General features: G+C 33.1%; 40 protein-coding genes, 3 long non-coding RNA genes, 10 other non-coding genes and 1 pseudogene across 116 annotated transcripts; 24 read left to right on the top strand and 30 right to left on the bottom strand.

Moving 5' to 3' along the window:
* Window positions 1–3,586: 3,586 nt before the first annotated feature.
* LOC106713246 (protein artichoke) lies at window positions 3,587–43,759 on the bottom strand. The gene is made up of 7 exons (XM_014505999.2): window positions 43,321–43,759; window positions 16,674–16,934; window positions 10,957–11,220; window positions 10,403–10,502; window positions 9,677–9,966; window positions 7,244–7,390; window positions 3,587–6,896 (listed from the first exon to the last, which is right to left on the bottom strand). The coding sequence occupies exons 2-7, from the start codon at window positions 16,926–16,928 to the stop codon at window positions 3,978–3,980; spliced, it is 3,975 nt and encodes a 1,324-aa protein (XP_014361485.2). The 5' UTR covers window positions 16,929–16,934; window positions 43,321–43,759; the 3' UTR covers window positions 3,587–3,977.
* Window positions 43,760–48,384: 4,625 nt separating this feature from the next.
* Window positions 48,385–56,412, top strand: LOC106713214 (vacuolar protein sorting-associated protein 16 homolog). 2 transcript variants are annotated; one of them, XM_045679243.1, is made up of 16 exons: window positions 48,385–48,400; window positions 48,555–48,659; window positions 48,890–49,079; window positions 49,361–49,507; window positions 49,790–49,916; window positions 50,037–50,173; window positions 50,400–50,575; window positions 51,092–51,338; window positions 51,620–51,876; window positions 52,536–52,674; window positions 52,956–53,090; window positions 53,454–53,615; window positions 54,168–54,387; window positions 54,589–54,766; window positions 55,257–55,457; window positions 56,268–56,412. In XM_045679243.1, exons 2-16 carry the CDS (start codon window positions 48,610–48,612, stop codon window positions 56,410–56,412), a joined length of 2,511 nt encoding a protein of 836 aa, XP_045535199.1. In that variant the 5' UTR covers window positions 48,385–48,400; window positions 48,555–48,609. The 2 variants fall into 2 exon arrangements, with proteins under 2 accessions (XP_045535199.1, XP_014361427.2); XM_014505941.2 differs by lacking the exon at window positions 48,385–48,400 and having other exon boundaries at window positions 48,446–48,659.
* Window positions 56,413–61,047: 4,635 nt separating this feature from the next.
* Window positions 61,048–64,003, bottom strand: LOC106713215 (juxtaposed with another zinc finger protein 1). Its single transcript, XM_014505942.2, has 5 exons — window positions 63,824–64,003; window positions 63,275–63,463; window positions 62,849–62,957; window positions 62,443–62,589; window positions 61,048–61,777 (listed from the first exon to the last, which is right to left on the bottom strand). Exons 1-5 carry the CDS (start codon window positions 63,921–63,923, stop codon window positions 61,288–61,290), a joined length of 1,035 nt encoding a protein of 344 aa, XP_014361428.1. The 5' UTR covers window positions 63,924–64,003; the 3' UTR covers window positions 61,048–61,287.
* A 183-nt stretch (window positions 64,004–64,186) lies between these two features.
* LOC106713217 (ATP synthase lipid-binding protein, mitochondrial) lies at window positions 64,187–66,552 on the top strand. Its single transcript, XM_014505943.2, has 4 exons — window positions 64,187–64,286; window positions 64,718–64,793; window positions 65,144–65,333; window positions 65,937–66,552. The coding sequence occupies exons 2-4, from the start codon at window positions 64,749–64,751 to the stop codon at window positions 66,098–66,100; spliced, it is 399 nt and encodes a 132-aa protein (XP_014361429.1). The 5' UTR covers window positions 64,187–64,286; window positions 64,718–64,748; the 3' UTR covers window positions 66,101–66,552.
* A 3,432-nt stretch (window positions 66,553–69,984) lies between these two features.
* LOC106713142 (double-strand-break repair protein rad21 homolog) lies at window positions 69,985–80,456 on the bottom strand. Of its 2 annotated transcripts, XM_045679529.1 has the most exons (21): window positions 80,374–80,456; window positions 79,850–80,149; window positions 79,079–79,194; window positions 78,383–78,566; window positions 77,702–77,855; window positions 77,176–77,288; window positions 76,949–77,070; window positions 76,613–76,724; window positions 76,076–76,217; window positions 75,568–75,788; window positions 75,318–75,434; window positions 74,931–75,015; window positions 74,380–74,451; window positions 73,572–73,685; window positions 72,934–73,077; window positions 72,676–72,807; window positions 72,343–72,525; window positions 71,949–72,142; window positions 71,478–71,570; window positions 70,927–71,091; window positions 69,985–70,365 (listed from the first exon to the last, which is right to left on the bottom strand). In XM_045679529.1, exons 2-21 carry the CDS (start codon window positions 80,105–80,107, stop codon window positions 70,240–70,242), a joined length of 2,847 nt encoding a protein of 948 aa, XP_045535485.1. In that variant the 5' UTR covers window positions 80,108–80,149; window positions 80,374–80,456; the 3' UTR covers window positions 69,985–70,239. The 2 variants fall into 2 exon arrangements, with proteins under 2 accessions (XP_045535485.1, XP_045535486.1); XM_045679530.1 differs by lacking the exon at window positions 74,380–74,451.
* Window positions 80,457–86,329: 5,873 nt separating this feature from the next.
* On the top strand, window positions 86,330–87,791 carry LOC106713156 (60S ribosomal protein L15). The gene is made up of 5 exons (XM_014505867.2): window positions 86,330–86,429; window positions 86,676–86,868; window positions 86,960–87,096; window positions 87,260–87,370; window positions 87,560–87,791. The coding sequence occupies exons 2-5, from the start codon at window positions 86,697–86,699 to the stop codon at window positions 87,752–87,754; spliced, it is 615 nt and encodes a 204-aa protein (XP_014361353.2). The 5' UTR covers window positions 86,330–86,429; window positions 86,676–86,696; the 3' UTR covers window positions 87,755–87,791.
* A 112-nt stretch (window positions 87,792–87,903) lies between these two features.
* Window positions 87,904–88,595, top strand: LOC106713257. The gene is made up of 3 exons (XR_001357112.2): window positions 87,904–87,996; window positions 88,188–88,223; window positions 88,472–88,595. It is a non-coding gene; the product is annotated as an uncharacterized LOC106713257 (long non-coding RNA).
* A 4,357-nt stretch (window positions 88,596–92,952) lies between these two features.
* On the bottom strand, window positions 92,953–100,493 carry LOC106713256 (transmembrane and ubiquitin-like domain-containing protein 1). 3 transcript variants are annotated; one of them, XM_014506015.2, is made up of 9 exons: window positions 100,422–100,493; window positions 99,425–99,624; window positions 98,744–98,785; window positions 98,032–98,172; window positions 96,844–97,011; window positions 95,648–95,981; window positions 94,943–95,096; window positions 94,118–94,275; window positions 92,953–93,821 (listed from the first exon to the last, which is right to left on the bottom strand). In XM_014506015.2, exons 2-9 carry the CDS (start codon window positions 99,603–99,605, stop codon window positions 93,671–93,673), a joined length of 1,329 nt encoding a protein of 442 aa, XP_014361501.2. In that variant the 5' UTR covers window positions 99,606–99,624; window positions 100,422–100,493; the 3' UTR covers window positions 92,953–93,670. The 3 variants fall into 3 exon arrangements, with proteins under 3 accessions (XP_014361501.2, XP_045535401.1, XP_045535402.1); XM_045679445.1 differs by having other exon boundaries at window positions 100,417–100,449; XM_045679446.1 differs by lacking the exon at window positions 98,032–98,172.
* A 3,563-nt stretch (window positions 100,494–104,056) lies between these two features.
* On the top strand, window positions 104,057–116,484 carry LOC106713238. 2 transcript variants are annotated; one of them, XM_014505978.2, is made up of 7 exons: window positions 104,057–104,451; window positions 112,519–112,597; window positions 114,135–114,392; window positions 114,521–114,644; window positions 114,724–115,226; window positions 115,281–115,370; window positions 115,543–116,484. In XM_014505978.2, exons 3-7 carry the CDS (start codon window positions 114,225–114,227, stop codon window positions 116,155–116,157), a joined length of 1,500 nt encoding a protein of 499 aa, XP_014361464.2. In that variant the 5' UTR covers window positions 104,057–104,451; window positions 112,519–112,597; window positions 114,135–114,224; the 3' UTR covers window positions 116,158–116,484. The 2 variants fall into 2 exon arrangements, with proteins under 2 accessions (XP_014361464.2, XP_045535400.1); XM_045679444.1 differs by lacking the exon at window positions 104,057–104,451 and adding an exon at window positions 110,837–111,065 and having other exon boundaries at window positions 114,724–115,220; window positions 115,275–115,370.
* A 1,174-nt stretch (window positions 116,485–117,658) lies between these two features.
* Window positions 117,659–126,300, bottom strand: LOC106713141 (eukaryotic translation initiation factor 4B). Its single transcript, XM_045679432.1, has 14 exons — window positions 126,222–126,300; window positions 125,655–125,765; window positions 124,067–124,257; window positions 123,596–123,703; window positions 122,739–122,827; window positions 122,319–122,437; window positions 121,413–121,530; window positions 120,878–120,979; window positions 120,683–120,753; window positions 120,241–120,415; window positions 119,611–119,695; window positions 119,439–119,478; window positions 118,839–119,314; window positions 117,659–118,569 (listed from the first exon to the last, which is right to left on the bottom strand). Exons 1-14 carry the CDS (start codon window positions 126,232–126,234, stop codon window positions 118,507–118,509), a joined length of 1,761 nt encoding a protein of 586 aa, XP_045535388.1. The 5' UTR covers window positions 126,235–126,300; the 3' UTR covers window positions 117,659–118,506.
* Window positions 126,301–129,911: 3,611 nt separating this feature from the next.
* On the top strand, window positions 129,912–175,627 carry LOC106713140 (tyrosine-protein kinase Fer). 5 transcript variants are annotated; one of them, XM_045679427.1, is made up of 15 exons: window positions 129,912–130,554; window positions 131,884–132,074; window positions 164,615–164,711; window positions 165,064–165,129; window positions 166,759–166,960; window positions 167,972–168,109; window positions 168,572–168,841; window positions 169,237–169,447; window positions 170,090–170,272; window positions 171,695–171,895; window positions 172,312–172,488; window positions 172,882–173,095; window positions 173,696–173,971; window positions 174,554–174,676; window positions 175,163–175,627. In XM_045679427.1, exons 1-15 carry the CDS (start codon window positions 130,356–130,358, stop codon window positions 175,297–175,299), a joined length of 2,685 nt encoding a protein of 894 aa, XP_045535383.1. In that variant the 5' UTR covers window positions 129,912–130,355; the 3' UTR covers window positions 175,300–175,627. The 5 variants fall into 5 exon arrangements, with proteins under 5 accessions (XP_045535383.1, XP_045535384.1, XP_045535386.1 ...); XM_045679428.1 differs by lacking the exon at window positions 165,064–165,129 and having other exon boundaries at window positions 129,913–130,554; window positions 164,615–164,717; XM_045679430.1 differs by lacking the exon at window positions 170,090–170,272 and having other exon boundaries at window positions 129,914–130,554; window positions 175,163–175,465.
* A 1,649-nt stretch (window positions 175,628–177,276) lies between these two features.
* On the bottom strand, window positions 177,277–179,616 carry LOC106713220 (translation initiation factor eIF-2B subunit alpha). Its single transcript, XM_045679434.1, has 7 exons — window positions 179,495–179,616; window positions 179,308–179,409; window positions 178,857–178,996; window positions 178,521–178,637; window positions 178,271–178,383; window positions 177,943–178,087; window positions 177,277–177,558 (listed from the first exon to the last, which is right to left on the bottom strand). Exons 1-7 carry the CDS (start codon window positions 179,505–179,507, stop codon window positions 177,277–177,279), a joined length of 912 nt encoding a protein of 303 aa, XP_045535390.1. The 5' UTR covers window positions 179,508–179,616.
* Window positions 179,617–183,415: 3,799 nt separating this feature from the next.
* LOC106713249 (NADP-dependent malic enzyme) lies at window positions 183,416–201,637 on the top strand. The gene is made up of 13 exons (XM_045679433.1): window positions 183,416–183,519; window positions 187,322–187,535; window positions 195,738–195,896; window positions 196,266–196,447; window positions 197,893–198,053; window positions 198,310–198,514; window positions 198,828–198,954; window positions 199,315–199,413; window positions 199,490–199,616; window positions 199,740–199,882; window positions 200,255–200,428; window positions 200,909–201,032; window positions 201,447–201,637. Exons 1-13 carry the CDS (start codon window positions 183,431–183,433, stop codon window positions 201,584–201,586), a joined length of 1,944 nt encoding a protein of 647 aa, XP_045535389.1. The 5' UTR covers window positions 183,416–183,430; the 3' UTR covers window positions 201,587–201,637.
* A 1,976-nt stretch (window positions 201,638–203,613) lies between these two features.
* LOC106713208 (dual specificity protein kinase CLK2) lies at window positions 203,614–267,748 on the bottom strand. 5 transcript variants are annotated; one of them, XM_045679238.1, is made up of 14 exons: window positions 267,691–267,748; window positions 266,647–266,842; window positions 263,772–263,914; window positions 223,046–223,172; window positions 212,400–212,481; window positions 211,809–211,875; window positions 210,986–211,099; window positions 209,706–209,796; window positions 209,256–209,435; window positions 208,570–208,699; window positions 207,728–207,872; window positions 207,317–207,422; window positions 205,872–206,019; window positions 203,622–203,863 (listed from the first exon to the last, which is right to left on the bottom strand). In XM_045679238.1, the coding sequence occupies exons 1-14, from the start codon at window positions 267,717–267,719 to the stop codon at window positions 203,799–203,801; spliced, it is 1,623 nt and encodes a 540-aa protein (XP_045535194.1). In that variant the 5' UTR covers window positions 267,720–267,748; the 3' UTR covers window positions 203,622–203,798. The 5 variants fall into 5 exon arrangements, with proteins under 5 accessions (XP_014361415.2, XP_045535193.1, XP_045535192.1 ...); XM_045679237.1 differs by lacking the exons at window positions 263,772–263,914; window positions 266,647–266,842; window positions 267,691–267,748 and adding exons at window positions 231,247–232,363; window positions 233,415–233,498 and having other exon boundaries at window positions 203,616–203,863; XM_045679235.1 differs by lacking the exons at window positions 223,046–223,172; window positions 263,772–263,914; window positions 266,647–266,842; window positions 267,691–267,748 and adding exons at window positions 204,429–204,459; window positions 220,760–222,669 and having other exon boundaries at window positions 203,785–203,863.
* A 17-nt stretch (window positions 267,749–267,765) lies between these two features.
* On the bottom strand, window positions 267,766–269,107 carry LOC123721260. Its single transcript, XM_045679484.1, has 2 exons — window positions 268,075–269,107; window positions 267,766–267,770 (listed from the first exon to the last, which is right to left on the bottom strand). The coding sequence occupies exons 1-2, from the start codon at window positions 269,105–269,107 to the stop codon at window positions 267,766–267,768; spliced, it is 1,038 nt and encodes a 345-aa protein (XP_045535440.1).
* Window positions 269,108–269,420: 313 nt separating this feature from the next.
* On the top strand, window positions 269,421–271,027 carry LOC123721261. Its single transcript, XM_045679485.1, has 2 exons — window positions 269,421–270,789; window positions 271,017–271,027. Exons 1-2 carry the CDS (start codon window positions 269,421–269,423, stop codon window positions 271,025–271,027), a joined length of 1,380 nt encoding a protein of 459 aa, XP_045535441.1.
* A 356-nt stretch (window positions 271,028–271,383) lies between these two features.
* On the top strand, window positions 271,384–324,817 carry LOC106712920 (progestin and adipoQ receptor family member 4). Its single transcript, XM_045679438.1, has 6 exons — window positions 271,384–271,967; window positions 289,261–289,485; window positions 308,331–308,434; window positions 308,658–308,795; window positions 323,506–323,646; window positions 324,360–324,817. Exons 1-6 carry the CDS (start codon window positions 271,619–271,621, stop codon window positions 324,423–324,425), a joined length of 1,023 nt encoding a protein of 340 aa, XP_045535394.1. The 5' UTR covers window positions 271,384–271,618; the 3' UTR covers window positions 324,426–324,817.
* A 6,831-nt stretch (window positions 324,818–331,648) lies between these two features.
* On the top strand, window positions 331,649–341,683 carry LOC106712914 (scolexin B). Its single transcript, XM_045679217.1, has 6 exons — window positions 331,649–331,796; window positions 334,830–335,001; window positions 337,681–337,834; window positions 338,075–338,227; window positions 340,654–340,791; window positions 341,270–341,683. The coding sequence occupies exons 1-6, from the start codon at window positions 331,682–331,684 to the stop codon at window positions 341,426–341,428; spliced, it is 891 nt and encodes a 296-aa protein (XP_045535173.1). The 5' UTR covers window positions 331,649–331,681; the 3' UTR covers window positions 341,429–341,683.
* A 2,186-nt stretch (window positions 341,684–343,869) lies between these two features.
* LOC106712936 (AN1-type zinc finger protein 6) lies at window positions 343,870–366,084 on the bottom strand. Of its 6 annotated transcripts, none has more exons than XM_014505616.2 (6): window positions 365,748–366,084; window positions 363,449–363,586; window positions 352,976–353,317; window positions 349,764–349,934; window positions 346,925–347,066; window positions 343,870–345,589 (listed from the first exon to the last, which is right to left on the bottom strand). In XM_014505616.2, exons 3-6 carry the CDS (start codon window positions 353,072–353,074, stop codon window positions 345,441–345,443), a joined length of 561 nt encoding a protein of 186 aa, XP_014361102.1. In that variant the 5' UTR covers window positions 353,075–353,317; window positions 363,449–363,586; window positions 365,748–366,084; the 3' UTR covers window positions 343,870–345,440. The 6 variants fall into 6 exon arrangements, with proteins under 6 accessions (XP_014361102.1, XP_014361103.1, XP_045535125.1 ...); XM_014505617.2 differs by having other exon boundaries at window positions 346,925–347,063; window positions 365,985–366,080; XM_045679169.1 differs by having other exon boundaries at window positions 365,985–366,080.
* A 1,055-nt stretch (window positions 366,085–367,139) lies between these two features.
* On the top strand, window positions 367,140–375,364 carry LOC106712895 (phenylalanine--tRNA ligase beta subunit). The gene is made up of 12 exons (XM_045679256.1): window positions 367,140–367,334; window positions 367,576–367,631; window positions 367,851–368,008; window positions 368,494–368,650; window positions 369,006–369,182; window positions 369,735–369,914; window positions 370,457–370,632; window positions 370,914–371,063; window positions 371,755–371,887; window positions 374,023–374,233; window positions 374,555–374,707; window positions 375,198–375,364. Exons 1-12 carry the CDS (start codon window positions 367,277–367,279, stop codon window positions 375,347–375,349), a joined length of 1,761 nt encoding a protein of 586 aa, XP_045535212.1. The 5' UTR covers window positions 367,140–367,276; the 3' UTR covers window positions 375,350–375,364.
* A 1,551-nt stretch (window positions 375,365–376,915) lies between these two features.
* On the bottom strand, window positions 376,916–378,479 carry LOC106712942 (F-box/LRR-repeat protein fbxl-1-like). Of its 2 annotated transcripts, none has more exons than XM_014505626.2 (2): window positions 378,311–378,479; window positions 376,916–378,109 (listed from the first exon to the last, which is right to left on the bottom strand). In XM_014505626.2, the coding sequence occupies exon 2, from the start codon at window positions 378,075–378,077 to the stop codon at window positions 377,022–377,024; it is 1,056 nt and encodes a 351-aa protein (XP_014361112.2). In that variant the 5' UTR covers window positions 378,078–378,109; window positions 378,311–378,479; the 3' UTR covers window positions 376,916–377,021. The 2 variants fall into 2 exon arrangements, with proteins under 2 accessions (XP_014361112.2, XP_014361111.2); XM_014505625.2 differs by having other exon boundaries at window positions 378,300–378,479.
* A 1,170-nt stretch (window positions 378,480–379,649) lies between these two features.
* LOC106712943 (glutathione S-transferase 1) lies at window positions 379,650–383,326 on the top strand. Of its 2 annotated transcripts, none has more exons than XM_014505629.2 (6): window positions 379,650–379,821; window positions 381,331–381,473; window positions 381,738–381,871; window positions 382,241–382,307; window positions 382,566–382,769; window positions 383,171–383,326. In XM_014505629.2, exons 2-6 carry the CDS (start codon window positions 381,333–381,335, stop codon window positions 383,324–383,326), a joined length of 702 nt encoding a protein of 233 aa, XP_014361115.2. In that variant the 5' UTR covers window positions 379,650–379,821; window positions 381,331–381,332. The 2 variants fall into 2 exon arrangements, with proteins under 2 accessions (XP_014361115.2, XP_014361114.2); XM_014505628.2 differs by lacking the exon at window positions 379,650–379,821 and adding an exon at window positions 379,849–379,961.
* On the top strand, window positions 380,561–380,675 carry LOC123721275. The gene has a single exon (XR_006756194.1). It is a non-coding gene; the product is annotated as a U5 spliceosomal RNA (small nuclear RNA).
* A 35-nt stretch (window positions 383,327–383,361) lies between the features above and the next one.
* Window positions 383,362–384,409, bottom strand: LOC106712944. Its single transcript, XM_014505630.2, has 2 exons — window positions 384,066–384,409; window positions 383,362–383,436 (listed from the first exon to the last, which is right to left on the bottom strand). The coding sequence occupies exons 1-2, from the start codon at window positions 384,285–384,287 to the stop codon at window positions 383,362–383,364; spliced, it is 297 nt and encodes a 98-aa protein (XP_014361116.2). The 5' UTR covers window positions 384,288–384,409.
* Window positions 384,410–388,487: 4,078 nt separating this feature from the next.
* On the bottom strand, window positions 388,488–394,102 carry LOC106712913 (carboxylesterase 3). The gene is made up of 11 exons (XM_045679248.1): window positions 393,911–394,102; window positions 392,659–392,852; window positions 392,361–392,425; window positions 392,133–392,270; window positions 391,630–391,911; window positions 391,452–391,521; window positions 390,949–391,098; window positions 390,485–390,709; window positions 389,778–389,915; window positions 389,176–389,461; window positions 388,488–388,750 (listed from the first exon to the last, which is right to left on the bottom strand). The coding sequence occupies exons 1-11, from the start codon at window positions 394,063–394,065 to the stop codon at window positions 388,522–388,524; spliced, it is 1,932 nt and encodes a 643-aa protein (XP_045535204.1). The 5' UTR covers window positions 394,066–394,102; the 3' UTR covers window positions 388,488–388,521.
* Window positions 394,103–397,735: 3,633 nt separating this feature from the next.
* On the top strand, window positions 397,736–644,914 carry LOC106712905 (protein tramtrack, beta isoform). Of its 40 annotated transcripts, XM_045679308.1 has the most exons (7): window positions 397,736–397,842; window positions 397,932–398,169; window positions 398,248–398,799; window positions 398,873–398,947; window positions 521,783–521,848; window positions 522,441–522,582; window positions 523,364–523,445. In XM_045679308.1, exons 2-7 carry the CDS (start codon window positions 397,956–397,958, stop codon window positions 523,428–523,430), a joined length of 1,116 nt encoding a protein of 371 aa, XP_045535264.1. In that variant the 5' UTR covers window positions 397,736–397,842; window positions 397,932–397,955; the 3' UTR covers window positions 523,431–523,445. The 40 variants fall into 40 exon arrangements, with proteins under 40 accessions (XP_045535264.1, XP_045535256.1, XP_045535254.1 ...); XM_045679300.1 differs by lacking the exons at window positions 521,783–521,848; window positions 522,441–522,582; window positions 523,364–523,445 and adding exons at window positions 550,903–551,025; window positions 551,347–551,570; XM_045679298.1 differs by lacking the exons at window positions 521,783–521,848; window positions 522,441–522,582; window positions 523,364–523,445 and adding exons at window positions 542,469–542,648; window positions 543,781–543,980.
* LOC123721241 lies at window positions 578,864–632,749 on the bottom strand. Its single transcript, XR_006756189.1, has 3 exons — window positions 632,577–632,749; window positions 579,239–579,496; window positions 578,864–579,113 (listed from the first exon to the last, which is right to left on the bottom strand). It is a non-coding gene; the product is annotated as an uncharacterized LOC123721241 (long non-coding RNA).
* On the bottom strand, window positions 589,146–594,906 carry LOC106712907 (putative nuclease HARBI1). 2 transcript variants are annotated; one of them, XM_045679336.1, is made up of 9 exons: window positions 593,757–594,906; window positions 593,078–593,479; window positions 592,320–592,540; window positions 591,989–592,179; window positions 591,578–591,710; window positions 591,143–591,284; window positions 590,673–590,820; window positions 589,675–589,834; window positions 589,146–589,276 (listed from the first exon to the last, which is right to left on the bottom strand). In XM_045679336.1, exons 3-9 carry the CDS (start codon window positions 592,500–592,502, stop codon window positions 589,157–589,159), a joined length of 1,077 nt encoding a protein of 358 aa, XP_045535292.1. In that variant the 5' UTR covers window positions 592,503–592,540; window positions 593,078–593,479; window positions 593,757–594,906; the 3' UTR covers window positions 589,146–589,156. The 2 variants fall into 2 exon arrangements, with proteins under 2 accessions (XP_045535292.1, XP_045535293.1); XM_045679337.1 differs by lacking the exons at window positions 593,078–593,479; window positions 593,757–594,906 and having other exon boundaries at window positions 592,320–592,601.
* Window positions 600,618–602,421, bottom strand: LOC106712908. Its single transcript, XR_001357100.2, has 3 exons — window positions 602,380–602,421; window positions 602,209–602,234; window positions 600,618–600,872 (listed from the first exon to the last, which is right to left on the bottom strand). It is a non-coding gene; the product is annotated as an uncharacterized LOC106712908 (long non-coding RNA).
* LOC106712906 lies at window positions 624,908–627,515 on the bottom strand. Its single transcript, XM_014505581.2, has 4 exons — window positions 627,341–627,515; window positions 626,657–627,256; window positions 625,888–626,124; window positions 624,908–625,303 (listed from the first exon to the last, which is right to left on the bottom strand). The coding sequence occupies exons 1-4, from the start codon at window positions 627,429–627,431 to the stop codon at window positions 625,056–625,058; spliced, it is 1,176 nt and encodes a 391-aa protein (XP_014361067.2). The 5' UTR covers window positions 627,432–627,515; the 3' UTR covers window positions 624,908–625,055.
* A 263-nt stretch (window positions 644,915–645,177) lies between the features above and the next one.
* Window positions 645,178–646,702, top strand: LOC123721262. The gene is made up of 3 exons (XM_045679486.1): window positions 645,178–645,190; window positions 645,512–645,841; window positions 646,394–646,702. The coding sequence occupies exons 1-3, from the start codon at window positions 645,178–645,180 to the stop codon at window positions 646,675–646,677; spliced, it is 627 nt and encodes a 208-aa protein (XP_045535442.1). The 3' UTR covers window positions 646,678–646,702.
* Window positions 646,703–675,609: 28,907 nt separating this feature from the next.
* Window positions 675,610–677,882, bottom strand: LOC123721263. The gene is made up of 4 exons (XM_045679487.1): window positions 677,801–677,882; window positions 677,098–677,331; window positions 676,535–676,713; window positions 675,610–676,174 (listed from the first exon to the last, which is right to left on the bottom strand). The coding sequence occupies exons 1-4, from the start codon at window positions 677,880–677,882 to the stop codon at window positions 675,659–675,661; spliced, it is 1,011 nt and encodes a 336-aa protein (XP_045535443.1). The 3' UTR covers window positions 675,610–675,658.
* Window positions 677,883–717,621: 39,739 nt separating this feature from the next.
* Window positions 717,622–722,859, bottom strand: LOC123721264 (annotated as a pseudogene).
* A 4,016-nt stretch (window positions 722,860–726,875) lies between these two features.
* Window positions 726,876–733,860, bottom strand: LOC106712925. The gene is made up of 3 exons (XM_045679489.1): window positions 733,658–733,860; window positions 727,833–728,047; window positions 726,876–727,158 (listed from the first exon to the last, which is right to left on the bottom strand). Exons 1-3 carry the CDS (start codon window positions 733,858–733,860, stop codon window positions 726,929–726,931), a joined length of 648 nt encoding a protein of 215 aa, XP_045535445.1. The 3' UTR covers window positions 726,876–726,928.
* Window positions 731,812–731,882, bottom strand: Trnag-gcc. Its single transcript has one exon. It is a non-coding gene; the product is annotated as a tRNA-Gly (tRNA).
* Window positions 732,870–732,940, bottom strand: Trnag-gcc. The gene has a single exon. It is a non-coding gene; the product is annotated as a tRNA-Gly (tRNA).
* Window positions 733,861–735,135: 1,275 nt separating the features above from the next.
* On the top strand, window positions 735,136–735,206 carry Trnag-gcc. Its single transcript has one exon. It is a non-coding gene; the product is annotated as a tRNA-Gly (tRNA).
* A 75-nt stretch (window positions 735,207–735,281) lies between these two features.
* On the bottom strand, window positions 735,282–735,352 carry Trnag-gcc. Its single transcript has one exon. It is a non-coding gene; the product is annotated as a tRNA-Gly (tRNA).
* Window positions 735,353–737,195: 1,843 nt separating this feature from the next.
* Trnag-gcc lies at window positions 737,196–737,266 on the bottom strand. Its single transcript has one exon. It is a non-coding gene; the product is annotated as a tRNA-Gly (tRNA).
* Window positions 737,267–738,115: 849 nt separating this feature from the next.
* On the top strand, window positions 738,116–738,186 carry Trnag-gcc. Its single transcript has one exon. It is a non-coding gene; the product is annotated as a tRNA-Gly (tRNA).
* Window positions 738,187–738,369: 183 nt separating this feature from the next.
* On the bottom strand, window positions 738,370–738,440 carry Trnag-gcc. The gene has a single exon. It is a non-coding gene; the product is annotated as a tRNA-Gly (tRNA).
* A 2,174-nt stretch (window positions 738,441–740,614) lies between these two features.
* Window positions 740,615–740,685, bottom strand: Trnag-gcc. Its single transcript has one exon. It is a non-coding gene; the product is annotated as a tRNA-Gly (tRNA).
* Window positions 740,686–743,523: 2,838 nt separating this feature from the next.
* Window positions 743,524–743,594, top strand: Trnag-gcc. The gene has a single exon. It is a non-coding gene; the product is annotated as a tRNA-Gly (tRNA).
* A 29,644-nt stretch (window positions 743,595–773,238) lies between these two features.
* LOC106712896 lies at window positions 773,239–774,923 on the top strand. The gene is made up of 3 exons (XM_014505570.2): window positions 773,239–773,712; window positions 773,982–774,147; window positions 774,658–774,923. The coding sequence occupies exons 1-3, from the start codon at window positions 773,263–773,265 to the stop codon at window positions 774,921–774,923; spliced, it is 882 nt and encodes a 293-aa protein (XP_014361056.2). The 5' UTR covers window positions 773,239–773,262.
* A 24,563-nt stretch (window positions 774,924–799,486) lies between these two features.
* Window positions 799,487–800,340, top strand: LOC106712927 (glucose 1-dehydrogenase). Its single transcript, XM_014505605.2, has one exon. It carries the CDS (start codon window positions 799,527–799,529, stop codon window positions 800,280–800,282), a length of 756 nt encoding a protein of 251 aa, XP_014361091.2. The 5' UTR covers window positions 799,487–799,526; the 3' UTR covers window positions 800,283–800,340.
* An 11,188-nt stretch (window positions 800,341–811,528) lies between these two features.
* On the bottom strand, window positions 811,529–819,494 carry LOC106712924 (calexcitin-1). The gene is made up of 7 exons (XM_045679362.1): window positions 819,440–819,494; window positions 814,762–814,791; window positions 812,900–812,965; window positions 812,659–812,711; window positions 812,463–812,582; window positions 812,106–812,318; window positions 811,529–811,806 (listed from the first exon to the last, which is right to left on the bottom strand). The coding sequence occupies exons 3-7, from the start codon at window positions 812,955–812,957 to the stop codon at window positions 811,696–811,698; spliced, it is 555 nt and encodes a 184-aa protein (XP_045535318.1). The 5' UTR covers window positions 812,958–812,965; window positions 814,762–814,791; window positions 819,440–819,494; the 3' UTR covers window positions 811,529–811,695.
* Window positions 819,495–844,144: 24,650 nt separating this feature from the next.
* On the top strand, window positions 844,145–863,030 carry LOC106712897 (neuropeptide CCHamide-1). Of its 2 annotated transcripts, XM_045679419.1 has the most exons (8): window positions 844,145–844,193; window positions 850,112–850,226; window positions 854,099–854,173; window positions 858,175–858,210; window positions 861,578–861,669; window positions 861,983–862,077; window positions 862,482–862,587; window positions 862,997–863,030. In XM_045679419.1, the coding sequence occupies exons 2-8, from the start codon at window positions 850,133–850,135 to the stop codon at window positions 863,018–863,020; spliced, it is 522 nt and encodes a 173-aa protein (XP_045535375.1). In that variant the 5' UTR covers window positions 844,145–844,193; window positions 850,112–850,132; the 3' UTR covers window positions 863,021–863,030. The 2 variants fall into 2 exon arrangements, with proteins under 2 accessions (XP_045535375.1, XP_045535376.1); XM_045679420.1 differs by lacking the exon at window positions 854,099–854,173.
* A 9,472-nt stretch (window positions 863,031–872,502) lies between these two features.
* LOC106712929 (neuropeptide CCHamide-2) lies at window positions 872,503–887,080 on the bottom strand. The gene is made up of 6 exons (XM_014505607.2): window positions 887,009–887,080; window positions 879,753–879,827; window positions 873,656–873,729; window positions 873,220–873,352; window positions 872,890–872,966; window positions 872,503–872,599 (listed from the first exon to the last, which is right to left on the bottom strand). Exons 2-6 carry the CDS (start codon window positions 879,820–879,822, stop codon window positions 872,540–872,542), a joined length of 414 nt encoding a protein of 137 aa, XP_014361093.1. The 5' UTR covers window positions 879,823–879,827; window positions 887,009–887,080; the 3' UTR covers window positions 872,503–872,539.
* Window positions 887,081–892,307: 5,227 nt separating this feature from the next.
* Window positions 892,308–893,093, bottom strand: LOC106712933. The gene is made up of 2 exons (XM_014505611.2): window positions 893,076–893,093; window positions 892,308–892,853 (listed from the first exon to the last, which is right to left on the bottom strand). The coding sequence occupies exons 1-2, from the start codon at window positions 893,091–893,093 to the stop codon at window positions 892,308–892,310; spliced, it is 564 nt and encodes a 187-aa protein (XP_014361097.2).
* A 1,558-nt stretch (window positions 893,094–894,651) lies between these two features.
* Window positions 894,652–895,189, top strand: LOC106712934. The gene is made up of 2 exons (XM_014505612.2): window positions 894,652–894,689; window positions 894,801–895,189. The coding sequence occupies exons 1-2, from the start codon at window positions 894,678–894,680 to the stop codon at window positions 895,176–895,178; spliced, it is 390 nt and encodes a 129-aa protein (XP_014361098.2). The 5' UTR covers window positions 894,652–894,677; the 3' UTR covers window positions 895,179–895,189.
* A 6,759-nt stretch (window positions 895,190–901,948) lies between these two features.
* LOC106712898 (otoconin-90) lies at window positions 901,949–912,678 on the top strand. Its single transcript, XM_045679414.1, has 4 exons — window positions 901,949–902,048; window positions 911,112–911,364; window positions 911,612–911,785; window positions 912,370–912,678. The coding sequence occupies exons 1-4, from the start codon at window positions 901,967–901,969 to the stop codon at window positions 912,647–912,649; spliced, it is 789 nt and encodes a 262-aa protein (XP_045535370.1). The 5' UTR covers window positions 901,949–901,966; the 3' UTR covers window positions 912,650–912,678.
* Window positions 912,679–915,074: 2,396 nt separating this feature from the next.
* LOC106712916 (CDK5 regulatory subunit-associated protein 3) lies at window positions 915,075–919,412 on the bottom strand. Its single transcript, XM_014505593.2, has 9 exons — window positions 919,279–919,412; window positions 918,795–919,208; window positions 918,563–918,715; window positions 918,060–918,284; window positions 917,435–917,551; window positions 917,168–917,323; window positions 916,196–916,383; window positions 915,291–915,462; window positions 915,075–915,146 (listed from the first exon to the last, which is right to left on the bottom strand). Exons 1-9 carry the CDS (start codon window positions 919,285–919,287, stop codon window positions 915,075–915,077), a joined length of 1,506 nt encoding a protein of 501 aa, XP_014361079.2. The 5' UTR covers window positions 919,288–919,412.
* Window positions 919,413–919,611: 199 nt separating this feature from the next.
* On the top strand, window positions 919,612–922,894 carry LOC106712922 (leucine-rich melanocyte differentiation-associated protein). 2 transcript variants are annotated; one of them, XM_045679385.1, is made up of 6 exons: window positions 919,612–919,743; window positions 920,301–920,417; window positions 920,699–920,836; window positions 920,961–921,071; window positions 921,608–921,757; window positions 922,598–922,894. In XM_045679385.1, exons 1-6 carry the CDS (start codon window positions 919,721–919,723, stop codon window positions 922,836–922,838), a joined length of 780 nt encoding a protein of 259 aa, XP_045535341.1. In that variant the 5' UTR covers window positions 919,612–919,720; the 3' UTR covers window positions 922,839–922,894. The 2 variants fall into 2 exon arrangements, with proteins under 2 accessions (XP_045535341.1, XP_045535342.1); XM_045679386.1 differs by lacking the exon at window positions 919,612–919,743 and adding an exon at window positions 920,089–920,211.
* Window positions 922,895–925,487: 2,593 nt separating this feature from the next.
* LOC106712921 (peroxidase-like) lies at window positions 925,488–930,522 on the bottom strand. Of its 2 annotated transcripts, none has more exons than XM_045679292.1 (11): window positions 929,597–929,924; window positions 929,078–929,286; window positions 928,807–928,980; window positions 928,535–928,728; window positions 928,150–928,345; window positions 927,718–927,915; window positions 927,220–927,400; window positions 926,824–927,051; window positions 926,493–926,556; window positions 925,953–926,151; window positions 925,488–925,720 (listed from the first exon to the last, which is right to left on the bottom strand). In XM_045679292.1, exons 1-11 carry the CDS (start codon window positions 929,812–929,814, stop codon window positions 925,524–925,526), a joined length of 2,058 nt encoding a protein of 685 aa, XP_045535248.1. In that variant the 5' UTR covers window positions 929,815–929,924; the 3' UTR covers window positions 925,488–925,523. The 2 variants fall into 2 exon arrangements, with proteins under 2 accessions (XP_045535248.1, XP_045535249.1); XM_045679293.1 differs by lacking the exon at window positions 925,488–925,720 and adding an exon at window positions 930,387–930,522 and having other exon boundaries at window positions 925,904–926,151; window positions 929,597–929,852.
* Between the last annotated feature and the right edge of the window lie 296 nt (window positions 930,523–930,818).

Here is a 930,818-nt window from a genome sequence, read left to right on the forward strand (position 1 = left end):
AATTTAGGGTAGGCTCGAACACCTCGGTTGAAACATGTATTTATGAGCTGAAGACAACAAGTACATGTTAATTGGGTGAATTGGGCCTTATTCATATAATAAGTTACTTTAATATATTCTTAAATGCCAAAATTCCAACGTCCATATAAAATTGCCAGAGTTATACTAAATTATTTATACTGCTAGTAGTAAAATTGTAGAACATTTTTCTTACTAATGTGAGTACCGATAAGATACCAAAAGATATACTGCCATTTCCCATTTCAATAAGAACAAAATTTTCCTGTGTATTGCGGAAGACATAAAAAATATTTATACGCTTATGTAGCTAGTATACTTAAAATTATTTTTATTTACGTGCGAAATATATAAAAGTGTACGTGAAGTATCCCTGTCATAATTTTTGACAAAACAGTGTTAATATGTTTTAAACGTGGATTGCGGTCGGTAATTACTTACCGCGGGTTTCTAAAAGTATTGTAGGAAAGTTCCTTGGTCTTGACTTAGTACATTAGACTATGCGTTGTAACTCGAATCGTTAACTATTTTTAATTAAAAACTAACAATACATTTAATAACACTATTGGGTAACTTCAAATCCATAAAACCTAACTAAAGCTGCGGGAAAAAAATTTAATGACACCTGACTAGTCATAATTTTGCTGTAACACTGCAATTTACATACACACAAAAAAAATAGAAACATACATATACTATATGTGGAAAATAACCCTAAGTCGGTCGGGTTAAAAGTATAAATAAAACCAACTTAACTTTACTAATTAGAACGTTACGTCAACGTATAAATTTTAGCATGCAAAAAAAAACAGCAGTTTAATTACAGTAGCGAGTGTAACGAAACATTGTGACACGGCCACAAAGCTTTGACCCGGACTGTACTGTAGCCCTCACGAAACGGCCGGAACGTTAATTGCTCACAAACCCGTCTGGTACTCGCCTAGTTTTAAATGTTACGTTTCATACTACTAATATTATTTAGTGCTGAACTTAAATTTACTTTAAATTACAATATTTGGGATTATATCAATGACTATTCCATCCATCCATCCATTCAGCCTCGTAACGCCCACTGCTGGATAGATCTCCTTCAAAGATCGTCACGATGATCGGTCCTGTGGCAATGACTATTATTAGCTCCTAAATACTATTCAATAGTAAGAAAGAAAAAACGTATGATTGTTTGTTTACATTAAATAGACTTCGAAAATACTGAACCGATTTGATTTTTTTTTTCACTACTAGGTAGCTACAGTATCCCCGAAGATATAGGCTATATTTATTACTACTAATAAATATTACCTACTAATATGTATTTAGGAGCGTAAATCAATGTAAAAATAATTTGTTAATGTAAATAAATTATTATTGTCACACAAAATTAAATATAGTTTCTTATACATCACAGTTAAAAATAAATAGACCACAATGGCAAGGTTAAATGTGAGCCGCGAGGCCTAAGTCATGTGGAGCTGGTTTTCAAACTATACGCGTTTATATCAAAATTTAATTCTATTGTGGATTATTCCTTATTATTATATTAAGGATTTAAACATTGTGTAAACCTGAAGGTGCTTTTTCAAAAATATTTTTGAATAAATACTGTTTATTTTTTTTTTTAATTTTTGTTGCATTTTTCATCCACTTTAGAAGTAAATTTTCTAAAAGGATGTCTAGATATTTTTTCATAGTTAGTTTTCATTTTAAAAATACTCTTTATCTTAAATTTCACTTTCTAAATCTATTGGATTAAGTTTGCCTTTTGTCAAAGGCGAGCTTTAGGTTTGTAGAAAATCTTTTGTTTCAAAAACTTCATTACGTTGAAATAAATTATTTTTTGGTCATTGTTATCCGGCGGGATCTTCAAAAGAAAAAAATGTAAATTTCATCCATTTTTATTACACGCAGGGTTCGCCGCATTGAAGTGATAATCAAAAACAAATAACCTTGATAATGATTAAATTTATATTTTGATATAATAAAATAAATAATAATTCGATCTTAATTTATCCTTTCATGTCCTATAGAGGTAGGAAATGGTCACTTGCCACCAAGTGACCTGCTTACTTCTTTGCCGCCTTCAAAATTTAAGAAAGTGGTATAGGAACCATTATTTTCACTGATTTATCACAATTGTGCAAATTTTAATATTATTACAGTAGAACCTGGATAATCGTGAAACCTGTATAAGCGAGAATCGTTGTCCTGTGCCAACGGACGACCTGCATAAGTGACCAAAATACCGCAGTCACTTGGACTCTCGCTTGTCCATGTTCGATTGTAGTTATTTAAGGAAACAAAGAAAATAAAGCGGATTCGAGATCGATGCAAATTACTCGCAGGGCTTTGTAAAATACATATTAATAAATTACACCTGACCGGATTTGTTATTTGTGTATCTGCCAACAACATTGAATATTAAAACGGTGTTCCGATACTACAGCTGCGTACAGTCAGGTTTACGAAGTATCTTTATTTAGTAAGAATATTTGAGGATAAAATACGACTTCTTAGCCCCTTAGCTTTAGTGTATATACAAATAAAATAAAATGCACAACCTAAACTGAAGTGGATTGAACAAAAGAACAAAATCAACAATATGCAAAGAATTTTAACAGTGAGAGTTCACTATCGTAAAAATGTAAAATTACATTTAATAAAATTCCTTTTCATTACCTTTGAAAATAACGGAGATAATAATTAAAATGAATTTCAACAGAAATAAAACGTATTCCTCGTGATACTTTTGACTTTTTATATCAAAAAGTAAATTAATTTTACAATACATCGAGCGTCATATGTTACATTTTCATTACTAACAAACACAATATGAAACGATGGCTTTAAATGTTTATTTAATTCCGTGAATACGAATTAATTTATTTCTTTAATATTTTTTGATAAAAAAAAAAAAAAAAATATTACATCTCGGATTCGAGTGAATGGATGCCTCTAGTATCGCGCGCCATCCACCCGTGGTTGACGAGGAGTTAACGAGTGACCTTAACCATATGATTATATGCATACTTCGTATACAATTAATATGTTAACATATTATTATTTTGGTAGTAGCAGTATCTACAAATTCTAAAAGTCGCTACATCACACAAATTCCTTTCTTGATGTTTGTGAAATAGAGTTTAAAGGTTATTTTTAGGTAAAATCTATCTTCGTGTGTTGTGGGTTTTATAAATAAGCAACAAATAAAACATGAAAACATCAAATACCAAGTCATTTCTAAGGATAATGTCCTCTAAAGTATGAAACACAAAATACAAACTGTCGAGATAAAGATAAAGTTTGTTACTTTGGAGATCTATCACGCGTTAATATGAACTTTCCTCACAATCCATGTTGAATATGAGCGTACAATTTTCAAACTATAAAATGAAAAGCTTAAAAAGGTTATAAAGACTGGGAAGTTTAATGTTCAGAACATAAAAGATATTATCTTCGTAAAATTAAACCCATAGTGATTGATATATGAAGGCTATTAAAACAAAAAATCAACGTTTCTTTAAAAAACTATTTATTTCTTAATAATAATAACTGCTTAATAACTGCTTTAATAACATTTAGTTCTTCGTTTTAAAAATTTCTAACCGTTGTAGTACTATTTTACAATTTACTTTAACACATACTATTTCATATTGATGGCCATTTTAATATTTTACATTACTAATCTGTCACTGGTGACTAGATATGCATAACCTAGCCAAAATGTTATAAATTTTCAAAACATTTCCAATTTGATTCATTAATCAAAATATAAATAAGTGGCAATTTGCTTTAATCTAATAAATATTAATATATTAACCACAAAATACAAGCAATATTATACTAACAAATTATTTGGGCTTGTCTACACTATTTAAATATATGTACACCATGTAACAACTATTTCATTCATAATTCATTACAACAATATGTCTTTAACCACTTTAACTCTAGCATAACCACTATCGATAAATTTTGTCATCGTGTGGTGGCATACTGATGAAGTACGGCGCTGGAGGAGGTGCAGCTAGGTACCGAACTGAGCCCGGCCCGGACTGCACCTTGTGAGGTAAAGTTGCCGTCGACAACGAGGCTGGAGGCAAAGTCGCAGCGTAACCCGGCCAAGCTGGTCCCCACAGCGGAGCGCCTCCTGCACTACCACCATTAGCTAAAGGACCACCCCTATATGATGTCGTAGTCATTCTCAACCGCACAACACAAATTGCTACAATAAGAATCGCTATAAACGCAACAACTCCACCAACTATACCTATAATTAAATTATCGTCATTGGTAGTAGAAGCTAAAACAGGCGCCCCTTTTGGCTCTCCCGGTGCTTTGGCACGCTCATGTGATGGTGCGACTGACCAAATAATATCAGGTTCGGCTGAGGTTCGATGCACTAGACGCGGTGCAGTTGTAGTCGTTGCACTGCTTGATGACGAAGTTCCTCCCGTCGTTCTCTTCCTTGTGTCGCATGAAAGTTCGTCGTCACCAATTTCAACCAAGAGAAATCCAGATAAATGTTCAGGCGCATTACACCTTATATCTTCAATCCCTACATTAGGAAGCCATCTCCGCAATGCCCTTGCGTTACAATCGCAACGAATCGGGTTTGTGTCTAAACCAAACATTGAAAGATCTGCACGCCGGTCATCCAACGCCACCAGTAACTGCGGTTGCAATGTTGTTAAGTGGCTGCCGGCTACATCGATTGTTATTTGCGATGATCTCGGTAAGGGGAAAAGTAGTGCGGGTGGTAGACTTGTGACAGATGTATTTCTAAATCTTACGACAATGGAAGGCGATTTCAAACCGGCTAACACACCTGAAGAAACAGTTTTTAATCTGTCTCCTCGTATTCCTAATACTTCAAGTCGTGGGTGCAATGCAGACGCAAGCTGATCTGCACCAATGTTAGTGTCTTTTACTTCAACGTCTAATTTCTCCAAGGCAAATAAATATTGTAAAGTTCCTTGTACATCAAAGTAACCCAATCGTGGATAACCATATGCTCGAAGTTCAACTAAATTAGGTAGTGATCTAAAAGCGTTCTTTTCTATTTTCGTGCACTTATCTAAATATCTCATATCTAAAACACGCAGTGAAGTTAAACCTTCAAAGTTACCATCCACAATCATCTTAATAGGATTACTAGAAATATTCAATCTTTGCAAGTTTTTCAGTTTCGGCCAAGAAACGGCAAGAGATCTGGTGACGTCGTCTATTTGATTATTTGAAAGATCTAAAGATTCTAACAAAGTTGTCCTGACAAAGGTTTTCTCAGACAATTTAGTAATATTATTGAATGACAAATTTAATCTATGCAAGAAAGGTGTTTCTAGCTGTCCAACGGTTTTTATTCCAGTGCCTGCAAGATTTAAGTCTCTTACAGTTTTTGGTTCGGTTAGAACATTATTTATAGTTTTTTCAGAAAGCGGATTGAATGAAAGGTCTAATTTCTTAATATTGACCATTACGCTATCCTCGGCTTGTATATCTACAATCTCATTATGAGAAAGATCAACGGATGATACAAAGAAATATTGTTTTTGCAGTGCTTTTAATGGTGGGTGTTCAAATATGTTATTACTTAAATCTATTGATTCAAGCATATGTAAACGCGATCTATCAAAGATGCTGTCAGGCAATTCATTTAATAAATTCCCAGATAAGCCTAATTTTTCCAATCTTATTATACCTTCAAACAATCTGTCGCCAAGTCTATCAATTCTGTTGAACGATAAATCTAAATTTTGTATTTGGGTCGAGTTATGAAACGCCATTTCGCTTACACCTTCAATTTCGTTCCGAGCCAAGAGAACTGTTCTTAATTTTGGAAGACGAGCAAAATCTAATTCATCGATATTTTTCAAAGCATTACCTGATAAATCGACTAATTCTAAATATTGCAAGGTACTTATGAGTTCAGAAGGGAAGAAATTGAACTTATTATTTGTTAAGATAATTTCACGTAATCGTGGATGTATTTTAAATGAAGATGGGAATAAATAACTTAACTGATTATCCGAAATATCAATTACTTCTAAACTGGTACCGGTATTAAAGAATTCACCTTTGAATGCATTTAATTGATTGCCTTTTAGTGATAAATACTGAATAGACATGACATTTACAAAAGCTGGAGTCTTTATACTTACTATGTGATTGTAGGATAAATCAAGTACTGTAAGATTTCTAAGATTTTTGAAAGTATTCTCCGATACTTCCTGCAGAAGATTATGAGAGATATAAATTTTCTCTAAACTAGGATTTTTTAAGAATAAATTGACAGGTAATGCTTTTAAACCAACGTGACTTAAGTCGATGATTTTCAAAGCTTGATTTTCACCAAAAACATTTTGAGGCAAAACATTAATATGTGAATTGTGGCTCATATTTAAATGCACTAAACTAGGTATTGATTGGAAAGCGCTCACCGGTATCTCAGATATCTGATTGTCCGAAATATCCAAGTACCAAAGATTAACAAACTTCAATTCTTCCTCTGTAAATCCTAGAATTCTATTTTGATTCAAAGACAAATATTCGAGCGAAGCTTCCAAACCGTTGAATACATCGGCTGATATTGAATTTAAGAGATTTCCAGATAAATCTAAGTGACGTAACATTCTGAAATGCTCGAATGCAGCTGGAGGTAGCTCTCTAATCACATTACGGGAAAGCACCAGACTGTTGACTCTGTCGGAGACTGCTCTCAAGATGTCGCTCGACAAAGCTGTTACTCTGTTAAAACCTAAATGGATAGAAACCAAGTTGGGCAGACGAGACAGTGCAGTCGCTGGGATCAGTAGTATATTGTTGTCGCGCAAAAGTAGCGTTTGTAGACTTGTTAAACCGTCGAATGCGTCGTCCTCAACCTGAAAAGTAAAACAATATCTTTTTTAACTTTTTTTTTCGTTTTTAAACATATCTTTTATTTTTACTATTGCATAAAAAAGTGAAAACTGTTATTCTTAATGGGCGCGTAAAGTTTTTTTTTTTTTTTTCATTATAAATGATGATGTTTGTAAAGCATACAATATGAATATAATCATCATAGAAGAAGCTGCAATAAAAAAGTAGCAATTATAGATCAAGAAACTGTTAATTTGTGCAAAAATCGGATTGAAAACAAACTTACAAACTTAGGATATATTTGACTTTATTTTAAATAGATTTGAAGTTTGTGGAAACTTATAAGAGTTGGAGTAAGAAATTAACTTACAGTTCGTAGAGAGTTGACACCGACGTCCAAATAGCGCAATTCAGTGAGACCCACGAAAGTCCCCGGTGACAACTTAACGAGGTTATTCCTGCTCAAGTCGAGCACTTGTAGCGACACCAATGAATTCAAATGGCTATTGTCGATGTTCTGAAAAGTTATTCATAAGTTTTTAAGATTCCAATTAAGTTTTATAAATAGTTTTAATTTTTTTTTAATTATTGGCAGACGGGAATGAAGGGAAGTTTATAATAATAACTGGCTGCCGCCCACAACTACGTCCGCGTGGTGTTAAAAAAAAACCTAAAAAGTAGCATATGTGTTCTTTCAGATTATGTTCTACGTTTATGCCAAATTTCTGTTAGATCCCTTTTGCCGTTATGCAGATACCATCTAACAAACATCCATGTAAACATTCACATTTACATTATTAGTAAGATTATGTGTGTATGTTCATTCCAGTGTGAACTCCTTTAGCTGAAACATCTTAACTGATTTATACTTCTGAGGTGTCATATGTGATTCGAATTTTTCCTCAATGTGTCATTGAAATTTTAAAATGATAGTAAATTATTTAATTTAAAATTTATGCTTAATAGTAATAGTAGAATAGTTCGGAGTCAGTCACCAGTAAAGTATTTATAAACATATTTAGAAAAATTAAAAAAAAACTTAAATACTAAAACACGTGTATATACAATAGTGATGCAACGGAAGTGACTTACCGGAACCAGAAACGGAAACAGATGTCAAAAATAAATTTTAGCAGAAACGGAAACGGAAACGGATGCGGAAACAGAAGTGTAAATGATAAAAAAAAACATATTTACAAAAAAAAAAAATTTTTTGTAAAATCAGTTTGTATTCGTTTTTAATTTATTAAGGCATTGGATATCGGTGTCCTTTAGCCTTCAATGTATGTATTTTTACTGTGCTTCAATAAGTTAAAATACGTGTTTTTTTTTAAATTTATATTCAGGAAACAAAATTACACTATTTAAAAATTAATGTTCGCCCAACCACTCGTGTTGACAAACAACAAATATATTTTTTTATTAATACATTCACTGCTGACCACTGTTAAATACCTCCTGAAACCCATTTTGCTCTCCCTTCATTACCGCCTTCAGAGCTACGTTAGGGATGCGATCCATACCCGGCGCCTTATTGCGTTGTATGCGCCTACGAATTCCTCGTTCGTGATTGCAGGGACTTCGGCGGCGTTTGCGGGTATTTCGTAGTCCAGCTCTTCTTGTTGTGGGAATAATGTAGTGACAATGCTATGACACATGTGTGTATGTGTGGGTGTGTATGAAATGTTACAAGATCTTGAACCGAGAAGATAAAAGCTGGTTTTGATTAGTATCCTTACATGTTTTACTCAATATTCTGGAATTTGATGAAAAACTTGACTTTGTCAAAATCTTGTAACATATTAGTACATAGAAATGCAATAGTGGAACAAATATCTACATATTAGTGAACTAAACCATTGCCATCCCTAGCGCTCAAAATGATGATCCCTAGTGCTCAAATGCAAAAAATGTGTTTTTTTTTTTAAATAATTATAATAACATTATTAATTTATCTATATGTTCAAACATTCCCAGATACTAAATAAAAATTCACCATAAAAAGTTTTGGCTTCCAGCTGTTACCTTTTTTTATCTTGTAAACAGTGAATGTGCTAAGTATCAAATACACCAAATCTAGATTAGAAAAAGATATAATTATTAGGCGTCGGTGGCTCGTGGCACTTGACTTGCAATCTGCAGGTCCTGGGTTCGAATCCCGCCATGTACCAATGTGTTTTTCGATTTAGATATGTACATTTATCCGACGTTCTTACGATGAAGGAAAACATAGTGATGCTGCCTGCACATATCTGAGAAAAAATTCAATGATATGTGTGAAGTCAACCCGCTCTGGGCCTGTGTGGTTGACTATGGCCTAGTCACCTCTAATTTGGGGTAGGCTCCGAGCCCCTCAGTGGGGATGTATAGTGAGCTGATGATAATAATGATGATGATATATTGCATGGTTATCACTTATTCAAATGCACATTTAATAACTCGTAAGTATGAAATAGTCACATTTTGCCAGTTGTCAAATTTTTTATGGACAACAACTAGACAGTCAACTCCAGCAAGAGAAGCTGATTGTTTCAAACATCAGCAGAAAATATTACGCGCTTAAATTCACGAAAAAGTACGTAAACAAACAAATGCGACAAGTGCCGAAGTGCCTCTCAGGTGTCGTAAAGTTCCGTTTTATCTCCGTTATAAAAGTTGCGGAAACAGAAACAGAAACGGATGTTGAAAAGGGTGCGGAACTTCCGCACTTGCGGAAACGGAAACAGACATCCGTTGCATCACTAATATACAAGTTATATATCTTTGACAAAAATCATTAAAACAATTTCTAAACTACACTTACGGTAATCATATTACTGGAAAGATTTAACTGGCGCAACGCGGCGAAAGATTTCATCGCAACGGTAGGGAAATCAGTTATGAAGTTTTCCGACAGATCCAACTTTTGCAAGTTTTCTATGCCCAGGAATACGTCGCTGTTAAACTTTGATAGCCTGTTACGACCGAGATCGAGGACTTGCAAATCTCTAAGACTCACGAAGGCACCGCCCTCTATCGACGATATCATATTGCTATGTAGATCTATCACTTCCAAAGTCTTTTGTGATACGAACGATGCTTGTCGGATTAGAGCTGGAAAATTTTAACGTTATTTTTTTTTACATGAACAAAGAGACGAAGAATAAATTGCCTTTATTTCTAACTACGGTATCTCAATTATTTACTAACAATTGAATCAACATCTCAAATAAGAATGCATTATAAAATTTGTAAATTAACAAAAGCGTTTAAAATTAGCAGAAGTAATAACAGAATGAGAATTTGTTTAAATATTAAATTATTATATTTCACAATCCCATAACATACAAATATATAAATAAGAAGTAAAAAAGAGTTACACATTACTCAATGATTTTTTTAATAACGCATCAAGGCTTGTATCAAATGATTAAACCTTACACAATATCACTTAACATCAGTTTGGATCGTGGTCTAGCTCTATTATATTCATTACAAAAAAATATATAAAAAATCTTGAACGATTTAATAAATACCTACTCCAACTTACCTATTTTATTTTCCCGCAGCGAGAGAACTTTTAATGACTGCGGACCGTTGAGGGAGGACGACGGCACGGAATTCATATTGTTGCGGTCCAGTCGCAAACTCTGCAAATATTTTTACTTTTAATTTCTGAATATTAAGAGACGTGTCGTGAGACCTACTTTTATAAGAGAATGTAATTAACAGAAATACTTTATTGTTCATTCGTAACGGAATTTGCTAAATTCTTGTAACAAATTATTTTAGAGAGAATACGGCAAAGGCATTTAACATATTTTTTTTGCCCTCTGCATATATTATTACGTCTTCCGATTTCCAAGATAAAATACACCTTACAATAATTTTACGCTTTACTTTCAACATTGACCTAACAATCCGAACTGTATTTTGTAAGACTACGCTATTGTTAGTTAAATTTAAATTTGCGACCAAACATCACAACGCGTAGCAACGCTTGGTATTTCCACAAAGAGCGTTCTATTTTGTTACAACACATATTATTCTCTACACTTCTGTACAAAAGTACTTCGTTAACTAGGATCTCATAAACATACAAACCTTAAGAACATCACAACCAATAAGCAAACCTTCTTCTAAACCCCGGATATTATTCCCACTTAAATCCAGTTCTTCTAGCGCCGGTAGGTTATGAAACTCGGCAGTGGAAAAGATTGGATTCAAGTTATCTCCGAGTAGATTGTCGGCGAGGGTTAGTTTCGTGATGTTGCCTCTCACACCTGACAGCAAGCGGTCGGGTAAGCGTCGTAAGCTGTTATGTGAGAAATCGAGCTCTTTCAGCGGTAGACCGTACGATGAAAATATCTGGAACGAAATTTATAATATTTTTAAAGGATTATTTTCTTATAAGATAGAGTCGTTTTAAAGATGTAAAGATGGAAACATTAATGACATATCGAAAAACAAGAGCCTCGATAAATTGGTACTCCAGCTATCACTGATGTGGCAAAATTGTCTTTCGCAAGTAACAGACGTTAACATATCAATATAACGAAATCTTGTATTTGTGATAAATTATATTGTTTATTACGTCACAATAGTATTTCTATTTAAATAATGCTACCGAGTTTATAAACAAAGCAGACTTAATATTGGGAATTAAAAGTTGGAGCAGCTCTCAACTTCCACTATAAGCGTGATTGCTAACTTTTAATCTGGTATAGCACAAGGAAATACTTTTAAAGTTTTAAAACTAACTCAAAGCACCGGTGGGACAACAAAATTCTTAAGTGGCTTTGCCAAAGATATTATAATTTTGTAATTTTCTTGTTACAAATTCTTTAATTTGTCGGATTATTGCTAAGACACTTTCGCAAAATAAAACATTTTAGGCAGATCTTTTTATCCGTTTATCACTTAATAAACGTTTAATTTTTCATAAAACACTTATTTCGAAAATATATTCTACAGTGGATTTGCTTGTATTTTTGTGTCACTTTAGAAACTCTCATTTTCACGTTTGTAACATTTGATCTTTAGATTCCGAAAAACACGACTTAACATTATATAGCTTTTCCCTGGTTATTTTTAAGTCGTGGAAACATTCTGACGTCGTAATCATGAGATCATGCTACGTGACAAAACAAAAAAGTATACATTACAACAAAATAACTTTGTATTACTTGTACTACTATTACTAGAAACCAAGCGCATGGATGGTTTAGTCTGTCCCTGTTTAAACTGGCTACCTTTTGCCTCATTTCATTGTTTTTTTTTTGTAATACTGGTTAATAATGTTACGGCAATAAATAGTTTCTTCCTTTTTTGATGTGAAACATCTATAGGATCACTTGTAAACCGAATCGTTGGGTTGGCGACGCTTGCCGTGGCGACGGGTCGCCAAGCTATACTGAGGTATACATATGTATATTTTATGTGTTTAGTTTAATAATATTGAATATTGAATATTATTTTTATTATTATTATTATCATCATTATTATCATTAATATCTAATATCATTATTATCATTATTATCATTAATATCATTAATATCTTAAATATAATTAATAACATTAATATAAATAATGTCATTATTATCATTAATTTCATTATTATCATTATTTTCATTATTATCATTATTTTCATTAATATCATTAATGTCATTTTTGTCATTTTTATCATTATTATCATTTTTATCATTAATGTCATTTTTATCATTAATGTCATTTTTATCATTTTTATCATTATTATAATTTTTATCATTAATGTCATTTTTATCATTATTATCATTTTTATCATTAATGTCATTTTTATCATTAATGTCATTTTTATCATTAACGTCATTTTTATCATTTTTATCATTAATGTCATTTTTATCATTTTTATCATTAACGTCATTTTTATCATTGTTATCATTTTTATCATTATTATCATTTTTATCATTAATGTCATTTTTATCATTATTATCATAAATGTCATTATTATCATTATTTTCATTATTATCATTATTTTCATTAATATCATTAATGTCATTTTTATCATTTTTATCATTATTATAATTTTTATCATTAATGTCATTTTTATCATTATTATCATTAATGTCATTTTTATCATTAATGTCATTTTTATCATTTTTGTCATTAACGTCATTTTTATCATTATTATCAAATGTCATTTTTATCATTAATGTCATTTTTATCATTTTTATCATTATTCTAATTTTTATCATTAATGTCATTTTTATCATTATTATCATTTTTATCATTAATGTCATTTTTATCATTATTATCATTTTTATCATTAATGTCATTTTTATCATTTTTGTCATTTTTATCATTTTTATCATTATTCTAATTTTTATCATTAATGTCATTTTTATCATTATTATCATTTTTATCATTAATGTCATATTTATCATTTTTGTCATTAACGTCATTTTTATCATTTTTATAATTAATGTCATTTTTATCATTATTATCATTAATATCATTAATGTCATTTTTATCACTATTATCATTTTTATCATTATTATCATTTTTAGCATTATTGTCATTTTTATCATTTTTGTCATTAACGTCGTTTTTATCATTAATGTCATTTTTATCATTTTTACCATTAATGCCATTTTTGTCACTAACGTCATTTTTATCATTTTTATCATTAGTCATTTTTATCATTAATGTCATTTTTATCATTAACGTCATTTTTATCATTAATGTCATTTTTATCATTAATGTCATTTTTATCATTATTATCATTTTTATCATTAATGTCATTTTTATCATTTTTATCATTATTATCATTTTTATCATTTTTATCATTATTATCATAAATGTCATTATTATCATTATTTTCATTATTATCATTATTTTCATTAATATCATTAATGTCATTTTTATCATTTTTATCATTATTATAATTTTTATCATTAATGTCATTTTTATCATTATTATCATTTTTATCATTAATGTCATTTTTATCATTAATGTCATTTTTATCATTTTTGTCATTAACGTCATTTTTATCATTATTATCAAATGTCATTTTTATCATTGTCATTTTTATCATTTTTATCATTATTCTAATTTTTATCATTAATGTCATTTTTATCATTAGTCATTTTTATCATTTATGTCATTTTTATCATTAACGTCATTTTTATCATTAATGTCATTTTTATCATTAATGTCATTTTTATCATTATTATCATTTTTATCATTAATGTCATTTTTATCATTTTTATCATTATTATCATTTTTATCATTTTTGTCATTAACGTCATTTTTATCATTATTATCATTAACGTCATTTTAATCATTATTATCATTATTATCATTAATGTCATTTTTATCATTATTATAATTTTTATCATTGTTATCATTTTTATCATTAATGTCATTTTTATCATTTTTATCATTATTATAATTAATGTCATTTTTATCATTTTTGTCATTAACGTCATTTTTATCATTGTCATTTTTATCATTATTATCATTAACGTCATTTTTATCATTATTATAATTTTTATCATTAATGTCATTCTTATCATTATTATCATTTTTATCATTAATGTCATTTTTATCATTATTATAATTTTTATCATTATTATCATTTTTATCATTATCATTATCGTCATCTTCATCGTCATCGTCATCGTCATTGTCATCGTCATCATCATCGTCATCGTTATCATTATCATTATCATCATTATTATTTCTTTTATATTAATTCTGTCTCCGCCTGGCTGGTTTTTATATGAAAGATAAAGTAAATAAATAATGGTAAAATATAAACTATATAAATATATTATTATTATTATTATTATATAATATTTTATGCATATTACTTGTACACGATGTTTTTTTCTACAACTGTAACTATACAACTTTTTATAATTCTAAATGGCCTGTTATTTTACACACAACCTCATTCCACAGATTATAATCAGATATTATATTTAATTAATTAATGTTATAAAATGAGTAGCAATTGCCTTTTAGCATATCTCCGTTTCTCAAGACGCATCAAAACCTTAATTACACATGTAAAAACCTCGAAAATATTTTGATATTATCTGTGATATAATTCATCTTATACTCTAAAACAGATTGTGTGATATATACAACTTTTTGGTTTAATGTTTATTATTTTAAGTACTGGCCGTGACTAAGGTATACATGTATATATTTTATGAATAGTTGAGTGAACGGTGTAGCTTCTCACTCAGTTCGACGTTGTTGGTTACTACGGTACACATAACCTGCGTTTTATTTAATTTTGATGTGAAAAATTTTATATTATATTTATTAATTAATTATATTCATATTAATCATATTAGTAATTATATAAATTATATTAAGATTAATAATTATATAAATTATATTAATATTATCTTCAATTAATTATTTTTTATAATTCATGAATGAATGAAGGTATATATATATATATATATATATATATATATATATATATATATATATATATATATATTTATATATATATATTTAATATTATTAATTATTTTTTTTCCACATATTTATTTCTTGTTTAATTTTATATATTTTTCTTAATAAAATCTTAAACAATATTAAAAAAAATATAAAAAATCTGGATACGTCGGCAGCGGAGCCTTGGGCCCAAGCTACCGGCGGTTAGGCCTCCAGAGACAGAAACCTCCTCACAATGCGTGCCGTGCTCAGGAGTACCGCCTTCTGTGCCTGGCCCTTCACCCACTTACCGAGCGAGAGCCTCTCTAGGTGGTGATCGAGGCTCTTCGCGATTAATCCATTCACGGACAGCACTATCGGTACGATAATTGTTGACTCCATATGCCACAAGACTGTAATCTCGTGCGCGAGATCCAAATATTTTATTTTTATTAATTATTATTATTATTCATTCATTCATTCATTCATTCATTCATTCATTCATTTGTAATTTATTTATTTACTTAATATTTTATGCATATTACTTGTACACACACGATGTTTCACATCTGCCAGGCGTCCCGTGACGGCTCACGTTTTTTTTTTTAATAATTAAATTTTTTAGAGAACTGATATGTTGACAACAATTTATTTGCTTTTCCTACAGAAAATAGCAAATGATTGGTTTATATTTCGCCCTAAAATAGTAAAATTTTCTATCAAAAATTGGTCATTAAATATTATTTAACTTATCGACATCGATGAGTATTTGTAAAACGTCGCTTTTCACTTCTCGATCTGTAGTTATCAGATCATGAATGATCGCGTGAGCGCCTTGTGAATAGAAAACGGATTTATAGCACAGCATAATTATAGACATTTACGATTTAATTGAACAATGAAAATCTTTTTTTCAACTTGCACATCACTGCTAGATTTATTGTTAAAACGAAGCCAAGAAAATTAAGATATTAAAAAAATTGGTCGACAGTGAATCGCGGATCTGATCCGATCTTATCGAAGGTCAATAAATTTTTAGCAGAGCTACTATAGCTATAAAATCTTGTTTTAAATTCATATGCGCTTATATTTTTAATTTCAAATTATATTATACTAGCTGTCGCCAGCGACTTCGTCCGCGCGGAATTAAAAAAACATTATAAGTAGCCTAGTTTTCTTACAATATTAGTTAGATTAATTATTATAAATTCTATTTATAAAATCAATTAACATTATTTTCTACCTTATGTCAGACTTTTTCGATAAATGTCAACTGAAATTAAATATTAAAAAAAATTAAGCAAAGAAAATGCGTCGTTTGAACCCATGGTTGAGATGGATGAAGGCTCCTTACTATACATATAAAAAACTTATTACGTGAAAGTACCTACCTGTGTTGGTAACGACTGTTGTCCTGCCCAACGTTGACTGAAAGCCGCAATCGGGGCACCGTATGGCAGTGGCGGGTAGTCACCGGCAAATACCACCCTGTCGCAGTTCATCAGTATACCGAGTTGCAGAGCTCTGTCCACTTGAACTTTACAACGACATGGATACCGCAAGTCATCGTTTAATTCTGAACAGGGGACCCAGTTCTGCTGTCCCATAGTGTACGACACCATTAATAGCAGAAATAACCTCAACATTTTGATCTGGAACAAAGACAGAGAGATATTGCTTTAAGGAGTTTACGTATTAGTGACTTATTTCTAGTGGGCTTAAACTGAACTTATGTATATTAATGTTACAAGGAAGATAACTGAGTAGAAAACGATATAGAAAAACTTAATGCTAACGGGGTTTCCCTGTCGATCCATTAAATTAAATAATAAAGCACTTCGAAACTTATTTACTTTTTATTTACCCGGTTTATACAATTTCAGAAATTAACGCTTAACGTGTAATTAAATAACAGTTGTTATTTATCTAAATTCCTCCTTGTTTTCAATATTTTACTCAAAATGATCGTCGAAATAAATAGAGCGACTGAATAAATAACATAATTGTTAAAATTGTTTAAGACAGTTGTAATTAAACGATCTTGAAGTACAAAAATTGAAAGCCCATAAAGCTTTTGTTGATGTTTCCTGGAATTAATTTTCAGACGGAGTCAAATCTTGTAAGAAATTCTCATTATAAATCTGAACAATACCTTGATGACAGTACACCGTGAATAGACTTTAAATTTTATTAATATTAGCCCAAAGGCATGAAAATTCAATTGTTTTATAATCTACTTAATATTATTAACTCTATAGTAACTACACTAGTCACAGTTTCAAAGCCAGTTACAGTCTTTACATATATAGTATAGTTACATATATGTATACTAGGAAATTATATAAGCTTTGTTCGGGCAAATATAAAAAATATAGCTTTAAAAATTAAAACAATCGATAAAGTCGTTTTTAAGTTATTCTTGAAAGTGTATTTTCTTTCTCGTATTTTTTTTGGCTAACCAGCTATTTCGTCAGCGCAGAATTTTAAAAATGGTGTGTTACTATGTTCTATACTTATATCAAATTCCAATAAGATATGTTGAACACATTTTCGATCATAATTAACCTATGTGTTATTACAGACTATGTTTTACATCTATGCCAAATTTCATCGAGATTCATGAAGCAGGTCTGGAGATACCTTCTAATAAGCTTCTATGCATTCGTATTTATAAATTTAAGCAAGATAAATTTGTTTACAATATTAAATTAACTAAATTATTGCAATTGTGAGTACGATACTTAGTACCTATTAAATACGTAATGTTAAATTTTCGTTCAAGGAAATATTTACCTTATATACCAAGTACTAATTGTACCTAAATTTCTTTGTCGATTCCATTATCTTACAAATATTATAAATGCGAAAGTTTAGATAAATGTATGTTTGTTTTAAGATATCTACGGAATGGATCCACGAATCTTGATGAAATTTGGCACAGATCTAAAACTTACTACTAGCTACTATTTTTTATAATAGAACGTTTTTTTTTTTAATTCCGCCCGTGCGGAGTTGCGGGTGACAGCTAGTAATTTATATTTTGAAACTCCATATTATAAATGATGCAAGAAAGTTATTTTTATTTTTATGTGTGACGTAAAACGCAGAAAAAAATAAATGAAGAGGGCCGATCAATTATTCAAGTATTCCTTCACTTTCACAACTTTCTTGTTAATATTAACACTTTCGCTTTCTATTATCACACATACATAACAGTTATTAGCTAATGTTGACCACAGACAGCGCACTGCTCGAATTGACAGCCGTAATTACTTTATCGATTCCGCAATCGATTGCTGTATTCGTGTCAATAATTAACATCGTATCATTATTGTTTTCATTAAAATTTTAATGATAAGTATAACTTTCTTTTCTTAGAGAAAAGATTTTTCCTAATAATCATAATAATAATATCGTAATAATGCTAGTAAAACACAAAAGGCAAAAGGAACTTTTACCTCCTAAGGATTTCATTTTTCAACAGTTGGTTTAAGAATTTTCCCAAAAAGATCAGTCAAAAACAATTAAAGGCAACAAAAACAAAACACACTAGTTCTACCTATTCTATTAATTACGGGCCCGCCTTTGTATTTAATTAACGTTAGAATTAATAACTGTAGCTTATATCTATCTATAAACTACACTGTCTATCTTAATTAAATAAAACTTTCCCGTAAACTGTAAGCTTTGTCTTTGACGGCCTAATAAAGTCACTTACATCTATATATATAAAAGAAAGTCGTGTTAGTTACACCATTTATAACTCAAGAACGGCTGAATCGATTTGACTGAAAATTGGTGGGCAGGTAGCTTAGAACCAGGAATAGGACATAGGATCATTTTTACCCCGTTTTCTTTTCTTTTTTTTTTTTATTCCGCGCGGACGGAGTCGCGGGAATAAGCTAGTATTGAATATTAGCAATTGCCCATGACTTCATTGTCACGGAATTAAAAAATCTAGCAATAAATTTAGCCTATTTCAGTAGTGGATTGTGTAGCTTCCCAATGGTAAAAGATTTTTTCTTATGGGTTTAATAGTTTCGAAGCCTATTAAATGCGAATAAACAAACAAGCAATCAAATCTTTCCTGTTTTTAATATTAGTATGCTCGTAGAAGTGTGATCGTAAATACATTAGCGCGTGACTACATTATCTAGAACGACGAGTAAATAGTGCTAAAGTCGATAACGACGTAGCTTAATAGCCCCATGTCATAGCCTCCGTAATAAGGTGTTAAGTTATAAATGAATCTAATAGACTTTGTATATAAACCGATAAATTATCACTGTTTAAATAAATCTATACACAATGTCAAAAAAAAGTAGTACAATTTATTAAAAACTTTTGTAGATAGTGTTATGTAAAAAATACAAATTACAAAATAGGTGAAAATGTTTCTCATATTAAACGTGTGCTTGTTTAATATGAGAAATACGAGTATATAAATAAATTAGAAGAAACTGATTGTAAAAAGTGTACTACTTATTTCGGAGGTTGTTATCTTACTATAATTATAATAGATGGATGGATAAATGGATGGATGGATGTTTGTTTGAATGTATCTTCGGAACGGCTCAACGGACCTTGATGAAATTTGGCACAATATAGAACATAGTCTGAAAGGACACAAAGGCTACTTATTACGTTTTTTTTTATTAATTTTCGCGCAATCGCAGTCGCGGGCGACGGCTAGTTTAAAAATACACATCAAATTGGATCAATTAGCTTTAAATCATCTTTGTACTTTGTGATTTACAAACAGAATAAGAGAAATTATAGATAAATAATTGATATAACTGTGATATTAAATCCTCAATGAAAGAAATAATCTAGTGGAAATAATTCTTTTACTCGGACAAAGTCTTAGTTAGAAGCTACATAATTAAATGTCATTTTCAGTATCCCGCTTCCCTTAGCAATTGATATATCATACCGTTTTTAATTGTATCACAAACCAACATGCTTTATCATATCCATTATTGTACATCATTAAAAGAAATAAAAAAAAAATAATAAAGACTTATAACTTAAATCTTGAAATTATTAGATTTACTAGCTTTTGCCCGCGACTCCGTGTGCGCGGAATTAAAAAAAACTTTATAGTAGTGTACTTCCAGACTATGTTCTACATTTGTGCCAAATTTCATCAAGATCCGTTGAGCCGTTCCGGAGATACCTTCAAACAAACATCCATCCATCCAAATATTCGCAATTATAATATTAGTAATATGATGGCATGTTCATAATCATATGTCTAAAAAATCAAAAGTTCATAACTACTTATAAAATGGTAAAAATAAAACATCAAATTATAACTGGGAGTTAATGTAATTATACAATAATATGCTATTTAATTTAATAATATTTAAATTATTTCCAAAATCTTAAAACATGTTTACACAAATAAAACGCAGTTTTGCACAGCAACTATCAATTTATTTATTTTTTCAAAGAAATAAAAAAAAACATTCGTTAATTACTACAGTATCGTAAAAGCGCCTTTAACACTCACAGAATGGGTTCCATATTTTATAACCCTTAACCCCTTTGAAGCGTTTAGTGAGGGCATGCTTCGATAATTTGCATGAAAGGAAAATTTAATACCAGGAAATTAGAACCTTCCGGTTATATCTACGCGTTCAATAGGAACGTGATGTAGAAATGTGTGAAATAAATACATATTTCGCATAAAGTTGATAAAATGTTTAACTTAATTTTAAAAACATTACATGTAATATATTTGCACTTTTAAATCATACATATACATTAAATGTAACAAAGTTACATTGGGACCAAACTTAATACTTGAAAAATACTTGACCAATTTTACATTTCCTTGTCTCACATGGCAAAATGTTAAAATGCTGCATCTTTACTTTACTGAGTAATTATCAAGTTAAGTATACTTTTTTTAATGAATACTGAAAAGTAAGATTCAGGTGTAATATTTATTTACTAGCTGTCGCCCGCGACTCCGTCCGCGCGCAGTTAAAAAAAAATAAAAATGAAAAATAGATGTTGGCCGATTCTCAGACCTACTGAATATGCTCACAAAATTTCATGAGAATCGGTCAAGCCGTTTCGGAGGAGTACGGGAACGAACATTGTAACACGAGAATTTTATATATTAGAGATAATATAGTAAGATTTTTTAAATCGATTTAAAATAAATTTAATATTTACTTCTAAAACTAAATTAATAATGAAGTGTTCGTATAATTCATACTTATTAAAATTGTCAACAAAAGCTTTTTAAATAAAAATATCATCAAATATTACGTATAACATTTGATACATATTTTTATAAGGTATTAACGTTAAGATATCTAATAACGCCACCACAGCGCCATCAAAATTTATGATATAGAGTAAAAGCTATAATAACAGGACATCATTTTAAATAGCCAATTTCACGTTCGGTCTGGTTTTCTGTTATGTTTCAATATGTTCCGAACGCACCACATTTACCTAACTGGTGTAATATACTAAAACGCGTATTCACCTGTATTAATACTCATTTAAAATCAAGTTTTTCTTAAATTTCTAGTCTAATTAACGGATTAATTTTTATAAATTTTCGTACTCGAAGTACTAAATTCATTTACATAAAATTGTTTTTGCTTTAACGTGACGCTTATGGAAAAGTCATAAGTTAATTTAAATTAAATTGCACTTAATTGATACTTAAACTGAAAGATTTTAAAGAATATGAGATAATTTAATATGAAATTCTTCACCTCTATTCATATCAATTGTAAAGAATGTCACGTAAATTCGCGCCATTCTTTTAAAGTTTCTTACAAATAACGACAAGACGATATGAGAAGATAGATCGACTTACACCGCTGCCACATGACTGCTAAAGTTATAGCTAGGACTTTTTGAATAATGAACTACTTTAAACTAACGGTAGTTTCTAAAACGATTAATCACTTGCTATGATATCTTTACATTCATAGGATTATTACGTTAGAAATATTTATAACTTGGTCCTGCGAGTCTTAATGTCGCTCGGTTTCATAGAACTTACGGTAAGCAATTGAGAGTTTTTTTTGGAATGAGATCTAAGTATAATGACGTAATAACTGATTGTATAGTGTACATAATAGTTTTGTTCATCAAATTATTTAAGTTAAACGTAGTGCGGCAGTAAGGAACAGAACTTTTTCGCTTGCTGTACTGTCCCACAATATTGAGACGAACACTATTGGGGGCAGAACACATGCGAAAAATTCATCTGACAACACGTTTCGTAGCCATTATTTAATTTATCGCTTTTTAGAATCCAATTTTTAATACGAGAATAACTTATAAATAATTCGAACCCAAAGAGGTCATTCGCTTACAGTATAAAACCACAGCTTTGCTGTACTTCTCAAACACGTAAATACCGTTAAATCCACAGCGGTGTTCGTGCATATGTGTTTTAACTTTATTATTTAAATATTGTAAGTAATAAAAACCGAGATAGAAGTAACAGAACACAAAATGTAAGCTACGTGTATACATTTTGTTTTATATTACAAGGAGGAAAACGAGCACTCGGTTACATGAATTCGCCGAAACAGCGAAGCGGTTGCTGCTCATGGACATCTGCAATTGCCGATGCGTCGCGATCTTTAATAAACAGAGGAGGGGACGCACAGAAAGAAGTTAAATGAATTAGTTTTATCAGACTACGCGATTAAAATTCTGGCTATATTCAATTTATGACGATTTTTATTGTCATTTTTAAGAAGAAATGTTTTTTTCATGAGGAAAAACCATATACTTTAATCTTAAGTTAAATATTTTCTGTATTATCAATTCCATCAATTTTATTTAAAAGTCTTTTGCGTGATTATTAAGTAGGTTATTTAAATCTTTATTATATTTCATAGGATGTAGCGATTCGTAGTCATAACTTGAGTCTATATGCCAAGGTTTCGTTCAAGTATGACAAGTTCTATGCTAAATGCGTTCGAAGTTCAATAAATATTTCATCGACCTTTCTCGATGATATCGTGACTGGAAAACTTATCGTACAAAAACCTACGGTGTTATTTACTTCATAGTGTTATATTAATTTGGTTTCAAGGTCGTAACATAAAATGATATTAATTTTGAAATAAAATACATACACGCTTGTAACCCCGGGATGTGAACAGGGATTAAGGACTTTCAGATTCGCAACGAGACAGGTCTCTCTTTCTTCTTCTAAGTAACTCTAGTATATACAAACTAGTAGCTTACGAGTAATTCACTCGTAAGCTACTAGTTTATTTATTTATTATTTATTTATTTACACCTATTATTTATTTATTTATTTATTTACAATACAATAAAATAGAACTATGTCCCACAAAATTATATAAAATAATTTGACTGTGGGATCAAAAAACCTATCACAGTTATTCTTTTTTATCTGATGCATATTACGCAATTTCGTATGTAGTATCTTTGGATACATTACTAGCTTTTGCCGCGACTTCCTCTGCGCAGAATTAAAAAAGGTGAAAATAACTCATGTGTTACTCGAGTCTATGTTCTATATCTGTGCTAAATTTCAATAAGATATGTTGAACCGTTACGGAGTTGTAAATATGTAAATTAACGTATCCCACGGGAACCGTAACCATTGAGCAGTTTTGGAGATACCTTCTAACAATCATCCATCCGTCCATCTAAACATTCACATTTGAAATATTGCTTACCATATAAATCCAATAGTTATCTTTATAAGAAACAGTCATATTCAATTTCTAGATGAAACTTGAAACGAACCTTCGATCGAAGTAACATCGCAGGTAAATACGTTATTCATATTTTTATATTACAACTTATATATTGATAAGCCTATCTTCGGTTCGGTTGAATCAATTCAGATTGAAACTAAAGGGGGTGGAGATTATAAGGGTCTGGGATTACGAGGCAGCGGTAAACTCTCATTTGGCTTAAAGCGCTCACGCGAATAATAATTCGCTGCCTACTACAATGCCCATTTATTATTATCACATATTATCCCAAAAAGAACGCCCAAATATTATATAAGTACAAATGTCAAAGTTTATACATGCCGGTCATTATTCAATTCTTTTTTCCTAGTTATAATTATATAGTAAATGTGCGATAGCAGTAAGTAATGGTTTTTTTTCATAGGAGAAGGGGGCAAACGAATAACGGACCGAAAGTTATTTGATACGACGCCCATGGACATCCGCAACGCCAGAAGAATCGCAGATGCGTTACCGGCCGCTAAGGAAGGTATATGTATGTACGTATAAAAAAAAGTGAGAAAAAGAATTAGATTTCAGTAGTTATACCTTAAAATGTGCGGTGTATCCATTGTATACAATATGCTTTTGTTTCGCATATGTCTTATCCGATAAGCTTAGATGGATGGATGTATGTTTGTTTGAAGGTATCTCCAGAACGGCTCTACGGATCTTGATGAAATTTGGCACAGATGTTTAACATAGTCTGGAAGAACACATAGGCTATTTATTACGTATTTATTTAATCCGCGCGGACGGAGTTGTGGTCGACATATAGTATTTAATAAACCAAAACACCTCCTCAACTAACTCTTTAACCAAAATTACATTTACATTTCACTTCATAAACAATAACAAAGTTAAGGTTATATAAAAAAAATGTGACTTAATGACTCCTCATTAAGTGGTGTTAACAGTACAGATTAAAAATGTTGTCTTCGTGTCAGACAAATAGTTTCACAGCTCAGTTAGTTTCCACGACATCCTGATGGGACTGGTTGGTACGTTGTTAATTACTAGAAAAATGGACTGCACCGTTCAAGTTCTCGGAATCGAATAGCGCTACCGTCCTTACGATGCAAGCTTAAGTGCGGATCTGTCCCGTTACAACCTTGATAACGGTAGCCACTTACTTATCTGCATTCTTAACAATACATGTATTTATTTTTGGTGTTTTTAAATGGATTTTACTGCGAGTACACACTATTGAAATACAAATTTTTCCATACAAAATGTATTGTTCTTTAGTGTTTTTTATTTTTAAGTTATTTCGAAAGTAGAAAACAATAAGTACTAATTCTGTAGTCGATTATTTTCGGAAGTATTTGTGTTGTGATTATTTGTATCAATTAATGACCTACCCAACCGTAGTTTCGGCTTTAAAAATCTAGATGAAATTTGGAACACAGATTACAGTTTAGAATCAAGCTACTACTACCCTACTTAGTTTACTTTGCCGCGCACGATGTTGCTTGTGACAGCTTTTATATTTTAAAATTAATAAGGCATAGTTTAAAATAGAAAACTGTCAATATGCAATCGAGCGCAGCATGCGTGTTCCAGTACAGTTAGATAAACGTTGTATGTTTATCTTTCCGGTTACACCCATAGCGATTGTTAACAGGCTCAGATGACACGCGGTTAACCTCATTCCGTGTCCACCTTACCCCACGCTGCTGTTGGTTATTATAGTACAACATTAGTCATAACTGTATGTCAACTTTCATTCTAACACGGTCATAAGTAGTTTTCCCATGACTAGCCAACGATACTCTTAAAGCATATTTTTCGTCGGCCAAAGAATCGTTAGTTATACAAATTATTTCTCGACTTATTTTTATCCAGAAACTAAACATAAAGAAGTAATAAAGAAAATAAAAGTCCAACAGTATTTTTTAATCTAAATTATTATTTCAAATCATCGATATTTCATGCCAGATAATTTCTGAAAAACATTTGCAAGTAAAACTAGTATTTCTACTTTGTATCTAAATTTATAATCATCAAATCATATTTCGATACCGTTACTACAAGAAAAGCATGACACGGAAGCCTAATTAGAAGTATTTTGCGCTGCTCCGTACTTAATACTGTTACAAGTATATTATTATCGAGTTTAAAAATGTGGGTACAGTGTTACACCGGCCAAAACCGGTTCATGTACCAGACCTTGGTGCCTACAACAAATCAAGTGCAACTTACAGAGCCCAATCTGCCAACAAAGAATGTCACTTGACATTAAAATTCAAGTCAATTTTTTAATGTTAATAAATTACATATTTGTTATTGTTTAGTTTCAGCAGTAGAAACGCACCGTAGAGATCTTTGTTATTTTCCGGTAATGTCGAGTTTAAATTATTCTTGCCCAGCGATTGGAATACTGTGAACTGGGCATGATATTAACACATAGATTTGTTAAAAAGTCTTTTATGTTTAGGTTGTAAATAACGTCCATAAACTGCTTTAAACATTGTTTTAATGAATCATTAATACTTTACGAATGTGATATCTCATTTAACATAAAGATTCTTGTATAATGAGAGACAGTTAATGCATAACGGTAAGAAGATTTATGAGAGTTAACTGTTCATTATGGAAATTAACAGATTATAAGAGATTTTTTACATAACTCTTCCGTTGAGTAACAGCATTAATACAGTCACGAATGTAACTCGCATTTTTTATACGATTTTATATGTTCTTCCAATTAGATAGTCTCTAATAAAAGTAACATTATTTTAATTAAGTATAAAAAGAGGAGATTAAAATGTTTTTGCATCTTGCTTTAAAAACTAACATTCGTAACGTGTTTAAAAACGTTTACTTAAGAACCTAAGAACGCTTTCATATCTTTCGGCAAAATTAAGACCATACAATTTTTTATGTGCCAAGTCACGATAAGAATTTCATTTCATTCCATCATTATTGTTATTGACGTTAGGTAAGTTTTAACAAAAATTCTGAAGCGGAAAACATATTATATTTAATATTACACTATTCAACTTTAGAGTATTCTTAATTTCATAAAAGCGTATACGTGAAATACGGTTGGAGTCCCAAGTATTTACAAATACAATATAATCGCCTTTCCTTTATCGTTGCGTTAGCTTTCTAGTACAATTTTCCTTTTATCATAAAAGCAAAATGGGCATAAAGGTCCGACCTATAAGTTGCTTAAAAGACTCTTTGCAAAGAGTATTTGCGTGCCGATTAGAGATCTTCTCGAAAATATATTTTGTTGTTTTGTAAAAGGACTTTTGTCATATTTTTTGTGCACACAACATTAGTTTTCACTTTCACCGATTATTCGGACGAGTTCATGCGATAAATAGGGTAAATAGTAGTGGCAGGAAATGTGTTAAAATTATTAAGATTGACAAAGTTATGTTTAGCAGATTAATAAGACAATTATAAATTTAAAAGTACTTTAAACAGACACTTTGATTAGATGAAACTAAAAAATCATGTTTAGTCTAATCAAAGTATCTAAAAAGTTTAAATCTGTCTGTAAATTTGACGATAAATATCTTCTGAAAAAATCTTTTTTAGAAGACATTTACAAATTAACCTATTTTGCTTTTTTATGTACCATGTTGGTAAGTTTTTACGACAAAAAACTTAATGTTAAAACCATTTTACAAATTCGTGGCGAATGGTGTTCAAATGAAATGTAATACGGAATCGAAATTTAAATGAAAACGTAATATAAAAGTGCATGATCGTCGTTCCCCGCACAAAGTAAACAATCAAACCGAAAAACGACCGCGCTGTTTGTCGAAGTAAGATTGGGGCCGCCTTTACAAGTTCTATTTACACTGACAACATCATTGAGCGTAATCGCTTTTCTTACTCATTCGTTGCTTTGACTTTTCAATAAAAATCTGTTTCTTGTGGCAAAAAAGAAATAGGCTCATTAAGCTAATCTTTTGGGATTTTATAAATACGCACCACTGGCAAGACAACGTATAAAATATTTTTTGCAAATCTAGATGGCGCTAGTAGTCTTCAGTACAAAGCATAGCATCATCGATTATTATTAGTTCAATTTTTAGATAATTATTTACTTTACATGAATGTGACTTAATGTTCTTTGATGCCTTTTTTTAATAAAACCGTTAAGCTTTTGATAAAAAAAACTCAAAGCAAGTACAAGGGTCAAACTATATTAAAATTTATAAATGCCGCGTTAACGGGTTTAGTGAATAAAGGGCAGACCAGCAACGCCTTAGGCTGAACAAGAATAAACTTAAGAAAATTAATGATTCAACTCAATCTTTAATTAATTTAGAGTAGCCGCAGATATTTACAAAACGCTGATGTTTAACAAAAGTTTTCCAATATAACTAAAAGTAGCGAAACGTTTTCATCCTTCGATTAGTGATTCGCAATCAAGACGAACATTAAATCGCGGTTTCGCTGCGATTAAATGCAAACAAACGAAATTAAACGAACTCAAAACATTTGCAAAGAGCTTGGAGTATACCTTAAGCAACTGAAATAATATAGGACCATTAATAAATTTAATCATGACTACATCTTACTATATCATACTAATATTATAAATGTGAATGTTTAGATGGATGGATGGATTGATGTTTGTTTGAGGTATCTCCGGAACATCTCAACTGGTCTTGATGAAATTTAGCATAGATGTAGAGCATAGCCTGGAAAAACACATAGGCTACTAATAAAGTTATCTTTTTTATTCCGCGCGGACGAAATCGCGGGCGACATCTAGTATTATAAATATGTAACATTTTATTAAATAAGAACGAACTGTGTAAACATCTTTAAAAAGTCAGAAAGTTCGATCCAGGATCATGTCAAATAATAATAGGTAGCTATACAGAAATTACGCGCATGCGAACTCGTTTATATAATTTGACGATACATGCTCTAGTCATTTAAAACTATTAAAAGATTAAATAAAGAAACAAGGCTACCGTTTTGTTACCGCTACACGTCTAATGTGCATCATTTAATAAATTGTTGAGAAACTAAAGCACACATTTCGCGTGTCGAAGCACCCAGCACGCGATAGAATGCAATATTTCACTATATTTTCTTTGCCTAACAGATTATCCAATATGTTTATAAACAGCGACTCTTGTTTCATAGCAAGTAATTTTGATAATAAGTAACAATTTAATAAATCAATAGAAACTGACTTAATTGACAAATAAGAGTAGCCTGAAACACTAAACTGATTCTAAATCGTAAATTTCTCTTCAGTCGTTCAGGCTATTCGAGGTCATGATGGAAAATATTATCCATCTTTTTATCGATCATGATTATCTATCAAATTTTATTTATCAAATTTTATTACAATTATATTATTTCGCCAAGAGCGGTTTATCGGCTAAAAGCTGCACCCTTAAATCTTTACAATACACTAATATAGGAAACGGCTAAAACACTTACGTCCATTTTTCCGATGTCGGCACCGACTAGTTTCGAGCCCATCGGGGTCCCTTCATAAAGGTGAGTGGTTATAATACACTAAATACTTACCTACATATGACATTGAATTGTAATTGAGAGCGAAATCCGCGAAGTCCTCAAAATAAACACTCGCCCTGAAGATGGACCCCGACGGGTACGGGTATGTCGTTCTTAATTAATTTATTATTATGTCTCACGAAATTTTAAATAATATAATTGTAATTGAGAGATTAAATAAATAGGGTGACTTTTTTTTCATACCGTTACCTAATATTTTTGTGGACATTATTAAGTGTATCTCCGTCTATCGAGCGAAAAGAAATCGAAAAAGTATTTGGTTCGATTCCTGTTTTATTCTGTTCCGTTCTATCTGTCGGCATCCGTCTGAAGACGGAAACATCTCCGCGTTGCATCGTCCGTTCCGCTCCGCTTTCCGCTCTAATTAACTACGGATTTAACTGACACTAATATTTACACTCTTCAAGATTCATAGCAACTATAAATTATACAACTAATATAAATTTCTTTTTCAAATTACTTCATTTTGTTTAACTGCAACTTAAGAGATAAATCCGAAAAAATATGTTTGTTTGTTAAGTTACCAATCGGTTTTATTATTTTTTTCATTTAAAAGGTCAATAACTCCTTCAAGAATTAGAGGCTAAGAAATCTATATATGGAGTATGGTGGTGCTTGTACTGTACACAACTCCTTAATACAAGCATTCTACCGAATGTATTAAACTAATTCTAGTATTTTTTAAAAGTAAACATGATCTTTTAAAAGTCTTGTCAATCGAATCTATTCTTAAATCTTAATATTTTTATTTTAATAAATTCATATGAAATTTTGTACTATACTATAAAGATATTGAAACACTTTTAAGTGTTACGTGTCAAAAGGTAGATGAGGGGCGTTTTTTGTAGCCACCGTCAGCAGAGCACAAAATATTTTACGAGTCATAAAATCTTTATTAAATTACACGGGGTCATGTGTAACAAAATCCCAACTGCGACAGCATTTTCGGGCTGATTAAATTTTAACGTGAAAATGATATAAAATCGTATACCATATAACTTTAAAAAATAATAAAGTATGTAAGAATCCATCTCTTTCAATTACGAACCCATCTTGTGTAATATACGGGTACGTGCGTTTAAGTTTTATTGATTATTATTTATTATTTTTTGTTTGACTGTACTTTATAAGGAATAAGAATCGAAATAGAGTACAGTCATTGTCACAAGGTATCTAGTAACTACACCTACTTTTAGGTTTTATTAGTTAGAGCAGATACTTTGTAAGTTTTAACAAATGATTGCGAGTAACATAGTTTCACTAATGCGTCTAACCAGTGGAGAGTTTAAATGTTGAAGGTTTTTTTATCTTTAGAAACCGCGTGGAAAGTCCATACACTTTCACTTGTTTCCCACACCTATACGCCGTTTAATTACTGCCATAGAATAATACCTTTGTAAGGTACTCGTAATTTCTACATTTTTTTTTACTTTTTCTATCGATTTGTGGCATTTCTTTGTAAAATTACAATATTGTAACGAACAAATGTTTTTTAATACTTTTTAATTAAATATAGTTCAAATAATTAAATAAAATAAAAATAAAATAAAATAAAATAGTCACTGCATATCTAATTGTTTTACGTATGTTTTGTATTCAGTAAGTTGTAATTTATACCAGAGACACTTTGGATGTTATTCCTAAGCCACTTTCAGAGTTGCTATTTAAACTTAAATCTTATCTTCAAAACACGAACACCTCGACAGTCAATTGTAACAAATAATAGACTGTCAATCGAATGTTTTCGGTGCGTATGTAAGTTTGTTTTTATTTCATACTAGCTACGCCCGCAACTCCGTCGGCGCGTAATTAATAAAAATAATTAGCAGCCTATGTGTTCTTCCAAACTATGTTCTATATCTGTGCCAAATTTCATCACTTCGATCAGTTCCGGAGATATCTTCAAACATCCATCCATCCATCTAAACATTCGTATTTATAATATCAGTAAGAAGTAAGATGTAAGTTTATATGTATCTATATTTAAATTACACTGTGACGGCCTAGAGTCAAACAACTAAACCGATTTTGGCAAGTTAGGTGACATTCGATTCATTTCTTCCCCGGAGCTTCATATGGTATTTTATTACATCAGCGCTCAATCAGCGCTCAGTATCAGAGCACATAAGAAATAACATTCTAAATTAGTGGTAAACGTGTTCAAATCTCACTCGCCATAGCTTTTTACATTGCCAAATATTTTTTTCGATGTTTTCGAGAATGTTCTAAAATACTAAAATGTTACATAAACCATTACAGTTTATTCAGATGAAATAAAAGAATTATTGTTTTAAATTTCAGCCAACAGATGGCGCTATTTCGTCCATTGTTAAAATTTAAGGTTATGCACTAATATTTTTGATTCAAGATCTCAATAAAAACATTATTCTGGCCTTTAAATTAGAACCCAATAATAACAGTAAAAAGTGTTGATTTACAGCTATATACTACTCCAATAAGTTAAAGTTACGACGTCTAAGCTTTTATTTTACAGTAGTATCCAACTAACGAGATGAGTTTTGTTTTAGAATTCTTTTTTTTTTCAACATTTCTCTGAATGAGAATCCTCACAAATCCCTAATCGTAAAGTGAACCTATCATACTAAAAAGCAGCTATTCTCTAGCATTGTCTTTAGACAAAGAGCTCCGTTGACTGTTATTGTTCAAGCGTAGTTTTCTGCGACGATAATGAAAACAGAAAAAAAAAGAAAAAAGATTGGAGACTTTCCGGCCAAGTGTTAAAATCGTAACTCAGAACCGTTACGCCCTCGAAACTTATTTCGTCTAAATGGAAAATGATTTTTTTGTCGTCGAACTTTGAAAAGAAGTCCTTAGACACTTCACATTTTTTGTCAGAAAAGTTTTAAAGACGTTTCGACTAAAGCATATTATATGAATTGGAATAACCTCCAAATGACTACTTAAACTAAATTTTAAAGAAAATTACAACGCATAATCTTTTAAAAATATTTTGTTAAAAACATTTTCAGCAATTTAAAATTGTAGTCACTGAAGACATTTGAAAATTGATTAATTTTCATTTTGATTTGGCTAGCATATAGCCATGTATTCGCAATTAGTTATAACAATTACTATAATACCCGTGACTCAGTCCTCGCAGAATAAAAAAACAATTAGTAGTCTAAGTGTTATTTCAGACTATGCTCTACATGTGAGTGAAAATTTCAGAGAGATCCATTTAGCTCGAGTTACGTAATAACAAATATCCATTCATCTATCCAACCTTCTAAACTTTCTCATTTATAATTTGATTATTTTATTATTAATTTATAATTTGTCAACATTCATAATGATAATAGAAAATATAGTTTGGAAGATCAACACAGACAGCGAATTTATGCAGAAAAATGGCGATGTAAGTAAGATAAAGTAACAGTAACTTTACACATTAGAATAAATGAGATAAGCCTTTATAACGTAAGGATAACTAAGTTTGGAAAATTAATTCTTTATCGAGGATTTGAAATGGTATGCTTTAATATTTAAGACACTTTATTTACATTTAAACTGAATATTTTTTTATTAAATCCTAATCGACAACAAACCAATAAAGTTCGATTTATTGGCAAAAGCGAAAACCGTAATAAAAATCTCACTTAATTTGGCTGAAAAAACGTGAAAATATTCAGCAGAAAAATCGCTTTCATGTTCAGTGTAAAATCGCTGAAGGCATAAAAAGACGTAATGCATGTAGATATGCGGCACATAACAATACGTGACCTGAAAGCTTCCCTTTCAGGTCACCCTTGCGCCCCTTGCGACTGCCATTTGAGCGACTCTTCCCTAATGCCACCACTCCATTTTTCTTACCTCCTAGTTGTTATTTAAATTCAATAACTTTTAACTTCAAATTGTCCCTAACGCTATGTTTTTATTTCACTAATATTCAATTTAAATTTTGTTACAAACTTACAAAAAAATACTTATTTAAATTGAATGTAAAACATCTTTCTGTTCTCCTCATCCTGTTCATATATAAATAACTTAAATACGCCTGAGAAGAAATGTTGTAAATATTAAGAAATAACTTTGGAAAAGAAAACGATCAAAACATCAAGATTCTTAATATAACAAATCCAACAAAATTAATTACTACGCTAAAATCTGATTGAAAAACAAAACAGAGCTATGTCAACAACAAAACATTTTTCATTTTAGTTTGAGTCTCAATATCGAAGTTACAAGATCCAGAGGTGGTCGCTGAGCGAAAACAATACGGCCCGCTGTGAATTTTGCGTTGAGTATATACCACTTTGTCTTACAATTACCTTATTTCGGTCTATTAGCATGGTTGACTATAAACATCATAGACGAATGTGTCCAAGATATATTTAATTTACCTCGTACTATAAAATGCAGTTTTAAAGTTTTAAAATTTATAATAATGATTGCGGCCCATATCTTATAATGTTTGAGTGCCACTGATATAAACAACAAATAAGGGTGAAAAAATGAACAATCTTTACAAAGAGCTAAGCTAAATGAAATATTTCGACACGTCGAATGCCAACTTTGACATTTTCCACACAAATTCTCTTTCAATGTTCGCCCAATAAATTACTTCGTACAAAGTAAACAAAGTTTTTTATTACTTTACTTCGGCTGCCTAAACAAAAACAAACTCGCCATAAAAGGTTATTTTGATAGCCGCTGCCTTTAAACAGAAAATCATTACAAAAGAGACTTTTCATCAGAGGTCCATTTCGCCTTTATTTTTGCTTCATTCATTTAAGTATTTTGAAACTTGATCCTCTTTCCATGACTATGATAGAAAGAAAAACTTTGAGTTTGTTTCTCAGGTCGGATGTGTGTATATTTTTATCCCTTTATTGAAGTTTGCTTTATGAATCAGTAATGATAACATGTGCTTTATTACAATATGCGGATGTACATTGTTAGAATATTTTAAAGCAATTACTACCATAAGGACTTAGAGCAACGTATAATAGAGTAAGTACTTAGTATCAACAGTTGATGCGAATACTTAATATTTGATTCTGCACCAGTATTTCTTCACCTTTCTATCTCCACCAGTGTTTCCCAAAGTAGTTCAGGTGGACGCCGTGGGGTCTATAGGACATTCGGCGGGGTTCTATAAAATTAAGGGTCCAAACTAACAGATATTATAACTATTTTTGAACATTGGGTATAAAGTCGTGAGTGGTTTTTGAATTTATTTTTTAAACAGATTTCCAATTTATTTTTCACATCCACCATTCTTTTTACATTATCCATTACGTTTTGTTTTCAGCCAGTAATAAAATACGGGGGTTAAATGAATAAAATAAAATATCTGGAATTACGTCCAACCACTGCGAACGCTTTGTATTTCCAACCAAATTACTTTTTGAAATGCAAAGTTATTTTACCGAGTAATTTTTATTAAGATCGTACTTTTAAAATTAATTTTAAAATTGGAGTTTTATCTCTGTTTGTTATCTTTTAGTAATTAATTAACTATTTTAACATGCAGAATATACGATATAAACACTAAAATTAAATGTGATTAGGCTTTAGGTCAACCAAGCTGACCCCGTGTGGATGTGTGCAACCAATTGCAGGGCGTTTGGGTAGGGCGCGGTTGGGCGATCGCCCAGGGCGCGGTTGGGGGAACACACAGGGCGCTGGACAGAAAGGGGCGCCGCAGGTCTGAATTATACATTCTCACATAACCCTGTTAACCCCCGCCAAAGGCATGTTTTAAAAAAGGCTTGTAGAAAAAAATCTTTACAGAGTGGTTTTGGCATTTCTTCAGCAAATGAAAATGTTTTTATTGATCTTAAGAACGTCTGCGCCACTGCTTTTATATATATCATTACTTTAAATAAAAAACATATAAAGCGTTGAACATGACCGAATTATTCGCTTTGTTACATTACAAAAGTATGTAATAAGTGAACGATAAGACTTAGCTGTACGAAAAGCAATGAGAAGGTTACGATTGTTAGCATCTCAGACTCACGTAATGTCGCAATTTGCCTTCACAATACAACTAACCATTCTAATTTGTAACAAAATGCTTTGTCGTCTACGAAAGTGCGTGGAGTTTTTCTTCATTTATTTCAAATTGAAACTCATACTTAAAGTCTTTTTATTGCACTAACTTGCAGAGTCTATTCATATTTATAAGTCTACATTATAGTTATTCTTTGTAAATGTATGATTTAATTTGTAAACGCAAAATAAATAAACATCAAAATCTGCTAAAAAATCTAATACCCTCAAGTGGTTAAATTTCTTCATTCTTACACTCGTCATTGAATCATCTAAACCCTAGTAAAGTAAAAGCCTTGTCTTCCTAGCTAAGTTTAGTAAACAGTATTTAAACAAGCCTTACACTGAACATTGATGTACTCACGTTTAATTACAACTCAATTTGTGTACACAAATCTAAAGATGCGTTGCGATATTTGGATCATATTTCACAAATTGTGTTAATACAATAGAAGATAAACCGACAACTTGGCACAACAAAAGCCAGTCACGAACACTTTTGCCCGCCATACTCAAAGTTATGACGCTCGAATAACACGCTAAGAAACTACGAACAAACTATTCGCATGAAATTCAACGTTCACAATCGAAACACGTATCCTGAACATTAAATATACACGAAGTGTATCGTTTCACCGTAATCATATTGCTTATGTCTTTATCCAGCAATAAGTATATTTATAATCTTAGAACATTCAAACAAATTTAGTAAAGAATATTTTTTTTTCCTGTTTCTGTTTCTGTTTCCTGTCTCGTTTAAAACCTAACATTTTTAAGTATTAATACTAATAAATAAACAGTGTAGTTTAAGATCAATCGAAACGATCAAACGATCTTATAGAAATGTGAAATATTTCATCAAAAAGGTAGGCTTACAATGATAATGTTCATTTTATCCGGGTTCTCTATATTTGGAGGCGGTTGGTCTACCCACTACTCGGCCTTGCTTACGAAAACAATTTAAGTTTTCATAAGAATATATTTCCAATGTCCATTGATGTTCTTTATCTGATTATTTATGTTAAAAATTTACATTTAAGAAAAATGTAATTAATAAAGTATATGTGGATCTAGTTAGATTTTTTTTAATTGTCGTTGAATTTTAAGATTCGTCTAAAAAAAATGTTATTGCTATTTTTCGCTATAAGAAAAAACACAAATGTTTTAATGCTACTTTTACGATCGTTCGGTGTTAACTTTAGTCCTATCGAGACCCACGTCATGTTAAAGGATTTGATATGTCGTTAGACAGCTTAATTTCCGGGATCAGCACAAAATAGTTTAATATCCGGGAAGGAAACTAAGGTGTACTTCAAGTTTACAAAGTAAAAGGTCTATCTAAAGACATTAAGAAAGATGTTATCTTTGTACATTCTAGTAAACAACACTGTTACTTGAACGTGACTTTAAAATGTACGTTAAACAATAAATAATTGTCTGTACGTATTGTATTGTATATAAGTTTATCTTAGCTTACAGGCACAATCGTTTTCATTGAGTTTATCTTTTTTTTTAATCAATTCATGTGTCTCTTTTTTCATCTTAAACGATTTATTTGCTATCTACATTAATTTCGTAGCCTTAAGATTAACGTGCATTCGTCAACAACCCGACCACCCAGCACGGCCAGCCGCTTCGACGTTGGTGATAGACCGGGATAAACATGAATGCCGAGGCGGAGTAGTGCCCATGCCGGGTGGACGAGGAATTGACGAATGCGCGGTAACCTTTATTAAACATTTCTACTGCTAAAACACCTGTCAAAAAGAACAATAGTGATCATAATATATAGTTTTGTACATGTGTTCAGCAGAGGTAGTTTACAATAAAATATAAACAAACATCAACAGTATTTCTCATCAACGCCAATATATTGTACTCGTAGGTACATGTAAGGTTGAGTTCAATATCAGAACAAAATTTATAGAGAAATCATTGAGCTTAGCCAACGGCGTCGTAATTACTGTCTTTGAGCGAGCGAGCCTTGTCCCAACTATATTAACAAACTAATAACTCCAATATTCAACCAAGAACAAGCTCTATTAAAGGAGGCCGGAAAATTTGATTACTTTCTAACTCGATTTATTAAAGACATCTGTATTCAAAATATGTTAAGCTCTAACTTTTGAGTTACTAATCCCTATAGTTCGAAATAGTCTAACAAATTAAATGAATAGAAAAAAACAGTAATATACACAGCCTACATTACCCGGGGATAGTGTAGCTTCCCAAATAATTTTTGAAATCGGTTCATGAGTGTCGAAACTTAATCAATGTAAACGAACAATCAAATCTTTCCTCCTTATATCAGTACAGATAGAACTGAGATGGTGACAGAATTATTTAAAAAAACAAGAACGTGAAACGTTCTAAGCATTAACCTGTAATTCTAAGAAGGCATAATCATTGGGATCTTAAATTGGAATATAGACAACGAATAATATGTCCTTTTCTTTAACCATCAGCTAAAACTTCTATCAAAACATTTATATGCGCCTTATTTAAAAAAAAAAAGTTGTGCTGTTAGATATTTACTTCACGTTGGTTTTATTAAATCAAAATAATTCAGTAAATACGCACGTTATGTGAATAATATCGAAGTGTTCAGATTACCGCGCCTTCGATTTTCCAGATTATGAGAGCATGACTTATCGACATAGAACGAATATGTAGCTGTAGTTGTATAACCGATTTCGTATTATAACCGATTTTACGTAATGTTATAAGGGAAATTAACATTCTGAATAGAAAGGATCAAATGTATTTCCTATAAGAAAATTATATATACGATAAAATTTAAATAAATAATTATCTGTGTTAATAAAATTCTCGGAAATGTCTAGATTGTTAAATCTGAAAAAGCTTACACTAACTCGTTTAACGTAGAACCATTAAAAAACTTTGCAGCTCTTAATAACACCTCTAACAAACTTTTCAATTCTCGAATTAATCCCCTTCAATCTGCTAAACGAACTTCGAAGTGTTCCAGACAGAAAACTTCGCTTGTGCGTAACAAAATTGCTTTTCGGATCGTTTCCAACAATATGCAAATAGGTTTCACCATCTTGAATCGTCTCTGTGGTATATTCGTTAATTATATCTGATTAAATTTGATTAATTTTAAGCGTTATACTCGAATTTAATTCTGAACTGTGTAGTCTTGAGTGTCAGTTAATCTTAAGACGAAAGATTAAAGCGTCGTGTTTAACTTGCGCCGACACAAAATTAACAGAGCTTTCGTTAAGTTAAACAAAGCGCTTGCTATTATCTTCTAGATTATTCAATATGAGAAACGGAATTTACTCCGTGAATACGTTACATCCTCGATTCTATTTCCTTTTGTATTAAAGGAATATTTATGTTTGAATCTATAATTTGAGGAAACATTTAAACATTTTCACTATAGCGCTTACGAAGTCATGCATAGGGTTTCATGCTCTATATTTGGTGGTTTATTTTATGAAAATAATTCAGCATCTATTTTTCCCTCGAATCAAATCTCATTCTTCGTTGTTTCTTATCGTATGTTGCATATCTTTCAGAATTTACTTGTGATATATTTCCTACGAAATTCATCGTTATCAGGCCTAAGTAAACAAAATATAAAATGATACTTCCTTAACAAACAACATAGTAAACACTTTCGTTCTCATTTGCCAATCTGGCGTAATATTTCAAACCTCTCGTCCTGAGACACAAGTTATCATGTTACACATTAATATCAAATTCTCGGATGTGACTCCGTTAAAGTTACTTTCTTTATAACTAACGAGAAGTTGACGGACTATAATAGTGTCAAATGGTCTTGAAATGACGACCATAGACTGTAATTAAGATTGTAGGTGTCCATTGAAATTGGCATGGGGCTTATCTATGTGGAGATTATCTTTGAGGAATTTCACGTCGAAACTACTTAAAAAAATATAGAAAAAAGCTACAATTAAAAGTACAAAGATCGTGCTTCAACATTTTGGTAAAATTTTACATGTAATCAGTGATAATTGGATGTAAGAACTTATAATAATGGCCGCAACAAAATCTGCTTTGTACTAAACAGTAGGCATCTCATAACATTAAATTAGACATGTGTCACCCCTAGACTCGTTTTCCACAAAATTACACGCATTAAGATACATTATAGTAATCTCGATGTTCGTCTACCGTAAAAACGTTACCGCATTTCACAGCGGCGACAATGACAGATGCTTGGCGATAACACAAAATGAAATCATATTCAGGCGAATCGTTTTGTGTGAAAAAGCAAATGAATTCGTATAGTTAAACCGCGAATCCATAAAAAATATAATATCAAAGTACTGCTCTACAAACATTATAGCGACTCTGGAAGTTCCGTAGAGTTAATTTATACTAGATCTAAACAAAGGCACTTAATAAGTAACCATTTAACGACTTTGTAAGCGGCACTTAGTCTTTAATTATACCTATGTATTGGATATGTGATGTAAAACCTTAAAATTAAACGACAACGTCACAACGTAATAGTTTTGTAAGATATACGTTGGATAACTGCAACGAATTACGTTTCAGTCGTCGATTTTATTAACAACTGTGTTTGAGCTCTACTTTTTAAGCATTTACGTAAGAGTTCAAAAATAACGTTTTACAACTTTTACAAACTTGTTTTTTAATACATTTAATTTATAACGAGTCTACGGAAAATATAGTTACCTATTTAATATTGAATGCATACTTTTGCATATACAAATATGTTTTGTATTATATACTCCTGTTTCTTATAATAGAAGGGATAATTATGAAAACGGATTGAAATCAAATATAGAAATAAGATAGGACTTATCCCAACTTATCAATCAAGGCACAGCTGTTGTCAATTACGTGACTAAATCTTTCTTTCTTTTAAATTGTCCTTTGCGTTATACATCATAGTACAAAAGCATGAAAGGTTCAACTGTAATTACTGTAGTATTCATGACTTTATAATAGGTACTTTTTACCTTCGTATTACATTCGATATTTGATGTATTGTAACATTTTGAAACCGGAATATCCATAAATAAAGTAAAAATGAATACATTATGACGTCGTAGATGTAAATCGAACGCAGTGTCAAATGCACGAGAAATAAAGAAATCGTGATCGGAATATATGATGGACTGCGCATACAACAAGAATATTAAACACGTGTCCTTTGAGCTTTGAACCTGTCGCCTGTCGTGTTTGACATTGCAGTTAAATTAAATGCACTTTTATTATGACTATGAAAATGGGTACTTTGACAAACAAATTGACACTTTCTTTAAAATGCTTGTTCCTACATAATTTTGAAAATAAATAACTTAAAATACTATACAATTATTTTTTCACTCTGGTTTCCTTTCAAAATGCATAAATCTTTCGTTATTATGCAATTTGGATATGCGTGCGTAAGACCAGTGCTTTTCAAGTATGATTTTTTGTGCATATCCTTTAAGTACACAAGCTTCACAGGAAACGTCGACAATAATATTTTCCTAGAAGAAAAATTCGAGATCGTGCACTCAGAAAATGAAAAACTGCGACGTATTCCAGCCAACGCATATCTTAAACTGAGAAAAAAAGCTACTATAAAGAGTATAGCACAATCAAAGTGTGTATTTGTAGTGTGCATCTGCTAATTTTTTAAGAAGAATGGACTTTAATACTGGTCAAATAATAATGAAGGTTTTTTTAAATACATAATCAATGAAACAGTAGAAAGACAAGGACTTTTACATATTGCAAAGACTTTCCTACTTGTAAATTTCAGTTATTTATCTATTTATAACCATTTTGAAAGCCTCATCTTTTAAATATTAATCTAAGAATATTTTATCTTACCAAATTCTCATTGCTATTTTAATTTATTCTTGATATATCATATAAGTCATTGCTATGCGCTCTTAGTATTTTATTTTGGTGTTGCCAACATAAAAATTGTAAAATCGTCTTCCAAATATTCCAATCTAAATATCCATATATCGAAGATTGATTTTAAATGTATAAATCATATTCAATTACTTCACTTCCTTCGTAAAATCTAGTACCATTTATTAATTCATTAATATTCATTTGCATCTATTTTGCCTAAACTCTGTTCTTAAAAAATGAGGACGTTGTTCATACGGTATTCAGTACCGTTAGTTCAATTTGTTGGAACAGATAAATTTGGAAATATGTAACACACATACTTCCAAAGCTATGGGTATCTTAAAATTATTTCTTCGGTATTATATTTGGCATCAGATCATAGATTATTTTTATCTTTTTTTTCTCTCTGCCTAGCTGGTATACCATAAGGTGGAGGGTCCGCTTTCTTTGTTAGTTTTTACTTCGCTCTGTCGTAGACCTTCCCTGATAAATAGATTATCATCTAAAAAGTTATAATTCCCAAAATAATAAATGATTGTAGAACTTTATGTCATCACGCATTGACGTAGATAAAATTGGCTGTTGTAAAGCCGGTTTTAAGTAGAAATGTACAGCTGTTTCTTTTACCATATGGTTCTTTCATTACCTTTCTTTATTTTGTGTTAAATAATAAAATTTACTTATTCTAAAAGATTAACTGGAAGTTATCAGAAATGTTAATATCGAAAGCTTTTTGGCTAGTGACTACGTAAGGATACTTGTAAAAGAATCCTAACAAATATACTGATAACCCTTTGACCGTCAGTGGTACCACTTTTTCCTTGTCTATCTCCGTCCTTTTCCATAGACCAATGCTTACTTCAAAATATAAATAAAAGCGCCAACATACGATATATAATTTAACTATCTATCAATGTATTTCATGTTTTCGACCTAATTGCATTAAGACTGTAAAACACTTCACCGCTTCACCGAAATAGGCAGGAAATGTCTTCGTGTATACTTTTCATTTCCAGTTATATTTAAGATCGAATTTCCAGCTTTAATTAATAGCAATGCGCCGATTTCGTAAAGGTGAATGCATTAAGGAATGCCAGCCTCAGTCGGAGCGGAATAATGAAGGGTTTCGACTTTTCCCCGTCGTAAGTAGGACACGTTTACTCACTCTAATGATGCAAAGCGAGCAACGGACGAGGTTTATTCTATTCCCTCAGACATTGTTAGCAGCTGGTTACGTTCTTAACACAGTTGTATAAGTTAATAGGATAACATTTTGTGTATAATTCTGATAGAACAGACAAAACATTTTTACATAGAGCTTTATCGTATCTTCTTTTATTTAATTGAAGATGCAAATAGTAAAATACTTGTTTTTAACTATTACCACTAATCATCAAAAGAATTCTATAGTATACTAGCTGTCGCCCGCGACTCCGTCCGCGCGCAGTTAAAAAAAAATGAAAAATAGATGTTGGCCGATTCTCAGACCTACTAAATATGCTCACCAAATTTCATGACAATCGGTCAAGCCGTTTCGAAGGAGTACGGTGACGAAAACTGTGACACGAGAATTTTATATATTAGATTTTAAAGTTACCCTCATCTAATTTCAACCAAATTTCATTGTATTCAAGTAAAAACTAATTTGAAAAGAAGATAAAAAAATACAATTTCAAGAAAATTGTCTATTGTGGCTTGTCTTACAAAATTTCGTCTTAATTAACAAGACAATACATTCATTTATTCAGGCCCATCTCCCTCGAGACATCGTAACAACCGCCTTGTAAAACAAATTTATTCTTAAGACGGAGTTTTGACGAAAGCCTCGGAGCTTATTCATATTGATAAGGAACTGAGAAGCGAAATTCCCACTTCAACTTACGTCTTGTCCGCTCGAGCTGAGTCCTTAAAACGATAAATTCACAAACAAACAACTCAAATACGACAAAAAAGCACTTTGTAGTCGTATAAACTTGATTTTTTCACAATTAGCGACATCTCACAACACACACGTCACACAAAAATGACATTGAACTTTGTGAAAACACACACACCACTTTAAATGAGATAAAAAGTTAGATGTTTTAGTTCATTACTTTAGAATCGGGTTTTTTCTTGAATAATGCGCGCGCGCAGTGACATTAGCAGTCGTCGGTGGAGGCGAGGGCACAGACCCCAGTGGCGTAGAGCCAGCCGCAAGCGTCGTCGGCTGAGACACGAGTACCGTTGCTCCGAGAGTGGGAGCGAGGTCGAACACTAGCCGGCAGGCTTTGACATTTCCAAGTTATTTCGTTACTTCATTGCGACCGACATGACTTGCCTTTGTTATTGTTGGCATAGATCTGTAACAAGATCTTATTAACCTTCGACTAAACGCATACGTAAAAACAGATAAATACGTGGCCGAAATGCAAAAACTTGTTTTGGCCATTCACGCGAAATAGAGCCTATTAATAGAATCTAAAAAAGCTTCGTCATTCTTATTTCTGTTTACTTGAAAAAATATTTTTTCGTTTTATATCACAATACTTGAGTTTAACAAAAAGTTTTAAGCAAAATAACATTATTAACAATTTATGGAACACATTAATAGTTAAGACCTAAGACACCCATTATCTGACGAGCATATAGGCTTAAATGCATTTGGGAAAACTGCGGGATGTTTGGACTTAGTAAAATAAAATACAAAATCTGTGAGAGTCCGTCGATACTGATCGTATACGCTGTTCCACATTCCGTAGTTTTGTGTAAATATATTTTTATTCTTTTATAAAGGTTTTGGAGCCATAAAACTTTATTGTTGACAAACTTCGAGGAAAAAATGGATTGCTTCTTAAACTTATTCAATCAAAAATTCTATTTAATAATGTTAAGAATCCGCAAAATGCTGAAGAAGAGTATTGATGGGAAAAATTCACCACAATTCTCGGCGAATTTGCGTATCTCATGTAAAGTTAGATAACAAGCAGTGAAGAACTTGCCGAGGATTTTTGCCCCCACACAAATTGCTTTCGCATTGAATTTGCACAAAGACTCCCGAGATCTTTCCATCTTACTGGCGTATTCTGTTTTAGATTCAATTGGACTTAGTCGTATGTATTTTATATTACGTACTTAAAATAATCTTTATTTCTTGTTTGTCGAGACGTTTTCCACAACCTTTTTCATTATCATTAAAATATTATAGAGTCGTATAAACAAATAAATATACCCTCCTAAAAATATCCTCAGATTAAGTCCTAGATTATAATTAACTATTTCATTTTCTAATTAATATTCTAAGCTTAAATAGTTCCAGCTTAATTTTTGTAAAAGGAAATTCGGTAGTTTTTTTCTAAATAAGTTCTTTCCACATCATTCCGCTTGTTCAGGGGCCTAAATTGCTGTCTAACTTGCATTATCCATTTCAAATCATTGGAAACAGTTTGACAAAGGCTACAAACTATTCGTAGCACTGCTACCGGCGTCGAATGATTGATGTGGAGGCGCAAATGTTCCTGACAGGGGCGCACGTATTTAATATTAATACTGTCACACATTTTACGGATGACAAGATTGATAGAACAAGTTTTGGCAGAATATTGTGCCTTTTTCGCATAGTACAATTTATTTGAGAAGTGACAGAAGAAAAAAAATACCGTGTTTTCTTAGAATTTAATATCAAGGGGCCTAGCACAAATATTCGTGAGAACGTCTTTGTAACGACATCGACAAATTTTGTATTACAAATTACTGGGCGTAAATTACAACAGCAAATCTCCTGCAAATTTTATCGATGGCGTTACGTATCGTTCTTGCAACTGTCAAGTAAATATTCTTGATAGATCCTCAGTTGTCTATCCAATAAAAATATTATTATTAAAAAAGTTACTAAAAAAAAGTTCTTTAAAAAATTAACTGTGTGACACATCGGATTGACGACACCTCAGTCTTGAAAATTTGTTACTCGAGGGATCGTCCCAACGGGAAGAACATAGAACACATACATTCCTGCGAAAAAACACGTACATTTTTTTTATTTTATTTTAGCGTTCTCTTTTATACTTTTACTTTAAATTTATTTTTTGACGTACCGTTGGACTATATTCCCAAATTGGACTTTAATCTAATATTTTTTAATATATCAACTTTCTTACTTGTACTCAAATGTCTTATATTTGTTGATATAATTGTGAGCTATTCCAACATACAGAGCTGGACTCGTTCAAAACGATTACACAGGTATTCACGCCGCTTTACCGCTCACTTCCAAGATTTATTAGCCATTGACGCGTATCTCTAGCCCAAGCGTACACCGCGATAATAATGATAAATTTACAACCGATTGCTTCTTTTTTATACAACTTACTAATAGCGTTCCTTTTGAGTTAGAAACAGGATTTACCCTGAGTAATTCAACTACCGTAACTGATTACAGATTACACTGCAACTCTTACTCCTATTACTCGTTTAAAAATGAACCATTAATTCTCACAATAGAATAAAATAGATCCTTTGACTGACTGGAAAAAAAACATAAAAACCGCGTATAAATATTCCGTGCCTTTTGAATCAACTCGTGTTTATAAAACCTTTTCTAAAATTCTGACGTACGTTTGTTATAACAGTTGTAGCGGACATATGCTTTCATTGTCTCTATCACACTTTTCATATTACAGAGAGAGAGGTAAGACATGATTATGGATGCAAATTCCAACAACTACTTAATAGTCCACGGACAAGACGACTCGTGAGAAAATGGCTTACAATCATCCGAGCGTTGAAGAATTTCAATTATAAAATTATGTTCGTTCCTTTTTTAATGTTCACCTGGAGCTATTCAAGAATCTCTATATATGAAGTACTTTATGTTTATTTGAAACAAAAAAAGAAAATTTCCATCCCTAACAGTCACAGATAATTATAGCTTCTTTTATAAGACTAGCAGATACGTATTTAAGTTTGAAAAACAAAAATATAAAGAGATAAATACGAAAATAACAGAGAAAACAAAATTTCATTCAAATAAACAAAATAAATATTGCATTCCTAACATCAATACAGACACTAACAAGTCGAACGCTGGTTTTCTATAGAGTTTTTGATAGCAATTGCTCGTGCTTAATTTGCGGACATGTCTTTAGCCGTGCGTAACATTGAGGACATACTGACCATTTATAACTTAGGTTGATAGCGATGTGTCCAGATTTCTTTTTATCACAAAAAATTCTGTATTAACATAGGTTTTGTAGATTTGTTACCGCCAATATTATAAGGCCATTATGCATAATGTTCATGTTCATAATGAGACCAAGTAACCAACTTTTATTATCTATAATCATAAACAGTTCCATTACATCAGTAATCGGTATTGATTTGATTTCATAGAAAAAAAAATTGCCATTTTTTTAATTCATTCACATCATTGTACTTTCTTAAATGTCACCCCTAACTTAGGGTAGAGTAGGGTGAAGATGTGTATTTGACTGACGACACACACTTTCCTATTACGTTTTTCCTCTTAAAGATTAGGTGATTCGTAACGGAAGCGACTCGCATTATATTCGAATAAAATCAAAAATTAAAAAAATATAGACATTTTTGTTAGAATAAATAATGGCTTAAGTTAAATTCGGTTCAGGAAATTTACCTAAAACAAATTTAATTTATCTAAAGCAAAAATAGCAAATGCATTAAAACTGCGTCAACATTAGCCTGCAAGTTGCACAATAACAGGAAGTTTATCGAAGCAAAGTCCAAGTGCTCGCTCCTACTGCTACATCGGAACTTAGCTAAGTAATCAAAACCAAGTAAACAGCTGCCCCGGGCATCTTAGCTTCAATGTTATACAAATTGTACTTCTATTTCAAACATTTGAAATTAAGATATCTGCGTTTATTTATAGTAAACCGGTTGTACTAACTTTAATTTCCTTTACCTATATTCATATGGCTAATCTGTTATTAACATATATTAAATTAGATGAAAACAATTATTAGGTGTAATAATATTTTTTTTTTTGCATTGTTGTAATATTGTATTTTTTAAAGAAGTATTTAATCGTCCTTCCATTACAATAATTTGACTTAATGGTTACTCAGACCAATGACAAGTGAATTCCAGTTACAACAACTCGTTATACCTGCCTACTTAATCTCTAAAAGAAATCGTTAAATAGACGAGTATGACACAAGTGTATTTCAATTGAAAGCGGCACTACATGTTTCATGCGAATATCCTTAGATTTTTTTACAAGTGAATAAGAATAAAGTTTAGTTTATTAAAATAAGATTCACGACATCATCTTCAGAACTGTAAATTATCACCTATTTGATTGTACGATAAAAAAAATCTTACAGTCAAAGACAAGACAAATTGAGGACGACATTTGGGTGCTCAAAGTTTCACCCTTTTAAATCTCTATAATGTTATAATTTTCTTTTATGTAAATTAGTGCTATAGGGCCTAATTAAAAAAAAAACTTAGACAGTATTTCATCAAACTTTGACATATTACCAGAACTCATGATTATAAGATTATGCGAAGGCTTCTAAGCTTCCAAATGCTATCTTGACATATAAATTCTACAGTGCTTTTATCGAAAACATATTTAAGGATAAAACATACTATCGGCGTAGGGGGTATTTCCAAACCGCTACGACTTAGGGTCCTTCAAGAAGCGAGCGTATCACCTTCTCAAAGGCCGGCAACGCATCTGTGATTCCTCTGGTATTGCAGATGTCTATGGGCGTCGATGAACACCTTGGTGTTCTCGCTGTTCGTTTGCCCCTTTCTCTTATAAAAAAAAATACAGAACACTTTACGTTTTTTTTAAAAACGCTAATTTTTGAAAACTTTTTTGGTATAGCTTATCTACAGTTATTACTGACAGCTGACAGCTGATAACGTCACTGTGACAGTACAATTGACATTTGTTTTGGCGATTCTTATTTTCTTATATCGGATAATAAACAAATCCTAAAGTAAAAATCTGCCGTTTGTGTTACTAATATTGTTCTTTGCTATAGCCTAGAAATAATATTTTAAAGTTTAGAAGAAACTTTTAGAAGATAGTGAACGTGGTTATAAAAAGAAGCTGCAAAAATATGATGATTACTTACTGTGTTTTGTATTAAGGTTTTGGATTCAATCATTACAGTTTATTTGTAAAGTGCATATCATATATACCAGAATGTCGGCGTTATTAACAGCAGATTGGTTTCATCTAGATTCTTACTACAGGTATGTTTAAGTTCAATTTCAACAGTTACCAAATCATACTGTTTAATTTTTCAGTTACTATTTTGCGTTACCTTAGTTTAGTATCGTTGTATACCTACAATTTTTACAGCCTAAGACCTAAGTACTAACAATTTGTACTTTTTTCATTTTGATACACTTTAACTTTGATCATTTTTTTATGGTAACCATATTTTTTTACCAGATATACTGAATTTTTATTGTATTTTCAGGAAATTTGATCTATACACCATGGTATGGTCTATGGACGAAGGCTTGGGCACAATGGTAGTCAGTGGTGCACCGTATGGAGGCCCCATTGCTGTAGTCAGAGATAGGAAACAATTTGTACAGATTGCCACAACTGTTAAGCCTGTAATAACTATTTATAACTGCGTTGGAAATGTTATGTCCAAGATCTTGGTATATATGTTTTTTATTGTAGATCTATACCATTGCACGCCCACAATACCACAAATGTCCCACTCACTGAATTGCTTATCTCAACCCTAACACTACACACCACAATGTTGCCATCCCTCAAATTTCTATGAAAAAATAGAGTTGACTACAATGTTTTTGTAGAGGTGTTTCCCATTTCATCTCCCCATACTTAGAATGTACTAGCCTTCTATTACTTTATTAAGATTGGGTCCTATTATCTTGGTAACATATTATTTAACTTAAGTTTTCTAACATTTCAGTGGAATAGTGGAGTACTTATTCATATGGGTTGGTCTGATGCGGAGCAACTGCTTTGTGTACAAGAAAGTGGGGATGTTCTCATTTATGACATGTTTGGTGCCTATCAGAAGACATTTAGTTTGGGTCAGGAAGTCAGGGATACAAAGGTAAACTATTTGTATTTTTGTTATACTTGCAAATTAAGTCAGTATTGTGTCCTATAGTTGTCTAAGCATTGAAACCATATTTCATGCTAATATATTTGTAAATGCTGCATTGGTAATGAGCTTTTGTTTCTTTTTTATTTTAAACTACAATAAAATAAATAGGCTTTCCCATATGCAAAGAACATTTAAAAATTATAAAAAATAGTTTTAGAACAGATCATGTTAATTGAATGGTCTTATGGTCAATTTGACCATATATACCATAACATTCTCTTTTTTCAGGTGTGTAAAGCTCAGCTATTTCCCAATCCTCATGGGATTGGTCTAGCTGTGATAACATCGACCAATCGCATGTTTCTAGTCAGCAATGTATCTGATCCTAAAATAAGATCTGTACCAGACTTGCCCAGTAAGTGTTTTATGAATTTTCAGAGCATGCTTACTTTCCATTTTACAAAAAAAATCTGTATTTTGTAATAAACAATTGGTCAATGTGTAATTACTTTATTATTATTTAACAATGTTACAGGAGCAAATGACCCTATAAGCTCATGGTGTGTACTGAGTTCAGGACAACGGAGTGGATCTTCTATGATTGGCTTCCTTGTTTGTAGAGACAAGGAAATTTACAAATGTCAACTCGGAGAGTCTGTTGCTGTGTTAATGGTAAATAGTATTTCCCTTTCCAGCAATAAACACATAGTTAGAAGTCATTATTTAGTCTAAAGTGATGTAAGTCCAGTGCGTATTTTGCGTCAACTATTTTTAGTTTATTTTTTATATTTTTATTGACTCACAGGCAGGTTTTTTTTACACAAAAATTCTTTGAATACCTTCAGAAAATCGAAACAATTTAAATGAATTTCGGTTTTGTTACAATGCTTATTTGCAGCGTCCAGAGATTCAAAATGCATACACTCAGATACTAACAATAGTACCATCACAAAATGGCCGCCATGTCGCCCTGTTCACCGACTCTGGCATCTTATGGATTGGTTCTTCTAACTTCAAGACCAAGTACTGTGAGATTGATACGGGATATTTTAAACAACCAAAGGAATTAGTATGGTAAGTAGTATTTGTGACTAATATAATTTTTCAACCAGTATTGGTAGACAAACTCAGAATTAAATATAATCTAACTGATTAAGCCATAGAAATGTAACCATATTTTTTTCTTCATGTATTATGTGTTTTTTAATTAAAAATATGATATCTGTAGAGGAAGGAAAAGCACGAGCGATAATTTAGGATAAATTGGAAAAGATAAAATAAAACTTGATTAAAATAATTAAATAAAAAGACGAAAAGAAACAGCACACTCTAGAAGTAATATATATTTACAACTAATGCATTTTAGAATTTAAAAATAAGAAGAAAAATAAAAAATGTTCTAAATTTAAAAACATACAATTATGAGCAATAAACGTATATACAAAGAGGTTCGTTTGTATCGGCAATAATATCAAAAGTGTACATATGACAACGACATTCTTATATACATATCCTTCTTTATACTTTCTCTAAAATAAATAGAGGGAGAAGATAAGTTATGTGTTCATACAAGAGTTTTGGCAATTTTAGGTGTGGCTCTCAAGCGATAGTAGGTCACTGGGACGACATGATGTATATATATGGGTTCAACGATACAGTCGTATCCTATCCTTACGATGGACCGTTCCATATAATTCCGGAGATGGATTGTGTCCGGGTCATCTCTGAAATGACGCATGAATTGATACAAAAGGTGCCTGATGTTGTTGATAAGATACTTAGGATAAATAGCACTGCGCCTGGATGTTATCTACTTGAAGCATCTAAACAATTTCAGGTATAAAAATACTTATGTTTATTTATTAAAAGAAAGTTTAATTATGTTGTTTTTCTATTATAAAACTACACTAACAAATCTAAATGACATAGGAACATTAAAAATGAATTCATGAGTTACAAGCCACACTCATAGACTTAATTGGTCACTAAGGGGAGAAACTATGGGACTTATGAAGTAACAATTAACACATTCAATGCTACCGAATCGCCTATCGAGTTGATTTTAAAAAAAAAGTAGCAGTATTTTAGAAGATTCTTAGTAAGAAATACTAATTCCAGAAACGAAGTCACAGAGCTGATGAATACATCCGTCTAGTTAAACCAGATTTAGCGAACGCTGTACAAGATTGTATCGACGCAGCGGCCTTCGAGTTCAGTCCTGATGTTCAGAAGATGCTGATCAGAGCCGCTCAGTTCGGCAAAGGCTTTATATTAGACCCGGTGTTGACTGACCATTATGTGAAGACCTGTCGCTGGCTGAGGGTCCTGAATGCGATACGGGACCCCAAAGTTGCTATACCACTTACTTTCTTCCAGTATCCTTTTAAATATACTAATATAAAGAGGAAAGATTTGATTGTTTCCTTATTTGCATTGAATAATAATAATAACTGCTTTATTATAACACTCATATACACAATTATGTGGGAGCCTTGGTTCCTGAACTAGGGCAAAGCCCTTTGTTTCAGGAGCCAATCCCTTCCCTATCCCTTCCCTATCATTAAATTGATTTTACATTTAGTGACAAAAGAAAAACAATCATTTATAATTTTCAAAAAAGGAATAACTTACTTTTTTTTTACAATTCGATTTTTTTTTTGCATACGTGTGTTTTAGATTGGTGTTTGCGTATGTGCGCGTGTGCGTTGTGTGTGTGTGTGTGTGTAAGCTCCGAAACTACTGAACCGATTTGACAAATTCTTTCACCGTTGGAAAGCTACAGTATTGCGGATGCCATAGACTTTACTTATAATTAGATTTTTTTTAAATTCCGCGCGGACGAAGTCGCAAGCAACTGCTAAAGTTAAAAAACTGATATTTTAAATTTGTGTATTGTCATAAACTTCTTGTTTTCAATAGAGAATTTATATACTAAAAGCAAAGTGCGTTATTCTAATTGAATAATATCACTATGTAATTTAGATGTGGAACCTTCGTGTATCAGACATTAATGTACCTTAACACAATGTAATAGAGTTCAGAATCTAGGCGAGCGGATATTGCTGGACCGTTTAATATGGCGGCGGCTGCACTGCCTCGCCACACACATCGCCTCCTATTTACAGCTCAAAGACGGACAGACCAGAGTGCTCTCACATTGGGCCTGTTATAAAGTAAGTTCTTTATAAATAAACTGTTAAATATCAGACGCACTCAGAGTTAACTACTTAAGTGGTCCCTTACTGTATATTTAGTGAGATTTCTAAACCAAGTGTACCTTAGTAACCAATTCACAACTGAGTGCAACAATTTTGTTGAGTTGCAAACATTATTATGTTTTCAAAATTATGTTTATTGCGTTGATTTTTACATGTTCTTAGCATTATATGGTCAATTTAACCATATGTCTTGTTTAAATTTAAAATCTATTGCAAAATGAAATAAATTACATCAGGTAACACAGCCTCATTTGGACAACGAGAGTGCAGCGCGCGAGATCGGCGAGAAATTACGTAACGTTCCCGGCATTTCCTACGCTACCATCGCTATGAAGGCCGCGGAGAAAGGAAGAAAAGCGCTCGCGATTAAGGTAGGTTTCACCGAAACAAGGAAGGACAAAACCTTTTCTACTCATTAATAATTTATTCGTTTTTATCTTCTTTATAGCCGCCTACAGCCTAAACACTTCTGTAACTGTAATTTGCTAGAATCAATCCGTTTCTTTTTTTAATTAATTACGATTTATTATTCACTTGTCCGCGACTTATTCCGCGCGGAACTAAAAAAACTTAATCAATAACCTATGTGTTCTTCCAGATTATGTTCTACATCCGTACTAAATTTCAACGCCGTTCTGGAAATACCTTATAATAAAAATCCATCCATCTAAACTTTCTTATTTATTACCTGCATTTTTACTCTATGTTTTGAAAGTTTCTCTATGTATATGTAGATCCTGGAGTACGAGCGTTCTCGTGCGCTGCAAGTGCCGCTGCTGCTGGCGCTGGGCGAGGGCGGGGCCGCACTGCGCCGCGCCTGCGCCGCCGCTGACACAGACCTCGTACACGTCGTCTTGCTTCATCTCAAGGACAACATGAGCAAACACGACTTCGAGGTCAATACTGCACTTTTATATTGTTACACTAGCCGACGCCGGCGACTTCGTTAGCACACAATTAAAATACCGTGGAAATCTAATCACCAAGAACGTGAGCGATCTTCACAAATGCGGTCTGACGGACAAGCATAGAGACAGAGAGACAGGAAATCTAAAAAAAATTTTTTTTTGTTACAGCAACGCAAATACGCCATGTGTACGAAATATGTCTTTTTTCAATACTACATACAGACACTCCAATATTATTATGTTTAGACATATCTCTCTCTCTCTCTCTCTCTTTCACTCACTCACTTTCTCTAATCATTATTAACTAACTTTATTCTTACCACAACATAAGCTTACCTTGAATTAAATAAAACCTTACAAAAACTTAGAATATCGGTATTTAATATGAAAAAAAAATGTTGAAAGAAATGACGTGTCCTTACTTACAATTCTACTCTACCCTTGACAACATCTATCACTCTATATTTCACGTATAAAGATGGTCATCAGAGTAATTTAACACTTTGCCCGCCGGCTTGTAAAATCACCGTATACCTACAGATGACCATCCGTGGTTTCCCTCTCGCGCAAGCTTTATACCTGAAGTACTGCGCGGGACACAACCGGGAGGCGCTGCGCAAAGTGCTGGTGCAGGAAGACAACTTCCCCGGTCAGGCCGCCACACACATACGCGATGCCATCGATAGCACCAACCCCGGCAGCGTCGAGGCCTCGCTCATATCCGCTAGGGAATGCTATAAAAAGGCCAAGAATGATTTAGGTAAGTGTTTTTATATCTGATATTCCCTTAATTTACATTTTTAACACTAAATATACACTAAGGGTAACATTAAAGAAAGTGTGTGTTTGTCCCATACTCGTCCCTAAACTATTGGACAAATTTTAATGAAACTTTGTCAGGATTTTTGTAGGATATTAGAGGTTTTGCAATATAATAATTTAAAAAAGTGACATATGCCAGGTGTGTCAATATGCGAGGAGCTGCGCAAGTTGTGCAAGCAGCAGTCGAGCTTGCAGGAGACGTACGGTGTGAGCTTCCTCGGCCTCTCTCTGCACGACACCGTGAACAGACTCCTCGACCAGGGAGAGGTCAAACTCGCGGATAAACTGCGATCCGAATACAAAATGCCTGATAGAAGGTTATGTTATTTTACTAGCTGTCGCTCGCAGCTCCGTCCGCGCGGATAAAAAAACTTAATTAGTAGCCTATGTGTTCTTCCAGACTATGACAAATTTCATCGAGATCCATGCAGCCGTTCTGGAGATACCTTCAAATAAACATCCATCCATCCATTTAAACATTGGCATTTATAATATTAGTAAGATAGCATCTAAATTGTCATCTTAACAGTATACTCATTTTATTAAATTTTAAGATCTATGTATTTTTTAAATCTAAGCTTGGATTTCCACTGCCAAGACCCTCATACACAAAGTGAAATCAATGTGAAAGCTACAGCTGTAGAAACTCACGGTTATTTCCTTTATGAAATATAGTTTTACAAATGTCATCATCGCTAGTAAAATTAATGAAATTACGTAAAAGATGGTTTAGTTCACCTTTAAGGCTTATATTTATCAATTTCTGAGTTTTTAATGCATTAGGAACATTTAAATGTAATTTTTCAGATATTGGTGGCTTCGTATACTGACATTGGCTGAAAGACACGACTGGACTGAACTGGACCGATTCTCCAAGTCGAAGAAATCACCCATCGGCTTTGAGCCGTTTGTTGACGCTTGTCTGAAGTACGACAACAAGGACGAAGCTCTCAAATACCTGCCCAAGTGCAGAGATGAAATCAAAGTTAAATACTACGTTAAAGCTGGGTAAGTGAGCAATTATCGGTCTTTGTCTGCCCACTGCTGGACATATTCCTTCCCCAATAACTTCCACAGTATACGGTCCTAAGTTACCTATAAAAAAAGTTAGGCTAAGATAATGCGAATATTTAATAATAATTGCTATTTCGGATAGTGTGATTGAAGAATCCGATCTTAGTTGTAAAGTTTCGGTTTGTTGTTACTAATGTTCTATATCTTAGACTCTTTTTCCACTAAGTTACTATCCGCGTGTTTATAAATCACGTGACTAATTTTTGCTAGTGCAATATCATTGTAGAATTCCACTGCCGTGATTGGAACAGAGTTTATAATAGCTTATCTAATAAACATTATAAATGTGGATGTATGGATGGATCGATGTATGTTTGTTAGTATATCCTGAACAGTAGCAAAGACCTTGATGAAATTTGGTATAGTCCTATTATTCCGAAACTGTGTATGCTTCCTCTTTGATTAACATATTTACTCGATAACTCCGCAACGGTTCAGCACATCTTATTGAAATTTAGCACAAATATAGAAAATAGTCTCTAATTTGAGACACTTGAGATACTTTTCATCACTTTTTTTAACCGTCTTCATTTAATTTTGAATGTGGCGAGTGTATTAATAGAAGTGTCACGGCAGTGAAACTCTCAAAAGAGCATCATTTCTATCAGCATCATTGCTTTTTTTTGTTGTTATTTTCTTGTACATGTATTTGTAATTAAGTTAAAGTTGTTTTCTATAGGACTGATATGTTCATAAGAACCAAAATCCCTATAGAAATAAAGAGAAAATCATTTAACTTTTCAGTTTTTACGAGGAAGCAGCGCGCGTTGCGTTCGAACAGAAAGATAAAAGCGCATTATTATTCGTCCAGAGCAAATGTCCGCTGCGGGACTCCAGTCAGCACGCCGCCATAGCAACACTCTTGGAACAATTAAATAATAAAAAATAATTACGTTTTATAGGTTATTTTATAAGTTTCAAGATGTACCAGAATTCCTATATCGATGATTAAATCCATTTCATTTATACTCTCTAAGATATTTAATATTAAAAATAAATATATACGAAAATGTAAGATAAACTTTCTTGCAATTTAATTTTAAATTAATTTATGCTTTATTGTGATAATTAAATAAAAAAATACGATTTTATTATGAAGTTTTATGTACAAATAGCCGTATTAATTTTGTCACTTTTTTTTAGTAATTAGTTTAGGTATGAAAATAAAACAATAAACATGCAATGGCATGCTCAGTTTGGGCTTTATTTATAACATATTTGTATCTAAATAAATTACAACATGCATTGCGTATACAATTCTAAAGTAGCTTTCATGTGAGCTACATTTAAGACCCTTTTGCACTAACAATTATTTGAAATGTAGATATCGTCAATTTCCTAGCAATAAGAAAGCTACATAAAAATACCAGTCGCTCACGACTAATCGCTTAGTGGAAAAAGGGTCTTATAACCACAAATCGGATACTCTCTGTATGTTTTTACAACGCCAATAGCAACATACTCAAAAATTTAAGAACGAAAAAACATATCTATTTATAAACAATACAATCTGTTGTAATTTACATATTATTATCAGTGAATTTAAATTATCCGATTAGAAGCCATCTCTTAAACATCTTGTTGGTATTAGAATAAAATAGAAGAAACGTTAAATTTAAAAATTAAGTACGTTAAAATAAAAAGTTATTCTTAGATCGAGACTTAAATCCCCGTCTACATATTGTTATCTTTGTTTTTTCAAAGCTAATGACAGGGATGACGATGATTTATACAAAGATTTAATTTTGAGAAAACTGGTTAGATATGCCATCAAATTAAAATAATTTCGGTTGCATATCTATTATAATGAAGTTAGAATTATCGTAAATTGATATTTTAAAAACCAATATTTAACAACATGACCATACCCACGTTATTTCATACAAATTAAACATTGAATATAAATAATAAATAGGTACTGTCGGGGCCATTAGCGGTGATCCACTTACAGAAAAAAATTACCTTGTTCCTTGCAATGAGAAAATAACCAATTAGGTAGCAGTAAGTTGTGCACACAAGAACATAGTAGTAAAAAGCAAGTCATGTTCTACTGGTTGACCTTTTTTACAAGCACATTTAAAAGCTGCGTCCTATTGGTTATTGTTGTCGTGGTCTCGATGCGTACGGAACGTTCAAACGACTTTCACGTGTAAAGTAGAATACTGCCACATTCCCCGATAGTACATAGACAATGCTATAACAATTACCTCACAAAAGTTTATTTTTTAATGCAAAAGATGAAAATCTTCAGTTTAAAATTATCCATTTCTAAGAAAATTGAATTAATCATAAAAAGAGTAGAATTTGAGATCTTATAAATCATTTCACTCGTATATGGTAGGTTCAGAAGTCGTCAAAATTCATATATAAATTGCTCCTAATTAGTTATAGCAAAGTCTATAATAACGCGGACAATATAAAAGGGTTTATATATAGATACTTAGTACACTTTTCAGTTGGACTTTAAAAAAAAATTCTGCACAAGAAAATATCACAACCATTTATAAACTGATAGCGAAAGTCCTTTATCACATTAATTGGGATCAGAAAAAAATATTGAGCATCTCAATGATGTATTTGAAAAAAACAAATTAAATTGGTCAGTTAATTGACCGCTGAAAAGTAAAGTAAAATCGAAATAATCGGATAATAGAAATGAAAGTTTCGTATTCTTAAATTAAAAAAAAAACCAAAGTACAATTGCCAATATCAAGTATGTTTTTTTCTCATAACCATAATATATAAGACCACAATAAGAAATATGTAACAACAAATTTCCAATAAAAAAAAACAATTGTTTAATATTTTTAAATACACTAGAATATGTCCAAAGTATGTTAAATTATATTAAATATTATAACAGCCAACACATATTTTTTTTTAAATCGATTTCTTAAAATAATCATAAACTAGGATTATCTCAAACTTAAGTCTTATAAGAATTTTTAAATAATTGTCAAATAAATAATATTTAAATGTCAAAAATGAACAAATTTAGTAATGAAAGTTTAATGTCTTTCTAAAATTATAAACCTAGAACTCCATTGCAGTGACACTTAAAACATCTTATCATCCCACACTTTCCTTCATTGAATTGTTTAATTTGAATAGATGCAATATGTGTCTCAAAAATCCATGTTCCCTTACTACCTTTTTCTTAAAACGAAATAATGGGACGGGGAAGTGGAATTGGCGTAGGAGGTGATGCATAGGAAGAGGAAGTATCTTTCTATGTGTCCCCTCCTCCGTTGACTAAAGATAGCAATGCATCCGCAATTGCAGATGTCCATGTATAGCGGTTGCTTCACTAATTCAAAAAAATACAAGTGTTACTGCAGTGAAAACCCACCATAAAACAAAGTACACATCAGTATCATAAATGTTCAGTCTTAAATGAAATGGACCTACTAATGTTAAACTAATTATCTAAGTGTACAGCAAAAATAATTACATATAAAACTTTTTATAACAGATTATCACACATTCCAACTTAGACCAAAGACATACAAATGTAAGGGACCTAATTAAACTAAAATATTTGGCTTTACCAGAAATATAAAAACTCTCACAATATTGGAAAAAAATATGCAACAAATTTCTTTAGACACATTAAAAAGTTATGTAAGAAGGAATCCAATTGAAGCACCTCCAGGCTGGGTTTTTATATTTTTTTATTTTATAATCGTAGAAATAACTGTTTGTAGAACTACTGTGGACAATATGAATTAAAAAAAAATATATGTTTTAGTCAAATGTATGTCTTTAACCTAAACTTCTATTTAACAAGGCGAATAAGTTTAACATGCAATGAATAAAATGAGATAATGTTATTTGGTACAAAACATCTATAAAATATAAGATACAAATTAATGTATGTATAAATAATTTTATCCATCCTAACTTTTTATCATAAATTAAAAATATCTTTACACAAAGCAAATAAGAGATTAAATAGTTTTAACTATAAAAAGAATTTTCGTGTGACAGAAAACTCATTCAGACTTCTTTTCCTTTTCAAAATCCCATCTCTCATTTTTTTATGTGAAATAATCACACTTTAGTTGGTTCAAAACAAAGTAATTTGACCTTCACTCTTTAACCACATCAAATTAGACACCAAGTTGCTTTGCAACTGCCTACCTCTTCTCAAACTGAAGATTTAAAATTCAACATATTTCCATATCCAACTCGCTTTTAAATCCTTCCAAATACCACATAGCACCGCAATCAGTTTTTTATGTTCCTTCAGAATTTTAAAAATATAAAATTATCTGGCACAAATCTTAAAAATCATTTCCCTTTAATTAAAAAAAATGATAACAAAAAACTGAGAAAACCATAGTTAATTATTAAAATTAACTTATCACACTTACAAGAACTATGTACATAAAAAAAAAAAAATTACCACCCTTTACTACATTATAATAAATATATTATAGTTAACATTTTTAAGCGTAAGGGATGAGATCTACTGCCATATTACAAAACATTACTCAACTTTGATCAAGTGAATGACATAGAAAAATAAAAATTTATACAAAAAAAAAAAGTGAATAATTCAATTCTTGAATCTTACTATTAGTTTTTACTTAAACACATGAACTAGAAGAAATTGGTTTTTTTTTGTACCCATGATAAATAAGTTTAATAAGCTATAAACAAAGTAACAGGCAAATTGAGTTAAATTTTGACATATCCATTGTCAATATCTAAAATTATATTTTTAGTTTTAAATTAATAATTTATAATCTCTTAGTTAATTTAGGTATATAATATTATAATATAAATATATAGCATATAAATCAGATATTGCAGTAGGCATTCATGTTAAACAAAAACATAGACTTTAAAATAATGAGCCTTATAACTAAAACATTCAAGTAATTTTACACTAATAAGCAATTTTTTTTTTAGTTTTTATAATATATTATCACATTTATGAGTATATTTTTTAACCTAACAGATACTTAACAGCCAATGACGATTTTTTGTTATATTTTTTCCAATTTATTTTACAAAAAATCTAACATGTTAGCACATTTATTTTTTACAATAAGAAAAATCGCTTTTATGGCAAAAAACGCAATTTTAAAATAGCGCAGGTGTAAGGATTATATATAATATAAATATTTTTTTATAGAATACATAAAAATCTATGAATAAAATATGTTAAGAAATGTTCTGTTTAATAAATAACATACACCAGAGTTACCTTAGTACACCAAGTAAATGTGATTCAAACACATTTCAAATATGCAAATAAATAAAACACACATATCATAAATTAATCGCACAAAGTATTCCCGCGTTTTAGCTGCAGCGGGACGTAAAGTGACGCAGGATGAGGGAAAATATTAAAACGGTTAATACCTCTCAAATTATTACAATCACTTTGGTAACAAAATTATTAAAAAAAACAACTACATTACTGGAATCACAGCAAACAAATTAAATAATAAAGACCTAAGTAACAAACATAAAATAACTTCTTAACGCGAAATAAATAACTAATTAATGTCTTTAAAGTGAAGAAAATAAATACAATTTGTGCATAACATTTCGTCCGTCAAACTGACATTCAAGCTGTCAAATCATGACAGATGACGATTCTTAGCTTTTTTTCTCAAAGAATGTATAACTTAAACAATCTGCTAAAAAATGATTTTTTTTTTATTTTTCTTAATAGGAACTGCGTTCGAACTAGACTTAGCGTTAATGACTTTTAAATTCGTTAAATATTTGCTTTTTAAAAGCATATATTCATTTAGACATCGTAAGTGGTTGCAAGGGCAGCTGTCGGTTGGGCGTTGACTGTTACTTTGGGAGATCGATCATACTTCGATTTATCTACAAGAGTAGCAGTCGGTGCGAGCAGCACGGAATGGCGGATGCCTTGACCCTGGCTGGTGATCAGATTGATGTTGGTCAGGTTATGTTTAGGTATGGTGAAGGAAGGCAGATCTTTTGTTTTAATACTGTCGTATATACGAACAAGTTTGTTAGCGTCTATGCCGTCTATGATGTTTAGAGAACGGCTATGTGCCGGGGAAGCTGTTACTACCAGTCCTGGCATTTTTGTGGCATTGAGACGTCCCGTATCGGGGACAGGGGGTGTCGGGGGAGTGGGCGGAGTGGGGGGCGTGGAGGAAGTCGACGCTTGGCTCGTTGCAATATGCTGCGTTATCGTATGAGTTTTAAGACCTTGAGCCGTTTTGTAACTTTTGCCGCATTGGCACTTGTAAGCCTTTTTTACCCTGAAACACGAAAACACAAAAATTACATTTATTATTACCTACCTAATAGAGAAGACTGAATATTATTACAACGTTCTCTCACTTACTACCTTATTACTTTTACATGTAGTTACTTATTTCAAATACCGATTTTACTAAGTATCCAAATCTAATGGATACAACAATACTTTTAACAACATACTATGTTTCTTATTTAACTGCTAAAATAAACAAATGGAATCTTATTAAAACTTTAAATTTCGACTTATTTCCTGGCAAAAAGTAATGTTCTATTAGATTTTTTGACTACATTTAAGTTAGGGAAAGGATACCCATTTCTTCCAGAAATACTCTTGAGCAGTCAAACGTTTCTTGGGTCCAGGTACCTTTTGCTTGTACTGCTCCGAATTAGGCAATACTGGATATTTTCTATACCAAATAAATATTAAAAAAAAACCATCTATCAATAAACTTATTAGCAAAAGAACATGAACGCGCATGTATCTAATAGGGAGGTTTCATTTAATCGACACAGTATTAAGTGCATTAAAAAATAAACAAGTGATTAAAAATTTAGTAAATTCTCAACGAAAAAAAACTGGCAATAGAACGATTATTTCCATGGTATATACCTAAAAAAGCAGTAGTAAAGAAATGGTCATATCTTTCATATTAGCTGTACATACTTGCCATCCTTCTTATGTCCGTTCTTAGAGTGATATTTGATGCCGTTGACATTTTTGTATCGCTTCTTGCAGCCGGGCACGGGGCACGCGAAAGGCTTCTCCTGCGCCGCCGGACCCAGCACGCCACTAGCCGCGCTACTGTTCATCCTGAAAATATTAAAAATCATTATTTTAAAAATAAGAAGGGAATTTCAACAAAAAAAAAGTCAGTCGCTTGAGGATTCTATATGTAAATGGTAATCAGTATTTTAATAAAAAATTGATAAAACTTTAGGAAAAAATACAAATCGAGTGTCAAAGTAATACTAAATACGAATCGAGTGAAACCTTAGGCGCGAAAACATTACCCTTTTCTAAGTCGAGAAAAATCAATCAACGATTACTAATAAACAAAACTGTGTCGTACTTGACTCCATATCGCAGGATATACTCGGAGCTGTACTCCTCGACAGTCGTCCACGAATCATTGCTGTCTTCAGATGGGCTCATGAGCTCGTCATCGTCGACTTCACTGCCTAAAAAATACATTACGTATTTTTTCCTTTGCATTTTTTAATGTTGAGGAAATTGCAAATCATAAGCTTTTTTTCGTTCTTTTCGCTTTGTTTAGCAAATCAACATAAAATGTATCCGATCTCCAACCGATGTAATAAATAAGAAATTGCCTATGGATTTAAAAACTTTCTCAACATGCTATTAGATATAGAATTGAGTTATCATCACGAGTTAAGCAAATGAGCCATTTATGAAAAATTTTAAAAATCCTTAATCCTATCCTATATATTAAACGCATATTTAGTTATTTTATAGTTTTCAGATAAATTAATATTACCTGTAGGTGTGCTGCTGCGAACTGAAGGAGTCTTTGGCGCAGACAGTAACCTGCGCCGGACATCGGCGGCGGGTGGCAAGCTTTGAAATTCCCGCCTCGATGCTTCCGTGAAAAATCTTAACACATAACTTAAAGGAATACATGCTGGCTGAGAAGCTTCTTTTTGTTCAACTACTGCGGGATCATAATCTGTAATAAAAAAACATTGGTGATAAAATTTTATCGTAGTAGTATTGTTTCACGACATATTTTTAAAGATCAGTTTAAATAATAAAATTCAAAAAAGTCAATCAAAAATATTTTAGAATTTAAACCAATGTAGTTTTGTTTAAACTCAAAAAAGTCAATCAAAAATATTTTAGAGTTTAAACCAATGTATTTTGTTACTATAAATAAAAGTTCGCGCTCTATTTTGAATACGATTCAATACAAGTCCAATGTAGACAACTTTGACATATTGATAAAAATACAATAGGGAGGGTCAAGATCCATTTTTTGTCAAAAAATAAGCAACGAAAACATATATTTGTATAATCAAACAGTATTTACCTATATGCACGTCTTCGATGTGTTCAATTAAATCAGCTAATCTTGGAAATGTGATACCGCAGCCATTAAATTTACAGATGTTTATCATGAAGACGGCCATGTCGTGCGGAGGATAGCACACTAGTCAGTGATCGAACTATACTAATGCAACCATCGTCACAGTTCGTTTTATTTGTAGTAAATCTTATATTTAATATTTTCGTGTAATAAATAGGAAATCTTTTTTAAAATTACAGAAATATTGTTTTAATCCTCTAATGTAACAATTTAAAATGTACCATTTAAAAAGGAATTAAACTACCTGTCAGTCACAGAAAATAATCAATAGTTGGCTGCTCTCAACGGAACCTACTCGTCATGCGCATTTCATCCAATAGGCGTACGAGATTTTTGCTTCGGTCTAGTCAACCACTCAGATATTGAACATTCCAAAGGCCGGTCTCCTCCTTTTCGGTGTTCTTTGGTAAGTGTCGAGAAATAGCAAAAACGAATCGTGAAAAAGTGTTGATATCACAAGAAATCATTGAACAAAAACTGTTTCAATCGCTATTTCGAAGGATTCCGCGGGTGACTGTGTTAATATTTTACGGTGAAATTCTAAGTTGTCAATGAAAACATAACTTCTCATTAGGTTTGCCGATCGGCCATTTTCTGTATCCTTCCGATTACGTCAATAACTTTTATTTACTGATTCTTCCTTATATTATCTAGTACGCGGTTATTATAAAATCGATACGTGATAAGTAGATAGTTTCAAGTAGAAGATAGGTTATAGTTACGTAGTCCCTTCAGTTACGTAACTGTCGCAGTCGTCAGTCAAACTGTCAAAACGATTCTTACCTTAGGCTTTCCGGCAAAAGCATCTCATTTCTCATTCATTGTTCGTCTTTTCAGTAGTCGCTCGCTGCACCTAATAAAAACAAAAATGCTGTCTGCTGCCAGATTGATCGCCCCTGCAGCTAGGTCTGCCGTAAGTATTATCATTCTACTTTTATCAAGCAAGTAATATAACTTATATTATCAAGGGGCGGTAACTTAGTTTTAAATATTTTTATTACTTTACTATATTAAATTAACTTGGTGCAATTATCATTCTAGTTAACCTAAACTTATCAATCCCTTGGACATTATCACAAAGTGAGAGTTATGTAATTACATAATAGTTTGTTTTATTCCAAAGAGCCCATAAAATTATTGATTTTACAGATTATATGTATTCAAATATCCTTCAATTTATAGTTTTCATTTATCATTTTCTTATTAGTGGAAGTTCATTGTCAATGTCAGGTTTATAGGTTATATTGTGTGAATTGTTTATAGATCTTCAGCAACACAGCACTTGTGAGGCCCCTGGCTGCAGCGACCACACAGAAACAGATTGTGCCTGTGGCGGCGCCAGCCCAGATGCCCGCCATCCGGGCTTTCCAGACCACAGCTGTCACCAAGGACATTGACTCCGCCGCTAAGTTCATTGGTGCTGGTGCAGCGACAGTAGGAGTAGCTGGCTCCGGTGAGTTTCCCACACAATTAAATGTCTATACCTTGTGAATTTCATTTTAAATTACATTATTCTAATCACTAACACTGGTCCCTAACACATTTTGGAGATTTTCTGTGGCAAAGCTTATGTAACTGTTGGTTGATTGCATAACAGGAGCTTTTTATTGATTTTTTTATGTAACTTCCCTGCATTGCAGTGACAATAGTTTTCCATCATTTCACTAATATCATTTAACATCTGCAGGTATTGGTATTGGTGTGGTCTTTGGATGCTTAATAATTGGCTATGCACGAAATCCTTCCCTCAAGCAACAAATATTTTCCTATGCCATCCTTGGATTTGCACTCTCTGAAGCTATGGGTCTATTTTGCTTAATGATAGCATTCTTGATGCTATTTGCTTTTTAATTTAATGAAATGCTAAATAAATGTACAATTAATTTACAAATGTATAATCATGCATGTATTTTTTTTAATATATATCAATGATAGGTGAGCTTAATTTGGATTAATTTGTAGTAAATTTTGATTTAGTGTAGTTTTGCTGTGAATATTTTTTTGTATTGGATAGTTATTGCAGAATGGAACTAATGTAGTTTTTGTTGTATTTCAGGAGCGGGTATCGGAACAGTGTTTGGTTCCCTCATCATCGGTTATGCCAGGAACCCCTCCCTCAAGCAACAGCTCTTCTCATACGCCATCTTGGGCTTTGCCCTGTCAGAAGCTATGGGTCTCTTCTGTCTTATGATGGCCTTCTTGCTGCTGTTTGCTTTCTAAGCCGATTACTTTTAAGAACACTACTACTGCCATCCGACATAGCGAGGTTTCAGTGTTTACTATCTGGAGTGGACGGCCGTGGAATCAATTGTGTGGAAACCTCACCCTCTTAGTGGTGTAAGGACTTTGTAATTATGTTTCACTCATCAGTGCAACATCAGGAATGCAATTTATTTAATTATGTAGTATAAAATCTGCTAATAAAACATTGTTTTTAAACATTCAATGAATACTACAATTATTCCTATACCTGATTATTGTAGAGTTGTTGTGTAAAATCATGTTATGGATAATCTCTCAGTATAATTGTTGAAGTGCTGGTGATGATATATTAAGCCAGTAAAGCGTGTATTGCGTGTGTATCGTCATCAACTTCACTTGTTACTGTTTTGGGAATGTCGGCATCTGTATTGTACATTTTTAGGGCGATTAAATGATTCAAACTAAACGTTTTTGAGCATTTTTTCTTGAACAGATGCTTTTTTCTAAAACCAAGTTGAACCACAACTATTATTCAAGTCTTTCATAACTCAACTTTGATGAAGGACAATAAAATTTATTTAGGATTAAAACTATAAACTGATAGATAAAAAATGTTGGATAGCCCAAATCTTGCATTACATATTTATATAGAACCTTTTTAGTTGAGAAAAGTTTTTCTAATGCTGTCTTCAAGTTACGAGATGGAATCCAGAGTAAGTGAATCTTCAATGTCGTAACATCTGTATTACGGAAATATTAATATCTAGTTCTCACTAAAAGAAAGAAATAGCGATAGTTTGGATTACAATGTGGGAAGTCATTTGATGAAATTCACTGAGAATTTCCAATAATTATTTTTAATTGATCTTAATCTAGTTATTATGTAATCAAATGCACTAAAATCAGACATGGAATTTTCGTATTGTGTTACACAGCGTTGGCAATTTTCAAATTGATAAGTATTATCAATTAGAAAAAAAAACAAGGTTAAATTGGGTGTGGGCCACAGAAATCTTTTTACCGTAATAAACCTAAAATGTTTTTGCTTTGAGTAACGATAAATAGGGCGTTGGTTGTGAGAAATGTAGTGTATAACTTAACACATCGTTACAAAAAGAGGCAGACTTCGTTGTATGGTATACATGACATAGCTTATACATGTATAGGAAGTCTAGACACGGCACTTGCGCTGTTCCTAAAATCAATATTGCAAAGGCTCCTGTCCTAGTTTGACTACAGCGACATCTTTAGTTTACTGAGATTCGTGACGCGTATGATTAATCGATACTACGGTGAAATTCCATAGCCGTAAAACGTGCACTAAAGCATGTCGTTTTTAAATGGTCTGTCTTCGGCGGTATTTCCAAACCACTACGACTTAGGGTCCTTCAAGAAGCGAGCATATATCTTTCTTAAAGGCCGGCAACGCATCTGCAATTCTCCTAGTGTTGCGGATGTCCATGGGCGTCGATGATCACTTCGGTGTTCGCGCCGCTCGTTTGCCCCCTTCTCATATAAAAAAAAAAAAAAGGAATAAAGGATGGCCTCATGATTTTATATAATTAGACAATGGGAATCCACGGTAAGTGAAACAGCTGGAAACTAAAAGGCGATGTTTTTTATAACCTATGAGATTTTTTCCACATTATACAATAGCCGCAAAAACGCCTTTCGTTTACGCGGAGGCATAAAAATTTTACTTTTCCAGGATTATCTAAAATCTTTTGAAATGAAATAAAATACTTTTTTTCTTAACAAATTTATTTCAAATATGTCTGATATGCGTCTAAGTGGATACCTCTGCAAAAACAAGATTACTCAGATCTTAAATCAAAGTAAAGTCAGAGGTAAACATTTAAATCACGATTTACAATTTAACCCTACGCTTATGAAACAGGTTTCGGCATTCTCAATGCGTTGCTTATTTATCATAATTTGGATTTAGAAAACACCAAAACGAATAAGGCCTAAAACCGATATACTCCTTTTGGCGGGAACAAGCACAATTTAAAACAAAAATGATTACAAAAAAAAAAATTCTCAAAGAAATGTAAAAAATCCACAACTGTGAGCCGACTTGAATAGGATTTTGTTATTCTCTTTCGAAATGACTTGATTTTTACTTAATTTCCCTTTAAATCAAAATAAATTTCTCATGATTATGTATTCTTATCTCTATTTTTCTATGATACATAAATTTTGCTATAGACATATATTTGCAACACTGTAATTTAAGTAAAAAAGAAGTAGACTATGAATTGTTAAGTCAAATCAACGTAAATATGCTACGATACTAATAAACAATTCTCAAAAATAGTTCATCTCTTTTCATTATAGCATGATGTAAATAACATTTTACCATTTCACACACTCATTTTAAAAGTATTAAATATTAATTTTTGTACAATATAAAGGTGCAAATTTTTAATTTTTTTTTACAATTTAATTTTAATTACTTCAACTCATCCACGCATTATCAAAACCGATCTATCGAAAACGTCATTCGTAAAATACTATAATGAAAAAAGTATAATAAACAACTACTGATTCTGTTCAACTGCCATTAATTTTTCCAAAGCATATAACAGCACAATGTGAATATTTTATTGTGTTTTTGTATTAATATTGTGGCAGTAGAAACGCGCTATAACAATTTAAAAGCAACAAATATCTTCAGATGAAAGCGATCAAGCTTTCAAGATGTCATCTATAGGGACTATAAACCAAACGGAATGTCAACCGCCGACTATGAGCAAATGTTACGCAGAACGTCCTATTCAAAATTTTAATTTTTCTTACACCTATTTGAACTACGCTTTACGTAAAGCGTAATCATTAAGGGTTTATGAATTTCACACTAGGATTTAACACGCTCATAATCAGCCGCTGATAATACGTTTATTATAAACGTAATTTAATATATTCTAATAATCTACACTTCCTTGAGAACAAAAATAGATGCATTTCTCATAAATACGTATCAGTCAATAATTATAACATAATTTACGTCCGAGTAACACTCGATACTGAACAATTTTGGATTCAAAGTGACACTTAACAATACACTTCATATCATACATCATATCATACATTTAATATACTAACGGATGTTTAAAAAACTTTAAGAACTTCAATATATGTGTATAAGTCATTTTACACAATATATCATTCCCACTTTTACACAACATTCAAATTCAAGTCATGCATTAAAACAAGGTCAAAACGAAAAAAAAAATGTCAACTGTCAAAAGGTCATCCGTCTCGCACTGTTCAATCCGTTAGTATATATAAAATGTATGAAATATATCACGTAGATCTATAAAACATAGAATAATAGTAAATAGTTTACAATAATTTGACTTACAATCTAAAGCAAAACAAGATAAGGCAATTCTCTACAAGTCTATCTGACGTCCTTTCCACGTGAGTACTGTTTTTACGCCGATGAGTCGAGACCATAGAAACATTTCAAAATACATGACATGATACGAGTAAAAACCCAAACAGTTTCAAATCGAAGTGTTATAAAATTAAAAAAAAAATATTCGTCAACTTAAACTTACAATTTTTTTTTTCAATTACTGTTTTTAATTTTAATTTCTTTATAAAAAAAAGAATACCCTGTTTTACATTTTAACAGCTTTAGGTATTTTTCCAAACTAAATAATGTTTATTATTTCAGAAATTACTTAAGTTATGAAACGAAAATTGCTAACAGTAATAGCTTATTTAAATGTAGGTATAAATTAAATAAAAATATGTTTTCTAATCAAAATTTCTCCAGATTATTAAATATTTAAGTGATTTTTTTTATATAAATCAGCAAATTATAACATTAATTTTAAATAAATAAATTAAATAAGTTATGAAAGCAAAAAATGTACAACAGTATAATTCCACTCCCGTAATATAAAAAATATCTGTAAAGTTTGAAAAAAATGACAATGCGTTCTTAAACAAGTGTTTTGACAGTGGAAACCCAACGTTTCACGTTTGCATGAGGTCGACTCATCGGCATCTACTTACACATTATATTTGGCTCAACTCTCCAGTAGAATCTCTTGTCACAGCATCACATCGCCTTATAATAATTACCCTCTTTTATAACTACTTGATATTTTGTTTTCGACAACTTTATAAATACACTATAAAAATTATTATATCGCTTCAGTTTCGAACTGTTCGCCTTTTGAGATGAGAATAGGGCCGTATGTCTCACGTTGATCTAACTTCAGCACTTGATGCTTCTTGAGTACTAATAAACTGTAGAATTTTTGAGCTACCTGCAATTTGAAAATGTTAAATTTTAATTAATAATCCATTAAAGCATAAATATGAATACAATATTAAAAACGTATATACATTTGGTTATTTGATTTGGTATTTTTTTTACATCATTAGCTATCAAATACAGTGGATCAATGGATTATTTGGAATACATTTAGATTCACACATATAGTGTTACAAAGCTAAGTTAAGAATTACATATTTTTACTAATAATTTTAAGCATTTTCCAAATCAAATCATTTAGCTCACTATATGTCCCCACTGAGGGGCTCAGAACCTACCCCAACTTAGGGGTGACTAGGCCATAGTCAACCACGCTGGCCCAATGTGGGTTGACTTCACACATATCATTGAATTTCTTCTCAGATATGTGCAGCATCACGATGTTTTCCTTCACCGTAAGAACATCGGATAAATATACATATATAAATCGAGAATCGAAAAATACATTGGTACATGGCGGGATTCGAACCCTGGACCTACAGATTGCAAAACAAGTGCTTAACCACTGAGCCACCGACGTTCATAACCAAATCAAATATTTATGTACTGTGACCTGTTTCCTGTTGTTATGCGGCGGCGCGAGGTCTATGAAGGAGAGAGGCTCTCCTGCGGCGAGCCGAGGCCGCATGACTGCGAACAGCTGCGCCGCGCGCCGGTTCAGCACGCGCTCAGAGAACTGCTCCTCCGTCTCTCCTGCCTCGCGTGATCCCTCCTCACCCTGCATGTACAAAAACGATATACTTCACTTATTTTCTGAATAGATCACCATTTATATTAAAGTAGCCCCCTCGTAAAACATATATTAGCTGAATATGAGTCGGAGCAATAATAATTTATCATCGTCATCAGCTCACTATACATTCCCATTCACCATCTATCTTACTAGTATTATAAATGCAATTAGATGGATATTTTTTATTACCTATCTCCCGAATAGTTAAGTAGATCTCGCTGAAATCTATCATAGATGTACAACATAGTCTGGAAGATCACACAGGCTACTACTAATCGAGGTGTCTTTAAGTCCATGAGAGCGGTGTCGCGGGCGACAGCTAGTAAGTTATAAATCTATGTATAGAATTATATAAGTACGTAAATACTTACGTTTTCAACACTGAGCGGTAAATCATAGTCATGTGGCGGACTGTGATGTCCATGTTGGTCGTCATATCCTAAGTTGGTCATCTGCATGCCCGTCTGAAAATTCAAGATACATTAAATTATTTAAGATAAACAATCTATCTTTATCTATACACATTTCAAGTTAAATATTACAACAATTAGCATGTGTACATGCGTTATTCAAGCACGTGTTTTAAAACGCCGAGTTTACTCCGAGATACAAAATATTGTGAGGTTATAAATTACATATTGCATCTTATCCATGACTACGTTACGCAAAATTTTCCCAGTATACTAACAATAATCTTAGCCAGGAAAAACATATGTTGCACAAACAAGCCAGGTTGACCTATGAAATACCAAGACCGCACAGAAGACGCGTCAACTTATCTGCGTTTCGTCTGATGAGTGCGCTCCGAAGTTGTGTCAGATTCATATCGAGTGCACATGTACCTGATAGTCGGTGTGGTCGTCGAGTCCATGCAACGGTAATGGCTCCATGGGCAGTGTGTGCGGTGGCTCGTGGTGGTGCGGTTGTGCAGAGGGCGCGGGCGCAGGCCGCAACAACGCCGCCTGCTCTCCCCCCACCTGCGGCATCATCGGCAGCTGCTCCATACTATGTTGTAGTAACGCGCCATGTTGTAGCCCTGATAAAAAACATTACTCATTTTAAGCCATAAAATAACCGAATATAATTAAAATACATATTGAGTCATCGTCACAGATTAGGGTTTGTTTTAATTTAATAAACTTTTTAAGTATTTTTAAAATCCATGGTGCCTACTTTAACTCTAATAGTTAAAAAATTATAGCATTCTGTAAAATATATATGAACAGTGGCATTTACCTGATGGCGTCATCCCGCCGTGTTGCAATCCGACAGGCGTCATGCCACCATGTTGTAAACCGGCAGGTGTCATGCCACCATGCTGCAGGCCTGCTGGCGTCAGTCCTCCGTGTTGCAGGCCCGCCGGCGTCATGCCACCATGCTGCAGACCCACCGGCGTCATGCCACCATGATCTAGACCTCCTACGACAAAAGTGTTAATATAATCTATCATAACTCACACGCAAAATTGCTTCTCTAATTATTTCACACGCTTTTAAGATTCATGATAAAAAAATTGATGTTTTTAATATTTTAACAATAATAAATTATGTAATATGATAATGAAAATACCTGGTGTCATTCCACCGTGGTGAAGACCCGCAGGTGTCAGACCGCCGTGCACCAGCCCTCCCGGTGTCATCCCGCTGTCCAGGCCCAACCCTGGGGTCATGCCGCCCGGCGTCATGCTTCCGGGAGTCATGCCTGTCATTAACGAGATAATATTTTTTTTTATAAACATAATACAAACATTTGTAATAACAAAAAATAAAACCTAGATTTTATTAGCAGCTTTACGAGAACTAGAAGTATGAAATGAAATAAACTGACCACCATGGTGCAGTCCGGCGGGTGTCATACCGCCAGCTGCGAGCCCTAGGTCCATGGGCTGACCATCACCATGCTGCAGTCCCGCGGGTGTCATGTAGCCGTGCTGCAAACCTGCCGGTGTCCGGCCGCCATGTTGTAGTCCGCCTGATCACAAAAGTAATAAATAACATGCGGTAAGTACAATAAACAACGTTATTGTACTATAATGTGCGTATCAAAACATAGTTTTGAAACAGGTCTTTTTCTCCATCGTACATATATCCAAATATATATAAATACTAGCTGTCGCCCGCGACTCCGTCCGCGCGCAGTTAAAAAAAAAAATGAAAAATAGATGTTGGCCGATTCTCAGACGTACTGAATATGCTCACAAAATTTCATGAGAATCGGTCTAGCCATTTCGGAGGAGTACGGTGACGAAAACTGTGACACGAGAATTTTATATATTAGATAATACAGAACTATCACACTCAAAATGTTTTAAGAGACCCTTGGGGTACATTTTAAATGAGAAATCTAAGCATTAAGGTTTGTAAACACCTCAAACGAGGTTACGCTTACAACGCACTATACAAATGCGCTCTAACCTTTAAGTAACTCTTACGTTGCATATGAAAATTTTGAAATATGATTATTACCAGGTGTCATAGATCCATGCTGCAGTCCGCCAGGTGTTAGACCGCCTTGTAGCAATGTGCCAGGTGTTAAAGGTCCCGGTGTTAAAGGCGGACCTAATGTACTTAGCATGCCACCTGAAAATTAAACATTACATATAAGTAAATTCAACATTAATAAATGAATAAGAAATTAAGTTACATAAATTTGATTACATAGTAAATCGATGGCTCCTACTATTAAGGGCCAATGTGCAAATTGACAACTTTTCAAGAGAGACTCTTAAAGTTTCAACCTTATAGGAAAATAGGCTGCATAGACCCTTTTACTTCAGCAAAAAATAATGTGTATTTTGTAGTGCATGTTGTTAACTAAATTAAGAGGTAGCTTTTAACACAAAAAAGTAAAAATCATCAATTTGTTACTTTGGCCCATATATGTAGGACCCATTGAAATAAAATATATTCAATCAGGACATTTATATGTTACTCTATCCTATTGAAATAAAATAGAAGGATTTTGTAGCTTTAACTCTAAATGCTTAAGATTTTGAGCAAATCATAATGGACAAAATGGATTTTGGACTTTTTGTTTTAACTAGCTTTTACCCGCGACTCCGTCGGCGCGGAATAAAAAATTGCACACAAGATAAAAAAGTTCCTATGTCCGTCTCCTAGTTCTAAGCTACCTGCCCACCAATTTTCAGTCAAATCAATTCAGCCGTTCTTGAGTTATAAATAGTGTAACTAACACGACTTTCTTTTATATATATAGATTTAATATTAATTGGTTAATAAGGCATAATGATGCGTAAATATCATGCAAACATACCAGGTGTCTGCGGGGCTTCGTCGTCTTGTCTCGAGACCTGCGGGGACTGGGGCTCGGGCATGTGCTCCGACGCTGCCACCATTAGTTAATGTTGTGCGGTTAAATGCGTGTGCCATTGTTAAATATTAAATATTCATATTTGATACAACCAAATTATCAATAAATTTATTTAAAACTAAGGTAACAATGTTTTTGTCCTGATATTTAGGCAATGGAGTGTTAAAGTAGTCACAGATATGTCTTTCAGACTAGTTTTATATTTTTCTATAGGGTTCTTTCAATCTTTGTATTACAGATAATTTGGTATTCAAGTATGTTTTATACATTGTATGATTACATTCAAAATTGTTGAATTAAATCATGAAATATGAAAATTTTAACTTTTAAATTTGAAGTGACAGTTTCCTAATAGATTACAAAATGCAAATTTAAATATAAGAAGAAGCAAATGCTCATCACCAAATGTTAGTGTGAATAATGAGTTATGAATAGCTGCAAGGCAATTATGTTATTTATTATGTTGGTAAATAAATATAATTGTATTGACATACCGACTGAGGGCTCGTACTCCTGAGGCACAGGTGTCGGGGGCTCCAAGTCTGCGCTCGGTCCAGGAGTGTCCGGGGGCTGTATTGACTGAAACACAAAATGTATTAGTTAAGATATTTTGATTGCAATGTAATTACAGAAATTCTACTATACTGTAATTTTTTTTTGTACGAAGAAATAAATTTCTGAGAAGTTGACTGACTTTGTAGAAGAGAGAATTTCATTTTTATCTTCAAAATTGATGCAATTACTTTTTATAACACATTTTGGATTCACGTAATTGTATATTTACTCCAATGGCGGTCAATCTACAACCAGAATGTGTCGACGTCATGGTTGTAGCAAATTTAAAAAAAAATCTCCTAGAATATTTTTCTTTGTTAGTTTACCTCCTCATGTCTTCGTTTGCGGCCGGCACGACGCACGGGTTCTGGCTCTGGTGAACGCGCGGCCGCAGCCTCCGCCTCCTCTTGTTCACTGCGCTTCGTCATATTACGCTCGTATCTCTGTAATTGCAATTAATATTTATAATTATAATTGATGCTAAAAAATCGCAGACTATATTAAATTTTAAGACAGAGATAGGGCTAAATAAAGCTATTTATATAACTGTAAGGATCCTGTAATACGACTGTTTACCTTGAACAATATCTTAGAGGGTATTGGCTTGGAAGGCAAGCTGAATAACTTTTCGACTCCGCCGGACTCCTTCCAATGCATGAGACGTCGTGTCGGCGGCGCGAGATCCAAAGTTGTCAATATATCTGATGTATTACTGAGCTGATTCTTCATCTCCTCGCCTGATATATTCTTGACTTCGTCCACGATCAGCTTTCTTTTCCGTTTAGTTTTCGTGATACCTGGTGAAGGCAATTAACAGGAATAGATTAGATTTCGTAATTTAATTTCGCATTTATTTTTAAATTACGTTTCTAAATTAATGTCTGGAATGCTATTCACAACGATTAGCAATTTCAAAGTAAACAAAACAAAAAACTGTATTAACTGACTAATTCTTCAATTTTAACAACCTGCCGTGATATTGAATTCTCAAGAAAATTATTGTTTTTATCTAAATGCCTAGAGTCTAGGCCATGGATAGTAGAAAATAAGAAATAGGATTTATAATAGACAATCAGAGCTATACCTTTAAGCACTGTAGCATCGACTGGGGCCAATGCAAACGATTCCTCGTCGTTATTAAGCAGTGTAGTGGTATCCAGCGCCGGCGCAGGAGTTGCTGCTTTCACTGGCTCGTCCACAGCCGCTTCTGGACCACCGTCCACATCCTGGCAAAATACAAGAATTACTAATACATGTATGATTTCAAATATCCCGTTCCTTTAACATTCAATGTTGAAATATACTTTACGCTTACTGCTGATAAAAAGACGTGCAAAGTAAAATAAACCTTGTCTCAATTGCATAAAGCCCAATTTTATTTAAGACATGAATATGCTCAGCTCTTTGTCCAGATTAGTGTGAACGGACCCTTAGCGATCATTTTATGGGAGTTAATGTAGTATTGATTTTTTTTGAGGTGCAATTTACAAGATATACAGCAAAATATTTCATCTTTTTAATTTGCAAAACGTGCTAAATTATTTTTAAATTCATTATTCTTGAATTATGTGGCATTTTACGAATTGACATTTCTATTTTATGGTAAATAGTGTGAGGGTACCATGGGCCTGACTGATGGAGGTCTGGGCGCGGCGGGCGGTGGCATCAGGTCTGCTTCATCGGTATCCATGTGCCGCGGAGTCCCGGCATCATGAGGTGGTGATCCGCCCCAACTAGAATATTAAATTATTGTGATATTATTCACTTTATCATGTTAATAAGTAATTGTTCATCATTATTTTTACATTATAAAAAGAAGATTTGAAAGTTACACTTTTAAATTAATTTATAATATGTATTTTTCTTTCTAAATTGGGGCAAGTTGATCCACTCCTTGATTAATCTTCTGTCATATGACAATACCATTATTTACTATCTATTTTTTAGTTATTTTCACCTGTGATGGGGTGAAGTTCCAGCGTCATAGTGGTCTCCCATATCATCGTCCGAGTCATGGACGTCGGCAGCACCCGCCTCGCCCTCGCCTTCGCCCCGCTCTCCTGCCGCCTCTATCTCTGCCTGTACACATATTTCAAAATGTTTATACTTTTGTTGTTCCATCAGAAAGTTCACCTTTCTTAGCTGTTTAGACAGCGACGTTTTTTCTTATTACAAATTATTTACCTGCAATGACTGTGGCTGTGCTGAGGTGCCAGGAATGCCAGCCGCAGCGCCCGCACCTGAACTCCCCGCTGTCACATCTCCAAACAGATCCCCTTCGAATAAACCTCCCGCATCTGAAATATTAAATTTAATGATATTGATTGATAATTAAACAGTCATTTATAGCCATAAGTTATTTAATGAGCAAGTTTCTTGTTTTAAATGTTAAATTTCAATGTTTAATTTTTTTTATATCAAACTTTATTCCCTTCCTTATGTATTTTCAATATACTTAATTTTACTTAAAAATTATAACCCAAAAGTGCACATGTAATTATTACGCATTTGGTGAGTAAATTTTTTTTGTTACTTTTTTTCAGTTGAACTGCTTGCTAATTTTATATAAAAATTTCATTATTTACAAAAAAAAAAATAAGACAAATTGATCAACGAGGATCAAATTATACATATGCGTTGATTGTATAAACAAAAAATAATTATAATAAGCGTATAACACGGTTAAAGTATACTTTTCATAGAAACTAACGTCCAAAATCGGGCACATCGGCGATGGTGCCGCCAAAGCCATCGTCCATATGCGCAGGTGCAGGCTCCAGGCGGGGTTCATCTCGCGGTACACTCGGCCCCGCCTCCTTACTGCCCAGCTCCAGCGACGACCCGTCCGCAAACAACAAGTTGCTCTGTCAATACATATGTTGTGTTAATATTGTCTTTTAATCAGTGTAACATTAATTAATATGTAAATTAGATCTTTATTGCAACTAGATGACCTGAAAAAGTTTGTCAACTTTTTTATACAAGAATTGTTTAGTAAATATTTTCTTTTATAGATTTTGGCTTAGTAATTCATTTGTAGGCAAATAGCTCAGTTTGCATAACTTCATTTGCTGTAAATGCTTGATACAATGATTATTAAAAGTATTACTGAAAGTTTTTTTTCTTTAGATGATTGAAAGAAAAAGGTATTATTAAACTGTTAAAATTGCAAGTATTTAACAATTTCACCATCAACTTGCCCTTATCCTTATGGAGGGTCGGCACAGTATATACTACTCCTCCATACATCTCTATCAGCTGTCATATCTAAATTTACCCCCTTCCGCATATCCTCTTTCACAAAATCCATTATTATTCAAGCATTTAACAATTTAAAGTTTTATAATAAAACAATATAACTATATATTACATGAATTCATAATAACATTACCTGTTCCAAACCACCTCCATTACCAATAGCCTCTCTCATTATATCAGGATTGTCAGTGTCGAATCCCATATCACCAAAACCATCATCATGGGTGACGAGATTCAAAGAACCATAGTCTTCCCTCATTGTGATCTCTTCAGCTCTGGACTGGTTCAATGAGAACTGGGCCTCAATGTCCACTTCACTGGATGATGAATAAAAATGATTACAATTCAAACATTACCTAAACAACATAATACTCATATGTATTATTTCAATTTCATATTTTCTACTTAATAAATATTTGCTAGATAAAACCTAGAGATATAATATTCGTATGTTGAACAGTATATATGTAGTTATGACGACTTGTACACACATATAGTAACTATCCACTAAACATGCTCTTTTTATTTAGTGGTCAGCTGTAATAGAAATCTTTTACAGTTAATCGCACTACTGGTGACCGCATTTCTAATGTAATGTTACAAAAATTATATGTGTACAAAGTTTAAATAAATAAATAAATACATTGCAACCAAATTGGAACAAAAAATAAATATCATAGATTAATCTATTATCTGTAGTAATATTATAAAAGGTTACATTGTTTATTATAGAAAGTACAAACTTGACGACAGTATTATTTCATCTATCAAGAATCTGTAGCAATTCTAGCACTGGTTAGTTGGTATGGTAATACATAAAATAACTTACTTGAGCTCTGGCATAGCAGTGTCAAAGTCATGGAAGACCTCGGGTAATGTGATTGCATTCATGGCTGCCTCCCGGTGCTCCTCTGGCAAGTCCACCATGCCAGGCCTGAAGGCCATCTAGAGTATTCAGTGAAAGCATGATTGAAAAATAATCCTAGTATTTGCAGGACATACAAAATGCTTAATGGCATTTATACAAAAAAATTACTATAGACAAAGTTGTTAAACCTTCCATCTAGACAAGGTAACATTACAATATTACTAACTGAAAAGTTAAAAACATATTGATCAAAAACTTTCCATATATTGTGTGCTTAAGTTTTCAATCAACCTGCCTAAGAGTGTACTCGAATCAGATGAGCTTGCAATTTTCTCCCTACATCGTTTCTACATAAAGGCTTTCCTTCTCTCAACAACTCCATCTAAATATTACTAATAACAAACATCTTTGGGTAGCAGCGCATTTGCCTCTTCAAAAGCAATGCCTTTGTCTTAGGAACAAACAAATTATTGCAATAATATCTTAATCTGATACACTTCATCACATTTTTAATTTAATTTGTCCTTCTTTGGAATATCACTAATTCCATTGATATAATGTACTGGGACACATCCTACAATATTGTAAATCAAACATTTTCAGTTAAAATTTATTAGTTTTTTGTTATGTGTTTATAGAATTTGTCGCACGCACATAAGAAAGGTTTACTTCACTCACAACAAAACAACCCACCAACTATTATTTACCTTTCAAAATATGAAATGAACTTACCTTGATCTTTACAAAGGCTTCATTACAATCTTGAAGCAAATACTTTGCTTTTCTAGAATATATTCTGACAACTCCAAGTAACAGATGACCTGAAGTCCGTAAGGCCATTTTGACCTTTGGTTTAAGGATTCCATCGACAGACTTCTCAATATTAGTTTCAAAAACATGAGCCTTAGTTAACTTCTTGTCCCAGTGGGCCGCCAGCCAAATCTTGGCCAAAGGGCCCTTTTTGGCCAGCACAAAATGTGCGTAAAACATTTTTGTAATTCACCTAATCCAAGTTGTTACATTAACCTCGTTCTGAAATAAGCAATATAACCATTATTACCGCTTATTCAAATAACATTAACATGTGGATATATTATTAAATAGAAAGAAGTCAAAAATCATTAACGACATCAATTTGGCGCCTATTCTGATACCCTGCACATTTAGGTGTTTTCGGCACAATTGAAGCAAAACAATATCACAACATTTGTTTAAAGAACTTTATTGAAAATAAATTCACAGTTTAAAGTTTTTACCTAATTATTATTTCAAGAATTACAAAAATCACCTTTCACACACAACGTAAACATGACAACAATTACGCCTTCAAGATGGCGGCAGCTTGCTATAAAAAACACTGTTTAACCGTTTTTTGCCTCCGAAAGTAATTTATGCTTCATATAATTATTCAATTCAATTTTTTTTATAATTCAAGACAAAAAGCATTTCATATTGATAATGATTATTTAAATGTTTAAGTTCAATTTGCAATTTTAAGATTTAAGTAAAAAAATGTAATTTTATCTATGATTGTGCAAATGTTGCTACGACATAAAACGTGTAACTGTGAAGATAGAAAAGAGTGAAGATATTACATTTTGCCTATCAATTGGTTTGTCAGTTTATTTAAGCCTCGTTTCTCTAAGCACGACAACGTCATTAATTAAAATCTTAACAGAGTGTTATTTATAATCTCACTTAGAAATGGTACTATTTAAAATCTTTTAAGAGGCAACAACGATTTTGGTTGTGTTGTCAGTATCAAAGAGTAACCTACCAATATTCAGTATCAGTGTCCAATACTACGGCAACTACCATGTTCTACACCTCCGTGAAGTTGGCCCCCTCACTTTCATTTTTTTAACTTTTTTTTACGCAAATCGTTTGAGAATCGTTTGAGAGGGTTTGAGAGAAAAGAAATATCGTTTGAGAGTTCCTACTTTCTCCGTAAAAACAATTTCAAATTCTAGTGTTAAGTTGGCCCCCTCACTTTACTTTTTTTTATTTTTTTCAATGCGAATCGTTAGAGAGTCGTTTGAGAGACATTAAGAGAAAAGAAATATCGTTTGAGAGTTTTTACTTTTTCTGTAATAAATATTTTAATTCTGGGCATCGAAAGTTACAAATCGATTTTCTTTTTTTTCCGAATTAAATATGGCAATCATGCACTTGGACGTTTCAAATTTATTGTGTAGGTAGAGAATGGTAAGAGAGTGATTGAGAGAAAAGAGAAATCGTTTGAGAGTTAATACTTTTTCTTAAATAAATATTTCAATTTCGGAATCGAAAGTTACAGATCGGTTTTCCTTTACTCCGAAATAAATATGGCAATCATGCACTTGGTCGTTTCAAATTTATTATGTAGGTAGAGAATGGTAAGAGAGTGATTGAGAGAAAAGAGAAATCGTTTGAGAGTTAATACTTTTTTTGAAATAAATATTTTAAATGTCGGAAACGAAAGTTACAAATCGATTTTCCTTTTATTTCGAATTAAATATGGTAATCATCCACTTAGACGATTCAAATTTATGGTGTCGGTAGGGAATGATTAGAGAGTGATTAAGAGAAAAGAGAAATCGTTTGAGAGTTAATACTTTTTCTGAAATATATATTTCAATGTCGGAATCGAAAGTAACAAATCGATTTTTCTTTTATTACGAATTAAATATGGCAATCATGCACTAAGACGTTTCAAATTTACTGTGTAGGTAGAGAATGGTAAGAGAGTGATTAAGTGAAAAGAGAAATCGTTTGAGAGTTGATACTTTTCCTGAAATAAATATTTCACTGTCGGAATCGAAAGTTACAAATCGATTTTCCTTTTTTTCGAATTAAATATGGGAATCATGAGGATAAACGATTCAAATTTACTGTGTAGGTAGAGAATGGTTATAGATTGATTTAAAGAAAAGAGAAATCGTTTAAGAGTTAATACTTTTTCTGAAATAAATATTTCAATTTTTGAGATTTGTAAGTTTTTGAAAATCGATTTGTTACTTACGATTCCGAAATTGAAATATTTATTTTAGGAAAAGTATCTACTCTCAAACGATTTCTCTTTTCTCTCAATCACTGCCTAATCATTCTATACCTATACAAAAAATTTGAAACGTTTAAGTGCATGATTGCCATAATTATTTCGGAAAAAAAGGAAAATCGATTAGTAACTTTCGATTCCGACATTGATATATTTATTTCAGGAAAAGTATTAACTCTCAAACGATTTCTCTTTTCTCTCAATCACTCTATTACCATTCCCTACCTACACCATAAATTTGAATCGTCCAAGTGCATGATTGCTATATTTAATTCGGAAAAAAGGAAAATCGATTTGTCACTTTCGATTCCGACATTGAAATATATATTTCAGAAAAAGTATTAACTCTCAAACGATTTATCTTTTCTCTCAATCACTCTCTAAGCATTCTCTACCTACACAATAAATTTGAAACGTCTTAGTGCATGATTACCATATTTAGTACGAAGTAAAAGGAAAATCGATTTGTAACTTTCGATTCCGACATTGAGATATTTATTTCAAAAAAAGTATTAACTCTCAAACGATTTCTGTTTTCTCTCAATCACTCTATTACCATTCTCTGTCTACACCATACATTTAAATCATCTAAGTGCATGATTGCCATATTTAATTCGAAATAAAAGGAAAATCGATTTGTAACTTTCGATTCCGACAGTGAAATATTTATTTCAGGAAAAGTATCAACTCTCAAACGATTTCTCTTTTCACTTAATCACTCTCTTACCATTCTCTACCTACACAGTAAATTAGAATCGTCTAAGTGCATGATTACCATATTTAATTCGAAATAAAAGGAAAATCGATTTGTAACTTTCGCTTCCGACAGTGAAATATTTATTTCAGGAAAAGTATCAACTCTCAAACGATTTCTCTTTTCACTTAATCACTCTCTTACCATTCTCTACCTACACAGTAAATTTGAAACGTCTTAGTGCATGATTGCCATATTTAATTCGTAATAAAAGAAAAATCGATTTGTTACTTTCGATTCCAACATTGAAATATATATTTCAGAAAAAGTATTAACTCTCAAACGATTTCTCTTTTCTCTCAATCACTCTCTTACCATTCTCTACCTACACAATAAATTTGAAACGTCCAAGTGCATGGTTGCCATATTTATTTCGGAGCAAATGAAAACCGATCTGTAACTTTCGATTCCGAAATTGAAATATTTATTTAAGAAAAAGTATTAACTCTCAAACGATTTCTCTTTTCTCTCAATCACTCTCTTACCATTCTCTACCTACACAGTAAATTTGAAACGTCTTAGTGCATGATTGCCATATTTAATTCGTAATAAAAGAAAAATCGATTTGTTACTTTCGATTCCGACATTGAAATATATATTTCAGAAAAAGTATTAACTCTCAAACGATTTCTCTTTTCTCTCAATCACTCTCTAATCATTCCCTACCTACACCATAAATTTGAATCGTCTAAGTGCATGATTACCATATTTAATTCGAAATAAAAGGAAAATCGATTTGTAACTTTCGTTTCCGACATTTAAAATATTTATTTCAAAAAAAGTATTAACTCTCAAACGATTTCTCTTTTCTCTGAATCACTCTCTAATCATTCCCTACCTACACCATAAATTTGAATCGTCTAAGTGCATGATTACCATATTTAATTCGAAATAAAAGGAAAATCGATTTGTAACTTACGCTTCCGACAGTGAAATATTTATTTCAGGAAAAGTATCAACTCTCAAACGATTTCTCTTTTCACTTAATCACTCTCTTACCATTCTCTACCTACACAGTAAATTTGAAACGTCTTAGTGCATGATTGCCATATTTAATTCGTAATAAAAGAAAAATCGATTTGTTACTTTCGATTCCAACATTGAAATATATATTTCAGAAAAAGTATTAACTCTCAAACGATTTCTCTTTTCTCTCAATCACTCTCTTACCATTCTCTACCTACACAGTAAATTTGAAACGTCTTAGTGCATGATTGCCATATTTAATTCGTAATAAAAGAAAAATCGATTTGTTACTTTCGATTCCAACATTGAAATATATATTTCAGAAAAAGTATTAACTCTCAAACGATTTCTCTTTTCTCTCAATCACTCTCTTACCATTCTCTACCTACACAGTAAATTTGAAACGTCTTAGTGCATGATTGCCATATTTAATTCATAATAAAAGAAAAATCGATTTGTTACTTTCGATTCCGACATTGAAATATATATTTCAGAAAAAGTATTAACTCTCAAACGATTTCTCTTTTCTCTCAATCACTCTCTTACCATTCTCTACCTACACAATAAATTTGAAACGTCCAAGTGCATGATTGCTATATTTAATTCGGAAAAAAGGAAAATCGATTTGTTACTTACGAATCCGACATTGAAATATATATTTCAGAAAAAGTATTAACTCTCAAACGATTTCTCTTTTCTCTCAATCACTCTCTTACCATTCTCTACCTACACAATAAATTTGAAACGTCCAAGTGCATGATTGCCATATTTAATTCGTAATAAAAGAAAAATCGATTTGTTACTTTCGATTCCGACATTGAAATATATATTTCAGAAAAAGTATTAACTCTCAAACGATTTCTCTTTTCTCTCAATCACTCTCTTACAATTCTCTACCTACACAGTAAATTTGAAACGTCTTAGTGCATGATTGCCATATTTAATTCGTAATAAAAGAAAAATCGATTTGTTACTTTCGATTCCGACATTGAAATATATATTTCAGAAAAAGTATTAACTCTCAAACGATTTCTCTTTTCTCTCAATCACTCTCTTACCATTCTCTACCTACACAATAAATTTGAAACGTCCAAGTGCATGATTGCTATATTTAATTCGGAAAAAAGGAAAATCGATTTGTTACTTTCGATTCCGACATTGAAATATATATTTCAGAAAAAGTATTAACTCTCAAACGATTTCTCTTTTCTCTCAATCACTCTCTTACCATTCTCTACCTACATAATAAATTTGAAACGATCAAGTGCATGATTGCCATATTTATTTCGGAGTAAAGGAAAACCGATCTGTAAATTTCGATTCCGAAATTGAAATATTTATTTAAGAAAAAGTATTAACTCTCAAACGATTTCTCTTTTCTCTCAATCACTCTCTTACCATTCTCTACCTACATAATAAATTTGAAACGATCAATTGCATGATTGCCATATTTATTTCGGAGTAAAGGAAAACCGATCTGTAAATTTCGATTCCGAAATTGAAATATTTATTTAAGAAAAAGTATTAACTCTCAAACGATTTCTCTTTTCTCTCAATCACTCTCTTACCATTCTCTACCTACACAATAAATTTGAAACGTCCAAGTGCATGATTGCCATATTTAATTCGGAAAAAAAAGAAAATCGATTTGTAACTTTCGATGCCCAGAATTAAAATATTTATTACAGAAAAAGTAAAAACTCTCAAACGATATTTCTTTTCTCTTAATGTCTCTCAAACGACTCTCTAACGATTCGCATTGAAAAAAATAAAAAAAAGTAAAGTGAGGGGGCCAACTTAACACTAGAATTTGAAATTGTTTTTACGGAGAAAGTAGGAACTCTCAAACGATATTTCTTTTCTCTCAAACCCTCTCAAACGATTCTCAAACGATTTGCGTAAAAAAAAGTTAAAAAAATGAAAGTGAGGGGGCCAACTTCACGGAGGTATGTTCTACGGCTTTCAGACCAACCTCAGATTAGGAAGACCAACAAATTATATCCACGGCCTACCGCTGCAACCCTATGGCCGCTCCACAATCTATTAGAATCGTTTAGATTCTACGGCTTTTCAAAAATCTATTAAAATGTTTTTTTTTTAGAAAATAACCTTATAAGTTTCTTTCTCCGAATAAAAGATTCCGAAAATAACTTTTTGATGAAAAACAAGTAAAATTGTATTTGATTTACACCGGAATGAATTAAACTTATCCTAAAATATTAGTGCTTAAAGAACTTTATCAAAAAGGAGGATTATTTGCAAACATTTCAATAAAGTTAAAAATTAGTCAAAATAGCATCATTTAGTGATTATTGGGAAATTTGTCTTTTTATAAGTGTGCTACGGTCCACCATTGATCTTCTTACATACAAACACGGATTTTTTACACAATGTACACGACTTTTCGAAAATCTTTCGTTGGCAACACTGATCAGTATACTCTTTGATGGTTAGTTTGGAAAAAAATTAGACATTCGTTTACATACTCTTTGTTCGATTAGTTTTCTTTTACTCCATTTTACTCTTTTCCGGTTTACCTGTGGAGTGCGCGTGACGTATGTGTAAATTAAATCTTTAATATCTCGTGTAATCCAAGTAAATTTTTAACTTTCAATGTAAACTTTTACTAAACTACAATGATTAGTATAATAGTGCTCATGTATTTCGTACAATTAATTTAATTCCTCTTATTGCAGTTGTTTTTGTCAAAGCATGTCATTCCTGGCGGGTCTCAAATCGCTCTATTTGTGGCCAGACCGATGATGTGACTTCTGATCAATTGTTATTGATTTTGTTGCTAGGTCTGCCACAGGCTTCCCAAGATGGGTGCGTACAGATATATTCAGGAGCTGTACCGAAAAAAATTGAGCGATGTTATGCATTTTCTATTGCGTGTAAGAGTATGGCAGTACCGCCAATTGACTCGTATGCATCGTGCTCCTAGGCCTACAAGGCCCGACAAAGCTAGAAGACTTGGTTATCGTGCCAAGCAAGGTGAGTTATCAATTCATAATTTTGTGGTTTCGTTAGCCATATGTTAATTCATTGCTGGCTAGGTAAAATAACATTTTTTCTGTGTTTACAGGTTACGTGATCTTCAGAATCCGCGTGCGCCGTGGTGGCCGTAAACGCCCAGTTGCCAAGGGTGCGACCTACGGCAAACCCAAGAGCCACGGTGTTAACCAACTGAAGCCCACTCGCAACTTGCAATCTATTGCCGAGGTAATGTGTTAATCTCTGATTTCTAAACACGTGAACATTACGCCTAAATTCAACAACTCATAATTTGGCTTTGATTTATTCAGATTAGTGTAAGTTTTCTCAAAATCTACTTGCAAACAACGTAAGTCGCCTCTTTTGTTGTTTAACTATTGTTTGTTAACAGGAGCGTGTTGGCCGCCGCTGTGGAGGTTTGAGAGTGTTGAACTCCTACTGGGTTGCACAAGATTCCTCATACAAATACTATGAAGTCATCCTTGTTGATCCATCACACAAGGTAATTTTATTTCATTATTTGAGATTTTCGCTAAAACCACGTTTTTTTTTTCTATGATGAGTTCAAGTTGTCATGCACCAATCTGAAAGGTTTTGATGTAAAAGCACCTACCGTTTTATCTGATTACAATATTTCATCACAAAAACTAGTTACCCTTAAGTTACATTATTAACATTAGCAATGTTACAGGCTATCAGACGCGATCCCAAGATCAACTGGATAGTGAATGCGGTGCACAAGCATCGTGAGATGCGTGGTCTCACATCCGCAGGCAGAAGCTCTCGTGGCCTGGGCAAGGGCCACAGATTCTCTCAGACTAAGGGAGGTTCCCGCAAAGCGACCTGGATCCGCAGAAACACATTACAGCTGCACCGCAAGCGATAAATTTACTATTAACCATTTCTGGCTTGATATTTGTTTTTTTCAGATTGAAAGTCTGAAGTGGGAAATAAATATTTACTACCACAATTATTATTTGATTTTTTAATATGTCCTGTCATATGCATATTAATTTTTCTGTAAGTATAATAAATGTATTTAGTGTTTATTTTATCTTTTATAGATTTATTTAAATGTTTGTATTTTATTTCAGTTGGGTCGGTTTGAACTGGATCATGTTTTAAAAGGTGAATATTTTATTATTTCCTGTACTAGTTTGCTTTTTGATAATTAAAATGATGATAATGCATTTATGAATGCGCAAACCATGATTACGACGCATTACTAACTTCCTTGGATGGCTGAACACAATATATATTTATTTTAAATATACTTTATAAATATCACTGGTGTAAAATCTTTTTTTATTTAATTGCAGATCTCACACCACCTGTGATGAACATTTAAAATATAGGTAATTATTTTTTTGTATGTGTTTTTAAATAATACAGTAATTACCATCCAAATTATTTTCCTATTCTCTTATTAAATGATTTTAATGAGGCTAAGTAATTTGGAGAGATAATTGATCTCGTCTAGGTGAGGTTATTGTTATTTAAATTTTCAATCTACCTCAATCCGGCGAGCAACATATAAAATATTAAAATAAACTTGTCAACTTTATTTTAGAAAAAATTCTCATGATTGAATTTTCTTTTACAGGCATGAAGACATGCAGTGGAACAATTTTACTTGCAAACTTGTTTTGAAACACTTAAGCCAAAGGTACGAGGGGAGGTCCAAAAGTTCGCGGAATGGAGGGGATGGAGTGGGGATAGGGTAGCTCGCTTAGTGTCATACTAATTGGGCACTCATAATTAGTATATATATAACATTTCAACCCTATAGTGCCATTCGTTTACGAGTACTCGCCTGCTGAACAAGTCAATCCGGAAGCAAACTGCAACTATGGAGAAAATTGAACATCGCGCTGTGATAAAATTCCTTACCAAGCAAGGAAAAAACGTTCAAACCATTTTAAATGAAATGGAAGCCGTTTATGGAGATCAGTGCCCTGGTAAAACAATGGTTTATAAGTGGCATGGTCTTTTTAAACATGGTCGAGATTCAATTGAAGACGACTCTCGCTCTGGGCGGCCAGCTGACGCCACCACATCAGACATCGTCGAAAAAGTCGAAAAACTTGTACTCGAAGACACACGTTTGAAGAAGAAACAATTATCTGCATTTGTTGGAGTATCAGATACAACTATTTTGCGTATCCTGCACGACCACCTGGGCATGACAAAAGTCAGTGCAAGATGGGTGCCGAGAATGCTCACGCCGCTTCAAAAACAGCAGCGCGTCGACGCGTCTAAGCACTTTTTGGAGTTGTGTGGAGACGAGCCCGTGCAGATTTTGGAGCGGATTGTTACTGGAGATGAAACATGGGTTCATCACTTTGAACCTGAGTCCAAACAGGAGTCCATGCAATGGCACAAAAAGGGTACACCACCTCCCAAAAAATTCAAGGTGTCAGAATCGGCGGGAAAGTTGATGGCCACTGTTTTTTGGGATTGTAAGGGAATATTACTCATTGATTATAAAGAAAAAGGTACCACTATAACCGGAGAATACTACGCACTCATATTAGAAAAGTTAAAGGAGTCAATTAAAGAAAAACGTCGAGGAAAATTGGCCAAGGGTGTGTTGCTTTTGCAAGACAACGCGCCGGTTCACAAGAGCCGAGTTGCCATGGCTGCTCTGCACACACATGGGTTCGAACCACTTGTTCACCCACCCTACAGTCCAGACCTGGCTCCTAGCGATTTTTATTTATTTCCAAATTTAAAAAAAGAGCTAAGGGGAAGGAAATTTTCCGACGATAATGAAGTGAAGGAGGCAATTTCGGCCCATTTTGAGGCCAAAGACAAAAAATATTTTTTCGATGGTTTAGAAAAATTAATTCATAGATCGAATAAATGTATTAGACTTAAGGGTGATTATATTGAAAAGGAAAAATAAATTTATTGTTATATTTCATTGACAACCCTTTCATTCCGCGAACTTTTGGACCTCCCCTCGTAGACTAAACATATTGATTTATTGAAAGAAATAAATATAATTTTATACCAATGATGAATTCTTATTATCCTCCATTCCTGTTATATTACCTTTATCACAAATAAAAAAAAATTACAATAAAGAGGGACTATGTACAGTCAGATGCCAAAATATGTGCACAATTACAAAACCTTTAAAATTAGTGTAGACCTTCGATTCCAAAAATTCAACTACCTATCTAAAGTATTCGGTATATATATTAGGTCCTTACATATGAAATTGGCGTTTTTCGTACTGGCCACTTTAATCACGAATTTCTCCTCTTTGGTAAGGAATTCCAAATTCAAATTTGTACAGCTATAGACTCATGTATTTGTGGTTCGATGACCGTCATTCATTTGTTTTTTTTCTTCTGTTTTTTTCTGTTTGCGTCACTCATTTTACAAAATGGAAAACTTAAAATATCGCATTATTTACGAGTACGAGTTCCGCCGTGGCACTAGTGCTGCGGAAACGACTCGAAGGGTGAATGATGTGTATGGCGGTCGTGTTGCAAAAGAAAACACAATTCGTTTTTGGTTCCAACGTTTTCGTTCTGGATATTTCGATCTGCAGAACAAGCCCCGTGGACGGCCTGAGACTCAAGTTGATAATGAAGAGTTGAAGGCTATTGTGGAAGCGGATCCATCGCAAACCACGTCCGAGTTAGCTGCAGGCTGCGATGTTAGTGATAAAACTGTTTTAATTCACTTGAAGCAAATTGGGAAGATTAAAAAGCTTGAAAGGTGGGTACCTCACGAATTGACTGAAGCAAACCGGCAAACGCGCGTCGACTGTTGCGTTACATTACTAAACCGGCACAATAATGAAGGTATTTTAAACCGAATCATTACCTGTGATGAAAAATGGGTTCTTTACGATAATCGGAAGCGCTCAGCGCAATGGTTGGATCCTGGCCAGCCAGCCAAATCCTGCCCCAAGCGAAAATTAACCCCAAAAAAGTTACATGTAAGCGTTTGGTGGACTAGTGCCGGTATTGTTCATTACAGTTTTCTCAAATCTGGCCAGACTATTACGGCTGATGTCTATTGTCAGCAATTGCAAACCATGATGGAAAAGCTAGCAGCTAAACAACCTAGGCTGGTCAATCGCTCCACGCCACTGCTGCTTCACGACAACGCTAGACCACACACTGCGCAACAGACGGCTACTAAATTAGAAGAGCTTCAATTGGAAAGTCTAAGACATCCTCCGTACTCCCCGGACCTTGCTCCAACAGATTACCATTTTTTTCGAAATTTGGATAACTTCTTGCAAGTGAAAAAATTCAACTCCGATGGGGCAGTCCAAATCGCCTTCAAAGATTTTATTGATTCCCGTCCGACTGGTTTTTTTAGTAAAGGGATCAATGAACTACCTATGAGATGGCAAAAGTGCATAGAAAATAATGGTTCATACTTTGATTAATTAAATATATTATATTAAAAAATATTCGACTTTTTGTTCCTCCCATACAAAACGCTAATTTCATATGTAAGGACCTAATATATATAGCTTGACTAGGTTCGGTTCTCTGCAGAAAATTCCGATTCGTAAAGTGTTTACTCCCAAGTCAAAATGAGACCAGCAGTAAAAATTCCAGCACATATCATGTTTTGAATTGACTTAGTCACTGTTTAGTCCCTTTTTCTGTAGTTCAACTTCGGCACTACAAGTAAAATATTACCTACCAAAGTGAGACAGGATATAAACATGAAGTTAATAGTTTATTCATAGTTAAATAATCTTATAATTAAATTACAAAAAACCTTAATGAGCATAAAAAATTACAATACAAATACGATTGTTATGGAACTTTATTTAATTCTAACAATTGATTAACTTAACCAAAATTTTTAATGAATTGAAACAAATAGCATGTGGCGTACAAAAAGCATATATTTACAAATATTAAGGCGGACTAAGCTATAAAACAATTCGCCTACATTACAAACCGCCAAATGTTTCAGACAGTTCTAAAATTCATTTCAACACCGGACAGTGCTACAAGTCTAAAATATATACTTTATTGTGCAAATAACTGGAGACATGCGTTATAGATTCATTGTGATAAGTATAAAAGATATAAATCTGTAGTAATACATAAACCTAAAAAAAGCAAAATTTATTTGATAATATTTACAAGGCATTTTTCACAAACACAATTGAAAGCATAGTGACAAATGCATCTAAATAAATAAGCGATATAATTTATCATAAACCACTAACATATAACCTCAGAGATACCACTAAAGTATAATGAAACCTCAGGAACAGTAGAAAAACCAATGACGTCATAATAATGTTGACACTTTACATCGACTCACAAGAACACGAGCCGTAAAGCAAGCATTTACTTTCAAGTTATTGCACCAGCGTCCTGCCAGATAATTTGAGAACGTAACAAAATACAGCACAAACAAGATTAATTAAAAAGGTTACTCATTATCTTCGTTATAATCACAATGTACTGCACTAAATATATTTTCGTCGTAAGAATTTTACAAGTAGTTGAATAAGCTTTTCTGTGCTTTAACATAATTGGGATAAACAGAAACAATAACATTACAAATTCTTAATATAAAATGTTATAAACAGAAAAGGTAAATGTATTGTTTCTTATGTGAAAAAAAGTTTTTTTTTTGTTTTAAAATTCATCTTATTTGTAGTCCATCGACATAATACATATATGAAATTGTCTCAAGAGACTGTTCTAGACTTCTTTCTCAATAATTGATCTGGGTTTGCAGAAAGAGCGTAATTTTTGGAATGTTTCGTAGCAGGCTAAGATTTATTAATTATAAAATTGATAGTTTCTTTTGTACCATGAATTGATTATAACTTCATAACTTTAATTTAAAAATTATTGTTGTTTAACAAAAAGTTTGTATTAAAAAATGATATTGTCCTAATACATATACAATATATACAACATAGTCAAGTGAGAAAACATAACAATTTAACTAGAATTTCTAAGAATTTAAATCAGCCATCCAATTAAAAACAAGTAATAGATAATTTTTACTTTCATTACAACTATTTTCAATCCAAAATATCTGCCTAGTATAATAACAGTAATAACCACAGTTTGATTATTGATTCCGAAATAATTTTGACATAAACCATGTTCCGTTTTACGTTCAAGCGTTTATAAATGACAAAGTGTATTTGGTAATTACAGATTATTGTAAGTGCATGTCTTTTATAAACACTAGTACGAGTTAAATCTCGCTTCATTTACATCAAAATTTAAGCATTTTTCGAGTGTTTATTTAGTAAAAATTCGTCTAAGAATAACTTAGACGGATTTTTTTTATCGTCGATGAATGTTTGAAATACAAAATTACCGAGACACATCCTCCCAGTTATTTAGGTCACTGTTACAAGCTGATACAATATTAAGCGCTTAATCTGTATAGTCAAAGAATTAAATTCGCTTCCCACGTTTGACCGAAAATTGTACAGAAAACTGTCACCAAAGAACTTTAGCCTATATGTAAGTGGCTGTGACAAGTTTTCGACCTATAGTGAAACAAGGGTATATGGACCGGTGAGAGGCGCTTTTATCGCGGTTGATTCTTTTGAAACAATTACATGACAGCTATAGTGCAAAGAGGATCTTATAACATTTTTTGACGTTGACAGAGGGGCGCTACTGAGCTGACTTAATTTGACCTATGCCCACCGGTTCAGATAGCCTTGTCGGTCTATAATTGTATTGTGACCGTCAATTCACCGAAATGAGTGGAAAAACTGGACTGTACAGAGAGAAACACAGTTTTAGCTAGAATGGGGTACAAATGGTCTGTTGTAGTGTGTTTAGTTGGGAGGTAGGGGGGCGTCCGAGTTGCGCCGGTCCACGTGGAAGGTGTCAGAGAGATAGAGACCGAATATCGCCACGCTGTAGAACACGGTCAGACCGAACAGAGCCACGCTCGCGCTCGCAGTGAACATGTTCGAATACTCACATCTGGAGACAATAAACAAGTATTTCATTGGATAAATCTATATTTACAAGTACTTTAATAACTATTACACGACTTTTCTGAAACCAGAATCTCTGCATAAAACATATCATCCTTGTTATTATTTTTGACAAACGGAGATTTCCGTCTCAGAAACTTACGGTCAAAGTTATTTCTCTAACCGCGGACAAAGTTTTAAAGTCAATGTAGATTTGGTACGACAAATCAACACTAAGTCAGTCCCTTAACCCTAAACTAACATTTCTGAATGATATTCAAAGTAACGAAAATAATAATTTACCTGAAGAACCATACGACAGTGAGAGCGATGGAGACGATGGTCATGAGTATGTTCTCCATGTCCCAGGCGCGCTCCGCCTGCGCATGCGCCTGCGCCTGCGCCGGCCGCGCCCCCAGCTCCGGCACAGCACCGCTGCCCTCCTCCCCCGCTGCACGTTGCTGTACAGCATATTTGATATATATACTTAACAGTTACTTAAACTTTCGCTTAGTGAACATTTCTCATACGAAACCTACAAAATGGACTCCCTTAGCACGCATTCGCACGGGCGTTTTTTTACGCTGCGTTAAAACGCATTTAAATTAAATAAATCCATATCTATGTATCTATTCATATGGTAATGCTTTTAAACGCGAAGCTTTTGTAGTTCAGTGTTGCATTGGACGAAGGAAACAAGAGTGATGTTAAAGCGTTCATCGCTTGAGAGCAGTCAACGCAGAGTTTTAAAGCGTCTTAAAAAATCGCCCGTGCGAATGCGGAATTAGTGACCAGTTATGATTTTCAGTGCGGCAAATACTACTATTTTCCTTTACAAATCCATGTTCTCAAATACAAAAATCATATCACTGGATAAGTAAAACGTGGAAAGAATACTTCTTGCCTATCTCCCTACAGAAGTTCTGTACAGTATGTAGTTCTCTTCTATAATTCTCTACAAGCCGTATTTGAATTCATTCCCTTCTAACGTATAATCTCATTCACACAATTCACAGAAGCCCATATGAAAATAATACTCAAGTTATATTGAAATCTATAGATCTAATCTTTCTTAGAGTTGTTTGACAGATGGAAAGCCCTGCAAATAGAAATGAGCCGATAATATACCTGCGTATTCCTCTTGGGGTGAACGAGACAGTGTACGACGGCTCTGTGGTGCAGTCCGCATGCTTCCAGCGTGGCTGTCTCCTCCAGCAACACGCGCCCGTTAAAGATCAACCGCACTCGACACTCTGCGGAGAGCTCCGCCGAGAAGTGACGCCTGACACACATAACACCTATATAATGTGCTCCTGCAGCTATACGTCCGCTCTCCACGACGGCTACGATAATACTGACCGATGATTGGCCAATCACATATATAACAGACATAATATTTTTTAACTTATTTTACCACACAATAAGAACGTAATTTGCTTAAGATGCTACTTGATAAGGAATATTCTTATGAGATAGGTGCTACAATGCTTTCTTCTGCTTCTTTCTATATTTCACTTAGTATAAAGAAAAAGTTTGCTGGAATGGGGTGAAATACCAAAGGTAGCGCTCGCGCTTGTTATTTTTGGTATAATAAATAATTTATGAACTATCTTAAAAATTAGTGACTTTTTTTTTGTGAAATTTGACAAGTCTTTGCTATGACCACAGGGTATTATAGACATAAGGTAAAATGTTTTTTGTATATCTGTGGTATATTTAGTGCTATGTCACTCTTGATGCCGCCGACATCTGTAGTTAGCAAAATGCAGTTTTTCTTTACATTGAATCATGTTAAAACCGATTTCTAAGAATTTTGCATAATATAAAACTTACCATTTAAAATCCTTCAAAAGTTCATCGAGGTTTCCTTCGACCTCTTTTAACGTATCATTCAAAAACTTTAATTTAATAAGTATTTTTCTTCTATCCCTTTCAGCAATTATATTATCTGCAGTAGCATTTTCGCTGCCTTCATTCACTGCAGTTGCATTTTCACTAGTTTCATTTTCTGCAGTAACTATTTCACTTGTATCTGTTGCAGTTACATTTTCTGCAGCATCATTCACTGCAGTTACATTTTCATCCTGCGGCAATGATACATTCGTATTTGAACTACTTGATGAATTATCTGCTTCATTTTTCTCAGCAGTATTTGTACTATTACTACCTGAAAATCAAATATATATAAATTATATTCATATTATTGCACTAAACTAAAAAAAAAAAACTATATATGACATACTGAATCAAATTGTATGACAACATTGTTCAATATAAGTCAAGTTAGGCTAGAGAAGTTCAGAACAGCTATTCATTAATAAATACTACAGCAGGAAAAATATAACAATTCTGGGTGATTCATATGTAGAAGTGAAGTATTTTGCTAAAGATGTCAACACTACTAAAGATTATAAAGTACTAGCTTTTACCCGCGACTCCGTCCGCGCGGAATAAAAAAAAATAGAAAACGGGGTAAAAATTATCCTATGTCCTTTTCCTGGTTCTAAGCTACCTGCCACCAATTTTCAGTCAAATCGATTCAGCCGTTCTTGAGTTATAAATAGTGTAACTGCGTGTCAGTTTTTTATATATTCTTTCTTAGATATAGATGAGATAGATTCATAGGGAAATCTTCCTAATATCCGATATAATATCTGTGGCCATAGGTAATGTTCATTACTTTACAGTACAAGCAATTAAATATTAAGAAATCTTGAAGACTATTAAAATATGAAACTCAATATATGAAAAAAAAAATTAAATTAAGGAATATATGACCAAATGAAAGAGTATTTTTTGGCGAGTATACCAATATTAATAAGTATACTTATCATTGTCTGATCTATGACCACAGATAAAAAACAGTCTTGTCTAATTTGAATTTATAAGCTTTATAATAATACTATAATTATGTACTGTTTGTATTAAAAAAAAATTTATTCAAGGTGAGCAAGCAGTAACCTGATTTAACTTAAATAACAAATTGACCGCTGTCCTATAGACATCTGCAATAAATAATACAAACTTACCACCACATTGATTACAAAAGTCAATATCTGTGGTTCCTTCTGCCTCCATTGCACTAATAATGCTATCCATTTCTGCTATCTGAGCATTGCTAGCCGGCTCAGACTCTTCCTGAGTCTCCGTTTCTTGTTCCGTAGTCTCTATAGGCCTTTGTGTATTGTTAGAAGTCGCTGCAAACAATAAATTAAATTTATATAAGTTATCAAAAAGCGCATACTTGAATTCGCCAAAATGGCGAAATCAACATTGCAGGAAATGAACTGGTTACATTTTGAATATGGAATAAAGTATTCCTTTAACTTTTAATTAGGAAACTTATTTCATGCCATTGTTGATTAAATAATCAAAGATATTTGTAAATAATTGAACAATCATTAACAAATTACAGATTAGACTATAAATCAAAGTCTAGATGGATGGATGGATGTTGACTCAACGGAGCTTGATGAAATTTGGCACAGATGTAGAACATAGTCTGGATGAACACATAGGCTACTTATTTCCTTTTTTTTAAATTCTGCGCGGACAAAGTCGCGAGCGACAGCTAGTTTTAATCAAAGTTTATCTATTTAACTTTATTTTAATATTGATTATAAATCAAAGAGTTTTTAAACTGTAACAATATGACTAATGTAAATTGCATTGCCCATCCATAAAAGCGAACCATATACATTTATTTGGATTCCCATATAATAAGCCGAACAAAAGCGATTTGATATGATGATAATATTGTGAATTATTGAATTTAAATGATTATATAGAACATTAGCACACCAAAATATATACACAAAAACTTGCAATATACCTGTGATCAATTAGTTATTTACATGAAATGATTGTATGAATCTTTATATAGAAAAGAGTAGTTACAACCTGGGTTTAGGTTTAGGATATTAAAACACTGGCTTGATGTTTTATGTAAATATTAATTAGGTTAAGTCCATACATAACAAGCGCTCGGTGCTTACGCTAATATGTTTTCAAGTTTTTTTTTAATTTATTTTCGCTAAACGGCTTTATACATCAATATGTACTGCAAAAGTATAAGTTAATTTAGGACGCCAAGTTGTTGATATAAAAAAATGCCAGTGTTAAATCCAACACATAAATGTGTGAGTCCTTCTTTTTTATTATAATGCTGGTTCATATTATGGACGGGCATGGCAATAAGTGCTAGCAATAAAACTTACTTTCAATACTCCTATAGAAATGCAAGCGGTTATTATCGAGCACTGCCATGTCCGCATCTATGATGCTATCCATTTCCAACAGAGGTATAACTCTGGAGAAGCCCCTGCGGGACTCAACCAACGAGCTCCGAGCACTTGATGCTGTATGAATAATGAGCGGCTTTAGTTATGAGTATAATGCAGTTTACACAACTAGTATTTTACCCTTGTTTTAACCTTGTATCAACACTTATGTTTGCTCGGTGAGTTATTTCTATTAATGTTAACAATCTTATCTCACTATTATGTTGATAATGTAATCATACAAAAAATATTATTTCAATATGTATACAAAAATTATATACAAAAGATCTTATTTGTGATTTCAATTATTGTGAAGGAGTAACACTTAAATAAAATGTAACACATGAAAAAAAGGATTTTCCACTTTTTAAGATGATAAATAAAAATCTTTGATCAAATGATTAAAAAACAAAGAAATAGAATAGAATAAGTAATATACAAACAAACATTTAAAGTATTGATTTAAAGAGAAAATACCATGAAAAAAAATAACAATACCCATAGCTACATATATGTTGCAAACAAGGAAAATTAAAATGTTTGTTGTAAAATGAATAATGAGATATTAATTGATTTTAAAAAATGGTACAATTTTTATGATTTTGTAATACCATAACACCAATTAAAGAAAATAAAAATGTTTACATACAAACAGTCCTTGTAGTTCTGCTAGCTCGTGAGTAATTTGTTCCTGAAAAAAATTATTAATAAATAACCTAACTTTAATTTAAAATTGGATGATCGTGTCATCTGTTGGCTGCATTTTAAAACAGTGATTTTAATCTTTTTTAATATAAAATACATTTTACATAAAATACTTTCTTATTTTCGAATAATCAATAAAGCAGTGTAAAAAAGTTATTAAAAGTAAGATAATTTTTAACTAATTTTGAATTATACTTCCTACATACATATGTGTTTTGTGCCTTTGATGTAAAACATGCTATGACACTCCAGGCTATTGAATGACAACTTACTTGTCAATTTAGTTGTTTTGGCTCTGGGCCATCACAAAGGACACATTCAAAGTCACATGCATAAAAACAAACTTACATATGAATGAAAAACATTACCTACCCACTTGTCTGCAATAATAAATCTAATATATAATCAAAGATAAAGGCATTTAGAATAATAAAACGGGGTCCTTGAGCTCAATCCCATTTTGCTTTCCTCTTTTCTTATTTAGATACATAATTATTCTGATTTTAACAATATATACTTATATAGATATATAATATATGTTGCTGTTATTTACAGACTGGTCACATAACAAAGAATAAACCATGTTTATTTATCTTTTTAATTAAGTTTTTGCAGTCATACTTACTTGATCTTAAGTTGATGGCACCTATAATTGGTTGGTCGGTACGAGTTCTCATCATCATAACGGGCCGGTAACGGTTCGGCCGAGCATTGGTGGACCACCATGCTAGGATACCCACTATAATTAGCAGCACCGATATCACAAACTGCACCACCTCATCCCCCACACCCTCGATCAGAGTCATCGTGTATAAAGCACCAATCCTGGACAATAAATACTTTATTTACAAATAATGGTATAAATTTGTCTAGCATGGCCCCGACCATCCTCACCACTCACTATTGAATCGTAAATTAGGTTTTTTTAAAACTGTAATTACAAAATATTGTTAAAAATGTAGAAACCAACTACAGCCTCTAAATTGTAAAAAAGTTGAGAAAACAAAATACAACCATGGTTGTCTTATTATGTATTAGTGTACTATAAATTGATTAAAATAAAATTCAAACTAAATCCACAATTAGTGTCAAGGTTAATAGCAGAAAATATTTTTTTTACAAATCTTGTATTTGCTATTCCAAAGCTATTGTTTGAATTACGGTAGAAGATATTTTATCTGGTCTTATTTATATAAAAGTGGGCTTGTATAATGAAGTACTTATTGCTTTTTAATATTAAGTACTTCTGTAATTTCTTGGCTTGTCTTATAAAAGACACAACTAGTTTTAGTTGAAGTTCAATTATTCAAGGTCATTTTCGGCGAAATATTCCTCCAAATAAATATTATCTGAATTTGTTTCATATAAATAAACATTGAGAGTTACATATATATGAATATGGTAGAGTATTATAGGTTTTAAAAACATCAAAAACGAATTAAAGAGGAAACACATATCGACCAAAACTGCAGCTATATACAAAACAATTGGTACCTGATTCTGAATTAATAATTTCAATAACCCTCACTTCTTAAATTACAATATGCTAATAGTATTGTTTGTGCAGTTTATAGGTAATGTAATTAAATATAATATAATATTATAGAAATTACGTACAGTACCTTTTTATTTTTTATGAATTTGACAGCTAGCTATCAGCTATCAGTAGCCCTGAAACCATAGAGTATATAAGCATGCGTCGAATCGAATCGATAATAAAAAGCCACTTGAAATCTATTAGGTATAGACTTTTCAGGAATATAGAAAAGCCGTCGTAAGGTTGCAATTCCGTTAAAAATTGCACACTACATATACGAACCAATAAAATCCACTTAGCTATGTTACTATCAGACTGAGCAAGTATTTGATTTTACACAAAGTCTTTGGGCAAAGCTAGAATAATGCGACAAAATGTTTTATAATCTTCTTCCTCTTCTTTTCAGCACATAGCAATTCCATGATAACGAACTAATCTTTTTGTCACCATCACTTACAAGTAAAGAGAAAAACTGAAAGCTCTAAGTATGTGGCTACAGCAGATGCCATTTGTCACCTAACAAATTTCTTTGGGGGAGGCCAATGCCCAGCAGTGGGCGAGGCTGAATAGATAGATAGTAGATGTAGAATTAACTGTTAGTAACATCAATAGACGTGTTTAATTCGGAACAAAGCAAGCTGTCACTTCCAAGCAAATCACCGATCATCAACACCTATTGGGAGCAAAAGGCAGTTTTTCTTCCCATTAGTTCTATACTTTTATGCTACATGGCGAGGTTTTCTATTTTTGGTGAGGCTGTATCTACCTATGGATTAATTAAAAAAAATGCAAAGTCACAGCTGCCCAACAGACGTTTCAACAGGATGAAAAGTTTGCTTTTAGCAATCTTATGCTAATGGCCGAAGAGAGGAAGTACAGAAAAAAGATTTTCGCCTTTCCTATCCTCTCTTGAGACAAGATATGAAAGGCAAATATCCATGTCCTCCACTCATCCCACCCGTTCCTTACAGAAAACACATAACCTTAAAAAACTATTTTACCTCACTCACATCTTTTCTATACATAATCTTTCTCGTCCTTTAAACAAATAATGTAAGCCTTCGATTGAAAATGAAATAAACTTAGATTAACTTTTATTAGAGAATAAGCAACATTTTCTTTATTTTCTGTCGTCTGTAGGGAATATTGACTTCAATTATAAATTACTGTAATTAATTGTACTGAAACAAAAGAAATAAAAAATGTTGTCTTGCCATAAAATATACCTTTTAAAAGCTTTGTCTACGTTTACGGTACTGCTTTGAGTATATCTTCTATTATATAAAATTCTCGTGTCACGGGGTTCGAACTTGAACTCCTCCGAAACGGCTTGACCGATTTCATGAAATTTTGTGAGCATATTCAGTAGGTCTGAGAATCGGCCAACATCTATTTGTCATAATCCCCCCCCCATTTAGTTTTTTTTTAACTGCGCGCGGACGGAGTCGCGGGCGACAGCTAGTATTTGTATATACTCAAAGGTCTTCGGCAAATAGCATAGTAAGTATAGTCTAGTAGTATAATATCTTTAGTAATATAATACCTAGAAATATAATATGATAATATATAGTCTAATAAAATAAGTATGGTCTACGGTCACAATCTTTGATATTGCATCATTCTTAGATTAGAAAGAGATAAATGTATGGGGAAAAAAGAGATCGCTTACTTTGCATCTCAGATGAAGAATTATATAGATATGGCATGCGCGTTCACCCGTAAGGGACAGATAGAGAGTACTATAGACTATACCTATGTATATGTAAAAGGATTGGGGTTACCAGTTATTTGTTTTGTCCCGAAAATGAATAATTACGATATAATTTAATATAGACCAATTTATATATTCCCAATTAAATTGTAATTAATAAACGTAATAAATATAAAAAACAATGCGTAATTTTTGTTTATGTGACTAAGATTACATAAACAGATTTTTTTAGTAATACTTAGTCAGGTCATAAATTCTGTTACATGTTTAATATAAAATAATTGAAACAAGTTTATTCATTATGTGACCATTTATATACCAAAATGAACTTAACAAAACATAGATTCTTATGACACTAAAGTTTATTCAAAATGACATCCGTGATTTTGAATACAGGCCTTCAATCTGCTCGGCCAGTCGTCTATCACAGCACGAACGAGGTCCATGTCAATATCGGCGGCTGCCTTAATCAAGGATGTCTTGAGTGACTCCAAAAAAAGAATTTCCCGATATTTTTTTCCCGCGTACTGCTTCAACAAAGCGCGGCATCTCTTCAGTCTTAGGTCCATTAGACGAGCATTCAAACGATGTCCTATTTTTCTTCGATATGCACGAAGCCCTAAGTCTTCATAAAAAGCTACAAAAAACATACCAATATTATAGTCATATAATTTTAAATTACTCTGTATATCATTACAGTGAACACTACATGTAAAACTACTTAATATTAAACTATTTTGATTTTAATTTCTAAGAAACAAAATTTACATGGGACAAATTAAAAACCTACTCTTTAAAATCAACGGGATAAGAAAGTATCAAATATTTAAAAACACAGCATATACCAGAATTAAAAACTCCTTTTGAAATCTGTTGAAAATAGTATAAAAAATGTGAATTGTTTCATTTATATACATTATACATACTATAATTTATTTCCCCTAAATTCAGGGTAATTTTTACAACAAGATGGTGGTATTATTTTTACGGGTAATAACCAACCAATTTGAAAAGAAGTTTAATATGGCCGCTTGTTTCCCAGATCTACAGTATATTATTTGACACAAATGACATCTGCGTTTGGGCGCATAATGTTCGAAAAATACTATTTTATTTTAGCTAATTTTACCCGTATTTTAACATATTAGTTATTACAAAGACTGTAAAGAACAACTAGTTTGTATTTTCTTCCTTATTTTGTATGAATACATATGAATAAGTGCGTAGTTTCAGTACTTACGATTGAAAGGTTATGTTTTTCTCTTTTCGCTGACTACGGCTTTTACAACCAACAATACAGCAGTATACCATGTTTTATAAACTTTACCTTACTAAAACTGTAATATCAAAATATTTTTGCACAATTACAGCCACTAAGTACTCACAATTTTCGAAAAATAGCACGAATGTCAAACTTTGTTAGGGACAACCTAGGTTGTTTGTAGGGGACAACCTTTGTTCCAAACAAACCCCAAACCCTGGTACGCAGAAAGGGACGGAAGATAGTTATCCCTGTCTTTGTCACGTCACAGGAATTGTGTATAACTGTATCTCTCTCACTCACGGTATTATTATTACCGTGTCATAGACTTGCTTTGCATGCTTTTCTCAATAAAATTTTGTTTCACGCAGAAATCTTGTAGCAAACAAATTTTTCATTCCACTTTCTAATCTGAAAGGTTAACTTTATAATTAAAATTTTACGTGCATGCCATGTTTTAGAGACATGGAAATAATTACTACATTTTTTGGTGCAGTACTACTCAATCATTTAGGAAATTTTTGTTGTGTATGCCGTGAGTCGAAACATGTGGGACGTGTAGGAAAAAGTAAACACAATTTTTGCATTGCATGACCTGATTGCCAATTTAGCGAACAGATGATTCAATTTCATTTTGAGTCTTGTCATTTGTCTGCTACTTGGCATCGAGTGCGAAGCGCGAGTGCATTGTGAATATATAAAAAAAATTCTGTGTACTATTAAACTTTTTCGGAAAATACGAAATTGGAAAGCAGAAAAGCTATGAAAAATTAAATCTAGTTTTCTGCTAAAATCGATATCTACATTGTTTGTTTTCAATTGTTAAACATTATTTCGGCAGTATTTGGTTGCTTTTTGTTTTGTATATTTTATTACCGGTCTTATCATTGTTAAGACCTCCGCCAGTTATTTGTTTACGAGAAGAAAAAGCGATAAAAGAAAAAGAAAATAGTGTACGATTTGGAAGGAGTTTAACATGATCTTCTCTTCCATTAACCAAAATAATAATCAACAAATATATTACGATTCAAACTCAAATCCAACATCACATAGGTACGGTTCACTTCGGGTGAACTTGAATTCTATGAGAAAAGATAAGTTGAAAAAGTTCAAGACATCAATTTTCAGAAGACATATCAAAATGTAAGTATTTTAAACTTATTATATTTAAACACAATAAGATAACATTTGCATGTAAGTGCTATTGAAACTTTGACAATAACTAAGACTTCGAATGTATGTATATAACCATTAGGATTTAAAGGTTTGCATATATGAGTAAAAAATAATTATTTTGCTAAAATAAGTAAGTAATAAGTCTCTGCTCACGTAAGAGTCACATGATTTCGACAATCGTCATGCGTAGTTTCATCGTATAAAAGCTAACTCGTTCTGTAAACATACACTTTGTACTCGCTGTCGTAAATTTATTCTCAGCTAAATTAACCACTTTTAATATAACTTGAATTAATGAAGAGAATTTCCATATCTCTTAACAACAGATAAGTGTGTAATATGTTAATGTTTTCAGTCAAAAAATTGTTTGAATGGTTGGCTAAATGTATGAATTTTGTCTTATAACATAGTTCTTCAAGATTGGATGTATTTGATATATTGATGATGGATGGACTATTGAAATTAACGCCATCTAGTTTGCAAAGATAGATACGATATCTAATACGTGCGACCACGATACGATATCGTTATGATACACAAAGAAAAGAATCTTTAATTTTATACTTGCTTTTATAATATAGGTACTTCACTTCTAAAGAGGAAAGATTTATATTATTGTAAGAAACAAACTCAAAATGTACTGGAATATTTGGTAATATCTAGTTTTCGTTACAATTTTCCTAAGATGTAATAACAATATTTTTTATGATGATTAGTGACAAATATATGGAAGCCAATAGCCAAATCAGTACAATGACCTTTGGCTAATTTTGTTTCACAGGCGCAAAACCAGAACGTATAAATTCTTTCAAGTGTTTTTTAGTCAATCGGCATCTAATTTATTTTTGCTTAGTTTTTTTGCATTATTACCGAAAAAGAATGTATATACATATATATATTTTTTATCAATACAAAAGGTTTTTTTTATATATATTAAACCAGCGCTTGACCACGATCCCATCTGATGTTAAGTGATGATATGGTTGAAATATGATGAATTATTTTTAGTCCGAATATGAACATATAGTTCTTAAGTAAAATACTTGATTTGGAATGTCGGGCAGAAGAGTAAGTAAGTGTCTTGTTCCGGACGTGCCAAGTGGAATGTCAGGATCTGTGGGGGTTGCATTCAAAAGGCGCATATCCCACGACGACTTGTTAGCAAATATTTGTTGGAACATGTCACGACTTACGAAATAGAATTGCTCATAGGTTTGAGTTTTGTAAAAATATTGAATTTTAAATTTTACTAACAAAAAACCAACAAAGAATAAATGTCATATCTGTTTTATCTTTATCGAAGTAGACAGAGATAAAAAGCCTTATCAAAGTTTTATGGAATCTGCGAGACTGATTATGACCGGAAACGACATATTTTTATTTTATTATTCCCATTAAAAAGTTCTATTATCACTGAGTAACATAGGTTATATTTATTAAAAGATAATTCTAGAAGAAAATATCATTAACACGTCAACTCAATAGAGGATAGCTAATTTTTTTTAATCCCTATGTGCCCATAACTCAAGTTCTTTACACGGCTGTGAAAGCTTGTTTTTTATTTAATCAGATTAAATGGCACTCTCAATCATTAATTGGTCACCAAGGAAAGCCCTTACTGTATTAGTATATTTCATATTAAAAATTTTAAGTGAGAATACTTAACAACAAATCTGTGTGTTATTGAATGGACCCATTCACTATCGAATCTCCGGTAAAATGGTAACACGTAGTCACAATGACGCAGCAAGATTTGGCGGCGCCTGGCACGAGAGGCCCCGTGGGTGAGGAACCGTGTTGCGTCTAGACGTCTCACGTGTTTTAGGTCTCTGCAACTTTTTTTGTTTAATTAATTTAAATTATTTTTAGCGGATTTACTTATGTAAATAAGTTACACGATTAATTTTTAATTGCTTAGTATATATATATTTTTATATAGTATGTTACGTTTAGGTACGTTTTCTTTTACTTATATTTTATGCAAATTTTAGTTTGTTTTTAGTTTCTAATAAATTGAAATTTATGCATGCAATATACCTATAATGAGATGCGTTATATGTTTTGTTTATCTAAAAATTTTCCACACTATAAATAAATAAAGTTATATAAAATGGTTACATAAAGTGTACGACAGTAGAAGTTGATTACTCACAATTAAATAGATCTCAAAGCAATGTGGGGAACTCTTCTATGTTTTTGTCTATCATATTTCTAGAAATACACTTAATTGGTTTAAAAATTTGTATGTTTGAAAATGGAAAATTGTTGTCACTGCCTAATCCTTATATAGGCAATTACAAGGAAAAAATACAAGAACTAATAAAACATTGTTAATTTATTAGACAGATTTTAAAATCGTTACTTACAATGATTTATCTTATAACACGTTCAGCGTCACAGACTCCCTCCCCTCTCCCGCCTAGTTAGTTCATTTTCATACTAAAAATCATAACAATAGCGGAATGTGTTAAAAATTAGGAGAATATGTGAAATGTTAATCAAAAAGTCATGTTGACATCGGCTTTCCTCTGCTATGGAACATTGAAATGTATTAAATGAAGTCGCTATTGACCTTGTACAACGGAGTCAAGGTTTTATGACGTACTTCTCTCGTTCTGACAGTATCTATGTAGATTTATAAAGCAACTTTGTGAAATTGCACCCATTTTTTTATATGTTTGTGCTCGATGCGTTCCTAAGCCACTGCTTTAATTGATATTATACTTTTTTAGGATGTCCTGAGGACACCGTAGTACGATAATCCTTTAAAAAAAATTAAAATAATGTTTTGTTCCCTTTTATAATAAAACTTGTTACAGTACTATTCCTAGACTTAAAATTTTGACTGTGACATTGCGACATAACACATGCAGGGTGTAATATTTTACAAAAATACCGAGGTGACGCATCTTCAATCATCTGTTCACTTTGAGTTCATTCAACTAGCCTTCAAGAATGAATCATTGCGTATAAAAAAATTATTGAACGAGTGTCCTAATAGTCGTTCCTTAGCAGGTGGAATTAAACGAAACAATCTATTCATTTATTATCAAAAATATATGTACCATTATTACAGAAAATGTAATCTGGAAGATCCAATATATAGGACTGTTTCGCACATAGAACAAGCTGTGCATTTTTTCACGCCAAATGACATCTTTTGCCACCAGAATATTCTGAGAATGTTTTCGTAACGTCATCAACACTCAACACTATTTGTGTTTATACTTCGTTTTGGACCAAAGTCGAAATTAAAATACAAACGAACGTCAAATTCCATACAGAGTGGGACAGCAAGTTCTACTAATATTATAAATGTGAATATTTAGATGGATGGATGGATCTTTATTTGAAGGTATCTCCGAAACCGAAATCTCTTGATGAAATTTTGCATAGATGTAGAATTCTACATCTATGTAGAAGTGATGTAGATATCTTCGGAGTTCGGTTTCGGAGACTAAGGTTTTCCAGACTAAGGTCTGGAAGAACAGATGGGCTGCTTACTACGTTTTTTTTAATTCAGCGCGGACAGAGTCGCGGGCAACAGCTTTTTATTAATAACTAGCTGTCTTAATAAAAAGTTTTTAAAGTGCACACTTATCAGTCTTACTGTATTGCATTTTTGTCATAAATTTATACGATAATGTTATAGTTAACATTATTGTTTTTCTGCAATCGATTCACTTATAAATGGATTCATTCATTTTGAATATGAATTTTGAATAAAGCAATTTTCCTGTATATCGACGGCAGAAAGCGGAAATGTCGAAAATTGGCCCAAATAAGTTAACATCAATTGCTGTAACTATTAAAAAATCAATGAAGTTGTAACTTTAGGACATTCCAATTAACGGAATCAAATAACGTTTAGATTGATAGAAGTAATACGTTCCAAAGTTCAACTTCTTCTATCTTTATTAATAATAAATGATAATAATAAATAGTTTTTTGGCTCTAGTTTAGAAAAAAACTCTTTTTTTCCGTCGATGTAACAAACTATAGTCGGTAACTAAGCAGTAGGGTAATTTTGTCTATGATTATTGTAAAATTTATATCGCTTCCGTAACTGATAGACAACTCTGTTAGATTAAAAAAAAACTATAATTCTTCCACTATCTAAGGACTGAAGATTTGATAATTATATCTGTGTTTTGCCTAACGTTTCGACGATGACAAAACAAAAATAAACAGGTATTTTTTTATGGTATTCATTTGGTTAAATCGTATACAATTATACGACCCTGATACTAAAAACATTAACTTCGAATAAAATAGTTGTTTCCGAGAAACAGTATCTACTAAATGACGACTGGTTTGTTTTTAATGACGTCGTTTTAAAACGTTTTAAAAATATGTACATATTATAGGGAATTCTTTGAATATTATAACGATTTGATCACACACATTACCAACCCACGTTCAGAATTAAAAAGAAACAGATACATTGATATGTCTTTATGGGTAGGTAATACGGCAGTAGGAACGGTTTTACAAACTAGAAACTTACAACTCAGACATTTGTTTAAATAATCTGAAATTTAAACGGAATGAGTATTCGACTGTCATAATATATCTTACAAGGTCAAGTTCGTAGATTTGTGTTGCTGTTTACATTGAATTGCATCATTAACTAATGTAGGACGTGGCGGTTGGATAGGCAATTCTCCAAGTTCACGGGTATAACAGTAGAGTCGACATATCATAAAATTATTTCTCACTAAACTTTATAACGCCGAAAGTATTATGCACGATGATCCTTCAGTATAAGTAAAGTATGGTTTATAAAATTATTATTATTAAAGTCTGGTATTTTTCGAGATTTTTCTTAATCACGCATAAAACTAATTTGGATCCGTTTGGGAATACGAGTAGGCGTTTCCTACCTAATAAGGTATGAATAAACGCAGAACTAAAAAAAGCATTACTTATGTTAAGAGCTAATATTAAATATTGCTTACATAATATTGAAGCCATAAATACAGAATAAGTAATATATCTGACAAAATACAACGTACTATATATATTTAAAAAAAATATGTAAATAAATCTTCTTCGGAAGTATTTTCACATGCACAACATAGTAACGTTATCATTCCGTATGTTATTTTATCTAAAAATCAATACGATAGGAACGAGTAGAGGATTTTTCCATGGCATAATATTCTTATAAGTACAAATGTGTTGGTTAATGGCGGGTAATTATGCACGCAAACATAATTATTGTGTGTAGTAATACAAAATGGCGTTGGAATTGTTGTTATTGTCACTATGATCGTGGTTTTATGCCAGACATTCTCAAACATTTTCCCCTAGACACTTTAAACTTTTTCTACTATCAGTGAAACTCTTGCTACATACCTTCTTTCTTTTGTAAACTCTTTACAATGCCATCGTACACCCTTGGCGGGTCTTTCGTGGACCAAAGTGGACCACTTTGAGAATCACTGATCAATGCTTAGCGTAACTTATTTAACAAATTGTAAATTTAGTAAAATTCAATGGTTTACATGTATTCATACAAAGCTTTTTTAATAGAAATAGGATTTTTTCAGTCATTCTGTATATTCATAAACAATAATGAGTTAAAAAATACGATAATTTGTGGTACAAAAACTCCACTTCTGCTTTTTAGAAGTTGTGACAAAATGTATTAGAAAAAGCTCGAAGGAAAAGCTCTTGGCATTACTAGTTTTACCTTGCGATGTCCTTTTTTAATCGTACCTTAAAAGTAGTAAGATCTTTCTTTAAATATTAACATATACTGAAAAAAAATGTTAATCATTATGCACATAAGTATGTATTGAAGTTCAACGGAGCTTTTTTTTATAAAAACCAAGAAATTTACGTTGAATACATATTATGTTTAAACTAGTTGTTAAAAAGAGAAAGTAATATTCTTTCTCAACGGGTTTTCCAAACGTAAGGAAGTAAGGCTTTAACCTGAATAGCAATTAACGGTCAGAAATGCCATCCTTAAATAACATGGTCACCCGAACAAATAACCACGTTCATGTTAGCTGAAACATGGCTTCAGGAAGCGGGAATAATTGTTGCTATGTTTTTTAGATTAATTTGTAATATATGCTGGTCAAAGTTAAAACGCCATCGCGCAGGAAGATGGTAAAACCCTGCTCACTATTTCGCGACCAATTATCATAATATGGTGCTACATAAGTATAAGTCTATAGTAAAAAGTTTTTACCCACTGCGAAACACCAAGATCTCGTGACTCTTACCAATAAACCAATCCCATTGGCTGTTTAAGTTGACGTCATTTGAAGCAGCCAATGGCAGCTCGGCTGAGATATTTTTAGAACGCTACGCTACTAGTGGGGATTGAGGAAAACTGTATGAGGGGCTTTCGGCGCGAATGTTGCACAACGTTTTCTGAATCGCAATAGAGTGCGCGTATGCCACGAGTTTTCATAAATTGTAATTTAAAATTAAATAAATTTGGTTAATTGCTTACTTAGCTTTTATAACGTGTTCTACACAATCTCAAAGTCATCTCTTTTTCATTGATTTTAAAGAGTGACTTTTCTAGAAACTCCTGGAGCTAACCAACGATTTCATTTTTTGAGGTGAGTTATTTTCGTTCCATTTTAAAGAATTGCTCGAAGTGTGATTCTAAGATAATAGTTTGTTCAAATTACGTTTCTCTATGAAAAGAGTTAGTTTAAAAGAGTTACTTAGTTTCTCTAAGTTAGCTGTAAGTTGTCCGAATATTAAATAAAATAAAATAAAATAAAGCATCTTGTAATGCTGACTTCGCTAAAAAGTGTAAACTACGCAGAGGCTATTCGATATGACGCACATGCTAGAAACTTCAAAAGCCGTACATGTTACAACCTGTCGTGATCGTGCTTTCATTTTTTTACGCATAAAAGTTCAAGTTTTCATTTAAGTTACAGTGAACTACTACTTAATAATAAGCGAGTTATTCCTAAAAAAAATCATTTTATAAAAAAAATATTAAAACTCAGAATAGTCAAAACTTTCCATACTCATTTGAATATTGTGGAAATAATCTGAAAATGTTTTATTCGATATCACTATAATACTGATGCCGGAACAGATAATTTTGTAGTATTTTCACCCTTGTTTGTATTATTATATACGTATCTTCATTCTGATTAGATTTATGAATCATTCGACGAATGCACGATTTTGTCATTAGTACCCACGTAATCACCAGAACATTAATGTTCGGTCCTTGAGGTCGCCTGTCTGCACAGATAAGAAAAATTGATTAAGCCAATTAACGACTACATTCACATATATTGATAATAAATACGTAGGTATAAACTTATCAGTGTATTTAATAAAAAATATTAATGTAATAAAAAAAGATAACCAAGTTTTTGACTTTATATTTTTTACAACAACCTTGAAAGAAAGAACCTGTTTAAAAGACAAAGATAGAGAGAGAGAGAGAGACCTTAATGTGTTTCAACTTTTCATCGAACTTATTTGTTCCACGAAAAAATAATATCAGTTAATTAGGTGCTGTTGAATTTTTTTACGTAGTGTTTATTTCTTCCTCAACATGATTGGATTGACTAATGTGGCAATAGAAAGCAATGAGGTCATATTCATGCTTTCTCAAATAACAAAGCATAAACTCGTAAAATATGTACTTTGTGTGTTTCGCTTCGCAGACGCGGGGTTTTTCCCGCGTGCAAAACAATCAGACGATTTAGCCACTGCAATATCTGTTCCCCCGCCATGTTAACATGACTGGGTTTTCATTGCTCAAACATCGTTGCTGAAACATTGTTACCTATAGTTTTTACAAGGGAATGAGAGAGAAGAATATATGTTTTGTACAAGTTAACTCACAGTGCAAACACGGTAACAACACACGCCATAACTCAGAACAGGTTTAGGCAGATTTCCATGTCGCATTCTCGGCACACCTGTAGCTTTAAATTACGCATAAATGAACTAGTTGCGAGTAATCCTAGAACGTCTTTTTTCCATTAAATTTTTAAATATGTAGTAGTATTATTAATTAATTTGTTTTGTTTGTTACAGGCCTACAACGGTGACAATTGCTTGTCTAGGAGCCTAAAGAACTAAGATTTCATTAGGAGCTCAAGAAGAGTTCAACAAAGTAAGTTGCCCCGCTACGGCGGACCTCTTTCTTTAACCCCATTCTCTGTTTCAGGTCTTGAAGATAGAACATTGAAAATAAAAGTAATTTGTTTTATATAAAAACTAGATCATTGCAAAAATGATCTTTTTCGACTTAAATAAAAACTTTCAATAAAATCTTCTTGAGTAAAAATTTAAATTATAAAGATTTAAAGAAATTTTAATTAAAATTTGAATCAGGAATGAATAATTATAAAACGTAGTATTTGTCTTTTTGATATTTCCCTATATTATTGAGTTCATTATCGTTCAGCATTTCGCATCGTATTTTAAAAACATGTCGTAAACAGTGGTCTTGGACATTATTATAACCATATCGAAATTCAAAATTCTCACCTTCTCGCATTATAATTATATATCTAATTCTGTTCAAATCTGCGCTACGGTAAATTCTAATATTACTTCGTAATATAATATCTTTCGATGAACGTTTTGAAACAAGATGGATGCGACTTTGAGACATCAAAACACAAACAGTCGACTTTACAATACTAATATGGCAAATGGCACAAAACACTACAAAAAAACTAGCATTAGTAACTTAACAACATCTATTTTCCTTACATTTCACAGATTTGCCCTAACATTTATTTACTTTACTTCTTTGGCAATAAGTTACTAACATATCCTCTAAGACCTTGTGTAAATTTTGCTAACGATATATATTTTAGTAAATAGGAAGTAATTACTTTAATTAGGTTAGTTAGCTGATAGTTACTATAAATAGATATAATTAGTTAATGATAAATTTAAATTTAGTTAAGTCTTTTTACCTAAATTAAAATAGTATGAAGGGTAAAAAAGATCTTGATGGAAATTTTAATGTCGGAACAAAAAGTGAACTGAAGTGGGCAGGTGATGACAAGTTTGCAACCTCTGTTATTAAATAATCTATGTATCAAATAAAAGAAAATAACACATAGATTTCGACATATTTTTCTATAAAATGAGCGAACTTTCAATAGTGCTTTATGTCAAAAAATAGACAAAAACACTATAAAAGCACTAGACACAAATATTGTGTTGCATCACTTCCCTTATAAAGTTCACAATTTACATTTTATATATATTTGTATATTTGAAAGTATTTAGTATAATATTTAAATATTCCTTCGATATATCTTTATATATATGCCATCAGAATTCCTTTTAATGTCATACATAAGATTATCTACTTATCTACTTTATTTCAATACATTTACATTTTACATATATAATTATAAACTCGCCTCAAGGTTCTCTATCTTGTGACATTTAGGAAACGTCCGCGACCCGCGTCTCAGCGCCCAATCGTTGCTATGCCTGTTTACGTCACGATACGCTCATTATATCATTATCATTCATTACATTACATTCTACTATGTTTCTCTACCGTCATCTCGCCCGCGCCCTCCCCCTCGCCCTCCCCCTCGCCGCCTAACCCCGGTCTCATCTCTCCTCTCCTTGCTTCATAAAAATATGCACATTATGTTACGTCGTATCATTTTTGTTTGTAGTTCTATACAAAATGGTTGCTCAAAAGATCACCTGTCCGAGTCGGAGCGACGATATCGGAATCAATCAGTTCAACTCAGACACCAAAAGATATGGTTTTTTCGCAAACGAGTCACAAGACTCAAAGTATTTTGAAAGTGGTAGAAATAGATCTTTTAAAGGCAGAAAAGAGTCAACAGGTGAACGGCACGACCGGAGTGGTTACAGACAGACACACAGTCGCGACGCCGTCGCCTGCCGCAGCCGCCAGTTATTCCGAGGTAAGAGAGGGCCCGCTGCCGTGAGTACATAATATAATTACATTACGTTATTAATAATTTAAGTTTATCTTTTAGTTTCTGCCGTCTGTATAAAGAAACCTTATTAACATACGTTTTGTGAATTACAGGTATTTCTGAAAACGGAGCCCGAATTCCCGAGCACAATGACTCACGAATCGGACTACGAGTTCTTCGAAGATTTGGCTCAGTGGTGCGCCGCACCCGCCGCGGCCGCAGCGGCACAGTCCATTGGTGAGTCCACGCACTTTTACCTACGCAGCGATTTTATTGCCCAAGTACTCGTATTTATCCTACGTGTCTCCTTTCGCAGACATCCCGATTTGTACTGAAGACAGGGCACACAACACCGACACACTGCACACACCGTTCTCGCCGCAAGGTTGGGACGTTTTCGACGTTAACTCTTCGGCCCAGGCAAGCTTCTACAAGCCCGCGGCCGATCCGCTCTCCCCGAGCGCGGACGGCTCGGTCGACTTCTACAGTAAATATCGGCCGCTCGAGCACGAGAACAAGATTCCATTCTCCGAGCAGTTCCTAGACATTAGCAGCTTGCCTGTGGTTATAGAAGATTTAGCGTCGAGGGGAGCCGCCGATATGGCGCCGTGGGAAGTCCCGGCGCCGATCGGCTGGCACCCACACGACACAGAACACAACAAAAACAACATTAACATACACAACACAATGCCCTTTATCGAAGAAGATTCACTGGATATGAAAATGGTTTCGGTAATACCGCGGGAAGTGGAGAGTAATGACGTAGTTATATCTGAGTTTATCTTAAACGACCAACTGGACGTCGTCGAAGGACCGGCCGGGCCGGGGCGCGCCCGCGGCCTCTCTGTGGACGTGGCGGCGCGCGCCCCGGCCTGGCACAACGACGACGATATCATCAGCACGCCAGAGGTTTTAAACTACGTCGAACAGCTAGAGACGGAGAAATGTACACTCCCCAGCCCGGTAAGCATTTACTAAACACTCAATGAACTTATTTTCAACATTCTCCTAGCGTACAGAAACAAAATTATCGAAGAGCGACATACTAAATATTATATTTCAAAGTCCAATTTTGTAGAATTAAAGTTTTCATTGATTGTTTAAAAAACTTACGGGTGGTCGCAACTTGTTACAGACGCCGGTATCACCAGACTGGCCGACGCTGGACGCTTCCACGGACACCATCACTAAAGCGGAAGCCTCGCCGCCGATGGACTACGAGCCCATCACACCCAAGTCTGAATCTCACAACGAGGTCGAATCCGACAACGACGACGTCAAATCCTACTCTAGCAAGAAGAAACGTCGGGACAGTGAGGATTCAGACACGACGTATGTGCCATACACGGAGCACTCGCCGCGACGGTACAGGAAAAGGAAGCCCAGCATACCTATCAAGGACATGATCCGCGCACTGGAGGGCTCGCAGCAGCTGAAGCCGACGAGGCGCGGCCGTCCGCCCAAACGCAGGGAGAGCACCGTCTCCTCCGTGTGTAGCGTGGACGAGACCTCCTCCTCAGCCTCCACGCACGAGCTGCGGTACAGGGAGCTGAGAGACAAGAACAATGAGGCATCCAAAAGATCCAGAATGAATCGGAAATTGAAGGAATTACAAATGGAACAGCTGGCGATTGAATTGGAGGAGAAAAATAAAAAATTAAGGGTCAGAGCTGAGATCCTGGAGGAAATGACGAAGAAGATCCGCGCCGACTTCATGGCGGCCGTATCCCAGAACCGGCTGAACAGTTAAAGCTGACGGACGCCTCGGCCTGATGAGATTAGATGCAATTTATTTGTATAAATCTATATTCGTAGATGATGCCTAACGCGTTTCGGATGCTTTAATATTTAGCGGTAATTCCGTAATTTCTGTGAATATGGATTGTAGATTCAAAATCTACATATGACATATCATTTTGTTTGCTTCATTGCTTAACATAATAACCTCTACCCGGATATGACAAAAAGACAAGTCTTCAGATGAGACAAATGTCTTCACGTAAGACATGGCGATGTCTTTAATATTATTGTAGTCTACCAAAAGACTAAAAAAACAAGAAAATGTATTTCTTAAGATTTTCAAATATTATAAGAATGAATATGAAAAAGTAAAAAAAAAATCAACACTTAACATTATTATATTTTTACCACTTAAGTGTTGATCCTTGTTATTGTGAATTTGTTAGTTTTTCGAGATTATCTCGAATTTAATATTAAGAATACATTTGATGTAAAAATCAAATTTACTTACACTATAAAATTAAAATCAATTTTACTTAATATTTTTAATTCTATGCATTGGTTATTTTTTCTTTCTAAATAATGCATGATATTTGATTGGTATAGCTTTTATCTTTATGTTGTAATCAAAATAAACGATTTGAAATTGTTAATATTGCTGTTTTATTTTTATACTTTAAGGTAACAGATAACTATACTCGGTAAGACTTTACAAAACCTAAATTTGTTTACCAATTAAAATGGAACGGAGTCATGATTACAAGATCATAATTAACTTTAAAATCGACATTTCAAAGTTAACTTTTTTGAAATGATCTTGGTAGTAAAGTAGATGTAAATAGAAGAAAATAGCCTCATTTAAAAACTTTAATTTTATTGTAGTATTTAAGCGGAGCTAAAAAAAATCAGGATAACAATATCTCGTAAGCCAAAAATCTTTTCGAAACAGTGGCTGAAACAAGTCCCCTTAATACACGCACGTGATCATGTCCTAATGCAACCCGTTTTCATAGGTTAGGTTCAGATCCGTCTCGAAGGACTAATTTTTTGATAAATGTCTTATTGAGCGATAAAGACAAAGGGCCATCTGCTGGTATCCAAAAAAAAGGTAGGATAGGAAAGGTGTTCTCATCAACAAGTTGTTTTATAAATACTCAAGCGCGTCAGATTAAGACAGGGTGAGCTAATATCAGAACCAGTAGGCAATATAACTAATGGTAAAAAGAATAAAATCATATTTGGCTGTAAAAAGAGTAATTTATTTCAAAACTCATAATCAGACAAATGTACCAAACAATTTTTTTTTAAATAATACAAAGAAAAAAAATGTCATGATCGACATTATTAAATCAAAAAAATTATTGTGACCAGGCCTCTACCTGTAACACTTAGGTGCCTTTATATCCGCTCAGTATTACAATCATAGAAAATAAATTTCATTAACAGATGGTGTTTAACAATTTTTGAATATAAACATAAATAATACAATTATAATTCTAAATAATAATCTAAATATTTTATAATAGACATATACTAAAAAAAAATGGTTTCCCTATTGTTGCATAATGGCATTGCGTATTTAGCTGTATCAAGTCCAGTGAGGCAGTCTACAAATAGCACAAGTGCAATGGGAGAATTAGACTAAGACATTCAGTATAAACTTCGAAGTGTCTTGATTCATCCATACAATTGTAAATAGTATAGACATTAATGTGACAATTTCTGTCATGGTCTATTCGTACCTTAAGGGCTGTTACACTGCTGTATATACAACAGACAAACGGAAAGACACAGCACCATTACCAATAACCTGTATGAGAACATTTGTAGGAATTATCAGCATTTATATCACGACCACATATTTTGTTTACCGTTCACAGGACATCAACAAACCCATAGAAAATTTACACCATTCAAGTCCACAAATAGAGCCCCAGCCTTTACACCACTTTCCGAGTAAACTTTATATTGCTCATTTAATAGAAACCAAAACATAGTTTAATTATATTTTATAGTATTGTTATTAGTTGATAATATTAAAAACCTTTTCTTTATTCACATGTATTTCTGAAATTTAAGAGAGTTGTAAACTGTAACACTATTTGGATCAGTTTGTAATAAAGTTTACTCAGCGAGAAGCCAGCGTAAAGGCTGGGGCGGGCTCGAGGCGGTGGAAACATATACACCCGACAATATACACGTTATCACACCGCACTAAAATTAATAAACCGGGTCCTATAGCACAGTGTCTGCTTGTCCGTGTGCAAGTTCCGTAACACTATATAGCGCGATACTCGTTAATTTACACTTTACACTGAATCACAGCGGAGCGCGCGCCGGCGCAGAGAAACGCCGTGTGTTATTCCAATGCTACGTCCTCGGCCTCCTCGAGGTAACTAAATTTATTTGAAGCCACAAAGTTCTGAAAAGATAAATAAATTAACATGAATCATAGGGGTCAATAGTGGGCCACAGCAGGATGTAGACAATGCATAAAAGGGATCATTATTAACACATTCCGTGCTACTAAGATTTTTACATCATCTCATCTGCCTCATACATTTTACTAGACTTCTCTAAGGCCGCCTAAATTGAACGCGTTAAAGAATTGAAGTATGGTACTAGGTTAAAAATTATTTTACTTATAACATCACATTTATCATCAATAAACATCTAATGAAAGGCACTCACCGGTTTCTCCTGTTCCTTCAGCTTAGGCAATGGTTTCTCCTCCTTGTCCTCGTGCCTATCGCGCGAGCGGCTCTGTCGGTCGCGGCCGTTCTGTTCGCGTTCGCGGTCCTCGTGGTCTCTATCTTTACGAGCTTCGGGTGAAGGCTCCCTGCCTCTATCGTTCCTGGGACGCTCGTCCCGGTCTCCCGAGTAGTCCCGCTTGTCTCTGTCGCGGCTGTAGTCGCGCCGGTCTCGGTCGTTGTAGTCCCTGTTGTCATCCCTGTAGTCACGTGTGTCTCTTTCCCTGTCCCTGTCGTAACGGTCACGGTCCTCTTTTGAGTAGTCGCGTCTCTCCCTCGAGTCCCTGCGCTCCCTGTTGTCCTTGGAGTAGTCGCGTCTCTCTCTTTCATCCTTGGAGTAGTCGCGACGTTCTCTGTCGTCTTTGGAGTAGTCGCGTCGGTCCCTGTTGTAGCTGCGCGAGTCTCTGCCGCGGTCCTCTGCAATTACAAATAGACTTTCATTAAAAAAATACTCAATATAAGACAAGAGTTTTTAAACAAATTTTCTTCAAATGTGAATCCTTTGGTGTTAATATTATAAATTTGGTTGAATCAAACTCACCTCGTCTGCCGCCACCTCGCCGGTCACCGGAATGGTCATTCTAAAAGATAAATTTATTGTTAAATTGCATAAACAACACTAGTAATACATATTTCCATACAAGAATTTATAATTAACAGCTCCATATGGCATTATCTTGTATACTTTCTTCTTAAAAATAATAGAAACATACCCTTCTACCCCAACGATCCTTTTCTTCAGCAGCACGTCTCGCTTCCTCCTCTTGTTTGCGAAGACGTTCTTCAATCTCACGCTCTCTAGGTGACAAATATTTAACTATTAATTGCATAATTCTTACATTTTTAATAACTTTCTGTAACTTTATAAATAGCTGTAGGTATATAGCGACCAAACCATGCATACAGCTTGATGAGGTGTCTTAGTAACCAATTCAATCTAGCACATTAGAGTTAAACTACAACAATAGTCTCGATTTACACATCGACATTATCGTTGAATGTGCAAGCAACAAATAGTACAACATTGAAAACATAAACTTGTTTAAATCACACTATATTCTTGTAACTGGTTTAACACTTATTGCGTAATGTACATTTTAATTTTACACTAAAGCTAAACTTAAAATAAAAAAAACAGCTACGAACTATAGTAGTTTTTTTTTAAATTGAATAAAAGTTTCTACAACATGTTTCTACCAATACTATTTTCGATGTCTTCTCGCATATTAATACATAGATAGCACAGAAATTTAAAGATGACTTCTACATAAAAATTCCAAAACACATAGCATTAACATATTCAATGGTGCTAACCAAAAAAATAATTAAAAATATGTTCTTACTTAGCAGCAGTATCCACAGGTTTGGCAGCTCCAAACACCTTCTCTGCAGGCACAGGTTTAGGCTTGTCAGACTTGTCGTCCAGTGCGCCGTCCGCTGGCTTAGTGGGCACCTCAGACTCTATCGGCACTGTTCGTGGCAGCAGGTTCAACTTGGGACGCTCACGGGGTTTGCTTTCTACAAAAAAAAACACATTTGATACTAACATTATAAAGGCTAATGTTTAGATGGATGGATGAATATTTGTTAGAAGGTATCTCCAGAACGGCTGCATGGATCTCGATGAAATTTGGCACAGATGTAAAACATAGTCTGAAAGAACACACAGGCTAATTATTAAGTTATTTTTATTTAGTTAGTAATTTCAGTCGATTTTTAGTTAGTTTTAGTCAAAGTCGATTTTGATTGTTACTATCACTATATGGTTGATTATAAATAAATTACCTTCTCTAGGTAGGGGATCCCGGTCGCGGTCGCCAAATCCTCTTCCACCGAAACCTCGGCCTTCACGACTTCTGTATAAAATGTTATACAAACATGAGCATTTTTTAAACTAATTAAACATACATTTGATGAGCTCGAAAGTATCGAACAACTCGAATATTTACGATGCTCCTCTCAAATAATATAATATTGTACCCGTATCCTTCTCTATCAGATCGGAAGCCCCCCTCCCGAGGGCCGAAGCCGCCGCGTTCGCCGTCGCGGCCGAAGCCCCCACCGCCGGCGCGATCTCGACCACTGCAAATAACATTTGTTTTTAACAAGCTTTTCATTGCTCTAATATCAATTTCAGTGTATATTAACATTTTTCTATTAGTAATCTAGAGCTGTAATTAATTGATGGACTAGAATTGTAAACTGGGCATATATTAAGTGGTAGACCATTCTGCAAGGTATTAATATAATTAAACGCTCATTTACGTAAATAATTAATTATCTCATTAAAATATTCTAATAGATATTAAATATACCAATTAATTTTCAATTAGGTTACATTATTCGCTTTTTTAACAAATTATCTTAGTTAACAAAGTTATAAAAAATGTCATATCACATTAATAATAAAAACCCAAAATTCAATTGAATGTCAAAAAGAATGATTTCAAATTCAACATTTCTTAAACAAGCATACAAATGAAGCTTTAACGTAATCAAATCTAAATTGACATACCCCTCGCCATAACGATCGCGGCCGTAAGAATCCCGACCACCGTACAAAGTCCTGGCGGGTTCTGCGGGCGCCTGTCTCTCACCATCGCGCCAACCACCCGGCTTGTTGTCAACACTTGCTGCAAATATACCACTGTGTCAAGTCTTAACTAACAGCTATTCTTTTAAACAACAACATTTAACACATTCAATTCACTTGAAAACAAAAAATCGTAACCCCATTGAATGTGATAAGTTACTCAGTAAGTCAAAGTAGGAGCGAGCTAAAGACTAGTCTGAATCGAGTTACAGCACTGCTGTGTCACAAATCGTTCTAAAACAGCCGGTCACAGAGGAACTTTCAACGGCACTTAGGGTTACGTCTCGTCCTAGGAGTCCTAAACTAGCCCTAGACCTATGTCTCTGGTGCCTCTGTCATTGCTATTGGCAATGCTCCCTTCTAGAAGAGTAGGAAAAACAACTAGCGACCTTTACTCAGACCTTCCCGAGACAAAATGAGTAATTTGGACCATTGACTTTAAAATATTAATACAAATTTATCAACATATTAAAATGTATATATATGTATGCAATACAATACAGTAAATTATTTAATATACTACTTTTCTATTACATAAATATATTTAAATAAATATGTATTTAGTCAATGATCACTATACTCTGTATGTGTGTCCCAAGTGCGACATTTTAGCTCACTCCATCTTTTACTTAATATCATCATAGTAACAAACAGATTGTGACATTTAATATACTTTTCTTGTAGACATACAAACACATCCACATTATTCAGTTACAGTTAACTGGTGACTATGAAAGTAATGCAAAATTAACTGAATTTAAAACTAAGTCATCTCTGGTCATATAATAATGAAATTAAAATCTTAAATAAGTATATATGAGTACTAACAGTCTCTTTCGCGGTCCCTCTCCCTGTCTCGCTCCATGGGACGGGCACGAGCTTGCGGCTCGGGCTGCGCGCGCGGCCCCGACCGCCAATCGCCCATTGTGCGCTCCGGGTCATAGTCCCTACATAACAACACAATTCTATTAATAATGATTTTCAGAATACAAAGGACATATCTAAGACATTTCTGCAATTACAATCTTCACCATAAAGAAAATTACAATCTTTTTACCTGGAGTTGTACCTTATGAGGTCTTTAACATTATGGTTTACTTGCTTTAGTAAGTGTACCCTTCTTATGTATATTTTTTGAGTTCTTGAGTAAAATTTACAAAAATGTACCCTTCTATGAGTCTGTTATTTTATCTTTAAATCTTATAATAACAAGCATTATCTATAGTCCAAAATTGACAGACTACAAACCTGTCACGATCAGATCTTCCGCTTCTTCCCATCCGACGATCATTATCATTGTTGGAAACTTCTATTCTTATTCTTCTACCTCCAACTGTCTGTGTGATAATTATTTACATACAATAAAAGTAACCATAAATAACAGTAATTACAACAACCTTATGACACTACAATTATAATAATCAGTAAAAAAAACATATAACTTATCAATTTATATGCCATATTATATTGCTTCACACATTCATTGCCACCAACTTTCTCTGCAGAATTATTTTGATACATGAAAATTGAATTGGCATTAAACATGCAAAAATGTTCAATTGCCAGGCAAAAGGCCTCTTTGTTGGTTTAAACAACTATCTTATCCTACAGAGTAGACTATCATTAAATAATTAATTTTGATATAAGCAATGTTATTCAAAATATTTTAATACATTTATGTTTCATAAGACATTTACAAGACAAATATTTACAAATGGAAAATATTAATTATATTTTGATTCATTCATCACTGCTAAATAATAACAATTACATCATAATAATTTGTAAATGTAATCATTTCTATTAAAAAATGCTAAGCTATTTAGAAACAGATTCACGAAAGTTCAGGTTCATGACTTCACACATTCCTTCACTGAAAGAACAAGGGATAAATGTACATATGAAAATTGAAAAACACATTGGTACATGGGGAGATTCAAACCCAGGACCTGTAGATTTCAAGTCAAGTGCTTGCCCTTTGACATGTTCCATGCTACGTGTTTATTATGAAAGTGAAGGGAAGCTGGTGGCACTAAATGCATTGAAAAGTCAAACAAAGTGAATGAAGAGCAGAAAATCAGATTACAATATTTGTTATTACTTACCAGATCTTCAATGTTCATTGCACTAACAAGACTCTCTCTGTCTTCAAAATCCACATAGCCATATCCTTTTAGCCGGCCACCCTCTCGAGGTAGTCTCAGATTAGTGATCTACAACAAATTAGCTTTTATTTAATTATATTATTTGTGGTATTCTTCTGCTAAACAGATAAATCAATATGAGGAAAAACAAAACTATAAATTAATTATTATCAATACAGATACTTCAATTAGCTAATATTTATAATTATGTCTCATTAATTGGGAAAAAAGATAATTAATATTTAATATCAACAGTCTTTATTTGATCACAACTGGCCTTTAACAATATGTACTAATGTCTATGGAATTGTCAAGAAGAAGAGGTTATGTAATTTATAGTGAAGACAAAAGAACTTTCCTGAAACACTAATTATCCTCGAACTATCTTGAGTGGAAACTTATGGTAATGTAAACATGATTAAAATCTCATACCTTCAGGCCTTCAAATAAGTCAGCTATAGCACTCTCCTCTACATCATAAGGTAGGTTGGAGACATGTGCAATGTATGGTGGTCGTCGTGGTATGCTCTCTTCATCCACAGCCATGCCTCCACGGGCGGCGCGCGATGCTGACGGCAGCACCACGGGCGCCCGTGTACGTGAACTGTAGCTGTAGCTTTCGGCTAACAATAAAATGTTACTGTATTAATAAAATACAGTTTTGATATAAATATTGTTATAAGAAAGACATCATTCAATGATAAAATAAAAGATAGGTGCTACAACATATTCAGATATGTTTGTCTTTGCTAAAAATAAATTGTTTCAAACTTCAACACATTACCACTATTATTTCAAAATATCTTTATGAACTTGATAAGGTTGAATAGGTGGAAGTGTGGACTTAAGCCTTCCAAACAAAAAGTTACTGAGTTAGCTTGTGATTGAATCTTTAACTAGCAATCAACTTCTAAACCAGGGATTCCCAAAGGGGTTGATATCGAACTTAAAGCATTGCTAATTCTGACTGTCTTCTTCTATTGACCTAATTCTGAATTAAAAATAATAATAGTAACAATAATTGATCTTAAAAGTAGATAATTTGGCCATGGGGGTCTTTGGTAATGGTTTATTTTGGAAAAGGGGGTCTCTTGTCCAAAATAGTTTGGGGATCCCTGCTCTAAATCAATAGATAAAATCTTAAATTGTAATGTAAAAATTTCTTTCCCATTTATTTAATTGTTGTTAATAATAATTATATTTAGTTTAGAATTAGATGCAAATATACACCACAAAAAGCCAAGCAATCAAAGTTTATACAAATAATGACATAGATCAAAACAAAAAGGGATTCATTGGAGACATGACATAAAATTAGTGTTAGTGATAATAGTTTCATCATGTTCCTATCATATTTTATTATAGTTATGCAAAAAATCATCTGTCAAAACAAATTTTGTCCCACATTAAAATAGAAATAAAGCTCTGTCACAATAATTTATATTGATTGTGAAATACTTAAGTCCTTGACACTTTCACCTTCAACACATGAAAAAAAAGTTCAATTTACCATAAGTTAAATTTGATAAAAGAAAAGAATATAGTTAAAGTGCTTTGAAGTACCTATTACCAGTATATGAATGTAGCAAATATCTTTATATAATTAGGTAATCAATAAAGTTTAGCCCTCAGTTACAATTGGGAGCAAGCCAATGAAAGACTAGTCTGAATTGAGTTGTGACCTTGGTCATCTCGTAGATTAAACTAAAATTGCTGGCTACAAGAGGTTTCAATAGATACAATGCCTGTGCCTCCACCAAGCACCCCCGTGTTGACATCATAAGCTAAGCATTGCTCTAGATTTCTGGTACCCTCGCCTTCCCTATGAGGGAAGCATCCGGCTAGAATGTGTTAGAGCACATGAGCCTTTACTCAGACCTTCCCGAGGCGGATTGAGTGACGAACACCCGTTTGTGCGCCCCAAGTACGAGATTAACATTGACTTGCCATTACCCCTTACATCATCATAGGGCGATGTTATCACAATTAACGACACAAATATAAACAAACATCAACTTACTTTCCTCATCTCCAGGGTCTGCCCAAGTGTTTGTGGTGCTTATCGCCGTCGGCTCCGCAATGATGACACCCATGTTGGCTTTGACCCATTTTGCTTTTTTTGATTTCTTGCCTGTAATTATTTAAAGTGGAAATGCATAAGCACCAAGTAAGTGCTCAAATAAAGAGCAAATAAAAATGGCGAGTACACCAAAGGACACATAGCGATGACGCATAATGATCGACCTAAAACGATTTTGGAAAGTGGTTATCCATAACATACGGATAGCTTTTTTTAAATTTTACAATACATTTCAACATGCAGGTTGCAGATTGCAACCAAAAGGGAAAATTTACTGAATTTCATTTGAAATAAAAGTTATAAAGGTGGCCACGCGGTAAATCCAAACGTCCCCAGAGGAGAAAAGTTGACACGTTAGCATTATTACTTAAGAAATTATAGGTTTTCAATTTACTGTAAAGTAAACTAACCATAGTAATTCTAAATATAACATTCTAAACAAGTAATTAAACAAGAATTTAAGCAAAATCTAAGGGTTTTACACATGACGAAATTAATAGAACTAACCTGTAGCGGCCATATTACAAGGCTGAGGCCTGGGTTGCCACTGATCGAAAAAAGGAATTTCTGCAGCATTGTTGCCTGAGCTTAAAAAATACTCCCCAGGGATGCCATTTAACTATAGCGGAATAATTATAAATAAGTTGCACCAATAATTATTCCATTTTATGTTATTGAAACAGGAACAAGGCTATCGTAAAATATAAACATTTTTGAGATTATATGAATACTGAAAATGATCGTCAAAGGTGCTTGTGATATTGTGATACACATAGCACAAACGTTAAAGCATTTATACTCTTTGGTTAAAAATGGTTAGAATGTTGCAAGTTGCAATCAGCAAGTAATATTTTTAATGAACTGTCATGAAATGTGATTTTTTACTGAAAAATAAGTTTTTTAATCATAGTTTGATTAAATGCTCATATTAAAAGTTATACACCAACCGTGAGCTCACCGCAGATTACAGATACAATATTACTGTCGTAACATGTGAGTAAGAACGGTATTGTTTACTTCGTTTAATCAAAAAAATGATGGGGATGGCAATACTGTTGTTATACATGTGTTATGGCAGTAGAAACCAGAAACACATCATAACGGAAAATTCGTTTCGTAGACGAGCAAAAATGAAGATGATATGAATTTGAGTAAGAAAAGAAATAGTCTTTCGGCGACATAGAGGAACGACGATAAGACAATTTTATTAGAAATACCATCGAAAGAAAAACGAAACATTTTGACTCGGACCTTTTTTGCACGCACTCCTTTTCATGGATTTCAGCTTTTCAGCCTTCGCGCATATTTGCTATGGGCTTCTATTCCATGGACCGCTTTTAGCCCTTAATGCGGTTCAAGGGTGGATTAAACTCTCCACCGTTCACTATGAAAAATAGCTTTATGATAAGTGTGATAGATAAATAGATCAACTACCCAGAATTACACTTTGTAACGGATGTAAAGCTGTATAAATTGTTATCTTGATTCCTTCACTGAAATCCTGGTACAGCAAATTTCATGTAAATGCATTCCATCAGATTTCTTTGTATGTATTTCAATAAGTAACTACCGGTAGCCCTTTGCATCTTTTTTCTTTGTCTTTTTTGGAATTAGTACCATACGGAACTTTTTCATTTAATATTTGCGGTGTGGTAAAGTGCTGTTGTTTTGTTGACAAACCTGTTTTTTCAAAGTTGGGTTAAGTTTAAATACTTCGCAGGTATTGATGCTAAATCTCTACTGTTTATAAAAATTGAGTGTAATATAAATTTCAGTAAGGGCTGATTTTGACGGGATTTTTACTGGATGATCGCTGAAGGTATGCGAGAGCAACTAGGTTACTTTTTATTTTAACTCTGACGAAATCGCGAGCAACAACTAGTTAAAATATAAAAGTGTTGCATACGTAGATAGTTTGAATTATATATAGTTACTAGCTGTGCCCGCGACTTCGTCCGCGTGAAATACTATTTTGGGTAGCATTTTTTTTGGGCTAATTATTTTATATAACCAACGTGCTATGCTTTGATGTATGTAGAAGAACATAGAAAGAGGTGTGCCCGGACCGCGCCAAATGTAGGTCCTGGGTTTCTGCCTACTCCTCTGGGTTACGGGTCGTGAAATATGTTGTTGTTGTGGTTTTTACTTAAACTTATAAAAAATGCCAAAAAATATGAAACTTACAAAATATTCACATAAACATCTTCCCATACAAACATTCATCCCCTATTCCGTTTTGTTACATTGCAACCTTGAAGGTAAAAGTTTTACAAATTTAAAATGTCATATTTATTTATATCAAATCAGCAGCCTAAAAAATAAGTTTAAAGCTTCTAACTGTAAAAATGACGATACTTCCATACAAATTTCCACCCTCACTTTCAGCCTCTTATAACCCTTTTTTCGCGTTAAAAAGTAGGCTTTGTCCTTCCTCAGGCTCTAGACTAAATATTGGTAAGGTTAACATCAAAACATATTAAACAAAACATTCACCAAAACCTTACATATTGCCTAACAAAATTTCATCCCCTATTGTTATTTAGCACTCTTGGGGGCAACATTTTTACAAAAATTTAATTTCCTATTTATTTATATAGAATAAGTAACCTCAAAAATAAGTTTCAAGCTTCTAACTGTAAAAATGACGATACTTTCATACAATATTCCACCCCCTCTTTCAACCCCTTACAACCCCCTTTTCGCGTTAAAATTTAGCCTACGTCTTTCCTCAGGCTCTAGACTAAATATTAGCAAGGATAACAGCAAAACATATTAAACAAAACATTCACCAAAACCGTATATATTGCCAAACAAAATTTCATCCCCTATTGATATTTAGCACCCTTGGGTGTAAAATTTTTCTAAAAATTTAATTTCATATTTATCTTTATCAAATTAGCCTTGAAAATAAGTTTCAACCTTCTACCTGTAAAAATGACGATAATTCCATACAAACTTTCACCCCCATTTTTTTTTTTTTTTTTTTAAAGTCAGGAAATGCGTTTACGCACGCCTACGCCGGGCTGTGCAATGGCGTAGGGAGTGTGGGACTCGCCGGTCACAGAAGGTGACCGGAATACCCACTAAAACCTGACTGCCCTCTAACGCATTATGGCGGGCGCCACGGGAACGCTTTAGCTTTCTTCCGTGGCCCCGCCTGAAAACTTTCACCCCCACGTTCAACCCCTTACAACCCCTTTTTCGCGTTAAAATGTAGCCTACGTCTTTCCTCAGCCTCTAGACTAAATATTGGTAAGGGTTACAGCAAAACCGAATATATTGCCAAACAAAATTTCATCCCCTATAGTTATTTAGCACCTTTGAGGTGAACATTTTTACGAAAATTTAATTTCATATTTATTTCTATCAAATTAGCAGCCTTAGAAATAAATTTCAGGCTTCTAACTGTTAAAATGACAATACTTCCATACAAATTACCACCCCCACTTTCAACCCCTTACAACCCTGTTTTCGCGTTAAAAAGTAGCCTATGTTCTTTCCGAGGCTCTAGAATATCTGTGTACCAAATTTCATTTAAATCGTTCAGTAAACAATAGTAGGCGACACTTCCATACAAACTTTCACCCCCACTTTCAACCCCTTAGAACCCCTTTTTCGCGTTAAAATATGTCCATCCTCAGGCTCTAGACTATCTGTGTACCAAATTTCATTTAAATCGGTTCAGTAGTTTTGGCGTGAAAGCGAGACAGACAGACAGACAGACAGACAGACAGACAGACAGACAGAGTTACTTTCGCATTTATAATATTAGTAAGGATTTAGTACAGGAAAAACGGGGAAATTATTAAATACCTATTACGATGTTTTTTATATGTGTATGTCTACTATCTACATAATATTAATTGTTCATACGACGGTAAAGAATGTTAGAATCTGTATACTTATAAAATAAACGGGTGTAGTTATAGAATTAAGTTAGTCAAACATTGTAACATATATTAAAACATTATAACATTAAATGAAAAAGGGATCAATCATAACAATGCATAATTAATTAAGCAAATTGAGGTAGATTGACTTGTTATACGTGTTTAAAAGGGTCCAGGCCTAGGTATATGCTCGCCTTGGTGCATGCTCGCCTTGGTGCGAGCTCTCCTAATAAAATTAAAAGCATAATGTTAAGGCGGATTCTAAAAAAAAACTAAAGAAACTCGTTCTATATTCCGAAGCTCCTCAGTGTCCAAATCTTCGATTGCTTCGGGTGACTGGGCCAATACGAACGCCAAAACGAGACTTGCCGTTGTGCGGTCTCGGGGTGGCGGCGGACGGCAGCATGGCAATGTCATGGCATTTGCGTCGCGAGCGCCTTACGAGCGGACGTATTGTCGGCGCATTCGCACCGTATAAACATTGAATATCAACACAGTTTTTTGTCGAGCAGCGTTTTTATTTAGTCATATTGTCGACTGTCTGGGTGCAAATAATAAAAAAGCTAAAAGCTCCCATTTAACAATCGATCGGATCGGGGTTACGTTTTGGTGTTTTTAGTTAGCAATAAATTGAATTTTGTCGTCGTCGAGGTGACGTAAAACCCGGTGCTGTGATAACGGGGAGTGATGTGAATCAAGTTGTGTTTACGTTGCGATGTGTGTGGGTCGAGTGTAAAGTGGTTTGTTATTTATGATGGGTTATGCATCGAGTGGGGCAGGGCGGGCAGCGCATGAGGCGCTGCTCGCGCGGCAAGACGCTGAGCTGCGCCTAATGGAGTCCATGAAGAGGAGTCTCCAAGCCAAGATGAAGAGCGACCGCGAATACGCCCTCGCCCTCTCGGCCGCCGCCGCTCAAGGCCAGAAAATGGACAAGTGCGAGGATCTTAATGGTAATTATTACAAGCAAATGAACGAATAAACATACACTTAAGTATCCTTGATATTTGAAAGCGTTTGAAAGTATTTATTATTTTGTACCTGGTAAGTTACCAATGTACCCACATAACGGTTAATTTTAAATGCGCAGGACCAAATGGAACAAAGACTTTCTGGAACAAAGAAAACCTCCGAGTCGCTAAAGTTTTATAGAACATATTTTTTGTTTTCGTGTTTCAATATGAATAGGATTAGTGCCGTTTAGTCTGTGATATTTTGTTACTAAGATAAAAAAAATAAATAGTTTTTAATAAAAAAAAATTATGGACTAGGATTGTAAACCAAGTCTGTTATCATCCAACGTGTATCGAGACAAAAGTGATAAGAAATAGTGAATGTCAATTGAAAGGAATTTCAAGTTTATACCTACTGATTGCAATAGGATTCGAACTTGCTACACAAGTAGGTTTCTTTTTCCATTAATGTTTATCACGTAAAGTTTTCGCCTTTGTCACAAAAGGTGATTTAAAAACAAGAAATATTAAAGATAATTTGAAGTCAAGTTCTACTTTTTACAATTCATTTATAAGTTTTTAGTTAATGTTTTGTATTGGATTTTACCACGTTGTATACAGTGCTCCATGAAAAATCCAGTCCGCCGTATTTTAGTACCATCTCTCCAACATAGGTGTCAAATGCCGTTGCGTTCCGTCCTCGGGCGACAAGACATATCGCCAGGTACAATCCACACCACCTGGATGGCTGACACTTCTCAACGGTGCGATACTCGTGCAATTTCGTATTTCTGTTTTTGAATGGTCTTACCTCGGCGGTATTTCCAAACCAGTAAGACTCAGGGTCTTTCAAGAAGCGAGCATATCATCCTTTAAGGTCGACAGCGCATCTGTAGTTCCTCTGGTGTTGCGGATGTCCATTGGCGGCGTTTAATCTATGCTAACTCTGGATGGCCGCTATTACAAAATAGCAGATGATATTACATATATTGACATATTTTGCACAAACCCTTCAACATGGGTTTCAAATGAAAGGAGTTGGCTATTATAGTATAGTGCACAATAAAAAGTCAAAAATGGCCGCCGTCACAAAATGGCGTATAACATAGTTTTGGGCGTTTGTATTTTTTTTGTATTTTTCATTTTGCCCTTTCATTTGATGCCCATGGTTGGGGAAGGGGGTTGTTCAAAAACATGTCATTTACTTCAAAACGCCTATATGAAACATATAGTCATCTGTTTCTTGTTGATAGAGCAGAGATAAAAACATGTTTCGGAATGGATGTTTCAACAGTGGAACACTATGGTAACATGAATGTATTGTTTCAGGATCTCTAATAGCGTCCGCTTGGCGAACCATGACGGAGGAATGGGAGAACACTAGCCGTCTGATCAAGGCCAATGCCGAAGCCCTGGAGTCCCGGGCTTTGGATCGGCTCATCACATTGATGACAGAACGACGGAAAACCCGCAAAGTTTATCAAGAAGACCATACCAAAATTTCTTCACAGTTTACACAGGTATGTATTGTTTTGTTGGTACCTAGTAAAATGTATTGTTTTTTAGTGTAATGGCAATGCCGAAAATCTTCGATTAGCAAAATACCATTAGCTGTATTTCAAGCGAACTAAATAAAATACCGACCCACTTATCAAGTGGGTCAGTATTTAGCGAGGTAAATTTTTAGCGACATCCCGAAATCTAGTTATAATTTCTAGTCGAAGCGAAATTCGGTTCGTGTTAACGTAACTGCGCTCAAAACAATACACCGTATTTTTGATCGAAGTTGCCATAAAGTGTATCTTTTTTCTTTTCTATTCATAATTGAATCGTTATGCAAAATACGGTAAATAATCGCATGTACTACGGTCGATACCTACTATGAGTCATAAATATTTGTTGTAAAGTAACTCAATTTTTTTTGAACAACAAAAATTATTTAAACTTGTTTATAACTTTTTATTAATTATAATTTAAACTTTAAATACTTCATAAAACTTTATAAATTCGTATCTTGTTACATCTTACCTATTTATGTTTCCTACATGATAAAATTTAGTGTTTATTTCAATTTCACAAAACATTGGATTTTGGTGCAATAAAAATTTAATGGTCTCGTGACTAAGTCATATTTTCATCGTGGTTCGACGCGTAATTGTTTAAACAAAAGTTATTGCCTCTGATAACGCTTACGAATCGGATTGGTAATTTAAACGCACTAGTTCCGTTAGATTGGTCGGGTTAGTTTCCTTGTTCCCTCCGCTTCCTATCATTAATCTACAATCCTACTATTACATCCACATAATTAGGTCTTAGAGAACGGTGTGTGAAAGAAGTATGTCAGGGCCGGTTTACTACCACACGGCGACTAACAACTGCTTTTCCAACAGACCAAAGCGAGTAAGAAATGTAGGTCAATCGCTCTTATCCAATGAAGCAAAAGACTTACGGTACTTGATGAATGATGCAGCGACATCAATGATTTCTATAATGAACCTACATCGTCACTCAATTTCAAACAAATTGTTTCTTATTTATCACCAATAATGTTAACTAAGATAATTCTACTATTAGTTGGAAGAAAATTTTTTAGTGTTTCCAGTTTTTAACGTATATCAATAAATAAATAGACAGATTAAAATACACATAGGAACGTGAGAAATAACAATGAAGGTTGTGTGATCATCAAATATTTAGCCAATACCCTGGATTCCAACGTTTATTCTACGATTCGGATGATTGCCAATGTATGTACGGTTGTGACGTAAAACGATTTTGGCGCCAAATATTGAAGCTGTCATTAGTTAATACTTGTCAATACAAACACTGAATAACTAAATAACTAAATATGAACAGATGACATTTACAACTTTAGATAGAGTTAATTGTTCAATACCAATATTAATTTGTAGGTGTTTTAATTTAAATAATACGTTCGTTTTCTTTAGTAGGTAATATTCAAATGCAAAATTCTTTTTTTAATTTTTTTGAAATATAAAAAACTCAATGTTTATTACCTATAATGTTGCATTGACCGCGGCACCCGAATTTTTTTAAGTCGTCATTAACTGACATGTAAACTTAGAATAAGAAAACTACATTTCTACGTGACGTTGGCTAATGCACAAACCGTGCCAAAGCCAAAAATAAAAAGAAGAAGAAAACTACATTAAGGTGCTGCTAAAAAAAAGACTTTCGCGGCAATAAGATCATCAGAGAAATATGCTTAGTCTGTGACAGGAAGAGGGATTAGTATGTGAGGGAATGCGCTCGATCTAATGAATGACGGGCGCTGAGTCCGTTGTAATGACCTCCAGGAATGTGCGTCTATCCTTGTAGAATCATAATGCGATGTCCGCCCATACTCTGTTGCATTTGATGAACAAATGATATCACCGTAAGATCGTACTATCGAATAAATAAAGTCTATGGTTATGCTTTTGGCAAATTAATGTGGTAATTGACGCCAATCGAAATAAGTGTTAACCACTGTGTATTATTATTTATCTTTCTTTTGATAGCAAATAAAGGTTTAATTACCAACTATAAAGCTTACATTTTGATTTTTTAAAGAAATATTAAAATCAATCGTAATTTTTGCTCTCTATTAAAAATCGGAGGTAGAATCTTTATTAAATTCGTTTTGCAAATGTCATAGTAAAAGTTAGGAGCGAGTAACTAGTTCGCGGCTCACCTGTCACCGTTCGTTGGCCCTGCATCCGCGTTGGCGCGTGCAACTTTGTTTTTTTTTTTAAATTGACTTTTTATTGCCATTATTAGAAAACGATCTTAGTTGTTAAGCCGCATTCATTTGTAATTCAAAATTTAAAACACAATACTTGATTTAGTTACCGTAAAATATTTATTAGAAATATTAATAATATAATAAATGCGAAGGATGGATGGATGGATGTTTGTTACAACGTATCTCCAGAACTGCTAAACGGATCTCACTGAAATTTTGCATAGATATAGAACATAGGCTACTAAATAAGATTTTTTTTAATTCCGCGCGGACGGAGTCCCGGGAAACAGCAATTTTTTTATAAATTAACTTAAATATTAATAGTAGATTATTCTTACACTTTTTTACGGGTATTTTGTAGCTTAACAAAATAATGAAGGAAAATTATCAAGACTTATTATTCTTGTAATGTAATGCCATATTTTATTTTTAGTAACATAATTTTTTTAATTTGCGATATATCGCAACCCAATGGTACTTCGTACTGTTAATATAAGGGAGTGGTAACTAGTGAATCACTTATAAAACTATTAAGCGGGTAGTGAGCATTCTCTTCGCGGATGTCACAACCACTAAATCCGGTAGACGTTGCGTCGATGTGTCAACCGCATCTTAACTCGGTGCCGCCGCTCTCGTTGCCCCGGAACTGCCCTACATGCAATAAATCCATTTTACTTGATATGTTGCAAACGGGGTTACCAGCTTTTTTATGTGGTACTTGACTGACATTGATATTTGTATAAAGTCCTTTATAAATGTTAACCTATTGTAAATGTTAACTAATAAAATATTAAATCGTAGAATTTTCAGTAAGTACGTTATTTGGTTAACGTATTAGGATTATTAGAGTAACTTAATTATGTTAGAGGAAATTTAAGTAGTTAAGTTATTGTAGTGTCTCATTTGTTAAAACATCATTAGTATTACAAGTCTAGTTAATTTCATAATTACTGCTACCTCGTTAACTAATATGGAAAACGGCTAAAACACTCACGTACATTTGTCCGTTGTCGGTACCGACTAGTGTCGTACTATGAGCCCATCGGGGATCCTTCATACCAGTCCCACTCACCCTGATGAAGGGCCCCCGATGGGCTCGAAACTAGTCGGTGCCGACACCGGACAAATGTACGTGAGTGTTTCAGCCGTTTCCTACATTACTTACTGCTACCTCGGTTTAAAATTCCTACCGATTGTAATGACTTTATAGCGTGCTTATGTTAATTATTTTAATTATTAATATAAATTAAAACCGGTGCCAATTAATTAAACGTGTTACGTTCTAAACGAAGTTCCTTGTTTCTAATTTTGTAGAATCCGTTTCCTGTTACAGTTGATATTTAATCTTACTTCTTACTAATATTATAAATGCGAATGTTTAGATGGATGGATGGATAGATGTTTGTTTGAAGATATCTCCGGAACGGCTCAATGGATCTTGATGAAATTTGGCACAGATCTAGAACATAGCCTGGAAGAACACGTAGGCTAGTTATTCGGTCTTTTTCTTGCTACGTGGACAGAGTCGCGAGCGACAGCTAGTACAACGTAAAAACTGAAATTATTTTAATGTAGGTGACCAGTTACTCTTAATTTTAGGATATATAAAAACACCGTCAATTTTACCAACCTACTAATAATAACTAATTAATTGCTTGAACCTGATCTAGATGTTGATTCTTTTCATCTTAGAATTTCACATATCGCTATACCTTTTATTTTATTTTTTTAAGACAGTGACAGCAATAGGTATCGGTGGAAGTATTACGGTTACTAGAAATTGTTTTAGTAATTACAGTTGACGGAAAGCTGGTAACACTAGTTTTAAAATCCAATAACTCCGCCCGTGTTACTGAACGCGTAAACAGAGGAACTGGGTCGAAAGAATCGCGAACAACGCGCTGCCTAGTCGTATCTCGCAGCTGTTTATAGTTGCGACCCAGTTTAAACGGCTCGTGGCAATATAAACGGTGCAATTTGCACTATCCTTACGTTTGAATAGTACTGAAACGTATTTACTGATATGAAAATTGTGCTGAGACAAGTACTTACCTATTTTACGTAAGGTAGTTTTGCAAATAGCGACATTTAGCAAGTTGATTTTAGTCTTCTTTTCCTTCACATACTTTTCTTATAAAGAGAGAATAAGAAGGGAAGTGGATTTGACTGAGGAGGCGACGCGTAGGAGGTGAAAATATTTTCTGTGCTTCTCTTCCTCCACCGATTAATGGTAGGTAAAGCATCAAGTCACTTCGTATTTTCGGCGAATTCAGTTGTCCACTTACACTAAAAACATAAAAATGATAGATTATGTTAATTAGTTCGAACTATAGAAAATTCAGACTTGGCCTTTCCTCTTTGAGTACGATGTAAGTAGGTACTTATGTTTTAAAGTAGAACAATTGTCAAGACTATATTGGATCGTTTAGTCTAGTTTAATTTTAGGTAGACATCACATAACACAAGTTAAATCTATAAAAAAATTGTTTTTATTATGTTAATAACATGAAATAATCGATTACATCATAACAGTAAGATCGCTATTTAGTCATTCACTGTTTTAGATCCGAGTGCACGACATTTAAGCGTAAAAAATATTTGAATTAGTGCCAATTTAATGGCGTCTCGGAATATCGAGAATGAACTGTGTAATCGGGGTCAGCAGTTCGACAGTAGGCTAGTTAGTAGCAATAAAATTGGGTTAATTTTGGTTGAGGTTATATTGTTTTTGCTCAAAAATGTCTAAAAATACATTTATAAAATTGAAAATACGAAAACACTTTTCGGAAATTCCACTGCCACGAAATCGTCACTGGCTATATCAGTTGGTAACATCAGTATTTACTTTATTAAAAAGTAAACAATGCCTATACCGTAGGTTCTACTTATAGAATAACAAATGTTATTTCAAAATTACAGTAGATAACTGTTAGTTACGTAAGCATTATAAGTAGCAGATAACGTCACATCTATTTAGGTGTAAGCATTCGTGAACGATGTACTATGTGGCACTATATGACCGGTTTCTAAACTTGCCAATCTGTTTTCTCAAACGCCACTATCAAATATTACTGGCCGGTGAAAGTGAAATCGACTACTGAGTTGTGAAAGCCTCCTTGACAGTTGTCTAATTTCGATTGCGCGGGAAACGGGTTGTTTTTTTGATAAATCTTTTATTATTTTCAATTGCGATTCGAGTGATTGGCTCGACGACAGGCTATAGACATTTATTGGCAATGAACGCAAAGTAGGTTTTTGCCAACAACTAATTTCAATATGCTTTTAATAAGAAATTAGGTTAGGAATAATAGTTTAGTCTTTCTTTGATAAAGTTCCCATTAATCTAGAAGAAATTAGTACTTCATGTTAGTGTTTAGAGTATATTTTTTAGAACTACTCCGAATTGTATCAGAACTTGTGTACACTATTCGAATGCAGTTACTTGGATAAATCCATCATAGATTCATCCATGTTATCATTGAATCGAGTCACCACTTCGACAACTGTTTGACAAAATATTGTTCAATTGTTTAAGAATTAAGGAATGCGAAATTTCAGGTTATTTATCTATCTATATATATAAAAGAAAGTCGTGTTAGTTACACCATTTATAACTCAAGATCGGTCGAACTGATTTCGCTGAAAATTGATGGGGAGGTAGCTTAGAACCAGGAAAAGGACATAGGATACTTACATTTACCCCGTTTTCTATTGTTTATTCCGCGCGGACGGAGTCGCGGGTAAAAGCTAGTATGTTATAAGAATAATGCAACATTGCTTATCTATAATCAATAAACCTTTATTACAAATCTATTTGTTGTCTCATGTCTTAAGTCAATATTAGACAGAGACATTGAAAGTAAGCATAGAGTATGTAACTAATGATCTCATTAGTTAAGTATTCGTAGAATACAGCATTGATAACTATTTATAATGATGGTTCTTTATCGACAATTCTCCACTTGTGAGTCAAGAAAATTCATTGTATAGAGCTGCTTAGGCACCGGAATTTCCTTTACCCTGCGATAACAACTGTTATCTTAGTCTTTATTATCTTTGGAAGCTAATGTTCTACTCGTATAGGAAGCTCTCTGATAATAGCGTTTGTTTAAGTTAATACTGAATCTATAATTTCGGTATACAAAATCTAATTAAATTAATGAGTTTGCACCAAAATTCAAGGTCCTCGTAGCATTTTTTTCGATTCTTTGTACAGCTGGAAACGGAAAGGATAGGAAGAGGAAATATCTTTGGTGGGGGAGAGAACGCATAGCTAGGGTATTCTTTTTCTGTGCGTCCAATTTGTTGATTAAAGGTAGCCTATGCATCTGCCTACGGGCAGCGGTCACTATGCTATTTCGGCGTATCTACCATAAAAAAAATTAAGTCCAACAATAGGTATTCTTTTTCGTTTTAATTTTACATTTTTACACAGTTATCAATTACATATTTGTCATGTACTAAACTCTGATCACGTTCATCAGTTCATATTTCATGATATAATAGTCAACAATTTTAACGCATTGTTATTGCAGAAAGTGTTCTATATTACGTTAATTCCGTGATTATGCAAAGAATGTTTGTATTGTTTGAAGTTCATTGTATCGCATCATTCTTGACCCTCGCCAGTTCAGTTCCCACGGCACTGTTGTGTTTTAATGCGCCCATGCTTTTGTTTCACAATGGAGGAACATTTATTGCACATTCTATACATAGAGAAACCATATAGGTTACTGTAATTAGTGCAGCCATTTTTAGACATACAAAGGTTAATGCTGGTAACACTGCAGAAATATTTTAACTGATGCTATTTATATTAAACTAGCTTTTACCGGCGACTCCGTCCGCGCGGAATAAAAAAAAAATAGAAAACGGGGTAAAAATTATCCTATGTCCTTTTCCTGGTTCTAAGCTACCTGCCCACCAATTTTCAGTCAAAGCGATTCCGCCGTTCTTGAGTTATAAATGGTGTAACTAACACAACTTTCTTTGATATATATAGATAGATAATATATTTTCTTAATGTATTTGGTTTCTAAAAATATTATAATAAAGAATGTGTTGCACAAATTGCACAAAGGATTTAAAAAGCTGGATCAATTACTTACAAACAAATTTTATTACTAGATGGGAATGAAACTATCGCATGTACGAAGGATCGACAATTTTTTTTAATTATGTAGATTAATAAAATTTCATGTCAGAATAGCTCACTAATAAGTTCCATTTTTACCTGCCAGTACTTTATTTATAATTTTAAAATATAAAACTGGTATCAAACAAACAAAAACAAGTATTTCTATAAAACAAGCAGTGTTTATTTGTACAACTGTAGACAAGTGAACTAGCCCCTACTTTACTGACCTGGTTACAGCGACCTCGGTTGCCACATCAGTAAACCATACCACATCTAGTGCAAATGACATTTTGATTGCCAATACATCATTGTTATTTATCTATACATAATAATAAAATTAGAGTGTCTGTCTGTAATATTGAAAAAAGAAAAAAAAAAGAAAAAATTCGTACACGTGATGTATTTGGGTTTCCGATAATTAAGAAACCATTTACCATTTAAAGTTGTTGTCTATTTGTGTCTGTCCGCAAGGCCTCGTTTGTTCCGGGTAATTTCTAAAACGGCTGGACCGATTTTTCGGGAAATTAATAGGAAGATAGCATGCACGCGGTAATATTATAGGCAACGTTTTTTTTTCCTTTTATTTCGGAAATTATATTAGTTAATGTGTTTTTTGTTTTTGACTTGACACTAACTTGACAATAACTCATTTTGTAAATTGAAATAATATTATGGTATTCTATTTTTTAACTGATTTTATTTAATTGTAATTAAATTAAAAAAAATGTAATACGTTTTGTATTTAATGGTGTGGTTTTGAAATTATTTTAATTTAAATCAAGAAAATAATATGATGACTTTATCTAATTTTTTTATCTAAATGAAATAGCTGTCGCCCGCGACTCCGTCCGCTCGGAATTAGTAATAAGTAGCCTATATGTTCTTCCATACTATGTTCTACATCTGTGCCAAATTTTATCAAGATCTGTTGAGCTGTTTCGGAGATACCTTCAAACATCCATCCATCCATTTAAATATTTGCATTTATAACATTAGTATGAAAAGAGATCTGCGTCATAATTATGTTAGTGAAATATTTTCTTAACTATTACATAAAATGATCAATATTCACAATAACCATTTCTTGTTCAAGCTACAACTTATTTAATTTGCAATTTAAACTGGTTTTCATATTACGCAATCCGCATAAACCGTTAGCTTATTCAAATTCTTTTCGGTTTTACCAAGTAATATAAAAATATGTTGCTTATAATTTAACCTGAGAAACAAAAGCGATTACTTTTCAAAGAAACGGAATTTATGATTAACTGTATTGATAAATAAGACTTCCGAGAAGTAACTTAAAAAAAAACTTGCTTTTGCTCGCGACTTCGTTGACGCGGAATTAAAAAAAAAAACAGGATGAATAGTATATGTTCTATATCTATACTAAACTAGCTTTTACCCGCGACTTCATCCGCGCGTAATAAAAAATAGAAAACGGGGTAAAAATTATCCTATGTCCTTTTCCTGGTTCTAAGCTACCTGCCCACCAATTTTCAGTCAAATCGATTCAGCCGTTCTTGAGTTATAAATGGTGTAACTAACACAACTTTCTTTTATATATATAGATTTCATCCAGATCAATGAAGCCGTTCTAGAGATACCTGGTAACAAACCTCTATCTATCTAAACATTCGCATTTATATTAAGACGACTGATAATACGTCGTATCCTTCTTAATAGTTCGCCGTTTGAGAATAAGTGATGGACACCGGTTTTGGGTTTCACTAGACGCCGACATAGACACAGCATAAATTAGGGTTGCCACCTCTACGATGCCACCTTTGCAAGACGATTATTTGTTCTATGGATTTGGTATAATGGCTTCGGGTTAAAGTCGCTGGTTGTTTTGTTCATTTTCCGCTAACGTTCTTAGTTGCAGTTTTTTTCGTTAAATTAATAGTTGATAGCCCTACCCGGACCTGTTATTTGCGTCAGACTCAGACACCGTGTGCCTCGTCTATTGGTAACTCTACACTATTCTCATCTCGTGTGAACGTTATCCTTTGAGCGACCGCCCGAGCGTAACCCGTTTGTGTCAAAAATTAAATCCATTTTAGATCTTACGTTAGACTGTTATTAGACTGGAAATTCAATAATTTATAACAGTTTAGAAAAAAATAATAGTATTATTTTACAATAACTTGTCTTAAAGTACTCATGACGTAAAAGTGAGAGGTGCTTAAGGACGTACGCAACTTTCAACCACATTGGCAACTGAAAAGGACCTTTGTTGTTCGTGTATAGAAGGTTAGCTTCAATGAATTGTAGCTTTCACTTGAGAAAACTTGATAACGGGTAAATCTCTATCTTACTGAGTTAGTTGGGTAAAAAATAAGAAATAGTATTGACATAAACATAATATTAGGTACATAACAAAATCATCTCGTTGAGTCTATATGTTGACAATCGATAAATGTATGAACAACTTGGATTTACATTTGCGAGCATTTTAAAGTCAAATCACTTGAACGAAATTTTCGTTACATGAAAGATATAAAAAAACATATGTTGACTAAAAGAGTTATGTGAATATGTAAACTTGATACAAATCTATACAATTCTTTTTTGTTTAATATTTTATTTAAATCTAGTCATAAATTGCATAATAGAGAAAGTAAACGACATAAAACAACGATCGTTTTGATTGAATAATCACATTAAACTTAGACCTCAAGCATAATATGTATGCATGAAATGAAAGCTGCCACCATTGCTATCTCAGCCTTTTTCAAAGAAAATGAGAGGCATGGCAACATTGTCGTAATACAGAGTTACGACGTGGAGATTCACTAAAGTGTCGTCTGCTGTCTGCTGTCCGTACATTTTATTGGCAGTTCGCGTCAGCTAGCGATTATAATTTGAGCATGTCTGGTACGAAAATAAACCACAACTGCGATCCAACCGCACTATAACATCTGCCTGTCCTTTTATCGCTAACAAGAGTTCACTCCCGTCTTTGCTTTGTTTGTTTTATAAATAATATTCAGACATAATATCTTGTTTCACGTAGACTGATTATTTTAAGTTAAGAGGATTTTATTTCAAAGAACATTTATTCGCTAGATAAAAAGTTTGGCTACTTTTAAAGGTTGAAGGATATATTTATGACTGAAAAGGAAGGAATGGAGGTTGGACAAGGCAAAGATTGGAAAAGGCAAGGAAAAGACGAAGGACGTATCACATGCAGAAGTGTAATTTTTTTTTCACAAATTGGAAGAATAATATGAAATTTTATTGGCTAAGTAAATATTATAATTTTATCTGGGACATGTTTGCGTCTTACGTCATTGTCTTACGTGGCCGCCTCGAGCTGAATCGAACGTGTTCAGACATTTGTTCTCGTATGATCAACTTCTCAGAGCATTATTTTTTTAAAGGTTGTGAAAAATTCGCTGAAGCAAGAACAATGTGCTTAATTAGGAATTTAGTATTTGGCAGACGTTACGTTTATTGAGGATGTGCCCTTATTCAAAACGCATACCTTCCCTTACCTACCTTTTTAAAATATATTTAAAGAAGATGCTATGTGACATTCATAGTTCGTGACGTGATTTGACGTTCTAGTATTTATAACACTCGCTTTCGCCCGCTACTTCGTCCGCGCGGAATAGAAAATCACTTAATAAGTAGCCTATGTGTTTTTCCAGACTATGTTCTTTGCCAAATTTCATTAAGGTCCGTTGAGCTGTTCCGGAGATACCTTCAAACAAACATTCGTCCATCCATCTAAAATCTAAACTTTCGTATTTATAATATGCGCAAGATTATTTTTCGAAATAACAGATATTTTAGTTTTGATTTAGCAATTATTCTAGCAGATCGCTTTGTAAGCGTATTTTTAGTTTCACTTATGATACGAGTAAAACTAATGGAATAGTGTACGCGCTTTAAACGACAGTTTCAAACTCAATAAACTGTTCTTAATTAGCGTCTATGTAACAAAGTTCACATCGGGACGGCATTTGGCTGAGGCGAGCGATTTCTCGGAATCAACGATACCCGCTCTAAATAGTCCAATGCACCGTTTAATTGGTTTACTCATGGACCAAACGACTATGTTGTTTCTATCAACTGTTCAAAAGTTTTGCTAAGACGTGGTGGCAGTATATAAAAATGTCCTTAATCTTTTAAGAAATTAAAATACATACAGAAAACAAAAGAATTATTAACAGTTTGTGGGACTGTTCATAAGTTCTGATATGTGTGAGGATAGATGGCTATCTTTTTCCATCTATTTACTTCCTATTTACATTTGCTATCAAATTTTTTAATTCCTCTAGCTTCTATCAAAATGTTTATCAAATAGCTACTTATGTACAAATTCAAAAAATAATAGGAATAGCTTTAAGGCCTTCGTACACAAAGCTAAGTAAAATTTTATTACTAATATTGTATATTTGCGTCGCGATTATTTGTAGCGCGCGTTCCGTACACACAACATTGCAACGTCAACGCGAGTCGTCTACTCGGTCAGTACATGTGTATCGATTACACTGTTGATACGAATTTGTAAAATGTCAACTGTATAAATTTGCTTCGCCATCTTGAGAATCGCGGTGACTTTGTCACGTCTATCTTAACACACAGGTAGCGAACAACTGGAGCTAGCGACGAAAGAACAAAATGTCGGCGACGTGTGTCTGTGTACGAAACACTATAACTTTTTATTTTGTAAATTCCTTAAAGTACTAAAAACGGCGGTTTTCGAAGTTACATTAGTGTATTAGGGGATACCTATAAGAACCAAAATTAAAAACAACACAATTCATGCTAAATTGTGTGTCAACATTAAAACCGTAATTCAATGTGTTTGGTGTGTTTAAATTTGCGTTGCAATTGTAGGTATTTGTTTTTCCTTATACGTCTGTCGCCGACTTCATTATGAATTGATTGTCATTTCTTTCATTCCATACGGTTCATCGTTATCTTTGTTCCTTTGTTCCGAATTACGTTGTCCCATTGTTATTTTTCACCGATTCATTAGTTCCGCACTTACGTTTGTTTTGCAATTTAAAATGGCGGGAGATTTCTGATTATATTATTGTCTTGCGGTATTTCCAAAATGTAACATTAACACATCTATGTCTCGATGTTTTACGAGGGTGAATCAAAAAATTCTTGAAATCAATATTAAAAAATGCAAAGATTTAAATAATAATATTTTATTTTTCTACATAATCTTCCTCCAATGCAATGCATTTAGAATAACGCGTTTCTAACTTCCTTATTCCTTGTGAAAAAAAAATATTTTCTTGACTCTCGAAAAAGTCCTCTACAGCAGCTATAACCGCGTCATTATCGTGAAATTTTGTTCCACGAATTTCCTCTTTTAATTTTGGAAATAAGTGAAAATCACTTGGGGCTAAGTCCGGAGAATATGGTGGGTAGTCAAGGAGATTGAAGCCAGCACATCGGATTGCGTTGAGCGCAACTTCCGATCGATGAGCAGGAGCGTTATCTTGAAGGAACAACACGCCCAACGACAGTTTTCCACGACGTTTTTCTTTAATCGCTTCACGCACTTTCGGGATTAAATTTGCATTATAGGGTCCAGTAATCGTCTGGCCTTTTGGCATGTAATCAATAAAAAGGATTCCTTCACTATCCCAGAACACAGAGGCCATAACTTTGCCAGCGGTAGGAGCAACTCGAAATTTCTTGATGGATGGAGAGGATGGTCGTTTCCAAGACATGCTTTGTCTTTTAGTTTCAGGATCAAAATGGTGGACCCACGTTTCATCCATGGTGACAAGACGACGGCAAAAATTATCCGAATCACGCTGGAACATTTCGAGATTATGTTTGGAAATGTCCAAACGTCGCTTTTTGTTTTCGTCAGTTAACATTCGTGGCACCCATCTTGCAGACACTTTTTTGAACCCCAGTGAATCAATTAAAATGGATTGAATGCTACCAAAAGATATCTTTAGGATCTCAGCTATATGTTTTATAGTCATTCTTCTGTCTTCCAAAACCAGATTCTCAACCTTTTTGACATTTTCTTCTGTAACGGAGGTTGAAGGCCGCCCAGAACGCGGGTCATCTTTACAGCTTGATCTACCTCTTTTAAATTCAGCCACCCAGTACGCAACCGTAGAATAGGGTACAGCATCACCCCTAATGTCTGCTAAATGTCCAAAAAAATTTCCTTCGTAGACATTTTTTTCAAACTGAGATATTTTATCACCGCACGTAACTCACTTTTATCCATAATTTTGACTTTTTAGCACTCGTTGCACAAAAAAATTTATTACATGCGAACGAACTGACAAAAACAAGTGACAGTCTGCATAAATATAGTGTGATAGACACTCTTTAATTTGAATATCGAACTTGATCCAAAAAGGTTTCATATATGTATATGCACTTCTAAGAACTTTTTGATTCACCCTCGTACTGTTGGGGGGTACATATTTATTAATCTTCAAATTTGAATCTTTAAAAGCATCTCAGCCATTTCAATTCAGTTCGCGCCAAACGCGCAAGTGAGACGGGCACCAATTGAAGAGTCAACTGCGAGGGTCAATTGGTAATTTCCTTTCAGATTGGCGACGTCTAATTGCTTACTTGATCTCGGTGAGATCTCGTAATGCTGAAATCGAACTGTAGATTCCATTTATTGTGACGATAATACGTTAACATGCATTGATAAGTAACGCTACTTCAACTACTAACACACAATGGAAGTTTTTCGACTTAGAAATGCATTTATGCACAAACACAAATCTGTTTTTAATGCACACGCTATTTATTTAAGAAATTTGAAACTTTATCTCTATGGTAAGGTAAAAAAGAACTTTAGTTACATAACTTTATATAACTAACTTTCATTGTGACTTAATGAAGTGAAATTATCAACCTTGATGACATAAAACTTCAATTACATATTGTTAACAAAATTGAATCAGATCATAAAATCACGCAAGTAAAAGCGAAGCATCAGTAATATATTATTAAGAGCCTAACGCTGGGTAAACTCAATAAAAAAGTAAAATTGACAGCCAGCGTCCGACGTAATATATTAATGAAAAGATGAGACATGAAAAAAAGGATTCCTGTTTTAAAACGCGGCGCGTTGAGGCGACTTGCCAGTGTTAGGGTTACCATTCATAACAGATAACATCTCATTTGTTTAACAATATGCCTTTTATTTATATCTCCCTTGTTTATCCGAGCATTTATCGTTTACATTTTACTCATATTTTTTCAAGTAAAGTACGAAACCGGATATTATTTTATAAACATTACCTAGGATTTCATATATCGCATCGTATACTTTCGTATATTATTGTAGAATTCATACAGAATACCTGCAAAACTTTTTAAGGTCCGATTTGAATCTTAAATTGGTTAAAATCCGGCACTAACCATCCACACATGATATTATTCGTTCTATAAATCGAAAAGTGGTAACCCTATTCTGTTTATTTCGTTTAAGTATAGGAAAAAGAACAAAAAAGTGTAGTGTTTCTTTTCTCCTATTTGCCTCTGACCTCGGCTCTATTGACAATGGCTGCCAAGATGAAATATGGCGCGTCGGTAACGTAAAAGGGATTAGTCGGACGATATTATTCCCAGCCTATTGTTAATTACTTAGACCATATTTCCAATAAACGAGAAGTCACACAAGACAGACATGACACGACAGCTATAAGACTACGTATTGCTTAAATATCAGTCGCGCGGCTAGTCGCGCTAGTGGAAAAAAGGTTTTATTACGTCGGCGATCTGTTTGCCGATACCTATGTGTTATATTTGGAATCACCTGTTAAACCATGACGAAGGTTGACTGTTTTCTTAGGATATCAGATGTGATATATTGGATAATAGAAGTCCTTTCAATGTAGGTATGCTGAATAACAGCTATTTTATATGGAAACGTGGTTTTTGGATAATAAACATTTCATAACAAAATGTACTTCATATTTTTTCTTTAATTAAAATTATTTCATATTTAATGTCTAATTAATTTAAGAGAATATTCTTACAGTTGAGTACATATTTTGGGCTATTTTACCTTAAAATTTTGTGATGCATGAAAATAAATCAGTTCAGTGTGAACTAGCTCACATTATTAAAGGCCAGTTGGCGCTTAAACCATAAGTTAAGATGCACGCGATGAGAAGGGAGTAGGGACCAAAGCTCAACGTCTCCAGTGGGGTTGCCACAAACAAAACTCAATGTATGTACCTACTAAAACATACAGAACGTATTATACAATGACATAAGTGATAACAACCACTCATGATATTGTATTTAGTTTTTGTTATGAATTGTTATTTAATTATATTGTATAAATATTTTAATTGGCAAATATTTACTAAAAATAGTCGATGGAGACAATAAAAGTGCATGAAAGAATATTTGATAATTTTAAATAAAATATATAAAAAAATATCTGTTTCTTAGAAGATCAATAAATTACTTTTATGTTTGACACTAAATAACAAAACTAATTAAAAAACTCATGTGGCAACCCTAATGCAGAGGGCAGACACAATAGCGGCCGCCGGAGCCTTCCAAGAACCGGTTCGTACAGGGGCAGCGCTCCGCCGAATTTCGCGTCGACCACCCATCGCCCATCGTCCATAGCCATCGCCGCACCGATAGTTATCGCTCGATATCACTTCATATTTATGGCTAGATCAGACAATATTGTTTATGGAAAATATGTCTTTAACATGCAACTGTTTATTTACCTCTTTTTACCGGGAACCGAAAACTAAGCAAAGTAGATTTAAAATATAACAATACATTCTGTTCCAAAAGACCTTAAACTACAATTAGTTAATCAGGAAGATAATCCAACGACTAAACTACAAGATCGGCTTAATTAACAATTAATATTCAAGTTATAAAAACTTTACGAGGTTGACGAGACCTGTTATAGGAAACGAGTCAAATGAATAAAAATCATAATAAGACCTTGCAATCTTAAAAAAATATATATTAAAACTATAACTTTTAAGAGTCGGTAATTACGGCTTGTGAAATGAACAGTCGACACTGTATGTACCGCACTATATTTTGTGAAATTGTGCACGAGAGAGAAGGAAAGTTTTACTGCTAGTCAGTGCAACGATCCCGCCCACTTAACGCCCTACACTCTCGAATAGTGATGTACCATTGTTGTGTTTTGTCTAGTTTAACCTAATTTCAAAAAGCTCACGTCTAAATATTCGAATCATTTATGCTATATAATCGTTTCAACATGATGAGGTTACTAGATTCCTAAATATTATAGATAAATTAAAGACACAGGAAAATTGATAAAGTGTTATTTGAGTTATTAGAAATAAATTCGCTCCTTTTGTTAGGTTATTCCGTTAAAATTTAATCTACGCTACAAGAATAAATTTGTCATCAAAAATGATCTATTTAAGATGAAGAAATGAAAAACTCGGTAACAAATCTCAGCTGCAATCACCTTTATTCGTAGATATACGAGGGGAGGTCCAAAAGTTCGCGGAATGAAAGGGTTGTCAATGAAATATAACAATAAATTTATTTTTCCTTTTCAATATAATCACCCTTAAGTCTAATACATTTATTCGATCTATGAATTAATTTTTCTAAACCATCGAAAAAATATTTTTTGTCTTTGGCCTCAAAATGGGCCGAAATTGCCTCCTTCACTTCATTATCGTCGGAAAATTTCCTTCCCCTTAGCTCTTTTTTTAAATTTGGAAATAAATAAAAATCGCTAGGAGCCAGGTCTGGACTGTAGGGTGGGTGAACAAGTGGTTCGAACCCATGTGTGTGCAGAGCAGCCATGGCAACTCGGCTCTTGTGAACCGGCGCGTTGTCTTGCAAAAGCAACACACCCTTGGCCAATTTTCCTCGACGTTTTTCTTTAATTGACTCCTTTAACTTTTCTAATATGAGTGCGTAGTATTCTCCGGTTATAGTGGTACCTTTTTCTTTATAATCAATGAGTAATATTCCCTTACAATCCCAAAAAACAGTGGCCATCAACTTTCCCGCCGATTCTGACACCTTGAATTTTTTGGGAGGTGGTGTACCCTTTTTGTGCCATTGCATGGACTCCTGTTTGGACTCAGGTTCAAAGTGATGAACCCATGTTTCATCTCCAGTAACAATCCGCTCCAAAATCTGCACGGGCTCGTCTCCACACAACTCCAAAAAGTGCTTAGACGCGTCGACGCGCTGCTGTTTTTGAAGCGGCGTGAGCATTCTCGGCACCCATCTTGCACTGACTTTTGTCATGCCCAGGTGGTCGTGCAGGATACGCAAAATAGTTGTATCTGATACTCCAACAAATGCAGATAATTGTTTCTTCTTCAAACGTGTGTCTTCGAGTACAAGTTTTTCGACTTTTTCGACGATGTCTGATGTGGTGGCGTCAGCTGGCCGCCCAGAGCGAGAGTCGTCTTCAATTGAATCTCGACCATGTTTAAAAAGACCATGCCACTTATAAACCATTGTTTTACCAGGGCACTGATCTCCATAAACGGCTTCCATTTCATTTAAAATGGTTTGAACGTTTTTTCCTTGCTTGGTAAGGAATTTTATCACAGCGCGATGTTCAATTTTCTCCATAGTTGCAGTTTGCTTCCGGATTGACTTGTTCAGCAGGCGAGTACTCGTAAACGAATGGCACTATAGGGTTGAAATGTTATATATATACTAATTATGAGTGCCCAATTAGTATGACACTAAGCGAGCTACCCTATCCCCACTCCATCCCCTCCATTCCGCGAACTTTTGGACCTCCCCTCGTAGTTCACACGCTCCGTGTATGAGAGCGTCTTTTTAACTATAAAACCATACCTGGAAAATTATTCATAACCACTCTCGGGAGAAAATATTTACATAAAGTCCATACACAAACGTCTTTCTGGTTAAAGGATGTAATAATAGGTCCTTACATATTAAATTGGCGTTTTGTATGGGAGGAACAAAAAGTCGAATATTTTTTAATATAATATATTTAATTAATCAAAGTATGAACCATTATTTTCTATGCACTTTTGCCATCTCATAGGTAGTTCATTGATCCCTTTACTAAAAAAACCAGTCGGACGGGAATCAATAAAATCTTTGAAGGCGATTTGGACTGCCCCATCGGAGTTGAATTTTTTCCCTTGCAAGAAGTTATCCAAATTTCGAAAAAAATGGTAATCTGTTGGAGCAAGGTCCGGGGAGTACGGAGGATGTCTTAGACTTTCCAATTGAAGCTCTTCTAATTTAGTAGCCGTCTGTTGCGCAGTATGTGGTCTAGCGTTGTCGTGAAGCAGCAGTGGCGTGGAGCGATTGACCAGCCTAGGTTGTTTAGCCGCTAGCTTTTCCATCATGGTTTGCAATTGCTGACAATAGACATCAGCCGTAATAGTCTGGCCAGATTTGAGAAAACTGTAATGAACAATACCGGCACTAGTCCACCAAACGCTTACAAGTAACTTTTTTGGGGTTAATTTTCGCTTGGGGCAGGATTTGGCTGGCTGGCCAGGATCCAACCATTGCGCTGAGCGCTTCCGATTATCGTAAAGAACCCATTTTTCATCACAGGTAATGATTCGGTTTAAAATACCTTCATTATTGTGCCGGTTTAGTAATGTAACGCAACAGTCGACGCGCGTCTGCCGGTTTGCTTCAGTCAATTCGTGAGGTACCCACCTTTCAAGCTTTTTAATCTTCCCAATTTGCTTCAAGTGAATTAAAACAGTTTTATCACTAACATCGCAGCCTGCAGCTAACTCGGACGTGGTTTGCGATGGATCCGCTTCCACAATAGCCTTCAACTCTTCATTATCAACTCGAGTCTCAGGCCGTCCACGGGGCTTGTTCTGCAGATCGAAATTTCCAGAACGAAAACGTTGGAACCAAAAACGAACTGTGTTTTCTTTTGCAACACGACCGCCATACACATCATTCACCCTTCGAGTCGTTTCCGCAGCACTAGTGCCACGGCGGAACTCGTACTCGTAAATAATGCGATATTTTAAGTTTTCCATTTTGTAAAATGAGTGACGCAAACAGAAAAAAACAGAAGAAAAAAAACAAATGAATGACGGTCATCGAAACACAAATACATGAGTCTATAGCTGTACAAATTTAAATTTGGAATTCCTTACCAAAGAGGAGAAATTCGTGATTAAAGTGGCCAGTACGAAAAACGCCAATTTCATATGTAAGGACCAAATAATAACAAGCTTGTCTACACCTATTTTTGAACACCACTTAAAAACAACAGATTCCAGTTCTAGTTAATTTAATAATTGATTTTTTAACTTCTTCATCAGTACTTCACCGCATTTCTATTACAAACATTGTATTGTGTACAAAGCTTAAATAAATAAATAAATAAAATCTTCAAAAGTATTAGTAGATTATTCAAACAATTTACTAATGTTTTAAAGTTTTACATGTTTTATAATGACAATTTCTTTTATAATGGCGGTCCTTTTTGATCATGGTTTAGTACAACAGTCAATTAGTGGATCCTATGATAATTGAGGCAAATTTTATAACCACAAATGAACTAACTATGGTAAATTTCTATGCCTTCTCTTAGTCTAAGTTCTTACATCACTAGTTTGTGTGTAATATTGATGATATACAATCAAAACTATGTATCTACATATTTTCATATTATGTTGTCAACAGTGCGTCATTCATAACAATTAATAATAGTTGTGAACTAATTAATATAGTTATTGATGACTCTGCTATTGTGAGAAATGAAAATTAACAAGTTTTGTATCTGTCCTAGTTAGCAAAGAACGTTTGTCGTTTCATTTGAATATGATTACGTAGCCACAAAAATAGAATTCTGGCAATGATTGCTTACGCATAGTCGTTTGTATTTTATGCTTGTTTTATTAGACTTCAGGAAACGTCTTATTTAATTTATACGATAAAATGTGACTTATTTATATCTAAGATACTTCATTTTGCTTTGTATTTTCCTTTTTAAATTTATTAAATAAGCACACTAATACTTTATAAATTTGTTCATTATGCACTAGCTTCCGTCCATTCACTAATGCAGCAAGGACAATAACTGAGAATGAGTTGAAAAATTAAATGTACACCGACAAGACTAAGATGTCTGTGAAGAAAGTTCTCCACCTTGAGTTACATGATCTACATTAAAAACAAGAAAACCAACTTATTATTAATACGTTATTGGAGCCCATTATTTGCTGAACAATCTGAGTTTAACTGCTACGCGCAGAATGTTTCAGTTGAGTAGTCGCTTATAGTAGATGTTATATTCTATATCATCATTAAAGAACGCCTTTAGTGACTAAAAATGATTCTGAAAGATCCATGGCTGCATAATCCTTAAAAAAATGGATAAAAGATAGAATACAAAATTCTTACTTTGGTAATATCATGGACACTTACTACTATACTCCCGTTTATTTAATTTTTTATAAGCTTTTTTAATACATTAAAACATTTCTTGAAACATGTAATGAATATATCGATATAGTGAAGTATCGATATATCGAAGCCTGTTCCCATCCCTTTGCACAGTTCATTGAGTAAACCTGTGTCGGGAGCGGCGCGGGCGCAGGCCTCTCGCCCGCAGCGGCCACGACTGCGCCTCTGTGTGCGTCTGTGTGTAACTCACGCGCTTGTGTGCTGTGGTACTAAAGCGGGTGATCGATGTAAAACAAAGGGAAAAACATTTTAAATTTTATCATTGTTACTGTTATTGGTAAATCGATGGGCCAACTTAAATAATTAATTTGTCACATTAATCATTCAATTTTAATGCACATCAATCTGGTTAACTTATAGTATAGGTATAATTACTTATAGATGACATATTTACATATATTCTAATAACATAATAAAAAAATCTTAGTTTAATATTTAAATAATAGCCAACATCTCTGATACTATCGCTAGCAAATTATTTTGATCCCAAAGGCAGCGGCATAACAAGAAAAACCAACAACGGTATTTTATGATAACATTACCGGGTACAATCAGGTGTATCTTTGTGTTTTCCGGCTAAAGCCGCTTTGAGGTACGAGTACATGCATAAAACAAACACAAGTTCGTCGCCCGCGCCGCCGTGCGGGGGAAAGTTAAAACTTTCTGAATATTGATCGATTAAAAGTAAAAGTACCTCTATACAGTTTGTATTTTAAGAAAGGCTTATCTAATTTGCGTAATAGTTTGCTTCATGAATTCACATAGGACATGGCTGTTGAATTTAAATTATTACGTAAAAACATACGTAAATACGAACCACATGCGTACACGTGAATTACGTTTAAATTAAAACGTAACATAGGACGCCCTTTTACTAAACCACAGACTGTGGTATACAGTTAATCCAATATTATACAAATCATTGGTCTCTGAGACTGAAATTCCTTTATAAAACATGTTGTTATTTATGTGTTTTCAATGAGAGGGACGGCAATATGTTTTCTACAGAGATTTTGGTCTTAGAAACCAACGATAAGTAAATTAATAGAAAATACTACTAACTCACATTAGTATAGATCTTTAGAAACCCAAAGTACCGACGGATTAAATGATAAACTTATACGTTTAACAGCAGTGTTAAACAATGATAGGTGAATTTAATAAAATAAGAAGAAATGGTGTTTAAAGCCTTACAAATAAGTAAAATTAAAACTTAATTTAAAATATGTATCTCTGAATTTTTATTATGAATTCTAAATATTTAGAATTTTTAAGAAAATAAAGAAATAATTAAGTTTTCTGGCTATAACGATCCTTTCTTTGCTAACGCAACATTGTCACAACTTTCATAGAAATCGACCAGCTTAAGAAGATCCTTTGTATAATGGGCTTTACTTTAATACGAGTTTGATTTGAGTATTTGATTAAAGAGAGCAGGCTCTGCCTAATATGGTTTAAGATAACAGGCAACGTTCAGTTTGCATAGCTGTACAAATAAAGTTGGCGAGGTAGCCAAACGATATACTGAGAACTCGTTTACTTATGTACATCAATATAATTTATCTTACATCACCTACGGATGTTTAAAGTAAACTGATGCGTTATAAAACTAAACGTAAAACTTTGTACAAGGATTTGTAATTCATTAGTTTGTCGACTATATAGCTTTCACGGAAAATGTTGAGCTTTTTTTAATATTGACTTCCTTAACGATTTTGATTATTTGCTCGTTCGAGTTCTGTTCTCAGTATCTGTTATAAGTAAAGTTAAAGAAATAACGTCGTTCTAAATTCCTATAATTAATTAATTAAATATTTGTATTAATTAGTATGAAATGCATTCTTTGCACAATAATCTTGTATCTACCTAATACATTTTTTTTTAATTCCGAGCGGCAGGAGTCGCGTGCTACAGCTAGTCAGTAATATCTTTCAATAAGTTCAATTTGTTATACGTCAGAATCCTTATTGTAGAATAGTCACGGACGTTAGAGATTGTAGTTTTGTTCAGTTCGTACGTACCGGTATGCTGTGTCAATGTCCTTACCACATATAAACAAGCCTGTTTATGTTTTAACCTACCGGTAATACGGCAGAATTCTAATGGTCATGTACCCGCACCATTTTCTATTGTGCAGTGTGCGCTATTACCTTTGTAAGGTTAATAGCATTTTAAGGTTTGTCATGAGTTTTGTAGATAAAACAACGGTCGCCTTAAGTTGTGTTTATAACAGAACTTGTGCTTTGTTGTATTAATTTTTAACTATATTTTTTTTTTTTTTATCGTGAATCTAAATGGCATGTTTTTTGAAATGTTACACACACAATGTACTTTTTTATAAGATGAAGCAAACAACTAGCCATCCAACCATATTGTGAAACATTCTTATGACACGTTTATTAAACTTTTGAATAACTATTTTCCTTTCTACGGAAATGTAATATTGTCGTGTTAAATCAAAATATTTCCTCGCAATCGAAGAGGACAAAACAATGTTACTGTGATATATTACAATGTCTTGGTATAATATATAGTTCTTTACATTTCCATGAACTTATAAACTTTACTTGCGGAGGCCGCGCGAATCCTTTCAATGAATTCCATCATGACTAACAATATCCATTGCATTTTATTGTTTACTAGTGTTTACCCGCGACTTCGTCAGCGCAGGATAATTAAAAAACTTGAGAGGTGTCAAGGGACACCCGGATGGAACGAAGTTCCTTTCAATTAATTAGTGAAGGAACCAATGTTTATTCTATGAATAAAAAACTGAAGTCTTCACAAGAAGTACATTTTATTTCTATGAATTTTCGTTATATTTTGTCACGTCGTTGCCATGGTGAAATAGCGCTCATTCGTCTATAGCAAAAAGTGTCGTGACAACTTTTCGTAAGAATTTTTTCCGTCTAGCCCCCTTCCACAACGCGCGATAAGGAACTTCGTTCCAAAAAGAGTATATGAAGTAAGTTACTTCTAGAGACCTAAACTACCATCCAGTAAAAGTCCCGTTAAAATAGGTCCAGCAGTTTCAGAGATTATCTGGAATACCATGAAACTAATAGTGACTTTTTAATATCACCATCTTAAGGTGTGTTTCCACTACCCAGATACTGATAATCTCGTTATTTTAAATTAGATGAAGTTGGATAAGACAGAGACGATAAATAAAAGGGATGTGAGAATACTTCTTACTCAGTTTTCGCGCGTTAAGTACGCGATCAGAAACTTCATTTCCTTGTTTTTAAGCCCCTAAAGAAGTATACCTTCAAAAACGAGAAGGGACAGAGCTTGGATACTGAAACACGGTTTCCAAAGCGGTTGACATCGTACACATATGACTCATAACTCACCTAGAAATTAAATCGTTAAAATAAAATAATACTATTACAAAAAATGTCCTCAATATCTGATACTGAGTCATTAATATATCTTAGCTTTGAAAATATTTCTTGTCGTATTTATCTCGAGGCAATATTACAGGGCGTGCATTATAATTGCTTTGCAAATGCATCGTGGGAAGGTGATACGCTGCATGCCCTAGGCATGAGCATACAGGAAATTATATGAATGAATACAGCCCATATAGCGTATAGCGTATAGCCCTGTAGCGTTACATTTTGATTACGTAAGCGGACAGTTTTTGTTTAAAATAACTGAACGAAACGAATGAATGAATGAACTTATCCCTAATTCTGTATAGAATTGGTTTTTTTTTATTTTCAAATACGATTGTATGTCAGTAATTCCATATTTATGTGTATGTAAGTTGTTGTAATGTAAATGGCCTATAAGCTGTCTTCTAAAATTTAAAAAACTTTATTATTAGCCTTTGCGTTTTTCCAGACTATGTTCTACGTCTATGCCAAATTTCAGCGAGATCCGTTTTGTTGTTCTAGAGATATCTAATAATAAACTTCCATCCATCTAAACATTCACATTTATATTACTCGTAGTAAGATGAAATCTATTTACATTGTGCCAAGTATTATAAAATTAAAACCTTAAAAACATGTTTAAAGATATGTTTATAATCCGATTATCTCAGCACATTTAACATAAACAATAAATAAACACAACTTAAGTATTTTGCTATCCAATCTTTATGGTTGATCACTATTCGACATTTCGCAGTGCCGAACTACGTAGACATGCGCTCGCAGTGAAACACGAGCCGCTATACAGCTTGAATCTTATTACATTTTGACCTGCGTCATGCTGTCTGAGGTAGGAGAAAGCGACAGCCGCACCTTGTCGTTTTTTGAACCTTAAGTACCACGTCAAAATTTTCCTTATCATTACTTCCGAGTTGTTATTAATAGATTTTAATATGACTAAATACCACACTCAAAGATGTTAATTAATCACTGAGGGAGTGCCTAAGTGAAGATTTTCAGTTAAAATGCCATGTTTTTTACATATATTTCAGTTATTAATTTCTTTACGATTTTTTTTAACGCGCGAGCGCTGATAGTTGCCAAATGGGGAAGCTGTATTACGTCCACCCTTTCCCCTCGTCTCCAACGATGTCACTCTCGTCTACTCGAGTCCAGACATTTACTATCTTTGTAGTTGTTGTACTGAATTGCAGTACTCCTATGACTCAACCACTAACCAATTAAATAACTGGCGGGACTTGTTTTTTAACTGTATTCTTGAAACGAGTCATTCAGAATGTTCCCGTCACAAATGATCAGAGTATTGAGGAAAAACTTTTCGTAAAAGACTAACCATGATATTACACGATGATATTACTCATTCAGAACCTTTATAGAGTTCCATGTCCTTATAATAGAAAAAGAATGAAAAACAAATAGCATGTAATTAGGATTGATTAATTTGTTCGGTTTAGCATTTAAAATAAATATTTAGTTAGTTACAATACTCTATATAATTGCATTTAAATGTACAATAAATTATGTTTAGTACAAATCATTTTTTTCCATTCTTTCTAAAGAATTGATAGGATTGAACCTTCAATCAAAACTTCAATAACAATAAAAGTTGTTATTGCTTATCGAAGCACTGAACTAATTAGAAAATAGTCTACCTATATTACTGCTTTCAAAGTATAATTCATATTCTTAGGAAGATTATTCACAGAGCCAATGTTAGGGCAGGGCACGTTTGGGCGAACGCCCAGGGCGTGAGACAGATATGGGTGCCCTAGGTCTGAATTATACAGTCTTACATAACCCTGTTTAACCAGCCTCATCTTTTAGGCATTGTTAAAAAAGGAGATTTCTACACCAGATTTTTCAACTTTATCAATGTACTTTTTTTTTAATTTAACTCTAAATGTATAACAAGATCATTTACCCAATTACATATAGATAGCATATTAAACCTTCCGAAGTAATTATTTTGATAATCATGTTGTACATTCGCCTTTGATAATATGAAATTATGTTACAACATTGTATATGTATAAGTTCCAAGCCTACACTGCTGTAGACTGGATATAAAGAGAGAGATACAAGAGATGTAAAGTGTAAACTAAACGTGGTGGACAAATCTATGACGTCATTTTGTTACTATTTTTCACAAAATGAAATTTTCGGATTTTCGCAAAATTATATTAGACGAAACAGTCATTTAAATTTCTTATTTTCTGTACACAACATCCGGTACTGGAAAATTTTGTATACATGTTCCTAAGTGTATCAGTACTATGAGATGTACTGCACTTAGGATATGATTATGTAGCCATAAATTATTTTAAAGTGTTGCAAATAGTGTGCTCTTTTATTTTAATTAGTTTCTAGGTATATAAATAGTTTTTAAAGCAAGCAAAACGCTTAAGTTACGCAAAACCAGTTTTATATCGTGCCCTTTGTGAGTCCGATGTTTATTTGCAAAAATCGCTGCGAATCGTGCTGGTTGTAAAAATAAATGATTTACACACATGCATGCATATGGCAAAAGATACTTTGCAAGTCGTGCGTTGCTAATTCACGTGGCCATTGATATTTTTATAAACTTCTCTGATCTACCTTCGGTTTCTGAGACGAAAATACTCATTAAAAACATACTGTTATCTCAGTTTAGTCAAAGATAATGAGAGGGATGACGAATATGAATTATACAGAGATTTTGGTCTCAGAAACCAACGGCTAGAGATGATTACATTTTATTTTATTGATGAACAACAAAATTATCTAGCTTTCAAATAAAAATAAATGTCTGTCATCAAAACCCCTTTTCCTGTTCCTTAACCCCCGTATAGATTGGGATGAAATTTTGATAGACAATTCTTAATAAGTCACACAATGTTTGTGTCGTAAATCAAATCTATATTTTTTTTTTTACTTTTTGAACTTTTTGATTTGTATAAGTCCGAAGTATTTTAATAGATATACATGGTGATTTTTTCTATTTATTATGACACCATACGATGTTATAACAGTACAATAATTATTAGTTACAGTTGCTGTAAAATTTCTGTAATTTTCTTGTTTACTTCTAGTTTTCTCTTTTCCATTTGTTACGGATACGTACGGTTCTTGACTATTTAATGTAATCACTGTGAAGAAAGCCGATGTACCAATAACCCCTTTTTAAACGTCTGCAAAAATAGTCTCTTCATTTCAAATGCTGCCTACAATTTTTAAATTAAGACTTTCTTAGAAAACACAATGTATCTGATTATTAACTGAAGTGATATTTTTGACGTGACTTGAGTTTACCTTGACCTATCCTTAATAAAAAAACATTATAATGGTATTAAACAAATATTTAATAATAACAATTAATATAATAATTTAGTCATCGCAAACTAAAAGGCGTCGGTGGCTCAGGGCTTAAGCACTTGACTTGCAATCTGCAGGTCCTGGGTTCGAATCCCGCCATGTACCAATGTGTTTTTCGATTTTCGAGTTACATATGTACATTTATCCGACGATCTTACGGTGAAGGAAACATCGTGATGCAACCTGCACATATCTGAGAAGAAATTCAATGATATGTGTGAAGTCAACCAACCCGCACTTGGCCAGCGTGGTTGACTATGGCCTAGTCACCCCTAACTTGGGGTAGGCTCCGAGCCCCTCAGTGGGGATGTATAGTGAGCTGATGATGATGAAACTAAAAGCTTTATTCCTTTTACTTATTATAAAAACAAAAAAAAACATCCTTTCAAACTATATAAAATGCGAACCATAAACTTCCAACGTTTATTTATAAAACAATAATATTTATATCGGAAATATTATATTTCCTATGGGATAAATATTACAGATTAAAAATGCTATAGATAACATATTTATTTGTATGAATCAACGGATGCGCTGATAAAAGCTTGTCGTGTAAATATTTAGTGATGACTATGATATGTATAATAATATTTTTTATTTACACGATTACATCATAAGTGTGTAACCACCTTTATCAGGAGTGCACCGATATCAAGTTCAACTGTAATTGCTCCAACTGCCGAAACACGTGTCCCAAATTATATATGTCATTTTCATTCTCTTTGAAAAAAAAATACAGATAAAAATATTCTGGAAGGTGGTTTTGGCAGTGGAAATACACCTTTACAAATATATCTCCATCTTTCACGCATGATGTCATTTCGCAATCCATTGGCTGGTATCTATGAGATACATAATCGAGATGCCTCCGTTCGGCATTCAAAGCAGTCGTTGTATGTGGGTCAACGGCGACAATAGATTATGCATATAAATATATTTTATATCTATATTCGTTATTAGGAACCTTTTTCGCAATAACATAGCAATAACTGTTTATTTGACAAAGTTAATCTGTTTAAACAAGTAAACAGATTAAATTTGTCAAATAAACAGTACGTCAACCCCTGCCTTCAACGAAAAAGTTGCGCTAATATAGTTTACCGTTAGGCGCCATTTTGTTTTGTCTTGCGCCGATGTTTGCCTGATCCTGCTGAAATCTTAAAATATTTGCCACCGATAAATTGTAATTTCCCTAGGCAAATCGTAAGTAATTAGTTAAATGCACATAAAACGAATTCATTCGCAAAGTGACCTGTAATATTTAGACACTTTCACAAAGATACATTATTTCAATTCGTATAGAAATCCATAGTGGGCGTAGTAACGTTGATATTATTTAAACAGATGTCTTTTATACCCATTTAATGAACAAATCTTGAATTAGATTGATCAGTTGTTGACACATCCTAAGTGGCACAAACAACAAGTTCTTCAGCACGACTACACCAAGACGACTTGCACAATGTCTTTGTGAATCCGCTTCATCGGACTTTCTCTTTTCATTGTAATTATTATTGCAATAAGATATTGAAAGCTTTCATACTTTTAATTTTTATTTACTTTTCTCTCATATTTCTTTAAGTCGTTAAAATATTAATTGCCGGTAATATTTTTTTTTACAAATTCAATTTTTTGTTTACTTTTAATGTGCAGTTCGTGTAGCTCTATTATTTATTAATATGTCATTAGTATTGCCTTGTTGTGATACACACTGGAATAACACGTCTAACAATCATGTGTGACGTCACAAGATTCATCACAACCACAAACAAGATAGTGTTTAAACGTGTACAGAACGTTCCAATGGAATAGGACGGCTCTAACGTCCCGATCACATTGGTAAACGGAAGCGAAGCGGAATCATTGGTAGAATCACCAACAACAACTGCTGCACAAATGGCGCGCTCGCTCGGTGCGATAGACTACACAAATCTTAGTCAAATTTAAGTCGTCTTTCCCTTCCCATGCTTTTCTCACAAAGAAAAGGTTAAGGAGGGAAGATTAATTTGGGGAAGGGATGTTAAAGAAAAAGAAATAACACAATTATGTACATAATCTTCTCTTCTTTCGAAAAAGACAATTAACAGACTCCTTGAAGATGAACCTCAGACAGGTCTAAAACTAGTCGTACGCTACCATAAACGTATATGCATTAGTCTCGAAAGTTTAAAACAATTTAAATCTATTCTCTGTATATTAAAGGTAGACACCACCTTTAAACTTCCAACTTATTGCAAATCTCTAGATTGTTTTATTTCTCAAAACCGTACACACAAGTTCACTACGCGATTGCGAAGTGAGACACGAATTTTAATTCCGTCCCGCTTTCGTGTGTGTATGTGATCTGGGCGTTAGCGGTTTACCGCAGAGCCCGAACGACGAAACAAACTCTTTTCTTATTATTTCTTATGCTCGTATAACATTTTTAAATATCGCATCGAATTGCATTCTCAGAATGATTGCTGTAATGTTATTTTACGATGGCGAGTAATGGCGCGTCGCGTCCCTTTAGTTAAAACTTGCTGCAAATCGGGAACGAAATAAATCTTATATCTTTAGAATTAAATGAAATTATAATTGAATTACTTCAATCAATTTTATAAACGTGATAATATGCAAAAAAAGAGTACTGCAACCCTGGTCTTGTTTTGTTTTAGACAAATTTCTACGAATTCCTATAGGCAAATTTTTTTATAAAGAGTCTTTATAAGAAAATGGTTTATAAATTAATGTGACCATATTAATTAGTTTTTTTTATACTGATCTAATGTCTTCTTAATAGTAAAAACATTATGTACTTGTGTAAAACGCTGACAAACCATCGGGATCTGGATTGTAGTGGTCACTTAATACTAAGTGAACATTCCGAAACTTTCAAGCGACTTTTACGTCTGATGATAGATTTAAGATTGTCATTGATATGATGATCATGTCTACGTACCGTCTGAGACGCTATAAGTCAGCAAGTCACGTGTTTAAACGTTTTGATATACGCTATTTATAACGGCCGAGTACAGTGTATTAACCTCGTCTTTATGCGTTTATTTTACAAGAGGTTACAGACGGATCGGTTTTACATTTTTTTTATATCATCGATGTTTCTGTTTTGGATTTTATTACATTCATTACGATAAATTAATTGTAAAAAAATTGCTTTCCTGATTAAAATGGTTGAGTAAGGAAGTTAGGCAAACAGATGTTTGCCGACATTATTTAAAAAAACATACTTATTGCATTCTCCCCTTCTGTTGCTGTATTATGAATTTTTTAATCAATTACCGTAACTCAATCCGAATATAATAAACGTGAGTTAAACGGAACGTTAATGCGTTTTTAATTCGCGAACTTTTTATTTATGAGGGCCTATAATGGACGCCATTAGGATGCCGAGTGATTCACTTACTGAATCACATTGTTTACCAGTGTTTAAATGGCTAAGTTAATCATTATAAAGTTAAATAATAATATTAGGTAAGAGTTCTACAAATTGTTTTGTTTCATACGGTTTTACAAATAATGGCAATAAAAGCTATTATAAAACTTATTTCTGCCACCCAAATGGTCTATCGTATCGTAGTATCCATTTAATATGGAGCATTTAAGGTCTACTTTTAGGGAGATTTAAAGTATCCACAAATAATAGGTTCACTTTGACATTGTATTAGAATACAGCACTTGAACATACGTAATGTTCAAGTGCTGTATCATTAAAATTATCCCTATATAATGAATATTAATAAAGATCTTAACAATTGGTTGGCAACAGTCGTGATCCCAGATCGCGGTCGGAGGCGCGGGCGTGTTATGCCAAACATTTCCGGTGAGGCTCTGTTGAAGGCTGTACACATAATTTAATTAAATATTAGTTTTTTTATCTGTGATACACTTTCCGGTTATTGAAAAGATAAAATAAAGCTTACATATCAATTTGTTAAATACCCGTCAGAATTCGATTTACAAATGGTCTTATTTAATTTGAAAAAGCCGAACTTTGAAGGTTTATAGTTTCGTGAACAATCTCACGCAAGTTCTAGTGTTACCACAATAGAAAAAACAACTTTTAAAATTTGTCTATACAACTTTCTAAAATAAAATGTAATAAGTAAACCGCCACTTTAAGCGTTTTACGAGCACTTTGTAATTGCATTAATTTATTGTATTCCGGATATTGAGTAGGTTTTTTAATCTGTCGGTACTCAATAATCAATAAAAATCTCCCATGACACACTACCTCGTGTTAATAGAGCACACTTGAGCGACTTTCTAATTCAGTGTTTGTCTAAGTTTTTCACGACGCCATCCCCACAGTAGCCGGGGACAAAATTTATTTGTCGCCAAATTTTCTTAGTTGACGGCGTATAAAGATTTACGTGACGTAATTTAGTTCCCTGTAATGTAGTATCCCTGTTAAGACTTTGCAACCCCATGCGGGGTCTCAAAATTTTAAAAAACAATGCTTATTATAATTTTATACCACGCGTTAATTAGCAAAGCAATAACCACATTATTATGTTCTTTATAAAGGAATTAACACATTATTACGTTAAGTTAATAATCTTAAGTTTTTCTTCACAAAATACTACGGATAAAAAAACTGTTTTGATCATTATTATGCTAGGAAGTTATAATGTGGTTTTAAAGGATGACGCTATGCAGGAAGGATTGTTTGTTAATTCAGTTTTTATATAAGCACAAAAACTGTGGGTTTTTTTGAATCTTATGCGTTATAATTCTGTCTATTTTTAATTTTTGGAAACCATAGTCTTTCAGTTTATGTTTCAGACCATGCGATCAATATGCAATCAGCAAAGTGCCGTTTTACAAGTCCCCTTCAGTTTATCTGACATTATTATGGGCAAATTTTTTAGTTGATGTATTTTTTTAGTACAAAATTAGCTTTTGAACTAAACTAATGTGACGAAAACGCTATGTAATTCTTTTCGTCGCATGGATCGTGTAAAGAGTGTTTCCCCTTATATTTTCTATATTTAGATTTTCTTTATTTTACAGTTAACGGAAGAAGTGCAGAGAAAACAGAGCGAGTATCAGAAATGTCTGGAGTCATACAAACAAATGAGGGCTAAGTTCGAGGAGAACTACCTTAAATGTAAGTGTAAGTTTTACCTTTATTATTATTATTATTACAACCCATAAATTATAATTTAATTTTACATGTTTTACATACATATATATAGGTGCTTTAATATAACATATTTTAAGAATTATGGCCGCCAATTTTTATATGTATTTTTTATAAAAAACATAATAGAAATATTGATCTGGTAATTTCTGCTCTCATCGTTTATACTAAATTGAAATTTAGTAATGATTGGGAAAATACACAGATTATACAAACTTATTCGATCAAATAATGAGTAGCTTCATTAGAAAAAGACATCGAAAATAAATATGATATGTTCGGGTTCCGTATATTTGTAAAGAAAAAAGATTTATTTTAGGTACAGCAAAGAATAATAAAGAATCAACTGGTCCATTCCATTCAAGTAATGTTTTCAAGGGCAAAGGTAAAATTTTGTTAAAGAGTTTTACTAAGATGTTGTTTTGATTTAATCCATCATAACTTTAGATAGATAAAAACTAAAATTTAGATTTTTAATCTATTATTAATGCGTAATAAACAATAAATAATGTGATTTAATTTTTTGGCCGTAGTCATTCTCTTATATTTTTTTCTTTTTTGAAACAACTAATTCAATATTTTGCATTAATACATTAATATAATTAAATCAGTAGTTTATTTTAGTAAAATGTTTGTTCGTTGTTTTTTTCCATTGCACGGATACCATTGCAAGATATCTTGAATTGATGACGTCACTGGCGCCACTGGAACATTATTAGTTCCACAGCGGAGCTATTTATCAATCCACCTACGCGTAATGTTTTACTAAACATCCTGTAGCTTATAAGTTCTAGTATTTATAAGTAGTGGATGCTATTCTAGACCAACAACGATCTCAGCGCGATAAAAGATCAGATTATTTTTTTTTTTTTTTTTTTTTTTTATAAAAATGTGTTCAAGGCTATAGCAACGTATTTTATCGTGAGTTATAGTTACTTTGTGTTCATTTGTTAGTACTAAAATTAAATTTCCAATTTAACCGTAATACATACAAGTAGAAATCTTCCTATTTCATTGACATTGAATGGCGCAGCATCACCATTATTTTTTTATTACTACTTCAGTAATATCCACTACACTGTCATATTCTCAGTTTAAACCTGTTATGTATGTAAATTATAGACAAACACACTAATCTTCCCCAGTTAATCTAGTACTATCCTTGATTACGCGACTATAAGTCGACTACACAGAATCAAGTTGATGACTCGCTCCATATAAAGAGATATTGATGATATTTACCCGTTTTAAACGTGTCGTATTATAACGGTATATTGATATAGTATATGTAATGACAACACAGTTATTTATTTACAATTTTATACAATAAACGTCAACTATATAACGTTATATTTTATGGCTTCTTATAGCGCATTTGATGAAATGCATTATGTTTTACTACGATTATATGGTCTACATGTGACCAGAAATAAATAGACTATCTTAGTACTTACTAATACGATACCTAAATGTGAAAGTTTAGATGGATTGATGGATAACAAACATCCATGTTATAACTTATCTTCAGAACAGCTATTTACCTAAACGGATCTCGCTATTTGGTATAGATGTAGAACATAATCTGGAAGAAGACATAGGCTAGTTATTAAGTTTTTTTTTTTAATTCCGCGCGTACGAACAATCGGCAAAAGCTATTTTCTCATATTTACTAATATGTATCTACGGTAATAACACAAATATAATAGATCAAAACCACACTCATTAGGTTTATTATTAATCGAATTAATTGGACTTCATTGTAAAGAAACTGCTAAAATTGTTTTCTTTAAAACAAACTTTCACAACTATTTTATTCCTAGAGCATCGTATGACCACTAAAATTTAATTAAGGTCGATTGAATACCAAGAATATAATCGCTTTATAGTGATTCATATGTTGTAATGTTAGATAAATAATCTTGACCAAACAAATTTGTCAAAAAACATCTTTTCCCAGGCGCTTTATAACAGGTTTGAGGTTAAGAGACATATTTATAACATATATTAATTCCAGGTCCGACGAGTAGGGGTGGTCGTAAGTTAGATGAGACACGTGACAAGTACAGCAAAGCATGTCGGAGGTTACATCGTGCACACAATGAGTACGTGCTACTGTTGGCTGAGGCGACGGAGTGTGAGCGTGCACTCAGGACTGCCGCATTGCCTTCACTATTGGACCAGCAGAAGCGACAAGGAGAGGCGACGGCGGCTACATGGTAGATATGGTTTATTAAAAATTCTGACTATAATTTTCTAGAGATTAAATCATGTTAAATTGACCCATCAAACGACTTACTTACTACTCTCTTATAAGACCAACTGCCCCATAACACAGAGACTCGATCTACTTAAGTTGAAATTGTATAATTTTCTCAAATATCGAGTTAAATAAATTAAAAGACAAATTACATCGGACGTGTTAACTTACAACATTAACACATTTATATGGCAACATTAAAGACATTTCAAGGAATTAACTAATCACCGACTGGTGTGCGGCCGTTATCTTTTATATCTACATGACTTTATTCTAATTCGTGTTGCCATAAAAATATTACGAACACATTTTTAATGTCCCTACACAACGGTACATTTAAAAATGTTTACTACATCCAAATTTAATTACAAGAAAAAAAATTATAATTGTTTATTCGACCAGTATCACACAAAAACATTAGTTAGTCGCTAAAGGTGACCCTTAGTGTAGATTTATCATATTAATTGTCCTTAAAAACTGTGAGTACACAGTAAGTATAGAAACCAATTCATTCGAAACTATTGAATCTTTACTTCCGCGTATGTTTTATATCGAGTAACAAATATTTAAGTCTATTCGATGTAAAGCTATTAAAATAATATTTATTTGTATTTCTTATTTATTTAAACCACATTTGTTAACAACAATAATGAACATGTGGATAGCGTTGTTAATTTAATGATTAATCGCTTTGTTTCATTAATGTTTGATTATCACAATTGTTTTTTGACCCAAATAAAATAAAAATAATATATTTCTTATATACATACATATATACATAAACATTTTATATTTACACAAATTTTATTCCTTTTATACAAACGTATAAAGAAACATTTAGACCTATATGTGACATAAAGAATTACGTATCTATTACCAGAGATGTAACTATTTTCTTCGCATGGGTCGATTTGTAACTAGCCCTTTTCTCGAAACGAGGATACTTAAAAATAATTATTATATTTAATAGGAAAGCAATACTCCTGGAGGTGGTGCAAAGGTCCGACTTCAGCACGGACAAGTTCAGGGAGATCACGAGCAAAGTGGAAACCACGATACAAAACCTCAAACCCCAAGATGAATACAAAGAATTCATGGAGAAATACAAGTATGTTGTTCAAATTAACCATTAAAATTAGTGATTCTTGAAGTAGTCTAGGCGAAGGTCCCACAAGACCTGACGTCTCGGGCGTGAACGATGTCGGCAAATAAAGTTGAGAATTCACAAGTGAAAGTATAAATGCAGCAAGAGGTTCACGGGAACCTATAAAATTTTAATGGATCTACGAAAAAAATAGTTAGGACATCTGTTATTTTATGTATCTATACATATTATCGAAATTGGAGTGTCTGTATGTAATATAAAAAAAACATATTTTGATAACGAAAAAGCAGTTTTTTTAATTTTTGTCTGTCTATCCGCAAGGCCGCGTTTTTTTTAACCGTTTGTGGGACTTTGACGGGAAGGTAGCTGATGCACGCGGACATATTATAGGCTACCTTTTTTTTACTGCGCTGACGAAGTCGCGGGCGACCGCTAGTCAGATAGTTAAAATTATTATTATTCTAGATCACCGCCCTCAACACCCATCACATTTACATTCGACGAGAGTCTAGTAGAAGATACGAGCGGAAAACTACAACCGAATCAATTAACAGTTGACAACCTCACTGTTGAATGGTTGAAAGAGAAGCTTACTGAACTGGAATCATCACTACAAGACAACAGAGAGAAGCAGACCGCGTTACACGGACCGGAGATCATAGGCAATGGTATCTGCAAGAATAACAATAGTAGTTCGCAGTCGGGTATCAGCAATGGTGTCAATGGCATTGATAGGTATGTTGATTTTATACTTAAGAGTAAGTTAAAGTCAAGTCAAACAGTAGACTGGTGTACCATGTTAATTTGTAGAAAGAAAGAAAAGTATTTATTTAGCTTAAAATAAGTTTTACGTCTCCTGCGATAGATACTGCAGTTTACAGTGAACTGTGCGACATGGATTTAAAGCGAAACTTTTTTTGGTTATTGAACATTAACATTTGCTACTTCATGATGTGTTCATGAATTAATTTATATCCATAAGAAGTAATAAATAGTAGACTGTTTTTCTTATACAAAATAACTTTAGGGTGCTTTATTTTATGGTCGAGTGTGGGGTCTGAATTCGAATTATCAGGGATTGGATGCTTTAGTTTAAGATAGGCATTAAAATTAATTTATTCGATGTATAGGCATTCGCCGCCACCGATACCAGTGACGTCATCGGAGCCAACGAAACTTCTGGAACTTCGAGTGGTTGAGCGCAAGTGCGCGCGTCAAGCCGAACTGATACGGACCGCGCTGGCGGAGCTCGGCTGCGAGGAGGCGCCCAGCGGTTGTCCTGACCTGTCTGCTGAGACCGTCGGCGGAGACAGCCTGGATGGAAGCTCTCCGGACCATCAGGTATACTAAACCTTCGTGATCATTTAATACTTAGATTTGGTAAACAAATGTCTTCAAATAGTATTTTGAGGTCATATGTATTATATTATAAATGTTCACGTAAAATTGGTATATTGAATTATTTTTCTTGCATTGTTATGTAACATATATTAAGGCCAAAATCTTCCATTATATAATACGTGAAAGAGGTATAAATCACATACAAAAATCGAGTTTATCCGCTGCAATCCGTGTGGTAAGTATGATGTTGTTTGGTTCGGTTCAATTGAACCGTTTTTTTATTCATTTTAACAATTAAAGTGTACTTGTTTACCGTAAACATGTTTTCAATTTGTTCTGGTGTGGTAAATAAAAAACCAATTATAAATTTCGATTTACCCTTTTTATGTTATTGATATCGCACCACCTTACATGTAACATCGTAAAGTGTGACACAAAAAGGTATCGTTTATAATATTTTTGTATCATTAGCGTTGAAATTGGCTCCTTATGTATAGTTCAAGGTTTGCCTTTTACCAGTACACGTGTCATTGTAAAATAAAACAACTTCTTAGCGGATAATTAAATAAAAATATTTATTATTGATCAAATTTTGAAGAATCAATATTTTGAACGTATGAAATAAAATCCCTAAATTATCAGGATCGGTCATCGTTGGGGTCTAAAGCGTCGGTCGACGCGTTGCGGTTGCACCTCCATTCTATAATCCCGCCGAGGCCCTTCTTCAAAATGTTCACGAGGCCCTTTAGATGCAAGTCGGTGCCCTCGAGCCCGGCCCTACCGCCCAAAACGTACCGGAGTAGCAGCGAAGGGCCCGCCGACACGGTAACCATGGCCCGCCGCAGCAAGCGGATCAGGGTCCTGAAGAGACGCTTGAGGAAACGAGTGGATGTCTATGTGCATTGTCGCGTCCAAAGCAATAGTCTCAGGAAGAGAAAGAAGCGTGTTTGTAGTTGTCCTAACAGCGTGGTGAGTGACACTAACGCACTAAGGCTTCGTACACATTAAACGTATAATCACGGCTGATTTGAAGCTCCAAAGTGAAGGTTTTGTACTGCATTTTTGGTTAACGGAGTTATACTAGCTCATGTTCGGTCGCTGACGATAAGTTTGGTGTGCACCCAGCCTAATGCATGAGCCTGCCACTCACGCCGGAGTGCTCGCGTCACGTCGCGTCGCTCTAAATATACCGGCGCATGCATCCTACCACAGCGCGAACTTCGCGCACAGGAATAAGCTTTCATTTTTAAAATAGCACCACATCGCTCTCAAACACACATATTCAAAATCAAGGTGAATCTCGTAAACGCTCGACGGTTGGTTGTCAGTATAGTCGGAAAGTTTTTCTATTTCACAATTTTTTATCTGTGGTTCTTGTTAAAGGTTGATTCTCTTGTGTAACGTACAGTCTGCGAATTATGGATCCGTTCACGATGTACATAACTCAAGCTGATTTGTTGCCGCCGATTATAATTCCGCGAAGGAAGAAGCGTTTGAAACAACTTCAGTTAGAGTTTGAGAAGGAGGCCGTAGGTTTTGAACGTTTTATTTGTGTGCGTTCGCTTGTCTATTGTTTTGTGCATGATATAACCATTGATGTGTTTGTTTGCGTGTAAACATTGACCTACACTAATATAAACTTTAATACACTATTAGAAATACGAGGAAAAACAATGTGTTGTGCGAGATGTTTTATTGAAAGGTATTTGATACAATGTTAATCTAGGAAATTGTTTTGTCAATTTTTTGTTTGCACGCGTTTCGGGCACTCAGATATAGAGACCGCCTACTTCCTGCGTGTTTAACCTTATCCGAAGCACGTGGTTTGCTCGAAATACAGTTTTATATGAGTCATTACTTGTTTCCCGAAGGAGGCAGTGTGAAGCGAAAAACAAACTGCATTCCATTTTAAAATAAAAAGCACCAGTTTGATCACACGAGGAATTTCGGTTGATTACGCATGTCTTAACATTTTCAATTTTGTTAAGTTTATTTTTTTTAGTTTTATCAGTTTTTTTACAAATATATGAAGTTGAACATTAAATACAATTTTTTTATCTGTTTCTGCAAGTTTTTTTGTTACATAAATGTTGTTATGATTACAGTAATCGATTTTATGTCCCATTATAGGCACAAATAACTGATTACGAAAATATATTTTAGTTAAAAAAAAATCAACAACTGACAGCACTTAGAAACGAGTTAATCAATACCTTTATATTCATCATAACTTATGTCAATAATCAGGTGAGCGTGAGTGAGACGGAACGATCACTGGTGGAGCAGGAGTGGTTCCATGGGGTGTTACCTCGCGAAGAAGTGGTGCGTCTGCTGCGAGCCGACGGAGACTACCTGGTGCGGGAGACGACGCGCAATCACGCGCGGCAGCTCGTCCTCTCCGTCTGCTGGGGGCAACACAAGCACTTCATCGTGCAGACCACACCGGAGGTCAGTCACACAATGAATTTCAAATCTTCTTGTAAAGTTTCGTTCTAACTTTCACCAACAGATTACCTTGTATATTTTCTAGGAAGTGTAAAAACTGTTCTCTGATGTTACGAGCCTATCGCTACCGTTTCCATATAGGACTAGATAACAGCAGTGCCGGTTTTAGTGCTACCAGGGCCCTGGACGAGATTTCTAGGGCACTTTATTTTTACTATGCCTTTGGAGGGGTTAACAGGGTTACGTGAGACTGAGTAATTCTGACACCTGTGGTGTTCATTCGAAGACGTCAAGTTTTCTGATCAAAATAATACATTCATAAGGTTTTAGCAGATAACCGTTTTGTAGTCATACGCAAGTAGACCGGAGATACGGATCGATGGAGCAACAAATTTAGATAATATTGATGTATTTTCCAGGGTCACTATCGTTTCGAGGGCGCTGCATTCCCTTCAGTGGGTGAGCTGATAGCGTGGCAGCGGGCGAGTGGTGTGCCAGTCACCGCGCGCTCGGGCGCTCTGCTCCGCCGCGCTGTGCCGCGAGAGACCTGGGAACTGAACAACGACCATGTCATACTGCTCGACAAGATCGGACGGGTAAGTTGGTTTTTTCTTTTTCTAAGCATGTGTGTTCGATTAACTATAATTAATGATTGTTTTTGTGGGTGTTTTAATATTTTATTATAACTTGTATAACTACAATTGTCATAATATGTTATTTGTCATCGAGGTAAAAGTGGATGGGTATTTCTGTACCTTCATAGCAGTTGAATGATTTTTGTATTAGTATACAATAAAATTAATCAGAATTTGGTTTTGCGCTTTAAACTAAACATTAAGTTTAAAGGAACGAATGAAAAAAATTATAACAAATAAATAAAAAAATGATGACGAATGTCGTATGTATAACAGTGTGAAAGATCCACGTCATATCTATTTTGATTAGTCAGTAACCCACCATAAATTTATTTATATAATGAACCTTTTAAGGGTAATTTCGGAGACGTGTACAAGGCTCGTTTAAAGACGACTGGTCAGGAAGTGGCAGTGAAGACCTGCCGCGTGGCGCTGCCTGAGGAACAGAAGCGCACATTCCTGCAGGAGGGCCGCATACTGAAGCAGTACCAGCATCCCAACATCGTGCGTCTCATCGGCATCGCCGTGCAGAAACAGCCCATCATGATTGTCATGGAACTAGTGCCAGGTATATACGAGTACAATTAATTTTTTTATACAATGCGTTTCAACTACGAACGCTGTATTTTGACGGCATATCTCAAATTGAAAAAAAAAAGGATCGATGTATAGCTAAATAAAAACAAAATAAATCTTAAGCTTTTTAATAATTAATTGTTATCTGTATTTTTCGATCCCGTATATTCTTATTTGAACAACAGCTAGTGTTGCCTGCAACTCTGTCCACGCAGAATTAAAAAAAACTAACTCCGTGGAGCCGTTCAGGAGATACCTTCAAAGAAACATTCATCCATCCATTTAAATATTTGCATTTATAATATTTTTAAGATGGTCTTCTATAATCATATTATGTGTATTATTTTATTACGAATGATCATTACGAAAAAAAAAAACTATGTTATTAAAAATAGCTTTTTTTATATAAGACTCATTTTTTTTCTCAATCTTACTATGTTATTTTACTTATATATTTAAAAGTTTGGATGTATGGATGTATTTTTCTTAGAAAGTAACGCTCGAACGGCAACGGATCTCGATAAAAGGCATAGATGTAGAACATAGTATTATAAATAAGAATAAAAAAGGCAATAACCGTTTGTTATCTCAGGCGGGTCACTGCTAACATTCCTGCGCACACGAGCTGGCGCGCTGAGCTCGCGGTCGCTGCTGGCGATGTGCCGGGACGCGGCGGCCGGCATGCGATATCTCGAGTCCAAGAACTGCATCCACCGCGACCTCGCCGCACGCAACTGTCTCGTCGCCGACGACCACACCGTCAAGATCTCCGACTTCGGCATGTCGCGAGAGGAGGAGGAGTACATCGTGTCGGGGGGAATGAAGCAGATACCTATCAAGTGGACTGCACCTGAGGCCCTCAACTTCGGTAAGGGTTTTTTAAAGTGACTACCTCTTGAATTCGCCGAAATAGTGAAACGAACTCTGTCCATAGACAAGTGCAGTTGCAGATGTGATGATCTTGTTATTTTGTTTGTGTAATGAAATTTGAACTACATTTATTGTTTTATTTGTACTCACTAAAGGGATGGATTTGTATCTGGTATCTAAAAATATTTTTTTTTGTCCGCATGATAAAAATAATAATTTACATAAGAGTAAATTAAACGTGTGGTCTAAATCGGTATTTAAAAAAAAATCTTTTAATCAATCAAAATGTTGTTTAATTCGTATTTGTCATAAAGTTAAAGTCTGTTGGCGTTATTAAATTTTATAAGTAAACTAGCTGTCGTCCGCGACTCTCGAAGTAACCTATGTGTTCTTCCAAACTATGTTCTACATTTGTACGAAATTTCATCAAGATCCATTGAGCTGTTCCGGAGAAACATTCTAACAAACATCCATCCATCCATCCATCCATCCATCCATGTAAACATTCACATTTATAATATTAGTAAGATTAAAAAGTCAATTTTTTTTAAATTAAATATGTAATTATTTATGTTTTAAGGCAAGTACACGTCACTCTGCGATGTATGGAGTTACGGGGTACTGATGTGGGAGATATTCTCTAAGGGCGACACTCCCTACGCCGGCATGAGCAACTCACGAGCTCGGGAGAAAATTGACGCCGGTAAGCATTCAAAAAACATCCTATGTATATATTGTCATCCCTGTCATTGTTCATAAAAATAAATACTAACTCAAACGCAGCACAATCAAAATTTAAACAATTTACGCTTAGTAACATTTTATTGCATGACAGAGATGAAAGAGGTAACAAAATAAACTCTAAAAATTTGATGTTGAATGATTAAAATATCTCTTCTCTCTTCTTACTAATACAAGTACAAAGCGTAAGAGAGTAAGTAAGAAAGAGAGACTATTATTTCTCTAAGTTTGTTTAATTAGGAAGGTTTATCAATCATCATCTAGTGTTCTGAAGCATATTTTTTAAATAATTTGAAATTTCTCTTATACCAAAAATATGAAAATCCTTGTCACGAGGCGTTTTAATCGACTTACTTTATATTATATACAAATAAATTACTTTCAATTTTTTTTTGGTAAAATTCTAGGATTTTATATTTCTGGTTATGCGTAAAATAATTTATTCCAGGCTATAGAATGCCGGCACCTGACGGTTGTTCCGAGGACGTGTACGCTTTGATGCTGCGATGTTGGGAGTACGAGGCGGAAAAACGACCGCATTTCCATCAGATTTATACTATTATTGATAATATTTATAACAGGTAACATATTCAGGAACAAATTTTAGATAATTATAATAAAAAATAATATCTATCTTTTAATTCGAGTATATTTCAAAGGCAAAAATATTATTGTTAGTATTTTTCAATAGATCTTTCTTATGGAGATTTTTTTTATAGATACCGTAACAGATTATGTACTTTAACAGCATTTGCATTGTCAGTCAATTTGTAGAAAAAAGACATAGCAATAGTCTTCGACATTTGCTATACAATCAAATTAATGATAAAATAAAATGAAACAGAAATTCTGTAATTCTAGTTTTACTCTGGTTTTTAAATTTCCAACCACTTATTGAAGTTGTCTATGGAAATGTAGGGATGAAAATAATTATGTTTAAAAGTTTTTCAATGAAATTTTAAATTTTAATATAAGTTTATTTTGTCAATAATTATCAAATATTTGTACATTTATTATTAATTATAAGTTATTTTATATTTGTAAATATTTTGCGTTATTATTTCTATTTCATATTATACGTAATGTAACAGACAATAATCTAGTTTTCTGTTTATTTTAGTGACTTTTGTATATAATAATTAATTGAATTTTATGTCAATTATAAAAATAATTGTGTATAACAGTAAAAGATCTGTTGGCAACTTATTATTTTTTGTAAATGTAAAATTGCAATAATGTCGATTTAAATTGAAATTATTATTTTGAGATCTTCTTTTTTGTGACATTAAGCATAAATTACAGAAATTAATTAAAATAATTACATACTCATGATTATTTTTTAATATGTTTATTAAATTGTAATATGAATTAATAATTCCTTTATGAATCTGTTATTAGTTTTATGTAATTGCATAATCGAATAAAAGTTTATGTGAATATCGAATTATAATTATTATTAGTCATTAAAATTTATATTTAAGTCAATTATTTAGTAGTTTTTAATTAGATAATAATTTTTTGTCTGTATTCACGTTCTTTAATTCTCATGGTTTTTTTTTTCATATACGAAATCATGTACAACGTTTTAAATAAAAATATGTGCATCGATAACCTAAAATGGCACATTATCATTTGAAACGTACTGTATTTTGTGTGATTGGTCCTCTTTTATAAATTATGTTGATATTAAGAAAAATAATATTAAGATCGCATTACTGAAAAATCAATTATTATGATCAGTGTTTCAAGAACAACAAAGTTATGTGTAAAAATTTTCGTAAAACATTAAAATTATATACATATATTATTATTATATGATCTGTATTATTTTTTGTATTTTTAACATTATATTTCGTTTAAAAACCAAGAGCTTCTGAGTGTTGTTTTAATTTTAAGAAATATATTTAGATTTGCTATGTTGGCATAAATAACGTGCTTCCATTTTATAAATTTTGTTTACATTAAAAAAAAACAAATTGTACTATTTGTCTTGCCTACATAGTTAGTGCCATAGATATATTTTATAACCTATAGATGGTGTTGTTCATAAATGTCATTTTATAGTGTAAATGACAACACTGAGGGAATTTAATACAACAAAAAACCTCCGGAGGCCTTTTCGCCTCAATTTTGTTCAGCGGGTTAGATATCTATAAGTTATAAATCTATGGTTTAAGGTGAGTTTCCACTGTCAAAAACTTGTACGAAAATGTATTTTTATCTCTGTCGTTCTTTGAAAAACCAGAGATAATATGTTCATTGTACAGATGTTTTGTTAGTGAAAATTCATCGCAATTGAAGTGAGATAATTTGCTGTATTTTTTGAATGTTTATTATTTTTAGTATTAATATCATGTGAAATGTAAATATTTTTACGTAAAATATCAATTAAAGTGCCAGATGATTTGGTTTCGAATATTTTGGAATATTTTATTATTACCCAAGTCTCTTATTTAATGATTTAAAACTAGATTCAGAATAATAGTAGTACTTCTAATACAATGGTAAGGTAAATGAAAATCAGAATAAATATATAAACATTTATTTCTATATAAAAGATTCTTATAGATACAGTTTAATTAGTTCATCACTAACGGCAGATGGATTTAGTATTCCTAAGTCTGTAAACAACAGAGTTATATATGCCGGGGGTGTATAATCAACTAAGGGATGTTCTTTAGACAGATCTTTGCTGTTTTTCAAAACACTTGATAGATATTTGAATTCATTTGGCAAGTCGAGTTGGTTGAGAGGATATGTTCTTGAGAACTTAAAACTCTCTGTTAAAACATGGACCGGTTTCTTCAGTTCTAATGCTGACATCGCTAAACTGTATGTACCGATCTAGAACAAATAAAATATATATTAATATTTTACGACCACATTTCCAGTAACTACTAGCTTACTAACCATCTAAAACTATTTTATTTAAATAAATATTTTCACTAGCGTGACCACGACTCATTGTCATCAACAACCTGTCCATTTCCCTATCGAGGCTTGGTACAGTATTTACTACTCTTCTATATATATCAGCCGCCATATCTGAATTCAATCCCTAATGACGTCTATAAGCTTTCATACAATCTAACCATACTTTCTTACACTGGCGCGGCTAAAACTGTTAAATAAAATGACAGGACACATTGGGTCCGATTCATACAACTATTCTCTAAACAGAAATAGCAGTGTAACAATTAGCTTCTAGTTGCTAAGAGGAAAAATTACCTTATTAATAATGCCACCACTCTCGGTGACGCCCTCGGCTCCCAGCATGACAATGTCAACTTGCTCCATAATGTAGCCGACAGCTGCATCTAAGATTAGCGTCGCGTCCACACCGCCCGCAACTAGCTGTTTGTGCATTAACACTCTGAAGGTAAGACAAGGTAAGTTTTAAAATACAGTTAAACTTGGTTAAGCAGATTCCATGGGACCGCAATATTTGTCTCTTTTATATAGGTTTTTCTCTAACCCGAGTTTATCACTTTTAGTGGTTGTCTGTTGGAACAGGACTATTAGAGGCAGATATAACTAAATTATATTTTTTACTTACCCGCTATTATCAGGGCCGGACATTGTGACATAAACATGAAATCTTTTATTAGCTTTAGCAGCCTCCAACATGGCTTGTAGCACTACTCTTGATCTGGAATGTGTTAGAATTTTCTGAAAAAAAATTCGTAGAAGAAAATGTAATCACTAACCAGGGTCAATATTTTAAAGAAAATGTTCAAATATCTTAGGAGACAGTAAAATTAGATGAATATATAACTTTTTTTCCTTAAAAGAAAAAAGATACTTACACAGCCATCACTAATAAAAGGTAAAGCTTGTTTGGCCACTTTTCCTCTTGCTTCAAGTAATGTTCTCAAAAATATGTGTCCTCTTTGCAACATGATTTGCTCACATTCTTCAAATGACTGAAAAAAATCAATACTATCGCAACAAAAAAGAGAAATGGTGTTAAAAAATGCATATAAAATATTAATGTTTCTAAAATAAATGACTATTGAATACATACTTTTTATGAGCATGACATGGAAATTCTAGTTATTTTAAGTGCCAGTAATAATAGTTATCCTCACTTCTAAATAATAACTAAATTAAATATAATAGAGTCATAAAATTTGTTTACTGACCTTTACATCAAGTTTGGCGAATGTGATGAATCTCATGAAAAGCTCACAGCCAGAGGAAATGGCTGCCACGGGCTGGTCACAGTGCCTCATTGCATCAACTGCCAGCTGCAGGTTCAGATCTAACTCTCTTACAGTTGCCACTGATAAGAGTAAAAGGTAGATGTGTTATTGTAGTAATTGTTACACAAATTTTATAACAGATTTTAACATAGTGTTATATTTTGCTTATGCCAAAGTCTCGTTGAAATGTATTTTCACCAAAAAATATAGTATAATTATGATGAAGGTTCTCAGGTATTATTTATGTATTGCAATTTCAAGATGATTATCTATTTTTAAGACAACCTATCAAATATGCTGAGAGCTAAAATAGAATATAAACTCTTTCAAATCATAAATAACTGATGACTACACCTAAAGAAGTTATTTAAATTCACTCTAACATGCTAACCTTTATAGTTCTCTATTACTGTGAGAAGTGTTCTTATTGCTGCCACACCCGCAGAAACATCCTCTTCTTCTCTCAGAATTTTAAGGAAAATTTCTTGAACTTCTACAACAAAACAACAAGTAACATGCAAGTAGGGCAGTAATTGTCTAATTCTATAATCCCTTACATATTCGACTTCAAACCTCACCTTCTTTTTTCATGATTTAAGATATATTTTATTGTACTCGTAATATATAAATGTAATGATTGAATAAGAATTCAGCGTGAATTGTTTATAATAGAAAAATAAAATAACCTAACTGGCTGACATTGACATATTTCTTTTTGTGAATGTCAAACTCTGTGTCATGTGTGTTTAAAAATGTTATTTATAGTAATGTTTAACGACACACATTTAAAACTCCAAAATAACTAACTCCTTTTTATTTTTTTTATTAATTGTTACTTTTACGTCCAATTTTTAAGATTAAAGTTATATGATTTAATCAATAAAAATATATGTAGTCGGTGTTTGAGGTTGACGCAGACCCAAAAAAAAATGCTTACATTCGGACTATACAAAATGCCTAGACTAATTGTAAAACCACGAATTTCACAAACGATCGATAACTACCTAGTGTAACAAAGTCCGGGCGCCATCTGTTGTTTAACAGAAAAAAATAATCATTTTACATCGACACCACAAAATTACAATCAAAGTACCTTCAATAATTTTATAGTTTACTATTAAGTTTTCATTGTAACATTGAGTTTATGTAGCATTATTTAAGTAGTGTGGTGCAAAAACTAACGCTGTTGAATAGGGAAAGTCATGGTCAAATGCAATTGTGGTTTACCTGTGCGTTGATTAAAGTCTGACTGATATTCGAATGGCTAAGACGTGTTACTAAGTTTTAAAGGGTGCTTATCTCTTTTAACATTATTCGCGGATCTTGTGTTTACAAATTCCCTGCGATCACAAGCTAACATGGGCAACTCCGCCTCCCTTAAACTTAACGATAAAAGGAAGTGGCAGTAAGTTTTTCTTTAGTAAATGTTTATTATTATAAGTTAAAAATTTTTTACCTCTCTTATTTCTACCTCTTATAAATCTGTAAACAAACCTTATTCTTGTTCATTTTTTAAGTGTTAAGTTCTGAAATTATAATTAGGAATTTCAAACTAAGACAAAGCGTCAAAAAAACATTTTTATAAATTTAATTTACCAAAAACAAAACCTGTCGAGTTCAATATCAAATACGGGAGAGTAAACATTATATTATGGTTAAAAAAATTATACTTATTTTAATAACCTGTAAATTAAAAAGCAAAGATAGCTACATAAGTCCTTTAATCTAGAATAATACTTAGGATTTTTTTACCAAGTGCTTATAGAAAATGTTAGGTACGTTATTTGGAAACATCGTAACCTTAGATATAGTTAGAGCGGAAATGGTAGCATTCGAGGAACAATGCTTCTTATATTATTAACAAACAAGACATGAATTACGATCTGGTTTCAAATGAGGAGCATTCGCTTTACGTAATCTATACTTTATTTATGTTAGCAGTTCCATTACGCAGCTTATGTAGAACGATTGGTTTTAATATTATTTTTTGTAAAAAAAAGTTTGTTTTGATACAGTAAATAATATTTTTCGTGGTTTAAGTGATATTAAGAATAAAGAATAGAGTAAAAATAATACCCAATTGGTAGACTATTCTGCCAAAGGTAAAAAAAAAAAACATTTTTTCAACATTATAACACAACATAGTAACGCACATTAACAGTTTCGAGTAGTGCCCTTTTCTAACTGAATTAGTTGGAACCTTAACGGTAATTGCTTCGACTTCATCAATTCATCAACGTAATTTAAGAGTATTAAGATCAAGGTATTGGTTTTTACTATTAGTCCATGAGTCAAAGATATAAAAGTAAGTTAACAACGTTCAGTAGACCATAGCCGAAGAAATCATTACGTAAACCATTCCTATTCACGATTTGATTCACTTATTTAATCATACAAATATTATAAATGCGAATATTTAAATGGATGGATATTTGTTTGAAGGTACCTCCAGAATGGCTCAACGGATCTTGAGGAAATTTGGCATAGTCTGGAAGAACACATAGTTTGCTTATTTTTTTTAACGATTCGCGGACGGAGTCGCGTACGACAGCTAGTAGTTAAATAATTCCTGCTTAAGTACAGTATTGCAGTTGTCATAGAAATATGTAAAAATACACTGATTCATATGGCATAATATGTAAATGTATATAAATGATTAAACTTTAATAAATCACAATCAATATTTCTCGATTTGACTCGAAAGTCATTGACACTCATGCAAATATATTAGGTTATCTGGAATTATTCTGTTGTGATTTCTTAGAATTACTTTTAAGCTTTTCTAAGCCAAGGTTTACTCGGTCTAGTAACCTGTCAAACAATCTGAGATTCGTGAAGCGTAAATTAAAAAAATACATTAGCTTCATTATTTTGTAACCACGGATGACTTAAGTAAACTCATAGTCCGTAGTAACTTAATTTTTACCTAACCTTATACCGGTAACATTTTCAGCTTAATAATTGCAAAAAGAGTATGTAATATATATATATATAATAGTAAATATCTGGCAGGTAGAACACCGATATTTTGAAAACAGCGACCGTTAAGATAAAAAAAATGTTTTTTTTAAATGTACGTGGATTGTATTAATGACCTTTTATCAGGTGGACTGTGGTCTCGTTACATTTATATTAATTAGCAATAAGGCGAGTTAGTTGCGAATGTGATGCCCTTGACCTGATCTTGGCCGTACGCTCAAGGCATGACGGCGTCGTGCGAGCATGATCTGTAGCGGTCATCTGACAACGGGGATACACTTTAAAGATCAATTAGCCTTTTACTGCCGTACGCAAAGTGGTTAAGTGGTCTCAGAAATCTAAGTTGTTTCCTTAGTTACAAATTAACAACTCTAAAAGTTGCAGTTAATGTATGCTCTACATTGTTAAATAACAACTAAAAATTTACTGATTACATCGTGAGTGTCCGCAGTTGAATCACTGAAAAAAATATTGGACATCCCACTAGTTCTCTCAAAAAAAAAAAAAAAAAAAAACAGAGACTACAACATCTTTTTTATGTTTCTTTCGGCAGTGGATTTCCACACCGTAACTTTGGTGTACAATAAGCTGCAGTTCAAAGTATTGTTTCACAACACTACGTGTTTCTCAATAACACATAAAAACGGAAGCGTAATGTTTTTTTTTGCAATAACTGAATAAGGTAAATGTCGGTTAATTTCCACAGTAAAATGGCGTAACCTATGATAACGATGTTAACCATTACTATAAAGTAACGTGGTGATGTTTTGATAAATATTAAATAGTTGTTGATATGTTGAGAGAAAATGAAATTGTCGTACCAGTAGAAAGGAGCAACAAACAGGGTGTATGATGATAATTTAAAAAACAAAACCAGCTATAATTGAGCCTGAACTGGAGAGCCTAAAACAAATATTTACGACACGCGCCAATGTATCGTCATCGAAAAAATATGTCAATGCTAACTGTCGCCCGCGACTCTGTCCACACGGAATTTAAAAAAAAAATCCTGTTCTTCCAGACTATATTTTACTGTTCCAAATTTCACCAAGATTCGTTAAGCCGTTTCGGTGAAACCTAACATCCAATAAAAATCCATCCATCTAAACTTTCGCATTAATAATGTAAGATGACTGTGACACTAGTATAAAAGAGGTTGTTACTGTGTAAGGAATAAATCCGAATTTTCTGCCTTTCAAAGTCTTAATGTAATTAAATTTGTAATATATAAAATAAACATTGTTTTGATGAGCATTTAATTTGTAACTAGTTAATTATTCAAGACATGATTCAAGCGCAAAGTGATAAGCGGAAGAATCATGTATTTAGCATGATGGCTGTAAATGAAATCTTTAGTCGTATTTACGAGTTCGTTTGAGCTCTATAATAATAGACTCCAACAATATTATCTTAATGTATTTTCAAAAAATTACCAAGTTGTAATGTTTTAAAATAATTCAAAAGTGTAAAATTCAATTAGAAACTGTTTTCTTTTCTGTGATATTGGATCTCTTTGCAAATTCGATTTTTTAAAAATGGAATTTGTCAACCGTAAAGTCAAATCGGTCGCCAAAATTGACGTGTGTCAAATGAATGGCGCGGACCGTTCTTACAAAATTAAGAGGTAAGAAAATTGTAATAAAATAACAATGATTTTCTCATACATTACACAGAAGAGTATCCATTTGGATAAAAATGTGTTTTTCTATGTTCTTAATATGTTGTGTATAATTTATAATTAAAAAAGCGATTAAACTTTTTTTTGTAATTAATTTGAAAAAACTACTTTGGTGTGATATGGGAAAGGTGTACTTAAAAGTGAAAAAGGTATGTTCTGATGGTCAAAGTATGTTTTTAAGCAAAAATTATCAACTAAGAAAGTCAATGAAAATTGAGAAAAACTTCCAAATCGAGTTGAAAAATATCTATACTACAAACATTTGAATCTAAGCCTGAGTTTTTTTGTTACGTAACAAATATTTGAATTTTTATTTATTACCTGAATTAAAATTGATGGGATATAACTTTTAACAACTATAGTATTAGGCTTCTAAATGACCATTACTTTACCCGCTGTCTCTATCGAAAAATTTACCGAACCGTGCTGGAAATACATAACAAGTAAATAAATCATAACGTAACGTTCTTATTGGTAGGAAATCATTAATTGTCAATGATTATTTTTCACAGTGGTTTCGCAAATCATTCTGGACAGTATTCGGGCGGGAAGCCAAGAAGTCAGTCCGCTTAAGTGGTTTGTTATTTATTTTGATTAGATTTTGAAGTCTTTTGTATACCATTTTCCAATAAGGAAGTATTCGTAATTTAGTTCAATGTTAGTTAGGTTGTCTGTAGTTAGTGAAGGTTGTTTGTAGATTCAAGTTTAGATTTAAAACTTATGAGAAATGTTCACTAAGTAAACGACGGATTAAATTGTCCCTTTAAAATTTTTGCCGCAAATTCACCACACTGGGGATGGATTAAAATTGATATTCGTTTATAATAGACACGTAAATATTAAAATATAATTTAAAATAAATGCATAGTCGAGGTCACACACTAGTTTATTTAATATGTGAAAATTTTTGCGGTTAATAAAACATTCCTACATTTGGTCTGATTACGCGTTCTGATTCACATGATAGGTCAGAGTTCGCCGACCTTTTTTTATCGTTTCGTTTTTTTTTAAGAAATTACATAACGCATGATAACACTTTATTAGGAGACTATCTTATTATCTAACACTAGGAGTAGCACTCGGCTTCGCACGTCTTTCTTAAATATGGAAAGTATAGAAGGAAAGTACAAAAAAAGGCTGTCAAACCAAGTACGATACTGCGTTGATTGATCATAGTCTTGTTGCGATACGTTCATTAGTTTTCACTTACATTTGGATTATAAGGTGGTAGGTTTCACACAAGAAAAACAAAAAAAAAACCTAATTTATACCCTTCACACTCGGGTATGAAATTACGCATTACAATTTCGGTTTTTAATCTTTCATTACATCAATAACCGTGATAATTGTATACGATCGGTTGATATCTATAATATACTAGTAGTTGCCCGCGAATTCGTCCGCGCGAATAAAATCTAATAGCCTATTTCACCCGGTGATAGTGTAGCTTCAACAGTGAGAGTCAAATCGGTTCAGTAGTTCCTTTTCATCTATTACTATTGATTATACGTAATTACGTAAATATTCAGGATATTTTCAGCTGTATGGTTTGGTGTAAGAAGTCTACAAAAATCAATGATTTGCAAATTGTTTTCATGCGCCAATGACGACATAAATAACTCGCAGTTTTTGATTCCGGTATGATAAGCGATAAATAATGTGTACAAGGTATGTATGTACTTGAAACGTTATTGCAAAATCACGACACAACTAAAGTTATTAATTCTTTCTTTTTCATATAATATTGGCTTGGCTTTACTTATTATAGTTTTTACTTTCTACATCTTTATCTTCTTGTACTTTGGCCAAGGAACGCAGTGGACGATAAACTAACAACGCAGTATTTATTATGCTGGAGATGGAGACAATAGGAAGTGAATGCCAAATAAATATCCACCGCAATGTTTGTTAATATTTTTAGGGCCATAACAAGCCATGTCAAATTTATCAGAATGAGTCATTTACGGTGTTAAAATGGAAATTTTGATTGAACCACTGAAAAGGCGTTAGGTGTTAATTTGTCAGTTGGGAATACCATGACCTGGTTAAATAAATACTTTATTTCTTCCATAAATTGATTCAGGAAGCTGCACTAAAACTTTTTTTAAATTATTTTCTAGTACAGAATTTCTTGTAACTATAAAAATATTAGGTCCTTACATATGAAATTGGCGTTTTGTATGGGAGGAACAAAAAGTCGAATATTTTTTAATGTAATATATTTAATTAATCAAAGTATGAACCATTATTTTCTATGCACTTTTGCCATCTCATAGGTAGTTCATTGATCCCTTTACTAAAAAAACCAGTCGGACGGGAATCAATAAAATCTTTGAAGGCGATTTGGACTGCCCCATCGGAGTTGAATTTTTTCCCTTGCAAGAAGTTATCCAAATTTCGAAAAAAATGGTAATCTGTTGGAGCAAGGTCCGGGGAGTACGGAGGATGTCTTAGACTTTCCAATTGAAGCTCTTCTAATTTAGTAGCCGTCTGTTGCGCAGTGTGTGGTCTAGCGTTGTCGTGAAGCAGCAGTGGCGTGGAGCGATTGACCAGCCCAGGTTGTTTAGCCGCTAGCTTTTCCATCATGGTTTGCAATTGCTGACAATAGACATCAGCCGTAATAGTCTGGCCAGATTTGAGAAAACTGTAATGAACAATACCGGCACTAGTCCACCAAACGCTTACAAGTAACTTTTTTGGGGTAATTTTCGCTTGGGGCAGGATTTGGCTGGCTGGCCAGGATCCAACCATTGCGCTGAGCGCATCCGATTATCGTAAAGAACCCATTTTGCATCACAGGTAATGATTCGGTTTAAAATACCTTCATTATTGTGCCGGTTTAGTAATGTAACGCAACAGTCGACGCGCGTTTGCCGGTTTGCTTCAGTCAATTCGTGAGGTACCCACCTTTCAAGCTTTTTAATCTTCCCAATTTGCTTCAAGTGAATTAAAACAGTTTTATCACTAACATCGCAGCCTGCAGCTAACTCGGACGTGGTTTGCGATGGATCCGCTTCCACAATAGCCTTCAACTCTTCATTATCAACTTGAGTCTCAGGCCGTCCACGGGGCTTGTTCTGCAGATCGAAATTTCCAGAACGAAAACGTTGGAACCAAAAACGAACTGTGTTTTCTTTTGCAACACGACCGCCATACACATCATTCACCCTTCGAGTCGTTTCCGCAGCACTAGTGCCACGGCGGAACTCGTACTCGTAAATAATGCGATATTTTAAGTTTTCCATTTTGTAAAATGAGTGACGCAAACAGAAAAAACAGAAGAAAAAAAACAAATGAATGACGGTCATCGAACCACAAATACATGAGTCTATAGCTGTACAAATTTGAATTTGGAATTCCTTACCAAAGAGGAGAAACTCGTGATTAAAGTGGCCAGTACGAAAAACGCCAATTTCATATGTAAGGACCTAATATTTATAACTATAAAATTAATCTAGACGGCACGACTAGTTTGCGTTGTTATTACCTAGTTTTAAATCGACAAATCACAAAAAAGTTGTAAAAAGCATTGGAACAAAGAAAATATATAAAAATAAAATATTTCAGATAAATTGATTGTGCTACTATTTCATTTATTTACCATACAAATAGATAACAGCACCGCATTTTGGCACAGATTTTCACGACAAGAGTACATCGACCTAACGCCATCTGTTATCAAGTGGTGCAAACCGCAAGCATGGTTCGTATCAATTCAGCGGCTGAAAACTTTTCCTGTTGTTCCCAGGAGCGAGACCGCGATGAGTCCAGCGCCCCCCTCGCTGCAAAACAAAAGCAGCACGCTGCAAGCCGACGGCAGGCAGTCGACCGCGACTATTGGAAGCAAGTGTACGCATAGCGAAATGGAGCGCGATCGTATCGGAGTATGGGGCTGCGGAGACGGCCAGTCCGCCGGCAAAGTCTCCGGTCTAGACCGGCTCAAACATCCCGGTCTGAACAAGGTAACTTCACACACCGACAAACATTATTGATTTATTTTCACACATAATTCGCTCGGGTCGTTCGTTATGTATTGCTGTTTTACAGTATTTGAATCAGCTGATCGTTTCAAACGTTGGCCAATACATTTGTTCCAACATTGATTATGAAAATGTATGTTTAGAATTGAATTTGCGTTAAACGTCAACGTGCCTTGTAATGTCAACATACTTATTTTCCATTCGCCGTGTTTATAACGAGGTTAGGTTATGTAGTTAATTAAAAATAACCTCCATTTTTCTTTAAAATTATCGCAATCAATTTATATCAGCTAGTCAATGACAGTATGAAAATGCATATATTTTATGTTGTATTTTTACTACGTTATAAAAACTGGTGATAATTATTTCTTTCTTTAATTGCCTTTACTTTACATTTAATATATTTTGATAGCAAACACGCGTTATACTTTATCTAATAAAACACTATGTATATACAAATCATGTAGTACATTGTGTAACTCTTAAAGAGGGTGGAACGGTTTGTAACAAAGGAGAAAAAGTACCTTTGAAGGGTGCTTTGAGCCGTACAAAAATCACGCTCCACCGCCCATCGGCTTAGGGTCCCAGAAATTCAGTAGCTCGTATAAAATATTACACGGTCTTTGTTGATATAACTTTGTGTTTCAAATATTCTACTTATTGCGTTTCCTTTGCCTAGAATGAATATTTCCACGAATGAAAAGGATTTGTTTGTGTTGTACACTTCACCGTGGATTTTCACTTATCACCCATTTCATTATCTGTAAAAAAACTGATATTGTTTTATACAATGCAATGCGTCAATGAAAACTCAGGGTTATAATTTTACTTGACATCTAATAGCATAGCAACTGATTTCCATTCCTCGAATAGCAATTGTACATGTCACTTTACATTAAACGCTCAATCATTACTTGTGGTGAACTTACACCCGGCTCAGATCACGTAACTGTTTACATGTTACTTTGATGTATGTAGTTTCTCTGTTTGTATACAGACAAGTAGAAAATTGTATTACGCCACATATTTTGTCTGGAACTGTACTTAAATGTAAATATTTTCGTCGGAATTAACTAAAAATTGTTACATATTCCAACGATTTTCAATATTTTCTTGTAATATTAAATTATATATTATATATTTAATTTTGTTGCGTAATCTCACAGTTACTCTCTAACTAAAACGTTATTTTAGTACTCCACATAAATCTTTCTCTTATACTTTATAATAAATTGATGGCCAACTAGAATCTTGGCTTGGCCCATTACTTAGCTGATTGATAATCATGTCTGTGTTCTACCGCTGTTAACAGATTACTAAACCTTACCGAGTCATTTGAGGCTGGGTATTTCTATAGCAACAAATTTAAATTGTCTACATCCTTTAACTTACAATAAACGTTTACTACGCACTTTTGCTTTTTCCTCCAAGTCTTTGTTGACACATCCGTTATATGAACAAATATCGTCACTGTCGTACACGTAACTTTAAAATTAAAATATATACTAATATTATAAAAAGGAAAGATTTTATTGTTTGTTTGTTTGTTTGCATTAAATAAGCTCCGAAATCGATCTATTTGAAGAATTCTTTCACTATTGGGACGTTATATCAGGTTGACATAGCTGACCAGCTATATTTATTACTAGATTTTTTAATTCCGTACAACTCTCGTACTATTTGGAGGTTTTCCATTTCACTAGAATTTAAATGTAGCAGTTAGAATAATTTTTGCTTCATTATTATGCCAATTTCAATCTAATATTTAGACTACATTTCGTTGTAACATCATAATTATAGTTTTATATAACATATTCATTCAATTCAATAATCGTAATGAAATGTTATTAAAACAGTAACTATAAACGGCCGTCATTGTTCCGTGTTTTAAAATCAGAATTCTTGTTTTGCAAAATAACACGAACCTAGGCAGAATTTCTGCATTCATCGCTTGGCTGTGCCTATAGTGGAGTGGGTAGATAATTTATGTAGACCATTACCAAGATTTAAGCAAACAAGCAAGGTTAAAGCTATATAGGTACTATATGAATCTCGTATAATATCGTAGGTTTATAAATATTGATATTTTTTCGCATTTGTGGGCTCCAAATCGAATCGATCACTAAATGAGATCTTAGTGTTTCTTATAATTTCTAGATTATAGTAAGAAATATATTTTATAGGCTTCTAAAGTGAATATCCTAAGAACTGGACATATGTAAGTAAATATATTGAACCGCAGTAAAAAAAAAATCTTTTATCATTTAAAATTTCATAGGAATTTAGACGTAATAAAAAAAAGAAAATGACTGCAAAAATAATGCATTTTTTTTTTCATTATTCCATTATTATACGCCACCGTGAGTCGTGGACCCAAATAATTTCTCTGATTTATTTTTGATATGCCTTTCTTATAAAATTAGCTAGAATTTAATTAAGGAATTGGGAAGTATAAAATTGATAATCAAACCGATAAAGACTACTAGCGTCTGTTCGTAATGATCATGTTCAGACTTATCTGATAACAAAATAAAAAGTTAAAAGTAGAGCGCTAATTTATTTGTTAATAATGATTAATCATTATTTCTACTCGTATAATTATACCGTAACTAGCTGTCACCTGCGACTCTGTCCTCGCGGCCTTAAAAAAACATAAAAAGTAGCCTATGTGTTCTTCCAGACTATGTGCTACTGTGCTAAATTTCATCAAGATCCGTTGAGCCATTCCGGAGATATGTACCTTCAAACAAACATCCATCCATCTAAGCATTAATAATATTAGTAAGATTATTAATACAATATTGCGTAAGTTGTACTTCACAAAATTGTACTAAAACTATAACATCATCCTAAATCTTGATAATGTTCTACTTTGGTAAACAAGCGAAACCATCTTTGACTTTTAAGGCTGGAGTAACTCGTAGTAAACGACTATACAACTTTTGAAATATCAACAAGGCTCAGCAGTTTATTTTGAATTATTTTTTAGAATGTTTCAATGTTTTTAAAAGTCCATATGTAGGTAACCGTTGTGAAATGAGGCGAACATAATAATTAGTGGCCAGTGATTGCTAACTGTTGCATTTGTTGTTTCGTCACTACATACATTTGGTTTTATCTAAATAATCAAAGAAAAAGACTATAAAAGATAGTCATGCGGGAATAGAATCTGTATCAATAACATCTTGATAAAGTTACTGAAATGACGTAATCGACCGTGAAATCTCAAGTAATACAAGGTCATTGTTAGCGGGTTAGTAGACCAATCCGCCATCTTTGTTACGTCACTTGCCCAGTCAACGGTAAATGACGACATGCGCTTTCGTAAATAAGTATACTGACAGCTGAAGACCCATTTCCACCAAGCATTAGTCTCGCGACTGTGGTATGCACGGCTATCATTGGAAATTGTGGCCGCAATAGCACCACGTATCAGCCGCTAAGTGGAAACAGAACTTAAGACGCTGAGAGTTACGTAAATAAGGCATCTGCGGAATTTCCGTGCACTTGTTATCTGAAATAGACATGATCAAATCAAGAATGACTGTTTAAGGAAATCTTTATATCCAAGAAAGAATTGTAGTCCCACTAAAGAAAATAATAATAAATATTTAGATTCCTATTTCTTCTTTTTAGTAGTAGATTATTATTTACTAAAGATAGAGAGTGTTATGTATTGGTTTTGGCTGTGGAAACTAACAGTAATCACCATAGTAATAGTGTGGTCGGTCATCTAACTTGTTTGATATGTAATGTCCTACATAACAACTGACTGGAATCTTTTTATCAGATAGGTGTTGCGTTGCCATGACGACAGATGTTAGGTGTGGAATGTAACACGTTAGTTCCGCGGTATTCGCACTTCAGACCGGTGTAATTTAAAAAGAGTGACGTCATGAAATTATACCAAATTATTTATTTAATACATAAAAAAATATGTTGAAATTCTTGCCAATCGTGTGATAATTTTATCTATATATATTCTCCATCATTGCTTAAATGTTGTCTTGTTAAGATGACTTTGTTTAATTTTTTTTAGTTACTTATTTTATTAATTTTCTGTAAGTTAGTTTAGCCATTTTTGTGGCCTATACTAAATACATTAAATCCCAAGAAAAGAATTAGTTTTTATAATCTATATTTATCTAATTTAGCACTCAAAGTTTATGGGTACTCTTACGATACGCATCCCCGCACCAACTAATTGATTTGTCCATTCAAGTGTTTTATTGATATATATGTACTGTATTTGTGTATTTAGTTATATTAAGAATAAAATACGAGAACAAATTAATAATAATCGTGTTAGTTAGGACACGAATAATCGTAACCTATTTGTCAAGTAATGCTTAGTAACTTTGCAAGAAATTAATTCTTGTCTCAACCCTCCTCTAGGGATCTGACTGGCACCCATTTTTCTTCGCTATTAATTTGCAATTCATCAGATCATTTGCTTTATTACGCGGAGTAAATTAGATGATGAATTGGAGATTTCGATGATTATTTTGTTTGGTTTAAGATACAATTATATTGGTAATGTACTAATTAATATTAATTCTTACTCTTAGTAATATTATACATGCGAAAGTTTAGATGGATGGATGGATGGATGCATGTTTGTTTGAAGGTATCCGGATCATGATGAAATTTAGCAAAGATGTAGAACATAGTATACTTATAAAGTTTTTTTTTTAATTCCTCGTGGACGGATTCACGAGCAATAACTATCTAATATAATAGCGAATGTTTCCATGGGTTTTAATGTCAAAACGCATTTTAAAAGTATGTTGCTATCTTTTCAAAGAGAACGGAGAGACTTGTGTGGTGAAAATGATGATAATACAGTTAATTTGTTATTCATATTCTATTTATAAAGTATTTTGTTGATCAAGTTACGTATTGCGTTGTATGTTGGAATTTGCCGTTCATTGCGTATGTTATTTATAATTTTTTCACCGTATATAAATCGTTGTTATGCCTGCTTCACATTATTAAAACTACGTTTAATAGATTTTAGCTTAGAGAGTCATATCTATATATATATATGTAAAAGAAAGTCGTGTTAGTTACACTATTTATAACTCAAGATCGGTCGAACTGATTTGACTGAAAATTGGCGGGCAGGTAGCTTAGAACCAGGAAACGTACATAGGATAATTTTTACCCCGTTTCCTATTTTATATTACGCGCGGACGGAGTCGCGGGTAAAAGCTAGTTCGTAATAAATTAGAACCCAATTATTTGTTTATTGCAAATTTTATATTGCTAGTTATTGATAGTAGCCAGTTTCAAAAGGTGAGGTTTTTGACTATTGACTTTGGCTGCATATGTTTTATACTTGTGGAATTTAAGATTGCGAATTAAACTTATACGATACATACCATCTTATGTGAAAGTGAAATGAATGTGAAAGTTTAGATAGATATATGTTTGTTACAAGATATCTTCAAAACAGCTCAACGGATCTTGATGATATTTGGCATAGATATAAAGCATACTCTGGAGGAACACATAGGCAACTAATTAGGTTTTTTAAAATTCTGCGCGGACGGAGTCGCGGGTGACAGCTAGTATTTTATACGTATGAAATGTTTTTTTTTCGTAATGTGTGAACATAAATAAGCAAATAGTAATTTGCACAAAGTGTGGCCTTGCGTCTTAAGATGTAACAGTTTTTTGCAATGTCAATGACTTGCGATTTGTTTTCATGGCTAAAAACATTAATAAAAACAAAGGTCGTTTGTTTATGTCCGTGTTCATTTCGTTTGAAGTTTCATTGAAATTTTTAAAAGGATTAATAGTTTGATTGTATACGACTTTCCATTTATATTGTTATTTCTAAATACATCTAACTTCTTACTAATATTATGAATGCGAATGTTTGGATGGATGGATGGATAGATGGATATTTGTTCGGTATCCAGAACGACTCAAGGGATCTTGATGAAATTTGGCACGGTTGTAGAGTATGTTCTACAAGAACTATCTGTCAGAAGTCTGGAAGAACATATAGGCTTCTTATAATTTTTTTTAATACCAAGCGAACAGAGTCGCCGGAGACAGCTATATTTATATGCGAGAATTTTACTGGCAGAGAAGTTAAACCCATATAATGTAGTAAAAATACAAAGACTACGATACATATCGATCGAATAACTCCGCGCGAAGTGCGCTTTGCGGAAATTTATGATACATTAGATCACAGGGTTATTTTTACATTCCTTTCACGGGAACTACATCGACTGCGTACTTGGTTTTCGTTTTGAAATACGGTTAAAATCCCAAATTCCCAGGTTCATTTGTGCACAAAGAAATTTATTTCTTTATTCATATTAATAAACTTAAATTCCATTAAATTTGCATAGATAATAAAACCTTTATTGCCATAGTGGGAAAGTGGTCGTTTTTTTCAGTAACTACGATTACGTTTCAGTGATTATTTTTGAATAGTTAGTTGTGATTTTACTTTTTGTTGGGAATTAAATACTTTTGGTATTTGTGCTGCGTCTGTTTGTTTGTGTGACACAATGCAGCACGACTGGTGGCAGCTGACGCCGCGGCGAGAGATGTGCTCTTTACCCTGTTGTTTGGCAGCGATTGATTCTAGGGTATGTGGTACTACATATTAAAATGCGGAGAAATAAGGACTTACCGAAGAACATAATCAGTTTACAGTTTTGTGGATCACTTTACTTATTAACTATTACTCTATCAGGCTCGAAAGGCTAATCGAAAAGGCTATACGATTAGTAACTTAATAGGATAGTACTAAAGCTGAATATATAATGCTTTGTCTCGCTCGTGTATCGACTATAATTGTAAAACGGCGCCGACTGATCCCTCTTTATACGAAGTCAGTAAAATTTTACATAAAAGAACTCAGGATAAATTACGTCAGTAAATTAAGACGACTTAATAAAAGTTGAGACTGGAAGCTGTGAGTTGTATTATATACAAGTTGTGGGTTGTATGACTTTTCTTAAACCTAATAAACTTATAATCGACAGAAATTAGTATTTCGGTTAATATATGTCCAACTTTGAATCATAATTCAAGGGCTAAGAGACCTAAGAGCTACCATACACGGTCTGCTTCAACTTTCTTTTCTGCTGCATTTTTTAGTGCAAAATGCAAACTACAATTCATATAGCGAACGTCAACTGCTGATTGTCCAACGGTGAGAGTTTGAAGCTATGTGCGTGGAGGTTCTAAAATATCAAATTTATAGGCTGCGACGAAGTGCCCAATGGAACATTGTTACTTTTATCTTAAACCTCAAGCCTCTAGAATAACACTAAAATAACCTAAAATAAAAGCTTATAGTCGAAATCCCCGTAATACATTGTATTGCTATTCCACAGTTTTTTTTTTCTTAATATTAAGATATTGCGCAATGTAATTTGAAATTTCCTTTCTCACTCTACACTCACTGAATATTGCTGTGTGTTAAGAAGTAAATAACTTCACGAAGATCCATCGTACATTCCCAGGGCGGGCTGCTTATTTCACTTTGAGATAGTCGGGTTCAATAAATGTGACGTCAGCACATCAGCAACGGTAAACAAGTTCGAACAAAAATAAATACGTGGAAAATTTCGATATTTTATAGTTCTTGTGGAAAAGATATAAAATGTTAAGTATAGTAGAAATGTATTAATATAAGGGCTTACGTAATTCTGTTTCTCACATATTTTGCTATCGACATTTCATTGTTAATTGATTTCTTTAAATGTTTTTTATACTCGAATGTAAATGTATAAACGTAACATTATCTGAATAGACATATTTTTTATGTTAAAATTATCGTATTATAATTTCTAAACACAATAATGTAATTAACTTCTTTATATTTAAATTATGTTATAAATGAATATTAAACATGTATTCATAGTTATATAAACTCGTCTTTTATGTCTAAGAACGAATTACGTAAATGAGTAAGTTAATTAATACAGCTTGCTTGAGGTAACCACGTAAAATCACGTCAATCATCTTATGTAAAACAACGCGGATATGTCCTTAAATTGTTGTTCATAATATCATGGAGTAAACATTTTTAATCGATTAAAGATCGACAAATTTTAGGAACAAATGTCTCAAAATATTAGTAATTTATAAGAGTCAACAAATCGAGAAATTAGGTGTATTTGTACTCCTTGTAAAAAATGAACGCAAATGTTCCAGGGCTTGGCATTCACTATTGAGGAGCGTCAGGCGCTGGGCATCCACGGGTTGCTGCCAGCCAGGGTCAAGAGCCAGGAGGAGCAGGTGCAGTTGTGCAAGCTCTCCATCGAGCGATATGAGGACCCTCTCAACAAATACATCTATCTTATGGGCTTACTTGTAAGTTAACAGACTTACTTACGCTTAGTAGATTTATATACTAAATGTACTGTTTGGACTCCCCGTCCATAGAGTTGTGTGTGTTATTTCTATGATTTCTCTTGTATAAAAGGTCATAAAGTGAACGTGATGTCAATATTGACATTTATGTGATTCTTAAGATCTTGTTTGATAAGTTATAGATCTTTACAACTCAATGTTGTGATTTCATGTGATTGTAAACATGTGTTACAGATATTAACGTATTGGTATGTGATCTAGTTCACACATCCTGTGTAACGAGGCTGCAGCCTCTGTCAATGCTACGACCACACCCTGCTCTGTGCAATGACTGCGGGATTAAAATATCATATTTGTGTCTACTTTTAGGACCGCAATGAGCACTTATTCTACCGCTTCGTTGGCGAGAATGTGGCGGACTTGATGCCCATAGTGTACACGCCGACTGTGGGCCTGGCCTGCCAGAAGTACGGTCTGGTGTACCGCCGGCCGCGCGGTCTCTTCATCACCATACACGACAAGGGACACGTCTACGATATATTGAAGAACTGGTCAGTTACCTCACATTAAATCTCTCTAACAAATACTGTCTATGTATAAAATTCACTTATTCTTTCAACTTGAAAGATCTTTGAAAATTCGGAAACAATCTAATTGTCTCTAATTTATATTTGAGTCAAATTTATAGCAATCAGTCATACCAAATTAAGTCATTGGTTTATTCGTAGGATACCAAAATGGGAGAGCATATAAATGTACTCAAAGCACGTTCACTATTTTCTAATAGGTAGAGATACATAGTTAGCATGTTTTATTAATGAAATCATTAGTTTAAAGAACACACTAATTAGATATGTCTCACTAAATTTTAAGCTTCTGTTTTTTGTATTTTCGGTATTACAAATTATATAATATTTGCAGACGATACCCTTTTTGGTTATTAATATATACGGAAATAATTGGAATGTCCGTTAATGTAGCTACATATCTCAGTTCTTTATACCCTTGTAATGAGACAGGCGTATAACATATTGTATGATATGTTAACAACTAGATCGCCTCGTCTGCGGCCGCGCGCCCCCGGCGTTTGTCTTTGGCCTGCTACTGCCGGCTGACCTTAAATACTTTATGACCTATTGAAATGCAAGTTTCTGTTTTAATAAATGTACCACCTAATATAGTACAATTAATAAGGTATCTAGCCGTTTAGTATTGTATATTGAATTAACAATCGTGTAGTAAGTTGCGGTTTATTTTTATTTTTTACCCGTTGCTTAACAGTTACAAATTTTGGAAAATGATTCGGAGAAAACTTGATTAAAATTATTTATTTCTTACGTCAAGTTTTAGTCGCAAGCCCTGTTGCAATAAACAAAACAGTAATGTCAAAATAAATTGTTGCGAAGAAAAATTGTAGCAGCTTAAACGAGCACAATGTTGTTTATCTGAAAATATTATTGTCTAATTAATTAGTTACCAAACAAATCACACCGTGACTGTGCAAATGACTTCCTCTTGAATTACTTTTGTTGGTTTTGGCAACATTAGTCATGAGTTTAATTCCATTTTCCATTACTAACAGGCTAGTCAACCTTGACTAACCGACATCTCTTTGAATGTTCAACTCAAACAAACATCGCAGCAATTTAATTAACAGGAAAATGAAGATTTTTTTAAAACTCTTGTTTGCAAATAGAATTGTAGTTATACTATTAATGAATAAAGTTATTCTTGGATGTCGTCTGTGTGTTGGGTGTCGGAATTTTAACTTAACTATCCAGACCCAGACAGTCTGGACAGTCCGAATCCAGCGCCAGAGTTGGATGCTTAACAACAGAGTTGGTACTTTTGTTTTCGACGAGCTAAGTCTAATTTACAAGGTACACATGGTATTTTATGTTATCTACCGATTCAATAACGGTCAAAGAGCTCCCCCTTAAGCTGTTTTTTCTGTACAATTCGTTGTTATAATTGTAAATTGGGATAACATTTGCAGGCCGGAGACGGACGTACGCGCTATCGTGGTGACGGACGGGGAGCGTATCCTGGGTCTGGGCGACCTGGGCGCGTGCGGGATGGGCATCCCCGTGGGCAAGCTGGCGCTCTACACCGCGCTCGCCGGCATCAAGCCCCACCAGTGTCTGCCCATCACTATTGGTAAGTATGACACTGAAGCACTAGAGAGTATTTCAATTTGTGAATTTGACAACGTACTTAGAAATATCCTTTTGCATCTCTATGTAGCAAGATCAACTCGAAGATTGTTGTCTTCAAATCTCATTAAAGTTTTACAAAATAACATGATTGCTCGATTTTGTTATACACTTAGTATACCTGAGGTTTTTTATAAGTCTAAAATCTTGATATCTTGTCATTGAGTTCTCCACTTTATAATACTTAAAATTTGTTCCAGATGTGGGCACGAACAATGAGACGATGTTAAAAGACCCGCTGTACATCGGTCTGCGACAACGTCGTGTGCGCGGCGCCGCCTACGACGAGCTGATCGAGGAGTTCATGCAGGCGGTGGTGCGCCGCTTTGGACAGAACTGTCTCGTGCAGTTCGAGGACTTCGGCAACGCTAACGCCTTCAGGCTGCTCGAGAAGTACCGCGGCAGGTGAGATAACATACAATCAGGGCTAGTTTAGGCCTCCAGGGCGAGATTTCTACGACACTTCCTTTTTACTTTAGGGTTACGTGAGACTGTGTAATTAGTAGACCTGTGGCGACCTTCTTTTCCTGTGCTCAACCGCGTCCTATCTTAAAACCGGGAATACATACACCAGTAGGTTGTTTTCTCGACTTCTTTCTTTGAATAACTGATGAATTCGTCAGTAATTTAACAAACATCTTAGGATCTCTGATCATATTTCAAAGGACTTCTGTGTTACCGATGTCTTAAGTTACTTGATAATGTGTGTGTGTGTCAGGTACTGCACATTCAACGACGACATCCAGGGCACGGCGGCGGTGGCTGTGGCGGGTCTTCTCGCCAGTCTGCGTCTCACAGGCAACAAGCTCGCAGACAATACATTCGTATTCCAGGGAGCTGGAGAGGTTACACATTTTTTTTTACGTTTCATTTATTGCTTGCAGTAAAATGTTCTTATTCAATATATGTCACAATTATTTCCCTGTGATATTCTAGAAATGTCTTAAGTGTAGGAGAGAAGAATCTATAGCGTAATTTAGCAGGCGAGGGTGGCTATATTTTTATTCACGTATTACTAACTGTCGCCAGCGACTCCGTCTACACGAAATTAAAAAAAAATCTCATACGTAGAAGTATTCTTTCAGACTACATCTGTGTCAAATTTCATCAAGATTCTTTTCGGAGATAGCTTCAAACAAATATCCATCCATCCATCTAAACATTCGTATTTATAATATTAGTAAGAAGTGAGATTATGTTGCCAGGCGTCGCTGGGTATCGCGGAGTTGTGTGTGATGGCCATGAAGGCTGAGGGTGTCTCCGAAGAGGAGGCGAGGTCTCGCATCTGGATGGTCGACTCTAAGGTATACTATCACTGTACATTTGATCATATTATAGTACAATTTAGTTGTATAACTCTGCTCATCTCGTATGATGTAGGGTCTGATAGTGCGCAACCGGCCCGAGGGCGGCCTCAACGAGCACAAGGAGAAGTTTGCGAAGGATTGCCCTCCCATCCGCACGCTGGAGGAGGTCGTCAACACTGCCAAGCCCTCCGTACTCATCGGTTAGTGCTACTTTGAGCAAAAAAAGACTTTTAAAAATCATATTAATTAAAATATTTTAACTAATTCCTTCCATTTTAGAATTATTTCTCCAACAGTTTTTTTACTTGTATAATTGTGCGCAGGCGCAGCTGCAATCCGCGGCGCGTTCACTCCGGCGATACTGCGCGCGATGGCGGACAACAACCCGCGCCCCGTCGTGTTCGCTCTCTCCAACCCCACCAGCAAGGCCGAGTGTACCGCCGAGGAGGCCTACGCCAACACTGATGTATGTCATCTTACTTACATCTTGTACTTGCTCTCATTTTAGAATATTTCTAATGTTTTGTTAGTTCTAAATTATATTTGTTTCGACTGAAGATATTCAACATTTATAAATAGATGGTACACGAACCAAATTCACAATTTGTTAATATTGCCTTTTTTTACTGAAGTTTAGACATTTCATCATCTTTTCCCTGGCCTTTTAAATTTTGGCTTAAGATTTTACGCCGATCGCCAACCGTACTTGAGAACCACGAAGTTAACACGTTTACTTGACGATTGTCTTGTTTGGATGAATATGTTTGTAATGTCCGCTCTATAACTGATTTATATAAATCTCTTTGTTTTTGTATTATTTATCATGTTGTACATGTAGGAGCGCGCGATCTTCGCATCAGGTTCGCCATTCCCCGATTACCGTACAAAGGACGGGCGCGTGTTGAGGCCGGGTCAGGGCAACAACTCCTACATCTTCCCCGGTCTCGCACTCGGCATACTGTGCGCGGGACTCGTTGATGTCTCTGAGGACTTCATGCTGCTCGCCGCTGAGGTCAGGATACTTAGCCTTTAAATATTTCAATCGCCACTAAATCGAGATAGGAAATGTTAGATAAATATTGGACTATAAGCCTTCATAAGTCATCAATTATTTTATAATAACAGTCATATAGGAAGATAAAGCCTGATGCTTCTCACAATATTGCACAATTTGAACTCAGTCACTCAATGACTTTGGGAAATGGTGCATTTTATTTGATAACTAGCTGTTGCCCGCGACTCCGTCCGCGCGCTGTTAAAAATTGGGGGGGGGGTATGAAAAATAGATGTTGGCCGATTCTCAGACCTACTGAATATGCTCACAAAATTTCATGAGAATCGGTCAAGCCGTTTCGGAGGAGTACGGTGACGAAAACTGTGACACGAGAATTTTATATATTAGATGTTGACAAAAATTAGCAATCTTTGTAATATGTTGTTTAACTTTAATTATCTAAAAGGTTTTTATGTAATGAATGATGTATGACTGCAGGCGCTGGCTGAGATCGTATCAGAAGATGATCTGGAGCACGGCAGTCTGTATCCTCCGCTCAAGGACATACAGAACTGCTCCGTCAAGATCGCCAAAAAGATTGTAGACCACGCGTATGAAACTGGTAAATATGTTCAATGGTCTACTTCAATTTACCAACGCCTTTGACGAAAATAAGTGTGAAAAAACTGTTTGAATTTACTCTTGTATTTCAGTGGTTAATATTAATTTATCGACATAATCAAACGAACATATATACTAAAACCAACCAATCTGAAAGATTTCTTGATCTGAGATGGTTTAGCTAAATTTAATTTAACTTACTTTTACTTTAATTAAAATATAAAATTGTTTTAGATCCTGCAGTCAAATTATTTTAAATAGTTTTGTGAGACTTAGTTCTAATCTCAAGGTTAACAACGGGTTATAAATAAATAAATGTAAATAATATCAGGCAAATTATAAAGAATAATATGACCTCCTATTAAGCGGAAAATAAAATAAAATCGAAGTTTATTTATAATGTGATATGTTACAGGCAAGGCGCAAGTTCAGCCGCAGCCATTGAACACGGAGGAGTTCATCCGCGCGCAAATGTACTGCTCCAAGTACGAGCCCGCGCTCCCGCCGCGATACGTCTGGCCCAGCGACACCGCGCCCCGCGTCGACCTCGTCTAGTGCCTCACACCGCGCCTCACACGTCTCACACCGCGCCTCACACGTCTCACACCGCACCTCACACCTCTCACACCGCACCTCACACGTCTCACACCGCACCTCACACATCTCACACCGCACCTCACACGTCTCACACCGCACCTCACACCTCTCACACCGCACCTCACACGTCTCACACCGCACCTCACACATCTCACACTGCGCCTCACACGCCTCACACGTCTCACACCTCGCCTCACACACACCGCTTATGTCATAGTGTTTTGTCTCGTAACGTCAAATAATTCTGTCCGTAGGTTAACTTTTATATTAGGTGATGTTTTTCCATTATTATAAAATGTAAAGTGAATTAATTGATTCAATAATTTTCTTTATTGTACTTTGCAGTGTTTCATGTTGTTTTAATTATTTCTGTTTTATATTAGTAACGTTTTGGAGTAATAATAAAACTGACAAATGGTAAAAATATTATTGCGTGTGACAGAGACGATGAGATATATTGACTTTGCTATTGTTACGGACTATTGCTTAGCTTTCTTTGACTTGATGTTACCAGATAAAGTAGTTACAATCACAAACAGTGGGTTTTGTATTGTCGAAATACTCTTAAACATATTGACATCTTTGTGTTTTTAATATAAGTATTTCGGCAATCGAATTTCACAATGTGATGATATATAAACAATTTAATATCTTACAAAGCTGACTGTTTCATATTATTCTTACATTTATTTAAGTCAGCTGAAGTAACGATTTATAGGTTAGTTTTTGATTATATTCGACACATGTTACCAACGTACAAATTTTCACTTGAATTAGGGGAAATATGTTTTGTGATAAATTGTACCTAAAAGTCAGACCTAAAACATTAGTGTTTGAGGTTATTAATTTATTTGCGTTTAAAGTTTTTAACTTATTTTTTGGGATATTTGTCTTGACAAGTAAAAGTGTGGTTTGCACATTCCAAAGTGGTTCAACTGGAATCAACAAATTATTTATTACTATTGTTGAAACTCAAATATTTATTGTTTTGTATTATTTTGTAACCAAAAAAGTTGAAAACGTAAGATAATTTACATTAATTACTGCAATCAGTACTTTAATGATATAAATTGGTTTCTTATTTTGTTAACTCCATTAAATGCATTTTAGTACTTCATGGGTGTATTCAGTACAGAAGTTTGAATTTCGCTGATGTTCCTTGAAATGTACGAGAAACGAATTTTTCAACTTATAGGTGTATGATATTTATTTGTAAATTTTAAAATAAACTGAAATAAATATAAAGTTGTTTTAATTTGAAAGGGAAGAAGAAATACAAATAGGTACATTTTTTTAATCAGCTTTGTTGCATTTATGATTTATTTATTTCCCCCATTTTATCGATGTACAGTCTTTGGAACACCTTAAGTGATCAATTATTATAAGTAACAACCAAAGTCGTCAAATTAATTGAAGCATCCACTCTGCTCAAAAACATCGGAGCGTTCACATCGTCATATATATGAGTACATTCAAAGTGCCCATAATTATAGTAACAGACATAGCGTCAATAGTAACGAAGTATCCAAAGTATGTAAAAATATAGTAATTTTAGACGGAATTGAACTCTCTATCTCTATTTCCTTGAGATACTTTGAAATATACTACTGCTGTTAAATTAATTTGACACTTTTTATCAACATAATAGGTTGTCCAATAAGTTTGTTCCCATTTTCAATAGGTAGCTTAGAATAGACCCGAAAATATTATTGAAAATATATGACATGTTTACATATTCTAAGAGAGGATGACTTCAGCCATATTTTGACAGATATTAGGACACGATTCGTTCTTTTCTATAAATTTTTATTAAAACTGCTTGAGAATTTTTTTTTCCCGAAAAACATAAGATGTTTTGACTACAACTGGGTCTTTCTAATGCAGTGCCACACTTGTTGCCGTCTATATTTTTAAATAGAAAGTGTCAATGCAGTAAATTCTTAGGTAAACAGGTTTGGGTTTTTAATGAAAACATCATATATCCGACCGATACAGCCTTTATTACATACATTATTATTTATAAATACAAATTGAGAAGAAATGGTTCACAACAAAATATTTCCTAGCTTAGTTAAATTGTCCGTAACGTATATATCACTGCACAGGCGTGGCTGGCACGTGGCTGGCACGCGGGTGCTACGCGGATAGCACGCGGGGGCGCGCGGGCTGCTCACCGGCTCAGCGAGTGCGAGCGCTCGCGGGAACTCTCGCCATTGCATCGCGCGCGGTCATTGCCTGCAACACAACAAACATGTCTCACACAACTATCTATTACTCTGTTTCCACTGTCGAAACACATGTACAAAAACATGTTTCCTCTTTCATTCTCATTCGATTGAAACCGTAATAACAATACATTTTTATACAAGTATTAGGACAGTGAAAACTTATAGTCAAGACAGCGCATGTGCAATAGTAATGAAGTCTACATTTACACATTGAAAAGGCTACATTCAACATTTAAATAATTTACAATATCAAAATATAATTTCTTTTAAACGTATCCTCCTAATTGTAAATCAACTTAAAATAGAAAAATAAAACCTTCATGGAAAAAAAATAAAAATAAAATAAGAAAGATGCAAAACATTCTCATAATTTTAGTATCATTATAAAAAAAATTTAGTTTCGAACAGATTTACCAGCATTATTTATTAACAAGTTAATTTAAAAAAAAAGTGAGAAAAGGGCAAAATGAATGAAACAGTTTATCAGAGCATGGCAACATAGAGCAGTGTGTCATGTGTCAGCATGTGTTACAATATATACAGCGGACAAGCGAAACAAACAAGAGCCTGACCTAAGGAACGACGGCCGAGAGAACTGGTGCCCTACAACAAACAACAATACATCATCACTGCCCACATTTACATTCACAACTTATTATTGCCAGGCACAATTTTTTTTTTAATATGGCAACATTTCAAATTAAAATTTTCTTAACAAAATTAATTAAATTAGTATTATTGTATTTAATGAATAGTATAAAGCTAATTACATAATTAAATATGACATAATACAACTTAATTATTGAATAAATTAAAAATAAATAGTTGCATAAAAACTGTATTATTTTTTAACAAGAACGCGTAACCCGAAAACTCTATAAATGTAGACACTACTTGTCACTATTAGATAAAAAGCAATGCAATCACACTGCAGCAGTAGGAAATGCAAATATATTTGTAATTTGTTAGTAAAGCTGAATTCTAACTAAATTAATTCAGTTCACATTATATACAATCTATGAAAAACTTTGCCTAAAAAGACTCCTTTTAATGATATATTTTAGTTTTTATATTATATTTTTGAAGATTTTTAGTTTTAGATTCTAGAGTTAAAATATTCTTTAAACACCTATCTCTTTCTATGTCTTTGACTGAATTGGCTTTGAAAGACAAAATTACTATATCTGGATATTAAAGGTAATATTTTGATGAATGAAACTTAGCTTAAGTGTGATCACTTGTTTGTGATCTAATCTATAATAAAACTTTCAACATATTGTACCCCTTGAAACGATGAAAGATATAAAAAAAAATTACTCTCTATATTATTAAGAGGTTCATACATTACACGTAACCCAATGTAATTTTTTTTATTGACCAAGTAATCGATAGCATTTTTATTGAGAGAGGGTTAAGACTAAAATCCTTAGTACAAAAGACAAGGTAAATCGTCGAAAGTAATATTGTATGGTTGTGTCACAAGAATCGCGTCGCGCGTAAAAACAACGTTAAATCGTCGACACAAATCGTCTATTCGGTCATTACAAGTACATATAGTAATTATGTCAACTGTATAAATTTGCTCCACCATATTGAAAATTACAGCAATATTTCTCATGAAGATAAGACAAACAGGTTACGAGCGACTGACTTCGACAGATTGAAATGTCAGCGTACTGTGTACGTAACTCTATATCAGGAATCCCCAAAATATTTTGGACAAGTGACCTTTTTTCTAAAATGAACTGTTACTTCAGACTCCATGACCAAATCTTTTAAGATCAATTATTATTATTTTCATTCCGACTTAGGTCAATAGAAGACAGAGTGAGAATTACCAATTTTGGCAATCCCTGCTCTACATTTTGCGTAAGTAGTTTAACGACTAAACTTGATGGATTTCGAAGATTTACGTTGCCTTATGTACGAAGGATCTTAATTTTATTTTAAGCAAGTTACTAATTTCCATAACTAAACTGCAGTATATTTGTGTCTGTACTGCAGTATGTATGTACCGAGCCTCTGATGGTGCGGCAGTTTGCTGAAGAAGGGATGAGCGAGCGCCTCCCTGAGCGTGATGCGCTGCGCGGGCTCGTACTCCAACATGCGCGCGATCAGCTCGAACAGCTGCCGGTGCTCCTCGTTGTTGCTCTGCATGTACCTCTGTACAACACATACATACATAAATACAATGCTTAAACATCTGTTCCACTAAGCGATAAGTCCTATCGCTTAGTGAAAGTGCATCAATGTGTGACAGCTGTAAGAAGTCAGTGGCAGATCGTGTACGTCTAGTGTTTAGTGGATAAAGGGTGTGTCACAATTGTTGGTATACATATAAAGTTAGAAAATAAAAACCCAATCTGTTAATTTAATTCTTTTGCATTTTCTTCATTGATCTAACATTTTATGATGTAATAAAATTTAACATTCAACTTGTTACTTGTAATGTATATTATAAGCTATTAAGTTTTTAAGATGATGTTATTTTTAAGTTATGTTATAAGAATGTATATATACTCGTATATGTCAAATATGTTAATAAACGACGCCAGTCATAGTTGTAGTTTTTCTTCAATAACAACTATTTCAAAAACAAAATACAAGTTGTGGACTTTCGAAAAATTAAAAGACTTACTGACATTTAAAATTACTTTTAGAATAATTACTAATATTATAAATGCGAATGTTTTAATGAATGGATGGATGGAGGTTTGTTAGAAGACATCTCCAGAAATACATAAATCTCGATAAAAATTAAACATAGATGTAGAACAGTATGGAAGAACACATAGTAATAGTAACTACTAAGTTTTTTTTTTTAATTTCACGCGGGCGGAGTCGCGGGCGACAGCTATATGTCAATTATATTAGTCACTACTAAAATGAATCAATAACAATCTAACAAAAAAGAAAATGATAAAAGCAATCTAGACTTAGATATGGTTATTGTTACAATAAATAAAAACACACGACAAATAACATTATAATGTAAAAAAAACTTGTCATCAAATAAAAAGTGGTCCATTATACAACACTTTCAAATAACGTTACATAAGTCAGTTGACGGAGACTTCACTTTCACAATTATAAAAAAATGCAATATTAAACTATATTTATAGTTATTTTTCAAATAACTATAAATATATAAATTAAACTATTTATGTTTTTTCTATACTTTAATGAAAAAAAGAAACAGACATTTCTGCATTTTTAATCAACATTTTAATAGCATATTGCAATCTATGTTTACTTTAAAGGTAATGAAATGGAGGGCAACATTATTGATATACGTGAGTCTCGCTATAACAAAGGTATCTTAGATCTTTAGGAGGTTAGCAGAAAGAGAAATTACGCTGAGAGTAAAAATAAAATTGGACATAACTGTAGTGTATGTTTGTGTGTGAGTGTGTGTTTGTGTGTGTGTGTGTGTGTTGTATGACTGTGTGTATGAACTCACCAACAAAGGTTTGCAGTTTTCTCTGACGTACCGTCCCGCGGAGGACTTCTCGTCCCAGTCCAATTTGCCGTGGTAGAAATACTTTGTTCTCGTTTTACGAGCCATTCTGTAATACAACATTCGACTATTACATAATATTTATTAACTTATTACCTTTAATACATTTAGGAAATTCATAAACTGACGTAGTTTCAATTTTCCATTAACATATTTTCATCAGGGTTTATGTAAAACCGATGACGTTGAATTGTTAACTATTTTTTTATTAATTTTGTTAAAATGTCATTCACATTCATAATGCAATTAGGTGGAAGTTGACATAGCAATATATCTACATATATGTAACAAATTATAGGTCTTCTTAACATAGTCGACGGTGGATAGGATACTTGATCATAAATTAGAATGTACCTGTAGGGTATGGGTCCGAGGATCCTCTCCATCATGGCGAGGTGTTCGCGGTTGTCGTGCGTCTGGAAGAGCGTGATGCCGAGATGAAGCTCGAACATGATGCAGCCGATGGACCACACATCACACGGCTGCGACCATCCCAGCTCTGCAACATTATTATAACATACAAATCTACAATTAATAACATCGGAGTGTCTGTATGTTACATAAAAAAAACATATTTCGAAAACATGATGTACTTGCGTTGCCTATAAATATATAATAAATTTTTGTATGTTTGTACACAAATCTGTATTTATTCCGGGTAATCTCCGAAACGACTCGACCAAATATTGCCGAGAAATTTACTGTAAGTTAGCTGATGTATGTTCGAATATTATAGATTAGTTTTCTTCTTTTAACTATACGCTGACAAAATCGCGGGCGATCGCTAGTTAATGACAAAAATTGACATTTTCATCGAAAAAAAAATACTTACTAACTGAATACTACTATAATAAGAAAGAATTTAATGAAGATAATAATATTCATTATGATAGATAAAGCATTTGCAATTTTAAACATATAAGCAAAAAGTAATGTAGATTGAATGTGGATGGCTATAAAGGTAAAGGAAGAGCCAAATAGAGTATGTATGGATTGTGTGAAAGAGGATATTCGTAAGAAGGAGGTAAATTCAGATATGACAGCTGATAGAGATGTATGGAGGAGTAGTACTATGCCGACCTTCCATAGGAAAAAGGGTAGGTTGATGATGATGACAGATAACGCATTTGCAACTCTTTAAGACATCATTCAATACATTATTTAAATGACACAAAGTGATATAAGTATGTATGTACCCAGTATGACTTCAGGCGCGCGGTAATGCCTGGTGGAGACGATGGTGCTGTGGTGCTCGTGGTCGAAGGTGGCGCTGCCGAAGTCAATCAGCCGCACGTCACTGCGCTTTACACGCAACAAGTCATGTGTCTGAAAACATCAAACGTTAATAATAATAATATAAGCCTTTATTCAGATAATAAACAAACAAACATAATTTAACATTATAATTAATAAAAAACAATAATTGTCCGTGTGTCAATTTGTCAAAGGCCTCCTACATTTTGGACCACATTCTTCTGTCTCTCGCTGTTCTAGGCCACCAAACATTTCAATTCACAAATCCTTACTCTAATATTATTAAAAAAAAGTTTACAGATTCAATAGTAGGTATTTCCAAAACTGGTGCAGATATCTAGTTAAAATTTGATTCATAAATGAACATAGTCTGAAAGAACACATAAGTAACCTATGTTTTATTAAGTTATTTTTTTATTATTTTCTCATGGACAGAGTCGCAGGCGACTGCTAGTATAAGTATAAAAAAATCATATAAAACCACTTAAAATTAGATCTTGTAAATACTTCACTATAATAAGTTCTTCAATATCTAATACTAACTTCAATATCATAAGATTAATTTAAAAACAACTAAAAAAGTAATTAACTATGAAAATGGTGAATGTTAAAACTGTGCAGACGTTACCTTCTTACTACTATTATATACATTGACGACCTCATAGTCGCTGTCCACAAACAGGATGTTCTCCGGCTTGAGATCTGTGTGAGTTAGTTTGTTCTCGTGCAGGAAGAGCACGCTGTATATGAGCTGGTAGGAGATGTGCCGCACCTGCTCCAGCGGGTAAGGCTGATAGTTGTTGTCTTTCTGCAACAACACAACACAACACAATCAAAATATATTCACAACTAAGATTCATCTGATAAAAAAAAAATTAAAAGGGAAAGTGAATTTAACAGAATAAAATTTTTCTGTTTGTCCCCTCCTCTGTCAATAACCATAATACATTACATCTGAAGTTTTCTTATCCTAGATGCTTGCTAATTTTCAGACTAGCAATGACAACTTTTTGCCATTTAATTCTATGGTTATAAAAGTAAAAAAAAAGAAATCAATATTTGTAAATATAAAACTTACCAAAAAGTCAAATACACTTTGTCCCAACATTTCAAATGCTATACACATGTGTCCGTGATATTCAAACCAATCCAGCATTTTTACACACAAACTGTAACAATACATACATACATGTTAACATTTAAGTTTTGTTTCCATCATCATAATATTATAAATGCGAATGTTTAAATGAATGGATGGATGGATGTTTGTTTAAAGGTATCTCTGAAACGGATTTTGATAAAATTTAGCACAAATGTAGAACATAGTCTGGAAGAACACATAGACTACATATTACGTTTTTTAACCAAGCGCTTACGAAGTTGATGGCAACAGCTAGTATATAATATACTAATACGAAACTAAATATTTTTATTGATGTATCAGATGTATCTAAACCGTGACACGTAAAATGAGAATAGATTGTTTAAGTTTGATCAACTTATAATAATAATATGAAATATTGTATTACATATAATATATATGTATTATATATATAATATATAATATTGTATAATACCGTGGGTTTTTGACACCAAAATCCCCGTTTAAAATATACAGTTAGCACTATTTTGTCAAAAAGAATACAGACATTTTGGTATCAGAAATCAACGGATAGTCATTAAAATAAACAAAATATAGTATAAAATGTACGTCACTAGACAAACAGATTTCTCAATACTTCGGTAGTTTTAGGTGAAAGCACATCGGATGTAAATAATTTTGCTAATCAAGGTCGTTTCTAAAAATGTTCACTATATAAAATATTCAGTATTTATAAAGTGAACAGAGCTCGCTCGGACATGGCGGGGGGGTGGTGGTGGTGGTGGGGCAGAGGGGGGGTGGTATTTTTGTGTGCGTCGGTTGACATCGGTGTCGGGTCGGCGGCGGGGCGCTGGCTGAGCGCCAACAGCGGCGGCCGTCATATCGCGTACAAACACGCAAGGTCAGCGGACAGTGCTGCAGCCGCGCGCCTCGCTCATCGCCACCCGATGACAACGTTAAATATCTTCAGTAGTATTGATAACACCAAACTAATATCAAACATAGAGTCTAATCTGACACATACTTGACTGCTACATTGTCGGATTTGGTCCGAAAGAACCTAAATCGAATGATCGAGAAGACAAACAATGAAGTTGCTTATTTCATAAATGCGCATGAGACTAAAGCGAAGGCATAAATAAATTGCACGTTTAATTTCCTACCTTTAGCTGTGGACGTATGTGTATAAATGTGATATTTTGTCAAAGTAGGCGGATGTTTATTTCGAATGAATAATGTGAACGTTGAGTACTTACTGTTTACAGTCGGGGTCAACTTCTGCCAACTTTTCTAATACATTAATCTCTAACTTTGCAGCCTCTCTGTACTTTTCAACGTTTTTTATTATTTTAAGAGCCATTCTGTGCTCCCTGAAAAGGTAAAAAACAAAAAATTATTAAAAACGTACAAGATAGCCATGGTTGTGTAAAGTGGAAACAACTGTAACAAACATATTTAATTTTCTTTAAAAGAAATGATATACGTTCTATAAGTTTTTCCAAGTGTTTCGGTAGTGGAACAAGACGGTAAAAAATGTATGCAATATTTTTATAAGATATAAATTCGTATAAAATTATCATAAATTTAGTATAGTAAAAAAATAATATTAAAAGTAATATGAAAACGGGCATTTAGTAGCAATGGCTAGTGAAGGTAGACTGGGTAATGTAAACAAATGAAAATAGAGCTTGAACAATAAGCGCGCCCGCGCCATCGCCCGCGCCGCCGCCCGCGCCACCGCACGCTTTGCCAAAACAATGCGTGTCAAAAACAACGAGTGCGAACTTATTCTATCACAATGGGGAAATCTTTCAATTTACTCATTTTAATACTATTAGATACAACTATTTGTATATACTTAGATTTTGATGGATGTTTGTTAGAAGGTATCTTCTCCAGAACGGCTAAACGAATCTCGATGAAATTTGGCATAAATGTAGAATATAGTCTGTGTTTTGTTTTTATTCGGTAGGCAGTGGTAGGCAACAGCTAGTGATTGCCTAAAAGTTATTGCTGTAAAAACGTTTCATTGTATTATTATGATTATTATAGATATAAAATAAAAGTTGTATATCTTACATTTCTAAGTCCTTGACTTCGACCACCTTTCCGAACGTGCCCTCACCGAGAGTGTCGATGATCTTATCTGAAAGTAACCGAGTACATAATGAATCAACTGCACACATATAGAGTCGTGATGGAGTCGGGATAGTTGTCTCTCATCACAACACATTTATTGCACATAATCCTACGAAATAGAAAGTCTAAAAATTTTATAAAAGCAGTCGGGGTGCAAAATTAATAAGTAAATTATTTTAATTCAGCGTCAATTTTATAAGTAGTCGTAATATTTTTATGATTTTTTCAAAGTAAAGAAAAGTACATAAAATTATAAGCATAAAATTAATGCGTGGAAAAATCTTCGTACAACACGAATGTCTGCAACGGGGCTTGAATGTACTGAGAAAGTTACACATTTATTAAACTGTCAATTGTTAGTGTGAGGTGTTTTTTGTTTGTGTTTCGGTTATTATGATGCATAATTTGATTGTATGCACATCTCGTAGTCTGTGTGAGTGTGGGGTGTGTATATGAGTTTGTGTGTGTGATATGTATTGTGTAGCTATGGGGTGGGGTGGGGTATGGTAAAGTTATGTTGTGGACACGAACATCTCGCTCCCATGACATATCCGGGCCAGTACACCAGGTGTCCGTCCTTGTCGTCCTTGACGGAGGAGCGCGCTCGGGAGCTCTGCAGGGCGGGCAGTGCGGCCAGGTCGGGGCAGCCACCGTCGTCGCACCGCGAACGCGCCCGCGCCCCGCACACACGCCACACGCGCCACACGCCACATGCCACGGAGAGCGCCACGCGATCGCCACGGACCCGAGTCGTGTTGTACCCAACAATCAGAATGGAACGGTTGCCCGTCAGACAAGCGACAATTGGAATGTGTGTCGTACATGCTGTTAGAGGGCGGACGGGTGGGCGCTGCGGGTCGCGCCAGCCTGCGGTCCAACTCATCACGGATCAACACCACTCGATCACTCGCTCTCGCCACTCTCGCAAGCGCAGCCACACGCACCGACGACATTCGATCAGTGTCCACCCGAGCCCTTAGTAAATTACATTGCTACTAATACTAACACCCGAAACGCTCGAGCCGATCGAGCTCCTTCGCTTACGACCGGCGCTCGTTAATATTTTTATACAATAAAGAAACATTTTGTCTGTAACAACACGCACAAATAAGCTGAACACATGCACTATCATCTTAGAGCGTTTTGTATCGCCTCATTTCTACGTATGTCAAAACACACTGTTAGTAGCAGTACAATTGTAAATGAATTTTTAAAACTACCGCTCTAATATTAATTTTGATAACGAACACTACATGTAGATAGAACTACCTTCGTTTATTTTTTATTTATTGGAAAATACATGCATTCAATATATTATTTACTGCGATGATGACTTATATTATATTATTATTTAAACCTCCTGTGGTGTTAATTTAGTTCACTTGTATACAACATTAATGTATCAATGATCGGTAAGCGTATATTGAGAAGCATTCAGCGGGTGTGTATGTTAACGCAGACGGAGAATGCGCAGGGGCAGGCGCTGGCGGTTAGAAATGCTTACAGGCGGCGTGGCGGCGCGCCGCAGCAGGTGCCGTGGCCGCTGCGGGCGTCGGCGCGCGCGCAACTCAGGCGGCAGCGCTACCACGTCGCCCACGCCCAAGGGCTCCGGCCTGATCGCCGAGTTCCCTACAGGGTTCGCGCCGTTGGTCTCCTTCTCCGTTATACGGCCGTACACCTCGTCTAAATGTGCGTACTTCATGATGAGACTTTGTATTTCTTTTCGTCTAGTTTCGCGTTCGGTAAGCGCGCGGTCGCCTACGGGTGTCTTGTCGTCGTCCTCGTCGCTGGACGGGAAGTAAATCTGCTTCTGCCTCCCGGCCTCCCTGGCAGGCGAAGAAGCCGGGGTTCTGGTCGCGTGAGGCTTGCTCTCGCCGCCTTGCTGCAGGGGCGACACGAGGTCGCGCGCCGCCGGCTGTATGTTAATATCGACGGGGCGCAACGATAACTTTCCACCTCTTTTCTCGTCACTTTTTTCCGCTCGAAGCGATCTTCTTTGATGTCGACGATAAACGCTATCTCTGTCCTTCCCGAGACGATCTCTGATTGAGACATCGAAGCCATTTTTGATGTCGTTCCTATCGATGTGTTTATGTCCCGACGATAATCGTCGATCGGCCGTATTTCTGAAGGGGGTTTTATCTCTCGTCTTTTCGCGCGAATATATGTTCCGTTTGAAAGAATTTTCACCGAACACGGCAGTCGTGAGGCTTCTCATCAGGCCCCGGGGCACTATCGGCTCGGGTTCCAGAGTTTTATCGCGATCCTCCTTCTCTTTCCGAGCTCTTTCTTTTTTCTGTATCGCAATTTTATCCAGCACAGAGGAATACTTATCTTCCAAACGACTGCGCGTGCTGCCAAGCATAAGTGTAGGATCTATATTATTGTTGTTTGCTTCCTTGAGAGGGTATCGTTTGGTGAACGGCGATGATTGATTGTCTTTCAAATGTGCTCTGCGGAATGAGTCACTGCGAGCGAGAGCGCTAATACCGGAGCTAGTGTGTAAAGGTGATGTATCGATACGAGGCTTGGTCGCCGCGAGGTAGCTTGGATACGCTCGCTCGTCGTTCAATTTCCGCATAGAGCTGGACAATCCGGACGTGAGAGACGTGTAAGGAGAGATATGGCTATTGTTATCATACCGACGAACGTTGGTGAGTGTCGAGTTTTTAGCTAGTATTTTGTCGTCGTAACGAGTTCGCGCGGCGTGGAGCTTAGTATCGATGACGGCGTCGTTTTTCTCCGATGGTCCGCGCCTCGTCAGTCGGTTTATGAAACTGGAGTAGCCATCCGACAGTAGCTGAGTCACGCTCGAGGTGGATGAGCGCCCGTAGCGCTGACGCCGCGGGCTGGTCGTGCCGGCGCCACCTGCGCTCGCGCCTGCCATCTCTACGCACTCACTAATTACAACACCGAATCACTTTAACCGGGGTATACACATCACATAACATTTTTCCACCATCATAATTCAACACGCAGTGGGTGTTACATGTTTTCATGGGGCCGGCAGTGGAGTTGTGCCGGAGGCGTACGGTTTGCCGGCGGATGTTATACTGGGCGTACTCTGAACCGGGAGCGTACCGCCGCGCTGGCGGGATTTTAGAAAGATCAGTAGCGCAGGCGAGTGCGGCCGTCGGTGCCAAGTAATGGTCGTGGACTAAAAATATCGGCAACCCGTGGGAGCGCCCTCCCGCGCACTCCGAGGTGCCGCCGCGTGCGCATTTCGTCGCATTAGCCGCTGCTTCGCGATTTAATACGCGTCTTTATATACACCTAAAGAGATATTTGTGTACATCGAATGGACTTCTCTAATGTTTGTCTTCAATATGATAACGACTATAAAAACCGAATTATGTTTTCAATTTTGAAAACCATGTCAAGGTGGTATTAATATTTAACACATACACGTCAAAATGAGATGACCCCAAAAACATATTCGAAACTACTTTAGCCTATTGCTTATCTTCCTAATGTTAAGTAAAGCAAGTAAGAACTTTAGTCGATTAAATAAAAAGAATCTGGTTTTTCTGCGGTAGATGTATGCGATTCCTTTCTCCGAATGTCGAGCCCGAGCGCCAAGACAATTCTGTCAATACGCGCTCAGTAAATGGGTTAGTGGGTGAACAATGCGTTGCGTGCGCGCACTGAGAACTCCACGCGTACTTGTTATTAATCATCACACTTTGGCTATCGCATGTGAAGCTTCGGGTCAATCTTAATCTTGATAAATCTAGCATAATCACTAACAAGTCTACTCTTATCTGTTCATAGCACGATCGTGCACAAAAGCGTGCTGTAAAATAGCTCTAAATCATGACTACTCTTCGTGTCTTCTTATCATTATAATGTAAACAAATTTTATTTGTTCGTCGTTCTTTATCTCTGTCTGGTGTTTCATAGTGTTATTTATTGATTTCGCCGTTCAAACTGAGTGCAACTCGTGCTCAGCTTCACAATGGATACGTCTGTATCGGCACAATGTTGTCAGCCGAGGCGACGTACGGCGCAACGTAACGGAAACGCTCATGAAATATCAAACATTCCCCGCGCTGTATTTGTACGAGTCAAAATTGTTGCAACCACGTTTTACTCAATAGATGTTTCTGCAGACCTGGCACTTCACTTTCAATGTATTTGTTCGCGAAATTCAAATTTTCAAAATTGAATGCATGTATTTTACAAAAAAGTAAAAAACGAACACAAGATGCTTATCAAATGTTACCTCCGGGGATCCGAAATCATCTGTCAATGTTAGTATAAAAAAATCAACAACTTTCTTAACCACTTTGAGTAAACTAAACGATTTCATGATTTAATCACAGAACAGGAAACTAAAACAAAATGTCAATATGTAATTAACGATGCACAAACAGCGGTTGGATTTGTTTCATAGCAGTTTGTACGACGGTCGGCCGTGCACTATCAGCTGTTGAGATTCGTCAAGGATCGCTAAACGCGGTCGGGGTGCAGGTAAAGATCGCCGGCCTGCCATTGGTCCGCGGACCCCGTCGGTAATACCGTTAGGGTACAAGCCTTACAACCTTTTTCTTTTGTTAAAATAATATACATATCCCTTTATACTAAGTCAATTAAAACATATTCAAAATTCTAATGAAACGGTTAAGATTCTCGATTGCGATTAAAGTATTTGTAGCATACTCGGTAAAGTATTTTCTTATAACATTCTCATAATAGGGAAAAACTACGTAGAGTACTGACCTTGCTCGCTATACGAGTAAAGGCACCGTCCACATCGAAAAGTACTTCGGCGACTACGTTAAGGAGTTTGGCGACATCGTGCCACTTACAGCCGTGGTCTTTGAGGAATCGCTTGTAGAGTTCATAAAAGGATGAGAAGCGCAGGGGCTCGCGGACGCGGTCTGGCTTCAGGGCCAGCTCGGCCATGGCGCTAGCAGCGGTACGCGCACGTAAAAGCGGACGCGAGGCGGCTGAGCGGCTGCACGCCGGGGACGCGACTGTGCTGGCGTAAGCGGCAGCGTGCACACACTAACCGATGTTTTGGTTTCGTACACAGATTATATTTTAAAATATTGCTTTATATGGGAGAAATGAACGATTGTGAAGTACGTTTGTATTAGCTCGCTCCCAAACTTCGACTGACAGAACTTCCTTTGCGGCAAACCAATTAAAAGATGGCGAAGCAAACGACGGCAACAATTTAATGGAAGCTTCGGTTCTAACAGGATTTATCCGCGTGATTCCTGCGCAACACATGCTCTCCTTAACAAGTATCACAATACTACCAACAAAAATACGTATTTAATATCCTAGTTGTGTAATTGGTACTCAAGATATTTATAAAGTATAAGTTTTTTATTTTTTACAAACTGATAATCAATTTATCAAAAGTGATGATTGCGTGTCATGTCACCAGCACCATAGTTGCTTGGATTATGTTACATAAATAATAAATATTATCGAAAAAGAATTTGTTCATGTTTTATCAGTCTCTGTATAGTTTTATCTTATTACCAGAAAGGGGCGGGGATATGCGGTCAACAGCCAATGACTTGTACAAGCGTTAGTTTCGGTTCGAATTTGAACCCGGAACCGAACGTTGAAGAAATAAGTCACCCGATTGTTGAGACACGCGGTCGCCACGCTTTGACTTCTATAAATAGTGCAAACTAATCAGCAGCTTTGTAGCGGATTCAGAAAATATGAAAATATTTAAAAATTGTTGTCGGTTTAACTTGGACCACTTTTTTTCGCCCTCTTGATGATTAACTCAAAATTATAATTACAAAAGCATTTGAAATTTTTCTTTTTAAAATGGATGTCATAATAGCATTTTATTTCAAGTAAGAATCCATAGCTATGAGTAATCATGAGTAACTTCTACTAAATCAATTGGACAACAATTTCAAGCGGACTATGATAGCGTGTCGCAATGACTGCGTGTTCATTCAAGGAGAGAATACTATAATGATAAAATTGGTAATTATTTAATAACAAGACGACGAAGAATAAATAAAGCAAGATAAGTTAGCAAGGGACAGTTGATAAGGACGAGTTCACATTAATTAATGAACTGATACAGTGAAATAAATTGTATCATCACATGGACGCGCGGGCATTGACACTGCGACGCTTCACATTTGTATACTTAACTTAGCATAGTTATTTGTTTGTATTGACATTGAGAATAAATTTTTTGTAGTGATAGTTTTGTATAACTCAAGTAATGAAAAACATTTAAAGGTCGATAACAAATGCACCCAAACAATTACGAAGGACTATCTTTTTAACTAATGACTCTGAGACGAGTTACTTAACTACTGATCATAAGTCTGCTTTGTAAGCCGTGACTTCTTAATCTCCAGATAACATTGAAGGTGTGTTTTGGCTATTTTGTTAATGTTTACGATTATTATGCATTCGTAAGTTTTGTTTAGTTTGTCTAGCAGACGTTTCGAAGCTACAACATATCGATGTGCTTGGCACATTAGTGAGAGGGCAAGGTCTCCGGAAGGGGCGCGCATTAACAGACAGGTGGGCTATGGGCTACAAGACTTAGTTCTCCGCATTAATCAGTCCATATCTCGACGTCCGAGCCGGCCGTGGATTAACGGCTTTCCAGTATCGCGTGAACTTGACCTCTGCATATACTATGTTACTTTTATAGTGCAGTTGTGAATGTAACAAACATAAATCCATGATTAAATTATCTACTAGCTGTTGTCCGCGAATTCGCCTGCTTCCAATTTACAGCAGCAACATCTATCTCTTTTCCAAATGTTATCCAAATGTTACGTGGAAAAATACAGCAAAATATACATCCATCCGAAATTTCGCATGTGTAATATTAGTAGGATTAAAATATACGACGAATTGGGGAAGAAAATAACACTATGTTATAGAAATGTAACAAATCTTAGTTACTGCTAGACATTTTATGGGCACTGTATTAGACTAATTCACAAGACAGTATAACAAATAGTTCGAGTTGAAAAAGTATCCTGTAAACTGACAATCTCTTTTTTATCTCAATACCTCTAACAATCGATCCTGGCTTTTTATAATCAAATCTTTATACCTCGACTATCAATATGCATTTTGCAAATAATAATTATTAATATGTATAATATTAACAAAATTGCAGTGTCTGTAACATCGCAAAAAAAAAAATATTTCGTACAGGTGACGTATTTGCGATGCTGATAACTAAAGACTAATTTTTAAAATTGTTGTCTATTTGTCAGTCTGCAAAGCTACGTTTGGTACGGATGATCTCCAGAATGGACGGTAAATTCGCGGGCGACCGCTAGTATTTTTATAAAAGTAAAACACACAAACTATAAAATATATTAGTCCACGTTACGTGTAACTCAATATAATATTAGTTTAAATCGCTTAGTACTTTTTGCGCTAAGTTAAATTATTACTAAGACTTAAACGGTTTTACCGGTTAGCCGATATCGAGTCTTTTATCGGAGTAAAATAATTGTAAAAACCTAGCACTTCCGTAACAATTATTACACGGAATATGGGGAAGTGGAAAAATCTGTGTAAATGTCAACTAACAGTCATCAGTGTCAATTTGTTGTTTATTTTATCACTAACAACTTTTATTAGCATTTTTTAAATCATGAATCATGTAATGTTACATTCTATGCAGGCGCCATGTCCATGCAAGGATATATTGAATCAGTGTTGTTTTTATTATCTCTTATTACTTTTTATAAAATGGTCTATCGATCGATCATGATCTCAGAAACACAAAGTTTTGTAGTTGTTGTGCATAAGCCCTACGGTCCACGTCACTGTATACCCGGCAAGAACCAGTTGGAGCTGGATTTAATTTAGGAATTTCGTATCAGTCAGACAATTCGAGGCAATTGCTCGCGGCCGCCATCTAATCAGTCTCGATTAGGCAAATGTGTTAGCGTGCCTACAAGCGCACTGTTGTGATACTGCCGCTATTACATTGTTGTAGAAGCGCCGAGTTACGATGCAATGTTGTCCTCATACGGCGCCTACTTGCATAGCATAACACGTGAGTGTTGATTATTGGTGGTCGCTACGCAGAGACCAGCGCGTGAGCACGTCGACAAATAAAACCGAAAGCAAAATGGTATTGATAATGATGTTGTTAATTTATTTGCTTTACTATAAACGCTAGTAGAATTTCCCAAATGTAATAAGAAAACCAGGTGTGATTTGTATTAACAGAGGATACTTTAGAAGCGCGTAATTTTTTAGCTATTTGATGGGCACCGCTCCCGCCCGTCTCCCGTACCGCCTAGGTGAAGGTGATCCCGGCTATTTCTGTGGCTTGTTCATGTTTTGCGCGGCGCGTGGCGCCATCTAGCGACCGCCATCTGAATCTCAAAGATCGCGCCAGCTGCTGCTGCTATTTCCGTCAGTTATACATCCCAAATTGTTTATCGACTTCATGCATGTGTATATGTGCCCGATACACACGCGATAATGAAATGCGGAATCGTGTTAATGGGTTGTTTAAATGAAAAACAATTAGTTCACATTGTTTATATACAGGCAATATCAATATTTTTTATTGGTTTAAGAGATAGCTGTAACTAATTATGATATCGCATGCAGGTTATGACAATAAAGAAAACTGGACAAAAACCACAACTGTTAATACATTATAGAGGTAGTAAACAAATTCGAGGTCCGTTGTTAGATTTTTATAATATCGCGAATCAGAGCATACGTTTTGAATGAATCCCTGACCTAAAATAATGTTAAAATAGATGCGCAACGGTCTCAATGTGCCGTTGGCAGCGCATTGCGCAGTCGCTGCTTTTATTAAGTTCGCGCATATGTAATTTGATTACTTATTCGAATTTAAGTAGAGAAAAAATCAATCGAACCATATTGCCTAAATCAATTGAAAAATGTCTGACCTCGACTTCTTTGTGTTGTTTGTCAGGTTTGAGCTGTGTATTGTGAGGGGGTGGCGGCGGCGCAAAGGAGCAGGACGGCTGGGGTTCTGGAGCGCCCGCCTCGCTTGCCTTCGCGGCCGCTTGCTGGCCTGTCCGCGGGCCCCTATCCGCAGCCTTCGCCTGGCCCTCCGCGTTCTGAATGCAGATTTGAGGCACATTTTTCTGTACATTAGCACGATCGACGAGCGGCGCTGCTGCTAGCCACGCCGCCGGCACACAGGGAGGCACGGGATGTTTTTGTGAAACATTAGAAGCGCCAGCGATTACATTCCTAACACTAACAGAACTCGCTTGAGTGGAGTCACTAGGTGCGGTAGGCGGCTTATCGTTTTTGTTTACAACGGGCTCTGCTACGGCCAGAGATTTTTGCGTCTGTGTCTTTTTCGAATTAACACCGAAAGAATTCACATCAGGCAGCCCAGTAGGTACCGGAGATATTTTCGACAATGAACAATAATCCGGAATGGATGGTAATTGACTGAGGGGCACTTTGACCAAAGTTTTCTCTAAAGCCTGAACATGGGGTCCATTAAGCAGGTTCGCTTCATTTTTTGCAACACATGGAGTGGTGTCATTTTGTGCTTCTGGTATGGGGGATACGTCGTCCCTGCTTTGAGAAAAGTCTGTACTATCACCACAACTGGAGAGACTTTGCGCCAGGTCAAGAGCTGATGCCTCCTGGTAGTCGGTGGAGCAGGGTGAGGTGTCGTCGCTCGTGTCATCTCCAGCATGAGCCACCTGCGAGCTCTTACTGCTCGGTACGAATGCTAAACTAGATGTAACGTCATTAGATATGTCAGCGTTGAGGGAATCTTCGCTACAAGAGGACTCTCTATTCGCATTAGAGTCGATGTTATTACAATTGTTGTCTTCAGTTGCTGGCGCAATAACCACGGTGTCTGCAGGAGGTGGCGTTTCTTTTGATTCTTTAGTCACTTTATCACATAAATGTTTCTCACTGATGTTATTTTCCTTGGCATTTTGACGACTTTCCATATCCCTCTCCGCATTTATATGTCCATATTCGTTAGTTTCATTTTTCAAAGATTCGATTGGTGGTTCAGCCGGCAAATTCATATATTGTGGTAAAGCAAATTCCAAATCACTAAACCTCATGTATTGAATTCCGTCGTCTGTGGGAACCTCCAATTGTGGTGAATAATAGTTGTAATTTGAATTATCATGGTCGTAAACAGACCATGGGTCGTTAGACGGTATAATAGGTAATGTTTCATAGTATAATTCAGGATTTAGTTCGGTATTATTTAAAAATTCGGGCTTGTAATCCCACGTTGGAACAAATGAATCTTCAAAGGCTAAATAATTATCGGGTAGCACAACCATCGACTGGTTAAGTAACGAGGGATCTAATGCAAAAGAACCATCGTAGAAGGGGTTGTTTAACACGAGCGGGGGCGGCTGCATCGGCACGCAGTCTAAGGCAACTTCAGCTTCCACAAAGTATCCTATTTTTGACAGGTCAGGTTCAGATCGTGCGAGTCTATGTGCACTCTCGATGTTTTCATCACATTGACCATGATAAACATAAGATATATCAAAACTGTGAGTCCGTCGTAACAGTGATGAAAGGTGTGGATCAGCACAAGGGTTATTCTCGAATGTATGATTGTTCGCTTGGCTGTCAAACAAGTCTTCGCACGGTACACCCACGTTGTTCATTTGTTGCAAAGCATTGGAAAGAGCACCGGGGGGGAATACGGTGTCGCAGGGTAGTGTGTCGGCCGGCAGCAGCAGCACACGCGGTAGGACCGGTGGGGGGCCACGAAAGAGCAAGTTGTCCGGCGGCGGACGCGACGGCTGCGCGGCCATGGCGGTCGGCGCGGCGGCAGGCGCGGACACGCGCTGGCCGCCCGGCTGAGCTTGGCGACTGACTGAAGGCGGCCCGCGTGACGAAGGGGAACGCAAATAGAACGGACGCAAGCGCGAGGAGGCCGCCGTTTCTCGCGTGCGACTTCATGGGAGAAGGCGCACGCGCACGCGCACTATCGCGCCAAACCAGTCGGGCGCATTCGCCCAAACGGTCGCGGTGACGGTTATATATTATTCTGGTTCCGACATATGCTTACCAGTGGCACGTTCACGGTCTCTGTCGAATCTTTAAATTAACTAATTTTCGGGTGGACACTTCATAGTGACGATGCGAGAGCGTCGGATTACAAAAATAAGCATTCCAACCTTTCATTCATCTTTTAAAATTAGTAACCATTATGAAACGGTGGGACTCACCTGATCCGGTGGCGAGCGGGGGGAGGATTCGTCGCGGTGGTGTCTCCTCCGCCGGTGCGATGTGGGGGAGCGACGGTGATGTGATCGCTTCGAGCGCTCATTTCTCCGCCTCCACGAGTGCTCCGAGCTGTGAAATTTGCGACCGAGAGGCTGTAGGGTTAGTGAACAGGGGTAAGGGCTAAAACGTCGTTTGCGCAATATAAAGGTGAGGTCGGTGCGTCCAGGAGTCGTAATCTACTAACGTTGGAGACCGTTCTGTGTAACCGGAATGCGGGTCCACCAAGCGGTGTAGAGCATCGGTCGACGGAAGGCAACAGGCGTGCAGCAGCGCCCTGACGGCGGCCCAACGCCGTTGCCCCGTCCCTATATTTTCGATAATGTCCTAAATTTGCTGAGCGTCAAAACGGATACGCAGATGTTTGTTACAATAAACAATTACTCATACTTGATATAACCGCACTGTACTTCACCGCGATAGTTAGCTTAATGGCGCGCGCGCAAGTTAAGCCGTGATCTTTAGTAGTGTTTTTGTGTTTTCACGTAATGAGAGATGTAGTTGCGTCGAGTCATGACAGTTGGTCAAGGTCGATGCGGTGCGGTGCGGCCGGCGCGGCGGGCACGCGGCGGCGCGCGCTGCGGCCGCGGACGGACTAACACATAAACGCGTGCGCCCATCTCACCAACTTGTCGAGGTACATACCTCATCATTACACATTTGAAAACAGCCGGCGGGGTACTATCGCAGCCTGCGACGGAACCTATTCGCGTCATACGTAAACATATCGTATTTTACTGTTACACTCAAGCGATACTGTGCGGTGGACAAGTTTCAGTTGTTAAAACGAGTTTTGTATATAATTAAATTTAAATTAATTCACGTGAATAATTAACAAAAAAAAACTAATTATGTGAAATGTTTTAAGTGTTGATCCAGATAGAAATCAATGTTAAAGGTAACTTAATGTTGGCTGCATATGCAATTCGTCAAGACCGTTATAGGTATACATACATATATGTTATATACTCACCAGCAAGCGAGCCATGCAATCGCTACCTCGTAGTCAATTTGACTATAGTTGGAACACAGATTTTTCAACAGAGCAAACAGCATGTCTGGTTTAGGTATAGTGATAACTGCCAAATTACAGTAACCGTAGATTCGAACACTGAGGCTAAAAAAACGACGACCATGACATCTTACGTCTTAGTTTACGAAAGAAAACGGCGTCCAGTGACTAATCACTTCGATCAATACACTTTGACGAACGACTAAAACATTGACTTGTTTTACATCAACCACTCGGACAAGAAAACATCGAATTAAGCCAGTAAGCCCGAAATTCACCACGCAAACTTTAAGATTTTATTAGTTTACAAATTTAGATTAGTTTCCGCGGCGAGGCATAGTGTATGGAAGTAATGAACGATAATTGCAACGCAGCATCGCCGACTGCGGTTGCACTGCGCAAACAACCATAATATAATTAGTCTCTAATCCGCTTATATATGAATTAAATTGATTGTTATAAGATGTTTATAACAACAACAAACTGTAACTATACATCTCCTATTAAGTCTACTAAATTATATCCTTACTACCAACTAAAATACCAAATATATAGGTGCATATATGACTACATCCATAATAACTGTGAAACAGCATTGAACAAATTGCAAATAACATATTTTTATATAAAAATATTGCAAGCTTGCATCATAAGTTGACAGAGCCTTTTCAGGATGGCCTTTGAAAAATCTATGCGTATAAAAGGCGTTGCGAAGGCGTCTAGTCGATCTGGGCGTTATGTCACATTGTTTAGCGCCAGCTGACAAGTTGAACTTGGGCCACGTAGACCTTCGACGTTCCTCGCGACATGTGATACCTACTATTTTACGATTATATATGAAATAAGTTAGTGTAGGCAATTACATGCACTGCTTAGAAATTTAAAAAAACAGTTGCCTTGTAGAAGGCATCTGGATGTTCTTTTTTGTGGTAAATTTCCCCAATGTTGTCATTTACATTAAAACATTTACATATAAAGTCAATCAAATTTTCTTAGTTTTTAGTACAGTTTAATAATTAATTGTGACATTTTGAAACATCAATTAATAATTTTAAAACAACGACAAAACAAAATACTGTCTTATTAAAAATGTTTTTTTGTTTGCCTTTTTTAGATAATTAATTGTAAAATAAAACTCATTAATAATTTTAATTTTTTTTTTTAGTTTATTTTACTTTTATTTTTGTACCCTACATTTTCCCGAATTTTTAAAATTGTTTCATGACACTGACATTTCAAAATGGTCTTACTATGTAGTGTCAAACTTTTAGGAAACGCTCATTTTATGGATATACGTCTATGTTAAGGCTGTTGTAATCTTTATTAGTGTTTGTGCGTGAACATGTTTCACAAAATTTCGAGTCTATTATTCCAATACATTAACAGATGTGTGTATTATGTTGACAAAATTCACGATTTTCTAGTCCAACTTAATTAGTTTTATAGCAAATAAAATTAATATAAGCTAATTAATGAGCTACTTAAATCTAGGCACTCATAAATAAAGGAGTGTGACATAAATGAAAGAAAGTCGACTATTATAGGCATATACATTTTAACGATGGGGACTTCCTCTTTTCTAAATGCAAATGAACTAGATTACCAAAGACTATTGCGTAACAAAGTTATCGTGCACATGTTTTTCGACAAACATTTCGTGGATGGAATACTCATGAACTTTAAAAAGTTTATACATAATAAAAAAATCAATGTCCCAACCATCATCATCGTCATACACAAAAAAAAAATTGACATAAAGCATTTAATTTAACAAGAAAAGGTATTCTACAACTAATCGCTGAGAAAATTATAATTATGGCAGTAAGGTGTATTGTATTTTGCATAATATTAATAAAAAAAATTGCCTATAGAATGTTTAAGTTTTATTTTCAGGTAATAACAAATGCCAAAATACATTTTGTTAACATTTAATGTTTCTCAAAATATGATTTCGTTTATATACTAAGTAAAGAAAAAATATGATTCAGCTGCAATAAAGCAAATAATGAGGTTAACACCGTGAATGATCGCACAGCCACCATGAAATTAATCTCAACAAATTCAATGACACTAATGGCACTTGAGCCGGAAAATGAGTTAATGCGCAGGTGCGATGCCATTTTGAGGGTCGTCAGCATAATAGATAAGACAATGACACACAAACGTCTAGGGCAATTTTTTTAAAAGTTTTAGTAGGTATAAATTGTCTGGATTCGTAGTTGCAAATAACAGTGTAAATATCGCGTTACTGCTATCTTTCAGAAAACTAAACTAAATAAAAATTAACTAACTTTTTTAACTTCACAAGAACTTAAAGAGATAACTTAGGAAGTAATCTAATAAAACAGAGTTTGATGCTATGTTGTCACTCATTGTTCGTGTGACAGAGCCTTAAAATGAGCAACGCTGGTGTCAACGTTCAAGCGAAGCACGCGCGTTACGCGGCGTGCGCTGCTCGGTGCATGACAAACACCGGAACACTCACTTTCGATCGCTCATCAACATTATAATTCGAGGTTCGTATGAGTATTCCACGAAAACTAGCCGCTAAACATTTTCTAAATGCAAACGTTGATAACGTTTCCGATTCTATGTTGCTCGATCACTTAGTAAATAATAAAGCGTCGACACAAAAATACCGTTAAGCAATTGATATTCAAATTGAACATTAAGTAATTAATTTCCGTCGGTGCGGACGACGAGGTGAAATGCATTAACTTGTCACTATAAAAGCTCGAAGGGAATGCTTGGTTATCAAGATTTGTAGACAGTTACTCCATCTACCATTCTCGGCACGGCCACGCGACATTTGTTAAAATTGTTTGTAAAGAATGAACCGGTCGCGGTTGTCCCTGTTTAGGAAGGTATTATGCAGTGTTCATAATTCTAAGCGGACCGTCTTGGTAACACGCGCCGTTAAGGTAATTGTGCAAATACGGTTAACTGAAAGCGCGATGAAGGAAAATCATTAAATTGCAATGCGGTCAACGTTCAAGCAGATACGGTATTCACACAACGGTACTTTATATTTAGACGGCAGACAACACGCATTGAATCATCTCGTTTCGATTCGTCGTGTTACATGTTTCCTAATGTTACAAGGTATTTTTACTTTCCGTCGAGTGCGTTCGTGCAACAGACGGTGCAATGTTTCACAGCGGCCGCGTACACTCGAGCGATTAAAGGTTACGTGACCCAATAAAGCATCGCGATAGTGACAATATGACAGGTAAGGAAATCAGCGCGCGCGCCGCTGTGCTCAGAGGTCGACTCGTGGCGCGATAGTGGAACGCCTGTACAATGACCATAATCGATCAATCTCGGTGCAGCGCCGGTTACGAAATCTCGAGGCGGGCTCTCACAATGTGACTCGACTCGCAGCGGGCCGCGTCCGGTCAAGGAGACTCGCTATTCAACTTCTATTGAATTAGATCACTTTGGAGTGATACGGGACAAAATTTAACAATTAACATTGCATGAACGCCTTAAATAATAGATTCAGAATTAAGATTGTATTACATTTGATCTTGATAGATGCTTTCAATGTTATTTATCTATGACGAAAAGCGTAAAGTATCGTTCACTAATATCAAACTGAGTACATATTGTTCAATGCTATGTGCATAAGATTGTAAATGAGTGGTGCAGAATGGAATATAATGTTTACATGTAGGGGTTACCGCGAATACATTCCCGCTAGTAAGTTCACATTGATGGCAGACAAGGTCGCGCTGGATGACTGATCAACGCGATTCATGTCAACTTGCGGACACACTGACCCACCCAATGCAGCGATAGGTCAATGACAAACGATATTTACACAATATAACAAAAATATCAAAGCCAAAAATATAATCGCACATGGAAAAAGCATAGACGGAATCATTTCAATTTTTAATGTAAGTTCACAAAGACGGACTGATTTGTATCAAACAATGCCTTGTCCTCAGCTTAAATTTACTGTTATATTTCTGCTAAACTCTTGTCATCGAACAAGACCTTATTCTGTGTCATGTTAACTTTTATAATCTTGAAATTATTAGATCATTTTTATTTTTCATTCGTTTACACTATATACAAATGTACCTACTACCAATGTATTTTTCCTCAGGAAGAAATGCCCTACTATTATTAATGGTAGTTTAGAATAATGTAAGATAACACAGACATAACACACGTGTTTATATGAACACTTAAATAATAATATTTATAATTTCTATAAGTAATCTTATTAGTATCTTGATTAGACCAACCCTGTGCTACCACGAATTCCAAACTTCATGAAATTATAAATGAAACAGCACAGTTAAGTACCAAATTATTCTTAGTAAACACCTATTTATATTAGTGTGAACATTGCGTTTGAGCATCTTCTACTACGTTATGTTTGCCGAATTTTTTTTGCTATGATCTACTGCACTGTTATGGCCACCATTGCACTATGGGTATACCTCTGAAAAACAATATCGTAACCCGGCAATACTTCGACTGTGTTCGAGTTGCGTAATAAACTTCCTAGTCCCGTTACAAATACACTAATGATATAATGTTATTACTTTGCATTAGTAAAATATTTTGCAAATAATATTTATACTGATTAAGTCCAAAAAAATACTAAGGATTTTTTTCCCTTTGTACGGAACAAAATACTGTCAAGCTAGTATAAATTAAAACAAACTGTAACTAACGGTTATCTTCAAAAAAGCAAACATCGAGAGGAAGTGCAATATTGATGCATGCATGTTTTTGTTTACGAAACAAATGCTCAGCATATCGATCTGCATCTCGTGGAGACAGTGTTACATAATAAAGGGGGTATTATACCGCACACGGTACACGTGCACACGGTGAAAGTTGACCGGCAACACAACCGAGTTTGACATTTGACAAACATCCCAACTGAACGCGTAGCTGGGTCCATTATAGATGAAACTTAGACGTGTACAACCAGTTTTTTTTCATAACAAATCTTGATAAGAGATTAAATAAGTAATGGACCGAGATAAGTGACGGAAAATGTAAATGTGACTCAGTGTACAATTTGATATTATAAACGGTTGGTTGTTATATGATTTAAAACATGCTATTTATGTGATTACATATTCTGAAATGGTTTTGTTTTTTGTTATAGCTGTAAAGGCTTGTAAAATAATTAAAAACAGCAATAGCAAAAATTTGGTATGCGATATAAATAAGACATTCTCTCATTTTTAACAAATACGGAAATATGTGATAAAAAATCGGAAAGAATCGTCATTAATTTCACTTAATGACTTACCAGTGGGTTGAAACAGCGGACAAACTTGAAAAACTAAATAATTGTATGAGTAGGAGAGGTAATAAACTAAAAATGGTAATGGTAACGACTTTACTGAGACTTTAAGGATTAAGTTATACTTAAAGTTTTAAAACTAACATACAAGTAAATTAGAGATTATAGTGACGAATTTGAATAGCTTAAATCTAGACGCATACATTGTATTCGTAATCTAATAGCAATGTAGTTTTCTTTGGAGTAACACCATTTTTGACTCATGAAGATTAAACTGCTGCGATATTTGTGTATTGCGTGGGCAATGCGGGTTATAATGAAAACATTCTCGGTATGCAATAAACATGAGCCATCAAATGATACGGTTGTAAATTTCGGTCTAAATGACCGTGGTAATATTAATTAGTGTAAATAACTGTACGCAAGTTTCCGTTCTTATTGTAAACTAGAGCAAATATGTTGTTGAGTCTATACACATGATCGATATATTGAAAAAAAAATCAAATAATCACCTATGTTTACAAATTGAAAGTAATTGCTAAACAAATATTGTGATGCCGTGTTTGAATCACAAAACTAGTATGTACACCTTTTGCTAGCGGTATATAAAAACTTGAATAAAGAATTTGTGAAGTGAAAATATCTCGCATCTTGTGTGAGAACGCCACAAATTACATTACGAAGTTTGAACATAACTTTCACCTCATACATCAAATCGATAGTCGCGAAAACAAATAAATATATAAAGTATTAGATTCGCAATTGAATGACAGTCTGCAGAAGACGTGTTCGCAAAAAAGTGTAGACAATAAAGTCAGAATTACGTCAGAACGGTTACCGGGTTGACAAATCCTAAACGGGCCGTATAAACCAGGACGAGACCTTGAAACATTCTCCAAATGCTATCGAGACGAGACGAGATCTTTTAAGCCGTAGCTGCGCGGTCGCCCACCACGCTCGAATATTTGCTTATGTTTGAGAATTTATAGATATGCATAGTGTTAATACAATGGAAAACAAAGCGGAAACCTGTGTGTGTTTAAAAACTTTCTTATTGTTTTAGTGGCGTACATTAAAGTCTTGTTTTCTATACATTGATGACTGTGTTCTAATTTACTTACGCGACGCGATAATTAGTAAAAGATATTTAGCAATGTACCAGGGGAGGGAATAAAGCTAGGTGGTGAGTCACGGCGGCTTGTGCAACGGCTTTGCACAACCGGCTCGGCTGGGCCCCGTCCCGCTGCCTCGCCGCGGTTCATAATTCAGGTAAATAGGCTCAGTGACGTGACAATAATTGGATTTATAGGTATGTCACGGGGCGTACCGATTTAAGATTAATGCGTTGACTCTAACACACGAATTGTTCGTTGATTATGTACGAATAGGCTTAAAAGATGTTTCGTATTCTGCATGCTTATGAATGCAAATGACTAAATCTTTTGTAACGGTATACGCGTATTGTGTTTGTGCTAAAATGAACTAAACTATCCAAAAAATGGCGAGATATATTAACATTGACAAAGTAGTAACACTATTGGATGTTGCGTTAGATATGTTTTGCGCCTGGTAGTGGTAAAACTCGATAAATAGATACAATAAAAGGAATAAATCTAAATGGAGTGCAATGCGCTGCTGGCCTAAGACCGGTAGCGCAAGTCGACGTACTGTGAGCTCGGGACTACTCGCAGCGGGCTCCACTTTTTCTATTTTTATGCGGTCGCGGTGCATCGGCTCCGTTCCTACCTAGCAGAATTGCATTTAAACGACTTGCTCCTGGCGCATAGAGGATCGGGTATAATTGTCTGGTGTGGATGTGTTAGTGGGTGGGATACAGTAGTGTGTGGCTAGTGGCTACATACGACACGCTCCACTCGTGGTCGCGCATGCTCTTCTGGAAGGCGGCCGATTTGGGCGTCCAGGAGTCGAGGCCGAGGTAGAGCGCTGGCAGCTCGGCCACTTTCACCTCGAGCCGCTCCGCCAGCCGCTGCTCGACAAGTGCGCGGGGTCCGCTCGTCAGCCGCGCCTGCTCGCGCCCGCTGCGTCGCTCCGCCATGGCGTAACCATTTTTCTCGCCGTTGCAAGACGTTACGCTTTTCGGCCCCTCCGTGTTGAGTAATTTACTCTTAACGGTATCTATTTTACCGTAACTTTTATATTGCACTGATTCTGTTCCGTTCGCGGTTCGCGAATACTTCAAAGAATCATACGTGTCGCCGTTGTGGCTGCCGTATTCGACGTCGTTCAAGTTAATGTCTCTGTCGACGCGCTTCGACGTCGCTTCGTACCCGTTTCGTTTGCTGTAGCGCTCCTCCTGGCTTTGCTTGAGGAAGTTACTTTCAAAACTAGTTTTACATTTAGGAACATTGTTCAAGTAGTCACCGTAGCTTATATCGTTACCGTGCAATCCTTTATCACAGCCTTTCTTTAGGGTTTCCTGTATGTCTATTCCGTTGGTTGAGCGGCTATAGCTGAAGCCGGAGGGTTGGCCACTCTCTACTCTAGTCTCCTTCGCCCGCTCTGCTTCCTTGCTTTCGAACTCGTGTTTGACGAGCGCCACTCGTGACCCTTCCTCGCCATTTTTGAACTGTGACTTTAGTGCGAAGTCTGCCGCCGTGATGCCGGCCCTACTCTGCTCGCCGGGCACGGTCCACGTGTCGTGTTTCCTCTTGTCGCTGCTCTTAGACGACCAGGCCTTAGCCAGCGCCGCCTTAAGCGCCTCCCGCCGCTCATGGACACTCACTCTGGGATACTCATGTATGGGCACGATGGCGGGAGCGTATAATGTGGATCGCGGTGTGGCCCTCGTTATACGGAAACTTCTGAACTCCCTGTTGAACTCCGAATTTAAAGAATAAGCCGGTATTCTCGAAGTCACCATTTTGAGATCAATATTTCACTATTGTTAAATTAAACTTATGTTCGTTCACTATAATTCTTTTATTAGCACCGAGCACACTGAACACATATCGACTCTACCTGAAACGAGACGACACAGCGGTGAAAATGTGTTGAACCGTAGACTTATGTCGCGGCGGGTGTGTGCACAGCATAATGCACTCGCAGTGGGCAGTTGTCGTGAAGCAGTATTTGTGCGTGAGTCCGTGGGCCGCGACCTTCGCGGTGGGCGGCGGCGTGGCGCGCAGAGTGGCGGCGCGCGGCGGGACAACGCACTGGTCAACGAACCGCCCCGCGCTCCCACTCACAGCTTGCATAACGCACTCGCGATCCGCCGTCTACCTCATCTCGTATGCAGTTATGTTAGCCATCGTTACGATAGTGCATCTCCGCCGCTAGCAACTATACGTAAGCGAGTCTCCTTCGATATGGTTTGATCGTAAATTGTGACCGCCATTCGGAGGCAGTCTATTAAGTCACAGATAACGATAAGACGGCTCGTGTATATTACTCGTAATATGGAGCAGTTGCGCCGTATAAGTGCAACAAGTGTTGCCTTGATTGCGTCCCTAATATGGCCAGCGGTTGCCATATGGCCCGTGACAGACACATCCTCGGCCGTTCGGCCCTTTAGAACACAGTATTATCGATATAATATATAAATACCTATTCTAGGACTGGCGCGAATTGTCGTATAACATAAAGCAACAGGTTGGTATACACGGCAACAGTTTATCGAGCATTGTTAAAACAAGTTTGGCGCATACTTTGTACTTCTAACTCGGACCTTAAATAAATAAATAAAAATATTGTTGTCAGCAACCAGCTAGCATAAATGCAGTGTTCTTGTATGAAATTGTGTCAAGATAGTTGCATTATTACAAACACAATTCACGAGATAACAACACGAGCCGTCGCAAGGAAGCATGTAGCTCCGAGACTATTTGTAAAGGTAAGAACAAGTTCAATATCTGGTTCAACACATTTTCACTGGTCTGTATCGGCTAACGTATGCACTATCCGAGTTGTTCCGACGAGCATAGGATGTTGCGAGGGAGAGTATTGTATGCGGGCACCGGAAACGAGTGCATGCGTGTTTCGAGGGGCAGGGCGAAGTGTGCGAGGCGCGTACCTTCTCGTTGCGCGCGCGAGAACTGCGTGCGGTGTGCGTGCACCGCTGCGACTGAGCCGCCGACGGGCGCAGGCAGCGGCGCTCGCCGCTCGCTGGCCCCACCACTACCGCCTCTCTCCTGATACTACGACCGCGACCACCGCACCGCCTGCCTGTGACTCTATCTCCAGGCACTAGGGCTGCTATCGCAGCACCGCCGACCTAAGCTACCGAGACACTGCGACCGGCCTGCATCCACTAACGTCGCCGCTAATAAACTACATCGAGACGCGGAAATTATCCTTTTAAAGGAATGGAAACCTATCGGAAACTCGTAACGAACTGTCCTTTATAAATATACAACGCGAAAAAAAATCTAACATGTTTATATGGCTTTGGTTAGTTTGAATTATTTTGTCGCGATAGATATTTTCTTTTTGTACGACGAAAGCCTGCGTCAACCTATTTTTTATAGTATAAATAAATCTTCTTTGTGGACGTTTTCAGAGACCTCACCTTAATATTCGTGGTATATATTGAGATAAGTACCTGAAACAATTAAACGGTCATTATTAGTATTTAATGGCTGCAGGAAATGTGCGATTAAGTAAATCTTTTTAACAAAAAGAAATCATGAAAATATTGCGAATGGCTCGAGTTACAAGGCCAACTTCAGTTTCGAAACAATTGCAAATTGCATTTAATAGTAATTTAGTGCCGCAATGTACTTGCACAGTGCTGCCACCACCAAAACTATATCAACGTAAACAAACAGTCCCTTTATCGTTATACAACGACACACCGTTTCCATTTTATGATGCAATAACCTTGGGTTTCTGAGACCAAAATCTCCGTTTAAAACTTATTGTTATCTCTGTTTTGTCCAAGATAATAACAGGGATGACGATGTTTTATACAGATATTTTGATCCAGAACCCACGGTAATACATATAAACGTAACAAAGTGAGGAAACTATTATATTTATTTGCTGATTATTTCGTCTCCATAAAACGGAGTTTTGGTAATCATCATCATCATCATCATCAGCTCACTATACGTCCCCACCGAGGGGCTCGGAGCCTACCCCAAGTTAGGGGTGACTAGGCCATAGTCAACCACGCTGGCCAAGTGCGGGTTGGTTGACTTCACACATATCATTGAATTTCTTCTCAGATATGTGCAGGTTGCATCACGATGTTTTCCTTCACCGTAAGAACGTCGGATAAATGTACATATGTAAATCGAAAATCGAAAAACACATTGGTACATGGCGGGATTCGAACCCAGGACCTGCAGATTGCAAGTCAAGTGCTTAAACCCCTGAGCCACCGACGCAGTTTTGGTAATCGCTACTGTTTAATTAGATGACAGGATATAAAAATTTAAACCCATACTTTTATGACATTATAAAGCAATCATATCCTACCACAATTACAATATAAAACCATCGGAAATAAATCAAAGACGAGAGAAAGTAAACCAACGTAATATCAAAAACAAATTAAATTAATAGCCAATTGAAAGTTGAGACATAAATAATTCGCCTACGTGGCTTTACCGAGAAATGCCATCAAAACTTTCCGTTTGACTTAACAATTTTTTGCCATCTCTTTGATTAACAGAGGATATTATTTAAAAGGTGCTATTTAAATTCAATCTTATAACAACAACTACATAAATCGGAATATAATAAGAGTATTATCTATTGATTGGTTTGTCATGCTATAGAAAGACAACAAAACAAACGAATAAACAGTCAAGAGATGGACGCTATAGATTATTGTTCAAACGTTTATCACGTAGTGTCAGGCAATAAGAAAATTCATGAGTTTATTTAACTCGTACAAAAACATTGCTTGCATAAAGAAATGCATAGGATTAAATGTAGCACAAAAAATATTGGGACTAATATATCTATAGACAGCCATCACTTTGGTATTTTAGCGATTTCATAATTTGCCATCGTATTCTGTAACAAAATAAGTTTAAATCGTAGGTAGATACAAACATGTTTACATTATATATCGGTGTAGTTAAATCTTGATAAATATACAAGTTTATTAGGCATTCTGACTTTAAATGTAAACAGTGCATACACTGCTCTATAAAAGTTCCATTACCCCCATGGCAGTAACAGACCATAAAAGGATAGTGGCTTTCTGTACGGCTACTGGCTAGGCATGGAGTTTACTGCACATAAAAATGCTGCGTTTCTAACAGCAATTCGAAAAGCAATTTTTAGGTACTTTTTAGTTTAGTTACTTAGCTTTAGTGTAACTAGTTCAAGACATTTTCTCCTATGGATCTTTACAAATCATAAAATTGTAATGTATGTCTGTATGTAATGAATATAAAAAAAAATATCCGCGACTGTTCCGGGTAATCTCCGAAACGGATTGACTGATTTTGACGGGACTTTTACTGAAAGGTATCTTATGTGTGCAGGATTAACTTTGGCTATTTTTAATTACGCATCGACTAAATCGTGGGCAACTAGTGTCTTAATATAAAAGTAAATAAAATATATTTTGCTAATATTACATATTGCGATGTTTTAATTGTAAAATGTAGATTTAAGTTTAACGAAATCCTTAAAACATAAAAAAGTGTATTTCAATTTATAGTTTTGTCTAACTTCAAGGATGCGTTAAAACAAACAGACAATCAATGTAAATTATGTTGTTTTATTAGATCCATGATAATTGTTGTCGTTAGTTTATCTCAAAGCTCTAAATACGGCGCTAGATATGTTCAAACATGCGGACGATTTTATTTAACGCCTGGATTAATATTTATTTATGTCCGAGACGAGATCGACGCAGGCTGGACAGTGATGTGTGTCACTGCCGACGATTATTCGCTCACATGATTCCACAGGCTTAAGCGTTAAGGCTACATTTCGCTCGCCCGACCTCTTGCCCACGATGTAAATAGTTCACGATGACCTTATAAAATAGGTAAATTAATAAGGAGAACGATCAGGGGAGAGATATTAAGAGAACAGGTCAATATTGAATTGGAGGTTCCAGGTTGTACTCAAAACACATTTCGCATACTATATGTACACATATAAGTGTAATTTTCGAAACATGATGCAAGCGAACTATAACCAATTCTGTTACTGGATCGAAAAATATACATTTTTCTGATGCTGTAAAAGAAAGTAATTAATTAAAAACCGCAGTTCAGTGTTTTACGGAAAATTGCTCGCTAAGTTGAGAGACCCTGCGACCTAAAAAGATGTTGCCGAAAGGCATTGTCAGTGAATAACTCATCGTCGTCCTTAGAACCGTTAGCTCCTTATCGAACTATATACATACTTTATTTTCTCAGTTCTGAGACACAATCATGCTTCTGTTATGTACAAAGAATATGGTAAGGTAACATAATATGCAAAAGAAAAAAATATCCATAGTAATACATACTTTTATCTACTAACAATAAAGTAAATTATTTTTTTTAATTAAATCTCGCGTTTGTTTTTGTCGGCAACCCTAGCTTTGTCAGCCAATACAATTGCCGACAAGAAAACGGCAGCAAAAAAATAATGACACCGGAGGCGGCGAACGGCGAGGTCCAATGACCCAAATGGTTCATTTACTAGGCCGCTGAGACTAACGAAAGAAAAATCGGTCGACGGACGAGAGCTGGCACCGCTTAATCATCGGAGCGCGTAGATCGCTCGAGTTTTTGGAAAACAATGCTTGAGAACTGGCCTGTGATAATCGAGGATTCATAGCTTGACTCAACAATGGAATCGTGTTCTGTTATTTTGTTACAACTATCCTGAGCTCGGCATAACCAGTAATTTTCTTTAACATTGTATTTTTAACTGTGTATTTTCATAGATTTCTGCCAACGGTAAGTTATGTAGTAGATAATTATAAAATTGTTACAATTATAAGGGAATTTTTTATGTTAATGATATATGTTACACAGATTTATTACATAGAAGGAAAATTACACTTCGTCGCATTTATACTTAAAAATAAAAAACATAGTAACAATGCATTTCTTTATAAATTGATGATAGGTACCTACAGTAATTCAAGCTCGTTAGGGTATTGTGTAGTAGACACACGATCATAGCAAATTGAATTATAGTTATTCGTGACCACAAAGTGATCGCTTACTAACATAAAATTAAGCCGCCACCGTAAATGGTTCTCGGAGCTGATCGGGTCAGCGCGAGTTAAACACAATCTAAACAATCCATCAAAATAGCTGCCGTACATGTACTTCCTGGCATTTTGAGATTCCAAGCTTCGCTTTTGTAAACGCTTGTCCATCAATAGGTAGATAAAAAAAAATATTTTTTGCACTCTAATTTACTTCCGTGTTCGTATGTAGAATAAATAGATCGCACTTTTTCATGCTACAGGGTAGTACGATTGGCAGACAATGAATGTTAGCTTAACTTAAAGATATTGTGTCCTTGGAAGAAGACAATGTGCTGTAGAGTATCCGAGATGGGTTTTAATGGAGATAAATCAGCCAACAGAAGACATTTGGACCTATGATTACGTTGGTTGCGCGATGGAACTCGCAAGTCCCAGGTAATAGAAGTACATTAGCAGGAGGCGGACGCGGGCGATGTTTCAAAAGTTAACGCAACATTAGTGAGTTAGCGGTAACGGTGCTCATTAATCACCGAGGTCAGAATCGGTCAAGCACCGACTAAACGCACACCCGAACATTACTCTCGATTGATTCGTCATCTAGTCCATCGATGATTCTCAATTCTCGGCAATTGCCCTGATTCGAGAAGTAATACGGCAATCAGGGTAAATTATTCCACTTTTTTTACATGCCACTCTTAATGAGTCATGTTTAGAAAGGTATTTAATTGCTGTAGTTGTATTGGTTTTTATTGCGGTTCTAATATTGATGAGGTTAACGAACACTAACGGCTAATTTATTCGAAGACAGCTAATTGCTTTCCATCGATAGTAAGAATATCATATATTAAAACAGAAAGCAAGCGTAACATGAATAAATAACGTGGCCACAGCCATTAAATATTGCATTTATGGAATTCTCTCCATTAAAAAAAACTTGATTAAAAAGCTATAAAATATAACTTCGGAGTCAAAACTATAAACATAAAAGTGTATGTTTAAACTTTAAATATGATGACTAATTTACTTTTTTTATAAACATAATATTTTCCAATCGGCGAGCATCGGGGATTAAGCACTTGACTTGTAATCCTGTAAATGTAAATGGTCCTCGGTTCGAATCCCGTCATGTACCGATGTTTTTCGATTCACATATGTACGACATTCTTACGATGAATTAAATCATCGTGATGCAACCTGCAGATATCTGCGAATATATTGGTGAAGTCAACCAACCCGCACTGGGCCAGCGTTGTTGACTAGACCTTGTCATCCCAACTTAGGGTAGGCTCCGAGCCCCTCAGTGGGGACGCATAGATGAGCTGATGATGATGTTGCTGACCTAGAAGACCGTACAAATAGTACAGTAAATAGAGAGGGATTTTATATTTCAAATAATGACGTTACAAAAAAAGAACTGACTTCATGTACCCTTAATATTTCTACCAGGACGAAGCACTCATTTTAAAGAGTTTAATTTGCAAAAGTGCACACTTAGCGTTAAATAACTTTAAGCGTACATATACTTTTAGTTCCATTACACAAACTATAAAACTTTGTACTAAGTGCAGTAGCAAAACTTAATTCTCATTCCGCATTACTTAACACTAAAAATATTTCTCGAACCAACACTATCGCAGCTACTCTTTATTAAAAGTTGTTTCGATAAGTTTTAAGATTAGTAGAAGTTTTTTAAAGTTTCAGAAGTAGCATTGCGTATCAGAAAAGTAGTACACAGTTTGTATTTAAGTTTGACAATTATTCAAACAGAAAAAAATCGATATTTTCATCATAATATCTTCAAAAATAATTTACCTATGTAACTTATATACTTCTTACTATATTTACCAAAATAAATTTTAACGACCCTCCTTCAAAACATAAACCATAAAGTGTGAAAAATTGTCCATTTTAAAAGGAAACATGACAGTGACGAGGAAGTTAACGGATAATGTCTGCATATCAACCTTTTCGTTGGACACAAACAAGAAATGACCTTCACTTATAAAATTAATAATGTAAATAAACATAAAATAATTTGCGGTCGTTAATCCGTTGTGCAAATAATGAATGGGACCTTACAAGAAATCAGATGTGACACCCATAACCGCTATGCACAAAATGATGATTGACATTCACTTAACGATGTTAATTTTTTACAATCGAATGTGAAATTATGATAAAGATGCACATATGGTAAATCACTCACACATTGTATTAAATTGCACCAAAATACTTTGTTTTTATTATTCCTACATATATTCCTACGTACATTTTTCATTATTCTAATGCTTTTTAACATGTATCGGTTGAGGTATATGATGTAGGGAGACCCCTGTCTGTCCATCGACCTGTATTAAAAAACCTTTTCCCACAAAGACGTGACCGTTGTTGTTGCTTCTCGGAAGCACAACAAAGATTCTGTACGAGTTTGTGACTCACTAGTATTGCCTCCAATCCAGACAAAGTGCCAGCACAAAACGAGCAAAAACACATGAAAATCGACGTGTTTCACAATAATTACGTCGGTTTACTAAATAAAATAGCAAAAAGCACGTAACTGGTTTCGTTCAGTCGTTTTAAAAAACGAATACTGATGATAAAATAACTTCGCTAAGGCTGAGAGTTATGTAGGTGCACGTCAAGTTTCTTCTGTCAGTCACTGTACAACACTAATTACAAAGGAATCAAAAAGACGCAGACATTCCAAGGTTCTCCAAACCCTGACAAGTGGGGCGACAGACATACGTTTTTATTCGGCTTTTAAAAATGTATTTATTCGCGATTTCACTCGTAAAACAAATAATTAGGTTTACAACTCTTTAAATGCAATTCAATTTAGTATCACAGCGAATTTACCTATTACGGAATTTTAGGAACAATATAAAAAGACGATAGTATTGTGGTTTAATGGATGTTTTGTGCAAGAGATGGTAACAAGGGCACCACCCCATTTTATTGGATCTTTAAGTGCGCCGGCAAACAGGCTTTTCCCAATACAGGCTTTCCTTTATTAAACGAGTGTGGGTAATTGGGGCAGAAAGTGGTCTGCGCCCGGTACTACATCAGTACAGTTGGTTTCGTGGAAGCAGCGCGTAGGTGTCCGCAACGCGAGCGTCGCGTCATCCTTCATACACAAAATGCTCGTTCCCATAATTAATATTCGGGGTCGCTGTCATACTTATGATGAGCCATTAGAAAGGAGATTGCAATTGTATTGATATGTAAAAATTTTAGTGTGGGCAGCACTCGATACAGAAAATTTCTGTTTTTCAATAACCCGTCATTTCACTAACGTAACGCCCACCGAAATCAAGTACTTTTCCTTTAAAATATTAACAGTTATAGTTATATAGTTTTCAAATTAAACTCTCAAATGCTGTAGCATGTAGAGGCTATCATAGAAGGAAGAAGCTATAAAATATTTTTATTAGCATGTTTACTAACTATAATATTCCAACAATAATATTATAAAATAAAATCGATATTTGAATTAAACCGCGTAATTTTTCAACTCACACTTCCGATATATCCGGCGCTCATTATCTTTAAAAAAAAAATCAAACAAGGAACTGCTAGCGTGGCATGAAACCCGGAAACATTAAAGAAGGTTAAACGATTGGCATTATTCACTCATCACGCCTTAATTTTTGAGTACGTACATTGGTTGAGGCATGGTTGGAGCTCGCGAGGCGACTTTCGCTCATTAATATTTGTTTTGATAAAAGGGAAATGTGACCGCGTCATACTAAGTGTAGACGGGTAGGTGGATAGCAATCAAGGCCGTAAGAGTCGCACACCTTTGAAAACAAAAGTTATCACGATTTACGTACATGTGTAAATCAGTTAAAAGAAGCTACCTTTAAAAATATACTTAATTTTACATGAGAAATAAAAAAAAAGAAAGAAAGAGATTAATTTTCCGTTTGTAATTGATAGAACTTGAAAATGTATTAGTTTAATTCATTGCTACATTTATTCTTAACAACTAAAAGCGCTAAGCGCAGCTTTTGTAACAAAAAAAAAAATCGTGCCTCTAAGGTGAACAACGTATCATTAAATATACGAACGGGCCTTAGTAGCTATTACAATTCCACATAAGTCATGACTTTAATCGTTTTGTGAGCGTACTGGTATTACAAGGGGCGCGTACTGCCACAATACTTCCGCGACCGCACCGCCAAAAGGTTGCAATATTACGGACTACGACGCCTTTGTTGTCGTTCGTGGGCGAAAGGAGACAAAATTAATATTAGGTCCTTACATATGAAATTGGCGTTTTTCGTACTGGCCACTTTAATCACGAATTTCTCCTCTTTGGTAAGGAATTCCATATTCAAATTTGTACAGCTATAGACTCATGTATTTGTGGTTCGATGACCGTCATTCATTTGTTTTTTTTCTTCTGTTTTTTTCTGTTTGCGTCACTCATTTTACAAAATGGAAAACTTAAAATATCGCATTATTTACGAGTACGAGTTCCGCCGTGGCACTAGTGCTGCGGAAACGACTCGAAGGGTGAATGATGTGTATGGCGGACGTGTTGCAAAAGAAAACACAGTTCGTTTTTGGTTCCAACGTTTTCGTTCTAGAAATTTCGATCTGCAGAACAAGCCCCGTGGACGGCCTGAGACTCAAGTTGATAATGAAGAGTTGAAGGCTATTGTGGAAGCGGATCCATCGCAAACCACGTCCGAGTTAGCTGCAGGCTGCGATGTTAGTGATAAAACTGTTTTAATTCACTTGAAGCAAATTGGGAAGATTAAAAAGCTTGAAAGGTGGGTACCTCACGAATTGACTGAAGCAAACCGGCAAACGCGCGTCGACTGTTGCGTTACATTACTAAACCGGCACAATAATGAAGGTATTTTAAACCGAATCATTACCTGTGATGAAAAATGGGTTCTTTACGATAATCGGAAGCGCTCAGCGCAATGGTTGGATCCTGGCCAGCCAGCCAAATCCTGCCCCAAGCGAAAATTAACCCCAAAAAAGTTACTTGTAAGCGTTTGGTGGACTAGTGCCGGTATTGTTCATTACAGTTTTCTCAAATCTGGCCAGACTATTACGGCTGATGTCTATTGTCAGCAATTGCAAACCATGATGAAAAAGCTAGCGGCTAAACAACCTAGGCTGGTCAATCGCTCCACGCCACTGCTGCTTCACGACAACGCTAGACCACACACTGCGCAACAGACGGCTACTAAATTAGAAGAGCTTCAATTGGAAAGTCTAAGACATCCTCCGTACTCCCCGGACCTTGCTCCAACAGATTACCATTTTTTTCGAAATTTGGATAACTTCTTGCAAGGGAAAAAATTCAACTCCGATGGGGCAGTCCAAATCGCCTTCAAAGATTTTATTGATTCCCGTCCGACTGGTTTTTTTAGTAAAGGGATCAATGAACTACCTATGAGATGGCAAAAGTGCATAGAAAATAATGATTCATACTTTGATTAATTAAATATATTATATTAAAAAATATTCGACTTTTTGTTCCTCCCATACAAAACGCCAATTTCATATGTAATAATATTTTGTTTGGCATGAAGCTCCGCTAGCCATCAAGAGGCCTTCAGTTATACGGGGTTTTAAGGTGACCGAGCGTCAAGTGCACTTACAAGATTTGGACTCAAAGGCGACCTAATATCCTCGAGTCAATAAACTGTACTTTCATGATCATTGTCAATACACAGAAGAATGTTTATTCTTCTTGAGGTTTTTAAAACAGGATTGGAATTAATGCGCTCGGTACTTGACACACCCAAAAATGACTACAACGTATTTCCTATGACAATTTTCTTTATGATAGCCGCTATCATAACCACAAGGTTCTATCTATATTTGACGTTGGGAATTCACACCGACACATGACCTTGAACAATAACCAAGCCAATAAGTTTCGGTCTTCCGTAATCGTGTTACGAACCTAATGTAACCGAGCATCAGAGTGCACACTTTACGTACTAACGGCCACACAGAGACTTTGTTTTTGACCAAAAAGGAAACAGTTGTGTGATATTAGCATAATCGTCTGAGAGCCGTCCCGATTTGTCTTTATTTGTCATGCTAAATAAATTTAGTACTAGTAACGGCAATAATTTGAATACATTATGTATATAATGTCATATCAAGATGCTAATATCTAGATAGCGCGTATACAAAGCGTGTGGCGAACATAAAGCGGCCGAGTTATGTCGGCGTACGCAACACAACGCAACAAGTCGGAACAAAGGGTTATCTGTAATACTAAAACGTGCCTAAGTTTCGCGGCGCGACTTCCTGAGTGCATGAGTCGCGAGCACGTGTGGATCTGCGCTGTGTCATCGCTTCGATAAGGCAAACACATTCGCAACGCGAACATCACATTCTAATAACGTAATACGAATCAATCGATCCATACAGATGGGCTTAAATTAGGCGTATCCCATTACATATTGCGTAATGCTTTATATATAATCAAAATGACAGACAGAAGCTACATTTCTAAATACACAATCTATACTTTACAATAAACTTACTCCTGAAATACTTGGTACTAACATTAGTCTAAAATTGAAACTGAAATAGGTACAATTCGCTATAATTATGGCTACAAAACCATCATTCACAGTATTAACAGACAAACAATAGTTCAATGTTTGCTATAGAAAAATTTGTTTATTGTGTGAAAATGAGAGAGACGTCTTGATAAACGTGAATAGCGGTTATGTACACAGAGACAAGTGATGCCGAAAGTCGGCGCGAGACGTTATGTTGTTGGTGAGTCAGGACTCGAGGCGAGCTAACTGTACCGGCCTAAGTTCACACTTGCTCTTATTACCCACATTTCGGAGATCACGTTACCTACATGTGAAGCCCCACTCGGACTCATTACACGACCGGTATTCATCTTTTGTCTTGCTGCGAGCGTTCATAAAAAAATCTAAATTATTATAAGCAACGGTATCTGGTTACTTTGGTAAAAGATAATCTGTTATTTTGTCTTGTAGTACATAGTTAAGTGAAAAGGAATTGTGTTTAGTATTCCGTCTACTTTAAGTTTTGAAAAAATGTATTGATTAGTTTATAAATTCAAATTTCATAGAGTCAAGATGAGCTAGTGTATTTTAATCGATTAATAAAACTAATTGTTTATCTTTTCATACATATAAATGTAATAACATTCAATTAACTAATTAGAAAACTGCTATAGTTTAAATAAAGGGCAAACAGCAATATATAGCTCATTATTCGCTTGAGATGAACGCTTTAGATAAGGAAACAAACATACCGAGACTATTGCGTCGTTGTGGTCACTAGTTTCGAAAGTAAAGGTGACAAGCAAAAGATTCGCAAGGTCTCTCATGGCGAGTACTTCTTGCCAAACAAATAAAGTAATTATTGATTAATAAAAAAACTCTTTAATACTCTTGGAACTGTATTGTAGAAGTTCAAAAGATATTAATATGTGTTACCAAAAAAATAATGTATTATTCATTTATTAGTTTTATAATTACTTCATATAGTTTTATTGTCATGTCTGTGTATATAATAATATATAAACTGCAAATGAAACATACAAGTTTTCGTTTCTGCACACTTTGATTGCGTTAAATCGAAGACATTCTATTGTGTCGACAATTGAATGGAACATAGGCAGAGTAAAGAGAAAACATTAGCAGTGTGGGCGAGCACTGAGCGAAAGACTTCATTACTGAGAAGCGACATTCGGCCAGTGGCACAATACTGCCAATTAATTATTGTAACATTTGTATGACCCACATCCAAGTTGTAATGTAGACGCGGTCGGCCTACGCGCCGAGGCGATACAATGCGACATTGTTCCATGTTCCTCGAAACGATACGTAAACAACGTCCAACAGACTACGGGAACATAAATACACGCGAGGAACACGACTATAAAAAATTACATGCACTGTATTAAGTGCGTCCATCCCTCCAAATTGCCTCCATATAAAAATAATGCTCCATTGTATAGTTACAACATAAAATCGAAACTATCCAAGTTTATGGTTAACTGTTGTGTATTTGTGCCTGTAAATAACGTAAATGAACAAAGGATGGATACAATCGAAATTATAGATATGATGATCTCATAAGACAAATAGTTTACATTTAAGGTTAATTAGTTTTAAAGTTTTGGTACCTTTTTGGCTTCTTAGCTTCTCCAATATTATTTTAATGAAACATAACGGAATATTTAAAATAAAATAGTCAAGATATTGCACAAGTGCAGTTTATAGTAGCGTAAATAATACAGTAAGAATGAGGGTTATTTTGCAAGCACGTCGCCGTCCGCCGCATGGGTTAATCGCACCTGGCATTTGGTTAAAGACACCGCTTGCTTAACAGAGATTAATTCACTAAACACTACCACAAAAAACCTAACGGACTTCACCTACGCTACACTGTGGCTTAATGAATGTATGAAGCGAAGTATATGTGCATATATTATTTTCGATTAGTGCTCATATAAATACAATGAAGCGCTCTTGCAAGACGGTTACTGCGCGTGTAACATATTTTGAAATGTAACCGTTAAACAAATTGTAAAAACAACTGCTTAGATTAGAATTGAAAACGTATCTTTGGTTTGAAATTAATTATTAAAGTTTAGAGGAAAAAAAAACCAAAAGAAACAATAAAAATGATAACAAAACACAGAGGAAACATAGCGATTGTAGTTTGAATTTTATGTCAAATCTTAATCATATGAACAAAAGTTTCCAATGAAATAAAAAACTTCCACTTAAATGAGTAACTTAGTCATGACAGGTAAATTTATGCGTTGTATTTTCTTCCGTCGACACCAAAAGAGACAAAATCCCAATTAAAGGTATAATGCGTCAATAGCGCGATGATTTCTTGAAATCGAGAGTAATTAATGAATACTCAATAAGCAGATATGAGCCGCGGCCCGCCCTTACCAGCTTTCACTTAGTGCAGCCGCCCACTGCGCCTGGACTGGTTTCTCGGTACCCGACAGATCGAGTATCAGTGTTACCGGGTATCGGAGCTTGCGTTGTTCTATTTATGAGTAATAAACTAGTTAGCAAGCTTATAACAAAGAGGTGCTCAAAATTGTCTTAATAACCTTTGTTTATTTAACCATTTTGAACGCATCAAAATATTATAATTATAGTTAAAGGTTTTTTGGCAACTCTTTTTTTTTTTCTATCTTTGCCATGAGTGATTTTAGAAACAATAGTGTATATCAAACGAGTCTAGGGGTCAGAGCATCACTTATGTATCATTTATTGTGACTAAGCGTTAGTCCCTATTGGGATTTGAATTGTAGGGAATTCTTTTATTCTGACACGTCGAACCAGCCGTCGTTGACTCATCTCATTAACACAACATTATTAAAGGTGCTTTAGATTGTGGTAAATTATGCAGCCAATGAACCGGAAAATAAATATTTAATTATAAATGACAGACTGCTGATGCGTATTTAAAATAAAATATTGCAAATTAAAAAAAAAATACATTTAATAAATAATGTGAAAATGTATATAAAAATACTTTCAAGTCTGCGCGTACGCGCTCTATAAACAAAGGCACGAAACAGCTAATTAAGAAGCGCCTCTCGAAGAAATCTCCAAATTACGCCAATTAGACTCTCCTAATTATAAATTTCTTATCCAATTTGATTGGCATAGTAATAGCGAAAGTAAAAATTATGATACGCTTTATAATTTTGACAGAGAAAGGCAGTAAATAAGTAATAAACATTTTAAACCAAGGAAGACGGTATTCACGACATATACTTTTGTAACTTTATTGAACACTTGCTTTTGTTCGCCTTAGCTTATTCACAATTCAAGCAAATTGAAAGTTTGAAGGATCTTTTTTCAACGTTTTTAAAGTCCAATCAAGACGTTTATTTTTACAAGTTAAAAAGTTTCGAACAAGTTTCTATTTTCGGCTTTAGATTTCTTTTTTTAATAACAATTATAAAATATATTGAATGTTTCGTTTGGATTTATAATATTACATTTGATTAATGCTGTGTCATATTTCGCTCTGCTATGCTACACCGGACATAAATGAAATTTGCCAAATGACGACGAATTCGCGAAACTATGTCGTTCCAAATGACTTGCCAAATAAATGATCGAGGTGATATTTACGAAGATTTTACCACAGTCGTTAGTGTTGGAGGTTTTGTCTGTCGCATGAAAAAAGTCATTAAATTTTTAACAATATTTTCCCTGTATTTTATGTTTTATTTTTTATTTCTCCAGTGAAATTCGAAGTCAAGAAATACTTAAGAAATCACATTTGTAAAATGCAATAAACATTTACTTTGCAGATACATTAACACCACGGGTCGCTTTGGAATTAATTTTATCGCTAGGGTTTTGTAACTTTAATAGTGCAGGATACTCTATTTGACATTTTATATTCTAATGTATAAAAAAACCACATTATACATAATTAGATTATAAAATCACTACACATTGTAAAAAAACATACCTCCGAATATCATCTAAACTGCATCATGATTACATCAAAGATTTTAGATTGCAGAGGCAGTGAGATTAAAAAGGCGAGATGAAACTTCCAGGTTTGCTGAATACAAGGCGGTTGATATGCGTGAGAATACGCAACATCAATTTTAACTCATCAAACAACGATACGGTACGGTACAATCTTTATAATTGGCGTTCTTGCACGCGTTTTGATACTTTCTACGAGACCAGACACCGGCATCGAGGTACGCAAAGAACAATCACGTACGAAAAACCAGTAAAAGTAAACACAGTCGCATTCGCCACTGCTGGTGGTCGCATTTGGGTTACGGCCATGTGCTTATTTTACAATCATTTATATCCACCTGTGTACTCTCTCATTAAAATAATAAGAAAATTTATCCGTTTAAGTATTTTTATATAATTTTAAAATACACATTGTGGGCATCGGTCGGTTGTGAGTACGCTCAAATGGAGGTTCAATGAGCGTGAACCGATACGCACAGGCAAGGCCCACTCATGTGTACACGGCCCTTATGATGAAAGCACGAAAAAATAAAAAAGGGAGTGGATCTATATGTTGAATTTTATAAATAAAAGCTTTAAAAGAACGAAGGTCACGCAATGTTAAGGCTTTACTGAGTTTTCTGTAATTTATATAACAGCAAACAAGTGTTGACATGTGTGTTGTTTTCAATTATGTTTTGTACTACGTTTCTGCTACGAATACTTTTAAATACCTACTCTAATTAATGATACAATTACTTTTGTATGCTTCAAACGTCACAGAAGTATTGTCCAGTGGTATACTAACGAAGATAGAGTAGTAACAGAGTGACGATGAGTAATGAATAGAGAGCTGTGAACACCCGCTCCCGACCCCCGCGGCGTCTTGGCGCGCATCCACTCGGAACAATGCGCGACGGTTTACTTTCTCAATTGACTCATACTGATCTGATGCGTGGTACAGATTCGAATCAGATTAATAGAACTGTTATCGAAACACGAAGGCGAGGATTAGTGTGTGGGTTTCTTTAATTTTGCAAACTAATTGCTTAACTAATGTTAACTGATCGTAATATAGTTCGAGTACTGTGAAACTAAAATGCAAAGGACACAGCTTTGACAACTTTTAAAATATTGTATTTCTTCAGCCAATTTGCTAAAACAAAATAACTAATTATAAAAATATTTCATTTGGCAATAGGTATTTATGCATTTCCAAATGTATATTTATTATTTTGTAGACTTGTTATGGCGACCTTTATAGCAGAAAGGTAAAGTAAATTTATAACAACAAACTGTTATATCTATCGCTGCACATATAACGTAACTTGTGTTAGTCAAAGCACAACTAAATTCATAAACACACGCACACACGCCAGTGCTGGCGCTGGACAACGACCAAACAAACAAAACCACAAGTTGTAATGCGAGGCGCGTTGCATTATGCCTACGTGTTTCATGTTACATATCTCACTTCCTCATACATCTTTAATCTCCGCGGATTCTCCGTAACACTGTTGCAAACAAAACTTATTGCTGTTTGAACTCAATAATTACATGTAAATACGTTCAGTACATTATTCGAGGAAGAAATAATAAATTATATTTGCGGTTACATGGAAATTGCCGAAGAATCTCAAACAAACGTGTGACCCTGGATCGTCGTACGTGGTATCTTTTGTATCGATAATACCCGTTGCAACAAAGAAATGACGAATGATTAATAAAAGCGGGAACATCGATATTAACTAGTATAATAAATATGCCGGAGAACTTTTTATATGTTGCGAATTATTACACCTCTCTCCATTTTGGGATATTTGCGATGTAGCAAAGTGCCTACCTACAAAGTACCTATGTTTGAATTATTAGATGGCTACTTTTCATTATTGTAAACAAAAAAAAAAAGAAATAATATGGGTACTGTGGCAATAAATTTAACAGACCATTCTCGCCTTTTGAGATTATAATAAAAAAATATCTTTTTTTTTGTCCTTTTAAAGATGCAAATAAAATTACATAACATGGCTATCGTATGTATTCTTTGGGTGAAGTCTAAAATTGATGCGAAATTAATAAGCTAAGATACATAATATACAGAATCTAGATATATATATTTTGTATATAATCAAATGTCTAGACTAGTAATTCATAAACATGTCTATCTTCATAACCTATGCAGGACAAAGCTAAAGGTACGTTCGAGGAACTTGAAAAAAAACTCGTTGGTACCAGTCGTCCGCAATTCAACCTGCGATATCATAGGAGATGGAACAATAACGCTATTATGAGATCAGCCCATTATAAGTCCACATTATGTTGGAACAAAATCAATATAACATAAGACGTCTTTGTTCACGGCAACAAGAGGGGGTTATTAAAGCTTGTATAACAAAGGATGCTAAAGTAGAGGCTAGTAGGAAGCAGCATTCAGTACAATCTATGGATGAGTAACATAAGTACGCAATGTTTGCGAGTAATGCTGGTGTACGCGTTGCGTCGTGCTGCGCGGGCGCACGTACGCGCTAATGGCCGCATGTCGCGACGCTGACCCCCGACCCACGCGCGGTTCAACGCCCGCGCCTGTGCTCCCTTCGCCCTCGCTTCTGGACCTTAGTAAATTTAATCTAGGGCTACTATGTTACAAATTAAATTCCTTATCAATAAAAGAACGATCTGACTAAAAAACAGAACCATCGTTAGTTATTTTGCCCTAAGAAATTTATAAACTTTACCAAAGACCAAATTTAAAAAAATCACAACTCGCACGCGGCTTTATTAGTTTATTCAACTTATTTCTTGGTAAATAACGACTTATGTATTAAATAACAAACTAGATTATCTAACAACCCTATCAGAGGTACAGACAGACATCTTCATCAAGTTTAATAATCAGCGACGACTGTCTGTTTACAGTTGACAGCATTAACCGTTTCCGACGTACATTACTTATAAAATTATCACTTACAACATTATCCTGTTTGTGCCCACTTGTCCTTAATTAGACTGTAGGAATAATACGTTGGTTAATAAATTGTTGTTACTACGATAGGCGTATGTATTATTTACGTATTCTTTGGGTACAGGAAAACTTTACATTGGATTTGGAACACTAAATCGCGCTCGAATAACATTATGAAACCATGGTTCTTAAAGACTTTAAAACAAATATCGTGAACGACTATAAAAAAAACTAATTCCTGGTACGACTTGTAAGAAAGTATATGTTGCCTTGCACTTCAAGATTCCTATCGTTAAAATGGAAATGGTAAAGCTTCGTAAAAGGGAAAAAAATATTTTCCTGCAAACTTGGCCGGCGAGACAGCACGGCGCACCTGCAACCAATTATACAAGAGCCGGCCACGGCTGCAATGGAAGTTGCCAGTGCAAGTGCCACTAACGGAGAGAAACTAATGCGATAAAATTCTGCAAATAGTTATGGTGGTTCATAAATTTCAAATTTTTATCTATACTTAGTACTAAGAACTTTGTGTTACAATAGTTGATATATTTACAATCTTAATAGTTTGCATGTGGGACCGCTAACTACCGGTAATACTCACTGAATTCTTTGTTCCGGATATTATAATTTTTTGTTTTATAGTTGTTACCAAATCAACTCACGAGTTGTATTTCCTGTCTTTATTGGTCTTTCTAAAAACGAAAGGAAAGTAATCTAAACACATTGTCAAGCAATGTTAGAAAAGAATACATCTAGCCTTTGTAAGGTATTTCGCAAAAGTCTGAGGGACACGAGAGGGCACGGGGGAGGTTGGGGAAGGGCATCTTTGCGGTAGCGAGTGCAATTCGCGTGGCCGGCGCGGGCGCAGGCGCATCGAGCGCGGGAGTCAACGCACTAGGCAGTGGGACCGGTTCGCTAATCGATCCCGCACCGGCTTGCACTCCTGTCCTCTCCTAAACGCGGCTATAACGGCTCGCAGCCAATAACACTACTAGTTTTGTCACAAAGACTATGTCATTTTTCAATAAAATCTAATTCGATAAAATAGTTATCAAAATGAAATTATGATTTATAAATACTGCTCGATATATCAAATGATATTATCTGATAGTTTGATCTTTATCTTGTTTACCATAAAAGCAGCAATACTGCATCAGTCTGTAGCTGTATCGAAACAGTATTTAGACCGGTTTTGTTAAAAGACTTTAAATAAGATGTAGCTTTGACAGTAAATGTCATGGCAGTAGTAAATAAAACTCAACGACCTTAGCTTTTTACTGTATATGGATTTTAATATACTTCACTAATACTCACTTTTCACAGATTTTTACGTTAGAGGACAGGATTCAAATAGGCAGTATTGATGTCTCTATTCAATAATAATTACGTAACAAGGAACAGTGTAACAGCTCTGATTTACGAGTGTTGTGTAAGATAGACAACATGTTGACATACACCACTCAACCATTATGTCACCGTAATGAAATCAGGCAGAGTATGGTTCGTCTAATATCAATGTTGCTTGTTCTACTACAAGTCTTATGAACATTTTATGATGAAATCATTCCGTCACATTTTTTTATTAAGTAAATGTATTTTGAGTATAGATTACTTTGTAAATGAAAAGCAAATCTGTTGTTCAACAGTGGTAGATCCCGTACCAACAATATTTGTTGGGTGCACGAATGGGCCGGGTCGACCGGTGAAATACCACGACCACACAAAAGACATGCGTCAAGTGGAAGCTATTCCGCGTTTCGTCTGATGAGTGTACGTGCCGAAGGCCTAACTTTAGTCCATGTTCCCTTTCAACACTTTTCGTATAAGAAAATGATGGGAAGGGAAAGAAGATTTGGCAGAGGGGACGCATAGGAAGGGGAAATATCCTCTTACTGAGCGTCCCCTACTCTCTATTTAAAGATAGGCAACAAATCTGCAATTGCAGTTGTCCATGGATAGTGGTCGCTTCGTGATTTCAGCGAATGGTGGCAGCTTGTTTGCCAGCAATAACATAAAAAAAAAGTTAGCATTCGTTGCATGTTTACTATAAAAATACCTACTTATAAATAAACAATTGTATATGTGTTACGTCTGTAACTCACGACTGACTGTATTGATAATAATAATATTTCCCCCATTTCTTTCTTTCCGGATCGATACAAGCTAATGATTTGTAAACAGATGATATAACTATAATGAATATTCATTAAGATATCAGAGCACGCACGTTAGCGGGTTAGTTAATGATACGTAAAAGTTAAATTGCACTAAATCCGGTATTACTCAGTACTAGTGAATAGGTTTAAAGTCGTAGTTTTCAATATGAAATCGTGGCTGCCGTGTCAAATGTCACGGTGATGTTCAATTTCCGAGGAGCTGACAATCGGGCCATTGTTCAGCCCAGTAGCGACACTGCGTCCGTCAAATGATACCTTATGCAATGGATAACGTTGAATTTATATTAGCGAAAAGCGATGCGTTATGAAGGCACACTTTCTACTTAATATTTTTTTTATATAATTAAAAAATTACATGTTTAAAATTATAGATTAGATAATCCATAGAAAACTATTAAATGGAATTCCATCTAGCAATAATTTTAAATAACTGTACAAATATAAAAGAGTAATAGTTTCGAAATACAGTATACCACAAAACTGTAAACTTTGTGGGATTGTATAGAGCTCCGCTCGTGCTGATGGTGTCGTAGCTTTGAAAGAAGCAGGACTTGTTTAAATGGCCTATACCGAGACAGTAAAGTTGCAGTATGGAAAATACTCTAAACCTTCAAAAACTACTAAGTTAATTTAAATTTAGGAACTCTTAATACTAGCAAATTAAGAAAACATATGTAGTCACTGCTTGTGCGTTACAATCTATAACAATTTATCATTTGCGTTTGACATGATACAGCGCCTGTGTGCTATGCGCCGGTTATCGATACAATGATTTAAATGCTGCCCAAGTAGGGCCGCGAGACGACTGATTTATTGAATCCAGCGAATCATAAATACTCACAGATACCTCACAACAACAACAGCGCTATAGTCCGATCACAAGCGCTTAGGAATAGATTCAATACATATGTTGTTCACTTTTAAGTTTCAAAATAGAAATAATCATTTTGGCAAGGAATTGAGAACTAAAATTAGGAGCATGTTCCCGATCGAAGACATTTGTTTAAGCGTAGAAGATTTACTAATTTAAAATCACATTATAAAAGTATGCGACATCGTTTCGAGATAATTTTCTTTCTATGCCAGCCGCCGTCTGGTACTATAAAAAAACGAGGCTTTTGTCGTCCATACGTCATTATGGCGGAGATCTCTCTAAACGGTCGTTGTTTCTACAGCATGTGCTCATTACCCTGATAGTGTTGACGGCTGCGGTTCGAATAATATCGGCTTAATGGGAACATTGAGTTATGGCGGCAATTAAAGAGAAAAACGTCCCACGAAATTTTATAAGCGGAATTACAAAGCTTCTTCATATAAACAGATCTGGTCCTAGGACATTAATAATTGTAATCGGACAATAGATAAAGCATGAATATTGTAAGCTACAAAGGCGTTAAAATTATAAGTGAACATTAATCAGCGAGAGAATTAAAGAGCTTAATGAATGCCTAGAGATAATGTCGATGTGCGAGATGCGGCCGCGTGCTTGGTACGACCCCGAGCGCTGCCAAGGCCGGCCTGACGCTCCATTGTTGAGTTGGCAGGATATGGAGATCGACGACCTCGCCGCCTCGATACGAATGCATTTGAACAGGAGAAGGAAATAATTTTATATAATGATCATCACCTTGGCTGTGACAAAATATGAACGGCTTTGAGAGGTAATAACAGATATTAACACATGGGTACTTAATATAACAAGGCGGTCAGGGATTTTGGAAAGAGGAAACGTGGTCTCGAAGCACAAATGTGAGTTTGCATGTATATCTCAAGGCTACATTATAATTATACCAACGAAACCACAAACGACTTCGATGGTTTGTCTCTATGTCTGGCTATTGAGATTAAGGGGATAGTCATTGCGCTTAACAAGGACGAGTACGTTGGTGACCAAAGAAGTTTATCAAAGACCTTCGCTTTGTAACCAGACTTATAGTTTTTAAGAAAATGGACTATCCAGTGTTTTAACTAGTTTAAGATAAAACTTTCACATTTTGGCAAATTGTCAATTAATTTCTACACTTATATAAATTTGTTCATCACAATATTTCAACAGGTAATTACTGTCGAAAAGTCAAAAAGGAATTTGTGTTGCAAACATTTAAATGAAAATTACCAAAAAGAAATGGTTTGATGTAAGTCCAGTCAAAACAATACATTGAATGTTTTCCATTGTTATAAATGTTGTATTTTTTTTTCACTGCAACTTATTATAATTACCAGAACAATAACCTACCAGACGCTACCGACCATGACATAATATTTTATCATGCATGAAATTTCCATTTGCCAAATCTTGACGTAATCATTGCAGTATCAATTGTTATAACCGTAGTGGAGTTTCATCACAACTATTAAGAAAAGAAAATTAACGGTACGTTCATTAGAGGGATCTAATCATGTTCTGCACTACATATTGTTGTCGCGTTGCCGGTGCGCATTCATCAAAAAAGCAAAACTAATAAGGCTATGCTTCAACAAAAAAAAAAACAACATCTCATTAATCTGTCTACGGAGCCCGATATGGGATATAAATTCAAACGACGTCTGACATTAAAATTGTTGTGGCAAAGTTTCTTGCCTATTATCTGAGGTAATCCTGGGGATATCATATTTACAAGAGTATTTAATTTTTTTCATTAAATTTCTATAATAGATTATTTGTAAATTGGTCAAAATATTTTACAAAAATTAGTTAATTTCTTTAACCTATAAACTAATGAAAATGTATGTAATATCGAAAAAACATATTTCGCGAACATGATGTATGGAACGAAAACCTAATTTTAAAATGTTTGTTCTCAAATCCACGTTTGTTCCAGGTAATATCCGGAACGGCTGGAACGATTTTGACGGAACTTTTACCGGAATGTAGCTGATGTGTGCGGAAGTAACATAGGCAACTATTTTTAAATTCTGCGTTGATGAAATCGCGGACAACCGCTAGTCATACATAAATTCTCACGTACCATTTCATAAAGCAGGAAAGCTACATGTATATATCCGTTGGCGACAACATAATACGATAGAAATCAACTACCATATGAAATTCCTTTTATTCATATCTAAAAACATTTATTTAAAGAATGTATCGAACTGAACATTAGTCTTAAAGTTCTGCTTCTACAATGGTATTCCTATGCTAAGGCAATCTTAATCGAATTTACTTCAACCGCGATAAATCACGGCCGCGGCCATTCCTTGAGCTCGAAACGTGGTGAAATCTAAAAATATAGTCGCATCAAATTGTTGCTAAAATAGGTAGAAAGAAACCTCACCGTTGTCATAGCAATATGCGTTCTACCAAAAGGCAGGAAGAACCATAATCGTAAAACAGCTGGTCGTTACGATCATTTAATAGTATTTTTATATGATTATTTAGACCGCTGAATACCAATAGCGGATACAAGAATGCCGGTCTCTATTCTCACGGGTCCGTTGTCAATTTATACTAAATTATTTAATGCGTTCTTGTAAAGTCGCATAAAAGAGTTCTTATGTTAGCTCATTAGCTTTAAATTGCAGAGAGCTTAAAACTATGAGCCCTAACCGGTTGCGGATAGCGATCGCGGCGCGTGCAAAAAGCTCGGCGTGGGTCGCAAGTTGCACCTACTGCACTCCTAGCTTTACTGTGTCAAGAACGACGCCTCTCTACCCTCCGCCCCCCGCTAGCCCGCGTCCGACTCATTATTTTCTCACCTGTACGCAAAAACTTCAATAAAACTTTAAAGCTGCCTCTCAGCAGTATACTTTGCAAGTGTTACAATGTGCCAATGTTAAAAGCGTATGTGGAGCATAATGAGATGCCCATATTAGTTTGGAGCAACGCCCAAATAAGATTCACAAATATAATGTAAGTGGCTCAACACTTGTATATACAATTATTATCAAACGATGATGCGAGTACCAAATCGGCGAAAACCAAAATTGCACAGTACGTGCCTCGTCCAGATAACATAAAGATAACCGTTTTAGTTGCCGACCTTCCTTAGGTCCTTGGCATACAAATTGCGAAAGAAAAATAATAACATATTGACACGTAGGACCGGTCGACTCTACTATTATGTTGTATATTGTACGTGATACATCGACAATTACGTATTAGCTAGGGCGCGTTGATTGTTAGGTGCGAAATTGTTTATTTGTAAGGATTTCAAACTATTACTTTTGGCTATGTAGGTTTCTAAAACAGAATCGCTTATCAATAAAAGTACGCTCTTCGTTTAACGTTTATCAAATCACCTTGCTGTATACATGTGATTAAATACAATACTTCGAATTTATACTTAGGTAATTTGTGAAGTTGCAATTTACGTTCACGGTTGTTTGCGGGGAAGACCAATTTATTATGAACTTCCGATGTAGATTTATTATTAGGGATTAACTTTGATAAATAGCATGGTCTCCACTCTATCTTGACGTAAATTTAAGCTAGAAGGTTGAACAACATTTTTAATCAATAAAGAAATTGATCTAGGTGTTTACTAAGTGGTTACCTACTGAGTAATCTTGTGACACACATAGTTGATATAACAAAGATTAGATAATTTCATTATTATGACACTGTCAATCGGCTAACTAGACCATATGCAACGAAGAGTAAAACTCAGTCACGTTTAATAACATCAATGGATTTCACAAACAATTAAACAAAGATTTTTAACATAAAATAAATTCGTAATCTATATATATAAAAGAAAGTCGTGTTAGTTACACTATTTATAACTCAAGAACGGCTGAATCGATTTGACTGAAAATTGGTGGGCAGCTAGCTTAGAACCAGGAAACGGACATAGGATAATTTTTACCCCGTTTACTATTTTTTATTCCGCGCGGACGGAGTCGCGGGTAAAAGCTAGTTATAAATAAAACAAAACAATGCCGTGCTTGCAATAAATTTCTTACATGCACGACATTAAATGAAAAGCGAAAAAATTACAACGTTGTCAGGGATGACCGAAATCTTCAACAGGTGGGAAGTGATTACCATAAATTTGTTTGTTAAATTGTTAAAAGATATTCATGTCGATATAAAGAACATTTCCGCCGTCACTCATTTACCAAAAGGCAATCTTAATGGATCTACAGTTTCTCGCTGCCCACTTTTTGTCTTTTAACACGTCCAAGGCGTGATGAGTGACGGACATCGAAGACGGTTTACGAATAATATAAATACCGATAAGTAATCATGTTATTACTCCGCAATGTAATTTTATCCAAAATACCAACACAGGTTTCGATATAAGGTCAACAATAACCGAAGCCTGATAACTTGCCCTTGGCCGGAAGTCGTTTTGCGAAACCACTTGAACGTGTGAAAATTGTATATCACATGTTGGTTTTTTTTAAAACATATTTTGGTATTACATTAATTATAGTTAAATGTTAATTATTACTTATTTATCTTAATTATCATATATTTCTTATTCGCACGGTTAGTTTTCGGTGTTAACTCTTGTCAAATGCAATAAGAAATAAAACTGGATTATTAAAGTTCATTAGCAATGTAAAGTTTAGGTATGTACTTTAAAAATTACTATTTTTCATAAAAATATAGGAACCCATGTTTTTTTAGCATTATAATAATGGAATGCTTAAAGCGAATATATTAACTAGATATTTAGTAGTGAATACGCATTGTATATTTCGGAATGATTTTAAAGACCACCCAAAGGGTATCGTAATTCTGCTTAAAAAGTAAGTTATGACTTCTGATGCATATAAGCATAATTTAAAGCAAAATCAGTCGATGATTCCACAACAACCAACGGATAAAAACATAATTCCAACAAATATATGCAATTATAACGACCCAAATGAAGACATTTAAATAGGCGAACTTTTTATCTACCATTCATCATAATTAATTAACTTTAATTTTTAACCGCACAAAAACATGTCATTCGGACAACGGCATAAATTTAATGTTAACCCATTTTTTGGCTAATTAATAAAACTTATTGCTTAAGTAATTAAAATAACAAGATCTGATCGATTTAAGCTTGCATACCGCTGTCACTGACTTTACAAATATTTGATTTAATATATAAATAAAGGTCGCCCTCGCAACTAGGACACAGATTGGTACCGTGTGTTGTGACACTTGATTTGGGTGTACAGTAAATTCGCAATCTCGATTGAATCAAATACATTTCTCGATAAATTAATCTAGACTCCTCGTTAGGCGCGCTCGAGTGGACTTCAACTTGTCACTGTGCGTTTTCTGCTAACTGCTTTCGAGATCTGGGTCGGCGTTATTATCTTGCCCGGGGGCAGTTCGCAAGTAACAGTATAGGGTCGTTCCCACGACGAGATCCCGGCCGTGCCTTGCATTGCGATGCCAATTTGCTTGTACGAAGGGCATCATCGCATTAATCAAGCAATAATTGATTGGCACCTTCTCGTCGGCTAATAAGGGTCAGTAGATTTTGCGCATGTGTATATGGAGACTGACAAAAATTACTTATTTATCAACGGATGCGACCATATGCATCACAATGGCATCTTGCTTCAGCTGATGTCACCGCGTAATGAATGTTAAATGAATGGTCGACATTTTTTCTTATCATTTATCTCCAAATACATTTATAGGTTGATGATTTCGTAATTTATAGCCGTTTAATTTACGTAAGTGACCGTGAACATTGAAGTTTATATAAAATTGGCAATATTAAATTTGCTTCAGTTCATTGATGTTGAGACTTTTATGATATAGGTATAGGAGATAGAAAATCTAAAAATAATATTACGCCAAAATTGTCGCTACATAAAACATAGATAAATCCTATATCTAATTTCTAAATAAATTTGAATAAACTTGACTGGTTGTGAATATCTGTTTTGTTAAAAAAACTTACGAGATTAACTTTTCTAAATATGCTTCCTAATAGATCGTTTGAACATTACCGCTTCGATAATAATGTATTTATCACTTATCTTAAATTACCGCGATAATTCATGTTCAGTTGACCTAATTACTCTACTCTCATTATTAACTCCAATATATCAGAGTAACGTTCTTGTAACCTTATAGATAGTAGTTTATACATTAACAAGATACGACTGTCAAATTGAAAGTAATATATTAATACACGTTCGGTTTATTAAACAAATCTGAATATAGAACAATGATCTAAAAAAAAAGATTTGTGTTAATGTCATTTTCACCTGACTTAAAAAAATCCATGTCAAGGCTATAATCACATATGTTTTGATTAAAGGCTTGTTTGAATATTTGCAATTTTATTAGTCGGTTAATCGGCAATTCATTGTATTATTCTTGAAGTAGGGCAAATTAACTTTACAAAGCAATGTTACTACATATAATGCTTTAATTAAAAATAAATTAAAATTTAATTGTGAGTAAACGACATATCCACTGAAGCGGTGACATCTTGCAATAATATATTAGACGCTTAATCAAAGTTAGCTTACACATTCAGTAGTGTCTTTGTAAAATATAAGAGATTACGCCTAAGCTTTTCTGATAACTAATACAAATGTAAAACGTCTAAGGATTCGTTCACACAAGCCAGGCGGAGAGCAGAGCAGATTCTTATCGCAAATAAAATTGAGCTTTACAAAATCGAAAAAAAGGTTTAATTTTACTTAGCACATCTTTTCTTATCAAAGGAAAGTTTAAAAAAGAACGTAAAAAGTAAAATTAAAGCTTCTTTCAATTTTATTTGCAATAAGAATCTGCTCCGCTGTTCGCCCTGTCTGTTGTGTGAACAGACCCTAAGATCTGTTGCATTTGTAAGCAGTTGGTTATCATAAACGTTAACTTGCTCTCGCTCGTTTTATTTTTTCTAACTATTCCCACGCCAATGCCCACATGCACGATTGGGGGACCACAATATGTCCAATTGTTTTAATTAAGCTTTTAAGTCGAACCACAAGTTTATATAAATTACATTGCGTTCTTTTCGGAGTTAATTTAAGTGTGATTATTATGACATTTATGAAAATAATAAGAATAGCAAATACAGTGTCCAGAATAGAAGTAACTAAGAATCTTAACCCATTACCTTGGGATACGGTACGTCTTCTCAAGTCTTTGTTAATATTTTTAAATATTTTTGTTAAGTATTAAGTTAAGTCTATCCAAGCAGTATTTCCTCCTAAGTTTTGTTTAATAAATCTCAATAAAATTAAACTTAAATATCAATTATTTTATATTACATGCAGAAATAACTCCTCGTATAAGGTAAATTCAGGGCCTGTTTTTAATGAATCGGTTGGGTATTTACCAATTGAAGAAAACTAAACAAAGCTTGTTATTTTGTTACTTGAAGAAACAAAGACTATTAGTTAAGCATAATTATTTTAACACAAGTATAGTAATGGTGCTATGGTTGTTTTCGTTCTATTATCGTTTTGTACTAAAATGTAACAATTTTTACACATCATTAATTTAGGACAGGAAGTTAACTATCAAACGGGAACTCTTGACCTCTTTTAAACTTTTAAATTAAAACTCTGAACATGACAATAATCAAATTATACTGCAACAGGTTTTTTAGACAATAAAACGAAGCACGGCGGAAGAGACTCCATTCAAATCATCCTGTATGGCTGGCCCAAGTGACCTCTGACCTAGACCCTAGACACCACAGGTACTTTACGAATACCTTAATATGATAAACTGATTATAGAAACAATTCCTACAAATCAATCAATCCTGGCAAAATATAACAAATAAAACTTGAGAGGTGTCAAGGGACAGCCGGATGGAACGAAGTTCCTTTCAATTAATTAGTGAAGGAACCAATGTTTATTCTATGAATAAAAAACTTAAGTCTTCACTAGAAGTACATTTTATTTCTATGAATTTTCGTTATATATTGTCACGTCGTTGCCATGGTGAAGTAGCGCTCATTCGTCTATAGCAAAGTGTCGTGACAACTTTTCGTAAGAATTTTTTCCGTCTAGCCCCCTTTCACAACGCGCGATAAGGAACTTCGTTCCAAAAAAAAACTTCCAAAAAAAATTAATATAAAGAACGAAACCCATGTGACGTTATCAAAATCAGGTAACGGACACAAATACAACAGTAATATACAATTAAAACGTATAAATAACTTTAAATCGTATAATTCGATAAGAATTGAATATCGTATTATACAAGTTATACAAATGAATTTAGTAACAGCGACAAGAATGCTATATATATTTATTTCCGGGCAAAATGTGCAACAGTTCTCTACAAACATAGTTGATAGAGATAGATTGGCATACGCCCAGATGTTTTGGTAAACATTATGCTCTACTTTTAGATCCGACACGTAATAAATCACGTGTTTGCACATATTTCAAATTATGAATCACATATAAATTAAGGATAAAAAATTAAATTAATTTCTTAAATTATGTTTTACCTTAAACCTATACTCCAATTGTGCCAGGGACCATATTAAACCATAGAAATTAACCGTATTATTTAAATATTACAAGATTGAGGCTTGCAAAATAACATTGTAATTTTTATAAAATAAAAAACGTATAAGTGCTTAAACAAAAGACCATAAGATGTCATTTATACGGGCTGTTTATGAAATTGCATCTTTTGTTTTGAAACATAATATTAAGGGAGCTCCAACAAAAACACCACATATGTGACATGATGAATAAAATCCAGATGCGATATGATATATCTTAAAATTTTAAATTACCGCTAGCAGTACAAAGTAAAGAATAATAATAAAATTAAAAAAAAAAATAAAACAAGCTTTTATAATTATCTTGTTAATTAAAAGAAATACTTTTTTTAATAAAGATCGTCAAGAACATCATCAGATTGGCATCATCTTAATTTCAGCTCAATCAGTAACCGGGAAATGATTAAAATTTATTTTGCAAGATTTGATGACAAACATCAAGACAGGTGAAACTTAATAAAAGCTAGTAATAATTATAGATAAGAGTCCATACTAGTAATTGCTAAGTTGCTGCATTACTGGATTGAGGTACTTATCACAGTTACAGCATTCCAATAATCTATTTGAAAGTATCTAGGATATTACAACACAGTTCGAAAGCGATGTAAAATATCGGTATTCTGTTATTACCACGCAGTATAGAAAAAAATTAAATTCAATCCTAAAGGGACTCCTTTTAATGATATATTTTAGCTTTTATATTATATTTAAGATAGTTGTTTAAAGCTTATATTAATATTTAATTATTATAAATTCAATCCTTAGTTAATACAAGATTTAACGAAAAGAGATCATCTCTCAAAAAAACTATATTTCAATTTTTTAATGAAATTCTGCAAAATAACTAATAGCTCCATCTTGTGGTGGCAATACAAATTTTTACAATTTAAAGCTCCTGCTTTATTAAAATACCGCTAGATGGCGTTTTAATGCACTCAACTAGACGGCGTTTCACTCTCCAGTACTAACCTTTTCCCATAGATGGCGCACCACTAAATTGGTGTTTTCTTCGTGTATTTTCATTTTTTTAATATATAAATTACGTTCACAAAAAGCCATTGGGAAAGATTATTTTTAATTAAAACTATTAGAATCCAAAAAGAATGTTTCAGTAAATGTTATTCAATGTTGTTTTTAGATATTGTTAAGTCCTAAACACAAATACCATTTTAAATAAGCTTTGTTAACTTAATAAGACCTACCTGTCACGTTCTCTGCTACGGCTGCGCTTCCTGTACCCAGAGTCTTCACGTGTACTGTCATCAATCCTCCTGCGCTTAGCCTCATAGGTCCTGGACGGGGACCTAGAGTGTGATGCGTAGTGCTTCCTGCGAGTACGCGGCATCTGAAAATTCAGTACAACAATTATTAATTACTTGCTATTAAACCTATGTACTATATTATGTACCATGGTGTATGGCTTAATGCTGTGTTGTGGCAATGTAAGTTGTATGTAAACTATTGCAATTAACAACAACTACATTGTATCCACATGTTATTTGCAGTTATCATGTATTTTCAGTATAAATGACTATTAGTACCACAAAGCAAACACTTTCTGAAACTTGTTGAATAAATAAACACTTATTCAACAAGTTTACATTGTAGATATAAGCTAAAATGCTTGTACCAATGTCTTATTTTAATTCAATTAGTAATTGACTACAAAACTGTACTGTTCATTTACATGTAAAGTATAAGCCGAGGTAGTTATGCACAATTTTTACAAGCCACTCTCTTTACCGTTATTATGGTGTGTGCAATTAAGTTTTGGGCTTTTGGCTTTTAATAGCATTGTTACCGAAGTTGCCTTATTTCGAACATCAAGACAATCTGTGTCCAATTAATTTAGAATTGAAAAATAATAGTAATTTACTTGAGCACTTTTTCCCATGAAAATCCACTGCCGAGACACTTGTATTCTTTTATATGAAAAAGGAGCAAAATAATTATGGGAAGACCAGAGAAATCATTGTGAGGGATAACAATATGTCTCAATAGAATTATACATAGAACTTTATATAATTTAAAACTTATTTGCAATATGTACTAACCTATGCATGAAAATTACATAAAAATTTAATATTATTTAAATTTGTAAAGACAATGATTCGGCGAAATGAACACATGAACATTGTAATAAAATATGATAGGAGGATGATAACATCTGTTTCCTATTTATAAATGATCACACCAATAACCCTAAAAGTAAGCATTGATTATGTTCTCTGCCACACGAAAATATGTAAAGTGAATGTGAGAAGGAAAAGTGGATTTGACAGAGGGAAATGTTCTCTTTCTGTGTGTCTCTATCTCACTCAATAAAACGTACACAAAACATTTGAACTTGCAAATGTTTATGAGCAGTGGTAGGTTTGCTATTTTGGTAAAATTCAGGACCCGCTTCTTTATTTGCCACCTCATAATATAGAAGAAAAAAAACTTGCAGACTAAGTGGCAATGAAAACAACACAGCTTTTATATTTAGATCATCTCTACAGCTATCTTTAGATATATAAAGTTGATGATTATTGACTTTACCAACACCCTGATCACAGCAAAAAAATAGTTTCAATAATTCAATGTAGAGTTGCAGAAATCTTCTAACAGCACAATGGTCATACTGTTCATATGATCAGCATCACCAAACTTTGTGAGAGAACTCACCAAAATGATATTCACCTACAAATATAATTTGCATAATATAAATTGCATTACAAATTTCAGAATAGAATATGAAAAAAGAAATACTGCAAGATACTACAACGGGAACTGTAATATACCACCTAAATATTTAAAAACAAAAATATATTTTAAGACTTAAAACTTAAAAAATCAGTTATTGGTACAAGCAGTTTAGGATTTATGTACAAAATCCCTACAATGACATATCCATATATATAATATAGCAATCCACCTTTTTATATTATGTACCTATAACAGCCATAAGTTCAATATTCACAGCAAAGGATTGTGTTTAAATAACATCCCAGAACAGAAGCAAAAGAAATCAGTATGCAAAGAAATGTAAAACAAAAAAGAAAAATAGGCATTTAGGTATGATAAGGCAACAACAATCATCTATTATTGTGGCTTGTTAGCCGACTTCATTTATAAACTAAACACAACCTTACTTCAATATATAAGGTGAAATAGTATATATAGTTTAATAGTATATTAGTTTGGGGAACATTTCAATATTGCTAATTTTAAATCTAAAATATTCACATTAGAGCTAATCTACAATAATTATACAGGTAATTAGATGTTTTTGTATGATATGATTTCATCACTATAAGGATTTCTTATAATAAATCAAAAATTACTGTAAGTGTTACCAAATAATAAGTTAATTTTAATATTTGGTAAGTAATCATGATCATTATTTTGGTTCATGAAAGTAATAGTAGAAAGGAATTGTGTTATAAAGCCATTCTGGTATACCATGCTTTATTATACTTTATTTTTAAAGATATAGTTAAAGCACCTCAGTAAATGATAAAATAATAGGTAAGTACATCTAGTACCACTTACCATAAAAAGGATACCAATACTCGTATCCAAGCAGTTTAGGCTGAAAAACATGAAACTGTTTAGACCACAGGTTTTTACCATAGGTTTAGGTATTAGAGAAATCTACAAAACCCGCATGCATGTATTAGAAAAGGTAAAATATTGATTATTCCAATATCCTTCAATGTTTCCCAAGATTTATAAAACTGTAATTCGTTACATGCTAAACTAGAAATAAAGTAATTCTGTTTAGTGTAAATTACAAAATTTTACTCATCAAAATCAAAACAGTTTCCGTAACATAATATTACTAACTCGACAGCTGGTGTCTCAGTATTCATTATAAATTTGTATAAAAACAAAAAAATAAAGGTGACTTGTATATCTACAGCCAAATATAAAGTGCCTACTTATTAGAACATTCGCATATCGAAAGTTTTTTTTTTCTTAGCAAAACGATAGATGTCATTTAAATATTTACATGCAGACGCCATATTCATTCTACGACTAAAGGGAGTTCTGAGCACGCCACATTTGGTATTAAAAAATGCACACTGAACTTACCCTTAATTCTCGCAAATATTTCAGTTTACACCAAAGAAGTTGAGTGAAATTAGATAGATAATTCCAAGTTCGCGATACGGAACCCTGTAGAATGCTTCTTCGCAATAAAGGGCCGAACATCGATCCGAATGCAAACAGGCAAGTTTTGACAGTTGGTTCCACTGGGTTGGCGTAAGTCGCACTTCTAGCCACTTCCCTATCAACAAAAGAACTTAATAATTTTTTTACGAAAAAAACAATTTCAAAAATCAAGAAGAATGTTATATTTTTAGAAAAAATATTTGAAATATGATAAAAACATTATTATCACGATAAGTTCATTAAATATCTTATTAAACAATGTCAAACAAAGAGGAAGTTAGCTCGCCATCTTGTGGTGGATCAATGACAGGAGTTTAGCCAACATAAACGTAACAACAAAAGTACATTCCGTTTTAGCATAAATTTAAATAAAATTAGATGTTTCCCTATGTTATAAATATTTTACTTTTTAGGCTGCAAGTTTTTGAATGAAAAACATGAAATTTTCCTTTTTGTTCTAATGCAAAACAGATAACAAATATCTACAAAAATAGCTTTTTTTTCTCAGTGTGAAGTAAAACTAATAATTTTGAAGAGTAGCAAATGTTTTATCGTACTCTACTCAAGGTGAATAAAGTACAATGATCGCTAGTAGACTATTTTCTTTGTAAATAACCAGAGAAATAGATATTAACGGTAACCTCATTTTTATATTAATTTTTATTAAATGGCAATTTCATGAAAACATTATCAAGGTTGATCACTAGATGTCTCTGTAACAAAAATTAAAATTTCGCACTGTTTTATTTAAAGACTAAAGTATATTACGTCTCTTATTTTAACGAGAAAGAATAACAAATATGCATGAGTGAACACAAGTCGAAATTTCCAAATAAATTATAAATTATCGTTAAGTTAAAGTAAAATTGTCGTTAAGTTATTTGTTATGCTAACTTTTTTACCGTTTTTCACAAACATGAATGCATACTATTTAATCGGAAATTAATATTATTAGATACCAACCTTTGTTTGTAGGTGAATATATTATCCATCCGATTCTTTTCAATTTTAAACGTTGTAAGACGTCAATTAAATTATTTAAACTTTCGTGAGACATCATAATTAATTAATTAAGAAACGGCTTAACTCACGTTTGATCGTCCGGTGACGGCACCGACTAGTTTCGAACCCATCGGGGGTCCATCTTCAGGGCGAGTGTTTAATCCGAAGACTTCGCGGTCGCGTCGCGTCTCGCACTGCGGGCCATAGCGCGTAGCGCGCGGCTCGAGGGGGCGGCGGGCGCGGGGGGCGCAGTGGCCGTTGCGTGCGTCGGCGACGGCGATGTCGACGAGTTCAAAATTGATGAGTCACTGTTGTTGTTAACATTAAACGGGGCGCAAAACGTACTGACGATGTCCGACACGTATTCAACACCATCTTCGTTGTTCTTCTGCTTCGATCTCAGCAACACGGGTTCCCACGCCGGAGACAGAGACCAACCCTTATCTCTGTTAAAATTAGGTCGACGTCCGATTTCAATGGCTTCGAGTAACTTACGTGACACAAAGTCCTTGTCACGAGCCAAGACTTTCACTCGATCGAACCTAATGTAATGAGAGTTGGAGGTAAGGGCGTGTTCCGCAACCGCTGACGTGTTGCTATCGAGTTTGCGCATGCAACGAATGTGCTCTGAGAGCCTGGTGTTAATGTTGCGCCCCGTTTCCCCAATGTAACTTTTGCCGCAATCGCATGGAATTTCGTAGACGCCTGGGCCATCTAAGGGGGTACGATCTTTCGGCGAACGTAAAACTCTCCTTATCTGCGTAAGGGGCCGGAAAATTGTCTTGATACTATACTTGCGGCGTAACAAGTGTCCAATCTTATCCGTCACCCCCCGCATATACGGTAGATATGCCGGGACTCGCTCCACAACCTGAGGCCGTGTCTTACTGGTCGTGTTTGCTAGCCTAAGGCTTTGTCTCCATTTATAGCCATTGTCCTCAAGAACTCGTCTCACATGCGTCAGTTCCGACTCTACGAACTGAGGATCGCATAAGCGAAGTGCACGATTGATGAGAGTGCGTGGCACGGACGATAGGTGAGACGGATGATGATGGGAATCCGCCTTTAGGTACCGATCGGTGTGCGTCGGTTTCCTGTACACCGTGTGCACTAGACATCCACTCGATTCACGCTTCACTAATACATCTAGGAATGGGAGGGTTCCATCTTTTTCCTCCTCCGTCGTAAAGCGTATCCTAGGATGTATTTCGTTCAAGTGATCCAGTAGCTGCCCTATGCCTCGTCTGGAAACTATAGCAAACACATCGTCTACGTATCTCAGCCAGTATCTAGGTTTGACTGGCGCACTGTTCAACGCTTCCTTCTCGAAATGTTCCATAAATATGTTGGCCACCACCGGCGCTATTGGCGAGCCCATCGCCACTCCATCCACTTGCAGATAAAAATCCCCTCGCCAGAGGAAATAGCCACTCTTGAGGCAAAATTCAATCAGACTTATGTACTCAGTAGGTAAGTTGTTAACAATAAGGTGTTGTTTTATTATATCAATAGTTTCCGCTACCGGTACGTTAGTGAATAAAGATGCCACGTCAAAACTGACCATTGCCTCGTCATCTTGAATTCTTATATCTCGCAATAAGCGAATGAAGTGTGTGGAATCCCTTACTGGAGGGGATTCCACACACTTCATTCGCTTATTGCGAGATATAAGAATTCAAGATGACGAGGCAATGGTCAGTTTTGACGTGGCATCTTTATTCACTAACGTACCGGTAGCGGAAACTATTGATATAATAAAACAACACCTTATTGTTAACAACTTACCTACTGAGTACATAAGTCTGATTGAATTTTGCCTCAAGAGTGGCTATTTCCTCTGGCGAGGGGATTTTTATCTGCAAGTGGATGGAGTGGCGATGGGCTCGCCAATAGCGCCGGTGGTGGCCAACATATTTATGGAACATTTCGAGAAGGAAGCGTTGAACAGTGCGCCAGTCAAACCTAGATACTGGCTGAGATACGTAGACGATGTGTTTGCTATAGTTTCCAGACGAGGCATAGGGCAGCTACTGGATCACTTGAACGAAATACATCCTAGGATACGCTTTACGACGGAGGAGGAAAAAGATGGAACCCTCCCATTCCTAGATGTATTAGTGAAGCGTGAATCGAGTGGATGTCTAGTGCACACGGTGTACAGGAAACCGACGCACACCGATCGGTACCTAAAGGCGGATTCCCATCATCATCCGTCTCACCTATCGTCCGTGCCACGCACTCTCATCAATCGTGCACTTCGCTTATGCGATCCTCAGTTCGTAGAGTCGGAACTGACGCATGTGAGACGAGTTCTTGAGGACAATGGCTATAAATGGAGACAAAGCCTTAGGCTAGCAAACACGACCAGTAAGACACGGCCTCAGGTTGTGGAGCGAGTCCCGGCATATCTACCGTATATGCGGAGGGTGACGGATAAGATTGGACACTTGTTACGCCGCAAGTATAGTATCAAGACAATTTTCCGGCCCCTTACGCAGATAAGGAGAGTTTTACGTTCGCCGAAAGATCGTACCCCCTTAGATGGCCCAGGCGTCTACGAAATTCCATGCGATTGCGGCAAAAGTTACATTGGGGAAACGGGGCGCAACATTAACACCAGGCTCTCAGAGCACATTCGTTGCATGCGCAAACTCGATAGCAACACGTCAGCGGTTGCGGAACACGCCCTTACCTCCAACTCTCATTACATTAGGTTCGATCGAGTGAAAGTCTTGGCTCGTGACAAGGACTTTGTGTCACGTAAGTTACTCGAAGCCATTGAAATCGGACGTCGACCTAATTTTAACAGAGATAAGGGTTGGTCTCTGTCTCCGGCGTGGGAACCCGTGTTGCTGAGATCGAAGCAGAAGAACAACGAAGATGGTGTTGAATACGTGTCGGACATCGTCAGTACGTTTTGCGCCCCGTTTAATGTTAACAACAACAGTGACTCATCAATTTTGAACTCGTCGACATCGCCGTCGCCGACGCACGCAACGGCCACTGCGCCCCCCGCGCCCGCCGCCCCCTCGAGCCGCGCGCTACGCGCTATGGCCCGCAGTGCGAGACGCGACGCGACCGCGAAGTCTTCGGATTAAACACTCGCCCTGAAGATGGACCCCCGATGGGTTCGAAACTAGTCGGTGCCGTCACCGGACGATCAAACGTGAGTTAAGCCGTTTCTTAATTAATTAGTTGTAAGACGTCTCCAGTAGAGCAAACCGGTCGGGCTAATGAACTGAAAATCGTAACAAAAACATTCTGAAACGGTAAATTTACATATCCAGATAAGACGTAGGCTTGCGAGATAAAATGTAGGTACTTAGGTAATCTACAAAAAATTTACGTTGCTCCCAATGAACGCAGATATGTGTTTCATGTATGGAAATCGTATCGTAATCGATGTTAGTAAAAGAAAGTAAATACTTATTGTAATAAGTGTATATTAAAATGAAATGTGTTTACGCTATGATAAGTGAAAGTACGTTAAAATGATCATGAAAAGAATAACGTTTCGTCCTGGCGGGAATCAGCTGATCGGGATTGCGCAGTGCGCAAATATGAGGGGTGAAGGTTGAGGCGAGGGGTAGCTAGGGTGGTCGGGGTCTGCGGCGGCGCCCGGCCAGTCGCGCGCCTCCGCGGCCGCTACCCGCCAGCGCGACCGTGCCGATATCGGTGACAAGCGCCGCCCTCGCACGCCGCCCGCTCATAACCCAATAACTTGAAAGAAAACTTAAAGAGTAACCGCTTTCAGTAATAACACAGGCCTACTCCATGCTTTAGCTGTGATATTCGTCCAAGCCAGTGTGCGGGACATGCGGCCGCTGAGGTCGGGACCTAGCGCGGCATCTCCCGCTCTTCTTAAACGTAAAGGTAGCGGTGCAGTATTATGAGAGACGTTATATCTGATAAGTGCACAAAAATGTTCGACGCGTCAATTCAAGAAGTAAACGGGAAAGGACCGAAAAAGAGGAAAAAGTCTTTGGAGAACGTCTGTGATAAGGAACAGCGGTCGGATTTGGAGAGTGAGAATGAAGGAGCTTCGGCTCGGGAGCAGAATGGAATAGATGAGGCGGTTAGCACTGATGCCATGGGGCTACTGCACTGGCGGGATATGCCGAAGCACCTCCAGTTCAATCCGTACGTGCTGACGGGGTACCGGCCGCTGCAGGATTGGGTCGGCTGCATCCGAAGTCTCTTCTACTTCCACAATGAAACTATCAATATCCTAACTCACGGTAAGTTAAATAATTATAGACATTAAATGAATAAAAATTATTTCCAAGAATATGGTGCCTTCGATCTAATCAGCGGAGTAACTGTCACACCAAAGACAAAGCTTATTTCTTGAAAAAATTTAAAAGGGTCGCAATCGCTATTAAGTAATGGTTTTTGGCTGCCTCATAACTAAGATAAAGGATTTTTATCATGTACAAAGAACTGTTGTAATTTAAGGTTATGCTTTATTTATAAAAGTCTTATAAAACGATGCTTGAAATTAATTTTATTACAATGTATACAGTGTGCTATGAAACAAAAAAGTAATGAGATTGAATGTGGATGGCTATAAAGGTAGAGGAAGACCAAAGAAAGTATGGATGGATTGTGTGAAAGAGGATATGCGTAAGAAGGGGGTAAATTCAGATATGACGGCTGATAGAGATGTATGGAGGAGTAGTACATACTGTGCCGACCCTCCATAGGGATAAGGGCAGGTTGATGATGATGATGATGATGTATACAGTGTGCTATGAAAAAAAGTGATCGAAAGTTATTTGGACTTATAACATTATACTTTATTTTTTATAAAGCTTATTTCGACTGAATACAGCTTTCACTATAATAAGTTAAGTAGTTGTTAAACAAATGAAATATTGGTTTAAATCAGTTAAATTTTGTATTTAGTATCGCTGTTTGGACAAATAGTAATTCACTGATTTAATATTTAATACTAGCTGTCACATGCGTCTCCGTCCACACTGAATTAAAAAAAAAAACTTATTTAGTAGCCTACGTGTTCCTCCAGGCTATGTTCTACATCTGTTACTATTTTGTAAAAAATCACGTTTCCGTTTGTATGCCATTTTTCCTTCATAGAAATATGGTTTTCCGTTTGTATTTTTTTTAGGACAAAGTACGGTAATTTATTCGCACTTATTTTCACACTTAGAAGGGTGACCTATTTTGTTGAGCCATAATAAATAGGGCTAAACGAAAACGTTTTTTCATCCGCTTAATTGGTAGCAGAAAAGAGGATGTATTTAATTATTATTTGAGGTTTTTCTGTAAGGTAAGGTAACAACACAAAACTTTAAGAGAATAATTCTTAACATGGGCTAACAATAATGTGTTTTGAATTTTATGTTGGTAGTATTTAAATTACATGTATAACCTTGTAATTCCACTGCAAATATACATTATTAGAAAATATTACTGCTTCTGTTTTTTATGTTTTATACATGTGTTTCAACGGCAAAAACCAACAGTAAATTTTGTGACATACATAAAAGTGTATCGTGTTTTCCAGTGTAGGTTATGTGTTAGGTAGTTTGTTCTCCATTTCATTCACATTGGAACAAATAAACGTAAGGCGACGAGTTTACCGGCAATAAATTGTCGGCATTCTCTCCGCGCCCTCGTAGCTTTTCGCGTTCCCTACGCATTGTAGCCCGTAGCCCGTAGCACGCTATTATTTTTAACATTTTTTATCGCTGTTTGAAATAATGCTAATATTTCTTTTTAGTATTAAATTTAATCTGAAAATGAAATTAAATTTTCTTTTATCCTTTGATCTCACTTTTATCATATTGATTATTGACCATAAGCTATACGACAAATTAATGGGATTTATACACTATTAGCAGTTGTACGCGACTCTAATAAAAAACATAGCATATATCACCCAGAGATAGCGTAACTTCCCAACAGTGAAAAATTTTTTAGATAGTCTCAGTAGTTTCGGAGTCTATTCAATGCAAGCAAACAAATCTTTCCTCTTTTTAATATTAGTATAGAATACGCGAAATTTGAGATCCCGGAATAAAACTACCAAACTACAATGTCGGATTATAGATTTTTCAATAGTCAGTCATTACTATTGTCTCCCCGTTCTTATCCCACTTAAGTAGGGTCAACGCAACATGTTTTCGTCCTTCAGATCGATTTATCCGAACGATTTTTGTACACATTATGTAAAAAATAATTATTTAAACCCGCTATGTTATTAAAAAGATAAATCTATTGATATATATCATAGATGTAGGTACGTTAAATTGTACCTTATGGTCTAGTTTACCATCCACATATTATAGTAGCCACAAAGTACACCCATTACTCATATTTTATACCCATAATCATTCACGTACCACGCTACAACGTCGCCAGTTTGACTTATGACTACAACAGGGTTATTGAGCGTATTCAATACATTTATGATCGATATTGTACTTTATAACGGTGGGCTAGAGTTGAAAACTGCAGTGATCGCATACTGCAGAAGCCGTACATCAACGTCGTTCGAAGTGTACTGGATCCAAATGGATACAACGACGTTTGTAGATCCTTTATTGTCAACAGACCCAATCTTTGATGTTTTACCAGTGAATGGATTGGACCTAGTAGATATCTGTATTTATCTATCAAAGAGATACTGGCAACAAAGAATTTTATGGCGAAAGAGTTTTTAATATTATTTAAAATTAAGCATAAATTATGAATACTGGCAACAAAGTAATGGTCGCTCAATGCGTACAAAAAAAATCCTATCAATTTTTTTCTAGCTTCATCGATTTTTTATAAATTTTATCGTTAAATGTAAAAGTAACTGTAATAGCCACTTTGTATATAAAAACAATATTCCTAAATGTATTTTTGATTGTTCCCTTGTGCCTTAAAAGTAATTTCCGTTTGTTATAAATATTTTTTCATACTGCATACAACTCTTTCCCCTATCTGTTTGATCACGCTGTCAATGCGGATTAGGGTCACCCTGTATAAGGGCTCTGTGTTTATATAAAAATTTATGGCATAAATTCACTTAGATTTTATGACAAAGCCAGTGTTGATGTTACAAATATATTTTTATAGTGGAGTTACAATTGAAACATACAGTAAAAATACTTATGCAACATTTTAAATACTGGATTGTCTGTATGAAGTATAGAAATAAAAAAGTTATATTTCGCACGCATGTTATACTTGAGTTGCTGATAATGAAAAACTTTTTTTTTCTGTCCGTCTTTCCGCAAGTTGCGTTTTTTCCGGGTAATCTCCATAACGGCTGGACTTATTTTGACTGGACTTTTCTAGGAAGGTAGCTGATATGTGCAGACAATATTACATACCCCCACCGAATATCCCCGTAATAGGAAAAATCAAATTTTTCAGGAGAAGCAAAAAACCGTATTTCTTTAATAACTTCATCAATAATTATTGTACAAGAATCTTTTAGGTACCAAAAAAAAAGCTATTTTTATAGCTACATTGTATTTAATTTTCATTCGTGTATTCCGTGTGTATTCTGTGCTATGAAGGAAAAATGATAATACCGGAAATAAAAAAAAAATCTGTTTCAATAATCATTTTTTATCATTAAGAATTATATAAAAAATTCACAACGTGTAATAGGACCTTTAGATGCCGAATTCGACGGAAAAGCAAGAACCCGGTAAGAGTGCATTACAGGATTATTCGATGGGGGCGTCGATATGCTACTTTTGTTTCAATTTCGTCTTGAGAAAGTCGCGGGTAAAAGCTTCTGTATAATATGTTTCAACATAAATAGGGACGAATGTTGTTGAAATATAAGTGCGGCTTATACGTTCACATATGTATATAATTATGTACATACTTACGGCTTAAGCATTTTTAATCTCATTCAGAATTTGCTCAGCCCTTGATGCAGGCCGCGGTAAGCTCAGCTAAGTGCGTAATCTAATTAACCGTTTAAAACGTTACGCCGCTCTCGTTTAAGTATTACATCTGGTAGTGTTTTTTTTTTTGGTTATTTTTGGTATTCTCTACTACTTAGTATATACAAACCAGAAATTTATTTAAATTTGAAATCTGATTTTAGACATGTTATTGAATGTAGAATAGAATGTCGGTGGTAAGTAGAAGAAAGGTTACGCACTTGACTTGTAATCTGTCGTTCCTGGGTTCGAATCTCGCCATGTACCAATATGTTTTACATTTATCCGACGTTCTTATTATGACGGAATACAGCGTGATATAACCTGCACATATCTGAGAAGTAATTTAATGATATGTGTGAAGGCAACCAACCCGCACTGGGCCAGCGTGGTTGACCTAGTCACCTCTAACTTAGGGTAGGCACCGAGCCCCTCAATGGGGATGTATAGTGTTCTGATGATGATAAATGAATATCTAATGTTATAAATATTTGTTTTACATTTTATGAAAATAAAAATATAAATTATTTATATGTTTATTAAATGAAAAGATCGTTCAATTTCCCATAAATAAAGGTTCACCCAGGTACCTTTAATTTTGCTCTAATCTTGTTCAGTCATAAAACAAAAAGCTTTTATGTTGTTTTGCCTTACACTGTCTTTGAATAAATTCCCGTTCAAATGATTAGACAATCTTGCAGTTTATATAACAGCAAATATTTCAAGAGAAAACGAGAAAAACAGTAAAAGCCGTCGTATAAAAATAAAAACTTTGTACGTTTTCAAGCTCTCAACAAAAGTTATTTCAAGCCATTTTTTGCCGATATTTCACTAAAAACTGTTCCAGTCATCAATAGCCAGGGTTTTTCGTAACATTAACGTTAAATTTTAATTGAAAATTCTTCTTATAAGAGCAAATTTCTAATTAATTTTGATATTATGCTTTTGACAGACCATTATGTTAATATCGCTAGAACTTTTACGTTGACCAATTTCTTGATACTTTTATAATTAACTTAATGAACTTTATTACTTTTACTAGCAGTAATTATGTATGAATAATATTACAAGCTAGGGAAAATAAGATACCTAATAAAATTTTAATTAAAAGTAAATAAGTTCAATGTTGCGAAATAAATGAGAGTTCCGACATAAATATAACATCTAGGGAAATCAGTTGGTAGCGATTGTATTTCAAAGATGTCTTTCTAAATTATAATATCGATGAAATATTAATGAAGATGACTATTCATTTCAATGGTCGCTGTAATTAAAATAAATCGTAACCGATCACTTTTACATCACAAATAATTAACACGACTATTGATTACTTAGTTTTTAATTTAATTAGTTACAATAAAACAGAAAGAAGTAGCAAGAAACATTTTATGTAACGAAATAATGCATTTGGGGACAGAGAGGAACTTTTAAGCGTTGCGTTCACAACGTACTATGGACACACCTGTATATATCTGACGTTTGTATAAATGAAATTTATTTAATACTAGCTTTTACACGCGACTCCGTCCGCGAGGAATAAAAAATAGAAAACGGGGTAAAATTTTCCTATGTCCGTTTCCTGGTTCTAAGCTACCTGCTCACCAATTTTCAGTCAAATCGATTCAGCTGTTCTTGAGTTATAAATGGTGTAACTAACACGACTTTCTACACTATTTAACTATATCTATATATATAAAAATATATATAGATATAGTTAAATAGTGTAAGTTTAGCATTGTGCAAACAAACAAACAAACATTTCATTGTTGATGTTTGCACCAAAGAGGGAAGGGGAGAAAAATAAAGGAGACCCTTCCTAATTTGTTCTGTTTACTAAATATGGTAATTCACAGAAACATTGTGTAAACTTGCAATTATAGCGTTTAAGTATTGGAATAAATTATTTTGATAATTAATACTCTTTATTTAATCATTCTTTGCCTCTTAAGCAAAGATTTCTAATGTTGACGCGTTTTTTTAAATTTTTGCGACATCTCCATTTAAATAACTAATTGACGAATTCTAAGGAGTATTATTTTATTAAAAATTTTGACATCAGATTTACCTGAAAACTAACAGCTAATTACAGCCAAAGTAAATTACTAGTTTATACATTTTAGTGTTTCCGATTCGAGATAATAAATTATACTTATAGTAACTCTTGTTATATATTACTAGGTCATGGATTAGTTGAAAAATCGGATGATATTTACTACTATATCTATCATTTATTATGGTTAAATTATTTGTGCATCGTTGTAAATTAATTTTGATTGAAATACATGAATAATTCAGAGCGTATGCACACCGCAAGCCACAGGATCACGCGTCATAATTTATGCGTGATTTATGACGGAATAATACCGCTTTAATTAATTAATACTTCGTTTGTTATGTTATATGCCAAATAACAATATAAAAAGGCTTACTTATAACTGTTATGAACCGCCTTTATGTATATGTTTAGAATCTCTGTAGAAAGTCCTGAAGTGTCTCAGACAATAATTTAGTTAACGTACTTCGAAATATAATTGAGGTTTTGAATTCTACTGTATTGTTATGTACAATATTGTAATGCACAAGAGCGATGGATACGGACATTCATTTTATAAACTTGCAAAAGTAAAAGTTGTTACAAAGGAAAATACATCTTTCAAAGACAAAGTTTAAATCAAATTCGACGAGAGTGTTTCCGTGACCGCACCGGAGGGTACTTTTAATTAGTAAGTAAAGTTATAAGGCAATAAAGCTTCTAATTATAGTTGTGAAATTTTAAACCTATAAAATAACACCCTCAGGGAAAGTACGTGACATTAAATTACATTTAAGCTTTGTTTCGATTAGGTCGTAACGGTTAGTTGTACTTTAATAGTTTAAAACCTTATATTTTTAAATTATTGGCTTCTTTGAAAAATTTCAGTTTTTATTTAAAAACTTTTCTTTTAAATCTGTACAAAAGGTTCAATTCATTTTCCAATCAGAGGCTATGACACGCTCAGCTAACTTCAATTTGTATTGGGCCGCTGCACTGCACTGCTCGTAGCTATTTTAAAATTGAAAAACTTCAGTACACTCAATAAAATAAAAATAAAACCAGCTAGCAAAATACTAATGCTACTTACACCAGATGTTAGCTGTCAGTTTATAACATGACTAGTGAAATTATAAGCTGACGAAAATAACAATACGAGTAGATGACATATACATATCGAGGTTTATTTGGGCAACTTAGAACCCTTGCTTGTATACCTGCATGGGGACCCTTCGCTGTAACACGTGAATACTCAAGTGAGTCGGGATTTAGGTCACTCTTCTCCGCTCTTTTAATGATACCCTCCCGTGCGTGACAGCGGAATTGCTCAGAGCTCATGTTATACACAATCGTATCTCAACTAATCTAAATTACACTGCATCTTACAATTACAATTTAGTAAATTCGGGAGTAGTCGAGTCTATAGCCTTTTCACACACTCCTCACTAACCTTCTACACTCAAATTGATTTAATGGTTGCTAAAGTAGTTCCTTAGTTTAGATTTCTCATACAAAAACAGCCCTTTAGATAAAATACAAAAACATGGGGAAAGGAAAACGTTTGTACCCTAATGATTTCGGTACGTTGCTATGAGGGGAAGTGAGTCACAATAACTCCCCATGTTATATATTTTAGTCCCTTAAGTATACACTTTTCGTACATATATACTTATATAATGGACCACATAATATGATTTTACAAACTGCACACATATACTCGAATAGATTCATTCACATAACTTTTTTATAATCTAATTTGTTTGAGTAATGTTATGGGATGAGTGATGTATTTAATTTTTTAAAAGATTAAATCGTCAGACTGTGATAAAAGCTTCTTTATTTTTTATCTTAACAAAATGAACTTTGTAAAAAAATAACAATGTGTCTGAATTAGATTAAGTAGACTACGTATTCAGTTCGAGAATGATATTGACTTTTTTCTCAGTAATAAAGTATACAAAAGTCGTTGTAAGTTATGTGGGCGTTGACTGAACGTTTCCAAAGATATAAAAGACGTATCAATAACGAATCAAAGGACGAATGCCTTCTGAAAAATCAATGTATTCCACAATAAGATTAAGACACAATGTTAAATCACTGAATCTCATACCACAAAATGTTTTTATTCATTATTTTTGATTAATTTACACCAGTAGGGTAATATTATTTCTGACAAAGTTTTTTTTTTTCGAACTGAAAATTACTTATGGAAATAGTAACTTTATATGGTTTTTTTTCTATAATCTCTGTCTCTATATCGTATTCTATAATAATAAGATGAGCCAATGTGTTAATAAAAATATTTTTTTACGAGTGATAAAAATTTTAGTACCGTAATAGAGGGATGGGCCGGCCGGTTTGATTATGGGGTGACTTGCAATTCTTACATTTGTGCACTTAAATCTTTTCTGATGGATTTATGATCATTTTATTTCTTTATATTATATGGTTTTTTAACCAAATAGAATTTATTTCAAAGCGTATATTATAGCTAGTTATGTTCATTTATGCACTCTTTTTAGTTATTCACCGGATAAACATAGATATCACCTCTCTTTTTCAACGTTCGTCTTTTATTTCATCGTTCTTTGGAGTCTCTTTTTTTCACATTCTTTTTTAAATTAAAAATAAATTTTAAATAACATATTATTAGAGAGAATACAGAATTTAATCATTTTACCTTTAAGGTAAGGTCTCTATAATAAAAATATTTGTAAGTTTACAGAGGGTTATTTAAAGTGATCATTAAAGCGGTCGCTTAATATTAAGTACCTGTTACAATGACTACGATCACAGCACGATTAAAAACTCAACGTTTTATTTTAAATTGGACAACGACGCTTCGTTAACGATTACTAGTTGGAGATTTTAAATGTTAACTTGACAAAATGAACTATAAAAAAATTGTACTTTATTGATCTTTTAAGTACAGCAAGCGATAAAAGTAGTTATTTGAAGTTATCACTGTTAATTAAGGCGAAGGAAAAAATCGTGATACAACCTGCATGTATCTGAGAAGAAATTCAATGATACGAGTATATGTTAAGTCAACCAACCCGCACTTAGCCAGGGTGGGTGACTATGGCCTAGTCCCTAACTTAGGGTAGGCTCCGAGCCCCTCAGTGGGGACGTATAGTGAGCTGATGATGATGACTGTTAATTATGCTTGTTAATATTAATTTCAAGTAAAATGTTAAATTAACACTAAATTATTAATATATTTGTAGCAGTGGAAATTCACCGTAAAAATGCAACTTACAATAACCGGACCTTTTATTTAAGAAAATGTAAGCTTTAATTGCGTAATGACGCAACCATCGCTTCAAACTGCTCGGCCAAGATAAACGGTTATGAATTGAATTGTCTTAGCTGCGGGGCAATTCCAATGAATACTGTTAAATGGTTAATTAATTTAATTTCGTTGAAAGTGTTCACTTGTATAGTATTGCCCCTTTTAATTCAAAGCCATTGCAGTTAGCAGTAACGATAAGAATAAATTGTTTTGTTCGTTGATAATTAATCGAACTTTGCGAATTTTCATCTCTTTGTTTGTAGCCACTACTTGAAAATTGTCTTCATATATATGTTAAAATAGTAACTTCATTTTTTTAATGTTACATAATACAGACAAAGCTTTATTAAGAGTAAGATATAGAGCAAACATATACTTTTAATAGTGGTAGACGTCAGCAACAACAACATCTGTTGCACGAATTGGCCGGCTCGCCCAGTGCAATACCACGACCACAAAGTAGACAGGCGTCAAGTGAAAGCAATTCTGCGTTTTGTCTCACATCAAGGGTGTCGCCAGCCTAATTTAAGTCATCTTTCCCTTCCCACCCTTTCCTTATAGAGCGGAAGGGGATTTGACCGAGGAGGGAATGCATAGGAAAGAGAAATATTCTCTTTCTGTGCGTCCTCCCGTCGATTAGAGATAGGCAACGCATCTAAAATTTCGGATGTCAATTGACAGCGGCCGCTTCGCTATTTCAACGAATCAATTTGGCCGCTCACTCGTTTGCCACCCTTTGATATAAAAAAAAAACTTTTTTTTTTCGTTTTTCATAAATGACAGAAACAAACAATGGAAATTAACTCCGTCTTATGAGCCAGACAGTACAACTACTTAGTCGGGGTTGCCATAAAACGCATTTTTAATGAGTACCAAAAACGTAAAGTTTTATGATCTGTACGTTAACGAATGAAATTACCGTTTTAAAGATTATCAGACTTTATGACTGTTGCCTACTGCTGAACTAATTGAGAAAAAGTATCACGCTTTCTATACAGCTACTGAGACCCTAACAATTGGGAGAAAAAGGTTGAAACAAAGATTTTTTTTTGAGAAAAAAGAATGCAAAAGCAACGAAATATTGTACTTCTTTTAAAAATGATTTAAAATAAATAAAAAAGTGTATCTAAAACAATGTTCTTTCGAATTTCTTTTTATTAAGCTATATCAATTAATTTTAATGTTATTATGAAAGGTCAAAGTACGCGAAGTCGGCTTGTATTAATATAATAATTTCCAGTAAATTAGACATCACAAGTTGGTTGCGACCTGACATTACGAGTATGTCATTAATTATGAAGTATGAATGGTTATACGTTATGGGCATTGTTCAATACAGTTATTACGAATGTAAATAGTTATTTAAATTTTAAATAAACAGCTGTACGAAAAACGAATATAAGAAGCTTGTTAATGTGAAATGAGACATTTATATACGAAGCTTTATTCTGGGATAAATAAAATATATTCTTTTCGATCAATGCACTAATGTGAATCACGTTCATTTGTTTTTTATATGTAAGTTAAAACAAAGTATTTTAATAAATTTAATTTGGAAAAAAATCGGTTCATTCGTGTATTTTATTAAATATAGTTTTTGCCCGGGACTCTGTTTGCGGGTCCTGGATTAAAATTATCCTATGTCCGCCTCCTGGTTCTAAGCTACCTCCCCACTAATTTTACAGCAAAATCAGTTCAACTGTTCTTGAGGTATAAATGGTGTAACTAATAGGACCTTCTATAGACTAGCTCTCGCCCGCGACTCCGTCCGTGTGGAATTATATAAAAAAAACCTTAAATAGTGCCTTTCTTTGAGACTCTTTTTTATATCGTTGAGCCATTCTGGAGATACCTTCTAACAAACATCCATCCAGCCATCCAATCATCTATTCAAACATTCGCATTTATAATATTACTAAGGTTTGCAAAATATCTGAGGTAGAAATGTTCTAGTCGAACTGATCCAAATGAGGACTATTCTATCATGTTTTTTATTCAATTTAGATAAATTGGGTAAAACAGCCCAGTAGGTAGAATATATGAGAAATAAAATTAAAGAGTCGAACAGAAGCACCAGTAGTGCAACAAAAGACATGTCAAGTTCCACTTAACCTGACTGCTCTATACAATCTGCTATGAGCACCTCTTACGCTGAGCTTATCAATGGAAATATCAAGGTTTCGTAGAACTTGGATTAGATAATAATAGAATGGATCTATATGTACAAGAAATATACAATTGCTGTGTATTTGTATAAAACTGTCAGTCGCGCTGTTGATTGAAACTCATAGTTACCTTTTTTTTTAATAAAACAAAGAAAAGCTAACAATAGTAAAATATTTTCCACGAGAATATACTAGAAGGTTACGCTATGTTCAAGTTGACAACAATGAGAAAATCGAATTCATTTTTGTTGGTATTTGAGTCACGTAAGGTGCATACAATTCTTACAGAATATTATAAAGGTACGGAGTTAGAGGCGAGGTTTGCGAGGCGAGGCGAGGCGGCTTACCGCATATTCATATCAGAATTTCATTTGTATTGAATCTTTTTCACAAGAATGAATTTTGTGTGATTTTATATAACAAGTAGTAAAATGGTTAAAAAAAATTGTTATTAATTGTTCAAGACATTACGAATATTTTTGAATATTTGTATGTATTATAGTATATATTGTGGTTTATTAAACCATTAGAAATAACTTTCGTTGTTAAAAAACCTTTCACTATTAAATTGCTACATAATTCCTAAGTAATTAATGTAATTTTTTTTTAAATAACTGATGTAAAGTAAGTACTATATACATATTATATATTGTTATGAAATATTTAAAAAATAAACAGATCCGTAAGCGCGTAGCCGGAACAGCAAAAAACAAATATAAACAAGGACGAGAATGAAAACGTGAATTGTAATAAATATTAAAGTGTTTACTCAGATATTATACGAAATAAGGGTGTGTCGAGTTCATCTTGACCCGACTGGTCTTTGAAAAGGCCTATCGGCGCTTTCGTGACTCTCCCTTTTGAATTATTTCGCGGTGAAAAGATCAAGGTTTGTGGGCGTTGTTCGCTTTACTCATATATCTATTTTTACTTCAATCTATATTTATAGAAACTGACAACATTCAGACCATACCCATGAATTAGTTAAAAGGTGCAGTTATTACGATAGCTAACTTGGTAACATGATGACACAAGAAATTACATTTTACTAACATTAAGAGAGTTAAAAGCTATAGTAATGTTTTTGTCTTGTTTTTTTTATGATATAAATATCGGCAAAGGTTTTTCTTTAATCTTTTATTCTCCTTTGTACGTAATTGATAACATGGATAATATAAATTGGATATTTACTATTTCAGTTGAGCCGCGTTAAGCTATAAGCCCGAACCAGACGCTCTGACCTTAAAATCTATTCTTATCCTAAATGTATTTTGTTCAAAATGATATCAAGGTACAAGTAACAGATTAGATTGTATAAAACTTATCTTTTCTTCGAAGCTTTTTTATTTTTTTACTTATTTTGTTTAGTTAATTTTACGTAACTGTAAAATATCGACGTCTTCAAAAGAAAATTATTTATAAGAAATGTAAAGTCTATTTATGTAAGAATTTAGGTAAATTGGCCATATCCTATTCACTAAGTAAATTAGTAATTTCCATTTTAGATTTTCTTCTTATTGTTTTATCTTTATTTCTATACCAAATCGTAAAAAGAAATTTGCATCTTACTAAGTACTTCTTGTAAATTTATAAATGCGAATGTTTAGATGGATGGATGTATTTTCATTAGATATCTCTAAAACAGGTAATCGGATCTCGCTGAAAAGCATAGATGTAGAACATAGTCTGGAAGAACACATAAGGTACTAATTAAGTTTTTTTGAATTCCGCGCGGATGAAGTTGCGTGCAACATCGAGTATTTTTATAATCATGTGCTTTCGTGTACAAGAACACACATAATCAAAAGTTAACAAGGTCGGTGTTGTCAGTGTGCTCATTCGATTAACAATTAATTGGTACTTTCAAGTGCTCAATTATTTATAACGTTACCCTATAACACCAAACGAATGGTTATTGAACATTTAATTATAAATGTTTCTATTAATAACGTAACTGCTTTTCTAATCGCCTTTTACGAAAGACCATAAACGCTTTAGAGCTCGGTCTATACCGACAAGGCTATCTGATCCGGTTGGCATAAGTCAAACTAAATGGTGACAGTTCACTAGCGCCCCCCTGTCAACGTCAAAAAATGTCAGTTGTCATGTCATTTTCATCTTTTAAGACATTTTCTATGTCTTATTAGGTTTCATATATACTTTGACAAAAGCAACCGCGACAGCAGTGCCTCTTATGTATCAAGTATTCAATCCAAGTCCACTTGAAATCGTAGATACACAATTTGTCCTTGCTGTAAGTAATGTTGGTTCTGTTCGTAGTGTACGGTCTACGAGTTAAATAGTTCTCCGCTACTGTTTACGACCACCACACTATGCTACGGACAGTGAGATATAAAATCAAAAATGAATTGTTCTTGAATGAACCATTGTTCGGGATTGTATAACAATTGCATCTCTTCTTGTAACAATAAGAAAGTGTGCAGAGATAAAGATAAAATTTTAATACAAAAGTTACTATACAACTACTATAGGTACAGTGGAAAGAATTGTATTTTTGTGATGAATAAACTCAAAAACTATAGGACCGATTTTAAAAATTCTTTTACCATTAGAATGCTACGTTATCCATGAGTGACATTAGCTATTTTAGTAGGTTTATAGAACGTCCATCTGTACAAAGTCGGAACCGGATGCTAGTATATAGCGTTGTTTACATCGTAAAATATTTGAAACCCAGTGATTGTAGTCACTAACCGACATAAGCAATGCAATATCATAGAGCTCCGCATTGAGCTTCTCCAGCACACAGTCACACGCTTCGCTGACATTTTGCTCGCTACATGTTTGTTAAAATCGTCGCGATAAAATCGCCGTGATTTTTAAAATGGTTCCGTTGCAAATCTATACAGTTGAGATGTAGTCGCTATGCCTATGCTGACCGATTAGAGGACTCCCATTCATGCTACGACGTTGTGCGTACGGAGCACGCGCAAGGATATTAGTTTTAAAGATTTACCTTGCTTTGTGTCGGCCTAAGAAGGGCCTAAGTATGAGAAGTGAAGCAACAAAAAGGCCACCGCCAAAGCATTTTCACTGAAGCATTGTGTTCACTCGCATTCTATTTCTTAACAAAAGACAGCGCAATTCATCAGAGCGCAAAAATGTATTGCGAGATTTGCTGAGCCGATTTGCTTTTCAAGAAGGTTTTATGAATTTCCTTTAAGCAACGATGATTTATGTCTCTTTTCCAAAATGCCACTGAGTATAAGGTAAAATACCTATACGGAATCTCTATATATATAAAAGAAAGTTGTGTTAGTTACACCATTTATAACTCAAGAACGGCTGAATCGATTTGACTGAAAATTGGTGAGCAGGTAGCTTAGAACCAGGAATAGGACATAGGATAATTTTTACTCTCGTTTTTATTCCGCGCGGACGGAGTCGCGGGTAAAAGCTATTATATAAAAAATAGTTGTTGTAGGAGAAGTACATTTTCAAAATTTTCTTCTCCTACAACTACCCTTTCATAAAAGTGCTGTGGAAATATTGGCTTGCAGAATTTATAGAGTAAAATATGGTGTTAGGTTGTATTACTGTTTAATTCTTTACTTACCTCACTACATTTGGTGCAACTTTACACTGTTTGCAATGGCCGTAAGGGTCATAACTTAACTGGCTCTTAGCTTTTATTATTTACAGCTCCAAGCTTTGTTACTTAGTTTCCGAAAACATTAAGTAAAATGGAAACATTACTATTATTTTTATATCATCAGGTGGCAAACGAGCAAGGGCTACCTGAATCCGCCTAAATATTGAAACGACCGCTTCCCATAGACATCCGCAAGATGCGTTGTCTATCTTTAATTGACAGGAGGAAGCATGGAAAGATGATATATCCTCTTCCTATGCGTCCCTCCTCAGTCAAATCCACTTTCCCTCCCCGTATTTCATTTTGTCCACTGATGGGAGGCTAATTCACGGCTATGTATTAACATGGATATATTACGTCAAGGTTATTGGTTTTTGTAACTTGAATAAAAATAATTTTACAATAAATAGTATCTACACAAAATATAGAAGTTTTTTTTGGGTAGTAAAATCACGCGCCAGTAAATTATATTTAATAGTTATTTCACATAATTTTTTCTAAAGCGCTTGTATAAAGCTTCAGGATCGTTATAACAATTTGTTATCAAGTCACGTGCGTCGCTTACGAGGTAGGGCTGCATCGGGCTGGGGAAAAAATAGCAAAGCGGGCCGCGAGGCGCGAGGCTCTAAAACCCCCTGTCCATTCGCGACCCCCCAGTGAATACTCAAGTATTCAAATTCACTGTAATTGTGTTTACAACTTTATTTTTATTCACGTATTTTAATTAAAGCATGTTCCATTTTTAACCACATTTTCTACATTTATATTTATACATGTTTAAAAAGATGTTCTCAAATAGCATTTTACTTTGAACTTCAATACCATCTCTCTAATTATAAAAAAAGAATTACGAATTTACTCCACTAAAATACTGGTTGCATTTTATTTTATGAACAACTGCATAAGTTGGCACATTCCATAGAACGTTATACAAATGCTATAAATAATAAATGCCATAAACACCGGCTTTCCGAGCGGACACGTCTCATTGTTAGCACGTGCGTACGATCGATTGTATTAGCTAAATAGCCCACTAAACTATTAATGACTAATGTAAAATTAGTCACGAACGATTTCTTATTGGTCCGTAATGGAGTTTGTTTTGGATTGGTAGATTTCATAATATAATACACTATTTAATATCTCATGTACTAACTGTAAAATTACTATAGTTAGACTACTATTTCTAGAAATAAAGACGCCTAGAGATTATTGTTACTCGATTACGTAGACAGCACACTAACAATTTTAACTTTTAACGCACTAAAATACTTTTATTTATAACAAAATGCTGGTATTAAATTAGTCGTTGGAAGTCGTATGTCATAAGGCTTAAATTGGTCGACAGAGGGTTTCTAAGGAAGGGTCTGTACCTACTTTATTAATGATCAGGGAAACCCTACAAATGGAGTTCGTTGTATCAATAAATTTATTTGAGACATGCTTAAGGGAGGCGTTGTTCAGTGAACCTTTCGCAGACAAAACTTAGCTTAAAACACGTTTTAGCGAAATAAAAAAATGTAGATTGTTCAGAAGCGTGCTCCAAATATTATGGTAGTGAAATATTAAGAGTGCTTTTATTTTTCTTTTACTAAACTTAAACATTAGGATGGTTATAGCCTTATGTAGCCTATTCCGCTGTATGAAGAATAATGAAATCATTAGATTCGAATAGCTACAGTATCAGTCTGTCTTCTTCTCAGTCGCTTCAGTCTTTACAGACTGGTCGTGGTCATGAAGTAGGTGCCGTGACCCGTTTAACTAGACGCCTCCACTCTTCCCGGACTACTGCTTTTTTTGCACACACATGTAAGGGGACATCTACTGCGGCTCTGACCTGGTCTATCCACCTCATGGGCGATCTACCTCGTGTCCTGGTGCCTTCCACTTTTCCGTATCGTATCAGTCTTTATGGTACAAGTATAACAATTAAAGTGTCATACATTTAGGTTTCTTTAATAACTAAGAATTTTGTTTACTGAAAATATAGTACTCAAAAACAAAAGACCAAACCAGTAATAAGATTATTTCTACTATTTGTTCTGTTAAATGTTTTACAATATCCCCGTGTTACTCTGCGACACCTTTAACATATTAAAGTTAAATTAAGGCGCAACGTCAGCTTCCTTAGACAAAGGGTCTGCAAATTACCTTTGCCCTTGTTTACATAATGAAAGCCACGCAAACTTGTCAATTTTAGGACCTAGTTTTGTACTTAACATAAAACATGTAAAATAAAACGCTTGTTTATTTCAATGAACTCCTATATAATTACTACACTTAAACTTTTTGCGGTCAGTTTAACATATTGCCAGTCAAATTATATATGTACTAATAAAGTTCACAATCAAACGGTGACATTAGCTACTTAGCGGTAACTCTAGTTCGGAGTCTCTGGCTCAAAACACGCCAGGGGGAGAAGGAGAGGGCGGCATAGCGCCGCCCAAAAAAAAAAAAAGAAAAAAAAAACTCTACTTCGGAGCATCATACCAACAATCTAATGTACTGTTTGTATGCAGGTGTGTCCCTGGTGTACATGATGGTGGTGTTGCCGGGACTGCTGCCGTGGGGTGGCGGGGGCGGGGCGGCGTGGTTCCTCTCGCTGTGCCACCTACTGGGCGCGCTGGCGCCCTGGTGCGGCTCCTTCCTCTACCACCTCTTCATGAACCACACCAGCGGCGCCGGCCTCTACCACCGCCTGCTGCAGCTCGACATGCTAGGCATATGGGTCAGCCAGAGTATTGGTAAGTGTCTACATATTATTTACAAAAAATTAAGGAAGTAACAACTACGTACTAAACAAACTACGAAATCTCCTACTTAGTCTAGCTATCTTTTTTTTATTCTCACTGCTTTACAATTCTTTCACCGCAGGCGTTACCAAAAACCTACATTTCATTTCGAGCGACAAAAGCTTGCAGTAGAACAAGGTATCATCAAAAATGCAAGTGTGCGCACATCGTATCACTTGACCTCTCACTTTGACTCTCCAGTGTCGTAGGTTGTAAGCTTAGCTTACTTTTACTAAAGCACTGGTTTCATAAAGTAAAATCTCCGACAATTTACCGACATGGAACGACCGGTTTATCTTTATGCAGGTAAACTTGACACATTTCCGAGAGTATTCAATGAAAAATTGCACAAGCAATTTTCATATTTTAAAATTTTGTTATAACGAGTATTATAACTTCGTTTTTGGTATTAAATGTCGTTATTAATAAGTTAATTTTGAAAAATGGTTATAATTTTACACGATTTTGGTTTTAATTTAAAAAAGACAGTTTATGTACCTACATCTATATAATCTTAAACTTTACATAAATTTTAAATAATTACAAGTTAAACATTTTACGTTGATCTGTTAAAATAAATATAGGTTACGTGGTATACTTTTAACATATTATACTTTAAAGTTCAGTACGTGTTGTTGGTTTATTTCTCTACAAAGTAAAAAGTCTTCCTGCATTACTTTTCTCTAGGAGCGAGTACATTAGCATTAAACTAGTCGCCTTAAACTGAAAGTATCAGCGCGAGAGCTGCAGACTTTCAGGTTACATCGCGCAACATGAATAATGCAATAATTTTGATGTCGCCACTAACAAAGACACGGTAACTTTAATTAGTTCTGAAACTTTAATGTGTGGGTCAAACATTTTGTTATGTTGTTCATTGTAGTGTCATTGTGTATATGGATCCTTAGATACAACTTACACTGTTTTCTTTGAGTATTGATAATATTATTTCATTCAAAAAGAAACATTAAACGTCAGGAAAATTTAGAAAATTTGATTTTATTAAAGTTACTTAATATTATATTTACTTCACGTTCGACAAAAATAAAAAGTACAAAAATCAAATTTACATAATCTTTGTTTACTTACAAGATTTTTAATATTTTTTTCTACATACAATGTTCTTAGTAAAGTTACACGATTACCGTTTAGTATAAGTATTATAATATAAAAAAATATGCTAATATAATTTAACATTTTGTTATTCGAAACGAAGCGATCTCATCTCATAAATCTGGAATGAGGAGCAGATGTCAGATGTTGCTGTAATCCGATGTGGCTCCACTTTAAAAACGCTTTCTATTTTTTGTATCTATTATTTATTCAGATACAAAATTAATTTGTTTTCTTACTTAGATTTATTTAAATAAACAATTTACGTAAACATGAATACATCGTAGTTTTACTTAACAGATCAATAGCATCGACCAACGAAGTAAGCAAATACTTTTTCTTAAAGGTAATATGACAAAACCCAAGAAATAGATTCAAACCATATTTACAAAACCTTACGAGTACATTTTTAATTTTAAATCTAATTATTATGAAGACGGAAGTTTACATAATTTTCAAAATGATGTAATATGAAAATTAATTTCATTATAAAAAGAAAAATAATAACAAGTTATTGTATTATTTGTTTCAACAATACATTTACGATTGTATACTTTAAAATGTACAAACCTTATTGTACACAATACACATCAAACACGTTTCAGTAAACCTTTTTAATATTATAGCAGATCATACGTAGGCGGGGATTTTAGAATTTCTCCCTGAACCCTTATCCGTATGAAATTAGTCCATATATTCCGGGAAGGGTTTACGTGATCCCATTTTGTCAGTCAGCAAAGTCGGCCGTTTGAATATTTGCTAACCGATTTTTATAAGTTAAATTTAGTATTTCGAGAAAATTGTATGAAATTGTCTTAAATTAAATATTAAAAAATAAATATATCTGTTTTACTTACAAAAACAAATAAAATTCGTTATGATTATATATATTTAATTATTTTTTTATCAGGTGATATTTGATATACTAACGTCATTTCATTCAAATATTTCAACTAAGCTTCAATGTTTGTAAGAAAGTTCAAACAAACAATACAAACCTTATTTAAAAGACTAACAAAACGAGATTGGTACATTTACGCAGATAAAAATAACTAAATATAAACAACAGTAACAAAATAGAAATATGTTTCTAAACTCATTTTCACAAACTATAACATGAAGTTCTGAATATTGCTGTGCTCTCAACTTTATATTATCTGTGAATCTCGAAATATGTTTTCACACAACATGGATAATAAGATACCTGCATATATTTATTTTTATTCTTTACTACAAAATTCTAAGAACAAGACTTCGGGATAAATTATATTTAAGAGTAACTCGTCAAAGAATGGACTAAGATTTCATGAATTTATAAGTCAGCTAAGTCCAGCGCTACAGCATTTTGCGAATCGATTTTTAAATTGTGAACTGCATCATTAAAAGTCCTATCGTAAGTTCGTTACAGTTAATTGAAGCTGTATTTAACAGAGCCGTGTGCCGGAAATAGAGCCGCTCGGACGATACAAGATTAATTTCATGGGTATAGTGTTATGTAAGAGTTTAAAGTTAAATAAGCACACGTACATTAGCCCTCAGTAAAATCAAAGTTTTAAAATATGAAAATTGTTCCGTGTGAAGTCGGAATAAAATACATTTGAGCAAAATCTATGTAGCCGTTCCAAGATACGTTCAAACTAACATCCATCCATCCATCCATCCATCCATTCATCCAAACATTCGCATATAATATAAGTAAGATTTGCGTTTCACGATGGATAAATATGGTGTTATTACATAACTGAAAATTTGCATTTTTTCAGTTTATAATTTATTTAAGTGCTCTGTAGGAGGTCAATCAATCGAAGTGGTCATTAAATCGCATGCTAAGTGGGGGCGAGTGTACTCAGAGTTACGTTACGTGTCGGTGCTCGGTACACTTACTTTAAGTCTTTACTCGGACTTCAAGAGTGCTTCAGATTTGCTTTTGATGCCCTCACACGAGGAACATAAAACAGAAACAATTTTTTAAACGCATATTAAAATTCATGCTTGAATACGACCGACATTTGATTTAAAGTGAGCAATTTGTTTTTTTTTTTGTAGTTTGTGGTTTGGTGATAATTATACTTGAATCACGTAAAACCAACCTTCAAACCAAAACCGTTGAACCTTCTAACCACTACTACCACGTACTAATAGTAACTTTTAAGGTACAGGTAACATTAGAAAGTTAAAGGTCAAATCGATTATTTTTTTAAATAAAGTTTTGCGACCTCAACAGCCGAAGCTGTGAAAATGAGCTTTACAAGGCCTTCTATTAAAAAGTTCACTCGCAATGTGGTCTTTACAAAGCCGCCTTTATATCTCGCATCGTTACTTCGCTCCGACAAAGTTCTCTTTTTAACTTCTTTTCTAAATAAAATTTCCATCACATCGGTAACGCTGTTTCCTTTAAAGCGGGGAAATGCTACGTAGATTATGAATAATGCAATTGATTTATTCTTGTTCGTTTTGTATTCTGTCTTATCTCTGCTCTCTACTTAAGTGAAAATGTACTAAAAATCTAGTTTAATACCAACATGGATTTAGTTATATTGTGGATTATTGTATGCTTGAACACGTTTATCTAAGTAAAAACTCATTGTATTTTATAGTAAGCTAATTATTAAGAAAGGTTAAAGACTAATATCACGCTATGACTCTTAGAAGTGGTTTAGAACTAAATAAAAAACAAGCGGAAATGACGTGATATTAAGTGATGTTGCATGCGAAATTTGGCTTACTTCTAAATAAAGTTTTATCGTGACATTGATTTATCTAAAATTGGGTCATCGAAAGTATAGAAATATCACACGAATAGGTTCAGACATAAGTTTTTTACGTAACAATCTGAGCGCAAAATTTATTTCTGAAATGTCCGATCTCTGACGTCATCGTACTATTCTTGAATCTTTTATATCAATCTTAGGTGTATTTTGCTTAATTTTAATTATTTTATTAATTTTAGATTAATTTAAATTATAAAACTTTTAATGAGGAGCATGATTTTTTACGTCAATAAATATTGTGGATGAATTTGTTCATTTTTAGTAATACACATTAAATTATATTTAAAATATTTTTTTTTTAAAATTTCTACTGCGTTCGGCAAAACCTATGTAGGAATATGCAACGGAAATACTTACAAAAATCTTTTTTTTAGCAGGATTTTTTTTCGTTTATGGTTAAACCCAAAACAATTGCGAAACTCATTCTGTAGGAAAATTACAAATACAATAATATTACAGTAAAATCCTTTATGTCTATGACCTCAAATGGTTACTTGGAAAATTTGCTGGCATAGGAAGTTGTAAGGATAAATATGACTAAATAAACCACTGGGGTTACCGTATTTGATAAAAAAATGCATCAAATAGCTGAGTTTATATTCGAACAGTTGAATTAAAAAAAATCTAAAAATAAATATGTCACCTGGAGATAATGTAACTTTCCAGCAATGAAAGATTTTTTTTTAAATTGCTCAGTAGTTTTGGAACCATTTCAATATAAACTAACAATAAAATTCTTTCCTCTTTATAACATTAGTATAGAAAACAATAAAACATAAAAAAAATCTAACAATCAAAACGAAACACACTTAAGCTCAGTAAGAACATTGTTTATTTTCAGGGAACGCCATTAGGAGCGAGGGAACAAGTTTATTAGGTCAATAAGTTTTGGCTAAAAGCCGCTGCTCGTGAACGTTGTGTAATGCAATGAATTCGCTCACTTCCTTAACATAGAGTTTAATCACATATAGCACGTGCTTAGAAACTCACGGAATCGGTTAATTACATTTTTTTGTTTATAAGAAATGGATACAAGTTCAAAGGCCGGCAACGCATCTGCGGTTCCTCTGGTATTGCAGATGTCCATGGACGTCGTTGAAAACCTCTGTGTTCCTTTTTTTCTCTTCTTTCCTTTGCCCCTTATCTTATAAAAAACACGTCACTTATACGTATATCTTGCAAGCCCTCCTCTATTTCGGGTGAGGATTCAAACACTTTGTCTTTCTTCATCTTCAATTTCTTCTTTTGTTATTCTTTCTAGAAGTTGTATATATTTTTTACAAAAATAATTTCTATTACGTAAATATTTTACTAAAAATTATAATCTCAAATATTTTAACGCTTCATTAATTCAATGAAACGCTTATTGTATGAGGGCGACGCTGCATAGAGTTAAAAAAAAAACGTGGCAAAGGAGAGTCGTGATGCGGTAATAATGTGACTAGGGGCCTTAGCACAAATATTTATGTCAAACGCCGTCGTATCATCATTGTCAAAATTAGTATGAGATTTTTGGTGTACATTATATGAGCGCTGCACAATTTTTTTTTGATGTCGATATGATAGCGACTGTCACAAATACTCGTTCAAGGTCCGCTGGTAGTTACGAACTTCTAAGAATTTACTAACGTACGACGCATTTTTGCATTACTAACATTTTCAAAACGCTGTTGTATTTGGGTCACGAATCACAATCCATAAACACATAACAATTCTTTAACTAAATAAAAAATAGAAATAAACTAGAAATATGCGCTATAGTAACGTGTATTTTTTTCGCACTCTGTCTACACGATCTAATTTAGACCAGGTTGCAAACAAAAATAAGATACAAGAAAAGAATCAAAACTAGCTTTTAATTGAACTAACCTAAACATCTAACCTCACTAACTCTTACAACATGCTAAGGTGTTTTGAGGAAATTGATCTCTATTGAAAAGAGAACAAGTAGACTTAAATGAATATGAAGAGCAGCAAACAATAGTGGAACAAGGTGACCTAGTTGCGAGACTGCGGCGGCTGTATTCGCAGGGGAACCCATGTTTCTATTCAACTTTCATTCATATTGTTACGGTAGTTGTCACCGATTTTTCTATTGTTGATTTTGAAATGAGTTTTTACCTAGAAACAAACGATTCACTTGTTATAATGTCATAATTGCCTTCTTATTAAAATATCATGATAGGTCAATAATTACTATTGTAGGTATAACTATTTTCAAATATCTTGGTGGTCCTAGGTCGTAGGCGCGCTGTGCATTTTCCTGCCCCTGCATCCCGCTACGCCCGCTATATTAAATACTAGCTTTTACCCGCGACTCCGTCGGCGCGGAATAAAAAATAGAAAACGGGGTAAAAATTATCCTATGTCCGTTTCCTGGTTCTAAGCTACCTGCCCATCAATTTTCAGTCAAATTGATTCAGCCGTTCTTGAGTTATAAATAGTGTAACTAATACGACTTTCTTTTATATATATAGATAGATTGTGTTTTGGGCAGCGACTCATGCGAAGTTAAGAGCCACCAAGATATCTGAAAACATTTATACTACCTTAAATGCACAGCTTCATGTGGTCGTAATAGACTGCTAATTCAGTAAAAAATTATTTAATAAAGTCAAATTTAAGAATAGGGCTTTATCAGGCGCAGATTTGTTAGTTCTTAGAAGCCTCTACGTTACTCGCATCCTGAAAGAGAACCCATTGATTTGGGTTGTTCAAGCGAACCATTTAGAAGTTAGGCGCATGACAAGAAACTAAATCAAAGTGGAGAAAACAGTACCCTTCAATTCCGGTCCACTTTTGCGGTATTGCCCTAAAGTTACTCACACGTGAGTAATGAAAACCACCAAAAGTTATATGAAATGAATCGCTGAATCACTGGCAATTAGGTCACTCCTGCAGCAGTGATTGATTACTTTACTCCCTATATTATACAGAAAGGTTAGCACAAACGACCCTGAGCTTTTTATGGTCTATTTCGCAGAGATTGTGTGAAAAACGAATATAGCTACTGATTTATTTCATATCTTAATGTCACGATCTGCGATTACTGGCATTGGCGTGTTTCGTAGATAAAATACATCTACTTAATGATTTCAGCAGACTTTTGGAGTAAATTTTGTACCTATTTTACAGTAAATTAAACCTTTACGCTGCAATGTTTAACACCTCCGTGGTATAGTAAATGTTTTTGTCATGTAGATGACATAGAATAATTATTTACGAAATGCGTTCATAACTTTAAAACTTAAATTCGATTAGAATTACTAAAATAAATGTATATTCAAAGTGCAAGCTTATAGTAGGAAATACAAAAGTGTCTCTTTAAGTCTGAACCGATGTTTAAGTACTGTTTAATAATCTTTTGATGTTTTGTCACTAACTAAAGATCACGTCTTAAGTCAGTAGTATTTCGACTAGTTTCAGACCCAGGACCTCGACGGGTCTCAAAACTAGTAGGTCTATATCTAGACCAAACTACACGTTATTAAGCCATGATCATTAATTAGCGTTATGTAATGTCTCACGAAAGTTTTAATACGTTAAGTGTTGTTAGTTATATACTATGTTGGTAATTATAACATGAAATGTTTTCAATACCTCATAACCACTTCATAATATTAAATAATAACGTTAAATATATCGTTAAAAAGCCATATCAGCGAGTCGAGAACGTTGCGTGAAGACAGCGCGACCGTGGACAATACCATTACATAATATTACCAACTAAGTTCTAACATCACAGCCATTTTATGACATATAATTTCCTCGCAGCTTTCTCATAAGCTTCTTAAAAGAGGGAAGAAGCAAAGCTTAATTTTTACAATGCTGTAAACGCGATATACAAGTGCAAAAGCTTTAAATCTAAAAAAACTTGAGAGGTGTCAAGGGACACCCGGATGGAACGAAGTTCCTTTCGATTAATTAGTGAAGGAACCAATGTTTATTTTATGAACAAAAAAACTTAAGTCTTCACAAGAAGTACATTTTATTTCTATGAATTTTCGTTATATATTGTCACGTCGTTGCCATGGTGAAGTAGCGCTCATTCGTCGTTAACATACTATAGCAAAAAGTGTCGTGACAACTTTTCGTAAGAATTTTTTCCGTCTAGCCCCCTTTCACAACGCGCGATAAGGAACTTCGTTCCAAAAATAAATAGAGTATTTAACAGAAAAGTGATTTTTAAATTAATATTTAAAATAAATCTAGTAGGTAAGGACGTCACTATGGATTTTAAAACTAATTAAAACTAACTATATTTACACTGATTACTGCAGGGTTTCCCGATCAGTTATCACGTGAGCGTGTCGCTATCGTCGTTCGTGAGCGCGTGTTACGACCATATGCCACGTGCTTGCGGTATAAAATAAAATCTTTTTCGTGGGATATTATTAAGGAAAAATATAACGCGCTTAAAAATTTCTAAACAATATTCGGGTAAAACCTGCAGATTTATTCTAATGATCGACGGAAGATAAAAATATTTGTAATCTTATATATATAAAAGAAAGTCGTGTTAGTTACACTATTTATAACTCAAGAATGGCTGAATTGATTTGATTGAAGCTTAGAACCAGGATAATTTTTACCCCGTTTTCTATTTTTTATTCCGCGCGGACGGAGTCGCGGGTAAAAGCTAGTTGATTATATAATTATGCCGTAAAGATTGATGAAATACACAAGAAGAGCGGTATTAAGAGCATCCAATGAAGGTGCACGACCGCATCCAATGAAGATGCGTCTCTTCAAGTCTCTACCCTACACCTCAGTGTGTCGAAATGCTATTCATGAATTTGCTAAGCTTTAGGATTGTTTTATCATTTTTATATTGAATTTAATTTCCTTTTATTTCAATATTATTACACTCTTTAGACCAAACTTGGAAGGTTAGGTTTAGGTTAAAATTAAAATGGACTTATTTAGAACATATGGAAGGAAAACCATACAAACACACAATGTGGCGGCAACTGATTACTCATTGAATAAATGTTTATGTTAATTTATTGATGTTTATTTTGTAAAAAAAAAAACACGTTTGACAAAAATTCATACTTTGAATTAAAGACCAAAAATTATATCAGAGACAAGAGTAAAAATGCTGTGATAAAATAAAAATTAAAAACTGGTTTTCAAATATTATCTACGCTTAAAAGCTTTCCGAAAAAAGTACTATTTTTATTATTTCCGATTAAAATAAAATGCATTCGACTTTTTTTTCGCTTCAATTGACAATTATTGCATGTAACTGCTATATGTGAAATTAAAGCGAATATGTGACTCATTCAGTACTACAGTCAATAGCTCCGCTTCGACGGTAGCTGGGTTTAATTACCGCCGTACGACTTCGTCGAATTTTCTCTTACAATGGACTGCAATCCAGCTCTGAAGATTGCGGCACTCGATTAAATGACGTCTGGTTATTGTGCATTTGTAGTCATATAAACGAATTTTCCATTATTTCATACAGAGATAAGAGATGTAGGTAATTCTTATCGTCGAATGGGTTTTTTTTAAGGCTGCTACAGACGTACAGTTTTAACTAAACAGTCTACCTGGCCTATCTTAATCAGTCTCATTATCCTTGAAAAAACTTAGATAACAATATGTTTTAGTGAGAATCTTTCAGCAATGGAATCCGACGGTAAAGGATACGCCACATATAAAGTTGTGTAACGCGCTACAGGGCTAAAGCTCACACTGTTATTGAGTTACTGCTCACCTCTGAAGTTCATCGTACGTTGCTAACTTCAAACAACGCTGTTACATAACATTTATCTATTTTATTTCCTTTCTTCAGTTTAAATATAGTTAGAAAAAATCTTATGAACATCTTGTTTTTTTTAACCAAAGTTTTACAGAAAAAACCGCTTAATACGAGATCGGGTAACACAAAGTAACGGTTGCGCGGCCAAAACCTCTTGTTAAACTCTTGATAAACAAACTAGCAGTTGCCCGCGACTTCGTTCGTACGGAGTTAAAAAAATCTAGTGTCAAATCTAGTGTAGTTTTTCAATATAACCGGTACGGTGGTTAAAAAATCTAGTAAACTTTAATTAGAGAAATATTTGTTTTAGGTCAAGTGAACAGTAATTGGTGCAAAGTTTAAAGAGTACCCACACTTTCAACACTTACCTCCCCCTAGCCTACACTCTTGACATTTTCCTTGTGCCAATTATTTTGCTTTAATTTCCTACATACGTCGATTAATTTTCATTTACTAAAAAAACATTCACTTTGAAATGTTTTAATTATTTTTATTTAACGTTTCATTTCACTGCACATGAAAGAAAAAATATTCATCTGTGAATACGTTTCATTTGCAAACATTTACAGTTGCCGTAGTAAACAGAGATAATCTTGCAATAAACTACAAGTTGTATTAGCTTTTTATATGTATTGTATTATATTATATATTTTAATTTTTAATATGTTACTTACTTATATATGTAAAACATATATCATTGTTTATTCGTATTGCAATGTCAATAAAGAGCGAGAAATATTTGCACTGTGATTGCGCGCTTGCATATTAAAGCAATACCTTCGGGGCCCATATTAACTTCCCACGTATAAATTCTACCAGAATATGCTTACATTTTATTTTACTTTAACTGTAATATTAACACCTACCTAGGGGTAGGGGCTAGGGCAGGTAGGTATTGTTTTATGGATACAAAATTCACAGTATTATAAATATTAATCGACACGATATAAAAATGTTATTTAAAAACATATTTTTAACAAAACACGCTATGATTAAGTAATTAAGAAAACTAATATTTTTTGTATAACACTTTTCAAATATCTTGACGGTTCATTGGCGCGCTGCGCAGTGCCCTACCCCCTCATCCCGCTACGCCTCTCTATACCTAAAATTGTGTTGTGCGCAGCGACTCGTGCGAAGTTAAGAGCAGCCAAGATATCTGAAAACATTTATAGTGATACTTTACTTGTTATGTTCCCAACTTCGATCGACAATACAATATTTTACTGTAATAGTAACAATATTTAGTCATGATCCGCTTTAAATTATACTTATAAGTAATAAACATCAGAAAAAATAATTTTAACAGTTGTCGTGACCTAGATTTTATTTAAAAAAAAAAAGTCGCATTTACATTAAAAGTGTTCCAGAAATGCGCGGTCATTTGAACATAAATGCAATTAGGTCGAGCGCCTTCGCAGCGAGCTTTTAAAACTTAACCCTTTACTTGTACTGTGCTTACATTTCATACAGACGTATTTAAAAATTATTTCTATAATACAATTTCGGCGCTTTTTTAAACAATAACTCACTTATTTACTTATGATTTTACAAGATAGTTAGTGAATAGATACATATAATTATCATAAAGGAAAATGTTCCGAATACGTGACCCACGTTTTGGCGATAAACACGTAAAAAAACTAAAGGTCATTTCCTTGATATTTTGCTGTGTTTTAAGTAATATACGTAATAAAATCCTGTTTTTTACATTTAGGTTTACTCCATAACAATTACCCGTTAATATTTTTTCAAATTAACAAACATTATATTAAGTTCAAAATGCGTAAAACTACTGATAGTCTTTATAGCGATACTAATTTGATTATAACGCAGTCACATTTGGGTGACGGTAAGCCGAGATCTACGGTGTTAGGGATCATAACTGATGTTCATTTTGACTAACTTTTTTTTTAACTTTTTTCAAACATCTTGGCGGACCAAGCTCATAGCTGCGCAGTGCATTCCCCTTACATCCCGCACACCTAAAATTGTGTTCTGCGCAGCGACTCGTACAAAATTAAGAGCAGCCAAGATATCTGTAAACATTTATAGCAAGGTATAAAATAAAACTATTCAATAATAATCACCGTTGAGTCGATTATTAATTACAGCCTAATGGAATATTAATAAAAATAGCGATGGATTTCTGAAAGTATCGTATCGCGTGATAAAGTGCACATTACGCGGCTAATAAGAATTGTCGTTAGCACGCATCTATCATTAAATTGTTGCATAATGATACAATGATAAAATATCATTAATACACGACTAATTTACAACTAATGTTATTATACTATTGTTAATTTTATGTCGTCAATTATGTGACCTAAATCAAATATTGATATTTCTTCAAGGTGAAAATAAATGAGTAGGAATTTAACCTACTAGACTTTACTGCAAATTCCTATATAAATAGTCACTGTTGCTTAAAATAAATCATTAAAATAGAGCTCTATAAATTATTATCGACCAGTTCGAAAAATTTCAAGTAGAAAGACGACCATTTTCTTAAGACTGCATCGCCATTAGCAATAACGGGGTGAAGCATTAGTAAATTAAAAACGTTCGGTCATTTTTAAATTCCAAAAGTACACTTTATTTTATAAACGAAAGTTTTAAAAAAAAATATTTTACAGTTGATTAATTGAATTACATAAGAAAAAATAATATGCACCGACGAGATTAAAGAAATGTCTTTAAAATTTTTGGTTTTTTTCATATAATCATGTGGTAAAGTCGGTTTAACTTGACAAAGGATAGAATGCTAAGTTGCATCAGAAAAATTTACTAACAGGAGGGTAATTTTTAAATATTTTTTTTACAATCCCTCTTTAAAGCGTCTTAAAGTATTTAAAAAATAATTATAAATTTTAAATATGGTAAATAAATAAAAAATGAAGCATATTTTTCATTAAAATTCTTAACAAGCTTCACATTTAAAATGCAACGCCTCAGTTTCGATGTAGCAGCAATGCTTTCAACATTCTAAATCGCTTTTTTGCTTTGTTCATTTCTTCGGAACAAAGAACTTGTTAATTATTACGAGAGAAACTTTACAAAAAATAATACTACAGTATTATAAACTTTAGAACTTAAACTGAAAGCTGTAAGAAGTTAAGATTTAATACTTTGTTTTATTTTTAAACCAACGTATTGTAGCAGCAGCGAGGTCATAGTGTAAATAATACAATTAGTTTAAACCTCTGATAGTTCAGAAACTTGATTAAATTTTGACTTGACTTTTGGCAGCGTTGACGCTTGGTTGAAGTTAGGTTATAAACTTGTTCCGTTTCTTTTATATTGCTGATTATTTCTTATTGAGACTGTAATATTTGTGTTGTCGTGTTTGTGTTGGTTGTGGGTATTTTTTTTAAGGTAAGTGTATGTAGTTAGATTTAAGTTTAAGGTAAAGATGAGTGCTATGGATGCCCCCGATAAGGGGGCTGATCAGGCAGTTCAACAAAAGCAGGCATTAAAAAGACCAGCAGTAGATACAAGAGCAGACTCTAAAAAAACAACATCCCCTTCTGGTTCGATCCAGTCTGTTTTTACAAAACCCGGTTTCGAAAATGATGCTGACATACAATATAGTGAGAGTGACAAGGGCCCGTACACAGTGTTTGTCTCCCGTAAAGAAACAGACCCTTCATCTGGTTCCTCTTTAAAAACTTTAAGAGTTGCACAGCTCTTACATAAACATAATGTACCTGATATTGCTGAAGGTGGTATAAAGGAAACTGGCAGAAATAAAATATCGGTTACTTTTAATAAACCACAAAGTGCTAATGCTTTCCTGAAAAATCCCGTTCTCGAGAATAGCAATTTGGTTGGTCATATACCCCGCTTCCACATCTTCCGCTTAGGCGTTGTTCGGAATATACCCACAGAGTGGACACTAGAAGAGCTTTTATCTGGAATATCTACCCCTCCCAATTTTGGTGAAGTAATTAGAGCTAGAAGGCTCAATTTCAAATCAAGGAGAGAGGATTCTGTAACATGGGTCCCCTCTACTACAGTAGTTTTAACATTTACTGGCCAACGCCTCCCTGATAAGATTTTTTGTTTTAATGCTTCCCTTCCAGTTTCATTATATCATCTTCCCACTATTCAATGCCGCAACTGCTGCAGGTTCGGTCATATTGCTAAACAATGTAGGTCAAAGCCTCGATGCTTCCGTTGCGCTCAGCCCCATTCAGGGGAGAGCTGTTCAATTCCAGATTCTTCTTCATCCTGTTTTCTTTGCCATGGTGGCAGACATATGGCCACTGATTCTAAATGCCCTGAGCACTCTAGACAGAAGTCTATCAAGATGCTTATGTCAGAAGAAAATATATCTTATTTAGAGGCATCTAAAAGATTTCCCCAAGTTAGGCCCCTTTATGCAGATATTGCTGCAACTCCCACTTCAGTTTCACACCAAACTTCTGCTTTCTCTCCTCTCAATACCACATCAAACCCTGCCTCTAGATCCTACAACAAAACTGTGTTTCTCCCCCCCAGACCTAAACCTGTGTTGAGCAAATCTTATGATTTTGTCTCACACAACTCTATTATCCAAACACCAAAATCCTGTCAATCCAATGGCTGTGCTCTAGATCCCTGCCCTGACTCCCCCCCTGTCCCTACTCCTAATGATAACCTTGTCGAATTACTACTTTGCTCTTTAATTAATATGTTTTCAAAATTGTCAGACTCTCCACTACCGTCCAATGTCTCTGCCCTTGCAGATAAGCTTTTTGCTATCCTTTCTAAAAATAACCAGCAAATTCCCCCCTCAAATTCTCCAATGGAATTGTAGAAGTATCCGCAGTAAAAAACACGAAATTTGTCATCTTATAGACCAATATAAACCCATTATTTTTGTTGTCTCAGAGACGTGGCTTTATCCGAATTCCCACTTTAGGGTTCCGGGCTTCTCATGTCTTCGGGACGACAGAGATGATGGCAGGGCGGGATGCGCCCTTTTGATCAGTAGATCTATTACTTTTTCCCAGATTAACATCTCCCCCCATAACCCAGGCTTACATATTGTAGCAGTTAAAGTTTTAAATATTTCCATTATTTCAGTCTATATCCCTCATCCCAGTATAAATCTTATTGCTGAACTACAATCCATCCTGACATCCATCCCCAGACCATTTTTAATATTAGGAGATTTTAATTGCCATCACTCTATGTGGGGATCCCACTATAATGATCCTTATTCATCATCCTTGATAGATCTGATGGATGATATTGGCCTTTGTGTTCTAAATGATGGATCGCCTACACGAAGAGCTTCCCCCCTACAGAATATTAGTATACCAGATCTTTCTTTGGCATCCCCGACACTGGTCCCCTATCTAGCATGGTCTGTCCTTCCTAACACGTTCGGAAGCGACCATTTCCCCATTCTGATTTCCATTCTTCAATCTTCTATACCAAATGTATCCTTCACTCCTCTCCGAAAACATCGCACGTCCCATGCAAATTGGAATATGTTTTCTGATATAATTAATAAAGAAATTTCCTCCCTTCCGGAGGTTACCCCCTCTAATCACCTTTCAGTTTATAACGACTACATTTCCATGCTTATGAAGGCGGCCGACAACTCTATCCCTCTCAAAAATTCCGCTAGGAAGGCTATTGGTTCTCCTCCATGGTGGGATTCAGAATGCACAGAAAGTATTCGTCTTCGCAAAAAAGCTGAATATAGGTATGCATCCAATTTTACAATGGAGAACTTTCTGATTTTAAAAAAGGTCACTGCCCGCACTCGCAGACTATTGGCTACGAAAAAGCGCTTGGGATGGCAAAGATTCTGCGAATCTCTCTCCCCCCGCACCTCTCCATCTCTGGTATGGAAAAAAATCAGGGCTTATCGTATGTCAGCTTCCGATTGTAATATATCTTCTAATGATTCAAGCACATGGTTAGAAATCTTTTTTAATAATTTGGCCCCTCCCTTTGTTCCGGAATTTGGCAATTTCCCCACTCCTCTTCCTCCTTCTTCTGATAGAATGAATGATACTTTTTCCTTATCGGAGCTCTCGTGTGCTTTGGATCATTTACGTGATTCCTCTCCAGGTATCGATGGCATACCTTATTCCTTTGTGCGTAAATCCCCTGACTCATCCAAAATCGTACTCCTGAACATTATTAATACTATTTTTATCACTGGCATCGTTCCCGACTCTTGGATAACTCAAATTATAATCCCTATTTTAAAACCTGGCAAAGACCCTCAGGACTCATCCTCCTACAGACCCATAGCTCTCTCTACCATCCTTGCCAAGATTATGGAAAATCTCGTTAAAAACAGATTGGAGTGGCTTCTCGAAAACCGCAATATACTGCCTAACAATCAATTCGGTTTTAGAAAAGGCAAAGGTTGTCTGGATAGCTTAAGCATACTTACCTCTGAAATTCGTCTAGCATTTAGCCGTAATGAACATGTGTTAGGTGCATTTTTAGACATTTCATCTGCTTATGATAGTGTGTCACTTCCCTTACTCAGGCAGAAAATGCTACAGCTGAGTATTCCCGAGAGGTTGATCAATTTTATTTGCAACTTGTTAATGTCTCGCTCTATCTCTGTCCGCCACTATAACACTGTCCTCCCTCCGCGGTTGGTATGGAAGGGTCTACCTCAAGGGTCCGTCCTGAGCCCTCTGTTGTATAATATCTATACTTTCGATTTGGACTCTTCCGTGAATTCATTTTGCAAAATTCTACAATATGCTGACGATATTGCTTTATACTCTGTATCATCATCTATAAACGAAGCCACAACCCGCATAAACACTGCCCTATCTTACTTAAATGATTATCTTCTGACCCACAATCTCTCTCTTTCCGTTTCAAAATGTAGTGCAGTTCTATTCTCTCGTAAACGGAATGTCCCTCCAGTAGCTGTCCACGTCGATAATAACCCTATTTGTATGAAGGATACTGTCAAATTCTTGGGTGTCATACTTGATTGCAAACTTTCAGGACGATATCATTTAGAACATATAATTAAAAAATGCGAAAAAGGCGTAAACATCTTGAGAGCGCTTACCGGGATTCGTTGGGGCTCCCATCCGGCCACTTTAAAGCTTTTATATGACGCGATCATTCGTAGTCACTTCGATTATGGCGGTTTTCTTCTCGATCCCTGTAATAAAATCGCTCTGGCCAAATTAGATAAGATTCAATCTAGATGCTTAAGACTGATAACTGGTGCAATGAAATGCTCCCCAGTCAATGCCCTTCAAGTAGAATGTCTAGATCCCCCCTTATATTTACGTAGACAATTTCTATCTGATAGATTCTTTTGTAGAATAGTCCAAATTAAATCACATCCTCTTCTTCGCGTCTTAAAGGTTCTCTCCCGATCAATTTCAACCTCCAACTATTGGTCCCACAAGGACCCCCCACTGCTCATTAACTCCTTTAATAAATATATAGCTCCCTCCTCCCCAATAGAACAAAGTGTTTTAAACCCGGTTTTTGAAACCCAATTTGACGCCCTTATTCATAATCCCAAAATTATTCTAAATTTTGGAATTGACAAAGACAGTCTTGCGGCTAACCATAAATTCAATTGTATTTTGGATAGGGACTGGCCCCAATGGCATACAATATTTACTGATGCTTCAAAATCATCTCCTGATAGTGCTGTAGGGGCAGCTGTTTGGTTTCCCAAATTCAAAATTGTTTTAAGCTTTAAATGTCCCCCATCAACCTCCATTTTTACGGCAGAAGCAATAGCATTGTTAGAAGCCATTTCTTTTGTCGAATCGCACAAACTAAACAAAACTATAATTTTTTCGGACTCACTAAGCTGCCTTAGAGACATTTTAAAAAGTCCTTTCCGTGCTCGTGACAATTGTAGCATCACACTTAAAATTAAACAACTTCTATACAAATGCCACTGTTCCGGTATTGAAATTGTCTTGGCTTGGATCCCCAGCCACTCGGGTATCAGTGGTAATGAGACAGTGGACTCATGTGCAAAGGCCGCCGTTCAATATGGCTGCGACACTTACAGATCTTGCCTCCCCCGAGACTTGCGTATCTCTGCTAAGTCGTCTTTACTAAACACTTGGAATAATATCTGGCAAAGATCTAGTCAATCAAAAGGTAAATTCTTTGGGTCGATTCAACCTTTTATTCCCTCCAAACCATGGTATCTTAAACATGGGAATATTAACAAATATACAATATCAGTAATAACCCGATTACGACTGGGCTTTGTTGCTACACCAGTCTTCCTGGCCAAAATTCGTATTCGTGACCATTCCTTATGTGAGTGTGGTATGGGCGAGGGATCCTTAGAACATATTTTTTTTAATTGTCCGAAACTTAAAATTCAATTGTATGACATACTTCCTCCTCGAATCCCCAGACCCATTAACATCCCATTCCTGCTAACCCTGGTTCACACACCACTGGTTAAGGTTTTATTTAAATTCTTAAATACTAATAATATTAAACTATAAATAACCGTATACTTGATATCTTAATTTTTATTAACCCACTAACAATTGTGTTGTCCTTTTTCAGTGTCTCAACTGTCATTATCAGCTACCGGTCATTTGTCGGAGCATACCGAACCTCGTTACCTTGATTGTCTCTTGCTAATTAATATTTTGATCACACGCACTTTACACTTTCATTTATCTTCAACCTTGACGTTGGCGAAATCATCGAAATAAAAACGATGGGGTCCACTATTAATTAAAAGAAGAAGAAGAAGAAGAAGATTAAATTTTACATTATTTTGTTGGATTCTATTTTCCACTAATTCTTTCTCTAAACATGTATCATACGTGCTCTATTTAATTCCTAAAAGTTATATAATCTGTTCACCTTTCAGTCACATACCACGTCTTAGACAATTCCTTCAAATTTTCGTCATCTCCAAGTAAGTTTCAGCTTGCAGGTCCAATAGATCATGGGAATGAATAGAAAGAGGAAATATCATTTTTCTGTACATCCTCTCCTCTGTTCATTAAAGGTAGAAAACTCATTTGCAATTTCTTAAATTATTTATTGCAGATGTCTATAGCCAGCGGTCACTTCGCTATTTTATCAACATTAGGTCACTTTCTCGTTCCCCCGCTAGTAATATGCAATGAGAAAGGAGTATTTTTTGCTATGTGCATGTTGTTTTATTGCAGGCGCCATTCCTATGGTGACGGCGACTGTGTACTGTGCGCCTGCGCCGCTGCGCTACGCCGCGCTCGCTGTCTACTGCCTTGGTAGCTTGCTCGGACTTTATAAAGTAAGTATACCTAAATTAGGGACTCAATAAACTTTTTGACTGCTCCGAATCAAAAATCCCCGAGTTCATAACTTAATTATTTGCTGTAAAAAAAAACTTAACACTGTTTCTATTTCATATGAAAAAACCTCTCTTACATAAGAATACTTCGACAGTCAGGTTTACTTTTTAACATTAGTGGAACACTCCATCTGGAAGTTATCAATTAACTGATGTTTGTCAGGCTATGCGCGCGTGGTCGCCGTGGGAGCGTCGGCTATGTTTCGCGGCGCCGTTCTGCATGCGGCTGCTGTTGGCGGGTGCGCGTGCTGCGCGGCTCGGCGGTGGCGACCCTCACGCCATACTACACGTCTTCTTACAAGTAAGACATACATCAAAAGTAACGCCTCCTTTATAAAACCATTAAATTCATTCATCTACATCTGATGGAGCGTCGGTGGCTCAGGGGTTAAGCACTTGATTTGCAATCTGCAGGTCCTGAGTTCGAATTCCGCCACGTACCAATATGTTTTTCAATTTTCGATTTACATATGTATATTTATCCGACGTTCTTACGGTGAGGGAAAACATCGTGATGTGCAATCTGCACATATCTGAGAAGAAATTCAATGATATATGTGAAGTCAACCAATCCGCACTTGGCTAGCGTGGTTGACTATGACCTAGTCACCCCTAACTCGGGGTAGGCTCCGAGCCCCTCAGTGGGGACGTACTCGTATAGTGAGCTGATGATGATCTACATCAGTGGATACCCGGGGGTCATTAAGAGGTTTTACGGGGGTGGGAAAACAACGTTCGTCACCTCCAGTTTAAATATTTTTTTTAAATAGGGTTGTGTCGTGAATAGGTTGATGCAACTTGTCAGTTAAATATAATCCGTATATCGTATTTAGTTAGACATTAAAATTTCTACATGTTTATCATAATATAAGAGCTCAGAGAGCCGCAGGAGAATCATATTAACAAGATACAAAGGAGGCGAAGGCCGGAACCCGTTGCCCGGCATTATAATTTCATATTCACGTTAACCCCCTCACGTCCACTGTATGCTCCACGTAAACTTGTTACATATGAATTGTGAGACTTAATTGGAAAACGGTGTTCCGTAGCTTCAACTAACACCACAATTTACATACAACTATGATAAGATATAACAATAATAATAGTTCAGCTTATGAATTCCAAAATATAATAATAAGCAAGAAACTCGTCGCTGTAAAAATAACTGTGCGTTTCCACTGACTATAAACTAGTATAAAAACTATTGTTGGTTGGATGTGGTTATGTCGGATCTTGAGAAGAGAAACGCTGTTACTTGTTCGAAATTTTATTAGCGACTCGCCATCTTTTACAAAAGTAATAGATAATTGAATAGATCATAGATTAATGAATCGATAGTTCATTTACATTATTGATCATAGAGTAAATATCGATTATAAACTAACATGCCCCCCACCAAAAAGGGCACAGGCCTTTTTTAAGAAAATTAATGAAATTGAAAAACTGTATATAAACCAAAGAATGAATTAATAGCAAACTGTCAAAATTTTAAGTTGTAAACACAAATGAATGAAAATCTTAAGTAATACAAATAGTGAAACAAATATGCAAATATGAAAACAAAGGTATGAAATTATCCTAGTATTTACAAAACATCCTAATTTTAATTAATCATCCTTATAGTTAAATCGCTGTAATCAGTACAAATCAAAGTAAATGTAAACAAACTTAGCATAAATCAAATGAAAAGAAAAAACAAAAATAAATCTTAAAACCAAAAATAAAAACTTAAAACATAACTGTTGAAATCAATAACACAAACATAATCAATTAGTTTTAAGTAATTGCAAATTAAATATGTACACAATACAAAGAAAACAGTAATTAAGAATCTAAGGTAAGTATTGAAAGTATGAATCAAGTAAACTTATTAGCTACAACAATTTATAAAGAAAAATGATATAACATATCTACTTAATAAGTTTTACAGTAAATTATGAATCAATGTTAATAGGTAAATGACACAATTTAAGCACATTTCTTTTAGTAACACTATCACCACACTTTACACTATACACTCTGGTTATCCCGTCTGGTCCAGGATGTTTGTTGAGTATGCGCCCCAGCATCCACTTCCCCGGAGGCATATTGTCTTGTTTTATCAATACAATATCATTAATTGAAAATTCCTTTTTAATTTTCAACCATTTAGGTCTTTGTTGTAATCTTGTTAGATATTCTTGTTGCCATCGATGCCAAAAATCATTTAAAAGTTTCTGTGTATAAAGCCATCTAGTATGTAAGTTAAAATTAATGTTAGTTAAGTTAGGTGTAGGAACAATTTTAAGGGCTTCTCCAACTAAAAAATGTCCTGGTGTCAGCGGGTCCACATTATCTACATCACTGTCATCTATTGGTGTCAACGGCCGAGAATTGAGACAAGCTTCTACTTGACACAAAAGTGTGCTCATTTCTTCGAATGTTAAATTTGTTGTCAAAACCCTCTTTAAATGACCTTTCATTGATTTGACTCCAGCTTCCCAGAGTCCACCGAATGTTGGACTGTAGGGAGGAATGAAATGCCACTGAGTACCATCCATAGCCAAGGTGTTTGCAGTTTGTTTATGTAATGATTCTAAATTAGCTTCATCTAGGGACTCCTTTAGTTCTCTATTTGCAGCAATAAAAGTTCTACCCTGATCGCTCCACATCTGAGCACAATGCCCTCTGCGCGACACAAACGTTTGAATGCCGCAATAAAAGCTTCTGAGGTTAAGTCGCTCACCAATTCTAGGTGTATAGCCTTTGTAGATAAACAAATAAATATAGCAATGTAAGCCTTGCTTGTGCGAATGCCCTTGCCCTTGGACATGAGGATGTTGAATGGTCCCGCGAAATCTACGCCGCTGTTGAGAAAAGGTCGTGATGGAGTGACTCGCTGACTCGGTAGATCACCCATGAGTTGACTTCTTGTTTTGGCTCGAAGTTTTGCACAAATTAAGCATTTAAAAATATGTGATTTAACAATACTTTTAGCTCTTATAATCCAATATTTCGTTCTCAAATATGAAAGCATGAGTTGCAATCCACCATGTAAAGTTTTTCTGTGTGCATCAGCTACAATAAGTGCGGTAAGTTTAGACTTGGAGTCGAGTATAATTGGATGTTTACTGTCTTCACTTAAGTTTGCATGACGCAATCTTCCTCCAACTCTGATAACTCTTTCTTTGTCAAGAAAAGGGTTCAAAGTTTTAAGGTGACTGGTTGGTTTGACATATTCATACATCATAATATTTCTTATGTCATCACTGAAATGTTCGCTCTGATCCTTTTTTATACAGATTAATAAAGCTTGATTTAATTCTTCTGTTGTAATGCTGGACTCTTTGTATTCCTTTTTTCTTAAATTTAGAAATCTTCTGCTGTAAACAATTATTTTTTGAAGTTCTTCTAGTGTATTAAAGTTATCAAAATCTAAAAATTTATTTGAATAGTTATCTTCAGTTTCCATGGTATTTAAACAAACTTGTACAGATTTCTTCTCGAGATGAGTTGATACAATGTTAGGTCTTGAAAATGTTATTGTCTTTTGTAGAAGCCATGAAGGGCCATTCCACCATAAAGTATCGTTTTGAAGTTCATCGACACTGCAACCTCTTGAGGCAACATCTGCCGGGTTCTCCTGAGACTTAACATGATACCATTGACTGTTGTTGATGTTGTCCAATATCTCCACTACTCGATTAGCGACAAATGGTTTCCATCTGTTTGGTTCTCCTAGCAGCCATGCTAACACAACCGAAGAGTCTGTCCATGCATAAACTTGATTTGATGGTATTCTCATTGCATTGGTTACATGGTGTAATAATTTTGATAGTAGGACTGCACCACATAACTCGAGACGAGGTAGGGATATTGTTTTCACTGGAGCAACTTTATTATATTTTTGTTTAAGCCCTGGTGACTTTTCTAATTTGCTTTCTAATTGTTTGAATCTTCTCAATGCTATCTCTCGACTATTTCCTTCCATGGATTTAGGATTGTCTGTTTTGAAAGGTAATTGTACAATGTATCTGCCATTGCTACTTCTTGATGTTGTATTCTGAAATAATTCTTCACAAATTTGTTCATCTTGTGTTAATTTTCTTTTAGAAGTTGTATCTATTTCCCATAGTGATTTTAACATATCATCTAGGTTTGTAATTTGATGCATAACTATAATATTTTCTTGGGTTGATTGTAAACTATCATCTATTGTTCCAAAAATTATATAACCTAATGTGGTGTTTTGAGCACATGGTGTTCCTGGCGGGCCTCTTATAACCTCACTCAGTATTATTTGTGAATATACATCTACTCCCAACAGTAGGTCTACAGATCTTGAAATGTTGAAACTTGGATCGGCTAACTCAAGTCCTTGTATGTGGGGCCAGTCGCTGTATTGCAATGTTGTGTTTGGTATTCTTGAAGTAAGTTGTCTGGAAATCACAAATGCCTTTATTTTGATGCTAAAATCTTTCATAAATCTGGAGCTTACTTCAATTTGAATTGATTCATTTATCCTTGACTTTACTGATCCCACCCCGATGATGTTTCCTTTTGTTGAATATCTCTTTGCCTTTAACAATTGAGCGGCTCGCTCGCTTATTAAACAACCTTGTGAACCTGGATCGATTAATGCTCTTAAAACAGTTGTGTATCCATCCTCGCTTTGTACAGCTACTATTGCCGTCCCTAATAAAACTGTTTTATTGTATGTTGTATTTGATTGTGAAGTCGCTATTGTATTAATTTGAATTGGTGTTTCTTCAACATTTGCATTTAAAACCGTAGGTTGAGAATGATTTGCAATGTTACCTTGGGTACTCGCTGTGGGTGAATGATGAAGAAGCGTGTGATGCCGTTTGTGACAAATCCTGCAAGTGCTAGATGATCGACAATATTTGACAGGATGTCCTGGAATTAAACAGTTGTAACAGATGTTATTCTGATTGATATATTCTCTTCTCTTTTGTAGATCCATTTTTCCAAAACTTTTGCAGTGACAAAGTGCATGATGTTCTTTACATAAAACACATGCTTTGAAATTTGTTGTAGTGTGAAATGCGTGGACTGTATTTTTCTCCTTTGTAGATGATTGTAATAATTCGAGCGTTCTAAATTTAATTTCTAGAAACTTTTTTACATCATCCCACTCTTTCTATTTCAAAGACCTGAGATAACAATATATTTTTATACACGTATATAAACCGTGGACACTCAGGTTTAGATATGTTCGTCTTATTCTGTATTGTATTTGTATAAACACATAAACATTGTTTTTCCTCATTTTTAAGTGGAATTTACTTTGTCTAGTATCGGAACGTCTACCGAAACACTCAACAGGACTAACGTTTTACGATAAGAGCGGCTGTAAAGGTATTCGCGAGGACATTACATTTTAAAGACTTCCGCAAACCAAGCACTAACTTGTAAGCTGTTTAGAACTGTCCTAAACGTATAATATACTTTGAGTGTTAAGTATTTAGAGAGAACCTTCTGATCTATCTATTAACTATATGAAGTTTTATTGGAGTTATTTTAGTTAAACTGAAATGATAATTATAGACTTAACAACTAGAGACTAATTAAAAGATACACAGATGTTTTATGATAATCTTACTAATATTATAAACTAGCGTTTACCGGCGACTCTGTCCGCGCGGAATAAAAAATAGATAAAATTATCCTATGTCCTTTTCCTGGTTCTAAGCTACCTGCCTACCAATTTTCAGTCAAATCGATTCAGCCGTTCTTGAGTTATAAATAGTGTAACTAACACGACTTTCTTTTATATATATAGATATAGATAGATAGAAGATGCCAATGTATAGATGGTTTGTTTGAAGGTATCTCTGGAACATCTCAACAGATCTTGATGAAATTTGGCACATATGTAGAACATAGTCTGCAAGAACATATAAGCTACTATGCTATACTATTACGTTTTTTTTGATGCGCGGACGTCAATAATATAAACTTGCAGTTAACCCCAGGATATATCAACGTTACGAGTGTCATAAAGGATGTTACCGCCTGATAATTTTGTCTGTAAGGAGGCAAAAATTTTAACTAGAAATATACACATCGTATTGCTTTAGTACAATATTTTATTCAGTAGTATAAATGGAAAGGATTCCTTATTTTCTTGGGACCATCATCATAAAGTTCATTAATAAATCTGTAATACATTCCTTTGTATTCTAGTTGAGCTAGTTTTTGACGCGAACTATTCTTAACATCATTGACAATGGAAATCGATTACCCTAATTGTAGTATGATGTTGGTATGATTGCAAGTGAGCCGCGTGATTTACGACATGTCACCCTCCGCCCAGACAAACTCAGCCTACTGATAACCATTTATTATTCCTCGCTGTCAAGTACACAATGCTAAATAACTTAACAAGCTAATAGACAGCTATAAGTGAGAGTAACAATATACAATTACAAACGTTAAGGAATGATTCAAAAAATGAGTTTTTGTTCCTTATAAGTTTTGGAATCTTTTAAAACGATAAAACTTCCATTTGTGGGAGTCACAGCCGGAGAATACTTTTAATAAAATACAGTCTTCTTTAACTCGTATATTTTCTTTTATGAATTGTAAATTACAACTTTTTTACAATTACTAATCTTACATCTGTCTCACGATTCCCCGAATGATGCCAACTTGGCTGTCATTCAGACTACTCATTACAATACTTTTAATTTACGATATCGAATTACTGTCCGATTAATAACAAAATAAGTAGAATATTTCTATTTCAAATTTGTGAATCAAATATTTAAATAATATGGTGGATCCCAAATCAATGATAAATGATGTTATTTTAAAATAATCAAAAGTGTTATTGATTTATAGAATAGACAAAATAATGTTTTAGGTTATGGAATTACAGAATATATAAAATAGCTTACAGCTCGGCCTTCCTGCTAAAAGCGAGTCCCTTCGCTTGAAGTAATTAAAAATTTATCGAATTCATATATAAAATACATAGTAGTCGGCTCTAAATCATTAGTTATTTTAACATTAACTTTAAGAACAAATAAAATAAACTACTTCATACCTTTAACTAAACCACGCTTATCAATTAATTATCAAATTATTAATCAAACAGTAATTTTACAAAATAAAATAACCGCTCTGCACGAGGCTGACATATAAAACTTATAGTTTAGATCTTTATTCTCTTCCTCCTCTTCCCTATTATCATCTTCAACAATTCGATAAATCTGATTTGTTTTCTTTTAGTTTCTTTATAATTGTTGTTGCATCCAAGGTCTGTTTCGAATCTGTATCTAAAAGTTATATTATTCTGCCTTTAACGCCTTCATCTTTTCATCGGATGACTAGCCTGTGGTGATCCAGTCCTGTTCTCCATCCTCAACAGCCAATACATAAATATAGTTAATAAATTCTAGCTCAACCATCTCAACCGGGTCATGGCTCAATGTGGAAATGAACTATGTTTCCGCGGTCACTCAGAAAATATTCCTTCAACGTTTGAGAAACAGGGCCCACTGCCACGCCAAGAATATTCTTTTGTCACTTTTTAAAAGATCAGTTATCTGTGTTCCATATGAAGTGTAATTTTTATGAATTTTCCCAAAATCCAGAAGGTCTAAGAAATCCACCTAGTTCGCGCTGGATCGAAAAACCCAGATACAGTCCCACTTGCACTCACTTCATAGTCAAGAAAATCAATGGTGTCAAGGAAAAATGGCAAGATTAAGCAGCTCTAAAACTACCAAACGCTGTAGCTCCTCAGCTAGGCAGCTTTATAGCGTGACTCCTCGGCTATTAGTACCTGACAAAAACTAGAGTTAGATTCAGCGTGTAAAAACCTTGATGCCCGAAATCAGTCTAATAGGTTTTCAGTTCGGAGGAGTGTACAGTACCCCTTCTTGGCCCTGTAATTTAAATCACGACAGTTCATTTTAACCAGAACTAACCCATATTCCTCAGCAAAAACGAACCGGAACCTGGACAACCACCTCTACTAAACTTGTGGAACCTAGTTCGTGAAGTTCAACTGAAAAGCAACTCTTCTTTTCAACTATCTTATTCTTCAATGCTTAAATTATTCATCAGTATAAGACTGCAATTCAGCCATATTATAGAAGGTAACGGTTCTAATATAAGTCAGAAACAAAAGAAGAATAGTAGACATACATTATTATATCCTTTAGTTTAACTATTATTCCTAAATAAAACTGTCTATAATGTCTTTAATGAGAAAATGTCATCAAGGCCACCAACATTGGACAGTTACGTCAACCAGGACAATTAGCGGCAATGAGTAACTGCAGAGAGCCCAAGCGTCTAATAGAGAGTCGACGAGAGGGACGTAGATTACATGGAAAACCGAAATAAACATGTTTGGATGATGTCGAACGAGATTTCAAGATATCGGCTAGAAACAAAAAAAAAACAGCCAAAATAAACCGATCATCACACCGCTGTGTTCAACTAGTATTGACATGATAAAGAAACGGAATTTGAATGTTTGAATTTTGAATTTCGAAGAGTGGAAAAAGGTCACTGTCACCTAACAAACCAGAGGCCTCTAACAACGATTCAATGTTCGTTTGATATAAAAATCCCTATAAATAATAGTTCTATAAGACTCGTAAGAACACAGCCATATTTCGATGCATATTTCTTTCTTGTTATTACTTTATATTTAAGCCTAAATAACCAAATGAAGACTTTTTACGCAATAATTAGTTTACATTTCCACTTCATCCTCATCGTATATGAGTAAGTAAGTGCTAAAACTCAACCGAAACACGTCAGATATTATTTTTATTTCTTTCATGCATAAATAGTTAGGAGTCAGAGGAACCAAAACTGCCTCGGCGTTCAAAACCAGTTGTAGCAAATTAATCTCTTGTAAGAGCCATCCGATAAATTACAAGTCTATAATGCGCTAAATATACTCCTCGTTTCGTATTCGCCAAGAAATAAACAACACTTCTTTCCGGCTGTACCCCCAATAAAAAAGTTAACATACATTTTCGGATCAATAAAAGGAGAAGAAACAACATGAACTACGCATGAGTAGATTTAGGCATCCTAACGACTCTAGTAGCTTCAAAATATATTTTAGCCCTGGGATCACCTCAAATACTTTTAGTGCACCAGTCATAAAAATATCAGGGATAACTGTAAATAAATGTTACTCACAAAGTCGTCACTTATCACATACATATCCACTGCCTTAGCAGTTCTCCTTACCTTAACTCTGAACGAAACCTCCGTAACGCCCTCCAATACACCTAGGCCATTAACCATGACAAAAGAGCAGGCCCGTCTTCTGGTGTCATGATGTCCCATCTTTGCACTCCTTCTACCATCGAGCTGGCAAGGGGTCATTAGCTTCCCAAATGCAAACGGCAATACACATTGTGGTCATTCATTTCAACGTCGAATATATATTAGTCGAGCGCCCCCCGTCCGAATCAGTTGGGCAACTCGTTTATCGTCTCCATTTCGGTCCGGCACCTTCTCAATGTCCTTATCAGAGCGCGCACCTTTTCGAAACAACAAACAGAGGCGCTACAATCCTTCACATGCTTTACTTTCCGTGAGCACACTTAAAGTCTCAAAAGTCAAACTCAAAGTCCTAGTTGGTCGGCTATAGCAAGTCAATCCTGAACCATTCGATTTTGAAGCAATAGTTGCATTTCTCCTGTCATTACGAATATCAGCGTCAAAATATTTAATCGAGCCGTCTCTACAGCCATAACTTCAATACAATAAGCATTTCAACAAGCAATCGGTCGCCTGATGAACAAATATCCAACATCCGATCAACAAACCTACCTTCAAGTAGCAATAATGCTTCAAAAGTAATTACAATAACAATTTTAACGGTAATATATAAATTACAGTTCATAAAAGTAAAAGTTATAAAAATCTTAATGTAAACCAAGAAATTGTTTACACTAAATTATTTGATTAAAAATGAGCACAATTAATATACTTATACATTATTTTTCTTAGTCAACAAAAATCATTCATAGTTATACCGAGCTTTCTGGATACGCCACGATTTTAATCTATCTTTAAATGAGGCGAAGCTGGTAGCTACTGTGATGTGGTTTGGCAGGCGGTTGTAAACAGCAGGCCCACAACGTGTTCTCCGCTCGTGTACGTGTTCGTGTCGACTTGTCCGTCTCGTCCAGTCGATGCGCTACTAGAGCTAGCTTGTCCGCGCCGCGAGTCATCATACTGCTGCTGCCGGATTCCTTTTGTGTTTTAAAGTCGCGAAGCGTTTAACGGGTGAACATTGCCACCTGGAAAATAACGCCAATCTCCAGCAGAGTGAAGGCTCCGGTTTCGACTTTCCTCTCCAACGTGGCTCCTTCGGTTCGCGGCGATTAATGCACACTTCCGCTTCTAGCATGTGCATCTCCGCACTGCAATGATTAACCTCGACACGCTGCTACCGTTAAGGTTTCGGCCAGTTCAAAAACCTCGGATTCTCCCGTCTCACTCCGCTCTTGCATCTGGGTAAGTTCTTGGGTCTGTCATAGTTCTCGCTCCTAAGCATTCGCAGATTTGATCCATTGCTCACGCCCGTGAGCTCGGCAAATTTCGGCTGTCGCTCTCACACCTGAGAGAATACAAACTTTATTTATCGCTCTCTTACCTGAGCGGATACAAATCACGGCCGTCGCTCTCCCACCTGAGAGCACAACCTTGATTCATCGTTCTTATACTTGAGTGAATAAAAATCGCGGCCGTCGCTCTCCCACCTGAGAGCACAACCTTGATTCATCGTTCTTATACTTGAGTGAATAAAAATCGCGGCCGTCGCTCTCACACCTGAGAGCACAACCTTGATTCATCGTTCACTTACTTCAGTGGATACAAATCGCGGCCGTCGCTCTCCCACCTGAGAGCACAACCTTGATTCATCGTTCTTATACTTGAGTGAATAAAAATCGCGGCCGTCGCTCTCACACCTGAGAGCACAACCTTGATTCATCGTTCACATACTTCAGTGGATACAAATCGCGGCCGTCGCTCTCACACCTGAGAGCACAACCTTGATTCATCGCTCACGTCAGTCTCTGTTATAGCTCTCACACCTGAGCTCACGTCAGTCTCTGTTATAGCTCTCACACTTGAGCTCCCGTCAGTCTTTCACTGCTCTCACACCTGAGAACTCATAGGTATCTGTAATCGATCTCATATCAGAGCTCACGTCAGTCTTAGTCATTAGTCTCAAACCCGGATTGTCGCCGATCTCGCTTCTCAGCCGTGAATACACGCTAGTCTTATCATCACGCAATGCTAGTCTTTATTTTCACCCTGGTCCTCGCACCTGGGCACAACTGGATCTCCTTAATTATCGTTCTCACGTCCCATTGTGGCATCTGAAACTGACAATTATCAGCGTAGTAACCAATAACAATACTAAAATTTTCCAACATAATCTCCTTAGTTCGTAACAAAGAACAATACAGGAATAGCATAAAAACTAGAATTTTGTCAGGTTACATAAACAGCCATGTTCATTTTCTCTATAGATTTTTAATTTATTATTCATGTAAACTCGAAAATGTTTAATGGAATTTAATTATTATTGTACAAAACTCTGGTACCTACACATATATTGCTATGCCCTTACAGGGTGTCACATGTAAGTTCTTGACATTACAATTGTAAACATCAATATAAGTACTGTAACATGCAAGAAAGGAATGAATAGTAAAGGAATGAATCAATAATCCCAAAATACCAGTCACACTATAGGATTCAGGAGTTTTAACTCGCCTTAGTATCATAGTCACATACAGGTAAAACCAGGAAACCCAAAAATCAAGTGTTATTTATAAATTATGAGAGATAAATAAAGAAGTTCTGTAATTTCAATATTTTTTTTTTTGAAACTTTATATATTTATTTTAACACATCATAATTAATCTTAGGATTAGAGCAAAGTTCCACAAAACTTTATAAAATAATTTGTCTGCAGAATTAAAATGTAGGTTGTATAGTTAATCTTAAAAATATTAGATTTATTTCATTCAACAACATCTTGTTTTGTTAATCAAAGTTAACTTTTATTTGTATTCATATTGATTTTCAAGTATATAAAAGTAGAAGTATAAGGATGTAAATCTTGAATTAATTGCTTTGGCTATGTGTAACTTGTGATATAGTATTTACTAAACTTAACTTCTAAGAAGTTAATTTATGTGTATAATTACCCTTTTTGAACACATAGAATGTATTTAAATCTGTACAATACACCCAAATTTAAGAAAATAATTTAATTAAATAATAACAACATAACATTTTGTACTTTCCACATGTAGCATTTTTGACATAAATGTACAATCACCTTCATTTATGTTGTTCCATTAAATGGAAGATTGCTTTACTTTGCAATGTACATCCACAATCTCTGATATATTTATTTAATTATGTATTTATTTGGACAAAATAATAACCAAAATAACAAAATATTATAATAATATAATATGATAATTTGTTAAAAAAAACATAAAAGCAACTAATAATAAGAATCCATACTGAGAATAAGGAATAATGAATTTAAAAAAAAAAATAGCACACACTTTTGAGTGCTAGTGATATTTTGATAAAACCAAAAGTATCCATGTAGGTACTTTACTTTCCCCACATACACGAACCATAGCACAACCCTAAGCCATTTTGTTATGGCTTTGTAACCCAAAACAAATCCTTCTCTCTGTATTCGCTTACAGTTTATCTACAAACACACTTTTCAGCAATATGTTTATGTTTAAATTTGATTGAACAAGGTTTACTCACATGAACTTTGTAGACGTAGATCGAAAACAATGCTTGTTCTCGTGTCATCCCACTTCTGAAGCTGTGGGAGTCACAGCCGGAGAATACTTTTAATAAAATACAGTCTTCTTTAACTCGTATATTTTCTTTTATGAATTGTAAATTACAACTTTTTTACAATTACTAATCTTACATCTGTCTCACGATTCCCCGAATGATGCCAACTTGGCTGTCATTCAGACTACTCATTACAATACTTTTAATTTACGATATCGAATTACTGTCCGATTAATAACAAAATAAGTAGAATATTTCTATTTCAAATTTGTGAATCAAATATTTAAATAATATGGTGGATCCCAAATCAATGATAAATGATGTTATTTTAAAATAATCAAAAGTGTTATTGATTTATAGAATAGACAAAATAATGTTTTAGGTTATGGAATTACAGAATATATAAAATAGCTTACACATTGTTAACAGGAATATAAATACATTAATCGTTTTACAATTTTTTGTATTGAAAATAAATTAACCACACAAATTCATTGGGGGAAATTGGAAAACTTTCTTTAATACCTTAGTCCAAGATTTAGTCTTAGAATAGCAATATCTTTTTCAACATTTATTTGTATGAGATCATATTTGTCCAAAAAATGCTCCCCAAAATGCCGTACACAGTCAGTTGATAGTCACTAAGCTATTACTAATTAAACTAAAGACTAGGGACCTTACTTAGTGACCAATTACGACTACAATATTAAAACATGTATTAGATAATTCCTCTATTCGTTGCGTAAAAGTACAAAGTTATGTAACACACGTAACTCTGAAATATGTTACATTGGGAAGTTGAAGCAGCGAGCGGCGAGGCGTGGCCCGAACACAGTTGGCACGATCCCAAATGACATGTTACAAAACTGCCAACAGTCGACAATCGCAAACCGTGCTTTATCACACTACGTAAGGAATGCGTTTAACCATTAATAGCCTGATTTACGGAAGTGATTTTTTTCGAAGTAATATTTTGGAAGTAATATGGCATAGATAAAATAAAACAATAATGACATTTGATTTTTTTTTCATTTCGTTGGAAAGAATAATATACAACAGTAAAATACGTACAGCCAACCTATAAAAAAAACTAATAGTAATGTGAACATTCGGTTTAAAAGGTTGGTATCAAAATTGAAACTCTAGGTTACAAAGGGTTAAATATGGCGATCGAAAAGATATATAGCTTTCGCTTCTAATAACTTTAAAAAAATTGGTTGATAATATTAAGCGGATGTCCTAAAAGAAAGCGTCTACAACGGTTAAAACAGCCATGGTGCCTATATTATTTTGTCTCTTTTAACCCTCTGATTTTTCTAGTGTTACTTATTTTTAAAAAGCGTAAACAGTTTCTTTTTAAATCCCTTCTCTACCTAAATTAAAGCTGTTTTATTTCGTAGCTTATCAACTGAATACACAAGTCGCTGTGAATTACAGTATGATTTAAGGCTGCATTTTAGTTAACAAATGAAATAGCTTATAAACCGCAGATGTCGCAACTTCGGGACAAAATAATTAGTGTAAAAGGTTTTTTTATAAATACACTACTAAGTCTATAAACTATTATAAATTTTCATTATTATAAATATAAAAGTCGTCTCGATGTTTGCACAAAGCGAGAGAGGCGCGAGTTGGCAGCACGCCAAATGATATGCACGAGGTCTGTAAATCCCTACATATTTTTACAATATATATGCATTGTTTTTTTTTTTGTTATTAGCAATAATAGCTTTATTGATACGTGATGAGCGGACGCTAAAGAATTTCCTCTATGTCCGCAATTCTATGGTTTTCCTACTTTATCTTTTCAGATTATATTCACGTATTTTATGATAAAACTATTCTTGCTGCTTAAATAAAAGTAAAACAAATTTTAACAAATAGCAGTCCTTTTGCGAAAAACAAAAGTTCCCATTCATAAAAGATAACTAGATTTTTCAATATATTTTATCGAATTTAATCGAATTAGATTAAAATGTAATTAATTTATCAATATAATAAATTAATTATTATAGAAAAACGTAATTTTTCCCGGAAATCTATTTTACCAAGAAATAAACTTAATTGAATATGGCCAAGATAATTATAACAAGATCAGCCCCTAAACCTTGCGCCAACGACTTTCCTCTAATACATAAATAGTAACGGCATTGAAAGTGTTAATAAATCTGACTATCGTGTTCCAGGACGCCGTATCCCTGGGCGGGGGTGTGATAGGAGCGATGCACATCCCGGAGAAGTGGTTCCCCGGCGCTGTGGACCGCTGTCTCAATTCCCACAATATCATGCACGTCCTTGTCGTCCTAGCCGTCTATTCCATGCACCAGGTATGTTGATACACTTGTTTATATTTCGGTATTAGTCGTTTCAAATATCTTGGCGACACAATGTCATCGGCGCATCGCGCTGCACAGTGCCCTCGTACGACGGATGTGATTGACGGACCCTCGAAACAAAACGGCAGAAAATGCAGTCAATGAAAATAAACCTTACTTCTAGTTAAAATCTCTAGAATAATAATTCAATTCCAAAATTTTTTTAAGCCTTTACTAACTCTAGTATAATAATATGGATCTTTGTAGTCTGAATCAAATAAACATTATTATTATTATTAAAAACCAATCAAGTGACTGATTTTCTTGATAAAATCTATAAATTTCAAAGCATACATAACCTATCTACACTTAACGTGTTTCATACAAGTATGACGTCTAATCAAGAGTTGATTTTTGATCCGTCATTTTGTATTTGAATTGACAACACTGGGGAAATTCATCCAAACATAGGAAAATTATCCTCAGGTAATAAATCTGTGTTTCTAAGGTTAAGTTTCTTACTGCTTTTTATATGAAAATCTACTTTTTTTTTTCAAATTTGTACATTTCGAATTTAAGATACTCGGTTATACTACTAGCATTTATAATACTTTATCATTTAATCTATTTTTTTTGTAGATAAGTCATGATCACATTGCATTTGATGCCGCAAAAAACAAACTACTTCTCGCTTATAATTTATAAATAATCACTTTGTTTTTTAGGTGACGACACTAGACCTGGCGTGGATGTCGCGCGTCGATTGCCACGCACCGCTGCGCCATCTCTGACGGTGATCACCGTCGCCGACCTCCCTCCACCCACTGACGTCTCCCACAATCCTTCACACACGCTAACACCATATAGTGCTTACCATTCAAACAGTAACTACATCGTGTTTTAAAAAACCCAAAACGATTGAATATTTTTATTATTAAATTGAAATTTATAATTTCAAATAACACTTCATAAATCTGTTTATTACCTCAATGATTGGTTTAAGATTATGAGAAACACCAAAATTGCCACAAGCGCAAATGATCGACGTAAAGGGGGAAGAAAAAAAGGAAAATTTTTGTCTGGTCATCTCACCAAATATACCTATATTTATCTGCACACAATACGACCACAGAAGTCTAATATAGAATATACATACAGTTCAGTGATAAATATAAATTAGAAATCAATAATACAAAGCATTGAATGGTATAAGTGAAGAAAAAGTTACGTCGAATCTACATAGAAGTATTAAATATATGGAAATATATAAAGAAATGCGGGAAAAACCTAACTACTACATGTTATGTTCCATATTATCTATTTACTTATAATAAGTCGTGGCCAGATCGTAGTTTTAAGATTGAAGAAAAGGATAGCAATGGAATACTACTATCTTATGAACACATATTTTTTGGCCGAACACTTATTCATATCGTAAAAGTGACCATTACATTATTAGCCAATTGTAGCATCTAGCCACGCCATCTGTTGATTGGTTCGTGTCACAAAGTAGATTCAAACTGTATTTAATATGAACACGTGTTGCTTATGTTTTAATTGATATTATTAATATTTATTCATATTTTTATATTGACTTCAGTTAAGAAATACACCAAAAGAATAAAAGGTGAGTAAAGATGATGAAAAAAAAAGATAATGTAACAAACATCGTCTAGTAAAATTTATTATAAATCAAGAAATTAAGTCAGATACGGTACAGATGTGAAACTATTTATTCCATAGATAATAAATTTGAGAAGAGTTGTTAGATGACAATATGACGGCCTACATACACGTCGTAATTACACATTAATAGTTTTAATATTTAAATAAACGAGGTAAATGATAACAATAAATGCGTTAATAATTTGTAGCCATTACATAAATACATATAGATAGATACGGCTATTAAAAACATGTTAGTTAATAAATTCGATTATAAAAGAGTAATTATTACAGAAATAGTCGATTATCCATTTTAGGTTTTTTTATTAGATAAATATTTTCAAAGATTTTTTCTTTGTAAATTAAATATTAATCGTTAGATGAATTTGTAAATTAATAGTTAATAAGCTTATTTAGAATGTTACAGAAATCACTCGAGGGCACTTAATTAGTGCTTATTTTTAGGGTCATAGTCCCCACCGGGGTCGAGCCTGCCCTATGTTAGAGATGAGTAGCCCATAGTCAACCACGCTGGCCCATTCCTGGTTGGTTGACTTCTCACGCTTCTTAGATTTCCTCACAGATGTGCAGGTTACAGCATCAGCAATCAAACCCAAAGATCGAAAGAACTTGTAGATTACAAGTTCGGTGATTGACTGCGCCATCGACGCTCTAATGCTTGGTTAATAAAATATAAGTGAAAAATATTAAAAATAACAATTATTCATTTATCTACTTCAATAATTCCTATTACTCAGTGTTCAGTCCTACGAACCATGCAAGGTCACTCTAGTACGTGCAAGTCGGAGTAGTACTAAATGTGTAAGAGACCATTAGCTCTTTGAAAAACCCGTTTGTTTAATATAACAAGAAATGACTTTATAAACATGAAATAATGTTTTCAATATGCGTCTTGTGAATTTAGATGATGGTTTTAAGTAATATTCGTCACATAAATTTCATACTTACTTCCTCTGACTCGCTAACTATGAGTTTTTGTAAATGTAACAAAGTAAAGTGGAATTTATATCGGATTTTTGTTATTTTATGTTGTATAAGGAAAAAAATGCTAAGGCAAATTTAAAGATATATTTAGGCAATTTCAAGATTAGATGTAATTTCTTAGTAAATATCCAGTAGTTGATAGATATAAGTAGTAATTTGTAGAAATAGGTAGATTTCAAGCAATAATTCGAGAAGAGAGTTTTGGTGATGAAACTTGTTTGGGAAATAGATAAAAATAAATTTTTATTTACTTTTTTCCCCTCTGCATTTTAGACAAAATTATCCGATTGCTATTTATTGTTTTATAAAAAAATATTAATTTATATAGATATGAAATTTAAAAAAAAACGCTTATTAAATGAAAGAAAGATATAGATTAATTAATAGTAAAATATTGTACTTTTTTAACTTATTTCGTTTACTTTTTTTTCCTTGAAGGTACGAAGAAATTTTAACAATAGTTTATGGTCCAGTATTTAATTGATCTTTATCAAAGCTTAGTTACTATTTAAATATTTACTCTGCGCTATTTTTATCCGAGCAAAATATTTATATTTTTGGAACATTTATTAAACTCCTTATTCATGCAAATTACTTTTTAAAGTGTTAAACTCTAATATTTTTAAATGTATAAATCCCATAAAATACGATGTTATTCAAAATACTATTCTTAGCATTATTTTATAGACATTTCAATCTCTTTATTCCGCTATCGTATTACTACATATTTTTCCATAAAAGAAAAATTTAAATTATTTTAATTAAAAACTATAAAACTATAAACCTGTTTAATTTAATGGTTTTTTCATGTAATATATATTACATAATTTGTTTAAATAAAACTGTACCAAAACAATATTTGTCACTGAAGGAATTTAATACAATTTTCCTTGTTACTCAGACATATTTATATCAAATCATAACAATATTAATTATGTTTCTGGTTAACTCTTTGATTATTAAGCCATTAACATGGTCTTGTTTACTTGTTTCTGTACGTTTGATATTCTAACCGTAGAATTCTACTGCCGTGACACTAAGGCCCTTCGTACAAAAAGGAAACATGAATCTTCGAAATTAATATTGTACACTTGCGTAGACAGTATCTCGTAGCGTTCACAACGTTGAATCGTCGACAAGTCGTATTTTCGCTGAGTACATGAATAGCTATATTACAAAATAATAATACGAACACGAATTTACAAAATACACACATCTTAAAAATGGCAACGACTTTTATCACGATGATTTTGAAAAATATGTAGGTGGGGAGAGACTGATGTTGGCGAAAAAAGAAATGTCGGCTTCGTGTATGAACGTACGAACGTACGAATCTCTATGACATCGTATAGCGTAAGTCGCTTAGAGACTAACATCGAGCTTCAAAGATTTATGTAGCCTTGTTTACGAAGGGTTTTTTATATATGTATTAACATATATTTTAGTTTTTGTTTTACCAAAGAGAATCAAAAATGATGGCGGTATGCATTAAAATCAATACAAGAGTCACTACAGTGGAGCTCTACGGTCATTTATATACAGGACGTTCGGAAAAGACGTGGACAATGTATAATTGTGTAATAATCCACTAATGCATACAATGTATTAGATATATAATTAATCCATTTTATTTTTATTGTAGAATTATTTTTATGTAAAAAAAAATTGAATTTATAAACTCGTTGGATGATTGTAATAAATATCGGTGTACTACAGACTTATTGAGCAAGTGTTTATTAAGATTCTGCCATACTCAGAGTCGAAAAGTGGTCTCCCTTAAAAATCTACACCAAGGGAGTCCCTTACTGACCGTTATATAAAAAACACATCACACTGTATGTGTTAATGCGTATATATTTATCTAAACTTTTTTCTTATTTTTATTTTGTTGTAAAAAACAGTTTTCACATCTTTACACTGAATCGTTATCCTCCGTCTTAATATAAGTGATTAGGAAATTTGTTTCCTACAATATGGTAATTACTTCCTTTAAAATTCCAGTTAATATTTCTAAAATATCTTACTATTAGGTATAACGCTTTAGAATCCAAAAAAGTTTAAACGATTAAAGTTAATTAGGATCTCAACATAATTATGTTTTGCATAATTTTAAGATATTTATTATTTCAATTTAGTGCAGTAAGTTAGCGATAATAACCGCTTTAAAATACTCAGTAATTATATTTATTGGTACGTAAATTTAAATGGTTATATAAAACTAAACGATCATTTTTTAAATTAGACAAATTGCGCAATAAAGCGTTTTCGATGACCCAAAGATTGTTTTTTTTATAAGCTGCCATTGTGTTGATTTATACGTTCAAAAAAAGTTAAAAGTATGAACTAAAAAAATTAAAACAGAAAATAAATACTTATTTTTCAACAAAAAAAAATTAAGACAACACTAGAATGTTACGACGATGTTATTTTGAGGGGGACAAAATTATAAAAACATGATCGTTCTTAATTTACACCGTTTCTTTTACCGTGGATTTTCACTACAGTGACGGACATTCACAAACATATAGAGCAGACAATGTTTTGGATTTTGGAAAGGAATATTAACATTGTTATATTTTATACATGATACTTCCTAAATCACTCTTTAGATTTTTAGCTATCCCACAACTTTAATTAAATGAAATATACAAAGTGAGGTATCTTTATAATTTTAAAACTTTATGTAACATTAGGCAAAATGAAAATGTACTTCAATTTAATGAGTGTATTTTCTAGGTTAGTAGGAATTTCTAAAGAGATAATACTTTATGTAATTGATAATATTCCCGTCGGAATTTACTTTTCACGTCAAAGCGATGAAGAGACGTGTAACATTTAATTGTATATTTCTTTAATTTGCACAATTATATTTAGATAATATAAACAACTAATATTTTTCAAAATCTATTTATACGTAATATGTACTATACCTACGTAAACAGTATGACTAATCGTGGATTTCTAAGACAAACACCCGCGTTTAAAACCCAGTCTTATCTCTGTTTTGTCAAGGATAATGTCAGGAATGGTATGTGTTATACAGAGGTCTTAGAAACTAACAGTTACACTTATTCAATCGTTAATTGGTGACTAAAAGATCCCTTATCATTCTTCGCCGATATAATTGACAACATGCTTATGCCCGCAATTTCATTCTCGCGGAATTAAAAAAAAACTAGTAATGATTATAGTCATGTTACTCAGTGGTACCTAATGAAGCTTTCTAATAGAAAAAGATTTCTTAAAATCGGTCCGGTAGGTTTTGAGTTTATTCGTTTACATACAAAAATACAAATCTTTACTATTTATTATATGTATGTATGTAGATGAATTGATACTATATTATAAAATAACGTGTTAATTTTTGATTTAAATCAATTCATCTCAATATATTTCGGCATGTTATTTCATTTTTTTTGATTACAAATAACTTAGGTATAAGTCAATATTATTAATACGTTGTTAATTTGTTTTAATTGCCACATAATAATTGTAGTAAAAAATACGACAAATAATTGATAAATAACCGCTAAATGATATTGTTAATGAAAAAAAGCAAACATTTAAGTGATACTTGAGAGCAATATATCAGTATTTTGTCCATAAGTCGGACGAGGAAGTGTTGAGCATTATTACACTGTATTGGTTTTTTATGATCGACAGTCGATTGATATTCTTAAAATTGTAGATGTTATTAAGGATATTAAAGTTTATTTCCATTCCAATTAAACCATGTTTTATTTTACACCCAAACATAAGAGAGATGCCACAAGGGCGCGGCGACGGCGATGCGATGCACCGGATTTTCAGCCACACAATCAAATGCCAGCAAAAGTACTTCAAAACGTCCCTCAAGAAGTCTTTGAGTGGGTTTCCACTGTCAAGTATAAAAGCGCGTGTTGTCATCCCTCTCAATCTCTATGGAGAAATAGAGACAAAAAATGTTTTAACACGAGTATCACTACAGTCGTTACAGTTTGAATTTTCTACATCTATACATATTAAAATAATTGAATTGTCTATACATCTAATAAAACACATTTGGTACAAACGATGCGTTAGCGTTGCTGAAAACGAAAGACCAATTTTTTAAATCTTCGTCCGTCTGCCTGTCTGTCCGCAACGCCGCGTTTCTTCCGGGGAATCTCCGGAACGGCTGGACAGATTTTGACCGAACTTTGCGGGAACGCACGTGAGAACATTATAGGCTTTTTTTATTATTTGAATACCGCTAGTTTATAATAAACTAGCTTTTACCCGCGACTCCGCGGGATAAAAAAAAATCACACAAGATAAAAAAGTTCCTATGTCCGTCTCCTAGTTCTAAGCTACCTCCCCATCAATTTTCAGCTTAATCAGTTCGACCGATCTTGAGTTATAAATAGTGTAACTAACACGACTTTCTTTTATATAGATAGAAGAAGAAGATGTTTTTGCTTGCTTGTCCTACTTGATATTTTGACATTGGCATTTCAACGCATGTCGGTATCAGTTATAAATACTTACTTGGCCGATATTTTAACGACGCACTTGTTACTCACTAAATTCTTATCTAAGTTAATACATTTATCGTGAATGTTGCACAAATAGATAAACGTTTGTTGTTTCAATTTAATTTGGATAAAAGTTATTATTACGATATTGTCTAATGCTGCCAAAAACAGTGAAATAGCTAGTGTTGACATAAACGCGAAAAGTTACGCACGGTGATTTAATATTTATAAACTTCAAGCGTACAAAATAAACGTCTCCTAAACGTTACCTATCAGTGGTAAAGAACAACATAAAAGACAGGGATGTACTAAGTTTAAATCATAATTTTGGACGGTAGATTTAGTTCCTACGTCATTGATAATGAATGTCTGCTACTTTAGAAGGGTAAACTACATTATCTGTTTCCGATATATGGATTAAGTATTTGTTATTCTTAGCTCTCGTTCATACGGGCGCTTTTTTCATCGCGCGTTAGAAAACTGTTCAAATACAACAACTCTCGCGCGACGAACGCTTACAGTGCAGTCCTCAAAATGCAACACTGATGAATAAAAAAACCTCGCGTTTTAAAAGCGCTACTGTAGAAACAAATACATAAAAATGTATACGTTCTATTTGACGGTTTTTAGCGCGCATTAAAAAAGTGCCCGTATGATTGAGAGCTAAAGTTCCTATAATTAAAAAAAGAAAGTGGAAATAATGATCTACGAAAGAAGAAAACACAAACAAAATCCAAATACCTTATAATAAATAATAATTTTCAAACAATTAATAACGGAACAATTAAATAAATGAACAATAAGTGTTGACGCGGGCTTGGTTTTCCGCGAGCGACTACAGATATAAGCGACAGGCGAGCGACGGCGCAAAGAATTCCGAAGCCATGGCCCGCCAAGAGAGGTCGTTACTATTTGTTGCCGCAGTATGCGCGTGCGCGTGTGTTGTCTCTGCGCGACCCGATCACAACAACCCTCATCCAGTACAAAAACTAGAAACAAGTGAGTAAATAAATAATTATCTGTGAATTAATTACAACGACAATAGATTTAAATCATCGAGATGTGTGTTTTAAATCATCGAGATGTGTGTTTTAAATCATCGAGATGTGTGTTTTAAATTAATATTTTCTTGTTTTTTTTTGTGGTGTGTGTGTGTGTGGAATACGATAAGCAATACTACGATGAGCCGCCGCCTCGGAACTAATTATGCGAATGAACTTTGTCGAGGGTAATTCCGTTGAATGCTAATTGGTAAACACACACGGTGTAAACTGTTCATATATACCGCTCTGTTTATAATTTTTGGTGACAAATTAAGTAGGTATATTAAAGAAACTGGTTCTGAATTAAAAGTTTATAAATAACATAAAAAATATAAAACTGTATAAGCCAACCTACACGAAAAGAATGCAAGTTTTTTGCTGATTGATTTTAATCAATAACATTTAAAAAATCCAATGTTAAAGTTTGTCAGCCAACACAAACTGACATTTAAATCTTGACATAAGTATAAAGCAAACTCGTTTCCAGCGATTACTCACGTTTGGAAATATACAAGACGTTGCCTTGGTAGAAATGGCGCGGGTATTTCCAATACAATGTTCAAGTGTGCATATATTATTGAATATTTCTTATATGTTGAGAACCTTTAGTTTTGCTATCTTAATTATACATTATCGCTGTAGAGGTCATACGACCGCGACCTCTTATCAAAGTGTCAAAGCACGTGAGGACACGAACAAGTTCATTTATCACCATTTAGAAAGCGATTAGTGGTACCAATTTAATAATTTGATATAAGTTACAAAAACCTGTTTAATCTGAAAAGTTACAACGTGATATCTAGTCTAGTCTTGGATACCACAACGTACCCAAGACTATATATTGAATGTGAAAAAAAAACACAAAAAGTAGCCGCAAAAACCAAGGTCGTGGAGATATTCGGGTGCCAAATTGGAGATAGACATGTCACAAATATTTTAAAATTTAAACTTCTTTATATTTCTGCATAAGTTATTGGAACGAAGTTCCTTATCGCGCGTTGTGAAAGGGGGCTAGACGGAAAAAATTCTTACGAAAAGTTGTCACGACACTTTTTGCTATAGACGAATGAGCGCTACTTCACCATGGCAACGACGTGACAATATATAACGAAAATTCATAGAAATAAAATGTACTTCTTGTGAAGACTTAAATTTTTTATTCATAGAATAAACATTGGTTCCTTCACTAATTAATTGAAAGGAACTTCGTTCCATCCGGGTGTCCCTTGACACCTCTCAAGTTTTTTTTATTATACTACATTATAGTTTTACATTAACATTATCTTATTAGTTATTTTGCGGGTTTTTCTTAACTCGTAAATCAAGTATAAATTATTGCCATTTAAAATATAATTGATACCCCAATTGAATAAACATGGTATGTAACATTTGGCGTTGTGGTGTTTGGCTAACTTATGTTATTTCACACAAGAGCAGAACAGTAGATAGTGCAGCACTTGAACTGTTTTGAAAGCAAAGATAATAGCAATACTGCACTGTACTTTTGTACTGCCTCAGTTTTCTCGCCTTGTGTGAAACTATTATAGCATTACTGAGGTTGAAACTACTGACCAATATACGACAGCACAACATCGGGGCTACCATGGCAACGGCAAATACAGAGCGTGACTGCGGTTCACCGAATAATAAATAGGCTCGGGCCAATCTAAAATGTATCGTCAAGGTTTCTTTATCTTCAGATGTGCCGGCATAATACCGAGTTCCGGTTGTATCTAAGAGTTCCAATAATAATAGAAAAATACCTGCCTTTGACGATAAGAAAAGCGATCATTCAAATGCACTACAATTAAACGTAAAATCAATGTGTCATTTGCGAGCAATTAGCTGACAACTTGTTTACCGCAACAATGAGGACGAAATGACGCATTTGAACCTTATCTATTGACACAAAATGACTCGTTATTAAAGATTTCTTTCTTTGTGATCTTTTACAGTCAATTTCTTTAAGTCATATCTTGCTTCAGTTAACATTAACATTTTGGTCCTGCATATACGTAGAATTTCGCATCATAAAACTAAATCTGTTAAAAGTATTTCAACAGTAACAACTTATAAATCAAAATTTGAAATACGCGAAAACTTTCGCGTCTTTCTCCATCTTTGCGGTAAAATGATGATGAATGACGTAAATGCGATTGACATACCGTTGGTTTTTGAGCCCAAAATCATATCGTCATCTTTGATGGGATTATAGTCTCAGAAATCCGCAAATAGCCTAATCTGGTAATAAAGACTTTTCCCTGGTCATACGTTATTTATAATTTGTTAAATTATGTTTCAACTAGCTGTCGCCCGCAACTCCGTCTACTCAGAGTAAGAAAAATCTTATTAAGTAAGCTATGTTTTTCCAGATTATGTTCTACATGTATGCCAAATTTCATCGAGATTCATTGAGCCGTTCTGGAGATACCTTCAAACAAACTTCCATCCATCTATCCATTCGCATTTATAATATTAGTACGATTAAATTAAAGTCAAAAAGCAAAAAAGTCGACCTACAAATTGAACAATAACTTATTCACACCACAGCTTGAATGAAAGTGTGAACAAGTATTCTATTGTAAATGTTCCTACGATAATAATAACACTGTGTAAATTAAACAATATGTTTTATATAACTCCGTGAGACTAGATACTATTTATATAACACAAGTCAAATCGATACGCATTATGTTACAATGTCATCTCACAGCGCATCTGTTACAATGGGATGAAAACCCTATCATATATTTTTGAGATATCATTGGAGGTTGTTTTCCCAAAAAAATGCATCATTGCATGCATATTTGGTAGTTTTGTTTCGCTTTACGTTGAAATTAAATTATTCTTATCTCTAACGGCGTATAATAATATAATACCTAAGTCAAGTATGGTATTAGGTAAATATAGAGACGATTTTTAAATTTTCTTAAAGAATTAATAAGTTCAACGCAACTAACGTTCACTAACGGCTTCCTGTTAACGATAGATGCGGTGAACTACGGCGGAAGCACGAAGGGAGTGAGCGAACGGCACCTTGAGGAGTCTGAGGAGCGCGCGCGCAGACCCGTCAACGAGAGGTTCCCGCACGCGGTGCTCTTCGGCGGCACCTGCGGTGGCACCATAATCAGCCCCAAATGGATCCTCACAGCTGCACACTGGTATGTCCTTTTAAATTCTCTAATATAAAAGCATTACTGTCATATCAATCTGGTGATAACATCACTTCACACACTATAAAACCATGCCTCAGTCAACTATAAGTTAACCATGACTTAACATTATAATAAAATTAATACGTTCAATTTGCATATTAAGTACTTATTTGTTGTTAATCCAAAAGGAAAACCCCGCGTTATTGAAAACATACTATCGATTACTTTGTTATTGTAATTAGTTAATAACGTACCGTACGGTCAGCAAAATTAATTAACAAAACAACGTTGCATTTTAAATTATTGTTATTGGGTGCAAATACATAAGACTAAGTAAATGTTTAAAGCAACAGATTATCCAAAGGGATGAAAATACAGTCGAGCAAGGTATACTTATTAGACCAGATATGGAGCCCTTGATATTTTTTTTTAAATACATACCTGACTTTGTTAACGTTACCTCGCGTACTACGCCACACATTGTTTTTATCCGTGAATCATATAGTCAGACATTTATGGTGTTACCTTCTTTTTTTTTGTACTATCTGTACCTACAAAGCTTCCTTATTTTTGTTGCATCGTGATTGTTTTTTGACAAGATATAGTAGGTAGGACGGGTCCGAAACTAGTCGGTGCCGTCACCGGACGATCACACGTGAGTTAAGCCGTTCTTAACTTATTAATACTATGAAAAATGTATAATTAACATATCCGCTTAATTGCTCGAAATTATAAATTAACAAATGTCTAACAAGACATAGGTATTATAGGTAAATTAATAGACTAGCGTGTAATTGATAATCTTTCGAACATTTGGCAGCTTAATACAGTAGGGTTGCCATATAGAAAAGATTTTTATAGCAACAAAATATGGTAACCCCAATGCATTGAACATTGTTTCTTTTTTTAAATTTATAATCCCACTTCTATATTAATAGGTCTCAAGTTTGTGTAGTCAACGATAAGCTGACGAAGGTCAACACAAAACGAACAAAACAGGTCATCGAATGAACATAAAATGAACAAAGGATCGCTTATACGTACTAATAACATGATATGATTAATTGCTGGTTTCTGAGACCAAAAACGCTGTATAAAACATATCGTCATCCCTCTCTATTATCCTCTTTAAGAAAATAGAGATAACAATATGTTTTATACACGGATTTTGGCATCAGAAACCAACGATAAGGCAATAAAAAAGCTTCAGTTTTCCTTAAGTTAAATTCTGTGAAGTTTAGTATAAGAAATAAGTTTGAATCGAAGTTGAAATTTATATACGATCTTAACTCCTCATGAACTTATTATTATCTCAATTTTTTTAAAGCGAACGAACGGGGTGCAAATATTTTTGTCAGTGTAATTAATTTTTTTTTTTTTTGAGAAATTCAAGAAATAATTCCATAATTTTCTTACCTGGTTCCGATATATTTGAACAGATACTGTTGAAGTAAGACAAAGAATTGTTTCGCTTTCCTGTCATCGCATATTTACGTTTCAAGGATCACTATTGTGTCTTGTAAACACTGATTGGTATTCACAAGAAACTCCAACATAAATATTTAAGTACGTCAATACTCTGGGCAATACCTCCGGTATTTCCTTGTTATGATTCTATTTTATACATACGCAATTAATTTTCTTAATATTCATGCTCTCAATATTATAAATAGCTATATACAATATTATAATATTATAATAGCTTTTATCTGCGACTCCGTCCGCGCGAAATAAAAAATAGAAAACGGGGTAAAAATTATCCTATGTCCGTTTCCTGGTTCTAAGCTACCTGCCCACCAATTTTCAGTCAAATCGATTCAGCCGTTCTTGAGTTATAAATAGTGTAACTAACACGACTTTCTTTTATATATATAGATAGATATATAGATGTAATATCAAGTATAACTGAGTAAGATCTCATCATCATCAGCTCGCTTAACATCTCCACTGAGGGGCTCGGAACCTATCCTAAGTTAGGGGTGACTATGCCATAGTCAACCACGCTGGCCCAGTGCTGTTTGGTTGACTTCACACATATCATTGAATTTATTCGCCGATATGTGTTGGATGCATCACGATGTTATACGAATAAGACATTAAACCTAATTATCTTGTTTGTAATAAATAACGATTTATATTAATAGTATTAAAGTATGTCAATATCATAATAACTGTATAACATTATATGTCTTCAGTACATATTAAAAACAGGCCATTTAAAGTACTTCTCCACGGGCGATTTAGTTTGCAATGTCAAATTGAATTGTGCGACCGACCGTAAACCCAAAATTTGATAAAGAAACTTGGGAATAATAAGCATTGTAAGCATATAATAAAACCGATGTAGTATCCTGCAATAGTTTAGATTGTCATTCTATTCCACGTATTTCATTATGTTTGTATACTTCGGATCAAAAATTTATTTTTCACAGAAAAATAGAGAAAGAACGAAGAACATTTAACATTTAGTTGTATAAATTCTTAGGATTTCAACCTATCAAATAAATTTCTTCTTGTAAAATAGTGTTTGTAGTATTTGTACCACCACCAAAAGATGCCAAACCATAAAACCTGCCATAGTTAGCATAAATTATTAGACATAGACAATTGGTGTGTATTTCAAAGTTTTTATAATGTTGTCTTCTCATTTTTGTCTATTTATTTATTCTTGTGTTTTTGTTGTAGCACGCTGTTCACCGGCGGCAAATACGTGCTGGCCGGCACTAACAACTCTGAGGACGGCAGCGGAGTGTCGCGACGCGTCAAGCAACTGTACGTGCATCCGCGCTTTGCCGTCGGACCTTACTGGCTCAACGCAAAACGCTACAACATCAAACAGGTACCTAAACTCAATATCATTAAGTACCTATTTCGACTAACCTACAGAGTCATTTGTTCTATTTACAATAGCACGACCACAACTTCTATACAAAATGACAGCGCGTGGGTAATGTCGAGCGGCTAGCCGCTAAGTGAAAATATGCTCTAATCCCTTTCCCTGTAGTGCGGCCTGTAGTGACATGACATCTGCCTTCCTCCCTGTATTTGTAGTTTAATCTTTCAATTCCTTTGACATTAGGTAGCTGCGAGATTCGATTACCTCTTAGCGGAATTGGAGGAACCTCTTGAGCTGAACGGTGTGACGATAGCCGCTGCAGAACTGAATGAGTTGCAGGATCTTCCTGCCGGAATTAACGTTGGATACGCTGTTTACGGAGCCGAGCATCATGGGGTAAATATATTCAAATTAGAACAAACTAATCTTAAGCATTCAAACGATGAAGAATTCTTCAAATCTTACAGTAATTTGCCATTGTCGTAAGATATGTATAAAAATATTACCATCTTTATCATCAGAAATAACAACAGCGATAAAAAAAACTTTGTGTACAGTCAGCTTCATAAATATAGTGGCAGTCAAGATATCCAAATATATAGGAACACCTAAAGTCATCAATTATATAAGTACAACCAAAGTCATCAAATTAATTGAAGCATCCACCCTGCTCAAAAACACCGGAGCGTTCACATCGTCATATATATGAGTACATTCAAAGTGCCCATAATTATAGTAACAGACAGAGCGTCAATAGTAACGAAGCATCGAAAGTATGCAAAAATATCGTAACATTTGACAAAATTGAACTCTATCTCTATTTACTTAAGATACACTTTGAAATATACTACTTCTGTTAAATTCATTTGACGCTTTGTATCAACATAATAGGTTGTCCAATAAGTTCGTTCCAATTTTCAGTAGGTATCTTAGAATAGACCCGAATATATTACAATTATTGAAAACATATGACATGTTTACATAACACATACATACTGAAAAGCTTAACTTCAGCCATATTTTGACAAATGCCATATAGGACACGATTCGTTCTTTTCTATCAGTTTTATAAAAACTGATTAACTTAATTTTTGCCGAAATACATAAGACTTTTTGCTATAAAATCGAACAAATATAATTTAAAAGGCGTATGCCAAAAAGGGCCTTTAAAATTTCCCTTAAAAATGGGCACGAACTTATCGGACAACCCAACATTTTTCTTCTTATTATTATAACGCTTAAAATTTATAAATTTACGATACATGACAGATACCTAATCTACCTATCTATATATATAAAAGAAAGTCGTGTTAGTTACACTGTTTATAACTCAAGTTCGGTCGAACTGATTTAGCTGAAAATTGATGGGAGGTAGCTTAGAACTAGGAGACGGACATAGGAACTTTTTATCTTGTGAGCATTTTTTTTATTCCGCGCGGACGAAGTCTAGGGAAAAGCTAGTAAGTAATATCAAATTTTATTCTGTCACAATATGTGCTAGTTTCAGTGTTTTACTATTTTCGCCGCAGTACGTAAGTTTAATGGTTCGAATCCCAGGCTTACAAGGTTTTTATTTTTCAATATTATCAATATATGTATAGGGCTTGATTTATTTTTAATGAAAAGGAAAAATCTAGTAATTTACTTAGAATATGTTTTTTACTTAACAAAAACAATTTTAAATTTTTATTTTTGGGGTATTAAATATTTAAATAAAATTAATAACGATTAGGTTCGGCCATCTATACAACTTCTGTTAAATTAATTGACAATTTGTATCAAAATATTTTTCTCTTACTGTTAGGTATCTTCAGTCCGGTTGCAGTAGAATTTTCCAAGCATAGATTTATTACACGTATTCGATGTCGCCAGTGACAGTCCGCGCGGAATTAAATGACGAAACTTACAATAATAAACGTGAACAATAAAAAAACATGCTAATGACGTCTCGGTTAAAAAAAGGGACAAGGAATATTGTGGTTCCTTAATTTTTAAAGATGTCGAATAGTAACCAATAATTGTTGCGATAAAGTTCAATTTTATATAACGCTTTGATAATAAAATTAAAAACCTTAAAAATGTAAAAATAACTTTGGGATTCGAATCACCAAAACTGCGTATTACAGCGAGCAGTTAAGCCGTAAGGCCAAACTGGCATATATGGTGACAAATTAAAATTTGATATTGCTTATCTATCTCGTACCTATCTGTCATGCGGGACGTAAACTTGAAGTAAATAGCAAAAAAATGTTTTGATATAAAATGTCAAATGAATTTAACAGAAGTAGTATATTTCAAAGTATATTTTAAGTAAATAGAGATAGAGTTCAAATTTGTCAAATGTTACGATATTTTTGCATACTTTCGATGCTTCGTTACTATTGACGCTCTGTCTGTTACTATAATTATGGGCACTTTGAATGTACTCATATATATGACGATGTGAACGCTCCGGTGTTTTTGAGCAGGGTGGATGCTTCAATTAATTTGATGACTTTGGTTGTACTTATATAATTGATGACTTTAGGTGTTCCTATATATTTGGATATCTTGACTGCCACTATATTTATGAACTACTGACTGTACGAGTGGTTTAGTAATGGAATCGCACGCTTAAATTCTTAGGCGATGTTTGACAAAAAAAATAGGCATAGACGTTCTTGACGTAAGATTTGTATTTTTTTTTAATTTCACTTGTATTTAAATGTGTTGTAAAAGTGGCTTAAGGAAACTGAGAAAAGATATCAATCCACGAGTATTTCGAGAGTATAGAATAAATAACCCACAGTAATGAATTTTAAAGTTTAAACTTGATTTGTCAGGAAACAATGCGACACGAGATGCACGGCATGGATCTGTCACTGCTGGCAGAGGAAGAATGCGCAAGGTTAGAAGAATACGACTCACAAGACATGATTTGTATCAGAGGACGCGCCCCCAGATACGACTCCGCTTGCAATGTAAGTTGCTATTGTCCTTATCATAAACGAATAAAGGAACTTTTAAAATATCATTAAAAATAATAAAAATCTTAATAAGCTTAATCTAATCTGAATAGTTTAAAGGAAATTATTGAAAACCCAATCCGAATATTTGGATCAAATTCTACAAAAAAATACATTATTCAATAACTGTTCGATAGTTCATATGTTAACTTTACATGACAAGGTTGTAAATTGAATTGTAATAATTCAAATGTATTTTATTTTAATGGATATTACAATTTTCCATCCAAGAAATCCAATTTGTTGAGCATAAAATAATAAATTGCGAAATAATACATAGAAAAACTAGAAACTAGAATTACAAGTAGTTATTTTTTAAAATCGATAGGCAAATACGTCTCCACTCTAATTAAATATGAACAGGCAATATCTTTGTACAGATGACGCGTCAGTGAGAAGCGTATTAATTTTTGTTTCTATTGTTCGTCAACAGGGTGACAGCGGCAGCGGTATTGTGGACGAAAACGGTGTGCTAATCGGCATAGCGTCCTGGGTGGAGAACGACGCCTTGGAGTGCCGCAACGGTGCGACCGTGTACTGCTCCAAAGTGGCCACAGCACGCCCCTGGATACGCAAGATTACTGGCATCTAAATGATTACCTTTAATTTATATATAATACTTAGAAACTCCGTACTATACATGTCCGATTGGGTGCCGTCTTTTGAACACTGTTACAAGTTTTTGTTAATGTAAAACATTATCAAGTGTTTAAAAGCCACTTTTGTGTTCGACTGTAGTGATGCTTGCATTGAAAGATCATATAAATATCTGTTTTTAAGGAGAACCCAAAAGATGACTCACTCAGTCTCAGTACTCAGTCTCACATAATTATATTAACCCCCAAAGACATGGGAAAAATAAAAGCGGGCGCCGCGCCGTTGTAATCTCACCCATGGCGTTAGTAGAGCAAAAACCGTTACAATATGTTTCAAAACAAGTGTCACTGTAGTGGAAATTCATAGTAATATTTTTCTTATCACATTTACTACAACTAATTGACCGTTAAAATAAGTTTTCCGCAAGCTAAAAAGATGTCTGAAAGAAGATGGGTCTGATCTGATCCAAGAACTGTTTTAGTACGTGAGTTAATAATGCAAAGATTTTTAGGTTAAGCAATATTGTAAATAGAACACGAATAATTGTCTTACATTTAGATTATTGTCGTGTTTTACAACTTTACTCTTAATGACAAAGAACGTAACTAAGTTCAGACTGGACTGAAGAAGTTTTATTATTTTTATTAAATCGCAAGTACACAAAAATATATTGTTTTGAGTGCTAAGGAAAAGATAAGGCCATATTTTTTATTATACTTAGTACTGGAGGTATTTAATGTATACTGAGTTTTTTTATGGTAAATATATTGTTTTGTCTTTAAACGTTCCATTACTGTATATTATGCTAGTCAGTTTTGACTCTCTTAATATGTTTTGTTGATAATTTAAAGCTTTTATATATAAATATTTAATATTTACTATTTTGGGTAGTAGGGGAGGAATACCCATTCTGTATATTTTGTAAGACAAGAAAGTTCTAGAAATCTATTTTTTATTTTACATTTGGATCAGGAGTTAAAATTCGCTAAAATGAACATAATGGCCCCAAAAAAATATATTGGCTAAATAAGACATTGGCTAAACTGTACAGGTTTTTTTTTTTTACTTAATTTAACCAATCACTAATCGCCTATATATCCAAGTTAGTCTGAATATTTAGACTATTTCTGTCCAATACTTTCAAAAACTTTAATCTTTAAGTATATTTCTTTTAATTGATTGACAACTGTTACTGAACGTTTTGTAATTATTTTGTAAAAACAATTGTAATAAAAAAATATTTTTATTATTATAACAACTTCAACTTTTATTTTTAATTTAGTACTTTTACAACTTACAATTTCCTACAACTTTGTTTATTTTATCATAGGCAGGTGAATAAGAACATTTTCAACGGGGACTTTGTCAAATTATTTTCCTTAAAAAAAACCACCAAAATCGTGTAGAACGTATTAGATATGTTAAAATGGGGTAATCTGGCATGGGTTAAAACCGAAATAAAAACAACCCGCATGTTCCTGGAAATTTAATGACTTTAATAGAAGAATAACTAAATTAAAACAGCAAGATAAAAGAAAAAAAAATCATTCATTACCAACATCATCTTTATCTGATTAATATTTAAGCAAAAGACCAAAATTAATCAATGACCTAACAAAATATACAACAAAAGTCATTAAATAATTAAGTCCAACCGATCAGCTGTCTCCTGCGCAGGCGTCGCCACTTCACTTCACTATACCAACCAGTTACAATAAAACTTACAATTTTGAATAATAATATGATTAAAAAGAAAAAAAAAGCTAAATAATTCTTTCCTACTTATATAATGTGTAATAATATAAAGTGTCGACTACTTATAAATGTATAACTATCCATAGGCTTACATAAAATTTCACACAGCGGAACGGAGGGCGGTACCAAAGTGATCTCTCCCATATATTTGTTAGGGATGATCGATGATCGTCGGCGTCGCTGCATTGCCGCGCAATCGCCGCGCAATCGCCACGCAATCGCCGCGCAATCGCCGCGCAATCGCCACGCAATCGCCGCGCAATCGCCGCGCAATCGCCACGCAATCGCCGCGTACATCACGGCACGATACATCGACATCGTTACAACATCTATGCGATTAATGAATTAACATTAACCATGTCTTTTTCTTCAAAGCTTTTCAATCTTTTTGTTTTAAATATTTGTAACAATATGTACAAGAAATATCCGAGGTTTTTTTTTCTCAATTTACATCTGACATCGATGCATAGATCATCCCAATGACATTCCCAGTCGGTGATAACATCCGGAACAGGTAAATAGCACACAGTGATTTGGTGTTCGAGAATTTATGCAAACAATATTATTAAATAAAGAATTATATACAAGTTATCATAAATAACACGATACCTTTTGAACATTTAATTTTCATTACATTTTTAAATCGAGCAATCTGTTTTCATTACATTTTTAAATCGAGGAAATCTGTGAATAGCAAAGAAAATGAAAATTTAATATAGAATTACAAATAACAATAGAAATTTTTGAATCAATGTTCCGAATAGATATAACGGACTATCTTTTTAGTTGCAGCTAACTGCAAGTGATTAACCACAGGTCATAAGGCTCCTACTTTACCAATCTTATGCCGAATGTTAGACAAATATGAAAGCAATAACTTCCCAAACCAAGTTACAGTGCTAACGTCCCCCCAAACGGTCGGCTAAAGGACCGCATCTTAACCTGTGTCCGACCAAACACTTTATACAACTTATTACATAATTTGAATTAAAACTTACTTTATAGAGGAGCGTTAAATTATTACATTGAAAACACCGCAAATTATAAAGTGGTTTAATATATTTAATATTAGATTTTCTAAATGTTTTATTGTATGACATAACTCGTTAAAACTACTAAAGAAAAAAAAAAAGTATAAGAGCAAACAACTATCAATTTACGACATATCTCGATAAAGTTAATACAAACTTAAATGTTAAATCTATACAAAAGTATATCAAAAGAATGTATTTGTACGGACCGAAAGTTAGAATTGTGTATGTATTTGGTGAAGTATCGGTCGGACACCGTGCACAAGTTCCTCAATGTACCCGCAGATTGAATGCGGTTGTGGGGTACAGTCAGTTGCGGGGTACAATCAGTTGTGGGGTAGTCAGTTGTGGGGTCCGTGTGCTGCAGCCGTGGGGTCCGTGTGAGCTAACAATTGTTATCAGGACTGAACAAGCATAGCATGCTCCCCGTTTGAATCGTAACAATGTAGCTTTTTTTGGAGTTTTCCTTTTTTTACAATATATAGGATTTGTTTTCTATAATTAATTATATCTAATATTTACAATGGAGGTGAATGGACATAATTCAAACTCTAAATATTATCTCGAAGTAAATTAAAACAGAAATTCCTACCCAAAACGAACATTATCTACAATTTTTTTTTTTAATATATAAACGGAGATGGGGCGCAGCGGTTAGACTTTCGGGACCAACCATGGGAGAAAAGTGTGTCAATACCAGACTTGATATTTCCCAAAAAAAAAAAAATGACTAATATTGGCCTTTTATTTAGACTAATCTATATAGAATTCATTATAATTGAAACAATACTAATGTTATCTATTTAAATTCTCTGTAATTTGGTAATAACGCCAATAAAACATCATCAGTATACCAGTAAATGGCAAGGAAATTTCAAGCAACGTATTTCATACACGTCTTCTTCACGGTAATCGTAATCTCGACCAATCGCCCAATCTCCTTCAAAAGCAAAACTCTCACAAACAAATCTAACACATAGATCGAGTGTGCGTTTCTGTCTATCGCTAAACTATAAACTACGCAGAAAAATAGTCTCTGTTAGAACATAAGATAAAACCCGGGCGCGTCCGATTTCGTCAGTCGTGTAATATGAAACGCAAAAAGAAACACATTCTCGATCTATATTTTATTTAGAGTAAACGGATCGTGTATATGTGTCGGGAAGGGGACGTGTGTTGGGAAGGGGAATCGGACAGGGAAAGGGAGTGGGTGGGACTGGCTCAAATCTTGTGTATCTTCTGGGAGACGACGACGGGATTGTTGCGGCGGATCTCTTGCGCGCCCAGCTCCCGGTAGTCGAAGGAGCAGTCGTGCTTGTCGCTGTATCGGTGCACCGCACAGAACAGACCGCCGCAGCGGCACTCGAAACCTGCGCAACACAACACCACACATGTTGTACAACACACACACAAATCAAATACATTTATAGCTAGTGCTTATACTCTTTAATTATTTATAACTCAAATATCGCCTGTCGTCTAGCCTACTTGGAAACTAAATCCAAAATTATTTTCTTTTATTTAACAACAGAACAACATTATAACGTAACAAATATTGTCAAAATCAAACACTATCCATTTTGTAATGTTTCTATTTTCAGTACTTTAGTCAAAGAGCTTTGTTAAAACACGTGTAACAATTTCCATGTATATATTTAGATTTCAATAAATGATAGCGAGACCGCACCGCGTATAACCTCATTGACCGGTGCCACGTGTACCACGGGGCACGGGGCACGGGCACATGGCTACACAATCACGTGTCATTGATAAAGCTTGCTTTGATGACGTCAGTGCATTCGATACCGCAACTTAACTAATTCTAGCCTCTATTATAGTCTAAAGCATTCAAAACCCACATCTAAATATACTTAATCATTAAAAATAGTTTATTACTCAATTAAGCACTGTTAGATAAATCCACACTAAAAGTCGCACTTAATTTCCGTTTATACAACTTCGAGTTCAGCATTGAGGGCCATTTAAATCAGAAAACAAAGAAATACAAATTTTCTTTAAAAAAAATAATATCTGCGTATTACAATATTTTGGTTTCCTTATTTAAGTTTAAAATAATATTAGATTTCCTTAAGTCAGATAAATGTTGCAGACTTAGTACGCCGAGTTTAAGATCAAAAGTCATATTGATTGTGCATGTTTATATAAGGATTTAACAGAATTTATAAATATGCATTCAATGGATAGCTGTTGTAAAACTTGTAAGCAGCTTCCAACGTTATTCAATGTATAACCTTTTGAAGTGCACGCGATATCAGTTCCTCAACATTAATATATTAGTTGCACGACTAATCTCCACATTAAAATAGCGTGATAAAATTTATACGTACTGACGTCACCGCATTTTATATATTAAAAAAAAACAAAAAAGAAATAAGTTACATGTTACATAATCGAAGTACCTAACGTTTGTTTCATTTTATTTCATCAACGAAGTTCACTTATTTAATTATTAACATTTTAGGTATGACTTGTCTATTATTTCTTTAGTCTATCAAAATAAGGAAACCGCATCTATAACTCACTACCCTATCCCTATTGTAGATACAATATGTGGATCACGGTAACACGCTCCATGTTATGATTTTTTCTTATGAAAGTGAACTGACGAGGCGGAGGCTGAACGTGTTAACTGCACTTATTATATACCTTTCAGAGTAAAAAAAAACAATCGTAATATATCTTACCTGTGAGTCCAACCTTCTTGCGGCAGACGGCGCACCTGTTCTTTTTCTTCTTGTCCTTGCTGGGGTCCTTGTCGTCGGCGTCAGTGTCCGAGGCGCCGGTGCTTGCACCACTTGTGCCCGCCCCGCTCTCCTCTTCTAACTTCTGAAATATTCACAAACAAACCCTTAAAAATCAAAAACATAAATAATAAATAACAAAAATGACAACGCAAAAAAATGAACCGATATTAAAAATAACCTATACAGAAAAGTAATGATATTAACTGATCATACGTTTTTAAAAAAATATAATTTAAAATTGGAAACCAATAATCCAACTAATTTAAAGAAATACTAATAATAAATGCTTCTGGTTTTAAATAACACTCCAATTTTCCTGATCCATTCCATGTAATTAAGACAACGACGCGTTGCAACCAACCCTTTTTAAGTTTTTTTTGACACTGGTCAATGACGAACGATCATCCTTTTTATCGAATTTGACGGCTGAATGTTTAATCTTGTCACGTATATCGTTTGCTTTGAGAGGTTCGACGAAGTCATTCTGTATTTTATCGGGGGTGGGTTCGGCTCTGGCTCTCAATGCATCTATCTTGTCTTTCTCGATGGCCCCTTCGGGGGTGGGCAGGGAATCGTTGATCTCAACCCCGCGCCTCTTGCTCTGGAAGCTTTTCGATCGAGACACACTCGTATCGTCAGAACCCGAGTTGTTATTACTAGATTTACTGTTACGACGCAAAGCTTTTTTCAATATCCTCTTCCCTTTAGATTCTTTCTTGCTGGGATCATTTTCCATTATTCAAGTTTCATTTTCTCAGTTTTGACATGTTGACTGCAAGCAAAATACGTTGAAAAACTAAACCATTTTTCGGATATCAAATTATGAACTAATAAATGGATAAATACGTATCAAATGTTACCACATACTGTCCACAAACAGATTTGCTGTGTTATTCGACCGAGTTGCAACGGTCACTTACATATTTCATGTTTTATTTAGATTTTTATTGTAAAATTAACAGTTTTATATAAAATACGAGTTTTTTTAAATTTTCTTCGATTTATCAATAACGTCTACTTGACATACATTTATTTTTTAAATCAACGTCAAAATGTCAAAACGAGAAGCAAAGAGTTTACTAGTGGTAAAGTTCTTTTGTACAAAATATTGCGCGTGTTGCTTTTCATACAACTTCAGGCACACGGTTGCGCGCGTCACAATTCTTTGCTTCGCGTGACTTGTCTGCATTTCTCATTACTTAATAACATTGCACACAACAGACCTAGTTCATAATGAAAAACCGACATTTTTTATGTCTTACATTTTCCGCGGTTACTAAAAGTTTATTTGTTCTTGTAATCGTGATCGTTTCCATTACGGAAACACCTGCAAAAACATATCATCATCATCTTTGAATGAATATGTGTGATACAGGTGATGAGAATTGAGAGAGCATAGGTTAAGAGCCATTTAAAGTATACTTCATTAATTATAATGGAACTTCTTTTTTAATTCCATGCACTTGGCCAAAACTTTCAAATGCAAAATCAATTTATTTTAAGATTTCTTGGGCAAATATAAAAATAATCTATAATTAAATAAGTACAAGCCATTTAGTTACGCTAAACAATTCGAATAAAATAACAAATGCACAACATGCTAACGTGAAAGTGCAAATGATAACACCAAAGATAGCCGAATATTGCAACACAGAGATGTGACTCACGTGTATATAGTTAAAGATTATCATTCGAGTCATTACTTATAAGGCCGCGTGTGCATAAAGCAACAACCATTGTGCGACGTAGGCAACGGAACGCTGACCATGCGGCCATTGAAAGTAGCTGTTTTGTACAATATGAATCATCCAAATTTCATAATCATTGAAACATTTCGTTTAAAATGAAGCTAAAAATAAATCAATTCAAAAAATCTACCATTACTGTCAGGCATAAGAAAAAAGATGCTCAAATCAAGAGAATAGGAATTTGCCAAAAACTCACTCACCAAATGACTATAATTTTCAAATCATTGTGTTATTTCCCTACAACGGGTAACTACATAAAAAAAGATAAATTTCGCACATACATTTTTTCTAAGTGGAACTCTCACAGTTTTTCCCTCTACTTAGCACATCATGCATCTAATACGGTATTGTTTCTTATGGTAGGTAGAATTAGCCTAAGACATTATACACGGTATACTTAGTGTATCGAAGTGTTTCTGTATGTACAATTGTTAAGCGTACAGACAGAGACATGTCACAATTTCTGTCGTAGTCTATTCGTACCTTTAAAATGTGTTTATAGCTATTAGTCTAGAATCTAGAGACATCATTTTGAAGTACTTATTAAAATGCGGCATATTGCGAGGCGTGCCTAAAACAACAATAATTCGCAGGACGTGCTACCTGCACGTGTAAAGTCACGAACCGTATTCATGTAGCTGACGTACGATGAATTATGAAACTTGATAACTTGCCTACAGCTGTTTATGTCAATTATGTGGAAAAATTATAACGGCCACAAGCATGAACATGACTGAACAACAAATATTTTTTAGAATTTTATACAAAAGCTTTAAAATATACAGCTAATAATTATAAATACAAGAAAAAATTACTAGAATTTATTAGTACAGTGTGTCACTTTCCTAGAGCGAGCAAAATAACCGATTTTGCAGTGTCATTATTTTCGGCAGCACATTTTAATTGGTAGCAAATGCTTCAAATGCAATCATTAGGGACAAAAATTATCGCCCTTAAAATTGCAGGTGCCTTTCCGAAGTATTTGAGGGAACTTGGTAGGAGTGTAACAAACAAAGGTATAACGGCCTCACGTCTGTGTGTGTCTGCGGCTGCGCGGGCAGGCTGGGCACGGTGGGCGCTGCGGCTGCGAGCGGCGTAGGCGTGGGCGCGGGCGCCGGTGCTGGCGTAGGCGTGGGCACGAACGAAGTCGCCACGGGTGACGGCGTGCTCGCCGGCGGCTGCTGCTTTTTCTTTAATGCCTCCTGGAAACAATTTATATCAATTCATTAGATATTTATCTTGTATTCTTTTTCTTTAAAATTTCAGGTATAACACTCCACAGTCAATAACATTATTATAAAAAAATTGAAAACGGTAGTCCACTTTATAACAAATGACCGAATTATTTACACATTTCATCCCACGAAGACATTTTCGCATGAAAGTGTACTCACCAGGCGAGTCAGTGGTACTGAACGTGTTAATTCAACACTATTTTCTGTTCATTGCCCATCTTCCCCAATACAGAATGCTTTTAACTATTAGCGTAAAAATGAAATAAACAACATTTAAAAATTATACATTCTTCATTGTTACCTTACGAGAGCGAATTCCGGCTATCAGCTAAAGCGTACCCTTTTGTTGGAAGTTTTTTAGTTAAATGTTAAAACATAAAACAAGTTAACTTTAAAGATTTTTATAGTAAGAACGATTATTTAGTTTGCCGGACAAAAAACGTTTGTAAGAAACTTATTTTAATGTTGAATGTCAAAAAACTGGCCCCGTCGCAGACCACTTTGTTCGCGAACACTTGAAATGTGCACAAGAAAAACACGACGCAATACAGGGCATTTGCCTCGTGAATCTATCATGCCTCTGATTGAATTGCGCAGAAATTTGTTTTGCCAGATTTTGAACATCAATTTATAAATTGAAATGGCGAGTGAGTTTACACGCAAATGTGGCCCAGCAAGTTATCAATATGTGCGTTACGCAGGTCCAATAGACGAAAATTTGTATTTTATTTTTATTTTAGATATTAATTATTACTGTATGACAAAAAGCTGTAGAATAATAATGCTTGGATAGTAATTTATTTTCCCACAAAATTGAATTGAATAAAGTTAATTCCAGATTTAATCATCACTTTTACATCTCATGGTAATGTTATGGTTCAACTGTTGTGGTTGATAATATTACTCATCTTATTTTATAGTATTTGAGGTTGTGTTTAACATTGAGTAGTAATTAGTAATCCGTCATACGCTATACACTAGCGAATAGTTTGAGCACAGCGTCATAGCATTGTTCCCGCCAGTCGCAGCACCGGCAGTGACCTCCATGTTGTTATACTGTTGTAATTAAATTATGCAACGACCTTAAAAACCCTGCGAACTTGTAGCATTATATTTTAGCACATTTCTTTAATCAAATGTTTGAAATATTGTAAGACCCTATCTGCCTTTTTAGAGATGCTTCAAAAACATATATTTTACAAAATTATGATTATTAATTTTATAAAGCTTAAAAACAAACTTTGTACCATAAAACCATGTTAAAATGGTTTAACTATGGAATCTAGTCACCATGCGTGATGTTTTCAATTTAGTTTTGTCCAGGAAATTGAAAGAATATGGTACTTTGGTCAAATATGGTCGTCTTTAAGTCATTTTATTTATAACCTCCAAAGCATATCACAAATACATAAAGCTATAACACTTTACATCTCTATATAATGTATGTGCTTTTTAATTACCACATTCCCCGCGTTGTGACCGAAGTGTCCGCTTTATTAATATTTTTTTTTTTACTAAAGAAGCAGACTTTCTTATACCTTCCTTGTATTACTTGTATTTGCGTCTTGCGACAATCCGTAATTCAATAGCAAAAGTACGTATGACATTGTTAGGAACCGAGCTAATATGGATTTAGTGTTTAAAAATTTTGAAAAAATGTATAAAAGAGAAATTTTAAACTATAGGCTGTTCTCTGTATTATTTAATTATTCCTAGCTCGTTATTAAAATACTGCAAGGCATTTCAAACCCACGCAAACAATCTATTATATTAATGCAAGCAGATATAATATCAGAGTTTTCTTTGTTTTTATTTCATTATGATTATGAATTGGTTATTCTCAAAACAGCTGTAAATAGTAAAAAAATACTAGAAGAATAGATGATATTCATTACTTATAAAGCCTTTAATTGATACTATTTATTAAAGCAAAACATATTAAATCACTTTATGTCAGTAGAGACAAATCATTCATAGCTTTGTATAACAGGAAGTTCCTTAGTCCACACTTCCTACACGTTCTTATAAAGAATAACAAGTAATACTTGCTTACCTCGTGATACAAGCTTCACGGCATAAATTATTAAGCCCTTATTCGACCAAATTACCTTTAAATTACGATACGCCATGGAGGTTAGATACAAAAAATTCACATTGAACACAGAGTCTAAACTAACTTGAATACGAAGGAGATCAACAGAATAAAACATGTTTATATAATTACTCGATAGCCGCCATTAATGACAAGAGATTCCAAAGCTCAGAAACTTCACGCACTACACACATCGCTCCCGTTCAAAGTCAAATGTAAGTTACAGAAGGTCAACAAGGCCAAGCGTGTCTCGGAGAGTCATTAAATATTTCCACATCGCATTCAATGACCGAACATTTTACTTAAAAAAAAAACAACATAACGACTCTATGTGATCCTAGATGAAGGCTACCAACCACAATAATCATTATTTTAGCTTTACCGCTGTGACTTTCAATATACTAAAATTAAATTTTAGTATATTGAAAGTCACAACATCCTTTCACTTTAATTTTACATCAATATTAAGTTAGATAATTATTTGTGCGATTTGCAACATAGATAATGCATATTATTCGAGTATATGTTCTATTTACAACTGAGTATATCGTAAATCCAAATTTTAGTTTACTTGGAGTGAAATAAATGTACCAGCTTAAATATTAATCATGTTTATATCGCATTACTAATAAACTGTAAATTGGCTAAGACTGAAGTTATTAAAAGTAACAAGAAGGGAATCACTTCTTCGTTGGTAGGATTAATTTAGGTAAAAATTAGTTAATTTTAATAATTATAAAATTTTATGCGACGAGTTGAGATATTCAGTGAAACCATCTACTGGTCTTTATTCACTATGTGTTCGTATATAAATATTATTAGATGCAACAAACAGGTTATGTATTTACACATAATAAGACTTATTTTTTTTATTCAAAATCTCGACTTAGGTCAATATGAGATAGATTAATATTACCTTAAAGCAGACTGAGCAGAGGCCGTCAGTGGAGGGGTTTCCGTAGAAGCCGCATCCGGAGCGGCAAAGCGCCTCCATTGGGTTCGATTCTCGCTCCATACTTGTACGATAATTTCACGTTACAACTCAACAACAAAACTGTCCAAGCAGTCAACAACAGTACGATTGCACAACAGTATATTGCACTTTATTGTCTTAACACAAAACTGCACAATGAGCACAAAGTTCAACGTTGCAATTTAGTCGGTTCCTTTTCCTTGTGTGCGCACGGTTCTGCACGCGCGGGCAGTGGCTTTCCTTGCCGTCTCGCTACTTCTTTCTGTGTCAGGAACGCGGAGGACCCTGCAACAAAACAAATAACCTAAATTAGTGGTGCAAAAGTTACGATTAAAACACACGTCGGCAAATAATGATTAATAATGTTTACATTAAAGTATAGTAATTAATGAAAAAAAAGTAGTAGCATTTTTATTTTCATCTGATAACTTGTACAATTAACTAAAAGCTTCCCTTTAGTAATGTAAGTAAAATGAACTATGTTTAAGTACAAGTCACATGATGGTAATTTTATTACGAAGAAATTTTTATGTACGTATGCTATAAAAAATGTAAAACATTTTAATTTAACGTTGATTAAGTTTATATAAGAATAACAATATAATTTTACGCAACACGTGGTAGGGAAGGCGAAACGGGGATTTTTGGATCTACTCGAGCGTGGCAGTCAAACATAAGGTTCCTCACCTTGTACCCAACCGATTAATCCTACAAATAAAACGCTCCACTAACTCCACTACTATAATAACAATTAACATATCCGAGATGAAATGAGCATAACACGACACGAGCTTGAAAATTCAACAGTTAATAGAAAGCTGTATCTCGATTTCGTAGGGGCGAAGCATAACATGCATAACGACAAGTTTGCATAACAAGAGAGAGCTATGGTCTAAGTGGAACGCGGCTAAACGGAGCATGGCCTGCGTCAAGGTCTCGTCAGCGCCACGCCGAACCGAGCCCCGTTTATCCGAAACTGTATGACCCTGTTGTACACACTATTGTTCATTTTTTGTATAAACAAAGTACATATATATTATATGGTATTTGTCAAATCTCAATTTAAAAGTTTGATATTGTTGATTCATTCTATATAGTAGATATAAACGAAATATATACTATATTTGCGCGAGCAGAAAGATAAACAGATGAACAATTTTATTTAAATAACATAAAATCTTTTGAATGTCACAAACATGTTTCAATTTTGTTAATGTGCGTAACAAATACTAGTCTGAAAAATATTCAAAATCTCAATGCTAAACTGCACTACAAACGTAATTACGTTATTTGCAATAAAAAATATATTATAATCTTGTATTGTATTACGCATTTTGCATTCTTAAGCACTTAGAAATCACCTAAATCATTAAAGCATTACAATTCTCATAGCGTAAAAGTGAAATCATTGCGAGTACGCTGCACGCGTTTAAAGACTTCGTAGAGTGAACAAAATGCACAGCGCATGCGCACTTAATTGACGTTTAGTGAATGAATTGAACGTGTTTTAGAAGATTTGTTTTATGGAGTCGTTGCAAATTCTTTAGCAATTAATCTCTAAAATAACAAAAAAAGTATCAAAGAAGAATAAATTTATTTCCTGCTTACTTTAAGAAGGGTAATAAAAAACTCTTAGAATTTTTTCATTGTCGTTAAACGAAGTGTTAGTAAACCTTCCTAACCTATGTTCATCATCCTTAGACCACAGAAAAAGATGCCGTTACATTACGACCTAATGCGTCATAAGTGATTAAACCTTAAAGGGAAAAAAGTAAATTTTTAAAAGCTTTACATATAACAAAGATATTGGATCACTCCTAACAACTGTATATAATAACGATGGCCGTAGATAGGACATGTTTATATCTATCTGTGGGGAACCTATTATAACCAGTAATGTACAAATGACAGGTTGAGATAATGGTTAAGTGTAGATAATGGATGAGTCTTTCCTTGTTTATAATTTATGTAAACACGCGCCTACGGAGATAACTAAACCCATGTATTGCACAACTTTCTATTTCCGGTACTAAACGATTTTTTTATTCATCTACATTTGGAGATATACTATAACTTGATACAACTTGAATTTACCACTATAAATACTTTAGTGCTTATCTATATAATATAATCCAGAAAGTAGTAGCTTTGCATACGTTATGTTATAAGCTATGATTCGCACCAGACAGTGTTGGTGCTGGCCATTGCGGGCTCTGCAGTCAGCAGATGGCTTAGTTCGCTCTCATCGCGCTCCACTTATAATCCACACGGGTCAAAGTCCAGTTACAGATATGTCCGCCATTAGTGCTGCGCAAATCGCCCTTACACATTTATATTATCTGCACATTTTACTGCGCACTTTAAGTCGTAGTTTGTCACTAACTGAGATGCTTAGTGTTGATTTCTCAAACTAAATCTACACTTAGAGGAGGCTAATATTTATCTGTGGTATAGATGTAGATTTATGTCCGTTCAGTTATAATCTGTTGCCGCCTCACCGCCTAAACGTCTTGACCTATTTTGACAAGTGCGGTGTCATGTGATTCATATTCTGCCCTGGATGGCCAAATAAATAAAATGTGGTTATTTAAAACCAATTTTTAGGTTATCAAATATATTTTGATTGAAGGTATAATTAACTCATTTATGGTCACTTGTGTTAACAAGCAATCATCTAAAGTTGAGATACTTTCCGTTATTCATTTCGGAAAAATTGCAAGCCAACATACGTAAAAACATTGTAAAATTAATATTATTGCAGTATAAGAAAAAAGTGAACATTTAGGTCATGGTCACTTAACACTTTTGACAAGGCAATAAACATCTATTTCTAATAGACACGCTTCAGTTATATGTAACTCTACAAAACGCACAATTTAAGTCTTAGCATCGTTTAAGTTTAATCTTAATGATGAAAGGCAGCATTAAGCACAATATGTTCTTATAAACGTTATTGGTCATTGGAAACGCATGGTATATGTTTGAAAATTGTTAAACAACTCCACGTGTCAAATAACTTTAATTTTATTATTTATTTTCTTAACTGATAAATGTCATCAAATATTATAAGTTGTAGCGATGGCGAATGATATCATCATATCACAATGTCATGATTCGGAAAAAGAATAAACAGAAGCAAAAAAACACAGATAACTGTAGCGTATAAATTATAATGATTCACGAGAAATACGCGTGTCATTTTATTTGCTCTTATACATTGTACCCTATAATCTTGCAAATGAATAACGACAAACAAATTTTCCCCACTTGAACCAAAATAACTGTAACGTATTGCGAACTAAATGATACAACGTGGAAGACTATAATCTGAAAAACAAACATAACAAGCAACTTCGTATTGCGACTCAATATACAAAAGATTATGAATTGCGTCGTTACTGATAACAATTGTCTTTGAATACTTCTGTTAAATATATGTACCTATATTCTAAATTTCATATAGTAACACGTAGTTTAAATGTAATCGGAATATATTGACATACTATGCTTGGTCATTCTTACTGTGGATTACGTCTGCAGTGACACATTTTGTCATCTTTCACGTTCCCTTTGAAAAACAGACATATGTGTCAACAGACGTCTCACCAGTTATGTTACAAATAAGCATGTTATAAATTACATAGAAGCCATCGTATACAAAAGATAAGGATTCATAAGGATTAATTGTGTCAGAAACTGTTCGATATTCAATCAATCACCTGTAATTGTGTCAATTAACAATTTTACACATAAAATGTATTAAAACAAAACGTATATATTGCGTGCATATTGCTGCGAGCAAATAATTCAAAGATAGGAGCGCAGTATCGGCTCGACGCGGCTCGGCATGTGTGCCAAGGAGAACATTCGATTAGTCGGAAACGTGAAGCTCACACACACCGCTCCAAACATCGATACACAATCGAAACATATAGTTTTTAAACTACGATATAGATAAAAACACACCAAATCTAAAATTATACGGTTAGACTTTAGAAGTACTCGTTTTGTACTTGTTTCGCGGCCTTCATTGCCATTTATGTTATGTAAGTTGCTATATACACTATAAATATCGTTGAACGATTGCTCCGTCAAGAAATAAACTAAGATGAGTCGAAAAAAAGATGGAACTCGGCAGCAAAAGGAAACAGCGAGGTATAATTTAACAGCAGTATTTATAAAGCTGCGTGATAATATTGTTATAACAAAACGGTGTAAAGCGATTGTCCATTGGACAGAGAAATTTTAAACTGCACGCTGTTAACAATGACTTTTTGTTCATTGAATGGGAATACAGAAACACGTACGAAATCTCATTGAGAAGCGACGATTCTGATAACTCGACATCAAGACCCAAATTATACGTAAAAAGACCAAGTGATTTATTATCACTGTACCCAGAAACTTTAAAATAAACCTTACAAAATTTAGATTTTTAGTTTTACAAATATGTAATTAGTTGATATAACTTTGCAGATGGTAAATGGTAACATTATTAACATTCCATCGTGAATTTAATGTCCATCTTTGGCGACAACAGTTCTGTTACTGCGACTAAGTCAATACTAATACGGCATCATAATGCATATTAGGATGACGTCACAATACAATCGGCACTTGAAGAATTAATAAGCAAACAAAGAGTGTCCATTGACAAAGGTCCAGAGTAAACAATGAGATGGGGCCGAGTTCTAACGTTGGACGGCAAATGCGAGGCGGAGTTAGCGCGCGGGGCCGTGTGGTGCGGCCTGTATGCGGCGCCCTGCTGACCCACATACGGCATCGGCTACGCAATCCGCGCCCGACCCGCTTCGCCCTGCCCTGCGCCTTACTATTACACCACTGTATTTATTCATCTTCTCTGCTGGAGATAGGCTCTTTGTAGGAGAAAGAAAACTCATTACTCACAAGACAATTTAAATATTACTTTCCCCATTTAACTACTTCCCAAGTTATGTAAGCAATAGGCGAACGTAGGACCAGGTTCTCGTGTACTGACATGGTCTTCATGCGTTATCGTCGCGGACTGTCCCAATAGACCAACAATAACTAACCGTTGGTTTCTGAGACCAAAATCTCTGTATAAAATATCCAATAATCAACCAACATTGTCATCCTTTTCATTATTTTTGACAAAACAGAGATACCAATATGTTTTAAACGGTGATTATGGTCTTAGAAACCTACAGTAAATACACTAAAGCAAGGAAATAAATATATTTACATACACCTGACCGTTAACCATCAATAATTTGATAACAATATTTAAATGTCTAACACGTGTACGAAACTACACTAAATAGTTAAATGATAGAGATTTCGGAAACATTCGTGAAGTAAGCATTGAAGCAATGGGATTATTGTTATCTTCATACATAATTTCCTCGATTATGCAACTACGAACTACGACTTATAAAAATTAAACGTGACACATGATTTACAAAAAACGGTTCCAAAAAAAAGTAGCTCAGTAGGGGAGGTCGGGAGACATGTGTATTTTTTCCGAATCCCTTCTGACACAAAAAAATAACTTCACCTCGAGCTTAAAAACGATCACCCACGAATGCATTGAGTTTTTTAACACTTTTACAACTATACAGTTCACATAGTTATGTTGTCAAGACCGTACTGTATGTATCGAAAATAAATTACGAGTGATTTTTCAAATGTCAAATTTTTTCGCAACTCACTCTTGATGCTTAATTAATTAAAAAGTTATTCTTGCGTCTATAACAAGCTGCGGCGACACAAAAGTTAAATAAAACCTAACTTTATAAAATTTAGCGCTACGTTCCATATTGAGGTCAGGAATATAGGGCGGGCAACTAGTCCGAATTTGATATGACGCGTTCAATTGATTGAGTTTAAACCGCCGAGACAAGATACGAAGTCCGGCGAGCCACCCACAAAACAGTAATCGTAACGGTAACACGAAAATCGTGCACCTCCATCCAATAAATCCAGCAAAACGTCACAATGTTTAATTCTGTTTTCCCTATATAAACCAACCTATACAATTTAGTAACAATTGAATACATTTCTGATTGGTACTTCAAGTAATAAACTTGACATTCAGTCTTTAAATGGTGAACTACTAAATTGCCGGAAGTCACCATGAGGCCGAGGCGACTTATTGTCGGCGCTTTTAAATAGACTACCATCAGTTTGTAGATACAAGTGGAATTATTATTAAAATAGAATACATATAGCATATAGCAACAGAGTTTTGTGAACATAACACTAAATTGTTATCAAACAAAAACGAGGAAATTCCCAAACAGCGAAACGAGGTCAACAAAATTACCCTCTTTCAAGACGTCGACATAAAAAAAACTGACAAACGCGTTTCAGCGTAGTACCTATATTATCAACACATACACAACCACAAGTCTATGGCGGAAACGTCACAGACCAAAAATAGCAGAGCCAGGGTCTCACATCCGATGCTTCCGTGAAGTTTCGCAACGTGGAAGTGCTTGTTCCGAGAGGCTATCATGATTCAACAGGGTCAATCAACAAAGCGAGTCGTTTAAAAGAAGGACAATGACTTTAGCATTAGAAGGAAGACGTCGTCAGCGGTAACGGCGTGCAGCGCAGCGCGCACGGCAAGATGGCCGCCGCGACGTCAGCTGATCGCACGCGCAGCTGTACGCGCTCGCATATCGCTCTCTCTTTCGGAGCAAACGATTTACACAATGGCGCGTTCAAACATTCTAGCGAAACAATCAACGCCTTTGCAAAATACCGTCGCGATATTCGTACCGACTTATATATCTCAAAGGTATTTAGATACCGATCACTATGAGGAGGAAACTCAATATATAACAAGCAAAATTATTATTTCAATCGATCTGCTGATTTCAATGAAGGAAAAAATTAATAATATTCACTTGAAGCAAACTAATATGCAATCGATAACACAAAGCGAATTTATAAAATAGAAAAGTGATGAAAGGAAAATCGGGGTTTAAATGGAAATAGTCCTAGTATATACATACTTGGAGGGTAAATTCTGTTAACCATACGTATTAGATGGTGGCAATGGAGATAGTCGTCTTAACAATTATGTTATTAGATGTTTATTTTATCTAAGAGACCTGCTGTTTTTTTTTTAGATCGATTTAAATATTTCGATTAATTAACGACTAACAAAGAACTTGGCAAGCTTCTACAAAGTTTCGCTTTTTTACCATAAGAAGAACAATAAGGTTTAGAAATAATAAAGAAAATTAAATATTTTCCTATAAGATTATTAACAACTACCAATAATCAGGACCTCATTTATAGGTGTTCTTTACTCATAACCCATTTAACAGAAATAAATTAACTCTAAGTCTTCTAAGTCTACTTTAAAGTTTTTATTAATTACGTGTTTAATTAGACTTAAGTATACAATAACAAACATTTCAGGAAACTATAATGATATAGATTTTTATTAATTTGAAGAGAAAAACTCCAATATCGATGTTCATATCTTGGGTGACAAAAACAGTCGAACGATACAAATTGCGGACACGTGAGGGCAACGACCTTCTGACACCAAGGTCGGATCGGCGGCCTTCAGACATCCTCGTCTAGCTGGCACAGCCTCCGACCATCCCGCGAGGCAGACGCACAGAAACACACGCACACTCCGCTACAAAGCATTCATTACCTTCAGACGAGAACGTGATCTCATGGCCACGTCGGAACTTATACTCGTTGTTTAACTCGCGTACATTTAATCGACAAAGGAGTGGAGCACTAATAGGCACTGTTATCTAAATGATAAGATGTATTAGTTGCAATTACTGATGCGAGAGAACTTTGAATAACAGATGACGGCCTCTGTGGAGCTCCGTCTCGCGCGACGTTCCGAAGTCTACTGAGCGAGGTGAGGCGAGCGGCCGCGGCGCGCCACCAATTCGCGTCATTGTATTTATTCACACGCACGCACTCACCAATACAAACAAACCGCTGGCCGCTAGCTGATAAACACATGCCCAGAGAGCCACCTCGATAGCAGGCCTCATATCACTACCACCGCTATACATAGTCTCTATACTGCGCATTAATTGTGCTACTGCTTGTATTAAAACTATAAAAAAGTAAACTTGATGAGTCATGCAGGAGTAAGTGAATCACCAATTTTAAAAACACTATGGCGATTTCGTGCGCTGACGTCATTAATTGCAGTGAAATTTCGATTAACGTTTTATAGAAACGGCACGAGTAACACGAGTGGAACGCACACATATGGATGCGGAATAGAGAATGCGATCCTACGTAAAATGGTAAGCTAGAATCTGGGAAAATGTTATTTAAATGAAATTGTACAAGTTCATCAAAGTTAAAGTTCTTATTTAATAAACCAATTCATATTTCATTACACTGACTAAGACGATCTATATGTACGATAATGAGACTATTTTGATTCAATATTAGAGTCGACGCTGCAGCCTATTGCCGTTAGTAAAATTAGCTTCAATCGTACTAATGATTGATTCTTCGTGCCAAGAAATACTCGTTGTACCCAATGAAAAGTTAGTTTGGGTTGTGGATTTTTATATTGTCGTTTCAGAGCTTTATGATCTTGTTTACCAAACGAATAAAGGCGTAGAAGTTTGAAATCGCAAATACAATATAAACAAAGCTATAAGAGCGCGGGCCGGTGCAACGAAGGCGACGGACGCAGACAAAGCCGACGGCGCGAGTCGTCGATCTCCCCCAAATTAGTCCTGGGCCGGGGCGCTGACCCCGAGACCACGCACACCGCTGCATTCATCTCATGCACACCACGCACGCATGTACGCACACACACAACACCGAACAACACTTGCATCGTTTAAAACAAACAAATCCTATCAAACTATTCGTCTATATGCGACATCACAAAAATCAAAACAAGGTCAATGAAACAGTAACACGTGGGAAAGCTTAGTGAGGCGCAGTACATTCTCACAAATCACGTGGCCCTGGGCGGCAGAACGTCCCGCCAGCCGCCAAGATTTTTGGCTGCGAGTGCCGCAGCGCCAATAAATTTGTTGCTATGAACACATACATCAGTCAACAAACAAATCTATGGTCGCCGACATATTTGCACAAGCCTCAATAATTGTTTACATTTAAGATCTTCTTATAATTAAATTTAAACTTTTCACAAAATAAAAAAAAAATCTAACAAATACAACAGACGAACAGCGGTGATGTACAAGTGAATTCCTATGTGAAAGTAGTAGATAGAATTAATAATTTTATACTGTGACGTCCCATTTCGATTTTCAAACCAATATGTTTCGCGAGGGAAAGCTTTCATATTAACATAGGAACAGAAACAATAGTCATTAAGCCGGTAACCAGATTAACACAGCTAGGCGACTAAGGTGGTTGCTATGTGGCAGACAAAGTGATCGCAGCTGTGCTTTGGACCACGAAGGACGCACCGGTATGGGTGCGCGGGCAGCGCCTAGGGTTTCCAAACTTCCGGATTTGTTTTAACTTCGCAAATATTATCAAACGTTTATTTACCGAAGACAAATCAAATGATGCTTTTAATAAATTAGTCAGAGCAGTTTTATAAAGTTAGTTAATGCTAAAATGTATCAAAACATTTTGTAAAAAAGTGTGAAAACGAATTTACAAATAGACAGACAGCAATACCATAAATTAGTACTCCAGTTGACTATAACATTATATAAATTACATTTTGTGCTACATTCATTTTAAAAACTTTATAACCTGGACTTACATGGTCACCTGTTTAAAATACTCGATACAATTTAAAAGTAGGCCATAATATACATAAACCTCTAAATAAAGAGTAAAAAAGTGAAAGGCAGAGGCTTACTACTTTTAAAAAATTTTAAACATTCTCTTTTACACACCATATAATATAATGTATAATTTAAAACAATTAATATAGTTTATATGCAACTTAAAATTTTACATATGCTAACTTTCACACATTTTCATTTCAATACCAATTGCTTATTGTAATTAGTACATAAACATTATAAATTATATAAGGAAGTGTAGGCAAATGTATCAATTACTATTGTAATCAGTAACTTAAGCTACTGCTGTAAATAGAACTAGCTGAAAAGTATTATATTACAATTATCATTGAATCTCAACCTCTGTGTGAGTATTACATGTACATACATATGTTAAACACTAACTAATAAATAGGTACTGGAAAGATTTTTTTTATTTATTCAATGAAAACTGAAAAGCTACATTAATAAAAGATGTGCTTTACAAGTTTTCCTTTGCTGTATTTTAATGGATCTAAATATGCCCGTTACACTTAAAAAAAAAAAATAGAACAATAAAGATTGTTAAAGATTATTCTAGTTTTGAACATTTGTAAATTTTACGTAAAACATTTATTGCTATTCAGTTATAATCCAATTAGTTTTGAAATGTAAAAAAACTTACCTGCTGTTGGGAGAGTTTGTTTCGTACTAGACAAATGTCTTTCCAAGTGCGCAGGCCCTTCAGTTCACAACCATGCGACACCACGTCTGTGCAGTTGAGGTCAGCATCCAACGGCATCACAATGAATAGTTACACCACCTGATGTAACATAAATTATGTTAAGTCATACAAATACCTGCATCATTAGCTAAATTCATCATGTACATACAAATGTTACATAGAAGAGAAATCACGTGTAATGTGTTGTTTTTACATGTGTGTATATTTATGGTTTAGAAAACTGTCTGTCAAACTATTTCATATATGTTTATGTATATATATATATAAAAGATAAAATCATAATAATTTTAATTTAGGTCAATTTACTTTGAATGTGATTACTATCTCATACAACCTCAATAGGGTAAACATTCAAAATCCAAAAATATCTTTACTCAGACATTTTCCTTTGGCATCAAATATAAAGCAATGTACATAAAGGAACAAAAAGCCACTTCAAATATTTACACATACACAATCAAACAATTGCTTTGTTTCCATTTCAGTCACTTTGTATTGAGAACAAAGATGCAATTGTCATACAACCATATAAAACTGCTATACTTCATATAAATTTATTATGTATATGAGCCAAAATCTTAATTGTTTGAACAAAATTAATTTCTTAAAGTATTTTTTCATGAGAGTTATTACAAATTTGTTATACATCAATAAAAATAGATAGCAACAACCCAACCCAAAGGCCTAGTAAATCTATATATATAAAAGAAAGTTGTGTTAGTTACACCATTTATAACTCAAGAACGGCTGAATCGATTTGACTGAAAATTGGTGGGCAGGTAGCTTAGAACCAGGAATAGGACATAGGATAATTTTTACCCCGTTTTCTTTTTTTTTTATTCCGCGCAGACGGAGTTGCGGGAAAAAGCTAGTAAATAATAAATTATGGTCTTATAATCTGTCACACAGGCTAATCAAAAATACAACTTAGCCTTTATGAATCATTTTTTTTTTTTTGGTTAGAATATTAAATATTAAGCTTGTAAAACAGCAATATTTATAAGACTAAAAAGTTAAGCAGTAAAATCATAATAAATTATGTTTCTTAATTTTTTAATGATACTTTAACATCCATAAGAAATATTATATCAATGACTTATTAAAATTGAAAATTTACTATATAAATTTAACAATATAGCAAAAGAAATCGAAACCGTACATTCAAACATACAAAAAAAATTACATCTCTTATGTGATCATTTAAGGATTGCAATATTTGTTTGTGATATGTGTACCCAACAACCATAAACTTTTGTCTAATGTCTAATCAACATTTGAACAATATTTGATTAGATATTTTTGGAATAATAAAAATAACTTAATTAAAAAGTTTTTGTTAGGAATATAAAGTTTTGAAAATTCTGAATGTTTTGTTTAGGGAAGTTGTAATATATATAAGCTCTATGTATGAAACAACATACATACATACAAACATAGATACATAAATTATTATAGTTACAATTAATACAAATATACTAATTCTGTGTACTCCTCAAGGTGAAAGGTATTCAAATTTTTATGTTTATTATTTAGTGACTGGTATACATTAAATGACTTAAATGTGGGTAGTTAATTAAATTCATTACTTAAGGAAACATACAAAATTCTAATGTGAATCTAATGTTTTTGAGGCTTTGTAACTTTAAGACTATTTTATGATATATTACAGATTATTGTATATAACAATCACGATTCAAAGCAAATTACTTGAACAATATTATAGTTGTATAATAAATTCATACAAAAAAGTTTTTGAATAAAAACTGTGCTGACTATGTTGAAATAAAGAAAAAGAAATAAGTTCTCACATAAGTTAATTCCTTTGTTTTTTAAATTTATTAACAATTAGCAGGAAGTAAAAAATATTTTTAAAGTAACGCTTTTTGAGGTTATACAGAAAACATTACAAGTCTCTAAATATACATGACCGTTAATTTATTACCACTTAACTACAGCGGAACACTAAGAAAAAGTTTCAGAAAGTTTTAAGTCGCACGTTCGTACCAAGCAATAACGTAATATTTAAACTATTGTGAAATTTATTGTAAAATGTTATACTGAGAGTTTAATTAAAATATAATGAACAATTGCTAGCAAGCAAGTGCAACATGGCTCTAATGAAATGAATATACGATGATAATGTCAGGTCTTATGAGCAGTGGTATCAATCAATGTAAAGTGTATAGAACTAGTGACTAAGAGCTAAAGTACATTTACAACAAATAATGCCAAAATTTACATGAATCGCTCCTTCGGTGCAATCCTTTTGTAGATTGCTGCAGTAATGTTAAATAGAAACAAAGAAAATATTGTAGAACTTCGATAATTGGCATTCACGAAGAAAATGGCGTCATATCACTAGTCACGGAACAAGGTACAATTTCGTCATACGAAAGCACACATCACAAACACAACTAAACACCATCGAAAAACAAAGACATGCTATTAAATGATCTTTTCTTGAGAAATTACTCACTTAGAATAAGAATTCCAAAGAAAATCATCCAAAAACTTAAAGGACTGATGACAAGGCACTCCACTCACCGTTTGCAAAACCCAGACTACGAATCACGTGACCAGCTAAAGCAGTGTTACCCTCTTCTCTTTTCGATTCCGATTCATGAAAACAAGCTACCGATCCTATTCATACTATATTCGATTTCAATGATTTTATCGGATTGTTAGTTTGCTTATTTATTTATTACCTTTTAAACATTGACGACGGCTATCCACCTCATTTACGTTCCTTACATGTATGTACCTGTACCAGTGATCGAAACATTACGAAGTAAAAGGTTAGCAAGGTATGGGCATATTATGAGAAGGGAAGAATCGAAAATGACAGGGTGAACTTTAAATATCAACGTATCGAGCGGTACACCGATGGGGATAAGCCTAAAAAGAGATAATTGGATTAAGTGAAAGGTGATATGATGAATAATGTATTAACGATAGAAATAACGGAAGATAGAATTTGGAGAACGAAGACCTGCTGCTCCGACCTTACTTGAGTGGGATAAGGATATGGAGATGATGATGATCGTATGTAACTGTTTTTATTAACCAATCATATACACTTCTAACTTAAAATATGTCCATATCCATACCGATCGTTATTTTTCTTCAAATGTTATATTATGCTTACCTTACCTATAAATTTGTGAGTAAGAAAAATTTTTATGATAGAAGAAAATAAAAGCACGTCGAACAGATTGTAACAAGTTACCATATTAAGTGCCACCGATTTGTCTTAAGAGTCAACTTATTAAATTTTTTACATGAAAATCGTAACGGCATTGAACGTGGTAAGGAAGGAGATTTTAAAACTTTAAATGTCGAGCACATAATCACATAATGCTTAAATAAAAAAATCAAAAACAGATCTTACTTACTAAAAAAATCTGTATAACAGAACAGAAACATAAACCAGTGATCGGCAAACCCGTTTTGTGTTTCGTGTACGTACAATCATTACTATTATTGTATATATAATATATAATACTATACAATTGTCGACTGAATACTCAATTCAATTTATTTTATGTTTTTCTCCCGGGAAATCGATTTTCATAATGTTGCCGTATTTACTACAATATGTTTTGCTACGCTACGATTGTCAAATGTCACTTCCACATATATACGTCAACGTTCTAAGGTCTAACCTCTTTAAAGTCCTAAAGATAAGTTTCATTGGCAAAACTTAACTGAAAAGTGAATTCTACTTTTTCAAGTAATTTTAAATATATATAAGAATCCACGAGGCTCATCATGCCGACTATATCAGTTAAACGTGATAGTTTATTCAAAGCTCTTGGACAAACTTACAGTAAGTTGATTTTTTAATTTTATTTAAATTTACATCAGTCTGAATATCTGAATTCATTTTTTACAACATATGGGAATCCTGCCTATCCTTCATAAATCCAGATGGATCCAAAACTGTAGCTTGAAGTAGGTAATCCGTTGATTTCCTCACTCTTGTATAGAAATAAAGTTTTTTTAAGTCTTAAAGTAGTATAATAATAATTTGCAATATACTGATTAATTCCAATAATGATATATTACAGCTGATGAGGAATTTGAACAGCTATGCTTTGAATTTGGATTGGAATTAGATGAAGTTGTAAGTATAATTTTCTAATGTTTTTCATTATTGTTCGGTATTTTATAAATTCTTTAGTTTTACCTTTATAGCTTACAAGATTTTGAAGCGACTATGGCTTTAAAGCTACTGCTACAATATTAGTGAGATTGCAAAGGTTAATTTTGAATTAAAGAACCAAACCAAGGCTGCAGACCTAGAGGAAGAATATTATATGTGATGTACTGTTACCATTTTCAGACAACAGAAAAGCAGATGTTGATGAAAGAGCAAGGAGACCAGCAGGCTGCTGTAGGTGTCTCTGAAGATATTCTGTACCGTATTGACATTCCTGCAAATAGATATGACTTATTATGTCTGGAAGGATTAGTCAATGGTATACTAGTCTTTCAAGGAAAGTATGTTCAATTAAACTTTTTACATATTCTTACTCATGACAGTGGTGACATTTATTGTCAATACTAGCTGTCGCCCGATACTACATCCGGAATTATATTATTTATCGGAATTACAGCGGAATTAAAAAAAAACTTAATAAGTAGCCTATGTGTCCTTTTATACTATGTTCTACATTTGTGCCAAATTTCATCACAATTTGTTGAGCTGTTCCAAAGATACCTTCAAACAGATCCATCCATCCATCGAAACATCCGCATTTATAATATTAGTAAGATTTCTTCATGAAGAACTCCTAAGTGTAATTTCTCTATAAGAAATCAACACTAACAGAGTTACTAACCATTAAATAACTCTGGATTTAAGTGAAAATAATGGGCAATATTAGCTTTGTTTTTATACCACTACCGTCAGCAAAAATAATTACATATTCCAATTTTTTGTTCATTGTATATACTTTGTTATAGTTATTTGTTGTTAATTTCAGAAAATCTCCACCACAATATAAGTTCAGGAAATATGAAGACTGTTACTCATTGCATTTGACACATGCAACAGCAGAAATAAGACCATACGCTGTGGCTGCCATCCTCAGAGGAATTACATTCACAAAGGAAAGTTATGATAGCTTCATAGATTTGCAGGTATTAGAACAACACCAATTTTTTTACTATTTTACGTAGTAATGTTTCCCTCAACAGAAACAATTAAATATTGAAATACAAAATATATTTTATAATATGTAGCTTTAGGAACATATTTATAAATCGGTTTTATTAATAAACTAAATACAAGTATAGTCGAACCTGGTTAAGCGAGAAACGTTGATATGCCAGAGTCTTTGGTCCCTTCAAATGACTTCCAAAAGCGAGAAAAATTACGCGTTTCCTTGGATTCTTGTTTATCCAGGTTCAAATATATTGCAAATTTTGCACAGATGTAAAAAAATATTAATAGAAATATATGTTAGCTATAATTTTTTATCCTATATAATTCCAGGATAAATTACATCAAAACATTTGTCGTAAGAGAACCCTAGTAGCGATAGGGACCCACGATCTCGACACCATTCAGGGACCTTTCATATACGACGCGCTACCACCCAGTCAAATCAAATTCAAAGCTCTCAATCAACAGAAAGAAACAACAGCAATGGAACTTATGGACTTATATTCTGTAGGTTATTTTTTTATTTATTAAACTAATCTTACCATAATTTGAGAAATCATGTTTTGTGCCACTGATTTCCATTCCGAATTCACTTTCAATTTCTTAAATACATAAAACTTCATAAACATGTTTGTATGGATATATAATCTTATTCATATTATAAACTAGCTCTTACCCGCGACTCCGTCCGCGCGGAATAAAAAAAAATGCACACAAGATAAAAAAGTTCCTATGTCCGTCTCCTAGTTCTAAGCTAGCTCCCCATCAATTTTCAGCTGAATCAGTTCGACCGATCTTGAGTTATAAATAGTGTAACTAACACGACTTACTTTTATATATATAGATGTGGATGTTTGGATGGATGGATGGATGGATGTTTGTTTGAAGGTATCTCCAGCACGGCTCAACAGATCTTGGTGAAATTTGGCATGGTTGTAGAACATGGTCTGGAAGAACACATAGGCTACTTATAAAGTTTTTTTTAATGCCGCGCGGACAGAACCGCGGACGACAGATAATAATAGATAAATATTGAAGAAAAAAATTACCTGTTTTCAGAGTCATGCTCAACTGAAGCAATACTTAGGCATAATAAAGGATAGTTCTGTCTACCCAATAATCAAAGACAAGAACGGTGTTGTGTTGTCAATGCCACCCATCATCAACAGTGATCATTCCAAGATAACTTTAGACACCAAGAATGTTTTCATTGAGTGCACTGCAACTGATCTCACAAAGGTAATTTTATTTCTTTAGATGTTTAGTAAAATTACTAGTTATAAAATCTATTAAGTTGTTTTGATTGTTAAATTGTTTTAGATGGTAAAAAAAGTCATTTACGGTTGGTCTGTTGATGTCAATATTCAATCTAAAACTATTTTTGCTATTATCTTTTAAAATAAATTTCATTAGGATGTCTCTTACCACTATTGGGTATTTCTTACGAACTATTTGTTAAGTACTTGATGTTAAGGCCCTGGGTTCGAATCCCGCTATATTCCAAAGTCGTTTTCGATTTACATATGTACATTTATTCGATGTTCTTACGGTGAAGGAAAAGATCGTGATGCTGCACATATCTGAGAAGAAATTCAATGATATGTGTGAAGTCAACCCGCACTTGGTCAGTGTGGTTGACTATGGCCTAGTTACACCTAACTTGGGGTAGGCTCTGAGCCTCTAAGTGGGGACATATAGTGAGCTGATAATGTTCTAGACAAAACAACAAAAGATTTTTGTTTAAATTTAAGATATGAAAAGATTTGAGATATATTTTCCAGGCTATAGTAGTACTGGACACAATAGTATGCATGTTCTCGGGGTACTGCAGCTCGCAGTATGAGGTGCAGCAGTGCAAGGTGTTTGCACCCGATGGCACCTACCAGCTGTACCCCAAGCTGGAGTACAGGGAGGAGGTCATAAACATTGACACCGCTAACAGATATATTGGTATCAAGTAAGCAATATTTACAAAAACTGATTCACTATCTCATTAATGGAATAAAAAATCTTATAAATTTTTTGACAGACAAAATCATTATTTTCATACTATGATTGTTGGTGGGTCAAGTTATTTTTTTTTGGTTGATCAGTAAGTAAAATAAAAAAAATACTAAAAACTTCATATCACAAACACCTTTTTTTATATGTAATCCTATAGTTTGATTATAAATTAACTCTGGCAATGATATCCATTTAAATACAAGTTTTCTTAACATATTTAAATTGTATTTCTAGTGAGGAGGGGTCTAGTTTGGCTGGTCTCTTGTCGCGCATGTGCCTGAGCACGATGACGTCACAGTGCGAGCTGCGCGTGCGCGTGCCGCCCACACGACATGACGTCATACACGCATGCGATCTATACGAGGATATCGCCATCGCTTACGGGTAAGAACCATTTTTTTTTTTAAATGTACCTTGATACATAATATAACTATGATTTTTTTATTTTAGACGAAGAAAATAATTTTTGAATTTGGTTTCATTATGTCCTGTAGCATAAACAGCTTAACTGATTTTAGATATTTATCTATCGCCAGCGATATAATTAGTAATCTATGTATTGTTTCAGACTATGTTCTACATCTGTATCAAATTTTAACGAGATCCATGCATACCGAAGTTTTTATACTAGCGTGTTATTCTAGTAATTTAAAAAAATGTACTCTTTATTTACTACGCCATATGAAAAAAGAGCTGCAAACCTGGACTTCATCCACAGCTGGAAAAAAAACAATTTTGTTGTTAATCATTAATAAATAATCTTTAAAAAATAACTTATTTTGGATTTTTTGGAGTTAAATTTGATGAAAGTGGTTGTTATTTATGACTACAGTCCACATAGTACTTTAGTACTTTGTATATAAAACTAAGTGTTTTTTGTAATCTATGGCATATTTAGTGCTACTATCACTCTTGATCATCCCAACATCTATAGCTAGGAAAAGGCAGTTTTTCTTCCCATTATTTCCCCAAATATCCCCATTTATGATGACTTGATTGAAAAATGGTATACCTCAGTAAAATATCTATTCACATATGTCTGTTTAATGTTTTTTTAATTAAATTATGGTATTAGTTACAACCGCATAGAGCGTCGCGAGGCTGCGGTGGCGACTTGCGGTAGACAACAGCCCGTCAACAAGCTGACGGAGCAACTTCGCCAGGAGGCTGCGCACGCAGGATATACGGAAGTTCTCACCTTCACACTCGTGAGTAAACTAATATTAAACATTCGCTATTCATCCTTGATTCTCATTTAAATACCAATCCAAGATCATTCATGGCTAATGACACTTGATTACGACTGTACTGAAAATCTTTTAAAAATAACGCAATAAAAATATCAGACATTCCGAATTTCCAAAAAAAATTGTAAACAACACATTTTCAAACACAAACACACAAAACACATACTATTACACACAAGTTGTCTCTTTAATATTAGGTCCTTACATATGAAATTGGCGTTTTGTATGGGAGGAACAAAAAGTCGAATATTTTTTAATATAATATATTTAATTAATCAAAGTATGAACCATTATTTTCTATGCACTTTTGCCATCTCATAGGTAGTTCATTGATCCCTTTACTAAAAAAACCAGTCGGACGGGAATCAATAAAATCTTTGAAGGCGATTTGGACTGCCCCATCGGAGTTGAATTTTTTCCCTTGCAAGAAGTTATCCAAATTTCGAAAAAAATGGTAATCTGTTGGAGCAAGGTCCGGGGAGTACGGAGGATGTCTTAGACTTTCCAATTGAAGCTCTTCTAATTTAGTAGCCGTCTGTTGCGCAGTGTGTGGTCTAGCGTTGTCGTGAAGCAGCAGTGGCGTGGAGCGATTGACCAGCCTAGGTTGTTTAGCCGCTAGCTTTTCCATCATGGTTTGCAATTGCTGACAATAGACATCAGCCGTAATAGTCTGGCCAGATTTGAGAAAACTGTAATGAACAATACCGGCACTAGTCCACCAAACGCTTACAAGTAACTTTTTTGGGGTTAATTTTCGCTTGGGGCAGGATTTGGCTGGCTGGCCAGGATCCAACCATTGCGCTGAGCGCTTCCGATTATCGTAAAGAACCCATTTTTCATCACAGGTAATGATTCGGTTTAAAATACCTTCATTATTGTGCCGGTTTAGTAATGTAACGCAACAGTCGACGCGCGTTTGCCGGTTTGCTTCAGTCAATTCGTGAGGTACCCACCTTTCAAGCTTTTTAATCTTCCCAATTTGCTTCAAGTGAATTAAAACAGTTTTATCACTAACATCGCAGCCTGCAGTTAACTCGGACGTGGTTTGCGATGGATCCGCTTCCACAATAGCCTTCAACTCTTCATTATAAACTTGAGTCTCAGGCCGTCCACGGGGCTTGTTCTGCAGATCGAAATTTCCAGAACGAAAACGTTGGAACCAAAAACGAACTGTGTTTTCTATTGCAACACGACCGCCATACACATCATTCACCCTTCGAGTCGTTTCCGCAGCACTAGTGCCACGGTGGAACTCGTACTCGTAAATAATGCGCTATTTTAAGTTTTCCATTTTGTAAAATGAGTGACGCAAACAGAAAAAAACAGAAGAAAAAAAACAAATTAATGACGGTCATCGAACCACAAATACATGAGTCTATAGCTGTACAAATTTGAATTTGGAATTCCTTACCAAAGAGGAGAAATTCGTGATTAAAGTGGCCAGTACGAAAAACGCCAATTTCATATGTAAGGACCTAATATATCAAAATACAATGTATCTTAGTTACACTATTTATAACTCAAGAACGCTGAATCGATTTGACTGAAAATTGGTGGGCAGGTAGCTTAGAACCAGGAAACGGACATAGGATAATTTTTACCCCGTTTTCTATTTTTTATTCCGCGCGGACGGAGTCGCGGGTAAAACCTAGTATATAATATAGCAACTAACGCTTAATTAAGTAATATATAAGAGAAGGCGCTGCCTCAAAAAACACAGTTTTAACTAGTTCGGGAGACGGAACCCAACAAATTTTGTGAAAAATGGTTTGTAGTTAAATAAAGAATATTTTATTTTATTTATTTATTCATACAATCTGTCCACACTTTTTTCGATCTTCCTTTGTAGCTATTCTTCTATATATATATCTCTATCTTATTACTTTTTTATTTATGTGATAATCTTTCCAACGCTTACTTTCAAACTTCTCTCCTCTTATACACATTCTTAACTTTATCACTTCTTGTCACACATCCATCTTAGCATTCACATCGTTGCCACATTCAATCTAATTTCATCCGATACTTTGGTGATCCAACATTCAAATCAAAAAATTTGAATATCCTAAAATATCATAAATATTTGTAATTTCCAGTGTTCAAGAGAAGACGTGGCAAATAAACTGGATGTGAAGATCGAGGATGTCCCCGCAGTGCACATCTCCAACCCCAAGACGCTGGAGTTCCAAGTGGTGCGCACATTGCTGTTGCCCGGACTACTCAAGACGTTGGCAGCCAATAAGAAGATGCCCCTGCCGCTTAAATTGTTTGAAATCAGTGATGTTGTACTCCAAGATAAGAATTCCGGTATGTATTTTACATCTTCCGTCATTGTGATATGATTTTTATTGTCAAAGGACAAACTAACTTGACTTTGTGGGCATATAACGCTGACACTAAAACAGCACCAATCTTTTAAAGTCAAAAATTTCACAAGATCCTTGTCGGAATTAATCTTTTTAATAATAATCATTGTCTAAGCAATTCAACAAAACTACAAAGGATGTTTGAATTTTCACTATTTTATGTCTAAGTAGGTTTTACTTTTTTTTTTCTTTGATCCCACCCGATGAAGTGATGATATGGTCCTTTTTTGGCCAGTAAGTTATATAAATTAGTTTGTAACAGAAACGGGGGCACGTAACGAGAGGCGCGTGTGCGCAGTATACTGCGGCAAGACGGCCGGCTTCCAGTACGTGCACGGTCTACTGGACACGCTCATGGCGCTGCTGAGACAGCCCTGGAACAAGGATAACGGATACTACTTACGAAAAAAAGATGGTAATTCTATCATCTGTTCATGTATCTATTACCATGAAATTCAAAATTGTATATTGGATATTTTTATAATTTTTTTCATTTATTTGAAGAAAAAAATGGACATTGAACACCCAACACTATGTACAGTCAGCTGCATAAATATATTGGCAGACAAGATATCCAAATATATAGGAACACCTAAAGTGATCAATTATATAAGTACAATCAGTCGTCAAATTAATTGAAGCATCCACTCTGCTCAAAAACATCGGAACGTACACATCGTCATATATATGAGTACATTCAAAGTGCCCATAATTATAGTAACAGACATAGCGTCAATAGTAACGAAGCATCCAAAGTATGCAAAAATATAGTAACAATAGACAAAATTGAACTGTATATGTATATACTTGAGATACACTTTAAATATACTACTTTATAGCTGATTGTACAATTCTATAATCTAAATGTCATAAACATGAAATTAAATGTTACAATATAATTTCAGATCCGGCATACTTCCCCGGCCGTTGCGCAGAAGTTGTACTTCGTGGTGAAGTGATAGGGAAGATCGGAGTCATCCACCCCGCTGTGTTGACATCCTTCGACCTCACCAACCCTTGCTCTGCCGTAGAGATTAACATCGAGCCGTTTGTTTAAACTTATTATTTATAAATAAATTTGTATTGTTATTAATATTTCTTTTATTTACTTGAATTTGAACCTAAAATCTCTGATACTAACAAGATGTAGATTTTCTAATACTAATTCTAAGCAAAATTTGCTTTTCAAATATACAGCTCATGTGTGAAAAAAAATACTCTGAACATTAAGCAAGTATTACTCTGAAATGGACAAACTATGCACTCTGTTATCATAAATATCTAAGATAAAATAAACTTGGAGACACTAAAAGATCATGGGAAGGGGAAATATCCTCTTTCTGTGAGTCCCTTCATTCTTTAAAGATAGGCAACGTTAGCTTCGCTTTTCGGAAAGTTCAGGTTCAGTTCAGGCCGCTTGCTCATTTGTCACCTTATAACATAAAAAAAATTAAGCTAATAGAAAAAATTCTTAAGCATCTTATCACATAGAAAATATCCTAATATGACATACGGGTTTCGGTGATTAGATTTAAAATAATCACAAAGTTGTCGAAAATATTTTTATTGTGTGTAGGGTAATTAAACAGCACAAACAATATAAATAATAATAACTATAAAATCACATTGTAGACACAAATACCAAACAATGAAAACACATCTTTATATTCACTTATTCTAAATCTAAAAATTTATAAATACATAGATCATTTCAAATGATTTAATAAATAAATGTATCCATATACTGTCATAGTAAAGTTTTTTAGTCTATTTTATTTAGAAAAATATTGACATACGAAAATTTCTCTCGGTTCTAAAATTAATTTAAGTACAATAATTATACAATTAATTTTATTGTGAAATATCCATAATTATTGTCAATAATTTCAAATATTCATTTATATGAACATTAAAAATAAATATATTTAAGGCACTTCAAAACAGTATATTCTTTGTTTTATAACAGATCTATCAGTTTAGATACACTTTTTAGTTTCACTGTCCAAATATTGTATTGTTTTTCAAGTTTTTCGCCCCATTTACACAAAAAATCCTTAAACAGTTTATTTGAAAGAAAATATACAGAAAATTTTTGGGCAGTTTCTTGTATACATGTGACAAAACTACTTACATTTAATTTTACGAGAACCTAATTTAATAATATAATTCGAGCTCTGGGGATAAAATACTGTATGTTAGTCACTTAATCTAATTATTTTAATTTAAAGGAGTAGCATTTAAAAAATAGACTTGTTGTTATGAATTCGAGTTTGTCATTTTAATTTTATTGGAATTTATCTTCTATCTTAATCTTTAAAAAATATGTGGAAAGGGAAGAAAACATCACAAAACTTATTTGAATTTAAAAACATTTTTTAGTTTAAAACTTAGCAACTCCATAAAAATTTTGGAGCTTTTACTGAAACTTAGAAAAAACTATAGATATGAAAAATGCATAGATATTTTAAACATTTTTATAAAATTGTGATTTTTATAAAATAAATTTTAATATAAACCCATTCAAACCTTCCGTGTTATAATTGTTATGAAACGGCTGTAAAAATAGTATAATTTTTGTCTAACCATACTTTTTAAGAACAAAAAAGATGCTTTATTTATTAATTCATTATTACAACTTTGGAATTTGTGTAAAATTGATAGGATCCTAAAAAAGGAGTGGACGGATGTGTTAGCTGCTATTATCTATATAAATAAATATTTTGTGAAATTTAATCTAGCAACAATTGAATTTTAAACATTTTTTCTAATTCTGTCCGATTGAAATCCGGAGCAATTATAAATGGGCAGAGGTAGAATGATAACTCTCTTAGATTTGGTGCACTTATCTTTATAACTTTTGCAACTTGCATCGTAACATGTACACATCTAGAAAGACTAAGGTATGTAAGTTTTTGAAATATATTATTCGAAAAATATGCAAGCAGTGCTGTTGTTGAGAAATAACCATGACGTAATTTTAACGATTGTAAATTTTTAAGGCGGTACAGATGCACTAGACTTGAGTCAAACAATGTTTTACATGTCATGATATGTAGAATATGTAGACATTTACAATTCGCAATATAACACATTATGTTATCGTTTAGGGTATCACCGTAAATATATAATGCTTGCAAGGTGGACTGTTTAGTTCTGAGCAACGATTCCAAAAAATCTGCTGGGATGTTTTTCATTTTCTCCATGTTAATACTGACAAGGTTTATGCACTGTAACATGCTGTATAGACTGTTTTGTGTAAGAGCAAAATTCGAAAGAATTAATGTTTCCAGGTACTTCAATTTGTCAAATGGTAAGTGATATACAAAATTTCCATTTGCATTTTCTGGACTTTGAACTATTAATGAATTGCGAAAACTTAAAAATTTTAAGTTTGGCCAATGACCAAGATCTTCAAAAATGCAACTATCAACTTGAGATATGCTTATTTCTAAATGAGTTAAATTGGGGCAATAGCTTATTAAGGAAGCTCTCACTTGGGAATATAATTTGAAATACTGTAATTTAACATTTTTCAAATACTTAGCAACAAAAGGCACAATGTTTTCACTTATCTTTATGTAGTTCTTCATACACACAATAAGGCGTGTGTTGTCCCAGATGCATGGTGTGAGGCAGAGTTGCTGCCACCTTACACAGACTTTAGCAACGGCCAGCAATGATTCAAAGTCAATCATAGAAAATATGTATATGAGTAATTCGTTGGGCAGATCATTTATAGTTAACTGGCTGCATGTTTCAACACCTGTCATTTCAAGGTGCACCATCCTGCGGCACGGTCACCTGCAGTTTGGTAGTCCTGAAAATAAACGAATATGCACTGAATTCATGACTACAAGAATGTCTTAAATAAAAAAAAACTTTAAACACTAAACATACATGTCAGTAATAATAACAGAGGTCATAAACAAATACAGGAAGACAAAAATATACTCGATTAATTTTAAGTCAAATTTGTTTACACATGATTAGCATATTTAACAGCATACCTGTGGATTACCTTGCTTCTTATTCGAGTTAATTTTATGCTTCGCCTTTTTACAATCATAATTTAAATAGTTTGCTTCAAGCTATTTTCACAACGAATGGTTAAACTTTAAGTAATACTTTCGATTCACGTTTAATTCAATCATTTTAATAAGTACAATTGTATAAAAATATTAAAATATTTTTTAAGATTTAATATTAAAAATAACTTTCATCTTTGATCCTATTTTTGTATGACGTTTTACGTCTTCTTTTGACGGATAACTAACGTTTCGTTACTATTAGATAGAATAACAAAATACTTAGATTTATATGCAATATTTAAAAATGACGAAAAAGTTTTTTAACTACAACACTTTTTTATATGTATTAATGAAACTTTTCTACATATATTTTCCCGTAAATTACTAATTATTTTATCATACTCCAATACAACCTTGCTGCTTTGCAAAATCGTTTTCGGAGTAGGGTATTTTTAAAATTGCATGTGTAGCTAACTTGTCAAAGATATGCTTTATTTGATAAAAATAAATAACTTACGATTATGAACTATTCGCTTTTACTTCTACTCCCTGACTTTAATTAAGAATTTGCTATTCCCAAAAAAGCACTTTGTTGACACTCTTTTTTTATTTGATGTATGATTACATATTCATCTTGGTTTCACTTAAATTAGCATGAAATTTACATGACATGCTACACGATATATTTCGTGAACGTCAAATACACCGATGAAGAGCTAAAGATTCAAAGACCCCCGAAAAATTAACTAAACGATAAATGATTATGTTTTTCAAGACATTAATCCCTTCCAACTAATAATTTGATTTTTGTTTCAAGATCAATCGCAGTACCTTTATATCTTCAAATTAGTTATTTCACATACTAACCTCTTTTACATATCAATCAATAGACAACACTTCAAATGATATATTGATTAGGACTATTATTTTACATGCAATTATTTTGGTGGTCCTGGACACAAACGTTATTCAGCTTCCATCATAAAAACGAAGCTGAGAAGATTAAAAAAAATTACAGACAATCTTTGACAAATAATAATTCGGGAAGGGAACAGGCCTGTTAAGATCCCAGAATTAATTACAGTGATTAATTAGATGGAAATGGGATTAAAAGCCCACTTTAGGGTTAGGCGAATATTTGTATTTCACGGTTTTGATTTTTGATTTATAGGGTAACATAACATGAATTTCTTTCAGTCCACTGATTAACTACGTAATAAAAAATATTATTCATTTTTTTATTACTTATTAGCGACAAACTCGTTCCGCAAAAAAATAAAATAGCACTATGTTCATATAGCAGCTGTCATTTGTGTATTAACATAAAGGATATTGTAGGCCATGCAAACAATCAAATAAGAATAATTAAACCACAAGCAATTCATGTAAACACGTTAGCGACGCGTAATAAACTATGACCCAAATTATGTCTAATTATAATCCTTCAGTAGATATAATACCTACTGCGTGAGTGAAAGGCGTTCAAACTCGTCTGCATAAGGTAACGGTCCACCATTTACGTACCAAGTCGCAATCGTAAGTTTAGTCGCATAGCTGGTTCTACCACAACTTTGACGTATTTACTGTCGTATTATTTAACAAACAGCATAGTTATTGTAACTAAACAAGAAACAGTACAAAGTAAGTCCTTTCAAGTAACTTTTATTACGTGAATTTAATGATTTCATGCTAAATTCAACAATACTTTATGATAATGATTACAATAGAAAATATATACAGTTTATTTCCCATGGCGTAATTTTTTGCATGCATATTAGTTAATTAACTAACTGTTGGAACTTAGTTGTTCGAAATACAAAATAATATTTTATGTTTTCGAACTAAATATTTTGTTGTTACGCATACGTTTTTGTATACATCTATACAAAAGTTTTATTTCTTATCTCATCTTAAAAATACCTAAGTGATAGGTTGTAATCACAGATACAATGCTAGTTATTTTTTACGAACTTCTACATAACTATTTTTATTTTGAGATTGTAATGTAAAATAATAACTTTCAGGCGAGTTTTCTTATTGTCTAATTTTATTGAATGTTGTTATGTCATGCATCAGAATAGACCGGCAATATTTGGTAGTGTTTAGCCTCTAGTATGGTCACAATTCTGACAGGATTATAATTTTATTTCTTTATAACTAGATGTCGCTGTATCGAAATTTAATCGTGCTATGGTTCTGTTATATTACCGTAATATAGCGTTTGACTAAAGATTATCTCATCACTCTGGTTTCCCTTCAAAACGTATAAATCTTTCGCCTTTTACTAAAGATTTCCGTGGAGGGGAACACTCAAATGAGTCTGAAATTATTTTTGACACCCTACGTCCGTAGGGTACATATTAAATTGAATTAGATTAAGTTAGTAATTACATATATCTAACTAACATAATAAATGTGAATGTTTGTTTAGATGGATGGATGGATGGATGAATGGATATTTGTTTAAAGGTATCTCAATAATGGCTGCATGGATCTCGCTAAAATTTGACAAAGATGTAGAACATAGGCGCGGACGGAGTCACGGGCGACAACTAGTTTATTAATAAAAATAAATAATAAGAATTTTATAATTTAATTTCAATTTAATTATATCTATATATATAAAAGAAAGTTGTGTTAGTTACACCATTTATAACTCAAGAACGGCTGAATCGATTTGACTGAAAATTGGTGGGCAGGTAGCTTAGAACCAGGAAAAGGACATAGGATAATTTTTACCCCGTTTTCTATTTTTTATTCCGCGCGGACGGAGTCGCGGGTAAAAGCTAGTTATTATTATAATTACGTATTATGTTACATCAATCTATTTGCGAAAACTATAAAAACACAGTTTTCCAGTTAAATAAAATAAAATAATTTTTTTTTCTGAAATCTGGACTTGTGCTTTGATGTATCGATGGACGTAGAGGACTGGATTGGAACTTGTGTGTATGGATTGTTTTTTTTTTTAAATAAGTTAAATAATAATATCAATTTTGCCTACTTACAGAAATGGTGATGAAACTGTACGCCGTTTCTGATGGTCCGCCATCTTTGTCCGTGAGGCAAGCGTTCGCTAAGTTGGGGTTGGCTTTCGAGCTGGTGAACGTTGACTTCGGTAAAGGAGAGCATATGACAAACGAGTATGCATTGGTATGTAATAATACCGACAAAACTTTTACGCGAGTGACTTAAGAATTTATTATTAGCATAATCTATATAGAAACGGCTATAGCCGGCTAATATTTAAGAACTTAAAAATATTAAAGAACAAGTTAGATTAAAACTTAATAGACTAATTAATAATATTTTTAATAACTGCTTCACTTTAGTTTACGACTATCCATTAGGTTCCTATAGCTTATAACTAACTTGAATCTCTACAACTACAACCCATCGTTATGCCTGGTTTTTCAGTTAAATCCTCAAAAAGAAATCCCCGTGCTAGACGATGATGGATTCTATTTAAGTGAGAGCAACGCTATTCTGCAATACATATGTGACAAGTACGCACCTGGAAATGAACTTTACCCTCAAGAACCAAAAGCTAGGTAAGTACTTTATATACATAATTATATTTCACGACGTAAACTCTTTTATTTCCTTCTTCCTTTATGAAAGCTAGTAGGAATACATCTTTTCAAATATCTTGGCGGCTCAAGGTTGTCTGCGCAGTGCTGCCCAGGTTACATGTAAAATTGTAATCTGCGCAGAGACTCGTACGATGTTCCGAGCTGCCTATAACGTGACTTCTCTCTTTTTGACTATAGAGAAATTGTGAACAGCTATTTTTTTTAGCTATTTAAGTTGGAATCAAAAATTCGTATATAAATCACATCATATTTATTTGTCATCAATTTCACGCTACACTAAACTAGCATGCAGATTTTTTTTATGTTAATGAATATTTATATATCCAGGGCCATCGTGAACCATCGTCTTTGCTTCAACCTGTCAACGTACTACGCAAATATTTCTGCTTATACTGTAAGTTTGTACTTGAAATAAATTTCCTTTCAACAATATTCCAGCCCTCTTATGTTTTTATAATCCAATAAACATTTAATTTTATTTCCCGCTATTCTGCCGGGGCTCCAATGGACCCCAGAGAGATTGCCGGACGAACTTTAAGAATTAAATTAAGTTAAATGGTTTATTAGATGTGTGTATTAATATGTTAGTGCTTCGTTTTGTAATTAATAACTAAAAAAATAACAACGCATAAAACAATCATTTATTGAACAGATGGCTCCGATATTCTTCGATTACCAACGCACAGAGCTTGGTTTAAAAAAACTACACATGGCATTAGACGTGTTCGAAACATACCTACAACGCCTGGGCACTAAATATGCCGCAGCTAACCATCTAACTATCGCTGACTTCCAGCTCATCAACTCGACTATGACTTTAGAAGCTATTGACTTCGACTTTTCCAAGTATACGAAGGTATGTTATCTGTAATGATGTTTGTTTGAACAATTACTACACATAAGTCAACAGATACTTATCAGTATTTGCAAGTACATTTTTATATAATACTAACTTTTACCCGCGACTCCGTCCGCGCGGAATAAAAAATAGAAAACGGGGTAAAAATTATCCTATGTCCGTTTCCTGGTTCTAAGCTACTTGCCCACCAATTTTCAGTCAAATCGATTCAGCCGTTCTTGAGTTATAAATAGTGTAACTAACACGACTTTCTTTTATATATATAGATTTAAAAAATCTATGTCTATGTTACATAAATATGTTAACGTAGTTCTTGATGTAACAATAACCCTGTAAGAAATGTATAAAAAATAAATAAAAAATAAAACAAAATCTAAGGCGCCATGTTATATTTACAGATATACAAGTGGTACAACGATTTCAAAACTCAATATCCGGAACTTTGGAAGATATCAGAAGGTGCGATGAAAGAAATCCAATACTTCGCAGCGAATCCTCCAGACTTGACCCATCTTAACCACCCCATACATCCGATACGTAAAATTAATAAATAAAATAAATAATTTGTTGTAATAATACATTGTTTACTCTAACCGGAGCCCGAGACACACCGCTTCATGTAACCGAGACAGGAAAATGTACAGCAATCCGAGTGGTAAGTACACTGGAAACAAAATCCGAATGTTAATTATATCATCTTAATTCTTATCTTAGTTCTCACTTCTTACTTCTTATAATGTTTAGATGGATGGATGGATGGATATTTGTTAAAACGTATCTCCAAAACTAACCAACGAATCTCGATGAAATTTTGTATAGACTAAAAGCACAGTCTGAAAGAAAGTCTACTTTTAAAGTTATTTTTTAAATTCCGCGCGGATGGAGTCGTGGGCGACAGCTAGTCGTAACATAAAATACGCACCATTCGACTTCACTCGATTCGATTTTTTATAACATAGCTGTCGCCCGCGACTCTGTCCACGCGGTATTAAAAAAAACTTAGTAAGTAGCCTATATGTTCTTACAGACTATTTTCTACATCTATGCCAAATTTCAGCAAGATCCATGCAGCTTTTCTGGAGATACCTTCTACCAAACATTCGTATTTATAATATTAGGTTAGATGATTATTTATTATCGAAACATAGTAAATCAAAGTTCTAGCATACAAAGCGAAAAATGCCAAAATCACTTACGTTATTAATTTGTAGGTCATCGGTCATATTTCAATATTGCCAAGTAAAGCAAATAGTTGCTTAACGAAAAATTCAAAAATATACAAAAAATACATACAAAGTCGCCAATCTCTCCGCATTTCTTAGTAGTGTTCTCTTGAGGATCCGCAGGCGGTTCCACTGGGATGCTCAGCTCGTTGCCTTCCACATCATCCCGAGGAACGGGAACATCCTTGCTTGAGAAGACGCCGTCGACACTTTTACCTCTTATTAAATTTCCGGTCGCATATTGAGCGACGAGTAACAACGCAACGGACAATAAGAACCACGAAGGAGACATGACGAGATGACCGTACGCGGAGTATTGTCGCCTGATAAAGGGTGAATGTGGACATTTAGTTTTATGATATGCTATATATACTCGTCCACGCCCGCATACACGATCAGTGAAACCTCTACCGATAAACACATGCCGTTACGTATGCGACAGAAGGATAATGTTTACAACATTGCTTACAATAGATTAATATAGCTAGTAACCAAAGGTGGGCATTAACTCGTTAATCCGTTAATCGTTAATTAACGAAGTTAACATTTTCCTTAACGGATTAACTTTTAAGTTAAATTCAAAAAGTGTTAACGCTCTTGTTAACTTCCGTTAAATTCTACTTCCGTTAATTTAGTCCGTTAATTGTTACAATAGACACTTATTGACGGGTTGTCATATTATTTAAATTATGCATCAGGCTACATTCGTAAGTTCGGCTATGTTCGGCGATCGTCGGCGAGTCGAATGGTGAACGAGAACGAGAACGAGCGAGTGTGATGCATGTTATACAATACACCGAGCGGCCGGGATAGACGTGATTAAAAGAGTACCACAGAATCCTTGTTAGAAAATAGTGACGATTTAAACAAACTTACCTCTATCAAATATTGCGAAGTTTAGGCGCTAGACACCTTCAAATTTTATTAATTATTTCACATTTACACAAATGTCTCGAAAAGTCCTTATTACATTTGATTCACATTAAAACTGGTTTTCATTTATTTAACATCACTTTTTTTTTAGAACAAGACTTTGTTATAAAATCAACATAAGGTTCGAAAACACTTTACTCTTAATACAATAATTGTTATACGTGAGACGCAAAATCTATTAAAAAAGATAAACTCTATGTTGAATTGCAATCAAAATAATCGAGAGTGCATTACTCTTCAACGTCGTACCTAAAATACAACTAAACTTTGTTGCAGACAAAATGTTTATTTTAATGTTGGAGTTTAAACACAACAAAAAGTATAAAAAAAAAATAGTTTATGGTTCATTTGAAAAAGCGTACAAATAGGATTTTTTTGTCATTGCGTAGATAAGAAACAAACAATGAAAAATAAATTTAAAAATTCGAAATACGAAATGTGCACGCAATAAACGTTCCTCAAAAACAAAAGGGATTTAGGTGGTTATTACCGTCGTTTGTTTTTTTGGGGCTTCTTCATAGTCAACGAAAAATAATTTTACGTTTTAAAAATATGAACAAAGGATCAAATGGACAGCCGCACAGAGAATACGATAACGAACTCGATGGATTTATGGCCCCAACCCTTCTAATGGTCGGGGATGCACGTGCACTGCGCAAAGACAATAGCGAAGATAATTTGTTTGTTTACAAAAAAAAAAGTATACGACAAAACGAGAAAGAATGAGGAAAAAGATAAAATAATTATGTTAGTGAAATAATGTTAAACTGTGTTATACTAAATTTAATATATGAAATGTCGCCACAAGTGACCTTTACAAAAATATATCGATTTTTTTACGTACATCGAAAGTTTATTTTAAAATTAATCGATTGTCGTTGAAAATAATTCAAAACATATTCTTATTAATTAACTATAACGATTTTATAGGTGATAAGAAAGAGAGAAGACATCACCCGCGATCGGTTGTTTTCGTTATGTCGTGTAACTTATGCTCTATACACTGAGAGTAATTTAACTTGATTTAACATATAACAATAGATCGGACGATAGATCATTAGAAGATAGAATTTATCGAAGGCATCTCAATTGTATAGTTTGATGCGTTGAGATGTATCACTGGATTGGTTATGTAGTTTATTTGTCAATGTTATAATAAGTTTCCTCTGATGTTAGAAGTTTTATTAATAAATCTATATTAATAAATAAAAAGTACGTAAAAAATGATAAGTCTGTTCGTGGGTCCTTAGCTAAATAAAATAAAATAAAAAATACTACCAAATTATACATTAAATTAAATGTTCAGTTGTTGGAGTATGAGCAAATGAATACCCGGGTGCAAATAGTAACAGATAAATGTAAATACTGCACAAAAGTTTTGATTGTTTTTTTTAATATTATCACATGTCTTAACTGTTTAATAGAAAATTTGTGTTGTCTAAATTTAGTTAGGTCTCTAATTCCGTGACGTCGGATTGTCGATAAAAAAATTGACTGAAAAAGTCAATTGTCCATCATTGTCAGTGTAGTATATAAGTCTATGTAACTAGTGCATGCTATGTCATGGTATTAGTACATCGCTCCTATTGTCTAAATTATATTTTAGTATATTATATTACTAAACTATAGATAGGATTAGCGATCGCCCGAGATTTCGTAAGCGCAGTAAAAAATAGCCTAAGTTCTATTGAAAGTCTCGACAAAATCGGTCCATACAATTCGGAGATTATTCGTATGGCCATTTCCCGCTTGCGCCTTATACTCGTAATATAAACAAAAATTAACTTTAACTGTTAACTTTAACTTGCGTTAAATTTTCGTAAATTAAACGCTTTAACGATTAACGAAGTTAAATTTTTATTTAACGAATTAACGATTAACGAAGTTAACTTTTTGATTAACTGTGCCCACCTATGCTAGTAACATTTACAAAGTCTGCTGCTGTTTTGAAATTGGGTAACTAAGTAGTTAAACTACTTCTAACTACCACTACTACTAATATCTCTACCTCTTTGTTCTCACATTTGTCTCTGGAAAGTAGACAAAGATTATGAATATTTACGATGCAAGTAAAAAGCAAGTACGGTTCATATTTCATTTTTCCACAGTCCTTACATACGTATCTCGCATCTAATACATTTTTTTTTCATTCGATATCCACATTCATGTAGAAGGTTCTCTACCACTACTTCCACTTCTGCAAGTAATCTATATCTATATATATAAAAGAAAGTTGTGTTAGTTACACCATTTATAACTCAAGAACGGCTGAATCGATTTGACTGAAAATTGGTGAGCAGGTAGCTTAGAACCAGGAATAGGACATAGGATAATTTTTACCCCGTTTTCTTTCTTTTTTTTTTTATTCCGCGCGGACGGAGTCGCGGGAAAAAGCTAGTCTTATATATAAAATTCTCGTGTCACGGGGTTCGAACTTGAACTCCTCCGAAACGGCTTGACCGATTCTCATGAAATTTTGTGAGCATATTCAGTAGGTCTGAGAATCGGCCAACATCTATTTTTCATAACCCCCCCCCCCCATTTAGTTTTGTTTAACTGCGCGCGGACGGAGTCGCGGGCGACAGCTTGTATGATATATTAGTCTTTGTGCATCCTTTCTAAGTTTCTACAATATATTTGAGTAGTAAGACCATAGTATCGATGGACTGGAACAAATAATAAAACATCCTGTATGTTGATCTATTTGTTCTGAGGTGTTTAACCTTGTTTGCTTTGGAGAATTTTTCCTGTTATCTACCAAGTGCAGAAACAACACGAATACTTTTATCTGAATGGCCACTTAATAGCTTTCATAATGTTTTTTTTATATATTTAGATAGAAATGTTTAGTTTCTAAAAACATTCCATACTGTTTTATCCTTATATTTTTTGCATGTTTCGAATACAAATAACGGCTATAAATTTTGAAAACCGAGGATGCATACCAAGTTTATTAGAAACATACTAAGCTATTCTTCATTTCCAGAATTACTCGAATAAATTGACTTCCATGTTACCACCGGGCGTTTCACGTAAAGTGTCCAACGAGGAAAGGGTCAGATTTCAGGTTCATATTTAATGTACACAATTGAATGGAAATAAATACACACCCTGCTATCAATCGCTAAAGAACTTACATTCATTCTTATAATACTAAAATTGCAAGAAGTATCCCAAATTAGAAATGCTATGTCCGCAAAATGTCTAAATTTTAATTCGACCTCACGTTTGCTTTCTCCTACTAGTTTTTCAAACTTTAAATTCATTGCAGACACGAATAGTATGTACAATGCAATCTTGTAAATGCCTATCTCCTTCCTGTATATAATTTTTGGTATACGACAAGTCATCGTTACAAAATTTTACAAACAACCGTTGCGGTTTTTAATTATGCAGTTTGCATCATGCAAAAGATGAATAACTCATGTACTAGTAATTTTTTCATTTATTAAAATCAATATGACTCAAATAGTGGAAAACCTACACAATAGTACATATGCTTTGCTTGTTGTCGATGATTTTTATACACATTCATAATAAAACTAAAAAAAAATGCCTCATAATGATTAAATTCATTTTTATTAAATAATCATTTAAAATCGAAATGGTAGCGGATTTTTCCATAGTAGCGGATTTTGAGTGGGAGTTCTATCTTGGCCTCTGGATGACCCGCCGAGTATATTTAAACCTCCATTCAGGGGTACCGGCAGGGCTACTGGTACTTCTAACTTGGGCAGGTTCAGCAAACGGCCAAGGAATTCCGTACAAAACGCGCCACTGATCCTGTCCGCCATGTTGCCCCACAATCCCATCTGGCAAAATCTGGAATTACACATAGACACGTTATATTATATTAATTCATATTGTTGTGTGACGTAATTGGAGTCGGGTCTCGTGTTATTATGATACAACAACAAGTCTTTTTAGCCGACTACAAAAAGAAGGAAGTTATCAATTCGACTGTATTTTTTTTCTATGTGTGTTATCGCGAAACTCCGCCCATGGTGGTCCGATTTTGATAAAAATTATTTCAATCGAAAGGAAGTGCTTGCAGATGGGTCCCATTTTTTTCAGAAACATTTTTATGTTAATGATCTTACTTTTTGTAAAGGGTATGGCATTATTACTAATCGCCTAATAGTACCTAAACCATCACCATCGCCCATTAACATCTAAAACACATTAGGTCAGAAGGCAAATGATAAAAATAAAAAAGACAAGGGAAAAGTAATCATAGCCGTATTTACCTGAAATTCGAATCCACAGTAATCTTATCGGAGATCTTGAGGAACTGATCATTATCTTGCGAGAAGGGCATGAAACCGAACGACTTGGATTTATTAGCCGAAGGGCCTAGGTTGTGCGCAAACTTGCTAATAAGGCCCACAAATGACTCTCTAACGCGATGGTCAGTGTTGGAGACATCCAGCCCGAGAGGATTCCCCGCCTCGTCTAACGGCTCAAATATATAAGAGAGCTCGTCCCCATGAGATGGACCTTTCTTTGGAACCTTTACTTTTGAATCGCCGTCCTCTGCAACCAAAGATGTCATGCTTTATTTCATTTAGGATTAGTTGTAAATTTTTTTGATTCAAATGTTTTCTAGATTAATCTTTGCAAAACTATTATTCTCGTAATTCGTAACTGCACTGCTTGAGTCTTTAGGTAAAACTTTCGTTGTTGACACGATGTAGATGTTCTTAGTTTCGCTTTTGAACATGTTTTGCTTCTCCTTTCTTTATAACTTATCTCAAGAGATATTTCCAAAGTAAATACGACTTAGGATCGTTCAAGATTCTAATACTGACATTTGAGGACCTTTTACCGTTTTATCCTATAAAATACTTACGTGTCAGTGAAATACCAGGCAAGAAATGGTTGCCTTTAGTGAGATTGCCGACGTGCTCGAAGCTGTACAGGAAAGCGGGGCTGGCCGCGCCCCACGCACGCACTGTTTGGTACGCCGGGAAGTTGAACAGCGCATCGCCTAATCACATATGACAGATACGTTTTAAGGTTTATAGGCTGTAAAAATACTGTTAGTTTAAATCTAGAAACACTAGATAGAATTCATCTAATTAATTTGTTTTTAAGTTTTTAGAATCAATTCACCTACCACTGTTCGATTTAAACTAAATATGTACATATAATAACTCTCCAATAGTTATTTTCTGTTAGTGAAATAATTATGTATTACTCTTAACTATAAAGGTGAAAGCGAGCTCGTCCGAGGGAAGACTTCCCTTTTTTACGATCGTAGCCAGGTAGTAAGTATCCTTACTGCATAAAAAATAAAACCCTCTACCCGTTATAAAGGGCTTCGTAGTACTATAACTGTAATAATATTAGGGTGAACCTGCAGCTGCGTTATGGATGAGCACTTGGTGTTTTCCCTTTTCTATTTAAGCATTTTGATAATATTGTAATAGTATAATTTAAATCTACTGTGACTGTGATCGAAATTATGAAATAAAATGGATTTTATGTAAAAGATTTACCCCCAATAATTTCATACCTAAAAGATAAATTGTGAAATTATTAATCATCAACACATACTTGTAGCGTCAACAATTTGGGACAGTCCATCGACGGCCTTTGAAGTGCTGTCAAACAACGCCTGGTAGTAGTCTGGCAAAGGTATTAGGGAATCAACTCCCAACGCTTTCAATGGGATCAGACCATCAACTCCTTGCACAACACCACGCAATCCACCTATCAGTTCCTTCTTTATAAAATCTCGAACTTCACCCAACTTGCTGGTTAAGAAAGTAGAATATTTGCCTGAAAGAATTAAATACAAATGTCACAAAACCATGATTTAATACGGTACTCGAAATAGAATGTTCTAACAAGACGTGCATATATTTTATCTTCTACGTTAAGAGAAAAGATAATGTAGGAACATTTGACAATTTAAACTGCATCAGTCCAACAGTAAACTGAGGACTGTGTACGTGAAACATTAACTGCAACCTCTTGAAGCTACCGCTGCCGATTGCTTGAAGCAATGTATCCCTTACCGAACACTGCTTTGGATGTCTCTGCGGAGACGACGCCGGTGAGCAACGGGCAGTGCTGGCGGCGGCGCTGCAGCGACTGTGAGGGTTGCTCCGACACGAGAGGCGGGAGCGCGCGCCGGTCGTCCTCTTCCTCAACACGGGCTCCAGATCCTGTTCACATCACACACTCTGACACACCGTATCTCATGACACCCGATTTCATAATGCGTACCACATTTCACAATGGTAGCTGCTTCTGCTACTGGTCCGGGTGTTGGACTGCTTCGAACAAAGAAATACCACTTGCGCACAGACTACAGGCGGGAAGAAATAGTAATTGTTCGTAATGTTATTTATGTTACAAGAAACTTGTTTCCTACTCCATGACCTTCTCAATTTCTCTTTTAACGTAAAACCAGAAGTAAAGCCACTCAAAAAGATGTGATTAGACGAGGATGTGGTTCATCATTTAGAAAGTTTTATTATATTCTACATTCAACATATAATAATTCGTGATAATTTACCTGATCTGCCAGATATCTCATCAAGAAACCTATTCGTATCAACCATGTCTATATTCATATCACTATCCGCCTGGAACAAGTCAAACGTACAGTTAAGAACAAAAAGTATCACCCACTTACCTATTAAATATTGCCAAATTACAATCAGCTTCTATATCAGTCACAAATAATTTCTCACCAATATTATCTTTTCTACTGGAATCTTCTTTAGACATTGCATCAATCTTTCAGCGGGCTTGTGTGGACATCCAGTCCTCTCTGCTAGTTCCTTAGCGTGAGCATCTGGGTCACTCCTGACCGCTCCAGGAGAGAGAGGTGTACCAGACAAGGCGGCCACACCCGCTGCGCTGCGCCCCTCCGGCGACAGGCCCAAAATGGACGCCGCACTAGCACCCGATCCTTGACCCATCACAACTATGCGGTTCTTATCGCCGCCGAAGAATTCAATATATTCTTGTGTCTGGAATCAGACATTGAAAATAGAAATTTCGAAAGTTTGACTCTATCGAGATAATTTATTGTGTAAAGTAAAGGCGAATCGGATACATACGGTAAGGTATTCTGAAAATTTTATACAAGTAGTTTTGAAAATGGAAACACTTATTAAAGCGCCATAACAAGCCCTACTTTAGCACTAAACGATGGGACGAAATATTATTTTAGCCTCATCTGAAATCTTACCCATGTAAGAGCAGCTCTCAGATCGAATAGGCCAGCATTGCCTGGGGCGTCTCTTTGCCCAGTACTCAAATAGCCCAGAGAGCCGAGCCGGTATTGCACTGTTACTAGAATTGTGTCCTTCTGGGCTAGGTGTTGACCCTAAAATACATATACATGATGTGAATGCAAAATTGCAATTTTGACTATCAATTTATATCAATCAATAATATTTAATATACTTATACTTACCCCGTAAGGAGCTATTGATCCACTTCGATAATTACCGCCGTGTACGAAAAATACCACAGGACAACCTGTGAAAAATAAATAGCAAAATTGCAATTTGTTGTTGCGTTCAGCATTCTTTGTTTATGCAAGGATTTGACCCCAATTGAAAAGACATCTTGATCGAAAATGCAGAATTTTATCAAAATAAAACGTTGTCCATCGCCAAAAATTTCATTAAGTCCCAAAGATAATTAAAAATATAAAAAAAGCAAGTTGCGTAGTGAATGAAAACGGTACTCTGATGGGCTTTATCAACAACCTTCTTCCTCTCCGGGCATTTTGGGTGCATATATATTAAGACATAAGCAGTCTTCATGTCCGACTGCTTTCCTCGGGTTCCACGGGTCCAACTGAGGGCACGGCGCGCATTGCTTCGTCGCTGACAATTCTCCGCTGAGGAACCGGCGAATTGGCCTCTGGAATCTTCTATTGCCAACTGGAGGTTCGGCGTACCTATATACAAAGATCTCATTATTGTCGTTATGTGTTGCTAGGGCGGAAATAAATTAATCATAGAAAAGTTTACTACAAACAAACGTTGGTAGGTAAATACTTTTAACGATGTAAAATAGACGTATTTAATCATTTACATGCTTCTATTTCTAAGCTACCATATAGCACCATAGAGCATAACAAAAAAGCAATGTCTCCATAACTGGATGCATTTGATAATTTACATTATTAATCTTACTAATATTATAAATGCGAAAGTTTGAATATATGTATGGATGGATAAATTTTTATTAGAAAGTATATCCAGAACGGTTCAACGGATGTAGAACATAATCTGGAAGGTTAGTTACTAAGTTCTTTTTTTTAATATCGCGCGGACGGTATCGCGGGCACCAGCTATTTTTAATAAATCCCAAACTATCACTTAGTTATGAATTTTGGTAATCATAATTTGCCGGGAGTTTTTATCGAAGCTTCCGTTATAATAGTTGGAATTTGCGCAGATTTGATAAGTAATTAAATGTATGAATGAATAATAAATACATACATACATTGCCGACCCTCCGTAGTGACAAGATCGGGTTGATGGTGATGATGAAAATAAATAATGAAACGACCTAATATAAAAATTTTCATGTCAATAATTTTTTTGTAATAGTATAATGGAAGTAAATTTGTAAAGACAATAAGGTTTATGATTGTAATTTATGTTGGTAGAAATTGTTACATCAACAGCATTGACTTATTTTCATACAACAGCATGCACTGATCTAAAAGTTAGTAAAGGTTAATGATTTAAAAAATATATTAAATACCACACAAGTGTGCTTCTTACGTTTAGTGCTATGTCACCAGAATTCGACCGAATATGAGAATGAGATTACCCATTGAGGGCCGTGAGTTTAAGAGATTTATTAATGTGTAGTACGACAAAGATTGATGTGGTGAAATCTTAGTAAAATGTTTTTTGTAAGATTCACAATACACCAGTGACAGATTTATAACGATAACTGAATGTTTTCTGAACAAGTATAAAACTTTATCGCAACAAAACATACCTGATGCCTAAGAAGGTATAATATCCAAGCGCATCGTTCTTGTAACCCTCGAGTCGGGCGCTTCGGCCGTGTTTTTGGGTAAAAACCACGGCCGAATCGGGCTCCGGTGGCGAGGCTGGGTCTCCGCCAACCACCGCGGTGGCGGGCCTGCTCATCAACGCGACCGCACCAACGACCACCCACAAACATAGACCAGACATCACTAACCATATCCATATCCTGTGCGTTAACACACGCTCGAGTCAGCTTCCCGTGATATCTCTAATCTCTACCACTGAATTTATATTTCTACCTACTATGCCTAAATATTTATTCGTCCGTAGTCTGTATACTTATTGATGAATTATAAAATAGAGCCAATTTTCACCCTGATGTTTCTTTAAGAATTCAATAATAAGACAAAGTCAATGTGGACCGCAATTGATTATTGTAGTAAAAAAAATGCGTGTTCTATTTTTTTACTGTTCCCGTCCAGAGCGCATCTCTTTCCCCTTCAAGTAGTTGGGAGCTTACTTGCTTCAAACTATTGTTTGCACATGCTTGTGTAGTAGTTATGCCTACTTCTACGAAAGACTGCCGTACACGGACAGCTTCAAAGCTTCAAGTAGTCGATACCAGCAGTTATCGGCACGAAGGAACCCTGTATAGCAGTGTTTAGACCCAATTACTACTTAGCGGCTAGAACTCCAAATTTCAAATGATACTTCGGGAACAAATGTGTTCTTTTCCCTGAAATGAAAACTCTAGTGCCGGAGCTATAACTTACAAATACTTGTTCTTCTTTCTTATAAATACTTGTTCTAAAAACCTGGTTGTTTACTGCCATGTAAATTCAACCTATTTCATGGCAGCAATGAGTTTTTACATGCTGCTATTAAGGATGAATATTTGTTTGAAAGTATCTCAAGAACGGTTGCATGAAATTTTATGGTTTTTGGTATAGATGTAGACCACAGTCTGGAAGAACACATAGGCTACCTATGATCCCAAAAATGTGCACGGTTCCCGTGGGATACGTTTGATTTACATATTTACTCGATAACTAGCAATTTTTCAAAACTTCGTTTAAAACATAATGTTATCTCTGTTGATGAAAAAGACAAGAATGACAATATATTTTATACAGAGATTTTAGTGTCAGAAACCCACGGTAAACATTTACTACGTCGTAATTCTCTAGGAAACCTGTATTAGAAACTAGCATTTACCCGCGACTCCGTCCGCGCGGAATAAAAAATAGAAAACGGAGTAAAAATTATCCTATGTCCGTTTCCTGGTTCTAAGCTACCTGCCCACCAATTTTCAGTCAAATCGATTCAGCCGTTCTTGAGTTATAAATAGTGTAACTAACACGACTTTCTTTTATATATATAGACGTGGAAGTTGCTAAGATTTTAACAAACTGCAATCACTATTATTACTTCATACAAATCATTAAGCTTCATGTTTTGGCAGCAAAATGAAATTCTAATATAATTTAACCAAATAACCTAAAGTAATAAGATATCAATATAATAAACTAGCTTTTACCCGCGACTCCGTCCGCGCGGAATAAAAAAAATGCACACAAAATAAAAAAGTTCCTACGTCCGACTCCTAGTTCTAAGCTACCTCCCCATCAATTTTCAGCTAAATCAATTCGACCGATCTTGAGTTAGTGATCCGAGAATAGTGTAACTAACACTACTTTCTTTTATATATATAGATTTAGATACTATGCATACATTTATATGTGTAATGTGTACATTATGTATATTCAATTAGTACAAACAATCAAAATATTATATTGCATACCAATTTGCGCGTTTTACAAGTATTTCTCCATGTAACTCAACAACTGTCTGCCATTTGTTTGTATTTAAATTTCGTGACTCCACATTTTGTAAATTTTACAAAATGTGGAGTTACGTGAATTTTTTTAAAGTACGCCTATTAAATAATATCATTATCTTCCGCCGTTTCAATAGTATTACCGAACCCCCTTTTCAACTCTTTTCCTAATTCAATTCCTTATCCAAGGTTTTTTTTTCAATTCATTATTAACTTCGTCGATAACTTCTTGTGGCATAAAAAACTAAAGTATCCTTATAAAGTGTTATCCACTGTTTCCTAGACATCATTGTCCCTATATTCTTTACAAATCGACACCTTAGATTGGACTGGCATAATGTAAACCAGGCATGGACTAGTGTCTTTAATTTTCTAGTGTCGGTACGTTAACGAACAATTATGAACTCATCGGTCTTGTTATGAAATTAATCAAACTAACATGTACAAAATTTTTGTATTTATATTAGTTTTTGTATTTTTAAACGTTATTTATTAGCCTACGTAACGCACAACTATCTAGAAATATATTAAACACCATAATTTTTTAATTGTCAATATCTTAATTTTATGTGAAAGGTTTTATTTCTCTATTTTGTTTTGAAGAATGAAGTAGTAGGAATATAAAGAAACAATTCTTGTTTATGTCGTTATTCAAAAACAATAATTGTAAGTTATATAAAAACCACTGTGGAAAATCGAAAAGATTCATAGCCGATTTCACTCAACCCATCTCTAGTGAATTGTCAAAGTAATTATACTTATTCTTGCTGCAAGATATTTTATTCTAATAGGAAACGAAATAAATTTGGTATGGCTGTCCATGAATCAAAAGTAGACTGACATTCCAATTTCTTACTGGAATATTTTCTAGATCCATTGGTGCCTCATTAATCCATTTATTCCAGTGGTGATTTCGATTGCTATGTTACTGGAATAATGTAAACCAGCGCTAAATGTGACGGCAACGATACGATAAGCATTATCATTAGCTGAAGAAAACGGTTTATCAGCGTTCTATAGTTTTCATAAAAACTTCATAAAATACATAGTTATTGTAAAAATGAAAACCTCCATTTTAAAAGTCATTTCAATAAGCAATAATGGTCAAAGCATAACTGAACGAGATCATTACGTATGAAAAAAAAAACATTTAATTAATTGAATTTTACATAAAACTAATTTGAATAAGATTATTAGTGAGAAGATTATTAGAAATAAGTGTTGTTAATTTCATTTTTCAACAATGTCATAAATTTCTTTTTTTTAAAAATACATTTCAAACAATTACCACGAAAACATGGCAGAGCTTAAATACTGACAACACAGAAACTTTGACAAAACTATTTAATTATCAACCTTAAATCTAAAACAGTAAAGTGCAGATTACTTTACATTGACAAGGTTATTGATTTATGTTTTCTGTCTCTTTCTAAAAGCGGTGGAAGTGTGTCGAGATATTCAAAATATTAATTTTATTTTTTGTTCCATGCAATAATATGAAGAAATGTTTTGAGTTCTGAAAAAATCAAAAAGGAATAGAAGCCTATAAAGAAAGATACTACACAATCACGTTTTCTAGTGATATTTTTTTGTTTTTGTAAAAACAATTTTTAAAAACACCGTTGCCAATACTTTTTTACTTATGTCCTCTTATCACTTTTTACTATTAAGATAACATATTTACGTAATTCACATTGCATGGTATTATTTTGGAAAAAATATTAAAACAATTGGAAATGTTTCGACACTGCGTACGTCGTACCTTTGCGACGTTTCGTGATCGTTAAGTTTTATTTGGGAAATTTACCAATTTTTTCCTACTGTTTAATTTAATTAGGTGTGGAACTATATTTCTTCGTATTTTATATTGAAAAATAACAATATTTCTTCATATTTTTACGATAAACATTTAAAAACGTTATGGGGAAATTTTAAATGAAATACCAACACTGTGACGACACACGATACGTCGCGTTTGCGTCATCATACCGTGAACAGCACTCAAACGGGGAGGACGTGGCGTGGATTGTTTAGAAACATAACTTATTTTTTCTTTTAAATGTTTCTAATGTTGGAATTATAAAGTACAAAGCTTAGGATAGGTATGTTTTTATATTTTTATAAATGAATAAATAATTAATTCTCCAGTTTGAAATGATACGTTTGTTCATTTAAAATTGCGTTGTTCCAGGTTTACAAAGAAGCCGCCGCCATCATGGCGTCGTCCGACGAACAATTTTCACTATGCTGGAACAATTTCCATGCGAATATGTCAGCAGGCTTTCATGGCCTGCTGTCACGTGGAGATTTAGTCGATGTAACCTTGGCTGCCGAAGGCAGAATTTTACAAGCACACAAATTAGTTTTATCCGTATGTTCTCCCTATTTTCAAGAAATGTTTAAAATGAATCCAAACCAGCATCCGATAGGTATGTCAAATTCTTTGTTTTTTGTTTTGTTACTTTAGTGGGACTGAATATTAATGTTGTATTTTTTTCTTTTTTCAGTATTTTTAAAAGATGTTAGTCATTCAGCGCTAAGAGACTTATTACAGTTTATGTATCAAGGTGAAGTTAATGTTAAGCAAGAAGAATTAGCGTCGTTTATTAGTACCGCGGAACAACTTCAAGTTAAAGGTTTAACCGGTAACCAAAATGAAGAAAGTTCCACGCCATCCAAACCAAAGCCGACCTCGAGGCCAGGCCCGAGGTCGTCACAACAACGGATATCTGCTAAGTTAGAGACTGATTTAGATTCTAAGCCCTCCTTAACTCCAGTAGCAATTAAGAGACCAAATAGGCCATCAATAGCATCAAATAATTCGTCATCTTCTCAAAGTGGACCTGCGAAACGGAAATGTGTTGACCCATTAGAAGCTGGACCCTCTGGTTCTACAAAAGATGAATTTGTTACGATACCGGACGAAGATGAAAACAACGCTGTGGCACCGAAAATGGAACCCGAATTTGTTAACGAAAGCATGTGGGATGATGACGATGAAGGCGCTAACAATGACGAAACGAATTTTGGCGAAGACGACTCTAATATGGAAATGTCTGGTAAGATATAAAACTTGGGCTTTTAAGTGAGCGTTAGCAAATGCTATTGTTCTAATGTAATTTTTTTTTTTAGGTTTTGATGGCTCTGCAACTGGTGATGGCAATATATCTGGAGGTGGGGAGGGTGGAGCTGTTGGGGATGCACAAGGTAGGTTTGCAAATTTGACCGTTTGGACAGTTTCTACCTACAAAAGTAGCTAGAAGCTGGCCATGATAGTTTTGGCGTGCGGAATCAAAGCTAGATGTTTCTCATTTTTCCAATTAGCTTATCAAATCCAGCTTTAATTCTGCATGTCATTTAGATTAGTAATGAAATTTGTAAGCTTAGTTTTAGATAGTTTTTAGTTATTTGGTTAGTAATTTATTTTAAATGTTCCAGGGTTAAAAATCCTGTATTAAGAGGTAATGTTTAGTACTTAAACATTACCTCTTAAATGGTAACAATTTGGTATTTGTACAGTATGGGTAAAAAAACTGATGCTACTGTGGTATAAAAAGGTAACTGTAAAGGTAAAAAGGTTTTGTGGTAAAAATTTACTTCGATGCGGTAAAGTTTTGTTGTATTTAGGTCATTGGTATGGTTCGAGACAGATGATCGGTGTTAAAATGCGGTAGGTATATGGGTAAGTTAATACGGTAAATAATTCTGAAGAGAACAATGGTTTTCGTAGATTTCCAAAATGCGTTTTTGATTTGGTGCTACAAAATTCATTGTATATAAACAATACAGGTGCTATGCATTCTGTAAAGATTTACTGATAAGACGTATATACAAATCTTGAAAAATTTGTACATACTGACTGCCCTAATAGTTTATACAAGCGCCAACCCAATGGTAAAAGACCGTGTGTTTGAAACTGATCTCCGGATAGACTGCTTTAGGTATGCTTTCTAATTTCGATTAAACGCAAGACCAAGTTTCAAGCACCGCTCTTGGATATAATGTGTATAGTAAGATGTAGCGCTGGCACAATGTTAACTCCAGTGATTAAATTGTCCATGCCGGACCAGTGCTACTGTCTTGCAAGCACAATATACCCTGGCTGTAGCCTGTCTAGTGGGATGGAACAATCTCGAGTCCTACGAGGCAGGGTAGGTACCTCAATAGCCGCGTACCCACTTAGCGCACAGGCTCGCGCGGCAACCTCGGTAAATTAAACATGGGCGCCTCGCGAGGCAGGCTGAGCCATCAAGTCCGCGATTATTCGTAATGGACAGTAGTGTATTTTCTGCTGCTGCTATTTTCCTAGCTGCTTATTGTTTAAAGAAACGGAAACAGTCACGTATCAAAAAAAACTACTAGGTGGGTACGCGGCTTTTCTTAGTAATCGGAATATGGGCCGAAACACATAACGCAAACTGCTTATTTTTGCGGCGCCGCAACGCCAAAATCGGCAGTTGCGTTGCCGCGTTGCGGCGTCGCGAAACAGGGCATTATGGTAGGGCAACCATTTTCTCGTGATTTTTGAGTGTGGATAGACGTCTCTCTGCGATGGATCGTAATAAACTTATTGCTTATTTGTTATTAAGAAGACATTATTCTATCTTAAAAATACGGCAAAGAAGATACTGGATACATCCATTAAGTAAGGGTATGAATCCAAATAGCGAGTTCTTTTCTAAAAAATACGAAGCATTAAAGATAGACGAAAAAAAATTTGTTGCCTACTTTAGAATGAGTATATCATCATTTGAAGAGCTATTAAGCGAGTTATCAAAATATATACATTTGACACGTGTTGTTTGCAAGAGTGTTAGAAACAAACTGCATCCTTGTCAACAAGTATGACGTCATAACGCTGGAATTCACGTCGTGCGTTGCGGCGCCGCACCGCTATAGCGCACTGCCGATTTCAGCGGCGCGGCGCCGCAACGCGCTTATGTGTTTCGGCCCTATATGTTGGATCTATGCAATTTGACTGACCTAAAAATATAGGCTACTTGTTACTTTCTTAATGTCTTCCCGGGCTACAGCTAGTATACCTATTTAATTTTGTACAAGTCAACTCTGACAAACCATGCTTCCACTCGTCTCAGTTTATTTTTCATTCATTGTCCAAACTACTACAGCATGCCCTCAACTTTGATCACAACATATTTAACTTCTATTCTTTGACTATATCATAAACTTTGTTCATGCCACTGCTCAAAACTTGAACCTATTTTATAATGCTTTTGTAGAAATTGCTTAGAAGCTTCTTCAGCCTTCATCTTTTAGCCTATTTCGATAAAGGTTAAAATCCATTTTTTAATTCCTGTCCAAATAATGGTTATCTGGGAAAAAATAAAATTTCAAAGCTGATTTTTGCGACATAATAATAAAAATAATTTTAATTTCAAGCTACAAATGCCCCCTTTAATTAAATAAAACTACTTTTCTCATTGCATAAAGCTGGTTATTGACCGACGTTACGAGATGTAATGTACCTACCATGTTATACGGCGAAAATTCTGTCAGTACATAATGTTAAGGGGAAACCAGCTAGTAAGTAAAGAACGACTTGATGCGAATTTTACACATCGTAACTTCGGTCAGTACCCAGCTTAATATTGCGAACTCGCTGTTATAATTTTAGGAAAAAAAAAATTTAAAAGTAAAATCTTCAAAGAAAATTAAACTTGCGGAAGTTAATAGACAAAAATCTTATGTTTGGGGTAAGTAAAATAATACGTTTCAGCATTTGCAATCTAGGCAGTAAGAAACACTTGTTTTTGCTATTTAGAAAGAACGCCGTAAGAATCGAGAAGAATGTGGTAATTATTAATAAACTATTTTTTTTAATTGTCTTGTTTCAATTAGTCTTTTAAGCCGACTTCAAAAAGAAGGAGGTTATCAATTCGACTGTATTTTTTTTTACCTACCAATAGTTTTGTACAAACATCAGACGGCCGAGTTTTCACTGTAAAATTCTATACGGTTTCCATTTAAAAAGATAGGTAATGAAAGAATACACATCTAACGACTATCACTCCTCAAGTATAAGTTTTAATAGGTAAGAAAACCTCACCCATATAAGAAAGTCAAATAATGATTTGATCTTAATGATTTCATGAAACCGAAAACTTTCTCATGCAAACAGACATTTCTGTATGTTTGTATGCTAGACATAGGTTGGTAGCACTGAGGATAATACTGGAATTACTAACATAGGGCTTCAATGGGAAGAACTAAAGTAACACATTTGATATTCTGAAATAACACTAACATCTGGAATACCAAAAACTTAATATTTTTAACCAATAACAAGAAATTTGCCGTGGAGGCATTTCAATCTATGTACAGGTATAGTACTGTATAAACACATGTACTAAGACAATAATAAATTGTTAAAACAAAAACGTTGGTTTCGATCCTCTCGACAAAAAAACTACAGTAAAAAAAAATCTGTGTGACTACATGCACACTACAGGCTACCACGCCGTACTAGATTTCCAAAGGCAAAATTTAATTTATTTTCATACAAGACCAAATAAAGGTAGAGGAAGAAGAACAAAGAAAGTATGGATGGATTGTGTAAAAGAGGATATGCGTAAGAAGGGGGTGAATTCAGATATGACAGCTGATAGAGATGTACGGAGTTGTACTGTGCCGACCCTTCATGGGGAAAAGGGTAGGTTGATGACACAAAAGACCAAATAAGATAGTACCCCATCCTAAAAGGTCGGCAACGCATCTACTTCTGCGGCTTCTATGGTGTTACTCTTATTCGTGGTCGTCGATGAGCCATTTTTATATTGGGATTCACCGCTCAACATTTGATATTGCTGAAACGATGGATAAGTAAAACATAAAGAAATCTAGACTTGTAAGTTATTGCGTGTACAAGCTGCACGAGCGCAAAAGTATAAATGTAGTTCAGATTTCACCAAAAGATGGCGTTAGTGGCAAGAACTTGTGTCAAATTGAACACAATTTTTTCCCGTGAGATCTTTTTACCAGAAGATATTTTACACTTAAAATATTTCTTATCCTGCTTATAAATGAGTAATAGTTTTGTTTAAACTTAGTTCTGTTCCATAATATGGATAATATCCATCTAACTTATACTTTTCTTCTTTTTTCAAATATTTGAAATTTATGAAATATCTTACAGATATCTAACACACTCATTTTTAAATATGTGAACGTGCTAATAATTATAACAAAAAAACAAAGTTTTAAAGTTCACCAAGTAAAATTTGGAATAACAAGAGCAATGCGTAGAAACAAACTCAATTCCGTTATTTGTGGTTGTCGTATAAACGCCATGAGATCTATGGTTGCAATTGTGTCATTGCAGGATTGTTTACTATTTTGGGAATAAATCCTGAACTGTGTTAGTTTTGTGAATGATATTTTATTGTGCTTGTGATTACAGTATCAGGAAAGTGTATTCAAGTAGTGGTTGTTAGTAGACATGAAGAATGTAGACCTGAAAATTTGGTTTGTGTCTGAACGTGTTTACGTCAAATGTTTTATAAAATTTTGTGTTTGGTGTTGTTATAATGTGAGTATGTTTACTAGTGACAATTGAAATGGATAATCGCCTGGTATGTACATTTACTCATTGTTATATTAAGTTGTAAAATGCGTTGGTGGATATGAAAGCTGTTAACATGTCGCGTAAACGAATGTTGATTGTCAAACCTAGATCCAAGTTTTACACCAAACTTATGCGGTATTTATTTAATTCTTAATTTGTTTGATTAGTTGTGAAATAGAAATAAAGAAAATATACATTTATCTTAACATACTTGTGCGTAAACTACTTGATTAAAATGTCGCTTGTAAACATAACCTACAAAACAAAAACATCTCAATAATTTACCTTTAACTTTTTACTTAATTCGTTGGTTTTAGAAGTTGTTTAATATGAAGTATAAAATTCTTTAATTTACCCCATATGTTATTATTTAGTGAGCTTCACTCAGTAAAATCTTTATTTTTACCAAATTAGCAATGTCTTAATTCACGACATTGACTTGTTATAAGGCATTTTACATTGTAAATGTTGTTTTTTTTACTTTTGATATTATGACAATCATTTCCTTCATTGCATTCTGCCCCTTTAAATTAATCATTGAAGGTAATTTTAAAATAAGGCACTCTTAATCTTATTGTGTATCTATTTTCATGACCATAATCTGGACATCTGAAACATACATGTGGATGTATTGTGGACATAATATATATGTCAATGCCATTTTGGTCATTAACAGTTTTATACCCCTGATATTTTAATTTACACAAATCCATATGAATATTATTTCATTTTCTGTTTGAATAACTGGACTTTTCTTATAATCAGAAATATTATTTTAAATGAAGTTGAGTGTGAAAATACATTTTGTTAACAAAACAGTAAAAATGTATTATTTTTCTTTGTGGCTTAAATGATAGTTTCATCAAAAAGCTATTGTTATATATTGTACTGATTACTCTAATAAAAAGAAACCAGTTAACATATGTATGACATTGTGTCTCATTTGATAAGTTTTTTATAAATAAGTTTATGGCAAGCTGTAATTATAGAGCCTTGCCCTTAAATTCAGGTAGTTATAATATATTAATTGCACATTTTGTGTAAATGATGAATGAATGAGTAGATTGTGTAATAATTTAAAATGCACTTGTTTTCCTGATGAATATAATGTTGACAAGAGTTACGATTTAAGATGTCCATAGTAGGCACGTTCAAAGGTCAACTGAAGGATTAGTAGATATGCATGGGAGTGGAGAATAGTTGAAAGCAAATTTTGCATGGCTCCTCTGGAAGTGTTTTAGATAGAGCTGAAAATTGTGTTGACGTAGTTTTATGATTTCAATCTGAGATTCTTGTATACTTAAATATGCTATATGTATCAAAGAAATAAATTGAAGTACAGTTTTTTCCCAACTGATGCACTAAATGAGGGCAATATTAGTTGGTTTTGTTTAACTTGCTTTGCTTATTTCATTAAATGAAGTAATTGAAATTAGACCCATTTCTTGTTTACTGATTGATACGAAATTTGGAACATACCTTTGGTTCTGATAACAGGATAATATGTGTCTAATGTTTTTATTTTATTGTCTGTTGTATAACACTTTCTGCAGCTTAAATAGCTTGAGCTTTATCTATCTAAAGATATCTGTTTTTTTTAGTTTCAAGAAAGTCTGTTTTTTTTAAAATTAGCTAGTACTTGTAAACTAATTTCTAAATTTTTGATTTAAAGTGTAGACACACATTATTACTTAAATATACACTTACACAAGTATGTATTTATACAAAGTATCAAGCTCCTCAAACCATAAAAACAAGCCATATATATTAATTAGACAAGTATCAGGTTATGATAATTTGTTCAGTAATTTTTTTTTAAGTTTACCATGAATTAAAGGAACTTTTGTAGCAGCTTTGTATTAGCTTTGCCTAAGAGTTTTTCTCTGCAGCAGTACACTGTACACTTCAGTTAATAAATTCTTCTTATTTACAAGTTAAATCTGGAATCCAAAAGTTTCCAGAGCTTTTAGTTGCCTACCCTTGCAAAATGTGCGAAATAGTTTCTAGATTTCCAATAAGCAAGGAACTAGGCAAATCACTCGCATTTTCTAAATATCAGTAGTATGTGTTTGTATGAGTAGATGTATGGATGTAAGAGAATTGAGATGTATCAGGATTGTGTCAATTAGAAATCTGTAATTTCTGCCTATATTGCTTGGTCCCAGGGATGTGTACATAGTGTTCTATTTTTTTTTGTTACCGTTGTACACTTTTTACAATAAATGAAGCAATTTGTAGGTTTTATTTTTTATTTTTAATGAATTGATCAGTCTTAATTGTGTATCTAAGTTATCAAGGAAACTGTATACCGGGAGAAAGAAAAACGTATTAAGAAGCTTATGAGTGTTTACTATATCAAGTGGATAAACACATCAATGCTAGCATATTTTACTTGGAATAAAGCAATTAAATAGAAAGCATGTGGGAGCTTATTGCGTTGACGCTATACATTAAACTGAACTACGCGGGAACGCTTTAATCATCAGAAAAGACGATTAGATACGTGAACAAAATAACGCGGGTAATTTGGAATGTTTAAATCCTTCTTTCATGTGGAATTTAGAAATGTTACAACCACATAGAGCTAGTTAAAAAAGCAAATTAAATGTTAATATTTATTAAATGAGCCTTGGTGGCTCAGGGGTGGCACTTGACTTGCAATCTGCAGGTTGTTGGTTCGAATACCACCATATATCAATGTGTTTTTCGATTTATATATGTACATTTGTCCAACGTTCTTACAATGAAGGAAAACATTGTGTTGCTACTTGCACATATCTAAGAATAAATTCAATGATATGTGTGAAGTCCAATCCGCACTGCCAGCATTGTTGACTAGGGCCTAGTCAACCCTAACTTGGGGTACTCCCGAGCCTCTTAGTGGGGATGTATAGTGAGCTGATGATGATGATGTATTAAATAAGTTTATTTGCATGACTATATAAATAAACTTAACTGGATATTTACCATATTGTTTGTTGAGATCTATGAAATATTTCTGATATCATAAGGTGGGAAAAGAGTGAGCGACCATCTGGATTGGCCAAAATAGTGAATCTACCACTGCCCATAGACACCTGTAGTTTCAGTTGCGTGCCTACCTCTAATTGACGGATAGGAAGAATATTTCCCCTTCATATGCATTCCCTTCCGTCAAATCCACTTCCCATTCCTATCCACACCTTATAAAAAAGGAAGGAAAGAGGACTTAAAATTAGACCTCCGTTTCACACCTGTCTAATGTGTGGTTGTGGAATTTCACTGGGCGAGACACCCCATATAAGAAACAGATATAGTTAGCACCATTAGTCTACCACTGGAATTATTAAATGACTAATTATGTAATTAACTGGATTATAAAATTATAATCAATGTAACTTTTATTATTTGCATCTTTGGCTACAGCATGACTCTTTTCTGTTGACTTTGACTTCATACAATGGATTCATTCACAAATATATTGTTGGAATAACAATTTTGTCACTCGTATATGATAATATATGCAACTATGACATCTGTGAGCTGGAAAAGATTAGAATATTATTTTTTTTGGCTTTTGCTTTGATTTTCATGCAATTATTTTCTTAATTTGCCTTTTTATCCAATTTCTTTTATTTTCTGCATTGTATATATTGTCGAGATTTCCTTGCTTTGTTTTTGGTATTGAATGTTTAGTAAGCCAAGTAAGGAATCCTACTAAAAATAGCTTTGTATTTCTTACTGTTTTAGTAATTTGTACTTCTTATCCAAATGTTTGTGTAGTTTTGAACAAATATTTGTATTACTTCAGTTTTTGGTTTTATATAAACTATGAAAAAATAATATTTAACATGTAGAGTTCCACTGACTGGCTCTGCGAGTTTACTTTTATACGAAAAAATAGTAATGATATGAAACATGTTAATTTTATTTTTATAAACTTATAAAAACATATGAAGATCAACATCATAATGACTCATCGTAAAGATGTTGTCATTTGAGATGTAGTACAATTGGTGTCTGTGTCTGTACCAAATTAAATGTTATCAACATTTATCTGTTTAAATTCGAGCTCTTTTCCACGCATTAGTAATTTTATCTCACAGACGCTTAGAAACATGGGGTCTGATTTGGGTGCAAAATTTAAACGCGCGGAATTAAAAAAAATTACTTAATAAGTAGCCTATGTGTTCTTCCAGACTATATATGTGGCAAATTTCATCTAGATCCGTTGAGCTGTTCCGGAGATACCTTCAAACAAACTTCCATCAATCTATTTTCCATCTAAACTTTCTGATGTCTTTATTCTAAGAAATTATTTATAAAAATACGAAATATTCATCCGTTCTAGAAAATTCAAATTTACATCTCGCGGTACATAAGTACGAGGGCGAAATGGTACCAAAAGCAAGTTCACATTTCTTATACTACTTATTATTTATTGACATACTGGAGATATAATTTTTATATTGATTTGAGTTCCCGTCACTCTGAAAACATATGTAGCATCAAAGAAATTGCTTTATTGATTACAATTTAAATGCTTTCTTTATGAATAATTAAATTATGTTACATCCTAACTTTACGTAGTGCAGGAAGATGACAAATTTGCAAGAGTCGCACAAAAGAAAATTACCATATCAAAAGAATTAAAGAAATGTATTTAATTTTTTCTATATTATATATTATTCTACAGTTGTTGTTTTATTTCAATTATCCCTAAATAGAAACAGATGATTGTTATTTTTATCCAGTAGATGACACATCATCTACGGAGATACTAAGTGTTAAATTTCATTCCAGTTTTAGGACCAGTAAACAGCACAGTTAAAGGCGAATTGCATTTCATTCAAACGAAAAGCGGTCATCTACAGTTAATATACGAACCATATATATTCGTAACAGATTGTGTACGCAGTGGACGTACGTTCTGGAGGTGCATGGAGTACGGGAGACGATGTAGAGCTAGAATAACATCTAAAAATAACATACTCAAGATAACGAATCCCGTACATAATCATATTGAAAATCATTTAGAGAAAATATCTCGGAAATATGAACAAGGCGAAGTAGTCACTTGTTCGACTGTTTGAAGGAATCATTGATAATCTTCACTAAAGTGATATTGTAAAGTCAATGTGTTCTATACTTGTAAGTACTGATGTGAAATTTCGTTAAGTCGATAGAAAAAAGTGACTTAGATATTATTAGTAAGTTAAAGTAGGCGAATATTCTGAAAACCATGAGACATTTAAAATAAAATGGTCATTTAGAAACTTTATTGATTTACAATCGTACCTCACATTTCTACGCATTTAACATGTTGATAATGTTTTTAAATAAATCCAAGTTTTTTGTAATAAAATCGTAAATGAAGATTTGAATAACAATTGGCTTTTTATGAAATGATTCGGTATGAAGAATAAAGTGTTGAAATTGTCTTTAGTATTAAGTATTGATAATTGTGCCGTAGGTTAAAAAAATAATGTGATTTTAAAGCATAATAAAAGGGTTTTTCTAAAAGGTTTTTCATTTCTATATGTTAATTATTCCACAGAGATACATCATATGTATTGGCATTTATCCTTGTTAATAAAACGACTATCACATTTATCGATATCTATGGCTGAGCAGGGGAAGCTGTATCGGTCCAGTACTCGGTAACACGTCGAGGCGGGCCCTGTCTTCTAGTGGATGGATATGGGTATATTGTCCGGAAGAGGAGAGGCGAGCGAGTCTATTGGTGTTGCCGGAGCCGGCCAAAGGGATGCAAAGGCCACGCCTTGACCACCGCTGGACGGTTAATCTCTCGGACTATCAGTCATAACCATCCTCCGCACACTCCAGTGTTGTATGACCATGCACGTATAGAAAGTCTAATTGAAACTATCACATCTGAAAAATAACACCAATGTTTTATTATCTTGTGTTATTTACTTATACTGTACATAATAATTATTTTTACAAAGTTATTAAATTATTTGTGATCAATAAAAATATATAACTTTGTTATATGCGCATGTTACAAAGTTTAGTATTAATTGTGAATGAATGTGACGTTGTGTGACAAATAAGGTAACTTGTTAGAGGACATTAAGAATAGTCAATTGTTGTTTGGCCAGATATTTGGGCATATTTAATCTATCTGTGAAGTTTGGGAAAGGACTTTTGGACAATAATTTCTTTTATATAACAAGCAATGTGGCTTAATAAAGCTCTTTGAAAAAAGTTTAATAACATTTAAGTTTAATTTCTTAATCTTTTACTATAGTGCATGTATCGCTTCATCTATGTATGCTTACTAACGTAATATTAATATTTGTTGGGTGTGTACCGCATGTGTTGACGGCTAGTGACGGGGTGGTGTTTTCCAGTTGAGTTCGTGATATCGAATAGAGGACGTCGTCACATGCGGCTCGGTGGCTTCTCCTTTTACGCCGAGAAAGTTTTCCCGGAAAAAAACAAAGTGCGTTGGCGTTGCACGAGACGCACTTGTCGCGCGTATGCACATACGCTACACGACAGAATATTCGCCCTCAGTAACGTCCACTCGCACGAGCCGCCTGCTGCCTCGCATCGTACTCTCGTCCAAACTATAACACCGTCTAAAGTATTAATGGATGAATAACAAGGAACTAACACTGACAGAGATTAGCCGAGCATGTACAAACTAACCTTCATATTGCTTTTATTAACATGGGTTAATGTTTCTTATTTGATTTTCGTTTAGGAATACTTGGTTAGTGCATAATTGTTTGTATATCTGTGCAAAATCAGCCTTTAATTACCGTTGTTCGGTATATTTTATATCGGTTTTTAATATCTAAATTAATATTAAATTTTAGCATTTTTAATTTTTTACTAAAATCAATATCGTTTTGACATAATGATTTCCAAATACTATTCAATGAGATCCGAATTTCTAGTTAAAAACGTGTAAAATAGATTCGGTTCATCTTTTTGACTTTCAGGAAAAATGTTACTCCAATCTCACAAATGTCAAATGTCTCACAATTAGAGTGAAAAGCGTCGAATGCTTTATAATCACAGAAAAAGTTGGTTATTTTTCCAATAATTTAAATAAATCTTAGCTAAATGACTTGTTCACGTGATAATATTGTTTATAATTTATAATTAGTAAAGTATAATTTAAAATATGTGCGGTTGTATTGAGATATTGCGTTTTAATTTTAGTCGGCAATAAATGATTGTACATTTTGGCAATAATTATCGAATTAACGTTTTTGTGGTAAACATATTGTTGAGGTAACTAGTGTTTAACCAAACACACACTCAATGTAGTTATAGTTAGAGTAATTGTATGTATATCATGGATACTGATTCTAGTCATTTCGATTGTTGTTAAAATATAAATGTGTAATGAATCTCTTCCCACAGGAATTTATTGTTTTATTTCAGAAACACATGAGTTTTTTTTTTGTTTAATTTTTTGCATGTTTTTTTTACTTTTTAACATGGTCATTGTTTAGTTGATAGTATATGTAGAGCTAGAATGAAGCTAGAAAACATATTTTTTAACAAAAAAAAAAATCATCTAATGTTGTCAGTTAGGCGCCAATAGCCAAATGGATTAGGGTACGGTCTGCGAAACACAGTCGTAGTTTCGAATCCACCATTCGCTTGTTGTCGTAAATTATCTTGCTAATACAAGTTTTCTTCCAGCTTTATTATTTTTGTTTATACTTAATTTGCTAAAAATTATAAAAGTAATATTTTACGATACATGCATGCTTATGTGGGCCACACACGTTAGGTTTTAACCTTCCATGAATTATCGAGTTACATATTACACATAACTGTACAGTTTTGTTAGGCGCATGTAAGGTTAAATCCGTAAAGGAAAACCTAATGTGTGTGACCTGCATTATATTGGGGTTTGTAATGAGAACTATAACTGTAGTATTGTTTGCAGCGGAGGATGTGAGGTTGTGCGTGGGCCCGGGCGGCAGGCCTAGGCTATGGGTGAGGGGTCGGAGCTTTTATGCGGCGCACACTATGCGCTCTGGGATTGTGAGGTGGCGGTGTACAATGGGCGGTTGTGGGTGCAAGGCTTACACGCAGAAGGGTATGCTGCACAAGCTGATAGGAGAACACAACCACGCGGGCCGCTGCGGCCGCAGAAGGTCCAGGGCTCCCCCTCCTCCCTCATCTCCCCCAGAGACCCTCCTTCTACCGAGAATGCCGAGGCTCGATTTTGATCATTTCGATCCCACCTCTTGGCTTGTACGCTATTAATATGAGACTATAGCGAATTTGAGTGCAATATATTTTTAATTACTGTTTTAGAAATACATTTTTAAGGTTTCTTCTCGTAAAAGTATGACGTTATCATAAAATACACATAAAAGAACACCGTTATCTTACAATACAAAGAGATTAGTACAAATAATATAATTTAATAATATTAATTAAACTGTAGGGTAAGTGGGGGATTTGTTTATTTTATTTAAAGAAAAAAAATGCTTAAAAGGAGTCAGTCTCCTTTCGTGAACTTTGTTAAAACATTTAGTATCTTCTAGGATATAAATACATTACCTTTTTACTAGTACTAAGTGCTCCTTTCGTTTCATAGTCAAGAGAAGTTAGATGTATTTCATTTTTGATGTAAAAGTAATTAAGATATAAAAGTTATATAGAATTTTTTTTTAAATTTAAATGTTACGGTCATTGTAATTCAATGTTATAGTTTTGAATCTAGTCAAATGTTATTATTTTTTTTTGTATTGTGCCAGTGAAATCGACAAATTATGTTTGATCTCAATTTATTAATTGTTAAGTGTTAGGTGCCAAATATTGAATTTGTTCTTGTGAGTTATAGATAAGGTTCTTCTAAACTTTCTATATGGTGTTTGTGAAATAATGTACAGAGAACAGACATCAAATTGTAGATGTCTATAGTGTAATTTTTTCTCTTCTTAAGGCTAGTCTTCCCGCAGTTTCGCAAGTGAAATGTAGTGTTTTAACACATATTGTGTTTAGTAAACTTTTATAGATAGCACTTTATTTGCTCACCTTTAAAATCTTGCTCAGTGCCAAAAATTACTTCGTGCCAAAAGTTTTGCTCATTGAACAACGTGTACAACAATTCTTCTTCCTAATTATTATTGAATGTTGAAACGCGAGTTGTGTTTGTGAACGTGCTGAATAAATAGATTCAATCTTACCGTGTTTTATTTCATTACCTTTTTACGAACATCTCACCAATTTCGACCAGCTTTTGCTTTTAGTAAATGTAACGTAAATGTGGTGAACGTGTTTACAATGTAAAATCAATAACAATCACATTTGTACGTTTCATTGATTTTACATGTTAAGCTTTACCAGTTTTAACAGGAACAGTGTACTAATTTGAGGTTTTTCTTTCACCAGCGCGTTTCATTCGTGCGGGCAAAGGGCGTCTGTTGCTGCACCGCGGATACACCTTCCGCCTAAAGAACAATCTGGCACACGGGCGCAAGCAGTGGTACTGCTCGTCCCGCCTCACATCGCGCTGCCTCGCCGACGTCAACACCGAGGGGCCGGAGGGCTTCGAGCGCATAGTACGCTCGCGCTACGCACACAACCACGCGCCGCCCAACGTGCGCCGCTTCGCCGACGGGCGCTACGTGGTGCGCACGCCACACCAGAGCGGACACCGCGCACCCGCGCCGCTTGACCCGCATCACCAGCTGTTGCAGCTACAGCATGCTCTCGCGCTGTACGCTGCGCACGCCGCCACCGCCAACGCAAACGCCAGCGCCTCCGCGGCCGCCTCGGCCGGCACCGGCGCCGCGCCGCAGCAGTCGCCCACAGCACAGCCCCCGCACGCCACGCCAGCCAAGCCGCTGCTAGTCGACACCCCCTGTAACGAGGAGGACTAAACCGCCCACACATCTTTCGATTCCAAATTGAGCGCACGATTTCTAAAATGAAAAAACTTGACGACGATGGATGTATCGACCAAACGATATATTTACGAAGCCTTTTGGCAAATCTAGCGTAAATTGTATTTAGATTAATTTTTATTAGCTTATTTTAATGGGGATTGGAAGGTGTTAAGATCGAAGCGATGGTATTGTTGGAGTTATTTAATATCGGTATTTGTATGTAATATCTAAGTCGGGCAGAGAAGTCGCGGCGTCGGGAACGATAGGGTTGGCGGAAGATTGACAGGCGCTAGGAGAGAGCGACGTCGCGGCACTTAGGTTAAGCGGTCTTTTCGAGCTCTTTGAAGCTATGCGTATATAGGTGTGGGTTATTTATGGAAACGAATAGAGCAGGTAAGGGTGTTTTATGTGTAAGATCTTTCTGAATGTTTATGTGAGGCGGTCTTTACACGTTTATTACTTAAATATTATAAACTGGAACTCGAGGACATTTCTATCTAGTCAGTCCAGTTACATTTGTGTTCAAAGGGAACGCATTATATTAACGTTTAAAGTTAAAAGGAATAGAAGCAGCAACAACGCGGCCTCAGTAATCGTGTAGGGACCGCCGATCGTGTAAGGTGTGTCGATATAAAGTATAGATGGTTATTATCCGGAACATGAATCAATTCAAAGCATGATTTATCGGCTCAATCCACCCGGGCAACATGGGAGTGAGATATCGGCTCTCGGGACAGGATGAGGATTCGAGGACTGCCGCAGGAAAGTCAGGAGATCGACGACTGAGTGTGCACAGTAAAGGTTCGGCAGTCTCTGGGCTGCTGACGACGCGTCGGTGACTGATTTCGCGGATAAGATTTGATCGAAAGCAAATTGAAATTGATCCCCGGACTGCACTTAGAAATATTTTATTTATTTTGAGAGTTTAAACTTTACATATTCAAATATTGCTACTTAGAGGTTTAGACGTCCGCCTTTTTATCTATAAGTAACATCACTAGTCGGATGGACTAGTTGTAGGTAAACAAGTAACTTACGTTCGAGTGCAAAGTCTCGGGCTACAGGCGATGTTTTGCTCTAAGGATTGGTTTAAGTACTTAAGCTCAAACAAACTACCTCTTTCACTTTTTATACGGGTTTACAGATTAGTTAATTATACAATTATATATACACGAATGAATACTCAGAAGCTTTACTGTAGTAAGGTGTTGTAGCGTAAGGTAGGCTAGGCTAGGCTAGGGTCGCGCGTCGGGGCGGTTCGCCGCGCAGGGTCCGGCGCGCGTCGTTTATTACCTCTACTATTGAAACTCGACTACCTCTTTATAGTTATTACTCGTACTCGATAGTTCGCTGTTGATGGCTTTAGTATAAATAGGCACTATACGAGACTGTTGTCTGAATATATTTTATTAATTGTTTTCAAAGAATGATTTGTTGCTCGTCTTATTTTATTTTTCAATGACATCGTGGACCTGCTTATTTTGTATATTGTAAGACTTATATTAAGTACAAATTTTAACTAATTGTAATTGTTGTTTAGATGACCCTAGGTACGAATGGGTCCTTACGTGTGTTTGCAAGACGGGAGTGGTGGTGTAGAAATAATTTGCAATGGATTTGTTATAGATCGTGTCAAATCTTTAATATTTTAAATGTAGTTTAAAAGCTTAGTTATAATTCTTGGAAAATGCATCGTTGGTAAAGATGTTTCGGATTAGACTCGTTTGTGGTTCGGTGTTATCTAAATCGATGTAATAAATTTGGTATAAATGTGTTTAGTAAAATCGGAACAGTTTTATGTGAAATTAACTTTCATAGATGTAGTAAGATGTTTTGAATTTTTAAAAAATTGATCGTTTTGAGAAATATTAATATGTAATGTGAAATAATTTGACACGTTCTATTGCGTTTCGAGCACCACACTGAGGCGTTGTAACTCGTTGGCCGCGGCGATTTATTAAATATATAATTATAAGATTGATACGAAAACATAATGTTAATTAAAAAATAAGGGCAATGACAATATACGTCAATTATATAAGATACGATTTTACCGTACGAATTTGATCAACAATATTTTGGAATAATTCAGCTTTTATCGTGTTTTTGTACTGTTTTACGATTATCTCGTTGATTGTAGTGATCGGGTGGCACTTCCAAAGACTAAGTGAGATCAATTGCGTATGTACACCCTTGTATTGTATTGCGAATCTCATAGTACGTTCTAGTTGGGTAGTATGGTAAAAGATTTCGCCGCGGCTCGTCTAGACCAGTACTATTTCTAGTTGTTCCTCTATATAACTTAATCTACCTCAATCACTGTTAATTACTTGATATCTACAAGTCTTTAACTTAGCGTAATTTTGTATTTACCATTATATTAATAAGATTTTATGGGTTTATGTATGGGGTATGTTTTGTGAAATATTACATTGTACTTATAAAATAATCGTGAGTTTTATTTTTTTCTATCATTTTTTTTCTTTGGTTCGGTGGTGGTTGGTAATGGGTTTAGTTTGTGTAAATAAATATCTGACAAACGTTCTTGCCGTAGGGATCAAGTATTTGAAATCTCGTCGCGGGAAGGTGATTATGGTGGTCAATACTTTTCCGTTCTGCGAAGAGTCCAAGTTGAGAGACAAAGTGATATGGAGGTGTACTTCTAAGAAGACTAACTGCAAGGCTCGGATCCATATGCTGGGCGCTAACGTTGTGGCAGTCAAGGGTATGCACAATCATCCTCCGCGGGCACCCATCACCTGATACTTTGCAACGACCATATCTTAGAATCGTCAAGATATCCTTTGAGGTGCAGACATATTGAGACTACGGCTTTTATATTTTTATATCATACGTAAACTTGAGGTGTATTTAAAATTTTAATAAAACAATTGAAATACGTGAGTAATAATGTAAGTGAAGTTAAATGAAAATTTGTGTAATTTTGTAAACATTTACAAATATTTTAATAATTGTTATTTTTTTATTCGCTGTATACAAAATCATTATTTTGTTATAACAATTTCTTGATTAGCAACAATCATGCTCTATTTTATATAGTGTTCGTACTTCGTATATAATATGCATTTGTTTCATCTGTTATGGACTGATCATCTAATGATATAAGGCATTATATTTTCTAAGAACCTTGTATTATGTATGCGAGTATCAAAGTTTTTTTAAGTCTCAATTTAAAAAATGAATATTGCTCTATGAAAAAAAAAATAAGCAATTTAATTAGTTGATTTAGAAATTATATAAGTGTTAAGTTAGAAAAAGATTACCACCTAATTAAGTTAATATTTTTCATATCATTCCACATTATTCCGACATGTTTAAGTTATCCGGTGCTTTTGATGAATTGTTTTAAAGTTTAACTATCAATGAAAGTTATACGTTTTTCACATGAGAATAGAACATAAGACATTGCAGTACTGTTAAATCGTACAATTTAAAAATATTACTGTTAAAACAATAGTGGTACTGAACTTTATACTGCTCTACCTTTTTTTTCAGCTCTCGTGTGAAACGTACGATGTTAAATTTAAAATGTTGTTCAATATATTTATTAACGAAATATTTTGTGATGTGATTGGTAAATGGTTATGTGATACCGGACTTTTGTCGCTGGATGAATATATTTAGTATTAGCTGAATGAGATATTAATGTACTTATGATATTGTGTCAATGTAATACTAGGATATTTATTAGATGTTGTCATTTGTCATCTGGATTTGACGGAGGAGAACGTACAGGAAGGAAAAATATCCTCAATACGTCCCTTCCTCTGTTCATTATGAGTAGGTAACGCTACCTGTTACAAAAGTTACTTCGCTATACAGCGAAGATCGATCGTCGATCGTCGATGGTCGATCGCTCGTTTTTGAACATTTATTATGTATATCTTAAAATTAAGCCAACCGTGTGCCTTAAGTTAACTCTGGGACCATTAAATTAGATTTAATTGATGTACTGAACATTCCTTTTATTCGGTTATACAATTTACACATGTAATTTAATACGTTTTTTTTTTCATATTTTCAAATAGTTAAGGCTTCGTTGATTTATTAAGAGTATTACTCATTATTAAATAAATATTAAAATTATGTTTTCTATTGATGACTTTTATTAGGTTCATGAATTGAACACATTTCAAAGGTATTTTTTTAACTGTGGAAAATTTTACTGAAGGCGTATTTTGTTATTTTTAAATTGATTGGGTACGAACATATTACATTATATGTAACAATATATTTTAGTTAATGAAATATGTAAATGGTAATTTTGGAATTTTGTTAAATTGTTAATATTTCTAGGAATTAAAGCAGCGTATATATCAACGAGAGGAGGTAAACGTTACTTGGTCATAAACGGATATTCATTCTTTCAATCCGCCCAACCAACATACTGGAGATGTTTTCGGCGTAAGAATTTAAATTGTAAAGCCACCGCTAGGACTAATAAAATGGGCGAAGTTATATCACTTGTTAGTGATCATAATCACAAGAAACCATTTTCATGTCAAATGATTAATGTAATGATGAGACAGTTGCATTGACATTTACTTTTTAAAATTGAAACCTCTTTTTGTAATTTTAATATGAAATATATTATGTATTTGAATTTATGTTTTGTATTTTATTACATGTAGTTTAAAGGTGAATTTCCACTGCTGAAACACATGTACAAAGATATTGTCATTCCATTGTGTATGAAGGAATAAAGATGAAATATCTGTGCACAGACGTTTTGGACAGAAAACAAAACTCTGTCTGTGAAAACAAGACTGAAACGTGCGGTAATAAAGTTTAAATTGTCTAATTTTAATATTAGTCGTGTCTGTTGGTTCATAAGTTTACATTATTTACGTGTTTGTACGAGTCTGAATAGTCTAAGTGTTTGTTGTGTCTACAATTGTGTAGTTGTGACTCTAATAAAAATGTACACGTATTTTCCAGAAGCCTTCTTCCTACCGTCCAGAGCGGGTAAATCCATACTGATATTCCGAAGCAATAAGTTTTGGATGAACAACCAGTATCGGGACAAATTAAACTGGGCTTGTCGGGACAAGGATACGACTGGATGTCTCTGCAGGGTTCAAACTACGATGGACGGTCACTTTATACGGGTAAAGGGTGAACACAATCATAATGCCAATTTTACGCCTCAAAATTTCGACTCATCTGCAGATAGAATATTAAACGAATGGAAGAACAATCTCTTCACAAACAAATTAGGAACTATTTAAAGCGTGTTAATATCTAAATAAATTATGTTTGTACGTTTGTGACGCAGTCCTTTGCTAGGGCTGTGATTGTACTGCTTATTTCCACTTAGCGATTAATCGCGCGACTCTGATATGGCTGCTATGTAACAAGTTATGTTTGGAAGTCTCGACCATGCTAGTGAAATTGTCCGCAATTCCCTACAAATAGCGGTCGCAGTCTCTTCGCTTAGTGGAAAATTGATTTAACTTGATTTATTCCTAGTTACATTCCGTCATATTTTTTGTTTTAAATCGTGACTTAATGTTGATTTGGTTAAAATTAGTTACTGACTATATACTCAAACAAACAGAATGGGCAATTATTTTATTACTGTGGGGTCTAGCAGGAATATTTGCGACAAGCGCCTTCATATCGTCATCGTGAATTTGTCAAATTATATCAAAATTAGTATGATTTTAGTGTACTTTACCCTCAGGGCACTGTACAACTTTTGTCGACGACGGTACGATGGCTTTTATCACAAATATTCGTACTAGGCCCACTTATTGTGTGGGTTTCCTTATTAATTTTTCTTTGCTAGTTTTTAACTACATTCCAAAAATTCCATATTGTAAAATTAACCTATAAGGATAAAAATAGTTTTTAATTTTTGTAAATAAATTAAAAGACACATTGGTTATTTAAATATTAATATTGTGAATGTGTTCAAAAAATTAGAATTATGATTGAAATAAAATATTTTTTTCTTAAAATTCATGTTTTTTTTTAGTTAGATTTAGTTAGCTAATTCAATGAACTATATTTTTAACTTTCAATGAATTTGTGAACCAATGAATTATAACCTGTTAAATTAACTGTACGTTTTAGCAATTGGATTAAAATTACTGACCAAAGTATTAAGTATTTAGGTAGATATTAATTTGTACTAACAAAACGTAAGAGTTTAAGCTTTTGTAACAGTATGTTCCTACCGCAAACATAGTACACACAATTGTAGTGAAAACAGAATAAATATATCGAGTAAAAAATTAAGAAAGGTAGTAACAATTCCAGTATACTGGGGTGTATCGAAGTTTGGCAATCCTATACTAGTGATGAATGGCCAGAGGTTTCGCCGTTCGGGGCCGCGGCGTGGCAACCGCGTTACATGGCTTTGCATCAAATCTGACACTGGCTGCAAATGCTATGCGGTCACCGTGCACGGCAATCTTGTCGCCATTGGTCACAACCACGTCCACTACATCAAACGGAGGAACCAAAAACGCAGCGCTAAAACTAAAGTACATTCACGACAGAGAAATGTCGAGGAATAGTTTATTTGGTTTGTGATTTTATCTTTTTTTTTTATTGTTTATCCAGTGTAAACTCTTTATAGCGTCGTACAAATTACTTCACTTTGGTTGGTTTACCTTGTTTTATTTTCTGTACAATAACACATTCTATGTAGCATCTTACTTATCACCATCTCGCATAAATAGTTACAACAATACGGTGTTATAAAATTGGGTTATCTTTTTTTTTTGTATGATCAACTTGAACACTTACCTCGGTCACTAGACTTTCGTTAAGTTGTTATATATTATCATAACCGCTGTTGTTTACAGATTTACTAACTGTGAACACGGCTAGTAAAAGAAAATCTTTGAGTATTGAAGAAAAGTTATTTGTCGTTATATGGAGTTTACACTGTAGGTTGATTGTTTACAATTGTTGATTTGTCCAAGAGCGAAATTTTGTTTTATTAATAATGTATAAAAAAATGTTATTAATGTTGATATATTAAAATATATATTTTTTTTATTGTGAATGTTATTTTTAAAGAATTGATATTTTGAGCATGAGATCTGTTTGTAGCTCATTCAAAAAGCTACATTGAAATTTATCCCAGGGTACAGAGCACAAGAACTTAGGATAGAATTAAATTAGGTAAAATTTACGGAATGTGATACTAATACAGGAGTTTTTAGTTGCAGGCACAGTGGTGGCTCCGGAGACACCTCCGACCCTGGGACTGCCGTTCCCATTCCCGTGCTTTCCTGGTCAATTTCGTTATTGCCTGAGTAAGCGGGGCAAACCCGCCATTGAAGTGGGCGCACATCGCTTTTGCTTCAACGGTCGTGCTGCGAGTGGCAAAGTTTGGTGGCGTTGCTCCAGGAATCCCCGGTGCAGGGCCGCCGTTCACACCTTCGGACTACGAGTCGTGCAGATGAACAGCGCTCATACATGCGGAGTTCGCGCCACCCCACTCAGACCAATGTTCTAGATCACAAATCTATTTACAGATATATAAAATGTTTCATATTTTCGTATGTCGAAGTAATGACCACCGGCAAAGTACATGATGTTAATGGCACGGAAAGTAATCTCATTGCGTATGCTACTTTTAGGATATGGTAAGTTACGTTGGGAGTCGGATTGTGGGCAGAAAATAATGGAATCAATGATAATGATTGAGGAATGTCTAAATTTTGCTTTTGTGCCTTTCTGCCGGTGGTCAATGAACGCTTTTTTGTCATTCGATATCTTTAAGGTATGTCAAAGGATTAGCGAACCGTTGTTTGCTTAATTTTACACTAACAATAGCCCAAAGAGAGACACAATATTTAGTGATTTACTATTTACTGAACCATATAGTTACTCGCAATATGTAAGGTATACGATTTTTTTTAATAATTATTTATTTATTAGATTGACCGTTTTCAGTCTTGTATTTTTGGGTATCAGATTTATTGAATGTGCAGCTAAATATTTTTGAAGTGATATACTCAATGCCTCATTTTATGGCAATTTACTTAAGTAGTTTTACCGAATGTAATTTTGGAAAGTTTTGATGTAATGTCGGGGTTTTTATTTAATCAGTGAGATTTCGGATTCTATTTGATCTTCCTCTCGCGATGACGGTTGTAGTTTGTTGTACAAAGTGATAGTTGTCTTATGATACCCTAAGTATTTTTATATATTACTTTTACATATTTTTTTAACGATTTTATTCGTGATTTGTACAAAATCGGTTGTTGAAGTGAAGCTAGGACTTCACCGGGTTGGATTCGGTTGCGTTTCGGTTGGATTTGATGAAGTTGGATTTCGTTGTGAAGTTAACGTTGGATTCCATTCTAGTAATGAAATGTATACGATATTAGTGGATTAATGTGACGTTGTTAAAGTATCTTTATGCATTTATTGAATGATCGACTTAATTATAATACTCAATGTATACGTTGTAGATTGTAAGACTTTTTTATATTTTATTTAGTGAGATGTTTATTTTTTTATACATTATTTTGCTTATGTAAGTACTGAAGTACTGATATTGTATTATTCGATTGTACTTATGTAGATGTTTTACTATTTGATGAGGATTATGTTTGCCCAGTAAAATGGGATTACCATGGTATGTTAGTACCAGTATTTACCATATAAAATGTATACGATTTATATTAAGTTAACCTCTCAAGTATTATTCTTGAAGTATTATTTTTGTGTATGTGATAAGATATTATTTTAGCATGAAAGTATATTATGAATAAAGGTAGCTTTAAGCGACTGCCAGAAGGAATATGTACGCTGTGTAGTGTCGGTAGCTGGGGATGCAATGACCCATGTATAGGTACAAAGAAACGATTATATTGATCTGGATTAAAAAGATTTTTTATTTGTCAACTCATACTCTAAATCCAAAATCGAAGTACAGTCAAAACCGTTTATGGCGACATCGTTTAGAACAACATACCGGTTAAATTGACCAAAATCTAAGGTCCTGGCTGAATGTTATATAACCGCTTTATCGAAAACATTGGTTTTTACGACATTGTTTATTACGACATACCGCATTAAGCGACCACATTTGGTTAATTTTTTCGGAGAATTATATCTGTAGAACGACCGGCTCAGCTGTATTGTAAAAAATTTGAATAGGTAACAGTATCCACATCTGGCACAGTATAATAGTCAAGTTTCACAAAAAACTATAGCTAACTGCTTTGGGCATGCAGGTTTTAAAGATCTTACAAGTCTTATAATAAGAACCTCAGATGATGTGATTGACGATGATGAAGAGGACAATATTTCTTTGGCTCAATTAGCCCAAAATTTACGACCTGCTTTATCTACTACTGAAACACACGAGTTCATTGATGTAGATCAGTCTATTGCAATTTGTGCACCAGCTACGGAGGATGATATTGTACGTGAAGTTCAAGAGGAAAATGAAAATGAACAGGAAGACTCGGAAGAACAATTTACAGTGCCAACTTTGATTGACGGTCTTAATGCTGTTAGTGTATTACGAAAGATTGTTCTTTTTAATGAAGAGTTCCACATGCAGGGAAATTGTGACGATACGCTGATTAAAATTCAACGTGAATTACAAAATGTGTATGTACGACAGAAGTGTTTCAAACAAAAATGATGGAAAAATGATATTGTTCTTTTATATTATACGTTTGTATTGAAGTAAACAAAATGCGGTTTAATTTCCTACAATGAATATACATATCTTTCCTATTAATACCTGTCACCGGTTGTTATAACTATCGGTTTTTACGACTCAATATGAGTAGTCCCTTCGATGTCGTTATAACAGATTTTGACTGTAATTATAAAATTATAAATTAATTAATATTGAGGACGTTTTCTGCTTTCAAGAATTGTCTCAGAACTTGAAATAGCCCTAATCATTGCTGCACGAGTAAATATCACTTCAGACTTTTAAATAAAGTTCAACATCTAGCTTTTGTAAGCTGCTGCCAAGATAATTGGTCGAAGTGCCATCTTGTCAGTCAATGGAAATCGAGGATTTTGTTTAAACTGGTCTCTTAATAATGCTTCAAGATCAACGCATATGGTATCTACGATAAAATGCAGTGGCGAAATAAAAAGGGAAAAATGCTATTGCTTTAAAATTTACTTTGGCACTATTTTGGGTGATGTTATCATATTCTATGCAAATCAACATCGACGTTATAAACGTCGTTGACAACGGAATGTACTAAAGATAGCCTTTCAGGACATTAAAGAGGTTTATATATTTGAAACTTACTTTATTTCAAAATTATTCATAAACACTGTATGATATTGGAATTTTTCAAAATTTAAATCCTCCAGAACACTGTAATATCGACCATCTAGAACTTCTTGAAATCTAGGATCACAGCCAACTTGATTTATAATAAACTGCTGCACAATTTTGCTAGAAATATATTATTTTGTACCGCTGAAGACAAATATACAAATCAGGTATTAATTTTTTTATTGGAGTCTAGTTTTTAGTGCGATGACATCAATATGATTTGTAAACGGAGCAATTAGCTTTATTACATAGTTGTGTTATTCTTCAGGGCTGTAATTGTTTGTCCGTTTCAGGTTGGTTTTACATTCGTTCCGCAAGAGGCGGGCTGCATTTGGTAGCGGGCGGTCACATTTTCTACGAGGACGGCGGCTCCCATCCGCGCAGGGTGACATGGCGCTGTGCCAGGTCGTACCAGAAGGCCGAGCGGTGTCAAGTAGCGTTATGCCTTAGAGACGGTCGTCTGGTGTACTTCAGAGGGGCGCACAATCATCCGAGGACGTACAATCCTGCTAAGCATGAATCTCGTCGATTCGAAGTGGATCCCAGGGGCAAGTATAAGATCATGGTGACAGCGCCAAGGACGTTCGCGATGGCGGCGCCCCCTCCGCCCCCCGGGCCGCACGCCGCCCTTCTCCTGTAGGCCTGGCGCGACCTCCTTGTGCAAGGACTCCTAGAAGGAACACACTGACCACATGGAGTGTCGCTCTGAACACACCACGTTTAGCTCGTGTTACAATAACATGTGACTTGTGGAAAGACTTTGAATTTAGCTTTGATGTTGCTATTAGAAACGTATAGTTTGTTTAAATTTATTAGTTATTTTTATTTCATTAAGTCGGGTATATTTATGCATTTAATATACTGGTTACCGGGAAAGACGTGTGCAATGGAGTACTATATTTCCTAGGCCGAAATTATGACAAATAAACCCAACATACCTCTATCCATATTTGGGTAGTTTAGGCACTAGGGGTTTTCAAAATTTAGAAATGCACAATAGACCTTTGTTAGGGTGTGTAATTTAGATAATATTATTTTGTGCCAAAACCGTTCTCCAACTTACAGGGGTACAAAAAATCTTGTAAATTAAACTCTCTGAGACGAAAAAAATTGATAGCGATTGTAGCAAAAATATGATTGAAGTGTTTTATATACTCGTTTTGGAGCTTCCTGTTGAGCTTAAAACAAAGATTTCTTCTACATTGTTTCAATATGAATAAAATCGATCAAAGACTATTCAAGATATATGAATAAACATAAATATTGAAACTTTGGAGGCATCTAGCGCCTAAACTACGTAACTATGGATAGTAGGTAGTAAGTGGGGTTAAATCGTCATATTTTCGACCAAGGGATTTATGGTACATCGTTGTACACGCTTTTCTCGCACCTCCCTGTATACTAAATAACTCGTAGCCAAAGAATGTAAAATGTAATAATAGTTGTTTTATTAAATATACCTTATAATTAACCGAGTTAACTATTATGTTAAGTTTTTTTAATTACTTTAAAAGTGATTATTATTTTAAAGGTATTTTTGTAGTACATAGTGGGTCGTATGTTAAAAAAAATAGAACGGACCTTTAGGCTTAAAGGATTAGTAACCTCTGGATTGCGTGACACAGTTTTGGAGTGTTTAAAAAAAATCGCCTTATATGAATTAATATTAGTAAAAAAAATGCTATGACTAAAATGAAACAATCATTCTGACGTGCAATATTCTCTTACGTAAATTTGTTTACAATGTTTAGATGATATACAAAATGTTAGCTTTAATAATAGTGTAGCCGTCTTGTTGATGCTTTTCTTTATATAAAATTCTATTGACCGCGTAGTAGTTAGCGGCACGACTGATAGGTGATGTTATGAACTACGATGTATTGTAACTCATATTTAGAGTTAGGTGTAGCATATCTTAACCCCATTTACATTGAAAACCGGTACGACTTACGGCCGAAGTCGGTATTCTATGTCGAACAGATTTATCTTATCGGTATTTTGAATCCATTAAGATAAATTTTACAACATGATATATTCTTTGGAGGGCGATCGAATAATTATTGTGCGACGTCTCATTAAAAGTGATTAAAATAATTGACAATTTAATCTTAAGGATTGAATGTTGATTTTTCCCGTTTACCAATAAGCCCTAATTCGCACGGGCGATTTTTTAACGTGCGCTAAAAAAGCGTTCAAATAGAACAAATGCATTTTCATGTAACTGTTCATACGGCATCGCTTTTCAACCTCGACGGTTTTTATCACGTAGAGTTGCATTTTGAATGCTGGGTGAACGGAATAAGTGTGATTTTAAAGCGTTCCTCGCTCGTGAGCCGTCGTTAAAAAAACGCCCGTGCGAAACCTTTGCAGCTACTCCTATATTGTTACTACCTACGCTTTTATTGTGAATGGGGCTTTAAAGTATACAAGCTTATGAAGTAAATAAAGCGATAGTTTTGTATTAGACTTACACTTGTATATCTAAATAGTCTAGATACGTGATTACCTATAAAGAAAACGTATATATTTCGAGCAGTAGATTTTTAGATTAGTAACTATAATGGGACTTTTATTCAAGCTTCATATTTTTGCATTGATATGATAACCAACTTTTTGTTACAATGCAACTTAAGTCTTTTTTTGTACGTCGTAAGTATTGTTTTTCATTGTTATTTACTCAAAGTTTTGTATTGTTATTTTTTTTTAATATAATTTTATAGAGGCAACGGCATCGCTTTAAGCTATGGGACTGTACCAAATATTTTTATGTTTATATAACATAAAACATTGTATAAACTCATTTGTATTTTTCATTAACATTAACCATTTAACTATATTCTTACGCATTATTCGATTTGAGAAATGTGTAAGGAGGTTAGTTGGTATTCATATTATTTTATCGTTTAAACAGCTTTTTTCTCGGGGGAGTTATCGTATCCCTTAGCGGAGGAGAAAAATGCACCTCTGTTAAAGATGGGTGGTCACTGGTACCGCTTGGACGGCTGCTATCGAGGCAAGAGACGGTGGAAATGCGCACGAGGTTGTGCAGCAAGGATACACACCGTTGGAAAACGGCTCGTCTTCTCTGATTTAAGACATCGTTGTAAGCATTTAACCAATCATAGCGTCTGATTTTAAACATTTTGCCGGCACACATGTAATCAAGAATTGCACACGAACTTAGATGAACTTTGAAGACTGTTTTTAAAGTACAATTATTTCCAATCCCACCAAACTGTGATAGATTTATAATTTGCTACAAAATACTCGTTAATGATCTTTTAAACCAAGTTTTAGCAAACGCTTATTTACTGGTAATAATTAGAATAAAGTGTAATTTTTTATAATTTCGTTTTATTTAAATGATACATTTTATAACTTTTTTGTACGAACTAATCTAATTGTATTGTAATATTGCAGTGCAAGTGGTATATAACAACAAGGGGTATCCGAAGTTGGCTCTCAATGGTTATTACTATAGACCTCACAACGCGTATAGGAACCAACCAAAGGTATTATGGTATTGCGCTGCAAGGAATAAGTACCAATGTCCGGCGAGACTGCGTACTATCAACCGCGAAGTCGTGGCTGTTATGGGGTTGCATAATCACGTCCGCTGACCTCTGCAAGGGCGTGAGTGCCAGACCATACCACGCCCTGAACCATCTTTCCTCTCCACCCTCGATCTACATGAGGTATTTCGTTTGTACGGCGAAAGACTTGCGCAACGCGATTTAAGTACTAATTATAATATATGAGTATCCGGTGCTTAGTTACGTCGAAATGTTATTCATCAGAACATAATCCGTCTTATGTCTGTGTATCACAGGCACGGGTTTTTAGATATTATTATCTATTTCTTAAGAAAAAAGCAAGTAAATTATTTATTACTTTTATAAATATCTCTTCATTTATTTATCAAACTATTGATGTTTGATTTAATTTTACTAATTAAATCGTTGCCCTCGTATGTAAAGTTCCTACCTATGTATTATTTATAGATTAATTTATTATATACTCAGAGCCATGTAATCATAAAATGCAATATTAGTTTTAAAATTAAATTATTGATATTAGTCATTTTAATATATAATAATAAATTGATATAAGAAAATTGTTGTTATTATTATTTATAAATTAATAATAATTTTGATGAAGATGGTTGAATGATATTATAAAATGCGGTTTAGACGCGGCGCCTGCGATATACGTGCCTTCGAGGACTGGCAAGTCGCTACTGCTGCACGACGGGTATACTTTCTACTTGAAGAACCTACAAGCACACGGCCGCAAGCAATGGTACTGCTCGTCTAGAGACATGGCGGGCTGCAGAGCTGACGTCATCACGGCGCCTTCGATCACCGGCGTGGGGGATATCCTCTTCTTGGTGCGAGGTCGTCATATCCACGGACCCCCTAGTTATTACTTTACCCCTGACGGCAAGTATGTTAGGAGGAAAGATGCCTATCATAGATATAGATAGCGGTGTATCTCTTAATAGCTTCCCCGAGATAACTGTTTTTTTTTTAATTCTTTTATTTTTTTTAAATACTTAAATTCTATAAATTTTTTTAATCAATTAATCTTCTAATATACAGATTTTTTTTATTTAAATATTTTTCTTCAAGAATCAAAAGATCAGATTTTTTCAATTTTTTTTTCGTATTTTTTTTAATATCGCCTTCTGTTGAAAGCAGTTTTGAATCAGGTTGTTTTTTTTATAGTTTTATGTATTTTTTTTAGAATGCCATTTTTAAATATTGTTTTTTTTTTCAATTATATACTCATAAAGTACAAAATTAATTGAATATGTCGCAGATTCCTATTCGTCCTCGCATTTACACTGGAAGGCAAATAAGTTCGGTATACATTTAATTTTTTATTAAATTTTTTATAACTTAGGAAAAAAAACATTGATTTTATTATATTGTTAAAGTTACTAGATAAAGGCATTATTTGATTTATGCAATATTATAAATTAGAGCTAATTGTGAATATTATTTTGAAGTATTGTTAATTAGAATTAATATTTTGTTTAATAATGATCGAATATTGTTCTGGTACTTAAGATTGGTACTTATTAAAAATACTTAGGTAAATGTTATTACTCGAGAAAAAAGTATGTTGAAGAGGATAATATTTTGATCGTTTACTAATAACGATGAAAAGTTTTCGTTCATGTGATTTTTTCAAATATATGTGTTTTTCAAAACGAGAAAAATATATTTTATTGTTGTTTAAGTATTATTAGTATTATATTGTGATGTAACAAACGTGTATCAGTATTTGACCGTGGATGAATTTCATTGAAAAAAATCCTTTACATTTTGTGAATCGTTGTTTTGAGGATAGAAAAAACTTATTACAAAAGGAGTTGAAAAATTTTGTTTTTGTGAAGAAAACCGTAAGTATCCTTTGCCGAAAAATTCTCGAACCAAAATTATTGGCATGTCTGTTTTTTGCGTTGACGATACAGTTTTTACAGATGTTTCGGCAATGGCGACGTACGGTAACAAAGCGTGTATGTTAGACATTATTATTGCTAGCTTGTTTTTTGTTCAGCAACTTTCAGTTAAGTATTTCAAAGACCATAATTAATATTTTCAATGACGTAGTTCTTTTCGTGGTTAATAATAATAGTATATAATTATAAAAAAATATTTGGTACATACGCAAATGTTTAGCTTTTTTTTTGTAACTGTATAACTCATCGGTTACAACCTAAAGAATGTTATTTGGTTGCATTAAAATATTAAATTGATAAAGGTGTAAGCATACGTCTTCTGACATACACGTTCAAATTCATTTAGAAAGCAATAACAGCCGATATACACGGACTGATTTGAACAGCCGGCGCGGCGTGCGGTCTGCCCAAAATTTGTTGCGGTCCGTTTATGGCGTTATATTTTGTTTTATACATGAATGTTGGTTCTGTATTAATTAGTTATTACTACTATTAAAGATATTACGCTACTTTTGTTTCTTTGTATTTGTTTTATATTAAATAAGACAGTATGTTTTCTCTCATACTTCCTTATTAGACTCGCTTTTAGGTCGTGACCTATTTATAAACGAGAAGGAAATTACTTGTCATTCAATAACGCTGTTTTATTGTACGCTTGAATTAAATATTTATGTGACGGTTTTTGTAAAGTATTTAAGATTTTTTTTACTATTTTCGATTATAACGCAATTATTTTAATGGAAATGTTATTGCGTAGAATTTTATGTCCACTGGTGGAAGTTGATGGTTTTTTTTTTTTATAAATATGTAGGATTAAAATCATTTTTCAAAAATAATTTACGACAATGGAAACCCACAAGATTGTCCTGCTAATGATATGATTTTTTTTGATACAAAACATTAAAATAACCAGTAAGTTATTAGTTTTAGCGTAAAATAATAATACTAATATAACATTAAAGCAATTTCATAAACCAAATATACTTCCGTCAAAATGCTTCCCTCATTTGAAATCGGAATAATCAAGGAAGCTATTCATAGAAAATGTCGCATGATACATTATAAAGAGCTCGCTTACGCTAACGTATTGCGTTGCAATATAACATGTAGTCGTGAAGGAATGAATCGCTCAGTTTAATGGATCAATACAGCCTACGAAGTTATGAAAGAAGTAACTTGGGGCTGGGAATGTGGGCGTGCCTGTATCCCGAGCTACAGCCTAGTTACGCCTCGTATGCCCTAATTTTGACGTAGCTCCTTTTCTTATCGCTTCCGTGTGTGCGTGCGCGGGCCCCGAGCTGTTTATGTGTGCGCCATCTCCATAATTCACGTTTTAGGGGAGACGTTACGCCATTTTTCAACGTTATTGTGTCTCATCAATTCCTAGTTGCGGTTACAGTTTTGAAAATGCACGAAAATATGATTGTACATAGTGTTTAAAGGATTTTAACTGTAACTAAAAGTACCCTAAAAGTAGTAAAAGCGGCTAAAGTATCTATGTATTTACTTTCATATACATATGTAGCTATTAAAATTAAAATTTTAAATAAAAAGTTTTGAAACTATTGAATAATGAATATGCAGTAGTTTATAGTCAGAGGTTTAAATGAACAGAACTAAAAATGAGGAATATAATAATAATAATTTGGAGTTTATTTTAGTTATAAATGAATGAATCTTGTAAATTCAAAGTTTTAAATAGCAATGAGCTTTTTACAATTCAAGGTTTCTCGTCAAAGCTTTTAAGGCATTCATTTGCTCATAAGGCTTGAAGCATATGAAGTTATTGAAAGCAATATGGCGGGAGCACGCGGCACCACGTGATCGCGGCAGCCGGTGCGCCGCGCGACATGCGCCCGCACGACGCCCGCCTGGTGATGGGGCAATCGATAGCCCAGCATCCCACTCCCACGGACCCCCTATACCCCATACCCCACACCCTAGCGACGCTCAATATAACATTCAGCTTCCGCGTCAATTTCGAAACAAACATAAATAGGTTTTTGTTAACACGTTGAATGCCGCGTGGATTTTAAAATTTGCGGTGCGGCTTTAAGCACCTCGTTGCATAGGAGAAAAATAAATTTCTTGTGGTGCGTGGCAATAAAAGAAACCTGTGTTTCGCTCCAGTCGCAACATTGCAATTATTAGAGAACCGTTGCCACAAAAACATATTTAATTATTAATAACGTGCTCAGGATATTCTTTGAAACATGAATACGTCTGCACCCCGTGCATCAAGTACATAAAACCAAAGAACATGTTTAATATTTTTTTATGTTTAATTTTATATTTTTAGTACATGAAAAGACGTGGAAGCATCGTCTAACAAAAAACACGAAGAAAGGAAAATGTTCAGGTTGTTACCAGAAACATCGCAACACTATGAGCCGCCGCGAAGCAGGAAACAAAACAAAAAAAATTATGACAATATGTATGTCCTGTCAAAAGTTTTATTGCCGCAGCTGTTTTTATGAAAATCATGACTAACATGTAAAAAGTAATACGGAAATTTGATTATACTTGTTGATATTTTTATTTCACATCACTAAATCTTCTGAAAAACTACTCTTATACGGCGCAGAATTCATGGGATCCCGCATTTTATTAGTATAATTTCTAACAAGAGTTGGTTGTGGACGAAGTTAGCTGTAGGTTACTCATATTCTTATTAATAATATTATTAAAACGACTCGCTTACGAGGGGTTTAAAACGATTCACGCCGTACAAATAGACAGTTTAAAAAAATCGTGCCGCATCCAACGTGTTAATGACGTATTCGAATTAAATTTGTAGACCGTACGTCATAAGGGTTTCCATTGTCAATACACTATGTTAAAATATATTGTTCTATATTTCAAGTATATCTATATTTTAAGTATATCTCTGTTTTTTCAAATTAAGTAATAGGGATGGCAATTTAATGGCTACCCAAACACTCGCTTATTGTAGCATTCTCATAGTATTTCCATGCTAAGGAATTTTCTTATTGATTCCAAATGCGGCAGTTTATTTTAAGCAATTTTTTTAGCATAACAGACAAGAAGTGTTGTTTTTTTTTTTTTAAAAAAAGCACTGATATATATGGGCACGAGATTAACAGCTGTTGGTGATTGTAGCGGCCGCTGTTGGAGAGACGTTGGCGGAGTCGTGGATGAAGCGCACGCATTGGCTGGTCTGGCGATGGCGGAAAACTTTAGCGGTACACGCGCCGTCATGCGGTATCGCCGTGTTATCTAAGCTGGGATGCAATTGTTTCTTACGGAAATTCCCTATACGGAATTAATTTAACACGTTTAATGCGGACTGCTGCGAGTTCAGAAAGATTGGCGTAGGGAAAAGTTGAGTCGAAAAATCCAATCAGCGAGCACATATAGTATGACAGTTTTAACGCATTGTCAGTGGCAAATGTTGATTAGTAATTTTTGTCAATAGACAATTTCTGACAGTATTAATAGAAAATAAAAAACTTTTACCAATTATGCCATATTTCAAGACTTAAGTTTTATTTACATGAGTGATATATAATATGTATTTAAATCCAATAAAATATGTATACGCGAAACACCTAAATTTAGTATTTCACATATTGAGAGTTCATATCAATGTATATGTGTATATATCTTTTCCAAAGCATAAGAATTTCCATATTAATCATATGAATACGTGCCTTTCTGATACTAAACATTCCATAATGTTTATTAATAGCTAAATTATATATTACATAAAATTTGTTAATATCGTTAAGGATATAGGTCCAATGGTCCACAAACAGTTAACTATTAAATTTAGTTAAAGTTTATTGAATTTTATTAGATGTTAACACCACTAAAGTTGTTGTAGTAAAATATTTTGAAGTGAATATTTTATATTTAATTATTTTAAGCTGCTACAGACGTAGAGCCATGTGATATTTATTGCCAGTATTATTATTTTTTTATAGTAAGTATTTATTGATTTATAACTATAAAAATAAAGTGAGTAAGGGCTTGTTCACATTTTACAAACACGGCTTCTTGTTCGGAAAAAAATATGAACACTATCTATTTCTAAACTAGTGTAGTTAAATAATATTATAAAAATGTAATAAATAAAAAGCGTTAATTAAATAATAAACAAAGTATAAATCGTATATCTTCCTTATTAATTTTGTTTTTTTTTGCTATGGGTAAGTTTTTTCGTGAATTGATTATTGTAAAAATGAAAGGAAATACCCCATTATTAATGGTTTTGTTTGTTCAGCACGGTACGTGATGACGGCCAGGGGTGGCAGACTGTTGTTATACGACGGGAATACATTTTTCATCAACTCTAGGAAGCGTCAGGACAAGGCACGACTCCTATGGTACTGTTCTTCAAGGAAGTCGCGGAATTGTCCCGCGTCAATTCTGACCCTTCATGACAGGGTGCTAGGACAAGCACCGGTACACACGCACCCACCGAAAGTATCTAGCTCTTATGCCAATTTAATAGATGTCGATTATTAAATTTAATCGATTTTAATTAATTTTAAATCGATTATGTTCACAATGTCATAATATCTAGTCTGTGGTAACGTTCAGTACCGTTTCTAATTTACTGTAAAGACTAGTCATTTATGTGTGATTTTTTTATTATATTTTAAATTCACAGTGATATTTCAAAGTGAGTTATAGCAATAAAAATATTTTCATTTTTTTATACAAAATCTGTAGTTAAGTTTTGTTGCCAAATTTTAAATACGAAATACGTAGGCATTTGATATAAGATTTATTAAGTAATGTGAATTGTCAATGTTGTTATAGTACAAAAGACATGGTTCTTGTAAAATAGGAACCTATTCCTAAGATGTTAAATTATTTAATTTATTGTCAACTTGCTGAAGTAACGATGTGCCAAATTTTTCATTCTATTGAATATAATATATACGTATAATTCCGTGGGTTTTTAGTTACCAGCTACCTTTAGAAAGTTAAGCTATTATACCAAATTTTACCTGCTCGTTCTGGGAACTAAAAAAAACATATGTCTAGACGTCCTGCCTTTTGATGCATTTCTATTCGAAAAAAAGGTTTTATGGAATATTTTAATCGCTTACAAAGTTCTAGGGCCGGGTGCAGGTAGGCGAGCCTGTACACGACAAACAAATACTAACTTTATTTTATAAATACTAAGATTCTATTTGTCATTTTAGATGTTAAGTATGGATTGAATAGGTTACAGGGAATGGTACCTTTTCTGTTTAGTTTTTTTGTTGAACATTTTAAAGATCTCAAGTTTTCAACGCCTAATACGACTATTGTGAACCAATATTATATTGATAATTAGCATTTTTTGTTTCGAAACATGTTTTAAAACCAATGAAAATACACTCTGGAATTTAAATCTAAGTGAATTAACTGCGGTATTACAAGTAATTGGAAACACTTTCACAAATATTTGGAACCGTTATAATTCCTACCCACGATTATCAGCTTGTTGGTTAAACTTGTTGGTCGACAAGGGCTTAAACATATCGAATTACTTATTGCGTGCTTATAATCGAAAAACTGTGTTATACTTGCTCTCACATTTTATACTTATTTTAATTTGTCCCATAACAAGACCATTCAATAACATTTTATCTCTTTTATCTGAAATATATGGCAACAATTTTATCGCACGCTAATATTAGACATTAAAAAATAGCAAAGTATTTAAACCGGAATCAGTGATGGTGTTACATATAAACTCTTTTATAACCACGGTGACGTCTATAATATTAATCAAAGGTAGTCAAAGGGTTCAAACACGTGTTTGACTAAATAATGTCTAACTGTATTTTTTGAAGTAATAAGGAAAAAGTCTTATTGGTTTGTTTAGGAGATTATTTTTTAACTTATAATTTGTGTATACATTTTGTTCTTTTGGACAAAACTATTTTCAATGATAGTTAATATATTGCTTCGTTAATTTGCTGTTAATAAATTCGGAAATATATGATTTACGACATACTTTCATTTCATAAGTAATTTAAAAAGTTTTACAAACGAGAAATTCTTTTAAAATTCTTTCTTATGCGTTCTAAGAAAGTTGCGTGATTTAGGTCTAAATTTTTAATAAGAAGAAATTATTTTGAAAATCTAATTTGAGAAAGTGAATTTTGGCATTTAAAAGTATAATAAAGAACTATAAATGAGCGTATTAAAAAACGAAAATAAAAATTCTTAAATTAATATTGGTTGTTTAGACAAACGTACAAATAATTTTTTTTATATATATTGATTTATTAACTGTATAAGGTAATCAGAGATAACAAAGAAGTAAGTTATGAGTTCACAATTAGAATGTTAACAGAACCAACGTAATTTTTGTGAATAATAAAGACCTTTTAATTAACGTATTTAAAAATTATAATTTTTATCAGAACAAAGATAAAGTTATGAAGTTGTTTTTGTACTTAATGATGCGACTTTCTCATAAGTTACTTATCTTATAGTTATCTACATTTTTAAAAGATGAGAAAGAATTTTGTCGTATTACGATTGAATTCAAATCAGTTCGTACATAATACTAGTGTAAAATTACCCTTCTACAATATTGTTTTGTATTCATTTAACTGCGCTGTTAAAGTACGAGGAAAAAAATTAAAAACAATACTTGATAATAATAGCTTTGTATATGTTTAAAACGAGTATTTGTAGTGTGTAAAATATATTGCAAGATTTACTAATTTATATCTTAACCGTGTTTCTTGTTTACGGATGTCCGTCAGGTTTGGACAATGACTCGCTTAAAATTAAAATTTCTATTGCCAAAACACCTAAGAAAACATTGTTGTCTGAGTTTTTTCAAAGTTTGATTTTTTCAGCAGTAGGTATATCTATCAATCTTAAATAACAAGAAGATATCTCGTGGGTATGTGATAAAAAATGTGTATAGAAATTGCAGAGACGTGTTTATCGTTCCGTGAGAGTGGCGGCGAAGCGCGGGCTATCACCTGTTGCTCGTACGCATTCACATCAAGAAATCCGTTACACCGTGCCACTTACATGCATACCCGTCTAATTAATTTGAATTTTTGTACCCACAGTCTAACATCGAATAACCAAAATTGATTAATCGTTAGTGAGTATTTGTACATATTTTTGGATTTATAATCACTAAATGCTGCAGTTTCATGGTAACTTAATTTTTTTTAATCAACATTAGGGGTTGTCTTATTACCTCAATGTACGGCAGACATAGAAATATATAACCTGTAGATGGAGTGTCGATTTTCGAAACTTAATTTAGTCAGTTCTAAATCTACAGTTCCTTTTTTAGTTTAGGAATTATTTTGTTAAATTAATAATAATTATTTTGAGTGTATGTAAAGGCGGAAATTTTAAAGCATAGAAAAGGAGAATCTGCACGCAAAATGTCCATACAGCTTAAATACAGATTACTTAATTATAATCTAAATTAATAAATAATATTATGAAAATTTAATTATAAACTTAACAAATTATTAGTCGGATATTCCTTTAGTATATTATGTGTTTATAGTATTTTGAATGATGATTAGCAATCTCACGGGAGTTAATAATAATATGTTAGCAGCGCCATCGTTGTGTGAACACGACGCCATTTTGAAAACAAGGCAGCGAACCTTGTGTGGTGAGATGCTTCTTACATTCATTGGATAGATGGCGTTGCCTGTCTTGTTTGCGTTTATTTTTGGCGCCTAAAATGATTTGTAGTAGAGAGTATTTTAAACAAGTTTTCTATGAATAGCTGTAGGTTTCTGTTTTGGTTATAAAATGATTAGATCAGAAGTACAACATATGTTTTTTAATTTAGTTCGGATCCAAAATACTATGTGATAAAATTTTCAGATCTACATTACGTGACCTCACGACGCGGTAATCCGATGATTGTATTCGAAGGTGTGAACTTTATAAGGGAGAGGAGTAGAGGATTGATTACAAGATGGGTGTGCGGAAGGAAACGACGTTGGCAATGTGTAGCTTCACTGACGACCGTCGATGGAGTCGTGATTAAAACATACGGCCATCATAACCACAGCTAACACGGAAGAACTTTCTCAATAGTGCTTATTTCTATTACTCACAGCCGCAATCAATAATCGATCTAAAATAAATTTTGCTAATCCATATTACCTATAATTGATTTTGTTTAAATTTTACTGATCGCAAAAATAATCGAAATACACCTGTTGTTTATATATGTAATTTTACGGATCGATCTCAAGGATTGAATATTGATTTCGGCTGTTAATCAGTTAGGATGGTGATGAGCTCTGTTGGGAGAGTATGTCGCCATAAAATGGCAATGAAATTTAAACCGTTTACTGGTAATCACGATATATATATATATATTGGTTGTTACAACGTATGTAAAGGTTACAGGTACGGTCTGTTCTTTTATAGTGTTGTTTGATTACGTACTTATTAGAAGATGATATGGGTAATACTCGTTATTATATAAGAATGTAGATATTAAGAACTTATTTTGTACGTATACCATGAACATAAAAGTTTTTTGCTTCAAATTTTACTTTCTTGGCATCAAAGTTTTTAATTGAAAATAATAGTTTTATTATTAGGTACACTTTTTAGGGACCATTCCACCATTTCATGTTGACATTAAAAAATAAAGATCTTACTAATAAATATATACTTAAAAATGCAACGTTTTTTGTACAGTCTCAAATAATTGTTTGTTGTTTAAATTATTGTTCTTTTTTTTTTCAAAACGATTTCTCAACGTGGTTATGCAATTTTAATTAAAAAATAATTAAAAAGTGAAACTATGTAAAATTAAAATGTTAAATAGATGAATATATTTTATTATTAATGTTATGTTAGTGTTACGCTACATAAGTACTTATTGTTGGCTCAATTGTTTCAATTTAATTTAATAATGTACGCCATGAACAAAAATAAGAACAAATTTGTAAATAATGTTAATAAAATTATAGACTTCTTATTTGTTTTTTTACAATCACTACAATATAATAAGGTAGACGCTTTAATATATAGTATGTTGAGGTGCGAAAGAATGCAGCATTTTTTATTAAGTCAGTCTGTTTTAGGCCCCCTAGACAAAGAGCATTCGCTCTAAAGGGATTCCATTTTTGTTATGTGACTGAGTAGTAATTGTTTGCCTTGAAGAGGCATTTACAATTTCACCGGGATTGAGGTGGGTAGGCACAAATGACGTTCAGCCTAAACTTCAAAAATGTATGGAACTTACAATAACTTTCGATAAATCACAGCTATGGAATTACTTCGGAGCGAATGCTTTGCTTAGGGTGGCTGGTTTAAGAATAACAAGACGGATAAAACTTCCGAACTTTAGTTTTTTGCTGGCGTCTACCACTGTTTTCATAAGACATGTAGATGCTATTTTTGTATGGGTAAGCAAAGTATACACAATTTCTATTTAAAATAGGACGGAATTGAGACGATAAATATTCCTCGACAATATATTAGTAGCTTGAGGTTCTAAACGACAAAAGGCCCAAGTTAAATGTTTTAATGTCAAATAAAGACTTAGCTTGGTAGTACAGCTAGGTTAAGTCCAAAATCTATCTAACAAAAATATTGTCTAGATTTTAATTGTATATTATCTATATCTGTATAGGAATTAACAGATATTTTTATTTCAGATCACATGGATGAGATGCGGGGAACACGATCGCGCTTGTATTCTTTTTACGATTTGGATTTGGCTTTGCATCATTGTTCTAACGACTGACATTAAACTTTGGATATAAATTATTCAAATAAGCACCGATCAAAAGAACACATAGAATCCAATTGGGACGGGTTACCGGACGATTATACATGAGTTAAGCCGTTCGTAATTTATCTATATATATAAAAGAAAGTCGTGGTAGTTACACTATTTATAACTCAAGAACGGCTGAATTGATTTGACTGAAAATTGGTGGGCAGGTAGCTTAGAACCAGGAAACGGACATAGGATAATTTTTACCCCGTTTTCTATTTTTTATTCCGCGCGGACAGAGTCGCGGGTAAAAGCTAGTTTATTATAAAGTCTTACGATACTTTAAATAATTCATAGAATTACATTTGTATCTCATATGAGACTCTTTGTTGTATACATCGATGTATATGGGCCATATGCATGTACTGCATCAAGCAATGAACAATCGAGGTCGCTTATTTTCTACACTTAGGTGAAATATCATTTTATGTTTGCAATACTATTAGGGGCAACGTGCGTACCTGCTAAATTAGGTACTGATGCAAATTGTGGTTCGTGTATGCCGAACATAAAGTGTTTGATGCTGTAAATACCGACTTTTTGAAGCTGTCCGTTTATGTGGGCCCTAAGATTTTTACTATACTGCCGCTATGCTTGTCTGTAATCAGAGTTTTTTTTTAACTAATGCCTCCTTTCAGTTTTAAAGAATCAAGTTTATTAAATATAATTTGAGTATTGAAGTATCGTAAATTCACTACCTCTATCGTATAAAATGGGTTTTTCTTTGGTTTTATTTTTTTACAAATTTATCTTTTTTTTATTATTACTTTTTAATTTTATTATTACTTGCACAATTTAATTGTGTTTCTGTTGATATATGTTTTTTATTTCTTAATTTAAGTGTTAATAAAAATTAGAGGAGTAAGTTAACATTCCAGTGTTGGAAGTCTTAATGTTAAATCTACTTTTTCATGATTTCGTTAATCGAGGTTTTAAAATTTTCAAACAAAAAAATTCATGTCAAATTTCGTATTCACGCGCGAATATTTAGTTGAAGTTTCGGTATTAACTGCGACACATTTACGGAATTTAAGTCCCGCGAATGCGGAAATTTAACTGTACTTAGATCACATAACCATATGCTAAGGGAGTAATTTAGCGTAGATTCAGTATGACCAAAGTTGAAAAAACTGCATTTATACATATAGATTTTGCACGCAACTTGTCCGTGCAGAATTATAAAAATAAAACTTTTTCTAGTGATAAATCTAATATAATAACTATTATATATGTATAATGCCAGATACATCGTCTATATTTAGTAATCATTGCTATGAACCATATTGTTTTCCTATGAATTTTTGCCATCAGAATAAGTTCCTGTTCATCTAAGTCAATATGTTATTATAATATTTATATAAGAACATAAGACAATAAATATAGGTGCTTAAAAAGTAATTATTAGGCTACAGCACGGATAGTAAACCTTTTTCTTTCAACGTGCCATTTTTCTAAAGAAATGTTTAATAAGATCGTAGATGTGCCATCTAATAATTTTTACTTTACTAGCATAAAGATCACTCGCGTTCGCTTCTCTTAAATACCTACTTCGCAATTTTTTCGTAATGCATATGAATTTTGTGATCATCATCGTGCCCAATGTTTCGCTTGCCATTGGTTTACTACCTCTGGGCTTTTATAGTATATAGGAGAATTATTATTAATAAACATAGTGTAATCTAAATGTTTATGGGTTGGTACTTGGTAGTTATTTAATACACAAAATGTTTATCACAAATGTACATGATAAATTAAATAAAGTTGGTTGAAATGACAAACATTGAGATTTATTTAACCGTAAGGCAAAATAAAAAGAAAAGAAAAGAACCGAAAGTGAGTTGCCTACATTTAACCTTCCTGGACGTCCTCTTCCCCAAATCCACTTCAACTTCCCATACTTTCCTTATAAGAACAAGTTGGAAAGGGCAAGTGGACTAGAATTTGATTCCCGGCACACACTCATCCCATGATACGCAGAATAACATCTACTTCACGCCTGTCTTCTGGGTGGTCGTGGTATTCACTGGCCGCGTGGGACATTACTGCAGTAGCATATGCCGCTGCGGACTCTACCATTGTTGATTGTGATTTATTATTGTTTACAGAAGCAGAAGTGATCATGATGACGACGAAACGCGGTAACAGAAAGACAAATCTTCTGATGATAAACGGCTTCACTTATTCACAAGATCATAATACTTGTACATGGAAGTGTTCATCAGCATATAAAGGTTGTCGCAGTAAAGTGCGCAAATTGCCAGATGGAACTGTATATGAAGTTAACATTGAACACAATCATCCCGCGCCTGAGTACTATGTTAAGGACGGAATTTATTTCAAAGTTTAAACGTTAACGCGCATTCGTCAACTCCTCGTCTATCCGGCACCGCCCCGCCGTTCTTAGTATTGATATGAGAATAATAAAATACGTTGTTTGTCGTCGTTTGTGCTTTATAAGTGAAAATATATAAATGTTTATTTTTTTAATTAAGTTTTATTTAAAATTCTTTCAAAATATTTGTGATGACATTATAGAGAGCACACAGCCCAAGATTGCTCCAACACTATTGTAAATATATATTAGTGATTCAACATACTTGACTCATTATCCTCACTCTTTTTCAACACTTATATATTCTTTAATTTCTAGATTTTTAAGATTACAAATATTAACATTCATAGTGCCGCAGTATACTGATGTTTGTTAAAAGTAAAAACATAGTTTTACTTGTAGTATTTCAATTTATAGACACTACTATGTTATATGTTTAGTTTGGTATCCTTTATATTGATGCTCATACCTTTGATTTCAGGAGACGAAGCAATCATGATACCGACACGAAGTGGAAAGAAGTTTCTTCTAATGATCAATGGCTACACGTATTCTCAGATCAACTACAGCGCCCATTGGCTATGCTCCTCTAAAGCACTGGGCTGCCCTGCACGCGTCAAGAAGTCAGCTAAGGGCGATATCTTTAAAGTCAACACAGTGCATACACACCCACCACCCAAATACATCTGTCAAAATGGCAATTACTTCAAAGTATAAGTATATATTAATAGTAACGTAGCGAATCACCAAGATAAATGTTAAATAATGATGTGGTCGGACTATACTTAAAGTTCTTCAGTAAGTTCTGTGTTACTCTACCTTTGAAGGCACTTCGCACTTGGTGGGAACTATTGTCACCGGCAGCTTCTAATTCATTGTTGTAAAGGATAAACGATGATTGGAAACTTCGAACGTACATCGGCTTTGAAAAGGTGGATAGATGCCTTATGTCTAAAAGACCGATAAGAGGAGGTAAAGGGGACGGCGGATTTAATTTGACTAATTCGTGTACATACTCCCTAAAATGTATTAAAATAATGTTACGTGTATGCAGCTAATAATAAGATAAATAATTTTTAATGTTAGTACAAGCTAAGTTTTTTTTTTGCATTTTTGAAATTTTTTTAATTTTTCTTTTAATGAATATACGCATTTTTTAATGTTCTATTTTTTGTTTTTTACCTCTCTTTACCTGTAAATAGTCGAGCCAACCATTTTATATGGAGACAATTGATGGAATTTTGCTAGGATTTTCACAGTTGCGTACGATAAAAAATAGAACTGCCTGTTTCGAGTTATTTCGCGATATAATGATTGAGAATAACATTTCATATGTTTTTTTAATGTTTGGGCGGAATCAACTCTTATTGAAATATCATCGACATTGGGATCTCTTGTTGTCTTTGCACATCTTTTATCGTACAAAACCTGACAAAAATCATATATGAGTATTATATGAGTATTTTTATTTAACATGTAGAATGCTATATTAACGTATTCCGGCATTACAGATGTGCAATTCATCCCGACGGAGAAAGGCAAGTACATCTTAGTGTTGCGCGGCTTCACGTACTCGCAAGTCGGAGGACGTTTCTTCTACTGCTCCTCGAAGCACATGGGCTGCAAGGCGAGGGTCCGGCTGATGGGAGGCAAGCTGCTCCCTTCAGGCGACGAGCATAACCATGCACCTCCATCTCACGCCCGATGTGGTAACGGCGCGTTCGTACAACTACGACCTCCTAATAGTCCTCATCCAGTACTTCCCTCTCCTGTATCATCGCCCCGTGCTGCTTTACTTGCTCTTCATGCGCTCAACTTCCCAAGAATTATGCCTAAAACCGATCTCTGGCTTCGTCTACCCGCTGATGCGAAGAAGGATCCCTAGCTTTAAGAATTACGCCTATGAATTGTTGAAGTTAAAGATAGTCTAATTGCCTTGAAGGATAGTTTATTTTTCTTCATTTTTGTTTTGGTGAAATAAACAATCGAACAATGCAACTTAGTGAATGAATATTAAGTTTCGAGCATATAAAGTTGTGTAACGAGGATCCATGACGTTACGCTTTGTGATTAAATATGAAAGAATTGGTACTAGGACCCCGTTACTAAACAAACGAATTTTACTCTCGTTTTTGTAAACTTTTTAAATGGTATCCTTGTAAATATAAGGGAGCGGCACTAATTGAACGTAGGCATAGCTTTCAGTGATATTATGACACGATACGTAATTCGGTGATATTTATAAAAATTATGAGCCTTATATTTGTTATTTAAGCTGAATCTTTTACTTATATACGTTATATTAGATATTGTTTGTACATATTTACTTTATTGTTTTTAATAAACAGCAATATAATATTAATATCAATCCGCTTAAAGTGAAAGACATCTGATTTTTATTTAACATACTCCTAATAATTTTATTCGGGCTTATTTTTTACTTTTCCAATAAATATGATTTTTTTTATATCAAAAGGTGGCAAACGAGCAAACGGCCACTTGAATCCGCCGAAATAGCGAGGCGACCGTTGCCCATAGACATCCGCAAATGCAAACGCGTTGCCTACCTTTATTCAATGGAGAAGGGGACGCCCAGAAAGAGGGTATTACCCCTTTATATGCGTACCCTCTTCCGCCAAATCCACATCCCCTTCCCATCTATTAAAATCAAAACATCAATTTAAATCAATCCATAAACAAAAACACGTCTTTGAATCGACTTAATATTTAGAAAATTAAATTGTTTTTGACTAGTAACTATTAAACTTAAGGTGCCAGATATCTTTTGAAAAATGAAAGAATTTCACTTGAAAATAAAACTACGAGTGGCTGTTTAATACTGTGTGATTTCAAAAATGTGCGATGCATAATTTTATTAGTTTCTTCTTTCCAGATGTACCTATATTGAGCGTATCAAGAATGGGTAAGCCACAGTTGGTTATCGGCAAACACCGTTTCTGTGAACGTTCCAATAATGGAACCATAGTGAACTGGAGGTGCACGAGGCAACCCAAAGGATGTCGTGCTAGAGTCAGTACCCTCGATGGTTGTATCGTTCGTTTCAATGATGATCACAATCATTAAACAATTGACGTACTAGCTGTTATCCAAATAGTTGTTTATATATCATGTGAAAATAACAAAATTGTCACATTACATGGAACTCATTCATTTTCGGGAATAAAAGGTAGCTTGTACGTTATTTTTGCCTAAAAAATCTATAATATTGCAACATTTCATTACAGATCAGTTGGTCTTTTCAAATTACCTGTACACATCCATTATTCGTGGCAATTTTCTTTTTCATCTAATAATCCTCAAATTTCAAAGTTTTTTTTTTATCTCATATCTTCATAATTCATTACCTTGGAACCTGAATTTGTAATTTCCAGTCATTCAATAAATTGAGACTTATTTTTTCAATTATTTCTTTTTCGATTTTAATTAGTATCAATTGATTTTTCCATTTTTAAGGTAGTAAAGGAATGATTGCATGTTACAGTTCCAAGGTTCGTGTACACACCTAAAGGTACAATGATGCTTCTATATGGAGGTATGAGATTTTCGAGGAACTACCAGAATGGCGCTAGGATTTCATGGAAGTGCAACAAAGCGGCATGCATCGCCCGCGTCAATACAATGGGAAATAAAATACTCTATACCCGCAACATGCATAACCACGCTAAATAGGTAATATTATGAAATAATTTATTTATTAAAATGATTTATTATTAAATAATATTATAATTTAAAGCTGTTTTTTAATTAAATCTGAGTTGGAGAAATAAGAACGTCACTAAATATTGATTTACTTGAAACCTGAACCTTAACAGTGATAGATCTCGCAACAGAAATATTTATTGGGTGCACTAATGGGGCGGGTCGACCGGTGCACACAGAAGACTGGCGTGAAGTGGAAGCAATTCCGCGTTTCGTCTGATGAGTGTGGTCCGGAAGGCCTAATTTTAGTCCTCTTTCCCTTCCCACCCTTTTCCTATTAAGATAGGATGGGAAGGGGATGTGGATTTGGCGGAATAGGGGACGCAAAGGAAGGGGAAATATTATTTTCTGTGCGTCCCCTTCTCCGTTGATTAAAGGTAGGCAAAGCGTTTACATTTGCGGATGTCTATGAGCAACGGTAGCCTCGCTATTTCGGCGAATTCAGGTGGCCGTTTGCTCGTTTGCTACCTTTTGATATAAAAAAACTGAAATATTAGTGAAACTGTAGAAAAAGAGCCCAATTAGTATTTCACCTACTAGCTTATTTTATCAAGCAATGGAGAATTCGAAAATGGTAAGAATATGAGCCTAGTGTAGGCGTGCCTCAGTAATAATATTTGGGTATTTCAAAATATTTCTGATTCATGACCGTATTTTGCAATATTAAAAGGTCATTACTATTATATTGTGATCGTCAACCAGATGTGACCTTATCAAAATAAACATATGTCCAAAATCATATAACTACAACCCGAAAAGTTTTATATAAATTATAGAAGACCGTAAGTAATTGGTTTTTAATGAATGCGTCCATTTGTTCTAGGTAATGAGTATTACTTCAGCAAGAGCAAATACGGTAACCCAGTGATCGTGGTGAACGGCTACAGGTTCAAATTCATGAGGCAAAAAGGAACTATGACACGGTGGAGCTGCATCAAAACAAATGGTCGATGTAACTCTTTTGTCGTCCTCGAAGGCGAGACTATCGTTAAACTCTCAGATAATCACAACCATTAATATTTTTAACCTCCTTCAGTATCCGATTTTATTTACACATGATTTTTATGGTTATCTAGTTTTTATCAAATAAAATTGGACAGTAGCATATTATTTTTTATTTCGTGTAAGTGTACTCCAAGAATCACTACGAAGTCGTCTATGCAGTTTGTCGCTTTTATCTTATCAACCTCTGGTATATCTTTTAAATTTGATTTCAAAAAAAAAAAATTTAGTTCAACTTTTAGAATTGTAGTTTATTAGATCTATACTTAAGGTAATCTCAATTTCTAAAAATGGTATCTTCATTTCCAGGCTTGGGTAGCCCTCTAAAATTTGAGGTAACAAAATTTGGCAATCCCACTATATTGTGGGGCGACTATCGTTTTATAAAGAAATTGACCAGACGATTGAAAACTTGGTGGGAGTGTAAGGCGAGGAAGAGATTTGGTTGCCGATGTGTTGCTGTTACTATTGACAACAAACTTGTCAAACTCATTGGCTGGCATAATCATTGAATCCACACTTAATTAATTAAAAATTGTGTTGTAAAAAGTGACGCATCTACTGCATCGTGTCAAGATCTCTGATAATAAGAGTGCACTTATCGAGGTGCTGTATCACCTCGGTCCATTACAAGTTTTGGGCTCCTGCAGATTTCTCTACAGCCACTCTCTTTCTTGGTGTCGGAGTCAGTCGTTTCTGCTTTCATCTCTGTACTTAAATTGTTGGTTATTGTGTGTTAAAATGAATAAATGAATGTACCGATCGTAGACATCCTATGATTACACTCCAATTCAAACGTTAAAATTGATAGATTTATCATCCAAAGGTGTAAAATATTTGAAGGTTCTCTAAAATTTAAGTTGTACTTTGTAGAAGTTATTTATATAAGAATTATTAAGTGTGTTAGTATTTTACACTATTGTGTAAAAATAATGAGTTTGAAAGCAGTTTGATTTCTATTGATATTTTATAGGCTAAATTTAAAGTACCTTTGTTTACCTTATGGTACCAAAAAGATCACTTGATGTGACTCAAAATATTAAGATGAATATTATAGATTATAATTAATATTAAAAGAAAAACTCAAATCAACGAAATATTGATTTTATGTAGTAATTATTAATAATGTTATTATTTTATTAAATGTTATGAAAAACAGTTATGTATATATGTGTGTTATATTTGTATGAGTGCAATAAGTGTGGACAAAAAGATATTTCATTCCTTACTACCTAGATTATAGGATATATTTTCCAATACCTTAGATTTTTATTATTATATACTTTTAGACGAATTGTTTGTATACAACAGTACAATTCTGTGTGTTATAGAAGACTGTATTTTTGTTTTTGGATTAAGTATAACTTGTTAAATTGAAAGTTATTACAATAGAAATATGATAATCAAGGCTATGCCTGTTATCTTCCATCTCAATATTTGTTGTTACATTAAATCTACCGACTATTACGCACCGTTTTAGTATTTTTTTTACCTGTAATGATTTTTCTCGGTAATGTGATATTTTTTTTCCTTTAAACTATGTTTTTTTTCACGTTTTTAATTAGATTATTGAGTAGTAGTAGTTATTTTTTCAGCCATGGTTAACAAAGTTTTTTTTTAATTGTATAGATTGTAGTAGTTACTAACATGTATGTTATAGGACAATAATATAATTTTTTTTATTTGGTTTTTCAGAGCCAAAATTCGGTTTGTCTCAGCGAGGGAATTTGATCGTGCAGATTGGTGAGTGGAGATTCAACAAGCATGCATGCTGGGGATCGAAAGTAAGGTGGACGTGTATTAAGAAGAAATCCGGGTGCACAGCTGCCATTACCACGGTCGATAATGTTATAGTTAAAACTCTCGGCAAACACAATCATTGATGAGTATTGTAAACTAAAATGTCTGTAAAATAATTGTGTTTTGAAAAAAAAATATTACTATTAATTTTATTATTGTTAGACTATGTTAGGTTAGATTTAACACAACTTTTAGATTTAGAAAAACAGCTATTAATCTATAAGTTACTTAATAAATAATGTTATTATTAAGAACACAATTTATTATTACTGCTTAAAGTTCAATTGATTCTTTAACCTTCTTTTATTTCAGTCATAGAACCTTAGTGTGATTATTTTATATTGTAATGAAACTTTTTCTTTGTAAATTAATTTTATTTTAATAAAATAAATAGTTCAACCAATTGTTTTGTTGTGAAAACTTACAATACTCATGCTTTATAAATATTCATTTCTTACAACCAAAAACACAGTACAATGATGAAGTGAAATCGATTAAATATAAGATTTAGATTTTTCTGCCACTCTCTATAACAATATTTTTATTAATGACTTTAATTATGTTAAGCTAGTTTTAGTTTTAATTTTTGTAAAGTTAAAAAATTGTTTACGTCTCAAGATGTAATATGTTACCAAGATTTGTAAATTAATGAGACTAACTGTATGAACCGAATTTAGATCCTTAAAAAAAAAACGTTGTTTCATAAAATGCTTAATATTTCCAATTTTAGGATCTACACTGTTTCTAATAGACCGAAGTTTTTGTAACAATCACTTAGATTAATCACTTAAATAACATGATAGTTGAAATAAATAGATCATAGAATAATGTAATTTTTTTTGAATCACGAATAAACTCGTCACATTATTTTTGTTTTGTTGAATCAAATGTTTAATACTGGATAAATTTTCCTCAATTCATGGTATCTATACGCTATACTACATGGTATTAATTGATAGTGTGCATTGCAGATTTGAATCCAGTTTTCGCCCAGTCTCAGCGTGGAAATCCTGTGATCATGATAGGACAGTATCGTTTTAATAGAGTAAACAAATACGGAAGTCGCATCAGATGGGTCTGTGTCAAAGCGAAGGCCGGCTGCAGAGCATCACTTCATACAATGGATAATGCAATAGTTCGTGTATGGGGCTTCCACGACCCCTTGGCACATACCAGTGCTAACAGATTCTAACTAAGATTTATTACTTTATTTATAAACTTTCCATAAGTTAAATTGATTTACCAATTTTATGAAAGTTAGAAAAACAGTGTTCTATGCTTAGTTCAATGATCATAAATGGTTAGGGTGTACATTGATAGGCCACTTTAAATTTTGGGACTATGAACATCAAACTTATCACTTAAATTTTGACAATATGTAAGTAAATACTGTAAGTAAACTTTGAAGATAAGGTAATTTAATGTTTTACGGGGGTCTATTTATCTATGGATATTTTTAATTAGACAAATTATTAAAAAAAAGACGGTATTAAGAGGAAAATCTGAAGGTTGATAATTGTTAAAATTGTATGTAAATAACAAATTATGAATCAATCAATAACTGAAATCTCTTGGTTTGGATTATATGATAAATTTTATTATTAATAAAAATAAAACAATTGGAATCTTGGGCAGTTATATAATAAGTAGATAATGTAAGCATATCGGGGATTAATAATAAAATATTTTTATATAATTAGTACATTTTACGTTTTATGAATTAGATGTTAACGAATGCTATTGGTTTCCACTGGAGAAACTGTAAAAAAGATATTGCTATCTCTTCTTTTTCAAAGAGAATGAGACAGATGGCATTATGTTTATGATTTCGTGCCAGTGGAAACGCACGTTAAGTAATGAACCGGTGCTTTTCTATACGCGTCAAAAATTGCAAATACATTTTGCAAATGCACTCCAAGCTAAAATTGATTTACTAATGTTTGGCAAACATTAATATTTAGTATTTCAGTTTATAGGGTGGGTAGATTTAAGTGTTATACTGTTATTAGTAACTTTCTAGTATTAGTACGGTAGTCTTTACTAACATCGTTAAGTTAGTTTATAAGAGACGAAGTGCACTATGTTACTAACATAAATATTACTTAGGTTTGGTGGTGGATAAATAAAAGTTTTATTCAGTATTTAATCGTGAGTAATGTTTATCTTGAATAATATTTTAATATTTTACATAAGAACATGTATTTATGATTTTTAATAGTGTTGTTTTATTCTTTAATTAACCCTACAAACTTTCGTTTCTTATTAAAATTTATGACGATTCACTGCAGAAGTACTTGTACGAAGAACTTAGACAAACCAGTTGTTATTGGATAAAATTGAATTTAAACGTTTTATGTTATTTTGTTGTTAATTTATTCAATGTACTGTTCTTTTTTTAGTAACAGTTTTGGAGACAAGCAAAGGTAGTCAAGCACTGTGGGACGGTTCTTTTCGGTTCTCAAAATGCAACGTAGGAAAGGTGACCACTAGATGGCAGTGTACAACCAAATCCCGGACCAAATGCAAAGCTTACATTAAAACTACAAATGATGGTATGTTAATAATGTCTAACCTAACTCATAATCATAATTAGTGATTGAATATATGAAATTTGTTTAGTTTTAATATTATAAATTTTATTATTATATTAGTACTAATATTATAAATGCGAATGTTTGGATGAATGGATGTTTGTTAGATGGTATCTTCAGAACGGTTCGTCGGATCTCGATGAAATTTGGCATAGATGTAGAACGTAGTCTGCAGAACACATAGAATTAAGTTTTTTTTATTTCGCTTGCTCCGAGTCGCAGGCGACAGCTAGTGTAATTATTAATGTTAGACACACTAACCGTTGATTTAAAATTTGTTTTACATATTAACTTTTGATGAAAATACAATGATTTTTTTGAAAAAAATGATGTTTTATTTTTATAATAAATTTACTTATGTTCCCTGGAAAAACTCAGTGTTTGTTTTTGAATTACATCGTTGGTTAAAAGTTTAAAAATTCTTTGGTATTGGTATTTACAGCTTTTTTGATGGATAAAGGCACAAAATTTTATTCAATTGGTAGTAAGGATTTTATAATTTTGTATAAACCAACAAATAATCATATAATATATTTACCGTTGGTTTCTGAGATCAAAATCTCTATCTAAATAAAATATATTGTCATCCTTGTCATTATCTTTGACAAAACGATGATAACAATATGTTTTTAACGGCGATTTTGATCTGAGAAATCTACGGTTAATCATATAAATATGTATTTAACAAATAAAAAATAGACCTTACATTTCTTTTGTAAATCACTTGACGGGGAAAACTTTTTAAAATAATTTTTGAATCGCACAATTTTCTTGTTATCTGTGCGTTGCTTTAAGTTAGTAATCTATTCATTTTAGCCATTTAACGTGTATTTTTGTTTCAGTGCCAATATTCGGTAAGACGAAGGCTGGTAACCCTGTGATCACGTTAGGCAAGTACCGTTTCAATCGAGTGTACAAATACAAGGGGCCCAAGGCGCGGTGGACGTGTACCAGGACACCGGCAGGCTGTAGAGCTTCCGTAATGACTATTGATGACATCATCATACGTACAAATAATGAGCATAATCATTAGATATGTACATATTAACTAGACTATAAGTCTTATCCGATGTTACCATGTTTTGTTCAATGATTTAATAGTGCAGTTTCGAGCATTTACCCTCGAATCGACCAATCCGACCTAAAGTCTTACCTCTTCTATGGTTATGCGTCCCAATAGAGAACACAGTAATTTAATCGCGTCAGTGGAAGGTCTTGCCACCTGATCCGACAGAGCTGCGATCACCTTACTTAGTTTTTAGCAATTTTTAACTTTTATTTTGTTTTTACTTTTTCGCACACATGAATTGTATTGTATTAGAATTATCTGACTCTCCCTCTCAAATATCTAAATTAAATTTATATGTGTATGTTACAAAAAAATTAAAGTTGTTTGTTACATGTGGGCCTAGATCCAATGTTTTTGACGAGTGCCATCGTAAAATATGTCAAAATTAGTATGAGATTTTCGGTGTAATTTACGTCCGGTAATGTAACCCATTATAAAAAAATATAATTTTGTATCCACTGATTGTTTTTTTAAATATAAATGAGAGAATAATATGTAACTTATTAGAGGCCATATTATTTCTCTTAGAAGTTGCAATTCAATTCAAAATCGTATAACAAAAATTAATCTGAATTTTAAAATTATATATATTTTTTCAAAATCTGGTTTTTACAAACCTAGGTCTCCTTACAAATCTTAGTGCTCAAATGAAAGTCTGTGGATAGTTCGATCCGATTAACTTGTTAGGATGTCAAGTACACCGAACAATCTCGATGTCAATGACAAGAATACGTTATGTATTTGAATTCTTCTTTTCTTCTCAAAATGTATTTTAATGTATTATATATTTTAAGCTATTATTTAGTAAAAATTCAAAATTTGTAAAGTTTGTAAATTTTTAGCTTTATTTTTTTTTTAGTTTTGATATAAATTGAATTGTCGATTTCAAGAAGTATAATTAAAAATTAAAATATTAATCCGATTCGCAACTATTTTTATAATGATTTAAATGGACTTTTTAATTTCTTATATTGTATCAGACATTTCGCTTCTTTAATAGTAAGTGATGAACTGACTTTATTATAAGTTTAAATATATCGAATAAATTTTGTAGAATTCTAAATAGAAAACAGGAAAAAAAACTGTGTTTTGTTTCGATCCATTTTATGCTTTAACCTATCCTGAATTATGCTAACCGTGTAATTTAACGGAGGAGGGGATGCATAGGAAGAGGAAACTTTTTCTTTCTTTGTGTCCTCTCGATTGCAGATGTCTATGGGCAACGATCGTTTCGCCGTTTCAGCGAATTCAGGTTGCCCGTGCTCGTTTGTCATCTAATGATATAAAAAAGTTACATATTTACTAGCGTAAAATAGTTTTGTTCTGAATTTGAAAAAAAGTGAATATACGTTCTTAAAGATGTCTATGGGCGTCGTTGAACACCTTGATGTTCACCTCACCCTTCTCTTATATAAAAAAAACGATTGAACTGATCTTAGTCTCAGTATAACATGGTATCTTACAGTCAATGAAATTAATTGTTTACTAGCTTTTGCCCTCGTCTTCGTCCGCATGAAATTTAAAAAAAAAAGTAGCCTATGTTTTCTTCCAGAATATGTACTACATCTGTGATAAATTTCATTGAAAACCGTTAAGCCGTTTTGGAGATACGTAGTAACAAAAATCCATCCATCTAAACTTTGACATTTATAATATTAGAATGATTTTATTTATAATAAACAACTATAGTAAAATTTACTATAGGGATGTGCTAAAAATTGTTTTCTTAAACTAAATCTGCACTAATGCAGACCACTTAATAACTCTTAGTGCGGCAGATTTTATATAGAGTTTTTTTTTCAGCATATTTTGAATATACCCCAAATGGTGCACCTCTTGTTATTTACAACGGTAACAGATTTCATTTACATAGAAGAGCGGGTCCCAAGTTGACTTTTAGGTGTTCTTTCAAAAGTCACGGCTGTCGCGCCACTTTGGTTTCTATCAACGAGGATATAATCAGAATAAGCAATGATCATAAACACGGAAAGTGAGAGGACTATGCTATTCTTCAGTATTGACAATGTACAAGGAATATCGTGCATATTTTTAAGATCGTGATTTTTGTTATTAAAAAAAATTCCAAAATATGTATAGGATTTTATTTCATTTCATACAATTTCTCATCTATTTAAAATACAATTTAAAGCATTTCGAATTAAAAAGTTGCTAAATATGGCCGACTTTCATTTATCTTAAAAAAAAGATGGATTTTAACGAAGTTTAGGTTTAAAATTAGAACTGTAGGTACATCACTTTGGTTTTTATACTTTCGCTGGACTCGGTAACTTCTCGACTGTAACGGTTTTAACCATTTACCATGCGACGGGTGGGGGCTAACAGGGTTATGTATGACTGTGTAATTCGCAGACCTGTGCCTAATATTTTATTATATTCCAGATCAGTGTGAGCCTTATTTTGGAGTAACCAATCGAGGGTTCCGATATCTAAGATTCGATGGATACAAATTTAATCGGCATAGTTCGAGCAATGACCGTAGAGGCAGATGGGTCTGTGTAAAAGCCAAATATGGTTGTCCCGCTAATGTCATCACTTTTGATGATACTATAATTAAAACTAAAACAGAACATAACCATTGAATTTCATATGAAATATGAATATTTTGATGTAAAATGTTTTTATACGTAATTGTATTGTTTTTAGTTATCTTGCATAAAAAATTGTAAATATTACTTTTATACATTATACGTACTACGTGATTCATTAGCAACTTTTTCACCCTTTTTTTGCTACAAAGTAATATTGAAATTTTCAAAATATTATAATATTTTTAAAAATAACTATAAAGTACACACATCAAAAAACTTTAAGGAACGCACAAAAAAAGTATAAGTAAACAAATTAATATCTAAGAAGTTGATCACAGTCTAAATGTACTGCTGCATTTGATGAAAAATCTTAACACGAAAAGGAGAAGCTTAACAGATTAGTATGTCTTGTTGAATCCAGCAGAAAAACTCCTATCACAAAAGTTCTTCATTTAAACTTTAAACGTATAAATAAAACATTTGTTCAAGACAGTTATTCTAGCAATTATAAAGAAGGCACACGATTATAAGGAAATGCACAGAAACAGAGTTAAAATAATGAAATATAGTTTGACAAAAGACGAGTTTTAATATTAACTACCTGGAACAAGTTAGTAGTTACAAGAAAAGAAAACGAGGCACTAAATAACCTATGGACCAGTATGTGTGCTCATATTAAGTAAAAAAGGCATCGATTTCAGTGACCTAATGCCGTTTTATTACTCCACATTAAAAAAAGAAGTGGTGGAGGAAAGTAGTAATGGAATTGTTATTTGGTGTAGTTCCTGTTAATGGTTGAATAAAGAAAATGGAATAAAGTACCAAAGCTACGATTTGTGGAAATCATTTTTCAGGAAAGGAACAATGATGCAGGTAATTTCGACGCAGATTCAAACGAACATCACACAAGGAAAATCGTTCGTATCTAATAAACTCATATCTTTTTCAGAGCCCGTTTTAAAACCGATTGAAAAACATCAATTAGTAAAAGGTGTTAAAAGGAAAAGGTGTTTCGGTTGTTACAAAAAACTCCGCAAGCACTTACCAAGTCGCGAAGCTGACAAAAAAGTAAAAAAAATCCTTACTGAATGTGTGGCGTGCAATAAAAACTATTGTTTGAGCTGTTTCAATGAAAAACATTAGTAGTTCTTTTTGTTTTATTCTAACGTTTACTTACAATAAAACTTGTTTAAAATCACATTTTTATTTCTCATCCCTACAATTTGCACAAAACTGCTCTAATACAGTGCGTTACGGGTACATAAGACCTCGTATAGCTGTAACTTTTAAAGCGAACATGCTGTTGACCAACTACTTCAGGTTCGTGATAATTAATTCACTATTTTAATATTTAAAGAAAAAAAAAATCGTATGCATATTTATAAATGAACCCAAAAAAAGAAAAAAGTTTCTTAAATGTTACCAGGTCTAATAATACCTGTCCCGCCACAATGAAATTTTCAGTACAGGGTCCATGACGCCTTGTATTTCAGGAATGGAAAGAATATTAAATTTAATTTGGAACCTTCATTTGACTTTCAAAAATAATTGGAAATAAAAAAGAAAGAATTGTAATTATTTTTTTTGTTGAAAATTTCAATATTTTTTTATTGCATTTCCCATCAATATCCCGAAAATAAATGCCAATATTATTAAGTCTATTGAATTGAAGTCACTTAATATTAGTTTTGTCATAATATTATAACCAACTATAAAAATATTTTATTTCAGAATATGCCGGAAGAACGAAGTACTTTGAACACTTCCTTGAAAAGCGCCAAAAGAGAAGAAATTGCGTACGATGTTACACCAAGCTGAGACAGACATTTAATGCTAAGGAAACTAAAAATAGAGTAAAAAAAGTTAATAGTTTTTGTGGAAAGTGTAATCAGTCTCTTTGCATTCCATGTTACAAGGATCGGCACATTACATAAATACCAAATTTACTCAAAGAAATTTAATAAATTATGTAATAATTTTATAAAAGGTAGTTTTAGTTTTCTTAGATGGCAGCACTGCTCGACCCCGCCACTCTTTTGTGACAACTTCCGGCGAATGGATTGAGAGTGGTGGGGTTGAAACAGCGTTTGATTATTGAGTCAGGAGCTCGGCAGTCGTTGGATATCCGTCGATGTGATAAGTCGTCTAGTGGAAAGACAGTCGTCTAGTAGAATTGACCGTTAGAAATGTTGAAAATGGAATAAAAGTATTCACTGTGCAATGAATTGGAGTTTTTCTTGACATTTCAGAAGCGGGATATAAAAATCCAGGTATGAACGCCCTCAGAATTTTAAATACTAATTTACATTAAAAAAAAAAAAAAACTTTAAAATACTAAGTAGCTATAACGCTTGTTAATTTTTTTTATTTTTTTATTTTACTTTCGATACTGCATAAACATGACACTGTCATACTGCATTTGATCACGGCTATTTTCCAAAAATAGAAATTATGCATATCTTCTATATCTATATATATAAAAGAAAGTCGTGTTAGTTACACCATTTATAACTCAAGAACGGCTGAATCGATTTGACTGAAAATTAGTGGGCAGGTAGCTTAGAACCAGGAATAGGACATAGGATAATTTTTACCCCCTTTTCTATATTTTTTATTCCGCGCGGACGGAGTCGCGGGTAAAAGCTAGTGTTACAAAGACTTTTTATTGAGATCATTATTTACGTCATTATTAAAAATATTTATTTAATGACTTATTGATTTATAAGTATCGAATGTGATTTTAACTCGTATTTTCACTTTTCTTTATTTATGCTACCTATTTTGAATTCTTTAAAATTTTAAACGTTTTACGGGATATTTGGAAATTGAATATGGGTAATGATTTCATAGTTATACAAGCGAGACCCCCCAACAGGGAAATAAATAATAGAGGTTTCTATTTTATTATGTATGAAACTTTATTTGTGTGTGAATCATTTACTTACTTTTTATTTTTTTGTATTTATGTCTATTGAAATTACTCGCTTCGAACGATTAAACAGTGGAGAAATATCATGTTTTTGGGATACCGATTGAGCGAACAATGAATGTTCGCTGGATAATGATTGAGCGAACAATGATGTACGCTGGAAAATGATTGAGCGAACAATGAATGTTCGCTGGATAATGATTGAGCGAACAATGATGTACGCTGGATATTGATTGAGCGGGCAATGATGCTCGCTGGACTATAAGAATTGACTGAACTTAATGACTGAGTGAACAATGATGCTCGCTGGACTATAAGAAACGACTGAACTTAATGATTGAGTGAGCAATGATGCTCGCTGGACTGTAAGAAACGACTGAACTTAATGATTGAGTGAGCAATGATGCTCGCTGGACCGTAGGAAATGAATGACTTTAAATTTGACTGAGACTGAACTTTGATGTAAATAAGAGAGATTGAGACATGATTCCAGGGATTTAATACATTTAGATATGACGTCAGACGATGACTAAGTTGGAGGTACGCTACCTACAACTCCACCAAGGAAGCGTAAGCACGCAAAACGGAGGAAAGTAAAGAGGAAAAGAGCTTCTTCGACGTCATCTACTTCGACGTCGTCAAGTGAGAATAAAAGTAAATGTGTGTATGTAAGGACGCTTGTTGGGATGAATGTGTATTGATGTATGATTGCGTGTGTGTGTATGTTTATGTACGTTTATAAAAGTAAAGTTCTATGTTTGTATCAAGGATGAAAAGGTTCTATACAATTAAATCAATGAGTATAATATGAAATAATATATTTTGCATTTGAAAGAGGTAAGATTGAGTATTTTGTTTTCTTTGTGTATTTTGTTATGTAGACATGGGCTTAAGAAGTATGAAAATTTTCCGGAAAACGTAGTATGAACTCTTGGCACTTCACATATATTATGTGCGGAGCGTTGAATGAAGATTAGCTCGTGATTGTATGTAATTGATGAGTGATGATGAAGGATAAGAGCCGGTATATATAGTTGCCTTACTGTAAGAACTTTACATTCCCTGTACAGGTTAGCTGTTGGATATCTGTATGTGCGGTTTGTGCTGCTTTTTAGTATACCGCGTTGGGCTCTCTCGAGCGGAAAAAGATTTATTTTATTTGAACCTCCCCAAGACGAAATACAATAACTTAGCACAGACTGGCATAGGGAGTAATATAACATTTTAATGATGTCTTTTATATGCACAAACTCTGATGTTTTGAAAACTGCAGTTAATTTTCTGATTCGCTGAGTTAATTGATTACGCTAAGATATCTAATTGAGGTAACTTTTTGTATGGTCTGGCATTATTTACACATGATATTCGGGAACCTGTTTTGGCAGGTAGATGAGGTGTGTGCAAGTAGAAAGAGGGACTCGAAATTCTTCGGGTTCTTAATGGAAAATGTTACATGCTTTGTTTTTTCTATATTTAATGTTAATCTATTATTTCTGAGCCACATTGAGATGTTGTTAAACACTCCCTGGGCTGATGCAAAAGTCTCAGGCCAGGTGTCTCCTTGGACAACTAAAACTGTGTCATCAGCATAAGTGATAATGATACCGCGATCGACTGGGAGGTTGCAAAGCTCGTTTGTATAAACTAGAAAGAGGGTAGGCCCTAGTATACTGTCCTGCGGAACACCACAGCTAACAGTTAAGGGGTCACTTATATGAGGTCCTATCTTTATGCTCTGTGTCCTATCCGAGAGGTAGTCTTTGAAAAGGTTCAGTTGAACATTTTTGATTCCTTGTTTTGAAGACCTTCTAATTTGTTTAAAAGTAGCGGTATTGGTGCAGTGTCAAAGGCCTTTGCAAGATTTAGAAATAGAGCAATACTCTTCTTTCTGATAGTTTTTGGCGACATATTCTGTTAATGTTAGTACGACATTTGAAGTCGACCTATTTCTTCGGAAGCCAAATGGATTTTTAGAGAACATGTTGTTGTGTTCTAGATAACTGACCAATCTATTGTTAATTATCTTTTCAAAAACCTTCGATAAAAATGTTAATATGGAATTGGGCCTATAGTTACCAACAATCATTTTATCATCACTTTTGTCCATAGGTATTTTTTGCCATGTTTAAGAGATTTAGGAAAGACTTTTGACTGTAGGGAAAGATTAACAATGTGTTATGACTGGTGCAAGTAAGTAACTATTTTGGCGTAGTACAGCGGAGGGAATATTGTCCCAGCCATGGAGCTATCGATTTTTAACGTGTTAATGGTGTTCAGAATTTCAGGTATATCGGCATCTGTTAGGATCACGGAATTTAGTGTTGTATTAGTTGGCTGTAGACTATTACTTATATCAGTGTCGGGAGCAATATTTTCTGCGAGAGCTTTACCTATATTAACAAAATAACTATTCACATCGTTGACTGCTTTTTTTTTATATAGTTGGTTATTTTCTAGAAGATCTTGTGATACCTTGGGAATTGTTTTAAAATGTGTAATTTCGTTTATGATTCGCCACGTTATTTTCATATTTTTCGCTTTACTAGCTTCCCTCAGACGTTCTATTTCATAATTGGCTTTTGCATTTCTAAGAAGGGTTTTACAGTGATTTCTATAACGTTTATATGTCTCAATAAAAATAACATTAACAGGTTGATTTCGTAATTTCATATGCATTCGATCTCTATTTTTCATGCACCTTAATAGTCCTGTCAAGATCCAGAGTTTTTTTAGTGTCTGGTTGGTTTAGATATATTATCTAAAAGATAGTTTGTGGCCAAGTTACAATGAGCAGTAATAAATATTTTTGAGAGGTCTGATGCTTTGATTGTTTCAGAAACTTCTTTGTAATTAGTCTTGGTAACAGTGATAGTGAAAAAGGGTTTTGTTTGGTTAGTATCCATGACTAGGAAGGAATATGGTATCGTGGTCGGTGAGAGCATTTTGAACATTATGTTCATATCACCTGTTATTACGATGTTTTTTTTTATAATTCTTACATGAGATTAATAGTTCTTCTAATGATTTAAGGAATGGTATTACATTATGAAATGATTGCGATCTGTTAATGGACTTTAGGATAATACCATTTTTTTTATTTGTTATAATACAGGTAGCATCTGAAAGTTTATGTTCAAAGGAATCAGTGTAAATAGTTTTTAGTGTATATCATTATGCCATCGTTTTGGTTTTTTTAAAAATTCTAGACTACTAGTATGTTACCCCTTTATTTAAGGGATACATAAAGAATTGTTAAGCCAGCATTCTAATAAAATAATGGTGCCAGGACTTATTGCTATTCTGGAAAGAAGTAGTAGGAAACCGTTAAAATTGCACAATATACTCTTTATATTCTGTGTTAGAATCTTTAGTTTATGTGTTGGTGATTTTATTAACGAGTTGAATTCTTCAGATGTGCAGTTTTGTGCCTTAGATGGTACAATGTTGTCGATGTTATCATTAATTATTGAGATTGTGTGGTACATTATTTGTATGTCGGATATAATTAAGGGTACATTAGTACTCCTACCAAAAAATGAATGGATATAAGTACTACGTTTAGGGCTGTTTGTTTTGTAAAACATCAGAGTGCCTTAGTATGTGTATACATAATACGACATATTAATAGAGGTTTAAATTGATAAAACGTATGTTTTGATTTTGTAAACAAAATTCGTGCTTCGTTATTAAGTAACAATAACAGTTTTCATGAAGTTGACACTATTGGAGGATTGATGTTGTATTTTTATTGTCATGAGTTTTAATAATGTTAGTTGATAGTGTGAAATTGATATTTATATCATTGTATATAAGATATTGTAGATTAGTAATATGACACGTATATTGCAACTTTTATTGTAACTTTTCATCAATTTAGTGTACATGAGTAATATATAATGTTCTCGAACGGTACTACCGTAATAGGCCGTACAGTGTGTTGATGTTTACACAGTACCAGTATTTACAAATTAAGCAACCGTAATATGGGACATTAATTTCAAGGTTAGCATACTTGTATGATAAACAAATTGGGGAACTAAGGTGAATTTTATAACTATGTCTGGCATTGTACACTTCTATGATGCGGTGGTAATATGTGTGATAAGAGTAAGTTGATTATTGGCAGTTAATTGTATTATTTTGGGAGTGTTGATTTTTATGTTTTAGTAAAATGTGTCTACATATTACATTTATAAAATGAACAAGCAAGATAACAATATGGACGGTATATGTTATACAAATGTGTTTAAATATTGTACTACGTAGAATATTTTATTTTGTGTCCGTAATGAATGTAGTTGATCTTCGTTTTTAATGACAACGCCCCTTCTGTTTTTCGTAAAAGTATTTTACCATTTTTAACCCAGCTGTGAGCGTATTTTTCTGCCTTTGCTAATTCTCTGGCGAGAAAATGTACTCTTTTAATTTTTGTTAATCTCTTTTAATCTTTATAACATGTAAACTGGAATGACTTCTCCGACGAAAGGAAGTTGCTTGGAGTTTAGTTCGTCAGTTCTGTTTTTCTGTGCTTTTGACAGACGCTAGGACATCCATTTCAGTCCAAGTATTGGTAAATTCGACAACGACTGTGTAGACGTTGTGGAGTCGGCTCATTCTTCTCAATTTGAACATCCAAAGTATTAGTTAGGCGCTCAAAAGTTTGTAGGAGATTGGATTTGGATTCTGCTTGTTTACCAAGGACGTTTCTTATTTCAACGGCTGTTTTTAGAGGAAAACGTTCCAAAGTATCTAATCGCTCTTCAAGTAGCGATGTCCGTTTTTCCAGATCGCCTCCTCAGCTAACGTAGATAACTTACCTTCAATGTTTTTTAATTGGTCCGTTAGGAAGTCTAGACTTTTATCAAGCTCTTGGTTAGATTGATCGACTTGCGATTTTAAATCTTTCATAGGAGCTTCTACTTGAGTCTCTAATAATTATTACGTAGGTTGAATACTTTTATGAGGAAAATAGATGCTTTTATACCGTTTTATAATATTGTATTATAGTTATATTGTTAAATTAAGATTTTATTATATTGGCTTCAAAATTATAATAAGTAACTTAAGTTAGTAAGTAATTAATTGGCAGAGTTCCTGATGTTTTAGTGTGCCAGGAGGCTACACATTTCGTAGGATGGCCGAATGTAATAATTTTATAAAAGGTAGTTTTAGTTTTCTTAGATGCTGCTCGACCCCGCCACTCTTTTGTGACAACTTCCGGCGAATGGATTGAGAGTGGTGGGGTTGAAACAGCGTTTGATTATTGAGTCAGGAGCTCGGCAGTCGTTGGATATCCGTCGATGTGATAAGTCGTCTAGTGGAAAGACAGTCGTCTAGTAGAATTGACCGTTAGAAATGTTGAAAATGGAATAAAAGTATTCACTGTGCAATGAATTGGAGTTTTTCTTGACAATTATTTGTTAAAAATACTCAGTTTAATTTGAAACCCACTAAACCGACATTTTCAATTATTAATTTCGTATTTTCTGGCGGTAGAAGTGATGCAACTGTGTAGATAAATAATCCATAGAAAATACTATTTTCTTATTATGCCCAAAAGAAAATCATCTCCTTACTAATAATACAAATGTAAAAAATTAGAAGGATGTTTGTTGGAAGGTATCTTCAGAACTGCTGCATGGATCTCCGAGAAGAACACAGATACAAATTAAGTTTTTTTTATTGCGCGTGGACGGAGTCGCGGGCGACAGTTAGTAACTCATAAGTTTCTAACCTCTGCATTAGCGCATAGCCAGAGTCAGAGGAAGTCTTTAACAAGTTAACTGCGAATTGAGGCAGGACAGGCCCTGAGCGTGACTTCTCGCTGGTGCGGCAGTCAAAATCGGGTTGTTTCGCTCTGTGCGGGAGGCTACTAGATCAGTATTTCTATGAGTACGACAGAGACAAATATATAGAAATGTTTCTCTTGCGATATTTAGCCCAATGGCGTAATTAGATAAAAATGAGGTCCCCGGTCTCCCCAAACGAACTGAAAAGAAATTAATTACGCCTAGTGCGGATTGAGGTCAAATCTATCTCAAAATTTGTAGGCATCATGGCCGCACTGCACGAAGCGCGGGCGGCGCGGGCGACGCGCGTCCTAGCTTAGTGTTGTGGAAAGTTTCGATAAGACAGCACATTCACCACTAACAATACTCAATTATCATCATTATTTTGTTTTGCACATGGGTGTTGCTTTAAAATGTGTGCTCAGTTGTGGATTATTCTTCACTGTTATTTTAAGCAAGTCACAGTTCCATTAGAAGTTTAGTCCATAGTGGCAATTTTTACCATTGTGTGCTGATCATCGTTTTTGTACAGAGAACGTTGAATGTTTTTGCTGATTATTCGCAACAGCTTTTGCTCTCGTCACACCATGACTAAAATCCAATATTTCAATAACAAAAATCCCCTTTGCAATTTTGCCCTTTTTTAAGTGTGGATTGTTTTGCTAATGCTGCAGCATGGAACTTGATGTACCTATTACTCATATATTTTAATGTTATATTTATATTTCTGGTTTACAATTCCAGATTCCTTAATAGTAGGAAGTCTTATCTTCTTTTGGAAAGTTCGAGTTGTTTCTTCGGTGGTCACGGCTGCTATACTGAAATTAGTAAGACAAGGTACATATATACATACACACAAACAGACACACACTCTCACATATGTACTACACGGTAACGTAAACGCAAACAAGACATATATTAGTATGTTATGCTACTAGGTAGCAAAGTTGATTATTCCGTGCGAGGTGGCAGTGATCAAAGGCGACCTCTACAAGAAAACCGAGCGACCAACAATCATCATGCTCCCTCATACGATGTTTTTCAACACACTTGTGAGTAAAAAAAACAAAAAGTAAACGCAAAAACACTTACGAAATCCAAAATAAACAACAAAACTCAAATTCAAAACAAACGAAATTTCCTTTCCTTTCAGGTATAGTAAAATAACTACGCGCTAGGGCATAATTTGTACCATATATGCCTAAAATCGATGAACGGATAAGTACACGCACAGACAAAGCCACGCACACACACACACACACGCACGCACGCACACACACACAAGAGATCTAAAATATATATTTTATTTCAGGATTTCCTATCGGCAGATGTGCTGATCATTTGTTCCAAAGAGGTGGTCAAAGAAAGCGCTGCGTAGGTTGCTACAAAAAATTAAGATTGACATTGAATGGCACGCAAGCTGCTAAGAAAACTAAAAAAATTGTGACTTTTTGTGTCCAGTGTGACAAATCTTTTTGTTTACCATGTTTTAATGAAAAACATTTTCAGCGATTAATACTCAATAAACATTTATCGTAACTACAACTCTCTTTTAATCCCATCACTAGTCGAGGCATTAATTGACCTTCCTTTCAGTGCGATTTGAGGCAGAACCGATGACAAATTTTTAATTTTACTTTATTCATTAACGAAACGTCCTAACTCCATGCGAAGCTAGATTCATATTATGCATATATTTAAGTTCATAAGAGTGAAGTTTCAAGCAAATATCGTCTAATTTGGACTTTTTAAAAATGTTTTTCGAAAACATAATTTTGTGCGGCAGGAGAGGCCTCAATAGCACTGGAAAAAAGTTCAACTTTGCCACGAACAGACCTCAAGCGCACTGGCTGAAAGTTCCGCCAAAATGGCCTCGCAGTTAACGTGTTAACTAGTCATTGTGGAGTAGATTAACTACCTGATTGTCTATATCTATACATATTATTAAAATTGTAGTGTCTGTATGTAATATCGAAAAAAAATATATGTCGTACACATGATGTATTTGCGTAGCTGATAACGAAACACCAATTAAAAAAAATCGTCTGTATGTCTGTAACGCCGCGTTTGTTCCGAGTAATGTCCGGAACGGCCGGACAGATTTTAACGGGACTTGGACGCGAAGGTACTTGATGCACGAGGGCATGTTTATAGGCTACTTTTTTAATTCTGCGCTGTTGAAGTCGCGCGCGACCGCTTGTTCTAAATGAATGAACTAATTGATTGTATGTATCGAAAATTTGCAAGATGCAAAGAAAAGGTTGTGTTCTGTAAATCTCGATACGGCAGACCGATGCTACAATACGGCCAGTATCGCTACAACAACCGCAGTAATATGAAAGGGCCTCGTTGCTCCTGGAACTGTATCAAATACCAAACCGGCTGCCGAGCAACAATTCTCACCTATTATGGTGAAATTATTAAATTTAATAATTTTCATAATCATTAATTTGATGTACCACGGCTAGAACATAGTCCACTTGAAGCTATAAGGACTGATATTATAACAAGTTAAAAGAGAATCTTTTATTATGATACACTTGTTACAAAAGTGCTGTGACGGTAAACCATTTGACTTCTTAGTCAAAATTGTGAATAGAGTGCGTTCAAAACCATGATTATTATTTAATTTTTGTATCTACCTCTAGAAGTCTAGCGTCTTAAAGAATTATCGTTACATTATATTTATTTAGTAGTATATGTGTTAATCATTTTTTTCTACCCTGTTTGGCTGTTATCCTTCTTACTTTTAGCATGTTCCATGCGTTCTCGAAATTGTGTCAAGAAGTAAAATACTTTATCATCTTTTCCTTATTTGTATTCTTACTACATTACTTTATTTAGCATTTCTTTGGTTTCTGAACTGATATTGGCACTATAGCATTACAACAATATATGTTTTCAGGTGCCGGTATTAGATTCGAGTTGACTCGTTATGGTAACCCGGTGATGGTGCTCGGCAAGTATCGCTACAACAGATGGAGTTATAGCAAGGGACATATCGTGAGATGGACCTGTATTAAGAATCAAAATGGTTGTCGGGCTACTGTTACTACGTATGATAACGTTATTATCAAGACTAGTAATATGCATACACATGCTTGATTCATATTGTTTTAAATGATAAAAAGCTACAAATTCGAAAGACATCTTATGTTCCCCCAGTTGCTATGTAAAAAATTTTCTTCCAAGCTACTTAGTATCAAAAATTTATACGTTTAAGAATTTGTTAATTAGCAATTTCTTAAGATATTAATCAAAGTATTTTTCCTAGTACTTCGTATCAATTGTGTTTTTTTAATGAATCAAGTTTTTAAAGCTTTGCCTGCCTGGCAGTATTTAAAAAAATATAGCGAACATGTAGTACTTTTTCAGTATAATTGCAAATAAGTGTTTTTTTTCTTATTTTTTTTAATTATGACTGTTTTCTGTTGCTATATTACTTATTATATACTATTACTAGCGACCCGCCCCGGCTTCGCACGGGTGCAATGAAAAATATACCTACTACAGAATAAATGCACAATTTATTTAAGGTACTTAAATGGATAAGGATTAATGCTGTATTGTTTAAAATCACTTCGTAAAAGAATAAAAATGGTTATGCTGGGTTATCCCTAAGAGATAGACATATACCATCGCGGACTTTTTTGTTGAACTTTTTAAGGTGAACAATACTGTAGTACATTATTTTGGTCTATCTCGTAGGGTTCAGCCAGCGTTTGCAATATAAGCGCAAAAAAACGTGCTTATTTACGACATCACATTAGAAAACTTTAAATTTATCAGTGTTTCTCTACTATATTATGCATTTATTATACATACAAACCTTCCTTAAGAATCTATCTATTAAAAAAAACCGCGTCAAAATCCGTTGCGTAGTTTTAAAGATCTAAGCATACATACGGACATACAGCGAAAGCGACTTTGTTTTATACTATGTATTGATAATTGAATTATGATTGTCAAATCGTATGAATATTTTTTTATTGTTACTATTGTGATAAAGTCGCTTAAATATCTTTAGTAAACCAATGGTCTTAGCTCATACATTAGAATATTAATTTATTTAATATATTACATCGTAAAAATATTTAATTTCTCATTTTTTGTTTTAGTGAAATTGACTCTTTTTTCTTGGTTAAGGCGTAGTTTAATTTGTCTATAACTCGCTACAGTTTTACTGCATGCATACATAATCCTTTTCGTTTTAAATAGTCGTTAGCACCCGTATATTTTGGGCGATAGTAAGACATATATACTAGTCAACTGAGTGCCCGTACGATGCGTGTCATGGACCTATTATTTTCATTAGACTCCTCGCATACTGTAAAATGATCGAATTATCGAATAATGAAACTGCACCCTTAGTTTCTGGTATATATGTATATAAGTAAGGAATGGTAAAAACATTTCACTGAGTAATATTTTGGAGAACGTCATCAACTATTTGCTATGTAATCACCAAGTAAAATGTAATGTCTTATTTTATTTAATTTAAACTAGTTAAAATAATTGACATCACCAAAAATACGCTTATTTAACTGCGTCCAGCGGATTCCACAATCATGATTGTCAAATAATGTTTAACAACAAATAATTATAATTTTGTAGATATGCCAAAGTTCACAATATCGCGACACGGGCGGCCGGTGATGTTGCTAGGCTCCTATCGGTACAATAAATGGGTCGGTAGCAAAGGAAGACGAGTCCGCTGGGTGTGCAGCCAGAAGACCGCCGGCTGCAAAGCTAAGATCTACACTTTTGATGATAGTATTATAACATATTATCTTGATCACAGTCATTGAAATTTATGTAAAATTGATTTCTAAATACACGTTTTAATTAAAGATGTTTCTTATTTTAATCCATTCTATTACTCCGATGGTCTCTCTCAAAATGTCTACTCAAGTTTGTTTTCTTATATTTCAGATCCTATCCTACTTACGCAGTCTCGTAAAGGTAGACCAGTTATTCAGATAGGTAGGTACAATAGATGGAGTGGTAGTAAAGGTCCGCGTGTTAGATGGATCTGTGTGAAGGTCCACGCCGGCTGTCCCTCCACTCTGGTCACCTTTGAAAATGTTATATTGAAACAGAAACCTCACAATCATTAAGATAGATCGACTTGTGGTGATGATTTGATTAGATCTAGTGTTCATAAAAAATAAATTTTATTGTTAGTAGAATATTTGGTTTTATTGTTTATTAACACACCTCTCGCTCGAAGGATTCGCGCTCGAGTAATTTTGTCTTCGAGATGTAAAAAAAGATACAAAATCTATATATATAAAAGAAAGTCGTGTTAGTTACACTATTTATAACTCAAGAACGGCTGAATTGATTTGACTGAAAATAGGTGGGCAGGTTAGGTTAGCTTAGAAGCTTAGAACCAGGAAACGGACATAGGATAATTTTTACCCCGTTTTCTATTTTTTATTCCGCGCGGACGGAGTCGCGGGTAAAAGCTAGTTATCTATAAAAATTTCTTCATCTATTATTTTTCTACATCAGTAAGTGTCTTGTAGCCTAGTGAATAGTTATTTAAATATAAAAACATAGATTTACAAATGATTTTTGTCAACTACGTTCAAATTTTGTCTATCTTGTTTACTAGAACCAATATTCACAACGTCGAATAGAGGGAATCCAATGATTCAGATGGGAAGATACAACTTCAGCCTGACGAAGACTGGTGGTGGACCCAAACGGCGCTGGGTGTGCAGCAAGTGGGGCAGTACAGGATGTCGTGCCACCATCACCACACTTGACAATGTTTTAGTTAAATCTAATCTTAATCACATGCATTAGTAACTTTTTCAAACACCAACGTCATATGTTTAGCGTGTTTTGCGATAAAGTGTGCTCGTGTGTGTTCGTGTTGCTCTAAAACCTAACTTACGGAGATGTCTCTTTTCAAAGATCTATGGTCAATGTCGATAGCCATCAATATACTTATTGTTTGTTCATATGTTGTACGCGGGCGCAAAAATGGTGCTAACTAGCGACAAAGCTACCGATTTACTTACAATTTCAAGTAAGTTTAATCAGTTTGAACCGATCGATCTCATTCACACAACTTTTTTTGTACCTAAATCCAAGAAAGAAACATACGGATTTCCGTATTCAGGTTCCTGTAATCGTTTTCTGATCGTTTAACATATATGTGACTAATATATTAATTATTATCCTAAGCTCATTGGTTTTACTCAAATATATTAACAGTGATAGAGCTAGCAACACCAACTGTTGCATGAATTGGTCGGCTCTACCATGACCAAGCAGAAGATAGGCGTGAAGTGGAAGCAATTTCACGTTTCGTTTAATGAGTTTGCGTTGCGTGGGCCTAATATTAGATTTTATAAGAACAGGATGGGCAGGGTAGGAAACATATTGGAAGTCGTATATCTTTCTGTGAGTCACCACCTCTGTCGATTAATGGCAACTCATCCGCAACTGAGCGTCTATGGCGGACACTTCGTTATTTTGGTGAATGTACTGGGCACTTACTCGTTTGCCATCTTATATAAAAAAAGAAAAAAATCACGATTCAGTATTTTTTTTTAAAAAATCTACTTTTTTGTCTATCTATTATTTTACTTAAATTATGTTATGCTGATAAAATTCTTTTAAAAATTTATGTTTATAATAACTAACCTTTTCAGAGTTCACATATGTCACTTCTCAACGAGGTAAAGCCTTAATAGAATATTGTGGGAATAGATATAGTTTAAAATCTAGGAAATCACTTAAACAAGAATGGCGCTGCATAAAATGGTCAAGAGGATGTCGTGCCTGTCTTATTGTTATAGAGAATCGCGTTGTTCGTGTTAGGAATAGTCATCTGCATGAATAAAACCGAGTAATTTAATAACCGGGAAATTCAATATAGGTTCTATTTTAAGTAAAGAATTTCATAATCGTTAAAAATTTGTTTAAGAGTGGTAATAATTGTTGATTTTTGTGACAGACTTGTTGTTTATTGTTTAAATATCTCTCTTTATCTATATACAATAACGACTACACCCACGTATTTTTATGTTTGGTGTCTCGAAACTAAAGTAAGATTATTAATACCAGTCAATAAAATTACATTTCCAGTAATGGAGGTTTTTAGTCCCAAATAAATAGTGATGTGGTAGATTCGAGTTTTTACAATTAAAAGTTAGTCGAGATTAATTTTTTTTTATTCAATAGCAAATTGCTTTTATCACAATCGTAGCGGGTTTTTTTGTTGTATCGGTGACGGTTGCACTTGTCATTTTATTGACTGGAATTAATAATCGTACGTTAGTCGGTGCCGACACTCGATATCATACCCGAGTGTAGTCATTTTTGTATTTAGTTTATAATGTCTAGAAAGTTTAAATAATTAATATATTTCTTGTTATTTTTTCTGAAGTTTAAGCAAATAAATTACATATATTTTGTCGTTTCTATTATTTTACATTTGAAATCTATATATATATAAAAGAAAGTCGTGTTAGTTACACTATTTATAACTCAAGATGGTCGAACTGATTTAGCTGAAAATTGATGGGGAGGTTAGAACTAGGAGACGGACATAGGAACTTTTTTATCTTGTGTGCATTTTTTTATTCCGCGCGGACGGAGTCGCGGGTAAAAACTAGTACAATATAAAAATGTAATTTAAAATTGTTACAATCTAGTTAATTGTTTATTTTTAAACTACTTTATTGATATTTTTTATTGATACTAACTTTGTTCACAGTTATAATAACGCAATCTCCACGCGGCAACCCCTACTTACATTACAAGGGTCATAGATACGTTTATAACTCAGTACGAAGTTGTAAGATGAGATGGTTGTGCTGCAGATGGGCGACGCGTACTCGCTGCAGAACTGCTCTGTACACCGTGGAAAATAGAGTTGTCAAAATTGTTAATATGCATAATCATTAACACTTTCAATGCTACACTTTTTAAAAAACTTAACTTATTGAAATTTAATTTCTATGATATTTTAGTTTTTTTTTTACTGGAAAATTATTTGGACCTTTTTTAAACCAATATCGTTAACCTACCATACTTCGTGAAAAATTACGAAACATATAACTTTATTCTTTCAAACTGTAGGAAAGGTCTGGCCGTTATGTTTTCTTACTAATTCTTATTTATAAAGGTATGATAAACTTTATCCTTAACATAAACCCTGTCCGCGTTATGCGCAGGCGCAAATTATAGTAATAAATCAGCTGTAAATTTGTGTAGCAGTCTCGTATGCAAGAATATATAATTGATTATAACATTTCAGAAGTCCCACTACTTTGTACAATGTCCAGGCAGGGAAAGCCAGTGCTGGTGTATGAAGGACATCGTTTCAACCAGCACAGTAGTTCGAGAGGGGATAGGTCATTCTTTGTATGTGTGAAATGGCCCAAAGGCTGTCGTGCTTGTATTCGAACCTATCAAGGAGAAGTTATTGCAATCAAAAATAATCACTGCCATGATAAGAAAATTAATTTAAATATCGCTTAATGTATAGTAATAGTTAAATTATATTATTTATTAAATAATTTAGTATGATTTAGTTTTTCGTTACAATTCTGATTTAGTTCTTTTTGCCGCTTACAGAAATAAAAAGTATGGAAAGAAATACCATATTGGAATATGTAAGTTAAAAAAAGCGTTATATTGCTCCTAAAGCGATCGGTGAATTATCAATTATTTTCAGTTGTATCACTAAATTTTGTATTTGCAAATAGAACATTGTTATACGATTTTGCTTAACACATTTCTTGCCGCTACGGTGTCGAGAACGTGGCGAGAATGATCACATATCGGTGGCACTGAACGTGTTATTTTTTTTTTATTTCATTGTAATTGCAGATTATCCCGTGTTTTCTCTAACTCGGAACGGAAAGCCGGTTATAATATTGAATGGTTATCGTTTCAACCAGCACAGCAACTCCAAAGGTCCTAAAGGTTTCTTCGTTTGCGTGAAATGGAAAGCCGGGTGCAGAGCTTGTATACAGACAATTGACGATGAAATTATTTATATCAAAAAAGAACATTTTCATCCTTGATTTGCAGTACGCAATTCGATTTCATTCTCCGATTGGTTTTCTATATGTTTTCGTAATTATTTTAAACTAAAGTTATGATTATAAATAAACGAGTCTTGCTTTTTCATTGTGTTTTATTTATTTTATATTTGTTTTTTTTTTAATTAGTTATTGTGGTACATTAATTTCGACGTTATAACCAAATAAAATGACTTAAGGGAGTTATTTTTTTTTAATTGTACTTATAAATATTGCATATCAGTTACACGTCGCTTTGTCGTATTTATTTTTGCCGATTTATTTGTCAAAAAAAAAATGAAAAGTTTGTCAATTTTCTTTTCGTTGATGTTTAGACAGCGAAAGTCTACAGCAGTGATTGTCAAACTTATTTCTTTCACCGCCCCCTTTGAAAATCAATTATATTCCAGAGCGCCCCTAATTTTTATTCAGCCCTAAAACTTAAAAAACACAATTTCATTACTTTAATTAATTTCAATGCCCCCCATTTATCGCCCCCTCCTAGGTTTCAAACGCCTCCAAGGGGGCGTTATCACCCACTTTGGGAAACACTGGTCTACAGTAATAATATTCTATTGTTACAGTTGAAGCTGTGTTTCACATGTCTCCAACAGGGAAGCCCCTTTTGTTTTTGAACGATCAAAAATATAATTTGCATACGTCGTCGAACTCAAAGCGAGTATGGAGATGTAATAGATGGAGATGGGGATGTTGTAGATCTTCAGTTGTCACTGTAGATGATTGTATAGTTCGTATGAGAAATCATCATAATCATTAAAAAAACTTTTTAATTTTTTTATAAATCAGTTTTTTGTTTATACCATGATATTTGACGACAAAGAAATTAATGCAAAAATGTGTAGTAATTTTTGTTACTTTACAAAAAATATTTTACAATTTTTTTTCATAAGTATATTTTTTCCAGTGATATTTTAACTTTTTAATGTATTCTTATCCCTTACTCTTTAACTTCTATATAAAGTGCATTTTTTGTCTTAGTTTAAAACCGTTAAACATTTTAAATTTATTCCAAAAACAATAAAATTTAATTGTAACCCCTATGTTATATTTCCCCTGCCCTAATTTAATTAAATTTTATAAACTGATATGTTTTATTTTCAAACTAAGTATAGCAAAACTTTGATCAGTGAAAAAACGATGGAAAAATACAGATTTTAAAGATACGACTTTCTTAAATATTATTTCTTGAACTCAATCATTAATTCGGATTAAAAAATTGTATAATTTTTAAATCATCACTTTTATCAACACCTTTGTTTATATAAGAGTGATGTCACATGGTGTGGATTGATGTATTTTTTTATTACAAACACATTATATCACTTTTATTGAATGACAAATAAATAATATTTAAATGTGATATTTTTTTATGTTTTAGATCTAATAATCAGTGTATCAAGATATGGAAGGCCAGTTTTAGTTATCGACGGACAAAGGTATAACTTGTCCAAAGAAAATGGATCGATGCGTGCATGGAGATGTGTGAAATGGTCGTCATCGTGTCGGGCAAGGATAACTACTTATAATGAAGAAATCGTCTCTAAGAGGGAAAATCATAATCATAGCTAGAAAAAAAATATTCCCATCTGAAGTGCCGATTAAATAATTTACGCAGATATATGTACTTTTTAATTCCCGACTCACCATATAGACTCCTTCAGAGATAACTGTACAATATTCTTTGGAAAAGGTTAAAAAAGGATGCTGTTCTGTCGATTTCAGAAATAAGACTGACGACATCGAGCAGGGGAAGACCGATATTAGAGATAGGAGAGTACCGATACTATCAGCACAGTTATAATAAGAACAGGCCCTCGCTGAAGGTTTTCTGGGTGTGCTGCAAATGGAGTGCTGGCTGTCGAGCCACCGTTACCACAGTCAAGGATGAAATCATCAAGCTGAATAGTAATCATAGCCACTGACTGTACAAGCACATAGCAATAAGTATAAAGTGTGACGTATATCTAATGGTTGAGTCGAATTAATAAAAAGGCATTCAAGCCTGCATAAATTTGTGACTTGTTATTTCTACTTACAATATAACGGCCATATGTTGACGTCATTATTTTGATCTACCAGTGACACGTCTGATATCGCCGCCTTCACGCAGAGAGTTGCGTGTGCAGTATAATAAAGGCCTCAGAGCAATCAATGTCCAAGTTACCACGGTTTTTCAAAGCAGTAGTGTTTGCTGAAGCTAAGATCAATGACTTTATCACGATAATATGATACATAATCTCTTCGCTATTAAACCGCATTAGTACATCTAAAATCTCTCTTCGGATTGTTTTAGCAGCTGGATGGCATTGTGCTGTAGTGCGGCGTTTTAATAATGCACTACAACTTCATTTTAGCTGAAAAATATTAAATAGCCAAAATTAAAAATTTGTTACTTTATAAATATATTATTACTGGCATTACACAATAAATGTTGTGTAACTAACAAAATACAATAGAGTTCATTGAAAGAAAAAATGTGAGCCGTCATGGGACGCCTGGCAGATGTGAAACATCGTGTGTGTACAAGTAATATGCATAAAAGATAATATTATTAAAATAAAATATATATATGTATACCTTAGTATAGCGTGGCGACCCGTCGCCACACCGTACACTTTACTACACATAAAATATATATATGTATACCTTAGTATAGCGTGGCGACCCGTCGCCACGACAAGTGTCGCCACGCCAACAATTCGGTTTACAAGTGAGCCTATAGATGTTTCACATCAATTATTATCTTTATTTATATTTTAATTCTTCTACTCGTATTATAGATGTAAAGTAGAGTATGGAAGTCTTACAAATATGATGTTTAAGTACATACTTACATTTGCAGTTATATTGTTTCCAGGTATGTCGTTTCGGTATGAAGTATCTAGAACTGGGCGACCAATTATACAAACGGGTAACTATAGGTACTACCGCAACGGTCGATGCAAAGGACCAAAAATACAATGGCACTGTATCAAATGGTCTTCAAATTATTGCAGAGCTTCTTTGACCACATTTCAAGATGTTATTATAAAGAGTCTAAACACACATAACCATAATTAATTTGTTTTTGCATTTAAAAAGTTATATTATTTTGTGTCCTCATTGGATAGCTATGTACTAGGTAAAACATTTTGTAACTTTATGTTTCAAATAAATAAATTAATGATGAAAATTGAGTAAAATTATATTTTAATAAAATGAAAAATCGGTAAGAAATCTTGAGATGCATGTAAAATTTTCATTTAGCTTGATTTAAATAATCGGCTCTTAAATTTTGCATGTTTCAGCTCTCCTAATGCATGCGATTAAAAAAATTATAAACATGAACAAATGTTCTTTTTATCCTAACTACATTGCTTTTAGTTTTCTATTTTTTTTAGTCGTTAAACTCACGGTAAATTAATGCTCTTCTTAAACATTCTTTGTTTGTTACTGTTGTTTACTGATTCCGCTTGTCATTTGTTTTAGAGTTGGTGTACACTGTGTCCAAGTTCGGCAAACCAGTGATCCTGTTGGGAAAATATCGTTATAATGTACACAATCGCTCTAAAGGTCCGAGGGCGCGTTGGCTTTGCTGCAGACGGACTACTGGTTGTCGAGCTTCTGTTACTACTGTTGATGGTTCCATAGTCAAAATTGCTCATACACATAACCATTGATGTTATAATTTTTCCATTTGAGTAGAACAATCTTTTCTCCTCTCAGTTGTGTCATCATGTGATGTACCTACTGACATCCTCGTCCTTGTTTTGGCGTTTATAATGGTTGTTTGACAACGATTTTAAATTATTCTTTCTTCTTTCACTCTTATATATTTATTAATTTATTAAATAAATTATGAATTAAACCAATGCATTTTGTGTATTTATCCATTTTTATGAAATAACAAACACGCATGATGATTTTGAGGACACGTATGTATATATGGATAGTGTGGTATTTATAATATATGAATATGTAAGAGTTTCTTCAGCAGCTTGTGGTTAACTACGAGTTTATGTGTTCGTAGGTGGGTGTCGAGAACTATACATCTTTATTTTTATAACTAATAAACTAGTGCTTGATCACGATTCCAACTTATGGTAAATGGTGATGTTGTACTTACCGTCGGTACTTCCCTAAAATTGTCCGCTGAATATCGTGTGAAATTGCAAAGTTCAAATGATACTATAAATGTCCTAAATATTTTTTTTCTTTTAGAGATAGTGTACGGCGTGTCTAAGTACGGTAGACCAGTGATAGAGCTGGGTGGGTATCGGTTCAACCGGCACAGTTCCTGCAAAGGCCCGCGGGTGCGCTGGCTCTGTACAAGATGGCCGCAAGGATGTCGCGCTTCTATCGTTACTTACGATGATACTATCATTAAACTTTCTAATACACACAAACATTAATAAATATTTTTGAAGAAACTTTTTCATGTCTTTTAAATCAATCTGAGATGAGATAGTTGACAGTTTATTTGTTGATTGAATTGTGTATGATAAACCTTTAATTGATTAAATTTGCTACGGAATTTTACGAAATAAACACAAAATCAAAATTGATGACATGTCCGTTGATACATAAAAGTTCCGTAGATTTAGTAATCCCTGCAGAGGTGGAGTCTCATCAGAAAATATCTACAAAATGAAATTGTTTCGTTTTATGAGAACACATGTAATTGATACTTCTTGTTAAATTCTTTAGGACATTTATTTTAGAATTGGTGTTCTCGGTGTCTCAATGCGGTAAGCCAGTGTTGCTCCTGGGCACGAACCGGTATAACCGTCACAGCTGCTGCCGAGGCCCTCGCGTGCGCTGGCTCTGCTGCAAATGGCAGAGAGGATGCCGCGCTTCTATTATTACTTACAACGATAGCATCATCAAATATTTAAATATACACAGTCATTGACAGATGTACAACAAGAAATCATCATCATCATCAGCTCACTATACGTCCCCACCGAGGGGCTCGGAGCCTACCCCAAGTTAGGGGTGACTAGGCCATAGTCAACCACGCTGGCCAAGTGCGGGTTGGTTGACTTCACACATATCATTGAATTTCTTCTCAGATATGTGCAGGTTGCATCACGATGTTTTCCTTCACCGTAAGAACGTCGGATAAATGTACATATGTAAATCGAAAATCGAAAAACACATTGGTACATGGCGGGATTCGAACCCAGGACCTGCTGATTGCAAGTCAAGTGCTTAACCCCTGAGCCACCGACGCTCTGTACAACAAGAAATGGTTTGAATAAAATCTTTTAAATCATGATTCGTTGTTTGTTTTAGGATTGCACCGAATATATACACGACTATCTGTAAATGTCAGGCTATTCCATCGATTGGATAACATATTTAGTCACTACCTACATCTCTAGGCGGCATTAACGTCATTCCATAATATAACGTCAAACTTTCGTTGCGCATACTCGATTTAACATCGAAAATGCATCTCTATGAAACAATAATCAGTACTTGGTGAATTCTAAATTGTTAAAATTTTACGGACCGCAGCAACGTACGTTATTTACTGCACTGTTTTATTATCTACTGCATGGTTACTTCGACTGGTATAGCGGAACTCTAATAAATTTTGGCAAACGATTTTGTATTACGATCCTTTTAGAACTGTAAACATGGTAAGTTAATGAAAATATATGACTAAAATGTTTTATTTATACGATCAGTATTAGCGAGAGAAAAAATAAGTCATTACTATATTAGTAAAAAACTAAAGTATCTTTTACTTAACTAAAAAAAACTCCATTTAACGTCTACTCTATATGGCGTCGCAAAGTGTTCTGTCTTTTGACTGCCGCTATATAGAGTTTATACCATGTTTTTGTTTTAAATATGTAATCAAATCTACATTTGTTTTTATAGTGCCCATATTTACAACTTCGCGGCTCGGCAAACCGGTGCTAATCCACGGTAACTATCGCTACAATTGTACCAGCGACAACAGCAGACATCAGAAGGTGTGCTGGCGGTGTGTCAAGTGGAGCAGCAGGAATCCATGTCGTGTTTCCCTTTATACCATTGATGACGTCATCATATTACAGAGAAATGAACATAGACATGAATAGACATTCCACGGAATTAACATTGGATCAAATGAGCTATAAATTTATTGTCTACTCGTCCGTGTTTATCTTTTTATGAAATTTAACCGTTTAACAGAATAATATTTTTCCGATGATCGAATTCGTCATCCAAATGTGACATCTTTTTCAATGGCTTGTCTGATTTGAAATGTTTAGTATCCTTGGTTTTTGCTTTAAGTATCGCTTGTGCATTATATTTTCCGATGTTTCAGTTGAAGAGGCGACGTTCTTGAAGTCAAGAACCGGTTACACTATATTGCAAGTAGGAGGATATCGTTATTATAGAAATAATCGTAGCAATGGATTGAAAGCGACGTGGTTTTGTGGCAAAAGACGGATGGGATGTCGCGCTTCCATAGTCACCTGGGAATCTAACATTATCGATGCTAGTAATACCTTTCACTGTCACTAGACTTTTAGATATTTAGATAGGTTATTACGTAATGATTACAAATAGAAAGTAAAGCGGTTACCCATTTTTTTAATAAAACCGTCAAATTTACGTCAAAAGTACTGGAAAATCTAACCTAAAATACGATTTTATTTATTCAATAACTAAAAATCTACGAGTTTCCGCAACTTTTAACTACGGCTAGTAAGTCCTTAGATATAACTTTGTCCGCCATAAAAGTTGCAGCCGCCGACTTGCTGGTACGTAATCTAAAGTTTAACCTAACTGTTTTTTTTCTTGCATTAAATATGATATATTGAAATTAATTAGCATTGTTTTAATATTAAGTAATCGTAGAATACACTAAAGTTTGGAGGTGTTTACTTATACTTTGTTTTTGTTTTCTTCATTAGTTGAGTTCATGTTCATTGACGGAACTGAGCGGCGGAGGCCGGTGCTCCATATTGGGAGCTACAGGTATTACAAGAATAACCGCAGCAGTGGTCCGAAGGCTACCTGGTTCTGCACAAGAAGCAGCCACAAGCCAAGTTGTCGCGCCTCCGTCACAGTTATCGATGACGCCGTCATTTGCTACAACAATGAACATAATCATTAGAAAGTGCAGGGAGGGAAGTGATACAACAAGGATGACAGTCTACTCCTAGTTGTCAACTGTTGATACATTATTTACTTTACATCATACAGTAAAAATTAAAGTGAAAGATTACGTTATTTGTCTTAATTCATTTTGATATACCAAAAGTAAGGTTATTCTTTAACCAAATCCTATTAGTATAAAGCATTTGTATTTACAAGTCGTAACTAAGATGTTAAATGTACGTGACTGACACAGTTTTTTTTTATAAAACACATCTATATGCAGAATGACAAAATTGCAGACGCATCAGAATGAGGAAACAGTCCCACTTTGGAATACATCATCGTCATCAATTTGTTGTTATTGTAAGCGCAGATTTTCATAAGTGATTGTATTTTAGTATTATTAAAATTTATTTGTATGCAGTGAAAACATCATTTAAAAGGAACCCTTTTATGAAGAATCCTTTAGCACGTGTTGGTTTCATTCCTCTTCACTACACTTATAAATTTAGAGGATGTACATTTAGACTTAGCCACTACTTATGTAAGAGTGTTAGGGGTCAAGTTAATACAGTTTGCTATTACTATAGTTTCTAATGTAGCAATTTTTGCAGAGTTTCAATTCCTTGATTCAAAATATGGCAACTCTGTACTTTATAATGGAAGGTACAGATATAATAAGCATTACGAATACAGCGGTGGTCGTAAGATAAAATGGAGGTGTGTAAAGGTTGGCAAGCAGCAGGGCTCGTGTGGATCCAGGGTTGTGACTATAGACGGAGCTATTTTTAATATGACCCCACATAATCATTAAAATCTCTGGAATTTTTTTTTAATTCTCTCTCTGTATTTTGATATAATCATTGTTTTATCGTATCTAATAGTAAATTTATAAATAATAAAATGAACTTTATTTTCAATTAAAATTTTATCATTTTTTAGGTACGAGTAAGAGTAAAATTGGAGAGGAATTGCAATAGAAATTATCCAATCAATTCGGAGAAACATTTCCGATGTTAAATGCGGTATAAATTATAATATTGGTTTATCGTATTTTTCATGATTTATTTCAGGCTTCGTTTACCGTACTTCAAGAAGCGGCAACTGTGTACTTTGTAAAGGAGATTACAGATATAAAAAACAGTATGAATATTCAGATGGTCGAAGGATTAAATGGAAGTGTATAAAGGCGGGAAAGACCCGGGGCGCTTGTAAAGGATACGTTGTCATAGTAGATGGCGCTATTTTCACTACAAGTGGTCACAATCATTGACATATTGTTGCAAAAAATATGCATTGCCGTCGTATTTATTCGTGAAGTACGAAGAGATAATTGATGGTAACAAGGTTAAAAGCCTTCATGTTTTAAGGTTTATTATATTTTTAGAATGTTTTATTTCTATATTTATTGTGATTTTAAGCTATGTTAAGAGTACAAATTGATTTTTTTTTAATATAGTGCATTTATTGCAGCAACAGCACAGTTGATATTTACGACGTCGCGGTACGGCAAGCCAGTGCTTCAATGCGGCAATTATCGATACAACAGGAATAATCGCAGCTGCGGGCCGAAAGTGTTGTGGGTCTGCTGCCGGGTCAGCTCGGGCTGCAGAGCTTCTATCACAACCATTGATAACATTGTCGTCAAGGAGAAATCAATGCATAATCATTGATATACGAACATGACAATTTCTTTTGTTTGGGATTTAGTAAATACTTTAATCCCTTAAAAATAGCCCTCATAGACAAGGAGTCAAGTTAGATTTCTATGTCTAAGTTAGATTTTTATTTGTTCTGTTCTTTAGTACCTGTTACTATAGAAACTGCATGGTACATTCTTGACGCTTACGTACTCCTTAATGTATCTCACCAGGACGGACTTTCATCTTTTTATTATTTGCTTATTACTTACATGTGTGGCATTCTATAAACATTAAACAAATTGTATTTTTTCTGTAAATAGTTTGAATTTTTTTTAAACTAAAAATCTATAACTATCAAAGAGGTTCGTGCATAGGCACATGTTGTCGAAATTTTGATCTTTATTGGCCAAAACCAAGATCGTCATGATAAAAGTAGCTGCGATTTACAAGATGGCGGACAATTGACATGTAGTCGCTATGCCTCTAGTGACCGAATAGACGATTCAAAGTTGTGTGTACGTTGCGCTCGCGACACGATACTCGCGATACAAGCATATATGTAATATATTATTGAAGATTTATATTGGTTTGTGTACGAAGGACCTAAGTCTCAGTGCCAACGCCACCGTGCGCCTCAACAATCTAAAAGATTTTTTTTAAAAGTAACACTCCACCGTCTCAATACTTAAAACAAGTTGCTGCTTTCTATAAATTTTTATTCAAATCGATGAAAACGTCTTTCAGAGCCAATATTTCTAAAAACATGTCATGGAACACCCGCGCTTCAACTGGGTAGGCATCGATACAACTTGGAACAGCGCACCAATAACCCTAAAAAGACCTGGGTTTGCACAAAGAAGAATCTCAAATGCAAAGCCAGGATTACCACCATTGAAGATGTCATTGTGAGGCATCTAAATAATCACACACATAACTAAAATACATTTTGTTGAAATAAGTCTGCTATAGCTGAATTCCCTCATATGATGTAACATTTCTAATAAAATAGTATCAGAGAGCCTTTGTTTTTTTTTCACAAAAAACGTGAGGGCTGACGGTGCTTTAGATACATATCTATACAGTAAAAAATCAAGGAAACATTTTAAATTACATTGATAAAAATATTTCAGGGCCACAATTTTTGACAACACGCTATGGAGGGCCAGTGCTCCAATTAGGAATGTATCGATTCAATTTCCACTATCGCGCCGGACCCAAAATCTCCTGGTTTTGCACCAGGAGGAGGCTCGGATGTAAAGCCAGAATTGTTACCTTTGACAATGACATTATAAAGCGTCTTAATGATCATAACCATAGCTAAAACAAATATTGTTTACTTACTTACTTACTTACTCCGCTGGCGCAGCGACCCAAAGTGGGTCTTGGCCTCCGACACAAGAGATCGCCAGAGTTAATGAAGATTAATTTAAATATTGTTTATACTAAAGTATTTTGATTAACATTTTGCTGTGTTAAATCTTCGTATATCGTCGTATTTCCTCGCCCTAATATACGTATTTGTATAAAAAAACAAAATGCTTTTGTTTTATCATAGAGTATGCGGGGGAGAGGAGAAAGGTAACCCACAGTAACGTTTTTAATTTCAATGATAAAAAATATTTCAGAGCCAAAATTTTGTACGACACGCTATGGAGGGCCCGTGCTTCAGCTAGGAAGGCACCGATTTAACTTGTCCCGTCGCACCGGACTTAAAAAATCCTGGGTTTGCATTAAGAGGAGACTCGGGTGTAAAGCCAGAATTATGACAGTTGAAGATGACATTGTAAAACGTCTAAATAGTCATAATCATAGCTGAAATAAATTTTGTATACAATAAAATATTTTCATTGACATTTTGTTTTGTTTAGTCGTCTGTTACTGTAAAATCCACCGTTTTCAAAATTATTGATTGTTATCTCTAATTGTTCATAGAATATGCTAGTTACGATAATATGTTTTTGTATACTGAGTGTATACAGTGAAAATCCACAGAAACATGTAGAATTACATTAAAAAAAATATTTTAGAGCCTGTATTTCTGACAACACGACATGGACGACCTGTACTTCAACTAGGAAGGTACCGATTCAACTTGGATCCTCGGATTAATGGATCTAAAAGGATGTGGGGTTGCAACAAGAGGAGGCTTCGATGTAAAGCCCGAGTTACTACCATTGATGACGTCATTGTAAAGCGCCTACATTATCATAATCATAACTGAAATAAATATTGTTCACACTAAAATAAGTTGTTTTACATTTTGTTGAGACAACTTTTTTATAACACAAGAAGCCAAAAGAGCGGTTTGCTACCTGAAACAGCAAAAACAGCGTTGTGACCTTTTTCCCGTAGAAATCTGTATTAAGTTAGAAGTTTGCATAAGCGTTGCCTACTATCAAAGGGCAAAGGATAGGATATAGTTGGATGATGTTATACGCTTTTATCTCTACATAGTCTCTCATGCTAAATACATATTCCCTTTTCATCCTTTATTAAAAATGTTGAGAAGGGGGAAGCGTATTACAAGGGGGAAGCGAATTTGGCCTCCGTTATATGTACTTAATAGACTTAACGAGAAAATACTTCCACTTCACGCATGTATTCTGTGTAGTCGGGTATTATTATACCTGTTTAGCGGGCCATTCGTGCAACAGCCACATACTCCTGTTGATTCAACCACCGTCATTGTCTACTGGTGTTCCTGTGCGGCTTTCCGAGCCTTTGAAGATCGCGTACGCTCTTGAGAGAGTAATGTCATGTCTTTCATTATCAATGAACATGTAAAGGAAGACAATAAGTTTTTGTATACAACTGTATACCTAAAACCCACACTAACATTTTAAATTACATTGATAAAAACTATTTTAGAGCCCATATTTCTGACAACACGCTTTGGAGGGCCCGTGCTTCAACTAGGAAGGCACAGATTCAACTTGCACCGCCGCAACGGACTCAAAAACTCCTGGTTTTGCGTCAAGAGGAGACTCGGATGTAAAGCCAGAATTATGACAGTTGAAGATGACTGTAAAACGTCTAAATAATCATAATCATAGCTGAAATAAATTTTGTTTACAATAAAATATTTTCATTGACATTTTGTTTTGTTTAGTCGTCTGTAACTGTAAAATCCACCGTTTTTTAAAATTATTGATTGTTATCTCTAATTGTTCATAGAAAATGCGAGTTATGATAATATGTTTTTGTATTCTGAGTGTATACAGTGAAAATCCACAGAAACATGTTGAATTACATTCAAAAAAATATTTTAGAGCCTTTATTTCTGACAACACGACATGGACGACCTGTGCTTCAACTAGGAAGGTACCGATTCAACTTGGACCCTCGGATTAATGGATCTAAAAGGATGTGGGGTTGCAACAAGAAGAGGCTTGGATGTTAAGCCCGAGTTACTACCATTCATGACGTCATTGTAAAGCGCCTACATTTACATAACCATAGCTGAAATAAATATTGTTTACAATAAAATATTTTGATTTACATTTTATCTTATTAAATCCTCTAATAATGTAAATTCCGCCATTTTAATAATACATATTGATATCTCTATTTTTAATAGTATATATGAGGGATGAAAATATTTTTATGTTTAAAAATGTGTATGTAGTTAAAATCTACTCAAATATTTTTAAATTACATTGATAAAAAAAATATTTCAGTGCCAATATTTCTGACGACTCGCTATGGAGGGCCCGTGCTTCAATTAGGAAAATACCGATTCAATTTGAACCATCGCACAACTGGACCCGTAAAGACATGGTTTTGTACAAGAAGGACTCTCGGATGTAAAGCCAGGGTCACTACCATAGATGAAGTAATTGTAAAGCATCAACTATGGCATAACCATAACTTATATATAAATAAAAAACGTAGACATAAAAATATACAACCTTTAATTTAAATTATTTTTATCTACATTTTGTTGTATTAAGTTCCACTTATACGAGTATGTTTAGCTCTTTTACTTGAAAATTAAGTCAAAATGTATGGTTGCAAATGTCATATATATTGCCTTACCATGGGTTTAAAAACATAGTAAACAAGTGTGTAACGATTCTATGTGGCACTTGGAACTTAACGTAGTAGAGAGAAGCGCTATTTATTTAGAAAATAATATTTTAAAGCAAAACTGTTTGCTAAATCAAAATGTATTAAGAACACGCAAATGACGTAAATTTGATATTCATAATCTCCCCGCCTTATCCCACTAATGTGTCTGCGGACAAGGTTTTACAAACCTTAAAGTTTTGGCTTAATTTTTTACGGCCGACCGCCTGCCCGCCGCCAATCCCACTTGGGAAGAATATACTAAAATTAAATATAATATCAAATAAATAATTCAAAATCACTTCTAAAAACACACCGACAATAAAAATGAGTAATAAAACATTATTATTATTACTCATGATAAAAAAATTATATTCGACAGCAAAAAACTGAGATTATTTGTACAGGCTCTTGCAAATATATAATTTAATTTTATACTGATATTTTCATGCACCCTGTGAATGTTATATAAAGAGTTTGTTTTATGTATATAAGTTATTAAATGAAATCCGTGGTTTATATGTAAATAAAATCTGTTAGACTTTTGGAGATTTTTATTTTTGTCTGTAGAGCCCAAACTAAACAACTATATGCTGAGGTAAGTTGGGTAAAGGTAATCAGTAGTCTTTCATTGTAATATGTTAATACTTTATTAACAGAAAAAAAAACTGATTGGATTGTGAAAATATTCCTACTTTACCTCGGAATGGACTACCTACTATAAACCTTAAATTCAAATTTATTAATTTTAAAAGATATTGTATTCAGTGAGTGAAATCATTTTTTTCAGAGCCGATCGTGTTATGGACGAAACGTGGCAAACCATTACTGCAAGTGTCAGGGCATCGGTTTAACTGTAAACACTCGCACGGTCTGCGAACATATTGGATTTGTAATAAGGCACCACAAGGATGCAAGGTTTCTATTGTCACCTACAATAACGTTATCATACGGACTAAGAATGTTCACAACCATTGTACCGTATCATCTGCCAGTCGATTTGGTATAGACCAACAAATTTAATTATTTTCAACATTAATTGATAACTTTACTAATTCAATAATGGTGGATACGCAAACTACGTAAACCATCTGTTAAAAAACGGGCTGGCTTGACAGTGAAATACCATCTCACAGAAAACAGGTGTTATGTAAGAATTCTGTGTCCGATGTCGTATAAGTACAGTTGAACCTCTATAAGTGAGAGTTATTGTTTGGTCTCTATGGACGACCTCCATAAGCGGGTAACTCAGGTTAGAGAAAAATCTATAATGTTATGGACTCTCGTTTTTCCAGGTTCGATTGTAATTTTGCAGTAAGTAATTTCAGTTGTCTCGCTTTTTTCATTCTCGTCCAAAGGAAGGATAGTAAAAAAAATTACATTTGGAGGAAGAGGAGAGATTTGTATAAGAATTATCAGATTGACAAATGCAAAAAACATATTTTTTTTTTAACTTTACTACACTATATCAAATTATTGAGTAGATTTTAATACTTATAGATATTTAATAAATAATTTCACAAATGGGCGAATTATTTTATTAATTAATTGTTTACGTATACGTTTCTTTTTTAACTTAAAAAAAGCTTAATCTTAAAATAACCAAAGTGATCTAATACTTCATTCTTTCAATAAAGAATCAATTTATACGAAGAGGAACAGTGTTTATCATACACGATGGTTAAATACACTAAAAAACAAACATCGAGGGAAAAAGTTGGTGGCCGGGTGTTTACAGGTATACAAATAAACGCAAAGTACCCGCCGCCGTCATTTACAAAGTTCTTGTCATACATACATACATGTCATACAACATATCCTTGATTTGTGGAGATTTCATTGCGTCACAACGAGTGTTTATTTTTTTTTTCTATTTTTATTTACATAATTTATAAATAGTTTTGTGTAATATTTAATTTTATGTCGTATCTAAGTAGACTTAGACTATCGAAATTGAAAAACGGCATTTTATTTTTTTCAAAATACCTTCTTTCAATTTATATTTGTTTTATGGCTATTTAAGTAGTCCTTTAGCATAGTCTTCTCAAACTTCATCTGTACTAAATGTGGACTAATATATATATAAACAATTGAATATATAAAAAATTGAAAAATTTATGAGTAACAAGTTTATTATGACAGGTAATTTGGAAATGATATTCCTGACGACACGGTTTGGGAATCCGCTATTAGTGATCAATGGTTACCGTTTCAACAAACGCAGTGACAGCAAGGAGCCTTTCATAAAGTGGGTGTGCATCAAAAAGGACCGACATTGCCGCGCCACCGTCACAACTATAGATAACACCATCGTCAAATATAAGAACAACCATAATCACTAACCAAAGCTAAGATGAACTAGGATCATGGTCCTAGTTTATGGTAATAATGAGCACTATGGTCAAAGGCTACACTATTCGTTATAACATAACTAGTCTTAAATTCACGCCACTGTTTGTAAATTTTATGAATTATAATATTTATTATAACTATGTATGCATTTAGTTAATTAAATAGTAAACACAATTCAATTCGTGATTTTTTTTATTGAAATCGCTTCTTCCGAACAGTAATTCACACTCAGAGACGTCAAAGGAGAAATCTATAGTATGTGACAGTAATAATAACCTTATTACTGTCACATACTGTAGATTTCTCCTACTAAAATAACTAAACAGTGATGACTTAATGTTTCTTATAAGTGTGTTAAATTCACTCAAAATGCAAATAAAATAAATTCTTATGTTTCAGATGATATAGAACCAATATTTACTACATCGAGATTTGGGAAGCCGGTAATCCAGATAGGGCAGTACCGCTTCAACAAGAGGAGTGATAGCAAGGGACTCAAGAGCGGCTGGACTTGCGTCAAAGCATCCAACGGCTGTCGCGCCACTATCACCACTGTTGAAAATATTATCGTTAAATACAATAACGACCACAATCATTAACAAGGAATATAAATGCTTAACTTTGTCAATTCAGTAAAGTATGCTTGGTGTGTGTGGTGCTGTTCTCTGAGAAATTATAGCAAATATACTTTGACATCTTTTTTTCTTTTAAATTATCGCCCACCATTTTTTACCAATTTCGTCAAGGTTAAAAAAATGAGGACAATTAAAAAATTTAAAAGAAAAGATTAAAGAATTAAAATAGTCAATTTAGATAGACACAGTATGCTTTGACATATGACTGGTAGCTAAGGTCAATTGAGATACTGAAAAAGGACAATATACGGGGAACTACTAATTTTTGATAATATAGTTGTTAAAAATTTAAATAAAACCTTCACCATGTGTTTGAACTAGAATTAACAAGAATAGGTTATTAATTTGTCGTATAATTGGACTTTAAGAAAAAGCTCTCGTCCAAACCGCATTCACACAGGGAGTGAACACCAACACGGATTTTGGAATGAAAAACTGGTGTCAGTTTTAGCTTTATTAATTACTATTTGTTTAGAAAGGGATGTTAACTATTAGATTGATCTTTACCATGTGTTAGTTCAAAAATTCAACATTTAACAGTTACATCTTTCAGATGATCCAGAACCAATATTTACTACATCGAGATTTGGGAAGCCAGCCATCCAGATAGGGAAGTACCGCTTCAACAAGAGAAGTAATTGCAAAGGACCCAAATGCGGCTGGGTCTGCGCAAGAGTAAGTGTCGGCTGTCGTGCCACCATCTACACTGTTGAAGACGTCATTGTTAAATATAGCAATGAACATAATCATTAAAATCTATCAATAAAACGTGAAAAATCTTACAAATATTGTAAACGCAAAAAATTGTATATTTGGTTTGTTAGAAAGTATGTCCATAACGGGCCAATGGATCTTGCTGTTTGGCATAGATGTAGGACATTTTCTGTAAGATTACGTAGGCATTACGTTTTTTTTTTATTTCGTGAGGATGTAGTCGCGAGTTCGAGAGCGAGCTAGTATACTTATAAAGCTCAACAAACTTATTTGGGCTGGTACTTTGAGCGCTGTTAACTTTTTCACTTAAAACATGTGAAAAATTTGCTCAGAAAATAATAATAGATTGATACATAAGACATGACAGGAATATTATGAGCTATTGTAGTTTAGTTTTTCTTTTGACCACCGAGCTACATATCTGCAGTATCGAATAAGTGACATTTGTGTTGTGATGGAATTAAATGTAAACATGTTTGTAAGTTGATTTTCCTGTATATGAATTAAAAATGAAATAAAATTAATTCTTTCATTCACTATAAAATTCAAATCCTATCTGTATTTGTCAATTATATTTGTCTAAAATAACAAAACAATTCATGTAATGTTTTCATTTGTAGCATTTTTCGGTTTCACCAGCAGCGGCAAGCGATGTCTTGATATAGGCGAGCAGAGATTTACAGTACATCAGAACGAAGGTGTCAAAATTAGATGGAGATGTGTAAAGAAGACAACAGGATGTCCGGCTTTCGTCACTACAATAGACAATGTTATTATACGACTGAGACAACAACATAATCACGATCTCTAATCTTCTGTAGCATATGTGACAAGGGGAAAGGATTTTAAAGGATATTAGGAAAGGATGGGAAGGGAAAGTGAATTTGGCGGGAGAGGGGATGCATAGGAAGAAGTATCCTCTTTACGTGCGTCCTCTTCTTCGTTGATTAAAGGTAGGCAAAGTCTGCTTTTGCGGAAATCTACGGACAATGATTGCCTCGCTATTTAGGCGTATTTCGGTGGCCGTTTGCTCGTTTGCCACCTTTTGATATTAAAAAAGATAGTATTTACAGCATTTTTTTTTTTTTTTATAAAAACCTCTTATTTGATATTTTTGAACTTATTGTGTCACGGTTTGGGTATTCTTTGTTTTTGTTATCATGTTTTTGAAATGTTTCTTTTTCTTCAAATGGCCATTTGCAATTATCTTTGATTTTTAATTACCGGCCTGACGCGGCGTTCACGCCGCTATCACGCGGTATCCACCCTTAGAGACATGGTAACTTTTTAGGTTTAAGTCCGCTAGCAAAAGAAAAGGGATTATTATAGTTTCAGGCGTTTTACCAATATTGTGGCCAGTGTATGGGAATAATTATAAATTTTTGGTTGATTTTTCTTATAATTGTAATAATAATTTTTGTCCTATTTTTACTAAATGCCTGTGTAATAATAAATGTTCAGTTTATTCTATTTTTACGAACAACATCGTTATTTTTTATTAAATTTAATACATTCTTTATTTTACTTTAGTTAATAATAAAATGTTCTATTAATATATCAAATATATACTGTTGTTGATAATTTATTATAGTACTTGTAAATAAAGGTCTCGAAAATTATTTCATGCCTTTTTTATTATTCGAAATTTATATGAAAATCGTATATAACAACACAGACATTTACTGACGTTTAATTACGTGTATTGCTACGTAACTAACGAAATAAAAATAAAGGTTAAATTTTATAATATTCAATAGAACTTATAGAAATCGTCTTTTATACTATCTTTAAAATTATGTTTGAAATTATTAGATTTTTTTTATCGGGGTGAATTATTTTTGTCAACTGTTGAATAATTTTTTTAATGTTTTTTTTTTGCTTTTCTCACTTCTGTGAAAATATTAAGTGATTTTTTTACTAGAATAATAGATAATATTTGTTTATTATTAATTTCGAAATGTTAATATTTCAGCTCTGTTTGTAACAAATCGGAGAGGTAATCTAGTGCTCATCTTGCATGGGGATAGATTTAATAAGGAGAGAGAAAGAAATGGAAAAATCCGATGGCGTTGTGTGAAAAGAAATAAGGGCTGCAAAGCTAGCGCTGTAACATACAAATCTGTAGTTATAGATTACACGCCACATAAATATCATAATTAGAATTAACTAAATCATATCCTTGTCCTTATCCAACTCTACGTAGGGTTGACGCACCAGTTTTCGTCCACCTGATCGATCATCCGTCAATACATTTGACACTCCCTTCTTAATCCTTTTTACGCAATCCATCTATCGCTTATCCCTTCCATGTTTATATTTTAAAATTGCCGATACTAGGAATCTTATTAAATTGTAAAAACATAATTGTTCTTCCAAGAAAGGATTTTCTAATCAAGTCAATCCTTTTTAATATACATCTTATGAGTTATTTATTTTATTTTACATTATATTTTTATAAATTTTATGGAATTTTTTGTCATAAAATGTTTGTTTTATTACGTATTTATGGATCGTAAAGGTGAAATAAAGTTAATAGAACGTTAAAGAGTTTGTATAAAAACTGTTTGGCATAATTATAAAATTTTAATTGACACAAGAAATGTTGTTTTTATCTTTTTTCCTTAAAGGTTAAATGATTGCATAGAATTATGTAAGCCCAAGAAGCGTGCGTTATTTAATTTGACCAATAAATTGAGAGCATTTAGTGCTATAGTTGGCCGTCAAGTAACCTTTACCGAGCGTAGTCATTAAATTAAACTAATTTATTTATGTAAATCCTTTTTTGTATTTGTCTTTGTTAGCTATAAAATATTAGTTTTTGTTTCGGTGTATATAGCGTGTACATTTTTTAAATCCCCGTTCGTGGTGGCCACTGCCTTTATTAGTTATCTTTGTATAGTTAGCTTTTTAAATTCTTTTTAACTATTTTTAACGGTTTATTTACCAAATTATTATACGCTGTTCCTAAATAATATTAAAATGTTATTCTCGAACATGTGTGCAAAATATTGTCACCACCATTCTTAAAAGAAAAAATAGAGGCAACATGTTTTTATACAAATGTTTTGAGTGTGGAAACTCGCTGTTAATTTTGAAACGTTAATGTTACAGCTCACTTCATTATAAATCGCAACGGCAATCAAGTGTTGATCTTACATGGGAATAAATTTAGTAAAGCAAGTGAGAAAGATCAGAAAATCAGATGGCGATGTGTACGGAGGAACAGGGGCTGTAAGTCTTACGCTGTGACGTACAATTCTGAAATTGCACATTACACGCCACACGAATATCATAATTAGAAACCGGAGGTAGCTTAGAACCAGGAGACGGACATAGGATACTTTTATACGTTTCCTCGTGGACGGAGTCAGCTTGATAAGAAAATGAAAACAGACTATAAAAATTAATTATTGAGTTTTATAATATACTAGCTGTCGCCCGCGACTCCGTCCGAGCGGAATTAAAAAACAAAACATAATAAGTAGCCTATGTGTTCTTCCAGTCTGAGCCGTTCTGGAGATACCTTCAAACAAACATCCATCCATTCTTCCGCATTTATAATATTACGAGTCGTAAGATATATAGGTATGCATTAATTAGTTGCTTATGTTATTTTTCATTGTTGACGTTTTTTCTGTTGTCATAATACTGGATTAGAAGTTTCGAAAATTTAATAGTTTTAGTTCTGTTAATACAATGTTTAAATAAAAATAAAATCCTTAAATATATTATCATCGAATATTCCAAACCACTTTATGGGAGTGTATTCACGTTAATTAATTAAGAAACCGGACGATCAAACGTGAGTTAAGCCGTTTCTTAATTAATTAATTATGATGTCTCACGAAAGTTTAAACAATTTAGTGTATTCACATCTTGTAAGTCAAGTTTGGTTTACATCACCTTTCTTTTAGATCACCAAAATCTTTGTATAAAACATATCGTCATCCCTGTCATTATCTTAGACAAAGCACAGATAACAATATGTTTTAAACGTAGATTTTTGTCTCAGAAACCTACGGTTAATCATTGAAAATTACGATATATGTTTTTGTCGTCGATATTGTGAAAAGAAGGTAAATAAGTTGGCATTTTATAACAATGATATGGTGACGTGGTGTTGCATCAAAAGGAACCTGGGCTGCCGGGAGCTGATGATAATGCGGTATGGAAAACTGATGCAGCATTACGATAAAGAAGTGATGTTTTTTTGCAGTATAAGAATATTTACTTTTTCCAAATATCCCCTTCCTCCCTAAACCCATGTCGCCTTCCCATCCTTTCCTTAATATTGTAGAAAGTCATGGGCAGAGAAAGAGTACAGAATTATTAATTGAGGATGTGGAAGTCGTCATAAATACTGTTTTATTGATACATTGATAAATCTAGTTATTATTAAGTTAATTTAGATTAAGTTTATTTATAAATTTCATAGTACAATTTAACACCATTCGTACACAAGGAAATATAAATCTTCGAAACCTAGCGATTTTAGACGCTGAGCGACAAATGCAATACAATGTAATAGTGGTTCGTATACAGCTTGCGTCGCCGACATTTCTATTTGTCATCGCCGAGACTCGTAACCACTAAAGTTGCTGTGGTTTTCAATATATGCCTGTGCTCACAGATTAGACAACTGGCGTTAACGATTCAACGTTACGCGCGCAACTCGATTCTCGCGACGCAACCGTACAATTTTAGTTTCGACGATTTACATTGACGTGTGTACGGAGGGCCTCAGTGTGAAAAATCATAGCTTGCAATCATTAACTTCAAAGAAAATTCTAAATTGTGATTTTTTCTAATTTCAGTTATAAATGTCCTAGGTCAGAAGAAGGGATTGTTAATGATTAAGGGATTTACATATTCTGAATACAGCCCTAACTATTGGTACTGTACGAGGAAGAAAAGTGCTCTGTGTAATGCTAAAGCTCGCACTGACCCGCACGGCGATTTGATATACGTCAAGAACGAACACACACACCCACCGCCTGAGTATCATGTCACCAATACAGGACAATACGTCAAAATATCTTAACACGTTCAATGCCACTAGAATTTTTATTTACTGTGAAAGTTTTGTACTCTTTTCATTCCCATCCTTTTCTCATAAGGATAGGATAGGAAGGTGAAGTGGATTTGACGGAGGAAGGGATGCATACGAACGGGATATATTTTCTTTCTACGTCTTTTCTCATCCGTCGATTAAAGGTAGGCAACTCTGCTGCAAATTGCGGAAGTCTATGGACAGCGGTCGCTTCGCTATTTCGGAGAGTTCAGGCGACAGGTCGCTCTTCTGTCACCTTATAATATAAAAAAAATGTGTTAAAGATAAACTGTAATTAACAAATTTAATATCATTTGAAACTAAGAAACCCTTTAATTATGTACCCTACCCTGTATTTCCAAACCGCTACGACCTAGTGTCCTTCAAGAAGCGAGCGTATCACCTTCTCAAAGGCCGGCAAAGCATTTGCGATCCCTCTGGTATTGCAGATGTCCATGGGCGTCGATGAACACCTTGGTGTTCCCGCTGCTCGTTTGCCCCCTTTTATAAAAAAAAGAAGTTTTAGGCCCTTCGTACACAAGGAAATATGAATCTTCGAAACCTAGGGATTTTAGACGCTAAGCGACATACGCACTCAGTGTGAAAAATCATAGTTTGTAAGCATTATTTTAAATAATATAAGTATTGTGAAAATTCTAAATTGTGATTTTTTTTCTAATTTCAGTTATAAATGTCCTAGGTCAGAGGAAGGGAGTGTTAATGGTTAAGGGATTTACATATTCTGAATACAGCCCTAACTATTGGTACTGTACGAAGAAGAAAAGTGCTCGGTGTAATGCTAAAGCTCGCACTGACCCACACGGCAAATTGACATACATCAAGGATGAACACACACACCCACCGCCCAAGTATCTTGTCACCAAAACAGGAGAATACGTCAAAGTATCTTAACACGTACAATGCCACTAGAATTTTTATTTACAGTGAATGTTTTGTCCTCTTTTGTGAATTTTGAATAGGGAAGTGGATTTGACGGAGGACGGAAGGCATTGGAACGGGATATATTTTCTTTATGTCTTTCCTCATCCGTCGATTAAAGGTAGGCAACGCTGCTGCAAATTAAAGCGGCAGCGGTCGCTTCGTTATTTCGGCGAGTTCAGGTGACGGCTCAGTCGTCTGTCACCTTATCTAATATATAAAATTCTCGCGTCACAGTTTTCGTTGCCGTACTCCTCCGAAACGGCTTGACCGATTCTCATGAAATTTTGTGAGCAGATTCATTAGGTCTGAGAATCGGCCAACATCTATTTTTCATTTTTTTTTTGTTTAACTGCGCGCGGACGGAGTCGCGGGCGACACCTAGTAATGTAATAAAAATGTCTTAAAGAAAAACTGTAATCAACAGAATGTCATTGGAAACTAACAAACCCTTTCATTTGTCGACGTTTAACAAAGTTTAAAAGTATTTTTAAGGTTAATTTGTTGTTTATATTTTTATTTTATTAAGTTAGTAGTGTTTATAGTTGTTCTTTCTAAGCACTAGCTTATATGTGTTTATTTTTTCAAATACCTATTGCAAGTAACTATCTAATAAAATGTATCAATTAAAGTTAATTTTATTGATACGCATCTGAAAAGCTTTTTTATTTATTGAAATACCAAAAAAGGAATATTTTGTTTTATAACTACGTCAGAATTGTAATAATTCTTACGTGGATAAGACCCTTCTTAAAGAGAAAACAAATCAGGTGAATAAGCATTGCAACGGTTGTTCGCGTATTGATTTGAATGATATTCAAGATTTATTTTTTCCAGAGCTGGTTGCTGAGATTATGCGGTCTCATCTGTTGGGCGACACAACAAATATCTTCATCAATGGTCATAAGTTCTTCCGACACTCGCGGTCTTTCGTCGGTAATAGGATCAGATGGACGTGCGCCAAGAAACACAAGTTCAAATGCAAGGCATCCGCTGTAACGATAGATGGCGTTGTCATATCTACCACAGGAGATCATTCGCATAGTTAAATATTTAATTAAAAACATGCACTAGTTTTTCATATAATTTAAAATATACTGCTTGCGCGTTCTTTCGACCACATCATCACTGAACAGTAGGTAGTCGAGCGCTACTTTATTCGTCATATAAAAAATTGTACGTATAATTTGAGGCACAAAGTGCACATTGGCTTTATGCAATTCGGCACAATATATCTGGGATCAAATTCAAAATAAGTGTAAGATGAAGTTATACTGGACCATATTTTCCTAATTTGGGAAAAATATTCTGGTAGGTAACAGTGTGATTTTTAAAATTAAAAAAAATGATGACTAAAGCGTAAAAAATAGGTCGACGAATCAGGAGGTGAGGGAACTTTTACAAAGACCTTTCAATTATAATCAAACATACATACTTTTTGAAAAAACTCTTAATGAATGTACATATATGTTGATAAATGTATTATAAAAGAAAAATTGTTAGGGCACTTACAGTAACAGTAACTAAATAGCGCCCTAGTAGAGATTTCTAAGGCGCCCTCTTTTTATACTCTGACTTGGGGAGGTATAATCGCAGACTTCTGGCGCCCCTTTCTGTCTAGCGACTTGGGCGGTCGCCCAATCGCGCCCTACACTAACGCCGGTCCTGGGCACGCATGTAATATGATACTGAGATTTCTCCAACAGTATGGTAGTTTAGTATAAAATAATAGGATACATTTTGTAAATATATAAATAATTTATTTAACAAGACATTCCTTGTTTTGATGTTGATTTTTTAAATTAAAAATGTTTCGATGTTTTCTAAACGAATATTACCAAAGGAATTTTATCCCAATTTAAAGGGAGAGCTTTCAAATTTTGAAACTAAATGTGATGTAGTTGAACTACTAAAATTTTATTATTATTTTACTTGTATATGTTAAAAATGTTTTTTATATTATTTCTATATTAATCATTACGTTTTAAATAAAAATATATTCTTATTTGGTTATATATGTAGTATTACTAGCAATGGTTGTCGATTTAGGCAAAATATTGTTGTGTCGACCCTACATTGTGTGAGGTAAGGACAGGAAAATAATAATCTTTGATTAATTTTACGAGTACATCAAATACACTTAAGTTGTCTTATTTAGTATAGTTTTACTAAGGGTCTTATTGACCAATAAACGAAATATTCTTCTGACTTATGTAATTTTTACAGTCTGCAAGAAAATAATGATTGGCAATAAGAGTTATCTTCTATCGAACTGTCACGTTTACAATCGTGAACGAAGATCTGGTGATAATTTGTACTGGTATTGTTCATTGTACCACCGAGGCTGTAAAGCTCGCTTGTTGACAACAAGAGACTTCAAAGTGATAGAAGAACGCGACTCCCATTGTCATAATCCACCGCAAATTCAATACGTCAATGGGATGTATCATAAATTTTATGATCATATACTTTGAACTAGTTTAACGAAGATATCTTCCTCTAATCTTTGCATGTTCCCATCAAATATAAATTTATAATATTTGGCTTATAAACCCAGACATAAACCTTAGAGGGTTACGGCGGTGAGTTGTGATGTTTGCTTTTCAATTTAAGATCAGTGTTTTGTTTAAAACATCTCTATTTTTGATATATATTATACATAAATGTAACATTAATTTAAATAAAGTATCCGAATTTAATTTATTTAAATCCAAGTTTTGAGAATAATTAATGAATTAAATAAATGTAATAATGTCAATAACCCAAATTTATATAATAGCTGTATATGTTGACTAATTGTCGCCCGCAGCTCTGTCGCGCATAATTAAAAAAAAAACGTAATAAGTAGCCTATGTGTTCTTCCAGACTATGTTTCACGTCTGTGCCATATTTCATCAAGATCCGTTAAGCCGTTCTCGAGATACCTCCATCCATCCAACCATCCATCTAAACATTCGCATTTATAATATTAGTAAGAGTACGATATAATGAATGGAGTTGCCATAAAATAATTTTTTCTAGGTCAAATGGTGACAACAAGGAGTGGTTGTAAAAGTCTATTGCTGGGAAAGCACTACTATAACCGGCGGCAGATCGCCAAGAACCAGTATTGGAGATGGTATTGTACCAGGTACCACCGAGGTTGCAAGGCGAGTGTTATCACCAACAAGGACCTCTTCGTTACAAAATATATCGGTGAACATTGTCACCTAACAGATCAGGTTATAGGTGCAGGAAGGCGTGGGCGACTACCGTCGCCTACGACTTCACAGTTCGAAGGCGAGGCCTTGAAGTTATACATCAATCAAAATATTAAAACAAGAATTAAAAACTTGTTTCAATAAACTGATATTTAATATCATTAATTAAATAAAATATTCTGAGATTATTACTACATATCTGTCTAGTCTAGAACACAATATGGCGCAGGTTCGTGCATATTTTTATTTGAAACTTGTTGTACTTCTTACACCATTATTGTCTTATTACCTTTATATCGTAGTCCACTTTATCAGCGACATTTAAATAATCGATTTTCTTTACTATTGTACTTAAAAGATTATCTTTAATAAGCGTAAAACAATATGCTATTAAAACTGAAATAATTATAGCTTATGTTTATCTCTAGGACACCGTAATATTTACTGAGATTGAAAGCAAATAGCAAACACTTATTAAATTAGATAAATGTATATTTTGTCTTTTTTTATTTATATATTTTTCTTTTGTAATTTAATTATTTCTAAGTTAATCAGAGTAATTTGGTCAGTAAGTGACTGAAGGCTGGTTGTATACTCGGTGCAATTCTAAGTGGACCATTTATTTGTTCTAGTTTCGTTTTTCTACAACAAAGACGGTAAGAGGATAGCTGTGTTCTGCGGGTACACTTTCTATTCAAGTGTTAAATATACGACGGACAAAAAAGGAGCAATGTGGAGATGTACCAAAGGTTACCCTTGCAAGGCTAGGTTTAAGGCATTACATTCGGGGGAGGTGGTGAGAATAACCACCTTAGTGCACACCCATCCACCTCCTCCTATTGAAATACAGAACGGAATCTTAATGAAAGTGAAAAGACCAACACCTTTTTATTATACTTATTAATGTTTTTGTTATTTAAGTAGTCAAATTTAAATACGTTAAATGCCACAGATTTATATAGTTATTAATTTCACTGCCTCGCCGTGACTCTTGTATTAAATACATAATGTCATATCTTTCATTTTTATTGACAAACAATGACAAAAATGTGATTTAAAAAAAAATGTCGTTGAAGTCGAATTCTACGGTATAGGTAAGTCGGTGGCACTGAACGTGTTATAGTTGGTTATTCAAATTTTGTCGTATTAAAATATAAAAGTGTTTCCAAATATTTATGTAAGTAGCATAATTATAACGATATGAAACTCGACACAACGAGATGGAAGAATTAAACTTTAATAAATTTTAGTGTTTTATCTAGTATAGCACGTTAATAGGGTGATTTTTTTTTAATTTAAATCAATTTATATTATATTGAAAAGAATGTTCAAAAATTTCGAAATAAATAACTAAAGAAATATTTTAAAATTATTTGACTGATTCTAAGACATAATTTAAAAAAATTGTAGAGTAATTTTTTTCTTTTTAATCTTTTTTAATATTTTTACAGTATTGTGAGAAAAATCATATAACCTTTTGATCTCAATTACATTATATGTTGTATGTAATAAATGTTATGACTTGGTTCCACTACGAATGTGATACGACCACATTTTTTTCCTTTTTTATCTTTTTATTCCATCAATCTTTTTCATTCATAATTTATTAATTTACGCTTTTCAACCAAATAAGTGCAATACGTGTTTAATTTATAAGTATCTAATTTAACGAAATACATCGTGTTGTTAAATATTACAGTTTAGAATTTTTTTTAAATAAATTTTTACATTAAAAATATCGGAAGGCGATTAAATGTTATGTATATATTTATAAATTTCGTTAATTATAATATCTGACGTAATATTTGTTTCATTAGATATTGACAAGTGGTATAATGCGACAAAGTTATTTGACCCGGTGAGAAAAAGTGAAACTAAAATCATGTCATATATTGTCTTGTGGGGCATTTCTATGCCTAGTAATGTAACAAGGTAATTTAACCAAGCGGGCATAAGATAAACTAATGTATCTTCTTATGCCTTAAGTGTAATTTTCTATGATTGAGTATATTTTCCAACAGAACTGTGTGAGATAACAGCGCCACTCTTACCAGACAAGATAACTTTATAAACAATGTTTTTTGAGCTTTAATTTATTTTTATATTTCTTCGCAGCTAAATTCGTTCGGACTTCAACGGGTAAGGAAATATGTATTCTCGGTGGGTTTACTTTTTACTGTAATATCCGAACGAGCAAGAGTGACATTTGGCGGTGTACAAGGTGGAGTCAATGCAAGGCTAGGGTCATTGTCAGGAAGAATGGTCAAGTGGCCAATGCACGACTGAATCATTGCCACGAACCACCATCTTTCGTCATTCATGGCGGGTTATTTTACAGAATCTAATTATAGAGTTATAAATATGAAAAATATGAAGAAATATGTGTAGTAACTTTACGTTAGTTATTTATTAATTTTCTTAGTAATGACTGTACAGTTGTAAATATTTTAATTTGTAATGTTTTTATGAAAAGACAAATTTTGTTGTGTATATGTTACATGTAAAAAATATTAAATGAAAAAAAAAGAATTCCAGTGACCTTGCGAAAAATGTTTTATTTGAAATATAAGCTAAATTAAGGTTTCCGCACACACATCAACTCGCTCAACCAGTACCGCCTTGCGAATGTCTTGGTATCCCCTTGCCACTGCAACCGTTACGTCACCACGGCTGCGGTCGGGTTGATGGCGCGGCGATCGCGAGAGGGAGCGGTGTCGGATAGACGAGGAATTCGTTAATACCCGTTAACCCTTCTTCTGTTTTATTGATGCAAACCATTGCAATCTCATTTAAAAATTGTTCAATATTTTTTAAATGAGATAAACTGGCCCAATAGATGTCCCTTACTCTAGATTTAGGACAACTAATCTTTTAAGTGCTTTTTAAGTAACCATTAAATGATAAGTGTGGTTATAACAAAGATCTATCCTCGCTTCAGGTATAACTTTTTTTTTTCAGTACAATGGGCCAAAACATGTCGTGGTACAGATGTATTAATAATCAATGGACACGTGTTAAACTGCAGCAAATACTTCGGAGATTCTGTGTACTGGCGCTGCAAGCAGAATAAAAGTTGTAAAGCTAACGCGACTTCTAAACGTGGATGGCTTATACGCCATACGGATGAGCACAATCATCCGCCAAGAGGATACGTTATAAAGAACGGTGTATGTTATAAATAAGTGTGGATTTCTATTGTCACATCCTCTTTAAAAAAAGAGAGAAAAATTTGTAAAAGGGTTATGGCAGTGGAGTTTCACCAAACAAAACAAAACCCAAACACCAGACCTGACATTTTATTTCTCTTTCATCAAAGAGAATGGAAATTATATCTACGTGTAAGTTTCGACAATGTAAACTCACGGTTATATAAAATTACATAATATTTTAAACATTTATTTAGTGGACTTAGAATAATTTGTTCTAATTTTTAATTCTAAACTTTTGTAAGTTACATTTATAAATAAGTTTAAATATAATTAGTATTAAAAAGTTATAACGTAAAAATGTTGATATAATTAAATATAGATTATATAATAAGTGTTTTATTTTTATACGTTTTTAAGTGAAATCACTACACTGATATATTTTTTAATGCATATCTCTGTATAAACAATAACACACGTTTTTTGCAGTGATGTTGGTGAAAAGAGCAAATGGTAAACAGATGGCCGTAATAAATGGTTTTACTTTCTATTTGGACTACAAAATGAAAAAGACATCATGTTGGCGATGCACCACTCGCCGCAATTGTAAATCACGCTTCGTCGTTGACAATGCTTTAAATATAATACGCGGCAACAACACTCACTGCCATGACGCTCCCAAATTTATTATACGCAACGGATATTTTATTAAAATTTAATTTTGTAGAACGTATGTATGTGTACTGACCTACAAAGTTCAAAGTCAAACCAATTTAAAAGTCTACACAGTCCACTTGCTGTCATTGAGTAAAGCTTTTTGCAACTAACTATTCACTCGAATACACTTTATTGTCACACTCAATCTTTTATATTAACCCCCACTTGTACTGCACAATACTAACATGTTTTTTTGGAATGTTCACTATTTTCCACGCATAATTCTTTTTTAAGATTTATAACTCCTCCTGCACTTCCTCTAACCATTACTTTCTCTCTGATCCCTCAAGTTCATCTTTAAGTGTGAGATCTGTGCATAAATCATTTCTTTGTAGAAAGTGCCTACAATATTAAATAAAAGGAGGATATTTTCTCTACTTATGCGTCACCCACGCCGAATCCACTTGCCCTTCCCATTTTATATATTATAAGGTGGCAAATGAGCAAGCGGACACCTGAATTCTCCGAAATGGCAGTACCTTTAATAAACAGAGAAGGAGACGCACAGAAAGATAATATATTCTACTTACTTTACGATAAATAACTAATTAATTATTTTTAGGTAAATTTAAAGAAAAATGTATTTTTTTCAGTGATGTTGGTGAAAAAGGCAAATGGCATACAGTTGGCTATACTTAATGGTTATACTTTCTATATGGACTATAAAGGGGTAAAGACAACAGGTTGGCGATGCACCTCTCTTCGTATATGCAAATCGCGATTTGTCGCCGACATTGATTTAAATATAATTCGTGGTCATTTCACTCACGGCCACGACGCTCCCAAATTTGTTGTGCGTAACGGATATTATATTAAATGTTAATGTTATTTAAAGAAATATATATCTGATGAATAGAGTTACATTTGCTAAGAGATGTAACTCTTTTCATCCGATGAGTCGAAAAAAATCTAGACTTTACGGAGTTGCTCCACCGTAGTCGTGGCCACTTTCTAATCACCTTAGTGACATAATTTGGAATTTGTCGATATTACAAAAACAAAAGAAAATGAATAGAAGTTTTATTTAATAAAAATCGTTTTACTTAAAGCACCAGGATTTTTGTTTTTTTGATGCAAATTGAACTGTTTGGATATCATTTAAAAACTGTTCTATTATTTTTAAGAAGGTCGACAGACGCACTAACACACCACAGACATTAAGTGATCACTCAGAACGGCCCTTAGTATAAACTTCATACGGAAAATGAATATTTAAGAACTTTTTAAGTGACCATTAAATGACTGATTGCGGTAACAAGATATGATGATCTATTCTCGCTTTAGATATTAATTAACTATGATGTGTGTCTTTCAGTACAATGGGCCAAAACATGTCGTGGTACAGATGTGTTGATAATCAATGGACACGTGTTAAACTGCAGCAAATACTTCGGAGATTCTGTGTACTGGCGCTGTAAGCAGAATAGAAGTTGTAAAGCTAACGCGACTTCTAAACTTGGACGGATTATACGCTGTACAGATGAACATAATCATCTGCCACGTGGATACGTCATAAAGAACGGTGTATGTTATAAATAAGTGTGGGTTTCTATTGACAAAACACTCGTATAAAACTTGACATCAGTTATATACAATCTCTTTAAAAAATAACAATATCTAAGAGTTACGGTAGTCGAGTTTCACACTAAAATTATGTTTGTAAGTGAATTTTAAATGATCAAACACCTATAGACATTTTATTTCTATTTCATCAAAGACAATGAGTGTGTGTTTCGTCAAATTAAACTCACGGTTACACTTAATTATATAATATTTTATACATTTATTTAGTGACGTAGAATAATTTGTTCTAATTTTTAATTCTAAACCTTTGTAAGTTACATTTATAAATAAATTTAATTATTTTTAAATAGTTATTACGTAAAAATTATGATAACAATTAAATGTCGATTGTGTTTTAAGAATAAGTATTTTAATTTTACACGTTTTAAGTCAAATTAACCATTGATACCTAAACTCTATTTATTTCAGTTATAAATAACCAATCAATTATTTTGTCATATATGTCCGGTATAAACAAAAATATTTTTTTTGCAGTGACTTTCGTGAAAAGAACAAATGGTAATGGTAAAGAGTTGGCCATAATTAATGGCTTTACTTTCTATTTGCACTACAAAGAAAAAAGACATCATGTTGGCGATGCACCACTCGCCGCAATTGTAAATCACGCTTCGTCGTTGATAATGCTTTAAATACGGGGCAACAATATTCACTGCCATCACGCTCCCAAATTTGTTATACGCAACGAATATTTTGTTAAAATTTAATCTTGTAGAACGGATTATTCCACCAGAATACAGATACATCTCTTAGAAGATCACATAAGTGATTATTAAGGACGTCCCTTAGTTTCGATTCAATAGACTTGACTTAAGTAATCATTCGATGACTTAGTGTGATGAAACAAAGATTTGTTCTCGCTTTAGTTATGAGTTAATTATTATGTTTTTTTTTTTTTTTTAGTGAAATGGACAAAAAATTTTCGAGGCACAGATGTACTGATAATCAATGGATACGTATTGAACTGTAGCGCATATTTTGGAAAAAATGTGTACTGGCGTTGCAAGCAGAACACAAGTTGTAAAGCTAAAGCGACTTCTAAATTTGGACGGGTTATACGCTGTACTGATCAGCACAATCATCCGCCACGAAGATACGTTATAAAGGACGGTATATGTTATAAGTTGTAAATTGGTAAACTATGGGTTTTTAACCTAAAAACATCCATATAAAATATTTCATCCTTCTAATTATCTTTTAAAAAGTTACAACTATATGTACATAAGTATAAAATTAGAAATCGACATGCAATGAAAAGAGTTATATCTCTCAAGCGATGTAACGTTTCGACATGGCGGGACTCTCAACGTGTGACGAAGAAGGGCTCCTATGTACTTGAAACCAGTCGGTGCCACCGGATAAATGCGTTAAAATTATGTTAAAATTTAATCTTGTAAAACAAAACATCCTATCGGATAAAGAAAGATCGACCCATCCGATGAAAAGAATTACATCTATTACAAGCGTTATAATATTTTTTAAATTTATTTAGTTTAAGTATATGTTATATAATGACCACTATATATACTATTTACTCCATTTTGTTATGTAATATCACGTAAGATTACTAATACTAGAATATAAGAATCTAGCACATAAATTCCTCAACATCCCTTGCCTTAAATTATTTTGTTATTTTCGTAACATTGTATTTACCGTTCCCACATAAATTAACTAATATATATTTGCATAAGTATTGATAAGGTACCATTTTAAACCTGTCAATACGTGACATAAGACTAAATACCCTTAATATATATTCGATGTCTAAATGGGATCGAGTCACTCGACTGTTTCGACGTACTACTGTGAACATGTAATTGTATCCTAGAAAAATAAATTATTTTATTTAAAAGTTTTTGTCACTTGGCCATATAACATATATTAATTTGTTCTAACTTGTAATCCTAAACTTTCGTATGTTACGTTTATAAACAAGTTTAAAAATATTTTGTTATTATTAGTAATTACATAAAACCTTTGACACAATTAAATGTCGATTCTATTAATAATTTGTGTTTTATTTTGTAAATTTTAAGTCAAATCAGCCATTGATAATTTCTATTTACGTTTTGCAGTGATGTTGGTGAAAAGGGAAAATGGCAAACAAATAGCTATACTTAACGGTTATACTTTCTATATGGAGTATACCAGGAAAAATAAAACAAATTGGCGCTGCACTTCTACTCGCATTTGCAAATCCCGATTCCTCACTGACAGTTATTTAAATATTATTCGTGGTAATTACACTCATAGCCACGACGCTCCCAGATTTGTTTTAAGTAACGGATGTTATATAAAATATTAATAAAAATATCCCATCGGATGTAAAGAGTTACATCAACTAAGAGGTGTAACTCTTTTCATCGAATGGGTTGAAACATAACTGTGACTTTCAATTGCTCAAATACCTATTGAAGGGATGAATATATTTTAACCATGTCTGAATAAAGTTGTAACAGAACAAAATTGTACAATGTATACCTACATAATATATTATATGTTTATTGCTTCAAATTAGTATTAATTTGTTCTTACTTGTAATCCTAAAATTTAGTAAGTTACGGTTTTGTAAATAAACACGTTTCAAAAGTATTTTGAATATTTATTTTTATTTACTTGACACAATTATCGATTCCTATAAACGAATAAGTTAATCCGAATCCGAATAAGTTAAACAAATATTATATTTTTTACAGTGATGTTGGTGAAAAAAGTAAACGGCAAACAGTTGGCTATACTTAATGGTTATACTTTCTATATGGATTATAAAACAAAAAAGACAACAAGTTGGCGATGTACCGCCACTCTCATTTGCAAATCACGATTCATCGCCGACAAAGATTTTAATATAATTCGTGGAAGCTACACTCACAGTCACAAAACTCCCAAATTTGTTGTGCGTAACGGAGTTTACATAAAATATTAATATTATTTAAAGATTAACACGATAACTGCCACGTCAGGCACCAGTGCTTGACAGATATGGTATCTGTTAGGGCCATGTCAGTCACGAGTGCCTGACGCAAACGCATGTAATTCATAAATTCAAATGAACCCAGGGAGCTGTCAAGCACCTTTCGGGGCTTTTTCTCTATTGAAATTGACTGACAAGGCCCCCAACAAACTATATTCATCTTGGCCTAACATTTTTACGTGTAGAACTGGTTTTTATGTACATAAACTTTTTAAGGAAAATAAATACAAATAATTGATGTCAATATAACACCAAAAACAAAAAAAAAAGAAAATGCCATCATCAAAATTATGCTATGGCAGTTAACGTGTTAAAGAAAATATCCATTCGGATGAAAACGTTACTTTTACTAACAGATGTAACTCTTTTCTTCGGATGGTGTAAAAATGTAGCTTTTAAGAAGTGGCTTTATTATTACACAATTCTAAATATGTCGGTATTATATTCAAAAAAAAGGGCAATAAAAATTAGAATTATTTATCTAACATTTGTTTTATTAAAGTTTTTGTTTTATTAATGCAATTTACAGGTTAAGGCGGACTTTTCAGCTCCTCACCCATCCGGTAACGCAACGCCTTGCGATCGCTGCAGAATACACTCCCCGCCGCCTCGAGCGGAATAGAAATATAAAGATATCGAAAAATTATGTCCAGGTGGCAAACGAGTAAACGGTCACCTGGATTCGCCGATATAGCGAAGCGACCGCTGCATCTGCAATTGTAGATGCGTTGTCTGCCTACTGCGGAAAGAACGCACAGAAATAGAATATTTCCCGTTCCTATGCGTCCTCTCCTCCGTCAAATCCTCTTCCCCTTCCTATTCTTTCCTATTAAAAAAATGGTGAGAAGGGAAAGAAGGTTAAACTTAGCCCTCGTTATTTCCATCGGTATGTCATGAATATGCCCATATCTTTTTTAAACTTTTTTGTTGAGTTTTAAATTTACTTTTTCATAATATTTTTAACGCTTACTTTTTATTTATTAACATGACCTGAAGGTAAACTATCTTTATGCAGGTGCAGAAGTTGGTACTTTTGAACTGGGGAATTTATTCGTGAAGTTCATAAAAGTTGAAGAAAACGCAAGCAAGATTAATAACATTGGCCGTATCAAAAAGATCAACAGAACACGTAAATACATGGTTCACCCAGCTGACGCGACAGCGCCATCTACAAGCGAGATAAACACATGCAGTTTGTCAGAATCAGAGGCAGAATCCATTCCGTCTTCAAAGCCAAAGACACAGTCGAAATTATATGAAAAAAGGAGGAAACGTTTAATAAATCTCGGACAGCAATACGTGTCAAAGTCTGGTAGAATAGTCGACGCTAAAGTGATGGGTGAATCTTGCGAATGTCGTTACGAATGTTCCAAAAAAATTACTCATGAACAAAGATTGAGTTGCTTCAATAGTTTTTGGGCCCTGGGCAATAGACAGAAGCAGTGGGCTTTCGTCTTTAAATACACAGTAAAGCATAAAATACTACGACGTCTCAGTCAAGGTGATCAGAATTTTCGTAACTTCACTTACAGATATCGTTTACCAATAATTACTACATCTGATCCTAATAAATGTGAATTTGTTAGTGTATGCAAAACAATGTTTTTAAATACACTATCTGTCAGCGGTAAGATAGTGAAAACAGCTCACGAGAAATTTGATGGGGTCGCCAAAATAGAAAAAGATCTACGAGGTCGTAGGAAACAAAGAAACACTACAGTTAATATTCAATTTTCACCTCAATAGAGTTCTACCAAAGTAAAATAGCCTATGTTATAAATGTCAAAGGTTTGAATTTGTTAGTGACGAGTAATGCCAGAACAGCTAACTGGCCTACTGGATTAACGCATAGGATAAGTTGGTTTGACGTTAACCTTTCTTCATACATAAGTCAACGTAAATCGAAACTGGGCGATTTTAGTCGCTAAGCGCACACTACGCGCTAAGTCACTTACGCAATACAATTTCTTAAAGGTAAACGAAGTCAATAACTGTTTAAATTTAAGGTACATGATTATACATAGAAAATAAATATACAAGGTCAATTTTTATTTTAAACCCATACATAAAAGTCATCAGGTATATGTTGTTCTTTCAAAGTACATATTCTTTACAAATACTTATTAAATGTTAGATCAATAAAGCTTCTTACATCTTAACCGATTATTAACAATTGCAATGTATGTTTCAGTACAGTTTGTGAGAAATCGTTCGGGTAAAGTCCTCGCTTTGGTCCAAGGCTACACTTTTTATTTGGAGAAACAGTGCAATTACACGCAATTGTGGCGCTGCACTAAAGGCGGACGATGCAAGGCGAGATTCACATTACCCAATGATCAATTGATGTTTGTAAAGAGTTGTTTGAACCATCAACATAAGTTCCAAAAGTACATCGTAGAAGATGGAGTTTACATCAAACAAAATAAAACACGTAAAAATAAATAAGAAATGTATGCTGCATCTATTTAAATTTTGTATCTTATTGTAACTGAAAGTACCCCAAATCAATTCGTAGTGGTCTAGATTTCTGATAACTCTTAATCACTACAAGGCAGAGGTAATACCTACCTAATACCTAATAATCTGATGTAGAGCTAGAGGTATTAACTAATTTCTTGCAACGACAGGTGATGAAATAAAAATCATCTTTTGTTAATCATCAGTATAGTGAACAGTGAGGACAATTTAAATCGAGTAGCGTCAGAAAAAAGTCGATAAATTACATTTTGACATTTTTTATAATGCCATTTGGTTGTGAACAATGTACTTGGCCATATTTTTACACTTATCCACAAAAAAACAATGTGATTTATCGGTTTTTGTTCCGACGCTTCTCAATTTGAACTTTATATAGAATTCCTTTTGGTGACATTACAGCTGGAACTGACTTTAGAAAATAGAAGTAAAAAAATATTCTCACAGTGTAACTGATTTTCGTTGTACACTGTGGTTTATTGACCTTTTTAATTGTAACTAAGAGAATCGATTACGAGATTCGATATGTACCATAAACAGCTTATTAGCGATAAATTATAAATTTTTATAAATGTTAGCAACATCAAAATTAGGTAAGTTACAATATTTTATTACAACATATTAATATATGATTAAACGTTTCAAATATTTGTTTAAATAGCTGGCATAAAAAGTTGGCAAACTTTTACAGATAAACTATACTTGCGACCGTATTCCAAAAAAAAAACTTTGCAACGCCGAATCATTTAATGCTTGCATTGCTTAGTTAAACGACTCGTTCGGTTATCACATCACGAAAAGAACATCAACATCTTATCATTATCATCCTACTCTTCAAAAAATACCTTTATCAGTTAGTACATCCTCTTACACACAATCCATCTTAATCCATCTAACATCTGTCTTTCTCAACGTTTTTATGCCATTCACATTTAATCTCATTACTTTATTGTTTATTTATTCATCATCTCTCCACATAATCTGTGCATACCGATTCAGTATTAATAGATTTAATATAATTCCAGTTGAATTTGTGAAGAACACATCGGGAAGAATACTTGCTTTGGTGAAAGGGTATACGTTTTATAAAGCCAAACAGAACTATTCAACGCAAGTGTGGCGATGTACTCTTGGCCGCCGCTGCAAAGCGCGGTTCACTATCTGTAATGATGGAGTATTATTGTTAAGGAGCAATTTGGAACATATACACGAGGTCCGCAAATACTTTATACAGAATGGAACATATATAAAATTGTGAAACTAATTGTAAATAAAAAATAAATCAAGATGTTATATTTACTAAATACAAGAATTATATAAATATTCAATTTTTTTAATCCTTGAGAGAAGAAGAGAAAGATGAAGAAATTTTAGTTCAAGAGAACACAAACCATATCTATATCTGCCGAAATAGGTTAAATCGTAAGATTGTGGTGAAATTTTCACATAGAAGAAATCCTTTTTTTTACCTACAACTACGAGTATGTATATGCGTGGAGGCCATCAATGTATTCATTCTTTCACAGAGCTTTGAATTTTATCTGTGAGGTACATCGTATCCGTACATCACAGGGGAGGGGTCGCCAGTGATGGTGTCACGATCTTTCTTTTGTGCTTCGTTTTTTAACTTATTATTTCTTTGCAGTACAATGGGTTAAAAGACGTAACGGCAAACAATTGGCTTTGGTTAATAACTTCACATTTTACCAGTGCTCCAAGTCATCCTTCACAAGCGGCTGGAGGTGCACCTATGGGGGACATTGCAAGGCCCGGTTCACCATATCTATGGAGAATGAATTCATTAGATCCGAACTGAACCACGATCATCCGCCGCCCAAGTTTATCATAAAAAACGGATACTTTTTAAAAATTTAGGAAAATAGATACGAACATTAAACACATATTTTGATCTTAGAATATTGGGTGTTAAGTTAAACCTATGTATAGGTCATTTTAGTTCAGTTCTAAAGTCAAAGAAAAGGGTTTACTCTTATTATATTGTTTATTTGTTGCCGGACCACTAGCTCGCATGTACAATAAAAATGCAAGCTAAAAAATATTAATTAATATTTATTTTAAATTAAAACAAAAAATGACATGTATGAAAATTAAATTTTATAAGGCAAGTGTTGCAATAACAAAAAAGAATAAATAAAAAATATCTTCTAGCCAGGTTGCCATTTCAATATTTAAATGTTTAATATTTATTAAACATTGGGTATTATTATATTATAAGCAATTATACAATTATAACTTAAGTAAATTTGGTAATATTAACTGGTCATTTTTTTTCACTCCTTAAAACTTTTAATGTATAATAATTTTAGATAAGTTGCTTAGAAATATAACGGCTTGGAAATTTTAAAAATTTGACAGTTCAATCAAAACATTGTTTTGTCTTGAATAAAATTCTTCGAATCATGTTTACTATAAAAATAATGTTAAACTTTTATCTAAACTCTTAAATAAGTGAAAATACAGGAAAATAAAAAAGTCGATAGATTCGGTAGAGATTTTTTTTATCTATGTTCGTGTAACGTTTTGGAGAATACTGCGAAAAGATGTATGTAAATTACTACCAACATTGCGGCTCTTCTTCTTTTCTTTATATTAAAACTGTTAGAAAATTTAAAAAAGGAGTATTCGAATTTTTTTAAGTCAAAAAAAAACTAAATGTGGTACAAAAATGTAGTTAAATGCGGTAGACCGACAACGATATTCGACCTGATGGGCAAAAGTCAAACCAAATTATGACTATTTTGATTTAGGGCAATGAAATCTCCATATTATTAAAGAAATTTCTTAAAGGAAGATTTTGTTGCAGGCCAGTTTTATTATTTTTTAAATACCATTAGTTTGGTTGGTCTTTTTTCTTGGGTTTTATTTGTGATTTAATTCAATTACAATTAGGCTATCTAATCAATGTTAATAACAATTTATTGGTTAATTTTGAACTTAATAATTAATTCATGAAAACCTTCAATTTATTTCTAAGTTTTTATCGTCTTCTGCACTATTAAAATTCTATTTATATTACATTATCCATATGTATTGTTACAGTGAGGTGGGTATTAAAACAAGATGGAAAACGTCTTGCTGTTCTTGATGGGTATACTTTCTATCTGCACAAAAATACCTCCAACATTCAACTTTGGAGTTGTACAAGAGGCGGCAAGTGCAAAGCCAACTTTAGTATTACAAAGGATTTCAAGATGAAACGTGCTGTCCTCGACCATATTCATCCACCACCGACATTCTTAATACGTAATGGATACTACTATAAGATTTAAATCCGCCATAGAAATGTATTTCGGCATAACGAGATCTGTACCTGAAGACTAGAGCCTAAGTTCAAGATGTATACGAAACAATAGTTGGGAAAAATTATACAAAGACAGTTGTTAACCTTTGCGACCTTGGCAGACGACGAAATATAACAGAATACTGTATTTTGCATCAGCTATTCTGACCCGAAAGTTTTCGTCTTCTAAATAAGTTACTTGTCATTTCAGTCGTCTCTTTTCAAAGCAATTGATCCTTCATACATCTACTCAAATGATATACTCGTACACCTTTACATTCCTATTCAAAACTCCTAGAAATAGATCCTTAGAATAGATCTACACATATTGCCATACTTTCAGTGAAATGGGTGTTCAAGCCTTGCGGTCGACAGCTCGGTATTCTCAACGGATATACCTTCTATTTGCACAAACGTAACTCCAGGTCTCAGATATGGAGTTGCACTAAAGGCGGCGGCTGTCGGGCTCGGCTCATCCTCTCAAGTGACGCGGACAGTGTCACTAATGTACACACAGACCACAATCATCCTCCACCAAACTTTGTCATCGAAAACGGATTCTATGTTAAAATTTAAGATTCTTAGAGTTAGAGGTCATGACGTACTCATTAAGAGTTAAGGGCTTAATTTAGAGGCTGCAGCGCCTTATCACGACGAAAGCTGTCGATTTAAGAGAGTTGGAAATTATGATTCCATTTAATGTTAGCAGGTATGGTTCATAAAAGTATTAATGGTACTAATTCCTGCACATACTACCAAAAATGTTACCATTCAAGAACAGATTTCTTTAAGTTCTAATATAGTAAATGCTAAATGTACTAAATGTATGAAAAAAATATTAGATGAGATAGTGAATAAGTGCAGTTTGTAAGAGAATATTGCAATTAATTCCAAACAGTTACGACTTAGGGACCTTCAAGAAAAGAGCGTATACCTTACTTAAAGGCCGGCAACGCATTTGCGATTCCTCTGACGTTGAGGGTGTCCATGGGCGTAGGATCAAATAACTTTCTGTCCGTTGCTCGTTTGCCCCCTTCTCATATAAAAAAAATATGTATTTTTTGGTAAATTGGAAGGCATGTTATAATGATAAAATGTTTTTATTCTTATCAATAATGTCTTCCTGTTTTTAAATGATTTGTAACAGGTTTCGTCATTGTAGATGTCTCACAGTATTATATGTGATCTCAACTTTAATTTGTAGTGTTTAATATTACGATATTTATATCTGGAGTTTTTTAAATACTATTATTATCACTATATTATTTAATATTAGTATGGAGACATAATACCAAAGATGCTGTAAATAAAAAAAAAACATAGTTTATATAACAAAGTATTTTTGTGATGTTACCCGACTAGGCATAAACCCACCTTGATGTTATGACACCATATAAATGTGAAAAAAAATGGGCATTTTTTTTACATATTTTTTATCGGTCACGTTCACTAACCAATTTTTTAACAGTGTTTAAAACGATATTAGTATATTCGTACTAGATGTAATGTAGTTGAAGTAAAGCAGAACATTTTATTAATATTGGTATATATATTTTCACAGAAATTATGTTCGCCAAATCTCGTTATGGGAAAGACATGGTCCTTTTGGGTGATTACACGTACAGTTTTGTGAACAAGTGCATAAGCAAGAGCACTACTAACTGGCGATGCTCGTCCCACAATCACAAAGGTTGCCTCGCTAAAGTTGTTCTTGACTCGAAGAAGAAAGTCATCGCAGTTAAAGGCAAACACAACCACAAACCATTTGATTACAAAATACATAAGGATTGTATGATCAGAACTCAAATGTAATCAGTAAATTAAATGCCAAAAATCCCGGCTGACTGTACTCATATCATTCAGGAAAGGAATCGAATATATATGCGCATAAAACCTTTTTACCTTTTTCGGTCAATCGGGTAAAAAATTACATTTCAATGTAGTGTAATTTAGATTCTTGATGTTATTACACATTAAATATTACATTGACATACATTTCAAAGTATTATATTTAGAGTCTTGATGTTGTTACGTATAAAAATTACATTTAAATTTCAAAGTATTTATATTTGGAGCCTTGATGTGTTTACATATTGAAAAGTACAATTACAATGAAATTAATTATATTTGAAATCTTGATGTTGTTACGTATCAAAAAGTACATTTATATTTCAATGTATATTATATTTGGATTCTCGATGTTGTAGTGAAAGTTTATGTAATTTATAAATAGATGGCGATGTACCCGTAGACAAATCTCTTGAATCACGTAGTAGATGTATCGTTTATAAATCAAGTCATTGTATGAGTTTTCATAGTTACCGTTTAACATATTAATTAAATAAATTATAAATGGAAATAAAACGTAGTAAGTAGTGCATTTTAGAAATTTATGTACTATGTGTATTAATTCTATGTCATTTATTTGATGTTCCTAGTCGTAGTTACATTCGTTTACTTGATATAAATAAATGACTATAAATAAAAAAACACTTTCGAAAATTTCACATCAGAATTACTTTCAGAATGTATTCTAGTTAAAAAAATAACAGTTCTAATATTGTATAATTTGTTTTGTTTTTTTGCAGATACATTCATTGTCAAATCTCGTTCTGGGAAAGATATGGTTCTCTGGAATGATTACACGTACAGTTTCGTGAACGAATGCAAAAGAAAAGGGACCACGAATTGGCGCTGTTCTTCTCACAATAATAAAAATTGCCTCGCGAAAGTTGTTCTTGATATAAATAGGAGAGTGATAGCGGTCAAAGGTGAACATATTCACCCACCTTTTAAGTATAAAATTTTTAAAGGCATTTTTATTAGAGTTTAAATTTAATGAATAAATAAGGAAATTTCAATTTCAAGTTATTTTGTTGATACACTTATTTACACTAACGGTAGACAGATGGCGGTCTAAGTAACACAAGGAATACGGTAAACATCTAAACTATGTAGAAACCGTGGATGATTTTATCTTCTTCCTTTAACTTAACTTGAACTTTATTGTAGATTGTCAACTGATTCCTCTACCGTCGGGGCGAAAACTCCTAAAACTAGGCTGTTACACTTACTCCAGCAATAACAAAGATAAACGCCGATTTACGACGTGGTACTGTTCCAAAAGAATCAGTAAAAAGTGTCCAGCTAGTGTAAGAATGTATGACGGGGAACTCACTGTTGTGCTCAAGGACCACACTCATTAAATGGCGACTTTCAAGATTGCCAGAATTCCATAATGAAGATTGGCTGAATGTTTTATTTTACTCCGACTCTTTTTATATAGTACACTATGTATGGTAGTAACGCTTTTTTGCCCCCACATTAATGTTATGTTCAGGAATCAAATATTCTTCATAAAATACTTAATTTAATATTAATGGACAAACTTCATTTTTAAAACTGAAGGCGCCTTCATAATAAATTTAAAATAAAAGACGATGGGCCTTTGCAGAGAATACTTAGTGTTTCAAAAACATTTTAGTTTAAATACCCTTCAAACTTTTAAATCGTGACTAGAGCTCGGTGGGGATTTTTGACAAATCATTATTATTGAAACATTATTATGCTTAGGCTTGTGAAATGTGATCGTTACCAATAAATAATGAAGTACTTATACCAAACGCAGTTGACGTCAATAATATTGATCATCGGCGGTCAAAGTGTTTACGTGTTTAACTAAACAGTGTCTTACAGTATTATTTAAAGTAATACAGGATGGCTTTATTTATATTGGAGTTCAATTTGCAAAAATGGCGGCTAACGTTAAAATGAACGACTCTGTTTGGATCTGTGGGCCTAGCATAGAAGGGACCTATCGCCATAATTCTGAACACTAACTGAAAACTAGTTTATTTGATTCGATTTTATTTGTTATAGTGATTTTTATAAAATCGTCCAAAGGCAAGCAAAAAATTATCTACGAAACATTAACATTCTATAAATACTACCAATATTGTGGGAAGACAAGATGGCGATGCATTAAGAGGGGATGTAACGCGCATCTATATACGTTTGGTAGCAAAATAGTCAACTTAAGACTTGCCATAATCATCCATGTTAATCTAATCCAGCGATTCAGATCTTTTTTAAATATTGTTTGTTTAATAATATGACAAGTATTTATATTCGTTTTTTTTAATTATAAGATACTAGCTGTCACCGCGACACCGTCCGCGTGGAATTAAAAAAAACATAATAAGTAGCCTATGTGTTCTTCCAGACTATGTTATACATCTGTACCAAATTTCAACGAGATCCGTTGAGCCGTTTCGGAGATACCTTAAACAAACATGCATCTATCTATCCAAAAATTTGTATTTATAATATTAGTAAAAATCAAAACCCTTAGGGTGAGTTATGTTGTGCATCTAATAAAGAGGTTTTTAAAAAATAGTATTGATGTTGAGTTTGATTTTGATTGATGTAAGTAAAATAAATAATCTATTTTCAATCAATTGCAGTTATTTTGTTGATACATGTATTTACATCAACGGTAGACAGATGGCGGTCTAAGTAGCACAAAGAATACGGTAAACATCTATAAGAACCGTGGATGATTTTATTTTCTTTCTTTAACTTAACTTAAACTTTATTGTAGATTGTCAACTGATTCCTCTACCTTCGGGGCGAAAACTCCTAAAAATAGGCTGTCACACGTACTCCAGCAATAACAAAGATACACGTGGTTTTACGACGTGGTATTGTTCCAAAAGAATCAGTAAAAAGTGTCCGGCTAGAGCAAAATTGTATAACGGGGAACTCACTGTTGTGCTCAAGGACCACACTCATTAAATGGCGACTTTCAAGATTGCCAGAATTCCATAATGAAGATTGGCTGTATGTGTTATATTACTCCGATTCTTTTTGTATACCTTATATAATACATTTATGGTAGTAACGCTTTATGAGCTAAATTTTAAATAAAAAAATAATTGCTATATATTTACTGTATTTTAAAATATCATTTTATTGGCCCCACATTATTGTTATGTTCAGGAATCAAATATGCTTCATAAAAAACTTAATTTAATATTAATGTACAAACTTCATCTTTAAAACTGAATTCGCCTTCATAATAAGTTTAAAATAAAAGACGATGGGCCTTTGCAGAGAATACTTTAAACAAACATACATGCATCTATCCAAAAATTTGCATTTATAATATTAGTAAGAATCAAACACTAAGGATGAGTTATGTTGTGCATCTAATAAAGAGGTTTTAAAAAAATAGTATGAATACTTTATTTTTTAAGTTATAACCGCTCTGTAAGTGTGATAAGCGAGTTGAATGTATACACTATACTTATTAAATGAAAATTGAGTGTCTGTATGTAATATCTGTCAGCAAAAACTGTTATAGATGAAAATATTTTAAATTAACTTGTAAAAGTTTCTTATCTTTTCAGTTTACTTATCGAAATCTATCACCGGCAGTGATCAGATCGTTTATGATAACTTTAAATTCTATAAACAATACGTGAATGGCCCTAAAACAAGATGGCGGTGTGTCAAGAGAGGCTGCAACGCGAGCCTGTATACAGTTGACATGGTGATAGTCAAGGTGAAAATGCTACACAATCATCAATAACAGGAGTTAATCATTCTTATGATCATCATCATCGTCATCAACTCCCTGCCATTATGTAGTTCAGCACGACAAGATTTCATTACTATAAGTTTCGACTTCCGAAACACCTATACATTTTTTCTTTAAAAGACGAAACGATTATGTTATTTATTTAATAAATAAAGTTTTTCAAATTGTTATACTTCTTATTTCATTTTGTTTCACTTTTTTATTACAAGTGGAACGAAAATTATTATAAATATTTTAAAATTGTTCGTCCTGCAATGGTTAGTGCCTCTTTTCAATTAGCGGCTAGCTGCGCAACTCTGACAGCGCGCGGCTTTCATTTTGTTTAGCAGTCGCTTTTGCTCCAGTGTAAAAAGGACACGCGACTCCATACAATAGGCGGCAAAGCGCAGCTAGAGTCGCGCAACTAACCGTTAAGTCGAAATTGCATAAAATCTTTGTAGAGTAATAATTCTCACTGACATTTATCCACAAAATTGTTACAGCCATGTTCTTTAAAAACTCGCACGGGAAAATAAGCATGATATATAAATCTCAAAAGTTTTACCAGCAACCGGAGGGCAAGGATAGAGTCCGTTGGCGCTGCATTAAACGTGGCTGTAAAGCTTTTTATTACACCATTGGAGGTCGTCTGCACAGGACCCGAGAAATACATGACCATATGTAAACCAAATTTAGCTGAAGTGTTTGGGCCTAATAGGTTTTGTAAGACGGTCTTTGATAAAAGGCACGAACGAAGTTTATTTACATTACTGTATAGTTTTCTTAAACACATTCTAGGGTTTACCTTTAGGTCGAAAACCGTCAAAACCTAATGTCTACGGCCAGCAATGGTTGTAAAGTCGATATTATTTAAATCAATTGTGTTAGTTGATTATTACGTGCTTGTAATTTAATTTCGTAACTGTGATATTGCAAGAAATGTTCGTGGAATTTTGTGGAAAAGATTTGTAGAAAGAAAATATGTGCAATAAAGAGGACATTTATGTCTATGGGATTCAATAAAAGGTCTTTGCATCTTAAAACATTGTCAAATCTTTTTAAAATAGTAAGCCAAGGCATCGATTAATTTCTACGTGCATGTGATGATCCTATCAAGTTAGAATACCTTCTAAATCTAATGATTACTAATTTACATATCTTTTCAGAATCGGGCGCTATAATTTTTACAACATCTAAGTCTGCGAAGGTATTATTTGTCGGCGGATATAAATATCGTTTAAGTGGGCGCGGCCGAGGACAAAGCTATCCTAAGCTGAGATGGCGTTGCGCTACACATGAACGCTACCGATGCCGTGCGATCGTACACACAATTGAAAATAATATTATTTGTATTAAAAATGAACACACTACAGGAAATTAATGCTTTCTTAGTAAATCACGTAACAAGTTTTGATATTGTAAACACCTTTGTATTATTATAAACTTTCATCCAGTACACTTCTGAATTATTTTGTACCTTACTGTGCATGTGTGCGTGAATTACTGCCTCAGTTGAAGAGTCATGGCCGTGAAATTCTACGTAAATGAAACTTCGTAATTAAAATTGTGCTTACGTTTATGAGTTCTATGTATGCCTTGTTCTATGATTTAAAAAATTCACTAACAAAATCATTTTCCTTTAGACATGTCCCCAATGATCTACACGACATCAAAAGCTGCCAAGGTTTTGTTTCTCGGCGGTTTTAAATATAGATCCAATGGGTGTAGAGGGGAAAAGATAAGATGGCGCTGCGCGTCTCACGAGCGGTTCCATTGCCGAGCTGTTGTACATACCATTGAAGATGAAGTAGTATATATAAAGAATCAACATATTACAGGATAATTAATTTTATTATATAAAAGTAAATAAATAAATTACGTTATAGGAAATTATTTTCTTTCTTATTTGTTTAGTTTCATACAGTGGTTCACTCAGCTTTACCTGGATGGATTTATCCATTCGTCATTGGGAACTTGTAATGCTGATATTGAGGGTAAGTTCTGTGAGTGATGCTTCTTCATTGAGCAAAGAGAGACAAATACTGATATCGATGGCCCGTGAATAAGGACAAATGTGTAAATTGACAACATTTCAGGAGAGGCTCCTAAAGTTTCAACCATATATGAAAATAGACCGCATACGCCATTTTACTTCAGCAAAAAAATTACATTTACTTCTGTAAATGTATATTTTGTTTATTGCCTGTTGTTAACTAAACTAAGAGGTAGATTTTAACACAAAAAAAATCATCAATTTGTTACTTTGCCCCTTATACATAGAGCCCATCAGCCCATGGGCTATACCCATGCTTTCCCAAAAGTACATCTTTCACCATCATTCCTTATGCATTGTTTTAAGGTATGTTAATAATTTCCAGATTTCTGTTTCACATTATCACAACGTGGCAAGAAAATGATTCAAATTGGAAATTATAAGTTCACTCACAAATCCACTAGTAATATGAAAAGTAGGTGGGTTTGCTCGACGCATGCGTACAAAGGTTGTAATGCGGTAGTCCATACATTCGGAGAACATCCAGTTGTGATTCGTAACGAACATAAGCATTAAAATAAATATATTTTTATTGGAACGAAGTTCCTTATCGCGCGTTGTGAAAGGGGGCTAGACGGAAAAAAATCTTACGAAAAGTTGTCACGACACTTTTTGCTATAGTAAGTATGTTAACGACGAATGAGCGCTACTTCACCATGGCAACGACGTGACAATATATAACGAAAATTCATAGAAATAAAATGTACTTCTTGTGAAGACTTAAGTTTTTCATTCATAGAATAAACATTGGTTCCTTCACTAATTAATCGAAAGGAACTTCGTTCCATCCGGGTGTCCCTTGACACCTCTCAAGTTTTTTTTTTAATAACAATACTTCAATAAACAGACTAATTTAATTATGTATCGATTTGATTTTTAAAAAATGAGGTATAGAATTTTTTTCTGTAAAAGGATAAGAATTTGCTAACGTTATAATTATTTCCAGAGATATACTTCCAAACATCGCCGCGGGGCGGACGGATGATCATAGTGGGTGATTATAAATTTACTCACAAAGCGACTCACGGTCTAAGAAGTCGCTGGGTTTGCTCGTCCCACAACAACCGAGGTTGTAAAGCGCGTATTCACACAATAGAAGACCAAGTCATCAAAATTGTTAATGTACATAATCATTAAATTGATCTTTGTTAAATAAATTGAATTGTTAATTATAAAGGATATTAATTTTCAAACTTTTTTGTGTGTCATTTCTCGACTGTTTACATGTTGTCTAATTCAATTGGAAAGTCAAATGTTGAATTGATTTTGCATCCTTATTATTACGGTTCTAATTGTATCAAGATAAAAAAATATTTTGTAATAGAATATTTAAAATAGACGAAATTTACACTTGATCGGTAACATTTATTCCTCTAATACTGTATTGTGTAACAAAATATTATTTATATTACAGTTATCGCTTTTATAACATCGACAAAGGGGAAGCCAATGATCCAGTTTGGAAGATACAGATTTTCACATAAAGCAACTAGGAATTTGAAAAGTAGATGGGTCTGTTCGTCGCATAGCAGAGGCTGTACCGCACTTATTCATACTTTCGATAATGAAATAATCAAAATACGAAATGAACATAATCATTAAAGTGGCCATGTTTGTTTAAATTTGTTTTTTTTAAGATGTGTTGGTTATAAGAAGATTCATGTATCATAAAAAAGCAAGTGGCAAAGGACAGCAAGCTCAACTAATGCAGGAGCGGCAGTAGCCGTTCTTGCAAATATTTTTAGCTGGAGCTAACCACTATTGCACTATTTGCACATTGGTAGCAGGATGACTATGAAAACAAACTCTATTATCCATTATTTCAAAATGTCCTAATTTAAAAATTGGTCGTAACAAAATTTTTATTTTCTTACAGAATTTATTATTGAAACAACACGTAAAGGTAAAAGAATGCTCCGTGTGGGGCATTACAAGTTCTACCATAAAATTACATTAAATATGAAAAGCCGTTGGATTTGTTCCCATCAGCGAAGTCAAGGATGTAAAGCAGTCATACATACCATTGATAGCGAAGTGATCAAGATACATAATGTACATAATCATTAAACTGACGATGTTTTTTTTTTCAAAGACAATTTCAAATTTGATGTAAAAAAAATAAAATATAAAACCTTACCGTTCACAATTGTATTTCTTACACCTATTGCTAATCTTTTTTTTTGGAGAATAAGTTGAATGATAATAATATTTAAATTTAAATCTTTTTACAGTTAAAACTCAGATTAAGTTAGTTTCCATTTATAAAAGTGCAAAATTAAATAAAATATTTTTTTTTCAGAAATCTCTTATGTGACATCGCGTAGGGGAAAAACAATGATAAAAGTGGGCGAATACAGATTCAAACATAAAATTACAAATAATATGAAGAGCCGATGGGTTTGTGCCATGCAGAACAAAGGTTGTACTGCTCTACTGCACACATATCAAAATGCTATTATCAAGATACGAAATGTACATAACCATTAAAATTTTGTTTTTTATTAAAAATGTGTATCTAATTTAATGACTGTTATTTATTTATTACAATACCTGTCTATTTTAATGACTAACAAATTTATCGCAAATAGTAATTTAATTGTATCAACTGCTGAAATTGTCTTTAAAGGAACAGACGTAACAATGTTTTTGTACACCTGTTTCGGCAGTGGAAATCCACGTTAAGTAATACAATGATTATTTAATTTACTTAATGATTATTGATTTCAGCATATGACGTCATTCTATCGCGCAAGGGTCATCCCTTGATTTTATACAACGGATATACATACTATCGTAAATCGAAGCACGGAGCTAGTTTCAAATGGGTTTGTTCAACACATCACAACAAAAGATGTAACGCACATTTCTATACGGTTGATGAACAAATAATTAAATTTGTAAATCGCCACAACCATTAAAATATTACATATTATATTATAAATATATACCATTTTAATATTATCATGTAATTTTCCAAATTATCTTTCTTGATGCATAAATTATTTATTGATAAATATCTTTTTTGTTCTTGAAAATAAATCCAAAACTTTGCCTGTTTCACTTTTTTGCTTCGTTAGCCTTCTTATGCCCACATCTTTGCTTATTTTTTAAGTATGTTAAAAATACAAATGTGACCACGGTTTGTGATAATAGAGCTAGACTTCTGTCTGGTTTACAATTAATTCATATACTAAATAAATAAATAGTATATAATAAAATATACATGTATATAAAGTAAACCTGATACCCCGGAGAAAAATACAAGGCGTCTATAATTAAAAGGTACAAAGTCCTGAATACACTTAACTTTAATCGTGATTTTAATGAACAGTCTTTAAATGCATTAAGCTATTCGTCTATTCATTTGATTTTTTTTGTCTTTTAGTGGTATACGTGAAGTCACGTCGGGGCAAGGACCTCGTCCGTTTTGATGGCTTTACCTTCTGCTGTCAGAGAGCCATCGGAAACCGCAGACGATGGGTGTGTTCTACGCATAACCACAAGGGCTGCAGAGCGGTTGTACATACGTACGACGATCAAATTATAAAGTATAATAATACTCATTTACATTACTAATGTAAATTTGCTGTGGTTTTTTATCGAAATATATGATTGAAAACATGTTTTTAATGCTTTTATTTTTCACTCGCTTTTGCACGCGACTTGGTCTGCACATAATTAAAAATAAATGGTGAAAATCATCTCATGTGTTATTCGCGACTATGTTCTATATCTATGCCTAATTTCTATAAGTTGCGTTGAAACTTTTACCAAGTTATCGAGTAAATATTAAAATCAAACATATCCAACGGGAAACGTAAACATTTCTGCGATCATAGTAGCTTATTTATTTTACCAGACATCCATACTAATTTTTATCGAAATCCATGCAGTAGTTCTAGGAAATACCTTCTAACAAACATCCATTCATCCATCTAAACATTCGCATTTAAAATAAAAATAGTTAGATGTATCAGTAAGGGTCGGCCTAGATGGACTTAGAGTAACAAAATTCGTAAGAAAAGTTAAGTAACCTGAAACTGACGAGTATACATTTGTGATGCCTGAATGTGGTATAGATAAGAGAGTTGTGCCAGGAACGTGCTTAAGCGAAATCCGTAAGTTTTGCCTACCTCATGTGGTAGGCATAGATTATGCTACTTTTGTAATATACTATTCGTGACATTTTTTGGCAGCTTAAAGTCAAGTACACGCTAAATAGTATGCTACACCTAAAATTGTGTTCTGCAATGTTCCGAGCCAAGATGTTTGAAAGCGGTATAACTGTGGTGGAATCCTTCATTTCAGTGGTATACGTGAAGTCTCAGCGAGGTCGAGACCTTATCCGTTTGGGAGGCTACACGTTTTGCTGTAAGAGGATCACTGTCGAAGGACACCGCAGACACTGGGTGTGTTCCACGCACAACCACAAGGGTTGCAGAGCGGTTATACATACATACGATGATCATATTCTCAAGTATAATGCTACGCATACACATTAAGTTCTGATGTAAAATGATGTTTTATAAAGTATTAAGAATGGTAACTGTTTGCTTTTTAAATAATTCACTATCAGCCTATAAGCTTAGAAGCCACAGAGTTATTAAATGGTTACTTCCTGTCTCTTAATTCTTATTAAAGGGCTCTGTTAATAATCAGTTAACTGTGTGGTTGTAAATCATGAGAATCTGCTATCTGCAATACTCTCTTTTGGAAACTCTTCAAATTCATTGGTAAACTGGTACACTAAACCTAGTATTTGACAGGTAATTTGTTTTTTAATTTCAGAGCAATGCGAATTTATACAATCCCAAAAGACCGGCCGTATCATGCTTAAAGTGGGTAACTACATGTTCAGCCAGCGGACATCGAATTACGAGAAAAAACGTTGGGTCTGCGCCACGAATGTATACAAAGGCTGTCGGGCGCACGTCTACACTTACAGCGGAGAAATCCTTAAAATAAATAACTACCATAATCACTAAAGAACATCTTCATAACTAGCGTTGCCAGGCGTCCGGATAAAGCTGGACATAGGTAGGCTTTTTGATTGCGTGTCCGGCCAAAATAAACGGTTTTTATTAGGCTTTTTAAATTTTCCAAAACGAGAGTGTACCTATTAATACTGAGACAAAAACCTAAATAATATAGGGTGTCCGACCTTTCTACTCAAATGTCCGGCCAAACTGGCTGGTCTGTTCGGCTAGTAGGTTTGGCGACCTGGCAACCCTATTCATAACCATATTATATTATAGTACCCGGTGTTCGACTTGGCATGTCTGGAACGAGAAACGGAAATAGATCGAATGTTAAATAGATATTAGTTCAGTTGTTATTTACTTTTTGTGGCAATATTTTTATGGGTATAAATAACTTCAAGGCGAGAGGCCCCTCGGAGCGCAAGGGTGTAGGCGATCGCCCACATCGCCCACGCCTTCCTCCGCCACTGCTTTGCGTATCGCACTTACGTCATGTGCCTTTAGTTGTATCTCAGTCAACGTTGAGTACAGACTCTCACTCACAAAAATAAACATAGAGTTGTTAAAATTATTATTATATGTATTAAACAAATTGTTTGTATCCGACATTTCATAAAAACGAGACAGTTAAATCCCGAAGTGCCAAATCAAATGCCGTGTGATTTTTTTCATGATTACACTTAGAAGTAAGTTTTTTGAACTACCTCCAGTAATGTTACGCGAAAATATCAAATAATTATAATTGTTATGTCAATTGGCGTTGTTTTCATTGAATCCTACGAAATTAAATATTTTGATTGTAGTCAATTCTTATTATTTTGGTGCTATTGTGTTGGTATTTAAGCCTGGGATAAATTTAAGAAGATAAGTGTAACTAAATGCTTTTATAATTTTGCAGCTGTGATAGTACGTTCAAGAGCGGGAAAGCCTATGGTTTTGTTTGGTGGCTACACCTACAGGATGCACAGGCTGACGAAGACCAAAGTCCGGTGGGCATGCTCAAGCCACAAACATTGTAAAGCCTGTCTACACACCTTCGATGGTTTTATCGTCAAAGTCTTCGACGTACACACGCATTGAACGGTGAGGTTACTAGTGGTAGTGAACAATTAAACAGTTCTGGCGGATAACATGTTGTTTTCAAATATCACAAACTTTCAGAGGACCAACCAAATTCAATAATGTATGGAACAGATGGCTTATTTGTTTTTTTGTTTTGTTACGGAATCCTAACGCCAATTTGCTTTCTTTAATTAGTCGATTTTGTCAACCTAGTTGATAATTTAATCCATTATTAATAAAACAAAAACGAAAATGGCGGCAAAAAAGACGACCAGTCTAGTCCTATGCCTATTTATCTATCCTATGTCCTACACGTTGAATGCAACTCAACGGTTGATACAGGACCAGCATTCATGTACAATAGTTCGTTGAATCAACGCAGATTTCAAGTGTGTGGGACGGTTCGCCGTACATTATTATTATTATTTATAGTGGTACAGTCAGCTGCAAAAATATGTAAAAAATTACAAAACTTTAAAAATTCGTATAGTCCTTCGATTGGAAAGATACGTATGCATCTATTTGTATAGCATGTATTCTTCGTCGGAAGCATACGGACGGAGGACTATACAAGTTTTTAATGCTTTGTTATTGGAACGAAGTTCCTTATCGCGCGTTGTGAAAGGGGGCTAGACGGAAAAAATTCTTACGAAAAGTTGTCACGACACTTTTTGCTATAGTAAGTATGTTAACGACGAATGAGCGCTACTTCACCATGGCAACGACGTGACAATATATAACGAAAATTCATAGAAATAAAATGTACTTCTTGTGAAGACTTAAGTTTTTTATTCATAGAATAAACATTGGTTCCTTCACTAATTAATCGAAAGGAACTTCGTTCCATCCGGGTGTCCCTTGACACCTCTCAAGTTTTTTTTGTATACATATTTATGCAGGTGATTGTACAGCTCGCTTGATGCACTACTGAATGAATGTGAAGTTCGTTCGCCGCTCCGCCTACGTCTCGTTTGATACGTCATAAGACGGCTGCACTGTTGCATTGACTGTCAGTTTCCACTGCCGAAACATATGAACAGAAACATATTGTCATCGCTCCAATTATCTATGGAGAAAAAGAGATAAGAATATGTTTTTTTACAGTTGCAGTGGATAAAAAAAACCGTCATAACACATTTTTTATGTTATATTAAAGATATATTTACTCTTATATTTGTAAAGCTCTTAATTAATACTGTTATATTATTTTGTTTTAAATCTTATTTAAATATATCTAATTAATTGTTTTAATCGTGGGTTTCTGAGACCAAAATCTACATTAAAAACATATTGTTATCTTTGTTTTGACAAAGACAATGTCAGGGATGACAACATCTAATATATAAAATTCTCGTGTCACAGTTTTCGTCACCGTACTCCTCTGAAACGGCTTGACCGATTCTCATGAAATTTTGTGAGCATATTCAGTAGGTCTGAGAATCGGCCAACATCTATTTTTCATTTTTTTTTTTAACTGCGCGCGGACGGAGTCGCGGGCGACAGCTAGTCTTTTGTATAGAAAATTTGGTCTCAGTAACATACGGTAAGTGAAGATTCTGTCAGTATCGGAGTATTGTTTTTGTTACTACTTAAAATAAATTAAATAAATACATACATACGTGTATATAAATTTGTAAATGCTTTAATTGACCAAGTCCTCGAAAATGACCAAGATAATTTGTACATATGTAATGAAAGAATAGTCGTTGTAAATAAATACTGATTACATATGTATTAATATAGTATGATATTGGTTTAATAGTTGATATTTTACATATTATTTATTATTAATAAGGCTTTATTATTAGTAAAAGATCAATAAATTATACTGTTAAAATATCGTTGTTTAAATTTGTGGTCCATTAGTTAATTCACGTTCATTATAATTTAATACACTTCTACAAGTTTTAATTAGTAAAAAAAAATTACAAGACGCACTTCACCTCTATTAAAATTCACCAATCCTGTATCTCTACTCGAAAATAGATAAATTAGTCATCTTATTTTTACAAAAAAGTCCCCTAACAAAGCATAGATATCGATATTTTAATTAAAAAAAATGGTATTTTTACAGTAACATTAATTAAAACAAAGAAAGGCAAGACTAATATAAAAGTTGGGGAATACACGTTTTACAAGAAACCTGGCAACTACAAAGCAAATCGGACGAGATGGTGTTGCACTCAGAATAAATACTGCCGCGCCTGTCTGCATACGGTCGATAACAAAATTGTTGCCATATGTAATGAACATAACCATGACAAGAAATAGATTGTTTTTATTTCTTTCTGTGAGTTTCTAGTGCCGACATACTTGTTTAAAAACATTCTCATCCCCTGACCAGTACGGAAGCGTGGATCTGTGGTTTGATACCAGATAACTCTAGAACGTCAGAATATGTATAATCCTTAAATTCTTAAACAAATACAAAAATCGTTTTTAGATATACAAAATGTTCATTCGCCTGATTTGTAAAGGTCTGCAAAATTTATTCGTACTACACTACAAATACTATCGTCATTTTTCAAATAAATTTTAGTAAAAATTGATCAGCTTTTTTTATTAAAAATCTTTATACACTTCAAAAATATATTTGTGCGCCCAAGACGCAAACTAAAACGAATTCTAATGATTAATACATTTCAGCAATGTTCGTGACGTCACTAAAAGGAAAGAAGTTGGTAGTTTTGGATGGATACACTTACTCGCTATCGAAGAAGACCGAAGGCGGCAAGAAGCGCTGGCGATGTTCAACTCACCACAGCAAAGGATGTAAAGCTAATTTATACACAATCGAGGATGCGATAGTTCTCTACGATGCTATACATAATCACCACCAATCGCAGTACACACGAACACTATTAGATCATTTAAGTAATAATAGTAATAAAATTTCTGAATAAATAATAAATCCACTATAAAGGTCACCATTTAATTTATACAATTCCAATACCTTCAAATTATAGATAATTTTTTTACATTATAAGCCACTAGATGGCATTGGTAACGTATTGAATTGCGATATTGTTGTGTTATGGTTTAGTATTATAAAATATGGCATAATAACGCATTGTTTTTCAATGTTTGTTAGTAACAGGGATATTTTTAATTTAAATATGTACATATTATAGGTAAATTTGTTTTAAATCTACTTGAATAAAAATATATTCAGTTGTACGTCATTTTATTTGTTTACATTTTATTTATTAGAAAAAAAATTAAGAAAGTTATTACAAAATTACATATTTTTTTATAAAATTACTTAGTCAATAATCAGATATTTAGTTGTGCGAAAATTTCTTTTTCATTTTCTTTTCTTAATAAATTTGTACAAATCATCTTAAAGCTTATTTTTTTATAAGACATTGAAAAAATTACCAAAGTATTTTAAAATTAGCAGAACATTCTTGAGTTAACACCACAGAAGTCTGTGAATATATTAAAATATAAATAGAATGGAACCACAATATATATGCAATGTATTTGTTAAAAATTGCACATGGCAATAATAATAATGATTTAATACATTCGGCCAAAAGGACTGGTATCCAGGCCAGAAAATATTAATTAAAAATTATTTAATACATTAATGGACGATAACTGAAACGTCAATGAATGTTTTTTTTTTTATTTTGAGACAAAAGGCGTTCGTGACTTTTGAAAATGGAAGCCATAATCCAATTTTTAGGTTGTAATTTTTTAAACAAACAAATTTCATAGATGGACTCTAAATTAATGGATGATTTACAATGTTTTCTTTCACAGCTTCATTCGTGCAGTCACGGAAAGGGAATACTTTACTCCGAATAGGGAATTACACGTATTACAACAAGAGAACGCATTATACAATGATGTCAAATAAAAAGAGATGGGTGTGCTCGACGCATTTCGGCAGAGGTTGTAGAGCTGTCGTGTACATGATTGACGATATTATCGTGATCATGAAGAATGAGCACAATCATACACCTAACCGTAGAATTCTACTATAGTAACACTTGATTTAATGCCTTAAATATTGCCATCCCTTTAATACTCTCTGACAAAACAGAAACTACAATATGTAATTGTGTTTGTTTTTATAATAAGTCAAGGCAGTGAATTTCTACGTTATGTTAGTTTCACACCTTTGTAATGTACATGTCTTAATATATTACATGTTTATCAGATATTTGTTAAAATAATGTATAAAATTATGTATAGAGATATTTATAAACATTTGTAATTTTTTTTAATTGTATTTAATATTTCTTTACGAATGATTGTTACAAAGTGTTGAGAAACATAGATGTAAACACGTATATCAAGAGAACATTTTATCATAATACATATATCACTTTCTAAGATTTTAACACTTCATAAAATGTAATAAATTATCAAATTGTATTTTTATTTTCATCCACAATACTTGCGAGTAATTACACTGATTGTGGAAGTCTACATAGGTAGAGAAAGTATGGATGGATTGTGTGAAAGCGGATATCCGTAAGAAAGGAGTGAATTCAGATATGACGACTGATTGAAAAATATAGAAGATGATTCCATACTATGCCGATTATGTGACCATGACAATATTTATTTACAGTTACGTTCTTAGTATCACAGAGAGGGAAAACCTTGTTAAGTCTCGACGGGTTCACGTATTTCTACAAAAAAGATGAACGGAAGAGGAAGTACGGTCGGAGAAATATCTTAAGGAGGAGGTGGTTGTGCTCCACTCACACTTCCAAAGGCTGTCGCGCTGTAGTACATACTGTGGATGGCAAAGTAATTTTCACCAGAAACGAACATACACACGAACCTCAAAAATAAAAATATATACAAAATACAAAAGACATTATATTTATGTTTTATAAAATTAAATTAAGTTTTAAAAGATTCAAGAAGAATGGTTTGTGGTTATTGCGAATGCATTTCTGCCTTAGAAGCCTTTAATATACGTAATGTAGGCACGTCCCTTCCGCTGACACATATTGTTTGTCACAATTTCACGCTCTATCTTATAATTTTTGCATTACAGGTTTCTTCATGTTTTCAAGGCGAGGTAGACAGATGATTTTCGTGGACGGCTACTATTTTGGTATAAAAAAAATTACCGGCGAGGGAAAGTATGTTTGGAGATGTACTAGCCATGCTTCCAAAGCATGTCTTGCTGTCATACACACCGTTGATGGCGAAATTGTGTATCGGAAGCGTTCTCATTGTCATTAAAACCTATGGAAATTTTAATTCTTGTATCCAGAATAGTCGAATTCTGATACTTTAACTGTAAATGCGATTGCCTCTTTAGTTATAGATAAAACCTGGATAGGGTCACGAAGTAATTTATGGCCCTTTTTACACTAGTGCGACACTATGTATCTTTTATTCTAATAGCAATCGTGCAAGATAGTCCTGCTAGTGGAAAACAGGTCTGAAAGTTAACCTTGGTAAAAGGAAAATTAGTAATCTTAATAATTATTACTTGGACGTGTTATTTCAATGAATTTGTACTAATCGAAGTACTGTCTGATTAACATCTTATTGTATTATTATTTTATTTAAAAATAATTAAATAAATGTTTATATAAGCCGTTGGATTATAATTTTAATTTATTAATGTTGTTAGTTTTATAAAAAAATGTTTTTGATTTATAGAACAGCCTATATAACTGTTAATTTATATAACTCGAAACGAAAATAATCCTGCTTTATTTAATAGTATAACATATTAATATAATTAATTAGGTGTTTAACAATAATGATACATGGAAAATAAATTAACTACTGAATAACTTTAATAAAATTTAAAACATAAATGTTTCTTTGATATACATATATAGGTATAAATTAATTAATTTCATTTTTTTTTAACTTTCCGCCTCTATTCTTTGAATTTATAATAAGATATTAAAATGATTTGTAATATTTTCAGAGCCATATTTCTATAATTCTCTGACGGGTAGTCGAAGGCTACGCTTGGGACAGTATTCCTTCAGGATGCAGCCTCCGCATAGAGCGTCACAGTTGAAAAGACGATGGCTCTGCGCTACACACAGCTGGCAAGGATGTAAAGCACTTGTCATCACCATCGATGATGAAATAGTTTCCGAACGAAACGAACACAATCATTAATATCAGCGTATGAATCGACAACCGTAACTACCCATACGACGTAAACAGTTACTGGTAAATGGTTCGTTATCTGACCCGGTCATAGGTCAAACTAAATTTGAATAGCTCATCAGCAAAAAAAAAGGATAAGAATATCCGTTTCATAGTGTAGCTGTCTAGTCGTCTCTTTTATTGAGTGTTTTGCTATGCTTAAGTAGGTTTCTCTAACCGGGCCAGATAAATTTGTCATACTATGAATTAGGAAATAAGTACTTCCTAAATAAGTCGTTCTTGTTACTGGTCGTTAAAATTGTAATGGCACGTGTTTTTTAGCACGTCTTACGTTTGTGTATACAAATAATTTGTATTAATTTTAATTTATTTTTTTCACTTAGAATTAATAAACTTCTTGTCAACGGATTTTGAATCCATAGTCATCTTAAACCTATATTTATATGAACGTATATTAACTCTGTGTTTGGCCAAGTACAATATAAACTTATGTTTTATCTCTTTCTTAATTTAATCACCGATATTTGTAATGTAATTTATAATTTTTTACAGGTACTTATTCTGTCAAAAGAAAAGTTCAGAAATTAACTGACATTTAGGTAAGTGCCGGTTTTTTTTATTTGCGTTATAAATAATGCGAGCGATGACTTACGGAATTGAGACGTGGCCCTTCACTGCGGGCATCATTAGGCGGCTCAAAGTCACTCAAAGGGCAATGAAGAGGGCAATACTCGGAGTCTCTCTGCGAGATCGCGTCAGAAATGATGCGATCCGTAGCAGAACCAAAGTAACAGACATTGCCCGAAGAATTGCAAACCTTAAGTGGCTGGCCACATTGCCCGCACAACGGACGGCCGATGGGGCAGAAAAGTCCTAGAGTGGCGGCCACGGACGGGTCGACGGAGCGTGGGTAAGCCTCCTGCAAGACGGACCGAAGTCCTGGTCAAGGTTGCGGGAGTGCACTGGATGCGGGCGGCACAGGAGCGGGCATTGTGGCAATCGATTGGGGAGGCCTACGTCCAGCAGTGAACAAACTCAGGCTGATAATGATGAATAATAAGTATTAACAATTTTAAAGTCAAATAAACTGTTGTAAATTTTAAACAGCTGTTTCATTGACCCATATTCTTATCCTATCCTCTTCAAGCCTCATGAGATCTAAAAATAAACGTTTGCAAAATATAAATAAGTATGTTTCACTTTGGGACTCTGGGATGAATTCTTCATCAAGCATAGTTTCATACAAGCGTTCCTTATGACCAAAATACTAGGAAATCTCAATATATTTCAGTCAAAATGGCATGACTTTTGATGTGTTAACATCAACAGTCATGCCATAATCGCTTATAATTCCTTCTTAAAGATGAAAGCCGATTATCGATTTTGATGAAATTTTGCTCAGTTTTTCCTATAACTGAGCAAAATTTTTGAAGAACATATACCCTACTTATTAAGTTTTTAATTCACAGCAGACGGAGTCGAGGGCGACAGCTAGTAAATATGTATTTCGATGATTTCAACTTTTAAATTTCAATTACAGATGAAGAAGTTGTCTTCGTGAATTCGAAAAAAGGCAAGCGTCTATTATTACTAGACGGGTATACATATTACGAGAAGAAAGTTAAAAGACGAGGAGACTTTGGTGGTTTTGAGAAGTTATTTTGGGCATGTTCAACGCATAACTCTCGGGGGTGTAATGCAGCTGTCTGTACATTAAATAATACAATTTTAAAACGAAACAACGAACATAATCACGAACCCAACGTCGATAATATTAATTTCGATGAAGTAATTTTAAACAATTGAATGTTAGACAATAGAATTGTTTTTTGATAAAAATTAAATAAATATTTAGTCGTCTTATTAAAAGAGTTTTTATTAGTCGCGTCGTGTTTGTGGAAAGTTGTCTCATTCGTCATTAATTTGCGAATGCTCAATCACCAGAGATAATAATAAAAAAAGTACTTTACACCTGAATTTTATTCTTACTATAACTCTAAAAAAAATTATATGTAATTCTAAACTTACATAATTCTGTGTACGCTTACAATTACATTGAAGAACAGACTAATAAAACATTTTAGTACTTATGTTAACGTACTACCACTCTGTTCCAGATATACCGACTTTCATACATTCCAGACGCGGCAACCAATTGATCCTTCTAGCCGGATACAAGTATTCTGTACAATCCAGCAAGTATTGTGGTAACAACACACTAAAGAAACGATGGCATTGCTCAACACATCACGCTCGCGGTTGTCTAGGCATCTTAATTACAGTAGATAATAATATAGTACGCAAAAATCAGATCCACAATCATGAACCAGTATTTAAATAGGAAATAATGCCAAACTCAGTTTTCACCTATTAAAGAAAATTATAAATAGGTTCATATTAACCAAAAGCCAATAAGGAGCAAGACTGGTATAAATATTTGTGGATATCATATCGTCAGCGACAAAATTTGTTTCGCGCCCCCATGGGGCGTAAAGTACACGATTTTTTTTTACAAACAATTCAATTTATCTTTCATATTATCTGCTAGGTCTACTGATATCTGACCAAGTGAACATAAGTCAAACTATTGTGATAGATCACTAGCTGACAATGTCACAAATGTATCATAAAGTCCTTTTCGTACTGTATCTGTCATGTCATGTTTTTTTCTTTTATGACATTTTGTATGACCATGTGTTTTATGTACTATATGCCTCGAGTCTTGTTGCTTTCTAGTCCCTTTATAGCAAATAAATAAATAAGATTCAGTTGCGAATGTTGTATTTATCTACCAAGGAAAAGGTGACACAAAATTTCCATTTGATAAATTGAATAAAACGCGTTTAAGTATGTAAAGTTCCGTTGAAGGTTTCGTCATCAAGTTACAAATAAAAACATTTTAATTTATATTCACATAGGTTAACTCTTTCCAGACATACCAATCTTCATACATTCCAGACGAGGCAATCAGTTGATCCTTCTAGCCGGATACAAGTACTCCTTAAAAACCAGAAAAAATTGTGGCAACAATACATTTAAAATGCTATGGCATTGTTCGACTCACAACGCGCGTGGATGTCGAGCCACCTTGTTAACGGTAGACGACAATATTGTACGTTACAATCAGAAACATAACCACGACCCAGTGGTTAAGTAGCGTGTGGATACGAGTACCTATGATAATCATTATGACTTATAGACCAATGTATGAATTTGAAAATTGTACGACCCTTTTGATGGATTACCAGGGACAAAAGCGGACAGAGACATACAAAAGCTAAATAATTAGTTTTTCGTTATAAGTCACGTACCACAAGCCACTGAAATACATCGTGAGTACGAAATATGACATTTTTATTGTTTAATTCTAATTTCTTATAAGATGTTACTGATACAAGTTGTAATTTACAAAAAAAAAAAACTTTTTAGTAGTAAAATAAAAAACAAAGAATTAAATAATATTTTACCTTAAAATAGCGTGTGTGTTTGTGTTTAAAACTTATCCTGTAACATTTCCTGCCTGGGAAGGCGGCGAGTGAAAGCCAGACACAGGTGTCGGATGGAAGATGAGTGGAGCAATGAACGTTAACCTTGAAACCCACAATTAACATAGTAATGCATATTTTCAGAGATAACATTTTCCAAGAACAGGAAAGGAGGGTTGCTGTTGATATTCAATGGATATACTTACAGACGTCATACAAATCGCATGACTAACGGTATGCCTAAACTTCGCTGGAGATGTTCAACACATTGCGACCGAGGTTGTTTTGCGGCCGTGTACACAATAAACAATGTCCTAGTGTCAGTTAAATCGGAACATAATCATCCACCAGCGGCGCCAAGAAACGTTCGTTATTAACCGAAACCAATATTCGATCTCTTGAATACATATGGTACAAATTTTAACACTTAACTCTGAGTGCGGTTTATTATCTTGAATGTAAATAATTAATAACATTTTAAACGTGTCATAAATATAATGAAATTAGTACATCAAAAAGTTTTTTTTTAGTACTTAATTCTAAGTCGGGAACGAATGGAACAAAAATAGTTTTTCTTTATTTTTTTATTACTTAATTTTTTTTGACTTGGATTTCCAATGCCTAAACACATACAAAAACACATTGTCATCCATCACATTATCCTAAAAAAGGCATCGCTACATGTTTTTTTTATTCGTTTGTCAACTCTTCGTCCACCCGGTACAGCTTTGCCTTGCGGTCGCCGCGGCATCCATTCCTTACCGCCTCGACGTCTCCGATGAAGCGGCATTAAGATTAGAAAACCCTCAATTAACATCTTGATGAATGTTTTCAGAGATAACGTTTTCTAAGAATAGGAAAGGCGGGTTGCTGTTGGAACTGAATGGATTTACTTACAGACGTCATACAAATCGCTTGACTAACGGTATGCCCAAACTTCGCTGGAGATGTTCAACTCATTGCCATCGAGGCTGTATTGCCGCCGTGTACACAATAAACAATGCCTTAGTGTCAGTTAAATCAGAACATAATCATCTACCAGCGGTGAGAAGAAAGATTCGTTATTAACCAAAGTAAATATTTGATCTCGGACAGTTTTTGTTATTCCACAGTATTTTTAAACAACCGTTTACATCGAATACATTTTATGCTTCTTTTTATAGAAGGTTATTTGTTAAATACCACAAAAAACATTTATGTCAGCGGTTTTTTTTTTTAAATTCATGCGCAGAAACTATTATTACATGCGATATTTTTGTGTTCACAATATTATGTTTATTGCAATGAGCAATACATAGTTTTTTTAGGATAATTTTTCAATATCAATTTGCATTGTTTTTTTTTTCTTAAATATAAAGTAAAGGCAACAGTTAACATTAATTTTTTTTCCTGATAATTACAAAACGGTTAACGGTACACGGTTAGTGTATAAGAAATATTTTTTAAATCGATCTTAAGGATCGAATATAGATTTCCGTTGATAAATAAACTTTTATAGGTTATAAAAATCTTAACTTTATCTAAACATATTAAAATTATTAAATACTCTTACTGTTTTCTTATTATTATAACTTGTTACATTATAAATCGGCACATGTTCAATGACAACACACCATCTAATCATTGTATAAACGACGAAAGTGTGTTAATTCCGGCAAAGGACAACATCCTCAAAGGACACTCTCATCAAACCCCATATGTTAAAACATGAATGTAGAAGAAGCGAGATAGATATGCCCACGCCAAATGGATGTCGGTGGTCTCTGCCTACCCCTCTAGGTTATGTGCGTGACTTATGTTTCTATTGTTAAAACTTTATTTCATTACAGGTCTACATTTTTCGATGACTTCGAGAGGTGTTCGTTGTGTCCGTTATAAAGGATATAATTACGTGGTCCACATACGTCGCTCGATTGGCGAATTGTCTAAAACACGTTGGAGATGTTACAGACATAGTAATCGCGGCTGTAAAGCTGTTCTGTACACTGTCGACGATGTATTAGTTTCTGCTAAACTTGACCACAATCACAGTAAATTTGTAAAATAAAATAGTTGTTAGATTTGATGTACTCGTAAATCTCGGGAAACGACTTAGTTAAATATCCATCTACCGTAGTCAGCATCGTTAAGGGCGCATTAAGCATTACCTTAGTGATAGAAGTAGTAACAGTATTCCTATCCAATAGATTTATTTAAGCAATTCATGGCCTTTAACTTACGCTTAGGGTTACGTCCATTAGTGAACGAAATGCTTAATTTGTTAACTATCATGTTAATTACTTCAGTATTACTATTTATATCTCGATATACGTGAATTTATAATAATGATTATTTCTCATGTACATTTATAAGAAATGTTCAAGTTTAAGCAACTGTTCAGTTATAAGCAACTACGCAAAAACAAAGAATAATTAAATATGGATAATCAATAGATATTTTAATTAGATTCGAGTATAAAATAAATAAATAATAATAATAAATAAATAAGAAGTGTCACTATTTTAAGTCTTGATAAGAAGCGTATTATTTATAAAATGAGTGATTACTGTGGAATAAAGGTTTATTCACGAAATATGTTTTTGTTTACATTATTTACTTCAACACTCCCATAACTTTTATTAAATCGTCGGTCGATTGGAAGGCTTACAGCTGCAACCTGCGCTAGGCTATTCAAGCCTTTCAGCTTCATCAGTTCTTAGACCAAAGTTACCAGCCCAATTAATTTACGCAATTCTTGAGGCAATATCGGTCACGCTCGATGGGACTTCGAGTATTGCCCTCTTGGAGTTTAAATTCCAATCCTCTTCCCCCTACTCCGTTTCTATTAACGATGGGAAGTGGATTGAGGAAGGAGAACATATACAGGAAATAAAAATTGTTTCTTATACATTCTCTCCTCTGTGCAGTTGCCCCTACGCTATTTAAGCGTTGTTTGCTAGCCGCTTGCTCGTTTGTAAAATTATAGTTGTATTATTAAATACAACTACAATTTTACTTCAAATATTTTATTTTAACTATCAGATTTCCTGTTTGTTATGACGAAATAACGAGCATTAGTTTCTAAGTTGTTTTTCATTTACGAATTGTTAATTCTCCACGATGTACATATGCCGTCATCTATTCCGGAGACCCGGAGGAGGTAATGCATAGGAAGGGGAAATATTCTATTTCTGTGCGTCGCCTCGTCCGTCGATTAGAGGTAGGCAACGCATCTGAAATTGCGGATGTCTATTGGCAGCGGTCGCTTGCTACTTTGGCGAATTCAAGTAGCCGCTAGCTCGTTTGCCACCTAATGATATAAAAAAATCTATATGATTTATATTAATTAAGGAATATAATATGGAATGTAACCTTGTTTTTTTTTTTTTTTTTCAAGGAATCGGCAAATGTTTATACGAGGAAAGGCACGTGTATCAAAGAGCACCGAAAAAAAGGAAGTGCGCTGGGTGTTATAGAAGGCTGAGAAAATCGTTTCAAAGTCAAGTTGCCGCTACCAAAGTGAAAAAAGTTTTTACCGAATGTTCATTGTGTAAAAAAGCACTTTGTTTAACATGTTTCAATGAGAAACATTTAATTATATCACTATAGGAAATGTTTAAATTAGTAAATAACTTAAAATTAAACCCGATTGACTTTTGTTTCGTGAAAGTACGAAATTATATTTCATTTATTCAATCAGTTACTGTTTGTATGTAGGTAAAGGACAATCAGCACAACGGGAAACACCCAATTGTCTTAGAATTATAATATTTATATCAATATAATATTTTGTTGACAAATGTTAGGTTTTTCTTTAACATGATTTTTTTTCGGGGAACTAGCAGAACTATAATTTGTAGTTTGGATAATGTTGTTCTAATGTCTGAAGTTCCTTGAAGATGTTTAAAATGACGTCAACCGCCATTATCGAGCGGTGTTGTTTTATTTTACTAATATCTAAAATTGCAATCATGAACTTGACGAAATAACTTATTTATTATAATTTTATACTGTTTTAATATTTTGTTTTTATTTTATTGTAAAAATGACATATACTTAATTTAAGTTTAAATAATCTAAAATCATGACCAATTAATGTCCAGAATGTCACTTAAATGTTAATGTTATATCTATTAAAAATAAATATAATTTCAAGTTTAAACCGTGCTTTTAAATATCACATTTTCTTGTTAAATCACTTCGTTCGAACGCTACATCGGTACATGTTCCTTTTCACAGAGACACCTGAGTTCATATTCGGTTCCAGAGGCAATAGAATCCTAAGACTTGGAAAATATTATTACTCTGTACATGTCTGTGCAACTCTTGACAACGGCATAGTGAAGACGAGATGGTACTGCCGTACACAACATTCTAGAGGCTGCAAGGCGGTAATACATACCCTGGATGACGTCATAGTCTCCTGCAAAACCACACATAATCATGCATGATTTTTAAAATTGTTTCCAGTCCGTTTATAATAAGATTTTGTAAGGCTCTTGATTTGATCTGTCGAAGTTGATGTTATGAAGCTAATATTAAAATAAAATTGTAAGAATTCATTTGAAAAGTTAATATGACAATAAAAACAAACTTGTGTATGATTTACTATAATTATGTAAGGTGAGTAAAAATATAAAGAAAAGTTTTTTTTTTAAATATCTCAACTCGTCTTGAGGTAAGTAGGTACACTACTAACTGGCGTATGAGGATTAACACGTTCACTGCGGATCAGGCCCAGATCGACCTGCCGCGGAATTTCAGCTGGTGTGGACGAAGAAAACTATGTCCCTCTCACTAGGTGCGGTACGATTATCTCAGGTGTTTGTAAAGGTACGACAGAGACAAATATATATTTGAGATTGTGTTAAAAATTATAAGTGTTCCCTACAAAAACATCACGGCAGGCCTTTATCGGCCTACCACGCACTGACGGTGAAAAATATCAACTCGGTGCGGCAGGGGTCTATTGCGGCCCGCCGTCCCAACAGGCGGTTGGCGACCCGATACCGCAAAGAGCGCCCCGTTTCGCTAGTTAGTGTTGAACCATCTCACTGAACTACTACTTATATTAAGGTATGTTATGGCACTCTGTTTACTTACTCAAGAACACATGATGCAAGTAAGGCTGCATTTAACGTTTTACGTCTACTAACTACCCATACATTAGGTTATATAGGTTCTGTACTATATTATACCTTACGCCTTTTGTTTTAACAAGCTTAACAAATAGAGTGGTATTTAAAATTGCAGAGAACAAAGTTGTATCACCTTATCTTGTAGCATGTTGTGTTTGATTTTACCCATCAAATTGTGCGCTTTGAGTTTTTATTTCAAGACATACTCGTACATTGTAAACTTTTTCATTTTATTTGCGAATCTATTTAATACACAGAGAGCGCTGTAAATTCATACGTTAAATAAATCACATAATTAAAAAATCTTTTCAGAAAATCAAGTAACACCTACGGCCTATCATGCCCTTGAGATGACCGCTAATCGACGAAATTGTGCAGGGTGCTATAAAAAACTGCGGGAAACCATGAAAAGTGCCGAAGCAAGAAAGAAAGTGAAAAAAATAAAAACATATTGCAGGATGTGCACACAAAATCTTTGTGCGAAATGTTTTAAAGACAAGCATAAATAAATAATTAAATAAACTATTTTTCATTTATTTTCTACAATTCTATTTTATTTTCGATATCTCCTTATTTTTGTCTTTCCCGTCACTACTAAAAATATCGAGTCGGTCGATATCGAGCCGCCACTTTCTCTGGTTCGTTTATCATTTCCTGTTTGGCAGATCCCGGGGCGAATCAACTCTAAAGAAGGTGGGTTCAAGGTTATTGTAACAGTCCAAAAAGTACACACCTATATCATGTTTACGCAAAGTTATAGCGATTTAATCTAACCTTATGCTGGTGGGTCGAGAAAGGCCTGCCACGCACTGGCGGAAAAATCATTGGGGGCACACTTTGGCCCGCCGCCGCACCAGACGAAGGTTTAAGATTTTACTTGCCGCAGCTAAGGTGTTAACGCCGTCAAATCGCCCAACCAGCACTGCCCCGCTTAGAAACCATCGCGGTGTTCACTCGCCTATGCTTCGATGTCGCTGATTAAGTGGGATAAGATAACGATATAAAGTTAGTAATACGTAAAATATTTACAATAATAGCTGTCACCCGCGACTCCGTCCGCGCGGAATTAAAAAAAAACATACCTGGAGATTCTTGCAAACAAACATCCATCCATCCATCCAAACATTCGCATTTATAATATTAGTAAGAATTTAGATAGTAATATTGTTGTTCTGCAAATTAAAATGTGAATTCGTTCACGGGTAACTTAGCGTTGACGTTTAGCCGTTTCTGAAATTAGCACCAACGAATAGACATACATTAATACATATTCATTATATATAAAAAATAAATATAGATAATGTATTGTATTTGATAGTATATAGTGTACAATATAGTGTATTGTAATTGATTGGTTGATTTTCCAGTTGACTTCAAAGTTTGGCAATCGTATGATGAGGTACAAAGGGAATATATTCTATTATTCATTGACTCCTTGAGGCAAGATCAGATGGAGATGCGCCGCGAGGAATCGCTTCAACTGCCGAGCGGCTCTCTACACTTACGACGATGAACTGGTCTATGTTAAAGATATACATAATCACCCAACCCTCGAAGAAAATTAAACGAAGTTGGAACAAGGGCGGTGTATTTAATCAATATAAAATATATAAAAAGTTAATATATACCATACTTTTATTATAATTTAATTAGATGAAAAATTAATGAATACTAAAATTAATTATTATACTAGCTGTTGCCTGCGACTCCGTCCGCGCGCAGTTAAAAAAACTTAATAGGGGTATGAAAAAAGGTAGTAGCCGATTTTCAGACCTACTGAATACGCATATTTGGTAAAAATCAGTAAAGCCGTTTCGGAGGAGTACGGCAACTAACATTGTGACATGGAAATTTTATGTATAAGATTAAGGGTTCTTTGAGGAGAGGGTACATTATAAAGAGCGACGACGCATCTGAAGTTCTTCAGTGTTGCAGATGCCCATGGGTGTATGTCTTAACTCTAAGGGTCTCTATTGCTTGTGGGATCCTTAATCATATTTAAATAAATGAAATAATTTCAATTTGCTTAAAAAAATATCAAAGCTTTATGCTTCTTAATAGACTTTTTATTATGAAGCTGAAATATGTTGATATTCATCACAAATAGGTACAAAAATTAATATATTTTCTTTAATTTTATAATTTGCAATAAAATGTTTTAAATTTTCAGATTGTAAGAAAAAGTCGCTACATATATTTATAAAAGATTTATTGAAGAAACGTTGCGTCGGCTGCTATTATAAATTGAGGCTATCATTCAATTCGAAACAAGCTGCGAAAAGAACTAAAAAAATATTCACCCGTTGTCGACAATGTGATCAAGCTTTGTGCTTACCATGTTTTAATGAAAGACACTTTGAAAATTTATAAAAAAAAAATTAATAAACTGTTAATAAAAAACGATAATCGTAACTGTTAATTGTCTACTGTTTATTTTAAACCGACTGACTGTAACCTTCACAATTAATTTTCCTTACCAAAAAATTCAAAATGGCGTTAGCAGCGACCAGTTAACGTAATTAGTAATTATATAATTTTAAACAGCAAAAAGGACATTATGAAAGATATACAGATATTAATATGTAATAATTAATAAAACATACTTTTCTTGGTAACAACATAATTTCGTTAAGATTAAAATTGATATAAATATAAAACTAATTTTTAGTTTTAGACGCGGAATACGTGACGTCAAAGAAAGGCTTATATCTTATAATCTTAGATGGATATACGTATTACGCCACTAAACCCGGCGGCGATAAGACTCGATGGCGATGTTCAACTCACAATCGACACAATTGCACAGCAACGATCTACACCGTGGATGACGTCATTGTAGCTATTAAAGGTAGACATAACCATAGGATGAGGCGTAAGAAATAAATCTCATGTATCATTTCCCTGTACTAAACTCATCTGTAGGGTCAGAGCACTAGGTATAGGTCCTTCACTCATATCACCTTTAACGAAATTAATCCATCTCTTCCTACATAATACATATTAATAAAATTTTAGTGTAAGTATGTTGCATTGAAAAAATTAATATATTACATACACACCCAATTTTTCATTTTTGTCTTTGTTGCGGATAATCTTCGGAATGACTGGACCCATTTTGAAGGAACTTTGATGGTATTTTTGCTGATATATACGGTAATATTGTCGGCTATTTTTTAATTCTGCGCTCACGATTTCTTTTAAAATTAAATTCTCAAACAAACTATGTCTATTTTTTGTTTAAAAAATATATTTTCTAAGGGTTACTACATGTACATAAAAGCATATTGTGGTTCCTCAAAACTTATTATAGAAAATTCTACACTACCAAACATCCTTTATGTCATTCACAACTCTCATTGTGGCCGAAGATCGTTACGTTTTCATGATATTTGAGTACATTATTGGAATAAAAAACTTGAGAGGTGTCAAGGGACACCCGGATGGAACGAAGTTCCTTTCAATTAATTAGTGAAGGAACCAATGTTTATTCTATGAATAAAAAACTTAAGTCTTCACAAGAAGTACATTTTATTTCTATGAATTTTCGTTATATATTGTCACGTCGTTGCCATGGTGAAGTAGCGCTCATTCGTCGTTAACATACTTACTATAGCAAAAAGTGTCGTGACAACTTTTCGTAAGAATTTTTTTCCGTCTAGCTCCCTTTCACAACGCGGGATAAGGAACTTCGTTCCAAAAATATGTAAAGTTAAATTAATCTGTAAGAGTACGAATCTCATTGTTTATTACATTTTACTGTTCATTTCATGATATAATTCTATGGATTTTTATTAAATTCTTACCATTATTTAAAACATTTTTGTTTTTCTTCTTTGATCTAAGAATTTAAGTACAATTTTTTTTTTCATACTAAAAATATATTTTTTCTTTTGTTTTTCTAGTTTACATAACATTGTCTATGTTGTTTTGCTTCATTCGGACATTGTTTTTATCAACCAATAATCCTTTATATTTTTCAGCGGAATACATAACATCGAAGAAAGGCAAGACTTTGATTAAATTGAGCGGTTATACCTACTGCGCGACATCCAAGGGCCCGAAGATTAGGTGGACTTGTTCTACGCATTACCCTCATGGCTGTCGAGCGACCATCATCACATTCAAAGACGAAATATTATCTGTAAAGAATGAACATACCCATTAATTTTTTTTTATTTAGCTATAATTATTTGATTTGTAATTTATATGTACCAACTAGAGTTGGCACAAACAATCGTCCGGCTGTAAAAAACAAACGTTAAGGTTTATAGAATCTTGGACGCCGATACCGCGTGAGTGTTACAAGGTTAGGGAGATGCTCGTTTACCACTATTCCATGTATGAAAGCTTCATGTTTCTGAATATTTGCTACTTTCTATTGTGATTGAGTTCGCGTAATGAACATCCCGTTTTTTTTACTTTATTGTCGTTTGTATATTGTAAAAAATAAATCTTTGAATTCTTAAAAATATTTTAAACACTTTAACGACGAAAACATAAAAATTATTATTTTTAGTTATAAAAATGTAGCGTAAATTAGTTTTTTATATTCCTTGCAGGTTTCTCTGACAAGAATTGTACAAATATTTTTTTTACAATGTGGCAACATAAAAAGACGTTGCATTAGATGTTACGTGAAATTACGACTTACGTATAATAGTGTATAGGCGTCAAAGAAAACTAAGCGAATTAAAACACATTGTGCGCATTGTAGACAGTCGATGTGTTTGCCATGCTTCAATAGAAAACACTTTTCTAAAGTAAATAATTAGTCGAGAAATATCTTCATATTATTGTCTCAATTTTTTGAATGTAATTGAAGGTTAAAAACACGGTAATATTAATAATTTTAACTATATAAAATTAACAAGGCTCGTGGTTTAAATAAACTTTACAACTGTCCAATACATGTTTCATCTACCCTTCATCTATTCTTTACTTTCTAAAGTTTTACGATAAAAAAAGACTTTCTAAAGTTCTATTCAATGATTCTTCTAAGTACCTAATAGAATTTTTTTTTCCATTTTGCAGTACAATTCGAAATATCTAAACAAGGTGGGCGTATTCTGCTACTCAATGGTTATAGATATTGTCCATTGCCAACGAAGAGTGCAAAAACAAGATGGCGGTGTACCACCAATAAAAACTACTACTGCCATGCCTTCATCATAACATACAAAGAAAAGATACAAATTGCCTGTGAGGAGCATACGCATCCACCTCCTTTTCATAAGAAACGAACCACTACTTGACCTAAATAGCTAACGTATAAAATAAGATTTTATTTTTAATGATAATGTCCACCCCTTGTTATCTTCAATCTGTGAACAGTTTATAACAAGGATAGCGAACTTTTACGCATCAATGAGCTTGTTTTCTAAAAAGAATTTCTAATGAGATCATAGGTATGCCATCAAATATTTCTGCGGAGCATTCCGTAGTCACACTTAGGGATCACTCCTAATTTACAATTGTTTCCTAATGTTTAATGAATTTTGTCTTCAGTGAAGACTTCAAAATATTGTAGCGATTATTGGTTCGCCATCTCTGTTGTATAATGTTCTAAAGATGATCACAGACACAAGAAAATTATCGTCTTATACAGTCTTAAACATATATTTAAACATTTTCAGTGAAATTTGTAAAGTCTAAAAAAGGGCGACGTGTGTTACTTCTGAATAGTTACACATATAGGCCCATTCCATCCAAGAGCGAGAAAACACGATGGAGATGTTCCACGAATAGTAACTACAACTGTCGCGCCCACGTCATCACTGAAAATGATGAGTTTGTTAGAACCTTCGATCAACATACGCATCCACCGCCAAAAATGTGGTCCTACACACCTTGGAAACATGATTAATAAGTTCCGTGATACAAGGATATTTTTGTGATACAGTGAACACGCAAGTAAATGGTACTGAACTTGTAAGAACTGTGATAACGTGTTTCTTCGCGTACAGTAGTTTTCATATATCTAAATAGCTCTTAATTTCACGTGAATCGCTGGTTTGTTGGAGCATAACTGGATGCGGGTGGGAGGGTAATGTGCAGCGCGCCGATGACCTTGGGCCGCCAAGATGTTTGAAAAGAATTATACCAGATCTCTTCTATTAACACATATTTTAGTTTTTGTCAAAGAGAACAAGAAAGATGACAATATGTTTCAATACAGTGGAAACCCACAGTATCATCTTACTTAAAGCAATTTTTAAAGAGCTATTGATATGTAATCTGGAATTTTAATGCTTAAATTCTAAATTAAATATTCATTTGTTATATCTTCTTTTAAACATCCCTTACCTTCCCTTTCTCCATACATAATTCTACAAAAAGACTAGCCTTAAATCTGGTAATCTACAATATCTCGATAAATAGCCAAGCTTTTTTTCGTAGACCTAAAACATTCTATCTATCTTTTATATTATCTGATCTATTAGCACCTTAGCTGCGGCAAGTAAAATCTTAAACCTTCGTCTGGTGCGGCAGCGGGCCAAAGTGTGCCCCCAATGATTTTTCCACCAGTGCGTGGCAGGCCTTTCTCGACCCACCAGCATAAGGTTAGATTAAATCGCTATAACTTTGCGAAAACATGATATAGGTATGTACTTTTTGGACTGTAAGAATAACCTTGAACCCACCTTCTTCAGAGTTGATTCGCCCCGGGATCTGCCAAACAGGAAATGAGAAATGAACCAGGGAAAGTGGCGGCTCGATATCGACCAGCACCGCACTAGAAAGTATTTTTAGTAGTGATGGGAAAGACAAAAATAAGGAGATATCGAAAATAAAATAGAATTGTAGAAAAGAAATGAAAAATAGTTTATTTAATTATTTATTTATGCTTGTCTTTAAAACATTTCGCACAAAGATTTTGTGTGCACATCCTGCAGTATGTTTTTATTTTTTTCACTTTCTTTTTTGCTTCGGCACTTCTCATGGTTTCCCGCAGTTTTTCATAGCACCCTGAACAATTTCGTCGTTTAGCGGTCATCTCAAGGACATGATAGGCCGTAGGTGTTACTTGATTTTCTGAAAAGATTTTTTAATTATGTGATTTATTTAACGTATGAATTTACAGCGCTCACTGTCTATTAAATAGATTCTCAAATAAAATGAAAAAGTTTACAATGTACGAGTATGTCTTGAAATAAAAACTCAAAGCGCACAATTTGATGGGTAAAATCAAACACAACATGCTATAAGATAAGGTGATACAACTTTGTTCTCTGCAATTTTAAATACTACCTATATGCTAAGCTTGTTAAAACAAAAGGCGTATAATATAGTACCCCGCTCCCGGGAATAAAAAAAATAGTATAATATTTATAAGTTTAAGTATGAATTTGTAATTTTAAAACAGAATAAAAAAGTAAGTATTGTTCAAGATGCAGATTATTTATTTGTTTCGTATATTTCAGGTAGATTAAATTTTACTTTGTTCTAATATATTTAACCTGAAAACGTGTGTTTTAAATTGGAATGCAAAATTACATTTCTTCTTTTAGTTGAATTTATTCAATCTAAGCGTGGGAAAAGGTTACTCCTATATGAAGGATATTCATATTACGCGACATCTCGTGGGCCCACAATACGTTGGCGATGCTCAATAAATAGTCACTTCGGCTGCAGGGCCACCGTGCATACTTACGATGATGCCGTCCTCTACACCAGGGGACATCATGGTCATCCACCTCGAATAACATAGTCATCAACTACTAAAGCTGTTTGATTATTCTCAGTTTTAATAAAGCTATTAAATTATTGTCCAATGTTTTTTTTTAATTGAAACATTTTGAGTTTTTTTTTGTATATACATTGTTCACTCTATCATTGGATTATTGCTTGTCTTTTTAATTTTTATTAATTCTAAATACAGATTGATGGTAAATTAATATATTTGAGTCAAATCGGAACCAAAATTTAAGCGGTTTGTTCTTACGAATATCCACAGAGTACGGTTTAGACACTAAACAGGGGCCTAGCACGAAAATTATGTCAGTTGTGCAGCAGTCAGTTTATCGGGAGTAAAATACAACAACGAATACTTGTAAATTTTTGTACTGTGCCTTTTGTTCAACAACGTATTCTTCTCTTTTGAAAGATAATGTGAAGGCTGATAATTTGTTTTTGTATAGCGGTTTTATCAGTAATTAATCTGTTTTGTCCACATACGTTTTTTACAAAGCAGTAACTAAATATTGGTAACTGATATCAACCCATCCGACGGAAGGAGTTACATATGTTAAAAAAGCGAATCTTTTTTCATCGGATGGAATCGATATGTGCAATGTTTTTTTATTTATTGACTAATGTTATATTTGCGATTTCAGTGGAATTTGTAACGTCACAAAGAGGAAGGCAAATGGTCAAAATGGCCGGCTACACCTACTATTACGTCACGACTGTCGGACCTAAGACCCGATGGAGATGTTCCACTCACTCGTCCCGTGGTTGTTCAGCTCATTTGTACACAATTAATGATACATTATTCTCTACGAAAGGCAGCCATACTCATCCACCAAGAGATAGCATATTGTTTTAAATCACAATTAAATTTAACCGACAGGTGATATGCTTAAATTTGTCACCAACGAACTATGTCACGTCAAAAGTTTTACCAACCGTAGACCTATAAACTGCAAGTTTTAAATGAATACAAAAAAAGTAAAAAATATAGAGATTCAAATATTATGTTATAGAGCGGACATTACAAGCAATTTCCTTTGAATAGTTCTGAGCACATAATCTGTCACAAGTGTCAAACTAGACAACCGAAACTATCCTTTTAAGAAGTTTTTGGGCACTCGGTTTGGCTCACAATGTCCCGTCTATTGATATATGTATAGTTTAAGTTTCTTTGGTTTTAAACGAGGGCAGAACAATGAGCCAGAGATATTGACAATTATATTATTAATTTCAACGCACACGCCAGGAACTAAAGTGCTGTTTTGACAATAAGTGTTCAAACAATAGCAGTACTGCTATCGTGTGATACTAGCATTAGTGGTTACCGACATGTTTTGTAACGTACAACTGTAGTACATTTTTTATTTGTTACTGTGTTTAAAAGTAAATGTGATTATTCACAAATAAATTTTGTTTTTTATTGAAATAAAATAAATGAAGTTTAAAACTTTTTTTCTAAACTATTTGAATTTCCTATAAATAAAATATTAACTAAAGCAAGATAAAGTATATGAAATTCCGAATATAATTTAAAATATTGTATATATAATTATGAACCATTCATTAATTAAATTATCAATTTCAGATGATATAGAATTTCTACTTTCTAAGAAGGGCAACACTATGATCCGATATCGGGGTTACACTTACCATCTCAAAGAAACGTCGAAATCGAGGAGAAAATGGCGATGCTCAGGACATTATATTCACCGCTGCCACTCGACCATCGTCACCGTTGGAGACAATGTCATCAGAGCCAGAAATGAACACACTCACGCATTGATATAACGAACCGTATAACTAACAAAAATATAAATATAGTCGATGAATAAGAAAGAACTGGATATGTGAGAAAACTCTATAAGGCAGAGTCATTGTCCGGTCTCGATGGACGACCTCTATGCGAAGAACTCGGGTTAGAGAGAAACTTTTATAAGCGAGAAAGATTAAGCGATTCGTTGGACTCTCGCTTATCCAGGTTCGACTGTAATTAGTAAATTTCGGGTTAAAAATACGACTGACATAATTCTTGTATTGACACATACTTTTGGCTCTGTTTATTCGAAGAAAATAACCTAATTTTATTTTTAAGAAATCAAAAAACCTGACTGACATGATCTAATGGCTGAAATAGCGCCATCTATTGGCTTAGTTTTAAAACAAAGAATTTAAATTTTTAATTTGAAACAAATCAACTGTAACACTTTTGTTAATTTACAAGAAAAATTGATTTAGCAATGTAAAAAAGGCGTGAGATTCGAACTCGCTTTTTATCTAATTTACAATTTTATTTCTTATGTCCTGTGTTTTTGCTGATTTTATATTTCCTTTTACACTCCAACACCACCTCACTCATCAAAATAGGTTCAGGCGGCGGACTTTAGGTAGTCACAATGGAATTTACATATTTATGTACAAGCGAAAAACATTACCCTCTTGTCAGTCGGGATTATGTATGAATACAAGTGTCGAAGCAGTCGAAACCCATAATGACATCTCACTTTCCGTGAGAAACGTGCCCTTTGTCTGTTAAATTTAAGTGCACCTAGAGATTTTTAGTGTTAGAATTTTTTGGTTTTAGAGTTACCAATTTAGAATTAATCGATTTAGAGATATCTACCGATGAAAAAAAAGACATCAGTTTGTAGTTTACTATGTTTTTAAACAATGATTATATCTCATATCAGAATATATGAATTTCAAAATATCAACTTGATAATTTTATATGACGTAGATATTAACTAGAGTAGCGCGGAGACTCAAAGTGGGTCTTGACAATAAAATGCGTTACTTAGACAGTCTTGGAATGCCTGTAGGTCTCGTCTACCTTTTTATCAAGCGATATCTGAAACGGCCGAATGGGTTTAAAGCAGGGATCCTCAAATTATTTTGAACAAGTGATCCGTTTTCCAAAATGAACTGTTACCTCCTACCTACCTACCATGGCCAAAAAACCTACTTTTAAGATCAATTATTATTACTATTATTTTTCATTCTGTCTTAGGTCGATAGAAGAAGACAGAGTGAGAATTAGGAATGCTTTAAGTTTGATATCGACCCCTTTGGGAATCCTTGGTTTTAAGCTTTTAGTACACTGAAACAGGAGCGTACCCAATTTTAAACAGAATCAATCATGAAGATAATCTGCGTTCCAATTTCGGTCGGTTTCATCTCTTAAGATGTGCATCACTTCGGTTCCATTTCGTTTTAAAGGCATTGTGCGAAAGAATGAATGATGTTCGGTGTTAAAAATGACATGACTGTAAATAATCTTTTTGTGATTTTCTTGTTTTACTTTGTTTGTATTGAGTGTCAATAAAAATTCGATTTAAGCCGAAGGTTTTGTTTTGTTATTTTTATAACAAAAATTTTGATTATACGAAGATTTTCTACATCAAAGCCTTGAATTTTAGGAGCAGTGTTCACGAGGACTTCGCGAGGCGCTCGCATGGTTTCCATATCAGGCTACAATTTCACACGGCATTACGACTTTGGTAAAAAGACGAGATGGTTCTGTAGTAGTCATATGAAGCAAGGTTGTAATGCTATCCTTTTTACTATTGATGATATAATTGTGAGGTACAAGAATGATCACAATCATGATCCACCATTTCTTTAATTGACTTACGATTGCCAGTAAGAAAACTGTAACTTTAAATTTTTTATAATTTAAATAGAATACAGAAATTATAATATTGAAAAATCTTTCTTCTAACCTCATTTCGTCGTTAATCCGTTTTACTGCTTTATCGCTTACCATACACAAAATGATAAAAACATATTCCAATTTTATATACTAAGAAACTGTTCTTAAATCCAATTTAATTTCGATGTATCAATCAATATTCTATTTGCAGGTCCACGTTTCATGTTGTCGGAGCGCGGGGCCCGTATTCTCGTAGTAGACGGCTATAAATTCCGGCGACAGTGTGACGTTGGTATCAAGACGAGATGGTGGTGTAGTTCTCATTACAATCGTGGTTGTCGCGCTGTCGTCTACACCGTTGGCGAACAGGCTATACGATGCAAAAATATCCACACACATCCGCCTATACGTAAATATTAAGGAAGCTATAATCACAATTGTATCAAACTAGTATGTACTAAATTCTTAGTTTTTTTTCTGACTTCTTTTATTTAGATTTTAAATTATGTTTTTGGCAAAATGGCAGCTACTATCTCTATATTATGTACATTTTTTTCGTAATAAATTTGTATCCACATATATTGGAACGAAGTTCCTTATCGCGCGTTGTGAAAGGGGGCTAGACGGAAAAAATTCTTACGAAAAGTTGTCACGACACTTTTTGCTATAGTAACCATGGCAACGACGTGACAATATATAACGAAAATTCATAGGAACTTCGTTCCATCCGGGTGTCCCTTGACACCTCTCAAGTATTTTTTTATTGTAAGTTGGACATATATGTTAAATCCCTTTACGCTATGATACTGATCATAGATCTTTATTCGAATTCTAACAACTGAGTATTTCAGAATAGATTATTTTGTCATAATATAGTTTTTTTTTTATGAAAACTGTTATTTTATTCGTCTAAATTTATCTCTTATAAATTTATTAAAAACTTTGTATCATATACAATTTCTTAAAATACACGTTCATGGGTATTTTATGGATCATCATCACAGCTATACGTCCCCACTGAGGGGCTCCGAGCCTACCCTAAGTAATGGGTGACTAGGTCATAGTCAACCATGCTGGCCCAGTGCGGGTTGGTATTTTGTGGATAGTAGGTAAAAATAAGTTGGATTGGTATTAATTTTATATAGGCAATTGGTATATTTATTGCCAGCTGACAAGATGGTAAAGTATTTTATTGTGAATTTGTAGCCAAAAAGAGTTTAACCTCATGATGTCACTCAATTCATACGAAGTGTGACAGCGGTGCGGTCACTCGAGCCTATTGACTTTATCAACAATTAATATCATTTTTTTCTTTCAGAGGCGTTCTTTACCACATCAGCAAAAGGTTTGCGGATCATCATCATGTCTGGGTATAGGTTCAGTAAGCATTGCCAGACTGGCTTAAAGACGCGATGGTTCTGCGGATCTCATCACAGCAAGGGCTGTAAGGCTGTCATACACACAGTTGAAGACATCATAGTGCGTTGCAACAACAATCACAATCATCCCGCTACTGGACTCACGAAGAAGACATTTTAAAACTTTATACTTTTACGTACTTTACGTATAATTTATAGTAGATTAGCTGTCGCCCGCGACTACGTCCGCGCGGAATAAAATAACTTAATAAGTAGCCTATGTGTTCTTCCAGACTATGTTCTACATCTATGCCAAATTTCATCACGATTCGTTAAGCCGTTCCGAAGATACCTTCTAATAAACAACCATCTATCCATACATTCATCTAAACATTCGCATTTAATTTTAAATGTCAAGCAAATGAAATATTGTCATATTTCATTTGCTTTCAATTCGTTGCTATTGCCATTCATAAAAGTTATTCAAACAATTATTGGCATACACCGCAGCAGCACCGGCGGCCGATAGTCTGATGCAATATCACGACCACACAGAAGACAGGCGTGAAGTCAAAGTAATTCACCTCATGAGTATGTGTACTGATCAACGACCACTATGTTAATGAAGGCAGTCTCGTTTGCCTCTTACTATAGAAATGATAGAGTTACGAGTACATTTATAATGTAACAAAAACAGAGTTGCCATACGTTTATGTAAATAAAGTTGTGAAGCCACAATTAAACATACTTAATTTACTTTCTAGTATGAAGTTGTTATTACTTATTTTACTTAGTTGTTGCTTCTTAATTGAATTGAAGATTGTACTCTATTTCGTTTATGACTCACATATCTTTTACTGTTTTGGGAACTCTTTCTTTTGTTTCGTTAATTAGCTTAATTGCTTTTTAAGGAAAATATAACTGATAATTAAATACCATTGAAATATCGTCGTTATACGTTTGTTTACAGATGTTTATATAATCAAGCGTGGTAAAGGTAGTAGGGTTAGAGTTTACAAACGAGAGGGCGCTTTAGTTGCTGCCAGTGAGGCTGTGTTGAGTGGAAAGATGAGCTGCCTCCGAGCTGCTAAGCTGTACGAAGTGCCAAGGACAACTTTACGAAGAAAGATCGCCGAATTATGGAATAAATAAATTAAATATAGTCTGACCAGGAAAACTGACAACTTGTTAAGTCGACACAATGCCTTTTGATATTGATACATTCGACATCTACCTACTGCTTTCATCCATCCTTCGTTAAAATCAATAAATTTATTATGTAAGCTTTTCGCAATATAGCGAGGTTACTTAGGCATCGCCAGGGGGTTAACAACGCCCTTAGAGAATTGTAAAATGTAAATAATGTTAATGGTAGTACCCTTTTCTAACCTAGCCTCGATCAATTGGCTGGCTATGCCCATGCGAGGTTATCTCTTTTCCTAATCAAGCTATAATATTGTTACAGCTAGAGTACCAATTAAATAATATTGTAAAGGTTTATTATAAAGATGTATTGGTTCGATATTGTTGATAAAGATTGAACGAAAGAAAAGACGTCTTAAGATGTGTGAAGAAGTCGTATTTCATTTTGTTATGTCTCGAGATTCTCTTGGGATTTATTCACGAGTTTATGAAAAAGTTAATAAAAGTAGTCTATAAATCTTCTTGATTCGATGTTAATAGTTGATAATTATAAAGAAATATGGGATGTTCGAATTTTCTTTTATTTAATTACAGTTTTATAAGATTATTTATTTCTAGACTAGCTTTTGTCAGCGAGGCCGTTCTTACAAAATTAAAAAAAATTAACTACTAAAACTGTTTTAAATTTCGTGAGACATAATAATAAATTAATTAAGAACGGCTTAAACTCACATATGATTGTATGGGGTCCATTTTCAGAGCGAGTGTTTATTGTGTACACACACACCCTAAAGATGGACCCCCAACGGGTCCGAAACCCGGGTGCCGTCACCGGACGTCATACATGAGTTTAAGCCGTTCTTAATTAATTTATTACTAAAACTGTTTTATAAAATATGCTCTGTTCCATGACAGGCGCAGTCAAATCCGTTGTGACATCTCATGGTGGGACCAGAATAATGCTGGACGGTTACAAATTCATTAGACAATGCACTTGGGGTATGACAACTCGCTGGTTCTGTGCGACACACCACGGTCAAGGTTGCAAGGCGTTTATATACACTGTGAAACATGACATAATAAAATGTATGAAAACACACAATCATAAAACATAATATAACCATGTGTAAAATAATGTAAAAATTGTTCACGTTACATTTGTGTGAACAGTTTCTTTACGTATTGCAGAAAAGCATAATGGAAACCTCTCGAAGTGTGAGTGCTTCCTATGTTTTAATTATTTCATTTTTAAAACTACCAAAAGTTATGTATCAATTAAAATAATTGTGTAAAATTGCTTAATAAGTAAAATTTAAAAAATGAGGGCAATGCTTTGAATTCAAATTGTAATAATTGATATTAATTTAGTTATTTTAGTACACTCGAACCTGGATAAGAGAGAAACCTCTGAAAGCAAACATCAATGTCCGGGTTAGAGAGAAAGCTTTACAATCGTAAAAAATATTGTGCTCCCTGGGACTCTCGCTAATCCAGATTCAACAGTATTATCAACTAGCTTTTACCCGCGACTTCGTCCGCGCGGAATAAAAAATACAAAACGGTGTAAAAAATATCCTATGTCCCTTTCCTGGTTCTAAGCTACCTGCCCACCAATTTTCAGTCAAATCGATTCAGCCGTTCTTGAGTTATATAAATAGTGTATAGATAAGATAAATAAGTACAGTGCAAAGCAAAACTAACATAATGACGAATATGATTGTGTATTTTTAAATAAATTAAGTTAATAGACCAACTGACTGCACACTAAATGATCACATCGTCAAATACATACATAATCACAAGGCCATACTGAGTGCCTAAGTGGAAGTAGAATTTTCATTAAAAATTTTAGAATTAAGTTAATATTATGTTTATTTTACAACTCAGAGTGAAGAAATAATAATAAACAATGAAAAGCTTGAAAGAAAGATAATAAAAATTCCTATAAAATATTTTTTATTACAGCTTTCAGAACTTCAAGAAAAACCTAATAATAACTTATTTTATATTGTAGGTCCGGAAATAATAACAACAAGCCGAGGCGCAAAGGTCCTTTGCTTTAATGGTTACAAGTTCAGACGCCATCGGGTCTCGGGACTAAAGACTAGGTGGTACTGTTGGCACCATGCGCGAGGATGTAGCGCCGTTGTCTTCACTATACAGGACCAAATCATCAAATGTAATAACTTACATAACCATGCACATTAACACCTTAAAAATTGTTATTAAAAAAATGGAAACAGGTGTAAACGATAGATTTTTTTTATTATTTTACATAAAATATTTTTTTAATAAAGCAACAAAATAAAATATTGTAGTTTATTCTTCTAATAAAATAAATTATTTAGGTGTAATTGAAAATATTCTTTGCCAGGTGTTATTAAAAATTCTTAAATACTTACTTTTTTTCTGTTATATTTCTAACTTCCGTGAACAGTTCCAGTGATAACGACGACATCTCGCGGTGCTAAAGTGCTCCTCTTCGAGGGTTATATGTTTCGAAAGCACAGAGTTAACGGCTTGAAGACGCGCTGGTTCTGTTCCAAACAGATGCACGGCTGTGGTGCTTCTGTCTTCACGATCGATAACATGATCATCAAGTATACTAATGTACATAATCATTGAATTGAATAAATTAAATGTCAATTAACTTTTCTATTTAAATTAATATTTTCTAATAAATGTAATAAAAAACCTAAATGTATAATTTCGCTTACCATGGATTTCTAAGATCTAAAATCCCGTTTAAAGCATATAAGTCTGTGTTGTTAAAGATAATGATATGTTTTATGCAACGATTTTGGTCTCAGAAACCGTCGGTTAGTGTTTTCAGTACTTACACAGAGTATACTTAGGTCTCACACTATAAAAAAATATAACCATCACACTAAAAATGTAAATGCAAATGTTTGGATGTTTGGATGGATGTTTATTAGATGGCATCTCGATAAAATTTGGCATAAATGAAGAACATAGTCAACAGCACAAAGGCTACTAATTATTATTTTTTTTAAATCCGCGCGGACTGAGTTTTTTTTACGGTAAAGGAGAACATTGTGTAACATTACATGAAAATAAATACAAAGATATGAGGTTGAATGTGGATGGCTATAAAGGTAGAGGAAGACCAAAGAAAGTATGGATGGATTGTGTGAAAGAGGATATGCGTAAGAAGGGGGTGAATTCAGATATGACGGCTGATAGAGATGTATGGAGGAGTACATACTGTGCCGACCCTCCATAGGGATAAGAGCAGGTTGATGATGAAAAACAAAGACGTATGTAAAAATGAAGACATAGTCAGTTGTAACAAAGTGTAAACTCCACACTCTCGGTATTTTATTTGTTTCTAATTTTTCGTTTCTCTTACAGAAGCTACTTTCATGACATCCGCTCGTGGTGCTAAAATCCTATGTCTGGATGGTTACCAGTATCGGAAGCATAGAGTATCAGGGTACAAGATACGATGGCATTGTGTCCGACAACAGTACCTGTGCAAGGCAGCGGTGTACACTGCCGACAACACTGTAGTCAAAGTTTACAATTGCCACAATCATTTGGAATAACACAACAGAAATATAAAACGCCTTGAAATCGTAGTCATTTTCTTAGGTAGAAAAATGTTGGTTTTAGAAATAATGTTCAGCTAGTTGAGTTAAACTAGAAGGCTGTCTGAACTGAATATGCAGTTGTATTTTTCTACTAGTTATTTTAAATTCAAAGTTTATGGTAATCGTTATAACGTAATATCCAGAGCTGGGCATTAACTCGTTAATCCGTTAATCGTTAATTAACGAAGTTAACATTTTGCTTAACGGATTAACTTTTAAGTTAACTTCAAAAAGTGTTAACGCTATGTTAACTTCCGTTAAACTCAACTTCCGTTAATAAAAGTCCGTTAATCGTTAAATAAGAAACTTGGAGACGTGCTGTCATCTTGTTTAAATTACGAGCCACGCCACGCTTGTAAGTTCAACTATGTTGGGCGACTGTCAGCGACTCGAGTGGTGAATGAACGAGTTGATAATTGATATATGTGAAGTTCGCGTGCTAGTATGATGCATCAGAGCGTCCGGGAAAGACGTGACCAACAGGACAAAATCAAAAGAAGGTTCGAAATAGTATATTTCATTACGAGTATATAAAAGCACGAGTATGTAATAGCCCACATCCGGAACGCTCTTCGTCCCTGCAATACGCCACTTTTTAAGCAACTGTATTAAAAACACTTTTTTACTCGTGAAACAAAAAAAAACTCCGTTTGTATTCTTTTACGGTTGGCGCTATTTTCCAAAAATTTTAGTTAATTGAGTTTATTGCGTTATTATTATTATAATAAATTGCTTCATTTTTTCGCAACTGTATTAAAAATAGTTGTTTAGTACATGGGCGGAACTATCGTCACAACTTGTGCCAACTGTCAACCCTCACCTTCGGCTGCGCCTCGGGTCGGGTAGACATTTGTCGGAACACTTTGCAATGACAGGCTTTCCGCACTCGTAACAAAACATACTATAATGCATTCATGCATTCAATGTTTTATAGAATTAAGATTACCTATAATTTTTTATTTATTTTTGTTTTAATAAAAATTATTTTTTATATTAATAAAAAATCATTTTTATGATTAAAATAATCAAATTAATATTTTAAACAAGTGTTGCCACAATAAGTGTGAAATTAGTACGTGTAATTTTGGTACGGTTAACTGTTAACGATTAACTTTAACTTGCGTTAAATTTTCGAGAATTTAACGCTTTAACGATTAACGAAGTTAATTTTTTAATTAACGAATTAACGATTAACGAAGTTAACTTTTCGATTAACTGTGCCCACCTGTGGTAATATCAAATATTATGTTGTTTCAATATAGACATTTGAAAGATTTTTATTACCCATATTATCGTCATTGTTATTGTGTTAAATTTAAGTTACTTCAACTTTACTAATTGTTGGAATGGCACCCTGGTTTTCTATTGTTATATAAGTTTGTATTAATTTTTACGTTTAAATATAATTATTTTTAAAGCATGCATTGATTAATATATTCCAAATATAGTATAATTATATAAATTATATATGTATAACAAATACACGTGATTTCTTGTATCAACTTTAAATACAGTTTTTTCTTTCACAGCTGCAGTATACACTATAGTGTGGGAGCGAGATGAAGACCCTGAAGAGATTGAAAAGCCTGCAGAGCCTGAACAGCCCGCAGAGCTGGCTGTAAGTGATACGACTTCAGAAAGCGACAATAGATGGCGCTGTGATCAAAATGAAAGTATGAAATTTTTTAAATTATGATTAATCCTTTAAAATTTGGATGAACTCTATTCTGACTATTTCATGATATTAATATCGTATTACTTTAAATATTACTTGACTTAATACTCTTATTACGACTTGATTGACTTTCGAATTAGGGTTTTAATGGAATCCCGCCTCTGCCTCTACATTCGTATTTTTAGTCTGTCAAATAAATACCTACTTTCTTAATAAATTTGTTCAACTACAAATTTATGAAAAATTAAATGACGTTGATAATTTTACTAGGTCCAGTATTCAGTACGACATCGAAAGGCGCTCGTATGATATTTTGGAGTGGTTACAAGTTCCTCAGGCAGCGCGTCAATGACGGCAAAACTAGATGGTGGTGCGGAACACACAACAAGAAGGGCTGTAAAGCTGTCATCTTTACTGTCCAGGATGACGTCATTATAAAGGGCAACCCTCAACACAATCATCCGCCGGAATTATAATACGGAATAATTTAAGTGCCAAAGAATCTCGAAGAAAAAAAAACGTGTTAAACACGTTTCTATTTGACGCATTAAAAGGATACGGATTAAAAAGAAAAATTTTTTTTCCATGATTTTAAACTTTATTTAATCGTTATGTTTTTGCCAGTGATGGTTATATTTTACTTTTGTTTTGTTCCTATTAGAATTTATTACGTAAAATAGTAAAATATTTAGAAATAAAACGATTTTTTATTTCATTGAACTAATTTTTAATCCACATATAAAATGGAGTCATTTTAGACTAACATAGTATAGCTTGTATTTACATTAGACGTTTAGTTTAGTAAATTTTAAAAAATATTTTTAAAATGTCTAATTTGAATTAAACTAAAAATTAAATTTTCTGTTTAAGGTCCAGATGTATCGTGGGTTAAAGGCAAAAATGGTAATAAAATGATTCTAGTGGACGGATATTATTTCACGAGACACGCGGCCTCTGGTGGCAAGATGCGGTACCGATGCTGCAAATACAATATTGGATGTACCGCATGCCTCTACACTTTGCTGGATGACTCCGCAGTAGTGCGTATGAAAAATGTACACAACCATCCTATACATTTACGAAGATACTACCCGTATCATTAAAAAAAGATTTAATGTGACTCGGAATCGTTGATTAAATTAGTATTTAGTATTACGCGAACTATTTATTCGCTTAAATTTGAATTTTAGAGTGTGTATTCTTAAATCTACATTAAAGGTCTTCCTTAGCGCTTAATTAACATCTCTGTGTGTGTTTTTCATGTATGTAGTCTAAACGGCTTTATCGATGTTGAAGGGTAAGATTTTAGTAGATTGTTATTCTTACCTGAAAATGTACTTTGCTTTCTCTAGTCTAATAATTTACTTTTAATGTGAGATTTCTAAATGTATTAACCTGTAGTAAATAAAAATGTTTTAAGAAATACTAGACTTTTTTTATTACAGATAAAAAATCTATTTAAGACTAGCTTTTGCCTACGACTCCGTCCGCGCGGAATTTAAAAAAATCTTTATAAGTAGCCTATGTGTTCTTCCAGACTATGTTCTAAATCTGTGGCAAATTTCCTCAAGATACGTTACACCGTAACGGAAATACCTCCAAACAAACATCCATCCATCTAAACATTCACATTTATAATATTAGTAAGAAGTACGATTAAGCTTGAACTTTTTAACAAACAATGGTAACCTTAACAAGAGTTAATTATAATTTCACATTTATAATATTAAGACAAAGTCTACTCTACTTAGTAGTTAGTTAGTAGTAGGGGCTCAGTTTTCCGCAACTCCACGACAAACGCGTATTTTGCGTGAAGGCAGGCTGTAGGTTACTCCAGCCAGCCCAGCTCGCCAAAGAACCCCAGCAGTCCCTATAATGTTGCTGGTGATCTCTGGCAGCGACCTCGGCGGACCGAGGTATCTGACCCTGTGTCTACTTAAAGAAAGAAGCATAACTCTCTACAATGTCAGAAAATATCTCTATCACTTGCTAAACAAATAAGGACTTGGGAGGTGAGATATGAGTAATGATAGGCGTTGTATTACACGTTAGTTTTATATTTTATATGAGATATTAAATCCAAGAAAGCTTTTCCAGGTATTAATGTTTGTTTTCTTTGCAGTTCGTCCAACGTTTTTCACGACTGAGATCGGTGCGAGGATAATGAAGTTACGTGGTTACTGCTACACGCGTCATTCCGTCTGCTCATCTCGCGTGAAGTGGTTGTGCGTTGAGAATCGAACCAACGACTGTCACGCCATTGTTGTTACTATCGGTTACACTATGGTAGACCGACAAAACAAACACACTCATCCACCGAATTTAACTTAAACTAGTTGTTAAAAAATTAACCCAACTGACTTTTCTTCTTGTCCTTTTCCCTACAGAGTCGACATATTTTGTACTCTTCCGAAAATCTCTCAACCTATCTGAATTCCTACCCTTCTTACACGTCCATACTTTATTCGATGTAAAATTTTATTTATATAATAAACAACAGAAAATAATTGAATCACAATTGAAATTCTATGAAGCTGTTAAGATAAGTTCCCACTGTATTGTATAACTGCACCTGTTATATTAAGTCAGTTGGGCAAAATGTTACTTACCTAGGCTGTGTATGTTGTTCCTGCGATTTAGATTGTACCAAAATACGCTTTTGTTGTAGTTAAATTGCGAATTGAATAAATTTATCAAATGAAAAAATCATTCTGGTTTTTTTATACTATCATAAGCATATAAAATTTTATTTTTAATTAAAAAAAATGTATCAAATAATTTAATGATAACATTTTATTTTAGTTTATATTAATCCAGTCACTAAAACAAAACAGATACTTTTGAACGGTTACAAATACAGTCTGCAGTCGGTCAACAACGGTAAAGGAAGATGGCGGTGCGTCAAACAGAGAACTGGTTGCAAATCTATCATCGTTACATTGTACGATGAATTTTTGTACGTTAAGAATGAACATAATCATTAATAAATATATGTTTGATACAAAATTGGGTAATATTACAATGGTCGTAGAGTTCACAATGCTATTCGAACGATAATTTGGCATACACGCGAAATTTTAACTTGTTTTGTATGAACATCAGCAAAAAATGTTTTGTATTGTTCGTAAGACATATGTCATTGTTAAAACATTAAAATGATTGTTGAACAAAGTGTTTTTTTTTTGTTTTTTAAATAAGACAAATGGTATAACAGATATTTAAGCCGAGGGCACAAAAAAGGCGACGCTACGGCAGAGCGGGGTTATATGAACAAAAGCACTACTCGTTCGTTTCGTGAGCGTCGCCATATTGTGGTATACATTTATTACATCACTCAATCCGCCAGTCGCGCCGCACCGCTCATCGCTAGTTTCATGGCCGCGGTACTTACTTTAAAAATGTCATTATCAACGCTGTTTCTGACCCTCTGAATGTCTTCCACATGCCCATCGTATCCTTCCATTCGTAATTCTATGCTGCAAGTACTTGTAACTTTGCCAGTAAATAATGTGCCCCAAGACATGTGCTAATTACTGGTCCCTTTCAAAAGAAATATATTGTATAGGAATTAAGTCGTGCTAGGAATATTTGAGTATAAATTCCTTAGGCGTATTAAACAACATTTATAATAGCATTATGTTCTTTACGTAGCTCTCTTCTATAGATTGTAATCATTTTGTTATTTAAATTAACTCATAAGTTACATTTTCATTTGTACAAAAAATGGTGACATGTGAATTTAGAAATGTATATTGTGCATTGACCTCTTTAATGGATAGGCTATAAAACGATGTATTTTGTGCCTATTCGATTTTCGCCATCTTGGCGCTGATTGTTGCGGTTTGTAGCGGTGGTGAGGACTCAAACTAATAAATTAGAATAAACTGTCATTAAAAGTTCTGCAAACAAAGCAAAAGCTGTAATTTGGCAAAGTTCTATTCCATTTATACATATCAGTGTTGTTATGTAATTGTTTGTTATATTTATTATTTAAGTTAATAAAAAGTATATAAATGTCAGAAATTGTCGTGATATATTGTAATAGACATTAATAAAATGTAAATTATCAACTAACGTTTTATTTAACTACCCAATCCCCGATCCTTTATTCCTATACTTTTTCTTAAACGTGTACTAGAATTTCTAGTGGATTGTTGGATATTTGATAAGTAAAATTAATTACCACTATCTATATAAGTCCATATTGACTAAATTGTTTAACGTTACAGACAATTCTTGTTCGTAATCTAATTAAATACGAGTTTGAATACAATCTGGAAAAAAAAAACAAGCTATAGCATTTCAAAAATATATTATTGATAATCGTCAAATAGTTATGTTCATAATTAAAATTCAATAACTGAGGCAAAATCTTACAAATTAACAAACATATAAAAATTATTAAATAAATATCAGAAAGTGATAAATATATTAATTCGTATTTCGATTCAACTTATTTAATGATCAGTAGTAGTTTTCCGGGGGTTCCCACTGCCGAAACATGTAAGAAAACATGTTATCTTTATGAGAGAGATCACATGAATACGCGTGGTTCGGCAGCAGAATACAGTTACTCTGAAAAATAATTCTGAACACTTTGGTAACACTTATTTTTCTATTTCATTTTTAATATCTACAATTATTTTAGATTCATTCAACAAAGCGTTTCCACATAAAACATCATTATAGAATACAACTTCGATACAAAAACATAATGTGTGTATTTCAAAAAGAACGAAAGGGTGATTTTTTTTTAGTTTTTTGTTTGTCAGTGGAATCGCACGGTTATATACATATACTATATTTTCATAAGAGTCAAGTTATGTATATACTTATGAAAAATGTCAAGGTCTCAAGGTGGTTTAAAACATATTATCTCTGTTTTTTTTTTTCAAAGATAATGACAGGGATTACGATACACTTTATACAGAGATTTTGATCTAAGAAACCTAAGTATCCTAAGTGACATAAAGAAAACTTAAAATAATATTAAATCCAAATAATTACTTATTTAATAACTGTACCGTTGAATTCAATAAAATTGAGAAATTTTATTTAAACACTACCTGTCGCCCGCGCGCAGTTAAAAAAAAATGAAAAATAGATGTTGGCCGATTCTGAGACCTACTGAATATGCTCACAAAATTTCATGAGAATCGGTCAAGCAGTTTCGGAGGAGTATGGCAACGTAAACTGTGACACGAGAATTTTATATATTAGATATCGCTGGCTTTTCTTTTAATTTTCATGGCTTTACCATAAAATACTGTTAGAGACAAAAATCAACACTGTGCCGGTGTATCGGCGCAGCACTAGACATGTCAAATATCTAACAGACTGTTGAGGGCAGTCTCTTTCCATCCGTCATTGCGGAACGTCTTACATTTTTGTTTACTTACGTTCGGTTTGAATTTATACTATTGCGAGGATTATTTAGAAGTAGAGTTAAATTCACTATTTCGCTGTTAGTTTATTTCTTTTAAAATACTTTTGCATCAAATATCTAACATCAGAAGTGGGATAGGATCCGCGTGATTCTATCCACTTTGCTCACTCTGTGGTTGTGTTTGTATTTTCGTGAAAATAAAGGCTAAGAGAAAAATGTCAGAACGTTACCGTGATAATCGTTGTAATCGCAACTCATGATCGATAAAAAAAAAAAAAAAAAAAATCAAAGATTGCCTATGGGGCGTATGTTTAGCCTCAGGGCGTATATGTTGCCTCCGGGCGTATGTTTTGCCTATGGGGCGTATGATTAATAAAACTTTTATTTCAGACACATGATTGATAAAAGAAAATCAAAGATTGCCTCCGGGCGTATGTTTAGCCTCCGGGCGTATATGTTGCCTCCGGGCGTATGTTTAGCCTCCGGGCGTATATGTTGCCTCCGGGCGTATGTTTAGCCTCCGGGCGTATATGTTGCCTCCGGGCGTATGTTTAGCCTCCGGGCGTATATGTTGCCTCCGGGCGTATGTTTAGCCTCCGGGCGTATATGTTGCCTCCGGGCGTATGTTTAGCCTCCGGGCGTGTATGTTGCCTCCGGGCGTATGTTTAGCCTCCGGGCGTATGTTTTGCCTACGGGGCGTATGTTTAATAACAATTATTATTAGTTTTATTTCAGATACATGGTTGATACAAAATGTGCTATAAGTTGTGCCTACGGGGCTATATGTTTGCCTACGGGGCTGTGTTTTGCCTACGGGGCTAAGTTGTGCCTACAGGGCTATATGTTTTGCCTACGGGGCTGATTTGCTTTTAGGTCCTTTTTCTTGGAGGTGTTCTGGCTCTTCATGGCGCTTGGGACAGCGTGTAAAACGATGCAGCAAGGATCAATACTCCTTCGAGGACGAAGGAAATGCAGGATGGCCGAACTGTTAGAGACAAAAATCAACACTGTGCCGGTGTATCGGCGCAGCACTAGACATGTCAAATATCTAACAGACTGTTGAGGGCAGTCTCTTTCCATCCGTCATTGCGGAACGTCTTACATTTTTGTTTACTTACGTTCGGTTTGAATTTATACTATTGCGAGGATTATTTAGAAGTAGAGTTAAATTCACTATTTCGCTGTTAGTTTATTTCTTTTAAAATACTTTTGCATCAAATATCTAACAATACTTAGACAGTGTTTTAAATACATGTTAGCTTAAATATATATCATCAACCTTTTTTACCGTGACTCTAGCGACCGGCGCGGATTTTAGCAAAATTATACGTAGGCTTGCGAAATGCGATCTTTACCAATAAATAATGAAGTACTTATACCGAACGCAGTGTGGTGATACATATTTATGGTTAAACATATAACCACGTTGAGGTCAATAATATCAATCAGCGGCGGTCAAAGGGTTAAAACACGTGTTTAACTAAAGTGTCTTACGGTATTTTTTGGAGTAATAGTCAGAATTTGAAGCGATGATACAAACATATCTGTGATTTTAATTTCTCATTTCCATTGAATTCTATTATACATGGAATGTGTTTTTTCATCACATATATTATATACTATTATATAATATTGTGTAGTTTTTAGAGATTCGAATCATAAATTTGAATAACAAAATATAAAATACAAAATATTTGATTATCATAAGTACACTAAGTTATATTTACGATCTTTCAGTAACGATTAATCCAAAAAGTTAAGTACATAACTTGAAAACTGTACATACAATATTATTTTGTAATGTACCTATGTATGTATTATATAGCTTGATATAAATAAAGTCACCCTTGAAGTCAACAAACTATAAAAAACGTAACTTATACGGAATGTATATAATCATCAGCTCACTATACGTCCCCACAGGGTCTCGGAGCCTACCATAACTTAGGGGTGAATGTATGTAATACAATAAAATGTAGACATTTTACTATTTAAAAGGTCTGAATAATTAAATATTACATACTTTTATAGTTATCATAAATTATAATAGCCAGGTAAAAACTTAAAAATACATATTTTATTATATACCAAAATAAATAAAAATATATATTCAAATACAAAATTACACCGGCAAATTGATTTTAGTAATAAACATAACTTTTAGTTATACATAAGTTAGTAAAAACATAATTTTAATTACATAATAATTATTGTACATAGATTTATTTAATTATACACAAATAGAAAGAAATAAAGTACATAATAGAGAAGGAAATAATACAATCTATTCTAATAAAATAAAGCTTAAACACACAATTTTTATATCTATCCTGCATAAAAGCAATAACGGCATATTTTTGAATAATTCTTTGTTGCGGCCTCGGGGTTGCATCCATACTTTTTACTTAAGCCTTTTTGGACAATTTATAAAATATTTTTTCTTCTTTGACATAATTCAGTTTTTGTTCTTACTTCTAGTTCGCATTTAATAAGTTGTGTTTTTTTATATTAAATTTATTGTAAAATTCAATGTGCATATTCAGACTATTTCTACCACATTTCTTATAATAAAAAGCCCTATACTTACGACAACGCCCTTGGCTATATATTTTCACGCTGTTAAACTTAGCGAGCAGTGAATTGAAAAAAAAATTGTGAAAAGGAGAAAAATTTCAAGCCAATAGCAGCAAAGATGGATGGTTGCCATAGTAACGTTAATTCACAGACAATGACGAAAGCCTTTGTTGTCATTTGAGCATTTGAATTTTAACATCTTAAAAAATAAAACAGTTTTTCTGTGGTAACAAAAATGAATAGAATTTCATGCGGATTGAATTACACATGAAATTATCTATTACAAATCGTTTTCATAACAATGCTTATATACATACATATATACGAATAAGTATATAATAATATTATTGAAGGACCTATTAACATTAAATTAAAAGGCTTTTTTTATTTCAGCTGACAGCTACTTGTAATAATATTTGTACCATTCTATTTTATTTACTATACTTTTCTATCTTACAGTGAAAAAACTGAGAGAACAAATACATAATATTATTAGGTCCTTACATATGAAATTGGCGTTTTTCGTACTGGCCACTTTAATCACGAATTTCTCCTCTTTGGTAAGGAATTCCAAATTCAAATTTGTACAGCTATAGACTCATGTATTTGTGGTTCGATGACCGTCATTCATTTGTTTTTTTTCTTCTGTTTTTTTCTGTTTGCGTCACTCATTTTACAAAATGGAAAACTTAAAATATCGCATTATTTACGAGTACGAGTTCCGCCGTGGCACTAGTGCTGCGGAAACGACTCGAAGGGTGAATGATGTGTATGGCGGTCGTGTTGCAAAAGAAAACACAGTTCGTTTTTGGTTCCAACGTTTTCGTTCTGGAAATTTCGATCTGCAGAACAAGCCCCGTGGACGGCCTGAGACTCAAGTTGATAATGAAGAGTTGAAGGCTATTGTGGAAGCGGATCCATCGCAAACCACGTCCGAGTTAGCTGTAGGCTGCGATGTTAGTGATAAAACTGTTTTAATTCACTTGAAGCAAATTGGGAAGATTAAAAAGCTTGAAAGGTGGGTACCTCACGAATTGACTGAAGCAAACCGGCAAACGCGCGTCGACTGTTGCGTTACATTACTAAACCGGCACATTAATGAAGGTATTTTAAACCGAATCATTACTTGTGATGAAAAATGGGTTCTTTACGATAATCGGAAGCGCTCAGCGCAATGGTTGGATCCTGGCCAGCCAGCCAAATCCTGCCCCAAGCGAAAATTAACCCCAAAAAAGTTACTTGTAAGCGTAGTGCCGGTATTGTTCATTACAGTTTTCTCAAATCTGGCAAGACTATTACGGCTGATGTCTATTGTCAGCAATTGCAAACCATGATGGAAAAGCTAGCGGCTAAACAACCTAGGCTGGTCAATCGCTCCACGCCACTGCTGCTTCACGACAACGCTAGACCACACACTGCGCAACAGACGGCTACTAAATTAGAAGAGCTTCAATTGGAAAGTCTAAGACATCCTCCGTACTCCCCGGACCTTGCTCCAACAGATTACCATTTTTTTCGAAATTTGGATAACTTCTTGCAAGGGAAAAATTCAACTCCGATGGGGCAGTCCAAATCGCCTTCAAAGATTTTATTGATTCCCGTCCGACTGGTTTTTTTAGTAAAGGGATCAATGAACTACGTATGAGATGTCAAAAGTGCATAGAAAATAATGGTTCATACTTTGATTAATTAAATATATTATATTAAAAAATATTCCACTTTTTGTTCCTCCCATACAAAACGCCAATTTCATATGTAAAGACCTAATATATTTAAGTGAATGTTTCGGCAGTGCGAACTCACAAATATGTAGAAAAATAGCGACATCTATCTAAAACATTTCATGATTTTTACAACGCCATCTACAAAATAAACGCAACATTTTACAAAAAATTTGGTGTTTCCATAATAGGTGTCGTTTTTAGAATCCAAGGCTTTTTGATGTGAAACATCTATAGGCTCACTTGTAAACCGAATTGTTGGCGTGGCGATGCTTGCCATGGCGACGGGTCGCCATGCTATACTGAGGTATACATATATTTATATATATATATATATATATATATATATATATATATATATATATATTATTTTAATAATATTATCTTTTATGCATATTACTTGTACACACACGATGTTTCACATCTGCCAGGCGTCCCATGACGGCTCCCATTTTTTTTATTACGTAACAAGTGATTTTGAAATAAATTGCATTTTCTAAACGTACATTTTAATAATACAGATGTCAGTATGAAAATAAGGAATACAAAATTTAATGAAAATGCACCATTTAATTAAGGGTATTGATAATTTTTCTAATAACTTCGTGAAGATTTCTTGGTACCAATTTTTTTTTTATAATGTATATAAAAATAGCAATAATATCTTAAATTCAAATATCATTTAAGTTTTCTCAATCCGTCATGTTCGTGTACATTATAAAGTTTTATAATAGCGTCATTCAATGTTGTCAACTTTGCTTTGCAACCCTTGTCACTTTTGTTACAAACCCAATGTATCTCTTGTTTCTGATTTATATGTCGGGATCTTTTCTTGAATCTGTTTTCACCGAGCAATATTATTGCATTACCCGCCCGCGACCAACTGTACTGAGGTATCAGGCCTGAGGAAGAATTACAGAAATATAGGTGAAAATGTTTTTTTCGTAAACTAAAAATTTCCAATTTATTTTGTAAAATAAATAAAACAATGTGTTAAGGAGTATAGTTTATTTCCATACAACTATGAAATTATTATTATATTTACAAACAGTATTCAGACATGTCAGATTTTTTTATAGTGGTCGGATCAAATCCACTTGCTAGAATTAACATGTCCGTTTAACTTATAGAATGATATTTGTTTTGACACGTCTAAAACAAAAGTACTCTTCTGCGCAACGTGCCAACTCAAACACCGATACAACAAAGTTTTTAATGAATAAACATTGGATTCATTCCCATTTCTAGACATTTATTATATCTACAATATTTACAAAAAGTTCTACTTTTCAAATTTATCTTGCACTTTTTTCTAATACCTCGATAACTACATTGTAAACTGTGAGATTGGCCATTACGTACGATCCTTCGAAAGAACTGTCTGCAAGACTGACAAGATGGACATCCGTAGTTAAAACAACGTGCGTAATCGCCACATACGGCGCATATTTTACCTGTAACGTAAGTCAAATGTATAAGCCAGTAGCCAAATTACTATGCTGTTATAAAATGTACAACAAACTGTTACAAAATTCATTTATGCACATTCTTTGGGTTACCTGTGAGTCCATGTCTCTATAGCAGGAATTATCAACTCTATTAGATCAGATATCTACTGTATACTGACAAAATCCGTTGCAACATACAAATTTCAAACTATGTGAAAGTTTAAATGGATGTATGTATGTTAGAAGGTATCGCCAAAACGGCTAAAGGAATCACGCTGAAATTTGCCATAGATACAGAACATAGTTTGGAAGAACAAATAGGCTACTAAGTGTTTTTTTTTCTTTTAAATTCAAAAAGGGTTATAAAACTGCCAATTTTACTTAATTAATACCTATCACCTTTTTATTAGACCTTTGCGTCTAACCATCTTATGCTACATTATGTTTAAAGTATTCATATTTTTGTTTTACTATGATCGAGTGGACAATAGCTATCGAGCGGTTGACCACATCTTCCAACATATATTTTAAGAAAGCTCTATACTTGCAGACTAATAAAAAATAATTTGACTCGTAATATTTTGTTAGACAACTTTTATATGTGCCATAAAGATACGTGTACGAGGTGCATTGTAAAGAAAAAAAGACAACTTATAATTTTTAATTATAATTATCGTTAACTTAAAAATTTATTAATCGTTGATGTAAGATAGAAAAATGCATAATTCACAGACCCACTTGAGATATTACAATAAATTAATAAACTTAACAAATACACAAACTGTAAACATTATATACAAACTATAAAATAAATAACACTCTTTTTTTCCAATCAATAAAACTTATGTACATTTTTTACCATTTGAATTACATAGATTCAATTTCCATACCACAAAGAAATTATCCGCAACTATATGAAGTAACTTCGGTATTGCACACAATTAACACAAAACGAGCGAGAACCATACACATGTCAATAGTGTAAGAGAGATGGAACATATCACTCAGTCCTCGCGCTAATTTGTAACAGTGTAGCCAACTTCAGATAATTAAAAAATCTTGACATTAAAAACTAACTGATTAAGAACTAACTAAATGAGCGGTCTTAAATGATCACTACTAAAATGCTGTACTTAGGAGACGATTTAATTAAGTTAATAAACTTGTCCTTTCATCTTAAAAGTCTCTGTACGGGAGTTAGTGTGAAAACTACTCTAGGGATCTGTTAAGGTAACAATAAAATTATTTCAAATACTATAGGACACTAAGGGTCGTGGTTGTGGCATCGATTACTATTATTGTATAACAGCATACCAGCACGAGTATGTATGACTGCCTTACATCCAAAATAACTTCGTCTACTGCATTGCCAACGCTCGCTGTTCTTCCTTACGTAATGTAATGAAAACCTATAGCCATCCACAATCATCAGTGTTCTTCTGTTCCTAGACAACGCAAATGTAACTGAAAAATAAAAAAAAAAACATTTAATTGAAAACCTTTTTAAAATTACTATGGGTTTTTAACTGGCCATCTATAAATCTTTTGCATTACAAACCTTTTTGAATAATAATTTTTTTTTTTAAAAAGAGCATTTTATCTTGAGGGCTATGGTGCAAACATTTGAAATATAAATATTTTTTTCAATTGAAATAATGTTTATTTTCTAATTTTTGTAATTATATATTATATTACAAATACTGTTCAGCGCACACCAAAAATACATTATTTGACTTCAATACAAATCTTGGATACATATCACAATACCAAACATGTTAAAATTAAAGAAATAAATAAATAATAAAACAAATTACATTATTAGATATATTCCTAAATAGCTAATATTATTTCTAATTAATATTACTAGTATACAATGACCTATTTCTATTAGTCATTTTTTATTAAATCAAAAATTAAATGCATTTGAAAAAAAAATTCTCTCGCATAAAAGTGTTCGCAAAAAAATACAATTAAAAAAAATAAAACAGCTCCACTTTTTAGCGTGGTAATAAAAACATATCAGACTATAAACAGGTCTAGATCTAGCTAGAACTAGATTCCATATGTAAACAATGCAATAATACTAACCCTATAAATATTTATTTATATTCAGAATTTTTTACAATATTTATAAGTTATAAATGTTATTTTATTTTAAAAATTTACCTTATTGCATACGATTATTCGAATCTTTAATACAATTAAAATTGAGAATTTTTCGTCAAAGTAGCCTCATCACTATGAGTATCCACCACGACGAAGTTACATCTTATATAGAAACTATAAACATGTAACTATATTCGTCGGAGGTTCGCTATAATTTTTTCGTTTCAATACCTTTGAAAGAAAAAAACCTTTCAGAAATAGAAACTTCACAATTAAATACAAAACAATGCCCTTTAATTAACTAAAAATTAGAAAATTTTAAAATTAGGGATTGTGGATAAACCGTCAAAAGGTTAATTTTTGGACGGATCAACCTTCATCCGAACTACGAAATTAATAATTTTCATTTAGTTCTGAGGAGCATATCCAATTTAAACCACATCAAACTGAATATAAGCCTTATTAAGATAATTTTTTTTAAAAACGGATATTCCCATTTAAACATTCTTATGTGTCTAAAAAATATATTCTTGAAGATTTGTCTATTTCTAAATCTGAATAGATATAATGAGTGTTACTTAAAATACAATTTAATAATAATAATAATAAAATAACAGTCGATATGAATTCACGAAAACCCAGTCTTAAAAGTAATTGAATCTAGAATTATCACAACCGAAAATATTGCGATTTGTTCGTCTAAATCTATACTAAATAGATAAAAAACCTAGCAAACTAATGAAATCAATTTAGTAAAAAAAAATCAACATAGCTGCTTAAAGATCACGCAGACTTAGACTAGGGCATTATCATAAAATCTACCAAAACCTACCATCAATCCATTATTAATTATTTTCTGGTATTTATGTCCCTATCCGACCGTGGGCTTCCATGCAAATAGTATTTGTCTCATGTCAAGTTTACATTTTTCCAGTATTCGATCGCTGGACTGGAATAATGTAAATTGGGCATCATTTTTGTCAAAAAGAACGAGATGATATGAGTGTCCGCAGTGGAAATCCACGGTTATATTGACAACAGGCAGTAAAACGTATAGTTTAGGGAAGTAATTAATATTAGGGACTTAAATTTAAAGTTCATATAACATTTGCCTACACAATATGAAAATGCAGTTTGATATTATGTAGGCCAAATCATGATGCAAATTTTGACACACTTTTCTTAATATTTTCAACTAAAAAACTAAAAACAAATTAACTAACACTAAATTCAATTAATATTTGAACTGAGAATGGCCCACACATGTACACAGTTTGCAATATTTACTGAAGTAACTGTTATTTTTAAAGGAAATATATACAACCACAAAATAAATTAAATATAAGTAATTAAGATTATTTCACAGTCCTTTCATATTCATAAAAGAAATTATACAGTATTTATTAAGTTTAGACCCAAACGTTATATTTTTAAGGTCTAAATTTAAAAGATTAATTTGTCTGTTTGATTAATTCGTTCAAAATATCATATCGGCATTTTTAACTACAATACGTTCAGATAATGACAGATCGTAGCCAGTTTTTCCTCGATTAATTAATAATTCAGAAGCATCATGATTGTGAAAACCTTTGACTTCTATTATATGTGAGCCTGATGTTTTAACGATGGCTTTACAGCATTTATAGGAGTGTGTAGAACACGTCCATCTTATGATACCGTTGCGGACAGAATGACGACAGTACGTGTAATTGTTGAAGACGATTAATGGCTTCCCTCTCATAGATTGAGTGAAGCTGGCGGTTAGTCCTGATAAGTTGTGTCTAAATTTCTGTCGATAGACAGATACACCTGAAATTAACACTTCGTATTAGCTTTGTATATATTTCTTCTACAATATATTATTATCAAAGTTATAACTACGAATGTAGTATAAGAGAGAGGTGTGTTAAGACCGCGCCAAATGTAGTTTCGTGGTCTCTCTCTACCCCTCTGGGTTACTGGCGTGAGTTATATTTTTGTATAACTACAAATAGAAATACGGAAGCAATAACACAAATGTTTGATGATAAATATTTAATAATACATTTACACAAACTAAATATTTTGGCGTTCACATGACACTTTAAAAGATGTACTAGAATTTTATTTTTACAACAAACCTAAATGAAAAATTATATATATTTTATTGCTCTTATCGGCTTATTGCTGCACGTATGCACTCGGACATTATGTGGCTAATGAGTCCCTAAGTTAAGTTAACCATTATACGAATTTGACTATGTAAATAGATAACAATTTTGTCAAGATATTATTTACGTCTCATCGGCGGATGGCCGTGTTTGGTGTAACATTTTACCAATTTTCTTATCCACAGTGCATATAGGCTCTGCATTTCTTGCTAACGTGGAAACACAACACCAGCATGTTTTGAGTGCATTGCTTGAATTTCGTGTGTAACCATGACCGTGCCTCTAGACATCCCTATAAACTTAGACATGCCTTTAAAAACACGATGTTTATTACTATTTAGAATTCTTAAATCCCATCTTGTTATGAAATGCACTGCTTTCGCGTACCTCTTTAATTCCTCACACTTCCTTGTGATGCTTCAAGCGATTAGCGTATAAGTCTTTTAAAGGCAACTGAATTTACTCAAGTGGTAAGTTTTACCATTTTCTAAATGTCAATTTTAAAGCAGGATTCTAAATTTACAAAAAAAGCTAATTAATAATTTGGTGGATGTACATGGTCCTTATATGTTTTAACGATCTCTTCATCTATAGTGTACAAGCCAGCTTTGCATTTCTTGCTATAGTGCGAAGTGCAGATCCAGCGAGTTTTAGGTCCGATAGAGGAATGTCGAGTATAATTGAAACCTTTGTACATCAACATGCGCGTACCTCGGCACGTGACTACAAAATTCGCCTTGCCTATAAAAAAAAACAAGTATTATTCGCACGTCTCGAAAATATTTAGGTCTTCTTTTCCATCTTTTTTTTATATTTAGAGGAAATCTTCAAAAGATACCGACGATTACGTGAGACTTGATTTACTTAAAGACTCTTTGTGTGCAACAGACTTTAAAGTTAAGCCCCACATTACATACCAACATAGTCACTAATATCACAGTACCAAAAAGTATTACAATATCATTTTGTTAAATTTATAACACATCTATATATATAAAAGAAAGTTGTGTTAGTTACACCATTTATAACTCAAGAACGGCTGAATCGATTTGACTGAAAATTGGTGGGCAGGTAGCTTAGAACCAGGAAACGGACATAGGATAATTTTTACCCCGTTTTCTATTTTTTTTTTCCGCGCGGACGGAGTCGCGGGTAAAAGCTAGTATATAATTAAAAAACAATTCAGTCACAATACATTTATTTTTTTATTTGTTCATTGATTTTTTTCAATAAAAATTTATTAAATTGAGAGATGATTTTTTCACACAAATCCGGCACCTTTAGTGGAAAAAGAGTTTAAGTCCAAGTCCAAAATGTCTTATACAAAGTATTCCGTAGGTAAATGGTTATGTTCATTCCAGGCAAAGATTAATTTGTTCAGATCTGTGTGCGCTATAGCTTGGCAGCCTTTCTTTTTGTGTGTGTAACAATGCCATGTGCTTTGAGTTCTTCTAGTATATGTACTTATAAATGTGAAGTCACCAAGTCTCATCAGTCTGCCACCATCACGTGAGAACATAATCTGCACTAAAAATTGTAAAAAAAACGTATGAATGATAAGTTAAAGGTGCGGAAGTTTTTTTTTGATTTAATGGTGTTTTATTTGCCTGTTTTTTTCTTCTACTACACGTTATTCAGTTAAAAAAAAATGTATTACTATGGACTTAAATTTTTATATTTGTGTTTCAGTGATTGGATTTTTAAATAGTAATATAAAAAATCCTAATAGTTTTAACATTGGTAAATATAAAATGCATTGTTTTAAAATATAAATATTATGATAATTTATTTATTATATTAATTTATGTAACTTGCACATCTAAATAATGTCCCCAAGCATTTAAAATTTGAATTGTTGATATGTTCCGAGATCATACCAAGCATATTGCTTTAAAAGAACCAACAAACTCAAAACAAAACAAATTCAAATATATTTTTTCTTATTGTTACATGTTTTACAACAAGTTAGATATATTTTTATCACTTCTTTAGATACATTACAATATTTCGTCTTTATTTTTGAATCCATTTCATCTCTATCAGGATGGTTGAACAACAAATGAATTGTGTGTAATACTCCAAAGAGTTCATCAGTAGATACATATAACATTATCGATTTATTAATATCATTTCTAGGCTTTATTAATCTGTCTTTACCACTAACATTTAATCTATATATATAAAAGAAAGTCGTGCTAGTTACATTATTTATAACTCAAGATCGGTCGAACTGATTAAGATGAAAATTGATGGCGAGGTAGCTTAGAACTAGGAGACGGACATAGGAACTTTTTTATTTTGTGTGTTTTTCTTTATTCCCCTCAGACGGAGTAACGGGTAAAAGCTAGTATATCATAATTATTTAACATTTTATAGTCTTCAAAATCTTTATAATTATTTTCCGTAATTTCTTTCACTTCTTTGATTACTTCTTCATATTTTTCTCGATTAATGAGATATATGCTGTTACCTTGTTTTCTGTTTATTATTTTTTCAAGTTTATAACTAAATTCTGTTTGCATTTGAATTACATTATTTTTCAATAATAATTTTGGACCTGTAATATTGTTACACATTTAATAGCCACATTTGTTTTTATTTTTTAATATTCAATATTACCAGTTAAATTGTACCTTACTTCATCATAATGAGTACTGAAATATCCTTCTATATTTAGTTTAACATATTACTAAAATTTTTCATATCATTTCTACAAAACACATTAGTACCTTTTTATGAAATAAAATATCAAAAACCATAAAATAAAAAAAGTATTTATTACCTTTTATTTTTATACACATTTTATAAACTATTTGACTTATAATTACTAATATAATGTAACATAAATTTGAAATAATATTTTCTTAGTAAACATGAAAATATAACATGATTCGCTGTACTTAATAAAAAGGTATGAAATATAATACAAATGTTGTAGCTGTGAAAGGTTAGATGGATGGATATTTGTTAGAAGGTTAATGGATATGATTTAAAAATTTTACACAGAGGTTGATATAGATACTAGCTTTACACGAGGACGAAGTCCTGTGTATATATCTAATAAGGTGTTGGTATGAATAACATGGAGAACTCAACAAAAATATTCCCATAGTCTAATAAAATGTAAAAATGTTCATAGAAATTTACTACAAAGACATTACTAAGTGGACACATTACATTGCTGCTTGTTAAAGCCCGAAAAAAAAAACAAAACAGTACTTACATTCTACTACTATGCCGCCTTTTTTAATAAGGAAAAATCTACTACCTTACTAGATTCTCGTAAAAAAACTAATATTTCTGAATTCGATGCTAATTTATTTATCATTCAAAACACAACAAATCACAAACACAACCACTTGTCTATTATTTATATCACTATTTAAATTTTATAGGTTATGTTACGTCGATACAAACAAAATCAAACAAAACTCAGGAACTTTTTATTGCCTTTTAAAATGGAATAAACTAAACAAATACTGTTTGCCTTGAAATTATTATTTATTTAGTAATATAAGTTAAACAATAATATTGTTTTCTTTTAAGTTGTCACTAACCACTGAACTGTCACGTCATGTCATTGTCAGCTGTCAGTGAACGTTCAGTGTACGTTCCGTTTAACGATCGCTGTTATTAAAAACCTTCGTTAAAAACGACCTTTGAATAGGCATTATTGTATATTTGCTGTTAAATACACCCATTAATCATTTTTCTATTGTATGTAATAAGTTTTTGTGGTAACGTTCAAAGCAATAATAACAATAACCTTTTTCACATTTATTGCACTGCTGGTTTACTTTCGTTGCTATTTTGCGAGCAACAGTTACAGACTTTCCCTCTGCAATTAGTCTTCGATAGCAACCAGTACACCGTTTTCTTTGAGCTCGTTTCCCGGGTTTCTTCGGTAGGCTTATCAAAAAATGTGATCCTTCAGACAGAGAGCATTGCAAAGCTGCTGCCGGATCCATAGCTGGTTCTTTATGTAAAGATGTGTAGATTGTACCTGTTAAAATAATATAACGCTACATTTATCTTTATGTATCGAGCATTAATTGTTATTAATAAACGTTTTTTATTTTAACTTTGGCGTTGCAGCGCCGTGTCCAAGCCATAATAGGATTTTATGTTCATTATATAAAGGGAGAAGGTCAAGCTATGGATTTATCTGTCACAGGCTTAATTTTATATTTATTCCTCTTTTGCAGTTTCTCCAATACTTACTTAAAAGTACCATATCATATCAATCTTTCTTCTTACTAATATTATAAATGCGAATATTTGGATCGATGGATTTTTTAGAATAAAGGCTCAACGGATCTCCCTGAAATTTGGCACAGATATAGAACATAGTCTACAACATAGTTCCAAGTCTGCTTTCTTCCCTTAACTTTAATTATATCTTAGCTTTCTAAACGTTCTTTTTCAGTTCTACAATTCTCAAAGGTTCTATATCATAATTATGTATGGATTTTGTATTATGATTAAGGAAAAAAGTTTAGACGTTTTAAAAATATTTATTTTATTTTCATTTTCATATTACATAGTATAATCTAGGACAAGGTTCAGCGCACTTTCAAATAAATATTCAAGTCATTCCATAATATCTAATAGAAATTTATCCACTTTACTGGAATTAAAGGTTCCCGCAGTTACGATTGTGATCGTAATTGGGTTCCCAAATCGCAACAGACAATTCATTTTCTCGCTGCGTGTAAAAATCACTCATCACCTCCATTAATTTTAAACAGCGTTAGTACAGCTACGATGAAGCATAAGCTTCTTAAATTTTCGTGATGTAATCCTTTCCTGTTAATTAAAAAAAATAAAGAATACAAAGTCTTAAAATTGGGTTTTTTATGTTTTTAAAAAGTTCTTATGAATTCAGATTTTTCTAATAGAATTATATCGCTTTATAGAAACTTTTCGCATACCTTATTCGTAGGCACGTCGTTCCCTACGTTCTTTTGCCTTTTTCCTCCATTTTCTTCGTGCAATTGCTCGCTCTTCGGGTGTCATTTCGGCCACCGTTTTTATACCTCCGATTTCTTTCTTTCTTAAATATTTTAATTTATCTTTTTCTTTTTGCATTTGGTACATTAGTGGATCATTTTTTATTCTTTGATATCGTATTCTCGCCGCTAGACGCTTCTTTTCTAAATATTCTTCGCGTGTCATCTTTCTGCCAGGTACTGCAAAATATTACAAGTAACTAAGTTAGATTTTATAAAAAAAAATCAATACTTATATCTAGAATACCTATTTAACACGTTCAATGCCACTGCTAGCATGGCGAGTTCATTTTTAAACAAACAAATATCCTAGAGGCATAAAACGTGTTAAAAAAGAATTGAAAACAACAAAGATTAACTCTAACGAATTTCATTTGTTTCTCAACATCTGTTTGTTAAATGTTTCGACGCTAATACTTGTATTGACACGTACTGATATATTTTATCAAAGGGAATGTGAGTGATGAAAATATGTGTCGGTACAAGATTACAAGAGTCAAATCCATAGTTATAGTGAAATTCAACTGCTGTAACACTTACATACAACAAATATTGTTGTTTTTTTTTCGTACAAGGACGACAACAGGTTTTGTGACAAGTAATTCGGCAGTGGAAATTCACAGCAAAGGTTAGACAAGTAATAATAAGCATAGACAAACATTTTTTAATCTATTTATTTATCTTTTTTTTATAGAAGTCGAGTACAGTATCTACTTTAAAAATAACTTATCCTAAAAGTATAATATTATTATATTGGTTATAGTTAAATGCCTTATGAAATTTGCTAATCACGAAATTTATTTATCATGTAAACTACAACTAGCAAGATTATAATTGAGCTCAAAGAATGATATTAATACTGAACCTAAATCTAGTCAGATCTAAATTTAAAGTCTTAATTAGAAATTAAAGTATTTAGTAGTTATAATTGTTAATTATAAATTAATCTTCTTATGTATTCTACATAACTCTCACATACTCATCACCACATTTCATATATTTGGGTGCATCGTGAACGTGGTTCAAATTTGATAGTGCTCGTATTATATTCCCTTCTTCCACCCTGACCTTTGCCGGACACCTTACTTTTACAGAATTAGAAGAACACTGCCAGACGAATGTTGATTTTTTAGCATATGTAAATCCTTGGTACAATATTAGAAGATTGCCTTTTCTGGAACGGATTATCTCGTAGTCTTTTTCTGTGAATTGAAATGTTAGATAAATATTAGTTTATTTTGATTGCAGCTATTACTTTAAAAGTCATGCCATCTACTTGAAGATACAATATCATTCAAAAGTACATATTTGGCCACCTAAATACTGTTTGTTGTTTTATTAAATCACTGTCTTCTCTACATAGACAGGCTATAAGCTGTGAGAATTTGTGCCTATTTCATTTGTGCCATTTTAGCGCTAATGATAGGAGGTTGCTAGCAGTGGTGAGGATTCGAACTAATAAGTGGAAACGAAGCAAAAGCTGTCATTCGCAAATGGTAACATCACATATACCCAAACCCATATTCGTTCGTTGTCAAGGTTAGTATTCTTTCAATCGTTAATAGTAAATAAATTTTTAAACATGACTTTTATTAAAATAGAAAGAAAATATATAATGGTTAATATAATAACTATCTATATAAAGGAATAATAAACAAAAACAATAAGATATATCAAGATATTTATGGTAATAATTAAAATTAGGAAATTTGTGCTAGGATATGGTTCACGACAATAATGGACAGCGGGAAATCGACGATTGGAAGATCGCTAGTCCATAACCTTAACTAGTAGGCTATTACATAAGTTTATATACAAATAAAGCTAACAGTTTCTTCAACTTCTATTCTTATTACAAACTATTGTAACTTATATTTACGCTCCCTATAACCGAAAAATACTATATCTCGATGGGTCCTATGTATAAGGGCCAAAGTAACCAATTGATGATTTTTATGCTACGTCTTAGTTAACAACATGCACTAAACACAAATACACATTTACATGTGTAAACGTGTTTTTTTAACTAAAGTAAAAGGGCCTATGCGGCATCTCTCTCCTTTTGTGGTTGAAACTTTCATAACCTCTCCTGTGAAGTTGTCAATTTGCACATTGGCCCAGTAAGTGACCGTTATTCGTAGGAGCCATCGATCTAAGCTCGGATATATTCTCCGCCGTGTTTAATAAATCTCGGTGGCGCGTGGATATGAGTGGTCATAGAATTCCAAAATTCAATCTTTCCATCCTTGATAAATATTTTAACCGGACATCGAACAGCCATAGAGCTCGATGTACATTGCCATGTGTTAACAGACCTTCTGCGGAAAAGATAACCTTGGTACAAAATTGCAGGTTTTCCCCTCGTCGAACGTATTATCTCAAAATCTGTCCCTGAAAATTAAATTTTACGAACAATGATACCGATTAGCAATTAAATTGTTTAAACTTTCGTGGGACGTAATAATTTATTAATTATGTAAGAACGGCTTTACTCACGTGTGCGCGACGCGATTACGAAGTCCTCAAAATAAAAACTCGCCCTGAAGATGGACCCCCGACTCTGAAACTAGTCGGTTCCGTCACCAGACGATCGCACGTGAGTTAAGCCGTTCTTTATCTAATAATACTGACAAAATCATTTAACCCTTATTTGTGAAATTCTGCCGTAACATACTAAATCATATTAGGCAACTGTATCTGTTCCTTCAAAGAGATATAAAGAAGAATGACTTATATGTTACTAGCGACCCGCCCCGGCTTCGCACGGGTGCAATGCAAAATATACCTACTACAGAATAAATGCACAATTTATTTAAGGTACTTAAATGGATAAGGATTAATGCTGTATTGTTTAAAATCACTTCGTAAAAGAATAAAAATGGTTATGCTGGGTTATCCCTAAGAGATAGACATATACCATCGCGGACTTTTTTGTTGAACTTTTTAAGGTGAACAATACTGTAGTACATTATTTTGGTCTATCTCGTAGGGTTCAGCCAGCGTTTGCAATATAAGCGCAAAAAAACGTGCTTATTTACGACATCACATTAGAAAACTTTAAATTTATCAGTGTTTCTCTACTATATTATGCATTTATTATACATACAAACCTTCCTTAAGAATCACTCTATCTATTAAAAAAAACCGCGTCAAAATCCGTTGCGTAGTTTTAAAGATCTAAGCATACATACGGACATACAGCGAAAGCGACTTTGTTTTATACTATGTATTGATTGTGCTACCCAAAAAATAATACATATATAAAATAAAGGTGTCCAATTACGTGTTTAAAAGGTAATGTCAGAAATAATTGCAATGAGATATATTCAGAGTCATTTATCTATTGATATAAATAACTGACAAACAAATTTATTAATAATGTAATTAAAAAAAAATTGATGTTTATTCAGTACAACAGCTTATAAATATATTTCACTTGTAATAACTCTTATATATTGGTTATTAATAACGACATATTTTGGTGGTTTGTGGATATGTTGGAAATTGGATTGTAAAGAGTTAATAGTTGTGCCATCGAATTTGATCTTGGCAGGGCACTTCATCTTAGATGATCTAGATGAGCAGTTCCATACATTTGTTGACACCTGGTTGTACGTAAAACCTTCGCACATAACCAATTCCTTGCCACCACGTGAAGGAATTTTCTTATAAGGAATTCCTTAAACAAACAAATTATATTGGAATAACCTATTTTTCATTAGCCCGACTGCATAATTGAACACTAAAGATTTTGTATAAGAAATTTACACCAGGTTAAACCTCTAAAAGACTGAGTGTGGGAGTTAGAAATAAAACAACAATAATAGTAGAAAAAAGTATCTTTATCACTAAAGATTTTAAGAAAAATACAAATTGAATACCTTCTCATCTGTCAAAATGATTTCACCCGTTAAAGCTTCACATTAAAATAGACCTATAGTCAAATTGAATAGAAATGAGAAATTATGAAAAATTTATCTAACTAATTATACTTCTGTAAGGCTGTAATCACAGACTAAAAATAAAAAAAAAACAGACATACTGCTATCGTTATAAAAAAACAAAAATAAATAACATTCTGTAAGCCAGTGACATGAGTAAACGCAATTTCTCATATTCATTGTATTTTATTATAAAATACCAAACCCAAATTAAAAAAAAAACTCTCGAAAATCACTGAGATGTTTGTTTTAGTCTGGGCCTTGTTGGAATAGGTGAACGTCAGCTTATATAGTTTTCAGCCAGTCGTTGACAGAAGGCATCCATTCCCTCATAAAAAAATAAACTCTTTTATTCCATCGAGAAAAAAATCACTAAATTCTTATATAATTGTCACCACATGTGACAAACTTAGGTGCTTTATGTGTATGTTCGAAATTTGATTTTTTTGGGTCGATGGTACTGCCTACAAATCTGATTTTGCCTGAGCACTTCGCGTTGGATCTGGATGAACAAACCCATACATTTGCTGACACCCTGTTGTACGTGAAACCTTGGCAGAATACCAACGCTTTGCCATAACGTGAAGGTATTGTCTTATAAGGGATTCCTTAAACAAACATGGAATTATGTTAAGAAATTGAAAAGGGGCTAAGAAATAAAATGTAGTAAGACAGTTTAAAACTAAATAATACACAGGTCAGTATAAGATTAAAATAAAACCAAGATACCCATAGTTTCACTTAAATCTCATTATATCTGTAATACTCAAGTACAACTTAGTGGATTCAAACTAAATTATACTTCTGAATATTTCAGAGTAGTTTATTTAAAACAATATCAACGAGTCCTCTGATTTATTATAACTAACGTATTTATTCATTTAATCAAAATATTAAATTTCATTTGGTAACTACTAAAATTCTAATAATCCAAGTAGGAATGGTCTTCTCACAACTTCGACACCGATGAAAAAAAATAAAATAGGCAGAAATAGCCACATGTTTTTTTTTACCCATTTCTATGAAATGTCCTATAGTATAAAACTGGTCATATCAACAGATAAACGTGCTTGTTTTTAGCTTTCATGGTGACAATTAACATAACATATCCTAAAAAACGAATTTAATTAACTGTACATCTTTAAATCCTCTAAAACTCTAATGTACTTTCTTCTGCGTTGATATTTTTTTCGGTGGTGCGTGTGTATGTAAAAAGTTTGAAAGCATCTCATCAATAGCTCCTCCAACAAATTTGAGCCTCGCCTGGCATCCGCTTGCCGTACATCTGGAGGTGCAAAGCCAGATATTTGTTGACGACTTGCAATACGTGAAACCTTGACACAGTATCATCTTATTCCCCCTTCGGGTATCGATGACTTCGTATGGGATTTCTAAAAAAAATACATGTATATATATTTTATTACTGTACATATATACTACTAACATAATACTTACATCCACATAAATACATATAACATAAATTTAACCTTTTTAATATAACGGGTTACATTGATGAGTTAGACAATGGACATAAGGTGCGAAGAAATCTCAAGCGCGTATCCTTTGTTGATTTGACACGTCGGGAACGTTACTGTTATGACCGACGTGCCAAATAAAAACCTAGGTATTGTTCTCTATCTTCATTACATGTGAGTTTGAAGAACTAATATATTTTATTATAAGAATAAATAAAACATAAGAGGTTTTTCATCCTACGAATAAATTTTCTCCACTGTCATACTCGGATTACCTTTAAAAGCAAATCTTATTTGATTATATAAATGCGAATGTTTGGATATGGATGGATGGATATTTGTTAGAAGGTATCTTCATATAGGTAGCATAGATCTAGCTTAAATTTTACGTAGAGGTAGAAAAAAAGCCAGGAAGAACACATTTTATTAATTCCGTGCAGACGGAGTCGCGATCTACAGCCAATATAATATGAAATAAACTCAATAGTTTAATAAATAAATCATATAATTATGATGAAATGAAACATTAAACTATAAGATAAAATAAAATTGTTTATTAAAAAATAAATTGTAAAAATCAATAATCGCATATATCCAATGCTACAGATAAACTATATCGCCGTTAACATCTCGATAGTATATCGGAGGCTTGTGGTTGTGTTTTAAATAATAATATACGAGGTTGCCATGAGAGTCCAGGCGCAACTTTGCCTTACACTTCAAGGAACTTTTCCTGCTGCAGTTCCAATATCGGCCGTCACTGGTCGTCTGAGCAAACTTGTAGTTCTGTATGATAAGCTTACGATTCTTGCAGTTGTACACGTGGATATATTCGAATTCAAGCTTACCTGTAAAGCAATATTAATATTACAATGTGTCGTACTTGTATTAAATGCTTCTTCGTTTTGTTCCTGTCACTGTAACAAGTTCAATTTGGTAATTTTTTTTAAATTTCGTTTCCATAATTTACCTAATAATGTCGGAATTAATCTCTATTAATATAAATAGTATATAAATATTTAATATGTATCCATGATTTCACGAAGATTGGCGATCATTTTGCTTTCGGGACTATCCAGTCTTGATAATGGTCAACAAGAAAAGTTTTAGTGAGAGAAAGTCTCACATAACCCCTACCCCAGGAGACAAGAAGTCTTGTTTTCCTCGCAATACCAAATGAAGAGTCGCAAGAATCGTTTTTTATTTAATTAAGTCACATATTGACACAATGACGTAAATACATACAATCTGATTAAGAACAAAAACTAAGCATGTTTATCTCATTCAGTATTAAAAGATCTGCAACAAATTGAAGCATTTAATCTAAGTAACGTAATGACTAGTGGTCCATATCACAGGTGGACTTCCGTAAACACATAACTTTAAATCTACATATAAGTAGAATTCCGTTGCCGATAATTTTCTATTAAAATATAGGTACTGTTATCACATAAAGTGACAATATATTTCTATACAAGTCTTTAAACCAGCAGTTACATTCAAATAATCTAATTTGGGCTCTTCTTGAGGGGAAGATATGTTCCATCTTCATTTATATGGAACTTTGGCGGACTATGATTGTGATCCAACTTTGCGGCCTGTACTTTTCCGTCCGTAATTTTTATTTTTGCTTTACAATTTTAAGAACATCGAGAACTGCAGTACCAAATGTTGTAAACAGACTTTTTAAATGAAAATCCGTTAACTAGCATTAAAGGACGTTTCGAACATTCGAATAAGTCATTATCTTAAAAGATGCATATATTCAGTTACATTCTATGTCTATTTCTTGGTATGTTAATTAATTTTCTACTATACTATTTTCTACCGAAGGTTTCTGTAGAAGTACCAGTGGGCTTATCACGAATATTTATGATAATCGCTTTCGTATCGTCATTGTCAATAATGTTAAAATTAGTATGAGATTTTTGGTGTACTTTAAGGTCGATATTTTATCGATGACGATACGAACACAATTGTCACTAATATTCCTGATAGGTCCACTGTACAAAAAGAAACACATGACTCTATCAGATGAAAATATTTGTGTATTGACGAAATTAGTTTCATTAATACGTTCAAATGAAGCGAAGTAAAGATAAGTTATACTAAATTTTAGTACATGTTATTTTAGAATAGAAACAATATCTTTTACTTCTCTCCATTTAACGTCCACTCTTTATAACGTCGCAAAATGTCTGTTCCCTTGTGTGACGCTATACAGAGTTTATACTGTACTGTATTATATCATAAAATTCAGCATATTATGTAAGAAGTGAAATACTAAGGCCGATATGAAAAAGTAAAAACAAATGGTAGAATCCGCCAATAGCATGTCGCTGCTCGAATGGCACAGTCACATTCAGCAGACGTTATTTCACGTCTTAATCCTATAATACGTTCCATTGTCATTTTTATAAAATCTCGGCGGACTATGATTGTGTTCCAACTCTCCGATTTGAATTTTTCCATCAATAATCTTTGTCTTTGCTTTACAGCTCTTAGAAATTCTAGAACTGCAATACCAAACATTGCTTTTGCATCTCAATATAAATGAATATCCGTTTACTAAGAGTACACGATATTTCCTTGAGTTTGTTGTTTTAATAAACTCATACTTCAGATCTGAAACAAACGATCAAATTAATCATGGTCATAAAAGATTAAGATATTTTTTTAATTAATTCGATATTAATTAATATTTTGTGTTTACCTTGGATTTCAACTGCAGGAATACCTGTAAAAAAATACATAATATAACTATCATTTTTTAGAGTTCGAGAAATACGTCATTTACTATGGTTTATAGTGCCGTCTTTCGAAAATTCATAAACTCAGAATGCATATTTACCACTTTTCAAGAAATGATACATATATTGAACAGAACAGTCCACGAATGGCCCACTCGCCAGATGCAATAGCGCTAGTACAAAAGGGCGAGCATGAAGTGTTAGTAATTTCACGTTTGGTTTGATGAGTGTCGCCGGAGACCAAATTCGTGTGCTCTTCCTCTTCCTATCCTTTTATTTTAAAGATAGAATTTGAAGGAGAAAAAGACTAGACGGGGAAAACACGCATAGGAACGGGAAATTTCGTCTTTCTGTACGTGCCTTCCTCTCATCTATTGAAGGGTGGGCAACGCATTAACCTTTCAATTAGCAGATGTCTATGTGCATTACGTCGCAATTTTAGCAACGTGAGGCAGCTTGTTTTTTGCTACCTTATTGGAAAAAAATACCAGCGATTCTTTTTTTTATATGTGATGGGGGCAAACGAGCAACGGACCGCCTTCTATATATAAATATTATTTTATTGCTGTGATTTTAAATAAATATGGGATAACAATATGTAATACACACAGTCACATTCAGTACATATCAATGGGTCTTATATATAAAAACCAAAGTAACAAATTGATGATTTTTACTCTTTAATGTTAAAAGGTACCTCTTAGTCTAGTTAACAACATGCACTAACACAAATATACATTTATAGGTGTAAACGTATTTTTTTGCTGAAGTAAAAAGGCCTATGCGGCTTCTTTTCCTATATGTATGAAACTTTGAGACCCTCTCCTGAAAAGTTGTCAATTTGCACATTGGCCTTATTCCTTCCTAGGAATGCTCCTGCATCGATATTATGTCAGGTCTTCTTGAGCCGATAATACGTTCCATTGTCATATTCATAAAATCTCGGCGGACTATGATTGTGTTCTAACTCTGCGATCTGAATTTTTCCCTCAATAATCTTTGTCCTTGCTTTACAATTCCTTGAGCTTCGCGAACTGCAGTACCAAACATTGCACTTGGATTTCAATAGAAATAAATAACCATTTACTACAAGCACACGATTTTTCCTTGCTGTTTTAATAAACTCATACTTTAAATCTGAAATTGAATTTCAAATTATCGTCATTATTCTTAAATGTAGACATGTTACAAAATTTTTGCTTTTAACGTGGGTTAAAATTTTTGCTTTTTTTACAGCAGAAACACCTGTACAAAAAAGACATATTATACTGTTTTTTTTTTTTAAAAAAAGAATGAGAAGTTTCTATTTCAACACAAACATGAACTTACTCTAACATGAGAGTGACCAAAATAAAGTGAAATTCTTTTTTCACTTTTTTTTTATCTTAACGTACAAGCTGTATGCAATCAGTAGCTTTTTAAATGAAAAAGTAAAATTACATTACAATTTATTTCTTAATATTACATTTCACAAATAGGTTATCACTTAAGCTAACTACATTTAACTAGCTGTAGAGATCAAGTCAAAGATCATCGAAGCAACATTTTATCAAAGATGTGATGCAGGAAACCTTTTGTCGTCCTCAAAAGATTCGCATAGGGAATAAAAATACTTTATTTTTATTTTAATTTATATATAATTAAATTTATAATTTTATTTGCACTATGTGGTGCTTATGGTTCCATCCACAATCTATTTATAAGGGTTTGACGAAATTCTTCTCCTTCTTGCAGAGCCCGACTTGTACTACTGTTTTCAAGTGCCATTTCCAATTCAGTACTTAAACATAGGTCCTGAATCATAAATTAGTACAATTTTAAAATGTTACGTAATATTACCTTTAATGACAGTTTATTAAAATGGCTACATAACCCTTCGACTTGGTATCAAATTAGTTACAGGACTTTTTAAGTTTATTTGTATTATACAATAAAATATATCCTCTTTTAATATAAAAGACCAGCTGAACTTAACATGCGTTGGATTGCCAAAAATAATAATAAAATAATAGTTATGTTTGTATACAAATACACTCAAAAACTACTGGATCAATTTCAAAAGTTCTTTCACCGTTAAAATACTTCATTATATCTAATATTTAAAAAAAAAAGTTTAAAAAAAATGCCTACCCGTACGAAACCAGGATTGACTTCTAGTAAAAAAAAAAAATCAAACGGAAAAAATTACATGCCTGAGGTGTTCGTAGTTTTTCCGTTCTAATCTCCTCCATCGTCATTTCCGGCACAGGGGAATTCGCCTCGTTTGCAATGTTATGCAAAATACAACAGGCTTTTACAATTTTTCCCGCAACTGTGGGACTGTAATGTAAAGAACGTGCTAGAAGCAAACACCTGAAAATAATAATCTATCGAATAATAATGTACATGTGAGACCAGAAAATTAGACTTCTAAATAAAAGATACAATTCACTTTTTAAGCTAAAATCTATATATATTAGGGTGGCCCAAAAAAATAAAATTTTTGTTTTTTTCGATTCTCGTGTGAAAATATGTGAGTTTACTATGTTTTAAGAACCTCCACCAAAGGACAGGTTAAAAAAAATTCTTAAAAGGTCGCTCAGAATTTTTGAAAAATTCCAAAATTGCCGAAAATCAGATTTTTTTTGTTTTAATTTTTTTTTCTCGTCATGTCATCTTTTTAATTTCCAAGGTAAATACTTTATATCTTTAGACCTTTAGAAAATAAAATTTTGACGTCAAATTTTCAGAATCTTTATATTATTTTACACTTAAAAAGATGGCATGACGAGAAAAAAAATTAAAACAAAAAAAAAATATGATTTTCGGCAATTTTGGAATTTTTCAAAAATTCTGAGCGACCTTTTAAGATTTTTTTTTTTAACCTGTCCTTTGGTGGAGGTTCTTAAAACATAGTAAACTCACATATTTTCACACGAGAATCGAAAAAAACAAAAATTTTATTTTTTTGGGCCACCCTAATCTATATATATAAAAGAAAGTCGTGTTAGTTACGCCATTTATAACTCAAGAACGGCTGAATCGATTTGACTGAAAATTGGTGGGCAGGTAGCTTAGAACCAGGAATAGGACATAGGATAATTTTTTCCCCGTTTTCTATTTTTTATTCCGCGCAGACGAAGTCGCGGGTAAAAGCTAGTATGTTATATACCTTACATCATCTACGTTTACGTAGTAATGTAATATTTACCTGAAACGTGATTTCAAATCGCTGATACATCGTTCAATCGTACTATGAGCTGCAGCATGTAGTAGATAATAAGCATGTTCCGGAGTTCCTTCCCTTGTATTCAAAATTGGTGTCATCATAGTTCTTCTTAGTGGATATGCACTATCACCTAAAAAGGAAAAAAAGGCTGCCAAATGATGTATAGGGGAAGAAGTATTCCTAAAGAATAAAACTACTATGCCTAAAAAATTGAAATATTGCACAGTGTTTCAGTCTCTACAGGCAAGTATTGAGAAAGCATTTTTCAAAAATTCTTTCAAGACAAGGGTTAAAAAAAATTATAGAAAAGTATCCTTTCAACTAGATTATCTCATAGTGTTTCCAAAAACTCTTGACAAAGAAAATTATGTACGAATTTCTAGATTCTTCGGAATACTCCACGCGGAAAAAGTCACCAGCTAGTAATCAGTATAAAATATCAAATGTTATACCTAATAAAAATCCTTGTTCACCGTCATCGTAAAATTTATTCAACTGTTCACTCAGTGGATGATTCTCCCATACAGTTGAATCGTGAGTGGAGCCAGGGTTACTTGCATCCGTACATAAAATGTTTAAATCAGAATCGCAAACCTGAAAATTAAATCATCAAAGTAACTCAAATAATTAGACCGCCATAATCAGGAACCAGGCATAATTTATTTATAACTTCTTTTTGTCCTTAAAGCCTGATGATTCTGGGAGATATTAAAACATTAAAAGACCGCTAGCAGCCGAGCAAAAAACAAAATTACCTCCAAACAAGAAGGATGAGAAAGAGGTATTCCGAAGAACTCTTTCGCTGCGGTGCCCTTGTAGTTATTGTAATATTTTTACATGGAACATGATCAATCATTGAATTATGTTATAAAAATAATTAAACTTACGATCATAACATTGATAGATTGAGATCCTTTCATGTTATCATATATTTGACTATTATATGAAGGCTTTAATATAGCCACATGTGTCCCATCTATACAACCTAGAACTCCTGGGATTTTGAATTTGCTACAGAACCTGAAAACATTTTGTTATAGTCTAAGAGCTGGTGAGAGGTAGACCTTTACCAATCTGATAACTAGTAATTGATGATATTTTTTTTTCATTATTGATAGAAAATAAAACACTTTTCGATAGGCAAGTTATCATAGGCATGATTGTTAATCAATAGTATTTAATAAAAAAATGTCTCATCTGGTAATCAGATGAGTGAGGGTCAATCTCAAACGGTCTAATCTACTATTAGTTAAATATTTTGCTTTATTCACAATAAAACTTGTATGTGTATAACTTACTTGGCTTTGATTAGTAGCCTCTCACTTCGTTGGGAAGGCCATTTGACATACTTGTGATATATTTTATCAAATGCTTCTGTAACTTGCCTTACAGCTCTAGAGACGGTAGCCTGTGACACATTATAGACAGGACTTTTACCAACTAACGTCTGTATTGAGCCCGATGCGTAAAACGCCAGCGTTATTAGAATCTGAAATAAAGCTGACTTTATAGTCACTACCAAACTGATAACGGATTGTTACCCACTTAGAGAAAGGAATATGAAGAGAATTTGTTTGAGGGTTAAATTTTATCATTATGGCAACATCGTTAAATACCTCAAAAAAATACCTTTGTGGTAGCCGGCACGCCATCACTTCGACGTGGATTTGGAATGAATGGGCAAAGTTCTTCTATAAGTCCCTTTACAATGTATCTCCTGAGATGAAATATTTGCATGAACTCATCATCGGACAAATCCGACAAGGGTTCTGAGTTTTGTTTCAGCAGATCACGGGTGGGCCGACATGTCATAATATTAACAATGCGCGGGAGAAACAAGTCAGCTGACCCTGAAATATGTCACTTATGTATTGATAGATCAGAATCTCTGAATGTCCATTTTTTTTAATATTTTGGCATCTACAATTCACAATTTTAAAATGCAACAGAAAAGTTTTCGTTTAATATAAGCATGATATCCAAACAGTACTGAAAATAAAAAAAAGTATTTTATAATGAAGTGCAGTGAAGAAAGGCTACGTATATGTTTGCTTTATTTCTTCAACCTTCAGCCTTAAGAACGCTACAAATTAGCAAAATTGAGGCTAGACATCAAAGTATATTGAACAATAATCCCATTAATTAATCAACGTATACATAGCCAATGTAGGAGCCTTAGGAAAGGGTGTCAAAGCAAAAGATAAGGGGCCCAAGGCATTAATCTTTTGTTGTTTTTTCAATTGTTGATAATGTTCAATAAACACCATGATTAAAGCAGCGCTGACTATCAAAGCAAAATTTATTGAATTACTAAAAGTATAAAGTCATAAAGAATACACATTAATAATGTTTAGTAACAAAGAAATAAATACTTAAAAGATAATCACTTCAATTAACATGACATGACATTTGTAGCAGCCTCTGTGAACTTCAACTCTATCTTTAGATATGATGTGATGAGCCTTATGGCCCTTTAATTTGGAATTTTCCATTATGTTTTTCCAAGAAACAATTGTGTCAATATCTTTTTGCGTTTCAATCATAATTTCTCTCTCGACTGTATGTTCCGTTCGGATTTTTAATAAATATCGGTGGATCGTGGTTGTGAGTCGGTTTATGGAAGAGAAGTTTTCCGTTGCGGTTGAATCTAGCTTTTGCTGTACAATTCAACCTTTTTCTGGAACTGCAGTAATAAATGCCGGTGGCGCTCTTACTAAACGAATGTCCATTTACTATGGCTATAGGATTCTTTGATGCATAAGTTGCTCTTATAAATTTATAATTTACACCTAAAAAAAAATCAACTGTCATTTTAAAATAAACAAATCAAAGAAAAACCAGGTAGAAAAAAAAAACTAGACTAGAAAGGTGATTGTTTAGATATTTTCACTTTACACTAAGATTTTGAAAATTCAGGGAAGTCAGTGGATTTGGACTTGTTAAAAAGATGTTCCACAATTTTTTATACTTTCTAATAAACGTGTATTAGATAGCCTGACATCCTGGTGAAAAAAAAACCTTATGAACCAACTAAAAATAGGATTTTTAGAAAAAAATATAACTTACAGGATTAAAAATAGGACTCCATAGATGATAACATGAAATGAGAAAACATAAGGCTTTAAATACATATTCATAATTTAGTCGCTTCGCTGTACATCCAGTACTATCTCCTGTGCCATTCTTTTGACTTCCTCATATGATGCGACGTTGCTTTCGCTTTCACTAGTTACTTTTTAGGTCTTCCTCTATTTATTATGGTTATAAATTAATCATGTCGTAACAGATGTCCCAAAATCATCCTTCTCCTGTTATCTAGTGTTTTTAATATCGCTATTTCTTCTCTAAGTCTGTCTAGCTTCTTCACCTTTTTCATCTTACTGATCTTTTCCATCCTTCACCTAGGCCATATCTCAAACGCCTCAAGACTTTCTCTATTTTTTTGTGCACAAGTCAAGTTTCGAATGCATACAATGCTCTACTACATATTTATGCTTAAATTAATGTATTAGATAATTGTTTTTTTTTATCTTTGAATGTTTTTTGGCTCAAGTCTACAACAACAACAAGAACTCTACTCACGTCCCGTAAATCTTAGGAGTCAGAGATTACGGAATTCCATTTGGCGCAAACCTAGCACTACTCTAGCCATTACTTTCATTTATAGATCTACGCATTCACGTTCATAGGATTCGGTTGCTCTCAATATCGCTCTTCTTTACCAATTTAATCGTCCACGACAGAGATTCCCAGGCTCTATTTTGGACCTAGACCCCTTTCTAAATTTTATTGGTAGCAATGAACCTTAATTATGCTAAATGTTGTTCTTCAACTTGTGGACACTCAACATTGTTTCTAGCCATCCCACACTCCCAGTTCTCCCGTGAAACTTAGAGGATGACTTCACATTCTATAATTTAATATATCTACCACTGATATCTCTGTAGAACTTCGGAGGTGTATGGTTGTGCTTGAGTTGATAATAGACAAGCATTCCATCTGTATCAAAGCGCAGTTTAGCTGGGCATTTGTAAGACAATTTCTTGCTACAGTTCCAATATCGGTCGTCATTAGTCGTTTGAGCAAATGTATATTTCTGTACAAGTAACATACGTTTTTTGCAGTTAGTCGGCGTGATAAACTCGAAATGGATATCTGGAAATCGATTTAGTTGTAAATTTAATTATGAGATTATGATTTGATGGAGATGACAGGCAGGGGAAATATTATTTTTCTGTGCGTCTTCTCAATCAATCAAACGTAAGCAATTCACAATTGCGAATGTCTATGGGCAGCGATCGCTTCGCCATTTCGGCGAATTTAGGTAGCTGCTTGTTAGTTTGCCACTTGTACGGCCCTTCAAATAAGACTTTTATATTCAGCTTTTTTGTATGATGTAAATTCCACTGTGACGGCCTAGAGCCTACACTATTGAACTGATCTAGCGAGTGAGGTGTTACACTAATTGTGTTCTTCCCCTGAGTGTCATAGAGTATTTACACCGGCACAAAACGTATATAGTAGACATAAAAGATAAAAATCGAATAAAACAGTAAACAAACGAGTATATTCTAAAGTAAAAAAATGTATCATATAACATTACAGTTTATTTAGTTTAAATTAAAAATGTTAAAATAATTATTTTGTAATGTAACTAAATACATGGCGCTATTCCATTTATTACAATCCCAGTCAGTCGGATTTTTTGATTTATTAAATTAACGTTAGGTTATTAATAATAATTCCTGGCCCGACTGATTGTTCCATTTGGATTCTTAATAAATTGCGGTGGGTCGTGGTTGTGATATAGCTTATGAAAGACAAGTTTGCCGTTGCGGTTGAATCTAGCTTTTGCTGTACAATTCAACCATTTTCTAGAACTGCAGTAGTAAAAACCGGTCGCGCATTTGCTAAACGAATATCCATTTATTATTGCAATAGGATTCCTTGAGGCATAAGTTGTTCTTACAAATTCATAATTTACACCTAAAATAAAAATGTCATTTTTAATAATATGCATTATTTATATAATTTAAGTGGAAAATTTTTGACTGTCTGAAAATGTAATTAATAGTTCGATCCTGAAAAAAAAATGTCATTAAAGAAAACAAAAAAAAAATAGCTTTTGGTAAAGTATAATTTTCTGGATCAATCTTAAAAATCCATAGATCATAATGTATACTGAGATAACGCAAAAAATTACAGAAAACAGTACTTTAATTTCTAGATAATCAATTTTTACAAACATAAGTTCGATGAACAATTTATATGAAATATAGTTATACAGAAGTCCCTTCGCTGTTCCTAGTTTTAAAAACAAAAATAATACTCTTATATGACTAGTCATAGTCAACATTTATTGCGAAATTTCAACCTTAAAGAGTGTTTTTATTTAGAAGTACATATCTCTCGCCTCTTCTACATTCATCTAAACATGGTCGTCAGTTTCTGTCTTGCTTGCCTTTCCTAAGTATATCTCCATTTAGGTGGGTACAAGTCCATCTAGGCTAGAGATTCCCAAATTTTCTAGGAATCCTATAAAAGTTTCGGCGATATTATGCTATATTTGTTCTTCAACTTGTTAACACTGAACATTATTTCTTGCCATCGTACATTCCCAGTACTCCCATGGATACAAGGGGGTCCATCTAGGCTTTAGGAATTATAGTCTGTGAGGACTTCTTAAATCTTCTATATTTTAACATATTTGCCGCTGTGATCTCTGTAGAACTGTGGAGGTTCATGGTTGTGCTTAAGCTGGTAATACACTAGCATTCCGCGTGAGTCAAAGCGGAGTTTCGCTGGGCATTTGTTGGAGAGTTTCTTGCTACAGTTCCAGTATCTACCGTCACTCGTCGTTTGAGCAAACATATAGTTCTGTACAATTAACATACGTTTCTTGCAGTTAGTCGGCGTGATAAACTCTAAATGTATACCTGGAAATTGATTGAAATTTAAATTTGTAATATGTATAAATATCTATGCTATTTATTGAATAGTTTGCTTTTTATTAAATAATTTAATTATAAATTGCAGCTAATTTCAGGTCTTAAAAAGTAGACCAAATGTTAAATGACGTGGCGGATAGCCTATTAGTTGATCCGAAGCCTATGACATCCGTAACACTAGAGGAACCGCAGATGCGTTGTCAGCCTGTAGATCATAGTTTGGAAGAACACATAAGCTATTAAGTTTTTTTAATTCCGAGCGGGCGGAGTTTCCGGCGACAGCTAGTAAAATTATAAATACAAAAATTACCAGTATTTTATAATGACCGTGAATATAAATCTAAATTATAATTAAAATTAAACCTACATTTATTTTATAGTATTTCATTTAGCGGGTTGATTGTATCAACAAATAATTTACGACCGAACCCTTTAATAGATCTGAAGCTATTTCATTTATTCAAGGGATTGTTAATGAAATTAAATCTATTTTATTAAAATGAAACCGGAACAGTAATTTAAAAAACCTAATTTATATTTTAGAGAACTATTGAATCATCGTTGTACTTTATCCTATAAAAAATAATCTTCGTTTCGAACTTATGGATTTATTAAGGTTCACAAAAACATCGTTCACACCACACTTATTCTTTATTTTTAATATTACTCAGAGTCAACTTGGATACTTCTCAGTGTTCACATCTTAATTAAATATATATTAAAATTTGATATATTACAACATATCTATATAAAATATACACACGCAGAAACACACAAACAGGCGCGCGAGAGTTTATTTAGGGGTGAGGGCGTGTACAAAAGAAAATGAATTAATCGTCAATGGTGCATCTACTCCAATATATATTATATATGTATTATCTATGGTGACTACGATAAAGGAAAAATTTGAAAATTACATTTTTTGTATTGACGAATTTTCTTATTAATTAAGTCGAGCATATGTTCCATCTCTATTTTTGTGAAATTTCGGTGCAGTATGATTATGATTCAGGTCACATGATTTTATTTTTCCGTCGGGCCACAATGATATCTTCGATGTACATTTACGACTAACTCGAGAACAACAGTACCAGCAATTTTCTTTGCTAATCGTAAACGGATAACCATTTACCAGCGCCAAATGATTCTTCTTTGACATCCTCGTTCTGATAAATTTACATTTTAAAACTGAAACAAAAATGAAAATTATTTATTACTACAACCCTACAGATATCCAAAAAAATTGATGAAAAATAGTAAAATAAAGTGTATTATTTTAACTTTTATTAGAATTATAACAGCATTAAACACATTAGACAGGTAGGCTTTATTAAATTATATCTAATTTACGGCCTATTTCACAATGTCCAAGTACAGTCCTGAAAAAGCTACTTGCAACTTATGTGTCAAAGAAAGTCATCGTTGGCATTTCACAATCTCCAAAATAAGCTTAACTGCTAAAGAAGTTTTAGATTGAAATTTCTTGTTTATAAATGTTATTTTAAACAATTTTTGTCTTACTCCCACATTTCTATCTTAAGCTGCCTTTCCTCTTCTTCAAAGGCCCATTGTAGTTTTTTATAGTTATATTCTTCCTGTGACATTGTCTTTTTCTTATGTGACATTGTGTTCTTTTTGTGTCAGTTACGTTTCCTATTAGTTATCCAGCTCTTTACTTGTACATTGTGAAGTGTGATGTGGCCCTTAGAAACGGCTCCGTAACCTGACATATAAAATAAAAAATACACAGCCAGTAGAGTTTTTTGGTTAACATACATGTATGGTACCGCTAGTTTTTCTGAAGTACTTCGGGGGCGGATGGTTATGGTTTATGGAATAGTAGATTATTTCTCCATTCCAAAGTTTGATTTTAGAGTTACATCCGGTTGTTGACTTTTTGGAACAGTAGAACATGTCATTGCTACCGCCCTTCAATGAGAATGTATTATTTCTAAACATTATTATATGTTTCCCCTTGCCAGAAGGTATGCTTACAAAAGAGAGATCCTCTTCTGAAATATATACAATCATTTATATAGTTTTTAACTCAATATTTTCTAACTTAAAAATGGTTGTAAGTTGCTGGCAAATAAAATGGTTAGTCAAGATATGTAAAGCAACCTGACCGTGATATTTCAATGTCATGACATTGTACAAAGAATATAGTCATCAATCCCATTGTCAAAAGAAACAAGTGTAACGGTAGTGGATACTCACCTTTAGATAATATTACGAAAATTATTAATATCAAAAGTAGCTGCTCAAGCTACACACCGAAACAAAGTGGAAAGATATAGTACTAGAAGACGAGTGAGTGTCAAGATGACGATGTTGAAGACAGAACGAAGTGGAAGAGACTTATTAGGAAACTGACCTCACCGTAATACAGCTAGGATACGAGCTAGACAAAGAAAGAGACTAATATCAAAATTATTTTTTTTATTTCAGAATTTATAAATAGATCCATCTGGACCACGCATTAAGTTAGGAGGCGGATGATTATGGCAATTGTCATAAGACACAATTCTATCATTTCGCAATCCGACTCTGGCTTTGCATTTAGTCATGGATTTCTTGGAGCAGTAGAACATAGATTCACTCCTACCCTGCACTGAATACGTCTGTCCTTCCAACAAAATCAAATTCCTCTTTCCTCTACCCGAAGATACGTATTCGAATTTTATTTCGTCTGAAAACAATGACAGTTTAAGAGTCAAGATTAATAAACGATGGTGAAATATTTTATTTGTTTAGTATAACTTATTGCACTAAAACTGTTACTATTGAAAAATGGGACTCGCCTTTCGATTATAAAAAAAGAATTCTCAAAATTAGAGCAGAGCGGAGTTATGAGGAAATAACACATTAAAAAATACGGACGAATTGAGAACCTCTTTCTTTTCGAAGTCGGCCAAAAAAATGAAATCTTTTACTATTTTTTTTGATAAACTTTAAATACAAACTATATTTAAATCACAAAATCCTTACCTTAATGTACATACTATGTTACCTAAAATACATATAAACTCTTTATTGCTTTTCGGTCTAAAGCTCATTATCAACTTAGTATGCAGTATTAATACGCGCAGTTCTAATAATACTAATATTATAAATGCGAATGTCTAGATGGATGGATGTTTGTTTGTCTGGAAGAACATGTAGGCTACTTATTAAGTTTTTTATTATTCCGAGCGGACAGAGTTGCAAGCGACAGCTAGTAACGAAATAAAAGGGCATTATGAATTCTTAAATATAGTATTTAGCTCATAGGCACGTATAAACCATCCGAGCACTTGAAGTATTTCTTGGGACGGTGATTGTGGGTATCGTTTATGAACTGTATAGTATTGTCTGGTAGGATACGTAGTTTTGCATTACATCTCATGCTGTAGCTCTGCGAACACTTCAGATACTTCTTCCCGGGGCCCGTGTACGCGTATGGATAGTCATTGACCAGTACAACTGACCTTTTGTTTCCTATTGGTAATATTTTGTATGAAACTGGAAAATAACAAATGACAACCATAAATTTTTTGGGACTTAGATAACTTAATTAGTTCTTAGTATTAATAGAAAACAAATCATGTCATTAATAAAGCTTTAGAGTATACTACCCGTTGGTTTCTGAGGCCAAAATCTCTGTAAAAAACATATCGTCATCTCTGTCATTATCTTTGACAAAACTGATATAACAATATGTTTTAAACGGGAATTTTTGTCTCAGAACCCTATGGTTAGTTGACCCAGTACGATATTAAACCTGTTACCTTTAAAGCGCTCGAGAAAATACGATAAAAAATTAAGAATTATCTAAAATCGATTAAATACAAGTAAAGTGCTACATGGAACCTGCAGAAATTGAAATTTTGAAAGTATACTATTTAATTTTGACAAATAGTATATTTCATATAAACACTTCCAAAAATAATTAAATGAAAAAAAAATAACGATTATGCAAACTTTTAATTTCTTTTGCGCCGTAATTATAATATTCTAACTTTGACATAAACTCCTTGTTTATTTTTCCAATAGACCGGTGGTGGATGATTGTGTTCTCCATTGGCTGCCAGTATGTTACCTGATGCATCCACTTTCAGCTTAGCCTTACACTTCCCTGTCGTTGACCTCGAGCATTTCAAGTAAGTTCTTCCTAGCCTTCCATAAAATGAAAACGTATATTTCTGATACATTACTATTTCTTTTCCATCGTCTGTTGGTAGAAATTGTACTCGATCTGTAAAATAAAGGTACTAATACTATTTCTAAGCCTCAGTTAATATGATTAAAGTATTTGAAATCAATGCTTTTTAGCCTTATTACTGTAATAACTGTCGCCCGCGTCTTCGTCCGCGCTGTATTAAAGACATAGTAAGTAGCCTATGTGTTCTTACAGACTATGTGTTACATTTGTATCAAATTTTATCGAGATTTGTTGAACCGTGCCGGAGATACTATCTAACAAACATCAATCTATCCATCTATACATCCAAACTTTCGCAGTTATAATATTAGTTAGATAGGATAATATTTCTTAAACATTCTACGTTCTGATCGAACCATGACGTCAAATTCTTCAAGATTTAATGAATAAACGAGAGAGGCAAACGTTGCTTAGTTGCTTAATATAAAGTGTGTACACAATTTAAAGTACTCACGAAAGTAAATAAGAAGATAATAAAGAAGAAAAATCTAAAATCGTTCAAATACGAAAGCAACGCGATATTCAAAGTGTTATAATAAATCTGCAGAAATTAAAATATTGATTGTACTATTTAATTTTGACAATGAGTATATTTTATTTAAAAATAATCGAAAAAGATGCAATTTTAAGTTTTTTTACTGAAAAAAGGGAAAACTAAGGCAAACTTACCGGATGATGAGTACAGGACAAAAACAACGGTAAAAATAATAACAAATAGAACACAAATAAAAAGTGGACAGAGTAGCGGTAGCTTTGCCGAATATTTAAATATAGTTAAATACAAGGTAACAGCAAGCAGCAGTTAAGTTACTGCCCACAGATCAAAATCAAAAGTGTGAAAATGGAAAATGGAGGTAGTATTGCAGACCAAAATAATGATTGTATTTGTGTTGCAATAATGGATGAAAAACATAGAAAGGAGTTCTTTGGGTACTGCAAAGCGACCAAGTGGTAAAAGCTGTAAATCCTTACTAATATTATAAATGCGAAAGTAACTCTGTCTGTCTGTCTCGCTTTCACGCCAAAACTACTGAACCGATTTAAATGAAATTTGGTACACAGATAGTCTAGAGCCTGAGGAAGGACATTTTAACGCGAAAAAAGGGTTGTATTTGTAGTATTTCACGCAGACAAAGTCGCGGGCACAGCTAGTAAGAAATAAAATATAAGGGTATTAATGATGCTTGCAATAATATTATTATACATATTATTTATAAGCATAGAAAGTATAGAAATAAGAAATAGCAGTAAGATAAGATAAAGTAGAGTAAGACATTTAATAATAAGTATTAATACAGTAAAACTTAGCTGTAAATAGTAATTTTGTTAGTAGTATAAGATAAAATTAAATTAAGAATAAGTGCGTTACCTTTTAGAGCGTTACACAAACTGCACCTGTTAACAACAAACAAGATTAGTTTATACATTAAAATAAGATTATACAGATTGAGTATCCCTATAGTGAATTAGAAGAATAAGACTTTTAAAGATCCTTTAAATAAATCTGTTAGTAAATTAAGTTAGAAACTAAGTATATTACCTCTTGATGAATAAAGATCCCTGGAATTGTGTTTTTTTGCCTGCAAACAGAACAAACAAATAAATAAGTAGACACATAGATAGGATAGATTAAATCGGGAATCCCACCCGAACAGGAATAAAAGTGGATGAATGTTAGATAGAAATATAGTATGCAGAATAAAAGTGCGAGCGGAATAAAAGCGAGAACTGGAATTAATGAGAATAGTGAATATAGGCTCTGACCATCATGTTAGAGGTAGAGGCAAAAAAAAAAAAACACCTATGATAAGAGAACATATACTTTAGATACATTACAATTTCTTTGTCACCTGTCGTTGGTAAAAATTTTACTCGATCTGTAGGATAAAATTAACAATATAATATTTCTAAGCTTATTTTATTTAGTTTTTCATTTTTTATTGATATGGAGGACGGAATCCTGGTGCCCACCCAACGAAGTGGGACAAGGACATAGATGATGAGATCTTTCTTTGAATATTCCACGTTCTAATCTAAACGAATTTATAACCTTTTAAGTAAATCTAGAAAAATTTCTAACTTAAAAAATTACACTGCCTGAGTAGGATTTTCGACCAAAAATTATTATGATAGATACAACAACGTAATTTTTCTGACTTTTAGTTCAGTTAGTCCAGGACCGACAATATTACGATATTAAGCACTGTAGTCTTGTGACACACTGTTGTAAATTGCTCGTGAAACGAATAAAAATAATCTGAAATCGATCAAATATGAATGCTACATTGAGCCGGAACAAATTATTATTTTTAAATGCACTATTTAATTTTGAGGACGAGTACATTTTAAATGCTTACAAAAATCTAATCAAAATAAAAAAATTGCATTTTTATTATAATAATTTCTTGTCTAAAAAGGTTACAATTTTACTTATTTTTTTGAACCACTTATGTATTGTGAACTTTGACGTAAATTCCATTATTCGTTTTCCAGTACAGTGGCGGTGGGTGATTGTGTTCCGTATGGGCTCTGAGTATGTAGCCCGATGCATCCACTTTCAGCCTAGCGTGGCACTTCCCTCTCATTGCCTTCGAGCAATATAGGTAAGTTTGCTGTCTCCCACGATACGAGAACGTATACTTCTGATACATTATAATTTGTTTGCCACCGATAGTAGGTAATAATTGAATTCGATCTATAAAAAGAAATTAGTTAACAATATTGTTAGATATTTGATGCAAAAGTATTTTAAAAGAAATAAATTAACAGCGAAATAGTGAATTTAACTCTACATCTAAATAATCCTTGCAATAGGATAAACTCAAACCGAACGTAAATAAACAAAAATGTCAGACGTTCCGCAATGACGGATGGAAAGAGACTGCCACGAGCAGCAGCGAACGCTGCCTTATAAAGCCTTTAGTGAGACTACCCTCAACAGTCCTTACACCTAACACATTTGTGAGACTACCCTCAACAGTCCTAACACCTAACAATATCATATTACTAGCTTTTGCCCGCGACTTCGTCTGCGCGGAATAAAAAAAATGTACACTAGATAAAAAAGTTCCTATGTCCGTTTCCTAGTTCTAAGTTACCTCCCCATCAATTTTCAGCTAAATCAGTTCGATCGATCTTGAGTTATAAATAGTGTCACTAACACGACTTTCTTTTATACTATACTAGCTTTTACCCGCAACTCCGTCCGCGCGAAATAAAAAATAGAAAACGGGGTAAAAATTATCCTATGTCCGTTTCTTGGTTCTAAGCTACCTGCCCACCAATTTTCAGTCAAATCGATTCAGCCGTTCTTGAGTTATAAATAGTGTAACTAACACGACTCTCTTTATATATATACCTATAGAGATATAAGAAAATTACAACAGTCAGGCCTTTGAAATCACGCTATATTTTACAATGATATAGTATGCTTCCTTGAATTTGCGATGACCTAATGTGTCAATGCATTTCCTTCTTAGATTTAATGACTAACTTAGAATACTTGAAAGACAAACATGAGAAAGTTGCTTGAAGATTTACGAGAAGAAAATTAAAAACGACGTAAAGGGAAAGCAAATAACGGCACCTAATAATTTTTTCGACTACTCGTAATTAAACATTCAGACCACAATCTACGTGTATAAATGGTTAAATAAAAACACAATAGTTGAAATAAACTACACATCAAAATCTTTATTACTCAGAGAATTTCATAATTAAAAAAAAAACTTTATTGTTTTCCCTTTGGGTAAGGGACTGGTATCCAAACTAGGGTGATACCCTGTGTGATGGATCACCAGGCCTCCGCCCCACAGACCTTGTGTTTGGAGTTGGATTTATTCTACAAAAATGTCTTATTTCATCTCTTGTAGTATAGGTGTTTCCCATTTCACCGATTGGCCTACCTATCAATTGATCCAATGGGATCTTTTTTTCAAATGTTCCGGTTGGGGCCATAGAATTAAAAAAGAACCCTATTGGATCGATTGACTGGCTCATCGTTCCCAATAGTATCGTTAAAATGGGTCAGAATTATACAAGTTTATAGTATACATTATGTGCACTCCTTACAAGTGTGGGAGGAGGATGATTATGATCAGTATTGCCACTGATAACAGTTTTCGTACTGTCATCAACTTTCAGCTTAGCAGGACACTTGGAGGCAAACTTTTTAGAACAATAAGCGTATCGCTTAATTTTTTTCGAATGATATGAGAACGTATAATTCTGGAACATTACTAGAGTCGTGTCATTATTCCCAGTTTTTATTTCTTCGTATTGATAACCTAAAAGAAAGAATAACATTTATCATAAAATACCAGAACACTAGTACAAAAACATATAGTTCTTTTCATGTCCTTTAAAAAGTCAGAGATAGCATTATTTTTAATAAAGGTGTTTCGATGGTGGTCAGTTTATAGTAAAAATATGATTAATTAACATGGAAAATGGCTTTACCATAAAACTATAATATTTCTGGTGAAAAGACTTTTGCCTACAATTTGTTTAAAAATAACTAAAAAGTCAAACATCGTAATTCCCGCCATGAATGATATTTTAATTTTCTCTGTCAACTTATTGAAAAAAGTTTTGGATCTAAAAGAATGATACTTCTTCAAACATACGAAAAACTATACCCGAACACGAGTACGAATGCGTAGGTATGAATTTTAATAAAATATTCCGAATACAAAAAATATTTTTATACTTATATACTTCAAATTTTTGAAAAAAAAATTACAATGCCTTAATCAATATTTACTTTAAAGTTAACTCGTCATTTATTTTATAGAGAAAGAAATTATCCGATCACAGTTTTAACACAAGATTATGTTTAGCTATTGGATTCCTAAGAACCAAATTGGTTAAAAATGATTATGAAATAATACCGCGGATAAGAAAAATTCAGAATTGATTATTATGTTCGACCACTAATACGTACATACTATTTTTTTTATAACTTAAGAACTTTTCCATCTGCGGTTTTATATAAATTGGGAGGATTATGATCATGTTGGTTAATTAATTCAAGGACTCGGCCTTCAGGAGTAGTGTGAAGCCTCGCTTTACAGCCTGCTGCTTTCTTAGAGCAATACCATCTCGTCTTCGTGGTCATACTGGAAAAAGTGTACCCCCTGTATACCAGTAATTCTCCATTCTTCCGATTACTCGGTATGAATACCGTTTCATCTATAAAATCAAAGCAGATTTAATTTAGTGCATTGTAATCGCAACTAAACAAACAGTAACCTGCATACGTGATGATTAAGACAGATTAATTTTTTTTACAGATTTTTTTCATGAATCGAATTTCAAATAAATAGGCAAGTTAAAGAATAAGTAAATTATACTTAACGTAAAAATAAGTAGTACACATTTAAAACTCTAATCGAGAAATCAATGCATAGTGTAGCTATAGATTAAAAGGAAGCTAAGAGATAGAAGCTAACATTTATAACTTAAAAACCTTTCCATCGGAGGTTCTATACAAAGTGGGAGGTACATGATTATGTTCATTGATTGATTCAATAACTTGGCCATCAGGTGTGGTGTGAACTCTTGCTTTACAGCCTGCAGCTTTCTTGGAGCAGTACCATCTTGTCTTGATTCCTTGCTTGCTGTTTATATTAGCGTAAGTGAACTCCCTGTATAATAGTATCTTTCCCATACCCCGATTGCTGGGTATCAACTCTGCTTTATCTGCAACAGTAGAGTTAATAAGAACGCTCGTAGATTACAGACTTTTAATAGACCAATAGCTATCAGAATAAGCTTAATCAGTTTGAAAATGTATGAAAGTACGACCATCACACCGATTCGGTATAATGTAACCTGAGCTTCTCAACCCAATTCGATTAAATTATCAGGCAATAAAAGGTTTATTATGGATAGGAGCTCTTAATGTTAATTTTTTTTCCAAGTCGCAGGAGGTTTTAATACAAATTTTGTTGATAACGTTACGAAAACGATCTTACGAATATTCGTGCTAGGTCCAATTCAATTTCCTTGTCTCCTATCGAAAACTCTTATATGTGTCGTGTAGGTTTATGACATAGTATATGAATAAATAGTAATAGTATCCTGGATGCGAGTTGCACAGGACCGATCATCGTGGCGATCTTTGGGGGAAGCCTATGCCCAGCAGTGGTCGTAACGAGGCTGAAGGGATGGATAATGGATGGATATGAATAAAATGCAGTAAAATAAATCTATCATTATTTATTTACAACATAATAATTTTGTTATAATTTACAAACAGATTAAGGTTCCGCGATCCGGTTGAACATAGTTGATTTTTTTTGCTAACCGAAATAATTCTGGCAGCTTCGGAATATTGGGTTTTCAAACTAATTCATAACATCCTTGCGATGTCCTAAAAAGACTTGGCGGAAGATGATTGTGAGAATCCGAAAGTATTTTGATCACCTTTCCCTGGCCATCAATTTTCATAGTTGCCTTGCATCCTCCTCGTCTAGATTTGGAGCACCGTAAATATGACTTTCCGTAACCCACAAAAGAGTAGACGTATTTTTTGTATACAATAAACCTACCTTTTCTGCCTGGAATGAATGCTACATAGCCTAAATCTGAAAATAAAATTTACTACATTTAGAGGGATGTAGGTTTATGGAGATGTCCATTTGAATTTTCTAAGCATTGTGTAAAACATCTGTTGCTTTCTGTATATTATACTGCATATCATCCTCTGGGCTAAAGCTTAAAAGGTTAAAGTTAGACCTTACAAACTAGCAACAAAAAAATATTTTAATCACCTCCGAAAAGAATCATATTTTCATATAATGCCCTTCTTCAGTCTTATAAAGTTGTGGTGGGCCGTGATTGTGCTGCATGTTTCTTCTGATGACTTTACCCTCGACTTCAATCTTTAGGGTTGCTTTGCAATGACCTCGCATGTATCTGGAGCATCTTAGGTATGTCTTGCTACGACCCGAAAAGGCGAAAAGGTAATTCTCATACACAGTTAAAATTCTCTGACCAGGCCCTGGTAGGAATTGTACGTAACCTAAATCTGCAACATCAAAATCAGTAGTTCAATGAGGTTCCGAGGGTATTAGGAGAAAAGTGACATACCATTTGCTTTCTAGTGACACAACAATTGAAGAGTAAATTTGAAAACGATTCGAGCGGAAAATGAAAGAATGTTCAATAGTGTTTGATATCGTTGAACTTTAACACACGAACACAATTTCCATATTTTATGATAAAATTGAAATAAACTTTTTAATTTATCATATCTTCTGTCTCATAAAAAACTACCTTTGTTGTTTTTGTCTACAACGCATTTTACATATTTCTATGGTTAGCTAACATGTCATCGCAACCAGGATTTATTTGGATATAACAAAAAACGAATAAAATATTAAATGAAATATAAAGAATTAACTGTAGCTTTAATAAGTAAAATAAATGAAGGCAAAGAAATAGAGTTTTTACAACTTTATTACGTTAACATTTTAAATTCATAAGTTACAGTTATTAATAGAGAGTCAATTAATGAAATTATAATCAGGTAGTATTACATTCTTCATAAAAAATTGAAAAAAAAAAAGGAATGTTAGAATACAAGTTAATTTTTGATTCGCAACACAATATATTGACCGGTATTAGTGACATGAATATCCGGGGGTAATAGTTGTTATCCAGATATGACCAGACAATTACACAATCATTGTTTAATCTGATTATCGTCTAACATAGTCTTGTCTTCTGTGAAAAGTACCGGAAACCTGGCGACTTTAAAACAACTGTTCTTTTTTACGCCTTGGGGGATTAATTTGTATCCTGCAAATGTTAAAATAAAACCAGTGGTAATGAATTATATAACAGTCCATTCACTTTTACATAGAAATAGATATCAATTTTACAAGTATCTGATACATACCTTATGGTATATGTAAGCTCGCCATTAAATTTAAATAGTTCTTCATTAAGTAGACGACAATAAATTAAACTTGCAAATAATGGCCTTCCTCCGTCATATAAACATTTGGTGGGGCATGATTGTGTTTCATGGCTCTCATGAGAACTTTACCCTGGTCATTGATATTTAGGATAACTTTACAGTTTCCTCGTCTGTATCTAGTGCATCGTAGAATTGTTCTGCTAGGACCAGGAAAGGAGAACAAGTAATTCTCATACATAATAATGACACTTCTCTTCCCTCGTCCTGGTAGAAATTGTACGTAACCTAAATCTGCAACATCAAAATCAGTAAATCAATAAAGTTCGGTTCCGAGAGTTATTAGGAAATAGAAGAAAAGTGGTATATACTATCTCTAGTGACATACATTTGGCAGGGTAAATGTGAAAACAATTCGAGGGAAAATAAAAAAAAACAATATTTGTGAAATACTTACACTTTTATAATTCATACCGAGTTCTTTTCAATGGTTTACAATCAAAGAATTATATTTAAAACAAATGAAAGCTTTAATAAATTACAATCGTTTAAATATTTAAGATTTTCGATTTCGAATACAAATATGTACCGGTAAAAATATGAAGGTATCGAAAGATGAAGAGTATTATAATCCAAGTTACTTTCTGTTTCGCATCACAAAACATTCACCGGTCTTAGTGATATGAATTTTTGGTGCATTGTGATTATGATCAAGTTATTACTGCGCAATTGTCATTTTCGCCTTCATCCGTGTTTCTTTCAAGAACAATACCAAAGGCTCTGAGACGTAGTCTCAATGTAGGTATATTTAAAAGCAACAGATTCTAAGACTGCCATTATATCCGATATCAATCAGGAAGCACTCAGTCTTCATCAATAATAAGCAAAAAAAAAAGTGACAAGTTATTTCTTAGGATTACATGTTAGTGACATGAATGATCAGGGACTACGACTGTGATCTTGATAAAACTACGCAATTAAACTGTCATTGTTTAGTTTGATTCTCGTCTGGTAATCTCTGTGAAGGGATAACTTTCTATATTGCAACTTTTTTACTAGAAATAGCAGCAGTTGTATTCAATTACATTACAGTCCTTTCTCTTTGACACATAATACAAATAGCTCTGCATTACGAACACTGCATTATGTAGACGATAACAGATCAAATTTGCACATATTTCCCTTCCTTTGTCTTATAAACTTGTGGCGGGTCATGATTGTGTTCCATATTTCTCTTCAGCACTTTACCTTGCTCATTGACCTTTAAACTAGCTCTACAATTCCCTTGGCAGTATTTGGAGCATCGTAGGTATTTCTTTCTAGAACCCGAAAAGGAAAATAGGTACTTCTCATACATAACCAAGATTCTCTTACCGCGCCCTGGTAGGAATTGTACGTAACCTAAATCTGCAACATAAAAACCAATAATTCAATGAAATTTCATCGGTTATTAGGGTGAAAAAGAAAAATTAATACACCCTTGTTAGTGACGTACGATTAGGAATAATTCGAGAAGAAAAGGAAACAAATTGAAAACTGTGATATCCTTGAACTTTTCGAATTTAGACCGAACTATTTTCAATCATTTGCAAATCAAACAAATAAAGACATATTGAAAGTTTTTTTTTATTTAACATAGTAAACATTACTTCAAGTTATTTCCTATTTCGGATTACATAACATTCACCGGTTTTAGTTACGTGAATTTGGGGGGCATTATGGTTGTGATCGACATATGACTGCACAATAACGCCATTATTGTTTATTTTTACTCTCGCCTTGCATCCGTTGCTCTTCTTAGAACAATACCAAAGACCTTGGGACGCAGTCTCAGTGTATGTATATCCTTTAAGCAGCAACAAATTCTTCTTCCAGCCTGACGGAATATATTTGTAATCTGCGAATATTTAAAAATGTTTAATTTGTCCTATTAGCTAATAAAAAATAGGAGGCGCATTTGTTGGCGTAAATTGGTGCCTCTTCTTTTGACGCAACTGACATAGGCCTTCGTCAAAGAACATTGTATATCGCCATAGACTTAGTTGGCCTGGTCGGCTCTAGTTAAACTTACCCCTTGTCAACGTCAAAAAAGTGCAACTTGTTGCACTGTAGCTGTCTTGTTTACTGACGAAACTTAAACATCCTTTTTCAGTTTATCCTCTTCCATACAAAAGGCAACTTATAATATTCCAAATGTTTATGACATACAAATACAATATGAAAAAAAATGTCGCTTTATTCATTTAAAAATTATTTATTAAAGATTTAGCAAAAAGCAAACCGTATAAAATCAAAATCTATGGTTTAAAATATTAATTTTTTACAACCTCATAGAAGAAGTTGTCGGGGACAAAGTAAGAGTCAGTAAAAAAAGATAGCTGTCACAAAATGTTGATCTGTTTTAGTGACATGTATGTCCGGGGGGTAATGGCTCTGATCCTGATAGACCACTCAATGACACCATCATTGTTTACTACATTTTGCTATACTGCATACACTTTCAATAGTGTACGTTAAGTTCTTCTTTTAAGAAATAGCGCCATTGGTAGTGGATTAGACTTCAGTCCGTTCACTTGTACATAGAAATCGACACCGGTTTTGTACGTCATTGTACCTGATTCAAAGTTTATGGCAAGCTGTCATAAAGTTTGAATAGCACTCCATTGTGTAGAAGATAATAGTTCAAATTTGAAAATATTGTCCTTCCTTTGTCTTATAAACTTGTGGTGGGTCATGATTGTGTTCCATGTTTCTTCTGAGAACTTTACCCTGCTCATTAATTTTAAGGGTTACTTTACAGCGCTTTCGGCAGTATTTGGAGCATCGTAGGTATGTCCTGCTAAGACCCGAAAAGGAGAAGAGATATTTCTCATACATAATCAAACTCCGCTGTCGATTTCCTGGCAAGAATTGTACGTAGCCTAAATCTGCAACATCAAAAACAATAATACAATAAAGTTTTGGGGGTATTAGAGAGTAGGTAGAATAAAAGTAATGTGCACTTTAAGTGACATACAATTAGAGGAATTAATTTGAAAACAGTAAGAAAGGAAAATAGACAATTTAAAACTAAATTTTATTCGTTTATTCCGGACGTAATCTTTGAAACGGCTGGATTTATTTCGACTTTTACTAGAATGGAGCTGAAAGCGGAAGTAACTTAGAATTTTTTTGCACGTTAACAAGCGTCGCGAGCTACAGCTATAATAGCTATAAATAAGTAAACAATAATACAAAAAAGATATTTAGCATTTCAAGTTTTTGATACTTTATGTTATACTTAGTTCGATTATAGGATGTATGTTATTTTAGTGATTCCATGAATTCACAATATGATGGTAACATATATTTTTATTTCTCTACTATATCTAAGTTTCGTACATAACCTCGCGGTGGGTGACAATGAACATCGTACAAGGCGATGATTTTAGCGTCATCGTCCAGTTTAACTTTAGCCTTACATTTTACATTCTTCTTTGAGCAAACCCAAGTATTCGAGCAATTTTTTAACTGCGAGTAAGTGTAACCATCGATCAAAATCAGACTGCGACCGCGTTGTGATATCACCACTTCGTATCTCATGTCTAAATTTAAAAAGTAATAATTAGTAAAAAAAATATTCTATTTATAGAAAACACAGAGAGCGTTCTAGAATACAATCGAAATGAGACCTATAAAACCTATTTAAAATATTTCACCTTTATAAGACTGTTCTCACAGACTTAATAAAAACAGACATGTTTGTACCATCAATTTGAACACTGAAAACTTTCCAAAATAAATTCATAGACAACAAATGACATAATCAGCCAGTTTCATTTATAAATACAATTTAATATTATCATTGAATTCGATTAAACATTCATCTGACGTTTTACGGCAAAGGGAAACATCGTGAAAGAAATTGCATTCTGCACATGCGAAGAAATTCAAAAATTTGTATGAAGTCAACCAATGCTCACTGTTCCAGCGTCGTTAACTAAGACCTCGTCAAACCTAACGTAGAATAGTCTCCAATGCCTTGGTGGTTTGATTGTGAGCTGATTACGATATAAGCTGACGATAATTCAGATATTCGTGTATTGAAAGTTGGCATATTTAAATGCAAACACTAATTAGGAGATCGGTTGAGCGTCGGTGGCTTGCAATCTGCAGGTCCTGGCTTCGAATACCGCCATATACCAATGAGTTTTTCGATTTCCATACGTATACTTATCCGACGTCCTTACGATGAAGGAAAACGTCGTGATGCAACCTGCACATATCTGAGAAGAAATTCAAAAATATGTGTGAAGTCAACCAACCCGCATTGGGTCAGCGTGGTTGACTATGGCCTAGTCACCTCTAACTTAGGAAGGCTCCGAGCCCCTCAGTCGGGACGTATAGTGTGCTGATGATGATGTCGGTTCGTCAGCATTGGTAACAATGTGAAATATTATCAAACGCGATGACGGAAAATTAAATTAAAAATATTGTAACTTCAGGTAAAATGTAAATATATTTTTTTAAAATTAACATTTATGAGTATTATACGATTCATAATTATAACCTAAACTTAATTCTTATGATAACGAAATCACAATTTAACGTGAACATATTATTAAGATGGTCCCAACGTAAACCATCGTATGTTTGAAATGCAAAATTTGAAAGACAAAACTTTAAATTTTAATATACATAGATCCTTGATAAGTATCAAATAATCAATCTTGAGACATATTATGTAATAAATATTAGTTACAATATACAAATATATTTTTAACACTTTTGAGATTCAAATTTACATTATAAAAAAGCATTAGAATATGCATCAAATAAAAATTTGAGACTTCTTTTGAATTTATCAGTCTATGGTAATTTCGATCCTTCGATGAACTTGATGAACTCCAACGGTTTTTCACTCATTCTAAAAAGAGTAACAGAGGTAATTATTTTGTTTATGTTGTTCCTTTTAAGACAATAATAGATCTAGATACAGTTATTCTTATCTATAGTACTATATGAATACTGTTTCAGATTTAGCATCAGTTATTGAATTCGGCCGCATATTAATTAATTCGCAATCCAACATGACTGTAGAGATCGTTCAAACTTGACATTTTACTTGACTTAACTACCTACTAACTTTTCACATAAGACATCTACATCGATAAGAGAGTTTGTTTTTATGTTTTTGATGTATAAAAAAAAGCTCGGTGCTTTGCTATACAGAAATTTCTCACAAGAAATATAATGACAAAAGAAAGTGATTTAAGATCCCTTTCGCTAACAAGTTAGTTTTTAGTCATCTACAAACCACATTGACATCTTGAACCATCATTTGAGTTGCAATTGTGTTGATCAGTACTAGAGATAAGGGGGGTTGATAACGAAAAAAATAAGAAAAACAAGAAGAGGAAGGGATTAAGCATAATCTATTCTAAACGATAGTATATACCATCAGCAGACCTTAACAGCATAGTTTTCCGAAACAGGGCACCATCTTTCAATTGTTTGCGTTGAGTTGGCGGATGCATATGTTCGTTTTGTATGAACACTATTTTACCATCGACCAGTAGTAACTTCGCTTTGCAAATAGGATTCGACGAGCATTTCCAACTATTAACACTTCTCTTGTTGAAAGTGTAACCATCGACAACTAAAAGATCCTTGCCCCTTTGCGACTTGATAATTTTGTACTCTGTGCATCCTGGAATATAAAATTGTGTTTGGAATTAATTGATAAGAGTGTATAAATAATACTGGCATATAACTTTTAATTAAAACTTTTTAAGCAAATGTTTGGCATGAACGAAATCAAATGTTACATAAATTATATAACTAATAAAGAATATTAAATTATTAACAAACCTTTTGTTTAACATTTTATATAAAGATGCATAAACCTTGATAAAGGAATAAAGGATGTAAGGAAACGCTCTTTAATAATTTTTATAATTTATTTACAAGATACCAGAAATTGCTATACAATAGTTATTAGTACATAACATACATATTAGTACATAGTCATTAAACTTATAAAAATAATATAAAAAGTATGTTAAAAACTGTTTATAGTGTAACGTCTTTAGTATAATTCATATAACATCAGTTTGTATAACAACTAGCCAACCATACAACGCAATTCATCATCATTATCATCAGCTAACTACACGTCCCCACCGAGGGGATCAAAGCCTATCCCAAGTTAGGGGTGCCTAGGCCATAGTCAACCACGCTGGCCCAGTGCGTTGGTTGACTTCACACTTAACATTGAATGTTTTCTCAGATATGTGCAGGTTGCATCACAATGTTTTCCTTCATCGTAAGAACATCGGATAAAATGTACATATGTAAATCGAAAGTCGAATAACACACTGGTACATGGCGGGATTCGAATCCAGGACCCACAGATTACAAGTTAAGAGCTTAACCCCTGAGCCACCGACGCTCCATACAACGCAATTAATGAGATTTAACAATTGAACAGTTAAGAATACATTTACTAATCGTAATTCGTTCATTTACATTCACTTACATATTACATTTATAAAGTACTAGCTTTTACCCGCGACTCCGTCCGCGCGGAATAAAAAAAAAATAGAAAACGGTAAAAATTATCCTATGTCCGTTTCCTGGTTCTAAGCTACCTGCCCACCAATTTTCAGTGAAATCGATTCAGCCGTTCTTGAGTTATAAATAGTGTAACTAACACGACTTTCTTTTATATATATAGAAGTCAAACTTAAAGTTAGTTTGAACCAAGCGACAACGTATAAACAATGATAATGAGATCGAAAACGTGCAAGCATTGGCTCCGACGGCTGCAAGGTGTCCGTGCGTATTCAGTGCTTTGAAAAAATCTTACTAATACTATAAATGTAAATGTTTAAATGGATGAATGGATGGATGTTTGTTTGAAGGTATCTCCGGAATGGCTCAATGGATCTTGATGAAATTTGGCATAGATATAAAACATACTCAGGAAGAACATACGCTTCTAATAAAGTTTATTTTTATTCCGCGAGGACGAAGTCGCAGGCTACAGTCACATATATTGTTTGAGACGTGCAATACCACAACGTTTATCTCGTACTGAAGTGAACTCTTAGGGCGAGTCGTAGTACAGATCGCGTTATTTATTATGCTTGCTCGCTCAAGAGTCAGCTCCGCGGAAACGCTTCCGGATTGATGTTACATTGGTTAAGACGGATCTTCAGTGGTGGTAAACGAAGGTAAATAGCTAAACTGACATTTTAAATTCTAATATACTTTCCACAAGCAGTCTTCACATATTTACACTGAGGATGATTATGTTCATTATACATTTCACTAATAATATTTTCCTTGTTCAGTTTCAACTTGGCCTTGAAATTTGCCGTCGTGCAAGCCCAATATATACCATGTACGTGCGAAAAAACATATCCATTGACTAATAAAACATTCTTTCCCTTCCGTGATTTTATCACTTCATATTGTGGACCTATTAAAATAAACAAAGTTAAAAGCAAGTGTACAAAAAAATAAGCTATCTCTACATAAAACAAATTATTATCTCCTTTTTCTGATAGCATAAATTGGATGTCAATACAGGTGAGGTGTTTCAGCAGGAACTCACAGTAACACAATACATTAATTTAAATAATTTAATTTTCATTTCTTACATAGACAACAAGAAACATTACGGATTACGATGCACCGAACAAGAGTGTTGTTTTGCAATAGCTCAACTGCTTACCCGATTGACCGTTGATTTCACAGACCAAAATCTCTGTATAAAACATACCGCTATACCAGTCGTTATCTTTAACAAAGCAGAGATAACAACATGTTTTAAACACGGACTTTGGTTTGGTAAAACTCACGGTAAAACCATTCACGAGCTGATCTACTTTGACAAGATCTCATATCTCATTTAATTCATTATTTCCTTCCTTCGTTCATACAAACATTCTCCGTTCTATTTTAAATCCGAACGACGTCCCCTGCTTGTGTCCTTGCGTACTGCCGAGGTGGATGAATGTGTTCATTATAAATGTGAGTTATTTCTCCATCTTCATTTAACTTGAGACGAGCTTTGCAGTCTTTTATTTTCGTAGAACAGACCCAGTTGTTGGACTTCCCCTTCGAGAACGTATACCCATCGATCAGTAACAGTTGCTTTCCTCGTTGCGACGTTATGAATTCACAGGGATATTCTGCACAAAACAATATATTTTTAAATCTTGATATTCATTTAATTTTAATGCGTTTTAGGTAACACTACTAATAAATGAATAACCAAATTTATTTTTGTATAAAACAATTTTTATTAAAATACTTTCAACAAAAATATTTTCGGTTGTAGTGACTTGTTTATCCATAATCCTTGACTTTCCCCCCGAAGTCAGAGTATTTTTTACCTTTTGTAGGTTTTCTCGCCGGTACAAAAAATACGATTTTACAAAATTTTACAAATTTTACAAAAAACAGAAGTTGTAAAAAATTTACAACTTCTGTTTTTTCGGATTATTGGAATAGAGTTTTATATCATTGATTGGCAAAATACAAGTAGTATTTTTAAAAACATGTATTTTATTTTTACAACAAACAGTTCGTATTTGAAGGAAGAGGATCGGACATAGTTAAAAAGAATGAAGCTACTTTAAACTTTATAATAGTTTTAGCAAAATCACAGGACTAATGACAGTTAATTAACCATTAAACTAAACTATGTTCCAAAGTAACAATTCAATAAATTAGCCTTAAATAATAACCGGGTATAATTAGTCTAGGGACCAAATGATGGCACCGGAATAATAATTAATTCGTTTCCACAAATTAACTATCCAAAGCGTCTAGGTTAAGCAAGCGAAGTACAACTAGTGCACCGAGCCACGCCAGAGCCAAGACTGCCTTTCAAATAATGTTGCACGTCTTTTATAGCGGCAGAGCTAGTAGTGGGGAGAGTGGGGGCATCGAATGACGCAATCGGTGCACGTGTTGTTTACAGTTTCGCTCAGGTGGCGCACGGGCGCCGACACGGCCATGCTGACGTGCGTGCGCCCTCGCACGCGCCCCTTTTAAATTTTTATACATCTGAAGTAAGAAAAACATCGTTCGATTATCCTGACAATAATTATAGTGTCTGGTCCGGTCCAAACTGACCCTTCAGAGTTATGGTAGTTAGTTTTGGTCCGACCTGAGGTCCTGCAAAAAGATAATTTTTTTTTAGAGGGGCTAGACCGGAATGATTATTCCCTGTAGCCTTTGCTAGACCGGAATTAGTATTCCCTATAGCCTTTGCTAGACCGGAATTGTCATTCCCTGTAGCATTCATGCTGGACCGGAATTAAGATTCCCTACAGCCATTGCTAGACCGGAATTGTCATTCCCTGTAGCATTCATGCTGGACCGGAATTAAGATTCCCTACAGCCATATTATTGGACCGGCGTAAGCCTTTAAATAAAATTTCAATTACATATTTAAAGGTACAGAATATACAGATGTTACATTAGAGCTAGCCGACGTTGTATCAGATTGTGCCGATAAGGTATCAGAATTTGCAGTATGGGTGTGGTCACTACTAGTCGAGATAGTATCTGAAACATCATCAAGTTGGTTATTAAATCCTATATTATCTAACGGATACTCGATTTCATGAACAATGTTATTAGAAGTTCTAGATGTAATAAGACATCACAAAGGGATTTTACATTTTATCACAAAATCAATAATTCAACACAAAATCAAATTACAATCATAGTTATCAACGGCTAGAGTCTAAACTGTTTTGTAATTCTAACATCACGAATACAAAATGACAAAAAGGCAGAAATGACTCAGTAACCAGTACTTATCTATCAACCAGGTAACCGGCAGCGTGGTTGGTTCTGAGTTTATAAGTTAAGTAAACTGAAGTTGAAGTTATGTTGACCTTCCGAAGACAGAATGAAAACTAAACATGCAGTGTCGGTGCAACGGCTTATATAGGGTAGATTTATAGGATGTGATGACATCGTTGGCGTTAAGGATTGATCAGCGACGACTTCCGTTTTGCCGGCGAGGACTTAATGATATTGCTGGAGGCACTAGATCTAATATCATCCAAGATTAGTCTGGATGTATCTTCGTTATGTGAACCCAAGGCGAAACTTAATGACCTGATCAAAACAGTCTTGCATTATTATTGGCTTTGAAAATTTTGAGATTAATATTTCCTTAATAGCATATCAGGACATGTTATCTGGCCGTATTTTTGAAAGGCAGGTCGCGGCGACCTTTAAGGGCGTGAGTGAGTGCAATAATGAGATCAACACCCTCCAAGTTTTTTTTTCGATGATCATTTCGCTTAAGGAATCGAATTACACCAATTTAAAGGGATTTAAGGGGGGTAAATTTGATAATTTTCATAAAATTGCTTCCATTCCGGAAGAAAAAAGAGACATTTGCTTTTCCATGCAGTTGGTTTGATCGTGAGATGGAAATGGATCCGATCCCACTTCTGATGTAGGAAGAGGATCGGACATAGTTAAAAAGAATGAAGCTACTTTAAACTTTATAATAGTTTTAGCAAAATCACAGGACTAATGACAGTTAATTAACCATTAAACTAAACTATGTTCCAAAGTAACAATTCAATAAATTAGCCTTAAATAATAACCAGGTATAATTAGTCTAGGGACCAAATGATGGCACCGGAATAATAATTAATTCGTTTCTACAAATTAACTATCCAAAGCGTCTAGGTTAAGCAAGCGAAGTACAACTAGTGCACCGAGCCACGCCAGAGCCAAGACTGCCTTTCAAATAATGTTGCACGTCTTTTATAGCGGCAGAGCTAGTAGTGGGGAGAGTGGGGGCATCGAATGACGCAATCGGTGCACGTGTTGTTTACAGTTTCGCTCAGGTGGCGCACGGGCGCCGACAAAGGAAGAGGATCGGACATAGTTAAAAAGAATGAAGCTACTTTAAACTTTATAATAGTTTTAGCAAAATCACAGGACTAATGACAGTTAATTAACCATTAAACTAAACTATGTTCCAAAGCAACAATTCAACAAATCAGCCTTAAATAATAACCGGGTATAATTAGTCTAGGGACCAAATGATGGCACCGGAATAATAATTAATTCGTTTCCACAAATTAACTATCCAAAGCGTCTAGGTTAAGCAAGCGAAGTACAACTAGTGCACCGAGCCACGCCAGAGCCAAGACTGCCTTTCAAATAATGTTGCACGTCTTTTATAGCAGCAGAGCTAGTAGTGGGGAGAGTGGGGGCATCGAATGACGCAATCGGTGCACGTGTTGTTTACAGTTTCGCTCAGGTGGCGCACGGGCGCCGACATATTTAATTTCACTATGATGTAAGCTGTATATAAGTTTTATATTTAAAAATATTTTGGTTGAAATTATTAGTAACTGTTTATGCTACACATCCTTATCAGGAGAAAAACTAAAAGCTCTAAGTAGGTTATAACAGCGCCAAGAATAGGCTGTCATCTGTCAAAGTTTTTATACGTCATTATTGACTGTGCAATTTTTTGTTATGAAATTAATCAATTAAACAATTTTTAAAAATTACTTATTTTTGAACTTGAGTGAAATTTGACTGAAGTTGCTATGACTATAGTCCACAGATTATTATATGTACTTTGCGTATAAAGTGTTTCTTATAAATCTATGGTAAATATACTACACTACAGTTACTTTTGATTATGTTGAGATCTCTAGCAAAAGGTAATTTTTTCCCCCAGTGAGACAAATTAGTGTTGTGACATATTTTACACGTCGGTAATCCAATCACAAAACCGAGAAGCAATTTTTTGCATTTCAAGCTTGAATGCTACCATAGTAAATGATAATAATTCAACAAATTGCACATAAAAAGAAGCCATAAAAAAAGAAAAACGAAGAAAAAAACATCACGCTTGATCAACCAAAACAAAAGACGATATCTCAGCGTCACTTCGCAGTTTTGTGTGAAGATCCAGAATCGGCTGATAAAGATTGCTCTTGCCCTTATTAGTTAGCGTTGAACTCTATTACTGTCTATGTTGTCGAAAGTTCTAGACGAAGCGACCATATTACATTTGATCGGAAGATGTGTGTGACCAGTGCATGCCTCGCGGATCGATCCATCTTCAGCAAGCTTCACACGCGCTCTACAACCGTAGTTCTTCTTAGAACAGTAATAATTATTTGTATTCTTCATTTGAGAAAATGTATAATTATCCATTATCAATAAATGTTTGCCGTGGCGCGTCGGTATCAATGTGTATTGGTTCACCTCTGAAAAATTATCTGACATATTGAACATTATAAGTATAAGTTATATAAAATAAGTTTTTTTTTTGTGATTTAAAACAATGATTTGTGTTCACAATTATTATAGGTTAAGATGAAATCTTAATAAAAATGCCGAAAACTCCATAAATTTTGGGGATGATGGTTACGCAAACATAATTTGAAATCAAAACAATTTTATCCGTAGAATTAATTCATACTTTAGATTTACAGCCTTGGTCTTCCTTCGAACAATCAAATACGCCTAAAAATATAAATGTCAAAAAAAGATATCAAATAGCTTTCACTGCGACATCATCCTGTAGGTATAAGTGTAACCGTTTAACATGAGCTTTTTACCACCGAATCTTGTTTCAATAAGTATTAAATCAAAATATAATACTTTAAACATTAAGTGGGAGATAATAATGAAATTAATAACTCACGATATTTTCAACAGTTTATTTTCTTAACCAATTATATCACCTAATACATAACCATGTTATATGATGGAAAAAGACTGTTATATCATAGGATAAGAATGACTAAAAGAACTACAGTAAACCTGGAAAAGCGAAAGTCCAAGGGGACTCGATATCTTTCTCGCTTATAGTGGTTTCTTACTTATGGAGGTCATCCGTCAAAACTGGAAAATGACTCTCGCTTTTAGAGGTGTCTCGCTTATCTAAAAATGTATAGTCGATTTATTTATATACAAGCCAGTAAGGGTGAAAAAGAGTTGACAGGTTTTATGAAACTTAAAGAGTTGCAATTGAACTTTAAATAATCAACTAAATTGTAAATAAATTACACATAAGCAAAAGCAACGACTATTTGAAATCTAAAAATAGGGTTATGTCCCGTAGGGACGATCGATCGGCCCAATTGGAAAAAAAATCGCCTTTATTCATTGGTCTCATCATACGGTCTACCGACCCATCAGTCCAATGGGAAACACCCAAAATGGTAGTGATTTCATTAACATTTCATCAACCTCCTTTAAATATTACTTTGCGTTAAATAATCACTTTAAATCGATTTTGAGTGACAAAGTAGGTATTAAAGTGACAAAATATTAGCGTATTTCATCTTTTAATTGTACATGTTTATATCTAACCGTAATATATTATGTTAACTAAAATTTATAGTAAAACAAATGTAAGTACATCATAAGATAAATAGAATGGTAATGGAATTTGAATATTAGCGTATAATATTAAACATAACGCCTTTACTACTAAGTTTTCCAGGCACTATGCTAGAGGCACAGAAACATACTTATTTAAAAAAATATTAGAAATTATTCCATCCAGAAACTATGACTTGATCTTAAGGTAAATTCCGTCATTTGCCATTTTATATTCAGGACGTGGATGATTATGTTTTTCTTTGATTTCAATAATATATCCTTCTTCATTTAATCGCACTCTAGATTTACAGTTACTCTGTCTTTTGGAACAATAATAAGTTCTGCCCGTACGATTATTTTTTGAGTAAGTGAAACCGTTTGCCATGAGTAAAGTGCTACCACTATATGTAGATATGAAGCTGTAATTCTTTGTTAAAACTGTAAAAAAAAACCAGAAGATTAAAAATTTTACAATAAACAATTTTTCTACAGTTTCTATTTCACCAATATTATAAATGGAAATGTTTTGATGTATGGATGTTTGTTATAAGGTATCTTCAGAACGGCTGCATGGATCAGTCTGGAAGAACACATAGGTTATTTCACAAGTTTTTTTTTAATTCCGTGGACATAAATTCGCGAGCAAAAGCTTGTATTATCCAATTCATTTATCTTTTTTTTCATGTAGAATTCAAAGCATTGCTCATCGTGAATACAACAAAAGATTTAAAATAACGTCGTCAGTAGTTTCAGTCCAAATTTGACGCAGCTTCAAGAGAAGAATGACAAAAAGGTATTTGCTTATAAGAAAGAAAAAAGATTTTTTTTTATTTTAATTTAATTTTTAAACTAAAAAAATCACAATATAACTGTAGATAAAATATGAAAGGAAAAAAAACTGTAATATACCTAATCTCTTTTTATTCCCAACCTTCCAATTCAAATTCCGGGTATTAAGCGTTTTGACTAGTCTCAAAAAACATTACGACTGTAATTTCTTGTATTGCCCCTCTTTTGTAATTCTGTATCGTGGAGGTAAATGTGGATGATCACCCCTTATTTCAGCAATACGTAGTCTTTCATCCAATCGGATGCTGCATTTACATTGAAGTCCTCTTTTAGAGCAATAATAAATGTTTTTTGATCTATTATTGCGGGAGTACGTGTATCCGTTTACCATGAGTAATTTGTTACCGCGATGTGTTGGGATGAATGAATAATGCCTTGAAAAAACTGTAGAAAAAAAAATGAAATTTACAAATACCCTACAATATACTTATACTAGTTTGCTGCAAGACAAAAATTCCAAGGACTTACTACCACACGTATGATATTTGACTATTCAAATTGTGAAAATTTCCTGGGAAACGGGAACAGCTTTGTGAGACTAATTGAAATCGATCTTTCAATTCTTTTCAATTCAATGGCATTAATAGTATATCATATTACTAAAAAAAAACAGGTTTTTAAGTCGAGTTAGCAGTTTCTATTTTCTATTATTAAATCCTTGAGGTAACATTCAAACAATCAATTAGACAAAATACTTTATATTCTAAAATATTGTCCTGAAGAGGTTTTCACGTAATTCGGTCGCTTGTGATGATGGATGTTCAGAGCTTGCAGGACTTGACCGTTTTTATCCAGCTTTATCCTCGCTTTGCAGCCGGCATCCTTTTTCGAACAGTAGTAGTTTAACGAATTTCCATTCTGGGAATATGTATATCCATCCATCATAAGCAAACGCCCACCTTGTCTAGTTGGTATAAAGATGTATTTATTTAAATCTGAAATAATAACGTTTATTAACATTAATTGGAAAAAAACTTAGAGCATTTTTATAATTATAACCAACTCCACTGTCGTAACACTTGAACACAAACATATTGCTATCTTGTTATTTTCAAATAGAATGAATGTGACAGCAATTGTTTTTGTACATGTGTTCCAACAGTGGAAACTTACGTTTATAGGTTTGATTTTATGCAAATATCACTTGAACAAGCACCAAGCGGTATTATACTTTAAAGATTTGTTACAATAAAAGTAAAAAAAAAACTATTAACTTCAATGACAATCATTGATTTTATATAATTATTCAGTACATTATTACAATAAGATAAATGTAATTTTCATGTTGTCATCGTAAATCATATTTACAACTAACAATTTATATCAATTTCTTAAGACATATGTATTATGTATCATAATTATATTATATACATTAATAAATAAACTGTGGTACAAATTATTACTAATTACATGACAACAAAAGATAAATTATTATGGTATGAAAAAAAAAATTATGAATGTTACACTGTGATTTTTTTTTTGTGACTGAGTAGTCACTGTTTGCCTTGAAGAGGCATTTACAGTTTCACCAGGCTTGAGGTGGCTGGGCGCAGATGGCGCTTAGCCTTAACCTCGTTTAAGAGTAACTAGGCTCGAGGGCTCCCTCAGGAGCCTCAGCTCGGACTGTTACTTCGTTATTATTACCGGATTGGTTTTTACCGGATCGGGTTACACTGTGAGTTTGTCTTCGTGTATTTGTAGTGATGTGGCGATGGAAACTAATGAGCAGAAGGAAAACACAAAACATGTTTTTTTCATTACACACCTGTATCAGTCTGAATAAAACTTCAACAAAAACAATATTATTATGTACATCTAATTATCTTAACCTACAAGTTAAGATAACTTTAAATTACGAGTATATACACAAATTGGCGCAAAACTGTGGCTCATAAACCAAACGCAGAAGTCTAGATTATGGAAGGCGATAGCGGACTGTAAACGCCTATTTTCCGTACGGAGTATTAAAGCTTAACCCTATCAGAGTCATCGACTCGCTCTACGAGTTAATATTCCTGCGAAAAAAAAGTAGTTTACATGGAACGTATTAAGTCATATCTTAAAACAACGACTTAAGATATTTGCAAGTCTTTCTTTTTGACAAATAGAACACTGATCTCTTGGTCATCATCGCTTGGTTCTGCAATACCACCGACTGGTTCTTCAATACCACCGACGATCTCTTCAGAGTGATTTTCATTAATATGTTTAAACAACAACATGCTGTCTGCCTCATCAGAGTTTATCACTTCGTCGCAAACCTTACATTTGTAATTGTTATCTCCCTGATCCACAAAGTATGATGTTTCGAAGGTCTTTTCTAAAATGAAATACGATTATTTGTATAATTGTATGTGAATTTTTAGGATAACAATTAATTGTGAGTAAAAAAAATCTATAATTAAAACAAAAAAATAGTGGTAAAGCCCGCAATTTACACGAATGGGGCTCGAGCCGTGTAATACAACGACCACACACAAGACTGGCGACAAGTGAAAGTAGTTCTGCATTTTGTATGATGAGTTGCGTGCCAGACGACTGATGGTTACTCGTCTTTCCCTTCCTACCCTTATATGGAACGCATAGGAAGGGGAAATATCCTCTTTCTGTGCGTCCCTCCTCTGTCAATTAAAGGAAGGTAACGTATCTGTAAGTGCAGATGTCTATAAGCAATGATCACTTCGCTGTTTTGCATTTGCAATTCAAGTGGCCGCTTAATTGTTTGAAGCTTGTTTGGCACATTTTGCTATATAAAACATGCCTAAAAATACATTATTATTATTAGAAAATATTGTGTAGTGTCAGAACTTGAATATAGTAAATGGCTTCGATGTTTGAATTGTATCTTTCTAAAGGCGTAATAAAATAATATTTTTTTCTTTGAAGAAACAAAAATGCACTCACCTTTTGATGCAATAATATATTTCTCTAGCTTGTCAATAGTACCTTGAGGTATTTTTTTAAAATTTGGACTATTGGTTATAATTTCAAAAGCTCTTGCATGTTTTAATGCTAAGTGACGCTTAAGATTCGAGGAGCTGCCAGTCCATCCTGCTAGCTTCCTACGACAAATCTTGCATTCATAAAGCTGATTCCGTTTTATTTCGTTAAAGAAATTCCATATACGCGTTCTAAAAAACCCTGAAATTTAAAAGTACATCTTACTAATATTACAAATGCGGAAGTATAGATGGATGTTTGTTAGAATGTATCTTCAGAACTGTTCAACGGTTCTCGCTGAAATTTGGGACAGATGTAGCACATAGTCTGGAAGAAGACGTAGCTACTTCTACTTTTTATAATATTAAATACGGTGCGGACAGAGTCGCGGGCGACAGCTTGTAGTTAATAAAAATCGAGAGCGTCGATGTCCCATTAGTAAGTGCATGACTGGAATCTACACTTCTCGGTTTAAATCCCGCCATGTACCAATGTGTTTTTTTTTTTTTTTCGAATTACATAGAATGTAAATTTATCTAACGTTCTTACAGTGAAGGAAAACATCGTGATGCCTGACAAAGATATATGTGATGTCAACCAACCCGCAATAGACTTAATGGACTATGGCCTAGTCACCTCTACGGTAGGGTAGGTTCCTAGTCCCTCGGCGGTGACATATGTGAGCTGTAATAAAAAATAACGCAAATCATTAATAACGAAGGTGATTACTTACTTCTCCCAGGAACGGCTCTATCCGCTAACCATTTGATTTTCTCTTCAAATTTCTCATCGTCTTCGCTTACATACTCGAAGTTCCCAATCTTTAGTATTTTATCGTCATCTCGATAAGTAATTTCATGTACGATTGGACTTTCATCTTCATTTGGACCAGGTTTCTTCTTCGACAAAAGATCAGCTTCAACTATTAAATCTTTTCCCACATGTTCACCTTCTTCCATAAGATTCTTTTCTTTATCGGAATCACTTGTTACAGTTGCTGCAGTCTCATCATCAATGATCTCTTCGTCAATATATTCTTCAAGATATTCTGCTTCTCCAAGGGCCATATCTGTTTCTAGAGGTTCTTCATTCTCTTTCATGATTTTCAGTGCTTCCATTTCTGAATTTACACCAAATTGTTTCAAAAGTGATTTCAAGTTTTCCTTTGTTTCCCTTTCATAAACTCTAGGGTGCTTAAATTTAATATGACGTTTCAGGTTGCCGTGAGCTTTCGGCATATTAAGAACATTAGAGCACATGACGCACTTGAATTTGTTTTCACCCACCTCGATGCTATATTTTGACCAAGGACTAGGTTTCTTTCCGGACCCGGCTAAACAAAAAGTTGATTAAAAACAATGCATGAAATTATTAAGAAGTAATAATCACATTTATAAATGTTAAAAGAGATACATACAGCAAGGTTTTTCCTTCTTTTTAGTTTCAGTGTTTACAAAATCAAATTGATGTTTTAATTTATAATGTCGAACCATATTACTTCGGCCCATTTTTAACGAGCAAATCTTACAAGTGACTTTATTTTTAGAGCTCTTTTCGAAAAATTTTCGATACAGATGTTTGTCTGCAAAACAAGCAAAATAATGTAGGCAAATGTAATGACAACAAATCCATCTATTTAAATATAGGTTCATGAAATAAAAACTATTTAATAAGGAAACACACTTTTTATTTAATTTTAATATTTATATTTCATCTAAATACAAGATTCGTCAATATTTTATATTTATGGATTTCATATTTTATTTTGCAGCTATTTTAACATATGTGGCTTTCATTATTTTTCGAACAATTATATTTTGTTACTACCTATCTGATACTGTAAAAGCTCAAACTCCGGGTAATATTCATCGGTAAAACATAAGATAAATGGACAAAATAAACTAACACGCCACCAAAGTAGCACACTTTTACCATACCTAGTTTCAATTAGATCCTAGAATTTACCTAGGATAGAATAGGAGGAAGATTTACAGGGTTTTTCTCATTGAGCCGATCGGTCCACCTATTTATCAGCCCAAGGGGAGTTTTTGATTCTTTGGACACAATCGGCTTAGTTGGATAAAGTTTGCATCGGGTAAAATGGGTTACATCTTTCATTGAGCCTCGTGCTTCGAATGAAAAATACCGATCAATCGGCCCAACGGAAAACTCCCGAAATAAATCTTAGGTTTTACCGGTAAATTCTAAGATTCACGCTAATTTTTACAGTAACATATACATTCATCACGAATAAATTAGCTTATTCTTACAAAGAAGGTACGTAACAAAATAATTTGGAAGTTCCGACAATACGCAAACTTTTTGGACTGTTTAAAATTAATTACAGAATTATTAAAAAAAAGGAATGAAACAAACGGGTGTCACAAAAAATATGTAAAAGTTTAATCATTAGGCCTAGCATAATTATTTGCGTCAAACGCTATCAATCAAAATTTCATATTAATGTTGACATAATAAACAATCACGATACGATAGTGCTTGTCGCAAATATTCCTGCAAGACCCATTGATATACGATTTGCTATGGCATAAAGAACACATATACATCGATTTTATTTCGGGTTTTTTTACATTTTAATATATTGTCCCGACTTATGACGCATATATTTCGGAGGGGCATGGGTATGTTCTATATTTGAGAATACAATTTTACCGTTTGCTGCTATTTTTATACGCGCTTTGCAACCAGAATTATTCTTTGAACAGTAATAATAAAAATGCGTAGTACTATTTTTATGTTCCGCGAATGTGTAATCGTTGCACATTAATATACGTTTGTTTCTACAACTGGATGTTTTTATAAGTTGATACCGGATCTTACCTAAAAAAACGGCAAAATATATTATTTTTTTGTGATGTATGATGTATACATGTGTGGGCTATATTTTTGTAGAAATATAGCCCACAAAGGGGGCTAATAATACGACTTAAATATTTTGTTATTAAAAATACGTGCAAATTTTTGTTTTACATTAAAAAAAAATTAAATTCATGTTTCATGAAAAAGGAAAATAAAAACAACGTTTAATCCTGTTCACAATAATAACTCAAAAAAAAATATCACAAAAAAATTTGAAATCGAATTAGTTAAAACTGTGCGTAATTAACGAGCATTAAAATTACAAAAGAGGTTAGTGAAAATTATTTATTTTTTAAAAAATTGTTTCACATCTAAACATATCACAATATTGAGTATTTAATACAAAAAAGCGTAATATTTATATGCATCAATTTTTAAGTACTGGAAAGTATTAATACGACAATGCAATTACATAAGGGACACTCGTTCTTAATTTCATTGATATTCGAAATTTTGTGAATACATAACTGCATCCACAAAATTCTGAAAAAAAAAAATCTAAAAAAAATTGTCAAAATAGGGTGCAATAAAGTAGTCAATGTGTTCTTCCAGACTTTACTATAAATCTATGCCAAATTTAGTGAGATCCGTTAACCTGTTCTGGAGATAATCATCTTTCCATCTAAACATTCGTATTTATAATATTGTCTAGCTGCCGCCTGCGACTCTAGTCACACGGAATAAAAACAAATAATACAAACTCATTGGCAGTCTATGCGCTTTTCTTCCTTTTAGCCGTTCTGGAGTTAAGTGATAGCAAACATCCATCCATTGCATTTATAATATTATTTATTTATTTAAACTTTGTACACAATACAATGTATGTAACATTAAAATAGAAATGCGATGAAGTACCAGTGAGTTTAACTTCAAAAGAGTTCTCTTACTGCAGACGAAACTATAGGTATACTCGTAGAATGTAGTAAGAAATAAGAATATTTAATATTCACTAATATTTGTTCCAACCATTCCAATTCGTTGAAAATGATCGAACGGCGGTATTCGTAGGATCATGTCAAATATCAGTATCCTTGGCCGAAGATATTGAAGCTTCAGTTGTGTGATTAACGAAATAGTTTTACAATTTTACATATTTGCCTTTAGATGTAACATAATACAAAGGTGGTTCATGAAGATGACAGGGATCGTAAGCTGTAACATTTCCGTGCTTGTTCAACTTTATACGTGCTTTACAGCCAGAGTTCTTTCTCGTACAATAGTAAAGTAAGCCGTACATATGCTGCGCGTATGTATACTTCTCGCACAATATCCATTGCTTGCCTTTAACCTTTGACGAGGGAATGAATTTGTAGCGAATTGTTTCTGAAAATAAATTGGTTATTTGTAGTAAATAAATGTTGGTGGAAAGTAGTAAAAGACAGTTAGCTGTTTAACTTATACCTATTCGTTGTCTCATTGCAAAACCTGTGTCCATCGATCCTTTCTCGAGATGGCATAGTGATCAGGTCTAAAATACTCGATCACGCAGGACTCGGGTCCTTTGGATCGGTCAGTCACTCATCGTAAGTGATCAAGTGAACGAAACTCATCGAAAATGGGTCTGTCGATCAACGTGTATCTGGTCTCGAGCGTGTAGCCAACATGACGCAAGCTGTGGGTTCAAAAGAACCTGGGTTCTTTGAGGTTCACTCACCGCCATACCGGTAACGTACGGATTGCGATCTATTCACGTGACCTTATAATTAGTGAGAGACACAGGTCTAACACCAATCATTTACAACACAGTAACAGTGGTTGACGCCAGCAAAAATAACATCTGTTGCGCAAATGGGCAGGCTCGACCGGTGAAATACCACGTCCATACAGAAGACAGACATTAAATAGAGGCAATTCCGCGTTTCGTCTGATGAGTGTACGTGCCGGAGCCCTTATTGTAGTCCCCTTATCTTCCGACCGTTTCAATTGCGACGAGAGAATAGATTTAACGGAAGGACACATAGGAAGGGGGGAAATGCTATTTTTGTACGTCCCATCCTCGTCGATTAAAGGTAGGTAACGCATCTACAATTGCGGATGTTCATGAGCAGCGGTCGCTTCGCTATTTCGGCGAATTCAGATGGCCATTGGTACATTTTCTGTCTTATGATATTAAAAAATCCTGACCATTTACATAGGGGACATTAATTTTCTTCCCATGCCCTTATAAAGATATTCAAATAGAAATACTAGCTGTCGTACTGTCGTACTGTCGTACGTATTAGTAATAATAGTAAGATTAGGTAAGCAAATAAATACCTGCTTTCTCTTACTAAAACAATATAATTTCCATTTTGAAAAATTAAATAAATGTATTTCTCCATTATCACAAATATAAATATAAAACCATGTTTTAGTCCAACTTCAACATAAATATCCGTAGTTCGATGAACAATATAAGAATTTTTTATCGTAAGGTAACAGAGTTCACATTTTTTGACTAGTATTACAACAGCTAATATAAATTTAAACATAAATTATATTTTTACATAGTGTCCTGGATATAATTCAACACATTTCGGTGCCAAATGTGAATGATTACATAGAGCCATTGCAATTTGACCATCCTTGCCGAGTTTAATTCTTGCTAAACAACCAGACTTTCTTTTCGAACAGTAAAACATCCTTGAGCCCACATGTTGATAATATGTATAACCCTTATGCATTAAAAGTGGGTTCTTTTTATTCCTGCCGCATTGAATCATCTTATATTCACAATATTTCAAAGCTGTAACACACAAATGGCAATAAATATTGTTTTAAATTTTATGTAGGTATATGTAGGTATTCATAAAATCTACAAGCATAACCTAGAATCCTAAAACAAAAAAAAAACACAATTTTTCTTTTAACCACTACCTAAACACATATACAAACTTATTATTAACTTTTAAAGGATATTTAGAAAGAGCAACATATTTTTACATGCATTTATGGCAGTGAAAACTCATAATTACATTTTCTTGTCATGGTATGTAATCTATCAAATGAAGCTGTTTCTACCATTAACTACTGCTATTTATCATTACTACCAACCTTTAAAACCACTATTGGGTATAGACTTAATCCATTTGGGCCACTTTGATTGATCTTTTGGTATTTCTAAAATGATTCAACAAAAATATTAGTTGTTCTGTATATTTTTGCTATCATTGTATATCCACTGCCTTTATACAGTTGAACAACTTTAAAAAAATAACAAAGGTGCTCTGAAGTAACACAAGTATTGTAATCGCTGCAAAACAGTATAGTAACATAATCTAGAAATAAGATAAATATTAAAATAAAAGACAAATATGAATTTTATGATTTATTAAAAATATACATTTAAGCAATTCATACATATACATTAACATAGTGCAATTGAACTTGCAATTCCACTTAATATGATAAAATCATAGCAAGCAAGAACATGAAATGTGTTAAAAATGTAACATATGCTGCCAATAAATTTTATGCCTAAGAAATTTTAAATATAATAATGATAATGTAGATAGCCACAATAAATGTAGCAAAACTCTCGGATCTAAATTTCACAATAAACACACACGTTATTGTAGCAGAAACCTATTTATTATTTAGAAAGCTATTGTAGTTCATATTTTCAATACATTAGTTCAAGGATCACACAACCTAAACGAATAGCAAGAGAGAGATAAATTAAAATCATAACTTATAAAGTAACATATTGACGTCTTCGGTGGAACTATTAATAAATAAAATAGTTATTTTCGATACATCAGGAAAAACAAACAATGCTTACAACTAGCACTTACCTTCCCGCGTAGATCAGCAACTCCATAAAAGTACCAGAAATGTTCATAATACTTCGAATTCAAAACACACTAACTATATCACAAATAAAAACACATTAACACTGTAAAACATACTAAAAACACATAACAACACTCATACCTTCATAGTCGCACAACACAACACATAGAGGTTATTTTTTAGTAGTAAATTTTTTTAATGTAATAATTGTACAAAACACAATGCCCGTTAAAGATATTTTTACACTTTTTGGTAAAACTGAACATTGTTATATTAAGTGATACAACCAAATAAACACAATAAAAACAAAATTCGGAAATTACATTTTTGACAATTGTACAACAACTAGGGAGGTACTAACGGTAAATCGAATATCGGTTTCTGTGACGTTTTTGGTTTTCTCATTTTTACGTTTATTTTTTTAAATTTAATAATGTTGGACAAAATAAAACAAAACATATAATTTTTATTGTTTTGTAAGTATAGGGCATCTCGAACCTTATAAAACACCGCGTCCGAGTTCAGTAGTACTTTATTGGACCGCATGTTAAACGTTAACATCGACTAAATTTAACTTTAAGCCCTACAAAGAAAAACAGTATAATGACAACAACCTGAGTTAACTATAATTTAAGATTTACGAAGATTTTTACGACAATATTAACTGCGAAAATTGTTTTCAAAATGTGAACCGAAGTATAGTTATTGAGTTTAGAAAAATTTAAACTTGAATTTAACTCAGATTAAGAATTAAACTACAACTTGACGTTTCAAACTTCAAATGCAGAAGTATAACCTAACTTCGCAAGTTTGTTTATTTTCTGTGATTATTATTGTTTTTCCATCCTTGTGAATAATTAAAAATGTGGCGAAGTGATATTTTAAAGTTATTCAGTTGTGAAACACTTTACGGAATGTTATCACAAAACCTGTGTTCCGTACTGTATCAGTGTTTATTTATTCGTGCGTTGTTCATAACATTAGAAAATATGCCAAGTTTAAGTGTAGGGGATTGAGAATTTAACTTAATATGTGCTAAAAGTTGTTTGTTGTTATAACTGCCGTGAGAAAAATTATGCGAAAAACATTAGGAATACAATGTTTGGAATCAAGGTATGCTTATGTATTATTACTTTTTCCTTCCTACAGTTATCTCATTAACTTTAACATGTAAAATAATTACAAGTTTCCAAATAGAGCTAATGAATATGCAAAAAAGGAATAATTTAGGCTAACCAGCATTATTGTTTACATTGCTAAGATATTTGCTGCAAGACATTTTACCCCTAAATATCTAATTTTTTATTATTGTTTCAGGTAAGTGTTTACTTCCGGATTGGTAAGTAGGTGTTATTTAATAAGGACAAATTTAATTATAAAGACTTATATGTACAGTATTGAAGGAATGTAAGATAATTATATTATTCCCTGATGCTTTTATATTTCCGATCAGGCAAAAAAAGTGTCAATACTTTTTTTTTGTTATAAGAAACTAATAAAATCAGAAACTCTTATCTTAAAATGAATTTTTAACACTAAATTTTGTTTTTAATTTTTTTTTATTAATATTACATTTTGTGAACTAAAACAGTGGTGCTTTATCTTTTTATTGAAACATTATATTGAAAACTATATGGTGATTTAGAGGCAAAATTTTAAATAATGTTTTTACAGCAAGGTTATATCATATTTTAAGGTAAGAATTTCATTTAAGCTATTTTTGTACACCAATTAATATAAAAAATGCAACATACACATATTTTGAGTGTGTAAATGTGGCATTTTATTATAATTAAGTTGGTGAGAAGACAGAATTTACATTTAAAAAAAATATATTTTATTTAATTCAATAAAATATGAATTGTATTAATATTTGAATGAATTATTTTCAGAGGCCCTCATCATTCCTTCCAGGATTAAGAAATCTGTGCATGGATTGCTTTTATATCAAGGATATACATATTCATGGCGTAACCAGAAGAAATGTGGTGCATACTGGACTTGTTCCAGTCATCATAAGAAAGGATGTAAAGCAAACCTTACTTTAAAAGAATCGGAGAAACCTTTTGTAACTAATGTAAATTTAAAGCATAACCATCCTCCTCCAGATGTAACTTTGCCTTCTGATATTGAGTATATTATGTAAACAAAAAATGAAGCATTTATGATTTTTTTTTCCACAGATTAATTAAAATTGACCAAAGAAAAATTACAAAAATAGTTTAAAATGATTATTAGCCAACTTCAAAAAGAAGGAGGTTATCAATTTGACTGTATTTTTTATTTTTTTTTGTGTGTGTTATTTTTATTAAATTGTGTTTTATATATAAATATTATAGTGCTGATAATTTTTTTTTTTGAAAAATTAAAAAACTTTTTCAAAAATTGAAAAACTTATTTTATTTTTTTATTTATTATATGTTAAAAATAAAATTATTTTTATTGTATTGATCATTATAATTACAGAAATACATTTTATTCTTTCGAAAAGAGGGCAAAAGCTTTTGGTGTACAGACAGTATACATATGCCAAGAATTGTGTTAGTAAATCCAAAACAAGTTGGACTTGTTCATCGAGGAGATCGAAACATTGTAGGGCTCAAGTTGTGCTAACTAATAATGGAGAATTAATTGTCATCAATGAAGAACATAATCATCCCGTACCCGTTTTCTATATGAATCGTAAAGGAAATTACGTAAGAATTACTAACAAGGAACCTGTGAATAAATGTGAAAGGCAAATTTATTATGCCTAAAAATTAGGTTCTCAATTTTCAAAACTCTAATGTATGATTGATCTCATGAAAAAGATATAAACTATTTAGACTTAAATATGTATTAAAAACAAAAATTAACGATTGTATGTCGCGTTCAATATATCATATTACATCAGTTTATACAGCTAGCTGTATAACAAAACTGATGTTTTTTGTTGGTGAATTTGAAAGGCAGTGGTCAAGTTGTTGGTAGTTTGATTGAATTGTACCAAAGATTAAGTATTTTTTTTCCTGAAATGTGAAATCGTTGCTTACGTTAAAATTACTAAGCTAATATAATAAATTAACATAAATTATACTTTTAGATAACAGGACATTTAGTAATAGTTGTTTTATTCTACGTCGTTTTCTGCACATTGACTATGATATTGATGCTCGATATTGTATCATTGATTGTACAGTTAAAATAAATTACAGTAATAACGTAAACAATGTGACCTATTTTGTTAATAAAATATATTAAGCAAATTATTTACTCTTCTATTTTATTTCTACAAATAATTCTACACGAAATAGAGATGGTAACAATGGACTGGATGGAACTTGGGGTATGTTCCGATATACACTGCGAGCACTGCACAGTGCTATCACTGTAGAAAAATTCGTTCCGTTATGGACTGCCAGTCTACTGCCGCAGTACCCTAGGGAAATAATAGGTCCTTACATATGAAATTGGCGTTTTGTATGGGAGGAACAAAAAGTCGAATATTTTTTAATATAATATATTTAATTAATCAAAGTATGAACCATTATTTTCTATGCACTTTTGCCATCTCATAGGTAGTTCATTGACCCCTTTACTAAAAAAACCAGTCGGACGGGAATCAATAAAATCTTTGAAGGCGATTTGGACTGCCCCATCGGAGTTGAATTTTTTCCCTTGCAAGAAGTTATCCAAATTTCGAAAAAAATGGTAATCTGTTGGAGCAAGGTCCGGGGAGTACGGAGGATGTCTTAGACTTTCCAATTGAAGCTCTTCTAATTTAGTAGCCGTCTGTTGCGCAGTGTGTGGTCTAGCGTTGTCGTGAAGCAGCAGTGGCGTGGAGCGATTGACCAGCCTAGGTTGTTTAGCCGCTAGCTTTTCCATCATGGTTTGCAATTGCTGACAATAGACATCAGCCGTAATAGTCTGGCCAGATTTGAGAAAACTGTAATTAACAATACCGGCACTAGTCCACCAAACGCTTACAAGTAACTTTTTTGGGGTTAATTTTCGCTTGGGGCAGGATTTGGCTGGCTGGCCAGGATCCAACCATTGCGCTGAGCGCTTCCGATTATCGTAAAGAACCCATTTTTCATCACAGGTAATGATTCGGTTTAAAATACCTTCATTATTGTGCCGGTTTAGTAATGTAACGCAACAGTCGACGCGCGTTTGCCGGTTTGCTTCAGTCAATTCCTGAGGTACCCACCTTTCAAGCTTTTTAATCTTCCCAATTTGCTTCAAGTGAATTAAAACACTTTTATCACTAACATCGCAGCCTGCAGCTAACTCGGACGTGGTTTGCGATGGATCCGCTTCCACAATAGCCTTCAACTCTTCATTATCAACTTGAGTCTCAGGCCGTCCACGGGGCTTGTTCTGCAGATCGAAATTTCCAGAACGAAAACGTTGGAACCAAAAACGAACTGTGTTTTCTTTTGCAACACGACCGCCATACATATCATTCACCCTTCGAGTCGTTTCCGCAGCACTAGTGCCACGGCGGAACTCGTACTCGTAAATAATGCTATATTTTAAGTTTTCCATTTTGTAAAATGAGTGACGCAAACAGAAAAAAACAGAAGAAAAAAAACAAATGAATGACGGTCATCGAACCACAAATACATGAGTCTATAGCTGTACAAATTTGAATTTGGAATTCCTTACCAAAGAGGAGAAATTCGTGATTAAAGTGGCCAGTACGAAAAACGCCAATTTCATATGTAAGGACCTAATATATGACGTCATAAATCGCCGCCATATTCTACTGTCAGCACTGGCGTTTTCGAGGTAAGGTACTCGCAGTACTTTGATCACGTGATCAGTCAAAACCACCCGAGTGCCTGACATCTTATAAACAAAGTTACAGTTTAATCAGAAAATGTTAAAGTTCTGTAATTAGTTTGGATTAATAAATAAAACAATGGAATAATTGCAAAAATTTACCTTATTAGACTGTGTTGATAATGAAAAACATATTCTTTTTTATGAAAAAGTACTTATTTTTATTACATTATAAATTGAATTTATAATTAATATTAATTTAAATATTATTAATTTGACAGTACTCCAAAACAGTTTTTTTTTAATGTACTAGAAAACTTGAATACACTCATTTGAATGTCGCGTCAAAAAATGCGGCTGACAGTATACGAGATTGCGTTCCGTTTTAAATCGTAACCAGTATAACTGGCTATAAAGGAACGGCTTCACAGTATACTGAATTGACGTCACACTCTACAGTGGTCGCAATGCATAACGGAACACACCCTTGGTAATAATGAAGTGTCAAATGATCCTTGACACACTTTACACTTGAAAGCGCCCAACCTAAAAAGATGGTTTTTAGGTTGGGCGCTTTTCCCGCCTTTCAAGTGTAAATGAGTTACAATATAAAGTCACAAAATTAACCTTTAAATCCTCCTTACCTATGTTCTTTATGAATTAATAGAATATAGTTTTAATATTGTAAACTTTACGTGATCCGATTGTCCTTAAAACGCTCCTTGCCAAAACGCGCTTTTACACGTCAAGCGTCTTTTGTAATACCTAATTACATGATACACATTAATTGTTTAGAAATTTAAAAAAAAAGGATATCGTGTCATTTATTGCCTTAGTTTATGACATGTTTTAGATCCAATTTACACTTAGCGGTTAGCCGCGTGATTCTGACTCAAGCGGGGCTGTCTTTGGTATGGAGTCGGTATCGAACACGACTTTTATACAAAACGACATCCGTGAGCGTTCAATGTTACGCGACTGTCCGCTAAGTGGAAATAGCCACTTAATCGTAAATTATTTTAGGTCCAGTGTTAATAAAAGGAAATAAAAAAGGTAAATACACCCTTTTGTATAGAAACCATTTATTCATGAGGTGTACTAAATCAAAGAAAGGCACCGTTTGGAAGTGTGTTGCGAGTAAATCAGACGATTGTAAGGCATCATTGACAACAGATGACAATTTAAATATTGTAGTCCGAAAAGGAGAACATATGCACGAAAAGCCGGACGCTGATACTAAACCGAAGCATGTCTATTTCACTACACAATAAAAATATTAATTACTAGTGTTGTACGATACATTGTTAGATTTAAATAATTACGGTAACTGAGCATTTTCAGTTTAGAATAATCGTAAGGATTTCCTAAAAAAATCTCTGATTTTTTTTTTCTATAAATGTTTTGTAATGGAAAAATTTATAAAAACATTATCCTTTTTTTTAATTATCTTAATAGAGATAGAAACTCTTCGCTCTAATGTCACCCATAATATTCCAAAAATACAAAGACAACTCTTTTTCTTTTTAGAGATAAAGTAAGAGATTTTCATGTCCAGTTCTCATAAATATTGAATGAGAATGTATGGAAATAATATTTAACTAACTTAATGTAGTATTTTGTTAGTAGGTCGTATAGGAGTAATTTGGGAGTATTTTTTTATCTTGTATTTAGAGTGAGAGAAGCAATTTTTTATTAGACATTTTATTCATCATAATCTGTCACTAAAATGAACGTTATTTAATATTTAGATTTTTTTTTGTTTACGTAATTTTTAGGGCTAATTGTTTTAATATTTTATGATTGCCTTGTCTAGATATTAGATTACATATTTTACATTTTTTACGTTTGTTTACTTATACTATTATTGGGTTTCTATCCCAATAATTTATTGTCACAAATAATTAAAAAAAAATTATTTTAACGAAATATGAGATGATTGGAAATTTGAGATTTTTTTTTTAATTTTAGGCACATTAGAAAGAATATTTTTCATTAATGAATTGAATAATACATGTAATAACAATGTATAAGAATAGTTTTAATTTAATTTTAATAAGATATAAAATACAATTGATTTTAAATTATAATTTCGTTTGATAACGATGTAATGATGCTGTAATTTTTCATTTCAAGTATCATATATCAGTAATATTTTTCAAAATAGATTAAACTATTGGTATATATACAAAATGCACTGAAAAGTAACCTAAAAAAACCAATTTCAAACAAAATACACTCAAAAGTAACATAAAAAAACAATTTCAAACAAAATGCACTCAAAAGTAACCTAAAAAAAACCAATTTCAAACAAAATGCATTCAAAAGTAACATAAAAAAACAATTTCAAACAAAATTCACTAAAAAGAAACAAAATAATGTCATGAAAACTCTCTAAACTCTAGTAGTTGCTCTCGTTGCGCTCTCTAATAGTAGGGGCTCAGTTTTCCGCAACTCCACGACAAGCGCGTATTTTGCGTGTCTCTAAACTCTAAAGAAAGTTCTCTTCTTTCTTGTAACATGTCTATATTGTATAATTATTGTTATTTCGCAGTCGGTGTCGGCCGAAGTAAATAGATGACATTTTATATTTGAGATGTATTAGACATACTTACGTTTATGTCCCTACTTAGGCCGAAACCGACTCCAAAATAACAATAATTATACAATATAGACATGTTACAAGAAAGAAGAGAACTTTCTTTAGAGTTTAGAGACACGCAAAATACGCGCTTGTCGTGGAGTTGCGGAAAACTGAGCCCCTACTATTAGAGAGCGCAACGAGAGCAACTACTAGAGTTTAGAGAGTTTTCATGACATTATTTTGTTTCTTTTTAGTGAATTTTGTTTGAAATTGTTTTTTTATGTTACTTTTGAATGCATTTTGTTTGAAATTGGTTTTTTTTAGGTTACTTTTGAGTGCATTTTGTTTGAAATTGTTTTTTTATGTTACTTTTGAGTGTATTTTGTTTGAAATTGGTTTTTTTAGGTTACTTTTCAGTGCATTTTGTTTGAGATTGTTTTTTTTGAAGTCGGCTATTTTTTTTTCTTAAAATTTTTGTTTTATTTCACAATTTTTAGTGAATTTGAAGTTCAATTACAAATTTCCTTAATACATATAAAGACATAAATAAGACAAATAAAGAAAAGGACTTTCCTATTTGATATGTGTGTACTTCAATTCAAAAACTAATTTAGAATGCAGCAGATAACCACTTATCCTTTAAACAATGAAATAATTATCAAAATCGGTATACAAATTGAAAATTAACGAACTAATACATCGTAGCGTGCCTTTAATTTTGTCCAGCCGCGCGCCGCACTAGCATTTTTCGAATGCGCGTAGTTTTTAATTATTTAATATCTCCCAAACTATTGATTAGAATTACATAGTTTAAAGGCTAATGTAATCTGCATTTAATACTCTAGCCATCAAACATATTTATTTGGATAAGGATTCATATCGAATATAATATAATAGCGCCGTAAGCTTACGACGCTGTTTTTCGTGTGCATTTTAATCGAAGTTTGTTCACAATAACATGGTTTTTGTGAGACATCCATAGATGATAGATATATGCCACCGAAGACTATTATTTAGCAAATTTAAGGATCTATAATTACTCCAGACATCATTTTTATGTAAGTCATATAGTTTGACCTACGTAAGTCCAGAAAGCAAAATTGTGCTTTTCATGTAGCATTTTTCGTTTCCGCGTAATTTTATTCTTACGATATCTCCTAAACTATTAGACAGAATGATATAGTTTTAATTGAAAATATAATCTACATTAAATTCTCTTGATAATGAACATGTTTATTTACATAAGGGTTAATACTGAACTCGAATAATAGCGTCGGAAATAGGGCATGAATTTAATTGATGTTTCTGAAGAAAAAAATGGTTATTGTGAGAAAACTATAAAAGATAGATATATGCTATCGCGGACTCTTATTTAGCACATTTAAAGAGCTACAATTCGCCATACATCATTTTTATGTAGGTCCTATAGTTTAGCCTACGTAAGCGCTGAAAGCAAAAATGTCCCTAATCTTCGCAACAAATTTTGAAGCTATATTCAAAATCTACTAGTCTTCTAGTTATTTAAAAAAAAAAACAAAAAAATGGGACCCACCTGCAAGCACTTCCTTTCGATTAAAATATTTTTCATCAAAATCGGACCACCAGGGGCGGAGTATCGCGGTAACACACATAAAAAAAAAAAAAAAAAAAAAAAATACAGACGAATTGATAACCTCCTTCTTTTTGAAGTCGGCTAAAAATTAATAAGTACAATACAGTTTCATTTTACATTGAAAATATGTACAGTTACCTACTTTAAAATATAAAATAAACTTTAGGTTGTAACTTCATTTATCATTTTGAAGAAATTACAGCGTGATTCTTTTTTTATTTAGAAAAAATATTTGGGTCAAGTGTAGTCCTGTTTTAGTATAAATATTCGAAATAAAGTAGACATACTTTGACTTTGTTGTTTTTTTTAATTTACTTCATCAAAGAAGGAAAAAGTCCTTCATCTTATGTATTGCTTCGTTTAATGGATAATTTTTTGTAAAAGTAAGTATTTAACTTATAACTTTAAACTGAAATATTTCATTTCACTCTATCAATTATTTAAACATTTTATATCTACTGAATAAAAATGGATAGGGGCATATACTAGAGTCGACATAGTCAGTGAGGGTTATCGATAATATTTTTAATTAATAACTAGATATAAGATATTTTCCTTTATATGCATATAGTACTGTAGAAAGTAAAAAATTCGTTATTAGACCATCACTAGCTATAATGGTTTAATTACAGTGACAGTGGTAACCGCGATAGATGGCGCTACATTGCTCATGTTGAACGGGTATTCCTTCACTAACCCTTCGCCTATGACTGGTGGTGAACGATGGTACTGCTCAGGACGGCTCAGGTGGAACTGCAATGTATGTTTACACGTCAACGATGATTACGAACTAGTCTGCATCGCTAATGAACATGGTCATTCACCTCCAATTTATGAGAAAACTGATGACGGACTTTATGTTGAAATAATGGAGTAACACGTTACACCTTAGGCATACAAGTTTGACACACTTTAAATCGAATCGTGTATTGGTTACTAAGAGACTCCTTAGCGTAGGTATAGTATGAAACATTTTTATTAAGCGACTAACATGTTACTGTAAGATGTAATTTTTCATTTTTCTATCTGGTAATGGACACTATGAACCTTGATTAGAATAAAAAAAAATCGATATCTATAAGGATAATGCTAGGTTTTTTTTTTATTATATAGGTAAACAGTTATACAATTAATATGTTATGATGTTTATTTATAAGGGCGAAAATTGATGTGTAAAAATTATTACATTATCAAAAAATGTGTAAAAATTTTGTTATATTCTAAAAAAAAAATGCATTGTTTTTGTATATAAATGAATTGTAGTCCTACTTATATTAATGTACATAATACTTCTAGAAGTATACTTTATTCTCAAAATTATATTATTAGAAATTGGACCAAAGAAAATTTAGACTTTGACAAGAGTGTACGTTGCGTAAAGACAAAATTATGATTTCGTTCTCATATTGACGTTCTAACAAAAAAATTAAACGAAATTGTCCAGGGTAAATTATTCGGTATTTCTATTGTATGTTTTTTTTGTTTTAATGTCTATATCCACTTAGGGGCTAGTCGCGTTGTGACGAATAACTATATGACTCACTTCTTAAGCCCCCCGGAGACTCACGGCCTTGAGTAGTATAGACTAATCTATATATATAAAAGAAAGTTGTGTTAGTTACACCATTTATAACTCAAGAACGGCTGAATCGATTTGACTGAAAATTGGTGGGCAGGTAGCTGAGAACCAGGAATAGGACATAGGATAATTTTTACCCCGTTTTCTTTTCTTTTTTTTTTATTCCGCGCGGACGGAGTCGCGGGTAAAAGCTAGTATTTATTAAATTGCACTTTCATATTATAGCCGCGCGGTTAACCCCCAAGTGGAATTATAAACCTATTATCTTTTTTGGTTATTGTAAATAATCTTTTTATACTCTATTGATGTTTTAATAAATGTAATCTATGTTTTTGAATGCCTTTTCACTTAATTATTCAAAATATTATTCCATGTAGGTAAGTCATTTCCTAAATATTCTCCGTCATCCATATACGTTTCAACGATTATATATTTTTTTATTAATTTGGAAATTATTTAGTTAACAAAATTATTTTCAAATTTCGCAATTTAGGTTTACAAAAAACTTCATAAATACCATTGTTTGTATTTTTATACACAAAAAATAACAATACATTGTATTTTTTTAGCCAAATACATGATGCTCACGAATGGAAAGAAAATGCTACAGTATCGCGGTTACCCGTTCACCGGTCCGGTGTTGAGACCAGACGGTTTGGTTAGGTGGAGATGTACACGTAGAGGTTCGTACGGCTGCAACGTCTGGATAGAGGTCAACGATCGGCTACAGGTCGTAACCCATCATAACGACCATACTCACGCACCACAAAGATACATCAGGATAGAAAATGGTTTTTATATTAGAATGTAAAAAAAATATATACGATTAAAAAAAAAAAGTTTTTTTTTTACTTTTTGCACAATTATTTTGTTAGTGTTTACGAATGCTGTTAAACTTGGTATTTTTTTCATGAAGTCTTAACATGTTATATATTTAGGAAAAATATATTAATTATAGAAAATCAATTAGTCTGATTAACTGTATGACACTTATTTAACTACCTTCTAAATGTTTAAAGTGTCCCACACATTAACAGTCCGCCCGGCCGATATTAGTCTGTCAGTTAATCGCAACACACCACACACACAGTTTTCTCACAGGTTTTGAACTAACGACATATACCAACCACGAATGTGTGGCCGCTTGCCCAATAAAGGCTGTATAGGGCAAGCGGCCACATACTGATGGTTGTTATAAGTCGTCAGTTCAAAACCTGTGAGTGTGTGGTCTATTGCAATTAACTGACAGACTAATATCGGCCGGGCGGACTGTTAATGTGTGGGACCCTTTAGACTTGAAAACATATTTTATTCTCTAATTTTTACCATGACAGATCCACAGTATTAGTATATTATAGTTTGTTCGGAACGTATATGCGCAGTATTAGCTAAAATGTCCATTTGTCGACACTGCCGGGACTTTAGACGTCATCAAAGCGGAGTCAGAGTCGCGCGGCTAATCCCTTAGTGGAAACAGGCTCTTAATTTACAAAAATTGAACTACTACTAAATGATTACAGGTGAAATAATAGAAGTGAGCAACGGAAATACCTTACTAAGGTATAAAGGGTACACTTTCAGTAATCCGATTGCTGTGGTGCGAGGTCCTACCGGGAGAGCTAATTGGAGATGCACCTTTCGTGGTGCTCGACAGCCTTGTAAAGTTTACTTACGTACCGATGACAAACTTAGGGTAGAAGCAGTGTTCCGTAGTCACAACCATCCCCCGCCTAATTATATTAGATCTGAAACTGGAGTGTATATGAAAGGACTCAATCACTTAATCTGAACTATTCAGTGAAATTTCTCTACAAAACAAAATGAAAAACTGTAGCTAGTTAATAAAGCGCTTAGTCAACATTGTTACCAAACTACCAAAAATAATATAGAACCATTACCTCTTTGGTAAGATTATTCAATAATCTTTACCTTATGTTAAATATGAATATTTATTTTTGTACTTATGTATTTTTTTATTAATGGTGCTTATACACCTAGTCAAATGACCGTCTAAAAATAGGATTTTTTTAATGTTTATTCTTTTAATTGTGACCTCATTTAATCTTAATGTCTTTATTCAGTAAGTTTTTCTTTTTGTCATTTCTAAGGATAGTAATAAAAGTACAGTTATATAGGTTTATTAGCTTGTTATTTGTGGATTGTTATAATTTGTGTCTTGTAGTTTTATATTCGATTTAATTGGGGGAAAGAAATATTTTAAAAACTTTTAAGATTATTGATAATTATATATTTATAATATGTTGATAATTATAAGATTTTTTTTATGTTTTTATTAATAAAGTATGACCAAAATAAAAAAAATATCGTTTTTTTAAAGTTATACAAAACATACTCAATTTGTTCTAGAATCGGTATATGAAATTATTTTTCATTGTTCAAGGTACTGAAAATTTTGATGATAAATTAATTTTAAAAAATGAATATATTGAAGTATTAGAAGGTCACGAGGATGATGTAAAATATGCGGTTGAAAACGATTCTATGGCCTTGGTCCTTGAATCAAAAAATGGCAAAACAATTTTACATCACAAAGGTTACCAATATCATAGAGGAGAGAGCAGTGACCTCGGTTCACAATGGACATGCGCAGTTGCTGATAAATGTAACGCCTTCTTGTATCTGGATGAAGAAAACGATATAATTCTATCGAATTTAAATCATGATCATGCCGAATCTATTGACTGGGATCAAATCGATCTGGACGATGATGGTGAGTTCTTTTACAATCAAAGTATGAACATATTTTAGTACAGTACAGTTGATACGGATTAAGGTTATGTTGCTGAATTTTTTCCTTCTATTCTAACAGCAGAGCGTCGGTGGCTCAGGGGTTAAGCACTTGACTTGCAATCTGCAGGTCCTGGGTTCGAATCCCACCATGTACCAATGTGTTTTTCGATTTTCGATTTACATATGTACATTTATCCGACGTTCTTACGGTGAAGGAAAACATCGTGATGCAACCTGCACATATCTGAGATGAAATTCAATGATATGTGTGAAGTCAACCAACCCGCACTTGGCCAGCGTGGTTGACTATGGCCTAGTCACCCCTAAATTGGGGTAGGCTCCGAGCCCCTCGGTGGGGACGTATAGTGAGCTGATGATGATTCTAACAGTATTGCTTAATTAAGTGTTCCCACAGAAGTGACTGTTAGGTTATTTTTGGTTTTGAGGATAGCTCATAATAGTCACTAATTTATGGTTTTTGGTATCCAAACTTCAAATCCTATAAAAAAACTATGCTTATCATTTGTTTCAGATTCAGCCATAGTAATATCGTCGCGGAAAGGCAAAGATATCCTGTTATTCCGCAAGTATACATATCGTAAGCAATACAATAAGAGTAGGAAGAGTCGCTGGGTTTGTTCGACATTTAAGAACTGTCGTGCACACATCTTCACTGACCGCAGCAATACGATTACATTGACCAATGAGGATCACTGCCATGACCCGCCTAAGTACTATCTAAATAGAGATCACGTGTTATTGGCTTTACAGAGAAAAAGGACAGCTCAACTCAAATTTGCGAATAACCAATTTTAGAACGCGGAAATTATTATTATGGTGAAACTTATATTTTACGTTTGTAAGAAATTATTTACTATATTACTCTAGGTTTAATGCTATTTTTTTTAATGCATGTAAAAAGCTGCAACAGCAGCTACGGACTCTAACACTGTAAAGAGCTCTTAATAAATATATTTGTTGCTTTGTTATATTATGTACTATAACATCTATATATATATATATATATATATATATATATATATATTTTAAAAACAAAATAAATAATTTTAATAAACATTACAGTAAATTTGATTCATCTTAATAAATAATATCTTTTTTTCACCAAATGACGTGTTTTCTTCCACTTGTAAGTTAATATTTAGCGGAAGGAAACAAAAGTTTTTTTTTTTTAAATTACAAACGATTCTGTTTTTTCTTGTATTTGTAAAAAAAAATAACATTGTCAACAGCTCGTGAGGTAATATCGAAGAGAGGGCGTATATTGTTGTTGTACAACAATCACACATACTCAAAGCACCCTCATCCAACAAAGCTCGGTTGGCGCTGGTACTGTTCTCGAGTAAAGACCTGCAGAGCTTACCTGGTCACCACCGTTGATAACGTCATCCTAGCCATCAGCGGTCAGCATCAGCACGAGCCTAAACACTTTCCACTACACTATTATCTTAGTTAGAAGGCGTTTATAATGCGTCATCACGATCTAACTTGGGTATCTCGATGTCTTGGTATCTTAAGAATATATGAGTCCTTAATTTATCATAGCTGTTACATATTGTTTGTTTAATATAAATAAGTTCAGATAGTTTTTTTTTTTTATTTAAAACTGTTATATACATGTTATAAGTAATGTTTTGTTGTGTTTGGTTTTGGGATTCAACATTAATTTATTCGTTTTACATTGATGAGGCTTAGATTTTTAATTATTTAAAAATATAGACATTTATACCTTTGTTATTATGATTACATATTATAAACGTCATTAAAAACCTACTTTTATGATTGGTTTAATTTAATAAATATATCCTGAAAACATGTTTCCATATGAAGATGGAAATATTTGATCTTTGTCAACAAACAGCTTATGTTAGGTTCATAAAACATCGCCCAATCGAGGAAGGAATTTTTCGACCCTGCTCGCTTTGATCACAGATCCAAAATCTCTTCTGAAGTCTAATTGGAAACATCGTCACAATACTATTTCGCTATATTACTTATATTTATGTTAGTCGACACATATAAGAGCTTTGGATGCCATACAAAATGTATGCAAACCGAATGTCTTTTTATAGCAAAGCGTCATAATCCGAGCGCAGGTTCATTGAAGGTCACCGGCATTTCGTTGCGCCCGTTGACAACATCTACCCTGCACCATAAGTATAGAGTGCATTGACGCTTATTCCTGCCTAAGCCTAAGTTCAAAGCGGTTATTTAAAATTTTGTTACAGTTATCAAGTTATTATCGAAAAGGGGCAAAGAGATGATATTATACAAAAATTATACATACTGTAAAAATTATCAGTATATGAAAAATAACTACTTGAAATGGGTTTGTTCTACGCATCAGAAATTAGGCTGTAAAGCGTATGTTGTGCTGAACGATGAACTACAAGTCATAAAAAAGGACGAGCAACATCCTCACAAACAACGGAAATATGTAGTAACAAGTGACGGACGATTTGTCTGTATTTAACGAAACTAATTAGATTTTTTTTAATTCGCAACCTTAGCTTGAAGAATTTGTTTTTGAGTGTTATTTCACGTTTGTTTATTTTATTAGATCAGAAGATTTTGTCATAATTTCTGGTTGTGAAAATGTACATTAGATGTTAATGCAAAATTACTTATTAGTTGTGTTGGATCACATCGAAAGATAAGTATGCATCAAACGACGAACCAATGCTGTAAAAAGTAGATTTCAACTACGACATTCAGTAGACAATATAAAATTAATTATACATTAATTTATCACATATCATTACTATTTAAATTATTTACTTTTCCTGTAGGTAAATAAAATATATGCTCTTTGATTTATCCCAAGAAAAGTATTATTTATTATCAACTAGCTTTTACCCGCGACTCCGTCCGCGCGGAATAAAAAAAATGCACACAAGATAAAAAAGTTCCTATGTCCGTCTCCTAGTTCTAAGCTACCTCCCCATCAATTTTCAGCTAAATCAGTTCTACCGATCTTGAGTTATAAATAGTGTTACTAACACGACTTTCTTTTATTTATATAGATTAACATCACACAAGCAAAATCTTCCGTAATGTTTTTTTTTCAGAAGCCGTACCAAAACTAAATAAACACACTTTAGTAAAAGGTCTAAAGAAGAGAAATTGTGTCGGTTGCTATAAAAAACTCCGAAATTTTTTAACAAATCGACAAGCTGATAGAAAAGTCAAAAAAATTATTACTGTATGTGTGGAATGTAAAAGAAATTTCTGTTTGGACTGTTTTAACGAAAAGCACTATTAAACTTAGTTCTTTATATTCTCTGGCGTTTTATCTTATATTGAAACTAAATTTATACTATCGACATTTTTATTTCCATCCCTAAAATATGCACAACAGGTCACTTATCTAGTGTGGCACAAGGTGCATAAGACCCTGTACATATTTTATTATAACTATAAATTTTGAACAAAACAAGATATTGATCTTCAAGTTTATGTTAATAATTTGTATTTGTTAATATTCAAAGCAAAAAATACATATATTTGACATTAAGTCAAAAATGCATTAATTTCATTAATAATTGTCACAGGGTTGGATAAGCACTGTGTTGCCATAATGATAACTTTATAGGTTGACGCTTTATACTGTACGTCTTTAAAAAAAAGTAAAATCGCTGATATTGTGAAATATAAATTAGCTAGGATAATGTAAAAAAATGTCTTCAAAAAGTGAACTTTTTTCTTTTTAAACTATATTGCAGATTTTAATATTCAAATGGAAGTAACCGTCGGGCTTCAGACTGGCGATACGGTAACGTGACGATTCGGTCAGCAACGCTTTAACCCGCTGGCAGTTTAACTTGTTCAAATTAGATTTATCCAGAGCTGGGCGTTAACTCGTTAATCCGTTAATCGTTAATTAACGAAGTTAACATTTTGCTTAACGGATTAACTTTTAAGTTAACTTCAAAAAGTGTTAACGCTTTTGTTAACTTCCGTTAAATTCAACTTCCGTTAAAAAAAGTCCGTTAATCGTTAAATTAGAAACTTGGAAACATGCTGTCATTTTGTTTAAATTACGTGCCACGCCACGCTCATAAGTTCATCTATGTTGGGCGACTGTCGGCGACTCGAATGGTGAACGAACGATTTGATAATTGATATATGTGAAGTTCGCGTGTAAGTGTGATGCATCAGAGCGTCCGGGAAAGACGTGACCAACAGGACAAAATCAAAAGAAGGTTCGAAATAGTATATTTCATTACGAGTATATAAAACAAGAGTATGTAATAGCCCACATTCCGAACGCTGTTCGTCCCTGCAATACCCTTCAATCCCTTTTTTGAGCAACTGTATTAAAACAATTTTTTACTCGTGCTTTTTCTTTAGCTTTTCCAAACTCGTGCGTTCTATTTCCCAACTGTCAAAATAATGTCTATTAAAAAGAAAAAAACCAACCACGAAGTTTTTACAAAAAAAATCATTGAAGTTTTTATGATTCATGCAAATATTTCTAAAAAGAAGTTCCTAATTTGTTACAATATCAGATTTAATGATTTGATTCAATGAATTAGGTTAGTTTTCATTTTATATTTCATCTCATTAAATTTCATTTTCATTTCAATAAAAATAATCTACTGAAGACTTGGCCGTTTGGGCATAGTTCCCTTTGCCTACCCAGAATGGGTGAAGAAAACCAAAAAAATCTCTGTTTGTATTCTTTTACAGTTGGCGCCATTTTTCAAACATTTTAGTTAGTCTAGTTTTTTGTGTTTTTATTATTCTATTAAATTGCTTTAGTTTTTCGCAACTGTATTAAAATAGTTGTTTAGTACACGTGCGGAACTGTCATTACAACTTGTTCCAACTGTCAACCCTCACCTTCGGCTGCGTCTCGGCTCGGGTAGACATTTGTCGGAACTCTGCAATGACAGGCTTTCCGCACTCGTAATGAAATATACTATAATGCATTCATACTTGTCTTCAATATTAATTTGTTATAGAATGTATGGTCAAATTACTATTTTAAACAAGTGTCGCCACAATAAATGTGAAATTAGTATGTATAATTTTGGTATAGTTAACTGTTAACGATTAACTTTAACTTGCGTTAAATTTTCGAGAATTTAACGCTTTAACGATTAACGAAGTTAATTTTTTAATTAACGATTAACGAAGTTAACTTTTCGATTAACTGTGCCCACCTGTGGATTTATCGAATATTTTCTGTATTGATTCAGGCTTTTTTCCACAGTATTCACATCGAGGAGAGGAAGACCATTGTTGATTTATAATAAGTATACGTATACATCAAGTTTCGCTTCCAAAAAAAACGGTCAACGATGGGTGTGCTCCTCATTCAGGTCTAAGAGTTGTAAGGCGTATATAAACACAAATGCAACAGCACCTTATCAGGTCAAAGATACGAATGGAGTTCACAATCATCCATCACCGACTTATCACATAGGTGGTGATGGTACTCTGTATAGAATATTTCAAAAATACTGAGTTATATGATTCAGAATAAATATTTTAATACAGAAACTAAGTTTTAATATTTATTTCTCAGTATACATATATAATTGTTATCAAGAAAAAGGAATAAATCAGGATGTTGGGTTCATTTGTAAAGAATTAATTTGAATCAAATTTTAATTGTAAAAACACTTATTGTTAAGTTTAGTTAAATTTATTTAACAAAAATACATTTAAAATCAGAGGTATATGTAAAGGTATCTTCAGTCTTTATACTAATAAGTGACTTATTAACTAGTTGCATTAATTTTTTAATTTGAAAATAGTATATTAATTAACATTTTGCATCTTAGTACATTTCAAATTATGATCCAACCAAGTGTTTTGCTTGCAATGTTACTAATATTAAAAATGCAAATGTTTGGAAGGATGTTTGTTTGAAGGATATTTTTCATACAAGAATGAAGTAAGAACACATAAGCTACTATTATTTTTTTAATTCCGCGACAGACGGAGTCGCAGACAACAGTACAAACTGTTATAATTAAGTATTGAAAACAGATACAATACCATTTAAAAAATGTATTAAATTATGACAAGAGATTATGCTTTTACTTGGCAACTGAGTAATAATGAGGTATTGAGAGAAGTTTTATAAAACCAAAGTGTAAATTAGTATCTATAATCTCTACAAATTGTTACCTATTTTAATGTTAATTAAAATTTGTTGAAGATAAAAAATAACTTAAAATACTAACTTATTCAGTAAGATTATAAATAAATAACTTATATACTAAATCATATAACAAGGAATAGATTAAAGCACTACAAAAAATCAGTCCATAGGTAGAATCAGTCTATATTTTGCCTATGCTTATATAATAAGAATAAATCTAAAAATGTAAAAGTCAGAGGTACAAATGAGGTAGAAATACATTTCAGTCTTAAAATTATAAAATTAAAATATACTTAACACATTCAGTGTCATATTCTTTGACAAAATAGAGATAAAATTGTTTTAAATGGAGATTTTGTTCTCAGACCTCACAGTAAATTATATGTGATGTCTTAAAAATTCAAAGTGCATGAAACATGTTAAACAATTTTGAAAGAGCCATCAGTTCTTCTATAGAAACCTGGAGGTGGATGATTATGAGTGTTTCGTACTCTATTGACAATGTTCTGATGACGGTGAATAACTGTGGTTACGTCAACATGGCAGCCAGTTTTCATTCTCGATGTACAGTACCATTGCTTTTTGCCATATGCCAACTTATTCTTCAAGCGAAATGCATATCCATTATGTACTAAAAGCATACTGCCTTTTCTTGTTGGAATGAAATTAGCTTCTGAAAAAATACTTCAATTTTAGTATACCATTTCCATTAGTTTTGTATTATTTAAGACTATATGATAAACAAATAAAACACGGGTGTTACATTAGGTCATTTATTATTTTCTATAATTTTTTGTGTTAAAATTCAAATTAACACAACTAATTGGTAAAATTGTTTACATTGTATTGATTTCGTTAAAATGTTGAGAACTTGTTTACTATATTCATATTAATTTTAGTTTTTTTTTTTTAATACAAAACATGGAATACACAGTTTTCACAAACAACTTTCTAAAACGCACTGGCACTAATAAATATCTTGAAAAACACAAAAACTTATCATTAACCCATCAGTTGTCAGTCATATGTTGATTCAACGAATTTTAAGATGTTCGAGAAATCGCTTAAACATTCTTTTATTAATAAACAGTCTTTCACTATAAAAATACATCAACAAAACAAGCGACGCACGCTACATTTTGCCATTTCTGTGACGTGTATAAAGTTGCCATACAATAAATTTAAATCATACTAAAATTAGTCTTCAAAAGCTCGAAAACTACCGAGAATTCTACTAGAGAATTTTTGAACAGTAAATAACTTTATCGAATTTGTTCTTTTACTTATGGATGGACAAGCAAAGTGTCGATTATTTAACCATTTTCCAAACTATGGGGAAAGTAAAAATATTATATTTTTTGTATTTAGTAAAACAGTTAAAATTACAGTTACTGTAAATCCACTCGTACGCACAAATGCTATTTTGAGTTATTTAGTAGCTTTTTTGTTTAATAACTACCTTATTAACTGTGAATAAATTGTTCTGTAAAATGTATAAAAAATACTTTGTACCCTCGTACAAAGTCCAATTTTTTACTACGTCAAATTGTGCCACATATAAATTCTCAACTCACAGATATTACATTGAAATCGTACTAGGGATTCAACGAAACCAAAACGGTTCATTTACTTTTTTTAAAAGTTGTTCGAAAAACCAGTTGATTTTGTGAACTAGTTAATCATACATTCAATAAACAAATACCCGAAGACTGGCGGAGAATTCAACTAGTTTAATGAAATAATGGACAACGGTTGAAAGTTTGAAGGATGATCAACGGTTGATTCAACTGGTTTGTTGAATCAACGCCCATCCCTAATCGGATCGGATCAACAAGTTTTATTAATGTCAAACTCTGGTGTAATTGTCAAATGTATTTACCGCGCTGTAATCACGATTTACGGTTTTGTAAAGAATAGACGGTTTTATTTTATTAAAGATAATTATTAAATGTAGTTTATATTCAGAACTATGAGTGTTGTGATTCCAAAATGTATCTACAATTGCGCATACGCAACTGTAACCAATGTTTAAAAAACAAAGTTTTAAATCTTAATTTGTTAATAACCTGAACTTTATATTTATAGTTTAAATCTTGTAAAAAGAAAAGAAAACAAAAAAAAAATTTCACGAATCAACTCATTAAATGTCCGCTTATTTATTTTAAATATGTGTAAAGAATTTATGTATTTGTATACGATAAAATGTTAAAATTTAAACATCCAAAGATATTTATCATAATTTCTGTTATTTCAATAAAAAGTTGTTTCAAGTGTTGTTTTAATATTTGTCCATTTGTTTTATATATTATTAAATATGTGTTTATAAGTGTGATTGATCATTTATGACATCAAAATTACATTTTATTTATTAATTGCAGGTATGTTTATCAACACACGAGGAAATTCTAAGCTGTTTATATACCAAAATCATACATTCCGTTTTATGTATAAACGAGCATATGGAAGTCAACTGTGGTATTGTTGGTACTTCTTTAGTCGTTGCTGCCCTGCGAAACTACGGATAGATAATTCAGGGAAAGTTACCGAGAGTATTGGACGTCACAACCATGATCCACCAACTTGCTGGATGACACCGGATGGCAAATCATACAGCTTACCTCCGCTACCTGATCGTGGAGCATCATCATAAACCAAAAAATGTAACTATTAAATTATAAGTATTCGAAACTTTGTTTCACTGTCCATTAAGTGTTATAAAAGTATTGGAAATTTAATGATTCTTATTGTAGTACTATGTATTATATGCTATTGTTTTATATTTGAAATTATGTTGACTAATAAACTGCTTTTATATACGATTTATTTAAGTTTTTTTTTTATAAGTTATGTATTCTTTTTTTAAATTTAAATGTAGATTATTGTTAGCCATGTAATATAGTTTTATTTTTTCTCTCTAAATGCTTGTTATGTAATTTACTTATATTTAAAATTTATGTGACATGGAGTGCATCAGAAAATTACTAAATGTTGCAATTGTGTATACAATTCCATATGTAAACATTGTCAGTTCAGACAATGAGTAACTAAATTTTATAATATTGATTATATTTATCATTGTTGCTAAGAGATAATCTATTTAGTGTTTTACATTCTTTATGAATGTTTGCTTTTAGAGTAATAATACCAAATATATAGCTACATATTACAAGATTTTTTTCACTTAAATAATTGTAGAACTAATGCACACATGCATACACCTTTGCACAGATAAAATTTATTCACATAAAAACTTGTGTTTTTTTTGTGACTGACTAGCCATTGTTTGCCTTGAAGAGTTATTTACAGTTTCATCAGGCTTGGGGTCGCCGGGTGCAGATGTTGGTTAGCCTAAACATCGTTTATGTGTAATTAAGATCAAAGGTTCCCTCAGGAGCCTCGACTCGGGCTACCAAATTGTATAAAGGTGTAGGGAGTGAGATCATATTTGTTTGTAATTGTTTTGACAGTGAGGACACATTCTCTCTCAAATTTTATTCCTTTTCTATATTTTTAGTAATTCATTATAAATATAAAGAAAATATTAATTTTAGCACTAATATCAAATTACAGTCTCAAACTTAAGTCCAATGCTCTCTTCTACTTTTATTATTACCATAAAAACGTGATAGCATATTGAATGTCGTTAAACGATAAAATGTAATCATATCACATATACTGCGCTTATCAAATATTAGCTGTCGCCCGCGACTCCGTCTGCGCATAATTATAAAAAAAAAAAAACTATATGAATAGGTTATGTGTTGGTATAGTTAGAGTTCTAAATCTATGCCGAATTTCATTGAAGTTCTTTGTGCTGTTCTGAAGACAACTTTTACCTAACATCCTTCCATATATCCAAGCTTTGGCATTTATAATATTAGTAAGTATTAGTAGCCCGCGACTTTTTCGGCGCGGCATTAAAAAAATCTAGTAATAACCTACTATGTCATTCGGGGATAGTGTCAGCTTCCTAACTGAAAAAATCTCTCTCTCTCAACTGAAAAAGATCCAGTAGATTCGAAACCTATTCAATGCAAACAGCCAATCAATTCTTTCACCTTTATAATATTAGTATAGATTACTTTTTAAAATAAGAATGATGGATGATAAAACGTTATGAATGTAATGATTAATATTTTGCTCGACGGCTCGTGGATAAACGATTAATCTAAATGTTCAAACCAAGTACAAATTACAAGTTCGCGAATGTCTGGATAAATGAAACTGGATAAACATTAAGATATTCAATGCAAACTTATCAAAAACGCTTACAATCTAAAGGCTAAGTTTTTTATAACAGAAATATGTCTGTCGTCAGCAGAACTATCTATTGGAAAAATGGTACTCAGAGTAATAATACATTCCAGGGTTCGTAGTCGTGCAAGACTCAAAGCTTGTAACATTATTTTACTTACGAACTGTTTTTGAGTCATGTTTTCCGCAACTCTACGACCACTTCTTTTGCATAATATTATATCTTATCTAACCAACAGTGTGACGTACTTGCGGTTTGAGTCCGACCTATTTACAAAATAAATAATGATTTTATCATTTAGGTGAATTTAAGTATTTGGTAAACGTTTGTGATATTTGAAATGATTGAAAAAGTAAGAATTGATACTATGTAACTAAAAAGTCACATGAATATTAAATTCTATAATTTCTGAAACAAAATACTATTTTACTAATTAATTACATATTTATGTCTAATCACTACTCATAGTTATTTCTAACGTGCTATCAGCTGCTTTAGACTTCACAAAAAAGTATTTCCGTGATGAAACATTCACAACAGATATTCACTAACTAATTTTAGTTAATATATATTAACTGCTGCATATAGTACTGCACGTAACATAGAATAATTTATTACATTAAAAGTAATTTTATCATTTAAATCATGACAGATACTGTGTGTAGAGCCCGTGTTAACAGTTATCTTTTACACGAATGGGACGCCCGGTGTAATACCACGACCACACAGAAAACAACGGCGTGAAGTTGAAGCAATTCCATGTTTCCACTTATAAGTTTGCGTGCCAAAGGCCTAATTTCTTTCCCCGTCTACCATTTTTGTACAGGAAGTATGGGTAGAGGCATACGCGTTGCCGGGGGAGCGTGGGGAAGCTGCCCCTACCTAGAGAATTGAAGAACTGTAATATAGCAAAACTGCTTCGAATAAGACCATATTAATTATAGCTGTCTTTCCCCTAACCTATACGTTATAGGGAAGAGGAAGCGGATTTGGATGAACTTAAAAAAAATCTGAGGTTATGGTTGGATTTTGATCAATGGGTGAACACTAGTAAGTTATAAAGCCGCATTCACATTTGCCTGACGTGTCGTGTCGTGATGCTTTCTGTCGTGATGGCTACTGTTCACATCTATGTGACGCGTTATGACGCATTTTTAATCAGTTCCGTTATAGCTCTCGGAGAGTTTACACATTCGCAATGTTTTTTCATGAATCATCCGATTCGGATTCAGATTATGAAGAAGATATGCAGTTATTGGCACTGGCAACACTTCTAATAAAACAAAGAAAGAGAAGAAGATATTGGATACATCCAGTAAATACAAAAAGATAGTTTAGTTTTCATAGATTAATCCTTATATTGTTTACATTTTGTATCATAAATCGCTTTATATTGTCGTACGTACTCGATCAGCTCGTCGTCCATACCTTCTGACGCGTCACAACACGACACGTGCGCGTGCACACTAGTCCGACCCGCTGTGTCGTGTCGCTGCGCCGTCCCCCGCACCTCACCCAACTGACGCGGACCGGGATCGCTACTGACGCGACACGACACAAGCCATCACGACACACTGCGTCAGAGAAGTGTGCACGCAACCATATTAATTGTATGAGACCGATACCTTTCTGACGCATCACGACACAACACGTCAGGCAAATGTGAACGCGGCTTAATTCACCTTAATGATGTTTTACGTAGCTCTAATCTTAATCGAAAAAACGCTCGAATCTTACGTATAAGAATGAATAGCATTTTCCATAACTATAATTGTATAAAATTATTTCACAACTATAAAAAAACAAACTCTAAATGATTATACAAATTTGACAAAAGTAAGCATGACTGATATTTTCCGTTCGCTTTAAGTCCAATGGCGTCTCTGACGACATTCAAATCGATCGCAATTGATAACGTGTCATCGTTTCGTCAGAAAGTGATTCGTTCAGAAAAGGGCTTAATCTGTTCAAACGATCGGTAGGACCACGTTTAAAATTATTTATCTTGTTACCGATTTTATGGAGAGGTTTATGCTCTTCTAGGAGAATTGCCTTAGGTTTCTGAGGTTAATTGTGTTACAAAGTTAACAAAGAACAACAAAAAATATTAAAAACAATGAGTTTTAGAGACAAAAACCCTTCCAATTTGACATTCGGTAACATGACACGAAACACTTAAGGAAGTGTGATATTGTCCACAGTCAGACGTCACTGGACGCCATGACATTATCGTGTTTTCGCGGGACTTTAATTTTTATTTTTTTAAATATACATTGCTTTACTGAATTAAAGTTTTTTTTCTTAAATTCGGTATACAATCTTATTAAAGTGAAAGGGCATCAGAACAAAAACGTAGCGATATGTAAACTACCCATAAACGAAATTTGGTCTCGAACTGCTGTTTCGCTTCGATATAATATTTTGCTAATAATTTGGAACAAATAATTTCTAGGTTTCTATAAAGGTTTCCCTCAGCTTCGGTATGGCACTTGGAAACCAGAAAGAAGTAGCATTTTACCCCTTCTGGTCATTATGTTGTGAACACCTTGAAGGTTAATTTTAACAAAGTAAAAATTAACAACCACTAAAAAATTTAGATTGTTATAAAAAATCACTTTCCTTTGTTATGGAAATCCGATCAACTGAAGGAAAGTTTTTTCGCTATTTTTTAATAACATCTTTATCATAAGTGGCTGGATAAGGTGACGCACGGAATTCCGCATTGTGTGTAAAATTGAATCCAATATTTCTGATAAATAAGTAATGGACTGGAATTGAACAATGGAAAAATATTCTAATCTATTGACGAAGTTGAGATTAGTTTAAATAACGTTATGGTATTTATAATTAACTAGCTGTCGCCAGCGACTCCGTCTGCGCGGAATTAAAAAAACACGTAATAAGTAGCCTATGTGTTCTTCCAGACTATGATCTACATCTATGCCAAATTTCATCGAGATCTGTTGAGCTGTTCCGGAGATACGTTCAAACAAACATCCATCCAAACATTTGCATTTATAATGTTAGTAAGATATAATACATGAACTTTGGAATCTTATTCATGCTTATACATTATGAAACAACAATTTATATAAAAAATATTGATTTTACCTCAATTTTATACATTGGTTAAAGTCTGTAAATTGCTAAAAAAGTATGCTTTACCAACTAACTGAGGTTTTCATTTCAGCCACACAAATATCACAAAATAACTGGAATTTCGTACTAATGTAGTTAAATACGCAATACGACTTTTACAATCCCAAATCTCGTAATGATATCAAAGCTTAATGCAAAGAGTAGAAAATTCATATTACAGATTTTTGATATTGTAAAAGGTAGTACACAAGCAATTTTCTGCTAATTTCCAACGGAAGAGGGAACGCTTAGAAACAGGATTTATTTCCCCTTCCTGTACGTTCCCTCATCACCAAATCAAATTCTCTTTTCCATCATTTCCTTATTATAAAGTAGTGGGATGTAGAGGAGGATTAGACGTTGACCTTCGGAAATTGCTTTCACTTTACGCCATCCTTCTTTATGGTATAGTACACTCGTCGAGCGAATCATATGTAATTTTAGCCCATGAAATAAGAAATATCTTACTTTAATTACATTATCTCTCTCTTTACATTATTATTCTTTTGAAAATATCTATAAAATATTATGTTTTATATTTATACTATATTTATAATAATTATTTTGGCTCATATTTAAGATAAGTAAATTAAATATTTATTATTTAAATATTTAGACATTTATCAAACGTACAATCTAAATCCAATTTAATTATCATATTTTTTCTCAGAATGTGCTAAAATTTTTCAAACATTATTTTATAATCATTGTATGCAAGCTACTTGCACGTGCCAGGTACGGGCATGTGTAAACGCTAACTAATATTCCTGTAGCTGGCATGCAAGTGGGTGAAGAAGACGAGCGAGGCTACCAAAACGAACTTCGAATATTTTTAAATGTATACGTCTTGAAAGTAATAGACATTGCAAGTAATTAGTAAATATACTTGCAATACAAAAATGACAAGCACCAGTCTGTTACAGGGCAGCCAACTACTACTCCATTTTACATGTGTATTTGCGCCTTCAAAAAACGTTCTTATGCCAAAAGACAGTTGAACTGTCGTAAAAAACATGTACAAAAACTTATGTCATCCTGCTTATTCCTTTTGAAAAAATAGATATAACAAAGTGTTTGTACAGTCGTTCGGAGTCAGGGTTACAACGCAGTCATTCATAATGTAAAATTATTAGTTAGAGCGTCCTTGAATGTCGTTCGCGTATTGGGCACTGTTGGACTTTGGTTTATGATTAAAGAGATATAAATTACGTCGAGATGATGTTAAATAAAAACAAAGCTATAAATATTCCATACGAATATTATGTTTTCTTGTAATTAAATGATATTTGTATGTGTGAAATTAAAACTTTGTACTGTACCGATTTACGTGAATACAATAAAAGCAAATAGACAACAGGGAAAAGTATGTTTATAGTTAAAAGTTAAATTGTGTCCGGAGAATTTTCTAGAATTATGTAACACTTATATACTACAATTCTTTGAATGTTTTAACGAAACATTCTAAATACGTTAAAATTTAGTTACTTATAATTCGCATCCGCTTTTAAATAAAAAAAATATTGTGTAATTTGTGTATTAAAAATGCACTAAAAAATAACCTTTCGCGTACATTTACCCGTACTGATAACACGACTATGTAATACACGCCTCTTGGCTAGGGTGACCATATGTTAGTCAAAATAAAACAGGACTCTAGTAAATCTAATTATAGCTTTATAATGATAAACTCCAGGAATTCATATGACCATAACATAATGGTCGTCCACATCATGAAGTGACCAATTCTAAGATAAAAAAAAAAAACTTTATTGTTTTTCCCCTACTATTGGTACCCTATGAGATGAATCTATAATAAACTAGCTTTTACCCGTGACTCCGTCCGCGCGGAATAAAAAATAGAAAACGGGGTAAAAATCCTATGTCCGTTTCCTGGTTCTAAGCTACCTGCCCACCAATTTTCAGTCAAATCGATTCAGCCGTTCTTGAGTTCTAAATAGTGTAATTAACACGACTTTCTTTTATATATATAGATAACAAGCTGTCACCCGCGACTCCGTCCGCACGCAGTTAAAATAAACTTAATAGGGGTATGAAAAATAGATGTTGGCCGATTCTCAGACCTACTGAATATGCTCACAAAATTTCAAGAGAATCGGTCAAGCCGTTTCGGAGGAGTTTAACCACAAACACCGCGACACGAGAATTTTATATATTACATTAACTGTGTCAAATAATGTCTCATTTGCATTGAAGTCGACTATAAGTTGAAGTTAAATAATATTATATTTTTTGTAGGATTTTTAAACCTTGATACGACAGTACAAAGGTGCCACGTGCAAGACTTTAGGTCTCTTTGTAAACAATTTTTTTTATATCATTAAGTGGCAAATACGCAAGTGACCACCTGAATTCGCCGAAATGGCGAAGCGACCGCTGCCCATAGACATCCTCAATTGATTGATGAGTTGCCTACCTTTATTTGATGCAAGAGGATAAGGATGGAAAGAGTGTATTTCCCCTTTTTATGTTTCCCCTCTTATTAAGTCCACTTCCTCTTCTCACCCTTTCAAAGGTAAAGGGTGTAAAGAGAAAGGTGAATAAAATATGGCCTCCGGTACGCACACTCGTAAAATGAAACGCGAAATTACTTCCATTTCACGCCTGTCTTCTGTATGGTCGTAGTATTAAACCCAGCGAACCGACCCATTCGTGTTGTTGTTACTGGCGTCTATCACCTATGTCCCGTCTATGTAAAAATTCTTCATCATCACCTTTGTAGGGTACCGCACACCAGGTTTTCGTTCTTCTGATCGGTCTATAATTTATCATTTCAGTCATAAATCCCTGGAATAGAAACTTTACACGTTCAAAAACATTTTCGTGCATTTGTTTTTTCGTCTTTCTAGTAGATATAATTTGTTTACTGTAAAATTATCATATGACATAATATGCTATCTCGCACGTTTTACGGATGTACCTTTGATAAGTACAAAGTCCAAGAATTTGGTGATTAAGACATGTGAACACGGAAGATATAGAGTTGTCTACTCGATATGAAAATAGGGTTTTTAGCCAAGAGTAGAGTAATTTAGTTATTTATTTATTTACTAGCTTTTACCCGCGACTCCGTCCGCGCGCATTATCCAATGTCCTTTTCCTGGTTCTAAGCTACCTGCCCACCAATTTTCAGTCAAATTGATTCAGCCGTTCTTGAGTTATAAATAGTGTAACTAACACGACTTTCTTTTATATATATAGATTAGTTATTTTGTAGGTCTAGTAGTTTCGGAGTTTTTCTCGGACTTACATCGAAATACGAGATTATATCGATGTTCGACCAGATCTTACAAAAATCTTGATTGCAGTTGCGCATTTGCCAAACCTGGTCAATAGTTTTGTGCGTCTGAGGCCAAGACTAAAGATGAGAAGAGGAACCAACGAACTTGTGGTGGGAGTGGGAGAGAATGTGAAAAAAGAGAAAAGGGAAGAAAATATCCCTTTCCTATATATTCTCCTTTTCCTCTCTTTTAACTTCAAAGACAAAAGTCACTTCGCTATTTTACCAATTTATTTTATATATCTTGTGGTTGCTCGCTCATTGGTGACTTGGTGCTAAGAAGTTAATCACTAAACTAACCATATTTATTTTGTTCTAGCTTCTTTCATTCAGATGAAGAATGGGACAACGCTTCTAAAGTTCAATGGGTACACATACAGGATGTCTCAATATGTTAAAGGTAGTCGGTGCCGGTTTCAAAGATGGTACTGTTCATCGCGGACATATCATAGCTGTCGCGCATCCCTAAAGTGTTCCGGAGCTACGATTATAGGACACTACAACCAGCACAACCACGGCAAACCAACGCTTATACCTTATGACAACGACACGTATATTAAAATTAATGCTAAACCTTATACAAATGTTCAATTCGCTGTCCTATAGCTTAATACGTAATGATTGGGGACTTCGTCATAACTTGATCAATCCTTATGACCCATGCGACAATAAAGTTATATCTGTTAAGGATCTCTTATGCGGTGTATCTTTTTTCTTTAAATCTGTCGCACTATTCGTAACAGCATCCTAAAATACGTAGCTAACACTGATCATGTTTGAATTTGCTTTGTGAAATTTCTGTGAAGAAGTGAAAAGAATTATTTGTTATTGTTATTTATGATTTGAATGAAATAAAACGGAATTTCGGATTAATAAATTCTTGTGTTAATTTCTTTTACAAAATAGACAAAATGTATCTAAAATGTGGCAAATAAATAGAAATTTAGAAGTGTCACTAGGCTCTTAAACTTCTGTCAGTAAAAATTATTTTATTCCTGTAGTTTTTTTACTTAATCTAATTTGTTTTTTATAGATAAAAAAATTGTGGGGATTAAAATTATGAACAAAAATAAAAGTTCAGTAACCTCTTAATCGTTTCATTGTTAAAATCTTTCACTTCTGTTACTACTAACGCCATCTATTGATAAAACAAAAAACATATTAAAGAGAAGATCAGTAAAGCATCCTTCATAATTTAGGAAGATTTAATATTTAATTATAAATAAAGATAGTGACTAGGACAATCCTAGAAATTCATTAACATAATATTTGTTCTAGGTCCTTTGTTCTCTACGTCTAAAAGAGGAAATCCTGTGATCAGAGTGGGATTGTACAGTTTCTCTAGACAGCGAAATGTAGGTGAAAAAACAAGGTGGGGGTGTCAATATGCGAGATTTGGATGCAAAGCGGCATTTTATACCACTGGAGATGAAATTGTAAAAGTTTCCGGTGAACATAACCATGATATGGGCGAAAAACCAGCAAAAGTTGATCGCAACAATGCAGGCAAACGTATTAATTCCAAATAAGACATTGTATTTGTTAACATTTCTATGTTTATGTTAATTGTTACTTTGTAAACGTTAATGGCCTAACCAATTCCATTCCAGGCCTGAGAGCACTTTAATCGTCTTTTTTTATGACTTTGTGATGTGTGCAAAGGAATCATTATTAGTTATGCGCGAAGCTTTGTCAATAGCTTCATGACGTCTCTCGTCGATGGTTAGTACGATTAAAAAAAAAGATTACATTGAAATAAATTTATTATTTTATATACTCTGCTTTTATAAAGATTGGGCTGTCATCTGTCAATTTTTTGAAACGTCATTCCAGTGTTTTAAAGTTTTCCTTTTTAATTATTTGTTATAAGTAATCTGTTAACTATCTAAACAATACTTATTTTTGAAATTTTCGCGTGAAAATTGACCGAAGTTATTGCTATGACTACAGTCCACAGAGTACTTCGCACTTTGTGTATAAAATAAAGTGTTTTTGTATATATGTGTTTAGTACAACTTCCACTCTTGATCATGTTGACTGCGAACACGAAAGGCGATCGGTAGTTGTGGAAGGAGGAGTCATTGGCAAATCTTCTACGCACAGCTATTGTATATAAAAAATAAAAATATTGAACTCAATATTTTTCCGCAATATGGCGAAGGTTAACATTTCTGGTTAAGCTATCCATTAAGACATTACAGTTTATATTTTATTTTCATAATTTGTAAAAAAGTGTTCGAAAAACTTAACCATAAAGTATTTGGCTCTAATTCATTATTAATGACAAAGTTTATTGAGGTTGATTTAAAACAAATAAATGTTTTATTTTGTAATTTGTGTTTTATTTATTTCCATAAATTTAGTATAAATTACTTAAAAGTTACTGCAAAAAACGCAGACTTTAAAATTACTTTTTATTTAAAAAATTAATCAGTCGTGTTAAACATTTACTGACGGAACGAATCGCAACTTTACCGTAACGTCATAATGACAGATGTGGTGCGTCATCTGTCTCTTGTCTTGGTGTTTTTCTTTTTCTTGTGTTTTGAGTTTATTACAAACTATTTCTTTCATATATTTTTAATTAAAAGTTTTGTTGCGTGACCTTTTAACATTATATAAAACTTCACGCGAATAAAACATGAAAATTAACGTAGTTTGATTTAGGATGGACAATAACAAAAACAAGAAGAAAATGCGTTGATTTTGAGTATTTAACAGCTTTAGAGTTTTAGTTAGATGGTTAAAGTGGTGAGAAATTAATAGTTTAACGTGTTTCCAGGGGAAGATTTAGTGCAATGTGTGCCTACGAGAAAAGGTCATCACATATTGTTTAAAGGTTATACTTATACTTTCAAAAGTAGATTGCAGTGCGGTGCGGAACAGTGGTGTTGTTCGTACAGACAGAAGACTGGTTGCATTTCTATGATTAACATGCAGGCGTATGGTGTTGAAGTGCTAAGAGACTTCCATAACCACAAAAAACCAATGTTTTCTGATGGTTTCTAAACATATATTATTCTTATTTGTATGGTAATACATTACAATCATTTCATGACTATGCTGTGCATTATCTCTATTTGAAGTAAGATTAAACTAAGTTATAGTCACTTATTTATTATAAGCTACATGCAAAAGGTTTGCTGATGACTCCCCTTCCAAATAACACTTGCCTGCTCAGTACAGTGAGTTAACAAGTGACATCATGACATCATTGGCAAAGCTTAAGCACACAATTAATATTTAACCACATAAAGTATGACAAATTATGATATAACATAGGTAAGGAAACTTAAGCAAGCAATATTTATATAAATATGTGAAGAAAACTGAATGTCTCAAACTGAATCACTTATTACATTTATCTATTAAGGTTTAGCATTAACTAGAAAATATATATTCTTGTTTATTATTTTAAAAAGTATCATATTAATAAAAGTAAATAAACTTTACAATGAATATATTGTAGTTGATAATTTAGCTTTGAAATGTATTATAAAATAAAATCCAATTAAATGAGATAGAAGAAATTGTTTTATTTGATATTTAAATTCATAAATAAATATTCCGTTATGTTTTCTCTTTTTCATTTTATCAACCTTTGATTAAATATTTTATGTATTGATCTGGTATTTTATTTTAATATCCCTTTATTAAATAACTACATTAAATTTGGATTTTACTTTAGGTCGGAGACAAACATTTTATATCAAAATACCGTAGAGTTGTACCAACATTAATTGTAGAAAATCTGTTCTTGTACTTATATGTATAAAATGTTTAAATGTATGGAAGATGTTTAAATTTCCATTACAACATTAATTCTATACATTTGAATAGATGGATAAATAATTGATTCTAGAAAAATGTTTTTTATTTAAAACTACCCTTTACCCTCGACTCCGTCCGCGCGGAATAAAAAATAGAAAACGGGATAAAAACTATCCTATGTCCGTTTCCTGGTTCTAAGCTACCTGCCCACCAATTTTCAGTCAAATCGATTCAGCCGTTCTTGAGTTATAAATAGTGTAACTAACACGACTTTCTTTTATATATATATAGATGTAGAAAATTACATATGTACAATGCCACTATGATTTTTTTTGTTTAAAAAATAATTCACCAAACTAAGTAACATTGAATCTCTTAAAATTTATACATTTATTTATGAAATAAAATTTAATTACAGATGTTTTACCAGAATGGGTTTCGATATACTACCTGAAGATATCGGAGAATGAACAAAAATGTAATGTATGTGAAGCAATCATTGAAGTGGATGATAAATCTTTTAAACTTTTTCATCATATTAAAGATAATCATAAAGAAGTACATGATATACATAAAAATGGAACGGAAGGTGCGGTCGGGTTTCAAATTGAGTTCCTTCATTTATTAAAAGATGATGATCCCAAGAGTCAACCGATGGTATTAGGACAGGTTTGTGAAACAATGATAAGTGAAAATAAAACTGAAGTTAAGAATGTGGAGGAGAATGAAGATTTGCAATTTGTTTTGATACCAACAAAAAAGAAAGCAAACAAGAAAGGAACGAATCGTATGATTCATGGTAAGTTTTAAATTTATTTTTTATTATACTATATGTTACTAAAATTATAAATGCAAATTTAGATGGATTATCTCCAGAACAGCTGAACAGATCTTGATAAAATTTGGCATAGATTTAGAACATAGTCTGGAAGAACACAGGCTTAATTCCACGCGGAAGGAGTTACTACCATCGATATTCATTTAAATAAAAGAGAGAAATAAATTTTAAACCTAAAGTTAGAGAGAGAGCCTTAGTGAAGTAGCAATAATTTTTTTTTTTACTAACATTTAAAATTTTATACATTGGTACAAATAAATCATATTGATTGCCTTCCTTTTTGCTTCAGAGCACCGAAGACGAAGCTGGGTGTGGAAATATTTTAAGAAATTGAGTAATATTATATATCGTTGTACATTATGTGATGTTGTACTATCAATAAAAGCCTGTAACACAAACAATATGAACAGGCATGTAAGAGCGAGACATCCGAATATATACAAAACCGAAGTCGGTGTGAAAATTGACTCGGATTCAGATATTACTACCGAAGTTGACATTCCAGTCAGTCAGTCTTCTCCACAAATCAAAGAGGAAGACCCAAGTATTATTGTTGAGGAAACAGATATGGATGAGGCGTATTACGGTAAGTTTAACAGATATTTAATTTTGCTCGGTGACAAATTATAGATGTCAGATCAGTGTTTTCCAAACTGTATTTGCAATGTATTGGGAATATTCATATTTGTCAAGTAAATAGACTAAAGCAATTGACAAATTTTGTAGTTTCTTGTTCAAAATAATTAAGTTATGTTTGTGTCAAGTTCTTGTTCAAGTAACTGTTGGTTTCTAAGACTAAAATCTCTTTATAAAACATATGTATAAAACAGGGATTTTGTTTCGACAGCATCGCTGCATGTACCATCGCTGTTTCTACAGCAGTCACAGCCTAAACAGTAATTTTAGTTTCGAAATTAGAGTCTTTTTCCACTAATTGTTGAGAAAAGAATCTAAGCTCTATTGAAACATTTGGTTTATGCAGACTGATACCCTTAAGACTAGTATTTGTGTTAATAAAGTTATTTAATAATTTAATAATTGTTTTGCAGAAGCTTTAGGTCAGAAGCAGCGACGCAGCTGGGTATGGTCGTACTTCACACGTGTATCAAAAACATTGGCACAGTGCAAACTTTGCAACAGAAACATCTGTCATGGTGGAAACGCAACCGGCAACATGAACCGGCATCTCAAGATGGTACATCACAAGACCGGAGGTGAGAAATGCTTTACAATAGGTTTAACTTTTCCTTTTACACAAAAGCAAACGACACTTTTTAATGATAAATTGATTTACTTAATTAACAAAGTAAAGTTTAATTTTTGCACTTAAGTAACTCATACTAAATGAACATTAAATAAATCTAGCTATCGCCCGCGATTTTGTCCGAGCGGTATTAAAAAAACTTAGTAAGTAGTCTGTGTTCTTCCAGACTATGTTCTATATGTGTGTCAAATTTCATCAAGATTTCTTTGAACCGTTCTGAAAATACATTCTAACAAACATCCATACATACATCCAAACTTATGCATTTATAATATTAGTAAGACAGCTATAGCCTAACAAAAGATAATTTAGATAGAGGGCGCGTGTGTGCTTTAGTTCCAATTTTGTCCACCAGTCTAGTTTGTCGCTCTATCAGTTTATTGCTTTTTTGTTTGCAGAAGACAACAGTTGGGTTTGGAAAGTGTTTGATTCTATTGAAGATGATTTCTATTCATGTAAAATATGTCAGTACAAGTGTATGAAATTTGAAGATATGGAGAGAAGTGTCAATTGTATTTTGGAGCATCTCAAAATGGAACATGGCGTCGTGTCAGGAGATCAGATTGTTATTGATTCTGATTTTTGAGGGTGTTTTTAATTAAATTAAAAAAATATTTAATATCAATGTAAATATTACATTTATTAGTGTGATTGCACAGAGGTGGTTTATTTTTTATTTTTATTCGATCTCTATTGTAATTGGAGATTTCTAAATCAAGTAATTTCAATATTTGAATTCAGATTTTATCGTACTACCCTCTATATAACTTTTGTTTTATAATTAATAATTTTGGTTTTAATCTTTTAGTTATTGTATATTTAATTAGGATTGTATAGTTTGTGAAATAATTGCAATAATCATTTAGTTATATTTAACTGCTAAAATGTATTATCAATCTTTTAAAATATCAAGAAACTTGTTTTATTTTGTACAAAATTTTGAACCCAGTCCATTGAATTTGTGTCCTAGGCAATATAAAAAAGGTCAAGCTTAACCCAGAGGGGTAAGGCAGAGATAAACATTTACGCGAGCCACAATCACTTTTTCTATTTCTAGGAAATTATGTAATAAAACATAAATCAGTTTTGACTAGTTTTATTCTTTTACAAACATCAAATTACACATCAAAAGATATTTTACTATACCTTATGAGTAATTTGGCAAATAACATACATCGCTATTTTGATGAGGGTAACTCTATATCTTACACAACCATTATGTATACAATTTCTATGGATTTACGCAATATTTATAATAAAATAAATATCCATAAATAAACATGTGATATGTTTTAGTGAATATTAATAAGAAAAAAAGTCTAAACTCAGATACATTGATACGTTACTGAAGTACGGTACGTTCGTGAGAAATTAAAATAAACGACCGTTTAAATAACTAACCGTCTTTGAGTACGTTAGTTACTCTTATTAAATACAAATTCATAAATAAAATCTTTGTTATCGAAACCTGTAATTATTTTTTTTAAATACCCACATTTTTGAGTCAGTACATTACAAATACATGTGAAGAAAAATGGTATTAACATTTTGTAAAGTAATACTTTTCAATATTTTTATCTTTGTGCTTATAAGCTTTAAATTATTTTGGATTTATTTTTATTTCAATTGTTGTTCAGTTTAAACTTTAAATTTATTGTCTGTGAGGTTTCTTAACTGTTATTGTATAACTGTTTAACAGTTCAAAAACTTATTTCTTAGGTTTATATTCATTTCCATTGTTGTATTAAAGTTTATATCGACGCTGGAAAGCATAAACGCTGTAACCCTTAAAATCGCGAATATGTTTTTAACACGTTAATAATTTCAACCATTATCAAACGATAATGATTTTATTATAGGTTAGCACAAACTACACAACATTGCTAAATACCGCATGCTTGTAGACGTATCAGCTCACGAGTTATGATTTTTTGGCTCTCCTGTAAAGTTCATACTTTCGAGGTTACAGCGTTTACGCTTTCCAGCGTCGATACAGTTCTTTTTTTCTTTAAATTAAAATCTTATATAATAATAAATACTTTTCACAATTAATACTACAATTTACAAATGTCTACAATATAACAATTATATCAAATATTATTATATTTCTTTATATTATGTAAATTCAAGAAGATATAGGGCCGATAGAATGTTTATAATCTAACAAGAACTTGGCCACATATATATACTTTACCTATATCAGTTAGTACATAAATGTATGTACATAGAAATATTAATTTTGCATTTTTATTTGTATGTAAATATGTAAATAAGTAGTCGAATTCAATAGAAATTAGAAATTTATACAATTTACTGGTTAAAAATTTAATTTATGGATCTATGGATTTATTTTAAAAAGAAGTTTAATTTTATGACAAAAAACATGTCTATTTCTTCAATAGGTCTTTAACTACAGATTTATAAAGGTAAAATTGTTCAGAATGGTTGGGTAATAATTTCTTATTTCTAATGAATTGGACTGTGCTGTAATCCCTTATTTAATACGATAATAATTTCAGAAACAAATGTATTATATTTATATTATTTGTACTAAATTCACAGATTTGAAAGATAATGTACTAAGTCACCTTTTCTTCTAAAACAAATTCCAAACATATGTTATTGTTAACACGCTCAATGTCGGTGATTAGTATAACGTTTAAAGCGTACAGTAAAATGTATACGGGATTCGAGATGACATTACAGAAATGGTAGTGACATAGAACGTGTTAATAGCTTAAACATTTATCTTTATAACTATTCTCTACATAAACATACTATATAAAGATGACTCCTACAAATAAGGGCCAATGTATAAATAGACAACTTTATAAGAGGCTCTTAAAGTTTCAATCATATAGGAAAAGATGCCGCATAGGCACTTTTACTTTAGTAAAAAAACACGTCTACACCTGTAAATGTATATTTGTGTTTATTAGATCTTGTTAACTAGATTAAGACGTAGCTTTTAAAAGTAAAAATCATCAATTTGTTACTTGGCTTATATACATAGGACCCATCAATAAAATGTTAATCATTTCTATAAAATATTTGTACATATTAAATTCAAAACTTAATTGTTAAATATTAAATAGTTAAATAAATAACATGAAAATAGAATTTTGATTTGCAATGCTCGTATTTGATTTGATATAAGAATTATTTGAATTGCTTACAAAATGTCTATTGACCCTGTATTTGATCCTAGGTATTGGTTATCTGTGCTCAGTATAAATTCCGAGATTCGGAAATATCTCAAAGAATCGAACCCAATAATCGATCCATAAGATGAAAATAATTCTAATTGCTTTACACGATAGTGAACATTGTATAATAGATAGATCAAAATATAAATGAAGGATCAGGTATTTCAGATAATAATTTAGGTAAATCAAATAAGCAAAATATCTAGAGATAGATTATTGGGTTAGACTTTTATTTAATAACCGTAACATTATCCTAGTATGATATCGTACAAGAATAAGAAAATGTGATCAACAAAAATTTAACTTACTAATATAAAAAAAAAACATTTGAAGCATTTAAATAAAAAAAGATACTCTGTATGAATTAACATAAATTTTGGAATAAATTAAATTTATTTACACAAAAACTTTTTTCTAAAATATTTGTATCCAGAATACATTATGTAAATTTTTACTTAATTACATTATTATTAAATATGTTTAAACAATTTTAAAAAGTATACATAGCTAAATAAATAACACTGGCAATTTTTATATTTAAATCTATGAGGTAATTTTTTTTTATTTAACAGAGTTTATGGTTGTCACAAGGACGGTCTGAAAGATATGAACATATATTTTTTAAATGTTTTCTATAAGATTTTATACCTGTATTTGTTATTGCGCTTTAATCGTAATACATAACATACATACTGTTTATATTTTGTACTATTTAATTTATTATTCATTTACATATAAATAACAAATTCTTCGAATTTGTCAATATTTAAACTAGTTTAATACAAATTAAAGAGTATTACACAACCTAAATAAACAGGGATTGAAAAAGGCGGCAAAATTCATAGGGTATATTGAAAAAAATTTATAAAAAATATTTTCAAGTGTCAAGAAAACATTTTACACTGTCGGAGGTTTGGGTCCGCAGTTGTGCGTGCTTTGTATGTAGACTATTCTTCCACGGTAAGTGTGTAGGGCTGCTTTACACCAGGGACCACGGGAACAACGCCAACGAATCTTACCGTTTCTGGCACAACCATTGAATCTGAACCTATAGCCACCGACGTTAATGCCCATCTTGCCTTGCTTGCTGAGACAGTACGATGCAAAGCAGTCAATTCCAGTGCCGATTAAACCAACTGAAAAATATTTTAAAGTTAACATCATACTTTGATTCTTAACGTAAAAATAGACTAATCAGTAACACGTTCAGTGCCACTCGCTTGGCGTATCATAACAAAACTCGTGGCATTGAACGTGTTGAAATGTAATTTCAATTTCATTAACGTTGATAAGACAAAAAAAAATTAAAGTTTTATCACTACATACCTATTTTAAAATCTTTAACTAAAAAGATTAATACTTCTTGATATTACAAAAACGATGGTAATATTTTTAATTATTTATTTATTGTTTAAATAATGGAATGGAATGATCATAATATGTACAATATAAATAACTCTCCGAGACAAACTTATCGGTATAGTCTACTATAACTGAACAGACAGATAATTTTTTCAGCGGGCACGAAACTTGCGACAAGAGGGGCAGCGCGATGTAACCAAAACTATAGCACAATAAAGCGAGGCGCACGAAACAAGCTGTAGCGGAGAAGTATTTTTGTTTACAACACCCTGCTCCGCCTCGTTCGTCGCAAGTTTCGTGCCCGCGACCTAAAGGGTTTCCCCCCTTATTGTTTTTTCATATTTTATTTTAACCACTATGATTGCGGCTGTTCCTTTTTTCGCTTATAATAGAATCTAACGTAACATTTCGTCTGCAGTTAGCTTCGGGCTGTCGAGCCGTGGGCACGTGGTGGTGCACGTCGGGGCTCACAAGTTTATCAAGCACGAACGGTATCGCAACAAGGTGCGCTGGACCTGCTGCCGCCGCATCCAGCTCGGCTGTCGCGCCAGCATCACCACCCTCGACTCTATTATTGTCAGGTCCTTCCTGAATCACAATCACTCCTAGCATAATTTAATTATCTACACTAGAGATTCTCCAAGTGATCCAAGTGGTCGGACCTGGTGGGGGTGTAAGATGGTAATGGGTTCACACGTTAAAAAGAAATATGTATTGTATTTCAGTAAAAATATGAAAGGGGGAAAGGGAGAAAAAATGTATGTTATACAGAATCTAAGTTTTGTCTGGTTCTGTTCTTCTATTTTAAACTCGAAGAATTTTTATTGACAAAGTGCCCCTTTTCAGCTAAAATTCCAAACCGTCAGTGTTTATAATAATTTCTATATGTTAAGAGTATAAAATTAGCACTAGTATATTTTTTTATAAAATTATTAATTTAAGAGATTGGCTCAATTCAATTATGTACTCATAAAAACAAAGATTAGAGTAAATAATATTTTACAAATTTACATAAATAACAATCTAAGTGCCTTACTTATTGTGTTATTGATTTTATGTATTTGTTATTTAAAAAAAATATGAATATAATTTACTAATTTGTGCCTTTCAAGTGTTCTTAACGCATTCAATGCGTTTTATGTGAGCTTTAAAAGATAATGACAATTTTGTTTATGTACAATGTAAGTAGTAAGTAATAAGTATATTTGTTTATATTACATTAATAAAATAAAAATTTGGATATAAAACTCTTTATTATTATTTAGACGAAGTACATTATAAAATTTCTTCTGCGTCCGCTAGAATCAAAAGCGGGTTCTGTTTCTTTCCACCTATGTTCCCTTTGCTGTTAACGTCACCACCATATTATACAAAAAATCTCCGACTCAGTATTGTTTTGTTTCATTTCGTTCCCCTTTATATTCGCAGCATTTTGGAAGGAACTTACTACCATTTTTTCTACTTATCCTGGGATATTGTCACCACTTGCTGTTCAACTAATGACGAACCACTGGGTCAAATATGTTCAATGATTGTGGTTATTATTGAGTTTTACGATCACATCGTTCAATGTGATGGCAATAGCTCGGCACTTTGCGAAGCTCTTGTTACATCGCCATCTGATAAGGCCTTGTGAATACGTGTAGTGTTTTCCAAATTTGTAGTCCCCGATATGTAGTATATTTCTGCCATTCCGTTCCGTAATCACAATTTTATCTAGAATTTAAAGTATTTATATCAACGTTAGCTTTATACATTAATGCTACAAAGAGGCAAAGCAAACTGCCTGTAAACATCTACTGACGACGAACTGCCTGTAAACGAACAGATGAGAGAATGTATAGAAAGAGGACATTTTTCTTTCTTATACGTCCTCTCCTCTATCAATCTCTAATAAAGTAAGGGTGAAAAGGGGACGAGGAATAGAATTGACCATTTATCACCTTATTCGAGTGTTCGAGTGTTCCCTCGAAATGATCTTATCCTTAGTTCTTATCATTTCGAGCGAATGGCGCGCTAAAGTTACCAAAACCAAGTGTCAGATAGCTGTAGTAAGGGGACGTAAGCGTTGATGTTTTTGTAAGTCTAGTGTTGCACCGATACACCGGCACAGTGTTGATTATCTCTCTAACAATACTTAGAATTCTATCAGGCAATGTCAATTCACGGGTCTGAGCGGCCCACTCCGCAATATATGTTACAGACTTTGTCACTGTTATGATCGGAAAGTATAACAGGACGTACCCGCATTACGCTTACCTTTATACACATAATTATTGTGCTGTGTTTAACCTTAAACCTAAGGACTTTTTAAGATTTTTCTGTATTTCATACATTAAATGAAAAATATTTGTTAATCAGCATTTATTAGAAAATATGATTTCAAATACTCAAATCCAGAGATCTATGATAATGGTCATAATACTCTTTTACAATTATTTCTACGACGTATTAGAATCAAACTACTTTAACGAAATTATCAAGTTTGTCTTAAAGAATAGCAAAAAAATTACATTTCTATATTAAAGCATAACGTCAGTCACTCTTATTATCGGTCGAACCTTCATCAGGAACATTTGGAATTGATGTATTATCAATTTTCTTATTTTCTGTATGAGGCAAATTAATTCCAGGTTCTTCATTCCTTTGATTATCACTTAAAAGGTCAGTTACATTAACAATAGTACTCCTTTCTTCATCCTCGAGATTATTTGTAACTTCATTTTGACCTGTGTTACAATCTGTCACATCTATACTACTTTCTAAATAAGTATTACTAAAAAGAGGATCTATGGGAGAATTCTTCGCTTTATCGATAGAGTTTTCAAGTCTGGCTGGCAAATCTGCAAACAGAAACTCATCTACTGCTGTTACTAGCTTAGATCTTTCTAATTCAGTCTCTTCATCATCAGATAAAATTTCAATGGGCGCTTCATCTCTAACAACTTCGATAACATCATCGTCCGATTCATTTTGTACATTCGCTTCAGAAGTAATGTCTGTTATAATCAAATTTAAGTTTTCATTATCATCACCTGTAAAATTAACAGTTTACATGTTATCAATTTGTTATTTTTTATTTCTTATTTAATTACTTAATCTAAATACATTTGATAAAAACTCAAACATCTTGCAGATGATGCTTTAGTTAATATCACTACGTGGATTGGGAACTTTTAAATAATGTTTCTTATTTAATATATATTTAATAAAAAAAAGGTTTATTTCATCACATATTCAGTAAAGACAACAATCGCATTTAAATGGAAGATATTGACAGAATATCAGTGCTTAAAACAAATCATTGAAAGTAAAGTTTTTATTTTTCTGTTTTCTTGGTCCTTTGAGCCGAGGTTGATCCGTCGTTACTTGTAAAGGTTAATGATTATGTTGACCACTAATAGCAATTACTTCTAGTTGAGTACCCAATGTTTTAATCTTGACAGGACAAATTACTGCGCAATTATAGTAGTATTTACAACACCATGTCTTTTTGCCTGCGGCACTTTTGGTTCGGAGATTGAACACCTGACCTTGATAATGAAGAATCTCGCCGCCTCTTCGAGATGTACCCACATATTTCTCATTATCTGTAAGACATAAAATATATTTGTATTAAGATTTTATTGTATCTGTACGGTAAATTTTAAAACATGTTCTCCCTTTCTAATTAGGTTTGGTGTAATTATTTTATAATCGGTAATATTATGTAACTAAATTAAATAACAATTAAAAACATTATTATTTTAATGTTACATACATATTCAATGTAGGTATCCTTATGTATCCACGACAATCTGTTACAAATATTATGGAAAAATAACGAAGAGAACTGATGGTTGAACTGTTTTGTGGTTATTTATATTTCTTAGCGATCGCAGGATGTTTAATCTGTGCAGTATTCAGCGATGTGGATGGCTTTATGCATTTGGATTGCATTACAATATTATTAGTATTAGTACAATGATTTATACCAGGCTCCATTGGTCGGTCGGTTGGTTTATAACCTGGAGGTGGATGAGTGTGCTGTACACCGCCGAATATATAAATGTCGCCTACGCTTTTGGCAAACGCTTTGCAGTTCTTTGCAATTCTACTGGAACAGTACCATAACACTTTGCCTGAAGCAAAAGCACGTTGCTTCTTGTATGTATATCTGTTGAGCAATAGCATAGGATGTTTTCCACCTCGAGACGGCAGTAGATAAGCTGAAATAATATATTAATTTATAAATATATTGTTGGTATAGACCGGCTTACTTACACATCATAATTTAAGGACGACATCGTCTATGTGAATGGAGGAACTTTCGACATTATCATTTCCTGTGCCATACTCTAAACAATTTGATACTACATGAACTCTACATTTTCTTTTAGTTCTTCAGTTATACAAATTAATAACTTTTACCATAAATCGACCGATGACAACCCTATCGTCAAAATCTGTTTAGATTTAAAATGCATACAAACCCACATACTAAAAGCTTACATACGCGTTAGTAAAAATACCTTAATTTCCTTTCAAACAAATCTATTGAGTACAATAGGATAGTGCAAAGAAATATTTCACAGAACTTCCAAGTCTTCCACGGACTACTGGGTGATCTAGACCACTTCGGGAATATTGATTTAGTTTTCTTAGTACTTCTACTTTTGCGCGATTTGATCCATGTACCGTTGCTCAGCTGCGTGCATCGTGGAGGGTCGTGATTATGTTCCTTATTTCCGAAGGTATAAGACTCTTGGATACTTTTCATTTGGGTCTTACATCCAGAGTGGCGATCGGAACAATATCAAATATCACCTGATGATAATGTACATTGCCTCTTAAATGAATACTTATTGAATAACAGCATTGGATGTTTTTGTCGCCAAGAATTTTACTGTGGATAAATGTTATTATACACAACTGTATTATAAATTGGAGTATTTGGATGGATGTTTATAACCATCTTAACTATGAACGACAAAACGGATCTGGACGAAATTTGAAACATATTGATTATAGTCCGGAATAGTATATAGATAACTCGAAACAATTCAAAGTAAAATTAAACAATTTCAATTGAAACAAATCATAGATTTATTAAATACAAAACGTAGTCCTAGAAAACATACAATTTTATTGAATTAATGCAGGGATCCCCAAACTATTTTGGACAAGTGACCCACTTTTTCAAAATGAACCGTTACCACAGACCACCATGGCCAAGTTACCTACTTTTAAGATCAATTATTATTATTATTGTTATTCATCCTGACTTAGGTCAATAGAATAAGAAAGAGTGAGAATTAGCAATGCTTTAAGTTCAATATCGACCTCTTTGAGAATCCCTGAATTAATGTAAACACAAACAATTTGTTCATAGAAAAAAGAAAACAGTTAACTTAGTAAAAAAATGAGGAATATCGCTCAATTTTTTTTGGTTTAATACATCTATGGTACTATCCATCGGCCAGTTCTTGTTCTAAACTTTGGTGCATCATGGTTGTGACTTCTCACGCATATAATTTCTTCCTCATCCGCCAGACAATACGCCCCACAACCCTTATGCACCATAACACATCTCCAGAAAGTTTTCCCAGTTTGATTAACCCTTATATGCTTATATACGTAACCATTACAAACCATCAGTGGGTGTTTTTTTCCCGTCGATAAATACGTGATCTCTGAAACAAAACGTAATTTGAAGAATAATACATTCCATTCCAATCTTTAAAATGAACTCGCCAGGCGAGTACTGGATCGATTTTATCTTAGTAATATTATAAATGCGAATGTTTAGATGGAAGGTTGGGTGAATAGATGGGTGGATGTTTGTTAGAAGCTACCTTCAGAACCACTAAACGGACCTTGCTGATAGGCAGATATAGAACATAGTCGGGAAGAACACATAGGCTATTAAGTTTTTTCTCATATCGCGCGAACAGCGTCACGGGCACTGTTACAATAAATGTAACTTGAAACGTCAAAATAAAATAAAAATGGTAACCTGCATATGTTCTGATGTTGATGTCTTATTATAAAATACATTAACAAAATAATTTAATTTCATACATTTCAATCTGAACAAATGAATAAAACAAATCTATTATTTTTTTTTTACAATAAATATATTTTTTATAACAAAAATAAATCTATAAATATTGTACAAAAGATATTTATTTGACTTGTACTTTCATCAAGAAACCTTCGTTGTTCCGTACTAAGGTTGGTCGTTCATGATTGTGCATATTTTCAATCAATATAATTCCCGCTCTAGGGTCCTCCGTCTTCGTTTTCACTGAGACTCTGCAGCCTGAATGCCATTTGGAGCATCTCCACTTAACCTGGCCGTTCACCAAGATCTGGTACCTCTTGAAGGTGTACCCGTGGAACATGAGGCAGGCGTGCTTCCTTCCTGGTATCATCTCGATATCTATAAAGCCACACTTTTCTTTATTAACGCGTCTACCACTGTTAAAAAGGAATCTAGACTTCAAATTAAAAAATGTAAAAAAATTATCTTTTCTTATGTCTTGTACAATACAGTTCAAACTTGCCTCAGTCTCACCTTCTATTTTTATATTTAGAGCCAGATACGAACATATTTTTAACATTAATTATTATCACGTTTCAATGCTACTGCGATTTTTTGTAGGAATCGGTGATACCGAACGTGTTGAACAGAGCTGACATAAAAGCCTTGTAACTTAAACTGAGAGTCTTATCCAATATAATTTCCAAAGAGTAAGATGCAAAAAGCAAATTTAAAGAAAATGCTTTTATTAAAAAAAGCCTTTAAATATATATCTTAATTGGTTTACCATCTAAAAGGAATCTGATAAGTTAATTCGGACTACTACACTGACTGACACTGACACTATGGATAATAATGTTTACATGTGTTATCACAGTGCAAAAACACCTTAAGATTATAGTTAAGTTATTGTGTATATGAGAATATGATTGCATAAGATTTATCTATGTACAACGTATCTCCACTTCGGAATAACTGGTTTTGATACAAATTTTGGCGTATGACAATGTCTATCATTAACCTTCTTTATACAATCGAGGCGGTCAGGTAAAGATGTTATAAACGCTTTACAACCAGTCCTCATCCTTCTAGAACAATGCCAGAGTACTCCTGTACTGGACATCCATTTGTATGTATACGTTTGATTCTTGTACATTAGAAGAGGATGTTTTCCTTTACCAGACGGTAAAAGTATACCTAGAAAATAAAAACTTTAAATTTAGTTTTTATTCAACTTAGGAACGAATATTTAGGCTGTCTATGGTAATTCTCGGTTGGCTGCTTGCTCGTTGACACCTTTTAATATAAAAAATATTGGAAAAAGTTAACAACTTTACTAGTAAACTTTAGTAGTACTAGTAACTTTAGTAGTTAAATGTTGGTCTATTCCTGGCATCAGCTCTATAACAATTCGGGGAGGAAAATAAATTCGATGTCACCTTTTTAAAAATCACACAAATATACTTGCGTGTGAAAGCCAAGAAGAAAAAAAAGGCTTTTTAATATATTGTTAGTCTTTCTTAGCACTATCTCTAGATGCAACTGTAATTATATCTGATCCTTTCCTCTATATTCAAATATAACTTAATAATTAATTTGAAATTTATATAAATCTCAGTAAATTCTGAAAAGTAGAACTAACATGCTTTATTTTTGTTTGCTTATCCTTATTGTGATTTGCTGTTCGTACATTTCTTTCGTATTCACATGGTTGTGAACCAAATTTAATTCCGATTTACAAGATATTGTCCGTCTTTTGATGTGATTACTTGTATGGAAGCATAAAATTACTATGATGCAAGCTCTTACTTTGCACTTATTTACCTTTCACTTTGCCTCCTCTTATCCTGCAATACTTTATGTTATTTTTTAATCTGTTCTCAATATGACGTCTGATACCATGACATCTGGTTTAAAGAATTGTTTTTACATCTCTATAAAAGTGACTGTGTGTGCTCATTTTGTAAATTTTCCTCAAGTTCATCGAATTAAAAGAATGTATCATTAACTTATCATTGGCAATCAATTTCTACTTGTTTAATATCATCTATACCGATTAAGTTTGGAAGTATATTTATGTCTAGTATATCGACTACAGTTTGATCTAAAATAAAAAAAATATGAATAATGCTTTTCTTTATTACTACATAGAAGATTCTCAAAATCCATTTTATAGTAAATCGATCAATATGGCTGTAATACCTCAATGGCTAAAAACATTGAGATAATCGTATCGACTTAAAACTTAAAGAAAAACTTATGATAATTATTTTCTATCTAGACTAATAATAGGTTTAATTATAGTTGTACCTTTTTCTGCATTTTGTTTGGACTCGACTTGTGATACTGTATTTTAATAATGCTATCAGTCTTAAAATAAGGTTACTAAGCATTCATACATTTGGAAATGAATTTCATAATTAAAGTTTCCTTTGACACGCAAAGTTCGTATATTACTTTGGTAGTTGCAAACTGTTTTTTCAGATTTTGCGCGTAAATTTTAAACAAAAGCAGGTGAATCAGCAATCCGAATAACAAGGAATATTACAAGCCATGGATATATTATTATTATTTTTTTAATAAAAAAGGGAGCAAACGAGCAGGGTAACACAGAGGTGATCAACGATACACATGAATATCGGCAACACCAGAGGAACTAGATGCGTTGCCGGCCATAAAGGATATGGTATGCTTGTTTCTTGAAGGTCACTAAATCGTATTGGTATTTCTAGAGCCAATACCTTTCCTGTATTGATACAATTTAAAACCAAAATTAGATTAAGGTAAAGACTATTTAAAGGACATAAGAAAGGAAAGGAAATAAATATTTTTGTTTAAAGCATCTTTATTAATACACAATATTGGTGAAATAGCCAACATTAATATTTTCTAAATTTAATGAAATACTACGCACTTAGGTGGTAAAGAGTCCCTTAAGTTATTTAACTTGTACATAACCGTGGATTGCTATTGCCGAAGCACCCATACAAAAACTTATTTATTAGTCGAAGAAAATATATGTTTGTATGAGTTTTAGGGCAGTGGAAACTTACGGTTACATTGTAAATAACAAACATACAGTCGACAGATTTGACATATAGTTAAAATAAAATATCTAAAAATAAAATACTTAGAATTAAGATTTTTTTACAATATCGTTTTGTTATTTAAACTATTAAATTATATACACGTTGTGATTGTTTTAAAAATAATATAAATAAGTCATGATGAAACATTAAAAACAACGTCTGGTTATTTATTTCTATATAAAATTTAAAAGACACCTAAATTCTAACACTACTTAGATTATTATTATTTTTTTATATTATATGGCGGCAAACGAGCAACCGGCCAATTCACCGAAATAGGGAAGCGACCGCTACCCATAGACATCTGCAATCGCACATGCGTTGCCTACCTTAAATCGATGGAGGGGACGCACAGAAATAACATCCCTCCTCCGTCAAATCCACTACCCCTTACTACCCTTTTCTTTTAAGGAAAGTGGACAAAAATTCGACCTCTGATACCACACTCATCAAACGAAACGTGGAAGAAGTGCGAAGACATGTAATCGCTTTGTCTGTTTGACCGAGTATGCGACTCCCGTCGACAATTCAACCTTGTGTAAGGTCCGCGCACAACACGATACTCGCGATGCAATGATACAAGATTAGTTTTAGTCCCTAAGATAAAAAAGAAAAAAATGCCTATACACAAATAATATCACAACTAAAAACATAATAATATATATGTATACATTACGTTCTCTGATTTTAGTAAATTACAGAACAATTAAATAAGTTTGTACGGATACATGTCGCAAAAGCTTGAAGAAAAAAAAATGTTTTCTATAGTAATTTGTTTAAATTAAATTTTGCCAATAGGAACGATTGTTTGGTAATTTTTTTTTTAAATTATACTATCTAAATATTAATCACATAAATCTATGTATTTCCACAGATATAAACGATGGGTATTGCACTTACGTTCAAACTTATGTAACAATTAAATGTCTTAAAAAAAAACTTTGATCTACTCAAAAACTTGGAATTAAAACTTATAACAATTATTACCTTGTACAGTCAGCTTCATAAATATAGTGGCAGTCAAGATATCCAAATATATAGGAACACCTAAAGTGATCAATTATATAAGTACAACCAAAGTTATCAAATTAATTGAAGCATCCACTCTGCTCAAAAACACCGGAGCGTTCACATCGTCATATATATGAGTACATTCAAAGTGCCCATAATTATAGTAACAGACATAGCGTCAATAGTAACGAAGCATCGAAAGTATGCAAAAATATCGGAACATTTGACAAAATTGAACTCTATCTCTATTTACTTAAGATACACTTTGAAATTTACTACATCTGTTAAATTAATTTGACATTTTATATCAAAACATTTTTTTGCTATTTACTACAAGTTTACGTCCCGCATGACAGATACTAGATAGATAAGCAATATCAAATTTTAATTTGTCACCATATATGCCAGTTTGTCCTTACGGCTTAACTGTTCGCTGTAATACGCAGTTATGGCGATTCGAATCCCAAACTTTGTTAATTTTTTCCTTTTTTTTTAAGGTTTTTAATTTTATTATCAAAGCGTTATATAAAATTGAATTTTATCGCAACAATTATTGATTACTATTCGATATCTTTAAAAATTAAGGAACCACAATATTCCTTGTCCCTTTTTTTAACCGAGACGTCATTAGCATGTTTTTTTATTGTTCACGTTTATTATTGTAAGTTTCGTCATTAAATTCCGCGCGGACTAAGTCACAGGCGACATCTAATACGTGTAATAAATCTATGCTTGGAAAATTCTACTGCAACCGGACTGAAGATACCTAACAGTAAGAGAAAAATATTTTGATACAAATTATCAATTAATTTAACAGAAGTTGTATACTTTCAAAGTGTATTTCAAGGATATGGATATACGAGTAGAATTCAATTTCAATGACCGCAATGACAAGTGAAAACACTCTCCGCCCACTCGCTTTATCCCGAGATGGCCGAACCTAACCGTTATTAATTTTATTTAAATATTTAATACCCCAAAAATAAAAATTTAAAATTGTTTTTGTTAAGAAAAAAAACATATTCTAAGTACATTACCAGATTTAACCTTTTCATTAAAAAAATCAAGCTCTATATGTGATCGATAATATTGAAAAATAAAAACCTTGTAAGCCTGGGATTCGAACCATTAAACTTACGTACTGCGGCGAAAATAGTAAAACACTGAAACTAGCACATACTGTGACAGAGTAAAATTTGATATTACTTACTAGCTTTTACCCGCGACTTCGTCCGCGCGGAATAAAAAAAATGCTCACAAGATAAAAAGTTCCTATGTCCGTCTCCTAGTTCTAAGCTACCACCCCCCCATCAATTTTCAGCTAAATCAGTTCGACCGAACTTGAGTTATAAACAGTGTAACTAACACGACTTTCTTTTATATATATAGATTAGGTATCTGTCATGTATCGTAAATTTATAAATTTTAAGCGTTATTATAATAATAAGAAGAAAAATGTTGGGTTGTCCGATAAGTTCGTGCCCATTTTTAAGGGAAATTTTAAAGGCCCTTAAGTTTTGGCATACGTCTTTTAAATTATATTTGTTCGATTTTATAGCAAAACGTCTTATTTATTTCGACAAAAATTAAGTCAATCAGTTTTTATAAAACTAATAGAAAAGAACGAATCGTGTCCTACCATTTGTCAAAATATGGCTGAAGTTATCCTCTTTTAGTATGTATGTGTTATGTAAACATGTCATATGTTTTCAATAATTGTAATATATTCGAGTCTATTCTAAAATACCTATTGAAAATCGGAACGAACTTACTGGACAACCTGTTATCTTAATACAAAGCGTCAAATAAATTTAACAGATGTAGTATATATCAAAGTGTATCTTAAGTAAATAGAGATAGAGTTCAATTTTGTCAAATGTTCCGATATTTTTGCATACTTTCGATGCTTCGTTACTATTGACGCTATGTCTGTTACTATAATTATGGGCACTTTGAATGTACTCATATATATGACGATGTGAACGCTCCGGTGTTTTTGAGCAGAGTGGATGCTTCAATTAATTTGATAACTTTGGTTGTACTTATATAATTGATCACTTTAGGTGTTCCTATATATTTGGATATCTTGACTGCCACTATATTTATGAAGCTGACTGTACATATTAAATAACAGATGTGATCTATGGAATTTTTACTCTAGAAAAAAAAAAACATTTACCGGTAATTTTTTTTCAACAGAAATGTAAAGAAAAAATTGAGATCATCCAAATTTTTTTTATCTATTTCATAATTTTACTTCGTAGCATTAAAAGACGTTATAAAAATTGTTTGCAAACACAGATTTTTTCTTACTTAATTTAGAATAACTTACACCTATAAGAATTAAATGCGTTTACTATACTTATGTAGGTTATTGTACTATAATACTATTATAGTGCTATCCAAACTTTATGGCGGCTCGCAATTTCACATGAGATGCTGCGAAAACCACAATTACAGGTATTAGTAAAACGTTAAGAGATGACACAGATTGCGAATTCTTTCTTACACCAGAATCTTCTGCGATGATATGTTTATATAGCTAAAAACGAGCCGACATTAAGTTTGAATCTTACAATACAAATGGACTCGACGAAAACAGTTACATCTTAAAGAATCTGAAAGCTGTAACTCTTTTCGTTGGAGGACTTACAATATTACATTCCGAAGAACAAATAAGAGCTTTGCAATGGTTTAATATCGGCGGTGCTGTCTTGACGTTTCGGTGGAGGATGGTCGTGAGGTTTATAAGCATACGCCTTATCTCCAATACTAATAGCTGATGCTCTACAACCCTTCAATCTACGTGAACAGTACCACGAAACACGTCCATTGGCGTTCTGCTTCTGATAACTGTAAGTAAACCCATCTAGAAGCAGCAATGGATGCTTCACGCCGCGTTTCGTCCAAAGGAAAGTTCCTGAGGAAAATGACAAACTTTATTAGTGTTGTGTTTTTGCTCTTCTGCTTTATTTTTCCTTTTAACTAAACATGCAGTTCACAACAGTGCATTTACAAAACAAATAAAATCGAGTTCTTTGGTGTTTATTTTGTCAAAGGTTTTTTTTTATTTTTTTCTAAATAATACATCATTAATTACATAAAACACAGTGCATATTAAATATTTATTATTAGAAATGAATCAAATTCTTACCTTTGGTTTCTCAGACCAAAATCTCAGTTTAAAAACTGTTCTGTATCTTTGTTTTGTCAAAGATAACATTAATCTCAGAAACCAACGGTTAAACTTTAAAAGTATGACTAGAAATTAATATGATAAAATAAAAAAAATTAGCACAATTAAAAAATTGTACACAATTTTATATTGTTTTACAGCCCAAGGCAAAAATTGCGACTTATCAGAATTATATTACTGTACTTTAATAACATACTAAAAAAAAGACGTTAAGATTTCTGTAATTCCTTGACTTCAAAAATTACGAAAAAAAAATTATTCGCTCAAAAATTGAGTTACAACCTTATACATATTTCCCGTTCAATCTTTCTTATATATATTAAAGAAAGTCGTGTTAGTTACACTATTTATAACTCAAGAACGGCTGAATCGATTTGACTGAAAATTGGTGGGCAGGTAGCTTAGAACCGGGAAACGGACATAGGATAATTTTTTACCCCGTTTTCTATTTTTTATTCCGCGCGGACGGAGTCGCGGGTAAAAGCTAGTATATATATAAAAGAAAGTCGTGTTAGTTACACTATTTATAACTCAAGAACGGCTGAATCGATTTGACTGAAAATTGGTGGGCAGGTAGCTTAGAACCAGGAAACGGACATAGGATAATTTTTAGCCCGTTTTCTATTTTTTATTCCGCGCGGACGGAGTCGCCGGTAAAAGCTAGTATCTTATAATCCTTTCTTCTTTCATTATGTATCGAAGCTTAGTGTGACGATGGTTGCATGTTTCGTTTATTATTTGATAATTCAAATTGGTTGTGATCTTCGCTGCACATCTGCCGGTAGTGATAGGATCAGCCATAGTGCAACGCCACTTTAAAACATCTATATTAGCTTTTAGTAAGCTGTAGGAATAACCATTGTAGACTAGAAGACGACCACCTCTTTGTGAAATGGCGAACGTAACTGAAATAAATCATTTTAATTAAAAACTTTTCTATATTTCTGAGGATAAGTTACAAGGCACAAGGTTACGGAGCTGCAAAGTCCCTCCCGCATCCTTAAAATTTCTGTATACCAGGTCCAACATACTATGATCCTAACGATCCAGTTCAGTTCGAAACTACGATAGAGTCCGGGTACACATTGTGTTCTGTACAACGACGCCTACGATATTCTAAGCCACCAAGATATAAGTTAAATTGAATATGATACATTGTTATTGGTTTGTAACAAAGTACACTTTAGTATTGTCAAAAAGGTTTTTATTTAATTTAGTAATTAACAAAAAAATGTAACAAAAACTCGGTAACAATGTTTAACACGCTCAATGCCACAGAGTTCAAAATTAGGGGCATGGAACATGTTAAATATATTAACATAAAATTAAAAATCTTAACATTTTAAAAACAAAAACATTTAACAACATATATTAATAGAAAGGACTTTACAAACCAAAATGTTCAATTATACTATTGATAGAGTTTCGGTTGTCTAGTTTGAGTGTTCGAAATGACCACTCTACTATTAGTTTGAATATCTTGCACCCGTTATTTTTGATACTTTAACATATTTCCCGTTTGTTAAATTCTGATATAAATTTCTTTCATGATTATGTTTCCCCCTAACAAGCACCAATTCTCCCTCCTCGTTGACAACAATGAATGCATTACACAATCTCTTTTTAGTGCACCTCCAATTACCTCCTTTACGTGACTTGTATCCATACGTATAAGTGTACCCATCGTAAAGGTAATATACTCTGCCGTTATCCATTTCAATCAATTTCAATTCACCTGAAAAAAAATATTAAAATTAAATCTACAATCGCTATAGTTGTAGAATCCGAATTTAAAATATGAAGAGATAAAAAGCAGAGAGAAGACCGAAACAAAATATTTTTTCTATAAAAACTGGGTAGACAAATTTTTTGTACAGATGAATCTTTTGTCAGTGGAAACCCACTTTTATTATTAATAATAATAAGGATTTATATTTACAAAACATTTTAAAATTTTATTAGTTAATTACATTCAAATATGGATCCCTCTTTGGGTAAAAGCCTCCCCCATATTCTACCAACAAGTTCTGTTCACTTCAGTTATATCACCAATCCACCAGTTTTACCCACCCTTCCTTTTTACACATTTATTATACAACGTTATTATTTTGCTTTACGTCACCGCATTTATAGAGTTAAAAAAAAATTCGTCGGTTGTTTAAAACCCTTTTCATCGAAAATTTCAATACCTTCTACTGTACTGACTATAAATGCGAACGTTTAGAATCTAAACTTTAAAAATATGGATCATGGTAGTTTGTTTAAAGGTATCTCCGGAATTTGGAATAGATATAGAACATAGTCTGGTAGAATACATAGGCTATTAAGTTTTTTTTTTATTTCCACGCGGACGGAGTCGCCAGCGACAGCCAGTTCAAAGAAAAACGTTTTAAAGTTCATCAAGGTTTATTTCAAAACTCCTCGAATTTCTATAATTTGTTTTTTTTTTTACATTTACATTATTACATGTTCTCTTGGAGCCAGAAGTAATTTACCCTACCCTGTCACAATAATATACGGATTGCATACCACCGTCCTATTACACCGCTGTCTGCTGACTGTCCTAATTTTGAGCGGCCAAGATATTTGAAAACCTCTATACCAATTTATAAATCAGACTTCAAAGATGATTTTTTTTTGGTTTTGTATTTAACAAATCATGTAACACTTACGATGAAATTTTACAAGACATCTGGGAATCTTGATTTAAACAAACTAACTAAACTAAACATCGTAAATTAAATTAATTAATTAATATCTACAATATAGTCCATCAGAGTTCACATACAAATTGGGTGCGTTATGACTATGTCCATTTATAACTTTAATCAGCTCTCCATCTGCATTAAGAATGATTCTAGCCTTACAACCCCGTGTGCAGCGGTACTTGAGACCGCCTTTGACTGGTACAGGCGCACCGTATGTATATCCATATATGTATTTATATCTTTTTCCTGACGTCATTGTTATTTCTTGTACTAATGTACCTGAAAATGAGGTACATGATTATATCCTTCAATATTACTTTTAAAAGACCGAAGGGAGCTAAGTCCAGGTCCAGCAGATGCGATGCCTTTTTAAGGAGGAATGCGCCCTTTTCTGATTATGTACTTTTTAAATTTAAAATCCATATGGATTTGTTTTTTAGCTGGCTACTTAGGCTTTATTGTACTCTTTTGTCTATCTTCTTCAATAGGGTTACACAAAATATACTACATATTTATGGAAGAAAAAAAAAAATTTGGTAAACGCTTTATTTTTAACGACAATTTATTAATTTAAATATAGGTATTTTTTAAGCCAATAGATGGCGCTATTTCTTCAATTGGAGCCTTGGTCAGTCGGTTTTATTTTTTAAATTAAAGTTTGGTTATGAGATGTATTGAGTGACGTAACATACAATATGTTCCCTTTTTTAGATTCTGACGTATTTACCATTGGGTAGGATATGGTAATTTGGAGGATTGTGGCTGTGGATGCCATATGCCGTGAATGAACTACCATCTACAGAGAGTATGACGTAAGCCTTGCAATCAGATGTGTTGGTACACCGCCAACGAAAACCCCCCCGAGCCTTCGATCGATAACAATACGTGTATTTCTTGTGCATAAAATATTGTTTGTTGCTCGAGAAAATTGTTATCATCTTTGCGTCGACTGAAATACCAATGGTTATATTAAAATTTGATTATCTTAATATTAGCTTACTATAATTATATTTAAAGATAAATTTACCTAAATAAGTCAAGGTTTCGTACTCACATTCGCCGCAGTGTGGTTTCCTTTGTGAGTATACCTTTAATTTCAAAATAATTTTCTTAATTTCTAGTAATTAAAAAATATATTTATATTATTACATTTATTTATTAAAATCATCCTAAGATATTATAATTTTACATTTATCTAAAAAAAAAAATATTTTCACTTAACTTTTATAGACAACTACTAAGATGTTTTAATCCATGTTCTGTCAGTGAAAAAACACGATAAAAGTGGTGTAATTTCGAAATAATAAGTTGTTTAAAAAAGCCATCTTTATGTTAAGCTTTCAACACAATATTTTCAGATTACACTTTACAATATTTTCCAGATGAAACCTTAATGTATTTATGAGGTTTATGGGTATGTTCCCCTTTGGCGGCAAGCAAATGTTCCTTGTCTGTTAACATGATGTAAGCTTTGCAACCGACACTGCAGCGCCATCTTTGTCCATATCTGGCCCGAAAAGCGAAACTAAAAGTGTATTTCTTGTACATGTAGAATTTCTTTCCATTTACTAATTCTATTTCTTTTAAATCATCTGCAATAAAATAACAAAGAATTGTTCTATTAGAAATCCATAGATGACTAACGTTATTTTTAAAAAATGCGAATGTTTGGATGTATGGATGGATGAATGGATGGTCATTAGAAGGTGTCTCCAGAATGACAGCATGGATCTCTATTTAATTTCGTATAGATATTAAACACAGACTGGAAGAATGTTCAGGTTTTATTGAAATTTGACGCACATATAGAACATAGTCTCAAGTAACACATGAAATAATTTTCGCCTTTACTTTGCACGTATTTTATATCAATAGCAAGCGTAGAAAATACGTGGATATACCTTGTTTCATTCGCATAAAGCTCAATCTATTTTTGCCATAAAAATCTGCTCTGCTTTCCGTCCCCGGTCTGTGTGAATAGATCCTTATGAGATGTATCTAGTACCAAGGTTTTTTGATAAATAATGTAGTTTACTGTTAATATTAGGTAAGTTAAAAACAATTTATTCACAGTTACTATTTTATATATTTATTTAGCCTTAAATTTGGAGTATCATGTTTAATACCATAGTCGCCTCAGACATCTTTAATGGCAACAAACATCGACGACATACACGACGTTGCAACATAGCGTCACCACATTTGCCGAGGCATAAACGTAGTGTCGTGATTATGTCACACGGTCTTCACCGCAGTACCGCCTATATAGCTGCTCTCTTATTTTATTTCTCTATTCAGTTTCACATATTTCCCTGATGCGACTCTATAATAACTTTGTGGTTGGTGTGCATGTATTCCAGTTGCCCGCAATAGGATACCACTCGTCGATATCACAATGCTAGCTTTACATCTGGCACTGCAGCGCCATCTCTCGCTGGTTTTACATTGGGCACCGAAACGATATGTGTATCCTCTATAGACAATGAATTTTTTACCGTTTAATAATTCAATCCTTTTTAAAATGTCTGCAACAATTAAATATTAACGAAATATTACTTGTAGTTTCAGATATTAAGAGTTAAAAGCAGAGATTCACATTATTTTCTCTTGACTCCTTTCATAACTTAACCAGATTTTATTGAACTCGACGCTCGGCCGGCTTTTCCATGGACCTACGGGAATCACTTATTCAGAATTTAAAAAAAAAAATCACAAAAAATTCAGCAATGAATGAATAAAATTACAGGATTCAACTTACTTAAGGAAAAATTTTATTCGAAGTAAAAGAAAACAATGACAGTAATAAAAATAACTTAAATAATTAAAATTAAAAGAATGATTTGATTAAAAGAATGTCAATTACAAAATTAAAAGAGTAAACGTTATCGTGTATTTTCACTACCGAAACAGCTACGAAATATTGACATCCTTTCATTACCTTTGAAAAGCGACAGAGATGACACGATTTTGTTGTGTTTCCGCTGTGGATACGCTGTACTGTACATATTAAGTACTATTCAAAGCAAATTTTAATAATAACCAAAATTTAGTAAGATATAATAGATTACTGCATTATATTTCTTATTATATATAAAATTCTCGTGTCACGGGGTTCGAACTTGAACACCTCCGAAACGGCTTGACCGATTCTCATGAAATTTTGTGAGCATATTCAGCAGGTCTGAGAATCGGCCAACATCTATTTTTCATAACATAACATTATTATAGTTTGTGCAATAACTTTAAATAATTCTTACTGCTTATTCCTATTCTTAAATTACGTTTAGTTCGCCGCCCTAGGTATCATTGCAAAGATAAGGCATAGACTTATTTATTAATTAATTTTAGCAGTACATCAAATTTAATTGCAATACAATAATTTCGCCAAACTGCAAGAGCAGTTTATTAGCGAAACACTGCACCCTAAATCTTCACAACACACTAATACTTATTACTACAAACGAGACATTACAATTTAAAATAAAAATAAAAATTAATCTGCGTAGGTATCTAGTAACAGCGCTTTGAATTTTTTCTTATCGCTGCCTTTTTTCAGGCTATCTTCTTGAAGTGCATATGCATTAAATAATCGCGGCACCAGATATCTACGCGTCCGTTCTACATAATAGTTTTGCGCACATGGTTCATCAAACACATTACGGGCTGACTTTCTTAGACTACCATACACATACTTTTTAACGAGAAAGTAATTTTTACTACATTGCTCAGTTGCCAACAAATATTTGATTTTTTCTATAACTGGTAGAATACCACTGAGTTTAAACAATACATTGTTTTACCTCTCTGTTTACATTTCTTTTTACTTTCTTTATCAACTAACTTCTATTCTAAGTCTATGTTCTATGGTTTGTGGTTAGAAAATGGGATCAGTGAAAATAACTCTTATTATTAAAGACTTAAGGTCTAATTCGGTTCAGTACGTTTAGTCTTAATAAACATATAAGTATTGTTCTTCAGACGACGTATCTGCCGTGGCCAATGATTATGCATTTTAGGTTCTTTCCTAACCCTCAAAGTGTCAGAGTGAACTAGTAACGTATTGTAGCAATCGGATGTCTGCACACATCTCCACCTACTCCCTTGTGAATACGGAGCTCGTACATAGAAATGACCTTTATATGTTAACACTTGTTTGCCATTTCTAAATTCCATATATTGAGCTGAAACAAAAAAAGCATCATATATAGAAATTTAAATTATAAATTTATTTCCACAACTAATTTAATGAAAAAAGAAAGCAATGCTTAAGTCAGAGGTGTCAAACTCAACTATTAAATTTTGAATTCGAAGGTGGGCCAGATTGAAAAAAAAATGAACTGAATTATTATAAAATTTTATTAATAAATTAGAATCGAATGAAGTCTAAAAGCTCTAAAAAAACATTATTCTTCTTTCTGTGACACATGAAGATCGCGGGCCGTATCTTTGACATTACTGGCTTAAGTAGAGTGGTGGCTCCACATTAGTGTCGCGTAACTGCGTGAACAGGCGTGAACGTATATGTTGAAGGTTTTCGCGTAGTTCGCGATCAAGCTCGTTCACGCTTTGTTGGTCTTCGGTATTTTGTCCCGCGACCAAGAGTTGATAGAATTTTTTGTTTTGGACATCTAAATAGTGTTTTCTTGCTTAGCAAAGTTATTGCAGTAACAGCTTCCACGTCTAATTCGCGGTGAGTTTCACGAACGAATGTGAACATGTCGTGAATATGGAGAGCTTACTTGCGCCGTGAATACACGCCACTAATATGGAGCCGGCGTAACAGTGATACTTGTTTATTGTATTATTGAATTGTATACATATTGTCAAAGAGTATTAAAACAAGTGCCAGTGCAGTGGAGTTCTGGAATGGGAGCCATCGATTTCATAAACGGACGTGAACGATGTGGACGAAATCAAGCATTAATAGAGAAAATAAAATAAAACATTAATTCAACGTTTCATTAATAATTTGTTTATTAATGACATAATAATTAGACCGAAATTAAACATTAATTTAATAAGAAAAACAAACTTGTTCAGATATTCGAATGTAACAAACAATGCATTCAAATTATACTATATCATTATGAACACTTAATACTCTTGTCTATGTAAGTTTTAACGTATAACAATTAATAAAAATATTGATCACCGATTAATCGGTCGATCGTAATTAATCGATAAACCGATAAATTACGGTATAATCAGAGATTTTTTATTTTTCATCAAAAAAGCACTTTTCCATATTAACGTTCTGTGTCAAATTGCACGTATGTACATCCGCTGGCGCAGTGTCACAATGCGCAATTACTCAAAGCTAATGATAAAGAATATTGACATATTATTCTGAAGCCAACGTAAAAGCGAGATTTCACGATACGTGATTCTGCGGATGCACCGACTCACTCAACAGTCTGTGTTGGCGAAAATAAGTTGCATAGGACTTTTAATAGGTGCGTGATGCACTGAACAGCCACTATTTTATATTCATCATGGAAAACCGCGTTTATTTTAGAAGATCTCTTTACTAACATATTCAAAATCCAGAGCGTAAATATTTGAAATTGGACTGTGACAATACATTAGTCAAACAGAAATAGATCCCTTAAAGCAAAAGGCAGTTTCGGTGGATGATTATGCAGTCTGGGCTGTTTCAATACAATCGGGCCCGTCGATAGAGGAGTTGTGACCACACGAACGAAGCAACTTTTAGTGTTAACACAGCGCCATGTAGTTTCACTGTTTGAAACTTTCGAGTAGTAGTATTCTTGGTACTTCAGAAATACTCTATCTGTATATATTGACGTCACTACTTCGGCTGTAAAATTGAAGTTATTTATATTAGATATAAAATATGTTATAAATTACATATTATCAATGATAAATATTACAAGACGTAGCTTAAATTGAGCGGTGGTTATTAATTGTGGGAAATATTTTGGGCTCATTTACACATGAGCCGGAATCGTACGAACAACCGGCAGTCGCTTCAGAGCGAGCGTTGTTCGTACGATTCCGGGTTCTGTCTAAATGAACCTTTATAACTTCATATTTAAAAAAATGTAGTTTTACCAAAACTATGAATTATCTCCAATTGTTTATAAAAATAATAATCGCAAAGCGTGAATTTTATTTCTAAATTTATTTACACAAAAATCTTACCATGCATGGTAATTATTTACCGTGAGTTTTCACTGCAGAAACATCTGTTCTAAAACTTTTTTAAAATTATAAAGAGAACGAAAGAGTTGACAGCAGTGTAAACCCACTAAATATTATAATAAAATATTAACGACGGAATATGTCAGTAGTCTACGTCTAGGGGTGATTTTTTTTCCATTAGGCCGATTAATCAGTAGCCCGAACGGCCCAACGGGAAACATCGGTGTACATGGATACAATATTTCGATAGCTACATCATATCTCGTGAACAAATAAACTTTAAATCTTGAGGAGTTGAGGCATGTCCACTGCATCATGATACCTGCGTTGATAATCTGGTAGCACAGCCTCGGATTACCGTTGCACTGTTAAATTACGTGTGAAGGCGTGTCAGTTAAATTGCACAATAATCGATTTTATCTACACGAGTAAGTTTCAACTGTACATTTCGACTGTTTATTAAAACTGCGCAACTAATGCTGAAGGTGTGTAAAGAACTTTACAGTCTCTTAACAACAATACGTGTCAACACAAATGACACATTAGTCGAAATCCACAGACTGAAGACTGAAATCATTAATTAATACCACAAAAATGCAATTAAAAAACATACCGTATCATCATTTTTGCGACGACGCTCTCACAAAAGGTCGTCTCTTATGATTGTGACTCAAAGAACTGTATTCGTACAAAATGTTTTCTTCTACAATTATTACAAAAGCTTTGCATCTCGGGTAAGAGACGCAATTCCATCTGTGACTTTTATTTTTATTATAAAACAAATAACCGTCGAACGAAACACGTGTTTTTCCATCCGCCGTAATTACAAAGGAATCTGTAAAATAAAAAATACACATTCGACTTCATAACATAGTGAATTTAATTTTGACAGCGCTATTCTTAACTATAAATTAAATTATAACATTATCTTTTTAAAGCTGGGTATCCACTATGTTCGCGAACCTCTTGCGCTCCGCGCTCTTGCAACAGCTCCGCATAGTGGATTGACGTTTGCGCTCCGCACTCAACGCTCCAACGGGTAGCGGTAAATTGGGGGAACACAAAGGAATGTTCACAAGAGGACTGTGGAGCATGCATGTGCCCATGGAGATACGCGTACCTGTCTCCATCAGAGCGGTTACGGGAGCGCAGAGCGCAAGAGGTTCGCGAACGTAATGGATACCCACCTTAAGAATCTTTTCTGCTTCAAGTATTTATTTTAAAATTGGTAAGATTAATCGATATGAAGGACAAAAACAGTTTACCAGTTACCCTATATAAGTGGGTTAAGGACAGAGAGATGATAATGTCGAGATATAGTTTTTTTTTTAATTAAAACTCACTCCGATAACTAATACTTTATTAAAGGTTTAAAAATTATACACAGTATAGGTAAACTTGGATAAGCAAGATACCTCTAGAATCGAGTGTCATTATCATGATCCCAACGGACGTTATCCATAAACGAGAACCCTTTATAAGAGAGGAAAATAACGCGGTCTCTTGGACTTGAACCTTATCTAGGTACAATTGTATATACAGTCAAAATCTGTTATAACGACATCGAAGGGACTACTCATATTGAGTCGTAAAAACCGATAGTTGTAACAACCGGTGACAGGTATTAATAGGAAAGATATGTATATAACATTCAGCCAGGACCTTTGATTTTGGTCAATTTAACCGGTATGTTGTTCTAAACGATGTCGCCATAAACGGTTTTGACTGTATTATTATTTTTAAAACCCATTAATAATCAATTTATTAGACAAATGTAATCTAATCCTTGTATTTTGTCTAATGACCATCTACCAAAAAGAATTAAAACGAGATCATTACCTTTTCTTATTACTAAAATAACAATTATTTATATTAAGTGGACCCACAGGACGTAGTCTAAGAAGTTATCGCGTATACTTACTTAATCCCGTGGCGGTGTACACTCGCAGTTATCGATCGAGCAGGATAAAAATACCTAACAAATACGTCATTCCCGTTTGTCCATGTTGACGGTGACGACAGTTATAAAACGATAAAAAAAATCGTAAATTATAAATACATTATCGTCGCGATCCAGTGAAAGTTACGAGTCGTCCGCCGATAAATCCTTAAAACATCAGATGAAAGCTTCCTAAGAGAATTTTAAGTTCAAATACATTAAAACAATTTGAAACATGTTCCGTTATTTAATTCAATAACCTTTATAGGTTTATGACGATGATCTGTACTTACGTCTAGTATTTTATCTTGATCATTAAGACAAAGGAAGGATTTACATTTGGGATAGGTTGTACAAACCCAGCGTTGTATTCCTTTCTTAGACGTGTAGTACTTGAAGTATGTATAATTATTGTAGTAGACGTACTTTCCCACTTGTCATCTTGATGTAACGAACTGTTGAAAGATTAATTTTGGGTTAAGAAAAACTTTTATAGTAATTTGGCATTTGATTTGGCATCTAAGGAATAACAGTACTGTTATGCCCAAGGTGCCAACTTTTTATTATGGTAAACCATTAAAATAACAATTACTTTTTTACAATTCGGCGAATTATTTCCATTTAATAATAAATTTATTAATGAGATATTTGAACAGTATTATTAAATTATCAGTAAATAAAATTAAATCGTAGTGAACATGTTTTTCGTTTGTATTATAACAAGGTGACAAACGAGCAAACGACCACCGGAATTCGCCAAAATGGCGAAGTAATTGCCTGTCGCCGTTTCATCATCAGCTCACTATACGTCCCCACAGAGGGGCTCGAAACCTACCCTAAGTTAGGGGTGACTATTCAATCACGCTGGCACAGTGCGGGTTGATTGACTTCACACATATCTTTGAATTTCTTCTCAGATATAGGCAACACGATGTTTTCCTTCACCGTAAGAACGTCGGATAAATGTACGTATGTAAATCGAAAAACACATTGGTACATGGCGGGATTCGAACCCGTCGCCGTTTAATTTAAAAGAAAAACGAAATTTGTCACGTATTATGTTCGGCGTTGATGTGACATGAAGGCTACTATTTAGCCCTCTCCTATGTATAATGTAATATAAAGTATAGTGCGACTCAATCTTTATACTGGCTCGAAAGTTCAAACGAGGCGCAAAATATAATTTTAGATATCTTAAGAACTGCGGGGTACTGGCAATCCTCTGCGAATGCTTTCTCTAACCGCAGTGAGCTCACCTGTGACTTGCGCGTTCAGATAATAACGAGTCGACATTGAGTTTAAATCTTAATAGCCTATTAGGTTTATTTTTTTAAGCTTTTATTTTCACATAATGCCCATTAGAGCGACGTACAAATCTATTCTTTAAATGGTTTACATGTTCAAATATGCCATATAATATATTAAATTGGTCATCAACGCAGAGATACGCCTTGCATCGTGGAAAGTTTGTGCAAACCCACTTGTTACCCGATCTTAATTTGTATCGGTAGAAGAATATGAAATCATCGTGGAGTATATACTTCTTTCCGTTGTCCAACGTTATTAATTGAACTGAAAAAATTGTCAAGAAATAATTTATTGATACTTGATTGATTCGTATTTCGCATCTAAATATAAACTAAAAGTTAAGATTTCATTCTATATAAATAAACTACACGCTTTTATAAAATTTGTATACCATTATATGATCGAGAAACATTTTATTTGATTTTAACTATATATGTATTAACATAATGCATAACTAATCCGGAGCACAAAAGTGAAGCGAAAAAAAGCATCAGGAGAACTTTTGTAAACCCTCATTCACACGGGCGCTTTAACATCGCGCGTTAAAAATGTGTTCAATTAGAACAAATCCATTTCCAATTTCCATATATCTGTACATACTGCAGTTTGCAATTACATTTTGAACGCTGTGCGAACGGACCAAGATTGATTTTAAAGCGTTCGGCGCTCTAGGGCCGCGAACCTCGAGTTTTAACACAGCGTTAAAAGTACCCGTGCATATGAAGACTTAAGATAAATTACTTTAGCGTTGGTATTTCAAATACAAAATTAAATTTTGTATATAGGTTACGTATAGATGATTAAAATGTATTTTAAGGTATACATGAGTTGAGACAAAAATAATACATTTCTTTTAATTTATATATTTTTTTTAATAAATATCAACTGAACAGATGTAAAAACAATTGGTAACGCCTTAAAGCAGATTCGATAATCTCACAATTTTGTATTAAAAATTAATCATATGGAACTACGGACTATGGAACATGCATACAAATGCAAAAATATGCAATGAGTACACTAAAGAACCTAATCCTACTGAAATTATTGTCACCAATTTTAATACTAACTATGGAAACATCTGAACATTCCAGTTGTGTTAATTTAGATCTGAGATTCCCAAACATTTTCTTATAGACCCCTTTTTAAAATTACATGGAATTCAGTAGTATTATTTGTACTCTTTTAACATACAAGTAATTTTTGAAATTCAAGGATATTGATTTCGGTAAATACAGGACAAACTTTGAGACCCATTCGACGAACAGAACTACATCTCATATGAGATCTCGTAATATATAACTCTTTTCGTCGGATATAATTGATTTCCACACATTAAAACATTTTCATGCAAGTTCCGTTATTCAATTCGAATAGCTTTATTGGTCTATGACGGTGATCTGTACTTATGTCGAGTATTTCATCTTGTTCATTAAGAGTAAGGAAGGATTTGCATTTAGGGTGGGATGTACAAGCCCAGCGTATTCCTTTCTTAGTAGTGTAGTACTTGAAGTATGTATAATTATTATAGTAGATACGAACTCTCCCACTTGTCATCTTGATGTAACGAACTGTTGACAAAATAATTTTTAATAAGAAAATCTTTTACTGTAACCGGCATATGATTTGGCACGTAAGGGGAACGAGCCAACTCTTTCAAACAGTATATAATATGGCACACAATTTAAATAACAATTGTATTCGATTTATGTAATTCGGTGATTTATTTATTTACATTTAATTTAATAAATTAATAATACAATTAGAAATAAATTTATTATTGAGATATTTGATATGTACGCATCGAATCAATAAATTAAAAAAAACTTGAGAGGTGACAAGGGACTCTCGGATGGAACGAAGTTCCTTTTGATTAATTAGTGAAGGAACCAATGTTTATTCTATGAATAAAAAACTTAAGTCTTCACAAGAAGTACATTTTATTTCTATGAATTTTCGTTATATGTTGTCACGTCGTTGCCATGGTTACTATAGCAAAAAGTGTCGTGACAACTTTTCGTAAGAATTTTTTCCGTCTAGCCCCCTTTCACAACGCGCGATAAGGAACTTCGTTCCAAAAAAATTGTATAGATATCACAACGATATTGTACCCGGTGGGCATAAGTCAAACTATATTATTATACCTCACTAGCGCCATTCTGTCGATGTCGAAAAAGTGTCAAGGTCATTTTTGTACGGTAAATGTTACGTCTTACGTCATGTAGGTCATATCTTCTGACAGAACTAAGAGCGATAGTAGCGCCTCCCTCGTCGGGTAAGATATCCTTATTATTAGACTTATGTCTTTATGTATCTCCCACTTTCAGTGCGTATAAGTCTTTTTCTATAATGTGTATGTTCAACATTCATAGCTGAGACGAACATATCTTTATCGACTGTAATCGATGTTTTACAAGAAGGATAATTGGTACAAATCCATCGTTTACCTCTCATCTTTTTATACTTTTGGTAAAACGTGTAACCGTCGTACAACATAACTTCATTTCCTTTCAGCATTGTTATTAATTTGGCTAGAACATAAAAAAGGTGTCATAAATAAAATTTTGTATTTACCGCCTCAGCTTGCTTCACAGATTTTGAAATATGTACAACGAAGTCACATACATAATAATTTGAGGACATCTTGACCACTAGTTTAAAAGTAACAAACATACAACTTTGTATACATATTTAATTTAAAACTTAAATGAAATTTGTTAAAACCTGTGCACTCAAAGAGGCTACTATTTGAAACCTGTGTACCCTAAATGTATAGTGTGATTCAATCTTTATCCCGGCTTGACAGTTGTATTTAGAAGTTGCGTGAAACAAAACCTTTATACCAAAATAAGGTATCGGGGGGACGTAAAGCGATGCTGGGGAAGGGGCAACTGTCATGTGTGCCCATCTGGCATCCATTTGCGAAGTCATGAACTTGCAGCTAAACACGAGCTGCCATAAAGTTTGAATCTTGTAATACTTAGGCTAATTACTAATTTTCACGTATTATAGAGCGAAAAAAGGAATCTACTCTTCATGATTTATGTGTTCTAATATGCCATTTAGGATGTTAAATTTATCATCAACGCAAAGATACGCTCTACATCGTGGAAAACATGTGCAAACCGTCTTATAACCAGTTTTTAATTTGTATCGGTAGAAGAATATCCACAAAATCATCATCAATCAAACATCCTGCAGAATGTACTTCTTTCCGTTGTCCGTTGTTTTCAAGAAATAAATTATTGACAACTGCTAATTTGTCATAAAATAATACATTAAAATTTATGGTTTAACATTTTTTAATTGTAACTTTTCATAGAATTATAATGACAAATAAATAATCACTCTACATTTTGAACAATGCTTAAAATCGTTTATTTTGCAACATGAATTAGATTCAATAATAAAATCTCTTAATAACTATGATGTAACAGATGTAAGTCATATATTCGTTTTATTATTAAACTAGCTGTCGCCCGCGATTCTGTCAGGGCGGAGTTAAAACAAAATAGTAGCCTATGTGTTCTTCCAGACAATGTTCTACATCTATGCCAAATTACAGCGAAATCCATGCAGTCGTTCTGGGGATACCTTCTAACAAACATCCATCGATGCATATATTCGTCTTTATAATATTAATAAGATAATGCCGATAGCATATTTTAAAATGCTGGGTCAATAAATTCCCAATTTTGGATTAACACTTAACTACAATATGTTTATGCAACACGCATACAAATGCAAAAACTAACATTTAGCCCATAAATGTACCCACAAGCTCCGCTCATAAAAGTTAGGGGTCACTAGGCCAAAGGCAACCATGCCGGCCCAGTGTGGGTTGTTTTTTTTTTTTATATTAAAGAAATTTGCCGAAATAAAGAGGCGATTGTTGCCCAGAGACTTCCGCAATTGCAGATACGTTGCTATAGTATACGTCTCATATACTAATACTACACACATTTATGGGCTGAGAACAATCCTACTAGAATAATATTCGTCTTCAGTTTTAATGTTGTCTAGGAAAGCACTAAATCTAAACATTTTGCTAATTGTCTACATTTAGATTAGAGGTTCTTTTTTCCGCTAATGAAATATATTAGTTTCTAATTTTTGAACCCTAACTTTATTACCCGTTTTTGCTACAACCCCGCCGGGTCTTGGGCAACTTTGGGTATTACTTATTTATATCAAAATATGAAGCTACTAAGTTATAACATAAAGTAAATATCCTTGTTATATGAAAGAAGGTATGTACATAGATCCAATTACACAATCACTTGCATCTCTATTTTCTGACACATTTTCCCATCTTTACACTTATGTAACCTTCGTTTCTTGTGGTTGTGCTGGAGAAAGGAAATGTCGAGTATATTATTATTTTGAACAAAGATGTACGCTTTACACTTTGGAAATTCAGCACATCGCCATTTGTGAAGATGCCGTTTTATCTTGTATCTATATAAAAACGTAAATCCATCGAATAGAAGGTAGGTAAGGCCTATAGGTGTTTTAACTATCTTTCCTGAAAAAATACAAAGATATTTTAATTTCTGGGTACGATAAACATATTGCTAAGTTTAGACTAATTTAACGGTTAAGACTCCTCTAATAATAACTCTACGTCACAGTGTTTATAATATTAAAAGATAATATTTTAAAAAAACTACATCAATACTACGATAAGATGAAAACATAACTGTTTTTAGAATGCGAATTGAAATTAAAAAAAAAGTAAGCAACTAAACTATTAAAAAAATTCCTACAATTATAGTTAGGGATCCGCATTTTTGAGTCATAAGGCACAATAAAAAAGAAATCTTTTATAGTGAAAGTTTAATTGTATTGCTTTGTTTTTCTTGTTCATTAAATTGAAATAAAAAAAAAAACAATAAACATTCATTCACTTTTCTTACAATCACGGGTTCAACCATAATGTGAATATAAAAATCAATAAAACTATTTTGTTTACTGCATTCTAGTTGCTTGGATTCTTTCGTTAATCTGAGTCTCGCCAGCATTTTGAAATTTTCTTCCGCTTCCATTCTTTTCTTTTTCTCCTGTTCTAATTGTTACAAATTTAAATCATTATCATTTTGCATTTCCAGATTCTCATCATCATCAGCTCATTATACGTCTCCACTGAGAGGCTCGGAGCCTAGTTAGTGGTTACTAGGCAATAGTCAACCACGCTGGCCAAGTGCGGGTTGGTTGACTTCATACATATCTTTGAATTTCTTCTCAGATATGTGCAGCATCACGATGTTTTCCTTCACCGTAAGAACGTCGGATAAATGTACATATGTAAATCGAAACTCGAAAAAACACATTGGTACATAGCGGGATTCCAACCCAGGAGGACCTGCAGATTGCAAGTCAAGTGCTTAACCCCTGAGCCCTCGTCGCTCCAGATTCTACTAAATTCTATAATGCGTTCCTGTTGAAGTTATCTTAAATTTCGGTGGTTCATGTGAATGATATTCTTTGAGCCTGAGGAGTGTTTTCCTGTCATGGGATAGAACAACAAAAGCTTTGCACCTCTGACTCCTTTTAGATGAACACTGCCATCGTATACCTCCTGAGTATTGCAAGCCGGCATTCTTATGAAATGTATATCCGTTTACCATGAGAAGAGTCTTTCCTTTAGCTAAACTTATGAATTGGACTGAAATGAAAAAGATTACATTTAAAAAACCTTATAAATCAAATTTTATTTATATCCAAAGTATCTGGAGATTTTAAATCTGGAGATTGAGAAATGTTCCTTTGTTTATCTATTAGTATCCGTCTCCAAGTATTAAAAAATGCAAGGCACAGCATAAAATACAGACGTAATATTCATTTTTGGTAATCGCGTAAGGAAACGAATCATGTCTGTAGGACGTGAAACTATTGTTGTGATTCACGAAGACGTTATTTGGAGACAGATGACACATTTTTGCAAGTTGGAGCAAGCGTAACAGAAACTGCCGTTGTGTACAACTCCATTCCACATTGAAGTGTACTCGTATTCATTGCAGAAGAATAAAACATACACTTTCCATCGTATTTATGAAATAGGTTGAAGACGAATGTATCAGTATGTTTATTTTATTTTTACCAGTAACTGTTATATGTATGTATTAATAGCTGTCGCCCGCGAATTCGTCCGCGAGGAATTAAAAAAAACTTGAGAGGTGTCAAGGGACACCCGGATGGAACGAAGTTCCTTTCTATTAATTAGTGAAGGAACCAATGTTTATTCTATGAATAAAAAACTTAAGTCTTCACAAGAAGTATATTTTATTTCTATGAATTTTCGTTATATATTGTCACGTCGTTGCCATGGTGAAGTAGCGCTCATTCGTCGTTAACATACTGACTATAGCAAAAAGTGTCGTGACAACTTTTCGTAAGAATTTTTTCCGTCTAGCCCCCTTTCACAACGCGCGATAAGGAACTTCGTTCCAAGAAAGCCTATGTGTCTTCCGGACTATTATCTACATCTATGCAAAATTTCATCGAGATCAGTTGAACCGTCCTGAAGATAAGTTCAAACATCCATCTATCCAAACATTCGTATTTATAATATTAGTAAGTATATTTGTATACATATACATATACTGCTTTCCACAACCGGTATCCCTTGTATTAATATAATACATATTGGTGTCTCTACATTTTTGCTTGCTCTGCTTTTGGTCCCTTATCGTTAATTTCAATTTGTGCAATCAAACAACTATTTTACTCGTTAATCAGTATAATTGCTGGTTTTAATAAATACACCTTTTTCATTAATGAAATACCTTGGAGGTTTATGATTATGTTCCGTATTAGACTTGATGATAACATTGTCTTTAGACAAGTGAATGTAGGCAGGACATTTCTTGGCATCTTTGCTACAGCAGCCGTATCTAACACCTGAGTTTTTTAACGTGTTATTCTTCCTAAATGTATGACCTTTGTAGAGTAAAACTATTGCACCAAGGTCCGTCTTCAGCAAGCGCCCTAGTAAAAATTAAATAATAAAATAACTTATTAATAAATAAATTAAATCAAGAACAATTAAAATAATAGTATATCAAAAAAAAAAAATTAACATCAAGGTGTATAAATGAAATGTTTTGCTTGTAACATATTTATTATAATTTTTCTTATAAAAATAAAATTTTCATCGCATTAAAAGCAAAATATAAAATCATTAGTAGCCGGTTTTTATGAAATAACCATCCTTACTGAAGAAGTAGCTTGGCGGGGTATGATTGTGGTCCGTATTAGACTTGATAATTACATTATCTTTGGATACATGCACATTGGCCGGACAATTTTTGGACAATCTGCTACAGCATGCATATCTAATACCCATGTTCTTTAATCTGCTATTCTTACTAAACGTGTAACCTTGATAAATGAGATACTTTGTACCATTCGTCGTCTCCACTATTTGTCCTGGAAGAAAACGAACAGAATAAACATTTAGCATTTGAATGAGTTTTTTTATGTCATTAGGTAGCAAACGAGCAAGCAGTCACCTGAGTCCGCCTAAATAGCGAAGCGACCGCTGCCCAAAGACATCCGGAATTGCAGATGTTGCCTACCTTTAATCTACAGAGGAGAGGACGCATAGAAAGAGGATATATCCTCTTCCTAAGCGTTCCCTCCTCCGTCAAATCCACTTCCTTTTGCCGTCCTTTCCTTATAAAAAAAGGGTGGGTAGGGAACGTGGACTAAAATTAGATCTCCGGCACCACACTCATCAGACGAAACGCGGAATTGCTTCCACTACACGCATGTCTTCTGTATAGTAGTGTAGTGTCTTCTGTAGTTTCCAATATATTTTACTTTTACTTTGCTTTAGGCTTGATACAACACAGTTTTGCTTTAGTATCAAATGCACTGAGTCTATATGATCTACGTTTTGAAAAAAACTTATGGGATACTATCAACAAGAGAATGTTTCTTTATTAAATTTATAAATGCGGTAGACTCGAAAAATATCAACCATAACACTAAGACAGTTTATTATTATTATTATCAACAAAGAAAACTCCACATATCGTTTATTAGAATTAAATTAAGAGTTTTAATCACACTAATTGCCGTATTCAGAATGGTAATCGGTAAGTTAGGGAAACCCTTAGTTACCCCTTAGATTGTGTGAAAAAGGATATACGTAAGAAGGGAGTGATTGCTGATATGTCGACTGATAGAGATGTATGAAAGATTACTAAATAATTTGCAGACCTTTTGTAGGAAAAAGGGCAAGTTGATGATGATAATGACGATTTGATTTTCCATTGTACCTAGCACCGTTAAGCACCGGACTTCTCTTTATGTCCAGGTTGAAGCCCCGTCATGTACCTTCCTTGACGTTGACTAAGGCCTAGAAGACAATGAATTTAGAGTCTGAAATAAAGTCCATTGTTGGTTTTTAAATATTTCAAGGGTTCGTGGTTGTGTTCGTTGTTTGCAGCGAGGATGACGCCATCGTCTAGGACGATGACACGCGCTTTGCAACCCTTGTTGACATTAGGACACCGGTAGCGTGTACCACCGCCCGCGCGGTTCCCAATCTTGGAATAAACATATTCATTTAGTAATAACATCTTCACACCTTTGGTCGTTGTTATATATGTTGCTGAAAAAATATACTAAAATTACTAATACATATATTTACGTATATAAACACTAAACATTAAAGTTAGTCGAAATTGACAACATGACCATGTCTGGTCGAGGAAAAATGGAAAAATCGGTTCAGGCAGAAATAACAAATATAAAGTTATAATCAAACGAAATCATTATTTTTAATCATTTATTTTTAACTAGCTTTTACTCGTGACTCCGTCCGCACGGAATAAAAAAATATAAAACGGGGTAAAAATTATCCTATGTCCATTTCCTGGTTCTAAGCTACCTGCCCACCAATTTTCAGTCAAATCGATTCAGCCGTTCTTGAGTAATAAATAGTGTAACTAACACGACTTTCTTTTATATACCTATATATAGATATAGATTAATTTTGAAAAAGGGTTTACGAGAAAAACCTTTGGGGTTTTATGGTATTTACCTTAAGGTATAGTTATATTTTATTTCATTTCTGCAATCTTTCAATGATTTCTTTTTTTCAATGTGAGCCAATAAATAAAAAGAGCATTTATTACTCTTGGGTAACTCCTGAATAAGCCAGATAAATTTTTTAAATCTTCATATAGAGTCCCGACTTGGTTCGTAAGTATTTGGTCGGTTCGTGATTGTGCTCCACGACTGCCAACATTATGACGTCATCCTTGCTGATATGCACATGTGCCTTACAACCCTTGTGCACGAAGGGGCACGTGTACCGAGACCCGCCGGCACGTACTGCTCCACTCTTGAAAAAGGTGTATTCATTGAACATAAGGAGTCTCGTTCCTTTAGTTAGCGTGATGTATTTAGCTGAAAGTGTACTTTGAATTGTAACATCGTAAACATAAGTTCTGAGAAAGCTTTGAGGTGGATTTTTAAAGTAAAAACATTTTTCTTTTACTGTAAAAATTATTTTTATTTAAACCAGGATCCATTTTACTCGACAATATTTGGATAATAATTTTATTATTATACTGATCGATAAACAATAAAAAAGACATGCCTCAATAGAATAAGCAACAATTTACCACCGCAGTGTAGTCTATTTTGAATACTAATTCTACACTAAGGTACACTTAATAACCAATTAGTTTAAGTTACACGTTGTTGACGTTAGTACGTCAGTTATATTTTCATATATCTTCCCAATTCGGTCCTTGCATATATGGCCGGTTCATGATCGTGCACTGCCATTGCTAATGTGACGAAATTATTCTTGTCGACGTGTAAATAAGCCCTGCATCCTTTGAAAACATTAGGACAGGTATACCGAGACCCGCCATCACGTACGGGCCCACTTTTATGATATACATAATTATTGTACATAAATAACTTCGTTCCTCTCATCAGGGTGATGATTTTTCCTAAAAATAATATCTGTTAGTTAACTAATAACCTGACTGACTCCTGACACGCAGACGAATATGACTTCATACTTCACTAGTTAAAATCGGTTCCGTCGGTTAGGCTACAGGATGTTAGAAATTTCAAAATCATTAAATAAAAAAGGTCTTGTACTCAATCATTGCGACTTTGTTTTAATTCTTGATAATTTCATTGTTATTCTATATATATAATTATATATATATATATATATATATATATATAAATACTCAAATTACGACAATATACGTACACTTATTACATTTAACTTTGATCGTTAACTAAGTTCTCATAGCCAAAAAAACAAATGCCAATGTGTTTCGTCCTTTTTGTAATATGTTTTATTTTATATCACAAGGTAGTAAACAAGCAAGCGGCCATTTGAATAGCCCGAAATAGGGAAGTGACCGCTGCCCATAGATATGCGCAATTGGCGATGCACTGCCATCCTTTATTCGTCAGAGGAGAGGACGCACCGAAAGAGGAATATAATAGTCAAATGTATTAATCATCAATGTATGTATTTAAACAAATATTTCGGCATTGAAACGGTAACAGTATGTGGCAATTGACATCTTCGCAGTTTCATACTTACTGTTCGAACACAACTGCATCTTCAATCGTCATTGATGTTGCGACTCCTTTAATTTAGCTGTGAATCAAAAAATAAATAAATCAATCAAAAAAACAAATTTAAAATAGTCTCAACGCACAGTCACTTTCATCCCTTCTAAGTAATCTAACTCCTATCAGCATTACTCCTATTATAAATGCTAAAGTTTGTATGGTTTTGTATGATTCTGGATAATATTTAGCATGGGTTCGCGTATACTTTGATTTTATATACACGCTCGAAGTCACGGATGCCAGCTAGGTAAAATATATAAATTCGAATAATTACCATCTAACGTAAAGTCCACATTTGGACTTTCTATATTTGCGTGGTGGATGCTGATGGTCTCCAGTATAGCAAATGATAAAATCGTAAGCATCAACGTGTACGAACGCCTTGCAACCTTTTTGTACACAAATGTGCCTAACTCCGCCGTCCCGTATTGGTCTTGACTTGTAATATGTGTATTTATCTAACATAAGGAGCTTCGTTCCCTTTGTCAAAGTAATATAAGATGCTGAAAAGTAAAATTCTTATTAGACTGGCAAAATATAGTTTTTTTTTCATATTATAACGTGGCAAACGTACAAGCTGCCACCTGAATCATCTGCCATAGACATCCTTAATTGCAGATGCGTTGTGTATCTTTAATAGACGGAAGAGGAGACGCGTAAAATGAGAATATTTTCCCTTTCTATGCGTCACGTCTTCCATCAAATCCAGTTCCCTTCACATCCTTTCCTTATAAGAAAAAGGTAGGAATAGAAAGGGGACTAAAATTAGGTCCCTGGAACGTACTCGTCAGATAAATCGAAGAATTACTTCCACTTGAAGCTATTCTTCTGTGCGGTCGTGGTATTGAACAGATCGAGCCGGCCTATACCGTTTTTGAAGGGTAAGTACACATTGGGCGTTTTAAAATGTGCACCTTTCCAATCATTTGATTTGATAAACGACGTAGAGCATAAGATTAAACCGCCCATCTTGAAGAAAACATGGGTTACTAACGATTCCGGAAATGTGTTCCCGTGGGATAAATTCGATTGACATCTTATTGAAATTTGGCACTGATATAGAACATAGTCATACAAATAGAGTAATATATCAAATGCTTTTTATCTTTTTTTTATATTCTGCGCATATAAAGTCATGGGCAAAAGCTAGTTTTGTTATAAAAGGAACATAAAATTAATAAGACTAGTGTGTGAGTAAGAGTTGTCTGTGTATTTATTTAAAAATACAATACAATTAAGTAAAATAGACTCATTAAAATTATAAAGTTAAAACGAAAAAAAAATCAATGCCTGCTGAATTTTTAATATCTGATACAAACGCAATATAACTAGAGGTAATACTTTATAATTTTTTTCCTATGAGAGCAGAGCTTTGACAGAACAATGCTGATTCACTGAGGCTCTTCGTACACAAGGCAACGTAAGTCGCCGAGACTAATATTGTATGATTGCGTCTCGAATCACGTACACACAATGCTGCATCGTCGACGCGACTCATCTATTCCGTCAATACAGGCTTAGCGATTATATGTCAACTATATAGATTTACTCCGCCATCTTGAAAATTACAGCGCTTTTCTAAGGATAACAGGTAGCGAACTACTGTTTTGGGCTATGACATAAATGTCGGCAAAACCTCATGTGTACAAACCTCTAATGAATATCATTACAGGAGAGTATTGCTTAAGAGCCACTAAATTTGCCGGGTTACAAATATTTACGTTGTTTGATACAAAGGGCCTTAGTATGCATTCAATCAATAGCAATACTATACTTTATTACTCTACCCTCGTGTGAAACATTACATTGGTTTTCATTGCCTGCGTATATCAACACTTTATATAAAGTCCAGATTTTAAACGCACAAATTTACTAGGTGGGTGTTTGTGGTCTGAATGCGCGTGAAGGATTCGATCATCAAAGGTGACATGAACATATGATTTACATCCTTTGCTTACGCATGAGCATACATATCTGTACCCGAGCCGGATACGACTATTCTGAGAGAACGAATAGCCATCGTAAATCAGTAGTCTAGTGCCCTTTGTTAACGTTATGAACGAAGCTGTAAATAAATTAAAATTATTAGATAATTAATAAAAATAATTTTTAAATAATAATAAAAAAATTGGCACTAAAAATAATCAATTTGAAGTATTAAATAGTTGAACAAAATAATTTTATTTTCAAAAATAACAAACATATTGTATTATTTCAGTCTGAGATCAATTCATTAACAATATTAAAACTGTGTAAACTAAATTAATTTTATTTAATGTACGTGACATAAATAAATTATCACAAAAATATTATTTAAGGTTATCACAGAAAAAAAAATCAAATGGTAATAAAAATTGATTTCCAATTGCAAAATACAAAAAAATCTATCTTTCCAGAGCAATTTTTGTTAAACTTGAAACGTTAAACGGTGGGTTAAAACCAATTAAATGCAAAAAAAATAACAAAGAAATTTCGCTAAAATAGTAACTAAATTTAAATATTTTCTTTTATAAAAGAAAATCTTAAGGAACATGTTGGTAATCAAAAATCAATCTTTCTTAATTGCATATAAATAGTACATAACTTATAATAAAATTTATACAACAGACTAGAACGGAATGTACATATTATTTTAGATTTACATCTATATTCTTAAATATAGTACCGGTATATTATCACAAAATTATCAACAAACAAGTATAGAGAACTCAAAATAAAATAATGCAAACAATTGCAACGTTATGCCATAAGTTTAAATTAACAAAACTTTTTTTTTGAATAAAATATTAGCGGATTTCTGTGAATTATCTAATTTCTTATGCCATTCCAACTAAGGTATAGACTTGTGTTAGGTTATGGTTTAAGACAAAAGTCGAATGGCCGGGTTCGAACCCGCACGTGATCGAAAATTCGTACCCTATTTTCTTTTTAAAAAACAGAGCTAACATAATCTTTAATACAGGTATTGAAACTCACGTCTTTTGTTTTCTAATCTACATATATAAAAGAAAGTCGTGTTAGTTACACTATTTATAACGGCTGAATCGATTTGACTGAAAATTGGTGGGCAGGTAGCTAAGCTAGAACCAGGAAAAGGACATAGGATAATTTTTACCCCGTTTTCTATTTTTTATTCCACGCGGACAGAGTCGCGGGTAAAAGCTAGTTTCATATAAATAAAGTTTTAACCAAAGTTGTTACTCGGTTGTTAAATGTTGAGTGTCGTATTTCGTCATAGTAATCGCATTAAAACGTCATAATTGTGACATTTGAAATATTGCATTGGCAATACCGGCGTTAGGGTAGAACGCGATTGGGCGATCATCCAGGACGCTGGACAGAAAGAGGTGCCACAGGTCTGCGAAAAAGAGGGCGCCGTAGAAGTCTCGCTCAGGGTGCGCCACTGCACATGGTTCTAATTTTTGTGTATTAACTTCCTGCCACAACATAACCTCTTTGAAAAATTTGCATTTTTAATTAAAAGAAGTTAGGGCTTTATTTATTCGCACTGCTCTTTTGTGCATATTTACATGAGTGGCATGACTATTTAGCTTGTGTAAGCGTCGTATAATTAAAATCTTTACCTAAATTCTCTAAACATATTAGCTTTTTAAAATCTTTGGTAACAATTAATAAATGCATTGTGTTCACTATATTTACTAGTATGATGAGAGAGTACTAGAATCGTGTCAAATGAAAGTCCGTAGTCTTACGCCACTGGGTTACGAGCGTGAGTTTTTGTTAACATCAGCGTGCTTTCTTGCGTGATGGTGTACCAAAGGGGCTATGAGTATGTTGCATGTTACTCCTTACGATAGTCATATCGTCAGCCAGATGAAGATACGCTTTGCATTTGTGCCATCTATTCTTCGTACAGCCCCATCTGAAGCCGCTGCGTGTTCTACTCTGTTTGTAGTACGTGAAATTTTGATAGATCAGTCGCTCCTTGCCACGTGACGTCATAAAAATGTTTACTGAAATATAAGACAGACTGTTACAATTATATATTATTTGTAAAGAAATAAGCTGAACAAAGATGTTGTATTTATGATGCAAAAAACACTTACTTAATTTTTCTTTCTAATAAGAGTAATTAAGTACATGGTTACAGAAATACACCACGAAAAACTATCTATATGTAAAATAAAAAATTAAAACACCCATTTCATTAAAAAAAAACATTTATTAAGGATTAAAATAACATAACGGATATTACGCACTTTTAGCTTTCGATAAACAATTGGGATCGGCCGATTTCTTCACCAAAACCTTATATTTAGGAGGTACATGATTGTGTTTTTCTACCGCTTTTTCTATATCCAAGTTCGAAGACACCATGAGGTAGGATTGACAAGATTTTACAGTGCAATTCCACCTGAAGCTACCCTTCAATAGACCGATATTGTAATATGTATACTTATTAAACATTATCAATTTCCTCCCGTTAGCCAGAGCTATCAAATCTCCTAAAAAATACCAAACATATTGTATAGATAGAAAAAGGAAAAATGATGAAAGGAAAAATATTTGATGAAGAAATTAAAAATCGTTCATACTTAGTAACTTTTAATTAATTAATTAATACTAGAATAACAATTTCATAGTAACGAGGAACATATTTACAATAAATAAAAATGTGCTTAGTATGTACATACGTATGTACGTATATAAAAACAGAATTGTACAGAAAGTTTGTGAGTTTCTATTGGTGAGACATCTGTTTAAAAATATTTTGTTATTACAATTTTTTCAAACAGAATAAAACAGGATCTATACTATGTTTTTTACAGATACTTCGACAGTGGAAATCAACGGTTAAGTTACTCCGCCATACGTAATTTTGATTCATTTGGCAATAGTTCTGACTTATATTTTGACGCCGATAAGTTTACAGCAAAATCATTACAGTAAAAATACATTTGTAATGAACATGTATTTTGAAAGAGATGACAATAAACATTCAAACTATTAATATAGTTTGAATATTTATTTCGGCCGTCAAAAAACTTTAACATACTTTCCTTCGGCATTTTGCCAAAGTTTTGCTGGTGGATGAGTATGTTCCGTTTCTGAGGACTTGATTACATAATAAAAATCGTCGACATGAACATATGCCGTGCATATATTCGATTTGGTACAAACCCATCTCGTTGCTTTCGATTTCACCTTGTTTCTCTTGTAAAACGTATAACCTTTATAGAGAAATGCTTTCTTGCCAGTGGTGTAAGTTATCAAATGACCTTAAAAATAAAAACAATCCCTTTATTTTCCTGTTAACAAACGAAAAAAAAAGTTGAACCTGGATAAGTGAATCATAGTCCGGTTCAAACAGACGACATCCATAAGCAAGATTCTTGGGTTAGAAACTTCTACAAGCGATATAAATATCTCGGACCTTTGGACTCTCGCTTATCCAGGTTCGACATTTCTACTATATACATTACTACTGTAGTAGTACGTGAAAAGTTTTACTGAAAAACAAATGTTGTAACTTAGACATGGTAATTCAATTAGAACGAATGAAAATAGATCACATTTTTTGTATCGTAATGGATCTTGGGGCGTTTTCAAAAGATACCCTGCCTTCTGAAGGGGAAAACAGAGTTATGTGAGAATTGACTCACTTAAACCCTCTTGGTGGCCATCCTAAAGTGAGACTGGGTTTGAAAAAAAACTCTCGTATAATTGCAGTAACTTGCAATCGTAAAGAAACTGAAAACGTAATTAGCAAGAATAAAACGTAAACATCATTTAAAGAACGAAAATATTTAATGCAAAAATTTAAATGTAAACATACTTGAAAAGTTAAGAGAAGTATTAAAAATTATATTTTTTTTTATTTAACCCTGATGTACTTCCCACTCTTGGTTTTGATGATTTTGGAAGGTGGGTGCGAGTGTCCTTGTTCTGCGACTTTTATGATATTAAACTGATCACCAATATGAAGATACATTGAGCACACACCACTTCGAGTACACACCCATCGTGTTTTGTCCTTTAATTGTTTTTTCTTAGTAAACGTATAACTATCGTACAGCAATACTTCCTTGCCATTAGTGAAAGTTATAATTTCACCTGATGAATAAAATACCAATTTTGAATTCTATTTTAATCAATTAAATTAGAAAATATGTTACATTTAAATGGATCTAATTTAAATTTAAATTAAAAAATTATTAGTAAACATAAAAAATATAAAAATGTACCTTATATAACACTATATTATGCAAAATATAATGTTGAAGGAATGGGTAAAATTTTTGACTTGTTCAACAAATCGATGAATTTTGCGATTATAGATTTTTATTCAATATCGCAAAAAATGTCGCTTAAAACAAATAACCTTTCACCCCTCGATATACTTTTCGTCGTAGACTACTTTTAAAATTTTACTAGTTTCAGTCAACCCTTAATGTTATGTTAATATTTTCCAAAATTCAACTTTATTTATCATAAGGATCCGGATACACTTTGTCAGTCGTGCAAAAAGTAACCTAGCAACAGGTAAAATTTAATGTAATTTCTTAGAACTTTTATTTATTAAAAAGCAAGTTAATATTGCAATCGAAACAATAAATAAATAACATTAAAATATAACACTTATTTAATTTTCATTGAAAGGAAATTACTTAAGTAAAATATATGTTCCATCAGATGTCTGATGCAAACTTTTTGGTATATGTTCGTGTTCTTTGGACGGCATCTGGAGAATGTTCAGTTCGTCATCGAGATGTATATAAGCATTGCATGTGGTGCAAACCCAACGATACGCAGCGCATCTACGAAGATACTTTTGCATGTAGTACGTGTATCCATTTAGAAGATAAACCTCCTTGCCATTTATTTTTTTAATTAGTTTACCTGCTAGATAAAATAATCAACACATTAATAACCATGTTCTTTACAAAATGTACTTTCCTCTTAAGAATTTCTGCTCTATCCTCAATTGTTTACATCTATATATTGGTATATCATCAATACATAGTATAAAACAAAGTCGCTTTCGCTGTATGTCCGTATGTATGCTTAGATCTTTAAAACTACGCAACGGATTTTGACGCGGTTTTTTTTAATAGATAGAGTGATTCTTAAGGAAGGTTTGTATGTATAATAAATGCATAATATAGTAGAGAAACACTGATAAATTTAAAGGTTTCTAATGTGAACGCTGTGAACGTTGTGTATAAGGACATTCTGTAGTAGGTATATTTTGCATTGCACCCGTGCGAAGCCGGGGCGGGTCGCTAGTATATATATAAAAGAAAGTCGTGTTAGTTAATTCTGTTAGCTACAGTCGTAGTTTTATTACTGATAAATCTATATATCTATGTATATAAAAGAAAGTCGTGTTAGTTACACTATTTATAACTCAAGAACGGCTGAATCGATTTGACTGAAAATTGGTGGGCAGGTAGCTTAGAACCAGGAAGAGGACATAGGATAATTTTTTACCCCGTTTTCTATTTTTTTTCCACGCATCGGAGTCGCGGGTAAAAGCTAGTCTTATATAAAGTAATGAAAACTCAAAATTAAAACTTATCATGTTTTCATCGTCTGTTACGGGGTCTTTTGACAGTATATATCTTTCTATTTTAACAATATCATCAGCTGAAAGATCTTTATCTGTACTATCATTAGGAAAATCTTGTTCAATAATGTGAATCTTACTAATATTATAAATGCGAATGTTTAGATGGATGGATGTATGTTTGTTTGAAGGTATCTCCGGAACGCCTGAATGGATCTTGATGAAATTTGGCACAGATGTAGAACATAGTTTGGAAGAACACATAGCCTACTTATTACGTTTCTTTTAAATTCCGTGCGGACGGAGACGCGGGCGACAGCTAGTAGTACTATAAAATCGATTGGACTCTGAAAAAAAAGTGAATTTTTAATAATCAAGCTTTCAACTGTGATTTTGTTTATGCAACACCTAATAAATAAAGTTAAGCAAATTTTTCAAGCAATGTATGATTTGGCACAGAATGTAAATAACGCAGATAGATATAAATAGCTTTTGCTGCGTTAAATTATCTACTGGAACAGATATTGCGTAAAATCTTACCTTTTCTTAGGATAAAACAAACCGAAGGAAATTTTTAAAGATTAAATAGTGTTACTACATGTATATTTAATAAAAGTAAATGCTGGTAATACAATTCTTGTGAATATATCATTACATCTAAGGGACCACACATTGAAAATTCAAAATTAATACTGTAAATTATATAAAAAAATAAAAAAAAAACGAGATCCGACATATATGAGATGGATAATCATCGCATAACATATATGAAGCAAGCAGTCTTAATTAAAAATCATCATCACAATTTAATACTGGGACACGTCTCGAAACGTATTTATCACACTGTCTTAAAAAACTATAAATCAAAATTTCCAAACATCTGGTGACAATGCATATAAAATGTTAAATATTCTAGGGAAAATATAATTGAAATGCTCTTTTAAATTTCCATTTTACATTTAAGTTGGTAGCCTCTTTACGGCCATCTTCAAAACATTTCAGCTGCCTAAAGCATATTCGAATAGAAAAATATTGAACTATCTTTACTATTATGTCTGAATGCGGCACTAATCTTATTTCCTTAACATCGATACAGCCTTAAAAACTTATACTAGTAGACGACACATACAGATACATTTTAAGAAGGCACTTTTATATTTAAAAAAATTGTATCAAAATCAAACTTGTCACAACTTAAAAATAATCTTAAATCACGTTTTGTAAATTAGGAATATTTCAATGCAATTTGTGCGAAATATGAGACCACGACCATCATTACATGGACTGTAGAGTGATATGTAAATCTACCTTAAAACTAAAGTTTTATGGTTCAGCGACAAATCTGTCTTTAAAATATCTTCAGAGATAAAATACTTAAATACTTAAGGAATACAGAAATTCGACTTTCGTTTAAATCTAATAGTTATTAAACACACTGTGTGCCATAAAATAGTCGTGCAACGATGCAACTGTGTGCATATCACCTATTACAGGAACTGGTGCGTTTCCGTCTTTATCCATTTCACCTTTTCTCATTGTGAATATGGGTTTATGGAATGATTTTTTATTTCGTGGCGGATGACTATGAATGAGATTAGCTTTGAGTACTTCAAGTTTGTCAGTTATAATGAGATGGGCCTTGCATTTCCATTTGGAGCCGTATGCCGTGCAGCTCCAGCGATGAGCGTTAGATCTTGCTTTCAAATGTTGATAGAAGGTAAATTCGTTCAAGCGTAGATTGATCCTTCCACTCGGACGCAGGTAAAACTCAACTGGTTAGAGAAGAAATGAACATTTTAGACAAATAATGACGAAGATGAACAAATACAAATTGAAGCATAAGAAAATACCAGGATATCTTAACACAGATATAATGCAATTTAATTCGAATTTGATTTGGTTCGTTAGAAATTATCGGGAAGAAGATATTCATGAAATATTTAAACAAATGAAACGCTTAGTAATTACATAAAAAGTTGTAATAATTATTGCTCTTTTGTATATTTATATAAATTATCAATATGACGATTGAATACAGAGTTAGTAAGTAGTAATTTTTTAATGATTGAATCACTATTAAACATCTAAGCTACAGTTTTTATTAACAAGGCTTTGAATAAATTAAGGCATGATTTTCTAAGCAGTTGTTTTGATGTTAATTTAGTTTCTGATTGTCAAAGTTATTAAGAATCAGTCTTTTGTTTGAATGTGCAATCCAGTAGTTAACGTTAGGGCTAATTGATCTAAGCTTTATAGTTAATTCTACGTCTTTCAGATCCAAACATGTATCAGATTCATTATAAAATCTTGTCCTTCAATCAATCAATGGGTTCCTCTTGTTGTTTATTTGATACATTTGACTGTGAGTAAATGGCAATTTAAATTTGATTTCATTTAATTCCTATCACGAAGGACTTTTTCTAAAATCCTACGTGCCCTTGAATATTTTCTATCTTGAATGACACGTCCAATTTTCGTTTTGCACAATTTTTTCTTTCCTGAAATAAAAAAAATACACATCTTACATCGATTTACTTAAATATCTAACAAATTATAAATTTGTTTTGTGAATATATTGTTTATATTTTATTAAAATAAAAAGAAATGGAACGAAACGAACAGAAAAATGCATTGAGAGTCGTTCAAAACTTAGAAGTAATTTAATACGTTTTGTTTCGATTGTTTAAAAATATAAAAAATGAGAAAAATAAAATGGATCTACTGGACCAATCAGCATTGGGACAGCTTGGTTGACATTAGGGAAGGCTCCGAGCCCTTTAATGGGGTCGTATAGTGAGCTGATGATTGTGGTGAAATACATTTGCAGAATCACTGATCGTAAAGGTTTGAATGAAATGAAGGAATGATAGGAACAATTAAAACAATAACAAAAGAAAACAGGACATATTTAATAATTATGATATGCTACTGAAAAAAAAAAAAAATGAATTTGCAACGTTAGTTATAATTTATACATACATCATGGTCCCTTGGCTTGATACTTTCAAATGAATACGTTGATGGTGGATGTGTGTGGTCCGTATGGGCTCGTATTACCAGCTTCTCTTTGGTAACATGAAGGAATGCTCTGCAAGACCTGGAACCCATTTGTGTGCAGCTCCAGCGGTACCCATCTCGCAAAGTCTTATGCTGGTAGTACGTATAGCCATTGAACATTAACAGATATTTGCCGTGTCGACCTTTGACCATGAGGACTGGAAAATTTTATACTTAATATCAGATCATAATTTTTAAAACTAAGATAGTAAGTAATAACTAAAGCTGTATTTAAAGATACTTGTTTATGTTTCGTTGGCATATTCAACTACGTGGAAAGAAAGCTGGTACTTCAGTTTACTAATAAACATGTAAAAGAACAGAGTTTGAATTGATATTTGTTTATGTCTGGTTCCAGTATTCCTAAGTGTTTCAGTCGATGTGAGTCCGACATAACCTCCGTCCTCGTAATTTTCTTCTCCGCGCTAAAAAAGGTCAGTACTAATTGTCCTACATAAATGAAATAAATCCTTCTTCTTTGTTATGTTTATATGAACGAAATATTGTTCTTTAGTTTTCTTTTAAAACAAAATCATAATGTAAGCTTATTGATATTTGTTTGTACAGTTGTAGTTATCACTCTTTTATTTATTTTTATAGGAGTATGTTATTTATTAAATCACAAATAGAATTATAAAAAAAATTACAGAAGTTATCAAGTTTTACTAGCTTTGGTGAACACCCTGTTGCTTTATTTTTTCTTCAATATGGAACTAACCTACGTACATCCATGTCGGATACTGGCCTAGTACAATTACACTTTGAAGTATAAAACATTTTCACTACAATGGTAGAGTCTAGGTTCATGTGAGTGTGCCTCGTTGCATTTGATCACTTCGCCGCTCTTGGCGAGGACTAAAGCTGCTTTGCACTTCTTCGACGTGTGACAGGAACATCTCCACCGTACTCCACAACTTAACTTTACGTGCTTGAAATACGTGTAACCGTTTAATATTGCCAGCGTCTTAGACGCATTTGTTTGTATAAATTTAACTGGAACACAGAGGTTTAGTAAATTGAACTGGGACACGTTGAATTTAATACATTGAGCTGAACCACTAAATCTATAGCAATCCTAGTCATCGTCAAACTTTCGTTTTTCACCGTGTAATAAAGTTGAAAGTTGCTAGGTACTATAAAGTATTTATTTATCGAATTATATTTATTTCACGAAGTTTGCGATATACACAACTCCTATATAATATTTATGGGTAAAAGGGTGGGATGCCTTTTATAGTCTGTCTAAGTCTAAACCATCTTTTGAAAACATTTTAGTAACAAAAAGTAGGTAATACAAATCAGTCAATTAACAAATTTTCATTAATTAAATATTATTGGGTCTAACCATAAAGTACAAAAATATAAAGAAATACGATACTTTATTACAATAGAAACTACATCTTGTTAATACATTTTTATAAATAGTAATGATTAAATTAATTGAAGGCCTACTCTAGCGCCCGTATTTACACCTACGTATAATTAAATCATTGGTTTTGTTAACAATCTTGAATAGAACAAATGAGGTATTAGTTGAGGTAAAAGTACTAGATATAATTTCTAACATTTAGCATCTATTTAGAGTTTATCTTAAATTCTGACAATGAAAATAGAATGTTTAATTGCCATGGTGGCAGTTTGCCGTACAATATTCTCAAGTGGGAATGAAATTTTATTCTCTAACTGTGCAGAAAATCTCGGATATACAATTATGCAATTTACCACATCCTAATATATAACCCGCTCGCGCTACGATGATATTGCGATGGTTGATGTGTATGATTTTCCTTCATTCTTAGTAAACTGCCTTTGTGATCAAGTATAAGATACGAATTACAATTGCGTGAGAAATGCTTCGTACACTGCCATCTAGCGCCCTTCTTTAGCGAGTAATGTTTAAAGTATGTAAAGTTGTGATACATCGCCAGTACTTTGTCTCTATTCGTCTTGATGAAATGTACTGAAAATAAAATACACGTATAATATTAATCGATCCGAAAGTGAATCTTTTTTTCTTTAACGAAGTGAACCAAAATATTTAAAGATGTGATAAAAAACAAAACTTTGGATTATATTATTAAATCTAATCAATTGTACATAAAGAAAGAATCAGTGGGAATTATTGATAATAAAAACCACTTTTTACTTTAGAAAAAGCAATTAAAAATTGTACGTTATTTGTACTGCTATTCTTTCGGTTGTAATAAAATTGCCTTTTTATACCATATAATTCTGGCAAATACAAGTAGTTTTGAAGACAATATCGGTTGCGGAACGCTGAAATAACGAACATTATATTTCTTTTCCGAAGTTTTTACAACTGATCACCGAAAAGAGATCGGGTTGTCAATTATAATTAAATTAAAACCAAATTTATTGCAATTAAATCAAAGTTGTAATTTAATTAAAGAATACATAATTTTTCGTCTTTACATAAAACGATCAAACTAGACCCTCAGATACCTCCCACTTATTTCACGGTGATACTTAGTGGGTTCGTGCGTGTGTTCTTCGTTGATTTTCAAGATGTTCTCAAAGTGATCAATAACTACATACGCGTTGCAACCCTTGGTGTATTGCCTCGAACACTTCCATCTAACACCACCTCTAACTACGTAATGTTTAGCGTAAGTATACCCGTTATGGATTATCAACTTATTGTTTTTGGTCGTTGTTATAAATGTCGCTGAAATAAACAACAAATAAATTATATTGTTATTATTTTATACAAATAATGTGAAATTTTAAACATACGGTTTTATTTTTAAAACTCGCAGTCTACTGCGACTTCGTCAGCGCAGAATTGAAATGTAGTGCATCAGCTCTACCTACCGTCAAAATCCTGCGAAGCGACCGTTGCCCATAGACATCCGCAATTGCAGATGTGCCTACCTTTAATCAACATAGGAGAGGACACACAGAAAGAGGATATATCCCTTTCCTATGCGTCCCTTCGAACGTCAAATTCACTTCCCCTTCCCATCCCTTTCTTATGAGAAAAGGGAGAGAAGAGAAAGAGGACTAATATTAGGGTTTAATAAAAACGGCAAATTTGAAATTCCGTGATCTCTGCTTACCTCTCTGCGTTATATGATCCATTCATTATATGAATACATACAGCAAAAAGTTTGTATCCTTTTCTAAGGGAATTGCATTGAACTGCAAATGGATTAACGTGTATGAATTTAACACTGTGAAAGTTTATGTAACTTATTGCAGTTCATAAAGCAATTTTAATAAGAAATAAAAGTTGAATATGAGTTACGGTCGAATTTAATAATAGGTCCACAAGTAATCTATATATATAAAAGAAAGTCGTGTTAGTTACACTATTTATAACTCAAGAACGGCTGAATCGATTCGACTGAAAATTGGTGAGCAGGTAGCTTAGAACCAGGAAACGGACATAGGATAATTTTTACCCCGTTTTCTATTTTTTATTCCGCGCGGACGGAGTCGCGGGTAAAAGCTAGTTTTGTATAAATCGTATTCTAATTAAGTAAGACCCGTAAGGATAGTAAGTAATGAGTAAAAAAATAAATAAAATAAACATGTTTAGTTTTTAATTATATCTTCTCCAGTGAATTCGTTTTAGCGTGTCGCATGATGTTTAACACTGAAATATCAAATAAAAATACTTAAACACGGTAGCAAATAAGACAAAAGTTTGATGTTTTAAGCATTTATTGTGGTTTTTTATTAACTTGTTATATAAATTAAAAGCTAAAATAATGTAATATCAATAATATATAATAAGTAAATTGGTTGTTGACATTGAGTTACCCCATTTTTGTATATACACCCTTAAGTACATGCATACGTTGTACGTTCAATGTCAATTGGGAAGCGGATTCTACGACAATCGAACTTATACTTTCAGATATTTCCCATCTTTATCACGATGATATTTAGTAGGTTCGTGTATATGTTCTTCATTCATTTTCAAGATTTTGTCAAGGTGATTAATAACTACATACGCATTGCAGCCCATGGAGGATTGCCTCGAACACTTCCATCTAACACCACCTCTAACTGCGTAGTGTTTAGCGTAAGTAAACCCGTTATGGATTATCAACTTATTATTTTTGGTCGTTGTTATAAATGTCGCTGAAATAAAAAAATACATTTACAAATTATTATTTATGTATAATGCACACGTCCATATGACCGGCGACAGACTGTCTTGATTCTTAGTTCTATTGTTAGTATTTATGTGTGTGTAATATTTTTTCTAATATGTGTATTTACCTAATGTTACATGTAATAATTAATAATTATTATAAAAGATCAAATTTTACGAAATTGAGAAGATACGGCTTTAAAAGTTATGTTTGGTAATACAGTTAAAGTCGGGTTTCCACTGTGCAATTTTGTACTATTTATTGCCGTATCCGTACCCGTTCGTCGTACCCGTTTGAAGTAATTTAATAAGAAATTACTGACTTTAACTAGAGATGTTATTTTGTACAGTTTTATAAAATAAAAGCAATTTGAATTACATTACAATGTCTTTAATAAGGAATGAACCATGTGCGATTTAAAAAAAAATACAATTTTATTATATATAACAAAATAATTAAAATTACATTAAATATACTATTTGGCACATACAAAGAAGAGAATAAATATTATGTGACTAGGTCATATTCAGATTATCCATAACTTTCAGGAATAAAAAGGGGGAAAAAAATGTAAAATTATCACGTGCTTAATTTTTAAATTGATTATAATTTTTCCTAATTAATTCCTAACATTTTCCTAACCCACTACCAAACAACTAACGCCATCTATGGTACAAGTCATGAGCTACGTAGATATTAATTATGTTTTTTAATTTTTTATCTTTATTAAAATAAACTACAGTCAAAACCGTTTATAGCGACATCGTTTAGAACAACATACCGGTTAAATTGACCAAAATCAAAGGTCCTGGCTGAATGTTATTACATATCTTTCCTATTAATACCTGTCACCGGTTGTTACAACTATCGGTTTTTACGACTCAATATGAGTAGTCCCTTCGATGTCGTTATAACAGATTTTGACTGTATTTAACAAGTTTTTTTTCCACTTTTTTGTGTTTTTTCGCGGCAACAGTAAGTACTTCATAAATAGAACTAAGAAATTAAAGTAGGTTTCCACTGCACAAAACATGTTATATCTACTGCGCATACATGTTTTTGTAATTAGTATATCTGCAGTGGAAATTGTGTAAAGGCTAATAATAAATACGTTTAAATACAATTTAAGTTAATCTACTCTAATTTTATTACATTCCTATTTAAAAAAAAGATACATGATAATAAATAAAGTATTTTATATAATGTATACAAGTATATAATTAAAACTGAAAATTAATTGTATGTATTTTTTATACATTTTTAAGTAATATATATACAACATTTTATTATAGATACAGAGAAATAAAACTAAAAAGTAAGTAATTTCACAGCACTACAAAGTTTACTAATAAATAACTAGACTTAAAATTTTACTGTGGGTTTCCACTGTTGAAACAACCATAAAAAAACATCATAATCTCTCCCAAAGATAAAGAAAGAAACAAAACTATTTTTGTATTTGTTAAGCACTGACTTCTATATTCTATTACTGACTTAGCCTATTTTGTGCCTATTTGATTTTATTAGAGATGTTGGAAACTCGAACTAATAATTCAAATCATCATCATCATCAGCTCACTATACGTCCCCACCGAGGGGCTCGGAGCCTACCCCAATTTAGGGGTGACTAGGCCACAGTCAACCACGCTGGCCCAATGCGGATTGGTCGACTTCACACATATCATTGAATTTCTTCTCAGATATGTGCAGGTTGCATCACGATGTTTTCCTTCACCGTAAAAACGTCGGATAAATGCACATATGTAAATCGAAAATCGAAAAACACATTGGTACATGGCGGGATTCGAACCCAAGACCTGCAGATTGCAAGTCAAGTGCTTAACCCCTGAGCCACCGACGCTCTACGAATAATTCAAATAGTGTTAACATATTGTAACTTCAACTAGCACTTTCGTAGCAAAGCGCTGGGGGGCCGCGGTTGCGTTCCTATGTGGAGATCCCGTGACTCCTTGTTAGTGCTGTGGGCGACCACCGTGGGGTTTTAGTCGGTGCAAGCCTGACATAACTTATCTTTACCCCTATAAAGAAAACTATGGGTAAGGCAATTTCCCCATGCTTAAAAAAAGAACCTGTCAAGTCAAGCAAAAACTGTTATTTCCAAGCAGCGACTTGTCCAGCATATTTCTATAGAGGTCAGTGGGGTTAAAGTAGTGGAAATGTACTTGAAAATTAAAAATATAAAAACCTATATCATAAACACAATTGAAAGAATATATTAATATTAAGATCTAAAAACATAAATATTGTCTTTAAGTGTTCTTAAGTTGTTTAAGTAATTTTTTTACACTTTAAGTATGTTTTGTTTAAATATAATTATTATAAAATGAAGTTTCATATTGAATTATTTAACATATAGAAACTTATATACATATATACAGCTATATTTGATTATATGATTCATAATGTTCACAACATGTATTTTGGATTACAAATGAATATGGAATACTTTATAACTTACACTTAACTTATTCGAAATATTTAGTCTTAACATTAGATATAATAAACTAAGATTATAAATAACTAAAGTTAAGAATTTATAAATTGTTACACTTTAAGTTGAAAAATATGTTTTAAATAAGTTAAAAAGAAATTAAACCATGGCAGTGAAAGTATAAAAATAAAACACTTTGATTTACTAAATTCTAGGAATGACTTTAAAAAACTATCCCAAGGTTTGAAAAAAAATTTTTTTTTTCAAATAATAATTATTTTTTAAATTAGTTTATTCAGTATAACTATGCAAAAAAATAATTTAGATTATGTTTTAAGCAAGCCATGTATTACATTAAGTTTCTGATAATGTCGAGTCCGGTTGGAAATATGAGTTACATTAAAATAGTTCTACGTTTAATTCAGTTATCATTGAAAACAAATATTTTTTTACTTCTAGTATTATACAAACAATTATTTCATACTATTCGAGGAAAAGAGTTACATTTCTCACAAGGTCTCATAAAAAATTTAACTCTTTACATCACATTGGTTGATTTTTTGAAACTTTGAAGAAGTATCTAGCGTTAAACTGCTTAATCATTGAAATTATACTTTGTGTAATTATCATCATGATTATGGAAGCCTTTATGCTTGATGTAGCGACCTTCCACTGTTGTTTGCACACAGCTGTTGCATCCCAGTCTTTTTCTATCCCGGCATGTCCAATTTATAGTATTCTGGTATCTATTATTGATCCAATATTTGTTGTCTTTGAATATCAAAACCATACTTCCGGTACGGTGAGATGGTAAGTAATAAATTCCTGTAAACAAAACATATTTATTATCTGATCTTTTAATTTTTTTCCTATAAATAATTCTCTTGAACTACCCTCAATTCCCTGTATTATGAAAATGAGGGTACTTTTAGTTTAAATATATGAATATAAAGAAAATTAAACTACATAAGTAGATGTAAATGAAATAAAAAAAGAAATGTCAATAACTAGAATAAATAATAATTAATGATAAAACACTTACAAAAATACATAAAGTAAAAAGGTTCGGATTAACTTAAAGAGTTACTTCATAAGTTGGTTTTTTTTTAATATATAATTTGTACTGACATTGTCTAACAGGCACAGTTAATAGAATGAAAACAATCATCTTACCAGAATATTGTATTCTAAAATATTTACAACAAAAAAAACTTTGACGGTCCATTTACAAACTAGCAGGTCCCTAAAGCAGAAACATGCGTTCCGTTCTTAAGACGTGTCAATACATAAAATATTAAGTACATCATGATTATCTCTGAAAAATATATCTATACAAAGTACGAAATAAAATATTTAAAAGTACAGAAATCACTTGAGCGATTGTCTCCAAAACAAATCTTTTTCTCTTATAAATCTACCGTCATGACATTGTCGCAAACGGGGAGGATCATGAATGTGTCTGCCACGAAATATAGAGATGTAGTCTCTGCCATCCAAGCCTTTGTAGGTGATGACGTCAGCCCTACAGCCATGAACGTCTCGTGATGAACAGTACCACTGCTTTTTTCCATGTGCTTGATGATTCTTCATATAGAATGTGAATCCATTCAATATAAGCAACCCGGCTCCCGTCCTGCCCGGTATGAACTGCGCTGGAACTGATGAGCATAACCAAAAATTAACCTTGTATATATTAAAATAAAACACAAACTTGCTTACAATGATTTATTATTGTGAATGCTATTTTAAACCTTTTGGAAAAGTGAGTCAGTTTAAAATAACATAATTTTGATATTTGACATTGAAATTAAAAAAAATGGTACATACTTTCTTTATATATAAAACCTTTAAAAAAGAAAATAAGTACCACAAAAGTTTGGGATAAGGAAAAGGTAAGGTAAATAATTAGACCGAACATTTCAAATAATTTATTTGGAAAATGGCTATTTTTTTCTTTTTTTTAAATCTTTATTTAATAAATACAAACATAACAAACTTTTCAAAAGTCACAAAATTAATTGATTTATTTGTGTCCTAAATTTTATTTCATGTCGAAGTTCAATAATAAAAATTATGTCTATAATTGTAATGGCACCGTGGTTTTCATTTAAAATAAAAATAAAAAGAAAGAATTTCCAAATACATAAAGGCAGATGTTACAAAGAAAATAAGATTATATTCTATGTTATTACTTTGTTTATGAAAATTACAAGAAAAAACACACAATTAAAACCCTTAAAATATGTTAACTAAATACACATAAAACACTTGCTTGTCTCTGTTGGGACTCGAACCCAGGAGTGATAATCAGCACTTGAAGCAATACATACAACTTGAAGGCATCTTCAGACAGACAGAAACATTGCAATCAAACTTATTTGGTATAAATTAACCATTACCATCTTAAAAATCACTTCTACTTATCATTCAGATGCACAGAACATTATGATTATTTCAGCAGTAGACCTTTACAACTGTAATTGATAGTAACTATTACACCAGTAAATCAATACAATTGTGATTAATAATGACTATTTCAGCAGTAGACCACTACAATTGTGATTCACCATTATTATTTCAGCAGTGGACCATTACAATTGTGATTGTCAATGACTATTTCAGCAGTAGACCACTACAATTGTGATTCACCATTATTATTTCAGCAGTGGACCATTACAATTGTGATTCACAATTATTATTTCAGCAGTAGACCAATACAATTGTGATTGACAATGAATATTTCAGCAGTAGACCACTACAATTGTGATTAACAATGATTATTTCAGCAGTAGACCAATACAATTGTGATTGACAATGACTATTTCAACAGTAGACCACTACAATTGTGATTCACAATGATTATTTCAGCAGTAGACCACTACAACTGTAATTGATAATAACTATTTCAGCAGTAAACCAATACAATTGTGATTGATAATGACTATTTCAGCAGTAGACCACTACAATTGTGATTAACAATGATTATTTCAGCAGTGGACCATTACAATTGTGATTGTCAATGGCTGTTTCAACAGTAGACTACTACAACTGTAATAGATAATAATTATTTCAGCAGTAGACCACTTACAGTTGTAATTGATAATGACTATTTCAGCAGTAGACCACTACAATTGTGATTAACAATGATTATTTCAGCAGTAGACCAATACAATTGTGATTGATAATGACTATTTCAACAGTAGACTACTACAACTGTAATAGATAATAACTATTTCAGCAGTAGACCACTTACAGTTGTAATTGATTATGACTATTTCAGCAGTAGACCACTACAATTGTGATTAACAATGATTATTTCAGCAGTAGACCAATACAATTGTGATTGACAATGACTATTTCAAGAGTAGACTACTACAACTGTAATAAATAATAACTATTTCAGCAGTAGACCACTTACAGTTGTAATTGATAATGACTATTTTAGCAGTAGACCACTACAATTGTTATTGGTAATAATTATTTTAGCAGTGGACCAGTGGACTAAAGTAGTAATTCATTATCATCAGCCCATGATATGGCCCTACTGAGGGGCTCGGAACCTACCCTAAGTTAGGGGTGACTAGACCATAGACAACCATGCTGGCCCAGTGTCAGTTTGTTGACAGTTATTATTGGTAATGGCTATTTAGGCAGTAAACCCCTATAGTTCTAGTTTAATAAGACCATTTCAACAGTAAATATTCTACTCATTGGTCCAAAACTACACTTAACTGAGTTTTTCAAATTTGGTGATAAGTTTGTGTTCACATTTTAATTACAGCAGGAATCGAACCCACATCAATACATAGAAGTAAAATCTAATAGAATTGATACTTTATTTACATATCTATTTTATTTTTATTTTCATGTATACTTTGTTGTCTTAATTAAGAAATCGTGTTGAAATGAATGAAGAGAAAAATGTTATCGTTCATGCTTGGTTCTCAATTTAAAATAGTATAAAATGTTATTCCAACATAAGGAATAATATTTTTTGTTGAAAATTAAAGCCAATGTTATTGAGAAAACTTTTTTTAACATATAGACAAGTCTTTCTCATCTCCATATTTAAAGGGTTATAATAGTGTTTATATTTTATTGTAGCGAAAAAAAACATCAACAGAAATCCATGCTTACATTAGAAATTTATTAGTTTTATAATTAGGAATAATGAGCTTAGTACTTTTCTCTCTGTAACACATAGAATATCTTATGTAAACATCAGCCTTTAACAGTCACCATGAAAACTTTCTAAAGTAATTAATCAACATAAATAAGATTAAATATAGTTTCGAATATTTGGAAATCCTTGGTAAAAGAACTTACTCTCTATTACTCACCAAACCGCAGTTAGGATTCGGGAACAAGTATCCCAAAACGGGATAAAAGCGGGAACAAAAACTAACCTTTTAACACTTCACATCACAAAAAGTTTAACAAAATTAAAACTTTTGAAGAAACAGTAAGACAAATCGAACATTATATCATTAATTTTTACTAAGAAACTTTTACTTTAATCTTGTTTTATAACAAAATAACACGCAAAACAACATAAAAACAATTTGACGTTTAGATGCTCGAAGGATTAGCGCAAGAAAATTAAAAAACCGATTGTATTTCATCGAAAACACATTACTTTCGGCACGCATTTTTGTACTACTATCGCGGAATACTCAATCTCGACGCATTTTTTTACGATACGACGAAAAATAACATCATAAGACAACAGTTATTTGGCATCGAGAGAGTTATTTTGACATTTCTAAAGTACAATCATTTTATTTACTCTTTGGTACGAATTAGGACAGATACGGAGTACCGGTATGTCTGCATAGACAAATATACCAAACAGAGATGAGATTTTTATTTTGTAATTCATTGTCTTCTTAGTTTCCAAACTGTTTAACGCATTTTCTGTTCAACATAAGGCAAGTTTCCGGTTAATGTTAAACATTTTGGAGCTATAGTTTATTTTATCTTATAAATAATTTATATAGCTATAAAACTTTGTAAAACTAAAAGTTCTGGGAAAATAACTAAAGCTTAAATCCTAAACTCGGGCGGGTGCAGCTCAGTTTTTGAATGAAATGGAAAGAAATAAACTTTATATCCTACTGGCTGGGAGTGAACACTCAACAATTTAATATCGAATTAACAAAAATTAGTAATCTTTGAAGGTCTTACAGCGCCATCTTATAACTTGTAGCGAAACAACGAAAGTTGACTACCTTTTGTCAATTTCGTTCTTTATTGTGACAGTAGATGTCTCTGATTCGGAATTATCAATCATTTACTTTTAAAAAGAATAATTTATTTTTAGTCTGTATTAAAAAAACATGTTTTTAATTTTCAAAGTTAAGTGGAAAAATCATTTAAATATGTTATTTAAATTAACAAGAATTATATTATGAAATTAAGATTATGTTAAAATCAAAAACATTAAACACGAAACTAAATCGACGAAAGCAAAAATGAATTTGCATCGACCGGGAATCGAACCCGGGCCGCCCGCGTGGCAGGCGAGCATTCTACCACTGAACCATCGATGCTTGTATACTGAAGTTAAAAGTAGTAAGTGAATAAATAGAAATATCGACGCTGGAAAGCATAAACGCTGTAACCCTGTAAGAGTTGCTGTATACTGTAAACTAAGCTTTCTTAAATCGCAATACAAGTAAAAATACGGAATGAATTATTGCACGGATTTGCATAATTAAACAACTATTTATGTATGATATTTTTTAGTTCAGTAATGCATTACGATATTTGTATTTTGAAGAGATCTAGATTAATATTAATAAACATTTTTTTACAATATTTGTCGAAGTTTTCGAGTAATTATCTATGTTAATCTGAATTAATAATATTTACAATGCTAGGCAATAGATATTACTAATATATGTGTGGATGTTTAGATGGATGGATGTTTGTCTTTACGTATCTCCAGAACGGCTATGCGGATTTCACTGAAATTTAGCATAGGTATATCATAGTCTGGAAAAACAGATAGGCTACTTATTAAGTTTCTAATTCGCAGACCGAGTAGCGGGAAAAAGCTAGTTATTCATATTATAACGATTTTAGTATATGCGTATGTTAGCTAGTAATTTACTAAGTTACGCAAGTTTCAAGTTATTGAACAAGTTGACGAGAAACAGTTGCTTCAAGTCAAATCTCCGGCGGGCAATCCCCGAAGTCGTAGTTAGGTAAACATTTCGATATGACAGATGTCAATGTAACCACTGCCTAACTTCCCGAGAGAACTTTAGTTCTGATGAAACAATTTAAAGCTAAACCTTTTTATTTATGAAGTGCTGTATACTTATTATTTACTATATACAGATGATTCTCAAAGTGGTCGAAGTAGACGCTGTGGGGTACATGACAGACTCGTCAGTGTACCAGTAATTTTTTTAAGGAGGACAATGAGAAAAAAAAGGTTTTAGAACCTTAGTTGTTTCGAAGATATTGTGAATGGAATGACAATATTCTTTAATTTATGTGATTTTTTTGTCTGATCCTAGTAAAAGGAAGTTTGCATCGACCGGGAATCGAACCCGGGCCGCCCGCGTGGCAGGCGAGCATTCTACCACTGAACCATCGATGCTTGATGATACTATAGTAAATAGTGAAAGGAAGAAATATTAGAAAGGAAACACGATGTCTTACGAAATGAATATGATGATTACTGTGACCTTGATATGATGTAACTATAACGCGTTTTTACGGAAAAGAACCTTTTACGTTATTGTATAGAAGTTATTTTAATTATTTCACGCATAATTGAATTTATTTGAGAGAAAATGAGTCACTATTTACTTTAATTTTTCACATTATTTTACTAAACGACATCCTCGATTCGATTTCCACAGAATAAATGAACTGGGACTTGGGGAACGGCTGCGGTGTAAGCCGCACTCTGATATAGTTCTATTATATTCGAATAGAACAAAAAAGTTATCTGACCCGGTGGTAAGTCAAACTAAAATATGATCGACGATCGAAGTGCGACGTAGTTTTCATATTGTAGCTATCGTGTCATGTTTTTTCTTTAATATTATTTTCTATGCCCTTGTAGGTTTTATATGTTTTTTGACAGATCTAATCGCGATTGAAATACCTCTCTCACCAGGTATCCTTGTTTGAGTAGAATAGCTCCCTCTCTCCCCCCTAGCTAGCATTCTATTAATTATAGTAGTGGGTCGGGTCAGCTTTAATAGTTAGTTTGTTCCACTTCGCTCTATCCTCGTCATTTTTGTCAGAGAATAAGCAGTCATTTTCGTCTTAGAGCACTACATTATTCCACTTTGTTTTAGGTCTGTACATTAATCTATGTCTGGACAGGGCAAGTTGTAGTGCCATTTCCGATGTTGTGCGGTGGCCTACTTCTTTCGTGTCCATACCGTCATAGTAAACTCTCCTGCATAATGTCGACGATGTCGCGCACACCGAGGTTGACTTGCACGTACTCGCTGCGGATTTTGTCGAACCTGCGGGCCTAGCACGAATATATGTGACAATCGTCATCGACAAAATTTTAGTACAAATTTGTGTATCGGGCGTAAAGTACAACAAAAATCTCATACTGATTTTAACATAATTGAGGATAACGATTGTCACAAATATTCCTGCTAGGCCCTCACCATCTTCATTTCGGTTATTTGCATAGGACCTTGCAATATTGAGTATCTCTATTGACGACATTTAATACAATTAGTTAAAAAGCCAAAATACGTTGCGTATACGTAGGACAGTTAGAAATAACTTGTCTAAAGGTACTTATAATAGTTCCTGTCCTCATGAGAATGTTTGTTACATACATTATTTAATCCACTTCAGGTTATTTTAATTAATAAAAACATCGCCCGACAAAGAGCTGCCTTGAAGAATATTTTTAATCTTATTTCTATTTTGTTTTTCAATAGACTAGAAAATTTAATCAAGCGCAAAACTAAAGAGCTTTTTAATAAGTTGAAAAATGGAGCGAGTTGCAATTTATTTTTAAGTTATAAAAACACTAATAACTTTTACTATTTAGTTAATTAATGTACCTAATGCTTTTTGTTAGTGCTTAGATTTTTTAAATAATTTTCTGTTTTCCAAACAAATTTTTTTTTGCACTATTGATAATTTTTTTTTATTTGTGTCCTTTACTGTAAAATTTTATACAAAAATAGAGATCTTAGTAAAGATTTCTAAACCTTTTATTATATTTTAATATTTACGTAATACAAAAATGTTTTCTCCATTTTAGGAGTTATTTAATACATTTGGCGCCCATCATTAATAGCCTGTCTCTTCAAAAGGGTTAGAGTAATAAAACATACTGACGCAGCTACTTGCCTGCGGTAACGAATTACAGACATTTTGCCATGACATTGATTCATCATCATCAGCTCACTATACGTCCCCAGGCTTGAAGCCTAGCCTAATTTAGTTTGACTAGGCCATAGTCACCCACGCTGGCCAAGTGCGGGTTGGTTGACTTCACAAATATCTTTGAATTTCTTCTTAGATATGTGCAGGTTGCATCACGATGTTTTCCTTCACTGTAAGAACATTTGCATTGATATTGATTAGTATTGGTTTATATTATCTTCTTTACTCTGCCATGCATTTATGTTGTCCATCTATACACAAACCATATACAGCTGTCGCTAAATATTGGCGTCTGTGTGCCAACAGCTTGCTGATGTCCGTGTACAGCTGCTCTTAGAGACTACGATCCAAGTTTATTGTGATGTTTTTCGTTTATGTCATTTTTATTTCTATTCATTTAATTATTGTCTATATCATACACAAGCATCGATGGTTCAGTGGTAGAATGCTCGTCTGCCACGCGGGCGGCCCGGGTTCGATTCCCGGTCGATGCAAATTGTCTTTTAAATTTTTTCTACCAAACTGTAAAATATTTTGTTTTGCAAGTCGGTGTCTTCATAAAATAAACTTGCATCGACCGGGAATCGAACCCGGGCCGCCCGCGTGGCAGGCGAGCATTCTACCACTGAACCATCGATGCTTATGTGTGATTTAATAAAACAAATATTTAGAAATAACCTTATTAAAATAAAGCCCCATTTGAAGATGTTTACATTGTTTTTGTGAGCGATTTCTTGTCATATTTCTATAGAAATATTCTTCAGATTTATTCATATCTTTTATCCAATTTTACGGTTCGAAGTAGATGAATATTATCTAGATAACCTTTTGAGCTTTCGAACGCTGAAGTACCTGATATGGTGATCATAATATTTTTACTGGTAGTGATAAAAGTTTATAAAAACGCACTTAAAGCTGTAGATGTTAGAAATAGGAGTAAAATAAGAAATATCATCATCATCATCATCAGCTCACTATACGTCCCCACCGAGGGGCTCGGAGCCTACCCCTAGGTTCGGGGTGAAAATAAGAAATATACACATGAAGAATTAATGTTTATATTTTTTTTTTTAAATAAAAATTTAATTATTTTTAAATTATTAAAAATTACGAAAATAATTTTTATTATACCGGAATCCAATAACGCTAAATATGAGACAAATAACAATTTTCATTTCAGCTCCTTAAGTCCGAAATATTTACATTTTACCTTAACTTTATATTTCTACTTTCTTTTACTTAAGTTTATACATAATTTGATTTAATTTTTTTGATCCTGCTTGATATACTTTTGTGGGTCTTTGTTCTACTACCAAAGCTAACAACATGTACTATAAATAAATAAATTACTGGCTATCTCTACAATCCACTTCACTTCATCAAACATTTTAAAAAACGACAAAAAAAAAACAATTACAAAAATATATCAAAATGATCACCATGTACAGAATTTGTTGTGCCTTTGTTTTCTTAATTTAGGATTTCAATAGGTACGAATAATACAAAAGGTTTTCTACTGTCGAATCACTCATATCAAACATTTTAACCATCCCTCTAATAAGAGACATGAATATGATTTTGGTTAAGTATTTCAACACTAGTAACCTACGGTTATTCCTACTCTAAGTGCCACATTTACTTCTTAATATTTACTAAGGGAGCGCTTAGTATTCAAAGATATAAATCTTCCATGAGACTACTTCTAAGTGAACGAACTGAGTTTCGGATAGTGAAGAATCTTTTCCGAAAAAAAAAAACTTGAGAGGTGTGAAGGGACACCCGGATGGAACGAAGTTCCTTTCGATTAATTAGTGAAGGAACTTATGTTTATTCTATGAATAATATTATTTTAATTATATATTGTCACGTCGTTGCCATGGTGATATAGCAAAAAGTGTCGTGACAACTTTTCGTAAGAATTTTTTCCGTCTAGTCCCCTTTCACAACACGCGATAAGGAACTTCGTTCCAGTATTATTGTCATAATCAGCCTGTCCTACGGAGACTCAGATAATAATTAGGAGAGAAGATGTTCCCACTTAATAACGATCCTATATAGTTTGCAGAGAATTACAGGAAAACGTTAGCCACTTAGTCATTGTTTGGCTTGCATTACCTCTGAGAGGCTAATCTCTGATGTAGTTAGCGCATCACTTTGACTTTAGTTAAACCGCCCGCTACAAACACGCTATGTTGTTACCACTCTCTAGAGGTCCCTTTACAAAGATCTTTAGAGCAGCTTTAGTTACATACTATTAATTCTTAAACCACACATTACCGTGATACTTGGAACATATTGTTGTCTCTATTTTGTTAAAGAAAATGAAAGGGACGACAACATGTATTAATGAAAATTTCTCAGTACTGGAGATTCACAGTTACATTTTTTTGTTTTAAAATAGGTGAGCGATTTACATAAATAAATCTCCTTACCTTTGGATTCTTTTAGTTTATTTATTGCTTTAGTTATTAGTTAAAAAAAATTGCATCGACCGGGAATCGAACCCGGGCCGCCCGCGTGGCAGGCGAGCATTCTACCACTGAACCATCGATGCTTGCAAGTTAAAGTTTAATTGCAGCAAAGTTAACAACGGTAAAGTTAAAAAATAACGAAACAATGAGAATCTAATTATGTCAAGAAAAAGCAATCTTACTTTATTACAAGACTAGCTTTTACCCGCGAATCCGTCCGCGCGGAATAAAAAAAATGCACACAAGATAAAAAGTTCCTATATGTCCGTCTCCTAGTTCTAAGCTACCTCCCCATCAATTTTCAGCTCAATCAGTTCGACCGATCTTGAGTTATAAATAGTGTAACTAACACAACTTTCTTTTATATATATAGATGTTCTCTGCTGGAAGTAATATGTCTCGAAAAAGGGTAAAATGATCGTATTATCTTTCTATTATTCCAGTGCTTAAGAAAGGGAACCATAAAGCGAGGGTTCTTCAGTATTCCGACGACCTGATTTCTAATAATATATATTTTTATTAATTTATACTATCAAGAAGACGGACCTAAATACTGTATGATACGACTGACTACATCACCACCTTACATAACTCCTTAAATCTAAGTAACTGACCTTAAATCAAAGAAAACAATTATACTCTGGTCAGTCGAGTAATGAAATTATATATAATATTGTAAGATTTGGGTTAACATCATGATTACTATTATAATTTCAACATAATGATTGCAATTCGTAACTACACTTGCATAGAGACATCAAACATCACAAAATTACACCATCTAAAGATTTACTGTTGGTTTCTGTGATTAAAATCCCTTCAAAAACATATCGTTATTCCCCATATTAACTTTGATCAAGGAATAAGAAACCACCAGTAAAGGTTTTTTAAATTCATTTCAACAGTCATACTTATTCTGAGCTTATTAACAAGCATCGATGGTTCAGTGGTAGAATGCTCGCCTGCCACGCGGGCGGCCCGGGTTCGATTCCCGGTCGATGCAATACTTTTCTTTTCAGAGAAAGCTTTTACAAAGAATTTTTTTTATTCCTGAGAATAAGATATATTGAAAAAAATATTATTAAAATAATATCTGCTTTACTAACTTTCTATTTTTCCCGATTTGATTCGTCAAATATGGCGCATGTTTATGCGAATTCTTTGAAACAAATTGTAAAATTAAAACTGCATCGACCGGGAATCGAACCCGGGCCGCCCGCGTGGCAGGCGAGCATTCTACCACTGAACCATCGATGCTTGCGTGAAGCACAATTAATTTTAAAATCTTAACATTAATGCGAACTCGCGAATCCGTCGCTGACGTAACCTAGTGATGATAACCTTTCACTTAATGGTGTAGAATCATCTCGGCTTAGGAAAGTCTAGTGCATTAAAATTATATGGCCCGGTACGATAATCGCCGTTATTGCGGTTGGTTCTGTCATAAGTTAAACCTACTTATACATAGAACTCACGCATGTATACACTACACGTGACATAACAAGGCAGCCATAGTCCAGCGAGCATCTTGTGGCACCTTTTTTTAGGTTTATGTGATGCTTATGTGCTATTGTAATTTTGTTGTGGGCGTTATGCCTTTTTTCCTCTTTATTTTTTTACCCCTATTTCTGTAATAATAAATTCCAATTAAACATAATAATTATGTAACAAAACCTATCGTAATTTAATTTCACTTGTTTTCGGGCGTCAAAAAACAATTACAAAGTTATTTAAAAGTGACAAGAAAAATATGTTTTCATATTCCTTGCTGACGAGTCTTATATAAATATACGCTAAATTTCAGTTTTTTCTTTACAAGAAATGTTTACGAAATTAAAAATTTACAGGTAACATTTGACGAACGAATTCGGCCTCATTACGATTTTATTCGTCAGCAATTTGTTACGTCAGCAAACACAGCTGTTCGTACCCGACTCTAAGCAAACAGTTAAATAAAACAGATGAAAACGTGTTTTATTTTGTTAAATTATCTTAAATATTTTAGTCCGTTTAACGTACAACAGATGTGAAAGCATTTTATGTACAAATATGAATTTTTATTTATTTTATATCAATGCAAAAGCTCACATCAAAATACGTCTTTTTTGTGATGACTTAAAATAGAAGTAAATAATTCATAAGACGAATATCGGCGGCTTTTGATATGAGTTATTTTCTCCGAACGATTGTAGTGTATTCAAAGGAAGTGAATTGATAAAAAGAATTCTTTGATTTTTCTTTACCTGAAAACGCGAATACTTTTGGCAGGTGATAAAGGACTTTAGAAGTTTACTAAACTATCCAAAGATTGATTTCTTTATAAGTCGCTGTAATAGCTGCATTGTAACTGGCAAAAAATGTTTTATGAGGGTTCGTGAAGCTTTATAACCTGTCATAATTTCTCTCTCTCTCTCTCTCTCTAGGTGCCTCTCCATTAATGGAGGTTGGCCGTCAGCTCAGTGAACTTTTGCCGGTCTTGTCTCAAGCGAAATAAATGTTCCAAGCCGGCAATATTCGTCCACTCCTTGATATTACTGCCATAATTTGTAAAATTTAATTAAAAAAATAATGTATAGATTATTAATCTTACTTCTTAAAGCGTGTGTTCTTATACATGTGAAAGTTTAAATGAAGGGATGGCCTAATTTTAGTCCTCTTTCCCTTCTCACCCTTTTCCCACTAGAAAAGGATGGGAAGGGGAAGTGGATTTGGCGGAGGTGGGGACGCATAGTAAGGGGGAATGTCTTCTTTCTGTGCGTCCCCTTCTCCATTGATTAAAGGTAGGCAATGCACCTGCGTTTGCGGATATCTATGGGCAACGGTCGCCTCGCTATTCGGCGAATTCAGGTGGCCATTTGCTCGTTTACCCGCTTTGGTATAAAAAATGGATGAATGGATTCTGTGCCAAAGCCGAAATCTAAAAGAGTTGTTTTCTAGTTACTTTACTATTACAATACTGTAAATATTGTTAGATAGTATAGAGCTCTCTTAGCTTGCAAGTAAAAAACAACTAGAAAAATGAGTAGAGAAAAAAATAGTGTAGTCTATTATAATATGACAGTTGATTTCTCTTGTCCATTTTTTAGAAAATGATACCTAATTACTATATTCATGTCTAATACACGTAAGAACATAAAAAAAGAAACAATCTTTTCTAACGTGAATAATAGATAGTCGAAATCAGACATGTGCCAATTTACGTTGACGATTCCTGATGTTATTTCTGAAATTGGCACATATTTTTTTGTTATTTTTTTTTGTAATCCAATTTTTCTAAAATAATATTATGTATCGTTCGTTTCTGTTACTTATTTTATTTTGTTTGTATTTTTTATTATGACTGTGTTTTTATATAATTCAATCGGTAACCTTGTTACTCGAAAAAGTATGTAAACATAATCTATGAAGATGAAAATATAAAAAAATGGGTCTGCATCGACCGGGAATCGAACCCGGGCCGCCCGCGTGGCAGGCGAGCATTCTACCACTGAACCATCGATGCTTATAGTTAAGACCTAAATTTTTTAAATAAAATTGAAAATTCAAGAAATACATGGAGTGAGTTAAGACATCTTCGACAGTCTTTATGGATTTATCTTCACAGATATACTAGATTAATGTTAATACTTTAAAAAAAACTTATACAAGCTATCTGCAACATTATAACTGCATGATTGTTAAGACCAACTAAATCAAATCCATTTCGATTTCTAAGACCAAAATCTCTGTATAAAACATATCGTCGTCCCTGTCATTATCTTTAGCAAGACAGAGTTAATAATATGTTTTAAGTTTCAGACATTATTTTTCTTCACTTTTCCCATCTCCGTTACGATTTTATTACAATTAAATAGCCAGGATTGTGTATGAAATGTTTATTACATTTCATAGACATTTGTCGGTCGTTTAATCTTTATTAAGCTTATGTCTTCTTTATTCGTTAATTAAAACTAGAACTCGACTTGCAAACAATGCAAATTACACCATTACTCTAGTTGGAAGCACTTCCTGAAAATGTCTACATCGGCCCTAGTTTCTGTAACTTGGCACAAAGTTTTCTCATCTTTCTTATAATCTTTAAAAACTTCAATTCGTTTGACTTTGTGTTTAAGACTTTTGATTTAAGTTGATTTATTTGTTTTTGTTGAGGAATATTTATGTAAAAATATTGTAAATAAATACGCTTTATTTTTAGTAACAATTAGGTATATTATAGAAGAAGGCATAAGTGACAAGATGCACAGAAAATAGAGATGAAATGAGATTTCTCTAGCGACCTCAGAACTGCTACCAAAGTTTCATCAAAATCTTTCTAGTGATCTAGGAAACATTTATAACAACATACAAATATTGACTTTTTATTTAATAAAATTAAATTACCTAATAAGCTTTTTTTAATTACACGCGGACGGAGTCGCGGGCGACAGCTAGTATATAATATTTTATTAAAAAACGTGTCTGATTGCTAGCACTTGAATTCTTTCCTAACAGAATTGCTATTCTTTATTGAAATAGGTTAAAGCAATTACGGAAAGTACTACACTTAGTTATTACTGAGCATTTTTCTCATAAAAGTTCCTCGTATTAATCTATTAAATCCGCATTTGTACGTCGTTTCGTTTCTATCTCATAACTTCCGATTAAAGGGTAATAAAATGATTTTTATGATACGTTTCTACTAAATTATGAGTTTAGATATGAATTCTGTACAATGCCATAAGAATAATAGTAATAATAAAGATTCTTTATTGCAAATCAAATGATTACAGCATCGATGTCGCCTTGGCTCTTAAACTAGGTTAACCTGTATTTAAGAAGCCATTGTCTTCCCATTCTACTGCACCTTACAAAATAAAAAAAAATCAATGTAACTATTATAAATGCGAAAGTTTAGATGGATTTTAGAAGGTATATCCAGAATGGCTCTTCGGATCTTGATGAAATTTAGCACAGTTGTAGAACAAAGTCTGGAAGAATTTTGCACGGATGGAGTCGCGGGCGACAGCTAGTTAATAACAAAATGTTTTAGCCGTAATAAGCAATGAAGAGCAAATCTACATCATTTACTTTTGAGTTCTCAAAATTGGGTCCAATATTAAAATTAAATTAAACAGATTTAGTTGAACACACTAAATAGAAAATTAGCTAAATCTTTTAGTCTTAATTAGCAATAAGCGGCAAATCTAAACAAAATAAGCTTTAGGTTTCCAAAGGTAGAGTTGTCCAACGCTATTTTATTTACATACTTTATCAAAACAAAAAAATAATATTCTTAAATTCAATATTATTACGCAATTTTTCTATACGAATATAAAGAGAAAGATTTGATTGGTTGTTTGTTTGTTTGCATTGAATAGGCTCCGAAACTACTGAACCGATTTGAAAAAATCTTTCACTGTTGGGAGGCTACACTATATGACATAGATTATATTTATGGACGAAGTTACAAGCAACTGCTAGTATTAAATTTATCGACTTTCGTGTAGGAAATCGAACCGAATAAATATTTATTTTAAAATTAAAATAAAAGAAAAAACATTGTGAACAGTGAAAAGGCACGTAGCATGGCACAAGGTTAAGTACATTTACGTGACAGAATTAGTGAACGCTTCAGCGATACGTGCTTTGGTACTAAAAGTAAATTGCTAGAGGTTTGTTGTTTATCTTAAATTGATAATACACTGTTGTCGAACTGTTTTTCATTAACAAAACAATTATACTAAATATCGTGTTATCTCCATATTTTCTCAAGGACACATGGAGAGATGACAATTTGTTGTTACGAGAGGTATAGTCACACACATGGACGAATTGCTTAGAAATGACAACTTCGTTGCGACTTAAATGCACCTACTGTAGGTTCTGACAGTTAATTCTAACTCTACTATTAGTTCTAATCTTCACCAACGATACGAATCGTAACCGTCAAAATGTCGAAAATCAAATAATCGCAAAATGTCATGATAGCCTGTCCATGTGTGAGTTAGTAGGTTTAGTAAAGGAAATAATAAACTTACTAAATTAATCTATTTAAAAAAAATAGGCAGAATTATTGAGATCTTTATCTTGACATTTTGTGACCAATTAAAGAAAAAAAAAGGATTTCTTAGTTAAGTTTTTCTTTTGTATGAACTAACCTATTATTACGTTGCGTGTTAATTTATATTAAAGTGGGAGCATGAAAATGGTCACGACCTTTTTGGTTTACTTGACCTTGAGGGATAAGAAACAAAAGATTGCGAAGGTCACCAAATCACATATTTTTTGAGCCTATATTTATACAATATTTATTGATGTTTTAAATTTGTACATAATGTATTAATTCAAGATATATAAACAAGCATCGATGGTTCAGTGGTAGAATGCTCGCCTGCCACGCGGGCGGCCCGGGTTCGATTCCCGGTCGATGCAAATTATCTTTTGACTGAGTGAAAAAGGGTTATATTTAATGCGAGTAATTAAACACATTTTATGCAAATATGTATGTATGACCATTCCATTTTTACCACAGGTAGTCTCAATGGCTGAACCGATTGTTGTGAGTAATGTCATTCGATTTCTATTTTTACGCGGAGTGTCAGCGTTAGCAAATTGGGCATTTAACATTTTAAAATTAATATGTATAGTTAGTTTCATAACTGTAATATCACTCTGGTCGTATGAAATACACGTATTTTTAGCCGACTTCAAAAAGAAGGAGGTTATCAATTCGACTGTATTTTTTTTATGTGCGTTACCGCGATGCTCCACCCCTGATGCTACGATTTTGATAAAAATAATTTTAATTGAAAGGAAGTGCTTGCAGATGGGTCCCATTTTTTTTAAATAGCTAGAAGACTAGTAGATATTTTTTATGTCTGTTTGTTGGAACGAAGTTCCTTATCGCGCGTTGTGAAAGGGGGCTAGACGGAAAAAATTCTTACGAAAAGTTGTCACGACACTTTTTGCTATAGTAACCATGGCAACGACGTGACAATATATAACGAAAATTCATAGAAATAAAATGTACTTCTTGTGAAGACTTAAGTTTTTTATTCACAGAATAAACATTGGCTCCTTAACTATTTAATCGAAAGGAACTTCGTTCCATCCGGGTGTCCCTTGACACCTCTCAAGTTTTTTTTTTAATTTTTTTACTTTTACTCAACCATTGTTGTATTTAACGATTCGTATTTTAGCGGAATGATTAATTTTGGAAGATTTTAATTACAAAATTAAATAAATATTTTATGTGATAAATATAAAATACAATTCCATTCGTTTATATCGAACGAAATACAATTTGTATTATAATTTAAAATACCAAACGTATTACGTTCCAACATTATTGGATTATTGTTTAATTTACATGTCAAAAATGTATTCAATTACGCATTAAATTTCAATACGCGAAGCTTTTAAGGCAAATTGTGTGTGAACGGAATTAAATTTACTTTTTATTCTCTTATTGGTAAATATAAAATAACACCATTATAATTTCGACTAAGCTAAATTTAAGAAATAATAATAAAAGAAATGAAATATAGATGGCGTTAGTTACTTCGTGATGCATTGTGCGCATCGATCTAAATGAGTGTTACGAAATTGGGTACGTACTATAAACGACGCACCAAGTCCCTATATAATTTTACTAATATTATAAATGCGAATGTATAGATGTATGGATTTATGGTTGTTTGTTAGCTGGTAAATTCGAAATGGCTAAGTATTAGTAATAAAATAAAATGAAAGTAATAAAACATAATTAACACAGACAATTTGTACACGCTCTGTCATCCATTTTATATGAAGCTTCGCAGGATTCTAGCTAAATTATTAAATACACTGTTTTCATATTTTCAACGCAAGCTAAATTCAAATTAATGTTCAGTTAAATTTTGCATATTTGCCGCTCCACGAATATGGTTAATTCATTTGCGGGTTTGTGCAATGTTTGTTTTGCACTATTTTGTATTTAATTTAGAAATGACATATGTGTAGTTTTCATCAGGTGAATTACTTTTTACTAATGTATGTTTTGTCTAAAGCAAAAAATTATACTTCAAATTTTAATAAATTAGTACCGTGCGAAAATGTTATTAAGTTATTATAAAATATTAAAATCTTTTAATTAAACGTTGGACGAGAATTTTGCGCTTTTTTCTTATTAAGTTATTACAGGATCGCAAAGATGAAAAATTAATGTCAGTTAAAACATAAAATTTTGATACTTTTTCTTTAGTTTATGGTTTTTAACATTTAAATTAGCCCTTGGTTTTTGACAAAATTAAGTTGCGTAACTTTTTGCTATTATCTTACTAATATTATAAATGCGAATGATGGATGGATGTTTGTTTGAAGGTATCTCCAGAACGGCTTAATGGATCTTGGTGAAATTCGGCATAGATGTAGAACATAGTCTGGAAGAACACATAGACTAATTTTTTTTAATTCTGTGCGGACGGAGTCGCGGGCACCAGCTAGTATCTATATAATTTTAAAAGCATCGTTACGTGATAGAGTAATAATACCTTACTGTCCTTATTAAAGTAAGTAAAATTAATATTGAAAGGATGAAATTTACATCGAAACAAAATTAATATTGTAAAACACAATATACTAGTAGCTTCACTTTGAGAGAAACAAACCAGAACAAGAAGAATATCAAAGTATACTAGCGCTAGATACCTATACTTTTACAGCAAAAAGTTTTTTCCTCATGCTTTTTTCTCTGTAATCCAAATTCCAATTTATATGAACGAAGTTAGAAAGCATGTTGTACGTTTGTATAGAAATCTACATCTGATTATTAATTCCAGTGTTTTTAATTAAAACTTCATGTGTATGGAAACGTTAGTGTTTGCAATAAATCGTTCGCGTTCTGTCGTAACGTCATCATTGTTACGGGATCACAGTTATATGACTTATGTTCAGACGTGTATTGTTTCTGCAATTTGTTACATTGTTAAGCTATGACGTGCCTTAAAGCAGGGATGGTGAACATTTACGTGTGCCATTTTTCCCAAGAAATTTATAATTGTGTTGTAAAATGAGTTTATAATTATTGGCCACAAATAGCTTAAGGATTACTCTAGTTCGGTATTCATATTTAATACTTCACTAATTCACATTTTTTTCGTAGTGCATAATGAATTTTGTGATCAGTGATGTTCCCAATATTTTGCCGAGTGCCATTTGTTCGCTATACCTGGCCTATTGTATAAACAACGGCTTATGAAAAAGCAACGGGCTTAGACATGTCGATTATTAAATTACTGTTAAAATGGTAATGACTGTAATAATAAACTGTAACTTAGTGATTTATAAAAATCGACTGTTGGATGATGTTGCGACCTCGGGGTTGCGTCTAACCTTTTTCGTTCAACCTCTTTGGATATTTTATAAACTATTTTTAAAATCTTCTTTCGGACATCTTTTCGTTTTGACTTTTTGTTTTATATCTTGTGCGCATTTCTGATGTGCCTTTTTATATTTAATCTATTGTAAAATTCATATTAAAAGTTTAATCATTCCGCATCTTTCATACTTAAAGAGAAATACAGGGTGTCTTTTTCCTTTAATGTGAACTATGTGTTTGTCTGGACCATTACAATTTTGTTTCATATGCCAGTACTACTTTAACTTTAAATTATTAATTTATTTATTTACAATGAATTTCTAAAAATAAAATGATTATTAATCTAAAACGATCTTTTTATTTTTTAAATATTATTTTAATTGTATTAAATCTTTTATTGGCAATATTTCCTGCCCTTTCAAATACGCATACTCAAGAGCTTTAGACTACAATGGTCTATCGAGAATTCAATAACGTGGAATGCAGAACTGCGATTGAGTATTGAGTCTTGAAGGATCTGTATATAGTGGATATACTATGGAAATCACAGATATTCAATTCATTTTGAGCTTACTTTTAGTAAATATTTATTAGTAATAAATCTACGACTGTAGCTAACAGAATTAAATTATATAATGAGTTGAATTTTATTTTATTTTTTTAAATAATAGTAAATTATTTTATTTATTATTAAACATTACAATATTAAAAATACAACTTTGAATGGAATAGAATGTTGTACTTCTTAGACTGATAAAATAATGCCTTTGTACAGTTACATATAGTTCCTTAAAGAATACATCACTGATATTTATTTGCAGGTAAGCCGGTCGTTTTACCTTTATCCTACAAAAACACAAAGGTAGGTCCTATGAAAAAAAGAACAAGGGGTTAAATCTAAAACAAAAAAATGCTTTGTTTTTCTTCGTTTAAAGTGTAGCGGACGTTTCATGGAACAATGGAAGGTTATAACCTTTGTTATTCTATTTTCACACGAGGGAAAAACAATGGGCCAGAACAGTGGACAGTGCAGTAGGGTTTTTTAAACACTTACTGCCAAATCAGTACTGTCTGCGTTTTGCGTATAAACAGCAGTAATAAATTGTCTAATATTCTGTCACACTATTCTCCCTCGTGTGAAAGTATTATTATAGCAGGTCACGTCATGAATGTATCGACGTAATGATGTTGAAAATGCCGTAAATAATTTTTCCTTCTGCATTTTTTATTAAAATTTTAATAATAATTAAGAATACAATAATAATCTGTTAATACACGTACAATGCAAGAAGAATTTAATGACAATGAATGTAAAACACGAAAAGAATCCGGAATTAGAAAAGATGAAAAATCCTAGGCAACATTATCAAGTTTAGAAAGTTTCATAGAAGATGCAGATAACGTATCTGGAAGAAAATAAAACTAGATGTAATCCAAAATATTTAATTCACGATCTCTAAACGTTTTCTTATAAATTTTTAAATATGACGTAATTTAAAAATACATTTAGAATTGGCTATCGTTTTGCAGACGTAGATATTACTAGAGCACGTAGATAGAGCTTTAATAAATTGTACCCTTAGGAATAATGGAAAACGTTTGTAGACATTATCGAGGTGAAAATGTTTGTACGAAATACATTTGCGACTGAGGGTTTTATAGATACAATAAATTTTTAGATTCGACTTGGTACGAATGAAAACGGGAAAACTAAATGTAAAATCAAAATTGCCAGCTTAGAACTTTTAAAGATTTTCAACATTGTGGCAACATAGAGACATAGAGACTCATGTATGTAACATGTAACATAGTGACTCAATCTCTCAATATTGGACTTTAAAAATTTGTTTAAAAATAGCATTTAAATATCTAATTAATAGAACTTAAAATTCAACACACAATGCGTTGCTATTATCAATCAAACAGTAAAATAATGAACGACCTGTTTAACGAATAAAGTTACATATGGGATCATAGTGAATAAAGCTAATTAATATTTGGAAAAAAATCCCTATATTGTAGACTGTTACCGACGAATCAGCACTACTGCACCATGGCAACGAGGTGACAAAATATCACGAAAAATCGTAGAAATAAAATGAACTTCTTGTGAAGAATTAAGTATTTATTCATAGAATAAACAATACAATATATGTGTCAAATTAGAAAGAAGTAACAAGTCCAGTTTAATAATTTCATGCCGACGATTGTTTTAGGAAAATTTGTCTAATGTCCGCTCTATAATTAAATTATTTGAATCTCTACTTGACTGTAATAATGTTTGTTAGAATGCATATAGAAAGCGTGCATGTAATTTGTATCGCATTGCATAATTGCCTCTTATAAAGTGAACCGTCTCAACCGCATATGTTCCGCTCATAATTTTATAACCGCAGCACGATTCCGCGCGGTTTCATTAACGGCCTTAGGTTATTAGTAGCTTCCAGTACTATTTCATTATACCAATAAGGTATATTAGGCGTTCATTTATTAGTTTCATCGTTAGTTTCCACTGCTATAATATTTGTATAAAAACAAAATTGTTTTCAAACACAATAAAAGCGATAACATATTAGTTTTTTGGCAGTGGATACCGACGGTAATAATTGTTTCCCGTGTTTTGTATGATCCTATAATTAACTGCTGTACTTGTATTATTAATTGGTCACTGTGAGTAACTCTAAGTGTAGATTTACAATAAAAAATGACTCTCTAATGACCATTAAACTCTCAGTATTTACGTTTTTGATTTCTTCTGTAGTTTACTTAACCCCTAACTATTTTAATATTGTTTAATGCCCATGTGTTGTAATCTAACGATGTTTCTTGTTGAGTCACTAAGCTGGTTCCTCGCGATATAGTGCGAGGATCTTGGATAACTCACTGTATTTTTGGATGTCAATAAATTATTTTTAATTTTTAATTTTTTTTCAGTATCGCAGTTTCTCTTCTAATAGTGAAAATACCATAGAATTATTTTGATCCACGGGATTATAAATCTTCCAGTAATTAATGATATTACTTGAGCAATAAATCAATTTTATCCCCTGTCTAAACTTTCTTCAACAAGGGTGTGATATTATCTCTGGTGAAGGGACACTTCGCGTATGTTCAAAGTGATGTAACTTACACATAAAGTTATTTAAACTTATGAAAGTTTTTTTAATAAACTAATTAAAAAAGGCTACAGTTACGTAGAATTTGTCCGTAATCGACACCGACTAATTTCAGACCCGTCAAGAGTCCTTCTTCAGGGTAAGTGATTGGTCGTGTTACGCCTAGACCGGTCATTTGTTTAAGACAATGAGATATGGCAATTTGTTTTTGTGCCAAATTTTCAGCAGGCCACGGTTGCACCGAATTGTATAAAACCTCTGTACTTTGCCTTGTCTTATGTTTAATTTGCAATTGTAACAAGTAAAAGATTTAAGCAACTGTATAAAGATTTCAGCGGAAAATACGAGTATGTACGTTAAAAGTTTTGCAACAAGCAAAATGCACCTTTCGGATTCTAAAGTTTATTAATTAATATCTCGTAGCGGAGTGCTACGTACTTTGTAATTATCTACGAACAGTCTACGAGGTTATAACATTAATCAAACATATTAAGCTATTTTATATTTCAATTTAAAATAAATAGTTTTTTTTATTTGTATGTTATTATGAATTATAAATTAAAATTAACGAACGTCTTATAAATAAAAAAATATTACAAGCTTTATTGTTGAATTTATGTCTTTAATAGGTGTGATACCTTGAAGTTATCGACGTCCATGGACATCCTCAAAATCAGGGAAACGTGGATTTGTAGCTGGATTTCGAAGTCTCTTCTTCAAAATCCAGCAATTGCCTTTTCAAGAATTCCCAGTCGAGGTCGTTTGGAATTACTGTGGAGGAAAGATATTTCGACAACGCCCCACGTTTTAAAATTTTCAGCTAATGTGTTAGCAATTGAAAAATAAAGAAATGTTATAGTTCAATTATGAAAAACTTTATGCAGCCATACTGTGAAATCTATGTTTGTCACTTTCTTACAAAGGGTATGAGAGAGAGAGAGAGATAATAAATCAATACATAGTATAATATATAAGTTGTTATAGATCTTCCCGCGATACGTGTATTTTCAGTAAGTTCTATTGTCTGCGAAGGCTTCAAGTTGTTGGCTGTCTAATGTTCGTAAGAAATATAATAAAATTAAACAAGCAATATTAAATAATTAATGAGAAACTACATTATCTAATACATAAGGGAAGTAAATATAGAAAGTACGTCATTTATTTATTTTAGTATTTTCGTTTAGAAAATTAGGTATCTAAATGTTTTATTAGATTATTATGAACACGTTTTGGAATAACTAATTTGTATTTGTATTAATGGAAATTAACCTAATCACCATAGTCTTACCTTATTTCACAACTAGAGCATAAGAGGTTTTTCTTCAAGTCGATTTATCATTCACTAGCTGTAGCCAGCGACTCCGTCCGCGCGGAATTAAAAGCAAAATTTAATGTGTTCTTACAGACTGTATTCTACATCTGTGACAAATTTCGTCTGGATCCGATTAGCCGTTCTGGATATATCTTCAAACAAACATCCATACATGTATCTAAACATTCGCATTTATAATATTAGTAAGATTATTTCGATCGTCATAAACTTTTTAACAAAACTTTCCACGGAATCCATACATTTCTTCTTACACCTACTGATGAACAATTCACATATAAAATTTTCCTGGACACAGGCGTTTACCTGATATAAACGATAATAGTGAGTGATTATACTTTTTTATTTACCTTTTTATTTCCGACCGCCATAATGATCCCCTAACCCCGCTGGGTGCCGTTATATCGGATGAAATACCGACGCATTTTTTATTAATGGCGTTTCCTGAATGTTCACATCCATTTTGTTACGCGATTATTAGCTAAAAACAAACGGTAATTTATATTAAAAAGAAACATTTTTTATCTGTATTGGGAAGAATGTAAATTATTGTTATATGTATATTTATATAAATTAGTAGCTATGACTCGTGCGAATTAAAAAAAAAACATAACAAATAGCCTATGTGTTCTTCCAGGCTATGTTCTAATATCAGTGCCAAATTTCATCAAATCCATTTCGCCGTTCCGGAGATACCTTTAAACAAATATCCAGCCATCCGCCCATCTATCTAAACATTCGCATTTAAAATATTAATATTAGTACGATTTGTTTACTACATTTATACAGTACACTCATAATTATTCACAAAATACAATCATTCTTCCTAAAACACCCATAAAGATATATTTTTTATAAGAGAAGGGGGCAAACGAACGGGGGGAACACCGAGGTCATCATCGTCGTCTATGAACATGCAACGCATGCTCAAAAACAGGAAATGTAGTAATTCCATCCTCTGTCACACTATATGTTCTTATCTTATTTTAAAATAACGGCAAATAATAAAGAAATATACAAGAGTTCCTACATATATGTTGTTATCTTTCTTTTCCGAAGGTAATTTGAGGACCGCCTACGATTAGATGTTACAGCTGTGTAATTTTTTTTGTAATTTAAATTAAAATCCTTGTTTGTTGTCTATTAAATTTGTTCTCAAACAAATTCATAAAATCATTCAAATTTTATCTCTGCCCCAATTGTTTCACTCGAAGCGTAAAAGTCATTAATTTACTCAAATTTAACCCTTTGCTAGAATGTTTGCTTAACAATTTCCAATTACAAACTTGTACCGGATGTTGGGGTCTTATCTAACTTTTCCTCGATCCACAGTAAATAAATAAATATGGCATCGTCTTTGTATCATTAAATTAATGTTAAATACAGAGAGTAGTTTTTTGATGAAGTAAAAATCCCCCTGTAGATTTCATCTTTCCTTTTCTTGGAGGTATAAAAATTATATTGAAGATGATTGATATATCAACGAACAATCTAATCTGCTACGTCTGGAGTCTGAAAATTTGGAGAGATTTTTTGTTACGACGTAGGTGAGCACTAAAAAAGGATTTTTTCTAAATTCATCCACTAAAAGGGTGTGACTTGACTTATCGTCCTAAGTCCCAGTAATGGTTGGGTCGTCTACAATGCGCCATATAAACATTTTTCACAGCAAAAGGTAAGGAGGTTTGAAGAAATTATTAGTTTGTTGGATAATTTGCCATACTCACACAATAATTAAAGTAATAAATATATCAAATGAATATACTCGTAGGTACTTAGTTATATTTTAACGCGTTTTAACTCAACAACTACGCAGTTTCATTGTAGCCATTTATTTTATTTAAACATAAAAGTCTCCTTTAAGTGCCGATAAAATTCATGAGTCAGAAATAAAATCGGCAAGTAGCACATAGGCACACCTAAATCAATTTTACCGTCATTTTTATGACTACGAAGCCTACAGCTCTACTTTTATTAGGAAACAATATGTTACATAAAATACATAATATTGTAGTTTCTTTTACAAATTTATTATTTATGTTATATTTAAAATAAATCATAAAATTTCTATCTCATCTCTACCTATGCAAATGTATGTAGTAGAAGTGCCGCGCGTTCGAACGAAAAGGTTTGAATCATCGTTCCTTGTGCGTACTGCAAAGGATTGGAATAAGTTGCCGGCGTCAGTTTTTCCTTCCAAGTACGATGTGGGGGCCTTCAAGAGTAGAGTGAATAGGCATTGACAAAGCTAGCGCGTACCATCTTTAGACCACATCGGGTGGGATCGTGGTCAAGCGCTAGATTTAAAAAAAATATATGCAAAGGGTTATTGTTTAAACCAAAATCTTATAGTTCACATACATATTGTTCAGTGAGGCTACATAAACATATGTACCGCATAGTTACAAGTATTAAATACATTTACGTTTGAAAATATCTAATAAACTTTAAGAGGCAATACTTAGGGCTTTAGCCATGATATTTATTGTGTTAAATAACCTTAGCACTACAAATCGTAGCAGGACAGGTTCCTAGCGATCAGGTCCAGTAGATTACGTCTAATGGAACTGAGGACAATTTACGACCTCCGCTAAATCCCTTCGCAGATTAACAGACTATTTGCTATTGAACTAAATGTTATGCTTTAGTAAAAGTGATCAGGAAATTCTACTGATATTACGTAAAAAAAAACTATTTTAGTACTTTAAAGTACTCATTTTTTTATTGTTTTATTACATCACAATTTAGTCCATTAGGAAACTCTTTTTTAATAAATTAGTGATGGCTGTTAACTTCGTTTTTCATATAAGTAATAATAATAAGAAAGTTTTCTTATAATTTTTAGTCAATTAATATTTATTTACCATATTCTCTTGTAATATTAAAGTTATTATGTATTTTACGGCTATTTTTAAATGGTAAGTTTGTATATAAAATTAAGTTTTGTTTGTATTTGCTCTTAATTGTCGGCGGTATATCATATTGTAGTCGTGCTTCAAAAGTGAATAGAACAAGAGTGCTTAACAAAGTGTCGTTATCAACAAAGTTGGTTAGAGAAGCGTTAAATGGAAGATTGCTACCATTAGTTAGCTATCGTGAGAGATAGGTAAGAGTTACTTTATTGAATATATTCAAAGTATATTAAAGTTTCAAAAATCTTACTAATCTTACCAATATTATAAATGCGAAAGTTTAGATTTATAGATGGATGTTTATTAGAAGATACATTCGGAAAGGCTCAACGGATCTTTATGAAATTTGACACAGGTGTAGAACATAATCTGAGGGAATACATAGGCTACATATATATTTTTTAAATAACACTCGGTTGGAGTCGCGGGCGACAGCTAGTATCAATGATAAAAATATTTATTGTTAATTTCTAAATGTTTCGTATTTCCAAAAACTGTAGTTACACCGAAATAAATCCTTTAATTTAAAACTGTGAACTATTCTAGACTCATAGATGGCTTTTTATTAAAAGAAATAATTTAGTTGGTAAATGTTTTTTTTTTTCTAAGTCCTACGTCGGAAAACAAATACAATAAAATTAGTGCTTGAGGCAAACAGGACTTAAACAAGCGCTTTTATTACTCGACAACTATAAAACTGTCGGATTATATCTTCTTTAGTTATCTTGAAACTGTGAAAAACAATCCAAACTCCAAAAGTACTGTCGAACATGGATAAGCGAGAACTGGGTAAGCGAGAAACCTGTATAAGAAAGAGCCATTGTCCTGACGGAAGACCACCATAAGCAGGAACCTGGGTTAGGGGAAAAAATCTATAATCGAAAAAAAAAAAATATCGCTGTCCCTTGGACTCTCGCGTATCCAAGTTCAACTGTAAATATTTTGTCGGATTCAACGCCTAAAGTTACGTGTATATTCAAGCAGATTGTTAAAAAAATGGGACCCATCTCCAAGCACTTCCTTTCGATTAAAATATTTTTTACCAAAATCAGAGTACCAGGGGCGGAGCATCGCGGTAACACACATAAAAAAATACAGTCGAATTGATAACCTCCTTCTTTTTGAAATCGGCTAAAAATGGTATGATTATTATTTTTTTGTTTTCAGGACTCAAGCCTTCTCTTGTATTCTCAGCACACTCTGTAAAACTTTTATCAAAATTAACATAGTGATTTTGGAACACATTTGTAGCAAACATACAAACGCTTGCATGTCGTGAGTACTTATACATCTTACTAATATTATAAATGCGAATGTTTTTATGAATGGATGTTTGTTTGAAGATATCTCCGGAACGGCTCAACGGATTTCGATGAAATTTGGCATAGATGGAGATCATAGTCTGGAAGAACACATAGGAGTCGCGAGCGACAACTAGTACCTATATAAATACTGTTATTTTACGAAATACCATACTCGTATACTGTAATTAACAATCCCAGTTTTCAGCTGTAGAGAATTTTGACAATAAAACGTGATACGAGAGGTCCATAACTGTAGCATAACCTGAAGATATAAAAACTTGGCGGGTGCAGTAAAGTGGGCAAGTTTATTGCGCAGCTGTGCCAAAACAACACAACAAATGTTTTGTTATACGAATAAAACAAATATTAGGAAAATTGTTTAGTTAACTTGCCTTTAGGAAACAATACCATATGATAATACAACTTGTTTACTATATGTTGTTCTGAAATGTAAGCATTAAAGTTACATATAAACAAAAAAATCGGTCAAGAGCGAGTTGGACTGGCGCACAGTGTTCCGTACAAACATGTAGGTATATAATTAAAATTTACAGTTAGCGAAATTTTTCCTTTATTTGTGCTTCGTACTAAATTTCAAGATTATGAGTTCACGGAAGGTATTCTGTATGTTTATTATATGTCCTTGCGAGAAAATTTGCGTATATTTGCGACAAATAGGACTGTATGAGTGGCGTTAGCTTAGAAGTTTGCTTTTTTTTTACAGCTCTAAGGGACAGTAGACCTTAGTATTTGATATAAATTCCATTTGATACCTCCACGCATTTTTAGAACAAATAGTCTTGATAGAAACACAGAGATAGATAACAATCTATCCTATAAGGGTTCCGTTTTTTCTTTTCGAGGTACAGAACCCTAAAAATATATCAAATAAAAAACTTGATTATGTACAATGTACAAGTAATTTAGTTTGATTATTTTATACAAGATAATAGTAGCACAAAATATTATTGAGCGATATTTTTTTTTAAATTACAGAAAATGTCCGCAAGGCTATAAAATAGCCTGACAGCGTTTGTATAAAATGAAACTTTTATAAACGTAGTAAAACCATTAATTCTCGTTACCGCATACCGTATGCGACCTCTTTTAACATACGGACAAGGATTTTTCACACTTAAGACTGTCGTAAGAAATGTGTATGTTAATCAAAAACTTTACTTTCCAATGTTTTTTTTACCAACTGTTGAAAACTGTTTTGATATGTATATAAAAATCTTGCTTTATCTTCAAAGTCAATGTAGGTTCGTTTATGTTATTTTTTTTATAGTAGAACGCCATTGGCTTGTGTTTTATTTGATATTAAGTAACCAGCTACAAGCTATGCTATCAATTGTTATAGCTTCAGAAATAATGACGAGAAATTATGAACAAAAAAAAAACCCTACCAGTTTTCTCCTGTATTATAATAATTATAATCTTAGTTTTAGTTAATAGTTAGTCATTTCACGCTGACAATAATTAAACTCGGCTCTGTAGGAAACTTGCTTGGAAATTTATTGCAATACTTTGATACGAGCTCGACAAGTTTGTAATTGGAAATTGTTCTACGCGCATTTCGCTTTACAACAATTCAACCATAGATACATTTATTTAATGAAGTATATGCGAGTGTATGTATTGTTTAAGAGTTTTCTACTTGCAGATACTTTACTAGCTGTCGCCCGCGATTCTGTCTGCACGGAATTAAAAAAACTTAATTAGTAGCCGATGTGTTCTTCCAGACTATGTTCTACATCTACATGTAAGAAGAATAATAGAAAATTTTGAAGGACACCAGAAAAGACGACTATGACGTGAAATCTAATCTTCATGATTTAAAGTAGTATGATTTATTCCCCAAGTAATAATATCTTGAAAAAAAAAAATATTTCTTTTGTAATGGCCTCGTTCCATTTTATCAAAGCCACAATAATTCAACGTCGACAAACCTGTTTAATTTCTAATAGGGGATTCTGGTACGATATCGCTAATGTTCTTTGAGGATTTATTTTGGAATATCTACTTTCTACGTATCAAAAAATTTACATTTACTTTGTACGATATCAATTATTATGAATAATTACTTATCGTTAGTTTCTGAGACCAAAGTCTCGGTATAAAACATATCGTCATCCCTGTTATCTTAAAAAAAACAGAGATATATCGGTCTATATGTTTCAAACAGGGAATTCGGGTCTGAGAAACCCACGGTTAGTGTATAATTTGTAAGGTTTTATATATATATATGATATACATTCTAGTCTACATTGCATATTTAGATTGTTTCTTTTTTAGTAATTTTTGGATTATGAAAATATAAGGCCTATTGCATGGCATAGGCCTTTGGCATACTAGGTTATATGGGCTGGTAAGAGAGACGCTGCTGTTGCGGTTACTTCTATCAGAAAATATGTAAAATATGTAAATTATATTATAGTAAAGTCAGACAAGACCACAAAGTTCCACAATTCCACAAAGATGGCACTTATGGCATTTGCACATAAGCGTCATATTTTGACCAATGATGGAGCGGCAGCTGTACGGTTTGATGTTGCCATTTTCTTAATAACGAAATTCCATAAAAATTCCCCGGATTATGTTACGACATGTATGTTATTTTGAATATTATATAAATTTATATTTGATCACTGGTAACCCTGAAAATTTGAAGGCCCTGTCGATGTCAAAAAACGGATAGAAGAAACTTATGGGACTATAATATCTTAATTTAGCTTGAATATTATCCACCGGGTCAGATAATTTTGTCCGTCTATATTTAAAGATTGATTCTTTTTTCTCTATGTACTTCAAATTAAAAAAAAATATTCTAAACGAGACTAACGAACAAAATAAGAAAAATAAATTGGAAATTTCTTTTATAACGTAAAATAATTGTTTCGTCTTTTGAAATGGAAGCAGTAACGAGCATCTCTTTTATCCAATTAGAGTCCTATCTCTCCAGCTTGTTTAACGCAAAGTGCCAATTCCCAACAAAACGACTTCAACTAATATTTTTATTTCCTTTTCGCGACTTTCGAGGGTCACAAAGTAAACAGTTTTGCCGAGAACAACTTGCCTTTGTGTCGTTATTATTGTAACATATCTTTCACTTATCGTAGGTTTCTCATACCTAAATCCCCGTTTAATACACAGTATTATTTCAGTCAAAGATAATAACAGGGATGACGATGTGTTTTATTGAGATATTTTGGTCTCAGAAACCAGTGATTAGAAACTTATAACGTGATACTTACAATATCAAATATAGCCTCGTTATATGGTCCATCCACACACGTCTGCGTCTGTACTGAATTTAGTTTAAACGAGCTTATATTTTTTATTTACTGTTTATTTTAAACTATTCGTCCATCAACTGAAGAGCATTGTAAAAATTATCTTTATTTAAAAGTAGAAAAAGTTTTAAATGTCCTGAAAAATTTAATTAACATATTAAAACAATCTATGAACGATTCTACCTCGGTTTTGGTATCGAAATAATTATTTTTGTATTTGTTACTTAATTGACGTACAAACGTACGACTTTTGTTACCGGCATGTTAAACTAAGTTAGCTAACATAAGCACAATATATTAGGTGATTAAGCACCATTACTTAACTTTGAACTTTGTAATCGCAGAGTTGTGAACTTACTTGCAGTTCAGAGCTTAACAACCTGCTAAGTTCTACAGTACTAACATCTGAACTCTACAAGACTTACAGCAACGTTCCATCAATGTCCAATCAGAAAATAGATTAACTAACTAGCGTTGGCCTCTGCTTCTCTTGATTACATTAGTTTTATTTTATATATGAAAATTTTCCTATTAAATTTATAACTTTCTTGTAACCGCGTTAAAATGATGTCTCATTTGTGGCGGTTTCAAATTAATGATCTTGGATTGCTCTGTTTCAAACGCGCCTTTTCGATAATGGCAATGCATCGACAGGTCCTCAATGTACACTTATAGCCTTTCTTAATGCCTTAAAACCATAGGTGGGCACAGTTAATCAAAAAATTAACTTCGTTAATCGTTAATTCGTTAAATAAAAATTTAACTTCGTTAATCGTTAAAGCGTTTAATTTACGAAAATTTAACGCAAGTTAAAGTTAACAGTTAAAGTTAATTTTTGTTTATATTACGAGTATAACGTCGTTGAAGTTCTAACACCACGTAAGTCACTTTTTGGCCATTTTGACATTTTGATGCCATTTGCTAGAGAATCGAAAGACACATCTATTTAGCCAATCAGAAACACGTATCGGCCCATAGAAACTCGTGAAATTAAGAAAATGCATCTACACGGAATCCACCAAATCGGCGTTATATTTGGAAACAGCACGTAAGTCACATTAGTTACACCTGAAGGGCTTATAAAATACAAACTAAGCTATGATGACGACTATGTATTATTACCCAAAAGACCTAAACCAAGAAGCACTCTGCCAAAACCAAAGTTGTACCAAAGCAGAATACCAATTTCTCAGATAAAATGGACCCATTTACAAGAATTAAAATGTGTCATACCTAGTGATTGTCATAGCTTTTATGACGGTTTGCCACATAAGTAAGACCTCAAATTTTATTATTAGGTATTTTATCTTGATATTGTGTAATGTTATTAGGTTTATTTCATGAAAAGTTTTGTTGAAGTTTGTTGAGTTTTGTTTTTTTTGGGAATATTTAAAATGTCTTTGAGACTGTTTATTGTTTTAAGATATTTTTGTTTAATAATAAATGTTAAATATTTAACTGTTACATTATAATTATTATTACAGTATAATTATGTATGCAAGACTTTATGTGATTTGTTCAATTAATATCGATGTCCTCCAGTACAAAGTAAATTTATGGACAATAGTAATAAAAGTGCAATTAAATTTAAAATACTTGGTAAGGGTAAATGTTTAAATACTTAAGTAATAGGTATAATGTTTAATAAATAAAAAAACTCATTGCATTGTGATAAAATAAATTAATAAATATAACATTCTTGTTAATTCGTTATAGAAAATGGCGTAAGTCATGTCAATTTAGATATTAAAGTGACAAAACAACGTATGTCATTACATTTGGGTTAATAACTGTTTTTTATAAATAGTAAATAATTCTACATTAAACAGAACTATAATTATGTATACGTATATAGTAAATTTGTATTATTATAGTATCTATACAAAATTATGCAGTTTTTTCTCTCTCCTGAAAAGTTGCTATTTTTGACATCCGTGGTGTTAGAACTTCAACGACGATAAGGCGCAAGCGGGAAATGGCCATACGAATAATCTCCGAATCGTATGGACCGATTTTGTCGAGACTTTCAATAGAACTTAGGCTATTTTTTTACTGCGCTTACGAAATCCTATCTTTAGTTTAGTTATATAATATACTAAAATATAATTTGGACAATAGGAGCGATGTACTAATGCCTGTACCATAACAATGACATAGCATGCACTAGTTACACACACTTATATACTACACTGACAATGATGGACAATTGACTTTTTCAGTCAATTTTTTTATCGACAATCCGACGTCACGGAATTAGATAGCTAACTAAATTTAGACAACACAAATTTTCTATTAAACAGTTAAGACATGTGATAATATTAAAAAAAAAACAATCAAAACTTTTGTGCAGTATTTACATTTATCTGTTACTATTTGCACCCGGATATTCATTTGCTCATACTCCAACAACTGAACATTTAATTTTATGTAATAATTTGGTAGTATTTTTTTATTTTATTTTAGCTAAGGACCCACGAACAGACTTATCAATTTTTACGTACTTTTTATTTATTAATATAGATTTATTAATAAAACTTCTAACATCAGAGGAAACTTATTATAACATTGATAACCAATCCAGTGATACATCTCAACGCATCAAACTATACAACTGAGATGCCTTCGATAACTTCTATCATCTAATGATCTATCGTCCGATCTATTGTTATATGTTAAATCAAGTTAAATTACTCTCAGTGTATAGAGCATAAGTTACACGACATAACGAAAACAACCGATCGCGGGTGATGTCTTCTCTCTTTCTTATCACCTATAAAATCGTTATAGTTAATTAGTAAGAATATGTTTTGAATCATTTTCAACGACAATCGATTAATTTTAACATAAACTTTCGATATACGTAAAAAAATCGATGTCTTTTTGTAAAGGTCACTTGTAGCGACATTTCATATATTAAATTTAGTATAACACAGTTTAACATTATTTCACTAACATAATCATTTCATCTTTTTCCTCATTCTTTCTCCTTTTGTCGTATACTTTTTTTTGTAAACAAACTAATTATCTTCGCTATTGTCTTTGCGCAGCGCACGTGCATCCCCGACCATTAGAAGGGTTGGGGCCATAAATCCATCGAGTTCGTTATCGTATTCTCTGTGCGGCTGTCCATTTGATCCTTTGTTCATATTTTTAAAATGTAAAATTATTTTTCGTTTACTACGAAGAAGCCCCAAAAAAACAAACGACGGTAATAAACACCTAAATCCCTTTTGTTTTTGAGGAACGTTTATTGCGTGCACATTTCGTCTTTCGAATTTTTAAATTTATTTTTCATTGTTTGTTTCTTATCTACGCAATGACAAAAAAATCCTATTTGTACGCTTTTTCAAATGAACCATAAACTATTTTTTTTTTATATTTTTTGTTGTCTTTAAACTCCAACATTAAAATAAACATTTTGTCTGCAACAAAGTTTAGTTATATTTTAGGTACGACGTTGAAGAGTAATGCACTCTCGATTATTTTGATTGCTATTCAACGTAGAGTTTATCTTTTTTAATAGATTTTGCGTCTCACGTATAACAATTATTGTATTAAGAGTAAAGTGTTTTCGAACCTTATGTTGATTTTGTAACAAAGTTTTGTTCTAAAAAAAGTGATGTTAAATAAATGAAAACCAGTTTTAATGTGAATCAAATGTAATAAAGACTTTTCGAGACATTTGTGTAAATGTGAAATAAACTTTGAAGGTGTCTAGCGCCTAAACTTCGCAATATTTGATAGAGGTAAGTTTGTTTAAATCGTCACTATTTTCTAAAAAGGATTCTGTGGTACTCTTTTGATCACGTCTATCCCGGCCGCTCGGTGTATTGTATTTGTATAACATGCATCACACTCGCTCGTTCTCGTTCACCATTCGACTCGCCGACGGTCGCCGAACATAGCCGAACTTAGGAATGTAGCCTGATGCATAATTTAAATAATATGACAACACGTCAATAAGTGTCTATTGTAACAATTAACGGACTAAATTAACGGAAGTAGAATTTAACGGAAGTTAACAAGAGCGTTAACACTTTTTGAATTTAACTTAAAAGTTAATCCGTTAAGGAAAATGTTAACTTCGTTAATTAACGATTAACGGATTAACGAGTTAATGCCCAGCTCTGCTTAAAACTATATAAAAAATTAAGTTTCTATTTTAGAATGCAATTTCTTTATTTGAATTTGTATTCAAGTCAGATATTGTAAGTTCGTAATTGTGTAAATTCTAGCCGCAAAGGACTGGTGCAGACGGATAATAAATTCTTGTCAGTTCTTACAAGAGCGTGTGAACGAACTGAAGCGTATTCACGTAATTAACTATGAACTAATTTCAAATGCACTTTGCGGAGTAACTTAGTACAATACAGATAATCTATATTGTAATAATTTTATTATTTAATTTATTTTAATAGTTCTTTTATTTATTAATTAAAATATTGACAAAGGTATCTACGATTTATTTTATTAATCAAATTAATATAATATTAATTTTATACTAATTTGTGCGTTTCTGTTCTTTTTTCACTCTTTGCTCCATTTAAAAAACTTGTAGTTTTAATCAAAGTTGCCACAGTTTTTGTATTTAATTTGATGTCATAAAGTTATCCCGCATACCCTCACGGAATACGCTTCAAAGTTAAAACAACTCAAACGCGAAACTGACTACTTTGATGTCGACAGAAAACTAACAAGAGATAAAACGAGGCGACAAGTTTATTCTACAGAGAGTAAACGTAGTTATAAGTTGATGGAATTTGTTTTACAAAATGTATTACAGCATTTTTAACACTATTTTTTTATTATATATATTTACATATATTATATCGCTAAAATAATAGAATGACTTTCTAAAGAGTAAAAAAAATTCAGATGCGTTGCATACCTTCAACGGACTGAGGAGAGCGTCGGTGGCTCAAGGGTTAAGCACTTGGGGTGACTTGCAATTCACAGGTCCTGGGTTTAAAATCTATGTACCAATTTGTTGTTCGATTTTCGATTTACGGTGAAGGATAACATGCAACCTGCACATATCTGAGAAGAACTTCAAAGACATGAGTGAAGTCCCCTAACGAACCCGCACTGGGCCAGCGTGGTTCACTATGATCTAGTCACCCCTAACTTAGAATAGGTTCCGAGCCTCTCAGTCCCTCAATTATATCAAAGTATATATTCTGGATGTCTCTCATTCAATATTACAGTTTCCAGATTAAATAAATTGAAACTAATTTACTCAAGTCAAAGAATAATTCTTAATTAAGCAAACCTTTGCTGTGTAAAGTAAATAACATTTAGTATTAATAAAGTTCTCAGTTGATTGAATTCTGTTAGTTTAGACTATCTATTTCTAATGCTAATAAATAATATATTAATTTAATGCGTACGTAATCGTTTCTAGCTCGAGACTCGAAGTTTAATAATTATGTAAATGTAATTTGTAAATTAATATTTGAGATCATTTTCATAACGAAATTCTTCACTAGCTTCTTGAGGTATTTGATCTTTTATTTGGTTAACAATAACGGTTTTTATTTTACAATTTTTTTCTTACTACAATGATAGTTAATTTAAAAATTTTATTGTTTAATAATTGCTGATTTTATATATTATTTTAAACCGAAGCAATTTGACTTTTTGCTCTACTTTATTTACGTTCCCCAGAGGTGTTATACGATATCTTACTGCCTAATAAATTTAAGCTGAAAACTCGAGGTACCTATTGTTAATGTTATCTGCGTATCACAATACTTCTTTTGTTTTACCTTTATTTATACTCTGTGCTAATTTCAAGCCTGATTTTTTATTAATGACAACCTAAGATTCAACTGTCATAATATCTGTAAAAAAATATGATAATGGGCTCACATTTTTTTGTATGTTCGTTTCGGAAGTCTAACTACATTGTCAAACAAAGGTAATGAACATTACAACTTTAAAAATGATCACATTAGACCTAATACGATAAAAAATGTATCTTCTTTTTGTTGTATTTTTTTAAGGCAAAGGCGTAAAAAATTGATGGGATTATCCAATATTGCGATACCTTTTTAATATTGTATGAAACTTTCTGGATGGAATGTGGATTGAATGACCACATAGGATTTTTAATATCGAAAAGGTGAGAGCCGCAAAAAACCTTAAAGGTTTAACATTTTGTTAGAGGTTTTGTTACAAGCGATAACGCTTGAGCGAGAGCAGATGGAATTCTTTTGTAGGTAATATTACCTCCATAAATACAGTGGCTTGTCAATTCTATCAATCGTGACCAGTCGAGGATATTTATTTCCTACCCATTTCGACGAAATCATGTAAGACGTGTACAATAAGATCACAGAAATCTTCGTAACAACACTATTTCAAATTATATTATAGTTGTCTGTACGAAATTCTAACTTAAGTGGAAGACTAATTTAATTCCTTGACTGTATCGTCTGTGGATAAAAGAAAACAACACTTTATTCCTTTGTTGTTGAAAAAAAACACATTTTATCACAATGGCACAATGAAGAATAACAAGTATTGTTTTTTTATTTAATTAGAAAAAAAAACATCAGCAAGAATAGAACAATAGTAAAAGTGAGGTGGGAAAATAATTTGTACTTAAAGAAAGCTTGGATGTAATTATGTTCATGTAATTTTATTGCGCCTGAACGAATTTGGATGAAATTTGGTACAAAGATATATAACAAGGCCGGCAACGCATCTGCGATTCTTCTGGCGTTGCCGATGGCAACGCCCATGGACATCCCATGGGCGTTGGATCAAATAATTTTAGTCGGTCTGTTGCTCGTTTGCTCTCTTCTTCTTTATTAAAAAAAATAATAATAACATAGTATAACGCATTGGCTGGTAGATCAGTTTTTTTAATCCCACGCGGATAAAGTGGCCATTTATTTTTTGTACATTATTACTTCATTAAGAAAAGATTAACTTTGACATTTGTAATTTATTTAGTCGTTAAACTTAAATAACGGATCGATCTCTCAAAGTCGTAGGTTGTAATAAATTAATTAAAGTCAACTTAATGATGCCTTTAAAGATAATTTAACTGTTCAGGGATGCTGTTTGTCATTTTTAATGAGTTGTCTTTGTAACTATAAGTACCTTATTATAGAAAGGTACTTCATGACACCTTTGGATCTTTATATTAACCTAATTATAACTAATGTTCATCATAAAATAAAAATATCTATCGCAAACAAAAGCGAAGTCGACTAGAAAATACTAGAATTTACTAATGTATTAAAACTTTATTTACTTACTAGTACTACTAGTTACTTAGTAGTAGTACTAATTACTAGTGTCTTAAGTCATTGAAGTTATTAGATCATTGTTTGTTACATAAAACTAGTTTAAAATCTCATAGTTAGCTATGTGAAAGAAATGTTTACGTTTTTAAGAGCCTACATTTTTTAATCTACCAAACTTATTAGTCAAAAACATAACATGAAATTATACTTTTTCAAGGATTCGTCTCTCTAATGTTGTTTTCATTACCAGTTAAGTGCATGTTTTATTAAAGCAATTTTCAAACGAGAATGTCTTTGGTGTTCGTAAAAGCGGTAAGAAAATGTTTCGTCGGTCCGCTCTTTACTCGCCTTTGAAGTGGGCCGTCGTCTAGAAATATTAGCATTTTATAGCGCATCCTTCGTATTAAATTTAGCAAGGATTTATAACATTTCAATGTAGTGAAATTAAATTTAAGTTTATGAGATTTAAACCAAAAAAAAACTAGCTTTTTAACTTGAAACAGACTACGTCATGTTTTATACACTTGACTATATTTAAATGCTATTTTCACATAAACTCATTGTTACATATGTATTATTGTAACATGTTACAGTAAACGACGTGTAACTTTGGCATTGTTCTGGTGTTCCAAGATTGAATTTATAGTGGTAACAATAGCTATTGAATAATGTACCACTGCTACACACTTGAGTAGCGACTGATTGTTCTCTAAGGATGTTTAACCACAATTGTGTGTTAGGTTTAAAATAATGAAGGATTAAATGTAATTTAAACAATTGTATAATAATACAATTTTTTCCCTAATAAATTGAGCATGAAATGTCTTTTTCATTTTAAGGGATGGAAAATTGGAAAAAAGGCACGGAAATTACGCATTCTAACGAAGGCAATTAATTCTTTGAGGAAGAAAATTTAAATTTAATAGAATCATGAAGTTTTTTTTGTATGTTGTATATTTTTGGAACGAAGTTCCTTATCGCGCGTTGTAAAAGGGGGCTAGACGGAAAAAATTCTTACGAAAAGTTGTCACGACACTTTTTGCTATAGTAACCATGTCAACGACGTGACAATATATAACGAAAATTCATAGAAATAAAATGTACTTCTTGTGAAGACTTAAGTTTTTTATTCATAGAATAAACATTGTTCGTTCACCAATAATTAATCGAAAGGAACTTCGTTCCATCCGGGTGTCCCTTGACACCTCTCAAGTTTTTTTTCTTTAAAGTATTTTTAAGGATGTTTAACTTTCTTTAAACGTTTTCATTTCATTAAATCAACTAGTCCTCATCATTATATCTCCGTTTTAGTTATAGAATAGCTGACAATAAAGTTATTTTAATTAAATTGTATCTTTCAAGGTCAATCTCACCTTGTTCTCTTGTTAGCAGATTTTAATGAAGCTCGTCACAAGAACTATTTAATTCAGCCTTGAGAATTTGATTAAGAATTTAAATAAGTCGTGACCGAAGAGAATTGCGAGAGTTGAGATAAAAAAATGTAAATTAGTATTCAACGTTTTACTGATGCGGGAATTAAAGAAGTTAACGAGAAACGGTACGAATAATTTGTAAAACTTAAATATTGTTAAAAACTGTTTAAAGAAAAAAAAAAATTAAAAGGTCTGTGTAATTATAGTAATTTAACTGACGATTGTTATTTCAAGAATTAATATTATATCTCTTAAAATTTCCTCAAGACAGATAAAAAAATACTTGGCAGTTACGTAATTTAAAAAAATGCAATCTAGCATGAAATGAGATTTGTTTCTATTTTCTGGTATTAACTAAATTAGAGGCGGGTCGAGATTAATTGACTACGGATTTTTTCATGATTGAGAAATGGGCATTAATGAAATTTTCGTGTTGTTCAATAAGTGACATTCTGTCCGCAGTTCCAAATTCTGCGAACGAATTGCTGAAAAAAAAAAAATTAAAAAAAAATTACTTTGGCATATTACTTTCTTTTGTTTTTTACAACTATTTTTCAATTAAGTATTGGCATCAAATTTATTTAGTTTGCTTTGTATGTGTTTCGCGGATAGAAATTTGTTTCGTGGTTTAAAAACTTTAGCAAATATTCATTATGAGGAAAAGTGTAATTAAGAAAATATTCCTGATTTCTTTCTTCAAATCCTGTACTTAAATATAAAAACAGGAGAAATGCCTATATAACAAATGGTGAAAAACAAAACTTAAAGTATTTTACTTTTATCATTTTTTTACTTTATTTATATTCTGTAAAGCGAATTTAATCTTCTCAATGATAAATTAACCTAATATCTACTACTAGAGTACAAATTAATAGTGAAGGACAGACGGGTATAAAATTAATGCTCTTAGACTGTTGAAAGTCACATTATAAAGCCCACTTCATTTGGCAGAGTGGTTCTACGTGATAAATCACCACAGTCCCACAAAACTCATATGACCCACTTCTAGACGTAATAGAGTAGGGATACTATAAATTTCACGCTTGTAACATTATTGGGTTGGCAGAGATGATGGATGCAACGGTAGATAAAGTCACTATTGTTAGATTAGTAAGAAATTATTTATTAGTTGGGTAGATGTAATTTTTTTTCCAATATATGCCTTTACCCATCCTTCACCTTCACCTTTAAAAATTATATTATTACCAATTTCCTTTTTATGTCGTTTTTACACCACTGCTCCATTTCCATGAGTTGAAAAAAACTTAACAAGTAGCCTACGTGTTCTTCCAGACTATGTTCTACATCTGTGCCAAATTTCATGAAGATCCGTTGTGCGGTTCCGGAGATACCTTCCAAAAAACATTCATACATCTATCAAAACTTACGCATTTATAATTTTAGAAACCTATAAAATGTTAAAAAAAAAAACTGCATTTAAAAGTAATTCTTTGTAGGTAGAGTCGTGAAATCTAATTAGTTTCGTTATATTTTATAATTTGCATTAATAGCAGCATAACCACTTAAGCTGCATAAAATTCACAAAGTGAATATAAACTGCGCACCGGTGCGATTAAGTTACCTAACAATCTCTTAGACCAACAAATATGCTTAATTCCAATGCACATTTTGAATTTGCTTTATGTTAAATAAAGTATGAAAGTTCTGTTTGTATTTACTTGTTTAATGCGCACGGAACTTGTGCGTTTATGTTGGTGTGAATGGTTACTGGATGTTCTGAATGCTAAAGAAAAAAAAAACAATAACTTATTGCCGTCCCACTCATACTGTGTGATAAAAAACTTGAGAGGTGTCAAGGATGGAACGAAGTTCCTATGAATTTTCTTTATATATTGTCACGTCGTTGCCATGGTTACTATAGCAAAAAGTGTCGTGACAACTTTTCGTAAGAATTTTTTCCGTCTAGCCCCCTTTCACAACGCGCGATAAGGAAATTCGTTCCAAAAACAAAGCTAATCAATAAATCAACGATTTATTAAGTTTTTGAGCTTTAAAAAATATATTTCTTTAAATATTTTTATCATAATACTTTGAAATTATCGTGATATTAAAAAAAACTGCAAAATGTTAATTTTTACGAATAATAAAATTATGTAGCAATCGATTTAGGTTTTGTTATTTATAAAGATTTTTATCGTAGACCCAATTTCACGGATCATTTGTATCGAATAGAAAACTCAAAGAAGCTTTTCGGCACTTTTGCATACTTAAGACAGCCATGTTTAAGTAAATAAAGTACTAGCTAGATATTACTTACGTTATACCTTACCCTTTATACCTTATTTAATGTACTAGTCCATATGAATTTATTATATAATTAGCTGTCGCCTGCAACTCCATCCGTGCGGAATTAAAAAAAAAAACTTAATTAGTAGCCTATGTGTTCTTCCTACATATGTACATCTGAACCAAATTTAATCGAGATCCATGCAGCCGTTCTGGAGATATCTAGTAAAAAACATCCATCCATCAATCCATTCATCCATAAATATTTTTTTTAACATCAAAAGCATTTGTTATAAGCGCCTAAAGCAAAAATGTCCGTAATTTTCGCAACAAATTTTGAAGCTTTATTCAAAATCTACTAGTCTTCCAGTTATTTAAAAAAAAAACAAAAAATGAGACCCATTTGCAAGCACTTCCTTTCGATTAAAATATTTTTTATCAAAATGGGAGCACCAGGGGCGGAGATTCGCAGTAACACACATTAAAAAAAAAACAGTCGAATTGATAACCTCCTTCTTTTTGAAGTCGGCTAAAACGATGTTAATCTGGCGACCGCAGGCTCTTGGACTAATAGCGGAAAACGTAAGTTACCGTTTGCGTGTCGACTTATGTAATAAAATAAAAAAATCATTTTGCAATACATGATTACTTTTGTCGTCAGTATTCAACAGTATTAATTTGTATGACAATCAGATAAGATTGGAATTTATTAGCATGCATATCAAAGAATATATGAATAATTCATTCATGTATTTACTTAGAAAAAACATTTCATTCAATGCTTTTATCGAATTGTGAATGTTAATTTAAAATGAAATTAAGAGATCAGTTTAGTCGTTTTGACTATAGAATTGAATTAATATAACATACAAAACCATATACATAAAAAATAGTTATATGTACTCGCGAAAAACATTGCTATTTTTGAGTTACAAATAGTTTAAAATAAAATAATAAAAATGTAAGTCTGCGGTATCGAGAGTGATTATTTCGGTCCATTTCACTTCTCAATTGGAGCTCAATTGGATACAGAAAACTGAGCTTCACAGTCCGATTACATTGATAGAACAATTTGTCTATACCGTTCTGTTGAATTTATCTATATTTTTCCGTTGAGATATCGATTTTACGGAGGAGATAACGCATAGGAAGGGGATATATCCTGTTTCTGTACGTTTCCTCTTCTGTCGATTAAAGATAGGACTGCAACTGCAATTACGGATGTCTATGGGCAGCGGTCGCTTCGCAATTTCGGTGTTTTCAGGTGGCCTCTTGCTCTTTATTATTATGATGGTTCACTCTCTTTATTATTATGTAACGCCGCGTTGGCAACTCTCGAGGGTTGAACGCTTTAAAATCACTATTGTTCCCTTCGTCCAGCGCTCAAAATGCAACACCATACAACACCATGCCATAACAAAGCGTCGCGTTTTAAAAGCACTGCCATATACACGAGGAAATGCATTTGTTCTATTGCTTTTTTAACGCGCGATAAAAAAGCGCACGTGCGAATGAGGGCTCACGGTCAGTAAGTTGGTGACTGTTAAAATTATAATCCATTGATTAAAATTTCAATAAAACGTAACTGCACAAGACATTTGAAATACGGTATTCAATTTATTCTGAAATGGAAATGTAAAGCGCATTGTTACACAGAAAAGGAAATTGTACATTCCAACTGAATTGTTGCGATATTTTATTACATTTTTAATATCAAATTACGTAATATTGTGACTTTATTGATATTACATAAATATTTGGAATACGTTTACTAAATATGAAATATCTTTCGCAAACTTAACTTTTACATGGAAATTGTTTTAGTACTTCAAATGTTTTCTCTCTGAATATTTTGTTTAATTTATGCGAAAATGCAATAGTTAATGGCAACATTAAAAAAATTATTTAAATATTTTGTCAAAGCTAAAAATAAATTTTTACCCCTTTATTTGGATTCAGTGAGTATTTAAAAATTTTTTTTTACAGTCGTACAGTGTCTTTAAAAAAATTGAAACTATTGACTTGCCTACATTAATATTGTAAAGTTTGCCTTGAATAGTCTCCGAAACTACAGAACTGATTGGAAAAATTAAAAAGCTACATTATCCTAGGTGACATAGTCTATAATTTATAGTTTAATTTTTATTTATTCCGCGTGGACGAACTCGCAGGCAACTGCTAGTTGTACATAAAGCAATGTTCCCACATAAACAATAACTTACCACTTTACCGATTCATTATAAACAACAACTGTATTGTTTTAACTTAGTACAAGCTGGTTACAATAATTAATCCTTTAAAACCGAAGAAGACCAAAGTTTAGTATCTTTTGTTTTCTGTGACGGCGACAATAAATTCATATTAAAACTATCAATGGAATTAATAATATAAAAAAATTGTCATACGATCCATATTTCATTTAAAATGCTAACAATTATAGTAAAATTAGATAGATTTTTAATTCACAAACAACAGGAACGTATACGTACGAATACATTTTGAAGTTATCTTAAATAATCTCAGCTCGAAATATCAAATGCACGGAACAAATTATCGATAATGCAATAGAAGAGCGGTCGAAATCCAACGAAATAACAACAATGAACATCCGATACGCTCGGAATCCAAGATCGGAGTGCCTTCCAAAGATAAGTTTGTGTATTAAGTTCGAATAAATGGGGCTGGACAAATTAAATTTACGAACCCTTTGACTAAAAGGGTAAATAAATGGATTAACATTGCATTATCTTTTATTTTGAAGTTGATATGTAAATTGGTGGAGACGAAAAAAGAAAAAAAGGGTTAAATTTTGGGAGAAAAATAGGAAACAAAAAACAGAAATGACAGCATTCGAAATAGCATTGTAAATGTTAAGAATACATAGGTAAAGGAAGTTCTTATTTGAATTGTCACCTACACTTTAGGTAACTTAACTATTTTACTAACATTATAAATGCTAACATATAGAAGATATCTCCGGAACGGCTCAAGGGATCTTGATGAAAGTTGGCACATATGTAGAACATAGTCTGGAAGAACACTTAGGCTACTTTTTTTTAATTATGCACGGACGGAGTCGAGGGCGACAGCTAATATAATACTAATATAATAATAAAAAGGTTGTCAATGCAAACTGAACTAGTCAAAGCTACCGATTTTATTAGGCGGCCTAGATAAATTTTTATGGGTCATGTTGACGAAAATAGATTCTACCTTATTAGATGAAGAGTCAATTAAAAAAATGAAGCTACTCGTACTAAGAAACTTTACAATTCGCTATAAAAATGGCAACCTTTCAAATGTATTGAATTGAATAAGGATCCAACTTAGATAAAAATAGAAACCATTATTTCTTTTCTAAGCGAGACGAGTTCATCTGGAGTACATTGAAAGAAAAAAGAAGCAACAATTTTTTGTTTTGTTCTGCCGTATTTACGAGGGCATTTATAATAATCTGTAATAATATATTACCACATAATAACAGTGAAGCACTGTTTTGTAAATGAAGTAGGACCTATTTTGCGTATGTTATATCAAATTATAAATATCTTGAATTCTTTCGTGTTGTCGCACGGAAATTCCTTTATTTTTACGTCCAAGGAATATTATTACAAATATAAAACATTTGGTGGGATAATAATTATAGAAATAATGGCTTATTTTTACACCTCAATTTATAAACAAAGTTCGAACAATGGAGATGTTTAAATAATTTACTATAATAGGTTGTTCGAGCCATAACAGTGCGTCAAAATGTATGATATCATATCATAATAAATGTTCTTTGATGTCTCGAGAAAAATGTAACAAATCAAATCGTTACACGATTTTATCGAGAGTATACGTATCGTAGAATGAGGAGTAATTTTAATTTAATATGCGTAATGTTAATATTAAAATTATCCGTTCCGGTCTTCTGCAGCGCAGACGACGATCAGAATCTTGGATTCGGTTTTAGTGAAAGAACAGAAGATTCTGATAGTGAACAGGAATCAACTAATCCTACGAGTTCAGAAACGGATAATATGTCAACAATGGATGAAACACAAGAAGTAACTACGACTGAAGAAATATTGAGAATAACGAAGAAGATAAAAGAAGAAGAGAAGCCTAAAGAAACTCCGCCTAAAATTACAAATAATGCAACGGAAGTATCTTATAAGATAAAGGATATTTGTGCAAACTTCAAATATGCAGGTCCGATCGTACTCAATAAAATGGTAGATTTGTGGCAAACTGCATATTATAGTTCACCACAAAAAGTACCATGCTTTAAAATGTTTATAAGAAGACTAACAATGAAGGTACGTTATAACATCTTTTCAGCTTCATATTCAAGTGCTCCTTCACTGATGATTGCTTAAAAATCGAACCCATTTAGCATGCATTCAAAATTCAATAGTGGAAGGTCTGAGTGACTTTCTTAAAATTCCATTCATAAACTGTTGAAATAATTTAATAAAAAGCAGAGAAAAGTAGAGAAGATTTTTTTATATTTGGACGAAAATGTAATGTAAATGTAAATTTAATGTAAAGTTACATGTAATTAATTTTACTTTTGTTAAAAAAATAGGAAAAACAATTATTCAAGCAGAAATATGGAAGTTTCGATGATGCAGTAGAATGGGAAGATTGTAATTTAGAAATAAGATCTAGTTTGGAAGCAGAAAAACATTTCCTACAAGGATGTGAGAAAGGACACGGCGTTTTAGAAAACATTATTATTGGAACACGCAATGGTTGGTACACAAAACTATTAAGAAACTTAAGTATATCCAATTCTAGGACAAAGTCTAAATGTTGTAATCACGCAATTGTCAACTGTCATAAATGCATTTTCCTTTTTGATATTTCATAAGAAATATTGTACGAGCACTGACTATACCTGGACAGGTTATAAATCATTATATTTTGTGCCTATTTATTTTCGACATTTTGGTACTGGTGGTTGCGTTAGGATTCGAACTAATAATAGAGATAGAATTAACTGTAAAGTATATCAACATAGAATTCGTAGGAAAGAAGCATAAGCTGTCATTACCGAGCAACGACCTATCTATTCTGTTCAGTGACAAGCAATTGCCTAGACATTATGAGTGTGTCAATTGTTTTATATAGATAACTAGATTTTTTCTGAAATATAACAGAAGAATATACGAGTTTTTAATGTATTGTTTACAATGTTTAGCCTTTGATCAGAAGTGGTGATAATGTAGGATTTAAACTTAATCTTTCGAAAATAGTTACAGGAGATAATACAACAGATTTCTACCAAAAGCCAGAAAGTCCTGACCAGTGGCTTGTAGTCCAAAACTTACTGTTGAAAAGGAACTGCGATACTGGAGATGTCATAGTTTTTTCAAGAGTACCACACAAACCTCGTAATAGCGTGATATCGGAAGCTTTAAAAATCTTTGGCGAGAGCGACGCTGATGGAAAATTCGTATGTGGTGATCAACCACCGATAAAGAAGAAACCTCATGAAGTCGAAGAGGAAGTAGACGAAAGTACCTAAATATACGGAATTACTGCAATAAAACTAGGATCTAGGAAAGAAAGAAATGTATTTTTGCAATTTTTTTTATATCATTCCATTTAACAGTAGAATAAGAAACGCTCAGTGATAAATAAAAAAAATACAATACAATAGCAGTGTTTCTATGACTTAAAGATTTATTTTAGATATTCCCACAAACATAATAAAGTAGTAGTAGAATTATAATTCTAGTCTAAAGATGTTAAGGATGAACTATATTAATATAGAAAACGGCTAAAACATTCACGTACATTTGTCCGGTGTCGGCACCGACTAGTTTCGAGCCCATCGGAGGCCGTTCTTCAGGGTGAGTGGGACTGGTATTATTTCGCGGACGCGGACCGTCGCTTACTAAATGTTAAGGATGGTGTCAATTTTTTGTCAAAAGCGGACAAAGGATAAGTAGTGTAATCATTTTTAAACCTGTAACAATATATAAAAATGAAAATATCTAGGTAAATCAAGTTCATAAAGACCTAACAATGATTTTGTACAATAATTTGCACTGTCTTCTAAACTATTTATTTGTGAAAAATATTTCTTTTTCGTAACAATAATACGTTTATTTAATCAAATAAAGAAGGTTAAAAGTTTAACTATAATTGAATAACATCTAAACATTCTAGCCACGGCTGTAGCTCTTAAACTAAACGCTCTACAATTACATTTTGGTCTGTTCAATTCTGCGCGTATGTACGTGCCATGTTTCACTTAGTGGTAGTTACCTGTGTACAATCACTTAAATGTACTTACACTTGTGGAATAAGAACGGAGAATATTAAACTTTTACTTATATTGAAAGAAAGAAAACCTTTCACAACTTTGTCGCATATAAATAGTTGTTAGAATTCGTTCAATTACATTACATATTCACGTAGATTCTTTATTTCAATGGCATAATATGAGCCTAACAACAATAACTTAAATTCAGTTTCTTTTAACATATACTAGCTTTTACCCGCGACTCCGTCCGCGCGAAATAAAAAATTATGCACACAAGATAAAAAAAGTTCCTATGTCCGTCTCCTAATTCTAAACTACCAGTCCCATCAATTTCAGTTCGACCTATCTTGAGTTATAAATAGTGTAACTAACACGACTTTCTTTTATATATATAGATGTTGCTTCAAAATACTTTTAGAATAAAAGAAAAAGGAAGTAATGACTAATAACTCTTTAGTCAATATAGTAACTGTTATTCGGTCCAAATGTTAATTTACATACAGTTTGTTACCAATTGATAAATGGTAGGGACTGAAAATGACTAGAACGTCTTTGTCAAGGTGAGAACACGAAGCAATTACTTTAAAGCATTGTATATGAAATGTAGAGACCCTTTGTTACAATGTAAATGATACGACAATCATAATTAAACCGTTTCTATTGGACTATGGTTGAGGAACAATTCAACGGTTTTATTGTCAAATTCCATGTTTTCATGATAAACTTAGGAAGATTGACTAAATTGTAAATAAAACTACAAAAATATAATACGAAACTAATGATATTACTAAAACAGCGCATTTTTGCCAGATTTTTGTTAGTTCTATTTTTTTTATAAGAGAATGGGGCAAACGAGCTTCATTGATGAATAAACTGAAGCTGTTTGTTGGTAGAAAATTATATAAAATTTGTTCTTATTTGAAATGAAAACAACATTAAGTTCACTTGAAAGCACAAAGATCGCAGTTTCAAGAGTAAACCGCAGTTATAAGTGTTCAGAAAAATTCAGACCCCGAACATCAATTACTTAGTTTACATTTCTTGGAACGGTAGTTGAGAACTGGTTGAAAGCACGTTTTCAAAACATCGGCACTCAAAGGATTATTCAAATAGTTTGATATTCGAACTATGTTATCAATATTTTTATACTCCAATCGTGTGACTGAATAAATTTTATACTAAAATTGTAGTCTATCTTTACCAATTTGTGAACTACGAATGAACGAGTGATTGGATTAATGAAAGATTGAGTTAAAATGTTCGAAAAAACGATTGAATTGGGCGACCTAACGACCAAAAGAATACGCTACATTTTTTACCATATTTATTAGGTTAAAATTGATTATCACTTTTTTGCTCATATAAGAGGTGCGGCGTGACGGCGGAGCAGGGCAATGCAAATAAAAGTACGTTCCCGCTTCGTTTGGTGCGCGTCGCTGTATTGTGCTATATTTTTGATTACATCGCCATGCCCGTCGCACCGTCCCGCTCGTTACAAATTACCTACTCTCGGCCTTAGTTCGATTAATAGGCGATTCATTATTCATTTGCAACTTATAGAAAATGTCAAATGTGTATATTATTATAGCGTAATAAATTTAATGTTCAAATATTTGATAGAGGATCCCACAGGAGCGCGCACGTGACTTTGATGTGGGAGACGAGATAATGTTCTACATCAGTTGCCTCAAGTCGATGCAAAACCATTCTCTAGGATATTAGATAAGCGCGTGTATGTCTTATGTATTGTATTCAATCACTTAGACGATAACTTAAGACGTTCGCTTCAGTATATGATAACTTATTTACTGAAGTGAAAACCGTTCACTTGAGCTTTATCAAATTTATTTTGAGACTTGAGTTACAATTATTTATTTATTTATTTACAATACAATAAAAACCTAAAATAGAACTATGTCCCACAAAATTATATAAAATAATTGTATTTAATAATAAAAATTTAATGTCTTACCGTTGGTTTCTTAGATCAAAATCTTCATTTAAAACATGCTCTTATCTCTGTTTTGTCAAAGATAATGACAGGGATGGCGATACCTTTTATACAGAGATTTTGGTCTCAGAAATGTACGGCTATTTGAGTAAAAATACGTTTTTTCCTACGCTAGTCACGTTTTGGCATTTAATTTTTTTTTCTAATACCTAACATTATTCATAGTGCGTGTCTCTAATTATTAAATTTAATTTAACTAAATAATTTTTATAATATAAATCTCAAGGCTTATTGCTTGCGTGTTAATTATTTTAATTCACTTATATTATTTAATTGAATTAAGTTAGTATGTTTGACGATAAAAAAAATTAGTACAGGGAGAATTCTGAGTTAGAAAAATTGTAACCTTGTAAAATATTTAACATATAAATAAATCAGTATAGAGACCATTAAGAACTAAACCGTACAGTCAAAAAGATGTATCACTGGTACAGTTTCGTTTGACAACATGATTAGCTTTTGACTATTCAGAGACAGATAGGGATTATGCTTTAAATATTTGATGGAAATGCTCGTAATGTTCGCTTTGAGAAGGTATTGAATCTCTTTATTGTAAGTTGACCTTAATATCTATGGATGTTAGGAGAAAAAATTATCTAGTTTAGTTACTTGTTAAAATCTATAGTATGAATGTTACTTACTCCGCTGGCGCAGCGACCCATAGTGGGTCTTGGCCTCCGACACAAGAGATCGCCAGAGTCGTCTGTCCTGTGCCTCCTCCTGCCTGTCCATCGCTTGTAGCTCCAGCAGGTCTAGCTCTACAGAGTCACGCCAGCGGTATCTAGGTCGGCCGATAGGTCGGCGGCCAGTTTAATGTTTAATAAATTTGTGTAAATTTTAAATAGTAGAAACATAAAAGTTATATACAAAATATTTCTTAACTACAAATGCAAATAGAAATCTCAACATTTCTGTTCAACACAACAAAATATACGGTTGAGCTTCCGCCTTTTGAGGTTTAACAAAAGGCCAACACTTAACACCACAAGGGTCTTATTTGCACGACTTATTGTGCCCGAAAATGAAACCGGGTCAAGAATGACATTTGACTTTACAACTTTTAGAGGACTGGGCTATAGTTTCGACATACCCAAGAAATGAGAGCCAAAATCATGATAAATCGTGTTTCCATTTCGAAAACACCTGTAAAAAACAAATAAGAGAAGGAGAGGGTTTATAATATATTTTTATACATGTTTTAATACAGTAGTAAACTCACGTAATGTAGAAAACAACTTATGTTTTCAATTCTGAAATATCTACAACTTCCCCGGTAACTGTGAAAACATTTTATAACCTTTAATCTTTTAAATTACGCCTTTAGCAAAGCGAGTGTCGCAAAATATGTTACTTGAATACGGTTTTATATTTTTACTGCTATAATGTCGTCTAAAAAGCTGTGGAACGCAAACTATTTTGACAGAAATTATGCATTAGTTATCCAGTACTTTATTCGGACATTGTGAAACAGGCCCTAAAATAAATATTATAAATATCAATATCTAAATATAATATTATTATTCTAAAATACTTATCACCTTAGACTGTTATTGAGAATTTCCCAACTCATTTTTGCAACATAAATCAGTAGTATTGATAAATATTCTACATAAATAAAGTTTTTTATTTACAAAGGTTCGTAAATAACAATTCAAAAATACATTTTCAATCATTTTCATATTCATACCTTTGTCAATATTTGAAATATTCTAATAACATTTATACACGAGCGAGGTTCATAAATCATAAATATTGTGATTCCAACCTGGTGTACTCAGGTAGGGTTTTGTTATGCAAATGTCGTATGAAATCGTATGATAATGAAAGGCAATAAATCTACTCCGGTGATGCGAACACGTATGACGTCATATTATTTTTGATGTGAAACATCTATAGGATCACTTGTAAACCGAATCGTTGGGTTGGCGACGCTTGCCGTGGCGACGGTCGCCAAGCTATACTAAGGTATACAATATACATCATATATACCGAACCCGGCCTGAATCCACCATAATATGATGCTTTCCGTCCTTGTCTCCGGGGACTTTCCACAGGATGAAGGAACCCCGATAATTGAACTGATCGGAACCTCGAATATTTTAAATCGTTGCTTTGCATATATATTAAGCTACTAGAGAAACTTCAATATCGTGTTTTAGAATATTGTTAATATTGTTTGTTGTTGAGCGCGACTTCACCATAGCAACGACGTGACAAGAGATAACGAAAATTTGTAGAAAATAAATGTACTTCTTGTGAAGATTTAAGTTTTTATTCATAGAATAAACAATATATATATATATATATATATATATATATATATATTGTTATTTTAATAATATTACCTTTATGCATATTGTACACACACGATGTTTCACATCTGCCAGGCGTCCCGTGACGGATTACATTTTTTTTTAAATTGAAAATGGAATAGACGAAAAAATGAACGTATGAGTAAATCGTACCTTTTATTCAAATCTCTTATACTACTAATGTTATAAATGCGATAGTTTGAATGTATAGATGAATGTTTGTTAGAAGTTATCTACAAAACGGCTCAACTGATCTCGATGAAATTTGGCACAGATGTAGGAGATAGTCTGGAAGAATACACATAGGTAACTTTTTTAATTTTGCGCAGGCGGAATTATAGGCGACAGCTAGTCAATTATACTATATTAGACTTTCAAAATATATATATACGCTTTGATTGTCTATTGACTTCAAGGTTTTGTGATTTTATTCATTCATTATTTACGCCAATAACATCATTATTCCACGTCGACGTCCACGTCGGTTTAAGTTGCTCCTAAATATCCCTCTTTCTTGCGTATTTCTTCAATTTAGAACCAATTTAGGTTCAACGATTTATAAGTCCGTCTGGGACGGCCCCAACCGACGCTGCCACTCACTTTCGCGCCGTAAATTTCGTTCGTTAATCTCCTTTCTCAACACATATGTATCAAAAACAATCATCTATATTTAATCAATATTTACTAGCCAATGAATTAATAAGTTGAGAAACAGTTCAGAAGACTGTGTTGAAACTAGGTTTGCTGGCGGTATTCCACCTCTAAAACGAAAATCCTTTGAACGTTTTGTACGCTTTTAAACAATAAAGCTATATTGCAGTATTAGCATTACTATGAACTAGTCAAGGAACAGAGCAACTTTTTTATTTGACCAAAACATTGATAGCAGTCTAATTTTTAATTCGTAAGGAGCGGAATGAAGTGTACCGCGAATTAACGTGACTGTACATTCATCATCCACTAAACTAGAATTCAAATTTAATAAACGTTTCCAGTTGTTTACCATCCAAACAGACCTCAAAGGCCCGCAGTCCTTGCTGAATACAACATTATTTACGTCCGCAAACTTTTGAATATCTACGAGGAATTATGAATAAACAATGAAAGAGAATTTGGGGCGTTGAATTTTCTCTGTGACGTTTTGAATATCATTAACATTTGACCTTCTGGTAAAATAAGATAGGACTGTAAGATTTTTCGTAACAAACATTTTTAGACTCACTGATTATTGTTTGATTAATATAAATATATTGTAATGTTATATGGAGGAAAGATTTTGCAACGAGTTCGTGCGAGGCAGCCTCGGTGTGCGCGACATCGCTGATAAGATGCAGGAGAGTAGGCTGCGATGGTATGGTTACATAAGAAGAGGGAGGTCGCCGGACTACGTCAGTAATTTAGCCCTACATCTTTCCCTTCCCGGCCTCAGATCCACAGGCAGACCCAAAACTAGATGAAAGGATGTAGTGCTAAAAAACATGAGTGAGAAAGGAGGAGGAAAGATTTTTTTGTATTTTTGTATGTAATTAAACTCAAAAACTATTGAACCGATTTCAAAATTCGTTAGCCATTTCAAAGCTACATTACCGTTGAGTGAGATAAGCTGTACTTATTTAAATTTGGTTTTAAAACTGTTAAAGGTTGGTAATATGACACCACAGTATCTCCATGGACATATTTAAGGACAAGTTGGTTGTTTATCTGCAAGTATGCACCGTCCGCAAGACGACATCAATCGGAAACCTCTATATGTCTAATATCTTTAATCTAATAATATAAAAAAAAAACATTTTATTTTTCCTTTTTTTAATACATTCCGGGTAGCAAGAATTGTTATCGTAAGCTAAATGAGGTCAGGAACAGATGGCTTGGGACAGTCGTGACCATAAAGTTTCCACAAAACTCAACCCCGAACAGCTGTGTTTGCACAACTTCCAAAACAGTTTTAGAATAAAACGCTACTAGAAATTTAGAACATAGAAAATAGTTACAACCTTTAACTTCGTCTAAGGATTGGATCATTGAGAAATGTAGTCCAGGTTACAACCAAACCAAGTTACTTACTGGGATAACTCATAAGTACAATGAAATAGAGTATTATAATTTAACGTTTAATTTTTATGAACCTCTTAATCTCAACTTGTTTTTTAGCATGTATCTTTTAAAATCAAGCGTGGGTTTACTTCTCAATGAGCAGTCATATTAGAATATTTAAATTTGTAATCATTTATATCTAGGTTATTTATTCTAGGTATTAAATATTTATTTCCTGTTTTAAAATTATCTTGTTTCGTATTATTGCACTTCTACGAACCTTTAAAGCTTAATGGCGTGAACTGCGCTCCACTATAATTTTAAAGTGGAAAACTTGCTCTGAGTATAATAAAAGAGGTGCTTGAAAGATATTTGGAATGTGTCAATGAGGTTGAACTTTTTTCCAATTATTTCAGAGCTGTGAACAAAGTCGAGAATAGATTTCGCTCGTCTAGTACATTGGATGACTTAACACTTTTCGCGCTATTACGACCTTATGTAGTAAAGTGAACTCGCGAATCCGTGGCATTGAATATGTTAGTTCTCTCTACTACTAAATCGTCGAATGGAAAATTTTCACGTCATCTCTGTAACTTATTAGATATATACTCGTAGATATATGAACAACTGTAAAAATTTGCTATTCATGTTTCAATACTAGCATTTTAATTAGTACTTTTTACAATATATACTTTTTTAATTAGTACTTTTTTCTTACGGCTAAAAAGTGTTGATATAACTGGCAACTGTTATGAAATGTTTAAACGTTCCAATTTAAAAGAATAAAAACCCTAACGCAACATTTGTTCTCTTTCTAATTGAATACCCGTGCGGTTTGGTCAGCGGATTTTACTGTTATTTCGGTACGTTTCACTTTTATTTTGTAACGGTTTAAATTGCTGAAAGCCCATTTCCTTTAACGAAAGGGTCTAAAAATTAGGTTCATGGATTATTCAATGTTATATTTTTGTTGAAGGATTTAGAATTATCCGTTGATCTAAAAATCTTTGATTTTAATATTAACCGTAGCTATATTACTACTTTTGAATGTCCACCTGTACGTCTTTAGACTAAACTGACACCGACTAAGGCTGCAATAAAAACAAAAGAATCAGCACATAGAAGTCACGTGCGTTTTCTTATCCTTCCTTATTTTGTTGTCCATTCTTTATTATAAAAATATACGTGTTTTATTTATGATTTTCGATTAATACAGATTAGCAACATAGATGCTTATTTCCATTGTTTTGGTCTTTCTCTTTTCCTCTGATTTAGCTAGAAATTATATTCATCAATCAAATTTCATGCTTATTCACCGAGTAAACAAAGCATCGTAATAAAGCTTTTTATTTTTGGACCATCTGCATTTTAAATTCGCTTAGTAATTGTGTTCAGTTTGACCCAAATATCGACGCGATGCTTCCATTGTGACGACCCTTTTTTGAAACGTCGCTCAACGTATTCCCTAAAGGCTAAGTGAACTTTTAGTTTTTTTTATGTAAAATACCACTCCAGTAACCAGACCTGAATGTCCTCCCGGCTTCTTTATTCCCTGTTAGAAGCATTAAGACCAATACAGGTATTTTCTAACCTTAAATTAGGTCAGAAATATTTAAAACAAAGAAAGACTGAGGGACATCATTGTGAATATACTGAATCAGCTTAAAGAAATAAAATAAAAGGCAAACGCGATCATGATATATCAAGCACTCTTTGGTTTAACGAAGATAGCAAAGAATACAGCAAATAGACTGCCTTTCCAAAGATCAACAAGATTAGAGGTGTCCAGGTTGTTAATAAAATTGATTCCGTCAAAGCTATCGATGTGTATAAGCTTAATATAAACTTTTGATGGTAGGCTTACATGATATAGCTTTATACAGAAGAACTATAAGACAAAAACGTCAAATAACATTACTTTTAGGAAAACAATACGGATATTGCAGTTAAACAAACAAACGTGTGAAAATTAAATGCATATTCGAAGTATGTCAATGGTTGTTTTTAAAATTTCTATTTGTAGTTAAAAGTTTTCCGAGTTATTTCGTTCATTTAATAGAAATAACCTACAATATTTGAATGTGAAAGAACGGAATGTACAACAAACGACAAAAGCTACAAATACAAAGTGGCTACACATTTATGTTTCGCGTGGAAAATGCTATTGTGCGAAATGTAAATGTGTTTCAAATAAAAATCCACTAGTAGCAAAGAATGGGTTTTCCATATAGTACATATATTTACTTCTTTAGTTAGTGAATTTATTAAATACTAGCTGTCACCTGCGACTCCGTCCGTGCGAAATTAAAAGAATTAGTAATAAGTAGCCCGTGTGTTCTTCCAGTCTATGATCTACATCTATGCCAAATTTTTTAGAGATTCGTTTAACCGTTCTGGAGATACCTTCAAACAAACATCCATCCATCCAAACATTCGCGTTTATAATATTAGTAATATCATTATTAAATCGTATAATAAAATCCCTTACTATTTTATATCATGTTAAATCATTTTAGATAATAGCTAGATATCGCCCGCGACTCCGTCCGCGTGCAGTTAAAAAAAAAAAATGAAAAATAGATGTTGTCCGATTCTCAGACCTACTGAATATGCTCACAAAATTTCATGAGAATCGGTCAAGCCGTTTCGGAGGAGTACGGGAACGAAAACTGTGACACGAGAATTTTATATATTAAATAAAATTTACCTCATAATTGTTGTGTAAAGGAATATATTCTATTCAGTTATTTATAATATTTTAATGGTCAGATTATTTATTGTATTGTTTATTAAATTTCATCAATAGAAATACAAAGTATTTGGATTTAAATGATGGATTTGGACGCTCAGAAAGACCATTTCATATGCAGGATGCATACTTCACTCCACTGTCATATCCACTACCCCTTCATATTTTTCCTTATAAGAAAGAGTAGGAAGGTAAAGGGAACTAAAATTAGGATTTAAATTTTTTTTTATTTAAAATATATTGATATTATTCAAGAAAAGGACACGTATTTTTTTTTTGTTTCCGTATGACCTAAAAGACGTATTTCTTGGTAGCAAGTCTTATCTAGGAAGCTTTAAGCCTAATAAAAAAGAACGTATCTTCAAATCCTAGATAATCCGTTGTTCATTCGTATAAACAAGTGTGCCCATAAATTCGTTTTATGCCAGTTCCCACGACAATTCCCTCGCTATCCCAAAGGTAAGATTTCACGTAAACAATTGCCTTTTGTTCCACTGTTTTTCTTTACCGCTTCTGAATGGGACGTTTCTTTTCACTTTGAATGGATCCAATGTCAAAATGCCTTGGCCGTAAACTTGTTTTTTTTTTAAGAAACTAGTCTATGAATTGACAGTGAATTGTTTAATTCAATTGCCTATTAAGTATCGTAAAAGAGTAATAATAGTGCATTTTAATGATGGTTAATAACCTAGTAATTATCGTCAACTAACTGTCGACCACGACTCCATCCGCGCGAAAAAAAAAACTTAATTAGTAGCATATGTGTTCTTCCAGGCTATGTTGAGGCGTTCTGGAGATACCTTCAAATAAACATCCATCCATCTAAACATTCGCATTTATAATATTAGTAAGATTTAAAGAACTTTGAATACAAACTAGAAATGAATGTTCTGAAAGATAATATGTGATAATTTACGTGGAACCCTTAACAGATTGCAATTATCAGGTAATTTAATTTCATTTATATGAAAAGCATTTTTTTAATTTAGATTATTATTAGTGGAGAATTCACTTAAGTATTGACCATCTTAACATTATATTTGTTAACTGAAGAGAAAATGAAAAGACTCTTTACAAGTTTACGTCTTACAAAGCATTATTGAGTCAAACTTTGTTTAGATACTTGTGTGTTCAGATTGCATTTCTCTGGTGAAACAGCGTCGTGGTTGCGAAATACAATAAAAATAAACGAAACAATCCTTTGTTTAGTTTCGTTTGGAGCAGTAACTATTTAGCAACATGCTTCTTTGTTTCTAGCAAATACTGGTACTAAAGTAATACATAGTAACTATTTTACTGTTATTGTGTGCAGCAGAGGAAGTTTATTTCCGACCCACATGGCGAAATGTCATTCGACGCTTATATTGCAAATATGGCGAAAAACTAATTATTATTTTTATATCTTTTCGGCTGTGCTCAATAGCTTTATACATTTTGCCTCATACTAAGTCTAAAAGAAATAAGTCACAGTAATATTAAGAATTTCGGTAATTTTTCAACCACGGTACATGTATGTCTATATTTTAGATATTATGAACTAAGGAGTGGTTGAATTTATATTGTGTTAGGACTGTTGAGGATAGTTTCACAAAAGGTTTTATAAGGAAGCATGCGCTGCTGCTCGAGGCAGTCTCTTTCCATCCGTCATAGCGGAACGTCTGACACATTTTTGTATACGTTCGATTTGAGTTTATATTATTGCGAGGATTATATAGAACTAAAGTTAAATTCATTATTTCGCCGTTAGTTTATTTCTTTTAAAATACTTTTGCATCAAATATCTAATAATTGTTTTTCAGGATTTGAACTATTTTGCGCTTTTCAAAACTTTGAAATGAAAATGAATAAATCTGAATCGGTTCTTCCTTTGTTTTTAATGTACTAGCTGTTGTACGCGTCTCCGTCTGCGCGGAGTTAAAAAAAAAACTTAATTAGTAGTCTATGTGTTTTTCTAGACTATGTTCTACATTTATGTCAAATTTCACAGAGATCTGTTTAGCAATTCTGGAGATGTCTTGTAACAAAAATCCATCCATCCATCCATCTAAACATTCGCATTTATATTATTAGTGAGATAGTAAGATATTTAAATATTGAAATGAGAAACAATTCAGTGCAAAAACAGTAAACATATAATTTCGTGAGTGCATAAACAAATGACAACAGATTACGTCATGTATTTATGCAACGGGAGAGAGTTTTCATTCTGTTAAGTGAATTTGCTTTAAAAGAGTCTCTCGTTTTGATATCTATTTCACATTACATTCTGTTCTGTGCAACAATAAGGTGAAGTTTTAATTTTTTTTACACAATTAATCTTAATCATCATCAGCTCACTATACGTCCCCATTAAGGGCCTCGGAATCTACCCCAAGTTAGGGGTGACTAGGCCATAGTCAACGCTGGCTAAGTGCGGGTTGACTTCACACATATCATTGAATTTCTTCTCAGATATGTGCAGGTTGCATCACGATGTTTTCTTTCACCGTCAGAACGTCGGATAAATGTACATATGTAAATTGTAAATCAAAAAACACATTGGTACATGGCGGGATTCGAACCCAGGACTTGCAGATTGCAAGTCAAGTGCTTAACCTTTGAGACACTGATGCTCTCTTAACAATCTATACAAATAATAAAATTGCAGTGTCTGTATGTAATATAAAAAAAACACATTTCGCTTAAACGAAATCCCAATTTTAAATTAGACAATTAACTAACAAAGTACTTACTTACCGGAAGAAATTTTAGTGACATAAATTTTTGAACCACGGTTACGTCCATAATATCAATCAACGGCAATCAAAGGGTTAAAACACCTGGTTAACTAAATAATGTCTAACTGTATTTTTTGGAGTAATTCAATTAACAATGTATGAATAAAAGTAACATGTAATGAATGTTGAAATAGACAAAGTATATTTGCACTGAGTGTACATAAATCTAGATGATATTTGTCGGTGGTCGTAATATAATACGAGTCTGACGTTGCAAGACGAGATATACTGAATAAATATACTTCCATTTTGAATAAATAGTTGTTTGTGTTGTATAATAAATAGCTGGGGTGTTCTTGTGGATTTTATCGTTTCCCACCTTGGAAAGGAAACTACAGTAATATTGTTTTGTTAGGTTATAGAATAGTGTTAATTTAACAAACAATAATAACATAATGACTCAGGGGTTAAGCAGTTGATTTGTAATCTGTCCCTCCTAGGTTGAAACCCGCCATTTACCGATATGTTTTTCGATTTTCATCGAAAACACCGTGATGCAATCTGAACGAATCTGCGAAGAAATTCAAGGATATGTATGAAGTCAAGCAACCCGCATTGGGCCATCGTGGTTGACTGTCACCCCTAATAGATCTACTAGTCACCCTTAACTTTGGGTAGGCTTCGAACCCCTCAGTACGGACGCATAGTGAGCTGATGATTATGGTGAATAACATACTCACACCCGTAACCCAGAGGGTTAGGCAGAGACAACGGATCTCCATTTGGCGCGATCCCGATACACCTCTCGATCTTAAATTTACTTTGTATATGTAGAAATATATAAATAATTATAGTGTAAAATATAAGCTCTATTTTTCAAAGAAAAGAAATGCGGAGGCAATTCTATGATACGTGAGGGAGTCGAGATTAATCTCCGCTGCTCGTTGTAATGAAATTGTAGCTTGTTCTTGCACAGGATTTATTCTTCAGGCGAATTAGAAATAAATATAATAGAAAATTGAAAATAAGAATCAATTTAGGAACTATAGAAAACTAGCTGTCACCCGCGAATCCGTCCGCGCGGAATAAAAATAAAAGTAATTAATAGCCTATGTGTTCTTCCAGACTATGAAATATGTACGCCAAATTTCATCGAGATTCGTTGAACCGTTCTGGAGATAACTTCAAACAAAAATCTATCCATCCTTCCATCTAAACATTCGCATTCATAATATTAGTTTGATTCAAACACAGTGACAGTAATTTGTTTCCGTACAGGCGTACGTCGTTCCGGCAACGAAAATTAGACTTGTAAAATCTTATAATAGACAACGCAATGAGAAATAGCCTTAAAAATGTTGCTTTCACAAGAAAATGGTTGTGAATTTCTTGAAAGAAAATAAAGTTTATTTTGTTAAGTTTCAATCTTTTCCATCGTTAAGTTTTGATATAAAAGTCTTTGTCAAGACAAATTCAATTTTATCTTTGAGTAAGTAACAATATACTAGTTTGTTCTTCTGGTTTTATTCAGCATTTGAATTTTTTTTGGAATAATAGTCATTTGTTTAGGCTACGTAAGGGGCTTTATATATTTGTTAGTATATATTTTTTCCCGTTTATTATTGTAAAAAAATGTAAATTCTATTCGATGCAAATATTCAACCGAGAAAACTGTAACAAATCAAATAGAACAAGTTTTGAATTCAACGCCACGATGTATTCAAAGAAATAAAATTGAAAAAAACTATCGAACCAACATCGGTCTGGTAATTGAAGTGTTCGTTGAAAAATCCTGTTCTCTTATTTGAATTGAATATCAAGTCTTTTAAAAATTACAGTACATTTTGTGCTTCATCGATTAATTTCTTCATTTCTTCTCAGATATGTGCAGGTTGCATCACGATTTTTTCCTTCACTGTAAGAACGTCGGAGAACGTCGTTCCGGAGATACCTTCAAACAAACATCCATCCATCTATCCATCCATTCGGATTTATAATATTAGTAAGATTGACTTTTTTGTATATCTTAGCTTTACACCTTTTTTCTGTGCATTCTCACTTTCTTTTATTTTCTTATATTTTGCCATCTAAATTCAAATTGTGAGAGAAAAATAGGGACAAGTATCTGTGTGATTCTGTAAAATGACATACGATTTTCATTCAGTTATGTACAAGTATATAAATTGGAAAACTTTCACAGGGTGATTTCTCGCTACACTCGTACTCTGACTGACACGACAGCAAACGTTCATTTTAGTGCGATCGTCAGTCATCTGTCGACCACATTCAATTTCAACCATGTGTCTCGAAAAAAATTTGCAATAAAAAAGGAATACTGGAAAAAAATATTAAAAACCAGACCGCATGACACTGTGTAGAAAAATACAAATTAAATCTCGGTGAAGGTTATATTCGTACATATTATCTATATACATACATAGCAGATAGAAATGCGAAAGTTTTGATGTATGTATGGATGGATGGATGAAGGTTAGAAGGTATCGTTAGAACGGGTCAACATACCTCGATAATATTTGGCATGGTTGTAGAACATAGTTTGGAAGAACACATAGGATAGTAATTTAGTTTTTTATTAATACCGCACGGACGGAGTCGCGGGCGACAGATAGTGGTTATATGAAGTTTGTTCAAATTCTAATAAAATTGTTAAAATACACTACGAGACAGACTGAACAGCTATTATTTATAATTTTATTCTCTCTAAAAGTCCTCCTCTATCTTTGATTAAAAAAAAATTCAATGACACCGCAAAGTTCCATGATAAGAACTTTTTTCTTAAACTTTAATTAGAAAACTTTAGCTGCCTTATCTTTTAAGTAAAGGGGTAATCGATTAAAAAGGGCTTATTGTACTTGAGAAAAAGACCTTCATGTCCTGCTATAAAACAAGACTTATTCTTCTTATTTTTTTTTGCGTAAAATTATTTAACATTAATTATGTATTATTAAATTAAAGATTGTTAAGATTACATCGATGAAAAAATACCCCAAAGATATGACTTAACAAGGTTAGTCTTTGAACAATAACCCCAATTACATGTTATCATTACTAATTTTCTTTGGAATAACAGAGAGCAAAATGTTTAAGTACTCGTACCTCATTGGAAACTTATTGTAACAAGAAAGGTACAAAAACATTAATGTTCAGATCACGAGTTAACAGGTAATATTTGTCCACGTTCTATTTACTGGATAACATAATCTTACTAATGTTAAAAATGAGAATGTATGGATTGTATGGATGGATGGATGTTTGTTTGAAGGTATCTCAGAACGGATCTCGATGAAATTTGGCCTAGATGTTGATCATAACCTGGAAGAACACATAAGCTACTTACTATGTTTTTTTTATTCTGCGCGGACGGCGTCATTACTGTAATATAAATTAGTTCCATACATCCGTAAGTTTTCCGTAATTTAGCAAAGTGTTTAAATTATAAACTAGCTGTCGCCCGCGACTTCGTCCGGGCGGAATTAAAATCAACTTAATCAGTAGCCTACGTGTCCTTCCAGACTATGTTCTACATCTGTGCCAAATTTCATCATGATCCGCTGAGCCGTTCCGGAGATACCTTCAAATAAACATCCATCTAAACATTCGCATCTATATATATAAAAGAAAGTCGTGTTAGTTACACTATTTATAACTCATGAACGGCTGAATCGATTTGACTGAAAATTGGTGGGCAGGTAGCTTAGAACCAGGAAACGGACATAGGATGATTTTTACCCCGTTTTCTGTTTTTTTTATTCCGCGCGGACGGAGTCGCGGGTAAAAGCTAGTTTATAATATTAGTAAGATTAAGATTAACACTTTGTGCCAAGTAAAGAAGTCTCTTAGTAGAGATGAAAAGTCCACAGAAAACGATACTTTAAGTAACAGTTACCCGTTTTTATAAGAAAAGGATGGGAAAGGGAAATGGATTTGTCGGAGGGGATGCATTGGAAGGGAAAATATTCTCTTTATTTCTATCGGCATTATTTCTATCAGCATCTGTCGCTTCTCTATTTCGGCGAATAAAAGTGGTCGCTCGCTCGTTTGTCACCTTATAATATATATAAAAAAAAACTTATACCTCATGTTTTAAATCACCTTATACAATAGCGATTTTATTGAGTGTGTTTATTTTGACAAATGAACACACGAATAAAAGAGTGCGACTTTCGAACGCAAACCTACATAAATCAAATGCGTAGTTCTGGAAAATGTAGGATACGCTTTTATGTTAGGAAATTCATTCACGTAAATGCAAAAATAAAATGTACATTTTGCCTTTGATTTATTTACTTATTAACTGTCGCCCGCGACTCCGTTTGCTCGGAATAAAAAAAACTTAATTAGTAGCCTATATGTTCTCCCAAACTATGTTCTACATCCGTGTCAAATTATGTCCAGATCCGTTTAGGCGTTCTGGAGATACTTTCAAACAAACATCCATCCATCAAAACATACGCATTTATAATATATTAGTAAGATAATTTAAGACTTGTGCAGTCTTAAATTATCTTCTAGCTAAAGAAGATAATTTAAGACTGCACAAGTTTTAAACATTTTTTTTAGTTAGAGTTTTTAGATAAGATTGTCTTTTTGCTTGAGGTATTGTATACACTGTGAAGATTAGGTAATATTTCAATAAAACAAATAACAGCTACATCTGTAGAAAACATCGGTATACAAAAGTAAAACATATTATAAATTAGCTGTCGCAAGCAATTGCGTTCTCGGGAAATTAAAAAAAAATAGCATCATATTTGCTATTTTAGGTTGTAACCTATTGCTGTGCCGAATTCCATTCAGATCCATTCAACCGTTGGGGAGTTACGTGGTAATGAACATCTATACATTCATACATACATTACAACTTAATACAATATTAAAGAGATGTAATACAACTTACTAATAATATAAATATGAATGTTTAGATGGATGGATGGATATATGTTAATAGGTATCTCCAGAACAGCTAAACGAATCTCACTAACATTTGAAATAGATGTAGAACATAGTCTGGAAGAACACATAGCTTACTAAATTTTTTTTAATTCCACGCGAATGAAGTCGCGGGAGACAGCTAGTTGTACATATCAGTAGAATGTCAGCTACGTAAATATATTTTCTAACGATGTCTTTGATCGATGTAGTGAATATAAAATTGAAATTGAACCGTTGTGTGGGGAAATAGAAAGTAAATATTTATACCTATCGCTCGTGAAGCGATCCGCTACGACCGGAGTTTATTTAAAATAAATTTGCATTTTGTATTTTTACATTTTTCTATTTTGTACAAAATATACCAACGTATTTTTTCCTTTCTATTTTTTGCATTTATAACTTTATAACTAAATCTGAATTGTAAAATAGCCATTAAAAAGTAAGTTTCCATACAATTAACTTCTCAAAATATAACTAAAACGTTAACCACGTTGAGTTATTTAATCGGAAAAAAATGAAATATTTTTATAATTATAACGTATCAATGTTCATTATTCATTGGTTGTGTTATATTTGTTTGTAATAAAAAATATTGTTAGTTCGTAATATTATAATGTAGGTTAGACAGCTTGCTGGCTTGTTTTCTTGACTGATTAATGAGGTATAAGTACCCGAGTCTTTTGATACAAATAATCTTAGATAATCATCTTTGTTTGATGTTGAATAACGTTAGTTCAACCTTATTAGGTACACGTAGACAGCTTTAATCTTGTTCATCTCGGGCCTTTGTTTTATAACAAAGAAAGTCTTTTATGTAACTTTTTGTTGTACGTCATTTTAACGAAAAATACTTTTTAATTTAATACTTTCTCTAATTTTGTTTTAATTGAAGAATCCTCTGGAATATTTTATGTCTTACAAAGTATTTTTATTATTTGTGAAGGTTACTGGGGTCTTATTGTAATTTTAATTAACGTTAACCTGTTATGGTTAAAATTTGCTATTCATTATATGTATATCTTTTAATCAGCGTTAGAAGTTTTTTTTATCCTGGTGATAAAAGCTTTTTTAAATCTACTTGTAAAAGTTTTGCGTAACTCTTACTTTCTGGCTTGTGTTAATAAGATATAAATATTTTAACTGTAAAAAGAATAACTAAATTGTAAGAATATTAAAAATTCACTAACAAGACGTGGCTTTGAGATGTGTTGGGACGGAGAACTAATGCGACAAGCTTATTAATCTTAAATGCCCTGGAGGTGTACGAACAAAATGTAAGTAACATTTTATAAAAATTATATAGCATTTCTTAATACAAAGTGTTATTTAACTCATTCCGTTTCATTTTTATTGCAGTTGACGTTTAACACTTGAAATAAATTGAATGAAAGGTGTTTATACAAATTTCTTTAGAAAAAAATTACACACGAAAAAAATTAAAATGTTAACCTAATATTATACACTTATTACACTACATATTTATTACACTTTTTACACTATATATTATATGTATTTCCCTTGTTATTTCATTCCCAATACAAATACAATACGGCATAATATGCCCACTAAACCTAACAAAGAAAGATTTATAACATTCCGTACTTTTATTTTAGATAACAAATGTCCCGAATGTAAGTGACAATTTAGACTTTTTTTTATCAAATATACTTCAGTAGAATAACGTGAAGAATACCAAGAATAATAAAAAAGTTGAATAGAATAAAATAAGAGCCTACCATATTTTGACCAAATTACCATTTAAAACCACTTCGTTGTCAGGCGCTATTTTCTACATTATAAAAAAATCTCCGCAATTCAAATTTTGTCCCTTTTAAGGGTTAAGTGTTGACCTATTTAAGCCTTTTAAGGGTGTAGATCTGGCAAAGTAAATTTAATAGTTGTGCTTTAAGGTGAATTCCTCTAATGCAGGGTTTATTCTACCCTCTTATACTAACTCCAGAGGTTTGGTGTTTACTACAAACAGCCATCATCAAACATGTGCCAAACACCGAACACAAACAGGCATCCCCACGTGTGTCGAACATTCCTTGATTTGGGTAGAAAAACCGCACGGACGCTGATCACTGGTACAAACAGCGAACACCAAATAAAACAGGCAAACACCAATCCACACGTTCATGTTTGTCGTTTGGTGTTTCCTGTCGTTGTTTGCCACACGGCCACAAATGCTATAGAATTCTTGAAGCGACTGTCATTAAAAATTATCCTTAATGTATACTTATTTAGTATAAAAAGACTACACATATATTTAAAGTAAACTTTAAATTACTCTGAATATAGCAATATATATTTATTTAATAACTGTTTCAGTATTATGTTATAATGTCTGAAATAATGATGAAGTAAAATTGTCCGCTGTCAGCCTGTCACCGCCTCGCAGCGTTGACGTGGAATAGACAATGTTCTAAAAAAATCGCTAAAATTTTATCGAGAAACACATTTTTGTTGGTTGGTTTTTGCAACATTAATGGCCACAATCCATTTATTAGTCATTTTTCTGTATGAGAAATTGTTAGAAACTCTTAAAGAACACTGTGGCAGTAGTTTGGAAAGTTATTATTTTCAAATAATCAAGTAAAATATACTCAAATGTTAGTAGCTAGTATAACTTAGCTATTCTAAACACTCTTACGTAATAAGAAAAGGTTACTCCAAAAGAATATTAGAAAATTGCCTAAAAGGTTGAAACGACGTATGACAGTGTAAATACGTAAGTCACACCTGAGGCCATGGCTTTGTGAACAATTTGTGCCTTTTTTGCAATCGCTTGTTTGAGTTCGTTAACTATGAATAGTTTATTACAATTCTAAATGAGAATAATATGACTTAAAATGGATTGAGTTACATTACATTTTTTAATGAAATGAAATACAATTCATTTTTAAATGGATTGAATTACAATCAATTTTTTAATGAATTTAATTACAATCCATTTGTAAATATATACAAGTATAAGATTTAATTCAGATCTATTCAGGATTAGGTTAAAAGTTTATTATATCGAGGGGTGAAAGGCTATTTGTTTTAAGCGACATTTTTTGCGATATTGACTTATTATGTTATTGAATCAGAGAATTTTTCTGATTCAGAATATATATATAAGTCAATATCGCAAAAAATGTCGCTTAAAACAAATAGCCTTTCACCCCTCGATACATTTATTCATATTCCACTTAGATATCCTTTGAACTTTCACTTAGTTTGAAAATATTTGAAGACAGCGTAAGCTTTATTAACATTTTTCGTCGCTTAGAGACCTTATTTAGAATAACACCTGAAAATAATAACTTTTGTCTGCTTTACGAAATTACAATTTTTACTCTATATAATACTACTAGCTGTAGCCCGCGACTTCGTTCCCGTGGATTAAAAAGTGACTAATTAATAGCCTATATGTTCTTCTAGACTATGTTCTACATCAATACCAAGTTTCACTGAGATCCGTTCAGCTGTTCTGAAGATACCTTCTATAAAACATTCATCCATCCATCTTCGTTAATCGAGTTTTTTGTCCTTTTGATGTGTTTATGTTGAACTAAACTTTTACTTTAATGGATATTTATAAATATTTTCAAAGGTACTTATAATATAATCTAATATAATCTAATATATTTTTATTCGTATTCAATATTATATAATATACTATGATAGGTTTTCAACATAATACGCTTGTGTACAAAATTATGAAAAAAAATGTTTAATTCTGTAAAGGATTATATGATTTATTTAGACTTTTATTTCAGAAATCATGCTTTGCAAAAACTCCACAAAACGTTTTTGTTATGCTCTACATTGAGAGTTGTAGAAGTTAAGTTGCGACATTAACCTTTGCCAACAAAATACAGAATAATCGATCGACCTAAAAATGATATTTCTAAGTGTGTTTTAAAATAGAACGCTTGATGTAACATTGGAACGAACGTTTCCATGACAACGTTATTATACATTTGCATAATAATTAAAAAGATGAAATGAATAAGGGACTGCGAATCTTCCTTACTATAAAGCTTCTTCTAATATTTTTGTTATTTTCCTGGACTATACCAGTAATATTGTATATAATCTTACTTCTTACTAATATTATAAATGCGAATGTTTAAATGGATTTTTGTTGGAAGGTATCTCCGGAACGGCTTAACGGATCTTGATGAAATTTGGCTCAGATATAGAACATAGTCTAGAAGAACACGTAGGCTACTGATTAAGTTGATTTTATTTCAGCGCGGACGGAGTCGCGGGCGACAGCTAGTTTATAATTTATGTACTTTGCTAAATTACGGAAAACTTACGGAGGTATGGAACTAATTTATAGTAATAGCCATAGTAAGATTTTTTTTTGTTAAAATGACATTGTCATATTTTATTATCAAAGTGTTAGTTATAACGTTGTAATTTTATAATATAACTACACACTACACTACATTAAAAATCTCTTTCAGTATACGGGCGGTACATAAAATTTATAACCTTACTTTGTATATGAATAAAATTATTTATAACTAGCTGTCGCCCGCGACTCTATCCGCGCAGCATTAAAAGAAACTTAATAAGTAGCCTATGTATTCTTCCAGACTATGTTGTACATGTGTGCTAAATTTCGTCAATATACGCGAAGTCGTTCCGGAGAATCAAACAAACATCCATCCATCCATCCATACATTCGCATTTATAATATTAGTAAGATTAATAGTACAGTTAAATTTGTCATGGTAAATTGGTTGGTTAATACCTTTTAATTAAACATCATCAAGCTTCAAAGATATTATTAAAGCTTTGTAAGTCGAGTTAATATGGTCTTGTGCCATTAAAGCCTGAAACTAGCAGCTCTGTTTTTGAATGTACTCTTTAGTAACAAACATTAAGGAAATAATTAAACACATGAGTTGTTTTAGTTATATTTAAGTAACAAAATTATTATTAACAAAAATGTCAAACTGTAAATTCTGGGAAAAACACCTTGGTCTTCAATAGCGGTCGAGTCAAGGTCAATAGAGGTCATAATGGAATGGACTTACATGCAAACTCAAAAAATAATTACTCCACCACCTAGTATAATTTTAATTCGCACTTAATTTTACCCAAGATCATATCAAGTTACTAAAAATTTGAAGAAAAGTTATATACCTCTAGACGGTGCGTTCAGAGCACATAAATGATCCGTGTTAGAAGACCTCCGGGGCCTTTTCTTTTTAGTAAATATCCATAATGTTGCCTGAGGAAATTAATCACAAAAAATAAACCTCTTTTCTTGTGTTTATATTTTAATTCTTATTTTTAATAAAATTTAGAAACACAATCAATTGTGACATTTTGAAAACACTTATTAATAATTGCAAAATAACAATTGTGTTTGATAAATATTTTTTAGGTTTTAATTCGTTTTATATAATAATAAAATAATAAAAATGAACATCTCAACAATTGTTATAGTTTATTTTACTTTAAATTTTAAATATTAATTTTCCCGAATTTGGGAGAATTTTTACTGGCAAACATTTGAATCCCGCAAATTATTGACATTTCGAAAATCGTCACGCTTTTATACGTCACAGTTGTATAAAACAATGAAATGCTTCATCTCGAGGTAACTATGGTGATGTCACGTGATTAATTTTTGTGAATTAACTCCGTAGTTATTAGTAACATAAAAGTTATTTCAATACTTCAATTATTATTATTTTTTATACAAATAACATGGTAAAATTCCATGAGATATCTGCAGAGAATGTCATATTTTGACCTTAGGTTTAATGGTTGTACATTTAAAACTATAGGTTCTTTATTATTTTTATGTGCAAATTTCAAAGCCGCTTATTTGAATTGTGCACTTAATTTAGCAAATCTTTTTTTCTATTTCCATTAGTTGTCAAGTTTGTAAGTAAACAACTCCACTCTCGAAACATAAAGTATCTCTTTGAAGTATTCGTTCGTCCCCACTGAAGGGCTCGGAGGCTACCCTAAGTTAGGATTGACGAAACCATAGTCAACCACGCTGACCCAGTGCGGGTTGGTTGACTCCCCACATATCTTTGAATTTCTTCTCGGATATGCGCAGGTTGCATCACGATGTTTTCCTTCACCGTCAGAATGTTAGATAAATGTACACATGCAAACCAATACACTTTCGTAAACGGCAGGATTCGAACCCAGGACCTGTAGATTACAAGTCAAGTACTTAACCCTGAGCCACCGACGCTCTCTTACTACTTAACGTGATTTATTTATTAAAAATTATTCCACATATCGCATTTAAGATCTGTGTAATGTTTTCCTTGATTTGTTTTATTTTTAACTACAAAGCCTTAAAGTATCAAAGCGCCCTCTGTACTTCTTAATTGGAAAAGTTTTAAGGAAGCGGCATCTGTAAAGAGAAAGCAATCAATGTAATCCAGCTTTATTTGATGTTACCAGCAAATTTGGTTTACAAAATGTTTTATTTATTTTTAACTTGTAAGTCAGGACAAAGCCTTAAAAAATTAAAACATTCGTATGTAACGAAATAGAAATGTAAACTGGGATCTTTTGAAGACACTGTTTTTGCAATGAAAATAAATTGTAAGATTTGTATGCTTACCATGTTCGTATTGTTTTAAAGTAATCAAAATCATTTCTTTTAAAAATGGCAATTACAACTAATGAAAAAACAGCCTTTAACAGTAAAACCTTGATAGTAGGTTTGTACAAATAAATTCTCATTACCATATCTTTCAACATATAAACAACATAGCGGTAATAAATTTCTTTGTTCTTTTGAATCTTGCAACATAAATATATACTTTAATTACTAGTATTGACGTCTTAAGGATATTTTTCCTGGATTCGAACCCGTGAATTCTGATAACGAAATATTGAAATAATTATCACGCAATCGTGACTTAATGTAAATATTATTATCGTAGTAATTTAATTAATTATATTTTGTACAAAGTTTATTTGCAGAAGGTTTAAAAACAAAATAGCAATTGTCTGCTTATATAAATATGCCTTGTGTTTCCTAATTATTATCAGTCTTCAACGACTTGTGTTGCGAACGGATCAATTATCAATTTTAACACTGCAAAAATGAGTTTCGAAAACAAAGTAGTGATCATAACCGGTGCCAGTTCTGGCATTGGAGCTGCTACTGCAGTCCTTTTCTCTAAAGAAAAAGCTAACGTAGTTCTCGTAGGAAGGAACGAGATGAAACTAGAAAGCGTCGCTGCGCTTTGTGAGACCAAGCACTTAGTTGTGAAAGCAGATGTTTCAAAAGAAGAAGAGGCGATTAAAATAGTTGAACAAACAGTTGATAAATTTGGAAAGATTGATGTACTGGTGAACAATGCTGGCGTATCACGCTATGGCAGTGTTGGATATGGTAACATATTGAAAGCATACGATGAAGTGATGGCTACTAATATGCGAGCTGCTATCATTCTGACGTCATTGTGTGCTAAGCATTTGATCTCTAGCAAAGGTAATGTTATCAACGTATCAAGTGTGTTAGCTGTGATCCCGCCGAATAAGCCTGGCTTATTGCCGTACTGTATATCGAAAGCTGCGTTGAATCTTTTCACTCAGGGCGTCGCTTTGGACTTGGGGAAGCACGGTGTTAGAGTGAATACGGTGAGTCCAGGACCAGTTAGGACGGATATCATTGTAAACTCTGGGATTCCAGAATCGAAACTTTCTTGGGCTGATTTCGCAGCTAATACAGTTCTGAAGAGAGTTGGTGAACCAGAAGAGATAGCAGATTTGATTGTTTATCTCGCAAGTGATAAAGCAAAGAGTATTACAGGATCTAACTTCGTAGCTGACAATGGATTCACTTGGAAACGTTAAACAGCGTAATGTCATGTGTGTATACTAATAAACCAGACTTATTTCTAGTTATTAATAATTTAACTATTGGGTAATAGGATAATGAAGTAACATTTTGGATATTTTATGTAAAAAGATAGCTATTATTTCTAGTTTATTGGCGGAATAGAATTTGTCACTCGATACTACTATATTATTTATTTTATTATCATTATTTAATATTTAAAATAAGAAATAAATTAAAAAAATTGTGTTTTTAAATAAACGTTTGTCTTATTTCTATCTTTCAAAAATTACTATTTTCCTTTGATCTATGAAAAATAAAATCAAAAGCATGTTCACATTGAAATATTTTTGAAACGTCTTAAAAAATGATCTTTTAATTAAAAAAAAAAAAAAACTTTATTTGAAAATGGAGTACTGAAAACCCAATCAAGGCATCAAATTAATCAAGATTTTCGAATCCTATATCTTCTCGTACATTTTAAGGTCTGTGTTATTTAGAAAAGAATATTTCTTTTAGATCCATCACTTAGTAAACTAAATTGACACAGCCGAACAAATGTGACCCTCGAGTTTCAAACGGAATTGTAAAGATTTAAGAATCTTAAAGTATATTGAAGAAAATACTTTTTTTACGCCTTTTAATCACACTTTATATCTTACTCATATTACAAATGCGAATGTTTGGATGGATGGATGGATGTTTGAAGGTATCTCCGGTAGAACACATAGGCTTACTAATATTTTATTTATTTATTAATAAGCCGGACGGAGTCGCGGGCGACAGCTAGTACGTTCTATAATGAAAATACATAAAAGCAAACGGTATCTACAACAGTTGTTACCACTGTATTTAAAAATCTTAATGTATTTTTTTTAATTCGCAAAAACATTTCATTATACAAAAAAAACTGGTTGAAAAAACTCTTAAGTATTGGAATATATGAACAACTGAATTTGTTTGGAATTAGCTTCCAACATATTCGGCAATGTAGAAAAACAAACGACAGTCTAGAACACTACATAACAATAAAGGATAATAAAGTAAAGAACTCACAAATTTTAATGTCATTATGAACTCGCACGTTCGTAGTAATGGGTACCAATTATCACGTACGTGGTTCCCGAATTAACTTAATTACAATCCACAACGTTTAAATTGTTCCCACTTGTGAGTGAGTACTATAGATATTGTATATTATGTTGTTATTATTATGCGTTTTCATTGCGGAAACACTTGTATATCAACACGTGTGTTACAGCAGTGGAAACTTATGGTAACTTATATAAGAATATATAAAAATTATTATTTACTAGGCGTCGCCCGCGACTCTGTCCGCGTGGAATTAAAAAGCTCAATAAGTAGCCTATTTGTTCAAATGTCATCAATATCCGTTGAGCTGTTTCGGAGATACCTCCAAACAATCATCCATCCATCCATCCATCCATCCATCCATACATCTACAAATCCATCCAAACATTTTATAATGTTAGTTAGACAAAAATAATTGACTACACAAGAACTGTATAATATTATCACACTTATTCTTATATTTTTATTCTAACGCAAGTAGTCGTAAATCTCGAAGTATTACGTCTTGTGTCGAACCTTTTTCAATATTTTATCAATAGACAGATTTATGTCTATATAAATTTTTGATAACCATTGTAATGGCACATTTATATTATGTAAATTTATTTTTAAGGCAACGCTGACATATGATAAGAAATTCTAGAATATTTAGAAAATAACTAAGGTTAACGCATTCGTCCATTCCTCGTCCGCACCCTGCCTGACGACTGTTGAAGCGCACGCTCGTCTCGACGTCATCAATTGCTGGCAAAACTTTATGTCATTCTGGTTAGCACGAGTGAACGGCGTGCGGTTGGTAAGGCGAAATTGTATCTTTATCTCGCCCAAAGAATGACGTCGATGTGCCAGCGAGTGTATACCTCGGTGATTAGAAGGCAGGGAGTCACCGGATAGGTGAGGAATTAACAAATGCCCGTTAGATTAATAGTGTAAGGGCTATTGGTATGTTAATAGGGTAGGAATGAATTTTGACATCTGATATGTAGTAGTGACTCTAGACATTAATATTGGCTGTACAATTTTTAGGTCATTCAAATCAATCCATTAGTAGTTTTATACAACAGTTATTTATTAAGCTTATTTAATAACTTTTATCGTTTACTCTCGATCCTAATTATTTATTTAGGCTTATAGAAAGAAAACAATATAAATCTCAATGTTTGAGTTGTGTAATACCAAGGTTAAGAAAAAGACAATCAACTTATATTTGCGAAGACATTCTGTATACGTGTGAGTAAGATATTTGTTGACTCATTATAGATATTACGAATATCGTCATCAACTAATGTAAGGAGGAATTCAATGTAAATGAAAAAATATATTTACACATATCACTGGCTTAATGACAATCGATGTATTCAGATTTATTTAGGAAAGTTTCACTGTATTACTTTAAAAATACTGTTAGACACTGTATACTTAAACCACTTTTTTGACCGCCGCTGATTGATATTATTGACGTCAACGTGGTTATGTTTTTCACCATAAATATGTATCACCATAAAGCTTTCGGTATAAGAACTTTATCTCTATATATCTATATCTATATATATAAAAGAAAGTCGTGTTAGTTACACTATTTATAACTCAAGAACGACTGAATCGATTTGACTGAAAATTGGTGGGCAGGTAGCTTAGAACCAGGAAACGGACATAGGATAATTTTTACCCCGTTTTCTATTTTTTAATTTCGCGCCGACGGAGTCGCGGGCGACAGCTAGTTACTTATAAAGATCGCATTTCGCATAATAATGTTTCAATAACCATGACTTGTCAAAAATCTGCGCTGCGCTAAGTCACGGTATTAAAAGGATTGACGTATGTTTGAGCTAAAATGTATTCGAAACACTGTCTAAGTATTTTATGGTTCAAGGTCCTTAATGTTCAAATTGATGATACTAACATGTCTGTTTCTAATAAGTCTGTGATTACAGCCTTATAAAGGTAAAATCATTTAGATAGGTTTTTTATATTTTCTCATTTCCATTGAATTGAACTATATTTGTAATAGTCATTATATTCTAATTGAATATGTCACCAAATAATGTTTTATCGTTGATACAAAACCGCACACTATTCTAATTAAAGTTTGGAGTTGAAATGATTGTTGATTTCAATTTAGATTCTCATAATTAAAATGTTAATATTAATACTGGCTAAATAAATGATATGTGTCTATATTACATATATTAGTAAGCGTAAATGGATAGTCTAGTAGTGTATTTTTTTACTAGTTGTTCGTATCAACGACCATGGCTAGAGCAGAGCCTGCCCATAGTACCGGAAGATTGCACAACAACGATAAAAATATGTAGAGCATAGGTGATATGTGGCAGGAAGTCTAAAAGATTATGGCGCACGTAACACACACACACCTATGTAGATCGTGTAAATGCTCATGCTTGGTCAGGCATCTAGAACATATATAAGGCGAAATACATATCAAATAAATCTCTTCCGTTTACCAGCATTAGGTGGTTTTATTTCCCCGTGCTCCGCATTGGGGGTGCACCGTTGATTATTGCCGGTGCACCTCCCGTGCGAGTTGTTCTGTATATCCGCAGTCAGTCCCCTACCCGGGGCCGATTTAGGATGTACACTAGTCACTGTTTCACTGTGTCACTTGAAGAGGCATTTACAGCTTCACAGGGCTTGAGGTGGCCGGGTGCAGATGTTGCTTAGCCTAAACCTGGTTTAAGAGTTACTAGGCTCGAGCTCGGGCTCCGTTAGGAGCCTCGGCTCGGGTTGTTACTTTGTTATTATTACCGGATTGGGAAGCAACCGAGCCCTTTGAATGCTTCGGTAAACGCTCCAAGGGCCCCTGAGAGGGTACCTCGGCTCTAGTAATGTAATGGATAGATTAGAGTAGTAGTTGTCATAGGGGGTCATAGTTGCCACTCTACATACTAACGTGTCTTTTTGTGTAATATTAAAGAAATAAATATAAATTACTCGTATAATAAACATTCAACTATGTCACTATTCAAAAATAACAAAGTGTTTTCATACTTTTTCCTTTTCACTCAGTCGTTTGTTAAACTTTCATTATGTTAAGTGAATTTACTTCAATCCCAGTTTTCCAGTTTCATATTTTCATATTCAAAGAATAACATTTGATGCTTGTACAATTTGTTACAAGACCAACTCATTTACAGACTGTAGATAATTTTACAAGCAAACAAGTCGTTTAGGATAAACAGTGAAAGAAAAAAAAGAAAAAATACTACACTCTTAAAATAAATAAGCTATTAAGATCAGTAATTATAGAATACAGTTTTAATTGCTTACTTTTAAAAAGTTTTCCTTTATTAACTTTTTTTATGTATTTTTCAAAGATTTAAAATAGTTGGAAATATATTACGAAAAATAAATTCACAATAATGCATAGTAATAAAATGTCTAAGTATACTAGGGTAACAAAAATCTCGTTTGAAACAAATGACATTGTGTAAAACAGGTGATGTTCTGCCGTAAATTTTCCCCCAGCTTCTGCAATGTGCACGAACTCTGGCTTAATCTTGATCCTTGTGACATATGAAGACGTAAAATTTAACAAGACTCCTGCGAAATTACTTCCTAACTTTGAATCCTTCTAGTTAGTATGTAGCAATAAGGAAATATTTCGTTAAATTAATTGTATTTAGTAATTTAAAGATTGTCTTTTTTACATTTGTTTATTTTCTACTAGCAGTCGCCCGCGACTCCATCCAAGCGGAATTTAAAAAAAAAAACTAAGTAAGTAGCCTATCTTATAAGAACAGATGTTCTTCCAGACTATGTTCTATATATATCCATGCCAACTATCATCTAGATCCGTTGAGGCGTTCCGGAGATACCTTCATACAAACATCCATCTATCCATCCATCCATCTAAACATTCACATTTATAAAACCTGTTAGTAAGATAGTAATCAACATCATATTACCCAAATATTTTGCTGTGTTGAAATACTTTAAGACTTGATCATTTTTACTTTTTGGATATTGGCAGGAAGTAGTTGGATGCTGAAGGCGGAGGACTGCATACTGTGGGAGGCATTGAAGAAAGCTTCTAGCAGTGGATAGACAAAGATAAATGACAATGATGATAATTGGTATAAAGAAAACAAACATCTTTATATATAAAAGAAAGTCGTGTTAGTTACACTATTTATAACTCAAAAACGGCTGAATCGATTTGACTGAAAATTGGTGGGCAGGTAGCTTAGAACCAGGAAAAGGACATAGGATAATTTTTACCCCGTTTTCTATTTTTAATTCCGCGCGGACGGAGTCGCGGATAAAAGCTAGTTATTTATAAAAAATTACATACATCACATTTCGTTTTAAAAATCTAGATTTTTTAAATAAAAAAAATGTTTGTGTACAAAAATTCACTTTTAAATTATAAATTAAAAAAAATAGCATATGGCATTGAAACAAAATGTCTCACTTTTCCAAGCACATTGCTATAAAAACCTTTCTTTGATCTAAAAATGGCCACTTTAAGAAAAAAAAAAACAAGACAAAACAAAGCTAAAATTTTTCGCTGAATCAAACTATTCAGAAATCTCCAACTCGATGTTCTTTGTTCTAGAGGCCATTTCAATATTTAAAAGGCAAAGTAACACCGATAAAGTATCTTTTATATCCGAAGAATAAAAGCCTTTATGATTTTATATTGACTCAGTTTATTGCTATATTTATGTACCTCTTATTTATTATAAGGTGGAAAACGAGCAAGCGGCAACCCGAATTGACGAAAATGGCGAAGCAACCGCTGCCCATTGACATCCGCAAATGCAGATGCGTTACCTACCTTTAGTCAACGGAGAAGAGGGCGCACAGAAAGAGGACATTTCCCCTTCCTATGCGTCCCCTCTTCCTCCAAATCCACTTCCCCTTCTCATCCTTTCCTAATAAGAAAAGATTGTGAAGGGGAAGAGGACTAAAATTAGGCCTCCGGCACCACACTCATCAGACAAAACGCGGAATTGCTTCCACTTCACGCCTATCTTCTGTGTGGTCGTGGTATTTCACCGGGCGAGCCGACCAATTCGTGCAACTGATGTTGTTGTTGCTGGCGTCTACCACTGTTAAAATGTACTATCCTTTTTACTCTATAAAATTGAAGTATATAACTCTTATATACTTTAAACGTGACTTTTTCCTCTTTCTTGTTTTTAGGAAGAATATCCTGCTGTATTCTTTCCAGTTTTAATTTTAATTCTCTCTCAATTAATTTAGAATTTAATGTGTACATTTTTTATATTAATACACCTGCTTACCTTGACTTTTGAAATAAAACATCAACGCTTAAAATTCCCGAACCATTTTACTGTTGACACTGAGGTACTAGGGCACACCTGGTGTTACAATGTAACGAAGGTCGGGTATTTGTGAACGTAATGTTGTAACTTTCTTGTTATAAATTACGTCGTTTTGTGAAATAACGTAATCCCTTGCTAAAATCGATTCAAAACTTCTACGAAAATTTTCGTTAAAATATTTTGAAATGTTCATCTTACTAATATTATAATTACGAATGTTTAGATGGATGGATGGATGGATGGATGGCTCAACTGATCTTGATAAAATTTGTCATAAATGTAGGACATAGTCTGAAAGAACATCTAAGCTACTTTATAAATTTGTTATTTTGGTTCCGCGCGGACGGAGTCGCGGGTGACAGCTAGTAAAGTTATAACTTTATTTATGCGAAGTACAAAAGTACTTCGCATAAATAAAGTGGAGTATAATCAAGTAAGTAGTTTAGGTAGAGTCCTATTAAAATTTTATTTACTTAAATGTAGTTTAAATTTATGTTTTTCGATCGGAATATAGATATCAAGAATTATTTTGCTTGTAAATTAATAATGTAACATAATAATTAATTGTTGACTTTATTATAATTTAAATTCAAAAATGGCAGACTTTGTTAGTCACGTTTGGTCACTGATTTTTGACTACAAAAGCTTTCATATTTTTTTTTGCTTTGACCTATTATATATATGTACATGCTATGTTTATTGATTATATTTCGTGGAATTAATCTTTAATATCAAAATAAACACGCGACCTGTAGTATAAAAAACAATTATTTGCATTATTAAAACAATATCAAAATATTTCACGACACGCTATCAAGCATGGCATTCTGACATTAAATTTAAACAAAACAACTAAATACATGAGGTTAATTTTTCGTTTCGATTTTGTTTTCTTTAAAATATATTAGCAATTGTACCCGTTACATACATTAAAGTTTTATACTTAAGCAATCACAGTGTATTTTGTGTGTTATATTACTACTAGCTGTCGCTCACAACGTTCACGCGGAATTAAAAAAAAGAAAAAAAACAACTTAATTAGTTGTCTATAAATTCGTTGAGCCGTTCCGGAGATACCTTCAAACATACATCCATCCATCTACACACTCGCATTTATAATATTATTAAGATAGGAAGTAATTATGAAGATTACATTATTGCAATCCCTTTCATTCTATTTGAAAAAATAGATATAGCAATATAGTTGATGTTATACAAATGTCCACATTAGGTAAACTTTACAACAACTTTTCAACTTAAAATTGACGTTATACATTCTAATACATTATGGATTAATACTGGCTGTATTAATATTATAACAAAGTATTAAATCAAAAAAATATTTTCGCTTGCTAAAATAAACGCATTGATAAACGTATTTTAGTTTGAATTTCGAACGTACTAATGATGTTAATTGAATGATAATAGCCCAGTAAAGTCGATTCGCTCTTTAACTATCTTTTACCCGCGACTCCGTCCGCGCGGAATAAAAAAAATGTACACAAGATAAAAAAGTTCCTATTTCCGTCTCCTAGTTCCTAGCTACCTCCCCATCAATTTTCAGCTAAATCAATTCGACCGATCTTGAGTTATAAATAGTGTAACTAACACAACTTTCTTTTATATATATAGATGTTATACCGCTCTTATTAATATCGGATGATCAGTAATTTTATTTAAGACTTTAATTAAAAAACAGAGGAGTTTGTCGTTTTACTTAATGACCGACATTTACCGCTGTACAAATTTTGTCGATGACTTACACTTTCTGCCATATTTTCGTGCTAGGTGCACGGAAAAAAAGCCCTTTTCTCTTGCTTCAAATTTTGTTTTTCCCGTAATATTTTCATACATTTTTTTTTTTAATTTTAAGTCTCTATAACTTTATTTATGGCTAGTTAGATTTCTTTACCACATAATTAATATGAACCAATTGGCAACCAAAGAGGTCGAATACGTTAAATTTCAAGTCAAAATAACGAATTATTTTGTATGTCAAAAAGACACCATTATTCTAAACCTATTCAATATTTCTATTCACAAAGATATGCCTACACAAAACTAGGTCTGTTTTTTTTACAAGAACTTTCACAAGAAATTTATTCCGCTTTGAAACTGCTCATAAAAAGCGATGTGCCATTGCTTTTATGTTTATTGTTTTGTTTTTCGCTTATTCAAATTTAAATAGTAAAGTGGACGAAAGATATCATTACTATTTTTATATTGCAGGCGTTAAATTATGAATGTCCGCTTCCCAGGAAGAGACGTGCTTTAGCAAGTCCATGGTAATATTTTCCATTTTTTATATGCTTCTTCGTTTTTTAATGTTATCATTCAGTCCAATAATTAACGCTTTCTTCTTCTTCTTGAAGTGCTTCTTCGAATTGTGAAGGTTGGCTTGGTTGGTTGAATAAACGCTTTGGATAATTTATTAAAGAAAATAATGGGACAATAATTGACTAGAATATCTAGAGATATATTATTTTCTAATCTGAAATTCCAAACACTTCATAAGAAGCAAAGAGTTTTTCCTCAATATGAAAACACAATCATCGCCTAAGGCGAGGCGAGAAAGGAAAAAGTAAGCAAACGTTTTTAGATACCTTAACCCTTTGTAGCAGAATAAAAAGAGAGAAATATTTCTCAAATACATACTAGAATATCATATTCGAAGTAAATGAACAAAAATGTACATGGATTAGGTTTTCATAGCGGCTATAGAAAACGACGAGACGAAGAATCACTAGACCAACTAAACAAAACTCGACTTACTATTGCACCAACTACTCAACTTGCGCCCTTTTACTTTAGTAACTCGACAAACTAGTCAGCTAACTATTCGATTGGTAAGTCGACTAATCGAGTTACTCCCCACTATACTATTATCTAGAATCTAGATTCTAGATTGAGAGAGGAATAAAGAGATCTTTACAAAATGTCTGAACATTAAACTACGCTATTAGTTTTCATTATTGATCATTGCAGTATAGGAAAACTGCATTGAATTGCTTCCGGCAACTCTAACTCATCTTTTGTATTCAATTGAAAGAGTTCTTTTAATCCGGTAATTGAATGTGGACTTTAGATGCTATTACTTTATAAGTTAATAGCTGGTATTGCGACGGTTAGAGATACTTACTATTCTTTGTTAATTTGTCGCTATACTACGAAAATCTAGTTTTGTTTAAGATTTATTTTCAAGTAAATCTTTTGGAATACTTTAGCGATTTTTTTAAGGAGAGAATTACCAGGAAATCTATATAGGTTATAACCTATTTAGAAGAAGATAAATAAGCCCGCAAAACACCGTCAGAACTGAACGTGTGCAGTGGGTTTTGCCCACTGTCTCAAATTTTACTTTTTACAAATTAAATAACCTATGTTGTCTTCAAGACTATGTTATACATCTGTGCCAAATATCATTAAGATCCGTTGAGCCGTTCCGGAGATACCTTCAAACAAACATCCATCAACTAGAAATATTTGAAGCGTTTGTTTGTCACACTATTCTTAACATGAAATAGGTACTTTATTCCAATGTCAATAGTAATAACTGACATTGAAATAATAATTTATTTTATAGCATTTCCATTGCCCATTTCTGTATAGTAAGGCTCTATTAGCGTAATTACTTGTGTAGTTATTAAAAGGAATATTCAGGAAGCGCAGAGAGTAGACAACTTAGTTTTGGGTAAACATTAAGGAAAACTTTGTCAGATTTAAACTAAGCCAAGGATTATGTTATGAGATTCTAACCCAAGGGAAAGGGGAATTATACATCAAATAAGTAATTTTGTTGTTTATAAATGGTGTCAATTATGTCGAAATTCAATGAAATTCAGTTAAGAATTTGAGATTAGAACAAATGAGGATCGAAAATGAGGCGCATCGTATGTTTCCTAATAAAAATCTTTCAGATATTGCTTCAGATATTTCTATTAGAAAATGACAAGAAGAAAAATAAACAGAGCTAATAACTCTTGTAAAAGTGTTATATTTCAAGGTACTATGAAAAGGAATAAGAGCATCGGTGGCTAAGGGGTTAAGTTGAATTGTAATTTGTAGGTCCTGGGTTCGAATTCCGTCATTTACCAATGTGTTTTTCGATTTAAATATGTACATCTATTCGATGTTGTTACGGTGACGAAAAACATCGTGATACTACTTGCACATATATCCAAAATTAAAGATATGTGTGAAGTCGACCCGCATTTAACTATGGCAGGCAACGTGTTTAACTATGGCACATTCACTTCTTTGTGTGGGCTGATGATGATGATGATGAAAAGTAATATATTAGAATTAGATAAATGGACACTTAGAATTGATAAAATCAAACAACGCATTCGACGTAAAGTCAATTTATTTATATACATTAAATCGATATCTGTAACATCTATAGTATAGCGGTACAACATGAATCTAGTAGAGGAAATTACAACATAGAATAAAATCAACATAAACTAATAGCATAACATAGTATAGAATACTTATTTGACTAGATTGTGACAATAATAAGATTACGAATAATCTGGCAGTTGTTTTTGGTCTCAAAAATGAAATAAATTTGTAATATTAAATTAATTTAACAAGGAAATATTTAAGTATCACAAATTAAGAAAAGGAATGTTCAGATATACATCTAAATATGACTAGAGATATGATAAATATATTAGAAAGGGAACAATTCGTTCGTTGTAGCGCATTTTCTAAGAAATACCGAATTTATAGGAAAAATTTGAGCTTGGAAAGTTTAAAATTGATTCAAAGTTTAAAGTTACATTTGTTTACTAATATGAAGAAAAATGTAACACGGACACAATTTAAAATGAACTTTCTTTTACACTAATGCAAGTTATATTATACAATGAGAGAAAAAATTGTTACATTCAAAATCTGACTATAACCTCGTCCGTCGAATTTCACAAAATACCTCGTAAGCCGATTCAGAGAAACTAGAATGAGTTATATGAGACGGTATCTTCGTTATCAACATGGACCCAAAAGGGAGTAATCGACGGCGATAGTCTTAGAAGCTAGTTCGACCGAAAATGAAATTGCCAGCGGCATTGGGATCCTCAGTAGAGAAGTATTCCTTCCACAATTCTTGGAATTCTTCCCACGACACGCTTGCCTTGCCCTGTAACATAAATCTTGTTAATAGAAGACCAAACATTCAAAGGAAATGATTATTTATGATTAGTTTCCATCAGTTCCCATAACTATGATCAATTACCAATTACAATATTATTCAACATTTCTCGTAGGAACTCAACATTAACATCTGTCGGTATATATATAGTAAAAATTTAGAAAACATTGAAACCTACAGAACACGATGAAGAACGAAGACTAAGGATTAATGAAGACGCAAAGCATGAAGAGGGATATGATTTTTGAAAACAATCAAACATAGAAAATATTCCAAATAAGAATTACCTTGGCCATCTTAGTGAAAGCCATCTTACATTCCTTAGGGTCGATACCGTAAGAGGAGCAGACGGTGGTGAACTCGTCACAGTCAATGGAGCCATCAGCACTGGCGTCTTCTAGCTGGAACATGAAGTGGCAGTACTGCTGCTGCCACTTGAGCGCAGCAGACGGGTTCATTGCGTAGTCATTCCACATGGAGACCCATTCGTCCACGGAGACCTGGTAAAAAGGCATCAATTAGAAGAACGCACATGTTAAAGTAAACTCGAAAATCTTTTGGAATTTATTATCTCTTAATTTAGCCACCTCATTCACATTGTGACAAAGTTTCTGTATTCTATTAAATAAAATATGAAAACTGACCTGTCCATCTTTATTGGAATCAGCCCTCTTCCTTAAGCCGTCCCAGATCTTGATCATTATTTCATGAGTCTCAGTATGCTTAGCATCTCCAGGCTTCCATCCTCGAAGACTGCACACTTTCTATACAACGGAAGACCAAATTTAATCCATAAAGATATTAAAATTTAAAGTTTCATTTATTGTATTTGATACTTACTTCAATGGCAATTTCGAAATCTTTCCTCTCAATAGTTCCACTCTGGTTGACATCTTAAATAAATGATCATTTATAAGAACAAATTAGAAACTGATCTAGTAAGGAATAAAGAGTTATTAGTAAGAAGTCCGATAATTAAGGGTCTTGGTAAAAAAGAACATGTTATGTTAACACATAAAGTGATATCAGAGCAAGAAGTGATTAAAAATTAAAAAAACCAAAATAGTTTAAAGTACTTTACCAAAGAATACGTTGAAAACGTAGAGCAGCTTCTTCCGTCTGAATTCGGAGATCGACATTTTTTAATCTGTAATAGATATTAAATGGTATATGAGAGTGTCGGTGGCTCAGGGGTCAGTCACTTGACTTGCAATCTGAAGGTCCTGGCTTCGAATCCCGCCATATACCAATGTGTTTTTCGATATTCGATTTACATTTGTACATTTATCCGACGTTCTTACGGTGAAAGAAAACATCTTGATGCAACCTGCACATATCTCAGAAGAATTTCAATGATATATTTGAAATCAACTAACCCGCACTGGGTCTGCGTGGTTGACTATGACCTAGTCACCCCTAAATTAGGGTAGGCTCCGAGCCCCTCAGTGAGGACGTATAGTGAGCTGATGATGAGGTATTAAATTATATATTATTCAATTATGAACACTCGTTATCTAATGAACATGAATATTCGTATGTTAAAACAGTGGAAACCGACGTAAAGATATCGCAAACATGGAAAACAGATAACAAGAGAAGCAACACAATAAAATTAAACACCATGTTTGTAGATGTCGTTCATAATTTATTTTAAAAATATTCAAAGAAAAAAATAATAAAAAACAATATAATAACGAAACTCGCACGGAACCTTACAAAGATCCCTTACCGAGTTACACCGAGTTCCAATTTCCGTTTTATCATAAACCAGCTCACATTTCGAACAAAAAGTTTTTGGTCGCTTCTTTTTCTTTTATTGGAATATCCAAGCGACTTATTGCTAAGAAAGATTACGAATTATGCCAATAAATTTAGCGAGTTTTCTTTTGGGAAGAATATTTTTGTTGGAATAACTTTTCTGAATCATTACTTGTTAAGTTACAGCAATGAACGTAACGTAACTTTTGCTGGATTCAATCTAAGAGTACTGATTGGATATTTTTAATCACTAGAACTTTTGCTGATTGCTATCGTAATGTGGTTTTATTAAAAATATTTAGTGATAGAGAGAGTACATTAGCAACACTTTACTTCCGACATTCTTTGTCCTGGTGAGTCATAAGTATGTCAAACAGTACCGATATTCGTCACTTATCGAAAGCACTTATCAAGATAATTAATCTTCATCATCAGCTCACTATAAGTCCCCATTGAGGAGCTCGGAGCCTACCCTAAATTAGGGGTGACTAGGCCATAGTCAACCATGCTGGCTCAGTGCGGGTTGACTTCACACATATAATTGAATTTCTACTCAGATATGTGGAGCATCACGACGTTTGAACGTAAGAACGTCGGATAAACTTAAACATGTAAATTGAAAATCGAAAAACCCTTTGGTACACGGTGGGATTCGGACCCAGGACCTGCAGATTACAAGTCAAGTACTTAACCCCTTAGTCACCGACGCTCTTAATACTCACGATAATTAGGTTCAATGAAATACGTATTTTTATTTAATTTTTTTTATTTCATAACACTATTAAACAACAGAGGGAGTTTTTAAAATAATACTACGTGTCAATACCGTGACACTACTCGGCTTGTCAAACTCGACAGCTAAGATAGAACCAGTTTATGCGTGTGAGCAGAAAAGTTTAGTTCATGAAGTCCGGTTTCTATATTCTTAAAAGTTTTACGGAAATTTCGTTAATTTGTAACCATGTAATAAAACTAAGATGTCACCACAAAAGCATTTTTAGCAATAAATCAAATATTCTTTTGAGAAAAGCATGGTTAAGACTTTACGCAGCGGCTGTTGCACAGCCATGCTTGCAGATTTAAAAGAAAGCAGAAAAATTTCATTTTGTATTTCATCCCTCCATATTGAATTTATAAATTAAACGTAATTTTCAGTCATAAAATAGGACTTCAAAATTTACTTACCTTTATTAATTAGATCGATCAGGAAAGTACCTAAAAAGATAAATAAATATTATTAACATTGTACAATATTTCTAATATAAAATAATTAGCGTTAATGAAAAAGGTTCACATGAACCAACTCTTATAAAAGCTATGTGACATGAGAAAAGACGCACGTGGCGCGATGACGAGAATAATATCAAAGAACTAATCTTAGTTAATATCTTTAGAATTTAATATTACATTTCTTTATATTTCCTTTTACCGATATAATTAATAGTTTGCTGGGGAGGTAGTTACGCGTTCTAATTAAAGAAAAAAAAAAAGTTTTCAGCGGATTTTTCATTGACATGATTTCTTTAAAATTTATCTATATATATAAAAGAAAGTCGTGTTAGTTACACCATTTATAACTCAAGAACGGCTGAATCGATTTGACTGAAAATTGGTGGGCAGGTAGCTTAGTAGAATCAGGAAACGGACATATGATAATTTTTACCCCGTTTTCTATTTTTTTATTCCGCGCGGACGAAGTTACGGGTAAAAGCTAGTGATTAATATATGTACTTTTCACACACATATTGTGTAATTATCTGAGCTTTCGAGGTTTTGATATTAATTATATTATATAACTTCGTTTGCTTAGAGATAATTCTCTAAGCAAACGAAGTTATATAAAGTCTAAGATCCATATAAATTCTGGATGAAGTCAGTTTATATTAGGTCCTTTATCGCAATTTCCAGTAAAGCCTTGACATCTAACTAATGTTTCCATTATGCGGTATACGGATTTTGGACACGGAATAAACAAGATAAAATGCTTATTTTAATGTTTTGTGACGACATACTTTATATAAAATATAATGTCATTTCTCTCACACGTAACGGAATAAATAGAGTTAAAAAATGTAAAAATCGGTTTTATAGTAATTCTAATGTCAAATGCTTTTTAATCTATATATATTAAAGAAAGTCGTGTTAGTTACACTATTTATAACTCAAGATCGGTCGAAATGATTTAGCTGAAAATTGATGGGGAGGAGCTTAGAACTAGGAGATGGACATAGGAACTTTTTTATCTTGTGTGCATTTTTCTTAATTCCGCGCGGACGGAGTCACGGGTAAAAGCTAGTTTATTTTAAATACTTAATATGTTCAATCAATAATTTGATTATTTGGATTTTTAATATATACCTTCTATAGTTAGTACCCTATACAAAGACCCTGTAATCATTATAAAATATTTTAAAACATCGTAAAATGCCTAATGAGGGATCTGTACACTAATTGGATGGAAGAAACTCGGCGTAGTAAAATATAAATTAATACTTAGCATTTGTAGCCATCTGGTGTTCTTTGTTACATTTGGTTAATGCGTATCTCAGAAATTGAAATTAAATCAATTTCACAGTTAAGCTGTAAAATTTTATACAGAAAAGTTTTAGTCGCTAAGCAACTAAAATCGCCGTGTTTCAAAAATTTACATTGCCTTCTGTATGAAGGTTCTTAGTCGCCAAAAACAGTTGTAATCTTTTTGTTACGATCAACGATTTTCAAGATGAAGGAACAAATCTATACAGTTAGTCGTACCTGTACTGATCAAGTAGTCGACACGCGTCGACGATTCAACGTTGGTACGGAGTGCGCGCAACATAATACTCATGACGCAAGGATATACGAAGGGCTAACAAACACGCGCGTTTAAAAACAAGTGCAATACTAGAGATTGCGCTAAAAGAAAGATATACATATATGTAAGTGTATTTGTTCACGAATTTTTATACTCATTTTCTTACGACAAAGTTTAACTAACTTTTAATTTAGTTAATACTCCGTAATTATATTATACTTTCCAATTACTCTAATAAAATTTAGCTACGTGGCTTCATTGCTAAGTACGCATATAATTTATAATAAGAGACGTACGTTTATTGCGAACAGTAAATTCAGGCAGTAATTTCAACGTACTTCAGAAATCTCTGCTCAATTTCTTACTGACTTTATTAATGCGACATTCGTTTGCACACGCTATAAAATAAATAATTTAATATATCAACGTAGAATAAATTTATGTATAGCATATATGTACCATTTTACGACTACATTACCAATCAATGACGTCATCTCATGTTTCGTCTCCAAGGGGCCTACTATGACCTAGCCTACCTAAGTTAAGGATGACTAGGGCTCAGTATACATTCAAATTTGTGCAGATATGTGCAGGTTGCATAACGATGTTACTATTTAATAACACGAAGTATAATGATGAAATGTCAAATTATTCTAAAAACAAAAATTGCTGTATCTGCCGCACTCAGGGTCAACAAGCAGCCACTAAGGGATTATCATAGTGTATATTTTGTATAAGAAATTCACACTTATTAACCATAGTTTTCTGAGTGCGGCTATAAATCAAGAAAAGTAATTTTATAGCCTATAAAAATATTACAGAGATGTATTCATGGTGTTGAAATATGACAATTATAAAATGTGTAAATTATTACACGACATTCAAATTACATATATGTTCGATTTTTAAAAATGATTGAAGAATAATTGCTTGACGGAGAATCTTTCGAAGAGTCTTTTTTTTTATTGTAATAAAATAATCATTAATGAAATATTCCTAGTTCGAATCAACGTCTACGTCTCGCAAAAAGAACACGCTAAAGAAGAATTATGAATATGCAAATGTTCTCTGAATTACCATCTTTATTTGAATCTCCAGTGAGTAAACGACATTTTACGCGGAACGTTTTTATATCTTTATTTAGTTTGTTCTCACAACACGTCTACATTGTGTCACGTTTCGTATTATTATCCGTTTCATGCCTTAATTTTGTTGAAAAAATATATGAAACATCTTTTAGCAATTACAAAGAATTAAAGGAAATAATATCTGAGAAACAATTGCGTTTTGAATTCTATAATTCTTACTCAATACAAAGATAATGGTATATAGAAAAAGCTTACTTGATATTCTTACGGCTTAATATTATCTAGGAAACGGAAAAAAATAAAAATTTAAATCATCAGCATTTCCATATCTATGTAAGCACATGTTTTCAATATTCAGCCGATCATTACAAATTTCACGCAATTCGTCTTTATAGTCCTATCTTTCCGATATTCTTTACTAGCTTTTACCCGCGACTCCGTCCGCGCGGAATAAAAACAAAATGCACACAAGATAAAAAACGTTCCTATGTCCATCTACTAGTTCTACCTCAATTTTCAGTTAAATCAGTTCGACCGGTCTTGAGTTATAAATAGTGTAACTAACACGACTTTCTTTTATATATATTAGATTATAACTATACAACTATTTTTCAAAATATATGACTTAAATAAGTTTCAGCAAGAAGTGAATCAAGTTAAGGTTGAATCTTAAATTCCTTACTTCCTGCTTCATATCTGTAAGGATCTAATCGATAGTACTCGACGTTTTGCGTGACTTACTAGGCACGAAACTTTCATATATCAAGCGAACGGCAATAACTTTTTTACGCTTCTGATTATTGAAGCAAATATATTGAATTATACATGACAATAAAAATACACAGTGGTTGAAATTAGGAATATTTGCATGTAATATGAGTTTGGGATTAGGGAAAAAAAAATTTGGAAATGTTAACTTTGAAACATAAAAAGTAGTTAAAACGGATCGAATAATAAAATAGATATTTTCATTACTGTTCGCGTCAAATGTGTTCCATGAAAAAAAAACTTTTAATAAAAGCACCTTTCTGTGATATTAATGCAGTGTGAAACTTCACACAAGTCTCTTGGGCGTAACTAAATGTGTAATTTAATTTTAAAAGGCATTCATGACGTAAATGGAACAATGTTAAATAAACGTAGCGCAGAAGTTTAATAGCTCAATGATTATATGATATACTTTAATAGTCGTGGGTTCGAAACCAAAATAAATGATTAAAATTGTAGGTAAATTAGAAATGGGTTACTTACTTTATTGTACTACGAATCTAAAAGGAATAATTATTTCACATTCTTTTAAATTTCTTCCATCTAATATTTTCATAATTACGAACCCAAAACTAACCTTTTTTCAAAGTTTTAAGCATACTTATATAAAATTCAAATTTTTAATAAAACTATTACGTCACAACTTGTAAAATACCAAGAACGTAAAAGTGATAAATTTACTTTATAAGAAAGAGTCGAAGATAAAAGCTGCGCCTTATAAAAGTTTTCTAACATTTTAAATTCTACGAGCAAAAGCGGAGGGTTGTGTAACGACTTACAAACTTCTAAGTTCTTAACACTCTACAAAATTCGACATGTTACACAAAGTTTTAAGTGACTACGACGATGCTTTTTAATATAACGTTATAAGCTTTGTATTTTTATCAAAATATAATTTAAACTTCAAAATTACCTTTTATTGTTATATCTAAAATTATGTTCCAAAAATCATTTAAAGAAAAATCCCAACCCCATTTTATGTTATAAATTTGAATAAAATCACGTGAAAAAATGATCGGTTGTTAACTAACTTATTTTGAGAGAATCTCAACGGAAAACTTTTTAAAATTAAAATTAATCGAATCTCAAGAATTTAATATTAGGATTTGAGAAAAAATTAATAAACAATTTTATTTTATACCCTTTAGTGCAATTTGTAATTTTGCTCAATTGCAAAAATGTGTACAAAATCTTACAACTATGTGTAACGTACCTTAGAGCGAGGCGAGCAGCGTAGTCGGGAGCACAACGTGTAATGCCGTGCGCCGTTCTGAGTCCGCCCGTCCTGCCCTACGCTGCAGTTCCACTCCAAAACTACGGTTATAGTGATAACCGATAGCATAAGCGGAAGCGTTTTTAGATAGAACTTGTGCAATTATATAACATCACTGGCTATCTACCGCGACTCCGTCCGTGCGGAATTAAAAAAGAACGTAATAAGTAGCCTATGAGTTCTTCCAGACTATGTTCTAAATGTGTCCAATTTCATTAAAATCCATTGAAACTTTCCGAAGATACCTTCATAAAAAATTCATCCATCCATTGAAACATTCACGTTTATAATAGATAGATAGAAGATAACGACAACATATTGATTTTATGTATACATACATGTTAACGTCCCTTTCATTCTCTTTCACAAATCAGAGACAACAATATGAAATAATGCAATTGTCACGGCAGTGGAATTCTACGGTTATGCGGTCAGCATTTTGATGTTCGAAGTATGCTGACAGGTTTAGTTGATAATAAATTGTCGTCAAAAATCAATTGCTGCTATGAATCGAGCGGCAAAGAAATTTATTATCTGGATCACGCATCTTTCTAAAAGCAATACTTTGTTCGCTATCGTATCGTTTTTTTTTTCATTTTCGTGACTCCATCTATATAATTGTATAATGTTCGTATTTCAAAACAAACAACTTAAGCAACTATTGTGATTATTTTTCAAACTCTTTCTCATAAATTTATTGTTAAGTTTATTTTTGCTATGACTTATTTAAATTCTAAAAACCTTTACTCAGAGAAGACTACTCAGAGATGACTTAGGGAGAGTATGAACTATAGCAGAACTAATATTATAATTCACATTTCACATCTATAAGTTTAAGCTTCAGTGAGGTCAGTTAAAAACATCGATTAAATAGAATGAATCAATTCGAAATTCAAACATATGGAAGTCGAATATAGTTTGCTATGAAATATCCATGTTTTTCGTTTCATTTTTTGTAGCATACTTAAAAAGAAAAAGTGTTCACTTACGCAACATTGTAAAGACGTTCGATTGATGTAATCGAAATTTGAAAAAGGTATGCAATTGTGCAGGTTAAAAAAACGAGGTTATGTTGTTAGATTTTTATGAAGTGTCAAATGTAGCCTATAAGTAGTTGCAACAATAGTAGTAGGAATAGAAACAAACATACTAACAAGCTTTATATAATATATACGAGTATATATAATAGATATTATCTCTTAAGGAGTTTGAAGTTTCTGTTAAATTTTGTTTACTCTATGTAAAGATTCCAATCGTATAGGAAATGAGTTCCAACTATAGCATGAAGGTTTTATTGCATAATACATCATAGAACAGAGTAACATTGGCGTTCAAAACTTAGTACAAACAGTATCGAGAACTTTGGCAGAATATCAAATGCCTGAAAGGAAACTTGAAGAAACATAACTTATAAATACATGGAAAGTATAGTCGTCGTATATTTAAAAACGATTTTAAGTCTACTAGCGCAATTAGCGAGATTTCTACGGAGCCCCCTTTTTTACCATACCTTTGCAAAAGGGGTTATGTAAAGGTAAGTATACACTAGAGCCTTTACTTGCAACAGAACAGTGTTGTAACAGCGAGCCGCTCTATGATGTGTTCTAGTGTATCACCCTTTCACGAACCAGATGTGCTTAAGAAACTATGCTTTTATCTGTATTATTTCAATCGTAAGAACGTTACATAACATAGAAGTGCTTGAGAAAATGCGCTAGTGTGTATTCACCTTAAGACTACGTAATTCGCAGACCTGTGGCGCCCTTTCTGTCCAGCGGCTTGGGCGGTTGCCGCGCTCCACTCTAACGGCACTGAACATATTCATCGTTCGCAAATATAGCTTGCATTCTAGTATGTACATATATACGAGTATAAATTACGTAAAAGCTTCTACACACGAGCATTTGTCAATTGTAAACAGTGCCATCTACCGAGTGCAACATAAATCTTTTTTCGACTTTTTTTTGGCAAAACGAGTGATTTTTAAAGTTAAACGAACTCTCGTTGCAATATAAAATTGTAGCAATTTTGTACGATATTGTAAAAAAATAAATTCTTTTCTTTACTTATCTTAATATTACCACAATAGTTTCTAATCAATAGTTGTAGGCGAAAACGGTTGGAATTCTTAAAGATGACTACAGCTTGAGTTGGAACGTGTCCGGCCTCAGGAATTGGTCAGTAATATTGTGAACTCGTATTCTACAAACCAAAACATCGCTTAGAAATAATAAAATTAATATTGACATAAGGAAATAGCTATAACTATTAAATTCTTTTTTATTTTTCTTTCTTAATTAATATAACCTAATATAATATTTTATTTTATAAACCATTCTCATTTTGATTTGCATTTATTTAAATATATTATAAGGTAACAAATGACTAAGTGGCCACCTGAATACGTCGAAATCACGAAGCAAACGCTACCTGCAGACAATTGCAATTGCCGATGCGTTGCCTACCTTTAATCAACCGGGGTGGACATTTTCCCTACCACATCCACTTCCCTGTCATTTAATTGTGAGAGAAGGGCGGGAAACGGAACTTGAACTAAAATTAGACTTCCGGCACTCACAGTCACCAGACGAAACGCGGATCTGCTTGCACTTCACGTCTGACTACTGTGTGGGCGTGGTATTACACCGGTCGACACGGCCCATTCGTGCACCCAACAAATATTGTTGTTACGGGATATATCAATGTTAATTTGAAATAAGATCCACATGTAACACGTGAAAGAAGTATTGCACTAAATTTACGTCGCACTAAAATTATGTGTTTATAATAATACGAATTTTAACATAAAGAAAAACAGCGCAACATAACAAAACATAAATAGCCTTTCAGCTTCGTCACACAGAACTAAGGTATTGTCCAGTTGGACAGGTTTCGACTTTATACACTGCGTTAACAGAATAGGACACTCCAATTTATATGCCATTCTGTTGGTAAGCTTCAAACGTAGACAGTCTTTGTGGCACAAAGCTACGTTGTTCACGCACGACAATTCTAAACCTTTCATCCTGGAAATAGTTCATAGTTGTGGGTAAACTGTACTAAAATTATTGACGGAAAAAATCTTCAGGTGAAAGAGACAAGAATCTACTCAATTATAAATTTAATCAGTAACTTGTATGCTTAGAGACAGAACTGACGAGAGTTGCTAAATTATGTGCATTAAATTTTCCTTCACTCATTCTCTCTTACTACGAAAAAAAAAAACAATCCACATGTAATAAATCTGTTGCTATTAGTAGGACTATTTTTATATTATTTTGCTTTAAGAATGAAATAAGAAAGATAATCTTTTTGTCGAAATATTATCGTAGGTAATATTTAATAAGTTAGTCTTAATAGGAAAATGTCTTATATTCATCAAGGTTGCTGCCTACCCTTATGATTAATATAAGCTGTAACGCCTTGTCAACAAATATTCTTCACGTTTTGATACATGCACTAATATACACGAATGTGCATTTACTAGATGTCATTGTAATACAAAATATTTCAGAAAAAAATATATTAATACTTTTATGGATTTTAAGAATATGCAAAATATATGTTTAGTTTTTAAGAGAATTAATAACTAAGCAAAATCTAAATATTAAAAAGTAACACGATCCATTGCAATGGAAGAAATAACTAACAAGTATTCTGAAAATATTGGTAGTTATCCATTTACGTAAGTTCTATGTACATACTAGCTTTTACCCGCGACTCCGTCCGCGCGGAATAAAAAAATAGAAAACGGGGTAAAAATTATCCTATGTCCGTTTCCTGGTTCTAAGCTACCTACCAATTTTCAGTCAAATCGATTCAGCCGTTTTTGAGTTATAAATAGTGTAACTAACACGACTTTCTTTTATATATATATATATATATATATAGATATATATAGATATCTATATTTTTTACGTTAAAATATTGTTTCATTAATTTGTCACTTTTACTATTTCGACATTTGTGTAAACATAAAAAATGACTTGTACGTGACAGGCATGTTTCATGAAAAGCTATTACTATTGAGGTCGCAGCAAAACACGAGAGTTTCCGCATCCGAAGATTATTAATTTGCTTCTTTAAGGCAAGAGACACATTTTTCATGTAATTCTTACCTTAGAAAAGAAGGTACTTTACCAAATACTTTATTTAAAAAAAAAACGCTAAAAAATATCACATTGTTAATTTGGTATTTTTACGTGCGTTTCTCAAAGGTCTTGACACTTGAAATAAAAAAGAAAACCTTAATTAAATACGAAAAAGAAATCATTAAAGGAAGCAAACATTAATATTGATTGTCTCCCAATTTATACAAATAAAGAAAAATAAACTCACACACGCTACAACAATATTTCTTTATAAACTAAACTTATTACATGATTGCTTGGAAAATGCCACATCCTTTAATATCAAACAAAGGCAGACATTTTGCACTTGCAATTTACGTTATCTTGTACAGTCTTACGGCATATGACTTAACTTGAATAACTTGAAAGAGAAGTATGATTGTAAGTTGAGGTTGTAAGATTAAGATTGAATTTATTTTGTGCACCGTTTTTCGATTTATAGAGTTTAAACTTTGAAACGCAAAATTATTATACTTTTAACCCATTTTTTTTTTATAAGAGAAGGGGGCAAACGAGCAGCGGGAACACCAAGGTGTTCATCGACGCCCATGGACATCTGCAATACCAGAGGAATCGCAAATGCGTTGCCGGCCTTTGAGATGGTTTTATTAAGAGATTTCTAAAATTATTAAGCATACGTTGATCTCATTGAATTCTGTCCACTTTTGATAGCCACAAAGAGAAGTGGTAGAACTGTCTTCTTGTTGTTTGTAATTAAATAGTTGTTTTAAAAAATTATAATGTCGTAATTAAATAAAATATATCAATAAACAATATATAGTTTAATGACTTAAAACGTACGTTTAAGCCACTCATTGTTTTATATCCAAACATATAAATAAATGAAAAACATTTTAAATTCATCCCTAGTTCCTCGGTACGTACTTTTCCTGGGAATTTAATCAAAACTCTGATTGTATTGTCTAATAAAACTTTCCTGTCTAGATTAAGATTTTCTTACACATTTTCTGGAAGATGGGGTAGGCTGTTATTGACAACATTTATTTTGTTACGCGACGTCTGTGAAATTACACAAGAAATATACACATTCGGAGACAAATGTCATTGAATCATACTTGCATATTTTAAATACGAAACTTTGGAAGTTTAGTAAATGATGAAAAATAAAAAAAAAACAGTTTATGGTTTGACATAACGCAAAGGCTAATTTTTATCGTATACATATCCAGAAAAAGGAACAATTCCCGTAGAATAGATTCTTAAATAATTACTAATTAACTTCGCAACGAAATAAACACACAGTTATGTTTTTAATTCCACGCGAACGTAGTCACGGACAACAATTACTCTTAAATAAAAATTGAAATCGTTGAATCGTTAACGATAATAATTTATGCGACTTAAAATCGTTAATTAAGATGACATAATTTATTTTTGGCAACACTCCAAACAGAAATATAAAGTGACCATAAAGACGTTGTTCCACTAAGGTAACCGCGCGACTACAGTTGAGGACACCTGCCATTTTGTAAACAGTTACGTACCAGTGGAAATAAGACAAAAGACTCCGAACGAATATAATAATACAATTATTTTGAATTTAGTTAATTATTGTTTATATATTATTTTTGTCGAGCTCAATTTTCATTTAAATGCAAATGTAAAATTAAATCTATATATATATAAAAGAAAGTCGTGTTAGTTACACTATTTATACTCAAGAACGGCTGAATCGATTTGACTGTAAATTGGTGGGCAGGCAGCTTAGAACTAGGAATAGGACATAGGATATTTTTACCCCGTTTTCTTTTTTTTTTTTTTTTATTCTGCGCGGACGGAGACGCGGGTGAAAGCTAGTCGTTTATAAATAACTTATCCCTAAGGTATAATTTGAATATTGCGTGTGTTACTAATAACATTCATATTTGCAGCAATGTGTTTTTTCAACAGAACTAAATTGGAATAAAAAATCGTTTTTTTTTAATGTTTATTCTGAAAGAACTAACTAGTCTAGAGATTATTTGAACTTATCATGGTTCGTTGGACGTTAAACTAATTAAGATTAACTACGGTTGTTAAAAACAGCAACTACAAACCCTACAAGATAACGGGTTCTTGTTTACTCTAGCGAATGATCTATACGTATCTTACTAATATTATAAATGCGAATGTTTATATAAATCTTTGTTTGAAGGTATCTGCGGAACGACTCAACAGTTCTCGATGAAGTTCTTCACAGATGTAAAACATAGTCTGGAAGAACACATAGGCTACTTTTTGACTTTTTTTTTAATTCCGCACCGACGGAGTTGCGGGCAAAAGCTGGTTATAAATAAAATTAAAATTACGTATAAACAAGTAAAAATGTAATTTTTCGTACACATGATATATTTGCGTTAATGATAATGGAAAACTAATTTTAAAAATTTTTTTCTGAATGTATGTATGTCTGTCCGCAAGGACGCATTTGTTTCGGGTAAACTTCGGAACGGCTGAACCAATTTTGACAGGATTTGACAGGAAAGGTAACTGAGGCACGCGGTCATAATATAGGCGACTTTTTTTGTCAATTTCGCGCTAACGTAGTCGAGGGCGACCGCTAGTTTCAAATAAATAAAAACAACAACACAAGAATTGGTTATCGTAATACTAAAATGTAATATATAGCAAGTTATAACTAATGTTGCCTAAAAGCCTAACATGTGGCACCTGGAAGTTTAGGGTTATGGGTGGAAACTTATGACGTCATTACAAGAGCTATTAAGTTATAGTAAGGGACAGTATAAGACTTAAATAACTAATATTAATATTTTACTTTACAATATAACCCCATTAGTGCGTGAAACTAGTCTCCTCCTCTGTGCATTATCTAGCTAATGGTCACTTATAACTAAGTTTGACTAACTTGACTACATACTAGAGGTCGCCCGCGACTTCGTCAACGCGTAATTAAAAAGATAGTTACACTAAGTTACTTCCGCCCTCATTAGCCACTTTCCACTAAAAGTCTCGTCAAAATTGATCCAGACGTTTCGGAGATTATCCAGAACAAACACGGACTTACGGACAGACAGACAATTTCGCGAAATACTATATACTATGTTCACTATTTTTTTATTACATACATACATTACAATTTTAATAATTGTACAGACTTTTAGAGACTTGGTAACTGTTAGTCTCCATTTCCAAAAACACTTGTACAAAAAAAGAAAAGAAAAAAATTCAGCTTGTCTAATGCTGGCTACTAGCTTTAGTACTTACTCGGTTATAAACTATAAGGCGTTTGACTGTATCTAGAAACATATTTTGCTTGCCGAAAGCCTAATTTAAGTCCGTTTTCCCTTCCCACCCTTTTCTTATAAGGAAAGAGCGGGAAGAGAAAGTAGATTAGGCGGAAACGGGGACGAATGTTAAGGAGAAATATCCTCCTTCTCCGTTGATTAAACACATCTGCAATTGCGGATTTCTATGGGTAGCGGTTGCTTCGCTATTACGGCGGATTCGAGTAGCCGTTTGCTCGTTTGCTATCTTACGATATGAAAAAAAAAACCACATGTGACGTAATATTAATATCTGCATTGTATACGTGCACATAAGTTTCGTCGCCAAGCAATTTATACTTTAAATAAATTCCGTCGTCTCCCTCCTTTCTCCCCAGTATGCTTCATTTTACTTTTGGCTTATATCCAAAGCAAAGCACTGTAATATTTTATCTCTGAAAGGTTTAATGATAGGAAGTCAGGCACAGCTAGAAAAGTATCGCATTTAATTATTTTTTATTCTAAAATAGTGAAAGAAAAAAAAAATTTCGGTAACTTTTATCTTTAAATTTTAACATTAAAGTTTGCTTCATTTTATAATCATATTATTTTTAATCACTAATTCAGTAAAATAAATAGCGTACTTCTTCCGAAATTCAGAAAAGAATAAAAACTTATCCAAATTAGAAATAAATTAATTCATATAACTACTAGCTGTCGCCCGCGACTCTGTTCGCGCGGAATCATGGATAGGTGGATGGATGGATGTTTGTAGGTATCTCCAGAACGGTTGCATGGATCTCGAAAAAATGTGGTATAGATGTAGAGCATAGTCTGGAAGAACACATAGGTTACTTATTAACTTTTATTTACTTCCGCGCGGACAGTCGCGGCTGACAGCTAGTTTTTAATATTAGTGAGATGATAAAACACCAATATAAAACACATTGTCATTTATCTTTACAACAAGAATGAGAAGGAAAACATTATTCTGCACACATGTTTCCGCAATGGAAACTCATAGTTTGTTAGATTAAGTGACCGCTGTAACATAAAATATAATTTATGATATAAATCTCAACAGTGGCTAATCTTTTAGAGTTATCTCATCAAAAATGCATTAGCTTATGTCGCAAGGGACCTTATGAATGAAGGAAAAACTTCGTGAAAGAAACATTTGTTCACCGAGCTGACCAAGTTCAAATTGAATTTTCTTATTGTGTTCTATAACGGAAATTAAAAATAAATTGTCTGGTCCGAATAAAAACACAATTTTACATGAATCAAAATGTGTTTTCAATGTCGTAAGAGTAAATTTAATTTTAATTCCGGTTATTCCAAATGAAAATTAAATCCGGATTCATTGAATAATATGATTTTCAGGGTACCGTGATAATTCCGTGATAGGTACTGATAATATTTTACATACCTATAATGTTTGTTTGCATTTAGCCTAGTCATTTTAATTTAGACCATATAAAAACGTAGTATTTTATTTATATAACACTAAACTTTACAACGGTAAAACGATAGAAACATCTGATAAAATATTTAACTTAGCTAAAATTCAGTTCACGAAATCAAATTCATTTTCTCAACATTTGTAGGTCTTCTGACTTATTAATGAAACACTTTGTCTTGTTAACAAAGACTTTGATTTTATTAGCAAGGGAATATTCTGATAATTTTGTTAAAGATGGTAACAAAATATTCTTTTGTTTCAGTGACGTCATTAATATAAAAGAATAGATTAACTTGTGTTGAGAGGAATGAAAAGCTCCTAATTTGTGCTGCGCATAGCCCAAGGGGCTTGTCAGAACGCAACTAGAGGGTTAAGTTAGCTTTACTTAAAACTTATAACTTAATAATATAAATATTATGAGCTCGTACGTCTTGATAATTTAACATCAAATGTTTTTGAAAGTATTAAAAGTAATTATTAACAACGGTAAACGCTAACAACAATAACTTTAAATGCACGAATGGGCCGGATTTACCGTTGAAAGATCACACAGAAGACAGGCGTGAAGTAGAAACAATTCCATGTTTAATTTTCGGTCTAATTTTAATCCTCATTCCCTCCCACTCTTTTCTTATAAAGAAAGGATGGGTAGGAGAGGTGGATTTGATGGAGGAAGAAACTGATAGCAAGAGGAAATTTTCTCTTCTTGCGCGTCCGTTTCTCCGTCAATCAAAGGTCATATGCAATGGCGGATGTCTATGGAGAATGGTCACTTCGCTATTTCGGAGAATACAGGCGGCTAATATGAAACACATAAATCATAATTTCGATGTGTAATAAATAATAAAGCATTTTAAAAAAAAGTAAGAGTTCTGAAGTATACTGTATATGCAAAATTAATTTTAAAAGCTTGACGCAACAAAATTTTAAAACGTGTTTAAATTAAAATTTATTCAACAGCGTTATCCGAATAAATCTGAAAACGATTCAGAAAATTTTAAAACTTTTTTAATTTTGCGAGTGTATAGTACCTGAAAGTAAATACAATGTCAATTTTAATTGTGATACGATTTTTTAACTTTGAATATTTTATATACTGTCATACTATTTTTATAATGTCATTTTTTGACTTCAGTTTCTTCAGCAAAGATCTATAAATTATGAATTTGCAAAACATAATTTATCATAAAGAGATATTTTCTAGTATTATAGCTATATTTCGCTTCATTTTAAACTAATCGTTACCCGCGACTACGTCGTCGAATTAAAAAATCTTACAATAAATATAGCGTACGAGTATGTAACCCGGGAATGGGGTTACCTTTCCAATATTGAAAGAATTTTTCAAATCAGTTCAGTAGTTTCGGAGCTCATTTAAACAATCAATTCTTTTCTCATTATATTATTAGTATAGGTATTCTCTCACAAAATTTAATTCATATGTCATTAAAGAAAAATAAAACACCATATATATAGAGTACTTCAGACACGCACGAAAAAAACTAGTAGTGGAAAGAAGAAGACCCCGCGGGTCTCATCTCAATAAATGTTCTTACCCGGTTTGCATCATATCTAACTCCATCTTCTCCAACGCTCTATATGTAGTCAAAGATATAGTTATATTTTTTATATTACAAAGTGGCAAACGAGCAAGTGGCTACACGAATTCGCCGAAATGGCGAATCGACCGCTGCCAATAGACATTCGCAATTGCAGATGCGTTGCCTACCTTCAATCGACGAAGGAGACGCACAAAAAGAGAATATTTAACCTTCAAATCCACCTCCCCTTCCCATTCTTTCCTTATAAGAAAAGGGTGGGAAGGGAAAGAAGACTAAATAAGCCTCCGGCACCACACTCATCAGACGAATCGCGGAAATACTTCCACTTCACGCCTGTCTTCTGTGTGGTCGTGGTATTGCACCGGGCGAGCCGGCCAATTCGTGCAACTGATGTTGTTGTTGCTGGCGTCTACCACTGTCATATAAAAACAAAAGCCATTTATTAGCACATTTAACCTCTCAAAGATGTACAGACATAAAATTTTAAATTCATATCAGTCCTCACGTAGCAGATTTTTAATAGATACTAACGTGTGTGCTTCAAAGCTCAGAGCTTTATCCTACTAAATAGAACCATCAAACTCACTGCACTGGGATATAAAATGGAACAGACAAACATAAAAGAACATTTGCTCAAAGTTTATTTTGTATTCGTGAGTGTAGAGAAGAACATATTATTCTATTTCTCATCAAAAACAACAATTACAACAGGGAAAACTAAGTATTTTGGTTACCTTTCGAGTATTGTTTTTACGTTTTACTTTTTTATTTGATCTGTGGTATTATATAAGATAAAAAAAAAATATTTGGTAAAATAATGAAAGGAGATGAACAAAGGAAAATTAGTGCCCGAAAGTGACTCACTAAGTAGTATTGGGAGGTCTTGATGGACGTAGGACTTATACCATCCAAATTGACGAAATGCTCAAGAAGAGCAGTATTAATTGCACTAGAAACCGACGTGCATGTTTGTGTAAATGCATAAAATTAAAAGAAACGAGAATGGTGAATCAGGACCGAGAAAAATAGAGGAGCATGGTCTACGTCTAGCGTTAGATGGGCGTGAGTTGTGTTATTGTTGTTTATATATATTAAAAACTGAGTTCATGTGAGAAGAATCAATTAGAGTATTTGATGTTTTCAACACAACTAAACAAGAAAGTTTCTTTTGAAACTTGTTAGTGTATAAATAATGTACTTTATTGAACAACGTAATAAATAAACAATACAACGACAAAACTAAGAACTTTTTAGGTTACAACTATAATAATGCTCAGTGATATCGAAACGTAATAATTTTACAGTTTGCATTTTTTGGAATGAAGCCAGTATCTTGATGTAGACGCGGCTTAAAATTTGTGTGGAAGCAATTCTGCAGAGAAGTATTGTACTATTGTTAAATCAATGTTGTACAACTTGTTATATTTTACTGCATGTTACGTTTTACACAAATTATGACGTTTTATATTTCCTTTACTAAATCTACACTAAGACACACCTACAGTAAAGTAATTCTGAGTTGCAATTGTAGTTTTATCGAAAAATACGACAAGGTTATTTAAGCCGGTAACTTGGGCGCTGCTGTTGCAGTTTGTCCTACCAGAAAATTATAAAATCTACTGAAAATGACATGTAAGAAAAAACATGACAAGACATGACAGTTCCAGACGGATTTTGTGACTCTTTTTAGATATTTAAAGAGGGAGGGTGAGATATTATAATTGAGTTTTACTTAGGTAACCATGTCGGATAACATTGTCGGTCTATAATACGTGTTGTTTTTTAAAGTTTAAAAAATAAAAATGGGACTCGTATTTTATTTCAATTTCAACTTTAATTTCACGGCCATTTGAATGCGTAGTTTATTTGAATGTCCACTGCACGAATTTGTTTTGTTAAAATAAAAGGCGTTGAGTGTAAAGTTTCACGCCGTTTTAAACATATGCCGGAATATAAAAATGATTTGATATGAAAATTCAAATATAACATTGGAAACAACAAAGGAAATAGAAAAGTACTTTGATTTAAATTAGTAGTTTCCTTTAAAGTACAGTCGAACCTGGATAAACAAGAGTCCTAGGGACCGCGATAATTATTTACCATGAAATTCTACATATACTTAAAATACAATTTTTCTCGTCGTTTTTTCAAAGACTTAGAGTGCAATGACAATATGTTTTATATAAGTCTTCCAGTAATAGAAACCCATGGTTACTAATCACTTTAAATATTCTGTGAGTTGAGATTTTTACAGCAAATTCTAAAAAACTCATTCAAAGCACCAACTTCTCGTAACATTTGCTTTATGCCTTTACGTAAATAGTTATTGAAAATGATAGCAAAGTGAAACGTTCATTGTTTTCCGAGGAAATGGTGAATGTAATTCAAATAGATGGCAAGCTTTCCCTGGCGCAAAGCCAACGTCCGGGTGTGGTTTAGACTTTTAAGAAACAGGACCTGTAAAGCACACATCACTCTATTATAAATAAACTAGCTATCGCCCGCGACTCCGTCCGCGCGCAGTTAAAAAAAACTTAATAGCGGTATGAAAAATAGATGTTGGCCGATTCTCAGAGCTACTCAATACGCTCACAAAATTTCAAGAGAATCGGTCAAGCCGTTTCGGAGGAGTACGGGAACGAAAACTGTGACACGAGAATTTTATATATTAGATAATAATAAGATTTCACTTGCTTGTTTGAGTACGTAAAATGTTGAATCACTATGCGTTTAGTATGTAACTGTCAGCATAATATGCACATGTGTGTTGAGTTTATTAATAGCTGTCGCCCGTGACTCCGTGGGCGTGGAATTGAAAAAAATATAATAAGTAGCCTACGTATTTTTTCAGATTATATTATACATCTGTGCCAAATTTCATACCTTCAAACAAACATCCATCCATCCATCCATCCATTTATCTTAACTTTGGCAATTATAATATTAGTAAGATAGCGGCAGCTCTTAGCCTAGTCCTTTTTTCTATAGTCATAAGGGGTTTGGTATTTATTTAGGCGCTACGGGGACAACGTCACGTATAGATGGGTACGGCTTTCCGATAATGAGATTGACTTAATCTAGAACTAACTATATTAAGTATGGACATTTTGGGATTTTATGATGGAATTTAATTTTACCTATGGCTTTGTTTAATCGATTGTGGCTTTTCACGAAACGTTGACATAATCGTTACCTCATCCTAATCATGATCACCCTAATCATGTATCAGTATTTTGTAAAAAAACAGCTTCTTTAATCATTAATGCTGACAAACTCCCATATATTGATTAGAATTTCAAATGTAAGTAATAACATTAGCAATTTGTTTTCACAAATTGTATTTGTGTTCGTTTCAAAGAAAAAAGAATGTGATTTATTATATAATTCTGTGGTTTCTTTTGCCTCAAACAATAACCTAATTGGAGAGCCCAAAAATGAAATTTCATTTTTAATTTTAATTTTTTTAAAACGCGCTGAGATTTTAAAGCAGTTTGGCATTGTTACCAAAATGAAATGACTGAAATTGTGTCAAGAGCAATCACGAAATGGGAATAGATAAGAGAAAACTATCAACTTTTTCAATTGAATTAATAATGAAAAATTTTAAATCATACTTAATTATTCATCTAAATAAATCGCGCATTATTAAAATAATGAGATTAAAAATAGAAAAGTACCAAATTAAAATTAAGAAGTTCTGACTAACAATTGTAATTCTATTTTTTTAAACTTTGTCATTTCGCTTGTACAATTTATCATTTTATTAAAAAAATATATTTAATTTTTTAGAGCAACATCTGAGTAGAGTTGATAAATATTTGTAACATTTTTACCGTCGATCGCCGAGCTGCATATCGAGATTCACAGCTCGTCAGCCTTCGCTTATTTCCCAAAGGTATTGAAGGTAAGCGACGAAATCTTGTAGGTAACGAAACGAATATTTTATTTCCACACGACAATTCAATTGTTTTACAATACTGATTATATCTTGATTTTTTTCGTTTTATGTTAACACTGGATAAGATTAACTGGTAGGAAGACTTTTTTGTGTAAGCCTTTGGTCTTGAAGATGATTTATATTCATCCATTGATGATGATTTGGTAATAACTAAGTATGGTTAATTAGAGTATTAGAGCGTCCGGTGGCAGTGGTTAAGCACTTGACTTGCAATCTACAGGTTTTGGGTTCGAATTCCGCGATGTACCAATGTGTTTTTCGATTTTATATTTACATATGTACATTTATCCTACGTTCTTACGGTGAAGGTAAACATCGTGATGCTGCACATATCTGAGAAGAAATTCAAAAGTGGGTGTGAAGTCAACCAACCCGCATTAAGCCAGCGTGGTTGACCATAGCCTAGTCACCCCTAACTTGAGGAGGCTCCGAGCCCCTCGGTGGGGACGTATAGTAAGCTTTATAGTATGGTATGTAATGTTATTTGAACTATATAATACGCCATATGAGTATCGATAAGAGTCATATTAATGTAGCCCTACCAATCGATCGGTCCAATGAAGATTTTTTCGCATTGGGCCATTAAGTTTATAGAAAAAAAATGCTAAAATAATGGTCCATTTAAATTCTTAATTTGATCTACTTCTAGTATAGACTGAGTTTAATTTTGCGAAATAAATAATTTTAGAACAAAACACTATAAGGAAAAGAAAAGACAAGACAATGTAAAAAAAAAAACAAAACCATCGTTTAACATGACCAACACTCCTTTAACTGGGAATACATTATTAACACGTCTCGTAAAACTCGTAACAGCTCGTAAAAACCGTTGCCATGGGAAATAGCCCCATTACAAACCGGGAAATGCCATAGAGTAAGTAATAATGCTATTCGCTGGGAATTTTTGTCAACTTTACACCGATCTTAAGTGTCTTCCAATCGTTAAATTTTATTATAAGCTTTTACGTTTGAACTCCGTAAATTTGGTTAAGTTCGATGCATTTTAACTAGGTCATAAATCAATAGCCGATTTTTTTATCAATCTCAACTTAATCTGGTGTTAATTTAAATTTAGTTAGTCGTTAAATTAATTATTAAAATTTAGTCAACAAAATTAATTTTACGTCACATTCTGTTATTACTCTTTGAATAGCTGTGCCAAATCAAGTGCCTTAATATGACAAAATATCATATTAGGTATTGTGTTCATAGGGCCTAGCACAAACATTCGTGAGAACGTTTTCAAAACGTAATAGACAAAATTAATAGAACTTGACCAATCCTAAGGGGCGTAAAGTACACCAAATTCATACAATTTTTTTTTTACGAATACGTTCTCGCTACTGTCACGCCAGTATTCGTGATAGATCCCCTGAAGTGAACCTCACAGTTTCCAGAAAAAATAACAGAACAATCTTGTGGTAGCAAAATAAAACTGTACAAAATAAGGGCTCCGAGCAAGTCTGTAATCATAAATTCAACAAACATTCACTAGATGGCGTTAAAATGACGCATTCGTAGCACTTTACAAATGCTACGATTACTACGTCCGTTGCAAGCGTAGACCCAAAATATAAATGATGAAATATAGATGGCGCTATAATCAATAATTATTATTTGTCTGTAAATTGAATATTCTGAAAAATAGAACAATTTTAATGTAAGTAGATATTTAACCATACATAATCAGTTATCATAGGCAAAGAAACATTGACTTAAAAAGAACTGAACTGATCAATTAAAAAAAGAATACAAAATTAACTCAAAGACATCTAACATATTTTGACCATCCAATAATATGTTTGCTAATTATCTGAATCATTAATAATTATCTTATGTAAGGTAAATTAAACACCAAACCACTTCTATAATAATAAAAGATGACCAATGAAAAATTACTTTAAACATTTCTATTTTAATAAGATGGAATGTCATCCTCTTTGGATGCGCTTAATCCCTGATGTTAGGTATTGCGTATGTCGTGCACTGATTAATTCCATCAAGTCAGAATAACACCTTCCGATCTACATAACTGAGTATCAACACTAATCCTTGTTCCTTACTATTTACATGATAAAGTAGTCTATTTGTATATACTTCGATGCATCTTGCTTAGTTACATATTTACTAGGATGTTTCCCATCGAGAAACAGGTAACTCCCATTTATGAAACGACTGAAATCTGAGACATAACTTTTAATTAATAATAACTGTACAGACCTTTCAACTTTAAATTTAACAACCAAAAATTATGAATTATTTTATCATTTTTTTAAACAATGTCTTCCAAATTATATTAAGAAAAATGTTTATATACATTATACAAGAGTTATTTGGTTGATATAAATGTTATTCTCGTGAACTTAACGACTAATATATGAGATCCCATGTTTACCCTGTCTCGTGGCATGTGGGCACACCTCGTAAACATACTCTTGTATCAATCAATCGCCTCTCTTTAATGCCGTTAGCGAATCTTTAATCAAATATTTTTATATCAAGTATTACATGTAACATTTTTGTATGAATAAAATACAGGAAATAAAACTATGATATTTATCTAGTAGAGGGAAATTATTTCATTTTATTTATCCAATAAATTATTTTATCTTTTAATAAAGTAATAAAATAAATATTGACCTAACCTTCACTTGGGTGGTATATAATATCAAACCTCAATTATAACTTCGATTACTCAATTATTATTTAAAATAACTCAAAATTTGCATATTATGCAAAAAGATGGATGGATGAATATTTTTTCGAAGGTATCTTTGGTATGACTCGACGGATCTTGATGAAATTTGGCACAGATGTAGAACATAGTCTGGAAGAACACATAGGCTACTTAATAGGTCTTTTTTTAATTCCGCGCGGACGGAGTTGCGGGCGATAGCTAGTAATACATAAGTAATATAATATAAGATATAGATCTACTGTCATTATTGTATTAATGAACAACATTTTTATGTTTTTCCCTTATGGATTCTTAAACAGTAGACAGATTTTAATTGAACTTTAGTAGGATGTTTTGTGGTATGCTTCCCGATTTAAAAATCTAAAAAATAATTTAATAGTCTCGTTTGCAACTAAATTAAACTGAATCTTTCGATGTTATATTATAGTTAGTTTTCACAGCAAGATTTGTCTACAATCATTGTTAACCCTATGACGTCTATTTATCCATGTTACATCGTCTTGAATAATTTATCCAAACTTAACACAAGTCAAATAGCAAAGATAAATAAGCAATATACGTTATTGTCAACGCAAAATGTGCGTATTACAAATTACCTCTACACAGATTAATGTGGTTTAAATAATTGTTCCTATATGTGCGTTGTGACGTCACAGATAGGAACAATTAGTGATTTAAATTTGGAATGTTCATAATTTAAGGAACTTCATATACCTAAATAGAAATGTGCTTCGACGCGAAGTGGTGCTTGGACTGTGGCAATAAGTGTCGCCTTTCGTGGTCTTACACCACCTCATCACCTGTGTCTGGTATCCGAAGGTGTAAAGGGATCCACAGAAGCTCTTCACCAAGTCACCAAGTCTTCACATAAGTAAATAAATAATAACATAAATATATATTTGACTCATCAATAAATAATTTCCAATTATTCTGTGGAATTCAAATTGAATTTATCTTACTAGAAACAATATATAGTTCTACTCTAACCTGGATATATGAGATATATCTATTAGAATTTACATTTTAATTTAAAGCTAAACAACTGTGGCGTTGGCGTAGTGCATATCTTTATCATAATGAAATTTGTAACCAACACGTAGTCTGAATTTTCTAGGTAACTTAAATATAACAAATGCTTCGCCCACTTATAAAAAAAGTGCATCATAGGAAAAAAATAATATAATATTGTAATATATTTTTATATATTATACTAGAATTTACCCGCGACTCCGTCCGCGCGGAATAAAAAACAGAAAACGGGGTAAAAATTATCCTATGTCCATTTCCTGGTTCTAAGCTACCTGCCCACCAATTTTCAGTCAAATCGATTCAGCCGTTCTTGAGTTATAAATAGTGTAACTAACACGACTTTCTTTTATATATATAGATAAAGTCGACGTCGTCAGCTCATAGGTCCCGTATGTTGTAGCATATCCAAGCTAAGGATGACTTTGGCGCACAGCAGATAGGTTGACTTCAGCACGTCTTTGAATTCATTCGCAGATGTAAGCAGGTTTTATCACGGTATTTGCCTACACTGTGAGAATGTCGGATAAATGTACATGAAGCAAAGCAAGAAGATTTCGAATTACTTGCTTAAAATGTTATTTTAAAGTATTAAAGGTAATTATTGTCCTTGTAAACTATTTGTGATTTATTTGATTAAGTTTTGATTCTTTAGTTTTAGGGGTGTACGAATATTTCGAACTTAGAAATTATTCAATTAATATTCGATTTAAAACTGGAATTTAATAATTCAAATTATAGTAAAGTTTCCAAATAATTCGATTATAATTCAAATATGTTTAATAATAAGCTTTTGTCGAATTATTTTAATTCATCGGAAAAATATCGAATTATTTGTCGAATTTCGAATAATTTAAAATTCGAATATTATCGAATATTAATTTTCAATTATAAAAATACTTGCACATCCCTTAAATATTAATATGAATTTAAAGCATTTCAAGAAAATAATTTAAGCGTAATTTACTGCCTACCACCATCATCAGCCAATAACTAAGACGAATCTTGTTGTTACAGATAAAAAACAATAAATCCCCGTTGGCTATGGCTTGCCTTTGTAACCAAGTAATAGTTAAATACAGTTAAATTAAAAATAAATTGATAAGTACCGCTTTTTGAAGCCCCACGTATTTTAGGAAATTATTTATACCAAGTAGTACACTTTTGTAATATTAGTAAAAACATATATAAAAATAGACTAATTCCATCTTGTCTAGACTAAAGCAAAACGCGAAATCTCTACGCGGAATCTTACTAATATTGTAAATGCGAATGTTTAGATGTATGGATGGATGGATGTTTGTTTGTTAGAAGATATCTCCAGAACAGCTGCATGTATCTCGCTAAAATTTGGTATTTATGTAGAACATAGCCTAGAAGAACATATATAGACTACTAATTTAGTTTTTTTTATTCCGCGCGGACGGAGTCGCAGGCAATAGTTAGCTTTAAATAAAAATAAGAAAAAACACCCAAAATCAAGGCCTTACTAATAATTCATAGCTTTCAATTTTTTTTTGTTTATTTAAACGACAAATTAATTTAATGTAATTGACGACAATTTTCATAAGGTAGTTTCCTGACAATTCAACTGAATGGCGTAGAATTTTCGTAGCAGCGCTACGTGAATTGCTTTTCAGTATATTACAATTCAATAATGTCACTCAGGGTGGCCTTTTTTCATGTAACACATAACCTAATCTTAATACATGAATCTAGATATATACAAGAAAGTATTCATACAAGAATACAAAACACAGAAAGTCCTGAAAGGTCCGAATCATCTTCACCTACGCGACCCCACGCAAAGAGTAAGAAAAAATTATTTTTTATAATTATTATTTTATGTAAGCTTTATTTATTTATATATTTGATCTGTGTTGTAAATTCAAAATATAGCTTTTATATGTAAAGTAATACATTGAGATTAACTACAAGTTAATAGTGACGCCTAACTGTCGGTTTCCCTCAGTAAGCATCTTATTAGTCACTGGCAGTATAATAAAAAAAATTATTTTATCTCATCTGTGGGATGTTACGACTACTTTAACATTAACTACATCATTTAAGGCTACGGCTTAACCAATTTTTTATCTTTAATATTTTTGTGTCATATAAAACGTGCCATTTATTTTAATTTAGAAGACATCTTCTTATATACTACCAGCAGACAGCGACTTCGTTCGCGTGTTAAAAAATCCAGTAATTAGTATGACATACTAATTACTAGATTAGATATATTATTAGATATTAGATAGACTAATGCAAACATACAAAATATAGTGTATGTCACCCGAAACTTTCAAATCGACTCTCAGTACTCTAGTGTCTAGCTTTTTCAAGACAAACATACAAACAAACAATTAAATCTTTCCTCTATATAATATTAGTCATATGTTAAATTTGATAGAATTCATATTTTATTGACCCACATACATATCTTACTAATATGATAAATGCGAATGTTTGAATGGATGTATGGATGTTTGTTTAAAAGTATCTCCAACACAGCTCAACGAATTTGGATGAAATTAAGCACAGATGTAGATCATAGTGTAGAAGAACACATAGGCTACTGATTATGTTTTGTTTTTAATTCTGCGAGGACGGAGTCGCGGGCGACAGCTAGTTATGGTATATCTTACTTTCTTCAGTACATGTTTTTAGATTGTATTTTTGTTTGGCTTTTAGAAAATCATTAATTAATAAAAATTCTTTTCCCATAGTTAATCCTATGGGAAAATAATAATTTATTGCGAACAATTTTTATTTATAAAACGTTAACCCAATAAGGTTTTTAATTTGTTGCGTTTTGTTTGAATGCAACTCTCAGTAGGCTACGAATGAAAAAAGGCGGAAAATGATAAATTGAATTCATAATAGGGTTCCGTTTTAATTATTTATATCTATCTATATATATAAAAGAAAGTCTTGTTAGTTACACTATTTATAACTCAAGAACGGCTGAATCGATTTGACTGAAAATTGGTGGGCAGGTAGCTTAGAACCAGGAAACGGACATAGGATAATTTTTACCCCATTTTCAATTTGTTATTCCGCGCGGACGGAGTCGCGGGTAAAAGCTAGTTAATTATAAACAAAAAAAATAATAAGAAAACATTAAGAATCCTTGCACAAATACACATTAGGCATTCACTAAGCTAAAAAAAAGTCATTTATTTTGTCAGAAATGTTTTTTTGGATTTTTTCAGTTTATATGGATTTCCACAGACTAAATGCTTATATAGAACCATATTTGTGTTTATGTTCTTTCATAGAGTATGAGAGGAAAGATGACTGTATTTTTGTACATCTGTTAATGTTAAAACACGCTACATTATTTTCTGTTTACTAATAATTTTAAATGCATTACATATGGTAGAAATAAAAATAACTATAATAAGGCAGTTATTGTAGGAACTGTACGCATTGTAAGGAGGTTCCTGTCTCTGCAGCGCTGACTACTGGTTGCTTGAGTCATGGCACTCCCCAGTTGGTGGTGTACTATTCATATAACATTTTTTTAATGTATTATATAGAAAATAAGTAAATAAATTAATATGGACACTTTTATAAGTTTGGGGGTGTATCGGCCTGGTGACGACAGAGTCGTATTTTTATCAAAGTGAAAAAATATTGGTATATGAGTGATAGAGATTTATTTTTAAACGATATTAACTAAATAGTACATCAAAGAAAGTACTTTAAAGAGAATAATCGAGAAGCGAAGGCAAAATATAATATTTTGGTCATAACCGCTAAGGATAATTCCTAACTTAAAATAAAAGAAATCTTATTTGTTTCTTAAAATAGTAAGGAATGGATAATGTGCGATATGAATTTATCAATCTATGTATGTAATGTCAGTCTCGCTTCAATATTTCACCATCATTTAAAATGTACACAGCTTCCTAGAATTGTAAAAACTAATTTTAAAAATTAAATCGTTTTAAATGTAAAATAGCATATCCGTTTTTTATTTAATGAAAATTATTTAATTTAAAAAACAGAAAAAGTATGTGTTCTTCCAGACTATATTCTACATTTGTGCCAAATTTCATTAGGATCTGTTGAGCCGATCCGGAGATACCTTCAAACAAACATCCATTCATCTAAAATTTCGTATTTTTTATACTAGTAAGATAAATCTATGTTAATGGACTTCTACTTTAATCTTCTAATATATAAAATCGTGTCACAGTTTTCGTTCCCGTACTCCTCCGAAACGGCTTGACCGATTCTCATGAAATTTTGTGAGCATATTCAGCAGGTCTGAGAATCGGCCAACATCTATTTTTCATTTTTTTTTTAACTGCGCGCGGATGGAGTCGCGGGCGACAGCTAGTATTGTATAAAATTGAATACTGTGGTTATTTAAATACAATTATTGAGTGTAAACAACTGTGATAGAAGTGATACAAGTTGGTAAACAATATCATTGAAGTCACAGGGCGGTACCGATTAACAGTCCAGTTAATGGTTATCGTTTGCAATTGTTTCCACAATTTCCAACACATTAGTTTAACATTTTAAATTTATTAGAAACTATCAATGCGTTTTCAAAAGTCCTCTTTTAGTTATTAATATGAAAATAAACTGTATTAAATTTAGAACAATAACTTCTATGATAATATTTTCTATTTCGTAAATTTCCATTTGTGAATGCTAAATTATAGGTTTTTTAATCTTACTAATATTATAAATGCGAATGTTTTGATACATGGATGTTTATTTGAAGGTATCTCCAGAACGGCTCAACGGATTTCGATGAAATTTGGCATACATATAGAACATAGTCTGGAAGATCACATAGGCTACTTGTTCGCGGGCGAAAGCTAGTAAGCTATAAAATAAATTACAGTATTCGAAAACGTTTTCTGTATTTATAAACAAAATTAAAATTTTAAAGATGCTATTTTTTATAGCGATATATGGGTTATATATCGCTATAAATAAATTTGGAAATTGGCAGATCTTGTGAAATACAACCAGATGTTTTATATATTAAGCAGAGACTTCAATTAATAGTGTCATGTCTGTCGTCCATCCTCTTTGTTATTATAAAATAGTTAACGGAGGGCAAATCCGTAGGCGAAAGTTGTTGAAAACTTTGGGAAAACTTGAAGAAACGAGTAAATGACGAAATAGCCCGAGGGAGTCAGTCAGTTGCTCGGTTTGACTTTTTTTATTAGTTTGTTTGTACATCACCATTCGTTTCCCTTACACTGGATAAATTTTTATTGTTAATTGACTTTGTTATGAAATTCATATTTATAGTACGTTTTAAATAAGAACGTGAATTGAAACGCCATTATCAATGTAATGTTTATTTACTTTTAACCATCAACATTTAACTTTAGACATTGATGACTCTTCATGCAATAAATCTATTTTTACGAATGAACGTCCAAAGAAGAATTTTAGATAGGTTAAAATAGGTTTTGTTTTATAAAATTACTAACTTTTGCCTGCGACTCCGTTTGCGTGTAATTAAAAAACCTTATAAGTAGCCTATGTTTTTTTCTAGACTATAATCTACATTTGTGAGAAATTTCATCATGATCCGTTGAGCCGTTCCGGAGATACCTTCTTACTAACATCCATCCATCCATCTAAACTTTTGCATTTATAATATTTGTTAGATCACTCAGTACCGGAATCTTCCTAAAATTTCTTATCTTACTAATTTAAATGCGAAAATTTAGATGAAAGGATGGATGTTGGTTATGAGGTATCTCCAAAACGGCTCAACGAATCTAGATTAAAATTTGCATAGATGTAGAGCAAAGTCTGGAAGAACACAAAGGCTACCTTTGATCCCGGAAGTAGTTACGGTGCCCGTGGGATTCGTTTATAAAATATTAAAATATATATAAAATACATTAAAATGACAGAACACTTAAGTTTTTGTGTGTACATAAATGCAATAAAACCTTTTTTAATATTTATTATTACTTCATTTATATGTCTCCGTATATATCATTCTTCAGTCTTTGTCGTTAATTTAAATGTTCCTTACGTAATAATGTACCTAAAATGTCCTATAAATTATCCAACACACGAAAAGACCAATTCATGTTCAAAAAACTTAATTTCAAGTCAAAAAACGCATATGACCCTAATCAAAAGCGTAAGACATATTAAATGCTTACTAATGTGTACACTAAAATATCCCACACACAAAATAAAGCTGTATTTCATGTCAAGGTACGTGTGTGAATTATGTCACTTTAAAAATTAACTAAAAATTATATTTTGAGTTTAAATTTTTTCACATCGTTTTTCAGCAATTTTAAATTAATCAAGTTTAAATCTTCAAATTGTTAAATGATGATATATTTATTGCTTTTTAATTTAAGTGAAAATTAAAAATAATACTATGTGTTTTTAGTTAAAGAAAATTTTTAAATATAAAAAAAATCATTGTTCAGTTCGTAACTTTCTGTCAATTTTTAATATGCCTGGTGAAATTATAAAGTAACGTATTTAACATATGTTCGGTGGCATGATATTCTGCGTACAAGCTGTGTACGGCCCGGCGGTATATAAGGGCTGGTTTGACGGCACGCTAAGTAGATACCTGAGTTCCGTTGACTGTGACTGACTTGTGCAACCAACGGACACATCGCGAAATGTAAGTTGATTTTTATATTAATATATTTTAACATTTACAAAAAGAAGCGTTATTTTGTTTTTAATAATTGTTTGAAAAATATGTTATTGTAAAATTATTTTTTATTTAAAATTTTAAATAAAGAAAAATTATTTAAACAATAACTAAAAGTTATTTATTACTTTATACGTTATTTTAACTTCATAATCGGGATTTAATTAAATATTCTTTTAATTCCATACAATTTTTGTCAGTTTATAATTTTTAAATAAACTTCTTTCAATTATATATTTAATTATACCATAAAATAACATACCAATTAATCCAAAATAATTCAACCGTATAAGTGAGGAAGTTTTATTTTGTTTTGTAAATCGTCAAGGTAAATTTGTAAAGTTTTTATTTACTTTAACGCCAGAAAACCTCCGTTGTCAAATCTCTGGAGATTCTCATCTTTCCCAATTAAACAGCCGCGCTTATTCATCACAGCTTTTGTAATTTAAATTTCATTCCAATTGAGACACCACGTTATAATCGTATTTCCCTAATCATTATTACATATATAATTCTTAATGTATATTACTAGCTGTCGCCCGCAACTCTGTCCGCGCGGAATAAAAAAAAATGTAATTAGTTTATGTGTCCTTCCAGACTAAGTTCTACATATGTGCCAAATTTAATCGAGATCCGTTAAGTTGTTCTGGAGATACCTTCAAACAAAAATCCATCTAAACATTCACATTTGTAATATTAATATAATTTGTAATATTAAAAATTAGTTTGTGTTACTTAAATAATACTCCAAATATTATTATATTGATGGTTGAGTGTGTGTTTCCACAGCCGAAACATCATTGTTTTCTTTGAAAATCCTAAGAAAACAGCGTGCAATTGTTTCAGCTTTGTAAAAGATTATAAAGAAATAGGTAAAATAAATAATAATAAGTGATAAATAGTTCCTTAAAAGATAACATTATAAATCTTTAATATAGCAGTTGAAGTTTTGAAAATCGATTTCTTTTATATGTATTTTTAAATAAGGAATTGTTAGTATTTACTATTTATAGACGGGTTAACAAATATATACTTATCTCACTTTTATTTATTTAGAATGATAAGGATGACCATAACATGTTTTATATTTCGCCTTTTCACTGTCTACACCTTTCCCACTATTATGTATAATGTCTTAATTAAAATGCTTAACTTATAGCTAACTTTAACTTAACTAACCAAATTTTGCTTAACAGATTTTTTATTTTATTTTATTTTTGGTAACATGTTCCGGTAATACATGAAAATTCAATCGAATTATAACTTTTAAATCAAATTATAAACACCTAAATGTCAATTTTACATTTAAAATTAACGTCATACCATGGATTTAACAGTAATTTGTATAGGTAATTAATGTTAACATCGCATCGTTAGTCCATTTATTTATACTGTAAAAAATATTTTCAACACATAATATATTATAAGATAAATTTTTGTACTTGTGGGGTAATTTCAACATTTTTTCATTTCATTTCAATAACATAACACAAACATAAAAAGAAAGCACATAAGAAAAGTTACAAAGTTTATTATGTAACATATTAATATATGTATACATATATGGAGAAGAAATATTAAAAACATACCGAAACTCTAGTAAATAAAGATCTAGAAATGCACATAGGCTATTTTCAACCAATAATGTCTTTTCAATATCTTTTCAATATCTTTTCCATAGAATAGATTTGTTTTTCTTTTTTTACATAATTTCTATTTCCACAACAAATATAAATGCTCATTTTTTATTCTACGGTGACTAAGTCGCAATGGTAATTTACAGTTATTTCTTTGTGAATTTAATAAACACAAAAAAAAAACATATTAAGACTATAACAAACTGTAAAATCTTAGCAAAAATGTCAAATTTTTAATGCAAAAATAAAAAAATCATTCATCTAATATATAAAATTTCCATATCACAATGTCAGTTACCGTACTCCTCCGAAACGGCTTTACCAATTTTTACCAACTTTTATATGCGTATTCAGTAGGTCTGAGAATCGGCTACTATCTATTTTTCATACCCCTATTAAGTTTTTTTTAACTGTCGAGTCGCAGGCGACAGCTAGTACTCTTATAAAACTCTGCAACGACGTCATTTGAACACCTGACTAAATGGGCAGTTAAAATATTATATTACTATACAAGAAGTAACTAGCAATTAAGTAGTTGCAAAGAAAATATCGCATGTGAAAATTGTGGATGCAACAAAATTTACATTTCATTACTAGCAAGATAAAAGGCGAAACGGAAAGGTTAGGAGGAAATGGTAGAGTACATAAGAGTACAGTAACTAAAGGGAAATTTCTACTACAATAAATGCAATGTTACATGGAAAACCCAATAGAAAGGAAGTTTCGGCATAATTACCGTCTTCCTAAGCTCTTTATTAGTTGAAAAATAATTTAAATATATTAAATATCATAAAGTTTACTTCAATATCACAAACCTATTATTATCTCAATGCTTTATCAAAACTATAAAAATGAAATTACAAACAAATTAGTACAAGTGTCCTGTATATGAACAACTCTTGTGGTAAAATAAACAGAAATAAGTGCTACTTTATTGTTTTAAAACGAACGTTTCTTGTGTGTGGAGTCTTCTAATCGTGGACGTATCTCTATAGAAAAATGAATAAAAGATAATAATCGTTGCACTGTACAGGATTCAAGTCACAAGCGGTATACGGATTTATTATACAATTGAAATTATCCTAGAAACTATTATTTAACTGTTAAACATATTTTTAAATAAACATTCTTGAAAACTGTAATTTTTTTACGTTATAAACAGAATTGAAATGGAAAATTTTGCTAAATTGCTTTGTAAAATTGATATAGATAAATCAAGTACATGTACAAAAAATAATTCAGTAATTTGTTTAATTCGGGAATAGTCTTACATATGTTTCGTCTACTGTATATTATGTTTTGTTCAGGTGTAAAAAAAAATTAAAATATATAAAAATGCAATAAAACGCTTTCGCTTATGAATTGCACGCCCGCCCTACTGAGATAGTTTTCATCGCAACAATACATTTGCATTTCTTCAGCTGGCAGCGGTGAACCTTGTATATGAATACAGGGAAAAAAATACATCGCTGCTTATTTAAATTTATCATAAATTTGTAAGAATTACTTACACTTGATTAGTTTTTCATACACATACCTAGATTAAGTTTTACTGAAATGATGAGTTTAGATTTAGAATGTAATTATTTTTTGTCCAATAATTTAATTATTTTTTTCTGTCAATGAATGAATAGTAAAGGAAAGCATTGTGATGCAACCAACACATTTTCAGCCTGGTTGACTACGGCCTAGTCACCCCTAAATTGTGAAGCCCCTTAGTGCGGACATGTTTCTGTCTATAGCGATTTTCATAAAATATTTAATTTCGATAAAATTTTAAGTTTAGCATTTTGTTTTTAAAATATTGTTAGCTCTTAGACTATGATCTAGTCACTGGTAACTTGGGAACCCCCTTAGTGCGGACATGTTTCTATCTATAGCGAGTTTCATAAAATATTTAATTTCGATAAAATTTTAAGTTCAGCATTTTGTTTTTAAAATATTGTTAGCTCTTAGACTATGATCTAGTCACCCCTAACTTGGGACGCCCGTCAGTGGGGACATGTTTCTATCTATAGCGAGTTTCATAAAATATTTAAATTCGATAAAATTTTAAGCATAGAATTTTGTTTTAAAATATTGTTAGCTCTTAGTCTATATTGATACATGTTATTCTAAGTTACTCCAGAGTTCTAAACTATATCCATAAATAGAAAATGGAATGCATTTTCATAAACTAATCAAACAAAAGATAAGCAAAACTGAACTTATATTACCTAAGCTACCGTAACTTATCAGTACGATTTAATTACTAATGTCACCATTTTCCATATTTACTCCAGCTTGCTTATTTGAAAGACAATATTCATTGTTTCTAGATTAATTTATTGTAAACTAGTTAACTAGATAACATAACTTGTAGCTTAAAGTAAGAGTAGTGTTTTCATTTTATTCTGAATTAATTATTAGTTCTCGATTAAGCTTTGAGTTAATTTTATCAACCTATCTAAAAGAAGATTAGATTATTATTTTTTTAATTATTATGGGCCGATAAATTTTTAATAGTTCGCACGGCGGGAAGTCGTTGGATACGGAAGGTGGAGGACCACGTACTGTGAAAGCCATTGGAAATGCCTAAGCCCAGCAGTGGGCAGATAAAGGCTGTTGATGATAAATTTCTGACCACATTTTGATTTTTTTTTTTTCAAACGATTTTTACTAAGTTTGTAAGAAGGCATCTGAAGTTTTCAGATGAATGTTGTGAAATCCATGGATTTCGGAACATTTAACACTAAGTGCTATATAAAAATCAAGAAATAACGGTATACATTTATCACAAAATAGTAAGTTTAATTTTTGAATGACTAACAACGAATTTCAAACCAATCAATGAATAATAAATAAAAATATATTATTTAATCAGTAGCCTATGTGTTCTTCCACACTAATACGTTCTACATCTGTGCCAAATTTCATCAAGGTCCGTTGAGCCGTTCCGAAGATACCTTCAAATAAACTTCCATCCATCCATCTAAACATTTGCATTTATAATATTAGTAAGATTCATAGTAATCTAAATATTTCTATAAATGATAACATAACTTTAAGTGTCTATATTTGATCTACCCTTTTTGCTTAGAAAACACAGAGCCGATCATAAATGTATCTTAAGTGGTTCACATCTCGACATCGCTTAACTTAGACAAACTTACCCGACTTTGCATATAAAAGTATGTTAAATGGATTTTTATTTATAAAGATATATGATATATTTGTTTAAAAATATATAACTTAGAGTGTTTCAATTAGATCTACTTTATTAGAATGTAGATTTTATAAAGTTTCAAAGCTTCCGTTTTTATTTATAATGCTGAGTAATATAATTAATATCTAATCTTACTAATATTATAAATGCGAATGTTTGGATGGATGGATGTTTGAAGGTATCTCCGAAATGGCTCAACGGATGGTCGTGAAATTTATATAGACGTAGAACATAATCTGGTAGAACAAATAGTGTAATTGCTATTATTTTTTAACTCCGCGCTGTCGGAGTCGCGGGAAAAAGGTAGTAATATAATAAAATTGGAATGTCTGTATTGTCGAATTTAAAAAAATAGTTTATATGTTATCATATATTGTATTATGTACAATTGAGATCTCTTCATCTAACATGGTACTGTTATCGTAAGTTTCCACTGCGAAACCTGTATAAAAACATATCTTTGTCTCTGTTTCTTTCAAAGTGACTAAGAGGGATGGGGATTCATAATTAACTCATAATCTGATCCTACAATTTCATTTCTTCATCATGTTCTCTGCATTCTTCGGTTGTCATAAATTACATGTTATTTCCGTAGCTGCTACGGCGTAGAAGGAAATCAGACGTATGTAGTCGCTACGCGTAATGCTACAAGACAAATGTGAAATCTTACTAATATTACAAATGTGAAAGTTTAGATGGATGGATAAAAGGATGTTTGTTAAAAGGTATCTCCAGAACAGCTGCATGGATCTTGCTAAAATTTGGTATAGATGTTGAACATAGCCTGGAAGAACACATAGGCTACTAGTTAAGTTTTTTAAATTCGGCGCGTACAGAGTCGCGGGCTATAGCCAGTTATATACAAAACAATGCGTCCTTCGTCGCGATCTGATATGGGGATGAATTATAAACATACCCCTTGTCAAATTTATGACAAAGGGTCGTTTGTACAATATAAAACTAACTACATTGTTTTATAATAACTGATTGATTTTTCAATTTTTTTACATCAAGCATTTCTCATTTATTATTTAATGTTTTAGTTTACCAAGAATCCAATCAAAATGACGTCATCAAGAATGCACGGAAAGAGCAGTTCAGGCATCACTGCACTTCTGGTTCTCTTAGTCGTCGTATGTCTCGTACAAAGTGCTACAGGTAAGTTTGTTAATACATTTAATGCCTTTTTTTGTGTACTGTACATTTTCTGATGTGACGTCATTAGACTCAGGTGTCATCTTATTACGTGTGAGTTGCATAAGATATTCGCACCAATTGCTATTCATTTTGTTTTGTAAATAAGTGTTTATTTACGAGATTTTGACTAAGGCAATTCAAAATCTATATATCTATATATATAAAAGAAAGTCGTGTTAGTTACACCACTTATAACTCAAGAACGGCTGAATCGATTTGACTGAAAATTGGTGGGCAGATAGCTTAGAACCAGGAATAGGACATAGGATAATTTTTACCCCGTTTTCTATTATTTTTTTTTATTTCGCGCGAACGGAGTCGCGGGTAAAAGCTAGTTATATATGAAAAGGACAAGATAATATGAAGCAAACTGTAAACCAATCCAATCTAGTATGTTTGCTCTATAACTTAAAATTGATTTATTGAAATCTTTTTGAATCTTTAAAGTCCAATAGTATTATCAGAAATTCCAGAAAAAAATAAACACCAATAACATTCACGTAGCAAAATATTAACATGACTACCAGATAAATAACTTTGTTAGTTTTGACGTGTTCTATTTGATTTTGTGACCCCAAACGCGCTACAACTGGCAACTTATTTACTGGACTTCGACACTTTCCCGCTAATCGTTTTGATTCGATAACAATTGTTTTTGGAACATTTTTATATGTTTACTATTAACTTATCTGCTAATGTTACTGGTAATAAATGTTTATACAAATATACTTCTGTCTGCGTGTTTGCGTTACAATTTAAATTAATTGAAACTCTAAAAGAAATTTATCTTACTCAGTATATTTATTATTTACTTAAAAATATAAACAACACAATATATATAAGCTATTAATTATTTTTAAATCAAAGAAATAGGTAATATTAAAATAGATAACGTTTAAATTATTAAAATACATCTCTCCATTAAAATAATTTATACAAAAACAACAACTAAAAATAGTATATTCAATTAAATTAAACAACGATTCGGCTTTTGAAATTTATAATTGAGCAATATCGTAAGCAAATGCTAATTTTATATAAACAAAATAATAAAGCAAGATATTGAAGCCAATTAAAATTTCGTGAAGATTCACTTAGCTCTATGATCCTGCAACAATACATCTTTCTCTAATACTCTTCAAATCAATATTATTTCTATAGAATTTATATTTGAAATAAACAATTGTTTACAATGAATATGTACTTAAATAACAATTTATCGTAAATTCTTACAAATATCTTACTAATATTATAAATGCGAATGTTTGGATTGATGGGTAGATGTTTGTTAGAATGTGTCTCCAGAATGACTTTTTTTTTATTTTGGGCGAACGGAGACGCGCGCGACAGCTAGTAATTGTATAAGTCTAAAAAGCAGCACGGGAGCCAAAGTGTTTTAAAACTATTTTTACATCAATTAATCAACAAACACCTATTTCTACTACATTTCGTTGTTGACTCGTCGATTTCCCGCGCGATTCTATTTGTTTCATAACATATTTTTTCTAAATCAACAAGGCTGATTCGTAATGACCAGTGCTGTCTTTGGCAGATAAAAAACTCCTTGTCTACCAAAGAGGTCGTAATACGAAAATCTTTACTCAAAAATAAACTAAATTTAAACACTTATGTACCTTTTATTGCTTTCTTAACAAATACATTTGATTCTTACTAATCTTATTAACCAAGGATCTTAAATATGTATGTAAAAGTTTAAATAAATAAAATTCGTAGATTATTTAGTAAAATTAGAAGTTTATTTAAGTATTTATGAGTTATAAATCTGATTTCTTCACTAAGCCAAGTCGTAAATTACGCTAATGTTTGCCGGAGATATTAAACTCTGCTTTTAACGCCGCAACATAAAAATATGCCTGATAGACAAATATTTGGCGATGTCGGCAAATGTTCCGTCATCGTTAAACATTTAATTTGATGTTTGGCGTCAGTATATTTGAGAACTTTCCAAATATAATCCTTTGCCCTTGACATTACTTACCATAGTTATCAATGATCTGTTATGATCCTGATCATGACTGTCATCGACCTAAAAATGCCTGGGTTTTAATTAATATTTCGGAATGGAATCGAACCCAAGACCTTAACTTAAACAGCCTCAGCTACTAAGCCTAAGCCTAGCCTACAGCTACTACTACATTTTTTTTTGTTTTTTTTTTTTTTTGGTTCCCAATATGTCTTCTTCGATTACAAATAGACGGATTGTAAGTACATCAAAATTGGTCACATTTACAATTTTAAATACCAGGAAATAATACGCTATTCTAATAAAAAAACATAGGTGAATACCATCATTGAGTAGCTGGAATACAATGGTTCTAGGTCACGATATAATTCTGGGAATGATTTTTAAAACGAAAAAATTAACATGTAGTATAAATGGAACATTTATAGATCGTGTGATAATATTTTTTAATTATAAAGGTCATGAACCACGCTAGTAATTTAACCACTTATGCTAGTTTCACACGAGAGTAGAAAATTGAGGTAGAGCAGTAGACTATACTAGATGTTGATGATTTATTCGATAGAAAAAGAAAAAACTTGAGAGGTGTCAAGGGACACCCGGATGGAACGAAGTTCCTATGAATTTTCGTTATATATTGTCACGTCGTTGCCATGGTTACTATAGCAAAAAGTGTCGCGACAACTTTTCGTAAGAATTTTTTCCGTCTAGCCCCCTTTCACAACGCGCGATAAGGAACTTCGTTCCAATAAAAAATTGTTTTTGGTCATGAAAAAATTTACAAGACTTTTGATTAATACGAAAAAGCAAAACGTCAAAACGAATAGATGTCAAAAAGAAGACATTAATTTTGAAAAAAAAATCTCAAAATGTCCAAAAAGGCTGGACGCAACCCCGAGGCCGAAACATGTGTCGCTCGTACTGCTCTGTCTCGCGCGTGTGTTGTAACAATAGCAGCACTGTTTAATTTATCACTACCCTCGTGTGAAACAAGCATTAGCTTGCAACAGGTCAGTGCAGTGACGTATTGGGGTAGGTCGATAATTGCAACACAGTAACAATTTACATGTATAATGCGCCTTTGAATTATTAAATGGTTAATTATCTTAACATTTAAAATTCCAAACCCATATTCATAAGAAGCATTTTTACTATTTTATATGTTTAATTGAATTATAAAAATATTTGAATATTAAAACTAACTAAATGGAAATGAAAGTACAATATTTTCTTTTATTATTATAATGTTACAAATATTAAGAGACGGTAAATTAATAAAAAATTTAAAAATGTTGTTTAGTTTTTGACAGATAATGTTAAAAAAATTTATTTATTTGAAATAAGAAATAATAAAATGATAACAATTCCAACATTGTAAGGAAATTTGAAAACACGATCACACGGTAAAATTATGAAGGAAACTTTTTAAAGAAAGAACAACGTAAGCTCCTGGGACGTAACCTGTTATTGTCTTATTGAAGGAGACATCAAATTACTTACGACCACAATCGTCTTATATTGAATCGTGACGTCATATTACGTCACAATTCAATTTAAGAAATTGCAATTCTAAAAGCATGTTTTAAAGCCGATCAAATATAACATTATTGTACTATCTTTTGTAGTTTAAGGTTCCTATAAAAATAAGTTTTTTATTGATTGAATCTTTTCATACAGTTTAGAATTGTCTGAAGTTAAGTTGAAACGAGGTATAAAAATCAAACTACTTTGAGACCTACATATTCGTAATTATGATAGTTATTTTTAAAAATACAAGAATTATTAGCCTACAGAGTACTAAATTTCAGACACGCCAATAATTCCAAAGTTTGACACATCTGATCCACAGAGCAGCGAATTAATAGAGGTAGCAAATCCGCAAGCCTTATTGAGAAAGTCAACGGGTGGCGCAGTCAACGCGGAGGTATGTCAGAGCATGCCTATGTCGTTATGTTGTACCTTTCTATCGTATTACGTTGTGTTTTAAATTTCTTTCAATCAAAACATATATTTTTCCGGTTTTATTACCGTCAATGATTACAGTAAATTTTAAAAACAAATACATTTTCTTGTTTATGTTGTGTAATAAAACAAAGTATGACATTACATAAAGAGCGCGCCAAGTGTTAACGCATCTACTCCAGCATTTGTATATTTGAGTAAAGTTTTGTCGAAATCAATGTTGTATCAAGTATTAGGCATGAGCTTTTTCTGTAAATACGCCCGAGAAATATTTTTGCACCGCCGTAGATTAGATATTGACAGAGCACCGTTGTTTTGATGTAAAAAATTTGGCTGTTTAATATTTGCTACCTCTATTGTTGGATACTCTACGCTTTTGTAGTTCCTACGAGCTTATGAGTGTTCTACTAAACGATTATCATGTTAAAAGAACATAAATTATGTTTTAACGACAAATTGTAAAACGCATGTTGCATAAGGATTAATTAATATTGTTCATGGAAGTCCGCTAGGGGTCGCTTTTTATTTTTCATTCATAGAAATGTGATTAGCATAGGACTTTGTTGAAGGCTAAATCGTGAAAACACTTTGTATGGAAAATTTTGCTATAATGCTTTTTGCACTTGAATTACTTTAGTTTTATGTAAAATAAAATGCATTAAAATAGAATAGGACATGACAAATGTAATCTTGTTACATTTGAAAAAAGAATAATAATTTTAATGAATGAAATTTTTATTAAAATGGATTGCATTTACGCTTACGTTCAATTATAATGTAATTAATATTGTAGATTGGTGTAAATGTAAACTAACTTGATTATTATCGTGGACGCAAATGTATTTATGTACATGCGAAGCTGTCGTTAATATATTTATACGGTATGTCCTCTAGTACTAAATGGACATGTGGAATTTGTCCACCACTACCCATACTGTTTTCGCATGATTAACAAAGTCTATATGCAAAAATTTTGAAACTTCATAAACCAGCGACATAAAAGTGACGTCATAGCTCGATCTAAATTTAAATCGTGTCATTTGAATAGGAATGAGTAGGGTCAGTAAAACGGATGTTTTTAATTTATGTTCATTTTTTATTCGAATCACCGACTTCAAAAGATGCGATAGCGAATGTTTTCCCGATATTAACAGTAGTTTGCTAATATCATAATCTATATATATAAAAGAAAGTCGTGTTAGTTACACTATTTATAACTCAAGAACGGCTGAATCGATTTGAATGAAAATTGGTGGGCAGGTAGCTTAGAACCAGGAAACGGACATAGGATAATTTTTACCCATTTTTATTCCGCGCGGACGGAGTCGCGGGTAAAAGCTAGTTTTTTATACATCTCATTTGAAACTTACTACACAAGTTTTGACAAAAACTACTTCTCAGTCTACTTCATAAATGTGTTTTTAATCAAAAAAAATTAAGAAATTTCTCTCTTTCACTACTGATTATTTTCCTTTTAATGGATGTCTATATTTTTGGCACCACTTGAAGCAACAATAGATCATTTACCAACAAAGATCTCCTCAATAATTTTAATAATAACCCGTAAACAAAAGATAATGGTTTTGAAATTATTAATTTCGAAAGGCTTAATGGATAGATGAATTTTTAAGTTGGTTAAACAATTTTCTCGGCCTATTATACTTAAGAAAAAAGGTTAAATTAATAAGTAAATCTATATAATATATAAAAGAAAGTTGTGTTAGTTACACTATTTATAACTCAAAAACGGCTGAATAATTTGACTGAAAATTGGTGGGCAGGTAGCTTAGAACCAGGAAACGGACATAGGATAATTTTTACCCGGTTTTCTATTTTTTATTCCGCGCGGACGGAGTCGCGGGTAAAAGCTAGTAATAATTATACAAATTTAAAAACAACACAAAGGACAGAATAAAATTCAAACCCAAATCTAGTACTTGTACGAATGAAGCCTAATGCTTATTTAGCGACTCATTAAATAATTTGCTAATTTTGACAACGCTCCTTAATCCAACCTTCTTCTCTTGTTAGCTTTTTCCCCTTTAAAACTACGACGTCTAAAGGACACCCAGTTTGAGAATCCCTGAACTAACTCTCATTTCTAAGTGGTAGGAAGAGCTAATAATCAAATCCATTAATAAGATTTAATCTTGAGGTTAGTAGCTTCTCTTATACAAAGACTGTCTCATTTACAATGTGATAATTCAATTTTCAATTACTTAACAAAAAAATCTAACCACTGCGAATGACAAAATAATAAAACATATATTTTATCTTCATTGTATTGTCTCCAAAAAACATAAAATCATGTGATATAAATAATTACATATGTATGTAATACGTAAATAATTCGATCTGAAATTCTCAGTTTAATAGGCAACATGTAGAGCTCTTAAGCAAGTATGTTGAAGGTTTATTGCTTATGATGGTATACTAGAATCACATTAAGTGGACACTCCCGTCTAATGCATCAGAGGTGTGCATTTATGATAGTCCCATAATGGTAGCGTTGCATTGACTATTACATAATATAGATCAGTTACAAAGTAACGCTTCATTCATTGCAGCGTTCCTAACGCAGTGGCTGAACACTAGAATTGTTCAGTAAAACGTAATACTATTAAAAATTGTTTATTGTTGATATACAACTATAATTATACACTACGAAACTTAAAAACTTTAAGACAACACAAATTTGTTAAAATATAAAAAACACACACTAAAAGTAAATTGAAAACAAAAGAAAACTCGACTCGATTTGATCATGAACATTTCACGGCGCCAATTTGTGCCAGTGCTGTTTAATACACTGGTGGCGCCATCTATTAAACACTGAACTGCGGTTAAACATGTACAGGTCTTAGATTTGTTAAACTTTTAAGGGGTGACGCTTGTCTTTTGATCTCAGATCACACCTCTTTGCTAGTGTCGTTGACAACCACCGTTTTAGTAGGTGCAAGTTTGACATACGAGTACTCCGACTCTTAGCCTCCATAGAGTCGGATATACGTAAACATTTCCCCATGTACATTATGTATGTACATATGTACATTTATTATTCTTACAGTGAAGAAAAATGCACGTGATACATCTGCACATATAAAAAGATATAGAAAATTCAAAGATGTGTATGAATCGAAACACGTACTGGATCAGTGTGGTTGACTATGGCTTAGTCACCCCTAACTTGGGTAGCCTCCGAGCCCCTCTGTGGATACGTGTATAAATTAACAAAGAGACATTATCTTAGTGCAGATTTCTCATAATAAATCTAGGTAACTTTTGTAACCAAAATAACTCTGAGTGAGGCTGTTTTCAAGTGCAATCAATAACTTAACTACTTATGAAAATAACAAGTGAATAACGTAACAAAAATTATATCAATAAATAATAGCTCACGTATAATGAAAAACCTACATGTTCTTAATCTTAGGTTTCTTTTAGAATGGTATATAAAAGCTCAATCAGTTCACCGTTGACCTGCAAAAGCTCAACAAAAGCTTTTTGATTTCTAAAGCTCTGTACTTTGCACACTATTAAATATTTTTCTTTGAACATGCATTCTTTCTGAACAATACATGTTGAAGACGCATAGGAAATAGTTTTCTTTCACTGTTCTTTGTAATATGAGCTGTACTAAAATTATCTTTTATTTATATGTTCATTTAAAATAAGTTTAAAAAAATTCTAGCATCACTATCACTAATTGTTTTGTACGCAAAAAGACATTAAAAAAAACTTCGTTAGATAAAGTGTAAATGAATTACTGAAGGGAATAATAATCTGCTTATTGTCAGTTTCCACTGCATAAAAACTTGTTTAAAAACATGCTATCTGTCTTTTCCAAAGGATAAAGAAGGAAGAGAACTGATAGATTGTGAAGGTGTTGCAGACTCACGGTTGTTTTGAAATATCTGTTCATTATTTTGATGTTTCATTATGAACTTTTTTTTTTACTTACAGGATCCTGTTTAAGCTATGGACATTCTTGCTGGGGAGGTAAGTTTCTATTAATTATATTATTCGTTATATCAGATGACGTTATTTTAAAATCGATTTTATTAAAGTTATTACAAGTTATATGTCCATGGGCGTTGATGATCACTTCGGTGTTCGAATAAAGTAATAGTGTTAATGACTTATGAATTTCACATAAAACATGTATTAAATAACTCTATCAAAACACATTCACAAAGTATCAACACAAAGTTATAATTATGCAAACGTATAACTTTTGAATCCCAAACTAAAACAAGATAATTAAAACAGGGACCAAAAATTTTATTATTTCACTTCGTTCGAATAAATCGAATTTGATTTGTTCGAAATGTTTTTAATATATATTTAATATGATGATTCTGTTATAGTTTTAAAGTATACTTGAATAAATAAAAAAGATGAAAACTGTGACCTATTACGTTTGCATTCATCTGAATAGAATTCAATGTTGGAATGGATCTACCATTTCTTCTTCTTTTCGGCCATGTAACGCCCACCGCTGGGCATAGGCCTCCCCTAAAAATCGCCACGAAGATTGGTCTTGTGCAACCCGCATCCAGGATACTTTCGCGACCTCAAGGTCGAACAGATCTACCATTTATCTAAAAATTACACAAAATATAACTGTTAACTTTGTTGTAGTTTTAAAAAAAATCAACAACACAAAAAAGAATAATTGCAATTCAATGCAAGTTACATTGTAATCGAACGGAAAAACTAACACTGGCAACTTGTTCCAATCCTTTACGCCATTAACCTTCGGATTAATTTTAAAAATCGAATAATAAATTCAGCCGTCAAACTAAAGAATACATAACTGACAATAATCGGTTCAAACTACGTAATATTGAAGCAAAAATAAAATACTGCATTATCACTTTCAGCGCGCACATGCTATCAACAATATTGGATTTCTTTTAATCCCGGATCACTAACCATATGTCTTTTACATATAATTATGAAGTAACACATACAAATTTGTATAAAAAGCTATAAACAATGATAGCTAACTAGATATCTACAACCAACCAAAAAGGACATCTTTATACCTAGACTAGCTGTCACCCGCGACTCCGTCCGCGCGCAGTTAAAAAAAAAATGGGGGGTATGAAAAATAGATGTTGGCCGATTCCCAGACCTATGCTCACAAAATTTCATGAGAATCGGTCAAGCCGTTTCGGAGGAGTACGGTGACGAAAACTGTGACACGAGAATTTTATATATTAGATATTAAAGTTTTCAATTTAGTGAGACGGTGTCTACACATTCAAGTTACAATGCCTGATTTTTCAATTTTAGTATTTCATGAAGGTAAACATGAAACCTGCACATATCTGTGAAATTCAAATATTTATGTGAAGTCAGCAAACCCACACTGGGCCAATGTGGTAAACTATGTCCTAGTCGCACCTACTTTGGGTAGACTCCGAGATCCTCGGAGACGAGATATTTTCTGACGACGACGTTTTCAATTTAATTTGTCAGATTTTTCCTAACCTAACCTGAAGTTTTCTTATTGAATTACATCAATAATCTTAACTAGAATGTCGTTTGGTTTTTCGTAAACGTTTTTTGTCTTTGAACCAGAACAAATTAAAAGGGATTATTTCGATCTCAATACAGTTTTCGTTTCAAATTCAACCATAAACAAAGGAATAACAGCACCACAACTTTATGTATTGTAAATCCCTTATCTATGACAGCAGTTATATCTGGTATTACGCAGTGTCTCGTGGATTTTTATCAATGGATTATCCTCTCTTGATATACTGATTATTCTAGTATCAGTACTTAAGTTAAACCTTCTTTAATAGTTTTGTTATTATTATCAATTCATTATAAGTCATGTTATTGTAATTATTTTTTCATATACATTTATTAACTAAAAAAATCAACAAAATATATTATATAAAAGAATAGTATACCATCGGATGCGGAATCCCATGATTCAAGCAACCAGTGGTGAAGGATACAGAGAACCTCCTCACTATGCGTGCAGTTTCTAAAATAACTGCCTTTTGTATCAGGCCCTTAATCCAACTGTTTAGCGAGAGCTTCTTAAGATGTTGGTCGAAGCTCTTCGCTATCAGTCCATTCACCGATACGACTATCGGAATAATAGACAGTAACCTCGTGAGCCAAGTCTCAGTATTTTAGAAATTTTTCATTTTCACCTTTCACGAGATTCTCGTCATGAGGAATAGTGACATCGACTAACATTAAACAACTCTCAGACTGGTCTATTATTACTATATCGGGTCTATTGGCAGTAATAGTCCTATTTATTGTATTTATTGATTCTATGAAATTGATTACTATGTCGAAATTCTTTTGTTTGTTGTTCTTGTTTATCTTTTTTTTTCTTCTTTCCTTTTATTTTTACAGGTAGGTTTTATGTTTATTGTTACGTTGATCGTTTTTTACTTTATTTGAAACTAAACGTGCGTTTCTGAGACCAAAATATCTGTATAAAACATGTCGTCATCTCTCAGAAATCCTCATTTAGTAAAGTTGAACCTTGAAAGATTTCAAATTAAACATTTTAAGTAATTTAGTAAGAATGTTCTCTGTCAGTCTTTAAATAGTTACTCAAGCAGACCTTTAGTTTGGTTATATTAAATAGTTGTCGCCCGCGACTCCGTCCGCGTGGAATTAAAAAACTTAGTAAGTAGCTTATGTGTTCTTCCAGACTACGTTCTACATCTACGCCAAATTTCATCAAGATCCGTTCAGCCGTTCCAGAGATACCTTCAAATAAACATCCATCCATTCATCCAAACATTCGCATTTATAATATTAGTAAGATGTTGTCACTCAAAGTGCTGCAGTTTAGAGAAGAAACATTAATATTCCGTAACTCTTATGACATTATAATCCTTGTCACACCCCAATGACGTTGGATTTAAATATAACGGTAATTAAAAAATATAACACATCCCCTGCTACAGGTTGCGGGATGAATATTAATTATAAAAATGAAAATGTCCCTGAAATGGATGCTTAATGGATTTTTAACGTAACGGATTTTATACTAATTTAATTAACATTTGAACGAAATATTGACAAAATAATGTTGGTAAAAAAAAATTTAGAAGCATGTATGAATATAACAAGCATATTAGCTCCTATTTTTGAAACTTAATTAATACTCTCGTAGAAAAATTATGTTAAAATATAGGTACAAATTTCTTCTGAAATCATTTTAAAAATTGTGGACCTTCCTAGTTTTATATTATTACGAATATCATTTTTTGTCTGAAAAAGTTCAATTCTAAACTAACGCAATCTTTAATTGTTGTTTAATATTTAGTTATTTTGTATTGTATTATTAATTGTAAACATTTTAATAAACAAAAGTAATTTTCAGCTCATGGCAAGCGGTCAGGTAAATCTCTCTCCAGCGCTCCTGATTGGTATCTAACTAGGATCCTGCGCAGTATGGCTGCAAACACTGAAATGGTAAGCGGTGTTAATAATATAAAAAATCTAAACAAGAAAAATCCCCATTGTGATTCTCTTTAAAGACACCTTTAGTACAATTTTTATGATTAGATACAACGCCATCTATGTTTGATTAAAAAACATTCAATCGCCAGTAGAAAGTTATACCAATTGTGGTAAAAGAACAAACCATAACTTGTAAAAGAATTATAATGATTTATTTAATATATTGAAGAGCAACTTTTACTACTCCTTACTTTTCACCTCATTAAGTTATTAATTAATGAGTTCAGCGCCATCTATATATGAAATTTATAAACTAAACTTTCAGGACCGTTCCCGCCACGACGAAGCGAAAAACGCCGAACTCAACGACATCTTACGGATGGAGGTGACTGGCGATGTATCCCCTATAAACACCCAAATGTAAGCACAAACGTTTTAAGCTTTTAAAGGGTTCTAGTATGGTGGCGCTAGTTATGATATGAAAACGACTAGTATTTTCTTACCAAATTTAAAGTTTTCATCAATACAAACTACATTATCTATCTCATATATTTTTTTAATGTAACCTGTCATAGTATGAAATGTGGGACAGGCACCGGCACCATTCCTTTACAATATACATAACGGATTAGTTTGTTATGCATAGTGCGGTATATTGTAGTCGTGTCTGTTGTTAATACAAACGTGTCGTGATTGGGTATACGTGTGAATGTGTGCATGTGGGTTTGTGTGTGTTATTATATGACATTGAAATCAAAGATTAATTCACCTAAAACTGTGCTGGTTTATTATCTCACATCGCATAAACTTATTTTTTGTTCAAGGTTCGAGAACGGAGACTCTCCTGTTATGGTGCGATCACGGAACCTGGAAGCCAAACCCATGCTGGATGACAACGTGCTTGCCAACATGAAGATGTGGCAACTACTGGTAAATTATATATTTTTCGGTATAGACTTGTCACTAGTCTTGAAGTGACATTTACAGTTTCTCCAGGCTTGTGGTGGCCGGGCGTAGAAAGTGCTTAGCCTAGATCTCATGAAAGAATAACTCAGCTCAAGCTCCTTCAGAAGCTCCCCAAATGCTAATAATGTCACAACTTGTTAAAATCCGTGCTTACGTGGCATTTGAGTTATAACAATTAGTTGGTATGAAAATCAGGAAACGAACACAACATGCTTTTTGCGATCGCTTATCGATTTCAATCTCATTGGTAAAGTTAAATTTTTAAATAGTTAAAAGCTTAATTGTATATTCTGGCAGTAAGATTTGCTTTTGTCTTTGACATATCTCCTACACCCCTTAAATGAAAAAAAAATAATCTGTCATTTTGTTCCAGAGGCAGACATCGGAAGATAAATAAATACGAAGAAGATTAAATAAATCGAGTGGACTGACGTTCTAAATATAAATTAAACATGAATTTAATAAAACAAAATATAATCTAATGAAATTGTTACCTAAAGTTTTATTTATATTTAATACTCTAAAAATATTCTATGGAAATTGTCAGTTGTAAGGCTGGGTTACAATTGGCGGTAGCTTGTAAAATATAGTGTGTAAGTTGAGTTGTGCCATTTCATATAAATCTGTGTATTTAATTAATAAAAAAATTTATTAATTCACTGACTTCTTCAATTATTTAAAACTAGCTGTAACCCGTAACTTCGTCAGGGTGTAATTAAAAAACTTAATAAGTAGCCTATGTGTTCTTCCAGACTACGTTCTAGCCGTTCTGGAGATACCTTCAAACAAACATCCATCCATTCATCTAAGCATTCGCATTTAGTAAGACTAGTAAGATTTAATTTAATTTATTATTTTTTTTTATTTGCAATATTCTCGACGTTAAGTTAATTCTTCTAAAAAAAAGACTGTTTATATTATATTTAAAGGACTCTCCTGTAAAAGTTGACATATTGAACTTACGATAATTTAGATGGCACCGTTCCTATTCCACCTTCAGATTTTGACTTACCCTTGATGGTACGTTTCAATGACGTGGGTCAGAGAAGGTTAATGCAGTCAGAAATCTAAAAAATGAAAAAAAAAAAAATTTTTAAGTTTTATATAAAATTTTTCGTTACACATTTTTTCTTGTTTTTTAGGTTTTTAAACATTAGCATATCAACGTATACTAAATAACATACATAGAAACTAAAAGTTTTTGTTTTCGCAGAACATCACATACTTAATTATGGAAAAAAAGTAATAACTATTAAATTAATTAACTTTTTCTCTTAATTAAGGTCCAAAAACATTTAGCGGTTGACCATTCAAATAGCATTTAACTTTCTAACTTCTTTCGCACTAATACATGAGCTCATAAAAGGCTCTGAACATACAATTTTGCAGCCGAAACATTAAGGTGTGTTTTCACTAAAAGCATTGTTGTTATATCCTCAGGAGAGGGCTCTAATTACACTAACTAGCGAATAAAACTAAGGTTTAAATTATGAGCGACTTGTGATTTACACATTTTATTAATATTTATAAGTAAAAAAAAATATTATATTTAATAATTTAATATTTATAAGTAAAAATATTTTGGGATTTTTAACGATTTCATTGATTAACACTTCAAAATTTCTCGTTGATATTCTTTAATTTTTTTATTATTTTTAACGTAACTCAGAATGTATGTATGTATGTACATCATCATATAATATTATAAATGCGAATGGATGGATGTATGGATGTATGTTAGAAGGTTTCTCCAGAACTGCTAAACAGATCTCACTGAAATTTGACACAGATGTAGAATATATTCTGAAAGAACACATAGGCTACTAATTAAGTTTTTTTAACTCCGCGCAGACGGAGTCGCGTGCGACAGCTAGTATAACTAAACAATAACGTTATGTCTAATTTTTACTTTATTAATGACATCTAAAATACCTGATAATCTTTTTATCTTCTTGTATTTTTATGATCCGATATGTCTTTATTCTGTGATTCATTTGTTATCCGCTGGCTGTTTTACATTAAACCTTAATACAACGTTTAGATGAGGACCTCTTTAGAATAAAGTTGGATTGTCTGAGAGCGAAGGCTTCCACGCCTGTTGCATATCTATTTGTATTTATTTCTCAAACTAAATCTTGTCTGAGATTCTCGAGCACTAGTTGAGATGTTTTGAACATTAGTTCTTAGTGGAAACTGTTATTTTCTATTACACAATATTTACAAGAAGAAAGAATGAAATTTCTATGTTATAAGACGCTTTAAGCAACCTTATCTTATTTAATATTATCAATGCAAATGTTTCTTTGAAGGTATCTCCAGAACGGTTCAATGGATCTCAATGAAATTTGGCATATATGTAGATCATAGTCTGGAAGATCCCATAGACTACTTATAATGTTTTTTTTTTAATTCCGCCCGGACGGAGTCGCGAGCGATAGCTAGTCGTTTTATAGGTTAACTTTTCTTATAAAATATACCATTTTGATGACAAACAATGCAATGTTTGGTTAAAAAAGTGCGTAAAAAGACAACAAAATATATAAGTAGGCAGCTTAATATATGATTTGAGGGCATACTATAAAAACCTTTTAACATTTCTCTAAGATCAACATGAAGTCTTCATGTTACAAAGGTACTATAAAAAATAGCTCTTTGTGAGTTTGAGTCGAATCCCACTTGGATAAAACCCTTTAAGATATATTTGTCTTAAGTTTGAGTAATTTTAACAATAAAAATTGATTCTATTTGGCTATCGTATACGTCAAATTATAGATGGATTGTGTGAAAAATATATGTAAGAATCCCTTCTTTCACACTCATGGATTCAGATAATTATATGATGGCTAATCGAGATGTATGGATAAATACATATTATGCCAACCATCCATAAGGAAAAGTACTGGATTATGATCGTCAAAATACATAACCTTTTAACTATATTTTGAGTTATAATAATAAAATTAAAGATGTTAATTAAATAATTATGCCTAAGCGCTTATTCGCACGTGCGTTTTTTTAACGCTGCTATATAACTCTACGTTAGCAGCTCTCGAGCTACGAAGATTTGAAATCACTCTTGCTCCGTTCCTTCAGCGCTCAACATGCAACACTGCGCGATATAAAAGCATCGCCTTTTTAAAACGCTGCAATATCAATAGATATGTGCATATGTTCTATTTGAACACTTTTTTAACGCGCGCTAAAAAGCGCCCGTGCGAATGAGGGCTAAACTATGTTTTTTCAATTTTAACTAAACAGATATCAATAGAGTATTGGAGAGTATTAGAGTTAAAATCATTTGGAGCCGAATGGCTTACTAAAAATTACCAAAACCAAGTGTCAGTAGTGAGGGGACGTAAGCATTGATATTTTTGTAGGTTTAGTGTTGCGCCGATACACCGGTACAGTGTTGATTTTTCCTCTAACAATAGTAAGATTCGAAAATATTTATTTCCAACACATTTCGATCTTTTTACACTGACAATGCAATAAAGTCGAAAACGTAACATAGCAACATACATTACGTATTAAAATTAGCTCTTATAGTAACAGTTTGCTATACGATATTCGATCTTATGTAAGAAACAAATAAAGTTCTTTAACTTTGACAATAAATCTAGGAAATAGTTAAATGTTTCGTAATACTGGTTCAGTAAACTTCTATTTCGGTTCCAATGTCACCAAATTAACTTGATTAGCTTTTGAGTAATTTGAATTTAGTACTGTTAACCAAAAATAGATGTTACAGTCCTTTGTAACTTGAAGAGAAAAGACGTGATTCCAGAAAATGTTATTTGTCTTAATATTAATTTTTAAATGTACATTTTTCAGTAAAATAAAAATTAATAAAATTAAACTAAGTAAATATAATAAAATGATGAATTATGCTCAAATTTCAATACTTACTGAATTATACAAAATTAATGTCTCAACCATTATAAATTGACGTATGATTAATATAAGGTGTAGCAAAAACTATAGTTCTGAATTCAAATTCTTGGAGTACAATTAATTATAGCAAATTGCCAGTCAGTTTTTATCATCTCAGTATGACGTAGGAGCCTTCAAGAAGGTTTTAAAGGCATGTACTAAACGCGTATCATGTCGCCTGCGTCACGACGTAGTCAAACGTTCTTTGATGCATTTTATAAATGTCGCCCTCTAAGTCACTTAAAGATCACTTAAACAGTCGTATAGTATAGATTTCTTAAATTAAATCTATCCTAAAAGCTCCCTTAATTTGAAAAATATTTTAGACAACATTGGATATCTTACTAATATGATAAATGCGAATGTTTGGATGGATGTTTTTTTGAAGGTATCTCCAGAACGGCTGCATGGATCTCGATGAAATTTGGCATAGATGTAGAACATAGTCTGGAAGAACACATACGTTAGTAATAAATTTTTAAATGAAATATTGAACAAACATTTAATGTTCAGTTGCATTTCTGTTTCTGAGTGAGAAATAATTAATTAAAACTATACAAGAACTCTGACATGCCGGTAAATAATTTTAGAAATATGAATCTACAAAGTTCCGTTGTGTTGGTGACTTATTGTTAAAATGCCATTAACTGTTTTTAAAATTAAAACTAAATAAAAGAACAATTCGAAAAACATACTTAAGATGGTAACAGTAGAGATCATTATCGTTTGCAATTATTTGCTTTTGATATTTTTAATTTGTTTTTTTTTTAAAGTCACCATTTACTGGACGAGAATAACATTAAATCTTACTAATATTATAAATGCGAATGTTTAGATGGATGGATGGATGTTTGTTTGAAGGTATCTCCGAAACGGCTTAACAAATCTTGATGAAATATGGCACAGATGTAGAACATAATCTGGAAGAACACATAGGTTACTTATAAAGTTTTCTTTTAATTCCGCGCCGACGTGGTCGCGGGCGAAAGCTAGTTTATTTATAATCTTAGAAAACCGCTAACATGCAAACTTTCTATATTATTACATTAAAAGAAGAAATATTATAATACCTTTATAACAATACTTAAAACAATAGTAAGAATTCATTACAGTCTCAATAGGTCTTAAGCTGTAGTTCCACTGCTCGCAATTACTCGCGAACGTAGCCAAGCCGCAAATATTACCCGCCGCTTTAAAAGTCGCCGTTTTTAATATCGAAATGCTCGCCTTTACTAATTTTTATATTTCTTTAAATTATCTTCTCTATTTAATCTGTATTTAATCTAATACATAATTTAACGTGTTTCTGTTAAATTGTTCAATTTTGTAATCACTTTTATCATTCTTTTTGAAAAATGTAGAGATAAGAATCTGTTGTAACACAAATATTTCGGAGTGGAATTTCGCCGTTGATGAACACTTCATTGAAATCATAATCGAATAAAGAACAGAAGAGGTAAGCCTAATCATCAGATGCATAAGACTCTATACTTTATGTACATACTAGCTTTTACTCTCTAACTCCGTCCGCGCGGAATTAAAAAAATGCACACAAGATAAAAAGTTCCTATGTCCGTTTCCTGGTTCTAAGCTACCTCCCCATAAATTTTCTTCTAAATCAGTTCGATCGATCTTGAGTTATAAGTAGTGTAACTAACACGACTTTATTTCATATACATATAGATATTAGATGTATGTACGTCTGCCATCAGTTATTTTGATGGACGGATGACGCAACAATTATAGTAACACTGTTAAAATTCCAAATAGAAAAGTCAACCATTAATCAACTAGTTCTCGGAATTCTTATTTTAAAAATCTTTCCCATTATTGTTTCCAACATTTAAATGCGATTTAAAAAACAAAATCCAATTATGACGCTCACTGGGAATGGAATATTTTTATTTCACAATACAAATGCATTTTACATTGGATTGTGGAACTATTACTGGAACATTCCATTTTCTCAGTTTGTTATTTAATTAATGCTAAATTACTATGTTTTTTTTAAAATCTTGAGAATACGTGGACTACAATATCTGGGTTACGTCTTAATAAAACAAAGTAATAATATTGTTCAACTAACTGTCGCCGCGATTGCATCCGCGTCGAATTAAAAAAAAAGGTAATAAGTAGCCTATTTGTTCTTCCAGACTATATTCTTTGTCTGTGCCAAATTTCCAATCAAAGATCCGTTGAGCCGTTACGGAGATAACTTCAAACAAAAATTAATCCATTCATCCATCCATTTTAACTTTCGCATTTCAAATATTAGAAAATTTAAGCAAAGAAAATACCTAAATATGATAGTATCTCAACTATAGAGTAAATGTTTCATGCAATAGACTTTCCTATCTTGGACCCATCTATTTGATAGGTTGGACCTTCTTAAGCCAATATTCGATGTGCAAATCTGTAGAAATTTATTCAATTAATTTTAAACAATATGTGTATAACTTTAAATTAATTTATTGTTATATACTTCACAATCAAACCAACCGAAGTTTCCGTTGTTTTAGATAGTTATCAGACCATTTATATTTGTAATAATAAAAAACTTGAGAGGTGTCAAGGGACACCCGGATGGAACGAAGTTCCTTTCAATTAATTAGTGAAGGAACCAATGTTTATTCTATGATATCACAAGAACTACATTTTATTTCTATGAATTTTCGTTATATATTGTCACGTCGTTGCCATTCTGAAGTAGCGCTCATTCGTCTATAGCAAAAAGTGTCGTGACAACTTTTCGTAAGAATTTTTTCCGTCTAGCCCCCTTTCACAACGCGCGATAAGGAACTTCTTTCCAATCGTTCCAAAACATTATGTAAAACGTAAATCAGTGTACAATATGTGGGTTTCCACTGCCCTAAGATATTGGTACAAAACATATTGTTTTCCCTCTCATTTTTTTGACAAAACTTGTTTGTTTCTTTGTTTATTTTATAATTTAAATTCAAGTATATTTGTACAATTCTCAGTTGCATGACTTGCAGTCAACTCAACATATCAACAGCTTCGTTAGGACTAATCGGATCTACGGTACGTTCTCGCGCTTCAGTCGTCTGACACCGCAATGCTTGTACAACTATAGGTGACGATTTAAACAAATAACAAGTGATAGTGCTCCTTTATTTCAATACTAGCTGTCACTCGCAACTTAGTCCGCGCGCAATTGAAAAAAAAAACAACTAAATAAATAAAAAATAACTTAAATAACTTTCGGTCCGTTGCTCGTTTGCCAGCTTCTCCTATAAAAAAAAATCCAAATTTAAGCCCTCTTCCATTAAAACCAATAAGGATAGGGTTCAATGGACCTTTCCATCCTTTCTGTTTTGGCGGAGAAAGTTAATTTTCCGCAGGTGTTCATCACCATTTTGCAGTGTTCACTTAAAAGTGTTCAAAATTGTGTTATTCCGTTAAAAATGAAAGAATGTTCAAAATTTCTCTAGTTCAAATAAACAATAAAATCATTTTATTACATCACATAAATAAAATAAAAATAAAATATCACTGTATTGAAAACTATTCGTTAAAATATGGAAAACACATTTTTTGCACAAAAAATAGCACCGATAGAGTCTAGCGGTTGACAGCTGCACAAAAAAATGCAAGATTGGACGCAGAACAATATAACCTCCGCTTTTGTTTTCAAATATTACCTATAGTTAAATAACAAGTTAGTTTTTACAGTCTATTTGGATGGTTGAAAGTATATTACTTCATTTTTATTTATGTCAAGAGTAAATTCTAAAAGTTTTTAAAGGTATTTATGAGGAAAGGTAAAAAGGAAGGAAAAATTGAAATTATTAAGAACTCTTAAAACTCTCTCTCTTAAAATTATTTCTTAATGAAAAAGGAGAAAAAAAAATAAGTAAAAAAATTACAATAATATCTAGAATACTTTATAACTTGTGTAACTAACGAAAATAATTATTACAATTAAGATGTAAAATGAATATAAAATTAAACTAAAAAAAAATTACTCTTAAAAATTTACTCACAAAATATTTGAGTTTTAGAATATTTCGTATATGTTTTAACACAACAATAACAAGCAGTTAAAGACTATATTAAAACAATAGCATTCGAAACAAATGAAGTGTTATGTTGATTAGAGACAAAAGACGACCGTCTTACCAAGAACCAGCGATCAAATCTTAAGATTCCATTGTTAGTATAATTCAATAATAGTCATACACTCGTATTCATGTATATGAAATATAAAAATAAAAACAACAATATAACTATTGTTGTTTTTAAAAAAAGTATAGGTTTACGAGCAAAAATTGTGAGCCAAAACTAAACTTCAAGAATTTTTTTCTATACGTGTCCTTAAGTAATGCATAGATGCTACCAAAGGTAAATAAAAAAACCTATTACCGTAGTTATCTAGTCCTTTTTCTAGTCGAGCAAACGGTACATGATGTATAACCATCTGAAAGTAGAATATGGAAACGCCTACCTTTAGAAATGAAACCACGATCACTGTTTCACGTGGTCATAGGTCGTTTACGAACCTTAACCGAATAAAAGAATTTTTATTTGTAAGGATCTTGTGAGATCCCATTTTAGTTGGCTCGTTACATTTATTGATGCAAAATTGATACTTACTAATGCAGTATGTATTTTTGTTAATATTGCCTTATCCTCTGTTTGTTGACCTAACTTTACATAAGTAATTATATAGGATGTATATACGACGTCGGTGACTCAGGTTTTAAACACTTAACTTACAATCCTAGGTTCTGGATTCGTATCACGCCGTATTTACCAATGTGTTTTTCGATTTTCGATTTACATATGTACATTTATCTGACGTTCTTATGATGAAGGAAAATATCGTGATGCAACCTGCACTGGGCCAGCATAGTTGACTATGGCCTAGACACCCCTAACTTAGGGTAGGCTCCGAGCCCCTCGGTGAGGACGTACAGTGAGCTGGTGATTATAGTTTATACAGGATATTCCTGTATTTAGGTATATTTCAGTCAGAATTTCTAGGATCAAATTTCCACTTCTCTCTATTTTAGTAGCTTGTTTTTTTTTCCACTGGTGGATTCTTGCTGTATAAAGAGTGCAGCGTCGCGTGGCTAACCGCTAAGTGGAAACTGGTACTATGGAGTTTAAACTAAAGCAGTTTATACTCATCCAACTCTGGCCTTTGGCATTATTATGAGCATCAAATCAGAAAAAAAGTAAAACACAAATCACGTTATGTAACCATTTATTGATACACAAAACATTCTTATTAAGAAACAGTCATAAAGATATATCAGAGTTTATAAATACGTTAATGATGGTAAACTTATGTCACATTAAAACAAGACTAGAAAGTTCTAATACTTGGTATCATTACGACATAACAAATTCTATTAAAACCTTAAAATAAATCATAGAGTCAGAGGGTAACATTTGATTGTTAGATAAAATGTACCCAAAAACGTCTTTGATAGTGAAATTAAAAATTATAAAACTGAAATAAAATAACTTCCAGCCTTATTAAACTAAAAAAAACATATTAAGTAATTTCACAGATATTGATAGATATTTCTTTTTACCATAATTTCTTGAATTCAAAATGAAATCATAAACCATAAGAATAAATTGCAAATAACTAAAGAAAGAAGAATGTTTCGAAAGAATTGTATAATTGACTGCAAAGTTTATAACTATGTACTATTAAGATTTTCAAATCTTAGAATAATTACATTAAATAGTCACTTTAATTTATAGGCTTTTCTTTAAATATTCCTTATATGAAATTGAAGTAAGCTTGTTTGTAAATTTGCTTGTAAAAAAATGTCAAAACTAATTAAAAAAGGTTTTAATATAAACTTAATAATATATTAAAAGTTAAAAGAAGTGTCTATTCTTTAATAAATATTAATCTTTGATAAAAACTAGACTTTTAATATAAAGATATGAAAACAAGCTTACTTCGCACAACACACTCAAGAGTGACAGAGGCATAGAGTTCTGGCATTTACAGGGTCTCGATGTAGTATCCGTCGTCATTGCTTTGTGATCGTCTGTAGTTCTCCATCTAGAACAAATAATAAAAGGAAAGGTTTTGTATACCTTACAACTGGTCTTGCTCACTTAGTTACTTAGACTTAATTATAATGATTTTAACTTAATTTAGAATATTCCCCTCCCATAATGATTCCTCATTCTTTATGTGTACTAACAAAGCGTACGCTGAACCTCATCGTCTAGCTACTCCTAGCCTATTTTAGGGGAGTAGGCCATACCCACGCTGGTCCAGTCCGGTCAATAACTGCGCCACCCACACTCATGCGTAACTTGTTAATTTAATTATATTTAAACCCTTACCCAATTTTTTACAATGTTCCTCAACTTGTACTTGACGACATCGCGGGCAAAGTTGTTGTCATCTCTTTCATACGCACCTACAAGAAAAAAGATGCAGTTAAAATCTCTCAAATGGATCCAAAAAAATCAAGCGAAATATAATAACTTATCCACGGTTAAAAAACTAAGAAATGAATTAATAGTATAGCGTCTATATTTAACTCTAGAACTAACTTTTTTATGCATGTTAGGTACTAAAAATCAATCAAGTAAACCTTAACAGCAATTTGAATTACGTCCAACTTCACTACAAAATTATTTTTAAGAAATCAAGATGGTATGTATTTCCACCTCCAGCTCTGATAGGAATGATATCATCACCAGCGGGTAACAGACCGCTGTAGCCGGAGCGCGGGTAACCGGGGTGTGGCGGCGTCTCCTCCTGTCCCAACTGGCGACGTTCAAGCAGACCGGTGTTGGAGCCCTGAGATAGAAACAGTATAAGATAAAACACGCCTGTGACCCAGAGGGGTAGGCAGAGATTACGGATTTTCATTTGGTGCAGTCCTGGTATACCTCTCTCGTCCCTTCCACATTCATACACCTATGCTGTTCTTGAGGATTTTAGCGATCTGGTCGGTAAAAGGCCGAATACGACAATCCTCAAGTGTTGTTCGGTGCATTTTGTTGATATGTCCAAATAAGAAATTGAATTCCTTCTTAGCTTTAGCACTAACATTGTAAACTTCTAAGTAAAAGGACTAAAACAGTCCATGATCCTACTTACATCCATAATTGAATTATCGCTGGATCTCTTGCCGTGTCCTCCGAAGCAGGAGTGGCCGAAAGCAGAGCATCCGCCTAAAACAAAAGATGACAAAATATTGACAGGAAATTGACACGCAAAAAATATTTGTAGGTTAGAATAACCCTTAAAATTAACGGTGGTAGAGTTATATGGTCAAAATGACTTAAAAATGAGGTACTCTATCGAGCTGAGTAACATAACCTTACGATAATTGGTAAAGTTATGCCTATTTATGTAACAAAAAAATATTAGAATCTCTATTGCCATGTTATATAAGGGCATTTAATCCATTTGCATTTGTCTTCAAAAAAGTATACAAAAGAAATATTGGCGAAATATTTCACTTGCACAAATTCCTATTTTCGGCCATAGTCACAAGCGTTTGTCTTTTCGTTTTAGTGCAGAATTGGGGATCCAGTTTGCACAAGGATCGTACACTGCCGTCCATTCGTTTGCTTTGTGGCCGTTTATTCTAGTTTTAACGAATGAGTGACGCCAAGTATAGTCGTAAGTAATTTTGCGTCACGAGACTCTACAAATATTCAAAATTAACTTTATCTGTACTAACCTTATAATCTAAAATTAATAATTCTAGTAACAATATTAGAATTCCCAAAAATATTTAATCAACTTTACTTTGAAAAAAAAAATAAAAAAAACACTTAAATTCTCAGATTATAAATACATATGCCTAACCTTAAGGAATCGTATTCAAAAATTCCTTCATCCAAAAAAATCCAATATTATTCTTAACTAACATATTTTAATTTTACTAGCAGTAAAAATTCGAAAAATGTATGAATGGATAGATTTTTGTTAGAAGGTATATCCAGAATGGCAGCATGGATCTAGACGTAATTTGGTATAGATGTAAATCACTGTCTAGAATCTAGAAGAAGACATGGTCTACTTAAATTTTTTTCATTCTTAGTTCCACGCGGACGTATTCAAGGGCAGAAATTTGTATTTAATATTGTTTTAAAATTAATATTTATGTACTATCACGTTTTTATGAAGAAAGAAAAACGATAAAAGAAAATATGCCATACTATGCTCATATAGTAAGGTTAGCGTAGTGAAGTTAGGTAGCGAAGTTGGACATCGTCTCATTTTCCGGTATTTACGGGCAAATGATAGGTATCCATTTGAATGAGGAAATGGACCGGCTGTAATCTCGCTACGTAGAACTTGTTGCATGATTCTTATTTCATTACAATTTTCAAGTTCATTTCTACACTAACAAGCGGTATTAATATATTTACTATTTAAAATTGGCGATGAAAAAGTTTGACTTCTAATTGAAGACTGATGAAACTTTATAATTTTTAATTTGTATCCATCCTTTCGTCAAAACTTAATCTATTTTACTATAAATATTATTGGTAAGCTAATTCTATCTCTATTGTAAAGGAGCCAGCTAAAAACCAGCGCAAAGATGGTTAAATCCGTCCCTGCTACGAATTTGTATGACAATTTGCTAAGCGACTGTTTAAATAAACATTAAACGTATTATTATTATTAAGTAGCATGTACAATAAACGTGATATGAAATGTATAATTTCGTTATCCCAAATATTCGGTGCACTTCATTCGAGGTATAGTGTGAATTCCACTTATCAAATTTGTGTCCGCAACGTTTTCACGTGAATTGTTCTGATCGGATTGTGTGCATACTAAACCTTGTTATTGCACGAGAAATGTTTGTCAGCTTATAAATACGTGTATTTATTACCTATTTGCCAAACACCTAAATGTATTTCGTCGCAAATAGATTTGAGAATGTACGATGACAAACCAAACATTCTAACGGTTAGTTTCCACTGGCGGAATAGCTTTATACAGACAAAGATATTAATATGTTTTACATAGAATTTTGCGACAGTGGAAATTCACATTTATTTCGGCAACTTCATTCATTATTAATTAGGCATGATAATTATTGTTGCATTTTGTTCCCATATGCGTTCTGAAACCACTGAACTGATCGTAATACAATTTTAGTAGAATATTTTTATGACACCTTAGAAGGTTTATGCGTTCAAATATTTGTTTATATTATGAAACAAACTTTAATCCTTTCAAAGTGTTCGTATCAACGACCATGGCTAGAGCAGAGCCTGCGCATAGTACCGGAAGATTGCACAGCAATAAGAAAAATATGTAGAGCATAGGTGATATGTGGCAGGAAGTCTAGAGGATTGGGGCGCACGTAACACACACACACCTATGAAGATCGTGTAAATGATCATGCTTGGTTAGTCATCTAAGAACTTATACAAGGCGTAATACGTATCAAATAAACCTGTTCCATTAACCAGCATTAGGTGGTTTTATTTCCCCGTGCTCCACATTGGTGGTGCACCGTTGATTATTACCGTTGCACCTCCCTTGCGAGTTGTTCTCTATGTCTGCAGTCAGTCCCCCAGCAAAGGCTGATTTAGGATTTAGGACAAAGGTTTAATTTTTAATTAAACTTGCACTATTTTTTTTAAAAATTTTGACATTGACATCGTAAAGCCAGGTTCAGATAGTAGTTTATATAACTATTCTATTGATATTATTTAAATAAAGGTATCGATGTAGGCGACTAAAACTGTAAACCAACCAATCCGATTAGCTCTAACGAAGCTTGTTTGATGGAATCGACCCACGTGACGATGCGTGCAACTCTGTTTAGAGGCAACATATTACATGAGTGTGTAATTTGAGTTACTTTAGTTTTACCCGACTCAACGAAAAAAAAAGGAAATTAGTATAGCCATTGTATACAAATGTGTATTTCAAGTGTATATGTTAGTATTCCATGTGTATACATGGTGGAAATTTTTGATGTCCAGGGAAAAAAATCGAAATACAAAAACGTTTCGACTCAAAAGAAAATTTTTTTTGGGAATAAAGCAATTTCAAATTTTTAAAAATGGATTTAATAATTTTTAAGAAAAATTTCAACTTGTTATATTCGTTCCGTAGTTGATTCCTGTAACTTAAACGGTTTGACTGATTTTGTAATTGTATTCTTTGTAAGATGATATGACAGTCACTCAAAACTACTTTTATAAGTAATAACTTGAACGTCTACTTAAAGCTGTTTCTATTCATAACTTATCGTCACCTTATTCATGTGATCTTTTATTATATGAGTCGTAACTTTTGTCTAAACTTTTGTTATTGTTTCATGTAACAATCTAGATTTGGTATATCGTTAGAGATAACACACGTATAAACTGTTATTAACACCTGGCTGGTAATATTTTTCTTTTGTTAATAATTTAAAAAGTTAACACCAAAGAAGATTGTGTCACGGGTTCACGCACATTTTTTTTCGAACTTTATTGTGATAACTTGTTACCTGCCAGTCCAAATGCAACCATCCTTAGTAAAATTATTGGATAATATTTGACTAAAACTTCTGAAATCAACTTATGTTCCTTGCTCGAGGGGTTATTCCTCCACGTCAAAAATAGTAAATACCGGTGAGTTATTCGATTTCATACTTTTACCACAGTTTACTAAAAATAACTTTATGAAATAACGTTGGTCGAGTTATATTTTTTAAACCTTTCTTTTTACTTATTAGTATTCATCAAAACGAGAATAAATACGACATTTATCTTAAAATCTTGAAAAACAATTCACATATATTCAAGATATTTCTTTGTGAAACTTACTTAGGCTCTAAAAATCGATAATAAATACTGAGTCCTTTAGTTTAATTTTAAATAACAATTAAATGACTCTAAGTTTGGAATACAGTACTCTAATTAATGTCTTGACAATTAAATCCCATTTGTAGTTATAACTTTATACGTAATTACACTGTACTCAGTATAATGACATAAGTTATAAATTGTAATAATTTGACTAGAATGATGTGGGTACCCAACTTTTGCTTTGAAAGTATCAAAACTACTCGAAAATGTTAGACTATTGTTAGTCTAGTAACTTAAAATTACTCTTACATCTTAAAATAAACTTTCGTCTAAACTAAACCAATTACAATTTTAAAGTTGAAATATTCGATATTTATAAGTTTAACAAAGAACACTCAAGCAGTTTAAAATGTTTATTTGTGCTTTAGTCTAGCTAAACATACTTGTGACGTCATAATTAAAAATTCTGACGTCACTGCGGTCGTTAATGTTGCGGAACATTTTCTTTTTGACTGTAATTTCACATAATTACAGCTTAATTATATGAAAACATCTATCATTAATGTTGTAGTAATTGTTAAGGTATCACGTAACCAACATGCAAAGTTTGAACGTAAAGTCAAACCTAAGTAAACCTCAATTGACTTAAAAGCAGCTGCGAACTTCTGCTGGTGTTAGCCACATAAACATCGCCCGTTGTTTGTTTCACTTTGCTTCGTAACTTGTTTAGTTTATTCATTACGATACTGAAAACGTAATGTACAGTTAAAAGATTGATTAGAAAATTTATATTACATATTCTCAGTTCGAAAGTAAGTTTTCAAAATCTTCCTCTTACTAATTATAAATGCGAATGTTTAGATGCATGGATGGATGTTTGTTTGAAGGTAACTAGAGAACGGCTCAACAGATCTTAATGAAATTTGGCATAGATGTAGAGCATAACCTGGAAGAATACATAGACTACTAATAAATGTTTTTTTTTTAATACCGCGTGGACGGAGTAGCGGGCGCAGCTAGTTTTAAATAATATCAGCAAAGAATATTTTTCATCCTTGCCAAAGTTTTATCAAAAGCAATCCTATTGGTTAAGGTCCCGATGATAATAAACGTAAAAACATTTATCATTACTTATTTATATTTAAAGTTATAAGAATTCCCTTACATTAGTCATAAGTTCTTCAGATTAGAACTGCATATAAAACCTTCTATAATCCAAACAAATTATTTCTTCAAAAGATACAATTGAGAATTCAAAATGTTCCAACAAATACAATACATTATCCCTTTTCATGCGGTCTAAATGAGGTCGTAATATTGTACCTTCTTTCGGATTACAGGAGTAATTCGAAGTCGAGTGGAAAAGGTGTAATGAAGTCGGACGCTCGAACGAGACCTCAATGTTGTGAGTTAAAAACGTTGATTGCGGTTGATAAATAGATTGCCCAATATCGTGGTTATCTAAAAGAATCAGTTATTGAATACAAAATGTATTCGGAGAATAAAATTTAAATTAAATAGGTTAGATTACGTTCTTTAAAGGATTCTTAAAAAAAATTAAAAAATTTCGACACTTTCTAAACTGCAGCAAATACTTTCTAATACAGTTTGTTAAAGCTCATTCATCATTTATCCCTCTCTATATGAGGTGAGCGCGCTAGTTTTCGTCCTTCAGATCGACGTATAATTCTTGATTTCAATCGTCACTACATATTTAGTAGTGTTTGGGTATTTGTTTCCTCTTTCTAGATATTTTTTTTTATACTTATAATCAAATGACTAGAGCGGTATCAGCCACCATCCCGATAAAGTCCCGTCAAAATCGGACCAGCCGTTACTGAAATTCGGAGACAAACAGAAATTTTAAAAATTAGTTATCTTCGAGAAATGTCATTATTTATTTCTCGATATTTCATATCGACAATCCAATGTTTTTTTATATAAATACATCATAAAAATTTCTACGGCATACCATAGCGTAATAAAGGAGATATAAAAGTAAATACGACTGAAACAACTGACAGTCATTTGCTAGCTCTTGTCCCTCGAGTGTACATTCCGTCATAAAGACGAGACCCTTGCACTAAGTTGCTTTATAAAGGTGCAAAGTGTAGCACAACGACCGAAACACATAAACTGAGTAAATAAAAGACATACTTATTTATAAGACCCCTTTTCCACTAAGCGACTAGTTCCGCGACTACTAATTCTAAATGCAAATACATTCGCGCTCTTGAAATCATGACCAATCTAAGTAACAATTTTATAGTCAGATTTTAGAAATGGTTTATCCACGAAATGTCCAGTTAGGTCAATCGAAAGCCAAAAATTAGAGAATTCTGCTCATAGAATAAAAATTAGAAATAACGCCTCGGGAGTTTCGCTTGTTTAATTCTGCTAGTGGAACAGAGTTTAAAATTACTTACGTTTCGCTCCAACACCCACTGACAGCACGAGCAGAGCGCCAAAGAGTATCAATAACATGTTGTGCGCCATTTTCACTGCAACAAACAAACAAAAGTGAACTTAGTAGGCAGAAAAAAGTTACATTATTTTTAAATAATCAATCGTTCAAGTATTTAAACGATTTCTTTTCGTTATACTCTATTTCAACAACTCTGTACAACATAAACAACTTTCTATTTTTCAAGCTGTTGTTATTCTTTTAAATATTACAATTTAGATGTTTTATTGTTTATTGTTAACTCTATATTTTCAGAAACAATGTGTGAGAGAACAATAAGTTTACGTACGAAATTTTTGGCGGTGAAAACTCAAGATTAAACGTTAACAACAAATATGACGTCACAATTCAAATCAACACAACCTCTTATAATTCATTATAACACCTTTTGTTCTAAAAACCTTTGAACTTAGCGGTTCTCTCTTAATAATAACACTTTTTGTTACAAGTTTTAATTACAATGAAAAGAAATTACAATTAATTTGCGTATTTAACTTTTCCCTTTTTCGAATTGTCAAATTATGGCAACACTTATAAACTCCTTTAACATCAAAGTGAAAATATAATAGCTTTTATGTTCATAAAGCCAATGTAAACTAAGTATTCAGATTTCGTAACTATTTTTTTTAGTTTTTGTAACAAAAAAGTCTGATGTTGAACGTCGTCCGTCGGTCATTTTTATATTTGATAGAATTTCTATAACTTCAATTATCTAGCTTTATTAATTAGACAACAAAAATACCCAAAAGACTGTTAAACAACAAAATTAACAACTTCTCGTTATTGAATTTCGTAAAATGTATTCAAATACTTTTCATCCAAAGTAACGTAATCTGCTATCAATTTATATCCATTCAATTTTTATGTGTCGGGAATGAATTTTTGAATTAGTCCGTATTCACTGTAAAAACGAATTGCTTGCCTACATATTATTTTAGTTTACTCTTTTAACTTTAACCTCTGGTCAGATAGTTAAAAATAAACAAAATATATAATTGACCTAAATTATACGTCGTCGTTTCGAATGTAAGAAGATTTCATGTGACTGAGATGCGTATACTAAGATGAATTTCGGATAAAATTCAGATATAACAGATGATAGAAATGTATGAAATACAAGTACATACTGTGCTGAATCATCGAAGGAATAAAGGCAGATTGATGATAATTTGAAAATCGTCATTATCTTTCTCTACTTGTACTTGAGGTGTATAATTAAATCGAATTCACACAAAGCTCGTCCTCTAAATATTTTTACTTGAGGATAACATCGTTAAGTATAGCACTTAGTTGTCCTTTGTAATGGATTTCCGTAATAACGTCACTTTCAATTACTTATTCATTTAGAAAAATAGTCTTTTAACTTTATGTTTCTACTGACGAAACTCTTGTACAAAGACAACAATGTGTTTTATACAAATAGCTTTTACCCGCGACTCCGTCCGCGCTGAATAAAAAAAAAAAGAAAACGGGGTAAAAATTATCCTATGTCCTTTTCCTGGTTCTATGCTATCTGCCCACCAATTTTCAGTCAAATCGATTCAGCCGTTCTTGAGTTATAAATGGTGTAACTAACACAACTTTCTTTTATATATATAGATAAAGATGTGTTTTATACGATAATGTGTTTTACACAATAATGTGTTTTTAACAACAATTTGTTTAACTACAAGTGTTTTTGCACAATCAAGTCGTGTACAAGAACATTTCCACATCTTTTTATCACAATAAGTTATACTATATCACGATTCGATAAATTGAAATTTCTAATAAAGATTTGGTCCATGAATACTTGAAAAGAAATACAATCACTGTGAAATAACTTGTATTGATTAAACGGCAAATATATTTTACCAATATCTGTAATCAACATTGATATTTCTAAATAAGCAAGCATCTTTTCAATCTAGCAAGGGATACATTAAATAGGGTAGATTTTTTCATATCAACCAATTACATTATGAAAACTTACTATATTGTGGAATGGAGTATCAAAATTATTAATCAAAAATATACTCTTAATATCGTATTTTAATTAAAAAGTAAACTATAAGAATCTTAATATTTTTTTAGGTTATATTTTTTAAACTGTACCTATAATGAATTAGCTTCAATCATATAAAACAAATGAAGTCAAAACATCACTCGGGTGCGTCAAAATCACACAAAAGTTTTGTGACGAAAGGGAAACAATACGAATATATTCTCGGTATACCACCTCGAGCAATTTCCAATCACGAATCTTACTAATATTATAAATGCGAAAGTTTAGATGGATGTTTGTTTGAAGGTATCTCCAGAACGGCTCAACGGATCTTCATGTAATTTGGCACGTTTGTAGAACATAATCTGGAAGAACACATTGGCTACTAATAAAGTTTTTTTTTAATTCTCCGCGGACGAAGTCGCGGGTAACAGCTATTATATTATAATAGTTAAAACAAATAAATTAATAAATTGTATATTTACGTATACAAATAATTGGAATTCAATCTCTCAGATTCCGCTCAAATCAAACATAAATACTTTTTTCTTTAAAACATAGTTTTAATAACCGCATGAAATAGTGTAATTAAAAATAATATCGTTAGACGCTAATGTGTCATTTAGTTACTTTTTATTATTATTTTACGACACAAACTAAGAGGTAGATAAAAGCTTATTTTACTTCTATATAATTAAATGCAATTTATAGCAACATAATTTTCATTTCACACAATACCTCAACATAAAAAAGATTGGGCAGAGAGGATTAGTATATATAAAGTAACACCAATTCGTCTGCATAAGGTTAAGTGTCTATTTCTACCAAGAGTGGCGCCGCGCGACTGTAACGATTCTAACTGCTACGTGGAAATTGGATTTAAACCTCTCTTTATCTCTCTCTGTCTTCTGCATCGTTTTCTCAAATCTTGAATATTGTAGGGTGTTTTTCCACTTTCTGCGGTGCTTATTATTGTGGATGGCTCCATTTACTCAATTTAGGTTTTCAAAGTTTTATCTTGGCTCTACTGTATTGTATTAAGATTTAACATCATACGTCATAGGTTATTTTCTCATTATTTAATATTTGTTTCAACGAAAGCAATGAAAATATCATTATTATATTTTAAATATCTTAAAGTATCAGTGGAACCACACTGTAAATATGATTTTTCATACAACCTACTAAATAACATGTATCCGAAAGTTCCTACCTAGACATACATGGAAGGTACCAACTGAACTTGATCTGAGTTAACAAACGGATGCAAACTTTAACTTAGTAAGTTATTTTAAAGTTATATAAGTTTAAAGGACCCCATTCTTAGGGATTGAACACGAGTCGATTCTGTTTGCATTTACTTGCTAGTGTGAATTGAACGCTGTTATAGTCAGCAAACTTTCTTTAGAATATTTGATATTCTGAAGTTCGTATCCGTGTGCATTAGGATTCACTTTTCTAAGATAAAATTAAAAAAAAAACTAGCCAATGCAAATAAAATTTGATTACATTTATATCTTCAGGAAGTCAGAAGTTAGAATATAGATTTTAAAAATATTACAAAGCTAAGAATTTTATAAATAAAATACTAAAGGCTTAAAGGATATTGCTTTAAGTAAGTACCACGGTCAAAAAGATAAAAGAATCTATTATTTTAAATAACAAAAGATGGTTATTAATTACATTTTAATATTCAACCTTCAAGGTAAAATAATTTAAAAAACATAAATACTTTATCGAAGTTATGACTGATTATAGAAGATATTTAAATTTTGTTAAACTTCAAATAACACTGTCCACTGAGAATTACGTAAGCCCTTTGACGAAAACCAAAAAAGTTATTAATTTTGCTAAAAAAGGTTTTATATAAACTTTTTAACTATAAATAATTTATTTCTGGTTATTCAAAAGGTTGAGAAATTTAAATACCACAAAGACCCATTAAATTAGGTAGTAATAATGTAAAGTTTCGAACTTAAAAATAATGGGATAAATATTTTTCTGAAGTAACAGAGAAGGCTTTCTTGAACATTTCTATTTTTGCCATATAGAATAATAAATATTGAATTTTTTGAAATCACATGAAATGATGCCAATCCAAAAAGACATAAAAAAACGAAGGCTCGAAAGTTATTAAGTACTTACTTATTAACTTATTAATCGTACAAAAATAGTTTACGAAAACGTTGAAGGCGAGAAAAAATAGTTGAAACTATAAAAAAAAACAAACTTACTGTTCACATTTATTTAACCACATAGGTGCTTAGTATATGAAATTGAACCATTCAGGGTTGCCACAAACTAAGTAAGTAACTTAATAATATTATGTTCCATCTAACTATAATAATCCAATATACAGGTTCAAATCGACAACCATAAGACCAAGGGAAAGTTACAAAAAAGTTTCCTTATTTTCTTAAGTATTAATGTTACTATACAGGTTAAGTAAAAAGGTATAGTTAAGTTACTTATCTTTAAGAATTAAACTTTCTCTGATTAGATTAAGATTGTGCAAAAGGATTATAGGATTATCATTCCATGTACAAAACTAACGCACAATCGATTTCCTTTAATGTATTATTAACTAGCTGTCGACAGAGACTCTGTCCGCGCGGAAATAAAAAAAAACTTAATTATTAGCCTATATGTTCTTCGAGACTATGTTCTACATCTATGTCAAATTTCATCAAGATCCATACAGCCGTTTGGAGATACCTTCATCCATCCAGCAAAACTTTCGCATTTATTATATTAGTAAGAAGTAAGTTTACTCTGTGTCATTATTATTAGTCTAAAATCTCCAATTCGTGTTACATTTATTTTTATAAACTATGCTGATAATACCTATAGATATAAAATAGAAAAAATAGTAATTATGATTTTGTATTAATTCGAACAAAACCATATTAAGGGCAAAGCCCAATAGTTCAGGGTACGGACTACCGAAAAAGTGCTCGTAGGTTCGATTCTATGTGGAAAAAAAGGCAATGAAAACCTACATTAACAAAATCATTGTATTAGAAAACAAAAGATAAACTGAAAAAAACAATCATTATAAAAATGCCAAGAAAATGTTAATTAAATGGCTAATTTTCCCTTATTTTATCTAAGCAAAAAGGTTTTTTTATTATTTAATTCTGACCTGGATTCAAGGTCCTTTGGCCGTAAGCAAAAAGGTAATTATTCAATGTTGTCACAATAATGTTTCTTTTTTTAAATAACGAAGCCATCTTAAAGATATTTGTAAGCATTGTTATCGGCTCCTATCGAATTTTTATTCTTTTGTTTTAAATTATAAAATTCGTAGAAAGAAATTGTAAGAAAATGTATTTGATCTAAGTAAAATTACCTGTTTTCCTTATTGATAAAAAAGGTTCTGTTACTATACGGCTTTAGAAATATCAATCAGTCCTTGATAAAAATCGAATTTGAGACAAATTAAGGTCCTTTAATATGTTCCTATAATTATGTCTGCACGAAATGAAAATTAAATATCTATATCACTAATTGTAACTAAAATTATTATTGATATTTTTCATGTGATAATAAAAAAAAACTATGTAACTTTAACGTTAAAGTGTATCCGAAAAATAACTCTCTAGACCAAAACATTATTTTTCAAATTCGTTCATACAAATTTGTTATTCTAATATGTAGACAATACCACTTAGTCGATTGTTTTTGCAAATCGTCGTCGAATGATTCAAAATTACCATGAATAAGAGAAATAAAATAATATTTATCCTCACTCTTATCATTATGAATATGAGATAATAATACATTAGAACTAAGACAACTGTTAAGTTTCGTCTTAAATAAATGATAGTAACATATTTACTGCCTTCGGATGTTAATCTGGTACTCTGACCTCTGTAATGATTACTAAAGAAGACCTATACGAGTATGATAATTCAACACTATGGGACAGCTTAAGTATATAAAAGCGATTATATAATATATAATATACACTGTTACGATACGATACACTAATTAGGCTCATTTGAGACCTATTAAACTCAATGCTGTGCAAATAGGGAATGCTATTTTCAAATTTCTGTTAAAGATTTTACTTGTATGTGTACTGAAATTATAATAACAATGCCTAATTTAATTACAGGTTTCTATAATACTGTACTTTTATACATGTACTAGCTGTCGCCCGCGACTCCGTCCGCGCGCTGTTAAAAAATGGGGGGGGGGTTATGAAAAATAGATGTTGGCCGATTCTCAGACCTATTGAATATGCTCACAAAATTTCATGAGAATCGGTCAAGCTGTTTCGGAGGAGTTCAAGTTCAAACCTCGTGACACGAGAATTTTATATATTAGATTGTAAGGTGGTAATAACGAAACAAACGCTGCCCATAGACATCCGCAATTGTAGAGAATCGAGAATCAAGCAGGAGTCTACCTTTGACGGAGTATGGGTCGCATAGTAATAGTAAAGAGAATATATCCCCTTCTTGTGGGTCCTCTCTGCCGTCAAATCTACTTCCTCTTCCCATCCTAACCATATAAGAAAAGGGTGGGAAGGGAAAGAGTACTAAGATTAAGCCACTTACTCGCATACTCATCAGACAAAACGCGGAATTGTTTCTACTTCATGCATGTCTTTTGGTTGGTCGTGTTATTTCGCCGGACGAGTCAGAGTATTCGTGCAACAGATGTTGCTGGCGTCTACCATTGTACGCGATATTTTTTTTAATTGTATAAATTAAAATGTAATGTTTAAAAAGTTACATTTATTACTCGTATAATATCAATAACGTTTTGGTAAAATACCACTTGTAAAATTGTACACGGTTAAAGTAAATGGTGTTTTTTTGAACTCACAACGCAAGTCTAAAATCCTGATGATAATAAGTTTAAAAAGTATAATAAAATGGAGTAGAACTCGTACAAATTTGGTAGTAAACTTTGGAGAAAGACAACAACTTGAGTAGATAAGTTTCTTAAGGGATTATTCAGAACAAGATGAACAAGGTTATTGCTTAACAGACGTAATTGTTTAAAAAAAAAGTTTTTCTACGTAATTAATAATTTTCCTTTGATATTAATATATTCGTAATTAAAATAAATTAAATGGCATAAGATTATTTAATAACACTCTTAAATACATATTTAAAATTAATGTCCAACCAATATAAAAAAAAATATATTTTTGGCAACTAAACTAAACTTTTGCTCATTTTTTCCCGAATCAAAATTTAAAAATAAAATTGTTTTGTACTTACCGAAGGTTCTTGTTGGTTGTCGAAGGTTGTCAGGGCAGTCAGCACATGTGTCTATGGGCGTGCAAGTTTGGTTGTGAAATGCGCTTGGGCGGGCGAAGCGGGAGCTTTTAAGCACCCGTCACAGAGCTTAAAAAGCGCGCGTAGGACGTTTCATATAAAGTGATGGAATGAATAGATCTGATAATTTTAAATACTAAATATTTTAATAATTAGTTGCAAACAAATTGTAATTAATAATCTCTATTTCGTATGTCGCAATTTATTGTTACAAGTTTTATACAAAAAAAAAAGAATTTTGGTCTTATTAAAACTTATGCCTTTATAAATTAATATAGAGATTTTTATAACTTTAAAAAAATCATAGGAAAGTAGGATTTTTTTTAATGTTAAACGAAAGTAACATGGTTTTAATTATTTTGGACTCCGAATTAAAATTAAATTTGCCGATGCTATACTTATATATACTCTCATAATTCTAGGCAGCTTAAGGGTTCTACTCACCCTTAAATGTTTAACAATAGATAAATAAATAAATAAATAAAAAGCTTTATTGATTCCTTACAACTTATGCATATATACTACTTGTAACAATAACAACAGATAACTTACATTAAAATTTAAAAAAATATTTTAGACATGTCTACAAGATTCATAACTCTGTAAACCGCCCTGCGCTCGGCCACTCGCAGCACAGATTTGAAAGTCCGATGCTAGAAAGAGAAGTTGTCATCGCACCCTACATCTGTCTCATTCCCGCCCAAACTTGACGCGCCAGTATCAAGTTATTAAAGTTGCAATCAGTTGATTATGGAGTTGTTTTCATCGGTTTATTACAGCTGTAGGCACTCCAGTTGATTTTTAATTACGCATATATACTGCACGTTAACAACGAATACATAAATAGGCAATGAGATAGTAAATGTCAGGTGTTATGTACTTACACTTCATTAAGTTGTAAATTCAGTGATCTCAAACTAATTAAAATATATTAAATCATTGAATAAATAACACTCTATATATTCTACACTTCGGTATGCATTTTTTATTAATCGGTCACTTAGGCTTACTAGAATATAGGTCAGTATCTGTCTTGTCTGATTACTTTTTTAATTCTCGCTTCTAGATTTTCTCAATTTCTACTCCAATTATAAATATGCATTTATAAAAGTTAGTTCTTGTTGTAGACGTAACGCAAATTTGAATAATTTGCAGCAAAATTATTACAGTGATATTTAGTTATAAAATTACATTAATTATTTTTATGTTAACTAATTGTCACCCGCGACACTGTCTGTGTGGTATTAAAAACACTTAAAAGTAGCCTATATATTCTTCCAGCCTATATTCTACATCTGTGCCAAATTTCATCAAGATCCGTTGAGCCGTTCCGGAGGTACCTTTAAACAAATTAATTTAGAAAAATAAATTTCGTTCCGAATTCCTCAAAAAAATTACATTTAATTATTTAAAAAATTGTTTTAGTTTTCACTCTTCTTCTCAATCAAGTTGCTAAAGACAATACCCTTATTTTATTCAATTGAATACCGTATAAAGAGCTGTACTGACTAAGCTGCATTATATTTGAAATCTCTTTTAAACCTCTCGGTATCGTATTTTTCCACAAATTTGTCCCTAATTTAAGTAAGAATTAAGTGTGGATTCTATTTTGAATAATTTGCTATTGAACTTATCGTTAATTCTGTCCATTACAAAACACACTCACTGCCAACTTATATCCCAAAGTACAGTCATCTGTATAAATATGCATTTAACGAACATTAGAAATTTGTATAGACCTTCGATTTCATAAATATGTATGCACATATTAATCAAAATGAATACGTGGTTTGAAGCATACGGATGTTTTAAATGTATACTTATGCAGCTGTCTGTAAAGTTAACTATGGCCGCAATTTCATTAGTCGATTTTCTATTATATAGGATTCACACGTTAGGTTTTGCGTGAGGGATTTCACAAAACTGTACTATTATGTGTGCTATGAAATGTTTATGCCTGCGAGATTAGAACCATTCAAAACACAACATGTGTAGCCAACATTATGTATGTTCTATGTTTCTACTGCCGGAACACTTAGAACGTAAATCCTCTGTTACGTTTCATTGCTACGGATATTAATTAATTGATGATTATGGAAATTAATGAGCCGTTAGTTTACAGTATAAGAAACCATAACATTCATAAGAGTTATTTTATTCATAAGAAAATGCTCAAAGCATAGCTACGCCTGCAGTTTAAATTTCCCGCCACGTATTACCTCTATTACGTCGGAAGATTATCCTTTTCATTTCGAGATGTAATTTTATAATAATAACTTAAGACAATTAGTCAGCTCACATTTGTTCTAGAAAAAACCATTTAACTGTGGTACTGCTTCTTAAAATAGTTTTGTTTAACGTGCTAACAACTTAAATAATCTAACGTAATTTTAATTTTCAAAAATAAAAAAAACTATCTGACTGAGGCTCTAATAGATGTAACAGCGCCATCTATTGTCTGTGTTTTATAACATATTTTTAATTTCAAAATTTAAACTAAATAAACTGTAATTTTATCTGTAACTCTTTCTTATTCAAAAATATACTGGGAAACATCGAAGAATTTTGGCAAACGAAAAAAATTTTGGAAAATGTGATTTGAACTCGTTATTTTCACTATTATTTTTAAAACATCATCTGTCATGTCCACAATTATTTGTTTTGTGTCCAAGGTATATATATATATACCTTACAAAACTCCGGGGAAGAAGATGAATCTAATGACATCTTACTTGTCAACATCGGTTTAATCGTTTAGGATCTAGACCGTATTAATAGAATTTATATACATACAAACCCACATACGTTAAAACTTTAGCCTCTGTTTCAGTCGGGTAAAAATAGAAATGTATTTGTTTTTTTTTATTCCAGTAAATGTTGGTTAGTAATCATATCATAGCTTATTTGTTAATTAATTTATGTGTTGAGATAGTACAAAATAAAGTTGTATCTTTTACAAATGTGTCCATTCCGACGTAAAAAGTAATAAATGTCCACGAAACATTGTGTGCATATATTTGCATAATTCTGCGCTCGCAAAGTATCGTACTAACTTATGTAAATGTTCAAAAATTTTGTTCGTAATTTCTCAGGACACATTTATTCTTGTTTCAATTTTTTTATCTCATTTTGGTTGATTTATTCAGATTTTATTATTGCCATAGTTGGGCTCGGTACTTCGTTTTTTAAAGCACTAGGTACTGATATTAAGAAAGCACTAAAACTTAGTTTTTCTTATAATAAATGATAAACGAGCAAGAGGCAACCTAATCGATTTGACTGAAAATTGGTGGGCAGGTAGCTTAGAACCAGGAAACGGACATAGGATAATTTTTACCCCGTTTTCTATTTTTTATTCAACGCGGACCGGGTAAAAGCTAGTCTTCTATATATATATATATAAAAGAAAGTCGTGTTAGTTCCACTATTTATAAATCAAGATCGGTCGAACTGATTTAGCTGAAAATTGATGAGCAGGTAGCGTAGAACTAGGAGACGGCCATAGGAACTTTTTTATCTTGTGTGCATTTTTTTATTCCGCGCGGACGGAGTCGCGGGTAAAAGCTAGTAGAATATAAACTAAAGTTGCATAAGTGTTGCCTTTAGTTAGATTACTCTCTAGCTAGGTCTCTACGACTAGGGCATAGTGGTTACTTACATAAATAGAGGTGAGTAATACTAACCTTAACTTAACTTCAGTGGAACCTCAAACTATGCGCAGGAAAAATAGAGAAATAAAAAAAAGGAAGGAGTATGTGGCGATATACATAATAATTAACCATAGTAGTAAATGAGAAACAAACGAATTAAAACCATATAATTTTTTCTATTTAAACACATAAATAAATCTTAAGTAACATTTTGGAATGTTTTAAAATGGAATTAGCAAATGGATTACAAAATAATGACAAATATTACCATTAGTTGATATGACATCAACTTATCTCGCAGATGAGCGACAGTTATATTCCCCGCCGATTTGCAACATTAATGTGGGCCTTCATAAAGTAAAGAAACTCCACACTTTAATATTTAAAGAAGTATGTTATCAAAAAAGAACAATACAAAAAAATTAGATGTGTTTTCCAATAACCCAGGTCCAAATACTTCAATCTCATACGATAAATTACTTCTGTGGTTGTCTCTCTCTCTCACTCTCTCTCTATCTTCTTTTTTACTCTTACCCCTATTCGAAACACTACAATCTATTTCCCCAGTAAAGAAATTATGGCGTCTTTAGTCATTTCTTTCTTTAAAATACAACAACGAAGAAATTATTCTTGGTATATTTGAACGATAAGCAAACAAGTATGAGTCTTAATTTGAATTAATTGTACAACGGTACTTATTTAGTCGGGACAAACATGAAATGATTATTGTTTGTTTTGTAATCTGTACATCAATTGTTTAACATTTTAAATTATTTGCCTTTCATTAAAGAAAGTCACACTTAATTATTTCACACAATCATATACGACTCACAATTATTACTCAGAGGGCCTAGCACGAATTTGCGATAAAGTATTCGCCTCGCCATACCTATAGGTGAAGTACAACAAATCTCATATAAATTTTAACATATTTTGTTAACGACGGAATAGTATATAGCGGATGTTCAGCAAATGCATATCTCACGTATTACGTGGCATAGCATACTAGATTTAAAGAACCAGACAGTTCACCGAAAAAAACAAAAAAATGGGAGCAAAAAAAAACTAGAATCCACCAGTCAAAGACACTCTACTTCATCCTAATATTCAATAGATACTATTGTATACGACATTTTCCACAAATAACACTGGCCTAATTGAAATACTTCCAGTTGCTTTCAGTACAGTCGCGCACACCATTTGTCACCGCCTGTACCGCGTTGGAGCACTGTTAGAAAATAATAATAGTGCAATTGAATGATGTCTTCATCTGTACAGTGTACATTTATCATAACACATCATTAGAAGTGAATAAAACATTTATTTTTGCTTCTTTTTTAAATTCAAGAGGCATACATCGGGACATCTCGAAATAACGCCATCTATGGAAAATTTACAGGCACCATCTTATGTAATTGCTTCGTCTATAGCTTTTTAAAACTTTTTATTTTACCAAAATCGATGTACGATTTTGTTACTTACCATATTTTTTAATACAGCTTTATTTCTAATATTAAATACTTTAAAATAGCACAAATATATGTACCAATGTATGCTCATACATTTTGTAACAAGACTTTATAAATATAAAGTTATTGTTGATATTCTCCTTCGCTGTTCTCTACCCCTTCCACGTTACTTAAACTTCTAGTCTTAATCATGTCCATCAAATCAACTTTCTGCATCGTCACTCTCACTAGATCTTTTAAAATCTTCCTGATATCCTGGTCTTGTGAGATCAGGCTTCGAATATGTTGTCGCGTGAATTCAATATTTCTTCTATTAGCTAATGGTGGCTGTAGTCCTGGCATTTGCCGCATCTTCGGCCGCTTCGCTCGTTGATTTAATGTCGGTTGTGCTACTGGCTGCCTGAAGGGTGGTGGTTTCATCATCGCTGGTGATTGCCTGCTCATTAACGGCTCGTGCTGTGTATGCGTGCATTCATCACCACAGCACATGCTGCAGCACATCTTGCACTCTTGTGTCGGCTGTGGTTGTGACCGTATTGACGGTGCTGTTACATCCTCTTTACGTTTATGATTACAATCTTTATAATAGATGAGGTTCTCTATACTCTCTTCTGATGATGAACCGTATCTCTTTGAGAGTACGTTCGATAATTGAAGGGTTATTATAATCTGGAAATTAATGTTTAAGTTTTAAATAAGATTGAATACCAAAAAATAAGAGAATTGAAACGTTATCAGATCCGACTATAATGATTTTATTTCAATAAGAATTATATAATAATTATGTAAGAAAATTCCTTGTAATTCTTTAGCATTTCGAAAATATAATAAAAAACATATTACTTAAAAGAGATGGAAAAAAATCATCTCATTAAGAAAATGACTACCAACCGTTTCAAGTAATTCCATTATATTTGAACGACAAAAATGTAATGTGAAGTACAGCACCTTATCACAGCTCCCGGAGAAAATACAGCGTTTGTTTTGTAAATATCGATAGCGGTTCTGTAACGTTTTGTTTTTTTTTTCGAAAGTTTTCATTTGTTGCGACTAACACTGAATGTGCTAAATCCACTCACCTCTATTAATGGATTGGCTAGAAAACGTAGTATTTTGTGCTTATTTGATTTTCACTGATGGCAGCAGTTCGTAGCGATGAATTGGATTCAAACTAATATTGTAGATAGAATTAACTGTCACGTAATATCAACAGGCGCGTTTAAATCCGAATGCAGCAAAAGCTGTAATTTTCAAACAATCGCCTATCCATTTATAGTCAGAGGCCAAAATCTATTTTGAAAATTGAACCAGCAATTTTAAAATAAGAACAACCCTAGATTTTTTCTTTAATCCTATCCAACGATTTAGTATTTTTTGTCTCCAATTGTTCGTAGTATCTGCCACTTAAAGGTTATCAACACCTCTGCTTGTTCGTATAACATTAATGTTGACATAAATTTAGCGATTTTAACCGAATATCGATTTGACCTACTAACAACTTTTTCAGGAAAACAAGCGTAAACAAAAATACAAAGGATCCGTTTCAATAGAAGTTTGTATACAAAAATTATTACATCGTAATGTGAATTAACACGTTTATAGAAAAAAACCTTACAATGAAAGTAATCATCTTAATTGACTTGTTCAAATAATTTTACTTATAATGTTTTTGTGAACATTTATTGCTGGCATTCTTTTGGTTCAGGTCGTTTGTAATTAAAATTATCATAATAAATTAAGTTTATCAGTCAAACCAATAGATGGCGACGTAGACAAATTAAATCACACTATAATTTCATTACCGTTGGCAACCTGAGTACTTAAGTTACAATATAATTTACCTTAACTAAATTATAATTTAACAGTGGTAGATCCCGCAACAACAATATTTGTTGGGTGCACGAATTGGTCGGGTCGTTCGGTGAAATACACGACCACACAGAAGACAGGCGCGAAGTGGAAGCAATTCCGCGTTTCGTCTGATGAGTGCGGTAACGAAGGCCTAATTTTAGTCCTCTTTCCTTTCCCACCCTTTTCTGGTTAGGAAAGGATGGGAAGGGGAAGTGGATTTGGTGGAAGAGGAGACGCATAGGATGGAGAAATATCCACTTTCTGTGCGTCCTCTTTTCCGTTGATTAAAGGTAGGCAGGATATTGCGGCGAATCCAGGTGGCCGTATGCTCGTTTGCCACCTTATGATATAAAAAAAACATTTGTGACTCCCGCGTATTTTATACAGGATTCTTTATAATGTACCTAATATAATTTGCAATAAAATCACAACATGTGAAATTTAATGGCTTAAAATATATGTATTTCTCGACAAAGTGCTACACAGTATTACTGCATTTCAAATCAGTTTTCATAACATACTCTGTCTCTAGCATAATGTGGCTTTTATAATCTTATATTTTTAACCATTGTAGAGTTAATGATCCATCTACTTTACATAAAAAATATCAGTACGCTTTAGATGACAAGTTTTTAAATAAAAATGGTTCGATTGGTGAGTCATTTCAAGTAACAATCAGTTAACAAAGCTCTCACAGTTAATTCCTTTTTTTCGCACATGGAAAAAATCCATGTTCATAGTAAAGTTTTCTATATTATTTCTCAGTTTAACAGCATTATCTGTCTTATATCATTGAACTACGTACAATCAAAATGGCTGCCATCAACACGACGTACGACGCAGAAGCCTGCCGAAATACTTTACTTCCCAAACAGCATGGAAAAAAATGCGTTGAAACACTTTAAAATACCAAATCCGGCTTATTGCGCGGATATGTTTAAGCAGGCGTTCGACCAGCAACTTATTATGCCCTGGTGGTTCTATTACTGTGAGGACTTGAGAGCGAAGACAGAAAAGAATCAGAACATTATCTACAACAGATATAAATCTTATCTGAGACAATTACAAAACTTGAGAAGGAGCGGTTACAATTTACCACTAGTTAGGACAACAAAGTTATTAACGAGAACTAAAAGGGTTTGAATTAAATACATCACAAATGCTTGCTTTATTTCCTACTCCTGTTTGAATTGTCCTTGCTTTTTGTACAACGAAATTAGACAAGATTTTGTCTGGACTTTGTCTCTCCTCGATTAGATTCTCAAAGACTCTCTCTCGCGACTACGTGTGAGTCAGCATGTAGTCGCGGACGACAATGTAGACAGTAGATAGAGTAGCCAATGCGTTCTTTCAGACTATATTCTATATCCATTCCAAATTTTATCCAGATCCATTGAGCCGTTCTGGAGATACCTTATAACAAACATCCATCGAAATATTCGCATTAAAAATATTAGGAAGAACACAGATAATACAATACTAAGCTATACGTTGAAAATTATTCATTCAAGATTTGATTCTAAAGCGTACTAGAAACATTTTCATGATTTGTTTCTCACCTTTGTTTATTTATAGGTCCCAGTATTTTTGATAATTCACCATAATAAACGTAGCAAGTAATGAGCAACTGTTTTAATTTTCACTAAAGGTACCATTAAAATGATGAAACCTTCGCTTTTTGTTTTTAAAGCACACAAGCGAATAACTAAAAATAGTTTTTGTTCCATTATTTTCCATTAAAAAAATTCCAAATTCAAATCTTGTAAAATCTTCTTTTTTTTACAATATTGAATAGTTTATCCAACTGTTTGAAAATCGAACATTAAATTAAAGGTTTTAATTCTAGGTTTAAATTGCCAAAATACCGGTACCAAAAAACATTATGCTATCTTCATTTTTTTCAAAGAAACTGAGAAGAATGTATAGATTGCACAAAATTATAAAATAAATCATGCCAAAAAATATATTTCATATCTAAACAATCATGTTATATCGAAAAATAGTATTAGTAAAATTTTTACTTGGACATGACGTAATATCGGACTAACTTAAGATACTTTTTTAGTTCCATGTTAAAGAAGTCGCGACAGCTAGTACTGTTATAATTTACTTTTAAATTTTAGCTTTAGACACATAAGCTTTCTTTTAGTTATCTCATCTCTTCTCATTTATATTACAATTATGAAAAAAGAGAAAAAAAGAAGAAAATACTCTCACAATATTTTATTTGCTTTTTGCGATTTTCTATACATAGTTAAATCTCTCAAAACATTTTTAAAATACTCATGCACAGTACTTGAAGTTGTTTTTAATTTTTGTACAGCTTTTGGACTTAATAAGGATTGACAATAAAAATACCACCAAGGTAGGGGAATCCAAGGAACGGTAGGAGTCGATAGATTCTTCTTACACATTTCCTTTGTAGGTACTTCTAAACATGCATTGTTATTACTTTCTTTGCAATCATCAGCTTGATAGACCACGCCTGGGGTAAATGACCCAATAATTGGCCTCGAATCTGGGTAATACGTCCAGACTGACACTAAAGAAATTGCAAGCAGTAACAAAACTATCAAATATCCATGCAACGTTGCCATGTTACATTTTAAAAATTCTGAAAGAAATTACTATAGATTTTTTTATATAGAATCATATTAAAAATAGTACATACTAGCTTTTACCCGCGACTCCGTCCGCGCGGAATAAAAAATAGAAAACGGGGTAAAAATTATCCTATGTCCTTTTCCTGGTTCTAAGCTACCTGCCCACCAATTTTCAGTCAAATCGATTCAGCCGTTCTTGAGTTATAAATAGTGTAACTAACACGACTTTCTTTTATATATATAGATTTTACCTGTAATGATGAAATTACATTTTTTAATTTATCTTGCTTGAATTTAAATAAATGGTCCAGATCTTTTTCTTTTGTTGTTTCTTGTTTTACAGCTTGACTTTTTTTATAAAAGGCCAGTAACTAGCCAACAAAATTATAAGACGGAAGATAATATGGATAAACCACAGGATAATACATCGGATAAACACTATATTTTACTTTATCAGGATACTTTTCCGCGATAAATATTTCTTTACCATGATGTTTATGTCCATAACATGCATTTAACATCAAACAAAATAAAAACAAACATTTCCACATTATTATGTTTCGAAAATGAATTTCATAACTATGGCCGTAACGACTATCGATTCACGAATAAATGTCAAACGTCGTATAGCGCACAAAATGGCGGACGCCTTTACCGCCAATATCGAAAATTGTTATTTCTTTTTTATCAATAATTAATCGAAAGCTCTTTACGAAATTTCTTAGACCTTTTAAGATGTCAGAATAATATTTATGCTATTAATTATTCCCAATTTAGGCTTCTTTATCGTAATTCGAATGAAATTATCTAATTTATAATAGAAAAGTAGAATAAATAATTCGACAGAAAAAGTGATATGAAAAATAGAACAAATATGTTGCGTCTATGACTAACGCACTCTGCGTTGAGTGGGTTCCTTTAGTGTCAATTTAGCGAGAGGAATCTACACTATGGGCCCACCATAGTGATCGATTAAGACTGAATGCTTATGAGAATAGAGTTAGAAGATATGGAATTAACTACGTGGTTTTAAAATTTTATTATAGTTTTAATTGACTACGCTAAAAATGAACAACGCTAGTCGGAAAGATTTCTTTGAAGAAAAACTTCAAATTATCCTCCGGTATATCCCAAACTTTTAAAAGGTAAACTTAACCTTTTTGCTATCAGCATTTTATTCGCAACCGTATTTATGTATTTGTAATAAAATATGCAAATAAAAATGTTATTGTAGCCTATAAAATTGATTCGTTGTTTCGTATCAGGTGTATGCGAAGTCTGACAAAACAAGGCCCTTTATAAATAGAAATGCCTCCCCACATTCATACCCAAACTTACTACTTACAACTTTGTCACATTACAAAAAAAGTGTTTTTTTACTTTAAAATGTAATAAACTGATTAAAAATTTGGGAACTGACACAATTCTTTGCAACAAACAAGATACATAAAATGTGCAATGTGTACGGTACAGCGCCTGCAAATTTATTTTAGCAATCTCCTATCTTACAATAACACTATAATAATTTAAGGTACAACTTATTGCATAATTTAAAGTTTTCATAGAACAACCCTTAAAGAATAAAGTACTGAACTAAATAAAAATACGGTTGCATATTTCCAACTTAATCTTCCAAATAATTCCAAATAAGTAAGACATGAAATTAAGAATTTAATTTATTATACTGTTAACAAAGGTACAAATATTGACAAAACCCTATTAAGTTACGACATACATTTATTTTTATTTATTATGCTACTTTAACATAGACTTTTTAAAGTAGGTTAAAACATGCCTGTGAAGATAATTTCAAGATATGACTTAATAAATTACGTTATACTTGTGCTAAGCAGAGGTTATGAATAAAACATGATCATTTAGGTGATCGGAGGTTTGTCAACAAAACTTAGCAGACCAAAGTTTGTGTAATTTAATATCTGTTATACAACTATTTCTAAATCCCCCAAACAACCTTAAATAATATCAGAATACATTATATTTCATAGACAAAATGAAGTTTTTTTTTTTAATTCAACAATTGATTACAGATTATTGTTAAAATAATTTACTGTCAAAAAGAGTTGTATGGCGGGAGACATCTATCATTTCATTTCATTCGCAAACAAAGAATGCGCGCGCGCCACATTAGACAGATAATTTAAAAAAACGAGCATGTGTGTTGGGTGTTTTTATAATAATTATTCAAAGACATTATTGTTATGGAGTGTTTTAAATATTTTATAACTGTTGGTTTTTCGAAAGTAAAATGGAGTTTTGTTCTAAAAAGTAGTAAATTAGACAGAACAGTGTATGCGGGTCTGATAATGATGTTTGTTCCACTTGTAATTTGTGATGGTAAGGTTAAACTAGACTTATATATTTTAAAATTATTTTTTAAACAGTTTGATAATCGAGTGTTAGAGAAAAAATTGAATTAGCTGTGACGATAAGCCTTTATAAGTTGAATTTATATTTTATACGATACATCGAGTCCCGAAAGTTTAGATGGATGGTGGATGTTTGTTAGAAGATATCACCGGAACGGCACAACGGATCTTGATGAAATTTGGCACAGATGTAGAACATAGTCTGGATGAATATATAGGCTTTTTATTAAGTTCTTTTAAAATTCTAGTGTCTATATAATTAAATAATATAAGAAAATAAGAGTCAACATTTTTAAGTTTAGTTTTTTATTTTTTAAAGGTATAGAACCTCTTTTGTATAAACTTACACATGCTTACTGCATGGTGCCATGGCTCCGGTAATCGGCAGTGGGTTAACTCAATTACATAATCTATATTCACAATGATCACTCCAATTGTTTTCTTATGAAAGAACCGTGAAAGTAACTTTCTCCGTAATAGTCGTAGACACAAAACTTTTTTTTTAATTTTTGTGACAAACGACAATATCTTTTGGGCCACGCATTTATTTTAACTTCATTGTTTTTTTCTTGCCCTTATTGCTTTTTTTAAGGAGTATATGACCTGGAAGCTTTTTACCTCCATAAGGAGACACTAATGCGTACTCTAAAATAATTATGCTCTCAAAAAAATCGACGTACTTTCGATTTTATAATCTGTTAGGAAATTATTTAAGCTCAAGAGTATAACGTAAAGATTACACGTGTTACAAGCATCATCTTTTGCTTGAGTCAGTTAATTTATGCCGTATTAAGTAATTTTTGATCCGAACGAGTAACTTGTACTCTATTTCACACGCGATCGTCCAAATTGGACCTATCGGAGCGTCTTTGACCGTCCGTGGGAAATTAAAAAAAAACACTATCTTTAACAGAAAACACAACGTCTGACTTTTCGCTATAATGTGCATGTTAATTTTTATGTCAGAATAATTTCTCAATTTCAAAGAAAAAAGAAGTAAAGTCAGTGTTTAACATCAAAATTATTTAACGAATAACAAAGAGAAACGAAATAGATTTAGGTATCTTAATGCCATAAAACATCAGATTACAAAAGTATTTTTATTGTATACATAAAATTTAAATAAAACAACGCTATAAAATTGTATAATAAATACATGCTATTAAAGATATGTTAATTTTTAGCAAAAGATAGTTCAGTCGGCGCGTGGGGAATTATTTTTTTTTCATTCAACGGTTTTATAAGTTAATAAAATAACAAGCAAACAAAGATATGTTTTATATAAACCCTAGTATTGTCTGTAACTGTTTTTGAAGATACAAAATTAATGATTTATTTTAACAACGCCATCTATCTTCGTAATATGGCAATACGAAATTTACTTTAAACTTTGATTTTTCTTTAAACTATATTAAAATAATTTAACAATTACATGCGTTGGTTTTCAATTACAAAAGCTACTATTATCCACAAATCGGAACTAAGAGAAACATAAATTTGTCTATGAAAATAACAGCTATTTACATAGTAACCTTGGCAACGGAATCGATTCAAAGAAAATGCAATAACACAATAATGTACACCTTCCCTTCAACTTTGCTACGCACAAGTTTTCCTTCCAATCATAAAAAGTTTATATAAAAAAATCTCAACTTAAGTGATATAACATAACGCAGGAAATAAATACGCAGGTGTTTGTAAATAGCTATGTGCGTGACATTATTTTATTATAAATCACACATTACCGCGATGTGCAATGCCACACGCAAGCAAAAGCTATTGAAATGTATTACCAACACGTGACTTAGAGCGACAATGGCGCAGTGGTTAAGCGCTGGACCTGACTGGACCAAAATCTTAACGTCCTAGTTCAATCATCGCTATATACCAATTTTCGATTTCCATATGAACATTTATACGAAGCTCTCACGGTAAACGGAAACATCGTGATGCAACCTGCACATGTTGGCGAAGAAATTTAAAGATATGTGCGAAGTCAACCAACCCGCATTGGGCCAGCGTGTTTAATTATAACCCCTAACTTGGGTAGGCTCTAACCCCTTGGTGGAGACATGTACGAGCTAACAACGACTTAATATTTATTGTGTAATACAATTGTGTTTTATTTACCCAAGAAACAAGGAATGAAGAAAGGATTTTGTAAGTATTTTCAAATTAAAATTACAACGTTTGTTATCTTGTGTTACCACGGTTATCAGATTTTTAAAATACGTTAATCACTGTTGAATTACACTGGTGCATATATTCTTGGTCTTAAAAATGTTGATATTTTTTCTCTTTAAATAACTACAGGCCGGTTTGGTTTCATAAAAATTATCGAGCATTATTATTTATTACGTTGTCCAGTGACATTCTTTACGAAGGTAAGAAGGTAAGGAAGGGAGACGTCTCAGCATAAATATTCGTCGAACATGATTAATGGTCATTTATTCATACTTTAGGCTGTTTCTCAAATTATAGTTATAAAAATTTATTTTTACTTATTACAATATCCGAAAATATCTTTAGAAATTAACTGATAAACATTTCTGGTTCAAAGATGGCAGTCATTGTATTCATTAGAATGAAAAAATAACCTAATACCTAAAACAAAAGAACACAAGTTCACACGGAATTTGTTTATACCGTTTGCTAATCATGCAGGTGTAATCATACAGCAGAAAATTGATCAAGATCTTTGTTCAGTCATTTTTTAAAAGTTTTATGGCGGGAGATGTTTGCCAACTGTCATTTGATGGCGAACGCAGCGCTCGTGCGCGCTTCGATTTTGCCGCGCAAAAGTTGACGTTTAAATTTAAAAATGTGTTCATAATAATTATGAATAATATAAATAAAAATGAGTGTTAATAATATGTTAATATATCCTGTGATGGAGTGTACAAAAAACAAATATATTATTAGAAAAGAATTTGGTTTACGGATGAATTTAAAAAAACTAAAATTTGACAGTTTAGTGTTTCTAGTTACTTTAGTGTTACTGGTGCCATCGGTATTTTGCAAAAGTAAGGGAGTTTTTCATTATTTAAAAATTAAAAGTTTTAAATTTTTTATACATAGATTAGAAAATTATTAATTGAAGGTAAGAAGGTAAAAGTGCGATGTAGTGTCGGCTATTAAAAATAATAATAATCTATTCGGATCTGAGAAAGTTTGAAACATGCGTGCAATTTCTCGCGATTTATAAAGTGTTCTCTATAATAATTAATGGAGATATTTATCTACAACCTACACTTTTCGTTGAGTTTGCATAGTTTGAGAAAAAAGTCACTTACATCGTGTTTTATATACCTTATATAAAAACGCATTTATAATGGACTATTAGTATTAAAGGCCCGCAACATATCTACAGTTGCTCTGATGATCATCGCTGTGTTCCCGCAATTCGTTTGCTCCTACTCTGGTTTAAAAAATAACTTCTTTAACTAATTAAGAAACGGCTTAACTCACGTTTGATCGTCCGGTGACGGCACCGACTAGTTTCGGACCCATCGGGGGTCCATCTTCAGGGCGAGTGAAGTACTAGTAGTGAAGTAGGCGAGTACTTAATTAATTAATTATGATGTCTCACGAAAGTTTAAACAATTTAATAACTTCTTTAAAAATTATCACATACCTAAAATAGATACTTCCATCTCAACAAGATTTGTTTAGAATATAAACTGACTTTGATTACATTTATTACTGTTTTAAAATAGTCAAAATAAAAAAAAAACGTTAAATTGTTAAGTATTATTATGTATTATTTATTGTAATAGATTACGTTGTAATGTACCACTTTGATGTCACGGTATTTCGCGGCCATGTGTAAAAAATAACGTTTCATTACTAGTATTTGTAAAACGGCCATGTACAATGCACGTATTCCAGAGGGGTAAGCAGAGGAAACAGATTTATAACCGACGAGGTTACTGCATAAAATGTTTTTTAAATAAAATTGTGCTTGACCCCGCGCTATATTGTGACAGCATAGGTTGCTCTCAAAATGAAAAGTAAATTAGAAATAAGAAGGATAAAAAATACGCAGATATTTTTTGCTAGAATTCAATAGATTTTTGTAAAACCGAAGTTATTGACTCGTAGATTCTTATTTAAAATTCCCTTTCGCGTCTCCTAAATACATACATCTAAACATAAATGATCGTCTGTAGGTAATCTTTATAACTCGTTATGTCATCAGTTAACTGATTTAAACTTATGTACTTTATCTGAATAGTAAATAGTCACATTTCATAATTTAACCGTAACACTTAATTGCATAACTATGCAATACTATTAAGTTAAGAAATGTAACGGAAATATTAAACTTTTTAAATTACAAACAAAGCTACTTTCACCAATTAAAATTTTAATGAATTAAAATATTATAAGTATAACACAACGTTAGATTAGGTTTTAGGTTAGACTTTACACTTACTTCTGCACTAATATTATAAAGAGAAATGATTTGTATTACTGTATAATTGAAACTGATAAACTCAAAAACTACCGGATCGATTTAAAAAAATGTCTCCATTAAAAATCTACATCATTTTCAATACTAGCCGTCACCCGCTACTCCGTCCGCGTGAAATTAAAAAAAAAAACATATAAGTTGCCTATGTATTCTTCTAGACTATATTCTATACTTGTGCCAAATTTCATAGAGATCCGTTGAGCTGTTCTGAAGATACCTTCAAACAAACATCCATCCATCTAAACATTCGCATTTGTAATATTAGTAAGATTGTTAAATATTACTTAAAAAATAAAACCACCTGTGCGAAAATGGGAACGTGAATCTTCTAAATAGGAACAGTCAGAATTCATCAAGTAAGCAACTTTATCTCCAACAACAAAACAACGAAAAAAATGTGACCTATTCTTAATGTTGCATTACAACCTTGACCGGTGTTGTTGACTTCCGTTGCTAAGTAGTATACGGAACTGACTGCTTACTGTAACTTCCGAAGCACGGAGATTGTTATAATGGGACGCTTGACATAAACGCTTGCTTGGAGGTAACGGCAAGCCGGAAATGACGTTTTATGGTAACCGACATACTAAGCTATAGACCGACAAAGTTATCAGACCCTTTAGACATTAATCTAACAAAATTATGATAGCTCAGTAGCGCCCTCTTGTCAATGTCAAAAAATTGTCTAACGATCCTTGTCGTACTTTAATTGTCTTGTAATTTTTGTGTGAAAATGTTCTATGTCTAAATAGGATCTTATAATATTAGAACTAACCGCGATAGCGGAGCTTTAAATACCGGTTCAGTTGACATTATCACACTTTAAATAGTTATTTAAAAAACTTAACACTTTAACTGCCACCGCTCTGCGATATAAAATTACATGAAAATCATCGATGTACTAAATTTCCTTCTAAGCTAGTTTTTAATAAAAGATAATTTTTAACTCTAACTCTATATGTTATAATGTAAAGGTTTAAAAATAGATGTGCTTAAAGTAAACGCATAATCCCTAACATAACATATACTATTGTTAGTAATTACCTACGCAAATCATGCTCAGATGATTGTATTCTGTTGAGATGAATAAAATAACAATTAAAATGTAAAACCTGTATAATTCTGCTTAGTTTGTCTTTGTCGACCTTTACATATAAAGTATATGGTTAATTATATAGCATACTCGTAATGTGTTTACTTAGACATTAGAAATGCACTTCCTTTCATGTCCTTTCCATCCTTATATGTTATTTATAAAGTAGTATATAGGGAAGCAAATAGTGGTACAGAATTATAATTACCATTAACAACTAGTAGAGATGCTTTTGTTTATAAATATAGTAATACTTAACTGCAATTATAAACAACTAGCTTTTACCCGCGACTCCGTCCGCGCGGAATAAAAAATAGAAAACGGGGTAAAAATTATCCTATGTCCGTTTCCTGGTTCTAAGCTACCTGCCCACCAATTTTCAGTCAAATCGATTCAGCCGTTCGTGAGTTATAAATAGTGTAACTAACACGACTTTCTTTTATATATATAGATGTACGTGAACACACCCATACTTTTTTTCCACACTGGTCTGAAACTGATCGGCGAGGGAGAAGCTTTAAAACCTACATAAGCGCAGAACAAGATACGACAAAACAGTGACAGATGTGAAAGAAAGTCCGACAAGGATCTCGTATCACTTTTGATATTGACATGGAGGCGCAATATTTATTGCAGTTTCACGGAACCCTACCGGGTAAAATATTTGTCGGTGTCTACATTAATATTTCAACATTTATAATCCTTTTGCAAACTTTTGATTGTCACAACGTGAAGGTCTTTATTCAGATTAAGCTATCGTGACTAAGACGCACCGACCGTGGCCTTTACCAGCGACATTAAGATGCAATTTGCATCTGCAAAGTATATACTAGTGGTACAAATACATAATTTATGACTAACGATACAACACAATGTCATTGTTAAGTTGATACAGATTACATATTATATTTTCAAGTATATATTTTAAACATGGATATCTATGGTCGGTGGAAGGTTTATTAGGTTAGGTTGGTGGTTTAAGGATTCACAACTCGTTTAAACCCTTATCATATTGATAAAATATAAACTTTAACTATTTATTATATAGCATCCTATGATTCCAATGCACGAGAGAAATATTTGTGATTTTACTAAATACCTAAACAAATCATGATGAAAACCGTATCTATTTTGTGGCTTAGCAGAACACTCAAGGTCACGAAATGCGACTTTGTTTAATTTGATTTATAGATCTTACTAATATTATAAATGCGAAAGTTTAGATGTATGGATGCATGGATGGATATTTTTTAGAAGATTTCTCCAGAACGACTTAACTGGTCTCGATGAAATTTGACATGAATATAGAACATAGTCTGGAAGAACACATAGGCTACTAATTTTTTTTTAATTCAGCGCGGACGGAGCCGCGGGCGATAGTTAGTACTTCATAACTATCGATCTAATTTATTAACAGAAAACAGCATCAAGTGAAATTCATTCAAAACACATTCGTATTTAGTTTTTACAAATGGAAACACACTGTAAGAATTACTTAAATAACCAACAAAATTAAAATCGAAAGAAACAAAAGTACGTTATCAAATACTTATTAAGTTTTTACAGATTATTTATGTTACGTGCCGTGACACTAACAAGGGAAAGATCACTTATTCATTACATAAAAACCGGTGTCCAATTTTCACTACCGCAAGTTGCCGAATTCACTTCGATACATACTCTCATTAAGATTTATATCCATTGTCTATGTAATTTCATCGTACACATTTCTATAAAAAAAATCGCATACCTAATCTGGAACAATTTTACAAAGATATTCAACATATGAATCAATAGACAGGACAATAAGAACGAAACCTTAATCTACAGTTTGTATGCAATATGTCAGTTTGATACGACTGCACGTCAATTAGCATTTTTGTATGCTGAGAACATCGCCGCTACTAATGATTAAAGGATTAAAGCATTTTCAAAAAAAAAAAACTGGAAACACCCGCAAAAATATGATCATCCAGCTCATTCTTCTTGAATAATATTTAGCAGTGATACGCATATATTATTTTTCAAATACAGTGTAAACTCTTTATAACGTTATCCTTTATAACAATAAACTCCCTGTAACGTTGAAGTGAGCCCAACTTGGTTGGTTTGCGTTAAAACCCACATATTGAAACACTCTTTATAGCGATTCGCCATTCTCTATTACGAAAAAATGTGTTCCTATTTGTAGACAGTAAATATTTACTATCGGTATTGTTTATGTTATGTTATCTTGTTAATTTTGTTGTTTTTTTGTTCACTCCATATAACGATAACTCTCTATAACGACAAAAATGCTCAGTCCCTTGAGTTTCGTTATAAAGAGTTTACACTGTACATATAACTAAGTGACGTGTAACAATGGACACTTGGTCAGTGGCCCGTTTGACGGTCAACCGGTCATATCATAATGCGGGGTCCACTATCTTGCTACTCACTCGCCTCTTCACTAACTAAAAACGAACTTTCTCTTACGAATCCGCTAAATTATTTCGTATCGCTACATTTATTTATGTTTTACACTAACTGTTGCTCGCGACTGTTGAGCCGTTCTCGAGATAACTTTTAAAAAACATCCATCCATCCATCTAAACTTTTGCATTTATAATATTAGTAAAATTCATTTAGATTTCAAAATATATTAAAAAACATATAATAATAATTAACTTATGTCATAGTTAAAATTACAGCTATTTTATAAAGGCACTGTTGTATTGATAAGAAAAAAATTATGCGAGTAATCGAGACCTATTCGTCAGCTTAACAAAATCAGAGAACAGAAATATGTGATTTAATTAATATTCCATAATTTAACAATTCTATTGGTCAATATCTATATTTGATTCCATTAAACCAGCTACTTATTTCAATATTACGTAAATAAACACCTAGAAGCGAACTCATCATTGTTTTATCAGCAAATATGTTTGCTCAAATATTTAATAATAAGTTTGCAGTTACTATTAGGCCAAGGTCCAATACCGAACAATTTAACATACCTTAGGCAAAGGTATTTTACAATATAATATGCCAATCATTTTAATGACATCAGACATTATCGGAGTCAACCATCTCAAAGTATCGATGTTGTTTTGTCTTTGTCTTTGTGAAAATCTTCAAATTTTAATAAAAACTTTCTTCATAGTCATTCATTTTATGCACTACATTAATTTTCGTCTTTCTCATTTTCCCGAACTTCTAAAGTATACTTAGACTAAGTCTGGTCACCAGAATTTTAATTTTCAACGGTAAAAGCTCTTTTTTCCTGATTGGCCAAAGTGTGATTGATGTTCGCAGATGTTTCTATATTCCTGTAGCCAAATCATGAGATGTCATTTAATTTATATTATCCCTCTGAGAGTTTGAGGCAAAGTCGGTCAACTATTGTACATAACATAATTTATTCGAAGCTAGAACGCAATGACATATGTAGGCTATCTTATTAATATTATAAATGCGAATGTTTAGATGGGTGGATGTTTGTTTGAAGGTATCTCCAGAAGGCTCAACGGATCTCGATGAAATTTGGCTTAGATATAAATCATAGTCTGGAAGAACACATAGGCTATTTAATATGTTTTTTTTTAATTCCGCACATACGGATTCGCGAGCGACAGCTAGTAAGTAAATAATCCTGAGATGATTTCATAAGACTAATGTATTCGCGTAAGTATACCGACAATCTGATAATATGCAATTTTAAATAGTAACACAAAATCGCATTGTATGTTAATATGAGAGCAGTCTTTATTTGTAATGTCCGTGAGATATATAAAAACAATAACAGCAATAGTAGCACATGGTCATTACTTTGTAACTAAATACAGACCTCAAATGTGGGAGGATGATATTTTGTAATGTGGCATTTGTTTAAAATGTCTTTAAACTGAAATTAGAAGGCCGAAATAATAAAATATTTAGCCAATACGGTTAAATATATCTATATATAATCTTATAGACTCTTCTGGCCCTAAGAGAATTGTTTATTGCATTTAAATCTGGATTTACAACAGAAACGACAAATTAAATTCATTAACTACTATGTACAGTTGTTGACAAGTTTTAGGAAAAGCTTAAGCTTAAGTACGTATAAGTATATAAAAATAAAATGTCAAAAGTTAATTAATAATTTTTTGTACTTATTCAGTTGTGTTACAAAACATCAATGGATTCCACGCATTACTTTAACTTATTAGCCCTTGCAAAAGAATAAATTGTTGCATGATCACAGATTACACGCTGCCGCACCTTGACATTTGAGTCACGATTTCTATCGATAATGACAATGATAAAAAGCACATCACTAAAGTCATGTCACTTTAGAATGTATTTTTCATTCACCATCCAACGATTTGCTTTATGAACAAGACCTTTATAAGTTTAAAAGATTCCCAATGTGTCTAAAATTATATAAATTACTAGTTGTCACCCGCGGCTCCGTTCGCGTGGAATTAAAATAAAAACGTAATTAGTAGCCTAAATGTTCTTCCATAGTATATTCTACATCTATACCAAATTTTGAGATATATTTAACCGTTCAGGACCATCCATCCGTATCATACTTCGACCACATCACCACTTACCATAGTGGGTTTGTGGTGAAACACTAGTTTATCCGATATCAATAAATCTATCCATTTATCCATCCTTCTAAACATTCATCTTTATAATATTAATAAGATAAAAAATCGAACTCTGTAACTGTAATTTTATGTAAATCAAATTATTTTATTTGCTATACAATATAGACAAAAAATTTAATGTGAAAATTAGTTTCATATTCGTTCGAATCGTAAAGCATTTTACAAATCATTCATGTTAATTCGTGACCCAATTACGTAAACTCGCACGATGGTATAAGGAAACCTTGACATTATAGACACGATTTCTATCGACAAATAGATATTGAAATGATGACTTAGCACATCACTAATGTCTGATTTTGACATGTAATCGATGATTTTCTTAGAAATTAATTTTAAACACCAAGGACGATCAATTTTGTCAATTTACTTTTACAAATATTACTTGGTAGTTATCATATTATGCAAAAATCGCCCGCTTTCCTTTACCATTAGTACAAATAACTATTTAAAAAAATAAAAAACTAATAAATCCACTTCAGTACGTGTAAATATGGATTTTTTTTTTCGTTGTTCGTTGAAGTAATAATAGAAACAAGATATAAATTCTAAACTCGACTTCTAATTCCTAATCACGTTAAATGTATTGTAATTATTTTACTAATATTATTAGTTTAGATTTGTTCGAAAGTATCTCCAAACGGTTCAACAGATCTTGATGAAATTTGGTACAGATGTAGAACCTAGTCTGGAAGAACACATAGGCTATTTTTTTTAAATTCCGCGTGGACGGAGTCTCATGCGACAGCTAGTATCAAATAAAAGTTATTAACCTTTTTAATTAATACTCATTCAATTATTATTATTTGTAATAACATAATAGTATTTATTAATATAGTCCTTGCAATTTCGAATATAATTAAACATAAATATAAAATTAATGTCCATCAAATCTATTATACCTTTATCATACGTAATTAAACAATAAAGTATTTAAAACACGTAATAATGTTTTCTCTTCGACCTATATAATTTGTTAATAAATTGTATAAACTTGCAAATGAAAGAAAAACATTCGTTAAGATTTTTTTTTTCATTAATACGGATTTGTTTTAAAATATTCATCCCATGTTTTAGGTTGATAGCAAACGTTTATTTTGCCGGTCCGTTGGTTACGTCCTATCCATTGAAATATATCAGACCATCTCTTTATACCTTCATTACAAGCTATTGTAAAATATATTCAGTGCGTAAACATTACTGATTTTTACCATTGATACCTTCTGGGTCAGTGTTTTTAGTATCTTTTTATTTTATATATCTTGATATGGGAAAGGATGTAATCTATATGGAAGCTAACAAAATGATTTTTTTATACAATGCGATGATCATTAAGGTTAAGTGTCCGGTTGAAAATTATTGTTGTTCTTACGACAATTTGTGTGTACTTTCATTAAAGACAAAATATTAAGCATAGTTGTACATAGTTCGAAAATTCCCATACAGGTTTTAATACTAAAGTAGAAATATTTTTAAATATCTTGGCGGCTCTTAACTTCGTGCGAGTCGCTGCGCAGAACACAATTTAGATGTAGCGGGGGGAGAGCACTGCGCAGCGCGCCGATGACCTTGGACCGCCAAGATATTTGAAAAGAGTTATAGAATCTTGCTTTATCTGTTAGCAATGAGAATTAATGTAGACAGACAATAGAGCACAAGAGGAAAAGAAGACGGAGGAAAGTAAAGGTGGATTGTGTGAAACAGAATATATATAAGAAAGAAAGAAGACGATTGATAGAAATATCGAAGAGTAATACATATTGTAAGAACCCTTCGTAAATAAAAGAATAGAGAATCATATTAGTTTAGTCCCATAAAAAATACTTAAATAAAATAAATTATCGACTTTCATTAATGGTAGACTCTTTTGTTTCAGATTGGTCAGAATATTTGACATACGATCAAATATACAACAGCACCAACTATGCGCAAATACCTGAGACACCTTACAGCATACAGCCATCACATAGTCATAGTACAATTAGATATAATGATAGAGATGACACCAAAGTTAATGTAAATAGCTTAAGAGCAAACGACAACTCTAGAAACAATCAGTTACTGGTTGGGTATTCACACGACCCTTACAGATACTCAATACCAGAGGGTGATTACATTAAAGGTGTGAGGTAAGTGTTACTGTTTTTGTTAATTCTCTTCATAGACTCTGTTATTGTCGATAAATTAATGTTGATACAATAGGAGTCACATAGTCTTGACAGAATGTGCGTGCCATTAGACACGGCGTGTACCACGAGTTTATTAATCCTGGATAGAAATGATGCTCAATCCCAAATAGAGATAGAAGTATCCACTTCAGGATTTCACGGTAGCTCTACAGATTACTATGTATACCGTTTTTTATATTTTTTACAGGAACATAGACCCTAAGGCGTATATAAATAAAAATGAAAGTCGCGGCAAGAGAGGAGTACTCCATTTGTATAACATGATATTCTGTGCTACGGGCTGCGAACCCTTGGCCTACAAAGGATATGGTTGCTACTGCGGCTTCCTTGGCTCAGGTCGACCTACTGATGGGATTGATAAGTAAGTCTGTGTAAATAATAGCACGTCATAGCATAGCATTTTTCATTCACTCATAACTAAATCAAGTGCCCTCTTCTGTTTCACATTTACTCACTCATTCAATTGTTCATTGCAACAGTTAACAAATTCTTCTTTATTGTCTTAAAGTCGTACAATGATTAGTTTAGTAGAAGATTTCTAAGATATATATATATATATATACTAGCTGTCGCCCGCGACTCCGTCCGCGCGCAGTTAATAAGCTTATATGACACGTTCGTAGATTTACCATAGCAGCGCCATCTATTGATTACTTACTCAACCCAGTCGAAAGGTATCGACATCTGTTAGAATCATTTGGAGTTAACAGATAATTGTGACTGTCAAATAATAACAGACAAATAATTAGCAATAAATTAAAATTGCGACTATAATTTGAGATTTAAACTATCCTATCTCTCAAGTTGGATCGAATTGCACATGGTGTGCGAATTTTATTATAATCGGTTAAGTGGTTTAGGAGTCCATTGAGGACAAACATTGTGACACGAGATTTATATATATTAAGATATTACTTTAATCATTTTGAATGTATCAACTTCTAGTTGCTGTCGACTCCACGACGAGTGCTACGAGAATATCTACTGTCCATTTTACACGGTGTACTTCCAACCCTACTATTGGAAATGCTACCACAACCAGCCGCTCTGTGCGCTAGAGAACTACCAGACACGACATAACTTTATTAACGGCTGTGCGGCACGACTCTGTGAATGTGACAGGAAGTTTGCAATGTGTGTCAAAAAATTCTCTTGTCCTAGAGGACGTGCACTTTGTCACTCTTCTCCGTTAAGATTATTGCAAAATTTACTCATGTTCAGATAGGGCCATATTTAATAATAGTGAATATTTGTTACCACTAATTTGTAATATTTAGAATTATATGTTAATCTTTAATCTTGTAAATACAAATGTCTAACATATTTTAATGTAAATAAAAATGAATGCTAATTTTTTACAATTTCACGTTCTTTTTATTTTTCAACATTTAAATATAGATACAAAAAATCGCAGATAAAAATAACATAATGAAACATTTAAATTCGACAAACTTTTATATAAATACTAGCTTTTACCCGCGACTCCGTCCACGCGGAATAAAAAATAGAAAACGGGGTAAAAATCATCCTATGTCCGTTTCCTGGTTCTAAGCTACCTGCCCACCAATTTTCAGCTAAATCAGTTTGACCGATCTTGAGTTATAAATAGTGTAACTAACACGACTTTCTTTTATATATATAGATTATGGGTTTCCCTCACATAACATGTAAATGTGTAGTAATGTGAAAATAAATTAAAAACGCTATCGAAATTAATTTAAATCGATTCATCATCATATCATCATCATCAGCTCACTGTATGTCCCCACCGAGGGGCTCGGAGCCTACCCCAAGTTAGGGGTGACTAGGCCATAGTCAACCACGCTGGCCAAGTGCGGGTGTTGGTTGACTTCACACATATCATTGAATTTCTTCTCAGATATGTGCAGGTTGCATCACGATGTTTTCCTTCACCGTAAGAACGTCGGATAAATGTACATATGTTAATCGAAAACCGAAAAACACATTGGTACATGACGGGATTCGAACCCAGGACCTGCAGATTGCAAGTCAAGTGTTGAAACCCCTGAGCCACCGACGCTCTTAAATCGATTGCCAATTGTTTAACCCTTACCTAGGTCAAACAATTTAACTTCAAAAAATTCCTTATCCAGCAAAATCGTGCTTATTATTTTAAGTACTTTAATTTGTTTTATGGAAATAACGTACCTAGTTTATTGATTTCTTATAATTTTAATTGAATTTTAAGTCGTAAAATAACGAATCAGATCCAGTGAGGACTATAAGTTGTAATACGATAGACGCACAAACACAATTTAAAAATACTTCTTCTATTACTTTTGTATTCTAAAATTTTAGAACAAAATAATAAAAATTCTTCCCAAATTATATTGCTTACTATGAAATCATGTGTCGCCAATTATGCCCAATAGCCACTAACGAATAAACCTCACAATCGAATCGTATAATTACTCAACATGAGTATAAATAATCGATTAGTGTTACACAGAATAATAACAAAATTTCGATTGCAAGAAAGCTTCATTAAAGACAGTGGTGAAGTTTTAAAATCAAAAATTATTTTGCGTATATTGAAGTCGTAAGTATTTTTATATTTTCTCTTGCTAAACAAACTTTTTAGAGGCTCGAATCACATCACGCTTTTTACCTAAATTAACTTTATTAAAAGATATAAAACAATTGAAGCCTTTTATATTTTTTTGTTTTTTTCAGATGCCAAAATATCAACAAATTCTTATAATTGCATTGACATTAGCACAGCTATGTTCAACTGCGACTATTCTTCGAAGAAATGGCGACGTACCAAAGAATTGTGAGCCACCAGAAAAGCCAATGTGTGCTTATTATTTCTATCCATATTATTATTACTATCCGGTTACGTATCCGTTTTATTATTATTATTATCCTGCGTATATATACGGATAGACAAATTCGTTGTAAAACATAGCAATTTTCTTTAGAATAAATGGAATCCTGTATTTAATTGTAGTGTTTTAATTCTAATTACTTTCAAACATTTACAGTTAAATAAATAAATAACAAACTCCCATTTTGACCATAACGGTGAAAGTTATTTTTCGATGCTTTTGACATAAGTTTTTTTTTTTTGGGTGTGTGATGGTAAAATATTTTATTTTTCGGATTTTAAGGTCTTAAATAAAATGTTTGGGGACATTTTAATATATTTTTTCGTGCTGTAAATCCGGTTTAGTTACATTAATACGTAAAATGTTTTTGGTAGAATTTATAAAACCAATCTTCGTTGGTAGATTTATGGCAAGGACTCAGTCGAAATTAAATAATTTAATGATAACATTTTCTACAAATTTCAACATTGCTTTGGGAAAATAGATATCTTTTATATCATAAGATGACAAACGAGCAAGCGGTCACTTGAATCCACGTAAAAAACGAAGCGACCGCTGCCTTTAGACATCCGTAATTGCAGATACGTTGCCTACCTTTAATCGACAGAATAGGGGACGCACAGAAGGTGGACATATCCTCTGTTTGTGCGTCCTCTCCTCCATCAAATCCACTTCCCCTTCCCATCCTTTCCTTATAAGAAATGGGCAGGAGGCGAATGTGGACTAAAATTAGGCACTGTATAATGAAAGAAATAGTTTTAAAAAACATATATTTATTATATGTACAAAATTTTTACATCCTCATAGAAATTTAACCCCACCAATTACATTAACCGGCCTTCCCTTGTACTTCTTCGAAATGTCTGCCTCGATCTAGAAAATATAGAAAACAATTTTGAATTTAACACTTTTCACTGGTTTGGTTTCCATACATACAGTCATACCTACAATTCTGTCTGAACATGTTACTCTAATATTGACCTTATTTATAACACAATTAGTTACAAATTACATTACCTGCGCCTGCAGTTCTTTAGTGCGCTGTATAATGCGTGCGAGCAAGGGGCGGAGCTCCGCGGCGCGCGACTCCGCCCCCTGTCGCCGCTCTGACTCGCGCTCAGCCAGCTTTGACATCTTGTCACACACTGACAGCTTCTGTTCTAACTGAGCAGTCAATACGTCCACGTATCTAATGTAAAAATTACAGTTTTATTATTATTATAGACCGACAGGGCTTTTTGAACCGGTTGGAATAAGTTAAACGAGCTGGCGGCCACGTGAATTCGCCGAAATGGCGAAGCGACCCCTGCCCATAGACAATCACAATTGCAGATGTGTTGCCTACCCTCAATCGACGAAGGTGACGCACAAAAAGAGAATATTTAACCTTCCTATGCATCTCCTCCATCAAATCCACCTCCCCTTCCCATCCTTTCCTCATAAGAAGAGTGGGAAGAGAAAGAGGACTAAAATAAGACAACTCTCTAGCGCCCTCCTGTCAACGTCAAAAATGTCATAAGATTCTCTTTATACAGTGACGTATTTTTTTCTTTTATATTATTTTCTATGTCTAAGTAGATTTTAAATATATTCTGACAGAATTAAACATAATACCAGCGTCTCCTTCAACGGTTCAGTTATCCTTTGACTATATTGACAGTATAGTATAGAGGGCATAACAAGTAAACGTCATGTCCATTTATCTCTATGGATAGACGTTGAACAAAAAACCTTATAACTTTAAAACAAAAAGTGAAAAAACAAACATTTCATTTTTAACTATAATTTCTTCACAATAATACGAAAATATAAAAGTTAGATACTAAAAAAAATCATGAATTAAAGTTGAGTCAGTATTCGACTTTAAGAATGAATTAGAAGAAAAATTGCATTATGCGCATTTTTACGCCTATTTCCTATACCTGGGTGAATGTTTAACATTGTGAAGATGCATTATATGAGGAGCTGTGAGATCTGCGGCTGCACGCTGCACGGCCGCCAGCATACCGCCCAGTGCCGCCTCGCTCTCCGCTGGCAACTGCTGCAGCAGGGAGAAAGTCTGCTCCGAAGTACTCGTTTCGTACACACGCATCTTCAGGAACGACTCCAACTAGAAACGACCCACAAAGAGATAGATAATATACGAAAAAAAAATAGTTTTAAATTCCTTTCTAGCAACACTAGTTGTATATCAAGAATATTTTTTCAGAGAATGAATGAACACAGTTCAATTACAAGTGAAAATATGCAGTAGAAATATATGACAACGGCAAACTACAGTTTTGACAAATTAGAGTTTTGAAAGACAGCGACATTCTTCTTTAAACGTTAAAAATAGACCTACAGTTATTTCTAGTGTTAATCGAAAAACTTTAACCTTACTGTGGCACTTATATTATAAATACGAATATTTAGATATAAACACTATCCTGGCTTACCCGTCTTCTGACGAGACCAGGATGATGTTTAAGTTGACCGACATGTGTTTAAGAAACAATGTAGATAATTAGATGTAAGGTGTATTTATTGGAAGGCTTATGGGGCGATATGGTCGCATTGCGACAAAGCCTCTTAAATTATTAAATAAAAAAAAAAATATTTAGATGGACGGATGGATGTTTGTTTGAAGGTATCTCCGGAACGGCTGAATCTAGATGACATTTGTCACAGATGTAGAACATAGTCTAGTAAAACACATATGCTACTTATTATGTATTCTTCTTCTTCTTCGTATACTTCATTACTGAAGGTCGTGCTCGTCCTGATATGCCTTTATAGATGCGTCGACCAGCTGGACTAATTATGTATATTTGTTTTTTAATTCCGCGCAGTCGTGGGCCACAGCTAGTTTAGTATAAAAGGAGTACAGTAGTCTATTTAAAATGTTTATTTACCTCAAGCAGTTGTTCAACAAGTTGATTGCTGGTGGTGGGATTGTCCAGTAACGTAAGGGCCTCCCTGCCTGTTGCCACCCCACCCTGCAGCCCAGCATCCTCTACCACAATACCTGACTCCTCCAGAGATATAGTCGCTAGATCTGCTGATAGATCCTAACACAAATTTTTGGCAAGGTATAAATCTTTTACCGGAAAGCTTTTTGCTTGTTAGTTTACCAATAAATATTTCTAATATTTTTATTTTCTAACTTCAAAGATACTTACATCTGTTGTTGCAACATCAATATTCCCCCAATCAATCTCTCCGCTGGCATCGCCCTCACCAAAGTCAATAGCTGACGTGTCTGCTCCAAAATCTATGGCACCATCACCAAAATCTATCTAAAACAAAAATTGTAATAATTATTGATGTGTATTAACAGAAAAATATTAATGAAATTGTTCATTTCAACAAAAGTACATTTTTTTTCAGTCAGTAAGAAGACAACCAGTCAATTGTTTGTTGATTGTTGGCCTTTTGTTAAGTCTCTTACCGCACTCAGAGTGATTTAATTATTACTTAAGCACACCCTTGGTAATTAATAACCAACTGAGAGCATAAACCCATATCTTCCACTAGACTTTCATCATTTTAAATATAAGTGTGACCTTATTTATAATTTTTTTCTTCATTTGCTTTTTGTAATCTTACTAATATTATAAATGCGAATGTTTGGATGGATGGATGTTTGATACAGGATATCTCCAGAATGACTGTATGGATGTCGCTGAAATTTGGCATAGATGTAGAACATAGCCTGGAAAAACACATAGACTAATTTAGTTTTTTGTTAAATTTCATGGAGATATAGTCAGGGTGACCACTATTAAACAAAAAGTAACAAAATACCTGATCACCAGCTGCCTTATCATCTTCCACTTCAATATGAATAGGATCCAGCTCAACACTCAGTGGTGCTTCACCATAAGTCCATTCATAAACAGTGGTGTTGCCATGTTCTACCATATACTGTAATAATGGCAACACTTGCGGTGCTTCATCACCAAGAACATATTTAGTAAAGGCTGAATATAATTCTATAGCTGGTAATATCGGTTTCAATGATTTACCAATCTGAAATAAAATAAAAATTCAAATTATAACAAGCAGAAGTGAGTTATTTTTAGAGTTTATTATAGTGAGGGTCTACTGCCAGAAAAACCTGGAAAGAAATTACTATATTTTCTTTGTAAACACCAAAATAACATGAAAAATTGAAAAAAAAAGTTTGTTGATTGAAGTAAAGATGTTTTATATGTATGTTTCGGCAGTGAAAACTCACAATCAAACAAATCTCTCTTATTTATTATTATGAATGCTGAATTTTCAAATTTCATTTTAAAACATCTCACCTTATCATATAATTCTGGCAGCTCTTGTAACCTTTCAACTAATTCCTTCTTAATTTTATTGCCCTCAATTCCCAACTGTTTACATAATGTGAGAAATTCTGATTTTCCGGAAGCTTCATTTTTTAAATATTCCATGTGTTTTTTCTCACACTCCTGTAAATTATGTAAAACATAAAAGTTGAATTTTAACTAAACATTAATTTAACACAGTTACAAAATTGAGTTAACACACCAGTTGAATTTGTTCTTCCTTAGCAATTTGTTTCTTTAAACTAGGAATTTCATAGTTGATATTCCGGACAAGCATCTGTGCTGCTTCAGCTAAATATAAATTTTCTTTTTCATAACTTCTAACAACATCCAACCAGTCTTTCATTCTTTGAGAACCATATCTGCCAAAGATGTTTTTCGTATCCGCTTCTGTTTGCTTTAAAATCTCTATGATTTTCAAGCAATGGAAATAATTAATATAGCTACCAGATAGTAAAGTTGCAATATCGTCATGTACTGGCATGTCTTGTATTGCATTGTTAATTTTTTCTCGTACAGCTATAATGTTCTTTTGCCATTCTTTATTCACATGTCGACGACTTACTAGCCAGTCCTGAAGCTTTCCTATGTTAATATCGATAGGTATATTACTTTCCTGAAATTGAATTCAATTTTTAAAATACATTTCGTTACAAACATCTAATTTATTTTCTTGAACTACTTACATCCATCATGTATGTTTTGTATTTATCCAATTTTATAAAAGGGCTACCATTAATATTAATACATTTGTACTTTTACAAATCCGATTTTCCTCTTGCTTCGACTTTTCAAAACTCGCCATATGCCATATGACGTGTCAACTGATGTCAACAAATAGTTGTCAAATTTGACAAATGGAAAAAAATGTTAAACAATTTCTAATGACAACACTGAATGCTCATTGACCTCGATTGATAAGAACATGTAAACAAAACAAAAACCATTTTCTTATCACGGGAAATTATTATTATTAATCGATGACTATAGTAATTACGTGTGTCGCATCAAAGTATTGTGGTTCTAAGCTATTTTGCACATTTTCTTTCTCATAGTTTCAAAATTGTTGCATTAAAATGTTGTTTTATAATATTTTATCTCTTATTTGTCAATAAGCCTCTTATAAACATGGAAGATAATTCAATGAATCAGTAAGTAACCTATTCATAACAATATTATGTACAAAGCAAGTAAAGTAATTTATTTAGTATTCGATTAAATATTTTCGGATATTTAGGGTATGATTTTTAATAGAATATAACATATGTTTCTGTTTCTGTCCTTCTTGAATTATCGTAAAATTAGCAGCTGCCTCCGGTCATTAGGAGATTAGGTCGTTAAACGCTTATGTACAAACGTAATTATAAATCAACAAAAGCTTTCTGAGTGAGAATTGTGCCTCCGAGATGGAATTGTGCCTTGAAATAATGAAAATAGACATAGTTTTATTCTATGAGGTAACATTGTAAAGTTCATGTCAATGTCATCGGTTTTAGAACTGAAGTTTCGTCTAATTTCGTTGAATTTGTGATTCTTAAGTTATTTCAAGATGTTTGATAATTGTTTTCTCAAATCTTGTTATTGACTTAATTCTAATTGCTTGCCAATTAATATTACCTGTGAGAGCATGCTAAACTATGTTCTGTGATTTTTTTGTAAAAGTTCACTATAAGAGTGGTATTACTTAATGGATATGTTATCTTTGTAGTTTTGCAAATGCCACAAATTACGACGAAGGAGTCGAAGAAGTAAATTGGTTTGAAGATGTTATTGTAGATTCCGTAACAACAATGGCGCAAGCATCCTTGCCTCCGGATCTTAACGTGTAAGTTTTTTTTTTATAAATATAATATCGAGGTTTAAAAAATAATTTTATTAATTAACAAAATTGGTTTGCGGACATATTAATATGCATGTTACCAGTTTACTTTTTTTTCTACTTCACTATAATAAAAACATAAACTTGTTTTAAAATTCGGGTTTTTTTAAATTAGACACTTTTAAACAAACAAGAAGTGAAACATGTATTCACATTATCAAAAAAAAAAAAATAAGAGATATATAGAAGGAATGTGATATTGTAAAATATTTTAATTTCCTTTTCAGGTCAGCAGATGGCAGTGGTGATGATGATGATACTAGACTGACTTTAGCCTATGAGAACCTATATGAAGTTCCAAGGACAATTGTTGAAAGATTTTCAGATCATATTAAATACCTAGATATTAGTCATAACAAAATTACGTAAGTAAAGAAAAACAGATGAAAAAACTGTTTTACTCGATATCAAAATGAGATATTTAAGTTAAATTATAAAGTAACAAAAATAAGAAAGTATAAGTTGTTTAGCAAAGTGTGTTTATTTCAGTAATTTAGATGCCATAGTACATTTCAAGCATTTGACATCACTGATAGTGGATACAAATCCGATCACAGAGAACTGTACCCTGCCTCCACTGCCTAAACTGCAGCTACTGTGGTAAATAAATACATAAATTAAATATATTCATACTATATACATATTGATAAAATTAGAATGTCTGTATGTAATTAAAAATATCACAAAATTATGTAATTACTAATAACAAATAACCAATTTATTATGTAATAATTTTATAAAAGGAAGTTTTATTTTTCTTAAATGGCAACACTACTCGGCCCCGTCACTCTACCGAGTTTTTCTTGACAATTATTTTTGTATCTATCTCAATATCCACAAGGTAATCCCATAGTAGATAGATAGTCAAGCCGGGGATTACCCGGCAAGGCTTGACTTATTTTGACACTCAATTAGGCTCAATTAGGTTATGTTTTTTTTTATTCTGTGTTGACAAAGTCGTTGTTGACCACTAGTATTTATATATAATCTATACAATGGTAAAAATACACTTGTTTATTTGTGTCCTCTAGTATATGTGGGAATTTAATTGACTTATTGTCATAAAAATAGCATCTTGTTTAAAAAAAAAAAATCATTAAAATTATTGATGAAACTTTTATATCATTAAATTCCAGGTTGAATCATTGTAAAATTTCATCCCTGTACCCATGGGCAGGTAAATTAAAGGAATCCTGTCCCAATTTGGAGTACCTGAGTCTTATGGGCAACCCGGCTGCACCAAGTTACTTCAACGGTGGCACATTCTATGAATACCTACAGTATAGGTATGTAATTTATTTAATAAGTTTACTTTATTGATTGCTATGTCCGTAAAAAAATGTAGAAATTTAGTTTTATACTGAACCACTTTAAAATAATATAATAATTCAAATGAGCATGTTTTTTTGAATTAAGTTTTTTTAAAACACATGAACAAATATCATCTACAGATTATTAACCATTGGTTTCTGAGACCAAAATTACTGTATAAAACAGTGTTTCCCAAAGTGGGCGATAACGCCCCCTTGGGGGCGTTTGAAACCTAGGAGGGGGCGATAAGGAGCCCAAAAAATGGGGGGCATTGAAATTAATTAAAGTAATGAAATTGTGGTTTTTAAGTTTTAGGGCTGAATAAAAATTAGGGGGCTCTGAAATATAATTGATTTTCAAAGAGGGCGGTGAAAGAAAATAAGTTCGACAATCACTGGTATAAAACATGTCCATGTCATTATTTTTGACAAAACAGATATCAATATGTTTCAAACTGAGATCTTGTTCTCAGAAACCCGTGGTTAGTAAATTATAATATTAATTGAAATTTATAATTATTTAAAACATTAATATTATACACATAAAATCATCATCATCAACCTGCCCTTATCCCTATTTAAGGTCGGCACAGTATGTACCATATGTCTCTATTAGCTGTCATATCTTAATTTATCCCCTTCTTACGAATATCCTCTTTCAAACAATCCATCCATACTTTCTTTGGTCTTCCTCTACCTTTGTAGCCATCCACATTCAACCTCATTACTTTTTTTTAATTTTATTATTTTACACATAAAATATATAACTTTATAAATCTCAAAGTCAAAGTTATAAAACAAAATAACTTATTTTAGATTATTTATAATCTCGAAGTTTCCATCGTTAACTCATCTGGATGATAGAAGAGTGACTGAAGATGAAACAGCAGAAGCTAACCGTCTCTACAAAAGACCATTGGTAGAGAGACTAGTTCGACCGGGATCAGGTGGATTGAACCAGTTAATCCACAGCTCCGTCTCCTGGAATGCCTTCCAGAATAGAATAAGCTCCCTCTGGACGAAGGATAAACAGGGAACAAAGAATTTGTTGATATGACGCCTAAATATACGGTAAATATGATCTTAATTTTATAACATCATACACAATTTAGAAGTTTTTTTGTTAAATTTGTGTCTCGGTACAAATTTTTATAATGCTGAAACAATAAAAACTGATGTTTAAGCCTAATTTTAGTCATATTCCCACCTTTATCTTATAAGGAAGGGTAGGTGGATTTAGCTGCGGAGAGGATTATAGGAAGGAATCCCTAATTCCCTAAGGAAGGAATATACCCCTCCTGATTCGATTAAAAATAAATGTTTTCTTGGCGATTTGATAATATCTTATTATACCTATATACTGTTATGCTTTAATTGTATATTTCTATCGCTATACTGTATTAAAGTATACACTACTCATATACAGTCAAACCTAGATAAGAGAAAACTGAATAAGCAAGAAATCTCTATAAGCGAGTCATTGTCTGATCCCGATGGACCCAATGGACGAGAAACTTAAGTTAAAGAAAATCCTCTGTAAGCAAGGAAAATATCGCGGTCCCTTGAATTATCGCTTATCCAGGTTCGACTGTATATGTTCGACTGTAAATCTATGGATTTGAATATAAACAATACTTTTAACATTATTGATTTTTAATTGTTCCTGTTTAGGAACTTTGGTGCTGTTAAATTCTTTTAATTTTAATTATATAATAGGTTTCTATTGAGTATATTAGAGTAGGTCTCCACTGTTCAAAAACATATTAAATCTATGATAGGAAAATTTAAAAAATATGATATTTTTTTTTATACTCATTTTAAAGTTTAAATAATAAATTTATTATTATTCAAACTTTCGTTATTGTACATTATTTAAACTTTCGACAGTATCATGAACTAATATACGGTTAAAACACTCACGTATATTTATTCGGTGTAGACCGACTAGTTTTGAGCCCATAAGAAACCCTTCATCAGGGTGAGTGGGACTGGTATTATTTCGCGGACTTGGCAAGTCGCTCACTCTAGTCGGTACCGACATTAGACAAATAAACGTGAGTGTTTTAGCCTTTTTTTATACTAATTTTTTTTCTTAGTGAAAACAACAGTTACCATTTTAAAAGGTAATAATTTAATGAATGTTACTTCATTCGTTATTAATTGAAATGATTACGGTAATTCTAGTAATATTATAATTAGATCAATTAATGTATAATTAAAAAAGTTTGTGATAAAGTTGATAGTATATTGATTTCTCATAAAATGCTTTTATTGAGGCATTTTTTTTAACTAAGCCTTTAATTTTAAATGTTAAGTTTTTAATGTTTAAGGTTATTAAAAGATATGTATGTGCTACTCGCGCAAAAACATGACACTTGAATACGATGACGTCATAGCGTAGTTATCTATGTACAGTGTGCAAAAAAGTTTGCAACACATAATTTAAGGAGACTAATTAAAGAAGACACGACAATCTTACAGTGCGTTTCCACTGTCTTAACGCAATAGACATTTACTGTTCTCTACTATTATTTGATCGTTTGAAAATGAACTTGCTATCGGTGGTACTGAGGTGACAAGGATGGCAATCTATATATATAAAAGAAAGTCGTGTTAGTTACACTATTTATAACTCAAGATCGGTCGAACTGATTTAGCTGAAAATTGATGGGGAGGTAGCTTAGAACTAGGAGACGGACATAGGAACTTTTTTTTATCTTATGTGCATTTTTTTTATTCCGCGCGGACGGAGTCGCGGGTAAAAGCTATTGTATATTTCGTTACTGTTTTCCCAATGGAAACATTAAAAATATTCCAAAATATTAAGATAGTAAGTTTGAAGCCATATAAAAGTTCTTCCTGAATGAACCAACTACTGTTGGTTGTAAAGACATTCACCAAGCTAAACTATCATCACTTAAAATCATAAAAAAAAAAAACCAAAAAAATACAGATTACAAAATCGTAAACTTGGTGATATTTTTTTGCATAATATATTTGTTTTCGTAAATTAATTTATAGATTAGATAAAATACGTTGCGTTATATCACGTACATTTTTATCAATACAGGTTAAGTAAAACTATTTCTAATATTGTGCCACTTTACGTAAATATGCTATGTGATTGTATAGACAATAATTTTTAATGTGAGTTGTAATGTTTCGTTTTTTTTTTTAATAAAATTATATTGTCAATATTATCTTTTTGTTTAATTTATAAATTACTTAGGTTTTTAATTCTATTGATTGTTTAATATTGATAAAAGAAACACGATTTAATAATAATAAATAATATTTATTTTAATATCTATATGACTTAAAATTATGGAACTTATTTTTTTATTCACATCATGTATTTTGATCTTCGATTAAGTTAATAAAAATATTATAATTAAAAAAATCAAAATAACAATACATCTTTAGTTCAGTCTATACAACATTTCAAATTATTTTTATAATTCAAACACTACTCCATAGAGACCATAGAGTAGCTTTACTCCGGTTCATAGACCGGGGCAGAGAGTAGAACAGATTTAGTACTTTAGTCGCAAATAAAATTAAGCTTTAAAAGATTGAAATAAGGTTTAATTTTATTTTTCACGTTTTTTTAATAAATAGAAAGCGTAAAAAAACGTAACAAATAAAATTAAACCTTGTTTCAATTGTATAAAGTTTAATTATGTTTGTGATAAAAATACACTGCTGCTGCTTGGTCTATGTAAAGGCAGAGTTAACTTAAACTTCAATCATACAATTCAAGTATTGGTCTTTTCCATGCGGTCAAATCTACAAATGGTATAGCATCATAATCTGTACAGCTGTACTTAGGATTATGCACAGATTCCATCTCGAACGCTTTCCTCTGCACGTAACTAACGCCATCTGTGTTATCACAGATTAGCCGGGCCATAGACGCTTTCTTTATTTCTTTTAGTTGTTCTGTGGACAAATATTTTAAATTAAATTGCCTACTTACTAATCTTATAAAATTAAAAGGTATAAAAGAAAGTTTTGTATTCCCAGTAATGAATTTTAAATATCTCTCACTTAAAATAAAAAAAAATAGTTAAACTATACATCGACTTATAATTGTTAAGATCCAAAAAGAGACAATCACAAAAGTATGCTTCGGCCATTTAAAGCATTATATTTTTTTGTTGCAATAACTTACCAGGCGTAAACGAATGAGGCATTTCCCCGTTGTCATAAAAGTATCTATCTCCAATCCTCGTCCGATAGAATTGTTCGGCTACAATGCATTGGAAGGTGGGGCCAAGGATCGATCCCTTGACACTCTTCTCCATGATACCACCCACAAACAAATCAATATCGTCTACGGACTCATAGATTTGAGAGAGTGCGTTTATACGCTGGAAAAAAAATGTAAAAAATCTTTATTCATGCATATAAAAATATGAGTTTCTCTGTGTTTATTTAAATATACTGTAATTAGATTAATAATATATCTATATATATAAAAGAAAGTTGTGTTAGTTACACCATTTATAACTCAAGAACGGCTGAATCGATTTAACTGAAAATTGGTGGGCAGGTAGCTTAGAACCAGGAATAGGACATAGGATAATTTTTACCCCGTTTTCTTTTTTTTTTTTTTTTATTCTGCGCGGACGGAGTCGCGGGAAAAAGCTAGTTTTTTATATATTATCATTTGATAAGTGATATAACTTTTGTAAAGAAATAAAAATCTTACATCTTGAGGTATTTCTCCTGTCAGGTCTTGAAAACTTTTTGCTCTTTTCAAACCGCACGTCTCTCTGAAAAAAGATTTATATTATTCAAATTCTAATGTACATCTCAATTATCTACCAGGTTCGATTGTATTTACCTACTACTACGAACAACAACAATGTAATCACACCCATAAACCACAGGGGTAGACTGAGATTACGATTTCCATTCGGCGAAGTTCTGGCAAATCTCTCTCGCTTCTACCACATTAATCAATCTACACTTGCATACTCGATTTTAGGTACTTTTAATACCACTACGAACTATATTGTTGGTATAAATCCACTACGAACCTATAATCATTGTAAGATGCTAAACCATGATCCCTCCCCCTCTGTATGTCCATAGCGACGAGGTCCATCCCCCACTGGTTGTTCAACTTGAACAGCAGGTTGGTGATCTCCCGCGTGCAGTAAGGATCAGATTCCGCTGAGCTCTGCATGAGAATTCCACGCACGATGTCATCTAATGACTCGCAGGAAGATTCCACTAGTGCAGGATTGAAATAGTGGTCGCTTAGTCTGGAACATGTTTTTTTTCTAAATTAATAATTTTACTTATTCTACAATTATGTTGTCTAATATAGATTACTAGGTGTCGTCTGGAATCAAAACGCCAAAATTTTGAGACACAGATTTTCTTCCTCACTCTTTATGGGCTTTTCCTAAAGGAATCTAATGTGTACTTACTTGTACATATAAGCGCAGTGGTAGGTAGCGGGGCAGGTGAGGAAGGAGTCCGGTATGACAGAGTGCAGGGAGCGGAAGGCCGCCGCAAAGGAGCCCACCACGCCCGGATTCACATCGGGGTTGTAGTCGCGGGTATGAAGCGCGCTCGGCACAATACGATAGTACCGCAAGTAGCTCTCACCTGGGAAAATAGTACTATTATGTTCACGACTAGCAGTTGCTAGTGATTTCGTCCGCGCAATATTTTAAAAAAACTAATAAAAAATATAGCCTATGTCACCCAGGGATAGTGTTGCGTTACAACAGTGAAAGGATTTTTCAAATCGGTTCAGTAGTTTCGTAGCCTATTGAATGCAAAGAAGCAAAAAATCAAATCTTTCCTCTTTATAACATGATAGTAAGTAGAAGCCAGGATAGAAAACTTAAAATTAAAAAAAAATCTTTCTCTGAAAATAAGCATTTTCTGGATATCAACCGAAGTATCATAAAGTCAATTACCAAAATTTAGTGGCAACCATTCCTGGTATGTGATGTGCTGTATCTCCGCTATGACTATCTTTCTCGCCTCCTGATATATCTTCTCATCGGTCCACAGTGGGTTGAGAGAGCTCAGGATATCGGCAACTCTGTTGTGCTCTCTCAGAAGCAGCGTGTGGATCACTGCTAACGTTGGGGTTTGGTTAACTCTGCGGTCTCCTAGGATATAATTAATTCTTATAATCTTAAAGCGCTTGTTCCATATTAACACAAAGACCTTCTTTGTAGCTTTGACCTTCTAAAGCAAAAGATAATCTTTTGAGAAAAGTATAAACTACAGTTATTAGTTTTGGCATTTTTTGGTCAGACTGTATGCAAGGAAGAGTAGTACATAATGTACTGACCCTTCATAGGGAATAACCTCCTTCTTTTTGAAGTCTAAAAGTCTCTTACCAGCAAGATAACAAGGATCAGACGTGTTCCGCAAATCACAAGTCTTAGAATCTGCTGTCGGTAGGAAGCCGCGCTTGCAGCCAGGTCTAGTCTTCTCCTTCAGTCTACCGCCGCTTCTCTCTCTCAGCTTAGAAGCGAGTGCTGGATCAGAACCGTACAGTGGAGATCCGTCGAGGAAACTCGTCACTGTATTCATCTGGATCAACAATTAGAAGACTAAAGTAAAGTAAATCAAATAATATTGATGTTGTGGGGAGTTAAAGGGTAATAAAGTAAGTTTTAAAACGCTATACCTCTTGGAATGGCTGAGATAGCTTAGTATTTCTATGAGCTTTGGTTAAAGCACTCCCTTTCTCTCAATAGTATTTATATATCTTTGTCTCACCTGTTCCGCATATCCCAAGCTGCAGTCATCTCTAGGCGTTGTAACACTTCTTACAAAATTAATGCAGCGGACGCCATGTTGTCTGTAGAAAGGGTCGTCATCTGGTATACAGATAGGAATGCATTTGTCATTCTGCCACTCCTGGGGAAGCACGTCACGCCCTCTGCCATAGCAGCACTGAATGCCTCCTTCATCTCATAGAAACAGTAAAATTGCGTTGTAAGAAAAACAAAATGCGATTTATTCCATGTATTATGATAAAAGAGTTATACCATTAACTTCCATAGCCTGTGATAGTAAATCGTGTGTGACGAACTGCCCCCACTGCATGTTCATATAGGAGAGAGTTCGGCTCGGGACAGGCCGGTCGGCGAACAGTTGTGTCGACAGCGTCCGCGGGTTTGGCAGTGGCCGGCCGCTCACTGCCAATGGCATAGCGTAGATACCTGGAAGATGAAAACTGTATCATACACAGGACCGTCTTAACTGGGATTACAATGGATGCGATGCCAGGCACGTTATTTTAATTATTAGGGTACTTACCATCGCTGTATCTCGGAGCTGCAATTCTAGAAAACGGCGCACCCGCCCGTCCCCAGCCTGGATGCTTTACGTTGTTTGAAGTGCCATCTATGCTTCGATATTTTGACTTAATGTATGGTGTCTTATACGGCTTACAGTAAGACACATCAGTAATTCTGATGTCTTGATCTTCTAAGCACGTCATAAATGTGTTCGGTGTCATATCATAACTGAAAAGATTAACTTATTTATTTCTGCAGTTAAAAAGTTGTTTTGTGGTTTAAAAAAACGTTAAGTTACAATGTACGAATATTTCTTCTAACTACTTCAAGTAAATTCTAGGCTTGGGCTCGCTTTACGACAATAGTAGTATGGAAGTGTGCGAACCCACAACCATTTGATGGTATGTCCCTTCCTTTTACCATTAGTCTATTGATCTATAAAGTAGAAGTAAAAAATCCAATATATCTGTCAAATTACATTGGTACCTTCAATACAGTTACGAGCAGGAAAATACAAAATTGTAACCTCAATGATTACCTCGAGCACACTTTCATCTGCAGAAGTTTGGTAGCTGTTAACAACTCGTGGGATACTTCGGCCGACTTCCTCGCTTCCGGTGATAGCTTCGCGGAGAAGAAATGGAAGAGTGCTGGTGAGGAAGCGTCCAAGCATACGCCGTTCTTCGCCAGCTGAGTACCGCGCTTATTCGCAGCGCGTGACAGCTCGCGACCGCATTTCAGACTCTCTTTTACCATCTCTTTAGTAATCAACCCTCGTTCGTCATTCAAGTATTCTAAAACAGTTATGAAATCTGTTCACCAATTGTGCTAATTATTAAATCACACTGCTATATTACTAGCTGTCGCTCACATGTCCGCGCGGAGTTTTAAAATAAATAATAGTAAAAAAAACATAATAAGTAGTCTATGTGTTCTTCCAGACTATGATCTACATCTATGCCAAATTTCATAGAGATCCGTTGAGCTGTTCTGGAGATACCTTCAAGCATCCATCCAAACATTCACATTTATGGTATTAGTAAGATTATACCCTGTCGCACAAAAAATATATTATCTTCCGTATTATCGCTTTTATAGGACTAATCCTTAATTGCATCTTTTTAGTTCTAATAATTTTATGAATTTCCACTGCCGAAACCAAATGTTTCGGCAGTGGAAATTCATTTTGAAACATATTGCTTTGTTTATTTTTTCAAAGATAATGTGAACGTAACATAAAATTGTTTCGAAAATCAAAAAATACAACAACTGGCAGTTAATTTTGAATTTTTGAATGTTAGTGACTTTTATTTTTTGGAAAAACTTACCAAGTGAATTAGGCGTTAATAAATCCTTAACTAAAGATGTAGCGGTTGCCAGCATTGGGCAAACGTCCGCTATTAAGTCCTCAAATAAAAATTCCCAGCCAGTGTTAAAACAGCCACTAACACTTGTCACAAAAAAATAAATTAACACAGATATTACTAAAACGTTTTTACTCCCGCGAAATATAAATATAGGTCCCATGTTTGAAAATAAAATAGTTAATTTAATAGACTTTTTCTATTTATTTTAACAAGGTAACATATTTTGAAATTAACAGCACATTCTTGTTTTCATCACTTGATGGCATGAAAAATATAACACTGTTTTAACCGACTTCAAAAAAAGAAGTTTTACCACTTAGTTTGTATGTTTTCAAGTCGAAAAATAATATGAAAAAAAAAATAACGTACGAACTTGGCAAAATTTGATCACAT

The sequence above is a fragment of the Papilio machaon genome, chromosome 9 (genome assembly GCF_912999745.1).
Source record: "Papilio machaon chromosome 9, ilPapMach1.1, whole genome shotgun sequence".
In the NCBI taxonomy this organism is placed as follows: Eukaryota; Metazoa; Arthropoda; class Insecta; order Lepidoptera; family Papilionidae; genus Papilio; species Papilio machaon.

Excerpts from the sequence above, each read along its gene's own strand:
- LOC106713246 (XM_014505999.2), bottom strand. The coding sequence starts at position 16,928 with ATGTTGAGGTTATTTCTGCTATTAATGGTGTCGTACACTATGGGACAG. Across the intron at positions 10,503-10,956 it reads TTGGTTGTGATGTTCTTAAG|AGTTTGCGACTGGACCGCAA; the intron begins GTTTGTATGTTT and ends AAATATTTGCAG. Across the intron at positions 7,391-9,676 it reads TTTCCAGTAATATGATTACC|AACATCGACAATAGCCATTT; the intron begins GTAAGTGTAGTT and ends ATAACTTTTCAG.
- LOC106713214 (XM_045679243.1), top strand. The coding sequence starts at position 48,610 with ATGTCGGCGTTATTAACAGCAGATTGGTTTCATCTAGATTCTTACTAC. Across the intron at positions 49,917-50,036 it reads ATCTGTACCAGACTTGCCCA|GAGCAAATGACCCTATAAGC; the intron begins GTAAGTGTTTTA and ends ACAATGTTACAG. Across the intron at positions 50,174-50,399 it reads AGTCTGTTGCTGTGTTAATG|CGTCCAGAGATTCAAAATGC; the intron begins GTAAATAGTATT and ends GCTTATTTGCAG.
- LOC106713215 (XM_014505942.2), bottom strand. The coding sequence starts at position 63,923 with ATGGCCGTCTTCATGATAAACATCTGTAAATTTAATGGCTGCGGTATC. Across the intron at positions 62,590-62,848 it reads ATCCTGCGATATGGAGTCAA|GATGAACAGTAGCGCGGCTA; the intron begins GTACGACACAGT and ends TAATATTTTCAG. Across the intron at positions 61,778-62,442 it reads GGACATAAGAAGGATGGCAA|GGTAAAAAAGGCTTACAAGT; the intron begins GTATGTACAGCT and ends TTCGTGTTTCAG.
- LOC106713217 (XM_014505943.2), top strand. The coding sequence starts at position 64,749 with ATGCTGTCTGCTGCCAGATTGATCGCCCCTGCAGCTAGGTCTGCC. Across the intron at positions 64,794-65,143 it reads CCCCTGCAGCTAGGTCTGCC|ATCTTCAGCAACACAGCACT; the intron begins GTAAGTATTATC and ends AATTGTTTATAG. Across the intron at positions 65,334-65,936 it reads AGTAGGAGTAGCTGGCTCCG|GAGCGGGTATCGGAACAGTG; the intron begins GTGAGTTTCCCA and ends GTTGTATTTCAG.
- LOC106713142 (XM_045679529.1), bottom strand. The coding sequence starts at position 80,107 with ATGTTTTACGCACATTTTGTGCTGGCCAAAAAGGGCCCTTTGGCCAAG. Across the intron at positions 78,567-79,078 it reads ACTGCTATGCCAGAGCTCAA|TGAAGTGGACATTGAGGCCC; the intron begins GTAAGTTATTTT and ends TTCATCATCCAG. Across the intron at positions 72,808-72,933 it reads CGCCGGACTGCACCATGGTG|GCATGACTCCCGGAAGCATG; the intron begins GTCAGTTTATTT and ends CGTTAATGACAG.
- LOC106713156 (XM_014505867.2), top strand. The coding sequence starts at position 86,697 with ATGGGTGCGTACAGATATATTCAGGAGCTGTACCGAAAAAAATTGAGC. Across the intron at positions 86,869-86,959 it reads TGGTTATCGTGCCAAGCAAG|GTTACGTGATCTTCAGAATC; the intron begins GTGAGTTATCAA and ends CTGTGTTTACAG. Across the intron at positions 87,371-87,559 it reads TTGTTGATCCATCACACAAG|GCTATCAGACGCGATCCCAA; the intron begins GTAATTTTATTT and ends GCAATGTTACAG.
- LOC106713256 (XM_014506015.2), bottom strand. The coding sequence starts at position 99,605 with ATGACTCTGATCGAGGGTGTGGGGGATGAGGTGGTGCAGTTTGTGATA. Across the intron at positions 97,012-98,031 it reads TTTCTATAGGAGTATTGAAA|CGACTTCTAACAATACACAA; the intron begins GTAAGTTTTATT and ends TATTGTTTGCAG. Across the intron at positions 94,276-94,942 it reads ACCCCAAGAGGAATACGCAG|CAACGTGCAGCGGGGGAGGA; the intron begins GTATATTATCGG and ends TATGCTGTACAG.
- LOC106713238 (XM_014505978.2), top strand. The coding sequence starts at position 114,225 with ATGGTTTTTTCGCAAACGAGTCACAAGACTCAAAGTATTTTGAAAGTG. Across the intron at positions 114,393-114,520 it reads CAGCCGCCAGTTATTCCGAG|GTATTTCTGAAAACGGAGCC; the intron begins GTAAGAGAGGGC and ends TGTGAATTACAG. Across the intron at positions 115,227-115,280 it reads ACGTCGTCGAAGGACCGGCC|TGGCACAACGACGACGATAT; the intron begins GGGCCGGGGCGC and ends CGCGCCCCGGCC.
- LOC106713141 (XM_045679432.1), bottom strand. Across the intron at positions 122,438-122,738 it reads GGAAGATCTGATCGTGACAG|GGACTATGACCCGGAGCGCA; the intron begins GTTTGTAGTCTG and ends GTTGTTATGTAG. Across the intron at positions 120,416-120,682 it reads GGATCCCCTACCTAGAGAAG|AAAGCAAACCCCGTGAGCGT; the intron begins GTAATTTATTTA and ends TTTTTTTTGTAG.
- LOC106713140 (XM_045679427.1), top strand. The coding sequence starts at position 130,356 with ATGATGGGTTATGCATCGAGTGGGGCAGGGCGGGCAGCGCATGAGGCG. Across the intron at positions 132,075-164,614 it reads TTTCTTCACAGTTTACACAG|TTAACGGAAGAAGTGCAGAG; the intron begins GTATGTATTGTT and ends TTTATTTTACAG. Across the intron at positions 169,448-170,089 it reads GAAGCTCTCCGGACCATCAG|GATCGGTCATCGTTGGGGTC; the intron begins GTATACTAAACC and ends CTAAATTATCAG.
- LOC106713220 (XM_045679434.1), bottom strand. Across the intron at positions 178,638-178,856 it reads TCGCCAAACTTGATGTAAAG|TCATTTGAAGAATGTGAGCA; the intron begins GTCAGTAAACAA and ends GATTTTTTTCAG. Across the intron at positions 177,559-177,942 it reads GTGGTGGCATTATTAATAAG|ATCGGTACATACAGTTTAGC; the intron begins GTAATTTTTCCT and ends TATTTGTTCTAG.
- LOC106713249 (XM_045679433.1), top strand. The coding sequence starts at position 183,431 with ATGGAATTTGTCAACCGTAAAGTCAAATCGGTCGCCAAAATTGACGTG. Across the intron at positions 198,054-198,309 it reads GTGTCTGCCCATCACTATTG|ATGTGGGCACGAACAATGAG; the intron begins GTAAGTATGACA and ends AATTTGTTCCAG. Across the intron at positions 199,414-199,489 it reads TCTGGATGGTCGACTCTAAG|GGTCTGATAGTGCGCAACCG; the intron begins GTATACTATCAC and ends CGTATGATGTAG.
- LOC106713208 (XM_014505929.2), bottom strand. The coding sequence starts at position 222,628 with ATGGCCGCGCAGCCGTCGCGTCCGCCGCCGGACAACTTGCTCTTTCGT. Across the intron at positions 212,482-220,759 it reads AACAACACAAAGAAGTCGAG|AGCTCCCGAGCGCGCTCCTC; the intron begins GTCAGACATTTT and ends CCCGCCCTGCAG. Across the intron at positions 207,873-208,569 it reads CGCGCCTGAAGTCATACTGG|AGCTGGGATGGTCGCAGCCG; the intron begins GTACATACATAC and ends ATAATGTTGCAG.
- LOC123721260 (XM_045679484.1), bottom strand. The coding sequence starts at position 269,107 with ATGGGCTCGCCAATAGCGCCGGTGGTGGCCAACATATTTATGGAACAT.
- LOC123721261 (XM_045679485.1), top strand. The coding sequence starts at position 269,421 with ATGGTCAGTTTTGACGTGGCATCTTTATTCACTAACGTACCGGTAGCG.
- LOC106712920 (XM_045679438.1), top strand. The coding sequence starts at position 271,619 with ATGAGAGACGTTATATCTGATAAGTGCACAAAAATGTTCGACGCGTCA. Across the intron at positions 289,486-308,330 it reads ATGGGTCAGCCAGAGTATTG|GCGCCATTCCTATGGTGACG; the intron begins GTAAGTGTCTAC and ends GTTTTATTGCAG. Across the intron at positions 308,435-308,657 it reads GCTTGCTCGGACTTTATAAA|GCTATGCGCGCGTGGTCGCC; the intron begins GTAAGTATACCT and ends GATGTTTGTCAG.
- LOC106712914 (XM_045679217.1), top strand. The coding sequence starts at position 331,682 with ATGGCCCGCCAAGAGAGGTCGTTACTATTTGTTGCCGCAGTATGCGCG. Across the intron at positions 331,797-334,829 it reads AGTACAAAAACTAGAAACAA|ATGCGGTGAACTACGGCGGA; the intron begins GTGAGTAAATAA and ends TGTTAACGATAG. Across the intron at positions 335,002-337,680 it reads ATCCTCACAGCTGCACACTG|CACGCTGTTCACCGGCGGCA; the intron begins GTATGTCCTTTT and ends TTTTTGTTGTAG.
- LOC106712936 (XM_014505615.2), bottom strand. The coding sequence starts at position 347,720 with ATGGAAAATGATCCCAGCAAGAAAGAATCTAAAGGGAAGAGGATATTG. Across the intron at positions 347,067-347,345 it reads TCAAAAAAAACTTAAAAAGG|AAGTTAGAAGAGGAGAGCGG; the intron begins GTTGGTTGCAAC and ends TGAATATTTCAG. Across the intron at positions 345,590-346,924 it reads CAAGAAGGTTGGACTCACAG|GTTTCGAGTGCCGCTGCGGC; the intron begins GTAAGATATATT and ends TGTGTTGCGCAG.
- LOC106712895 (XM_045679256.1), top strand. The coding sequence starts at position 367,277 with ATGCCGACTATATCAGTTAAACGTGATAGTTTATTCAAAGCTCTTGGA. Across the intron at positions 367,632-367,850 it reads GATTGGAATTAGATGAAGTT|ACAACAGAAAAGCAGATGTT; the intron begins GTAAGTATAATT and ends TACCATTTTCAG. Across the intron at positions 371,064-371,754 it reads GATATCGCCATCGCTTACGG|TTACAACCGCATAGAGCGTC; the intron begins GTAAGAACCATT and ends TTATGGTATTAG.
- LOC106712942 (XM_014505626.2), bottom strand. The coding sequence starts at position 378,077 with ATGGTGCACCTTGAAATGACAGGTGTTGAAACATGCAGCCAGTTAACT.
- LOC106712943 (XM_014505629.2), top strand. The coding sequence starts at position 381,333 with ATGGTGATGAAACTGTACGCCGTTTCTGATGGTCCGCCATCTTTGTCC. Across the intron at positions 381,474-381,737 it reads TGACAAACGAGTATGCATTG|TTAAATCCTCAAAAAGAAAT; the intron begins GTATGTAATAAT and ends CTGGTTTTTCAG. Across the intron at positions 382,308-382,565 it reads CAAATATTTCTGCTTATACT|ATGGCTCCGATATTCTTCGA; the intron begins GTAAGTTTGTAC and ends TTTATTGAACAG.
- LOC106712944 (XM_014505630.2), bottom strand. The coding sequence starts at position 384,287 with ATGTCTCCTTCGTGGTTCTTATTGTCCGTTGCGTTGTTACTCGTCGCT. Across the intron at positions 383,437-384,065 it reads GCGGAGAGATTGGCGACTTT|TGTACTTACCACTCGGATTG; the intron begins GTATGTATTTTT and ends TTTTGTTTCCAG.
- LOC106712913 (XM_045679248.1), bottom strand. The coding sequence starts at position 394,065 with ATGAGCAGGCCCGCCACCGCGGTGGTTGGCGGAGACCCAGCCTCGCCA. Across the intron at positions 392,271-392,360 it reads GATCAATAGCTCCTTACGGG|GGTCAACACCTAGCCCAGAA; the intron begins GTAAGTATAAGT and ends TATGTATTTTAG. Across the intron at positions 389,916-390,484 it reads CCAAATTGTTGACGCTACAA|GCGATGCGCTGTTCAACTTC; the intron begins GTATGTGTTGAT and ends ATATGTGATTAG.
- LOC106712905 (XM_045679294.1), top strand. The coding sequence starts at position 397,956 with ATGGCGTCGTCCGACGAACAATTTTCACTATGCTGGAACAATTTCCAT. Across the intron at positions 398,170-398,247 it reads TCCAAACCAGCATCCGATAG|TATTTTTAAAAGATGTTAGT; the intron begins GTATGTCAAATT and ends TTCTTTTTTCAG. Across the intron at positions 398,800-398,872 it reads CTCTAATATGGAAATGTCTG|GTTTTGATGGCTCTGCAACT; the intron begins GTAAGATATAAA and ends TTTTTTTTTTAG.
- LOC106712907 (XM_045679336.1), bottom strand. The coding sequence starts at position 592,502 with ATGACATGTCGGCCCACCCGTGATCTGCTGAAACAAAACTCAGAACCC. Across the intron at positions 591,285-591,577 it reads AATCTATCAATGTTATGATC|GTTTGCGATTCTGATTTAAA; the intron begins GTAAGTTTAATT and ends TTTAATTTTCAG. Across the intron at positions 589,835-590,672 it reads GATTTGAAATCACGTTTCAG|GTGTTTGCTTCTAGCACGTT; the intron begins GTAAATATTACA and ends TATTATTTTCAG.
- LOC106712906 (XM_014505581.2), bottom strand. The coding sequence starts at position 627,431 with ATGGGCCGAAGTAATATGGTTCGACATTATAAATTAAAACATCAATTT. Across the intron at positions 627,257-627,340 it reads AAAGAAGGAAAAACCTTGCT|CCGGGTCCGGAAAGAAACCT; the intron begins GTATGTATCTCT and ends CTTTTTGTTTAG. Across the intron at positions 625,304-625,887 it reads ATATATTATTGCATCAAAAG|AAAAGACCTTCGAAACATCA; the intron begins GTGAGTGCATTT and ends ATTTCATTTTAG.
- LOC123721262 (XM_045679486.1), top strand. Across the intron at positions 645,842-646,393 it reads AATCGATCTGGACGATGATG|ATTCAGCCATAGTAATATCG; the intron begins GTGAGTTCTTTT and ends CATTTGTTTCAG.
- LOC123721263 (XM_045679487.1), bottom strand. The coding sequence starts at position 677,882 with ATGAAAAGTATCCAAGAGTCTTATACCTTCGGAAATAAGGAACATAAT. Across the intron at positions 676,714-677,097 it reads CGACCGACCAATGGAGCCTG|ATAATGAGAAATATGTGGGT; the intron begins GTATAAATCATT and ends TATGTCTTACAG. Across the intron at positions 676,175-676,534 it reads CATTGGGTACTCAACTAGAA|ACTGTTAATTTTACAGGTGA; the intron begins GTAATTGCTATT and ends GATAACATGTAA.
- LOC106712925 (XM_045679489.1), bottom strand. The coding sequence starts at position 733,860 with ATGACGATTGTCACATATATTCGTGCTAGGCCCGCAGGTTCGACAAAA. Across the intron at positions 728,048-733,657 it reads CTGTCCAGACATAGATTAAT|CAAGTTTGTGTTTTATTTTA; the intron begins GTACAGACCTAA and ends AATCATTGTAAG. Across the intron at positions 727,159-727,832 it reads TGACGTCATCACCTACAAAG|GAATTTATTACTTACCATCT; the intron begins GCTTGGATGGCA and ends TTTTGTTTACAG.
- LOC106712896 (XM_014505570.2), top strand. The coding sequence starts at position 773,263 with ATGAGGAGTAATTTTAATTTAATATGCGTAATGTTAATATTAAAATTA. Across the intron at positions 773,713-773,981 it reads TAAGAAGACTAACAATGAAG|GAAAAACAATTATTCAAGCA; the intron begins GTACGTTATAAC and ends TTAAAAAAATAG. Across the intron at positions 774,148-774,657 it reads TATTATTGGAACACGCAATG|GAGATAATACAACAGATTTC; the intron begins GTTGGTACACAA and ends AAATAGTTACAG.
- LOC106712927 (XM_014505605.2), top strand. The coding sequence starts at position 799,527 with ATGAGTTTCGAAAACAAAGTAGTGATCATAACCGGTGCCAGTTCTGGC.
- LOC106712924 (XM_045679362.1), bottom strand. The coding sequence starts at position 812,957 with ATGTCGATCTCCGAATTCAGACGGAAGAAGCTGCTCTACGTTTTCAAC. Across the intron at positions 812,319-812,462 it reads ATTCCAATAAAGATGGACAG|GTCTCCGTGGACGAATGGGT; the intron begins GTCAGTTTTCAT and ends CCTTTTTACCAG. Across the intron at positions 811,807-812,105 it reads CTTTCACTAAGATGGCCAAG|GGCAAGGCAAGCGTGTCGTG; the intron begins GTAATTCTTATT and ends TTTATGTTACAG.
- LOC106712897 (XM_045679419.1), top strand. The coding sequence starts at position 850,133 with ATGACGTCATCAAGAATGCACGGAAAGAGCAGTTCAGGCATCACTGCA. Across the intron at positions 854,174-858,174 it reads GTGGCGCAGTCAACGCGGAG|GATCCTGTTTAAGCTATGGA; the intron begins GTATGTCAGAGC and ends TTTTACTTACAG. Across the intron at positions 858,211-861,577 it reads TGGACATTCTTGCTGGGGAG|CTCATGGCAAGCGGTCAGGT; the intron begins GTAAGTTTCTAT and ends AGTAATTTTCAG.
- LOC106712929 (XM_014505607.2), bottom strand. The coding sequence starts at position 879,822 with ATGGCGCACAACATGTTATTGATACTCTTTGGCGCTCTGCTCGTGCTG. Across the intron at positions 873,730-879,752 it reads AGTGGGTGTTGGAGCGAAAC|GCGGATGCTCTGCTTTCGGC; the intron begins GTAAGTAATTTT and ends CTTTTGTTTTAG. Across the intron at positions 872,967-873,219 it reads CATTCCTATCAGAGCTGGAG|GTGCGTATGAAAGAGATGAC; the intron begins GTGGAAATACAT and ends TTTTTCTTGTAG.
- LOC106712898 (XM_045679414.1), top strand. The coding sequence starts at position 901,967 with ATGAATTTAAAAAAACTAAAATTTGACAGTTTAGTGTTTCTAGTTACT. Across the intron at positions 911,365-911,611 it reads GATTACATTAAAGGTGTGAG|GAACATAGACCCTAAGGCGT; the intron begins GTAAGTGTTACT and ends TATTTTTTACAG. Across the intron at positions 911,786-912,369 it reads CCTACTGATGGGATTGATAA|TTGCTGTCGACTCCACGACG; the intron begins GTAAGTCTGTGT and ends ATCAACTTCTAG.
- LOC106712916 (XM_014505593.2), bottom strand. Across the intron at positions 917,552-918,059 it reads ATAAGGCAGCTGGTGATCAG|ATAGATTTTGGTGATGGTGC; the intron begins GTATTTTGTTAC and ends TTTTTGTTTTAG. Across the intron at positions 915,463-916,195 it reads AATGTTAAACATTCACCCAG|ATACGTGGACGTATTGACTG; the intron begins GTATAGGAAATA and ends TTTTTACATTAG.
- LOC106712922 (XM_045679385.1), top strand. The coding sequence starts at position 919,721 with ATGGAAGATAATTCAATGAATCA. Across the intron at positions 919,744-920,300 it reads GAAGATAATTCAATGAATCA|TTTTGCAAATGCCACAAATT; the intron begins GTAAGTAACCTA and ends TTATCTTTGTAG. Across the intron at positions 921,758-922,597 it reads TATGAATACCTACAGTATAG|ATTATTTATAATCTCGAAGT; the intron begins GTATGTAATTTA and ends AACTTATTTTAG.
- LOC106712921 (XM_045679292.1), bottom strand. The coding sequence starts at position 929,814 with ATGGTAAAAGAGAGTCTGAAATGCGGTCGCGAGCTGTCACGCGCTGCG. Across the intron at positions 929,287-929,596 it reads CAGATGAAAGTGTGCTCGAG|TTATGATATGACACCGAACA; the intron begins GTAATCATTGAG and ends TAATCTTTTCAG. Across the intron at positions 928,981-929,077 it reads AGCTCCGAGATACAGCGATG|GTATCTACGCTATGCCATTG; the intron begins GTAAGTACCCTA and ends TTCATCTTCCAG.